At 42.7% G+C, this 1,153,433-nt stretch overlaps 11 protein-coding genes and 1 long non-coding RNA gene across 32 annotated transcripts; 7 read left to right on the forward strand and 5 right to left on the reverse strand.

Moving 5' to 3' along the window:
• The first annotated feature begins 44,880 nt into the window (after positions 1–44,880).
• Positions 44,881–62,526, forward strand: ackr2 (atypical chemokine receptor 2). Of its 2 annotated transcripts, none has more exons than XM_033043481.1 (2): positions 44,881–45,110; positions 60,552–62,526. In XM_033043481.1, exon 2 carries the CDS (start codon positions 60,589–60,591, stop codon positions 61,687–61,689), a length of 1,101 nt encoding a protein of 366 aa, XP_032899372.1. In that variant the 5' UTR covers positions 44,881–45,110; positions 60,552–60,588; the 3' UTR covers positions 61,690–62,526. The 2 variants fall into 2 exon arrangements, with proteins under 2 accessions (XP_032899372.1, XP_032899365.1); XM_033043474.1 differs by lacking the exon at positions 44,881–45,110 and adding an exon at positions 46,135–46,222.
• A 47,438-nt stretch (positions 62,527–109,964) lies between these two features.
• LOC116987442 (5-beta-cholestane-3-alpha,7-alpha-diol 12-alpha-hydroxylase) lies at positions 109,965–114,493 on the reverse strand. Its single transcript, XM_033043496.1, has one exon. It carries the CDS (start codon positions 114,429–114,431, stop codon positions 112,908–112,910), a length of 1,524 nt encoding a protein of 507 aa, XP_032899387.1. The 5' UTR covers positions 114,432–114,493; the 3' UTR covers positions 109,965–112,907.
• Positions 114,494–149,044: 34,551 nt separating this feature from the next.
• LOC116987500 lies at positions 149,045–170,804 on the reverse strand. The gene is made up of 3 exons (XR_004415725.1): positions 170,694–170,804; positions 166,456–166,460; positions 149,045–149,056 (listed from the first exon to the last, which is right to left on the reverse strand). It is a non-coding gene; the product is annotated as an uncharacterized LOC116987500 (long non-coding RNA).
• On the forward strand, positions 153,497–252,902 carry LOC116987449 (gap junction gamma-1 protein-like). Of its 9 annotated transcripts, XM_033043524.1 has the most exons (6): positions 153,497–153,793; positions 166,013–166,107; positions 197,823–197,985; positions 223,127–223,193; positions 228,702–228,820; positions 247,931–252,902. In XM_033043524.1, exon 6 carries the CDS (start codon positions 247,951–247,953, stop codon positions 249,187–249,189), a length of 1,239 nt encoding a protein of 412 aa, XP_032899415.1. In that variant the 5' UTR covers positions 153,497–153,793; positions 166,013–166,107; positions 197,823–197,985; positions 223,127–223,193; positions 228,702–228,820; positions 247,931–247,950; the 3' UTR covers positions 249,190–252,902. The 9 variants fall into 9 exon arrangements, with proteins under 9 accessions (XP_032899415.1, XP_032899419.1, XP_032899423.1 ...); XM_033043528.1 differs by lacking the exon at positions 228,702–228,820; XM_033043532.1 differs by lacking the exon at positions 223,127–223,193.
• Positions 252,903–277,881: 24,979 nt separating this feature from the next.
• On the forward strand, positions 277,882–281,948 carry iba57 (iron-sulfur cluster assembly factor IBA57). Its single transcript, XM_033043575.1, has 3 exons — positions 277,882–278,211; positions 279,180–279,523; positions 281,533–281,948. The coding sequence occupies exons 1-3, from the start codon at positions 277,910–277,912 to the stop codon at positions 281,928–281,930; spliced, it is 1,044 nt and encodes a 347-aa protein (XP_032899466.1). The 5' UTR covers positions 277,882–277,909; the 3' UTR covers positions 281,931–281,948.
• Positions 281,949–297,244: 15,296 nt separating this feature from the next.
• On the forward strand, positions 297,245–331,066 carry LOC116987526 (meiosis-specific coiled-coil domain-containing protein MEIOC-like). Of its 5 annotated transcripts, XM_033043636.1 has the most exons (10): positions 300,567–300,696; positions 302,451–302,511; positions 303,541–303,594; positions 312,208–312,296; positions 314,327–314,493; positions 316,317–316,418; positions 318,489–320,313; positions 325,091–325,225; positions 327,758–327,938; positions 329,285–331,066. In XM_033043636.1, the coding sequence occupies exons 5-10, from the start codon at positions 314,348–314,350 to the stop codon at positions 329,548–329,550; spliced, it is 2,655 nt and encodes an 884-aa protein (XP_032899527.1). In that variant the 5' UTR covers positions 300,567–300,696; positions 302,451–302,511; positions 303,541–303,594; positions 312,208–312,296; positions 314,327–314,347; the 3' UTR covers positions 329,551–331,066. The 5 variants fall into 5 exon arrangements, with proteins under 5 accessions (XP_032899545.1, XP_032899518.1, XP_032899527.1 ...); XM_033043646.1 differs by lacking the exon at positions 300,567–300,696 and having other exon boundaries at positions 302,085–302,511; positions 303,541–303,560; XM_033043654.1 differs by lacking the exons at positions 300,567–300,696; positions 302,451–302,511; positions 303,541–303,594 and adding an exon at positions 297,245–297,313.
• Positions 331,067–350,056: 18,990 nt separating this feature from the next.
• On the forward strand, positions 350,057–785,229 carry obscn (obscurin, cytoskeletal calmodulin and titin-interacting RhoGEF). Of its 4 annotated transcripts, XM_033043588.1 has the most exons (125): positions 350,057–350,447; positions 351,073–352,157; positions 373,017–373,286; positions 375,366–375,626; positions 392,817–393,122; positions 396,423–396,689; positions 405,825–406,100; positions 416,170–416,445; positions 418,025–418,300; positions 421,843–422,118; positions 423,710–423,985; positions 428,129–428,404; positions 432,546–432,821; positions 436,964–437,239; positions 441,374–441,649; positions 444,133–444,408; positions 445,887–446,162; positions 448,291–448,557; positions 449,074–449,343; positions 452,665–452,931; positions 455,400–455,666; positions 458,135–458,247; positions 460,482–460,635; positions 463,967–464,128; positions 464,322–464,426; positions 466,668–466,934; positions 470,977–471,246; positions 472,671–472,937; positions 474,561–474,827; positions 477,708–477,974; positions 479,045–479,314; positions 482,488–482,754; positions 483,502–483,768; positions 499,816–500,088; positions 515,918–516,181; positions 517,814–518,080; positions 518,948–519,214; positions 522,462–522,728; positions 523,761–524,027; positions 525,077–525,343; positions 526,406–526,672; positions 531,839–532,105; positions 532,592–532,858; positions 534,691–534,957; positions 536,172–536,438; positions 539,956–540,222; positions 541,623–541,889; positions 543,523–543,789; positions 548,039–548,305; positions 549,836–550,102; positions 550,819–551,085; positions 554,796–555,062; positions 555,779–556,045; positions 556,653–556,919; positions 558,274–558,540; positions 562,464–562,730; positions 569,301–569,567; positions 569,965–570,231; positions 576,633–576,899; positions 578,830–579,096; positions 580,821–581,087; positions 582,760–583,032; positions 589,745–590,011; positions 591,676–591,948; positions 595,206–595,472; positions 601,021–601,296; positions 603,340–603,597; positions 607,140–607,406; positions 607,657–607,929; positions 609,205–609,471; positions 617,967–618,242; positions 618,507–618,779; positions 620,263–620,553; positions 624,656–624,925; positions 626,908–628,230; positions 630,357–630,635; positions 631,689–631,764; positions 632,269–632,396; positions 636,775–636,972; positions 638,342–638,389; positions 639,587–639,685; positions 640,727–640,945; positions 641,644–641,701; positions 643,776–643,807; positions 644,890–645,042; positions 646,101–646,240; positions 646,901–647,101; positions 652,813–652,892; positions 656,933–657,106; positions 659,204–659,363; positions 660,063–660,179; positions 660,967–661,131; positions 662,007–662,165; positions 669,133–669,310; positions 670,187–670,300; positions 676,052–676,219; positions 677,611–677,713; positions 678,862–678,991; positions 680,717–680,819; positions 709,987–710,098; positions 712,695–713,164; positions 713,794–713,920; positions 716,510–716,637; positions 723,937–724,027; positions 726,876–727,070; positions 729,487–729,547; positions 733,441–733,518; positions 735,401–735,573; positions 737,152–737,178; positions 737,848–738,000; positions 747,612–747,657; positions 748,004–748,081; positions 750,774–753,123; positions 755,795–755,917; positions 756,720–756,830; positions 757,608–757,775; positions 758,436–758,558; positions 762,457–762,618; positions 766,116–766,194; positions 767,588–767,827; positions 768,207–768,430; positions 779,247–779,322; positions 780,616–780,765; positions 784,189–784,389; positions 785,044–785,229. In XM_033043588.1, exons 2-124 carry the CDS (start codon positions 351,080–351,082, stop codon positions 784,364–784,366), a joined length of 30,303 nt encoding a protein of 10,100 aa, XP_032899479.1. In that variant the 5' UTR covers positions 350,057–350,447; positions 351,073–351,079; the 3' UTR covers positions 784,367–784,389; positions 785,044–785,229. The 4 variants fall into 4 exon arrangements, with proteins under 4 accessions (XP_032899479.1, XP_032899488.1, XP_032899497.1 ...); XM_033043597.1 differs by lacking the exon at positions 562,464–562,730 and having other exon boundaries at positions 350,058–350,447; positions 784,189–785,229; XM_033043606.1 differs by lacking the exons at positions 556,653–556,919; positions 558,274–558,540; positions 562,464–562,730 and having other exon boundaries at positions 350,058–350,447; positions 784,189–785,229.
• Positions 785,230–786,167: 938 nt separating this feature from the next.
• On the reverse strand, positions 786,168–844,644 carry guk1 (guanylate kinase 1). 4 transcript variants are annotated; one of them, XM_033043700.1, is made up of 9 exons: positions 844,611–844,644; positions 844,358–844,545; positions 812,298–812,411; positions 810,443–810,484; positions 809,413–809,509; positions 802,747–802,885; positions 791,292–791,376; positions 790,148–790,233; positions 786,304–786,846 (listed from the first exon to the last, which is right to left on the reverse strand). In XM_033043700.1, exons 2-9 carry the CDS (start codon positions 844,395–844,397, stop codon positions 786,814–786,816), a joined length of 636 nt encoding a protein of 211 aa, XP_032899591.1. In that variant the 5' UTR covers positions 844,398–844,545; positions 844,611–844,644; the 3' UTR covers positions 786,304–786,813. The 4 variants fall into 4 exon arrangements, with proteins under 4 accessions (XP_032899564.1, XP_032899573.1, XP_032899583.1 ...); XM_033043673.1 differs by lacking the exon at positions 844,611–844,644 and having other exon boundaries at positions 786,168–786,846; positions 844,358–844,586; XM_033043682.1 differs by lacking the exon at positions 844,611–844,644 and having other exon boundaries at positions 786,168–786,846; positions 790,148–790,229; positions 791,288–791,376; positions 844,358–844,586.
• A 9,391-nt stretch (positions 844,645–854,035) lies between these two features.
• ttc21a (tetratricopeptide repeat domain 21A) lies at positions 854,036–930,542 on the reverse strand. The gene is made up of 27 exons (XM_033039297.1): positions 930,477–930,542; positions 924,338–924,467; positions 922,523–922,633; positions 919,677–919,888; positions 915,975–916,103; positions 914,792–914,949; positions 906,176–906,408; positions 902,629–902,726; positions 901,168–901,368; positions 898,415–898,544; positions 892,801–892,958; positions 889,882–890,103; positions 886,612–886,850; positions 883,384–883,456; positions 880,465–880,575; positions 879,345–879,483; positions 877,514–877,620; positions 871,976–872,164; positions 870,865–870,975; positions 869,686–869,767; positions 867,914–868,064; positions 865,759–865,920; positions 864,791–864,986; positions 863,792–864,016; positions 862,601–862,721; positions 856,795–856,862; positions 854,036–854,171 (listed from the first exon to the last, which is right to left on the reverse strand). The coding sequence occupies exons 1-27, from the start codon at positions 930,501–930,503 to the stop codon at positions 854,094–854,096; spliced, it is 3,861 nt and encodes a 1,286-aa protein (XP_032895188.1). The 5' UTR covers positions 930,504–930,542; the 3' UTR covers positions 854,036–854,093.
• Positions 930,543–932,625: 2,083 nt separating this feature from the next.
• On the forward strand, positions 932,626–966,461 carry gorasp1 (golgi reassembly stacking protein 1). The gene is made up of 9 exons (XM_033043712.1): positions 932,626–932,791; positions 941,133–941,213; positions 943,215–943,418; positions 944,907–944,993; positions 947,240–947,370; positions 948,893–949,028; positions 960,978–961,107; positions 963,418–963,576; positions 964,559–966,461. Exons 1-9 carry the CDS (start codon positions 932,729–932,731, stop codon positions 964,822–964,824), a joined length of 1,257 nt encoding a protein of 418 aa, XP_032899603.1. The 5' UTR covers positions 932,626–932,728; the 3' UTR covers positions 964,825–966,461.
• Positions 966,462–973,495: 7,034 nt separating this feature from the next.
• On the forward strand, positions 973,496–1,036,863 carry LOC116987578. 2 transcript variants are annotated; one of them, XM_033043724.1, is made up of 11 exons: positions 973,497–973,750; positions 996,329–996,467; positions 1,011,416–1,011,569; positions 1,016,119–1,016,350; positions 1,016,806–1,016,897; positions 1,020,778–1,021,067; positions 1,025,653–1,025,814; positions 1,029,667–1,029,803; positions 1,032,773–1,032,879; positions 1,035,354–1,035,742; positions 1,036,533–1,036,863. In XM_033043724.1, the coding sequence occupies exons 1-11, from the start codon at positions 973,642–973,644 to the stop codon at positions 1,036,537–1,036,539; spliced, it is 1,818 nt and encodes a 605-aa protein (XP_032899615.1). In that variant the 5' UTR covers positions 973,497–973,641; the 3' UTR covers positions 1,036,540–1,036,863. The 2 variants fall into 2 exon arrangements, with proteins under 2 accessions (XP_032899625.1, XP_032899615.1); XM_033043734.1 differs by lacking the exon at positions 1,025,653–1,025,814 and having other exon boundaries at positions 973,496–973,750.
• A 9,345-nt stretch (positions 1,036,864–1,046,208) lies between these two features.
• Positions 1,046,209–1,143,527, reverse strand: wdr48 (WD repeat domain 48). Its single transcript, XM_033043746.1, has 19 exons — positions 1,143,423–1,143,527; positions 1,128,332–1,128,472; positions 1,118,550–1,118,628; positions 1,117,151–1,117,233; positions 1,108,628–1,108,757; positions 1,106,888–1,106,976; positions 1,105,151–1,105,252; positions 1,102,560–1,102,784; positions 1,101,678–1,101,752; positions 1,097,882–1,097,984; positions 1,086,407–1,086,504; positions 1,084,102–1,084,209; positions 1,077,845–1,077,941; positions 1,061,314–1,061,409; positions 1,057,984–1,058,089; positions 1,055,843–1,055,930; positions 1,053,194–1,053,270; positions 1,049,979–1,050,171; positions 1,046,209–1,047,479 (listed from the first exon to the last, which is right to left on the reverse strand). Exons 1-19 carry the CDS (start codon positions 1,143,468–1,143,470, stop codon positions 1,047,384–1,047,386), a joined length of 2,034 nt encoding a protein of 677 aa, XP_032899637.1. The 5' UTR covers positions 1,143,471–1,143,527; the 3' UTR covers positions 1,046,209–1,047,383.
• Between the last annotated feature and the right edge of the window lie 9,906 nt (positions 1,143,528–1,153,433).

The raw sequence follows: 1,153,433 nt of genomic DNA on the forward strand, positions 1-1,153,433 counted from the left end.
TGGGCAACCAGCACCGGCTGGTCAATGTCCAGATGTGCCGGCTTCAACCGGTCGATCGACACACAGCCTCCGGCCGGCCCCCCATGTCCAACATAAAGGACTTCTGCCCGTGTTCCAACACCCGGAACAGGCCCTCGTACGGCCTCTGGAGTGGCATCCGGTGGGCATCACGGTGCAGGAAAGATCGCCCGCCGCGGCCGTGTCGGGTACTGCACCTGCAGTCCAGCGCCAGCAAGCTCCAAGTGCCACCAGCAGGAGGTGCTGGTGCTATTACCACCAGCGCTGGGGTGCTGCAGCACGGCAATACCGCCAGCCGTGCACGTTCCTGGGAAACGCCTGGGCCGGCTGCCAATAGTCCCCACGGTGGCCGGCCAGATTCACCGCTTCTTCGCCTGGGATCGGCACTCCGGGGCCCGCTTCCTCGTCAATTATGGGGCAGAGCTGAGCGGTCCGACCGAGTTGTGCGCCCGCCAGTGCGTTTCGTGCCTCCGGTTCTGGGGGGGGGGGTCCTATGGCGGCTCCCATGGGTTGGGCCATCCCAATTATCAAACCCCTCGGCAAGGGAATGGTTCAGTCCAGAGGCGGCCCTTAACCAGAGGGATTAAAGGCAAGGGTTTGGGTGCCATCTTTCTCTCGTGGACTTCCCTGCTACCTGGAAGGACATATTAAAAGGTACCTCCCGAAATTCCCGGCTTCTCGCTTTCATTTCAAGACCTACGCCCCACAATATACACACTATTAAAAGTCTCAACTTGTTTGTCTGTCTGTCTGTGATCTCGGGAGCTATGTCAAAACTGTTCAAAATAGCACAACATTTTTTGCAGAATCTTACTCAGCTTTTTCCTGTGGTCGTTCGTATCATGTTTCTTCACATTTGATGTTATATTTCACGTTATGATATTTAAAATTAAAATAAAGCCAACTTTGAGAATAATTACTGACTGAGTGGGAGACTTTTCTAGCAGCTTCCAGTGACGATGTCACAATGGCATCTCACACTCCTCCAATCACAATGGGATCTCATTTACACAAGCTGCCGTGAACATTCCGACAGCCGAAAATGACGTCACAATGTGATCTCTGCTGTGTGTGGGACGGGGGTATGTGTGAGCGGGGCGGGGGTTGCCGGTGGGGGTGAGGGATGTGTGGGTGGGGGGGGGGGGGTTGTGGGGGTGAGGGGTGTGGGCGGGGGTGCTTGGGGGAAGGGCGGTGTGGGCGGGGGGCAGATTGTGGGGGGGAGACAAGAGACATTTATTGTCACATGCACCAATTGAAATTTGGGGTCACCATACGAATAAAAAGAGAAGAACAGAACACGATAGACTTTAACATAAACATCCCCCACACAGCGGAATCTGTGAGTGAAGGCCCAAAGTTCAGTCATCCTCCTCTTTGATGTTGGATTGATGTTCACCCAGGTAAGGCATCCAGTGAATCCATTCCTGCGCCGCCACTGAAGCTTTGGCAGGAAAGGCCGCGCCAATCCAGTTGGTAGGCCGCGGGGGGAGGTCGCAAATCGTAGAATAGTCGCATCCTCGCCAGGAAGTGACTGAGAAATAGTTTCCTACTTATCCTACCCATCTCCCCCACATAGAAATACTAAAGAAACCTCCACAACATACTTTTAAAACAGACTAAAAATTAAACAAAAGATGGATAAACAGACTGTAGGCAGAGGCTGACATCATGCGGCGCCCCTAGTGTTGATGGAGGGGTGTGTGGGCAAGGGGGGGGGCTGTTGGGGAGGGGGGTGCGGGTGGCGGGAAAGCTCAGAGAAACTACGGGGGAAGGGCCATGGGGGAGAAGGGGATATCACTGGGGGAAGGGGGCAGGAGCCAACGAGGGGGACCAGAGGGGTAGGGGCTGGGGCTGGCGGTGTGATGGGGACTCGCAGCGGGCGCTGGTTGTTCTCCTCCGCTCAGAGTCTCCGCTTTCCGTTTGGCGACATCTCTGACATCGCCGGCCATCCAGAGCGTCCCTCAGCTCCAGTAAAGACGCAATGGTGCAGGAAGGGGCAGACCATCCCGTGGTGTGACAGGAGAAGAGACTAATCCGCGCGCGCTGACTGGCAGGAGAGATCGATCTGCGCACACACATATTTTAGATTTTTAAACCTTGCTAACTTTGACAGCATTCAACCGATTGGAACAAAACTTGGTGCACTCGCAGCACTGGAGAACGGTGAGTGAGCTGGAGAAAAATCGTAGCGCTATCACATACCAATTTTGCGCAAATAGAAAGACTGCGCAAACCGGAAGATAACAAGATCAGAGTTTTAGTTATGCACAGATTATATATAACCCTTAGACGACAGTGCCCCATCGAAGGAAGGCCAGCATCCCAAATGCTTTCTTCACCAGTACTGCCACCTTCAGGGATCTTTGGTCTTGTACACCAAGGTCCCTTTGTTCCTCAATACTAGCTAGCACCTTATGTTCTCCATTGTGATCATAGCTCAGGCCTTTTTGATCACAAGGTCTATGCTGCACATGATGCAAAACTAAACTAAACCCTCTGCCGGTACATGATCCATATCCCTCTATTCTCTGCATATCTATGTGCCAGGCACGTGCAGTGAGTAATTACTCAGGGTAGGCAGTCAGTCAGTCGGCTTTTTGTTTTTAAACTTAACCCGCGCATGTGCAGATTGTTCTCTCCGTAAAAATAAAATATAAAAATAAAGACAGTAACAAATCAATTTGCCCAAGGCTTCCAAGTCTCCTTTATTCTGAATTACTGAATGGGTGGGGGGTGAAGGGTGACGGCAGGTGGAGAGATGGTGGGAAAAACAGGAGCACAGGGAAAAGTTTAATCAGTTGTCATCTTATTGAATGACAACACTTGTTCAAGGGACCAATTGGGGGGACAGTTCCTTTCACAGCGTGTGGAGAGTCTGTGCCAGGGGTAAAGTTGTGGGGAGGGCAGAGGGTTGGGGATAATGCCAGTAACTCACTTACTCACCGCTGCTGCAGTGCTCCGGGCGCGGAACCACTGCATGTAGCCGGGGATAGAAGCAGCTCGGGTAGCTGCGAACGGCCGCCGGGACCCGACAGCAGAACTGGCCGCCACTTCAGCGCCTTCTGCCGGCCCGCTCACCTCTGGCAGTGCTCTCCGTCTGAACACCTCTCACCTGTCACTCGCCGGCTTCGCTCATGTCAGCCACTTCCCGCAAATCCTTAAATTCCCACAGCCGAGTAACCTCAATCGCGCTGTCGGAATTTAAGGATCTGCGGGAAGCGGCTGACATGAGTGAGGCCAGCGAGTGGCAGGAGAGATATTTTTAGATTGAGAGCTGCCAGAGGTGAGCGGGGGCCGGCAGAAGGAGCTGAGGTGGCGGCTGGTTCCGCTGTCCGGCCCGGCGGTCGCTTACAGCCACCCGAGCTACTTCTCCCCTCCGGCCTCAATGCGGTGGCATCGCACGCCTCCGTGCAAGGAGCGTCGCAAGTGGCATGATCTCGACCCCCTCCTTCACAGCACTCCTGCCCTCCCCGCAACTTTACCCCGGGCCTGACTCCTCAAACGCTGTGAAAGGAACCCCCCCCCCCCCCCCCGGGAAATACGGTATTTAAAAACATATAGCACTAAGAAATGTACTTACCACATTATTGGTACACGAACTACATTCTTCTCTCTTTATGTCCTAAGATACTCTTCAGATAATGGCAATCCATATTTGAAAAACCCCCCAAGAAACTAGTGCTGCACATGTGCAGTACAGCAAAGGCAGAATTTCTGCTGCCTTCAGCTCCCTTTGAAATTGACGGCTTCAAGCAGCGCTTGGTTCTTGGTTACTTGGTCCTCCAAAATATTCCAGCTGGAATTTAAACTGGAGGTGGTGAAGGGAGGGATTAAGCCAGAAAGGGTTATTGGGAAGAAAGTGCTACTTTACATTTAGTTGCATCTGGTTGGGTAACTATAGTTTGGTGGGGATTATTCCATGCTTTAATTGTGCGGGGGAAGAACGAATTGCTGTACACATCTGTCTTTGTAGCTGGGATCACAAATTGGATCGAATGCCCTCGTCTGCTCCTAATTGGTTTGGGGTTGGTGTAGGTATTGTGATCTATGTCTAGCTGACCATTTAACATTTTGTAAAAACAGGTCAAATGAGGTCGAACGAGGGTGAAATACTGCTTCTCCTTGACAGAAGCTGAACAATGATGAAAGTTGCGCCTCAGGAAGTTTAGGACACCTGTTGCTTTCACTGTTGCATGATGAGTCTGACCATTCCAACGCAGATCATTCTGCAATTTGATGCCAAGATACTTGGTTTGTTTGGATTCTTCAAGGGTGACACCAAGTATGTTGTAGGATGTGACGCCTGGATTCCTCTTTCTGGTGACACGCATTGTTTCACATTTGGAAGGGTTGAACTGCATGCTCCATTGTTGTGACCACTCGACTATAGTATCGAGATCCTTTTGGAGAGCATCTTCATCATCAGTTGACTTAATTGGACGGTACAGCAAACAATCATCAGCGAATAGTCTGGTTGTACTTGCGACTTTTTCATGGATGTCATTTATGTAAAGCAAAAATAGGTGTGGGCCAAGTACTGTGCCCTGGGGTGTACCACTCAACACTGGATGCCAATTGGAGCTCTTTCCGTTCACACACACACGCTGAAGACGTTTTGTCAGGAAACTGGAAATCCATCGTTTCGTGTTGGAACGAATACCATAGAAGTCAAGCTTCCGAAGCAGTCTCTGGTGTGGGATGACATCAAATGCTTTAGAAAAGTCCAGCACAACTAAATCCATGATGACGGCACGTGGGCTGCACAGACCTTCATGTGTTGCAAGTGCTGCGGTTGAAAGGCACGGAGAATTATGCCTACCTAAGAGATTGATCTCTTAAATAGGCATAATTCTCCCATGCCTTTACTATTTATATTTAGTAATTACCATTTTATAATTTTAGTCAGGGCAGGCAGTGCCTACCTTTCCCACCCTGACGGCACGCGCCTGCTATGTGCCTATCTAAAGATAGACACAAAATACTGGAGTAACTCAGCAAGTCAGGCTGCATCTCTGGAGAATAGGAATAGATGTACCTCAGTGGAGTGTGGACCTAAAGTTAAAGGGCCTGTCCCACGAGCATGCGACCTAACGTGTTGCTTGAGCCGTACGGCCTCGCGGGGCCGGTCCCACTTCGATCGCCGGAGCCGTATGGAGTTGTGCGGAGCTGGTCCCGACATCGCGCGGGTCTCCGAAAAACTGACACTGTTCAAAAATTCCGCGTGGCAGCGGCCTGCCGGCCCGCAGCCACATTGAGGCCGTACGCACCGCCTCGACGTGCGTGCGCACAGTCTCGACGCCGTATGCACCGTCTCAACGCTGTACGCAGTGTCTTGACGGCGCACGCCTAGCGCGAACTTCCCGCGGACATCGCTCGAACTTCACGTCAACTCATACGGGATCACTCGACCTCCGCGCGGCCCCCGCTTCCGGTTTGGTTGCGCTCGCCGCATTCAGTCGCATGCTCATGGGACAGGCCCTTAAGTCTCTGATGTGGGACATTAAACAATATTGTGGCTTAGAGGCATAAATATTATTCAGCGTTCTACAGCTGGCATTTAAGGAAGGATTGAGTAGTCTACAGACTAAATGCTAGCAAACGGGATTAGTAAATGGTCAACGGAGACACTGTGGCGAAAGGCCTGTTTTTGTGCTCTAGGACCCTATGGTTGCTATTTAGAGTCACCGTGATAGATTTGCATTTGAGACTGAATTTTCTACTTACTCAATTTATTAGGTTGTTGCAATACCTCGTAAATTAGTTTCCAAACATGCTTCTCATTTTGCATACCTACAATTTAAAAAAAAAGTTTTATTTCATGCTGACAAGCATTCAGAATCAGTCAGCAATTGTCATTACAACATCACAAAGTATGTCACAATGTGTTGTACAGTTTGCTACTGGCAATGAGTCAAGGTCAGGAACTCACTAAAGTCAATGTAACCAAGGCATCCAAGCACACACACCAAAGAAATCCACACAAATATTTTAAAGGTCTAACAAGATTTTACTATCGAGGGTTTCAGGAAGTTTGTTTGGAAACCAAAGATAGATCCAGAGCTTTTTCATTTCAAGATTTATCTCTGCAGATTAGAAAATTGTCAATTATCTGCATCACAGAACGGTCACAGCACATAAGGAAACTAATGGCACTATGCCAGTGCAGTCCAGCTGCTCCCAGAACCCCCTCCATCCATCCTCTCCCCCCTTCCATTCCAAAGAGGAACAGGTTAATTGGCTTGGTAAATGTAAAAATTGTCCCTAGTGGGTGTAGGATAGTGTCCCCAGTGGGTGTAAGATGTGCGGGGATCGCTGGTCGGAGCAGACCCATTGGGCCGAAAGACCTGTTTCCGTGCTGTATCTCTAAACTAAAAAAAAAGTGTTTAAAAAAGCCGGAACGGGGTACTGATTTTGGATGATCAGCCATGATCATATTGAATGGCGGTGCTGGTTCGAAGGGCCGAATGGCCTACTCCTGCACTTATTTTCTATGTTCTACGTTTCTATAACATTTACTGAGCAACGGAGTGAGAGGTTGAGAAGGTGTCTGAGGAAGAAATTATTTCACCCAGACGATGAGTTTTTTGCTCAAGCATCTGCAGTTTCTGGTGTCTCCAGTACAGATAGGAACTTGATGATCAGTAGACATGGCAATCTTTGACATAGATTTCCAACCTGAAATGTTAACTTACTTCTCTTCACATAGATGTAGTCTGACCTGCTGAGTATTTCCAGCATTTCTGATTTAATTTAGTGGGCCAAAGAGCCCGTTTCTGTGCTGTACAACTCTATAAAACTTGGATTGTTTTTTTCGAGCAAGCCAAAGGTTGAGGGGAGACCTAGTAGAAGTTTATAAAATTATAAAAGGCATAGATAGGGTCGACAGTCAGATAATCTTTCTCCCAGGGTGAAAATGTCACCAAAGACTAGAAGACATAGGCTTAAGGTAAGAGGGGCAAAGTTTAAATTAAATTAAATTAAATTTCTTTTATTTATATAGCACATTTTTAGTCAACTTGCATTGACCCCAAAGTGCTTCACATAATTACATCCACACACACAGGCAAAGGTGGGTGAAGTGTCTTGCCCAAGGACACACACAGGCAAAGGTGGGTGAAGTGTCTTGCCCAAGGACACAACGACAGTATGCACTCCAAGCGGGATTCGAACCAGCTACCTTCCGGTTGCCAGCCGAACACTTAGCCCATTGTGCCATCTGTCGCCCCAGTTTAAAGGAGACTAGACTATGTGGGACCCGTTGGGTCCCAGATTCACACAGGAGGGCTGGTCCCCCAACGCAATATTCCACCTCTCCACCAATTCCAATATTGCTGGCCAGTGGTGGGTCTTTCTGGAGCGCTAGCATGGGTGTTGTGGGCCAAAAGGGCTGGTTTCCAGAGGTATGGACATTGTGGGCAGAATGGATTATTGGGCTGGCACCTCAGTCACTGAGGCCAGGCAGCTCAGTCACTCAGGCCTGGCAGCTCAGTCATTCGGGCCTGGCAGGCTGGCAGCTGAGAAATTCTGCGCAAAACAGGTGACAGACTCTGTGAGAGAGAAGGGGAAGAGGGTGGACTGAATGGATTCTTGGGCTCGCAGTTCAGCGATTCATGGCTGGTGGGCTGGCACTTTAGTCACTTATAGCTGGTGGGCTGGCAGTTCACTGAGTCATGGCTGGTGGGCTGGCAGTTCAGTGACTTACGGCTGGTGGGCTGGCAGTCTAGTTACTCACAGCTGGTGTGGTGGCAGTTCACTCAGTCATCCCTCCTCCCTTAACCTCCCCACTCTGCTCCTTGCCATTCCCTTCCTCACATACATTCCCGTCCACACACACACACAGACAGACACGCACACAGACACACACTCACACAGACACACTCACACAGACACACTCACACAGACACACTCACTGACTCATACACCATATATGGCAGTAAACTTTTTTAAATACTCACATGGCTGAGCGCGGCCTCTCCACTTTGGGGCTTCTGCAGTCAGCGGCACTTCCGTAATTAGCGTGACCTCTGCACTTACCGGAAATTACGCAATCAGCGCGACCTGTCCATTAAGCGGAAGTCACGAAATGAGCGGGACATTTGAACCAAACACAGTCGGGACCTAAGAAAGCATTTATTCCTTCCAAACAGTCGGACCTAATAAAGTATTGCAGTTTCAAGCACAGGCAGGGCAGCAGGCCAAACAACTCATGGCATTGTCATTAAGGGCTAACAAATCATTTATTGCAAGTACATTGCAGACTCACAGTTCAGTTGATTTACAGCTTAGAATGAGAGTCGTGGCCTCTCCCTCGCGATCTTGCAGAGTGACTGAGTCACGTCCAGGCATCTGGGATTTTATAGTCCTGCTCCCCCCCGGAAGGGGCGTTACCTTCATCGCGGTGATTGTCAGGTGAGCGGAGCTCAAGGTTTTTTTAAACACTCATAACTTTATTTTTCATCGATGGTGGTGGGGGCAGATACGATAGTGGCATTGGCCAAAAATCATAGCGATATATGGTAGCGTTTTTAAAAAATAAAATTAATATACAGCACAGACAGGAAATGGTCATGATGACACTTTTAATTATATAGAGGTGCAGCACAAGGTTTTTATTGTGCCTCGAACACACTGCCATGGGTGGTGGTGGGGGCAGATACGATAGTGGCATTGAAAAGGCTTTTAGATTGCCACATGAATACACAGGGAATGGAGGGATATGGATCATGTGCAGACAGAGAAGATTAGTTATTAAATTTTTCCCCTCTTACCTTAACTTATGCCCTTTAGTTCTAGTTTCCTCTACCCTAGAAATAAATACTCCATACATTCGCTTCATGATTTTATACACCTCCATAAGATCACCCTGCAGATTCCTGTGCTCCGAGGAATTAAGTCATAGCCTGTCAAACCTCTCCCTACAGTTCAGCCCCTCAAGTCCAGGAAACATTCTCAAATTTTCTCTGCACTCTTTCCAGCCTAATGACATCTTTCATTCAGCAGGATGAGAAGGGTCTCGACCCGAACGTCGCCTATTCCTTCTCTCCATATATGCAGCCTCACCCGCTGAGTTTCTCTAGCATTTTTGTCTACCTTCAATTTTTCCAGCATCTACAGTTTTTTCTTAAAATAATACTCCAAATGGCCTCATTAATGTTTTGTACAAATGCATAATATCCTAACATCTATACTCAATTCCATGAGTAAAGGTAAGAGTGCCAAAAGTAATTTTCACCACCCTGTCTACCTGTGCTGCAACTATTCAGGGATCTATGTACTTGTTTTCCTGGATCACTCCCCAGGGCCCTACGGTTCACAGTCAATGTCCTATTCGGATTTGACTTCCCAAAATGCAACACCTCACGCGTATCTTGATTAAACTCCATTGGTCTTTCCCTGGCCCATTTGCTCACTGATCAAGAACCGTTGTAAGTCTTGATAACTATCTTTACTCTCTGCCTTACCACCTATTTTAGTGTAATCTGCAAACTTATTAATCAGTCCTCGTACATTCCTATCCAAAATGTTAATATAGATGATAAACAGCTAGAGGCCCGGTATCGATCTTTAAGGCTCACCTCTAATCACAGGCCTCCAGGCCAAAAAATAACCTTTTACCACCACACGCCGTTTCTTACCATTCATCCAAGTCTGTACCCAGTATTATGTATTACATATTTTTCCTTTTGATCAAAATTTATAACCTACCTCACAGTCACAGTCATACAGTGTTGAAATAGGACCTATGGCCTGACTTTTCCACACCGACCAACATACCCTAGCTACACTAGTCCCATCTGCCTGCACTTAGTATATATCTGTGTTTAAGAAGGAACTGCAGATACTGGAAAATCGAAGGTACACAAAAATGCTGGAGAAACTCAGCGGGTGCAGCAGCATCCATGGAGCGAATACATCCTTCGCTCCATAGATGCTGCTGCACCCGCTGAGTTTTTCCAGCATTTTTGTGTACCTTGGTCTATATCTATTGTCTATCCTTCTAAACCTATCTCATCATCCTTGTCCCTCCACCTTGCTGGAACACACCAATGCTAAGCTCAGATCAGCATGTCTTTAATTGACTTCCACATATCAGAAATAGACTTACCAAATAACTGCTGCTCCCCATTAATGGGGCTTTTTCACGGGGCGAGTTGACGCAAGATGTCACCAGAGTGAAGTGGTCGTGGTCCAGCACGAGTTTCGCACGATATAACGGGGGGTAGATAAAGTTCCCACGGTACTCGGCATTTCTGTTATTTGTGCGAGTGACTTGTCCGTCTCCCGAGCTTTCCCGTTAATCTTGAATGAACATCGTGAACTGTAGTGTTGTTAATCACGTGGCACAAATGATGTTACTTTGTTTTCACACACTATATTGGGTTTTTTCACACACTATATTCCTCCCTTGGTTGAATTGGCTCATTTGGAGACATGCCTTTACTAAGTATTTTCGAGTACAGGATGGTGGTTATTTTCATTGACGCGCTGTATGCAGCAGCCCACTATGTGCATCGAGAACGCTTGCGTGAAGGCAGAAGGGTGAGATTAATTAAAAAGAGAATTAAGAGGAAGTCTCACTGGGTGAAGCCCATCTTTCAACGGAGACCTCAATTTGGACAATATGATCAGCTGCTTAATGTGCTGTGCGAAGAGGATAAAAGTGCATTCACAAACTTTGTCAGAATTTCACCCGAGCTCATTAATGAGCTGAAGAATAATCTGGGTTTTTTTAGACAAATGTTGTTTGGTGTGATGCACCTTCTCTCAATATGTGCAAGAAGTCGTCTTTTTATTTTGTCAAATAGGAATAAAGACTTTGTCTCACATTGACCATGATGGTTGTCTTATTTTATTATCTACTGAGAGGTGAAACTTTCAAACGTTTAACCAGTCAGTAGACAGACAATAAATAGTAACAATCGAGCCATAAATGGTGTATACAAGGTGAAGGGAACAACGCTGTGTGCAAGATAATGTTTAAAATCATGTGAGGAATCGATCGGGTAGATGCACAGTCTCTTGCCCAGAGTAGGCGAATCGAGGACCAGATTACATAGGTTTAAGGTGAAGGGGAAATGATTTAATATGGATCTGATTAAATACTGTCAGTAGTAAACCCGATCAAAAACAACATCAGGACGTCTATTAAACACCAGAGATCCCAGTAAACACCCAGCCGAGACTTATTACAGGTCTAGTGGAAAGACACAAAGCGCTGGAGCAACTCAGCGGGTCAGCCAGCATCGCTAGACAACATGGATAGATGATGTTTCGGGTCGGGACTCTTCTTCAGCGCTGAGTTACTCCCGCATATTGTGTCTTTCCAATGCAGATTAGCGTCTGCGATTCTTTGCTCCTGTATTACGGGGTTTATCTCGATTCCCGATAAAGTCTAAAACCCATCCTCCAGAGTTCTCAGCCCAGGGCGCCCATAAACAAGCCCTTAACTCCACACTGGGGACAGAGGCTGAGAGGTGTACAAAACCATGAGACGAACAGGCAGGGAAATAGACAGAGTCCAGAGTAATATATGTCCTTTGCCCACAGAGGGGATTCGAGGACCAGAGGGCATAGGTTCAAGGTGAGGGGGGAAGATCTAATAGGAATCTGAGTGAGGGGTAACATTTTCGCACAAAGGGTGGTGGGTGTATGGAACAAGCTGCCAGAGGAGGTAGTTGAGGCTGGGTCCATCCCTACATTTAAGAAACATTTAGACAGGTACATGGGTAAGACAGGTTGGGAGGGATATGGACCAGACGCAGGCAGATGGGACTAGTTTCGATGGGACATTTTGGCCGGTATGGGCAAGTTGAGCCGAAGGGCCGGTTTCCACACTGTAACTCGATAAAGCCAGTGAGTATACGATCTGATAGTCCGAGGGTCTCGAATGAGGTAGATAGTAGTTCAGGAATGCTCTGTGGTTGGTGTTAGGATGGTTCAGTTACATAAGTGATCAAATGTAGGCACCGTTTTCGCAGTGGAAGCTCCGAGACTGTGCAGCGGGCAATTGTCGTGTTGGCTGGGACTCCTGTTATCCATGCAGGGGATTGACCTCAGTCTGAAGAAGGCTCTCGACCCGAAACGCCACCCGTTCCTTCACTCCAGAGTTGCTGCCTGTCCGGCTGAGTTGCTCCAAGCAACTAGTGTCTATCTTCAAAGGACTGACCACCGGGCTGGATGTCGGGGCTGGCGTGTTGCGTTTCACAGACCGAACTCTCCAATTAATGGTAACAGATGGGCACTGAGGGAAGTCCCCCCCCCCTCTCTGTTTATCTGCCCTTTCTTTAACTTTTGTGCCTCTATGCAAGTATCTCGCGAGCCATCCCAGACTGCCCATTTCTGCTCCCCCTCGTCTTTAATAACTACATTTCCCTAACAATTACTATCTTTGTTAATTATAGGAGCAAAATTAGGCCATTCGGTCCATTAAGTCCACTCTGCCATTCAATCGCGGCTGATCTATCTCTCCCTCTCAACCACATTCTCTTGCCTTCTCCCCATAACCTCCTGACAGCCGCACTAATCAGGAATGTATCTATCTCTGCCCCTATTCTTCACCCTTTTGACAGTAGTTTTGTTTTATTGGAGACGCGGGAGACAGCGGATGCTGGAATACTGAGCAAAACACGAAATGCTGGAGGAACTCGGTGCATTTGTGTTTAAGAAGGAACTGCAGATGCTGGAAAATCAAAGGTACACAAAAATGCTGGAGAAACTCAGCGGGTGCAGCAGCATCTATGGAACGAAGGAAGTAGGCAACGTTTCGGGCCGAAACGTTGCCTATTTCCTTCGTTCCATAGATGCTGCTGCACCCGCTGAGTTTCTCCAGCATTTGTGTGTGTGGGTGGGAGTAGGGGGGTGGGGGGGGGGAGAGAGAGAGATAAGACAGCCTGAAGAAAGGGTCGCCTGTCCATTTCCCTCCGTAGATGCTGCCTGGCCCGCGGAGTTCCTACAGTCTTAGAAACTGCTTTAGACAAAAAGAGACACAAACTGCTGGAGTAAAATAGATCAGCAAGTGAGGTACCTGAACACTCAAAAATGAAAAAGAATGAAAATGTGATTATTTCACCTCCCTTCAACTATTTTGTGTTTCAGCATGAGAGGGATTATAACATTAGAGACATTCATCTTGTAGTGATGTGTTAATGAATAATTGCAGACATCAATCTGATAGTAAAAAATATATTTATTTAACAATGAGGTAAAACAAGCACTGACAATCAAACTGCTCAGTTACTCACCGTTCGCAGGAGTTCTCACGGTACCCGCAAGAGTTATTACGGATATCGCACGGATATCGCACTGGCCACTATGTTCATACAATGTTGCAATGCTCAACCACAAGTGTACAAGTCACTCTTGGAGAAATTCAAACTTTCTTGAATTTGCTCCCGAGTGACCAAGTTACACGATTACCTGCCGTTAGCGCCACGGTGGTCCACGGTGGTCCACGAATGCCGTACTGTTATCGCACGAGGTTCCCACGATGTTAAACTCTGGTTCACTCTTGCGTCAAGTCGCCCCGTGAAAAAGCCACTTTACTCTCCTTTTATCTCCGGCCCAATAAGGTTGTAATTAGCCCTCCTCCAATTCTTCCCCAAGGTCCAGACTTACCCTTATTCATAACCACCTTAAGGAATTACAATCACTGTTCCCCAAACCACTACAACATTGTTCTAGCCAGGCCTGTTTCCCAATACAAGTTCCAATATGGATAGGAAAGGATTGGAGGGATATGTGTCAAACATGAGCATTTTGGTTTTGGGAGGAGCTATATCGGGTAATGTGGTCAACATGGATGAGTAGTGCTGAATGACCTGTTTTTGTGATTTGTCTCTAGGTCCAGCATTGTTCTTCTTCTAGTTAGATTGTCCACATATTGTTTCAAGATATCATTTTGGATTCACCTCTCAAGCACTAAGGCAACTCCAGTCAATATTGGGGGAGTTAAAATCACCCACGATGACAACCCTGCTGCTTTTACCTCATCTCCTTTCTTACCCGTCTCATTAAAATGTAGAACATAGAGCAGGACAGCACAGGAACAAACCCTTAACCCATAATGTGTGTGCCAAACATGATGCCAAATTAAACTAATCTCCTCTGCCTGCATGTGATTCATCTCCCTCCAATAAATGTGAGGTTATCCATTTTGGTGGCAAAAACAGGAAAGCAGACTATTATCTAAATGGTGGCCGACTAGGAAAAGGGGAGATGCAGCGAGACCTGGGTGTCATGGTACACCAGTCATTGAAAGTGGGCATGCAGGTGCAGCAGGCAGTGAAGAAAGCGAATGGTATGTTAGCTTTCATAGCAAAAGGATTTGAGTATAGGAGCAGGGAGGTTCTACTGCAGTTGTACAGGGTCTTGGTGAGACCACACCTGGAGTATTGCGTACAGTTTTGGTCTCCAAATCTGAGGAAGGACATTATTGCCATAGAGGGAGTGCAGAGAAGGTTCACCAGACTGATTCCTGGGATGTCAGGACTGTCTTATGAAGAAAGACTGGATAGACTTGGTTTATACTCTCTAGAATTTAGGAGATTGAGAGGGGATCTTATAGAAACTTACAAAATTCTTAAGGGGTTGGACAGGCTAGATGCAGGAAGATTGCTCCCGATGTTGGGGAAGTCCAGGACAAGGGGTCACAGCTTAAGGATAAGGGGGAAATCCTTTAAAACCGAGATGAGAAGAACTTTTTTCACACAGAGAGTGGTGAATCTCTGGAACTCCCTGCCACAGAGGGTAGTCGAGGCCAGTTCATTGGCTATATTTAAGAGGGAGTTAGATGTGGCCCTTGTGGCTAAGGGGATCAGAGGGTATGGAGAGAAGGCAGGTACGGGATACTGAGTTGGATGATCAGCCATGATCATATTGAATGGCGGTGCAGGCTCGAAGGGCCGAATGGCCTACTCCTGCACCTAATTTCTATGTTTCTATGTTTCTATGTTTCATTCCCTGTATATCCATGTGCCTCTCTAAAAGCCTCTCATACACCGCTATTGTATGCCTCCACCACCACCCCAGGCAGCACGTTTCATGCACGCACCACCCTCAGTGTAAAGAAACTTGCCCCACACATCTCCTTTAATCTTTGCCCCTCTCACCTTCAAGCTATGCCCTCTAGTCTTTGACTTTCCTAGTTTTTGGAGAAGGAAATGGTGATAATGTTGCAGTGTAAATGTTCCTCCAATAGATGGCGCAGCCATGCAGTGACTCAGCCCACTGCCTCCATCCCCACACGTCATAGAAACATAGAAAATAGGTGCAGGAGTAGGCCATTCGGCCCTTCGAGCCTGCAACGCCATTCAATATGATCATGGCTGATCATCCAACTCAGTATCCTGTACCTGCCTTCTCTCCATATCCCCTGATCCCTTTAGCCACAAGGGCCACATCTAACTTCCTCTTAAATATAGCCAATGAACTGGCCTCAACTACCTTCTGTGGCAGAGAATTCCAGAGATTCACCACTCTCTGTGTGAAAAATGTTTTTCTCATCTCGGTCCTAAAAGATTTCCCCCTTATCCTTAAACTGTGACCCCTTGTTCTGGACTTCCCCAACATCTTACTGTCCCTGTCGTCCCGAAGTGTTCCAAGCCGAAACATCAACTATCCATGTTCTCTAGAGATGCTGCCTGACCCGCAGAGTTACTCCATCATTCTGTGCCCTTCCCTGTAGTAAAACTCCGTGTCCAGAGTGGCAGTAAGTGGGCCCATGGCCTCAAGATAGTTATTTCAGTTCTAATGAAGGGCCGTGAACCTGAACTCTGTTTTTCTCTCCACTGACATTGCCTGATTAGCTGAGGACTTTAACCATTTTGCTTTTACTTCACAAGAAAATAGGAACAGGAACACAAGTTCATAAGTTATAGCAGCAGAATTAGGCGATTCGGCCCATCAAGTATACTCCACCATTAAATCATGGCTGATCTATCTTTCCCTCTTAACCCTATTCTCCCTCCTTCTCCCTGTAAACCCATACACCTTTACCAATCAAGAATCTGTCAATCTGTGCCTTAAAAATATCCAATGACTTGGCCTCCACAGACGTTGTGGCAATGAATTTCACAGATTCACGGACAGTTTTCCCTGGTACCATATTGTTCAGGTTGATGATTCAAAAGCTGAAGCTACTCATTTGTCATTTTTTGAAGATTGAATTCCTCGAAATTGTGGTATTTTTCACTCTTAATTGCTGTGATTAACATGGGAGTACAACCATATAATATGGGCGGTGCGGTGGAGCCGGCTGAACTGAACTAAATAAGATCACCCTTCGGTCTTCCAAACACCACAAAATTATTGCCCAAATTGTGTAGCCTTTCCTGATAGGGTTTAATTTCTTGTCTAATATCCTGGAAACAGCACAACTTAGGAACAACTTTATAATGTCTCCACTAGTGGGAGTCTAGGACCAGAGGCCACAGCCTCACAATAAAAGGATGTACCTTTAGAAAGATGATAGTGACATTTTTCTTGAGTCAGAGTGTGGTAAATTTGTGGAATTTGTAGCCACAGACATCTGTGGAGGTCAAGTCAATGGATATTTTTAAGGCAGAGATTCTTGATTAGTAAGGGTGTCAAGGAGGGGGGGGGGGGGGGGGGGGGGGGGGGCGCGGGTTAAAATTAAAATAACAAAAAAAAAAAATAGTAAGAGTAAGGGTGTCAAGGGTTATGGATAGAAGGCAGGATAATGGGGTTGAGAGGGAAAGGTAGATCTGCCATGATTGAATCGTGGAGTAAACGTGATGGGCTAAACGGCCTGATTCTACTACTATAACTTATGATCTTATCATGCTATTATCTGGGTAAATAGTCAATAAGAGTTGAAAGGTTCTCCGGGGCATTTGTCTTCAAGGTCAAGGGTGACCTGTTTCCACTCTGGTTCTGTGGAGTGCATAGATTCGGCCACAGTACAGGAAAGAGTGGCCTATTTCCGAGTAGCATCATGACCCTAAAAGTCAGACACTTCCGAGTGCAGATCTGGCTTTGCAAGGGCCCCGCCTTCCCACTGGCTTGTTGGAAAAACGACTGCAGTTGTGTTTATTCATTGGGAAAGAGTCAAGTATTTGAAGGTCAGGGGGAGGTAAAGTTTGCTGTGGGTTGTTGAGCTGATGCACAAAGTCCTCTCACCACTAACCCCAACTAACCCCAGCAAGTACACATGACCCTTGGGACTCCCTGCAATTCTTTTTGTGAAGCCGTTTCTCTCTGTGGTTGCAGCCTTATCTGTTCTTCCTCCAGCCCAGTCTCCGGAATCTCATCGTTCCATTCCTGATGCATCCGAATTAAACACTCTTGAATCTTATCAATTCACTCCAGTGGTGTTATCCGTTTTCCTTGCTTCCACAAGAGACAGGTGGAGAGTACGAGGTAGAATTTCATTTGCACAACTCCGATGAGAAAGGACATTTTAAAGGGCCTGTCCCACTTTCCCGAGTTACTCACAAATTCTCCCGAGTTTCCCCCTTGATTCAAACGCGGAGAATGTCCGTAACAAGTCCGTAGATATATCGTAGCAGCTCGTTAGGCCAGCCGTAGGTATTCGGGGCATCAGGTAAGTCAGGACGTTTTTTCGGCCTGATGAAAAATGTCCACGAATATAAAAATAGCCCCGAGTACCTACGGCTGGCATAACGAGCCGCTACGATATATCCACGGACTCCTACGGACTCGTTACAGACATTCACCGAGTTTGAATCAAGGGGAAAACTCGGGAGAATTCGTGAGTAACTCGGGAAAGTGGGACAGGCCCTTAACATTAAAATTGGAGTTAAAAGTATGTAAACATTTCAAGAGTCATCAAAAGTGTTTAATTGACATATGTACTGAAATAGAACAATGAAATTCTTACTTGAGGCAGAACAACAGGTTTGCAAACGCAGTACTCAATAGATACATTGTACACGAACAAAAAAAAAAGTTCAGTAAATAACAAAAAACTGGGTGCCTTGGCAGGAAATTCATGAAATAACTTTTTTGTCGTTTTGTGTTCTCCCAAGAAGTTTCCTTCAAGAGTTAAACTTTCTACGGAATAGCATTAATGGTGACGGTACACACAACACTCAGCTACAGCCAGATTTTTACCTCGTTGTCTGAAGACTAATAGAACATAGTATACAGTACAGCATAGGAATAGGCCTTTCAGACCACAACGTCTGGGCTGAACATGATGCCAACTGTTATCTGTCTGCACATAATCCATATTCCTCCATTACCTGAATATTCACGTGCCTATCCAAAAGACTCTTAAACACCATTATCGTGTCTGCCTTCACCATCACCCCTGATAGCGCGTTCCAGGCACTCACCACCCTCTATATATTAAAAAAAAGGCCTATGCATCATCTTTAAACTTTGCCCCTCTCACATTAAATCTATACCCTCTAGCATTTGACACTTCCACCCTGGGAAAAGGGTTCTGACCGTACTGTATACCTTATCTACACATAATTTTCTATCTCATAATCTTATATAATTCCATTAGGTCTTCCCTCAACCTCCAGCATCCCAGAGAAAACAATTCAGGTCTGTCCAACATCTCCTTGTTGTTGATACCCTCTAATCCAGGCATCATTCTGGTAAACCTGCTCTATGCCCTTTCCAAAGCGTCCACGCCCTTCCTGTAATGGGGCGACCAGAACTGCACACAATGCTCCAAATGCAGCCTTACCAAAGTCCTATAACGCTGCATCATGTTATTAATTAATTACAGAATAACCAGCATTTATAGCCCTGCCCTTCCTGAAATTGTGCTATTTCAGGGGGTTAACTCACTGAGATCCACATCTTTATTAACCTTAAATACAGCCCCACATTAAATAAAACCAGAAAACAGTGGAAACACTCACCAGGTATGGATGCATCTGTGGAAAGAGATGCCAGGGGTTATGGGGAGAGGGCAGAAGGGGTTGAGATGGAATGATAGGTCAGCCATGATTAAATGGCGGAGTAAACTTGATGGGCCGAATGGCCTAATTCTGCTCCTATCACTTATGAACTTATGAAACAGAGTTAACGTTTAGCGATGCAGCGTGGAAACAGGCCATTTGTCTCACCGAGTATGCGCCGACCAGCGTTCCCACACCAGTTCTATCCTACACACCAAGGACAATTTACAGAAACCAATTAACCAACAAACCTGTATGTGTTTGATATGTTGGAGGAACCCAGAGCACCCGGAAAAAACCCACGAATCACAGGGAAATTGTACCAACTCCATACAGAGAGCACCAGTAGTTAGGATCGAACAGACGTCTCCGTGTGGCAGCAACTCTACCACTGTGTTGCTATGCTGCCCTAAACGTCACTGTGCTGCCGGAAGCCCTTTGTCAGTACTGGGAAGCAGAGACAATGAGGTGGTATTAATTTTACCTTTGTAGCAAGTCCAAACTTTGTGATCAAATGGTTACTTTATTTTATTCGGTGAGATAAGTTTGACATACATGTGCGTTGGGACTCTCTAACATCAGAGTCATTGCTGCTGCTGCTGAGCTCAGCTACCTGTTGATTCATGATCACAAGGTAAGATCTGCTGATGTAGCAGGATACTCCCCTTAACCCATGACGGCACGTGACAGTCCTCGTAACCACTGACGAGGGTTCGACAGCAAGTAGTCACACCATCAGGTGACGCCACACCTTGTTTGAGTGTCCTTCCTCCATTGTTGGACCAAACCTTCAAAACCTGCTCATATTTTGTTCCAAGTATTGAGTTACAGGAAGGGTTGGGGAGGAAGGGATAGGACAGAGGGAATATCTCGAATTGGGAGAGGCCAGGGTTGCTAAGGGGGACCAGGGTTGCTAAACAAGATCCCTAATCGACAGTTTAATGGGGGCAATTAGAGAGGGAGTTCACAAGAGCTTTGAAATGAGGGCTGTGAGAGAGTGGGAGCACAGACAAAACAACGTAAAAGTTGCAAAGACCAAAGCTGACGGTCATAACATCAGGTGAGGCGGTGCTTAAATCTAAATCAGCATCACCGACAGAAAGAGCAAGATAACCGAAGAAAGCTCCCAATCCGAAACATGGCCTGTCCATTCCTTCCACAGATGCTGCCTGACCCACAGTGATCCTCTAGCACTTGGTGTTTTGCTCATGATTCCAACATCTGAAGTTCCCTGTGTCTCCAAGTTAACCAAAGTTGTTGAGGTTGCTGTTGAGTCAGGAAGGCTGCTACGGGTCCAGACAGACGATGAGTGCTGGTCCTCAAACCTTTGTTAAGGCTTGCGATAGTAACAGTGCCGGAGCCTCAGATAGATGGGTCGCAGTGAAAGAGGGATGGAGAATTAAACTGGCAGGTAACAGTTTTGCCTGGTGGACTAAATGCAGAGGCGCAACCAAACTATAAATCCAAAATACAGTTATAGAGTCATGCAGCAGGGAAACAGGCTCTTCAGTCCAGCTCATCAATGCCAACCAAGATGCCCCTTCTAAGCTTGTACTATTTGGCCACATTTGGCCCAAATCCCTTTAAACCTTTCCCACCATCCACCTGATCACATGTATTTCAAATGCTGTTATAGTACCTGCCTCAACTACCTCCTCTGGCAGCTTGTTCCATATACCCGCCACCCTTTAAGTGAACAAGTTGCCCCTCAGGTTTCTATTAAATCTTTTCCTCACTCACCTTAAACCTATATCTTCCCCAACTCTGAATAAAAGACTCTGTGCATTCACCCTACCTATTCTCCTCAAGATTGTATACACCTCTACAAGATCACCCCTCATCCTCCTGCACGCCAAGGAATAACGTCCTAACGTATCTCTATAGCTCAGGCCCTTGTGTTCTGGCAACATCCTTGTAAATCGTCTCTGCATTCTTTCCAGCTTAATGACATGGGAAACTCTGCAGTGTAAGTTCTATGATTTTCTATTTTACCTCAAGAAATGAACACAAACTGCGTTCCCTCATTCACCCGGGTCCACCACAGGCGCCCTCCCCTGTCACCACGGGCTATTCCTGCCACTGAAGACCCACCTTATGTGGCACAACTTGTAGAGCCACTGCCTCTGCATCAGGGACCTATGTTTGTCCTGACCTCGGGTGGCTGTCTGCTTGGAGTTTGCACATTCTCCTTGTGACCGCGTGGGTTTCTTCCGGGTGCTCCGGTTTCCTCCCAAAATCCCCAAAACGTGAAGGTTTTAGGTTAATTGACCTCTGCAAATTGCCCCTAGTGTGCAGGGATGCAAAAATGGGGTAACATAAAACTAGTGTGAACAAGTAATCAATGGTCAGCGTGGTCTCGGTGGGCTGAACGGCCTGTTTCCATGCCGTATCTTTCAATGATTCATCTCTCTACCTCTTTCAGTCCTCTACACCACACCCATCTAGTGAACGCCAAGTGCATCAGCAGTGCTTCCTGTCAGCAGTTCTCTGACCTTCGATTTTGAGGAGGGTTTCAAAGGGTGGGTACTCTGAGGCCGTTCCCTCCAAGAGGTATTGGTGTTGATATTGGTATTGGTTTTGTTTATGTCACGTTTACTGAAATACAGTGAGGAATTTTGTTTTACGTACTATTGAGGTAAATCATACCATAAATGAATGCAATCAAGCCGTACGCGAGTACAACAGGAAACGCAAAAATATACAAGTGCAGAATATAGTGACACAGTTTCAGAGAAAACACAGAATTAAGTGTCCATTTCCCTCCAAGATGCTGCTCGATACATGTTAGTTCAAGCTCAAGTTCAAGTTCACATTTGTTTTCACATGCACCAATTAAAGTACAGTGATATTTAAGGTACAGTGACGTTTGAATAACTATTTGAATATATTAAATAACGCAATACACAATAAATTTACCATAAACATCCACCACAGTGGAATCAACGTTCCTCACTGTGATGGAAGGCAATAAAGTTCAGTCACCTTCCTCCTTTGTTCACCCGTGGGCGGGGCCGTTGCCGACAGTCCACTGTTCAAGCCCTCTCGTCGGGATGGATCGGAACACTCCGCGGCATGAAGCTCCCGAGTCGGCCTTTTCTTACCAGAGGCTGCAGCTTCACGATGTTAAAGTCCACAGGTCCTTCCGCCAGAGCACTTCCACAGCGATCCTCAGCAAAGGATCGCCCGCTCCGCGATGGTAAGTCTGCGCCGCGCTTGCGACTTAAAGCAACGGGCCGGTCTCCAGGAAAGACCGCACTAATCCAGTTGTTAGGCCGCTAAGAGGGGGACGGAGAGAGATCACATTTCCGTCGCGGTAAGTGACTGAAAACGGTTTCCCCCTATTCCTCCCCCTCCACCCCCCCCGCCCCCCCCCCCCTCCACCCCCACCCCCTACATTTCAACATACATTTTAGATGCACTAAAAATAACAGAAAAAATCGAAATAACACACAGGCTGCCATCTCGACGCCACCTGGTGGTTTCACTGAATTCCTCCAGCAGATTGTTTGTCATTACAACAACTATCCTTGTACCTCCTCCATTCCCACTATCCAGGGCTAAAGCACAATTTCTGAATTACTTACACTTCTTTTCATTTAGTTTTGTGTATGTAGTTGTGTATGTAGTCTTCCCTCAGCCGCCTGCACTGTTCCAATGAAACTCCAAGATGGGAATAGTACTTGGATTAACCACAGTCAGAAGGGGTCAGACCTGAAATGTTACCTATTTATGTTCTCCAGAGTTGCTGCCTGATCCACTGAGTTACTTCAGCACTTTGTGGCTTTTTTTTGGATTATCTGCCCAACTTCGAGATCATCAGAGTTCAGCACTTTTAAATAATGAACCAATTGGGCCAATTAAATTGATATTGTTTGGTCCCAATGGCTGCCGTGAACCTCCCCCTGTTGACTTGGGTCCCCTGGCACGGTATGTGAAGCCAACAGTTTTGAACCTGGGTTTTAAGATGGACAGTGATTTTAAATTATATCATCAAATAGGCGCGGTAGTAAAGTCCAGCTTCTTTCATTTAAGGCAGCTGGCAAAGGTGAAGCCCATTCTTGAGCGGCAGTATTTTGAAACAGTAATCCATGCCTTTATCACGTCTAGGCTGGATTACTGTAACGCACTCTATTTTGGAGTTGCTCGATCTTCCCTGGCTCGTCTCCAGTTGGTTCAAAATGCTGCTGCTCGCCTTTTAACTGGAACTCGAAAGAGGGAGCACATAACGCCAATTCTGGCCTCCCTCCACTGGCTCCCGGGGTACTTTTGAGTTCATTTTAAGACTCTTTTATTTGTTTTTAAATCTTTAAATGGCCTCGCCCCGCCTTACCTCTCTGAGCTGCTTCATCCCTACGCTCCTGCCCGGTGCCTCAGGTCAGCTGATCAGCTGCTCCTGGAGGTACCGAGGTCTAAGCGGAAGCTCAGAGGGGATAGAGCCTTCTCTGTTGCTGCTCCGGCGTTATGGAACACTCTGCCATTGCACATCAGACAGGCCCCCTCACTGTCCATCTTCAAAACCAATCTTAAAACCCATTTCTATTCCTTGGTTTTTGACCCTGCATGAGACTTTGCTCCTGTTTTAGTGTTTTTAATGTTTTTTTTAATTGTTTTTACTCTCTCTTTTAATGTTTTTATTGTCGTGTAATAATTTTTTGTCCATGATTAGTCATGTACAGCACTTTGTTGCAACAGTGGTTGTTTTTAAAGTACTCTATAAATAAAGTTATTATTATTATTAGATCCACCTTTTGTGGCTTTAAGCCTCATTAAAGCAATTAGAGTATTTATGTTGCTTATTCAAGGCATCTCTCTCCCTCTCTCATTCTCTAAGTCCCATTACTACTCATTTCTAGAGCACGACATCATTCATTTGTCATTGAATTTATCCTGCCCTCCATCCTGTCACAGATCTCCCATTTACCTCTCAGCATCTTAAAACCTTTGTATCGAGATGCATCACAGCGTGGTTTGTGAACAGCTCCATCCAACACTGCAGGAAATTTCAGACAATTGCGGACAAACCCCAGGCCATCATACAAACCAAACTCCCTTCCATTAACTCCATTTACAATTTGCGCTGCCCGGCAAGGCCGCCGTTATAATCAAGGGCAAGACACACCACTCTTCTCCCCTCTCCCAGCAGGCAAGAGGCACAGAAATATAAAAATACACACCTCCAAATTCAACTCCCCATCCTTGCCGTGTGTTCACCTGACCTCCCTCTCTCAGATACTGAACGGTCTGTCCTCAGCAAAGGCCTCACCTTTCTTCCCCTCCGTCCCCACTTCAATGAGTTCCGCGTCCGCCACGATGTGGAGCTCTTCTTCTGTCACCTCCGCATCAAAGCGTTCTTCCATGGGAAGGAGTCCTCGCCCCCCCAGTGTTGACCCCTTCTCCCGTCTCCAACGGACCCCCTCCTCTTGCACTCCCCCTCATTGCCACCTACCGGCTTTAGACCTTTTTATTTTTAACTGCCGGCGGGACATCGACCGCCTTAACTTCTCCACTCCCCTTTCCCACTCGAACCTTTCCCCCCATGAACGTACAGACCCTCCACTCACTCTGCAATAACCGAGACTGGGTGATCAAACCTGCCGAAAAGGGAGGTGCCGTGGTAGTCTGGCGTGCTGATCTCTACAAGGCTGAGGCCCAGCACCAACTCTCAGGCACCTCCTCCTACTTATCCTTGGACCATGACTCCACAGACGAGTACCAGGCTACTATCTCTAGCACTATCACTGACTTCATCACTTCCGGCTTCCGGCTCCCTGCCTTCCCAAGCCTCCAACCTCATCTTTCCCCAGCCCCGCATGTCCTGATTTTACCTTCTCCCCAAAATCCATTAACCTGACTGTCCTGGCAGACCCATTGTTTCTGCCTGTTCGTGTCCCAGCGAACTTATTTCCACATACCTCGACTCCATCCTATCCCCCCTGGTTAAATCCCTCCCTACCTATGTTCAAGATACCTCACACGCTCTTCATCTACTTCATGACTTCTGTTTTCCAGGCCCTTATTCCCTCATCTTCACCATGGATGTCCAGTCACCCTACACCTCCATCCCCCACCAGGAGGGTCTTAAAGCCCTCCATTTCTTCTTCGACCGCAGAACCGCAGCTCGTCCCCTTCTCAGCTCTCCCTCAGCCCACTGTCTCCGCCTCTTCCTTTCTTCTTCCTGCCCCCCCCCCAACCCTCACATCATTCTGAAGAAGGGTCTCGACCCGAAACGTTGCCTATTTCCTTCACTCCATAGATGCTGTCTCACCCGCTGAGTTTCTCCAGCATTTTTGTCTACCTCCAAATTCAGGGACAGTTTCTTCCCAGCAGTTATCAGGCAACTGAACCATCCTATCAACAACTAGAGGGTAGTCCTGAGTTACTGTCTACCTCATCAGAGACCCTCGGATTATCTTTAATCGGACGTTATTGGGGTTTACTTTGCACTAACCCTTTGTCATGTAATTGTACACTGTTGGTGGCTCGATTGTAATCGTGTATAGTCTTTCAGGTAACTGATTAGCATGTAACAAAAGCTTTTCATTGCAACTCGGTACACATGAAGTAAACTAAACTGAACTAAACCATTTTATCTTCAACTTTTCCAGTTCTGATGAAAGGTTAACAATCTGAACCATTAACTCTGTTTCCTTTTCCACAGATGCCATTTAAAACAAAAAACACCCAAAAGCTCTTCCTACATTCTTGGTGTCGATACATTCAACAGTGTAATACTCAGTAGTGTTCACACCTGTCCTTAAACAAAACACCCTTGTGGCCCCGTGGTGATATTTCTTCCCTTGTTTGAAGGGCGTCGCCATTGGACTCAGCCCTTCAATGTCCAGCGGTCGAAGGACCGTGGATTGTGCTCCTTCTCCATTTGCTCTTGAGAGGCGGTGGTGAGCCATCATCTGGAATTTCCTGAGACCTTCCTCCAGATACTCCTTTTGGCTGTGATATGGAGGATTGTGGATTTGAGAGCTGCTTTGGCAGACACTTTGGCAAGTAATTCAAGTGCATCTAGTCAAGGATACACCCTATAACCACATTGCACCAGCAATAGACAGAATGAATGGGAGTCAACACTTCAAGTTCCTGTGTGTGCGTATCTCTGAAAATCTGTCCTGGGGCCAGCACATTGATGCAATCATAAAGACATTTCATCAATGCTTCTACTTCCTTAAAAGATTGAGAAGTTTCAGTATGTCGAGGAAATCTCTCTTGCATAATGGAGAGCATATTGACTGGTTGCATCAATATCTATGTGTATTGTGTTTACAGGCCTGTTATGCTGCTGCAAGTAAGAATGTCATTGTTCCATTGATGGTATATCTGACAAAGAGTTTAGTTCAGTTTAGTGATACGGTATGGAAACACTCCCTTCGGCCCATCGAGTCTACATTGACCATTGATCATCGGTTCACACTAGTTCTATATTATCCTATTTTCTCATCCACACCCTCCACTCCAGGGGCAATTTTACAGAGGCCAATTAACCCATCAGCCTTTCAACCCGCGCATCTTTGAGATATGGGAGGGAACTGGAGGACCGCATGCAGTCACGGAGAAAATGTGCAAACTCCACATGGACAGTTCCCGAGCCCGAGGCTGTGGTGCTGCAAAGCCTGTGCCGTCATTTGGTTCAAGAGGCTTTGCTGAGTGTAAGTGTTGAGGCTTTGGCTGAGGCTTTGTTGAGTGTAGGTTTTGAACCCGTAGCCACTGTGCCACATAGAATAAAGAAAAGTCAGATCAAAAATCTAAATAGGCACTCTTGACTCTTGAATGCAGCGAATGGGTGCCGATCCAGCAGACTGCGATAACCTTGATGTTGTCAAGCTTCCTGAGTGTCGCTGATGTGGACTCACCCAGACAGGCGTGGTGTACGTGATCAGATGAGACTTGGAGATAAGGGTGGGGCTTCTGCCTCAACCACCACAAGAACAACTGTCGGTGACGAATCGCTGAACGCCTCTGAATCTGGGAGGGAATTTGTGGTCATTTCATGTGGTAAGTAACCGAACAGTACTTGCACCAAAGAATCAAACTAACAGTCAACTTCCTCCCACATCTGTTCAACCAACAGTCTGTTTCTCATAATAAATAATTCTTTAGAATATGATTTTTAAATATGATTTGCCCTAATCACTTGAACACCAATGGAACATATGGAGGAAGAATCATCGTACTCTTGACTCTTGACTTTAGACTTCAGAGATAAAGAGCGGAAACAGGTCCTTCGGCCCGCCAAATCCATGCCGAATCCATGCCGAATCCGTGCCGAATTCGCGCTGAAGAAAGCGAATGGCATGTTGGCCTTCATAACAAGAGGAGTTGAATATAGGAACAAAGAGGTCCTTCTGCAGTTGTACAGGGCCCTAATGAGACCACACCTGGAGTATTGTGTGCAGTTTTGGTCCCCTAATTTGAGGAAGGACATTCTTGCTATTGAGGGAGTGCAGCGTAGGTTTACAAGGTTAATTCCCGGGATGGCGGGATTGTCATTTGCTGAGAGAATGGAGCGGCTGGGCTTGTATACTCTGGAATTTAGGATGAGAGGGGATCTTATTGAAACATATAAGATTATTAAGGGTTTGCACACGCTAGAGGCAGGAAACATGTTTCCAGATGTTGGGGGAGTCCAGAACCAGGGGCCACAGTTTAAGAATAAGGGTAAGGCATTTAGAATGGAGATGAGGAAACACTTTTTCACACAGAGTTGTGAGTGTGGAATTCTCTGCCTCAGAGGGCAATGGAAGCCGGTTCTCTGGATACTTTCAAGAGAGAGCTTGAAGTTCATAAAGATAGCGGAGTCAGGGGATATGGGGAGAAGGCAGGAACGGGGGCACTGATTGTGGATGATTAGCCATGATCACATTAAATGGTGGTGCTGGCTCAAAGGGCCAAATGGCCTACTCCTGCACCTATTGTCTATTGACCAGCGATCACTCCGTACACTAGCACTATTCTACACACAAGGGACAATTTACAATTTTACTAAAGCTAACTAACCTACAAACCTGTACGTCTTTAAAATGTGGGAGGAAACCGGAGCACCTGGAGAAAACACATGCGTTACAGGGAGGATGTACAAACTCCGTACAGACAGCACCCATAGTCAGGATGGAACCCGGGGCTCTGGCACTGTAAGGCAGCAACTCTACTGCTGCCACCATGGCGCCCACGTGCCATGAATCATGTCATGTACATGGCGGAGAGAACTTGCATTGTCAGGCAGTGGATCACTTATTGTAGGATTCCCAGTCTACGACCTGATCCTGTAGCCACAGTATTTCTGTCCCAGTTCCAGTTGACCTTCTGGTCAAGTGATCCCATGGTATTGATGGTGATTATCTGTGAACATCCCAATTTCTGAATTTAAGATGAAGGAATGCCATTAACCAGACAGCTGACGATAGGTGGGTCTTGGACATTTCCCTGAGGAACAATGATTGTACCCTATTGTACCCCAGTGGCATCGTTTAGTTTAGTTCAGTTCAGTTTATTATTGTCACACGTACCAATGTACAGAAAAAAGCTTTTCTTTATGTGCTATCCAGTCAGACAAGACTATACATGAATACAATCAAGCCGGCCACAGTACACAAAGTGTTACCGGTTTGGGCTCCTATATATCTGCAAGACCTAGCGTAGACTTGGCGATCGTTTCGCTGAACACATACGCTTAATACGCATTGGCCTAAGCGATATCCCGGGTGCCAAACATTTTAACTCCCCTTCTCGTTCCCATACTGATCTTTCTGTCCTGGGCCTCCTCCATTGTCAGAGTGAGGCCAAATACAAATGGGAGGAACAGCACCTCATATTTCTCCTGGGCAGCTTACAACCCAGTGGTATGAACGTTGTTTTTTTAATCTAATTTCAAATAACTCCTGCATTCCCTCTCCTCCCCTCTCTCCCTATCTTCATCAGTTCACCAGACAAAGATTCTACTTGTTCCTTTCTCTCCATCCAACTGATATTCCCCTGTAATCTGAAACTTTGTTCCTCTGCCAATGTTTGCACGTTTTATGAGAGGTGCCATGATGTTTCAGATCCTGCCAGAGTGCAGCTCTGTTGCAGTTTATGGCGTCTTTAAGGGCATCATGGATGTTTCCTTCCAATAAGAGACATCTGGACTGGAATCAAATACACAGGACAAGATGTTAAGAAGTCCCTTGTGCCAATAGGTGGGGAGCATTTCACGACATTCGTTGATTGTTGAGAGTGGTAGACGCTCAACATCGGTGGGGGGGCGGGGGGGGGGGGGGGGGGGGAGTGGATACGTATATCTTGGCCTGGGTAACCTTCAGGACAGTTGGGCACAGGACACATCATCAGTAGTGCACCATTGCATCACTGGGTGTTTCGGCCTTTTAACACTATACACCCTCCACAAGGGCGGCCCGCTGCAGGATGATCAGCCCTCAGCGCGTGTCCCGTGTCAAACCGTCCCAAAGATTCACCCTGAAATACTTGGGGCCCAGCATGGGTCTTTCCGCTTGAGCCAAATCCACCGGCTGCTTCTTTCAGCCGCCTCTGAGAGTGATCTTATGGTCTTCCGCAGAGCCTGACCGTGGATTCCAAGCTCCTTCAGCAGTCTGATGGTAGATGACGCAACAAATCCTCTGCATCCCACTTCAACTGGATAGACTTTGGTGTTCCAGCCACGCTGCGTTGCCTCTGCTGCAAGCTCTGCGTAACGCAGCTTCTTACGCTCATAGGCCTCCTCAACAGAGTTCTCCCATGGAACTGTGAGCTCTATGATGTAAGCAGTCTTCTGTGAAGGGGACCAGAACACCAAGTCTGGCCTGAGGTTGATGGAAGCAATTACAGGTGGAAAAACTAGTTGTCGGCCGATGTCCGCCAGCATCCTCCAGTCGCGGGCCCTGCATAGGTTTCCTTCTTCTGATCTGGTGGAAGGATGTTTAGATGTTTTCTGTCCTTCTCGGACAAAGGTTGTTGCCCTTAGGGGGAGGGGGTTGCTTGCTCTCGGAGGCAAGGAGTTGGTCGCACACCGCCTGTTCTCAAGGGCTGATGCCAGGCTTTTTAGTACCTGATTATGCCGCCACGTGTATCTCCCTTGCGTGAGGCTGGTCTTGCAGCCTACCATGATGTGTTTGAGGGTCGCTGGAGTTGGGCAGAGGGCACAGGTTGGATCCTCGCCATACCACTGATGGAGGTTCTTTGGTGATGGAAGCACGTCATAAGTCGCTCTGATGATGAAGCTGATCTTGCTTGCTTCCATTTCCCATAGTTCTTTCTAGCTGATCTTCCTCCGCTCCACACCTTCCCACTGCATCCATTGCCCCTGTTTGGCAAGAGAGACCGCCTTTGCACTTCTTGCGGCCTCCTCTTGTCGCCGCACCTCCTCGGCCACCAATGTCCTCCGCTCTGATGTTGTGGCCTTTCACCAAGTTGGTTTACTTGTCGTAAGGCCAAAGCCTCCTCTTCCCTGCTGGACTTTCCCCACGATGTCTTTGTGTCTCAGGGCTGATGAAGCTTGCTGTACTGCATCAGATGGTGTCCACTTCCGGCCAGTTACTAGGGGCGGCGCAACAGCACTGATGGTCTTGTCTCTAGAGTCCCTCAGTGTCATCTGAAGTCTTACTTTAGAACACTTGTATTCCTCTGTTAGACTAGTGAGAGGTAGTTCCAGGACCCCTTTGCCATATAGGCCGATGTTAGTTAGACATCGTGGGACCCCGAGCCATTTCTTCGCGTATGAAGTTATGGTTCGCTCCATCTTCTCCACAGTTGTTATTGGGGCTTCATAAATGGTCAGTGGCCACATTGTCCGAGGAAGGAGTCCAAACTGTAGGCACCAGAGCTTCAGTTTCCCAGGCAGTAGGGTCTGATTGATGTTCTCCAGGCCATTGACAATTTCTTGCCTTAGTTGTTGCACCTGCTCTTTGTCCTTGAGACTTGCGTTGTACCATCTGCCCAGGCTTTTAACTGGCTGTTCAGACACTGTTGGTATTGGGTCGTCACCGATACAGAACCTTGTGTCTCTAAGCACCCCCTTGACTATGGAGATGCTTCGAGATTTACTTGGTTTGATCTTCATTCGGGCCCACTTGATGTTCTCCTGCAGCTTTCCAAGTAGCCGCTTGGTGCATGCTGCAGTAGTGGTTAGTGTTGTCATGTCGTCCATGTATGCCCTGATGGGTGGCAGACGGAGCCCAGCCCTGGTTCGTTCACCATCCACCACCCATTTTGAGGCCCTGATGATGACTTCCATGGCCATTGTAAAGGCCAAGGGTGAGACTGTGCAGCCTGCCATGATGCCTACTTCCAAGCGCTGCCATGTTGTACTGAAGTCAGCTGTTGTGAAGCACAGCTGCAGGTCTTGGAAATAGCTCTTGACCAGTGTGGTGATGAGCTCTGGTACATGGAAGAAGGCAAAAGATTCCCAAAGGAGTTCATGGGGAACTGAACCAAATGCATTGGCCAGATCGAGGAAGATCACATGTAGGTCTCTCTTCTCCTTCTTAGCTGCTTGGATCTGGTGCCAGATCATGCTTGTATGCTCCAAGCAGCCCGAAAATCCTGGAATTCCTGCTTTCTGTACAGATGTATCAATGTACTTGTTTGTTACCAGATAGGTGGACAGCCTTTGTGATACAATGCTGAAAAAGATTTTTCCCTCGACGTTGAGGAGACATATTGGCCGGAATTGGCTGATGTCTGACGCATCCTTTTCTTTAGGTATTAGCACGCCGCCGGCCCTTCGCCACGCCTTAGGTATTGTTTGCTTCTTCCACACCACCCTCATGAGCTTCCATAGAAAGCGTAACACATCCGGTGCGTTCTTGTAGAGCTTGTATGGTACTCCGTTTGGCCCCGGAGCTGATGCTGCTCTTGCTCGCCGGACAGTGTTCTCTACCTCTTTCCATCTTGGAGGGCAGGTGTCCAGGTTGAATTCAGGTGGTTGAATAGGCGGGATGTCATGTGGGATAACTAACTGCTCATGCCTTTTCGTGTCTTGGTGGGCCTTTTCCAGGTGTTCCTCCAATTCCCGTTTTGATGTTTTCAAAGTTCCACTTTTTTCCTTTGCGAAGAGGTCTTTGATGAACTTGAAAGGGTCTTTGTAGAACCGTGTTCTTGTGTGTTCTTTCTTCTTGCGAAGTTTCCTCAAGTTCTCTGCTTTTCGCAAGGTTGCCAATCGGCTCTTGATGTCCTCTTGGAGTAGCATGAGACCTTCTCTCTCTGCCTCAGTTGCTTTTTTCCATTGCTTTTTCAACTGTCTCCTCTCTCTGATTTGCCTCTCTATCTCCTGCTGCCTCCTGGACTTGATTGGTGTTGGTAATTTCTTTCCACCTCTCCCTTTACTCACCCCAAACCGTTCTTCTCCATAGCTGTAGATTGTGTTGCCCATCCTTTCAAGCTTTTCCACTGCTGTGCCCGCTTGTTGCTCCAAGATATGTATAAGGTCACTGTTGACCGTCTCCCACTCTTTCTTTTCAACAGCTTTGGGCCATTTCACTCCAGGTTTGTGCCCTTTGATCTTTCCCTCCAATGGAGGTCTTTGTCGTTGTTGCGTGGGCTCCTCCACCGGCATTTCTGTGCTTGTATCACCCTCTTCAGTGACATGGGTGCTGATGCTCTGCGAACTTTGGTTTGAGTCCTGTCGCTGTGCTTCACTCGACTGATTTGACTGGTTGCTTCGTAAGAAGTACTGGTCAATGCGAGGCCCATGTCTCTGCTCTCTCAAGCACTTTTTCCTCCCTTGGTGGATCTTCAAGCCCTTCACTGATGTAATTTTCTCCCAACCACAAATGCACACCTGAAGTTTGTGTCCCGCAGCTGTTGTGGATGTCTCATGTGCCATGCTCTCCTTGTCCGTAGTCGTTTCCGTTCCTGGGTCTGTAACCGTGTTATCAATCGGTGAGCCATCTTCCGCCCCCGCTCTCGCAGGCTCTAGGGGTATTCTCTTTAATTTACTTTTAGTAGCATTTAGCGGGTGTCTCCAACTAACTGAAACAGCGTTGGGGACTGCTATCATGGGTAGCTAGCCCATGACGGCCCCAGTGGGGTCTGTTCCCTCCTGTCAGCTGTCTCTCCAAGCTGTCACGTGGACTTTCCCATGTTGTCAGCTGTCCTTTCACAGCAGTCACTGGACGAGTCCAGATTATCAGAATCAAATACACAGGACAAGATGTTAAGAAGTCCCTTGTGCCAATAGGTGGGGAGCATTTCACGACATTCGTTGATTGTTGAGAGTGGTAGACGCTCAACATCGGTGGGGGGGCGAGGGGGGGGGGGGAGTGGATACGTATATCTTGGCCTGGGTAACCTTCAGGACAGTTGGGCACAGGACACATCATCAGTAGTGTACCCTTGCATCACTGGGTGTTTCGGCCTTTTAACACTATACACCCTCCACAAGGGCGGCCCGCTGCAGGATGATCAGCCCTCAGCGCGTGTCCCGTGTCAAACCGTCCCAAAGATTCACCCTGAAATACTTGGGGCCCAGCATGGGTCTTTCCGCTTGAGCCAAATCCACCGGCTGCTTCTTTCAGCCGCCTCTGAGAGTGATCTTATGGTCTTCCGCAGAGCCTGACCGTGGATTCCAAGCTCCTTCAGCAGTCTGATGGTAGATGACGCAACAAATCCTCTGCATCCCACTTCAACTGGATAGACTTTGGTGTTCCAGCCACGCTGCGTTGCCTCTGCTGCAAGCTCTGCGTAACGCAGCTTCTTACGCTCATAGGCCTCCTCAACAGAGTTCTCCCATGGAACTGTGAGCTCTATGATGTAAGCAGTCTTCTGTGAAGGGGACCAGAACACCAAGTCTGGCCTGAGGTTGGTGGAAGCAATTTCAGGTGGAAAAACTAGTTGTCGGCCGATGTCCGCCAGCATCCTCCAGTCGCGGGCCCTGCATAGGTTTCCTTCTTCTGATTTGGTGGAAGGATGTTTAGATGTTTTCTGTCCTTCTCGGACAAAGGTTGTTGCCCTTAGGGGGAGGGGGTTGCTTGCTCTCGGAGGCAAGGAGTTGGTCGCACACCGCCTGTTCTCAAGGGCTGATGCCAGGTATCTGGATAGGAAGGGGTTTAGTGGGCTACGGGCCAAATGTAGGCAAATGGGACTTGGTCAGCGTGGGGCAAGGTGGGCTGAAGAGCCTGTTTGTGTGTTGCACAGCTCTATGACTAAAAAAATGAGGCCATTTGGCCCATTCAGTTTATGCTGGCTCTCAGGGCAATCCCATTCCCCCATTTATTTTCCTGTAAAGTATTCTCTCTCACAGGTCCTTTGACTCCTCCAACGCTCCCACGCAAAGGATCAGTTCAGTTCAGTAGGTGTATGGAACAAGCTGCCGGAGGAGGTAGTTGAGGCAAGTACTATTGCTACATTTAAGAAACATTTAGACAGGTACATGAATAAGATAGGTTTAGAGGGATATGGGACCAAACGCAGGCAGGTGGGACTAGTGTAGGTGAGGCATGTTGGTCGGCGTTGGCAAGTTAGGCTAAAGGCCCGTTTCCACTCTGTATGACTCTATGACTCCTGTCTCCCACATAACGATGGGGACATTATAGTGACCAATCCCCTATGAATTGGCATGTCTTTAGGCTGTGGGAGGAAATCAGAGCACCCGGTGGATACCCACACGTCACAGGATGAGCATACAAACTCCACATGGACAGCACTAGAGTGAAGGATCGAACCAGGGTGCCTAAAACAGCTGTGCTGCATTCAGAAACTCTTTCTGATCTGTTGTGAACCTAACATGTAACTGGGTTCGAACACAATGGTTAATGTTTCCATAAATAACTGGAACAATTGAATCCAAAGGGGGAAGTCCGTTATTTCCCAAATCATAACTCTTTTTGTCTGCAAAAGGCATCAAGGAGACTTTAATTCAGAAACTGCAGCTGGGGCTGGGCTCCAGCCAAAGTATTGTTGAGGAAACTTTACTTCCCGGTTCTCTCCTATCACTGTACTCCCATTCAACATCTTCCTTAAACACGTCCAAATCCAAAGAGGCAGGAAACAGTGCAAAGTTTCAGGGCCAACTAAGTTCTGCCTTCAACCAAGGTCGAGGATAGTCAGAAGTTATGGATAAATCCCAGATCTCAAGTTAAATCACCAAAGCAATCTGAGGACTTTAACAGACCAATATATGAGTTAAGAGTCAAGAGTGTTTTAATTGTCAAAGATAGGCCCAAAATGCTAGAGTAACTCAGCGGCTCAGACAGCATATCTGGCAAAAATGGAAAGGTGACGTTTCAGGTGGGGACTTTTCTTCAGACTGATTCAGTCTGCTGAGTTACTCCAGCTCCAACTTTGTGTTGTTTCACCTTAAACCTAGGCGCCGATAATGCTGGTCAGCACCAGCAAGCCCTTCTTCACCAGCTATTCTACAGTCTGGTTGATGCGGCTGTTGTTGCAGCTCATGTTGTAGCCCCTGGGGACAGCGCTTTCTTCAGGCAGCTGTCACTGAAAGGACGCGCTCGGTCACCTTGGGGCTCCCTCCCCCCTCACTCCACCGCTCCCTCCCTCCACCCCACAGTCGCTCACATTCCTCCCTAAAAACATTTTTATTCTCTGGCTTTCGACACTGGCTGAGACATAGCTCCTGTTCTTAGTGCTTTTAATGTCTTTTAATTTTTACTGTTTTTAGTCCTTCGTTTTATGGTTTTTTAATGGTTTGTAATAACTTTTTGTCCATGAGTTCTCATGTACAGCACTTTGTGGCAACTGCGGTTGTTTAAAGCGCTTTATAAATTAAAAAAAAAAATTAAAAAAAAAATTTAAAAAAAAAAAAAAAAAGAAAGGAGGAGGAGGAGGAGGCGATGGTGGAGGTGTAGGTGGTGGGAGAAGGCGAGTGGACAAAGCAGCCCCCTCTGCCGACTTGAGCACTCTGATGCCTCCTCGACGTTGGCCTGTGAATGCACCAATCCTCGCCTCCGACGGCCATCGCTCAGCTTCCATGTCCCGGGCGCCTCCCGCAGCTGACCCAGAGCGCCACCTAGAGCGCGGGAGGTATGCCCCCAGCCCACTCACCAGCATCGATGTGTTTTCACAATTCCTTTTCTTAAAAATTTGTGTAAATGTTTGCAAAGCGCCAGTCACGGATCTGGTCCAGTTGATTAAGTCACATGGGCACCACGGTGACTTGACAAATTATAGTCTTACAGCACAACAACAGGCCCGCCGACCCAACTTGTCCATCCTGACAGAGATATCTATAGTTCCCATATGCCTGCATTTTTTCCCATTTCACTCTAAACCTTTTCTATCCATGTACCTGACCAAGTGTCTTTTAAATGCTGTTATTGCCCCTGCCTCAACTACCTCCTCAGGCAGCTTGTTCCATGTACACACCACCCTCTGAGTGGAAATGTTGCCCCTCGTGTTCCTGTTAAATCTTTCCCCTCACACCTTAAACCTATGTTCTCTGGTTCTTGATTCCTCTAATCTGGGTAAAAAACTGTGCATTCACACTATCTATTCGCTTCATGGTCTATGCACCTCTATATTTTGTTTAGTTTAGTTTATACATACAGCATGGAAACAGGCCCTTCGACCCACCGGGTCAGCGCCGACCAACTATCCCGCATATTAACACTATCCTACACACACGAGGGACAATGTTTATATTTACCAAACCAATTAACCTACAAACCTGTATGTCTTTGGAGTGTGGGAGCAAACCGAAGATCTCGGAGAAAACCTACGCAGGTCACAGGGAGAACGTACAAACTCTGTACAGACAGCACCCGTAGTCGAGATCGAGCCCAGGTCTCCGGTGCAGTAAAATGGAATGGAGGGAGATAGATCATGTGCAAGCAAGTGGGCAAAGTTGAACTGACATCATGGTCAGCGCAGACATTGTGGGCCGAAGGGACTGTTCCTGCCCTGTACTGTTTGTTCGTGGTTCTGAGCCATGTTCTATGCAACATTCTTATTAAAGGAGAATTGACCTTGAGAGAACTGGTAAATGTTTAGTTAGTAATTAATTAAAATCAAGAATACTCAGAGAAAATTGAAGCACAATGGGTCTTTAATCCCATCAAATGCAGTGGGAACTCCAGGACCCCAGTATACTGGTTGAGGGAATTTTCAGGAAGTGCTGCTAGCTGGAGTATCTCCAGATCAAGGGCAGCAGCTGGTATCGCTGCAGTCCATTCACTTGTTTGACCATTAGATAGAGAGTGGGGGTGGAAGATTGCAACCTTCACGTGGTCCGCCCTGTTTCGACGAATGCAATCAACCCGGCGTGCACAATCAAATAACAGAGCATTTTACAAGAAGTGATTCATTCTCATTTGAAGAACATGCACCTCATCCCACCAACATGTTTAGACTTTAGAGATACAGCGTGGAAACAGACTCTACGGCCCACCGAGTCCGTGCCGACCAGTGATCACCCTGTACACTAGCACTAGACTACCCACAAGGGACAACTTACACTTTACAGAGGCCAATTAACCTACAAACCCACAGGTCTTTGGGATGTGGGAAGAAACCGAAGCTCCCGGAGAAAATCCACGCGGTCTTAGGGAGAATGTGCAAACTCTGCGCAGACAGCATCTGAGGTCAGGATCGAATCCGGGTCTCATGTACTGTGAGGCAGCGGCTCTACTGCGACGCCACCGTGCCTCCCTTCGTGAGGTGTTGCCTGGGGTCTGCAAATCCCTGGGACACCCTGACAATCGCTGTTCGAATGTCAGTCCCCCCTGCTTTCTCTGAGCCAACATCACAGACCGCTGTGTTAATTCTGCCCATGGGGCCCGCAGTGCCTTAAAAATAGACTTTGAACAATCCCCTGGTGCAGGTGTGACGGTGCAGCAAGCTCTGCCGATGCTGTTGAAGACTTTCCCATCTCCCCACAGCAGCCACAGGATGTTACAGCTGGTACAGCTTCAGGTTCCTACACCAGTCCCGGACAATTCACAACACAAAGGGCTTTGCTGCATCCGTCAGCAGCAGAACATCAACTCCACTGATGACCAACACAGTCTCTCTCCCATTCTTAACTCGGCAACAGGTGCGAAGAGTCGTGGGTGTTTGCGTGCAGAGCATCAGGCTCCCCCCTCACTGATCCAAGCCCATCTCCCTCACTCCGCCCTCACTGATCCAAGCCCATCTCCCTCACTCCGCCCTCACTGACCCATCCCATCTCCCTCACTCTGCCCCCTCCCCCGGGCAGGGATAAGGGCAACACAGTGGCACAACTGACAAACCTCCTGCCACACAGCGCAAGAGACCCGGGTTCGATCCTAACCTCAGGTTCTCCCTGTGACCGCGTGGGGTTCCTCCCGGTGAAGCCATTAATTAATTAAATATTATATTCATTATATTAATGCAACTGTATATTCCCCTAGTTTGTAGGTAGATGGGAGAATCTGGAGTATTTGATGGAAATGTGGGTAGAATAGGTCGCTGGGAAAATGAGTGGGGAAATAGGATTACTTTGTCACCCAATGATGGGACAAATGGAACCTTTCTGAGTCTGAAGAAGGGTCTCGACCCGAAAATGTCACCCATTACTTCTCTCCTGAGATATTCTGCCTGTCCCACTGAGATACTCCAACATTTTGTGTCTACCTTTCTGTGTCATATGGGCGTAGGGAATATATGGATGCCTGGGGCAGTTAAGAGAGGAGGGGGCCAAGTGGAGGAAGATGTAAGGGAGGGGAGAGGATGAGTTAGGCTGGAGTTAGTGTCAGGGTGGGAGGGAGGAGGCAGTGACATAGAAAATGAGGACAGGGTGGATGGGGGGTGGGAGGGGTTGTTGAGGAGGTCATTGCCTATCTGGGTGAGGCAGAAATGTGACTCGCTATCATCAACTGCCAGAATGTTGCCTGGAGGTTTGAACGGACTCTATCCTTATCTGTTCCTCACAAGTTGTATAGTTTAGTTTAGAGATACAGCATGGAAACAAGCTCTTCAGCCCACCGAGTCTAGGTCAAACATCGAACACACATTCACGTTAGTTCTACATTACCCCACTTTCTCTGCACACGAGGTACAATTTATAGAGGCCAACTCACGCGTATCTGGCATGTAGAGGGCAACCTCCGTGATCACAGGGAGAGAGTGCACCTCCGTACAGACAGCACCCGTAGTCAGAATTGAACCCAGGCCTCTGGCGCTGTAAGGCAGCAAAACTCCAACTGCGCCACCGTGCCACCCACTGCGGTTGCAGGTGCGAGTGTAGATTGGGGTCCATCCCTCAAGGTAGAGAAGGCTAGAATTAGAATCAGTAGTCGTGTTTAAAATCCTAAAGTATTAAGATGGAGTAAATAAAGGGAAAATGTTTCAAGTGGACAAAAGATGACTAGCTCAAAGTTATTAGGACAAATCAGAGAGGCTAAGGTTGTCTTCCCTTGAGCGAACGATCCTGAGGGTTGCTTTTATAGGGGTTTATAAAATCATAAGGGGCATAGATAGGGTAGATAGTCACGGTCTTTTTCCCAGGAAAAGGGAGTCTAAAATTAGAGGGCGTGTTTAAGTGAGAGAAGAAAGACTTAAGGGAATCTGAGGGGCAAGTTTATTTACAAAGAGGGCAGTGAGCATTTGGAACGAGCTGCCAGAGGAGGTGGTAGAGCCTGGTACAATTACAATGTGTAAAAACTGTTTTATTATCTCTGAAAGTAACCATGATTCAGCGTAAACATATATACAAAACAAAAACTATGCAAAATCCCTTCATACATCCTCAGTATCTTTTCATTCAAGAGTGTCTTACTCAGTAGTTTCTATCTTTACCCAAAATGCTTGCCACCCATGTGGCCCCCTGGGGTGATCTCCCTTCCTTTGAAGGATGTCCCCACCAGATTCAGCCCCTCAATGCCCATCAGCAGACGGACCTAGGCATGTTAAAAATATTTGGACAGGTATGTGTCTAGCAAAGATAAAAAATATATGGGGCAAATGCAAGCAAATGGGATTAGCTTAGTTAAGCATCTTGGTTGGCATGGATGAGAAGGGCCTGTTTCCCTGCTGTATGACTATGAATCTGTGCATCGAACCAGATTTATAGTGACTGGCAAAAGAACAAGCATTGACTTGAGAAATCCTTTGTACACAAAGTGCTGAAGTAACTGAGTGGGTCAGGCAACATCTCCTGAGAACATGGAGAACACGTTCTCCACTTTGAATGCTTTTCTCATGTCAGCTTGGTTGGTACACTTCACACTGCCCAGCAGTGCACAGGTCCATCATATTGTTGCATGGAATGCATCCTGAGTGTGAACAGAGGTACCAGTGTAGTGGGATATACTTCCTGAGAGTGTGGCTTGTAAAAGGAAATTGATTAAATTCTTGAAGTGGAAAATAATTTGAAAGGATGTGGCGAAAGGTCACGGATATATCTGGGTTGCCCTTTGAAGGGTCAATTGGCCACAAATTGCGTGGTGTTATTCTATGTCCGCATGGATGATTGTTCAGGGAATATTATCTATAGCTGCAGCCTGATTTGATTAGTATCTCAATAACAGGAAAAGATGCTCTTTTGCAGTTTGTGCTGCTACTCAGAAATGGATAGTTAATGGAAAATAATTGTGGCTTCTGCAGTGGTCCTTGACTTTGGAACCTCCTTGAACTAGAATACATTCCTTACGAATATCACACTGAGCAAATGTCAAGGAACAGGAGACATTATGACAACCCACATTTTTGCCTGAAAGAATGTGATCATCTTTAGCCCAGCACCAGATAATAATGTTGTTATAATCAGAGGTTCCTTCCTTTGACGTGGAAACTGAACCGGGCAAAGCAAAACCCTGAGGAAGGAACTTCCTCCCTTAATGCTAGACTCCCAGTCCTCCTTGTTTGTTCCCAGCCCCTGTCCCTCATGGATTCAAGTAATGGACCCAAGGTAATGCTACCTCGAACAAAACACAAAATGCTGGAGTGGTAAAATGTCGACACAAGAAACTGTAATGGCAGGTTTACAAAAAAAAGACACAAAGTTCAGGAGTAACTCAGCAGGACAGGCAGCAACTCTGGAGAACACGGATAAGTGACGTTTCGGGTCGGGAACCTTCAGAACTGAAAATGCTGGTTTATAAAAAAAGACACAAAATGCTGGAGTAACTCAGCTAATCAGGCAGCATCTTTGGAGGGTGTGGAGGGGACCTTATTCAAAGTACATATGTCTTGAAGAGATTTTGCAGTAGAACAAGGAATTGCAGATGCTGGGTGTGTTTGGTTTGGGATCCCTCTTCAGACACATTCCTCCACAGATGCTGCCTAAACTGCTGAGTTCTTCCAGCATTTTGTGTTTTGCTCAAGATTCCGGCATCTACAGTTCATTGTGTCTTCATTTTAATGTTGCCTCACTGTTGGGTTTTGTTAGTTAATGGTAGTTAATGCTGCAGGCCCGGTGGACAGGAACATCGGGAGTTCCAGGTCCCTGGGGGGAGACGGCTTTTTGGAGCTCCCGTAACGGCAGCTTCTCCCGCTGGAATCGCGGGGTTGAAAGGACACGGAGCGAGGCCTAACATCGCCCGGTGCTGGTTAGTGACCACAGGGACTTACCATCGGCACCGGGGGCTCTAACATCGGAGCCCCAGTTCGCCTAGACGCTGCAGTTGGACTGCTGGACAGCTGGTTGGTCTGCTTGAACCGTGGGGTTTAAAGGACACGGAGCCGGGGCCTAACATCGCCCGGCGTGGCTAAATGGCGACAGGACTTACCATCGTCTGCCGGGGACTTTAACATCAAAGCCCCAGTTCGCCTAGACGCTGCAGTTGGACCGCGGGTGAAGAATAAAGGGAAGAGATAAGACTTTGCCTTCCATCACAGTGAGGAGGTGTTGGAGACTCATTGTGATGGATGTTTATGTAAACTGTGTTAAGTGTGGGTCTTGGTTTTTTTTGTAATGTAAAAAAACTGTAGTAAATGTAATTTTATCCAAACCTAGGTTTGAATGACAATAAATAGCATTCCATTCCATTCATTACTGCACACTCTTCTTACATTGTTCTCTCCACTCAACACTGTGAACAAGCAAAAAATTGCTTGAAAATAAAAAGACACAAACTTCTGGAGTAACTCAGCATGTTAAAAGGCAGCATTCCTGGAGAACATGGATATTCATGTTCAGAGATGCTGATTGACCCACTGAGATTCTCCAGCACTCTGGGTCTCTTTTGGTAAACTAGCATTTAGTTTCTAAACTAGTTTCTAAAGAATTGCTTGAACTCTTGTAGATGCCTTTTACAAATGCAATTCTCCCTGCCAACACCAAAAGGGTGGTGAGATTTGCATCTTGAAAGGCTTGCACAAATGCTATCAGTGTTAAGCTGAGCAGGAAATGTTGAAATCAGTCCGTTGATGAATAAAGTATAGCTTTACTCAGAACTGTAGCTTACTCAGAACTACAGCCTTTTTATGAATTTATTGAGGAGTGGCTTATACAGAACAATTCATAAGGTATGGTAATGGGCCTGTCCCACTTAGGCGATTTTTCAGCGGACTGTCAAGTTGCCGGCAGTCGCCTGAATTGAATTGAATTGAATTGAATCCTTTATTTGCCATTCAGACCTTTCGGTCTGAACGAAATGCTATTGCCTGCAGCCATACATGTAATAATAAACAACACACAATAAACACAAATTAACATCCACCACAGTGAGTTCACCAAACACCTCCTCACTGTGATGGAGGCAAAAGTCTTAGAGTTACTGTCTCTTCCCTCCTCTTCTCCCTCTGTGCCGAGGCGATACCCCACCGGGCGATGGTAAGTCAGTCCCGCGGTTCAAGCTCCGCGGCCCGGTGGTGGTCGAAGCTGCCGCCCTCCAGTCCAGCGGACGCAGCTGTTGCAACGGGAGCTCCGGAAAACAGGCATCAACCTGTGACCTGCGAGCTCCCGACTATGTCGTCCACTGGCCCGCGGCCAAGCCCCGGATTCAGGTCGCTGCCGCCAGAACGCCGCCTCAGCCACCGGAGCACCGTCTCCGCCCCGCACCAGGCCGCCCACACGGCAGCGTCTCAGCCCCGCACCGGGCTGCCCCCACGGGAGCACCTTCCAGCCGGGAGCCGATCCGCCCTCACCGGAGCGCCTTCCAGCCGGGAGCCGGTCCGCCCACACAGAGCACCTTCCAGCCGGGACCCAGGCCGCCCTCACCGGAGCGCCTTCCAGCCGGTAGCCTTGCCGCCCGCACGGGAGTGTCTCAGCCCCGCGCCGTCCGCCCTCACCGGTGCGCCGTGTCGTGCCGCTGCCCGGACGTCGCCACAGCTCGAAGACGGCCAGCCTCACGTTGGTAAGTCCTGGCTGGCTCTACCTCTGGAGCCTCGAGGTCAGTCGCAGGTTGGAGGCCGCCAGCTCCGCCATTAGGCCTCAGCTCAGACGGGGGAAGAGAAGGGGGATACGACAAGAAAGTCGCATTCCCCCGAAGGGAGAGACAGAAAGCCCTGTTTCACCCCCCCCCCACACACACATAACACCACCTAATAACCAAAAAAATTACTAAACTAGACAAAAAAAACAACACAAAAAAGTAAAAACAGACAGACTGCAGGCGAGCCGCAGCCGTATCACAGCGCCGCCACTTCCGGAAAAACCAGCAACTGGAAATGCGACTGTCAGAGTGGAACACACACACACACACAAACACATCGCTTCCTTCACCAGCCCGTTATGCAGGCGGGGACAGGGCAAGCGGGGGGAGCACTGTATAAAGAATTCACGGTGCAAAGCGAAGGTGAAACAGACACACACTGCAATGAACAGGAAGGTTGACGCTGTAAAAAGACGGCTAAAGCACAGTGTACAGTAAGTCCTTTAAAAGAGGGGGGGAGAGGTGGGGAAAGGGGGGAGAAGGAGTGGAGACAACTTTTAAGAAGGCAGAGACACACGGCTGTGAAGCTCGGCGGACATTTAACATTACCGGTCGGTTACCCTTGGTTCTGAAAACTACTGCTTACCTTTTTTTCCCAATGAGCCAATGAAATTCACCGGTCAGCACCGGCTACAACCTACGAGAGCCTCCGAGAACCTTCGACCACCTGGAAACCCATTAGGACCTCCTGGCGACCCACCTACGGCTCGAGAATTTTCGCTACTTCCATGGCAGCTTCATTCTAGTCGCCGCCCTGGAACATGTTGAAAAATTCACGGCGACCATAATGAGGCCGCGACTAGTTCCCAGAATGCGGGAACTCCTCACGACCATGAAGGCGACTCCCCGGCAACCACCCGCGGACATATGGCGACCATGTGGCGACTGCATAGTCTCCTGCAGTCGCCTAAAAAGCCGCCTAAGTGGGACAAGCCCATAAGGGTAATGTTTAGCAAATGTCTTCTTCCATTCCAGCTACCAATCTATATCAATTTTGGAAAATTGAGTCTGTAGATTGACTGATTGACTGACAGAGGCAAATTAACCTACAAACCTGCACGGGATGTGGGAGGAAACAAGATCACCTGGAGGAAACCCACGCAGATTATGGGGAGAACGTGTAAACTCCACACAGACAGCACCCGAGGTGTCCAAATGTCTTTTAAATATTATTATTGTATCTGTGTTAATTACTTTCTCTGCCAGCTCGTTCCATGTACCCACCTGTCCCTCATATCCCTTTTAAATCTTGCCTCTCTCACCTTAACTGTCTAGTCTAAGGCACCCCTACCCTGCGCGAAAGACTGTGCCTTTTCTGTGCCCCTCAAGATTTTATACAAATTTTATACAGTTATTGGTTATTCATTTATTATTGTCACGTACCAAGATACAGTGAAAAACTTTGTTAAGGGTTCTATCCAATCAAATCATGATAGATAAATCATGAACTGCAGATGCTAGTTTATACCAAAGATAGAAACAAAGTGCTAAAGTAACTCAGTGGGTCAGGCAGCATCTCTGGAGTAAACGGATGGGTGATGTGTTGGGTCATGACCCTTCTTCAGACTGCAGTTTAGTCTGACCCGACCTGAAACGTCACCCATCCTTTTTCTCACGAGATGCTGCCTGACCTGCTGAGTTACTCCAGCACTTTGTGTCTATCAAATCATGATATACATGAGTTTAAATATACCGTACATGTGAACAACAGGTACTGCAAAGAGGAAAATAAACAGAGTGTAGTATATACTGTTGCAGCTATAGAGACAGTGTGGATTTAAAAAATGTGCTTATCTGCAATGCGGGAGATTAAAAGATTGTGAATTAATTGGGACTACACCCTTAGTTTATGAGAGGAACGTTAAAGAGCCTGAAGACAGTGGGAAAGAAGCTGTTGCTGAATTTGATGGTGTGTGCTTTTAAGCTTTTGTATCTTCTCCGATGGTAACGCTGTGAGTATCTGTGATACTCACCAAGGATTTAAGGTGAGGGGGGGAAAGATTTAACGGGAACCTGAGACAAAGTGGATAAATGGAATGAGCTGCCATAGTTGAGGCGGGTACTATCGCAACGTTTAAAAGACATTTAGACCTGTACATCGATAGGATAGGTCCAGAGGGATAGCAAATGCAAGCAGGTGGGAAGAGTGTAGATGGGGCCTGTTTCCATGCTGTATGACTCTATAAGTCTAAGGAATCCACAGTCCTCGCCCTTCTACGTGCATTTCCAAACATCCTGTGAACATGTGGGACCCCCCCCGACTGGTGATGGGCAAATCAGGGAGAATCGTTGCCTCACAGAGCCTGAGATCCGGCTTCGATCCTGACCTCGGGTGCCGTCTGTGTAGAGTTTGCACATTCTCCCTGTGACCGAGTGGGTTTCTTCCGGGGAAAATTCCTCCTGGTATCCTCCCACATCCCATAGAAGTGTGGCTTTGTAGGTTAATTGGCCCTGTGTAAATTGCCCCTAGTGTAAATTGCCCCTGTGTAAATTGCCCCTAGTAGCCTCCAGTTTAAATTCCATTTGGGATATTTTGGAGGACCAAGAAACCAAGAACCAAGGGAGTGGATGCAAAAGTGGGAAAACATAGAACTGGTGAGACTAGGTCACAAAGTTCTGGAGTAACTTAGTGGGTCATACAGCATCTCTGGAGTACATGATGCTGCCTGATCCGCTCAGTTACCCCAGCACTTTGCGTCCTTTTGTGTAAACCAGCAACAGCAGTTCCTTGTTTCTAGTGTGAACAGGTGATTGATGGTCAGCGTGGACTCGGTGGGCCTCAGGACATGTTTCCACGCTGTATCATTTAAAGCGATCAGAAAAAGTGTTGGTGGAAGGGTGTGGAGATCTTTGTGGAAAGGGGACCCTGCCTAGCCGTTTATTACAGGAAGCAGCCCAGCTCGACGAGCATGTTGCTAACACCAGATGTTTAGTAAAGGAAACACGCTCAGAATATAAATAGCAGCGATTACCGGTGCTCACACAAGGCAAGGCAGCAACGCACAAGGCTCCACTTTGAAGGTAAAAGATGAGCGGCATGCTATTGTCAAGCGGAGCAGCTTTAAAATATAATAATCGCATGTTTTTTGTTGATTTGTGAGTTAAGGGTGGTTGTAATCTGAACGAGTTTTGAGCCAACGTTTTATCTATTAGTCGTGTGTTAGACGGATATATCGATCCAGTATAAAAACTGCCTTGGCTCCGAGTTAAGTATCCGTTCCAATGTGCTAAGTTGCCTGGTGACATTGACTGATTGCTGTTTGTATTTTGTACAAAGTTCATGATCCGTGCGGCGAATTAACTCAATGAGACTCCAGGGTCTTGCCAACAAGATACAGAAGCGAGGAACTGTGGATCTGGTTTACACGAAAGGGCATAAAGTGCTGGAGTAACTCAGTGGGTCAGGCAGCATCTCTGGAGAACATGATAGGCAACGTTTCGGGTGTGTAGGTGCTTTTATCTCTGGCCTTTGTCCCAATCTTCTGCCTATCAACTGCCCCGCTGCTGCTATTACCTGCCATGCTTTAACCTGCCTCTCCTCTCTCCTAGCTATCTTCCTCCTACAATTAGTCTGAGGAAGGGTCTTGACCTTAAACGACACCTACCCATGTTCTCAAGAGATGCTGCCTGACCTGCTGAGTTACTCCAGCACTTTGTGTCCTTTCCTGCTAACAAGGTGTAGGCTTTGAACGATTGGATCTGCAGCCCAGGATTTTGATGGCTCTGTTTTTACTTATATCTGTAAATTTCCGAAGGGTTGGTTGGGCAAGTGTTGGAAGTGGGTGTGGGCTGAGGATTGGTGGGTGCAAGCCACAACTAAACGTCGGTGGGGCAGGGTGGGATGGCATAGGGGATATAACCAGTACTACAACCAATGTGGGGTGGGGGAGACCAGGCTAATGGTTGTAGGGAATGTTAAGATCTAGATTGTTGGTGAGGGGAAGGGAAGGAAGGATGAGGCAGTAGTGGGGGAGGAGGGGAGCCTGTGAGGAGCAGAGGATGTTGCGAGTTGGGGAAGAGCTAAATGTGATCCCTCACAATAGGGAAGTAGTATGCTCATCAACATCCCACTGAGGCAGATTCCGTTGCCGAACTCCACGCCTCAAGATGGGACATTGACACTCCAGGTGTCCCAAGTGTGGAACAAGACACAAAGTGCCAAAGTAGTTCAGCGGATCATGTATAGGCATGGACATGCACAGACCACCTCCCCATGTTCTCCAGTGATGCTGCCTGACCCATTGAGGGCCCTGACTGGAAATGTCTCATAGAAACATAGAAACATAGAAAATAGGTGCAGGGGTAGGCCATTCGGCCCTTCGAGCCTGCACCGCCATTCAATATGATCATGGCTGATCATCCAACTCAGTATCCTGTACCTGCCTTCTCTCCATACCCCCTGATCCCTTTAGCAAAAAGGGCCACATCTAACTCCCTCTTAAATATAGCCAATGAACTGGCCTCAACTACATTCTGTGGCAGAGAATTCCAGAGATTCACCACTCTCTGTGTGAAAAATGTTTTTCTCATCTTGGTCCTAAAAGGTTTCCCCTTTATCCTTAAACTGTGACCCCTTGTTCTGGACTTTCCCAACATCGGGAACAATCTTCCTGCATCTACCCTGTCCAACCCCTTAAGAATTGTGTAAGTTTCTATAAGATCCCCCCTCAATCTTCTAAATTCTAGCGAGTACAAGCCGAGTCTATCCAGTCTTTCTTCATATGAAAGTCCTGACATCCCAGGAATCAGTCTGGTGAACCTTCTCTGTACTCCCTCTATGGCAAGAATGTCCTTCCTCAGATTAGGAGACCAAAACTGTACGCTATCTCCTATCGTTGTTCTGCATAGATGCTGCCTGACCTGCTGAGTTTCTCCAGCGCTTTGTGTCCTTTTGTGTATTAACCTGCATCTGCAGTTATTTATTGCCAGCATGGTACCAGCATTAGAGATATACACAACGTGCTGGAGTAACCCAAGCGGGCCAGGCAGCATCTCTGGAGAAAAAGGATGGGTGATGTTTCAGGTTGGGACCCTTCTTCAGACTGACACAGCATCTGACACAGCAAATGAATAGAAGCTGATTGATCTGTCTGAGTTGTTTCCGGAAGGTAACATTCACAGACCTAAGCTCGTTGCCTGTTGCTACTGAAGAAACTTTGAAGTTTAATATTGCATCTCCAACAGGTGGAACAATCATCTGATCATTTAGAACATAGAACAGTGCAGCACAGAAACACCCCTTGCCACCTCAATGTCTATGCCAAAGATGATGCCGTTAAACTAATCTCTTCTGCCTGCATGTGATCCATATCCCTCCATTCTCTGCATATCATGTGCCTATCCCAAGGTCTCTGAAATGCCGCTATTATATATGCTGCTACCACCCCTGGCATCACGTTCCAGGCACCCACCACTCTCAGTTTAAAAAAACTCAAACCCAATAACTCCTTTAAACTTTCTCCCTCTGACCTCGAAGCTAGTTTCTGACCTTTCCAAGTTGGTGGCAATTAGCTAACGATTTGGGTACCAAGCATAGTTACTGTACAAACACCTGTGAACTGTGGTCTGGCTGAGAGTTTGACTTACGGTATCAGCAGTGGATAGCATGTCACTCAGGGCTATTCTGAGTTCAGGATAGCTTACTAAACTTCCACTAGGAAGTTATGAACTATTTCAGCCCTTTAAAAGTAGCAATGTTACAACATTTTGAGATTTAAAAAATCAAGTCTGCAATTTATCCCATCAGATAAAGCATAAAAATAAGTTTAATTTGACACCTAATTCACTTTCATATCTCAAGTATTTAAAATGTTATGACCATTTTCATACTCGGAAATTAGCATCTTGTTCCCTATTGATTTTCTATGGACATAACAAAAAAGCTGTGATCGTGGACAGTCAAAAGCCCATAACTTTCTTAAAAATTGAGAGAACTGAATGAAATTTTCAGTTATCACAGATTGAAGCATTCTGAAACAAATATAAAATAATCTTACTTGGATGACCTGAAATTAAAGCATATAATTAGTTAGTTACCTAATTGTAGCTAATTCCAAACTTCAATTACTAGATCTAAACATCTATCCATTTCTTAATAAATGATTAACATTTTTAAATAGCCTAAGTGTCCAAATAATATTCACAAACAATTCACAATAAAACATGATTTTTAAATCTCATTTACATTAATTTATAGGCCAAATGGAAGGAATTTAGTGTTCAATTGCTGTAAATTAAAGTCCATTTAAATCAGCTTTCTAGTGGGATCCTGTGAACGCGCTGGTTTAGAACGTTCACATTGCGGTAGATCTGTGCCTCAAATGCCCAGAAAAATACTGCGGGATATAATGGGCCCAAAATTAGCTACTCGCAACATTAAACTTTGTATAAAGGGATCTTAAGAGGCCCTTTTTAACGTAAAAATAAACAGCCTACCTTCCGTTTTCCCCTGTATGAGATCTGGCCCGTTGTCGGCGGTCGGGGGTTTAGAGGTTAATTTTTAACCTACTATAACAATTAAATAAAGCCCTTAAAACTAATAATAGCTCAAGCGAGGGAATCTTCCAGCGATTTTTCGTTAATAATTAACTAGGCTGAAAAACCTCGATTTGAACAGCCTAGGGAAAATCGCGTTTTAAACCCGCCCCCCTCTAAACGGTGCCAAAATCGTGCACACCGGCTGGGACAGATTTTCAGCGACGCTTCAGGTACGTTTTGCAACATACCTATTAAAAGGAGATGAGAAGGAATTTCTTTAGTCAGAGGGTGGTGAATATGTGGAATTCATTGCCGCAGGTGGTTGTGGAGCCCAGGTTAATGGATGTTTTTAAGGTGGAGGATGACAGATTCTCGATTGGTATGGGTGTCAGGGGTTTATGGGGAAAAGGTAGGAGAATGGGGTTGAGAGGGAAAGATAGATCAGCCATGATTGAATGGTGGAGTAGGCTTGATGGGCCGAATGGCCTAATTCGGGTCCTATAACATGAACTTAATTCAATTTCTGTCCTCGGCAGAATATATATATTAATGATCTAGATGAAGGGATTAGAAGTAACATTAGCAAATTTGCAGATGACACTAAGCTGGGTGGCAGTGTGAACTTTGAGGAGGATGTTATGAGAATGCAGGGTTACTTGGACAGGTTGGGTGAGTGGGCAGAAGCATGGCAGATGCAGTTTAATGTGGATAAATGTAAGGTTATCCACTTTGGTAGCAAAAGCAGGAAGGAAGATTATTATCAAAATGGTGTCAAGGGGAAAAGGGGAAATACAACAGGAACTGGGGGTCCTTGTTCATCAGTCAATGAAAGTAAGCATGCAGGTACAGTAGGCAGTGAAGAAAAAGAATGGCCTTCATTACAAGAGGAGTTGAGTATAGGAGCACAGAGGTCCTTCTACAGTTGTACAGGGCCCTAGTGAGACCACACCTGGAGTACTGTGTGCAGTTTTGGTCTCCAAATTCTTGCTATTGAGGGAGTGCAGCGTAGGATCACCAGGTTAATTCCCGGAATGCTGAGACAATTTAGTGGCTGGGCTTGTATACTCTGGAATTTAGAAGGATGAGAGGGTGTCTTATTGAAACATATAAGATTATTAAGGGTTTGGATATGCTAGAGGCAGGAAACATGTTCCCGATGCTGGGGGAGTCCAGAACCAGGGGCTACAGTTTAAGCATAAGGGGTTAGCCATTTAGAACGGAGATGAGGAAACACTTTTTCACACAGAAAGTTATGAGTCTGTGGAATTCTCTGCCTCGGAGGGCGGTGGAGGCCAGTTCTCTGGATGCTATCAAGAGAGAGCTAGATAGGGCTCCTAAAGATAGCGGAGTCAGGGGATATGGGGAGAAGGCAGGAACGGGATACTGATTGTGGATGGTCAGCCATGATCACATTGAATGATGGTGCTGGCTCAAAGGGCCGAATGGCCTGCACCTATTGTCTATTGTCTCCCTGTGCCCCATCTGGATTCGCACCCATTTCTCCCGTTCCCCTCCCCCATCCCCTTCACTTCAATTCCTTCGTACCTCTTCAATCCTTATTGAAAATTGAAATATCAAATTTCAAATAACTAACCTACAAACAACCACCTTTTTCCTCCCTCTCCTCGCTGTGCTCCATGGATTTGCACCCATTTCTCCTTCCCCCCCCTCCCCTTGCCCCTTCCACCTATATTCCTTCTTCTGGCTTCACAATTCTCACCTCTTCTATTCTAACCTCACACCTTTTGTCTTTTCATCTCTGGCCTTTGTCCAACCATCTGGCTATCAACAATTCTCTTCACTGGCATCCATCCATCAATCACCAGGCTTTGTCCTGCCCGCACCCACACCCCACCTTTGTTCGAGCTTACTTCCTTCCCCGCACCAAAATCAGACTGAAGAAGGACCCCGACTAGAAACATCCATGCCTATCCATGTTCTCCAGAGATGCTGCCTGACCCGCTGAATTACTGCAGCACTTTGTGTCTTTTTTTTGTAAACCAGCATCTGCAGTATTTCTATGGTGTCTCAGTTTGCTACTTCATAACTTGACTTCAGTATACCTGCATCGGATTGTAACGATTTCCAGTAAACATCAAACCTCTTTACAACAGACCTTCCTTCTGGTACTTTTGGTTCCTGAATTTGGTGGTTGATGTGTATGACAATCAGACCACATGTCCATTCTGGAAAATTTATTGCAAACAGAGCTGTTTTCCTGGAAGCTCGACGGCCAACGGGTTAGCAAAGTGCAGAGTTAGTGTTTTTTTTTTGGAGGAAGCGAGGTTGAGGTCAGCTCTGCTATTTGCCGTTCCCATGGTTACACCCTGCACATGCCGCTTCTTCCTGCTCATTCACGGGGTGTGGACATTTGTGGATGATCCCTTGTTGCCCTGTGCTGAAGAGGCAGTTATCAGTCAACCACACCTCAGTCCTCATCAACCTGCTCTCGGACAGTATAAAAATAAAAATAAGTACAACAGCAAAGATGAGCGGGAAGCCAGAGGATTGAGTAACATTTAAAGAGCAACAGAAGATAACTAAAAAGACAATACGGGGAGAAAAGAAGATGAGGTACGAAGGTAAGCTAGCCAAGAATATAGAGGAGGATAGTAAAAGCTTCTTTAGGTATGTGAAGAGGAAAAAATTAGTTAAGACCAAAGTTTGACCCTTGAAGACTGAAAAGGGTGAATTTATTATGGGGAACAAGGAAATGGCAGATGAGTTAAACAGGTATTTTGGATCTGTCTTCACTAAGGAGGACACAAACAATCTTCCTGATGTACTAGTGGCCAGAGGATCTGGGGTGACGGAGGAACTGAAGGAAATCCACTTTAAGCAGGTAATGGTGTTGGGTAGACTGATGGGACTGACGGCTGATAAATCCCCTAGGTCTGATCCAGGGTACTTCAGGAAGTGGCTCTAGAAATCGTGGATGCATTGGTGATCATTTTCCAATGTTCTATAAATTCAGGATCAGTTCCTGCGGATTGGAGGGTAGCTAATGTTATCCCACTTTTTAAGAAAGGTGGGAGTGAGAAAACTGGGAATTATAGACCAGTTAGCCTGACATCGGTGGTGGGGAAGTCATTCATAAAAGATGAAGTAGCGGCACATTTGGATAGCAGTAACAGGATCGGTCTGAGTCAGCATGGATTTACGAAGGGAAATCAGGCTTGACTAATCTTCTGGAATTTTTTGAGGATGTAACTCGGAAAATAGACAAGGGAGAGCCAGTGGATGTAGTGTACTTGGACTTTCAGAAAGCATTTGATAAGGTCCCACATAGGAGATTAGTGGGCAAAATTAGGGCACATGGTATTGGGAGTAGAGTACTGACATGGATGGGAAATTGGTTGGCAGACAGGAAACATAGAGTAGGGATTAACCGGTCCCTTTCAGAATGGCAGGCAGTGACTAGTGGGGTACCGCAAGGCTCGGTGCTGGAACCGCAGCTATTTACAATATATATTAATGATTTAGATGAAGGGATTCGAAGTGACATTAGCAAATTTGCAGCTGGGTGGCAGTGTGAACTGTGAGGAGGATGCTGTGAGGATGCAGGGTGACTTGGACAGGTTGGGTGAGTGGACAGATGCATGGCAGATACAGTTTAATGTGGATAAATGTGAGGTTATTCACTTTGGTAGCAAAAACAGGAAGGCAGATTACTATCTAAATGGTGTCAAATTGGGAAAAGAGGAAGTACAATGGGATCTGGGGGTCCTTGTTCATCAGTCAATGAAAGTAAGCATGCAGGTATAGCAGGCAGTGAAGAAAGCGAATGGCATGTTGGCCTTCATAACAAGAGGAGTTGAGTATAGGAGCAAAGAGGTCCTTCTGTAGTTGTACAGAGCCCTAGTGAGACCACATCTGGAGTATTGTGTGCAGTTTTGGTCTCGAAATTTGAGGAAGGACATTCTGGCTATTGAGGGAGTGCAGCATAGGTTCACAAGGTTAATTCCCGGGATGGTGGGACTGTCATATGCTGAGAGAACGGAGCGGCTGGGCTTGTACACTCTGGAATTTAGAAGGATGAGAGGGTATCTTATTGAAACATATAAGTTTATTTAGGTTTTGGAAACGCTAGAGGCAGGAAACATGTTCCTGATGTTGGGGAAGTCCAGAACCAGGGGCCGCAGTTTAAAAAATAAGGGGTAAGCCATTTAGAACCGAAATGAGGAAACACTTTTTCACACAGAGAGTTGTGAGTGTGGAATTCTCCGTCTCAGAGGGCGGTGGAGGCCGGTTCTCTGGATACTTTCAAGAGAGAGCTAGATAGGGCTATTAAAGATTGCGGAGTCAGGTGATATGGGGAGAAGGCAGGAACGGGGTACTGATTGTGGATGATCAGGCATGATCACATTGAATAGCGGTGCTGGCTGGAAGGGCCGAATGGCCTACTCCTGCACCTATTGTCTATTGACAGTTACCATGAAGTTTAGTTTAGAGATACAGCATTTGAAACAGGCCCTTCAGCACATCGATTCCGCGCCGACCAATGATCATCCATACACTATTCTATCCGGCACTCTTGAGGGCAATTTACAGAAGCCAATTAACCTACAAACCTGCACATCTTTGGGAGGTGGGAGGAGACTGGAGCACCCAGAGAAAACCCACGCGGTCACAGGGAGAGCATGCAAACTCCGTACAGACAGCACCCATAGTCAGGATCAAACCTGGGTCTCTGGTGCTGCGAGGTGTCAACTCTACCGCTGTGCCTCTGTGCCACTAAGCTGGAAAGAGTGCAGAGCAGATTTACGAAGATGTTACCAGGACCCGAAGGCCTGAGCTATGGGGAGAGGTTGGACCGGCTAGGACTTTATTCCTATGCGCATTGGAGACTGTGGGGTGACTTATAGAGGTGCATGAGAGGAATAGATTGGATTAACTATTTTCTCTTGGGAGGGGAAAGAAGAACTAGAGGAAATAGGATTAAATAGAGAGGGGAAAGATTTAATAGGGCAATGCGTATATGGCGTGAGCTGCCTGAGGAAGTAATTGAGATAGCTATGATGTAGGAACACTAATTTAATTTGCTGAAGCAATGTCCCACAAACCCCAAAGAAGTGCTAGAGTAACTCAGCAGGTCTGACAGAATAGAATAGAATAGAATGCAATTTATTGTCATTCAAACCTAGGTTTGAATGAAATATCATTTCTACAGTTTTTTACATTACAAAACAATCCAAGACCCACACTTAACACAGTTTACATAAACATCCATCACAGTGAGTCTCCAACATCTCCTCACTGTGATGGAAGGCAAAGTCTTTATCTCTTCCCTTTGTTCCTTCTCCCGTGGTCCAGCAGTCCAACTGCAGTGTCGAGGCGAACTGTCCTTAAACCCGCGATTCCAGCGGGAGAAGTCGCCGTTGCGGAGCTCGGAAAAGCGGTCTCCCACCAGGGACCTGCGAGCTCCCGATGTTCCCGTCCACCGGGTCTGCGGCCGGTGCCTCCGAACTCCAAAAGTCGGGTCACAGCCGCGTGCCACCACAGCTCTTCCCGCTCCGAAGTTGGCCAGCTCCGCGATGTCAGTTCCGCAGGCTCTGCAACTGGAGCCCCCAGGTTAGTCCTGGCCGGAGGTCGCCGCCGGCTCCACGATGTTAGGCCCAACGACATCCGAGACCCGACAGGGAATAGTCGGGTCTCTGCACAGGGAAGAGATTTAAAACGGTTTCCCCCACAGCCCCCCCACCACCCCCCACATATACACTGCTAAAAAAAATAATAACTAACTCAAGACATACATTTAACAAGACAAAAATAAAAAAAGACAGACGACTGTAGTCGAGCCGCTGCCGTTAGGCGCCGCCACTGTACACAACAAAAAAGAAGCAGTGTGGTGGGTGCCTGGAACGTGCTGCTAGATGCAGTGGTGGTGTTAGATGCAGATACAATAGTGGCATGATAGTGCAGGCAGAGGAGATTAGGTTAATTTGGTGGAAGAAATTGTCTTCCACTCGTCTGATGAAGGGTCCCTACCTAAAACCGAACGTATACATTTTCTGCCCGGCCCACTGTGTTACTCCAGCATTTGATTGTCTGTCTTTAGTATAAACCAGCATCTGCATTTCAATTTCATTACTTTTAATTTAACTTGGCATTGTGTTCAACTCGAACATTGTGGGCGGAATGGCTTGTTTCTGTGCTACATTCCATGTTACGATATGACATTGTTACAACCCATGTAAATGAGCAAACAGAACTTCATCCCATCTGAAAGCACCTCAGACAATACTCTGTGCCGGACAGAACCTACACTCAAGTTTGTGTTTAGTTTAGTTTTATTTATTGTCAAATGTACCGAGGTACAGCAAAAAGCTTTTTTGTTTCGTGCTATCCAGTCAGCGGAAAGACTATACAGGTATATGATTACAATCAAGCCGTCCACAGTGTACAGATATGGGAAATAGGGAATAAGGTTTAGTGCAAAATAAAGTCCGATTAAAGGTAGTCAGAGGGTCTCCAATGAGGTAGACGGTAGGTCAGGACCGTTTTCTAGTTGGTGAAAGGACGATTCAGTTGCCTGATAACTGCTGGGAAAAACCTGCCCCTGAATCTGGGACACCAGCCAATGATTAAAACTATACAGAGGATTAAAGAATGTCCAACATGACAATCTTTGATTAAAGTCCTTAATTCATTCAAAGGCACTTCATGATTGAAAGTAGCACATCTGTGAAACAAAATTAGTGTTCCTTGGCAATTGTTAAAAATAAGCTGAGATGTTGAAGGCACTGTTTACATCAAGGACTTTTTCCCATTGATGTTACACTAATTGCCTGTATACTATTGGCACTGAATGCATTTATTGTTTCTCTTCCTTTACTAATTCATTACAATATTATGTCAGGTAGCACCTAACTGTGATAGAATCGCCAACCAGCCAGCTGTCCAAATGCCTTATAATAGTCACTGGATGTTGCTTCCTGAGCCATGGTCACAAATTAAAACAATTGGTGGGAAGGGAAGGGAAGGAGGAGAACAATTAGTAGAGAACAGAAACATGTGAGAGTATGCAACAGCGAGGCAGCTTTTGGTCTGAATCACTCCAGGATAAGGAATATGGGAACATCCAATCTTTCAGGTTCCCTTCCACCTCCCACACCATTCTGACTTGGAGATTGTTTGTTCATTGCCGTGTGTTCTGAATCCTGGAACTCCCAGTGGTAGGACCATCACGACACAAGCTATGGTGTAGAGCCAGAGTCATACCGGACGGAAACTGGCCCTTCAACTTTCCCACGCCGACCTACATGTCCCATCTACACTGGTTCCACCTGCCTGCGTTTGGCCCATATCCCTATCTCTAAACCTATCCTATCCACGTCCAAGTGTCTTTTAAATGTTGTGATAATACCTGTGTCAACTACCTCCTCCGGCAGCTCATTCCATATACCTGTGTGTGAAAAAGTTGCCCATTTGATTCGTATTAAAACATTTCCCCCTTCACCTTAAACCCATGTATCTTGGTTTTTGATTCTCCTACTCTGGGTAAAATGCTCTGTGCATTCACTCTATCTATCCCCCTCATGATCTTATACACCTCTATAAGATCACCCCCCTCATCCTCCTGCACTCCAAGGAATAAAGTATCAGCCTGTCCAACCTCTCCCTACAGCTTAGGCCCTCAAGTCCCGGCATCATCTTCGTAAAAGGTCAAGAAGATGGCTCACTTAGCTGTTCATGTGCATTTAGTGATGGACAGGAATTAATGGCCTTGCCAGTGATACTCAAACCCCAGGAATGAATTTATTCCTTTAATCCATTCTCGGTAGCAGTTATTGTGATTGGTTCCATGCTGGTGAAAGGTGGAGTGAGCAATTCAGTAACTTCTACTAAGAGCAGCACAGAGTTGCTGCCTCACAGCGCCAGAGACCCGGGTTTGATCCTGACCCAGGGTGCTGTCTCTGCAAAGTTTGCACGTTCTCCCCGTGCCGAGTGGGTTTTTTCCGGTTTCCACCCACATCTCAAAGACGTGCGGGTTTGTAGGTTAATTGGCTTCTGTAAATTGCCCCTAGTGCATAGGACATAAAACTAGTCCACGGGTGATCAATGGTTGGCGAGGACTCGGTTGGCTGAAGGGCTTTTTTTCCCCACGCTGCATCTCTACGGTCTGAAGAGGAGGTAGTTGAGGCAGACATAATAGCAACATTTAAAAGACATTTGAACAGCAACATGAATAGCAACGGGTTAGAGGGGTAGTGGCTAAACGCAGGTAAACGGGACTAGCTTAGATGGGGCTTCTTGCTCGGAATGGACAAGTTAGGCCGAAGGGTTTGTTTTATGCTCTATAACTCTATGACTCTGGATGCTCAAGTACTTTCCCCAAATGTAGTATTTCAGCCAGTAAAGGTCAGACTTCATTCTGAAGGAAGGAGAAACTGCTTTCCCATTCCATTTTTCCTGTACTTTTAAAGTCTAAGATTCAGACAAGAGACAAAAAGCCAGCAAGAGGGGAGTGGAACTACGTGTTACAAATGTACTCCTGTGCTGCTCCCCAACTCCTTCTCCACTACATCGACACCTGCATTGGTGCTGCTTTCTGCATTGGGGCTGAACTGGTCAAGCTTACCACCTTTGCCTCCAACTTCCACCCTGCCTGCAGATTTACCTCGACCACATGCGATCCCCACAGTAATGGGGGGGGGGGGGGGGGGGGGGCAGGTGCATTTCAGAGAAAACAGCTCATATTGCAATTTTCCATAATGCGGGGTTGCAACTTCTGCACACGGATCGGTATGCGAGTTGAGTACAATAAATTTGGAGAAACAAGGAACCGCAGATGCACTCCAGAGATGCTGCCGGACTAGTTGAGTTACTCCAATACTTTGTGTCTTACAATAAATTTGGAGTTTATTTATTTGCTTTTCTGAAACAGCAAATTTCATTCTGTTTCTCAAATTTTTAGTTAGTAATTTTGTGAATTCAGTCAGGGTGAATTTTTCCCTAAACAATCGTTTTTCTGACACTTCTTCTCCTTTTCTGAATCTCTCTGTCTCCATCCAAGGGGGGAAAAAACTAAACACCAATTCTACCGAGTCAGAAAGTTCTAATTTCATCTAATCCACTTATCACTAACCGATTTAACTACATCTCTTCCCTTTGACTCTCTTCACCTACTTTACTTTCTTGAAGTGTCCTTGAAAGAAACGGAAGTTTGTCCGTTTCCTTCCACAGATACTGTCTGACCTGCTGAGTTCCTCCAGCATTTTGTGTTTTGCTCCTGTCAGTGTGACACTGATGTTTGTCGGAGCTTTCTGAGTGTAAGTCGATCTCCTTACGATACGATACGATGCTTTATTTATCCCAGGAGGGAAATTGATCTGCCCACATGAAATACATGAAACATGAAATAAAAGTGATGACTGGAAAGGCCTGGGGGATGTGCAAAGATTAGGGAGGGGAGGGGCGAAGGAGAGTCAGTCTCAGTCTACCCCACGACAGAAGGGGGAGGAGTTGTAACGTTTGATAACCACAGGGAAGAAGAATCTCCTGTGGTGTTCTGTCCTGCATCTTGGTGCAACCAGTTTGTTGCTGAAGGTACTCCTCAGCTTGACCAGTGTGTCATGGAGGGGGAGAGCTGTATTGTCCGGGATGCTCTGCAGTTTGAGGAGCATCCTCCCCTCCAAGACCACCTCCCATGAATCCACCTCTGCCCCCAGGACGGAGCCAGCCTTCCTGATACATAGAAACATAGAAAATAGGTGCAGGAGTAGGCCATTCGGCCCTTCGAGCCTGCACCGCCATTCAATATGATCATGGCTGATCATCCAACTCAATATCCTGTACCTGCCTTCTCTCCATACCCCATGATCCCCTTAGCCACAAGGGCCACATCTAACTCCCTCTTTAAGTTATTGATCCTATTGGCGTCCACGGCCTTCGGCCTGCTGCCCCAGCACACGGCAGTGAAGAAGATGGCACTGGCTACCACTAGTAGAACATCTGCAGCATCTTACTGCAGACGTAGAAGGAGCAGAGCCTCCTCAAAAAGTACAGCTGGACCCTGTCCTTTCTTGCTCAGGGCCTCAACGTTCCTGGACCAGTCCAGTTTACAGTCCAGGTACACTCCAAGTTATTTGTACTCCCTGGTTAACTGCACATCCACACCATTGATGTAGACAGGGGAAAGGGGTGTTCCTCTCCTCCTAAAGTCCACCATCAACTCCTTAGTCTTGTCGATGTTGAGCTGTAGGTGATTCAGCCCACACCACTCAACAAAGTCGTTGGCTACACCTCTGTGTTCAGCTTCCCTCCCCTCACTGATGCAGCCCACAATTGCAGAGTCATCTGAAAACTTCTGCAGGTAGCAGGAGATGGAGTTATATCGGAAGTCCGAGGTGTAGATGGTAAACAGGAAGGGAGACAGGACCATCCTCTGTGGGGCCCATGTGTTGCTCACCACCATGTCCGAGACACAGTTCTGTAGCCTGACATATTGTGGTCGTCCAGTCATGTAGTTGGTGATCCAGGACACCAATGGAGCATCCGCCCGCACCTTTGCCCCCTAGCAGTGCAGGCCGGATCGTGTTAAAAGCACTGGAGAAGTAAAAAAACATGACTCTCACAATGCGTCCCAGCTTATCCAGGTGAGCATAGGAGCGATGGTACAGGTGGATGATGGCGTCCTCAGCCTCCATCTTTGTTTGGTAAGCGAGCTGCAGGGGGTCCAGGTAGAGGTTAACCAGGGGTCACAGGTGAGTGAGCGCTACTGGTCAGAGGTCACTGGTGCTGGGGCATATACTCTTTGCTACAGGAACCAGACATTTATTTTTTTACTCTTCAAAACATATATGTTTGTCCAAGAGCGAATCACTGGATTTTCTGTTGAGATATCCTTAACAATGTTATTTTCTTCTTTCAGTGAGGGACCTAAAGTTTCTTCCGAGATATCCAGGAAGATGGGTTCCATTAATTTGGAGGACACATCCATTAACGCAAGCTTTTACGGTGAGGAATATAACTACACCGACATTGACCTCTCTCCCTACCTTCCCTGTATAAAAGAGGAAGTCAAAGCCTTTGGAAAGATTTTCCTCCCGGTCCTGTACATTACGGTGTTTATTTTTGGGATGTTGGGCAACAGCTTTCTCGTCCTCATGATCGTCAAGTATCTCAAGCTGAAAACAATGACCGACATCTATCTGCTGAATTTGGCCATTTCCGACCTTTTATTCGCTGTCTCCCTTCCTTTCTGGGCCATGTATTTGACCTCAGAGTGGCTCTTTGGAAACGCCATGTGTAAAATAATAAGCGCCGTCTACACCGTGAATTTCTACAGCGGTATCTTCTTCATAGCTTGCATGAGTATGGACATGTATCTGCAAATTGTCCACACCATCTCCATGAAGAACCACAGAACAATTCGCAAGAGCATCATCATCAGCGCTGTGGTCTGGACCTTGGCAATGATGCTCACGATTCCTGAATTCATCTTCAGCCAGTCCAGGAAAGTCGGCGATAGGTACACCTGCCTCAGTCATTATGGCAGCGACCAACTAGTCTTCTGGAAGATAACAATCCAACTCCAGATCAACATCATTGCTTTTGTCATTCCCTTCTTTGCCATGATTTTCTTTTATACCAGGATTGCGTCCGTCCTCCTCAAGTCCAGGTCGTTCAGCAAGGACAAAGCCTTGGGACTGGTTGTCATGTTGGTCACCGTGTTCTTTGTGTTGTGGTTCCCTTACAACATTGTCCTTTTGTTGCACTCCCTGGAGGATATCGGCGTGATCAGCGGCTGCGAGGTGAGCAAGAGGCTGGATTACGCTCTACAGGTGACGGAGTCCATTGCCTTCACTCACTGCTGCTTCAACCCGTTCCTCTATGCTTTCGTGAATGAAAGGTTCAGGAGGCACCTGAAGAGTATGCTAATGAAGATCTCCAAGAAGACCGGTTGCTACAAGGACCTGGGAATCGTTGTGGCCACTGCTCCAGAGCAAAGTGAACTCAGCAAGCAGCAATACTGCGTGTGCTCTGATGTGGAAATGACTGTGGTGTAGGCATGACTTGGAGACACATAAAACATAGAACAGTACAGCACAAGAACAGGCCCTTCGGCCCACAATGTCATGTAGGATCATATAGGACCAGCATTAAGCCATTCGACTCATCAAGTCTACATCAACATTCAATCATGTCTATTTTTCCCTCTCAACCCCATTCTCCTGCCTTCTCCCCATGTCCCCTGATACCCGCACTAATTATATTTGCCTCCACCACCAACCCTGGCAGTGTGATTCAGGCACCCACCATAATCTATGTAAATAAGTCGCCCCATACATCTCTCTGAGTGATCCCCGCACACGGTGATGAGCGGAAGTCATTCTTCCTTTCTTAGAAACAGATGTTGAATTGGATCTTCACGTCCGAAGATGCTTCAACTTGCCAGCGTGTACAGAGCACTTGTGAACTAACAAGATACATCGTAAACATATTGTTCTACTATCAGCCAAAGGGACTAAGCTTTTTTTCATAGAACCTGTTAAGCTTCCCCTTCCAAAACACTTACATTCACAACATTGACGTGCCCACGAATAACTCCATGTCTCTGGTGTCTCCAATCTCATCACTTCATTCTTTCCCAGATGAGTCCGACTGAACCATGGAATCATTGAAATGTTATGGCATAGAATCTGCCCAGAGTCTATGGTGGCACCTACAAGGTTGTTCTCATCGTCCCATTCTCACACACCCTTCCCATGACCCAGCAGATCACCTATTTCTCAGGTGGACACAAGGTGCTGGAGTAATCCAGCAGGTCAGGCAGTAACTTTAGTTTTAGTTTAGTTTAGAGATACTGTGCAGAAACAGGCCCTTCGGCACATCGAGTCCGCACATACCAGCGATCCCCGCACACTAACACTATCCTACACACATGAGGGACAATTTACAATTATACCAAAGCCAATTAACCTACAAACTTGTACGTCTTCGGAGTGTGGGAGGAAACTGGAGCACCTGGAAAAAACCCTCGCTTTCACAGGGAGAACGTACAAACTCCGTGCAGACAGCACCCATGGTCAGGATCGAACCTGGGTCACTGGTGCAATAAGGCAGCAACTCTACCGCTGCGCCACTGTGCCCCTCTTCTCTGGAGAGCATGGATACCTTTCTGCAGTCTGAGTGTAAGGAGGGAGAAGAAAGTTAGAAGAGGGGTGAGGCTGGACAAAGTGCAACAGGTAATAAATAGGTGGACACAGGCGAGGGGGGGGGGGGGGGGGGTGATAGGCAGATGGTTGGAACAAAGGCCAGAGATAAAAGCAGAAGGTGTGAGACAGGGTTGAAGAGTTATGAAGCTATAGGGAGGAAAATAGCAGGAAGGATGGGGGTGTAGGGGAGAAATAGGTGGTTGTGTCCATCCAGTTCTTTATAAGGGCTGGTTGATTGTATCCACCACTCCTGGGGCTGTGAATTCCAGACTGTAGCACCTCACAGAGTCTGGCTTCCACAACTTCAAAGCAATGTTGGCTCTTTGCCATCTTAAAATAAATCTGTTCAATGTACCTTAGGTATACTTGACAATATTAAATCTAAATCTAAACCTAATCCTTCTGATGGACAGGCCACAGGAAGTGTAAGAGGACAATTTGGAAAATAATTGTGGGACTGCTCAGAGTCAGCAGGGATTTGTAAAATTGACATTATGTTTGGTAAATCTGTTGGGATTATTCAGAGTAACTAATAATAGTTAAGGGGGAAACCAGTTAATGTGGTGTATTGTCACCTAGGTAAGACCTTTCATAAGCTTTAGACTTTAGAGATACAGCGTGGAAACAGACCCTTCAGCCCACCAAGTCCGCACTGACCAGCGATCACCCCTTACACTAGCACTATCCTACACACTAGGGACAATTTACAGAAACCAATTCACCTACAAACCTGCACGTCTTTGGACGTTAGGAGGACAATGGAGCACCTAGAAAAAACCCACGCGGTTACAGGGAGAATGTACCAACTCCGCACCGACAGCAGGATTGAACCCGGGTCTCAGGCGCTGTAAGGCATCAACTATCGCCACGTCTCTGTGCCGCCACACTAGATATTAACAAACAATATTAGAGCACAAGGTATTTATATATGGATGTGGATTGAGGATTGAACTATAGACAGAGGACACATAGAGACGAGTCATTCTCAGATCAAGAAAACATGAGTAATCTGATGCCACAGGGATCCGAGCAGGAGCTGATCTATATTAATAATTTGGAAGAGAGGACCAAGTGTAATATCTCCACATTTTCTGGTGATGCAAAACTATGGAGCAATAAGGGCTGTGAGAAGCAGCTTCAAGGGAAGGTACACAAATTAATAGAGTGGGCAAGATGGACCGAAATGTAGAAACATTGCGAGGTCATCCATTTCGGTAGAAAAATAGACGGAATTCTATTTTAAACTGGTGAGATATTGAAAGATAGACGCAAGGAACTGCAGGTGCTGGAATGTGGCGTTAAACACAAGCACTTGGCGGCACAATGGCGTAGTGGTAGAGTTGCTGCCTTACAGCGCCAGAGACCCGGGTTCGATACTGAGTACAGGTGCTGCCTATACGGAGTTTGTATGTTCTCTCTGTTACTGCATGGGTTTATCTCTGGGTGGTCCGGTTTCTTCCTACACTCCAAAGACATACAGGTTTGTAGGTTAATTGGCTTCTGTAAGTAGTTCATAGTGTACAGTAGACCTATTGTATGGGCGATCGCTGGTTGGCATGGACTTGGCGGGCCGAAGGGCCTGCTTCCATGATGTATCTCCAAACTAAACTCAACGGGTTAGGCAGTATCCTTGGAGGGAATAGACAGACATTTAGAGTCAGGACCCAAAAGATGTCAGTTCTTAGAGGATCATGTGGGTGAGTGAATCAACAATTCAGAAAGCAAATGGCCTTGCAGCAGGATTTTGATCATCTGAGCAGATGGGCTGAGGAATAGTCAATGGTTAGCTTAATGTAGATAAGTGTTATGTGTTACATTTTGGGAAGTGAGACCTGGGCAGGCAGAGAATGGCAGGGCTCTGCGAGTGTTGTACACTGAACCTCCTTCCCTGAATCATAAAAGTTTTTTTTTTCAAAGCAATTCATTCATTTCATGATTACAAGCGCCGATATATTTTAATTCAAGATTTTTTAAGCCTTCAGCTGCACGGATGGGATTTGAACTCAGTATCCTGAGCATTAGCAACAAACAATCTGCTGGAGGAACTCACCGGGTTGTGCAGCATCTGTGAGGGAGGGAGGAAATGCTGCGCTCTCTTGTATATCCAGACCACTTCAAGCCTTCTGTCTGAAGAAGGATCCCGAACAGAAACGTCGCCTATCCACGTTCTCCAGAGATACTGCCTGACCCGCTGAGTTACTCCAGCACTTTGTGCCTTTATTTTGTAAACCAGCATCTGCAGTTCCTTGAGTTAAAGTTCAGAGTGTTAGATTGACAGTTGATTACCAAACATATTTTGCTACACAGCTGTGTAGGAAGGAACTGCAGATGTTGGTTTTTAATCAAAGTTTAAACACAAATTGCTGGAGTAACTCAGTGGGTACGGCAGCACCTCCGAAGAAAATGAATAGCTGCCGTTTTGGGTCGGATCTGAAGAAGGGTTCCTTTTCACCAGAGGTGCTGTCTGACCAGCATTTTGTGTCTATCTTCTGCTATACAGCGTTTGAATTTCAGTCAATTCTGTTGTGCCCGATATATTTTAAACATATAGCAGAAATGAGCGTGTGTTGTGTGAACATATATATATAAATGCTTTTATACAATCTATTAATATACGTCTTTCAGAACTCAATAAACATTAAAATATATACACCCAACAGGCTTTTTGATTCTGGCTTTGAACTTCCTGTTGAACCTCTTAGCTTTGTTAGGTTCTGTTGATGGTTGTTATGCAAGGTTATAGATTCATAGTGTCATACAGCATCGAAACAGACCCTTTGGCCCAACTCGTACATGTCAATTATTTAAGCTAGTCCCATTTGCCCTTGTTCAGCGGATCCCTCTAAACTTTTCCCATTCATGCAACTGTCCAAATCACCTTTAAATGCTGCTTTAGCAACTGCCTCAGCTAAAGTACCTCCTCTGGCAGCTATTCATCTCATGGTTTTATACACCTCTATAAGATCACCCCTCAACCTCCTGCGCTCCAGTTAATAGATTTCCAGCCTACTCAACCTCTCCCCATAGATCAGACCCTCTAGTCCTGGCAACATCTTCTCTGTATCCTTTCCAGCTTGACAACATCTTTCCTATAACATGGTGCCCAGAACTGAGCTCAATACTCTAAATGCGGTCTCACCAACGTCTTGTACAGCTGCAACATGACCTCCCAACTTCTATACCCAATATGCAATTCCTTGACCTTCCGAAATATTATGCGTCTCCTGTTTAACTGCCTCCAATGGTCTCACCTCCACAACCCCCCTGGGGTTGAGACTCCAAAGGATCAACCACCATCAGCGAGAAGAAAGTGCGACATGCAGACCCTCCCCAGGTTACGGCAGGATAATGCTCCGGTCAACTGTACAGGGGCCAAATATTTCCTATGTCGGAAATGGGAACTGTGTTCCCAGGAATGCAGAAGATGCTTGTAGCCCTACAACAAACAGCAAATCCATCCTTCCCATCTGCTCTCCCAACATAGGCACAGGCAGTACACAGGTCGGTCCTTCATAACCTGGGGAGACTACGTACCTCAGTTATAAGTGACCGCCGCTGCATCTTGTCACAATGTTCTCTCATTTGAGACATTCCCATCTCAATAGTTCAACAATGGTACTTAATTGTCATGAGTGCACTGGGCAGTGAAATTCTTTTTGCATAGCTCTCACATGCACGAGTCGCCATCATTTGGAGCCATTCATAAAAGTTCCAAAGCGCTCGATGTACTGGAACGGCTTCCAAACCAGGTAAGCCCCAGGCTGCTGCAGAGCCTGCACCTTCGCAACACCTGCCTGATGTGGGAACTCCGACCAAAGCGTCGACCATCCTTCTTCCTCCACCAAAGGACACAAAGTGCTGGAATAGCTCAGTGGGTCAGGCATCATCTCTGGAGAACATTGAAAAGTGACATTTCAGGTCGGGTCCCTTCTTCAGACTGCTTGTGGGGGGGGGGGGGGAGAATAAAATTGGAAAAGGGAGGTGGTAGGACAAAGCCTGACAGATAATAGGTTGACACAGGTGGAGGGGGGCGGGGCTGTTTGACAGGCCCATGGTTGGAACAAAGGCGAGAGAAGAGAGCAGCAGGTGAGAGACAAGTTTGAAGAGTTGCGGATTGTGAAGCCAGAGGGTCGAAGGTGGCAGGAGAGGGGTGCAGGTCGAGTGGAGAAACAGGTGTGGCTCAGGGGAGGAAAGAATAGAGCAGGGGGTGGGGGAGAAAAGAGGGGGGTTTAGTTAGAGGTTACCTGAAATTGGAGAATTCAACATTCATACCGTTGGGTTGTGAAGTAGCCAAGCAGAATATGAGGTGCTCCAATTTGCACGTGGCCGCGCTCTGCCATTGGAGGAGGCCCAGGACAGAGTGATCAATGTGGAGTTCAAATGATTAGCAACTGATCAATCCAGTAGTCCTTGACAGACTAGCACAAGTGCTCAGTCAACAGATGCAGCTTGAGCCGCTGAGTTTCTCCAGCAGTTTGTTTTATGCTCTAGATTCAGCATCTGCACTCTCTTGTGTCTCAATATCTACCCTCTCAGTCCCTTTGGATCTTACATATTGAAGTAGGATCACCCCGCATTCTTGTAAACTCTAAAGAAGGTGGACGCACCTTCTGTAACTGCTTGTAATAGGAAATAGGCTGAATAGGATTGTGTGAATTTGTTACTGGATTGTCTCCAGTGCTGGTTTATTCCTTATTAAATAAAGGTGCTGAACCCAAACTGCACACAGTGCAGCAATACTTTGATTAGTGCTCTAGATACATTCCTAGCAAATGGAGCATTGAAAGAAATGGCATTCTATGTGATCATTATAACACAACATAAATGGAGATGCAATCTTGATGTTATTTTTAGCACACTTATTGCTAAGTCTTCTTAGCTCAATCTGTACATCTTGTGGCATCAGGGTTGATGGCGGGTTCGGCAGTGACCACACCGACATTCACAGTTGGGTGAACTCACGCCATACATTTGATAAGAAAGTCCAGGACCACATGGGGGCGCTGTCCCTCACTGTCAGGGAATATGAGCACCTGTACTGGCGATCTTGGGCTTGTCCCGGCAGCTCAGTCCTGGTCTTTGAAGGAGAAGGTGTGGCAATCTCAGGCTTCTCCCTGCAGTTCACCCTTGCCTCGACAGGAGGCGCTGGCGGTCTCATGTTTATCCTGGTGATCTAAGATTTATCCCGGCGGCTCAGCTTGAAGTGGCGTTGCTGGTAGTCTTTGGGTTTCCTGGTGGCTCAGTCTTTGCCTCTGTGTGTGGGGACTGACCCTCGTTGTATGTGGACAGGAAGAGGCACTGGAATCCTCTCCCCCCCCCCACCTCCACCCTACCTGCTCCCCCCCCCCCCCCCCCCCCCCCACTACATTCCCAGCCTACATTGTCAAAAGCCTTACAAAAGTCCACCTTAACTTGGACATAGAGCTGTACACCACATAAACAGGCCCTTCAACTCATCTTGCCTATATCAACCAAGTTGGCATTCTGGGCTAATGCATTTACTTACATTTCATCCATATCCCTCGAAACCTTTCATCTGTCCAAATGTCCTTTAAACATCTACTTTAGTTCTCCACATGTATCAATCTAGTTAGTAATCTCTTCAAAAAACTCAATCAGACTTAGTTTAGTTTAGTCCAGTTCATAGAGAAAGCGCAGAAACATGCCGTTCGGCCCACCAAATCGCCCATACACCAGATTTATCCTACGCACTAAGGACATTTTAAAGAAACCAATTAGCCTACAAACCTGCAAGTCTTTGGGATGTGGGAGGAAACCAGAGCACCTCGAAAAAATCCACATGGTCACAGGGAAAACATATAAACTCCATACAGCTAGCACTTGTAGTTGGAATCAAACCCGGGTCTCTGGTGCTGTGAGGCAGTAGCTCTACCACTGCATCACAGTGCCATCCTATTTCTGAGATGTGATCTCCTCCACATAAAACCATGCTGACTCCCCTGATTTGGTTCCTGTTTTTCCAATTTAATATAAATCTTCCAACTTCCCTACCAGATATGCAAAGCTCGCTGTACTGCAGTTTCCAGGTTTATGCCTACTTCTTTTTTTCAACATTATCTGTGATAAAATACTAGGTGCTGGAAGAACTCTGCTTGTCAGGCAGCATCTATGGAGGGAAATGGACAGGCGACATTTCTCAGACATTAGCGATTCTCCATTTTTCTATGGCTAGCAAAAACGCAAAAATCTATGTCAGAGTCCCAGTAATCTTCTCCCTGGCTTCCGTTAGTATCTTGGGCAATGCATTCATCTTCCACTAAAGGTTGCACTCTTACACTAAACTTTATTCTGGCACAAAATGTCATTCTTGCACTAAAGGCTATTCACGTTATTCCCTTTATCATGCATCTGTACACTGTGGACGGCTCGATTGTAATCATGTAATGTCTTTCCGCTGACTGGTTAGCAAGGTGGAGAGACAATAAACTAAACTAAACTAAAATCTCTCCTATTTTCCTATTTCTGTACTCACTAACACATTGTACAGGGAGTAATCCCGAGATTGCAACCCCTAAAGGTCCTGCTTTTCAACTCTCTATTTCCTGACGGTCCAGAGCTTCATCTCCCTTTTTATCTACGTATGTCTTTAAAACATAAAATATGCAGGTACATCACAGGAACAGGCTCTTAAGCCCATAATGTCCACGCCAAATATGATGCCAAGTTAAACTAATCTCTTTTGCCTGCCTGTGGTCCATTCCCTGCACCTCCATGTGGCTATCTAAAAGCCTCTCAAAAACAACACTATTTATCTGCCTCCACCACCATCCCTGGCAGCGTGATCCAGGCCTCGCTATAACAGACCATTGAGGGAATGGTATCTGTTATTGCCGATTCTCCGCAATAACCGAGTAAGGGTTCCAACCACCTTGCGGTCATTCCATGAAACGATGTGTTATTTTAAAATAAAAAGTGTTTTTAACAGCTAATAATGTATTTTTGTTACTGCAACCTAAAAATATTAAAAGCTGTTTGTTATGCTGTTTAATAATCATGTATTGTCTTTCTGCTGACTGGTTATCATGCAACAAAGGCTTTTCACTGTACAGTACAAGACAAGAGACAAGAGACATTTATTGTCACACGTACCAACAAGTGACAATAGACCAAACTAAACTAGAGTATCATTGCACAAGTACCGATCAAAGCATTTGCTTGTCAATTTCAATTACCTCCTGCAGTGTAACTAGCAGCCTGTATTCTTAAAGAGACAGTGCTGTCTGATTACTGTCCATCTACTATAACCAAAATCCATTAAAAAGAGGTCCTAGCTAATGAGGGTAGACTGCGTTGTATTTGCCTCCATCACCGCCCCTGGCAGTGTGTTCCAGGCACCTACCACCCTCTGTAGAGCTGAGGCCATGATCAGATCAACCATGACCTATTGAATGTTTAAGAAGGAACTGCAGATGCTGGAAAATCGAAGGTAGACTAAAATGCTGGAGAAACGCAGCAGGTGAGGCAGCATCTATGGAGCGAAGGAAATTGGCAACGTTTCGGGTCGAGACCCTTCTTCAGAGTCTGAAGTGCACACTGGGTGATCGCTGGTCAGTACGGACTCGGTGGGCCGAAGGGCCAGTTTCTTCGCGGTATCTTTAAAGTCTAAAGTAGAGTCTTACATGTTCACACATTCATTCACATCAGATTTGCTGCTCTACTAAAGGGCCTTAGTATTTCACAGGCTCTTGCACTTGCTCCTTCAAGTTCAGGAAGTTTATTCATAGAATTGGCACATGTTAAACTTGCTTCCATGATCATTCAGTGTCAGCGACCTGTGAGACTACGTTCACTGTCCTGCAGCCAAGTTGGCAACTTGGATTGCCTTTGTTGCTTTCATTAAGAGCTCATTAAAATCTGCACTATTTACCACTCACCCAGTATGTCTACTTTTGCTTGGAAATTGGTAAATTTCGCAACTGAGCAAATTTCAACGTGATTAAATCACAGAACAGATACAGTGCAGGACGAGTCCCATCGTGACCAAGCCGTCTTTCTAACAGAGCAAATCTCCAGTTCCACCCAACTGGGCCCTTTTCTGTAGCTTTGCAATTTGTTTTCTTCACCGTACATTTATTCACTTCCTTCTTAACGCCACAATGGAACTTGCTTCCATCGTATCAGCAGGCAAAGCATTCAGATTCCAAACACACTGTGTGAAAAGTATTTTCCTTGCATCATTATTAGTCATTTCTTTCCCCTTTACATTATCCGTGTGCCCTTTGGCCCTGACTCCCCTCCTCCAGCCCCATCATTGGGAATCGCTTGCCACTAAACCCTTCATCATACATCTATATCAAACACACACACACACACACACAAACAGACAGATCTCGTCTGATCTCAGAAGTTAACTAGGCTCAGGACTGGTTAGTACTCAGATGGAAGACAACCTGTGCACAATGGCACAGCAGTAGAGTTGGTGCCTTATGGCGCCAGAGACCCGGGTTCGATCCTGAGTACAGGTGCTGTCTGTTTGTACGTTCTCCCCGTGACCTGCGTGGGTTTTCTCTGGGTCCTCCGGTTTCCTCCCATATTTCAAAGACATGCGGGTTTGTAGGTCAATTAGCTTCTGTAAATTGTCCCCAGTCCGTAGGATAAAACTAGTGTATGGGTTAACAGACTTGGTGGGCCGAAAGATCTGTTTCCACACTGTATCTCTAAATTAAAGTAAACTAAACTAAACTAAATTCCTCTCAGTATTCTCTTCTCTAAAGAAAACAGACCCAGCCTCTCGAGTCTACCCTTGTAAATCCTCATAAATCTCAGCTGCACCCTCTCCAATGCATCCATATCCTTCCTGTAATGAGGTAACCAGAAATGAACACAATACTTCAACTGCGTGTTTATAACATGGACTTCCCGACTATTTTAACTTTTGCCACCAAAGAAAAAGGCTATAAATGCGTATTCCTCTTTTGTCAACCTTCCCAGTCATTTACAAGGGCTCATGTACTCATTTCTCCATGCTCCAGACCTCCTGCACCCCTTTTAGAATGATGTCCTTTACTCTACATTACCTCTTCTTGCTCTTCCTACCAAGAGGTGGCAAAGTGGCTCAATTGGCAGGGCTGCTGCCTCACGGCACCAGAGATGCGGGTTCGATCCTGACCTCGGGTGGTGTCTGTGTAGAGATTGTATGTTCTCCCTGGGACCATGTGGGTTTTCTCCGGTTGTTCCACATCCCAAAAACATGCAGAAGTTAATTGGCCTCTGTAAAGTGTCGCTAGTGTGTCAGGAGTGAATGCGAAAGTGGGAGAAAAGAGAACTAGTGTGAATGGGTGATCGAGGTCGGCATGGAGTCAGTGGGCCAATCGATCTGTTTCCATGCTGTATCACTAAATTAAACTAAACTAAACGAAACCAAACTACATATGAAAAAGATTAGCTGTCAACATAAATCAGAATCTGAGCTTATAAATAGTAAAAGAAAAGTACATGGGACCCATTAGTGACAAAATTAGGATATTGGACATGTTACTCCCTTATTCAAAAATTTGGATGAGGATAACATCAACAAATATTTGCTAGGGGGGATAGATTTTGGAAATGTTGATCTAGGACAGGATTAATAGTCACCTGCTGGAAAACAGATTCATTGAGAAGGGCCGGGCAGGCAAGCTACTCACTAGTCGTGAGTTGTTGTTTTTAGTCTTAGAGTTGTGCAGTACAGAAACAAGCCATTTAGCCCACCACGTCCAAGTTAACCTTTTTGCCCAGCTACACTAATCCCATTTATCCACACTAGCTCTATATCCTCTAATACTTTTTACTGTTTAAATGCCTATCAAAATGTCTCTTAAACATAGTGATTATATCTAACTGCACAACTTCCTCTGGCAGTGAGTTCCTGACATCAATCACACTTTATAAAAATCTTTCCTCTTAAAACCACTGTAAAATGCTATCCTCTCACCTTAACCCGCTGACCTCTTTTGTTTGTTATCCCATCCAAAGGAAAAATATTCTTACTATCTACCGTCTTATAACGTTACATCAAGTCAACCCGCAATGATCCTGATGACTTCTTTGTCCCTCTTGCATCCGCTTTCCTCTCAAATTATTTTGCAAAGTTCAGCCTGGTTCTTGTTGGTATTTGTAACCTAACACATGCCTTGTTTGAAGAAGGGTCCCGATCTGAAGCATCGTCTGTCCATTTCTCTCTACAGACCCCTTGTCTTGACTTCCCCAACATCGGGAACAATCTTCCTGCATCTAGCCTGTCCAACCCCTTAAGAATTTTGTAAGTTTCTATAAGATCCCCCCTCAATCTTCTAAATTCTAGCGAGTACAAGCCGAGTCTATCCAGTCTTTCTTCATATGAAAGTCCTGACATCCCAGTAATCAGTCTGGTGAACCTTCTCTGTACTCCCTCTATGGCAAGAATGTCTTTCCTCAGATTTGGTGACCAAAACTGTACACAATACTCCAGGTGTGGTCTCACCAATACCCTGTACAACTGCAGTAGAACCTCCCTGCTCCTATACTCAAATCCTGTTGCTATGAATGCTAACATACCATTCGCTTTCTTCACTGCCAGCTGCACCTGCATGCCTACTTTCAATGACTGGTGTACCATGACACCCAGGTCTCGTTGCATCTCCCCTTTTCCTAATCGGCCACCATTTAGATAATAGTTTACGTTCCTGTTTTTGCCACCAAAGTAGATAACCTCACATTTATCCACATTATACTGCATCTGCCATGCATTTGCCCACTCACCCAGCCTATCCACCTTGCAGCCTCCTAGCATCCTCCTCACAGCTAACACTGCCCCCCAGCTTCGTGTCATCCGCAAACTTGGAGATGTTGCATTCAATTCCCTCGTCCAAATCATTAATATATATTGTAAATAGCTGGGGTCCCAGCACTGAGCCTTGCGGTACCCCACTAGTCACTCCCTGCCATTCTGAAAAGGACCCGTTTACTCCTACTCTTTGCTTCCTGTTTGCTAGCCAGTTCTCTATTCACATCAATACTGAACCCCCAATACCGTATACTAATCTCTTATGTGGGACCTTGTTGAAAGCCTTCTGAAAGTCCAGATATAACACATCCACTGGTTCTCCCTTATCCACTCTACTAGTTATATCCTCGAAAAATTCTATAAGATTCGTCAGACATGATTTACCTTTCATAAATCCATGCTGACTTTGTCCAATGATTTCACCACTTTCCAAATGTGCTGCTATCCCATCTTTAATAACTGACTCTAGCAGTTTCCCCACTACCGATGTTAGACTAACTAGTCTGTAATTCCACGTTTTCTCTCTCCTTCCCTTTTTAAAAAGTGGGGTTACATTAGCTACCCTCCAATCCTTAGGAACTACTCCAGAATCTAAAAAGTTTTGAAAAATTATCACTAATGCATCCACTATTTCTGGGGCTACTTCCTTAAGTACTCTGGGGTGCAGCCTATCCGACCCTGGGGATTTATCGGCCTTTAATCCATACAATTTATCTAACACCACTTCCCGGCTAACCTGGATTTCACTCAGTTCCTCCATCTCATTTGACCCGCATCCCCCTGCTATTTCCGGCAGATTATTTATGTCTTCCTTAGTGAAGACGGAACCAAAGTAGTTATTCAATTGGTCTGCCATGTCCTTGTTCCCCATGATCAATTCACCTGTTTCTGACTGCAAGGGACCTACATTTGTTTTAACTAATCTCTTTCTCTTCACATATTTATAAAAACTTTTGCAGTCAGTTTTTATGTTCCCTGCCAGTTTTCTTTCATAATCTATTTTCCTTTTCCTAATTAAGCCCTTTGTCCTCCTCTGTTGGACTCTGAATTTCTCCCAGTCCTCTGGTAGGCTGCTTTTTCTGGCTAATTTGTACGCTTCATCTTTTGTTTTGATACTATCCTTGATTTCCCATGTTATCCACGGATGCACTACCTTCCCTGATTTATTCTTTTGCCAAACTGGGATGAACAATTGTTGTAGTTCATCCATGCAACCTTTAAATGCCTTCCATTGCATATCCACCGTCAACCCTTTAAGAATCAATTGCCAGTCAATCTTGGCCAATTCACGTCTCATACCCACAAAGTTACCTTTCTTTAAGTTCAGAACCCTTGTTTCTGACTTAACAATGTCACTCTCCATCCTAATGAAGAACTCAATCATATTATGGTCACTCTTGCCCAAGGGGCCATGCACAACAAAACTGCTAACTAACCCTTCCTCATTACTCAACACCCAGTCTAGAATAGCCTGCTCTCTCGTTGGTTCCTCTACGTGTTGGTTTAGAAAACTATCCCGCATACATTCCAAGAAATCCTCTTCCTCAGCACCCCTGCCAATTTGATTCACCCAATCTATATGTAGATTGAAGTCACCCATTATAACTGTTTTACCTTTGTTGCACGTATTTCTAATTTCCTGTTTGATGCCATCCCCAACTCCGCTACTACTGTTAGGTGGCCTGAACACAACACCCACTAGTGTTTTCTGCCCCTTAGTGTTTCGCAGCTCTACCCATATCGATTCCACATCCTCCAAGCTAATGTCCTTCCTTTCCATTGCGTTTATCTCCTCTCTAACCAGCAACGCTACCCCACCTCCTTTTCCTTTCTGTCTATCCCTCCTGAATATTGAATATCCCTGGATGTTGAGCTCCCAGCCTTGGTCACCCTGGAGCCATGTCTCCGTGATCCCAACTATATCATAATCATTAATAGCTATCTGCACATTCAACTCATCCACCTTATTACGAATGCTCCTTGCATTGAGACACAAAGCCTTCAGGCTTGTTTTTACAACGCTCTCACCCCTTATACAATCATGTTGAAAAGTTGCCCTTTTTGATTTTTGCCCTGGATTTGTCTGCCTGCCACTTTTACTTTTCACCTTGCTACCTATAGCTTCTACCCCCATTTTACACCCCCCTGTCTCTCTGCTCACACATTTAAGAACCCCACCACCTCTTATTCTCTGTTTATTATTTTTTTCTTCTTCCCCCCCCTACATGTTGGGTCTGAGTGCTTCCCTTCTCTGCCATCTGCCTCACACACTGTCTACTAGCTTTCTCTATTTGAGTCCCTCCCCCCAACCGTTCTAGTTTAAAGTCTCCGCAGTAGCCTTTGCAAATCTCCCCACCAGGATATTGGTCCCCCTTGGGTTCAAGTGCAACCCGTCCTTTTTGTACAGGTCACACCTTCCACAAATGCTATGTGATTGCATGACCCAAACGATGAATAAAACCAGACTTCAAACTTTGCATTCTTGATCACAGTCTCTGTGACAATAAATTACTTCACAAACTCATCTCTCACAAACTGCACTTTATTTCAGTTTAGAGATGTACAGTACTTAACATCTGTGAGGAAGGAACTACAGATGCTGGTTTATACCAAAGATAGACACAAATTGCTGGAGTAACTCAGCGGGTCAGTCAGCATCTCTGGAGAAAAGGAATAGTTGGTGTTTCGGGTCGAGACCTTTCTTTAGATTTCTCTGCATTTTCCCACGTTCACAATTGTTGCAAAATGCGATATTCCTGCTGCAACTTGCAGCCCTGTCACCCACAACTGCCCCCCATACCTGCTCACTCTTTCATTCAATCTAATGGATCGGAGGAGAGGGAAAGGAGGCAATGGACAAAGTGAGACCTCATCCATACCTTGGCTCCCTCTTGATAAGACAAGTCCAGCACATTCATCCAATCTTCTCACCTTCACAAACTCAAGATCACCCAAAATTCTGCTGCCAGTATCCTAACTCATAGTAAGCTATTTACCCATAAATCACACGTTTAGTTTAATTTAGTTTAGTTTAATTTAGTTTAGAGATGCAGTGTACAAACAGGCCCTTCAGCCCATCAAGTCCATGCCGATCATGCGCCTGTTCACACTGGTTCTATGTTATCCCTTTCTCATCCATTCCTTACACACAAGGGGCAATTTACAGAGGGCCAATTAACCTACAAATCCGCACATCTTTGGGATGTAGTAAGAATCTCATGCAGAGGAAACGCATGTAGTGACAGGTAGATGGTGCAAACTCCACAGACGGAAGCCAAGGTCAGGATCCAATCCGTATGACAGCAGCTCTACCACCTCCACTGTGCCGCCCCTAAACTGCTCTCATTGACTTGTTCTGGCAACTAGTCTAACACTTCTATATTACATTTCTCTCCATTGTTGTCTAAATTTTCCATGGATTCAACCCTTCACATCTCTGTAACCTTCACCAGTCCTGCAGCCCTCCAAGATCTCTGCACCTCTCCAGTTCTGACCTTTGGCTTTAGCTGATTGAATCACATCACCATGGAAGTTGCATCACAGCTTGGTTTAGGAACATCTCTGCCCAAGACCGTGAGAAATTGCAGAGAGTTGTAGATGTAGCCAAGTCCATTACATCGACTAGACTTCCCACCATTGATCCATCTACACTTCACGCTGCCTTGGAAAAGCAACCGGCATAATCAAAGACTTGTCCCACTCCGGTCATTCCTTCTTCTCTCTGCTCCCACCCAGCAGAATGTAAAGAAACTTGAAAGCACACACCACCAGACTCAGGAACAGCTTCTTCCCCTTTGTTACCAGGCTTTTGAATGACCCTTCCATAAGCCGGGGTATCTTTTATATCTCCCCCTTTGCTCTGCCTATTGTACTTGCGTTTACCTTGATTGTACTGCGGAATAGCTTTATTTGATCTGATTGGATAGATATCAGATCTAATATCTGCAAAACAAAGCTTTTCACTGTACCTCAGTACACGTGACTAGAATAAACCATATAACCATATAACCATATAACAATTACAGCACGGAAACAGGCCATCTCGACCCTTCTAGTCCGTGCCGAACACGTATTCTCCCCTAGTCCCATATACCTGCGCTCAGACCATAACCCTCCATTCCTTTCCCGTCCATATAACTATCCAATTTATTTTTAAATGATAAAAATGAACCTGCCTCCACCACCTTCACTGGAAGCTCATTCCACACAGCCACCACTCTCTGAGTAAAGAAGTTCCCCCTCATGTTACCCCTAAACTTCAGTCCCTTAATTCTCAAGTCATGTCCCCTTGTTTGAATCTTCCCTACTCTCAGTGGGAAAAGCTTATCCACGTCAAACCAAACATAAACCAAAACATAAACTTACACCAAAGGCTACTCAGTGTATTCCACTCCGGCAAGCCCCTTCCAGTGGGTGTGTTGCATAGTCGACATAAGCAGCTAAGGCTGAAAAAATGTTCAAATGGAAGATTTCCAAAGCTGACTTTTATTCTGATTTCTAGCTCAAAAGAGATGTATTTAAGGAGAAACCAGATGATATGCAGGTCAGGTGAGATGAAGTTGGGGTTGAGAGAAAATTGACAAGAAGTAAACAGCAGTGTAGATGGATGGTGCATGTGAGCCAATCACACACAGGCCAGCACCACTAACTCCACCCCTCCACAACATTTATACTAACGCCCCATTCCGGCACTTCAGTTCGAGCAGCCAGGAGGTATTGATAACCTGTTGTCCTAAGTGCTGCTAAGTGCTCATTAAAGATGTGTTTAAATCACACAATGACGTTGGCTGGTGTTTACATGGCGTCAGAAGTGGTCTGACCCTTGTTTTCTGTATAACGGTTTTTTTATTTTTATTATTTGGTGAGTTTTGTTTTACTTTATGATGGCCTCATCTTGTCGAAAGCCTGACCCTCTTGTCTTTGATGCGGATATTAGCGAACGCTGGGCTACGTTTGAACTTGATTACCAGCACTACATGAACATTGCACACCAAAATGAACCAGATGCTGTCAAGGCTTCTCCGCCTATGGCGTTCCTGTTTGCCTGAGAACCGACAATGGTCGGCAGTTCACCAGCCACATGTTCCAGCTTTTCGCAGACCGATGGAACTTCCAGCACGTCACGAGCAGTCCCAAGTATCCACAGAGTAATGGGCTCGATGAACGCGCTGTCAGAAGTGCCAAGCACTCGCTGGAGGGAGCACGCATTTCAAAGTCAGACGTCTACCTCAATCTCCTGAATCTCAGAAACATTGCCAGGGATGGTACCCTGGGATCACCGGCACAGCGCCTGATGTCGAGATTGACGAGGTCTCCGGTCCCCACCGCACAACAGTAGCTGGTTCCTCGTGCGTTGGAGCCTGCCACTATCCAGAGACGTCTCCAAGAGAGGCAGAACATCCAGAAACGATCATACGACAGCTCCAGCAGACCACTCGAGCCTCTACAGCCGGGCCAGGTCGTCCCTCTACGAACTTCGACTGGACATTCCCGTCTGGGCACTGTAGTCAGCCCGACTAACGAGCCACGATCCTACATGGTGGACTGTGAGGGAGCGGTTTATCGGAGAAGTCGACAACACCTGTTTGCTGTGAGGGAGCCCCAACCACCGCCTGCTGGTCCCTATGCTCTGTCGCTCCAGTTACGGCTGCCTTCTGCGATGTCTCCCACCTGTCCCCGCATGCCTTACACCCCTCCTCGTCCCTCGGTCTCCACTAACCACGGGGTCTCACCCACCGCATGTTTCCCCTTTTGGTCCCCACAAGCCTCTCCCGCGCCATTCTCGCCTCCTGGATCTCCGTCCCATCTTTCAGGAGAGGGAGGGAAGGGTTGGGTCCGCACGCGCTCGGGACGTGTTAGCAGACCACCAGACAGATATGGCGAGTATGTTTAACTCCATGCCATGGGTGCCCGTTCCACACTTAATCCCACGGGGGAAGGATGTAGATTGATGGTGCATGTGAGCCAATCACACACAGGCCAGCACCACTAACTCCACCCCTCCACAACACTTATACTAACGCCCCATTCCGGCACTTCAGTTCGAGCAGCCAGGGTGTATTGATAACCTGGTGTCCTAAGTGCTGCTAAGTGCTCATTAAAGATGTGTTTAAATCACACAATGACTTTGGCTCGTGTTTACAAGCAGTTTGGACCATTTTGGCCGAATGGTTTATTTCTGTGCCGTACATTCAATTTCCTGTAAAATAATGTAAGGTGGAGGTGAATGGAGATGACGTAGAATTTCTTTAGCCAGAGGGTGTTGAATCTGTGGAATTCATTGCCATAAATGTCTGTAGAAACCAACAGATATTGATAGGATCTTGATTAGTACGGGTGTCAAAGGTTAGGAGGAGAAGGCAGGAGAATGGGATTAAGAAGAAAAAGTAAATCAGCCACGATTGAATAGTGGAGTAGACTTGATGGCCTAAATGGCCTAATTCTATTCCTATGTCTTATGGTGACAGTAATAAACTTATCTTTATGTGTTAAATCAATTGAGAACAAACAATCACCCTGTAGATTGGTTTATGCATGTTAACCAATCATATATGTTAGCATCACTAACCCCACCTTACTGTAACATTTATACTAACAACCACTTCCTGCACTGCTCAGTTCGTACAGCAGTCAGGATGCTCTGACAACTAATTATCCACTGTACTGCTAGAGTCTATATATTGATTAAAGATCATTTTGGATCACATAACGTGTATGATACTATTTACATGGTGTCAGAAGTGGGATCAAAGTGGGAACTATAAAATCTTCCCGTTCATAGGGATGTTGTTCATGTCCGAGGTGCACGAGAGAGGGTGTCCGCAACGTGCATGTTCTTACCCTTTTTGTAGATTATAGTGAAATCTAAACGCTGCAGCTGCAACACCACGCGCTGCAGGCGAGCTGGTGCGGCGTGAATGGGTTTGTTCAGAATCGTCACCAGTGGCTTCTTCTAATGTTAAATCAGCTTTTCGCAGAAGTTCAGATCTTAGTTTTTGGTCACTCATCCCTGTCACTAAAATGTCCCTGTTCTACTGGCCTGGGATGGCCAAGTACATACAGCCTCCTGCCCCACATGCAAGAGTCTCACACTTCATCAGCAGAGGCAGCTCCTTCTGCAACAACCTCCACCAGCCTTGGCCTGGACGTCGGTGGCGGCAGACATTTTCCAATGGCCTGGACATCATTACCTCGTTCTTGTTGACTCTTTTTCTAACTGGTTTGAACTCGACCTGCTGACCTCCATCACATCCGAGATGGTCATCCGGAAACTTAAGAGGCGCTTCTCTACATTCGGCTCACCAGTTCGCTTGCAAACCGACAATGGTAGACAGTTCACCAGCCACGTGTTCAAGCTCTTTGCAAACCGATGGAACTTCCACTATGTCACGAGCAGCCCCAAGTACCCACAGAGCAACGGACTCGCCGAGCTAGCCGTTAGAAGCGCCAAACAACTGTTAGAGCGAGCGCGCCTTGCAAACTCAGACGCATATCTTGATCTTTTGAATCTCAGAAACATTGCCAGAGATGGAACCCTGGGTTCACCAGTCCAGAACGACAAGACCTCCTGTTCCGATTGCTCAGCAACAGCTGGTGCCACGGGTGCTGAAGCCTGCTACTGTCCAGAAACGTATTCAGGAGAAGCACGACATCCAGAAACGATCATATGACAAATCCAGCAAACTACTAAAGCCTCAACTGCCATGCCAGGTCGTTCGTCTACAAACTTCTATGGAACACTCCCATCTGGGTACTGTTGTCGGCCCAGCTGACGAACCACGATCTTACCTTACCTTACTTCCTGCACTGCTCAGTTCGTACAGCAGTCAGGATGCTCTGACAACTAATCATCCACTGTACTGCTAGAGTCTATATATTGATTAAAGATGATTTTGGATCACATAACGTGTATGACCTGTTTACGATCCAAATTAAGTTTATATTTGGTGAACACCCAATAATTGAGTTTGATATTCCGACTGCTTCCCACTGCGCATGCCCAGGTCGAAGGTCACTATGCATAAACAGCCCTGAAAAGCAGTGGAGCAGTGAAGCAGTGGATCTTCATTTCTTCTATTTTTTGCAGTGTTGATTCCTCTAGGTAAGAAAATACTGCTTTCAAACTATGAAACAGTTGTAATTACTGTTCCTTTGTTAAAAGCTAAGATTATTTTGTCGTTTTTATTGCTTAATTATGCTTTGGTGAGTGAGCGAGATCATGCTTGTCCATGGTCAGTGTCGAGCCCGTGTCTGTTGAGTTGCTGTTGGGCCATCCCCGTCCAGGTCCCCTCCAGGGCGTCTCGTCCCTGTCTGGGGGCGGGTGGAGGTGTTGGGTTGGGCCGGGCTTGTAGCCAGCGTGGGCAGGAGGCGAGTTGCTGCAGCACTTTGTGTGTATCCCCGTTGATGGCTGGTGCTCGGCTTTCGCCGACTCCATGGGGGGTCGGCCCCGGTCCGATGACACCAGTGGCTCCAGGCCCACAGCTCGCACGGAGAAGAAGCGCCAACTCCAGCCCAATCCCGCTCCCTGACAGGCCGGGGACCGCCAGCGGCTAACCCCCCCCCCCCCCGGCACTGGCGAAAGCCAAGCACCAGCCATCAACGGGGATACACACAAAGCTCTGCAGCAACAACCTCCTCCCCACACCGGCTACAAGCCCGGCCCGGTCCGACACCTCCACCCGCCCCCGGACAGGGACGGGACACCCAGGAGGGGACCGGGACGGGGACGGCTCAGCAGCAACTCAACAGAACCGGGCCCAACACCGACCACAGACAAGCACGATCTCGCTCACTCACCAAAGCATAATAAAGCAATAAAAACGACAAAATAATCTTAGCTTTTAACAAAGGAACAATAAATACAACTATTTCATAGTTTGAAAACAATATTTTCTTACCTAGAAGAATCAAAGCTGCAAATGACAGAAGAAATGAAGGTTCACTGCTCCACTGCTTTCCAGGGCTGTTTATCCATAGTGACCCTCGACCTGGGCATGCGCAGTCGGAATAACGAACTCGCTTATATTTTGCCATGCGAATAGATTGGGTAAATGCACAGAATCTTTTTCACAGAGCAGGGAAATTGAGAACCAGAGGCCATAGCTTCAAAGTGAGGGGGAAAAAATTAATTGGAACCCAAGGGATAACCTTTTTACACAAAGGGTAGTGGGTGTATGGAACAAGTTGCCAGAGGAGGTAGATGAGGCAGGTACGGTCACATGATTTAAGAAACATTTAGACAGGTATATGGATAGGACTGGTATATGGACAGGTTTAGAGGAAGATGGGCCGCAAGCAGGTAGGTGGGACTAGTGTAGATGGGGCATGTTGGTCGGCATGGGCAAGTTGGGCCTGTTTTCATGCTGCATGACACAATTACTTTATGACTCCATGTGCAAAAAAATTAAAATATTCACCACAAAGTGATGTCTCTTATAATTAAATTGTCGGTTAACATCGAAATAACTGAATTCAACACTGAATAAAGTTGTCGGTGTTGCATGAACCTTGCCTCTCCTCCTGGCCATACATTATTTTGTTCCAGCAAACTCTGGCCCTTTGTGTCGCACGAAGGTTGAATGACCCACAACTTCTGTTTGCTCTTTCAAAGGCCAAACCTTGAGAATGGTTCTGAAGGCCACTCAATAGTCCAAACAATACTGCTGTCAAATGATCACCAACAGAAGCAAAAGAAACCATGGGCTTAGTGAGCCTTTCATTGAATAGATTAAAGAGTGCTTGGAAATTGGTGCCAATTAAGTTGCAACACTATCAGGAGAGACTTTAGACTTTTAGAGTTTAGAGATACAGTGTGCAAACAGGTCTTTCAGCCCACTGAATCCACTCCGACCAGCGATCACCCCGTACACTAGCAATATCTACACACCAAGGACAATTTACAATTTACAGAAGCCAATTAACCTACAGACCTGTATGTCTTTGGAGTGTGGAGGAAAGTGGAGCACCCAGAGAAAACCCATGCGGTCACAGGGAGAATGTACATACTCCATATAGACAGCACCCATAGTCAGGATCGAACCCGGGTCTCTGACGCTGTAAGGCAGCGACTCTACCGCAACGCAACTGTGCCGCACGTGAGGGAGGTAGAAAATAGTCAATATTATTTTGCTAATTACTCATCTACATGGTGATTTATAAGTAGCATTGCGGTCTTGTTTCTAAAGTCCTACCTTCAAATTCATTCGAACTGGCATCAATAATAGGGGAAGAGAGAGCTGTTTGGTTGGGACTGACCACTTAAACTGTGCTGGGACCAGAGTCCTGGTGAGTTGCATAACTAGGATTGTAGATAGGGCTTTAAAATGATGAGAGCATAGGAGAGGTTATAAGTGAAAAGATGTTCAATAAACCATGAAGAAATTTAAAAGGCGCAAGAACAAGTGGGACCTGTTGAGTCTCATCCCCCAACGCGAGGGGGGGGGGGGATGCTGCGCGGCGTCACAGGGGAGGGCTGGTCCCCGAAAGCAATATTGCACCACTCACCCATAGGTCCCAATACTCATCACTCCCTAGAGATGGAGGGGGGTGGAGAGGGAGGGGATGTAGCGAGGGAGGGGGGAAGAGAAGGAGGGATGGTAGAGAGGGTGGGGTGGTAGAGAGGAAGGGGGGGTTTAGTGGGAGGGGGTAGAGAGAGAGGGGGTGTAGAGAGGGAGGGGGGCAGAGAAGGGGGGGGGTAGAGAGGGAGGGAGAGGGGATAGAGAGGGAGGGGGAGGGGGGTAGACAATAGACAATAGGTGCAGGAGTAGGGGGTAGAGAGGGAGGAGGAGGGGGTAGAGAGGGTGGGGGAGGAGGTAGAGGGAGGGGAGGGGAGTAGATAGAGAGGCTAGAGGGAGGGGAAGTGGGGTAGGGACATGGTCTGGTTCTTGTACACAAGAACCCAGCCTGGTTCTTGTACTCGGGCCGGCCCTGGCCGTCAGCTCGGCTGCCGCTTGGGCTGCAGTCCAGGCCCCGACTTCATCTCCAAGCTCGTCCCTGACCCAGGACCCGGGGCCCAGGACCCGGGGCCCAGGCTGGTCCTTGGTTCCACTGGTGGCTTCTTTCTCGGCTCCGGTCACGGCCCCATCTCATGCCCCGGGCTTGGCCCTCACTCCAGCTCCAGCACCAGGCTCGGTCCCAGCCCAGGCCCAGACCAGAACAAAACTGCGGGCAGGCCAGGGCAGGCATGGACTGGAGGACCCAAGGACAGCGACGGCCAGGTGGGGCGGTGGGGGGGGGTGGTTTCCAGAACATTCCAGCATGGCGCCCCCCCGCGAAAGCCGTAGTGTCCGGTCCTGCCTTGTGACGTCAATCGGGGATTTTTTTGCCGAACGTCGGTGAGTTTGGGATGTTTTTAAAATATCCAGGATCAATAACTTCGGGAATATAGGTGGATATGCGACGGGAAGATGTTTATCGCCTCCATGGGAAAAAAAGTGAGTAGAAGGTGTGAAAATGGAAAGGCTAGCTTTGGAAGAAAATAGGGATTAACTAGATTGTGCTGAGATGACACACACACACATGCATATACATACACACAAACAAGAGAAGAGTTTTAGTAATATAGATTTAGACATTACTAGGCTAAGTGGGACCCGTTGGGTCCCGGCATCACATGGGAGGGCTGGTCCCCCAACGCAATATTCCATTTCAAGCAGAGTGCAAGGCCACCAAATTCAATTGCAGTTTCTTACTACTTCAAGCAGGGTGCAAGGCCACTAAAAACAGCGAGTCATGACCTCTCCCTCTTCCATCTTGCAGAGACTGAGCCATGCCCACACTTCTGCGATTTATAGTCCCTTCCCCCCTCCCACCAGAAGGGACGTGGCCTTCATGTCATGATTGACAGGAGAGAGAATCTCAACATTTTTTAAACACTAATAACTCTTTTATTTTTCATCGATGGGAAAAATCCTCGGCACCTGATGAGCGGTGTGGGATTTAAGATGGCCAAAAATCACAAATAAACCTGGTAGCAGTTTTTCTAAAATCAATATAAAGTGCAAACAGGAAGTGGTCAAGATTAGACTTTTAATTATATAGAAGGCAAGGCAACTTTAATTAGGCAAGGCAACTTTAATTAGGTAAGGCAACTTTAATTAGGCAAGGCAACTTTAATTAGGCAAGGCAACTTTAATTAGGCAACACAGCTTCAGCATTTCCAAGCCAAAGGCAACACAGCTTTAGCATTTCCAAACCAAAGGCAACACAACTTTACCATTTCCAAACCAAAGGCAACGCAGCTTTAGCATTTCCAAACTAAAGGCAACACAGCTTTAGCATTTCCAAACCAAAGGCAACACAGCTTTAGCATTTCCAAACCAAAGGCAACACAGCTTTAGCATTTCCAGACTATATTTTCAAACCACATTAAGGGCACTGACAGGTCAGTAAAACCACTCACAGTTTAGTGGACATGTGTTCAGTGTTATTCACAGCTCAGACTGAGAGACATGACCCTCTTGCTCCCCCATCTCGCAGAGACTGACTGAGGCACTCATCTGAAATGATTGTTGGGGTTCTTGAGTTGAGGGAGGAGGTATAGGGACTTATCCCAATTTGGCATTCACCCCCTACACACCAGGGGCAATTCACAGAGGGTCGATTAACCTACAAACCTGCACGCCTTTGAGATATGGGATGAAACAAGAGCACCCAGAGAAAACCCATGCAGTCACAGGGTGAACGTACATTACTCCAGCTCTCCCCATGTTCCTCACTGCTTTGAGAGTTCAATCCAGCCAATTTCTTGACTGGAGAAGCTCAGCTTCCAGCGCATGTGGGGAAACTTGGGTCACTGGCATTGTAAGGCAGTACCTCTACTGCTACGCCGCTGTGTTGCTCCTTGCATTATCCTGCTGCAGAGTTCAACTTCCCAGATCACCGAATGGCCTCCCACCCATTTTTATGCAATTGCTAAACTTGGACATCTTATAATCTGCCCCTTCCTCCAAGGCATTGATACAGCTAATAAATAATCGAGGGTCAAAAACAACCAAGGGCACTCCAGAATTTGGTTTCCAGTCAGAAAAATATCCAACAACCTCATCTGTATCCGCAATTCCAGGCGTGGACTCCTATATATTGGCGAGACCACGCGCAGGCTCAGCGATCGTTTCGCTGAACACCTCCGCTCAGTCCGCCTCCCAATCCCATACTGACCTTTCTGTCCTGTGCCTCCTCCACTGTCAGTGAGGGCCAAGGCAAATTGGAGGAGCAGCACCTCATATTTCACTTGGGCAGCTTACAACCTAACGATATTAATATTGATTTCTCTAACTTCAAGTAACCCTCGCTTTCCCTCTCTTTCCACCCCTCCCCCATCCTAGTTCTTCGACCAGTCTGACTGTCCTCCAGATTAAATATTATCTTTATATGCCTCGTTGTCAACTTCCCCTAGCTTCCCCCTTCTTCTCCTGATCTTTAAGCCCTTTGTTCTCTCATTTTCACACCTTACCCTTCCATATCTCTGTGTCTTCCTCTCCCCTGACTCTCAGTCTGAAGAAGGATCTCGACCCGAAACGTCAAACATTCCTTCTATCCAGAGATGATGCCTGTCCCATTGAGTTACTCCAGCATTTGTGTCTATCTTTGAGATAACATAGAACTAATGTGTGAATGGGTGAACGATGGTCGGTGTGGATGCAATGGGCCCAAGGGCCTATTTCCATGCCGTATCTTTAAATTAAGAAGCACATATCTGGTGTGGGGTGGGGGGGAGAAAAGTGAAAGTTAGCTTTATATTTGGATGTAAAGAAAACAGGGTGCACCTGAAGAGTGTGTGTAGGAATGTATAGAAAAATGTTACAAGGTATGGGCATCGACCACTCTGGAGATCAACCATTGGAAGGAAGAGGTAATTCCCAACGTCTGGATTGGGGAGTCAGACTCCTCCACCATCTCCCCCTCCAACTCCCCCCACTCCACCCCCCCCCCCCCCCCCTACCCAACATGTCAGTTTGCTAGTGTGCGGTACATTCCATTTAGCAATAAAAAGTAAATGGCAAGTGTAGCCGAGGCGTTAGATTATCAGCATATGCATGTGTCGATGCAGCGTTAGATTATCAGCATATGCATGTGTTGATGCAGCGGTTTGGAATCCTCATTCTGTGCAGTGTGATTATTTGCCTGGAGGTGTTGTCACTTCTAAACAGATGACAAAGATCATGCGCTTCAGCGAAAAGGTTTCAAAAGGCAGACTTATTATCTAAATGGAGAGAGAGACAGAAAGTGAGTGTTCTTGTGCATGGAATGGACACTTGGGTCATTCGGGATAAACATTCTCGCCAGCTGAGCTGCTGTGTGTATACATTTTGACCTGCGTTTCATATTCAATAATTATAAATAGATAATATGAAAAGTATTTGTGGGGTTTTCACCTCTTACTATACTAGTCCATGGCCACGGCTGTGTGCACGTTTGTTGACTTCTGAATGAGTTCTGCATATACATGTGTCCATAAAGTTGTGTAGTACAAAATTTAGTCACAAGTCTCCTGACTAATCATGTCTCTTCTATTTCCCAATACATTAGATAATCTTAATCAGTATTTGACATTCTAATTTTCTTATAATCTTGTGATTGTATAAATTAGTTCAATATACTTGCACCATTTTCTTTTGCATTGTAACTTGTACCAGTATGTAATGGACATGCTTACAGAACCCTATTTGAGTTAACGTATAATTGACTTTGTTATTTATTTTGTTTTATATGTTACAGGGCAAAGCCATGCGCATTTGTGCAATTTTGGGCTGTGGGAACAGCACGTATCACCTGAATAGGTGGATGCAGAGTGTGTGTGACAGCAATAACTGTAAATTTTCAACGAGAAACTGTTTCGCCCACCTCCCTTCAAACTCTTCCCATTTCCGACAGAGAAGAGGGATGGAGCAGCCCAGTTGCGTTGGACCAAACTGGTCAACCGAAAGGACGCAAAATGCAAGAAATGGCAGCCTGACCCCAAAGGCAACAGCCGCGTGTGCTCTTAGCATTTTGTGGACGGCGAGCCAACAACGCTCAATCCTGAATTTTGGTTATTTGTCATCGAACTCCCCAAGGTTCCCACGTACACTCCCTCGCAGAGTGGCAAACCTTCAAATAAAAGGAGAAAATCGTTGACAGCTACGCAAACCAATGTTGACCAACATGTTGATGATGGACCAGATAACAAGCGTTTATGAGTTTTTGCTGTAGATCATGCTTATGTGTACAAATGCAGCTGTCAAGTGAATTGTAATTGCATAGGATGCATCTAAAAACAGAAGGACATAAACAAACTGACCAACAAAGTTCTTCTTCTTGCGTTTGAGTCAGCTGAAGTCCGCAGCAGGGTGATGCCTTTCGGTTCGACATCCGTAGATGCCCGCCCTAAAAAGGGCGCATGCTCCGGGTTGGCGCCAAGCTGCGGTGCTGCTGCTGTCTCTGTTTGCTGTCATTCGCCTGACTGAGGTCAGTTGACAGGGCTCACCACGGGGAGGTCGACAACATGAGCCCCACTGACAAAGTTGAAATGTTGGAAGGCAAGGTAGAAGAATTGAAACTAAAACTGATAGCTAAAAAGCAATATCAAGACTGCCAAAAATGTGAGAAGATTGACAGGGCTCTCTTCGAAGGAAGACTTAGACAACCTATGTGAGTATGTTAAGCATAAAGCAATGAACTTGGGATATTGGGAAGGGAAGAAAAAAGTCGACAGTACTAAACTACCAAGAACATTTAAACAGTTGCCAAAGAAGTCTGGACCCAGATCAAAATTCAGCATCAAGGATGAAATGGTACTCGTGTTGATGAAGCTGCACCTTGGGCTGTCGATGGTGTTTCTCGTGACTTTGTTTGGAGTTAGTGGGGGCACAGGTTCTAAAATATTCAACACTTGGATTAAATTCCTCACCATCCAACTGAAACCTCTGATTTTCTGGCCAGATCATGATTTGATAAGGTCCACGCAGCCGAAACAGACAATAAATAAATGCCCAGCACTGAGATGCATTCGCGACTGCACAGAGATATTTATAGAACGACCATGGCATCTACTGTTGCAGGCTTTGACATGGTCCGACTACAAGAAACACAACACTGTGAAACTATTGGTTGGAATTGCCGCAAACGACATGATCACATTCTTGTCAAAGGCTTGGGGTGGGAGATCATCTGATACACACATTGTTGGGAAGAGTGGATTTTTGAATTTAGTTGATCCTGGGAATTGCATAATGGCGGACTGAGGATTTCCAATTCAAGAAGACTTGATGTTTCACCAAGCCTATTTAGAGATTCCTCCTCCCAGCAGTGGCAATCAGCTTTATTGTAATTTACTGCCTCCATTGGTGTGTAAATGAAATGTTGTTGCACTTGCAGATCATTTTGATCAGAAGTTCAACTTTATGATCAACCAGATTTGATATGAACTGAAATCCAGATCTTGTCGAGTTTGCAACATGTATATTTAGAATAGAATATAATGCCTCTTATTGTCATTCAAACAGCTTGGTTTGAACGAAATTGCATTTCTACAGTCTTAACATTACAAAAAAAGCCAAGACCCACACTTAACACAGTTTACACAAACATCCATCACAGTGAATCTCCAACACCTCCTCACTGTGATGGGTCAAAAGTCTTATCTCTTCCCTTTGTTCTTCTCCCGCGGTCCAGCAGTTCAACTGCAACGTCGAGGCGACTGGGGCTCCCAATTTTAAAGCCCCCGGCAGGTGATGGTAAGTCCCGCGGCTGTTTAAGCCGCGCCAGGCGATGTTAGACCCCGCCCCTAGTCATTTAAACCCCGCGATTCCAGCGGGAGAAGTTGCCGTTGCGGGAGCTCCGAAAAGCGTTTCCCTCCAGGGACCTGCGAGCTCCCGATGTTCCTGTCCACCGGCCTGCGGCCGGAGCCTCCGAAGCTCCGAAGTCGGATTGCAGCCACGTACCACCACACCCCTCCCCGTTCCGAAGTCGGCCAGCTCCGCGATGGCGAGTCCGCAGGCTCCGTGACTGGAGCCCTCAGGTTGGTTCCGGCTCCACGATGTTAGGCCCAACGACATCGGAGACCCGACAAGGAAAAAGGTTGGTCCCCCGTACAGGGAAGAGATTAAACGGTTTCCCCCACCTCCCACATATACACAACTAAAAAATAATAAAAACTAGAATCAACACATACATTTAATGAGACAAAAATTTAAAAAAAGACAGACGGACTGCAGTTGAGCCGCTGCCGTTTAGTTTGTGAAGGCCCAGTGTAGTTGCATTTGCATAAATAATTTTAAGAGAATTTGTTTATTCAAGCCACGATGACTATTTACTAATAGTAGTACCTGTACTATTATTTTTTTTAAATATTTTTTTTTAATTATTTTTTTTATTAGAAGTACGGTAAGTTACAATAATACACAACACATATGTCTTAATACATTTTTTTGTACCGCTTCATTTTTTAAGCTTTAAGAAAAAGATAGAAGTAAAGAAAGTAAGGAAAGTGCGCAAGAGTCGTGAAGGTGCAAGAGAGTGTTGAGAAAAGAAAGCCCCTTAGAAAAGAAGTTAGAGAAGGAAGTAAAGAAAGAAAGAAAGTAGACCCTAGAAAAGAAGGGAAAAGAAAGGAGAAACAATCGCTCTATTATAACATTAAACTCCGCAGAAAGGGAACTCCCAACCAAGTCTGTTTTTGTTGTTGTTTTTGTTGCCAGATCCTGGTACCATTTATTTATTTATTTATTTTAAAAATTACTATTGCCCCTCATGCTTGTAATAGTTCCAAAAACGTACACCACGTCTTTTGGAATTGGTCTGCTTTGCCTGCTAAGAGGAATCTCATCTCTTCCAGATGTAGTGTTTCAAACATATTTGATATCCACATTTTTATTGTTGGTGTGGGCGCATTTTTCCAGAATTTAAGTATAAGCTTTTTTCCCATTATTAGCCCATAATTGAGTAAATTCTTCTGAAACACGTTTAGTTCAGGGTTACCTTCCGATATTCCAAAAATAATCCATTCTGGTTTTGGTACCAGTTTTATTTTAATTGATTTTGTAAAGATATCAAATATTTCATGCCAGAATTTTTGTATTTTTGTACAAAAAATGAAAGAATGCGCTATGGTTGCTTCTTGACACAGACATTTATCACAGATGGGTGAGACATTAGGGAAGAATTTATTTATTTTAGTTTTTGAATAATATAGTCTATGTAATGTTTTGAATTGAATGAGAGTATGTCGTACGTTGATCGAACATTTATGCACCTGTAGTAAATGATTATCCCAGCTCTCTTTTAAAATTTTTATAGCTAATTCTTGTTCCCAGTCTCTTCTAATTCCATCAGTTGTGGGTATTTCTATGTTTAAGATGATGTTATATAAGTACGATATTAAATTAGCTGATTCCGCCTTTGTCTTCATTGCTTCATCCAGCAAGTCTGTAGGCATATTATGATAGTCTTTTGTGTATTTTTTCAGATAATCACGAATTTGAAGATATTTAAAATACTGATTATTTTTCAAATTATATTTCAGTTGTAGTTGTTGAAATGATAGTAATTTTCCCAATTCATACAGATCTCCGAGCATTTTGCTTCCCATTCTTTCCCATTGTATAAATGATTTGTCTATGGTTTAAACGATGGATTATTAACTATTGGTATTAAAAGAGATAGGTTTCTTAATTTTAGGTTCTGTTTTATTTGTTTCCATGTTCTAATTGTGCTATGTATAATTGGATTTTTATTATAATTTTTGTTACTCAGATGTATTGGTGAGAGGAGAGTCGCTCCTATATTACACGGAGAGCAGTCCTCTCTTTCCATTACAATCCAGTCCACCTGCTGGGCAGAATTGTCCAGCAGGTGAATCATATTTTTAATATTTACTGCCCAATTATAATACATAAAGTTGGGAAGCGCTAGACCACCCAGCTCTTTTCGTTTATTAAGGTGTGCTCTTTGTATTCTATGGGATTTATAATCCCATATAAAATTTGTAATGTCTGAATCCAATTTTTTGAAAAAATTTTTTGGGAGATATATAGGTATTGATTGAAATAGGTATAGGATTTGTGGTAGAAAGATCATTTTTATAGCGTTTATTCTGCCTATTAGGTACATTGGAAGTGTTTTCCAGAATTTAATCAAATTATTTAGTTTCTTAAGTAAGGGATTATAATTGGCTTTAAACATATCATGGTAGTTTCTAGTAATTTCAATTCCCAAATATTTGAATTTTTCTGTGGCTATTTTAAAGGGGAATTTCCGGAGGTGTGTTGAGTCTTTTGGTTTTATCGACATAATTTCACTTTTGTTCCAGTTTATTCTATATCCTGAGAAGGATCCAAAGTCCTCAATTAAATTTAATATGTTTGGTATACTAATTTGTGGTTTTGTGATGTACAATAGTACATCATCGGCGTATACAGATATTATGTTATTTGAGTGTTTTGTATTATAACCATAAATATCCGGGTGTGTTCTTATTTTTTCAGCAAGGGGTTCAATTACCAAAGCAAATAACAGCGGTGATAATGAACATCCTTGTCTATTACCCCTTGATAATTCAAATTTCGTGGATAGTATATTATTAGTTAGTATTCTAGCCGTGGATTTGTTATATAATAATTTTATCCATGCGATGAAATTCTCTCCCATTTGGAATTTTTGCAATACTTTAATCATATAATCCCATTCTACTTGATCAAACGCTTTTTCTGCGTCCAGTGAAATGATAGATAACTCTTGGTCATGAGATTTATGTGAGTGCATTATGTTAAGCAAGCGTCTCAAATTATTGAATGAGTGTCTCTTAGGTATAAATCCTGTTTGATCCTCATTTATTAATCTACTACCATACCTGCTTAGTCTTCTAGCTAGTGTTTTCGCTATTATTTTTTGATCCGTATTTAACAAAGCAATAGCTCTATATGATCCTGGTTCTTCTATATTTTTATCTTTTTTAAGTATTAGTGTGATCGTTGATTCTGCTAATGTTTCAGGTAATCTTTGCTCTTTAAAAGCATATGTATACATTTTCTGTAGGCGTGGAGTAACTATGTCGTAAAAGGATTTATAGAATTCGTTACTGAATCCGTCTGGTCCAGGTGTTTTTCCATTCTTAAGTGTGTTTATTGTGTCTTCTATCTCCTTAGAAGTAATTTGTGCTCCCAGTTCCTCTTGTTCCCTCAGTTCTAATTAAGGGAGATTTCAATTATCCAGAAATTCTGAGACTTTATTATTGTCTATTGACGTTTTAGATGTATATAGATTCTGGTAAAATTGAGCAAATCTTTTATTGATATCCTTGGGTAGTGTTAATAATTCCCCTCTATCTGATTTAATCTTTAGTATTGCATTCTCTTTTTCCCATTTTTTCAATTGGCGTGCTAAAAGTTTGTGGGGTTTGTCCCCAAATTCAAAATGTTCTTGCTTAGTAATTTGAAATAGTGTTATAACTTTCTCTGACAACAATTTGTTTAGCTTGAATTTCAATAGTAGAATTTTATTATGTTTATCCATAGTTGGGTCTTTAGCATTATCTGTATCTAATTGTTTTATTTGTTCTTCTAAATGTCTTTGTTCATTCTTATTCTTTTTATTTTGAAAAGCTTGAAATGAAATAATGACTCCTCTAATAAATGCTTTGAAGGATTCCCATAATAGCGTGGGGGATATATCTGGTGTATCATTTATCTCAAAAAATAGGTCCATCTGTTTTTTTAGATATATACTCCCTTGTGGGTCTTTTAAAATTTGCGAGTTAAACCTCCAGAACGATTTATTCATAGACATTCCTTCTAATTTTAAAACAAAAGTTAACGGAGAGTGGTCTGAGATCGCATTGATGTGGTATTTAGGGTTCATAGTATGCGGAATTAATTTTGTATCCACTAGGAAATAGTCTATACGTGAGTATGTTTTATGTACCGTTGAATAAAACGAATAATCCCTTCCCGTCGGGTTTGCAATCCTCCAAACGTCTGCTATATTTGTGTTTTTTATATATGTATGTAAGAGTTCACTGGTTTTAGATTTCATGTTACCTCTTTGTTTTTGCATCGATTTATCTAGATACGGTTCTAAAACACAGTTGAAGTCTCCTCCAATTATAACATTTTGATAATTAAATTCTGCAATTATATTCAAAATATTATTAAAAAATTGAGGATTATCAAAATTGGGCGCATAAATGTTTACCAGCGTAATTGGCGTAGTATTGATTTCTCCTGTTACTATAAGGTATCTCCCTTCCTTATCTGATATAATATTCTTTGATTTAAATGGTATTCCTTTACGAATAATGATTGCAGTGCCTCTAGATTTGGAAGTGAATGAAGAGTGAAATGTTTGGCCTATCCAGTTCGCCCTCAGTCTCGTCTGATCTTGGTGTTTAAGATGCGTTTCTTGTAGAAACGAAATGTCCGTGTTGTATGATTTCAACTGAGCTAGTATCTTGCCCCTTTTAATAGGTTCATTAATACCCCTTATATTCCAACTACATAGTGTGATTCTTCCCATTTTCTTTTGATTATTTACTAATAGTAGTACTATTATAACAGAAAATCATCCAGTTTCATGTCATTGTCATTTGGGTCAGCCATATAGGATATATAAGATACAAAGAAGACAAAAATCCAGACGAAAATGTTATTTTTACACAGAGTTCCGCCCAATACGTACGCATAGTTTATACAGCGCTGCGATCGCGATCGTTAGCAATGTTCTTTGTTCATCCTGAATGACCTTTGACATATCCCATGATTCATTGCGCGGGCGAGATACCAAACGCACTTATTGAGAGAATTGTGACAATAGTAGTGTCGGCCAGGAGACACCTAGAATATCATGTACAACTTTGTCCCCTTCTTTGAGGTAGGATATACAGTACTTAAAAGACATTTGGACAGGTACATGGATAGGAAAGGTTTAGAGGGATACTAGACCAAGTGTGACCCGGGGAGAGGGGGGAGTCCTGTGGAGTCACACACACACTAACCACCCCCCACGGCCACTTTCCCACCAGGCTGCCCGCGCAGCGATAACGACTGCCACCGCAATGTTCTAGAAGCCCAGCGGAGCGCGCAGCACGATCTGAGCAGCAGTTTAAAAACGCTGTGACAAATTTAAAGAAGTGAAAGTTAAGAAGCCAAGAAGCACAGAACACAGAACGGGGGGACTTCGCTTGCAGCGCAAGCAGCGGCAGGCAGTTAGATCCATTGTGAAGTCATCAGCGAGACCATCTTGTTTACTTTCTAAGTTATTTGAGATTTTTGAACATTTTCATAAATAACTCGAGAAAGAATGCATCAAATTTTCAGATAAGGCGATTATTGACATCATGGCATAAATCTATCGGAATATGTAAACATTTCACCGTTAGCGCGTCATGTTTGAGAGGAGATGTGAAACGCACATGAACATCACACACACACATATATTCTCCAGTTTCTTTCTTGTAATTTCCTCTAATTATTTGTTGAGCAACATTTTTCTTGCTTTCTTTCTTTCTTTCAACCTCTCTCTCTCCCTCTATGAAATCCTAATACTGTGAATAAAATATCAATGAACACATGCAAATATATTTTTTTATACTTTTCATTCTATATTAGTGTAATAAAATGTAGTGTATATATACCTACACTGATACATAAGTGCTAGCTTTAGACATGAAAAATCTACATTGCTACCATAGATTAGTTTTGAATTTAACATATATCATGATCTTGATTTTTTGAAGTCCCATTAAATAATTTAAATGCTGTCTAAATTATGCTTGAAGAAGTTTTAAAATTTAAATTGCATTTTTCCTTTTATTGTTTGATTCACAAAATTAAATATCTCTACATGATATGTTCTCAATCTTAAATGAGTAGATAAGAACTTATTCATTGTTCATTTTCACAATTGGCCATTTCATTACTTAATGTGTGCAATATCTAAACTAATTACCTGCCCCTTAATTACTTTTTAATACGTGAATAAAAGTTAATGAGTGAATGCAAGCATCCAAGGATAGATCGGGGAAACTTCCCACATTTTTGGCTCCCAGAGTGCGTGCATTTTTCACTGCAATCCCATTCAAAAAGGTTTGCACAATGAAATGCATGGTCCAAACTTGGGAGAAATTACTTCCTCGGATATTAACGCGGTAAATACACGAAGCTCAGAATGCTTGCTTTGATACTGCCCTTGCTCTATCCTACTTACGAACGTTTCCACCAGGTCACCCCCAGGGTGGGGAGAAGAATTAAAGAACAATCAAATGAAATGCTCCGATTCTGATGAATGACATGATCGCTTCACTTCGGCATTTATCGGAACCTGACAAAAAGTACAAAAGGTGCGATATGAAAGTAACCCTAAGAAGCAAACGAGACTGGGCACAAGCATTAGGAATAGTGGCGGTGCAGAGTTGGATGGCGCAGGTATTCCAATTCTGTGCTGTAACATTCTAAGATAACCATCAGTGTTGCATGAAGTAGCAAAATTATACCAACACTTCCATCAATTCAACAACCATTTATCAATTCCATATTTCCTAATGACATAAAAGAGGCTATTATGGCACATCAATTCTGGACAGATGGAAGAAAGTTAGCTGGCACGATCGGGTATTTTCCCTGGGTGCAACATTCAGTTCTTAAGCTCTTCTTACATTCTTTATGCACGCCTCCAATTGTTTTACCACTACATTTATGAGGTACTGGTCCCAGACCAAGCATAAAGCAAAGCGAGCGAATGTCCAACAGGTACGTGCAGCACACGATTAATTACATGAGCTCTAACCCTGGTAATTTATTTATTTAAAGCTGGTTTTAATGAATATATTAGCAGGGCACTCGAGAATAGTCTGCCCTGGAGCTGCAGCTATCTTCGGAGCAGTTCAACTGATGGCTAACCCGGTATGAAGCTGTAATTTTTACATCTGATTTATGTGACCTTTCTTCACAGGGTGGCTTGGTGAGTGGAATGTAAATATATCAGTCTGATAATGGTGAACTGAGAGAGTTGAAATCATGTGTGTCACAGCACAGATGCAAGAGAAAACTGAGTATCAGTTCTCCGAATCAGCACACTACTTGTAAAAGCAATTTTACAAAGCACTAGTTAAGCTATGTGGGTAGTGTGTGCTGTTCTAATTGTCATACAGTGGGAAGGATGTGGTTGTGCTAGTGAGAGTACAGAGATTGATCAGGATACAGCTTCACCAAGTGGCTGAGAGAAAGCACTGGTAACAATGCCACGTGTTTACAAAACCTTTGGAAAATAAGAATGGTAAACTTTCTAGGAAAGGCATCATAATATGTTGACGACGAATGCAGAATGTGTAACGATGATGCAGGTACATTACATCAGTATGTGTAGCTGAGCTATCTGAGTGATTCTGGGATTTATCTATATCCAGCAACATGTCTCAGAGACCAAGCTATGCTTCGCTGGTATCAACCTTACTTGCTTGGGATCACTTCTACGTCAGGTTACTGCATACTTTAACATTTTAACTCACATTCAAAAAAGTTTGCACAATGACTTAATTGCATGGTCCAAACTTGGGAGAAATTACTTCCTTGGCGATAACGCGGTCAGTACACGGAGCTAAGAACGCTGTTGCTATGATGCAAGATGACTCGAATCACGGCTGCAAACTAATGGGGCCCCCCTTTAATGTGCCTTAATATAATAACATTAGTGTGCGGCGCTGGCAAGGCTAAGGCAAGACTAACGTGGCCCTGCGCACTCTGCACTTGCAGGCAAAGATACTAATCACGAAGCCGGTTCCGAAGATGGCGCAAAAAATTTCCCATGACCTACTGCGGCTTTTTCGCCAAGTGGACCATCTTGCTCTGCTCTATGATCTTTGGTAAAAACTATCTGGAAACAAAGGGGAGGCCTCCATTGTGTCCGAAACGTGGCCGACAGGCAGGACCAGGTCAGACTGAAGCGCAGGGGACTTCGGCCCCCTCTCCCTACTATCCTACTGGCCAAGTCCCTTGAAAATAAAGTAGAGGACTTAAGGGCAAGGCTGCTTTATCAAAGGGAGCTGAGGGAATGCTCTGTGTTCTGTTTCACGGAGACATGGCTCACCCCCAGCTCCCCAGACTCAGCGGTCCAACCTGAAGGGTTCTCCATCCACCGTATGGACCGTACATTGACATCTGGGAAAGGGAGAGGATGGGGTGGCTGTCTCATGGTCAACTCTGCGTGGTGCTCAGAGGTGGCTGTCCTGTCCAACTCCTGCTCTCCACACCTCGAACATCTGGCGTTGAAGTGCCATCCTTTCTACCTCCCAAGGGAATCCACCTCCATCATCCTGACCGCGGTCTACATCCCACCCCAGGCAGACGTCCGTCTGGCACTAGAGGAGCTGCACGCCGTGGTCAACAAACAACAGACGTCTTACCCCGAGGCATTTACCACCATAGCTGGGGACTTCAATAAGGCAAACCTCAAGAAATCACTCCCCAACTTCCACCAACATGTCTCCTGCTGCACCAGAGGACCTAACACACTCGACCACTGCTACACCACCATCAAGAATGCCTATTGCTCTATCCCTCGCCCTCACTTCGGTAAATCCGGCCATACCGCGGTGCTGCTTCTTCCTGCCTACAGGCAGCAATTGAAGAGCACCCCCAGAGGTGAGGACAGTACAGAGCTGGTTGGGGGGGGGGGGGGGGGGGGGGCAGAGGAACAACTCCAGGACTGTTTCGAGTCTGTAGACTGGGCAATGTTCAAGGACTTGGCAACGAACTTGAACGAATACGCCAAAGTCGTTACAGACTTCATAAAGAAATGTGTGGAGGACTGCATCCCTACAAAAACCTTCCGAGTGTTTCCCATTCAAAAACCTTGGATGAACTTTGAGATCCGCACTCTTCTGAAGACTAGACACCGGGCATTCATGTCTGATGATACAGTGGTCTACAAGAAGTCCAGATACGACCTTGGTAAGGTCATCAAAAAGGCCAAAAGGGACTTCTGCTCCAAACTGGAGGATGAGACAGATGTTCGGCAGCTGTGGCGGGGCCTGAATGCAATCACCTCCTACAAGGCGAAATCAGGAGACAGCTCGAATGTCGGCGAAACATCACTCCCTGACGAGCTCAATGCGTTTTACGCACGCTTTGATAGGGAGAATACTGATGTGCCTTCCCGAGCCCCCATTCGCTGTGATGGTATTTCAGTCTCAGTCACAGAGGCCGACGTCAGGAAATCCTTCAGAGGGGTTAACCCTCGAAAAGCACCTGGACCTGATGGTATACCGGGTCGTGTTCTAAAAACCTGTGCGGACCAACTGGCTGGAGTTTTTACGGACATTTTCAACCTCTCACTTCTGAGATCTGAGGTTCCCATCTGCTTTAAAAGGGCATCAATTATACCAGTGCCCAAGAAGAGGAAGGTGACGTGCCTCAATGACTATCGACCAGTGGCACTAACGCCTGTGGTGATGAAGTGCTTTGAGAGGTTGATCATGGCGCAAATCAACTCCTACCTTGACAAAAACCTGGACCAACTCCAGTTTGCTTACCGCCACAACAGATCAACGGTGGATGCAATCTCGCTGGCCCTCCACACCGCTCTGGACCACTTGGACAACAAAAACGCATACGTCAGGCTGTTATTCATTGATTACAGCTCGGCATTTAATACAATCATCCCCTCCAAGCTGGTTGCCAAACTCGCAGAACTGGGTCTCTGCGCATCCCTCTGCAATTGGATCCTCGACTTCCTCATTCACAAAAGACTGCAACGACCAGATTCAGGAATAACTACTTCCCCACAGCCATCAGGCTATTAAACTTGGTTCGGACAAAACTCTGAACATTAATAGCCCATTATCTGTTTATTTGCACTTTATCAGTTTATTTATTCATGTGTGTATATATTTATATAATGGTATATGCACACACTGATCTGTTCTGTTTGCTGTTTGCTGTTAACAAGTGCTAACAGTAGTAGTTAACAAATCGTTTGTGTCTGATGGCCGTGCAGCAGTTGTTATCCATGTTGGTTTTGTAAATAAATCCGTATGGCAAATGTTTAAAAAAAAATCTTTATTTAACAAAGCAAATTTGTGTTTCCGTATGAAATAAGGAAAATTAACGAGGGGCTCCCCTTAGGCGTGGGGCCCAATTGGGAGAAATCGGTCCAATCGGCTTAAGGCTGTAGAAAGCATCTTGTCTGGAAACATCTCGATCTGGTTTGGCAACAGCTCTGCCCAGGACAGGAAGGCTCTGCAAAGAGTAGTGCGTTTTGCCGAACGCACCATGGGAACTACACTCCCCCCCCGCTGGACTTATACACCAGGAGGTGCAGATCCAGAGCCAGCAAGATAATGAAGGACTCCTACCACCCCAGCAACGGACTGTTCCAGCTGCTAAGGTCAGGCAAGCACCTCCGCTGTCACGCTGCGAAAACAGAGAGGATAACGGAGTTTCTGTAAGCTCTGATCTCACCAGGGAGTAATTATCCCCCACTCCCAATTCCTCCGCCTACGCCGCATCTGCTCCCAGGATGAGACGTTCCACACCAGGACATCGGAAATGTCCTCGCTCTTCAGGGAACGGGGATTCCCCTCCTCCACCATAGATGAGGCTCGCACCAGGGTCTCTTCCATACCCCGCAACACTGCTCTCTCTCCCCATCCCCGCACTCGCAACAAGGGCAGAGTCCCCCTAGTCCTCACCTTTCACCCCACCAGCCGGCAAATACAACAAATCATCCTCTGCCATTTTCGCCACCTCCAAAGTGACCCCACCACTCGCCACATCTTCCCATCTCCCCCCATGTCTGCCTTCCGCAGACCGCTCCCTCTGCAACTCCCTTGTCAATTCTTCCCTTCCCTCCCATACCACCCCCTCCCCGGGCACTTTCCATTGCAACCGCAAGAAATGCAACACCTGTCCCTTTACCTCCCCCCTCGACTCCATTCAAGGACCCAAGCAGTCGTTCCAGGTGCGACAAAGGTTCACCTGTATCTCCTCCAACCTCATCTACTGCATCCGCTGCTCTAGATGCCAGCTGATTTACATCGGTGAGACTAAGCGGAGGTTGGGCGATCGTTTCGCCAAACACCTCCGCTCAGTCCGCAAGAACCTACCTGAACTCCCGGTGGCTTCAAGTGAGTTTATTGTCATGTCCCTGTATAGGACAATGAAATTCTTGCTTTGCTTAAGCACACAGAAAATAGTAGGCATTTACTACAAAACAGATAAATGTGTCCATATACCATGATATAAATATATACACACATGAATAAATAAACTGGTAGTGCAAATAACAGAAAGTGGTTGCTAATAATCAGAGTTTTGTCCGAGCCAGGTTTAATAGCCTGATGGCTGAGGGGAAGTAGCTATTCCTGAACCTGGTTGTTGCAGTCTTCAGGCTCCTGTACCTTCTACCTGAAGGTAGCAGGGAGATGAGTGTTTGGCCAGGATGGTGTGGGTCTTTGATGATACTGCCAGCCTTTTTGAGGCAGCGACTGTGATAAATCCCCTCGATGGAAGGAAGGTCAGAGCCGATGATGGACTGGGCAGTGTTTACTACTTTTTGTAGTCTTTTCCTCTCCAGGGCGCTCAAATTGCCGAACCAAGCCACGATGCAACCGGTCAGCATGCTCTCGACTGTGCACCTGTAGAAGTTAGAGAGAGTCTTCCTTGACAATCCGACTCTCCGTAATCTTCTCAGGAAGTAGAGGCGCTGATGAGCTTTTTTGATAATTGCGTTAGTGTTCTCGGACCAGGAAAGATCTTCAGAGATGTGCACGCCCAGGAATTTGAAGTTCTTGACCCTTTCAACCATCGACCCGTTGATATAAATGGGGCTGTGGGTCCCCCTCCTACTCCTTCCAAAGTTCCTTGGTTTTGCTGGTGTTGAGGGCCAGGTTATTGCGCTGGCACCATATGGACAGTTGCTTGATCTCTCTTCTGTACTCTGACTCATCCCCATCAGTGATACGCCCCACAATAGTGGTGTCGTCAGCGAACTTGATGATGGAGTTCGCACTGTGGTTGGCTACGCAGTCATGGGTATAGAGTGAGTACAGCAGGGAGCTGAGCACGCAGCCTTGAGGTGCTCCCGTGCTCTCAGGTAGTGTCCACATTGTATTCTATGTATTTTCTGTCTGCGTTCGTTTTGAATCTGTGGGTTTGTTGGTTGTTAGTGCAAGATAAAATCCAGTAAAGTCCAATCAAAGATAGTCCGAGGGTCTCCAATGAGGTAGGTAATAACTCAGGACTGCTCTCTAGTTGTTGGTAGGATGGTTCGATTGCCTGATAACATGTGGGAAGAAACTGTCCTACAATCTGGAGCGTTTTCACACTTCTATACCTTTTGCCCGATGGAAGACTGGAGAAGAGGGAATGGCCGGGGTGCGACTAGTCCTTGAGTCCAATGGGTCAAGAAACTACATTTTTGGGTGACAAACAACTATCTTAATTAAAGCAAAATCGGAAAAATATTAATAAAGCACCAACTCTCAAGCTCATCTGCGCATCAGAGACCTTTGTCTGACATATTGGATCGGACAGCTTGAGAGTCCTGGTGAATCGGATGCACCACGTGCCAGGGTGGTCTCTCTCTCTCCCTCTTTCCGCCCCTCCCCCCCCTCCCTTTCTCCCTCCCCAAAGTTGAAGTGTCCCCCCCCCCCCCCCCCACCAAGGTAAAGTTCCTTGCAGCTTGGTCGGCATGCACTTATTTAATCAATAAGCCAGCGCTTCTCCCCAAATCTACGAGGACAAGGCCAATGAGTTTAACCTGTTCTATAACAGGTTTGATCTGGTATCCCCTCCCACCTCTACAGGTGCAGCCTCTCCCCCACCATCACCTCCACGAGGCAGCCCCCCCAACACCACAGCTGCAGCACCTCCTATGCCGGCAACTCCTCAACTGTTCTTCACGGCGGACGAGGTGAGAGCTGAGCTGAGGAGGTTGCGCCCTGGTAAAGCAGCTGGCCCTGATGGTGTATGTCCCAGGCTACTAAAAGACTGTGCGGCTCAGCTGGCGGAGCCGCTCCAGACCATTTTCAACCTGAGCCTCCAGTCAGGGAGGGTACCAGGTCTGTGGAAAACATCATGTCTCGTGCCGGTTCCCAAAGCAGGGCGGCCGACCGAGATCAACGACTACAGGCCCTTACATCCCATATCATGAAAACAATGGAGCGGTTACTCATTCATCTCCTGAGACCACAAGTCCAGCACGCACTCGACCCACTACAGTTTGCATACCAGGAGAACATTGGGGTGGATGACGCAGTCCTCTACATGCTGCACCGGATCTACTCCTTTTTGGACAAACCCGGTGGCTATGTGAGGATTATGTTCTTCGACTTCTCAAGTGCGTTCAACACCATCCAACCCCTGATTCTGAATGACAAGCTTAAGAAGATGGGGGTGGATTCCACATTTATCTCCTGGATATACGACTACCTGATGGGTCGACCACAGTTTGTCAAGCTGGGGGACAGTGTCTCTGGCACAGTGGTGTGCAATGTTGGAGCCCCACAGGGAACGGTTCTGGCCCCGTTCCTCTTCACCCTGTATACAGCAGACTTCAAGTGAGTTTATTGTCATGTGTCCCTGTATAGGGCAATGAAATTCTTGCTTTGCTTAAGCACACAGAAAATAGTAGGCATTTACTACAAAACAGATAAATGTGTCCATATACCATGATATAAATATATACACACATGAATAAATAAACTGGTAGTGCAAATAACAGAAAGTGGTTGCTAATAATCAGAGTTTTGTCCGAGCCAGGTTTAATAGCCTGATGGCTGAGGGGAAGTAGCTATTCATGAACCTGGTTGTTGCAGTCTTCCGGCTCCTGTACCTTCTACCTGAAGGTAGCAGGGAGATGAGTGTGTGGCCAGGATGGTGTGGGTCTTTGATGATACTGCCAGCCTTTTTGAGGCAGCGACTGTGATAAATCCCCTCGATGGAAGGAAGGTCAGAGCCGATGATGGACTGGGCAGTGTTTACTACTTTTTGTAGTCTTTTCCTCTCCAGGGCGCTCAAATTGCCGAACCAAACCACGATGCAACCGGTCAGCATGCTCTCGACTGTGCACCTGTAGAAGTTAGAGAGAGTCTTCCTTGACAATCCGACTCTCCGTAATCTTCTCAGGAAGTAGAGGCGCTGATGAGCTTTTTTGATAATTGCGTTAGTGTTCTCGGACCAGGAAAGATCTTCAGAGATGTGCACGCCCAGGAATTTGAAGTTCTTGACCCTTTCAACCATCGACCCGTTGATATAAATGGGGCTGTGGGTCCCCCTCCTACTCCTTCCAAAGTCCACAATCAGTTCCTTGGTTTTGCTGGTGTTGAGGGCCAGGTTATTGCGCTGGCACCATATGGACAGTTGCTCGATCTCTCTTCTGTACTCTAACTCATCCCCATCAGTGATACACCCCACAATAGTGGTGTCGTCAGCGAACTTGATGATGGAGTTCGCACTGTGGTTGGCTACGCAGTCATGGGTATAGAGTGAGTACAGCAGGGAGCTGAGCACGCAGCCTTGAGGTGCTCCCGTGCTGATTGTTATCGAGGCTGACACATTTCCATACTTCCATACATGAAGTATTCCACACATTTCCACATTTCCATACATGACTTTAACTATAAGTCTGACACATGCCACGTACAGAAATATTCAGATGATACAGCGATTGTGGCATGTGTAAGGAACGGGCAGGAGGAGGAATACAGGAACTTGACCAGTTCCTTTTGTGCCTGGAGTGAAGAGAACTGTCTCATCCTGAACACAACTAAGACTAAAGAGATGGTGGTTAACTTTGGCAGGTCCAAGCTCCCCCTTCAGCCGGTCAACGCTGCAGGGGCTGACATTGAGGTGGTGCAGACATATAAATACCTTGGAGTGCACCTTGATAACAAACTGGACTGGTCTGTCAACTCTGACTCCCTCTACAAAAAAGGCCAGAGCAGACTCTTTTTCCTCAGAAGGCTCAAATCCTTCAATGTGTGTAATGAAATGCTGCACATGTTTTACAACACTGTGGTTGCAAGTGTTATTTTCTACGCTGTTGTCTGCTGGGGCAACAGCATTAGTGCAAAAAACAACAAGAAGCTGGTCAAACTGGTTAAACGAGCTAGCTCAGTGCTGGAGGGGAGAGTAGACTCTGGGATGGATGTGCTTGAGAGGCGTATGAGGCACAAGGTGCAGGTCATCCTGAAAAACCCCGGGCATCCCCTCCATGTAATTCTGGAGAGTCAAAAGAGCACTCGGAACAACAACCGGCTCCTCTCCCTGCCTGTAGAACGGAGCGGTTCAGGAGATCCTTCACCCCTGCAGCCATTAGATTTTATAATTCGGACCGCTAGGCTGTAGGGGGATGCATTTTGCAATTTTTAATTTTTAATTGTTAATTATTGGTCTTTTTAAGTATTTATTGCTCTCAGGTAGTGTCCACATTGTATTCTATGTATTTTCTGTCTGCGTTCGTTTTGAATCTGTGGGTTTGTTGGTTGGGGGCTTCTGGACATCTGAATTTCCCTGAGGGGATCAATAAAGTATTTATAAATAAATATAATAAACATACAACACACACACATATACACACAAGCACACACACACAAACACACATGTATACACATGTACACACATACAAACGCACACACGTACACACAAACACACACATACGTACACACATACACACGAAACACACACACAAAACACATACACATGCACACACAAACATATGCACACAAACACACACACAAACATATGCGCACAAGGACATATATGCACCCGCAGTGATCAGACAGAAGATGTGTCTGAAGAAGAGTCCCAACCCAAAAAGTCGCGTATCGTCCTCCAGAAGTGTTGCCTGACCCACCGCTTGTCTTTTTTTTGTGTCTTTTTAAGCGATTGTCATTGTCTCCAGAATGCAGTCTGACAGTTTTCCCACCGATGGCCATTGAAATTGTCAGGAGTCGCTTCATTGAGCTCTCGATAATACTCTATTAAACAATGTAAAGTATAACCGTATCTATAGATTACAATGACAAGCATAAACTTGTGGCTATTTAAAACACTTTACTTTTTAAAATCCTGACGGAGGAATGACTTTGTTATTGCGAGTCGGAAATCATCCAGCCCTGAAACCTCTTTTGCCATGATGTTTCGATTGATTTATAAAGCGCTTTAATATACCACTATGTTTTTCAGGACTTTTGAAAGATGGGGGGCTTGAGGGTTATGGGTAGATGACATGGGAGCGAAGTTGAGGTCGACGGCATATCAACTGTGATTATATTGAATGGCGGACAGCTTGTTGGCCAAGTGGTCGACGATAGTCTTGTGTTGGAAACCAATTTGCCCTTCAAGTTTGCTGCCCCATTCAAGAGGACCACGGATGGATTGATTGATTGAAAGATACAGCACATAAACAGGCCCTTTGACCCTCCGAGTCCACGTCTGCAACAAAATATGTTGGTTTCGAGGATGCTGACCAATGAGTTTGAGTTTAGTTTATTATCACGTGTACCGAGGTACACTGAAAAGCGTTTATTGTGTGCTAACCAGTAAGCAGAAAGGCAATACACGATTACAATCCAGTGGTCCACAGTGTAAAGGGAATAATGTGAATAACATTTAGTGCAAGATAAAATCCAGTAAAGTCCAATCAAAGATAGTCCGAGGGTCTCCAATGAGGTAGGTAATAACTCAGGACTGCTCTCCTGAGTTAGTAGGATGGTTCGGTTGCCTGATAACATGTGGGAAGAAACTGTCCTACAATCTGGAGCGTCTTCACACTTCTATACCTTTTGCCCGATGGAAGACTGGAGAAGAGGGAATGGCCGGGGTGCGACTAGTCCTTGAGTCCAATGGGTCAAGAAACGACATTTTTGGGTGACAAACAACTATCTTAATTAAAGCAAAATCGGAAAAATATTAATAAAGCACCAACTCTCAAGCTCATCTGCGCATCAGAGACCTTTGTCTGACATATTGGATTCGGACAGCTGAGCAGAGAGTCCTGGTGAATCGGATGCACCACGTGCCAGGGTGGTCTCTCTCTCTCCCTCTTTCTCTTCTCTCTTTCCGCCCCTCCCCCCCCCTCCCTTTCTCCCTCCCCAAAGTTGAAGTGTCCCCCCCCCCCCCCCCCCCCCCAAGGTAAAGTTCCTTGCAGCTTGGTCGGCTTGCACTTATTTAATCAATAAGCCAGCGCTTCTCCCCAAATCTAAAAGCAGTTAATTGTGTTTTAAAACTAGCGATAGTAGAAATTTCCTGTTTCGCGAGGTATGACAATAAAACACTCTTGACTCCACTCAAATCATGAGGTGCTGCAATGCCAAAAGTAGCTCAGGAACTTTGTATGCGGTCTCATGCTTCAACTACGTTAACCCCAAGCATTTTTCCAAAACATCTAATTGTTTTCATAAGGAAGAATGCGTGTGTGTGTTTGGAAGAAATTTCAGCAAAACCCTTAGGCGAAATTGACATTTACACACTCTCGACAATAAAAAAGACAAAGTGCTGGAGTAACTCAGCAGGTCATGCAGCATCTCTGGAGGACATGGATGGGTGACGTTTCAGGACGGATTGAGGAAGTGTCCCAATCTGAAACGTATCCAATCCATGTTTTCCAGGGATGCTGCATGACCCGCTGAGATACTCCAACACTTTCTGTGTTTTTTTGCTTGTAAAGCAGCACCTGCAGTTCTTTGTTTCTAAGATGTTAAGTTAAACTAATCTCCTCTGCCTGCACATTAAAAACGAGATGAGAAGAATTTTTTTTTTTTTCACACAGAGAGTGGTGAATCTCTGGAACTCCCTGCCACAGAGGGTAGTCGAGGCCAGTTCATTGGCTATATTTAAGAGGGAGTTAGATGTGGCCCTTGTGGCTAAGGGGATCAGAGGGTATGGAGAGAAGGCAGGTACGGGATACTGAGTTGGATGATCAGCCATGATCATATTGAATGGCGGTGCAGGCTTGAAGGGCCGAATGGCCTACTCCTGCACCTAATTTCTATGTTTCTATGTTTCTATGATCCATTCCATTCCATTCCCTAAATATCCATGTGCTGTTCTCAAAGCCTCTGAAAGGCGTCTATGGCATCTGCCTCCGTCTCCAGCCCTGGCTGTGGGTTCTATGCACCCACCACTCTAAAAAACTCATTTCCATGAAACCTTTCACCGCTGACCCTGAAGCAATGTCTTCCAGTCTTTGATATTTGCATCCTAGGGAAAAGGTTCTGACTTTCTACCCATCTATCCTTCTCATAATTTAGTTTATTTATCTCACATCGCTCTTCAACCTCAAGAGAAAACAGTGCAATGTTATCCTAATTCTCCTTATACCTAATACTGTCTATTAGAGTCACAGAGTCATACTCATACAATGTGGAGACAGGCCCTTCAGCCCAACTTGCCCACATTGACCAACATGCCGCAACTACACAAAGTCCCACCTGCCTGCGTTTCCCATAATCCACTAAACATATCCTATACATGTACTTGTCCAAATGTTTTTAACCATTGTGATAGTACCTGCCTCAACTACTTATTCCGGCAGCGTTCCATATACCTACCACCATTTGTGTAAAAAAAGGTTGCCCCAATGTGAATGGAAATCCTGAATCAACGCTGTAAGATTGTTCTGTAAAGGTAAAATGGTTGGCCAGGTAGACTGAAATAAAGAGCATAAGATGGCTGCTGACCAGGCTTGCTGGAACTGAGGCTGCAGGTTTCAGGAAGGGAATGCAGTTACTGCATAGTCGTGAATAGGGGATCACAGGCCCCGTCTGACAAGATTGAGGAATATACAATCCCCCTCGCCGGGAAGACTAAGGAATGTACTGGTCTGAGCTCTAGTGTGGTTCCTCTAACTAACATCTCCTTGTATGTACATACCTGTTGTCCTGTATTTTGCGTACGTGTCGGTTCTTTGATTGGGGAATGTGGGAGGTGCTAAACAGTGGCATTAACATATAAAAGGCATTGCAATTAAGGGCAGAGAGCTTGACTCTTTGCTAGGTTGTTAACCTGTGTGAAGACTCCTGCTCAATAAACGTACGTTTAAAGCAACCCCGGTGCCTGGTCGATTATTGTCGAAACAACCGATGTGATAGAAAAACGTGAAGCAACACCTTGGGTTCCTATTAAATCTTTCCCCCCTCACCTTAAATCCAGGCAGCAATCTAGTAAACTTCTCCTGCACCCTCTCCAAAGCTTCCACACCCCTCCTATAAATGAATCGGTGTTTTTGAATTCTTAGAATGAGAATGCTATTTCTCGTGGCATTCTCCCCAAACGAGTCCATGGGTTTGCCCCGCTCGGGCTCAATCCAGGGCAAATTTGCTATCATAGAATTCTCTTGTAAAATCTATAGTCATATTTTCCGTTGAGGCGAGAATATAAAAACCACAGCAACATTTTCAGTTAGAAGGAAAAAGATTATTTATTTATCATTAATCAAATACAATCAATGTGTAATCAGAGATCCCACCAAAAGTCACATTTACGCCCCTCCCCTCCAACGTACCCTGCTTTCTGCTGAGACCACTCTCTGCATGATTATCTGGTCTGCGCAACTACTACCCACCCCACCCCCAAATTCCTTACTTCAGCACTTTGTATCTTTTAATTTTTTATTTTATTAGCAATTGTACAAAGATAAAACGCTCGGCATCTAGAATTATACAATTATTGTACAGCTTCATTTTTAACCTTATAACATAAATTTAAAAAATGGAAAAAGGAAACAAAGGGAAAGCAAGAAAAGAAGAAAGGAAAAAGTGAAAGGATAGAATAGAAAAGAATGAGAAAAAGTCCCCTGAGCTACCAAAGCAGTGCAGCAGAAAGAGGAATAAGAAAAGATGGAGATATATATCTTACCCCTCCCCCCCCCCCCTCACCCAACATAGTATCGGATTTAAATTTAAATTTATGTTTCACCATTCTATTGTTGTAAAAATTCAGTAAAGGGTGTCCATGTCTTAAGAAATTCATCTGGTTTTTCCGCCAAGACAAGCCTGATGTTTTCCAAGTGTAGTGTCTCGGACATATCTGTAATCCACATCTTCACTGTGGGGACTGTTGTCTGTTTCCAAAATTTAAGCATTAATTTTTTCGCCATTATTAGGCCATAGTTGAGGAAAAGTCTTTGAAATATCGTTAGCTTAGAACAGGCCTCTGACATACCTAATATGATCAGTTTTATATCTGGATCCAATTTAATTTTAAGTATTTTGGAAAAGGTATCAAAAATTCCCCTCCAGAAGTTTTGTAACTTTGTGCAGGAAGCAAAAGAATGGGTTATAGTCGCTTCTTGGAGGAGATATTTATCACAAATAGGAGAGACATTTGGGAAGATCTTGTTCAATTTAGACTTTGAATAATAAAGTCTGTCCAGTATTTTAAATTGTATCAAAAAGTGCATAACATTAAGACAGCAGTAATGTATGTATAAAAGGCTTTCCTCCCAACTATCCTTTGAAATTGATAAACCCAATTCACCTTCCCATGCTCGCCTAATTATTTCAGGTGGGATATGTGCAGTTAAAAGGGTATTGTAAATATAGGATATTAACTTACTTGTATCCGCCTTTCTATTCATGCATTCGTCTAATATATCTGGGCACATAGAATGACAGTCTTGCGTGTGTGTTTTCAGTCTCGGATTTGAAGATATCTAAAAAAATTACTAGCTTTCAAATGATATTTCACCTGTAATTCTTGAAACGAGAGGAAGATCCCCTTCTCATAAAGATCTCCCAGTGTTTTGACTCCTAAGTTTTCCCATTGTACAAACGCCTTGTCTAAAGTAGACGGTTTAAACGAGGGGTTGTTGGCGCTTGGTAAAAGGAGAGAGAAATTTCTCAATTTGAGAGTTGATTTCAACTGTTTCCAAATTCGTAGGGTGCCATGAATTACCGGATTTTTCTCATACATTGATTTATTCAGATGTATTGGAGAAAGAAGAATCGCGCCTATATTGAAAGGCGAACAATCTTCCCTCTCCACTTTTAACCAGTTTACTTGTTGACATGTATCATCCATCCAGTAGATTAAATTTTTAATATTAGTTGCCCAGTAATAGAAAAGAAAATTGGGGAGAGCCAGTCCACCGTTTTCTTTAGGTTTACATAAATGTCGTTTATGAATTCTATGAGATTTATAATCCCAGATAAAGTTTGTAATCACAGAGTCAAGTTTTTTACAAAAGCTTTTAGGGAGATAAATCGGTATTGATTGAAATAGGTAAAGGAGTTGTGGAAGGAAAGTCATCTTTATAGCATTTACTCTACCTATAAGGGAAATCAGAAGTGTTTTCCAAAATTGAATAAGGGCATTTAATTTAGTAATTAATGGTGGAAAATTTGCTTGGAATAGAGAAGTATATTTTCTAGTCGCGTAAACTCCAAGGTATTTAAATTTTTCAGTGGCAATTCTAAAGGGAAATTATAGGAGATGTGAGAGGTCTTGAGCTTTTATTGGCATAATTTCACTTTTATTCCAATTTATTCTATACCCTGAGAAGGAACCAAATTGTTCTATGAAGTTTAATATATTTGGGATACTGACTTGAGAGTTGGTAATATATAAAAGTACATCGTCTGCATATAACGAAATCTTATTATTGGTATGTTTAGTGTTATAACCGTGAATGCCCGGATGTACTTTTCCCTACTACTTTCAGCTAGGGGTTCTATGGCAAGGGCAAATAACATTGGTGATGGAGCACATCCTTGTCTATTGCCCCTGTATCTTTTTTTGTAAACCAGTATCTGCAGTATTCCATGGTGTCTATGTTTGCTACTTCATAACGTGACTTCAGTATAACTGTTTAAGAAGGAACTGCAGATGCTGGAAAAATCGAAAGTAGACAAAAAATGCTGGAAAAACTCAGCGGGTGAGGCAGCATCTATGGAGAAAAGTAGGCGACGTTTCGGGTCGATGTCTTAAGAAGGGTCTCGACCCGAAACGTCGTCTACTACTTTTCTCCATAGATGCTGCCTCACCTGCTGAGTTTCTCCAGTATTTTTTTTGTCTACTTCAGTATAACTGCATCGGATTGTAACGATTTCCAGTAAACATCAAACCTTTGTACAATGGACCTTCCTTCTAGTACTTTAGGTTCCTGATTTTGGAGGTTGATGTGTATGACAATTGTTTTCGTAAACCAGCATTTACATGCTTATATTACATACAGCTTCGGCTCCATGTTCCCGCCCTAATAATCTATATCCCGAAATCTATCATTCTCTCGAATTAATGTATGTGTGATTAAGTTGCTAAAGGATTTAAGCGTTGACTTGGGTGAATGTAACGGGTGTGTGTGTGTGTGTTGTGGAGAAGTTTCAGCAATTAATTAGCTAAACCCTTGGGCGGTATCTGAACTGAACGTCGTACTGTGGCTGTGTGGTACCAAAACCCCAGCGGCTGATGTCGATGGGAGGGAACTCCTGCTCGGGGTTAAGAAGCTCTAAGTCGAAGTAGCACAACATGAGGAAGATGAACTGCTTCAGCTCGTTGGTGGCGAAGAAGCGGCCGGGACACATGCTGACGCCGGCTCCCCACGGCATGTTGTAATACCTCACCTTCTGGCCGCGCTTGTAGAAGTCGGTCTTCCTCGTCCCGTCCGTGTTGAGGAAGCGGTCGAACTGGAAGGAGTCCGGCCGCGGGTGGATCTCCGGGTCCATCTGCGCCGACAGGTGAGGGAAGAGAGCGAGGCGGTCTCCCTTTCGCAGCGAGTAGCGCCGGCCGTCTGCCATCGCCAGCTCCATGTCCTGAGACACGGCCCGGATCAACATAGGAGCGGCGTAGAGCCGCAGGCTCTCCTCCACCGCGCTGTCCAACACCGGGGTCTTCAGCAGCATGTCTCGGGTCAAGCTGACGGGCGGCCCTCCCGCCACCGCTCGCTGGCCGGTCTCCGCTAGCAAATCGTCCACCTCAGCCCGCACCGCCCTCAATGCCTCGGGGCAGCGGCAGAGGCTCAAGAGGAGCCAGAAAGCCGATGGGCCGGTGTTGCCCTGAGATGCCCACAGCAACAGGAACATGTAACGACTCTGCATGTCTCGATGCACACCTTGTTCAGACAACTGGCGTTGGCGTTCCGAGACCCAGCCGCTGATCTGCTCCCGGTCTCTCATCCCCTCCACCGAAAACAGATCCCAGAACAACCTCTTGAGTCTCTCGGCTTCCAGTTTGTCCTTGGGAGGGAGCACGGCGTAAGCCAATCTCGGGAACAGTCGGTCGTATTTTCTGAAGTTGCTGAAGATGTAATCCGTTTGTTCACGGTCCACCTTCTTGGCATGCTCCTGGTCGCCCTTGGGCGGCTCTACCCCGAACAGAGCGAGGTAGCCCGCCCTGAACACGATGTTGTAGGAGTAATGGAACAGCCCGTCTTGCTTCCATTCCCCGGCACCGCCCGTGGTCTGGTAAAGCATCAGTTTCTGCAGGTTCAACATCATGGCTTCGGTCAAGTCAACCAGCCCGTCGCCCTTGAGGTATGTGTTACTCACTGCCTCCAGCATCTTGTGGTCACACTCCATGGCGTGATATCCGAAGACCCTGGCGACCAACTCCACCGCGAACTTCTCGAAGTCAAGTTTCGACTTTGACTCCTTCACCACGGCTCCGTAGGACAACGGGTCCATCACGAAAGTGAAGTAGTAGCCTGCTATCTGGACCGTGAATATATCCCCGTGTTTCTTCTGCATCCCTTGCAGGAACTGTGCTGTGTTCTTGCGAAAGGACAGAACGTGGCCCAACCATGGCAGGTAACCCGAGTCCAGAGGCGGCTCGTTGGCTCTCCTTCTTCTGAAAGCACCCAGCAGGTAAAGGAGGGCGACCAGAAGAGTGGCCAAGCAACATAGGACAATCAGCGCGTAAGCCATGGTCTGGAAAACACTGACTTCTCCAGCCTCTAGCCAGACACTGTGGCGATGTGTTCCGTGGCTATGATGTGGGAGGAGTTATTTTTCTCCCGTACCGCCCTTCTCCCATCAATTATTAATTCATAAGTTTCTTCAAACACTGGAATGATTTTTGACCTTAAAGACATTAAAGATTAGAAGGATTTTTGTTGCATTCTGCATGAATGAAATGGTCCTTTCAAATAAAAACTAGCAAAATATATAGATGTACAGTTCATCGACTTATGTAAGGCCTTGGGCAACATCCTACGTTAAGAGACAAAGTTCTCTGAGGTGAGACGTGTCCCCCCGGAGGCGGAAGAGAGCAGAGCAGGCGAGTGTTTAAAAGAGTCGTATTATAGCCCTGTCCCACGATGCGAGTCCACCCACGAGTTATCCCGAGTAAAAGAAAAAATCAAACTCATGGTTTTCTACGCATTTCCAAGTTTATGTTCACGAGTTTCAACGAGTTCCCACATGTATGTCTAAGTTTGCCGTTTACTTCTCATTTCTGCAATGTACCAAGTCAGCCAGCCAGCCAGCGAACAGACCATGGGTCCCGTTGAAGCAAGATTCTCAAGCAGTAAGCTATTGAGGTGGAACGGCCAGAAGGCCCGTGGAGAGGACACATGGCTGATGAAGTCAGCCACACAGCGGGAGGAAGCCGGAGAAAAGGTTTGTGCCGGGGATGTTTTCCGGGAATGAATGAAAAGAAACCCGTGTGCGATCAAATTGCAAGCGTTAAAGAGTAATTAAAAGGCAGGGTGACTTTCGTTCCTGTGACACTTTTCATGGCCTCAGGAAATCCCAAAGAGGCTCCCACCTAGTAATCGAATAAGGTGACCATCACTGTGCCCTTTATATTTATTAAGTTTGTAAACAAAGACCAATTTCAGTTGTTTGTTAGTCATGTCGATGTTACAGTTACAGTGGATGTGGTGTATCTGGACTTCCAGAAGGCTTTCGACAAGGTCCCACATAAGAGATTAGTATACAAACTTAAAGCACACGGCATTGGGGGTTCAGTATTGATGTGGATAGAGAACTGGCTGGCAAACAGGAAGCAAAGAGTAGGAGTAAACGGGTCCTTTTCAGAATGGCAGGCAGTGACTAGTGGGGTACCGCAAGGCTCAGTGCTGGGACCCCAGCTATTTACAATATATATTAATGATCTGGATGAGGGAATTGAAGGCAATATCTCCAAGTTTGCGGATGACACTAAGCTGGGGGGCAGGGTTAGCTGTGAGGAGGATGCTAGGAGACTGCAAGGTGACTTGGATAGGCTGGGTGAGTGGGCAAATGTTTGGCTGATGCAGTATAATGTGGATAAATGTGAGGTTATCCATTTTGGTGGCAAAAACAGGAAAGCAGACTATTATCTAAATGGTGGCCGACTAGGAAAAGGGGAGATGCAGCGAGACCTGGGTGTCATGGTACACCATTAATTGAAAGTAGGCATGCAGGTGCAGCAGGCAGTGAAGAAAGCGAATGGTATGTTAGCTTTCATAGCAAAAGGATTTGAGTATAGGAGCAGGGAGGTTCTACTGCAGTTGTACAGGGTCTTGGTGAGACCACACCTGGAGTATTGCGTACAGTTTTGGTCTCCAAATCTGAGGAAGGACATTATTGCCATAGAGGGAGTGCAGAGAAGGTGCACCAGACTGATTCCTGGGATGTCAGGACTGTCTTATGAAGAAAGACTGGATAGACTTGGTTTATACTCTCTAGAATTTAGGAGATTGAGAGGGGATCTTATAGAAACTTACAAAATTCTTAAGGGGTTGGACAGGCTAGATGCAGGAAGATTGCTCCCGATGTTGGGGAAGTCCAGGACAAGGGGTCACAGCTTAAGGATAAGGGGGAAATCCTTTAAAACCGAGATGAGAAGAACTTTTTTCACACAGAGAGTGGTGAATCTCTGGAACTCTCTGCCACAGAGGGTAGTCGAGGCCAGTTCATTGGCTATATTTAAGAGGGAGTTAGATGTGGCCCTTGTGGCTAAGGGGATCAGAGGGTATGGAGAGAAGGCAGGTACGGGATACTGAGTTGGATGATCAGCCATGATCATATTGAATGGCGGTGCAGGCTCGAAGGGCCGAATGGCCTACTCCTGCACCTAATTTCTATGTTTCTAATATTATTATCTATAATTCTTTGTTACCCTCAGTTTAATAACCTTATCATATCTCCCTAATCAATGGCATTGGCCAGAAAACAATAGTATAATCCTGAAAATTGTATAATAGTATGAACAATATTATAATATCTGAAGAAGGGTCTTGACCCAAAACGTCACCTATCCATGTTCTCCAGAGATGCTGCCTGACCTGTTGAGTTGCTTTTGAGTATAATCATCTACTTAGATAACTTCTTTAACACGGAAATAAAACTTCTTCATGAGTTGTTCAGGGGCATGATTTTAAAGATAACTGCTGCAGGAACAAAGCACTGTTTTGTGTACCAGGATGACCCGGGTTCGATCATGACTACGGGTGCTGTCTGTATGGCGTATGTACGTTCCCCCCGTGACCGCATGGGTTTTCGCCGAGATCTTGCTACTCTTTGGAAGTCATCTCCCACATTCCAAAGAAAGAGGAAAATGGAAAACCACCAAACACTATTGAAATCTGGAGCTGACAAAGACATTAATGACATTCTCTCCACTGTAGATGGGCCAACATTGGCATGGGTCTGCTTGACAATCAATCAGAACAGGGTAATCAAAGTCTGTGTTTATTGAGATGAACCAAGCAAGGCATGGAGCTGAGGCAGACCCCAGGAGGAAACTGGGAGATAAACTATAAAAGCAGGGCCGGAGCAGAGCAGAGCAGAGCTTAAGCTTAGGGCCTCAAGATCTAGGGGGGCCTCGGCCTGCTTCACCAAGGTGTATAAAACTTTTGACATAGTGGCATTGTTACAAAGTTTACCATCAGTGGCGCTGTTTCCACGCTGCAGACTCCAACTCCCCTGAGTTTTACTGCGCTGGGTCCCAGTGATAGCCCCCCCCAACCCTGGTAACCTCAGTGGCTGTTCCACTGGGTCTTCCCCAATCCTCACAAACCATGTAACCCCAGCTCTTCCCCACCCACACAACGGTCCTCATACCCCCCAACCCCCTGACCACCCATCACCCCCCCACCAGACATCGCCTCGGCCTCAGTCCACTCACCTGCCTTCCTCCGGCCCCAACCCCCATCCCTGCCGTGTGTTCACCATCCCCCCTGACATCCCCCTCTCAGATACCGAACAGTCTGTCCGCAGCAGAGGCCTCACCTTTGTCCCCCTCCGTCCCCACCTCAATGAGATCCGCGCCCGCCTCGATTTGGAGCTCTTCTTCCGTCGCCTCCGCCTCACACCGTTCTTCCATGGGAAGGAGTCCTCGCCCCCATTGATGATGCCTTTTCCAGTCTCCAACGGACCCCCTCCTCTTGGACCCCCCCTCATGGCCATCTTCCGGCTTGAGACCATTTTATTTTAAACTGCCGGCGGGACATCAACCGCCTCAACAGTATATAATACCCTGTAATTCTGTGTTCAGGGAAGTGGAGAGAGAGGACAGCCAAGTGTTTGTGTTGCTCACTTGGCTGGGGTTTGTTTTCCTTGCCACTTCCATCAGCCGATAATTAGTAAAGTTTTGAATTGGTCTACCAAACTGCTTTGTGAGTTGTCTGTTTATTAAGAAGTGAACCTGTTTGGTTAGTTATAAGTTAGCCTTTTTCAAGCAAATTTTATTCAGATTTGATTCTGGTTTTGTCAATAAGGAACAATTCTTTAAGAAATAGTTCACAACTGGAGGCACATGCAAAACCCACAAAAGCTATTTTGGAAAGTTACAGCGCTAGCACTGATGCCCTCAGTCATTTGTACTCTGATGTTAATGTGAAGGGTGATACCAGGCTTCAAGCTAACAATCCTTTGCAGAAAATGGAAGAACTGGAATTTGCGTTTATGCTGCATTTTTGGACCCGTCTGCTAGGTTATTTCCACAAGGTCAACCAAACTGTTATTCAATTCAAGAGACACTTACTGTCACATGCACCAATTGGTACAATTAAATTTGGGGTCACCATCCGACGTCGGAACGGGAGAACATTCTCAGCGGTTTGGACTTCCGAATCGGCCACTTCCTACCGGATTGCGGCTCCTGAAGTCCACAGGCCGAGCTGAGCGGAGATTCATGCTGGCGGCCCTCGGCAAAGGGATGTTGAAATCAGCGTGGCCCGAGGCTGGGAGCTCCGCAAACCACAGCTCCATGATGTTGAAGCAGCAGGCCCAACACTCCAGAGCTTCAAACGGCGATCCAGGTAAGGCGTTGCCCGCTCTGCGGTGAATCCAATAAGTATTTTAAAACCAACTGTTTAATGACAACATACAGTAGGATCTAAAGGTGTCACATTGTCACTGTCGGGTAGTCACGGTCCTCTAGTCGTGGGGGTGGGGGATTGGGAGGGGGGGACCTCACAAGTGAAATAGCTTAGGGCCTCTCTTCATCTAAATCCAGCCCTGTTTTCACCCCATCAGAAAAAAATCTCTTTGTCCTACCCATTCGCTCACTCCCATCTTTGTTACCACCTGAACATTTCTCCATTTCTCAGGTTCGATGAAGGGCTGGTGGGGGCGAGAACAAAGAGGGACAGACATGACTCTTATGACTACTTTTGTAACTTTGTCGGTGCCAGAAATGTGGTGATTCAATGTGTACTTTGTGTGTTGAATGCAAATGCAAATAATATCACTGTACCTAGATACATGTGACAATAAAGTATCATTCAATCATTGAATTGGGGGAGGTGCAGGTGAATCTGTGCCTCGCTTGGAAGAAAAATGCTTAGATCCCTGGATGGAGGAGGAATGGGGTGGAAATGTTGAAGATTGATGTACCGGATGCGGAGACTGCTGGGGTACAAGGTAAGAACACTACCCTTGTTCTGTATGGGAGGCGGGATGAGAACAGAAGTGCAGGATAGAGAGAAAAAACAGGTGAGGACTTAGACAATCACAGTGCTTTTTATGTGCTATGCGGCAATGACTAATTCTTGGAGAACACACCACCATCTGGTGTCCTTCTTACTTATTACATGATATACTGTAGCTTAATGAATGAAACATCTTAGGCAAGAGGGGGATGGATAGAGTGAATGCACAGACCAAGAAGAGAAATTATGAACCTGAGAATGTAGGTTTAAGGTGAGAGGGGCAAGATTTAACTGAGGGACAACTTTTTCACTCAGAGGGTGGTCGGCAAATGAGCTGCCAGAGGAGGTAGTTAAGGCAGGTACTATAACAGTATTTAAAAGACACACGGACAGGTATACGAGTAGGAAAGTTTTAGAGGGGTATGGGCCAAATACGGGCAGGTGGGACTAGTGTAGATGTTGGTCGCTGTGGGAAAGTTGGACCGAAGGGCCTGTTTCCGTGCTGCATGACTCTTAAGATACTGGATTCCATCACACAGTTCTACTGAGTGCAAGGAGCTGCAATAAGAATCACTGAACGACAAAATGGTAACTCTGACTCTTTTTAACAAGAATAACACCGCTCTGGAGAGTGGATCCAATGATTTGCACATTGTGTAGCACTCACACTGATAATGTTTATGGGTCTAATGATGCCGTTTTCTGTATTCCAGTGTTTTCAAAAACAAATGAAAGAACCGGTTGTTCCACCGGCTGGTTTTCAGTGACTGTCCATCAATACTGGACGAATCATGTTTCACAGAAGCATAAAGGTGTACAGCACACAAACTGGTCCTTCAGAGTTCAGCCCACCTTGTCCATGCAAATCAAGTTGGCATATTGGGTTACCCCCATTTGCCTGTATTTGGCCTGTATCTCTCCGAATCCTTCCTATCCATATATCAGTCCAAAATGTTTTTAAAATCCAATTTACATCCACTTCGGTAGCGTCTTCTGGCAGCTCAATCGAGATATGGACTATTCTCTGAGTGGAATCTCTTCTGCACCCTTGCCAACTTAATGACATCCCTCCTGTAGCTGGACAACCAGAACTGCACAGTATCCAAGGGAGGTCTTGAAAAAGCTACTTTTATAACTACTAAACCAGGTTCGCTTCTTAATAAACAGACACCACACAAACTGTTTGGTAGACCAGTTCACAACTTTACTTATTATCGGCCGATGGAGGGAGGGAGAACTCCAGTCAAGTGACCATTACAGACACTTGACCGTCCTCCGTTCACCTCTCTGAACAACAGAATTACATTGCCTTAAATAGGGTTTTTTTGTCCCCTTAGCACATTTCAGACATTAGTCATGGTCAGAGGTACAGGAAAAGGTTTCCACAGAATGCATCACATCAAAGGCCTTTTGTTTACATAGTACAAGATAACATTGGCCATTTGGTTTATGGCATCTTACTTCAAAGATGTGACTAGCTGTTTCTTTCTCTGTCACTTCCTCACTTGGGAGACAATGTTATAGGATTTATTATCCCACACACCCGAAACCTGAGGCAAGCCTAATTTGAGACTAAATATAAGCTGTAAGCTAGCCCAGAAGCCAATTTAATATCTTCTTATATTTTAACTAAAATTCAGCTTCATCATTCTAACTTCAAATTCCTGGGGGTGCACATCTCTGAAGATCTTTCCTGGTCCGAGAACACGAACGCAATTATCAAAAAAGCTCATCAGCGCCTCTACTTCCTGAGAAGATTACGGAGAGTCGGATTGTCAAGGAAGACTCTCTCTAACCTCTACAGGTGTACAGTCGAGAGCACGCTGACCGGTTGCATCGTGGCTTGGTTCGGCAATTTGAGCGCCCTGGAGAGGAAAAGACTACAAAAAGTAGTAAACACTGCCCAGTCCATCATTGGCTCTGACCTTCCTTCCATCGAGGGGATTTATCACAGTCGCTGCCTCAAAAAGGCTGGCAGTATCATCAAAGACCCACACCATCCTGGCCACACACTCATCTCCCTGCTACCTTCAGGTAGAAGGTACAGGAGCCGGAAGACTGCAACAACCAGGTTCAGGAATAGCTACTTCCCCTCAGCCATCAGGCTATTAAACCTGGCTCGGACAAAACTCTGATTATTAGCAACCACTTTCTGTTATTTGCACTACCAGTTTATTTATTCATGTGTGTATATATTTATATCATGGTATATGGACACATTTATCTGTTTTGTAGTAAATGCCTACTATTTTCTGTGTGCTTAAGCAAAGCAAGAATTTCATTGTCCTATACAGGGACACATGACAATAAACTCACTTGAACTTGAACTTGAACTTGAACCATCCTTTTATCAAATTTTTGATAACAACTACAGTCCTTGCTGAGTACATACGAAAGACCATAAGCATCTCATCAGACAAATTAATAGTACACTAGTAACACAATTATTTCATAGTGGACAATCGTTCCACAAGTCCCTCCAAACATTTTAAATGGCCACCAACCTCCCCCGGACGTGACACTAATATACTACCATAGGACAGGAAAAGGATCATAAAAATTGCTCAGCCTTTATTCGGCTTCGCTTGGAATTCCCCGTGTGCTGGTGTAACTGGTTCATGCTTCTCTTGTGTGGCACTGCATTTGCAATATAACAATGCCTGTCACAAATATACTGTTTCCTAAAAATACACCAGTGCCTTGGTTGTGGCAAAAACAGGTAGATTTAACTGGCCTTTGCAGACCTCTTACTGTCTGTAGTCAGGTTATCTTTGCTGTGCTTGTCATGTTTGACTTCAATCTTGTTTAAAAGGAGGTGTGTACCATCCTTTAAATGTGGGTTAGTCCACAAGCTTGCCAGTCTGAAGAAAGTTCAGTCCATGTGGGCTGGGCCACCCCAGAATAAAGGAAGCATCAAAAGCCCATCGTCCTTGTTTCCACAAACTGTTCACAGTCAATCAAATGTATCCAGCGACGATGATCTTCAATCTTTACAGCAGTTCATGTTGTTAGCAACACTTGGTTGTTCTTTTCAATACAGTCTCAATTACTTCTTGTCCCAGCACCATCATCGTATAGCTTTTATGGCCTTGGTCACTGGTTTCCAGCAAAAACTCCTCCAACCTGGGAATGTAGATCTGGCAAGACATGGGTTAATTGCCGTCCATACATAATTAGTTAATTGCCCAGGGCCTGTAAGTGGCTTCCCCCCATTCTCCAGGGGGTGGACACAGCAGCTTTTCCTGTATCAATAAAAAGTTGTAAATCTTGTTCCCAGCTGAGTTTCTCCAGCACTTTTGTCTTCCTTTGATCCTCCAGAATCTCCAGTTCCTTCTTAACACTTCCCTGTGAACTTATTCTTTAATCCAATTATATCCGAAGAGGCTCTCTCCACCTGTATATTCAATTCTCCAAATATGTTCTCTTCCCCAATCTACTTTATCTTTTCATCTTTTATCCCTCATTGTGAGTCCCTCAAACCCCCTTTTGTAAGTCATAATACAATTTTTCATCTACCATAATTTCCCTCAAACAGCCCATGCTTCAAAATCTTTTTGTTTGCTTGAAAACAGTAATCTTGCTTCATTTGCATTTTAAAAGACAACCTCTGTTATCATATCAAAACAATCTTTCCCAAAAGAACTCACTCAGAATCAGTAATCAATAATACATTTTCTTTTTCTCTGTAATTTTGACATTTCCAATCTCATTTAACACTTTAATCGGGATGAGTCTTTTTTAAACTTGGTTCAAAAGATTTATAATCAACCAACACATTTTATCATTCGAGTATAGCTCCGCCCCCCATTCATGCCTGTTTCTTAACGGAGCACACCATAAACTGTCTGTCCCATTTGCATTTTAAAGGACAAACTTCTTAAAGCGACACACAACTTTGCTCATTGCTTCGAATTTCACACATTCCACATAAAAAACATTGTTTTACAAGCAGTACATATACAAAAACATTGTTTTACCAGCAGTATATATACAAAAACATTGTTTTACCAGCAGTATATAATATTCCATCTTCAAAGACATCTCTTTGTAATTTACTTTCCCTTTTTCTGACAAGACTTCTGTTTACCAAAATCCTGGTTACCTAACCCTAATTGGACATTGATCCAGATCATGATTAGTCAGACTCCCCTTGACTTTTCAGTCTCCCTAGCTCTTTCCTCATTTCTCCATCAAATTTCCCTTCATCCCCAATTTTTTTATAACATAGTTGCCTGTCAGAAAAAGGATTTACCTCCGGGGTAATTTTGTTTTGCAATCCCCATTGACTCTTTCCACCATCCCAGATGCCTGTGGGTGGTGTACACAGTGAATTGCTGTTGAATATTACAATGTGCACATATTTCCTTATTAATAGTGGTTAAAATGAGGACCATTGTCTGAGCTTATGACATTAGGTAGGCCAAACCTGGGAATAACTTCTCTTAACAACAATGTTACCATAGTTTCAGCAGTATTATTAGTGGTTGGTAGAGCTTCACTCCACCTGCTAAATAAATCTAAAATCACTAAGCAATATTTATAACACTGGGCCCTTGGTATTTCAATAAAATCAATCTGTATGCATTCAAACGGTCGTGATGGCATTGGCGTCACCGCTGAGGGTATCTTAAAATGGTTTGCCTGGATTACTTTGTTGGCAAATTTTACATTCAGAGGCCTGCCACCACGTTTCCTTTGTTATCCTATCATTCCCTCCTTACCAGCATGGGTAAGACGGGTTAAAATGTATCGAATACCCCAACTTGTCCAAGCGGGGTGTGCTGAATCAATGGCACAGCCCTCCTGTTTCCATAGTTATCATTATATATGAGAGGCGTCCCTCTGTAATGTACATACCTCCTTCATGTTTGGCAGGACCGTTCTATTTGCTAGCATCTGTTTACGTGCTGTCACTACGCATTTGGATGTACAGGCTGCCCTGTTTGGATACACTATCAGCAACTCATTGTCCTTTGCTATAGGGTCCCCAGCACCAGTGTGTGCAGTACATTTAATAATGACCAGCTGTTCTGGTAGCACCAATGCCTTAAACAAATTACGCACAGAAAGGCATTCCCCTGCTCCCAATCCTGGGGAGCTTTGTAAGGTCAGAACTTCAAGGTATAGGGATGTTACTGACGGAACTGTCACAGGTAAAGATGCCATTGCTACTGGTAGGGCATAGGGAGGTGGACATCTCCCAAGATTATCTAACTCCTCATCTTCATTACCAAATAGGGTCGTCGTGCCAGACATGAAGTCTCCACCAGAGGATTTACCAGTACTGGGTTTATTTTTTACTAACCATCACCTGTTTCTCACCTCCTGTCTGTCTTTTAATTATTTCCTCTTGTTCCTCTGCGCACTGGCATTCTAGTTGCAATACGTTCCATCCTTTCCGAGTGCTATCCTTGTTTCTTAACTCTATCCCTTGTTACATACAGTATCCATCCAACTTCAAACTCTATACTCTCCTCATGCTTCTTCACTGCGTCTGCGTCCCATGTTTTAATTCCTTTCTTCCATTTCTTTCCTGCCTTCCTTTCCCATATCAACATCTCTACATTCCATGTTCCCCCTACTGGCCAGGCTTCATCCCCTAACCGTTTGGTCAACTTGTAACTTAACATTCTAAATTTCTTATTATACTTAGGATTCAAATAACACATATGTTGGACTGTTATCCAGAGCATTCCCCATAGATAGATAGAAAGAAAGAGAAAGAGAAAACAGACTTCTTAATTCCGAATCGTTCCAAATATATCAACCAGGCCGACTCGCTACTCGAGACCCCAGTTTCTCAATTTGGCTGACTTTTTAACTCTTTAATATACGACCCAAGTGTCTCAACGAAGCCGACTCGCTAACCGAGACCCCCGTTTCTCAACCTGGCAGACGTCTTATCCCTTAAAATTAAGCCCCAGGTGTCTCAACGAAGCAGACCCGCTATCCGGGACCCCCGTTTCTCAACCTGGCAGACTTCTTAACTCTTTAATATACAACGCCACTTATTTCTCAATCCGACAACTCTTCGGATGTCTCAATAAGCCAGACGCAAACCTCAACCCCCGTAATCTCAACCTGACAAATCACGGATATCTCAACGAGGCTGATGAGCCCTTTGTAGAGAGAGAGAAAAAGAGAAAACAAAGAGATAGACAGAGAGAGAGAGAAAGAGAAACTGCTCAAGTCCTTCTTAAAAATATACACAGGCCCTTCTTAAAAATACATACACAATTCTGTCTTAAAAATACATACACAATCCCATCTTAAAAAAAACATATAAAGCCCAACTGGTCTTACCTTTGTCTGTTTCTAAGAACCTCGGCAGGGAACCAATTCAATGTCTGATGAAGGATAACAGACGTTCCCGGGAGTGTCTAGGGAGTCGGACTTACAAGGGGGCCGATAGAGCTCAGTTATCTCCCTTCCAATCCCGGCAACCTCTGCAACCTCTTGCACAGTCAGCCGTTGATGTGGTCCCAGCGAGGCCTGCATAACTACGCCAATGAAAAAGCTACTTTTATAACTACTAAACCAGGTTCGCTTCTTAATAAACAGACACCACACAAACTGTTTGGTAGACCAGTTCACAACTTTACTTATTATCGGCCGATGGAGGGAGGGAGAACTCCAGTCAAGTGACCATTACAGACACTTGACCGTCCTCCGTTCACCTCTCTGAACAACAGAATTACATTGCCTTAAATAGGGTTTTTTTGTCCCCTTAGCACATTTCAGACATTAGTCATGGTCAGAGGTACAGGAAAAGGTTTCCACAGAATGCATCACATCAAAGGCCTTTTGTTTACATAGTACAAGATAACATTGGCCATTTGGTTTATGGCATCTTACTTCAAAGATGTGACTAGCTGTTTCTTTCTCTGTCACTTCCTCACTTGGGAGACAATGTTATAGGATTTATTATCCCACACACCCGAAACCTGAGGCAAGCCTAATTTGAGACTAAATATAAGCTGTAAGCTAGCCCAGAAGCCAATTTAATATCTTCTTATATTTTAACTAAAATTCAGCTTCATCAGTCTCACTAATGACTTGTTCAACCGTAGTGTTTGCCGTGTAATCTTATTGTTGTTGAGTATAAGTCGCCTCTGCATCGTTTCTTTTAACGTGAGTCTGAAGGTCCCGACCCGAACAGTCGAACGACCATTTCCCTCCACCGATGCTTCTTGACCCGCTAAGTTCCTCCAGCACTTTGTTTTTGCTCAGGATTTTAGCATCTAGTCTCTTCTTTTTACATGTGATAACCATTGCACCCACCTCCCACATAAGCTTCATCTAACAAGGTCATGAACCGATGGTTTATGAAGCTTGTGGGGAAATTGTCGTTTAAAGGGCCAATCCCATTTCTCTTCAATTGCATCTACCAGGATTGCCACATCTCTTTTCGAGAAGCTGTAGCACACTCCTAAGTCTCAGTACCCTTTCTGTGTTTTCTTTTCAAACACATACCACATGCAGAAGATAGACACAAAGTGCTGGAGTAACTCAGCGGATCAGGCAGCATCGCAGGAGAATAAGGATGGGTGACAATTCGGGTCGGAATCCTTCTTGAGACCCCACTTGAAACATCACGCATCCATTTTCTCCAGAGATACTACCTGACCCACTGAGTAACTCCAGCACTTTGTGTCTATCATCATTATGAACCAGCATCAGCAGTTTCTTTCTATACACACCATGTCAAGGTGTATTCGGATGTTTGATGAGCTGCTTTAAAGGCTATAACACAAGCATCTTTGGCTGCACAGCAAACAGCTATCATATCTTTAATATTGAAGTGGTCTTGTTGTTTAGTTGTACTGCCTTCTTTGTAATACAAGACACCATTTACCATTTCACTATTCACATTTGAGATTTTTAAATGCTGGCAATTAAGTCTAATATTGGGACTTTCACAGCTATCACTGCAAGACTTAAATTATTACCAGCTGACATCTTCACAACATTTTCAAAAATGAACACCGCCCCCTTATACCACAGTGTACTTGTTTCCCCTTATTAATTGATGAGATACCCATGAATGTACTAAAATAAGACACTGGCCTTACCCATGATGGACAGGGGATAATCCATACAACTGAATCTTTTATGTACACTAGAGAAAATATTGACTGGTTGCATCACAGTCTGGTTCGGCGACTCAAAGGCCCAGGACGGGAACTGACATCCCCACCATCGAAGGGATCTACAGGAGTCACTGCCTCAGAAAGACAGCCTGCATCATTCAAGATTCAAGATAGTTTATTGTCATGTGTCCTAGATAGGACAATGAAATTCTTGCTTTGCTTCAGCACAACAGAATATAGTAGGCATAAATACAGAACCAATCAGTGTGTCCATATACTATCATCAATACCTCTCAATCGGGATGAAGCTACAGGAGGCTGAAAACTGTAATGTCCAGGTTCAGGCTTCTTCCCTACAACATTAGGCTATTAAACACTACAACTTCCAAATAAGCTCCGAACTATATAGATTTAGGGACATTACTTTTGACTTTGCATTACTAGTCTATTTGTCTGTTTCTCCTTTTTATATACACTGAACTTTTTTTCTTGTTTATTTTAGGTTTTACAGAGTAATATGTTTACATATCTGTGTCCTGCTTCAAAAGTAAGAATTTAATTGTTCTGTTTTGGGACATATGACAATAAAACCACTCTTGACTCTTACTGATTATTCCGAGGCCACCATAAAATTAAAGCCTTGCACTACATGCAGTAGCAGTAGAGCACCGTTAGGTGGCAGATGAATCCAATCTTATTCTTAATGCCAGGAAACACATTGAGACAAGTTCTTCTATAACAATATCACTTTGTCCCAGACTCAACCATGATGTAGGACAAGGCTGAGAGTTAGATTTCTCAGCTCTGGGTCAGAAGATTTCAGATCTAAATCTACTCCAGTGATATGAATAGATAATCAGAGGTACAGTGGTATGGTTGGTACAGCTGCTGCCTCACAGTACCAGAGACCCGGGTTTGATTCTTACCTCGGGTGCTGTCTGTGTTATGGTTGCATGTTCCCCCTGTGATCATGTGGGTTTCCTCTGGGTGATCCGGTTTCCGCCCACATACCAAAGACTTGTGGGTTCGTAAATTGGCCTCTGTAAAATTGCCCCTAAAGTGTAGGGGGTGGATGAGAAAGTTGGATAGTATGGAACTACTGTGAACGAGAGATCGATGGTCAGCGTGGACTCGGTGGACCGTGCTGTACCTCCAAACTAAATATACAGATCCTCGAGCCTACTCCAGCAAATTGAAGATGTCATTGAAGTGCAAACAAAGATGATACTGCACTGTCAGAGATTATCCTGTGCCCACTCTAACCAGATATCTCTTTGCAGTCGGAAGAACTGTGAAACATAGAAACATAGAAATTAGGTGCAGGAGTAGGCCATTCGGCCCTTCGAGCCTGATCATTCAATATGATCATGGCTGATCATCCAACTCAGTATCCCGTACCTGTCTTCTCTCCATACCCTCTGATCCCCTTAGCCACAAGGGCCACATCTAACTCCCTCTTAAATATAGCCAATGAACTGGCCTCGACTACCATCTGTGGCAGGGAGTTCCAGAGATTCACCACTCTCTGTGTGAAAAAAGTTCTTCTCATCTCGGTTTTAAAGGATTTCCCCCTTATCCTTAAGCTGTGACCCCTTGTCCTGGACTTCCCCAACATCGGGAGCAATCTTCCTGCATCTAGCCTGTCCAACCCCTTAAGAATTTTGTAAGTTTCTATAAGATCCCCTCTCAATCTCCTAAATTCTAGAGAGTATAAACCAAGTCTATCCAGTCTTTCTTCATAAGACAGTCCTGACATCCCAGGAATCAGTCTGGTGAACCTTCTCTGCACTCCCTCTACGGCAATAATGTCCTTCCTCAGATTTGGAGACCAAAACTGTACGCAATACTCCAGGTGTGGTCTCACCAAGACCCTGTACAACTGCAGAAGAACCCTTTAAGTCTGAAGAAGGACCCCAACCTGAAAACTCTCCCATTATTTTTCTCCAGAGATGTTGCCTGACCCACTGAGTTACTCCAGCACTTTGTGTCTATCCCTTTGCACCAGTTGGATGTAGAACACGCAGACTTTAGAGACAATACTGAAATGCTACTTCCTATCATATTTGTCTTATAAATCGCCATGCAGATAAGTAATTAGCAAAATAATAAAGACTAATTTCTAACCCCCTCTGGGGCGCGCAGTAAAGTCACTGCCTTTCAGCGCCAGAGACCCGGGTTCGATCCTAACTACAGGTACTGTCTGTACAGAGTTTGCATTTCTCCCTGTGACCACATGGGTTTTCAATGGGTATTCCAGTTTGCTCCCACACTCCAAAAGCGTATAGGTTTGTAGGTTAATTGGCTTCGGTAAAATTGTAAATTGTCCCTAGTGTGTAGGATAGTCCTAGGGTACAGGGTGATCGTTGGTCGGTGCGGACTCATGGAATCATGCACTTCAGCCCAACAAACACCTATACACTAGTTCTATCCCTCACACCAGGGACAATTTTTACAAAAGACAATTAACCTACAAGCCTGCACACCTTTGGAATGTGGGAAGAAACCAGAGCACCCAGAGAAAACCCACGCGGTCACGGGGAGAACACGCAAACGCTGTAGACAGCACCTGTAATCAGGATCGAATCTGGGTCTCTGTCGCTGTGAGGCAGCAACTCTACCACTGCGCCACTGTGCTGCCTCTACGAGTTACATTAACTCCAGAACTAGCAGGAAGCTCGACACTCCTGTGTGAACATAGAATGATTCAAAAGATCCTATATTTTCAATGGAAATCTCTTGTTCCAATGATATAGTGCACTGGCAAGACTATATCTGGAATATTGTGTACAACTCTGGTCTCACTACTTTCTTACATACTTGGACTTAAGTATGATAGTGCCTAATGTACAGATTGTTACTGAGCTGTAACACCTGGGTACATGTGACAGTAAAGGACCATTGAACCATTGAAACTGCAAAGCGTCACCAGATTCAATACTGAGATGGCAGGTTTGTGGCATGCTCAGAGAATAAACTAACTTGTATTTAGAAAAAGGAATGATCATATTTCATTCTTGTGACATAGCGGAGTGGCACTGTTAATAAAACCGTTGCCTCTCAGATCCAATGACCTGGGTTCAATCCTGGCTTCTCACGATGTCTGGGTCAAGTTTGCATGCTCTCCCTTGTGACTCTGTGGGTCTCCTCTGGTTGCTCCAGTTTCTTCTCACATCCTTTTGCTGTACGTCATCCATCTGTGATATTGATTTATGTATTTTTCTCTCCATCAGTATGGGTTGATCTGTTGGGCATATCCTGCAAATCTCCATTTTGCAACCTTTACATTTGTTAGTTTTTATTCTCACTCTCTGACTACTCCATTAACTGGATGATCCCCATAACTTATCCCTATAGCAATCTGACCTCAGAAACATTCCTTTGTCCTAGTCAATTTTTCTCTACTGTTGCAAAATAAAACTGCAGATGACCCCTGCATTATAGGATGGGGGGCGGTTGGTGTTACTAGAAACTTTAGATAACCTCTAACAACCTCTCTTCCCCTCCCCTTTCTCCCCCACACCACTCCTTTCTCCCCACCTCTACCCCCCCCCCCTCCTACCTTGTGCTTCACCTGGACTCATGCCTATTTCTCCCCACCCCTTCCCCTTCCACCTACATTCCTTCCTCTGGCTTCACAATATGCAGCTCTTCAATCCTTTTTTAATAATAAATACTTTATTGATCCCCTCAGGGAAATTCAGATGAATCACACCTTTTGTTTTTTCATCTCTGGCCTTAGTCCAGCCATCTGCCTATCAACAACCACCCTCACCCTATCCACATATTATCTGCCATGCTTTGTCCTGCCCCTCTTCTTACAGCATTCTCCACCATCTTTCCTAATCGTCTGAACAAGGGTCCAGACCCAAAATATCCCCTATCCAAGTTCTCCAGGGATGCTGCCTGACCATCCGAGTTACTCAAACACTTTGTGTCCTCACCTGCGCTGTTAAGTCCTGTAAGAATTTCATACATTATCAGTGACTGTTTCCTGGTTTCTCCATTTCCATTCTCTACTGGTGAGTTGGAGTGATTGCAACTGTTTTGATGACCATGCATCAACATTTCACACATAATGTCCACTCCACGCCCATTGATGCTGGATCATTGGTGCTTTATTAGTGCCTTGGTTATGAAAGAGCTCCAAAATAATCTGGTTGACAATTGACAAAAACAGTTGAGAGAAAAGAGAACATGTAACAACTGGCACCGATTGAAATACTCCCAATTAATTGTAAATGTGATAAATGGGTAATTTGAATAGATCTGTAAATCTGAGAGGCAGAGAAAGGTACAAAGAAAGGAAGCAAATCCTCTACATATTTAGGCGCAACAAAGAAATGTTTGCATAAAGTGTAAACATGGCCATGGGTTGAATGACGGCAACCTGACAATTAAGCACAACAACATGGGACTAGAAGCAGAATAAAATCAAGCAGCAAATCTACTAAACGTTTGTGCTCTGATAAACTAAGAACTAATGCAGTGATAGAAAACATTTAAGACGTTTAAATTATGTCAAATATTCTCTAATGGAGAGTAAAAGTATCTTAACCAAAAAAAGAAATATGCACATTTATCTCAATTGTTCTTGTCAATTGGCAACCAGTACTTCTACAGGAAATTAAATAAAGTATATATTTTTGGAAAAAAACAACAGAAAAGGGAAAGGACTCTATCCCCTACTCCCAATCCCTCCGTCTACGCCGCATCTGCGCCCAGGATGAGGTTTTCCATACCAGGTCATTGGAAATGTCCTCATTCTTTAGGGACCCTCTTCCATTATAGGCTGTCAATAGGGTCTCCTCGATATCCCGCAGCTCTGCTCTTACTCCCCCTCCCCCATTCGTAACAGAGTCCCTCTTGTCCTCGCTTTCCACTCCATCAGTCGTCGCATACAGCATATAGTCCTCCAACATTTTCAACACCTCCAACGGGATCCCACTACTGGCCACACTTTCCCATCTTCACCCCTTCCTGCTTTCCGCAGAGACCAAGCGCAAATTGGAGAAACAGCACCTCATATTTCACTTGGATAGCTAACACCCCAGCGGTATGAACATTGACCTCTTTAACTTCAAATAGCCCTTGCCTTCCCTCTCTCTCCATCCCCTCCCCTTCAGTTTCCCCACCAGTCTTACTGCCTCCCACTACATTCTATCTCTGTCCCGCCCACTCCCCTGACATCAGTCTGAAGAAGGGTCTCGACCCGAAACGTCACCCATTCCTTCTCTCCAGAGATGCTGCCTATCCTGCTGAGTTATTACAACATTTTGTGTCTACCTTCGATTTAAACCAGTATCTGCAGTTCTTTCCTAAACAAAAGAGGGAAAGTGGGCTAATGTTACATTAGTTCAATATAGACAATAGACAATAGACAATAGGTGCAGGAGTAAGTCATTTAGAACGGATACGAGGAAACACTTTTTCTCACAGAGAGTGGTGAACCTGTGGAATTCTCTGCCTGGGGCGGTGGAGGCAGGTTCTCTGGATGCTTTCAAGAGAGAGCTAAATAGGGCTCTTAAAAATAGCGGAGTCAGGAGATATGGGGAGAAGACAGGAACTGGGTACTGATTGGGGATGATCAGCCATGATCACATTGAATGGCGGTGCTGGCTCGAAGGGCCAATTGGCCTACTCCTGCACCTATTGTCTATTGTCAATATCGAACAGCTTCTGCAAAATTTAAAAAAATCGTAAGTAGGTGACCCCTACAAGACTAAATGAACATCAAATGTGTCAACTACCTGAGAAGAAATACTGTTTATGGTTTTAAGGGACAGTGAATTTAATTATTTATGTTTTATAAGTGTGCATCATAGAATGAAATCTGGTTGAAGTTATAAAACACAGTGCAAGACTTCACCATCATAAACCTGTCGGAAGGAACTTCAGATGCTGGTTTACATTGAAGATACACAAAATGTTGGAGTAACTCAGTGGGACAGGCAGTATCTCTGGATAGAAGGAATGGGTGACGTTTCTCGACCTGAAACATCACCCATTCCTTCTATCCAGAGATGCTGCCTGTTACTCCAGTTATGTATGTTGCTGAGATGCTGAGTTACTCCAGCATTTTGTGTCTACCATCATAAACCTGTTAGGCTTATATATTAACTTCGTCATTGCGTATATTATATTGGTTCAATGGTACTTTATTGTCACATGTACTGAGATACAGTAAAATTAATTTTTGCATACAGTTCAGTACCTCAGCGGTGGTGAAGCGGCGACAGCGGTGAAGCTTCGCGACGATGGGGCCTCAGTAGTGGTGAAGCCTCACGGCAGCGGCAATGCCTCGCGGGTCGACCCGCAGTCGGCGGTCGATGAGGGCGTGGAGGACCACCGTGAGGGAGTGGAAGAACAATGGAGGACCCAGCGTGGGGGAACCGCTGTGGAGGGGTTGGGGGGCGGGAGAACAAAAGAGGAGCAGGCATGCTTTGTAACTTTGTCAGCGACATAGGTGGCAGCTATTTGCATACATTGGGTATGCAAAGTATTTCACTGTACCTAGTCACATGTGACAATAAAGTATTCCATTTCATTCGAGTACAAGTATATAGAAATAGTACACTGAGACAATGTATAGAGAGGCCAAATTTGGCACAATTTTCAAGTCCCAGTTGTTATAGGTGTAGAGTTCTTAACCGAGCCACGAAAGTCTGTTGACCTGGCAGCATTGCAGGGCTGTTGGTGTCCTCTTCCGCTGCTCCATGCAGCTGCAGGTCGTGTCCGATCCGCGATCTCTGTTTCTTGGAGCAGCACCTGGTCCAGTCGAGCCCCAGACAGCTCCAGCACTCCACTGTTGAAATGCACTACATTGCTTCCCACAGCCAGTCCCTTTATCAGCCCTTTTTGTTCTGACCCCAACTTCTCCTCTCTGGTCCACAGGGTGATCAATGGCTGGGCTCAGTTGCTTCCCTCTCTTGATGAGTTTCTGATTCCGTGGCGGGCGAGCCAGGCTTGCTGTCAGGGTAAGGCCATGGTTTGCCGAGATCCTTCTGCTGCAGGGATTAGGTAATAAAATACACAATGGAGCTGCTTCTCAAGGTTTGTTATAAAGTGGACAGAATACATATAGAATTGCTGACCTCAGGAAGGGTGTTAGATAACCACCCATCAACTGCATCCCTTTAAAATCATTTCTCATGAAAACCAGTTCAGCATTGTTGCCAAATGAACCATAAATCATATTGACAGCAGCAGTCAATATACTTGAGGTTTGGAATAAAATCTGGATGTTTACATCAAACGCATGAATTACTTGAATCTTCTTCTTATCGAGTCCAAAAACAGATTCGAAGTTGTTCAGCCAGAGCTGAACACATTTCTCGGCATCTGCAGACAATGGTGTCTGTCTTGTCGCTTCTTGTACTTCTTGTGCATGGTGGTGGAAAGATTGGTGGAAACAGGGCCGTGACGTGAGCGCTCTTTTCTTGACCCCATTGCTTGAATCATTGACTATGTCTATACTTTAATAATTTTTCGATTGTGCCAAATGACTACAAAAATAAGCCATTGTTCGGTGATTACATCAGGAGGCAGAGCTTGTTCCCTCCAAGCCTAAAGGGGGGAGGGGGGGAATCTGAAGAAGGGTCTCGACCCGAAAAGTCACCAATTCCTTTTCTCCAGAGATGCTGCCTGACTCGCTGAGTTACTCCAGCATTTTGTGTCTATTTTCGGTAAACCAGCATCTGCAGTTCCTCCCTACGCAAGAGATGGAGATTTCTGTATGATACCAAATTGTGAAATGGAGAGGGTAATTTAACATCTAAAAAAAGGGATCACTTGTGAACTTCTGGGTAAATCACACGTGTTCACTGCTTTTCCACTACTCATACACCCATGATTACAATTATTGATATCTCTCATTGACTAAAACATTCCTCCCCTACACCTCCCTGCCTCTCCAACTTGCCACCATTAAGATGTCCTTGTGAAACCTACTTCCTTGACCATCATTTTGATCATATCTTACTAACGCACAAGTCTTGTGTCAATATTTTTTTGTGTATAATCCTGTGAAGCACTTTGAGATTTTTTACCACAGTGAAAGTGCCACATAAATGCAAGTTTTTTTAGTTGTGGATAAGAAACAGTTTCAAAATGTTTTATGGTCCAGAGGGAAGCTGGTTCATTCCCGCACAGGCCTATTGACCTTTTAGATTTCTTCACACCATGCTGTTGTTTCTAGATGAATAGGGATTGCCCAAACATTAATCATATTTATATGGCAAGTTGTCAAGAGATATAGATGGTCGGCAGGTAAATGGTCTTGAGTTAGAGGTCAGCCATGAATGTCAGAAAGGATGAATAGCTTTTTCCTTTTCCTATATCCCAAAGGAACAAAGACCAAATACATACATAATAAATGAGTGTAACGGTGTCTCTGATTGTGTGCTGTGGGATTTGCCTTGGCACAATGGGTGTTGTAAGTTACATCCTCTGTTCCATTCCCAAAGTTTGTCTTTGTTTTGATTGGATTGAGGCCTATTGTCAGGATAATACGAGGAAACTATATATTCCATCAGCCCTGGAAGTCCATCCTGTCATTGATACATTTCTTACCCTCCCCCCCACTCCCCCTCACCCTACTTTCTCCACCACCTACTCCCTCACATAATTTTTTTCTCTTATTTCCTTAAGATGCTGAAAACTTTTGGCAACATTCATGACTGCTTTTGTGGAAGTGGGCTGATGACATGAAGCTGGGAACTGTATAAGCAGAAGGATGATGATACCAGACTTCAAGTTCATGTTCATAGGTGAGAGGAGCAGAATTAGGCTATTCCACTCATCAAGTCTACTTCACCATTCTATCATGCCTGATGTATCTTTCCCTCATAATCCCCTTCTCCCCATTACCCCTAACACAAATACTAATCAAGAATCTATCTATCTATCCCTTAAACATGTCCATTGACTTGGCCTCCACAGCCTTCTGTGACATTGAATTCCACACATTCACCACCCTCTGACTAAAGAAATTCCTCCTCATCTCCTTCCTAAAAGAACTTACTAGAGGAAACATCCTCTCCTCATCCACTCTATCCAGGCTTTTCACTATTCGGTAATGTTCAATGAGGTTCACCCCTCATCCTTCTAACCTCCAGTGAGTGGAGGCCCAGTACCATCAAACACCCATCATATGTTAACCCACTCATTCCTGGGATCATTATCGTAAATCTCCTATGGACCCTCTCCAATACCAGCACATCCTTCCTCAGATATTTAGCCCAGAATTGCTCACAATACTCCCAAAGAATCAGACCATAGAAATATAGAAAATAGGTGCAGGAGGTGGCCATTCGGCCCTTCGAGCCAGCACCGCCATTCATTGTGATCATGTGACAATTCATTGTGGCCAGTGACATGGAAAGATACATAGATCAAACAGTACAGCACAGGAACAGGCCCTTCAGCCCACACTGTCTGAACCAAACATGATGCTAAGATAAACTAATATCATCTGCCTGTACATGATACATATCCCTTCATTCCCTGAATATCCCTTCATTCCCTGCATATCCATGTGGCTACCTAAAAGCCTCTTAAACACCACTATCATATCTGCCTCCATCACTACCCTGGACAGTACATTCCATGCACCCTCCACCCTCTGTGTAAAAATCCTGCCCCATACATCGCCTTTAAACTTTGCCCTCTCACCTTAAAGCTATGCCATCTCACATAATAGATGGAATTTCACTCAGAGAAATGTGAAGTACGATTTAGATCAGAAGTATGATGCAAATACAAATTGTGGAGTACAATTTTAAAAGAATGTCCAACAAGGATGTCATGAGAATAAAGATACATGTAGCCTCTGCTGAATCATTGACTCGTAAATAAAATCAGCATACGAATGTGTCCTTTTGGCTCACATCACCATTAATTCCATTTGCCTGCATTAGGCCTATATCTTCCATGCCCCTTCTATCTGAATGCCTTTTAAACATTGTTATTAAATCACCTCCTCTGGCAGCTTGTTCCAAATAACCACTGCCCTCTGTGCAATCAATTTATCCCTCAGATCTCAGACCTCAGATCTCGATTTCGAGACTCCACAGCTCTGAGAAAAAGACTCTGACAAATTACACTATCAATGGCCCTCATCCATCTATGCATCCATCCATCTATTGACTGTATATTACTAAAACTCTCATCTTGTTTCTATCTATGTGATTACATGTGACCCTGAAATTATGCCAAAACCATACACGATAGCTTTAGAATGTTTGCACCGCCTTACTCACCATTGTCCTGTGGTGGTCTGTCAAGTTTCGTTCAGATTGATGTTATATTTTACAAGTTATTCATAATAACTTTAGAAATTCAAGTTTAAGACAAATTTAGCAGCTCAAATCCTTGCTGGCCCAGTTTACAACAAAGTTGCAACAAAGTTGCAATCGAGGAACACTCAGTCCCCATCACATGTTTTTAGCAAGTATCAAGTATATTCCTGGCGGCATGGAGGGAGGGTACATTTTTTTCAATATTTTAAAGTCACAGCACACTGAATTTTGAATAAGGCAAAATGAGCACCCCCTGTGCAGTTGGGGGCTATGGGTGAGTGGTGGAATATTGCTTTGGGGGAACGGGTTGCGTTGGATGAACGGGTGAGTGATGGAATATTGCATTGGGGGAACAGGGCCCAACGGGTCCCACTTGGTCTAGTATATATAGGGTGATTTCACGAAAGGTCACTGGAGCGTAAATCCCCACTCACGTGACCGAAAATTTTAACTGGGGGACAAGCGTCACTTCCGGTACATGTTAGTGGATGGGAAAACACGCACTTTCACACCCGTTAAAAACATCGAAAACGGCCCGTTTTTGAGCTGCAATTAAGTGAGCCGGTCGGGGTGACCGTGAGGAACAGCTACCTAAATTTACAGTCCAAAAAAAAGATAGAAACTAAGGTAAATACAAGAGGGAGCTGAAGGGGCAAAATAAGCGGAAGTTGATTGCGGACATTTTTCGTGGAGATTTAAAGATCCAAAATATCGGGAATTATCGCGTTTGCTCGCTGCATTTCATCAAAAGTGGCATTATTGGCTTTGTTATCTTTATTCATTTGTTAGATGAAAAGTATTAAAAGTTAGAAACCCGTCAGTAAAATTGCAAAATCGCCCATGGTTCTCGGGTGGGTTTTAACATGCAAAATGAACACGCTTCTGTAGCTCCATTTACCATTTAAATAATCGTAAGCTTGCATCTGAGTAAAATTGATTTCCAAACGCATTGAGAGTTTACGATTATTTAAATGGTGAATGTAGCTTCAGAAGCGTGTTCATTTTACATGTTAAAACCCATCCGAGAACCATGGGCGATTTTGCAATTTTACTGACGGGTTTCTAACTTTTAATACTTTTCATCTAACAAATGAATAAAGATAACAAAGCCAATAATGCCACTTTTGATGAAATGCAGCGAGCAAACGTGATAATTCCCGATATTTTGGATCTTTAAATCTCCACGAAAAATGTCCGCAATCAACTTCCCTTTTTTTGCCCCTTCAGCTCCCTCTTGTATTTACCTTAGTTTCTATCTTTTTTTTGGACTGTAAATTTAGGTAGCTGTGCCTCACGGTCACCCCGACTGGCTCACTTAATTGCAGCTCAAAAACGGGCCGTTTTCGATGTTTTTAACGGGTGTGAAAGTGCGTGTTTTCCCATCCACTAACATGTACCGGAAGTGACGCATGTCCCCCAGTTAAAATTTTCGGTCACGTGAGTGGGGATTTACGCTCCAGTGACCTTTCGTGAAATCACCCTATTACTAAAACTCTCATCTTGTTTGTTTCTATGCGTGTCAGCGTATGTGTTTGTGATCTGCGCGTTTGTGATTTCTGATTTGGTTATGTCGTCAGATTACGCCAAAACGGTACACGAATTTTTGGACCACCTTACTCACAATTATCATGTAGTGGTTTGTATCAAGTTCTGTTCAGATTGATGTTATATTTCACATTTTATTCAAAGTTATTCACATTTTTTAATTTACAAAATCCCGATTCCAAATGTTCTTCCTTCTGCACTGGCAATTACAACTATGATGTCATAATGGGATTGTAGCCCGCTCGCTACAATGTTGCTATCCCAGGACACTGAGTCCTGCCAGCCCTAGCAAGTGCAATTGCAAGCTACAATGTTGCAATCCCTTTTTTTTTAAATATTCCTGGCAGCAAGGATTTTTTTTTGTTTAATGAGGGAGGGTGCATTTTTTAATATTCCTGGCAGCAAGGATTTTTTTCAAAGTTTAAAGAGGGAGAGTGAATAAGGGGAAATGAGCCCCCCTGCGCATTTGGGGGCTACGGGTGAGTGCTGGAATATTGTGTTCGGGAACGGCTTGCATTGGGGGAACGAACGAGTGGTGGAATATTGCATTGGGGAACGGGTTGAGAGTGGTAGAATATTGCGTTGGGGAACCAGGCCTCCCGTGTGACAAGGCCCACTTGGTCTAGTATCTATACATAACCAAAGCTCTGATCTTGTTATCTTCCGGTTTGTGCAGTCATACTATTTGTGCAAAAATGGTACGCGATAGCGCTACGATTTTTCGCCAGCTTACTCACCGTTCTCCTCTGCTGCGATTGCACCACGTTTCGTTCCGATCGGTGGTCTAATATAAAAGTTAGCAGGGTTTAAAAAATCTTAAAAACCACGCGTGCACAGATCGATGTCCTCTCCTGCCGTTAAGCGATGCGTGGATTGGTCTTTTCCCCTGTCACCCCCCTCCCTCCCACAATCACCCTCCCCCCACAACACCACCCCGACCCACACCCCCCTCCCCACAACACAACACCCCGCCCACACCCCCCTCGCCCACACACGATGTGTGGGATGGTCTGGTCTGGATGTCCACAATCGCAAGCAGGACTGTCTGTCATCCCCCACTTATGCAGGTGATGGGCTGCATGGAGGGTGCGGATTCTGTTCAGGGTTAGTAATTGCTTGAGATGGAGGTCAAAACCCAGTGGTTTCACTGTGGGTTCTGTGATGACCTCTCGGTTGTTAATGTTGGCATCGTTTCGAGCTCTGCGCCACTCAGTCTTCCAGGCATTTAACGGAAGACCAGAAGGGTTTCTGGGACTTCAGGCGCATGTTGAGCAGATTGTTCAAGTCAGCATGGATGGGAAGGTCAGGGTTAGCCTCGATGGTGCACCAATCTTTCAACATCCTCTCCCTTCTACATATGCTGGGAGGGGCAAAATGAGAGAGGCCAGGGAGCCACAGCAAAGGTGTTGACTTAAACGTCCCTGTGATAACCCGCATTGCAGACTTAAGGATAGTGTCAACTCGTTTGGTGTGGCTGCTATTAGCCCAATCTGTTGAGCAAAACTCGGCTGTTGCATAGACTGGGACTAAGCTTGCAGTATGGAGGGTGTGTGCATTGGATCCCCAGCTGTTGCTGGGAGATTGCAACCTTCACGTGGTCCACCCTGTTTCGACTAATGCAATGAACCCGACGTGCACAAACAAATAGTAGTGTTTTGGTGTCACGTTTGACCATGTTTCAGCTTGATGCCCTTGTTCAGTGTGAATCGGGGGTGGGGGGGGGGGGGAATTAGAAGTATGGAAAGGTTCATAACAAATCAGAGCCGGCATCGATGACCAAGGAGAAGTGGAGCCGGAAATGGTCCATTGTTGGATGTGGAAGAGGTAATAACAAAGGGATATATGGATGTGAATAGTGGAGCTGGCAGGACGATTAGGATGGGGGGAGAGGTGGAGAGAGAGGAAATGCATGGGTTACTTGAATAGGTTTAGAGAAATATGGGCCAAACGCAGGCAGGTGGGACAAGTGTAGATGGGGTATGTTGGTCAGCATGGGCAATTTGGGCCGAAAGATCTGTCTTCACATAATATGACTCTACGATTCTTGAATATTAGTATCTCTAAAAGAATTGTAAAATGTGACCAAGTTCTCTTTGTATGTTGCTTCTAATGTGTCAATGTAGAACTGGAAACGAATATGTCTGCTTGGCAGAATATGGTAGATACAAGGAACTTTAGTTGCTGGTTTATAAAAGAAGATACAAAGTGCTGGACTAACTCAGCAGGTCAGGCAGCATCTCTGAAGAACATGGATTAGTGACACTTCGGGTGAAGAAGGGTCTGACTGATCAGGGTGACCCTAGATTGGGTCGGGAACTCATCCTTAGCCTAGGACAGGTCTGTTCAAGAGTCTGACAACAGCAGGCAAGCATCAACCACGTTACAAGAACAAATTGAAAACAAGTTTATTGTGTGAACCATCCCAAGAATTTCACAACAGAGTGGGTATCCACTTAAAATATTTGCATTTGTGCAGGTATTTGGAATAGCTGTATAAGTAGTCCTGTACACCCACTCTTCCTACTTAGCCTTGCACTTTTCTCTTTTTCATGTACCTAGCCAGGTTCTGTTTTGTAAGTTGTGACTATTTTCATATATTGTATTCCAGATCAGATCAGCTATGTGCATAAAAAAGTCTCTTCTCATTGCTCTCTGTGTTTTCTTCCCAATTTAGTACAAACTTTGCTGTTTTCCTTTTTCACAAGTCACACGACAAACTCAAACATAAAAATCAACTGAGAAAGCACAGATCAGGCATTCAGCCTTGGACCCTCCCAGTTTTAATGACTCAGTTCCATACCAGTAACGTGCTTCCTCTCAGAGTCATCCAGTCAAATTGAGATCTTCTTATCTAAAAATGTATGTACTGGAAGCGATTTTTAAAGATTAATGCAAGAGAGGAGCAGAGACAATCCAAGGCGTTTGTTTACTCAGCATTGTACGTCCCAGCCATTCACAAAAGTGGCTCAGTATTAGGCTCGGAGCAAACTCACAGTCATGGGTTATATTTAATGAGTACAATGGAAGCCACTGACTCCTGAGTGCATAACATTAAAAAATTGTATTAGGAGCAAACGTTTGCATACAAAGAAGCCAAACAAGGCTGGATTGAGCCCAACTATGCAGCTGAAAGGAATGAATAGTTTATAGTCGGAGCATGTTGACAGTCTCCAGTCAGTTTGATGTCTTCTGACCTTCATTGTGCTGGAATGAAATCACATTTGTGCCTCCAAGTAACTGGAACCACCAAAGCTCCCTCTTTCCATCTTTATAACTTACTTGACTTGCAGCTATCTCAGCTCATCAACTCTGAAACCCTCTTACGTACCTTTGTTTATTCTACAGAAGTACTCCAATGAATTCCAGCTGGCTTCAAATCTTCTGTAACTTGGAGACTTTTACCCAAGTCTTAACTTGCACCACCTGTTCTCCAATCATCCTTTTGCTTGCTGACCTACATAGGATCCCAAAAAGAGACACAAAGTGCTAGAGTAACTGAGTCAATCAGGCAGCATCTCTGGAGAACATGGATGGGTAATGTTTCGTGTCGGGATCCTTCTTCAAGCTCGAAACATTACCTACCCAAATTTTGGAAACAAATCTGCAGTTCCTTGTTTCCCCTTAGGATACAAGTTAATCAATGTTGCAAGACATGTTTCCTCTTGGAGGAGGGGATGGAGTTTAGTGCAGGTTGGCCAGATTGATCCCTGGAATAGCCAGACTTTGTAAAGGATGTTCGGTGAATTAGGCTTATGCAATATTCACAAGCATTTAGAAAAATGAGAGGGGGATCTCAGAGAAACTCACATATTTCTAACAGGACTCAACAAATCAAATGCAGGAAGGATGTTGCCAATGGCCATGAGTCCAGAAGCAGGGATCACAATCTAAGACCATAGAGAAAGGAGTCACTGTTAGATCCCTCATCATTTGCAAACAGAAAAGGAAAGTCAACATTTCAGGTTGAGACCCTTCTTCTGGACTGGAGAGAAGGAAGGGCATACCTTGAACAGATGTCATGGTGGAACAGTAAAGAGACAATCTAAGATTAAGGACATATCTTATAATTTATGACAGAAATTAGAAAATAAGTAAGTTGTGAAGCTGTGGAACTTTCTACCACAGAAATCCATCGAAATAAAAATTAGTTATAAATGAATTCACTATTGGTGTTCACATGTGAATTTTGGTAGGATTCTTAGGCCCCCATGGCTGACCATGGCTGACCATGGGTGTCTCCAGGGTGCTATTCCCTATATGAAGACACCTGTGTGTGACTGTTTAACGTGGGGAGACTGGTGCCCCCAGGCACCCCAGGGTCCTTGACAGATCTGGGTCAGGATCCAGTAGCATGGAGTCCAAGACGACCGGAGACCCTTTTCTGCTGCAGCCTTCATCCGCATTCCAAGCCGTTGTGATGCTCCATTAAGGTCTGCCATCGTCTTCCGCCTGTTCCACCGTTGAGGTCAATGGTCAATAGACAATAGGTGCAGGAGTAGGCTATTCAGCCCTTCGAGCCAGCACCGCCATTCAATGTGATCATGGCTGATCATCCCCAATCAGTACCCCATTCCTGCCTTCTCCCTATATCCCCTGACTCCGCTATTTTTAAGAGCCCTATCTAGATCTCTCTTGAAAGCATCCAGAGAACCTGCCTCCACCGCCCTCTGAGGCAGAAAATTCCACACTCACCACTCTCTGTGAGAAAAAGTGTTTCCTCGTCTCCGTTCTAAATGACTTACTCCTTATTCTTAAACTGTGGCCCCAGGTCTTGGTTGGATTGCTCTTTGTCAGAGACCTTACCCCCTCGACCTTACCGCCATGGATGGCCCTACCAGGAGCATAGCTCCAGACGGCATCGCTATCAGGGTCTCAGGTCCACACAAGCTTCTCCATCACGACAAGGTGACAATCCACAGAGAAGTGCAGGATACTACCTATTATTATAATGATGACTTTAATATTAATGTCCAGTGATGCAATATTTGGAGGTACCATTATTAATGATAAAGATAATTAATCTTTGTCAGTGTTCCGATTTACTATTGTAATTCTTAATGTAATTTTAAAAGGATTTAACTTGCTACAATGCTTATAATTGATAGGATTTTCAAAAGGATCGTAACCTATTCTGTTCGTAGATATTAATATGATTAAATTGACTCTCCATGTGTTAGTTGGAAGGCTCGCAGCCCGATACAGTGCTTGTTATTAATGTTATATATTGTTGGCAAGATGCCAGTGTATGCTTAAACATGTTGTGGCACACAGAGTCCAAGGGAAATGGAAAAGGAAAGGAATATTGGGGACAGAATACAGTTGAAAAGGGCTGATTGTATTTGTGGGTGGTCGGTGAGGCAGAATTGGTGTTCTCAGGTGACAAGGCTGAAAGGAGAAGAAATGAAGGCTCAGTACATGATGCATATGGAGAAGCAGAAATGAGGAACAGAGCAACAATGTTTTGGAAGGGGAAGTGAGATGATCACTCAGTGAGATTAGGCTGGCAAGAGGATAGAGCCAGGAGATGGCAGAGAGAGAGGGGTGGATGTCAGAGGCAAGAGTTGAGCAGGGACAATGCAGGAGGAGGGCTAAAGATGGGAAGTGGAAGCAGAACAGTGAAGGACAGAATAATAAGTATGACAGCGTAGTAATCAGAAATGTAGGAGATTGGGAAAGGTCTGAAGAGTACTTGTGGTGAGCAGGATAAGAAAGGGATCTGGAACTGGCAAGAGGTGGGAGAGGGTGTGGCAGGATTAAGTAGAGGAGGGATACAAGTGGTTAGGTGGAAGAGAAGGGACAGAAGGAGCTGGTGGAGGCGGGTGCATCTGGGGAGGCAGGACATGGGTTCAAGGAGCTATCATAAGGTATAACACATGAATGGTTAATCTGCAATGAGGATGGCAGAAGAAACACAGGGATGGGGGGGGGGGGCTGTGAGGTTGTGAAGAGGTGACCCGTTGAAAGGTGAAGGGAAGGGACGGGATTCGAAGGGTTGAAAGGAGCAGGAGATGTGGCAAAGATTACAGAATGGGACATCAAATCAGGAGGTTTATGAAGCTAAGCGAAGGGTAGAGGGCCTGAGGGATAGAGGGCTGGGACAGGACAGAACAATGGATAAGAGGCAGCAGTTAAGACCGGGTGCAGGAGGCATAGAAGCAGCAGCAGGGTGGGCAGGTTGTGGGAGGGGCAGGTGGAGTGGATGCGCCAGGTTGAGTGAGCAGGAAGGAACTGCAGATGCTGGTTTAAATCGAAGATAGACACAAAATGCTGGAGTAACAGTGGGACAGGCAGCATCTCTGGAGAGAAGGAATGGGTGACATTTCGGGTCGAGACCTTTCTTAAGACTGGTTGAGTGAGTGGCAGGTTAAGCGGGCTGGGCAGGTTGAGTGGAGGAGCGGCTTGAGAATGGGTGCAAGTTAAGAGGATAGGGCGGGGTTAAGTGGAGGGGTAGTTTAAGTGGGCAGGGCAATGAAGCGGATTGGGAAGGTTGTATGGCGGGGCAGGTGGAGTGGGCAGGGCAGGTTGTGTAGGGGTCAAGTTGAGTGGGGCCAGTAAAGTGAGTTAGGCAGGTTGAGTGGAGGGGCAGGTTGAGAAAGGGTGCAGGTTAAGATGGTAGCAGGGTTAAGTGGAAGTAGGGCCTCTGATAGGAATTTTATCAGTGGGCACAAAGTTTCTTTCGAGCCCCCCTTCCCTTCTCCATTAGTCATCCTGTTTTTATCCACTACGGTTTTATGCCATGAGCTGTCACCTGTAAGGCCAAAAATGGTATGGAAGATGAGAGAGGGGCAGAATGGTTGATTTTCTGCATTTGAGGCCTTATGCTCCTATACTCACTCCATGATAAATATAAATGAATATAAATAAAATAAAGGGATCAGAGAGAAGCACATTTGTTTTGAACATCTTTGTTTATGCTACAATACAGATAAGGAGAAAGAATTCACATTGAAACGTCCTTTTATATTACAAAGCAGATCAGATCATCAGAAGACATAATTATTAGTAAAAAAAATAAAAAATGTATGTAGGCTTAGTATTTACTTTAAATACTGGCCTTTTTTTGTGAACATTTTCGAATCACAGCATGAAAATTTATTGTTCTGGCAATGTTTGATTCAATACTTACCCTGGCCAAATCCACAAGACGTTCCTGAGACATTGTAGACCTTAAATAATTCTTAATCAGCTTGAGTTTGCTAAATGACCTCCCTGCAGAAGCTACTGTTGCTGGAATTGTTAATAGTATTCTTAAGCTAACACAAACATTTGGAAACAGGTCACCAAGTCTGTACTCTGTTAACAAGTTCAACAGATCTAATGGCTTTAACTGTGCATTTACAAAATTGCTTTATATAATGAGGGTATATGTTGCATTTCTTTTTCAAAATCATTGCCGTTAAGGGCCTGTCCCACTTACGTGTCCTTGGCATGCTAATTACGCAACCTCATGGTCGCGTTGAGCCACGACGGTCCCGCGAAGGTCGCGCGCGACTTCATTCGACCGCACAGACGCCTGCAGCACGTGACGTCATTTGAAGGTAGACACAAAATGCTTGAGTAACTCCGCGGGACCGGCAGCATCTGTGGAGAGAAGCAATGGGTGATGTTTTGGGTCGAGGACCTTCTTCAGTCTGAAAAGAAGAGTCTTGACCCGAAACGTCACCCATTGCTTCTCTCCAGAGATGCTGCCGGTCCCGCTGAGTTGCTCCAGCATTTTGTGTCTATCTTCAATTTTCTTGGCCCCGCTCTGGGAGTAGGAGTGGGGGCGGATCTGGACCGCAACGGCCGTGAGTCCCAGGCCGAGCTCGTCGATCGTTTGCCCGCTTCTGCTGCTGTTGAAGGTGAGACGTTGCGTCGCACCAGGGTCTTGGGCCTGTCCACTTTGGCCGTCAGTTCCGCGACAGGCCGTTGGCGCTCGAAGATTTTGTTTGCTACAAAAATTTCGGGCACAACTACATACTGCTCCGCGCTTCTCATTGGGACCGGCCCCGCGCGGCCATACGATGCCCATGCGCCTCAACGCGACCATGAGGTCGCGTAATTTGCGTGCCAAGCTCACGTAAGTGGGACAGGCCCTTTAAGGTCAGCAGGATATTGCTCTGATAAAGATAAAGTTTTTCTCTCCACATCACTTTTCCATTTTCTGCATCTGCCCCTTCATCAAAATCCTGTGCATGATTACCCAAATCAACTACTCCTGGTTTGGGGATGAGGTTTCCAACTGTTTCTTCTTGCTCCAATTCTATAGGTGAGTTCAATGAACATTTTTTTGAAGCCGCTATTAATCCAGATTGAAAGAGCGTGTGTTGACCCCTTTTTTCATTTTCCTCTCATTCTTTCTTGTCTTTTCTTTCCTGGGCTCATGATTTGTGAGAATACATTTTGGAGAGATAGAAACATAGAAGCATAGAAAATAGGTGCAGGAGTAGACCATTCGGCCCTTCGAGCCTGCACCGCCATTCAATATGATCATGGCTGATCATCCAACTCAGTATCCTGTACCTACCTTCTCTCCATACCCTCTGACCCCTTTGGCCACAAGGGCCACATCTAACTCCCTCTTAAATATAGCCAATGAACTGGCCTCAACTACCTTCTGTGGCAGAGAATTCCAGAGATTCACCACTCTCAGTGTGAAAAATGTTTTCCTCATCTCGGTCCTAAAAGAATTCCCCCTTATCCTTAAACTGTGACCCCTTGTTGTGGACTTCCCCAACATCAGGAACAATCTTCCTGCATCTAGCCTGTCCAACCCCTTAAGAATTTTGTAAGTTTCTATAAGATCCCCCCTCAATCTTCTAAATTCTAGCGAGTACAAACCGAGTCTATCCAGTCTTTCTTCATATGAAAGTCCTGACATCCCAGAAATCAGTCTGGTGAACCTTCTCTGTACTCCCTCTATGGCAAGAATGTCCTTCCTCAGATTAGGAGACCAAAACTGTACGCAATACTCCAGGTGTGGTCTCACCAGGACCCTGTACAACTGCAGTAGAACCTCCCTGCTCCTATACTCAAATCCTTTTGCTATGAATGCTAACATACCATTCGCCTTCTTCACTGCCTGCCGCACCTGCATGCCTACTTTTAATGAATGGTGTACCATGACACCCAGGTCTCTTTGCATCTCCCCCTTTCCTAATCGACCACCATTCAGATAATAGTCTACTTTCCTGTTTTTGCCACCAAAGTGGATAACCTCACATTTATCCACATTATACTGCATCTGCCATGCATTTGCCCACTCACCCAGCCTATCCAAGTCACCTTGCAGCCTGCAGATGATTTATAATTGATACATTTATATCTAAAAAAAGGATAAAAAAGACAATCCTCCTGCTACCTTTCATCTTTATCCAAGCCTAAATCCTATAGAGTTGACTTATTATGGGGTGACCAAAGGCTACCACGCTAAGTTGCAAGGTGAAACAAAACTCCATAATGCCCACCCTGTGTCAAACAGACACTTGGAATTAAGTCGGTACTAAAACATAAATTTTCAAAAGGCCAGTGTCAAGTCTGGCACCACTCACCCACACCCACTCACTCACACCCACACACACCCATTCACCCACCAACTCACACACATCCACTCACACACATACCCATTCACACACACACCCACTCACTCACGCACACTCACTCACACACACCCACTCACACACACCCACTCACACACACCCACTCACACACACACACACCCACGCACACACACACACACCCACTCACACACACACACCCACTCACGCACACAAATCCACCCACTCACACCCACTCCAGACCGGTCCCTCTACCGACATTCCTTGACTTGACCGCCCGCAGGCCCGGAGCTGCACCGTTGGACCACGGCGCCGCCTGCACGACCACCACGAGGCTGAGATGGCCACCACGAGGAGCAGCAACAACATCCACCCCCTTCCCGGCCAAACCCAGGCCCAGACCACAGAAACTGCCGCCCACGGCTGCCGACTCTCATCACCTCCCCGGGCGGGGCCAACGCAACCTCGGCTGCCGACCTTCATCGTCTTCAGAAAGCCACCAATGCTGCTGCCCGTATCTCTACTACAGCCCCCCACGGGCCTCCACCAGCGACTCCGCCAACCCTCGCCTCTCCACCGGCCACCAGCGGACCAGAGGCGTCAACTCACCAGAGTTCCAGGCGCAGCACTAGTAGGCTGTGGGCCGAGGAGCTTTATTCTACTGTTTCGTGACACAAGTCACCAAACTACATGAAACTTTCACATATTGTGTAAAAAAATTATATAAATCACCCCTGAAACTCGTCATGAACAAGACTTGCACATTTTTTATTAAATTAGAGAAAAAACGGAAACATTTCGGGTATAATTAATTTTATTGCACCCTTTTATAATGTGAATAAATTCATTCATTCATTCATTCATTCATTCAATCATTCATTCATTCATTCATTCATTCATTCAATCATTCATTCATTCATTCATTCATTCATTCATTCATTCATTCATTCATTCATTCATTCATTCATTCATTCACGCATTCACTCATGAAGTTGAGGGCCTAAACGATATGTATCCATAACACAGTCAATTAAACATTGTCACTAATGAAAATCTATCTGTATGGACTTTAATTAATTTAATTGCACCCTTTTATAATGTGAATAAATTCATTCATTCATTCATTCACGCATTCACTCATTCATGAAGTTGAGGGCCTAAACTATATGTATCCATAACACAGTCAATTAAACATTGTCACTAATGCCAGCTTGTTGTAGAGTAATAAGTCTTTAACAGCTAATCTCGGAGCAGTCTGTGATAACTTACCGGGAAAAAGTGCTCTGACCGCGGGGCCTAGTGTTTAATGAACACTAATTTGATAATTTGCAGACTTGCCATCCCATCTACCTGGACATGCATACTTGTTTAATTTCCTCATTGATATGTCGATATTGTCTTACATAATATAAAACATGAAAAGATGTAAAATACACCCTGACACATATTATCTTCTATTATTAGGAGGCAGCAGTGTATCCCGGGTTATCATGCAGAGTGCTATCGTCACTTCTGCAACATAACAACAATAAATCGAGCGATAGCAAAGTCTAGAAGGAAGAAAGGTAATGATAGCTCAAACAACAAATCTTTTTACTTATGGTCATATGATGTTACTTTGAAAAATGAAAAGATATATTTGAGGATGTTGATTTATTTTACTTTTCATTCCTTTTCTGTTTTCTTTTTCCTCTTTCAATTGAGTTCAAGACGCTGAAAACCCTGAAGCAGGTGAATCACCTCCAGAGGCAGTTCCTGATGGTGAAGCAGATGAGCCGGCCCCAAAGAGACTGCTTCGATCCATGACAAGTCATAGTCAACAAACAGTAACTGTCGAGCACACCGACCGCAGGCATGTCCTACCAGCGCATTGCATCATTTGTAAATGTTCAAAGTACACAAAATAAATAAATTGTGGGAAAAAATGATTATATAAAGTTTTATTTTAATGTGGATCATTTCACTGTTTATTTGGTCAAATTATTTAAACAATGAGTGAATTACTTATGATAATGGCGTGCCGGTGAATGACTGCGACAATCCACCCACCGATCCACACATACATACGCACATCCACACACACACATCCATCCATACGCACACTTCCATGCATGCAAACACACACATACATGCACACATAAATCCACGCACACACACACATCCATTCACACGCACATACATGTACACATCCAAACATACATGCACACATGCATCCATCCACACGTACATACACACTTACATCCACAGATACACGTTTGAAAGGCACACACAGACACACACACAAACTAGAGATAAACAATGCAACACTTTTAGGGTTCTTTTAGGTCAAAGGTAATAGCCCTCATTTTCAAAGGCACCATCGGGGGGGGGGGGGGGGGGGTCTATAACATAAATATAAGCTCATTGTAGCTTAAAATGAATATTCATCGAGTAAATATCAGAGCATTCGATTCTTGGCCAGAATGTGACATTTACATCAGAAATAAGACAGGTCTCTTACAGATCTGGCACTGCCCCAGTCCCACTATGGCCGTTACCCCCACTCTCCCCACTTTGGCAGTCAGCGGGGTTCAGTAAATGGGGAAATCTAGAGGATCTGTCCTGACCCTTTATTTAGGCAGGTTCATGAGCCCTTAAAACCTGGGACATCTGCTGCAGTCTCATTTAATTTCCTATTAAAGCAACTGGAACATGCCTGTCTGGCACTGCCCCAGTCCCACTATGGCCGTCACCCCCACTCTGCACACTGGCAGTCAGTGGGGTTCAGTAAAGGGAGGAACCCACAAGAACTGCCCTAACCCATTAATTAGGCTGGTTCAGCACAGGACCTCTGTGACAGTGTCATTAAAAAAAACTCACAATTATATTCATCATATTATTTTTATATAATATAATTATACATGATAACATTCATATTAACAGGTTTTATATTGATATAATAATATAGTTTGAATGGACTGCAACACAGAAATAGGCTGCCCATGGTGTAATACGGGCATTGGCCACTAGATGGCGCTTATTTCCCCGATCTCATTTTCTAATTAGTTTAATTAATTAATGTGCAACTTTTGGCAATGACGAGTTATGACTTCCTTCTCAATTATATTTCATCTAAATCTGTGGAAAATTTCATGTAGTTTGGTGACTTGGGTCACGAAAACCTATTTCTAGACACATTTTTGATGCTCGGCCCACAGCCTTCCGCTTCCTCCTCTTTTAATCAGGTTACCCCGACCACACACCCATTAGTTAAAATTCCCCGCTTTATTATGGATCATAATTTCTACGAATTACGACATATAAAACTATGTAGGGTCACACAAAATGTAAATCCTAGTCTTCACAAAACATATGCAAAAATTTTCTGAGATTTCACGAAATTCTCGACCCCTCTCCTTTGGCTCACGGGCCGCCTTTTGGACCCCGGGCCCGGGTACGATGTACTCCGTGCACACCCCCTCTCATACGCCCTGAGTGGAACGGCAGTAAAGCGGGTTGAATGGAGGGGCAGGTTAGGTTGAGTGGGTGGGGCAGGTTGTGTGTGGGTGGGGCAGGTTGAGTGTGGATGGGGCAGGTTGTGTGTGGGTGGGGCAGGTTGTGTGTGGGTGGAGCAGGTTGTGTGTGGGGGGGGCAGGTTGAGTGTGGATGGGGCAGGTTGAGTGTGGATGGGGCAGGTTGAGTGTGGGTGGGGCAGGTCGTGTGTGGGTGGGGCAGGTCGTGTGTGGGTGGGGCAGGTCGTGTGTGGGTTGGGCAGGTTGTGTGTGGGCGGCAGGTTTAGTGTGGATGGAGCAGGTTGAGTGTGGATGGGGCAGGTTGTGTGTGGGTGGGGCAGGTTGTGTGTGGGTGGGGCAGGGTGTGGGTGGGGGGCAGGTTGTGGGTGGGGGGGCAGGTTGAGTGTGGATGGGGCAGGTTGAGTGTGGGTGGGGCAGGTTGAGTGTGGGTGGGGCAGGTTGAGTGTGGGTGGGGCAGGTTGAGTGTGGGTGGGGCAGGTTGAGTGTGGGTGGGGCAGGTTGAGTGGGGGCAGTAAAACGGGCTGGGTAGTTGATCTGAGGGCAGATTGAGAGGGGGTGCAAATTAAGAGGTTGGGCAGGGTTAAGTGGAGAGGTAGTTTAAGTGGGTCAGGCAGGAAGAGTGTTGGGGCAGGTTGTGGGCGAGGCAGGTGGGGGATCCGGTCACCGGCGCGCCCTCGTCCCCTTACCGGGAGGCACCTTGCCTCGACACCTTGCCGCCCCCTGGCGCGTCCTCGACACCTTGCCGCCCCCTGGCGCGTCCTCGACACCTTGCCTCCTTGCTGAGGGCAGCTGGGCGCGTCCCCGACACCTTGCCCTCCCCGGCGCGTCCCGGACACCTTTTACCTCCCCGGCGCGTCCCCGACACCTTTTACCTCCCCGGCGCGTCCCCGCCACCTTGCCCTCCCCGGCGCGTCCCCGCCACCTTGCCCTCCCCGGCGCGTCCCCGCCACCTTGCCCGTCCCCGCCACCTTGCCCACCCCGGCGCGTCCCCGCCACCTTGCCCGTCCCCGCCACTTTGCCCTCCCCGGCGCGTCCCCGCCACCTTGCCCACCCCGGCGCGCTCTTGCTCTGACCCCACTGGCGGAGCTCGAGCTCGAGCGCCAGTTGGACGATAAAATGGCAGGAGAAGCGCAGCGAGCGAGCGCTCCGGCGGCGGGGTCTCGTCCGACAACATTTTGGCGGCATTTCTGTCGTAAAACCGCCGGGAACTGATTTTAGGGGCTTTATTGACCTTTGGGTTTATTTATTTATTTATTTTTGGGCTCCCATTGAAATTTAAGTGAAAAAGTTTACGTTTGCAGAGGTTGAAGTGGTTTTATTTTTGTCGCGTGGGGGTGGTGGGTGAAGGAAAGTGTCGGTGGGCACTCATGGATGTGGTGGAGCCGCTGGACGAAGACGGTGCAGGTGTCGAAAGAACAATTACTGAAGATCCAGAGAGGAAAGAAAGTGAGTGAAGTGCCAATGGAAAGCGGATGATAGCGAATTTATGAAAACATTAGTTCTGTGGGTAGGTGTTAAGCAAACTATTGAGGCAATGACTTGGATGCCAGCACGTTTTTAGTTGGGCGCCTCTAATGGGTTATTTTATTTCACCTGGTAACGGATCAGTAATGACAAGGATGCAGTTATTTAAAATAAACGGGGGTAGGGCGGTTAGTACTTTAACTAAATCTATTTTCATGGCGATATTAATATAAACATGTATACCCTGGAGCTGAGACTTTGCGGGGTCATTTTAGAGGCCAGTCATTAATAAGCCATGTGGCGCGTCTGACCGAGGGAAAGAAATGGGAGGGTTCCCCCCCCCCCCGCCGCTCCCAATGAGACGCCAATATTAGGATGTTTGTGATACTTGGGTGTTTAGAGGTCATCATTAATGACACTTATTTCCAGATTTATTTAATTACCTAAATTTAATTTTCCTAGCTGCTATGCTGGAACTTGTAACTTCCAGTCATAGACAAGTCCAGAAATTTTACCATTCTGCCACTGTGTTTATAAAGCTGTGTTGTATTTTCTGAATAACATATGATACGATGACACTTTATTGTCAGACCGAGGTCTGAAATTTGTTTTTTCACACAGCCATACAATAACTATTTCATTATTAACAGCTGCTGAAAATATTGAATGCCGCTCCCCAGCTTATTTTGTTTAAACAATGTTAACTTGTCAGTGACTGAGAAAAAAGTGGCTTTGCACTTGAAAATTATGGATTAATACACCAAGGTACCTGGTCTGAATTGTTTGCACGGAAAATCACCAAGCAGCCAAGCGCACTTTGGAGTAAATTCTCTACCCCCTTGAGAAACCTAAGGCACATCTTTGGAATAATACTTTATAAGGCAAGTTTTGAACAACCTCCAGTAGTTATAGAACTCCATCCATCTATCTATCTATTCTATATCTATCTCTAAACTTACAAAACTCAGATCTTGGACGTGTATTTATTTGTGTGTGTGTTTGTGTGTAATCACATCTTTGTGAAAAAACTACGCGATAATGGTAAAAATTTTACATATTCCGGTAGATATTTTTCACCTGGAGTCCAAATTTGCCTTTTCTGAAAATGTAATGCTTTATTTCTCCAGCTATTAATGAAAATGTTCAAAAATCTGACAAAACTTTGAATTTATAAACGACTGTCCTTTGCTGATGACATCACAATGGGTCTGCGTGCCTTCTTCCTTGCACTGCGAGTGACGTCAACCCTCCCTCCTCCCCGTTATTCAAAAGACGCAGCCGGAGATTAATTCGGGCCCTGGACTGAACACCAAAGATCATAGCTGAAAACTGCGGCGGCCCAACTCGCAGTCCCTTGGTCGATGCCCGCCCGCTCGTGTCCCCTTCTCGGCTCGTGTCCCCTTCTCGGCTCGCGTCCCGGTTCTCGGCTCGCGTCCCGGTTCTCGGCTCGCGTCCTCGTTCTCGGCTCGCGTCCCCCCCATGATTCTGTACACTTCTATATGATTATCCTTCAATCTCCTGCACTTCGAGGAATAAAATCCTCGCACAAACCTCTCCCTACCAGGCCCACAAGTCCTGGTAACATTCTTGTAGATCGTATTTGCACTCTTTTCAACTTAATGACATATTACCTAAAGCTGGGTAACCAAAACTGTAAGCAATACTCCAAGTGCAGCCTCACCAGCATCTTGTACAACTGCAACATAAAACCTCAACTATTGTACTTAATGCCCTAACTAATGAAGGCCAGTGTGCCATATACCTTCTTCACCATCTTGCCTATCTATGACTTTCTGGGAACTATTTACTTGTACTCCCAGATCCCTCTGTCTACTTCAGTCCCAGGGCCCTATCATTTACTATGGAAATCCTACGGGAAGGTAGACGCTCCCGCCCCCATGAGTCTCGGGCAGATGGGGTTCGTCAGCCTGGGAAGGCAGTCCATCTAGGAGAGGGAAAACTCTGATTTAAAACCTCCACTGCCTTGTGGCCATATCCAGTCATGGAAAAGGCTCCTGGAGTATACCTCCAGAAAATCCGGAGTTGGAGCCCCTAAGGCAGTTTGTCGTTGTCTACAAACTTGCTCTGGCAGCTCCTGCGATGGCGCTGGTGCCAAACTGTAATGCCCCTGCTGTTCCTTTGGATCGATCAGCAACGTGGAGAGAGGTGCTGCATGGGCAACAGCCTGTCCTCCATATGACATCGCCCAGGCTTGCATCCAACCACACATCACCTGCAAACTAGGATGCATCACCCATGGTCAGTTATGACCGAAGGGGGCCTACTACTATGTTATTTAACCTTTCAGTCCAGCTTAACACTATGCTGCACCTTTTTTTATTACAAGATACATTTATTTGTCACATGTACCAGTTGGTACAGTGAAATGTGTGGTCACCATACAGCCATACAAATTAAAAAAGAACACAACACATGATAAACTCCAACATAAAACATCCCCACACAGCAGAATCAAAGTTTCCCACTGTGCGGGAAGGCACCAAAGTCAGTCCTCTTCCTCTGATGTTCTTGATGTTCACACATGGTCGGGGCCACCCGAGCCCTCCGCAGTCGCCGCTACGGGCTGCCCGCTGCTCAGGCCCGCTCGCCGGGATGATGGAACTCCGACGTCGGAACGGGAGGACAACCTCAGCGGCTTGGACCTCCGAATTGGCCACTTCCTACCGGAGTCCGCGGCTCTCGAAGTCCACAGGCCGCGCTGGGCGGAGATTCATGCTGGCGGCCCTCGGCAAAGGGATCCCAGGACTCCGCGATGTTGAAGTCAGCGCCGCCGGTAGCGCTGGGAGCTCTACGAACCACAGCTCCGCGATGTTGATGCTGCAGGCCCAACACTCTGGTGCTTCAAACGGCGATCCAGGTAAGGCATCGCCCACTCCGCGGTGAAGCCAGCGCTGTGCCGCCGCTGCTGAAACTCTGGTCCGGTCCCCGGTAGGAAAGGCCGCACCAATCCAGTTGGTAGGCCACAAGGAGGGGGGCGAGGATGCGACTCGGAGAATAGTCGCATCGTCGCCAAGAAGTGACTGGGAAACGGTTTCCCCCTTACCCTACCCCCCTCCCCACATAGAAAAACTAAAGAAACCTCCAAACAGACTGTTAAGACAAACTAAAATTAAAAAAGATAGAAAAAACGGACAGACTGTTGGCAGAGGCTGCCATCAATGCAGCGCTCCTAGTGGCCCATGCGGGATCTTAGTCAAAGACCTTGCTAAAGTCCATGTTGATAACGTCCACTGTACTGCTCTCATCAATCCCCTAGGTTACCTCTTCCAAAATGTGTAACAGATTTCTGAAACACAATTTCCCATGCACAAATCTACTTTCCTTAATCAGCCTTATCTATCCAAATGGTGATAGGTCCTGTCCTTCAGAAACCCCTCCAGTTATTTTCCTATCAGCCTGTAGTTCCCTGGCTTCCCTTTGCTGCCTTTCTTAAATAGCATATATTAGCTACCCCACAATCTTCCAGAACTTCACCTGTGGCTTAAGCAAACATATTTGCAAAGACCTCTGCAAATTCATCCCCAGCTGCCCACATGTTCTGAGGATGCAAACCCTGCAGATGTATCCACCTTGGTGCACTTCTTTGTTAATTTGTATATAGCCCAAGATATCACAACTTCTTTGCCTCAATTTGATAGCTTCCATGAAGCTTAGCTTGCTATATGGTCTAATTATGACAATCAGCATGGCTTTGTCTGGAACAGGTCATGTCTTACAAATCTGATTACATTTTTTGAGGAGGTGACAAAGGTGATTGTTGAGGGTAGGACATTAGGTGTTATTTACATGGAATTTAGTACGGCATTTGTGGAGATTATCATGATGGGCTGAATCAGAATAATTGAGATGCATGGGATCCACAGTCACGTGGTATTTTGGATTCATAACTGGCATACTCATAGAAAACAGGGTAGTTGTAAAAGTTGTTATTCTGGCTGGAGGCCTAATGAGTGGTGTTATGCAGGGATCAGTGCTTGGAACGCTGCTGTTATGTGATATATATAAATGACATGGAAGAAAATGTAAATGGTTGGTTTGTTTGTTTGGAGATACAGCGTGGAGAAAGGCCCTTCGGCCCACTGTGTCCACACTGACCAACGATCATGCATGAGCTAGTTCTATCCTACATCCTCGGGAAACATTACAGAATCCAATTAATCTACAAACCCGCAAGTCTTTGGAATGTGGGAGGAAACCAGAGCACCCGGAGAAAACCCATCCGGACTCCAGGAGAGTGTGCAAACTCCACAGCACCTGTGGTCGGGATTGAACCCGGTCTCTGGCGCTTTAAGGCAGCGACTCTACCGAACTCTATGTATTTTTGCTGACAGATTCAATTTTTGAAGGATTAAGGTACCTATTGGAAAAATATATTGCATACCCTTGATAAATTTATGGTAATTTCAGATTAATCTTTATGATGATTAATCCTTACTGTGGATAAGTACTTAAATCGTCAGGGCACTGTTGGCTACAGACCAAGTGTTGGAAATGAAATTACTGTGGATAGCTATTTGATTGTCAATATTGGCCAATTAATCTGTGACGTTGCTCAATGGTTTGAACTTCTTGTTATGCTGAACTGGCACAGATGAGGAATGGGGCAGATTAGCCTTGATATTTGAATAGTGTAGCAGGTTTGAGGGGCCAAGTGACCTTATCCTGCTATTTTTCCAAGTAGACAAAAAGTTCAAGTTCAAGTTCACATTTATTGCCACATGCACCAATTAAGGTACAGTGGAATTTGATTTACCATGCAGCCACACAATCAAAAAGAGCACAATACACAATAGAATATAACATGAACATCCACCACAGTGGAATCAACATTCTTCACTGTGGTGAAAGGCAATAACGTTCAGTCAATCCTCCTTTGTTCATCCGTGGTCGGGACCATGAACCCTCCACAGTCTCCACTACATACAGCCCGATGTACAGGCCCTCTCGTCGGGATGCTCGAAACTCCGACGTCGGGATGGAAGGACACTCTTGGAGGTCCCGAATCGGCCACTTCCTACCGGAGACCGCGGCTTCACGATGTTATAGGCCGAAGGCCGGCGGTTGGAGCTCTTCTCTGACGATCCCCGGCAAGGGATCCCAGACTCCGCGATGGAAAGTCCACGGCAAGAAAACACACCAACGCCAATTGGGTGCGACTCATCTTTATGCCGGTGGCCTTGCCGAGATAGTGTGAGGTGCAAATGGAGTCAATGGAAGGGAGGTTGATTCGTGTGATGGACTGGGCTGCATCCATAATTCACTGCAATTTCTTGCAGTCTTGGATGGAACTGTTTCCAAACCATGCTATGATGCATCCCGATAAAAATGCTGGAGGAACTCAGCGGGTGAGGCAGCATCTCTGGAGAGAAGGAATAGGCGACGTTTGGAGTCGAGACCCTTCTTCAGACTTTGCAGATTCTTAAGTATGTTTATGCAATATTTTCCCATGTTCTTAAGTATGTTCATGCACTGAAAACAGTTATTGAGTTTATAAATAACAATATAGCTGAACATCTATCCCCTTCTGAAGATAAGTGTGTCTGTCTCATTTTATAATTTTTGGGGAAACAATTCAATGTGCTTACCAAACTTGGTCAGTATTTTGAGGAACAAATCTACTTTGAGATTTGCAAAATTAAAAAAAAATAGGTTAATAAAAGAATTCTGTTCCAGAAGATTAAGATGCATGGGATTCACGATGACTTGGTCATAAGGATTTGGAACCAGCTCATTCAGAGAAGACCGTTTAGTTTAGGTTATTGTCATGTACAGTAAAAAGCTTTTGTTACGTGCTAACCGGTCATGGAAAGATAATACATGATTACAATCGAGCCATCCACAATGTACAGATACATGTTGAAGGGAATAACGTTTTAGTGCACGATAAATTCCAGTAAAGTCTGATCAAAGATAGTTCGAGGTAGATACTAGTTCAGGACTGCTCTCTAGTTGTTGATAGGATGGTTCCGTTGCCTGATAACAGCTGGGAATAAACTGTCCCTGAATCCGGAGGCGTACATTTTCACTTCTATACCTTTTGCCCAATGGCAGAGGGGAGAAGAGAGAGTGGCCAGGGTGCGATTCATCTTTATGCTGGTGGCCTTGCCGAGGCAATGTGAGGTGCAAATGGAGTCAATGGAGGGGAGGTTGATTTGTGTGATGGTCTGGGCTGCAATTTCTTGCAGTCTTGGATGGAACTGTTTCCAATCCATGCTATGATGCATCCCGATAAAATGCTGTCTATGGCGTATATGTAGAAGTTTGTGAGATTTGTTGGAACATGCTAAACTTCCTAAGCCTAACTTCCTAAGGAAATATTGGCGTTGGTATGTTTTCTTGGCCATTGCTTCAATATGGGTTGTCCAGGACAAATTGTTGGTGATATTTACTCTTAGAATTTTGAAGCTTTCAATCATCTTTACTTTGGCAGCATCAAGGCAAACGGGTGAAATCGGATATGTTTATATTTCTTTTGAGCAAACGTGACTACAGAGGCAAGGTGATTGGAAATGGATACCAGAAGGAATGACGATAGAAAGGCAATAGCAGGAATTTCTAGGAACAATTCAGAGAATTGCAGGATCTTTTCAGTCCAAAGAGGAAGAAAGATTTGAACGGGAGAATGACGCGACTGGCTGACAAGGGAAGTCAAAGAGCATAAAACTACAAGAGAAGGCACATAACGTTGCAAAGATTAGTGGGAACCTGGAGGATTGGGAAGCTTTTAGAAAAACAACAGAAAGTAACTAAAAAGGCAATAAGGCAATACGGCGAGAAAATAATAAATACAAAAGTAAGCTTTTCCCCCTCCCCCTCCCCTCCCCCTCTCCCTCCCCCTCCCGTTTCCATCTCCCCATCCCCCTATGGCAGCACTCAGCATTCTCCCCCCCCCCCCCGCGGCGACCAGCGTTGACGGAAGGCCTTCAGCATCTCCGTGGACACCGCATGTTCCTTCTACAGGTAGAAGCGAGCACGGACGTAGGCCCGGAAGAGGGGCAGGCAGTGACTCTGGTGTGACCATCGACTGCCCTCTGTCTGGACCCGCGAATGGGCATCTCGGCCAGGCACAGGAGCAAACCGACAGGTAGATCCCCCCCCCCCCCCCCCCCCCGATCGGCCCTCCCCACTACCTGCCATGTGTCCAAACACCAGGATCGTGGGACTAAAATGCAGCCAGAACTTGAGGAGCAGCCCCTTCAGATATTGGTACAGGGGCAGGAACCTCATGGTGCCGTTACCGTTGGCAACATCCCATTGTGATGTAATTGTGGCACTTGAGCCCATTGTGATTGGTGCACTGTGAGGTGTATTGTGACATCATCAGTGGAACCTCCTGGAAAAAAGGCTGCGGTTACCATACCACGCCCATTGTGATGTCATTGTGGCACTGGCTGCGTGTGAGAACCATTTTTTTAAAAACTTGAATCGTCGATATTTTCGGAAATATAGGTGGAAATGCGACGGGAAGATGTTTATCGCCGCCACAAGAAAAATGTGAGTAGGATGTGTGAAAATGGGAAGGCTGTGGCCTAGCGTTTGGAAGAAGATAGGAATTAGGCAGATTGACACACACAAAGACACATCGTGGGCACAAACAAGACGAAGATTTTAGTTATATTTAGTTATGTGGGGGCACATTTTATTTACACAGAGGGTGGTGGAACGTATTGTCAGGAGTGGTAGTGGATTGGAGGCAGATATGATAGTCGTGTTTAAGTTGTTTTTAGATAGGCACATTAAAGAGGGATATGGATCGTGCAGGCAAATTAGATCAGTACAGCTAGGCATCATGTCTGTCATTCTGTCTTTGAATTCTGTCTTTAATTTGTGTACTAGTCATGTCTCTACTATTTATTTCATTCCGCTTACATGTTTTTCCTCTACTTGCTAAATTTTTGTAAGGTGTCCTTGAGACTCTTGAAAGGAGCCCATAAATAAATTTATTATTATTATTATTATCATGTGTAGGAAGGAACTGGTGATGCTGGTTTAAACTGAAGATAGACACAAAGTGCTTGAGTAACTTTGCGGGACAGGGAGCATCTCTAGGTAGAAGAAATTCCTTCTATCCAGAGATGCTGCCTATTCCGCTGAGTTACTCCAGCATTTTGTGTCTATCTTCAGCGATGCATCATGTTTGGTACAAACATTGTGGGCTGAAGGACTACTCCTGTGTTGTCCTGTTCTATAGAATGGAGCAAGATTTTGAACCATAATTTGATTGCTGCTTTGTGTAAGAAAAAACAAAATCGTTCAATCTCCATGTGAAAAGATTCAAGTGAGTCGCTAAACATTTTTGTTTTTAAATATTATTTTGTGAAATATCAGGTGTCTACCCATATAACAACGCCATATTAAGTTAAGAAGATATTCCGCAACTAAATCTTTGGTGGAAGGTACTCATTAATGTAAATAATTCATATTCTGAAATTGGAGAAATTAGTACCTAAATCTGAAAACTTCAATACTAGCCAGCTTGCTACATCCCTGAAAGGAGTGAGAATCAACATGTTTGTTCCTGTTGTCATGTTGAGATCACATATATTCTGAATTATTTTCTCCGTGGGTGAGTCTCAGTTGCTGCTGCCCACAACTACTAAGCCAATGAACAAAGTGCTGATCAAGATGACCTTTATAAAATGTTGTTCAGCTTTTTATGGAAATATTATGATTCTAACCAGGAAAACAGAAAATTACATTTACATTGTTCTTTACACATCTTTAATAATTGGAAAACATTTCAAAGCCATTTAATTGCTTTTTGAATTGTAGCCATAGAGAATGGAAACGGGTCCTTTGGCCCAACTTGTCCATGCCAACCAAGATGTTCCAACTACAAACTACAAGATGCCCCCCATGTGCCTGCATTTGGCGCAGGTCCCTCTAAAGCTTTCCTATCCATGTACTTGTAGAAATGTTTTTTAAAATGTTGTTATAGTACCTTCCTCAACTACCTCCTCTACCCCTCAGGGTCTGATTAAATCTTTCCCCTCTCACCTTAAACCTATGTCCTCTGGTTCTTGTTTCACATACTCTGGGTGAAAGACTGTTGTGCATTCACCCCATCTATTCTTCTAGTGATGTTATACTCCTCTAGAAGATTATCCCTCAGCCTCCTGTGACTCCAAGCAGTAAATTCCTAACCTGCTCAACCTCTTATAGCTCAGGCCCTCAGGTCCTGACAACATCCTTGTAAATCTTCTCTGCACTCTTTCCAGCGCAAGTCCTTCCTATAGCAGGGTAAGTAAAACTGAGCAATACTCTAACTGTAACATAACATCCCAGAGTACTCGATACTCTGACAGATGAAGGCCAGTATATTGAAAACCTTGACCACCCTATCTACTTGTGATGCCACTTTCAGGGAACAATGTAAATGCATTCCTAGATCACTGCTCTACAGCACTCGTCAGAACCCTGACATTCACTGTGAATGTCCTGCCCTGGTTTGACTCCCCAAAATGCAACATCTCACACTTTTCTGCATTAAAGTCCATTAGCCTGTAGGAGGGAATTTTGTGCTATATCTGTACCCTATATTTAGGTATGTTGCAAAGCCTACCTGAAGCGTCGTTGAAAATCTGCCGTTGTGGGTGTGCGCGATTTTGGCGCCGTTTAGAGGGGGCGGGTTTAAAACGCGATTTTCTCTAAGCTGTTCCAATCGAAAATGTTCAGCCTAGTTAATTATTAACGAAGAATCACTGGAAGACCCCGTCGCAAAAGCTATTATTAGTTTTAAAGGCCTTGAATAATAGTTATAGTAGTTTAAAAATCAATCTTTAAACCCGCGACAGCCAGCAACCGCAGGGTCCCATAAAGCAAACCACAGAAGTTAGGTTGTATATTTTTACATTAAAAAGGGCTTTTAAAGAACCCTTTATACAAAGTTTAATATTGCGAGTAGCTCAATTTGGCCCCATTATATCCCGCAGTATTTTTCTCGGCATTTGAGGGCACAAATCTACCGCAATGTGAACGTTCTAAACCAGCGCGTTCCACAGGGACCCACTGGAAAGCTGATTTAAAATGGACTTTAATTTGCAGCAATTGAACACTAAATTCCTTCCATTTGGCCTATAAATTAATGTAAATGAGATTTAAAAATCATGTTTTATTGTGAATTATTTGTGAATATTATTTGGACATTTAGGCTATTTAAAAATGTTAATCATTTATTAAGAAATGGATAGATGTTTAGATCTAGTAATTGAAGTCTGAAATTAGCTACAATTAGGTAACTAACTAATTATATGCTTTAATTTCAGGTCATCCAAGTAAGATTATTTTATATTTGTTTCAGAATGCTTCAATCTATGATAACTGAAAATTTCATTCAGTTCTCTTAATTTTTAAGAAAGTTATGGGCTTTTGACTGTTCACGATCACAGCTTTTTTGTTATGTCCATAGAAAATCAATAGGGAACAAGATGCTCATTTCCCAGTATGAAAATGGCCATAACTTTTTAAATACTTGAGATATGAAAGTGAATTAGTGTGTCAAATTAAACTTATTTTTATGCTTTATCTGATGGGATAAATTACAGACTTGATTTTTAAAATCTCAAAATTTTGTAACATTGCTACTATATTTGGTTGTACTCAGATAGGCACAAACACAAAATAAAACGGCTTGTAGATCTTTGGGGAGTCTATCAAACATGTTGGTTTATTGAAGGCCTTAACAGTGGTCACTGAAAAAGACACTTTGAGAGAACCCTAAGTGTTTCAAAGATTCACAGTACCTACAGCATTTTTATATTATTGGTTAATGGTTTTGAAATGTCATCATTGATCAATGTCTTTGTAATCTTTCATGTTTGTCCTTCCCCAAAGTTATCTTTAACCTTATATTTCCTGTTATTTAGTATACCACTCTCCCCATTTGTACCAAAAATGTCAGTATCCCTGTATGGAGAATTGATGGTCAGTTTATTAAAGAAGGCTGTTAATTGCTGGGTACAGTGACAAAGAGCACCTGTAATCTCAGGGTTGCAACAGATAAGAATCTAAGCAGAACTGCGAACAACTATCTTCCCCCCAATAGATAAGAGGGGAGATAGTTGTTTTAGCTATTTTAGCTATTATAATTAAGCTGTGCTGTGAAAGCTAAATACATTGACACATCTATGTATTACCTTCCTAACATCCTGTTGGCAATTTTTCCTATCATGCTTCCCCAGTATGTGAGCTCGAGGGTTCATCTTCAGACTCATCTTCATTACAATTTACAAATTTCCGGCAACAAGCCATTCCTCAGCTCATTTGTCCAGCTGATCAAGATCCTGCTGTAATTTCTGATAATCATCTTCGCCATCTACGATACCACCCACTTTAGTTACATCTGTATTCTTACTAAACATGTCTTGTACATTCTCATCCTACCCAATAGTCACTGCTTTATTCTTCATAACAGCCACAAAGAACAATAAAGCAGTGACTACAATTCAAAAATCTAGCTAAATATCACATGTGATCATGAAACTAATCACCAGCTGATCATGTTGATAGAATTGATTGACTAAGAGACTTCAGCCATGTTGCCAGGAAAAATTCTCAGTGGAATGCTTCAGGAACTTTTTATGAACAAACAGACTGGTAAAAAGGGATTATTTTAAAAGATGAGAGAAACTGAAGTAAAAACTAGCTAATATCCTATAGCCTATGCTAATATCGTTTAGAATGTATCTTGTTTTATCCTGCATCGAACAGACTGAACTTTGAAATTATTACCAGATGCAGTATTAGTAAGTAACCTATTCATTAGCCTACATATCATACTGTCTATGAAACTGTTTCTAAATTATTGTTTAAAGGTTCCATGAATTTCAATTCAAAATTGTTTTTAAATTGTGAAAAAATGTCTTTACTTTGAATGATATATTTTTCATTAATCACTCACTTAAAATTTCAATCACTCCCTTAAAAAATCATTTGTTTCACATTTGAATTTTAATATGGCTTGCGCCTAGTTATGTGGCATACTCGTACAATTGGACAATCTGACTTTTTTTTAAATGAATTGGAACAGTACCTCCAATTCAGAAAAGTGGCCTGTTACAGATTCCGCAGTTGAACAATGCAACCATTACAAAGATGCAGATTTCTAATGTATTCTATTGTGCTTGGTAGTGAGTGGATGTCTTGGCAGTGTTAAATAATGTAGAATTGTTTCACTTGCTTTAAGGTCCAATGCATTCTAGAAAGTTCGATAGCTGGTGAAGTGGTTCAAAAGAAGGATCTGCAACTCAGCAGTGTTATTTCTTCATTTAAAGTGTGGTGGTAAGTTGTTTTTTTCCCTTCTATTAGCATCTGGATAAGGTGTAAATATATTATAATGTAGTGTCATGAATAAATCTGAGATTTATAACTGTGGCAATTGATAGGAATGGTATGTTTAAAAATATTGGTTTGAACATATAGTGATCGTGACGTGAATAAGGATGTTTGAAGTAGTACACTTGCTCCTTAATAGCCTACTTAATTTTTTTTCTATCTGGATATAATGCCGTTGTTAAATCCTATTTTATGCATGACCTCTCCAAGCTCACTTTTATCCATTTGACCCACCTTCTGCCTCCTCAACACTATTTCAGTTAAACTGTTTTTTACCCAATTTGCCCAAATAACTGATACTGTTAAAGGTTATCTCTACTTGCCACTTTCTAAACCCAATCTGTCATTATCATCCTCCCTTTCTTTCAAACAAAAACCTTTGGTCCACTTCATTATTGGAAACTACCATCCCATCTCCAACCTCCCTTTCTATTCATCATCATACCTCCTATAAAACCATCTGATATTTCACTCTCTAATCGCATTTCAGATCAGCTACTGTATTAATATTGCTCCTACAGTCATATTTTATGATCTGTCGATCGCAATCTGTTTTCTTTTCTGCTTAATACAATGAAGCATATCATTTTCCAAAGCTTGCGCATTGGTGTCCAGCCAGTAAGACTATACTCGTCTGATATTGACCAAATCTTAAGTTAAAGTATCATCAGCAACGTATTTCCTGTTCCTGCACAGTTACCCCAGATAACTCTCAGGATCTTTCCGTCATATTTCTCATCTACACTCTGGTTCTCAGTGACATTATTAAAAAAATGTGTAAATGTCTACATAAGTGGATACACAGCTCTCTTGACTCTTCTGCTGTCTTTAAATTGCCATTTTCCTTCCTTGAGATTTAGTGGTGAATGAACAAAAATGGCTCGAATTATTTTGTACCTGCCAAAAATGAGTTACCCAACCATTAACTCCATTTTCTGAGCAACTGCTTAAAGCAGTTGGGTCATTACTTTGGTATCACTTGGATGTGAGAAGAGTTTCGGAATGCATTTTTGCATCAATATTAAGATAGTCTGTCCCTATCTCAGTTGCATTTCAGCACAACTGTTACTGAAACTCTCTTCTGTTCCTTTTTTTAATCTCACGACTTTGTTATACAGGTGCACAACCTTTTATCCGAAAGCCTTGGGACCAGACACTTTTCGTAATTCAGAATTTGTCGGTCTTCGGAATGGAAATTTTTTTGCGTAGATTTTAAAGGCTGGCTCAGTGATAGAGTGCTCGGCTCATATCCGCAAGGTCGCGAGTTTGTGCCTTGATCCCGGCAGTAAACTCGGTCGCGAGTTTGAGTCTTCAATGTAGTTTTTTCTTGCAGAATAAATGTTTGTATGAAATGCAGTGTAGGAGAGGTGTACTGACTGTGTGGGCAGAACTTTGGAAGTGATTGCCCACCAGTCTAAAAAGCCGCTGTGTCTCCCTGTCCCTGGGGTAGCAGGGGGCGATCAAATAGCACAATATCCCTCTCCCCCTCCAACTCCAGAGGAATCCGCTCCCCGATGGGCCGCTACGGCGACAAGTGGCAGTTTTCCCACAGCCCGAGCTGCGCCCCCTCATCCGTCACCCCAAGAACAAGACGTACCTTGCACACCATCAGCTTCTGCCCCTACGTGTTCCTCTGTAGTTGGAGCGGGGCTGGGTTGGGCTGCTGTTGGCTGTGGGTCTCTGGGATCTCCGTGCTTGCAGTGGGCCTGGGGGTCGGTGTCCCGATGAGGGGGCGCAGCTCGGGGAACGGCTTCTGGTGGTCCTGACGTCTCCGGCCAGTTTGCAGTTTTCCTCTGGAGTTGGAACGGGGCTGGGCTGCTGCTGGCTGTGGGTCTCTGGGATCTCCGTGCTTGCGGTGGGCATGGGGGTCGGTGTCCCGTTGGTCCTGCTGCAATCGCCGACGTGAAGACAGTGCAAAGCCCCCGCGCCGGTGCAATGGGCGGGGAGCTGGAGAGGGGAGGGAAGGGGTCACACACATGGCCGGGAAGCAGAGGGGTGTAGGTGGGGTGAAACTGAAGGGAGCGAAAATCTGCTGCTGCCTGCCCCGCTGAGTTAAAAAGTTCCCACGCAAGACTCACGATACACTGTGTATCGTGAGTCTACCGTGGGAACTTTTTAACTCAGCGGGCAGGCAGCAGCATATTGTCAATTATTAACCCTCCCGCGCAATATACCCTCACCTTCTCTTTTATGAATGGGGATTTAGTTCCCCTTTCTTCGAGGACCGACCAGAGGTTCCGCTGTCACCTCTGCGGGCCGCCCTTGGTGAACGTTTTCAAGGACCTTTCTTCAAGGACCGAAAAAATGGCCGCTATTCGGAGGTTTTCGTTATTTGGATCTTCGGATAAAAGGTTGTGCACCTGTACTAGTGCACTTTTGGCTAGGTAGCGCAGGAAGTAGAACTGCTGTTGTACACCCCTGTTGTACCAAGTTGGAACTTGGATCCAAACACAACCTCTATTACTGTCTGCACGTACTCCCTGAAACTGTATTGTTTCCTATTGGGTGCTTTGATTTCCCCTTACAACCCAGAGATCACGTGGGTAGTAGTAGGATTAATGAGCATGTGAGACAGGATCGATTACAATGAAATAAATAGAGAAATGCGTTGATGGGATCATTCTGAAAGCCAGAAAAGACTCGCTTGACTAAATGTCTCCATTCTACGTTGTCAGAAAATGCAGACATATATCTGGCCTCCCTCTATAAATGAGTTATCGAAAATACTGTTGCACTTGTCCTAACATATGATCTTCCATTCTCCACTTCCCCTCTGTTCCCTGACCAATCTGTGGCTAAGCAAAGCCCTGATTAAAAAAAATAAAAAAATCTTTGTTTTGAAATCATTTCATGATATTGGCAGTCTTGCAACTTACTAATTTTTTTCCTGCAACCTTTCTCACTTAATGAAATATTTCCTCTAGTACAGCAACCAGAACTGCAGACAATGCTCCAAAGTAACTGTCACCAATGTCTTGTACACTGTAACATGATATTCTAACTCTTGTACTCAATAACCCGACCAGTGAATGCAAATGTGCTAAACGCCTACTTCACCATCCTGTCTGTGTTGCCACTTTCAGGGAGATATATGTCAGGGGTTCTCTGTTTTGCGATACTCCCCAGGGCCCTGCCATTAACTGTGTATATCCTGTCCTGATTTAACTTCCCAAAATCTTCACATTTGTTCAAATCAACAATACATCTGCCATTCCTTTGGCCATTTTCCCAGTTGATCTAGATCCTGTTGTAACCTTGGAGAAATTTGTGAGACATGATTTCCCACGCGCAAAGACATGTTGCCTATTCCTAATCAGTCCTTGTCTTTCCAAAAGCAGATAGATCCTGTCGCTCAGAATCTCTACAGTAACTTTCCAATGACTGATGTTAGGCTCTCTGGTTTGTCTTTAGATCCTTTAAATAAGGTACCACATTTGTCATACACCCAAACTTCAGGTACCTCACCAGGGCCCTGGCAATTTCTTCCTTTGCTTTTCACGATGTCCTAGGATACATTTGGTCAGACCCCGGGGAGTTATCCATGCTTAATTGCCTCAATCCCATCTCTTTTGGAATGTCTTTGTTTCAGGAATCACTGATCTCTTCCTTGAACTCCTCTGACCTTATATCTTCTTAACGAGTCTACACACATGATTAGTTGTTCAGCCAGAGCTGAACACACTTCTCGGCATCTGCATACAATGGTGTCTGTCTTGTCGCTTCTTGTGCATTGTGGTGGGAAGATTGGTGGAAACAGACCCCAATATACTTATATAATCCCTTAAGATTCTCATTACCTTTTATGCCAAGAATATCTCATGATCCTTTTTTTGCCTTCCTGATTTTCTTCTTATGTGTACTCCCACATCCCTTATATTCCTCGAGGGATTTGCTTTGTCCCAGCTGCCTATACCTGGCATACACCCCCTTTTTCCTAACCAGAGCCTCAACATCCCTCGTCAATCAAAGTTCCTTAATCCTACCAGTTTTGCTCTTCAATCTATAACAGGTACATGTTGCTCCCTATCTCACTTTTAAAAGCAAAGATAGACACAAAATGCTGGCGCAACTCAGCAGGACAGGCAGTATCTTTAGAGAGAAGGATTAGGTGATGTTTCAGGTCAAGACTCATCTTCATAATAACAAGTACTGAGAAAACAAACGTGCCTGTGGTAATGGGTCTGGGTTTAAAAGACGAGAGTTTAGCAACATCCTCTCTCACTGTTCCCCCTCTGATTCCTCCTGCCTTCCAACTCTACGACCAGCTACCGCAGCCATGTTTGTTTATTCGGTACATAAAAAAACATGTCAGGAATTTCTTATTAAACCGATTCATATATTTTTTGAGACTAATGACCACCCTGGAACACCTGCCTCCTTTCTTTGGGAAACATTTAAAGCATTTGCTTGAGGAGCATTAATTTCCTCCCAAGCATTTTATAATAAAGAGAACCGGGTTAAGCAACAGATACTGGAAAGGGAAATAAAGCAATTAGACATAGAAAATGCGGCTGTACCATCTATGATAAAACACAATAAATTTGCTGTATTGAAATATAAATTAAATTAAATATACTCAGATCAAGTAATAAAACTCTACCAGCATACTAAACAATTACATTTCGAATTCAGTGACAAAACCACAAAAACTCTTAGCACGTCAGCTTCGAAAATTGGACGGGGAAAAAACAATCCACAAAATTAGATCAGACTCGGGAGAATTATTAACACTGCCCAAGGATATAAATGAGAGATTTCTGCAATATTATCAAAATCTTTACTCAGCCAAAACTAGAACATCCGGTAGGAATAGTAGCATTCTTACAGAAATGCAATCTAGAAGGTTTAGATTCAAAAGACAGAGAATTACTAGAAGCTGAAATAACGGTAAAAGATATTGAAGAGTCTATTAGATCTCTAAAAAACGGCAAGGCCGCCGGCCCAGATGGTATAGGTTCTGAGCAATCGGGGTAGAAGGGCCTTGGTCAGGGAGATGACCAAGAAACCCGATGGTCACTCTGACAGAGCTCCAGAGTTCTTCTGTGGAGATGGGAGAACTTTCCAGAAGGACAAGTATATCTGCAGCACTCTACCAATCAAGCCTTTATGGTAGAGTGGCCAGACGGAAGCCACTCCTCAGTAAAAGGCACATGACAGCCTGCTTGGAGTTTGCCAAAAGGCACCTCAGACCATGAGAAAAGGACTCTCAGACCATGAGAAACAAGATTCTCTGGTCTGATGAAACCAAGATTGAACTCTTTGGCCTGAATGCCAAGCATCACGCCTGGAGGAAACCAGGCACAGCTCATCACCTGGCCAATACCATACCTACGGTGAAGCATGGTGGTGGCAGCATCACGCTGTGGGGATGTTTTTCAGCGGCAGGAACTGGGAGACTAGTCAGGATCGAGGGAAAGATGAACGGAGCAAATTACAGAGAGAACCTTGATGAAAACCTGCTCCAGAGCATTCTGGACCTCAGACTGGGGCAGAGGTTCACATTCCAACAGGACAATGACCCATCAGCACACAGCCAAGACAACGCAGGAGTGGCTTTATGACAAGTCTGTGAATGTCCTTGAGTGGCCCAGCCGGAGCCCGGACTTGAACCCGATCGAACATCTCTGGAGGGACCTGAAAATAGCTGTGCATCAATGCTCCCCATCCAACCTGATAGAGCTTGGAAGGATCTGCAGAGAAGAATGGGAGAAATTACCCAAATACAGGTGTGCCAAGCTTGTAGAGTCATACCCAAGAAGACTTGAGGCTGTAATCGCTGCCAAAGGTGCCTCAACAAAGTACTGAGTAAAGGGTTTGAATACTTATGTAAATGTGATATTTCAGTTATTTAATATGGATGTATGGAAATCGGAAAAAAAAATTCTCTAAATCACTTGGGCTTCAACATGATTTGATTTAAAAGTGCTATATAAATAAAAATTACTTACTTACTTACTTTGTCGTCTTCATTGCTGCCATGCTTCACCTCATTGGTGAAGAACTGCCACAGGGATCCCAATCCTCTACAGAACTGACGGTGGGCTCTTCAACCCTAATATGTTGAAGGCCAAGAGCAAAGTCAGTAACACCTCCATCATGGAGCTTCAGTACGCGGACGACTGCGCCATTACAGCACACTCTGCAGAAGACCTCCAGGGCATCCTGAATGCCTTTACCAAGGCATACAGGGCCATGGGCCTAGCCTAAAATATCAAGAAGTCCCAGGTCCTACATCAACCTCCACCCAACCAGCCGTCTACCCAGCCCACTATAAAAGTGGACGACACCACTCTTGAAAACATTGACCACTTCGCCTACCTTGGCAGCATTTTTTCCTCAAAAGCTGACATCGACTGATGGTCAACCATCGCCTGAGTTGTGCCAGCACACATGTCAATCTCAGGAAAAGGGTCTTTGAAGACCGAGACCTAATGGCTCAAACAAAACTGCTGGTCTACAGAGCCACTGTCCTCTCCACCCTGTTGTATGGAGCCGAGTCATGGACCACCTACCGCAGGCACCTGAGAGCCCCGGAACAATACCATCAAAGATCCTTACTAAAGATTCCGAGGATCAGCTGGGAGGACAAACGCACCAACATCAGCGTTTTGGAGGAAGCCAACATGATCAGCATCACCACCACAATAATGCAGCACCAACTTCGATGGACTGGCCATGTTATCCGCATGTCCAACACACATCTCCCTAAACAAATCCTGTACTCTCACTTGAAGGCAGGTCAGCGAGCCCCCGGCGGGCCAAAGAAACGCTTCAAGGACAACATCAAGAACAGTCTGAAGAAATTCCACATCACATCGAGCAACTGGGAGCACATTGCACTGGGCAGGCACTCCCGGAGGAAACCCGTGCAGGAAGGAGCTACACGTCACAAAATGGAATTACGCCGTGTCGCAGAAACAAAGCGACAGCACTGTAATGACAGAGAGAAGTGGGCTAGACGACTACCAACCACCGGCAGTCTCCACTGCCCACGTTGCACCAAGGTGTGTGGATCGCGGATCTGCGATCCACAAGAAAAAGACACAATACACTATAGGATTCAACATGAACGTCCCCCCCAACAGCAGAATCAACACTTTCCACGGTGGGGGAAGGCACCAAAAAGTCCAGTCCTCCTCCTCCTCCCAGTCCACCCGAGGTCGGGGCCTATTTGAGGCCTCCGCAGCCAGTCGCGGCAACGGGCCCGATGTTATAGGCCCTCCTGCCGGGAAGATGGAACGCCGGCGTCGGGTGAACAGTCCTCAGCGGCTTGGAAATGTCTGGAGTGTCCGCCTCCTCCCCGGAGACCGCGGCACCCGTAGTCCTCAGGCCGCGTTGGTTGGAGCTCCGACACTGTCGATCTCGGATCCCAGGCTCCGCGGTGTTTTAAATCCAGCGCCACCCGCGGCTGGACGCCCGCAGCCACAGCTCCGCGATGTTGGGAGTCGGCGGTCACAGCACTCCGGAGCTTACCGCACGGCGACCCGGGTAGGGCATCGCCCGCTCCGTGATGGTGTCCCAGCACTGTGCAGCCGCCGAAGCTGTAGTCCTGGCAGGTCCCGGCAGGAAACGCCGCTCCAGTCCCGATGGTAGACCGCACGTAGAGGACAAGGATGCGATTCGGAGGAAAAGCGCAGAAATAAAGTTTCCCCCTCCCCCCCCCCCCCCCCCCCCCCCCCCCCCCCCCCCCACCCACCACATAAAAGACCTACAACAAACATTTTATTTAACAGGACTAAAAATAAAAATAAAAAAGGTTGAAAGGACGGACTGCAGGCAGAGCAATCAAATATACAACGGCGCCCCACTCCTGCAGTCCGCCACGACAACTCGACAAACTGGGTGGGTGTGATGATGCATCCCTGTTTGACCCCCGTTTCCACAGTGAATGGCTCGAACTCAGAGCCGCAGTTGCTGAGCACTGTGACCGACATGCCATCATGTAGAAGCCCCAATATTCTGATGTACTTGTAGTGACAACCGTACCTTGATAGTATGCTCCAAAGAGCCTGGCAGTCTACCGTCAAAAGCCTTTGTCAGGTCTAGGAAGGCCATGTACAAAGGCTGCCTTTGTTCACGGCATTTTTCCTGGAGTTGGCGTGCTGTGAATATCATGTCTGCTGTACCTCTGAATGGACGGAAGCCACACTGTGATTCTGGGAGTATCTCCGCAGACAGTGGAAGAAGTCGGTTTGCGAGGACACAAACTAGGACTTTGCCTGTTGTTGACAGGAGCGAGATGCCCCTGTTGTTTCCACCTTCAGCCTTGTCCCCCTTCTTAAAAATTGTCATTATTAGGGCATCCCTGAATTCTGAGGGAACTTCTTTTTCCCAGACCTTGAGGAGTAGGACATGAATGTGGTACAGGAGCTCCGGTCCACCTTCCTTTAAGATCTCAGCTGGGATCCCATCTGGACCGGTGGCCTTGTTGTTCTTAAGGCTGTTGATGGCATCTTGATCCTCTGTCATAGTGGGATGTTCTCCCATGTCTTCTCTGGGGGATGCAGTGGGTAATGTCTGGTTCAGTTGTGCTGTCATGGTTGAGGAGTTCCTGGAAGTGCTCTTTCCATTGGGAGTTAATGGACTCATTGTCCTTCAGCAGTTCTTGTCCGTCTGTTGAACGCAGGGGGGTTAAGCCACGGTAGCTTGGACCATAGACGGCCTTATTAGCGCTGAAGAAGTCTCTGGTGTCACTCGAGTCTGCCAGTCTCTGGATTTCCAGAGCCTTATCGGTCCACCAAGAGTTCCTAAGCTTCCTCACCCGGCTGTGGACATCCACCTTGGCTTTGGAGTGAGCCGCTCTTTTGGCCTTGCAGGTTACATCATTTTGCCAGGTACGAAAGGCTTTCCTTTTCTTGGAGATGAGCTGTTCTATCTCTGTGTCGTTCTCGTCAAACCAGTCCTGGTGTTTTCTGGACTTGCACCCAAGGATGTTTTTACAGGTATCAAGGATGTATACAGGTATCAAAGATATCTCATGTTTTTACAGGTATCAAAGATATATCTCCTCACCTGAAGTGCTCATTGAGTGTGATGCATGTAGTGAGATCACAGTCACGCCTAATTTAGTCATTACCCAAATTCTACAAACAGTGGGAATGAGTGGATTATTATCATAAAGACAAAGGAAGACTTGCTTTATAAATTTTATCATATCTTTAAAATACTCAAACATAATCCATATGCATGAATTACTGCAATGATAGGCAGTGTATACTGGTTTCATAAACAACATCCCAGCTAACTGTTGAAACAGGGCTCTCATGGGCCCACTGTAACTGGCAGTCTGACCATTTATGGTAGGCGTACTGCTGACGCAGCTAAGAGCAGCTAGTTTCATACTGCAGCCTTCAATAACCTTTGAATTATTTTCTTTGCAACAAACCTGTTTATCATTTCACTGGTGATAATTGTCATGTAAAAGGGACTATTTTCAATTAACATTTTAATAGAGAGCTAAACATTTCTATTTTTTATGTCACTAATTTAATAACCATTTTTTTAAATAAAAAAAATCATCATTGTCACTGCCAACAGACTAAGACTACAATAAAACAGCTGAGGGACTTTGCTCCCCATAACTTAAGTGAGTGACTATAAATGACAGTTATGTAAAATTATTCCAGCCATCAGTGAATGAGTTCAATTCAGTTGTGGAATTAATAGAACATTTAGAAATTGTGCAGGGTTTTTCCTTAAAAGGGCATCTTGTCTGTCATTAACTTTATGTTTGGTATCCATTATTTTCAAACTCTGATTACAATGCAAAAAAACACTTTCTCAAAGGTATAATTCACATAGTTCCATTGCCTTAAATTGCCCTTTGACCACATGAGCAGTAGTCAAAGAGATGAAAATAGATTTCCCATACTAAAATTCTCCTATTCCAAACAGTGCACAGATAGTATAAAATAATTTGTATTTCTTGTCTCAATAACAGCTGTTTGTATGGCTAATTCTGTTTACAGAAACCAGGCAGCTAATGATGCATGTCATTTCATTTACTTGGACAAATTATTTGTGAAACAAATGCCTATTATTAGAATATTATCCCATTGTTCAGCTGTGAACATTCTCATGTATACTTACACCAAGGTGGAATATTTACAGCACTGAGATTCCATTTCCTCTATCCCTGTTTCCTTAAAAGTATATAGAATATGCTTGCTATAATGGTAAGCTTTACAATTCATAAACCATTTGTTAGACTTTACAGTGAATTACAGTGTGATGAAAATTGAAAATGCATCTAATTTTTATCATTGTCAATTTGTAATTTTTTTTAACCCTTTGGCCTGAAATATGGTTATATTTCAAAGAGCAATTGTAATTAAAAAAAACATTGTAAAACATTGAATTATTCTTTATATGCTTTGCAACGTCATTAGGGGACCATGCAGCTTCTATTCAGGACAGATGTGAAAGCCTGATTTATTTCTGACCTGCAATGTTGCAAGCGGGATAATAAATGTGATATTTGGAGAAAGATGCAATTAGGTTAAAAAGTTAATTCCTTTATTGGATAAAAAAAACTGCTAGATTAGTGCTAAACATTCAAGCCAGGCAAATTTACTTAGAACATAGAAAAAGGTACAGGACAGGAACAGCCCTGCAGCCCACATGTGGCAAACATAATGCCAAGATAAACTAATTTCATCTGTCCACACATATCCCTCCATTGACTTCACTGAATTCCACTGAGAACATTGACTTCTCTAACTTCAAGTAGCCCTTGCTTTCCATCTCTCTCCACCCCCTCCCCTTCCCAGTTATCTTACCAGTCTTACTGTCTCTGACTGCATTTTATCTCTGTATCACCCACTCTCCTGATATCAATCTGAAGGGTCTCGACGCAAAACATCACCCATTCCTTCTCTCCAGAGATGCTGCCTGTCCCACTGAGTTACTCCAGCAGTTTGTGTCTATCTTCGATTTATACCAGCATCTGCAGTTCTATCCTACACATTTTGACTGCTCCACTGTGGAATCTCCTCAAGGTGGGTCTACTTTGAAGAAGTTCTCCTCCTCTCTCTGACGAGAGTTCAGCAACATCCTCTCTCACTGCTCTCCCTCTGTGATTCCTCCTGTCCCCAGACTCTACGACCACATCTTAACCCAGATCCGTTACCACAGGCATGTTTGTTTTCTCGGTTCCATCTTTTACCTCGTTGATTCCAGCTCCGGTTCCAGACCTCCCAGTTCAGACCCAACGCAGATTGCAGGTTCCGCCAGTCGATCTGCCATTTTTCACAACAGTTCTCATTCCGTGCTCTGCGTTCTACACCTGCTACGATGCACTGGCACCGAAAGGCCCTCGATCTGACTCTCCCGCAGCTTCGGGCTTCACTCAACCACACCTGCAATGGACCCCAACTGCACCAATCGACGCAGATCCAGGCCCTCAACAAACGCTTCCTTTTCTACCTAGACTCCACAAAGGATCGCAAGCTTGTGCACCTCCAGACTGGTCCCTCCACCGACACTTCTTGACTCGACCCAACCACCCACAGGCCCGGGGCTCCATCGCTGGACTGCAGCATCTGCCCGAATACCACGAGGCCGAGATCCGTGACGCCATTGCCACCACGAGGAACAGCACCAACACTCACCGCCTCTCCAACCCTCGACACCTTCCCAGCCGATCCCAGGCCTGAATCACCGAAGAACCCGCTGCCGCTGACCTTCACCGCCTCCCCGGGACCACCGCTGCTGCCGCCAACTCCCACCGTCTCCCTAGGGCCGTGGCCGCCACTGCGGCCGACCTTCACCACCTCCCAAGTGCCTCCGCCGCTGCCTTCGACTCCCACTGGCACCCTGGGGCCACGGCCGCCGCCAACTCTTACCGCCTCCCTGGGGCCACCGCCTCCCGGTGCCACTGCTGCCGCCAACTCTTACCGCTTACCCAGGGCCGAGGCAGGCGAGCTGACCTTGGCGCCGCAGCCTGTCCCCGTCCCCCCAGGATTACCGCACATATACAGCACATAATCCTTCGACATTTTCGCCACCTCCAATGGGATCCCACTACTAGCCACATCTTCACATTTCCACTCTTTCTGTGCTGGGCCTCCTCCATTGTCAGAGTGAGGCCCAGCGCAAATTATAGGAACAGCACCTCGTATTTCGCTTGGTTAGCTTACACCCCAGCGGTATGAACATTGACTTCTCTAACTTCAAGTGACCCTTGCTTTCCCTCTCTCTCCATCTCCTCCCCTCCCAGTTCTACCAGTCTTACTGTTTCCGACTACATTTTATGTGTACTGCCCACTCCCCTGACATTAGTCTGATGATGGGTCTCGACCCGAAACATCACCCATTCCTTCTCTGCAGAGATGCTGCCTGTCCCGCTGAGTTACTCCAGCAGTTTGTGTCTCCCTCCATTCCTGCATATCTAAGAACCTCAAACAACACTGTCGTGTCTGCCTCTACCACCAGCTCTGGCAGCATGTTCCATGCTCCCATTACTCTCTTAAAAAATAGTACTTGCCTGGCACATCTCCTTTGAACTTTGTCCCTCTTACCTTAAAGCTCTGCCCTCTAGCCTTTGTCATTGCTACCCTGGGAAAAAGCTTCCAATGTCTACCCATCTAATTTGGCATACTTTCATTAGCAGGGCTGCCAACATTGGGTGAGAGGTGGGAGTGAGAAATTGCAAGAGAAGTTAGAGAAGTCAATGTTCATACCGCTGGGGTGTAAGCTAACCAAGCGAAATACGGGGTGCTGTTCCTATAAGCCCAAGAGAACGCAGCAACAGAGGGGGAGGGAGGTGTTGTCTCTCCCCCACCCCCCACCCCCCTCCATTGGTACGGAGATTTTGCATTTTTCAGCTTGAAATTGTGCAATCTGGAGCATACTGTAGCGAGTCTTTTAACTTACACTTGAATGGAATATTTATGCTTTAAATTGGATTAGCTATGTATAAGGTTAGGCTAAATTACATATCTAATTACATTCCACAGTAGAGCCAGGCTCTGATCAGCAGGTGCCTACCCTGACCCTGAGTCCAGCCTTACACCTGGCCCCCTATTCTACCCTGATCATAGCTGCTTACCTGCTTAGGTTCTCAGTACTGAACACTCCCATTGTCCCAGCTTTGACTGCACACCTAGTACTATTCCAAACCTTGACTCTGGATGCACACTTGGCCTTGCTCCTAGCCCCTCTGCACTGACAATATATCTGGCCCACACATAAAGCCTCATATCTGACCCCCTGGACTTAACCTATTACGTTCAAGTCCACAGGTGCTTATCTAATGCAGTAATCTTTTATGGTACACTTTACAGACCAAATTTTCTATGACAAAATTTGTGACATTCATTGGCTTCCTAGTTATCTAACATGCTAGTTACTTTGTCAGAGAAGTCATCAGTTGTTTGAACGATCACTGACCACTGGCCTTGGGGGTACCCAGCAAGGGAGTGGAGCAACTGAGTGGGGGGAGGGACTTTTTGAAATTTGATGTATTAAAATCATGTTTTAGTGCATTGTAGAAGTATGATTTCAATGTTTTTTGTTTGAAGTATTTTTAAGAGGTAACTTTTTAAGGGATAACTTTCCACACAAAGGGTGGTGGGTGTATGGAACAAGCTGCCAGAGGAGGTAGTTGAGACGGGGACTATCCCAACATTTAAGAAACAGTTAGACTGATACATGGATAGGACAGGTTTGGAGGGATATGGACCAAAATCAGGTAGTGTAGCTGGGACATGTTGGCGGGTGTGGGCAAGTTGCGCCGAAGGACCTGTTTTCATACTGTATCACTCTATGACTACATTATACATCCACCATGCATGAATGCTTCAAAATCATGTGGTCAAGTTTTATTGCCATATACTCAAGCATAGAAACATAGAAAATAGGTGCAGGAATAGGCCACTCGGCCCTTTGAGCCAGCACTACCATTCAATATGATCATGACTGTTCATCTAAAATCAGTACCTCTTTCCTGTTTTTCCCCCATATCCCTTGGTTCCGCTAGCCCCAAGAGCTAAATGTAACTCTCTTGAAAACATCCAGTGAATTGGCCTCCACTGCCTTCTGTGGCAGAGAATTCCACAGATTCACAACTCTGCGTGAAGAAAGTTTATCCTCATCTCAGTCCCAACTGGCCTACCCTGTATTCTTAAACTGTGACCCCTGGTTCTGAACTCCCCCAACATTGGGAACATTTTTCCTGCAGTTATCGTAAATGAAAATCTAGCAGGCAAGCAGGATGCTTTCTCCAACCACCCCCATATGAAGGCCACTATCTTCCACCGTTTCTACCCAGTGCTTGATACTTACTTCCAGCAGCCACTGGTTGTCCTCCAGGACGCACCGAGCCGCAGCCTGATCCATGCCGGTCACCAGGGTGAATTCGGCACAGAGACACTCACGGCAGTGGCACAACGCTTCCGAGGCCTCCGACGGCCCGGGACTCTTGCACTGAGGCTGCTCCATGGCCGGAACTGCAGTGAGCGACTCGCCAGCCCAGCAAACACTCGCCAGCCCGGCAAACACTCGCCAGCCCCGGCTCCCCGTCTGCATCTGTCCCCGCCCGCTGCTTCTGCCTCCATCCCTTCCTCCGCCCTGGATCTCCAACACCCGTGGCCCATGCAGTTGATATGAGTTTTGAAATTATCGTTGATCACAGAATTTCTCACGACAGAGTATGAGAAATTTGTGATCAGCGTGAGAGCTTGAGAATTTGGCGAAATGCGTGATTCTCACGCTCAATGCGTAAGATGGCAGCCCTGCATTAGATTTCCCCTCAACCTCTAAATTTAAAAAAATGTTTGTAGCTAATGCCCTCCAAATACAAGCAGCATTCTGATAAACCTCTTTTGCACTCTCTCCAAAGCCTCCACATGCTTTGCAATATATTCCGATTATTGTGGCTGCTTAATCAGTTTCGGGCAATTACTAGGGTTCGACAATGAAACGTGAACGTGGCATTCAAGTACTCTAACAACTCATGAGCTTTGCACACATTGTCCTGAACCAGCCACATCGAAGCTATGGCCTAGAAAACACACCAAAGTGTCTCCCTCCTTAGAAGGCTTAGGAAGTTCAACATGTCCTCAACAACCCTTGCCAATTTCTACAGATATACTGTAAAAGGCATTTTATCGGGATGCATTGCAGTCTGGTTTGGGAACGGCTCCCTCCGAGACCATAAGAAATTGCAGAGGTTGTGGACGTAGCCCAGACATCACACAAACCAACATCCATTCCATTGACTCCATTTACACTTCAGGCTGCCTCAGAAAGACCGCCAGCATCATCAAGGATCAGTCTCACACGGTTCCTCCCTCATCTTCCCTAACCCCTTAGGCAGGAGGTACAGATATTTGATAACACATACCTCCAGATTCAGGAACAATTTCTTCCCAGCTGTTATCAGGCAACTGAACAGTCCTCTCATCAGCTGGAGCACGGTCCTGATCTATCTTCCTCGTTGGACACCTTTGAACAACTATCTGTAAAAACGTCTTGCTGTAACTCAGTACAGGTGACAATAATAAATTAAACTAAACTAAATACTTTAAAGGAAACAGAATTAATTTTCAAAACGTGTTGAGAGGATTTGTAACACTTCCCCATGTTCTAAATATAGTTTGCATTTATCTTGGGATAAAGATGAATAAAAGCTTGGTCATCCATAATGACTGAGGTTTTTTTATTTGAGACTGATATCTCACTGATCCAGGAAAATTGGAGAACTCTGTTTTGGTTTGGAGGTACACAAAAATACTGGAGAAACTCAGCGGGTGCAGCAGCATCTATGGAGCGAAGGAAATAGGTAACGTTTCGGGCCGAAACCCTTCTTCTGACTGATAGGGGGTGGCGGGGAGAAGGAAGGAAAAAGGAGGAGGAGGAGCCCGAGGGCTGAGGGATGGGAGGGGACAGCCCGAGGGCTGAGGAAGGGGAGGAGACAGCAAGGGCTAACAAAATTGGGAGAATTCGATGTTCATGCCAGCAGGATGCAGACTCCCCAAGCGATATATGAGGTGCTGTTCCTCCAATTTCCGGTGTTGCTCACTCTGGCAATGGAGGAGACCCAGGACAGAGAGGTCGGATTGGGAATGGGAGGAGGAGTTGAAGTGCTGAGTCACCGGGAGGTCAGGTAGGTTCTTGCGGACTGAACGGAGGTGTTCGGCGAAGCGATCGCCCAACCTCCGCTTAGTCTCACCGATGTAGATCAGCTGACATCTAGAGCAGGGGATGCAGTAGATGAGGTTGGAGGAGATACAGGTGAACCTCTGTCGCACTTGGAACGACTGCTTGGGTCCTTGAATGGAGTCGAGGGGGGAGGTAAAGGGACAGGTGTTGCATTTCTTGCGGTTGCAACGGAAAGTGCCCGGGGAGGGGGTGGTACGATAGGGAAGGGAAGAATTGACAAGGGAGTTGCGGAGGGAGCGGTCTTTGCGGAAGGCAGACATGGGAGATGGGAAGATGTGGCGAGTGGTGGGGTCACGTTGGAGGTGGCGAAAATGACGGAGGATTATTTGTTGTATGTGACGGCTAGTGGGGTGAAAGGTGAGGACTAGGGGAACTCTGCCCTTGTTGCGAGTGCGGGGATGGGGAGAGAGCAGTGTTGCGGGGCATGGAAGAGACCCTGGTGCGAGCCTCATCTATGGGGGAGGAGGGGAACCCCCGTTCCCTGAAGAATGAGGACATTTCAGATGCCCTGGTGTGGAACGCCTCATCCTGGGAGCTGGTGCGGCGTAGGCGGAGGAATTGGTAGTAGGGGATGGAGTCCTTACAGGAAACAGTGTGGGAAGAAGTGTAGTCCAGATAGCCATGGGAGTCAGTGGGTTTATACACCCCCTCTCTGTTTTGGTTTGTCTGTCTATGCTGTTGTGCCTTAACTTTCAATTAAGAGGTTTTTGATTTGTCAGTGGAACTAAAAAATATTTTTTTATTCATTCAGGGCTGTGTTGATTAGGAGTTATTGCCCATCCCAAATTATTTCTGCCAAAATGGTTGTATCCTGCCCTTTTGAACAGTACAGTTTATGATAATAAAATTACTTCCACGGTGTCATTAGGTGCTTTGTTTCAGGAGTTTAACCCAGCAGCAATCAAGGAACAATGATACAGTTAAGGGCCTGTCCCACTAGGTGATTTTTTAGACGGCTGCCAGCGACTACGACAATGGACGTAATGACATATTTTTATATCGTTTCAAGGATTCTTTCCTTTTTGACTATGATTGAAGACAGGGGATCAGAAGATAATCGATACGCATTCACGAGCTCTCCACGAGACGTTCAATACCATCGAAAGATAAATCTTCCAAACACAGCCTCTTGATTAATAGTTTCTTTATTGTAGTAGTAAAAACAGTAAGGTATTCATCCTACTTCTTGTATAAGTACATTTTAATCTTACTCATGTTCATACTCGTGCATGGTCGAAAGCTGTGACCTCTCCCCCATGCTTCTTCAAACTAAACTAACTACTCGGGAGTCTGCGCGAGAATCCCAGCCGTTAACACATCTCAGACTACGTATAAATCCCACCCACATAAATACAGGCAGATAAAATGTAAAGGTAACTTGTTATAATTATAACATACTGAGTTAGCTAAATGGCTACTACAAGCGGTACAAGTACAGAGGGATATGAGGGTATGCATCTATAGTTCATTGAAAACAGCAGATAGGTTGAAAAACTGTTTAACAAAGCATATCTTTGGGCTTTATAAATAGAAGCCACAATGAGCCTTTATAAAATGATATTTTAAGAGTTCTGGGCACCATAACCAAAGAAAAAGTTAGGGGCTTTAGCGAGGGGGTCAAATGAGATTTACTGAAGTGAATCAGGTCTGAGGGATTTTAGTTACATGACTAGACTGGAGAAGCTGGGAGCTAAATAATGGCCGGTTCTCACGGTGCGACCTGACCCAAGATGTCACAAGAGTGAAGTGGTCGTGGTCCAGCACGAGTTCAGCACGATATAACGGGGGGTAGATAAAGAGTTCCCACGGTACTCGGCAATTCTGTCATTTGTGCGAGTGACTTGTCCGTCTCCCGATCTTTCCTGTTAATCGTGAATGAAATTCGTGGACTGTAGTGTAGTTAATCACGTGGCACAAATGATGTCACTTTTTTTCACACACTATATAAATATCCTCCGTTCGTAGAATTGGCTCATTTGCAGACATGACTATACAAAGTTGGTTCGAGTACAGGCTGGTTGTTATTTTCATTGACGCGCTGTATGCATTAGCGCAACGTGCATCGAAAACGCTTGCGTGAAGGCTGAAGGGTGAGATTAATTAAAAAGAGAATTAAGAGGAAGTCTCACTGGGTTAAGCCCATGTTTCAACGGAGACCTCAATTTGGACAATATGAGCAACTGCTTAATGTGCTGTGCGAAGAGGATAAAAGTGCATTCAAAAACTTTGTCAGAATTTCACCCGAGCTCTTTAATGAGTTAAAGAATAATTTGGGACCTCTGCTGAAGAAGACTGACACTGTAATGAGAAAGGCACTGGAACCAGGGTTGCGCATAGCAATCACCCTCCGCTACTTGGCCTCAGGCGATTCTTATAAAAGTCTATCTTACAACTTTCTTGTCGCCACCAACAGCATCTGTGGTATTGTCCGAGAAACCTGTGAGGCGATCATCCAATTTTATTCAGCTGAAGTGATGGAATGCCCCAGTACACCAGATGCGTGGAAGAGAGTTGCACTGGGGTTTGAAAACAGGTGGAACTTTGCTCACACATGTGGGGCTTTGGATGGCAAGCATGTGGCAATTCGTAAACCACCTCAATTTAGCATGGCTCAAATTATTTCAATTACAAGAAATTCCACTCATTGTACTCATGACGGTGGTTGATTATAACTACGACTTCCTGTATGTGGATGTGGGCACACCTGGAAGTGTTGGTGATGGCCGGATTTGGAAAGAAACCTGGCTTGGAAAGAAAATGGAAGGCGGAACAGCAGGCATGCCTGATCCAGAACCTCTGTCAGGAGAAGACAGCCCGGACATCCCATATGCGATGGTTGCAGATGAAGCCTTTGCACTACGGCCCTGGATTATGAAGCCATATCCACAGAGGAATCTAACTAGGGAACAGAGGATCTTCAATTACAGGCTGTCAAGGGCCAGGAGGGTAGTAGAAAATTATTTTGGCAACTTGGCAAACAGATTTAGATGCTTGCTCAAGACAATGGAGCAGAGGCCCAAGAATGTGGAGAGTATAGTATATGCAGCATGTGTTCTGCACAACCTGATCCGAATGAGAGGTGCAGCTGCTGAATCAGCAACATCCATCCAGGACGGTGACATAGTGGACAATGTCACAGGGGAAGTAACACTAGGTGCTTGGAGAAGTGGTGCGAACAAGTTGAAAATGGTCTCACTGCAGCGTTTGAAAGGTGACTCGGGCACATCCAGTGTGAAAGAGCAAAGAGACCATCTCTGCGCTTACTACAATTCACAATTGGGGAGTGTGCCGTGGCAGGACAGCTATATTGATGGGTAGCCGACCACAGGAACACTACTGCATGTTATAAGCTGACTTCCTAGTGTTGTCCTCTGAAAAGTGTTTCCTATAAGATGTTCGTCCGCAAAACCTGCCGTTTAGAACATTGCATTGTCCCTTTAAATGCCTGAGTTCACGCTTGTAGCGGAGGTTGATGGATATAATGTGTTTTAAATAATCTCGCGTGCCTCATTTGTTGTATTTCGTGTTTGCGAGGCCCTTTTACAGACAAATGTTTTGTGTGATGCATCTCCTCTCAATATGTGACAGAATTCGTCTTCTTATATTGTCAAATAGGAATAAAGACTTTGTATCACATTTACCGTGCTGATTGTCTTATTTCATTTTCTACCAAGAGGTGAAGAACACGTTTAAATAGCTGAACATTTCAGGGTCCTGCACACTCAAAAATGTAAATGAGTGAAAATGTGATTATATCACCTCCATTAAGGTATTTTGTGTTTCAGCATGAGAGGGATTATAACATTAGAGACATTCATCTTGTAGTGATGTATTAATGACGATTTGCAGACATCAAGCTGATAGTAAAAAATAAATTTATTTAGCAGTGAGGTAAACAAGCAATGACAATCAAAATGCTGAGGTAAAAGCTTTATCACACTTCAGGATATAATAAAATGTGGAGCCACCAACACTCCACCAGTTCCCCATCTTGTTCCCTGTTAAAGTTATATGGCCTTACCTTCTGCCATCTTACCTTTATGTTATCGTCTGCTGAGGATATTGGGGAGGCAACAGCTACTGGGGAGGCAATCTCAAATCCACCTTGATCCTCTCCCTGCTCCAAGGAGCCCACAGGCAGTGGTATCTCTGGCATCTCCTCTTGCCTCTCCACCTGTCTCTCTTGCTGAGCTTCCTCCTCATTTACCTGCATGGCTAAAAACGTTCTGACTTTCTTTGACCCCTTTCTTTGCGCTTTTCTGAGAGGCATCTCTGCAAGTCTTTTTACTGTGAAAAAGATTCTCAAACAATGACAATTAGGTGGCACGTCCTCGATGGACACATGGTCCATTGGCGATATTGAGACCACCTTTTTTACTCACCTTATGTCCCTTCTGTCAAGCTTCCGGGTTTACCGTTCTCAGGAGTTCCCACGGTACCCGCAAGAGTCATTACGGATATCGCACTGGCATCTGCGTTCATACAATGTTGCAACGCTGCTCAAGTCACTCTTGGAGAAATTCAAAAAATTTTGAATTTTCTCCCGACCTTACAAAGTTACACGACTACCTGCCGTTAGCGCCACGGAAGTCCTCAGTGGTGCACGAATGCCGTACTGCTATCGCAGAAGGTTCCCATGATGTTAAACTCTTGTTAAGTCTTGCTTCAGGTCGCACCGTGAGAAAGCCCTTTTAGTGCCTACCCATCCTCTTCCTGGTTTCCCTCTTGTTTTTAATAAAGGTATATAAAGCTTTAAGATTTTCTTTAATCCCATTCACCAATGCCATTTTTTGGCCCATATTGGCCCTTCCAATTGCCTGCTTAAGTTCTTTGCATCTTTCTTTAGATTCCTCAAAGGTCCTGTCTGATTCTAACCTTTTAAACCTTACACGCGCTTCCTTTCTCTTTTTGACCAAATTTGCAACCTCATCCAAGGTTTCCTTACTTTGCCATCGTCTTCCCTCCTTATTTAAACATACTGTTAAATTATATTTTTCACGTCAGTAGTTGTGGTGTCATTATTATTAACTACCATTTATTTTCTTAATTTCAGATCATAAATCCAATTTAAATTCCATACTTAACATGGTGGGATTTGAGCATGGATCTCTAGACTTTTAGTTTAAGCTCCAGATTACTATTCTAATAATTAACTGTGTTACCATAGCACTAAATTCACTCCCAACAACTGCCAAGAGCAGAATTACGAAACCCTGCCACGGTTAAACATAAAACAGGTCTTGAAAAGGGATTGAGTTATTGTTTTTGGGCTCTGACACTGAAAGGTTTAATAAATAGCCTATACTATTTGATATATGGATATCCCGCAGCTCCGCTCTTGCTCCCCATCCCCCCCCCCCCCCAGTTGTAACAGGGGTAGAGTCCCCCTAGTCCTCACCTTCAACCCCTTCCGCCGTCGCATACAATACTTAATCCTGCAACATTTTCACCACCTACAATAGTATCCCACCACTAGCCACATCTTCCCATCTCCACCCCTTTCCGTTTCCGCAGAGACAGTTCCCTCCACAACTCCCTGGCCAACTCGTCCCTTCCCACCCAAACCACACGCTCCCCAGGTACTTTCCCCTGCAACCGCAGAAGATGAAATACCTGTCCCTATACCTCCCCCCTCGGCTCCATCCAAGGACCCTGACAGTCTTTTCAGGTGAGGCAGAGGTTCACTTGCACCTCCTCCAACCTCATCTACTGTATCCGCTGTACCAGGTGTCAACTTATATATATCGGCGAGACCAAATGCAGGCTCGGCGATCGATTTGCTGAACACCTCCGCTCAGTCTGCGTCAATCTACCTGATGTCCCGGTTACCAAACACTTTAACTCCCCCTCCCATTCCCACACTGACCTTTCTGTTCTGGGCCTCCTCCATTGTCAGAGTGACGCCCAGAGCAAATTGGAGGAACAGCATCTCATATTTTGCTTGGGAAGCTTACACCCAAGTGGTATGAACATTGACCTCCAATTTAAAATAACCCTTGCTTTTCCTCTCTCTCCACCCCTCCCCCTTCCCAGTTCTCCAGCCAGTCTCACTGTCTCCGACTACATTTTATCTCTGTTTGCTTTGTTGTTACTTTCTCTCAGCTAACAATGATCTATTCTACATTTTTTCCTGGTCTCCATTCCCTTTGTCCTGTTTTCACACCTTGCACTTACTTATCTTTGTATCTCCCTCTCTCCTGTCATCAGTCTGAAGAAGAGTCTTGACCTGAAACGTCATCCATTCCTTTTCTCCAGATATGCGGACTGTCCCGTTGAGTTACTCCACCTTTTTGTGTCTATCATTGGTTTAAAGCAGCATCTGCAGTTCCTCCCTACACTATACCTTTTAGATATCTCAAAACATTTAAATTTTTTTAATCATCTAGCCTATCATGCTCACTGAGAAGTGGTGCAAAAAGTTTCAATCTTTGCTTACTTGCATTCAGAAGAAATCTCTTTTAAATGCATAGGATGTGTAGAAAAGAACTGCAGGTGCTGGTTTAAACCGAACATTCTTCAGACTGAAGGGTCTCAACCCGAAACGTCACCCATTCCTTCTCTCCTGTCCCGCTGAGTTACTCCAGCATTTTGTGTCTATCTTCTTTTAAAAGCATTAAATCTATTGCTTTTAAGGAATATTTGGATTTAATGAACATTTTCCTGAAATTGTTATTTTCTTTGTACACGTCCCCTGTGAATCATTCCTTCTCAATGCAATTTCCAATTGGAACTTATTCCAGAAAGCAGTTTGAAATCTTCTTTCCCTTTCATACAAAGTGAGAGTTAATTCAATTCAGATTTCTCACAATTATTTCTCTGAATGTTGTTTTCAGAATTAGCTCACAGGTGACATTGGTTCATGCACAAATGATTAGCATTATGGTAGTTCTTTGAAACTACCCATAAGTGGTAACTGCAAGTCTGACAATGACGTATAGCAGAGTGCAGCACCTCGGGAAATTGTAAAACGGCAGAGAACGACGATGATAAGCCAAGGTTATCCTGAGCTTATAGTAAATCACATCAGTAGAGCCAGGATTTTGCCATCAATGCCATGTACCTTTTCATGCCTTTTTTGACGATTTCACTAGGATAATGCCGTTTTCATGATCGATTGCCTAAATCGGCCTTATTTTGTCGTTTTGCTAAAAGGTCGTGCTATTTTCTCTAGTTGTAACGTGATTACAATGATGTTTTCTATGTTAACACGTTAATATTAATGTTATTATTAATGTGTTAACATAGTATAACTTACAAGAAAACTTCCACCACCGAGGCAAAACCGGGGGCGCCACAGTCGGTCGTTCATTCGTTCATGCTGCTGCCCGCTGGTTCAGTTTTCTCCAAGATCTATTTTAGAAAGAACTGCAGATGCTGGAAAAATCGAAGGTAGACAAAAAATGTTGGAGAAACTCAACGGGTGAGGCAGCATCTATGGAGAGAAGGAATAGGCGACGTTTCGGGTCGAGACCCTTCATCAGACTGATGTGGGGGAGGGGGCGGGAAAAAGAATGGAAGAGGCGGAGACAGGACGAGAAGGAGAGCTGGGAAGGGGGGGGGGAGGGAGAAGACAAGGGCTATCTAAAATTAGAGAAGTCAATGTTGATACCGCTGGGATGTAGACTACTCAAGCGAAATACCCAAGCTTGTCTCCTCACTACATTTACTGCTGGCTCCAGTCGCAAATCTGAGTTTTCGAGTGATCTGTGCAAGGCATTCATTGATGCTGGAATACCACTGTGGAAATTGGAAAACAAATCTCTCAGAGGTTTTTTAGAAGAACAGAAACCAAGCGAGTCATCATTACAGAAAAATTATGTTGACAGCAACTTCAACATTGTTGTGCAGAAAATTAGAGATGAAGTTGCATGCAACAAAATATGGATCTCAATAAATGAGACATCCGATGCTGTGGGGAGATATGTTGCCAATGTGGTCACCGGTACACTGGAGGAAGGTCAACAATCAAAAGAGTATTTGTTGACATTGGAAGTATTGGGGAAGTCAAACAGCTCAACTATTGCTCAGTTGTGTACAGCTTCACTTGCTGTACTTTGGCCAGAAGGTATAAAACACGAGAATGTTCTTCTGTTTGTGACTTAAAGTTTTATTCCCCAAAATGTTGCATTTGACATGCTTAGCTCAAGGACTTCATAGAATTGCCAAGCACAGACGTAGCTTGTTTTCAAATGTCGATCGCCTAGTTTCCAATGTGTAGAAAATCTTCCTCAAAGAGCCGTCACGTGTGCAGTTGTTCAAGGAAATGGCACCCAAGATTCCGCTACCTCCTGAGCCCGTTTTGACTAGGTGGGGTACATGGATCTCTGCTGTACTCTACTATGCTGCAAATTTTGAAAAGATAAAATAAATCGTCAACTGTTTTGAAGAAGAAGAATCTGCTGCAGTCAGGATCGTCAGTGAAATCATGCAGAAGAAGTCGCTCCACCGCGATCTTGTGTTTGTTGCTTCCAATTTTGCAAACTTCCCACAAGCTATCACTTCCCTTGAGAAACGTGGTGAAACATTAGTGTATCTTCTTCTGCACTTTCGCCAAAACCTCCATATTCTTTCTATAGTATGACGACTAAAACTGAACTCACTACTCCTATGCAAAATTTTATACTGCTGAAACAATGTTATTGGAATCCGAAACAAAAAATAAACTTCTGGAGAATGCAGGTCAAGCAACATCTGTGGAGGCACAGGGATGGTCAAAAATTTGGGTCGAGACACTGCATCAGGATTCACAGCTGCAACATGACTTCACAACTTTTATACCATGATGAAATGAGGCATGCCAAGCACCTTGCTTATTCCCCTATCCCTTTTTTACCCCCCTATTCATTTGTGTTATCACTTTCACAATAGACAATAGGTGCAGGAGTAGGCCATTCGGCCCTTTAAGCCAGCACCGCCATTCAATGTGATCATGGCTGATCACCCACAATCAGTACCCCATTCCTGCCTTCTCCCCATATCCCCTGTGCGCTATCTTCAAGAGCCCTATCCAGTTCTCTCTTGAAAGTATCCAAAGAACCGGCCTCCACCACCCTCTGAGGCAGAGAATTCCACAGACTCATAACTCTCTGTGTGAAAAAGCGTTTCCTCGATGTTTCACGATTGGCTTGCAAGCCTTTTATGTCAATGCTCCGAGGTGTTCTGCCATTGAGTAAACAGACATTCCCCGACTTACGCATCAGAATCGCCTTGAATAGCTAGAAACAAAGATGTGCAAGAAGTGCAGGTGCCGACAAGAAGAAGCAGTATCTGGTGAGAGGGGAGAAACCCCCATAGTGACCGAGCACGTCCTGTCGGTACCGGCAGCCTGAAGAAAGTGCTGTCAGCCAGCAGCATGATCCGCAACAACAGCCGGGTCAACCATACATTGTGATAGCTAGTGAAGAGGATAGCTGGTGCACCTTGTGGAAGATGTCAGGGACACGGCCAGACATTGCTCTTCACTGCCTCCCTCGTTCTCGCTCGCTTTTCCAGTCTTGCACCGAGTTGGGGGGTCGCTTTTCTATCTATGAAGCTGGCTGTTATTCCATCCTTTAGTTGCAATAACACAGGTCATTCAGGAAACGGGACCACTATTGTGAATTGTTTACATAAGTGCAAGTTTACGTAATTCGCCTATTATTACGTAATTATTACAAGTTGGTGGTGGACTTTAGGAGGAGAGGAACACCCCTGTCCCATCAATGGTGTGGATGTGCAATGATGTGGAAAACTTGGATTGCATTCTCCGGAACGGCTGAGGTGAAACCTGATAGAAGTTTATAAAATATTGAGAGGTGTAGACAGGGTAGTTTTAAGGCAGGTTTTATGAACAAGTAGGTGTTTTTTTATAGGTAGGTACCTGGAATGTTCTCCAAGGGGAGATGGTAGAAGAAGATATAATAGCATTGTTTAAAATAGACTTAAATAAGCAGAAAATGGAGGGAGAGGTTGAGATCCCGATACTGGGTCCCAATCCAAAACGTTGACAATTCTGTTTTTCCCCACAAATGCTGATCAACCTGCTGTGTCCCACTAGCAGCTTTCTTTTTTGCTCCAGGGAATAAAGGAATGCAACAATGTGCAGTAGTTGGGATAAGTAAGATGATTCAGACATGGTAGGCCGAAAGGCCTTTTACTGTCCTGCCTAGTTTTACATTCCAATAAATGTTGGCCTTTCCAACAGTTCCCGGATCCCAATAAACTAATATAAAAATGAATAATGAATTGCACTAACAATAATATATTATTAATATATCCAATTTAGTATATGAAAGCATCATCTAATTGAAAGCTGCAGACATTGTGGATAAATAACGTTGGTTTGTAAAAGTACAGTAACAAAGTCTTTTCTTTCAAGGCAGCAGTACATTCCTGCAAACAGACCTTTGCTAATCCAACACTAATGAGTGTACACTTTGCCAGTGCATACATACACACACTTACACGCAAACATACTCTTACCCACATTCCTAACAGTATTACCCCTTCCTCCCTCCCTCAGACTTTTCCAGTCTCCCATTTTCCATGTTTTCTCTTTCCATTCTGTCCTTTCTGCACACTCCCACTCAAATTTCATCCCTTCCCTGCACCAATGGCTGCTCATTCTGCCTTGGGATGTCAAAATTTACCCCCTTGAAAATTCTCTCACTTCAGCAAAGCTCCAGGCCACTACCTGCACATGCACAATGCAAGCCCGAGGCCAGAGTGCGGGTTGTTGCCATAGAGTTGTACAGCATAGAAATAGGCTCCTTGGCCCACCACATCTTAATTGATTTTCTTGCCAATTTCTCTAATTCCATTTGTTTGCATTAGGATTGCCTTGCCTATTTAAGTGTCTTTCTAAAAAGCATTTGCAACAAACATCGGAGTGGAACCAATTTTTTCCAATTGCTTATCTAGATGCCTTTTTATCATTGTGTAGGAAGGAACTGCAGATGCTGGTTTAAACCGAAGATAAACACAAAAAGCTGGAGTAACTCAGTGCGACAGGCAGCATCTCTGGAGGGAAGGAATGGGTGTGTTTCGGGTCTGAAGAGGGGTCTCGACCCGAAACGTCACACATTCCTCCTATCCAGAGATGCTGCCTGTCCCGCTGAGTTACTCCAGCTTTTTGTGTCTTTAATCATTGCACTACTATTCAGCTACTTCATCCTTGAGCTAAGATTTTGAGTTTCATATCATAATTTGAAATGTAGAACAAAATATATGGGGAAAATAAAATGTTAATTTCAAAGGATTGTTATTTTTATTAGGTGAAAGTAAATCATAAAATTAGGTCTTGCATACTTTATGTTGACTTCTGTTATGATTAGCATGACTGCTTAATTATGTAATCCATACTCTAGTGGAAAAATCTGACTATATATTGTGGAATTCCAGCTGTCTTCTCTTCATAAGATACAAGGCATAGGAACATGATTCATGTATTTCCTGTGGTGCTAAAATATAACAATATAATTTAATGTGCAACTATATCTTGTTATAATGCTTCCAAAATGTTATTGTTTTGTTGTTAGTTTTATTTTTCAGCAGAATGTGAGCAAACTCTTGCACCTGATCAATTGAATGTCATCATAATTGTTACTGAACATTTGTCAGAATACATCAATAGAAAGCTTGGGACATGTTAGTTCCACGCAACTTACCATTAGGCCGGTCAATATAACGCCAAATCATCATCTATCTATCTATCTATCTATCTATCTATCTTCTCTGCCCTTTTCTCTTCTTTCGACTCATGCACGCCCGCTCCAACCGCTCCCCCCCCCCTTCACCTCTCTCCCCCATCCTCTTCTCCCCCCCCCCTCCCCCTCTCCCTCTCCACCCTCCTCTTCCCCTTCCTCACAAAATATTTTTTGTGGGGGCGGGTCCTCAGTGTGTGTGACTGTTTGTGGAGGCGGCCACGCGCTCTCCATTCAAGAAGACGCTCATCTGTTTGTGGAGGCGCGTGCTTAGTATGTGACCAAAGATCTTATAGCGGAGCTCTCCACTACAAGATCTTTGTGTGTGACGACACACGATCCCCCCCCCCCCCCCCCCCCCCCTTTGGTGCAGGAGGCGCGCGCAGCATCTGAACGCTCAGCGAATATTCGAATTCTTCACTAACCGTCATTCTGACTTTGCTTGTGAAGAGAAAAGTCCTGAATTGCATTTGTCTGATGCAGGAAGATTGTTCCCAATGTTGGAGAAGTCCAGGACAAGCGGGTCACAGTTTAAGGATAAAGGGGAAATCCTTTAGTACTTAGATGAGGAAAACATTTTTCACACAGAGAGTGGTGAGTCTCTAGAACTCTCTGCCACAGAAGGTAGTTGAGGTCAGTTCATTGGCTATATTTAAGAGGGAGTTAGATGTGGCCCTTGTGGCTAAAGGGATCAGGGGGTACGGAGAGAAGGCAGGTACAGGATACTGAGTTGGATGATCAGCCATGATCATATTGAATGGTGGTGCAGGCTCGAAGGGCCGAATGGCCTACTCCTGCACTTAATTTCCATGCTTCTATGTTTCCCTCTTGTCCTCCCTCTCCCACCCATCCCTCTCTCCCCCACCCCCTTCCCTCTCTACCACCACCCCCTTACCCCTACCCCTCTGTCCCTCTTTCACCACTCCCCCTACCCCTCCCTCCCCACTCTTCCACTTCTATCCCCTTACCCCACGCCTCTCCCACCCCCGCCCCTCTCTCTTCCCCTCCCTTCCACTCTCTCTCCCACCCCTTCCCCTACCCCTCTGTCCCTCTTCCACCACTCCCCCGTCTCTCTTCCACCACTCCCGCTACCCCTCCCTCCCTCCCCACTCTACCACTTCTCTCCCCCTTCTCTCCTCCCCCTCTCCCTCTCCTCACCCCTCTCCCTCTCCCATCCCTCTCTCCCCCACCCCCCTTCCCTCTCTACCCCACCCCCTTCCCTCTCCCCCCCACCCCTTCCCCCTATCCCTCTGTCCCTCTTCCATCACTCCCCCTATCCCTCTCCTCCTCCCTCCCCACTCTTCCACTTCTCTCCCCCTTCCCCTCCACTCTCCCTCCCCACTCTTTCCCCTCTCTCCCCCACCCCTCTCCTCCACCCTCCCTCCTCCCAATCTTCCCCATCCCCCCTCCCCCACATCTCTCTCCCCATCTCTCACCCCCTACCCCGCTCTCCTTTCCCTCCCAAATCTATCCCGTTTCCTCCTCCTCCCCCCCCCCCCCCCCCCCCCCCCCCCCCCCGCAAACGCCGTTGGGAAAACTGCACTTGGTCTAGTATTCTTTTAAAACTGATACCTGTTTTTTTTAAATGAACAGAAAATGGCAATAGAATATTTTTTGCAGTATTGTGATCAGCTAATCCCAGAATTATTACAGGCGTCAAGCTGGACAAGCTGAGGAGAACTTGATTCTTATGTTGTTTTGAGGAGACAATAGAGTGATTGAATATGTAGTTGACGTTATTCCAGGCACATTCATCACCATTACATCCATCCAAGCCTTGGAACACATTTATGATTTTTTTAGCTTCCTTCGGACATGCCAAGGCGTCTCACAAATTAATTCGTTTTTGAACGAGAAATTTGAATTTGTTGGAAATATTCAACAGTCAGTTGGGATTTGCGGAGGAAGAAACATAACATTTCAGGTTGATGACTTTCATTGGAACCAGGCTGTTAGACATGAAACCAGTTTAAAGTAATTTAATGAGAGGCGTTGATTTGTAACAATGAAAATGTTAAATACTAGTGGGTATTGACTTGAGGTGAGAGGGGGAAACTCCAGTCGAGATTTATGAAGGAAATATACAATACAGAGGGTGGTAGGCACCTGGAATGCGCTGCCAGGGTAAAAGGTCGAAGCAGATACAGAGTAATGTTTAAGCAACATTTAGACAGACACTTGGAAAAAAAACAGCCAAGGAATAGAAACATGTGGACCTTGTAAAATTAGATGAGATTAGATTAGATTGGCATTATCGTGTGGATATCATGGGCCAAAGGGCCTTTTCCTGTGCTGTACTGTTCTATGTATGGCTGTATGGTAATTCGAATTTCACTGTACCTTAATTGGTACAAATGGCAATAAAATGACCTTTGAACCTTTATGTTGTACCAGTGGCCGATAGTAAAATCACTGCTAGGAACAGGTAATGAAGGCAGATTCAATTGAAGTATTTAAAGGGAAGTTGATAAGTGACTTAAAATAATTAGCAAGGCTATGGTGATGAAGCAGGGAAGTGGGGACTGGCTTGAGTGCTGTCATATGGATTTTACAGGCCAAAAGCATTCTTAAATGGTATAACCATTCTGTGAACATGACAAAATATAAAATTTGTATAGATTTACATAATTAATGTGCCAAATTAACTACATCATATATCTTCCTCAAATGTTAAGAAATTATACACATTTCTTCAATGATCAAACATTTATCCACATTCTATCCCCAATTTTTGCCATGATCCAAACAAAAAATGTTGGCTATGTAAAGCATTTTAACACAGGAACTTCTGGAATTTCAGAGCTTTGAACTTAAAACTGGACTACTTTGATGTGCCTAAGGAGCTGAGCGCTGATGTTTTTATTATCTGTCTAGAACCAGTAGACAAATGATTAAAAGATTGGCATTGACAACTGACATTCACAATCTGGAAAACACTTAACAGCAAACTTTCATTATCAGAACAAACTAAAGAGGAATAACCTTTTGTATAAACAAATACCGGTACAGATTGGCAGTTGGAAAAAAGTAAAAAAATTAGCCAGACTTCCTGTGTCTGATTGCTGTTCGTAATCCCCAGCTGGAAACTGGATGTGCTGGCTTGATCAGGGTTGGTTGCAGTAATTCTGATTGTTGATTGAGTTGGGAACATTCACAGTTTGTGCTAACTTGATACCTTCACTTGGGTGCAGTACTGGATGACTGCCAACACAAGTGGTGACCAACCCCTGCAGGAATGGCTGTACAAATAGGAAGAGGAGAAACGATAAGGCTGCTGTCGTTTACTTTTTTGGGGGAGAAGGAACCGTTAAATAATTTATCTAATTTAGTTTTACTGCAAGGTTACTCTGACAGCCTGACAGTGATCACCAACTCTTTGCATTTTGCATGTGTGTTGTAATACATCAGACTTCCCCCTCAGCAACATCAAATCGTCTCTGCTGTATGAACTACATGCTTTCCTGCTTGAGATTATAAAAACACTGAAGAAAATTATTATATGTTTTGAAGAAATCAATTTTAATAATCTGCTGATGTGTCAGGTTTAGTTTCTACACTTGTATGCAATATTGTAGTTTTGTTTCAGAGCCAGAAATATTTTCCTATGGTAGCGTGAGATTCCAGGAGTGTCCGGACATTGCAGATATGAGCAGATGTTACTGAACTATTCACATCTGTGAGTCAGCTCCCCATGAATTGAGCTCCTTGTAAAGCGTGCCCTGAGATGGTGATTCTGTTTTTTTCAAATCTGTTCAAATTTGGAGCAATTCAGCGCTTGAAAATGGAATTTAAAGGAGATTGTTTTTGTTTTCAATATAGTTGGACCGTTAAAAAAAAAACCTTTTTGGAATGAACATTTATTTGCATGAGGTTGACATTAAGCCAAAGAAGAATAAGAGGAAGTTCTGATGGAATCTGTGGGCTGTTTCTCATCCATGGAGGGAAAGATTTCAGCCAGAATAGAACTGGAAGAATGTGGAAAGTATGACTCCATAAAACCTTTCATATAGTTAAGAAAAACAATGTTTTAGCAACTGTTTTTAAATGCTAGTGCACATATTTGAGTTTGTACGTACATTTTATTCATTTTTCTTTTTCTAATTTTACTAGATGTGGAATACCTGCTTTTTAAAAGCTTTAAACTATAGTTTGGGTTATGGCATTAGCAATTACCGTAATATATTTTTAATGCATTTTTAGCCAAGGTCATGAACTCCAGACAGTATTAAAGTGTACATCACTGCCTTCTTATTTATACGTTTTACTGACAGCATTTTGGATCAGTGCAAATTGAAAGGGCACTTGAACTGACTGCTCACATCACTGGAGCAGATGATCTTTAGTTCTGTACATTCATCCACATCCACAAAGCATTGGTTGGTGGCATTTCTGATGATAAAGAACAAAATGTGAGCTTTAATATGGATGGGCGTTAGTTGGCTGGGGAACTGGATCCATTTTAAAACAGGAAAGCTAAGATTAAACTTAGAGGAACTGCATCGGACTTTTCCCTAATATAAGGTGAAATTAATTGAAACGTTATTGCGAGTGATACCGGCTGTGGCTATGTCAGTCTGTGCTGACAACTTTACACTTTCATTTGCTTGTATTAGGAAAAAGCTTGATGTAGTTAATATAAGTTTTATCTTGGCTTTCCTCTGTGACCAAATTGCAAAATCAAGGCAGTGAAGTAGGTAACGGGTAAAGTAGCAACCAGTCATGCATCTTTGCACCATCATTATATTTATATGGTGCGATAATGCTTAGAGCACAAGAATAAAGAAAAGTAAAACAAAATTTAAAAATGTTGCATAGGTTTTATACTACAAAAATGTAATGCAAATAACGAATATTTGTATGAGAATTTGTCTTAAGAATATTTAGTTAGACAATCAGGAAGCTAGATAACGAGGATTCTTAAAAATGAAGGTTATTGCTAAATGTTTCATTATGGGTAGTGTTATGGAACACAAAGATCTTGGGGTACAAGAGCATAGTCCCCTAATATAGACAAAACAAGATAGACAAGGTGGTGAAGGCGTATGGCATGCTTGCTATCGTCAGTCTTGAGTATTAAGAGTTGGAGTAACCTGCACAAAACTTTGCTTAGGATGCATTTGGAATACTCGGTGCAGTTCTGATAGCCCCATTCCAGGAAGGTGCAGAAAAGGTTCATTAAGATGTTGCCTGGAGTTTTGGATAGATTGGAGAGTTTTAGTTATAAGGAGAGATTGGATAATAGGGTGGATCTTTTTTACTTTGGAGCAAAGGAAGCTGATTGGTGACATGTAGAGGTATGTAAAATTATAAGAAGGAATAGAATAGAATATAATACGTTTATTGTCATTGCACAAACATCTGTGCAACAAAATTCCATTGCAACTCCTTCGGTGTGTACATAAAAGACACAGGATAAAACATTTAAAAAGAACAAAACACAACAGCCATTGACTCACATATACACAAGATCAGTAAAGAAAATAATAAATAGGTATTAAAAACATTGAAAAATAATATTGCGCATTATCTTGCACCCCGAATTATATTGTGCTTCCCCCAGTGTTCTCTGTTAGAGTTAAGTTCTTTTATCGCACATGGGTAGAAACTATTTTTTAGTGCGAGCCTTCAGAGACCTGTATCGCCTCCCAGAGGGTGGCAGAGTGATTGGCAGGGTGGGATGTGTCCTGCTTGATGTTTGTGGCCCGGCGCAAGCATCGGGCCCTGTATATGTCATCCAGGGAGGGCAGTTGAGCGTTTGTGATTCTCTGTGCAGTTTTAATAACTCTCTGCAGCGCCCTCCTCTCAGCCACAGTGCAGCTAGCAAACCACACCAGGATGCCATAGGAGAGGATACTTTCCACGGCGCACCGGTAGAAGGACAGCAGCAGCGGCTGTGAAACGTTTGCTCTCCGCAGAGACCTCAGGAAATACAGCCGCTGCTGTGACTTGTTCATTGTCCATTTAAGGTCCTGGGAGATGTATATTCCCAGGAATTTAAAGTCAGTGACTCTCTCCACCATGTCTCCTTTGATGTAGAGAGGAGCAGGTTCCTCTCCTCCTCCTGAAGTCAATAACCAGTTCTTTTGTTTTCGTTGGGTTGAGTACCAGGTTATTTTTAGTGCACCAGACAGTCAGTTTTTGGACTTCATCTCTGTCGTCGTCTGATGGGGTCGATAGCCCAATCACTTTATTCACATCCCTTTCCTGAAGGTGCTGCTGTGTACTCTTTCTCTGAACCTACCTCATTTAGTTATTTTGTCATTGCATTTACTTCTTTTTTGCATTACTTTGGATTACAATCAAGCACAGTTCTACTGTTATTATGCAAATACTATTTACTCCGAGCTTCATGCGAACAAGGAATTTTATTGCACCCAACTGTAAATGACAAGAAACTAATCTGAAGGACTATGCCCTACATAGGAAATCTCAGGTGTGAGAACATGTGGAGTTAGTCGCACACTTCTTGCTGTCAGTATGTAAGACCTGTTCTTTCGTCTTGGGTCCAAGTTTTTCATTGGAGTGGAAACATTAGTTGAAAGACTTAGCAAACTTGGGACAGATAGATTGAAATTGAGCATTATTTTGAAAATTCAGTCCATTGCTGATGTTGTACAAGTCCAGTCATACATCTTCAGTTTGAAGATTAAGTCTGTTGTTTCAGTCTTGTGAGCTCTAGTGTTTGAAACTATATTTAAAGTTGCATATACCCATTGACAGTTTGCTGCTGAGTGCTCACAGACTGTTATGACTACTGTTATAAATATTCTAAAATGTAAACAATAGGAATTAAGAATTATAATCTTCTATTCCGTTTGTATTAAAGCATGATATAACATTCTGTTGTATAAAAACTAAGCAAAGAAGAAGATCATGTTAAATTTTCAGTATTTAGTTCTAGGCCCATGGTGGTGATTTTTCCCTCGGTCCTTAACAGTACATCTTTCAAGCAACTATTCAATTCCTTTTAAAAGAACCATTTAATCTTTGCTTGGAAAACAGTTTGTGCTGGGAATTCCACAAAGGAAAGAGGATTAAATATTCTACAATGCCTTTTTTTTCATTGACTTTCTTATGTTTTTATTTGCATTGCCATCTTGAAACCTTTAATTACATTTTTTTTTAAATCACAACTGGGCTTGTAACTTCACCCTCGTCAATTTATAAAGCACATTTTCCCATTGATTCCATATTGCAATAATGACTATATTTTTAAAATATTTTGATTGTGAAGTGCTTTAGGGTGTCTTAAACATTTTACAATAAAAATGTTCAACGTATCATATCGATAACCATAATTCTGCAGTTTAAAGACGCTCTCTTTATCACTTACTTCCCACTATTATCCCACAATTCTTATGTCCACATTCTGCTTAATTTGATATTTTTATGTTATGAGTCTCCTATGTAGTCCCATTACAGAAATAAATATAAACCATCTCACTATATTTAAGGTAGACAAAAATGCTGGTGGAACTCAGCGGGTGAGGCAGCTTCTATGGAGAGAAGGAATAGGTGACATTTCGGGTCGAGAACCTTCTTCAGACTATATTTAATATATTTACCCTAATTTATTTACCCACTATATTTAATGTATTTACCCTCATATCTTTAAAGAATTCTGTTTTCTTTAGCTCTACCGACAAACATTTGGAAATTAACAGTTGATTTTTAATATAGTAATGCTGCCTGAAAAGGTGCATGATCATATCAGGCTTAGATAAGGTAAATAGATAGAAGCTGTCTCTATTAGGGTGGCATAAGGTTGCAGCTGTCGTGTCGCTGCCTAACAACTCCGGTAGTCGATTCTATCCTGACCTCGAGTGCTGACTGTGTGGAGTCTGCTTATTTCCTTCTGTAACCTCTGAGCTATTGTTCTCATATAAGTCAACAGATACGCTGGGTGCAATGGCCTGTATTGCATTCCCTTTCAGCTAATGTTTTATAGAGAATTGTTGGATAACAGCATTGTGCGGGTCAGCACGGTGCTGACTCCTGCAGCTACATGTTATAATGCAGAAGCCAGAAATATGGTGAAGGTCAGATGCTGGACAATTTACATTTCCTCTGATAATGGACTCGGTACTGTATCTGGGACAAAGTTCAATTGTGCTCAGCTGAAGAGCCAGACATTGTTCATATTTGGCTTCTCAACTTATAGTGTGACTCTAACTATTTAAATGGATTGCCAACTTGAATTGAAAAGATACATGGTTTCTTTACTTAATTCATATTAACATTTTAAATTAAATTATAGCAGTTAAATGCCTTTTAAAATTATATTTTCATAGTCATACAGCATGCAAACAGGCCACTCGGTCCAAGATTCATGCCGATCAAGATGCCCTATCTAAACTGGTCCCATTTGTTGGGCGAGTCCAGAACCAGGGGCCACAGTCTTAGAATAAAGGGGAGGTCATTTAAGACTGAGGTGAGAAAAAACGTTTTCACCCAGAGAGTTGTGAATTTATGGAATTGCCTGCCACAGAGGGCAGTGGAGGCCAAATCACTGGATGGATTTAAGAGAGAGTTAGATAGAGCTCTAGGGGCTAGTGGAGTCAAGGGATATGGGGAGAAGGCAGGCACGGGTTATTGATAGGGGACGATCAGCCATGATCACACTGAATGGTGGTGCTGGCTCAAAGGGCCGAATGGCCTCCTCCTGCACCTATTTTCTATATTTGGCCCATATCCCTCTGAACCTTTCCTGCCCATGTACCTGTCCAAGTGTCTTTTAAATGCTGCCTCAATTACCTCCTCTGGTCAAACAAAACACAAAGTGCTGGATTAACTCAGTGGGTCAGGCAGCATCTGTGGAGAACATGGATAGGTGATGTTTTGGGTCAGGGCCCTTCTTCAGTCTGATTGTGATTGGTGGGGGGGGGGGGGGGGGGGGAGAAAGCTGGAAGAGAGGAGGGGCAGGGCAAAAGCCTGGCAGGTAATAGGTGGATACACATGAGGTGGGTTTTTGCTAGGCAGGTTGTTGGACAAAGGCCAGAGATGAAAAGATAGAAGGTGTGAGACAAAAGGATTGAAGAATTCCAAATTGTGAAGTTTAGAGGAAAGCATGTAGATTGAAAGCATTTGTAACTGTTCAATCCTTTTGTTATCTTCAATCCTGAGTTACTCCAGCATTTTATGTTTTTTTTTGTACACAGCATCCAACCTCCTCTGGTGGCTTGTTCCATATACCCACCACCATCAAATAGCTTTGCAATGTCACTGACTTTTAGAGGGATGACAGATGGTTGAGATTTTAAATGAATATTTGTCATTTGTTTTTACAGAAGGAATTGAGCCAAATAGGTTGTCATTTCATGAACCATATACAAATTAGTAAAGGAAGGGGGTGTTGATTGTTAGAGCACTTTAAAACATAAGCCAGGGTCTTGATCAAGTGCATCCTCAGACTATGGGAATCTGGGGAAGAAATTAGAGAATCTTGCAGGGATATTTGAATCATCTTTCACCACAGGTGAAGTTCTGGAAGACTTGGTGGCCAATTTTGTACAATAATTTAGAAAGGGACAAGGAGAAGCAATGCTGTGATCCTAACATCAGTGGTGGGTATGTTATTGGAGAAATGTCTGAAGGACTGATTAGGGATAATCAGCACAGCTTGGTGCATGGAAAATCTTTGTCACAAATCTCGAGAGTCTTAACGAGGTAACCAAGAAGTTTGATGAGGGCAGGATGGTGGATCTTATCTATATGATCTACAGTGGTGTCATCTGTGAACTTGTAGATTGAGTTGGATTGGTATTTGGCTGCACAGTCATGAGTGTATAAGGGGTATGGTCAGGGGCTGAGAACGCATCCTTGTGGGACACCAGTGTTAACCATATAACCATATAACAATTACAGCATGGAAACAGGCCATCTCGGCCCTACAAGTCCGTGCCAAACTACTTTTTTCCCTTAGTCCCACCTGCCTGCACTCATACCATAACCCTCCATTCCCTTCTCATCCATATGCCTATCCAATTTATTTTTAAATGATACCAACGAACCTGCCGCCACCACTTCCACTGGAAGCTCATTCCACACCGCTACCACTCTCTGAGTAAAGAAGTTCCCCCTCATGTTACCCCTAAACTTCTGTCCCTTAATTCTGAAGTCATGTCCTCTTGTTTGAATCTTCCCTATTCTCAAAGGGAAAAGCTTGATCACGTCAACTCTGTCTATCCCTCTCATCATTTTAAAGACCTCTATCAAGTCCCCCCTTAACCTTCTGCGCTCCAGAGAATAAAGACCTAACTTATTCAACCTTTCTCTGTAACTTAGTTGTTGAAACCCAGGCAACATTCTAGTAAATCTCCTCTGTACTCTCTCTATTTTGTTGACATCCTTCCTATAATTGGGCGACCAAAATTGTACACCATACTCCAGATTTGGTCTCACCAATGCCTTGTACAATTTTAACATTACATCCCAGCTTCTATACTCAATGCTCTGATTTATAAAGGCTAGCATACCAAAAGCTTTCTTTACCACCCTATGGTTCCACCTTCAAGGAACTATGCACGGTTATTCCCAGATCCCTCGGTTCAACTGTATTCTTCAATTCCCTACCATTTATCATGTACGTCCTATTTTGATTTGTCCTGCCAAGGTGTAACACCTCACATTTATCAGCATTAAACTCCATCTGCCATCTTTCAGCCCATTTTTCCAAATGGCCTAAATCACTCTGTAGACTTTGGAAATCCTCTTCATTATCCACAACACCCCCTATCTTGGTAGCATCTGCATACTTACTAATCCAATTTACCACCCCTTCATCCAGATCATTGATGTACATGACAAACAACAAAGGACCCAACACAGATCCCTGAGGCACCCCTCTAGTCACCTGCCTCCAACCCGACAAACAGCCATCCACCATTACCCTCTGGCTTCTCCCATTCAGCCACTGCTGAATCCATCTTGCTATTCCTGCATTTATACCCAACAGTTTAACCTTCTTAACCAACCTTCCATGAGGAACCTTGTCAAAGGCCTTACTAAAGTCCATATAGACAACATCCACTGCTTTACCCTCGTCAATTTCCCTAGTAACCTCTTCAAAAAATTCAAGAAGATTATTCAAACATGACCTTCCAGGCACAAATCCATGTTGACTGTTCCTAATCAGACCCTGTTTATCCAGATGCTTATATATATTATCTCTAAGTATCTTTTCCATTAATTTGCCCACCACTGAAGTCAAACTAACAGGTCTATAATTGCTAGGTTTACTCTTAGAACCCTTTTTAAACAATGGAACAACATGCGCAGTACGCCAATCCTCAGGGACTATTCCCGTTTCTAATGACATTTGAAATATTTCTGTCATAGCCCCGGCTATTTCTACACTAACTTCCCTCAATGTCCTAGGGAATATCCTGTCAGGACCTGGAGACTTATCCACTTTTATATTTTTCAAAAGTGTCAGTACTTCTTTTACTTTGAAACTCATAGTATCCATAACTACTCTACTCGTTTCCCTTACCTCACATAATTCAATATCCTTCTCCTTGGTGAATACCGAAGAAAAGAAATTGTTCAATATCTCCCCCATCTCTTTTGGCTCTGCAGATAGCTGCCCACTCTGTTTCTCCAATGGACCAATTTTATCCCTCGTTGTCCTTTTGCTATTAATATAGCTGTAGAAACCCTTTGGATTTACTTTCACCTTACTTGCCAAATCAACCTCATATCTTCTTTTAGCTTTTCTAATTTCTTTCTTAAGATTCTTTTTACATTCCTTATACTCCACAAGCACCTCATTTACTTCATGCTGCCTATAATTATTGTAGATCTCCCTCTTTTTCCGAACAAGATGTCCAATTTCCCTTGAAAACCAGGGCTCTTTCCAATTTTTACTTTCCTTTCAACCGAACAGGAACATAAAGATTCTGTACTCTTAAAATTTCCCCTTTAAATGTCCACCATTTCTCTTCTACATCTTTCCCATAAAACAAAATGTCCCAGTCCACTCCTTTTAAATCATCTCGCATCTCATCAAAGTTAGCCTTTCTCCAATCAAAAATCTCAACCCTAGGTCCAGTTCTGACCTTCTCCATAATTATATTGAAACTAATGGTATTGCGATCACTGGACCCGAAGTGCTCCCCAACGCATACCTCCGCCACCTGTCCCGTCTCATTTCCTAACAGGAGGTCCAGCACTGCCCCTCCTCTAGTAGGTACCTCTATGTATTGCTGCAAAAAACTATCCTGCACACATTTTACAAACTCCAAACCATCCAGCCCATTTACAGAATGTGTTTCCCAGTCTATGTGTGGAAAGTTGAAATCTCCCACAATCACTACCTTGTGCTTACTACTAATATCTGCTATCTCCTTACATATTTGCTCTTCCAATTCTCGTTCCTCATTTGGCGGTCTATAATACACCCCTATAAGTGTTGCTACACCTTTCCCACTTCTCAGTTCCACCCAAATAGCCTCCCTAGATGAGCCCTCCAATCTATCCTGCCAAAGCACTGCTGTAATATCTTCCCTGACTAGCAATGCAACACCTCCACCTCTTGCCCCTCCAATTCTATCACACCTGAAGCAACGAAATCCTGGAATATTTAGTTTCCAATCACAGCCCTCCTGCAACCATGTTTCACTGATCGCCACAACATCATACTTCCAGGTGTCTATCCAGACTCTAAGCTCATCCACCTTTCTTACAATGCTCCTAGCATTAAAATATGCACATTTAAGAAACCCCCCGTCTCTTCTTCTCTGTTTATTTCCTTTTTTTTCTTTCTCCTCTTGTGTCCGAGTGCTTCCCTTTTCTGCTTCCTGCATCCCATTCTGTCTACTAGCTTTCTCTATTTGAGTCCCTCGCCCCAACCATTCTAGTTTAAAGTCTCCCCAGTGATCTTTGCAAATTTCCCCGCCAGGATATTGGTCCCCCTCGGGTTCAAGTGCAACCCATCCTTTCTGTACAGGTCCCACCTTCCCCAAAATAAGTCCCAATGATCCAGAAACTTGAATCCCTGCCCTCTGCACCAGTCTTTCAGCCACGCATTTATCCTCCACCTCGCTCCATTCCTACTCTCACTGTCGCGTGGTACAGGCAGTAATCCTGAGATTGTTACCTTTTTGGTCCTTTTCCTTAACTCTCCTCCCAACTCCCTAAATCCTCCCTTCAGGACCTCTTCACTTTTTTTACCTATGTCATTTGTACCAATATGTACCACGACCTCAGGCTCCTCTCCCTCTGATTTCAGGATATCTTGGATGCGTTGAGACACGTCCGAGACCTTGGCACCAGGGAGGCAGACCACCATCCTGGTCTCCCGACTGCGTCCACATAAACGCCTATCCGACCCCCTAACAATAGAGTCCCCAATTACTATTGCCCTCTTCTTTTTTTCCCTACCTTTCGGAGCAACAGGGCCGGTCTCTGTGCTGGAGGCCCGTTCGCTGTTTCTACCCCCGGGTAGGTTGTCATCCTCATCCGTACTCAAACAGGAGTACTTATTTGCAAGGTGTACCGACATTGGAGTACTCCCTCGTTCCTGCCTCTGCCCCTTGCCCTTCCTTAGCGTGACCCACATGTCTCTCTCCCGTGGTTTTGGAGTGACCACCTCCTTATAACTCCCCTCTATGACCTCGTCACTCTCCCTGACCAGACAGAGGTCATCGAGCTGCTGCTCCAGGAACCTAATACGGTCCCTTAGGAGCCCCATCTCTCTGCACCTGTTGCAGATGTGGACGTCTGGAGGGCCATCCGACACCATGACCTCCCACATCTGACATCCAGAACAGTACACTGCTCTGACTGTCATTCTCTCGCCTTACCCTGGATCCGATACCAGTATAATACAATAGAAACTGCTGGGAGAAATCAGCAGGTATCTGACACAAACAGCTGCTCCCTCTTGCCCTTTAAACTGCACCTTTATTATATAAACAAAAAGCACTGTACCTTTAGCCCACTGTACCCTTAGCTCACTGTACCTTTACTAATGCACTGTACCTTTAGCCCACTGTACCCTTGGCTCACTGTACCTTTACTAAAGCACTGTACCTTTAGCCCACTGTACCTTTAGCCCACTGTACCCTTAGCTCACTGTACCTTTACTAAAGCACTGTACCTTTAACCAGAAAGCAGAAATGCTAACCTGAGGTTGCACCCAATCAGCTGCTTCCTCTAGTCTGCTTCCGCCAATCAGCGGCTTCCACCAGAAACCCTCCCTATGGAGTGTGGAACGTTATGGGATTTGGTAAGCCCTGACCCTCCTCCACTGTCTCCAACGGTCCCAGGCCTCTGTGAAAACAAGCCCCGCGCCCGATTTAAGTACTCACCGCCCTGACCCTCCTCCACTGTCTCCAACGGTCCTGGGCCTCTGTGAAAACAAGCCCCGCGCCCGATTTAAGTACTCACCGCCCTGACCCTCCTCCACTGTCTCCAACGGTCCCGGGCCTCTGTGAAAACAAGCCCCGCGCCCGATTTAAGTACTCACCGCCCTGACCCTCCTCCACTGTCTCCAACGGTCCCGGGCCTCTGTGAAAACAAGCCCCGCGCCCGATTTAAGTATTCATCACCCTGACCCTCCTCCACTGTCTCCAACAAGTTGAGAACTACTGTCAATTTGTGCCCTGTAGATGGCTTGATTGTAATCATGTAATCTTTTAGTTGACTGGATAGCACGCAGCAAAAAAAGCTTTTTACTGCACAGGACAATAATAAACTAAACTAAACCTCATGGCTCATCCATGGTTTCTGGTTAGGGAACATTCTGATTGTTTTCTAAGGCACTCATTCCTCTACGCACTTAACGATAAAATCTGTATCAGTAAGTGGCATATGCTTGATAATCATTTGTGCTAAATCTAAAACGTTCACCATCGGCATGAGAAGCAGTGCTATATAGCCCTGATGTTCATGTGTGGTCCAGGTCCAAGTCATCCTACAAATAACTGCATAACCTTACACCTTTTCTAAAGTGAAAATGTACTGTGCAACTTTATGATCACAAACAGAATTTCATGCGTCTGTCTTCTTCTTCTTCTTCTTCTTCTTGCTTATGGCGTGCACAGCCTAAAGTTGTAAGACAACTTGTTCTGTTTGATCTTCTGTTGGTGCACGCCAGGTTGATTGCATTCGTCGAAACAGGGTGGACCACGTGAAGGTTGCAATCTCCCACCCCATGCAAGTCTGTGATCTCTTACTCTTTCATGAACTTTTAAATTATGCTGAATCTCCAACACCATCCTCCTTATCTCAGCAACGCAAGTCTGGCTGCTTGGAGAATCTTGTATACTTGGGTTATAATTGTTCTCAGAAATCCCAGCTTATTCACAGAACTGGCAATAAGAGAAGTTGTAGCAGATGAGAGATGTCCCTGGCAATAATCAGATTGTGATTGAATATTTCTGTGTGAAAAAATGAGAAGAAATGGGAAGTTGGGGATTTTTTTTGTGTGAACTTCTAGTAGATGGTCTGCATTTATTTTGAAGGTTCGACAGTTCTTTCCATCCAGTCCATCTCTAAGTTGCGTGGCGTTGCATCAGTAAGGCTGGAAGTATTGTCAAGAATACCTGTCATCCCGGCCATTCCTTTTCTCTCATCTACCTTCCAAGAGAAAAGCTTGAATGTCCAGACTTAGGAATAGCTTCTTCCCCACTTCTATCTGATTCCTGAACCAATCACCACTTTCACCCCATTCTCAGTAGCTACCACATACTGCTCCTCTTATCGCTACTTCATTGATCATTCCATAATTGTACTTTAATATTTTTTTGCACTACTTAGTTTTTGCACTGCAATCTTGCCCCATTCTGCTGTTTTACACTTGACACATACAATAATAAACATGATATGACTGACTGTATAGTGTAGATTCTGTGAGTATAATGTGGACAAGGAATTTAATTGCCCCCTGGTATATATGACGATAAGCTAATCTGTAATCAAAATATTTAAGGCCACTTAGCATTGTGTGCATTCTGAGTGAAAACACCTTCATCGTGTCGAGGAAGAAATAGTCGTGTGAACTGGTGTACATCTGTATAAGATGCTTGAAGCTCAGTTAAATCGTCTTTAGTAATTCCCTGCATCTTCTTTTTTTTTTTTTTTTTTAATATTTTATTTTATTAGAAGTAAGTACAGTCATATGGCACCAAAGTGCCTAATATATATTTTCATAATACATTTTATGTACAACTTCTTTTTTTTTTTTTGTTACACTGAAAAAAGATTAGAATAAGAAAAAGAAGTTAGATAGTAAAGGATAGAAAGATGTGAAATATATAGTGTGTGAAAAAAGAAAACGAGTAAATGAAAAAAGTTGAGAGAGAGAATAGAGAGAAGAAAAGAAAAAAAAGAGGAGATCATTATTTATAGTCTTGACCAACCCTCGTCCAGTCCTGAAACAGTTATTTTTTACAATTGTGTTGCACCATATGATTCCAAAAAAACGACGAATGGAGACCAACTCGTTATGAATTGGTCTGATTTATCCATTAGGAGGAATCGCATTTCCTCAAGATGAGCGGTGTCCAACATACTTGCAATCCACATTTTAAGCGTTGGTATTGATGTACCTTTCCAAAATTTAAGAATTAATTTTTTTGCTATTATTAAACCATAGTTAAGGAATAGATTTTGAGATGTGTTCAATTTATTCCCATCTTCCATTACGCCAAATATAATCATTTCAGTATTAGGTTCCATTCTTGTCTTGAATAATTTTGTAAATATTTCAAAAATATCATTCCAGAATCTATAAAGTTTTATGCAGGAGACTAAGGAGTGTGTTATAGTTGCCTTTTGGGCTAGACATTTATCACAAGTGGCGGATATATTTGGATAAAATTTGTTCAATCTTGTTTTTGAGTAATATAATCTATGTACAATTTTAAATTGAATTAAATTATGTCTTACATTAATTGAACATTTGTGAATATATATCAGGTATTTTTCCCATTTAACCTTCGTAATTTTTATCATTAGTTCCCGTTCCCACTCTTCTCTAAGTACCTCTGTCGATGGTAGGTCTATATTTAGAATACTATTATATAAATATGATATTAATTTTTGTGAGTCAGCTTCAATATTCATTGCCTCTTCCAATAAGTCAGGAGTTACTTTTTGATATCCTTGTATATATTTTTTCACGAAATCGCAAATCTGAAGATATTTAAAATATTGGTTGTTTTTCAATTTAAATTTTAATTGTAATTGTTGGAATGATAGTAAGTTTCCCATTTCATACATATCCCCGATCCTTCTAATTCCGAGACTTTCCCATTGGTTATATGTCTTATCAATAAGAGATGGTTTAAATAAAGGGTTATTCGCTATTGGCATTAACAGTGATAGATTTCTTAATTTTAAAGATAATTTTATTTGTTTCCAAATTCTTATTGTACCATATATAATTGGGTTCTTCTTATATATTGTGTTATTCAGTTTTTTTGGGGAGAAGAGGATCGTTCCTATATTACTAGGATGGCAATCCTCCTTCTCCATTTTTATCCATTCTGTCTGTTGGGTAGCACTATCCAACCAATAAATCATATTCTTAATATGCACTGCCCAGTAATAATACATAAAATTCGGAAGTGAAAGTCCCCCGACCTCTTTTGGTTTACATAAATGTTTTTTTGTGATTCTATGTGATCTATAGTCCCAAATATAATTAGTAATATTAGAGTCTAATTTTTTTAAAAGTATTTTGGTATATATACCGGTATAGATTGAAATAGGTATAATAATTGTGGTAGGAAGATCATTTTTATTGCATTTATTCTACCTAATAATGATAAGGGAAGTGTTTTCCAAAATTTAATCAACGTATTAAGTTTATTTAATAAAGGCATGAAATTAGCATTGAATAATGCTTTATATTTTCTAGTAATCTGAATACCCAAATATTTAAATTTTTCTGTTGCGATTTTAAAGGGGAACTTCAGTAAGTGTGTAGGTTCTTGAGGTTTTAATGTCATGATTTCACTTTTATTCCAGTTTATTCTATATCCAGAAAAAGACCCAAATTCCTCTATTAAGTTTAATAAATTTGGTATGCTCGTTTGTGACTTTGTAATATATAAAAGTATATCGTCTGCATATAATGAGATTTTATTCTTTGAGTCTCTGGTATTATAGCCCTGAATATTCCCTGCATCTTCACGGCTGTTATCAGTGTTTCAAGTTTTTCAAATAATTTGCAAGCTCTCTCAAATATTATAATGTTGTAAACCAAATTGCTCCCCAAAAAAGTGGAATATCCCCTTAGATCAATAAACATCAGATTGATAGAAAAAATTGCCAAAAAGTAGGTCAGGCAGCATCTCTGGAGAACATAAATAGGTGACATTTCATATTTCGACCTTCCTCCCGACCCTAAACGTTACCTATCCATGTTCTCAGAGATGCTGCCTGACCCGCTGAGTTATTCCAGCAATTAGTGTCTTTTTGTAAACCTTCATCTGAAGTTCCTTGTTTCTCTAACAAAAAGTGCAATCATTTACATAACAAAACTAAACTAGCAAAGCTTACCTTGGGGGAAATGAAATTCCAGTATTACCTTTTGAAGGTTTTGGTGTCAACAGTTCTATCTGCATGGTCTGAAAAGTGAAAGAAGTCATAGAAAATTGCCAGGTTAGTTGAACAATTGTTTTCAGTGTATGAATTATCATTTACTGCAGTATCTGCAACAGCAGTCAGCCATAAAAACAAACTGCATATTTTCATTAAGTAGTAATCTGCTACCAGTAACTTTAGCACTAGGTATGAGACACACACCCATTGTAAAATAATTCTTAATATTCACAGAGCTGTTAAAAACATGCTGACAATACACATCTGCAAATATTCTTCAGTCTGCTATAAGTTACACGTAGTTCGGCTGTTCTCATAAGACGTCTGATTCCGTGAGAACTGTTCACTGTACACTAGTGTACAAGATTCAGCTTGTTCTTTCAACTACGAATTGGATTTTTTTTAAATACACCTTCAGCTAAATGTAATTGGTAGCCTCATAGGTTACACTGACTGTGCTTTTTAGAGAAAACGTGATATTAAACTTTGAGGACTAGTCATGACTTTATAAGAAAATCAAAATAATTACAATTCTAATTACTCCCAGGTGCTGCTATTTACTATTACTGAGATTTAGATTGGGGTAACCTGCACCCACCCCCACCTCCCCTGAACCTCCCACACAAACCTTTCTTTCCCAGAACACCCTGCCGTCCTCTAACCCACCGTCTTCCTCACTCACACCCTCTGCCCATTACCAAAACACTCCTGTCACCGAGCCTCTTTCTCTTCCTCTTCCCATCTGCTCACCCAATCTTCCTTACTTGGTCTCCTCCTCCATCTTTCGTTTCGACTATATTCCATCATTCTCAGCCACCTTCACCAATTACATCCCAATCTCTATTCCTATCCCATCCACACTCTCCCACTTGACACCATCCAGCAATCTACTCCTCCTCACCTGAACCTACTTATCGTATATCAGCACCTGCCCCAACCCTCCTCTTTGCACCGTTTTTCTCTCCTTCACTCTTTCAGTCCAGAAGAATGGTCTCGACTGGAAAGGTCGATGGTTCATTTCCTACCACAGATGACCCACAGAGTTCATCCAGCAGATTGTTTTGTGCCTTCATGGATCCTTGGACATGTACATTGGCTCCTATCACCATATCAGTTTTTGGATCTAATTAATCAAATTACCCAGGATCCAATGAAATCTTACTTCTGAGGCTCCTACCCTTCATTATTATTACCAAGCCAGAATAGTTCTCCCAAAATACATAATTTCACAACTTAATTCAATTTTACCATTTCTCTACCGATCTATCAAAATCCTTCTGTAGCCACAGTGAGTGCTATCCCCCTCGCTATCAACAACACCACAAATTTTCATGTGGGGGTGAAGCAAGCACATAATTCACCTGCTGATGTCGTCACCCCATTCCTTTTCCCAACTTTCCACTCATCTTGCACCCCTCTGACTCTATCCCCCTTTTTCCTTATATTCTTCATCTCCCTCCCCGCTCCCTTCCTTCCATTATCCCTATTGTTTTACATTCCACTCCTCCTCTTCTTATGTTACCTGATTCCACATCTGCATCCTTTTGTCTCTATTTCACCTCTAACCTCTGTTACTATCTCCACCCATCTGCTAATTACTCCATCTCCCCTGAATCCACCTATCACTTGCCAGTTTATGTCCCATCCCTTCTACTCACCTCTCTGTAGCAGCTTTCTTCCCTCCACTCCACCAATGCTAAGAAGGGTTCTGATCTGAAATGTCATCTGTCCATTTACTTCCACAGATGCTGCCGGGCTTGCTGAGTTCCTTTAGCAGTCTCGTGCACCTCTAGCTTTCTTTTAAATGTAATTGTACCCACCTCTACCACTTCATCTTGCCATTTGTTCCATGTATCCATCAGGTTCTGTGTGGAAAAAATATTTTAGGTTCCCCTTTAAATCTTTCCCCTCTCACCTTAAATCATTGTCCTTTTGCTTTATATTCCCCTATCCTGTTAAAAAAAAAAGTGTCACCATCCACCTTACCTATGCCGCTCATGATTTTATAAACCTTTGTAAGGTCATTCCTCAGGCTCCTTTGCTGCAGGGAAAACAGTCTCAGCCTATCCAGTCTCATAATTCAACTCGGCCAGTCCTGGCAACATCCTGTGAATCATTTTGTACCCCATCTAGCGTGAACACAGCCTTCCTGTAGTTTGACGATCAGAACTGCACACAATATTCCAGGTTGGTCTCACCAAACTCTATACAGCTCTAACAAGATATCCCAACTTTTGAACTCAGTGTCCCATCCAAAGAAAGCAATCATGTCTTATGCCTTCTTCACCACCATGTCTATCTGTGTTGCCGCTTTCAGGGAACTATGCACTTATAACTCTAAGTCCCTCTGTCCTACATCACTCCTCAGAGTCCTGTCATTCGCTGTGTAAGTGTGCCCTGGTTAAACATCTCAAACTGCATAACTTCATACTTGTCTAGGTTAAATTTAGGGGTGGCATGGTGGTGCAGCAGTCGAGTTGCTGCACCACCATGGTAGTGAAGGATCATTCGGAATGGTATTGAAAACCTGATTAATCAGCAGAAGGAGCTACCACCTAACTATCCATCCACATGCCCTTGTCAGTTACCATGTGCCCCATTTATAGAAGAGTCTGCAGTTTCCAAATTGTCTGCATTAGCCTACTCAGAAACCATAAACCAGAGTGGAAGCAATTTATCCTTAAGATAAAGATAACGAACAAAATAGTCTATTGATTGTGTTGACATGTAACATCCCATCAGTTCACAGAATTTGTACATGTCTGAAAACATATGAAGATCTCCAATTAAATAGGCAGTTGCAGGATTTGTGGAATTGTCTACCACTAAATTTATGTCTGAGGTTGTAGCTTAAAAGATGATCGTGTGCATTTTACTGCGCGAAGTTGCTGAACAGCATGAATTTCAGTTCTTTGTTATCCTGGCTCCATGCTGGTGGGTTATAATTAAATTAGAACATACTATAAGATTTATTTTTTCATGAGGAATGCATATTTTAAGAATGCATGTTGGCACTTGCTGATGTGGAATGAGAATGCACAATTTTACTGCTAATCTCTGGAATTTTAGTAATATAATTCTGGTCATAGATTCTTTGAGGTTCTTTTTTTTGCTACCATCTGCTTTGAAAGGGATCAGTGAGATATATTACATAAAAGCAGAAACAAATTAATTCCTTCAAGAGATATATAAATTATATATAAACACCAAGCTAATGGCATCCCTGTCAATAATTTGACTCTGAACAATTTTTAACATAATATTGACTCGGATAAGGTTATAAATGATCACCATTCGGCGATGACCATGCAATGTCTGATGCATAAGTATGCAGTCAGACACAGATATCAGAGTGTTGCTATTTGAATTGCCTTACCCCATCCGCAAGCTTTGGATCTCATCAAAGAATCAAACACATTCTTTGTGGTAATTACATTAAATAAAACAGGATGGGTAAGATTTGTCCATTTAAAATGTTAGTGTATATTTAACAATGTACGGTGCCAATTACTACTAAACAAGTTTTTGATCACAGTGCCAGGTGACACATTTTTGTCTCCGATACTGCCTGAGATAGATCCACGACCAAATAGGCATTGGTTTGCTATTTATCATTGTATACTGAATGGCTTACTCTTGCTTTTATTCCTTTTGTTTTTATTTTCTTATACAGTATATACAAAAAAGAGGAATAATTACTGAGCTTGCCAGCAATATCAATAAAAGTTCTTCCACCTTGTTTTTCTTTCTGCTTTTTTGTTTTGTTTTTACAGGAAACGTTCTTGTCCAAAAGGAAAATGTAGCGGATTCTAAAAATCCGAACTAAAACAGAAAATTGTATGTGGAATAAAATTGCATTTGAAGTTATGAACTTTCATTAAAACTGGAACAAATTAGAGAATTCTTATCCTGAAAAGTTCAAGAGTCAAGAGTGTGCAATTATTATTTGCACTGGGGATAGACACAAAAAGCTAGAGTAACTCAGCAGGACAGGCAGCATCTCTGGAGAGAAGGAATGGGTGATGTTTCGGGTCGAGACTGAAGAAGGGTCTCCACCCAAAACGTCACCTATTCCTTCTCTCCAGAGATGCTGCCTGTCCCGCTGACTTACTCCAGCTTTTTGTGTTTATCTTTGGTTTAAACCAGCATCCGCAGTTCTTTCTTACACATTATCTGCATTGGAACTGGAACAATGAAATTCGTACGTACTGCAGCTTTGCAAGCACATTAAACACAACAGCACAATAAATAAATATACAATTAATTATCAGTTATTCCCTGTAATTAACAAAAGCAAAAGGAGAAACGATTAACTTGGAAGTAACCATTGATGATCTAAATGGATGAATAGAGCCGTATAGAAACAGGCCTTTAAGCCCACCATGCCAATGCCAAACATTGTCTTATCTATACTGATACTATTTAACAGCACGTAGCATAGTCCAAGAGTTCATCCAGATTCTTCCTAGATGTTGTGAGAGTACCAACCTCCATAATCTTCCAGTTTGCACCCACTCCTCTGATCCATTCTAAATGTCTTATTCCTTATTTTAGAGATTTCTTCCATGGGGGAAAGTTTCTCACTACCTGTCCTGTTTATGTCATTCATAATCTTGTACACTTCCATCAGAGCCCCCCTTAACCTCCTCAGCTGCAAGGAAAATAAAGCCAGCCCATACAGACCATCCTTGTGATTATAGGAATGATTTGATTGCACTGAAGATTCACCAAGATGTTGCCTAGTGTGGAATGCGAATCTCTTCAGTGCAATCACATCCTTCCGATAGCGTGGTGACCAGAACTGCACGTAATACTTTAGCTGATTAACACGATTTTTTAATATTCCATTATTTTAGTATAAGTATAAATTTATGAAATAATCTTCAAGAGTCTACTGTAATGCAGTGGAAAAGGTAAAATATCAATCAAGTTCAAGTTCACATTAATTGTCACATGCACCAATTAAGGTACAGTGAAATTTGAGTTACCATGCAGCCATACAATCAAAAAGAACACAATACACAATAGAATTTAATATAAACATCCACCACAGTGGAATCAACATTCTTCACTGTGATGGAAGGCAATACCGTTCAGTCAATCTTCCTCCTTTTTTCACCGTGGCCGTGGCCATGAAGTCGCCGCTACGGATGGCCCGATGTACAAGCCCTCTCGTCAGAATGATCAAAACTCCGATGTCGGGACGGATCAGAACACACACTCCACGTCTTGGAGTTCCCGAATCGGCCACTTTCTTTACCGGAGAACACGGCTTCACGATGTTATGGTCCGCTAGCCAGCGGTCGGATCACTTCTGGCGATCCCCGGCAAGGGATCGCCCCGCTCCGCTCTGCTGCTGAAGCTCTGGGCCGGTCTCTGAGAAAGACCGCACCAATCCAGTTGTTAGTCCGCGAGGGGGACGAAGATGTGACAAAGAGAAAAGTTGCATCTCCGTCGAGGTAAGTGACTGATAACGGTCCCACCCCCTCCCACACTAAAACATGCATTTAGACATACTAAAAAACAAAAAAAGTAGAAAGTGCGAACATGCTGCTGGCGAGGCTGCCGCTGATGAAAATCTTTGTCGATAAAAATATTTCATGTGATTTCATTGTAAACTAAAAACGTACTGAATCTATTCCAAAAACACATGATCATCCAGAGAAATGTCAATTCTCATCCAAATCTAATCACAATAGCATGTGATCATGTTTTCAGGAAAACTATTTTACTACCCTTATCACACAGGATGAGAATTTGGAATCATCACACTTTCTAGATTATATATTTAAGAAACTTGAAACAGTCTCAGAGGCCCCTATACCCTTCAACAAAGTTAATGTTGACAAAATATTAGTACTTTTCCATTTATCTAATTTTTGGCCTTGGGATTTGGTCCTTCATCAAGGCAATTTAATCAGTAACATTCAACAAAGCCAGATTGAAGCATTGGCTCAAAACAGTATAATTGATTTCAAGCCAGAGTAATCATTTATATTATGAAATTGTGAATGGACAATATTCTGTTGAAATCCATTGGTAGGAAAATTGTTGGAGAAGATTTTTACAGACAGGTTTTACTGCATTTGGAAAAGCGTAAACTCATCAAGGAAGGACAGCATGGGTTTGTGAGGAGGAGGCCCCCCTCTCACAAATTTGATTGCCTTTTTGAAGGAGTATAGGTGAATGTAAGGAGATTGTCAGAACATTAAAAAGCAGGATCTCTTGAGTAGTAATCTTTGCATTATTTCCAGTGTCAATTGCTAGTGAGGTTAGGAAGAGGAGGATGGGGCTGAAGAATTTGTGGCTGAGGAGCTGGTTCAGAAGGAAAATATTCAAATTATTAGACCATTGGAATCACTTTTCAGGATAGTTGACCCGTACAAAAGATATGAGTTGCACCTGAACTGGAGTGGTACCGATATGCTGGTGGAGAGATTTACGAGAGACACTCGGGAGGGTTTAAGGCAATCTGACAGAGTGGATGGGGAGGGGAGTGGGAAGGTTAGTAGTGGGATCCAAAGTAGTATTGTGGCAGATAAGAAACTCCAGGGAAATATTGATTACAACAACCAAACCTGACAGGGTGGAGGTGGGGAGTGTGGTAGTGGTACCTGTAGTGGGATTCAAAGTAGTATTGTGGCAGATAAGAAAGTTGAGGATAATACTGATTACAGTGAGCGGGTCTAATAGGCTAAACTGCATTAATTTTACTGCAAAACGTTTGACAAGTAAGAATATACCGTACTTGGTAATATTATCTTGCAGAATCTCTTTAAATTCTTGTTTATTTTATCTGCCAAATCTATCTCATGTCCCCTCTCTGCCCTGAATATTCTCTCTAGAGTACTCCGGCAGTCCCTATACTTCTCTAGGGATTCACTCAATCCCAGTTGCCTATATGGACATATGTCCTTGTTTGTTACCTTGGCTAGAGCAAGGTTTATTATTCCTGCCAGCCTTACCCTTTACTCGAATAGGAACATACTGGCCATGGACTCCTGTTATCTCTCTTTTGAAAGAGATATGCGAGGCACATTTTTGTACACAGTGTGCTGCCTGCAACACACTACCAGGAGTGGTGATGGATACAAATACAATAGTGACGTTTACGAGGCATTTAGATAGACACGTAGATATACAAGGAATGGAGGGATATTGATCACATGCAGGCAGAGGGGAATAGTTAAACTTGGCATTTTGTTTGGTACGCACATTGTGAGCCGAAGAGTCTGTTCCTACACTATTCTATGTTCTTAAATGCCTCCCATTTACCAGATGTGCTGTTACCTGTAAACAGACTCCCCCAATCAACTTTTGAAAGTTCCTGTATAATAGCAGCAAATTTGGCTTTGTTCCAAGTTAATACTTTTAATTCTTCAACTTTTAGATCAGTCCTATCCTTTTCCATAACTATTTAAAAACTAATAGGAATAGTCTTTAAACTTTAGAGATACAGTGGGGAAACAGGCATTTCAGATACTGAGTTCGTGCCGACCAGCAAGTACCTCGTATACTAGCAATATTGTGCACACTAGGGATGATTTAGAGGTCAATTAACCTACAAACCTGTACGTCTGTAAATCCCACTCCATCCAAACCCATAACACTATGGCACTCCAAGTAGATGTTGGAAAGTTAAAAACCTGCACTATTACAGCCTTATTATTCTTGCAGTTATCTGACCTCCCTACATATTTATTCCTCTAATTCCTGATTGAGAGACTTTATAATACACTTCCATCAAAATGATCATTTCCTTATTTCTCAGTTCCACTGGACAATCCCCCAGGAAGTATCACTGTGATCATAATCATAATCATAATAGTACTTTATTAGCCAAGTATGTTTTGCAACATACGAGGAATTTGATTTGTCATACAGTCATACCAATAAAGAGCAATAAGACACTCAAATAAATTTTTAACGGACATCCACCACAGCGATTCCCACATTCCTCACTGTGATGGAAGGCAAAAAAAGTTCAATCTCCTTCCCTTCTTTGTTCTCCTGCGGTCAGGACACTTGAACGTTCTGTTGTCGGGACGATCTTGCCTCCCGCAGCAGGCGGTCAAGCCCTCCGCATGGGGGCGATCAGGCTTCCGCATTGGGGGGATCTCGGCTCTCCCACGCCGGTGAATCGTACCCCAGGTCAGGGCTAGTCGAACATCTTATGACTTTGGAGCTTCCCGACATCAGTCTCTACCCGAGGCTGCGACCTCCTCGATGTTGATGTTCTCCCTAATCAAAAACGCAAAACACAATCCCCTCTAACCTATACTTCTATCCCAGGTAGTCAAGTCAAGTTGAGTTTATTGTCAATTACATAAGTAAGTTGAGGTACAAGTGTGATGAAAATCTTGCTTACTGCAGCAGCATCATGGGCACTTAGATGCAGACAAAGGATAACATGTAAATTATACATTACAGCAAAAAGATAAAGAATTTGCAAAAACAAGACATCAGTGCAGGAGAAAAGACACAGACTGTCTAATCCCTCATAACTCAAACCTTCCAGACCTAATAACATTGTCATACATCTTTTTTGCACCCTTTCCAGTTCACATCCTTCCTCTAGCAGAGTAACCAGTACTACACAGTACTCGAAATATGGCCTTACCAATGTTTTGTATCGCTGTAAATCCTGTACTTAATACCCTGACTGATGAAGGCATGTACAGTGCATTCAGAAAGTATTCAGACCCCTTCACTTTTTCCAGATTTTGTTACGTTTCTAAAATTGATTAAATTCTTTTTTTTTATCAGCAATCTACACACAATAGCCCACAATAAAAAGGTGAAAACAGGTGTTTAGATATTTTTGCAAAATAATTAAAAATAAATAACTGAAATATCACATTTACATGAGTATTCAGACCCTTTACTCAGTGCTTTATTGAGGCACCTTTGGCAGTGATTACAACCTCAAGTCTTCTTGGGTATCACGCTACAAGCTTGGCACACCTGTATTTGGGTAATTTATCCCATCCTTCTCTGCAGATCCTCTCAAGCTCTGTCAGGTTGGATGGGGAGTGTCGATGCACAGCTATTTTCAGATCCCTCCAGAGATGTTCGATCGGGTTCAAGTCCGGGCTCTGGCCGGGCCACTTACGGACATTCACAGACTTGTCACAAAGCCACTCTTGCGTTGTCTTGGACGTGAGCTTTAGGTCGTTATCCTGTTGGAAGGTGAACGTCTGCCCCAGTCCGAGGTCCTGAACGCTCTGGAGCAGGTTTTCATCAAGGATCTCTCTATACTTTGCTCCGTTCATCTTTACCTCGATCCTGACTGGTCTCCCAGTTCCTACCGCTGAAAAACATCCCTACAGCATGATGCTGCCACCACAATGCTTCACCGTAGATATGGTATTGGCCAGGTGATGAGCGGTGCCTGGTTTCCTCCAGACGTGACACTTGGCATTCAGGCCAAAGAGTTCAATCTTGGTTTCATCAGGCCAGGGAATCTTGTTTAGGTGCCTTTTGGCAAACTCCAAGCGGGCTGTCATGTGCCTTTAACTGAGGAGTGGCTTCTTTCTGGCCACTCTACAATAAAGGCCTGATTGGTGGAATGCTGCAGATATAGTTGTGCTTCTGGAAGTTTCTCCCATCTCCACAGAGGAACTCTGGAGCTCTGTCAGAGTGACCATCGGGTTCTTGGTCACCTCCCTGAATATGTTAGTAAGTCTCTATCCTAAGGCCCTTCTCCCCCGATTGCTCAGTTTGGCCAGGCTCTATGAAGAGTCCTGGTGGTTTCAAAGTTCTATTTAAGAATGACGGAGGCCACTGTGCTCTTCGGGACCTGCAATGCTCAAAAAAATGTTTTCCCCAGATCTGTGTCTCAACACAATCCTGTCTCGGAGGTCTACAGACAATTTCTTCGTCTTCATGGCTTGTTTTTTGCTCTGACATGCACTGTCAACGGTGGGACCTTATATAGACAAGTGTGTGCCTTTCCAAATCATGTACAATCAATTTAATTTACCACTTGTAGACTCCTATCAAGTTGTAGAAACATCTCAAGGATAATCAATGGAAACACGATGCACCAAAGCTCAATTTTGAGTCACAGCAAAGGGTCTTACGTAAATGTGATATTTCAGTTATTTATTTTTAATTATTTTGCAATAATTACTAAACACCTGTTTTCGCTTTTATATTATGAGGTATTGTGCGTAGATTGATGATTTAAAAAAATGACTGTAACCAATTTTAGAATAAGGCTGTAATGTAACAAAATGTGGAAAATGTGACGGGGTCTGAATACTTTCTCAATGCACTGTATGCAAAATGCTTTCTTCATCTCTCTGATTCCCCCTTATCATTCTCACTGCTGTCATTTGGGTAGGAGATATAGACGGCCTGAAGATCTATCCCACCAGGTTCAGGAACAGCTGTTTTTTCATGCAATTGAAATCTTCCCTTTGCACGAAATGTGATAATGACCATTCTAGATCATTTTATATCATTCCAGAAGTTAAAATAGACACTTGCAAACATGGTTTGTATCAATTACACAATTTTCACAATATGATGCCATCATTCTCTGACTAATGTTGAGTATTGGTTTCTTTCAGCACACCTGTCTTATCATTGGTCACTACTGGGACTAGATCCTCCACTTAGCATATCATCCAGGAACAGGTATTTATTTATATAGCCATCAAGTTCTTGAAACAACCCGCTCAAACCTAATCCCACTTCAGTAAAGGAACACTAACAGACCACCTCTTCTACTGTCAGGCAAACACTTGCTTTGGGGGTATGATATATGCCTGATACTATGCACAGCATGTTAACAAGGCTGAAGTATAAGTAAGTAAGTTTATTGGCCAAGTATTCACATACAAGGAATTTGCCTTGGTGCTCCACCCACAAGTAACAACATAACATACAGTGACAGTTACGAATGACTCAGAAAACACTAAACATTAATAATAATAAAACATTAATGATAAAACACCATTGATCAAGCATGTGAACCAACAAAATACCAGATCAAAGGGAGGCTACAGATTTTTGGCTGGTGAGTAGAGCAACTACTCGTGGATAAAAACTTTTTATGTCTGGCTGTGGCAGCTTTGACAATCCGGAGTCGCCTTCCAGATGGAAGTGATTCAAAGAGTTTGTGACCAGGGTGAGTGGGGTCAGAGATGATCTTACCCGCTCGCTTCCTGGCCCTTGCAGTGTACAGTTCATTAATGGAGGGAAGGTTGCAGCCAATAACCTTCTCTGCTGATCAGATGATTCGCTGCAGCCTCCAGGTGTCGTGCTTGGTGGCTGAGCTAAACCAGACCATGAATGGAGAAGGTGAGAACAGACTCTACGATGGCCGTAGTCTGTTCTCACCGATGAGAACAGATTCTACGATGGTAGAATTGGACCATCGTTGCCTGTGGCAGGTTGTGCTTCCTCAGCTGCCGTAGGAAGTACATCCTCTATTGTGCCTTTTTGACTGTGGAGTCGATGGTAGCCCCCCACTTAAGGTCCTTGGAGATGATGGTTCCCAGGAACTTAAAAGACTCCACAGATGTGACTGTGGTGTTGTTGATGGTGAGTGGGGTGAGGGGAGGGGAGGGGGAGCTCTCCTAAAGTCTACAATCAATTCCACTGTCTTAAGAGCGTTGAGCTCTAGGTTGTTGCGACGGCACCAGGATGCCAGCTGTGACACTTCCTGTCTGTAGGCAGATTTCTCCCAATCCTGGATCAGTCCAATCAGGGTTGTGTCGTCCGCAAACTTGAGAAGCTTGACAGCGGAGTCAGTGGAGGTGCAGTCGTTGGTGTAGAGGAGAGGAGAGAGTACGCAGCCTTGCGGTGCTCCTATGCTGAGTGTTTGCGGGTCTGAGATGTGCTTTTCCAGCCTCACATGCTGCTTCCTGTCTGTCAGGAAGCTGGTGATCCACCGACAGAGGGGTTCAGGCACATTCAACTCGGAAAGTTTGAAGTGTAGTAGCTCTGGCACAATGGCACAAGTATAATATTAAGGGTGCTTGAACAACTGGATCATATGCTAAGTGGAGGATCTAGTCCCAGTAGTGACCAACGATAAGGCAGGTGTGTTGAAAGAAACCAATACTTGACATTAGTCAGAGAATTATGGCATCATATTGAGAAAATTGTGTAATTGACACGAAGATAACCATGTTTGAAAGTGTCTGTTTTAACTTTTGGATTGATATGAAATGATCCAGAATGGTCGTTATCATATTTTGTGCACAAGGACAGTTTCAATGGCATGAACACTGGAGGGAAAGCTGACAGTTTTACAACTTTCTAAACTTGCTTGCAGATTTGTACTTCCTTTCCCCCATTCATTCATTTTACGGTGGTTGCGTCCAGCACCTATAACATTTGTTAGAAACGCCTCACATCTGTTAACGCCATTCGAGATTTATGATTGTTAACTGGCTTTCTTTCTCTGCGCTACAGCAAGAAAGAATAAAACATTATTTGACTTTGCTTTTTTTAAACTTATTTGGGTTGGCCTTGTAAAGTTGGTGGTTATACGTTTTATATAATTTTATATAATTTACATAATTTTTACTATATATTGGCCATCATTGAAGTCACTATATATTGTGCATCACTGAAGCTACATTTGGGGACGAATTACAGTATATCAAGGAACTGAAGGAAATTTATAAAGTGTAAAATGAATAATGCCTCTGGCAAACAGAGCAAAAACTGTATTGTAATCAGAAAATGTAAGATTTATATAATGGGCATTACCACTGGATGGCATATTAAGTGCACACTGAATGCACTTAATTTGAACATTTGATAATCTAGCTTTTCTTAAGAGAGCAAGTTCACTGTACACTGAATACAATGCACTCACTCTCTTAAGAAGAGCTGAAAAAATATCTGAACAGGGTCAAATGTTTAAATGTCACAGTAAGTAGGGAAAATGTTAACTTTATAACACAAAGGCTAATAATTTATGTAATATTTAGATACTACCCATTTGGAGAAAAAAGAGAAATATTAAAACTTAATAAACTTTTTGAAATTTCACGTAATTATTTTTTCAATAAGGAAGTTAAACAAATGGGAAGACATACATGATAGAACAGGTTATACATTGATTATTGGCAGAGATGAAGAAAATTAAAAAAACTACAGATTCTGGATATCTGGAACAAAACAAAAAATGTTTGAAACACTAACAAGGTCAAGCAGCATCCATGGAAAGAGAAACGATTAATGCTTGAGTTTTTGGAACCCTTTGTTACAGCTGAGAAAGAGAGATAAAGTAATTTTTCAGTAGGAGCAAAGATGGGGAAGGAATGGTTGGAACAAAAGGCATATTTGTTAGAGTGAGTCCAAATGGGTAAATATGAGTAGTTACTTGCACATTAAGATTATTTGTCTGTAAAATATCATTCAAATTTGTGGGACAGGCCTAGCAGATTAGATTATATGACTAGAAAGGAGACACAAAAGACTTCTGATGCTGGAAACGAGCAAAAACAAAGAGCTGGAGGAACTCTGTGGGTCAGGTAGCATCTGTGAAGGCAAATAAGTTGTGGACATTTCAGGTCAGGACACTGTATTAGGACTGAGATTAATTGAGGGAAGATAGCCAGTATAAAAAGGTGAAAGGTAAAAATTAGGCTGTAGGTACCAGGTGAAGAGGGCGATGATGGGTATCTGAACTTTATTTTTAATGACTAGAAGATTTACAATTATTGTGATAGAACATTAAAACTGTGCCGTCTTGCCACCTTTGTTTTCCATTTATTAACATACCTTACTGACCATGAAAGTTAATTGAGGCATCATCTGAGCTGCTAGTACTTTACCACAGTTTCTAAGCAAATTTTTTTTTTTACCACGTGCTATTAATTTGGCCTTGGCTAATCACTGACACTTCAATTTAAAAATGATCCTTTTCTAGACATCAAATAACTTTTGATTAATGTCTGCAGTTACACCTTAGAATCTCTTAACTGGTTCGTGCACAATTGACTTTATTTACACAGTCTGTGTCAAGGTTGGTGTTTTATTCAATTTGATTTAGAGTCAGTGCTTGGAATTACAACTTTTTGTGTTTAATAACTTTGTGTAAATTTTTAAACAAAACTTACGTCTCCAACCATAAATTTGACATCTTCAAAATATATATTTAATTGTCTGTAAAATACATTTTAGACCCCTTGTTAATCATTTTGGCAAAAACCAAGGTCAGAATTTTAGTTTACACGTGTTAATGTTACATTTCATATAAATCAACTAAAGATTTTTTTTAAATCCTTGAAACTTTACGATAAAGTTGAAGTAAAATAAATTGCCTTCCTGAGTTAACAAAATAATTTTAGTGTATCAGTTATGAAAAGATAATTTAAATTGATTTTCTCCTAAATGACTTGTTACAAAATGAAAAAGCTTTTCAATAAAATGTGGCCTTTTCAGTGGAATTGTTTCCCTGATTGTAACCCTGCAATTCATTATGAGAAATGGGGCAAAGTAGAGGAGTTAAAATATGAGAGAGTACTTTACCTTTCTGTGTAGAAATCATGTCTAGGTCCACTTTAGCTATATCGAGGATGTTAACACAGTGGTTACATTACTCGACAAGAAGCCAAGTTCAAAATAACAACTAGTTTTAATATCAATATCCATGAAACTACTGTATTAGATTTGATTAAAAAACCCCATCTTGTTTACAGGTGCACAACCTTTTATCCGAAAGCCTTGGGACCAGACACTGGTCGGATTTCGGAATTTTTCGGATTTCCGAATGGAAGATTTTTAGCGTAGATTAGGTAGGTAGCGCGGGCGGCTTGAAAAGTCTGGAGCGGCTGCCTCCTCCCCGGAGACCGGGGAATCATTGCATAAATGTTAGTCAGTTAGTTTGGAGGGATTTTATGTGGTGGGGGGGGTGAAGGGGGTAAACTTTAATTCTTAGTCCCCTACCTGGTCGGAGAGGCGGGGAGCGGGCAATGCCTTACCGGGTCGCCGTGCAGTAAGTTACGGAGTGCTGTGGCTGCCGACTCCCAACATCGCGGAGCTGGGGGCTGCGGGCGTCCGGCCGCGGTTGGAGCTCCGACCCCGGCAACTCTACCCCTGGCTGCGCGGCGCTCCAAATCCAGCGCGGCCCGCGGCCGGACGCCCGCAGCCCCAGCGCCGCGATGTTGGTAGTCGGCGGCGTCGCAGCGCTGGGATACCAGCGGGGAGCGGGCAATGCCTTACCAGGTCGCCGTGCGGTAAGCTCCGGAGCGCTGTGGCCGCCGACACACAACATGTCGGCGGCCACAGCGGTGCTGGGGCTGCGGGCGTCCGGCCGCGGGCCGCGCTGGATTTGGAGCGCCGCGCAGCCAGGGGTAGAGTTGCTGGGCTCGGAGCTACAACCGGCGCCGCCCGCGGCCGGACGCCCGCAGCCCCAGCTGGGAGTCGGCGGCCACAGCGCTCCGGAGCTTACTGCACGGCGACCCGGTAAGGCATTGACCGCTCCCCGCCTCTCCGACCAGGTAGGGGACTAAGAATTAAAGTTTCCCCCTTCACATAAAAGCCCTCCAAACTAACTGACTAACATTTAAGCAATGATTTACAGATGTTTAAGTGTCTCCCCGGTCTCCGGGGTGGAGGCAGCCGCTACAGACCTGGGTTGACCGTGGGTCGTTTCGGGTCAAGTTTGGCGCCAAACGCGAGCTTTGGTGTGCAGACGACATCCTGGAAAAATTGGCCGGTTTTCGGAGTTTTTCGGTTTCCGGAACTCCGGATAAAAGGTTGTGCACCTGTATTTGTATCCTTCAGGGAAAGAAATCTGTCACACTTACTCGGTCTGGTCTATGTGTGACTCCCACTCATCAATTTATTTCTATTTTAAAGTTCTGCAAGCGCAATCGAGTTTAGAGGCTAGGTTTTGCTGTGCTGTATAGCTATACTCTGCTGTATAGCTCGCAAAAACATTGATAGATTTTGTAGGCCTCAATATTTCACAAAAATTAAATTAACATGAATGTTGGATGGAATTAATATATTTAGATTTGCCTGGAAATTCACACAATTTGCAAACTCCAAATGGACAGAAATGTGCCTTCTTCCAACGAATGTACTTGATTTCCAGTCCTTGAATTCCCGATAAAATATCTTTCAACAAATTACAGCTTGGGTGTTGAAGGATTGTGAACTTCTCTTATGTCACTTCAGGTGCCCTTGGAAGCATCAATAGGCCTGGAGCACCCACTTTGATGTACGTCTTATTGACTGGCTCAGCCAAGGACTCTGCCCAAGTGTTCAATGGTTCCTTTATTATTACATGTACCAAGGTACAGTGAAATTCTTTATCTGCATACAGGTCAGAAGATTATTGGCATACATAAGTATAATAAGTACATAATACATAGAAACTGTAGATCAATCACTATTGCTGATTTGATCCATGTCTGGTTTTGCTATGTAGGACCCGATCCCTAATCCATGTTGGGTTTCCACCGTGCCATCCTGTGGAATGTAAGCAACCATACTTTCAGTTTGAGCTATGACTTTGAGCCTACAATACCTGCTGCTATGGTCTCTGTATGTATTCTTATTAAAGTACTTATTATGAAGTTCTATGACTCAGTGTCAACAGTACTTTACACATGGTGTCAGAAGTGAACTTTGGGTCGACTTCGGCTGCTATTTTACGAGTTTTTTACACTCTCAGAGATGGCTGAAGCCTTCCGAAAGCCGGAACCTCTAGTCTTTGACAGCAAAATTGGCGCCTCTTCGAACGACAGTATAATGTCTTCATTGCTGCATCTCACTAGGATAAGCTGGCTGCGGTCCGTGCTAACGTGCTCCTCAACCTCACAGGAGATCAAGCTTACGAACGCGCACAACAGTTTGTGTATGCAGACAAAATAACTCATCAACCTGTCGATGGTGCAGCTGCGGTCGTTACCCCTGCTGAATCACCCGACCACCCGGAATGTCTCAAAAAAAAGTTTCGACAGCTGTGTGACCCTCAAGCCAATCCTCTCATTGAGCGGGCTGTCCGCAGCGCTAAGGCGGTCATGGAGAAGTCCAGCAGAACCGGGTCTGACGTATTTTTCGATCTCCGCAATATTTCACGCGATCCCACACTCGGTTCGCCGGCTCAGCCACTAATGTCCAGACAGACCCGAACCACCCTTCCCTTCTTAAAACACCTGCTTCAGCCACAAGTCTACGAGCCCCAGGTAGTTCAGGCACAGTTGCAACATAAAAGACTGACGCAAAAGGCATATTATGACCGTTCCAGTTGCCCATTCCAACCGTTGACTGTCAGACTATCTGACTACAGACCCAAAAAGGATATGACCGCATGAGCACAGTCAAAGAGGTGTGCCGGAGCCAAGGTCCTATTTGATTCAATCAGATGGAGGTCTCTACAGACGTAACCAAAGACATATTCTACCGGTGAACGAGCCGGTGCCATCGCAGCAAGTTTGATACGATTGTGCAGATGACCCGGTGGCATGCTATGGACAGAGGATGGATACGATTGTTTAAACGATGGACATGTGACAGCTGACCATAAACGGTCCTGGGATCAGGACTGTCTCTACACCTGAGAAAGAGCCTCCAGTGGGGCAGGTGCTGATGGTAAAATCTCCCGTGAGACCCGTGGAGAAGTCCCCCGTGAAACCTGTGCTGGTTGAGTCATCGCCTGCTAAGAAATTCCCTGTGAAGGTTGTACCTACAGCGGCATCACCTGTAAGGACTGCTGCTGAGGGGCTGTACCGAATACGTGCAGGACGGGTCTGCAAGCCTGTGATAAGATACAAAGGCTAGAGGCAGATCCTGGACTCTAGCTAGCTACAACTGACATTACTCGTATTGCATCCTCCGCCACTTCGCTGTAGATGAAATTTAACTTTATATCCATATATATTATGTCTTTGCATGCTTTGTATTTAACCCATGGGCAAAAGCCTAAGAAGGAGGATGTAGATCAAGCACTATTGCTGATTTGATCCATGTCTGGTTTTGCTATTTAGGATCCGATCCTGAATCCATGTCGGGTTTTCACCGTGCCATCCTGTGGCATGTAAGCAACCATACTTTCAGTTTGAGCTACGATATTGAGCCGACAGTACCTGTTGCTATGGTCTCTGCATATATTCTTATTAAAGTACTTATTACGAAGTTCTATGACTCAGTGTAAACAGTACTTTACACAGAAACATCCCACTGAGTCTTTATGCAAGAGTTGCAGGTTTTGGTGCCATTTCACAGTCCCAACTGCAGCTGGTCATAAAGGCCTGTTGTAACTACTACCTCCATCTGGTTGTCGTGTGAACCGTTGTCCCTCTCCTTGCTTGGCCATCTTCAACCTTTGTGCCCCGGGGAGAACCATCCTTTGAGAGAACACAAAGGTGGCCGATTAGGAAAAGGGGAGATGCAACGAGACCTGGGTGTCATGGTGCACCAGTCATTGAAAGTAGGCATGCAGGTGCAGCAGGCAGTGAAGAAAGCAAATGGTATGTTAGCATTCATAGCAAAAGGATTTGAGTATAAGAGCAGGGATGTTCTACTGCAGTTGTACAGGGTCTTGGTGAGACCACACCTGGAGTATTGCGTACAGTTTTGGTCTCCTAATCTGAGGAAAGACATTCTTGCCGTAAAAGGAATACAGAGAAGGTTCACCAGACTGATTCCTGGGATGGCAGGATTTTCATATGAAGAAAGACTGGATAGACTCGACTTGTACACGCTAGAATTTAGAAGATTGAGGGGGGATCTTATAGAAACTTACAAAATTCTTAAGGGGTTGGACAGGAAGATTATTCCCGATGTTGGGGAAGTCCAGAACTAGGGGTCACAGTTTAAGGATAAGAGGGAAGTCTTTTAGGACCGAGATGAGAAAATCATTTTTCACACAGAGTGGTGAATCTGTGGAATTCTTTGCCACAGAAGGTCATCCCCACCAAGCTCACCACCAAACTCCACCAGCTAGGCCTCAACTCACCGATATGCGCTAGGATCTTGAACTTTCTCACGGAGTGACCTCAGGCAGTGAGACTGGGCCCGCACCTGTCCTCCACCATCACCCTGAGCACCGGCACACCACAGGGTTGTGTACTAAGCCCCTTGCTCTACTCCCTCTTCACTCAAGACTGTGTCCCTGCATTCGACACCAACACCATCGTGAAGTTTGCAGACGACACAACAGTGATTGGGCTGATCACCAACGGTGGTGAAACAAACTACAGAGCGGAGGTGCAGAACCTGGCGGACTGGTGCGCCAATAACAACTTGGCACTAAACACCTCCAAGACCAAGGAGCTGATTATTGACTTCAGGAGGTCCCATTATGGAGAATACGCCCCAATCTCCATTTACGGGGAAAGTGTGGAGAGAGTGTCCAGCTTTAAGTTTCTGGGCACTCACTTTTCAGAAGACCTCACATGGTCCACGAACACCGCCGCGCTGGTCAAGAAGGCACAGCAACGACTGTTCTTCCTGAGGACATTAAAAAAGACAGGTCTGCCCCAACAGCTGCTGACAACGTTCTACCGCTGCACCACAGAGAGCATACTAACGTATGGCATCTCTGTGTGGTATCTCAGCTGCACGGAGGCGGAGAGGAGAGCTCTTCAGCGCGTCGTCAACAGAGCGCAGCGGATCATCGGGACAGAGCTACCAGCCTTGGAGGGCATCTACCACACGCGGTGCCTCAGGAAGGCCCTCAGCATCCATAAGGACTCATCACACCCCTGCCACGGTCTGTTTCAACTACTTCCCTCCGGCAGACGTTACAAGGCCTTCTACGCCCGAACCTCCAGACTCAGGAACATAGAAACATAGAAACATAGAAAGTAGGTGCGAGAGTAGACCACCAGGTCCGTCGAGCCCGCACCGCCATTCGCTCATGGCTGAACACTAAACAGACGCACTTACCCACAAACAGTAGACACAAGACACAGAACACAAGACACTACCCTCCCCTTTATACCGCTATCACCCCTCTCCACCCCAAGAACCTCGCGATCTCCTGGGGGAGGCAAAAAACCGGATAAAAACCCAGGTCCAATTCGGGAAAAAAATCCGGGAAATTCCTCTCCGACCCCAATCCAGGCGATCGACACTTGTCCAGGAGATCACTCAGGTCTTACTATACTAACCATACCTAGGTCCATATCCCTGCCCTCTCCCCGTAGCCCCTTATCCCCTTGGCAGCTAAAAAACCATCTATTTTAGTCTTAAATATATTTAAAGTTTCTGCTTCCACTGCTCCCTGGGGCAGTGAATTCCATAAATTAACCACCCTCTGGGTGAAGAAGTTCTTCCTCATCTCAGTTTTAAAAGAGCCCCCCCTTATTCTGCAACTATGTCCCCTAGTTCTAGTTTCCCCGATCATTGGGAACATCCTCGGTGCATCCACCCGATCAAGGCCCCTCACGATCTTATATGTTTCAATGAGATCGCCTCTCATTCTTCTAAACTCCAAAGAGTAGAGTTCCAGCCTACTTAACCTTTCCTCATATGTCAATCCCCTCATTGCAGGAATTAATCTTGTAAACCTTCGCTGCACTGCCTCCAGGGCTAGTACATCCTTTCTTAAGTATGGACCCCAGAACTGTACACAGTATTCCAAATGTGGTCTCACTAATACTGTGTACAGCTGCAGCAAGACCTCCGTGTTTTTATACTCAATCCCCCTAGCAATAAAGGCCAAAACTCCATTGGCCTTCCTGATTGCTTGCTGCACCTGCATACTAACTTTTAGTGATTCATGTACTAATACCCCTAGATCCCTTTGCGTTGCATTACAACGCAGCTCCTCCTCATTTAGAAAATAACTTGCCCTATCATTTTTTTTCCCAAAGTGAATGACTTCACATTTATTAGTATTAAATTTCATCTGCCAAGTTGTTGCCCACTCACCTAGCTTATCTATATCCTTTTGCAGACTCTTCCTATCCTCCTCATCCCCTACTTTTCCTCCCATTTTTGTATCGTCCGCAAATTTTGATATATTACACTTGGTTCCCTCCTCCAAATCATTTATATAAATTGTGAACAACTGGGGTCCCAGCACCGACCCTTGCGGAACCCCGCTAGTTACCGGTTGCCATCCCGAGTATGAACCATTTATCCCCACTCTCTGCTTCCTATTTGTTAGCCAATCCTCTACCCATGCTAATATATTACCCCCAATCCCATAATTTTTTATTTTTAGCAATAGTCTCTTATGTGGCACCTTGTCAAAAGCCTTTTGGAAGTCCAAGTATACCACATCCACCGGTTCCCCTTTATCCACCCGGGTTGTTACTTCCTCAAAGAATTCGAGCAGATTCGTTAAACAGGACTTCCCCTTCACAAAACCATGCTGGTTCTGTCCGATGAAGTCATGTTTATCCAAGTGCCCCGTTAGTGTTTCTTTAATAATTGTCTCTAACATTTTACCCACCACCGATGTTAGACTAACCGGTCTATAGTTACCCGCCTTCTGTTTACTTCCTTTTTTAAATATAGGTGTTACATTGGCCATTTTCCAATCCACTGGGACCGTTCCTGCCTCCAGGGAGTTTTGGAAAATTATCACCAATGCATCCACAATCCCCACCGCTATCTCCCTCAAGACCCTTGGATGTAATCCATCAGGCCCAGGGGATTTATCCTCCTTCAGTCTCATTAATTTCCCTAATACCACCTCCTTGGTGATCTTAATAGTATTTAGCTCCGCCATTCCTACCGCCCCCTGTTTATCCAGCGTTGGAATATTTTTTGTGTCTTCTATGGTGAAGACTGATACAAAATACTCGTTTAATGCCTTTGCCATTTCCATGTTCCCCACCAACAACTCTCCAGTCTCACCCTCCAATGGACCAACGTTCACCTTAGCCACCCTTTTTCTTTTTATATAGCTATAAAAACTCTTACTATTAGTTTTTATGTTGTTCGCTAAATTCCTTTCATAGTCTATTTTCCCCGTCTTAATTAATCTCTTAGTTATTTTTTGCTGACCTTTAAATGCTTCCCAATCCTCTACCCTCCCACTATCTCTGGCTACCTTATATGCCCTTGCCTTCAGCCGAATACTATCCTTTATAGTTTTACTGAGCCATGGCTGACTGTTCTTACCCTTACCCCTTTTTTTCTTCATAGGAATAAATTTTTCTTGAAGGTTATACAGTATACCCTTAAACGTACACCACTGCTCATGTACCGTCTTATTCTTGAGTCTGCTATCCCAGTCAACTTTGATCAGCTCAGTCCTCATACCTTCATAATCCCCCTTATTTAGACTAAGCACCCTAGCCTGAGTTTCAACCTGCTCCCCTTCTATTTGAATATGGAATTCGACCATATTGTGGTCACTTGTTCCCAACGAGTCCCTAACTATGACATTTTTAATTAATCCTGCTTCATTACACAGGACCAGATCCAAGATTGCCTCCCCCCTTGTCGGTTCGGTGACATACTGTTCTAGGAACCCGTCTCTAATACATTCTATAAACTCTTCCTCTAGTCTACCCTGCCCAGTTTGGTTTGCCCAATTAATATGAAAATTGAAGTCCCCCATGATTACAGCAGTTCCCAGCAGATTACAGGAACAGTTTTATCCCAAGAGCTATAGCGGCTCTGAACCGGCCCTAATGAGTGCCCCCCCCACCCACCCCCTTTGGACAGTCTCCCTCAGATGGTCACGTCAATCAATTCAGCTTGCTTATTTATGTATTGTATTTATTTACCTTTCTTGTACATCAGTGGAGCTGCACACTAAATCTCGTTGCACTGACGTGCAATGACAATAAAATATATTATTATTAGTATTATTATTATTAGTTGAGGCCAGTTCATTGGCTATACTTAAGAGGGAGTTAGATGTGGCCCTTGTGGCTAAAGGGATCAGGGGGTATGGAGAGAGGACAGGTACAGGATACTGAGTTGGATGATCAGCCATGATCATATTGAATGGCGGTGCAGGCTCGAAGGGCTGAATGGCCTACTCCTGCACCTATTTTCTATGTACAAGACAGTCAATGCCTCTCAGTCAACTAAGATCACACCCCGAAAGATGATGTCTTGGCTCTGCAAAAACTTTACCAGTGCGCGAGCTGGCGAGTCTGATTCAGTAATTCCCTTCAATGCCAATGACAATCATTTAAGATTTTAGGGTGGTAGCCCATTGAGTTTCCATAGCACTTGTTCTGGATTCCTCAGTGATCTGAATGGATATGACATGCTGGATATTCACATGCAAGTTCTATGGCACATTACTAAATGCATGTATGATGTTCTGGCAAATATTCTTTGATAGATGGAAGTTGAGTCCTTTGCAACCGAGCAAATATGCAGGCTTATCCTCCAGCAGAAATGGTGCCTCCAGTGTCCTGTCTTCCAATAGGGAGAAACTTCCCCACTCAAATTGTCTATTTCAGAGGGTTGTGGAGGCTCAGTAAATGATTGCATTCAAAACAGATTTATATATTTCTGGATATTGGAGGACAGAGAACAGGAAAATTACATTTGAGGGACATGATCAGCTAGTAAATTGTTTCTAGTAAATTACTGACTGGCTTGAGGGGCCAAATGGCTTAGTCGTACTACTGCTTCATACAAACATTAGTCCCTGAATAATATGAACAATATGTCACCATATGTTGCACCATCATCTCTGATCTAGCCTCTAAAGACACCAAAGATAGACACAAAATGCTGGAGTAACTCAGTGGCATCTCTGAAGAAAAGGAAAAAATGATGTTTCGGGTCAAGACTCTCCTTCAGACTGAGAGACAGGGGAGAGGGAAACTAGAGGCATGAAAGGATACTGAACAAATCAAAGCTGGCACCGATGTCAGAGTCATCGGCGCTGGCTCTGATTTGTTCTGTAACTTTTCATACCTTTAATTTCCCTCTCCTCTGACACTCAGTCTCAAGAAGGGTCTTAACCCAAAATGTCACCTATTCCTTTTCTCCAGAGATGCTGCCTGACCTGCTGAGTTACTCCAGCACTTTGTGTCTATTCTCATTAATTTGAAGACAAGTTTGATTTATCTGGGTAGAAGAGAAAGTTTCCACGAAATACTTCAGGTAAGAACCATGAATTACTATGCAATGCACTACACTGCACTTCACAGTTCAAATTATGAAATGGAACCTCATCAGAACCAATACTTTCCATGAAGCGTATATGCTGCTTTGACTTCATTAAGACTATAATGAACACATCTGAGGTTAACAAAAGTAGATTATGCTTTGGAGGCAAGCAGACAGCTCCGTTTGGCTGCATTAAATTCAATTGGAGCCAAAGATAAACTGCTTGATCCAAGGTATTATTTTGTGGTAACACTGTTTCTTCATGAAAACCACGTCTGCAAGCTTGTTGAATGTCTCAGTACATGTGTTTGTGCATGCTTGCAGTTGATTGCAGTCGTAAGGACAAGGTTAAAATTGATTTGAGAATCCCAGAACTAGAATTGGCCTGAACATTTTTGTAGTATCACCCAACCCTTTTATCAAAGGATCGAAAAGGAGGATTGGGGAATTAGTAAAGAAAGATCTGAAAATATGTTTCCACAACTTTTAATCAAAATCGATGTGCCATTTGTGTATTTTGGCCTTTAAAGTAACGCATACATAATCATCCCACGAGGTTTCCCTTACCTCATTTGTATTATTAATGTTAAATGTCCATAGATTAGTGGCTATGCAGAGCCAGAGTGCTATGCTAGAGGCAAGCCCTTTAGATGTATGTACATATGACTGAAAGAAGAAGAATGGTCATGCAGTGCAAGAGGAAATAACACTGCAGGTCCATCTACAGATGTAGCAGATAAATTGTGTGTCCACAGATGCATTTTTGCAATCACTCTCAGCAGTAGCACTGCTCACTCTTTTACAATCAGCATGAAATGTCACCTATCCACGTTCTCCAGAAATGCTGCCTAACCTTGCTGAGTTACACCAGCACTTTGTGTCACTCTTTTACAATGTTGTCTTTGTTCACAGTTGCACTATTTCTTTGCCACATCCAGTGGTTTAACCAAATATTGTTTCCATTCTTTCAGGCATCGGGATTCAGCCTTCCTCTTGCAGACTTACCCTATACCCTTTTTCATTATCCTTTATGATCATCTCCTCTTTGATCTCGAATGATCGGTGCTCAACAGAGGCTACAGCCTTAGTCCTTACAATAAATAACAAGTCCAATCCGCTGAGCACTTTTTACATTACTTTCACTTCTGTGTCCATTTCATTCCAGCAGTCTTCATTCCTTTTTCATGAGATTAAATGGCAGTTCTCTTAAAACTCTTTATACATAGCATTGTTGACCACACTTTCCATTGGTATCTTGAGATTGAGGAAGGAGTGATCAACTGGCTTGGTGTTTTACTGGTTATTGTACAAAGGACATAACTGGTCAATTTGTTAGATAAATACAGGTGTTGTAACTATCAGAAATACTTGTCCAGAGGTGCATCTAATTCTGGAGCACTTCAGAACTACAGCTGGGATATTGTCTAGTTCCATAATCTTTGTGTTATTCTCTGCTCATTATTAAACGGTACAGCCTCATCTGCTGTCCTGGTTGTGGTTAGTAAATGCAATACAATTCCATGTGATTTAAAGCAGTATCAAGTAGGTTTTAACTGCCAAGCTTACTGAATTGTCCTTAGGCAATCTTACGTTTAAAGAGGAATGTATAAAAATCATTGATTCTCAAATATATATTGTTTATATTGCACATTTATTTGTCTTTTAGTTTAACTATTAATATCATGAATTCCTATTTTTACTATTTTAAAGAAGACTTTAACCCATTTTTTAGAAATAAATGAGCAGCTAGGCTAATATAGCTCAAACAGGAATTTAATATGTTATCCAATGTGCTTAAAATAGTGCAGGGTGTTTATAATAAATGCATTTGAAACAATTTATGTTCATCCTTGTTAAGAAAACACAGATGCACCTTTCATGAGAATGGTGGTGCGTCTTTAATAAAACTACATGTTTTAAACAATCTTTGCCTGGGTAATCTTGTGCTGAACCACTGACCATGAGATAATATAGCAAGAATTTTTCATCCAAAAAAAGACAGTTATAAATTTTATGATTGCTTAAGAACTGTATGTGTTGTTGAGACTGAAAAATGTTAGCTGCAGATTTGTCCTTCCATCAGGCCATGAATTCCACGAGTAGAACTCTTAGTGCTGCGATCAGTGTCTGTTTTTGTTTAATTATCACTGGTGATGGGGAATGCAGCCTGAGTTTAATATTATTGGATTAGAAAATGAAGGTTGCACTCGCTTGAATTTGATCACTGACCATTTTGGGGGAGTAAAGAACATAGTGCAGTTCCTCTTTTTGAAGAAAAGTTGTATTAGCTACATTTGAAACTGAAGTTGGTTGAAGGAAAATGTCAATGATGATACCATTGTATTTACCAGTAAGTTAAAGTGATCCCTGTCTAGACATGATGAAGCATAAAGGTGGAGCCTATTGAAGTTGCTTAAAGCCTGTCACTGTGGAGAAGAAGGTTATTTTCTTAGACAGAGCTGTGCAGTTAAAACTCCTTTAAAATCAACTTTGTCAAGTAACCTTTACAATTCTCTTTTCATGAAAAAGAGAGGAAACATGTCTACGTAAGTATTCAGTTGTATTTTGTTCTATATTGCAGCACTTTGCTATTTGTTGAGCTTATCTAAAGAAACCGTAAAGAAAATCATTTTCAGTTTGTGATTAGAGCAGTTAGTTTGCAACTGACTTTTGAGTCAAAGATTTGAATAATATCTTTGAGCAGTGGTTGTGGATTTATGCTCATCAATGGATTCAAGCACACAGATAAGATTTGTACTTCACAGTGAAGGAATTATGTCTTTCAAATGAGTTGAGGCCTGTATTTCTGATAAAGTGAATGGCAAAAATCTTTCTTGAAGAGAAACTGATCACATTTTACCAATATCATGGCCAGAATTTGCACCTTGCATAATAACACCAGAAACATTATTTGACCATTCATTTTATATGCTCTTTGCAAGTGATCACTGTTCAAGTTCTCTGTCCTGTCTGCCCACATGATAAAACACTACAGAAACACTAGGTCCTTTTTCTCACTAATTGTTTAGAGCAGAGCCATTTTGCATCTACAGTTCAATATTTTCTCAATTATCAGTTCTGCGAGGTAAGGGATCTGATAGAGTAAATAGAAAGTGCTTATTTTCCTTTGAGTGGTTAAAAGCTACTGCGCATGGATTTATAATAATTTGTGGAAGGATGTGGTAGGGGTCTAGAACATGCTCAAACGGATAATAAAGCTGATACTCTCATCTCATTTAAAAAAACACTTCAATGTGTATTTGAAAAGATGAAGGGCCACAGATTGTATGGAAAGGCGAGATAGAGCTGGGCTTTTTCAATCAGTGCACACATAATGGGTAGAATGGCTTCTATTTCATTTATTTTCCGTGATTCTATGTATTCAACACCTGCTGTTTAGTCTCCAAAGATTCATATATGGAACAAATAGTACATCATAACAACTAAAATTTGTGGTTTATGTAATTTTTTTCACTAGTTAAAAAAAGTCATTTACAGGCATTTAAATTGTGTTGGTAATGATTTATTGTTATTAAATGTACTGGGATACAGTGATAAACCATTTTGCGTGTAATCCAGTCAAATCATACCATACTCTACCAAGAGAGTGAAGAATATAGTGTTACAGCTACAGAGAAAATATAGAGAAAAAGAGAAGGGCACGGCCTGCCGTCTGTAGAGTGAAAAGTCAGGAAATTCATCCTAAGCATATAAGGATGACTGTAATGACTGTAATGAAAATACAATGACTGTAAAACACATTTTTTTGAGCTGTTGACCCACAAATGTTAGTCGCTATGATGTGCCATGTGCTCCATATATAAACCTTTGGGGATTAAGTAACAGGTTTGTATTTGAATGTCCATGTCATTGGCAATAATATTTGAGTAATAGGTTAGCTCCATCATCAGGTACTGCCGTAACTGCAGAAGTAAAACAATATAAACCTAAAATAAGACAATTTCATAAAATTATTTTTTTAGGTTTAAGTAACTCTACACATAAATAGAAGCATGTGTAATCATATCTCCTCTGGCCCTTAAATTAAATTGGAAGTATGCAGGAATCAAACATTAGGGCAATTAATAGTAGGGCAATCCTCAGCTGCCTGGGAACCAATTTCATTAGCTGCTGACAAGTGGATGTGAGAACAATACATCTATATTTATGCTCTGCACAAATTTCTTCTATCCAAACAGATTATTTTCTAGCTGTACAACACCTCTGAACAACAGATGTAGCTAGGTATATTATCCTTGTCTTTAACAAATTTACTTTGTGATGTTACTGACACAAAAACAGAAAATTCTGTAAATACTCAACAGGGAAGGCTGCATCTGTGAGCAGAGAAAGAAAGTTTTAGGTTGAAGATCCTTCATTAGATAGTCATACAGCTCTTCAGCCTACCCTGTCCATGCTGACCAAGTTGGCATATTGAGTTGGTCCCAATTGCCTGCATTTGGCACATAGCCCTTTAAAACTCTCCCGGTCCATGTTACTGTTTTTTGTTTTTCCAGCTATATTTGTTTTGCTACAACTTTTAAGAGTTATTTTACTTTTTTTGTAAGTGGATAGACAGTAATATTTATGTCCATACTAATGGAAATTTGCCAGAAAGATTGATGATAAAGCTATTTTATAATTACTAATATTTTGATAATTCTACAATGTATAATTTTAGGGTGTGACATATATCCCAGGAAATTATTGTGGTCTGAGAATATAGATGTTACACAGATTGATTATTCTTGTTAAATAACTGATTCATTGTGGAATGGTGAATATCTGAGCCAGATATTGTTATGCCCCATGCCAAAACACATATATATTCCTCAGAAAAAAACAGACTGTTGGAGGAACTTAACTTGACCCTCTGAGTTTCTCTAGATTTTTGTTTTTCGGATCAGATTCCAGCATCTTCAATCTCTTCAGTTTCTATATTTTTTCAGTGGTATACTCCATCAAACAGTACATACACTCTTAAATATTGTAGTGCTCTAAGTGTCATGAAGACAAGAGACAACAGCCATCCAAAGGAAATTCAACGCCTATTGTAGAAAAGGGATGATATTTCCAGTGCCGTATTTAGGAATTGGCAAGTTTTAACAGTTGAACTCTGCAGTTCATTGAGTAGAGCTCAGAAAATAATATGATTATATTATACCTGTCATAAACAAAATATCGTGAATTCTGCCTAAAGTGTATTTGCTTTGCAAAATCTGTAGTTTATCATCAATTCGCCTTTTCCTACCAAACTTATTTTCATACTTGCCAAAAACAAGATATCCAATAATATGTCACCTGCTCAAAAATCCCAGCCTGCTTGAGCAGGTGATATATTCCCATCCACTTTAAAGGGGAATATGTCATCTAATCAGAAAGGACCCGTGATATTTTGCTGGTTTGGAGACAGTCCAGTTTATCACTGTTTTGGGGCTGGAGAAAATAATTTACCCAAATTTATCAATCATTACTCATGTCAGTTCTTCAACACATTTTGAATTCTGAGTGCTTAGATTTCAAGTGTGGATATGATCGCCTTGGCTTTATTAGCCCCAGCATTCATTCAGTTTTGTAGCCTTCGGAGAAGAACTGAGTTATCAAGGTACATTCTTGTCAGGTCATGGTATATTCTATCAATCAGTGCCATTGCAATTCTCGCCCAGCATAATTTCCTGCTTTAGGTAAGAGTGACATTGAAGGAGAAATTTAATTTTAATAAGTTTTTTTTTAATGAAAACTTAGTGTAGACAAATAATTGTAGATGGAATCTTAATGTTCTTTGAGAGTCTGCTTTATGATGAAGGTCATGAAGGACATTAAAAAAATCATACTTCTCTTGAAATACTTAATAGAATACTAGTGTCCTTCATGGTGTGGATAACCACTACTTTAAAACGTACAGACTACAATTATCAATAATGTTCCTCTAAAATTAAATTGGAAAGACTAAGTATTTTTAGCAACTCCATTTTTTTTAACTTTATTTCATTGAAATTATAGTTTATTTAGTTACAGGGAGACTGACTCCCACAAATGAGCTAATTGTTGGCGTCTCAGCTGTTTCACAACATATTCCGTTTCCATTGTGTCATTTAATAATTTCTGTTTGATTAATATATCCACCATTTTTTTAAATTGCTTCTTAAAGACATTGATGTCTCCTGGTAAATTATTCAATTGCTTCATATTTTTGACATGTCCCTCAGAGCTCCTTCCTTGTGTGATCCCGGGCAATGGGTGATCAGAGCTCTTTAGCCATATTGCACAGCATAGCTGCACCAGTAACTTTCTTAATTGAAAATCTAAGCATTTATATTTTACAGTTGATGTTAAAAGCCCTCTCTAATTATTCCCCTTACCAGTGCCAGTTGTTCATGAACCAATGCTGGCATTGAGATATTACTACAAAACAACACCAATGAAAGTAAAACTAAAAATAAAACTAGAAACTCTTTAAAATAAACGTGTTTTTTTTGTTACCACTCAACAGGCCTCTGACAAAGAGTCACAAACCTAATTATTTGAAAGTTTTAAATCCAGCTACGCCAGTCGTATAGCAGTACAGGCAGGAATGAGTTCACAGCTGTATAATTCAGATAGCTCAATGAAAGTATTGACTTTTAATATCAGATGTAGCAAGATACAGTGCAAAAATTTGTTTTGCGTGCTATCCATATAAATTATATCATGAGTACATCATAAGAAAAAATAAACAGTGTGCAGAATATAGTGTTATAGCTAGAGAGAAAGTGCAGATTTTTAAAAAATGTGAGGGTCACAGTAAAGTGGATTGGAAGATTGGAATTTGAAATCTCCCACAGCTACCTTGACCACTTCTTCCCACCCTGCTTCCTGTAAGGACTCTACTCCCAATTCCCCCGTCTATGCCGCATCTGCACCGAGGATGAGGTGTTCCAGACCAGGGCATCGGAGATGTCCTCATTCTTTAGGAAACGTGGGTTCCTCGCTTCTATTATAGAGAGGCTCTCACCAAGGTCTCCTCTATATCCCGCAGCTCCGCTCTTAATCACCATCCCCTACTCGTAACAAGGACAGAGTCCCCCTTGTCATCACCTTCCACCCCATCAGCCGGCACATACAAAATATAATCATCCGACATTTTCGCCACCTCCACTTGGATCCTACCACTGGCCACATTTTCCGATCTTCCCCCCCTTTGTGTTTTCCGTCGAGACCGTTCCCTCCGTAACTCCCTGGTCAATTTGTCCCTTCCCACCCAGACAACCCCCTCCGCTGGTACTTTCCCCTGCAACCTGTCGCTTTACCTCCCCCCTTGACTCCATCCAAGGACCCAAACAGTCTTTCCAGGTGAAGCAGAGGTTCACCTGTACCTCCTCCAACCTCATCTACTGCATCCGCTGTCGTAGGTGTCACCTTCTCTGCATCGGCGAGACCAAGCGTAGGCTCAGCGACTGCTTCGCCGAACACCTCCGCTCAGTCCGTACTAACCAACCTGATCTCCCGGTTGCCCAGCACTTCAACTCCCCCTCCCATTCTAAATCTGATCTTTCTGTCCGGGGCCTCCTCCATTGCCAGTGAGGCCCAGCATAAATTGGAGGAACAACAACTCATATTTCGCTTGGGTAGTTTACACCCCAGCGGTATGAACATCGACTTCTCTAATTTCAGGTAGTCATTGCTTTCTCCCTCCTTCCCCTCCCAGCTCTCCCACATAGCCTATTGTCTCCGCCTCTTCCTTTCTTTTTCCCGCCCCCGATATCAGTCTGAAGAAGGGTCTCGACCCAAAACGTCGCCTATTCCTTTTCTCCGTAGATGCTGCCTCACCCGCTGAGTTTCTCCAGCATTTTTTGTCTACTTCCTAGTATGTGAGAGGTCCTTTCACGAGCCTAATAACAGTGGGGAAGAAGCTGTTCTTGAATCTGCAGGCATGTTCTTTTAAGCTTTTATATTTTCTGCTTGGGAGAGGGGAGAAGTGAGAATGATCTGGGTGTGTGTGGTCCATGAGTTGACTGCTTTCTCAGGCAGCATGAAGTGTAGATGGAGTCGACGGGAGAGACTGGTTAGTGTGATGGACTAGGCCGTGTTCACAACGCCCCACGATTTCTTGCAGTGTTGGTCAAAGGAGATGCCATACTGTGTTGAGATATATTCGGATAAGATTGGAGGTTTGAATTACTTTGAGTGTTTTCTTGATCATCTGATAGAAGATTTTAACAATTTTCTTTTGGTGAAAGATTATTTAATTTGTCAAGGACTCTCGTGGTAGGCAGATCCAAAAGATCAGGATGCATGGGATCATGGTGATTTAAGCGGTTCTATTCTATCATAAGGGCAAATACCAAATCAAATCAACCTTTATTGTCATCTTGCAAAGCAACAGTTGCACAGTGCAAAATGAGAAGACGTTTCCCAGGGAATACCAGAGCATCGCACATGAAACTTAAAACATTTCACACATAATAACAATAAAAAACAATCCAGTCCCTGATGAAACAGTATAAATAGTTAAAAGCAGGTAAAACAGCAACATTAAAATACAGTAAAACCAATCATTAAAATGTCCAGGGCAGCTGATTTGAGTGGCCAGTGCCAGAGTTATTAAAATGTCAGTGCAAAGCCGCAGAATCAGGTGACTGTGAGTACAGAGTGACTGTTTAGCAGCCTCACAGCCTGTGGCAGGAAGCTGTTTAGCAGTCTTGTAGTCCGGGCTTTGATGCTACGGTATCTCTTGCCTGATGGCAGGAGATCCAGGTGTGTGTGGAGGGGGTGCAGTTTGTCCTTAGCTATTCTCAGAGCTTTTTTCGGACAGCGGCTCTGGAACAGTTCTTGTACCGAGGGTAGGGAGACGCCTGTTGTTTAGATCAAAATGGACTTACTCAGAGAAGACAGAGTGAAATGGTGGAAGGTTATTATTCTGGCTGGAGGTCTGAGATGAGTGTTCCGCAGAGATCTGTGCTGGGACATGAGTGTTCCGCAGGGTTATGTGCGTGTGTGTGTATATATATATATATTATATTTTATTATGATTTGGACAAAAATGTAAGGCCGACAAAAATGCTGGAGAAACTCAGCGGGTGAGGCAGCATCTATGGAGGAATAGCGATGTTTCTGTTCGAGACCCTTCTTCAGACGAAGGGTCTCGACCCGAAACGTCGCCTATTTCTTCTCTCCATAGATGCTGCCTCACCCGCTGAGTTTCTCCAGCATTTTTGTCTACCACCGATTTTTCCATCATCTGCAGTTCTTTCTTGGACAAAAATGTAGCTGGGTTGGTTAGTAAGTTTGCAGACAGCATAAAAATTGATGGAGTTGTGAACATTGAAGAAGGTTTTCAAAGGATACAGCAGGATATACATCAGTTACAGATATGGGTGGAGAAAAAGGCAGAGTCTAATTTGGTAAAATGTGAGAGTTTGTACTTTGGTAGGTCAAATGTAAAGGGAAAGTATTTAATTAATAGCAGGACCCCTAACAACATTGATGCACAAAGGGATCTTGTGGTCTAAGTCTATAGCTCCCTAAAGGTAGCAACACAAGTAGAGAAGATAATGGGGGACAAGATCAGTTAGCTTGATATCATTAGTAGGGAATATGTTGGAATCTATTATTAAACAAATGGTAACATTGGAAAACAATAACTGGAGTGGGCAGAGTCAATATGAAAGAGAAATTATTTTTTGACAATCTGTTGAAATTATAGTGGATATAATCAGCAGAATAGATGAAGTTTAATCAGCTGATATGATAGAAGGATACAGCGTGGAAACAAGCTAGTCAGCCCTTCAAATTGACGAGGGCATGCAAATGATGTGTATTTGGACTTTCAGGAAGCTTTTGATTTATTTTTGATCTATATGGCTTTTGCTACACAATAGATTATTCGACAAAATTAGAACATCCACATTGATAGAGGAAAAAAAGCCAGAGTATTTAATTGAATCATTAGAGATTAAAAAACATTATTGTTTAGCGGGACCTGGATGCTATTGGAAATTAATCAATAACATGAAAGTTTAGAAAGCACTTCCCAAGGCATATAGTATGTTAGCATTGTTGCAAGTGGATTTGAGTGCACGAGAGATTTATTTCTCTAATTATAGAGTCATGGTGAAATATTCTGTACTGTTCTTATCTCTCCGACCTAAGAGAAAAATAAAGGGAGTGCAGTGATTCCTGTGGTAGCAGATTTATCTTATGAGGAGAGATTTAGCAGATTGTACTTTCTTCAGTTTAGAAGAATGAAAGGTGATCTTTTCAAATTATACACAATTTTTAAGGGATTTGACGGGGTGGATGTGGAACTGATTAAATGTTTGTCTAGCTGGAATATCCAGAACTGTGGTTCATAGATTCAAAATAAAGGACAATGTTGAGAGAAGCTGTGGTTTTATTCAATTATAGAATAGACACCAGTGGGCCCACTCCCGCTTTAATTTATTATAGTTTTATGACATTATTTAAAGCCAATTGCTATTATGTCATATCGAATGTTTTAGCACTTTCCATCACTAGCCTGAACTGCCTAGGTGATCGTTTATTTCATTTTTCCTCATAAAGGGATATATTGCCAGCCATATTTTCCTGTTTAACAACCATTGGCTGCAATCTTTGTCATAATATCTTAAATACATGAAACATTAGAAACATAGAAACATAGAAAATAGGTGCAGGAGGAGGCCATTCGGCCCTTCGAGCCAGCACCGCCATTCATTGTGATCATGGTTGATCGTCCCCTATCAATAACCCGTGCCTGCCTTCTCCCCATATCCCTTGACTCCACTAGCCCCTAGAGCTCTATCTAACTCTCTCTTAAATCCATCCAGTGATTTGGCCTCCACTGCCCTCTGTGGCAGGGAATTCCATAAATTCACACCTCTCTGGGTGAAAAAGTTTTTTCTCACCTCAGTCTTAAATGACCTCCCCTTTATTCTAAAACTGTGGCCCCTGGTTCTGGACTCGCCCAACATTGGGAACATTTTTCCTGCATCTAGCTTGTCCAGTCCTTTTATAATTTTATATGTTTCTATAAGCTCCCCTCATCCTTCTAAACTCCAGTGAATACAAGCCTAGTCTTTTCAATCTTTCCTCATATGACAGTCCCGCCATCCCAGGGATCAATCTCGTGAACCTACACTGCACTGCCTCAATCAAGGATGTCCTTCCTCAAATTAGGAGACCAAAACTACACAATTTTCCAGATGTGGTCTCACCAGAGCCCTATACAACTGCATTCTTCTGTATCTTATGGTCGGCCAATGGAAAATATATTGCATCTTTGCATTTTGGGCTTTAATTTTATCTATTGTTTTCCATGATCTTTCTTTTCAACTGTGCAGTTGTGAATAATGTATTAAATTAATTTTATTCTTGTTCCATTACAGCTATTAGATGAGGAGTCCTTATGACAAATATGAGCTGGGCCTTTTTAACACGTCTTCTTGAAGAAATCCACAATCATTCCACCTTTGTTGGCAAAGTATGGCTTACAGTGCTGATAATATTCCGCATAGTGCTGACTGCAGTTGGAGGGGAGTCCATTTATTCTGATGAACAGAGCAAATTTGTCTGTAATACCAAACAGCCTGGGTGTGAAAATGTCTGCTATGATGCATTTGCACCTCTCTCCCATGTGAGGTTCTGGGTTTTTCAGATCATCATGATTTCAACTCCATCTGTGATGTACCTTGGCTATGCCATCCATAAAATTGCCAGGTCCACTGAAGAAGAGAAAAAAAACAAGTTCTTCAAGAATAAGAAAATACCAACCATACGATGGCAAGTCCACCGAAATTCAGAACAAACAGAGGATGAAGATGAGGAGGAACCAATGATCCATGAAGAAGCAGACAGTGAGAAAAAAGAGACTGGCAATGGTCAGAAGCATGATGGGAGACGACGCATCTTGCAAGAAGGTCTGATGAAAATGTATGTTTTCCAGTTGATTTTCAGGGCTCTATTTGAGGTAGGTTTCTTAATGGGACAATACTTACTGTATGGATTTGAAGTTAATCCGTCCTATGTCTGCACTAGAAGTCCTTGTCCTCATACTGTGGACTGTTTTGTCTCCAGACCTACAGAAAAGACGGTCTTCCTCATTGTAATGTATGTAGTCAGTTGTCTTTGTTTGATTCTTAATATTTGTGAGATGTTTCATCTGGGCTTTGGAACCATTCGAGACGTCATTCGTATCAAGCGGCGGAGCCAGAATAACAACCGACCTTTTCCTTACCATTACCCTCGGAACATTCCGTCGTCACCACCAGGTTACAATCTTGTAGTCAAATCGGACAAGTCCACCAAGGTCCCTAATGGTCTTGTTGCTCAAGGCCAACACTTAACTAATATAATGCAAGACCATCAATCTTCTAGTCCAGATGACAATATCCCACCTGACTTGGCAAGACTTCACAAACACCTGAAAGTTGCCCAGGAACAGTTGGACATTGCCTTTCAGGGTTATAACATGCAAGAAAATGCACAGAAATCCAGGACCAGCAGCCCAGCATCAGGAGGTACTGTGGCAGAACAGAACCGTGTCAACACTGCCCACGAGAAACAGGGAGCTAAGCCCAAACCTGGTTCAGAAAAAGGCAGCTCCAGCAGCAAATCTGGAGATGGGAAAACATCTGTTTGGATTTAATTTTTGTTTATATTCAATTAAGTTTACAAATAGTCCATTGAAAAAAATATGGTGATAGTCACTACCTGCGTATTTTACTACAATCTGCTATCTATTAGATAACCATTATATAAGTTTGGTTCTTTGGGTTACTGGAATATGGTTTGTATTCAGTGCTTCCAGCATGAAATTTTTCATGGCAGGATTAATCAAAGAATTAGCCATGTATGGTTGATTTCCTAGTCCTCAAAATCAATGGACGGTCACAGTAATCGGGCACGGTTATCTGTGTACAAGTTCCCTGAACTGTAAACCAAGTTGCGGTAGTGGGTTCATAGGGTATCCTCTCCTTAAACATTAGAAATCTGCTTGTGCTCAACATCAAACAGTAGTAACCTCTGTGGTTCATTGTACCAACAGGTTTCTGTACTAACTGATAACAGTTAGCTTTATTTCAATAGTTGTTTCTTAGTAACCAATTCATATTATGTTCATGGGTGGGTTCAAAAGGACGAGTTCTCCAAATTGTAAAATTTAAAATGGAAATATAAATATGAGTTCTCCAAATTGTAAATTAAAAAATGAAAATATAAACACTGATATAATTTTTAAAGGCTATGTTTTTTTTCTGAACCATATTTTTTGTTATTTCCTTCCATGTGAAAGAGACTCTCCTCAATCGCACATTGTTTGCCATCTTCCAGACCCAAAAGCTGACATTTTCATGCTCCATTATACTTGTCCTCAATTCTTTCTATTTATAAATTTATTTTGTGTTGTCCATATTATCTGTTTTTGATGATTTTGTCCCTCAAAAAATACAAACTATCATTACACAAGTTGAACAATTTTATCTTAATAGGGATGTTGACCTAGGAAAGTTGGCCAGGGAATGTCATAAATCATATGTGAGATATCTCGCTTCTATAATTTATAAGGGCATTGTGAAGAATGCTCTTTTTATAAAACAGAATGGCAGATTCTGGTTAAAATTGCTGGGAATGTTGTCATTACTTAAAATGTTAATCTAGAATTTTTTTTAAATGCTGTTGGTTAGTAAAGGCCTTCATACCAATGGAAGATTGATTTATATGACTGCATTTGAAAATTAAAGCTGGTGCTACAGTGCACTTAAGCTAAACGTCACAGTTTAAACCATTATGCACAGAACTTCACTGACTACCAACTTCCATCAAAGGGAAATAATCCTGAAATCTGGAAGTTTTGATAATCTGTTTGGCAAAAGATGTTAAATAAATGTTTAAAATGTCCAGCAGGTTCATTATAGATATTTTATTTTAACCATAGAGGAATGCTTTTGTACTAGCTCAATAAAAGAGCCAACTATTTAAATCCAACCCAATACCATTTTGTTTATGCATTCATAGGATGTAGCTGACAAAGCCAACATTTATTGCCCTTCCCTTTTTTGTTCTCAAGAAGGTTCTGGTGAAAGGCTTATTGGCCTGCAGCAGGATTTCTATTAAAAAAGCACTACTGGCTAGGGATCTCCAGAATCTTGAACCAGAATGAATTATAATACACTTCCAAGTCAGAAGGTATGTGACTTGGAGGGAAACTTACAGGGAGTGGCATTCCCATTTGCTTGCTTCCATTGTCTGTTTAAATTATGGTAATTGCAGGTAGTTAAGTTGAGGAAGTCTTGGTAAGATAATGTATTTTATATTTGTTGCATACAAAGTCCCATCAGTGAAGAAAATATTCAGGGTCACAAAGCAAGCCACTTATCATAGGATACCCATCCGACACTATGCTCGTGTTCCGATAATATTTACATGACTGCTCAAGTACTGGTGAATGAAGCCCAGGGATTTTTTTGACGGACTTAATAATGGTAATGTCACTGGATTTTGGGATGGGGTATGTTTAGATGATCTTATTCTTTATCAGAACTTATAATTTTGGCATGTTTTTTTTCTCTGATTAAATCTTACAATTTGTAACCCAATCTTACAATTTATACCCCTATTCTTTGTGAATAGGGGATCAGAATGTGATTGTGAAAGCAAATTAGAAATAAAATGGAGTCCAAAAATATGGTAGATTTAACTTATGGCAATAATAACTTTAACCATTTGTAAGATGTAGGTTCAAAACATTTCCTAAATGTTTTGGGGTTTATTGATAAAATTGGCCGTCAGTTTCTAAAAGTAACTTACAGATTTGATTTGCATAAGTTACTCTTCTGTTTCATAACAGTCATGTATGCTTTGTACAGATTCACATGACATTAACTACAAGCAGATGGTGTGAGTTATTTGCAGTTTGCATTAGTCTTTTTAAACAATACAATTCTATTCAAACTGATGGCACTCAACAGTAAAAACAATAGTTCAGTATCAGATATAACACATGCAATCATGTAATTTACACACAATGATATTTTGTGATCAGTGAATCACAATAGATCTATCGTGTGCCTGTAAATTAAATATTCGACTATAATTTCTCTTTCCTGGTCTCCTTAAATTGCTCACCTGCTATAGTAGAGAAGATGAATAGATTTCAATTGACTTGCTCCCAAACCTTCTTTCTTGCTCCTTCTTGAGCTAATATGCAATGGAACAGCTTGGGGATTAAACTATTTCACAAGGAAACTAGTCCACCCCATTATTCTTTAATTATTTCTTTGGAAACAGCTGACTTTTACTTGCAATCTTCCCCAAGTCAGAAATTCCGAAATACTGCAAGATTGAGCCTCCCACTGCTAATTTTCAATAGACAGATGAATAACAGCCTGTCCTGATAAAATGTTAACCAATCATTGATATTTTTGGGCTTTATAATTTACAATTGTTTTCATGGATTATTGTCAGTTGCTGTCTCAGTCTGTTTTTGCTTACCATTCAATGTACATTATTGCCTTTCATTTTGAATTCTAAAGAATTTTAAATTCTCTTTGTTAATGGAAAAATTAAGGACTAAATGCTGCAATTTTTCCACTGCTTTCTGTGTTTTAATAATAAAACTGCATCATGACATTGAAGGAATCCCAATCAGACAGACATGCCACGAAAGCATAGCTAACATGCCCTTATGTGTGAATTAACCTGCTGTGCTTTTCTTTTTTATTTCTGCTTTCAAGCAATTTTTAAATCTGCACCAACCTTTTAGAGTGCACTCAGCTCAAGTTAATAGAAATTACTAGGTTGAATGAAGCTCATGTTCAGGATAACTGGTTTATGGTTAACATTTGCAAATATACATTGGCAATAAATCACCCATTTGATATTACCTGCGGCTTTATTTTTCTATGCAATAAAAATCAGGATCAATCTTTGCTTGTTTACCACTTGTGATATTCAGCTTGAATAACTTTTTTAAAGCAAGTTTTTTTCCTACTAAGTGCCTTAGCTGATGAAAATAGAATTACATTTATATGTTGAGAAATGAGAGTATATAATGGAAACTGCATTCTTAGATCCAGTGTACTTCCAATCATACCATGCAAAGAATGTTTGTGAAGATATTTTTAAAGGAATCTCATCTCAATGGCTTAGTAAACTGTTTTTCATTCAGTTTGTGCATCTAGTTATTCTTTTCTAAAATGATGTTCCAAAAAATGCTGGACAAACCCTAGAGGTTGATCGGGGCCTTGAAAAGAGAGTTTAATATTTCATTAAGGCATGCAGTGCATTTATAATATTTCATGTTTCATATTTTCAAAACTTGTTGTATCTTCTCTTTAAATATAAATTTATCTTTATCATGTGTATTTGTGCAGTATCTGTTTATGTTGAAATAGAGGTTTCCCGAGAGAACATATGAAAATCCATGAATCATGCAGCATCTCTAGAACACATAAATAGGCGATGTTCCCGAAACGTCGCCTATCCAAGTTTTCCAGAGTTGCTGCCTGACTGACCACGTTATTCCAGTATGTTCTGCCTTTTTTTTGTAAAACAGCATCTGCAGTTCCTTGTACTTGGAGGAAAATCCATCCTTGTTCAAACCAAGCTGGAGAACTATGTGGTAAGGCACAAAATGCTGGAGTAACTCAGCGGGTCAGGCAGCATCTCTGGAGAGAAGGAATGGGTGATGTTTCGGGAGTCCCGAAACGTCACCCATTCCTTCTCTCCAGAGATGCTGCCTGACCCGCTGAGTTACTCCAGCATTTTGTGTCTACATTTGATTTAAACCAGCATCTGCAGTTCTTTCCTACACAAACTATGTGGTAAGTGAAAGAAAAATCCAGGAACAACTTCACATGTAAGTTTGTCATTCCCTTATCCACAGTTATTTGCTGCCGCTGATTTTAGAGCAGACGAGGAATGTCATGCAGATTCTATATGATAACATCGGAAAAATAATTTCCAAGGTACAGATGATCGATCATGGTAATATGGCCCCTATCTAATGGACAAAAACAGATGAATGAAAAACAACACGAATTATAAATTGTATAGGATATAAATGCATGTTCATAGATGGTATTTAATGAATGATTCCTGTTAAAAATATTTCTCCAATCCTCTCCATAATTGTACACACTGTCCAACTTTATGTATCAGTAATGACCCGTATGAAACTTTAATGAAGTTGGATATTGGCACAGATCATAGAACTGTTGCCTTACATGCCAGCAATCTAGGTTCATTCCGGACTTCTTGGACTGGCTGTATGGAGTTTGCACATGACCTCATGCGTTTCCTACTGGTGCTCTAATTTCCTCTCACAAGCCATAGATGTGAGAGTTGATAGGTTAATTGGTCACTATAAATTTCTCCTCGCCCGTACCTTTCATCCCACCTGCTTCCGCAATCATTGCATCATTCTCCAACACTTCCGCCAGCTTCAATGCAATCGCATCACCAGTCATACCTTCTAGGCGCCACTCCTTCCTGTTTTTTTGCCAATACCACACTCTACATAACTCCTTGGTTTGCTCATCCCTCCTACCTACCTGTCCCTCTCCCAAAGCATTTTCCCCTGCAACTGCAACCCCTGTTCCTACTTTCCTCCTTCACCTCCATTTAAGAATCCCAACAGCTCTTCCAGGGGTTTACTTGCGCCTCCTCTAATCCCATGTATTACATCCTGTGCTCTTGATGGTGGTCTCCCTTACATTAGTGAGACCAAGTATAAACTAGTTGATCACATTGCCAAATACTTGCACTCTGACCGCAAGGACCTGCTGGTGCTCTGGGGTTTTATTAGCCATAAAATGTTAGCTAATTTAATTCCCCTTCCAATTTCCTACTGACCTGTTTATCCTCAGCTTTCTCCACTGTCCGAGTTAGGCCACACGCAAAGTGGAGGAATAGACCACTGGGATCTCTTCTGGGGTATGGGTGACCTGTACAAAAGGGACGGGTTACACCTTAACTAGAGGGGGACCGATGTTCCGGCAGGCAGGTTTGCTAGGGCTACACGTGTGGGTTTAAACTAAATAATTAGGGGGAGGGATTGACAAATTGGGAGTATAAAGATTGAGTTGAAGGGGAAGTGAGTACAGGAAAAGTTACAAAAGACTCCCGAATTAATGGGAAGGAAAGTTCGAGAAGGGATAAGAGATTAAGTTCAGGGCCAATTGCGAGCAGTGCGAGAGGGGAGGTGAATACCGAGGTCAAAGTATTGTATATGAGCGCGAAGTATAAGAAATAAAGTGGACGAGCTTGAGGCTCAGTTAGAAATTGGCAAGTATGATGTGGGGATTACAGAGACATGGCTGGGAACTGAATATTCAAGGGTATACCTCCTATCGAAAAGACAGACAGGTGGTCAGAGGGGGTAGGGTAGCTTTGTTGGTGAGGAATGAAATTCAGTCGCTTACAAGGGGTGACATTGAAACAGGAGATGTGAAGTCAGTATGGATAGAACAAAGAAATTGTAAGGGTAAAAAGACCGTAATGGGACTTATCTACAGGCCCCCAAACAGTAGTCTCGATATAGGGTGCAAGTTGATTCATGACTTAAAATTGGCATGTCGAAAAGGTAATGCTACGGTTTCAACATGCAGGTAGACTGGGAAAATCAGGTTGGTACTGGACCCCAAGAAAGGGAATTTGTGTAGTGTCTCCGTGATGGATTCTTAGAGCAGCTTGTATTGGAGCCAACCAGGGAGAAGGCTATTCTGGATTTAGTGTTATGTAATGAACCAGATTTGATAAAGCAACTTGAGGTTTAGGAGCCATTAGGAGGTAGTGACCATAATATGGTCAAGTTTAATCTACAATTGGAGAGGGAGAAGGGTAAATCGGAGGTTTCCGTGTTACAGTTGAATAAAGGGGACTATGGGGCCATGAGGGAGGAGCTGGCCAAAGTTGACTGGAAAGATACACTAGCAGGGATGAAAGTGGATCAACAATGGCAGGTATTTCTGTGAATAATACAGAAGGTGCAGGATCAGTCCATTCCAAAGAGGAATAAATATTCCAAAGGGAGTAAGGAGCGACCGTGGCTGTCAAGGGACGTCAGGGACAGTATCTTTATGTATGTGAAAAGGAAAAAATTAGTTAAGACCAAATTTGGACCCTTGAAGACTGAAAAATGTGAATTTATTACGAGGAACAAGGAAATGGCAGATGAGTTGAACAGGTACTTTGGATCTGTCTTCACTAAGGAGGACACAAACATTCTTCCTGATATGCTAGTGGCCAGAGGATCTCAGGTAACGGAGGAACTGAAATAAATTCACATTAGGCTGGAAATGGTGTTGGGTGGACTGATGGGGCTGAAGGCTGATAAATCTCCAGAGCCTGATGGTCTGTATCCCAGGGTACTTAAGGAAGTGGCTCTAGAAATCGTGGATGCATTGGTAATAAATTTTAAATATTCTTTAGGTTCAGATTCAGTTCCTGTGGATTGGTGGGTAGCTAATGTTATCCCACTTTTTAAGAAAGGCGGGAGAGAGAAAACGGAATTATAGACCAGTTAGCCTGACATCGGTGGTGGGGAAGCTGCTGGACTCAATTTTAAAAGATGAAATAGCGGCACATTTGGATAGCACTAACAGGATCAGTCCGAGTCAGCATGGATTAAAAAAAGGAGAAATCATGCTTGACTAATCTTCTGGAATTTTTTGAGGATGTAACTAGGATAATGGACAAGGGAGAGCCAGTGGATGTAGTATACCTGGACTTTCAGAAAGCATTTGATAAGGTCCCACATAGGAGTTTAGTGGGAAAAATTAGGGCACATGGTATTAATAATAATAATAAATTTTATTTATGGGCGCCTTTCAAGAGTCTCAAGGACACCTTACAAAAATTTAGCAGGTAGAGGAAAAACATGTATGGGGAATGAAATAAATAGAGACATGACTAGTACACCAAGTAAAGACAGAATTCAATTCAAAACACAATATGAGGCAATTAATGCACAGATGAAAAGGGAGGGGGACGTGGGGCTAAGGATAGGCAGAGGTGAAGAGATGGGTCTTGAGGCGGGACTGGAAGATGGTGAGGGACACGGAATTGCGGATCAGTTGGGGGAGGGAGTTCCAGAACCTGGGAGATGCCCTGGAGAAGGCTCTGTCCCCAAAACTGCGGAGGTTGGACTTGTGGATGGAGAGGAGACCGGCTGATGTGGATCTGAGGGACCGTGAGGGTTGGTAGGGGGAGAGGAGGTCAATGAGATATGTGGGGGCCAGATGGTGGAGGGCTTTGTAGGTGAGGACCAGGATTTTGTAGGTGATCCGGTGGGAGATGGGAAGCCAGTGAAGTTGTTTGAGGACTGGAGTGATGTGATGCCAGGGTTTGGTGTGGGTGATGAGTCGGGCGGCTGTGTTCTGGACCAGTTGGAGTCGGTTGATGTAGGTGGAGCTGATGCCAAGGAGAAGTGAGTTGCAATAGTCCAGTCGGGAGGAGATGAAGGCATGGATGAGTCTTTCAGCAGCGGGAGGTGTGAGAGAGGGTCTGAGTTTGGCGATGTTGCGGAGATGAAAGAAGGAGGTTTTAATGATATGGCGGATGTGAGGCTCAAGGGAGAGGGTGGAATCAAAGATCACGCCAAGGTTGCGGGCCTGGGGAGACAGTGGTGCCGTCGATGGTGAGAGTGAGGTTATTGATTTTGCTGAGTGTGGCTTTGGAGCCTATGAGGAGGAATTCTGTCTTATCGCTGTTGAGTTTGAGGAAGTTATGTTGCATCCAGGTTTTTATAGCTGACAAACGAGTTGATATGGGAGAGGGGGGGGTTGTGGGGGGATTTGGTGCCGAGGTAGATCTGGGTGTCATCGGCGTAACAGTGGAAGTCCAGGTTGAAGTGGCGGAGTATCTGACCAAGGGGGAGGATGTAGATGATGAAGAGGAGGGTGCCGAGTACGGAGCCTTGGAGAACGCCTTGAGTGACTGTGGCTGTAGCAGAGGTGTGGTTGTGGAGAGAGATGAAGTGGGACCTGTTGGAAAGGTAGGAACGGAGCCAGCTGAGTGCAGAGCCTTCAATGCCGAGGTCTTTGAGTCTGGTGAGCAGGATGTTATGGTTCACTGTATCGAAGGCTGCGCTCAGGTCGAGGAGGATGAGGATGTTGAGGGAACCAGTGTCAGCAGAGGTGAGGAGGTCGTTGGGGACTTTGAGGAGAGCAGTTTCTGTGCTATGGAGGGGGCGAAAGCCAGATTGGAGGGGTTCAAGTAGGTTATACGCAAGGAGGTGGGAATGAAGTTGCGACGCAACGATACGCTCCAGGGTTTTTGAAAGAAAGGGGAGGTTTGAGATTGGGCGGTAGTTAATGAGAGGAGGGATCAAGACCAGGTTTCTTTAAGATTGGTGTGACAGCAGCAGTTTTGAAAGCGGAGGGGACAATTCCTTGGGACAATGAGGAGTTGAAGAGATTAGTGAGGTTGGGGCAGAGAACGGGGAGGCAGGACTTCAGCAGGGGAGTGGGGAGAGGGTCGAGGGAGCAGGTAGTGGGTTTGGAAGAGCTGATGAGTTTGGAGATTTCAGTATGGGTGACCAGGTCAAACTGGGAGAGGAAGCAGTGTGGAGGAGGGGTAAGGAGGTCAGTGGAGATGTTGAAAGGAGGGGCCTTGGTAGGTGGTGGAGTAGATATAACCATATAACAATTACAGCACGGAAACAGGCCATCTCGACCCTTCTAGTCCGTGCCGAACACGTATTCTCCCCTAGTCCCATATACCTGCGCTCAGACCATAACCCTCCATTCCTTTCCCGTCCATATAACTATCCAATTTATTTTTAAATGATAAAAACGAACCTGCCTCCACCACCTTCACTGGAAGCTCATTCCACACAGCCACCACTCTCTGAGTCAAGAAGTTCCCCCTCATGTTACCCCTAAACTTCAGTCCCTTAATTCTCGTCATGTCCCCTTGTTTGAATCTTCCCTACTCTCAGTGGGAAAAGCTTATCCACGTCAACTCTGTCTATCCCTCTCATCATTTTAAAGACCTCTATCAAGTCCCCCCTTAACCTTCTGCGCTCCAAAGAATAAAGCCCTAACTTGTTCAACCTTTCTCTGTAACTTAGTTGCTGAAACCCAGGCAACATTCTAGTAAATCTCCTCTGTACTCTCTATTTTGTTGACATCCTTCATATAATTAGGCGACCAAAATTGTACACCATACTCCAGAATTGGCCTCACCAATGCCTTGTGCAATTTTAACATTACATCCCAACTTCTATACTCAATGCTCTGATTTATAAAGGCCAGCACACCAAAAGCTTTCTTTACCACCCTATCTACATGAGATTCCACTTTCAGGGAACTGTGCACAGTTATTCCCAGATCCCTCTGTTCACCTGCATTCTTCAATTCCCTACCATTTACCATGTACGTCCTATTTTGATTTGTCCTGCCAAGATGTAGCACCTCACACTTATCAGCATTAAACTCCATCTGCCATCTTTCAGCCCACTCTTCCAACTGGCATAAATCTCTCTGTAGACTTTGAAAATCTACTTCATTATCCACAACCCCACCTATCTTAGTATCATCTGCATACTTACTAATCCAATTTACCACACCATCATCCAGATCATTGATGTACATGACAAACAACAGTGGACCCAACACAGATCCCTGTGGCACCCCACTAGTCACTGGCCTCCAACCTGACAAACAACCATCCACCATTACTCTCTGGCAGCTCCCATTCAGCCACTGTTGAATCCATCTTGCTACTCCACCATTAATACCCAACCATTGAACCTTCTTAACCAACCTTCCATGAGGAACCTTGTCAAAGGCCTTACTGAAGTCCATATATACAACATCCACTGCTTTACCCTCATCAATTTCCCGAGTAACCTCTTCAAAAAATTCAAGATTAGTCAAACATGACCTTCCAGGCACAAATCCATGTTGACTGTTCCTAATCAGACCCTGTTTATCCAGATGCTTATATATATTATCTCTAAGTATCCTTTCCATTAATTTGCCCACCACTGACGTCAAACTAACAGGTCTATAATTGCTAGGTTTACTCTTAGACCCCTTTTTAAACAATGGAACAACATACGCAGTACGCCAATCCTCCGGCACTATTCCCATTTCTAATGACATTTGAAATATTTCTGTCATAGCCCCTGCTATTTCTACACTAACTTCCCTCAATGTCCCAGGGAATATCCTGTCCGGACCTGGAGACTTATCCACTTTTATATTTCTCAAAAGTGTCAGTACTTCCTCTTCTTTGAATCTCATAGTTTCCATAGCTACTCTACTTGTTTCCCTTACCTCACATAATTCAATATCCATCTCCTTGGTGAATACCGAAGAAAATAAATTGTTCAATATCTTCCCCATCTCTTTTGGCTCTGCAGATAGCTGTCCACTCTAATAATAATAAATTTTATATTTAATGGGCGCCTTTCATACAAAATCTCAAGGACACCTTACATAGTAATCGAAATTAAAACATATAATCGGAGTAAAACAAGTAATTAAAGACATCACAATGACACAAATTAAAAACAGAATTCAATCCAAAAACAGAAAATCAAAAACACAGTGTGAAGAGAGAGCAGCGGCAACCAATTCGTGCCAGCGTCCACTCTCCCTTCACGGCAGCCATCTTGGACACAGACCTACAGGACTACAGTTAGACACAAAAAAAAATCATCCCCCCACAGTGGATAGCACAGTGGAGGAAGGCACAATGTCCAGTCCCCACCCCATGTTCACCCCAAAGTCAGGCCTATTGGGGCCACCGCAGTTGCCTCTACGGAGGCCCGATGTCCCTGGCCGTTCTCACCGGGTGGTCTTGCCCCGGCGTCGGGAGAGTCCTTTCGGCGGCTGGGCCACTTGGAACGGCCGCTTCTTGGTTGGAGCCCGCGGCTGCCGAAGCCGACAAGGCCGCGCCGGTTTGGCGCTCCTAGGCTCCAGATGTTAAAGTCGGCGCCCGCTCTCCTCACTGCAGCCTTGCCGCCTCTACGCACGCCGTCTCTCCGCTCCGCAAACCCGCAGCCCGGAGATGTTGCTTACGGCGGTCCAGCTCGCCAGAGCTCCAGCGCGGCGACCCAGGCAAGGCATCGCCCGCTCCGTTCCGCTCCAGCGCTCCAGCGCTCCAACGCAGTGCCGCCACGCAGGCCGAGGTGCTGGGTGGTTCCCGCCAAGAAACGGCGCTCCAAGCCCGCTGGTAGGCCACGACGACGGGTCGACGGGCAGCCCGGAAAAAAGGCTGCCACACCGACCAGGTAGGGACCTATAAATAAAGTAACACCTACCCCCCCACATTAAAAGACCATATCCCCTACAAACAAAAAAACAGGACTCACTAAAAACTAGAAAAAAAACGAATTTAAGACGGACGGCTGCTGCTAGCTCTGACTCTAATGGACCAATTTTATCCCTCGTTATCCTTTTGCTATTAATATAGCTGTAGAAACCCTTTAGATTTACATTCACCTTACTTGCCAAAGCAACCTCATATCTTCTTTTAGCTTTTCTAATTTCTTTCTTAAGATTCTTTTTACATTCTTTATACTCCTCAAGCACCTCATTTACTCCATGCTGCCTATAATTATTGTAGATCTCCCTCTTTTTCCGAACCGTGTCCAATTTCCCTTGAAAACCATGGCTCTTTCCAATTTTTACTATTTCCTTTCAACCGAACAGGGACATAAAGATTCTGTACTCTTAAAATTTCACTTTTAAATGTACTCCATTTCTCTTCCACATCTTTCCCATAAAACAAACTGTCCCAATTTACTCCTTTTAAATCCTTTCGCATCTCCTCAAAGTTAGCCTTTCTCCAATCAAAAATCTCAACCCTAGGTCCAGTTCTGACCTTCTCCATAATTATATTGAAACTAATGGTATTGTGATCACTGGTCCCGAACTGTTCCCCAACGCATACCTCTGCCACCTGACCCGTCTCATTTCCTAACAGGAGGTCCAGCACCGCCCCTTCTCTAGTAGGTACTTCTATGTATTGCTGCAAAAAACTATCCTGCACACATTTTACAAACTCCAACCCATCCAGCCCATTTACAGAATGTGTTTCCCAGTCTATGTGTGGAAAATTGAAATCTCCCACAATCACTACCTTGTGCTTACTACTAATATCTGCAAACTCCTTACATATTTGCTCTTCCAATTCTCGCTCTCCATTTGGCGGTCTATAATACACTCCTATAAGTGTTGTTACCCCTTTCCCATTTCTCAGTTCCACCCAAATAGCCTCCCTAGACGAGCCCTCTAATCTATCCTGCCAAAGCACTGCTGTAATATCTTCCCTGATAAGCAATGCAACACCTCCACCTCTTGCCCCTCCAATTCTATCACACCTGAAGCAACGAAATCCTGGAATATTTAGTTTCCAATCACAGCCCTCCTGCAACCATGTTTCACTGATCGCCACAACATCATACTTCCAGGTGTCAATCCAGGCTCTAAGTTCATCCACCTTTCTTACAATGCTCCTAGCATTAAAATATACACATTTAAGAAACCCACCCTCTCTTATTCTCTGTTTATTATCTTTTTCTTCTCTCTCCCCTACATTTTGGGTCAGAGTGCTACCATTCTCTGCCTCCTGCCTCACACACCGACTGCTAGCTTTCCCAATTTGAGTCCCTCCCCCCAACCATACTAGTTTAAAGTCTCCCCAGTAGCCTTTGCAAATCTCCCCGCCAGGATATTGGTCCCCCTCGAGTTCAAGTGCAACCCGTCCTTTCTGTACAGATCGCACCTTCCCCAAAAGAGGTCCCAATGATCCAGAAACTTGAATCCATACTCACTGCATACTCAAGATGCTGGGGAGTCGGGTACAGGGGATAAAGATTGATAGATGGTGCTGATTTTATCAGCGAAAAAGTGGAGGAATGAGTTGCAGAGAACCGGAGTAGAGATAGGGAGAGTGTTGGCTCGAGGCTTGAGGAGGTTGCCCACTGTGGAGAAGAGGGTTCTGTGGTTTAGGCAGGGATCGGTGAATATGGAGGAGAGGTAGGCAGATTTTGCAGCAAAGAGGGCATATTTGTAGTCAGTGAGGTGGAGTTTGTAAGCTTCAAGGTGGACTGTGAGAGATGATTTCTTTGTGAGTCGTTCAAGTCGGCGACCAGTCTGTTTCAGTGCAGGTGTGTACCAGGGTGAAGATGTGTTGAAAGTTACGGTTCTTGTTTTGAGGGGGGCCATAGTGTTAAGGGAGGTAGACAGGGTGGAGTTGAGGTGGTTTGTGAGATCATCAGGTGAGATATGGGTTGAGTCCAGGGGGAGAGTGGTGGAGAGCAGGTCAGAGAGATGGTGGGGATCAATGGATTTTAGATTACGGAAGGTGATTTCTCGGAGGAAGCGGGGGCGAGGTGTCGGAGAAGGGATGGTGAACCGAATAAGCTTATGATCAGAGAGGGGGAAGAGGCATGGATGGAGGTCGAGTACCGGTTGATTTGTGGAGCAGACCAGGTCAAGGATGTGACCTTTGTCATGGGTGGGAAAGGTGACGTGCTGATTGGTATTGGGGGTAGAATGCTGACATGGATAGAAAATTGGTTGGCAGACAGGGAACAAAGAGTAGGGATTAAAGAGTTGGGTCCCTTTCAGAATGGCAGGCAGTGACTAGTGGCGTACCGCAAGGCTCGGTGCTGGGACCGCAGGTATTTACAATATACATTTAGATGAAGGGATTCAAAGTAACATTAGCAAATTTGCAATGACACAAATGTTAGGTAGCAGTGTGCACTGCGAAGAGGATGTTATGAGAATGCAGGGTGACTTGGACAGGTTGGGTGAGTGGGCAGATGCATGGCAGATGCAGTTTAATGTGGATAAATGTGAGGTTATTCACTTTGGTAGCAAAAACAGGAAGGCAGATTACTATCTAAATGGTGTCAAGTTGGGAAAAGGGGAAGTACAACGGGATCTGGGGGTCCTTGTTGATCAGTCAATGAAAGTAAGCATGCAGGTACAGCAGGCAGTGAAGAAGCGAAAGGCATGTTGGCCTTTATAACAAGAGGAATTGAGTATAGGAGCAAAGAGGTCCTTCTGCAGTTGTATAGGGCCCCAGTGAGACCGTACCTGGAATATTGTGTGCAATTTTGGTCCCCTGATTTGAGGAAGGACATTCTTGATATTGAGGGAGTGCAGCGTCGGCGGAAATGTCATATGCTGAGAAAATTCGAGCAGCTGGGCTTGTATACTCTGGAGTTTAGAAGGATGAGAGGGTATCTTATTGAAACATATAAGATTATTAAGGGTTTGGACATGCTAGAGACAGGAAACATGTTCCCGACGGTAGACAAAAATGCTGGAGAAACTCAGCGGGTGAGGCAGCATCTATGGAGCGAAGGAAATAGGCAACGTTTCGGGCCGAAACCCTTCTTCAGACTGATAGGCTCGAAACTTTGCCTATTTCCTTCGCTCCATAGATGCTGCCTCACCCGCTAAGTTTCTCCAGCATTTTTGTCTACCTTCGATTTTCCAGCATCTGCAGTTCCTTCTTAAACATGTTCCCAATGTTGAGGAAGTCCAGAACCAGGGGACACAGTTTATGGATAAGGGGTGAGCCATTTAGAACTGAGACAAGGAAACACTTTCTTACAGAGAGTGGTGAGTTTGTGGAATTCTCTGCCTCAGAGGGCGGTGGAGGCGGGTTCTCTGGATGCTTTCAAGAGAGAGCTAGATAGGGCTCTTAAAGATAGCGGAGTCAGGGGATATGGGGAGAAGGCAGGAACAGGATACTGATTGGGGATGATCAGCCATGATCACATTGAATGGCGGTGCTGGCTCGAAAGGCCGAATGGCCTACTCCTGCACCTATTGTCTATTGACTAACATCTCATATTCCGTATGGGTAGTCCAAACCTCAACAGCATGAATATTAAATTCTTCAATTTCAGTTAACACCCACCCCCACCTCTTCTCATCCACCCAGTGTTCCACCCCCCACCACAGATACCTTTCTTTCAACTTCCCACATCCCTTTCACTTAATTCCCCTCCTACACTTTCTCCATTCCCTCATCCAGGGCCGGCCTTAGGGGGTGCGGGGCCCAGTTGGGAACAATTTTGGTGAACCCCAGATTCCCAGCCAAGGTGTGTCAGCCCAGTTATTTAGTATATATTATGAAATTGTACACTAGGTGCTATGGATTATACACTGTGTGAATCTCTCCTGCTCCCTCCCGTTTGCCTGTCAGTAGCTCCGCTGGCTTCCAACCTTTACCGTAGCTGCTAATTATGTGATTGGACACAATGTCCTTGGAGACAGCGGCTGAGTGGACGGGAGGAGACCTATTTGTTGATTGGACGGGAATTTTAAGGCAAGCTGGTTGGTGATTGGATGCATCCTCCTTAGAGACAGCGTTTGATTGGCCGCCAAATAAAATAGTCAAATCTGTAACAAAAATCGCTGGTCGGTGCGAACTCAGTGGACTATCTGGTTGTATCTCCAAACTAATCTGGTTGTATCTCCAAACTAAACAGTATAACATGCAGGTACATTCATTTAAAATTAAATTCAGTGATTATTTCACATGATTTCTCACCGTGTAAAGCTCAATATCTGACCAATTTCTGTTTAACACGTTTGGTCTGCCGTGAGCATTTTTCTCTCCCAAAACAGTTCATATCTAACAAACCGATCAACGAACCAGACAGCAGTTGGACGCACTCATAGAACCATAGACAATAGGTGCGGGAGTAGAGGCCATTCGGCCCTTCGAGCCTGCACCGCCATTCAATATGATCATGGCTGATCTTCCAACTCAGTATCCTGTACCTGCCTTCTCTCCATACCCCCTGATCCCTTTAGCCACAAGGGCCACATCTAACTCCCTCTTAAATATAGCCAATGAACTGGCCTCAACTACCTTCTGTGGCAGAGAATTCCACAGATTCCGGTGAATCTGTGGAATTCTCTGTGTAAAAAACGTTTTTCTCATCTCAGTCCTAAAAGATTTCCCCTTTATCCTTAAACTGTGACCCCTTGTTCTGGACTTCCCCAACATCGGGAACAATCTTCCTGCATCTAGCCTGTCCAACCCCTTAAGAATTTTGTAAGTTTCTATAAGATCCCCCTTCAATCTTCTAAATTCTAGCGAGTACAAGCCGAATCTATCCAGTCTTTCTTCATATGAAAGTCCTGATATCCCAGGAATCAGTCTGGTGAACCTTCTCTGTACTCCCTCTATGGCAAGATTAGGAGCCCAAAACTGTACCAATACTCCAGGTGTGGTCTCACCAAGACCCCGTACAACTGCAGTAGAACCTCCCTGCTCCTATACTCAAATCCTTTTGCTATGAATGCTAACATACCATTCGCTTTCTTCACTGCCTGCTGCACCTGCGTGCCTACTTTCAAAGACTGGTGAACCATGACACCCAGGTCTCGTTGCATCTCCCCTTTTCCTAATCGGCCACAATTCAGATAATTGTCACATAGGGGAATGCTACCCTTGGTCTTCCCAGTTTCCATTATTAATGGCACATCATTCATATATCTGACACATTATAAATATTGGAAAAGATTACCAGATGGACAGAGGAAAAGATTCAACAGATTTCCAAACTCTCACTGAACTGATGCAACATTCCCAAAATATCTTGGGAATTCCAGTCCGCGACTGTTCAAAGTTGTAAAATATTACTTGAGATGGCGTTGACTACCTTGATTCTATGCAGAACAAGAATACCACGTACTCCGCCCCAACCTTTGCAAAACTTGTAGATTCTACATTGGCTTTAGTCACCTCAGAACCCACTGAACTGGAGCAGAAGCAATTCATCCTTGATTTCAAGGGACTGCCTCAGACGAAAAAGAAATACACCTCTATGAATCATAGAAGATCCTGTAAAATTTAGATAACAGGTTATTTAAGCTGCTTGTGAAAGATGCTTTGCCAACATAACTCCAGTTCTTTCAACTGAAATGTCATTACCTTTAAACTCATAAGAATTCCTATTTCTGGGTGTGTTTGCTGAACATATCCAGGTCTAAATATATTTCTCAACTACATAATCACCTTGGAAGGTTTTTGTGGTTTCTGAAGATCTCCTACCTGCATTGTTGATGGCTTGTTTGAACTCACGGGCTGTCTCTTAATCGCTTGTTTGTCTTTTATGCCAATAGTTTGTTCTTTTTCCTGACATACAATTGAACAATAGCGTGGTCCCAAATGTATGTATTTCATTGTTATAAATTGTCCTCTTTTGAAGCACATCTGGCCTTCCTCACCTTTTGTTCCTTGTGAATTGTTACTCAGAAGATTGCGTCAAAATTAAAGTCTGTGCTGAACAATGTAATAAAATTTTATGAATGTTTCAGAAACGTTGTGTAAACCACAGTTCAATTTTCAGTGTCATTGCCACTATCTTGCCACCTTGCCACAAAATGAAGCTCACCAGAAGCTCTCTCCCAAACTATGCTTGCTGACCTGTGTTGCTGCCATCCTCCCTGTGATAGAGGCCACCCCACACTGCCTGAAGTGGTGCATACCATGCTTGCTCCTTAAATACCAATCAATGCCACTGGCTTACAGTTTGCTCCAAAGATCTTATAGCAGAGCATAGGATCTTTGGTTTGCTCTGTGTTGCCTTGATTTACCATAATTAACTACCAACCCTGGTAATTCTGACTGATTCCCAAGACTGCATTGTTCAGGCCACCAAATTGTTGACCTTGTCAATTAGTATGATGTTTACGTTATTTAGTGACGGCCAGGATCAGACTTGTTACAAGTCATTTAGGGTTATTTCATATACATAATAACTATAGACAGAAATTCATATTAACTCACCAAGTCTACATTTTCATGTGGTTTACAAAGTCAGCTTAAGATCCAACTTGACTGTACTTTATCGAAACAAGCTGACATTATTATCATCATCACATGATCAGTCCTCTTAGAGAAACACCCACAAAACCACTTCATTATTTAACCACAGAGGTGGAAGAAAATTAAAGCTGTGAATATAATATTGAGGATAGGCACAAATGCTAGTCATGGTAACAGCAGGTCAGACAGCATTTCTGGAGAAAATGAATAGGTGATGTTTCGGGTCAGAACTCTTCTTCAGACTGGCATGAAGAAGGGTTCCGACCCGAAACATCATTTATTATTTTTCTCCAGAGATGCTGACTGACCCGCTGAGTTACTCCAGCATTTTGTGTCTACGGTATAAACCAGTATCTGCAGTTACTTCCTACACAATAAAATATTGGATCTTAATCTGTTTGACAGATTACAAAGAGATTGCAACTATAACACTAAAATTTGAGTATTAATTTCACTAAAATTAGTTCAAGAAATAGAAAATATTGAAATCACTATTTCAATACTAATATTATATTTTAATAACATTTTGATAATATATCAAGTTAGATTTATACTTTAATATCAATTTTTTACCTTCCAAACATGTTAAAAGTGAAGGAATGCAAGTTTCTTGCAAATGCATTTTTAACAACTTGCGTCTTGACATAATCTTTCCTCATAAAAAAAACATCAAGAGTGCAGCCATCATATTGTCTATTCACAGGCATTTACTATTGAAACAGAATTAATCATTATTACTTCGGGCTTGTTATGTTTAAGTAGCAGGATTTCTACATCAGTGACAGTGTTAACCAATTTGTATTGATAATTAAGTAGCTGCCAAAATGTTTCTAAATAGAAGTAGAACAGAACGTCTCTTGTGTTCCTCAGTTACATAAACAGTTGAGATTCAAGATTTGTTTAGCACTTAAGCTAATATAATAATTAATATGAAAGGCATATCTCAACCCAAGATACTAAGCTGTTGTTGCACAGTAATAGGGCAATCAACCAGCTAGGCATTAAACTTAGGCAATAATATTTTGCATGTGCACAGAGATGGGGTCACCATTGCTTGGTATTTGTGCCAATGTGTTTGGCAAGCTTTGTGGTAAGAAACAAAAGTGCCAACCACTGTAGATATTCAATATCTGGAAAAAGGAGATTCTAACTAAGCGTGAAGAACGTGAGAATTCACTGCTGTCTTAATTCTTTTTTTTTTAAATAGTAATTTTGTTCCATATTACTCTTACTTCCACAATCTCAACGCTGGCTGCAGCATTTCCATTTTGTTTAACTTTGACAAGCTTTGACAGGGAAAACACATGGAAAATCCACATTCAATAATGAAAAGATATGCAATCAGGGAAATGAAATAAATAATTATGACTTAATCATTGAGTTTGTGGTGCATTATTGATGCTAAGTTAAAAGTTCAGTTACAAACAAAACAAAAGGTATTGAACTGATATGACTGGAAATGTTTATGGTTGAAGTTCACCTCTGGGAAGTGTAAGGTATGCAGGGGTCAGGTACTAGAAAGAAGCCCTTAAAGCTTTCCTCTGATCGAAAGGGTAAAACATTGATGGTGTATACTTAACATTGCCATTGGAGTCATGGTTCAACATCTTCCAGTCGATAATAATGATTCTATTCTTGGACAAATTCCTAGTTCTAATTATCACAGACTGCAAGGAAAAACTTTATTTTGTAACCTTTAATTTATGTATCATTGCACTGTATTTAACACATACTTCTGTGTTCTGTGCTATTATATTGAAATATCATTAAAATTGGCATTAAAAACAGCTGACAGGAATTTGATTAAAGCGTCTGCACAGTTACAGTATGTACACTTTGAGTTACTTGGGAGAATATTTTGTCTTTACTGCTTGGAGGGAGGATAGAATGATGTATGATGTGCCAACATGTTTAATACCCAAGAATTCAACTCTCCATGCTCCACCCCAATTTTAGCCATAATCTTGCTTCTGAAGGAGAGCTGTGTGTTTAGCAGGCTATTCATCACACTCTCAATTAAAATTCAACATAGTTCCAAACCTCTGCAAGGAGAGCATGAATAGCAAGCAAAAATATGAAAACGTAACCTATCTTTGAGCATTTAAGATGAATCCTCTGCCCCAGACTGGTCTCCAATCCTACTATTCTTATTCCTCTTCATACCAGCCCCCTGACTGGTTTTAAACCCATGAAAGGCTGATGGAAGGTGATCTCCATGCAGAAACCTTCCCCTACTCCCTCCAAATTACTGGCCTCATTTGGAAAATGTGGATGATCCACTCCATAGAAAGAGATTCAGGAAATTCCTATGCAATTGTATTCAAGTATGAGCTATTTTTAAGCCAACTGTGCCATACTGGTCACATTTTAATTAATTGTATGTACAAACAAGCAGATTTTATTGATATCTGGGAAGTCTAAAGTACCAAGTACTTTGGTGTTCCTTGGTTGCTTGACCTTACATGGGAATCAGATTATTTAAAGTCAATCTTTAGTTTAATAAAACTCAATACAAACACTTGTTACGACTTAATAATTCTATTACAATGCTGTAGAATTCTTAGTATTCGCCACACAGAGCCTGCAGCTCCGGGGTGCAAGTTCTAAGAACTAACAACAGTCCAGAAATGCAAAGATTATATAGTCATTAAGCATCCGTATACAATATTACAATATGGTACGACACATTCTTATCCTATCAGCAATGTCATTAGGCAGCAGCTCATTAGCATCATCCAATCACCTGAATTGATAGTACAATTTATACACTTGTTATCGCGCACGTGCAACTTGTACAACTTGTTGTACAATTCGTTTATCGTATTACTAAATCATCCTGCAGTTTGGGTGTTACTCAGTTACAGTCAGGATGCGTCCTGCACAACACTAGTAGTACGTGCGATCACGATCACAACTCATATGCCGCTAATAGCAGCAGCACGTGAGGTGCTCCCCAGTACCGATAGCAGTTAGTTCGTGCTTAGTAAGCAACACAATAGCACCGATAGCAGTTAGCAGCAATATACGGGCATCATCAACAGCTCCTTAGCACTGATAAGACACAGCATACGTGCTTTCAGCAAGCAGCTTCTTAGCACTGATAATATTCAGCCTTTTCACTGTCAGCTAAGCTTTGCAGCTCAATAATTTGAAAATGAATGGTTAGTTCTTTTTATTATTTGTGATCTTGTTTTATTCTTAATTCCACACTTACATACATTGTAATCTTAATACTGGATTTAGTTATTACAGAAATGTTATTAACACCAGATATCCTCACTATGAACTCTGACACGTGGATGGAAAAAGGATGTGGATTAGGATATTCATAAATTTTCTGAAATGTTTAATGCGGCTAACCAGTTTGCATCTTGAATTGAATTGAATTGAATCCTTTATTTGTCATTCAGACCTTTCGGTCTGAACGAAATGTCGTTGCCTGCAGCCATACATGTAATAATAAACAACACACAATAAACACAAATCTACTTCTTAACATCCACCACAGTGAGTTCACCAAGCACCTCCTCACTGTGATGGAGGCAAAAGTCTTAGGGTTGCTGTCTCTTCCCTCCTCTTCTCCCTCTGCGCTGAGGCGATACTTGCAGTGTAGCCTCTGTATTTCTGTTCATGAAGTCTGCTGCGGACAGTGGTCATTGACAAATCCACACCTGACTCCGTGAGTGTTTCTGATGTTAGACACGTGCTTGGGGATTTTTCTTTATAATAGAGAGAATTCTTCTGTCATCAGCTGTGAAGGTCTTCCTTGGCCTGCAAGTCCCTTTGCGATTAGTAAGCTCACCAGTGCTCTCTTTCTTCTTAATGATGTTCCAAACGGTTGATTTTACTAAGCCTAAGGTTTGGCTGATGTCTCTAACAGTTTTATTCTTGTTTCTCAGTCTCATAATGGCTTCTTTGACGTTCATTGGCACAATTTTGGTCCTTGTTTATAAACAGCAATAAAAGTTTCCAAAGGTGATGGAAAGACTGGAGGAAAGACTAGGTGCTGAGAGCTCTCATATACCTGCATTAAGGAGGCAATTAAACACACTTGAGCAATTACAAACACCTGTGAAGCCGTGTGTTCCAAACATTATGGTGCCCTGAAATGGGGGGACTATGTATAAACGCAGCTGTAATTTCTACATGGTGAAACCAAAATGTATACGAATGGCCTTTATAAAAATCTGACAATGTACACTTTAACAACTTGTGATTTTTTTAATTACAAATCTCAAATTGTGGAGTACAGAAGCAAATAAATAAATGATGGGTCTTTGTCCCAAACATTATGGAGGGCACTGTAAATAAATGACCTATCTGACGGTTATGTCCTAAATCGCAGGTGGTGCTACCAAGCCACACTTGGTGCTGTAGATCCGCCAACCACATTACATTCTGTGTCCTTTTTTCTTTAAGTGATTTAATTATTATCATGTGAATATAATAGGTGGTAATCAGTAGCAGGGGATTTACATATCTGTTGATCTGATGCCATGAGACTTCATTGGGTCTGGAATCAATGTTGATACTCCCAAGCCTAAAAGTATAACCTACAGTACCACTTGGTCTGGCAGATCTGTTCTGTTGGGTGGGACAAGGTGTACCCAGATGGGGAAGTCTGGCACATTGTCTTTTACTATTATGTTAGTTTACTAGTCTATGCTCTCCACACTTGGATACAAATCCCCAGACATTCATGTGGAGGAATTTGTGAGGTCAGCTCAGCTGTGGGTGACTTTACTATGTCCAATTGGATTGCTAAGGTCATAAGGAATAGTAGAATTAGGCCATTCGGCCCATCAGTCTACTCTGCCATTCAATCATGGCTGATCTATCTTCACCTCCTAACCCCATTCTCCTGCCTTCTCCCCATAACCTGACACCCATACTAATCAAGAATCTCTCTCTATATCTGCCTTAAAAATATCCACTGACTTGGCCTCCACAGCCTTCTGTGGCAAAGAATTCCACAGATTCACCACCAAGAAGGTCTGAAGAAGGGTCTCGACCGACCTGAAACATCACCCATTCCTTCTCTCCAGAGATGCTGCTTGTCCCACTGAGTTATTCCTGCTTTTTGTATCTATCTTGCTAAGTCATTGGTGGGTAGTCCATCCAGTTTACCTTTCTTTTGAGTTTTAACATAGTAATTATATGGTAATGATAGGCAATTTCAGAAGGCAGTTAAAAGTCAACTACATTACTGGATCTGGAATCAGAGCTAAAAGTGACAGATTTCCAGTAATGAAAGACATGACTGCATATTTTTTTCCCCTTGTAAGCTTGCATGCAATCATATATGCATAAATAAGCTTAATATCACACAGAGACCTAGAATTTAAAATGCATATCTCTGAGAATCATCAACAACATTTATAAATCTTGCTTGTTTAAATTTTTATGCCACAATTATATCAACTAGTAGGTGGTAGGTAATTACATGGTTCCTCTGGTCAAAAAGTGACATCAATTCCATATAACTACGTCCAACAAACTGAAGATTTTAAGCAGAAAAAAAGGCGACAGAAGGATTGATTCCCTTGCAGATCTTGTAAAAACAAAATTCTGCAAGTGATGAGAATGATTTTTCCATTACGCATCCCATAACCTCACTGATCCAACATGATTAATTTTTCGTTTTAGAGAAAATCTCCTCAGTAAATTTCTTGACATTTTATTAGGAACACATTTATACTCTTTTGTTTTATAATCTTGTTACATTGTAGAACAAGCAAGAAATCTTGCTCCATTATATATCAATGTTGAATAATTCAACGTTTTTGTGTAAATTAAGTACGTCTGATTTTGTTTTACTGTACAAGAAAAAGATTGGCATGGTAGAAATAATTTGGAGAACACTTTGGAAACTGTGAATGGGAGAATATTAAACAGAAGTTAATCAATTGTAATCAATGCCGGCAGGCGTTGCTTTTTTAATTGACGTGAAATTATTACCTTAAAATATTTTGAATTCTACTCTGTCGAACACTTTATAATGTTCAATAAAACAATGTTAAGAAAATAGATACTAACATTATTCTACATCCTTGCAAGGAAACTGTAAATCCTGTAAGCACTCATACTGATACGGATTAGTTTATTGTCATATACACCAGAATGCATTAAAATTTCTTGATCACATGAAACTCACATATTAAACTGTAAACACACAATAATGAGAAATGGAAGAAATACAACAACAAGGCCTTGTAGGAATGTTGCAAAATGTCTGTGGACTTCAAAGTAGTGCAAGAAAAATATGAAAGTACAATAACAGAATAACAAGAAAAAGATTGGCATTGTGGAATGTTGTTAAGAATAAGAATGCGCAGCGGCACCACTGGTGAGTGTGAGATAACAAGTGATTGGTTCAGGAGTCAGATAGTGATAGCAATGGGGAAGAAGCCCATTAAGTCTGGATGTCCGAATATATTTATCTGTCAATCAATATTAATATATTCTGGCCATTGCCGCCTTGTTTGAGTATCTTGCTGTGCAATTTTGTGCAATATTTCACACAGAACAGTGATTACATTTGAAAACAACATTGTTATAAAGTACAAAAGGAACATTCTGATCTCATGAATGGGATGACATGAATACACCTTTTTTGTTCTAATATTTGGATGGACCCTCCTATTTAACATGTATATTTTATAATACAGACGTGCTCTATAACTACAGGTAGTTGTTATTGGGTAGATCCTGCGTTCTGTCCAATACTTCTTCAGACCAAGGCCTGGATAGAGTGGATGCGGAAAGGATGTTTCCACTAGTAGGAGAGTCTAGGACCAGAGGTTAATGACCTCAGAATTGAAGGACATTCTTTTAGGAAGGAGATCCTCCTTTCGTGTGGCGTGCACAGGCTAAAGTTGTTGGACAACTTATTCTGTTTGATCTTCCGTTTGTGCATGTCGAGTTGATTGCATTAGTCGAAACAGGGCGGACCACGTGAAGGTTGCAATCTTCCACCCCAGGAAGGAGATGAGGAGGTATTTATTTAGTCAGCGGGTGGTGAATCTGTGGAATTCATTGCCACAGAAGGCTGTGGAGGCCAAGTCAATGGATATTTTTAAGGCAGAGATAGATGCTTGATTAGTACATATGTCAAGGATTAAGGGAAGACAGAAGAATGGGGTTAAGAGGGAGAGACAGATCATCTATAATTGAATGACGGAGTAGACTAGATTAAGCCAAATGACCTAATTCTGCTCCTATCACTTCTGAACATGAATTTATAACAGCTTCTGCAGACTAATTTCTTAGCTCTGTTCCAATCAGACATCTTTCCTCTATCAGACCTTGCCCTCTTGTGGCAGTTCATAATATAGCATGAGCCATGTGTAGGAGGGAACTGCAGATGCTGGTCTACACCAAAGATAGACAGAAAATGCTGGAGTAACTCAGCAGGAGAGGCAGCATTTCTGGATAGAAGGAATAGGTGATGTTTAGGGTCAAGACCTTTCTTCAGACTGAGAGTCGGGTGAGGGAGACACAGCGTTATGGAAGGGTAAGGTGTGAAAATGAGAGATCAAAGGGAACGAAGATCAAGGAAAATGTAGAATTGTTAGCTTGGGGAAGGTGACAACGAGGCATGCAAAGATAAAATTGAATCAGGACAATCAGACTGGTCGGAGAACTAAGATGGGGGAGGGATGGAGAGAGGGAAAGCAAGGGTTATGAAGTTAGAGAAGTCAATATTCATACTGCTGGGTTATAGGCTGCCCAAGCAAAATATGAAGGTAGACAAAATTGCTGGAGAAACTGAGCGGGTGAGGCAGCATTTATGGAGAGAAGTAATAGGCGACGTTTCGGGTCTAGACCCTTTTCAGACTAGTCGGGGGGGGGGGGGCGGGAAAAAGAAAGGAAGAGGTGGAGACAGTAGGCTTGTGGGAGAGCTGGGAAGGGGAGGGAAGGGGAAGGAGAGAGAAAGCAAGGACTACCTGAAATTGGAGGTCAATGTTCATACCGCTGGGAAGTAAACTACCTAAGCGAAATATGAGGTGTTGTCCAACGGGATTCCATGGCTGGCCACATCATCCCATCTCCTCCACTTTCCGCAGAGACCGTTCCCTCCGTAACTCCCTGGTCAATTCATCCCTTCCCACCCAAACCACCCCCTCCCCTGGTACTTTCCCTTGCAACCGCAGGAAATGCCACAGTTGTCGCTTTACCTCCCCCCTCGACTCCATCCAAGTAATCTTTCCAAGTGAGGCAGAGGTTCACCTGCACCTCCTCCAACGTCATCTAGTGCATCCGCTGTTCCAAGTGTCAACTTCTCTACATCGGTGAGACCAGCGCAGGCTCGGCGATCGCTTCGCCCAACACCCCCGCTCAGTTCGCAATAACCAACCTGATCTCCTGGTGGCTCAACACTCAACTACCCCTTCCATTCCCAATCCTACCTTTCTGTCCTGGGCCTCCACCATTGCCAGAGTGAGGCCCAGGGCATATTGGAGGAACAGCACCTCATATTTCACTTGGGTAGTTTACACCCCAGCGGTATGAACATTGACTTCTCCAATTTCAGGTAGTCCTTGCTTTCTCCCTCCTTCCCCTCCCCTTCCCAGCTCTCTCACAAGCTTACTGTCTCCGCCTCTTCCTTTCTTTTTCCCGCCACCCCTCGACATCAGTCTGAAGAAGGATCTCGAACCGAAATGTCGCCTATTCCTTCTCGCCATAGATGCTGCCTCACCTGCTGAGTTTCTCCAGCATTTTTGTCTTCCTTCGATTTTTCCAGCATCTGCAGTTCTTTCTTAAACAAGCAATATATTAGATGCTGTTCCTCAAATTTGCGTTGGGCCTCATTCTGGCATTATAGGAAGCCCAGGACCGAAAAGTCTGTATGGGAACGGGAGATCATGTAGGTCTAGACGGACTGAGCAGTAGTGTTCAGGGAAACAATTGCCGAGCCTGTGCTTGGTGTCGCCGATACATAGGAGTCCACACCTGGAACAGTGGATACAGTTGATGTGGTTGGAGGTGCAAGTGAACCTCTGCCTCACCTGAAAGGACTGTTGGGGTCCTTGGACGGAGTCAAGGAGGTATGGGGACAGGCGTTGCATTTCCTGCGGTTGCAGGAGAAAGTACCTGGGGAGGGGTGGTTTGGTGGGAAGGGATGAGTTAACCAGAGAGTTGTGGAGGGAATGGTCTCTGCAGAAAGCGGTAAGGGGTGAAGATAGGAAGATGTGGTGGGATCCCGTTGGAGGTGGTGAAAATCTTGTCCCCCCATCCCTGCCCAGCTTTCACACAGCGGTATAAATATTGATTTATCTAACGTCAAGTTGCGTTCCCTCATTCTCCGTCCCTTCCCTACTCTAGTTCTCCAACTAGTTTCACGGTCCTCTTGATTATATTTTACTGAATCCTTGTCACCTTCCCCTTAGCCAACAATGAACCATTCTACATTTCCTTGATCAATGTCTGCTTTGATCTGTCGTTTTCACACCTTACCCATCCCTATCTCGTTTCCCTCTCCCTGATTCTGAGTCTGAAGAGGCGCTGCCTGTCCCGCTGAGTTACTCCAGCACTGTGTGCCTGTCCCGCTGAGTTACTCCAGCACTGTGTGCCTGTCCCGCTGAGTTACTCCAGTACTGTGTGTCTATCCCGCTGAGTTACTCCAGCACTGTGTGCCTGTCCCGCTGAGTTACTCCAGCACTGTGTGTCTATCCCGTTTAGTTACTCCAGCACTGTGTGCCTATCCCGCTGAGTTACTCCAGCACTGTGTGCCTGTCCCGCTGAGTTACTCCAGCACTGTGTGCCTGTCCCGCTGAGTTACTCCAGTACTGTGTGTCTATCCCGCTGAGTTACTCCAGCACTGTGTGTCTATCCCGTTTAGTTACTCCAGCACTGTGTGTCTATCCCGTTTAGTTACTCCAGCACTGTGTGTCTATCCCGCTGAGTTACTCCAGCACTGTGTGCCTGTCCCGCTGAGTTACTCCAGTACTGTGTGTCTATCACGTTTAGTTACTCCAGCACTGTGTGCCTATCCCGCTGAGTTACTCCAGCACTGTGTGGCTGTCCCGCTGAGTTACTCCAGTACTGTGTGTCTATCCCGCTGAGTTACTCCAGCACTGTGTGTCTGTCCCGTTTAGTTACTCCAGCACTGTGTGTCTGTCCCGTTTAGTTACTCCAGCACTGTGTGTCTGTCCCGTTTAGTTACTCCAGCACTGTGTGTCTATCCCGCTGAGTTACTCCAGCACTGTGTGTCTATCCCGTTTAGTTACTCCAGCACTGTGTGCCTGTCCCGTTTAGTTACTCCAGCACTGTGTGCCTGTCCCGTTTAGTTACTCCAGCACTGTGTGCCTGTCCCGCTGAGTTACTCCAGTACTGTGTGTCTATCCCGTTTAGTTACTCCAGCACTGTGTGTCTATCCCGTTTAGTTACTCCAGCACTGTGTGTCTATCCCGCTGTGCGCCTGTTGCCCTGCAAGCGGCGGTGTCGCGGGAGTTGTTGCGGGGATAGGATCGTTGTGTTGGGGGTGAACGGCCGCTGCCGCCGCTGTTGTTGCTGTTGTTGCTGCTGTTGCCGCCGCCGCCGCCGCTGCCGCCATGTTACTGCGCACCTTTCACACCGGCTGCAGCCGGACGCTGGGAGTTTTGCTGCGGGCCCAGGCGGCCGCTTGCTCGATCCCATGGCAGCGCTGGGCAGGCAGTGAGGCCGGCGACCGACACCGCTGCTACCGCCTCAACCACCGGCAGCTGGTGCGGCTGCGGGGCCGGGACACGGGCGCCTTCCTACAAGGCCTGGTCACCAACGACGTGGAGGAGGTGGCGAGCGGGTCCCGGGAGGCCGTGTACTGTCACCTGCTCAATCTGCAGGGCAGGACCATGTTCGATGTCATCCTCTACAGGCGAGTGCGGGCACTGGCTGCAGGTTGGCGAGGAGTTGGAGTTTGGTTTGGGAGCGAGGAGGAATGTTGGGGGAGAGTTTGGGAGCAAGCAGGGAGTTGGGGGAAAGTGTTTGGGTGTCCAGGAGGGGCCGGGCTGGGCCGGCATTGGGGACAACGAGTGGAGTTTGGCGGTGAGGAGGGGAGGGTTTGGGAGTGAGGAAGGTTGGGGGGGAGAATTTAGGGCTGAGGAAGAGTGTTTGGGTGAGAGGAAGGGAGTTGGGAATATTTGGGGATGAAGATGAGAGTTGTGAAGGGTTTGGGGAGGGGGTGGTGGTGGTGGAGGGGAGTTTCGAATAATGTTTGACGATGAGGTGGGTAGTTGGGGGTGAGGATGGGAGAGGGTTTGAGTCGTGATGCAGCATTATAGGAATTTGGTTAGGTTGCACTCCGAGTAGTTCTGGTTGCCCCAATACAGGAAAAAGGATAGGAGGCCTTGGAAAGGGTAAAGAGGTTTACCAGAATGATGCCTGGATTAGAGAGTATTGGCTCCAGGGACATGTTGGTCAGGTTTTGAATTGTTATCTCTAGAACGCCAGAGATGGAGGTGAAGTATATGAAATTACAAGTATAGAAAGTATATTAAATTATGAAAGGCATTAGTTGGGGTAGACAGTCCTTTTTCCCCAGGATGTAAATATCAAATACAAGAGGGCATAAGTTTAAGATGAGAGGAATAAAGTTCAAGGGAGCTATGCATCACATTATTTACAAAGGGTGGTGAGCACCCGGAACACTGCAAGGGTGGTGGTGGACGCAAATATGATAGTGGTGCTTAAGAGGCTTTTGGATAGGTAAATGGATAGGCAGGGAATGGAGGGATATGAATTATGTTCAGTAGATAGGAGATTGCAGTGGCTTTGTGATTGGCACAGACATTACGGGCCTGTTCCTGTGCTGTACTGTTCTATTCTCTTCCTTTTAAATTCCAGGCTGCTCGAAAGCCAAGAAGAGCCAACCATTCTCGTAGAATGTGATGCCACACTGCTTGATGATGTTCGAAAGCACTTGAAAATATACAAGATTAGGAGGAAAGTGGACATATCCCTTTGCCCAGATCTCTCCGTGTGGGCAGTACTTCCACCTGAACACTCAGCAGAAACTAGCAGTGACATAGCAGAAAATGGGAAGAATGTGTTGGTGTGCACACAGGATCCTAGAACTGATGCCATGGGATGGCGGTTGGTACTGAGCAAGGCTGTCAGTCCATTAGACATAATCCCCGGAAGTCATATAGGTGATATCCAGGAATATCATAGTCATCGGTATAAGATAGGTAAGGAGTGATCATGTGTCTCAAACTGAAACTGGTCTGTTCTCTGAGAAAGGAGACCTTGAAAATTGTGTTTTTTTAAATTTGGAAATATGACATACTGACAGATGAAACACTGACATATCTTCTGAAAATGAATTGATTATTTTTAACAGATTTCTACAGATGGAATGATTCATTACTGCAGGCCATTAATAGAAATGGAATCTGTGGGCGGAGGAAATCAACTTTTGTGGATGTTGTAAATAATTATGCCATTAGGAGTGTTGAGTTGAACAGAAATGTCCATTTAATAGGATTTCAAGTAAATATCTTTAAGACAATCTAAAAAAATTTGGATGCTGGAAATCATGGAATAAAAACATAAAATAACATATACACAGTAGATTAAACAGAATCTGTGGAAAATGGAACAAAACTAAAAAATGCTGGAAATAGTTAACATTTCCATCTTTTTAATTTTTATTTTAGCTTTCAACCTACAGTTTTTTGTTTTGATTTTCACTGCTCTGTAAGAAGAAAAACAAGAGTTACTGTTTAGGACCTGAAATGTCGACATAATTTCTCTTTTCACAGATGTTAACTGACCTGAGTATTCCAAGCATTTGCAGAATTTTCTCCAGGTGCAATTATTTTACTAGAAAATGTACAATCCATCTATTGTTTGCTTCTGAATTTGCATCTATCGTTAGCAAATTCATGCATAGTGAAATAATTGGAATTGTATAGTCATACAGCATGGAACCAGGCCCTTTGGCTCAACTAGCCCATGACGACTAAGATGCCCCATCCAGTCCCATTTGCCTGCGTTTGGCTCATATTCCTCAAACTTTCCTGTTCATGTACAGTTGCTAGTATCTTTTAAATGCTGTTATAGCACCTGCTTCAAATACTTAATTCCACATATCCATTACCCTTTGGATTTGGATGGTCTGGGGATGCAAAAGTAGGGTTATGAAAGGAGACAAAATACTTGAAATAACTGCATTTCTGGTATGATGCTGTTAAAGATCACGTCCACAAGTTAGTACTTTTTACAGGCCTTCTTACTAAATGATTTGGAAGAGTGTGAATTGAAGGAATATTTTTATTCAGCCAAGGGCTTGACTGAAATTTAATTGGTCAACGTGGTAAAAATCAAGTCATGAGTGCTTTATTGTCATATGTACCGAAGGAACAATGCAATTCTCACTTGCAGCAGCACAGCAGGTTTGTAAACACAGTAACAGACCGATAATATAATAAACAAGTATAAACAAAGAAACTTCTATAAATAATTTTTCAAATCGCAACTTGTGCAAAAAACAAAACAAAGCCCAAATTCCCTATTGCAATCAAGACAGTTCGTTGTTCGGGGATTAGTTGGTGTTCATGACGTTCAATAGGTGATGGTTGTCGAGAAGAAGCTGTTCTTGAACCTGGACGTTACCGTTTTCAGGCTCCTGTACCATCTTCCCAATGGCAGGAGTGAAATGAGATTGTGGCCAGGGTGATGTGGGTCCTTGATGATGCCGGCTGCCTTTTTGAGGTGGTGCCTCGTTGTAGATCCCTGCGATGGTGGGGAGCTTGTTAACTGTGATGGACTGTGCGGTACCGGTTCACCACTTTTTGTAATTTCCTTCATTCGTGGCATTCATTAGATATCGGCAAAATATGTTGATCATGTTTAGTTGATCCTTCAGTAGATCCTTCCAGTTTACTGAAGTCATTCATTTATCTTCTGATGAATGGCGTTAAGATGAGAGGCAATGCTGTGCTCTACACTGGACCTGGTTTGCAGTGCTGCTCACTGTACTATTTGTAGAGAACTTCTGACAAGCAATTTAAGATAGTGATAAATGATGAAGAGAAATTGGTTGGCATATTTTATTTACCTAATCTGGCCTAAGGGATTCAAAATTAGAGTTCCTTAATGGAGAACAATTGGCAGCTGAACGCTAATTCATTGAAGATGATTAAGAATAAATGTTATGTTATATGGTGGTAATATATGCTGTCTTGTTTCATCTAAGGAATTGCTGAAGGTGTGAAAGACCTCCCATCTGGAGAAGCAATACCTTTGGAATCAAACCTTGTCTACATGAATGGGATCAGCTTCACCAAGGGATGTTATATAGGGCAAGAGTTGACGGCTCGGACTCACTACACAGGCGTAATAAGGAAAAGGTTGATGCCAATCCAACTGGACAGCCCCATCCCACCTGGCAAAGTTCCAGAAAAGGCGCAGATTGTTACTGAATCTGGAAAATTGGCTGGAAGGTTCAGGAGTTATGAGGGCGATGTTGGTTTAGCCATGATTCGACTGGCTTATGCCAATGAACCTCTTCATGTACTCACAGCAGGTGATGTTCGGGTACGGTTGAGAGCATCAATGCCAAATTGGTGGCCGAAGGATGAAAAGAATCAATAAAAATATATATATTTTGGATGGAGCGCCTACATTTTGTTGATAATATTTTCAATACATTTATGAAAGTGTTCAGTGTCAATTTTAATTTTCTTAATACTTCAATTTCACCTGTTTTTAACCTCTTATAATATTTTCCACTTATTTTGTTGTGGATGTGCACCTACAGGAATCTTTAATGTTTATGCTGCATTCTTAAATTGGCTTTTGCATCCTTCATATCAACAAAAAAAGTAAGGTTGTCAGTCTGGAGATGTGGCCCGACCCGGAACATCACCCATTCTTTTTCTCCAGAGTTGTTGCCTGATTTGCTGAGTTACTCTGGCACTGTGTCTATCTTTAGTGAAGTGGGGGAAGTTGCTTTCATTAAAAAAAATTTTAATTAAGTCTTTCTTTGTAAAAAATAGTCTTTTCATTCTCTTTTCAGACAGGCTCAGAATTCAATGAAATGAGCAGAGTAGTACACACATCAAGGTACAACACTTGAAGAGACTTTCACAGAAGGTGTGCAGTTAGAGAGGAGGTTGTGAAACTGTCACGACTGCTTTGGTGCCACCTCCTGCACCCACACACAACTGACTGACTTCATCCACTTCACCACCAACTTCCATCCGGCACTCCAATACACCTGGACGATTTCCGACACTTCCCTACCATTCCTTGACCTCACCATCTCCATCGCAGGGGACAGACTCCTGACCGACATACATTATAAACCCACTGACTCACATGGCTATCTGGACTACACGTCTTCCCACCCTGCCCCCTGTAAAGACTCCATCCCTTACTCCCAATTCCTCCGCCTACGCCGCATCTGTTCCCAGGATGAGACATTTCATACCAGGGCATCGGAAATGTCCTCGTTCTTCAGGGAACGGGGATTCCCCTCCGCCACCATAGATGAGGCTCACACCAGGGTCTCATCCATACCCCGCAACACTGCTCTCTCTCCCCATCCCCGCACACGCAACAAGGGCAGAGTCCCTCTGGTCCTCACCTTTCACCCCACCAGCCGGCAAATACAACACATAATCCTCCGCCATTTCCGCCACCTCCAACGTGACCCCACCACTCGCCACATCTTCCCATCTCCCCCCATGTCTGCCTTCCGCAAAGACCGCTCCCTCCGCAACTCCCTCGTCAATTCTTCCCTTCCCTCCCGCACCACCCCCTCCCCGGGCACTTTCCGTTGCAACCGCAAGAAATGCAACACCTGTCCCTTCACCTCCCCCCTCGACTCCATTCAAGGTCCCAAGCAGTCGTTCCAGGTGCGACAAAGGTTCACCTGTATCTCCTCCAACCTCATCTACTGCATCCGCTGCTCTAGATGTCAGCTAATTTACATCGGTGAGACCAAGCGTAGGTTGGGCGACCGTTTCGCCGAACACCTCCGCTCGGTCCGCCTTAACCTACATGACCTCCCGGTGGCTCAGCACTTCAACTCCCCCTCCCATTCCCAATCCGACCTCTCTGTCCTGGGTCTCCTCCATTGCCAGAGTGAGCAACAGCGGAAATTGGAGGAACAGCACCTCATATTCCGTCTGGGGTCCTTGCGCCCCTATGGCATCAACATTGAATTCCCCCAATTTGGCTAGCCTGTGCTGTCCCCTCCCCTTCCTTCACCCTCTAGCTGTCTCCTCCCACCCTCCCATCCGCCCGCCCTCGGGCTCCTCCTCTTCCCCTTTTTCCTTCTTTCTTTCCCCACCCCCCATCAGTCTGAAGAAGGGTTTCGGCCCGAAACGTCGCCTATTTCCTTCGCTCCATAGATGCTGCTGCACCCGCTGAGTTCCTCCAGCAATTTTGTGTACCTAAGGTACAACACTTATTTATTAAAGCACACTTACTGCATTGGTCTGCAGGACGTTCTAGTAACTAGCAGCTACTCAAACTGAATTATGTAAGCAAACTCCTGGGAATATAAATAGCATAGTAGGTGGAGCTACTACTAACAAGTACTACAATTGGTTCGTAGGAAATAACCAATTTACATCTTTATAGAAACAAAATAAAGCATTGATACGTGGATACATGGTGACTAAACTATACAGTAGCCGAAACGCTAATAACGCATATGGAGAAGTATAGATGGTTATACAAAATCGCCGTATCTAATGGGTGGCCTGCTCACCCGTCCGGCGCGTATGCGGTACGAATCCGGAGGAGGCGCTGTCCTGAACGGCTGCCTGTCCTGCAGCTGTCCGTTTTTTTCCCCTTTTTATTATTTTTAGTACGTTGAGTGTACAGTCAGGGGGCCTAATCTTTTTATGTGTGGGGGGTGGTGGGGGGGAAAGGGGAAACTGCTTTTCGAGTCCCTACCTGGTCGGAGGGGTTGCCTTCCTCCGAGCAGCGACTTCGACCTGTCCTTGCGGCCTACCAGCGGGTCCTGGAGCGACGTTTCCCTGAGGGGACCTGGCCAGAACATCGGCTTTGGCGGCGGCGCAGAACATCGGCTTTGGCGGCGGCGCAGCGCTGGAGCGCTATTGCGGAGTGGGCGATGCCTTTCCTGGGTCGCCGCGCTGGGACTCCAGTATGCTGGGACCGTCGATGAGAACATCGTGGAGCCGCGATTCTGTGGAGCGGCAAGCTGCGACGCTGAACGTTACATCCCGGAGCCTGGGATCTCTTGCTGAGATCGCCAGTGGAGCTCCGTTCGGCGCGGTTTGTTGGCTTGGAAGCCGCGGTCTCCGGTGGGAAGGCGGCCGTTCCTGGCACCCCAAGCCGCTGGGGTTCTCCCGAAGCCGGAGCACCATCACCCGGCGAGAACATCGGGCGCCATGGCGGCGACTGTGGAGGCCTCAATAGGCCCGACTTTGGGTGGACAAGAGGATGGGGACTGGACTTTGTGCCTTCCCCCACAGTGGGAATCACTGTGGGGGGATGTTTTTGTGTTGAACTTCTTTTTGAATGCTATGTTGTATTTTTATTAGTGTGCTGCAAGGACATCAGAATTTCCCCTGAATAAGGGGATTAATAAAGTTTAATCTAATCTAATCCGCATCTCCTTTCACCAGTGAAGTGACTGGGGAGGGGACCGGGGTTGTGATCAAGGACGGCACCGGAGACCCGCCGGGTGGAGGTGGTGAAATAGGCGAGCTGAGCACTGAAAGCCGTGGAGAGGCTGCGGGGGCCACAGTCTCTGGCTGTGGAGCAGTAATGGGTGGGGGTATACGAAACACGAGACCTCTGGATACAGAATTGCAGGACATGGTTCCTTCACAGGAAGGAGTTGACGGTTGCGTCTGTAAATGGCCCCGTCCGCGCTTACCACGTAAGAGCGGACTCCTTTGGCTGGGCTGTGGATGTGACCCAGACTGCCATAGCCCTTGTTAGTCTGGAGGTGAACAACCTGTAGAGAGGTTTAAGTGGCTTACTGGACTTGTCAAAAAACGTTTTTGTGCATCGCGCTTGAATTGTAATTGTTTCTGGACTGCGGGCGGAGAACCTGTGGCTGCAAAAGCTGTTGTGGTACAGGCAGGGCAGCATGGGTTTGGCGAGACATCAGTCATTGGGCTGGGGAACCCAGTATGGGATCCCTCGCAATGTTCCTTAAATTGAGCAGGTCCAGGTAGACGTCAGATTTAGCAAGGTAAGAACGCTCCATTAGTTGTTTTGCGCTTCGGACGGCTCGTTCGGCTAGTCCGTTGGACTGCGGAAACTCAGGGTTGCTGGTGATATGTTGAAAGTCCCATCGTTGTGCAAAGTTTTTGAAAAGCTGGCTGGTGAACTGACTGCCGTTGTCGGATAGAAGGCATGCAGGGGAACCGTGCACGGAGAACTGGCGTTGCAACGTCTGAATAACTGCTTCAGATATGATGGTTTGGAGTAGATGAATGTCAAACCAGCCCGAATATGAGTCGATGAGAACCAGATAGTGTTTCCCATGCCATTCGAATATGTCGGTGGCTACCGGGGACCACGGTAGAGGAACCGGGGGGGGGGGGGGCGCAGTAAGGGCTGCTTCTGCTGGAGTGGCGTCAGGCTTTTGCAGTGGCGCAGACTTCAGTTTTGTCAAGTATGCACTTGCCATACCAGGCCAGTAAAACATGCTCTGTGCCCGTTGTACGGTTGCCTCCACAACGAGGTGGTCCCTGTGGACGGCATCGAAGTACTTGTCCCGGAGAACGGCTGGGACAACTGCTTTGTGACCCTTGACTATAATCCCGTCCTGTAACATCAGTTCTCGCAAACCAGGAAGTATGGGCGGATCGCGAGCGGGGTGCTGTGTTGATTATCTGGCCAGCCACGCCGGATGACTGCAGACTACAGATTGTAAAGTCTCGTCAGCAGCCGTGTGCTCTGCCAGGCTGCTTAGGCAATCAGTGGGAACATACGATACCTTCATTACTGAGAACTGGTCCTGTTCAGAGGGCTATTGTTTGCTGGTTTTGCGTGGGGCCCTTGATAGCGTGTCAGCTATGTGCATGTACTTGCCTTTTTTGAAGGCAATGTTGAAATCAAAATGCTGCAGCTGCATCATCATCCGTTGCAGGCAGTGGCGTAGGGTGGGTTTTGAGCGCCCGGGGCAGTTTAAAATATTGCGCCTCCTCATTAGCGGCTAGCCATGGCCCATGAGCTGTTATAAATCCAAGTTTTGTATTTATTTTCTCAACCTAACAAAAAGATGGCAGCGCTGCCTTAGCAGCTGCGGCTCGCCTGCAGTCTGTCTGTTTTTTTTTCTTTTTTTGTGTTGTTCTTTTGTCCTGTTTAGTTGATTTTTGGTTTATTATGTTGTGTATGTGAGGGGGTGGGGGGGGAACACGTTTTTGGTCTTTCTTCGGGGGATGCGACTTCTTTTGTCGTATCCCCCGTCTCCGCCTGCGCCGAGGCCTAATGGCGGAGCTGGTGGCTTCGGAGCTGGGGCAGCGGCAGCGGAGACCTGGCCTCGGAGCTGGGACAGCGGCGACCAGAACTCGGAGCTGGGGCACGTTCCGGCGGCAGCGGCCACTCGACCCGACCGCGGGCCTAGTGGACGACAGCGGCGGCTGGGACAGTGGCAGCGGCCTCGGCGCAGAGGGAGAATAAGAAGGGATGAGACAAAGACTTAAGACTTTTGCCTTCCACCACAGTGAGGAGGTGCCTGGTGAACTCACTGTGGTGGATGTTAATTTGTGTTTATTGTGTGTTTTGTCATTTTTACTATATGTAGGACTGCAAGGCAACAAAATTTCGTTCAGACCGCAAGGTCTGAATGACAATAAAGGTTACTTGTTACTATAATTACACTTGCATAAAATGTATTTATTTATTTATTTATAAAATAAAATTACTTCTTTGCAGCCATTAATATTTATTTCAAAATTGTAACAACATTTTACAGGTTCCAATAAAAGTATTACAAAGTGTTCGAATAATAGGGAAACAGAACACATTAAATGTTAGACATTGTCAGTATATTGCATTTATTTAAAAGCTTCTGGATTTTATTCTTGCAAATTTTTCAATTACACTATCAAAATTTACATGAAAATTTCTCTCAATAGACAAAATTGCAAGGTTACTTAATCTTTCCTGGCTCATTGTTGATCGCTGATATGTCTTTATTAACTTTAATTTGGAGAAACCCCTTTCACAACTAGCATTGGACACAGTAATTGTTAAAAAAATTCTCAGTGCCACAACAATATTAGTTAAACTTTCTTGCAGCTTCCACTTAATTATCCAGCAAAGCAAATCTAAAGCTGTCCATGTAGAAATGCTCTCTTCTGGATGCTTCTTTAAATAAAGCAATATGACGTCTAATACGATGTACTTCAGCAGTCATAGCTGTAGCTTTCAAGTCAGAATATTTCACACATAAATGCTGAATGTGTCGAACAATTAAGTCATCTTTTTCTGCATCTAACAATGTTTGAATTTGCAGAAAAGCAAATAGCTCATGAAGTGTATTCATCTGTACCGTACGTTTTGTAATTTCAGCTGTTAGCTTATCTACTGCCTCAAGTTGTTCCCGACGTGTTTCCTGAATTAAACTTAAGCCAGAATCACTACTTTTTTCACCTGACATCTTCTTTCGTCTTCCAATTCTTCTTTCTGTAGAAATATCATATGTATTGCATATCTGCATAGCTCTCTCAGCTGCCTCTGTGACTAGAGAATCACGCTTTTCCTCACAAAATAGAGTCAATGCTTTTAGCTTTTGAACACATTGAACAAATTGAGCTAACAGCTGAATCCTCCTCCGCTCCTCTGTCATATGGGGTTCCACAGGGCTCAATTTTAGGGCCCCTGCTTTTCTCACTGTACTTACTTCCTCTGGGTTCCATTCTTAGAAAGCATGGCATCTCTTTTCATTGTTATGCTGATGATAGCCAACTATATATGCCGCTGAGGAAGGAAGATGCATTCTCTGTCAAATCACTTCTGTTATGTCTTGATGACATTAAATCCTGGATGGCCCTAAACTTTCTAGGATTTAATGAAAAGAAGACAGAGGTGACATTGTTTGGTCCCAATGGCTGCCGTGAACCTCCCCCTGTTGACTTGGGTCCCCTGGCACGGTATGTGAAGCCAACAGTTTTGAACCTGGATTTTAAGATGGACAGTGATTTTAAATTAGATCATCAAATAGGCGCGGTAGTAAAGTCCAGCTTCTTTCATTTAAGGCAGCTGGCAAAGGTGAAGCCCATTCTTGAGCGGCAGCATTTTGAAACAGTAATCCATGCCTTTATCACGTCTAGGCTGGATTACTGTAACGCACTCTATTTTGGAGTTGCTCGATCTTCCCTGGCTCGTCTCCAGTTGGTTCAAAATGCTGCTGCTCGCCTCTTAACTGGAACTCGAAAGAGGGAGCACATAACGCCAATTCTGGCCTCCCTCCACTGGCTCCCGGTGTACTTTCGAGTTCATTTTAAGACTCTTTTATTTGTTTTTAAATCTTTAAATGGCCTCGCCCCGTCTTACCTCTCTGAGCTGCTTCATCCCTACGCTCCTGCCTTGGTCAGCTGATCAGCTGCTCCTGGAGGTACCGAGGTCTAAGCGGAAGCTCAGAGGGGATAGAGCCTTCTCTGTTGCTGCTCCGGCGTTATGGAACACTCTGCCGTTGCACATCAGACAGGTCCCCTCACTGTCCATCTTCAAAACCAATCTTAAAACCCATTTCTATTCCTTGGCTTTTGACCCTGCATGAGACTTTGCTCCTGTTTTAGTATTTTTAATGTTTTTTTTATTGTTTTTACTCTCTCTTTTAATGTTTTTATTGGCGTGTAATAATTTTTTGTTCATGATTAGTCATGTACAGCACTTTGTTGCAACAGTGGTTGTTTTTAAAGTGCTCTATAAATAAAGTTATTATTATTATTATTATTATCAAGTCCAAGTCCTCTTTGTTGTAGGTATATCTGAGCGTCATTCACTTCAGTAAGCACTGGGCTCCAAAAATAAAGGAATGCAAAGAAAGGATAGGTCATAATGCAAACTAACAAACTGCCTGCATCTCCTTTGGCTTCTGAGGTTTCTTCTAATCCATCCCTCAAGACTTCCAAAGCTTCTATTATTTTTTCAGTGGACTCAGCAAGAACGTGTACAGCTTCATGCTTTGAACTCCATCTTGTGTCACAGGATCGCTTCACATTAACTGGCACATGTGTTTTAAGAACATCCCACCTGTGTGTAGAGCTTGAGAAAAATGTGTACACTTTTTGCACAGTGCCAAAAAAAGTCACAGATTTTGTTCCAACACTAGCTGCATGTACACCAGCAAGATTAAGTGAGTGATTGTTACATGGCACAAACACTGCTTTGGGGTTTACATCTAGAATACATTTCTGAACACCACGTATGTGGCCAGCCATAGTTGCAGCATTATCATATCCTTGTCCATAGCAGTACTCAAGTTTTAGACCATCTGCTTGCAACTTGTCACAAATTTGTTCAGTAATTTCATTAGCTGATTTCCCATGTAACTGAATGAAGTCGAGAAAGGACTCCTCAACTGTGACTTCTGTATCTTCAATATGCACATACCAAATTACTTGGGACATTTGGTCGGTATGCGAAATATCTGGTGCACTATCAAACATGATAGAGTAATACTTGGCCTTTAAAATTCTTTGAAAGATATCTGTTCGGATGTGGTCACCAAGTAGTTGGATGAACTCATTTTGGCTCTGTGGAGAAAGATAAGACACGACATAGCCATCTGCTTGTTGAACTTTGTGAAGATGTTGATTAGCAACTGGGTCATATTTGGTAACTTGAAAACTTCAAGGAAATTTCCACAGTTATCACTTGCACTTAGATCTTCTGAGTGACCACGCAAGGGTAAGGATTGTCTGGCTAAATACAGCACACAATCAAGAATTCTTGATAATACAGCTTTCCATTTCTCAAATGACTTCTGTTGTTCTATCTGAACAGCAGCATCGATTCTTTCACATTTCTGTAGTCGCATTTCAAGTTCTTTCCACTTTTCAAATGCTTCGACGTGATGGCAACTTTTTTCATGATCTAATGCTCTGGGGTTTAGCTTTTTCCATGTTTTAAATCCATCTAGCTGTGCAAAATAACTTCTTCCTTTATTTTTTTGAAAAAGCATGCAAGGAAAGCAATATAAAGCACATTTCACCGGAGAATACAGCAACCATGTCCTTAAAACTGTCTCACCATTATCTAAATTCATATAAAACCAATCCTTAGAGAATGATCTGCCATTATTATCTCTTGGAAAAAATGCATCTTTATTCTGTAGTTCAGACGTCCCTCTCTTAACAAGTTCATTTTTCAAAGTTTTATCTACATTTTCTGGCCAATAACCAATATCAGTGAAAACTTTCATATCAATATGCTCTGAAAGAGCACTTGACTGCCCAGATGTTGAAGCATGTTCAGGCAAAGCTGTCTCTGCTTCTAAAGCAGAAAGTGAACAGGCAGTGGATTATCTGGACATACAGATTCTGGTGTACTTTCATCACTGGTGCTATCAGCAGTGTTCACAATAAATCTGTCAAGACTTCCAGTTAGTTTAGCAAGCTGTTCTTGTTCTGTTTTTCGTCTTTTCCTGCCCTGGGCACCAGATTCCTTTCTTTTAGACATTATGGCTGAGATATATTCTGACTACGGGTGCTGTCTGTATGGAGTTTGTACGTTCTCCCCATGACCACGTGGGTTTTCTCCGAGATCTTCGGTTGCCTCCCACACTCCAAAGATGTACTGGTTTGTAGGCAGTAGGCTAATTGGCTTGGTATAAGTGTAAATTGTCCCAAGTTTGTGTGTGGAGATCACTGGTTGGTTAAAATTGTTGGATAAAAAAAATTATAAAATGGCCAAAAATTTTACATTTTATTACAATAATTCAGGGGAAGGCTGCCAAAGAGGTGCAGCGTGCCTTTAGAACAAATTTTTTTACCATTTTATAAAAAAAAATTATCCAACAATTTTTTTGCGCCCCTAAAAATTTAGCGCCCGGGGCAACCGCCCCTCTGGCCCCTCCCACGCTACGCCACTGGTTGCAGGTGAGCCGGAGCGGAATGAATGGGTTTATTCAAGATAGTGACCAGCGGCTGGTGGTCTGTTTCTACAGTCACAGACCTCCCAAAAATAAAGTCTTTGAATTTCGTGCAGGCTAAAACCACTGCGAGCAATTCTTTTTCAATTTGGGCGTAACGTTGTTCAAAACGATGTTCTGGTCTCCAATTGGAGGCGTGGGTTCGTATCCCACTTCCGACACCATGTAATGAGACGAGTAGTACACACATTAGATTAGATTAGATATAATTTATTGCCACACAGCCAGGCTGGTGGAAATTTGGGTTGTCTGCAGCGATACAATAATAAAGAACACACAACCACAATAAAACTGTAACACAGACATCCACCACAGCATTCATCACTGTGGTGGAAGGCACAAAATTTGGCCAGTCCTCCTCCATTTCCCCCCCGTGGTCAGGACCAGAGTCCAGAGTCAGTCCAGGATCGGCTCTTCCTCACCGGAGACCGCGGCTTTAAGTTGTTGTAGGCCGCAGGCCGGCGGTCAAGATTTAAAGTCCCCGCCGCAGCCAGAAGCACCGCAGACTGCAGGGCCGGCGGTCGAAGCTCCCCTCCAGGGGTGATGGTAAGTCCATGCCGGACCCGCGGTAGAAGTCGGCCGCGGGCCGGCAGTGATGGCTTCTTCTTCCCCCGGGTCCCCAACGTGAGATCCCGGGCTGTAGACGCCGCACCAGCTGGAGCTCTGCAGACCGCGGCTTCAGGCTGCGACTTCAGGCTGCCGGCTGCCCTGGGTCAGCGAAACGGAGCACTCCCCTCCAGCGAGCCCCAGCGAGGGCTCACCCGCTCCACGCCGAGAGTCCACGCTGCGCCCGCCGCAGAAGCCCCGGGCGCGTCTCCGGGAAAGGCCGCGTCGATCCTTGATGTTAGGCCACGTGGAAGGCGACCTGGAAAAACTCGCCTCTCCGTGGAGGAGGCGACCGAAGCGGTTTCCCCCTCATCCCCCCACACCACCCCCACATAAAACACACAAAGAAACATTAAATACAGACTTTAAAACATACTAAAAAAATAAAAAAAGGTTGAAAAACTGACGAGCTGCATGACATGGCTGCTGACAGAGCAGCGCCCCCTACACGTTTCTGAACATCAAGGTACAACACATATTTATTAAAGTACACTTACAGCATTGGTCTGCAGGACGTTCTAGTAACTAGCAGCTAGACAGACTGAATTACGTAAGCAAACTCCTGGTAATATAAATCGCATAGTAGGCGAAGCTACTACTAACAAGCACTACAATTGGTTAGTAGGAAATAACCAATCTACATTTATTACTCATTCTTATTTGGCCTATTTGTTAATAAAACACATTGTTCCAGTAACCTCCTACAATGCTCTTAAGTTGGGAACTGGAATTTCGACAGAGTGCTGAAGGAACAATGAACTATTTGCAAGTGAGGTGTGCAATACAACTTTGAGAAATGTCAAGTAATGGTGTGCTCATGCACTTGAAGACTTTACTCATGTTAAGTTGTAGAAGTCAGTATTCTTGCACAATCACCCTTGATCCAAACATGTCTTTGATAGTCTTCAGACATTGCAGACATTGCACCCAATGCTGCGGAGTGCTTTAATAGATTTGAATTCATTTAATCTTTTCACTAATTGCATGCTCTGAAATTTTAGCAGTAATCTCCCCAATAATACCTGTCAAAAACATTTGTAAGGTATAGGATGAGATCTTATCCTCTAATAAAATAAACTAATGCATTTGTGTATTTTGCAGAGTTTTCACAGTATTTTTCCTAAATTCCAGTGGGCTATTTAAACTTAATTTGAAGCAAAAGGGACATTGACACTAACATCGGCCGCGGGCCAGCGGCTGCGTCAGCAGGACTGGTGGGCGGCAGCTTCGACCACCCCGGGCCGCGGTGTTTGAGCCGCGGGACAGTTGTAACATCGCCCGGGGGGTATCGCCTCAGCGCAGAGGGAGAAGAGGAGGGAAGAGACTGGAGACCTAAGACTTTTGCCTCCATCACAGTGAGGAGATGTTGGGTGGACTCACTGTGGTGGATGTTAATATGTGTTTATTGTTGTTTTTTATTGTATTGTATTGTATGTATGACTGCTTCAATTTCGTTCAGACTTCGGTCTGAATGACAATAAAGGCTATCTAATCTAATCTAATCTAATCTAATCTAATCTAATTGACCTGATTTGTCTGACTGCTTGGGTTGAGAAACTGATTTTTTTTAAACACACATAAATATGAGATAAGACCTTGCAGATCAGGTAAACATTTCAAACAAATTCTTTCTGAACAATGGTCCGAATATGGAAAGCTAGAAGGCACAATATTGTCATATCTATCTATATTATTAAAAGTCTGATCTTGACCGCTTTTGGCCTACTGTGCTGCGATTTCTGACAGAATGCCGCCAACTGCGGCCGTCATTTTTGGCCACCTCGCTCCGAGCCCCCCTCCGCCTTACGGGTGCGGAGCATTTTTCCCATCGATGACAAATCAGAATTATTAATGTTTTTTTTTAAATCACCATTCTCTCTGCTGCCCCTGCTGGAGGGAGGGGGAGGGACTATAAAACCAGGAAGTGGTGTGCCTCACTCACTCTCTGCAAGATGGAGGTCATGCCTCTCAGAGCTCTGAATAACACTGAACAAATGTCTACACAACTGTGAGTACCCTTAATGTGGTTTGAAAATGAAAATATGGTTGGTTGAAGTAAAAAGGTACTGCCTGCAAATGGTTGTTTGGGGGGGTTTAGGTTGAAGTAAAAAGGCACTCTCTCTCTCTCTCCCCACCTCTCTCCCTATCCCTCTCTCTGTCTCTCCCCCTCCCCCCCCCGTCTCTCTCGCTTTCTCTCTCTCTCCCCTTCTCTCTCCCCTCCTTTCTCTCTCTCTCTTCCCCCCTCCCTCTCTCCCCCTCTCTCTCCCCCTCTCCCTCCCCCCCCCCCTCCCTCTCCCCCCCCCCCCCCCCCCCTCCCTCTCCCCCCCTCTCTCCCCCCCCCTCCCCCCCTCTCCCCCCTCTCTCCCCCCCCCTCTCTCTCCCCCTCTCTCCCCCCTCTCTCTCCCTCCCCCTCTCTCCCTCCACCTCTCTCTTTCTCCCCCCTTTCTCACATATCTCTCTCCCTCCCCCATCTCTCCCTCCCCCCCCTCTCTCTCTCTCTCCCCCTCTCTCTCTCCCCTCCCCCACTCTTCCTCTCCCCCCCCTCTCTCCCTCTCCCCTCTTTCTCTCCCCCTCCTCCCCCCCCCCACCCTCCCTCCCCTAAACCCCCCTCCTCTAACGCACGTTGGGGGAACAGACCCAACGGGTCTGCACTTGGTCAAGTCTTCAATAATATCCAGCACAAAAAAATAGACGTTTTGGCCCACATTGTCTATGCTGACCCTCACTTAACCTATTTACCCACAGTAAGCCCATATCCTATGCCTCTCCTATCCAAGTACTTGTACGTGTCTGTTTTATCCGCCTCTGGCACCACGTTCCAGATATTCACTAACATCTGTATGGAGGAATTTGCCCTTCAGATCTATAAATTTCATCCCTCTTTTAAATTTGTGACTTCTACTTCTATACAGCTCAGCCTGGGAAAAAAAGATTCAACTTCCCTGTTTTTTACATCTTTCCATGATCCCCCCCCCCCCCCCCCAAAAAAAAAACCCACTGGCTATTGGTGAGGGGCCTATAGTATAACCCCATCATAGTGACTACATCTTTCTTATTCCTAAACTCTACCATATTGCCTTACTGGTTGAGCCTTCCAGGATGTCCTCTCTGAGACTGACATCTTCCTGATCAGTGGTACAACTCCCCCATCTCATTTTCTTGTTGATATGAAGAATATTAAAGCTAATTTAAAGAATATAACTCACAGCCTAGATCAACTTCATCTAATTTCCTGTGTCTATGTGGATTCCAATGACAGTAATTCGTGACTGAATTTAACCATTTCATTTTGTAATTGAGGCTACAGAAACAAAACTGGAATGTAGTACAACATATTCCAGCATCTGGACTCTCTTGCCATAACTGGAATGTGATTACCAAAATATAATTAAAACTATGAAACCAAAGATGTAGCATTGTTCATTGAGTTTACCTTTTGGCCATTTGACAGTTATAGTGTTTTATCAGTCTTTGTAAAAATAGGTTTTCTACCATACAAAAGTAAAACTTTCAGATGCTTAATAGCTTGAAATGTGGATGATGTAGTGTACCTGGACTTTCAGAAAGCATTTGATAAGGTCCCACATAGGAGATTAGTGGGCAAAATTAGAGCACATGGTATTGGGGGTAGGGTGCTGACATTGATACAAAATTGGTTGGCAGACAGGAAACAAAGGGTAGGAATTAACAGGTTCCTTTCAGAATGGCAGGCAGTGACTAGTGGGGTATCGCAAGGCTCGGTGCTGGGACCACAGCTATTGGTCCAGCAGGTACAGCAGGCAGTGAAGAAAGCTAATGGCATGTTGGTCTTCATAACAAGACGAGTTGAGTACAGGAGCAAAGAGGTCCTCCTGCAGTTGTACAGGGCACTAGAGAGACCACATCTGCAGTATTGTGTGCAGTTTTGGTCTCCAAACTTGAGGAAGGACATTCTTGCTATTGAGGGAGTGCAGCGTAGGTTCACGAGGTTAATTCCTGGGATGGCGGGACTGTCATATGTCGATAGATTGGTGCGGCTGGGCTTGTACACTCTGGAATTTGGTAGGATGAGAGGGTATCTTATTGAAACATATAAAATTATTAAGGGTTTGGACACGCTAGAGGCAGGAAACATGTTCCCAATGTTGGGGGAGTCCAGAACCAGGGGCCATAGTTTAAGAATAAGTGGTAAGCCATTTAGAATGGAGATGAGGAAAAACCTTTTCACACAGAGTTGGGAGTGTGTGGAATTCTCTGCCACAGAGGGCGGTGGAGGCTGGTTCTCTGGATGCTTTCAAGAGAGAGTTAGATAGAGCTCTTAGGGATAGCGAAGTTAAGGGATATGGAGTGAAGGCAGGAATGGGGTACTGATTGTAGATGATCAGCCATGATCACATTGAATGTCCTACCCCTGCACCTATTGTTTATAAATGAATTAATCCTGGAATTGCTCAGCCAGTGGAGTTCCAGTTTGTATTAAACAGAGGAGTTCTGGAAAGTGGTCAACAAACTGCACATCAGTCTGAAAAGGGGTCCCAATCTGAAACGTCACCTACCCATCTTTTCCAGAGAGGCTGCCTTCTCCAGTCATTTTCTTTTTGTAAAGCAGCATCTGCAGTTCCTAGTATTTACAAATAGCTATGAGTGGGAGAGAAGAGGAGTGAGGGTTATGAGGGTGGGGATGGAGCGGAGGGAATGGGTTGTCGGTTGTCAGGGGAAGAGAGGTGAGGCTCATGGGGTGGGGAGGGAGCGTGTAAAGAAGAGGGGGGGGGGATGAGGATTGCGGAGGGGGAGTGGGTTGTGTTGTAAGGAGTGAGGGGCATGAGGGTGGAGAGGGAGGGGAAAGGGGAGTGGGTTGTGGTGGTGGGTTCTAAGGGGAAGGGGGGAAATGGGGTGAGAGTTTACGGGTGTGGAGTGAGTGGTTTCTAAGGGGAAGGGAGGTGAGAGTTATGGGAGTGGGGAGGGGGTTGTGAGTGAGGTGGGTGGAGAGGGGGCGGGGTGGGTGGGTTGTGAGAGGTGGGTGGAGAGGGAGCGGGGTGGGTGGGTTGTGAGAGGTGAGTGGAGAGGGAGCGGGGTGGGTGGGTTGTGTGCGGTGGTGATGGAAGGATTGCAGCAGGACGGGCAGCACAGGGCTGTGGCGGTGGCGGGCTCCAGGGCGGGCGCGGGAAGGTGCGCGGGTTGCGGCTGGGCGAGGCTTGGCTGCACAATGTGCTCCTTGGCTAGTAGGGACCGAGCAGGTGAGGAGAGCGGGCAAGGTGGTGGCGAGCGCCTGCACACCGGACCCCCGACTCGCTGACGGGTGAGTGAGTGCTGTGGTGGTTCGGGGTAACTTCTGAATGATTTTCTGAGGGGGTCCGGAGAGTGAAATTGTCTTAAAATCGGTCCTTCTTTAGAGTTGTTGCATGTCCGAGAAACTGTTGCACTTGACCAGCAGGTACGAGGTTGTTGCAAATTGTGGAGGGGAGGGGCAAGATGGGTGAGCAAACTGACCCAGGTATGGTGATACATTCATGCTGAGGAAGTGAGAAGGAGTTGGTAGAGTGAGGAAATCATGGTGTTCCGTGTGGCTGCCGTTCTGAATCCTGCAGGTACGTTTCTTGTCCGGTGCCTGAGTTAAGGACATCTCCACACGGCAGGTGCGTGGCTTGAAGTGGGACGTTCTGTTACATAAGAGTTGTTATAGTCCACATTGGAGCGAGTCACGTCAGCCAAAATTGGAGAAAGCATAATGCTGTTTCACAAATACTTTAATAATTGACCTTAAAAGAAAGAGAGTAGGAGAGGTGACCAAAAATTAGCTTGAAAAGTGTTTTTTTTTAAAAAGTAAAGTTATTAGGAGGGACCTGACGGATGTAGTTCCAAAGATTGCTCATAATGACTAGAACGGAATCATGTTTTATACAAATAGAATTAGAGGAGATTTAAGATTGGATAAATGTGCAGACCAGATTAAGGATCCTGTTTGGATGGACCCAGGGGGGACCCAATTTAGGAAGGGGAGAAATAATGGTCGAGGTGGACAGTGTGTAATGTTATACACAGGGGACATTTTGTATTGGAGTTTCTGGAGGATGGTAATGTTATACACCTAGAAGGAGGGGAGACAGTTTGAAGTGTGACTAGAAATGTCCTGCTTGGGGTGAAGCAGCTAGCTCTGCAATATCAGCAATGTCGTGCATCAGTTCCACAGACATAGTCCAATGCACACAATGGGACAGAGGTGAATCGGACAGCACCCAAGCTTATGGAAGGACTGTTCAGAAGCTTGATAACAGAGGGGAAGAAGCTGAGTGTGGTGTACACTTTCAAGCTTCTGTACCTTCTGCTGGAATGAATATCTGGGGTAGGATAAGTCTCTGATTATGTTGGCTGCTTTTCCAAAGCGGCATGAAGTGTAGATGGAGTCAATGGTGGGAGGTCTGGTCTGTGTGATGGACTAGGCTACATTTATAACTCTCTGCAATTTCTTGCGGTCTTGAACAGAGCTGTTCCCAAACCAAGCTGTGATGCAACCTGACAGTATGCTTTCCATTGTGTATCTGTAGAAGTTTGTAAGATTAATTGGGGATGTGCTGAATTTTCTCAGTCTCCTCAGGAAGTACAGGTGTTGGTGCGCCTAATTGGCTGTCGCATTGACATGGCTTGTCCTTGACAGATTGTTGATAATATTAACGCCAAGGGACTTGAAGCTCTTAACCATTCCCACTTGCTGTTTTGGGGGATGTACTCCACCATGCTTCCTAAAGTATTAGCCATCTCTTTTGTCTTGCTGACATTGAGGGAGATTGTTATTGTCCTGACACAATGTTTCTAAGTTCTCTATCTCCTTCTTGTACTCCATTCTGTAATTGTTTGCGATCACACACTTGTTGAAAATAAACATATTTTGTTTATTTTAAATGTGGGCAACGTCAGAACCAGTTCACTTTACATGAGAGGGTGATTGATAATGTCATTGAGTGGTGCTTGAATACCAATCCTGCTCTTAACATTAGCAGGAGCAAGGAAAGTACATTGTTGGAAAATAGTGCCACTGTAGAAGATCTTGATTAATGATCTTGATTAAATTGTGCAGCAAGCTCAATGGGCTGAATGGTCTACTTTTAAGTTTATTGTTTCTGGACACTAAAGACTTTTACACAGTTTCTAAACAATTTGTTAATGGAAGATAAGGATTTCTAAATGTCCTCAATGTTTTAACCTGGCAAACGATTCGTGGCTACATTTCTAATTTGATATCTGTCCAGATTACGAACAGTTGACATGAACGGATCCCAGCAGTAATCTGGGTCGAAACGTTGCCTATTTCCTTCGCTCCATAGATGCTGCCTCACCCGCTGAGTTTCTCCAGCATTTTTGTCTACCTTCGATTTTCCAGCATCTGCAGTTCCTTCTTAAACAGTAATCTGGGGAGGATTGGCACTGCATTTCCCCCAAATTTTTTACCAAAAAATGTAGTTACATAATATAGCGTATAATCTTTGACATTCTATTTCCCAAACGCTTCGATGTTTTAATATCGAAAGATGAAAATAACAAATCTAGAGACTAGGAAGATTGGCAAATACTAAAACATTTTTGAAACTAAATTAGATATTGCTGGAAATACTCAGCACATTAGTTCGATTCCTCAAATGGTTGTTGCCGTTAGATGGCAACCCTTTATTTTTCAACGGGTGCTGCCCAATCAATGGATAGTGGTTCCATCATATTAAATTCCCACGTCCGAGATATTTTGGTGCTGGTAATCATAGATATCATCCCACAATTTTCACACAAAGGGTGGTGTATGTGTGTGGAACAAGCTGCCAGAGGAGGTAGTTGAGGCTGGGACTATCACAACATTTAAGAAACAGTTAGCCAGGTACATGGATAGGACTAGTTTGGAGGGAAGTGGACCAAACATAGGCAGGTGGGACTAGCGTAGCTGGGACAGGTTGGCCGGTGTGGGCAAGTTGGGCCAAAGGGCCTGTTTCCACACTATCACTCTATAGCTATAATTGAGCTTTAGTTTTAAATTTTAACGCAATGCCTATGAATATTGTTTTCTCTAACTTCAAGTAACCCCCTGCATTCCCTCTCTCTCCAACCCTCCCCTCACCCAAGTCACACCAGCTTTTCGTTCTCATCTAGCTACAGCTAACAATGGCCTGTTTCATTTATCAGTTATTTTATGCATATCCTTCATTCATTTCGCAGTGAAGTAGACAAAGTGTTTAAGAAGGAAACTTCATTCATTTGTTCCACATCATCGTCTATATCTCTCGTCCCCATTCCCCCTGACTTTCAGTCTGAAGAAGGGCCTCGACGCAAAACGTGGCCCACTCCTTCTGTCCAAAGCTCCTATAGCGGAGCCTCTGCTATAGGATCTTTGCTTCTGTCCAGAGCATTGATGCTGCCTGTCCCGCTGGGTTACTGTCTGCTATTTTGAGTCTGTCCACGATTGGAAACGCGGGCCGCATTGGGAGGGAGGGAGGGAGGGAGGGTGCACCGTGACGTCGCTCCGCAGGCAGGATCACCATCCATCCATCCATCCATCCATTTCCTGTGTGTGGGGTTGAACGTGCATTTCCTGTTAGCAACCCAGAGGGTTTAGAACTAATGGCGACTCTTTTCCTTGGCTCTGTACGCAAATGGACGTCGCGAACTGAGGCGACTTAAATACAATTGATCGCAACTTAAGTGAGTAAACGCGTAACGTAGAAGACGACGTAGAGATTTTCTCTTGTTCCTCAGCCAGAAAACACAATAACATGCGTAGTAAAGGTTGCGTCAACGTCGACCGAGAAACCAACACAACTGCAAATGTCTAATTTGTCCAAAGCGCTTGAACTCTCAACTTATTGAAGGCAGGACTTTTTTTAAATCATATCTGGCACAGTTTTTTTTAATGGATTCGGTTTTCAAGACGTCTGCCAATTGGTCGAATAACAACGTAAAATAATTATCTCGATTCAAGTCGCCTTAAATATGATTAAGAATGTGTGTGTTTTAACCCCCCCTCTCCCCCAACAATTTGCGGCTCATTCCATGTAAATAATACGCAAAGTCATGTTTATCGCTAGCCACACACGTCAATTAATTGAATATCAGTTTGAAATTAGTCAGGAGGAGCGGTATTGGTGCACCTGTTAACATACAACTTTGTGAAAGTAGATTGGTAGAATGCAGTTTTCTTACAAGATTTTTCAGGATAGATGTGCTACTGAGATTAGAACGTCCTTAATTAAACAAGCATTCACAAATAGTTTTCACTATAATCTTGTATTTCCTGGGTCTGTTCACAATTTTAAGACCTCAAAATTCAGTGTATATGCTTGTAATGTAACTTGTTATGTGGTTTAATTCCATTTGAGTTTTCAGTACATTTTAGAAACTACATTTTTCAGAAATGGATGTCAGGGGAACTTTTAGCCCTTGACACACTTTCCTCAATACACAAGGTTATGGCTGGTCACCTCAATTATGTTCATATATGTTTAACCAACATTTGAGTAGCATAGATGTTGGGTAGAAAAATGGAATTCAGATAAAGGCTGTACAACTTAATACACCTCAACTCTTCAGAAGGTAATTTTTCTTTCACAGATCCAAAGTGAATGGACAACGCAACAGTTATCCATATTGAACCCTGACTTTTGTTTCATCCACACATAGCTTGGCTGTCTCTTTTTTATGCCCATCAACACATCTAACTGTTCCACTGCAGTTAGCAAACACTTGCATTGTTTTATAACTCTTTGGCACAGAATAACACAATTCAACCCAATGTCGCCTCACAGAGCAATCACATTCTGCCACTAATTTCCAGCACACTGTATTCTCCCCACAGTCCCTGCAATTCCCTCCAGATTCAAGAATGTACCTACTACACATTGTGGTGTTTTAAAGTAGCCAATTTGCCTTAACAACCTGCACGCCTTCAGGATGAGCAAATACACTGGAGCACAGAGGAAACCCAAACGGTCTACTAGCTGTGCCACTGTGCCTTCATCCTGATTCATTAAATTATTGTGGTTAAATCTTGTCCATGGGCAGGAAACTAATGTGAAATAAATGTGAAATCAATCATCTCCCCCCCACCCTCCATTCTTCCCTGAAGATGGAACCCATGAAAACATGCAGTAAGACCTGGATAACTTTCAGCCATTGCCTGAGATTTTGCAAGAAGTATCAGACATTGAGCTACTGCCACGAAATATAATCTAACTTTTATATGAACCTTCAGGGTCCATCTGTCATGTAGAAAATTAGAAGAGCAAGCAGTATTTCCTCCTAAATCTGTATCTGTCACCTATGAAGGAGTCATAGGTCCAATTCACCCATGCGAGGCAAGATGTCTGTTGCCCCGTTTGGCCTATATCCCTCTAAAACTGCCCCATCTATTTATCTGTCTAAATGCCTTTTCAATGATGTAATTGTTCCCACCTCTACAGCTTCTCTGACAGATCATTCCATATACGCAACAACCACTGTAAGGAAAAACTTGCTCCTTGGGTTCCATTTAAAAAAAAATCCCTCTCACCTTAAACCTATGCTTTTTAGTTTATGACTCCTACCTGAGGAAAAAGACTGACCATCCACTTAACTACGCACCACATGATTTTATACTTCATAAGGTCATCTGTCAACCTTTAATCCTCCAATGAACTCAGTCCTAGCCAATGACGTGTACAGTTGTAACATGACGTCCTAACCCCTATAATCAGTACCCTGTCCTATGAGCCAAAGTGGTCCATATGCCTTCTTCACCATCCTGTCAACCTGTGTTGCCACTTTTCAGGGAATTATGTACCTGAACCCCTAGGTGTCTCTGTTCTACACCACTCTTCAGGGCCCAACCATTTGCTAAGTAAATCCAGCCTGATTTATCTTTACAAAATGCAAGACCTCACACTTGTCACAGTTAAATTCCATTTGCCATTTCTTATCCCAGTCCCTAGTTCACCTAAATCCTGTTGTAATTTTAGATAACCTTCGACGATGTCCACCATTGATTTTGGTGTCATTTGGAAACCATATTAACAACATTGTCATCCAAATTGTTAATATAGATGACTAACAACAGTAGACCCAGAACTAATCCCTGCACCGGGTCATTGTGGACAGCATACACTGCCCCGCTCATCCACTGCCCTGCTCAATTCTCTTGGTCAGCGTTTCCAAAGAAAAGCACTCTAATTTGAGGGGCACAATTTTTCATACACACATTCAAGTTGATTATCGCTGATGAGTCCTTGCCTTTCCAAATGCTGGTAGATTCTGTTCCTCGGAGTCCCCTCCAACTTATGTTGGGTTCACTGGCTTATAGATCCCTGATCTGACCTGGCAGCCCTTTAATAAAGGTGCATTATTAACTCCCAATCTTCCAAAATTTCACCCGTAGCTAAAGATAATGCAAATTATCTGCCTACTTCTGCAATTTCTTTACTGGCTTCCCACAATGCCCTTGGACATACTTAATCATGCATACGGGCTTTCCAATCTTCAATGCTCAGGTCGGGATCTTTCTTCAGATGGTAGGAGAGGTGAATGATCGAAGAGAGGTGGTGGGAGAATCTAAAGCCTGGCAAGTGTTAGGTTGATAGAGGTGGGCGGGGTGGGGGTTGGAATGCAGACGGTTGGACAAAGACCAGTGACGAAAAGACAAAAGGCTGCGTGATAAGGAGAGAAGAGATGTGAAATCAGTAAAAGGATATGTGGAAGAGGATGGGATGGGGGGTGGGGTAGTTTTCCATCTAGTCTCTCTTCCTCCTCTCGGAAATGGACAATTCTTGCAAAAATGCCATTCCCAACTCTCAATTTCTCTGTCTTTGCCACATCTGCTCACAAGATGCGGATTTTAACACCTTTCAAAAGTAAAATGTGGTTTCACCACTGTTTTCGTAGATGGATCCCTCACCCGCATGTTCTCTGTATCCCCCCTCCCCTTAGTTCTGTTCTTGCTTCCCCATTTCCTGACTCCCCTCTCACCCCTACACGGAACAAATATAGAGTTTTGTGCAGGAAAGAACTGCAAATGCTGGTTTAAATTGAAGGTAGACACTAAATGTTGGAGTAACTCAGTCTGTAGAAGGGTCTCGACCCGAAACGTCACCCATTCCTTCTCTCCAGAGATGCTGCTTGTCCCGCTAAAGATAGAGTTTTACTGGTCTTTACCATTCACCCCACCAGCTTCAAGCACATAATTCTCCGAAATTTCCACCACGTTTAATGTGATAATGCCACCAGTCACATCTTCCCATCCCCACCGCTTTCCTCCGTCTGCAACTCCTTGGTTCACTCACCTGTTCCTACACAAACCCTCCCTTCCTCTGGTACTTTCACCTGTATTACAGGTTGTAACTACAAGAGGTGTATCACCTGCCTCTCTACCTCCTCCCTTGCATCCATCTAGGGACCCCAGCAGCCTTTCCAGGTGAGACAGATTCGCATCCTCTAACTTAATCTACTTCAGTGCTTCTGATGTGGCCTCTTTTACATTGTCGAGATAAAGCATAGACTAGGTAACGATTTTGTTGAATACTTGTGGCTGATCCAACGCCTGTTCGACCTCCCCTTTGCTAGCTATTTTAATTCCCCTTTCCATTCCCACACTGACCTTTCTTTCTTTCTTCCCACTACCCATTGCCAGAGTGAGGCCACATGCATACTGGCGAACCAGCACCTCACATACCGCTTGGATACCTTGCAACCCAATGGTATAAACATGGAATATTTCAATTTTAGGAAACTAAACAACAAACATCACCCGTTCCCCTCCCCTCTTTTCCATATGTCACACTTGGATGCACATCAATCTCTTCCACAATCCATCTTCCCTGTCCACTTCTATCTTTTTCCCGTTCACTGGCTTCACATTTCACACCTCTTCCCTCCTTATCTCACAGCCTTTTGTCTGTTCATCCCTGGCCTTTGTCCAACCATCTGCCAATCCAATTCTCCTCATCTGCTTCAACCAATCACTTGCCAGACTTCTCTTCCAGCTTTCACCCCCACAACAATCGGCCTGAAGAAGGGTCCCAATACGAAACATCACCTATCCATGTTCTGAGATGTTGCCTTTGTGTCTTTGTTGCACTTTGTGTCTTTTTAAAAATGTAAACCAGCATCTGCAGTTCCTTGTGGCCACTAATTACCTTCAAAGTCCTTTCAATGCCCTGAGGTCATATATTTTCCCTCTTTCCCCCCCTCCACATCCTCACCCCCAAACCATACATACATTGTTATGAAAATGGACAATTTAGATGTTTGTGTTCAAGAAGGAACTGCAGATGCTGGAAAATCGAAGGTACACAAAAATGCTGGAGAAACTCAGCGGGTGCAGCAGCATCTATGGAGCAAAGGAGATAGGTAACGTTTCGGACCAAAACCCTTCTTCCTTAGATGTTTGATGTTTTGTGATTCTTAAACTCCTGAGTTGCATCATCCCTGGAGATTTTCTTTCGTTTTGAGATCTTCTGGTTTATTGGAGTTTGTTGAGAATAAAGAAACAATATGTATACTCTGTAGATTATTTCTAATTGCAATAGCTTAATGTATGCAACTAGCTTCCTATCAATAGAAAATAAAAAAATATATAAACCATACCTATTGCAGTTCATCAACTGCCATGATCAATATTGACTCCTAACTATTCAATTGTATGGGCATTCTGTTTATTTACTGCACCATTTGTTTACTCTTTTGCACTGCCTTACATGTAGAGTCATAGAGTCTCACAGCGTGGAAACAGGCCTTTTGGCCCAACTAGCTCACACCGGCCAACATGTCCCATCTACACTAGTCCCACCTGCCTGCATTTGGGCCATATCCCACTAAACTGGTCCTATCCATGTACATGTCTAAATCTATCTATATAACTAAAAGTCTCATCTTGACCATTTCCTGTCTGCGCTGTATATTTATTTTAGAAAAAACGCTATATTATACCGCTGTGATTTTTGGCCATCTTACTCACAGTCCTCCCCTGCTGAGGCAGCCCTGAGGATTTTTCAGATCGATGAAAAATAAAAAAGTTATGAATGTTTAAAAAATCTTAAGATCAGCAAATTGGTCCTCTCGCCTGTCAATCACCATGATGAAGGTAACGCCCCTTACAGGGGGCCAGGAGTATAAAGCCCAAATGGTATGAAATTGCATTTGAATTTGGTGGCCTGCACTCTGCTTGAAAGGGTATGAAATTGCATTTGAATTTGGTGGCTTGCACTCTGCTTGAAAGGGTATGAAATTGCATTTGAATTTGGTGGCCTGCACTCTGCTTGAAATGAAATTTCAAGGAATAGCCGTGAGTGAACTGCCAGCTCACCAGCCGTGAGTCAATCAACTGCCAGCCCACCAGCCGTGAGTGAGTGAACTGCCAGCCCACCAGCCGTGAGTGAGTGAACTGCCAGCCCACCAGCCGTGAGTGAGTGAACTGCCAGCCCACCAGCCCTGAGTGACTGAACTGCCAGCCCACCATCCCTGAGTGAGTAAGTTGCCAGCCCACCAGCCCTGAATGACTGAGCTGCCAGCCCACCAGGCCTGAGTGACTGAGCTGCTAGCCCACCAGGCCTGAGTGACTGAGCTGCCAGCCCACCAGGCCTGAGTGACTGAGCTGCCAGCCCACCAGGCCTGAGTGACTGAGCTGCCAGCCCAAGAATCCATTTGGTTCACAATGTCTATACTTGCCCTCTGGAAACCAGTCCCTTCGGCCCACAACACCCATACTAGCGCTCCTGAAAGCTTCCCCCACTGGCCATCAATATTGGAATTGGTGGAGAGGTGGAATATTGTGTTTGGGGACCAGCCCTCCCGTGTGAACATGGAACCCCACTTCGTCTAGTGTTCCTTAAATGTTGCGATAGTAGCTGCTTCAACGATCTCCTCTGGCAGCTCGTTCCGTATACTTACTACTCTTTGCGTGAAAACGTTACCCCTCGGGCTCCTATTAAATCTTTCCCCCCTCGCCTTAAACCTATGTCCCCTGGTTCTTGATTCCCTTTCTGTGGGCAAGAGACTCTGTGCATCTACCCGATCTATTCCTCTCATGATTTTGTACACTAAGATCACCCATCATCCTGCGCTCCAAGGAATAGAGACCTAGCCTGCTCAACCTCTCCCTATAGCTCGGGCTCTTGCATCCTGACAACATTCTCGTAAATCTTCTCTGCACCCTTTCCAGCCTGACATGGTGCCCAAAACTGAACACAATATTCTAAATACGACCTCGCCAACATCTTATATAACTGCAACATGACCTCCCAACTTCTATACTCAATGCTCTGACTAATGAAGGCCAATATGCCAAAAGCTTACTCCTTAGTTCCTGAAACTCCTCCAGGGATACACTTGATCCCAGCTGCCTATATCTGTATCATGCCTCCTTTTTTCTCTTGACCAAAGCCAACCTCCCTCATCCAGACTTCCTTACGTTTGCCTGCCCTGACCTTTACTCTTACAGGGACGTGCATGTCCTGAACAATTGTCAGCAGACTTTTAAAATCATTCCACTTTTCCATCAAACAACCTTCTCCAATCAACTTGAGCGAGATCCTGTCCCATACCCTCAAAGTTGGCCTTAACCCAATTTAGCATTTTAACTCGGCAGCCCGCTCCGTCCCTATCCATAATTATCTTAAACCTAATGGAACAGTGGTCGCTGGTCCCAAAGGGCTCATCCACGATGTATGGTATGATTTACTGTATAGCACGCAAAGCAAAGTATTTTGACAATAATAAACTAAAACGAATACCATTCATGACTGACCTCAATCTTTTTTTCAGTAATGTTGTGGCAGGAAGCCTTGACATGGAGACAATTCATACAAGCACTGGCTTAATTAGCTCACATTGTTGTCTAGGTGTTTGTATTTTCCTTTAGTAAATTCAAGGCTTATTTGGATTTGGTTTCATCTTTTCAAATCGTTGGATTAGATGATAACTGGTTGTTGCTTGGCACAAGCATTGCTGCGCTCTGTTTTGACACCTAGTCTGTAACCTAGGACATCGGGTTGCTACCTGCAGTTAAACAAGACACAAACTTTTAATTGTGTGTTTATTTATTTTAGACTATGTAATCTAAAACTATAAATCAGGTAAAATTTCAAATTGAACATTATAACAATTTTGAAACAACTCTTGGTCAATTTACTTGAACAATTAGGTCTCTACTGTTTATCCCTCTCCAGAAATAAACACAATCTCAGTTCACATTTCAGTGCATTATTAAGAGAATGCTGCAATCTATGACGTATTGAACTGATCCTTTCCTCTCTTTCGGGTAAAAGTTTCCATTATGCCATTTAAAAAAATGTTCTGAAGGATAATTATCTACTGCCAACTAAATGATTGAAACCTATCTTTTCCTTCGCTCCATAGATGCTGTCTCACCCGCTGCGTTTCTCCAGCATTTTTGTCTACCTATTGAAACAAATTATCTGTTTAAGAAAGAACTGCAGATCTGGAAAAATCGAAGGACTGGGAAAATGGACAAGGAAACAAAGAGTAGGGATTAACGGGTCCCTTTCATAATGGCAGGCAGTGACTAGTGGGGTACCGCAAGGCTCGGTGCTGGGACCGCAGCTATTTACAATATATATATCAAATATATATCAATGATTTGGATAAAGGGATTCAAAGTAACATTAGCAAATTTGCAGATAACACAAAGCTGGGTGGCAGTGTGAACTGTGCTATGAGAATGCAAGGTGATTTGGACAGGTTGGGGGAGTGGGCAGATGCATGGCATTTGAAGTTTAATGCGGATAAATGTGAGGTTATCCACTTTGGTAGCAAAAACAGGAAGGCAGATTACTATCTAAATGGCGTCAAGTTCGGAAAAAAGGGAAGTACAACGGGATCTGGGGGTCCTTGTTCATCAGTCTATGAAAGTAAGCATGCAGGTACAGCAGGCAGTGAAGAAAGCGAAGGGCATGTTGGCCTTTATAACAAGAGGAATCGAATATAGGAGCAAAGAGGCCCTTCTGCAGTTGTACAGAGCCCTAGTGAGACCACACCTAGAGTATTATGTGCAGTTTTGAAGGAGATGGAAAGATGTGACCAGTGGTAGGATCCCATTGGAGGTGGTGAAAATGTCAGAGGATTATATGTTGTATGCGACAGCTGATGGGGTGGAAGGTGAGGACAAGAGGGACTCTGTCCTTGTTACGAGTAGGGGGATGGGGAGTAAGAGCGGAGCTGCGAGATATAGAGGAGACCCTGGTGAGAAGAGGGGAACCCCCATTCCCTAAAGCATGAGAACATCTCCGATGCCCTGGTATGGAACATCTCATCCTGGGTGCAGATGCGGCGTAGACGGAGGAATGGGCGTAGGGGATAGAGTCCTTACAGGAAGCAGGGTGGGAATTATCTGGTTATTGTTCCATTGCTGTTCAGATTTGCGTGTGAAATTGGCTGCCATTTTTCTTTAGTTTTGAAATTAACTGCATTTTTGAGGTATTCTATTCAATGAAGTATTTTAGGATGTTTTGAGAAACATGCTGCAGAAATGTAATTTTCTCGTAGTTTATAAAGAACTATGTTAAGTTACAAAACAAATTTAAAGAGTACAGAGCATAATTTTTAAAAATTGATTCCACTTGTCTAGGCATTTAAAATAATCGATTCCTCTTCTGGGCATCATTGTGAGAGCAAATCTGACTAATTGATAATATTCTGTTTCAGTTTATTAGATTGGACTATTGCATTGAATGTTTGTTAAAATACACCTGAATTTATAAACCACTAAAATATTATGCATTCTCTGGCTTTAAATTGGATTCATTCACATTAAAAGCACTGTATGTTTTGAAGAGTTTGCATTAATTTCCCGTTGAAGTACCATTATTTTGAAATAGGTCCGAGCACTTCCAACTTCAATTCACTTCTATGAGATTGTATGGGAAATGTGACAGGAAATTGACAGTGAAGTCACTAATATGCATGATGACCAGCAGAAATCAGAAAACTCTGATTTAAAGTATTGAGTCTTTGGGATTTAACAATTGAAGCTCACCAACTTTGCTAGTACTATTAAAACATTTATTTATTCCTTTCCATGAGCAGAACTATGCAATGTTGATTGGGCTAGGACTTTGCTGCATCTGAATTCAGTGCCTATGTTGTTTCTGTGCAGTTGGTTGTTTTTTTCTCTTTCTCATCGTGGTGTAATGATGCAGCACTCAAGTTGCCAAACTGGCAATTCTGAGATAAAATAAAAAAACTGCTGCAGATATTCAGCCAATCAGGAGAGAGAAACCTATGTTAATGTTTAAGGTGAATGATCTTGGCTTAAAACTAGGATAAGTTAGAAAATCACTTTTCTGAAACATGGTTAAGACTTGAAGTGAACAAAGGGAATGTTTTGAGGGGTGCTGACAAAAAGCGAGTGAATAAAACAAGTTGTAGCACCAGCTGAGAGAGGGTGATGAACACTCGTTAATTCTCTGCGACTTAAGCAGCTGATCTGTCTGGAGGTGCAACTGGTGAGAGATGATTTAAAACAGGAGAGAACAAATATCTCCAAGTTTGCGGATGACACTAGGCTGGGGGGCAGTGTTAGCTGTGAGGCGGATGCTAGGAGACTGCAAGGTGACTTGGATAGGCTGGGTGAGTGGGCAAATGTTTGGCAGATGCAGTATAATGTGGATAAATGTGAGGTTATTCATTTTGGTGGCAAAAACAGGAAAGCAGACTATTATCTAAATGGTGGCCGACTAGGAAAAGGGGAGATGCAGCGAGACCTGGGTGTCATGGTACACCAGTCATTGAAAGTGGGCATGCAGGTGCAGCAGGCAGTGAAGAAAGCGAATGGTATGTTAGCTTTCATAGCAAAAGGATTTGAGTATAGGAGCAGGGAGGTTCTACTGCAGTTGTACAGGGTCTTGGTGAGACCACACCTGGAGTATTGCGTACAGTTTTGGTCTCCAAATCTGAGGAAGGACATTATTGCCATAGAGGGAGTGCAGAGAAGGTTCACCAGACTGATTCCTGGGATGTCAGGACTGTCTTATGAAGAAAGACTGGATAGACTTGGTTTATACTCTCTAGAATTTAGGAGATTGAGAGGGGATCTTATAGAAACTTACAAAATTCTTAAGGGGTTGGACAGGCTAGATGCAGGAAGATTGCTCCCGATGTTGGGGAAGTCCAGGACAAGGGGTCACAGCTTAAGGATAAGGGGGAAATCCTTTAAAACCGAGATGTGAAGAACTTTTTTCACACAGAGAGTGGTGAATCTCTGGAACTCCCTGCCACAGAGGGTAGTCGAGGCCAGTTCATTGGCTATATTTAAGAGGGAGTTAGATGTGGCCCTTGTGGCTAAGGGGATCAGAGGGTATGGAGAGAAGGCAGGTACGGGATACTGAGTTGGATGATCAGCCATGATCATATTGAATGGCGGTGCAGGCTCGAAGGGCCGAATGGCCTACTCCTGCACCTAATTTCTATGTTTCTATGTTTCTAAATGATTGAACTGCGAGATATTAAACATTGCAGATGCCTTGAATCTAAAATAACAGAATATTGGGAATATCTATCATTCTGTTGTTTTAGAATCTGTGCAAGGAGTCTTATAGGGTAGACGCCTTTCCTTGAAACAAGTCAGTTTTAATACAAACTATAAAGACTAGTTGTGGGTATTGTGAAATCATTATTGAACGTTGGAATGTGCCAAGTCGGAAGATGAAATGTTACTCAAGTTTCCATTGGGCTTCATTGAATAAGTGCATGAAGCCAGACATGCTGGAGTGGGAATGAAATAATGTGACAGGCACCTGGAAGCTCAGATCTGGAATTTGAAAAAGACTAGAAGACGACATTGAAGCAGGTTCATTCTTATGGTCTAAAGGCAAAAACATCCTTATAGCTTTCACAGATGTAGGTAAAATTCAATTTCTTATCAGCTTCTTATTCTTATCGAGTCAACATACAAGATTAGAAGTTGTTCAGCCAGAGCTGAACACACTTCTCGGCATCTGCACAATGGTGTCTGTCTTGCACTTCTTGTGCGTGGCGGTGGAAAGATTGGTGGAAACAGGGTCGTGACGTGAACGCTCTTTCCTTGACCCCCTAGTCAGCTAATACACATGGAATTCTTGAGTTAACATTAGTGTTGGTAAGACTTATATAACATGCCATAGTTATTAACTTATACATTTTAATTTCCATCTTTAACAAGGCCAACTAAAAATCTGTAACTCTTTGGGTCTACAGCAATGGTACTGATGAGATAAAAGGTTCTGAGTTTCTCAGTAAGAAGGTGATCAACTTGGCCCCCCCCCTTCAGTCATTAATAGCTGCAGGTCAGTAAGTTATCATTTGTGTCATAACTTGCAAAGCTGGCTTTAAATTGAAGAGAATGATGCATCATTTTGTGTTGTTGCCTTCCAAATCTTGTTGAAATACGCAAATTATTTTATCTCTTTGTTTCTGAGATCTGCAGTCTCTTGTATCTCCAAAGAGGATTTATACAGTTTTGTTATGTGAAAGATAAACAGAAAATAGTTTGTACCAATCAAATGTTGCTTAGAATTAACAGGTTATTGCCTTGCATTATTTTCTCTGACTAGAAATTCTGTTGGTATGTTACTAGACACATCAATCTCAACAGAACTTCAAAAAAGGTGCGTAGTAATCGTGGATTACCAACCACAGCACTCGCTCGTTTGTTACGCTAAACACCATTTGGGTGACGGCACCCAAGTTAGATAAAACGCAGATGTTCTTGGATGGTTCTTTGCAATTAGTTAATTTAAACAGAATCTCATGCCTGACTATAACAACTGTGATGCCTCCAAATATTTTCAAACTTAATAAAATAAAGAAGATGAAAGATGTTACTACTGTCAGAACAAGGAGGTGCATATATGGACATTGCTTGGTCACGGTAGAGTCAGAGTATGTTATCCATTTCAAGATGGTACTAGATATATTTTTGACAGAACTTGTACAATTATAAGAGCAGTATTTTGTTGACTCAGTATTTTGTGTCTCTCAGTCTGAAGAAAGGTCTCGACTGGAAACGTTACCTATTCCTTTTCTCCAGAGATGCTTCCTGACCTCCTGAGTTATTCCATCAGTTTGTGTTAACTCTCAATCTGAAGAAGGGTGTCGACCCGAAATGTCACCTATCCCTTTTCTCCAGAGATGCTGCCTGACCCACTGAGTTACTCCAGCACTTTGTGTTTATTTCCCGCAAAATTTAAATTAGCTTTGGTTTGTTCCTGCGCTGTGATACTTTTTATAATAAAATCCTCTGAGTAGTTTTACATTCAAATATGTTCCAAATTCTGAAACGGTGCAAAGAATCACATCAAATTTAACATAATCTAGTGTTAGTAACAGGAAAAGCTGATTCATTCTTTAAAGCCTTTACTAAGTTTGTTGGAAAATTATTTCTTTATGGCATTTCTTTTTGGATTATATTCTTGAATTATTTTATACACAGTACAAAATACCATAAAATCAAATGGAAGTAATTTTCAAGGATTTTTTTGAGGAGGTCAACATAGGGAAAGTGGGAGGGGGTGGGGTGTCAATGCACTGGTGGATCAAGGCTGCCTAGTAGGCAGCAGTTAATGTGTGCCATGACCAAGTTTTCAAAGCACTTCATGATGGTGGAGCTGGACCTTACCCTTAACATCTTTCAGTTTGACTCCTCCCATTTCCTCCAAATACAAGGCGTAGCTATGGGCATGCGCATGGGCCCAAGCTATGCCTGCCTCTTTGAAGGGTACGTTGAACAATCTTTGTTCGAGGCGTACCATGGCCCTATCCCCAAACTCTACCTATGCTACATCGACGACTCTTGTACCTCATGATGGTGGATATCAGAGAAACTAATTGGTAGTCATTAAGGTATGCTACCGTGCTTTTCTTTGACAGCAATAGAGAGATGTGGTCGCAAAAGAGAATACAGAAGAGATTCACCAGGTTGTTGCCTCAAATTGAGGGCTGTAACTATAAGGAGAGATTGGTAGACTGGGTTTCGTCATAGTGGAATATCAGAGGCTGAAAGCTGACCTTAAAGGTTTATACAACTGTGGGGGATAGATAGTCAGAATGTGTCTCCTTGAGTATGGGAGTCTAGAGGGAATAGGTCTGGTGTGAATCTGGCTTTCAATCTGCAGTAATTAATACATTTTGTAATAATTTTCAAATTTCCAAGTTGCCATTTTTAAATGAGTACATGTAAGTGTTCAAATTATGCAAGATATCTCTGATGATGACCTTGTATTGAAAGAATGTGTATTGATTTGTTGATTTATTGCCATAACTGAAAAATAAATAAATAGATACTTTAATAATCATAATCTATTTGATTGTCCACCAGGTACATTTTTAAGAGTGTAACATGGAACAGCAAATGTTCTCAACTTCTCTGTTGAATGGCATTGGCAATACTACACCTGTGGATCCGTCGATCTTGTACAACAATTGGTCTGTGTTTGCTGATGATGGCATACCTCCAGCTGCTTTTCATGATGGTCCGAAACAGAGGTAAGACACAGGCGAGAAACAAAGCCGTTTAAAATCTTCAGACTTTGCTGTGTATTAGAAGCATTTAATTTTACCGTTACCGCGTCGTTTTTTCGAGAAGATGTGATTACACACGAGCAAACACACGTACACACAGACACAGACACACAAATAAATACACATCCAAGATCAGACTTTTAATAGGTACTAGACCAAGTGCAGACCAAGTTGGGTCTGCTCCCCAACGCAACCGTCCCCTACCCGTAGCCCCCACGGGAGGCGTGATCCTCCAACTCAACCAGCTGCCGAAGGTAAGATTCGAGCACTCCTCAGCAAAGATCGTAGCTCGTGAGCCTCCCTCAGCACTGGAGTTGAAAAAAAATCCCAATCCTCAATTGCAATACCAATTGACCCTCCCCCTCCTGTCCTGCTGTCTGTACGCAGTTCGTATGTTCTCCCCGTGACCTGTGTGGGTTTTCTCCGAGATCTTCGGTTTCCTCCCACACTCCAAAGACGTACAGGTATGTATGTTAATTACCTTGGTAAATGTAAAAATGTTCCCAAGTGGGTGTAGAATAGTGTTAATATGTGGGGATCGCTGGTCAGCGGGGATCCGGTGGGCCGAAAGGGCCTCTAAACTAAATTAAAAATAGCTTCCCTAGCACTGATATGAGGCTCACCACCCTATCATTTCATGGATTGACTCTATTTCCCTTCTTGAACAATGGAACAACATTGGCTACTCTCCAGACACCCAGGACCTTCCTTCTGTCTCTGTAGCGAGAGAGAAGGTGTGTAAAACAGAACTGCAGATGCTGGTTTACACCCAAGATAGACACAAAATAAAGGTCTTTGGCAAAAACCCAGCAAACTTCTCTCTTGCCTCTCTCAATAACCTGGGATAGATCCCTTCAAGCCCTGGAGGCTTATTCAATTTAATGATCTTCAAGGGCCAAATATTGGCACCGATCTTGAAATTTCCTAGTATATTATTATACCACATTTCATTCTTCATCTTCCTTCTTAGCAGTTGTTACAGTTGCACCCTTTTGTATCCAGTTCCCATCCAGTGTTGATTATTATCTCCAATCATCCCTTTTCCCTGAACCACATACCATTTGCAAATTCTTGCTTGACCCCTTCCCAGCTTTCTTCCCTCAACTACATCAGTTTGTAGAAGGGTCTAGACCAGAAACATTGTCTGCCCTTATCTCTCCACATACGCTGCCTGGCCTGCTGAGTTCTTCCAGCACTTTTGGTTTTTGATACTTCAGTAGATTGTAAATTGAGTTACAAGTAGGAACACATTTTTACATGACATAGTTAAACTTAATCATTGAAAAACATCAATAGTGTAAAGCCTAACAAATGATATTGACTCAAAATAAATATTCGGTAATATAAGAATATTCAGTAATATAACAATATAAGAAATTGAGTTTTCAGTTTTATTGTGAGCTAGAATAATGAATTGCAATGATCTTTTCTGATCCTGGAAATTTCTCCAGTGCAAAACAAAAGTCTGGATTTCCTGGGGTGATATTCTGAAAATGTGAAGTTTTAATTTTCTATTTGTTTACAATCATATGAACTAAATTTCTAGTTCAGATTCAAATTAATTCATTGTCATATGCATGAGAGTGCAATTAAATTACTTGTTCGCATAAAGTTTACAGAGATAATATTATACAGTAATGATGCCAACAATAAATGCAATAAATACAAACAGAACAATGAATAGAAAGATTAATGCAACAATAAATATACCAATGAATGCAACATAGACTGGGAATTCATTTTAATAAATGTGTAGATGTACGGTAAAATAAGTGTTTTCATTTCAGAGCCCAGCTTAATTTATCAGATTCGGGAAATACTCCTGATTTATTTGGACTGGTCTCCAGCATACTTGATGAGCCTGAAAAACCAGAATCATTTTCTGATTGGTAAGCTGACTATAGATTTACATTAATTTAAAATTCAATGTTTGATGTTTGCTATTTATAGGCTGAAATAGTATTATATTTAGTCTGACTTCAAAGCTCTAAAAAATATAATGAAATTTTAGAGGGGGCAAATGGGAAAACGCTAGATTTTTAATTAGCACTTGTATTAACGTGCAAGAAAAAAAAAATATGTACTGAAGTACATCTTTGTTCTTGCAATGCTGTGGATAGTGTTCTGTTGCTACTGATTAGACTTTAGTGTTGCAATGGAGATAAAATTGTCAGTATTTGCTGTTATTATTTTATACGTGGTGGCATAGGTATATATGCAGTGATCATTTAATTGCAGTGATGTCCACAAGCTTTGGGGTCTTTGCTGGTGTATTCAACACTGGTGGTGGCAGTTTGCTTAGTACCTATTCTTTTAAATGCTCTAGGGTCTGAATTGGTTCTATTATATGTATTAATGCATTTGTGAGGTATGCCAACACCCTTATTGGGAAGAATGTTAGCTGATGTTTCATCAATGATCACAGAACATAGAATAACAAAAACACGAACAGGCCATTTGACTAATGATGTTTGTGCTGAACAGCTTGTATTTGATCCATATTCCCCATTACCTGCATATTAATGTTACTATCTAAAAGTCTCTTAAATACCACTATTGTATATGCTTTCACTGCTGTCCCAGGCGACAGGTTCCTGGCAGTTTCCAGGCTCTTTGTTTAAAAACAAATTGCCTTGTATATCCCCTTTAAACATTCCTCTTCTCAGTTAAAAGCTGTACTCTCTAGTATTTGACACTTTCACCCAGGGCAAAAATGACCACTCTACATTTTTTCCCCTGCACATTAATACCCTCTATAATAGTTTATCCTATCTGCACAGCTCTTAATTTTATAAACTGCTATTAAGACTTCCCACAGCCTTCGGCACTCCAGAGAAAACAATCCAAGTTTGTCCAACTTCTCCTTATAGCTAATAACTTCTACTCCAGGTAACAGCTGGTTAAACCTCTTCTGAATCCCCTATAAAGCCTCTACATTTGTTCTATAATGGAGTGATCAGAACTGTGCATAATACTCAAAATTTGGCCTAACTAAAGTTTTATAAGCTGCAACATGACTTTCTGACTCTTTTGCTCAATGCCCTGACCAATGAAGGCAGACATATCATTTACCTTCTTTAACTCTCTTATCTACTTGTGTTGTTGCTTATAGGTAGCTATGGACTTGGAATCCCAAGCTCCCTCTGTACATTAATGTTAACTGTCCTGCCATTAACTGTACACCTTTCCCTTACATTCGCCATTCCAAAATGCGATCCTTATACTTGCTCAGATTCAATCCATCTGCCATTTCTCTGCACATATCTGTGATTGATGTGTATCTTGCTGTATAATTTGTCTGTCGGGATGTTTCCACCTTGCGTTCTTCAAGAGACCTTAATCTCAAATTTTCCTAGCATATTAGTACACTCCAAGCTGATCTCACTATCCTCCATGTCCTTCTCCTTGGTGAGTAGACATGCAAAATACTTGTTTAGTCAGAAGTGTGTAGAGGAGGTGTATATTTACATTAATTGTTATGATTTTTTAATTATTTCTGCTGGCACCTGATTGCTTCCAAATTGCTTCAGAATAGGGAAGACGCAATCCGCTGACACATCTTTGTGGGCAAATTATTTTGTGATCATTGACAAGCACCGTACCTTTTAAAGCTGACTAGTAGATCCAGACCATTGTGGAATTGTTTTCATGATAGTCTGAATCATCTCAAAATATCAAACTGTAAGGTACTCTTGAAAGATACGCTTGAAATATTTGGGTGTATATTGGTATTCATACATTTAGTACCAACCGTCCTGAGAAATAGAATAGATTATTTATAAGGGCAAAGCATGCCTTCATTTCATTCTGACTCTAGAAATGTAATGGACAGCATGCTTTTTTTAATCAAAATCTACTTGCGCTAAATGCACCAAATAAATTGACATTTTACTGTAATATCAGTGTTGATGCGTCAAAAGGTTAATGTCTTTCAGGTGTAATTATTTTGCATCTTGCAGGGGTTCGTCCTCTAGGTTATTTCAATCAATTTGGTCGACTGCAAATGGAGACGGTACTGGATCACCTTTGAAAAATAAAATGGAAAATGGAAGAATTTCAAATAATGTGGATATTTCTGAATACTATGAAGAAAACTCTCAGACATTGGCAGAGAAAGTAAAAGCTGATGAACTTTATCAAGGATTTCAAAGTTTGAATCTTTCAGAACCATGGGTTTCCATGCTCAATAAGGATACCAATCAGTGTGATTCTCAAGCCAGTGATGTCACATTTATTGTGCGAAATGACATGGTGCCTCAGAAAGAAGGATTTTCCTCACAGTCCAAGGAATTTGATTGTTGCTTACAAAATTATGAGGGAGCAGAGAGGGGACTTTCCAATTTTAATATACATAGCTTACATAATAATTGCAGTAGTAATAACACAAACAAACGCAAAGAACACTACAAAACTGACCGATTTAGAGATAATAAAGTTGGAACATTTGCGATCAAAGATTGCAACCGGAATTCAGAAAATAGACACAGCTCACATGTTGGCGAAATGTGGGGCAAAGTGTTGCAAGAGAAACAAGTATTTCAAAAAGGACATGAAGATTTCAGTGCCAGTTCTCTAAAGAAAAACTTTTCTTGTTCACAAATGGATTTCCATGGCCAGCAGTTTTCCAAGGAGAATAGCTTTGTTGCTGATGTGAACAGAAAACCTGCCACTGACTTTCCAAAACGTGGAAATCGTGCTCGTACTTTACGAAACAGTTTTGAGAATCATTGTGAAAAGCTGTATCAGAATTGTTTAGATGATCTTCCTAGATCATCTGAATTCATTAATTTGACAAAGGTTATGCCACAGAGGAGTGAATATAGTCCTCATTCTTCCCAAAGCAACCTGTTATGGTCTGATAGCAACACAATGAGCCCCACTGTTGAATGTAGTCCTGTGTTTAGGAAAGATGGCGACATCATTTCAACTCTCTCACAAACATCAACTACAGCTGCTGTAAGTAGCAGAACTCCAACACAGTTGCCAATTTCCAGTGTTCTTCAACCTAACTATTATCGTGCTGCAGCTCCAATGGAATCCTTAAGGCAAGGTGAATGTCCCAGGTTTTCTAGCAGTAACATGAATGACTGGAGTTCATCTACTGCTGTTGGTAGAATACAAGAGCAAAAAAAGCCTGGTACAACACTTAACATTGATTCCTCAGCTGCCAGAATTGATCAATATCAAAAACATTCTGGTGGATTTGGTACCAATTGGACATCACATCACAATGTTGGTAATGATGAGCCAGTCAAATATTTCAGATATTCTAATAAGCAGGGACACAGTAACAACAGAGATGATAAGAGAGGGCGGAAAAATGGATATCCACATCCTTTGAACTCTGGATCTTTTGGACAAAACCACCAACAGTATAATAGTTACTGCAGACAACAAGAGCAAGATGGGAGCAATATATCTGATTTCGTTAATCATTCTTTTGTACCCACATTCCCATTCATGATGCCTGATTTTAAGCAAAATCAGAACTACTCCACCCAATTTGGGCCCCATGGAATTTCTAACGCCAACTTTCCTTTTCCTCCTTCAACATTTCCATTTCCTGAACTAATTGACTTATTTTATTATGATGACTTGAATCAGTTACATCCTTTTATGAATGATTTTTTTGGTGGAGATATGACCACACCCTACTTTGGATTTCCACCACCATTTTCCAAATACAGACCTATGAAGAATCGTAGTGGCCCGGCAAATGAACTTCACATTCGATTGGAAGAATGTTATGACCAGTGGCGAGCTTTGGAAAAAGAGAGGAAAAAGGTAAAGCAGAAGTTAATCTCCATTTCTGCCTGCATTATTTAAGTTTATTTCCTTAGCACTAAATTATTTTCAGGAAAGGCATTGCAGTGTAGTCAGAGGCTGTATAGGTATACGCTATAAAATCTTAAATAAAATTATTTCTTGCATCTTGCCAAGTTATAGAGTCACAAAATCGTACAGCATGGAAACCCACCTTTCAGCCCAACATGTCCATGGCAACCAAAATGCCCCAGGTACTCTTGTCCCACCTGTCTGCGTTTGGCACATATCCCTCTATAACTTTCCTATTCATGCACTTGTCTAAATGTCTTTTATATGTTGTTATAGTACCTGTCTCAGCTGTCTCCTCTGGCATCTCGTTTCATATACTCTCCACTCTTTGTATAGAAAAAGGTGCCATTCAGCTTCATATTAATCTTTCCCCTCTCTCCATAACCCTATATCCTCTGGTTCTTGAGTCCCCTACTTTTGGTAAAATACTTTTCATACTCACCCTATCTACTCCCCTCATATTTGAAAGTAAAACACCATTTATTTGTCATTTGTTTTTTGAGTTTTTTTTTGTATTGTACCTTTTGTAATTTACCTTAATTCATGACAGATATTAATTAATCAAAAACATTACAAAATTGTTCTTTTCCAGCTTAAAGCATTTCAAGAGATGAGTTTAGGCACTTTAGAGATGGCGTTCACTGCAAAACCAACCTAATAAAATCGTAATGCTGAAAACACTCAGTATCTTTGGAAAGAGAAATAATTTATAACACCTTGCATTTATATAGTTTATCACTAACTGCCCATGCCCCCTCACTTTCAGACCAGAGCAATGGTGGAGTTTCCTTTGCCTCACTTTCCACTCACCCGATCCACAGATAACAGATAATTATTTGCAATTTCCACTAGTTTAACCAGATTCCATCACCAGGCATATCTTCTTTCCCTTGTTCGCTTTCAGCAGTTTGAAGGGACCATTCTCTTTGCAACTCCCAGGTTCACTTGTCCAGCCCCATCAATTACTTCCCTGCTTATCCGGTCCTTTTACCTCTTCCCTGCCCACCAGCCAGGAATTTGAACAGTTCTTAAGGTGAAGCAGAAATTCTTGTACATTTTCCCATCTTACACACTGCATTCATTGTTCACAATGTGGTCTTTACATTAGGGAAACCATGTGCACAGTGAGTGACCGCCTTGCAGAACACCTAGATTTAGTTTGTGTAAGAAGGAACTGGAGATGCTGGTTTAAACCGAAGATAGACACAAAAAGCTGGAGTAACCCGCTGAGTTACTCCATCGTTTTGTGTCTACCTAGATTCAGTTTATGAGTCTGAGCTTCCTGTTCTCATTTGCACTGCTACGCTGACCCATCTGTCACAGACCTTGTATGTTCTCCCTGTGACCGCATGGATTTTCTCCGGGTGCTCCAGTTTCATAGAAACATAGAAAATAGGTGCAGGAGGAGGCCATTAGGCCCTTCGAGCCAGCACCGCCATTCATTGTGATCATGGCTGATCGTCCCCTATCAATAACCCGTGCCTGGCTTCTCCCCAAATCCCTTGACTCCACTAGCCCCTAGAGCTCTATCTATCTCTCTCTTAAATCCATCCAGTGATTTGGCCTCCACTGCCCTCTGTGGCAGGGAATTCCATAAATTCACAACTCTCTGGGTGAAAAAGTTTTTTCTCACCTCAGTCTTAAATGGCCTCCCCTTTATTCTAAGACTGTGGCCCCTGGTTCTGGACTCGCCCAACATTGGGAACATTTTTCCTGCATCTAGCTTGTCCAGTCCTTTTATAATTTTATATGTTTCTATAAGATCCCCCTCATCCTTCTAAACTCCAGTGAATACAAGCCTAGTCTTTTCAATCTTTCCTCATATGACAGTCCCGCCATCCCAGGGATCAATCTCATGAACCTACGCTGCACTGCCTCAATCACAAGGATGTCCTTCCTCAAATTAGGAGACCAAAACTGTACACAATACTCCAGATGTGGTCTCACCAGAGCCCTATACAACTGTAGAAGAGCCTCTTTACTCCTATACTGAAATCCTCTTGTTATGAAACTCCTATACTGAAATCCTCTTGTTTCCTCCCACATTCCAAAGATGTGCTGATTTGATAGTTAATTGGCTTCTGTAAATTGTCCTTGGTGTGTAGGATAGAACTAGTGTACGGATGATTTCTGGTCGCCGTGGACTCAGTGGGCCGAAGGACCTATTTCAGCGCTGTATCTCGAAAACTAAAACTAAATATAAACAAGGCCAAAAGTAAGATTGAGAAACAACACCTTGCTTTCCATCTAGACATGCCATAGCCTGGGTCAGTATCAAATTTAGAAACTTCAGATAACTTGCATTCTCAGCTGGTACGGACTTGGTGGGCCGAAGGGCCTGTTTCTGCGCTGTATCTCTAAACTAATAGAAACATAGAAACATAGAAATTAGGTGCAGGAGTAGGCCATTCGGCCCTTCGAGCATGCACCGCCATTCAATATGATCATGGCTGATCATCCAACTCAGTATCCCGTACCTGCCTTCTCTCCATACCCTCTGATCCCCTTAGCCACAAGGGCCACATCTAACTCTCTCTTAAATATAGCCAATGAACTGGCCTCGACTACCCTCTGTGGCAGAGAGTTCCAGAGATTCACCACTCTCTGTGTGAAAAAAGTTCTTCTCATCTCGGTTTTAAAGGATTTCCCCCTTATCCTTAAGCTGTGACCCCTTGTCCTGGACTTCCCCAACATCGGGAGCAATCTTCCTGCATCTAGCCTGTCCAACCCCTTAAGAATTTTGTATGTTTCTATAAGATCCCCTCTCAATCTCCTAAATTCTAGAGAGTATAAACCAAGTCTATCCAGCCTTTCTTCATAAGACAGTCCTGACATCCCAGGAATCAGTCTGGTGAACCTTCTCTGCACTCCCTCTATGGCAATAATGTCCTTCCTCAGATTTGGAGACCAAAACTGTACGCAATACTCCAGGTGTGGTCTCACCAAGACCCTGTACAACTGCAGTAGAACCTCCCTGCTCCTATACTCAAATCCTTTTGCTATGAAAGCTAACATACCATTCGCTTTCTTCACTGCCTGCTGCACCTGCATGCCTACTTTCAATGACTGGTGTACCATGACACCCAGGTCTCGCTGCATCTCCCCTTTTCCTAGTCGGCCACCATTTAGATAATAGTCTGCTTTCCTGTTTTTGCCACCAAAATGGATAACCTCACATTTATCCACATTATACTGCATCTGCCAAACATTTGCCCACTCATCCAGCCTATCCAAGTCACCTTACAGTCTCCTAGCATCCTCCTCACAGCTAACACTGCCCCCCAGCTTAGTGTCATCCGCAAACTTGGAGATATTGCCTTCAATTCCCTCATCCAGATCATTAATATATATTGTAAATAGCTGGGGTCCCAGCACTGAGCCTTGCGGTACCCCACTAGTCACTGCCTGCCATTGTGAAAAGGACCCGTTTACTCCTACTCTTTGCTTCCTGTTTGCCAGCCAGTTCTCTATCCACATCAATACTGAACCCCCAATGCCGTGTGCTTTAAGTTTGTATACTAATCTCTTATGTGGGACCTTGTCGAAAGCCTTCTGGAAGTCCAGATACACCACATCCACTGGTTCTCCCCTATCCACGCTACTAGTTACATCCTCGAAAAATTCTATAAGATTCGTCAGACATGATTTACCTTTTGTAAATCCATGCTGACTTTGTCCAATGATTTCACCACTTTCCATATGTGCTGCTATCCCATCTTTAATAACTGACTCTAGCAGTTTCCCCACTACCGATGTTAGACTAACTGGTCTGTAATTCCCCGTTTTCTCTCTCCCTCCCTTCTTAAAAAGTGGGGTTACGTTTGCTACCCGCCAATCCTCAGGAACTACTCCAGAATCTAAAGAGTTTTGAAAGATTATTACTAATGCATCCACTATTTCTGGAGCTACTTCCTTAAGTACTCTGGGATGCAGCCTATCTGGCCCTGGGGATTTATCGGCCTTTAATCCATTCAATTTACCCAACACCACTTCCCGGCTAACCTGGATTTCACTCAATTCCTCCAACTCCTTTGACCCGCGGTCCCCTGCTATTTCCGGCAGATTATTTATGTCTTCCTTAGTGAAGACGGAACCAAAGTAGTTATTCAATTGGTCCGCCATATCCTTGTTCCCCATGATCAACTCACCTGTTGAAATGACATTGTGTATTTTACTGCCAGCCTGTATATTTATATTATTTATATGTCCTTTAATCACAATTTTACCATGAAAATCTTAATTGTTGTTTAACATTGTGAAAGAATGAACAAATTATTTAGTGAACTGCATTTTTTAAGGCAATCAAATAATATTCTAAATTGAGGCAAACCATGTTTTGGAAATATTAAATATGGGTCCCTTGCATTTTTGCTATCCATATATCTAAGTCTCAACATACCTTTTTTTGGTTATTTCTATTTTTAAGTTTTAAAGACCCACAACTGGAGTTCAATATCTTTTTCTTCACCTATATATTGGTAATTATAATTTTAGAAAGTTATTTTGTGATGCCCCCTCCTTACTCTATTCCCATTCCAAAATTATATGATTCCACACATCTAAATTTCACCACAATTATTTGTAGTTTGTCAATTATAATTCTCGAACACATTATTATTATTAGCAAATTTTATATCCCTAACTTTCTCTACAAATTACAACAGGCTCATCAGGCAAGCAAAGCAATGATTTAATTTTTCTCCTTTATTTTACTTTTTTTAATCAGACTGAAGCTGAGCTTGCAAGAAACTTTCCTGGAAAGCGAGTGTCCAGTTCAAACAATGCTGCTATACCTCGTCTGCCTTCCAATCCCTCAAGAGTAGATCGTTTGATTGTTGATCAGTTACGTGAACAAGCAAGGGTAGGTTTTGATTTTTTTATCATAATTTTTGTGTTTTGTTTTTATCCACAATTTTTGTTGTTTTACTTGTTCTCCTAATCTTAATTGATTACCTAGTGTAATATTAACATAAAATTCACATTGAATGTGTAATTAAAAATTTAAATAGCTCAGTTAAAATGAGGATGGCAGATAAGTGTTTATTATTGAATAATCTACAATAACTCTTGGATTTTACCCAATCCCACACTGTTATTCAATGAAAGGCGATGAATATTAGAAAAACGTTCTTCATTCAGGGTTCATTTTCTATGACTGAATGTACAAGGTTCCCTGAAAAAGGTGACACAGGTAATCGGGATGGTGAAGAAGGCATTTGGCATACTTCCTTCGTGGGTCAGGGCATTGTGTTCAGAAGTTGGGATGTCTATTACAACTATACAAGTCGTTTGTGAGACCACACTTGGAGTATTATGTGTAGTTCTGGTTCCCCAGCAATTGAAAGGATGTCATTAAGTTGGAAAAGCTGCAATGAAGATTAATGAAAATATTACTGGCATAGGGGGATTTGAATGATAAGGAGAGGATGCATTTGCTGGGAGTTTTCTCCCCTAAAGTGTAAGAAGCTAAGGGGTGATCTCGTAGAGGATTATTAGTTTAGTTTATTATTGTCACATACCAAAGAAACGCTCCTCGGTTTTCCTCGTTACACGTGAAACAAATGAACTACATTTATTGTGAGGTTTCATTAAAATTTGAAAGTGAAAAGCTTTTGTGTCTATCCAAAAAGAAAGACTATACATGAATACAATCAAGCAGTGCACAGATAAGGGATAAAAGATACAACGATTAGTGCAGGCAGTGAAGGAAGCTAATGGTATATTGGCCTTCATAACAAGAGGAGTTGAGTATAGGAGCAAAGAGGTCTCTCTGCAGTTGTACAAGCCCTAGTGAGACCGCACCTGGAGTATTGTGCACTTTTGGTCTCTAAATTTGAGGAAGGACATTCTTTCTATTAAGGGAGTGTAGGTTCACAAGGTTAATTCCCGGGATGGCGGGACTGTCATGCGTTGATAGAATGGAGCGGCTGGGCTTGTATACTATGGAATTTAGAAGGATGAAAGGATATCTTATTGAAACATATAAGATTATTAAGGGATTGGACACGTTAGAAGCAGGAAACATGTTCTCAATATTGGGAGAATTCAGAACCAGGTGCCACAGATTAAGAATTAGGGCGGAGATGAGGAAAATCTTTTTCACGCAGGGAGTTGTGTATCTGTGGAATTCTCTGCCTCAGAAGGCAGTGGAGGCCAATTCTCTGGATGCTTTCAAGAGAGAGTTAGATAGAGCTCTTAAAGGGGGCGGAGTCAGGGGATATGGCGAAAAGGCAGGAACGGGGTACTGATTGTGATTGAACAGCCATGATCATATTGAATGGCGGTGCTGGCTCAAAGGGCTGAATGGCCTACTCCTGCACCTATTGTCCATTGTCTCTAACTCTAGTTGCTTTAAATTGATGTACTTTATTCTGTAGTTCAGTAACCAACTTCTTCATATTGACTTTTTAATAAACTATTCTCAATTTCTCTAATAGGTTGTATAATTTTTATAGCCTCTCTTCCATGGACCTGTTCTGATCATTTTCTCATAAAAGTCATAAAAGTTTCTCATAATTTCTTACTTTTTTACTCTCACAAATTAAAAAAAAATCTCTATTTCCTTTTTCTATTAATCTTCTCAGTTTGTCTTCCCATCTTCATAGATTTTGGTGCATTCATCTCGTAGGTATGTTAACAGTTTCTTTTAAAGTCTCAAATTACACTAAGATGCTTTCCCATCATTATATCTGAAGCATTTTCATTTCCCCAGCGAAAATTCCGTGTTCAAGGATTGGAAGATTCTGGCCTTTCTCTGCAATATTGCCCTCAATTTTGTCTCTAGCAAATTAGTCAAATTATTCTCTTATTTGCCATGCATGGTAACATTTGGAAATTAGTTTAGTTTAAGTTTAGAGATACAGCGCGGAAACTTTAAGTTTAGAGATACAGCGCAGGCCCTTCGACCCACCGAGTTCGCACCAACCAGCGAACCCCGCACATTAACACTATCTTACACAAATTAGGGACAATTTACACTTATACCAAGCCAACCAAACTACAAACCTGTACGTCTTTAGAGTGTGGGAGAAAACCGAAGATCTCGGAGAAAACCCACGCGGTCACGGGGAGAACGTACAAACTCTGTACAGGCAGCACCCGTAGTCGGGATCGATCCCGGGTCTCTGGCGCTGTAAGCACCGTAAGGCAGCAACTCTACCGCTGCACCACTGTACCGCCCTTTGTTCTTTTAAAAATCTGGTAAAAAGGGCTTTTGATGCTTGAGAAAAAGTCAGTGACGTTGCTTTATTGAATAATTAGAGGCCAAAGACAAATTGTATAGATAAATACTTATCATTGTAGTGCTCATCAGGATTACATTCTCCACCAAGAGAATAATATGTTCACTAAGAAATGTCTGAGTGTTTTAGATTATATTTGAATTGCACGGCAGGTATTGACTTTGTTTGGCAAGATGGAACGTCTCCAAAGTTGTCCAGTTTATGCTAATATATCTACAACTCTCGATTGCCATTTGGAAACTATTCACGTCACACAAGCACGTCGTAAAGATGAAATAATTAATGCTGCAAATCGTCAGAGACAAGGAGCACCTCGCTACAATGATGACAAGGGTAAGTAGTTCACAGTATATTAAAGATAAACACAAATTGCTGGAATAACTCAGTGGGTCAGGCAGCATATCTGGAGAAAAGGAATAGGTATCGTTTCGGGCCGAGACCCTTCTTCAAATTGAGAGTCAGGGGAAAGGAAAACTAAAGATATGACATTTGTTCTTTGTACCTTTTTATACCTCTAGTTTCCCTCTCCCCTGTGACTCAGTCTGACGAAGGGTCTCGACCCGAAATGTCACCTATTCCTTTTCTCCAGAGATGCTACAGCTACTCCAGTATTTTGTGTCTATCTGTAAGCCAGCATCTGCAGTTCCTTCCTTCACAGTATATTAATTCCAGGTCTCTGTTTACATGCTTCCAATGTTAATAAAACAGAATTGAATGATCCATTGTTGACATAAGCTCTCATTCTTGTTCAATTTCTAATATCAAAAGGGCATTACCTTCATCACACATGGCAAAACATTTTGACAGCTCGACAGGACAGATTGTTCAGATGCACCTCGCTCATGCTATTTGAGCATATCAATTAAATAATCCTTAACTGACTTTTTTTCTCCTCTAAGAAACTATTTGAAAATAAATCACTCTGTTTGTAACCTTAGTGAAATATTTGAACCTGAGATGAGTTATGCTTGATGTATCTGTGCTTGTTGCTAAAACTGTCTTGGCTTAATCATACTTGATGTTAAAATTTTCACCCATATTTTTAAATCCCTCGATCCCACCCTTTCTATCTCCATTCTCCTCAAATTCTTTAAGTCTAGGTTATCTGTGCATTTCTAATTCTGGCCAATTAATATCCAAATATAAGTAATCACAGCACCAGCTCACAACTATATCATCAGCTGAAGTTCCTTAGCTCTGGAAATCACTCCCTAGATTTATCATTTTTCCTAATGTTCCTCCCTTTACGATGCTGCTTATAGCTTCTCTTAAACTAACTGTGGCCAAATCCCCTAATGTTCCCTTGTACTTTGGCATGCATTCATATTTGATTCATCATCTTATAAAACACTTAAATAAAGTTTGTTTTGTTATCATTATTTTACTTTTTAAATTGAATCCGAGGCCAACATATTATGTTTAGCTCATGAAACACTGAGATAGAAAAAAATAATAGCTGAGAAACTTCCATCTATAATAACACAATAGCTGTTTTTACTCATACATGGGGTGCCTATTGACCAAAGTAAATGTTTTGATTTTTTTTACCACCTGACTAGTTAATACTTGAATATATTGACTACTAAAGCGATTCTGCTTCATTGTCTCACCATGTAACATACTGTCTATAGATAACTTCTAACCCTCTCCTGTTAAGGTTTTTTTTTAATTGTGTTTAGATGTTTTGGCCCTGGCAGCTGCTATTAAAGACCTAACCATTTCAACACGAAAGGCTCGCACTGCTCTCTGGTGTGCACTGCAGATGACCTTGCCAAAATTTTCCTTGGGGGCTTTGGTCAAGCATGTTGAAATTGAAAAAGCACTAAAGGAGCTGTGTCAAGGAGGTGCTATCAAAAATGAAGATGAAATGTCAATTGAAGAGAAAATTATGAAGTCTGAATTGGATCATGCTGGATGTTCAGCAATAAAAAGAGAAGTATGCTAAAAACAAAAGAGACAGCTTAAAATGCAGCAGCTTTTGTGGATTGTCTTATGGAATATTTCAAACCGTGGGTGGCGTCTTCAAAGTCGTACTGTTAGTATTGTGTGAAATTCTAGGGTTAGCAGTAAGCTACCTGTTAAATAACTTGGTGATCTGGGTGGTAAGGGAAAGTTGCAGTCTGGGATGAGATTTGAAAGGGAATGTGGAAATTAATGAGTTGGTTATCAGTGTCTTGAGAGAATCTGGTGTCATTTTTGATAATTTCAGTAAGAAAATTGTTACATAACGTTTTTTGCAACATTGTGCTATTTCTGCTGCTTTGGGATTTTGTCAGGCATTTCTATTTGAAGCAGGCTTTATTATACATCATCGGATGATAACTATGCAGTTCAGAAGATTATACAAGTTCTTGTGTGGAAGTGAAGAGTAATAAAATGCTTTTTTTTATCACGGAAATAGAATTTAAAATATAGTAAATGAGAAATTAAATACTGAGATTCAGTAACAATGTAACGAAAATGGTACAGTTAATAATTTTACTTAACACCCATTTTTGGGCCTGGTTTTGTCACAATTGAGATATATAAAGAACTTTTATCATTTACCGTATTTTCAGAAAGGTAGTATAATTTCTTCTACAATTGAGTTTTTAAATAAATTAATGAATGTTCTTTCATATTTTACAATTATGTAGTATATTCTAAATTACTGCTTTAGATTATGGAAAAGTCATTGGAAACTGCAAAAAAACAACCTGATCAGGTTTAATAACTGCCAATTAAATGACTAAGATATTAAAAAAACTATAATTGAGCTTGCAAAAATAATATACTAAAATCTGCTAGAAATGCTCAGTTGATATATTTAATGAGCTATTTTCCATTCTAACTGGCATTATTATAGAACAATATTCTTGTGTTTATTTGACATATACTTATTCAAATCCTAAATTTAGGTTGGGCCCTGGAATTTTGGAGCAGTACTGTCCATTTCCATGGTATGTCATTTAGCTAAAGAGGTTTGAGGAAGCATTGATTTAAAAAAAAAAACAGGGTTAAAATAATTGAGCTCTTTCAATCATTTCTGACTATCTTTAATTCTGCTTTCTAAATTGTTCAAAAGATCAGATTATAATAACATATTGTAATCCACAAAACCAAAAATGTGGTTACTTGGTAAGACGTCATGCCGATCCAATCACGAATAGTATTTTCAGAACTCAGTAGTTAAGGTGTTACAACGACAGTTATATTAAATTGTTTGCTCAAGGAAACTCAGTTATATGCCTGTGCATCCAAGAACATTTTAATCACCTATGTCAAATATTTATCAGAAGACATCCAGTTTTTAACTTGACGAGTATAGTATTCAGTTATATGGCTCTTTTCAGAGATAAACTGAAGAAACTACATGTAGCTCGAACACAGGCATTTAAAGGTGCATCAATAATTTTTGGTTAGCCTCAGGACTCATTTCACAAATAGATATATTCTTTTACTTAGATAAGGATTAGGTTATTAAAAACAAAAAAAATCCAGAACGTATGTAATGTTTAACACCCTTTGGGACCAATCTAACATTTAGTTTTCTCATATTATGATTTTGTTTTCATTTTTAAACTTCCTCTTTATGGTTAACCCTCTTTTCGATTCTTAAATCACAGATCATGGACATGCATGATTGTTTGTGCTGTAAAAACAATCAACTACGTGCCGGTGGGCTTTTCATTAAGTCAAGCCCAGAGATTGCAGTCAGCTGAGAGCTATATTTTTATTCTTCCTCACCATATATCAGCTTATTTCCCAGGCGTAAAAAGGTCACCTATTAAAGAAACTGCTCTATTTTAATTTTCAATATCAGTTTTGCATCTGGATTAGAAGTTGATAACCAAGTCTGAATATTTTTTAGCCCTTGATCACTCTGTGATTTCGATTTGATAGCTAGCAAAACTTTAAAGTATTCTGTCAATAATATGTTTGGAATAATAGTTTAGTTGTAGTTGGGTGAGGGAAGAAATGAAGGCAGGAGAAGATTTTTTTTGCCACAACTATAGTTTTCATCTCAAATGTAACTTAATATTTTATTTCTGAATGTTTTCCATTATATTTTGACTACATTACTATTTGGAGCAAGAATTTCTCCTTTTATTTTCAAATTTCACATGTAATACAAATTGCTAAATGGATTCAGAAAATAAAATTAATCTTCTCTGGGAGAAGTAACAGCCTATGAACCACAATAACAATCAATACGACCTAGCTTGGCTTTATGATAAATTTAATTTTTTAAATAATATAAAATGACTAAAGCTCTGTATCACTGAGAGGAGGCCAATCAACATTTAATATCTAAAAATGCAGAGTTAAGCCAAAAGAAATATGAGTCTTGTTAATTCTACCTCCATTCTTCTAATGCATTTGCCATACTCAATACCTACACTGATGAAAGCATCGTTGCATTGAAGTCCCAGAAATAGTATCTAACTTATTTAAGTATATTTTAAAGAATTTACCAGAGATTTCTCTGTAAATTTAATAAAAAACGTATTTTTTGCTATTAGTATACAATATTAAAATTAGAAATTGTCATTTTAATCTTAAAGCCTCATTAAAGTAAAAACATGGAAAACATTCTTCTTAAGCCCCTGTCCCACATACGTGTCATCGGCACGCTAGTTACGCGACCTCGTGGTTGCGTTGATGCGCGATAGTCCCGCGCGACTTCATTCGTCCGCAAAGCCGTCTGGAGCGCGTGACGTCATTTGAAGATGGACACAAAATGCAGGAGTAACTCAGCGAGACCGGCAACATCTCTGGAGAGAAGCAATGGATGATGTTTCGGGTCGAGACTTCTTCAGTCTGAAAGAAGGGTCTTGACCCAAAATGTCATCCATTCCTTCTCTCCAGAGATGCTGCCGGTCCCGCTGAGTTACTCCAGCATTTTGTGTCTAACTTCAATTTTCTTGGCCCCCCTCTGGGAGTAGAAGTGGGGGCGGATCCGGACCGCAACGGCCGTGAGCCCCAGGCTGAGTTCGACGATCATTTGCCTGCTGCTGTTGGAGGTGAGACGTTGCGTCGCGCCAGGGTCTTTGGCCTGTCCCACTTTGGCCGTCAGTTACGTGACAGGCCGGTGGCGTGCGAAGATTTTGTTCGCTACAAAATTTCGGAGCACCGTACGATAACGCGCACAACTCCATACCCCTCCGCGCTTCTCAGTGAGACCGGCCCCGCACAGCCACACGATGCCCTTGCGCTTCAACGCGACGGCGAGGTCGCGTAATTTGCGTGCCAAGGACACGTAAGTGGAACAGGGACTTTAGAATCATTTTCAACAATTTAGAGAGAGGACTTTTCGGTTGCACTTTTAGAAATATTGTGTGCATATTTCTTTATGCATTTCTGATGCTATCTAAAATGATTTTTCTATTAAATGTATAATTTTATCATGTTTGATTGCTGAAAAGGTTGAAATAGAAAACTGGGTGACAGCTTTCATTAACTTTCATGGTTTAAACTTTTTTAAATGGAACAATGGGAGCAGAAGAAAAGCTGTGCTTGTTTGAATAATTTATCTACTAAAACCCTTTTTGTTCTCTTGGTGCACATTTAGAATGTGTTCTCAGCCAGATGAGAGATTTGTGATATTTATAATCTGCTCTGCTGTGGAGGATTCCGTTCAATCTGAAACTTCCCCACAGCACAATATTTTAGTGTAGGTATCATCACTTTTTTTCAGAACTAAAAAACTGAATGAGTATGAGTGGTACATAACTTGGAATAGTTTCAGTTCGCCTCTGTCTTTTGTATAAAATAATAACGATTACGAAAGAGAAAGAAATGTTACTCAGGATTAGTTCTTAGATTTACTAACCCTTTGTGGTGGGGAACTTAAAAGTAGGACCTATATTTGATTTAGCATGCACTTAATGAAGATAAAATTGTTTTTTGTAATATCAGTTAAAAGATTATAACGTTAATGCATTCCATATTTATTTTACTATTGATTCAATCTTAATTTAAATTCAGATTTAGTATCTAATGTACTGTATTAATGGAATTATTCTTGCCAAACCTTCACAATAATCAGATTAACTGTTACTCAGGAAATATATATTTAATATTTAGTTTTTTGGGTTGTATGTGCAAAGTATTTTCCACAAATCTAACTATGTACAGTACTAGGTTACCAAAGCTATTTTTGTTTAACTGATTTATTTTAGAATCCTAGAAACCATTTTGACTGTAGAGCTAGTGATATGCTGATCTTCATACATGGGCTTAGACAATCAAAAGTCTTGCATCTTAAAGCTTTGTGAATGTAAAGAACGATTAAGATATTTATACAACTATTAACATAGGTCAAACATATAATTTTCTTCATTCATATGACACTACACTGTTGTCAATTTGAAGCTTTTAACAAAATTTACCATGTGATCTTGTTTTTATAAAATGGTATTATAAAACCAGGTAGTATTCATAGTTGTTTGCATTTGGGAAGATTCGCTCAGGGTGAAATCTCTTTGGGACTATGTTAACTGTCAGAAATTATATTTGAAGGCAAAGTAGTAGCTATGAAACAACTGCATAGGCATAACATTATATTAAAAGGCAGCATTGATAGTCTTTGAATTTAATTCTACTGAGGTCAGGCCATAGCAACCAGTAAACAATTAAAATGTTCAAGAATACATTTTTGAATTTCTTCCTAATTGCAACTACATATTGTAATTTTATTTGACAATTTACATTTTCTGTACAGAATTTTTTTTTCTCGTACTTTAAATTTCACATCCAATAGGCAGCCAAAATAAATAATAGTTCTTGATTTAAAATATATTTACACTTATTAAATGTACATCTGATTAAACCAATATGAATCATTTCAAAGCAGTAATGCATTTAAAATGTTTATACTCTTGCAGATCATGATTTTTGCTCAGCTTTATTTCACAAGCCAGCAGCAGAGATCGATTTAGATCTGTTTGTGAGATCAGGTATAACAGGCCATAAAGGCAAATGATGTGTGGATAATTTTATATCAACTCAAACCAATGAAAGTAAATTATGTCATGGATTATGGTTCATAGATAATGTCTCCAAGTGCTCATCCAACTACCTTTTATGTGATCTGGATTTCTTCCTCCACCATTATTTCGGGGACTGAATACCAGACGACCACAATTCATTGGGTGATTTATTTCCCTCTACAATCCTTCAAATCAATTCATTGAGTGATTTTTTTTTTACCTCTTCAATCCTTCAAATCTAGTGTTTTAATCAGTACATCTGCAATAAATTCAAGTCATTAAGAATTTATATATTCAACATCCTGTTTTGTTTAAATCCCCTGAGTTTTCACTTTTTTTGATTCATCTTGATTGATATGTTGAACTTTGCTAAATGCCTCACTAAAATCAATACGTGGCACCCTCATAGATCCTTCTTGTAGCTCCCCATAAAAGTAATCATAATTGCACTTTAAAAGTAATTCATTGAATATTGTGTTTTGGGATAGCTTACAGTTTTGAAAGGAGATATATATATTAAAAAAATGTTTTTGTATGTCCAATATTGTAGAACTCCACTGGAAGTTGAGTATTGACATTGACTATATTTTTGACAAAGGGAAAAATATAAATTAACAAATGTAGTTAATAGAAAATTAATAATGTTTAGAAGTTTTCCTTCTATCAAATATAATCTATTTAATCTATTCATGAATAATTAGAAATATGGAAGGTGATTCAGCCGTGCATATTTTGATTTTTGTTAAATTTAATAAAACATTTGTTTATACACAACCTTTGCCTTAAGTGCTACTACGTGGCATTGTCCATGTAGCTACACTTCTCCATAGATTGTATTTATTTCAACAGTATTTCCAATTTTATGTTCATTATCTTCAGATATTGGAATTTCTAATTAAACAATTGTTCCCTTGCTGACCTGTAGGGTTTAGTGCAGAAGTAAAATCTTTATCCCAAATCCTGTGAAAGTTTTTAAATTGCAGTAATACTGTATATTAAAGACAATATATTTACCCATTTATTCACAAATATGCATTAATCCCTGTTGCTTAATTTATTTTCCTTCTTGCACATTTTTTATTTGTAACTCTATTTTAGGATTATTTAAGAAAACTTATTTTTAACATGTAGAAATCACATACATTTTTGAAGCATTTCGAGGAGTATATTCATTACTTGTAAATGAATGATTTAATTCATCATTCCAAGTAATTAGATCTGTATATGAAACATTACTACTATTTTGAATCTTTTAAAAGAATTTCAAAATCCACAGAAATCAGTGCTGCCTTTAAGACTAGAATACAACATGCCTTTCTATTATAGGTTTACAGTTCTCATTTTTGGTATAAATATTATGGTACTAGTTTGCTACAGATTTTAATGAAGCATTAAAGTCACACACAAGTATTTAATGTGTGACGATGTGACCTATATAACGAAGGGAATACAAGATGATTTGCTCGGACATTTTGGAAAATCTTAGATTTTGTTTACACAAATTTATTTTTGTAGCCATATTGGATTGTGCTCTCTTAATGAATGTGTTGGGCATTGTAGATTATTTTTTGGGTTATCTATATCTGTTAATTTCGTATTCATGAAGCGTTTACTTCTAAATCAAGTTCTTGTGCATTTTATATATGGTAATGTGCCTTTTACTGATTATATTTTCTTTCACACTGTTAAAACCCTGTATGTACCTTGCTTCAGCAGCTTTATAAATACTCATCAATGGATAAATATTGTTAATTTCTGCCAGCTAAATATGGAAAATCATAGTTATATAATGATAATGCATAGCTAGCAGTGTAGCATGTTTATTTTATTAAATGTATTTGTATCAGTCTGCTTAAGTGAAAGGCATGCGGCACTGTTGCTTAATGGTACTGTTGTGAAATCAATCAACATTCATTGATTGATATATAATGACATGGAATGTAATTTATGCAATAATCTACAACCTGTATTCTCATCCAATGAAACGTTTGTTCTTCATGGTATCATTATGTTCTACCTTGGATCATTGTGACATTTGCTAACAACAATAGCCTTTAGGTGCTGGAAAGTCAAGAGGCACTTATATATACCTTTCTTTTTCCTAGTTATAGCTTAGCCCTCAACACCTTTGACCAAAATTTGAAAACTTAAAAGCATTTGCGGTACTTGTGTATTTCACATTTTTAAAAATATTCTATGTTTAATCATGTATTTTATCTTGATCACCAACATTAGGTTCAAGTATCCAGGACATTTGTTTTGTTAGATGTTTGCCTCACAAATAACATATTATACAAATATTGGGGAACAATGATCATTTTTTAGTTTTTGCATAAGTGGGGAACAATTTTCATAAAATAATTTAAGGTTTGAATAGTCTTTTTCACTGCACTTTCCTTGGGTGATATTGTCTTTAGCCAATGGAACAAATCATTTATTTAAATAACATTTTTATTTAAATTGTGTGTTTAGCCAGACGACTGAAAATTGGCATGTTTCTAAATTACTGGATTTCTGGAATACCTTGGTGGTTTTTATATAATATAAATTCTTTTGTTTTCTTAAAATAGGAGGTAACAGAATTTTTAATCCAGTGTGCAATCGCAGACTTCTCCTGTGAGAGTAAATTGTATGAAAACTAATTCACGATATTATCTACTTTGACTATGTTCTCTGGAATATTTTCAATGTTTTATGCATATAACGGGGTAAAATATACACGGAGATACTGTATACTTAGTATGGGGAAAGATTATATTTTAGACCTGGTTTAGAATCATGTGGTTGAGTTGCTCTTCTCTGGTGACACTCCACAAATGTGTCTGCACTGGTGTGCAGGTGTGTTCATTTATTACAAAGTCTTGATCACATGTTGTCAGAGAAGTCAGCAGTACACAATGTGTAGACCAGTAATAAAGTTTTGTTAATGAATGCTGTTTAATTATAATGTCCTGTCTTTGTGAATCACTTAAAATGTTATTTTGTTAAAAATGTTTCCGAGTTCAGTCTTGCTAACAATCATATTATTGTTAATTAGTCAGCCGTGGCTTTTGAGTGCTGAATTATTTTAAAGTTACAGTTTATATTTAACTAGAGTGTGTAGCAGCTTTGGAATTTTGTTTATAAACAAAAGGTTAAAAATTAGCACATTACTGGAAAGAAATAAAAATTTGAAATAGTTTGATGTTAACCTTTTTGATTGTTTTTATTCCATGGCATTAAACTGACATTCCATGCATTTTAAAGAAAAAATCAATAAAGGATTAGTGTAAATGGGTGGTTTGATGGTTAGTGCAGACACAGTGGGCGGAAGGACCTGTTTCTGAGCCACATCACTTTGATTGAAATTGTATAATTCATAGGCACACATGTTGTGTTCATCCTAATTTTAGCAGATATATGTATGTGCTCTTTGCTAGGGGGCTGTGTGCATTGCTTGGAGTTCTGTTTCATAATATTTATAAAACCAAGATGTATATCTTGAAGAAAGGTTTAAATCTATGTATGCACATGTCATTTAAGCCAGTTTTCGCTGTAATTCCATCTAACAAACATTAGGCCACAATATCTAACTGATGAATTCCTGATGCCTCTCCTCAAAAGTATGTATCCTTCATCATTTTGGTCACAATATGACATGCAGGAGCACACATGACTGGTATTTGCTAATTTATAAATAGTGTTAACTATAAAATCACCAGCTTGTCTTAAAAAGCCACCTAGTCCATCGGTGTTCTTCAAGGAAGGAATCCTACCTACCTACCTTAATCAATTTAGCCGGTATGGGTCTTCAGACTCAACAATATAGCTAACCTTTAACAGTCTTTTCAGTTCAGGAGCAATTGTGAAAAGGCAGTAGAGGGAGGTGTGCTTGACTGCTCATACTATAGAGAGCATGCTTTCTCAAAACTACTGTACCTTAGATTATAAATTTTGATTTAAGCTTTTGGTTAGTGAGCCCCTTTTTTTTATGGCATTGCATTTGTGTTCACAATACCAAGATAATGGTATAGTGGATTTTTCCCTTTTGGTAAATCCTTTTGTGTATTCAAAAATTAAGGATGTCAACAATGCAGAACAAGTAACAAGTAGCCTTTATTGTCATTCAGACCTTGCGGTCTGAACGAAATTTTGTTGCCTTGCAGTCCTACATATAGTAAAAATGACAAAGCACATAATAAACACAAATTAACATCCACCACAGTGAGTTCAACAGGCACCTCCTCACTGTGGTGGAAGGCAAAAGTCTTAAGTCTTTGTCTCATCCCTTCTTATTCTCCCTCTGCGCCGAGGCCGCTGCCACTGTCCCAGCCGCCGCTGTCGTCCACTGGGCCCGCGGTCGGGTCGAGTGGCCGCTGCCGCCGGAACGTGCCCCAGCTCCGAGTTCTGGTCACCGCTGTCCCAGCTCCGAGGCCAGGTCGCCGCTGCCGCAGCTCCGATGCCGTGTGGCCGCTGCCGCTGCCCCCGCTCCGAGGCCAGGCCGCCGCTGTCCCCGCTCCGAGGCCAGGTCGCCGCTGCCGCCGCCCCAGCTCCGAGGCCAGGCTGTCGCTGCTGCTGTCCCAGCTCCGAGGCCAGGCCGCCGCTGTCGCTGCCGCCGTCCCAGATCCGATGCCAGGCGGCCGCTGCCGCCGTCCCAGCTCCGAGGCCAGGCCACCACTGCCGCTGTCAAAGCCGCCGCTGCCGCTGCCCAGCTCCGAGTTCTGGTCGCCGCTGCGCCAGCTCCGAGGCCACCAGCTCCGCCATTAGGCCTCGGCGCAGGCGGAGACGGGGGATACGACAAAAGAAGTCGCATCCCCCGAAGGAAGAGACCAAAAACGTGTTCTCCCCCCCACATACACAACATAATAAACCAAAAATCAACTAAACAGGACAAAAGAACAACACAAAAAAAGAAAGAAAAAAACAGACAGACTGCAGGCGAGCCACAGCTGCTAAGGCAGCGCCGCCATCTTTTTGTTCAGGTCACAGTGCCCTCCATAATGTTTGGGACAAAGACCAATCATTTATTTATTTGCCTCTGTACTCCAAATGTGGTTGAAGTGCACATGGTCAGATTTGATTAAAAGCCATTTTAATACCATGTAGAAATTACAGCAGTGTTTATACATAGTCATCCCCCCACCCCCCCTCATTTCAGGGCACCATCATGTTTGGGACAGCAATGTCATGTAAATTAAAGTAGTCATGTTTAGTATTTTGTTGCATATCGTTTGCATGCAATTCATGGACATCACCAGTTGCTGGGTGTCTTTGGATCTTGGGCAATTCCTTCTCTCCTCCATACTTTGCTCTTGCCATCACTCTGATATAAGTTAATCTCCGTCTCATCTGTCCACAAGATCTTTTTCCAGAACTGTGGTTGCTCATTTAAGTACTTCTTGGCAAACTGTAACCTGGCCATCATTTTTGTGGCTAACCAGTGGTTTGCATCTTGCAGTGTAGGCTCTGTATTTCTGTTCATGAAGTCTTCTACAGACAGTGGTCATTGACAAATCCACACCTGACTCCTGAAGAGTGTTTCTGATTTGTCGGACAATGTATAAAAATTTAAATCTGACAATGCGCACCTGAACCACATGTGATTTTGTTCTATTACAAATCTCACATTGTGGAGTACAGAGGCAAATAAATAAATGACGGGTCTTTATCCCGAACATTATGGAGGGCACTGTACATAGTCCCCCCATTTCAGGGCACCATAATGTTTGGGATACACGGCTTCACAGGTGTTTGTAATTGCTCGGGTGTGTTTAAATGCCTCCTTAATGCAGATATAAGAGAGCTCTCAGCACCTAGTCCATCCGCCAGTCTTTCCATCACATTTGGAAACTTTTATTGTTGTTTATCAACATGAGGCCCAAAAGTTGTGCCAATGAAAGTCAAAGAAACCAGTATGAGTCTGAGAAACAAGAATAAAACTGTTAGAGACAACAGCCAAACATTAGGCTTACCAAAATCAACTGTTTGGAAGAAAGAGAGCACTGTTGAGCTTACTAATTGCAAAGGGACTGGCAAGCCAAGGAAGACCTCCACAGCTGATGACTGAATTCTCTCTATAATAAAGAAAAATCCCCAAAAACCTGACCGACAGATCAGAAACACTCTTCAGGAGTCAGGTGTGGATTTAGAGGCTACACTGCAAGGTGCAAACCACTGGTTAGCTGCAAAAATAGGATGGCCAGGTTACAGTCTGCCAAGAAGTACTTAAAAGAGCAACCACAGTTCTGAACAAAGGACTTGTGAACAGATGAGATGAAGATTAACATATCAGAGTGATGCAAAGAGCAAAGTATGGAGGAGAGAAGGAACTGCCAAAGATCCAAAGCATACCATCTCACCTGTGAAACACGGTGGTGTATGTATGGCTGCTGAAGGTACTGGCCCACTTATCTTCATTGATGGTGGTAGCATAATGAATTCTGAAGTGTATAGACACATCCTATCTGCTCAAGTTCAAACAAATGCCTCAAAACTCATTGGCTGGCGGTTCATTCTGCAGCAAGACAATGATCCCAAACACTGCTAAAGCAACAAAGGAGTTTTTCAAAGCTAAAAAATTATCAATTCTTGAGTGGCCAAGTCAATCATCCGATCTGAACCCAATTGAGCATGCCTTTTATATGGTGAAGAGAAAACTGAAGGGGACTAGCCCCCAAAACAAGCGTAAGCTAAAGATGGTTGCAATACAGGCCTGGCAGAGCATCACCAGAGAAGACACCGAGCAACCGGTGATGTCCATGAATCGCAGACTTCAAACAGTCAAGGATATGCAACAAAATACTAAACATGACTACTTTCATTTACATGATATTTCTGTGTGCCAAACATGGCACCCTGAAATGGGGGGGACTATGTATAAACACTGCTGTAATTTCTACATAAAAAGAGGATTTCAGTATAGGAGTAAAGAGGTTCTTCTGCAGTTGTATAGGGCTCTGGTGAGCACATCTGGAGCATTGTTTACAGTTTTTGTCTCCTAATTTGAGGAAGGACATCCTTATGATTGAGGCAGTTTAGTGTAGGTTCACGAGATTGATCCCTGGGATGGCGGGACTGTCATACGAGGAAAGATTGAAAAGACTCGGCTTGTATTCACTGGAGTTTAGAAGGATGAGGGGGAATCTTATAGAAACATAAAATTATAAAAGGACTGGACAAGCTGGATGCAGGAAAATTTTTCCCAATGTAGGGTGAGTCCAGAACCAGGGACCACAGTCTTGGAATAAAGGGGAAGCCATTTATGACTGAGGTGAGAAAAACCGTTTTCACCCAGAGAGTTGTAAATTGGTGGAATTCCCTGCCACATAGGGCAGCGGGGGCCAAGTCACTGGATGGATTTAAGAGAGAGTTAGATAGAGCTCTAGGGGCTAGTGGAATCAAGGGATATGGGGAGATGCAGGCACGGGTTATTGATTGGGGACGATCAGCCATGATCACGATGAATGGCGGTGCTGGCTCGAAGGGCCGAATGGCCTCTTCCTGCACCTATTTTCTATGTCTCTACATGGTGAAACCAAAATGTATAAAAATGGCCTGTATTAAAATCTGACAATGCACACTTTAACCACATGTGATTTTTTTTCTATTACAAATCTCAAATTGTGGAGTACAGAGACAAATAAATAAATGACGGGTCTTTGTCCCAAACATTATGGAGGGCACTGTAAGAAAACACAAAAGATGCTCAAAGGTATTATTTAGAGAAACGGTGAACATATGGAAGTATATTGACAGAGTTCCATGCCATCTGAGATTAAATTTCACAGTCTCACATCTGAGGATTTACATTTCCTGCAGGTAAAACTAGCAAACAAATAAAATAATGATGTATGTTCACATTCAGTGTGAAAAGCAGTGCTTGTCATTTATTTAACCTGACTACACCTTATGGATAAAGTAACTTAAAAATGTCAAGATTAGCAACTGAAGTTTGCAACCAAATGGGTAAATCTGGCACTTTAGAGCTGAATCAGGGTGATCAGTGATGCTGTCTGAAACATAGATATTGATCCTTATTTCTTTGGGCTTCTTTCAATTGGTGCCAACAGATTCACAAGCTCTTGTCTATTATTAGATCTCAATGGGGTGAGTTATTGGGTATTTGAGCTATAGGTGGTCTTGGTAGTGCTAAAGGGTCCGTGCATGTCATGGAGCAGAAACAGACCCTTCACACCAACTCGTTCATGCTGTCCAAGATACCTTTCTGAGCTAGTCCCATATCTCTCTATACCTTTCCTAGCTATATAGCTCTCCAAATGGTTAGTGTGATGGACTGGGCTGCATTGACAACTTTCTGCAGTCTTGGGCAGAGCAGTTATCATACCAACCAGTGATGCATCCTGATAAGATGCTTTCTATGGTGCATTTGCAGAAACTATTGCCTAGAATACCTTCAGTTTAATTGGTTGAGCAGATCATAACGATATCTCTATGTTTAGTTACTTTTGTTTCATTGATTGAAGTTCTTAATAGTAATATCCTTGTTAACCTTTCCTGTGCCTTTCCATCTGAATGATATCCATCCTATAGCTGGGAGACCAGAACTACACACAATACCCCAAGTTGCTATCACTAATAACTTCTATAGTTGTAACATGATCTCCCAATTCTAAATGGACTGATGAAGGTGTCTGTCCCAAAGACCTTCACCACCCTGTCTCCCTGTGTCTCCACTTTCAAGGAACCATGCACCTGTACCACAAGGTATCTGTTCTACAACACTCCCTGGGACTCTACTGTTTATTGTGTGCCTTGCCCTGGTTTAATTTATCAATGAGCAACACCTTGCATTAACTGAATTGTAACTGCCAATTCCTGGCCTACTTTCCAAATTGCTCTAAATCCTGTTGTAATCATAATCTTCACTATCCACTATACCACCAATTTTGATATAATCCACAATCTTACTAACCACAACAATGTCATATCCAAATTATTAATATAGATAACCAACAGGGACAATCGCAGTGTCACCACAATGATCACATGCATCCAATCTGAAAAACTACCAACCGCCCTCTGACTCTTTCCACGCAAATTTTGTCTTTCAGACTTGCCTATCACTTGAGACCTTGTCAAAGGAGTCAAGTGTTTTATTATCATATGTCCTGAAACACAACAATGACATTCTTACTTACAGCAACATTACTAAACAAAGTAGTCTGTAAACACCATAATTAAGAACAAAGTTCAGTATATAAAAACAAACAAACAATAATAGTGCAAAGACAAAAACAATGCCCCCCTCCGTCTATGTGTAGGAAGGAACTGCAGATGCTTATTTAAATCAAAGATAGACACAAAAAGATGGAGTAACTCAGCGGGTCAGACAGTATCTCTGGAGAAAAGGAACAGGTGACGTTTCAAGTCGAGACCCTTCTTCAGTCTGAGAGTCCGTGGAATCTTTACGACGTACTTGTGTGACATGAATAGTTTCTAAATGGCAATCGAGGGTTGTAGATATATTAGCATGAACTGGACAACTTTGGAGACGTTCCATTTCGCCAAACAAAGTCAATACCTGCCGTGCAATTCAAATATCATCTAAAAACATTCAAGACAATTCTTCGTGAACATATTATTCTCTTGGTGCAGAATGTAATCCTGATGAGCACTACAATGATAAGCATCTATAACATTTGTCTTTGGCCTCTTATTACTCAAAATCAACTTGCTAGAAAAAGCCTTGTCCCTGATTTTTACATATGGCAGGAGTGAAATGAGAGCATAGCCAGGGTGGTGTGGGTCCTTGACTCTTGTAGAACCCTTCAAGTTCCCATGACGGACCAGACAGCATCTACTACATTTTGTAATCTTCGTTTCTGGGGCATTCGGGTTGCCGAACTAGGCCATGATGCAAACAGTCAATATGCTCTCTTGTGTACATCTGTAGAAGTTCAAGGGTGCATTAAAGTAAAGTAAAGTAGCCTTTATTGTCATTCAGACCTTGCGGTCTGAACGAAATTTTGTTGCCTTGCAGTCCTACATATAGTAAAAAATGGCAAAAACATACACAAAAAACACAAATTAACATCCACCACAGTGAGTTGAATACTCCTCACTGTGATGGAAGGCAAAAGTCTTAAGTTTTTGTCTCCTTCTTATTCTCCCTCTGCGCCGAGGCGATCCAGGCTTTGGATGTTGTGACCCCGCCGGGCGATGGTAAGTAATGTCAGTCCCGCGGCTGAATCCAAGCTCCGCGAACGGGCCGGTTCAACTCCGCGGCGGTCGAAGCCGCCGAAGCTGCGGCCCTCCATCCAGAGGACACAGCTGTTGTCGCCGGAGCTCCGCAGAACAGGTCACCAACCTGCGAGCTCCCGACGATGTCGTCCACCGGGCCCGCGGCCGGTCCTCCGAGGTCGGATCGCTGCTGCCGCAGTCGCTTCCCGCTCCGAGGTCTGGTGGCTGCTGCCGCTGCCGCTGCCCGCTCCGAGGTCTGGTGGCTGCTGCCGCTGCCGCTGCCCGCTCCGGGGTCTGGTGGCTGCTGCCGCAGTCGCTGCCCGCACCGGGGTCGGGTCGCCGCAGCCGCTGCCTGCGCCGGGTCGCCACTGCCGCTGCCCGCGCGGGGTCGGGTCGCCACTGCCGCAGCTCCGAGGCCGCCAGCTCCACTATTAGGCCTCGGCGCAGGCGGAGACGGAGACGGGGGATACGACAAGAGAAGTCGCATCCCCCCGAAATAAGAGACCAAAACTTGAGACCTTGCATTAGTTGACATACCAATTTGCCTCAATGTTCTAAGGAAGTAGAGGCGTTGATGGGCTTTGTATACGATTGCATCAATTTATTGGGTCCGGGATAGATCCTCGGAGATGCCCACACCCAGGAATTTGAAGTTTATAGCTTTGCTAGAGTCCATTTGAACAACACCCACCACCTTTCAAAAAAATCTACCAAGTTTGGATGCATAAACCTATGCTGCCTATCCCTAATGAATTCCTGCATTTCTAAATGCTGGATCTTGTCCCCCAGAATCCCCTCCAGTAACTTTCCTATCACTGTTGTTACTCACCGTCCAGTAGTTAGTTCCCTGGCTGCATTTTTTAATAAAAATATATGCATATTAGCCACGATATGTCTCATGTTACAATTGTAAAAGTTGCTGGTCAGACCTGTCAACATTTTAAGTTTACTTAAAATAACAAATATTCTGCCTCAATTTATTTCATTTTTCCTTTAAATTTCAATTCAAGTAAATTGAAGTAATTTTCATCACTGTCATTCTTTACAGAGGGGTACATTTACACATGAACTAGCATTTTTAAACTTTGTCTGATTATCATCTGCAAGCCTTGTCTATTGGTTGCTAAGAATAGTTATGGATTTATTTTATCATCCTTAAAGAACATGCATCTAATAACTTGAGTTGAACACAAGCTTAGAAATGTGATTGTGTCACATCACACTTGTGTTGAGGAGTTCATCTAATTATATTGGTGAAGGTAGAGATGTCTGAACCTTATTGGGTGCAGGTGCTCTTGCTTACAAAATAATGTATTAGTGTCTGTCCCTGTCCCCCCCTCCCTCCCATTAAAATCAAAATTTAATTATTCCATATGTGAGCAGACACAACTTCTGAAGCCACAATTCGTGTTCTTTGGATGAAACATTGGAGCTTGAGAATCTATCTCTTACTGAGCTCAAAATCATTACGTTTTTGAACATCTCAGGGAGAACAGGTCCTAACTGTATTTCAGTATAAATTATATTGTTTTCCACATCCATGATCTTCAAATTTATCCCACTAATTAATGAATTTAGAGGATATATTTTTTGGGTTGTTTAAAATAAATAATTTTATGGAATGTGATTTTAAAAGATCAATATATATTTAAGGACAAGATAGATTTTTGGATGGCTGGGGAAATCAAAGGTTCTACGGAACAAACAGGAAAATTAAAAAAAAATCACCCATAGAAACATAGAAATTAGGTGCAGGAGTAGGCCATTCGGCCCTTCGAGCCTGCACCGCCATTCAATATGATCATGGCTGATCATCCAACTCAGTATCCCGTACCTGCCTTCTCTCCATACCCTCTGATCCCCTTAGCCACAAGGGCCACATCTAACTCCCTCTTAAATATAGCCAATGAACTGGCCTTGACTACCCTCTGTGGCAGAGAGTTCCAGAGATTCACCAAAATTAAGAGAAAAAAGTTCTCATCTCGGTTTTAAAGGATTTCCCCCTTATCCTTAAGCTGTGACCCCTTGTCCTGGACTTCCCCAACATCGGGAGCAATCTTCCTGCATCTAGCCTGTCCAACCCCTTAAGAATTTTATAAGTTTCTATAAGATCCCCTCTCAATCTCCTAAATTCTAGAGAGTATAAACCAAGTCTATCCAGTCTTTCTTCATAAGACAGTCCTGACATCCCAGGAATCAGTCTGGTGAACCTTCTCTGCACTCCCTCTATGGCAATAATGTCCTTCCTCAGATTTGGAGACCAAATCTGTACGCAATACTCCAGGTGTGGTCTCACCAAGACCCTGTACAACTGCAGTAGAACCTCCCTGCTCCTATACTCAAATCCTTTTGCTATGAAAGCTAATATACCATTCGCTTTCTTCACTGCCTGCTGCACCTGCATGCCTACTTTCAATGACTGGTGTACCATGACACCCAGGTCTCGCTGCATCTCCCCTTTTCCTAGTCGGCCACCATTTAGATAATAGTCTGCTTTCCTGTTTTTGCCACCAAAATGGATAACCTCACATTTATCCACATTATACTGCATCTGCCAAACATTTGCCCACTCACCCAGCCTATCCAAGTCACCTTGCAGTCTCCTAGCATCCTCCTCACAGCTAACACTGCCCCCCAGCTTAGTGTCATCCGCAAACTTTGGAGATATTGCCTTCAATTCCCTCATCCAGATCATTAATATATATTGTAAATAGCTGGGGTCCCAGCACTGAGCATTGCGGTACCCCACTAGTCACTGCCTGCCATTGTGAAAAGGACCCGTTTACTCCTACTCTTTGCTTCCTGTTTGCCAGCCAGTTCTCTATCCACATCAATACTGAACCCCCAATGCCGTGTGCTTTAAGTTTGTATACTAATCTCTTATGTGGGACCATGTCGAAAGCCTTCTGGAAGTCCAGATACACCACATCCACTGGTTCTCCCCTATCCACGCTACTAGTTACATCCTCGAAAAATTCTATAAGATTCGTCAGACATGATTTACTTTTTGTAAATCCATGCTGACTTTGTCCAATGATTTCACCACCTCTCTAATCAGCAACGCTACCCCACCTCCTTTTCCTTTCTCTCTATCCCTCCTGAATATTGAATATCCCTGGATGTTCAGCTCCCAGCCTTGGTCACCCTGGAGCCATGTCTCCGTGATCCCAACTATATCATAGTCATTAATAGCTATCTGCACATTCAACTCATCTACCTTATTACGAATGCTCCTTGCATTGAGACACAAATCCTTCAGGCTTGTTTTTACAACACTCTTACCCCTTATACAATTATGTTGAAAAGTGGCCCTTTTTGATTTTTGCCCTGGTTTTGTCTGCCTGCCACTTTTACTTTTCACCTTGCTACCTATTGCTTCTACCCTCATTTTACACCCCTCTGCCTCTACGCTCACACATTTAAGAAACCCTTTCCCTTTAACTCCATCCTCCACTATCCCATTCGACACCCCACCCCCCTTATTCAGTTTAAAACCACCCGTGTAGCAGTGGCAAACCTGCCTGCCAGAATGCTGGTCCCACACCTGTTAAGATGCAATCCGTCCCTTTTGTACAGTTCCCCCTTACCCCAAAACAGATCCCAGTGATCTAAGAATCTAAATCCCTGCCCCGTGCACCAGTTCCTCAGCCACACGTTCAGGTCTCGTATCTCCCTGTTCCTGCTCTCGCCAGCACGAGGAACTGGAAGCAAACCGGAGATAACAACCCTGGAGGTCCTGCTTTTCAGCATTTTTCTGAGCTCTCTAAAGTCACGCTGCAGAATATTCATCCCCTTCTTTCCGACATCGTTTGTGCCGACATGCACTACCACTTCCGGATGTTCACCTTCGCCCTTGAGGATTTTCTGCACTCTGTCCGTGACATCCTGGATCCTGGCACCAGGAAGGCAGCACACCATCCTCACATCCCGTCTGTTGCCGCAGAAACCCCTGTCCGTACCTCTCACAATGGAGTCTCCCACTACAATGGCGTTGCCTGCCTTAGGCCTTTTTTGGTTCTGGCTCAACAGCCCTATTCGCATCGCAAGCCAGTCCGCCGCTCAGTGTAAACACGTCTTCTGTCCCGACAGCTTCTAAGTGGGTGAACCTGTTCACAAGAGGTACAACACCCGGGGACGTTGGCATTCCATGCTTCCCTCCCTTTCTCACTGTCTCCCACCTTCTCTCTTCCAGTACCTTAGGTGTAACAATCGTACTGTAGGACTTGTCGAGGAACGACTCAGTTTCTCGGACGAACCGGAGGTCATCCACTTGCTTCTCAAGTTCCCCAACACGGCCCTTCAGGAGCTCTACCTGGATGCACTTCTCGCATTTGTAGCAGCCAGAGGCACCAGCGGTGTCCTTGACCTCCCACATACTGCAAGCATCGCATGATAACGAGTGGTAGTCTTATTCCTACTTGAATTAAATGAGCAAACTATTTTAGTGGAAACAACATTCTGAGGAGAGATGTGCAGCAAATGTGTATGACATGTAACACCTGAAACAATAATAACTTTGAAGAGACCTTAGATGTACACAAACAATTTAGGAGCCAATACAGCCACAAATGGATGCATAATTCTTTGATCCACTCTTTGCAATTATTTACATTGGAATTCTGACCATTGAAACTGAAATAAAATCATTCCTAAGTTTGAGCTGCCTGTTTATTAATACTGTTGGTGCTTTTCTGCAGTAAATATGGGAAACAGCATCTGATGCAAGATTGCCAATAGATTCAGCGGTGGGAATATAGGCATTGAAGCTGCAGCAAAAAACAAATTGCTGAAGGGATTCAGCAGATCAGGCAACATCTGTGGAGACAGAGATAGTCGACATTTCGGGTTAGACATCAGGACACTGACTGAATTGGCGCTGACCAGTAGATCAATTTAATTGATTGTGACCTATCTGTGATAAATTAAGAACATCAGATGTCTCAAATTATTAAATTTATGGTAATTACTCAAATTATCACATATGGGAAACAAATACACATTTGCACATTTTATTACAAAATGCATTAGATCATGGAAATCTTTGATATTCTACATCAAAACAGAGTATTAAAGACTGAAAGCCAAAGTGGTATAGAATTACGTTTATTATAAAGCTGCGAACGTTTGCCGCTGTCAATCTCATCGTCAGCCTTAGTGAGATTACATTATCGAGCAAACCATTCTTCAATCGAGGGAGTGGAAAAAGGCAGAATAGTTGGCCGTTTCCCAGAGGGGTTCCTTTATTAGTAAATTAATAGGTACTTAAAATTATATTATGACATTTAGGCGGTGCCGTTAACGCGGGTTATATGTATAGGAAATTAGAGTACACGAAGTCACAAACTTTTCTGCCTAAGTGTTTCCGAGAGAGTGTTTCGAGATGCTGCCCCTTCGATCGAGATCTGTCACCCTCTCTTGCGTAAATGTCACCGATCTATTTTAGATTTTCGGCTGAGTAAAGCAAAGTACGTCAACGGTTCAGCATTCAGGACAGACCAGGGTGCAAGTCTAAATCGAAAACCAACAGCAGGGGACTGGGGGATAAGTCCCAGCTAGTGACTTTCACTAACTTGTGTCCGATCTTTCGAAATTTGTTTTTGGACAAGTATTTGGAATTACAATCATATGTACCGGGCTGCTTGGCTTCCGTTTTGGTTTTTTATATTCGTGATTTCCAGAGTTTTTAAACAAGGTAAATTTTATAATTTTAATAGAGCTACAGATCGTTTAACGATACGGGAATAAATAGCAATGGAACGGGAATGTGTTGGTTTAGTAAAAAGGGAGAAGCAACTTCAGAACGCATAGCTCTTAAGTACGCTATTAAAGTTAAAACTCTAAAACCGGCGGTCACATTAGGCTGTACAAATAGCACTGGAACGGGAACGTGTTGGTTTAACACAAAGAGAGGGGGAAGGATAAGATAATTACAGATACAAACTCTAAACTCAGTGCTTGGAGTTGTGCAAATAACACTAAAATGGGAAGGTGTTGGATTAACAAAAGAGGGAGGAGGGGGGATGTAAGGCTCTCAATTACAGATACAAAGTCGGTGGTCATGTTGAGCTGTTAGGGCGATAGGCGTATTGTCAGGGAACTGTTCTCCAAATGGACATGTAGGGGAGATAAGCGGGGACAGCTGCTGCTATTCTGGGAGGCTGGTGATTGACGACTTTTCTTCGACCTCGAATGGAGTAGCGCTCGGAATTATACTTCGCGAGACGATTTCTCTTGACCATCGAAGTTTAAGATTTATTATTTGCGTGTTTGTTTTTTTTCCACCCACGATCCCTCCCCCCTCCCCTCCCCAATTTAAGGTCGACGATGGATTTTGGCGGAGCCCCCCGGTTTTTAAGCCGGCCCAGGACCTTCGCGGTGACCGCCGGCAAGGACGCGACGCTGGCCTGCCGGATCATCGGCAACCCGGCGCCGCTGATCATCTGGGAGAAGGGCAACAAGCCCATCAGGCCTGAGGGCAGGTTCAGGACGGCGGAGGACGGCGACCTGTACAAGTTGACCATCTGCGAGCTGTGCAGCGACGACAGTGGCCAATACATCTGCCGTGCCAACAACCCAGTAGGGGAAGCGTACGCGGCGGTCACCCTTCAGGTGGGAGCCCGGCCGCAAGCCGCCAGCTCCAGCAGTGCGCCTCACTTCGTGCTGAAGCCCAGCTCGCTGCGCATCTGCCTGGGAGACGACGCCAGCTTCTGCTGCCAAGTGCAAGGCAGCCCGTTGCCCACCGTCCACTGGGAGAAAGAGGGCAAGGCCTTGGGCGACGACACCAACAACCGGTACGTGGTGGAGGCGGCGGGCGGTTCCCTTAGGATCTGCTGCGTCGGGTTTTCCGACGGCGGCACCTTCACCTGCACGGGTCGCAACGATTTGGGTGAGTGTCAGGCGGTGGCCGCCCTGGTCGTCCTCTCACCTGCTGAAGGTCCGCAGAGGCGGGAACAGCTTCGGGCGTCGGATTCCTCCTCCTCCTCCGCCACCACTATCGCCGCTGCCTCGTCCATCTTGTCTTCACCCATCGACGGCCGGCCCCCGCCGCGAGACTATGAAAAGGCGGGAGGCCCGAGCCACGCGCGCACGGGCTGGGCTCCGGCTTCGACTCCGACTCCGCACGCGGCCGCGACCGTTGCCCGGGCCCGCACCTGCACCGTCACCGAGGGCAAGCACGCCAAGCTGAGCTGCCAAGTGACGGGCAAACCCCGGCCCGAAATCATCTGGAAAAAAGACGGGGAGATCATCAGCCCGGGCCGCAGGCATGTCATCTTCGACGACGACGAGGACAACTTCGTGCTGAGGATCCTCTTCTGCAAGCAGAGCGACAACGGGTGCTACACCTGCACCGCCTCCAACTTGGCCGGGCAGAACTACAGTTCGGTGCTGGTCATCGTCAAAGGTAAACGCGCTTTTCTTTATTGCTGTCTTCTTGTGGTTATTCCCAACCTGCACGCTAACTCGAGAGAGTATCAAGTGTCTAATTGTCATATGTACCGAAAACGAAACAACATAACTCTTACATGCAATAACATAACGTGTAAGTAAACACAGTGGATAACATAATAAACAAAAGATAGACACAAAGAGCTGGAGTAACTCAGCGGGACAGGCAGCATCTCTGGAGAGAAGGAATGGGTGACGTTTCGGGTCGAGACCCTTCTTCCGTCTGAAGATGGCAGAGATGCTATCCTGTCCCGCTGAGTTGCTCCAGCTTATTGTGTCTATCTTCGGTTTAAACCAGCATCTACAGTTCCTCCTTGCACACAATAAACAAAAGATTCAATCAATTAAAAATAAAATCCAATATTATTCCAAAAAGCCGCAAGCCTTTAATGTAACCAAGACAGTTTGTAGTTCATAGTTTAGTTCCTATCTTTGGTTTAGTTATTGGTAGTGTTCAAGAACCTCCCTAACCTCGGGTGGAAGTTGTTCCTGAACCTGGACGTTAAAATTTTCAGACTCCTCCTATAATAATAATAATAATAATAATAATAATGGATGGGATTTATATAGCGCTTTTCTAGAATTCTCAAGGCGCTTTACATCGCATTATTCATTCACTCCTCAGTCACACTCGGTGGTGGTGAGCTACTTCTGTAGCCACAGCTGCCCTGGGGCAGACTGACGGAAGCGTGGCTGCTAATCTGCGCCTACCACCACCAATCACTCACACACATTCACACACAGGCAAAGGTGGGTGAAATGTCTTGCCCAAGGACACAACGACAGTATGCACTCCAAGCGGGATTCGAACCGGCTACCTTCCGGTCGCCAGCCGAACACTTAGCCCATTGTGCCATCTGTCGCTCCTATGCCTAAAGGGCCTGTCCCACGAGCATGCGACTCCATGCGCCAAGCGCGACCTAAAGTGCCTGTCCCACGAGCATGCGACTGCATGCGGCAAGTGCGACCAAACCAGAAGCGGGTGCCGCGCGGAGGTCGAGTGAGTGACATGAAGTTCGAGCGAAGTCCGCGGGAAGTTTGCGCGTGACGTACGGCGTCGATGCGGCTGCGGGCCGGCAGGCCGTTGCCGCGCGGAATTTTTGAACACGGTCAGTTTTTCGGAGCCCCGCGTGATGTCGGGACCAGCTCCGCACAACTCCATACGGCTTCGGCGATCGAAGTGGGACCGGCCCCGCGAGGCCGTGCGGCTCAAGCGACCACGTTAGGTCGCGCTTGCCGCATGGAGTCGCATGCTCGTTAGGTCGTGCTTGCCGCATGGAGTCGCATGTTCGTGGGACAGGCCCTTTATGCCCAAGAGCAGGAGTGAAGTGAGAGCGTGGCAAGGGTAGCTTGGGTCTTTGTTGGCTGCCTTTTTGAAGCAATGCTTCCGATAGATCCCTTAGATGGTGGGGAGGGCTTGTGATAGACCGGATGTTATCCACCACCATTTGTTCACTAACACTTTGCAGTACATGATGTACATGTGTATGGGTTGTACTTGTGTATGATATGATCTCATTTAAATTGGATAGCACCAAGCAAAAATGTTTTCGCTGTACTTTGTGACACATGACAATTTAAAAAAAAAAACAAAAAAAAACCACTGCCAATCTTTTGCACCCTGAATTCTGAATCACAAGAATATGGCCGGACCATGGACGGTCAATTTGCTCATGCCTAGATCTCTCGAATGGCAATGGAACAACTGTCCAATCATTTGAAACATCACCTGGTGGACATTCTCTACAGTTCAAGTAGCATCTGTGTTGGAAGAATAGGGTTTAAGATTTTAGGTCAATGTCTCTCCACAATGAACTGGAAATTAAAAATAATAAGCCTCAAGTCTGGTAAGGGGAACGATAATTATTTGATTATTTTGTGACAATTTTTGAGAAATATCCTAGACATATGTTATAGTTGGAAACTATGTTAACGAGGCCGCATTTGGAGTATTGTGTTCGGACTTGGTCATCCTGCTATAAGATGGATGTCATTAAACTGGAAAGACTGCATTGAAGGTTTACAAGGATATTGCTAGGACTCGAGGGCCTGAAGAATAGGAAGAGCTTGGGCAGGCTAGGACTTTATTCCTGGAGCACCTGAGGCTACTGGGTGAATTTATAGAGGTGTATAAAATTCTAAATGGAATTGACAGGGTAAATTCACAGTGTCTTTTACTCTGGGTAGGGGAATCTAGAACCAGAGTGTAAAGGAGTGATAGCTGACACACTGTAACCTTTACTAGGAGTTTAATATAGCACATGGCACACACGTCCCAGCACTGACTGCATCCAGCCTTCAGGCGTACTGGGACCTAGTGGGAGGAACAAAGGGAGGATACTACAGTTATACTAATATGATGGGGCGTGGTTAGTGGTGATGAGGTAACTACATTATAGGTTGCATGCATAAACCATCTACATCCTTCCCCTTACAATTTAAACAAGTTACTGCAATGGCAGGTTGGTTATACAGTACCTGCAGAGCTAAGCAAACTCTCCGTATCGAGCCGGAGGTTTTACAATCCGACCCGAGCGAGTGCGCACAGCACCCTCACCCTCCCCACCCGAAAGAATAGGAGGAGGGACAGGAACAGAAACAGGAGGTGGAGAGAAGGTGGGTGGAGAACCCAGCTTGGAGGGGGAACGGAGAGGCACAGGTGAGCCAGGTGAAACAGAAGGGGTAGAATGAGCAGAAGTGGGAGAAAGAGAAGACCTTGCAGGGGACAACAGAGCCTGGGGAGCAAAACCGGGAAGAGCAGGGGGAGGTACCCGAGGTAAACGAACCGGCCGGGGCATGCAGGGAGCAGAGGGTAAGTTAGTGGAGCAAGGCTCGACACGCGATGGAGGGGTATACGGAATCGCAGGAGGTGGTTTGGGCTCGTTAACCGCCAAAAGGTGCTGGCGGCTGCGTCGGTATACAGTCCCTTCAAAATCCACCAGGTAGGACCGTAGCGCGCTGTCGAACCCGACGACGGTGGCAAGTCGGGAGTAGCCGGTGGGCGTCTGCAAACGGACGACCTGTCCAGGCATCAGTGGCGAAAGGGGGCGGCAGGATTTGTCATGCGAGCGGCGCTGGATCTCGTGCTTCTGGGCAATACGTTGCTGGACATCAGCAGGCTGCAGGACTTTGGGCATCAGGGACTGCTGGGCAATAGGCATCGGAGGGCGAACAACACGTGACATGAGTCGCTGGGCAGGGGATCCCATGGTACTGTCTCTGGAAATGTTCCGAAAGTTCAGGAGACCCTGATAGAAGTCCCCGTTCGAGATGCGGGTTTGTTCAAGCAGGTGCTTGGCGCTGCGGACCGCCCGTTCAGCTAGACCATTGCTCTGCGGGTACTCCGGGCTGCTGGTGAAATGATTAAAGTTCCACTTTGCAGCAAATGCTCGAAATTTGGCGCTAGTAAACTGGCGGCCGTTGTCTGTCTGCAGCCAGACAGGGGAACCAAACGTGGCAAAGTGACGGCGGAGTTTGCTGATCACCATCTCGGAGGTGATGGCAGGGAGGAGGTCCACCTCGAACCAATTTGAGTAAGAGTCTACTAGCACAAGGTATTGCCTCCCACGGCAGTCGAAAATATCGGCAGCCAGAGAAGACCAGGGCATGTCAGGGGCAGGCTGCTGCAAAAGCGGCTGTCTTTGCTGATGCGGGGCAAGAGAGTTACAGTCCGGACAGGAATCCACCCTGGCCTGGATGTACTTTGCCATGGCCGGCCAGTAGTACTGTTCCTGGGCATGCGAGATAGTGGCATCTGCCCCGGGATGCCCCATGTGGGCGGCGTCAAAGTACAAGCCATGCAGCGAGGCAGGGACGACCACTTTGTGTCCCTTGATAATAATGCCGTCCCGGAGGACCAACTCATCGCGGACCAAAAAATAGGGGTGGACGCTGGCAGGCAACGAAGTCCGTTTGGTGGGCCACCCGCGCTTGATGACAGCAGCAAGCTGCTGCAGGTCAGGGTCGTTAGCGGTATGTTCAACCAAGCACTGTAGTTGCTTAGAAGGGACGAAGTTAACGTTCAGTACCTGTAAGTCCGACTGCTCGAAGGGGTGCTGGTCGCAGGAGGCCCGGGGGGCCCGGGACAGCGCATCAGCCACATGCATCTCGGTGCCCCTCTTATATATGATTTTAAAGTCAAAGCGCTGTAGCTGCAGCATCATCCGCTGTAGCCTGGCTGGAGCGCAGTGTATAGGCTTGTTAAGTATCGTCACCAGTGGCTGGTGATCCGTCTCCACGGTGAACCTGGTGCCAAATAGGAAGTCCTTAAACTTCGAACACGCGAAAACCACCGCCAGCAGCTCCTTCTCTATCTGCGCATAGCGCTGCTCTGTGTCCGTCATGGTTCTGGAGGCATAAGAGATAGGCAGCAGCGAGTCACCAGCGTGGGTTTGCAGGCAGGCAGCACCCAGCCCAAAGCGAGAAGCGTCGCAAGTGACCACGATCGGACGCAGTAGATCAAAGAACTTCAGAGTGGGTGTGCTGATCAGCTTCGTCTTTAGCAGGTCAAACGCCTGTTGGTGGTGTGGAAACCATGCCCAGGCAATGTCCTTTTTAGTGAGTTGTCTCAGGGGTGCGCTCAACTCGCTGAGGTCGGGGATAAACTTTCCCAGGTAGTTCACCATACCCAGGAAACACTGTAGACTGACAACGTCTGTCGGGGCGGGCAGCTCTGAGATGGCGCTGGTCTTTTGTGGGTCCGGCTTCAACCCTTGGGCCGTGAAAATGTGGCCAACATATGTGACCTCAGGCACCCGGAACTTGCATTTTGACCGATTAAGCTTCAAATTGATCTGCCGAGCACGGTCCAGAATCCGTCGGAGGTTGCGGTCATGTTCGGCCACATCCCTCCCATAGACCAGAATGTCGTCCACAATGATCGCGCAGGGCAGACCTGCAAACAACTGTTCCATTGAGCGCTGGAATACCTCGCTGGCGGAGTTGATGCCGAACGGCATCCGCAAAAACTTAAACCTGCCGAAGGGCGTGCTGAACGTGGTCAGGTCCGTGGAGCGTTTGTCCAGGGGTATCTGCCAAAACGAACTTCTGGCATCGAGGACGGAGAACACTGTGGCTTGTCCCACCTGGGCGGCAACATCTTCGACAGTCCTCATGGGGTAGTGGGGCCGTTTATGTTTTCACATGGGGTGGTGTGTAGATGTAGCTACAACTTTATGCTGTATCATGTATAGCTGTATCAGGATGTGCCAATTTTTTATAGTCAATACTCTTCCCAATGAAGGCAAGTGTGCCAGTCATCATCTTTGCCACCTGACTCATCACTTTTAAGGAGCAATGTACCTGCTTAAGTCCTGGTTTGATATACCAAAGTACAACACCTCACACTTATTACAGTTAAATTCAATTTACCATCCTTTGGCCCACCTTTGCCACTGATCTAGAACATGTTGTAAACTTAAATATCCTTCCTCACTGTCCACTTTACCACCAATATTGGTGTCTTCTGCAAATTTACTAACAATGTTAACTACATTGTTATCCAAATCGTTGATGTAATTAACAAACTGAAATTGACCCAGCACCAACCCTTATGGCACTCTAGCTGGAACAGATCACAGGCCTCGAAATTAAAACTATCCTCCACAACTATCCCTTGACTTCTTCATCCATGCTACTTTTGAATCCATTTGGCTAGCTCACCTTTGATTCAGTGATCTAACCTTGCAGACCAGTCTGCCATGTGGGACCTTCAATCCTCTTGGTGATCTCTTCAACATTATCAGATTTGTGAGACACAATTTCCCGTGCACATTATCTCCAGTGATTTTTGCCTCCATTTAAACGAAATCTTAGGAATATTGGACAATCTACTCTAAACCTTTGTAATTTGTTCGAGCCAGAGGCTCGCAAACTTGTTAAAATCTGGAACAAAAACAGAAATTCTTGAACATGCCAGTCAAGCAGCATCTGTGAAAAAAGAAAATGGGATTTACGAGACTGTCTCAGAAGTGGGGGAGAATGTAGAGTTTATAGTTTTCAAATCAGTGCAGGGTGGAGGAGTGATGTCTAATACAAAAGTTACAAAGTTTGCAGATGATACTATATTCGGTGATATAGCAGACTTTAAATAATGTTATCTACAAGGGGATCTTGATCACCTGGACCAATGGGACAAGGAAAGATTGGCAGATGGAGTTTAATTTGGATGATAGTTGCACTTTGGGAAGACAAACCAGGGCAGGACTTGTACCATAAATGGTATGGCCATCGAGTGTTGTAAAACAGAGACAGAGGGGTGCAAGGACACAGTTCCTTGAAAGTGGTAACATAGATAGACAGCATAGTGAAGAAGACGTTTGGCATGCTTACCTCAGTTAGGGCAATAAGTATAGGAGTCATGACATGTTATAGCTATATAAGGCACTAGACTAAGTGGGACCCATTGGGTCCCTGTCACACGGGAGGCCTGGTCCCCAAACGCAACCCGTTCCCCAACGCAATACTCCACCACTCACCTATTTTTCCCCAATGCAACCCGTCCCCACCAGCGCAATATTGCAATACTCACGCATAGCTCCCAACTGCAGATACGGCTCATTTCCCCTCATCCCCCAGCACTCCTTCCCCCTCCTCTTTCCCCTCTCCTCCTCCCCTCCCTAATCCCTCCCTCACCTTTCCCTCCCTCTCCTTTCCCCTACTCTGTCACTCCCTCCCTCCATAACTCTTCTCTCCTCCCTACCCCCCCTCCTAGCCCTCTATCCCCCATTCCTCACCACCCCATCTCACCCCCCACTATCCCTCCAGACCTTCCCCACTCCCCTCTCCCTCTATTCCCTCTCCCCCCCAGTCTCCTCACCTCCCCCACTTTCCCCCTCTCCCTCCCTACCCCTTCCTCTCCCTGAATCCCCCCCACTCTCCCTCCTCACCTCCCTAGGATCATTCCCCTCTCCTCCTCCCCTCCCCAAATCTCTCCCTCCTTCTCCTTTCCCCTATCCTTAGTCACTCCCTCCATCCATAAAAAGCAGCGTCTGTCTGTCTATGAAACTCCGCACAAACTGCTCGGCCACCCTGTAGATCGTCTCTCTCTGCCCACTCTGGCTCAGCCGTCCTGACGGACCGGCACTTGGCCCGTCCCCACCCGCCTACCTGCTCGCTGCCGCCGCTGGGCCGCTCGGGGGTGGGTGGGGGGGGGGGGGGGGGAGATGGAGGGGATGGAGCCGGTGTTCATCACAGAAGATCTCCTCTGAGAGGGCTGGGAGGGTGATTTACTGCAACGGCGACGGTGGAGGAGACTAAGCTAGGGGGACGGGTAGACGGGACCGCCATAGCCACAGATGGTGGGCGGGGGAGAGTGATGAGGGAGGGAGAGAGAGAGAGAGATGGGACCAGGGCCTCCACTGGACCCAAACCCCCCAGTGGGTTATCGCCTACCGTTATAGAAAAATCGCGCCAACCGGAAGAGCACAAGATCAGAGTTTTAGCTATGTATAGATCAGTAAAGCCACATTTTCTTGTATTGCTTATTATTGTAACATGTACCGAGATAAATTGAAAAGCTTTGTTTGTATTCTATCTAGTCAAATCATACTATATGTGAATGCAATCAAGCCATACACAAATACAACATGTAGTGCAAAGAGAAAACGACACGAGTGCAGAATCTATTGTTACAGCATTATAGCATTACAGTTATAGAGAGAGTGCAGATTTAAAAGAAATGCAAAGTTTGCTTAGAACATCGGGACCATTAGCTTAAGGGTGAACGGTGCAATCGTCTGATAACAGGGAAGAAGCTGTCCCTGAATCTGGTGGTCTGTGCTTTCCAGTTTTTGTATATTCTGCCCGATGGGTGAGGGGTAGAAGAAGGAATGTTTGGGGTGAAAATGGTCCATTATTATGTTGGCTGTATTCCCGAGGCAGCATGAAGTCACTTGAGATATGGCAAACTTCCTTAGTTTTCTGAAGTAGAGGCAGTGGTGTGCTTTCTTGAAGGCAACTTCAATGTGGTTGGTCCTGGGTAAATTGTCATTTTAAACAAATGTGGTGAGAAAGGTCCATAAGCATAATTATGGGAAATGATGATGCAAGAGCTGTAGTTGGAAAAGTCTGTGTTCATTCCAGAGGGTGCAGTATCTTGTGTGAAAGTATGATTAGATGAGGCTGCAGTCAGACAGGTCGGAATGAGAGAGGGATTCACTGAGAAGGGACAACTGAGAACTGAATGCAAGAGCTCCACATAGTGATTACCTAATCTATATTCGGTTTCTCCAGTGTTGAGGAGGTTACATTGTTTACACTGGCAGTAGCATCTTGCGTCTGACATCCTGCCACATAACAAGTACAACAGTCCATTTGCTGTTATATGCTGATATTTCAGTATTGAATTGTACTAGTTTGCTGATCTATTCACCAAATATGTTGAAGAGTAATAGCTGCTATTTGTGTCTTAATTTTTCTAGGAAAATCACCTGCTTCATGATTTTGCATGAAGCACTGTATTTGGGAAGTTTGTAAATAAAACTATAGTTTGAAGCTAGTGTAGTTGGTTAGGGTGTTTCCACAGGCTTTAAAAAAATGTCTAGCTTGTATACCTTCAGAATCGCCCAGATGACTGTACATAATTTCCAGTGTAATTTCAACTAAGATCTTGTATTTTCTCTCCTAATTAGTTAAGAACAGAAGTTTGAATTGCTCTATTCTACTTAATCTGGCCTGTGCCCATGTTCTCTCCTGAACTTTTTCCATTGTCATAATTTCCATTTGAGGTCTGGTATTTCAGTTGGCCTCAAGGTTTGGCTGTCACAGTTGTTCAGTGAATCATGGTGCGTTGTGATGGTGACAAGGCCCCAGACAGCTGAATATCCTAAAGCTGTGATCCTGAAGTGGCTTGATGGCTCTTTACTGTCAAAGGCCTTTTCAATTATTATTAAGTATTTCTGATGATTAGAAACATATAAAAACAAATCAAATAGATTTAAATAATTCGGTCATTAAAAAAATAATACTTGTATATCATGGACTTCCAGAAATTAATTAAATACATGATAAAATAATAACAAATGAACAAATAACCTGCATTTTTTAAAATCATTTAGTGATGATCCAATTCAAATGAATGGACCATGTTTCTTGCACCTGCCATCAGCTCAGGATATTTTTGCTCCACTACACGGTGCACTGTTGGAGTGGGAAATCATAGGTTCTTGCATCTAATCTCCAGATTGTCTCTCGTATGCAGGTGCAAAATTCAAATCTGGTGATCTGCGAGAAGATCATCGCTGATGATTCTGTATAGAAATGTATACAAAGATGTATATATTTTGATGTAATGTATAGGTAAATTGCCTCTTAAAAAATATTCAAATGTTGATAACAACTATATTCTTTTCATGATGTCCCAAAGCACATTACAGCTATTGATATATATTTGAAGTTCAGTCACTCTTTGCAACCTGACCAAGTCCCACCAACAGCAGTGTATCTATTTTTTTCAATCATGTTATAGGGCCTACTAAAATCTGCTTGCGTTTGGGCCGAGGTTTATGTCTCATCCAGTGGACTGCTTCCAAAAATAGAACATTGGCTCAATGCTTCACATAAACCTCCTTTTGGATTTGTTTCTGAAATGGGACTTGAATAGCCAACCTTTGAGATGAGGTGTTTCCAACTGAACCATTGACATGTTTCAGTACTTACCCCCATACTTGAACTTTCACTTTTCTTTCCCAAAAACATTTGCTGTGTGTGTATATATGGGTGAGTATGGGAGTAATTCAAAATAAATCCATAGTCCAGAATGGTTTGAATACTTTAAGCACACAGAACAAGAATTATTTTTATGAACCTAAACTACCTTCTTTTCATTTACTAAAATTAATTAGCTCAATTAATTGTTAGCTTATTTGTAACGCGTTATTTCTGCTTGGCCTTGTGTTTTATAATTTTAATTGTATTCGTATTTTAGTCTGTGATGACACTTTCCTTCCATGAATGCCTGAGATGTTTCGTAAAGCTTATCATGTCTGTCCATAATATTTGGTATCCATTGTCATAATATATTTTTAAAATAGTGTCCAATAAGAATGTATTATAAATTGAACTCTAGATCCATTTTCTTGTCAATGTAATTAATGTTTAAATGTTTAAATGTTTAAATTTGCTACAAAGTAAAGGGTTCGCCATGAGGAGAGATCACGTAAAGCGGAACTGTATTCTTTAGAGTTTGAAAGAGTGAGAGAAATAGTTGGTGAAACCGTATCATAGAGTCAGAGCCATACAGCACAGCATTAGTTTACCCTGCAATGTTGATCATCAAATTTTAGTTTTAGTTTATTTATTATCATGGGCACTGAGGTTCAGTGAAAAGCTTTTGTTGCGTGCTAACCATCAAATAGCCCCTGTCTACTTATCCATTTGCTAGTATTTGTCTATATATTGAGTAATGTGCTGAGTCATGGGGTTATAGTATAATGGATTCAAGAGTGGAATGTTTAATTGTTATATGCAGCAAAACTGAATAATTATTCTTACTTGTAGCAGCATAACAGGTCTGTAAACCCAATACTTGGTGGATGGCATAATAAAATGAACAAAAACATTCAATAAATAAAACCCCCAATATTAGTGCAAAGCAAAACAAATACTCAAAGTCCCAAGTGCAACCAAGACAGTTTGTAGTTCAAAGTTTAGTTGACTTTTGTAGTGTTCAAAGCCTGATGGTTGTTGGGAAGAAGCTGTTCGTGAACCTGAAGGTCACAATTTTCAGACTCCTATACCTTCCTGATGACAGAGTAAAATGATAGCATGGCTAGGGTGGTGTGGGTTCTTGATGCTTTCTTCTTAAGGCACCCTCTCCTATAGATCCCTTTGATGGTCTGGAGGTCATTGGAAAGCAGTGACAGCGGTCAAAGTCAGCATGAATTTATGAAGGAGAAATCATACTTGACTAATCTTATAGAATTTTTTGAGGATGTAACAAGTAGAATGGATAAGAGAGAGCCAGTGGATGTGGTGTATCTGGACTTTCAAAAAGCCTTTGACAAGGTCCCACCCAAGAGATTATTGTGCATAATTAGAGCACATACAGGGCTCTCGCTTAATTTTTTTCCCCTGTTGCCAGCCGGGCAACCTAGGCAGCTTCTTAGGTTGCCAAATGACAGTTTAGGTGGTCATTTAAGACGTATGACACGTGCGATAATGTGCTCGGACGAAGTGCATAGTTACCAGTCAGAATTATGGTCAATGAAGCATTCACGTATTATTTCTGCTTCAAATAAAGTCACAAACTAAACATATTCACCAATCAAGACATGATATATACCACAATGACATGCAGCAAAATTACAATACAGTATCTCATCTACTTTTACACGTTGCAATGAATGCAATTTCTATTGTTTCTTTCCACTTCCAAACAAAATTCTGGTTGGATTATTCAGCGTATGATCAACCTCAGTAAGACCAAGTGCAGGCTTGGCGATTGCTTTGCACAACACCTACACTCAGTTCGTAATAACCAACCTGATCTCCCGGTGGCTCAGCACTTCAACTGCCCCTCCCATTCCGAATCCGACCTTTCTGTCCTGGGCCTCCTCCATGGCCAGAGTGAGGCCTACCGCAAATTGGAGGAACAGCACCTCATATAATTTGATTGGGTAGTTTACACCCCAGCGGTATGAACATTGGCTTCTCCAATTTCAGGTAACAGAGCTCAAAATTAGCGGTTGCCCGGGTGCCACTGACCACTCAAAGTGCCGCCGGGCAACCTAAACGCCAAGTCATTTTGCTCGGCTTGGCAACTTGGTTTATACCGAAGATATACCGTGGGAAAGATGCTAAGTGTTGCGTGACGGAGGGTCAGAGCGAATGACAGGCCCCGCACACCAGCAGCGGCGGCTCCATCTCCTCCTCCTCCTGCACCCCGCCCGGTCTGATAACGCTATAGGATCTTTGCTGTTAGCGGCCGCTGTTGCCACTCCACCAACGGCTCTTTCAAAACAAACCCTTGGAGGAGGGAGGTGTCCGTCAGAGGCGGAAGTTGGGAGGGGGGCTGAGGATAGAGCGTGGTGATTGGAGGAGGGAGACGTGCCAAAACACTCTTGGCAGACCTGCACCGCAGCCAGGATTGATCCCGGTCTCCGGCGCTGTAATCCCGAACCGCCACTGGACCATCCCCGTTCCCACCCGAGAGCCCCCCACCCCGGGGATGGTCGGAGGCGTCGGGAGTCAGGCGGGAGCTGTGCCTCCAGGCCCAAAGCCAGCGCAGAGAAGCAGCACTAAACCCAGCTCACTCTGCCTGTCCCTTTCTGGATTGAGACAGGGCTGTAGGTGAGACAGGCAGAGTTGAGATGCATTTAGCGCTGGATTGTGCGTCCGAAGCCTCTCTCGTGTGTGTGAGTGTGCGCATATGCGCGCGGCCGCCAAAATATTGTGTCCCCCGGTCCCCTCCATATTTTGATAGCGATTTGAGCGATGATGCCGGTGTTGTCCAAGGAACGCTGACCTTCCTTCCCACCTCCTCTGCCCCTTCCCCTCTCTCTCTCTTTCTCTCTCTTGTACACCCCCCTCCACTCCCCTTATCCTGAGACCCCTCCTCTCCATCCCACACTGATCCCCATTCCTGCCTCGATTCAGTCCTCACTGACATCCCCTGTGCTCCCCTCCTCATCTTACCCCACCCCCCCCATCTATTCATCGTGCACTGATCTCCCTATCCACATCGCATTGATACTCCTGCCACTCCCCATCAATCCTACACTGGTCCCCCAATTCATCCTGTACTGACCCCTCTTCCCATCCATCCTGCACTGCTCCTCCCCTTCATCCTGCACTGCTCCTCCCATCCATCCTGCACAGATCCCCCTCCATTCAGCCCACTGTCATCCCCCGCACTCTCCCCTCACAATATTACCTATTCCAACGAGCACGCACTAATTCGCCTGCCTCAATCCATACATTCCTCACCGATTGCCTTCCCAAACCCCCCCCCACCCCCTCCACCGCCACCTATCCATCCTGCACTGATTCACACCCCCCCCCCCCCCCCACCCCGACCCTATTGTGCTGGAAATGTCTTCAGAGCGAACATTGACTATGTTTGATAACGGAATGCAATCAAATATGTTTTAATTCCCAATGTTATTATTTATTTTAATCCACAAAGATGGATTAATTAAATTGTGAACACGTGAAACATTAAAACCGTAGTGTTTGATTGTCACTGCTACCATTGACACGTTATTACAGAATTCATTTTAACTGCAAATCAATGCTCTTAATATGGAGTATCAGTACTGTAGTTATTTAATGAGCAACATTCACAACCATACGTTGGATTTATCCAGGTTTTACTTCTACAGTCAGTCATATACATCACAAATTTGGTCAGGAGTATTTCAGTTGAAATTTTAACGTTAATTCTGAAGTGGGAATGATGGAAACAGCGTTTATCAATAATTTTATTTAAATCTGGTGCTTACAAACTGGGTATCTTCATTGCTGTTCACAACACATACAACTAATCTGAATGTCCGGTAATGTGGCGTCTTGACACCTTTAAATATATTATGAAATATAGTTAGTGTAATGTTTAACCTGTCAGATGGGTATAGTCAGTTTTGTCAGCTATTATCATAAAATGCCTTTAGAAATTTCCTTGCAACCTGTATGGTTTGTTGTGGATAAATTATGTGGGAAGCAAGAGTGTTTCTGTACCAATAGCAATAACGACCTATGCTATGGCCATGTCTTGATAATTTTCGGTCCTTCACAGAAAACATGCTTGCATCAATCTAGTGTGCATGGTTTAGCATGTATGTTATCATGGTTCAGGATTTATTGACACAAGTTGATCATACGCTGAATAATCCAACCACATTTTTGTTTGGAAGTGGAAAGAAATAATAAAAATTGCATTAATTGCAATGTGTAAAAAGAGTTGAGATACTGTATTATAATTTTGCTGCATGTCATTGTGGTATATATCATATCATGTTTAGTTTGTGACTTTATTTGAAGCAGAAATAATATGTGAATGCTTCATTGAGCATAATTCCGACTGGTAACTACGCACTTCGTCCGAGCACATTATCGCACGCGTCATGCAAGCCATGTTAAATGACCACCTAAACTGTAATTTGGCAACCTAAAAAGTTGCCAAGGTTATCCGGCTGGCAACAGGGGAAAAATGTTAAGCGAGAGCCCTCGGTAGTTCTTGCTTTCTCCATCCTTCCCCTCCCATTCCCAGCTCTCCCACAACCTACTGTCTCCGCCTCTTCCTTTCTTCCCCCCCCCAGCATCAGTCTGAAGAATGGTCTCGACCTGAAACGTTGCCTATTCCTTCGCTCCATAGATGCTGCCTCACCCGCTGATTTTCTCCAGCTTTGTCTACCAACGGGATCCCACCACTGGCCACATCTTCCCATCTCCTCCCCTGTCGGCTTTCTGCAGAGACCGCACCTTCCGTAACTCCCTGGTCATTTCGTCCCTTCCCACCCAAACCACCCCCTCTCCTGGCACTTTCCCTTGCAACCGCAGGAAATGCTACACTTGGCGTTTTACCTCCCTCCTTGACTCCATTCAAGGACCCAAGCCGTCTTTCCAGGTGCGGCAGAGGTTCACGTGTACCTCCTCCAACCTCGTCTATTGCATCTGCTGCTCTAGGTGTCAGCTGCTCTACATTGGTGAGACCAAGCATAGGCTTGGCGAACGCTTTGCCCAATACCTCCGCTTGGTTCGCAATAACCAACCTGATCTCCCGGTGGCTCAGCACTTCAACTCCCCATCCCATTCCGAATCCAACTTTCTGTCCTGGGCCTCCTCCATGGCCAGTGTGAGGCCCACCGTAAATTGGAGGAGCAGCACCTCGTATTTTGCTTGGGCAGTTTACACCCCAGCGGTATGAAAATTGACCTCCAATTTTAGGTAGTCCCCGCTTAATCCTCCGCTTCCCAGCTCTCCCTCAGTCCACTGTCTCCGCCTCTTCCTTTCTTCTTCCCACCCCCTGCACCCTCACATCAGTTTGAAGAAGGGTCTCGACCCAAAACTTTGCCTATTTCCTTCGCTTCATAGATGCTGCCTCACCCGCTGAGTTTCTCCAGCTTTTTTGTCTCCCCATTCACACAAGTTCTGTTATCCCACTTTCCTCACCCACTCCCTACACGTTAGGGGCAATTTTACAGTGACAAGTTAACCTACAAAGCCAATGCATCTTTGGGATGTGGGAGGAAACCTACATGCTTGCAGGGAGAATGTGCAAATTCAACACAGACAGTGCCTGAGGACAGGATCGAACACAGATCCCTGGTGTGTGAGGCAGCAAGTCCACCAGCTGTGCCACTATATTTTATTTTCCAACACACAAAAAATTATACGTTGATAACTTTGGTTACTAAAAGAAAAGAAACTATCCATTTTCAGTCTTAAATCTCTAACTGATGCTATGTCCCCCTTTACAGCTACTGTATGTTTTAATTCAGTTCAAGACTATGGGACAGTACATCGGCCATAAAGTTGTTGCCTAAAATTGCCAGAGACCCGGAATTGATCCTGAATATGGGTGTTGCCTGTATGGAGTTTGCTCCTTTTCCCTTTGATCGCATTGGTTTTCTCCGGGTGCTCTTGTTTCCTTCCACATTCCAAAGGTGTGCAGGAACCTTTTTCAGACCCAACCCAAAACGTAATATTTTCCTTTTGTCCAGAGATTCAGTCTGACCTGTTGAGTTACTCCAGCTTTTTGTGTCTATCTTCAGTTTAAACCAGCATCTGCAGTTCTTTCCTACACACACATTACTATACGATAGAACTTTATTAATCCCAGGAGGGAAATTGTGTGTGTATAGTTATATATTCATATATAACTTTGTTTTCATTTTGTTTTCTTGTTTATAACATTGTTTACAACTATCTTTACATATTCTGTTGTGCCGCTGCAAGTAAGGATTTCATTGGGACATGAGAGAATAAAACGCTCTTGACTCTTGACTTGCTAATATGTGGGATAGAACTAGTGTACGGGTGATCGGTGGTTGGCGTGGACTCCGTGGGCCGAAGGGCCTGTTTCCACGCTGTATCTTTAAATTAAACTAAAACACTAAAACCAGAGGAAATCTAAAATTGGGTGACGTCTCTACCCGTAACGTCACCCAATTTCTTCTATCCAGAGATGCTGGCTGCTCCATGGAGTTCTGCCGCACAATTAAAGCATGGAATAGTCTTCACCCTACTATAGGTACCCAACCAGCTAAATTTAAGGTAGCTCTTTTTTGCCCCAAGAACCCTTCTTTGTTTAAGTCCAAATCAAGAGAGTTTTAGAGAGTTTGGTGGTGGTGTTCAAATTCTGTTTAAATTCCATTTCGAATATTTTTGGAGGACCAGGAAACTAAGAAGCAAGAGTTACTCCAGGGAGTTACTCCAGCGAGTGATTCTGCGTTGGTTTTCAGCGGTCGCGGCGAGTGGACAGCAATGACAGCCAGATCTCCCACCATGCAAAGGGAGGGAGAAAGTGGCCGACGCCGACCAGTGGCAGTGCGCATGTACAGGACGGCACATGTGCACAACCACGGCCGATGATGTGCTGGCCAATGATCCTCGCTATAGGATCATTTGTGCTGGCCGTGGTTGTGCGCATTTGTAAGGCGGCCAGCCATGCCGGCAGACGAGGAGTGCATGGATACAGGGGGGCGGGCGGTGACGGAGAGAGAGAGTCTCTCTCTGTCTCCCGGGTGCTTGCCAAGCCGGGCAAAATGGCATGGCTTTTAGGTTGCCCGGCGGGATTGTGGGTTGCCATTGGCAACCGGGCAACCGCTAATTTCGAGCCCTGACATAGTATTGGGAGTAGGGTATTAACATGGATAGACATGCAGACAGGAAGGATGGAATAGGAATTAACAGGTCCTTTTCAGAATGGCAGGCAGTGATTAGTGGGGTGCCACAAGGCTAGGTACTGGGAACCGTTATTTACAATGTATATTAACGATTTAGATGAGGGAATTAAATGTGACAGCTCGGAAAAGTATCTGATGAACACACATAATTGTTCCATTAATGCAAGACATAATTTAATACAATTCAAACTATTACATAGACTATATTATTCAAAAACGAGGTTGAATAAATTTTACCCAAACGTCTCTCCCAGATGCGATAAATGTCTGTTTCAAAATGCTAATATAACACATTCATTTGTAGGATGTACAAAGTTGAATACATTTTGGAGCGATATATTTGATATATTTACAAAGCTTTTCAAGTCAAGAATAGAACCTAATACGGAATGGATTATATTTGGAATAATAATAGAAGATATCAATTTAAATAAAGACCAAAAAGTTTTTTTTAATTATGGGTTAATAATTGGAAAGAAATTGATACTTACATTTTGGGAAAATACAGCTATACCAACTGTTAAAATGTTGATTAGGAATATGATGGACATAGCACGCCTTGAAGAAATGAGACTCTGACTAATAGATAAATATGACCAATTCTTAAGGAGTTGGTCCCCTTTTATCGACTTTTGGAATCATGTGATGCAGCGGTACCGTAAAGATTACTGATTTCGGGTCAGGTCGTGGATAGATTTACATCTCCGTATAAAGATTTGAAAATTTCTCTTTTAAGGGTCTTTTTCTCCTATTTCTACTTTCCACTTTTTCTTTTCTTATATACACACTTCACGTTTTTCTATTTTCTACTATATTTTTTTCCTCTTTTTCTCCTCTCCATTTTCTTCTTCTTGCCTTTCTTATTTCCTTTTCAAAATCATAAAACTAGAGGTTGTACATAGAATGTATAATTACGTTATGACATAGTTGGCACCTAAAATTAGGTCTTACTGTATTGTTTTGTATTGTACTAACTTCTAATAAAATAAACAAAAACAAAAACAAAAAAAGAAATGGGAAAAAAAAAAAAAAAATGTGACAGCTCCAAGTTTGTGGATGACACAAAGCTGGGTGACAGTGTGAGCTGCGATGAGGATGCTATGAGGCTGCAGGGTGACTTGGAAAGGTTGGGTTAGGCAGATGCATGGCAGTTGTGAGGAAATATTATATAATAGAATTGCTCGGATAATAACTTTTGTGTGAGGAACCTATGTTAAGTTGCAAGAGAAGGGTTTGGGGTTTTCAGAAATACGTCCCCACAAAGAAATAAAGTACAAAGAACACACACAGGAGAACAGGTGGCTTCTCATAACATGGAAATGCTGATCTGAATAGGCATAGCTTTATTTATTGCTTTGAAGCAATAATCACGCCGTCAGAAGTTGTATTTGGTTCAGTTTGGTGTTTAGAGTATAGGTTGTTAATGGGGTCTCTTCTCAGGACATGGGCACCATTTGTTCTTTCTTTGTGACACATCTCTGAGCTCTAGTGTGTCTTAAAGAGGGTTTATGGTTATTTATACTGGGTCTTAGACAGCAAGGCTAGATAATAGTCTGTGATTTGGTTTGCGCTATGTTTAAATGTATTTATGTTGAGAAGAGATAAGACATAGGTGATGGTTATGTGACCTTTGTATATGGTGATTTCTTATGTTTATAAAAACCTGAGAAAGTTTTGATCTAAGCCAAACGATTGGGGTCTGCATATAGTAATCTTCCATTTGCTGTGTGGAATGCTATTAGTGAGAAGTCGTAAAGAGGCCTTACATTCCTCTCCTCTAGAGATAGCAGGGGGAGGTTGTAATTCAGAATGAAACTAGACCTGAGCTTGGTAAGAAGCAATTATAATTTATCAAGTGTGATAAGTGTATGGCCTTTGTGTGCTTGGAATTGGGAATTGTGTCATTAGAAATAACTTCAGTCTTTACCGACTTTGTAAGAATGGGGCAAAACTCATATTTAATCTTTGTAATCCATAAGTAACTGTATTTTAACTGTGTAGTTGTAGGGAAATTATTTGTGATGTGTATTGTGTTTTAATTAGGATTGTAAGTATTAGACTTTGTTTAAATCTGAAGTTTTAGAAATAACTTTCTTTTCCAAAAGTGAAAATGTGTGTTTTGTGTGTATGTATTGTGTGATTGCTGCATGATGTGTCTTTTATATTCTGAGAGGTGGTCTCTGAGAATTGATTTTATTTTTCTGTGGTTTTACTTCATTGAAATAAAATGATTTTGAACAATTCTGTGGAATTCTCTGCCACCGGAGGCAGTGGAGGCCAATTCACTGGATGTTATCAAGAGTTAGATTTAGCTCTTGGGGCTAAAGGAATCAAGGGATTTGGGAGGAAAAAGCAGGAACTGGGTCCTGCTTTTAGATCAGCCATGATCCTATTGAATGGCGGTGCTGGCTCGAAGGGCCGAATGACCTACTCCTGCACCTATTTTTCTATGTTCTATGTTTCTAAGTACCCATGATGGACTGCTGCTGCTGGTCTGGAACACTTCATGGATGGTCACAAAAAGCTGGAGTAACTTAGTAAGACGGGCAGCATCGCTGGAGAGAAGGAATGGGTGACATTTCGGGACGAGACCCTTCTTCAGACTGGTTAGGGATAAGGGAAACGAGAGATAAAGACGATGATGCGGAGTTACTCCAGATTTGTGTGTCTATCTTCGGTTTAAACCAACATCTGCAGTTTCTTCCTACAAACATCATGGATGGCCATTTTTGTTAAGCTACCAGAACTTTTTTAAGACCATCATATTTGGCATGTTTGTGTGCTGCCACGCGGCATGATGACGGATGCCCTACTGTGACGAAATGTTTTTGTCTCCACAAAGGGTGCAGTTATCATTTCTGCCAATGCTATAATTCTATTGTAGACAGGTGTACTTCATACAGATAGATTGATGAGGATGAATGCCAGAAGGTTTAGACCTTATTTTTATTCACCATCTGCCACAAACTTAGGCTGGCAGCTATGTGCTTCAGGAACCTGGCAAGTTTGTATGTTGCTGTGCTACCATGCCAAATGTGCCAAATAGAATAGGAGCATAGAACGTGGACAGGACCTTTGTCCCATGTCTGCGCTGATCATGATTCAATCTAATGAGTCTGAAGAAGGGTCTCGACCTGAAACGTGGCCCATTCCTCCCTCCAGAGATGCTGCCCGCCCCACTGAGTTACTCCAGCATTTTGTGTCTACCTTCGATTTAAACCAGCATCTGCAGTTCTTTCCTACACATGATTCAATCTTAACTAATTCCATTTGCCTGCACATGGTCTACATCCCTCCATCCTGTTCCTGCGTGTGCTTGTCTCAGTGCTTTTTAAATGTTGTCACCAGATCTGCTTCCATCACCTACCTTAGCAGTATGTTCCTGCCCCTCCTAGTCTTTGATTAAAAAAATCTCTTAAATTTATTTTAAACTTTCCTTCTATCACCTTAAATCTATGTCCTCTAATGTTTGTCATTTCCACTCTGGGGGAAAAAAGAATGATTATCGACCCTGGTTATGCCTCTCATAATTATATATACTTCTATCGAGTTTTCAGATCAGTATCACTTTATGCCTTTATCAATCTATTTCCACAATCTTCAATAACAAAGTAACTCCTGCCTGTGCTCCCTACTGCTTCCACTCTGGCACCTTGCACATTCCCTAGCCTTCAAGAACTTTCTTTAACTTGTCTTTTTGAAAATGCTTTTCACCATTTGTGCTTTAGCTTTAATTTTACTTGTGTGAAGTATTTTGGAATTAAAAAAAAAAAGCAGTATTTAAATGTTTTTTGATTCGGGCATTTTATTCACATTATCTAATAGAGAAGATGTAAACAGTTTGAATGATCCAGTCGGATGAAAGCTCATTTAGTTATTATTTATTTCTGTATCTTATTATTTATATTTGATGCTTTAATAATAATAAAGGCGATGGATAATAACTTGTGTTTATAATTGTTTTATTTCAGAACCAAAGGTATCCTTTAAAACTAAACTGAAAGATGTTGAAGTTGCAGAGAAGGAAACAGCAACCCTCCAGTGTGAAGTTCCAATTCCTGCCATACAGGCCAGTTGGTTCTTGGAGGAAACCGAGATAACTGAAAGCACTAAATATAACATAGAAGAGGAAGGCACACTTAGAAGACTTACAATCAAAAATGTAACCACTGATGATGATGGTGTCTATATCTGTGAAATGAAAGAAGGCAGCAGAACAGTTGGCGAGTTGTCAGTAAAAGGTATAGTTCTTATGGTACCTGGATATCATTAATCTATTATACAGCTAAATTGTTAATCTAATGGTTTAATTTGGTAGTCAATGTTTTGAGCTCTTGACGCAGTAAATTTGTCATTTGCGTTAGATATTCCAAAATTTATATTCTTAAATCAATTAGATATGTCTACTAAGTTTTAAGTTGTTTCTCAAAACGATGTGATAGAATTATGTGGAAACATTTATGATTTTATTAAGAATATTGGAAAAAGGTATACACTGAATAGTATCTTTGGGGGTTCTCTGTGGAATCTGAAAATATCACCCATTCAATATCAATAAATAGTTTTAAAATTGTCCGACTTTATAATTTTCATCCTTATTGGTCTGTTAATCGTATCATTAGGCTGAAGCGGTTGTAGATGTTCCTGCTCTTTGCACAGTCTTGATGCTTCTGCCTGCACGAATTTTCTAATCTTACAATAGGTGCAGGAGTAGGCCATTCGGCCCTTCGAGCCAGCACCGCCATTCAATGTGATCATGGCCGTTCCCCGTTCCTGCCTTCTCCCCATATCCCCGGACTCTGCTATTTTTAAGAGCCCTATCTAGCTCTCTCTTGAAAGCATCCAGAGAACCTGCCTCCACCGCCCTCTGAGGCAGAGAATTCCATAGACTCACCACCCTCTGTGAGAAAAAGTGTTTCCTCGTCTCCGCTCTACATGGCTTACTCCTTATTCTTAAACTGTGGCCCCTGGTTCTGGACTCCCCCTACATCGGGAACGTGTTTCCTGCCTCTAGCGTGTCTAAACCCTTAACTAACTCCAGGTGTGGTCTCACTAGGGCTCTTTGCTCCTATATTCGATTCCTCTTGTTATAAAGGCCAACATGCCATTCGCTTTCTTCACTGCCTGCTGTACCTGCATGCTTACTTTATAGACTGATGTACAAGGACCCCCAGATCCCGTTGTACTTCCCCTTTTCCCAACTTGACGCCATTTAGATAGTAATCTGCCTTCCTGTTTTTGCTACCAAAGTGGATAACCTCACATTTATCTGCATTAAACTTCATCTGCCATGCATCTGCCCACTCCCCCAACCTGTCCAAGTCATCCTGCATTCTCATAGCATCCTCCTCACAGTTCACACTGCCACCCAGCTTTGTGTCATCTGCAAATTTGCTAATGTTACTTTGAATCCCTTCATCCAAATCATTGATGTATATTGTAAATAGCTGCGGTCCCAGCACCGAGCCTTGTGGTACCCCACTAGTCAAATTGTAGTGCCTTTACCTTGTTGGGCATCAGTTCTGCTATATTTCAGATTCAATGACAGAAAGATGTTATTTGAATTCAAGTTGTGCACATTCCAGTGGTGATTATAAAGTTATTCTGATTAAACATATTGTATAAATTTTAATGATTTTTAGGTTCATAGCTAGGAAATTCCTTGTATTTTTCTCCTGCTGCACCACCTTAATACTGTTTGAAAGAGACTTGATATTTTATTTGCTTGTCTTTGCTGCCTCACTTGTCAGAAGATTATGGTGACAGATTATGAGTATCAGATCCTTCACCCAACTTGAGTTAGAAGCAAAATAAAAACAGAAAATGCTAGAAATTCTCAACAGGTAACACCACATCTATGAGAAAAGAAACGGGGCTAACATTTCAGGTGGAAGATACTTAGAACAAGTTCAGGGCTTTTGATGTGAAATATATTGCTATTTCTCTTCCTACAGACATGTCTGACCTGCTGTGCATTTTCTGTTATTATTTTAGATTTCCGGCATCTTATGTTATTAGATTTTCATTTATTGAAAGGTCTATAATTTGTAAGACACGGTCCATTAAATATTAATAATGGGCAAGAAGAATATACTATAAGAAGTCATTACAAGCAAAGCTTGCTACATTCTTTAGTTTAAAAAAGCAGTTTCATTTACTCTTCTGTGAAAAATAATTATAATGTAAATATAGATTTTCGTTATTTTCTTTTTCAAAAGATATGAATGATGTCTTTATGGACTACACATTTCAATTGGCTGCACAGAAAAGCAATGCGAAGACGCCATACTGTTCATTTTCTCATTCATTTTTTTATACAGGTAATATTGTTAAAAAACTTCCAAGGAAAACTACAGTGCCAGAAAGTGACACGGCCATTTTTTACGTGGAATTGGGCAGTGGCTGTAAAAACATCAGGTGGACAAAGAATGGAGAAGTCATAAAACCAAATGATAGAACAACCATCACTCTATCCGGCACTCGGCATTCACTAACTATTCGTGAGTGTAAATGGGAGGACGCTGGCAAAATAGCACTTTTGGCCGATGACTCTAGAACATCAACACAATTCATAATAACATGTGAGTTTTAAGATTTTATTAATCTTGTTCTTTCAAAATCTTTGCCTTGTGTTCTTTATTTACTTATGACTAAGAAATGGGTTCGGGCAAACCTTGATGTATGGTGTAATTAACCATGACTGTTAATTGTGGTAGGGATCGTATTACATTGGGTTCATTTGGAAACAGTGGATAAAACATTTGTTATGAAATCTGGAAGCAGGATAATTCAGCTGCCATTCAGTCCCCCATTTCAAAAAAAAAAATAGATGCCATGATAGCTTCCCCAATGCACTTGCATTTTTTTTCTTCCTTTTTTTAAATACAAGTACATAAGAAAATAGGAGCAAGAGTAGGCCACTGGACCCCTCAAACCTCCCCCCTACCACAAAAACACACTGAATATAATCTTGGCTGACATATAATGCTCTCAAACTCCTGTGCCAGTTCTCCAAAACCCTCAATTTCTCTGTCTTTCAAAACATCACTTTAAATATATCGAATGATTTAGCCTCCATCACTTGCTCACGGACAGAAATTTCCTGAGATTCACTACCCTCTGGGTTCTCTCAATTTTAAATGATCAGACCTTGTTTTGTAGTTGACTTTGCTCATGGGTCTCCTACCAATTCAACATCTCATGGTTCTTCCAACATCTATCCTGTCAAAATCCCCCAGAATTTTATGATCAGTCTGAAGTCCTGATTGGAAATATTTGTCCATTTCCCTCCAGATGCTGCTTATAGCATTTGTGGAGGGAAATAGACAAACAGCATTTCCCTGTAGTTTTTTTACTCATGCCTCCAGCATCTACAGACTTTGGAATGTTATCTTTGACTACAGTTACTCACGCACTCTAAAGTAATTTGTTTAACCTATCTTGATAGGATGACTCTCGCATCCTAAGAATTACTCTGGTGTGGAATTAATCCTTTGAATCAGAATTAATCATTTGAATTGCCTCTAATGCTATTATATGTTGTTCTGCTATAACACATGCTTCCATGATCCGAATTGGATATAACATGATTAATGATCAGGGACACTTTGCATTATGTGAGCTGAATTGGTTGTATGTGATATTGATTAAGAACTGGGAAAAAAAGCTATCTTGGAACAAACTGTCTTGGGAGCAAAAACTGTCTAGGGAACATGCAGTAACCTCCCCGCAGTAATCGGACTTTGGTCTGTCAGTTTAATTGTAACGATATTCTATTAAACAATGCAACATAAGCCTTTATCTTACAGTAACAAAACTAAAGTTATAACTATTAAAAATACTTTTATTTGTGAAAATCCTGGAGGAAAAAAAGTGAGCTGAAACTCTCTGGTCCCTAAACCATATTTCCCCGTAAACATAATTGGTTTGAAACATAATTTTACAAAAACTGTATTTTCTTAGAAATGCAAATTTTGTGTTATAACAAAACTACTTGTACATCCTATTTTTCTAGCTAAGAGACCCAAAACTGTCCACAGTATTTCTCGTACTCCAAACCATTTGCAATGATAGCCATCTTAACCACTTTTTGGACCTACCTGCTAACTTTTTGTGATTCATGCAAGAGGACATCTTGTGAAAGGCTTGGATAGAGTGGATGTGGAGAGGATGTTTGCACTAGTGGGAGAGTCTAGGATAAGAGGTCATAGCCTCAGAATTAAACAACGTTCCTTTAGGAAGGAGATAAGAAGGAATTTATTTGGTCAGAGGGTGATGAATCTGTCGAATTCTTTTGCCACAGAAAGATGTGGAGGTCAAGTCAATGGATATGTTGAAGGCAGAGATAGATAGATTTTTTATTAGTATGGGTGTCGGGTTATGGGGGGGAAGGCAGGAGAATGGGGTTAGGATGGAGAGATAGATCAGCCATGATTGAATGATGGAGTAGAGACGTGATGGGCCAAATGGCCTCATTCTGCTCCTATTACTTATGACATTATGACTCATCCAAACTCTACTGATTTGCGGTCTCTCTCTGTTTAGATGTCAATCCACCTTTTGATTCCTTTTAGTGAACTAAATGCGTGATTTCAAATTTCCTTATTACATATAAACATAGAAAATAGGTGCAGGAGTAGGCCATTCGGCCCTTCGAGCCAGCACAGCCATTTAATGTGATCATGGCTAATCATCCACAATCAGTACCCCGTTCCTGCCTTCTCCCCATATCCCTTGATTCCGCTTTCCCTATGAGCTCTATCTAACTGTCTTTTGAATGCATCCAGTGAATCGGCCTCCACTGCCTTCTGAAGATTCCACAAATTCACAACTCTCTGGGTGAAAAAGTTTTTCCTCATCTCAGTTCTAAATGGCCTACCCCTTATTCTTATACTTTGACCCCTGGTTCTGGGCTTCCCCCAACATCGGGAACATGTTTCCGACATCTAGCTTGCCCAATCCCTTAATTTTATATGTTTCTACATTAATTTTATATCTTATCTGTCCAAATATCATCGGCAAACTTGAATTGCTTACATTTCATTTCCCCCTCCGGAGGTCATTAATGTAATTCAAATAGTTAAGGGCCAAAAACGGATCCCTGAAGTATTCCATTCATTGTATTCACCAGCCTAAAAATGATCCATTTATTCCAACACTGTTTTCTATGTGACAGTTAATTTAAAATTCTTAACCATCACGCTTCCTCTTGGCCTCTGAACTTGTGCACCAGCCTCTTATGTGGCAAAATATATTTTGGAAATCTAAATATGATATAACAATGGGTTCCTCTCAATCATTTCCCTGTAATATCCACAAAGATTAAGTAAATTTGTCATGCATAATTTACCTTTTGTAAAACCAAATTTACTAGGTTTGATTAGATGTAGCATTTATAATTGTCATTTGACAGATTCATAAAAATATATCCAGCACAGAAATCTAAGTAACTGTTCAAATGTCTTTGAAATATTGCAATTGTATCTGTTTACATCACCTCTGTTAGCTTGTTCCAGATATATACCAGCCTTTTGGTGTGGAAAAACCAATCCTGCAAATATATTATATTTCGTGCCTCAAAATGTGCTGACTAGTTCTAGACTTCCATGGCCTTGGTAAATAATTCTGACCATCTATCCTACCAATGCACCTAGATTTTATAAACCTTTTAATGATCACCTTTCGGCCTTCTATGTCCGTTGGGAATAAATCCAGCATGTCCAATCTCACAGCTACAGCCCTCCATTCCAGGCAATATGATGAAGATGCATGGAATGAATATCTTCCTGATGAATCTCTTCTGCACACTTTCTATTGCTACTGCATTCTTCATGTGACAGAAGTTGTACACAATACTCTGTGCTCTCACAAATGTTTTGTATAACTGCAGCATGGCATCCAAATTTTATACTCTATGCCGTGGCTTATGAAGGAAATTCTAGTAACCCATGTCACCATTTTCAGGAAGCTGCTGATTTGTGCCCATAGATTTATATTTCCCAAATCTTGGGAATGCTCCACTGTAGCTAATGTTTAGAAAGCTTTTACTTTCTCCTGGTCTCGTTCTCTCGCTCACCACCAGATTGGTCTACCAGCTCTTGCTTTGTTCTCTTTCTACCTGTCTCTTTCTTAGCTCTTGTTGTTATCTTTGCTTTTCCTTTTAAGCCCATCTCTAGTCTTTGCAATGGTTGTGCAACTGTTCTTGTAAAAATGTCTCTCCATTGTCTAGGATTAAAGATAATGAGTATGAAACCAAGTTATGAAGAGTGTGGTTCGGTATAAGATTTTTTTTTCTCCATCCATTCTTGTGGGGAAATAATTTTCTTCCACTAAGCACTGGAAAGATTGATGGAATTTACTGGTCTTGAAACATAATTTTTCCCCTAAATTTATTATGTACTCTTTGGTAGCAATCTTATTGCTGAGATGCACTCTTTGTAACTTGGTTTCATAATTACGTCCAATCTATCAATTTGCATATATTCAAACTACTTGTTAATAATATTATTTCTGCCACCTCATCAGCTGCTGAAACTTTCATCCATGTCACTAATATTCAACTATGACTATGTAAGTGATACTAAAGGTCCGTTTTCACATGTAGAGTGTATCTTAGTTGCATTGTAGCCATTGTTGGGTTGGCACATTTTCTCACATGTCATCAACATGTGTATTGGTTATTTGCTGCGGTGATTATGGCTACTGATTTTGTTCTTAATAATTTTGTTAGATGATTTAACATACTGAGGAAGTGTTGCTATTGAAGGCAGTTAATTTTTGTATACTGAGAATAAAAGCAGCAGGTCTGCAGTGAGAATGAGCGTGCAATAGTTTGGGCAGTTTGTAGGTATTCTGACCCATAGTTTTTTTGTTAGATTTGTGAAAGTTGACAATATGTAATGGTTAAAAGTTTTAATTGGCAGCTATTCGCATTTGTTTCTTGTAGTGATGGAGGTGGTGGATTTCTGACAGGAGGTGGTTGGTGCAATATATTAATTTTCATTACAATAGTATAGAAGCTAATTAGGATACAGTGCATAAAGAAAGGTGCATGTAGATTGTCTCTGCATAGGATGTTATTTCCTGTCATCTGATGGAAATGGACCATCACGGAGGCATGATCATTCCATGGCGTCCGTAAAGGTCGACCATATATGATTTCCGCAGGTGTTATTCATGCCATACCAGAAGGAGTGGTCCGTATCTGGAAAAGAGCTACAGGAAGCAGTTTTAACCATGTTGAGCCAGTCTGTGCCACTAATTTTGCTAATTTGGTTTTCAAAGTCTGGTTTGCTCGTTCCATCAATCCGGCGACCTAAGGTCGATACGCACAATGGAGCTGTTAATGTATCTGTAATTGTTGGCACATTTCTTTGTTTATAGCTGCAATAAAATGAGGACCATTATCTGAACTTAAACGTGCAGAAACACCGAATCATGGTATGATTTCGCGTAACAATATTTTTACAACGGTAGAGGCCAGTGGTCGGATATGCTTCAATCCATTTAATTTGTCCACATGGTTTCACACACAGATGGTACTGGCGGTGTTAGGGGATCAGCCCAGCGGCAGGCACGCAGCAACTGCAGTTTTATACAGCGCAGTAACGCCCCAGATACATGATTTATTAACAACACCTTTGCATTTGCTCATTTTACAATCCCTGATTCTGTCTATTGCAATAAACTCACATCCTTTGTAAAATCTGTTACACACAGAATCTTTCAAACATCACCCATTCAGTCCCTTGAATCTTTTATATTTCCTCTTGGTCTGATTCATTCAAAAACATAATGCTACCACACCCATGAGAGGTGCTTACGCTAACTATCCATTTACTAAAGACATCAACAATTACAAGAACATACCTATAACACTGACATCTTTCCAACTCAATGTAGTCCATTTGAAAGGTCTCAAAGGGACCTGCTAGTAAAGGGGTCTTACCTGGTTCCCAGGGCAAGCCCTTACTTGGATTATGCTGCTGGCAAATCAGACATCGCTGGCTGATATGCTGGGACAAGTCCAGAAGTTTTGGATGCCACCAGGTCTCTACAAGTATATCACTTACGGCCTTGGCCGCACAATGAGTTGCAAAGTGTACACATTCAATAACCCACAACGCAAGCTCGTCAGACATGCAAGTCTGTCCGGCAGGCATAACCCATAAGCTAGTGACAGGATTGTACACACAACCCTGGTCCTGCCACATCTGTTTTACCTGTGCAGGAGCGTCCTGTTTTTGAAGTACTTCTTGGATGGTTGGCATTCCTTTTTCCGATGGAGACTTATTCCTAGTATAGATTTTAGCCTGCCTCATCATGCGGGGCACAACAATTTGGTGACTCCTAAAAGCTTTCTTAGCTACCTCGTCGGCAAGGCGATGTCCTATGTCTCTGGGGCTTTGGCCTATAGTATGGGCTCTAACTTTGATAACAGCATGCTGACTAACTGAATGGCCTGTAGCAAATTAGAAACCAATTTTTGTGAGATATCACTGTCCCTTCGCCTTCTTGTGTATGGCATGCACAGCCTAAAGTTGTAGGACAACTTGTTCTATTTGATTGTGCACGCCAGGTTGATTGCATTCGTTGAAACAGGGCGGACCACGTGAAGGTTGCAATCTCCCACCCCATCACTGTCCCTGAAGAGGTTAGAAACCCCCCCCCATTCTTCCGTAATTGTTCGTAATCATGAACCATTCCAAAAGCATATTGGGAGTCAGTGTAAATATTTGCAGGTAGTCCTTCGGCCAGGGTGCAGTCTCTAGACAGCGCAAATAATTTGGGTTGCTCACATATTCGTTTTTTACCTTTACCTGGGCTTCCCTGTCTCCAATAGGACAGTTTTTCCAAAAGGCTTTCACAGCTCTTGACATGCGGGCCAGTGAAGACTCTGACCAGTCCATATTATTGGTTTTAATAGTCATTGCGATGCTGGAAGGCAAACAGTTCATAAGCATAGTACAAAACTGTGGCGAGTCATTTCCTTGCTGATACTGAGTGCCACCTGACTGGTTGCCATAGATGGTTTTAAACCTTTCCAGAAAATCTTCTGCAGCCTCTCCTTCCTCTGGTTTCATATCCAAAACCTTTGATATATCGATTGGCTGCTGGAGAGCGAGGCCCACGACTGCCAACATAAGCTGTAATCGATCCTCATTGTTACCTGCCCTTGGTTGCGCCGCCTCTAGGGCTGCGTGGTTGTTATAGGTTAAGTGAACCAAGAATCTGGCATAATCGCTGTTAATACTTGCTGAACTAGTACCCTTAAAACTCGGGAATCAGCCTGATATACGGATATCGTTGTTCTTAAAAATTCAATGATAGCTTGTGGATTCTGATTCTTATTAGGCACTCCCAACAAAATTGCCAGCTTATTTGGTTTCCACGGCAGCCACACATTTATCATGGCTGTTTCGCCGTTGTCTTGTTGGTTGGGTGGAGGAGGTATTAGGGCTCTGAGGTTAGGGACCGTTCTGACAGGATATTGGCGCATGGAGGATGCTTTTTATTCCGTCTATTTGTCTCGACCAGTTTCTCAAACTCTGTCTCGGAACTGCTTGACGGTATTTGAAATTTCAGCACCCTCCCTCGTTGTTTCTGGGGTTAGGCTTTCTCAGCCAAATGCTCCCTTCTATAGTCCCAACTGTGTGACCTTTCGTCCAGTTCTTCTTGCGCCTGGTCTCTAGACTGGGACCTAGTACGCCATGCTACGGGGTCTGTAAACTGGGGCTTCTCATTTCTTTTTTAGATCTGGTGCCTGGGGTGAGTGCTGTTGAAATCGATTCTTTATTCAGTGCCGAGACTAATCTCTGAACCTTCCAACACAGAGCTGAAAGCTCCAGGGCAGGTCCAAATAATTAATAACTTTGGTACTAACTTAACACATTATATAGGTATTAGACAATGATGGTACAGAAGGTGTGGCAAACTATTAACCAATCATTATGGTTTACATTAGCTTATTTGCATTAACCAATCAACTAAGTCCTTTCCATCAGTTTCGCCACCTGCAACGACGCATTTTTGTGTACCTTCAATTTTCCAGCATCTGCAGTTCCTTCTTAAACTCTTAAGTCCTTTCCAGTGACTGAAACAGTGTAGTCACATGATTTTGTGGTTCTGTGGTTTTCTTTACCCTCTTTGTTCAAAATCATTTTATTTCAATGAAGTAAAACCACAGAAAAATAAATCAATTCTCAGAGACCACCTCTCAGAATATAAAAGACACATCATACAGCAATCACACAATACACATATTTTCACTTTTGGAAAAGAAAGTTATTTCTAAAACTTCAGATTTAAACAAAGTCGAATACTTACAATCCTAATTAAAACACAATACACTTCACAAATAATTTCCCTACAACTACATAGTTAAAATACAGTTACTTATGGATTCCAAAGAATAAATATGAGTTTTGCCCCATTCTTACAAAGACAAGTTATTTCTAATCACACAGTTCCCAACTACAAGCACACAAAGGCCATATACTTGTCACACTTGATAAATTATAATTGCTTCTTACCAAGCTCGGGTCTAGTTTCATTCTGAACTACAACCTCCCCCTACTATCTCTGGAGGAAAGGAATGTAAGGCCTCTCTATGACTTCTTACTAATAGCATTCCACACAGCAAATGGAAGATTACTATATGCAGACCCCAATTGTTTGGCTTAGATCAAAACGGAGTTACTTTCTCAGTTTTCTATAAACATAAGAAATCATCCTTATATAAAGGTCACACAACCATCACCTATGCCTTATCTCTTATCTCAACATAAGTACATTTAAAAAGCACAAACCAAATCACAGACTATTATTTAGCCTTGCTGTCTAAAACAACCATAAACCCTCTTTGTGACACTGGAGCTCAGAGATGTGTCACAAAGAAAGAACAATGGTGCCTATGTCCTGGGAAGAGACCCCATTAACAACCTATACTCTAAACACCAAACTAAACCAAATACAACGTCTGACAGCGTGATTATCGCTTCAAAGCAATACACAAAGCTATGCCTATTCAGATCAGCATTTCCATGTTATGATAAGCCATCTATTCTGTGTCTGTTCTTTGTACTTTATTTCTTTGTGGGGACATGAATTTCTGAAAACCCCAACTCCAAGCCCTTCTCTTGCAACTTAACATAGTTTCCCCACACAAAAGTTATTATCTGAGAATTCTATTATATAATATTTCCTCAAATACTCTTGATGCAGTAAACATGTGAATGCTAAAACCAAGTTAAAGCATTCTTCACTGAATTCAGCCCCAAGCCTGAAGAAGGATTTCAGCCCCAAAGGTTGCCTATTTCCTTCGCTCCATAGATGCTGCCACACCAGCTGAATTTCTCCAGCACTTTTGTCTACCCAAGTATAATGTGTTTAATTACCCCCATTTCCTTCTGAGAATTGCCTTGATCACACAGGCTACCCGTTAGCCATTTTAAACATTTCATCTGATATCAAGACACAGTTGGATACAGCAAAAGTGACTGGTTTAGGTAATGTCCAGCTGTTGTGCTGAAGACATGCTCTGGAAACAACTGAGTTGCCTACTGCTGCCTCCATTTTCTTATGTTTTTGTATCAAAGAAAGCAGTGCTTCTCGTGCAGCTGTTCTGATACATTTATAGCACAGGCATATACTTAACATTATGAGAAAATTGCCTGAAAACATGAACAACTAAACCCGAATGAATTCCCACTCCATGAACTATTACCACATCAGAATATTGAGAGTTATCGCAAACAAGATTTTCATTGCAGCTATATTTCACTATAATTGTGCAAATGACAATGGACTTGACGATAATGCTAAGAGCAATTACACTATTCTGCCCAGTTTTGCTTTCTATAGAAACATTTGGCCTCAGATGTTCATGGATGATGTCACAATCTTCAATTCCATTTGCAGCTCCTCAGAAAACGAATAGTCTATGTCCGCAAACAACACAATTCCGCGAGAGGTTTAGGAAAATAGAAACACAACCAATCTATTTGGCCCTTCAAGCCTTTACTGCCTTTTACTGTAATAATGAAAACAATGTCATTTGGTCAGGCAGCATCTATGGAGTATGAGTTAAGGTTTCAGATTGATGGGAAGTTAATGCTTCAGATCAAGCCCATCCAAAGTATCAACATTGTCTAAAGGTTTAGCTGCACCAGCCTTGTAAATAATGTTGAAACAGAAGCAACTTGGGGCTGGCCATTCTGAGTTGATGACACACTTCCCAACACAAGAATTTCCACCATCTACAAAATACGGAAGGGTGAATGAATATTTCCCTCATGCCTGTTTCGGTGTAGTTTCAGCAATACTCAAGATGATATAACCATATAACAATTACAGCACGGAAACAGGCCATCTCGGCCCTTCTAGTCCGTGCCGAACACTTATTCTCCCCTAGTCCTGGATATCCCAGATAGTCCCAGGATATCATCCTGAATAAAGCAACCTGCTTGTCTAACATCTATTCATTCACTTTACTACTGGTGACCTCTACCATCAAAAGGAACAAGAATAATAGGTACAGGGAACACTGCCAAATCCAAGTTTTCCTCCAAGCAGCACATCCTGATTTTGAAATGTATAACCATCATCACCAAGTTTAAATTGTGGAACTTTCTATTCAGCAATATTCTTGTATATGTTCACAGAGGATTTCAGTGGTTCAAGAAAGGGCTCTTGCCAGCAATACCCGACTCCTGAAAAATGAGTAAACAATATCATGGCTGCAGTCTACCATTTATAATGTGCATTAGTCACTCTGACTGCACTTCCTGAATCTATCACAAGCACATAGAACACCATTCCCCGTTGGTTCCCTCCCCTCCAAGTCATTGACTTGGAAGTCTTGCAAGTTCTTCCCCTACAGCATTGTAGAAGTATTTTCACCATAAGGACTGCAATGGTGCAGTAAAACAATTTGTGCAATCTACTCGAGGGCATTTCAGGATGGAAAATAAATGTTAACTGAGATATTTGGTGTTCATTCATGAAGCCCAAGCTATTTTGGGAACAACCATATTATCTTTAGCTATAGGCTCATTTACAGTTGAAAAGCTCAGTGCTGCACAAGGCCCTGTCAATCAGCTGGAAACCTGCCTTCTAGCAGGAGTTTGTCCTCAGGACTTCATAAGATGGCATGTGACAGACGTTCAGTACATAGTATGGCATGTGACAGATGAGCTTGCTAGACATTAAGCCCTTTAAGTCTTCTGCCTTAAATAAAGCAGTAATATGTCACTTCAAAATTAGATTAAATGTTTATTATCATATACATCAGGGTACAATGAAATTCCTTGTTCGCGTGAAACTCACAGAATAAACAACATGCATAGATTCATGATAACAAAAAACTCAACGATGAATGCAAAAACCAGCAAAATCTGAATAGTGCAATAGAATATTAAAGTACATTAATGGAATAACCAAATAAAGGAGCGTTAATGGTAAGACTACATGGCAGTACCTCTGGAAATAAGGTGTGAATGAGGTGATTGATTGAGGAGTCAGAAGGCAATGGGGAATAAGCTTTTCTGAAGTCCAGATGTCTTCTCGCAGAAGGTATAAGAGAAAAAAAGGAACGGTTAGGGTGACTAGCATCCTTGACGATACTTCCAGCCTTCCTGATGGAATGAACTGGATAGAAGAGGGTGACAAGTTTGTGGATGGACTGTGCTGGGTTCATCATTATCTGCAGGTTCAGGCAGTCAAAAGCCAAGCAGTTGCCTTAACCGGTTAAGATAGATCCCGTTAGATTACTTTGAACACAACATCTGCAGAATTTCAAAAGAATCCTGGACATGATGAGACAAGTGTTTAATTGTCATATATACCAGGATCAGAACAATGAAATTCTTACGTGCTGCAGCTTTACAGGCCCATTAATGCACATAGTGTGTATATATACAATGAAATTCCTTGTTCACGTAAATATATATATATAATAATAAATAATAATACACTACATTTTCAGTAAAATTTGTTAATCAGACAATAATAGTGCAAACCGAAGTACATAGTGCAACCACAACTATCCATAGGAGATCATTGCTGAGGTAGGCTTGTGGTTAGAGTTGTGTAGTTTGGTTCTACAGACTGATGGTTGATGGGAAGAAGCTGTTCCTGAACCTGGAGTCCTGGTTCTCAGGCTCCAGTACTTTTGTGGTGATCTGATAAGAATGTGGCCAGGGTAGCTATGAGTCTTTGATGATCTTAAAAAGACAGCACTTCCTGTAGACCACCTAAACGGTCAATAACTGTGACGGACTGGACAGTGTCCCCCACTTTCTGCAGCCTCCTTTGTTCATGGGCATTCAAGTTATTGAACCAGGTGGTGATGCAACCTGTCCGTGCTCACTCTTCTTGCACAAGAGGTTTGATAGAGTATTTGGGGACATTGCCAGGATGGCCCATCAAAGAAGGTATTGTGAAAGAACTAATATTTATAACTAATATAATTAGAACCATGTGACTCGGCTCGCTTATCTTTTAATTTAATGAAATCACCTTTAATTTGAGATTAGTTTATGAGAAATGTTCTTCGTTTTTTCTTCAATGTTAATGGTAATGAAGAAATAATATGGTAGTGACAAATTGCAATGGCAAAATAGCCTCAAGACTCTCTTTACACTAATGACTGATTATACACAGCTTCAATGCCATCTCTTAAGCACACAGAAAAATAGTAAGGCATTTACTACAGTACAGATAAATGTGTCCATACACCATGATATAAATATATACACACATAAATAAATAAACTGGTAAAGTGCAAATAACAGAAAGTGGTTGTTAATAATCAGAGTTTTGTCCGAGCCAGGTTTAATAGCCTGATGGCTGAGGGGAAGTAGCTATTCCTGAACCTGGTTGTTTCAGTCTTCAGGCTCCTGTACCTTCTACTTGAAGGTAGCAGGGAGATGAGTGTGTGGCCAGGGTGGTGTGGGTCTTTGATAATGCTGCCAGCCTTTTTGAGGCAGCGACTGCGATAAATCCCCTCGATGGAAGGAAGGTCAGAACTGGGAAGATGGACTGGGCAGTGTTTACTACTTTTTGTAGTCTTTTCCTCTCCAGGGCGCTCAAGTTGCCGAACCAAGCCACGATGCAACCGGTCAGCATGCTCTCGACTGTGCACCTGTAGAAGTTAGAGAGAGTCTTCCTTGACAAACCGACTCTCCGTAATCTTCTCAGGAAGTAGAGGCGCTGATGTGCTTTGTTGATAATTGCGTTAGTGTTCTCGGACCAGGAAAGATCTTCAGAGATGTGCACGCCCAGGAATTTGAAGTTCTTGACCCTTTCAACCATCGACCCGTTGATATAAATGGGGCTGTGGGTCCCCCTCCTACTTCTTCCAAAGTCCACAATCAGTTCCTTAGTTTTGCTGGTGTTGAGGGCCAGGTTATTGCGCTGGCACCATATGGACAGTTGCTCGATCTCTCTTCTATATTCTGACTCATCCCCATCAGTGATACGCCCCACGATAGTGGTGTCGTCAGCGAACTTAATGATGGAGTTCGCACTGTGGTTCGCTACGCAGTCATGGGTATAGAGTGAGTACAGCAGGGGGCTGAGCACGCAGCCTTGAGGTGCTCCCGTGCTGATTGTTATCGAGGCTGACACATTTCCACCAATACGAACAGACTGTGGTCTGTGGACGAGGAAGTCGAGGATCCAGTTGCAGAGGGATGCGCAGAGACCCAGTTCTGCGAGTTTGGTAACCAGTTTTGAGGGGATGATTGTGTTAAATGCCGAGCTGTAATCAATGAATAACAGCCTGACATATGAGTTTTTGTTGTCCAAGTGGTCCAGTGCGGAGTGGAGGGCCAGCGAGATCGCATCCACTGTTGATCTGTTGTGGCGGTACACGAACTGCAGTGGGTCCAGGTTTTTGTCGAGGTAGGAGTTGATTTGCTCCATAATCAACCTCTCAAAGCACTTCATCACCACCGGCGTTAGTGCCACTGGTCGATAGTCATTGAGGCACGTCACCTTACTCTTCTTGGGCACCGGTATAATTGATGCCCTTTTAAAGCAGGTCGGGACCTCAGAAGTGAGAGGTTGAAAATGTCCGTAAAAACTCCCGCCAGTTGGTCCGCACAGGTTTTTAGAACACGACCGGGTATACCACCAGGACCAGGTGCTTTTCGGGGGTTCACCCCTCTGAAGGATTTCCTGACATCAGCCTCCGTGACTGAGACTGAAATGCCATCACAGCGAATGGGGGATCGGGAAGGCACATCAGTATTCTCACTGTCAAAGCGTGCGTAAAACACATTGAGCTCGTCAGGGAGTGATGTTTCACCGACATTCGAGCTGCCTCCTGGTTTCGCCTTGTAGGAGGTGATTGCATTCAGGCCCTGCCACAGCTGCCGAACATCTGTCTCATCCTCCAGCTTGGAGCAGAAGTCCCTTTTGGCCTTTTTGATGGCCTTACCAAGGTCGTATCTGGTCTTCATGTAGGCCACTGTATCATTGGAGGTGAATGCTCTGTGTCTGGACTTTAGAAGAGTGCGGATCTCAAAGTTCATCCAAGGTTTCTGATTGGGAAACACTCGGAAGGTTTTTACTGACGACACCACTGTGGTTGGCCAAATCACCAGTGGTAATGAGTCTGTACAGGGCAGAGATAGAACACCTGGTTGAGTAGTGTTCCAACATCAACTTCCCACTTAACGTCAACAAGACCATGGAACCGATTGTTGACTTCAGAAAGGCGAGGTCAGGAGACCCTGCACCAATTTTTATTGGTGGGTCAATGGTGGAGGGAGTTAGTAGTTTCAGATTCCTGGGCGTTAACATTTTGATTAACCTGTCTTGGGCCGAGCACATAAAAGTAATCTCAAAGAAGGCTCGCTAGTGCCCCTGCTATCTTAGAAGTTTAAAGCAAGTTGGTACGTCTCCAAATGCCCTGACAAACGTTTACATATATGTAGGAAGAAACTGAAGATGCTGGTTTACACCGAAGATAGACACAAAATGCTCGAATTAAATGCAAAATTCAGGACCCAAAACTTCACCTAACCATTTTCTCCAGAGATGCTGCCTGACCCGTTGAGTTACATTCACTTTTACATGCAATATACTATACTTTAATGCATCCAAACTGTTTACATCATGGTAAAGCAATTCCAAATATCAGAAACATAAGAAGGTGCAGGAAGTGGTGGACTCAACCCAACCCATCACCGGTACAGCCTTCTCCTCCATTGAAAGCATCTACATGAACGCTGCATCAAGAAGGCGGCAACTATCATTAAGGATCCTCACAAGTTGGGCCAGGCCCTGTTCTCATATCCACCATTGGCTAGGGAGTACTGAAGTCCCTCACCATCAATTTCAGGGACAACTACTGTCCTACAACTATGAGGTTTTTGAATGAGCCAACACAACCCTACCCCTACCTTAACAACAAAACCTCTTGCACTACTGTGGACTTGATTTTTTTTTCAAATTATATTTTTGTACTAATGTCTTGCTTTTTGCACATTTTTCTTTCTTTTAGAATTTTTATGTCTAATAAATCTAATTTATGTATGATTTTTGTATAATTTCATTTTTGTATGTTTGTCTGAGTATGTGCCTGTGCTGATGCAAGCAAGATTTTTCATTGTACCTGTACTTCACTGCACTCGAGCATATGACAAGTTAAATGTAGTTCGTGTTTTTTAATACTGTTTTTAACTGTGTATATGGGGGGGAGGGGGAAACTTTAAAAAAATCTCTTCCCTGCACGGGAGACCCAACCTTTTTCCTGTCGGGTCTCTGTTGTCGTTGGGGCCTAGCACCGTGAAGCGGCCTCCAACCGGAACGACCTGGGGGCTCCAGTCGCGGAGCTGCGGACTACTCACCATCGTGGGGCTGGCCGGCTTCGGAGCGTGGGGAGCGGTGGTGGCTCGCTGCTGCGACCCGACTCTGGAGCTCGCAGGCTCCAGCAGCAGACCTGTGGACTGTCGGGATATCGGGAGCTCACGAGTCCGGGCGGAGACTGCTTTTCGGAGCTCCGGCCACGCAACTTCTCCAGCCCATGTCGCGGGGTTGGAACGACCCGGAGCGGGGCCGTGCATCGCCCGGCGCGGCTTTAATGGCCGCGGGACATTCCAGCGCCCACCGGGGGCTCCAACTTCGTGACATTTAGACCTGGAGTGGGGCTGTACATCGCCCGGCGCGGCCTAAAATGGCCGTGGGACTTACCATCGCCCGCCTGGGGCTTCAACATCGGGACAGAAATGGTGCAGGGGAGAGAAAAGACTTTGCCTTCCATCACAGTGAGGAGGAGATTCACTGTGATGGATGGTTCTGTAAATTGAATTGTGTGTATGTCTTGTAGGAATTGTCTTTGTTTGTATGGCTGTGCAAACGGAGTTTCGTTTGAGCCTCACTGAGGTTCAAATGACATGTAATAAATATTGTATTATTGTATTGTAAACTTGAACTTTATTAATACTAACTGAACATATTCCAGGAATTGAGTTGCAATGTTCTGTATTTGTTCAAAAAATAAATTCCTGGCTAGAAATTGTTCCTGTTTTAAAATACAAGGATACAAAGGACATTTATTATCACATACACCAATGGTGTAGTGAAATTTGACTTGCCAATGCAGTACACGAATAAAGATAAGACACAACATTAAAGAATTTAACAATAAACATAAAAACATCCCCCCACAATGGTTCCCACTGTGGGAGAAGGCAGCAAAGTCCAGTCCCATCCCCTGTTCACCCATAGTCGGGGCTATTGTGGCCTCTGCAGTCGCCGCTACGGCAGCCCGATGCTTTAGGCCCTCTTGCCAGGAAGATGGAACTCCGGCATCAGGTGAACACTCCTCAGCGGCCTGAAATGTCTGGAGCGGCCGCTCCCTCCCCGGAGACCGGGGGCACCCAAAGTTCTCAGGCCGCGCTGGTTGGAGCTCCGACTCTGGCGATCTTGGATCCCAGGCTCCACAGTGTTTTAAATCCAGCGCCGCCCGCCCGCGGCTGGACGCTCCGCAGCCACAGCTCCTCGGATGTTGCAGTTGGCGGCCACAGCACTCTGGAGCTTACCGCACGGCGACCCGGTAAGGCATCGCCCGCTCCGTGATGGTGTCCCAGCTCTGTGCCGCCGCCGAAGCTATAGTCCCGGCCGATCCCGACAGGAAACACTGCTCCAGTCCGATGGTAGGCCGCGAGGAAGGGGCGAAGAAGGAGCTCTGAGGGAAGCCGCCTCTCCGACCAGGTAGGGCCTAGGAAATAAAGTCTCCCCCTTCCCCTCCCCCCCACCCACTACATAAAAGACTAGAAGACCTCCAAAACAAACACTTTAACTCACTAAAAATAAAATAAAATGGTGAAAAGACTAACAGCTGCTGGCAGGGCAGCCATACCCGACGGCGCCCCCCTATGGAAGAGGTGAGTAAGAGGTGAGTAAAATGGTGAGTATCAGGTCAGCTATACTATGCCTGCTATTTGATTGCAATAATGTCAGTGAAATTAAATATCATATGTTGTGTAGAATGGGCAGTGAATACAATATTTGTCAACATCACTTGGTATATTTCTCTACCAGTCTATTTCAAGGTAGCTTCAAATTATTTGCAATGTTGCGATCGTCTGTTATTAAGTCTGTTATTAAGTTTCACCTTTAATCAGAAGTTTAATATGAACTACTCAAGATTTTGAGAGTTTCAGTAGAATTTAAACAAGGATTTCAACTGTGCTTGCCTACTTTCAAGTTTTATTTTGTATTTCTTGGGTTCTGTCAGTAATATCTTTGTATGTTTCTCCCAGCTCCCCGGAAAGTTCCACCACATCCCCCAGTCAACCCTGTTGTTAAAGAAAAAACGGAAACATCTGTTACTTTGGTTTGGTCACTGCCTCAAGATGTACCACCTGCCCCTGTGACTGGGTACATCGTAGAAAGAAAGAAAATAGAAAGCAGTACCTGGACAAGGTGTCATACTTCAGAAAAGATAGAGGCACAAGAGTTCACAGTAAGGGGCTTGCCAGAAGGAGCTATTTATCAGTTCAGAATTAGTTCTGTAAACAACTTTACTCAGAGTGAATACTTAACAATCCCAGGAACCTTTTCCATTGGTGAGTATCGTCTTTCTCTTTCTTCGTGCATAATTCTCTATTATTGGACATTTATCTCTGCTCTTTTCTTTAATTCATTTTAAAATAGATGACAAATTTCATAGTCAGAAGAATTACAACTCAGAAGATGCCACTCAGGCAGTCCTGTGCAAGCCTCACTCTCTGTCATCCTCGTAGGATCTTGCAGAGGTGTGCGAAAGGAAATAGATAGGGGGAGCACAAAGAGTCTTTTCCCAGAATAGGGGAATCAAGAATAGCAGGCATAGATTGGTGAATGGGAAAATATTTAATAGGAACCAGAGGGGCACCTTTTTCCACACACATGGTGGTGGGACGTTCCAGTGGTAGTAGTTGAGGCAGGAACAATAAGAATATTTAAACAATATGTGGACAGTACACAGATAGGAAAGGTTTAGAGGGATATGGGCAAAGGTGGATAACTGGGAATATTTGATGGGATATCTTGGTCAACGTAGATAAGTTGGGCTGAAGGGCCGGTTTCCATGCTGTATGACTGACTCGTAGGATTGCAGGGTTTTCCCTTTCTAGCAAGAATATTTCTATGTAACAAATACACAATACCTGGAATCATCAATCTACCTGTTGACATGTTTTAGTCAACATAAAAAAAAACATATCTTACCTCATAAAAAATGCTATAGCTTTAAAACATTTTAATGATCTTGGACTTGAGGATCGTTTTTGTCCGCAGTGCCCCCACTGCCTCATGTCTAATGTGAGTTAAAATCATCATGTAATTGCAGAACCCAACTCTGTATAATTCTTTGTTTTAGGCTCTGTTGAAAATTCTCCATTCCATTATGAACAAAGATGCTCCTTTTAACACCTGCCAGGGTTGCATCAGACCGTGTGGAGTTCATATTTTGATATGTTCCAAATTATTTGTGCATATGAGGCTGTGAACTGAATGGGTTTTGAACATTGAAACACCCTAAACCACTGGGTTATGATCTGCTTTGGTCTTAACTATAGGATAACCTAATTTCACTTGGTCCGCAGCCTTCCTTTTTCCATATTTGTTCTTTTGTATTTTCCTTAATAATTCCACCTAGCAGCTGAACCTCACGTCAAAGTTGACAGGAGGCTCTGTGACAGCAAACAACACTCCAGGATAGTGTTTTGCCTCTCTGGTGCCAGTGTGACAGGGTTCAGGATGTCTCCAAGCAGCTGCAGAATATTCTTAAGGGGGAGGGGGAGGGGGAGCAGCCAGAGGTAATTCTGCACATTAGCAAAATGACATGGGTATGAGGTCCTGCAGAGTGAATACAGGGAGTGAGCGAAAGGTTAAAATGCAGGACCTCGAGAACAGTAATCTCCAGATTGTTCCCAATTCACATGCTAGTGAGGGTAAGAACAGGAAGATGGGACAGGAGAATGCGTGGCTGAGCAGTTGGTTTAGGGGGCGATTCAGATTTTTGACCAGTACAAGAGGGACAGGTTGCTCCTGAACAAGAGGGGAAACAATGTCTTGGTGGATAGGTTTGTTAGTGCTACTTGGGATAGTTTAGACTAGATTGTCTTTGGAACAGAATCCAAAGCAGGAGTGAGGCATTTGAGAGACTGGAAGCTGATTAGATCAAAATCTGTAGACAGAATAGGCAGGAGCACGGCAGGGAGCGAGGAAAGACTATTGGATTAACTTGCATCTATTTCAATGCGAGAAACCTGATGGGGCGTTAAGGCAGATGGATCTGTGCAAGGGATATGGCTGGTAGCTTAACGTTCCAGGGTGCAGGTGCTGCAGGTGAGATAGAGGTGTGAGTAAAAGAGGAGGGGAGTTGGTTTACTGAATAAGGAGAACGTCACAGCAGCCATATGAGATGACATTACTGATGGTTCATCCGGTGAAGCTACATGGGTGGAGCTGAGAAATAAAAAGGGGTTGGTTACTTTGTTGGGAGTGTACTATGATTCCCCCAAATAGTCAACAGGAATTAGAAGAACAAATATGCTGGGAGATTCTATTGTTTTGACCCACAGCCAAGCAGCAATTTTAAGGATGCAGCACAGAAATGGGCCCTTTGGTGACCTTTTTAAAAAATCTGTCTACACTAATGATATTTGCCAAGATTATGACTGTATCTATCTATGCCTTACCTTGTAAACGTACAGGCATGTGTACGTTTATAGGCCTCATTAATTTAGTAATTATATCTGATTCCATTACCTCTTCGTAGCCTATTCTAGATGACAACCACTCTCTGTATGAAAAATCCTACCCCTAAAATTCCTTTTAAAATTCCTTCCTCTCATCTCTCCTTCTGTTTTTGGTATACCCTCCATGGGAAAATGAATTTAACTATCTACCCTATCTATGCCTGTAAACATGTTATTTATTTATCTCAGGCCAGTCTTCCTTAGTCTTCTTCGTTCCTAATTTATTTAATCTCTCTCCATAGCTTAAATCTCCCAACCCATGCAATATCCCAATGGTTATCATCTGCACTCTCTCTTGAGCACAACCATATTCTTCTTAGAGTGGTGATCTGAACTGCAACAATACTCCATGTGGTCTAACCGGTATTTTGTAAAGTTACAACATAACGATCCAATTACATTACCTATGAAGGCAAGCATGCCATATGCCATCTTCACTACTCTATTGACATGTGTTGTCACTTTTAGGGGACTATGGACTTGAATGTCCAGGTCTCTCTATTCATCCACAATCTTTGGTACCCTACTATTTACTGTACATGTTCTACCCATATTTGACCCAAAATACATCACCTCATACTTATGAATAAATTGCATCTGTCAAAGCTTTGTCTACTTTCCATCTGATATATCACCTGTTGCAGCCGAAAACAAGTTGCACCTGTTGCGCTATCACAGTACCTATAATTTTTATTTCATCTCCAAATTTACTAATTACATACCCCTCATGTTCATATACAGGTTGTTAATATATACCACAAACACCAAAGGACATAGAATTGATCTCTGAGGTCACGATCTATTACAGACTTCCACTCAGAAAAATATCCTTCAACCACTACCACTGCCCCCTATCACTAAGCCAATTTTGGATCAAAATGTACAAATCTAGGATGGAGGATTTCAGTAAAGATAATTTCATTGTAAATTGAGAATTCACCAATAAATTGATTGAAAAATTAGACCCACGGAAAATATCGTCATTATACATATAATGATCTGGAAATGTATCGAATAGATTAAAATATTGATAGTTATTTAGTTTTTTTAGTTTCTTAGTAAGATGAATATAATGTGATTTGAAGGCCATGGCTAACAATGAAATGTTTTTTGTTCTGTCAGAACCTAGAATTTCCATTGAGAAACCACTGCAAAATGTTGAAGCACCAGCTGGTGATGATGCTACTTTCAACATTGAATTATCTTCTGTTGCTCCGGGAACATGGTTCATGAAAGGAAAAGCTGTACAAAACTGTGATAATTACAAAATAGAGAGAACAAAAAATGTGCACACATTAATTATTAAACAAGTGAGGTCTTTGGACAATGAAGCAGAAGTGAAGTTTATAGCTCGCAACGCTGAAAGCACTGCTAAATTAAGAGTGAAAGGTGAGCATTATTCTGGATGGTTGCTGGTGATTTTGAGTTTCTTATTATTCCACTATTATTTGCTCAAAATATATATCCTTAATGCATTTCTATCCTAATATAAAAGTGTAAAATTTTATATTGAGTGCTTTGTTTTGTGATATATGTATACGACATGGACATAAATGTAGATGGATTGATTAGTAAGTTTCGGGGCGGAAATCACTATAAAAACATGAGGGGGACACACAATTACTTGGTGGCCACGCGCGCGCACACACACACACACATACACACGCGCGAGACTTCGGCCGTGGGCCCTGTGGACGGTAACCAGGGCAGGATTTACATATAAGCTTCACAAGCTTAAGCTTTGGGCATCGAGATCTAGGGGGGTCTCGGCAGGGCCGGATTTACCTATAGGCTTCATAGGCTGAAGCCTAGGGCCTCAAAATCTAGGGGGCCTCTGGCCAAGGTGTTTTTTTCCCCAGAGTAAAAAAAATCCCGAGGGAAAAAAAAAAAATTGGAGCGCTATCACTTTGACGGAAATTACTCGAAATTCTGGTTACGGCCCGCTGGAAGGTTTGGGGGAAAAAATTGCGACCATCCGCGCCTGCGCAATTGGGGGAAGCCGGTGACGCAGTAGCGATGCAAAATGACGCTTTCTCTCCGCACTGTCTCTCCGCTCAGTGAGCCCGAGCGGGTTCAGATCTCCATTTGCACTCCACACAATCACCTCGATGCCTCGTATCTACTAAAGATCCTAGGTGCCCACTCCAGGTAAGTAGTGGAATATTGCGTTGCGGGAGTGCCCATTTCTCCGGGCTGAGGGGGGTGGGGGGCTGCGGTGTCTGCGGTGTGAATCGGAGCCTCGCTGCGTGGGAGGGAGAGGGAGGGAGAGAGAGGGGGGGATGTTAGAGGGGGAAAGGGGGGGTTGAGACAGAGGGGGAGAGAGAGGGGGGAGGGGGGGAGGGAGGGGGGAGAGGGAAAGGGGGATTATCTTTAGTGAGATTCCAAAATTAAGGTAGGTTTTAGAGCAATTATATTTTCTCCTCCATATGAATAATATCAAGCATAGAAACATAGAACATAGGTGCCCTTCGAGCCAGCACCGCCATTCATTGCGATCTTGGCTGATCGTCCCCTATCAATAACCCGTGCCTGCCTTCTCCCCATATCCATTGACTCCACTAGCCCCCAGAGCTCTATCTAACTCTCTCTTAAATCCAGCCAGTGATTTGGCCTCCACTGCCCTCTGTGGCAGGGAATTCCATAAATTCATAACTCTCTGGGTGAAAAGGTTTCTTCTCACCTCAGTCTTAAATGACCTCCCCTTTATTCTAAGACTGTGGCCCCTAGTTCTGGACTCGCCCAACATTGGGAAATTTTTTCCTGCATTCTAGCTTGTCCAGTCCTTTTATAATTTTATTTGTTTCTATAAGATCCCCCTCATCCTTTTAAACTCCAGTGAATACAAGCCTAGTCTTTTCAATCTTTCCTCATATGACAGTCCCGCCATCCCAGGGATCAATCTCGTGAACCTACGCTGCACTGCCTCAATCACAAGGATGTCCTTCCTCAAATTAGGAGACCAAAACTGTACACAATACTCCAGATGTGGTCTCACCAGAGCCCTATACAACTGCAGAAGAACAATTGGAACTGCTTTCTTTTCCTTGATAACAATACTGAAAAATATGTATTCCATAGTTTGCGACTTTCATTTTGCATCATTTTTAATGTGCACACACTAACACAGTCGAACAGTAACAGGCAATCAAATCAACACACAAAACATTTTCTAAAAAAAGGTTTTATTTACTGCAAAACTTACGGTATTTTATTTGCAGTGTTTGCATGCTCCTTTATAACATTTTACATAACATTTTACAGTACAACTTGATTATTAAAACAAGGACAGCTTCAATTCTTGATTTAAAAAAATGTATACAACAATGACCCCAATCATACCATTCCAACCACTCATTACTCTTGACTCAACCAAAATTATTTCTGAAATATTGGTCATAAATTTGGTGCAGAAATGCTCCAAAATAAGGCTCAGAATGCACCAGAGAGCGTCTAAAACCCCAGAGCTTCCAGGGTCCGGCCACAAGGGTCTTTTAGCTTCGCGCTTGTGATGTGCACTGCGTGCACTTATTTCACATAAATTTTTTGTTATCCTGCCATGCCACCCCCCTTTTTGAAAAGCTTCGTACGGGCCTGGTGTATAATATTTTTGACACTGTCAAAGGCCTTTCTTACATATGTTGTCACAGCGTTCTGTAGTCTCTAAACAACACTTCAGTAATTTTCCTTGCCCTCCATTTCAGAATAATAGTGTTTTAAGCCGATAACTCGACACTAGCACTGGCAATAAATAAAAAGCGCAGCTTTCCAGCCTATCTCATAGGCCATGCTCGGCTGCACATGGAGGATTGGGAGGGGCCTCACAAGTGGAATAGCCTAGGGCCTCTCTTCATCTAAATCCGGCCCTGATGGTAACATTGAGAGCTGACCTGGTTGGTGACAGACTGAACTCCAGCAACAGCAGCTTCGTCCGCCCCAAATCGTGGGGCTTCCATTGGCTTCAACATCGGGAGTCTCGATGCAGCAATTTGACCGCGGGGGATGGAAAATACCGCGGCCGATTTTAAGCTGCGATGTAAGGCCCCGCGAACGGGCCGATTCAAGCTCCGCTCGATGATCTTTGATCCACCAGGATGTCTCCCTCCTCCAATCACCGCGCTCTATCCTCAGTCCCACCCCCCCTGCTTCCGCCACTGACCGACACCTCCATCCTTCAATCATCCCGCTGAATCATCATGTCCCGACCCCCCCCCCCCAATTGCCTGCTGACCGACGTCGCGCTCGTCCAATCGGCGCCCTCGATCATCAGTCCCACTATCAGTCCCATCGGTCTCAAAACATGGGTGTGTCGTTCCCCCCCCCCCCCGGATTTCCACCCATGAGTAAGTCTGCAGATGACACAAAAACGGGAGTTGCGGACAGTGAGTGGAAGGTTGTCAAATTATTTAATGGGATATAGATCAGTTACAGAGATGTGCGGAGATGGAGTTTATTCCGAGCAGGTGTGTGTTGTTTCACCATGCGGGCGAATGTGAAGGAAAGACCCTTAATAGCGATGTTACAATACTCGCCTTCAGCGGCAATGCAGTTCTGCCACTGGCCGTGTGCGTGACTTTGGCTCCTTTGTGGGGGGGGATTAAAATGCCGTTTTCTCCTGCCTGTCGGAGTCGAACTTCCTCAGGATGTTAAGCTGCTGAAGAATAATCGATCCGACTTCCGTTCTCGGGAGTTTTTTTTTAAAAATCGCGGGACAATTTAATCCCTGGAGTAAAATAAAAAGCTACTTCTAACGCCGTCAACGCTTACAACGGGACGGATCTCACGTAGGGGATAAAACAAAATGTAAGTCGTAGATTTTACATATAAACTTGCTTCTGAGGATGACTTTAATCAAAATTTCCTTGGTGATAATGTGATTTTGGCCCCATATACGAACCGGCAGTGTTTTTCCTGCTGATATGGGGTTCAAATTCACTGCAACCGCAACGTTCCAATCGATCTCGTTCCACAAAAACCCACTCGCAAGATTATTAAAATGCCCATTAATATACGGGAATTTAACATTAAATTCCTTCCATTTAGCCTATAAATTCATGACAATGAGATTAAAAAATCATGTTATATTGTGAATTCTTGTGTGAATGTTATTTGGACACTTAGGCTATTTGAATGGATAGATGTTTAGATCTAGTAATTGAATTTTGTAATTAGCTACAATTAGGGAACTAACTAATTATATGCTTTAATTTCAGGTCATCCAAGTAAGATTGTTTCATATTTGTTTCAGAATGCTTCAACCTATAATAACTGAAAATTTCATTCAATTCTCTTAATTTTTAAGAAAGTTATGGGCTTTTGACTGTTCTCGATCACAACTTTTGCGTTAAGTCAATGGAAAAGCAATAGGGAACAAGATGCTAATTTCCGAGTATGAAAATGGCCATAACTTTTTTAATACTGAAGATATGAAAGTGAATTAGGTGTCAAATTAAACTTCTTTTATGCTTTATCTGGTGGGATAAATTGCAGACTTGATTTTTTAAATCTCAAAATTTTGTAACATTGCTACCCTTAACAGGCATAAATACACAGAGGGATCTGGGGTTCCCTGAAAGTGGCTGCACGAATAGATAGAGTAGTAAAGAAGGCGTATGGTATACTTGCATTCATCTGTCGGGTCATTGAGTAAACAGTCAGAAAATCGTGTTGAATTTAGACTATTATTTACAGTTCTGGCCGCCACATTAAAGGAAGGATGTGGAAGCTTTGGAGATGGTACAGAATAGGTTAGCCAGAAGGCTGTCTGGATTAGTGAATATTAGTTATAATGAGAAGTTGGACAAGCTTTGAGTGTTTTCTATTGGGCATTGGAGGCTAAGGGAAGATAAGATAGATGTATAAAAAATTAGAGGCATAGATAGGGTAGACAGACAAAAGATTTTTAAGTAAGTGGAAATGTCAAAAATTGGAGGGGATAGCTTTGAGGTCAGAGGAGAACATTTTTAAAGGAGAGGGTATAGCTGTCAGGTCAGAGGAGGAATGTTTGAAGGAGTTGGGAGGGGCGTATTTTTTCACAGACTAATGGGTGCCAGGAGCACATTATCAGGGATTGGGGTGGAAGCAGATATGATAATAGTGTTTAAGTGAATTTTAAATAGGCACATACAGGCAGAGATTTAGTTTATCGACATCATATTGAGCACAAACATAGTGGATATAAGGGCCTGCTCCTGTACTGTATTGTTCTCTGTTCTATGTTTTACATGGCTGTTGATAGTTTCATTGGATTAGCTTGTGCTACACTACTGTTATACCTAAATTTCAATGAAGGCATTAGATACTTGGTAGACCAGAATCCATATCAAATGCTGCAAAGCTGCTCATGATCCAACAAAAATATTTTATAAAGAAACATCAGTTAATCTCTCTTTTCCAAGTCTACCTATACATAATTAAAACTCTGATCTTGTTATCTTCCGGTTTGGCAGTCTTTCTATTTGTGAAAAAATGGTTCGCGATAGCATTATGATTTTTTGCCAGTTCACCCACCGTTCTCCTGTGCTGTGAGTTTCGTTTGGATCGGTTGAATGTCGTAAAAGTTAGCGAGGTTTAAAAATCTTAAAAACCACGCATGCGCAGGTTGATCTCTTCTGCCAGTCTGCGCCGTGCGGATCAGTCTCTTCCCCTGTCACTCCCCTGGATAGTCCGCCCCTTCCTGAGCCATTGCATCTTTATTGGAGCTGAGGGTGGCCAGCGGTCGTTTCCAACCGGACTTTCGGAGGGACCCGAAGCAGCCCAACCCCACCCCAAGCAGCAGCCCCGCCCCAAGCAGCAGCCCCGCCCCAAGCAGCAGCCCTGCCCCAAGCAGTAGCCCAGCGTGGGAGACCTGACCCAGCCCAGCGTGGGAGATCCAGCCCAGCGTGGGAGATCCAGCCCAGAGTCGGAGATGTCGCCGATGTCGGCAAATGGAAAGCGGAGACTCTGATCCCGGCAGAGGAGAACGACCGGCGCCCGCTGTGAGTCCCCATCGCACTGCCACTACCCCTCTGGTCCCCCTCGCTGGCTCCTCCCCCCCCCCATCCTCCGTGATGCCCACCTCTCCCCCATGGCTCTTCCCCTGTTCTTTCTCCGAGGGCACACCCCTCCTTCCCCACAACCCCCCCGCCCCACAATCCCGCCCCCACAGCCACCCCCACAACAACTCCCCCCAACCCCCCGCCCCCACAACCCAGCCCCCACAACCTCCCCTCCCCCCCCCCCCCACCCCCCACCCCCCGCCTACGCAACCCAAGTTGGGAATATTGCGTTGGGAGACCAGGCCCCCCGTGTGACTGGAACCCAAAGGTTCCCACTTAGTCTAGTTAGAATATAAAAGGCTAATATTTTGCAATTAGTTTCTCAATGAGAAAATAATCTTGCTCCATTGTCACCATTAAAGTCTTCAGAAAAGGTTTCCTATACTAATTCTTAGAATGGGCTGTTTTATGCGTAAGGTTGAAACAGGCTAAGCATGCATCCATTGAAGTGCAGAAGAATGAAAGGTGATTAATTGAAACATTAAACAATCTTGAATAGTTTGATCGGGTGGATGTGGGGGAATCTAGAACCAGGAATCACTTTTGAAAATAAAGGTTTACCCATTTTTTTATCAGTGTCATAAGGACATTTCCTCCTCAAAGGATGGTGGAAGTAGAGTCTTTAATTTTATTAAGACAAAGGGAGATAGATTCTTGTGTAGGAAAGAACTGCAGATGCTGGTTTAAATCGAAGATAGACACAAAATACTGGAGTCACTCAGCGGGACAGGCAGCATCTCTGGAGAGAAGGAATGGGTGATGTTTTGAGTCGAGACACTTCTTCAGATTTGCAATGGGATGAAAATTTAGTCTGGGTAAAATGGAAGTACAGAGATGAGGTTACTGTCAGATCAACCATGATATTTTGCAAATAGCAGAACAAGCTTGAGAGGTTGAGTGAATGGCTCATTTTTCTAATTTGTGTGCTTGTATTTATATTTGTATGGGGAAGACCTAGTTCCCTTACCAGAGAGGTCAAAATTCAAGGTGTATACCTTATGTAATTGGGAAAAGGATTAGAGGGGAGATGAGAATAATGTATTGAATTGAATGCCTTTATTGTCATTCAGACCTTACGGTCTGAACGAAATTTCGTGCCTGCAGTCATACATACAATCATACAATAATAACAACAATAAACACAAATTAACACCACCACAGTGAGTCCTCCAAGCACCTCACTGTGGTGGAGGCAAAAATCTTAGGGCTGCAGTCTCTTCCCTCCTCTTCTCCCTCTGCGCTGAGGCGATACCCCACCGGGCGATGGTAAATCAGTCCCGCGGCTCACCGAACCCCGCAACGGGCCAGCTCAAACACCGCGGCCCGGGGTGGTCGAAGCTGCCGCCCCCCCAGTCCAGCGGACGCAGCCACTGGCCCGCAGCTGAACCCAGGACTCAGGTCACCGCCACCAGAACGCCTTCCCAGCCACCGGAGCACCGTTCGAGCTCCGAGCCGGATCGCCCTCACGTGAGTGCCGTTCCTCCCTCGAGCTGGGCCACTCCGACGGGAGTGCCATTCCTCCCTCGAGCTGGGCCACTCCAACGGGAGTGCCATCCCTCCCTCAGGCTGGGCCACTCCGACGGGAGTGCCATTCCTCCCTCGGGCTGGGCCACTCCGACGGGAGTACCGTTCCTCCCTCGGGCTGGGCCGCTCCGACGGGAGTGCCGTTCCTCCCTCGGGCTGGGCCACTCCGACGGACATTAAACCGATCCAAACGAAACTCACAGCCCCTCACGGGAGAGTCTCGGCCCCTCGCCAGGCCGCCCTCACGGGAGCGCAGTTCCAGCCCCGAGCTGGGCCACCCTCACGGGAGCGAACCCAGGGCGAGTCCTGACTGGCTGCCTCCGGAGTCCCGAGGTCGCCAGCTCCGCCATTAGGCCTCAGCGCAGACGGAGGCAGAGAGGGGGGATACGACGAAAAAGTTGTATTACCCCCAAGGGAGAGACAGCAAACCCCGTTTCAACCCCCCCACATAAACACAACCTAAAAACCAAAAACACAACTAGACAAAACGAAAAAAAACAACACAAAAAAGTAAAAACAAACGGACTGCAGGCGAGCCGCAGCCGTTCCCAGCGCCGCCACTTCCGGTGGTACAGTCAAACGGTGGTACAGTCATGCAAAAGAATGTTAGGGGCAGAAACACCGATCCCATTGAAAATGCTTGACGTGTAAGTGAAGAGTCATGGCCTCCAGGGTTACTTATTTAGTGCATGACCATTGAATTAGACTGGGTGCTCTTTCAACTGGCAATAAACACAATGGGCCAAATGTGAAAAGTACCAGATTGTTAACCAAATTTGAGCAAGTATGAATCAATTTTTCACCCTGATGTACTGTAATCATCATGATTGAGACACATGGGATGACACATTGATATGCATTATTGTAAGTTTCATCTATCTTCCATTTTATTTCCGTGCTATATCTACCATTAAATAAATGATTTTTGCTTCCTTAACTGCCCCCATTAAACCATTTGTCCAACACAGATATTTTATTTTATTCATTTTACCTATCTGTGGCCAACCTTCTCTGCCATTAACATATTTTTCTCTTTTTCCCAGTTCTGATGAAGGGTGCCGGACCTGAGACCTAACAATTTAGTAACTGTCACTGTATGTCATGTTGTTACTTGTGGGCGGAGCACCAAGGCAAATTCCTTGTATGTGAATACTTGGCCAATAAACTTATCTACTTACCTACTTACTTACTTATTTCCGTTTCTAGAAATGCTGCCTGAGCTGCTGAATATTTCCAACATTTTTGTTTTTATTTTGTCATGGAATGTTCATTGACTGGAATGAGCTGTATGCAAGCATTATTCTTTTAAAATAAATGGTGTGAGAGTAAAATAGTCCCTCCTAATCACATTGTGAGTAAATCACTGCTTTATTCAGAAGGAATATTTGCATTCCTGGATGAAGGGAGAGGTGAAAAGATAGATGTTGCATCTTCAACAAGCCAGAGGTTAAGAAATGTATTTTCCCTTTGAAGGGTCGTGCGTCTTTGGAGCTCTCTTTCTCAAATCAAGGTCTTTGAGTATTTTTAGCAAAAACATAGGGAGAATTTTGGTAAGCAAGGGTTTAAAGATTATCAGGGATAGGTGGGTTAGATAAATGTCTTATTTAATGGTGGAATAGGTTCAAGGTCTGAAAGGCCTTTCTTGTGCTTAATAGATATCCTTGTATGTTCAAAGAAGGAACTGCAGATGCTGGTTTAAACTGAAGATAGACACAAAAAGCTGGAGTAACTCAGCGGGACAGGCAGCATCTCTGAAGAGAAGGAATGGTTGACCTTTTGGGTCGAGACCCTTCTTCAGACTGCTTCAGTCTGAAGAAAGGTCTCGACTCGAAACATCACCCATTCCTTCTTAGCAGAGATGCTGCCTGTCCAGCTGAGTTACTCCAGCTTTTTGTGTCTATCTTCTGCTTGTATGTTCATATGACCTAAAACACTATTTACAATTTTTAAAAATGTTTGTTTTCAGATGCAGCTGTCAAATTCACGAACAAGCCAATAACTCCACATGAAGTTATAGCAATAGCCTCAGAATGTCTGGAATTGTCTTGTGAGGTATTACAAGTTAATGCTGTGGTTACATGGAGAAAGGATCAAAAAGAGGTTAAGCAGGACCAGAGGATAAACATCATCTCTCAGGGAACACTACGCAAACTTGTCATCAAAAAAGTGCAGCAGAGCGACCAAGGAGATTACACCTGCATGTCTCATGATGACAGTCTAACATTCCAAGTTAAGATCAGAGGTAGGAATAAGCTTGCTCATTGCTTTAATGATAATAAGCTGATGTAACAAGTAAGAAGGTTGGCCACAGCTCATTGTACCAAATTTAAATCTCAGAAATGAAGTCTCAATTCTTCATCATCAGTTGTGAGTCGTGAAAAATTGCATTTAGCTTGTTGTCTTCCCTACTGTTTGTTCTGAAATCTAATGACCTAATTCCTACTTCCTCATTGACCTAATTTACCCCTTTGTGATTTTCAATCATGGTTGTGTATTTTCCTGTGGATCTGATACAAACATGATAGAGTTTTTTGAGGAGGTGGCAAAGTTGATGTATGAATAAAGGTTTTGACAAGGTCCTTCATGGTGGGCTAACCCAGAAGATTTAAGGTATGGGATTAATGGCGATTTGGTAGATTGGATTTAAAATTGGTTTGACCACAGAAGGTTGTGGTGGAGGGGTGTCACCCTGACTGGAGGTTGATGACCAGTGGTGTTCTCTAAGGATTAGTTCTGGGACTTGTATTGTTTGTGAAATTTGTATGTAAATGAATTGGACGTAAGTGTAAGTGGGCTAATTGTAAATTTGGAGATGAACAGAAGTTGGCAGTTGGGGATAGTGAGAAAGGTTGCCAAAGGATTCAGCAGAATATAGAACAGTTTGAATGTGGTCTGAGAAATGGCAGATGGATATTAATCCAGAGTAGTGTGAGTTGTTGCACTTTGGGAGGTTAAATCTACGAGGAAAGGATACAGTGAATGGCAAGACCCTGAGTTGGATCATGGAGTGGAAGTCCATAGTTTTTTGATTTGGCAACACAAGTAGATATGGTGGTGAAGAAGATGTACAGCATGCTTGCTTTCGTCAGTTGATGTGTTATGCATAAAAGTTGGGAAGTCATGTTGCAGCTATATTAAACCTTGGTCAGATTGCATGGAGTTTTGTGTCCAATTCTTGTCACATTACAGGAAGTAGGCTTTGGAGAGTGTGCAGAAAAGGTTCGCCAGAATGTTTCCTGGATTAGAGAGTATTTGCTACAAGGAGGTTTGGAACAAACTTGGATTGTTCTCTGGTGCATCAGAGGCTGAAGTATATAAAATTATGAGAGGCTTAGACAAGGTAGATAGACTGAATGTTTTTTTCCAGGTTGGAAATGTCAGGTACTAAAGGGCATAGTTATAAGGTTAGAGGGATGAAGATTAAACAAGATTTATGTGACAATATTTTTATATCGAGACTGGTGAGTGCATGAGTTGTGCTGCCAGAAGAACTGCTGGAAGCAGAAATGATTAAAAAGATACAGGTAATTGAGTGATATAGACCATGTGCAGGCAGAGATGTGCAGTTTAAATTCACATCATGGTCAGCACAGACATCTAAGATCCTCTTCCTGTGCTGTACTTTTCTATGTTCTTAATCCCTTATTGTGATTTCTTCTCTAAAGTACTGCTACACAATTGTCTGAAAATGTAAAACATCAGTTTAAAAAAATGAAAAGCGTGTGTTGAATACGCACTGTAAACTATTGGTGGATTATTTGTTATTGAGAGTGAGGACAGGTTTTGTCAGGCAGAGGGGAGTATTAGTAGAGGGGAACTGAACAGGACTCTTGGAAGAAACCACATCGAGGAAGAAACAAAGATCCAGATGCTTTCCTGATGGGGCATGGAGGTATAAAGGAAGTGCACATCCAAAGTAAAGATGGCATCCAGTCCCTTTATACCTATGTTCTCTGGTAAAGATGAGGTGGTGGGACCAAGGAATTGTAAGTTCTTGAAGTGGGGAGAGCATGTGAGGCGTCCCTGTATAGGTGGGAAGGGACTGGATAAAGGGGGGACAAGATAGAGTCGAAGTATGAGGGGATGAGTTCGGTGGGGCATGTGCAAACAATGGGCCTGCTAGGACAGTCCAGTTTGTGGATCATGTGTGGGAGATGGAAGCAGGTAGTGCGTGGTTTGGGGAACTACCAAATTGGTGGCTGTGGAGTGCAGATTGCTGGAAGGATAAGTTGGAAGATAACGGTCAGGCATTCGTTGATGGGGTCATGATCAAAGGGTAGAAATGTGGAAGTGTTCAAGAGCTGATGCCTCGCTTCATGTACCCTAGCTGGTACATTGGGATATCATAATCAGTGGCATCATCACACTCCTCAGATTGTAACCAATAAGCACCTCTGTACACCTTGTTTTTCCTCAGTTTCAATTTTGGCATTGTAAACTACAGGTTTTTGCTCTTCAAACCATGCATGACATGCCTTTCTGCCCACTACTTTCCCATTAAGAATGTCCTGTAGATCATCACATTTGGAGTAATCCAAATTTGGATAATCTCTGCGAATGCTGTCTAAATCAGTCTCTTTTGCTGGGCATTTGGATTGACAATTTTGCATTTCTTCTTCGGAGACATCTGTTTAAAATGTAAAGGGAAAAAAAACACTGAACAGCATTAACAGAAACAAGTTATTATTTGCAGTTTTAGAAAAAAGGTAGAAATGATAGTTAAACGCTAAAACAAATAGTAAATACCCAACCCAAATTCATATTCATCAGTTTCATCAAATCAATTAAATTAATCTAAATTCAATTACTAGGTCTAAACATCTGTCCATTTCTTAAGAAAAGGCTAAAAATTTTAAATAGCCTAAGTATCCAAATAACAAACTGATCCCATTCAGAAAAATAATTCACAATATAACATGATTTTTAAATCTCACTGTCATGAATTTATATGCCAAATGGAAGGAATTTAATGTTTAGTTCCCATAAATTAATCTAGAAACACCCACTCTCAATATAATCAAAATTATTATTTTTTGCACAATACATGTGACTAAAACTGTTGTGGATATTTAGTGTGAAAATATTGATTATGGATAGACAATAACACAAAATGTAGACGATTTAGATGCTCTTATGACATGTTTGTCCAAATAAAAGAGAATTTAAATCATCTTGTGAGTGGGTGTTTCTGGAATGTGATCGATTGGAACGTTGCCGTTGCCGTAAATTTTAATCCCATATCGGCAGGCAAGACACGGCCGATTCGTATGGGGACTAAATAACATTTTCGCATAGTAAAATTAGACTAAAGCCACCCCAAGAAGCAAGATGTGAAATAAACGACTTACCGTTTGTTTTGTCCTGATATTGCGATCCGTCACGTTAAAGGCGTTGAGGGCGTTAGAAGTCGCTTTTTACTTTAATCCAACAATTAAATTGTCCAGCGATTTATTTAAAAAAAAAAAAAAAAACGGGAACGGAAGACCGATCGATTTTTCTTCATCGACTAGCAGCCCGAGGAAATCCCTCTCCGACAAGCAATACAAACCTGCATTTTAATCCCACCCCCCTCCCCCTCAAAGGCTTCGGAGTCGCACACACAGCCAGTGGCAGATCTGGAGCGCCACTGAAGGTAGGTTTTGTAACATCGCTAGAAAGAGACAAAATAAATGTATTAAGCTGAACAGAGGTTAAGAGAGGTGAAATGAGTCTGATAGTCATTAGGTGATGTCCAGGTGAAGAGTAGTGTCAGTGGGCACTGATGGCATTTTTTTCTCCTCAAGCAAGGCTCCAAGACGTGTGTTCCTGGTGTCAGGGACAAGGAGATCTTTTTCAGCAGGTGTTGGACATTCCGAAAGGGGAAAGTGAGTAGCCAGAGGTCATTATGCGTATTGGGCATAGACAGGAAGAAGATGGGACCCCGCAAAATGAATATAAAGCGTGTTTAAAAGAAGGTTAACAAGCAGGACCTCTGGTGTAATAATCTCAGGATTCTTTCCTGTGCCACATGCGAGCAAGGTTAGGCAAAGGAGAGCAGGGCAAGTGAATGCATAGCTAAAGGAGGATTAGGAGCCGGTAGAGGTCCCGCCGAGGCCAAGTGGATCAGACGACACCTGCAGCCGCATGGAGTGGTGGAGGTCATATACAACATTGCCAGGCCAGTGCAACTGCCTAGTTAAGACTCTTAACATTTTTTACATTGAACTTAATGGGTACAAGATGGCGCTGGAAGCATGGTGACTCTTGTATAATGCTTCAGTGTAACCTACTATTCTTATACTCATGTACTTAAGCATGATTATGCCCATATATAATAAGATTTGATTTTAAATGTATGCAAAAAAGGAATTTCACTGTACCTAGGTTCATGTGACAATAAAGTACCATTGAGCCATTGCACTTGGGGGGGTTTTGCAGCTAATATCGTTGGGATGTCTATTAGGGCAAAAGTGACCTGTCAACGAGGTTGCAGGAAGGGGACCAATACGCTTGTGGGGTAGTCGCTAATGTTACTTGAGGGGGGGATTGAAATTGGTCTGACGGGTGTGGGAAGCAAATTAGTAGTGTAATAGATGAGAACGTTGAAGCAAAGTTGAAGTAAAGGTTAAAGTAAGCCAGTAAACATGCCAGTCAGGAACATGACAGGGAGTGTGTAAAGTCTGATTGGCTACTGCCTTACAGCGCCAGAGACCTGGGTTCGATCCTGATGCTTCTCTGCACGTATTTTTTACGTTTCTCTGTACTGAGTTTTTACGTTCGCCCTGTGACCTGCGTGGGTTTTCTCCGAGATCTTCAGTTTCATACCATGCTCCACAAACGTACAGTTTGTAAATCTATCCCTAGCGAATGTAAGGTAGTGTTAATGTGCGGGGATCACTGATCAGTGCGGACTCGGTGAGTCGAAGTGCAAAATGCTGCCAAAAGAGCTGGGAGAGGCAGGAATAATTGTGATGCTTAAGAGACATTTGGACGTTAAATATTTAGAGGGATATGTGTCAAAAGCAGGCAAATGGGTCGGCATGAATGAGTTGGGCTGAAGAACCTGTTTCCATGCTGCACAACTCTTATGAAACTACATTAAAAGAGACAAATGTTCGGTATGTTGTTGGAATCAAGTGAGTGCCTCGAGGAGCAGAAGTGATATAGGAGCAAGTTTCAAAACTGAATTCGGAGGACAAAGTAGGATGGGCATGAGATATCCCTGGAAGATAAGATAAAGGAGAATCCTAAGAGATTCTATAAGTGTATTCAAGGCAAATGGTAGCTAGGGGGGCGAGATGAGGATTGGTGTGGTAATCTATATTTGGGACTAGAGGAAATGGGTGAGGTTTTAAAAGCATACTGCTCATCTGTATTTACCTTGGAGAAAGACATGGAGGCTAGTCAGTTCAGGGGAGGAAGAAGTGTTATCCTGGACCATATCATGTGGTAGGAGGCAGAGAGTGATAATGGAGGGTTGTTTTCTGTGCTGGTGGCCTGTGGCTAATGGTGCATCACATAGATCTTTGCTTTATCCTTTGTTGTTTGTCATTGTATATTAATAATTAGGATTTGAATGTAAATGGAAGGAGTAGTAGATTTGCAGAAGTGATCAAAATTGATGGTATTGTGGATAGCAATGAAGATTGCCTTAGGTTACAACAGAATCTAGATAAACAGGAAATGTGGGCAAGAAAATGGCAGATGGAGTTTATTTCAGATGTGAAAATGATCCATTTTGGGAAGTTATAGAAGTGCAGAGCATATAGTTGATGGCAGGGCCTTGGTGAGTATTGTTGGACAGAGAATCTAGGGAATAAGTGCATAGTTATCAGTAGAGCCAGGATTTTGCCATAATGCCATAAGTGCCTTTTCATGCATTTTTTATAAACACATTAATATTAATCAAATAAATTTTCTTGATTACAGTATTATACTGTAATCAAGAAAATGTATTTGATTTGTTGAAAGTTTTATACTTTGTATTTCTTAAATAGATCTTGGAGAAGACTGACCGAGGGGGCAGCGGCATGAACGACCGACGGTGGAGCCCCCGGTTTCGCCCCAGTGGTGGAAATTTTCTTGTAACTTGTACTATGTTAACATGTTAATAATAACATTAATATTAATGTGTTAACATAGAAAACGTCATTGTAATCACAGTACAACTAGAGAAAATAGCACAACCTTTTAGTTAAAAAAAAGGCTGATTTAGGCACTCGATTGTGAAAAAGGCATTATCTTGGTGAAATCATCAAAAAAATGCATGGGAAAAAATTAATACTAAGATTTTGGAAATATCCAACAACCCCCACAACTAAAATGTGGATTACAGAAATGTCTGAGACCTAACACTTGGAAAAAATTAGATTTGTCTTAATTGACAAACCAGAATTATTTGTTAGAATATGGCCTCCATTTATTGATTTTTTTAAAGAGGTAAATTGGTTCAACACAGAAGCTGGACTGAAACCTGAGCTCAGGATTGGATGATTTCACCAAGATAATGCCTTATAATCTACGGACCTATCTCCAAAACTGTTATTGGTAATTTTCTTTGTTTTTTTTTTGGTTTTTCTCTCTCTCCTTTTTTTCAGTTCTATCTTTTAAAAAATTCTATAAAAAGAACAGAAGCTTTGTATGAATGTAATTGATCAACAATCCGCGTTGCTACTATGTGTTTACGCTTCTAATAAAAATATATTAAAAAATTAAAAATTAAAAGAAAGATCTATTTAAGAAAGAACTGCAGATGCTGGAAAAATCGAAGGTGGGCAAAAGTGGAGAAACTCAGCAGGTGATGCAGCATCTATGGAGAGAAGGAATAGGCGACGTTTTGAGTCGAGACCCTTCTTCAGACTGATGTGGAGGGGGGGGGCGGGAAAAAGAAAGGAAGAGGCAGAGACAGTAGGATTAGAAGGAGAGCTGGGAAGGGGGAGGAGGGAGAAGACAAGGGCTTTCTAAAATTAGAGGTCAATATTGATACTGCTGAGGTGTAGACTACCCAAGCGAAATACCCAAGCTTGTCTCTTCACTACATTTACGGCTGGCTCCAGTTGCAAATCTGAGTTTTCGAGTGATCTGTGCAAGGCATTTATTGATGGTGGAATTCCACTGTGGAAATTGGAAAACAAATCTCTCAGAGGTTTTTGAGAGAAATACACAGAGGAACATAGACCAAGCGAGTCATCATTACGGAAAAATAATGTTGACAGCAACTTCAACATTGTTGTGCAGAAAATTAGAGATGAAGTTGCATGCAACAAAATATGGATCTCAATAGGCGAGATAACCAATGCTGTGGGGAGATATGTTGCCAATGTGGACATTGGTACACTGGAGGCAGGTCAACCATCAAAGGAGTATTTGTTGACATCGGAAATGTTAAGGAAATCAAACAGCTCAACTATTGCTCGGTTGTTTATATCTTCACTTGCTGTACTTTGGCCAGAAGGTATAAAACACGAGAATATTCTTCTGTTTGTGACTGTTGCAGCTCCGTACATGAAAAAAGCTGCTCGTGCTCTAAAAGTTTTATTCCCCAAAATGTTGCATTTGACATGCTTAGCTCAAGGCCTTCATAGAATTGCCAAGCACATACTTAGCTTGTTTCTAATTGTCGATCACCTAGTTTCCAATGTCAAGAAAATCTTCCGCAAAGCACCGTCACGTGTGCAGTTCAAGGAAATGGCACCCGAGATTCTGCTATCTCTTCAGCCCGTTTTGACTAGGTGGGGGTACATGGCTCTCTGCAGTACTCTACTATACTGCAAATTTTGAAAAGATATAAGTAATTGGCAACTGTTTTAAAAAAGAAGAATCTGCTGCAGTCAGGATCGTCAGTGAAATCAAGCAGCAAAAGTCCCTCCACCGCATTCTTGTGTTTATTGCTTCCAATTTTGCAAACTTCCCACATGCTATCACTTCCCTTGAGAAACGTGGTGAAACATTAGTGAATAACTTGCAGGTTTTCAACAAAGTAACTGACGATATTTGTAAAATTCCTGGCGATGTAGGTAAAGACATACAAGGAAAATGTGAGAGAGTGATTTTAGTTAACAAAGATGTTGAAGAAATACAAAACATAGCTAAAGTTCTCAAAGGTAGTTATTATGCACGAGATAACGACATGAATATAGAGTCTGTAGCTTGTTTCAGGTATGCACCAGTGACCTCAGCTGGGGTAGAAAGAAGTTTTTCACAACTGAAGTGTATTCTGTCTGACAGACGGCATCGTTTAACACCAGATAATTTGATAAAAATGCTAGTAATTATGTGCAACCATGCAACTTTGGTCATTTAATGTAGTATACCTTTATATTATCATTTTTAACCATATTTTGGTGGTGGAGATACATACCTTTTTTGTCAATAAATGCCTTTTTCATGTAATTTTATGATGCCTATTTGCCTGCCTATTTCAGAGATTTTTTGTGCCTAAACATCCTGGCTTTAGTTATCAGAAAGTGGCTGCACAGGTAGACTTGGTGGTGTGGAAGGCATATGGTGTACTTATCCTCACTGGCTGAGGCAATAGAGTACACGAGTTGGGACATCATGTTACATTTGTACAAAATGTTGGTTTGGCTGCAGTTGGAGCATTGTGTGCAGTTCGGGTCAGCATGCTACAGGAAGGAAGTGATCAAGCTGGAGAGGATGCAGAAAAGATTCACAAGAATGTTGGCCTGGTTTGAAAGACTTGAGTTGTAAGGAGAAATTGCATAGGCTGAGTCTGTGTTCCCTGGAACAAATGAAAAAAGACAGGAGAGAGATATATTACATTCTGAGGGGCTTAGAAAGGGTAGATAGCCAGTGTTTGTTTCAAATGGTAGGGATATCTAAAATTAAAGGGTATAAGTTTAAGGTAAAATGGAGGATGTTTAAAGTGGATCTAGGGGGAATCTTTTTCACACAGAGTAGTTGGATACAAAAGATAGACACAACAAGCTGGAGTAACTCAGCGGGTCATACAGCATCTTTAGAGAAAAGGAATAGGTGATGTTTCGGGGTGAGACCCTTCTTCAGACTGAGAGTCAGTGGAAAGGGAAATGAGAGATATAGAACAAATAAATGAAGGATTTGAAAAAAGTAAATTGGATACAAAAGTAACTTGAAAATACAAAAATGGCATGAAGGTAGTAGACACAGTAATACAGGGTTTTTTTTCAGATTGGAGGCCTGTAACGAGTGGTGTGACACAAGGATCGATGCTGGGTCCATTATTGTTTGTTTTTGATTTTAACTATTTGGATGTGAATGTAGACGGCATGGTTAGTAAGATAAACCAGGGTAAGACGTACAGTAAATGGTAGATCCCCGAGGAGTGTTGCAGAACAGTGACTTAGGAGTACAGTTACATAGTTCCACGAAAGGTAGACAAGGTGATGAAGAAGGTGTTTGGCCCATTTGCCTTCATTGGTCAGTGTATTGGGTACAAGAGTAGGGACATCTAGTTGCAGCTGCACAAGGTGGTGTTAAAGCCACATTTGGAGTACTGTGTACAGTTGTGATCTCCATGCTAAAAGAAGGATGTCATTAAACGGGCAAAAATGCCGAGGAGATTTATGAAAATATTGTAGAGGTGGGTACAATTATGACATTAAAAGACATTTGAACAGCTACAAGCATAGGAAGGATTTGGAGGGATATGGGCCAGGCACAGCTGAGTGGTACCAGTTTGGTTAGGCAACAGTTTGTATGGACGAAGGTACACAAAATTGCTGGAGGAACTCAGCGGGTGCAGCAGCATCTATGGAGCGAAGGAAATAGGCGACGTTTCGGGCCGAAACCCTTCTTCAGACTGATGGGGGGTGGGGAAAGAAAGAAGGAAAAAGGGAGGAGGAGGAGCCCGAGGGCGGGCGGATGGGAGGGTGGGAGGAGACAGCACAGGCTAGCCAAATTGGGGGAATTCAATGTTGATGCCATAAGGGCGCAAGGACCCCAGACGGAATATGAGGTGCTGTTCCTCCAATTTCCGCTGTTGTGTTGATGCCCTCCGTTTGTATGGACGAGTTGGGCTGAAAGGATACTCTAGTCGGACACGTACTACTCAAATTGGACTAAAATGTAAGAACATTATGGAGGGTTTTTTTTAATGGATAGACCTCATGTAGACACATTAATATACTAAAATTAATTATAGGTCACTGAAAATGTGAAGCGCTGAGAACATTTGTGGTATGAATATGTACATTTCTAGTTTATGAAGGTCAGGAGTAATTGTAGTTACATTGGTAACAACTAATTTGTACATTACATTTCAAATATTCACAATTAGTCATAATATTTTTCAACAGTTCTCTTTACATTTCTGTTTCTTCTGCTTTCTGCAGAACCAGCTGCAACTATCTTGAAGAAGTCCACAACACAAATGGAGTACTCAGCAATTGTGGGAGAAAAGGTAGTCCTTGTTTGTGAAGTATCACTGAGTACTGTAGAAGGGACATGGTATAGAAAAGGACAGAAAGTAAAACTGAACAAAGCTGTAAATGCTGAATCAGAAGGCACCACACGAAGACTGGTGCTTCATAATGCAAAGTCTGCAGATTCCGGGGCTTATGTATTTAAAACCAAAGAGGATGAGATCACCATAAATGTTACTGTCAAAGGTAAGACAAGTAAAAAACATTGTAAAGTTATAAATAATAGTAATTTCGGTCAGCATTAGACCAAGGTGCGAAATGTCTCTTCCAACTATTGAACGTGGATCAGTACAACACAGGAATAAGCCCTTCGGCCCACAATGTCTGTGCCAAACAAGATGCCAAATCTCTGCTTGCATGTAACCCATGTTCCTCTATTCCTCATGCCTATCTAAAAGCCTTATTATTATTTAAATATTTCATACCTGGTTAGTAGGGGCACTTTTTGTCATGAGGCATTTAGCTGGATCTGCTATTTTTAAACCACCTAATCAGTCAAGGGACATCTGTTGAGTTCATGGTGCCTATTAGTCTGGTATTTGTATGCAAGATTTAAATATATAAATAAGGAACACTGTGCTGACAGCCAGATCATATAGAATAATTATTTTTGGTCCAATGCTTGAGCCTGCATTTTCCTCGATTCTGGGCATAAAGCACTCTGTTCCCACATGCAGTAAGATCTGCACAACATGTGGACATAGACTGACACAGTATTCTTAATGTCTTGCCTCTGCCTCTTAGCCAGTAATATTAAATTGTAACTTCTGATTACTGTTTCTTTATGTCCTGAAAACGGTTTCTTATTTTTCGCCTTTTAAAACTTTTTAAGATTTTTAATCTTGTGTCTCCCCTTAGGAGAGTGAACTGGTCTTTTAACATTTTTCTCCATGTAACTAAGGTCTATCATCCCCGATTGAATTCTTATAAATATCTTCCTCAATCTCTTCGATGTTATGATACCCTTCCTTGAATCTAGTGCCTGTATTTGCTCACAATGCTCTAGATGAGTTCTAATGAATGATTTGTGTGTGTTTAATCTAACACTCACTCTTGTGTTCTTATGCATCTCTTTATAAAACCTAGAGTACCACATAGATAACACAAAATAAAGCGACAATTGTTTTAAATTTGTAGTCAAAGCAGAAATGCTAGAAACAATCAGGTCTGGTAGCATCTGTGGAAAGAAAAACAGATTTAATACTTCAGATCTGAGATCTTACATAAAAACTGAGAAAGATTTGTAAAAAGTAATTTTAAGTCTCAGAAACAAGCATGAGGGATGGATAGGGCAAAAGGAATATCTCAGAGACAAAGCCAAATGGGCAAATAAAGCTGTTAGACAGTGATTACGTTTCTTTGCCTGTGTTATATATTGCTCGAGCAGGAATGTGAGACATGCAATTCAGGATATACTAATGGAGGGGAAAAAAATAACAAAAATACTAAATGAACGCTTAGTGAAGAAATTGGCATATCTGATACTGATGGGAAAGGGGATTTTTTCAGAAAATGGGCATCCAGAACACGGCAACATACCTAGACAAAAGATGAGGTGCTGTACCTCAGGCTTGAATTTGGCTTTGTTGTAATGCTAGAGGCAAGGTGTTAACCAGGGAGGGAATACAGAGCTCAGGTTGCAGTCAAACCATCAACAATTTTATTGAATATCAGAGTAGGCTCAAGCATCTGAATAGCCTGTAAATAGCAGGTTAAAAATTATTAAAATTATATATCTAACTGACTAATATGTTTTAATTTGCAGAGCCAGAACCAGCATTTATCAATAAAGAATCAATTCAGAAGGAAGTGAAGGTTCAAGCAGCAGAGAATGCTGTTCTCAGCTGCGAAGTGTCACAACTCAAAACTGAGGTCAAATGGTACAAAAATGGAAAAAATCTTAGTTCTAATGAGAAAATCAAACTTATTTCTGAAGGTAGAATTCGAAAACTAATTATTCAGAATGCAGAGCCAAATGATGAAGGCCATTATATTTGTGAAACAGCTGGAGAGAAATTGAGTTTCCATGTTGTGGTTACAGGTCAGTAGTCATTGATGGTCGCACATTGTTTAATTTTCATTTAATATATTTTGATGGTATTTTCAGACTTTAATTATCTCTCATAGAGTGTTTTTTAATCCAAACTAGGAATCTCTAGTAGATACTTCCTTTCCGTTTCTGTAACTTCCTTGCAAGTATAGCAGAAACCAAATTTAAATGTTTATCAGCATCTGTTAACAAAAATCATCAATCATTGATGATAGTTCATTTGTAAAACATAAATCCAAGATTGACTTTTTAATCAAGCATATGGAAAATAAGGTGAGCATATTAATAAGCAGTTTAGCCACAATGTCAATGCCAGGCCTGAAGTTCTAATGACCTACTAATAGGATTAGGAATGACTTGAGAGATGCTATTAATGTGTTTCTGATGGAGAAATTATGGAGATGAAATTTCGATCCAAAGGTCGAAGGACTGCAACTGGTTTCCTTAAAGTGCAAAGATATTGTGGGTTCATTGCTGAGTAAGAATATTCTCATATTGAGAACTTTTAGTTTTCTTGATACCGAGAAAGTTTCCCTCAGAACTTTTTTGTGTGTTTAGTTTAGAGATACAGGATGGAAACAGGCTCTTTAGCCCACCAAGTCTACGCTGACTAACAATCCCTGTAGACTGGCACTATCCTACATAAGAGACAATTTACAATCTTTACCGGAAGGTGATTAACCTACAAACCTGTACGTCTTTAGAGTGTTGGAGGAAACCCACGTGGTCAAGGGGAGGACGTACAAACTCTGTACAGACAGCACCCGTGGTCAGGATAGAACCCGGGTCTCTGGCACTGTGAGGCAGCAACACTACCGCTGTGCCACTGTGCTTTCTTCAATTATGTTATCCCATATGTCCTTTCCTCATTAGTGTCAGGTTGGATTTTTACTCTTTACACAGTACTTTGCACATCCTTCTATGTCTGAAAAGCGTAATGGCAGTTTGGAAATGCTACTGAGAGTCAGGAAAGGTAAATTATTCAGTTAGAAGGTCTTGTACAAGATGTTGGTGAGGCCGCACTTGGTATATCATTTGTAAAAGACATTGATGAGGACACACTTGGAGTATTGTGTACGGTAGTGGAGGGTAGAGGAGGGGGAGAGCAGGGGAGGGAGGGAGGGGGGTAGAGTGAGTAGAGGGTAAAGGGGGGTAGAGAGGAGGGGGATGGAGGAAAGGGGGAGGGGGGAGAGGGGAGGGAGAGGAGGAGGGAAGCCGGGCGAGCGAGCGGGTTGCAAAAAGCAGAGAGAGCCCGGGGAGAGAGAGTGAGAGAGAGAGAGAGAGAGAGAGCTCTAGCAAAGATCTTATAGCTAGATCCTATAGGATCCTCAGCTATAGGATCTTTGAGCTCTAGTACAGGGCCCGACTCGAGTACAAAGCTCTCGACAGCTCTCGGGAAAGCTGAGCCGAGGCGCTAGCGTGCGTCGATCTCGACAGCGCTCGGATGCTCTCGGGAAACCCGAGCCGAGGCGCGAGTGTGCGTTGTACGTCGACCAAAGCTCTCGGCAGCTCTCAGGAAAGCCGAGCCGAGGCACTAGCGTGTGTCGACCTCAGAAGCACTCTGAAGCTCTCGGAAGCGCCTTAGGAAGCCCTCGGGATCTGCAGAACAGAGCCCATTTGCTCGTTCTTTCTGCATCTTTTGAAGAAGCGGGGGGGAGGGGGGGGTTAATATAACTCGCCGCGTGTGCTAAAACAGTGCCACGCAGGCTGCGCTTTGAAAACTGCGCAGCTAGCCTCGAGGAGCACAGTCATTGTGATGTCATCCAGCTCGTTAGATTTTTTAAATATCTCAGATTTGTGAACAATTTGAAGAAATAACTCAAGAAATAATGAATCAAATTTTCAGATGAGGTGATTTTTGAGATCATGATGTAAATCTCTACCGGAATATGTAAAAATGTCACCGTTAGCGCGTCGAGTTTTCGAGGAGATGTGAATCACAGAAAAACACACAAATCCACACACAAGTACATCCACATCCAAGATCAGAGTTTTATAAGTATACTAGACCAAGGGGTACCCGTTGGGTCCCATCCCCTCAACGCGGGGTTGCGGGGGGGGGGAGGGGCCTGCGGTGGAGTGGGTGGGAAAGGGAGGGGGAGGGGGGGGGCAAGGGAGGTGAGAGGAGGGGGAGAGGGGAGAGAGATGAGTGGGGGAAGGGTGGGGGAGAGTGGGGGAAGGGTGGGGTGGAGGGAGGAGAGAGGGGGGCAACGGAGAGAGAGAGAGGGGCAAGGGGGGAGAGGTGGAGGGGAGATGGGTGGGGGTGAGGGGGCAGAGGGAGGAGAAAGAGGAAGGGGGAGAGGGGGGGAAGGGAGGAGAGAGGAGGGGGTAGAGAGGGGGGAGGAGGGAGACAGAGGGGAGGGTGGGGGGGAAGGGGGAGGGGGCAGAGAGGAGAGGGGGCCGGTAGAGGGGAGGGGGAGGGGGGAGAGAGAGGAGAGGGGGTCGGTAGAGTGGGGAAGGGGAAGGGGGGGAAGATAGAGTAGAGGGGAGGGGAGAGGAGGAGGGGAGCCGGTCGAATGCGAGGGCTGCGAAAAGCGGAGAGAGCCCGGGGAGAGAGAGAGAGCTCTAGCACAGGGCCCGACTAGTACAAAGTGCTCAGCAGCTCACGGGAGTTGTTGGGAAAGCCGAGCTGAGGCGCTAGCGTGCGTCGTGCATCAACCTCGGAAGCGCTCGGGAAACCCGAGCCGAGGCGCGAGCGTACTGCGTGTCACTCTTTGCGACGTCATCACTCGGGTGCTCCTCGTCATCTCTCGGGTTCTCTCGGTAAACCCGAGTCGAGGCGCGAGCGTACTGCGTACTACTTCAATCCAGAGCCCTGGGGGTGGGTGGAGTTGGGGTTGCTGGGCTGTGGGCGTGGCTGGGCGCTGCGCTGCGTAAGGCCGGGCGTGTGCGAGTCGACTGTGAGTCAAGAGGTTAACGTAACGCGTCAGCGGCTTCAATCCAGAGCCCGGGGGGTGGGCGGCTGGGCTTCTGGGAGGGTGGAGGAGCACTGCGGCCGGTCGGTCGACTGTGAGCGAGAGGAGCCATTGTGACGTCACATCAGCTCGTTAGATTTTAAAAAAGATCTCCGTTTTTTTAAGAATTTGTAGAAATCTCGGCAAATAATAAATCAAATTTTCAGATGAGTGGGTTTTGACATCATGAGTTAAATCTCTACCGGAATATGTAAAAGTTTCACCGTTAGCGCGTCGGGTTTTCGAGGAGATATGAATCAAAGAAAAAAAGACAAGTAAACAGAAAAAGACAAATGCAGGCAAATGGGACTAGCTTAGACAGGCATCATGTTTGACATGAATAAGTTGGGCCACAGGACTTGTTTTCATGCATACTCTGCTTTTACTACACTTAATATGAATTATGGGTCTATTCAGACTTTGCAAATCAATAAGATTCACTTTTTCCCCATATATATACAGTATAGTAGAGTTTGTTCTTATCAAACCTTTGTCAATTTTGAATTCACAGCTCACGAGTTGTATTTATTTTATTAACTTTTCTGTGGAGTGTAACAACTGAACTTTTCTTGATTGCAGAACTAAAAACAGGATTTTGCAATAAAGATTTAATTCAGAGAAAAGTGAGGGTTCGCCAGTCAGAGAATGCTACGCTCAGCTGTGAAGTGTTACAATCCAGAACAGAGGTAAAATGGCTCAGAGGAGGAAAACTACTCAGTCAGAATAAAAAAATGAAACTTGAATCAGAGGGTTCATTTCGAAGGCTTATCATTCATAATGTGGAATCGAAAGATGGAGGTGAATACGTATGTGAAGCAGGCAAGGAAAGACTGACCTTCAATGTTCAGGTTACAGGTTAGTAACTTTCTAAGAATACCCCAGTCTATTACTCCTTTCACAGATGGTGTGTTGCATCCCTTGTGCCACGTCAATGATGTATTGGAATGGATGCAGAACACTCTGAAAGGGGAAGGAAGCAGTTAGCAGTTGTACCAAAAATAGGTTAGAAGGGAGATAAAGTCTTACAAAGAAGTCAACAACAGCAAGTTCTGTAGTCAAGACTAGCAGGAGCACACCAGAGAGCGAGGAATGTCTATTGGAGTTGAGGACAGATTTTAGTCCCTCTGTTTTCTTTGTTTCATTTGTATATTGTAATCATTTTGTCCTTCCTGAAAACCTTTACATATGAACCGATCTGCTTTAACATTCTCGTTAGCTATCTGTCTTACAATTGACATACCTACATTGCCCTCGTTAAATGTCAATTTACAATTTTATTGAACAAGTTTGGTCCTTAACACTTTTACCTAACTTCATTCCTCCTTTGCTTACAATTGGAAAGAAACCCTTCAATGACTGAAACACTACAGATCCCTGTTGAGCTGCAAACATCTTCTTAAAGTTTGTAATTTATAATTAAGATTTTGTCCTGAATACACCCTTTCAACTTTCATTTACCTTGTGCCATGTTGAGAAATATTTATATTAATAATCAGGAATTTATATTCCTTAAATTCTATGCTCTGAAATTTCACAATCGAGGCATTTTTGAAGGAGCTTTACTAATAAGCATTGTGAACAGGGAAGGATTGGTTTGAGAAGTTTGCAGCACTGGAATAAGGGGGTCAATTGAATGTAATGATTGCCTCTTGAGCAGTAGGGTGAGAACCAGCCTGGAGGGACGTCAAGTTGCCAGAGAGGATGCAGAAAAGATTCATGAAAGTAGTTCTACTGAGAAGGAATTTCTGCCAAGAAGTTGAAATGGTGAAACAGTGTTATTCCCTTTGGAGCAATACGAGATTTGATACGGATACATCAGATCATATTGGATGTTTACATAGGATAAAGAATAAGAGAAACAGCTTATTGTTATTTTTTGCATATCTTTCATTCATTGGTCTTTATCTCTCCACATCACCGTCAATTTCACGTTTCCCTTATCCTAATCAGTCTGAAGAAGGGTCTCGACCCGAAATGTCACCCATTCCTTGTCTCCAAAGATGGTGCCTGTCCCGCTGAGTTACGCCATTACGTTATGTCTATCTTCAGTTTAAACCAGCATCTGCAGTTCTTTCTTCCACAGCTTATCTTTATGATAGATTTGTGTTAAGTAGGATAGTTTTTCCAGTAATGGTGATGTTAGACTCAAAGCTAACCGCTGTTTAAACATAAGGTAGACACAAAATGCTGGAGTGACTCAGCGGGAAAGGCAGCATCTCTGAAGAGAAGGAATGGGTGACGTTTCGGGTCGAGACCCTTCTTCAGACTGATGGTATTCGCATAATCAAAAGGGCTATTATTTATTTTAAGAATAGCGAACTGGACTTAATTTCTCTTTCCCAATATGCTGAATAGTTCTCCCAACAAATCATTATTTTGAATTCAATGTTTATTCATTTTATTTTGTCCATTAATCTGTCTAAAATTGAACTTTTGTTGGTTGCAGAAATAGAAACAGGATTTGCAAATAAAGATCTAGTTCAGAAGGAGATAAAGGTCCGACAGTCAGAGAATGCCACTCTCAGCTGTGAAATGTCACAGTCCAAAACTGAGGTCAAATGGTTCAAAGATGGAAGACTGCTCACCCAGAGTAAAAGAATGAAACTAGAATCTGATGGTAAAATTCGAAAGTTTGTCATTCATAACATTGAATCAAAAGATGGAGGTGAATACATATGTGAAGCAGCGGGAGAGAAACTGAGCTTTAATGTTCAGGTTACAGGTTCGTAGCTATTTGAAAAGATCTTTACCTTTTGTCAAGTCCATTAACAATTTAATGTATAGAATCAAACTATTGCTTACTTTGTTTTAATTTTTCTTTTATTTAAAAAAATAAGAAAAAAACTTATGGTGTCCCTCGTTATTATGGCTCCTCTATAATGGATTTTGGTAATAGCAGAAAAAATCAGAGGCATCTGTTCTTATCAGGAACAAAGGACCAAGCTTATCGTATCACAGAGTGACCACTAGGTGGTTGGAGCAAATCCTGTCTCAGTCTATTTACTGTGTTTACTCAATTTTTTGCTCTAAATTATCATTGCAGTGATTGCCAATGGCTTCAAGGCGTGGATAGGTATGTGCGATTGGGATGTTGTAACCATTACAGAAACCTGGTTAAGAGGGAGACAGGAATGGCAGCTTAATGTTCCACGGTACAGATGGTTCACGAGAGATGGAGATGGGGGTAAAAGAGGAAGGGGTGTTGCTTTATTGATTAAGGAACATGTTATGGTAGTGATCAGACATGACATAACTGATGTCCAGTGAGGTTATATGGGTAGAGCTGAGGAATAAGAAAGGCATGATCACCTTGTTGGGAGTGTACTGCAGGCCTTCAAATATTCAGCAGGAAATTAGAAGAGCAAATATGCTAGGAGATTGCAAGCAGGTGCAGGACTAATAGGATTGTCATAGTAGGGAATTTTAACCTTCCTAATATTGACTGGGAATGTAATAGTACAAAAGGTATAGATAGGGCAGAATTTGTCAAATGTGTTCAGGAAAGTTTCCTCCACATGTATAGGGCTCTACATGAGAGAGGGAAAAGCTTGATCTAATCTTAGATAATTGTGAGGGGCAAGTGGATGAAATGTTCATGAATGAGCCTTTTGGGACCAGCAACCACTGTTCTATTACGTTTAAGATAGTTATGGATAGAAGCACGGCAAGTTAAAATTCTAAATTGGAGCAAGGCCAACTTTGAAGGTATTAGGCAGGAACTCGCTCAAGTTGATTGGAGCAGATTGTTTCAAGGAAAAGGAATGCCTGGAAAGTGGGATGTTCTTAAAAGTGTGCTGACGAGTCCAGAACATGCGTGTTCCTGAAATTTCTGAGTGAAGGCTAAGGCAGATGAATGTAAGGAAGCCTGGATGACAAAATAAATTGAGGCTTTGGTCAAGAATAAGAAGAAGGCATGGGGCAGGTATATTCAGCTGGGATCAAGTGTATCGATGGAGGAATTTCGGGAACTGAGGAGCAGCAAAAAAGGAAATCAGGAGGGCAAAAAGTGGGTAGAAGATTGCAGGAAGATAATGTTTAGGATAATCCCCAGAATATATCAGTACATAAAAGAAACTAGGGTAACCAGATAGAGAATGGGACTCCTCAGGAATCAAAGCAGTCAACTCTTTAGAGCCACAGGAGATGGGCATGGTTCTCAATGAGCATTTCTCTGGTTTTACCATGGAGAAAGACATGAGCTTGGGGCAGTCAATGGAAGTGTCCTGAGGGCATTTAGTATTATGGTTGAGGAGGTGCTGAAGGTCCTAATGCATATGAAGGTCGACAAATCTCCCAGATTTGATCGGGTATATCCGAAGACACTGGGATGCTGGAGGGGAAATTGCAGGTTCCCTAGCTAAGACTTATAAGTCGTCATCAAAAGACGAATAAGATGTTGGAAGACTGGAGGATGGCAAATGGTGTGCCTCTATTTAAGAAAAGCTGCACGGAAAAGCCTAGTAAATACTGGTTGGTCAGTCAAACATCTGTAGTCGGAAGGTTACTGGAGAGTATTCTGAGAGATAAGATATACATGTATTTAGGGCTAATTAGGGATAGTCAGCATGTTTTGTGAGTGGAGAGCATGTCTCAAGAATCTGATTGAGTTTTGAAGATGTGACCAAAAAGGTTGATAAAGGCAGAGTTGTAGGCATTGTATATATGAATTTCAGCAAGGCATTATACAAGGTTTTGTGTGGTCAGCTGTTCTGGAAGGTTAGATCGCATGGGATCCAAGGAGAGATACTTGAATTGATAGAAAATTGACATCATGGAAGGGATCAGACGGTGATGGTGGAAGGTTGTTTTTCGTGGAATGGAGGCACTGCGTGCCTCAGGGTTTGGTGGTGGACCCATTGCCGATTACCATCCATATCAATGATTTGGATGAGAACAAACAAGGCATGATTAGCAAGTTTACAGATAGCACTAAAGTGGGTGGTATTTTAGATAGTGAAGATGGTTGTCAAAAATTACAGCCGGTACTTCATCATGTGGGCAGATGGGCTAAGGAATGGTTGATGGATTTAATACAGAGAAGTGCAAGATGTTGCATTTTTGGGAAAATGATAACGTGCATGGCCTACACAGTGAATGACAGAGCTCTGGGGAGTGTGGAGCAGAGGGATCTCGGAGTGCAGCTATATAGTTCCTTGAAAGTGACATCACAGGTAGATAGGATGGTCAAAAAGGCTTTTGGCATATTGGCCTTCATCAGTCAGAGTATTGAGTATAGAAATTGGGAGGTCATGTTACAATTGTACAAGATATTGATGAGGCCACTTTTGGTGTATTGTGTTCAGTTTTGGTTACCCCATTACAGGAAAGATGTTGTGAAGCTAGAAAGGGTGCAAAGAAGATTTACGTGGATGTTACTAGGACATGAGGGAGTAAGCTATATTGAGAGGTTGAGCAGGCTAGGATGTTATTCCTTGGAGCGCAGGAGGATGAGGGGTGATCGTATAGAGGTGTATAAGATCATGAAAGGAATAATTGGGCTAAATGCACAGTCTTTTACCCAGAGTTGGGGATTAGAGAACCAGAGGACATAGATGTAAGGTGAGGGGGGAAAGATATCATAGGAACCTATGGGGCAACTTTTTTTATACAAGGATGGTAGCTATATGCAATGAACTGCCAGAGAAGGTGGTTGAGGCAGGTACTATCACAACTTAAAAAAAACATTTGGATAGGTACATTAATAGAATAGGTGTAGCGGGATATAGGTCAAACACAGGCAGGTGGGATTCGTGTAGCTGGGGCATGTTGGTCAGCGTGGGCAAGTTGGGCCGAAGGGCCTGTTTCTATGTTGTATGACTATGACTCTTCTAGAGATAGTCATCATGTAAATAGAAAGCGTGTCACCTAATCGTTGGCCAGAAACCAGAACCAACAAAAACATTAGAGGGCTTGTGCTATGGTAGCACCATATGTGAAGAATATGGTGTGAAAAAACAAACTGATTTTTGTATGTCTTGTTTAGTGTATGTTGATTTTCCAATACTGCACATATTTACCTCCTTTACTTGGTTATAGCGGACAATCAACGATAATGGACATCATTTCCTGCTCCCTCAATGGTCCATTATAACGAGGGTTATCAGTAATGCGACATGAAGTAAAAGAAAATATGTGTTAATGTATAATTTGTTATTTGGGGATTTATTCTCCATCTTAAATCTGTCAGATTGCCCAGAAACTAGGATTGAAAAGCAGTGGCAGTATTGAGTAGTTGGTCAGATTTTGGATTGTCCATGTTAATCGGAGGGTCAGCTGTTGTGACAAGGGGTGGTGTGGGGAGGAAGGGAAGTGGAGGTACAGCAAAGACAAGATAGACATATCTTGCCACTGCTTCCGGAGGTTATGATGGGTTGATGTCATGGCTTTTTGGACAACTTTATGACAGACTTATAAACCTTTAGAAATGCTGAGTAGACAATAGTTAAAGTATTTCACCTACATTTTCACCTGGAATAATGTTAAATTCCCAGAGAAAATGCAGAAGAGATTCATTGGAGTAGGACAATGAATTTCTGCCACAAAAATAGAATGAAGAAGCTGTGTTATTCACTTTGGTGCAAAAGGAGATTCGATAGAGATATATCAGATCATATTGGGTGTTTAGATAGGATAAACAGAAAGAGAAGGAGCCAGATGCACAGATAAATTACATCTCTTTATGATTGATTGGCAGGATAGTTTTTTTTTTTTTTTTACAGTAATGGCACTGTCTGACTCAAAACATACTATTTGCCAATATTAGGGCTGATTAGTTCTCCCAATATCTTTATTAATTTGAGTTTTCTGATAACTTATTATATGTTTTCCATTAATCTGTTTAAAATTGAACTTTTGTTGGTTGCAGAAATAGAAGCCGGATTTGCAAATAAAGATCTGGTTCAGAAGGAGATAAAGGTCCGACAGTCAGAGAATGCCACTCTCAGCTGTGAAATGTCACAGTCCAAAACTGAGGTCAAATGGTTCAAAGATGGAAGACTGCTCACCCAGAGTAAAAGAATGAAACTAGAATCTGATGGTAAAATTCGAAAGTTTGTCATTCATAACATTGAATCAAAAGATGGAGGTGAATACATATGTGAAGCAGCGGGAGAGAAACTGAGCTTTAATGTTCAGGTTACAGGTTTGTAACTATTTGAAAAGATCTTTACCTTTTGTCAAGTCCATTAACAATTTAATGTATAGAATCAAACTATTGCTTACTTTGTTTTAATTTTTCTTTTATTTAAAAAAATAAGAAAAAAACTTATGGTGTCCCTCGTTATTATGGCTCCTCTATAATGGATTTTGGTAATAGCAGATAAAATCAGAGGCATCTGTTCTTATCAGGAACAAAGGACCAAGCTTATCGTATCACAGAGTGACCACTAGGTGGTTGGAGCAAATCCTGTCTCAGCCTATTTACTGTGTTAACTCAATTTTTTGCTCTAAATTATCATTGCAGTGATTGCCAATGGCTTCAAGGCGTGGATAGGTATGTGCGATTGGGATGTTGTAACCATTACAGAAACCTGGTTAAGAGGGAGACAGGAATGGCAGCTTAATGTTCCAGGGTACAGATGGTTCACGAGAGATGGAGATGGGGGTAAAAGAGGAAGGGGTGTTGCTTTATTGATTAAGGAACATGTTATGGTAGTGATCAGACATTACATAATTGATGTCCAGTGAGGTTATATGGGTAGAGCTGAGGAATAAGAAAGGCATGATCACCTTGTTGGGAGTGTACTGCAGGCCTTCAAATATTCAGCAGGAATTAGAAGAGCAAATATGCTAGGAGATTGCAAGCAGGTGCAGGACTAATAGGATTGTCATAGTAGGGAATTTTAACCTTCCTAATATTGACTGGGAATGTAATAGTACAAAAGGTATAGATAGGGCAGAATTTGTCAAATGTGTTCAGGAAAGTTTCCTCCACATGTATAGGGCTCTACATGAGAGAGGGAAAAGCTTGATCTAATCTTAGATAATTGTGAGGGGCAAGTGGATGAAATGTTCATGAATGAGCCTTTTGGGACCAGCAACCACTGTTCTATAACGTTTAAGATAGTTATGGATAGAAGCACGGCAAGTTAAAATTCTAAATTGGAGCAAGGCCAACTTTGAAGGTGTTAGGCAGGAACTCGCTCAAGTTGATTGGAGCAGATTGTTTCAAGGAAAAGGAATGCCTGGAAAGTGGGATGTTCTTAAAAGTGTGCTGACGAGTCCAGAACATGCGTGTTCCTGAAATTTCTGAGTGAAGGCCAAGGCAGATGAATGTAAGGAAACCTGGATGACGAAATAAATTGAGGTTTTGGTCAAGAATAAGAAGAAGGCATGGGGCAGGTATATTCAGCTGGGATCAAGTGTATCGATGGAGGAATTTCGGGAACTGAGGAGGAGCAAAAAAGGAAATCAGGAGGGCAAAAAGTGGGTAGAAGATTGCAGGAAGATAATATTTAGGATAATCCCCAGAATATATCAGTACATGAAAGAAACTAGGGTAACCAGATAGAGAATGGGACTCCTCAGGAATCAAAGCAGTCAACTCTTTAGAGCCACAGGAGATGGGCATGGTTCTCAATGAGCATTTCTCTGGTTTTACCATGGAGAAAGACATGAGCTTGGGGCAGTCAATGGAAGTGTCCTGAGGGCATTTAGTATTATGGTTGAGAAGGTGCTGAAGGTCCTAATGCGTATGAAGGTCGACAAATCTCCCAGATTTGATCGGGTATATCCGAGGACACTGGGATGCTGGAGGGGAAATTGCAGGTTCCCCAGCTAAGACTTATAAGTCGTCATCAAAAGACGGATAAGATGTTGGAAGACTGGAGGATGGCAAATGTTGTGCCTCTATTTAAGAAGAGCTGCACGGAAAAGCCTAGTAAATACTGGTTGGTCAGTCAAACATCTGTAGTCGGAAGGTTACTGGAGAGTATTCTGAGAGATAAGATATACATGTATTTAGGGCTAATTAGGGATAGTCAGCATGTTTTGTGAGTGGAGAGCATGTCTCAAGAATCTGATTGATTTTTGAAGATGTGACCAAAAAGGTTGATAAAGGCAGAGTTGTAGGCATTGTATATATGAATTTCAGCAAGGCATTATACAAGGTTTTGTGTGGTCAGCTGTTCTGGAAGGTTAGATCGCATGGGATCCAAGGAGAGATACTTGAATTGATAGAAAATTGACATCATGGAAGGGATCAGACGGTGATGGTGGAAGGTTGTTTTTCGTGGAATGGAGGCACTGCGTGCCTCAGGGTTTGGTGGTGGACCCATTGCCGATTACCATCCATATCAATGATTTGGATGAGAACAAACAAGGCATGATTAGCAAGTTTACAGATAGCACTAAAGTGGGTGGTATTTTAGATAGTGAAGATGGTTGTCAAAAATTACAGCCGGTACTTCATCATGTGGGCAGATGGGCTAAGGAATGGTTGATGGATTTAATACAGAGAAGTGCAAGATGTTGCATTTTTGGGAAAATGATAACGTGCATGGCCTACACAGTGAATGACAGAGCTCTGGGGAGTGTGGAGCAGAGGGATCTCGGAGTGCAGCTATATAGTTCCTTGAAAGTGACATCACAGGTAGATAGGATGGTCAAAAAGGCTTTTGGCATATTGGCCTTCATCAGTCAGAGTATTGAGTATAGAAATTGGGAGGTCATGTTACAATTGTACAAGATATTGATGAGGCCACTTTTGGTGTATTGTGTTCAGTTTTGGTTACCCCATTATAGGAAAGATGTTGTGAAGCTAGAAAGGGTGCAAAGAAGATTTACATGGATGTTACTAGGACTTGAGGGAGTAAGCTATATTGAGAGGTTGAGCAGGCTAGGATGTTATTCCTTGGAGCGCAGGAGGATGAGGGGTGATCGTATAGAGGTGTATAAGATCATGAAAGGAATAATTGGGCTAAATGCACAGTCTTTTACCCAGAGTTGGGGATTAGAGAACCAGAGGACATAGATGTAAGGTGAGGGGGGAAAGATATCATAGGAACCTATGGGGCAACTTTTTTTATACAAGGATGGTAGCTATATGGAATGAACTGCCAGAGAAGGTGGTTGAGGCAGGTACTATCACAACTTAAAAAAAACATTTGGATAGGTACATTAATAGAATAGGTGTAGCGGTATATAGGTCAAACACAGGCAGGTGGGATTCGTGTAGCTGGGGCATGTTGGTCAGCGTGGGCAAGTTGGGCCGAAGGGCCTGTTTCTATGTTGTATGACCATATGACTCTTCTAGAGATAGTCATCATGTAAATAGAAAGCGTGTCACCTAATCGTTGGCCAGAAACCAGAACCAACAAAAACGTTAGAGGGCTTGTGCTATGGTAGCACCATATGTGAAGAATATGGTGTGAAAAAACAAACTGACTTTTGTATGTCTTGTTTAGTGTATGTTGATTTTCCAATACTGCACATATTTACCTCCTTTACTTGGTTATAGCGGACAATCAACGATAATGGACATAATTCCTGCCCGCTCAATGGTCCATTATAACGAGGGTTATCAGTAATGCGACATGAAGTAAAATAAAATATGTGTTAATGTATAATTTGTTATTTGGGGATTTATTCTCCATCTTAAATCTGTCAGATTGCCCAGAAACTAGGATTGAAAAGCAGTGGCAGTATTGAGTAGTTGGTCAGATTTTGGATTGTCCATGTTAATCGGAGGGTCAGCTGTTGTGACAAGGGGTGGTGTGGGGAGGAAGGGAAGTGGAGGTACAGCAAAGACAAGATAGATATATCTTGCCACTGCTTCCGGAGGTTATGATGGGTTGATGTCATGGCTTTTTGTACAACTTTATGACAGACTTATAAACCTTTAGAAATGCTGAGTAGACAATAGTTAAAGTATTTCACCTAAATTTTCACCTGGAATAATGTTAAATTCCCAGAGAAAATGCAGAAGAGATTCATTGGAGTAGGACAATGAATTTCTGCCACAAAAATAGAATGAAGAAGCTGTGTTATTCACTTTGGTGCAAAAGGAGATTCGATAGAGATATATCAGATCATATTGGGTGTTTAGATAGGATAAACAGAAAGAGAAGGAGCCAGATGCACAGATAAATTACATCTCTTTATGATTGATTGGCAGGATAGTTTTTTTTTTTTTTACAGTAATGGCACTGTCTGACTCAAAACATACTCTTTGCCAATATTAGGGCTGATTAGTTCTCCCAATATCTTTATTAATTTGAGTTTTCTGATAACTTTTTATACGTTTTCCATTAATCTGTTTAAAATTGAACTTTTGTTGGTTGCAGAAATAGAAGCCGGATTTGCAAATAAAGATCTGGTTCAGAAGGAGATAAAGGTCCGACAGTCAGAGAATGCCACTCTCAGCTGTGAAATGTCACAGTCCAAAACTGAGGTCAAATGGTTCAAAGATGGAAGACTGCTCACCCAGAGTAAAAGAATGAAACTAGAATCTGATGGTAAAATTCGAAAGTTTGTCATTCATAACATTGAATCAAAAGATGGAGGTGAATACATATGTGAAGCAGCGGGAGAGAAACTGAGCTTTAATGTTCAGGTTACAGGTTTGTAACTATTTGAAAAGATCTTTACCTTTTGTCAAGTCCATTAACAATTTAATGTATAGAATCAAACTATTGCTTACTTTGTTTTAATTTTTCTTTTATTTAAAAAAATAAGAAAAAAACTTATGGTGTCCCTCGTTATTATGGCTCCTCTATAATGGATTTTGGTAATAGCAGATAAAATCAGAGGCATCTGTTCTTATCAGGAACAAAGGACCAAGCTTATCGTATCACAGAGTGACCACTAGGTGGTTGGAGCAAATCCTGTCTCAGCCTATTTACTGTGTTAACTCAATTTTTTGCTCTAAATTATCATTGCAGTGATTGCCAGTGGCTTCAAGGCGTGGATAGGTATGTGCGATTGGGATGTTGTAACCATTACAGAAACCTGGTTAAGAGGGAGACAGGAATGGCAGCTTAATGTTCCAGGGTACAGATGGTTCACGAGAGATGGAGATGGGGGTAAAAGAGGAAGGGGTGTTGCTTTATTGATTAAGGAACATGTTATGGTAGTGATCAGACATGACATAATTGATGTCCAGTGAGGTTATATGGGTAGAGCTGAGGAATAAGAAAGGCATGATCACCTTGTTGGGAGTGTACTGCAGGCCTTCAAATATTCAGCAGGAATTAGAAGAGCAAATATGCTAGGAGATTGCAAGCAGGTGCAGGACTAATAGGATTGTCATAGTAGGGAATTTTAACCTTCCTAATATTGACTGGGAATGTAATAGTACAAAAGGTATAGATAGGGCAGAATTTGTCAAATGTGTTCAGGAAAGTTTCCTCCACATGTATAGGGCTCTACATGAGAGAGGGAAAAGCTTGATCTAATCTTAGATAATTGTGAGGGGCAAGTGGATGAAATGTTCATGAATGAGCCTTTTGGGACCAGCAACCACTGTTCTATTACGTTTAAGATAGTTATGGATAGAAGCACGGCAAGTTAAAATTCTAAATTGGAGCAAGGCCAACTTTGAAGGTATTAGGCAGGAACTCGCTCAAGTTGATTGGAGCAGATTGTTTCAAGGAAAAGGAATGCCTGGAAAGTGGGATGTTCTTAAAAGTGTGCTGACGAGTCCAGAACATGCCTGTTCCTGAAATTTCTGAGTGAAGGCCAAGGCAGATGAATGTAAGGAAACCTGGATGACGAAATAAATTGAGGTTTTGGTCAAGAATAAGAAGAAGGCATGGGGCAGGTATATTCAGCTGGGATCAAGTGTATCGATGGAGGAATTTCGGGAACTGAGGAGGAGCAAAAAAGGAAATCAGGAGGGCAAAAAGTGGGTAGAAGATTGCAGGAAGATAATATTTAGGATAATCCCCAGAATATATCAGTACATGAAAGAAACTAGGGTAACCAGATAGAGAATGGGACTCCTCAGGAATCAAAGCAGTCAACTCTTTAGAGCCACAGGAGATGGGCATGGTTCTCAATGAGCATTTCTCTGGTTTTACCATGGAGAAAGACATGAGCTTGGGGCAGTCAATGGAAGTGTCCTGAGGGCATTTAGTATTATGGTTGAGAAGGTGCTGAAGGTCCTAATGCGTATGAAGGTCGACAAATCTCCCAGATTTGATCGGGTATATCCGAGGACACTGGGATGCTGGAGGGGAAATTGCAGGTTCCCCAGCTAAGACTTATAAGTCGTCATCAAAAGACGGATAAGATGTTGGAAGACTGGAGGATGGCAAATGTTGTGCCTCTATTTAAGAAGAGCTGCACGGAAAAGCCTAGTAAATACTGGTTGGTCAGTCAAACATCTGTAGTCGGAAGGTTACTGGAGAGTATTCTGAGAGATAAGATATACATGTATTTAGGGCTAATTAGGGATAGTCAGCATGTTTTGTGAGTGGAGAGCATGTCTCAAGAATCTGATTGATTTTTGAAGATGTGACCAAAAAGGTTGATAAAGGCAGAGTTGTAGGCATTGTATATATGAATTTCAGCAAGGCATTATACAAGGTTTTGTGTGGTCAGCTGTTCTGGAAGGTTAGATCGCATGGGATCCAAGGAGAGATACTTGAATTGATAGAAAATTGACATCATGGAAGGGATCAGACGGTGATGGTGGAAGGTTGTTTTTCGTGGAATGGAGGCACTGCGTGCCTCAGGGTTTGGTGGTGGACCCATTGCCGATTACCATCCATATCAATGATTTGGATGAGAACAAACAAGGCATGATTAGCAAGTTTACAGATAGCACTAAAGTGGGTGGTATTTTAGATAGTGAAGATGGTTGTCAAAAATTACAGCCGGTACTTCATCATGTGGGCAGATGGGCTAAGGAATGGTTGATGGATTTAATACAGAGAAGTGCAAGATGTTGCATTTTTGGGAAAATGATAACGTGCATGGCCTACACAGTGAATGACAGAGCTCTGGGGAGTGTGGAGCAGAGGGATCTCGGAGTGCAGCTATATAGTTCCTTGAAAGTGACATCACAGGTAGATAGGATGGTCAAAAAGGCTTTTGGCATATTGGCCTTCATCAGTCAGAGTATTGAGTATAGAAATTGGGAGGTCATGTTACAATTGTACAAGATATTGATGAGGCCACTTTTGGTGTATTGTGTTCAGTTTTGGTTACCCCATTATAGGAAAGATGTTGTGAAGCTAGAAAGGGTGCAAAGAAGATTTACGTGGATGTTACTAGGACTTGAGGGAGTAAGCTATATTGAGAGGTTGAGCAGGCTAGGATGTTATTCCTTGGAGCGCAGGAGGATGAGGGGTGATCGTATAGAGGTGTATAAGATCATGAAAGGAATAATTGGGCTAAATGCACAGTCTTTTACCCAGAGTTGGGGATTAGAGAACCAGAGGACATAGATGTAAGGTGAGGGGGGAAAGATATCATAGGAACCTATGGGGCAACTTTTTTTATACAAGGATGGTAGCTATATGGAATGAACTGCCAGAGAAGGTGGTTGAGGCAGGTACTATCACAACTTAAAAAAAACATTTGGATAGGTACATTAATAGAATAGGTGTAGCGGTATATAGGTCAAACACAGGCAGGTGGGATTCGTGTAGCTGGGGCATGTTGGTCAGCGTGGGCAAGTTGGGCCGAAGGGCCTGTTTCTATGTTGTATGACCATATGACTCTTCTAGAGATAGTCATCATGTAAATAGAAAGCGTGTCACCTAATCGTTGGCCAGAAACCAGAACCAACAAAAACGTTAGAGGGCTTGTGCTATGGTAGCACCATATGTGAAGAATATGGTGTGAAAAAACAAACTGACTTTTGTATGTCTTGTTTAGTGTATGTTGATTTTCCAATACTGCACATATTTACCTCCTTTACTTGGTTATAGCGGACAATCAACGATAATGGACATAATTTCCTGCCCGCTCAATGGTCCATTATAACGAGGGTTATCAGTAATGCGACATGAAGTAAAATAAAATATGTGTTAATGTATAATTTGTTATTTGGGGATTTATTCTCCATCTTAAATCTGTCAGATTGCCCAGAAACTAGGATTGAAAAGCAGTGGCAGTATTGAGTAGTTGGTCAGATTTTGGATTGTCCATGTTAATCGGAGGGTCAGCTGTTGTGACAAGGGGTGGTGTGGGGAGGAAGGGAAGTGGAGGTACAGCAAAGACAAGATAGATATATCTTGCCACTGCTTCCGGAGGTTATGATGGGTTGATGTCATGGCTTTTTGTACAACTTTATGACAGACTTATAAACCTTTAGAAATGCTGAGTAGACAATAGTTAAAGTATTTCACCTAAATTTTCACCTGGAATAATGTTAAATTCCCAGAGAAAATGCAGAAGAGATTCATTGGAGTAGGACAATGAATTTCTGCCACAAAAATAGAATGAAGAAGCTGTGTTATTCACTTTGGTGCAAAAGGAGATTCGATAGAGATATATCAGATCATATTGGGTGTTTAGATAGGATAAACAGAAAGAGAAGGAGCCAGATGCACAGATAAATTACATCTCTTTATGATTGATTGGCAGGATAGTTTTTTTTTTTTTTACAGTAATGGCACTGTCTGACTCAAAACATACTCTTTGCCAATATTAGGGCTGATTAGTTCTCCCAATATCTTTATTAATTTGAGTTTTCTGATAACTTTTTATACGTTTTCCATTAATCTGTTTAAAATTGAACTTTTGTTGGTTGCAGAAATAGAAGCCGGATTTGCAAATAAAGATCTGGTTCAGAAGGAGATAAAGGTCCGACAGTCAGAGAATGCCACTCTCAGCTGTGAAATGTCACAGTCCAAAACTGAGGTCAAATGGTTCAAAGATGGAAGACTGCTCACCCAGAGTAAAAGAATGAAACTAGAATCTGATGGTAAAATTCGAAAGTTTGTCATTCATAACATTGAATCAAAAGATGGAGGTGAATACATATGTGAAGCAGCGGGAGAGAAACTGAGCTTTAATGTTCAGGTTACAGGTTCGTAGCTATTTGAAAAGATCTTTACCTTTTGTCAAGTCCATTAACAATTTAATGTATAGAATCAAACTATTGCTTACTTTGTTTTAATTTTTCTTTTATTTAAAAAAATAAGAAAAAAACTTATGGTGTCCCTCGTTATTATGGCTCCTCTATAATGGATTTTGGCAATAGCAGAACAAATCAGAGGTATCTGTTCTTATCAGGAACAAAGGACCAAGCTTATCGTATCACAGAGTGACCACTAGGTGGTTGGAGCAAATCCTGTCTCAGTCTATTCACTGTGTTTACTCAATTTTTTGCTCTAAATTATCATTGCAGTGATTGCCAATGGCTTCAAGGCGCGGATAGGTATGTGCGATTGGGATGTTGTAACCATTACAGAAACCTGGTTAAGAGGGAGACAGGAATGGCAGCTTAATGTTCCAGGGTACAGATGGTTCACGAGAGATGGAGATGGGGGTAAAAGAGGAAGGGGTGTTGCTTTATTGATTAAGGAACATGTTATGTTAGTGATCAGACATGACATAATTGATGTCCAGTGAGGTTATATGGGTAGAGCTGAGGAATAAGAAAGGCATGATCACCTTGTTGGGAGTGTACTGCAGGCCTTCAAATATTCAGCAGGAATTAGAAGAGCAAATATGCTAGGAGATTGCAAGCAGGTGCAGGACTAATAGGATTGTCATAGTAGGGAATTTTAACCTTCCTAATATTGACTGGGAATGTAATAGTACAAAAGGTATAGATAGGGCAGAATTTGTCAAATGTGTTCAGGAAAGTTTCCTCCACATGTATAGGGCTCTACATGAGAGAGGGAAAAGCTTGATCTAATCTTAGATAATTGTGAGGGGCAAGTGGATGAAATGTTCATGAATGAGCCTTTTGGGACCAGCAACCACTGTTCTATTACGTTTAAGATAGTTATGGATAGAAGCACGGCAAGTTAAAATTCTAAATTGGAGCAAGGCCAACTTTGAAGGTATTAGGCAGGAACTCGCTCAAGTTGATTGGAGCAGATTGTTTCAAGGAAAAGGAATGCCTGGAAAGTGGGATGTTCTTAAAAGTGTGCTGACGAGTCCAGAACATGCGTGTTCCTGAAATTTCTGAGTGAAGGCCAAGGCAGATGAATGTAAGGAAGCCTGGATGACGAAATAAATTGAGGTTTTGGTCAAGAATAAGAAGAAGGCATGGGGCAGGTATATTCAGCTGGGATCAAGTGTATCGATGGAGGAATTTCGGGAACTGAGGAGCAGCAAAAAAGGAAATCAGGAGGGCAAAAAGTGGGTAGAAGATTGCAGAAAGATAATATTTAGGATAATCCCCAGAATATATCAGTACATAAAAGAAACTAGGGTAACCAGATAGAGAATGGGACTCCTCAGGAATCAAAGCAGTCAACTCTTTAGAGCCACAGGAGATGGGCATGGTTCTCAATGAGCATTTCTCTGGTTTTACCATGGAGAAAGACATGAGCTTGGGGCAGTCAATGGAAGTGTCCTGAGGGCATTTAGTATTATGGTTGAGAAGGTGCTGAAGGTCCTAATGCGTATGAAGGTCGACAAATCTCCCAGATTTGATCGGGTATATCCGAGGACACTGGGATGCTGGAGGGGAAATTGCAGGTTCCCTAGCTAAGACTTATAAGTCGTCATCAAAAGACGGATAAGATGTTGGAAGACTGGAGGATGGCAAATGTTGTGCCTCTATTTAAGAAGAGCTGCACGGAAAAGCCTAGTAAATACTGGTTGGTCAGTCAAACATCTGTAGTCGGAAGGTTACTGGAGAGTATTCTGAGAGATAAGATATACATGTATTTAGGGCTAATTAGGGATAGTCAGCATGTTTTGTGAGTGGAGATCATGTCTCAAGAATCTGATTGATTTTTGAAGATGTGACCAAAAAGGTTGATAAAGGCAGAGTTGTAGGCATTGTATATATGAATTTCAGCAAGGCATTATACAAGGTTTTGTGTGGTCAGCTGTTCTGGAAGGTTAGATCGCATGGGATCCAAGGAGAGATACTTGAATTGATAGAAAATTGACATCATGGAAGGGATCAGACGGTGATGGTGGAAGGTTGTTGTTCGTGGAATGGAGGCACTGCGTGCCTCAGGGTTTGGTGGTGGACCCATTGCCGATTACCATCCATATCAACGATTTGGATGAGAACAAACAAGGCATGATTAGCAAGTTTACAGATAGCACTAAAGTGGGTGGTATTTTAGATAGTGAAGATGGTTGTCAAAAATTACAGCCGGATCTTCATCATGTGGGCAGATGGGCTAAGGAATGGTTGATGGATTTAATACAGAGAAGTGCAAGATGTTGCATTTTTGGGAAAATGATAACGTGCATGGCCTACACAGTGAATGACAGAGCTCTGGGGAGTGTGGAGCAGAGGGATCTCGGAGTGCAGCTATATAGTTCCTTGAAAGTGACATCACAGGTAGATAGGATGGTCAAAAAGGCTTTTGGCATATTGGCCTTCATCAGTCAGAGTATTGAGTATAGAAATTGGGAGGTCATGTTACAATTGTACAAGATATTGATGAGGCCACTTTTGGTGTATTGTGTTCAGTTTTGGTTACCCCATTATAGGAAAGATGTTGTGAAGCTAGAAAGGGTGCAAAGAAGATTTACGTGGATGTTACTAGGACTTGAGGGAGTAAGCTATATTGAGAGGTTGAGCAGGCTAGGATGTTATTCCTTGGAGCGCAGGAGGATGAGGGGTGATCGTATAGAGGTGTATAAGATCATGAAAGGAATAATTGGGCTAAATGCACAGTCTTTTACCCAGAGTTAGGGATTAGAGAACCAGAGGACATAGATGTGAGGGGGGAAAGATATCATAGGAACCTATGGGGCAACTTTTTTTATACAAGGATGGTAGCTATATGGAATGAACTGCCAGAGAAGGTGGTTGAGGCAGGTACTATCACAACTTAAAAAAAACATTTGGATAGGTACATTAATAGAATAGGTGTAGCGGGATATAGGTCAAACACAGGCAGGTGGGATTCGTGTAGCTGGGGCATGTTGGTCAGCGTGGGCAAGTTGGGCCGAAGGGCCTGTTTCTATGTTGTATGACCATATGACTCTTCTAGAGATAGTCATCATGTAAATAGAAAGCGTGTCACCTAATCGTTGGCCAGAAACCAGAACCAACAAAAACGTTAGAGGGCTTGTGCTATGGTAGCACCATATGTGAAGAATATGGTGTGAAAAAACAAACTGACTTTTGTATGTCTTGTTTAGTGTATGTTGATTTTCCAATACTGCACATATTTACCTCCTTTACTTGGTTATAGCGGACAATCAACGATAATGGACATCATTTCCTGCCCCCTCAATGGTCCATTATAACGAGGGTTATCAGTAATGCGACATGAAGTAAAATAAAATATGTGTTAATGTATAATTTGTTATTTGGGGATTTATTCTCCATCTTAAATCTGTCAGATTGCCCAGAAACTAGGATTGAAAAGCAGTGGCAGTATTGAGTAGTTGGTCAGATTTTGGATTGTCCATGTTAATCGGAGGGTCAGCTGTTGTGACAAGGGGTGGTGTGGGGAGGAAGGGAAGTGGAGGTACAGCAAAGACAAGATAGATGTATCTTGCCACTGCTTCCGGAGGTTATGATGGGTTGATGTCATGGCTTTTTGGACAACTTTATGACAGACTTATAAACCTTTAGAAATGCTGAGTAGACAATAGTTAAAGTATTTCACCTAAATTTTCACCTGGAATAATGTTAAATTCCCAGAGAAAATGCAGAAGAGATTCATTGGAGTAGGAAAATGAATTTCTGCCACAAAAATAGAATGAAGAAGCTGTGTTATTCACTTTGGTGCAAAAGGAGATTCGATAGAGATATATCAGATCATATTGGGTGTTTAGATAGGATAAACAGAAAGAGAAGGAGCCAGATGCACAGATAAATTACATCTCTTTATGATTGATTGGCAGGATAGTTTTCTTTTTACAGTAATGGCACTGTCTGACTCAAAACATACTCTTTGCCAATATTAGGGCTGATTAGTTCTCCCAATTTCTTTATTAATTTGAGTTTTCTGATAACTTTATATATTTTTTACCATTAATCTGTTTAAAATTGAACTTTTGTTGGTTGCAGAAATAGAAGCCGGATTTGCAAATAAAGATCTGGTTCAGAAAGAGATAAAGGTCCGACAGTCAGAGAATGCCACTCTCAGCTGTGAAATGTCACAGTCCAAAACTGAGGTCAAATGGTTCAAAGATGGAATGCTGCTCAGTCAGAGTAAAAAAATGAAACTGGAATCTGATGGTAATATTCGAAAGCTTGTCATTCATAACATTGAATCAAAAGATGGAGGTGAATACATATGTGAAGCAGCAGGACAGAAACTGAACTTTAATGTTCAGGTTACAGGTTCGTAGCTGTTTGATTGAAAATATCTTTATCTTTTGTCAAAAGTTTAAGAAAGAACTGCAGATGCTGGAAAAATCGAGGTAGACAAAAATGCTGGAGAAACTCAGCGGGTGAGGCAGCATCTATGGAGCGAAGGAATAGGTGACGTTTCGGGTCGGACCCTTCTTCAGACTGATGTGGGGTGGGGGGGTGCGCGGGAAGAAGAAAGAAAGAGGCGGAGACAGTGGGCTGTGGGAGAGCTGGGGAGGGGAAGGAGGGAGAAAGCAAGGACTACCTGAAATTGGAGAAGTCAATGTTCATACCGATGGGGTGTAAACTGCCCAAGCAAAATATGAGGTGCTTGTTCTCCAATTTGCGGTGGGACTCACTCTGGCCATGGAGGAGCCCAGGACAGAAAGGTCGGATTCGGAATGGGAGGGGGAGTTGAAGTGCTGAGCCACCGGGAGATCAGGTTGGTTAATGCGAACTGAGCGGAGGTGTTGGGCGAAGCAATTGCCAAGCCTGCGCTTGGTCTCACCAATGTAGAGCAGTTGACACCTATAACAGCGGACGAATGCAATCGATGAGGTTGGAGGAGGTGCAGGTGAACCTCTAACTCACCTGGAAAGACTGCTTGGGTCGTTGGATGGAGTCAAGGGGGGAGGTAAAGCGACAAGTATAGCATTTCCTATGGTTGCAAGGAAAAGTACCAGGGGAGGGGGTCATTTGGGTGGGAAGGGACAAATTGACCAGGGAGTTATGGAGGGAGCGGTCTCTGCGGAAAGCCGAAAGGGGAGGAGATGGGAAGATGTGGCCCGTGGTGGGATTCGTTGGAGGTGGCGAAAATGTCGGAGGATTATCTTTTGTCATGTCTATGAACAATTCTAATGTGCAGAATAAAACTGCTGCTTCCTTTTATTTTAAATCTTCTTTGATCATTAAAAAAACCTCAACGGTCTAAGCTCATTATTATGGGCTTCTTTATAATGGCTTTCTGTAATAGCAGACAAAATCAGAGTCGTCTGTTGTTATCAGGAACAAAGGACCAAGTTTGTTGTATCATGGTGTGACCGCTAGACGGTTGGTGCAAATCTTGTCTCATTTTGTGTTTTCTGCCTCTCAGTGTTAGAGCATTGTTGCGCTCTCAGTCTGTTTACTGTGTTTACTCACTTTTTTGCACTAAATTATCATGCAATGTTAGATCTTTTATTCGTGGAAGTGAAAGGGCCATTATTTGTTTTAGGAATAGGTAACTTAACGTTGTTTCGCTTTTCTTTTTTGCAATATGCTGATTAGTTCTCCCGATAAATCTTTATTAATTAATTTAATTATTAATTCTACCCCCTTCTCCCAATTCCGTCCCTGTAACGACTCTATCCCCCTCATCCCAATTCCTCCATCCCTGTAAAGTCCATCCCCTACTCCCAATTCATCCGTCTACGCCGCATCTGCGCCCAGGATGAGATTTTCCATACCAGGAGATGTCCTCATTCTTTAGGGAACCGGGGTACTACTCTACCATTATAGATGAGGCTCTCACTTGGGTCTCCTCGATATCCCACAGCTCCGCTCTTTACCCCCCTCCCCCCATTCATTACAAGGACAGAGTCCTCCTTGTCCTGACCTTCCACCCCATCTGCCGTCACATACAGCACATAATCCTCCAATATTTTTGCCACCTCCAACGGGAACGCACTACTAGCCACATCTTCCCATCTCAACCCCTTTCTGCTTTCCACAGAGAACGTTCCCTCCGCAACTCTCTGGTCAACTCGTCCCTTTCCACCCAAACCACCCCTCCCCAGGTACTTTGCTCTGCAATCGCAGGAGATGCAACACCTGTCCCGTTACCTCCCCCCTCGACTCCGTCCAAGGACCCCGCCAGTCTTTTCAGGTGAGGCAGAGGTTCACTTGCACCTCCTCCAACCTCACCTACTGTATCCGCTGTTCCAGGTGTGGACTACTGTATATCGGCGTGACTAAGTGCAGGCTCAGCGATCGTTTCACTAAGCACCTCCTCTCAGTCCGCCTAAACCTACCTGATCTCCCGGTTGCTCAGCACTTTAACTCCCCCTCCCATTCCCAAACTAACCTTTCTGTCCTGGGCCTCCTCCATTGTCAGAGTGAGGCACAGCGCAAATTGGAGGAACAGCACCTCATATTTTGCTTAGGTAGCTCAAACCCCAGCGGTATAAACATTGATTTCTCTAACTTCAAATAGCTCTTGCTTTCCCTCTCTCTCCATCCCCTCTCCCTTCCCAGTTCTCCCACCAGTCTTACTGTCTCTGACTACATTTTATCTCTGTACCACCCACTCCCCTGACATCGGTCTTCAGAAGGCGTCACGACCCGAAACATCACCCATTCCTTCTCTCCAGAAATACTGCCTGTCTCGTTGAGTTACACCAGCATTTTGAGTCTTTATAAATTTATTAATTTTGAGTTCTCTGATTACTAATTTTTTTCCATCAATCTGTCAAAAATTTTACTTTTGTTGGTTGCAGAATTAGAAACAGGATTTGCAAATAAAGATCTAGTTCAGAAGGAGATAAAGGTCCAACAGTCAGAGAATGTCACTCTCAGCTGTGAAATGTCGCAGTCCAAAACTGAGGTCAAATGGTTGAAAGATGGAAGGCTGCTCACTCAGAGTAAAAAAATGAAACTTGAATCTGATGGTAAAATTCGTAAGCTTGTGATTCATAACATTGAATCAAAAGATGGAGGTGAATACATATGTGAAGCAGCGGGAGAGAAACTGAGCTTTAATGTTCAGGTTACAGGTTCGTTGCTGTTTGAAAAGATCTTTACCTTTTGTCATGTTTATTAACAATTCTAATGTGTAGAATCAAACTTTTGCTTCTTTCTATATTTTTCCTTGATTATTAAAAAAACCCGATGCGACATGAAATAAAAGGAAAATTTTGTTAACATATAGTTTAGATATTTTGGGATATATTTCCCATCTTATATCTGGCAATTTGTCCAGAAATTAGGAAGGAAAAACAGTGTCAGGATTCATAGTTGGGCAGATTTGGGAATGATCCATGTTAATCTGGTGCCAGCTGTTTTGATATGGGGTTGTGACTGGGGGAGAGGGGTTGTTATTGGGGGTGTGGGGCGGGGTTGTTATTGGAGGAGGCAAGATAGATACATCCTGCCACTGCTTCTGGAGGTGAGGATGTGTGTAGATTGAGTTGAGTTGGTATCATGTCTTTTTCTAAAACTTTGTTTTTTATGAGCCCTTATAAATGCTGATTAGACAACAATTGAAGTATTTCATCCGAATTTTCACCTAGAAGGTTGTTAACTTCCCAGGGAGAATGTAGAAGCGATTGAAGTAGTTTCAAGGATAAGGAATTTGTGCTATGCAGTTATAATGATGCTGGGTTATTCACTTTAAAGCAAAATGTGATTTGATAGAGATACATCAGATCATATTGTATGTTTAGATAGGATAAATACAAAGAAACTGTTGCCACTATTGGATGTTTTGAATACCATATCAAAGTGGTGGGGAAAGATACAACATAGAATGCCGGAAATACCCAATGAGTCAGGCAACATCTTTGAACGGAGAAAAGAGGCTAAATGTTCTAGCTGATGACCTTTTATCAGAATGTGATAAAGTTAAGAAATAAGCATGTTTGGTGTACAGAGCTGGGCAAGGGGTGAAATGAAGAAACAGACTGTTTATGGTAGAAATTGTATGCTTTCTGCATTGGTAATTAACGCATTTTAGTCCACAATGGAACCTTAGCAGATAGAAATCATACCTGAAAGGGGGGACACAAATGGAATTCTAGTGTAACAGGCATATACTCCAAATTGTTGGTTCAGTACAATGAATATAAATGGGAGGATTACCTATCTCCGAAAGTTACATTTTTTGGGTATTCTAAGGGGAAAATAATAATGTTTGAAGAATAATTATACTTGGTTATAAGCCATCTTATTTCATACAAGATTCATTACATTGAAGAAATAAATTACACAGAAAAGAATATAGAAAAAGGTGCAGGAACGAACCACAGATGCTGGTTTATACTGAAGATAGACACAAAATGCTGGAGTAACAGAGATGTCATGCTGCATCTCTGGATAGGTGACATTTCAGGTTGGAATTAAAAGCAAACCTATAAATGTTGTTACTGAGATTAAGGATAGTTGAAAACATGGCAAGGGGTGGTTAACAACATCAACAAAGTGTTATGTTCATATATCTAATAGATTTTACTACTTAAAATGTTTTGATTTGCAGAGCCTCAACCAACATTTACCAATAAAGCATCAGTTCAGAAGGAGATAATGGTTCAAGCATCAGAGAATGCTGTTCTCAATTGTGAAGTGTCGCAACGCAAAGCTGAAGTCAAATGGTCCATAAATGGAAAAGTTGTCACTCTTAGCCCAAGAATTAAACTTGTTTCTGAAGGAACAGTTCGAAAACTTATTATTCAGGATGCCGAGTTGAAGGACACAGGCAATTATATCTGTGAAATAGCTGGAGAGAAATTGACTTTCCATGTTAAGGTTAAAGGTTAGTATTCATTGTTGATAGTTTACTGTCTCTTTTCATTTTATATTTTATGAAAGTATTTTCAAAATATAGTTATCTCTTGGAGGGCTTTTCTGACAGGAATGTATCTGTTACTTTTTCTCAATTGGGTTGTCTTTGCCATTGGTTTGGTGTGATTCTACATCGTAGCAGTCATGGAACGGTAGCTCAGAGAAATTCCTACCCATAACTTTAGTTTTTAAATATTTGCAAGGTTTTTGTATCCTAAATTATTGTCATGTAAATGTCTAATTATAATAACTATGCTAATGTGTAATAATTATAATAAGGATCGCTTGAGGGACAACGTTTGACGAAAACTGATCACCATACTCACCATGACAACACCAACTACGCACACCTGTAACAAAATGTCCCAACTATGCTCAGTTCCCTGACTGATGATCAATGTAACAAAAGCTGTCTTCACCCACCCTATCTATCTGTAATGCCGTTTTCAGGAACTATGTACTTATACTCCAAGATCCCTCTGCTCCACAATACTCCACAGGGCTCTACGGTTCACCCTGAAAGTCCTGCTCTGTCTGACTTTCCAAAATGCAACACCTCGTATGTGAATTAAACTGCATATGCCATTCCATGCACCACTTACCCAGCTGATCAAAATCCCACTGTAATTCTTGATAACCATCTTCACTGTCCATTATACCACCTGTTTTGGGTCATCTGTAAACTTTTGGGTCATGCCGTCCACATTCTCATTCAAATCATTGAAATAGATAATAACAGCAAGGGGATCCTCATTGACCTCGGAGGTACACCACCAGTCATAGTCCTCTGATTCGAAAAAGGTAAAATGACAAGTGTAGCATTTCCTGCAGTTGCAAGGGAAAGTACCAGGGTAGGTGGAGGTTTAGGTGGGAAGGGACGAATTGACCAGGGAGTTACGGAGGGAGCGGTCTCTGCGGAAAGCCGAAAGGGGAGGAGATAGGAAGATGTGGCCAGTGGTGGGATCCCGTTGGAGGTGGCGAATATGTCGGAGGATTATCTGTTGTATGTGACGGCTGGTAGGTTGGAAGGTGAGGACAAGGAGAACTCTGTCCTTGTTATGAGTGGGGGGATGGGGACTGAGAACGAAGCTACGGGATATAGAGAAGACCCTGCTGAGAGCGTCATCTATAGTCGAAGAGGGGAACCCCCGTTCCCTAAAGAATGAGGACATCTCCGATGCCCTGGTTTGGAACACCTCATCCTGGGTGCAGATGCGGCGTAGATGGAGGAATTGGGAGTAGGGGATAGTGTCCTTACAGGAAGCAGGGTGGGAAGAAGTCTGAGGATAGTGGTAATATTACCTGTAGGGTACATTCGTGACATTTAACAGGCACTGACAGGTACATGGAGAAGAATGGTTTAGAGGGACCAGGCGCAGGCAAGTTGAGACTAGCTCTGTAAGGGCAACCTGGTTGGCATGGATGAATTGGGCACATTTTCATGAAGTATAGGTCCATAACCCTATGACACAACTATCTGAACTCAGTTCCTATATTCACATGTTTTTATCATTGCATTAAAATAATAACTTGCACTTCTATAATGCTTAATGCAGAAGGAAAGTCCCAAAAGATAGTAGGATACAAATTCAATGCTAAACAGAGGAAGCAACGGAGGCAACATAAATTGAAGTTTAAGGGTAAACATCTAGAGATTCAACCAAGGTGATGGAAAATGTATTTACCAATTGTGAGACGAAAGAGGGAGGAATACAGAAAAAGATAGAATTGGAGATCAGAGTTTGAAGATTGGAGGTGGGTCGAAAGGATGAGATTCTGGTGAGATTTAAACACAAGCAAAGGATTTCTGAGGCGTTGTTCTTTTGTTCTTCTGCTTGATAATGTTTGTGTTTCCTTTATGGATGGTGAATTCAAAGGCAGCATAGGAAGTTAGATGGTGAGGTATCTATCTTATATCTGACTTTGCTTTTAAATTAGTAGTCACGGTTGTGAGGCTGAGATGCTGCAGATGCTAGTGGTTTTCCATATAATCCTTATCCAACCCACAATTTTTCACTAATTGTAATGTGATACTTCAATTTATATACATTTTGCGGAGAAAACACTTGGTACTTACTGGAATTACGTTTTTCTTGCAGAGTTACCTTTCGTGTTCACAAAGAAGCTACAAAATTTAAATGTGCTGTGCAGTACCACAGCTGTATTTACATGTGAATTAAATCAACCAAAGGCTGATGTTTTGTGGCGGCGAAATGGAGCAGAAATTAACCCAAGCCTCAGATTAAAAATACAGGCAGATGGTCTGAGGCGAAGTTTAACCATTTCCAAAGTAACTGTTGAGGATGAGGGAGAATATCTCTGTGAATCAAAAGACGATATTACCACTGCTAAATTAACAACCAAGGGTAACTCTTTGTATCATTTTATTGACCATGTTTTGTCTTGGTTGAATTCCAGAAGTGTGAGTCTCAGTGTCCAATAGCTTGTTCATTTGTATGAGTGTTTGTAGCCTAGGGATGCCCTGTATGTAAAATTATGTTGAAGTTAGAATGATATTTTTAAAATAGAACAAGCTGGAATACCTCAATCGGATGCATTGTACTTCCATAATTTTCTATTTATAAACCTGACTGTAAAATAAATGCTTTGTTATATCCAAATGAAGACTTATTGTAAATTTATCAAAAGAAGACTTTATCAATAAAATCTGCTAATATTGTGCATTGCCATTGTGTGTTAGTGACTAAAATGCAAAAGCAATTTTGCAGTATGGAGAGAAGGCAGGTACGGGATACTGAGTTGGATGATCAGCCATGATCATATTGAATGGCGGTGCAGGCTCGAAGGGCCGAATGGCCTACTCCTGCACCTAATTTCTATGTTTCTATCCTGTGTGCTAATTTTTGTTTTTTTTACCCTAGTTCCAAAGATTATTAAGTTTGCAAGTGAACTTCGCAATATAGTGGCCGTGGAAGGAGAAGATGCTGACTTTAAGTGTAGCGTCTCTCACAAAGATGCTACAGTTACTTGGTATAACAATGGCATCAAAATTGAGCCAAATGAAAAGTACATAATATCATGTGAAAGAACAAACCACAGTTTGACCATCAAAAACCTAATAATACAGGATACATGTGAAATTTCTGCACAGGCTGAAAATGTAAAAACAGCAGCCAGCCTTCAAGTTCAAGGTGAGAAATTTGGTTGAGATACAAGGAACTGCAGATGCTGAATCTTGAGCAAAACACAAAATTATGGAAGAACTGGGCTAGGCAGCTATTGTGGAGGGAAAACATACAGGCGACCTTTCGGATCAGGACCCTTCTTCAGACTGATGGAAAGACTGCAATACAGAAATTTTAGGATCATTCTTGGGATCTGGGCATCACTGGCAAGGCCATTATTTATTGCCCATTTCAAATTATCCCTGAGAAGTTTATGGTGAACCATTTTGAACTACTGCAGTCAATCTGGTGAGGTTCTGATGCAAGGTTTCAACCTGAAACGTTGACAGCGCCGAGTCCTGATGGAGGGTCTCAACCCAAAATGTTCACCATCCATTTGCCTCCACAGATACTTTTGTGTTCCTCCAGAAGCTTGTTCTTTGCTTCTGGTAGAGGTAACACATAATGCTATGGAGTGTGTTGGATTTTAGACCCAAGGACAATGACTGAGCAGTGTTATATTAACAAGTCAGGATGGTGTATGGCTTGTGCCATACCTGCAGATATTGGTTTCTGTGTTCTTACTCCCTTTGTCCTTCTTGGTGATGAACAGTGTACGTTTGGGAGGTGCTGTGGGAGCTGACTAACTGGGTGGGTAACTGCAATGCATTTTGTAATTTGTACACATTACAATGATTTTGTGGTGATGGTGGAGGGGTTGAATGTTTAGTGGGGTTTTTTGGAGTATCAGTAATGGGGACTGCTTTGTCTTGGATGGTGCGGATATTCTTGAGAATTGTTGGCACTCTACTCATTTGGGCTAGTGTTTGATATTCCATCATACTCCTGACACGTGAGATGATGGAATTACCTTGGATTATCAGTAACAGTATTTCTGCAGGATAAGCTGTCTCCGACCAACTGTTGCAGTTACAGTGCTTACGTGGTTGGTTCAGTTGAGTTTCTGATCAATTGTAACCACCCTAATTTATTTTGGTGGTGGACTCAATGTTGATAATGCTATTGAATGTCAAAGGTAAGTGATTATATTATCTCTTATTGGAGACGATTATTACCTGGCACTTCTATAGCAAGAATGTTGTTCAAGAATCACTGCAGAATGCAATGGCTGCTTAATTTACTGAGGAGTTGCAAATTGATTTGAAAGTTGAATTTATCAGTAAGTATCCATACTTTATTCATGATGGAAGAGCAGCTAAAAATATTTGGGCCTAGGACATAGCCCCAAGGAGCTCCTGTGGACATGTCCTGGGATAATTGATCTCCAATTACGACGCATTTTCCTTTTTTCTGAGGTATGACATCAGCCATTACAGTATTTTCTCTTTGATACCCATTGACTTTAGTTTTACCAGAACATCTTGATGAAACAGCCACTCCGATCTCACATCTGAAAGTCAGATCTTATATCTGTGTTTAGATCAAACAGTGATAAGGTCTAGAGCTGAGTGTTTCCAGTGAAATCCAACTTGGGTTCAGTGAGTCAGTTGCTGTTGAAATAGTGCCATTCAATGACATTGTTGATGGCAGCAACCAACTAAAAAATAAAACGAGGAAAAACAAAAGTTGTTTTAACAAACAAGAAGGTTGTTAAGGAAAGAGAGATGTGCAGATAAAATATCTGCAAATGGCTCACAGTGAATGCTTTGCACTGTCTTCACAAAATAGGGGAATGGTTCAGATAAGGAAGAGTAATGTGAAATATTGGATGAAGTAAAGTTGAGGGAGGGGAAATAATAAGGTCTTAGCATCAGGGAAAGAAGGCTAAATGCCAGGCATTATTAAATTGTATTCCAAATTGTTAAGTGGAGTGGAGGGAGATTGAACTTTATTTTCCATTTCTTGCTGGTTGCTTGCATGATTTTGAAGGGATGGAAATTATTAACATTAAACTGTTAATTAGAAAGGAGAAATAAATAGAATAAGTAACTACATGCAATTCAATTGAACCTTGGTAGTGGTCAAATTATTGGGGGAATAAAAACATTCTTGAGGATGGGAGTGAAATGCATGAATTCCTGAAGATAGCAGAACACATAATACGGTGGTTAATAGACAATAGGTGCAGGAGTAGGCCACTCGGCCCTTCGAGCCAGCACCGCCATTCAATGTAATCATGGCTGATCATCCCCAATCAGTACCCCGTTCCTGCCTTCTCCCCATATCCCCTGACTCCATTATCTTTAAGAGCCCTATCTAGCTCTCTCTTGAAAGTATCCAGAGAACTGGCCTCCACCGCCCTCTGAGGCAGAGAATTCCACAGACTCACAACTCTCTGTGAGAAAAAGTGTTTCCTCGTCTCCATTCTAAATGGCTTACCCCTTATTCTTAAACTGTGGCCCCTGGTTCTGGACTCCCCCAACATCGGGAACATGTTTCCTGCCTCTAGTGTGTCCAAACCCTTAACAATCTTATACGTTTCAATAAGAAACCTTCTCATCCTTCTAAACTTCAGAGTGTACAAGCCCAGCCACTCCATTCTCTCAGCATATGACAGTCCCGCTATCCCGGGAATTAACCTTGTAAACCTACGCTGCACTCCCTCAATAGCAAGAATGTCCTTCCTCAAATTAGGGGACCAAAACTGCACACAATACTCCAGGTGTGGTTTCACTAGGGCCCTGTACAACTGCAGAAGGACCTCTTTGCTCCTATACTCGGTTCATCTTGTTATAAAGGCTAACATGCCATTCACTTTCTTCACTGCCTGCTGTACCTGCATGCTTACTTTCATAGACTGATGAACAAGGACAAGGACCCCCCAGATCCCGTTCTATTTCCCCTTTTCCCAACTTGACGCCACTTAGATAGTAATCTGCCTTCCTGTTTTTGATACCAAAGTGGATAACCTCACATTTATCCACATTAAACTTCATCTGCCCACTCCCCCAGTAAGCAGGTATTAGGATTGTCAGAGGCATAGATCATAAAGGCATGGTGATTTTGGTAACATTTATTAACCATTAAGTAGGCAACAGCTAAGGAACTGCATCATCCACATTCTAATATGGAATTGATTGAGCTTTAGAAATTACAACAAAAATATTGAGAATCTTGTCTGGATTTTATGATTTTCTTTTGAGGGGTAGTTGACTAGATTTGATTTTTTTTGGAGCAGAGAAGGTTGTAAGGAGATTTAAATGAGGTATAAAACTGTATGGCCTGGATAGGATGAACAGGAAGGATCCATTTCACTTTAGAGAGGTCATATTCTGTGGAGTTATAACTTTGGATAATTGGTAGAATTAGAAATGATTTGAATCAGATGGTGACAGGAATCTGGAATTCAGAATACAACAATGTAATTTCTTTGAACTTTTCTTGCAGAAGCTCCAGCTTTGTTTAAGAAGAAATTGGAAAACATAACTGTTGAAGAAAAACAGACAGCCAAATTGGAAGTAGAACTCACAAAACTTTGTGGTGATGTCAAATGGATGAAAAACAATATAATCATTCAGCCTGATGAAAGAATTGACATTAAGGTGGATGGAAACAGGCAGATACTTACTATTAAAAATGTGAGCTTAGCTGACCGTGGAAATTACACTTGTGAAACACTTCATGAAAAGACAAAAGCAAGGTTAACTGTTGAAAGTAAGTTCAACTGTTTGAATAAACTTCCATTTGCTAAATCTTTGTACAATGCTGTTTGACATTTAAATTCTTTCTCCATCATAAAAATATAATGGCTAGAGGGAGATCATGGTTACAAAGCTCCATTTCATTTTTCTAATTAGTGCATCAGAAGTGGAATTGAGAATTGGCCCAATGTGTTGAAGACTGCAAAATGCCAAAATACAAAATTTAAACATCTATTCTGAATAATGATGATTGACCTAAAATGTTAATTTCTCTCTCCATGGTTTCACCTCTTGAGAATATCAAATGTATTTTAATTCAGATTTCCATAATTTACCACATTTTAATACTACAATGAAAGTTTTCACGTAATTACAACATAAATTGCGATTTAAAACTGTTAAAAGTAATTTGGTGGGTGGAAGTTTACTTTCAAATTTTATTTTAATACAGAGGGTGATGCATATATGTATTGAGCTTCCAGAGGAAGTGGTAGAGGCAGATACAATTACAACATTTAAAATACGTTTGGACAGGTACATTGGAGAGGAAAGGTTTGGAGGAAAATGCATCAGGCACATGCAAATGAGACTAGGTGAAGCAACTTGTTGGCATGAATGTTGGACTGAATAACCTGCTTTCATGCTTTGTAGCTCTATGACACAGTGACTAAAGTTAACTCTTTTACAAGCTTTACATTGGAATATTTTTAAAGAAAATTGATTTATTTGTAGACCAAGTTAAGCAAGCAAGTGCAGCAGATGGTTAGTATGGCAAATGTTGGCCACAGCAAGAGGATTTAAATGCAGGAATATAGATGTCTTAATGCAATTGTGCATGACCTTGTTGCGACCACATTTTGAGTATAATGTGTAAATTTGCTCCTCATATCTGAGGAAGAATATTCTTGCTATGGAGGATTAAGCAAAACTCTTCAAAGTAATTATTGGGGTGGCAAGCTGACATATGGAGAGAGATTGAGATGACTCGGCCTGATCTTGCTCGATTTTACAAGAATGAGAAGGGAAAATTGTGAAATTCTGACTGAATAGATAAGATGCAGGAAGAATATTCCTGATGTTTTAAGAACAGGTCCCTTACTTGAATCTTTAACTGGTTTCTTTTTCCACAGATGCTTCTAAACTGCCTGAATTCTTCCAGCATTTATTATAATTTTAGATTCTAGGGTTTTATTTGTTTTCCATTTGATATTTCTGATGCTAGACAAGTCTACCATGGACAAAGCTGAGGGATGTATTTTAGGGAAGAAACAATTTCACCTAAAGAGAAGTGTTCTGATGTAGAGCATTGGTCACAGGATTCCAGCCGCAAAAGTGATCTTCCATCATCACCTTTCATCTCCTATTACCAAGCCAACTTTGGATCCAATGTGCCAACTTAGCTTAGATCTTATTAGGACCAATCTTTTGGGACTAGTCTTACAGTGGAACCTTGTCAAAGGCCTCACTGAGGTGGATGTAGGCTAAATCAACCACACTGAATTAATCTAAATATTTTGTTACTTTTTCTAAAAATGAATTCAAATTAGTCAGACCAGATTAAAACGTATCATATTATGGTCACTACCTCCTAATGGCTCCTTAACCTCAAGTTCCCTTATCAAATCCGGTTCATTACACAACACTAAATCCAGAATTGGCTTCTCCCTGGTAGGCTCCAGTACAAGCTGCTCTAAGAATCCATCACGGAGGGACTCCACAAACTCCATTTCATGTGGTCCAGTACCAACCTGATTTTCCCAGTCTACCTGCCTATTGAAATCTCCCCTAACAACTGTAGCATTACCTTTACGACATGCCAATTTTAACTCTTGATTCTTCTTGCACCCTATATCCAGGCTACTGTTTGGGGGCCTGTAGATAAGTCCCATTAGGGTCTTTTTACCCTTATAATTCCTTAGTTCTATCCATACTGACTCCACATCTTCTGGTTCGATGTCACCCCTTGCAAGGGACTGAATTTCATTCCTCACCAACAGAGCTACCCCATCCCCTCTGCCCACCTGTCTGTCTTTATGATAGGATGTATACCCTTGAATATTCAGTTCCCAGCCCTGGCCTCTTGCAGCCATGTCTCTGTAATTCCCACAACATCAAACTTGCCAATTTCTAACTGAGCCTCAAGCTCGTCCTCTTTATTTCTTATACTTCGCGCATTCATATACAACATGAATAGAGTCCAGTAATAAAATTGAAAGATGTTCAAAATTAAATGACCAAATTGTTCACATAAATCCCATTTTTTCCTTCGGTTCTGATATCCTGCAAACCAAACACCTTAATTCAAAGTGATGGTCATCATGAATATGTGGGGTCTCAAAATACCTAATTTCAGTATCCACAAATTGTGGTCTATTTCTTTCTAAGTTATTCATTTCGAGCAAGTTGTCATTTGTTGCATGTAATGTTTTGTATTTTACTGACACACTATGCACATTAATAAAACAACTTGGTTTTTATTAGTGAGAAAAATTAACCTGATCAAAGGATTGGAAGAGTTGAAGATACACGAGAAAGAAACTTGCACTTTTGAAGTTGAGCTTTCCCATGAAGAAGTGGAAGTAACCTGGTTGAAGGATAATGTCAGACTCAAATCAGGTCCCAACTGCAAGATTACTACCTTGGGCAAAAAGCATGCCCTGACATTGTCTGCTTTGAGAATTGAGGATTCAGGACTGATTAGCTTCAAAGCTGAAAGTATACATACATCTGGAAGACTCAATGTAACAGGTAAATTTATCTTTAAACTACAGGTTTTGTCAAGTTATTAAAGTGTTCCTGTTTTTGTAGAAGAAAATAAACATCTTGCCTCTTTGACTTCAATGCTAATTTAATGACTGGTCTTGGGATCATTTCCTTACTAAGATGTCCATATAGCCAGCCAGGCATTTTCTGATAGTTGCAAAATTTGTTTCTAGGTCATTCAATTCAATTCAATTTTCAGAATCATTTTTGTGATGCCCTCTATTGGTACATATGTGATTTTTCTGGTCATTCATATAATTGGCGGTGTGGTTACCAGAAAAAAACTTTTACGAGAAGAGAAGCAATCTTAGAAAATATACATCCTTATGCAAATTAATTGAATCAAGCATACATTCGGATATAACAATACAAGTTGCATGGGATGTATGGCATGGTACAAGGTCTTTCTAGAATATCCCAGATGCATCTGGAAATGTTTTTGCCACCACCGCAGCACTCTTCGCAGTAAATTGATATAATCATAATCGTAATTTATTAGCCAAGTATGTTTTGCAACATACGAAGAATTTGGTTTGCCATATAGTCATACCAAAAAAGCAACAAGACACACAACTACATTAGAAAATTGACATAAACATCCACCACAGCAGCTCCTCCACATTCCCCACTGTGATGGAAGGCAATAAAGTCTTATCTTCTTTCCTCCCACGGAAATGACGAACCATCCGCAGCCGGCAATTAAGCTCCCGTTAATCATTCCGTTAATTGGGTGCATCGGAACAACCCCATGGTAGCTGAAACAACCCCAGAACATCTTTTCAGGATGTTTGATGAACTGGTCAATGTGGCATTTTTTCACCGGTTCTCCGACTGATCTCCGAAGATGTTGGTTACATTGACCCTGAACTAGCTGGGATTGCACTATTGCATCATCCATTCAACTGAAGGCACATTTCACAATAATCACTGAAGAGAGTGCAATGACGAGAACTTTTTTGGAAGATTTAAAGGGTTTCAGAAAAATAAGAGCAAATGGTAGACAAAGAAACTTGTCAGATGAAAAAATAGCAATATCAGCCTGTGATTCAATTCATTTGCTCAAGGATGTATATTCTGATGATGATGATATATTAGAAATATATATTTTAGGTAAGTTTCACACATGCTTCCAGAAAACGAAACATCAGTTTGAGTAAAAAAAAGTCTACCCTCCTGCCTTGAAATGTGTTGCTGAAGTTTTAAGCTCTCCTATGTGATTTCCTGTTATGATTTCAGCCAATTGTTTTTATCACTTGATTACCATTGACTTCAATTTTATTAAATCTCAAATTGAATCAAATTCTGAGAGAGATACAGAGACTGCAGTTGCTGTAAACTGGATCAAATATTAAACTGCTGGAGGACTCAGCGAGTTGAGAAATCAGTTGTGGGGGGGGGGGGGGGGGAGGAATTGTCAATATTTCCCATCAAGAACTCGCATCAGGACTAATGCAGAGTCCCAACCCGAAAGGTTGACAACTCCTTTCTTTCCATAGATGCTGGTTGATCTGCTGAGTTTCTATGGCAGTTTTGTTATGTTCAGTTAAATTCTGCCATGAAATTGGGGCTGTTGTCATCCTTTCAAAATTCAGTGCGTTGGACATTGATTGTCCACAGGAATTATATGATGCAAGTTGGCTGATAATGCAGAACACATCTTGCATTTAAGCAGAGGGACTAATGTCATGGTTTAGAGACTTAAAGTTGGATAAGATGACACAGACACGGAGAATTCTTCAAGAAGACCAAAGCCTTTATTTGCCAACATCAGCTGGAACATTCAGAGACGACAGATCACCTGTCTGTTCTCTAACTGCTCTCCGATTCACAGAAACGAGTAGCTTTTATTTCAGTTCTTTAGCCCCATCTCTGCTTCTTTATCTTGCTTGCTGTACTCCTTTCACATCAATCTATCTTCAATTCTAATATTTTCTGCCTCGCCACCATTAAATCCCGACCTTGGTTAAATCTTATTAAACTTTACATTTCCCGTCCATATCTCGTCCCTCACTCGCCACCCTTAAATTAACTTCTAATGTCCCAGCTTGTCCTGCCACCATTACGTTTCAGTTCAAGCTAATTAAAGCCAAGGCTACACACACCATTTTACATTGTTACATATTGGTTTATATGTTTACACACAAAGATACAAATGTATTTATTAAGAATACAGATACACTACATAAAAGTAAAATTAAGTAAAAATAAGTAACTTGTTTAGCGCCTTGATTACTAGATAAATGTTAAGTGCTGCAAAACTAACAATCACGTGAGTCTGAGTACAATAAGCTGATTACATAAAATAGCTGACATCGCTGTCTATGATAAATGTCTTAATTAAGTCTTCTATAACTTCCATACTAATTAGCCATTTACTAAATTTTAACACTTCAGAGGTCAAACTTGTAAGTTTTGCTTTGCACATTGCAGTTATTCACTTTTTCTTTTAACAGAACCTCCAGCAACTTTTGTTAAACCGTTAGAGGATATCAAAGTTCCAGAGAAAGATAAAATTGTCTTGGAATGTGAGCTGTCAAGAGCCAACGCAGAAGTTAAATGGTTCAAGGTAAGAAGACACAAAAATTATCTATTAAGTAAATAGAAGGAATGGATGGCAGCTGTTATGACAGATAGAAAATATACTTAAAAACACTGGCGGCACAGCTGATAATGTATGTTTTGCACTGTTAATACATTGCTCTTCCCAAGTGGTTTCTCCAATGAAATTAGTTTATTTGCACATTGATGTACCCAAGGGCATTTGTTAGATGTTCTGCACGTGGAAGTAGGTAGTCTCAGTGGTGATAATGGTATAGTTTGGATGCTCACCTAAGGAAGGAAACGAGAGAAAAAGTTTGTAGTTAAACTAAGAACAGAAAATGCTGGAAAGTGCTGGAGTAACTCAGTGAGCTTCAGGTCGATTAGAAATTATGTTTTATATGGTGTCTCATCATAATCAATTCTATTCAGTCTTATTTCATAGGCATTTTGTATCTTTAACTCACCTAATTCTTGATTGACCATATACATCCTCCCAAGATATGGTGCTTCAAATTGAATTTATTTCACAGATACATTATTGATTGCTTGTCCTTGGGTTTTTGAGGCACAATTAACAAGCTGCACCTATGTCCCTCTTCAATTCTACTATCCAAGATTCCACAGATGTGGAACACCATAAAATGTGGAACACCATGAACCCAGAAGTTCATCTATATTCCAATGAATTATTACAAAAGGAAAGGTCATGTAACTTATATAATAACTTGAGCTGTTACCACAGAATTAAAATTCATACATTTGTAGAGTGAAACAGCACCAGGTTCATTCTGTACAGCCCCATCACTAAACTGCTTTCTCTATATCGAGATAATTTCTGACATAAAAATAATGACTGATATGAATGAATAAACTCCAATTAAATTTGTTGCTTTTGCACTAATAATAATTTACGTGCTTGACAATATTAATATTCCTGGGTAGAAATGTCAAACACTAGAGGGCATAGCATAGGGGTGGTGGAAGCAGACATGATAGTGAAGCTTAAGCGACATTTAGATAGGCACATGAATATGCAGGAATGGATGTATATGGATCATGTGCAGGGATTAGTTTAATTTAGCATCATGGTCAGCACAAACATCGGGGGCTGAAGGTCATGTTCCCGTGTAGGAAGGAACAACAGATGCTGGTTTAAACCAAAAATAGACACAGAAAGCTGAAGTAACAGTGGCTCGGGCAGCATCATTGGAGAAAAGGAATAGGTCATGTTTTGGGTCAAGACCCTTCTTCAGGCTGAGAGTCAGGGGAAAGGGAAATGTGAGATATAGATGGTGATTATAGTGAGATATAGAACAAATAAATGAAAGATATGCAAAAAGTAACGATGATCATAAAAACGTGAAAATGGTCCATTGTTGGCTGTGGGCTGGATGACAACGAGTTATACAGAGTGATCTAAATGCTTCTTAAATATTGCTATCATACCTGCGTCTCTCATCTCTGCAGACAGGTCATTCCAGGCCCCTGACACCCTTTGTAAAAATGTTTTCCTTGCAAATCTCCTTTAAATTTACCATTCTCATCCTAAACTTGTGCCCTCTGATATTTGACATTTCCACATGGGAAAAAGACTCAATTACCTCACCTATTCCTCTCATAATTGTATATACTTCAAACAGGTTGCCGTCCAGCCTTTGAAGCCTCAGAGAAAACAATCTAAGATTGTCCTTCTTATAGTTAATGCAGTTAATTCAGGCAACATCCCGGTAAACCTCTTCTGCAACATGACTTGGCAAATTTTATATTAAATGACCCAATGGATAAAGACAAGTGTGCCATATATTTTCTTTATCACCTATCTACTAGTATTGTCACTTTTACGGAACTATGCACTTGCATCCTAAGATCCCTTTGTTAATCAACAACCCCAAGAGTCTGTGGAATTCTCTGCCTCAGAGGGCAGTGGATGCAGGTTCTCTGGATGCTTTCAAGAGAGAGCTAGATAGGGCTCTTAAAAATAGCGAAGTCAGGGGATATGGGGAGAAGGCAGGAACGGGGTACTGATCAGCCATGATCACATTGAATGGCGGTGCTGGCTCGAAGGGCCAAATGGCCTACTGCACCTATTGTCTATTGTCTTCCATTTACCGCATACTTTTCTCTTGCTGTTGACCTAGAAAAATGTATCATCTCACACTTGTATGGATAAAACAATTAACTGAATGAATGATTTTAAATAATTTTTAGCTGTACATCACTGTAATTCATATCTCATCATTATGATTTCACTTTCTACAGAATAATATTGAGATTAAACCAGGGAAAGGATATAGCATTATATCTAAAGGAAGGAAGAGGAGTCTTATCATTTATCAATGTGGACATGAACATCAAGCACAATACACATGTGATGCAGTGGATAGCAAGTCATCAGCCATGCTTACTGTCCATGGTATGTGATTAGTAGTTATTGGTCCTTATTTATACTACTGTTAAGTTTTAATAAAGTAATTTCAATATCTATGGTCACTTGACCTTAAAGATTCCATCTGAAATATAAGATAGTGGACAATTGTACACATGCACATTTGTGTATAGGCATCCCAAGGTATGTGTAGTCAGCCTGCTTTTAATTGCATTTCTTATGCAAAGCAAAGCAAGCACTGGATATAGAGAAAATTCCAAAGAGAATGATATGCAATTCCATACGGATATCAAAAGAAAGAAGTGAATTTATTTTGGTTATATAGAGTCCACAAACCATCTATTCCATGTGCAGGCTAAGAAATTATTAATGTGAGCCATATTGTATCAATCTTCTTCTTCTTTTCGTGTCCATCTTGTTACAAATGTTTACCTTGACCTCGCTGTCATCGTCCGTCCTGAAAAGGGCGCAAGCTTCCGGCTACAATCAGTGGAAGCCATCACTTGTCGCAATAGATGATGGTGGTAGCAGCTCGGGATACTTGCAGTTTCCATCCCCGCGACGTGGACGCTTCTGCTATGGGGTCATTGTATCAATGATAAGCTACAAGAGGATTAAGTGTGTTGCCAGGGAAATGTATGTGTGGCCTCTGCAGCATTGAAGATGATGTTGAGGTTGGGAAAAATATGTGATAAATTCTCGTTAGGTTAAGGTTTAATTTATTCGAGTCAAGATGATAACCTGACAGTAGTCTTCAGGTTTACAGGAAAGTAAAATTGAAAACATAAAAAATAAGAACACAACGTCTGGTCCCTCGTGCTTGCTCCACTCTTCAGTAAGATCATGGTTGAACTTTTATCTCAGTACCATCTCCTGCACTTACTCCACATCTCTTGATTTTTTTTAAATCTAAAGAATTAGCTATCTATACCCAGTGACCAAGCTACCACAATGCTCTTGGGCAGAGAATTTCAAAGATTCACATTGTGCTCAGTAAAGATATTTCTCATCATCTACGTCGCAAATAGTTGTTTCCATATTTTGAGACTGATTCTAGTTCCCAGTGAATGGAAACCCCTTCGCTGCACCTACCCTGTCTTGCCTTTTTAAGAATTTTGAAATAACTATTATATTTCATTTCTTTGTCCAGATCATTGATATAAATTGTGAAAAGTTGGCAGCAAGTACTGATCTTTGGGCACTAGTCATAATCTCCCAACCACAAATCGATTTGTTTAATCCTGCTCTGTGTTTTCCATCAGTTAACCAATTTATCAACCAATGCCAGCAGATTGCCATGCCCTCTAATATTGTTTAATCATATCTTGTTGGTATCATATCAAAAGCCTTCTCAAAGTCTAAATACAATGTGCCAACTAGTTTATTCTGATCTGTTTTGTTAATTACAACCTCAAAAAATTCTAACTAAACAGTGAAATAATTGAACAAGATGAAAGGCTTGAGTTGGCTGCACCTATGCTCTCTGGAATTTAGGAGAATGTGATCTATCTCACCTGCAATCATCCTACTTGAAACCATACAGGAAAAGAAAATAGTCAGCTTGTGTAGATCTGGTCAAATTCTTATGTAATCTTAATAATCACATTGGTCATGATGACAAAGGCACAAAACCATAGTTGCTGGAATTTGGAGCAAAAAAAACTAATTGCTGGAGGAACTCACCATTCTTTAAGCATAATTCTTAACTCTTTTATTATTATTAAATAACAATAACTGACATGGTAGGTGGCATGCAGGAACAGAAAGAAAGCAGGAGAGCTCTTGGTTTTACAGTACATTCAGAAAGTATTCAGACCCCTTCACTTTTTCCACATTTTGTTACATTACAGCCTTACTTTAAAATTGATTACATTTTTTTTTTTAAAATCATCAATCTACGCAAAATACCCCTAAAATGAAGATGTGGAAGCAGGTCTTTAGACATTTTTGCAAAGTAATTAAAAATAAATAACTGAAATATCACATTTACATGTATATTCAGACCCTTTGCTATGACACTCAAAATTGAGCAAAATTGTCCGTAGACCTCCGAGACAGGTGTGTCGAGACACAGATCTGGGGTAGGGTATAAAACAATTTCTGCAGCATTGCACGTCCCGAAGGTCTTAAATGGAAGCACTTTGGAAGCATTTGGACTCTTCATAGAGCTGGCCGCCCGGCCAAACTGAGCAATTGGGGGAGAAGGGCCTTAGTCAGGGAGGTGACCAAGAACCCGATGGTCACTCTAACAGAGCTCCAGAGTTCCTCTGTGGAGATGGGAGAAACTTCCAGAAGGACAACTTCTGCAGCACTCCACCAATCAGGCCTTTATGGTAGAGTGGCCAGTCGGAAGTCACTCCTCAGTAAAAGGCACATGACAGCCCGCTTGGAGTGTGCCAAAAGGAACCTAAAGGACTCTCAGACCATCAGAAACAAGATTATCTGGTCTGATTAAACTAAGATTGAACTCTTTGGCCTGAATGCCAAGTGTCACGTCTGGAGGAAACCAGGCACCGCTCATCACCTGGCCAATACCATACCTACGGTGAAGCATGGTGGTGGCAGCAGCAAGCTGTGGGGATGTTTTTCAGCAGCAGGAACTGAGAGACTAGTCAGGATCGAGGGAAAGATGAACGGACGAAAGTACATAGAGATCCTTGATGAAAACCTGCTCCAGAGCGTTCTGGACTTCAGACTGGGGCAGAGGTTCACCTTCCAACAGGACAACGACCCTCAGCACACAGCCAAGACAACATAGGAGTGGCTTTGTGACAAGTCTGTGAATGTCCTTGAGTGGCCCAGCCAGAACCCGGACTTGAACCCGATCGAACATCTCTGGAGGGACCTGAAATAGCTGTGCATTGACACTCTCCCATCCAACCTGCCAATGTTTGTGAGGATCTGCTGTGAAGAATGATCCAAATACAGGTGTGCCAAGCTTGTAGTCATACCCAAGAAGTTGTAATCTTGAGACTGTAATTGCTGCCAAAGGTGCCTCAACAAAGTACAGAGTAAAGGGTCTGAATATTGACTGAAGCGTGATATTTTTAATTACTTTACAAAAATGTCTAAACACCTGTTTTCGCTTTTTTAATATAGGGTATTGTGAGTAGATTAATGATTGAAAAAAAAATGAATTTAATCCGTTTTAGAATAAGGCTGTAACGTAATAAAATGTGGAAAAAGTGAAGGGGTCTGAATACTTTCTGAATGCACTGTATATATTAGCTTCATAGCTTCAGAATATTTCTAGTGGTTAAACTGTTACTGAAGTGATGGCAAGAAATGTTATGGAGGTAAATTCAAGCACTGAGTAGAAATATAACTTCATTTTCTTCTTTTGTATGTCTTTCTTTAGCTCGTGATATCAAAGTAGTCCAGCCTCTGGAAGACCTTGAAGTGATTGAAAAGGAGAATGCCACCTTCTTATGCGAAATTTCACATGATGAAGTTCATATTCAATGGTTTAAGAATGATGTGAAAATCAGGGCTGGGGAAAACGTGAAGTTTCGTCAGGAAGGTAGGATCTTTTTTATTGCATTTTGATTTGATTTTCCAAATTATTTTAAAGTACAATTTGTTAAAATTGCTATTATCCAAATGCATGCTTCAAAAAAGAACCAGATAATGGATGCTCTAGAGCCCATTATGCCACACAGATTTTGTCTTTTCATGTTGTTGATATAGAGTATAACCAAATGTATTGTTTATAGGAAGGAAACATATTCTAATCTTTAAATCCATAAAACCTGAAGATGCTGCAGTGATCAAGTTTGTTGCTGAAACTGCTACTAGTCAAGCTTTCCTTCGAATTAAAGGTAAGAATTCTTGGAGAAGCATTATTAATTTTGAGAGTGAAGTACCACTGCTGGCAAATTCATTTCACTTGCACTTTATGTGCAGGTAACAAATAAATCTGATTGATTGATTGATTGATTGAAGGCTCTTGCACTACAATCCTGCCTTAATTTTCTTTACAAAATTGAATTATTTTTTAGAGAATGAAATTTTAAAATTTACTAAAAGAAAAGTAAATATTAATAAGTTCCAGAAAGCCATGTCTGTTTGACTTTTTGATATGCTGGGTTTGTTTTCCCTGGAGCGAAGGAAGTTGCGGTGGTCACCTGATAGAGCTATATATATAATTAGAAGAGGCAGATTCTTTTTCCCCCCATGGTAAAAGTAGGTATGTTGCAAAGCCTACCTGAAGCATCGTTGAAAATCTGCCGCTGCGGGTGTGCGCGATTTTGGCGCCATTTAGAGGGGGCGGGTTTAAAACGCGATTTTCTCTAGGCTGTTCAAATCGAAGATGTTCAGCCTAGTTAATTATTAACGAAAAATCGCTGAAAGACCCCGTCGCAAAAGCTATTATTAGTTTTAAAGGCCGTATGACGAATGTTTTTTTTTCATCTTTATTTAACAAAGCGAATTTGTATTTCCATATGAAATACTGAAAATTAACGCGGGGCCCCCCATGGGCGCGGGGCCCAATTTGGAAAAATCGGTCCAATCGGCCTAGGGCCGGCCCTGCCTGTGATGCTTGGCCGCTCAATCTTAAAACATCAAGACTAATTTAATGAGAATGTTGATGAATTCCAGGAGGTAATTTACCCCAAACACAATTTGTTCCTGGATTCAGAAGTGGATATACGTTACCTTTAATCCCAGGAGTCTGCCTAAGAAGAAAGACTAAGGTTGATTTGAGATCCTGGCCTGAGCAGTCTTGGCAAAACTTAAACTGGGCATAAATGAATATGTTGTTGGAGAATATGTGCTTCTTAGTAACACTCTCAAAAACACCTTCCATTAATTTGCCATCAAGAGTGTTTAATTGTCAAATGCACAGGGGCTGGAACAATGAGATTCTTGAAGTTGCAGAAATTGTACTTAGCTTTGTTGCTGTTTCTGTAAGATGGAAGCATTCAAATTGGCTGAAGTTGACCTCTGTGATGGTTCCTCTCTGGACTTGGATGTTAGTTGAAATCTCTCAGTGACTTCTCTACTTGCTTACACACTGCACCACCATTGTACATTTCTGAAGTACACAGAAGTGCATTTAGAGATATGAGATGAAGATCATCAAATTAGTTAACGATCAATTTATGTAATTTTTATATTTAAATTGGAACTATATAGAAAGAAATATAGTGAAATTCGACTTGGGGTAATGTAGAACAAGTAATATCAACTTGTTTGTGAATGGAAATAAATAGTTGGGTCGTATAAAATGGATAGTTTTCTGTAATCGCTTACCAAGCCACGCAGTTGTATAGGGCTCTGGTAAGACCACATCTGGAGTATTGCATACAGTTTTGGTCTCCTAATTTGAGAAAGCACATCCTTGTTATTGGGGCAGTACAGAGTAGGTTCACAAGATTGATCCCTGGAATGGCGGGACTGTCATATGAGGAAAGATTGAAAAGACTAGGCTTGTATTCACTGGAGTTTAGAAGGATGAGGGGGTATCTTATAGAAACATATACAATTATAAAAGGACTGGACAAGCTAGATGCAGGAAAAATGTTCCCAATGTTGGGCGAGTCCAGAACCAGGGGCCACAGTCTTAGAATAAAGGGAAGGCCATTTAAGACTGAGGTGAGAAAAAACTTTTTCACCCAGGGAGTTGTGAATTTATGGAATTCCCTGCCACAGAGGGCAGTGGAGGCCAAATCACTGGATGAATTTAAGAGAGAGTTAGAGCTCTAGGGGCTAGTGGGATCAAGGGATATGGGGAGAAGGCAGGCACGGGTTATTGATTGGGGACGATCAGCCATGATCACAATGAATGGCGGTGCTGGCTCGAAGGGCTGAATGGCCTCCTCCTGCACCTATTTTCTATGTTTTCAGTTCCAGTGTAATTAAGGATGGGCAATAGATTCTGGTGGTGCCAGTGATTCTGTCCCATGGATGAATAACAAAAATTGTAATAAAAATGAATATTTTTGTCCATCTTTATAACTGTATCTTTTTAATTCTGGATTAGAATACCTGACTGGCATTTGGCATAATTTCATAGCTTCAATGTTCAAATCAAACTACTGTTCAAATATGTTTTTCAGAATTGCCAGTTACAATTGTGAAACCCTTGAGAGAGAAAATTGGCATGGAGAAGCACCGTGTCTTTTTTGAATGCAAGGTTTCCAGACGAAATGCTGTGGTCAAATGGTATAATAATGGAAAGGAGATTCATCCCTCTGAAAAGTATGAGATTGTGAGTGAAGATTTGTACAGGAAGCTCGTAATAAATAATATTGCTTTTGAAGATGAAGGCAACTACATGTGTGACGCAGGAGATGACAAAAGCACAGCAATGTTATACGTTGAAGGTAATGATATGCTTTAAAATAGGTTTTAGAAGCATTAATTTTGAAATGTTCTACTTGTATCCAGGAAGAGTGGAACTAAAAATGTCTTAAATCAAGTAATTTTTTTATGGTTTTGTTTATAAAATATCCTAATGCTTGGTTAAATAGGACAGTACATGGTTTGCAACTATTCTATATGAATTGCAATCATTGCTATTAATGTTTTAAATCCACATTGGTTCTTGATCCCCTCTTTAGGTTCTTTTATTTCCATAAACCACATTGGTTCTTGATTCTCTCTTTAGGTTCTTTTAAATACACATTGGTTCTTGATCCCCTCTTTACGTTGTTTTATTTCCATAAACCATGATGTTTTAATAAAGTGGATGAGTGGGTAAACTCCTATACGGCTCTAACTGCCAAATGAGAGGATCATGAGAGAAGCTGGGGTTGATACCTCCTCCAGTTTTTGTAGCTTTTGGTTTGCAAATGTACTGTTGAAAAGAAAGAACAGAAAAAATATGGGAGCGTGTTGGTAATGGTGATAGTTCGAGCCTGCACCGCCATTCAATATGATCATGGCTGATCATCCAACTCAGTATCCTGTACCTGCCTTCTCTCCATACCCCCTGATCCCTTTAGCCACAAGGGCCACATCTAACTCCCTCTTAAATATAGCCAATGAACTGGCCTCAACTACCTTCTGCGGGAGAGAATTCCAGAGATTCATCACTCTCTGTGTGAAAAAAGTTTTCCTCATCTCGGTCCTAAAAGATTTCCCCTTTATCCTTAAACTGTGACCCCTTGTTCTGGACTTCCCCAACATCGGGAACAATCTTCCTGCATCTAGCCTGTCCAACCCCTTAAGAATTTTGTAAGTTTCTATAAGATTCCCCTTCAATCTTCTAAAACAGACAGAAGAAAATGAAAATATAACATAAATTGATTATTGAAGAACAGGAGATGAGTGAAATAATCTCCCCCCCCCCCCCCCCCCCCCCTAGATTTAGTTTAGTTTAATTTAGTTTAGTTTAGAGATACAGCGTGGAAACAGGGACTTCCGCCCACCGAGTTCGTGCCAACCAGCGATCTGCACACTAACACGATCCTACACACATTAGGACAATTTATTACCATACCAAGCCAATTAACCTACAAACCTGGATATCTTTGGAGTGTGGGAGGAAACGGCCGATTTCGGAGAAAACCCATGCAGGTCACGTGGAGAACGTACAAACTCCGAAAAACAAGTGCCCATAGTCAGGATCGAACCCGGGTCTCTGGCACTGTAAGGCAACAAATCTACCGCTGTGCCACCATGCTGCCCCTAGGTATGATAATATTTGAAAGACATTTGAACAGGAACATGGATAAGAACTTATTGAGGTATATGTGGCTAATGCAGACAAGCTAAATTGGGCATGTTTGTTGGCCAAATTGGACCAAAGTATCTATATCCATGCTGTATTGCTCTGACTATGACTCTTAAGATAAAATTTGGGCCTACTCAGGCTTTGGAATTCTGTAAGACTCACTTTTTGACACAGTTCATGTTGGATAAACTCTGTCAGAACTGGACAAAATAGAAAGCAAACCATGAAGGTGGAGGGGTGTTTGTGGGGGCGGAAGGGGGTCAAATGAGTGGAACAAAGTGAATATTGTGGAGAGAGAGTGATCTGGTAACTTAATCATTTAACATCAGATTCATCTTTGTCTGTGTTATGTAATGGTAATAAACGAGTTTGGTATTCCGTAAAACGCAAGGAATCATGGGATTTGTCAAAGGTCATTCACCATAAAGAAAAACCGAACGAAGCACTGGCTGAAGAAACTGTATAAATTCTTATCTTTATTCATAATTTATGTGTAAATATATATTTCATCTGAGGAACGGGGGTGCCGTGTGGTCACATTATAGGAAAATTAATGTATTCCAGACTGGAGCACAATGATGATAGTTTCTGAGTCAAACAATTCTGTTAATTTCAAGGCTATGGAATTCTTCAGCCTCATCTATGAATACGAATGAGCATTGAAATTCTCGATTCCAGAGAGACTCCCATAAATGGTTAGCTCCTCAAAGGAATAGGTAGCGGGAGAGTGGAGTGTAACAGCAAGAGAGATGGGGCAGATGCGAGTGGGAGACGGGCGAGCGTGCACACGGACCTGTGCCCCATCTGCGGCCAGGATCCAGCCCCGGTCCCCGGCGCCATGGGCGCCGCCGAGCCCCTGCTGGGCCGCCCCACCCCCCCCCCCCGGGCGTCCCGTCCCCGCTTGGGGGGCGCCGGAGACATCCCAGCGGCCCTAGGCCCACAGCCAGCGCGGAGAAGAAGCGCCCCCAGCTCAACCGCCTGTCCCACATGGCCAACCGACTGAACCAGCGGCCCCAGGTCCACAGTCAGCACAGAGAAGAAGCGCCAACTCCCACCCAACCCCGTTCCAACTCCCTAAGAACGCTCTCCCTGACTGGCGGGGACCGCCAGCGGCTGCCGGCCAACCCCCCCCGGCGCGGGCGAAAGCCGAGCACCAGCCATCAACGGGGATACACACAAAGTGCTGCAGCAATTCAGCTGCCTTCTACCCACACCGGCTGTAAGCCCGGCCCGACACCTCCGACCGCCTCTGGCCTCCCCTGGACAGGGACGGGACACCCAGGAGGGGACGAGGACGGCCCAGCAGCAACTCAACAGCGCCCGCAGTGCCGGAGACCTGGGCCTGACCCTGAACACGGACTAACTAGCACGATCTTGCTCACTCACCAAAGCATAAAGCAATAAAAACGACAAAATAATCTTAGCTTTTAACAAAGGAACAATAAATACAACTAACTTATAGGTTGAAAGCAGTTTTGCCTTAGCTAGAAGAATTAAACCTGGAAAAAACTGAAGAAATGAAGGTGTATATGTACACAGCTACACTGCTTTCCAGCAATGTTTATGCATAGTTGTACAAAATTGTACAAGGCATTGGTGAGACGAAATCTGGTGTATGGTGTACAATTTTGGTCGCCCAATTATAGGAAGGATGTCAACAAAATAGAGAGAGTACAGAGGAGATTTACTAGCTCCAAATCCAGCGCGGCCCGCGGCCGGACGCCCGTAGCCCCAGCTCCGCGATGTTGGGAGTCGGCGGCCACAGCGCTGGGATACTAGCGGGGAGCGGGCAATGCCTTACCGGTCGCCGTGCGGTAAGCTCTGGAGTGCTGTGGCCGCCGACTCCCAACATCGCGGAGCTGGGTCTGCGGGCGTCCGGCCGCGGGCGGCGCTGGATTTGGAGCACCACGCAGCCAGGGGTAGAGTTGCCGGGGTCGGAGCTACAACCCGCAGCCCCAGCTCCGCGATGTTGGGAGTCGGTGGCCACAGCGCTCCGGAGCTTACTGCACGGCGACCCGGTAAGGCATTGCCCGATCCCCGCCTCTCACCAGGTAGGGGACTAAGAATTAAAGTTTCCCCCTTCACCCCCACCCCCCCCCCTCTTCACATAAAAGCCCTCCAAACTAACTGACTATCATTTAAGCAATGATTTACAGATGTTTAAGTGTCTCCCCGGTCTCCGGGGAGGAGGCAGCCGCTACAGTAGTACAGACCTGGGTTGACCGTGGGTCGTTTCGGGCCAAGTTTGGCGCCAAACGCGAGCTTTGATGTGCATCCTGGAAAAAATGTCCGGTTTTCGGAGCCTTGCGGTTTCCGGAACTCCGGATAAAAGGTTGTGCACCTGTACAAGATTTTGCCCATCATAATCTTATACACTTATATCTGGTCACTGTTTTCTATCGTTCCAGGGAAAACAAACCCTGTTTATCCAATCACTTGCCATAACTAAAGTCCTCCAATCTAAGCAACATTCTGCACTCTCCAGCACAGTCACATCCTTCGTATAGTTTGGTGACCAGAATTACGCACAATATTCAAAGTTCAGTCCAATAAATGTTTTACAAAGTTGCACCATGATATTCAAACTCAAATTGTATGCCCCAACCAAGCATGCCATGTTTCTTCTTAATGTATAAATGTTCATAGTGGAATATTCACTTAAGCTTTTGCTAAATATGCCTTATTGACAGATCAATCAATTACCATCATTAAGCCGATATCTGATGTGGAAGTGACAGAGCCAAATGACGCCAGCCTCGAATGCGAGATTTCAGTTGCTGATGTGAAACCTCCAAAATGGTTACTAAATGGTGAAGTTCTTCATCCTTCTGAAATTGTGGACATTGAGCATTGTGGTACTATTCATCGTCTAATTCTTAAAAATACACATTGCAAGATGACTGGCATTGTACAGTTTACTGCTGGGAAATCGAAATCTGAAGCAAGGCTAACCATTAAAGGTATTCATACACGAAAGAGACTTGAATATAAGCGTGTGGTTTTACAGACACAGACAGTATTTGTTCATAACCTGAAAATTCCTTTGTCTCCACAGATGCTGTGTAACCTGTTGAGTTCTTTCAGCAATTTATATTTTACAACAGTATCTAGTACTTTGCTGTCATAACCCTGTTATTCATAGTTTCTAACATGACAAGCAATTGGCGAAATAAAAATCAGAACTTCAAAGCAACTTTAAATCTATTTGTCACTGTTTGTCTTCTAAATTGAGAGTAAAAAAATTGGAGGATTTTAAATTTAGAACAATGGGGTTTAAATCAAATAAGGACACAAAATGCTGGATTAACTCAGCAGGTCAGGCAGCATCTCTGGAGAACATGGATATGTGATGTTTTGGGTTCGGACCCTTCTTCAGATGGAATAATTTGAAGAAGGAATAATGAATTAAAGCGAGAACTGACATGTTTAAGATTAAAGAATGCAAAACTTTGATATTCTATTATCAAAGCAATTTTAAAAACAGTGATAAGTGCAGCAATGTTTGATTAGATACACTAAGGTATACCCACCCAATATAATCCCAAAATAAGATTCCAACTGCATCCTTCCCCATTACCCCAAGATTATCTGCTTTTATATCCATGTTTTGTCCACCTCTGGTTCAGTCATTTACAACTGCGGCACAGTGATGCAGCAGTAATGTTACTGCCTTATAGTGTCAGAGACCTGAGTTTGATCCTGACTTTGGGTGCTGTCTATACGGAGTTCTCCCGTTCTCCCTGTAACCACGTGTATTTTCTCCGGATGCTCCGGTTTCCTCCTGCATTCCAAAAACGTGCAGGTTTGTAGGTTAATTGGCCTCTGTAAATTGTCCCTAGTGTCAAAAGGCATGTTCACGCTGTATCTCTAAACTATATTAAACTAAACTGAGATGGTGCATGTTTTTTCCAAAATAAATTATCCCAATGTTCTTTCATAAAGTTGAGTTAATCCAGAACTCAGCTACAAATCATATTTTTTCAACATCACTATGTTTGCATATGTACATTGACTCAAAATCAGGGAACAACTTGATTTTAAAATTCCCATTTTCAAGATCCTCCATGGGCTTGGGACTTGTGGAGATTATTATATGTGTGATTTCCTTGAGTCTTATAACCCTTTGAGATCTCTTGAGTGCCCCTTTTCTAATCTCCTTATACCCCTTTTCTTTCACCCCATTATTAGCAGTAGTTACCTGTCCAGGCCTGAAGTTCTCCCATTCAACGCCTCTTCTAAAGATGTTAAACAATCCATCTCTCTAACCAAGCTTTTGGTCAAATCTCTATGTAAAGATGCACGTTGTGCCATTATCTTGTGAATCACTTACAAATTGAATAATTACAAGCTGTTTGCTATAATTACAAATTAACTAATTTTCCAGAGCCTCCATCAAAGGTAGTGAGAGAACTACAGAACATTACAGTGGAAGAGAAGAAGTCTATTACTTTGAGCTGTGAGTTCACACCTACTCCCAAGGTAGTCAGATGGTACAAAGACCTGAGCTTAATTGAATCTTCTGATCGATTCAAATTCATGCAAACTCAGAATGTGACAGAGCTTATGATTTCAAATCTCATCCCTGAAGATTCTGGTGAATATCGTTGCAAATCTAGTAATGCACAGACCACAGCCACACTCACAGTTGAAGGTAAGAATTTTCAACTTATGTTCATGAAATCAGAAAAACGACGACATACAACGCAGGTCACGCCGCTTCTGTGCGAAGAGAAAAATAATTAACAACTATACTATTACTAAAACTCTCATCTTGTCCTCTTCCAGTTTGCGTTGTTTTTAAATTTACCCTATATCGCTAGGATTTTTTCGCCACCTTACTCACCGTTCTCCTGTGCTCCAAGCGCACCAAGTTTTGTTCCGATCGGTAAAATATTACGAAACTTATTTGTCTGTTATTAGCTGGGACGGCGATGCCCCTTCCGGCACCTGTTGTCAAACAAGGCGCCGAGAATAAAGCTGAAGGGGGGGGGAGTGAGGGCTGTGTTTTGCAGGTGGGGGCTGGCTGTGTTTGTGGGCGGGGGAGGGCTGTGAGTGCGACAGGTGCTGGGTACGGGAGCCGCTGATTGAGTCCTGAGCCGGGTCCTGCAGCCAGTGAGTGTGGTCGGAGCCAGGGCCAGGAACCGGTGAGCCCACATACCCCCTTCCCAAACCCCCCCTCCCCCACACCCACAACCCCCCTCCCCCACGCCCCACACCCCCCTCCCCCACACCCCCCCTCCCCCACACCCCTCTCCCCCGCATCTCCGGCAAGGTAAGAAACTGAAAAAAAGTTTCCCCCGACCCCCTCCCCCTCCCTCCACATAAAACAAACGGGAGAACATTTACACAAACTTTTAACACACACTAAAATTTAAGACAAAAAAGACAAAAAAACAGACAGACTGTTGGCGGGGCTGCCAATTGTGCGGCTCCCCTGGTGGTGGGGTGAGGCTTAGTGTTGGAGCATTTGACTGCAGATCAAGATGTCGCTGTTCATATCCATTTGCCAGCTTTCTGTCGGCATGGGCAAGGTGGACAGAAGGACGTGTTTGTGTGCTGTGTAGCTCTATGACTAAGTAGAGGGCTAGGATTGATAGGATTTTTCTCAGAGCTGGATTAGACATAATGGGCTTAATGGTGAAGTTCTCTGTTTTAAGGAAGTATGGAAATTTGACTCCACGTTGGTTTCCAGTAGAGCAATCCCAATAACCATATTCTAATCTTCTGTTTGTCCCTGAAATTTCCCCTGTGTATTAATTCCTATTTGATTATTTATGAGTCATTTGCAGTAGCCACTTGGCCTGCACATCTTTGGGGTGAGGGAAAAAACTGAGTAAGAGGTAAACTCAAGGTAAGAGACAACACTCAAGGTCAGGATTAGAATTGAGTTCCTAGTGTTGAGTCTGCAGCACCAGTTGCTGTCCCGCCGTCCTGTCTATTTTGAGTCTCCCATATTTAAGGTGCACCATCATTGGCAATTGCATTTAAACTCTGGACTTTCCTCCTTAAATCTTTCCTCAATGCTATTTTTGTTCTTTGTTTTGTATGACATTTTTACCTTATCTAATTTTGCTTGGTCATGTTGCTGTGAAGCTTGGAACATTTCACCATTAAAGATATTGTCACTGTTCAGTCGGGATTGCTAGGACCCGGGCACTGAATCAACGTGAGGCTCTTGTGCCAGGAATTAAAGTATATGGCAGTGATTGGCAATTATATATATATATATATAAAGGTAAAAAGATAAACTAACTGTCTGTATTTATATTGGCAGCTTTGAAAATAGAAATAACAAAACATTTGGAAGATGTAGATACTGAGGAGGAAAGCAATCTTGTATATTCATGTGAGCTGTCCCATGATATTGATGAAGTACAGTGGTATCTAAATGATGCCCCCTTGCTCTCGAATAATTTCAATGAGATAAAGAAGAAAGGAAAGAGACACACATTAATTCTGAAAGGAGTAACGCTTGAAGACACAGGAACAGTTATGTTTAAAGTGAGAAATGTGACAGAAACAGCACAGCTGAATGTACGAGGTAAGCATTGTTATTGTTTGTACAGAATGAAAATGCTTAAGTGCATAAAGTTTGCCAATCATTCATATTGTAATTTTATTCAAATAGAAGTTAAAATTGATAAAGATGATAAAGGACCTTGGGGTTAATGAGCCTTTAGGAGGCAGTGACCATAACATGGTCAGGTTTCATCTACAATTGGAGAGGGAGAAGAGTAGATCGGAGGTGTCAGTGTTGCAGTTGAATAAAGGGGACTATGGGGCCATGAGGGAGGAGCTGGCCAAAGTTGACTGGAAAGATACACTAGCAGGGATGTCAGTGGAACAAAAATGGCAGGTGTTTCTAGGAATAATACAGAAGGTGCAGGATCAGTTCATTCCTAGGAGGAAGAAAGATTCCAAGGGGAGAAAGGGACGACCAGGGCTGACAAGGGACGTCAGGGACAGTATAAAAATTAAAGCGAAGAAGTACAACGTAGCAAAGATGAGCGAGAAGCAAGAGGATTGGGTAAAGTTTAAAGACCAACAGAAGATAACCAAAAAGACAATATGGGGAGAAAAGATGAGGTACGAAGGTAAGCTAGCCAAGAATATAAAGCAGGATAATAAAAATTTCTTTAGGTATGTGAAGAGGAAAAAAATTAGTTAAGACCAAAGTTGGACCCTTGAAGACTGAAAAAGGTGAATTTATTATGGGGAACAAGGAAATGGCAGATGAGTTGAACAGGTACTTTGGATCTGTCTTCACTAAGGAGGACACAAACAATCTTCCTGATATAGTAGTGGCCAGAGGATCTGGAGTGACAGAGGAACTGAAGGAAATCCACATTAGGCAGGAAATGGTGTTGGATAGACTGATGGGACTGACGGCTGATAAATCCCCAGGGCCTGATGGTCTGCATCCCAGGGTATTTAAGGAAGTGGCTCAAGAAATCGTGGATGCAATGGTGATAATTTTCCAATGTTCTATAGACTCGGGATCAGTTCCTGTGGATTGGAGGGTAGCTAATGTTATCCCATTTTTTAAGAAAGGCGGGAGAGAGAAAACGGAATTATAGACCAGTTAGTCTGACATTGGTGGTAGGGAAGATGCTGGAGTCAATTATAAAAGATAGCCGAACATTTGCATAGCAGTAACAGGTTCGGTCCGAGTCAGCATGGATTTACAAAAGGGAAATCATGCTTGACTAATCATCTGGAATTTTTTGAAGATGTGACTAGGAAAATGGACAAGGGAGAGCCAGTGGATGTAGTGTACATGGACCTTCAGAAAGCATTTGATAAGGTCCCACATAGGAGATTAGTGGGCAAAATGAGGGCACATGGTATTGGGGGTAGAGTGCTGACATGGATAGGGAAGTGGTTGGCAGACCGGAAACAAAGAGTAGGGATTAACGGGTCCCTTTCAGAATGGCAGGCAGTGACTAGTGGGGTACCGCAAGGCTCGGTGCTGGAACCGCAGCTATGTACAATATACATCAATGATTTGGATGAAGGGATTCAAAGGAACATTAGCAAATTTGCAGATGACACAAAGCTGGGTGGCAGTGTGAACTGTGAGGAGGATGCTATGAGAATGCAGGGTGACTTGGACAGGTGGGGGGAGTGGGCAGATGCATGGCAGATAAAGTTTAATGCAGATAAATGTGAGGTTATCCACTTTGGTAGCAAAAGCAGGAAGGTAGATTACTATCTAAATGGCATCAAGTTGGGAAAAGGGGAAGTCCAACGGGATCTGGGGGTCCTTGTACATCAGTATGAAAGTAAGCATGCAGGTACAGCAGGCAGTGAAGAAAGCGAATGGCATGTTGGCCTTTATAACAAGTGGAATCGAATATAGGAGCAAAGAGGTCCTTCTGCAGTTGTACAGAGCCCTAGTGAGACCACACCTGGAGTATTGTGTGCAGTTTTGGTCCTCTAATTTGAGGAAGGACATTCTTGCTATTGAGGGAGTGCAGCATAGGTTTACAAGGTTAATTCCCGGGATGGCGGGACTGTCATATGCTGAGAGAATGGAGCAGCTGGGCTTGTACACTCTGGAGTTTAGAAGGATGAGAGGGAATCTCATTGAAACATATAAGATTGTTAAGGGTTTGGACACGCTAGAGGCAGTAAACATGTTCCCGATGTTGGGGGTGTCCAGAACCAGGGGCCACAGTTTAAGAATAAGGAGTAAGCCATTTAGAATGGAGACGAGGAAACACTTTTTCTCACAGTGGTGAGTCTGTGGAATTCTCTGCCTCGGCAGTGGAGGCAGGTTCTCTGGATGCTTTCAACAGAGCTAGATAGGGCTCTTAAAAATAGCGGATTCAGGGGATATGGGGAGGAGGCAGGAACGGGCCATGATCACATTGAATGACGGTGCTGGCTTGAAGGGTCGAGTGGCCTACTCCTGCACCTATTGTCTATTGTCTAAAATTAAAGTAATTTAATGAGTTATGTTATTGGCGCTAGTGATCAAAAGGAGGAATTTAAATAGAATTATGGAATTGTAATGACACAGTAAGGAGGCAGTTTGGTTTTTTGGAATGGGGTACTGCCTTATAGTACTAGAGACCCGGGTTCAATCCTGACTACGGGTGATGTCTGTACAGAGTTTGTAGGTTCTCCTCTTGACCTGAATGGGTTTCTCCAGGATCTCTGGTTTACTCTTACACTCCAAAGTCGTACAGGGTTGTAGGTTAATTAGCTTGGTATAATTGTAAATTGTCCCTAGTGTGTGTAGGATAGCGTTGGTGTGCAGGGATCACTGGTCGGCACTGACTCCGTGGGCTGAAGGGCCTGGTTCTGCACTGTATCTCTAAACTAAACTAACCTGATTTCAAAAGTCGATTATGCAAGATGGATTTTTAACCCTTCCGGGAATTTTGAAAATAAATATTTTTTCTGTCTCTCAATGCAGAAAAGCCCGTGGTCTTCATGAAACCATTGGATGACATTAATGGGGAAGAGAGAGGAATGATTACACTGGAGTGTGAAGTATCTAACACTAAGGTCAATCCCATCTGGAAAAAAGATGACGTAGTTCTTGGTTCAAGTGACAAATATGAACTACTGCAGGCTGGAAAAACACTTTGTCTTATAGTACATGACTTGAATAAAAGTGACGCTGGAGTGTACACTTGTGACATAGGCAGTGATAAAGCTAGTGCTAAAGTCACCATACAAGGTATGTATTACCATTGGTTATTAATTGTAAACTGATAATTGGCTTTTTTGATCAATCTCCTTCGATAAAAAATATATATAATTGAAGCTAGTTCCAGTCTAATGGCTGCAGTTCTATACTCAGTAGTCCTGTGGGGCGAGTCTGGACTGTAGATGCAAAATGTCAATGACCTGACACTACTTATTAAAATGTACTTAAAGGTGGATGGCTACTTGGGAAAGGCATTCTCGGAAATGATCTTTTAAAAGGATTTATACTTACTCTGGCATAACATTCACAGTGACTGTCAGGTCTGCGGATACTTTTTTTTTTAACATAATAAGGCATTATTATTATCTTTAAGAGAAAAGCAAAATATGAGATAATGAGCTCTTCTTGTCTGCCATATTGGTTGCTCAGTAATGATGCAGCTCAATGTACAAGTATATGAAGTAGTAAGGGTACATCAAACACTATAATTTAAGAAAATACAGTGTATGAAGCTCATGGAATTAGAATTAAATCTGGTGTGCACATTGTTTCGCTAAAAATGTATAAATTAAAAGGTTGGTAAATTGGGCAATGGGGAGGTAGGGGAGCAAACAACATTCTTGATTGGTTTTACTCACTGCTTTTTTCCCCCATATTCTTTCTGGTAACAAAATCCCACAAACATATTGTTTCAGTTCCTTATTTTTTCTGATATTTTATGCAAACAAACTATCTGAGAGAACAAAATTCTGCATTGTCATGTGCCACTAATTAAAATAATGCCCCCATATTGTGCCTGTGGAAATCTGCAGAACTAAATTTCAATTATATTATAAAATGTATTGTTTGCTAACACCAATAGCATGATCACATATGTCTAATAAATATTTCTATCTCTATTTGCATTGTATTTGGCTTAGGAAAGAGCATTCTCTCTTGCACACCTGGAGCATTATTAAAATGTTCCAAAGTATTATCCAATAGGATTTTACTCTATCCCTTTTACCTAATATTTTTGATACCCATTGCCCAATGGAGCAATCAATAATAACATGTATGCTTCTCATTTTAAATATTCTAATTTTCTCACTTTGTTACAGAGCTAAACATTGGTATCACAAAACGGCTAAAGAGCTCAGAGATTAAAGAAGGAGAAAGTGGATCTTTTGAATGCATACTTTCTCATGAAAGTATTGATGAATATTACTGGACGGTAAATGGACTGTTAGTGAAAGGCAATGAACGATTTGAGACATTTAATATTGGTCGAAAATATTTACTTAGCATTAAGGACACCATTCTGCAGGATGCAGGCGAAGTTGTTTTCTATGTACGAAATCTCAAGTCAAAGGCTTCTTTGATGGTCAAAGGTATGATCTGAAATCATCACTATTTATATAATTAACATTTTGGTGACTATCTGAGCAAGCAGCAAGGTGGCACAACATATAGCACTATTGCCTAATGTTCCAGGAACCGGGGTTTTATCCTGACCATAGGAGTTCACTATATGGGGTTTGTATGTTTTCTGCCTGATTGCGTGGGATTCCTCAGGTGCTGCATTTTCCTCCCGTATTGCAAAAATGTTTTGATGGGCTAATTGGCTGCACTAAATTATTATTCCTAGTAAGTGGCAAAATAATCATGGGAAATTTGATGGGCATGAGAAAGAGAACAAGTCAATGGGCTGCAAGGAAATAAGGAGAGGGGGATTGGGCCCGGTGGGATTGCCTTGCTTTGACCCAATACTATTCTTCCATGTTGCAGTGAGTACTGGAAGTAAATAACCATTGAATAAACTTTATGTAGTTGATAAAACAACTGCAAATACCAGGTTTGTTAATACAAGAACTACAGTATAATATGAAATCCTAGATGCCTGAAGTTTTTGCATGTGAGATATATTCTTTTCACAGCTGGTCCAGGCTGGTTAGCAAGCTCTCAGATCTGGGTCTCTGCGCATCCCTCTGCAATTGGATCCTCATTCAAAGACCACAGACTGTTTGTATTGGTGGAAATGTGTCAGCCTCGATAACAATCAGCACGGGAGCACCTCAAGGCTGCGTGCTCAGCCCCCTGCTGTACTCACTTTATACTCATGATTGTGTAGCCGGTCATAGTGCGAACTCCATCATCAAGTTCGCTGACAACACCACTGTTGTGGAACGTATCACTGAAGTGGGACGAGTCAGAGTATAGAAGTGAGATCGACTGACTGACCAAATGGTGCCAGCACAATAACCTGGCCCTCAACACCAAGGCACTGATTGTGGACTTTGGAAGGGGTAGGATGGGGACCCACAGTCCCGTTTATATCAACGGGTCGATGGTGGAGAGGGTCAAGAACTTCAAACTCCTGGGTGTGCATATTTCTTAAGATCTCTCATGGTCTGAGAACACTGATGCAATTATTAAGAAAGCACATCAGCGACTCTATTTCCTGAGAAGATTACGGAGAGTCGGTATGTCAAGGAGGACTCTCGAACTTCTACAGGTGCACAGTAGAGAGCATGCTGACTGGTTGCATCGTGGCTTGGTTCGGCAACTTGAGCGCCCAGGAGCTGAAAAGACTACAAAAAGTAGTAAACACTGCCCAGTCCATCATCGGCTCTGACCTCCCTACCATCGAGGGGATCTATCACAGTTGCTGCCTCAAAAAGGCTGGCAGCATCATCAAGGACCCACACCATCCCGGCCACACACTCATCTCCCCCCTTCCTTCAGGTAGAAGGTACAGGAGCTTGAAGACTGCAACGTCCAGGTTCAGAAATAGCTACTTCCCCACAGCCATCAGGCTATTAAACTCAACTGAAACAAATCTCTGAACACTAATAGACCATGATCTGTTTATTTGCACTTTATCTGCTTATTAATTGATGTGTGTATATATTTATGTAATGGTGTATGGACACACTGGTATGATATGTTCTGTATTCGTGCCTACTATATTCCGTTGTGCTGATCCAAAGCAAGAATTTCATTGTCCTATCTGGGACAAATGACAATAAACTCTCTTGACTTGACGACTTAATATTAGCTGAGAATAGATATAATTTGGTAAAAATTAGCGAGAGAGAGAGAAATGAACAATTGTGTAGGAAAGAACTGCAGATGCTGGTTTAAATTGAAGGTAAACACAAACTGCTGGAGTAACTCAGCAAATCAAGCAGCATCTCTGAAGAGAAGGAATGGGTGACGTTTCGGGTCGAGACCCTTCTTCAGACAATGATTCTGAAATGTTCAGAAATGAACAATTGATCTTTTATTAAACTAAGTAGTCCAATTTCATTCATACTGTTCATATGGAGAAAAAATTGCACCACCATAATAAGTTAGCTTATTAGCTCCTTCAGAATGAAAGATTAGTGATAATATACTACAGGCTATTTTTGTGATATGATGCAGGGTTTTGACCTGAGCAACGATAATTCCTCCAGCAATTTGTTTTTTATTTTGGATTCCAGCATCTCTGGTTCCTCTTGTATCTATTTTTCTGACCACTCCATTGTTCACGTTATTATTTTCTATCTTTCCAGTTTTCCTAGACTACAAGATTTGCTTGTAGAGGGCTGGGAACAACCTTTTTATGAATAACCTTACTCACTTCTCAAGGGAAAGCCACTAAGAGACATTGTAAAAAACTCAGTCAAACCTCTTGCCATATCTTTGCAGAGGAATGTTAATTTCCTGGAGTAGGTTACAAACACATATAACTGTTAAAAAAAGGGCCCTATGTAAACATTTCAAAAGTAAGAATATTGATTTTTTATGTTTAAAAAAAACCCAACCGAAATCTAGGGCCCTATGTAAACATTTAAAAAACTAAGAATATTTGTATTTATTTATTTATTTTTATTTATTTATTTATTCCGAACAAGTAAAGACATTAAAGACATTAATAGTAACAAAATCGAAATTATCAAACAATTGGACATTACAATCAATATTTACAAAGCAATGAAAAGAACAAAAGCAAAGTTCCAATGTGTCTGTACAAGCTCGAAAAGGAGTGAGAAGAAGAATAACTTATTAAATCTCACCCCTTTTCCCCAACACTTCTACCATGTTTAAAAATCAATTAATTAATAATAATAATACTACCCTAGGCAATTTCCCATAATACCTACAGACATATATATACATACAACTATTATGCACATACAAACTTCATATCTGAAGTACCCAAACATAAGTAAACAATAGTAAAGCAATAGATAAACATTAACCCCCACTTGTCAACCATCCCCTCCATCCCTGTACCCCTTGAAAATTATTTTTTTATATATCATTTTACAATGATTCATGTTTGTGCATTGCTTTAATTCCCCGTTCAATTTATTCCACACTCCTACTCCACAAACCGAAATACAAAAGGTTTTTCTAGTCGTACGGACTTTTTGTTTCTTAAAGTTAAATATTCCTCTTAAATTGTAACCCCCCACACGCTCGTTAAATAATTTTTGAATGTTTCCAGGTAAATTTTTATTTTTGGCCCTAAACATTATCTGAGCTGTTGATAACAATATTGATTTTTATGTTTCAGAAAAAACAACAGAAATCATAAAGAAACTTGAGGACAAGGTGGCAATAGCAGGTGAAGAGATTGTACTGTCCTGTGAATCGTCAAAGCCTGATTCTTCATTGAAGTGGTTTAAGGATGGCAAAGTAATTAGAAAGAGCACTAAGTATGAAGTATCTCAGCATGGAATTGTAAACCAATTGACAATCCGTCAAGCCACTACAAAAGATTCTGGAGAATACGAATGCAGAGCAGAGAATTCTAAAACTAAAGCTACTGTCACTGTAAAAGGTAAAAAAAAAAAAATCGTTTTTAGATTCATATACTTTATTTCTTATTAATATCTGTTTGTATGTGGTTAGGATATTACAAATTATCATTCAGTCAAGAATCACCATTCATTAAACATAGAACATAGAATAGTACAGCACAGGAACTGATTTTGAATAACATGCCATTGTAAACATTTATGTCTGTTCGCTATTTGGAAGTATGCATTATAAGGTGTCTCATTTTTAATCTTGTCTAATTGATTAAAATCATGTTGTTATATAGCACCTCGATTCGGATGGTAATTTGCATTTGAATTTTTTCAAACACATTGACAGGATTTCAATTGTTTGTTAAAATAAGGTTTAAAATTCTAGGTGAGATATTTCCATATTATTATTCACCTTTGCCCATGTTTTTGCCCAATTGGTTACACGGTTGTTTTGCTAATAAGTAGGGAGTTGCCAGCTTGCTTGCTCATAAAGAACCAAGGGAAAGGTTTTGAATATTATTAAGATTATAGAATTGAGGAAGCCGCAGTGCAGGCATCAGGTTTTATCAACATCTACCAAAAGTGGCAATGGGCCTGTTTTTTAAGATGTATAGGCCATGCTTTCACTATTTTCAAAAATGTACTCGACATCATCGTATCTCCCAGCTAGGAGTGCAGAATTACCCTGTATCATTTTAGTACTTAACCTATATTTATCTATGTAATTTTAAGCCTTTTTATTTGTGAATATGTTTGTATTTTTACATCTTATCCAGAACTAGTAAATCGATTTACCAAAGAATTACATGACATTAAAACTGAAGAGAATGGATTCGTAATTTTTGAGTGTGAAACTGAGCAGCCAGCAGACAAGACTGTCTGGAGAAAAGGAATGGCAGAAATAAAGCCAAGCAAGAAGTATGAGATGAAACGGGAAGGCAGTTTACTAAGCCTTAAAATTAATCAGCTTGAGAAAAATGATAGTGACCACTACACGTGTGACATTGGTAACGCACAGTCAAGAGCTCTGCTGTCGGTTGCAGGTCTGGACCATTTGTGTTCCATAAATTGTTTTATCGTGTTTACATTACTAATTAGTATAGAAACTTTTAACAATTTTCATGTGCCAACACCCATTATTCATGATCCAGTAATATTACATAATGAGTATAGAAGTTTAATTTATTTTTTATGTCCACCTCAAGAAATAGTTTCATTGGCCCCAATATAATACTCGGTTTTAATTTATTGTTTTGAAATTATATAAAACATAATCATTCAAGGGAGGAAAATATACTGTTATTAATTAACAGTTAAAGAAAATGCTTAATTATCTTCCATTTTTACCAGTGGTTATTAACTGATATTACCTTTATTTCATGTATTGGTATATGGTATATTTATGACCAAGATTTATTTGGTTGACTATGTTTAGCAGCATAGAGTCATACAGTATGGAAACAGGTCCTTGGGCCCAACTTGCCCACGTCGACCTACATGCTCCATTTACACTAGTCCCTGCCTGCATTTGGCCCATATCCTTCGAAACCTATCCAATCCATATACCTGTCCAAGTATCTTTTAAATGCTGTGATAGTACCTGCCTCAACTATCCCTTCTGACAGCTGTTTCAATACAGCCACCACCATTTATGTAAAAAAAAAAAATGGCCCCTCGGGTTCCTATTAAATCTTTCCTCCCACACCTTTAACCTATGTTCTCTGGTTCTTGATTCCCCTATTATGGGTAAAAGACTGTGCATTTACGCTATCTAATCCTCTCATGATCTTATACACCTCTATAAGATTACCCCTTATCCTCCTGTTCCAAGGAATAAAGTCCTAACCTGCTCAACCTCTCCCTGTAACTCAGGCCCTTGTTCCGGCAACATCCCCGTAAATATTTTCTGCACACTTTCCAGTTTAAAAATATATTTTCTATAACCGGTTGACAAAAATGGATCACAATGCTTCAAATTGCCTCACCAACGTCCTGTACAACTGTAACATAGCATCCCGACTACTATAGTCAACAACCTGACTGATGATGGCCAATGTGCTGACAGTCTTCTTGACCACCCTGTCCACCTACGTGTGATGCCACTTTCAAGGAACTATGTACCTGTACTCCGTGATCCCTCCACTCTGCAACACTCCCCAGAGCCCTGCCATTCACTGTGAAGGTCCTGCCCGGATTTGACTTTCCAAAATGCCCTCTACATATTGCCCAAGGAAGCTTTCCTGAACACATTTCACAAATTCCACCTCATCCAAGTTTCTTCGATCAAATTCTGTTCAGCAAATTTAGAAAAGCTTAACATTTTTGAAAATATTTGCAACGAGATAGATAATTATTTCTTAATGCAATTAATTCATCTTTTTGAGTGTTTAGGAATAGAAGGGAATCTTGAATTTACTGAAATATTTACTGGAACACCGTATCAAACTTAAGAACTTTTGAGACTAATGAACCTATTTTGCAATTTCAACCACCTAAAGTTGACTTTGTTAATATTTGTCATTAGATTATACACTTTTACTGAATAAAGAGTCACAGCTAGGGTAGATAGCATATTTTCCAATGGTAGGGGTATCAAAAACAAGAGGGTATAGGTTCAAGGTGAGTGGAGTTATGAAGGGAATTTGAGGGGAAAGTTTTATTTTTCAGAATGTGGTTAATATGTGAAATCATTCCCAAATGACATGGTGAATCAGATACAACAATATGTTTTAAATATATGTAGACATGCAGTTGAATAGGCATGTAAAGATATGGACCTAGTGCAGAGAAATGCAATTAGTCTAGATGGGTAAAAAAGTTAGCTTGGACCGAAGGGTCAGTTTCTGTGCTGTACAATCCTATGGTTCAAAATATAGTATACTTACTATGTTAACATCACGTTAACATTTTTGACAGTTCCTGTGTAAATGGCAAATGCTTTTGGTCAGTGAAAAATCTAATTATCTTTGTCTTGCCTGAGTATGAATTTGTTCTAATCATAACTTTCATTGTATGGGATAAAAAGCACAAATTTCCAAATCCCAGGGCTAATTTTCTTAAATCTATTCCCTGCCTTTTGCTGGCAATGGTTGGTGGTCATCGCATCGTGCAAATCAGAATCCTAAGGCATAAATGAATCTCACACAGAGCAAGCCTCAAACACAATCTTGACCTTAAAGGAATTCTTGAAAGGTGCTGAAAAAGGACTTTTAGATAATAACCTCAACTATCCCAACCCATTCCCCAATTTCTTATCAATATTCCCACCTATCACCCAACGAATAAGTGTAGATCGTGGGTAGCTTATGCGTTTATGCAATTTGGGCATCTAGCTGACACTTTTTTTAACCTCCTGATTCATCTGACCACTCTTGTACACATCCATCTAGAATATGTCTTCAATGAATAGTTTTTTAATATAAGCTCAAGAAGGTTAAAAGGAATGATTTTATTTCTCCATCACGCGTCTAAATAGAGTGGATGTGGAAAATAAAATCATTTTGGGATACATGTTGCCTGATCATTATTGACATCAGCTGGTTGTTGGTTATTCTAGTCGTGTTTCTGCCCAGCCAGCTAGCTGTGAGAAGACTTTATAAGCTGCATACAAATTAGGGGCCGATGTAATAATAGGTTACTAATCTGATTCTAAAATTGAGCAAAGATGAAAGTTTTGCCTCCAGAGAATAAAGGATGCACTATAAACAACAGGATTATGGGTATCTGGTTACTATAGTACTTTTTGAATTACCACAGGTGTTTTCTCTTTGAAATTTGCATTTTCTGTACCATTATATTATTTAAAGGCTGTCAATGTGCATGTTGCTTATGATAGAACACATTCTTGGCACTTTAATTTAATTGCATGAACAACAGCCTCAACAGGCTATTGACTGACATTAACTAAGCATGTGAAGAGACAAAGGAATGGGAAGGCCACTTGAACATAACCTTCTCCACCATGCAGTTGCAGTGTCGCAGTGATTCCTTGATCTGTCTGAGAAGTACACGAAGAGGCTCTTCAGTCAAACTGAAATAGCGTACCTAGACAGCTTTCTACTGCAAGCTGGTCTAGTTGTTCATTTTGTCTCTGAAAATCCTAACTCTTAACTTGGTTGCCTTAAATTGATTTCACGACACTACATTAATATTTACAGAATCTCTCAATTGGTTGTTCGGAAATATTTCAAGCAAGCAGCCTATGCTTCTTTTTTTATCAGAACCAAAAGGTGCAAATTAGTAAAATAGAAATCAGCAGTCAATATGAGAGAGCTCTGATTAGTTGCTAGGTTCTGTTAGAAACATAGAAAATAGGTGCAGGAGTAGGCCATTCGGCCCTTCGAGCCTGCACCGCCATTCAATATGATCATGGCTGATCATCCGATCATCCAAACAGAACCATCAGTTCTGTCATATCTGCTGCTAGTTACTGATGATTGCCTTAGATTTATTCATCCTGCACATTATTATTTATCCACAATTCAATAGACAATTCCACTTCTTCTTCTTTTCGTGTCTTTGAAGCTGGTTGACTATATGACAGTTTCCCATTCCTTTACACAGTCCTTTGCGTTTTTATTGAACACTGCAAGATCCTTTGAGCTGCACTGGTTGGGTAGTAGGGGGCAGACAAGGCAGTGCTGCATTGTATGGTCCTCTTCTCCACATTCACAGGTGGTTTGGCCAGTTTCATAGCCCCATCTGGCCATGGCAGCTTTTGATCGCCCTGTTCCTGTTCTCAGGCGGTTGAGCGTCTTCCACTGGACCCATGGTGCTTCTGAGCCCGGAGGGAGGGCTTCAGAAGGAGGGATACCCATGTCAGTAGGAGGGGGGTCGTCCTCAAGCCTTTTTGTCCATAGTTGGAGTCTGGTTTCTTCCCGTGATGTTATTAGGGGCTGGACATGGCTGAGAAAGCTTCTCCTGGACTTCAGCCGTTGGGCCGGGGGTACACGTCCATAGAGGAGGTGGCGTTCATCACTGGTGGCCTTGGTCATTTCTACTCGGCTGGCGACTTCCCGTCTCACATCAGCAGGGGCAATGCCAGCGAGGAGGTGCAGGTTGTTTATGTTGGTGGGCTTCAAGCAGCCAGTGATTGAGCGGCAGGTGTTATTCAACGCCTGGTCTAATTTCTTGGCATGGGATGATCTCTCCCAAACAGGACACGCATACTCCGCAGAGGAGTAGCACAGGGCCAGAGCAGTAGATCTTAATGTGTGTGCTGTGGCTCCCCATTTGGAGTTGGTCAGCTTCCGGAGGATGTTATTTCGGGAGTTAACTTTCATTTTGGTGTTTTTGACGTGTTCCTTATAGGAGAGAGTGCGATCCAGTGTTACACCGAGGTAGACAGGGTTGGTGCAGTGCCCAAGAGGTGTTCCAGACCATGTGATGTTAAGGGGTCTGTTTGCTTCCCGGTTCCTGAGATGGAACGAGCAGGCTTGGGTCTTCGCAGGGTTTGCGTGTAGGTGGTTGCGCTCGTAGTAGAGGTGTAGCTCATCTAGGGCTGAGGTGAGATTCGCTTCTACAGCTTCAAACGTACTCTCTTGGGATGTTACACAGAGGTCGTCGGCGTAGATGAACCGCTCAGTGTTCTGGTCCATTGGCTGGTCATTGGTGTAGATGTTATATAGTAGTGGAGCCAGCACACTACCTTGAGGCAAGCCATTCCGTTGTCGTCGCCAGCGACTTTGCTTGTTGTTAAGGACAACATAGAAGCGCCTATCTTTCAGGAGGGCTCCGATGAGGTCCGTGAGTGCCAGGTCTTTGGTATTCTCCAAGATCTTTTTTAGGAGGAGGCGGTGGTTCACAGTGTCATACGCGGCAGACAGATCAACAAAGACGGCTCCTGTCACCAATCCTTTCTGGAACCCGTTTGAAGACGGGTTCCAGAAAGGACAATTCCACTAATTAATGAATACAAGTATTCTTTTAGTGGGAAAAGGACTGCTGCTTCTTGTATATTTTTTGATACTCTGGAAGCCAGAAATATATGAGACTTTGGGTGCTGTGGTTAGGTCTGAGGTTCCATTTAGTATAACCACAATAATTGTGGGTAATTTTCTTCACATGGAATACAAACGAGAAATGGCAGAAGGAACTCCTTAAATCTTTTGGTAATGTGAAGGAAAGAATGGAAGAATAATATCCTGCAGTCGGTGATTCCGAGGATAAGTTACCCAAATGTTTCCACAATCCTGTTCTGCAATAGCAGTCCTTTATTTCTTCATTTGCCAATTGCTGAACTATAAAACAAATAACATTGAAAACTACTGAATCATCTGTCATATATATGTTAACCTTACCCGCTGGAAAACAACTTTGCAGACAACGATTTGAAATATAAAAGGGTGATATCTTTAATGCTTCCAAAAATAGTTTTAATATTATTTTTCCTGCCTAAATATCACAGTGCTCATTTTCAAAAACATCTTGTTGCTCCTGCGAGATGCTCCCTCTAAGGCCTGGGTGTATACCTTTTAAGAGACTGCTGTTTGTCAATTTGCAACAATTGAGATACTTAAGACCTGACACTGAGACTGCATGGATGGCTGATCCCAAGATGTGCATTGTTTGTAGACTTTAGAAAATATTACTACCACATGCTGTTACTAGCATAAAATAGGTATATATGTAATTTGAATAAGAAAAAGCGGTAGTGAAAAGGAATATGTAGGTGAGGCAAGTGCTCAGATGTGCGTTGAAAATAATTGTTGCAGCATATGATGTTGGAAAATGAAAATGTAACAACTTTCCGACGTCAATCATTTTATTTTATATAGCAGTGTAATCAAACATGGTTGTAGGCTAGTTTTTAAATTGTTATGCTATGTTAACGTATGTGGGATTATTTATTGAATTTCAAGTATTGGTTGTTGAAGTGGATAGTGCAAGTTGCATTTTATAGCGAGACACGTGTTGTCAAACAAAGAGATCTTTATTAAGTTAACACAAAACAGCTCTCAGAACGACAACAAAAGGCAAGGGCATTACCAGCGGTATATATAACTCCAAGGGGGACCCGTGACCTGCTCTTCCTGCCATACCAAGTCTCGTGACCCAACCCCCAGAGCCGAGGGTTCGCAACACGAGTGACTAACCACCAGGGACTGCCACAGGACACCCCCCAGAACCAGAGGCACAGAATCAAAAGGGAAGACGAACGAGGCGTTGGCCCCTCACATCAACTAACAGCGAATGAGCCTGCAGGAAATTGGCGCCCATCAAAACAGCTGGGACATGTCGGCAACGGTGAACAGCCAGATGAAATGGCAAGACCCAAAGATGAGGGGGATCGTGCGGACGCCATAAGTCCTTATGGTACATTGGCATATCATAATCAGTAGCATCAACATACTCCTCAGATTGTAACCAATAAGCAACTCTGTACACCTTGTTTTTCCTCAACTTTTCAAATTTTGGCATTGTAAACCACAAGTTTTTTGCTCTTCAAACCACACATGACATGCCTTTCTGCCCACTACTTTCCCATTAAGAATGTCCTGTAGATTCCATTTCTTAAGAAAAGGATATATTGGGAAGGCTCTGATTTTAAGTTCTCTCGCTGGAGCAGGTGGACAGATTGCTTTGTCTGCACTCTGTTCCCACGCGAATGGCGACAACGAATGAAGTGATTCCTGTGCTTACAGAAATGGCAAAGTTTGCCATAGGCCGGGCAATGTTCACGGACGCCTGCATGCGAACCTCCACAGTTCACACAATTATTAATGAACTTAACATCAGATCTACTGGGCACTTGTGAAAACTGGTGTTGGGCCTGATAAAATGTGCCGGCAACAATTACATCATAGGCAGAATGGGGACCCTACCCCAAAGACTTGGTGTGAGAGTCCGTCATCTCTGCAACACGACAGTGATTTTCAGCACTTTCCAGAGTGAGATCCGCATCACGTAGAAGTTCATCACGTACCTTATCATTGAGAATACCATAGACATGTCTATCACAAATCAGATCATCACATAAATTGTCAATCGACTGGCGATGTGCTTTAAAGAACTGATGTACGCTTCGACAGGTTCGCCTTGCATCTGGCTGCACGAACACATTTTATGGCGCTCCATCACACAGCTGTCTGAATTTGTTAAGTAGACACTCAGGGTCTTGTATAGATTCAGCCGGAACTATCTGGACACCCGCCGCATTATACTGTGCTGGGGCGTAGTGAAATCTTCGAGCACGTCGAGTGACCTCTGTACCGGCCAGGTTGAGGAGAATGGAGGCACGAACATCTGGAGCGGCGGCAGGATATGCTGCGTGAATATACACGGTGAAATCCCCTTCAAAGGTGCGCCAACGATCGGTGAGGTCACTATCAAACATTAAAGGTTCAGGCTTACGAAGAGTACCATAGTAAAACAACAAACTGATCAAAAAAAACAAACTAAAATAAACGAAACCAACTAGGCGAGTAGAGGGTTCGAGACTTCTGACACCATGTTGAAATGATCAGTCTCACACATAGAGATTGGAACCCATCAGGGGCCGTGGAATGTTTTTGAAAGGGGGGGGGGGGGGGGGGCTGAGCTGAGCGATCACTGATCACCGGCCTCAGGGGTAACCGGTGAGGGAGCGGAGCGACCGAGTGGCGGGAGGTTGGCACAATTATTTTTTTTTGTTGTTGCTCGACCTCCAAAAACTGGGGGATAATACAGGCCATCCCCCAACTCAATCCCCCATCCCGCCCCCCCCCCCCCTTCTCTCTCTCCCTCTCGGGGCCGACCCTCTCTCTCTCTCTCTCTCGCTCCCTCACTCTCGGGGCCGTCTCTCTGTCTCTCTTTCTCTCTCTCGCTCGCTCTCTCCCTCCCTCTTGGAGCTGACCCTCTCTCGGGGCCCACTATCCCTCCCTTACGCTCGGCGACTAATCACAGCGCTTTGTTCACTGCCCCATATCTCGACTGAACTGCGCTGTGATTGGCCGTTGAGGTGAGGGTGGGTTTTGGGGGGGGGGCAGTCAGTTTCCACCACGGCTGGTCGTGGTTTTGCCACGCTCACTGTGCGTTTGTTCTAAGATTCTGGATGGCGGAGGTCCTCAGAAGAAGAGAAAAATAAACCTGCTGGCCGGATAATTTCGGGTTAAGAAGTCATGTCTCGCCAAAAAAGTGGAGGGGCTGCAGCCATTTTAGCCATTTGATATGATAACATCATCTCTCATCGGGTCTTATTATTTTTAAGGTAGAGTATTCTGTAGTGCAAGTTGCATTTAGCCATTTGATATGATAACATCATCTCTCATTCTTTTTAAGGTACAATATTCTGTCTATTTGACATTGACGTCCAGTGCTTTAAATGTAGGATCCTGGGCAAAGTTTTTATTGTGGCAGGTTAAGTTGTAATTCCGGCCCTAAACTTAACCCCCCCCCCCCCCCCCCCCCATAGTCTGGTTCAGTCAAACACCAAATACGAGCTCTGGAAATCCAACTCTCTTTATTGTGCATAATACGTATTCCAATACCACGGGACCAATCCTTGTCTCTACTCACTCGAGCCCAACAGTCTCGCTCAAATAGAACACAGATCCCAGAAGATCGGCACACTCCAATGTGCTCCCCAGTCTTTTATACCCTCACAGATTCTTGGCACGAAAATACATGCGGGCGGGGGGGGGGGGGGGGGGGGTGCAACCCCTACAAGCCATTTATCGATACGGGCTGCAAAATACATTGAATTGAATTTCCGGAAGTGGCTGCTCTGCCCAAGCCGCTGCGGCTCGCCTGCAGTCCGTCTGTCTTTTTTGTTTTCGTTTGTCCTGTTGTTTAGTTTATTTCGTTTATTTTAGTTGTGTATGTGTGGGGGGGTGGGAGAAACTGTTTTTAGTCTCCTCCTTCGCGGGGATGCGACCTTTTCTTGTCGTATCCCCCGTCTCCGTCTGCGCTGAGGCCTAATCGCGGAGCTGGCGGCCTCCAACTGGGACCGACCTCGAGGCTCCGGATGCAGAGCCAGGACTTTCCAACGCGAGGCTGGCCGACTTAGGGGATGTGGTGGCGTTAAGCCGGCGGCGACCCGACCGAAGCCTCAGAGGCTCCGCCGCGCGCCCAGTGGACGACATCGTCGGGAGCTCACAGGTTCCAGGTTGGTGACTGGTTCTCCAGAGCTCCCGCAACGACAGCTTTGTCCGCTGCACTGGAGGGTGGCAGCTTCGACTGCCCGGGGCCGCGGAGTTTGAACCAGCCCGTTCGCGGAGCTCGGATGCGGCCGCTGGGCTTACCATCACCCGGCGGGGTCCCAACATCGGAAGCCTGGATCGCCTCAAGGCAGAGGGAGAATAAGGAGGGAAGAGACAAGGACTTTAAGACTTTTGCCTTCCATCACAGTGAGGTGGTGCCTGGTAGACTCACTGTGGTGGATGTTAAACTGTGTTAAGTGTGTTTTATTATTTTATTCTATCTTATGACTGCAAGGTATACAATTTTGTTCAGACTGAAATGTCTGAATGACAATAAAGGATACATTACTTTACTTTGAATAACAGTTCCCTAACCCAATCATACAATAGTACATAACATAGTTTCGACACGAAGCACTTAGGGGGAAACACTTCTGTTAAGTAAAGAAACATTATTCCCAGGTAAATTAAACATCTTTGGCGAGGCCCCTCTCCTGGACCAATCATAATTAGCAGCGGGAAGACCTGCGACATAATTGTATCCCATCATTTCCCCAACCAATCCCAAGCATGCATTTGTAAGAGGACCTAGCTTCTTCTGCAAGATCTCAAACATATTAACAATTACAGGCCATCTGGACATCAACCTCTATTCAATCCCTTCTCAGGCCACCGACTTTCTGGGGCCGTCTATACCTCATGGTCCTGAAGCTTTTTGCAAAAGATGCCAAGCAGGGTTTACAGATCTTTTAAACAAACATCCTCCTTGTCAAGTACCCCAAAATATCTGATATTAACAGTTTTAGCCCTGGTTTCAAATCCAAGTTCAAGTTCAAGTGAGTTTATTGTCATGTGTCCCTGATAGGACAATGACATTCTTGCTTTGCTTCAGCACACAGAACATAGTAGGCATTTACTACAAAACAGATCAATGTGTCCATATACTGTAATATAAACACACATGAATAAATAAAATGATAAAGTGCAAATGATAGGTAATTCGTTATTAATACTCACAGTTTTGTCCGAGCCAGATTTAATAGCCTGATGGCTGTGGGGAAGTAGCTATTCCTGAACCTGGTTGTCGCAGTCTTCAGGCTCCTGTACCTTCTACCTGAAGGTAGCAGGGAGATGAGTGTGTGGCCAGGATGGTGTGGGTCTTTGATGATACTGCCAGCCTTTTTCAGGCAGCGACTGCGATAAATCCCCTCGATGGAAGGAAGGTCAGAGCCGATGATGGACTGCGCAGTGTTTACTACTTTTTGTAGTCTTTTCCTTTCCAGGGCGCTTAAGTTGCCGAACCAAGCCACGATGCAACCGGTCAGCATGCTCTCTACTGTGCACCTGTAGAAGTTAGAGAGAGTCTTCCTTGACAATCCGACTCTCCGTAATCTTCTCAGGAAGTAGAGGCGCTGATGAGCTTTCTTGATAATTGCATTAGTGTTCTCGGACCAGGAAAGACCTTCAGAGATGTGCACGCCCAGGAATTTGAAGCTTTTGTCCCTTTCAACCATCAACCCGTTGATATAAACGGGGCTGTGGGTCCCCATCCTACTCCTTCCAAAGTCCACAATCAGTTCCTTGGTTTTGCTGGTGTTGAGGGCCAGGTTACCATATGAACAGTTGCTCGATCTCTCTTCTATACTCTGACTCATCCCCATCAGTGATATGTCCGACAACAGTGGTGTCGTCAGAGAACTTGATGATGGAGTTCGCACTGTGACCAGCTTCGCAGTCATGAGTATAGAGTGAGTACAGCAGGGGGCTGAGCACGCAGCCTTGAGGTGCTCCCGTGCTGATTGTTATCGAGGCTGACACATTTCCACCAATACGAACAGACTGTGGTCTGTGAATGAGGAAGTCGAGGATCCAATTGCAGAGGGATGCGCAGAGACCCAGTTCTGCGAGTTTGGTAACCAGCTTGGAGGGGATGATTGTGTTAAATGCCGAGCTGTAATCGATGAATAACAGCCTGACATATGAGTTTTTGTTGTCCAAGTGGTCCAGAGCGGAGTGGAGGGCCAGCGAGAGAGCATCCACCGTTGATCTGTTGTGGTAAGCAAACTGCAGTGGGTCCAGGTTTTTGTCGAGGTAGGAGTTGATTTGCTCCATGATCAACCTCTCAAAGCACTTCATCACCACCGGCGTTAGTGCCACTGGTCGATAGTCAGTGAGGCACGTCACCTTACTCTTCTTGGGCACTGGTATAATTGATGCCCTTTTAACGCAGGTGGGGACCTCAGAAGTGAGAGTTTGAAAATGTCCATAAAAACTCCAGCCAGTTGGTCCGCACAGGTTTTTAGAACACGACCCGGTATACCATCAGGTCCAGGCGCTTTTCGAGGGTTCACCCCTCTGAAGGATTTCCTGACGTCGGCCTCTGTGACTGAGACTGAAATACCATCACAGCGAATGGGGGCTCGGGAAGGCACATCAGTATTCTCCCTATCAAAGCGTGCGTAAAACGCATTGAGCTCGTTAGGGAGTGGTTTATTCGAGCTGTCTCCTGATTTCGCCTTGTAGGAGGTGATTGCATTCAGGCCCCGCCACAGCTGCCGAACATCTGTCTCATTCTCCAGTTTGGAGCAGAAGTCCCTTTTGGCATTTTTGATGGCCTTACCAAAGTCGTATCTGGACTTCTTGTAGGCCACTGTATCATCGGACGTGAATGCCTGGTGTCTGGACTTCAGAAGAGTGCGGATCTCAAAGTTTATCCAAGGTTTCTGATCGGGAAACACTCGGAAGGTTTTTGTGGGGATGCAGTAGATAGATGGATAGATAGATAAATAAATACTTTATTAATCCCCTTATTCAGGGGAAATTCTGATGTCCTTGCAGCACACTAATAAAAATACAACACAGTATTCATAAAGAAATTCAACACCAAAACATCCCCCCACAGTGCTCTACACTTTTCTTTAAGAAGTCTGTAACGACTGTGGAATATTTGTTCAAGTCCTTGAACATAGCCCAGTCTACAGACTCCAAACAGTCCTGGAGTTGTTCCTCTGCCCCCCCCCGACCAGCTTTGTACTGTCCTCACTTCTGGGGGTGCTCTCTTGAATTGCTGCCTGGAGGCAGGAAGAAACAGCACCGCGATATGGTCGGATTTACCGAAGTGAGGGCGAGGGATAGAGCGATAGGCATTCTTGATGGTGGTGTAGCAGTGGTCGAGGGTGTTAGGTCCTCTGGTGCAGCAAGAGACATGTTGGTGGAAGTTAGGGAGTGATATCTTGAGGTTTGCCTTATTGAAGTCCCCAGCAATGGTGGTAAATGCCTCGGGGTAAGACGTCTGGTGTTTGTTGACCACGGCGTGCAGTTCCTCCAGTGCCAGACGGACGTCTGCTTGGGGTGGGATGTAGACCGCGGTCAGGATGATGGAGGTGAATTCCCTCGGAAGGCAGAAGGGACGGCACTTCACAGCCAGATGTTCGAGGTGTGGAGAGCAGGTGTTGGACAGGACTGCCACGTCTGAGCACCACACAGAGTTGACCATGAGGCAGACGTCCCCTCCTCTCCCTTTCCCAGATGCCAGGGTACGGTCCATACGGTGGATGGAGAACCCTTCAGGTTGGACCGCTGAGTCTGGGGAGCTGGGGGTGAGCCATGTCTCTGTGAAACAGAACACAGCGTATTCCCTCAGCTCCCTATGATAAAGCAGCCTTGCCCTTAAGTCCACCACTTTGTTTTCAAGGGACTGTCAAGTCAAGTCAAGTCAAGTTTATTCGTCACATACACATACGAGATGTGCAGTGAAATGAAAAATGGCAATGCTCGCGGACTTTGTGCAAAAAGACAAACAAACAAACTACAAACAGAATCACATATTCTTTTACATATTAAATATTGTGGGCGGAAGGAAAAAGGTTCAGTAAAGTTAGTTCCTGGTGAGATAGGAGTTTACAGTCCGAATGGCCTCTGGGAAGAAACTCCTTCTCAACCTCTCCGTTCTTACAGCATGGCAATGGAGGCGTTTGCCTGACCGTAGCAGCTGGAACAGTCTGTTGCAGGGGTGGAAGGGGTCTCCCATGATTTTATTGGCTCTGGAGTTGCACCTCCTGATGTATAGTTCCTGCAGTGGGGCGAGTGTAGTTCCCATAGTGCGTTCGGCCGAACGCACTACTCTCTGCAGAGCCTTCTTGTCATGGGCAGAGCAGTTCCCAAACCAGATGGTAATATTTCCGGACAAGATGCTTTTCACAGCCGCTGAGTAGAAGCACTGGAGGATCCTCGGAGACACTCTGAATTTCCTCAATTGCCTGAGATGGTAAAGGCGCTGCCTTGCCTTACTCACGAGTGCTGCGGCGTGCGGCGGACTGTACGTTGGCCAGTAGGATAGTAGGGAGAGTGGGCCGAAGTCCCCTGCGCTTTTTCTGACCTGAAGTCCTGCCCGTCGGCCACGTTTACGGACACAATGGAGGCTTCCCCTTTGTTTCCAGGTACTGAGTTTACTGTACCTGCTGTTTCTGCGGACCTGCGCTGGAACGGGGATTCCTTCACAGACGCAGCTCCAGCTCCGTAACGAACGGGGGCTCCCCCAAAGTCAGCAGCTCCAGCTTTGTTGTTTCTGGAAGATCCAACCCGTCGGCTCTGGGGGTCATCTCGGGGTTTCCAGGTACCGTACCTGGGATCCTCAGTCGGGTCGGGAGTTTCACAGCCAGCGTGAGAAAATTTAAATTCCGGGGCTCCCGCAGCTGCGGGAGATAGCGAAATTGCCAGCGCTTTCAGCTGCCCAAGCAGCTTGTCTGAAACGGCACCGATTACTTCGGTTTCCCTGATGCAGCTAAGTTGGTAGAAGTTGTAGGTGAATCTTTTATGTTCTGGTGCTCCGCCATCTTGTACATGCTTCTACTGAATAATTGATGTCAAATGAGCTGGTGTGATTTTAGTTTGGGTTAATGGGAATTATGCAACTGGGTAATAAATGACAGGAGATTCGCTGAACCATATCTAGTTAGAGCATTTTATGAGGATAATATGATTCAAAACTGGCAGCCACCGCACTTACTTAAAGAGACCTTGTTACAATCATCATTTAATTGCCAATTGAGAATCTGGGTGCTGATTAGTTTCCCAGACAGTATTACAGTAATTTAATTATTCACACAGCATGGAAACAAGGCCACACCATCAAGCACCCATTTACTGTAATCCTTTCTATTTGCGCAAAACGGTATCGCGAAAGCGCTGCGAACTTTCGCCAACTCACTCGCCGTTCTCCTGTGCTGCAAGTGCACCAAGTTTTGTTCCGATCGGTGGTCTATTGTAAAAGTTAGCGAGGTTTAAAAATCTTAAAAACCGCTTGTGCGCTAATCGATCTCTCCTGCCAGTCAGCGCCGCGCGGATTGGTCTTTTCTCCTGTCACTCCGCGGGATGATCCGCCACTTCCTGCGCCATCGCGTCTTTGCTGAGGGACGCTGCGGGTGGCCGGCGGAGGTCTCCAACCGGACATAATTTTCGGAAGGGTCCGGAAGCGGCCTGTAACGGCCCGGCGCAGGAGATGTCGCCAAACGGAAAGTGGATAATCTGATCCCGGCGGAGGAGAACGTGCAGTGACCAGCGCCTGCTGTGAGTCACCATCGCACTGCCAGCTCCGTCCTCTCTGGCCCCCCTCGCTGGCTCCTGCCCCCCTTCCCGTGATACTCCCCCACAACCCCCATCTTTTCTCTGAGCTCTCTCCCCCCCGCCCACACGCCCCCACACCCCTCCCGCCCCCATACCCCTCCCCCCTACCCACACACCCTCCTCCCCCACAACCTCCCCCCTCCCCCCCGCCCAAACAGTGGAATTTACATTACAGGAAGATTTCAGTAATTAGAAAAATGGAAGGTGATAGGTTATCCATGTGGTCTGCCTCTCTTTCCTATTGCAACAACCCCGACAACTTCCCTGCACTCTTTTCAACTGATTGAAGCATGTGAGGGATAATTTTCTTTCTCCGAGGGCTGACTCCCTTGATTGTGCCCTGGATTGTCCGTCATGGAAAACATTGTGATTGGCATGCTGAATAATTATCCCTGCTTACGGCTAGAATATTTTCTCAAGTACAATGGCAAAGCATCAGAAATTTGCAAGATAATGGTAAACAGAATGGTGGTGGCAATACTTGGCAGCAACAACAGAAGGAAGGACTGTAATGTTGAATTGATTAAATGAAATGAAAACAGAAACATGGAACTTGAGATTATTGATTAGGCTAAGGTAACATGATGTAAGGTAGCACTGACAATGACAGTAATACCATGAATGTAAGTCTTATCGTAAACAGCCTTATTCAGGTTATTTATCCATTTTTATTGTGCATTGTTCACCGAATTAAGAGCCAATCATTGATTGTATATTAATCTTAGACTGTTGGTACCTGGCATAGTAGCAGATACCCTTTTTTCAACTGTTGGATATATCTTCAATGCCCATTAATCTTCTAGAGCACCGTCCAACAATTTAGAAGCCATCTTAATGGACATTTACTGCCTTCAAATTCATGGAAGTGTATGCTGTACCTCAGCTTTAAGATGTTACAGGCTAGCAGGAATTGTTTGTGTGTTGGCCAAGATCCCTATTTTACTTCATCCAAGGAACTAACTGTACAACATCAAGCATATCCATCAAAAGGCATTGCGCATCACATGTGTGTTGTCACTGTGTGAACAACTCGATGGTCCTGCCCACTTTAATATTTAAGATTTAAACATTCAACCTAAGGACTAAAAGTTTGATGTACAAGAATTGCATGGAGGTACATAACATTTCAGCTAACTACATCTGTGAAAAGAATGCTGTGCTGTGTACTTACGTTGTTTGAAAACTATGTTGACACTTTTTACTAATAACATCAAAGACAGAATATCTTCATTTCATCAGTATGGGTTAGATTTAAATCTAGGTCTTAAAAGAAGAATTCTAACTTGCTCCTCCTCCTGGTCCTCCTGCAATGGAAGAAAGTATGCAATTCTTATGTACTAATTACAGGTCAGAAAGTTCGAATGGTTGAAGATGTTGAAGATGTTGAAGTCTTTGAAGGAGAACTGGCAACATTTACATGCCGGATATCACCATCAGATTATACTAATGTACAGTGGTCCTTGGACAAAACACCTCTCCATACCAATGACGTGAATGAAATCAAAGCACTGGAGAATGGCTATCATACTTTAACTGTTAAAAAACTTTCAGTCAAAGATTCTGGTAATATAACATTTGATGCTGGAGATAAGAAAACTTCTGCTGTCCTTACAGTGAAAGGTAAAGTTTTTATTAAAAATATATTCAAATGACATGAGAAATTTACATAAGATAAATACTGTAAAAGCATTTCTTCCCTTCAATGAACCATGATGCAAGTTTTTTGTTACAAACAACATCACGATTATATATAATTGCACATTGTAGTTTCTCCAAAGATTTGGAGGTTGCTTCTTTATTCCATTCAGTGGAAAGTTGATGTTAATTCTAAAGCACTGGTCAGATCAGTGCATTTTAGTCAGCAATGTTAGGATGGCTTTGAATTAATGAGAGGCTGTTGCAGGGATTGGTTCTGCGATCCTTGCTTTTCACAATCTATATCAGTGATTTAGAGGAGGAGACCTAGTGTAATATACTCAACTTTGCTGATTTTACAAATGGCAGAGTGAGCTATGAGAAAGGGAGGCTTCAGGAAGGTATATCGCACATATCTTGCAGCCCATCTTAAATAGACGGACAACATTAGCCACACTCCAGTCTTCCTGCATCTAATGATGATTCATAAGCCTAAGCAAGGGCGTCTGCAATTTCTGTAGCTTCCCACAGCATTCTCTGATATATCTGATCAGGCCTGGGAGATTTGTATACCTTCATATGCCTTTGGGCAATTAGCACACCCTTCTACCATAATTCTGACTGTCCTCAAGACACTTGTACTAACAGTCACAAGATCCCCAGTCTTCATGTCTTTCTCCATGGTATAAAATAATGGAGAAATACTCATTGAGGACCTTACCCATAGCCTGTGGCTCCACACATGGATAACTCCTTTAGTTTCTGTGGGGCCCTATTCTCCCTCTTGTCACCCTCATTCCCTTAATGTACATAAAATCTTTGGATTTCCCTTAATATTATCTGCAAGAGCTATCTCCTGCCATCTTCTTACCCCCCTGATTTACTTCTTAAACTCCTCAGTTTCTAAAACTCCTCCAGAGATACACTTGATCCCAGTTGCCTATCCCTGTCCCATGCACCCTTCGTTTACATAACCAGAGCATCAAATTTTCTTGGCAACCGCTTCCTCACGCCCACCTGCCTTGCTCTTCACTGTAACTGCATGCTTGTTATCGTGAACTGAACTCTTGTTATCACACTTGTAGGCATTCCATTTTTCGGTTGTTCTTTTGCCCGCAAACAACCTACTCCAATGAACTTGAACACTTTCCTGTCCATTTGCATCAAAGTTGGCCTTGCCCCAATTCAGAATTGGGAAGGCATTGCAGATGCTGGTTTAAACCGAAGATAGACACAAAAAGCTGGAGTAGCTCAACTGGTCAGACAGCATGTCTGGAGAAAAGGAATAGGTGACATTTCGGGTCGAGACCCTTTAGACTGAAAGTCAAGGGAAAGGGAAATGAGATATATAGATGGTGATATAGAGAGATATAAAACAAATGAATGAAAGATATGCAAAAAGGTAACGATGATAAAGAAAACAGGCCATTAGCAGTGGGTTAGGTGAAAACGAGCTAGACAATGAAACTCACCAGGTCGACAGTGAAACTAATATAACTGGACCGATGGAGTGAGAGGGGATGCAAGGTTTACTTCAAGTTAGAGAAATCAATGTTTATACCGCTGGGTTGTAAGCGGCCCAAGCGAAATATGAGGTGCTGTTCCTCCAATTTGTGTTTGGCCTCACTCTGACAATGGAGGAGGCCCAGGACAGAAAGGTTAGTATGGAAATGGGAAGGGGGGTTAAAGTGCTTGGCAACCGGGAGATCACGTTGGCCCAGGCGGACTGAGCGAAGGTGTTCAGCGAAATGATAGCCCAGTCTACGTTTGGTCTCGCTGATGTATAAGAGTCCACACCTGGAACAATGGTTGCAGTGGATGAAATTGGAGGAGGCGCAAGTGAACCTCTGCCTAATCTGAAAGAACTGTTCACTCTGTCCAGGGACCCCTTTTATTCTAAATATGTCATTTCATCCCCTCTTCCCACCATGAAAAATAACAATTGTTCATTCCTGTTTGGCACAAAAATAAGATGGGGAAAATGAATCAATCATGGAGAAAATGTTGGGATTGTATTAGATCCTAAGGGGAAAATATAAAAAGGACAGAAAAATGTAGCAAACCTTATTTCTAGGTGCGGTTTAGATTTCAGCACAAAGGACCATGGGATTGATTAGAAAGGGGAAAATAGAGTATGAGAGTGAGCTTGCCGAGAACATTAAAAAATGACTCTAGAAACATCTATAGGTATGAGAAGAGAAAAGATTAGTGAGGCCAAATATAGGTCTGTCAGAACTGGAGGACAAAGAAATGGCAGACCATTAAATTCATGTTTGCTCTACCTACACAAAGGAGGATATGAATCACCTCCAAGGATCGTTGGGGAATGTAACATCTAGTGAGAAGAAATCGAGTGATTTGGATGAGAATGTAGATGGAATGGTTCATAAATTTGTGGATAATACTAAAATTGTTGGATAGGCTGAGGAATAACAACAAATGGAGTTTAATTCAGATAAATGTGACTTGTTGCATTTTGGTAAGATAAAACAGGTCAGGACTTACACAATAAATGGTAGAGCCTTGGGGTGTATGGTAAAACATAGAGATATTGTGGTGCAGTTAAATAGTTCCTAGAAAGTGGTGACACATCTAGAGAGGGTAGTGAAGAAGGTAATTAGTATGTTTGCCTTCATCAGTTATGGTATTAAATATAGGAGTTGGGTTACAGCTGCACAAGACATTGGTTAGGCCACATGTGGAGTACTATTCTGGTCGCGCTGCTATAGGAATAATTTCTGAGCAAAAAATATTTATGAGGATGTTAGCAGATTTGGAGGGTTTTAGTTATCAGGGTAGTCTGGGTTCTTTTACCATAGAGTGTAGGAGGCTGAGGCGGGACCTAACAGAGGATTATAAAATAATTAGAGTAATAGATAAAATGTATGTGAAACAAGCTGCCAGTGGAATTGGTAGCCAATTACAACATTCAAAAGATACAAGGAGAGATACGTGGATAGCAAAGATTTCGAGGGATGGGATAGGGGCCTGATGCAGGGAATTGGGATTGCTCATTTATTTAATTTGGTTGATATGGGTGAGTTGAGCTAAATGGCATGTTTACCTGACCCGTAGCTATAAGAAAAGAAAAAACGAAATAATATCAGTAATGTTAGAGAAATGATGCGAGGTGAAACTGGAGGTTTCATTGATCAATATATCCTCAGGGCCCGATATTCTGCATTTCTGAATGTTAACGGAAGTGATCCTAGAAATAATTAATGCATTACTGGTCATTCTTTAGACTCGGGAACAGTTCCAACAGATTGGGCGATGACTAATGTAACCCAAATATGAAAAGGGAATTATAGACAGGTTAGCCTGAAATCGATGGTGAAGAAACTGTAAATTTTAGAGTTCATTATAAAAGAAATAACAGTAGAGGACTTTAAAAAATGTGTCTGCCAATGTGGGTTCTTGGTTCATTTAAGATGTAAAAGTACAAAAGGTAGGGTGACAGCATGGAAAGGTTGCATGTTTAAACTATCTACACCTTGTGAAACACAATAGATAGCAAAATGAAAGGAAATGAGATGCAAATGACTGGAGTAAAAATAAACATAATATATGCAATGGTCCCATACCAGCCGGCATTCTCTCCTCTGATGGGTTGAGATTTGTGCCATTTGTGCTATTGCTTCAGATCCTGTGTGTGCATGGTTAATGTGCCTGTTCGGAATAGGCAGCGGGTTTATGCGGAAGCATTATTTGAGCCTTATTATAGTAGTAGTAGGTGGTGTGGAAGTTATATATAAGACTTGATATTGTAGTCAATGGCTAATAGGGTTACATCTATTGAGCAAATGTATTGGTGCAATTGACGGAAGATTGAATTTGGCATAACAGTAAATTTGGTCATTCACGTGAGAACGTGACACCATATCCAGGTTCTCGGAGGATCAACACCTCACATTGGTGGTTGGTTTGAACTAGTACCCGACTTCTAATGGGAAGAAGACTTTTATCCAACTATTTGACAAAAGCTTATAATAATAATAATAATAAATTTTATTTATGGGCGCCTTTCAAGAGTCTCAAGGACACCTTACAAAAATTGAGCATGTAGAGGAAAAACATGTAAGGGGAATGAAATAAATAGTAGAGACATGACTAGTACACAAAGTAAAGACAGAATTCAATACAAAACACAGTATGAGGCAATTAATGCACAGATGAAAAGGGACGGGGACGTGGGGCTAAGGATAGGCAGAGGTGAAGAGATGGGTCTTGAGGCGGACTGGAAGATGGTGAGGGACACGGAATTGCGGATCAGTTGGGGGAGGGAGTTCCAGAACCTGGGAGCTGCCCTGGAGAAGGCTCTGTCCCCAAAACTGCGGAGGTTGGACTTGTGGATGGAGAGGAGACCGGCTGATGTGGATCTGAGGGACCGTGAGGGTTGGTAGGGGGAGAGGAGGGCAGTGAGATATGGGGGGGGGGCAGATGGTGGAGGGCTTTGTAGGTGAGGACCAGGATTTTGTAGGTGATCCGGTGGGAGATGGGAAGCCAGTGAAGTTTTTTGAGGACTGGAGTGATGTGATGCCAGGATTTGGTGTGGGTGATGAGTCGGGCGGCTGCGTTCTGGACCAGTTGGAGTCGGTTGATGTAGGTGGAGCTGATGCCAAGGAGAAGTGAGTTGCAGTAGTCCAGTCGGGAGGAGATGAAGGCATGGATGAGTCTTTCAGCAGCGGGAGGTGTGAGAGAGGGTCTGAGTTTGGCGATGTTGCGGAGATGAAAGAAGGAAGTTTTAATGACATGGCGGATGTGAGGCTCAAGGGAGAGGGTGGAATCAAAGATCACGCCAAGGTTGCGGGCCTGGGGAGATGGGGAGACAGTGGTGCCGTCGATGGTGAGAGTGGGGTTATTGATTTTGCTGAGTGTGGCTTTGGAGCCTATGAGGAGGAATTCTGTCTTATCGCTGTTGAGTTTTAGGAAGTTATGTTGCATCCAGGTTTTTATAGCTGACAAACAGGAGTTGATATGGGAGAGGGGGGGGTTGTGGGGGGATTTGGTGCCGAGGTAGATCTGGGTGTCATCGGCGTAACAGTGGAAGTCCAGGTTGAAGTGGCGGAGTATCTGACCAAGGGGGAGGATGTAGATGATGAAGAGGAGGGGGCCGAGTACGGAGCCTTGGGGAACGCCTTGAGTGACTGTGGCTGTAGCAGAGGTGTGGTTGTGGAGAGAGATGAAGTGGGATCTGTTGGAAAGGTAGGAACGGAGCCAGCTGAGTGCAGAGCCTTCAATGCCGAGGTCTTTGAGTCTGGTGAGCAGGATGTTATGGTTCACTGTATCGAAGGCTGCGCTCAGGTCGAGGAGGATGAGGATGTTGAGGGAACCAGTGTCAGCAGAGGTGAGGAGGTCGTTGAGGACTTTGAGGAGAGCAGTTTCTGTGCTATGGAGGGGGCGAAAGCCAGATTGGAGGGGTTCAAGGAGGTGGGAATGAAGTTGCGACGCAACGATACGCTCCAGGGTTTTTGAAAGAAAGGGGAGGTTTGAGATTGGGCGGTAGTTAATGAGAGAGGAGGGATCAAGACCAGGTTTCTTTAAGATTGGTGTAACGGCAGCAGTTTTGAAAGCGGAGGGGACAATTCCTTGGGACAATGAGGAGTTGAAGAGATTAGTGAGGTAGGGGCAGAGAACGGGGAGGCAGGACTTCAACAGGGGAGTGGGGAGAGGGTCGAGGGAGCAGGTAGTGGGTTTGGAAGAGCTGATGAGTTTGGAGATTTCAATAGGGGTGACCAGGTCAAACTGGGAGAAGAAGCAGTGTGGAGGAGGGATAAGGAGGTCAGTGGAGATGTTGAAAGGAGGGGCCTTGGTAGGTGGTGGAGTAGATGCTGGGGAGTCGGGTACAGGGGATAAAGATTGATAGATGGTGCTGATTTTATCAGCGAAAAAGTGGAGGAATGAGTTGCAGAGATCCGGAGTAGAGGTAGGGAGAGTGTTGGCTCGAGGCTTGAGGAGGTTGCCCACTGTGGAGAAGAGGGTTCTGTGGTTTAGGCAGGGATCGGTGAATATGGAGGAGAGGTAGGCAGATTTTGCAGCAATGAGAGCATCTTTGTAGTCAGTGAGGTGGAGTTTGTAAGCTTTAAGGTGGACTGTGAGAGATGATTTCTTTATAAGTCGTTCGAGTTGGCGACCAGTCTGTTTCAGTTTACGAAGTGCAGGTGTGTACCAGGGTGAAGATGTGTTGAAAGTTACGGTTCTTGTTTTGAGGGGGGCCAGAGTGTTGCGGGAGGTAGACAAGGTGGAGTTGAGATGGTTTGTGAGATCATCAGGTGAGATGGGGGTTGAGTCCAGGGGGAGAGTGGTGGAGAGCAGGTCAGAGAGATGGTGGGAATCAATGGATTTTAGATTTAGATTCTAGAGCTACATAGAAAATCTGTTTGCTTCCGTTTGCCTGAGATTAGCCATGGCTTCCAGAATTAAAGCTTTCATCTGTAAAGAAATGCAGCAATGGCATAATAATTGTTTAGTGCCTTAAATTTGTGCTAATTGGCCACAAAATTAACCTCACAGACCTCACATGCAGTTAGTGCTGTATTATCCAATTGTTGTAATTATCACTATGACTAAAGAAATTTCTCCTCATCTCCTTCTGAAAAGAACGTCCTTTAATTCTGAGGATGTGACCTCTATCCTAGACTCTCCCACGTGGAAACATCCTCTCCACATCCACTCTATCCAATCCTTTCACTATTCGGTATGTTTCAATGAGGTCCCCCCTCATTCCTCTAAACTCCAACTACAGGCCCAGTGCCGACAAACGCTCATCATAGGTTAACCTACTTATTCCTGGGGTAATTCTTGTAAACCTCCTCTGGACCCTCTCCAGAGCCAGCACATTCCTTCCTCAATGGTGCCCAAAATTGCTCACAATATTCCAAATGCAGCCTTACCAGTACCTGATAGAACCTCAGCATTACATCCCTGTTTTTGTACACAAACCCTCATGAAATAAATGCCAGCATTGAGTCTGCTTTCTTTACTACAGATTAACTTTTTGGGAATCCTGCATCAGTACTCCCAAGACCCTTTGCACCTCCGATTTCTGGATTCTCTCCCCATTTAGAAAATAGTCTACGCCTTTATTCCTACTACCAAAATGCATTACTCCACACTTTGCTACACTGTATTCCATCTGTCACTTCTTTGCCCACTCGCCCAACCTGTCCAAGTCCTTCTGCAGAGTCCCTGCTTTCTCTACACTACCTCCCCCATCACCTATTTTTGTATCATCCACAAACTTGGCCACAAAGCTTTCAATCCCCTCCCAAATGTTAATGATATTTTAGTTTAAATTTTGGTTTGGATAGATAAATTCATTTTTTAATCTTGAACTTCAAATTTTAGCCATTTGGCGATTGTACATTTTAGTTATCCAATAACAATCTCCCAAGAATGAAACAGATATTTCATTATTTATTATGTTCATGCAAGTTATTTAGTTACTTTTCACTTTTTACTGCAGAATACCAATGCTACATGAAGGAAATAATATTAGTTTTAGAGTTTGTAAATAATCTAAAAAGTGTTTCTAATTTATTTATATGTAAGATGTCAGCATTTATTCTTTCAAGCACTTGCAATATATAACAATATATTTACTACATTCTTTGCATCATATAAATGAAGTTAGGAAAAGATTCCTGTCAAATACATCCCATTTCATCTTTCATTTTCATAGAAACATTCAGCCATGCAAATGCAGTGATTTCTCCTATTTATTTTAAATATGTTCATATTGGTTACATTATACATGACCTCATGTATGAACATAATACTTGAAGGGAAGTTATTGACGTTAACATATCTTTATATTCTTTTAGAAAAGCCACCTTACATAGCAAAAGAGATGGCAGCTTCAATTGCTGTCATAGAAGGGGAGAATATAATCTTACACTGTGAAACGTCCACACCAGACTGTACAGTTAAATGGTTTAAGAATGAAAAGCTATTGAAAAATACATCCAAGCATAAAATCAGTCGTTCTGGGACTGAAGCCAGACTAATTGTTTATAAAAGTGTTGAGGAGGATGCTGCAACTTATGAGTGTCACACTGTGGCAATGTGTACTAAAACTGTGGTGAAAGTGAATGGTAAGGAAAATAGTTTTGCTTGTAAGCAGTATTTACTTTATAGTGTTATTGCAGTTTGGGTAATAATAATTTGATCTTACCAAATCTACAATTACTGCCGAAAATTTTGAGATGGGGAATAAAAACAAAAATAAAATAGATGAAGAAAACTGAACTAGTATACCAGGGACAAAGGGCACAAGCTGACAGTTTGGTGGGGGATTTGCTTTTGAAACTGCTAAGACACTCTTTTCTGTGCAACAAATGCAGGCTACGATTTAACAGCTGGAGCTCACATGCTTTGGAAACCAAGAAGGCAATCTCTCTGTTGATACTTTGACAATGATGCTTCATCAAACAATGCAACATCAATTTCTAGAGACACATGAGACTGCAGATGCTGTAATTCAGAACAAAAAAATCAACCTGTTGGAGATCAGGGGGTCAGACAGAATCTGTGGAGGGAACGGAAAATTCAACATTTTGGGTTGAGACCCTGCATCAGGAAGAAGAGAGATAGCCATTTCTAGTTAATCAAAACAACAATCATAATTCCCTCCTCAAGAATGTACCCCTGTGAGAGCATTTGAGGACATTTTAAAATTCCCATATGAATATGCCCTAAATTATAATGGGATTAAATCCTATTATGATAGGATTAAATGGGGGGAAAAAAGGTTTGCTTTATGAAAAATTATGATAGGGAAGGTTTTCTAAAAATGCAACCTATTTGTAACAGTAGGGCAGAGGTCGGCAACCTACGGCGCCCAGGCCGAATGCGGCCAGTAACCCGAAATCATCCGGCCCGCAGGCGGATTTTTTTCCCCGTAATCATCCGGATCTGTACCGCATCCTGCGCAAAGCCGCCGACACGGCCGCGCACCTTCTATGAACACGTTTAAGAAAGAACTGCAGATGCTGGGAAAATCGAAGGTGGACAAAAATGCTGGAGAAACTCAGCGGGTGAGACTTGGGAAGGATTGCATGAGGCTGCCTCACCCCCTGAGTTTCTCCAGCATTTTTGTCTACCTGTGAACACGTGATTTGATGCCTGCCATCCCGGGCGGGATGGGGGCGGGATCCATGTATTCACGTGATAGATGTGGCCCGCCATCCGCTCACAGACATGCGTCCCGGCCCCTATGCAGAACAAGGTTGCTGACCTTTGAAGTAGGGTATACTGTACTTGTAAGATTGAATATAGTATCTATATAATTTATTAATCATCCAAAGTTAAATAATGTTACCATTGTTCTTAATTGATTTGCAATACATGTAATCCATCCAACTCAAATACTTTGGTGTTTTCTGCATATAGCTTTAGTTTTGACGCTTGAGTAGTTGACTTTTACGGTAAGACCATCATTGGAATAACTTGGCAGTGCTTTTGCCAGCAGGCGTGTATTATTTGTATCTGCTGGAATGGGATTTGAATATGAACAGATGGCACTTGAGGATATACAATTTCACTTTCTTTTCATAGCGATAATCTCTCTTATACAAGGAGCCAAATATCTCTGCATATTCTATATAACTGGCAGTTTTGAGGATTATCCAGAATCAGCTGAATCCAATTGTACCTTTAAAATGACGTTATTGTTGGGGAGAAAGTGACTCCTGAAATGGACAGGCAGCGTACCTTCTTGTAACGCAGGGTGAAATGAGGGGCTTTAACTACACCAACTGACCTTGTGCGTATTTACCTTCAACACTGCATTTTGGGACAAGGATTTTTATACAGACTGTGATAGGTGCTTGGAACACACTGCCAGGGGGGGGGGGTGATAGAAGCAAATAAAATAGCAATATTTAGAGAAATTAAGTGATACACATGAACTAGCAGAAATTAGAGGGATTATAGACCATGCATAGGCAGATTGTTAGATTGACATCATGGTCACTATGGACATGGTGGGCCGTAAGTGTCTGTTCCTGTGCTGTACTAATTTAAATCTTGTTATGTCACACACGTTCTATTGAGCCCATACTAGCTGCCTGCAGAGTAATTCAATCAGTTTAATTTCCCTAAATTTATTTCCCTCGTGCTTATTTTGAAATCATTGATATCGGTACTTTTACTCTTCTTGTAGATAGCAGGTTCCAGGTCAGTACCATTAAAGTTTAAAAAAAAAAAGATTCTTGATCAGATCCTACCTTTATTTCTTGTCTCTATCTCCTATGATTCAACTAATCATACAGCTTTACTTTGTCTACATGATCCAAACCTGCTATATTCTTATGGAGACTGTAATCGGGAGCACAAAACAACCTGTTGGAGAAACATCAGTGGGTCAGGCAGCATCATTGGAGGCAAAGGGATGGTCAACATTTTGGTTTACTCGAGAAGAACAAGCCCAGCTTCTCCAATCCAACTTTGTTGCTAAAATCCATCATCCCCAGACCAATCTAATAAATTCCTCTCTTCATAAGTCATAGTAGGCCATTGTTGGAGCATAAGTAGGCCATTGGGCCCATCGAGTCTACTCCACCATTCAAACATAGCTGATCTGGCTTTTCCTCTCAACCCTATTATCTGGTCTTCTCCCCATAATCTTTTAATCTGAATCATCTCAGGAACCATTATATCCTTCCTAAGGTTCTGATAATCTGAACTGAACACAGTTCCCTTGTGGTCCAACAAGACCGTTAGAATGTTCAACTAAACTTTTTTTTGGTACTCCGTACTCCTATTTATTAATCCCAATATCTCTCTATGCTTTATAACTATTCTCTCAACAAATTCTGCTGCAATCATAGATCTAAGCATGTAAATCCTCGGATCCTCCTGTTCCTCAAATGTATTAGAACTGTGCAATGAAGCCTACGTTGTCTGTTTCAATCCCTGCTGCCAAAATTCACTTTTCCACCTTTCTCTGCATTAAGTTTCACTTGTAATTTGACCAATAATTCTGCTAGTTTATCTATGTCCTTTCACAGTCGATTAGAATCATTATCAATATTTATTATATATCCAAGTTTGGTATAAGCTGCACAAGTTTACTGCGTATCCCTGTATCGTATATTCCTATATATATATATATCATTTATATATATCGAAACAAACACTGGAACAAACACTGACATTCCTGTCATCATCCAGTTTGAAAAACAACTTTTTTTAAATCATGGTTCACTGTTTGTTATTAAGCCTGTATATTTTGTGTGTCAAAGCTGACACTAGCAGTCTCTTCCATGAAACTCAATTGTGGTAACTAGTCTTTCATGTGGTAGTTTATTAAACCTTTTCTGAAAGACATAGACAAATGGAGGACATCATCTTCAAGACTCTATCAAAGAAATACAGTTAGGTTAATCATATACACATGAACATTTGAAATGGGAGCAGAAACACGCCATCCTCCTTCGCAGCTGACTAATATTCAACAGGATCATGAGTGATCTAATTGCAAACTCATTTCCACATACCTGTCTACCTACAGCAAATTGATCAAGAATCTATCTGCCACAGACTCTGAGACAGCTTCAAAGATTGATCAATCTCTGATGGGAAAGAAAATATTGTCTCATTTTCATCTTAATGAGTGACCCTTTATTTTTAAAGAATGAACCACAAAAGAAAATATCCTCTCCACATCCATCTTGTAAATATCCCTTGTATGTTTCAATCAATCACTTCTCAAGGGGGCGGCACAGTAGCACAGTGGTAGACTTGCTGCCTTATAGCGGCAGAGATCCGGATTCGATCTTGACTATGGTGTTGTCTGTACTGAGTTTGTACGTTATCCCTGCAACCCCGTTGGTTTTCTCCAGGGGCTCCAGGTTCTTCCCACATTCCAAAGACATACAAGTTTGTAGGTTAATTGGTTTCTGTAAATTGCCCCTAGTGTGTAAGATGCAAAATTGGGATACCATAGAACTAGTGTACAGGTGAATGGTGTGGACTAGGTAGGCCAAAGGGCATGTTTCCACTCTCTATCTACAAACGGAATCCCCTAAACTAAAGTTGATGCAAGCTTAGTCAACCATCCTTTCCACATAAACATTTCACACATTCTAGCTATAAACCTTTTCTGATTTGCTTCCAACACATTAATGCCCTTTCTAACATAAGGAAACCACAATTGTATTCCAAATGTGGTATCACCAATGCCTTACATACCTGAATCATAGCCTAACGACTAATAAGCAATAACCTTCATCCTAGCCATCCCAATTATTCTAGCCTTTTGGAAATAGTGCACTAGAAATCCATTTTCAGATCTAAGACATCTGACATTTCTCAGCATTTACTTATTATGCTTTTATATTTTTCTTGCTAGTGAACAATATCATGTTTTCCCATATTGGACTCCCATTTGCCATATTTTTGTCCTGTATATCTTTTTGAAGTCTCCTTTATTCTTCTTTCTTTTAAAATCTTTTTATTGTTTTTTTCCCAAAAAAAGCAAAAATAAAACATAAAAAACAGAGCAAAAAGAATAATGATAAACATAACAATGGCATTGATACATAGGGATCAGGATTACATTAATAACAGATATAACCTAATATGAGACCAGTGTCAAAATACACAATGAATATAGACCTCCCGGTCTCTATGTAAATATAGTTAAATCTTTAAAAGGAAACTTATAAATGTAAAAAAAACCCACAAAGATTAAAAGACAAAAGAAAAAGAAAAAAGGAAAAAAAAACAAAACCCCCCTAAACTAAAGAAAGAATAAAAAAGAGAAAAATTAATAATAATAAAATACGCATAAAAATAAAATAGATAAAAAAACAAAGCAAAGCAAAACCGAATCTGAACTGAGAATTTCAACAATTTATGTCTGTTTGTCGTCAAGTCCGTTCCACCCTATAGAGGTTAAATAATTTTTATAAAGGTTAAAGAGGGAGCAATTTATGTTGTATGAAAATGTTCAATAAATTTTCCCCAAGTCTTATCAAATTTAACCAAGGGTTCAACAATGTCACTCCTAATTTTTTTCTAAATTTAAACATGATATCGTTTCAGAATAACACTAGAGTGTGGTCAGAGGGTTGGAGTCTTTCCATTTAAATAAAATAGATCATCTATCGATTAATGTGGTAAAAGCAATCAACCGATGGGCGGAGCGGGACAAATGAATAGAATCTAACATTGGTAGCCCAAAAATTGCAGTAATAGGATGAGGTTGTAAATCTATGCCTAAGACCACAGAAATAGTATCAAAAATCTATTTCCAATATTTTTCCAAAGAAGGGCAGGACCAAAACATATGGGTCAGTGAGGCCACTTCAGAGTTACATCTGTCACAGGTAGGATTTATATGACCATAAAAACGAGCTAACTTATCTTTTGACATATGAGCTCTGTGAACCACCTTAAATTGTATCAAAGCGTGCCTTGCACACATTGAAGAGTATAAACTAATTGAAGAATGCTCTCCCATTTCTCTATAGATAAAGACATTTGGAGTTCTCTTTCCGTCATTCTTAAGTTTATCAAATGTATCTATTTGTAATTTCAAAATCATAAATAGTCGTTATTAATCCTTTCTGATAAGAGTTCAACTGTAAAACAAATTCCATAATTCTTCTTCACAACTAACTTTGTTACCTCCCTCTGTGTCAAATTTTGCAACTATGTCTCTAATGCCTACATACAAACTATTTATATAAATTGTAAAATAGTGAGACACCACCACATGTTCCTGTGGCAAGCCACTTGTTACATAGGATCATGGAGTCATACAAAATGGTACCAAGCCCTTAGCCCAAGTCAAAAACACCATCTGCTTTTGAAAAACTTTGCTGGCTCTCTCTAATTAACTCAAAGCTCTCCAAATATCTGTTAATCATTTATCTCTAAACTTTCTCCGTCGCTGATAGAGAACTCTTCAGCCTATAGTTACTCAGAATGTTCTTACACCTTTGATTAAATGAGTGACATATTTCCACTTCCTGGTGTCTTGTAAAATTTGTAAGATTTTTGCAAGCTCGTTTGTTACATTTACCCCATATCCCGTGGCAAGTTTTGTGACTAAGCTTTTCCCGTATTTACTGGAAGCTAGTTTTCACCTTCCATTACCTTCACCATCTCTACTTCTATGGATATTTATATCACATACTAGACCAAGTGCAGACCTGTTGGGTCTGTACCCCCAACGTGTGGTTGTGGGGGGGGAGGCGGCATGCAGCGTCACACACTAACTACCCCCCCCCCCCCCCGCACTCACGCTAATGGAGGGGAGGAGGAGAGGGGGGGGGGAGGAGAGAGAGGGGGGGAGGAGAGAGAGGGGGGGAGGAGAGAGAGGGGGGGAGGAGAGGGGGGGGAGGAGAGGGGGGTGAGATGAGGGGTGGGGAGAGGTGGGGAGCAGCGAGGGGGAGGGAGGGTGGAGGGAAGGGGGTAGGGGTGTGTGGAGGGGAGGGGTGTGTGGAGGGGAGGGGAGGTGGGGGAGGGGATGGAGGGGGGGAGGAAGAAAAAGAGGGGAGAGAGAGGAGGGGGAGTGCAGAGGAGGGAGGGAGAGGGGAGGGGGGAGAGGGGAGAGGAGAGGAGAGAGGGGGGAGAGGAGAGGGGGGGAGGAGGAGAGGGGGGGGGGAGAGAGGAGAGGGGGGGGGGGAGAGAGGAGATGGGGGGGAGAGGAGATGGGGGGGAGAGGAGATGGGGGGGGGAGGGGGGGGAGAAGTGGGGAGAGAGAGGAGGGGAAGAGAGAGAGAGAGAGTGCCTTTTTACTTCAACCCAAACAACCATTTGCAGGCAGTGCTTTTTTACCTCTAACCATATTTTCATTTTCAAACCAAATTAAGGGTACTCACAGTGCTGTAGACATTTGTTCAGTGTCATTCAGAGCTCTGATTGAGGCACACCATTTACAGAGACTGATTGAGGCACACCCTGGTTTTATAGTCCCTCCCCCTCCCTCCAGCAGGGGCAGCAGAGAGAATGGGGGAATTTTGTAAAAACATTAACATCTCTGTCAATTTTCATCGACGGGAAAAATCCTTGGCACACATGCGGCGGAGGGGGGCTCTGAACGAGGTGGCCAAACATGACGGCCGTAGGTGGCGGTGTTCTCTTGGAAATCGCAGCACAGATGGCCAAAACCGGTCAAGAACAGACTTTTAGTAATATAGATTTTGAAAATAATATTGTCATGGTCTTACTAAGCAGTTTTCTAAACTGTAAATATTGTAGCATAGTATTAAAAATGCATTTGGACCTCTTGCAGAAGGACGTGTATGAAATTAGCTTTATTGGTATTAGTTTATTATTGTCATATGTACTAAGAGACAGTGAAATACTTATTTCTGCCATCCAGGCACATTATATCATAGATAAGTGCATTAAGTAGTGCAAAGGAAAATAAACAGAGTGCATGGAGTTATAACTGCAGCTCTTAGATCTAAAACAGTTCAAGATTTCAAGGAGTAGGATGATTTAAAAAGTTCAAGATTTAAAAGAGGTGAACAATTGTAATAGATGAAAAAAGATCCAACGAGGCCAGCATCGCCATGCTCCACAACATCTTGTTCAGTCCCATTCATGGCAGGTAATTCACTGGTGATTATGATAGGGAAAGTTAAGAAGAGCAGGCTGTGGGGAGTGCTAAACCATTGACAACTTGGTGGAAATTCAAAGGTTGCTTTGAGATTTCTGGATTAAAGTTGTTGTGCTAATAAACTTCATCTTCATTTCTCACACCAAATTAGAGCGATTATTACCAAAGCATTATTTGTGTTGCCCAAAGTTATGATTCTTTACTCAGATATTAAATTATTCCTGTTAATACATCCCTCAGCTTTGCCTGTGCTTTTCAAGCAAGAGCTTCAGAATGTAGAAGCTGAAGTGGATAGTACTGCCACATTGCACTGCGCAATTACAAAACCTGCTCAAGTAGAATGGAAAAAAGGATCTATGGCACTCCGCCCAACTGAAAAATATGAAATGAAACAGCAAGGTGCCATCACTGAATTATTAATTCACAATCTGCAAATAGAAGATGCTGGAACATATAGCTGTGATTCTGGAGATCAACAGACTAGCGCTTGCTTAAAAGTGAAGGGTAGGAAGACTGAAGTCATTATTAACTGCTATTCAGTATTTTTTTTTATCGTGAAGCTTTTACATTTGTATTTGTAATACTCACTGGCCTTTTCATCTTGTCTGTTACATCCTACTCTTTTGAAATCATCTTAAATGACAGGACAAATCTGTTCACTACAGATTTATTTCTTTAGTCATTGATTTGTCATTTTCATCCTAAATACTAATGTAAGAAGAATATATTTTTCATCCTTGCTGCATTATTCATTCTTTCTTTATCTTCTTCGAACCTTATTTCGTCAATTAATTTATCCTCTGCACTGCTTTGTAGCCGCTCTTTCTTAGCTGATGTTCCATGTAACCTGTCACCTGCCATGTTACACTCATGACTCGGCTATAAATTAATGAACTTATTAACCTATGCTTGATGATGTGATTAACAACTCCTGTTTCATTGTTTCACTGACCATCAAAACAGTTGTTATCAAATCTACTTGTAATCTTCTAATTCGTAAATTTTCATCTTTCCAATCTCAAATTCCTTGTAGTTTCTGAAATGTAGTCAGTTCTGCAAAATCTCTCCCGTTTCTCAAGTTGATTCATGTTCATGATGTTTCCATTGCGTTTCTTTGTCATTTCAGTATGTCTTTCTTAACTTTAAATATAATGTTATTTTGTAAAAGGTACATTGAAAGCTGTCCTGAAAATTATCATTTATTTTTAAAATTTTGCCTGTCACTGATGTGAGCTGATCAGCCTGTAGTTATTTAGAAGGATATTCATAAACACATGTCTTATATTTGCCACTTCCTGGTGCCATGAAGTCGGTAAGATTTTTGCAATCACTTCTGTTACATTTCCCTCAGCAACCTGTGACGCATGCTTTCCAATTGTCTATAGTAAGGATTCTTAATACAACTAACATTTCCCGTATTTGCTGGCAGTTAGTTTTTATCAATCCATTACCTTCACTTTATATCAATCCCTTACCTTCACTGCCTCAATTGGTATTTATATATCTTATATTTTGAAAATAATATCATGTCATGCTGTAACTAAGCAGGTTCCCAAACTGTAAATATGGGAGCAGGGTGTTAAACATGTATTTAGAACTTTATTGGTAATGGTTTAATACTGCCACAAGTGGGAAGTTACAATGAAAGACTTTATTTTGTGTGCCACCCCGACAAACCTAGACATATGTACATCAGGTAGTGCGAAGGAAAATTAAACAGAGTGCTTAGTATTACAGCTGCAGCCGAACGTCTTAGAATTCAGATTTTCAAGAGTAGACCTATTGTAATAGTTGTAAATAGAACCACCGGGGCCATTATGCAAGAGTTGCCACGCTCTGGGACATCTTGTTCTGTCCCATTCATGTCGGGTAATTTCCTGTGATTATGATAGGAAAAGTTGTGAAGAGCGTAGTCTTTGGGGCGTGCTGAACCATTGACCAACTTTTTTTTTAAAACAATGTTTTTTATCAGTTTTCTGGTTTAAAAGCAGTGCGGTGATAAGCTTTACCTTCATTTCTCGTACCAAATCAAGGTGATTGTTACCAAAGTAACATTAAAGGATTTGTATTGCCCAGAGTTATGCATCTTGTCTAAATTTCACCAAGATATTAAAACTCGTGTTAATGCATCCTCAGCTTTGCCTGTGCTTTTCAAACAAGTGCTTCAGAATGAAGAAGCTGAAGAGAATGGTACTGCCACGTTGCGCTGTGCGATTACAAAACCTGGTTCTCTAGTAAAATGGAAAAAAGGATCTATGGCACTCCACCCAACTGAAAAGTATGAAATGAAACAGCAAGGTGCCATCACAGAATTATTAATTCATAACCTGAAAATAGAAGATGCAGGAACATATAGCTGTGATTCTGGAGATCAACAGACTAGCGCTTGCTTAAAAGTAAAGGGTACGAAGTTATTATTCAACCCTAATCAGTACTATTTTTCATCATGTAGGCTTTTACATTTAGTTTGTAATACTTAATGACCTTTTCACCTAGTCTGTTATATACTTCGGATAAAATACTTATATACTGTTCTATGCAGTCTGAAGAAGGATCTCAACCTGAAATGTCACCTATTTTCTCCAGAGATACAGTTGAGTTACTCCAGCTTTTTGTGTGTATCTATTGTTATATACTTGTAGTCTTTTAAAATCATCATAAATGGCAGGACAAATCTATTCACTGCAGATTTCTTCATTGGATCTTATATTTTGAAAATAATATCACGTCACAGTGTTACTAAGCAGTTTTCTAAACTGTAAGTAAGGTAGCATAGCATAAAATATATATTTTGACATCTTACAGCAGGACTCGTATGAATTTAGCTTTACTGGAATTGGTTTAATATCGTCATGTGTACTGAGATAGAGTTACATTGCGGTTGACAACCTTAAAAGATTTAAAGAGTAGGATGATTGTAATAGTTGCAAATAGATCCACCGAAACCAGTATCGAGAGTCATCATGCTCCACAGCATCTTGTTCAGTCCCATTCACGTCGGGTAATTTCCTGTGATTATGATAGGGAAAGTTGTGAAGAACACAGACTGTGGGGATTGCAGAACCATTGACAACTTTTTGGAAAACTAAAAGTTAATTTTAGTTTTCTGGATTAAAGGCAATGTGCTAATATTCTTGATCTTCATTTCCCACACCTGATCAAGGAGATTGTTACCGAAGCATTATTTTTTAAAAGTGTGTTGTCCAAATGTATGCATCCTGTGTTAACTTCACTCAGATATTAAATGATTCCTGTTAATATATCCCTCAGCTTTGCCCGTGCTTTTTAAACAAGAGCTTCAGAATGTAGAAGCTGAAGAGAATTGTACTGCTAAATTGCACTGCGCGATTACAAAACATGGTGCGCATGTAGAATGGAAAAAAGGATCTATGGCACTCCACCCAACTGAGAAATATGAAATGAAACAGCAAGGTGCCATCACTGAATTATTAATTCATAATCTGCAAATAGAAGATGCTGGAACATATAGCTGTGATTCTGGAGATCAACAGACTAGCGCTTGCTTAAAAGTGAAGGGTAGGAAGTCATTATTCACCCCCTAATCAGTGCTATTTTTCATCATGTTGTCCTTTTATATTTTTATTTATAACACATATAGGCTTTTTAATCTTGTCTGTTACATCTTTGTATTTTAAAATCACAAATAGCAGGACAAATCTATTCACTGCATATTTCCTGCTTTGGTCTATAACCATTTTTATCCTAAACAGTAATGTGAGAAGAACATACAATACTACAATACAATACGGGTTTATTCGTCACATTTCACCGTTGTGCATCATCCATTCCTTTACTCTATGTCCTTCCAGCCTTGCTTGCTTACTTTTGATATCTACTATGCACTTCTTTGTAGCTTCTCTTTATTATCTGATGTTCTGTGTAATTTATCACCTGTTCTGTCACTTTTAATCAATCCATTTCCTTCACCATCTCTACTTCGATAGGCATTTATATCACTTTTATTTTGAAAATTATATAATGTCAAGCAGTTTTCTAAACTGTAAGTATGGTTGCATTGCATTAAAATATATTTTCACTTCTTACAGCAGGAGGTATGAAATTAGCTATATTAGTATTGGTTTATTATTGTCATGTGTACCATCCAGTGAAATACTTTTTTGTGTACCATCCAGACAAATCATATCATCCATCAGGTAAAGCAAAGGAATGAAAAAACAGAATGCACAGCATTATAGCTGCAGTTGACCATCTTAGAATTTAGAATTTCAAGAGTAGAACAATTGTAATAGTTGCAAATAGAACCATCTAGGCCAGTATGCAAGAGTTGCCATGTTCCAGTGACATCTTGTTCAGTCCCATTCATGTCAAAACATTTATTTTGATTATGATAGGGAAAGTTGTGAGGAGCACAGACTTTGGGAGTGCTGAACCATTGACAACTTTGTAGAAATCCAAACGTTTCTCAGTTTTGTGGATTAAAAGCAGTGTGGTTACAAGCTTCATTTCTCGTACTAAATCAATGTGATTGTTAACAAAGTAATATTAAAAGAATTGTATTGCCCAAAGTTATATATCTTGTGTAAACTTCACTCAGATATTAAATGATTAATGTTAATCACCATCTATCGATGTTTATATCACTTATATTTTGAAAATTATATGATGAAAAGATGTTACCAAGCAGTTTTCTAAATTGTAAGTATGGTAGCGTAGCATTAAAAATATATTTTTGAAATCTTACAGCAGGACTCGTATGAAATTAGCTTTATTGGAATTGGTTTATTATTGTCACATGTACTGAGATACAGTGTGCGTCAACCAGGCCAATCATACCATATATAAGTACATCAGGTCGTGCAGAGCATACAATAAAAAAAACAGAATGCATAGCATTACAGCTGCAGCTTACAGTCTTACAGTTAAGATTTAGAAGAGAAGAACAACTGTAATAGATCCCCTGGCACTATGCAAGTGATGCCAGGCTCAGCAACATCTTGTTCAGTCACATTCATGTCAGGTAATTTGACATGACATTTGACATGGATAGAAAATTGGCTCCTGGAAGGAAGCAGAGGGTAATGGTGGCAGGTTGCTTCTCGGACTGGAGGCCTCTAACTAGTGGTGTGCCTCGGCTTGGTGCTGGGCCTGTTACTGTTTGTCATCTATATCAATGATTTGGATGAGAACATACATAGCAAGATTAGCAAGTTTGCTGATGATACAAAAGTGGGTGGTTTTGCAGATAGTGAATATGGTTGTGAAAAGTTGCAGCAAGATCTTTATCGATTGGCCAGGTGGGTTAAGGAATGGTTAATGGAATTTAATACAGAGAAATGTGAGCTATTGCGTTTTGGGAAGTCAAACAAGGGCAGGACCTACACAATGAATGGTAGGCCATTGGGGAGTGTTGTAGAGCAGCGGGATTGTGGAGTGCAGGTGCATGGTTCCTTGAAGGGATCGTGGAGTCGAAGGTAGATAGGGTGGTCAAAAAGGCTTTTGGCACATTAGCCATCAGTCAGAGTATTGAGTATAGAATTTGGGAGGTCATGTTGCAGTCGTATAAAACGTAGGTGAGGCCTCATTTAGAGTATTGTGTTCAGTTCTGGGCTGTTCCTGTTACTTCCTGTTTTCTGGATTAAAGGCAGTCTGCTCCGTTACCTATCCATTATCCTCAACATTTCTACTTTTCTATCAATGTTTATATCACTTATGTAGTGACAATTATATCATGCCAAGATGTTACTAAGCAGTTTTCTTAACTTTAAGTATGGTAGCATAGCATTAAAAATATATTTTTACTTCTTACAGCAGGACTCGTATAACCATATAACCATATAACAATTACAGCACGGAAACAGGCCATCTCGGCCCTACAAGTCCGTGCCGAACAACTTTTTTCCCTTAGTCCCACCTGCCTGCACTCATACCATAACCCTCCATTCCCTTCTCATCCATATGCCTATCCAATTTATTTTTAAATGATACCAACGAACCTGCCGCCACCACTTCCACTGGAAGCTCATTCCACACCGCTACCACTCTCTGAGTAAAGAAGTTCCCCCTCATGTTACCCCTAAACTTCTGCCCCTTAATTCTGAAGTCATGTCCTCTTGTTTGAATCTTCCCTATTCTCAAAGGGAAAAGCTTGATCACATCAACTCTGTCTATCCCTCTCATCATTTTAAAGACCTCTATCAAGTCCCCCCTTAACCTTCTGCGCTCCAGAGAATAAAGACCTAACCAGTATGAATTTAGCTTTACTGGTATTGGTATATTATTGTCACATTTACTTGAGATACAGTGAAATACTTTTTTTGTGTCATCCAGGCCAATCATACCATATATAAGTATCTCAGGTAGTGCAAATAATAAAATACACAAATGCATGGCATTATAGCTGCAGCTGACTGTCTTAGAGGTAAGATTTAACAAAGTAGAACGACTAATAGTTGCAAGTAGAACCACCTGGGACTGTGCAAGAGTCGCAATGTTCTGCAACAACTTGTACAGTTCCATTCATGTCAGGTAATTTCCTGTGATAATGACGGGGACAGTTCTGACTAGGACAGACTGTGGGGAGTGCTGAACCATTGACAACCTTGTAGAAATCTTAAAAGTTAGTTTCTGTTTTCTGGATTAAAGCAGCGTGCTAATAAGCTTCACCTTCAATTAAGATGATTAAGATGATTGCACTAAATTAAGATGATTGTTACAAAAGTAATATTGTTGTTTTACCCAAAGTTATGCATCTTGTGTAAATTTCACCAAGATATTAAATACCTCACGTTAATACATCCCACAGCTTTGCCTGTGCTTTTCAAACAAGAGCTTCAGAATGTAGAAGCTGAAGAGGATGGTACTGCCACATTGCGCTGTGCGATTACAAAACCTGGTGCGCGAGTAGAATGGAAAAAAGGATCTATGGCACTCCACCGAACTGAAAAGTATGAAATGAAACAGCAAGGTGCCATCACTGAATTATTAATTCACAATCTGCAAATAGAAGATGCTGGAACATATAGCTGTGATTCTGGAGATCAACAGAGCAGCGCTTGCTTAAAAGTGAAGGGTACGAAGTCATTATTCACCCCTAATCAGTACTATTTTTCATCATATAGCCTTTTACATTTATATTGGGTAACACTTAGTGACTGTATCCCTATGTCTGTTTCATCCTTGCACTCTATTAGAATCACTTTAAATGGCAGGACAAATCTATTCATTCCATATTTTCTGCTTTGGTCTTTGCCATTTTCATCCCAAAGACTAATGTGAGAAGACCATCATCCATTCATTTACTCTACTTCTGACCTTTCTTGCTTATTTATTTTAACAACTACTCTGCACTTCTTTGTAGCTGCTCTTTTTTATCTGACGTTCCGTGTAACCTATCACCTGCTCTGTTACCTATCTATCCATTATCCTCACCATCTCTACTTTTCTATCTATAATTATATCACATTTTGACAATTATCTCATGCCAAGATGTTACTAAGCTGTTTTCTTAACTGTAAGTATGATAGCATAGCATTTAAAATATATATTTTCTTTTTACCGCAGCACTCGTATGAATTTATCTTTACTGGTATTGGTTTATTATTGTCATGTGTACTTGAGATCAGAGAAATAGTTTGTTTTGTGTCACCTAGACCAATCATACCATATATATAAGTGTGCAAAGAAGAAAATACACAAATGCATGGCGTTATAGCTGCAGCTGACTGTCTTAGACGTAAGATTTAACAAAGTAAAACGACTGTAATAGTTGCAAGTAGAACCACCTGGGACTGCAAGAGTCACCATGCTCTGCGACATCTTGTACAGTTCCATTCATGTCAGGCAATTTCCTGTGATTATGACGGGGAAGCTTTTGACTAACAGACTGGGGAGTGCTGAACCATTGACAACCTTGTACAACTCTAAAAGTTAGTCCTGTTTTCTGGATTAAAGGCAGTGTGCTAATAAGCTTCACCTTCTTGCACTAAATCAAGGTGATTGTTACAAAAGTGTGATTTAAAAAAAAATTGTGTTTGTCCAATGTTATGCATCTGGTGTTAACCTCACTTAGATGTTAAATGATTCATGTTAATACTTTATTCAGCTTTGCCTGTGCTTTTCAAACAAGAGCTTCAGAATGTAGAAGCTGAAGAGGATGGCACTGCCACATTGCACTGCGCAATTACAAAACCTGGTGCTCTTGTAGAATGGAAAAAAGGATCTATGGCACTCCACCCAACTGAAAAGTATGAAATGAAACAGCAAGGTGCCATCACTGAATTATTAATTCACAATCTGCAAATAGAAGATACTGGAACATATAGCTGTGATTCTGGAGATCAACAGACCAGTGCTTGCTTAAAAGTGAAGGGTACGAAGTCGTTATTCACCCCCCCAAACAGTACTATTTTTCATCGTGTAGCCTTTTACATTTATATAGGGTAACACTTAGTGGCCGTATCCCCATGTCTGTTACATCCTTGTACTCTATTAAAATCACTTTAAATGGCAGGACAAATCTATTCATTCCATATTATCTGCTTTGGTCTTTGTCATTTTCATCCTAAAGACTAATGTGAGAAGACCATCATCCATTCATTTACTCTATCTTCTTCTGACCTTTCTTACTTAGTTATGTTAACAACGACTCTGCACTTCTTTGTAGCTGCTGTTTTTATCTGCCATTCAATGTAACCTATCACCTGCTCTGTTACCTATCTATCCATTATCCTCACCATCTCTACTTTTCTATCAATAAGTATATATCACTTTTATTTTGGCAATTATATCATGCCAAGATGTTACTAAGCTGTTTTCTTAACTGTAATTATATGGTAGCAGAGCATTAAAAATACATTCTTACTTCTTACAGCAGGACGTATGAATTTAGCTTTACTGGTATTGGTATATTATAGTCACGTTTACTTGAGTACAGTGAAAAAGTTTGTTTTGTGTCACCTAGGCCAATTACCATATATAAGTACCTCAGGTTGTGCAAATAATAAAATACACAAATGCATAGCGTTAAGGCTGTAGCTGACAGTCTTAGAAGTAAGATTTAACAAAGTAGAACGATTGTAATAGTTGCAAGTAGAACCACCTGGGACTGTGCAAGAGTCACCATGCTCTGCGACATCTTGTACAGTTCCATTCATGTCAGGTAATTTTCTGTGATTATGACGGGGAAAGGTTTGACTAGTACAGACTGTGGGGAGTGCTGAACCATTGACAACCTTGCAGAAATCTAAAAGTTACTTCCTGTTTTCTGGATTAAAGGCAATAAGCTTCACCTTCATATCTCGCACAAAATCAAGGTGATTGCTACTTTATTATTTTATTTTAAGTTGTGTTGTCCAATGTTATGCATCTTTTGTAAATTTCACCAAGATATTAAATACCTCACGTTAATACATTCCTCAGCTTTACCTGTGCTTTTCAAACAAGAGCTTCAGAATGTAGAAGCTGAAGAGGATGGTACTGCCAACTTGCGCTGTGCGATTACAAAACCTGGTGCACGAGTAGAATGGAAAAAAGGATCTATGGCACTCCACCCAACTGAAAAGTATGAAATGAAACAGCTAGGTGCCATCACTGAATTATTAATTTATAATCTGCAAAAAGAAGATGCTGGAACATATAGCTGTGATTCTGGAGATCAACAGACCAGCGCTTGCTTAAAAGTGAAGGGTACGAAGTCATTATTCACTCCTAATCAGTACTATTTTTTCATCATATAACCTTTTACATTTATATAGGGTAACACTTAGTGGCCGTATCCCCATGTCTGTTTCATCCTTGTACTCTATTAAAATCACTGTAAATGGCAGGACAAATCTATTCATTCCACATTTTCTGCTTTGGTTTTTGTCATTTTCATCCCAAAGACTAATGTGAGAAGACCATCATCCATTCATTTACTCTACTTCGGACCATTCTTGCTTATTTATTTTTACAACTACTCTGCACTTCTTTGTAGCTGCTCTTTTTTATCTGACGTTACGTGTAACCTATCACCTGCTCTGTTACCTATCTATCCATTATCCTTACCATCTCTAAGTTTCTATCAATAATTATATCACATTTTGACAATTATATCATGCCAAGATGTTACTAAGCTGTTTTCTTAACTGTAAGTATGGTAGCATAGCATAAAAAATTTATATTATTATTTCTTACAGCACGACTCGTATGAATTTAGCTTTACTGGGATTGGTTTATTATTGTCACGTATGCTTGAGATACAGTGAGAGAGTTTGTTTTGTGTCATCTAGACCAATCATACCATATATAAGCACCTCAGGTAGTGCAAAGAAAAAAATACACAAATGCATAGTGTTATAGCTGCAGCTGACCGACTTAGAAGTAAGATTTACCAAAGTAGAACGACTGTAATATTTGCAAGTAGAACCACCTGGGACTGTGCAAGAGTCACCATGCTCTGCGACATCTTGTACAGTTCCATTCATGTCAGGCAATTATGTGATTATGGGGAAACTTTTGACTAGCACAGACTATGGGGAATGCTGAAAAATTGACAACCTTGCAGAAATCTAAAAGTTACCTCCTGTTTTCTGGATTAAAGGCAGTGTGCTAATAAGCTTCACCACTTCTTGCACTAAATCAAGGTGATTGTTACAAAAGTATGATTTAAATTTTTTTTTAATTGTGTTTGTCCAATGTTATGCATCTGATGCAATGTTATGCGCTCTCACTTAGATGTTAAATGATTCATGTTAATACTTTATTCAGCCTTGCCTGTGCTTTTCAAACAAGAGCTTCAGAATGTAGAAGCTGAAGAGGATGGTACTGCCACATTGCGCTGCGCAATTACAAAACCTGGTGTTCTTGTAGAATGGAAAAAAGGATCTATGGCACTCCACCCAACTGAAAAGTATGAAATGAAACAGCAAGGTGCCATCACTGAATTATTAATTCACAATCTGCAAATAGAAGATGCTGGAACATATAGCTGTGATTCTGGAGATCAACAGACCAGCGCTTGCTTAAAAGTGAAGGGTACGAAGTCATTATTCAATCCTAATCAGCGTTAAGTTTCATCATGTAGGCTTTTACATTTATATTGGTAACACTTACTCGCCTTTTCATCATGTCTGTTACATCCTTGTGCTCTTTTAAAATCACTTTAAATGCATGACAAATCTATTCACTACATACTACCTGCTTAGTTCTCTCTCACTTTCAACTGAAACACTAATGTGAGATGAACATATATTTAATTCTTGCTGCAACTTTTACCTTATATTCTTCCAACTTAATTGCTCACTTCTTTTATCATCTGCTATGCACATTTTTGTAGCTTCTCTTTAATACAGTATATGATGTTCTGTGAGACCTATCACCAGATCAATTAACTCACTCGTGACCCAGCTACAAATGAATGAACTTCTTCGCTTGTAGTCAGTGATGTGATTAACAACTCTTGTTTCTTTATTTCTCTGACCATCAAAACATTTGTTGCCAATCTTCCTGTAATTTTAAATTTTCACCTTTCCAATGTCAAATTCCCCCAAAGTTTCTGAAACCTTTGCAATCATTTCTCCATTTTTCTTGCTTCCTGAACTGATTCATGTTCATGAAGTTGCCACTATGATTATTTGTAATTTCATAATGTCTTTCAGAACTTCAAATGTAATTTTTTTTTTTTTAATGTACTTTGAAATAGGTTTATGAAAATATGGTATAATTTGAATGCAAATTCTTGCTTGCTTGCAGGTCTTCTCAAGGGTCTGGAAGCAGTGAAATTCAGAGGTTGTGATATCTTGTTTGATAGTTTGTTGGGACTGTTGTGGACCGAGGAATAGATTCATTGCCCACTAATGATTGTGTTGTATCAAATATTTGTTCTTGATAGTAGTTGGGCTGTTAACTAGAATGGGACCGTCTTTGCAGAAGCCGAACAACACTGACTTTGATTGAAGTTTGTTGCAGAAATATTCAGAGTACATGTTAGTTATCGGGAAGGCTGCATTTTTGTCTAAGAATGGAAAATCAGATTTTTATGCTAATCAAGAGAGTTAGACTATCTTGCTGATTGTTGGAGGGAGTGGGTAAGGCTGACTAGGTAGTCCAGGATTGCATTCTTGTTTTCTCTCAATGTTCCAGAAAGGTATAATAGAGCCTATGATGAATTAGTTGAATCAACTTTGATAGTTGAATCAACTTTGATAACGTTCAGCTGGTAAATCTGGTTCTGTTGAAATAGTCATAGAGTAGTAAAGTTATCCAGCACAGAAACAAGCCCCACTCTCCCAAGCTGATCAAGGTATCTTTTTAAGATAACCATTTGCCTGCATTTGGCTCATATCCCTCTAACGCTTTCCTATCAATGCACCATATCTATATAGTTTTAAAACTGTGTGTGTGTGTCATTTTGCCTTTGAAATGTATCTCCTCGAAAACCAGACGCCGAAACTGGAATTTTTTAACATATTTCAGTAGAGATTTTCCTTGTGATTTTAGAAATCCACTCTGTACATTTGGTACATTATTCTCCCAACTTTTTAATTAGAAATTGTTGACCTATCTGACCTTTTTTTTAAATCTGACCTCTGCCCAGCTGCTGATGTTGCAATAACAGTGAATTTTTTACATCTTCTGGTGGAAAATTTCCTTATGATTTCAAAATCCATATTACTAAAAGTCTGATCTTGACCACTTCCCGTTTTTCTGTTTCATATGATTTTAGAAAAAACGCTGCCACTTAAGGCTGTGATTTTTGGCCATCTTACTCAGAGTTCCTCTCCGCTGCGCTGGACAAGAGAATTTTTCCCATCGATCAAAAATAAAAGAGTTATTAATGATTAAAAAAATGTTGAGATTCTCTCTGCTGCCCCTGCTGGTGGGAGGGGGGAGGGACTATAAAACCCGGAAGTGTTGTGCCTCAGTCAGTCTCTGCAAGATGGGGGAAGTGAGAGGGTCACGTCTCTCAGTCTGAGCTGTGATTAACACGGAACATATGTCTACTAAACTGTGAGTGTGGTTTTACTGACCTTGAGTGCCCTTAATGTGGTTTGAAAATGAAAATGTGGTTGGTTTGAAGTAAAAGCACTGCAAATGGTTGGTGGGGGTTGGGTTGAAGTAAAAGCACTGCAAATGGATGGTGGGGGTTGGGTTGAAGTAAAAGCACTGCAAATGGATGGTGGGGGTTGTGTTGAAGTAAAAGCACTGCAAATGGTTGGTGGGGGTTGGGTTGAAGTAAAAGCACTGCAAATGGTTGGTGGTCTGAACTTGACAACTTCCTGTTTGCACTGTATATTGATTTTAGATAAAACGCTACCACTTACGGCTGTGATTTTTGACCATCTTACTCAGTCCCCCTCCGCTCATCAGGTGCAGAGGATTCTTCCCATCTATGAAAAATAAAAGTGTTATTAGTGTTTAAAAAATGTTGAAAATCTCTCTCCTGTCAATCACGCCATGAAGGCAACACCTTTTCCGGTGGGAGGGGGACGGATTATAAAACCTGGAAGTGTGGGTGTGACTCAGTTTCTGCATGATGAGGGAGGGAGAGGTCACGACTGTCTGAGCTGTGAATCAACTGAACAAACTGAATGTCTACTGAACTGTGAGTGTGGTGTTTTGTGTGGTTTTATGGTGGTTTCACCCTGCTTGATATGGTATGAAACTGCATTTGAATGTGGAGGCCTTGCACCCTGCTTGAAATGGTATGAAACTGCATTTGAATTTGGTGGCCTTGCACCCTGCTTGAAGTGGTATGAAACTGCACTTGAATTTGGTGGCCTTGCACCCGCTTGAAGTGGTATGAAACTGCACTTGAATTTGGTGGCCTTGCAACCTGCTTGAAGTGGTATGAAACTGCACTTGAATTTGGGGGCCTTACACCCTGCTTGAAGTGGTAGGAAACTGCACTTGAATTCGGTGGCCATGCACCCTGCTTGAAGTGGTAGGAAACTGCACCTGAATTTGGTGGCCTTGCAACCTGTTTGAAGTGGTTTGAAATTGCACTTGAATTTGGTGGCCTTGCACCCTGCTTGAAATGGTAGGAAAATTGATTTGAATTTGGTGGCATTGCACCCTGCTTGAAATGGAATTTCAAGGAATAACCGTGAGTCAACTGCCAGCCACCAGCCGTGAGTGAGCTGCCAGCACATCAGGCTTGAGGGACTGAGCTGCCTCCCCAAGAACCATTTGGCCCACAATGCCCATACTAGCCCTCTTGAGACCAGTCCCTTCAGCCCACAACACCCATACCAGCGCTCCCCCCCCCCCCCCCCCCCCCCCCAATATTGGAATTGGTGGATAGGTGGAATATTGCGTTGGGGGACCAGCCCTCCCTTGTGAACATGGGACCCAATGAGTCCCACTTAGTCTAGTTGTATTTTAAATGTTGTAGTTGTACCAGCCTCTGGCAGCTCATCCAATATATCTAATCAGATACAGTCCACATTCCCAACTACTGCTGTAATTGCCACTGATAGGTTTGTGCATTTAACTGTCAGTGAAGGAGGTGGAATGAGAGACCTTTAGGTTCAATTTCAATGTTCTCCATAAATTAATAGTTTGCTGACATTTGACATTGATGTTCAATGCTTTTCAACTTTGGGCTGCTCATTGTATTTGATTCCTCTAATCCATATAGGTCCTTGACCATGCATGTCTGAGGAATTACTAATGACAGTGCTAATAACAATTCCCCTTTCAAGAGACATTTGATAATGTTATTATTGCAGGAATAACTACAGAATAATCGAGAAAATCTTACCCCTGTTGATTCTAATCACTTCATGTTCGTATGAAGGGTTAATCAGCAGGTGCATTTGCCTTTTCTCTTTACAAATCCTGCTAGCAAGATTAAGAGGACTCATGTCAGCTCAAGACTTAGAAAAACTTGTACATGCCTTTATTACTAGTAGGCTAGATTATTGTAACGGTCTCCTTGCAGGTCTTCCGAAAAAAAACTGCCAGGCAGCTACAGCTTGTTCAGTACGCTGTTGCTAGAGTTCTAACAAAGACCAAAACATTTGAACACATTACACCAATTCTTAAATCCTTACATTGGCTCCCTGTATGTCAGAGAATTGATTTTAAAATCCTGCTGCTCACCGATAAATCACTACATGGTTTAGGACCAAAGTATATCACTGACATGCTTCCACTATATAAGCCTTCTAGACCGCTAAGATCTTCTGAAACCAATCTGTTAGTGATTCCCAGAGTAAATACAAAACATGGGAAAGCAGGTTTTAGTTACTATGCAACAAATAGCTGGAATAAACTTCCTGAAGATTTAAGACTTGCCTCAACTTTGACCACTTTGAAAACAAGACTGAAAACTTTTATGTTTACTTGAGCTTTCAGCTAAATCTTAACTACATTGCACTTTTAAGTTTTGCACTTTTTATAATGCATTTTTAATTTTGCTTTTCTTTTCTTTTAGTTCTTCTATTTTATTTTATTTTATTATTTCATTTTATTGTATGACATGTTTTTATGTGAAGCACTTTGAGTCTGCCTCGTGTATGAAATGTGCTATATAAATAAAGTTGCCTTGCCTTGTATCCAACATAGTTTGATATTTCCATTTGACATCTTAATACTGAAAGTAAAATGTTTTTATTTATAAAACTGTATGGAATATAGTCCAGAAAAAGGATATCCAGTCCATCAAATTAGTGTATCATTGATACTCCGCATAAGCTATCTCCCATTCTTTCACATTTAACGTTACCTGCATTAATCTTTGTTCCCTCTTATAATATTGTTTACTCATTTATTTCTATGAATGATAAAATACTCTTCTTATCAAATGTGAAATTTTGATTATGTTTTTTCATATAATTTTAAAGGTCTTTCTTAAATTATCACTCAGCCCTTTTTCAACAGAGAAAGAAGGAAGGGGAACATAATTTTGCTTATAGCACAGGAGTAATTTCTGGGATTGTGAAAAGTCTATGATAAAATAATCACAGGTGACTTTGAATAGTGATGAATTGAATAGTTTCTTACCTTATATCTTATTTTGTTCTGATGACAGCAATTAAATAAAATGCATTTTGTCAGCCTTGATTCTCTTTCTTCATCCATTGTTACTGGCTGTAAAAGTTAGAGAGCAATGCAGGGTAACCATAGCCTCATTTTACATTTGGAAGTGACAAGTTTATAAGTTGTTATAATATCGAGTCTTTAATATTTCCCATACAGCTGTGCCTGTGATCTTCAAGCAGAAACTTAAGGATGAAAAAGCTCAAGAAGATGAAACTGCCACATTGCGTTGTGAAATTAGCATACCAGAAGCAGTGGTACAATGGAAGAAAGGATCAACTCCGCTTCATCCAAGTGCCAAATATGAAATGAAGCAAAAGGGATGCATTGTTGAGCTGGTTATTCACAAAGCTACACCCCAAGATGGCGGAAGATACACATGCGACATTGGAGATCAGCATACCAGTGCTTCCTTGAAAATTAATGGTAAGAACAAAATCTACATCCAGCATAAATTGTGTGGCATCTGGCTCATTGGGTTCAATTTTCCATGCACCCTTTAACTGCACTGGGGCACTGTTTCCTACGCACCTTTTAAATACACTGGGGCTTCCTTTCCCAGGCTTTCTTTAAATGCAAAGGGGCCCTGTTTCCCATACTCCTCTAAAGCTCATCAGGGCACTATTTCAAGAGAGAGTTAGATTTAGCTCTTAGGGTTAATGGAAGCTCAAGGGATATGGGGGAAAAGCCAAAACTGGGTACTAATTTTGGATGATCAGCAAAGATCATATTGAATGGCAGTGCAGGCTCGAAGGGCTGAGTGATTGATTAATTCAAGCTATTTTGATTTTGAATGTTAAGGTAATTTTTTTCATTAAAAATTAGGGGTTTAAAAGTAAGAAGTACAACTGTACAATGAAATAATGCAAATTTTGATTTTAATTGCAATGCACCATAATCTTGTTATTCCAGCCATTCCAGTGCTTTTCAAACAAGGGCTTCAGAACAAAGAAGCTGAAGAGGGCAGCACCACCACTCTGCATTGTGAGCTAACAAAGTCAAATGTTTCTGTGGAGTGGAGAAAAGGAACTGTGGTACTTCATTCCAGTGACAAATATAAAATAAAAAATAAAGGTCCTATAAGTGAACTGTTAATCTACAATCTGAAACTGGAAGATGCAGGAGAATACACCTGTGTTTCAGCAGATCAACAAACCACAGCCTCTCTTAAAGTGAAAGGTATGGGAATATTATTATATTCATATGTTCTTCATCTTCATTCACAACTTCATTTTTAACAGATTGAAGGGCTCTTTTTTAACAGCTTGAAGGGCTCTTTGCTGACTACATCATTAACTAATCTTTGCTTCCGCAAGTGCAGTTTATTCTGCAAATAAAGGCGCTGTTGTTGTGATCCAGTGGACTGACCACTACCTTGTAGGGGCTAGACGGCAGCTCTTGGACATCTATATCTTTCCCTTTGCTCTGCTTATTGTACTTGAGTTTAGCTTGATTGTATTAGTTTAGCTTGATGTATACAGCTGCTTCTCGACCTACAATGGGGTTACTTTCCGATAAAATCATCGTAAACCGAAAATATCGCAAGTCGAAATGCATTGGTATATGTTGCGATCACGTGACCGGAAGTGACGGGCGGCTCGCTGCCGTTGCCGAACGTTTGTCGATCGTAAAGTCGAAATATCACAAGTCAAAGCATCGTAAATCGGGGAGCACGGGAGTCAGTATTATCTGATTTGATTGGAAAGTATGCAAAACAAAGTTTTTCACAGTACCTCAGAACACATGACAATAATATACCGAAGTCTAAACCTATCCCTTTTTACGTCCACAAATAGTGCTTGACTGTTCAGCGCCTTTTGTTTCACTCCAGATTCCAGCATTTGCAATCTCTTGTGTCTGCAAATTAATCCTGCAGATCTTCCCTTAGATTTTTTTTCAATAATTTCCCTATCACCAAATTGAAATTATCTGTCTTATCCCTGTTGTCCTTCTTGAATTAATGTACAACATTGCTGCTCTCCAGTTATCTGACACCTCACTCGTGGACATAGTAGATTGACAATGTTTAGTCAAAGCCCAGCCCTTCCTTGCCTCTCATAGCAGCCTGGGACACATCCCATCGGGCCATGGAGAATTATCCAGATTTAAGTCTGCTAAGATACTTTATACCTCCTGATCATTTGTTCTGTATACTATCAGGTGTTGCTGAACCAGAATCCAATGTAAGTCAGTCAGCATATATGTCTGAAGAAGGGTCTCGACCCGAAATGTCACCCTTTCCTTCTCTCCAGAGATGCTGCCTGCCCGCTGAGTTACTCCAGCTTTTTGTGTATATCTTCAGCATATGGGTTGATCAGTGAACAGGGCAAGACATATTACAAACCTAGTACATCATATTAGGTTTTGATGATTATATCATAATTAATCAATGGACATAAAAACAAGCTGTCTTTTTGTTATTTAACAATTTTGTTGATTGTGCTGCCATTGCTAGATACTTTTTTGAAGGGAACTAAAATGAGGTAAAATAATGGAACAGCCTGTCCTGATTTACTCCAACATTTTGTGTCTATCTTAAAATAATTGGACTATGGCAAATAAAAACTGGAATGAATGCATGTTTAGAATAAATGGGTGGTTGATGAAAGGTGCAGGCGCATCGGGTTGAAGGGCCAGTTTCTGTGTTGTATTTCTTTATGACAGTAAAGAGGAAAAAAATGTGTTGATCGTGAAACAGGGTCAATAGGTTTTCTCCAGTTTGTTCGAATAGTTAGAAAAAAATATTTCTTTATTGTTTTGTTGCAGGTTTTTCACACAAGGAAGTAAATGTTCTTTATAATGACCTTATTTTATGTGACCAAAAATGTTCATCCAAAATGTTTAGTATTAATATGCACACATCTATAAATTTAATTGCGCACAAATTATGTTGTTATTCATGGGAATAGCAACTTGACGTTTTTTGATATGGCTGTTTAATATTTAGTAAAATGTAGCTATGAAGTTCTTTGTTGACTCTTATGAAAGAATATTGCAATTTATTGTTCTAGTACTTCCAGTGCTTTTCAAGATAAAGCTTCAAAATAAGGAATGTAAAGAAGGGAATGATGTCACATTACAATGTGAGCTAACAAAGCCTGATGCTTCTGTAAAATGGAAGAAGGGGTCTCTGCTTATTGAATCCAGTGGAAAATATGAAATTAAGCAAAATGGTTCCAGGGTTGAGCTGATCATCCATGATTTAAAACTTGAAGATGCAGGAGAATATGCTTGTGACTCTGGGGATGAACAGACTACAGCGACCTTAAATGTGAAAGGTGAAGTACCATTATTTATCATAGAGTCATAGAGGCACTGCATGGAAACACTGAGACCACACTGATCAATAACCACCTATTTACATTAATCCCATTTTTTTTAATGCTCCCACATTTCTAACCATTATTATTGAATCTCCATCAGTCTTATTACCTGTGTTCCTACTATGATCTTCGCAGAACTTTTGTTTCACTTTTGGAAAATTTCCCTCAAGTTTCCATATGAAGACCCTTGCATTTCTTTGAATGTAAAATGTTTGCATCTCTCTTCTCTTAAAGCTCACTGGACAAGGTATTCAAATGAAAAATTTGGAAGTATGTTTAAAAAAATACTCCTTAATAATTTAAAAGGGGTCATTTGGTGCAGTTTAATAAATAGAGATAGAAGGGGCTAATCTGAACATAATTTGAACATTTTTAATTGTTGATTCCATAAGTGTGTAAACAACACATTTATGAATTAAAGTAGATAGTCCTGATTTGTGGGCATAATTTCACAGCAAAGATGATGTTGCAATGCTGGGGTTGAAGCAGTTCGGGCTAAGGAATTTTACAGCATAGAATGAAGGGTACTACATCTTATAGGTGTTGATGGGATGATCCGCTTCAATTCTTTATCGTACTTTAAATGCTGCTCTTTAAATCGCTCCAATAAAATACTATTTCTGGTTAGAGATACAAGAAACTGTGGATGCAGCAATCTTAAGCAAAACACAATGTGCTGGAGTAGATGATATTTAGGGTTTCTGGTAGCACATTCTGTGTCCTGACAACCCACTAAATAAAATGAAATCTGCTAACATCTCAAATAAATTTTAGGTAATTATTTTGAATCAGAAACTTCAATTTACTTATCATCCTTTTCAGCAGATGTCATGTCATTCAAAGTGTGCTCATCAGTTATTTTACATATTTTGATTTTGGAATCACTATTTCCAAATCACCTAAAAGTGTTGAGAAAAATGATTACCTGAATTCTGAACGTTCATGTTCAGTAAAAAAATCATTCACCACTGAGTTAACTAACTTTTTAACTAACTCTATCCACAGTATCATTATTTCTTTCAATTGAATAGTTCTTAAGCAGCACTTTATAAATATATATGTATAATGTCAGGTTATTGTAATTAAAATGGAAATTAAACATTATCTTTATGTGCCTGTATTATTATTTAATATTGAGTTAACTTTTATCATTTTTTTGGTACTCTTAGCCTTGCCGGTACATTTTATAAAGGAGCTTAAGGATATGGAAGGCAAAGAAGGAAACACTGCCAGACTTTGTTGTGAGCTTACTAAGCCAGGTCATTCAGTGAAATGGAGAAAAGGATCTATACTGCTTCATTCAAGCGACAAACATGAAATAATACAAAAAGGTTCCACTGTTGAATTGCTTATTCACCTGCTAAAAGTTGAAGACTCTGGAGAATATACCTGTGATACTGGTGACCAGAAGACAAAAAGCTGCTTAAAAGTAATTGGTAGGTGAATTGCTCATAACATTCGTTTTTGTGTGCACATTTTCATGGTGCTGCAAGGTGAGCTATATGTAAGATTTGTAATTATATTTGTGAAAAGAATAGTTCTCTTTCTGCTTTGGGGTAGTTATATAAAAAAATTGTTTTTGTTAAAAGTTGTGTTAATTGTATATTAAGTAGCATGGTAGTAAGGAATTAGAAGAACTAGCACTGTTTAATTCTTTATCTTTTCAGTTTCTCTTCTTGGTATTACGTACCTTTCCATTCCTCCTCCGCATCTTCTTTACATGATTATTGGGAGTCTAGGCTGGCCAGCTGGCAGTAAGGGTCAGAGCATGGGTGGAATTAACACTGATGGGACCAGAAATTCCGTGGCAACATTAAGGACATGCCAGAGTTACAGTGCCCTCCATAATGTTTGGGACAAAGACCCGTCATTTATTTATTTGCCTCTGTACTCCACAATTTGAGATTTGTTATAGAAAAAATCACATGTGGTTAAAGTGCACATTGTTAGATTTTATTAAAGGCCATTTTTATACATTTTGGTTTCACTATGTAGAAAATACAGCTGTGTTTATATATAGTCCCAAATCTCAAATTGTGGAGTACAGAGGCAAATAAATAAATGATGGGTCTTTGTCCCAAACATTGTGGAGGGCACTATATGGAGGTTGGAAAACGCATTATATTGTTTTGAGAGAATAGTAGATCTGTTCCCGAAGCAGCTATTTTCTCAAGAAAACATTTCTTGAATCAAGAGTGTTTAGTTGTCATATATATTGATAAACTAAATAAATAAATTGTTACTTGCAGCAGCTCAACATCTCCATAAATGCAACACATGCAAATAAATATAATACATGCAAATATATATAATAATTAATATAATAAAGTTCAATAAATTAATAACCAAAATACTGGTGCAAAAAAGGAACAAAATCTGTAGAATATCCAAATATATAGTCTATAGAAGTTAATAGTTGCTGGGATTAAGATTGTATAGTGTTTAAGAGCCCGATAATTGCTTGGAAGACGCTTTTCATGAACCTTGTGGTCATGGTTTTCAGGCTCATCTACCGTCTTCCCAATGGTAGGAGCGAAATTAGAGTGTTGCCAGGATGGTATGGATCTTTGATGATATTGTCTGCCTTACTATAGATCCCTTCGATGGTGAGGAGGTCATTACCAGTGATTGACCGGGCAGTGTCTACCACTCATGTAATCTCCTTTGTTCCTGGGTGTTCGAACTGCTGAACCAGGCTGTGATGCGTGAAGTCAGTGTGGTCTCTACCTCGAGAAATTCAATAGATTATATTTGTTGACATACCAAATCTCCTTAATCTTCTAAGAAAGTAGAGGTGTTGATGAGCTTTCTTTATGATTGCATCAATGTGCTGCGCCCAGGACAGATCTTCGGAGATATGCATGCCCAGGAACTTGAAGCTGTTCACTTTTTCCACCATCGTCTTTTCAATAGGGATAGGTTCATGGATCCTTGGCTTTCCCCACCTGAAGTCAACAATCAGTTCCTTGGTTTTACTGAGGTTCAAAGCAAGTTTGTTGTTCTGGCACATTTTCAATCCAGTCTGGTTAATCACAGGAACTGTCTTCCCTACCTCTAAAATGCAACCGCTATCATCAAAGACCTTTACCACCCTGTCCACGCTCTCATTTGATCATGGAACGTAGAACAGCACAAGACAGGAACAGCCCCTTCCACCCACAGTGTCCGTGCCGACCATGATATCAAGATAAACTAATCTCATCTGCCTGCACATGATCCATTTCCCTCCATTCCCTGCATGGCCATGTGCTTATCTAAAAGCCTCTTAAACACCACTATCATATCTCCAGGTATCCATCAGCCTCAGCCCCGCACATCTCTTTGCATCTTGAATGCTTTCAATAAACCTCTTTTACGATTAGAACATAGAACAGTAGAGCTGGGGATTAGGCCCTTCGGTCCAGAATGCTTGTGCCTAACATGATGCTAGGACCATCTTTAGAAATTAGAGATACAGCGCAGAAACAGGCCCATCGCGCCTGCGCCGACCATCAATCACCCCGTATACTACCAACACCCTCTTGGGACAATTTTACAACATACCCAAAGCCAATTAACCTACAAACCTGTACGCAGTGTGAGCGGAAACCGGAGCACCCGGAGAAAATCCACGCGATCACAAGGAAAACGTACAAACTTTGTACAGACAGCACCCATAGTCAGGAACGAACCTGGTTCTCTGGCGCTTTAAGGCAACAACTCTACTGATGTGCCACTGTGCCTGCCACTTTTGTATGTTGGCATGCTATCCATTTCTCTCCATTCCCTGCATGTCCCGTTGCCTATCTTAAAGTCTCTTAAAGGCCACTATTGTATCTGCCTCCACTGCTACCCCCAGCAGCACGATCCAAGCACTCGCCACCGGTTGTGTAAAACCTTAGCCCCACGCATCTCTAAACTTTCATCTTGAAGGTATTGCTGTCAATTTTTTTAATTATTCCAGCCTGCGGAAAAAAGGTTCTGACTATCCTTGCTATCTATGCCTCTCATAATTTAAAAAACCTTTATCAGATCTCCCCATAACCTCTGGTGTTGCAGAGAAAACAATCCAAGTGTGTCAAACCTTTACTTGAAAGCGGGTTGTTTTTGCTGGAGTGTAGGTGGCTGAGGGGAGTACTGATAGAAATTTACAAAATTATGAGAGGCAGGGACAGGGTCAGAGCCTTTTTCCAGGAGTGGAAATGTCACATACAAGAAGATATAGGTTTAAGGTAAGAGGGGAAAAGGCAAATAAGTCATTCAAGGCATTTATTTATTTAGAGTATCGTAGGTGTTTGAAATGAACTGTTGACTGAGTGGTGGAGCCAGTTGCCATTTAGGCAAGCATATGAATAAGCAGGAAATTGAGGGATGTGGATCAGGCAGATTGTGTTAGCTTAATTTGGCATCATGGTTGGAACAGTCTTCATGGGCCGAAGAATCTATTATTGTGCAGTACTCTTGTATATTGCAAGTTTTGTAAGGCATAGATAAAGTTGGAATGATTACAGGCATATGGGCTAGGTAATGATTTGCATGATTGTCATCATGGAAGTGGTGGGCCGAAAGACCTGTTGCTATGCAGAACCTACACTGACTTGAGACTCAACTTTTTCTGAACGCAGTCATATCAGAGTGCTCTTTCTCTATATCCTCTGAAAATTTGACACGTGTTTACCTTGGTTTCATGTATTAGCTGTGGGACATGAGCCTATGGGTCACCATGCTTCTGTATTTTTTTAAAAAGAGCCACAATCAGGATGTTTAGATGGATGGTACTGTTAATTTGCATGGTGATCTCACCGAATTTGATCCCACTGTCAAATGCAGAAACAAATCATTCTCTCTCATTGTGCCCATAGATTTATCTGAATTACTGAGTATTTACAGCATTTTATTTTATTGTTTTTGAATCGTTGTTGTAGGTTTTGATGTTACTTTAACTAATTGGACACAAATTACCATCTCTTTTAGCCTTGCCGGTACTTTTCAAAAAAGAGCTTTGCAGTCAGGAGGTTGAAGAAAACTGCGCTGCTAATCTACACTGTGAAGTCACCAAATCGGATGCCCCTGTCAAATGGAAAAAGGGATCCAGGTTGCTTCATGCAAGTGACAAATATGAAATGAAACAAAAAGGACCCTGTGTTGAGTTGGTTATTCATAGCATAAAACTGGAAGATGCAGGAGAATATACCTGTGATTCTGGAGATCAACAGACCACTGCCTCCTTAAAAGTGAAAGGTATAATGATATCCATTACACTTTGTACGTTGAATGGAGATCGTTCAGATAACATAGTCTTGGAATCATATAGCGTGGAAGCAGGCACTTTGACCCATCTCAGTGATACCAAACAAATAGCTTTTTAATCATTATAATTGTACCTGCCTCTATAATATTCTCGGGCAGCTCATTCCACATATCTGTCACACTCTGTGTGGAGAAAGCTGCTGCTTACATCCTCTTCAAATCTTTCTCCTCTCACCTTAAAAATATGCCCTCTCGTTTTAGACTCTTTTACCCTGGGAAAAAAGATTGACTATTCAACTTATCTATGTAACTCATGATTTTATATACTTTTATAATGTTATCCCTCAGCCTCCTAAACTCCAGGGAGGTAGAAATCCCAGCCTATCCAGCGACTCATTATAACCCTTGCCCTGATAACCCTTCTGGATCTTTTCTGCACTCTATCCAACAATGACATTTTAACGTTTAAGAGGCATTTAGACAAGTACATGAACATGGCAGAAATGGAGGGGCATGGATCATATGCAAGCAGACGAGGTTAGCTTAATATGGCATCATGATTGGCAAAGATATTGTGGACCAAAGGGCCTATTCCTGTGCTGTACTCTTATATGTTATGAGTTATAAATGGCATAGAGGAATATGGAAATATTGCAGGCAAGTGGGGTAGATTTAGATTTGCACAATAGTCGGCATGGATATAGAGTTGAACAATTCAATGTCTCTGCTGAACCACTCAATATCTCTTGACTCAAGAACTACTTCTGAAGGTTGTCCAATCAAAGTGCTCTTCCTCTGCATCTTAGAGTCACATGGCATGGAAACAGGCCTTTCAAGCCTAACGCCCACGTAAACTAGTCCCACCTGCCTGCATTTGGCCCATATTCTTCTAAACCTATCCTATCCATGTATCTGTTCAAATATCATTTAAACTTTGTGATAGTATCTGCCTTGACTACCTCCTCTGGCAGCTCGTTCCATACATCCACCACCTTTTGTGTAAAAATGTTGCCCCTTAGGTTCCTTCTATTCTTAAAACTATGTCTTCTGGTTCTTGATTCCCCTACTCTGAAGATATGACACCCATGCTTACCTTTTGCCTGTTTGTTGTCGGCCAAGTGCCTGTGATTCACCATGCATCTCTGTTATTTTTTTTAAAAAGCTTTACAATAAGGATATTCATATGGATGGTGCTGTTCATTTGTATTGTGAGTTCACTAAATCTGATCCCTCTGTTAAATGCAGAAAGGGATCCTTCTCTCCCATTGTGCTCATAGATGGAGTCTGGACTGCTGTATTTAAATCATTTTATTTTTCTGCAATTATATCATTATTAGTATGGCTATTAATGTTATTTTATCTAATTCAACACAAATGATCATTCTCTATAGTCTTGCCGATACTTTTCCAAAAAGAGCTTTGCAGTCAGGAAGTTGAGGAAAACGGCACTGCTACTCTACACTGTGAAGTCACCAAGTCGGATGCCCCCGTCAAATGGAAAAAGGGCTCCAGGCAGCTTCGTGCAAGTGACAAATATGAAATGAAACAAAAAGGTGTCTGCCTTGAGTTGGTTCTTCACAGTGTAAAACTGGAGGATGCTGGAGAATATACCTGTGATTCTGGAGATCAACAGACCACTGCCTCCTTAAAAGTGAAAGGTAAGAGCACACACATTAGATTTCATAAGTGAAAAGTCATACATCATGGAAACAGGCACATTGGACCAATTTGTTCAGGCCGACCATATTGCCTTTTAAGCATTGTAATTGCTCCAGACTCTACCAGTTATTTTGGTAGCTTGTTCCACATATCCACCAATCTCCTTGTGAAAAGGTTGTCCCTCCGGTCCCCTTTAAATCTTTTTCCTCTCATCTTAAATGTATGCCATCTTGTTTAGACTATCCTGTGAAAAAGACTGACTGGTCTCCTTATCTATTCCCCTCATGGTTTTATTTACCTGAGTCATGTGTTTATTAGCCTCCTATGCACCAGGGGAAATGCCCTAGCCTATCTGTTCTCTTCTTATAACCTAAGTCCTCTTGTTTGGATAACATAGTTTTGAATATTTTCTGCACTTTATCCAGCTTAATGACATCTTCTCTGTAGCTAGGTAACAAGAAATGCGCATAATATTTAATATGTGGTATTACCAGTGTCTTGTACAGTCGTAATATTATGATTTTTGCACAGTGCTCTGACTGATGAAGGCAAGTTTGTTAAATGTCTACTTCACCACTCTGTCCACCTGTGTCACCAGTCTCCGGGAACAGGCAAAGAAACTTAACTATCCATTCAATGTACATCTATCATTTCACTCTATCGTGACATTCCTTTTGTTTTCACCCAAAGCCCCACTTATGCCTTCTTTGCTTTTTCTACAAACTTGTTTTCTCTCCTTCTCATTTCTATTGTAGCATCTTCGATCTGAAGTGTTAACTGGTTTTACTTTCCACAGAAGATGCTTACCTGGCTGATTTATTGTTTTTGTTCTTGTTTCAGATTTCGGCATCTGTAGTTTTAATTAATTCATCTAGAATGCGTTCTCTCCTAGATGTGTACGGCACATATTCAGGCTTTTTCAGTCCAGATCGTGCATGGCGAGCATGATATCTGTTTATGCTAAACCCATTTGTCTGCATTTAGCCCTTATTCATAATAATAGACACAAAACGCTGGAGTAACTCAGCAGGTCAGACAGCATCTCTGGAGAAAAGGAATATGTGACTCTTCAGAGGAATGGTCTCGACCCGAAACATCACCTATTTCTTTTCTCCAGAGATGCTGTTTGACCGGCTAGTTACTCCAGCTTTTTATGTCTATCTTCGGTTGAAACCAACATCTGCAGTTCCTTCCTGCACACCCTGATAAGGATACACCCAAGACATAAGGAGGCATCAATTGTTAATAATTGAGTCCTGTGAGAATCACATTAAGAATAATAAAAATTATAGGTCAGATGTCAGGCAAAGTACCTGCCAATTTATTTCATTGTACATTCCCAGCTGTTCGCATGCATGTCATATCCTTAGTTTATGAGAGGTTTATTCAATAGTGTGATAACAGCAAGAAAGAAGCATGTAAACAAAATGCAACTTGTCAGCTGGCTTCCAGCAATTTTGCATTAGAGGAGTTTAAAAAAGATAGCATTTAGTATAATGAAAAAGTTTAGGATGTTGCCCAATTATAACATAACCTTCAGTCATTGACTGTTTTATTTGAACCTGTTTGAAAGTTTGAGTGGTTCAATCAACTGAAGTACATTACCATGAACGAAATCATTGTTTCTCTTAGCCCTTCCTGTGATTTTCAAAAAAGAGCTCCAGAATAAAGAAGCTGAAGAGGAAAGTACTATCACTTTGCACTGTGAAATCTCAAAACCGGATGCCCTTGTGAAATGGAGAAAGGGATCTGTGATTCTTCATAAAAGTGAGAAGTATGAAATTACGCAAAAGGGTTCCTGTGTGGAGCTACTTATTCATAATCTAAAAGTTGAAGATGCTGGAGAGTATACCTGTGATTCAGGCGATCGGCAGACATCTGGCTTTTTGAAAGTGAAGGGTATGACAATTTTTAATAACTAATTTATTACTTGTTTCAAAATATTTAATTCAGTACTTTATCTACAATTGTTAGAATCATTCATTTTCTTCTATATAATGATATTCATTAGCAAGCTTGAAATATTATTATTGCCTTTTCTAATTTGCAGCAGATTTTGGAAGATGAAAGCCATAAAATCCTCTAACAATCTTTCTCACTTAACAATTCCACCAATTTGATGTGTCACTTGCAAAGTTAATTGTTGGCCAACCTACATTTTCATCATAATCATTTGTATGTGTGTGTGTGTGTATTATAGACAACAGAGGTTTCACCGCTTGTGGAACTCTGTTGGTCACAGACCTCCAGTCGGAATAACGCCTCTCTACCACTACTCTCTGTCTTCTATGGCCAGGTCAAGGTTTTGAATACAATCTACCAAGGTTACATATTCCTCATAGGAACAGGTTGAATTCTGACCAGCTGGCCTTTATACGACTCCCACCTGTGATTTTACCCAACACTAGCCGCTCGCAATCTACTCGCCCCAATTCCTGTCTAATACTATTGCAATTAGTCTTACCCGAATTTAGTATTTTCTATAGTGGTCCAGTCCTGTCCTTATACATAAATATCTGAAAACATATAGTTATGAACAATATTCCCCAAATACTCTGTCACTGAAACTCCAATTTCCTTCGCTCCATAGATGCTGTAGCACCCGCTGAGTTTCTCCAGCACTTTTGTCTACCTCCAATCACAGGGCCAGGCTCATTTCCAGGTCCAGCATGGCCTCCCCTCTTCCCAGGTTGGATCATCTAGATTCTCGGAGAACCCTCCTAGAAGTACTTAACAAGTTCTGCCCCATATACAGTACATTCAGAGAGTATTCAGACCCCTTCACTTTTTCCATATTTTAATACGTTACAGCCTTATTTTAAAATGGATTAAATTATGTTTTTTTTATCATCAATCTACACACAATACCCCAGAAGGAAGAAGCGAAAACAGGTATTTGGAAATTTTTGCAAAGTTATTAAAAAGAAATAACTGAAATATCACATTTACATAAGTATTCAGACCCTTTGCTATGACACTCAAAATTGAGCTTGGATTCATTTTGTTTTCATTGATTATCCTTGAGATGTTTCTACAATTTGATTGGAGTCCACCAGTGGTAAATTAAATTGGTTGGACATGTTTTGGAAAGGCACACACCTGTCTACATAAGGTTTCACAGTTGACAGTGCATGTCAGAGCAAAAACCAAGCCATGAAGATGAAGGAATTGTCTGTAGACCTCTGAGACAGGATTGTGTTGAGAGACAGATCTGGGGAAGGGTATAAAACAATTTCTGCAGCATTACAGGTCCCGAAGAGCACAGTGCCTTTGTCATTTTTAAATCAAAGAACTTTGGAAACACCAGGACTCTTTATAGAGCTGGCCTCCTGGCCAAACTGAGCAATCGGGGGAGAAGGGCCTTGGTCAGGGAAGTGACCAAGAACCCAATGGTCACTCTGACAAGGCTCCAGAGATCCTCTGTGGAGATGTGAGAACCTTCCAGAAGGACAAATATATCTGCAGGACTCCACCAATCAGGCCTTTATGGTAGAGTGGCCAGACGGAAGTCACTCCTCAGTAAAAAGCACATGACAGCCAGCTTGGAGTTTGCCAAAAGGCATGAGAAACAAGATTCTCTGGTCTGATGAAACCAAGATTGAACTCTTTGGTCTGAATGCCAAGTGTCATGTCTGGAGGAAACCAGGCACCGCTTATCACCTGGCCAATACCATACCTACGGTGAAGCATGGTGGTGGCAGCATCATACTGTGGGGATTTTTTTTCAGTGGCAGGAACTGGGAAACCACTCAGGATCGAGGGAAAGATGAACAGAGCAAAGTACAGAGAGATCCTTGATGAAAACCTGCTCCAGAGCGTTCTGGACCCCAGACTGGGGCGGAAGTTCACCTTCCAACAAGCCAACGACCCTAAGCACACAGCCAAGACAATGCAGGAGTGGCTTTGTGGAAAGTCTGTGAATGTCCTTGAGTGGCCCAGCCAGAGCCCGTACTTGAACCCGATCGAACATTTCTTGAGGGACTTGAAAATAGCTGTGCATCGACGCTCCCCATCCAACTTGACAGAGCTTGAGAGGATCCGCAGATAAGAATGGGAGAAATTACTCAAATACAGGCGTGCCAAGCTTTTAGCGTCATACCCAAGCCTTGAGGCTGTAATCGCTGCCAAAGGTGCCTCAACAAAGGGTCTGAATACTTATGTAAATGTGATATTTCAGTTATTTTTAATTACTTCGCAAAAAAATTTTAAACACCTGTTTTCGCTTTTTTATTATTGGGTATTGTGTGTAGATTGATGAAAAAAATAATGAATCATTTTAAAATAAGGCTGTAACAAAACAAAATATGGACAAAGTGAAGGGGTCTGAATACTTTCTGAAAGCACTGTAAGCCTGTGACATTAATCATGTTCCAGTCAATATTGCGGAAGTTAAAGTTACTGACCACAAATATGCCCATCCAGTCTCTATCCCTAATGAAATGTTCCACACGTGAAACATCTGACGGATGTCTTTTTCACCCTCTCCTGTGTTAATCACGTCCTTCAAGTGCAGTAAACAGAACTGCTCATAATACTCCAGCTGACCAATATTTTATTAAGCTATCCCATAACTTTCTTTCTCTTGTGTTCTGTGCTCCAGCCAATGAAGGCAAGTATCCCATACGCCGTCTTTACCACCTGAGCTGTTTGTACTACGACCCTTGGAGATCCTTGTTCACCAATCCCTAGGAGCTTACTATTCATTGTGAATGTCCTACTTACTAATCCTTCAAAAATGCATCTGCTCACACTGATCAAGATTAAATAATATCTGATTTTACTTTGCCATCAATATCATCCTGCAGACTAAACCTGTTCCTCTTCAAACTGACTTACAGCACAATTTTGATGCCATCTGCAACCTTACCAGCCATGTCTCCTACGTTCATATCAAAACATAGTGCATAATACAATTCATAGGGATCATAGGTGCAGCCCCTGCAGTACAGGGTCACAGGCTTAAAATGACAAAAATGATCCTCTACCATTGCCCTCTGCTTCCTATTATAAAGACAAATTTGGACCTAATTCATCCAGTATCCCATGGAGTCTCACCTTTTACACTAATCACTCATTTGAGACTGTGTCAAATTAAAAGGGAAATATATTTGCATGAGCCCATATCTAAAGTTTTCACATTGCAGCCATTCATCTCAACTCAATGTATTGTGTGGCCGTTTCTAAACCATGTAAAATGGGGCAAAGATTAAATATGCAGATTCACAGCGAGGTGTGCTGGTCCCAGCAAGTTCTGGCCCATTGGATGGCCAAATTTTGACTTTTGTCCAGAATGAGACATTAGGTTATAATATACATATATTTTATACTCTAAATGCTCATAGAGTGACTTTGAGTATAAATACAGCATTTAGTGAAATTTTGGGAAAAGGCTAGATTTGGATGAGAACATACAGGGCAAGATTAGCAAGTGTGCTGATGATACAAAAGTGAGTGGTTTTGCAGACAGTGAAGATGCAGCAGGATCTGGATCGATCGGCCAGGTGCGCAGAGGAATGGTTGATGGAATTTAATACAGAGAAGTGTGAGATGTTGCATTTTGGGATGTCGAACAAGGGCAAGACCTACACATTAAACGGAAGGCTTCTGTATAGTATTGTAGAGCAGCGGGATCTAGGAGTACAGGTGCATGGTTCCTTGAAGGTCGAGACGCAGGTAGATAAGGTGGTCAAAAAGACTTTTGACACTTTAGCCTTCATCAGTCAGAGTATTGAGTATAGAAGTTGGGAGGTCATGTTGCAGTCGTATAAGACGTTGGTGAGACTGCATCTAGCATATTGTGTTCAGTTCTGGGCACCATGGTATAGGAAAGATATTGTCAAGCTTGAAAGGGTTCGGAAAATATTCATTATTTTATGATAGATACAATATATAAAGCGATGGGTCCCCAGATAGACTAGAAAAGAGAATTAGACAGGGAAGTCCAAGAAAAAGCTTTAGGTGAGCATATTTGCTGGCATGATAGGATCAGCAAAGAACACGTTGTGTTGAAAAAAGTCAAATTTGCATGCTTTCCAGCGCATGGCTCCACAAATGTAAGGAACCACTCCTTGCTTTCAGTGAGCTACTTGTTTGATTGGATGTTGAATCAACTGTATCACTATGAATTTCGAACTTTGTTTTCTTTTAGTACTACCCGTACTTTTCAAAGAGGAGCTTCAGAATGTGGAAGCTGAAGAGGATAGTACTGCTACTCTTCACTGCCTGATTAGTAAACCTGATGCTCCAGTAAAATGGAGGAGAGGATCTCTGCTGCTTCATCCATGTAAAAAGTATGAAATAAAACAAAAGGATCTCTATGTTGAGCTGTTAATTCGCAGCCTAAAGCTAGAGGATGCTGGTGAATATTCCTGTGATTCAGGGGACCAGCAAACTACAGCATTCTTAAAAGTTAAAGGTAGGATAAAAATCATTGCTTATAATGAATTCATATTGCTTTTGGTTGTGAACATTTTCTCATGAGCTGGTATTTCTAAAATTCTGGGAAAACTCAACCTGTCATTTATCCAAGTTACAGTCCTTGTGGTCTAGATTTCTCATCTAAGGTGAGGCTTCATTCTCATTTAATATCTTAGTCCCATCAGTATTGTTTCTGGTCTGTAAACTAGAATAGTTGTTTGCCGATAAGGCAACGATTGAGTAAGTTTCAAAATATCTGGTTGTTATGTTGTGAGCAGTGAGCATAATGGGACATTCATAACATTGATACTGGGGAAATGAATATTATGTTAAGAGTCATCTACATGATAATATGCCATTAAAAACTGATACTGGAGCACAGAAAACTATAACAACGGCAAATATATTATTGTCATTGTACTCAAATGTCATTATTATCTTGAGACTCGAGGGAATCATTTGTTGGCTAGGTAAATCAAGTAAACAATACTTACATGAATTCATTTTTTTAGGAGTACAGGTGCATGGTTCCTTGAAGGTCGAGTCGCAGGTAGATAAGGTGGTCAAAAAGACTTGACACTTTAGCCTTCATCAGTCATAGTATTGAGTATAGAAGATGGGAGGTCATGTTGCAGTCGTATAAGACGTTGGTGAGACTGCATCTAGCATATTGTGTTCAGTTCTGGGCACCATGGTATAGGAAAGATATTGTCAAGCTTGAAAGGGTTCAGAAAATATTTCCGAGGATGTTGCCAGGACTAGAGGGTGTGAGCTATAGGGAGAGATTAAGTAGGCTGGGTCTCTTTTCCATGGAGCGCAGGAGGATGGGGGGGATCTTATAGAGGTGTACAAAATCGTGAGAGGATTAGATCTGGTAGATGCACAGAGTCTCTTGCCCAGAGTAGGAGAATTGAGCACCTGAGGACATAGGTTCAAGGTGAAGGGGAAAAGATTTAATAGGAATTCAAGGGATAGCGTTTTCACACAAAGGGTGGTGGGTGCATGGAACAAGCTGCCAGAAGAGGTAGTTGAGGCTGGGACTATCCCATCATTTAAGAAACAGTTAAACAGGTACATGGATAGGACATGTTTGGAGGGATATGTACCAAGCGTATGCAAGTGGGACTAGTATAGCTGGGACATTGTTGGCCGGTGTGGGCAAGTTGGGCAGGAAGGCCTGTTTCAACACACTATCATTCTATGACTATGACTGCAATTTCATGAATTTTGAAATGCTGCCTGCGAGTTGCCATTTCAGATGTTGAATGGTATGTGATCAGACGAGCTTAAAATTATAGAAATTATCAACTTTCAAGAAAGAAAGAAAGAGTTTATTAGTTGAAATGAAGGTAATCTAATTTAACTGTTCCAGTCCACAACTGAAGGTGCAATATTTACAAATGATTGCAGAATCCTGAAATTAAATTTCTTCTTAAAACGTTGATTTTCCTACTAAGGTTTTTTGAAGTTTCAAATGTCCATTTGAAAACAAAGTACTAATTTCATGAATTAAATTCCTCTTTCCTAGCCCTTCCCGTGCTTTTCAAACAAGAGCTTCAGAACATGGAGGCTGAAGAGGGTTCTACTGCTGTTCTGCACTGTGAGATCACTAAACTGAATGCCCATGTGGAATGGAAGAAAGGATCTGTGGCACTTCATTTAAACGAGAAATATGAAATAAAACAAAAGGGTTCTTGTGTTGAGTTACTTATTCATAACTTAAAACTTGAAGATGCTGGAAAATATACCTGTCTTACAAAGGATCAAGAGACGAGTGCTTCTTTGAAAGTGACGGGTAAGATACCAACCGTTGCTCACTAAAATTACATTCTTAGGTTTGATATGTGAATTTGTGAAATAAATAATTTCAGTAATATTTATTGTCCATGAAGGAAAAGCTATATGTGTGCTGAGGTATGATTCATAAGTTTGAAATAATTTAAGCACATGGAGGGAGTTGTTAATTTTCCTCGTGAAGCTTGAGAGGAATCTGCATAGTGGCTGTGCTGTTAGCCCAGAACCTCTGATGAGAGACTTGAAACATTCATTGTTTGAATGTAGCTAGTTAGCTGCAGACATCAAATCGATGCCCTGTGTCACATCTTGCGGGATGTGGAAACGTGGAAAATCAGCTGCCTCTTATGCTGAGCTGCATTTGACTCTTTTTGAGTGTTCAGAATGAGTTCTCAGGAATGAGAGCACTAATATAATCAGTGCTAAAAGGAGTCATTATTTTATGAAAGATACAATATATAAAGCGATGGGTCCCCAGATAGACTAGAAAAGAGAATTAGACAGGGAAGTCCAAGAAAAAGCTTTAGGTGAGCATATTTGCTGGCATGATAGGATCAGCAAAGAACACGTTGTGTTGAAAAAAGTCAAATTTGCATGCTTTCCAGCGCATGGCTCCACAAATGTAAGGAACCACTCCTTGCTTTCAGTGAGCTACTTGTTTGATTGGATGTTGAATCAACTGTATCACTATGAATTTCGAACTTTGTTTTCTTTTAGTACTACCCGTACTTTTCAAAGAGGAGCTTCAGAATGTGGAAGCTGAAGAGGATAGTACTGCTACTCTTCACTGCCTGATTAGTAAACCTGATGCTCCAGTAAAATGGAGGAGAGGATCTCTGCTGCTTCATCCATGTAAAAAGTATGAAATAAAACAAAAGGATCTCTATGTTGAGCTGTTAATTCGCAGCCTAAAGCTAGAGGATGCTGGTGAATATTCCTGTGATTCAGGGGACCAGCAAACTACAGCATTCTTAAAAGTTAAAGGTAGGATAAAAATCATTGCTTATAATGAATTCATATTGCTTTTGGTTGTGAACATTTTCTCATGAGCTGGTATTTCTAAAATTCTGGGAAAACTCAACCTGTCATTTATCCAAGTTACAGTCCTTGTGGTCTAGATTTCTCATCTAAGGTGAGGCTTCATTCTCATTTAATATCTTAGTCCCATCAGTATTGTTTCTGGTCTGTAAACTAGAATAGTTGTTTGCCGATAAGGCAACGATTGAGTAAGTTTCAAAATATCTGGTTGTTATGTTGTGAGCAGTGAGCATAATGGGACATTCATAACATTGATACTGGGGAAATGAAAATGATATTAAGAATCATCTACATGATAATATGTCATTAAAAACTGATACTGGAGCACAGAAAACTATAACAACGGCAAATATATTATTGTCATTGTACTCAAATGTCATTATTATCTTGAGACTCGAGGGAATCATTTGTTGGCTAGGTATATCAAGTAAACAATACTTACATGAATTCATTTTTTTTTTTTTTTAAGTTTCAATGTTTGTCATGAATTGCTTTAAATGTTGATTAATTTACATTTGGTCAAAAGTCATAAACAAAAATCACCATCTCCCTTAGCTCTTCCTGTACTTTTCAACCAAGTGCTTCAGAATGAAGAAGCTGAAGAGGATAGCACTGCTATTTTATGTTGTGAGATTACTAAACCTAATGGATCAGTGCAATGGAGAAAGGGATCTTTGGTAATTCATCCATGTGACAAATATGAAATGGTACAGAAAGGTTCTTGCCTTGAGTTGCACATACATAACCTAAAATTAGAAGATATTGGTGAATACATCTGTGATTCTGGGGATCAACAGACTATGGCCTCCTTAAAAGTGAATGGTAGGACAACAATTATTACTTAATATTGATTAATTTGCATCTTCAAGAGAATCTTAAACAGCTGCTGATTTTCATTGAATTATTCCTGATAAAATCACCTGATGTTCTTTAGTAGCTGTTTGTTGTCTGGATTTTTCTTCAATACTGCAATTTAGCCGCTGTTGCATTATCACAAATAATACTTGGGCAATCATTTGCATAATAATCTCATTGGTAATCTGGATTTCCTTTATAACAGTTGACATAAAACGTGACATTGGAAGTAATATAAAGATTAGTAACCTGAACTTTCTTAAAGTTAGAATTTATCCCCTTTAATGTCTGTGAATGTCTTTGAGTGGCCCAGCCAGAGCCCGTACTTGAACCCGATCGAACATTTCTTGAGGGACTTGAAAATAGCTGTGCATCGACGCTCCCCGTCCAACTTGACAGAGCTTGAGAGGATCTGCAGATAAGAATGGGAGAAATTACTCAAATACAGGCATGCCAAGCTTTTAGCGTCATACTCAAGCCTTGAGGCTGTAATCGCTGCCAAAGGTGCCTCAACAAAGGGTCTGAATACTTATGTAAATGTGATATTTCAGTTATTTTTAATTACTTTGCAAAAAATTTTAAACACCTGTTTTCGCTTTTTTATTATTGGGTGTTGTGTGTAGATTGATGAAAAAAATAATGAATCATTTTAAAATAAGGCTGTAACAAAACAAAATATGGACAAAGTGAAGGGGTCTGAATACTTTCTGAATGCACTGTAAGCCTGTGACTTTAATCATGTTCCAGTCAATATTGGGGAAGTTAAAGTTACTGACCACAAATATGCCCATCCAGTCTCTATTCCTAATGAAATGTTCCACACGTGAAACATCTGACGGATGTCTTTTTCACCCTCTCCTGTGTTAATCACGTCCTTCTTCAAGTGCAGTAAACAGAACTGCTCATAATACTCCAGCTGACCAATATTTTATTAAGCTATCCCATAACTTTCTTTCTCTTGTGTTCTGTGCCCCAGCCAATGAAGGCAAGTATCCCATACGCCGTCTTTACCACCTGAGCTGTTTGTACTACGACCCTTGGAGATCCTTGTTCACCAATCCCTAGGAGCTTACTATTCATTGTGAATGTCCTACTTACTAATCCTTCAAAAATGCATCTGCTCACACTGATCAAGATTAAATAATATCTGATTTTACTTTGCCACTCATCAATATCATCCTGCAGACTAAACCTGTTCCTCTTCAAACTGACTTGCAGCACAGTTTTGATGCCATCTGCAACCTTACCAGCCATGTCTCCTACGTTCATATTAAAACGTAGTGCATAATACAATTCATAGGGATCATAGCTGCAGCCCCTGCAGTACAGGGTCACAGGCTTAAAATGACAAAAATGATCCTCTACCATTGCCCTCTGCTTCCTATTATAAAGACAATTTTGGATCTAATTCATCCAGTATCCCATGGAGTCTCACCTTTTACACTAATCACTCATTTGAGACCGTGCCAAATTAAAACAGTGAGGGAAATATATTTGCACGAGCCCATATCTAAACTTTTCCCATTGCAGCCATTCATCTCAACTCAATGTATTGTGTTGCCGTTTCTAAACCATGTAAAACTGGGCAAAGATTAAATATGCAGATTCACAGCTAGGTGTGCTGGTCCCAGCAAGTTCTGGCCCATTGGATGGCCAAATTTTGACTTTTGTCCAGAATGAGACATTAGGTTACAATATACATATATTTTATACTCTAAATGCTCATAGAGTGACTTTGAGTATAAATACAGCATTTAGTGAACTTTTGGGAGAAGGTTGGATTTGGATGAGAACATACAGGGCAAGATTAGCAAGTGTGCTGATGATTCAGATTCAGATTCAGATTCAACTTTAATTGTCATTGTCAGTGTACAGTACAGAGACAACGAAATGCAGTTAGTATCTCCCTGGAAGAGCGACATAGAATATGATTTCAATAAATAAATCTTTTTACATGTATACAGACATAGTGTTTTTCCTGTGGGAGGAGTGTCCGGGGGGTGGGGTGGGGGGGGTGGGGGGGTGATTGGCAGTCACCAAGGTACATTGTTGAGTAGAGATTAAGTAGGCTGGGTCTCTTTTCCATGGAGCGCAGGAGGATGGGGGGGATCTTATAGAGGTGTACAAAATCGTGAGAGGATTAGATCTGGTAGATGCACAGTCTCTTGCCCAGAGTAGGGGAATTGAGCACCTGAGGACATAGGTTCAAGGTGAAGGGGAAAAGATTTAATAGGAATTCAAGGGATAACTTTTTCACACAAAGGGTGGTGGGTGTATGGAACAAGCTGCCAGAAGAGGTAGTTGAGGCTGGGACTATCCCATCATTTAAGAAACAGTTAGACAGGAACATGGATAGGACATGTTTGGAGGGATATGAACCAAGCGTATGCAAGTGGGACTAGTATAGCTGGGACATTGTTGGCCGGTGTGGGCAAGTTGGGCAGAAAGGCCTGTTTCAACACACTATCATTCTATGACTATGACTGCAATTTCATGAATTTTGAAATGCTGCCTGCGAGTTGCCATTTCAGATGTTGAATGGTATGTGATCAGACGAGCTTAAAATTATAGAAATGATCAACTTTCAAGAAAGAAAGAAAGAGTTTATTAGTTGAAATGAAGGTAATCTAATTTAACTGTTTCAGTCCACAACTGAAGGTGCAATATTTACAAATGTTTGCAGAATCCTGAAATTAAATTTCTTCTTAAAACGTTGATTTTCCTACTAAGGTTTTTTGAAGTTTCAAATGTCCATTTGAAAACAAAGTACTAATTTCATGAATTAAATTCCTCTTTCCTAGCCCTTCCCGTGCTTTTCAAACAAGAGCTTCAGAACATGGAGGCTGAAGAGGGTTCTACTGCTGTTCTGCACTGTGAGATCACTAAACTGAATGCCCATGTGGAATGGAAGAAAGGATCTGTGGCACTTCATTTAAACGAGAAATATGAAATAAAACAAAAGGGTTCCTGTGTTGAGTTACTTATTCATAACTTAAAACTTGAAGATGCTGGAAAATATACCTGTCTTACAAAGGATCAAGAGACGAGTGCTTCTTTGAAAGTGACGGGTAAGATACCAACCGTTGCTCACTAAAATTACATTCTTAGGTTTGATATGTGAATTTGTGAAATAAATAATTTCAGTAATATTTATTGTCCATGAAGGAAAAGCTATATGTGTGCTGAGGTATGATTCATAAGTTTGAAATAATTTAAGCACATGGAGGGAGTTGTTAATTTTCCTCGTGAAGCTTGAGAGGAATCTGCATAGTGGCTGTGCTGTTAGCCCAGAACCTCTGATGAGAGACTTGAAACATTCATTGTTTGAATGTAGCTAGTTAGCTGCAGACATCAAATCGATGCCCTGTGTCACATCTTGCGGGATGTGGAAACGTGGAAAATCAGCTGCCTCTTATGCTGAGCTGCATTTGACTCTTTTTGAGTGTTCAGAATGAGTTCTCAGGAATGAGAGCACTAATATAATCAGTGCTAAAAGGAGTCATTATTTTATGAAAGATACAATATATAAAGTGATGGGTCCCCAGATAGACTAGAAAAGAGAATTAGACAGGGAAGTCCAAGAAAAAGCTTTAGGTGAGCATATTTGCTGGCATGATAGGATCAGCAAAGAACACGTTGTGTTGAAAAAAGTCAAATGTGCATGCTTTCCAGCGCATGGCTCCACAAATGTAAGGAACCACTCCTTGCTTTCAGTGAGCTACTTGTTTGATTGGATGTTGAATCAACTGTATCACGATGAATTTCGAACTTTGTTTTCTTTTAGTACTACCCGTACTTTTCAAAGAGGAGCTTCAGAATGTGGAAGCTGAAGAGGATAGTACTGCTACTCTTCACTGCCTGATTAGTAAACCTGATGCTCCAGTAAAATGGAGGAGAGGATCTCTGCTGCTTCATCCATGTAAAAAGTATGAAATAAAACAAAAGGATCTCTATGTTGAGCTGTTAATTCGCAGCCTAAAGCTAGAGGATGCTGGTGAATATTCCTGTGATTCAGGGGACCAGCAAACTACAGCATTCTTAAAAGTTAAAGGTAGGATAAAAATCATTGCTTATAATGAATTCATATTGCTTTTGGTTGTGAACATTTTCTCATGAGCTGGTATTTCTAAAATTCTGGGAAAACTCAACCTGTCATTTATCCAAGTTACAGTCCTTGTGGTCTAGATTTCTCATCTAAGGTGAGGCTTCATTCTCATTTTATATCTTAGTCCCATCAGTATTGTTTCTGGTCTGTAAACTAGAATAGTTGTTTGCCGATAAGGCAACGATTGAGTAAGTTTCAAAATATCTGGTTGTTATGTTGTGAGCAGTGAGCATAATGGGACATTCATAACATTGATACTGGGGAAATGAAAATGATGTTAAGAGTCATCTACATGATAATATGCCATTAAAAACTGATACTGGAGAACAGAAAACTATAACAACGGCAAATATATTATTGTCATTGTACTCAAATGTCATTATCTCGAGACTCGAGGGAATCATTTGTTGGCTAGGTATATCAAGTAAACAATACTTACATTAATTATTATTATTATTTTTTTTAAGTTTCAATGTTTGTCATGAATTGCTTTACATGTTGATTAATTTACATTTGGTCAAAAGTCATAAACAAAAATCACCATCTCCCTTAGCACTTCCTGTACTTTTCAACCAAGTGCTTCAGAATGAAGAAGCTGAAGAGGATAGCACTGCTATTTTATGTTGTGAGATTACTAAACCTAATGGATCAGTGCAATGGAGAAAGGGATCTTTGGTAATTCATCCAAGTGACAAATATGAAATGGTACAGAAAGGTTCTTGCCTTCAGTTGCACATACATAACCTAAAATTAGAAGATATTGGTGAATACATCTGTGATTCTGGGGATCAACAGACTATGGCCTCCTTAAAAGTGAATGGTAGGACAACAATTATTACTTAATATTGATAAATTAATTTGCATCTTCAAGAGAATCTTAAACAGCTGCTGATTTTCATTGAATTATTCCTGATAAAATCACCTGATGTTCATTAGTAGCTGTTGTCTGGATTTTTCTTCAATATGCAGTTTAGTCGCTGTTGCATTATCACAAATAATACTTGGGCAATCATTTGCATAATAATCTTATTGGTAATCTGGATTTCCTTTATAACAGTTGACATAAAACGTGACTTTGGAAGTAATATAAAGATTAGTAACCTGAACATTCTTAAAGTTAGAATTTATCCCCTTTAAGTTCATTTGTAGAATCTGTGTTTTGATTTTAACTTTGTGCCAGTCATAGAGTCGTACAGCATAGAAACAGGCTCTTCAGTCCAACTTGCCTATGCCAAACAAGATGCCCCATCCACACGAGTTCACCTGCCCGTTTTTAGCCCATATTCCTGTAAACCGTTATTATTCATGTACTTGTCCAAATGTCTTTTAAAAGTTGTCATAATACCCGTCTCACCTACCTCCTCTGCAGCTTGTTCCATATATCCACTCCCCTCTGCGTTGTCCAAAACCCTACAGATTTGATATACAACGTAACATTCAGGACACATTTGTGTTGATTGTGTGTTTTTGTCATTTTTTAAATTATATGTATGACTGCAGGGAAACAAAATTTCGTTCAGACCGAAAGGTCTGAATGACAATAAACGAATCTAAAAAAAAAAAATCTGAATATTCTCACCCACTGGTTCTGGAGTCTTTCATAATTTCCTTCTTTTTTCCTCAGTACCCTGTATTGTTTGCTCTCTGTGGTAGGTGTCACACATGCTTTCCCTCCTCTGCATCTTTTTATCCTTATTCAATTATTTTTATTCATAATTCATAGTGACTTCCCGGGGTACAGATGACCAAATTTACAGAAATCCAACCTGATGCAGATTCTCCCATAAAAGGAGTAATAATAATAAAATGCTTTGTGGCATACATTAGCAACTGGGTACAGTATATGTTCTATTAGTTTAACTCGGGGTGATGTTAGGCTAAGCATGGAACATTTTCGATGGAATGAAAGAATTATAGGACATGAAAGCAGAGTGATACATTATGGGCAGCTGTAGGACATTTCCAATGCGTAAAAATAGCTTTACAGATAGTGTTTCTTACAGATTTATTTTGGAGGGTATTGGGGCAAGAACAATTGAGAACAAAAAATCTAATTGTTGCTGCTCTCACATACAAAATTATTCTCACAGGTTATACTGAAATTATGTGTGGAAATCAGAAATAAGACTTAATGTTGACTAATTAATGTTATAATAAAATTTACCATTTCATAGCACTGCCATTACTTTTCAAACAAGAACTTAAGGATGAGGAAGTTGAAGAGGGTGGCACTGCCACTCTTCACTGTGAGGTTAATAATCCTGATGCACCTGTAAAATGGAGAAAGGGATCTTTGGTACTTCATCCGAGTGAAAAGTATGAAATGAAACAAGAAGGATCTAGTGTTAACTTGCTTATTGATAGCGTAAAGCCTGAAGATGGTGGTGACTATACCTGTTATTCTGGAGATCAACAAACCACAGCCTCTTTAACAGTGAAGGGTAGGACAAAAGCACATCGTTCATTTTCAATTGTAATTGCATCCTCTCACATTTTCACCATTAACTACGTTTACGTTTGCTAGCTCCCCCTAATAACAACCTGATGCTCAATTCACATTTAAGTATTAACATTTATTTGCTGAATTGATTACTCATCCTCCTCACAATTTGCAGTGCTGGGAAAATAATGCACTTTATGATCAGTCTGAATTTTATGTTAAAATATCTTAATTTCATTTTCAGAATTAGTGTTGACGTTTCACATTTCAACTTCCAAGTCTGAATTATAATTCTTACAATTTTTGTTATTGTAATATTCTTTGTCACCTTGAGATTTTCGCCTTGAATTGGTTGGGATTTTTTAAGTGAGGAATGACATTCTATGATTCTATAATGCCTAAATAAGGTATAAAAGTGGTCATTTCAAATCGGTCATTGGGCCATGTCTGAGTCTAATTTGTAGCTGTGATGCAGATCCTGGATGGAGCTGAGTGGGGCCAGACATAAGCTAGAGGGGTTTTTTGGAGGGCCCTAAAGAAGCAAAATTGTTTCACAAAAAAAATATTAAAACTTTCACTGGGTTATTTGTGAGCATCAATCATTGTAGTTTTAGTTAAGCAGCACAATGTACAATACCAGTGGCCAGAGTGTTAAAGTTATATACCCCAAATAAATGAAAGCTGAAAAAATTTACAGATGCTCAAAATCTAAATTAAAAACAGAAAATGCTGGAAATACTAAGCAGCTCAAGGTACATCTGTGGGAAGAGAGACATAGTTTGGTTGAACACCCTTCATCATATGCTCATTTGTTTTACTATTCCAAGGCATCATTAGAAAATAATTTGTGTCAAATTCATTTCCTATCTTCAAATATTATTTCTTACATTTGTCTTTATAATTATTATTTTGCAACAATTTTATCCAAATCAACAAATATGGTGCCCCACAGTATTTACCATTCGACCATTGTATAATTCATTTGGTATAACACTTTGTTCTCAGAATATATTAAAGAGCATATGTCACTTGGGACAAGGACCAATTCAGGTTGGAGAGAGAGAGAGCCAACTGTGGTAAATCTTACTGGGGCCTGGAGAAATGGGGGAATAACTGGGAGAGAGGACTAACCATCTCTGTAATTTATTTAGGCCTGAAGAAAAAAGATGGGGTATTGGAGGGTTAGAGCAATCTAGTTACCCTGGGAATGACCAATTCATTACAGGTACACTGTACGCTAAATTTTCCAGCATTATTCCAAAGGAGAATTGCACAGGAAATGGCATTACATTTGTGCCTGATACAGAAATCACAAATATCGGGAAATGTGCAGTAGAATTTTCGGTGTTTTAAAACTTTAGAAGAGAAACAAGGATCTACAATGCTAGTTTATAAAAAAAGACACAAAGTGCTGGAGTAACTCAGCAGGTCAAGCAGCACCTATAGAGAACATGGATGGGTGACATTACGGGTCAGGAACCTTCGTCAAACATTTCTTGTCAGGGTCAGTATGTTTAAAAGACATTTTTATTCAGCCACTAGCCAAGAGTACTGTTCAAAGCACTAAGATGCTCATATTCTTCGGCAATATCCCAGAATCAAAGATAACTTGCTTTCTCTGAGTCTGAGGAAGGGTTCCGACCCGAAACGTCACCCATTCATCTACTTCACATATGCTGCCTGACCTGCTGAGTTACTCCAGCACTTTGCCTATCTTTGGTATCAACCAGCATCTACAGTTCCTTCCTATTCATAACTTGCTTTCACTCTGATTCTGTGGTATTGAAGTGGCATTTGAGGCTAGTGTAGAAGCAGCAGATGTTTCCACATATGGGGCAAAAGGCAGCACATGCGGCAAGCAGTTGGTTGGTTTGTGAGGTGGTATGTTCCTTCCACCAGTTAAGCTCTGCCTTTGTGTGCACCTAGTGCATGGACATGTAGTTGCCCAAATTTCCTACTTTGAGTTGTTGTGGGCCCGGGATTCTCAGGAGTCAGTGGGGATGTTTCATTTTTGTGAAGGTTTTACGCACATCCTTAAACCTTTTCCTCAGTCTGCTTGGTAATTTCATTTGATGGAATTTGGAATAGAATGTTTGCTTCATTAGTTTATCATTAGTTCCACTCATGCAGGAAATTTATTGACGGTGTGAAGCAGAATTACAGAGATGAGAAAAAATGTCAGCGCAAAGACACCACCTCGTTTGACACTTTTCTTAACTGAGATTGTCTCATGGGCTGTAGCCCCTTTGGTTAGGATTATGGTTCACATGACAACATAAAGCAAATGTAAGGAGGACCTGAATTTTTGAGCAGTCCATCCGGTTAGTGCTGATTCCTGCATTTTTCTTCAAGTTGTCACACAGTGTATGTAGATCATGACCTGTTTGCTTCCACACTGAGGTCTGCTGGTGTCTACACTGATTCAGTGCTGCACTGAGGTTACTGAGAGTGGTGGCTGAGGATGTCCTCGGCAATGGCTTTCCCTTGTGGCAGACAGCAGGATCTGTAACTATGATAATCAGACTGATCATGCGGTCCCATGGAATTCCCTTCTGTCCTCCCTGTTTTGGTTATACTCTTCAAACCATTCATTTTAGATCAGCCAGAGTATCTCCACAGGTGCCAATTATAGTGGATTCTTATATACAATTAAATAATGTGCAGCAGGATTCTGGTATCTTTTGACCTCATTTACAAAATATTTACCTCTCAGAGCCACACGTTTAGTTAAATAGGTCTTTTTAATACCTTTTTCATACTCTTCTTCATCAAACTCCATCAATACATCCCTTTCTCATATGCTTCAACAAAAATGTACCTGTGACGTTTGCCTCAACTGCTCGTTGTGGTTGCAAATTCCATGGGCTAGGCAGTGTCTAAGTAGAAAGGTTTTTTCTGAACATCTTATTGGATTTGCTGGTAACTGTCTCTAGTGATATTTATGACCCCCGAAGATCAGAATTTCTCTTGGAGGTCCAAATGTGATTGAACCTATTAAAAGCTTCTTTACATTTAAATTAACTAATTTAAATTTTGGATCCTGTGCATCATATATAAAAAGATCTTTCAAGACGTATGTAACTACTTTATTCTTCCTACTAACTCTGTTGATATTAAGTTGCTTAACTAAACTCTCATTTTGCAGATTTATTAATATCCTCCTACAATTTGTTTATTAACTACACTACTTGATTCCCAATTTGGGGTATTATCTTGATTGAGTAAATATTACATATGTCAGTGTTGAAAATGCTGTTTAATTAGATTCTCATAATTAACTGCAGCAGAAATGAAGATCTTTATTACAGGTCCTCCCTATTTAACAAATGCCTGACATGAATTTACTGGCTGTTGTGGCGCTGCAGGTGACAATTCTGAATACTATGTGGAATTTTGCCACATCAAACCCAGGAAGAATACACATTCTAGTTAGCATTTTGTCATCCATTTTGTGAATCCTATCTGGAACACCAGCAGTGTCTTTTTAAAATATTTACGGTTAAATATGTTAAACCGTATTTAAAACCTCGTCCACGGTATAATATTTTAAAATAATGTCCATATTAACCCGAGATAGGCTTATTATTAAAACTCCCAAAGCAAAATTTAAAATGTTTCATTATTGGACGATCTACCTCTGTTGGCATCTTCTGCTGTGGGAGCTTGGTTTGCAGCCCCATTTGCAACGTGGCATGTGTTATGAACAGTTGTCGGCAATGGAACCCCTGTAACTTGGGGAGGAACCTGTGCTATGTAAGTGAATCTAGACATGACCAGCATACTATAATATGTCGGGATGTTAAAGGAAATGTGTCATTGACAATAGATAATTTTTGATGGAAAATAAATTAATTTATTTTGATTATTGTGGTTATAATTTTCCTGTACCATGTCATCAGGATTTAATGTGATTTTTCTTTTTAGCTATACCTGTGGTTTTTAACCAACAACTTCAGAATGAAGAAGCTGAAGAGAATAGTACTGCTATTCTGCACTGTGAAGTTAATAAACTTAATGCTTCAGTAGAATGGAGAAAAGGATCAGTTGTACTTCATGGAAGTAATAAGTACACATTAAAACAAGAAGGACAAAGCATTAAGTTGTTTATTCATAACCTGAGTCTAGAAGATGCTGGTGAATATACCTGTAATTCTAAAGATCTACAGACCATGGCTTCATTAAAAGTAAAGGGTATGTAAAGAAACATTTAGATCAATTTTTGTTTTTCATCAGTCATTTCAAGAGCAGATCATCCTTCAAAATGCTTCATTCAAAATATGTTAGCATACATTATCTGTGAGAAAACATCTGTCTGTGAGAAATTGTGCCATTTGACCTGCCGAGTCTGCGCCATCCATCAAACCATCAATTACACTAATTCTATTTTAATCCAGTATTTTATAATCCCCACATTTTCATCAACTATCACCTTTGCCACTCATCTGCACACTATAGGCAATTTACAGTGGCCAATTAGTCTACCAATTTGTAAATCTTTTGGATGTGAGAAGAAACCAACGCATCCAGGGGAAACCCATGAAATTACAGGGAGAATGTGCAGTTTCTGCACAGGGAACATCCATGGTCAGGATTGAACCTGAGTTTCTGGTGCTGTGGTCATTGGCTCTATTAGCTGCATTATTATGCTGCCCCTTGCTGTTTCCCATGTAGGGTGAGAGGTGAAAACCCTTCCAGGTGAGCCACAGCTCAAATCTAGGGTTCAGATGCTTCTGACGAGAGAGAGAGAGGGATGTAAAAAATTGAGGGAGTTGCGCTAATAATTAGGAAGAATGCCACCGCTCTATTTTAAGACAACATGCAAGAGGGCTCATGCAGTAAGGGAAAATGGATGTGAATAGAATAAGAATGGTGTAATCACTATGATGATGTTATACTGCAGGGCTTCCAAAAGTACATGAGAGATAGAGGTACAGATAAGTAGGCAGATTATAGAAAGGTGTGAAAGCAATATGATTGTAATAGGGAGTGATTTTATTTCCCCTATAATGACTGAGACCTGCTTAGTTACAGCGGATTAAACAGAGCAGAATTTATGTTTAAAAAAAGGGCCTTTGAAACAGCATGTCGCTAGTTTAATCAAGGAAGGGGTCTTGTATTAGGAAATTAACCTGGCCAGGTAATCAGGGTTTCAGTTCAAGATCATTTTGGGAACTGAGGTCATAACTCTGTAAGTTTTCAGATAGCTATGCACAGTGCATTCGGAAAGTATTAATACCCCTTCACTTTTTCCACATTTCATTATGTTACAGCCTTATTTTAAAATTGATTATATTCTTTTTTTTGATGATAATCAATCTATACACAATACCCCAGAATGAAGGCAGGTGTTTAGAAATTTTTGCAAAGTAATTAAAAAGAAATAACTGAAAAATCACATTTACATAAGTATTCAAATCCTTTGCTATGTCACTCAAAATTGAGCTTAGGTTCATCCTGTTTCCATTGATTATCCTTGTGATGTTTTTACAACTTGATTGGAGTCCACCAGTGGTAAATTAAATTGATTGGACATGATTTGGAAAGGCACACCTGTCTATATAAGGTCCCATAGTTGACAGTGCATGTCAGATCAAAAACCAAGCCACAATGGTCTTTATGGTGGGTACGCCACCAGGACCCGGTGAGATCTATCCCAAGTTATTGAAAGAGGCAAGGGAGGAGATTGCTGGGGACTAGACGGAGATTTTGCATCATCTTTAGCCACAAATTTGTCAAATATGATTTACCTTTCAATAAATCTTGTTGACTATGTTTTTAATTAAATTCAGCTTTCTTAAATGATGAGTTATTTCCTCTTTGATTATTAACTCTAGCAGCTTGACAACAATGAATGTTAAACTGGCTATAGTTCCCCACGTGGTTTCCTGTAATTTGTTCCAGTGTCCTAGCCTCCATGATCCCCTGGGGAAAGATCCTCTGCAAGATGAGATTCCTAAGCATTTCGGTTTCAAATAATTGCACCTTGTAACTATGTCCCCATATTCAAGACTTACCCACTGGCGGAAACATCTCAACATCTACCCAATCCTGTCCTCTTAGATTCCTACTTATTTCAATAAAATCACCTGCATTCTTTTAAAGTCTAAAGACCGCAGTTAAAACTTCTTTAACTGCTCATGGTAAGACAACCCCCTTATCACAAGAAATAGTGTAGTGAACCTCATCTGGATTACTTCTAATTCTAGTACATGCTTTATTAGACAAGAGGACCAAAAATGTACAGGTCACTCCAAGAATTGCCGAGATAATTGTTATGAAACATCTCGATTCCTAAATTTGAACCGTTGCAATAAAGACTAATATGCTATTTATTATCGTAAAGCGGCCTTTTCACAGGGCGAGTTGACGCAAGATGTCACCAGAGTGAAGAGGTCGTGGTCCAGCACGAGTCTCGCACGATATAACGGCAGTAGATAAAGAGTTCCCACGGTACTCGGCATTTCTGCTATTTGTGCGAGTGACTTGTCCGTTTCCCGACCTTTCCCGTTAAATCTTGAATGAACATCGTGAACTACACGTGACACAAATGATGTAATTTTTTTTTTCACACACTATATATATCCTCCCTTGGTTGAATTGGCTCATTTGGAGACATATTTTACTGTGTATGTGGGAGACACAGATGGACTGAGCACAGTCAGGGCCGGTTTTAAGCCGATTTGACCGATTGGCCCCAATTGGGCCCCGCGCCTAATGGAGTCCCCGCACTAATGTTCCGTATTTCGTACGGAAATACGAATTCTCCTTGTTAAATAAAGATTATATTTTTTAATTCGCCATGCGGATTTTTTTTTTAAACGACAATGTATAACAACCGCTGCACGGCCATCAGACACAAACGATTTGTTAACTAGTACTGTTAGCACTTCTTAACATGAAGTTGTTAACAAGTTGTTATATCAATCTGCATCCATCCACATTCCTCAGTAAATGTTATTGTGTTTTGAATGAGTATTAATGACGCCGTGTTCCTTTTTATAAAATTCACGCGGCGTCATAAATACTTGTTTAAAACACAATTACATTTACTGAGGAATGTAGATCGATGACACATTGAGAATTTCTTTAAACTCACCATCATGAGTGAGGGCCCCGGACCGCGAGAAGGGGCTTCTTCCTGGTGGGCAGGTTAGTCATTCACCTACCGACCCACGTTGTGTCTCTCTGTGCTTTGCTCTCTCTCTCCCTCCTTCTCTCTCTCCCGCTCACCATCTCGTCTCTCTCTAGCTCTCCCACTCCCTCTCTATCACCCTGTCTCCTCAGCATTCCCGGAATCATTGACGTTTAGCGGTAGACAAAAATGCTGGAGAAACCCAGCGGGTGAGGCAGCCGCCTTGACCGCTGAGTTCCTCCAGCACTCTGTGTTTTTTGTTTGGCTCTGAAGTTGAAGGTGGCTCAGCGGGACGGGCATGGGCTCTGGGGAGAGGGTTGCGTTTCTGGTCGAGACCCGTCTTCAGACAATCACAAGTACTCTCACCGACGAGAGTTCAATTCAGTCTGAAGAAGGGTCTTCTCTCCAGAGTCGCCGCTCTGCCTGTCCTGCTGAGTTACTCCAGCTTTATGTCTATCTTCAATTTCTCACGGGGGGCTTATAACGTCTCTAAACCCCTCTGGGACCCTCTGAACACCTCTAAACCCCGTCTATCCCCCCCCCCCCCCCCCTATTTCCCTCTACAACACTTCTGAACACTTCTAAACCTATCTGAAGCCCTCTAAACATCTCTAAACCGTTTAAACCCCTCTAAACTAGGAGGCTACAAGGTGACTTGTATAGGCTGGGTGAGTGGGCAAATGCATGGCAGATGCAGTATAATGTGGATAAATGTGAGGTTACCCACTTTGGTGGCAAAAACAGGAAAGTAGACTTTTATCTGAATGGTGGCCGATTAGGCAAAGGGGAGATGCAACGAGACCTGGGTGTCATGGTACACCAGTCATTGAAAGTAGGCATGCAGGTGCAGCAGGCAGTGAAGAAAGCGAATGGTATGTTAGCATTCATAGCAAAATGATTTGAGTATAGGAGCAGGGAGGTTCTACTGCAGTTATACAGGGTCTTGGTGAGACCACACCAGGAGTATTGCGTACAGTTTTGGTCTCCTAATATGAGGAAATACATTCTTGCCATAGAGGGAGTACAGAGAAGGTTCACCAGACTGATTCCTGGGATGTCAGGACTTTCATATGAAGAAAGACTGGATAGACTCGGCTTGCACTCGCTAAAATTTAGAAGATTGAGGGGGATCTTATAGAAACTTACAAAATTCTTAAGGAGTTGGACAGGCTAGATGCAGGAAGATTGTTCCCGATGTTGGGGAAGTCCAGAACAAGGGGTCACAGTTTAAGGATAAAGGGGAAATCTTTTAGGACTGAGATGAGAAAAACATTTTTTACACAGAGAGTGGTGAATCTCTGGAATTCTCTGGCACAGAATGTAGTTGAGGCCAGTTCGTTGGCTATATTTAAGAGGGAGTTAGATGTGGCCCTTGTGGCTAAAGGAATCAGGGGGTACGGAGAGAAGGCAGGTACAGGATACTGAGTTGGATGATCAGCCATGATCATATTGAATGGCTGTGCAGACTCGAAGGGCCAAATGGTCTACTCCCGCACCTATTGTCTATGGTTCTATGACTGCGTCCAACTGCTGTCTGGTTCGTTGATCGGTTTGCTAGATGTGAACTATTTTGGGAGAGAAAAATGCTCACGGCAGACCAAACGTGTTAAACAGAAATTGGTCAGATATTGAGCTTTACACAGTGAGAAATCATGTGAAATAATCACTGAATTTTAAATGAATGTACCTGCATGTTATACTGTTTAGTTTGGAGATACAACCAGATAGTCTGGTTGATACAACCAGATTAGTTTGGAGATACAACCAGATAGTCTGGTTGATACAACCAGATTAGTTTGGAGATACAACCAGATCCACTGAGTTCGCACCGACCCGCGATTTTTGTTACAGATTTGACAATTTTGTTTGGCGGCCAATCAATCGTTGTCTCTAAGGGGGTTGCATCCAATCACCAACCAGCTTGCTTTAAAATTCCCGTCCAATCACAAATAGATCTCCTCCTGTCCAATCAGCCGCTGTCTCCAAGGGCATTGTGTCCAATAACATAATGCAGTTTAATGGTAATTAGCTGCTACGGTAAAGGTTGGAAGCAGCGGAGCTACTGACAGTGAAACGGGAGGGAGCGGGAGAGATTCACACAGTGTAGAATCCATCACACCCTAGTGTACAATTTCATAATATATACTAAATAACTGGGCTGACACACCTTGGCTGGGAATCTGGGGTTCACCAAAATTGTTCCCAATTGGGCCCCGCACCCCCTAAGGCCGGCCCTGAGAGTAGGGGCCCCGCCATCAGTTTTCTAATTGGGCCCCGCAATTCCTAGCACCGGCCCTGAGCACAGTACCTCGGTCTTACTGTGTGTGGGAGAGGGGGAGAAAGAGACGTACACTCACAGAGGCAGAGTCTCTCAGCCTGTGTAAGAGGGAGGGAGAGAGAGAGAGAGGCACACACAAGGTGGATGTGAAATCTCACCTGCCTGTTTCAGTGACAGACACCCGCCGTCAGTAAATGAAGACACCCCCATCTGTCTCCCCCTCCTCTCCCTCGACTCCCCCACCTTTCTCTCCCAACTCCAGTCCCGTCCCGACCCCCTGGGAAACTGAATAGAGCAACAGTCAACTGCTGCCTGTGCGCTGATATGACAATAAAGGCTACTTTACTTTACTGAGTTAAAGAGTTCCCACGGTAGACTGTAAAACTGGGACCCTGGTTCTGGACTCCCCCAACACCGGAACCCTTCTTCAGACAGCCTAATCGGAATTGAGTCTGAAGATGTGTCTCGTCCCGAAACATCAGCTTTTTTTCTCCAGAGATGCTGCTTGACTCGCTGAGTTACTCCAGCTTTTAGTGTCTGTCTTCGGTTTAAACCAGCATGTACAGTTCACTCCTTACACGGGTCTCTGTACAACATTGATTGGTAGCGTTCCGGACCCCTGGACACGAGGACTCCGACCTGTATCTCTCAAAGAAGTACATGTGAAAAATTTCTCACGGACCATAAAAATGCGTAACCTTTCAGTAAAGTCCCTTTTAAAGTCCCTTTTAAAGATTATAGTTATTTTCTTGAATCTCATTAACATAACTCATGAATAAGTTGATGTCCATATGCGGATGCAAATCTTTATTTTTATTTATTTTTTAAATTCAATCCCACATAAGATAATTTTTATTCACCTTCTGTCCCCTCTGTCCAGCTTCCGGGTTCACCGTTCGCAGGAGTTCCCACGGTACCCGCAAGAGTTATTACGGATATCGCACTGGCCACTACGTTCATATAATGTTGCAATACTCAACCACAAGTGTACAAGTCACTCTTGGAGAAATTCAAACTTTCTTGAATTTTCTCCCGAGTGACCAAGTTACACGATGACCTGCCGTTAGCGCTACGGTGGTCCACGGTGGTCCACGAATGCCGCACTGTTATCGCACGAGGTTCCCACGATGTTAAACTCCGGTTAACTCTTGCGTCAAATCGCCCCGTGAAAAGGCCGCTTAACTACTTGCTTCACCTGCTTGCTAACCTTTATGATTTATGTACAAGATAACCTAGATTCCTCTGTATTTCACGTGATCTCAATTTTAAGTTGGATTGATTGAACATGAATTTGTAGTCAGTATTCATAATTCTAATGTATGTTCATAAATTAAATTACTATTTTTCCTAGTTCTGCCTGTGCTTTTCAAACAAGAGCTTCAAAATATAGAAGCTGAAGAAAGTAGTTCTGTCATTCTCTGCTGTGAGCTTACCAAACCTGATGTTCTAGTGGAATGGAGAAAAGGATCAGTGGTACTTAATCCAAGTGAAAAATATGATATGGTGCAAAATGGTGCCTGTATTGAATTGATTATTCGCAATCTCAAACCAGAAGACGAAGGAGTGTATATCTGTGATTCGGGGGATCAACAGACCACTGCATTTTTAAATGTGAAGGGTAGGATAGCTATCATATTTTGGCCTAATTACTGCAAAGAAACTAATAGCTTTTCAAGATGCACGCTTATTTTTCATTTTTTCTATATAAATTACTGTTCGTAAGAACATAACATCTAAGCAGAATCGGCCAATGGTCTTTTTGTTCTGTTATCGTCAATAAGATCATGAGTGATCTTTCACCTCAATGTCACTTTTCTACATTAAATCCCTGAGTCCCTAAACACCTTTAATATTTTCCAATCCAGGTTTCATATATACATTAGGAATCTGCAAATTATTACTTAAAATGGAAATGAATGAAATTGTATTTAATCATTTAGCAGTTTCAGAGATTTTTGTCAAGCTTGGATCTTAACTGAATAGAATGAACAGCTGATATACTTCTTTCTCTTTAGTCTTACCTGTGCTTTTTAAGCAAGAACTTGAGAATACAGAAGCTGATGAAGATGGTGTTGCCATTTTCTGCTGTGAGATAACCAAACCTGGTGCCAAAGTGGAATGGAGGAAAGGCACTGTGGCACTTCATTCAAATGATAAGTATGAAATAAGACATGAAGGTCCCTGTATTCAGTTGTTTATACGCAATCTAAAACCAGAAGATCAGGGAGAATATACCTGTGACTCAGGGGATCAACAGACCACTGCGTTCCTACAAGTGAATGGTAGGAATCATTTTTATATTGCCAAATTTTAAGTTTAGGTGGAGACATGTCACAGCCCTTTCTGTTGAATAATTTGAGATGTGTTTCTTGTGACTTTCACTGCTCTTAATCTTCAATACATCCGTGCACCATCAATACAACATTTCTTTAATAATATGTTAATTCTGATGATTCTGCAACTAATGTACATTTAGGTGTTACAAACAGTAATATAAAGTGAATGTGTTGAAACTATTCAGGTAATGCATGAAGAGTGAAATGATGCTTCATGTGAACTGGAGAAGGAAGAAAACAAATGTGTATTTGCTGCCATAGATGAGTTTTGTGCTGTTTAATGAATTAGAAGTAAACCGAGGTACAGAGGTAATTCCAACACAGAGTTCAATGCAGTGACATTGTAAACATAGGTTTATAACTTTGGAAAATTATGTGAATCTATCCTAATTATTATAATTAATCGAGAAATTATTCAATTATATAAAAAAATGCAAATGGTGGAAATCTGATCTAAAAACAGAAAAAGCTGGAAACACTAAGCGAGACAAGCAGCTAAAAGAGAAACAGTTATTGCAAGAGAGCAAAGATTCTTTGTCAGAACTGAGAAAAAACATAGTTTTAAGTTGCAGAGATAGTGACAAGAGCGACGAATAGAACAAAGAGAAGTTCGATAATAGGGTGAGGCAAGGATTGTCATGGGAATGAGTTGTAGGAATCATCTGGTCAAATAAGTTAATGGAGAGAGGGTGATAATAAAGACCAATAAATATATTGTATTACTAATAGTAGGGCTGGGTATTTGCCCAGCAGGTCAGGATACACTAGGAGAAGAAAAACGGAACCAAAATCACCGACAGGTGACTTAACAGCAAAAAGAGCCAGTTCTCACATGGACAGTGAAGTTATATAAAGAAGTAGAATTCGATGTTGAATCTAGAAGCCTAAAGCGTGCCAAGACAAAAGATGATGATTTGTTCCTCTGATTTGCATCGGGCCTCATTATTAGAGTGTAAAGCTTCATATAGATAGGTTAGAGAAGAATGGAGATGTGAAAAAGCAGGCAACAGGAAGTTCAGGATTATTCGTGGACTGACCATAGGTGCTTCACAAAATGACCACAAAATGATGTGTTTGGTTTCTCTACTGTAAAGAAGCACATTATGATTACTCAATGCAGTACACTAGATTGGAAGAAGTGCAGGTGAATTGCTGTTACACCTGGAAAGACTACTATGTTCCCTGGATAGTAGGATGGGAAGAGGTGAAAGGATAGGTGTTGCATCTCCTGTGACGAAAGTGTCACAAGATCAGGATTTGTAGGTGATAACAGAATGTTTTATCAGGGAATGACAAAAGGAAAGGACCCTTCAAGATGCTGAAAGGGAGGGGGAATATGTATCTGGTGGAAGAATCTGGTGAGAGTTTACATTTCAAAGGATGAACGGTTAAATGTGTTCTCTTTTTCTCTTTTCAAAGATATTGCCAGACCTGTTGAATATTTTCAGCATTCTCTAATCTAAATAAAAGATCTGAAAATGAGAGCATTAAGTGTCTAGTTTTAGAGATACGGCGCGGAAACAGGCGTTTCGGCCCACCGAGTCCACGCCGACCAACCATCCCCGCACACTGTCCTACACACACAAGGGACAATTTACAATTATAAAAGCCCGTTAACCTACAAACCTCTATGGTTTTGGAGTGTGGGAGGAAACTGAAGATCCCGGAAGAAACCCACGCAGGCCATGGGGAGAACGTACAAATTCCCAGTCTCTGGTGCTGTGAGGCAGAAACTCTACCGCCCCGTCACCGTGCTGCCCAACTCTAACGCTGCGCCACTGTGCTGCCCCAACTCTAAAGGAAGAGAATGTAAATGGGGAAGTACTTCCAGTTAGCTTAATGTCAGTTGTTGGGGGAAAAGGGAAATCTATAAGAAAAGAAGGAATAATCTAGAAAACAACAATAGTATTGAACAGATTCAGAATAGATTTATAAAGGAAAGTCGATTGACTAATCTATTGAATTTCTTGTGGATGTCTCTGGTAGAATGAATAAGGAGGTACTAGTGGGTACAATGTATTTAGATCTCAGACAACATTTGAAAAGGTCCCACGCAGAAAGTCATTCAACAAGATTAGAACACATGGACATAATGATATAGGAAGACATGGGCAGGTTAGGACTTTATTTCTTAGAACGCAGGAGGCTGAATGGAATCTTCAAAAGGTGTATAAAGGCTTTGGTAGGACAGGATTTTTAAGTTTATCCTAATGAGTTTCTTGAAACAGGCTTAGTGGCTAGTCCAACTAGATTAGTAAATCCACATCAGACGTGGGAGTTGCTTAAAGATAGCTGGTTGGAGCATGTTCCAGTAAGGAGGAGGATCAAGGATGGCAAGATATAGAAATCTTGGATGAAGGGAAAGATTGTAACCATAATTAAAAAGAAAAAAATTGTACGGTATAGGAATATGAAATAAGACACTGCCTTTCAGGACCATCATTAGAAAGAGGGTAGAACAATTCAAGAATAAAGGAGATAATTTATGCTTGGAATTGGAAAATGTAGGAGAGATACTAAATGTATACATTGTATCCTGACCTAGGAGAAGGACATGGGGGATAGTGAGATCAGTGTTTATATACAAATATGCTAGGGCAGTTTGAGATCCTCTGCTTTAAATCTCTTGAAGAGCATTAAGGTGGATCAAGGCCCGAAGGCATGATGGGATCTATCCATAATTATTGAAGCAAGAGAGGAGATTGTTCGGGAATTGATGAAGACCTTTGTATCCTCTCTAGCCATAGGCGAGGTCCTTTGAAAGTAGCCAATGTTATTCCTTATTTATGAAAGGAAATTGGGATAATCCTGGAAATTACAGGCAAGTGAGCCTTGGTAGGGAAGCTATTGGGGAAGATTCTCAGGAATAGGATTTACTCTCATTTGGAAAAACTATGTACAGTCAGGATGACTTTGTGCAGGGCTGGTTATGTCTTGTAAATTTAATTGGATTTTTTGAGAAGGTGATTGATGAGAGTAGGGCAGTGGATGTTGGTCTGCATAGACTTTGGTAAGGGGTTTGACACAGCTCGTGATAGGCTTTTCCAGAAGATTAAGATGGGTGGTATTCACAGTGTCTTGGTAGATAGTATTCAAAATTGGCTTACCTATAGAAGGTGGTGGTGGAATGGTGTTATTCTGGCTGTAAGTCAGTGGGAACATTTTTGGAGCATGCCAGTGATTATAGTTCACATAGTAATATGACTTTTGCACATCCTGCTCAGATGTCGTTGTGCACTGGAATCACAAACTGCATCATCAGGTTGTGATTCTAGAAACTATCACTGATCTGTCATAATGACTGAAATGCTATTGTTGCTGCTCGCACATCCAAAACCATTTCTTCGAATGCTGACATTGTGCTAGGCATTGATCTGCACCATGCCTCATGATGGTCTAGTGCCAGATGCATGTAAAAATTGTGGAATCCTTATAGTTACAGTAGATCTCAGAACTGATGTGATATCCACTACATAGGAAAGCCTGCAATCCTGAAGCTATGTGCTTTCTCTGACTGTGGTACTCTAGTAAGAAAAATTCAAAGATGATCGACTATTAAGGGGAAAACATGTTGATATATTTGATGAAGGTAATGCAGTCAAAGTGGTGTATATTAACTTGTAGAAGGCCAAGTTGAATGCATTGCACAAAAGGAACATTCATAGCAAGGATTCAGAGTTGGCTAAGTAACAAGTAACTTATCCATGGTGAATGATTACAGACAGGAAGTAAGTGGATGATGACATTCCCCAGTAACCACTGTTAGAACCTTTGCTGCATAACTCCAGTTACTGAGATTGGATCCTAACCTAAGGTTTTGTTTGTGTGGAGTTTGCAAATGTTCTTTGTGACTGCATGGAATTCCCTCACATCACAGACCAGTGCTGTTGCTACGTTAATTGGCTGTCATAAATGAATGCTTGTGTAGTGGATGGTAGAAGAAGTGTGGAGTTGGTATTGGTGCAAGAGTTGTAGGGACTCAGAGCAATGGAATTCAATGCAATGGCACCAAATAGCCTCCATCTGTATAATTGAAACATGAGAAAAATATGACACATAAAAATGTTCAAAACCATTAATGACTGTTTAACATAGCATGTATATATCTGAATTTTAATTTGAGTGGTTATAAATTATTTTAACCAAAAAGATAACAATTGAAAATGTGAAATTCATTCTTGTTTTTTTGTTTCAATTTCATTTTACCCTCCCCATGTTCAAACATTCATTCCTAAACAATATCTGTTTTAAAATGCCTTGATTTGTGAATTAATAATGAAAAAGTAAATATATCGCCATGTGTTCATCATTATCTGAAATATTCCCCAAGACTCTCATCATGGCTCCTTCCAGTTTCTGGTTTTCAAGCGACATCTGAGCAAATTCATTAAAATTTACAATTTACGCTTGATATTAATTTACAGATTACTGCATCTACAGACTCTTGAATCTCAATTTACATACTGCCTCACTCACTTTGACCCATCCTCTAACTCTAAATTGTGTCCAGAGATCTAAAGTTTCATTCAACTGAAAAGCAATAAACCCAAGATCTTTGCTTTCTATCACAAACTATTTGTCTACCATTCAACTTAATTCCTGACCACAGGATCTGTTTGAAAAGGAACTAGATTTTGTCGCAAATTTGATGCTATTTATGACCCTGACATGAGCTTCTGACAACATTTCTACTGCATCTAATTTCACCTCAGTATTGTGTATCTTTCCTTGTCTCATTTGCTGCTAAATCTTCATCTATATCATTGTTACCATTAATCATTATTATTCCATTATATCTATCTTGTCAGTCTACACCGACCAAAATACTGCTAGCTACAGTATTTCCTTTCTAACATCATTTAACACAACTACTTTGTTTTCATGCTTCTGCAAATGTTAACCTGATTAAAATGTTACCCTGACAATAAGTAAGTTTAGTATTCCAAAAAACACAAGGAATCATAGGATTTGTCAAAGATCGGACGCTAAAAATAAAAATGGAACAAAGTGCTGTAGATTCAGTGAGTATAGTTTGGGTCCGATTTTTTTGTATTTTTTCAGTGGGAGATCGGGGGGGGGGGGGGGAAAGAGACTGGACCGGCTCTCGGCAGCTGACGCACACAGAACCGCGCCTCATCTGCAGCCAGGATCGAACCCATGTCCCCGGCACCGCAAGCGGCTGGACCGTCCCCGGTTTCCCACCCCCCCCCACTCGATTGTCCCATCACCGTCCAGGGGGCGGCAGAGACGTCCGGTCCGACGGGACACCGGCCTCCAGGGCGGAGATGCCCCAACCCCAGCTCACCTCCGCATCTCCTGCCGGGCTAACCGGCAGCCCGGACCAATGACACCAGCGGCCCCAGGCCCACAGGCCCACAGCCAGCGCCAACTCCAGCCCAACCCTGCTCCAACTCCAGAGGAACCCACTCCCCGATGGGCCGCTACGGCGACAAGTGCCAGTTTGCCCATGGCCTGGCCGAGCTGCGCTCCCTCAGCCGCCACCCCAAGTACACATCTTGCACACCACCGGCTTCTGCCCCTACGGTACCCGCTGCCACTTCATTCACCCCGACTATGGACGAAACGCAAGCCTGCACACAATGCAGCACCACCGTTGCCGAGATTGTTTTATAGCTAGTGACCTATGACCTGGGCATGCGCAGCCTGAATACCGAACTCGCTTATTCATTGGACATCAGAGAACATTTATATTTGCTAAAATCAATCAATCGTCCCTGTCTCTTCCATCTTATTAAAACAAGCTATCATCGGAATGGTGCACCATCTAGTATAAGTTGGTGCCACGTTTCTATAGATTTCACACTGAGGATTTGATTTGTTTATGTATTTGCATTCATGTGTTAACTCAAAATGTAAAAGCATTTCACCCAAAATTGAATATTATATTAAATGTTCTCACTTTTTCATTAACGGCTCCTGAAAGGAAATGGACAATCCATTGATACTTTTGAATCCTAGATTGCTTAACATTTGGTGTTAAATACTTGATTAAACTACTTCATATGAAAACGCAGCATGTGATGCATTGATGACTAGAACAGAGGAGGCCTATTTAGCATTATTTTATAACTCTGTATTCTTGGTAAGGAATCTTATTTGGCGAGTAATACCATAATCCTATTTCTTTGCCCTGTATTCTGTGTATGTTCCCTATAGAAAATGTGAGTTTCAATTTTGTGTTCCCCTGGATATAAAGAAAATCAATTTTATTCCATAGAAATAACAATGCCATCAGAATATTTCTTGTGCCCAATGAAGTAAAAAAATTGTAAAGATGAGTACTGCAAAAAGATTACTTATTGATCCAATAAATTAATGTTTCTCAGCTTTACCGGTACTTTTTAAACAAGAGCTTCAGAATGTGGAAGCTGAAGAAGGTAGTACGGCCAAACTATGCTGTGAGCTTACTAAAGTTGATGCTACAGTGGAATGGCGAAAAGAATCAGTGGCACTAGTACCATGTGGAAAATATGAAATGAAGCAGCTAGGACCCATCATTGAATTGTTAATCCATGATTTGGAACCCGAAGATGCAGCTGACTACACTTGTGATTCTGGAGATAAACAATCTACAGCTCATTTAAAAGTGAATGGTAAAATATATGATATTTCATAATGGAATTCAACTGCCTCCATGTTTTCTTTTGCTGCTGAAAGTAATCATCTTTGTCTTGACCTCATTATCTGTATGTTATTTCTGCACTTAATGTTTTCCATTCACATCAGTCAACTTCATTATTTCTGATTAATGACATTTTCAGACTTTTACATATATTGGTTGAATTGTCTTTTTTATTACATGGGGCAAAGTGAGAATAATCATGGATATTGGGATCTAGCACCCTGCACTGCTTAGGTATTAGATAGACCGACCAGAATCTCTACTTGAAGAGATTCACTGCTGGGGCATAATGCAAAGCCCCATGGTTGTTGTCCCGTTTTAGCTGAGACCACTGCATGACTGGCCTTGCCCCACAATTCTGCATAAAGGCCTTTCATCAGCAGTAAATTAGTGGCAGCAGGTGGAGGTAGTGTTGGGAAACACCTTATAAGAGTGGGATGGATAGGTTGGTGGAGAGAGTGGCAAAAATGGTTGGGAAAAAATATGGGGGGAGGGGGGGGAGAGATATAATCAGGGAAGAGCTTGGTTATTGAAGAGTGAGTGATGATTGGTTCAGCAGGACAAAGAATTGAGGCCTGATAGAGGACAGTCAAGAACTTAGAGGAAATAATGAGAAAGTCATAAATATGAAGAAAGATCCTAAGGATTGGAGACTACCATGGGGGGTTGATTTTTGGGGAAGAAGTGTGATTGCTTTGGAGATAAAACTGTAAATTACTACAAAATTAATTCCCTGGACTTTTTCAGTTGCAGTCCAGGTAAGGAAGGAAGATGAAAACCTGTTCCAGCATTTGAGACCGATTTCATTAAGGAACTATGTAGATATGGTAAAAATAAACCTCAGAGTTGGCCTAATTTGTTGAAGCTCACTATATATGGTTTCAGATGAGTGTGTAAGAAGGACCTGCAGATGCTGGTTTAAACCGAAGGTAGACACAAAATGCTGGAGTAACTCAGCGGGACAGGCAGCATCTCTGGACAGAAGGAATGGTTTCAGATGAAATGCACTATGGATAAATTACTCTACCATGCAAGAAAATGGCTAGGCTGAAAATGATAGGGATTTTGGAAAGCTTTTACACCCCATCGTAGAAACTATTTAATACAAGGAAATAAAGTTTAATATTCAAGCTGAAAGGAAATTGATGAGGCTTAAAGGTCCAATAAGGTAGGATTAACAATAGGAGTCCAATTTATTCCCAGAACAGTTGCAAAAACATGACCCCATTTCCACGTACAAGTGATGACTCTGAATCTATCATTCATATTTTATCAGTTTGTCAAAAAAAAAAAAAAATCCATATCACATCGGTTATATGGCAAATAGGTCATTAGGCCGAACTAGTCTCGGCTTATGTTTATGCTTCACTTCAGCCTTTATTTTATACTTGTCTGTTAGCAGAATTATATTTCTTTCTTCTACATAGTCTTGTCTAGCTTCCTCTTAAATCCATCTTTAAAAGTTTGTAGATATAGGTCAAAAACAGGCAGTTGGGACTAGCTCAGGTAAATAATTTGGTCAGCATGCATTAATTAGGCAGAAGGGCCTGTTTCCATGTTGTATAACTCTGGCTCCCTATTATTTGGTCCCTATCAAATCACATTTTCAATACTTCTTGAATGGAGACATTTCTTCCACATTCACAATTTGATTTCATAATATCTTCTATTGTTGCCCTGTAGATGTCCTCTTAACCACAAGTAGACTTTTTTTAGTTCATCAAAAACGTTCATAATTTTAAGGCTACCCCTCAGCCTTATTTCCTCAAGGATATTAGATCTTAGGCAAGGTATTGCCAATGTTTTTCAGTATATTAAATGGATTTGTTACAATTAATTCATTTAGAACTGATGTTTTGATCCTTCCATCCTTCCATTTTATGTCTTTCCAAATGTTGTAGCCTTGCCAGTGCTATTCAAAGAACAGCTGCGAAGTGAAGAAGCTGAAGAGGGTGATCTAGTCACATTTCATTGTGAGCTTACGAAATCAGGTGCACTGGTAAAATGGAAAAAGGGATCTAAAATACTTCATCCCAATGACAAGTACGAAATGAAACAAGTTGGTGCAATTGTTGAATTATTCATTCACAATGTGAATACAGAAGATACTGGCAAATATACCTGTGATTCTGGGGACCAGCAGACTGATGGCTACTTGAAAGTTAATGGTAAGAGAAAATTCATTATTTGAAGAAATTTGTAAGAATTTTTGTTCAAGAGAGTAACATGCAAATGCAAAGAGTATATCATCGGACATGCTTCATTGATTAACTGCCCAATTATTTCCATTGTAGTTCTTTATGTTTAAAAACTTTAGCTAATTTGAATGAATGGTTTGATGTATTGTCATTAGTAAATCAAACTGTTATGTGTGAGTTAACCAGTAACTGCTACACCTCTGAAAAATACCTATATCTCGGAAGTCACCTTTTGGCAAAGGCCACCCACTACTGCCTTCAGTGCACCAGCACAGCTTTTGGAAAACTAAAGAAAGGATTATTTGATAATCAATTTTTCAGACCTAACACCAACTTATGGTCTCTTGGGCAAGCCCCCCCCCATATGCCTCAGAGACCTAGACTATCTACAGCGAACATCTCAAGATTCTGGAAATACCACTCAATGCGCTTTCCACAAAATTCTCTAAGTTCACTGGAAGTATGCTGACCAATGTCATGTCCACTCCCAGATCAATATTCTTAACATTGTCAGTTGGCTGCATTAAATATTCATATGCCAGATATCAGACTCCAAAAATAGACAGTATTGTTGGAGATCTGCTATGTGAAAAGATTATCAGGTAGATAAAATAAAATATTCAAGGATGTGCTCAAAGCTGCCTTGAAGAAATGTATCTTGGGAATCTTTGGCTCATGGTTACTCAAAGTGGAGAAGTACTTGAGAACTTCTAACCTATGCAAAAGGTGCACATGGAAGCACAATGTTAGGAACAGACCATTTCCTAAGCTATCTATTTGCCTGTCTTGTCAGGCCTATTTTGCCCCATCTTTGTCTTCATTTGCCATCTCAGGACCCACAAACTGAAGTGGACGCCAGTCGACCCTAATTCACAGAATCATGGAAATGTTCAGGGTGGGTGGAATCTAGAACTGGGGTTACTGTTTCAAATGAAGGGTCACTACTTAAGGTGAAGATGAGTGGCATTTTCTTTTCTCAGAGGATTATGAATCTTTGGAATTTTCTTTGTGGAGAAATGTGGATGTTGAATTATATTCAGGAACAAGATAGATTTTTGCTCTGTAGTAGAATATGGATTAGGGAGAACATGCAGTAAAATAAAACCATGATCAGATTAACCATAATGGATGAATAAGCTTGAGTGGGTAAATAACCTACATTTCTAATTTCTTAAGTTCCTTTTAATGAACTCTGACTCTTATCTTTTTCATCAATAACAGTGGAAAGATGAGGAAAGTTTGTCAAAGATTCAGCTATCATAATAATGCAAGAAGAGCTCAAAGAAACCTTTCGTAGTTTTCAATATATTCTCTGCATACACTTTCCATTCTAGGCCACTTACTCAACCTTTTACATTTGATATAATTGACACAGCAATATTTTTGATTCAAAATTTAAGCACAAAAAATAAGTGGCACTTTATGGCTGAATTATTAAGTTTAAGTTTTTCAGTGTGTACATATATATAGATATATTTAATATTGGGTCAGATCAAATGAAGGATGGATATAATGGGCTGTGTGAGGACTTCCATACTTAAGTAAAAGTGGTATTCACCATTAATTCTTTGCTAAGGACACCATGGATAAATGGAAATCCTGAAAGTTTAGTATAATAAAGTATTTTTTTGTTTTTTACCAATAAACATTTACTTCTGTTATAGTATTGTTAAATTATAAAAATATTTTTTTAGCCTTGCCAGTACTTTTCAAACGATGGCTTAAAAATGAGGAAGCCGAAGAAGGTCACTCTGTTATACTGCACTGTGAGCTTACTAAACCCGATGCCTCTGTGGAATGGAGAAAGGGACCCGAGGTTCTTAAACCCGATGACAAGTATGAAATGAACCAGAAAGGCCACATTGTCGAATTACTAGTTCACAATCTGAAACTGGAAGATACTGGGGAATATACTTGTGACTCTGGAGATCAACAGACCACTGCTTCCTTAACTATCAGAGGTAAATAATTAAAACTATTGCTCATTTTAATTCAAACACAGATTACTTGCTTAATTGTCATGCAGAATTGATGAACACTTCTACTTTGACACTTGCAATTAAGAGACATCAGTAAATAGATTAGGTATTCTAAACAAAAATAATCTGATTTTATTAAGAACTGAACTGTCCTGGGAGGAAACAGAAAGATATATGCCCAAGAATATCCTTAGTAGTCCCCAGTCACTGCCCTTTACCTCTGAGAAAATTGTGCAGAAAACTTCCACCCAAGATTTTTTTTTACCTTGTCATTCATGAAAAATGGATGTTGCTAGCCAATAATTGTCCATCACTATTTGGCACTCATCTGAGGAGACAGTTAAGAGTCATCCACATTGGTAGATTTGGAGTCACATATATGCCAGACTAGATATGAGTGGTGCATTTCCATTGCTGAAGGACCCTTATGATCCAAATAGATTTTTATGACAATCTGGCAGCTTCCTGGTAATTGATACTAGGAATGTGTTTTATTTTAATTCTATGCTTTTGATTTAAATATTCCTGTTAAAATGCTCCTGTTGCCATGGTAGGGATTCAAATAGATGTCTCTGTATTAGTAGTTTAAATTGTTTTTTTGCCTTTCAGCGATTTTGAAATTTGCAGGTATACAATAGATTGAATTTTGATTGGATGCTCTATGGTAGTTGTGCCATATTCTGGTATAGGTACTGTGGAATATTTGAAGTAAACTGATGTAGGGAGATCCCTTAATATACCTGCCATTTGTTATGTACTCGCACATGGATGGAATGCAAAAACACGGGCTCCAATTCAGGTTATTACACTTTAGGAAGAATGTGAAGATCTTACAAAGAATAGGATGAAGAACTTCATTTACAAGGTTAAGCTGGAGAAAGTTGTTTTTTCTCCTTGAAGAATATTGACGAGATTTGATAGAGACTTATGAGGTATGATCGGTTTAGATATGGTAGTTAGAAGCTGTTCCATTATCAAATGTTCAAGGAACTAAAATAAATATTGGGCAAAAGATATGTGAGATTAAACTTAATTAAAAACTCAGGTGAGTTACGTAGAATTCACTGTCTATAAGGGTGTGAGAAAAACAATGAATTGATGCTCTTGAATGGGATTTGGATAGATACTTGAGAAATAATAATCTGCGGGGGGAAAAGCAGGGGATTGGAAGTGATGCGACTTTTATACTGCGAGCAGTACGGACTCAATGTGTTGAGTCACAATAATTCCATGATTCTAAATCGAGGACAGATGTCTAATTCCATTTGTTGCTAAGCTTTGAGTTGCTTTTCTGAGATGGAATGTTTGCTGCATAAAAATATTGAGATTGTTCAGTTTGCAAGAGTTATTTTAAAAGTTATTAAAAATATACATTTATTTATGTTATTTACCATTGATCATTGTCTGGATCTTTGACAGCGTAGATTTATTTGCTTCCATACCAACTTTCAAGTTGAATTTATTATCATATGCATAAGTATAGTGAAGTGCACAGTACAATTAAAATTTTGCTTGCAGCAATATTTCAAGCACAAAGACAACACACAAAACACATCAATTATACATAAATTACATGTTATGTTCAGGTTCTCTCCACCAAATTATTCCTAAAAGACTATTGATTTGTTGAGTTTTGTTCTAATTTTTTTTTCAGAGCCAGATGTAAAAATTATTGATGGTTTGAAAAATGTTGACGTGGTTGAAGGTGGAAGTGCTTTGTTTGAATGTAAGCTATCCCATGACAATGCACGAGGAGTTCAGTGGATTTTGGAAGGAATTGAACTGCAGAGTAATGAGATGAATGAAATTTCGGTGAAGAATGGTAATATTCACACTATTCTGTTGAGGAAAATCACACAAGATGACACTGGTACATTGATCTTTAAGGTTGGAAAGTACACGTCTTCAGCTCAGCTTAATGTTAAAGGTAATAATAAAAAAAGATTCAATTTCAAGGAAATTGGAATTGCATTTTCCATATAATACATTTCCATATTTTTGAACACTGCTTCATTTCATTAGTCAAACATAAATAGAAATGTTATATTTCAAATAATGTGGGCAAATCACATTACTGATTTTGAAATCTTCCCAGTGTCAGGTATGCGCTGAACACCTTTATTGGTTGCAAACTACTTATTTCTATCTGAATATATCAACTGTAGCAGATAGCTCCCCATTGTGATTTTATAGAGAATAAAGCATATTGTACTAGTTTAGTGCTTTTCTAATTATAAAGGGTTAGCACGCTGCTTTTGGAATATCTGACTAGGCAGCTTTAGAACTAAATGCAGTTTTTGGGAAGCATTCCTAAGTATATTTTATGATATAATAATATACCTTCCCCCCCCCCCCCCCCCCCCAACATTTATATGCTGAGTTAATCATTGTAGGCAGTGTGATTATGCAGCATGGCACTGAAACAGTCCCTTCCGTCCGACTTGTCCATGCTGACCAAGATGCCTATCTACGCTAGGCCCATTCGCCCACAATTGTCCCATATTCTTGTAAAGCTTTACTGTTCATGTGCCTACCTAAATGTCCTTTCAATGTTGTTATTATTGTACTTGCCTTAATCACTTCCTCTGGCAGCTTGCTCCATATACATGCTAGCCTCACAATGAAAGGTTTCCCCTCAGGTTCCTAATAAATCTTTTTACTCTCATCTTAAACCTATGCCCTTAAGTCTTCTAAACCTGGTCTATTCAAGTAATCATCCAGATACTTGAATGTGTGAGAGTTTCTGATTCTAGCACCTCATCAGGCTGTGCATTCCAATTCCAACCACCCTTGGTGAGGTTCGCTTAACCTCCTCTGCTCCAAGAAAAAAAAGCCAGCCTATTCAGTCTCTCCTCATAAATGAAATATTCTATCCCTTCTGCACACTCTCCAGTGCAAACACATACTTCCTATGGTGCAGCAACCAGAACGGCACATAGCACTCCAGCTGTTTCCCATTTATTGATTTATGAAGCTGTACAATACGTCCCTGCTATTATATTCTTTTCCCCAATGATTTGGATGAGAAAATAAATGGCAAGATTAGCAATTATGCCGAAGATACAGAAGTGGGTTGAATTGCAGATAATAAAGATAGATGTAAAAAATTGCAGCACTATTTTGGTCAGTTGGCCAAGTGGGCTGAGGAATGCTAAAGGACCTGTTTCCATGCTGTATGACTCTATGACTCTGAGCTGATGCAATTAACCCGTGCCCACTACCTAACTAAAACGGCAATATGGGGAGAAAAGATGAAATTCAAAGGTAAGCTAGCCAATAATATAAAAGAGGATAGCAAGAGTTTCTTCAGTTAAATAAAGAGTAAGAAAGACGCAAGAGTGGAAGTTGGGCCGCTGGAGAATGATGCAGGAGAAGTGATAATGGGGAATTAAGAAATGGCAGAGGAGTTGAATAACTTTTTTACATCAGTCTTCAGAGTGGAAGACATCTGTGCTAGAGAGATAGATCAGCCATGATTGAATGGCGGAATAGACTTAACATAGAAACATAGAAAATAGGTGCAGGAGTAGGCCATTCGGCCCTTCGAGCCTGCACCGCCATTCAATATGATCAGGGCTGATCATCCAACTCAGTATCCCGTACCTGCCTCCTCTCCATACCCCCTGATCCCTTTAGCCACAAGGGCCGCATCTAACTCCCTCTTTAATATAGCCAATGAACTGGCCTCAAATACCTTCTGTGGCAGACAGTTCCAGAGATTCACCACTCTCTGTGTGAAAAATGTTTTTCTCATCTCGGTCATAAAGGATTTCCCCTCTATCCTTAAGCTGTGACCCCTTGTCCTGGACTTCCCCAACATCGGGAACAATCTTCCTGCATCTAGCCTGTCCAACCCCTTAAGAATTTTGTAGGTTTCTATAAGATCCCCCCTCAATCTCCTAAATTCTAGCGAGTACAAGCCGAGTCTATCCAGCCTTTCTTCATATGAAAGTCCTGACATCACAGGAATCAGTCTGGTGTACCTTCTCTGCACTCCCTCTATGGCAATAATGTCCCTCAGATTTGGAGACCAAAACTGTACGCAATACTCCAGGTGTGGTCTCACCAAGACCCTGTACAACTGCAGTAGAACCTCCCTGCTCCTATACTCAAATCCTTTTGCTATGAATGCTAACATACCATTCGCTTTCTTCCCTGCCTGCTGCACCTGCATGCCTACTTTCAATGACTGGTGTACCATGACACCCAGGTCTCGTTGCATCTCCCCTTTTCCTAATCGGCCACCATTTAGATAATAGTCTGCTTTTCTGTTTTTGCCACCAAAGTGGATAACCTCACATTTATCCACATTATACTGCATCTGCCATGCATTTGCCCACTCACCCAGCCTATCCAAGTCACCTTGCAGCCTCCTAGCATCCTCCTCACAGTTAACACTGCCCCCCAGCTTAGTGTCATCCGCAAACTTGGTGATGTTGCATTCAATTCCCTCGTCCAAATCATTAATATATATTGTAAATAGCTGGGGTCCCAGCACTGAGCCTTGCGGTACCCCACTAGTCACTGCCTGCCATTCTGAAAATGACCCGTTTACTCCTACTCTTTGCTTCCTGTTTGCCAGCCAGTTCTCTATCCACATCAATACTGAACCCCCAATACCGTGTGCATTAAGTTTGTATACTAATCTCTTATGTGGGACCTTGTCAAAAGCCTTCTGAAAGTCCAGATATAACACATCCACTGGTTCTCCCCTATCCACTCTACTAATTACATCCTCGAAAAATTCTATAAGATTCGTCAGACATGATTTACCTTTCGTAAATCCATGCTGACTTTGTCCAATGATTTCACCACTTTCCAAATGTGCTGCTATCCCATCTTTAATAACTGACTCTAGCAGTTTCCCCACTACCGATGTTATACTAATTGGTCTGTAATTCCCCGTTTTCTCTCTCCCTCCCTTTTTAAAAAGTGGGGTTACATTAGCTACCCTCCAATCCTCAGGAACTACTCCAGAATCTAAAGAGTTTTGAAAAATTATCAATAATGCATCCACTATTTCTGGAGCTACTTCCTTAAGTACTCTGGGATGCAGCCTATCTGGCCCTGGGGATTTATCGGCCTTTAATCCATTCAATTCACCTAACACCACTTCCCGGCTAACCTGGATTTCACTCAGTTCCTCCATCTCCTTTGACCCGCAGTCTCCTGCTATTTCCTGCAGATTATTTATGTCTTCCTTAGTGAAGACGGAACCAAAGTAGTTGTTGGTTTAGAAAACTATCCCGCATACATTCCAAGAAATCCTCTTCCTCAGCACCCCTGTCAATTTGATTCACCCAATCTATATGTAGATTGAAGTCACCCATTATAACTGTTTTACCTTTGTTGCAGGCATTTCTAATTTCCTGTTTGATGCCATCCCCAACTTCACTTCTACTGTTAGGTGGCCTGTACACAACACCCACTGGTGTTTTCTGCCCCTTAGTGTTTCGCAGCTCTACCCATATCGATTCTACATCCTCCAAGCTAATGTCCTTCCTTTCCATTGCGTTAATCTCCTCTCTAACCAGCAACGCTACCCCACCTCCTTTTCCTTTCTGTCTATCCCTCCTGAATATTGAATATCCCTGGATGTTCAGCTCCCAGCCTTGGTCACCCTGGAGCCATGTCTCCGTGATCCCAACTATATTGTATGGTATTGTATTTTAATGACCACACAGCCAGGCTGGTGGAATTTGGGTTGTCAGCAGCGATTCAATAATAAAGAACACACAACCACAATAAAAATGTAACACAATCATCCACCACAGCATTCATCACTGTGGTGGAAGGCACAAAAATTTGGCCAGTCCTCCTCCATTTCCCCCCCGTGGACAGGACCAGAGTCAGTCCAGGATCGGCTCTTCCTCACCGGAGACCGAGGCTTTAAGTTGTTGTAGGCCGCAGGCCGGCGGTCGAGATTTAAAGTCTCCGCCGCAGCCAGAAGCACCGTAGACTGCAGGGCCGGCGGTCGAAGCTCCCCTCCAGGGGTGATGGTAAGCCCATGCCGGCCCCGCGGTAGAAGTTGGCCGGCAGTGATGGCTTCTTCTTCCCCCGGGTCACCCACGAGGGATCCCGGGCTGTAGACGCCGCACCAGCTGGAGCTCTGCAGACCGCGACTTCAGGCTGCCGGCTGCCCCGGGCCAGCGAAACGGAGCGCTCCCCTCCAGCGAGCCCCAGCGAGGGCTCACCCGCTCCACGCCGAGAGTCCACGCTGCGCCCGCCGCTGAAGCCCCAGGCGCTTCTCCGGGAAAGGCCGCGCCGATCCTTGATGTTAGGCCACGGGGGAGGCAACCTGGAAAAAGTCGCCTCTCCATGGAGGAGGCGACCGAAGCGGTTTCCCCCTTACCCCCCCACACCACCCCCCACACAAAACACACAAAGAAACACAAAATACGTACTTTAAAACATACTAAAAAATAAGAAAAAGTTGAAAAAAAACTGACGCGCTGCTGACAAGGCTGCCGCCAGAGCAGCGCCCCCTGATCATAATCATTAATAGCTATCTGCACATTCAACTCATCCACCTTATTACGAATGCTCCTTGCATTGAGACACAAAGCCTTCAGGCTTGTTTTTACACCGCTCTTACCCCTTATACAATTATGTTGAAAAGTGGCCTTTTTTGATTTTTGCCCTGGATTTGTCTGCCTGCCACTTTAACTTTTCACCTTGCTGCCTATTGCTTCTACCCCCATTTTACACCCCACTGTCTCTCTGCTCACACACTTAAGAACACCACCACCTCTCATCCTCTGTTCATTATTGTTTTCTTCCTTCTCCTACATGTTTGGTCTGAGTGCTTCCCTTCTCTGCCTCCTGCCTCACACACTGTCTACTAGCTTTCTCTATTTGAGTCCCTCCCCCAATCGTTCTAGTTTAATGTCTCCGCAGTAGCCTTTGCAAATCTCCCCACCAGGATATTGGTACCCCTCGGGTTCAAGTACAACCCATCCTTTTTGTACAGGTCACACCTTCCACAAAAGAGGCCCCAATGATCCACAAACTTGAATCCCTGCCCTCTGCACCAGTCCTTCAGCCACGCATTTATCCTCCACCTCGCTCCATTCCTACTCTCACTGTCGCGTGGCACAGGCAGTAATCCCGAGATTGTTACCTTTGCGGTCCTTCTCTTTAACTCTCCTCCTAACTCCCTAAATTCTCCTTTCAAGACCTCTTCTCTTTTTCTACGTATGTCATTGGTACCTATATGTACCACGACCTCGGGCTCCTCTCCCTCCCATTTCAGGATATCTTGGACACGTTCAGACACATCCCAGACCCTGGCACCAGGGAGGCAAACTACCATCCGGGTCTCCCGACTGCGTCCACAGAATTGCCTGTCTGACCCCGTAACTAATAATAATAATAATAATATATTTTATTGTCATTGCACGTCAGTGCAACGAGATTTAGTATGCAGCTCCAACCGATGAAAAAGAAAAGTAAAATAAATAAATAAGCTGTGTGTCGTGACCATCCGAGGGAGACAGTCCAGCGGGGGTGGGGGGCACTCAGCAGGGCCGGTTCAGAGCCGCTATATGTCTATAGAGTCCCCTATTACTAATGCCCTCCTCTTCTTTTCCTTACCCTTCTGAGCAACAGGACCGGTCTCTGTACCGGAGGTCCGGCCGCTGTTGCTACTCCCAGGTAGGCTGTCCCCCCCCAACAGTACTCAAACAGGAGTACTTATTGTCAAGGTGTACAGCCACCGGGGTACTCTCTAGTCCCTGCCTGTGCCCCTTGCCCCTCCTAACCGTGACCCACTTGCCTGCCTGCTGTGGCCGAATGGCCTGATTCTATTCCTATCATTTATGACCTTTTGACCTTACCTACCTCGGCTGCCACTTTCAAAGATCCTTGGGCACATGCACCAATATTCCTCAGTTTCTCAATACTTTTTGGAGGCCTTCCATTCATTATGTAACTGATACAAGCCATATCAAAAATGATACGATAGTTTGCCAATACACATTCCTAAGCAACCTCGTAATAGAAAAATTGCACTATTAAAACAATTGTGTCATTGGTGAAAAGGTTAGGTTATAGAGAGTAAACAAAATGTTATTTTCTGCAGGAATTTCAAAAAGGTGTTTTTCATAGCTAAAAGTTTACTTTGTTGCCATCTAAAAATATAAAGGCTGTATAACATTGTTCAATAGAATATCTTGCATAAATATCAGTAGAAGTGATGGTGTGTCAATTTTCAAAGTAACTAAAATGGCCTCATGCAGTGAAACTTGCAGCCTGTGTTCTTAAGGGACAATGGCGTCTGTTTCGTGTAGATCGAGTTTCTGATTAAACTCACTTTCTCATCAATTCAGGCCACATAATACAAATAGTGTTCCCTAATTCATTGATCACATATTCAATGGATATTATGGAAGCACACGTTATAGCAGAGCTATCTGTACATATTCCATTTTGAACTTATTCTGGAGGTAAATCACCCTCTTTTTTCAAACTTTTACAATTTCACACCTATTTATAGGACCCCATTGGCCAGTAGAACTGTTTCAATGCACCAAAAATAAATGTAATACAATTTCTAGGTAAATATCTTAGATTTGCTAAATTTTAATTAGCTGTACTGCAGAAGTTTTAGATGTTCTCTCTGAATTATCTTTTTTTTTCAGCTACTCCAGCAACTTTCACTAAACAGCTTCAAAGTATGGAAGTGGATGAGAATGAAACAGCAACTTTGGTCTGTGAACTCTCACAATCCAATGCTCCAGCTATTTGGAAAAAGGGATTAACAACAATTGTTTCCAGTGACAAGTATGAAATAAAACAAGAAGGTTGTATACATAAGTTATGCATACATAACGTAACATCAAGCGACACGGGTGAATATACCTGTATTTCTGGAGATCATCAAACCACATCTTCCTTAACTGTGAAAGGTGAGTTAAAACTTGCATTTTATAAAATTTAAATTCCATTTTAAGATACCCCATATTATAAAAGCTTCTAACAGCTCCTTTGTGTTCTGTTTCTGGTTCCAAATTTCAATATTCACAGTTATTTCAGATAACAAATTTAATTGGGGTAATCTGTTTGCTGTAAATGGGTATTATGGCAATTATGCTATCTACTTCCATGTTCTTATTGGTCAATAATTATTATTATGCCATGAAAGATGTTTACCAATAACATGAATTTGGATATTTTACTAACCTGTCCTTGGAAATGATTCATAGCAGAAATTAATAACTATAGTTTTTGTAAGATGGTGGGAAAGATATTTGATGGGCTGAACCAATATGTCTACATTCCAAACATAAAATACTACCATTGCTGCAAATCTGAAATATAAACAGAAAATGGTGAAAATATGCAGCTTAGGCAGCATTTGTGCAGAGAAAAAGTTAGCATTTCAGGTAATAATCTTTCATTTAAAAACATGGAAGACTAGATATAAAACAAGATGGAGGCGCTGGCTTAACAGCTGCGGCCCACCTGCAGTCCGTCTGGTTTTTTTTTTCTTTCTTTTTGTTCCTTTGTCATGTTTTAGTTAATTTTGTTTTATTAAGTTGTGTATGTGTGTGGGTGGGGTGGGAGAAACATGTTTTGGTCTCTTCCTTTGGGGGATGCGACTTTTTTTCTGTCGTTTTCCCATCTCCGTCTGCGCCAAGGCCTAATGGCGGAGCTGGCGGCCTCGGAGCCGTGGCGGAGGCAGCGGCAGCGGAGACCTGACTCGGCCTCAGAGCTGTGGCGACGGCAGCAGCGGCAGCGGAGACCCGACTTGGCCCCGGAGCTGTGGCGGAGGCAGCGGCAGCGGAGACCCGACTCGGTCTCAGAGCTGTGGCGGCAGCAGCAGCGGAGACCCGACTCGGCCCTGGAACCGTGGCGGCGGCAGCAGTGGCAGCGGCAGCGGAGACCCGACTCGGCCCCGTAGCTGTGGCGGAGGCAGCAGCAGCAGAGACCCGACTCGGCCTCAGAGCTGTGGTGGCGGCAGCGGCAACGGAGACCCGACTCGGCCCCGGAACCGTGGCGGCGGCAGCGGAGACCTGGCTCGGCCCTGGAGCTGTGGTGGAGGCAGCGACCACCCACGGAGTTTGAACCGGCCCGTTCGCGGAGCACGGTTGAGCCGCGGGATTTACCATCACCCGGTGGGGTCACAACATCTGGAGCCTGGATCGCCTCGGCGCAGAGGGAAAACAAAGAGGGAAGAGACAGAGACTTTAAGATTTTACCTTCGATCACAGTGAGGAGGTGTTTGGTGAACTCACTGTGATGGATGTTAAATTTGTGTTGATTGTGTGTTTTTGTCATTTTTTATTATATGTATGACTGCAGGGAAACAAAATTTCGTTCAGACCGAAAGATCTGAATGACAATAAAGGAATCTAATCTAATATAATCTAATATAATCTAAGATTTATGTTGTTGAAAATGGGTTCAAGGGTTAGGAGGGACTCAAAAGGAAAGATCAAAAAACAGCGAAAAACTCATGAATGGCAATAAAAAACCATGAAGTGGAAAAATGACATCTGTACTTGCCAGATGGGGAGAGGGAAAGAAAAATGTATTCTGTAAATTATAATTTTGTGTTCTTTTTGTACAGTATCGGAAGTAAAAATTATTGAAGGCCTGAAGAATGTAACAGTATTTGCCAATGAAAATGCTGTGTTTGAATGCAAAGTTCATCCTGAAAGTTTTTCGGATGTACAGTGGTTGTTGGGTGACACTCCTTTGCAGCATAATGAAATGAATGAAATATCTGTTAAACATGGAAATATTCACGCTTTGAAACTGAAGAGTGTTACTCAGGAGGACAGTGGTACAGTTGTCATTAAAGTTGGAAAACACAGTTCCTCTGCAGAACTTCTGGTTAAGGGTAAGAAAAAAGAACAGTACAAACTTCACCAGAGTCTATTAGAAAATTAGTCTTGACTGCAGATCTCAGTTACATGTTATCTATTGTTTGGATCTGCAGGTGCTTATTGGTTTACAATTTGGGTAGTGATATGTGCACACACTTTCAATATGAGTTATTTTGTGTGTATGGAAGTCTCACATGTAAAAACATATTGCAATATCAGTTAATGTGCTGCAACATTTACATCCCAGCACTACTAAATTGTAACTCGCACAACTAGTAGATACTGAGGGAAGCAAAGGAGCGATTGCTGGTGCCTTGACAGTATCCTCCTTAGCCAAAGGCGAGATCCCAGAAGAATGGAAAATAACTAGTGTTGTTCATTCATTCAAGAGGGGCAACAAGAAACCCCAGAGATGAAAAGACAGAAGTTGTGAGACTAAATTAATTTGTAATTTTGTAATTTACAAGTTTTGTAAGGTTACCGGATACTGGGATTCTAAGTTAAATGCCCTAATGTGTAGGAAGTAGATTAAAAAATGGGATAATATAGAACTAGTATGAGCAGGTGATCGATGGTAAGCATGGGCTTGGTGGCCGAAGGGTGTATGCTACATCTCTAAAGAAGGTCTTTAAAAAACTCTTTGAATCACTTCCTTCTGGAAGGCGACTCCGGACTGTCAAAGCTGCCACAGCCAGACAACTTTTTTCCACGAGTAGTAGCTCTGCTCAATAACCAAAAATCTGTAGCCTCCTTTTGCTCTGGTATTTTATTTAATTCATATGTTTAATTGATAATATTTTATTATTAATGTTTAATGTTTTATTTGTCATTCCTAACTGTCACTGTATGTCATGTTGTCACTTGCGGGTGGAGCACCAAGGCAAATTACTTGTATGTGAATACCTGGCCAATAAACTTATTCATATTCATACGAAAAACAGTTTGGATAGCCAGTCCAATTAGAGGAGGGACCATATTGGATCTGATATTGAAAAATGAGAATGGTCAGATAACTGGTGATTCGGTTATAAAGCATTTTTGGAATAGTGATCATAACTCCTTAACTTTAAGATAGTTATGCATGAAGGTAAGTCTGGACCTTGGGGAAAATGCAAAATTGTGGTAGGAAAAATTACAATATTATACAGGAACTAGGAAGAGTAAATTGAGAGTTATTGTTATTGGGTTGGTCCATGTGAGAATTGTTGAACGAACAATTGATCAGAGTTCAGGACTGGCATATACCAGTAAGAAGTATGGCAAGGTAAAAGAACCATGGATGATGAGAGAGGTTGTCATGTCATAAGTCCTCCTTTCTTTCAAAACACCCTACCATATTAGTATATCCCTCACTGATCTCATTATCCTCACATCCTTCTCCTCGGTGAATATCAATGCAAAGTACATGTGTAGTACCTCACCCACATCTTCTTACCCCAAGCCTCAATTCTCTTCTTTATCCTGAGTGGTCAAAGCTTCTCCTTGGTTTGCCACTTGTTTTTAATGTATGTGTACAAAGCCTTAGGGTCCTATTTAATTGATTGTGCCAATGACATTTCATGGTGCCATGCTAACTCCCTGCTTGAACACTTTCCTGCTTGTTTTTAATATTCCTTAAAGACCCAGTCTGATTTCATCTTCCATGTTCTTTTTGACTACATTTACAGGGATGTAATGCTGAGGCTCTATAATGTGCTGGTCAAGACGCAATTAGTGTATTATGAGCAATTTTGGGCATCATATCTGAGGATGTGCTGGCTCTGGAGAGGGTCCAGAGGAGGTTTACAAGAATGATCCCAGGAATGAGTGGGTTAACATATGATGAGCGTTTGACGGCACTGGGCCTGTACTCTTGGAGTTTAGAAGGATGAGGGGGTACCTCATTGATACTTACCGAATAGTGAAAGGCTTGGATAGAGTGGATGTGGAGAGGATGTTTCCACTAGTGGGAGAACTAGAGGTCTCCCGTGTGCCCCGCCCCCGCCCCGCCCCGCCCCGCCCGCATTGGAGAAAGGGACCCAATGAGTCCCACTTGGTCTAGTATCTTTATAAAGCCTTGGTTAAGCCACAATTAAAATATTCATAGCCAAGGGTGGTGGTGGATGCTGATACGATATGACAGTTGCATTTACGAGACATTTGGATGGGCAGAGGGAATATAGGGAATGGAGAGATGTTGGTCACATGTAGGCAGAAGAGTTAAGTTCAATTTTGCATCACATCTGCCACAGACATCTTGGGCTAATGGCTTGTCCCTGTGCATTTCTGTTGTGTGTTCTGTTCAGGAACAGTTTCTGCCTTGCTGTTATCAGGCAACTGAACGGTCCTCTCATTAGCTAGAGTGCAGTCCTGACCTCCCATCTACCTCGTTGGAGTATTTTAACTATCTTCAATTAGACATTATCAGACTTTAATGTTATATAAGTACCCTTTATCTGTGCACTGTGGATGACTTGATTGTATTCATGTATAGTCTTTTCTTTGACTGGATGGCACTCAAACAAATGCTTTTCACCTGTACCTTGGTATGCATGACAATAATAAACTAAACTAGACTAAATCTTCTTTGTGCAGCACAACGGTAAAGCAGGGTCAAACTTTGTCCTTAATAGATTATCACTCAGATTGTGCTGCAATTTATCAACCACCTGCCATCTAGAAAAGTGCACTACAATTGATGCTATTTACGGGGAGGTTGTTAATTTGCAGCACAATCTGAATGATAATCCATTAATGTAAAAAATGGCAGTAAGATTTCCTAACTTGCTGCTCAAGGAACAACAGTTCTTTGGGTAATTAACTATCCATTTTTTACTAATTTAATTTCACTAAAACTGTTGCCCTTCCAAGGGCCATTACTCAAGCAGATTTTTTTAACCTCAAGTAACTTGTCTGCATGACAAGTGGGCAACCTCAACAATGTCTGCATGATTGAGAAGATAGAAGTGTTGCCGAAGTGCTGCTTCCTGTGCACAAATACCCTCAACAATATGGCAACAGTACAACTCACTCCAGAAAATGTACAATCCATTTTGGAGCTCTGTGCACTCAGAAGCTCAAATATTCTGCATTGACATCCTAATTTCTTACTTGATAATTCTGCTATATGTAGCTCATATTGAGAAATCTCATATTTGAACTTTATGATATATATCTATTTAAAACGTCAATGTTTTGCATGCTTTATACAAATATATCCCACTGCAGAATCATAGTTTGATTTATTGATTAGTTTTAATTTATCTAATTATCTGTTATTTTTGAAATGTAGTTGCACCCGTGCATTTTATAAAGAAACTGCAAAGCCAGGAGGGTGATGAAGGTAGTGTAATATCACTGCGCTGTGAACTGAGTAAAGCTGATGCATCAGTCACGTGGAAAAAAGGATTCCAAAAACTTACCCAGAGTGCCAAATATCAACTATTACAAGATGGTTTTGTTGTTGAATTATTGATCCACAATCTAACGCCTGAAGATGCTGGTGAATATACTTGTGATTCTGGTGATGACCAGACAAAAGCCAAACTATCTGTGAAAGGTATTTGCCCACAGTTTACTATAATTCTAGCTGGCATAATTCCTTATGAATATTGATTTTTAAACCACTATTGTTTTTGCAGGAAGAGAAAAAAATGTTTGGGTCAACACTCACTTAGCCTCAGCTATAGCCTCTGAATAAAAGGATATACCTTTAAGAAGGAGATGAGGAGGAGTTTCTTTAGTCACAGGGTGATGAGTCTGTGGAATTCATTGCCACAGACAGCCGTGGAGGCCAAGTCAGTGGATATTTTTAAGGTGGAGATTGACAGATTCTTGATTAGTAGGGGTTTTGGGGAGAAGGCTGGAGAATGGGGTTGAGAGGGAAAGATAGATCAGCCATGATTGAATGGCAGAGTAGACGATGAGCCAAATGGCTTACTTCTGCTCCTAGAACTTATGAACATAAACCCAAGCCTTCAATACCTACCTCTACAGTGTCTTGCCAAACATCAATATCATTGTCTTCATGTACTTAACTCGCAGGTTCTATTTCTAAGCCTTCCACCTTTGAATGTTGCTCTCTTTTTTTTGATCCTCCTTAAAGTCATCACTTAGTTTCGGTTGGTGGCAAAGATTTAAGGATTTATAGACATATGAACAACAGTAATTTGCATGGCTACAACAAGATGAGATTGTACAGGGCCTCAGACTATCTTGTTCATGCTGTTCCATCAACCTGTGGCTTGCGATTCAAGTGCTCATATAGATACTTCTTGTATGTTGTAAGAGCCACAACCTCTTCAAGCATCTGTAGGGTAAAAAAATTTTTCCTTGGAATCCTCCAAATTTCTATCCCTTATTTTAAATCTCTGTACTCTGGTTTTAGACACCAATGCAATAGCAAATGTTTCTTACTATCTAACCTATCTATGCTCATAATTTTGTATATCTATTTCTGTCTGGTCCTCCAACAGCCTCCTCAAAAAAAAAACAAACCCAGCTTATCCAGTCGCTACTCGTAACTGAAAAGCTCCATTCCAGCAACATCGTAATGAATATCCTCTGCAACCTCCGCCTTATGTTGTACAGTGTAGCAAGACGGTACTTTATGGTGATTGAAATTATGGAGAAGGATCAAGTAAATGCGCAGACCAATAGTGTGGAAGGCAGGGACAAAACCTATCATTTTGTTAGGAGAGGAGAGTGGGTGCAAAGAGTGGAAAATGGATCATTCATAATGGAGAACTTTGGCAGTTATGGTGTTGGGAAAACCACAGTTGGGGGAAAGTGAAGATGATTTAGTAGCTTTGGTATGGAAGACTTCATCTTCAGAATAGATTTAGTGAAGCTGAGGAAATTAGGGTCATGGAGTCATGGATGGGAAGAAGCAGTAATTCAAATAGCCATTTGAATCCGTAGTTTGTAATAGATATTAATCAGTGACCTAGCCTCCGAGGTGGAGTTGGAGAATTCAAGAGAGGGAAGACTAAGATGAGTCATGCCAAAGTGAGAGCCAGGTTAAACCTGGCAGCAGAGATGATAAATTGTTCGAATTCCATACAAGAGCAGGAAGAAGATATATTAAATCAACAATTTTTCTGGTAAAAGATTTGAGGGAAGTGCTCTGAGTATAATTGAAGCAAATACCCAAATAGATTTCCACAGTAATACCTTTGATTTGGAGAAAGTAAATGGAATTAAAGGACCAATTTAATATCTTACTTTCTATATATATGGTGAAGCTCTTACTGTCAATTTAAAAAAATCTTACTATCATCTGAAATAATATTTAATGTTGTAAAGCATTAACGTTAATGTTGTAAAGCATCTTGTAAAACAATTTCATTGTTCTGTCTCATATCAATCAATCAATCAATCAAAGACTTTATTGTCATTCAAAAATACACCAACAAATGCAAATCTGAACAAAATTTTGTTGCATCTTGCTCACCGTGCAACATAAAATAACAAAAGGATAAAATAGATAAAAAGATAAAATAGATAATAGTGGCAGCACATTATATGGAAGTCAGGAGTCTGATGGCTCGGGGGAGGAAGTTGTTGCAGAACCTGGCCGTTCTGCTCCTTATACTGCAATACCTTTTGCCCGAGGGCAGCAGAGGGAACAGTCCATGATGGAGATGTGTGAGGTCTTTTATAATGCTGTTGGCCTTGGACAAGCAACGTTTGCAAGCAATGTCCCGGATTGAAGGAAGAGAAGTCCCGATGATTTTTTCAGCCGTCCTCACCACTCTCTGCACGGACTTCCAGTCGAAGGCTTTTCAGTCCCCAGTGATATGACAAATAAACACTCTTGACGCCTGGTAAATGAAAAGCAAAATTGGATCTGCAGTTTTTTACTTTTCCATTTCTATCATAGTCTAGTCTATCATAGTCTAGTTTCTCCTTTTCCTTCTTTTCCTAGTGTCTATGAGTTTCCCCATATTTCTGGCCTATCATTAATTTTTGCAAACTTTTCGACAATTTTATGGCAATTTTAACCTTGTTAAGCATGGATGGATCTTCCTTTCAAATTCTTTATTTCTCAATAGAATGCATCTTTGTTGCGAATTATAAAATACAGGGTCTGAAGAAGGGTTTCGGCCCGAAACATTGCCTATTTCCTTTGCTCCATAGATACTGCCGCATCCGCTGAGTTGCTCCAGCACTTTTGTTACCTTCGATTTTCCAGCATCTGCAGTTCCTTCTTGAACATTTTGTCTACCGCTGCTTATCTTTGTCTTATCTTTTAATCTATTATCCCAGTCTTCTTTAGCCAACTGCCTTGTAGTTGGCTTTATTTAATTTTATTTACGTTCACAAATTATAGCAGTAGAATTAGGTCATTCGGCCCATCGAGTCTACTCCGCCATTCAATCAAGGCTGATCTCTGCCTCCTAATCCCATTTTCCTCCCTTCTCCCCATAACCCTTCACACCCTTTCTAATCAAGAATTTGTCTATCTCTGCCTTAAAAATATCCACTGACTTGGCCTCCACAGCCCTCTGTGGCAATGAGTTCCACAGATTAACTACCCTCTGACTATGGATAGTTATGGATGTGACACACCATAGGAAAAGTGGAAAATAATGAATAATTTACCACATCTCTTGGGATGTCAAACATTTATAGAAGACTCCAGACTCTCACAACCCTCTTGATTATACTTCGTCCTATGCCATCCTGTGAGAACTTAATTTCAATGTTCTGTCCTCATTTTATAACTTTTGTTAAAATTCTTCATCTCCATCTGCCCCCATTGTGCTATTGAGTAGCTTACCTTGTCACCAGCATTGATCCAAAGCAGTCTGGACTGCACTCTATTAGAGATCTTCCTTTATCCAATCTATCCTTCCTCCACCTTCTCTGCAACCAACTAGATTGCTCATTTGCTCAGTTCTGGTAAAGGGACTACAATTGAAATATTAACTCTTTTTTTTCCATGGATATTGCTTGACCTGATTATTTCCAAAATTTTATTTTTTTATTTTTAGTAACCAGAAGCATCTCACCATGGCAGTTTTACATTATCCACAATTATTGCAGTGTGTTCATTACAAGCCCAATTATTTATTTATTTATTTGTCATGCAGTACATCCATGATATGGGACCTGTTGACTCTATCAATCTGATTCTACCAAAATTTATTCTACATTACTTATTTCTCACTATTGTATTAACAGAGTAATCAATTTCCCTTTTCTTTCTGCTTATCCTTACAATTCTATTCCAACCAAAAATAGAAATTCAAAAAATTGTAAAAGACATTGAGAGTCAAGTGTGTTCATTGCATATGTCCTGATACAGAACAATTAAATTCTTACTTGCAGTAGCATAACATATATGTAAACAGAGTACCCTGTATACACCATAGCAAACAAAAAGCTTCAGTATGTGTGTGTGTGTGTATACCATTACTAAAACTCTAATCTTGTTTGTGCCTATATTTGTTTGTACCTATAACGGCACACGATAGCACTACAATGTTTGGCCCACCTTACTTGCCATTGTCCTGTGATGTACTGTAGCAAGTTTTGTTCAGATTGGTGTTATATTTTACAAATTATTGACATTTTAAATTTTACAAAAAACGCTTTACAAAACCACTTTTCCATTTGCCCTGCCTGTCAGCTTTGTTCAACGTCACAATGAGATCACGAATATCTTTTTTTTTTAATCGCCATTTTCATTGATATTGATTTCATTCCAAAGAAAAACCCCTTTTAATCAAATTCATCCGTTTTTATTAACAGCTAACATTGTCCTTAGGTTATTTTAAAGAAAAACCATAATTCGAGTATTTCATTAAAAAACCCCCCTCTGTTTTCATTGTGGAGAGATGGGATAGGGGGGAGGTGAGGATTTGGGGAGCAGGGGAATAGAGGGAGAGTTGGGGGGTAGGACGTGAGCGGGAGGAGAAAGTGAGGGAGGTGAGGTGGGAGAGTGAGGAAGGAGGGGGATGGAGGGAGAGGAGGGGGGAGTGGTGGAAGAAGGGATTGGGGTTAGAGGGAGAGGAGGGCAGTGTGGGAGGTGAGGAGGGAGAGGGGGCTGGGATATAGAGGAGTGGGGGAAGAGGGGATAGAGGGAGAGGAGGGGGTAGGGAAGGGAGAGGGGTTATGGAGGGTGGGAAGGAGTGACTGACAGTAGGGGAAAGGAGAGAGGGAGAGATGAGGTGGGGGGGGGGAGGAGGAGAGGGGAAGAAGAGGGAGGGTGAAGAGGAGGGGGAGGGAATGCTGGGGATGAGGGGGAATGGAGGAAGACAAGGATAGGAAGAGGGATGGCGAGGTAATGGAGGAGCAAAGGGGGGAAGAGAAAGGAGGGGAGGGAGGGGTTGAGTGGAGGAAGCAGAGGGTTAGTGGAGGGTGGTGAGAGGGAGGATAATGGAGGAGGGGAATAAAGGACTGAAGAGGGAGAGTGAGATGCGTTCACATTGATCTTATATTTTACATATATACATAAACAAACAAACAATAGTAGTGTAAAGACAAAAATATGTCCCCAAGTCTATGTAGTTCGGAGCTTATTTGGAGGTTGTAGTGCTTAATAGCCTGATGGTTATTGGGATGAGCCTGCTCCTGAACCTGGATGCTACAGTTTTCAGGAGGCAGCGACTATTGCAGATCACTTTGATGGTGGAGAGGTCGGTACCTGTGATGGACTGGGCAGTGTTCACTACTTTTTGCAATCTTTTTCATTCCTGAGCATTTGAGTTGCCGAACCAGGCCCATGATGCAAGCAGTCAATATGCTCTCTACTGTACAGCGGTTGAAGTTCAAGAGAGTATTCATTGACATACTAAATCTCCTCAATATTCTGAGAGACATTGAAGGGATTTCTTTATGATTGCATCAATATGCTGGGTCCAGGACAGGTCTTCAGAGATATGCATGTAAGGAGCAAGGTTGCTGTTTTGGCACCATTCGATCAGTCGATTGATTACCCTCCTATACTCTGACTCATCGTCATCTTTAATTCGCCCAATAATGGATTAGAAGATATTTTAACAAGTTTTATATTTTATTACTTGTAGGAACTTAGGTAACCTTTGTGCTTTATGTCTGCTGATCTTAACTCAAAGCATTGCTCCTATGAACTTTTTTTACAGAACACGTAAAAATTATTCGTGGACTTGAAGATATCACAATAATCACACAAAATGATGTGAGATTTGAATGTGAGGTCTCTCAAGAAGATACTAAAAATGCACAGTGGTGGTTAAATGGAAAGCTTCTTCAAAATATTGAATACTGTGAAATTAAAACTCATGATAAGATACACACTTTGACAATGAAAAATGTCACACCAGATCATTCTGGAACTGTTACGTTCAAAGTTGGCCCTGAAAGTTCAACAGCCAAGCTGCTAGTGCAAAAGCCTAAAGGTATTTTCCACACATATTGTACTTTCAATGATTATCATTCAAGGAAATGCTCCTAACAAACATTTCAGTGCATGGTGTAAGGTAGTGGATTTGGTTTGTCAACAATTTCACCAAAAGCCAGCTATTAAACTTGCAACTTTTATGTAAAAATGTTAGTGATGAAACAGCCATTCCTGAATTTCACTTCCTAAAAGTATAAAAACCTAAATATTGTATCAAATAACATTGTTCTTTTAAGTGTTATGGGATGTTCCAGGATGACACTGTACTGATGAATAGTTTAAGATGAAATCTTGCCAGATTATAAAAATAAACAGGTCACTTACGCGAAAATCTATGTTACCATTGCTTTTTTCAGGCATTCATGACATCATTCCATATATACACTTCCTCCGGTACTAACAAAAATTGGATATCAAATCTCCGCACAACATTCAATCGTGAAATACTCTCAATAGAACTACAATTGTCTCACAATTTTTTACATATGTTGCATTTCTCACTATTTTAAGAGACATGGCGTTGATATCAGTAGACCTGATTGAGCAATTCCGTGCCCCCCTCCCATCCCAGTATGCACACAATTCTCCCAACATCTCCCAACCCCTTGCCATCCTGCACTATTCCCCACCTTTGCATGGTCATCTCCCATCCCCGAGTTGCCTGCTTCCCTTTAATCCCCCATCTTTTGCCTCACGATGACTCCTTCCAGCCTTATCCCTCCCTCTGCCTATACATTTCACTCCTTCTCTTCTCCCCTATCAGAATCATTTTGCTTCTTTTTCACCTCTAGCATTTGTCACTTACTCTACCATCTGTCAATCAAAGCCATTTTACCTATATCTACCTGTCACATGCCAAACTTTGCCCCACCTCCATATCTCTTTTCCAGCTTTTCTCTGACCTCTCCAATCAGTCTGAAGAAGGACCCTGACCTAAAAAATCCTTCCACAGATGCTGCTTAACCCACTGAGTTCCTCCGGCACTGTGTGTTTTGCTCAAGATGATGTTGACTCTCAACTTCCTCCTCGTAAGATAATTTTCAACCAGTGCAGGAGATCTGTTGTGTTTTCTAATCCTGTCATATATCCTTGCCTCAGGGAGACATCCAGGTTCTGTATTGTGAAGAAATGAATGTATCTACTTAGATTTCACCTGGGAGACGAGGGTTACCTTCTACTTCTGTGGCTGACCCACACCAGTGTGCTCTGCAATCACCTTGTCCCACGTCGATACATCAAGAGCCACATATAGCTGGCTAGTAGAGGAAAGTGCTTAAGATCTCCTGAAGAAGAGTTTTTGTTTCCTGCATCGATCTGGAGATACTCGCAGAACATTCTGCGTTCAGTGCTGGCAATTCCACATGCAGTATCAGAAGAAGAGCAGTGTTATTGAAATAGTTTGAAAATCTACGGCAAGCAATGCTTCCACTTTACCTAATCTACCATTCATGTCCCAAATCTACATCAGTCAAACAGAACTTTTCTTTCATAAATCCAAGCTAACTTTGCTCAGTCCTATTACTTTTCTCTAATTGTCCTTTGTATTTGCATCCTTCATTATAGATTCCGATATTTTCCATACCAAAAGATTTTCTTTTTCCTTTCTTAAAGCTCAGTCACATTTGCTACTCTTCAGTCTTTTTTCCACTCAGGATATTATCAGCTTTTATGTAGAAATAAGGAACTGCACATGTTGGTTTACAAAATAAGGCACATAGTGCTGGAGTAACTCAATGGGTCAGGCAGCATCTCTGGAGAACATAGATAGGTGACATTCGGGTTAGGAGGCTAGCGGCTGAAGAAGGGCACCGACCGAAACGTCACATATCCATGTTTTCCAGAGATGCTGCCCGACCTGTTGAGTTACTTCAGACCTTTGTGTCTTATTATGTGCCTTTGTTTGAAACAAGAATGTGTGGCATGTGATGCATTATATACGCATAACAAAATCTGGATGAATCAGTTGGTATTTTCCAGGAATGTAATTCTTCACAAATGCAAATATCTATTACTTATCGTGGTCCTTTTGTTTAATTTCTAGTTGTTTTCAAACAAAAGCTCCAGGACATACAAGCAAAGGAAGAAAGTACAGTTTTTCTTCATTGTGAACTTTCTGAATGTGAAGTGCCTGTAACATGGAAGAAAGGCTCAGTAACAATCATACCTAGTAGGAAATATGAAGTGAGGCAACAAGGCCCGATGGCTGACTTGGTGATTTCTGACCTAACGTTGGAGGATGCTGGAGAATATACATGTGAATCTGGAGATCAGCAGACGAGTGCTTCCCTCAGAGTGGAAGGTAGAATAGATAACATTCTTCATGTAATTTTAGTATAACAAAATTCTGTTATCTGTTCATTAATTTCTTATTTCCTTATGTGCTTCCATCATTGTGCAGTTCTCAGTTCACTTATCTGGGGAGGCTTTATGCTTTTCATTGAGGGAGTGTAGTGGAGGTTCATCAAACTGATTCCTGGGATGGGGCTGTTGTTAAGAAGATTGGAAAAAATAGAGAATATCTAACTGAAATGTATAAATTCTGACAAGGCTGTAAGACATAATGTCTCACGTGTGGCGACAGATGGCACAATGGGCTAAGTGTTCGGCTGACAACCGGAAGGTAGCTGGTTCGAATCCCGCTTGGAGTGCATACTGTCGTTGTGTCCTTGGGCAAGACACTTCACCCACCTTTGCCTGTGTGTGTCCTTGGGCAAGACACTTCACCCACCGTTGCCTGTGTGTGTGGATGTAATTATGTGAAGCACTTTGGGGTCAATGCAAGTTGACTAAAAATGTGCTATATAAATTTAAAAAAACAAACAAAACAAACAAACGTGTTGATTATTTGGCTGAGAAGACCAATAGTTAGGACTGAAATGTAGAGGCATTCTTGTCAGAGTTTGGTAAACTTGTAGAATTCACTACCACAGAAGGCTTTGGAGACCAAGTTACTGAATATATTTAAGAAATAAATAGGATTTTCTGTACACAAAAATAATTAAAGGGCATGGCGAGAGCACAGGAATGTGGTATTGAGATGGAGGTTTTGCTTTCATGTTTTATTATTTATTTTAGAACTGAATTCATTTTTAAATTTTTATTCTTTCGCAGCTCATCAAATACTTTTCATATGTAGTGAGGGTTTCTGTGCCTATTGCCCTTTCAGGAAAAGGTTTGAGATCCCTGAACCACTCTGAGTGAATTATTTAAGAAGGAACTGCAGATGCTGGAAAATCGAAGGTACACAAAAATGCTGGAGAAACTCAGCGGGTGCAGCAGCATCTATGGAGCGAATGGAGCATCTATGGGTCTGAAGAAGGGTTTCGGCCCGAAACGTTGTCTATCTCCTTCGCTCCATAGATGCTGCTGCACCCGCTGAGTTTCTCCAGCATTTTTGTGTACCCACTCTTGAGTGAAAATGTATTTCCCCATTTCCTTTCTCCACCTTCTACCAATTACTTTAAATCAGTGCCCCTTTTATTTTTACAACTTTGCTAAAGGAAACAGATCTTTCTGTTTCAATCTATGCAAGCCTTTTACAATTTTATACATTCCAAAGGAGTCTCCCTTTAGCCTCCTCTTTTCCAACAGTCTTGTCAAACCTACGTGTTTTTAAACTCCTGATAAGATCCATTTAAATCTGTGTACCCTTTCCAGTTTCATTCAATCTTTCCTGTAATGTAGTGATCAGAATTGTACATAGTGCTCAAGCTGTGGGCTGACAATTGTTTATACATTTCCTCTTTAACCTCTCTGCTTTTAAATTCATTACCTCCGTTCATGCACAGAAAAGTCCCATATGAATTATTTGAACTATTCTGCTGCATTTAAAGGCTGTGGTTTTGCAATCCAGGTTCTATTCATTACTCCACGCCACTCATTATCCTGCCATTGTATATTCCCTCATTGTGCCTTCCTAAATGATTTATCTTACAATTCTGGATTAAATTTCATGCCACTTTTCTGTCCATCTGACAAGACATATGCATCTTCCATCAGTCTAAATCTTTCCTCCTACTGTCAACTATACATTTGTTTTTTTTATCATCTGCACATTTCTTTATTATGCACCTCACATTTCAATCTAAATCATTAAGATATTCTACACAAAGTAAGTGAGCGTTTAGAACCTCATTAATAACAACCTTACAGTCATAAAAACACCTACAGTGCCCTCCATAATGTTAGGGACAAAGACCCATCATTTATTTATTTGCCTCTGTACTCCACAATTTGAGATTTGTAATATAAAAAAATCACATGTGGTTAAAGTGCACATTGTCAGATTTTAATAAAGGCCATTTTTATACATTTTGGTTTACCATCTAGAAATTACAGCAGTGTTTATACATAGTCCCCCCATTTCAGGGCACCATAATGTTTGGGATGCAGCAATGTCTTGTAAATGAAAATAGTCTTGTTTGATATTTTGTTGCATATCCTTTGCATGCAATGACTGCTTGAAGTCTGCGATTCATGGACATCACCAGTTGCTGGGTGTCTTCTCTGGTGATGCTCTGCCAGGCCTGTATTGCAGCCATCTTTAGCATATGCTTGCTTTGGGGGCAAGTCCCCTTCAGTTTTCTCTTCACCATATAAAAGGCATGCTCAATTGGGTTCAGATCGGGTGATTGACTTGGCCACTCAAGAATAGACCTTTTTTAGCTTTGAAAAACTCCTTTGTTGCAGTATGTTTGGGATCATTGTCTTGCTGCTAAATGCGTTTTGAGGAATTTGTTTGAACTCGAGCAGATAGGATGTGTCTATACACTTCAGAATACAATATGCTACTACCATCAGCAGTTGTATCATCAATGAAGATAAGTGAGCCAGTACCTTCAGCAGCCATACATGCCCATGCCATAACACACCCACGCTGTGTTTCACAGATGAGGTGGTATGCTTTGGATCTTTGGGCAGTTCCTGCTCTCCTCCATACTTTGCTCTGCCATCACTCTGATATAAGTTAATCATCGTCTCATCTGTCCTCAAGACATTTTTTCCAGAACTGTGGTTGCTCTTTTAAGTACTTCTTGGCAAACTGTAACCTGGCCATCCTATTTTTGCAGCAAACCAATGGTTTGCATCTTGCAGTGTAGCCTCTGTATTTCTGTTCATAAAGTCTTCTCCAAACAGTGGTCATTGACAAATCCACACCTGATTCCTGAAGAGTGTTTCTGATCTGTCGGACAGGTGTTTGGGGATTTTTCTTTATTATAGAGAGAATTCTTCTGCAGTCATCAGCTGTGAAGGTCTTCCTTGGTCTGCCAGTCCCTTTGCAAATCGTAAGCTCACCAGTACTCTCTTTCTTCTTAATGACGTTCCAAACAGTTGATTTTGGTAAGCCTAATGTTTGGCTGATGTCTCTAACAGTGTTATTCTTGTTTCTCAGTCTCATAATGGCTTCTTTGACTTTCATTGGCACAACTTTGGTCCTCATGTTGATAAACAATAAAATTTCCAAAGGTGATGGAAAGACTGGAGGAAAGACTAGGTGCTGAGAGCTCTCTTATACCTGCATTAAGGAGGCATTTAAACACCTGAGCAAGTACAAACACCTGTGAAGCCATGTGTCCCTATGGTGTCCTGAAATGGGGGGACTATTCATAAACACAGCTGTAATTTCTACATGGTGAAACCAAAATGTATAAAAATATATTCATGTAATTTTCATGTAAAATGGAGAAAAGTACAGTGGAAAGTTAATGTTGTTTTAGGTTGTTATTATTGTGTTACCAGGGAAGAAAATACTAATTGAATATTTGGATTTGTCCATATCTGGATGAACTGTAATAAATACATGCCATAATGGTAATTATATTTTTATATTAATGTATACAGCTTTACCTGCCTATTTCAAACAAGAGCTACAGAATATGGAAGCAATTGAAGGACACACAGTCACTCTCCACTGTGAACTTTCTAAGCCCAGTGATCCAGTGGAATGGAAAAAGAGACTTGCTGTGGTTCATCCAAGTGACAAGTATGAAATGAGGCAAATTGGTGTCAACGTTGAGATGTTAATCCACAATGTGAAACCAGGGGATGCTGGCAAATATACTTGTTATTCTGGGAATCATCAGACAACAGCGTCCTTAAATGTTACAGGTGATAACACAACTACTTAAAAACATTCTGCAAATTTATTTTCCATGGGAAAGCATTTTACTTAATAATTGCTACATTCCAATTTCCATTAAGCAATATTTCCTTAAAATAAATGTACAATTATCAAATTATGATTTCTTCACATATTGGACAATTGAATAGTTTTTCTAAAAATTGAGAAACATTATATGAATTTTACGTATATTTGTTAGAGAAAGGAATGTTTCTGAAAGTTTTTTTTATTTTCCAGAACGTGAAATAAAGATAGTTTCTGGTTTAAAGAACACTGATGTGTTTGCTGGTGAGTCGGCCACATTTGAATGTGAGCTCTCAGACAAGGATGTGGAAAATAGGCAGTGGTGGCTGGATGGTTCACCCCTTCAGAATAATGATCTGAATGAAATAACTGTTCAAAATGGAAATATTCATACATTGACGCTACAGGGCCTCGGAACCGATGACTCGGGAACAGTGACATTTAAGGCGGGAACTCTTACTTCTTCAGCAAAGTTATTAGTTAAAGGTATTTTTAGATAATAACTTCCAACTTTTCTGTCAATGTTCTGTTCATTGATCATCTTTGTAGAATGTAGATGGATTTTATTTTGGAACTAAAAAACTGTAAGGTGGTGAATGTGGAGAGGGTCTGCAGGGGCTAAGTGGTAAAGCTGCACATTTCACATTTTATCAATTTGAGGTCCTGGTGCAGGGTCAGGAGCCATATTGTGGGAACTGGGAGGGCAGCTCCCACAACTGGGAGGGCAGATGGCAGGAGATCCACCAGGGCCTCCAGATGCAGAGATCCAATCAGAGACATACAGGGATACCAGGATAATTACCGCTCAGTAAATCATGAGCTAAATGCTGAATTTATGGTCTTGATCTTCAAATACTCTTCCTTAAATAGCTGAAGACATGCTGCTACACCAAAGGCAATGATGAATTTCATTGTTAATGCCTGTCTTAGTTGAATGGGACCTAAGATAAGGGAAGTATTGGGGACCATTTTTTATCTGAGAGCAATGATGTGCAGTGGGCAAATTAGAACAAAATTTGTTTTTTGCATTTGTAAAGTGTAAAACCCATTCTCTTAAATGCTTTAATGAATGATTCATTGATGACTTAGAGCTCCACCGACAAACAAATGTGTACTCAAGTATTGTTTGTGGGTTGCACTTTGACAGATTATCCTCACCTTGGCCCTAGAGTGAAAGTAATGTAGGTGGCACAGTTTCTTGTTTATCATGTAGACTAGTTGCACTCCAGCAGGGAGCTTGTTGGGGGTGAGATGCAGCATTACATGAAAGTAGTACGAAAAACAATGACTTGCTTGACTCAGGACTGCACTGACATTGGGTTGGTTGATGACCCATTGGCTCATGTATGTAATTTTTATTGATTAATCAGTGGCTGAATAGGAGAAACTGAATATGTTCCAACAAAGTCGTTTTATTTGTTCTAAATTAAGATTCCAGGTAGACATCTACTAATATTTAGAACATGTCACCTACAGATAATAAATATATATCCTCATAGAAATTGGTATTACAGCTATCTTACTATTAACTTTAACCTTATTTGTGAGTTTAAAAAGATGAAATTTTATGGATGGCAGTTTGCAGTCTACCAGCATGATGTAATTAGTCATCATCTGATCAGTTGAAAAATCAAAATACTATTAGGTGTAATACCAACTAGATCCCACTTGCATTTTATTAAAATAAGGATAATAATCTTTAAACTATTGGAATTTCTTTTGGTGCTGCTGCTAAATCTCCAATGGCATATTGATTAACAGATCCAGCGGTTGAGGTAGTAAGCGAAATGGAAGATGTTACTAGAGAGGAAAATGACACAGCAGAGTTTATCTGTCAGTACTCCAGACCAGTCAAAGCTCTGTGGAGAAGAAATGAGAAAGAGATTTTGCCTGATGGTCATCACATAATTATTGACCAAGACTGGAATGTAGCAAAGCTGAAAATCTGTGAACTCACCCCAGCGGACAGTGGGATGTATACTTGTGAAGCTGCTGGAACAAAGGTTGCTGCAGTGCTCAGTGTTCTAGGTGAGCCCTTAAAAAATGTAATGCTTCCCACAATATAATGCACATTTGCTATATCTTTAACATAATTTTAAAATTACAAGTATATTAACAAACCGTATAAAGATCATTATTAATGGAGATTAGAATGTTAGACTTTTAAAAACTAGCCTTGGAATCATTTAATCACTAAGTATATTAATTAATCATTCTCATCCTCTCACTAATTCTAAAAACATTGTAGAGATTTGTTTCTAACCCATCATCAGCCTTTAACTAGTTTCATAATCCATAAAATTGCTGATGATTATAATTATCTTGACTACTGGGAATTGCATTTATTGCTTATTCCTTTTTTGCTTATATTTTAAAACCCAACTTAACACTAAATTGCGCAATTGCATCTTGTGATAATCAACCTTTATATATTTAGTTTCCAAAGTAGCAGAGCATTCAAAACGTTTGTTCTTGAAGACATCAATTTTAAATAAAAGTGAAGAATTCACAGATATGCCAGCATCGTATGCCAGGGGTATATTTTACAAGACTGGTGGCATGAATTTCTGAAAAAGATATATTTGAAGAAGGTCAGGATGGAAATGCTGAATTCATTTATAATGCACATCTACAACAGGAGCTTTGCCAATGGCATAGAGCAGATGGCCTGGAAGAAGTTGATCTTACCCTGAACAACATTTCTTTTGATTCCTCTCACTTTCTACAGATCAAATATTTTACCAAGGCACTCATATGGGCCCTAACTAAGTCTGCTTTTTCGATGGCTATGTTGAATAGACCTTGTTCCAAACCTGTCCTGGTGCGAGTCATACAGTGTGGAAACAGGCTCTTCAGCCAAACTTGCGCACACCAGCCAACATGTCCCATCTACACTAGTCCCACTTGCCTGCATTTGGTCAATATCCCTCTAAAACCTGTCCTATCCATGTACCTGTCTAAATGTTTCTTAAACATTACGATAATACCTGCCTCAGCTACCTCCTAGGCAGCTCGTTCCATATATCCACCACCCTTTGTGTAAAAATGTTACCCCTCAGGTTCCTATTAAATCTTTGCCCCTCACCTTAAACCTATGTCCTCTGGTTCTCAATTTCCCAACTCGGGACAAGAGACTCTGTGTATCTACCTGATCTATTCCTCTCAAGATCACCCCCTCATCATCCTGCACTCCAGGTCCTAAGCTGCTCAACATCTCCCTATAGCTCAGGCCCTCGAGTCCTGGCAACATCCTTGTAAAATCTCCTCTGCACCCTTTCCAGCTTGTTTCTTTCAGCATTTTGCAGGAATCATTTCTGACTGAGATGGTGTGCTTTATTTGTCAAAGGAGACAGTAAGATTATAGATCAATTGGAAATTTGAGCAGAGAAATTACAGATGGAGTTTAATTTGGACAAGTGTATGGTTGGGTCTGTATGAGCAATGATATCCAGAGGGATATCGGAGTGAAAGTATATAGTTCCCTGAAAATGGCAATACAAATGGATAGGGTGATCAAGAAGGCATACACCTGCTTGCCTTCAGCGGTCAGGACATTGAATATAAAAGTTAGCAAGTCATGTTACAATTGTATATAACTTTGGTTAGGCCACATTTGGAGTATTGTGTGCAGTCTATGTTGCTATATTACAGAAAGGATGGGGTGGCTTTGGAGTGGGTGAAGAAAATTAACCAGGATGTTAGCTGGTTTAAATTGTATTAGTTAACAAAAGATGGGACAAATGTGGTTTGTTTTTTCTGAATCATTGGAGGCTGAGGGTATAGAACATCGAACAATACATCACAGCACCTTGACCATGATATCAGTGCCAACCATTGTACCAATTTAAACTAATTTAACCTATGCATCCCAGTATTCAAAATTTCCAATCTGTGAAAAAGGTTCTGACTATTTACCCTTTATGCACCTCATAATTTTTTTATACTTCAAGTCACTCCTCCAGAGAAAATAATCCAAGTTTAACCAAGCTTATTTATAGCTAATAGTCCCTAATCCAGTTAACACTCTGGTGAGCAAATAAAAAGGTGCTGGGGTAAGTCAACAAACCAGGCAGCATCTGTGAAGGGAAATGGACAGGCAGTGAATCAGATCAGGACTCTTTTTCAGATGTTGTTCCTTCAGTCAAGAAGAGACCCAAAACAAAGCATGGTCTATCGATTTCCCACCTCAGATACTGGCTGCCTTGCTGACTGTGTTCAACACTTTGTGTTTTGATCAAGACTCCAGCATCAGCAGTTTCTTGTGCACACAAGAACCTGTTCTGCACCCTCCCCAAAGCCCCCATGTCTTTCCTGTAATTCAACAGCCAGAACTGCACAAAGTACTCTGCACACGTACACAACTGCACATACAGGTTTTATACTGTTGCAACATTATTATGCTCCAGTCTATACTTAATTTCCATTATGATGAATGCAAAAATGCTAAATGGCAACTCTATTATCCTATAAATTTTCCATTTACAGGAGTTATAGACTTGCAACTGAATATCCCTCTATATCAATGCTCCTCTGAGCCCTACCATATGCTTACATTTAATCTCCTAAAGTCTAACATCTCATGCTTGTCCAGATTAAACTCCATCTATAATTTCTATTCTGTGTTATCACCATGATTACTCTGGTTTCATCCTATCAGAGATATCCCCCATCTTCCCTGCAGCTAAATGATTTTCTTTTGTCTCCTTCCAGATTCTGATGAATATCATTGACCTGAAGCATTTCCTCCGTTCCTCTTTCCTTAGGTTAAACCTGACCTATTGGGTGTTTCCTACAATTTCTATTTTTATTTTAGATTTCCAGCAACTGCATTTTATTTGTTTTTTACTAACATGTTCTCACTATCCCATTTTAGTTAAAGGATCTTTGCCCCAGATGTAAACTGCTTCACTTTCCAAAGATGCTTCCACCCCTGCTGAGTGTGGATTTTTTTTTTTGGTCTTTTAATTTTAATATGCACTTTTTAATGTTAAAAAACATTTTATGCGGACCAATAATGGCGTTGCCTTGAGAAACAGCCAATGGTCTTCCTCATCTGTCATCTGTTGTTCTTCAGCAAGTGCTGTAGAGTTAGGGGATGGGCACTTGGTGCAGACAACCCAGAGGGTGAGGCTGGTTCATTCTTCTCACATCTAGACTGGGAAACATCAAAGGAATAGCTTCTACCAGCCCACCAAAGCCCTTAACCAAAGAGTTCGGCTTAACCCTAAAAACCCTGCAGGCGTCGCACAATGCTCTGCCATGGGCACCACGTGCTGATCCCTTCTCATGCACACTGCTGGCATTGCCTCACTATCTCTCCACCATCTTGCTCTTCTTTTCCGTCTGAGGGGAGTGGAGAGCAGCACACGGCTCTGATGGACCAAGGCAAAACAATGCTGTTGGATATTGCAGAATTCATAATTTCCACAAAATCATGACTTTTGAATCTTACCATTGCAGAAATACATTTTCTGAATACAATGAAATGTGCACCAATAAACAATTGTGGTACTCCAAATCAGAAATTGGATTTTGAGTTCATTCACTGTTGTGATATGAACAATGCAGGTGATGTTGCAAAGGAAGATGAGAGAATTATGTGCTAACTTGGCATCCTTAGCTGGTTCCTGGAGAATTCTGGGGGTGGTGAAGGTTAGAGTTTGGAGAGGATTGTTAGTTTGGACTGGGGTCTGTGATATAGAAAGCATTTTTGAAAAGATTCTCTGTATCTGGTGTTAAATGAGATTCCAGAATGGGATTAGCCTGAGAACAGGCATAAATTATATGGGTCAAATAGCCTCCTTCTAATGTTGTAAAAATATATAAGAATTATGAATCTCTTTGTTGCCGTTGGAATCAAATGCCTTTCTCCTTCATTCTGCTGAGAGATGAAGCTGTTGTTTTGAAGAAGTAACCCTTAATAACCTTTCTGGTTACCTTACTACTCTTCTTGCTCCTGCCCTTCTTCAGTTTGGGTCTTGAGGTCTGCATGCTGCTCTTCTGACACCAGCTGCTCGCTTCAGACTGCTTGGTTGTACAACACACCAGCACATAAAGCTGAAATCTTCACACCTTTTTGAGCATATACTGCAGAGCACTCCCAGATGCTGCGTGTACCAGAATATTATTTGCAAAATGCCATAAGAAGACTAGGTGTGGTGAAAAATGACAGTGTATGTCATTTTGCAAATGAGATTCTGGTGTATGCAGTAGTCTGCTGCAGATGGGGTGGTGAAAAAGGTACATGGCATACTTGGCTTCATCAGCCGAGGCATTGAGTGAAAGAGTTAAGGGGCTGTCCCACTGCGGCGACCTAATTCAAGAGTTTTTAGGAGAGTTTGAAAAAATGCCATGTTGAAGACCTCCTTCGACTATGTAGAAGACCTCCTTCGACCTCCTCCGGCTATGTTGAAGACCAACTTTGATTAGCTTCGGGAAAATTGGACTCCGAATAGTGGAGAGTGAAGACGACCTCCTTCGATCTCCTTTGACCTCCCTTCGACTATGTTGAAGACTATCTACGACTACCTTTGACTACCTTCGATTATCTTCGACTACCCTCGATTACCTACGGATAACATGCCGACCTACTACGACCTACTTCGACTAAACCTATGAGTAAAAAAAGTATTGATTTTTTCCATGGCGACCTTTTTTTACTCGCGGGCATTTTTCAACATGTTGAAAAATACGCCGCAACCAAGCTGAGGCCTTGAGTACACGGGAACTACTCTGGAGCATGAAGGAGAGTTACAAAGACCTCCTAGGACCTCGTGTCGACCATGCTGTGAGTATGAGTCGAGGGCAAACTCGCCAGAACTCGCAGGTTAGGTCGTCGCAGTGGGACAGCCCCTTAAGGACGTCATGCTCCAGTTTTACAAAAGTTGGTTAGTCTGCATTGGTGTATTGTGGTTCTGGTTGCCACACTACAAGAAAGATGTGTCTAAGTTGGGGAGGGTACAGAAAAGATCCACAATGATGTTTTTGAATAAAACGGTTAAATTATAAAGAGATTGGATAGATCGGACATCTGGACAGTTATTGAATGAGTAGAGCACAGTAGGATATGGAATTAATGATGGCAGGTGGCATTGATATAGATGGGTATAATGATCAGCATATGGCCTGTTTCCATAATGTATAACTTTATGACTCGAGGACTAATTCGTACTGCCTGAGATGCCACATTTCCCTTACTCATTCCTCATCTTTGCATAAATACAGTTCCTGAACAGCATCAAATGGGAAAAACTTGCAGTGACAATTTACAAAGATGCAGAGATGGGGAAATTGAGTCATACTGGCTTTGACCTCAATGGAGAAAGCAGTCCAGCTACAAGAGTGACTAAAGGTCTTCCATCTGCATTTCACGTATCTCAATGATGACAGCCTTGTAAGATCTGTGCATGCATGTGCATTGGTTTTCATGGAGGTCTAGGTAAGAGGTGATATGACTGAAGAGTATGAGACAAAGTTCTGTGAAGATAGGCATGTCTTTGACACCTGTGCTGAAATCCTTGACCTGTGCATTGTCATTGCCATTAGGATGCCTCCAGTAATAGATTGCTGCCAGTAGTCAACACAGAGATATGTACTTGTTGTGCACTGGTTCAATTGCATTTGAGCAAGTGAACCAGTCTGTGTTTGGAAAGCTTTTGGAGAAGATCTTTATGGGCTTGTCCCACTTAAGCGATTATTCAAGCGACTGCCAGTGACTGTCAAGTTGTAGCCGGTTGCTGAAAACCCAGCGAATGGAACGGCAATTGTCAGAGTGGAACACACATCGCTTCCTTCACCTGCCAGTTATGCAATCATATCCCTAGTGGGCTGTCCCACTTAGGCGACTTTTTAGGCGACTACAGGTCGCCGCATGGTCACCACATGTTCGCGGGTGGTGGCCGGGGAGTTGCCTTCATGGTAGTTCCCGCATTCTCGGAACTAGTCGCGGCTACATTCTGGCCGCCGTTTATTTTTCAACATGTTGAAAATGAATGAAACCACGATGAACAGGAAGGTTGGCGCTGTAATTAAGACAGTGAAAGCACAGTGTACGGGAAGGGTCACTTCCTTTAAAAGAGGGGGGGGGGAGAAGTCCTATACAGTCATTGTCCTATACAGGGACACATGACAATAAACTCACTTGAACTTGAAGGGGAAGACAAGGTGGGGAGAAGGAGTGGAGACAACTTTTAAGAAGCCAGAGATACACGGCTATGAAGCTCGGCAAATATGAACATTACCGGTGGGTTATCCTTGTTTCTGAAAACTACTGTTTATGGTTTTTTTTCCAATGAGCCAATGAAATTCACCGGTCAGCACCAGCGACAACCTACGAGAACCTACGACCTCCTGGCGACCCACTACCACTGCACCTATGGCACGAGAATTCTCGCCACTCTACATGACGGCTTCATTCATTTTCAACATGTTGAAAAATAAACGGCGACCGGAATGGAGCCGCGACTAGTTCCGAGAATGCGGGAACTACCATGAAGGCAACACCCCGGCCACCACCCGCGAACATGTTGTGACCATGCAGCGACCTGTAGGCGCCTGAGTGGGACAGGTCCATTAAGGATATGATTTACTTACATTTGGAAAAGAGTGGGCAAATTAGGGACAGTCAGCATGTCGGGCAGATCATGACTTACAAACTTGATTGTTCTTTGAAGAAGTAATGATGGTGATTGATAAGGGTAGGGCAGTGGATGTTGTCTAGATGGACATTAGTATGGCATTTAACAAGGTCTAGAAAAGTAAGATGCATGCGATCCAGGGTGATTGGTAATTTGCATTCAGAACTAGCTTACCCATCGAAGACCAGGTAACGATGGAAGGGTGTAATTCGCACTGGATGTCTGTGAGCAGTGGTGTTTAGCAGAGATCAAAGCTGGGACCTCTTTTGCATGTTATAGATATAATGACCTGGATGAAAATGTGGATGGGTTAGATAGTAAATTTGCAGACAACGTAAAATGCTGGAGCTGAGACAGTGAAGAAGACAGTCCAAGGATGCAGCAGAATAGTTTAATCCGTATGAGTATCAGATGTTACACTTTGGGAGATCAAATATAAGGCAAAAGTATACTGTTACATACTATAGGTCCCTTAACACCATTGATGTAAAGAGAGATTTTGTCGTCCAAGTCCATAGCTCCCTGATATTAACAATACAAGTAGGTAGATTGGCAAAGAAGGTGTATGATATGCTTGCTTTCCTCATTTGCCGCATTGAGACTAAGAGCTAAGAAGTCTTTATAAAACTTTGTTTAGGCCGTGTTTGGAGTGTTGTCTACTGTTATGGTTAGCCATTACAATAGACGTGGAGGGTTTGGAGAGGACGCTGAAGAGGTTTGCCAGATACTGCATTTATTAGGGTATTATTTATAAGAAGAGATTTGTATTATTTATAAGAAGAGACAAACTGGAGTGTCAGAAGCTGAGAGGAGGCCTCAGTATAAAATTATGAGAGGCATCGATAGGGTAGACAGAACCTTTTTCACAAGGTGGAAAAGTCAAATATTAGGGAGCATATCAATAAGATGAGAGGAGATGTGTGAGGTAAGATATTTTACTGATAGTGGGAGGTCCCTTTTCTTTTTCTGCAGGAGTAATGTTGGAAGCAGATACGTTAGTGGTATTTAAGAGGCTTAGAAAGGCATATGAATTAGCAGGAATTGGAGGAATATAGAGAATGTGCAGGCAGACGAGAATAGCTTAAGTAGACATAATGTTTAGCACAGACAACTTTGACTAAAGGGCCTGCTAATGTGCTCTACTGTTCGATTTTCTCTGTACTCTTTGATGTAACATTAATGTTCAATATTAGTTTTGATTCCACCCAGTGACTTCAATTTATGCTGATTTGGATGGAAATGAGGGGTGTTGAGTGAGTGATGGTTGCACAAATTATCATATTATTGCAGCATGAATGGCACCAGAAAAACATCAAATGCACTAACATTCCCAGTGCACAGAAATGCCAAGTCCACTACTTCGCTTGGAATGATTGTTAGGACAGGATTAATTTGTTCAAGTATAGCACAAAATTGGGTGCTATGTGATCTAATACCTGGATCGTACAGTTAGGATTTGTTCACAGGATAAAGATGACCTGGTGTGGTACGAACTTAAAAATCTTCCCAAGATATTGCTGAAGAGTGAAAGACAAAAATATGATATGCACATATTTTTCTGAGGGTGGTCCTGAGATACTTTGTTGGACAGAGTGAAGGTACTTTTATTCAGCGCATCCTACCTAGGCCCTCCCTACATATTTGATTCTTAAATGATCTAGCAAGCCATTCAGTTCAAACACAATCAGGATTGGACAAAAAATACTCGCCTTACCAGTGAGGCACAAATTCCAAGTTTTGCAAGTGCAATCCTTCATTTTGAGGAACACAAGATTGATTAAAAGGTATGGTATTAAAAGATGACGGATTTTAAAGATAAAGCCATTGTCACCCTAATGTATTATTCAAAAAAATAATGGTTTGAATTACTGTATTTCTTTTAATTAGCAAAGCACCCTGATATTCTTGAAGGACTAGAGAATGTAGATGCGGTGGAAGGTGGTGAAGCTCTGTTTGAATGCTCCTTGTCCAGACCGGAGGTACATTATTATAAGTGGCTGAAGGACGATGTCCCCATAACACAAACTGAAAACCAAGAAACAGCAGTCCTCGAAGCTGGAAGACGACATATCTTACTCCTAAAGAACTTAATTCCATCTGACAGTTGTCAAGTGAGCTTCGTGTCTGGAAATGCCATGTCCTCAGCATATCTAAATGTTAACGGTAAGAAGAGCATCCATGTTGTAAAAATCTGCTTTGGGAAAACTAATCACCTGAAAGTTATCTTTAATAATTACAGCAATAGGAGCAAAAATATACTGGTTCTTTCCAAGTAGTTAAAACATTACAATGCTGAACATTTATTTATGTTTAAGATTCCATTTCCTATGGTCTACTAATTAAATATTTTTTAAATTCATTAACTTGCTTACCTATTTTACAATGTAAATTTGATTTGATGCCCACGTGTTTATTTCTTATGTGTAGGATGGCATATTAGCATTTTGAACACTTTGAGAGATACTGAAGTGGTACAAGGAAATTACGCGGAATTTGAATGTGTATTGAGCGAAGTGGTCCCTATTACTGAAGTGAGCTGGTATCTGAATGAAACTGAAATCAAAACTAATGAACATTGGGAAACAAAGGCAGAGAGAAACGTTTACAAACTCATTCTGAAAAATGCCCAATTTATTCATTCTGGAGAAATAACATTTGCTTCAAAAGATGTCATTGCTTCAGCAAAATTAGCTATTCTTGGTAAGATATGAGACATTGCCATCAGTTAAATCATGAAAAATGGAAACTTTGCACTCCTCCTTTTATTCCAGAGGTTTCTGATTGGTGTTTGGACTGTTTGAATCCCTAATATGTGAACTTTTGTAGCTCACTCAGTTTTGTTAATTGTGATCCTACAGATTTGCATCTCTCTCTCTCTCTCTCTCTCTCTCTCTCTCTCTCTCTCTCTCTCTCTCTCTCTCTCTCTCTCTCTCTCTCTCTCTCTCTCTCTCTCTCTCTCTCTCTCTCTCTCTCTCCCTCTCCCTCTCCCTCCCCGTCTCTCTCCCCCTCTCTCTTTCTCTCTCCCCCTCTCTCCCCCTCTCTCTCCCTCTCTCTCCCTCCCTCCCTCTCTCTCTCCCTCTCCCTCCCTCTCCCTCTCTTTTTCTCGTTCTCTCTCTCTCTCTCTCTCTTTCTTTCTCATTTCCTCTCACTATTCTCCACTGATCAAACAATTAAAATGTACTTAAAGGAAAAGGACCACCATGTTTTTCTTCAAAAATAAAACTGAAAAAAGATCAGAAAATAAAATTGAATGAAGTGATGCTATTTTTTAAAATATAGTATTTAAACATTTTCATTACATTTTGACCTTTAAATTATATGAAAGAAGCATTTCAGGTGTTGACTAAAATTAAATTATCTTAACAGTTTAATATTGTGCTTATTAGCGAGCTTGTGTAGTTATTATTGATCGTGCTAAAAATCTCAACAGGGACATTGGACAAGAGATATATTACTTTTTCTTTATATTTTCATCATCACAAAATGCAGTCAGCAGTATAATAATTAGGCATACAACTGATCAAGAAACAAAATAAATGACGTTGCACTGCACAGAACATGTAATAGATGCATGAACTAGTGTTATTCAATTATTTTGCTACACAGAAGTACAGCAAATAATTTAGCCAATTTGTAATTGTTTGGTTAAAATTCCAAATACATAACTATAAAATGGTAATACTATGATTTCAACCCTGAAATCTCTAAACAGTTCAAAGATATAAGGATAAAAATCTAGGCAGCAGGAGTAAAGTGCTGAATAAAAACAGAATATGATGAAAATGCTCAGCAGCCCAGGTAGCTTTATATGTAGCTACCACAACATAAAAATTCAATTCCTAGAATATGGTTTAGACATTCTTGGTTGCAAGATATTTTTATGCAGAGAGTTTAATAATTATAGTTTAATTATAGTTTATATGTTTATATTTAAGTGTAGTGTATTTAAAATCTATGTCTTAAAATGTATTTATTGTTATTTTTTTTAAGATGCTTTCTGTGCATGCCAAAATATTTGATAGCTTGTCCATCGAATGAAGGCGGACAAATGCAATTTGTTCATATTAGTGATAGCAATACTTATGTTTTGTTTTTTCACCAATTAATATTATGTTTGAATTTTATTTGTGTAATTACTGTTTCAGAGACTCAAGGTAATTATGACTCTAACTCACCTCTATAGGTCCTCCTGATCCTCCTGAAGATCCAGAGATTGCCAGAAAGAATCACCAGTCAGTCACCTTGTCTTGGTTTCCACCACTCAGTGATGGCGGCAGTGTTATACAAGGCTATCATGTTGAGATGAAACCTCATGACAGTGACTGCTGGTTGCAATGTAACACAAAAGCAATTGAAGAGACAGAGTTCACTGTTGATAATCTGGTACCAGGCACTGGATACAGATTCCGTGTTTCGGCTCTGAATTGTGTTGGTGCTGGTGAACCTGTTCATTTGCCACAGACAGTTTTGCTGGGTGAGAAATGCAAATGCATACCAGTTGCATGTTCTTTATTATTTTACAGTTAAACAGACTATAACAGAACCTTGATTCTTTAGCAATTTAAAATTGGTAATTTACTTAACTCAGAACTAGAATTTTGAAACACATGGCCTCCCCTGACATGTTCTTCCACCCATTGTACTTGGATATTAGCTATCTGACAAGTACTTGAATCTGAAATATATCTTTTTAGCAATTGAGTAGTTGCCTTAGTTAAAAGAAGGTTATGGGATATTACATTTATATGCTTTTGATTTCTTTAAACAATTTCAGCAAAGCCATCCATATATCCTATGGAAAATTAAAAAAACATAAAATGCTGGAAATACTCAACAGGAATACTCAGCATGCCAGGCAGCAGCAAACCTGAGCAAAGCCCGGACCCTTCTTCAGACTGATTGTGGGGGGTGGGGAGGGGGGGGGAGTGCTAGAAAAGAGGTGCTGAACAAAGCTTGGCCAGTGATGGGTAGGTACAGATGAGGGGGAATTTGATTGGCAGATGGGTAAAATAATCAAACCCCTCTCACCCGTATACACCTATCACTAGCCAGACTTTGTTCCACTCCCACCTCTATTCCAGCTTTTCCCCCCACTATAATCAATCTGTAGGGTCCTGAACCGAAACGTTGCCTGTCCATTCCCTCCAGAGATGTTGCCTGACCCACTGACTTATTACAGCAAGATAGAAAACAAAAAAAGACACAGTGTTGAAACTCAGTGGGTCAGATACCATCTCTGGAGAACATGGAAAAGTGATATTTTGATTCTCAGGGCCTCCTTGACCTCATCTTTCTGATATTCTCTTCTCCACCTTTTTTTGCAATTTAAAATCTTTTTTTTTGCAATCAAGCATCTATCTACAAGATAGAAAACAAGTTAGTTTTCTATACTACTGGAGCAGCTTGTGCAACTACATTGTTCCATTCAAAATTTTAAAAGTACTGCCGAGATTTTACTTTTGGCTTGTGAGTCCTAATTTTGCTAGATTAAATGATTTCAAATTGGTCTATTTTAGATTGCAGTATCCTTATCCCTGGTTCTGTTTGGGAAAATCTATATTTCATAAATGACAGGGAAATGATGAATTGCTAAATTATTGCATATTTCCATTCATCATGGAACAGTATTGACACTTTAGTCCTACAGTATTGGCAGTTTAGCCCATGAGCCCTGTGCTGCCCATGTTGCCAATCTAATCTAATCTGCCTGCACATGGTCCATATCCCTCTATTCCCTACCTATTCACTTGACAGTCTAAATGCTTCTCAAATGCAGTTATCATATTTGCTTCTATCATCATTCCTGGCAGTGCTTCCAGGAAACTACCATTCTCTGTGTAAAATACTATCTTGTACTCCTTTAAATGTTCCCCTCTTACCTTAAAACTATCCCTCTATTATTTGACCTTTTCACCTTTGGATAAAGACTCTGACTATCTATGCCCCTTTTAATATTATAACCTTCTCTAAGTTAGCCTTCGATGGTGCAGCAAAAGCAATCCAGGCTTGTCCAAGATCTCATTATAACTAGTACCCTCCAATCCAGGCACCAAAGTGGTAAACCTCTTGTGCATCCTCTGAAGGATATGCATGTGAATTTTCCACATTCTAGCTATACTGTTTGACCAGAACTGAACACCCATATGTGGCCTAACACATTTTATCCAGCTGTAATTTGCACCTATTGCCCTGACCGATAAAGGCCAGATGCCTTCTTTCCCACCCTGCCCACTTGTTTTGACATTTATGGGGAACAATGGACTTGCACTCCAAGATACCTCTGGACACCAGTGTTTATAAAGGGTCTGTCATTTACTGTATACATTCCTCTTGTATTTGCCCCTCAAAATACTTCAATTTACTTGGCTGGATTCAACTCTATTTGCCAATACTCTGTAAATATGTCCAACTGATTTATATAATGTTGTATTAATCGACAACCTTCCTCACTATCCATAATTTTACCAATTTTCCTTTTGTCTGCAGAATTACAGCACATTCCAAACACCAAGTACTTGTGTGAAAAATGTGCCCCTCAAATTCCAATTAAACCACCTGCCTCTTAACTAAAACCAATGCCCTCTAGATTTATACACCCCTACATGGGAAATGCACTCTGGCTATCTACCTATCTACACATCTCATAATTGTATATATCTCTATCATGCCACCTTCATCCTCCTTTGCTCCAGGAAAAAAGCAGACCCAGTTTATCTAATGTCTCTTTATAACACAATAGACAATAGGTGCAGGAGCAGGCCATTTGGCCCTTCGAACCAGCACCACCATTCAATGTGATCATGGCTGATCATTTCCAATCAGTACCCTGTTCCTGCCTTCCCCCCATATCCTCTGACTCCGCTATTATTAAGATCTCTATCTAGCTCTCTCTTGAAAGTATCCAGAGAACCAGCCTCCACCGCTCTCAGAGCCAGAGAATTCCACACACTCACAACTCTCTGTGAGAAAAAGTGTTTCCTCATCTCTGTTCTAAATGACTTGCCCCTTATTCTTAAACTGTGGCCCCTGGTTCTGGACTCCCCCAACATCGGGAACATGTTTCCTGCCTCTAGTGTGTCCAAACCCTTAACAATCTTATATGTTTCAATAAGATCCCCTCACATCCTTCTAAACTCCAGAGTGTACAAGCCCAGCCGCTCCATTCTCTCAGCATATGACAGTCCCGCCATCCCTGGAATTAAACTCAAACCCTCTAATTCAGGCAAGATCCTGGTGAATTTTTTCTGCCCCCTCTCAAGCTTAATTATATATTTTATGTATTGTAGCAACTAGAAAAGCACACAATACTCCGTGTACAGCCTGATCAACATATTGTATAACTGCATATCCCAACTGATGATGTCAAATGATGTCCCAATTCTTGTAATCACTCCGGTATATGAAGGCAGGCAGACCCATACACTTCTTTGCCACTCTGCCTACTTATGCATCTCTCCCTTTTATGGATGTAAACCATACAGCTAAGAAACTAAAAATAGAAGCAGCTGTTTAAATTAGCACCTGCCATTGTAGCTAACTCTCTGTCTCTGGGCATTTATTTCACCTGATACCTATTTTCCATGTATACCAAATATTTTACATTATAATCATGAACATGCTCATTAACAGAATATCCACAGCCCTCAGGATAGAAACTGCCAAGGATTTAGAACAGTGAGCAAAGTGTTTCTCCTCATCTCAGTCATATTTTAAGAACCAGCCTTGTGGCTCAGCTTAAAAGCAGCAGGCAATTTAAGGAGAGTAGCACATCAATTATTATGCTAAATTGCAGGCTATTGAATCCTACTGTTGCACACAGTCCTGCAAGGGCTACAGACCATCTAACACCAGCCTGGATTTGTTCATGCCCAATGAAAAATAATCACGACTGACATTTATGAGGTATGGGGTGAGGAGTTTCTGAGTGGAGTGAATGGGTTTTTTTAAATTCCAGACATCTTGTTGAATTTAGATGCAATCCAAATTTTTTCCCTTTTGTGTTTTTTTTTTGTCAAGAATTCGCAGATATTAAAAGTGTTTCTGGTTATTCAACAGTCTAAATAGCAATAGAAGACTCTGATTGATGATGATCCCTCACAACTCAACACATTTGGGAACATTTCATGAAACCCAATTGTATTGTAGCTACAGTTGAATCAATGTAACCACATTTTTAGATTGTGAATTAAATCTAAGGCTATAAAGATAGTTGACCTATTCATTGAGGATTCACAAAACTCACTGAGTTCTAGGAAGGGAGTGACTCTACAGTTCAATGATGAAGGAAGACAAATAGCGGATAAATATATGTCTGTTAGCTTAATATCTGTTGGTAAGATACTGGAGACTATTATCAAGGAAGAAATTGCTTGGAATGTATAACTACATTAAAGACCCTATATAAATGTTGCTATGTATGGAAGTCTAGGAAATGCACCTTTTGATAATGGTATTCAGACCCAACTGGCAGATCATTCTTAGCATATTGTATACTTGAAATCCTATTTTTAATATACAATAAATTATTTACCCAATGTGTACTATGTCCATTGGTAAACATTTAATCTTTTTTATAGAGGTTCCTGTGACTGTCACCATTCCTCTCACTAACATTACTGCAACAGATGGGGAATCTGTCAAGCTAGAATGTGAATTTTCCAGTGAATGCATTAATGTTAAGTGGTTAAAAAATGATCAACCCATTGAAATAAGCAGCAAGAATGATATAATTTCTGGAGGAACAAAACACTATTTGGTTATTCACAATTGCAGTGCTGAGGATGAAGGGAGATATACCTGTATGGTGTCCTCAGCAACAAAAACATCTGCTGAAGTCATTTTGGATGGTAAATAACAATTTAGTTCTGTTTCTCGCTCATACAGTACTAACATTTTTCAATTATTTTCACCCTGAAGCTTTTCAAAATCTTTCTTCGGGAATGTCATGAAAGTATACTATATAACATGTACCGAAGTAGCTGGTACGCTGATATAGTCAGTGTTATAGAAACAGACCCTTCAAGACATTGTCTGTGCTGGTCATCCAGTGCCTATCTTTACTAATCCAATTTTCCAACACTCCTGTGCTTTCAAAGTCGACTCAGTTCAGGGTTCATCTAAATACTTTGTAAAATGTAGTTGGAGTATCTCATAACCCCCAACATGTGATGATATGTAAGGTAATATCCAATATTCTGGAAAGAAGTTCTGGAAGCCAGTCCGGCCAACAAAATTCTGAGCATTTAGCTGAGTTTTCTGTGGCTGATCAGTTAAGCAATGTCTGCTTTGTAGGCACAGAGAATATGTTCTATTCCCATGGAATCTAAGTGAAATACTTCATTTATTATTACAATGTAACATCTTTACTATTCACATTTTTCTTCCCTTGTAGCCAGTCACCATGGAGTCAGCATTTTAAGTTTTTAGCTCAGTTGCCCAGGTCCTACTGATAACTGACTGCTGGCATTTACTTATTTAAATGGAAACTGGTCTGGGTTTATGCGCGTGCTTTGTCAAATATGAAAGACGTGAATGTAATGACAGGCTTGCAATTCTAAACCTGTCCCTTTGAGCTGACACAAACAGCAGTGAAGCTCCATCTTGATGTGACATGCCTAATCTTGTGCAGGACTAGCAAATGCATCCATTCAATTAAACCAAAATAATTAAAACAAAACAATTGATTATTGAATAATTCATTCATTCATTCAATTAAAAATAAATAATTGAAATAAAAGCTCTCTTTAAGAAAACAATGTTCCTTATGTTTTAAATATTTTGGTTTAATTGAATGTTTTTAGCTCTTTATATTTTAGGTGTTGTAGATGTTTTTATATTTATCTTAATTTTTTTTTAAGTATTCATTTTTAAAACTGTTTTTAATTTTTAAAAAAACCCTTAAAGCTTTGAGATGGCTCAAGTGGGGTGGAGATTTGCTGGCTGTCAAAACTTTCAGAACCATTTTAGTGCAAAGACTAAAATATCTTGGAACATGGAGCATACGCACTAGAATGGGTTCATTGGTCCATGATGTCTGTGCTGACCGTGCTGCAATTTAAACTGCACATCCATCTGCACGTGGTCTATATCTCTTAATTCCCTGCCTCTTCATGTAGCTGTCTAAATGCTTCTGAAATGTTGCTTCTGAAAAAATTCTTAAGGGGTTGGAAAAATTCTTAAGGGGTTGGACAGGCTAGATGCAGGAAGATTGTTCCCGATGTTGGGGAAGTCCAGGACAAGGGGTCACAGCTTAAGGATAAGGGGGAAATCCTTTAGGACCAAGATGAGAAAAACATTTTTCACACAGAGAGTGGTGAATCTCTGGAACTCTCTGCCACAGAAGGTAGTTGAGGCCAGTTCATTGGCTATATTTAAGAGGGAGTTAGATGTGGCCCTTGTGGCTAAAGGGGTCAGGGGGTATGGAGAGAAGGCAGGTACGGGATACTGAGTTGGATGATCTGCCATGATCATATTGAATGGCGGTGCAGGCTTGAAGGGCCGAATGGCCTACTCCTGCACCTATTTTCTATGTTTCTATGTTTCTATACCTGCTTCCACCATTTACCCTGGAAGCTCCTGGCACGTTCCAGGCATCTACCACTCTCTGTGTAAAATAAAACTTGCCAGGTAAATCTATTTTACTTGTTTATACGCAGCACCCCATCTTTACCACTCTTGCCATTTTCTGGGAGGTATAGACTTTCTGTATACTTTCCTCTTTCATTTGAACTCCCAAAGTTCAACACTTTGTACATACCAGCACTGACCTTGGCAGAATACCACCTGTCATATAATTATTAACGTAATTGACTTCTTATTATCTCTGCAGATAGAATAAAGCCCGTTCCGGACCAAGATTGGGAAAGTCTACAGGAGTCTGACAAAATTACTGTTGAACTAGCAGATGGGGAGCAAGTTTCTCCCAAACCAAGCTTGCCTCCTGAAGCAGCACAGGAAGGTGATTTGCATCTTCTATGGGAAGCCTTGGCGAAGAAACGAAGAATGAGCCGTGAACCAACTCTTGATTCTATCTGTGAAGTACCAGAAGACGATGACAAGGCTCTGAAACAACGGCTGCAGAAAGGTTTGGAAATTGAAGATTTATCCACAGATGACATGTCCAAAGCATGTGATTCTTGTACAAGTTCTGATGAAGAATCAAGATCTGGTACTCCATCCCTTGTTCATTACTTGAAAACAGCAGGGAAATCAACCGTAACAATAGCTGGAAAAGCACAAACAATTTCCACAAGCAAATTCTTTAAACACTGGGAATCTACAAGCACTGAGCCAGAGAAATTACCAGATGAACCCATGTTGGAACTAGACCCGTCTCTTGCTGAAGCTGCTACAAAAATCCAGGCCGCATTTAAAGGTTATAAAGCCAGGAAAGATCTGAAACAGCAAGGCACACCTGTGTTTGGAGACGTTTTTAAATCACAGGCTACTATGCTAGGCCAAACTGTCCACCTTGAGTGTGTGGCCCTGAGTAAATCCGAAGTCAAGGTTCGATGGCTCAAAGATGGAGAAGAGATTGTTGATGGAAGACATTATCATATTGATAATTACAGTGATGGAACTTGCTCCTTAATTATTACAGGCATGGAAGAAAAAGACTCTGGAACTTATACTTGCGATGCTTCCAACAAATGTGGCACAACTTCTCACCGTGGAAAAGTTACAGTTGCAAGTGATGCAAAGAAAACAGTTCAGAAACTCAAACGAGGCATTGGTATAAAGTACAGCACTGACAGTGAGCCAGAAAGTTCTTCAGGAAGTGAAGTTGATGATGCTTTCCGCAGAGCAGGTAAACGACTTCACAGACTTTTGTATTCAAAACTTTCCTTTGAAATTTCTGATGTGGATGAAGAATTTTTTTTTAGTGCTGATGAAGGAGATGAAGAAATCTTGGACAAACAGACCTACCATGAGGATGAAAATTACATTTATATTAAGTTTAATACCTTGACTGAGGCAGAAATGGCTGCAGCCAGATTTAAGGAAATATTTATCGGTCAGGGAATTACTGTTCACATTGATATTTGCCAGGATAATAGTAGGGTTGAAATACGGATTAAGAAGGTTTCGCGACCCCTTGGTGCATTTGGAGAAGACCATATCCCCACACTAGAGGGACTACGAGTTGAATCTGGTACGTTTGTCACTGCTGTTTCTTATGTTTATTTCACAGTCTTTATATGTTATTTTGCATTAGAAAAGCACAGCGTATAATCTTAACTTGTACAGGCGGCCCGCCCCTGTCTTATGGGAAGGGTAAAGAAATGATCCGTTTCACGATTTTCTGTAATCTATAGCTACGTAATCTACACGTGTCAAGAAACATAAGTTTTGCTGATTGTTTACTTTTTTTCACACGTTCAACGAGTTCAAATTGTATTCTGTAGCACAAATGTTTGGGTAAAGATTAACCCGAACGGTGTTAATATTGGAGTTGCCTTTACTAAAAATTAAGATATCACTGGGAAAAAATAGATATCACTGGGAAAAAATAGTTACAGTAAATATTGCCCATTTTATAATCTATCTATTTTAAAATTTATATATGAAATAAGCAAAAAAGCAGAAAAATAAAGGTTCAGTTTCTATGTTCTATGGTCTGTGCAAAATATATGGATACAAGAAGATGGATATGTATTCACTCACGGTTTGTGAGTCCTTCAAAATAATTATGAATCCTAGAGACCTGGAAACAAGCTTTCAGCCCATCATGCTGAACAAAATTCACTTCTAAGCTGGTCCCACTTGCCTGTATTTGATCCATATCTCTCCATATTCTAACTATGTGACAGCCCAGATATCTGTTAAATTTCATTATTGCGCCTGCCTCAACCACTTCCTTTGGTAGTTTGTTCCAATTACCCACCGCCTTTTTTTGAAAAAAATTGTCCTTTAGGTTCCTCCAAATCTTTCTCCTCTCTTCTTGAACCCATGCCCTCTAGTTCTGGTTTCCATAACCCTGCAAACAAGGATGTGACCTTTCACCCGATCAATGCCCTCATAATTGTATGCACCTCTGCAGGATCCCTCGGTCTCCTATACTTCAAGGAATAAAGTCCTAACCTGCCCAACCTCTTCCTATAACTCTGTCCCAAGTCCTGGCAACATCCCTGTGAAAATTTCCAACTTAATGGCATATTTCCTGTGGCTGGGTGACCAACACGGAACACAATCCCCCAAATGTGGCCTCATCAATGTCCTGTACATCTGCAACATATCATTTTCACTTCTACATCCAATAACTTTCCTGGTGAAGGCCAGCATGCCAAAAGCCATTTTACCACCCTATGATACCACTTTCAGGGAACTATGTACTTGTACTCCTTGGTCCCTCTTTTGTATAAGACCCAGTAGGGTGCTCACTCTGAAAGTCCTACTGTAGTTTGACTTCCTGGAATGCAACACCTCTGAGTGCACTTATCTGAATTAAACTTAATTTGCCACTTTTGACACACTTGCACAGCTGTTCAAGAACCTGTTGTAATTATTGATAACCTTCTTCATTATCGATTATATCATCTATTTTAGTGTGTATGCAAAATTACTGGGTATTACCCTGTATTACCTTGTATATTTTACCTTGTATATTTTCATCCAAAATCGTTAAAATAGATGACATAACAACAATAGGTCCAGCACTGTCCCTTGAAGAACACCACTAGTCATGGGTCTCCACTCCAAAAAGTAACCATTGTCACTCATTAATTCTTACTATCAAGATCATGGATAGCTGATCTTTCATTTCAATTCCACTTTCCTGGCATTTCTCCATCGTATCTGATTTCTTGGTTCCCAAAGATGAGTCAAACACAGCTTGATGAGACAATTTCAGAAATTTACGACCCCCTGCATAAACACTTCATCTCAGGTGGAAATTATTTGCTCATTATCTTTAAAATATAATCCCATTTATAAAAATCGTCCTCAGGTGGAAGCAGGCTCTTAGGATATATACCTTGTCAGTCTTTTGTTTTAATTACCTAATGATATTCCCTTTCATTCTTCCAAACTCCAGTTTGTTTACATTGATTTTGCCCAATAAATGATTGTAAACTATCAAAAACAGTGATGTAAGGAGGATCTTTGTAAAATTGTCATTAAATGAAATGCAGAGAAAAACATAGACTACATTTAGGTGAATGTGTCTTAAAAATTCAATGGTTATAGATATTTTTTGTCAGCCTTTGGTGCCTTTCCTGGAAAGTACACATGTGATATAAATACATTATTTATTTTTCTGCTTTCCTTTTCCACATAAAGCACCTCATGTTGTCTCTGAGCTCCAGAACCAGGATGTTCAAGAAGGCTATCCTGTTAGTTTTGATTGTATGGTAATTGGATGTCCACCACCAGTGGTTCAATGGTTTAAGGATGGAAAGCTGATTGAGGAGAATGACCACTACATGATCAATGAAGATCAGGATGGGTGTCACCAACTTATTTTAACATCTGTAGTTCTGAGTGATATGGGAGTATATAGATGTGTGGCAGAAAACTACATTGGCGTTGCATCAACAAAGGCTGAACTAAGAGTCGATGGTAAGTATTAAGATTACAATAAAGTAAGAATGTTAACATAAATGATGCAAGTACATGAAATTCCATTTGAAATCTTTCAAATGTACATTTTTTTTAAATTTGACATCTTAGCTTATTTGTTTTAATTATTTAGAATTATGCCACTATCCATATTATTTAACTGAGGCATATTAATATGAAAATTAATGTTAACGCCATTTGCTTGAAACAATTCCACATTTGCCATGCAAACTTTTAATGGTTATTGTGATTTGACTTACACTGAGTAACCTTTTTTATTTTAAATATGCAATGCAATGCTAAAATATAGGCTATGTAAGCTTTTCATCCAAACATCCAAAAAAAGCTGAATTCCTGATGTGAAAGGTATTGTCAGCAACATAACAGACTGGAATAATTAAAGCAAAAAGAGTGAATCAAGAGAGGATTAGGGAGAGGTAAAAATTTGCGACAATGATAATCTGGAAAATAGATAGCAAGGGGCTGTATAGATATTTAAAAAGAAAAAAAATTCTCAGAAATAGTGGGAGCCAACATGCCCAGGGAGAATGAAAAGATGAAAAAAAATTGCATTAAATTAAAAAATATAATGGGACTGAAAGTCGATAAATTTTCAGAATTTAATGGCTTGCATTATTTTGAGGTGACAAATGAAGACAGTTCATTACACTGGTTGTCACCATCCAAAAAGCATTCAATTTGGAACATTTCCTATAGAATGGAAGGTATCAAATGTAACACAATTATTTAAGAAAGGAGCAGGAGAGTAAATGGGTAACTTTTGACATTAGCCTAATACCAATCGCAAGGGAGCTCTTGAAATCTATTATGAAGGAAGTAATATCAAGGCACTTAAAAAATAATAATATTATTTAGAAATCATGTTCAACAAATCCATTTAAAAAAATTGATATTGTAACTGGTGGAAGTGCCAAGGAGGATGTGGCGTTTATACTTGAATAAATATAATGAAAATCTTAAATACCTAATTTTGCTTTTTTAAGAAGTGATGGCTAGCTATTTGTTTACCATAGTATTCATTTATTATTTCAGTTATCAGTTCAGACTATGATACAGCAGAAGCCACTGAAACATCTTCCTATGTCAGTGCACAAGCTTCTCTCACGCGGTTAGTATTGCATGGCTATTTACAGATTCTCACCAGAATACGACATTCATCACCTGGACAGTTCACAAGTCAGACTGCGATCGGCTAGTAATTTATTTAAATAAAAACTAAGGCCAAACAAGGGAAAAGGCAAAACAAGAGCATTTAACGCAACTAATCAGATTTCTCTGCAATATGCAATTATGTTGCCACGATCCCACTGGTCTCCCAAATGTCCACTCGTACATACGGACTGCACATAAATAAGGTGTCTATAATATGGGGAGGAACTGTAATACATGGCATGCTATTATTACTACATCTAATGGACTCAAAGATTGTAATCGAATATAGTTTAATAGAAGTTATAACATCTTTTTGTTATTCTGAAGCCTTTCAAAGTTTATATTTTTCCATGCTGTAGTCTAAAATGATAGAAGTACTATGCTGTAGTCTAAAATAATAGAATTTTAGTTTCAGTTCCTTGAACAAAAATTGTAATAATTGATTTATTTTATATGTCAGTGAGCAGAATTTGGAGGGTATGGAATCACAGGCTGAAGAAGAACAGCTACCTCAGATTGTAGACGAACTTCATGATACCTTTGTTACCGTTGGAGCTCCAATAATAACATTGCAAATTAAAGTTAAAGGTATGAATAATTATCACAAAATAATTACTTTGGAGATTTTCAATGTCTGTTGGAATCAGAATACATATTTACGTGGGTATCTCTCAACTTATGAAGATCAACTTGTGAATAAATTAACTAAGCAGAAGTATTGAATGTTGTTCATGGAGACGAGAAACTCATCACCATTGACATGGTGACAAAATGCCTAAATGTATTAATGAGAATTTGGGAAATAGTGAATAATGAACTAGAAAATAATGATAGGATTGGCCAGAAACAAAGTTGGTTTAGAAATAGAACCAACTCACCTGTGTGGCCAAAGATGCCTACCTGAGTTGATCTAATTTGCTTGTGTTTAGCCCATATCCCTCTAAACCTTTTCTATTCATTTACTTGTCTAAGTGGCCTTTAAACATGATAAGTGTACCCACCTCTACGATTTCCTCTGGCAAATTCTTTCATAGACCCACCATCCTCTATATGAAAAATTGCCCTTCGGTCCCCTTTAAACCATTCCCCTCACCTTAATTTTATGCCCACTAGTTTTAGACTCTACTACCCTGGGAAAAGGACTGTGACCATTCTCCTTATCTACGCTCCTCATGATTTTATATACCTCTATAATTGGCCGGTCCCACTTTGGCGAGTTTTCAGAGGACTGCCGGCGACTGTGAAGTTCGGTGGACATTTAACATTACCGGTCAGTTATCCTTGGTTTTGAAAACTCCTGCTTGCGTTTTTTCCCCCAATGAGCCAATGAAAATGACCTGAAGAAGGGTCTCGACCCGAAATGTTGCCTATTTCCTTCACTCCATAGATGCTGCCTCTCCCGCTGAGTTTCTCCAGCACTTTTGTCTACCAATGAAAATGACCGGTCAGCAAAGGCGATTAACTAAAACTACCTACGACTACCTCGACTACCCATAACTACATAGTGACCCCACTACAACTGCACCTACGACTACAGAATTATCGATTTTCTCCATGGCAACCAATTTTTGGTTGCAGAAAAACTTTCAACATGTTGAAAAATTTGTGGCGACCATACTGAGGCCATACTAAGTTCCCAGAATGCGGGGAACACCTCACGACCATGAAGGAGACTCACCAGAGACCATCAGCGAACATGTGGTGACTGTGTGGTGAGCGCAGAGTCTACTGCACTCGCCTAAAAAGTCGCCTAAGTGGGACAGGCCCATAAGCCCCATTCTGTTCAGTCTCTTCTTATAACTCAAGCCTTCCAGTTCAAGTCTTGCCCCAATTTAGATTTATGAAAGGAAATTGTATTTAACAACCCAATTAGAATGTTTTGAGGTGTGTAGATTTCAGAGTTAGTAAGAATGAACCAGTTGAAGTATATTTGGCTTTTCAATAAGGTGGTATACGAGAATATTAAACAAAATGTTTAGATGAATATATCGGCATGAGAGGCGATAACTAGTGGGATCCTTTAGAAACTGGTATTGCAGTCCCAGCTGTTTCTAATCTATATTGGTAATTAAAATGAGGGGATCTAATGTAATATTTTCAGGTTGCCTGTGACGCATGCCTTGGTGGCATTGAGGTTGCAGAGATTTCAGAGAGGTAAAGACATGTTAATGTGAAGTACATGGTAGATGGAATATAATGTGAAAACATGAGATCCTATCCTTTGGTGTATGAAAGAATAATCATTTTTAAATTGTGAGTTTAAAAAATCATAATGTTCAGAGCAACTTGTACATAAATACTGAACATTTTCCAGCAGATACAGCATGAAATTAGAAAGTCAAACAGTGCATTGACCTTTAATTCTTGAGAATTTGAATAGTTATTGTACATTGGTGTCTGGTGGGCAAATCAAGGCAGTGTCATAGTCATGCAGTGGAGAAACAGGCCCTTCGGCTCAATTTGCCAACATCTACACAACATACCCCATCTACACTAGTCCCACTTGCATGCATTTGGCCCATATCCCTCTAACCCTGCCTTATCCATGTACCTATCTAATTGCTTCTTAAATGTAGTGATAGTCCCTGCCTCAACTACCTCCTCCAGCAGCTCGTTCCACACACCCATTAACCATTGTATGAAAAAGTTACCCCTCAGATTCCTATTAAATCTTTCCCTCTTCACAAACCTATGCCCTCTGGTTCTCGATTACCCCATTCTGGACAAGAGACTGTGCGACCCGATCTATTCCTCTCATGATTTTATACACCTCTATAAGATTACCCCTCATCCTCCTGAATATGGTGGAAGGTTGCTTCGCGGAGTGGAGGCTTGTGACTAATGGTGCGCCTCAAAATTCGCTGCTGGGTCCATTACTGTTTGTCATCTATATCAATGATTTGGATGAGAACGTACATGGCAAGATTAGCAAGTTTGTGGATAGTGAGGATGGATGTCAAAAATTGCAGCAGCATTTTGATCGGTTGGCCATATGTGCTTTGGAATGGTTGATGGAATTTAATACAGAGAAATGTGAGGCGTTGCGTTTTAGAAAGTAAACATGGGCAGGTCCTACACAGTGAATAGAAGGGCTCTGGGGAGTGTTGTAGAGCATAGGGGTCTGGGATTGCAGGTACATAGTTCTTTGAAGGTAGATAGGTTGGCACATTGGCCTTCATCAGTCAGAGTATTGTGTATAGAAGCTGGGAGGTCATGTTGCAGTTGTGTAAGATATTGATGAGACTGCATTTAGAGTACTATGTTCAGTTCTGGGCATGGGATGGGAGATTGCAACCTTCACGTGGTCTGCCCTGTTTCAACAAATGCAATCAACCTGGCGTGCACAATCAAGTAAGATCAAATAGAACAAGTTGTCCTACAACTTTAGGCTGTGCACGCCATACGCCAAGAAGAAAAAGTTCTGGGCACCATGTTACAGGAAAGATGTTGTCAAGTTGGAAAGGATACAGAGAAGATGTACGAGGATGTTGCCAGGACTGAGCTATAGGGAGAGGTTGAGCAGACTGCGAATCTATTCCTTGGAGCGCAGGATGATGAGGGGTGATCTTATAGAGGAGTATGAAAAAAATGAGGAACGTATTGGGTAGTCTTTTACCCCGAGTCGAGAACCAGAGGACTATTGCAATGTCTAAGCAACAATTAGACAGGGACATGGATAGGACAGGTTTGGAGGGATATGGGCCAAATGCAGGCAGGTGGAGCATGTGTTGATGGGACATTTTGGTCGGTGTGGGCAAGTTGGGTTGCAGGGCTAGTTTCCACACTCTATGACTCTCTCTCCTTGGATCCCATGCAATCTAACCTACCAGAGCAGCCTACCACGTGGAACGTCAAATACTTTGTTGAAATCCATATATATACAACACCTACAGCTCTGTCTTCGTCAACCTTTTTTTGTCACATCCTCAAACAATCAATCAGATTCGTGAGACACAGCCTCCCACATACAAAACCTTGCTGACTATCCCTAATCACTGTTTAGACATGTGTATGATGAAAGGTTACAGGGAAATAAATGGTGAAATTAGATTGAGGGAATTGCTCTGAGAGTTAACATAGACTTGATGAGTCAAATGGCCTCCTCCTAAGTAGTAAGGATATATGCTAATATACTTGTGAGAAAGGTAGAGCAGCCGTTTTGTTGTATAAGGAGTGATTAAGCAGACTGGACCTGTACTGTTTAGAGTTAGAAGAATGGGAATTGATTTCATTGCATCATTCAAAATTAATAAGGGAATCAACAGGGTAAGGAGGGGCTTGGACCAGGGTCACTGTTCCAAAAATGAGGGATTGGCCACAAAATTCTGAATACATATTTTTTACTCCCAGACTTTGGAATTGACTATCCAACATCACTGTGGAGGTTGAGTCATTGGGTCTATTCAATAAATTAATAAATGTGTAGGGATAGAGGTTATTGCAGGAAAATGGCATTGAGATAAAAGATCAGCCATGATCTTACTGAATTGCAGAACAGTATGGGTATTTGAACAACCTATTTCTGCAGCTCTTTCTGAATGATTGGGGATTTATTTATAACGGTTGGACTAGCTATTATTCGGGTCGGGGCACGATCATTTAACTAGTAATAGAGGTACAATTTTCAACCCTATTTAATAACTGCAGTGGATCAGATCCACGTTGATCATTGAAATAAATTAATATGACATCTGTTTCGTGTCTCATTTAAATCAGGATCTCCAAAATTGTAGCACTCCCTTAGATTTTGTTCTAGAAGTATATCTGCAGTACGATCTATCAAAAGCTGATTTTAGTATTCATAAAAGGAACTAGTCAGTATAAGTAAGAAGTACAGGCATTTATGTCTAAGTAAGATTATAGGAATGAGATAGAATGGTTTATGCCCAAAAGTAAAGCCTGGATGGGTTAATTGTTTCTATGTTGTCCCTGATTTTTTTAAATAATTTTTTTTCATTCTTTTTAGGTTACCCAATCCCTCGTGTATATTGGTTTCAAAATGGAATACCTTTGCGTGCTACAGATGAAATTCTGATGATTGATGAGAAAGGAGATCATTCACTGGAAATTCTCAATGTTACAAAAGAGACTGGTGGTGAATATGCAGCATACATCAGCAATTCAGCAGGCTCAGCCTACACATCTGCTATTGTACATGTTCAAAGTAAGCAGAATGATTTCAGATTCAGTTTTGTGTTTCTGGTGAAATATGTGAGGCTACAATTCATAACCTGCTTTTACTAGAAGTTCAAATATTGGGCACCTTCTATCAACATTTAAAATCGAATTTGGTTTGAATTGTATTACAACAGTGGGCTGTTTCTACTTTTTTTAAATACCAAGTGTTACTCTGTTAGCAAGGATAATCATATCTTGAATAGACACACTTAACAGTCAGCTTGGCTTTGTCCTTGGCAGGTCATGTATTACTAACTTGATTGTATTGTTTGAGAAGGTAACCAAAGCGATAAGGGTAGGGCAATGTATATTTTCTGCGATGATTTTGGAAAGGTATTTGATAAAAGTCCCTCATGGTAAACTGACCCAGAAAATTAAGATGCCTGTGATCCACAGTAACAGTTTGGAATCGGAACTGTTTATCCATAGAAGACAGTGAGGATGGCTGTTAAAGGATACGGTGGGATTTAGATCAGTTACAGATATGGGCGGTGAAATGGCAGATGCAGTTTAATCTGAGCAAGTACGAAGTGTGGCATTTCAGGAGGTTGTTTGTAACCAGAAAGTATACAATTAATGGCAAGACCCTTAATAGCAATGATGTACAGAGGGATCTTAAAGTCCGAATCCATAGATCCCTGAAAATGGCAATACTAATAGAAGAAATGGTAAAGAAGGCATATGATATGCTGGCCTTCATTGGTTGAGGCATTAAGTATAAGAGTCGAGAAGTCATGTTGCAGCTTTAAAGGACTTTGGTTAGGTCTCTTTGGGAGTATTGTGTGCAGTTCTGGTCACCCCATTACAAGAAGGATATGGATGCTTTGGAAAGAGCGCAGAAGAGAGACCAATGCTCCCTGGATTAGAAGATATTAACTTTAAGGTGAAGTTGGGTGGTGGGGGGCAAACTTTAAAGGAGATGATGTGGGGCAATTTATTTTCCACAGAGATTAGTGGGTGCCTGCGGTGATAGTAGAAGCATGTATGATAGTGGTGTTAAAGAGGTTTTTAGATAGGCATGTGGATATGCAGAGAATGGAGTGATATGAAATTAATTTGGCATCATGCTACGTACTGACATTGTATGTTGAAGGGCTTGTTCTTGGGCTGTCCTGTCCTATGTTCTAAAAACTTAGTTCCCAATTTAATCCACTAACCCACCTGCTCCTTTCTGATTTAATGAATCCTATTAATGTTAAACTTTCCAGAAATCCCTTGAAGTTGATCATTAAGATCAAAAATAGCTTGCTTGGCCTACTGTAAATACCGTGCTCTCTTATTTGTATTAATGCTGCCTTCAATACAATTATCCACTGAAAATTGATTCTATTATCTGTACTTAAATTATGTTTCAGGCCCAGGTGAAGAATTTGGTAAATGTGAGCTTGAAGAAAAATCAACAGGTAAAAATTAATGTATTACAACTCATTACAACAGAGGTGTATCAAAAACAAGACAGGCACAGTTATAGGGTGAGAGGTACGAGATTTAACAGATGTAGGTTTTTGTGGTTAAAATCTTTACACAGAGTGGTTGATATTTCACAATCAACCACTCTGTAAGAGCTTTGTTAGCACACGCACTGATAAGTAAGTAAGTTAAACAAGTCAGCTAGATAACCTGATGTTCAGCCCAGGTGCTCCTACAGTGTTGCCATGATGTTGGTTTGCACACTTCTTAAATGTAATCCAGAAATTGGCCTGGGACATTCCGTCAGCTCTATCTCTTTGCCAGCTTGAGAACTCGCCGGCATTGTCCCTTGGTCACTCCGTGCTCTCCCTCTGTGCTGGTCCTTGCATTGCCCCAGCCACTTTCTCTGAAATGCTAACTACTGGAGTCTGCAAGTAAGTAGAGTTCCATGTCATCATCTCACTGGAATCAGAATGGGTAATTCAGCATTTGAGTTTCATATTTTGGAGTTGCTGTAGTCTGATTGGCCTATTTTTAAAATATTCCTTTTGCATTCAAAATATAAACAATGAACATTTTAGTTTCTTGGTTAACAACAGGAAAATAAACTAGGTAGTATTTAGAAATCAGTACTGGATTCTTTCCTATTGGTTGTTCTTCAGCCCCACACATGTTAAATGTGAGACTATCTGAAATATTTAGTCTGCCTGGCTGAAGAAGCATAGGAGTGCAATGGATCAACACATTAATTCCTGGGACTGGAGGCATTGTCCTATGAGCAGCAAATAATCAGACCGGTTCTATTCGCTAGAGTTTAAGGAGGATGAGCGGTGATCTCATGAAATGTACAAAATTATTGGGAATAAATTCTTTGCTGGGGTAGCATTATTCATTGTCTCAAAATAAGGGAGAGACTGACTTTTCATGAGAAAAGAAATGTCTTTATTCATAAGCTAGTTAACTTTTGAATTCTCTTCCCAAGAATGCTGTGCAAACTCAGTCACTGAGTACATTCAAGGCAGAGATTAATAGGTTTTTAGATATTAAGGAAATAAAAAGATAGTTCTATTGCAAGATGGTGATAGTGAGGTAACATATCAGTCATGATCTTATTAAATGTCAGAGCAGCTAGGGGGCAGGATGCGAGTAGTTTTTTTATATTCCAATTTCTTACTTTCTTGTGTACCCAGGAAAACCAGAGAAGCTGATTCCGCCAAGGTTTCTGGAGCGCTTCACAAGTAGGAGCGTAAGGAAAGGAGCAAGCATTACCTTAACTGTCAGAGTGGAAGGTATGTTGACTACATAATGTGTTTTTAGAAAATCTGCAAAGTGGCAAGTGTATAGCTGTAATACATATCACCAATTATTCATGCCCATATGTTGTGGTTGGTACGGTTCCTGGACTCAAATGAGAATTTACATTCACCCCTCATCACCCTCGCACATCTCCTGTTCTTCTGATTCACATGCGGTATGGGTTTCAGAACAATTTTGCAAAGCACTTCCTTGAAAATCACCAGAAATCAGAGCAGCATGGTGGCATTGTGGTGAAGCTGCTGCCTTACAGTGCGCCAAAGACCCGCATTCGATTCTGACTACGGGTGCTGTCTGCACAGAGTTTGTATATTCTCCCTGTGACCTGCGTGGGTTTTCCATGAGATCTTCTGCTTCCTCCCACACTCAAACGTACAGGTTTGCAGGTTAATTGGCTTGGTTACCTGACCTACCCACCATCAAAGGGATTTACCGGACTCGCTGCCTCAAAAAGGCAGCCAGCATCATCAGAGACCTACACCACCATGGCCACACACTCATTTCACCACTATCATCGGAAAAAGGTTTAGGAGCCTGTTACACCGTAACACCAAACCCTGTAATGTCCAGGTTCAGGGACAGCTTCTCCCCTTCAGCCATTAAACTGCAACCTCCAAATAAGCTCTGAACCACATAGATTATTATTGCACTATTATTGTTTGTTTGTTTTTAATGTTTATGGGTGCGTGTATATATATATATATATATATACTGAACTGATTTTTTTTTTCTCGTTTATTATATTGTTCATAGTACACTATGTTTACATATTCTGTTGTGCTGCTGCAAGTAAGAATTTCATTGTTCTATCTGGGACTTATGACAATAAAACACTCTTGAATCTTGACTATAAATGTAAATTGTCCCTAGTGTGTATAGGAGAGTGTTGATGTGCGGGGATCACTGGTGGGTGCGGACTCGGTGGACCGAAGGGCCTGTTTCGGTGCTGTATCTCTAAACTAAGCTAAAAATTATAATTTAAATACTTAGATCTCCAATGGTATATTTTTTTGCAGGATCTCCAATGCCTGATATAACATGGCTTAAAGAAGAGTCAATTGAAGATGTCATCTGGATTAAACAAAATACACCGGGTTATACATTAGCTAGCTCAAATATGCAGCATAGTTTAATCCTGTTGGATGTTGGGCAGGAGTACTCTGGAACCTATACCTGTATTGCTACAAACAAAGCTGGCCAATCTATTTGTTCTGCTCACTTGTGTGTTGTTGATGGTGAGTAACATTTATTGAAAAGTTTGTCATCATAATCAAAATAATCATAATCATACTTTATTAGCCAAGTATGTTTTGCAATATACAAAGAATTTGATTTGCCATAGTCATACCAATAAAAAGCAACAAAACACACAAAATACATTTTAACATAAACATTCACCACAGTTACTTGTCCACATTCCTCACTGTGATGGAAGGCAAAAAAAAAAGTTTAATCTCTTCCCTTCTTTGTTCTCCCGCGGTCGGTGGCCTCGAGCCTTCCGTTGTTGGGGCGATCTTGGCTCCTGCAGCCAGCGGTCGGGCCCTCTGCGTCGGGCGATAAAGCTCCCGCATCGAGGGGGATCTCAGCTTCCCCCGCGCCGGGCAATTGACCCTGGGTCGGAGCTGGTCGAACCTCATGTGGCTTGGAGCTTCCTGACATCAGTCTCTACCCAGTACTGCGAGCTCTTTGATGTTGAAATCTGGAGGCACGTATAGCCTGTAGAATCTCACTCCTTTTAGTTAATTTAGTGCAGAGCGCATCACATAATTTGTCCTGGCAAAAGAGGAAATTAACAATTTTATGAAAATTCTTTTTATGCATTTAAAAAAAAGTTTATCTTATTCATATATGGCATATTAAAATTAGCTGCCATTTCAATAAAAAATGAAATATTTGCATAACTAATTTACAATGTTTAATGTTTTATGTTAAGTTTCAACAGAAGAAATCCCAAGTGTGAAAGAAGCTTTAATGGAAACATTCCTCCACGGGTAAATCCACTTAATAGATTTTGGCTAACCTTCTTCTTGGGTAATCTTTTCCGATTATGGATGAATTGATTTCACTCTGATTATGTGGCTCTCTGTTGATATGGTAATGTGGAAATGCATGATAACACATAAGAGTATTAGTTTTGAGAGTCTAATGACATTTGAAGACATTGACTGCCCAACACAGATTACTGGGTTTAAGTGGGAGTACGGCACAAGGGAAAGCAAGACACACATTTCAGATTGCGAACCATGAACCCATGTAAAGCCAATGGGAGTGAAGATGGTAGATTAGACCAAGATAATAGATGAGACAAGATCTAGATATGAGTGAATATAATTTTGACATTTATTCTGAAGAATTGACAAGACATCAGTTGCTTACACCTTCAGGGGAGGGGAGAAGGACAATAGTTTGTAGGTGGAGAAATCACATATGTTACTGAAGTAAACTGGATGTACTCAAATCATACAGTTTGAAACAGTTTTTATCTTCCTGACTGCTTTCCATCATGCAATCATTTGCTTGATTAAATAATAAGGCAACTAAATATAGCTCTGACGTTTATATAGTTTCTATTACAAAACCAATGACTCCCACAACTATATCGTCTACACTTGCTTCCTGCAAAGACTCTATCCCCTACTCCCAATTCCTCCATCTATGCCTAATTTGTGCCCAAGGTGAGGTGTTCCATAGTAGAACATCTGAGATGTCCTCATTCTCCCTCGTTCCCCTCTCCCATCATAGATGAAGCGCTCACTCGTGTCTCCTCGGTACCCCGCAGCTGCTTCCTTGCTCCCCCTCCCCCTAGTCGCAACAGAGACAGAGTCCCCCTAGTTCTTACCTTCCACCCCATCAGCCATCGCATACAACACATAATCCTCCGAAATTTCCGCAACCTCCAATGGTATCCCACCACCACCCCATCTCCACTCCTTTCCGCCTTCTGCTGAGACTGTTCCCTCTGCAACTCCCTGGTTAACTCATCCCTTCCCACCGAAACCACCCCCTCCCCAGGTACCTTCCCCTACATCCGCAGAAGATGCAACACCTGTCGCTATACTTCCTCCCTTGACTGTGTCCAGGGACCCCAACAATCCTTTCAGGTTAGGCAGAGGTTCACTTTCACCTCCTCCAACCTCATTTACTGTATCCGTTGTTCAAGATGTGGGCTCTTATACATCGGCGAGACCAAATGCAGACTGGGCGATCGTTTCGCGGAACACCTTTGCTCAGCCCGCGTGAACCAACCTGATCTCCCAGTTGCTGGACACTAATTCTGATTCCCATTCCTACACAGACCTTTCTGTCCTTGGTCTCCTCCATTGTCAGAGTGAGGCTAACACAAATTGGAGGAACAGCATCTCATATTTCGCTTGGGCAGTTTACAGCCCAGTGGTATGAATATTGATTTCCCTCACTTCAGGTAGCCCCGGCATTACTCTCTCTCAATTCCTCCCCCACCCAGTTGCACAAGCTTCTCATTTTCACCCTACAAACAGCTTACAATGGCCTGTTTCCTTTATCGTTACTTTTTTGCGTATCTTTCATTCATTGTTCTTTATTGCTCCACATCACAGTCTATATCTCTCGTTTCCCTTATCCCTAACCAGTCTGAAGAAGGGTCTTGACCCGAAACGTCACCCATTCCTTCTCTCCAGAGATGTTGCCTGTCCCGCTGAGTTACTCCAGCTTTTTGTGTCTATCTTTAGTTTAAGCCAGCATTTGCAGTTCCTTCTTATAAAATACAGTTCTGATTGACGAAGAATCCTTCCTAAGAGGCTTAACCATGGATTTAAATTTACACCGTGCAGAAGTGCGGGGCACAGTATTTGATGCCAGTGTCCTAGACACAGAACCACAGAAAATTGGGATTTGGAAAATATCCTGATTTAGATAAAATCTCTATTGTTAGTTGCATCTTAAAACTAATAAAGGCTAAGCTTAGATGTAAAGAATAAAACAAAACGTTGCGGATAGTCACAAGAATAATGTTTTTATTCCCTCACTTTGATTTCTTTGTTTCTTTTCAACTGTGCGACAACGATGTTATGGCTCTGTATGCTGCAGACAAGAACCTGATCATAAAGCATTCGAGAAAAGTGAGTACCTTTGTACATTTTTTACAAATATAAAGTCATTAAAACATTTTAAAGCCTGTCCTTTTGGAATTTTGTAGTGTTAAAAAGCCAAATTGAACAAAAGTAGCACTGTACCTATGTATCCTGTATATCTAGTGCACATTTACATAATGTACATAAATACTTTGTGTTTCAAATAAAACTAAATTGCATTTGATTCACAAGATATTAATACCAACCAAAATTCTCAAAATGCATTTCACTTAATATATTTTTTTAAAGATTTTGAAACACTAATGGTCTTCTAGTTTTCTTTGCTACAAAATTGGCTTCGCTTGGTGAAAATAGATGGGATGGTCATGGAGGGTGGGTGTCATTCAGATTGCGGACCTGTGATGTGCCACAGGGACCAATGCTGGGTTCACTGGCAGTTGTCATTTATATTAATGATTTGGACAATGTTGTTAATGTGGTTAGTATGTTTAGGGTGACTCTAAAATGAGAGGTGTATGGGACAGGGAAGGAGGTTATTAAGATTACAACAGGATCCAGATCAACTGCGAAAGTGGGCCAAGGAATCATAAATGGACTTTAACTCAGTTTGTACAAGGTGTTGTATTTTGATAAGTTAACCCAGGGCAGGGCCATGGAGAGGGTTTCTGAAACACCTAAGAATACAGGTACATAGTTCCCTGAAAATGGTGACACGGTTAGAAAGGGTGATAAAGGCAGCGTTTGGGACACTTCCCTCTGTTGCTTAGGGCATTGAGTTGACAAAATAGGAGTGTACAAGTCATTGGTGAGACCATACTGGGCGCATTGACCACAGTTCTGGTCACCTAGCTATAGGAAGGATGTCATTAAACTGGATATAGCGCAGAAAAGTTTCACAGGGACGCTACTGAACTGGATGGCTTAGGTTATAAAGATACGCTTAGACACCCATATGAATCAAAAAAGTTTAAAGTGATATCGATCAGGTGCAGGCAAATGGGATTAGCTTGTGTAGATTCCTTGGTAACATGGGCAAGTACGGCTGAAGGGCCTGTTTCAATCTTGAATTACCTTTAGACTTTCTGAAATTTTCTTTCATTATGTTGCAGAACAGAAAGAAATTCTGACGGAAGATATCAGAAGAGAAGTTACTGCAACCACAGCCTTGCCTCAGTTTTTGCTAGCTGATGTTGGAACAGAAGAATTCCTACAAAAATTAACATCTCAGATCACACAAATCGTCTCTGCAAAAATCACTCAAGGTGCGTGAGGACAGTAAGATTAGTTTAAGCAAAGAGCAAAGAATTGCAGCCACTGGAAATTTATAATCTCTATAGAATTTAGTTTAACCTAATATTCTTGTTTTAAGAAAGCTGGTAAATAATGTAACTTCCATCAATATATGTTACCATTCAAATTTAAGACTCGTGTTGTACAGAATTTGGCTGAAGCTCAGACTTGTCTATACCACTGTTTGAGCCCTAACTCCTTAAGCAGAATTACATTCTCATTACCCGTTTGCTCTTAACAACCCCTTTTTATATCTGTGTGATGGGATCCATCCATTCCTTTCAAGTGTGTTATTTCTAAATATCCTCATCTACCTTTGTCCCACTCTATCTCAGTATTGAAAAGAGCACACAATGGAATAATGTGAAGCATAAATCTCACCATGGTGGGAGATCATGGAGATACAATGAACGGCACATGCTGGAACCTTGAGTAAGACTCAAAGTGCTGGAGTAACCAGCATAAGGTAGACACAAAATGCTGGAGTAACTCAGCGGGACAGACAGCATCTCTGGAGAGAAGGAATGGGTAACTTTTCGGGGCGAGACCCTTCTTCAGACTGATGAGTGGAGTAACCAGCATGTCAGGCACCATCTCTGGAAGGAATGGACAGGTGTTGTTTCAGATCAGGGCCCTTCAGTTCTGAAGAAAGTTCTCATATGAAATCTCTCCTGTCCATTTCCTCTGTAGATTTTGCCTGACTGCAGTTATTCCAATGTTTTGGGAGATTAAACATAGAGTTGCCTGCATGATTATTTCTGTCATGGGATATTGGTTTTAATCATGTTACCAGGCAGATGTAGAGATGAAAATTGGTGTTTTCATTGAGGAATATATTATAATTTTCATTTTACCGAAATAAATAAAATATTGAGCATTTTCCCCAAAATCCAAGTGAATTACAACAGGTGCAATATTCCATCAGTGTTGCAAAGCGAATGGCATCCTGCACCTGCTGAAAAGCATAGTTAAAAAATGATAAATGTAAAAGTAGTGGTAAAATGATGCAAAAATGTAAATTGTTTTTCAGCTTCATTACGTGTTCCAGGAGCGGAAAGTGATGAGGAAGGCAAAACTCCATCTCCATCTCCACGTCATGGTAGATCCAGGCCCTCATCAATTGTCAACGAATCCTCCTCCGAATCTGACGATGCAGAAACCAGAGGCGAGGTAGAGTGTACTTTGAAATCTCTAATATTACAACAAAAAAAGAGCTGTCTGAAAATATTTGTTTTGCTTAAACATAATCAATAATAGCTTTAAATGTTTTCCTATAATCAATATTAACGTAACTGACCCACAGTTTCCTACTTTCTGCTCCTTTGCGTTATGATTAACAGAGCTAAATTAAGTGCTTTCCAATTTAAAGGAATTGTGTCCATATCTAGGAACATTAACTCACTAACCACATCTTTTAAGGTACGAGGATGATTCCATCAGGATCCAGGAACACGTCAGCCCATTGCTTCAAAATTTTGCGTAATGCGCGATTACTGTAATTTTCTTGACTTTCTTCCCATTCCTGATGTACATCTATTTTCACACGAGTTGATTTTAATCAAAAACAGATTAGTTGCTATCACAAGGGTGGAATCTGTCTGACATTTGAGGACAGGCTGAAGTTTGGCTAGTTCAACTGCCAGAGTCAAATAACTTCCATTTACACTGTTCAGGCTCATGCATGCAATATTAACTCTTGTGAGAGGAAACTGCAGAGTTAGTGGGTTAGTATGCAGTTGTGCATATGTACTGCTTCAATGAAAATATAAGAAATTATCTTAGAAATAGCATTTCTTAAAAAAAATTAATACCTTACTTTCCACATGGTAGATTTTTGACATTTACATGGCTACAGCAGACTACAGTCCACTGCCAACAGAAAAAGAGTCCATTCACCTTAAAGAACGGCAATATGTGGAAGTTCTCGACTCTGCACATCCACTCAAATGGCTGGTTAGGACAAAGCCTACGAAATCCACACCAGCCAGGCAGGGCTGGGTTTCTCCTGCCTACCTGGACAAAAGATTAAAGGTAAATTTTACGTCGGGTTAAATAGTAATCAAGGATACATACCTGTGCAAACGTTAAATCGTTTTCTTTTAAACAGAGAATTATAAACTGTAATTTATGTTAGTGTCAGCAGAAAATTTGCTTACCAGTATTAGTAAAATTTTATATTTTGAAATTTAACTAAAGGCAATTAGACTCAAAACACTGATTTTAAAATTATCTACTTAGCAAAATACAAACAGCAGGCAGATAACGTGACCCCTGTCATTTACCTAATCCCACTGACTTAAATGCAACTTTTAATCTGGAAAAATGACAATACTGCTTTGAAAACCATTCTCAATACATCAAATTATCAGACCAAGCTTGAACAGTTACTTATCAAACCAAACATGAATTGTTATGTATAAGCAACCCAGATTGGTTACATATAGCTATTTTCTAGTAGGTTTTGTGTGCCTGAGTTCCTCACCCACCCGCGGGGTCTTGAGCCTCACCAGCATTGATGTTTCGTTCCAATTTGGCCAAGCCACCTCCTCCTGATCTTCTCTTCCTCGATCTGACCAGCAGATCACTAGACCACCTGACATTAAATATTTCTACCAGTAAGGTATTGGGTCTGGCCAGAACAACAACACCTTTTGCCACCCTTTTCAAGGTTGTTGTGCACTCTATATCTTTGTTAGATTTAAACATTTACATTTCAAGAATCAAAAGCATTAAGAGCATTTAATTGTAATATATACTGGTTTCGGAACAATTAAATTCTTACTTGCTGCAGCTTTCCAGGCATATTTAATGCAACAACGCAACAGATAAATGTATAATTATCAGTTATACTAGATAAACTAGACTATAATGTCCCTGTCCCTCGTGGAGGTTCCCGGAGGTTTTTGTCAGTCTCCCTACCTGCTTCCACTACCTGCAACCTCCGGCAACCACCTGCAACCTCCGGGAACTGCTCGGAAACCGTAGGTGGGGCGCAAAGTCTCCAGAGGTTTCCGTTCAGGTTTCCTAAGTGGGACAGGGGCATAAGAGTGCAAAGTGCATAGTGCGAACTTAGTAGTAAATATACTTATTCAAAAAGCTTTATTCCTTAAATATATTTAATGAAATATATAAAATAATGATACTGCAATTAAAAATACTTTTATGTACGAGGAGCATTAATTTCTTCCCAATCATTTTTTAATAAAGAGAATAGGGCCAAACAACAGAAACTGGAAATGGAAATAAAGCAATTAGACACAGAAAATGCAGCAGCACCATCCACGATAAAACACAATAAAATTGCAGTATTTAAATATAAATTAAACAAGATTTATTCAGACCAAGTTATAAAACTTTATCAACATACAAAACAATTAAATTTTGAATTTGGTGACAAACCACAAAAACTATTAGCGCGTCAACTTCGCAAATTGGACGGGGAAAAAACAATATACAAAATTAGAACAGATAAGGGAGAAACATTAACACTGCCTAAAGATATTAATGATAGATTTCTACAATACTACCAAAAATTGTATTCATCTAAAATAACAGAACAATCAACGGGAATGGAAACATTTTTACAGAATTGTAAGTTTGCGGGTCTAGATCAGAAAGAGAGAGAATTGCTAGGGGCTGAAATTACGATAAAAGACATTGAAGAATCAATAAAGTCCTTAAAAAACGGAAAGTCGGCAGGAACCGATGGTCTAAATTCGGAATTTTATTAAAAAAATTATGATTTGCTTTCCCCACGCCTACAGACAATGTACAAATACGCTTATACTCAACAGAAACTCCCAGAAACTCTAAATGAATCTACAATCATACTTAAAGCAAAAACGGACAAGGATCTTGAAGACCCAGGTTCATACAGAGCTATAGCCCTCTTAAATACTGATCAGAAAATATTAACTAAGATTCTATCTAATAGATTGAGCTTAGTGATCAGCAAATTAATACATCCCGACCAAACAGGGTTTATCCCCAAACGGTATTCATTTTATAATCTGAGAAGATTATTTAATATTATATACTCCAATAGAATCCCTAACGCAGAGCTAGCAATTATCTCGTTAGATGCTGAAAAAGCATTTGACCAGGTAGAATGGCCATATTTATTTTCGGTGATGGAAAAATTTCAACTAGGAGAGAAGTACTGTACATGGGTTAAATTGTTATATTCTAATCCAACAGCTAGAATATTAACAAACAAAATGTTATCAACTAAATTTAATCTCTCTAGAGGCTGTAGACAAGGATGCTCACTATCCCCACTATTATTTGCTCTTGCAATCGAACCCCTAGCAGAAAGCGTTAGAAACCATCCAGGAATATTTGGATACAATACTAGAGACACAAGGAATAAAATCTCCTTATATGCAGATGATATACTAATATATATTACAAAATTAGAAACTAGTATTCCAAACCTATTAAATCTAATAACTCAATTTGGTCAGTTTTCGGGATATAGAATCAATTGGAATGAAAGCGAAATCATGCCAATAACAAAATTCAATTTACATACAATACAACAATCCCCTTTTAAAATAGTTAAAGATAAATTTAAATACTTAGGAATCTATGTAACTAAGACATATACCTCTTTATTTAAACTAAATTTCCCACCCTTACTGAATAAACTACATAAGAATATTCAATACTGGAAAACACTCCCCATTTCTATGCTTGGGAGAATTAATGCTATAAAAATGATTTTTTTTACCGCAACTGCTGTACCTACTTCAATTAATTCCGATATATATCCCAAAAACGTTTTTCAAAAAAGTCGATTCCATTGTTACAAGTTTTGCCTGGGATTATAAGAATCATAGAATAAGTAAAAAACATTTATGTAAATCAAAGATAAATGGAGGTCTGGCTTTGCCAAATTTCTTATTTTATTTTTGGGCAGTCCATATTAAAAACATGAATTTCTGGCTGGAAGAAATGGATCAACAACCAGATTGGCTAATGATGGAAAAGGAAGACTGTCTACCTTTTGAAATTGGACCGATCATATTTGCCCCCACAAAACTGCACAAAAAAACCTATAAAGAAAACCCCATAATACATAGTGGAATACGAATTTGGAAACAAATAAAAAAAGATTTAAAATTGAATAATATACCACTCTGCCTTCCCATTGTAAATAATCCTTTATTCAAATCATCCTTTATGGACAAAGGTTTCACACAATGGAAAAATTATGGAATCAAAAATATAGGACATCTTTATGGGAAAGGTACTTTTCTTTCATTTCAAGAGTTACAACAGAATTATGGACTGCACTCAAATAATTTCTTCAGATATCTACAAATTAGAGATTATGTTAAATCTAATACACAAGTCTACAGGAATAGGGAATCAGAAATTCTTGATGAATGTCTGAACAAACATCCTAATACTGAAAAACTAATAGCTTATATTTATAACACCCTACTAAATAACGAGGTACCACCGACCGAACCATATAGATACAAATGGGAAAATGAAATAGGTCATCCTATCACGAAAGATATGTGGGACGAAAGTTTACAACAAATACATCAATGTTCATTAAATGCCAGACACACTTTAATACAATTCAAGGTCTTACATAGACTACACTTCTCTAAAATAAAACTAAATAGAATCTTCCCACAAATCTCTCCTATTTGTGATAAATGTCTACATTTAGAGGCTAATTTAACACATACGTTTGCAAACTGTATAAAACTTAAACATTTCTGGACTGATATTTTTGAAATAACTTCAGAAGTTATTAATACAAAACTGGACCCAGACACAAAATTAATAATACTTGGAATATCAGAACAAAGCTTAACACTCACAACAAACCAAAGAAATGTCCTCAATTACAGTATAATAACCGGAAAAAAATGAATATTAAAATTTTGGAAAGGCCCTACAACCCCCACAATTAAAATGTGGATTACGGAAATGTCGGAGACCCTATACTTAGAAAGAATTAGACTTGTCTTAATGGACAAACAAGATCTTTTCCATAAAATTTGGGCTCCATTCATTAACTATCTGAAGGGATAGATTGGCACAGCACGAGGACCCAGCTGAAACTTGAACTCAGGAATAGATGAAAAACTATACTTTATAACCTACGAACCTATCTCCATTGATGTATTACAGGTAACCCATTCCACCTCCCTTGTTTTTCTGTTGTGTTTTGTTTTTTTTTGCTTTCTTTTTTATTTGTAACTTTCTACCCTTTCTTTTTCCCTCTTTCTATAAAAAATAAAAACACTAGAAGCAGAAGTAATTGATAATGGAAAATTTTAATAATGTATGACTGATGTATATGAAAAGTTTTTTTACTATAATATGTAACTACATTTTATAATGTGTCTACTTCTAATAAATAAATTTTTTTTAAATAAATAAATAAATAAAATACTTTTATGTGTACCTTATCACATACCCAAAGCATTCATGAAAAATTAAAAAAAACAACAGATACCGGAAATCTGAAACTAAAAGAAATTGCTGAAACACATAGCAGGTCGGGCAGCTTCTGTGGAAATAGAAACAGGGTTAGAGTTTCAGGTTGAAACCTATCAGAACTGTGAAAAAGAAAACAAGATAGTTTTAACTTGCAGAGAAGGTGGGGTGACAATTGATAATTAGAATAGGTCTCAGAAGGTAGTGCATTGCACTTCAACACACTAAAATGCTGAGAACTATATTTCTCACTCTGTATCTTCCCTATTTTTCTATCTATTGTACTTGTGTTTGAATTGACAGTATCTATGTATGCTAAATCTGATCTGTGTCGATAACATGCAAAACAAAGCCTTTCACTGTACCTCGGTATATGTGACAATAATAAATCTAAACCAGAATCAGTGATATCTGTGTATCGATAAGTGTTGCTGGCACAAATAGTAATGATAAGTGCAGAATAAATCACAATCCAAAGGTTTAAAAAAAATATTCAATTAAAAAAATAGAAAACAGTAAATTACACTTTCAAGCATGTACAATGTTTCGAGAGCACTATAGTGCTCAGTTACTGGACTTGTAATTCAGAGACCAATACAGTTGCAGAATTGAAATTCGTAGTAACCTAGTGTTTTATAAAACATTTAAATTCTTAGTAATCTTGCATTTTATGAAACACTCTTCATTAATAATAATAAACATAAGGCTGCAAGATAAAAACCCATTGGTAACTAATGACCTCCAAGAATGAAATTTGTCATCCATACCTAGTCATCCCTATGCATAATTCAAAATGGTTCTGAAATGACCTACTGAGCCATTCCCTTCAAGGGCATATAGGAATGAGTAATAAATGCTGGCCTAATCACCAATGATCGGTAATGAAAAATAAGTAAATTAAAATGTATGCTACTCTAAATTTACAATTTTCAATATTAATATTAAAATCACCACACTTATTCCAATTCATTGGAATTTGCATTTTAATTGCTGGATTAGCAATCACTTGCACAATACATTTTAGGAAAGCTACCTGTATAGAGGAAAGAAAATATTATAATTGACAATAAATATTTAAATGTATAAGATTTAATTAGACAAGTAACTTATTGAACCTGGCATAGCCAGGTTACTGCAAACTCAACATTTTGTGGTAATGAATTATAACAATATTGAGTATTTCCCGAATTCTCAGTCTGTCTTAACATAATATAATTATTTCACTGATAATGTAATGTAATCTAAAGAATTGTATTTTCTGGTAATAAGATTTAATTCTTTAGTTCACAGCTGAGCTATCTCTGGAAAGTTCAGAATTCTTGGGAGAGATTGAATCGGAAGATGAGTACAGGAGAAGGTTTTAGTGAGTAAACTTGAATCCATTTCTGCTCTACTGTGCTTTATTAAAAATATTATTATTATCCTGTCCTAAAAATAAGAAACTCGGATACCAACGATTATCTTTTAAATTGATTTTCATGTTGACTATTTGTTTCATGAAATCTTATACACAAGAGTTCATAACATAGAACATAGAACAGTACAACACAGGAACAGGTCCATAGGCCCATAATGTCCATACCCAACATAATGCCAAGTTGAACTATTCTCCTCATCCCACACATAATCCATATCTCTTTATTCCCTCCATATCCATGTACATATCTAAAAGCCTTTTAAATGGCCTTCTGCCTCCACCACCAACCCTGGTAACGCACTCCAGGCACCCACCACTCTGCGAAAAAGAACTTTCCCTCCTTTCTTAGCTTCTCTCACCTTAAAGCTATGCCCTGTAATCTTTGACACTCCCAAGAAAGCAATTCTGACTGTCTTCGTATCTATGCCTCTGATAATTTTATATACTTCAGTCAGATCTCCCTCAACCTCTGATGCTCCAAGTAAATAATCCAAGTTTGTCCAACCTCTTATTATAGCGAATATCCTCTAATCCTGGCATCATTCTGTAAATCTCAATTGAGATCTATGGAGACCTCGCCATCCTTCCACATCCTTCCTGTAATGGTAGATGACCAGAACTGTACATAATACTCCAAATGTGGCCTGACCAACGTTCTGTAAAGTTGCAATATGACTTTCTGACACTTATGCTCAATGCCCTGATTGATGAAGGCAAGCATACCATGCACTTATAGACAGTTAAATAGACAGGAAAGGTTTAGATGGATAGGAGCAAACACAGGCAAATGCGATTCACTCAGATAGACATCTTGGTCAGGATCGAAAAGCTGAGCTGAAGGGCCTGTTTCCATGCTGTATAACTGTATGACTGAGTGGATTTTCATTCTTTGAGTTTTCAATCCCCTTCCGCACCTGCCACACATGAGGCTGCTAAAAAAGATGAGAGCCCATGGTGTCAAAGGGAGAACTTGAAGACTGAAAAAGGTGAATTTATTATGGGGAACAAGGAAATGGCAGATGAGTTGAATAGGTACTTTGGATCTTTCTTCACTAAGGAGGACACAAACAATCTTCCTGGTGTACTAGTGGCCAGAGGATCTGGGGTGACGGAGGAAATGAAGGAAATCCACATTACGCAGGAAATGGTGTTGGGTAGACTGATCGGACTGAAGGCTGATAAATCCCCAGGGCCTGATGGTCTACATCCCAGGGTACTTAAGGAAGTGGCTCTAGAAATTGTGGATGCATTGATGATCATTTCCCAATGTTCTATAGATTCAGAATCAGTTCCTGTGGGTTGGAGGGTAGCTAATGTTATCCCACTTTTTAAGAAAGGCAGGAGAGAGAAAACAGGGAATTATAGACCAGTTAGCCTGACATTGGTGGTGGGGAAATTAGGTCACATGGTATTGGTGGTAGAGTCTGACATGGATAGAAAATTGGTTGGCAGACAGGAAACAAAGAGTAGGAATTAACGGGTCCCTTTCAGAATGGCAGGCAGTGGCTAGTGGGGTACTGCAAGGCTTGATGCTGGGACTGCAGCTATTTACCATATACATCAATAATTTAGATGAAGGGACTCAAAGTAACATTAGCAAATTTACAGATGACACAAAACTGGGCGCCAGTGTGAACTGTGAGGAGGATGCTATGAGAATGCAGGGTGACGGACAGGTTGGGTGAGTGGGCAGATGCATGGCAGATGCAGTTTAATGTGGATAAATGTGAGATTATCCACTTTGGTTGCAAAAAGAGGAAGGCAGATTATTATCTAAATGGTGTCAAGTTGGGAAATGGGGAAGTACAACGGGATCTGGGGGTCCTTGTTCATCAGTCAATGAAAGTAAGCATGCAGGTACAGCAGGCAGTGAAGAAAGCGAATGTCATGTTGGCCTTCATAACAAGAGGAGTTGAGTGTAGGAGCAAAGAGGTCCTTCTGCAGTTGTACAGGGCCCGAGTGAAACCACACCTGGAGTATTGTGTGCAGTTTTGGTCCCCTAATTTGAGGAAGGACATTCTTGCTATCGTGCTGGCTCGAAGGGCCGAAAGGCCTACTCCTGCACCTATTATCTATTGTCTATAAGATGCTGTCATGGATAGCAGGTTGGCTGGATGGCAGAAGGCAGTGGCTATAAAAGGGTTTTTTTCTGGTTGGCTGCCAGTGACCAGTGGAGTTCCTCAGGGGTCGGTAGTGGGACCACTAATCTTCACGTTATATACTAACGATTTGGATGAGGGGATTGAAGACTTTGTGGTCAAGTTTGCATATGATACAAAGATAGTTGGAGTGGCAGGTAGTGTAGAGAAAGTAGGGACTCTGCAGAAGGACTTAGACAGGTTGGGAGAGTGGGCCGAGAAGTGGCAGATGGATTACAGCGTAGCAAAGTGTGGAGTCGTGCATTTTGGTGGCAGGAATAAAGGCGTAGACTATTTTCTAAATGGGGAGAGAATCTGGAAATCGGAGGTGCAAACGACTTGCGAGTGCTGGTGCAAGATACCCAAAAAGTTAATTTGCAAGTCGACACGGTAGTAAGGAAGGCAAACGCAATGCTAACATTTATTTTGTGAGGACTAGAATACAAAAATTGATGTTTTTGCTGAGGCTCTATAAGGCACTGGTCAGACAGCATTTGGATCATTGTGTGCAATTGTGGGCCCCATATCTGAGGAAGGATGTGCTGGCGCTGGAGAAGGTCTAGAGGAGATTTAAGGGCCTGTCCCACTTACGCGACCTTGACTCGCAAATTACGCAACCTCGTGGTCGCTTGTGGCGCACGGGCACCGTATGGGCGCGCGGGGCCGGTCCCACTTAGAAGCTCGGAGTTGTGCGGGGCTGGTCCTGACATCGCGCGGGCTCCAAAAATCTGACCGTGTCCGAAATCTTTGCGCAGCAACAGCCTGTCGGCATGCAGGCGCATTGCGGTCGTACGCAGCGTCTTGACGGCGTACGCAGCGTCTTGACGGCGTATGCCTAGCGCGTGGCGTTGCGCGATTACGTCACCGCGTGGCGTTGCGTGATGACGTCACCGCCTGCCGCCGTGCGATGCCCAAATTCAGTCGGCCCGCCTCCTGCGCAGCTGATTGGTAAGTATGACAGTAAGTAAGTAGGAAAGGCCCTTTAGGAGAATGATGCCAGAAATGAGTGGGTTAACATATAATGAGCGTTTGAAGGCACTGGGCCTCTACTCGCTGGAGTTTAGAAGGATGAAGGAGCACCTCAATGAAACTTACCGAATAGTGAAAGGTGTGGAGAAGATGTTTCCACTAGTAGGAGAGTAGGACCAAAGATCATAGCTTAAGGATTATAGGATGTTCCTTTAGGAAGTAGATGAAGAGTAACTTCTTTAGTCAGAGACTGGCAAATCTGTGGAATTGATTGGCACACAAGGCTGTGGAAGCCAAGTCAATGGATATTTTTAAGTCAGAGATAGATAGATTCTTAATCAGTATGGATGTTAAAATTTATGGGGAGAAGGCAGGAGAATTGGGTAAAGAGGGATAGATAGATCAACCATGACTGATGGCGGAGTAGACTTGATGGGCTGAATGGCCTAATTCTGCTCCAATCACTTATGATCTTCTCAATTTAGAATACTTTCACTTTTCTGAGTTCACTCTCTTCAGCAATAAATCTCCATAATAAAACTTTTGACTCGTACTCTTCAGCACCTCTTCGATCTTGCCTTTGTGAATTCTTTCTTGTCGAGAGATTGAAGCCATTTACTCTTTGTTGAATTAGATTGTTCACAAATTTAGTATCATATTTGATTCCAATGATGAACTGTATGTATGTGCCATGGTTACTTCTTCAAGGTCCAAGTGGAAAACACTTTTTTTCATGGCAACATGGGCTTTTGTATATATGTTAATTGTTTTTAAATCTCTTCCATACATAAAGAATAATAGAATCGAAAAGGAAATATGAAATATTATTCAGATTTAAAATTTTCTTCCAATAATATATTGATTTTGATGCCATTACAGCCTCCTGATTCAAGATCTGATTGAAACTGAAAAAGAGTTCACAAGGCATTTACAATTCTTTCTTGACCATTATATAAAACATACTGAAACAGCAGCTAACATACCATCTTCAGTAGTGAATGGCAAACAAGCAATTTTCCGAAACATTTATGAAATTTCTGATTTCCACATCAGGTATGTAACATGTGCATGTAGAATAACAATGCAGATTCTTGTAAACTTATACAGGTCCACCACCCATGTTCCGGCATCCTTGGTTCCAGAGCCTTGCTGTATTATCCATTTTGGCGGACCGTAATAATGATACAACTGTACACCTACGACCCACTAATGGTACTCCTCCCATGTGTCTAATGCATGATGGACTGCTAGAAACTTAAATAATATGTTTACTTTCTTGCACGTGCAGCCCAGGCTCACCTAACGAGTTATCCTCGGAAGTCCTGATGAAGATCGGATTGGTGGTCACCCAAAAGGCCGAGTCACCACTATGCCTGTACTATGAAATTGTTTTGAAAATAATGTCCAGTATGAAATGTTGACATCACACTGAAAATATTGTTAGAACAATGGTTTGAAAATTATAACTCTTGCCCCCACTAATGACTAGAAAACATATAATAGGCATATCTGTTTCCAACACGTTAAGAAGGCTGAAGTGACAGGATGGCCTTGTCTGCTCTTTTACATGTCACCTGCCAAGTGGTCTGATCAGAACAAGCTAGATACTAGAGTACAAAATCATGAGGGGAATAGATCAGGTTGACACACGGAATCTCTTGCCCAGAGTAGGAGAATCGAGAACCAGAGGACATAGGTTTAAGGTGAGGGGGGAAAGATTTAATAGGGGTAAAGGGGTAAAAGGGTGGTGAGTATATGGAACAAGCTGCCTGAGGAGGTAGTTGAGACCGGTATTGTCGCAATGCTTAAGAAATATTTAGACAGGTGCTTGGATAGTACAGGTTTAGAGGGATATGGGCCAAACGCAGTCGAGCGGGATTAGTGTAGATGGGACATGTTGGTCGGTGTGGGCAAGTTGGGCCAAAGGGCCCGTTTCCATGCTGTATGACTCTATGCCTGGTTTGCTGTTCTGTCCTGAGATTAAACTTATTACATCCATCACTGGAGTTCTGGAACTGTATTTCACTGACCAATGGACTAGTTAGTCTAATGACAGCTGTAAAATTTTGAAAATATTGTACAACTTTAGAATCACTGAAATCTGTCACAATTTTTCCTCCCAGCATTCATGCAGGTGTGATGTTTCTCCTTCTTCCTTGCTTTCAGTCAAGTCTACAGTAGTTCTGGAGCAAAGACTCCAAATCTAGTTCCCACTGCATCTGCAAGCTGAAAGTACAGTTTCATTCACCTGGCGTATGTGCATTCCACCTTCTTATCACTATTGCCTAGAAATTGGATCGAATCTATTCTGATGAGTTAAAACATTGTTGCATTTAGCAGTAATTCCAGATTGAGCTCCTGCAAAATAATATGATAATATTAAAAAATGGGCAAAGACCTTTATAAAATAGGATAGTTTGCACCCAGAAACAAGCCAAGGACTTCCACAATTCCCAGGTAGCCTAACATCAATTATTGGGAAAATACTGGAATCCATGAATTAAAGAGGCAATAGAACATGTAGAAAGCATAAAACAAGCAGAATCAACATGGTTTTATGAAAGGGAAATTATGTTCAACACATTTGTGAGAGAACTTTCCAGATGTATTAACAGGTCGATAAGAGATCAGGTACATGAAATATATTTGGATTTTCAGATTTGCATAAATCTTCTGAGTTGGGGAAAATATGTTGACGCTAAGGGATTGGCAAAGAAACATAAATATCAGTGTTAGGTTAAATGGTTCATCTTTACTTTCACAAGTAACAAGTGGGGAGCCACAGGGATCTGTATCATTGAGAAATTTGCAATAGCCAATTAATCTACCAGTATATCTTTGGAATGTAGGAGGATACTGAGACTTGAGGAAGGAAACTAATACAGGCACAAAGAGGGTGTGTAAACTCCACAATGTAGGCAAACCCAAGTCCCTGGAGCTGTGAGGCAGCAGCACTAGCTGTTCCACCACTATGCCAGATAAAAACAAATATTGCATGGGGGACACCTAAGTTTTAAGGCATGTTTCATTGAGCTAAATGAAATCCAAACCTAAAGGAGCTGTTTACACCTTAAGCTGTGGCAAATACAACAGTGACACCTGCTGAGAATCTAAGTAAAACAATGAATTGAATGTTTTCCTGTGTTTCAGCACCTTCCTGAAGAACCTTATGAAATGTCAGACAGATGATGACCTTGCGTTATGTTTCATCAATAACAGTGATGGATTTGATAAATATTTGCAATATCTGGTTGGAAATGTTCAGGCTGAAATTCTTCTCACAAATCCAATGGTCCAGGATTTTTATAATGTAAGTCGTATGTTAAAGAACAGTATGTCAAACCTTTGTGAGATGTTACCCTTGCTTATGCACCAAGACCTATATTAAATCAGTTGTTTTGAGACCTATCATGTAATAACAATAACTTAATCTATTTATTCTTGCATAAAATCATCCCAGTTGAATAATGGCATTGTTTCTGCTGTCTAAGTATATTCCCATATAAGTACAAAGAAAATAAAAGCACAAGCAGGCCATTTGGTCTGTCAAGCCTGCTCCACCTTTCAACATGGCTGAGAGGTATTCGAGAATAGTTTCCAGTTTAGTTTAATTTAATGTCACGTGTGAAAAGCTTTTTGTTGCATGCTATCCAGTCAGCGTAAAGACTATAATGATTACTGTCAAGCTGTCCACAGGGTACAGATACAGGTTAAAGGGAATAACGTTAAGTGCAAGATAAAGTTAAAGCCCGATTAAAGATAGTCCAAGAGTTTTTGGTGAGATCGATGGTAGCTCAGGACCGCTTTCTAGTTGTTGATAGGATGGTTCAGTTGCCTGATAACAGCTGAGAAGAAATTGTAGGTTTCCTTGAGTGCAGTGAGGTATTTAATTTTGTAGAGTTTATACGTTTGATTGGTGCAGGTCAAAGGTGATTACGTTGTAATCATGACGATTATTTTGTACAAAAATGAACTTTGCTTTCTGTTTAATTGCTATTATTGTTTGCAGAAATATACAGATGAAGTGGCTGCGACACAGGACCAAACAGAGTCTCCAATTCTACCTATACATGCTTATTTAGAGAAACCTTCTAATAGACTTTTGAAGTACCAAGGTGTTCTGAAGGTGAGTCATGGTCTTCAGTGGCTTGTCTGGAATCTAATTAATATAAAAGATTGTCAGTGGTCTTGCCATTCATCTCATTTATGCATCCAAGTGAATGGTTATAATTATTGAGTCTTTTGGATTCATTACATTTTGTTTGTATGGGAAATCAGAAAACTACAAGGCAAGGACTTTCCAGCCTTTGAGGTAAGTATTTTTACATTTTGAGGATCCAGTGCTGGCTAGCACTTTCCTGATTGTAAATGGCGATATCTGCATGGCAGCTGGCTCAACTAATTTTGTGGCGTGGGAATGGGCAGGAAGGGACAAAACAAATTTTACTTACGAAACAGTCATTAATAGCTTTGACTGCCAGATAAGTCAGGTCCATTGTCTAATTAATCGATAGAACTAATAAGAGCTTTAAATGTTCCTCACATAAAAGCTATTAATAATCAAAGTTTTATGTTTTTTTAAATAAAAAGTGTTACAAATGCTTAAACAATTAAAAACATTTGGACAAACTCAATTAGTTTCAAAAAATTTTGTCTCAAAAAATCATCATACTTATACAATGCTCACGGATGTTTCTTGCAGTTAGCTTATTCTTCCTGCACTAGGCCTAACCTGATCAGGGGGGGGGGGGGCAACATGTCAAGATTTCAAACCCTTTGTAATGCAGATTTGTTGCCAGAGCGACAACGTCAGGGTGCAGTTAGGAAACAGACGGTGATGTGGCGAGCCAGTGCAGGACATCCTGAATGGCACAGAGTTATGGAATAATTTTTATTTCACATGTCTTTCACAGGAGCTAATTCGCAACAAAGCGAGAAGCAATAAAAACTGTGTTTTGTTAGAAGAAGCATATGCTGTAGTATCTGCTCTTCCTAAGCAAGCTGATAACAACCTACATGTTTCAATGATCGAGAACTATCCAGGGACTTTGGAATCTCTTGGTGACCCAATCAGACAGGTATTTTTAGAAATATCTTTCTTTGTTTAAATGAATAAAATTATCTTTTGTTCATAGTATAAGGACGTCTTTTTGAAGTCCAGAATGTATTGCTGTACTTGATTAGCCTTGGAAATGTTCTTCTTCTTGCGTATGGCGTGCACAGCCTAAAGTTGTAGGACAACGTCTTGGAAATGTTGATGCAAGCAGCCTTACCTAAACTGTTGTAGAGTTCTCTACATTTCTATGTAAATGTCAATGAGGAAAAGTAATACATTTATGAGGTTTGTTACTTATACATTATAGAAATTCATCTCTCTGGGATGACTGGACTGCTCTATGAGGAGAGATTAAGTTCACAAATTTTGCATTCACTGGAGTTTAGCAAAATCAAAGGACATCAAATGGAAACGTATAAATTTCTGACGGGGCTAAACAGGATTTTAGGAAGATGTTTCGTTTTGCTTAGGAGAAGAACGTTCACATTCTTGAGTTTCAGGGCAAAATCCTTTCCCGTGTTGCATCAGTGGAATTGACAACTACAGAGTTTGTAGAAACCATGCTGCAGAATACACTAAGAAGCTTATAGAGTCATAGAGATATACAGCATGAAAACAGCCCCTTTGGCCTAATTTGTCTGTAACCCAGTTGCCTTACCGAGCTAGTCCCACTTAACAGTACCTGGCCCATATTCCTGCACACCTTTCCTATCAATGTGATAAAAATATTACCTTTCCGTGTGTCTTTTAGATGTTGTAATTGTGCCCTCCTCTATGACTTGCTCTGGGGAGCTCATAATATATATACATTTTCCCAGGGTTGGAGAATTAAGAACTAGTGCACACAAAAATAAAATTTGTTCTTAATTGCACCGAATTGTTGATCTTTTTTCCTAGGGGCATTTCCTGGTATGGGAGGGAGCTCCAGGTGCAAAACTATCATGGAAAGGTCACAAGCGTATTATTTTTCTCTTCAAAAACCATTTACTGGTCTGCAAATCAAGAAGGGACAGCAGAACAGATTCACAATGTTATGCCTTTAAAAACCTGATGAAGGTTGGTATTACATTTTTTCTTTCAACTGAGAATTGTATTTTTTTGGTTAGTTCCAATTCATAATATCAAAATATGGTCCTTTTGAGTCATCTCCCAGAGAAGTCCAAAGTTTTGTTGGTTATCGTGTGATCAAATGCTGCTATTCCATGCAACTAGACAGAATATATTAGTAGATTCACACATGTTGGAGCTAACATTACACCCAAGCAGGATTTTTCCTCATTTCCATGCAAGAATAATTCCCAGCTTGATCCACTGGATTGTGATCATATACTGCACAGACACTATGCTTGACTCAGAAGGCTGAACTAAACCGCACCCAAGACTCATCCATGCCTTCATCTCCTCCTGACTGGACTATTGCAACTCACTTCTCCTTGGCATCAGCTCCATCTACATCAACCGACTCCAACTGGTCCAGAACGCAGCCGCCCGACTCATCACCCACACCAAATCCTGGCATCACATCACTCCAGTCCTCAAACAACTTCACTGGCTTCCCATCTCCCACCGGATCACCTACAAAATCCTTATCCTCACCTACAAAGCCCTCCACCATCTGGCCCCCCCATATCTCACTGACCTCCTCTCCCCCTACCAACCCTCACGGTCCCTCAGATCCACATCAGCCGGTCTCCTCTCCATCCACAAGTCTAACCTCTGCAGTTTTGGGGACAGAGCCTTCTCCAGGGCAGCTCCCAGGCTCTGGAACTCCCTCCCCCAACTGATCCGCAATTCCGTGTCCCTCACCATCTTCCAGTCCCGCCTCAAGACCCATCTCTTCACCTCTGCCTATCCTTAGCCCCACGTCCCCCTCCCTTTTCATCTGTGCATTAATTGCCTCATATTGTGTTTTGAATTGAATTCTGTCTTTACTTTGTGTACTAGTCATGTCTCTACAATTTATTTCATTCCCCTTACATGTTTTTCCTCTACCTGCTAAATTTTTGTAAGGTGTCCTTGAGACTCTTGAAAGGCGCCCATAAATAAAATTTATTATTATTATTATTAAGGTTGAATCTTTCATATGTAAACAGTATTTGTCATCCTGTCAGTGTTACAAACCTCTGCAAACATCTCACCAAATCGGTCAATGGTCAGCCTGGTATTAACGAGAAAGATCAATCAAGAAGGGATTAATGATTTATCTTATTTTTTTATAGAAGATACGAATCAAGTGACAATGTTTAAACTTTTGCAAATAATTGATAGCATTACGACAAAACAGTTTAACAGATAAAGATTCCAAAATGTATATTTATTACAGAAAGTAAATTTAAAGAATTTTAAAAAGTTGGAAAACTTGTCTTTCGAAGGGCAAGTCCATTACAATTCTGCATGCTGACAGTTGTGTGTGCAGATGCTGATTGCCTGCAGGGGTAGAGTTTTTGCTTTAGGCCTAAATGGCAATTTGGGCATAATTGGCAGCCAAAATTTCATTTATGTTTTTAACCAGAGAAGGAAAATATATATATCGCAAGCATCTGGCATATGTTTGTTTTACTTCGGAGTCACGTGAGTGACTACGTGAAGAACCCCGCCAGGACGCATGCGTGCCATATCGCTACACGCATTGCGAAACGTCAGGCGGGGTGGAACGACGTTCCCCCGCAGCGGCAGTTTAAAAAGCCGGAACCAGCAGGTAAGAGTTACTCTGCGGTCTTTTTGTGTGTTTCCTATACCAACTTACAGGTGGGAAGCATGGACAAGTCAAAGAAAGCAACAAGGGCTGCTACAAAGCTGGTGGGGGGGGACCGCGGAGTAGCGGGCAGCCAGCAGCGGCCAGCGGCACTTGAATCACCGATAATGGGATCAGCTGTGCCCGATGTCGCCTCCGCACCGGCCAGATCCACTCCGCAGCCGGGCGGTAAGGCAAGACAGAAAACTAACAAAGTCGTGGACTCAGATGAGTCCGACTTTGAGCAACCGCGGGCGGCCAGCGACCGTGAGCGCTGGAGCCGGATGGAGCGGTGTGTGGAGCATTTGCTCCAACGTGAGAGGCTCCGGGAGATGGAGTCGAGTCACTGTGGGCTCTATGGAAAACCCACAGCAGCACCTCTTGTAGGGCTGCACAGTGTTTCTCCCTCATCAGAAGGGAGCACTGGGGGTCAGTACTGGGCTGATCCTGAAGAGGGGTTCGCAGAAGAAAAATCAAGTGTGCAGGGGATGCAGGAACGAGAAAATCTGCTGGACATGGTGTCCAACTTCATACAGCCAGACCAGACTGGCTAAAACCTGGAGCAAAAGCTTGCTGCCAGTATAGACTATATGTCTTTTAACCAGCTACAAGAACAGGCTGTATTGGACACCACATCAAGACACCTGGTAACTCTATATCCCTGAATGTTCCAGTAGTCAGTACTTGTATATGCAAACATATTGGAATAGGAGTTAGAGGCATGGATGTCAAACTCCAAAAGGTATTAAAACTCCTAACAGCAGGGATAACAGCATTCACCCGCACAGTGGATGAGAAGGACATGTCCCAGGACCAACAGGATGCACTGGCATTGCTTGCAACACTCAATATGAGATAAACAACATCAGAAAGAATGCCATCCGACCCACTTTAAATCCGAAATTCGCGGGTCTGTGCAAACCTGGGAACATAAAACCACCAATACTACTATTTGGAGGTAACCTATCGAAGCAAGTCAAGGAGCTCAATGAGGAAGCAAAAACCCTGGGACTCATAAAAGGGACTTCATCAAAAACCCACTACAGCCACAGACAGCACCCCTACACACCCACCAGTAGAAAAAGACCGACTGGTGAAAGCTCGAAGGTCCGGTACACCAAACATGAGTCTTTTTTAGGCCATGGCCCAGGCCAGCCTTCTTGGAAGATACGCGAACCTCCAACATCAACCAAACCACAAACCCAGACACCACCGCCTCAACATCAACGAAGGATTTACAAAAAGAAGTAAACCTGCCACTGGTAACTATGGAGGTAGGTGGGTCTGGTTCCCTACAAAATCCCTACAGGGAGCATGGAGGTTGCGGGGGAGATTACACTCCTTTCTGGATGCATGGAGCATGTTAACTACCGATACTTATATTTTAAGCAGTATCCAGGGATATACAATAGAAATTATACACATGTACAGCCCTCCAGTTCAACATATACCGAACCAAATGTTCGTACTTTCTGGTAAAGAGAAATCAGAAGCGCATGCTGAACTGGAGCGGCTTTACGCAAAAGGTGTAATTGAAAAATCCCAACACGAACCGCTAGAATTCGTGTCCAATATATTTACCAAAAACAAAAAAGATGGTGGTTGTCGCATCATCATAGATCTGACCAAATTGAATACATTTGTACAATATATTCATTTTAAAATGGAAACCTTTGTTACTGCTAAACAATTGATTTCCAAAGGTTACTTCATGGCTAGCATCGATTTAAAAGATGCTTACTATTCAGTGCCTATACGAGGTGACCACAGATGTTTCTTAAAATTCAACTGGATGGGACAGCATTGGCAGTATAGAGCGCTGCCAAATGGGTTAACATCAGCCCCCAGACTGTTCACAAAAATTTTGAAACCAGCCCTAGCGTTTCTACGGAAACGAAAACACATGGTCATGGCATATCTAGATGACATACTTATTGTGGGCAAAACTTTGGAATTGGCCAAACAAACTAACAGCCACAAAACAGTTATTTGAAAAACTGGGGTTTATTATCCATCCAGTTAAATCTAAATTAACGCCTTCCACTACAATGGACTATTTGGGGTTCACCATTGACTCAGTTCACATGTCGGTGACTTTGCCAAAGGGAAAGGCTATAGACTTAATAGAGGCTTGCAATAACCTCATTGACATCAGTAAACCATCCATCAGATTGGTAGCAAAAGTATTTGGCAAAATGGTGGCTGCCTTTCCAGCCACACAATTTGGACCTTTACATTACCAAAATTTACAGAGAGCAAAAATACAAGCACTCAAAATCAATGCTGGTCATTTTGACAGACCAATGAAGCTACCAATCAAAGCTATAATGGAACTAAAATGGTGGATAGATAACATTTGGCTTTGTTTCAATCCAATCATTATCAGCAACCCTTCAATGGTGCTACAAACTGATGCCAGTGCACTTGGTTGGGGTGCCACCAATTCCATCTCCAGCTGTCGAGGTAGATGGACTGCTCAGGAGGCATCATTATTACTCACACTGGGCATAAACTACCTGGAAATGTTGGGTGCATTCTATGGCCTAAACTCATATTGTACTGGGTCATATCATCAGCATGTTAGACTACATATTGACAATACCACCGTGGTAGCATATATCAACCACATGGGTGGAAACAAATCGGCATCATGTGACAATCTGGCTAATACAATTTGGCAGTGGTGTATCCAGAGAGATATTTGGATATCAGCTACTTACCTACCAGGTAAACTAAATTTAGTGGCAGACACCAGGTCACGCAAATTTAATGAAAACACCGAATGGATGTTGAATAAAAAAGTATTTGCTGATATTGCAGCACGATATGGAACACCAGATATCGATCTATTCGCATCCAGGCTTAATCACCAGTTATCAAATTATGTTTCGTGGGAACCAGACCCTGGGGCAGCGGCGACAGATGCATTTTCGCTGCATTGGGGGGAAATTGTTTATTTATGCATTCCCTCCTTTCTGCCTCATCAGTCAGGTATTAAGGAAAATACAGCAGGACTCTGCGTCTGGTATTTTGGTAGTACCCGATTGGCCTACTCGACCATGGTTCCCAGTGATACTGAACATGGTATTAGAACCATGTATCACCATCCCGAATAGACCAGACTTGTTGGTTCATCCCGTAACAAGGGATAGCCACCCATGCCATAACTATTTGAATTTATTAATTTGTAGAGTTTAAAAATACCTCTACTACAGCTGGGACTGACGGACCGAACAGTGAACATGATTTCGGCGGCCCAAAGACAGTCCACCAAAAAACAGTATCTGGTCTATATCAGGAAGTGGGAGATGTATTGTAACAAAAACAGCATCACCTACAGAGATATGAACATCCCGTCTGTTCTGGAATACCTGGCAGGCCTCCATTATGATGAGGGGCTCAGTTATAGTGCCATCAACTGCGCCAGAAGTGCCTTATCAACTTATCTATGGCAAGGAACAGAGCGTCACTCTGTTGGGACTCACCCACTGGTAACAAAACCTATGAGGGGAATTTTTAATACCAATCCCCCAAGCACCAGGTACTCCCAAATATGGGATGTGAGTATTGTCCTGAAGATGCTCAGGAATTGCTCCAGCAACAGCTCTGTCCCTACATAGACTGACATTAAAAACAGTCATGCTAATGGCATTGGTCATGGCACAAAGGGTACAGCCATTACATAAATTAAGACTGGACAACATGACTTCTTCATCTGAAAATATTATGTTTCATATTTATGAATTAGTAAAGCAGAACAGACAGGGATCAGCAGGCCTCAATATAGAATTTAGGTCTTACCCAACAGATGATCGTCTCTGTATAGTAAGACATTTGTCGTTATACATGGAGAAAACGAAAACCATCAGAGGCAATGAGAAGGCACTTTTAGTCAGCCATAAGCAACCACACAAAAGAGTGACGGTCCAGACCATCTCAAGATGGCTGAAACAGGTTCTAACACAGGCTGGGGTGGATAATAATATTTTTAAATCTCATTCCACCAGGGCTGCAGCTACATCGGCAGCTATGCAGTTGGATGTACCAATGGACCAAATCCTCAAGGCAGGTGGATGGTCAGGGAAAAAACATTCCAACTATTTTATCATAAACCAGTCATGAAACCTGGAACGTTTGCAGAAACAATTTTAAGTTCTGTAATTTAATTTACCCCATAAATAGGGGTTATAATTTGTGTTAATAAATTTCATGGATTTTAATGTCGGATTCATGTCTAAATTATGTTGACACAATTCCTCCTACAGTCATTAAGGCAGATGTGATGCATTGACTCGTTTCCACGGCATGAAATCACAGAGCTTTGAAATCTTCACGTAGTCACTCACGTGACTCCGAAGTAAAATAGTAAGATTAAACGAGAACTTACCAGTTCGAAGTTTGATCATTATTTTATGAGGAGTACGTTGAGGGAATACGTGCCCTCCGCTCCCACCCATGATCATATACTCAACTGGTATTTCTTTCTCTAATCTTACTATGTTTAAGTCATTACAGTTATCTGTGATTTCACACCGCTGCTTTGAAGAATGACACGCATGCGTCCTGGCGGGGTTCTTCACGTATTCCCTCAACGTACTCCTCATAAATAATGATCAAACTTCGAACTGGTAAATTCTCGTTTAATCTTACTATTAGTGACTACAGTTCCGGTTCTCTTTTCACAAATGCAGCCTGACCTGTTGAGCATTTCCAGCATTTTCTGTTTTTATTTTGCATTTACATACTAAACGTACTTAATTTGAGAACTTCCTCAAGGGTTTGCAAAGGTTAGCAGAAAGTCACATGGCAATTAATTTCATTTTGAGCCCAATAACATTTCTAAACTTGAGTAAGTTTGAGTTGTGCTGAATTTGAGATATATTGCATTGTCATCCCATTTTATAGCAATTGGCACAAAAAGACTGCAACAGAACTGAAACCAGGCCACAACATTTCTGCTTTCATTTAGGATTTTTTTGATAGTCAACTCATTCCTTTTTCCAAAAAGAAAATTATTTTTCTATTCAGCAGGTCAAGCATCATCTGTGACGATAAAAACAGATTTAACATTTCAAGTTGATGGCCTCTGATCAGAAAGATATTTTGTATTCTTGCATTACTATATGGCGTGTATGTAGTTTATTTTTAAAAACTCTTAGAAGCTATGGGCTTTTGAGGAGGATAATAGTTTTTCCATATAATTGTCAGTCTGAAAGATGAAAAGCCAAAATAACAATCTATTTAAAAAAAAATGATAATTCAGAATTTACACTACTTTTCCTCACCTAGCTCACAAACATTGATGTAAATGACTTTGTGGAAGGTGATGAACGATCCTTTGAAATTTGGCATGAAAGAGAAGACTCTGTGCGTAAATATACTCTCCAAGCACGAACTGTGAACATAAAGATATCATGGTTAAAAGACATTAGTGGCATACAGCAGCGCTTCAGTATTCCTGCGTGGAGTAAGTACCTGACAAACCCAAGTAATAAAAATTGTGCATCTAATTTATGGTTGGTTTCTGAAAAATTATACATCAAATAATGAAACGTTATTTTTTGTACATATAATAAGAGTGAAGCCTCATATTGAGCTTATTCTTTGTAATGATTGATATTTTTTCATAGCTATATCCCATATATATTTTTTATCCTTCCAAAACTTATCCCATTAACAACTATTTTTAGAGTGACCCATTGCCAGTCTTGAGGTATGAATTATGTTTGACCACAGGAAGTGGTCTAAAGTTTCCACATGCAGATGCAAATGAAATCTTGTTTTACATTGCAGTCTGTCACAATCTCAACCTTTGATTTTTTTTAAAATCTGAGACAATGTAATTTTTAAATTTATTTTCTTAACTTGACATCATTTTGATTTGAAATCTCATTTGTGGTAAATAATTTTTGGACTTTCTGACCAGTCGGAAGTATACACATATATCCTACTAATGTTGAACAGATCGTATGCCACATGTGGAATGCCATGTTCAGCTAACTAACTCAACCAGTTACTTTCTTTGATAAATAGAATTCTTTTTTTTTTTAATCTCTTGATGGCTTCTTATTGAAGGGTTTCTGAAAATCCAAATACATCACATCAATTGGTTTGCCCTTTATATTTTGCTAGTTATATAATTACCCTTTGAAGTGTACCCAAATAGGAATGGATTTATGAAAGAGCCATGCTTCTTTTTTAAACCTGTCAGCCATGGATATTTGGTGAAGCTGATGTTTTCTTTCTGTTATTATGTAATTAAATTACCCCCAAAAAACAAGAATTTGAATTCAGAAAATGTAATGGATAAACAAGATTGTGAATTAAGTTCCTGTTTTTATAGATCCTCCAGAATTCGTGGAGAAACTAGCAGATTTTACTGCTAAACTGGGACAAACAGTGAAACTAGCATGTCTGGTCATTGGAAATCCTAAGCCAATTATCACATGGTACAAAGGTAATATTTTACTTTACTGCTACATCTACTAAGTAAAAACATGAGCCATCAATATTATTATCCTATTTCATATTTTCACGGTAGCCTCTGAAAAGAGAGAGACATATGGTACATTGCCTTAATTAGTCTGGGCATTGGGTATAAAAGTCAGGAAGTTATCATGCAGCTTTTTAGGACTTGCCACATTTAATGTTGCTGTTTTACCTGCTTTTAACTATTTATACTGTTTTATCAGGGACTGGATTGTTTTTACTGTTATTATGTGTGAAATGTTTTAAGTTTCATGTGCGATGCTCCGGTATTCCCTTGGGAAACGTCTTCTCATTTTGCACTGTACAACTGTTGCTTTGCAAGATGACAATAAAGGTTGATTGATTGATTGAGTATTGTGTTCGGTTGTGGTCACCCATTACAGGAAGGATGTGGTGGTTTTGGAAGAGGTGCAGAGGAGTTTTTCCAGAATTTTGATTGAATTGGGGGTATTAGCTCCAGTCAAAACCTTTTTCCTAAGATCAAAATACCAAATACTAGAGGGCAAAGCTTTAAGGTGAGAGGGGCAATGTATAGGAAATATGCGGGGCAACTTTTTTACCCAGAGGGTGGTGGGTGCCTGGAACATGCTGCTAGGGGTGGTGGTGGAGGCAGCTGTACCGTTCTATGGTTTTTTAAGAGTTAATTGTTCAGTTATGTAAGGAAATCTAGATGGACAGGAGAACTACAGGTTAGATTTTTGATCTCTAGTAAGCTAGCAGATCGGAACTGCAAAGAGTCTGACTTAAGAAAGTAAACAAAAACATAGCACAGCATAGGAACAAGCTTTTCAATGCATAACATTTGTGCTGACCATTACCCCAATGTACATGGTCTACATCCCTGTATTCACTGTCTGTTCATGTACCTGTCTAAATGCTTCTTAAACATTGCTATCGTATTTGCTTGCGCCAGCCCTCCTGGCAGCATGCTCCATGCACCCACTACAGGTGCACGACCTTTTATCCGAAAGCCTTGGGACCAGACACTTTTCGTAATTTGGAATTTTTCGGCTTTCGGAATGGAAGATTTTTAGCGTAGATTTTAACGGCTGGCTCAGTGGTAGAGTGCTCGGCTCATATCCGCAAGGTCGCGAGTTTGCGCCTCGATCCCGGCAGTTACTCGATCGTGAGTTTGAGACTTCAATGTAGTTTTTTCTTGCAGAATAGGAGAGAATAGGGAGGGTTAGGCTGGGATCATTCTCTGCGAGATGATCTTAGTGCGGGAGACAAGTGTAGGAGAGGTGTACTGACTGTGTGGGCAGAACTTTGGAAGTGATTGCCCACCATTCTCAAAAGCCGCTGTGTCTCTCTGTCCCTCCAACTCCAGAGGAATCCGCTCCCTGATGGGCCGCTACGGCGACAAGTGGCAGTTCGCCCACAGCCCGAGCTGCGCCACCCCAAGAACAAGACGTACCTTGCACACCATCAGCTTCTGCCCCTACGGGGAGCGTGTTCCTCTGGAGTTGGAGCGGGGCTGGGCTGGAGTTGCTGATCTGGGATCTCCGTGCTTGCAGTGGGCCTGGGGGTCGGTGTCCCGATGAGGGGGCGCAGCTCGGGCTGTGGGCGAACTGCCACTTGTCGCCGTAGCGGCCCATCGGGGAGCGGCTTCTGGTGGTCCTGACGTCTCTCAGCTCCTGTCCAGGGGGGTGGCCGGAGACGTCAGGACCAACAGGAACTCGCTCCCCGATGGGCCGCTACAGCGACAAGTGGCAGTTCGCCCACAGCCCGAGCTGCGCCCCCTCATCCGCAACCCCAAGAACAAGACGTACCTTGCACACCATCAGCTTCTGTCCCTACGGGGAGTGTGTTCCTCTGGAATTGGAACGGGGCTGGGCTGCTGCTGGCTGTGGGTCTCTGGGATCTCCGTGCTTGCAGTGGGCCTGGGGGTCGGTGTCCCGTTGGTCCTGACGTCTCCGGTGACTGGCACTGACCTGCTGGCATCGCCGACGTGAAGACAGTGCAAAGCCCCCGCGCCGGTGCAATGGGCGGGGAGCTGGAGAGGGGAGGGAAGGGATCACACACATGGCCGGGAAGCAGAGGGGTGTAGGTGGGGTGAAACTGAAGGGAGCGACAATCTGCTGCTGCCTGCCCACTGAGTTAAAAAGTTCCCACGCAAGACTCACAATACACTGTGTATCGTGAGTCTACCGTGGGAACCTTTTAACTCAGCGGGCAGGCAGCAGCAGATTGTCAATTATTAACCCTCCCGCGCAATATACCCTCACCTTCTCTTTTATGAATGGGGATTTAGTTCCCCTTTCTTTGAGGACCGACCGGAGGTTCCGCTGTCACCTCTGCGGGCCGCCCTCGGTGAACGTCTTCAAGGACCTTTCTTCAAGGACCGAAAAAATGTCCGCTGTTCGGAGCTTTTCGTTATTTGGAATTTCGGATAAAAGGTTGTGCACATGTACTTACTTTCTTACTTACTGGCTATTATGCCTCCTAGCATGTAGGGCAGCAACAAAGGTCCTCCACTCCTGTCTGTTCTGGGCTAGCTTCTGGACACTACCCCAGGTCAGGTCCATTGTTTTCATTTCCTCCTCTACATTTCGACGGCAGGTGATTTTGGGTCTTCCTCTTTTTCTTTTCCCTTCCGGTGTCCAGTGCAGGGCTATTCTTGGGATGCCGTCTGGTTCTCTTCTCAGTATTAGGCCAATCCAGTTCCAGCGCCTTCTTGTGATGATGGTGTCCATGCTCTCTTGTTGTCATTGAGCTTGGTTGGATATGGTGTTTGGCCAAAATATTCTAAGGATTCTTTTCAGGTTCTTAGTATGGAAGACCGACAGCTGGTTGATGCCGCTCACTGTTCTCCAGCATTCCGAGCCATATAGGATGGTGGAGAGAACACAGCTCTGGTGTAAATTCAGATTGTTCTTGGTGCTGTATTGCTTGGACCTCCAAACATTGTTTAGCATTCTGAAAACATTCCTAGCCTTGTTTAGCTGGTTCTTGATGTCATTGTGTGCTCCGCCATCGTGTCTGACTTTGCTACCAAGATAGGTAAACTCCTCAGTTATGTAGCAATGTTACAAAATTTTGAGATTTAAAAAATCAAGTCTGTAATTTATCCCATCAGATAAAGCATAAAAATAAGTTTAATTTGACACCTAATTCACTTTCATATCTCAAGTATTTAAAAAGTTATGGCCATTTTCATACTCGGAAATGAGCATCTTGTTCCCTATTGATTTTCTATGGACATAACAAAAAAGCTGTGATCGTGAACAGTCAAAAGCCCATAACTTTCTTAAAAATTAAGAGAACTGAATGAAAATTTCAGTTATCATAGATTGAAGCATTCTGAAACAAATATAAAATAATCTTACTTGGATGACCTGAAATTAAAGCATATAATTAGTTAGTTACCTAATTGTAGCTAATTTCAGACTTCAATTACTAGATCTAAACATCTATCCATTTCTTAATAAATGATTAACATTTTTAAATAGCCTAAATGTCCAAATAATATTCACAAATAATTCACAATAAAACATGATTTTTAAATCTCATTCACATTAATTTATAGACCAAATGGAAGGAATTTAGTGTTCAATTGCTGTAAATAAATGCCCATTTAAATCAGCTTTCCAGTGGGTCCCTGTGGAACGCGCTGGTTTAGAACGTTCACATTGCGGTAGATTTGTGCCCCAAATGCCGAGAAAAATACTGCGGGATATAATGGGCCCAAAATGAGCTACTCGCAATATTAAACTTTGTATAAAGGGATCTTTAGAAGCCCTTTTTAATGTAAAAATAAGCTACATACCCTCTGTGGTTTGCTCTATGGGACCCTGCGGTTGCTGGCGGTCGCGGGTTTAGAGATTGATTTTTAAACTACTATAACTATTATACGAGGCCTTTAAACCTAATAATAGCTTTTGCGACGGGGTCTTCCAGCGATTTTTCGTTAATAATTAACTAGGCTGAACATCTTCGATTTGAACAGCCTAGAGAAAATCGCGTTTTAAACCCGCCCCCCTCTAAATGGCGCCAAAATCGCGCACACCCACAGCGATAGATTTTCAACGACGCTTCAGGTAGGCTTTGCAACATACCTAAGTTATGGGAAGATTGTTTCCATTCACTTGGATTGTCAAGGGGTTTTGGATGTTTAGTGTCATTACTTCAGATTTTTTCTGGTTTATCTTCAGGCCAATTTGTTGTGCAAAGTCACTGAGACGGGATGTTTTTTCCTGTATGTGCTTGTGAGTGTGGGAGACCAGACCCAAATCATCAGCAAAATCAAGGTCTTCCAATGCTGAGAAGAGGGCCCATGGTATGCCGCATGCTTGGTCTTCGATTGTCTGACGCATCACCCAGTCAATAACAATATTGAAGAGTAGCGCCGTTATCACACACCCTTGTCAGACTCCTGTCTTCAACTGGAATGTGTGGTTACTGTTCCCCACTCTGCAAGAAAAGTTGGCGTAGAAGCTCTTAATGACCGACCATATGCTGTGGGATCCCATACATTCGTAGTATGCCCCAGCGGCTGTCTCGGTGGATGCTGTCAAATGCTTTCTCGAAATCAACAAAGTTGATGTATATCTGTCTCTGCCACTCTGTTCACTGTCTATAATGTTACGAAGGGCAAATAACTGGCCAATGCATCCCCTCCAACCACGAAATCCTGCCTGTTCTTTCCTGAGCTATTTGTCTAGTACTTCTGAGATACTTTGTATAATAATCTTTGCCAGAATCTTGCTTGGAATTGATAGAAGTGTTAATCCCTCTCCAGTTGTTACACTCTCTTAAGTTGCCTTTCTTTGGTATCCTAATGGTGACTCCTTCTCACCAGTCATCAGGTATATCCTTCCTTTCCCAAATAGCTGTGAAAAGTGGTACAAATACTTCAGCTGCAAGTTCTGGGTCTGCCTTGAACAGTTCTGCATTTGGAGGGATCTGGGATATGTGCAGGCAGATAAGAGTTGGTCTTAGCATCATGTTCGGCGCAGATATTGTGGGCCAAAAAGCCTGTTCTTGTGCTGCATTGTTCTATGTGCCGGTCCAAATGTCTGTTTAAATGTTGCTATTTTACGTACCTCCTCTGGCAGCTTGTTCTATTTACCCATCACCCACTGCGTGTTTAAATCGTTTACCTCTCACCATCTCACCTATGCCCTCTAGTTCTTGAAAACACAATCCTGTGAGGAAAATGCATTGATGAACTCACACCTTGAGTGTTGTTAGCAGTTTTAATCTCCGTCAAACCTGCTCAGATTTGATTCAAGAAGGATGTTGGGGTTGTCCAGAATTAATGGTAGCAGTAATCTATTAGAGTAACTTAGTGGCCCAAGCAGCATTTGTGGTGAGACTGGTGTTAGTGGGTGATTGGTAGATCGAGGAAGGGTGAAGGATGATAATCACCCATTTGCCCCTCTCACCACTTCTTCTTTCCTCTTTATACTGGCAACCTTCCCTCTACACTGTTAGTCCTTGGGCACCTCGGGATTACCTTTACCTTACTTGAGAAGGATGATCACCAGTACCTTTTCAAGGGTATTAAGGATTCGGGATTAAATGTTGGATTTTCCAGTGATGTCTATGTCCCGTGTATACATAGCTAAAGATTTATTTTATTTTTTTAAATCAAAGCCAGATGGTTAATCAACATAATTTACTTTTGCCTGCTGGATTGTGGATATCTGTTGATATTATAATGAAAACTGCAGAAAAATGTCACTAATTCCTCTGAGCATATTCATGTTGTTTTCACTAGATGGAAAACTCGTGGAGATTGACCGACATCACATTATTATCGAGGATGAAGATGGTTCCTGCACATTGATCTTGGACACGCTAAATGCTGCTGATTCCGGTCAATACATGTGTTATGCAGCCAGTGCTGCTGGGCATGCCAATACACTTGGAAAGATTATTGTTCAAGGTATTTAATTGCAATCTACCAGAATCTCTTTTGTATTAATAGTCTTTTTTTTAATGAATGTAAATGCATTACTTAAATTTATTTTTCTGATGTAAATAAAAAACTTTTTTGGTGGGGATTTTCCCCAAGCATGGCCAGCTGCTGGCTAAAAATTAGTTATAAATTATAGTTTTACCCATACATTCTCAATAATAGAAAAAATGTATTTGTCCTGCACAAAGCATAACTAAACCATCTGAATTCAGATGATGCCTTAGATGTGTAGAGCATAGAAAATGGTAGTGCTCTCGTTTTTGATTAGAGTTTTGATATGGCATATAACATTTATTTTCAAATCCTCTTTAAGATATTGACTTGATGGTAATGAAAATCAAAAAAAAATCAGGAAATGCTAGTAAAACTCATCAGGTGAGACAGCATCACTGGAAACAGATTTCATTTCAGGCCGAATATCCTTTGTTAGATGCCCAGACAAAGTGTCTTTATCCTCAAACTTTAACTTTATTTCTCTTTCCACATCCTGTCTTACAAACTGAGTTTTTGAACAATGTCTGTTATTGTTACAATTGACAGTAAGATAGATAGGTTCTGAAAAATCTGTATCTGTATGTAACTCAAACACAATCTTAAATCAAATCACTAAATACTTCCCTGAGAAAGAACTCTTTTCAAAAGTAAAATTAGAGCTATAGAGCCATACAGCATGAAAACAGGCCCTTTGGCCCAACGCCCATGCTGACCAAGATGCCCCATCTACATTAGTCCCACCTGCCCATGATTGCCTCATATCCCTCTAAACCTTTCCTGTCCATGTACCTGTCTAAATGTCTTTTAAATGTTGTTATAGTACCTGCCTCAACTACCCCCTCTGGCAGCTCGTTCCATATATCCAAACGTGTGAAAATGTTGCTCCTCAGGTTCCTATCTTTCCACTTTCACCACTTAGATGAATGAGTGGTTGGGAAAAGGTATAGGCCACATCTGGATCCAAGACATTTGCAATGAAGTATCCATCAACCTCTCCTGTCTCTTCCAGAACAAACTTGAGGATGGTTACTAATATTTATTGATGTTGAGAGGGTGACTGGTATTAATCAGTGATGTTAGAACATCCAAATGTTAACCTCAGCTTGTCAGTCTCACATGGTTAAGCTACACAGCCTAACATCAAGTATACCTTGAGCATACCCATTTAATTCAAGAATTGTTTTTCGACACAAACCAGTTTCTGGGTCCTAATTTTTCAATAGCTTAGGGTTTTTTTAAAAGCAATTTTTAAAATTTAAGTTAAACTCATTAAGTTTGTTTGCTTGCTTAATAATATAAATTCTAATAAACCCATTTTTAAGAGCTTTCACAGTATCAGTTGAAATTATTACCTTAATTTCCAGTGCCTCCAAGGTTTGTAAGCCATCTTAGAAACATTCCGTTTGTAGAGAATGAAGATACACAGTTTGCATGCACTATTGAAGCTGCACCGGCTCCTCAGATAAGGTAAAGTTTACTTTTTAAAAGCCTGTCATTTTTTTCTTTGCTTGATTTAAAACTCTTTCTTTAAATGACGCTGTGTTTGGAAAGTAGCTTCATAATATTTTCCTTTGGCACTATCCCTCTTCCCTGAGCTTTCTTACTCGGAAGACACCTAATAAAATCATGAAATTTGCCTTTTTGATCATGTCTGTTATGATCTCCAAGAGTTGTCTCATGTGTCTTTGGTACCCCTTTATTTAAATTAAAAATAGTAAATAGCATCTTCACTGCAATCTCAACGGCTGTTAATAGCCTTTTTCTGCCTGACAAGCGTCCTTCCATGCAATCTTACCCTGCCCCTCCCCACATGCGCACACACACACACAAATCATCCCTTTCCTTGGGTATTCCTCTCCAGGTTACTATTGCTTCTGATTGCTGGTCCTATTAACAATAAGCTATTTTTCTCTGTCATTTTGCTCTCTCTTCTAGCAATAATTTCTCCCGCTCTCTTTGCTATTCAGTGTTTCCATGCCTCCATTATTATATTAAATCAATTAAATCAGTTGTTGGTTTCAGGCATTTGGATACCGTAGATAATTTATCATTCATCATATCTTCCAGGTATGACACCTTTTGAGTATGCGATCAGACTGACACGATAAAATACCCCCATCCTCCAGGAGTCACAGTTATTTCAACACAATACTCTGCCACTGCCTTGAAGAAGATTAGATACATAAATCAGGTCCTGAATATAGGTTAAGAGGTTGCTGTCTCTGACAGAGAAACTTCTAAACTGCAATGTAATAAATCTCCCAGATCAATTACTGGTGTAGTCCACAAAAGATACATAGCTGTTCTGCGCATACAAGGACCTGTGGAATCTTTCAGAGCCATAGCTGACAGGAATATAGGGTAGTCTCTCAATGTGCAGACACAGGTTTAATTTAATTTGAAGTTTGTTGACGCTTTCTGAATGGAATGGAATACAGACTGATCGAATTCTGGTTAATTATTGACCTGCCTGCAAATTTAAGAGATTTACTGTTCTTTCAATTTCAAATGACTTATTTTTCATTAAATACAATTTTGAAACATTAAAATTAATATTTTTGAAGTTTTCTCCTTCCGGCAGCTGTGATTTTCAATTAGTTCTGTTCTTTTTGAAGATGGAGTACTGGTGGCTCACCACTAACAAATAAAGCGAAGTACCAGACTTTCTTTGACTCACAGTTTGGAGTTGCGATGCTAGCCATCAAAAACACAGAAAAAAATGACCTTGGAGTCTATGAATGTGAAGTGAGTATGTCAAAAAAGCTTATTATAAAGTTTTAAGACTATTCAACAATGTTAGTATTCATTAGAAAAAACATATTTCTATGACATAGACAAATTGATCAAATAATTATATCCTGAACAATTTTACCATTCTATACGTAAAGGATTCTTCTAAATCAAGTTTAATGTTTCAGCAATGTATGGGTAAACCTAAGACAGCATTTTGAGCTCACTGAGGTCGAATGGTTGAATATTACATCTGAAGGTACTTCTGTCTCGAGGTGTTTTAATAATAAAGCCGAACAACATTGGCAATAGAGACATGCAAGCATTTATGCAAATATCTCTTTTTAGTGCGAAAAATAGTTTCATTTTCTGGTGATTTATTTTGTTTGAATATTCATTTTAGTAAAGGTTGTAAATTAAACTGTTACTAAATCCTTGTTATACAATAGAGGCAGTGAATCTAAACAAATACATTGTCAGTTCTAACCAAGACAACACACATCAGTTATCTTTATTTATAAGTTGATATTGAACATCGAAGGGCCGAATGGCCTACTCCTGCACCTAATTTCTATGTTTCTATTATTTAATGCTTCTTCTTCTTCTTCTTCTTCTTCTTGCGTATGGCGTGCACAGTCTAAAGTTGTCGGACAACTTGTTCTATTTGAACTTATTTGATTGTGCACGCCGGGTTGATTGCATTCGTCAAAACAGGGCAGACCATGTGAAGGTTGCAATCTTCCACCCCATTTAGTGCTTCAATGGTAGTATTCAGCTTCTCCTGCATATAGGACCTTAATAGGTCTTGCTTATTTTAATCTTGAAATATGAACTTGTCATTTCAGTCATTATTGTTGCACAACTTGTATTTAATAAAACTTTTTTTTTAATATTGTGATTAAATCACAAGAAAGAGCACCAAAACATACAGTACAAAAGCTTGAACTGAAAACATGCCCCTCAGATCTCTTTTAAATTTCCACTTCTCATCTTAAATGTATGCCTACTAGTTTCATATTCCCCTCACCCCGGAAGAAATACTCTGACTGTACACCCTATGCCCCTCATAATTTGATAAACCTCTTTAAGGTTATCTCTCAGTCTCCCACATTCCAGTGAGAATAAACCCAGTCTCCTTAAAGCCCTCCATACCAGGGAACATCCTGGTGAATCTTCTCTGCACCTTTCCTACTGCCATCACATCCTTCCTGTATTGTGGTAACCTGAATTGTACATGATACTTCAAATGCAGTCTGATTGATATTTTGTACAGCTGCAACATGACATCCCAATTCCATACTCTAAAAGATAAAATATTTTCCTTATATTTGGCACACTGAGGCATTTGTGTACTCTTATGTGTGAGCATGTATGGGCCTGTTTCTAAAAGTAACAGAAGTTCTACTGAGGCTATTGAGAGATGGAAATCTGAAAGATCTGGATTCCATCCCAAATTCTGAATCGCTTGAAATCAATCTGCTGCCACCAGAAGCTTCTTGACCTATAAAACTTTGGGCCATTAAAGTGATTTATGCTCCACCAAATCCACGATGTGTTGCTCAATAAAGATAAAACAAATCCACTAAAATTTTGTAGTCAAACACTCAGACACATTTCTTCAAATAATGTTCTTTCATAGAAAAGAAGGTACCCCAAGAAAATTTAACTTGTGCGCCAGAGGAACAGTCGTAATCTACCTTTAGGTTTGTAAATCTGAATTGTTGCTTCTTTTAATAATAGATTACAAACAAACTGGGCACAGCCAAAGATGTTGCAGAGTTGTATCTTCAGGTTCCTGTTGTAATACCAGAAAAGAAAGATAATCAAATTGTCATGATTGAAGGTAAGTTACCTAATTTTGCTATGCAGACACAGTTCTGGGAGCTGATGAATTCAAAATATATATTTGTTCAGAAGCTGTTGTATTTGTCGAGAAGTGAGGTCAATCAGTTGTGGTTGGATTGTTGAGCATAGACTTTTAAAACTAAATAACATGGATGAAATTCAATATTGGTAAAGCAGTATCTTGTCATATAAATTATCAGCACATAATATATTGTTCCACCAATCTTATTTAAAAGAGACATAAATTAAGAGGAGGCAACCAGTTTGCAGTCAGGGTAGAATTACGACGCATGTCAGGAACTGAACCACCTCGTACCTGTAGGACGGAGGACACAGAAATGAGGCTTATGACCACTTTGAGGAAGAAGCTCCAAGAAAATAATTCTGCCACTCTTTTAAACCATTATGTTCCCGCTACCTCCCACTGACGGAAACACCTTCTCATGTCAATTCCTTTTGAAGCTTTCCTTCTTCTTCCTGTCCTCCTCCACAACACTGCATGAACTATCATTCCCCTTTTTTCATCAACATATCCTCCTCTCGTCCTGTGGTCCCTCTCTCCACTCTCTCTTGTCTCTTCACTTTCCTCATTATTCTTTGCTTTCCTCCACCTTGTCCCTTAAGAAGCAAGAACATTGAACATGTATAGGCATAAAGGTGGAAAGTTTTCATAGTTCAGTCGAATAAACCTTAGCAGCACATTCTGTAAATGTTGTTCATCATGAAGATTTTTTTTGCCCCCATAGCATACTGGTGATGCAGACATAGAATACTTAAATTGCTGATAGGTTGCTGGTCAAAGGGATTGCTTTGTCCTGGATTGTGATAAGCTTTTTAGATGTTGTTCTAGTTTTACTCATTAAGACTAATGACGAGTAAACCAACATATTCCTGATATATGCTTTATGAGTGGTTGAAAGATTTTGGCAAGTCAGGTCTTAGTCGGAAAACCCAGTCCCTGAGTGTGCTCTGTTAGTCAGGAAGAGAATGAGTGACTTTGTAAGTTTTTTTTGTGAAAATGCAGCATTGTATGTGTTGTCAAATGTTATTTGATATTCACTCATCAAAGTATGTATTCAGTTGAGCTATTGCTATTTGTGATAATTGACTGCTTTATTATCTGAGTAATTGTAAATAAGAGTATTTATAGTGTGTATATGCACAGAAAAATACCTCAACATGTTGTACAAATGCATAATCGGGAAATAATTGACATGTTTAAATAGAAAATAGAAGCTGTGTCTGAGACATATTTTAAGGAGGGTCTTAAAGGTAAATGAAAGTGGAGAGGTTTAGAGAGGAAATATAAGATCAAATGGATGAACAAATTTGCAAGTGGTGAGACAACAGCCACCCCACCCAGAACGTTTTAGAGGTAATAAAACTAAAATTAAATGCTTTGAAGGATGGATATAAATCAATATGGAAACTGTTGCAAAGTAGCTGAAATCTTCCCTGCCAGAAGCAGGCTTCAGTATAGTTAAAAGACATTTGGACAGGTACGTGGAGCGGAAAGATTTAGAGGGATATGAGCCAAATACAAGAAAATGAAACAAACTTAAATGTGAATCTTGAATTGCATGGACGGGTTGGCCGAAAGGGGCTGTATCTGTGCTGTGTTACTCTATGACTCCTGACTCATAATTTACTTTCCTATCAGTGATCATAATTGGAGGGCACTCAAGTCAATTTAATTCATAAGAATGCAAGATAAACAAGCTGAGGTAGTCCTTTCCGCTGTTAACGCATCTATGCCTTAACATTTTCCTACTAAATTCCTTCAATATCTGTAAATCTGTGTTAAATGCAATCAGCAAATGAGCTTCCACAGCCCACTTCATTTTCCCCAATCAGTCATTGTTAAATATAATCAACAATACCAAAAATTGCTGGCTGATGATTTGCTGGGGCATATGAGGAGTGTTTGATGGCTCTGGGCCTGTACTCGCCAGAGTTTAGAAGGATGAGGGAAGATCTAATTGAAATCAACCGAATAACGAAACCCCACAATAGAGTGGACGTGGAGAATATGTTTCCAGTAGTGGACCAGAAGGCATATCCTCAGAATAAAAGGACATATCTTTAGAATGGTAATGAATCTATGGAATTCATTACCACAGAGCATGGCTGTGGGGGCCAACTCATTGAATATTTTTAAAGCGGAGATTGATAGATTCTTGATTTTAAGTAAGTTTTAAGAACTACAGATGCTGGCTTAAATCGAAGGTAGACAAAATACTGGAGTAACTCAGCGGGACTGGCAGCATCTCTGGAGAGAAGGAAGGGGCGACGTTTCGGGTCGAGATCCTTCTTCAGACTGATTATGATTAGTAAGTTTGCAGGTGACACTAAATGTTGGTTGTTATAATAGATAGTGAAGATAGTTATCAAAAATTATAGTAGGTTCTTAATCAGCTGGGCAAGCGGAGTGAGGAATAGCTAATGGAGTTTAATGCAGATAAGTGCGAGGAATTGCATTTTGGGAAGTCAAACCAGGGCAGGACGTTCACAGTCAATGGTATGACCATGGGAAGTGTTGTAGAGCAGAGGGATCTAGGAGTACAGGTACATAGTTCCCTGAAAGTGGCCTCACAGGTATTTAGGGTGGTCAAGAAGACTTTCTGTACATTGGCCTTCCTCAATCAGGGCATTGATTGTAGAAGTTGGGACGTTACATTACAAGTCATTGGTGAGACCGTATTTGGAGCACTGTGTTTATTTTTGGTCACTTTGCTATAAGAAAGATATCGTGAGCAGGAAAGAGTGCAGAGAAGATTTACGAGAATGTTGTCAGGACTTGAGGGGCTGAGCTAAAGGGAGAGAATGGGCAGGAGCACAGGAGGCTGAGGGTTGATCTTGTAGAGATGTATAAAATGATGAGGGGAATAGATAGGATGAATGTACAAAACGTTTTACCCAGGCTGGGGGAATCAAAAAGAAGAGCTCACATGTTTAAGGTGAGAGAGGCAAACTTTAATACGATCCTGAGGGGCAACTTTTTCATTCAGAGAGTGGCAGGTGTTTGGAACGAGCTGCTAGAAGAGGTAATAATAATAATAATGGATGGGATTTATATAGCGCCTTTCTAATACTCAAGGCGCTTTACATCGCATTATTCATTCACTCCTCAGTCACACTCGGTGGTGGTAAGCTACTTCTGTAGCCACAGCTGCCGTGGGGCAGACTGACGGAAGCGTGGCTGCCAATCTGCGCCTACGGCCCCTCCGACCACCACCAATCACTCACACACATTCACACACATTCACACACAGGCAAAGGTGTGTGAAGTGTCTTGCCCAAGGACACAACGACAGTATAGAAACATAGAAATTAGGTGCAGGAGTAGGCCATTCGGCCCTTCGAGCCTGCACCGCCATTCAATATGATCATGGCTGATCATCCAACTCAGTATCCTGTACCTGCCTTCTCTCCATACCCTCTGATCCCCTTAGCCACAAGGGCCACATCTAACTCCCTCTTAAATATAGCCAATGAACTGGCCTCGACTACCCTCTGTGGCAGAGAGTTCCAGAGATTCACCACTCTCTGTGTGAAAAAAGTTCTTCTCATCTCGGTTTTAAAGGATTTCCCCCTTATCTTTAAGCTGTGACCCCTTGTCCTGGACTTCCCCAACATCGGGAGCAATCTTCCTGCATCTAGCCTGTCCAACCCCTTAAGAATTTTGTAAGTTTCTATAAGATCCCCTCTCAATCTCCTAAATTCTAGAGCGTATAAATCATGTCTATCCAGTCTTTCTTCATAAGACAGTCCTGACATCCCAGGAATCAGTCTGGTGAACCTTCTCTGCACTCCCTCTATGGCAATAATGTCCTTCCTCAGATTTGGAGACCAAAACTGTACGCAATACTCCAGGTGTGGTCTCACCAAGACCCTGTACAACTGCAGTAGAACCTCCCTGCTCCTATACTCAAATCCTTTTGCTATGAAAGCTAACATACCATTCGCTTTCTTCACTGCCTGCTGCACCTGCATGCCCACTTTCAATGACTGGTGTACCATGACACCCAGGTCTCGCTGCATCTCCCCTTTTCCTAGTCGGCACTCCAAGCGGGATTCGAACCGGCTACCTTCCGGTTGCCAGCCGAACACTTAGCCCATTGTGCCATCTGTCGTCCCAGATAGTTGAGGCAGATACTATAACAGCATTTAAAATACACTTTGACAGGTACATGGATAGCAAAGGTTTAGAGGTATATGGGCCAAACGTGGGCAAATCTGACTTTTAGATAGAGCATCTTGATCAGAGTGGATTAGTTTGGCCATGGTTCAGTGCTGTATGACTATGTCTATAAATCATACTAAGGACTTAAAGCAAAGAAAATACATGTGGATAGATAGAAAAAAGAGAAAAGTAAATGTATTTTTGCTATTTAGTGTTGTTACTTTAAAAACAGATTTTGAGCTAGATAAAAATAGAGAACTTGTTGCTTTGTGATTGGTCATCGGTTAATCTCCTTGCCAAAATTGAGGAAACGTTGCCAGCGATGTCTTTTAACAATTAGTATTGCTTCCTGTGGGTGTATTATTGTTTGCCCTAAGTCATGGGGTAATGTTGCTACAATATCCATTTGTATGATTGTGAAATATGTTCTTTATATTCTGCCTTGACTTTCAGAAAAGTATTCATCTACATTGCTTTGGTTACTTACAAGTGATTATTCAATTTGCTGGTTATTTTTGCAGTTGACTATTTTTCTAGTATTTGTTTTCTATGCTTAGTAAAGAAATAGGATTGCCTAGAAAGTGAAGTCAGTCTGTTGATACTACTGTATATTCGCATTCCGATCTCTCATACTTTTGTTTGTTATTCAGATAGCCTGGTAATTTGGGTATAATTATTTGTTTAATTAGTAGGAAATTGGTTCTTGTAGGAAAGGAAACAAATACTGGAAATTTATTTTTAACAGTTTCTCCTGAGTACATAATTTTGAAAATAATATTGCTACCCTGAATATAGAAAATACATTGACGCAGAAACATTGAGGTATTTTCCCAGGTAAGTGAAAATAGAAATCAAATCAGTGAAAAAGGACAGCAAGTTTGTCAGCATTTACAAAAAAAACACACAAAAAATCAATTGCATAACACTGTTTCTTTACAGCATTATGCAGTTGAAATCAATATTTTATTCTATGAAACACAGTGGCAACTACTTCTAGGTATTTGACATCACTCTAAATTTGATAAGGTACTTCCAGACTTGAGTCACTCTTACTCCAAGGCAATTTCCACATCAGTGGCACGCTGGCTGACATCATTCACAATTCAACACTCCTATTGGAGTATTTCAGGAAATTTGAACGGAGTAATTTCTGTAAAAACAGTAGTCCTGGAGCAATGTGGTCTCCCAGCCTTCCCAGCATAGTGCCAGGCTGAGATAACTGCCAGGTAAGACAGCTACTGATGAAGTGGTGTGTTGCACCAGTGAGAAGAGAGCTCTGAACACTGCATTATGGTACCTGATAATCAATAAATGTTCTCTCTGATCATCAGTCATCTTGTTAAGAAAGAATAAGGTGTGAAGAGAAGAAACACCTAACAGCACAGCCATTTAAATTGCATTTTGGCAAGTAGCAATGATAACAGAAAGTTTACCTTACATTGGACCTCTTGCTTTACGTCAAATTTACCATGAGAATTGTTCATTTAAAATCTGTATATTTCATTTTTTGTTTCCTCTGTTCTTTTCCCTGTAATTTATTTAGAATTGGTAAATTTGGGAAGCTGATACTTTATAAAGCGGATATTTTATTTGTGTTAATAAATTGAAATGCATTAACAGAGTTAAGTTTAAACTGAAGTAAAGGGCACCATTGTCCCACTTTGTTCAGAATGTGTGAATTATGAATTAACATGTAATTGTTTGTGATGAAAACCATGTCACACCACATAAGTCAGCAAACAAACAAAAATTGGCACTGTATTTTAACAAGACCATTTAATTGCCCTATTTCAGAATTAGTATGTAACTAAAATAAATCAGTAAGTATTTTTAATATTAAATGGTCATACTCTATGATTGGATTCCATTTTCTGACATGGTTTTGTTTGGTTCATGTCTGCTTTTTATTCAGTTATGCCACTTTAACTGTCTCAGCTGCATTTAAGCCCTATGCCATTCCAGAAATACTTGCTTCCAGTTTTATTAATTGAACAATCTTATGTAGATTATTTTTCATTGTGATTAAATGCTACAAACACAATGTTCAGTTGAAAAAAAGACCTTGATAAATGATAAAATAACAAATTTCAGGAATGGGTATAGGCAACTTTGCATCTGTGTATTCTGACTTCTGATAGTCTTCTGAGGTCAGAATTGATAACTTGTAATGCTTATTTTGTTGCAGATTGCACATCATCTGACTAAAAATATTTAACAAATCAATGTTGATTCATTAAAATAATTACAGATTGTTAGATAAAGAAAACTAAAAACAAATCATACAAAACTATTTGTATACAAAATGATCCCACAGACAGCAGAGAGATAAAAAAAATTGGTTAATCTCTTTGACTGTGACGGGTAAAGGATATAAAATTAGCCGCAATATCAAGACAATTTCTCTGCTCTTCAGTACATAATGGCAGCAGGTATTTTACAACCACTTGAAGTCCAGCATGGCTTTCATTTGGCACTGAAGCATCAGCCGAGTTTATGTGCTTGTCCTTAAAATGGCTTGAAGTTATGACTTGACTCAGGAGGAGGAGAACCAAGTTAAAAAAAGTACAATTAGTGCTGAAACAAAGCTAAAAATTGTTTTAAAAAGACACAAATGATTGGAGTAATTCAGCAAGTCAGGCAGCATATCTGGATAACATTTCGGGGTTGCAACCCTTCTTCAGACTGATTGCGGGGGTGTGGGGAGAAATGTGGAAGAACAAACTTTCTGAATTCCATTCAGATACTGGAAATGTAAAAAGTACTCAAAATATTCGGTGATATAATCATAATCATACTTTATTAGCTAAATATGTTTTGCAACATACAAGGAATTTGATTTGCCATACAATCATACCAATAAAAAGCAACAAAACACACAAAATACATTTTAACATAAACATCCACCACAGCGACTGCTTCACATTCCTCATTGTGATGGAAGGCAAAAAAAAGCTCAATCTTTGCCGGGAGCCTCGAGCCTTCCTTTGACGGGACGACCTTGGCTCCCGTAGTCGACGGTCTGGCCCTCCGCATCGGGGCGGTCAAGCTCCCGCTTCGGGGGGATCTCAGCTTCCCCCGCGCCGGGGGATCAGACCCCGGGTCGGGGCTGGTCGAACCTCCTGCGACTCTGGAGCTTCCCGACATCCGTCTACCCGAGACTGCAAGCTCCTCGATGGTGAAATCCACAGGCTACGGTTGGAGCGTCGATCCCAGGCAAGTGATCGCAGGCTCCGATGGCAAATCCATCTATGAAAAGAGAAACAGAGTTAATGTTCCAGGTCAATTTCCTTTCATCAAAATGGTGAGAGAAGTATGGAGAATGGAATAGTTGTGATCGTGGACCTGTCATCCGTTGTGAAGGAGAATCCTCAACTTAAGTAAAAAGGCCAATATATAAGAAATGGTATGGAAGACTCGTATGAACAAGTTAGAACAGATGGGGAGAAGTCAAGGAAAGAAATGGACAATGCCCTTCCACGAAGTGAAATAGGTGGCGTGAAAGTTGCTGTTAAAGATGATGAGCATGTAATGGACAGCATAGAAACAGAGATAGAAAAGTCAAGAAATAGAAGGGAAGGAAGAGTCAAAATTGGGCTATGAAGGTGTGAATAGGGTGGAAATAGAACCAAAACTTGTAAAATAAAATTCTGTTTGTTTCAAGAACAATAAGCAACACAGATTATCTCTAAATACTGCAGGATAATACTAATAAATGGATATCAGTTCAGTAGGATGTGCCATAAAATGCTGGCAAACGTAGGACCTGTATAGCAACAATTGGAGGAAGTATCTGTAGTTATATATTTTGTAGAATGTAATTAGCTTGAACATTTCATGAGAAAGAGCAGAAACATAAACAATTATTTGAAACTATAACTGGAAATAAGAGTAAGTAAGATAACGTGGCATGGGAAATAGGACACACCTCAAAAAGGCTTACTGGCTGATGGGAAAAGATCAAGACAATTGTAGTTGTAATAAGTACAGAGACCCCTATCCTGTTTATTTCAAATTGCTGAATAATATGAAACATCAGAGCTTTTTAAAGTGATATTTCTCATCGTCTTGACATTCAGAATTAAGTCATACTTCTATTTGTAGAAAGTTGTAGTATGGGAACAACTATGTGAGGTGAGCTCATGCACGATATTTTATGCCCAAACATAAATTATAAGCACTTTTTAACTGTGGCATTAGATGCTCTAATAGTAAGATTAAACGAGCTTACCAGTTTGAAGTTTGATCTTTATTTTATGATGAGTTACGTTGAGGGATTACGTGAAGAACCCGCCAGCCCGCATGCGCGTCAATCTTCAAAGCAGTGGTGTGAAATCACAGATAACAGTTGTTGAACTAAACATAGTAAGATTAGAGAAAACTAGAATGCCAGCTGACCTTTATGATAGAGGGTTGGGAGTGGAGGGCACGTAATCCCTCAATGTAACTCCTCATAAAATAAAGATGAAACTTCAAACTGGTAAGTTCTCGTTTAATCTTACTATTTTACTTCGGAGTCATGTGAGTGACTACGTGAAGATTTCAAAGCTCTGTGATTTCATGCCGTGGAAACGAGTCCATGCGTCACACACTTATGGCGCATCAGTTGACCAATGATGAGTGAACATTAACATCAGACATGACATAGATATAGACATGTTGATGCTTTTAATGAACAAATAATGATAATAGTAACCCCCCTCAACCGGGAGGAAACTATAAAACAGAACCTAAAATAGAGTTGGCAAATATTCCCGGTCTGGCAATGGGTTAGTTCTAAAATGTTTGGAAAGATCGTTCGTTTGACCATCCTGCAGCCGCTAGGATGTGGTCCCGCGAAACGTCCATAACCCTGCTGCTGATGTTGTTGCAGCCCTGGTGGAGTGAGACTTGAAAATGTCAGTGTTCACTCCTGTATAAGCCAGAACCCGTTTTAACCACCTGGACATGGTCTGTACTGATACCTTCTTATGAGGCTATATTGCTAGTTCAGAGTCTCTAAGGCTCTTAGTGACCTTAACATACTGGTGTAGATGTGTGACCACACACAACCGAAGGTCCATGGGATATGCCAACAAATCTAGTTTGAGACCTGATGCCCCTGGTCTACTCTGCTTGACTAAGTCATAAACATAAAATGTTATTTTTCCTGCAGATATAATCATCCTGTCCAGTCACAGCTTATGCACTGGACCCGTTGCGCTGAACTTAGCGCCATGAGCATAACCACTTTGTAAGTGAGTTTGACCAAGGACAGGGATGTAGCTGGAGCCCACCGGCGAAGCGGCGTAGCACAATGTTAACATCCCATATCTCTGCGTACCTGGGCCTGGGAGGTTTCGAGTTGAAGATACCCTTCATAATCTAGATATCAGAGGGTGAGACCCGACAGAGTGGATTCTGCTCCCCGCAGCCAATATGATGGGAAGGCACGTTAGGCACAGTAAATGGCACTTTAACTTAATGATTGTCAAAACCCCATATAAACTGAACTTCAAGACGTCAGTCATCCGTGCCGAATTATATGTAATATTAGCGTAAAACAAAATACTTCCCATCTCCTTATGAGGAAAAGTACTGCTTATTTGGTGCTATCCCTGCAATCTGCAGGGGGAACATCCATGGTTTGGTTTAACAACCTGAGACGCAGGAACGGTCTTCTCAGAGTCTGCAAGTCAATGAATTGATTTTATCATACAGAGGATGGTTTCCCGAGTCACGGCTAAACCAGCAAATTTATGTGTCTAGAAATAACCATATAAGGTTCTATTATCATTCCCAACTTCAGCGGGAACCATGGCTGTTTAGGCCAGTCAGGCACTACGAAAATGCCTGAAGCAGGAACTTGCTGAATTTTTTGCAAGACCCGTCTGATGAGGCAAAATGGAGGAAGACATAAAAGAACATTCCTCCCCAGTGTAGCGAGAATGCATCCATCGCCACTGATATGCCACATATTTTTTGCAACTGGTGATTGAGTCTGGATGCAAACATCTCGATCTTTTAGTGTTCCATCGAGTCACAATGTCATTAAATACTTTGTGATTCAACATCCATTCTGTGTTGTCATTGATTTTACATGATGATACACCAGTGCCAAATGAGATTAGGTAAACTATCACCGGATACTTTGACTTGATTGCATCCATGTGATTAACATGTACCACCACCAAAGTGAATCAACTTGGACTTGAGCATGCAGATTATCCATATTCGCACAAAACCTTTAATCCACAGAATGCACCTAGTGTCTATAGGTAGTTGATACCATATAACTGAAGAATTGGTAACTCATGCAAATCCCATCCGCCTCCGTAACTAGAGATGGTATTGGTAATTTTCCAGCTTGGAGCAAGAGCATCAGTTTGTAATTAACTGAAGATTTACTGATGAAAAGTTAGTGGAGCAATGCTGAATACTGTTCGACCACCATGGTGACTTTGATGATTTCAGCTGGGAATAGCATAGGTCTGGTAACAATGACCTACATGGTACTTGAGAGCTTACTCCTTCGCACGCTGTATAGTTCTGATAATGCAAAGGCCCAAATAGCACAGCTGAAAGCCAATATATTGCCAATTACACTTGATGAATAGAAGGCTGCTTGATAACAACAAGGTTGTTACAGGCTTCAATTAATTCCAATCTCTTGCCTCAGGGCGAGCCCAGACAAATTAATAGAGTTAAAGGTAAATCCCAATAATCAATAATTTCAGTTGGTATCAACTTAAATTTAACTGGATGAATGAGAAACCCAATTTCTCAAATCTAGTTTTGTGGTTGATACAGCTAATTTAGCAAAATACAGTGTTTAGAATATCATCCAGATAGGCCATAACAATTGTTTTTTAGCTCTGAGCAGCCGAAGCACTAGTTTTAGTAATTTGGTAAATAACCGGGAGCTGGAGTTAGCCCATTTTGCAACGCTTTTAATTGTATCATTGCCCCATCCAGCTAAATTTCAAATATCTCCGGTGCCCTGTGAATGGAAACTGATCCCATGGAAGTTAAACAGTCACAAAGTTTCCAATTCAGAAATGTCTATACTGCACATGCGGGTTGAACCTGTTGACAATGAACAGGCCACATCTGCCACAATTGCGAGTCTGCCTTGAAAGGCAACTCCAGCCATATTTCCGAGAAATCTGGCCAATTTCCGCGCCTGTCTCGCTTGTATACTGTGCAGTATAAACTAATCTCATGTTATAATTTTAATTTATAAACAAAGTTGAATCTTATGTTATCATTGTCATCTGTACAAAAAACAAGTGTAAATATTACCAACTTGTAAATGGTCCACATACCCCATGTTTCGGAAAGAACCAGACCCACCTACCTTCATGGTTATCGGTGGTTTTATGGTAAGCCCAAAGGCCCCTGACGCGGGTTCTATTTCCGTCCTTGATTTGGAGAGTAGGACTGCTGGGGTACGTGAATCCCATATTTTTCCTGAGGACCGGTTTTGGGCCATGGCCTAAAAGACCTGTGCCCAGCTTTCAAGCTGCCACCAGCTTCAGTGAACCGCATCCTGCCGATGGAGGCGTGGGGTGTGTTGTCGTCGACACCTTGACAGCTTTTGTTTTCTCATCCTGGTCTTACCTGTTTGGACAGGTTTTCCGTGAAGAGAAAATTCGGCGCTGGATATTGCTGGCCTCACATGAGCCTGCAAATTGGAATTTAAGGCAGGTCTGATGGCGTTCTATGTTCATTTTGAAGTGTGCCTTGCACATCAAGACCAGGCCAGTAATCTTTTAAATTAGTTGGAGTTTCATTTCCTGGGTTTTCATGCCGCCTCCAATATCACCCCAGATAGCGCTGTTCACTGCCGGCACTTTCAGGAACAATTTTCAGGTGCATGGTATCTCACAGCCGGCACCTGTTCCTGTAATGATGTGACGTGAGGTAGCTGCTGCTCCGCGAGGGGAACTCTGGCCCCTCCGGGTTTTCTGCCAATGGCTGGAAGCCAACTCTTCCAGCAGGAGCTCCTTCGTTTGCGAGGATATCGCAACCCTTGTTGCCATGACATAAATTTCTGGAACCTCACGCATGTACTCCAGTATGTTCCCCGGACATACTTCCGAGTTTGGAGTCAGTTACCAACTGACCCCTCGCACTCACCTTCACAGAGAGGGAGATTTGTAACCCTGAAAGGGGTGCTGCCGCAGGCCCTCGAGGAGACCTGCACTGATATGGCTCCTCCATGTACCATATGAGGATGGAGCATTACCTTAGCGGGATGAACGCCCTGCGGACGTTATCCAAGCTCCATCTGGGTAAAAAACGTCCGAAGAAGTACCCATGTCGAAGGGAACCCTCCTGGCCTGACTTCCCAATCTAGGCCTTTCAGACTCCGTTTGGCTGTTCCCCTCTGCGGGCTGCCGGAGTCTGAAGTCGCCGCCGGCTACCCGCACTTCCGCGGTCCGTAGCCGTGTCTTCCCACGGTCCCCGTAGCCAAGATTCCACCGAGCCGGGTTCCCCGCGGTCTTCCCACGGTCCGCGTAGCTGAGGTTCCCCCGAGCCGGGTTCCCAAGGTCTTTCCACGGTCCCCGAAGCCGGGTTCCGCGGTCCCCGCAGCTGGGCTTCCCCCGAGCCGGGTATCCCCGCGGTTTCCGCAGCCGGGCTTTTAAGGCCTCTCCACAAACAAATAGCTCGCAGGTATGAATGCGTTAGCAGCTCAGAACACATTATGATTAGAAGAATGAGCAGAGGGCATGTACAGCTGATAGAAGAAGAGAGAGGGGAGGGAGAGCTGTCAACAGGAAGGCATTCCAATTAGAGTGTACTGCATCAGAGAACAGTTCGCCATCTGTACCTCAGCAAGCAAAAACATGAGACATTTGCACTTCCATATGGCCATTTTCACTAAAATCTGTCATCTATTGGAGCTGCATCTTCAAAGCACCTCAGGATTGTTTTGCCAGCAGCTATTGGTGAATGAAGCAGTGAACAATTGTATAACTAGCTCCTTCCAACTGGATATCATAGTTTGCTATGTAGAATGGACTTCACCTGTGCCCTCCAGAGAACTGACTACATTTCATTCTATTTTTGCCAAAGATCTTCAAATGGAAGAGGAAGTGAAGACACAACCTAGATGGGTCCTTTCTCCCATAGATCTTGGATTATGACAATCTATAAATAAATTTGAATGCAGTTGCAGTACTACAACCCAAATTCTCAATTCACCAACCATTCTACACCTCACCTGACCATCCCAGCATCCACATAATCATAGTGTTGAAATTAGAATGACACTACAAATAAATGTTCAAAATTTATGAATGAATCATGTGATATTCCATACAGCAGTCAACTAATAGTCCTTGCAAACTGCTTAGAAACATATAGAAAATAGGTGCAGGAGGCCATTCGGCCCTTCGAGCCAGCACCGCCATTCATTGCGATCATGGCTTATTGTGTAGTTGCTGTGTACCCTATGTATCAACACATCACACATCCATGACTATGGGAAGGCTGCCGACATCCAATATAGGATGACACTAGGTAGCAGTAGACCTTTATTCCCGCTGATCACGCCATCTTGGATTTGATAAATGCGTTCAGGGCTTGCTGACCGGCGGGCAAGGGCACGAATGTTATTGAAAGGGCAAATACATTCTTCCTTGGAGAGGACAGCCAATCGGTGCCACGTAAAACGTTTGCCTTTCTTCTAAAAACCTTTGTCTAGCTTCACTGCTGCTTGCACTTCAGTGGATATCACACATCGGATGTCATGATTTCACAAGAGTATGCAAACAGATGTCCATCACTTTCACCCTCAAAAGGATACACAAAGTCTTGCCAAGCTAAATCTGGAGTTCTTCACACTCTTTGATAATGAATGCAGATTCCCAATGCATGGGGAGTTTTATTTCACGTCCGTTATCCTTTCACTTTAACCTCTTCCACTGAAGTCCTCATTGGAATAGCAGGTCATCAAATCTATGCCTTGACATCCAGTAAACTTGCTGTTAATTCCCTCTGTTCTTGCTACAGCCACTCGTGCATGGCAATTTGCTTCCCTCCATGTTATCATCCAAATTTTGTGCAACATCTGAATATATTTGTAATAGTATCTGAGCACATAGCCATATATGTGAAATTGAATAACAGGGAGAGAAATATAGAGAAGGAGCAGAAATAGGTCCTCCATCCCACTTTTTTACCTATCTCCAAAAATCCCATTTGGCCACATATTAGGATGGTATCCTTCTACGCCTTGCTTATTTAAATCTGTCTAAATGCCTTTTAAAGTGCAGTATTTGTAACTGATTCCACCACCTCTTCTGGCAGCACGTTCCAAATATCAATCACTCTACGTGTTAAGAAATGTAAATCTTAGATCGCTTTTAAAACAGCTGCTTCTCGCCTTAAACCTATGGCCTATTTTTGAGACCTCTACCACGGGGAAACATTTTTTTGATCATCTACCTTACCATCTACCTCTTATCTTATGCACTTTCATCAGGTATATTTCAATATTTGTGGTTAGTAAACCAGTGGAGCATATGTATTAAGAGGAAAGTGGCAAGTAAGAAGGAAGATTTTGTTTGACAATATCATCACCTTCAGTGGTTGTAGCCCTGCTGGCAATTAAGCCTAGAGTTAGGATATATAGATGCACCTGTTGCCCCTTTCTCCTACCACATCTAGTCGCGTACCAACTTCTTCAGAGGATGAATACTGTGCAATGCGTTTAGATGATTGTTGCTATCTGATTTAAAGTTGTATGCAAGTCTGGAGAGGTGCAGGTGAAGTTTCCAACAGAGCTTGGTGTGTCATGCTGCAGTGCTGTATATTTTTAGACATCTCTTGATTGGTGGAGATTGTAGGTAGATGCATTATAAGGGTAATAGTGCATTTTATTAATGAATATAGGCTAGTTTTAATTGTGTCAAGACCATGTAATCAGACTCCTGTTGATGCATGCAGTTGTACTTGCTCATTGAAGACCCTGCCCCCCCCCCCCCCCCCATCACCTGACTCAAAAGACAGCCTACCAATTTAAAGAAAGCTCCTTTTAGAGTCAATTTTGATTGTTGATTACCAAGTCAGTAAAGAACTTTGTCAACCTGTTCATTATGGGTAAGTCCCCCCCCCCCCCCCCCCCCCCACTAGCCATCCTAACTTGAATTCAAAGCTTTGTTTAAATTAGGAGTACCTTAATATAGTGATTAAGGACCTAAAATATAAACAGAAATGTCAGAAACAGTCTAACAAATCTATTGTAAGAGAATTATTTTACACTTCAAAAAGATAACCTTTCATCAGTGCCGGGAGAGAGAACACATCAATTGTAAATTGAAGAAAAGGAAGGGTAGGACAAAATAAATAGGCCTGATAGGTTGAGGCCAGGATTAAAACAATAAACTGTTAATGAAGACTTTCAGTTGAAAGATTAATACTGGCGGGGTTGGATAGAGAGAAAATACCAAGAAGCATAAACCTACAAAATATGAATTGAAACTGTTGGGAATCACCAACAAAAATAATCGCAGAACCAAAAGGATAGAAACTGAATAACTCTTGCAGAGAGCTTTTTCTTTCCATAATTAAGTTACAATAGAAGATCCCCAACAGGATTTCATAACTTTCCGGATTTAACTAAAATTATAAACAATTTTTATTTTCACACAGGCTGTAACTTTCCATCATATTAAAATATATAAATCACAATAGTTATTTATTATTTGTAAGTACTACTAGAACTGATAAAGTTTTATTGAATGGATAACCTCTGGAATTTAGAAGGATGAGAGGTTATCTTATTGAAACGTATAAGATTATTAAGGGTTTGGATACGCTAGATGCAGGAAACATGTTCCCGATGTTGGGGGAGTCCAGAACCAGGGACCACAGTTTAAGAATAAGTGGCAAGCCATTTAGAACGGAGATGAGGAAATATTTTTTCACACAGAGAGTTGTGAGTCTGGAATTCTCTGCCTCAGAGGGCGGTGGAGGCTGGTTCTCTGGATGCTTTCAAGAGAGAGTTAGATAGAGCTCTTAAAGACAGCGGAGTCAAGGGATATGGGGAGAAGGCAGGAACGGGGTACTGATTGTGGATGATCAGCCATGATCACATTCAATGGCGGTGCTGGCTCGAAGGGCCGAATGGCCTACTCCTGCACCTATTGTCTATTGACCTTTGATAATCTTTTGTTTCTAGTTAATCCAGTTTAGTATACAGAAATTGAGCTAGAAAATTATCACTAAAATAATTGGCAAATTAAAGTGAATTTGTGGAATCCCAGCCCTTGAAACTTCTAGTAACAACTGAGGTAGTGATACAGTTTTGTTGCAACAGTGACTGCAGGAGTGGGTTTCATCATTTCAACCTATCCATTTCTGACTCCACACTTTTCATCCTGTTTCTTGTAGTCACTGAACAAGAGACTAAAGTTCCCAAGAAAATCATCATCATGTAAGTGCTTAGTTTCTTCATTAATGCTTTGTATAAGCTTGTCCATCTCATCCAATGCTTGATTACATTGTGCCAAACATACATATAATCCAGTGTTTTCCTGTGCATGCTAGCGTTTGACATAATTATAGTTTTGTTTCTGAACAATTTCTAGAAGTGTCATGAAGGCAATGTTTATCATGGATTTTTTTTGTTAAATTGATGTTTTGGAGAAGATGAATTTGTTTAGTACTGTTGATTGTACTCGCCTTCAAGCTCTTGCCATGTGATTTCAAAATGCAACTTCTATTGCATTTATGATCACATTTGGGACAAATGCTCAGAGCTGGATGCAACTATAGACAGGTTGTTTTGGATAACCATTTTGAATGTTTAATGACCACCAAATTTATAATTGGAATATAAAACTGATATTTTTAGTACACATAACTCCTTAGTCATGCGCATCATTTGTCTGCTGCATAATTAGGAAAGATATATTAAATTAAAAATCTGCAATTGATAGTCTTCCATAATTTAAATGATATATTAACAACCTAATCAGTTAATTGAACATTATACTGTCTCAAATTTAATCAAGAAACAGATGTCTTTTAGCAAATTTATAATGCGTGCACCAATCCTTAGTTCTTAAGAGCGATTAATAGAATGATTCAACCTGTATGTCAGCAAATGAAGACTGGAAACTAAATAAAACAATTTCTGTATTCATTGCAAAAAATAGTTTCACATTCTAATTCAATGTCATGCTTCATATGATTATAGATTCATTCACAAGACATTTCTGAATTCAGTCTTCTGAGTGCATTAACTGTAGTATCCTATTATAACCAAACAACTTTTACAGTCAACTACACAGGTTAAAGTATCACATATTGTCAAAAGGTAGTGGGGTCTTGAGGTCTTTTGTGATCTCTATATATTCTTAAACATTCTTCCTTTAACTTCCTGTTTTTTGTGTTAACTGTATTTAAATGAAAGATATTAAATTTGTGGACTTTCACCATTTACAGCCAAACCAGAAATACAGTGTATGTTCCAGTCATACACGAGTTAGTTCACAGCTTGAGAATCTGGTCATACAAGCATTTTGTGTCTCCTGGCCACTGAATACAGCTACATTAAGGGGATATACCACTTCAAAATCTTTTTTTGTGTGGCACCTGGTATATATTATTTTTAAAACAAAGTATCTTCTTTAAACAGCAAGGTTCATTTACAACCATAAATGTAATTTACTGGAATGAATAATAGTAACCACTGATTTCAACATATGTGTGATTTAAGCTAAAATATGCATGGCAAAACTTACAATAAAAAATATGTAGATATGAAAACAAAGCACTGATTATAAATAGTTTATTCTTTAACATTGTAGGAGTGCAAAGGCATGATCTTAACTGTGTTGCCTCTAATTAACACTTCATATTGTCTTGCTCACCAACTAATCAGAAATTTACCTGCTTCAGAGTTGATGATGCATTTTGTACAATGTGGACAATGGGATCCTTTTGATGTTTGAACATTTATATACTCTTTTCATGACTAGTGAGGAGACTATAACAACAGTAGTCAAGAGCCCAAAAGTTAAACGACGCAGTTCTTCAAGTATATCCCCTGCAAGAAGATCAAGACCACATGAAATGGAACCAGAAGTGTTATTCTCAACTAGACCCAAGGCACCTCCTACCAAGTTTCAGACAGAACCCAGAGAAGCCCCCATGAAAATGCCATCTGTTCCTGAAGTTATGATCACAGAGCCAGATGAACAAGGTGCAACTTCAAGACATATTCTTGTAGAAACTAAGGTAGAACAAAGACCTAAATGGATTGAAGTTGAAGAAGTAGTTGAATTTAGAGTTAGAAAAAGTGCAAAACCTGAAAGGAAAAGATCAGTCTCCCCTTCTACCCGTACCTTATCGGAGCAAAGACAAATGAGTTATAGAACCTCAAGTCCAAGGCCCAAACGACCTCTTAAAGTTGACCCTAACTTAAACAACTCAAATAATAACTTGGTAGAACAAATGCAGCCCTCCCTTTCAGAAGAAAACCTAACAAGTGTTGATATTCTGACCTCTGTATGTGAACCTGAGATTATCACAGACTTTGAACAAGTCACATCAGAAGATATCAATCCTGACCCTACATTTGACCACTTCGCTGATGTTGGTCCTGAAACGTCTGCTCATGCAGGGAATGAATATGATATTCAGCCAAGTGAAACTGAGGGTCAGTGCAAATCAACCATACTGGAAATAGAAACGCCACTTCTTGCACACGTAGGTGAAACAATAATGTTAAGTTTTGAGACACCTGGACCCATGGATAATGAACAGCTATCCCCTGAACAAATGTCTGATACTAAAGCAGCATCTCCTATGGCAATTGTGGATCTTCCACTAGATATTTCTGATGATAAATTAGAGGATTTCAAACCAGAGCATGAAGAAGATATTGACACGGAAAATGAAGATATTATTATTGATGAACCCCCTGAACTGAGTAGTGATGACCTAATGAATAGAGACACCAAGATTTTGACTCATAATGGCAAGCTACTAACATTAGAAGACCTTGAAGACTACATTCCTGCTCAAGGGGAAACCTACAAGTGTGAAGATATAGTTGACCAAGATTATCCATCAGCTGCTTGTTCCAATGAACCATGTGAAATTTCTGTTCTACAGGCCGAAATAAATGAACCGACAATAGGCAAACCAGTTTTACTTAATGTCGGGAGACCAGTTGCTCCTAACTTAAAGCCAAGTTATTTGCATCAGTTCGGCGATCAGCGGTCTGGAGGGATGTTCATGTCATCATCTCGAGTAACAGAAATGCATTCAATGGGGCCGTCAAATTTGTCAGTACATGTCAGTGGATCATGTACTGAATCGGTCGTTCATTCCTCAACAACAGAGAAGAAAACACCATTTGAATTAAAAACATCTTTTTGTACTGAAGTACAATGTTCTGTGGACAGTGGACAACCAAGCTTTAAGACTGAAGTTTCTACAAGAACTCTTAACTATGGAGAAACTGTTACATTACATATCAATAAGAAAGACCCACTCGAGGAACCCAACAAAAACAAACACGATAAACTTGACGATTAATCTTATGATGAGGGAACATCTAAGCTAGTTTATGATAAAATATAGCAATGAAAATGTAATTAAGCATTTCTAGTCTTAGGAGAGAACATTGAGAAAAAGGTCATCTCGTAGAGTTTATGCACCCTAACCCTTAACCCTAACCATTCCACATAATAGTAATCACATACTTAAAACTATTGAGCTTACAATAAACTTAAATGTTATTAATTACTCACAGTTCTTCATTAAATATTTAAAGTTTCATGAAGTAAAAATCACTCAAATGTTCTCTCTTTAGTTGGGTTTTATGAGCATTGAATAACGACCAGTCAATTCAACACTTTCACTCAGTTTCAATAAACATCTCTGGGACTTCTTGGTATTCTGCCATTAATCAGTTTTGAAGTCCACAGAAAAAGACACTCAAAGAATTATGAACTATTTGTGGATTTTCAAAGGAAAATCTAACTGAATGGTTCTGGATGTCAAATCAAACATTGGATTATTTTATTGTGGAAAGCTAGGTATATGTTTTGTGGATTTAACAGACTTTTTTGCTGACAGTAACAGATCATCTTTTGTTGTCTGTTGTGGAGTAAGTGGTAATTTAGCACGGAAAGAGACTGTTAGCTTGAAGAACCTAAATTTGTACTTTTGCATCAATTTCATCACAGTTCTACTGTAAAGATACTCCTCTCATGAGAGGATTATGGGTCTAACAGGAGAATTTCACGTTGCATAATGCAATCAATTTTATTCTAACATTACTGAAACTGTGAGCAAGGCATACACATTATTCCTGAAATTACTTGCTAATGAACATACAGTTAATATGAAATTTGTCATCTCCTGACTTCTCAGGAAGGAGCAATAAGGGGAAAACAATCATCAGAGTATAAATATAAAAAAGTTATGATAATTAAATGTGGAATAGCATGGTTTAGCTTAACATTGAATATCCTTATACTTGTCCTACAGTCACTAACTTTGAGTCTTTGGAGAGATCAGAACCTCAGACTGTTTTACAAAGTTAATGGCATTATAGATGGCAACAAATATATTTCTGAAACTAATTCTAAGCTTTGTAACTTTATTATTTTACCTGACCTACTTTAGAGACAGGGAGTGTGTCATTGATCCTTATGGATGTTAACATGTTATATCCACAATATAATCTGAAAGAAACAGAACTTTTTTTGAAACATGCATATATTTGACAAAAGAATAATGGATTTCTTGATTCAATGTATGTTATTTTGTGATAACTCTTCAAAAGGTAAATTAAATATTGAACATGACTATAAACAATAGGTTATGACTTTGGAGGAGAGCTGCAAGACTACTTTTAATATGTTGGCTGATTTTTTAAACCATATGCTTGCAGTTAATTAATTAATTTTGTCATATTAAGAAAGTGACATTAAAATTTCCAAAATTTAAATACATCTTAATTCATTTGAAAATTGGATATTTTAAGTATATCAGAGAAAGAGTAAAATGAGTTGTTGCTACATTTACTACATAAGACATTATGTTCAAGGTTTATTCACTAATACCTATTCTTTTTATTTTATTCTTACTATGAAATAATAACTGAATCTAATAAAACTTTACTAACTTCACCAGACATGTAGAATTTATTTTTAAATGGAAAGTTCAAACTGACTTTATAATCTCTTCCAGCAATGCAAGTTAAGGGCAGGATATGTAGGACTTTTCAATGTGTGTGTATTTTCTCCATGCTGTGAACAGTTAAAACTTGTGTGGCGTGTATTAACACAGTTACGTATCGATGAGCCGCAAAAACACCTGTAACTTTAATGAATAATATAACATCTTTAAAAAGATCAACCTACAGATGAGAAGCTGCAGCATTCAGAGTGCTATGTGAATCTTTGCATGGTTAAGTTTGCATATCTTGAATCCAGATTACATAAAAAATCATAAGTATTTCAAATAAACAGTTGTACAACCATGACAGTAATGCATTTTCAAAAGCAAAGTTGTGCAATATACATTAACTTTGACGCACTTGTGCCTTCAAATATATTTTGGGTAATGTATCTTGTACAGTCTGCGTTCTAACAAGAGCATAAAATGTTTGAAGCATTCTTGTATGTTTTGTAAGCAGGAAATTTTTTGAGATATATATAGAACATAAAAAAGTGTGTCTCCTGACTTCTGTGTGTTACTTTTGAACCCCTAATAAAATGTAATTTCTGCAGTAAGTTTGCATTTGTTAACTTTTGGTTTTTCACATTGTCAGAAAATGACAAAATATACTACACTGGATGAAATTGGTCATTGAACATGCAATGAAATTGAAACTAAAATGTTCTCATTATCTGAGTCTCACTTGAATTTGAGTAGGCCTTTCAGATCTTTATTAATAATACAGAAACCCCACATTGAAGGGAATCATTAATGACATTCTCTATTTTCAATGGAGAACCATTCTCAATGTGAAGATGGGCTTACAAATAAAAGATACTGATTGTTATTCTAACTCTGGGGAGTTCTCTTCTCAAGTGTGGCTCCTGAATCACACCATGTGAATTATAACTATTAATACACTTCAATGGAAAGTAGGTGTAGTATAACTTGATTAAAGGAAAAAACACTACTGATTCGGGAGAGTGTCACAGCAAACTTAGAGAGGACATCTTGGGGTGCTCATTCAGGGAGATAATATGGGTAGAGTTCAGGAAATAAGAAATGTATAATTACTATCATGGTGCAACACTTTTGGCATTACAATAGCCAGGAAGGGATGGAGGAACAACTATGTAGATAGATTATGGGAAGATGCAAAAGCCACAGGGACGACTTAAATTTCACCAATATTGACTGGGTCAACCTTAATGCCAGAGGATTATAGAGGGTAGATATTGTGAGGTGCATCCAGGAAGTTTTATCCACAATAGGGATCATTTAACTATCAATTAATCTAACCATCAACCTTAAGGAACTGCAGAAAACCAGAATGCACTGGAGAAACCTATGTGATTACAGGGAGATGATGCAAACTTCACTCGTATGTCCCTAGAGTTCAGGATTAAAGGTTGGGTTCATGGAGTTGCAAGGCACCAGCGCTACGTGCCGCATCTCTGGAAAGTGGCTTCCAGTTTATTATTCCAGATCGTAATGAGCATTTTAAACAAATAATTCATCCAGGAAATTCCCAATCTTGTCCAAACATGTAGGTGAAAAATCTACGGGGAGTTAGGAAGTGTCTTACTTCCCACACCATATCAAGTTCTGTCTAGTTGTTATATCCACAGTGATTGTGCAGTTAAGTTTCTGGTCAATTGGGACTTGGTGGTGATTATCACTGTGATAGTAATGCTATTAAATGTCATGAGTTGCTTGGTTGTAGTTGCATAGACATTGTTATTGAAGATTGCTCATTGCCTCTAATCAACCCAAGTGTGTGAATACTTTCCATTTCATGCTCCCCAAGAGCACAATCCCAGTACTGTCACTGTGCTACCATTCCCTGCATCCCCTGATGAAGTTCACCTCTGTTGCATCTTGCATCGGTGTAATATAAATTATTAATCAGAAAATTGCCACTCACTAAGACAGGATTCTTCTAATTTAACCTTCACCTTAACTGCATTTGTTCCTTTTTACTGCAAAGGCACACTCTGATCTGATGACTAGCAGGAAATTGTGGAAATAAATGCTTCCATCGGCCTTCACACTGTATTGAAATAAAGAGTTTTGCCATTACATGGGAGGAGCAGCAGATTTCATATCAAATAGGTCCACAAATTTTGACTGCTGACAACTTTGAGGAAACCTTGTCTCATGTCCTTAATCAATGTTGACATTTTCATAATAGATGTTTTCTTACTACAAGAGGGATACTGCTTATATTTAATAATTTAGCAAGATATAGCTACAGAAGAAGTAATTAAATCACAATTCTGAAGTTTAATTAGTAAAATGTTTATCCACAGATTTTAATAGTATAAACTAGAATCGTAGAATGTTATTATTCCATGGCTTCTCATTCCTGAATGTGCATAAGCATTATGTTCAGCTCAGACGTTGTGGATTGTAGGGCCTGTTCCCATGCTATCTTATATGTTATTTTGGTAAAATTATCAGTTGATTACATTGTAGAATTTGATATTTGCTTTTTACCCTTTAATAAATATTTGCATTTATGGAGCCGTTATATAAACATCTTTCTCATCCAATTTACAGTATGACTAGGAGGGAAGAATAACATGCAATATTGAACAGATGAAAAGCATAATAATTTGGTCATCCTATAGCACCTCAGCATTTATCAAGAAATAAAATGATGTGAAAATGATAGATAGGAATTTCAGAAAGGTGGTCGCATCAAAACTCTGTCAGAAAGATGGTGAAGACAGGTGGTGCAGGATTCTCATGTCGCTCTTCCCCTATAAAATAAGTACACTACTTTGGACACTATTGGGGGTTGGTGGGTGGCCTATCAGGAGGAAATGTTGTACAGCAGGGTAAAGCAAAGTCCAGGCAAACAATCGTATTAGGGACACTGACAGGCATTTCTATGGCCAAGAGTGAGACTCCTGGTCCGAGAACCGGACCAGGGCTGCTACAGCGGCGGCGCAGCGCTGGAGTCACCGCGGAGCGGGCGATGCCTACCTGGGTCGCCGTTTGGAGCTCCGGAGCGTTGGGCCGCTGCGCCAACATCATGGAGCTCTGGTGCGGAGAGCTTCCAACGCGGGCGGCGCTGAACAACATCGGGAAGTCCTGGGACGCCTTGCAGAGGGCCGCCAGCAGCAGTCTCCACCCGGCGCGGCCTGCGGACTTTGGAAGCCGCCGACTCCGGTAGGAGGGGGTCGACTCTGGTGTCCACGCCGCTGAGGACGTCCCACAGCCCCGACGTCGGACTTGTATCACCCCGGCGAGCGGTCCTGGACATCGGGCCGCCCGTAGCTGCAACTGCGGAGGGCTTGGGGAGGCCCTGACCACGAGGAACAGTGGAGGAAGAGACTGACTTTGGTGCCTTCCCACACAGTGGGAAACTTTGATTCTGCTGTGTGGGGATGTTTTATGTTAAATTCTATAGTGTGTGTTCTTTATACCCTTTCTGGCTTAATCCCTCCCTTCACCACCTCCAGTTTAAATTCCAGTTGGAATATTTTGGCGGACCCAAGAACCAAGAATGGCATTTGCCTCCCTGGTATCAGGGTCAAGGATATCCCGGAGCATGTACAACATTTTTAAAGGGGAAAGTGAACACCCAGAGGTCATAGTTCATGATATAGGCAGGAAGAAAGACAAGGTAATACAATGAGAATTTAAGGAGTTAGGCAAAAAGTTAAAAAAATCAGGACCTCTGGTATTGCAATCTCAGGAATACTCCTTGTATCACATGTTATGAGGCAAGAAATAGGAAAATAGTTTGAATAGTAGTAATAGTTAAATGCGTAACAAAGGAGCTGGTGCAGGAGGGAGAGCTTCGGGTACAATTTACGAGAGTTTAAACTAACTGGGTGGGGTGGTTGGAACCCGAGCACTAGGTCAGCAAGTGGAGGAATTGAAGAGAAGGTAGAGGTTTGGTCAGGCAAATTTGAAAGGAAGGAGAGGCAGAGCCAGGTTAATAAGCGAGTTCAGTATTCTGACTGCGCATGCCCAGGTCAAAGGTCACTCTGCATAACCATTGCTGGAAGCAGTGGAGCTGTGTACATACAGACGTTCATTTCATCCGTTTTTTTCCAGCTTTGATTCTTCTAGGTAAGAAAATCTGCTTTCAAACTATGAATTAGTATTTATTGTTCCTTTGTTAAAAACTAAGATTATTTTGACGTTTTTATTGCTTTATGCTTCAGTGAGTGAGCGTGCTGCTGCTTGAGATCTGGGTCCGTGGTCGGGGTTGGGCCTCCGGCATTGTGGGCGCTGTTGAGTTGCTGCTGGGCCAATCCCGTCCCCTTCCGGGTGTCCAGTCCCTGTCCGGGGGCGGCCGGAGGTGTCAGGCCGGGCTTGCAGCCAGCACGAGGGGGAGGCGCTGGCTCCGGCTCTGCTCTGCTCTGGCCAGGGACCGTCGTCGGCAGCGCTTACGGGGCCGGAGAGCCGGGTTCGATCCTGGCTGCGGACAAGGCGTGCGCTCTCCCCTGTCTCCCACTCTCATCTGCCCCCCCTCTCTGTTACACCCCACTCTCCCACTACCTGTTCTTTTGGGGGGATGAGGAGTTGATCATTTATGGGAGACTCTCTGGAATCGAGAATTTCATTGCTCATTCGTATTCATAGATGAGGCTGAAGAATTCCATTGCCTTGAAATGAGCAGAATAGTGAAATTTGATTCAGAAACTATCATCGTTGTGTTCCAGTCTGGAATACATTAATTTTCCTATAATGTAACCACACGACACCCCCGTTCTTCAGATTAAATATATTATTACACATAAATTATGAATAAAGATAAGAATTTATACACAGTTTCTTCAGCCAGCCCTCCGTTTGCATTTTCTTTATGGCGAATGACCTATGACAAATCTCATGATTCCTTGCGTTTTTCGGTAAGCAGAACTCGCTTATTAGGATGGTGGGTTTGATGTGCAAGGTGTATTACGGATAAAGCAAAATCTGTTGGACGGGTACCTCGTTCCACTGACCTTTTGTTCAAATCGAGTATAAAGTACGTATATAACAACCATTACCTTACCTTCATCGCTCTTTAAAAACTCAATCAAGTTTGTAGGACATGACCTGCCCATCCAAAGCCAAATGACTAATAGATCTATGCTATGCATAGGCTTTTACCAAGAGGAAGTACATGGATCATAATGGGATTATGGAGGTGGTTATGCTGATGTTCTAGGGCATATTGATATCAAGAAGAATGAGCTGCTGAGTGTTTTGATGTGAAAATAAATAAATCCCCCGGGCCTATCTAGGATCTAACCCAGGTTATTGAGAGATGAGTTTCCAGGGCCCTTGATAGAAATATTTGAATCCTCTGGTCACAGGTGAGCTTTGAGAGGACTGGATAGTAACCATAGGGACAAGACAAATTTATAAGACGGTAAGCCTTGCATCAACGGTGGGAAATTATAAGAGAAGGTTCTTGGGGATAGAAGTTAATTGCATTTGGAAACGCACTCTGTGGGGTGGTGCAGTGGTAGATTTTCTGCCTTACACCGCCAGAGACCCAGGTTCGATCCTGACTACCAGTGCGATCTGTACACAGTTTGTACAGCGTGATCGCATGAGTTTTCACCGGGTGCATCGGTTTCCTCCCACATTCCAAAGACGTGCGGGTTTGTAGGTTAATTGGCTTCTGTAAAATTGTCCTTAGTGTGTGTAGGTTAGTGCTAGTGTATGGGTTGATCGGAGGTCGGCGTTCACTCTGAGCTGAAGGGCCAGTTTCCACGCTGCATTCCTAAAGTCTAAAGTAAAGCCATAGATTTATTGGACATAGTCAGCATACTTTTGTGTAATCGTACAAGCTTGATTGAGTCTATTGAAGAGGTGACGTAGATGAATGATGACAGTAGGGCAGTGAACCCGAGTAAAGCTTTCGACAATGGTACTCTAATCTGGAAGATTAAGGCATATCTGATCCATGGAGACTTGGAAGATAGGATTCAAAATTTGCTTGGCTATGGAAGACAGAGAGTAGTGGTGGAAGGACATTATTCTGACTAGAGGTCCGTGACCAGTAGTACTCCACAAGGATAGTCAGCATGATTTTATTTGTGGGAGATGTGTCTCAAGAATCTGATTTGGTTTTTTGAAGAAATAACCAAGAAGGTTGCTGTGGGAAGGGTTGTAAACATAGTCTCCATAAACTTAGCAAGGCTTTTAATAAGGTTATGCATAAGGTCATAAGTGATAGGAGCAGAATCAGGCCATTCAGCCCATCAAGTCTAAATAGGTTGTATCGTCAAAAGTGGCGATCATTATCAAGAATTACACCAGGATCTCCATCAGCTGGGCAAGTGAGCTGGGGAATGGCTAATGGAGTTTAATTCAGTTAAGTGTGAGATGCTATATTTTAGGAAGTCTAATCAGGGCAGGCCCTTCACAGTGAACGGTGAGGCCAAGAGGAACGTTGTAAGCGGAGGAATCCAGGAGTACAAGTACATGGTTCCCTGAAAGTGGCATCACAGGTAGATAGAGTGGAGAAGAAGACTTTCGGCATATTGGCCTTCATCAGTCGGAATTGAGTATAAAGGTTGGGATGTTACGTTACAGTTGTACAAGATGTTGGTGAGGCGCACTTGGAGTATTGTGTTCAGGTTTGGTCACCATGCTATGAAAAGATGCCATTCAACTGGAAGTGCAGCGAAGATTTATGAGGATGTTACCTGAGCTAATAGGGAGAGGTTAGGCTAGGGCAGGCTGGGACTTTGTTACTTAGAGGGTTGAATTCTCGGAGGTGATTTTATTGGGATGTATATCATGAGAGGAATAGATAGAGTGAATGAACATTCTTTGTTCAAGGAGAAAGGAATCAAGAACTAGGGGGCATACATTTGAGGTGAGAGAGAAAAGATTTAATAGGAGCCTGAGGTGCAACTTTTTCAGATAGAGGGTAGTGGATGTACGGAATATTCGCCTACATAGTCACGGTTTTGATATGAAAGTCAGGAAGTCACATTGCAATTGTGTAAAACTTCGGTTAGGCCACATCTGGAGTACTGTGTGCATTTCTGGTCACAACATCACAGGAAGAAAGTGGAGGCCTTGGATATAGTACAGAGGAGATTCACCAGGTTGTTGCCTTGTTTATAGAGTATTAGCTATAAGGAGATGTTGGACAAACTTACATTGGCAAAGGATAGATTGTCAAGTTATTTCCCAGGTTGGAAACATCAAATATTAGAGGGCACATTTTTAGGGTGAGAGGGGAAATGTATAAAAGAGATTTTCAGGCAAGTTTGTTCTTTACACAGCGTGGTGGGTGCCTGGAAAGCGCTGCTAGGGGAAGTTGTGGAAGCAAAGCTGATAACATTTAAGAGACATTTAAACGGGCACGTGTACAACATTGAATGGAGAGACATCGACCATTGGCAGACAGATGGGAATAGTTTGAAGTTACATCACAGTCAACACAGACATTATGGGCTGAAAGCCCTCTGCTATCTATATTTTATGTTAGACTGGGACTTGCCTGGTCTCATTCTTAATTCTACAAAATTATACTGCATTATTGTGTCTGTTTAGTACCTAAGGCGAAGGGAAGTGCTGTGGTTCCATTTCAAAAATATTCTATAAGCACATGCCTGTGGTTATATTCATTTCATAACATAATAGTCTCTTTACGTTTTGTATGGAAACAAAAAATATTATCATACTTCAGGAAATTGAAGAACAATAAAATTAGTTGCTAATAAAATTAGCAAGCAAAAAGGACAGTTTCCAAAATAGCAGCAATTGAAAGGTCTCTGAGGATCAATTTCAGTAGTGCAACTTTTGAATGTCAAACTCTTGCTTCTGTGGTATTCATTGTGTTATCCATTTGCAGAAAGTGTTTCTAACATAGCAATGGAAGGTCTTGAAGTTGGAGTCAGAAGGGTGACTGAAATACGAACACCAAGTTTAGGGTACAGGATCCAAAGAAGCAGAGCTAAAAAAGAGTGAGTACTAAGTTTCCTGATTGCCCCATATCCTTTGTGAAGTTTGCATTAATAAAGGATGTAAAGACAGGTGCTGAAATATCCAGCCTTTATTGATGTATTGTAGATCAAAATCTTACTGCAAATATCCACAGATTAACGTCTCACTGCAGTTGTCCACAAATATCCATATCTTTGATTCTTTCTTAGTTACAAATGACTTGATTTAGGAAATATGACTTTCTGCAAATTCTCCCATATATGTTTATGGCATTTTAAAGCTAGTAATAATATTAAACTGTTTCATGATATTCATTAATGATTTTATATATAGCATATATCCGATTAATTTAACAATGGGCAGTATCAGAGTGATTATCAAATAAAATGAAGAATTATTGCAAGTGTACTTATAGTGTTATTATTATAGGTTACTACAGAAAACAGATGTTTCCGATTTACAGAAAAGTCACCCTGTGGTCATTTCTCAGAAAATGAAATCTTATTTAACTCTGGAACTGCCTGTAACCTCCTCAGTTGAAACAAGATCCCTTTATATCTTAAAGTTGTTTCTTTGCCCTTTTTGCACTTGCAGTGTGCTTACAGTGTAGACACACTAGACCAGTCCTTTGTAAACTATTTCAATGTCATTCACCCTTGAGTCTTTATCACAAAATTTCATTCACCCTCGACTAAATTTTCTTATGTTTTTTGGTAATTTTTGTCTTATTCTCCCTTGTGTATAATTTATATATAATTTATTTTGTCACATGAGCAAAAAACATAAATTAACTAATTTCTTAAGTGTTTATTTTATTCAACTTTTTGAGCATCCTAAAAATATGTAACGAAAATTAAAAGTGCAAAAAAAAAGTTTAATTACCACTGGAGTTGGAAAATCATTCTATTAGAATGATAAAAAAAACATTCCAACGTCTAAACACTACTGGGCTTCATCCTCATCCAACCCTTTTAGGCTTTGATTACTGCTGGTTTTTTCTTGGAAAACTAGCTCAAAAAACCATGGTGTATGTGATTTAATATATTGGTATCCAACTAATATAACTTTTTATAACTCTCCCTAACGAAAGCTCACAATACCCTACCAAATATCAACTTTGGTAGCTAAATTGCTCCACAAAATAAAGTTACAGTTCAACATTTGCCTATGGCGATCCCCCAGTGTTGCCATTTATAAATTGATGATCCCACTAGCTCATCTGGTCTTCCCTAAATGTTATATTGCGGTAAATTTGGGAAATATCCTTCTACTTTGAAATTAGAAAACCATAGGTACAGAAAACCCCCCATCAAATTTCCAGCTCCACTGCCATTAAAACTAATCAGAGCTTACTAACTTACTTACTTACTCACTTTAATGGCAATGCCTTTTTTAAGTACAGAACAAAATATATAAATATCTGAATAAATTAAGTAATTCACCCTGCATTCACCCCTCTAGTTTAAATCACCCCAAAATACTTTCATTCGCCCTTGGGTGAACCATTCATCTGTTTAAGAAGCACTGCCCTAGACAATTGTGTCATATTTACATTCACTGCCAATCACAGAGCAAAGACCAAGTAGGCAAATTATCGCAGGCCATGAAAGAGAAATCCACTCCTTTCAAAAATTAGAAATGTTCAGTATCTTTATTTCCACTGATCGAAGTGGCTATACACAGGACAAATGGTCCACTTAGGGAAACGAATATACTCAAGAAACTGTAGATGCTGGAAACCTGTGCAAAACACAAAGTACTGGAGTAACAGCGGATCTGGCAGTATCTGTGGAGAAAATAGATAAGTGATTTCTCGATTCGGGCCTCTTCCTCAGACTGATAGTAAGGGAAATAAGATAATTGATTGGTTGTTCTGTTTAGTTACAGCAGTTGATAAATTCCAATCAGCAATTATTAAGTGGCATTGAATCATACAGCACCAATCATTTGGCCCAACTCATCAATACCAACCAAGATGCCTAAACTAAGCTCGAACCATTTGGCTTATATCCATCGAAACCTTTAAGTGTACCCGTCCAAGTGTCTTTTAAATGTTGTTATAGTACCTTCCTCAACTACCTTGTCTGGCAGCTTGTTCCATATACCCACCCATATACTAAGTAAAAATAGGTGCCTCTCAGATTTGTATTAAATCTTGCCCCTTTCAGTTTAAACATCAGTCCTCTTGTTTACGATTCTCCACCCTGGGTAAAAGACTACTCTGGGTGAGTAGTATTTAGGACCATCCTAAGATTGCAAAACTTGCTTGATGGACATGCTTTATGGACATTCTCAGAGGTTTTTTTTTAAATTGAATTACGTTTGAGCAACTTAACAAGGATTGGATCTGAGAGGCAGGAGAACAGGAAACTGGCAGTGGAAGATGACAAGAGGCCAAACAAATATGAGATGAGAAACTGTCAGTAATGCAAGTGAGAGACTATTATAGAAATAGTGCAGGTAGCAGTGTGTAGACAATTAAAGAAAGGGACTAATTTGAGTAGCTGCTTTCATGAGGGATTTGATTTAAATGCCTCAGTGTTTAAATGCATTGAAATGTTGTATCGTATCATATTATTATCTTAAAATGAACATTGTTTCTGGTTGTTTCTTCAGAAGTCAAGAAGCACATTGGTCAGAGTTCAGAAGTGCAAGTATAAATCATAAACCAAAGAGAAAATCTGTAACATTCTCAAATGTCGTCTCAAACGATAAAAGTAAAACATCTCCATCAGCTGAAATATATAGTTTGCACATGGGCAATGGAAGAGACGGTGAAGAGAAGGACAAACCTGCCTGTTCAAATAAAGAAGAAACAATAGTGATCTCAGAAATGAAAGAAGCTGTTCAATTTCCGACTGGACATGAAAACCAAGAAGTGGAGATCACTTTAAATAAATGTGCAGATTCTCTGCTGGCATGCGTGGCTGTGCCACAAGATAATTGGGAAGTGACAGAGAGATTTCATTTTGCAGAACAGATGAAGCCAATTGAACTTGATAAACCTATTAAATCAGATACCCCAGACTTTCAAACCATTTGGGACCAAGGCAGCACTGCTGATATTCAGACCAAGCCTCTGAAAGGTTAGTCACTTTACTGGCTAGTGCACGGGATGCTAAACTTTGAAGCAAAAGATTTTAAATGTTAACCAAAAAGATAAATTAGAACATAGAACAGCACAGCATGGGAACAGGCCCTGCACCCCACGATGCCAATGCTAACCATGATGCCTTTCCAAACTAATCCTTTCTGCCTGCACATGGACTGTATCCTTTACTTCCCGAGGGACTATTCATTTGTCTGTCTAAATGCCATTTAAACGTTACTGTTATTTCTGCTTCTGTGTCCACCCCCCCACCCCACCCCACCCTTATTTCTTTGAGTAAAATAAACTTGACTTGCACATCTTTACAATTTCCCCCTCTTGGTATTGATTCTCACCTTAAAGTTATACCCTCTAGTATTTGACATTTCCACCCTGGGAAAAGGATCTTATAAACATTATCTGTGCCTCTCATAATTATATAACTGTCAGATCTCCCCTCAGCCTCTGACGCTCCAGACAATCAAAAGTTGTCCTCTCATAATTAAGTGGGTGCACGTGCCACATAAATAGTGCCAGATGTATATGGCCCATTACAGGTGCAGACGATGAATTGATTTGCACTTTCTTACTTTTGATTTTCATAAATATAATTTTTTTCCAATACAGATCTGCAGAATGAGAACATTCAAAATGTTACCATGAAGAGACTACGTGAAATACGGTTCAGCCCAACCACTTTCAAGCGAAGAAATCTTTCAGCTAGTGATCTATCAGAGCAACATTTTTTTACAAGGTAACCTACTACAGGAGTTACATTTTGAAACAAAAGGTATTGCAAGTGGTCACCCTTTAAACAAATGTATTAATTTGCTCTTATCAAAACTTTAAAGTTGTGTCTACCTTGTATGAATGTGAAAAAATATTTGTGGTTATAAGCATAACACAAAAGTCATGTCAAAAAACATGATTAGTCAGTTTAAAAGCTGCTTTATTCTTGAAGTTTTTACTTTTATTTGCAAGGTATCATAGTAAACTTTTGTCAAATTGAAGTCAAGTTGAGTTGATTGTCATATTCATAAGTATGGTGAGATACAGCTATAATGAAAGATTTTGTTTGCAGCAACATCACAGGCACATATACTCAGACAATACACAAAAACGAGAGTGCAAAACTATAATTAGAAGAAAAAAAACAAGTCCATGGTGATCCATTGTCAAGGTAGGTTTAGGGTTGATTCACGAACCCGATAGCTGTAGAAATGTAGCTGTCCCCAAAACTGGGGAATTGAGACTTCAGGTCAATGGTATGAGTGAGAAGAGGACATGGCCCAAGAAAGGTCCGATCAGGAGCGCTGATTCAGGACAAATCAACCGAGTATAATGGTATATGGACACACTGATCTGTTTTGTAGTCAATGCCTACTATGTTCTGTTGTGCTGAAGCAAAGCAAGAATGTCATTGTCCTATCAGGGACACATGACAATAAACTAACTTGAACTTGAGATGTTAATGCCCTGGAGTTTTGAAGCTTCTAACTCTCTCCATCACTGACCCACCAATGAGAAATGGTGCATGGTTACATGAAGTTGAATAGCATGACGTTGATCCAGCAAAAGCAGATAAAGGATCATTAAACTAGTACAACAGAGTCCCTTGGAGGCAGCACTCATGACCAGAAACAATATTACATTTCACTCATATAGTTCATTTGACTGAAAAACATGCCTCGTGACATCTGAGGGAGCACACTTACAATAATCATTTAAAAATGAATGATACAGTAGACCCTCGCAATAACGGACCTCTATATAGCGGATTTTGGTTATAGTGGACCGAGGCTCCCATTGCACCATGTTACCCAATGAGCTGACACCATGTGGCATGCTTCCGGTTGTGGAGAGCGAGCAGTGTGATGGCGGAGTGAGTGCCGGGCCCATCTCTGGCGCACCACGTGTGGGGCCTGGGGCTATGTGGATCCCCGGCCTGTGAATTCCCACTTGTTTAACCACTCCCCCTCTCCCCTCTTCCCCTCAACGCCACTTTTTTTCCCTCCCCGCCTTGGGACGCAATCCGATACGTCACCTATCCATGTTCTGCAGAGATGCTGCCTGACCTGCTGAATTACTCTAGAACTTTGTGTCTTTTTGTTAATCAGGATGTTGCCAGGATTAGAGACTATACACTATAAGGGGTGGTTGGACAAATTTGGATAGGTTTCTCTGTAGTGTCGGAGACTGAAGGATGACCTGAAAGAAATTTGTAAGACTATAAGACACATAATTAGGGTAGATAGTCAAAGACCTCACAGATAACTTTTTTACCTAGCTTTTTTTACCATGAGCAAACTTGAATGTGTTGCAGTCTATCCTTTCTTCTAAGTCATTAAAATAAATTGCGATTGGATGAGTATCTAAGATTGATCCTTCTATCCCTCTAGCATTGTGAATATCCATTTCCTATTGTTTTTGCCCTTTAGCCAATCCTCCATCCATCAAATATATTTATTCCAATCCTATGAATCCTTACTTTCTGTATTTTAAGAGAGGTACCTTATCAAATGCCTTTTAAAAATCCAGATATGCTTCATTTGTTACATACTCCCTTGTGTATCATGCTGGTATTTGATTTGTCAAAAATGTATTTCATAAAAACATGTTGGGTCTGCCTAAAAGTACACAAAGTGCTGGAGTAACTGAGCAGGTCAGGTAGCATCTCTGTGGAACATGGACATGTAACATTTCAGGTCGAGACCCCTTGACTCTGTCTAATCCTGTTGTACTATTCTACATTTTCCTTCATCGCCATCCCCTTTGTACTGGTTTCACACCATACACTTAATCTATGTAGCTCCCTCTCCCCTGACATCATTCTGAAGAAGCGTCTCGTCCCAAAACGCCCTGCTGAGTTACATCAGTTCTATGTGCCTATCTTTGGTTTAAACCAGCATCTGCAGTTCCTTCCTACATGTGATATTTTACATATTCAGTGATTGATTCCAACATTTTACTGAGGTCAGGTTAACTTGGCTATCTTCCATATTTTGTTCTCTTCCTCTCTTAATTAGAGATGTTACCTTTGCTACATTCCAATGTGCTGGGACCTCTCCACAATATAGAGAACGTTAGAAGATCATTACCAAAGCAACAACTATCTCTGTAACATTGGAATGCAGACTTTCGGATCTAGAAGATTTGCTGAGCTTTAGACCCATTTATTTCTCTAGTATAAATGAATTCAGAGTACTTGGATTTACAAATTCTAAATCCACATTACTAATTCTAAATGTGCAAACTAATTGTTGCACGTATTTTGTTCCCTTTTAAATATGGAAATATTACTGTAAATTTAACAGCCACTTTTTTGTTCACTATCTTTGACAAGACTTGTAAGTAAGGGAGCTGAATGCAGGGCTGAAGAAATCCCCATGTTGCCTGATAATCAAAGGCACAAACTACACATGGAGCTACACGAGAGCTACCGCATTGATTTGACCACACAAGAGAATGCAGGTGATGTGAATAAAGCATGGCACTGTACCACTAAAATACTGAATCACCTTCAATACTAACCAACTATTGCTTGTTCTGATGTATTTAATTGATGTTCTGGAGTAAAGAATAACTGAAATTACTGGGCAAAATGCTAAACCGGTATTTAAGTTTTTTATGCTGACTTTGGAAAGGAAAATAATTCATAATTACACACAATTTTCTACTGCTGGTGGAACAAAGTACAAATTGCTGGAGGAACTCAGAAGGTCAAGCAGCATCTGTGGAGACAAAGGGATTGGTGATGTTTTGAATTGACCCCCTGAATAATGACAAAGTGTAGAAGGGACATAGACTGTATAAAGAGGGGGGGTGGTAAGCCAGGAGTTGGAAGGCAAAAGAAACATTTGAAACAAAAAGCTTTTTTGTTGCATGGTATCCAGTCTGCGAAAAGACTATACATGATTACATACAGGGTAAAGGGAATAATGTTTGGTGTAAGATAAAGGACAGTAAAATCCGAATAAAGTAAGTCCGTATGTCTATAAAAGGGTAGGTGGTCGGTCACGAACGCTCTTTAGTTGGTGATAGGATGGTTCAGTTGCCTGATCATTTCTTGAGCCAGAGGGTGGTGAATCTGTGGAATACATTGCTCCAGGCAGCTGTGGAAGCCAAGTCTTTGGGTATTTTTAAAGCGGAGATTGATAGGTTCTTGTTTAGGTTAAGGAGAGAAGGCAAGAGAATGGGGTTGAGAGGGAAAGATACTGTAGTTCAGCTGTGATTGAACAGTTGAGTGGATTCGATGGGCCAAATAGCTTAATTCGATATTGCATGAACGTGTGTGAGAGAAAGGTACACAAAAATACTCAGACAGGGTTAAATAAAGAAGGGAATTAAAAGATATTGCTATTATAACAAATTTTGCAGAGTGGCCTATCACTATATTGTGGTTCTAATTAAATATGTAATCTTTTAGTTATTTATTCATTCACAGGATCTGAATGTCAGTGACAGTTTCGTTTTCCAAAAATGTAATTCAGTCATTAACTATTACATTTGTCATATTAATCTATAGTATATTGAGATTTGCATCACATGATTTATCATTCATTTGTTTTCAAGCTAAAATTCATTTTCTCCTTGTACAATAAGTCTGAAAGTTTTTTTCACATGCAATAGCTCAAAGTGTGTAATCCTGAGAGCGCTCCTTATGTTTCTCAGTATGTCCCACAGCATGTAGTCCTGCAACAGGTACGTGCCGTCAGGGTAGGCAAGGTAGGCACTGCCTACCCTGACTAAAACTATGACATGGTAATCATTAAATATAAATAGTAAAGGCATGGGAGAATTATGCCTGTCTAAGAGATCGGTCAGCGTGCCGTCAGCGCTGCTTGAAGCCGTCAATTTCAAGCGGAGCTGAAAGCAGCTGAAATTCTGCCTTTGCTGTACTGCGCAGGTGCAGCAGCCTTCTGCGCATGCGCCGTGCAAGTTTCTTGGAGGGTTTTTAAAATATGGATTGTCATTATCTGAAGGGTATGTTAGGAAGCAAAGAGATAAGAATGGAGTTTGTGTACCGATAATGTGGTAAGTACATTTCTTGGTGCTTTATGTTTTTTAATACCGTATTTCCCGGGGTGGGTGGGGGGAAGAGCTCCTTTCACAGTGTTTGGGGAGTCTGCCCCGGGGTAAATTTGCGGGGAAGGCAGGAGCTTTGTGAAGGAGGGGATCGGGGCCTGTAATCCACTTGCGACACTCCGGGCACGGAGCCATTGTGGCCGGGGTGTGAAGTAGCTTGGGTGGCTGCGAGTGGCCGCTGGGTCCGGACAGCCCCTTCTGCCGGTCCCCGCTCACCTGTGGCAGTGCTCTCCGTCTGAAAACCTCTCTCCTGCTGCTCGCTGCCCTCACTCATGTCAGCCCCTTCCCGCAAATCCTTAAATTCCGACAGCGCGCCCAAGGGACCAGTTGAGGTTACTCGGCAGTTACTGCTATCCAAATGTCTTGCTATCTCATCTTTTATAATTGACTCCAGCATCTTCCCCACCACCGATGTCAGGCTAACTGGTCTATAATTCCCTGTTTTCTCTCTCCCGCCTTTCTTAAAAAGTGGGATAACATTAGCTACCCTCCAATCCACAGGAACTGATCCTGAGTCTATAGAACATTGGAAAATTATCACCAATGCATCCACGATTTCTAGAGCCACTTCCTTAAGTACCCTGGGATGCAGGCCATCAGGCCCTGGGGATTTATCAGCCGTCAGTCCCATCAGTCTATCCAACACCATTTCCTGCCTAATGTGGATTTCCTTCAGTTCCTCTGTCACCCCAGATCCTCTGGCCACTACTATATCAGGAAGATTGTTTGTGTCCTCCTTAGTGAAGACAGATCCAAAGTACCTGTTCAACTCATCTGCCATTTCCTTGTTCCCCATAATAAATTCACCTTTTTCGGTCTTCAAGGGTCCAACTTTGGTCTTAACTAATTTTTTCCTCTTCACATACCTAAATAAACTTTTACTATCCTGCTTCTTGGCTAGCTTACCTTCGTACCTCATCTTTTCTCCCCGTATTGTCTTTTTGGTTATCTTCTGTTGGTCTTTAAACATTACCCAATGCTCTTGCTTCCCGCTCATCTTTGCTACGTTGTACTTCTTCGCTTTAATTTTTATACTGTCCCTGACGTCCGTTGTCAGCCACGGTCGTCCCTTTCTCCCGTTGGAATCTTTCTTCCTCCTAGGAATGAACTGATCCTGCACCTTCTGTATTATTCCTAGAAACACCTGCCATTTTTGTTCCACTGTCATCCCTTTTAGTGTTCGACTCAGTGTGCGAGACCAAGAACAGCTTATGGAATGTAAAATTCTGTGTTCTGCAGCAATACAACAAAGGCAGTTAAACTGAGTTCTTTTGTCAGTCCAATTCAAGAAAACTTGATTCAAAATCTTGCTGTTGAAATTGATTCTTTATTCTGACAGCGCTGGATAATTCTTACCAAATACAATTTCTGACAGAGTTATAGCCGCTTCAAAGCAAACAAAGCTATGCCTATTTACATCAACATCTCCATGTTATAACAAGCCATCTGTTCTCCTATGTGTGTTTGTGTGTTATTTATTCCTTTGTGGGATATGTATTTTTGAAAACGTCAGCTCCAAGTCCTTCTCTTGCAACAACATAAGTTCCTCACACAGAAATTATCATTTGAGCAATTTTATTGTATAATATTTCCTCAAGACCACTGCACTCCTTTCTAGACCTACTTTCTAGACTTGCATGATGAATCTGACATAGAGATCATTCTCACCATCAGCCAAACGAGATGTTGGAGTTTGTTGAAAGATCTGCTAACGAGTTATTCAATCAACATCTGGCAAAGCCTACATTTATTATCCATTCTGATTGTATTTGAACTGACAGGCCAGTGGAAGATAAACTGCATGATATATCTTCATTGACTTCCATTCAAGCGGGGATGCATGGATAACACTTGACTGCCATCAGACCTATTTTTGTAGTCTTATTATTTCCACAATATGTCTTTTTCATAAAGTATGGAACAATGGGAAAGAGTTGACTTAATCAAGTGGTAGCTGCTCTCAGAGACATAAAAAACCCGAAACAAAGCAAACTTTGTCATGCACCTCCAAACAGCAATGAATTTATTCTGATATACCACCTGCTTCTCACACATCAGTCTAACATTTCTTTCTTCACCTGCTTCTATAGGTATTCCTGAAGAGCGAGCTGTATCATCTGTTGATGACCAGAAAGCCACCAGCTCACAGCAGTCCATTTTTCTCAAATCACCTGCAGAAAGCATCTGCACAGGTACGACAGAATTTGCACTTCTCACAAGGGGTGGCATTGTTGAGTTGTAATTTTAATTGTGTTGGAAAAGTATGTGAGATAGTTCAAAGGGTCTTCTCTGACATTGTCTATTTGTCCATAAATCCACACAAAGGAATTTGGGTAGTGTCCATCTAGACTGCCCTTCAAGCTGACTATGATATGACAATTTTGTGTTTTATTTTTACTTCAACTGTTAAAGTATACAATGGACATAGATCAGACACGGAAATGGGCAGATAACTGGCACCAGTTTAATCCAAGGTGATCTGAGGTGTTGCACTTTGGGAGGTCAAATGTAAAGGGGAAAATATATAATTACTGACAAGACCCTTAACTAGCTATGGTAACAATTGGTTGGAAAGATCATTGTTTAAAATGGGGGAGAGGATTGATTGGGTAATCACAGGCCATAAAATCATATAGCATGGAAACAAGCCCTTGGGCACAACTTGCCCACACTGACCAACATATCCCATCTACAATAGTCACATCTGCCCACTCTTGATACATAACCCACTAAACTTTTCCTACCCATTTACCTGTCCAAATGTCTCTTAAACGTTATGATAGTATCTGCCTCAACTACCTCCTCCGGCAGCTTGTTTCATATACCCACCCCACTTTGTGTAAAAAAAATTTACCCCTCGGGTTCTTCCCACCCCCGCCTCCCCCTCCCCCTAACCATCTTAAAATCTATGGTTTCCCAACTCTGGCCAAAATATTCTGTGCATACACCCAATCTATTCCTCTCATGATCTTATACATCTCTATAAGACCACCCCCTCATCCACCTGCACTCCAAGGAATAAAGTCCTAAACTGCTCAATCTATACATAACTAAAACTCTAATCTTGTGCTCTTCCGGTTTGCGCACTTTTTCTATTTGCGCGAAAACAGTACGCGATAGCGCTACGATTTGTCGTCAGCTCACTCACCGTTCTCCTGTGCTGCGAGTACAACAAGTTTAGTCCCGATCGGTAGTATATTCTAAAAGTTAGCGAGCTTTTTTAAATCATAAAAACCGCACGTGAGCAGATTGATCTCCTATCAGTCAGAGCCACGCAGATTGGTCTCTTCTCCTGTCACTTCCAGGGGTGGCCCACCCCTTTCTGCACCAACACTTCTTTACTGTGGGTGGGGGGGAATGGGTGGGGTGGGGGGTGAGCTAATAGAGGGATAGGAGGGGGTAGGGAGGGGAGAGGAGTTATGGAGTGAGTGAATTAGGGTAAGGAAAAGGAGAGGGACAAAGGTGATGGTGTGTTTTGGGGAGTGGAGAAGGAGAGGGGAAAGAAGAGGGAGGGTGAATGCTGAGCTTCTGCTGTTGGAATAACCAGCGCCTCACACCGTGATTAAGATCCGAAGACTTTATTAACGTTACAGAATATGTAACTTTTTACTAGCACGTTACTCTAAAAGTGTGGGAACAAGGCAGGGAAGCTTTCTGTAGCTGGACGTAGCTACAAAGTATGACTCATAACATGAGTGACACTGATCTACATCGTCCATGTTAAAGAATTAAACATCAGTACAAAACCATTAAGGCATGCATAGTAATTGATAATAAACTGGAGGAAAGTCAAACATAGCCCGGGTACTTCACGACCGGCTTGCAAACACGACCAGCACGTGTGCGATAAAGACCATCTCCGTTTTTTCCCACCGGGGACAGAGCGGGTGGCTTCACAGGTGAGGGAGACTGAACCAGCATTCCCGGTGATGAAGCAGGAGACTGTGGCGCAGGCGAAGTCGCCACTGGCAAACCAGCCATTGCAGAAGTGGGTTGTTGTGCTGGCATAGGCGGATTAATGCCGCTGGACACCGACAGAAGTATACTTGTACGGTCTGGATAATACGGAGGTGGAACTGACTCATTCACAGGCTGGATATGTTGTCTATTACATCTGTAGTTGACGCCATCGGCACTGACCAGATATGAGTGTGGCTCAGAAGCAGTTCCAGAAATTACACCAATACGGTCATGCCCTACTTGTTTGGTCATAGCATTGTTTTTGAATGTCACGTTTTTGTTGTAACCTGGACTGGACTTCTGATGGCGGAACCACCTGTGTGATCAATGCCTGATCCACCACAGGCACCGTGGCTCGGGTCTGCCTCGACAATAAATGTTGAACAGGTGAACCCAAAATGGGGTCACGGGAGATGTTGCGGAGGTTGAGTAGATTCCAGGAACACGTTGGAATTAGCTCTGTACGCACGTTCCATGAGCTGTTTGGCACTCATGACAGCTCAGGTAGTTCATTCGACTGGATATTCAGGGCTGCTGGTAATGTGGCGAAAATTCCAGCATGCAGCAAATTCCTTGACTGGTAAATTGACTGCCGTTATCAGATAACAGTATGCCCGGAGCTCCGTGGACAGAAAAATGGTGAGATAGCTTTGAAACCCCCCCGCGAGAAGTGGGGCTGAAAATCAATGTCAAACCATCCTGAATACAAATCGACGAGTACCAGGTACTGCTTGCCATGCCACTCAAATATGTCAGTTGCCACTGTAGACCAGGGGAGTGCAGGTGCCAGATGTGAAAGAAGTGGTTGCTTTTGTTGGTGAGGTGCCAAGCTGTTGCACACTGCACAGGACGCCACATTCTCGGTGATGTATTCGGCCATGCCAGGCCAGTGAAACATGCTTCTTGCCCGTAGGACAGTAACTTCAGCGCCTGGGTGCCCTGCATGGACAGCGCTAAAATACTTGCTGTGCAGCGAAGCAGGGACCACAGCCTTGTGTCCTTTTAAAATAATGTCGCCTGCAAACTTGCTAATAATGCCTTGCACATTCTCATCCAAATTACTGATATAGATGACAAACAGCAATGGGCACAGCCTGTGGTACACCACTAGTCACAGACCTCCAGTCCGAAAAGCAACCTTCCGCCATCACCCTCTCCTTCATTCCATGAAGCCAACTTTCTATCAATTCAGCCATCTCTCCTTGGATCCCATGCTATCTAACCTTCCAGAGCAGCCTACCATGCAGAACCTCCTATTGTTTTTATAAAGCCAACTGAATGTAGCCCCAAACTGCTCAAGTTTTCTTCAGAAAAGGGGATTAGTTTGAATATGTTTTTTTTGGTTAGCAACAATGTAATAAGGTTGAATAGATGTAAATGTCTACGATTCTGTTCTGCATCACAAAATGCAGCCTTCCTTTCCCACCAAATATAAATAAACAAAACATTGGATTGGATACTTGGCCATATCTCTGTCTTTCTTTTTATATTGTCTTTGGTTCGTTAACATCAACCTGTATTGACAGACCTCTGTTTACTTAGGGCAATTATAGTTGAAATTACATTTAATATTTTTCTCACATTGCCCATATGTTGGTTCCTTCATTCAGTACGTTTTAACATGTTTATGCATTTCCACCAACAACTGTGATTATTATTTTACAAATAAAAACTAATCTTTTGGTATTAATTTTGTTTTTCTTGGGAAATGCCATTGCAACTCAGAAACAAGAGACAAGAAAGAATGCTCCAAAGAGAAGGTGGAAGAGAGAAGAAAACTGCATTACCATTATGAAGTTAAAGAGGAAATTGGAAGGTAAACATGTCTGTTTATAAATCCAGCTTTATGGTAAATAAATTATTCTGTACTCTGCTGTTCAACAGATTACTAATAAATAATATTGATCATAAAATCAATATGGATTATTGCTGCAATTTTGCATGAAGGTGCTGTGTAATTGCAAAGTCCCAAATCACTCAAAGTTACTCACTATGGTTTGGTTGGTTGAGGATGTTAATGATCCTCCTCCTCAATAAAAATAGCTGAACAGCAAAATTAATAAGCTCGATTGCCTTGCAAGAACCATCTCTACCTCAATCATGAACTCTTAAAATCATTAAATAAATTGTATGTCAGTGAAAAAATCAGAGGTACATGGCTAATGATGTAATAACAAGTGTCTGATAGAGAGTTGCTTGTGATTACCATTTCATCATTGTTGATGGCAGTGAACAATTAAGTAAACCATTAATTAATTAAAGCATTAATGCAAGCAATCGAGTAATTCAAGCAAGTATTAATGTTAATTTTAGGGTTTTTCACAAAATAGGTCAAATGAAAGAACTAATTATTTGAAAGTCTATCATACGGAAATACAACTACGGTTGATCATTATAAATCTAAATACTCTAACTGATAACTGCTGGTTCAGATTCAGATTCAGATTCAAACTTTATTGTCATTGTGTCTACTTTGCTACTTTTTTTTGCAGTTTTCTAACATTATTTTTCCCTTTACTATGTGGAACTGTTCATTAAAAAATGAGAAAATATGTGTAGATGTTGTTGACGTCAAATCACAGTTGATATGATAACAAGCAGAGCAAAACATAAGGATCAACACTCTCATTGAATTTATATCAGATACAATTGACCATGGTCATGATTAATGAAGACAAGAGTTCCTTAGAGAAATATGCTTATTGCAGCTGCTTCAACTTGGTCACTAATCATAAAACAGTTTAACGGCATCTTAATCTGCTCTATACCAGTCTATGATGAGACTATAATGTCCGGAATTCGGCTCACAAGTACCAAATAATACTTGCAGCACCAAAGTACCTGTCATTCACTGCTTTAAAGAATAAGCCAAACTAACACCCAAACATTTTACAGCACAGCTATTTCCGGATCACCTACCAACATTTCAGGGGCCTCTGGCAACCAAAACTTTTACTTAAAAGGTTATGTCAGTTCCACAGCAACAAAAGCAGATCGGAAGTGAGTTAGTTCTGTATTGTGGCTTATATATTGACCCCCTCAAAGCCCCTCTATAATCCCTGCCACTGAGACCAGTAGCCCACGAGGATAATATTACATGGATATTCCATCTGAATCACTCTCCATCACGGCTTTGCTTCATTGTACCATCTTTCCATGTTGTTTCCGATTCGGAATATGCAGCTTCCTATATGTTGTGCAGTACCATCACAACAGGGACTGCACTGGTTCAAGTAGAGAATCCACCATTACATTGTTAAGGGAACAAAGAATAAGCAAGAAATATGATTTTACAAACATCAATCAAATCATGATAAGTAATGTCAGAGTAGAGCACATCATTCACGCTCTATAAACATTCCACAAAGTTTACTAATTTGTAAGTGGGATATATGGTGTCCATCTGCACAATCTTCCACTGCTAAATTCAGGGGTCAATTTTGGAGGAATTGCATTAACGAAATGCCTAATTCCTAATTTTGAATCTATTCCCAAAATTGGGACTTGAACTTCTATAATACCTTTTAAAACTTCAATGTACACCAAACCTTTATATCCCGTTATCTTCATTTGAGGTGTTGCTGTTGAAATATGGGAAACCATTGGCCAATTTCCACATAGCAATATCCTAAAAAACATAATGGTGATATTGACCATTTTTCTATTCTGTGACACTGAAGAGGTATAGATATTTCCCAGTCCACTAGGGATTCAAAAGGATTCTTCTTCAAAATAATTCCACGGGATTGTTATCATCCATCTGGTAAAGCCTTGGTTTAACATCTATTATATAGAACATGGAGCAGTACATCACAGGAACCGTTAGGCCCTTCATCACACAATGTGCCAAACATGATGCCAATCTCCAAAACTAATCCCCTCTGCCAGCATGTGACATTTCCCTATGCAGGTTTATGTGCCCATCTAAAAGCCTCCCACATGCCACTATGGTTACAAAAACTGGCAGTGCTTACCAAGCACCCACCACTTCCTGAGCAAAAAACTTGCTTGCTCCACACAAGTCCTTTAAACTCTCTCCATCTCCCCATGGCATCTAGTGTTTGATTTGTCTACCCTGGAAAAAAAGACTTTGACTATCTACTCTATCTCTGCCTCTCATAATTTTGGAAATTGTATCAAGTCTCCTGTCAGCCTCCAACATTGCAAAGAAAACAGTCCAGGTTTGTCCAACCTCTCCTTATAGCTAACACTCTCTCAGCCAGACAGCATCCTAGTAAACATCTTCTTCACCATCTCCAGAGACTCCAAATCCCTCCTGCAATGGGGTGACTAGAAATGTACACAATACTCCAAATGTGGCCTAAACCAAACCGGCCTTGCAAATCTCCTTGAAATTTCCCTCCTCTCACCTTACAGCTATGCCCTCCAGTGTTTGACATTTCCATCCTGGGATAAAGGTTCTGACTATCTACCTGTCATTTTATATATTTACAGCACATCTATTCTAAAAAGGGTCTAAAAAATGTAAGGGTTTCTGATTAGAAATATTATGTCTGCATTCTTATTAATTATATCTACATCTTATTAATTTCATTCTTGCATGCAGTCTAATTTGTGTGATTTTCATTTGATAAAAATGAAAAATTATCTTTAAGCTTTGCTTATGAATCACCTGATACAGGATTTTTTTTTTTTGTTCTAAGAGGTTCGTATAGCTGTGTGAAGAGAGTTGTGAATAAACAGAATGGAACACATTGTGCAGCTAAATATGTTACACTCGGAAGAGGTATCAAGGCTTATGAAGAGCTGGCCATTTTATGCAAACTTAACCATTCAAAGATTGCCTGCCTTCTTAACAAGTTTGAAACTAAAAGAACGCTTGTGTTAGTGCTGGAAATGTATCCTTTATTTGATTGCTTGTTTCCCAATTATGTTTGGTTCAATGGATATAGGGGTAAAACACAGCACAGGAACAGGCCGTTCAGCCCACCATGTCCATGATGACCATGGTTTTGTTTATAATCCATTTCATTTGTGTATATCACTGAAGACACACTGGTTGCAAAATCTGGCTGTGTAGCACATGTGGTGAGTGTATTGTGGGTTCCCTGAATCATCTCTGGAGCTATTTGCTATTCATTGCTATTCATTTTCTCACTTAAACACAGAGCATCATATGCACCGCTGTTTATCCTGTCATGACTGGCACAGTGGCACAGCGGTAGAGTTGCTGCTATACAGCGCCAGACCCCAGGGTTTGATCCTGACAATGGCTGCACGGAGTTTGCACGTTCTCCCTGTGACCATGTGGGTTTTCTCCTGGTGCTCCGGTTTCCTCCCACGTTCCAAAGACATGCAGATTTGTACGTTAATTGGCTTCTGCAAAAATTGTCTCCAGTGTGTAGGATGCAAAACTGAGATAACATAGTGTTCAGGTCATCATTGGTCGGCATGGACTTGGTGGGCCGAAGGGCCTATTTCCACCCTGTTTCTCTAAACTAAACTAAAATTAGAAAATGCAGGAGAATAACTATAGAGGCAGGCAGGAATAGGAGAGAAACAGGAGTTACGTTGTAAGTGGAAAACTTTTCATGAGAATATTCTGAAGAGGGTCAAAGATGCTGCTTTACCTGCTCAGTATTTCTAGAATTTTCAGTTCTAATTTCAGATTTCAGTTTCTTGCTTTATATAATTTATAGTGTTGGTCAGTGCATAAGGTGTGACGTCCCACTAATCTTAATGTAGCAATATTAGAACAAGCTACTATTTTATGTATTTTTTAAGCTTCAAAAGCACATATGACTTATCAGGAGTAACGTTACTGTAAAACCCAGTTGACCTCAAGTGGATAACCTACAATTTCCCACATTATATTCCATTGCCAACTCCTTTCCCACTCATTTTTTTGCAAGCACATTATGTCTTCCTTACAACTTACTAATGCATTTATTATCAGCAAATTTGGCTATTGCACTCACTGCCTTCTGATTAACCTTTTTTAAATTATTGATATAGATTGTAAATTACTGACCCCCCCCCCTCCCCACATCCTTGTGACGCTCAACAAGTAATTAATTGTCAATCCAAAAATGACCCATTTGGACCCGTTTCTGATACCTGGTCAATAAAACCGATGCTGCCACAAACAGCCCTGTATAGAAAATTGTTTGCGTGCACTACGTGCACTTAATGATTCCACTGTATGGTCAGTTTTTGAAGAACAGAACAGAATTAAGCAGAGCACAGTTAAAATGTATTGTGTCCGACACGCCTGACTGATTAAATGATTTCTGCCTGCAGCAAACACAGTGTATATCCATCACTTACAATACAAATTACCAACCTTATCAATATCATTCCTGTTATCATATCCATCCCAGGAAGCATTCCACCATTAAAATACAGTTAAATGAAGGCCTTTGATTCACCATGTCCATGCCAACAATACATATATAAGAAAATGTTAATCATAAGTGGGAAGACTACTGCTTTTATACTCAGAACCAACTAAGATTTGTGGGCAAAAGGACACAAAGTGCTTGAGTAATTCAAGGGGTCAGGCAAATCTCTGGAGTACATGGATAGGTGAAGTTTTGGGTTGTGACCCTTCTTCAGATTTGTGGGGTTGATTTTCAGTGAATTAAAAATAATAACATTCTTGATGCTCTGTATCCAAGATCCTATTTGAACATATTACAGCGCTCCCAAGGAGAGCAAAATGCCAATATCAAAATGAATCTTTTATTAACTAAAATGATGGTGATTTATTCATCCTGCAGTACCTGTTCTTCCTTTCAGTTATACCATGATCGATTAATATTGCTACTATATTTAACTTCCTTAGTTCTGCACCTTTAAGTACCCTTAATTAAAATATATCAACTGTACATAAATAGGTGGAAAAAGGTAGTAATTTCATATCTTGAAATATTTTGCTTCAAAAGCAGACGTAAAACAATTCTCCACAGCAAATCTTTTTGAAGCAAAATAGAGAAAAACATTTTTCACACAGAGAGTGGTGAATCTCTGGAATTCTCTTCCACAGAAGGTAGTTGAGGCCAGTTCATTGGCTATATTTAAGAGGGAGTTAGATGTGGCCCTTGTGGCTAAAGGGATCAGGGGGTATGGAGAGAAGGCAGGTACAGGATACTGAGTTGGATGATCAGCCATGATCATATTGAATGGCGGTGCAGGCTCGAAGGGCCGAATGGCCTACTCCTGCACCTAATTTCTATATTTCTATCACACCCACTGAAAATAATGCATGTTAGCTTGTTGTATCATCTTTGTACATTATCCTGAACTATGCAACAGGTGTTCAAACGAAGGATTGCTGGATCACTTGTTGAAAAAGAACATTGTTGCAGAAGCTAAGGTAAAACTTTTTCTGTATTACCAATTCTCACCAATTATAAACTTATTAAACTTTTATCAAATCATTAACAGCAATAAAAGGATACTTTCTCAACCAGAAATTATGTAGCAATAAATGATTCATCTCTATAAAGCCAAAATGTACTCTCGCCAGTTTGTAGAGTACGTAATGGAAATAACACATTTCATTTTCAGAAGATCTAAGGTGCCTGCACAGATCCTTAAAGTTGAACATATTTCAGAAACTAGATGCTAATTAAATGCCAATTTAACATTGTTATTTAAAATATTGACTTGTTCCAGATTTGTGTTCATTGATTGACACATAGATGTATAAATAATTCTTTTCTATGAGTATGTTTCCACATTTTAATGGCTCTATTTTTAATTTGAAATAACTAGAGTTGATTCTATTGACCATTAAATAAACACACACAAAGTTATGTAAAAATACAATCTTTAATCCATCACTTAATTTAAACTGAGCTATCAAAATCTATTGTGTTCAAAAGGGAACTGCAGATGCTGGAATATCGAAGGTACACAAAATTGCTGGGGAAACTCAGCTGGTGCAGCAGCATCTATGGAGCAAAGGAAATAGGCGACGTTTCGACCCGAAACCCTTCTTCAGACTGATGGGGGGTGGGGAGAAAGAAGGAAAAGGGGAGGAGGAGGAGGAGCCCGAGGGCGGGCGGATGGGAGGGTGGGAGGAGACAGCTAGAGGGTTAAGGAAGGGGAGGAGACAGCAAGGGCTAGCAAAATTGGGAGAATTCAATGTTAATGCCATACGGACGCAAGGTCCCCAGACGGAATATGAGGTGCTGTTCCTCCAATTTCCGCTGTTGCTCACTCTGGCAATGGAGGAGACCCAGGACAGAGAGGTCGGATTGGGAATGGGAGGGGGAGTTGAAATGCTGAGCCACCGGGAGTTCAGGTAGGTTAATGCGGACTGAGCGGAGGTGTTCGGCAAAACGATCGCTTAGCGGAGTTGGTCCTCACCCTCAACAACTTTACATTTGACTCCTCCCATTTCCTCCAAACACAAGGCGTAGCTATGGGCACACGCATGGGCCCCAGCTACGCCTGCCTCTTTGTCGGGTACGTTGAACAATCCTTGTTCGAGACGTACCAGGGCCCCATCCCCGACCTCTACCTCCGTTACATTGACGACTGCTTTGGGGCCACCTCCTGCACCTACACACAACTGACTGACTTCATCCACTTCACCACCAACTTCCATCCGGCACTCCAATACACCTGGACGATTTCCGACACTTCCCTACCATTCCTTGACCTCACCATCTCCATCGCAGGGGACAGACTCCTGACCGACATACATTACAAACCCACTGATTCACATGGCTATCTGGACTACACGTCTTCCCACCCTGCCCCCTGTAAAGACTCCATCCCCTACTCCCAATTCCTCCGCATACGCCGCATCTGTTCCCAGGATGAGACATTCCATACCAGGGCATCGGAAATGTCCTCGTTCTTCAGGGAACGGGGATTCCCCTCCGCCACCATAGATGAGGCTCACACCAGGGTCTCATCCATACCCCGTAACACTGCTCTCTCTCCCCATCCCCGCACTCGCAACAAGGGCAGAGTCCCTCTGGTCCTCACCTTTCACCCCACCAGCCGGCAAATACAACACATAATCCTCCGCCATTTCCGCCACCTCCAACGTGACCCCACCACTCGCCACATCTTCCCATCTCCCCCCATGTCTGCCTTCCGCAAAGACCGCTCCCTCCGCAACTCCCTCGTCAATTCTTCCCTTCCTTCCCGCACCACCCCCTCCCCGGGCACTTTCCGTTGCAACCGCAAGAAATGCAACACCTGTCCCTGCACCTCCCCCCTCGACTCCATTCAAGGACCCAAGCAGTCGTTCCAGGTGCGACAAAGGTTCACCTGTATCTCCTCCAACCTCATCTACTGCATCCGCTGCTCTAGATGTCAGCTGATTTTCATCGGGGAGACCAAGCGTAGGTTGGGCGATCGTTTCGCCGAACACCTCCGCTCAGTCCGCAATAACCTACCTGAACTCCCGGTGGCTCAGCACTTCAACTTCCCCTCCCATTCCCAATCCGACCTCTCTGTCCTGGGTCTCCTCCATTGCCAGAGTGAGCAACAGCGGAAATTGGAGGAACAGCACCTCATATTCCGTCTGGGGACCTTGCGTCCGTATGGCATTAACATTGAATTCTCCCAATTTTGCTAGCCCTTGCTGTCTCCTCCCCTTCCTTAACCCTCTAGCTGTCTCCTCCCATCCGCCCGCCCTCGGGCTCCTCCTCCTCCTCCCCTTTTCCTTCTTTCTCCCCCCCCCACCCCCCATCAGTCCGAAGAAGGGTTTCGGCCCGAAACGTCGCCTATTTCCTTCGCTCCATAGATGCTGCTGCACCCGCTGAGTTTCCCCAGCAATTTTGTGTACCTTATCAAAATCTATTATTGAGTGCAATACGGTTAATGTAGTTTATGTAGATTTCACTAAAGCTTTTGACATCATTCCACATGAGAGACTAATCCAAAAGATTAGAATACATAGGATCTTGGGTGGCAAATAGGAGGTGTGAACAACAAATTTGCAGAAGACATGAAAATTGGTGGAGGTGTTGATAGTAAAAAGGGATGCCTTAAGGGCCTGTCCCACCAGCATGCGATTGCAAGTGTCTAGCGCGATCAAACGTGGTCGCTTGAGGCGTACGGCCGGGCGGGGCCGGTCCCACTTCGATCGCGGGAGGCGTATGGAGTTGTGCGGGGCTGGTCCCGACATCGCGCGGGGCTCCAAAAATCTTGCACTGTCCGAAAATCCCGCGCGCCAACGGCCTGTCGGCCCGCAGGTGCATTGCGGGCGTACGCGCACCTTGACTAGCGCGTGGTGTTGCGCGATGACGTCACCGCCCGGCGTGCCGTTGCGTGATGACGTCACCGCCCGGCGTGCCGTTGCGTGATGACGTCACCGCGCGACGCCGTGCGACGTCCAAATTCAGTCGGCCCGCCTCCTGCCCAGCTGATTGGTGAGTATGACGTAAATTACGTCACTCGCGAACTTTGCGCGTACTTACCGCGAATTTAGCGCGAACTCCGCTTCAGTTTGGTCGCGCTGGACACATGCAATCGCATGCTGGTGGGACAGGCCCTTTAGGCTACAGGATGATATTGTTGGCTTGGTAAAATGGGCAGATGATATCAAATGGAACTTAATCCCAATAAGATGTGATAGGATGCATTTTGGAAAGTCTAATAAGATTAGCCCAGGCACAAATAAATAGTAGGTCCCAAGGTACTTTGGAGGAACAGATGGACTGTGGTGTACAGTGGGTAGATAAGGTGTTCAGAAGGCAGACAGAATATTGGCCCGGTCAGAGAGTAAAAGAGCAGGAAGAACATGGTGCAATTTTTAGTAAAACACCAATAGCTGTTTTGCTAACCTAGTCACCAGATTATACAACATCAAGGTCTGGGTTTGTTTTCCTTGGAACTGAGAGGTTGAGTGGGGGATCTAAAGTGAGGTGAACAAATTTAAGAGGGACTTAGATAGGAGTGATGGAAAATAACATTGTCCCATAGAAGAGGTGTATTAAACCAGAGGACATGGTTAAGATAAGTGTTAGTAGGTTTAGAGAGTATTTAAAGAGATTTTTGTCACTCAGAGGATGAACGCACTACCTGAGTGTGTGGCAGGAAGGTTCACAATATTTAAGAAGAAACTCCAGGAGCATGTGAATTATCAAAAGCATAGGGCAAATACTAGAAAATTGAATTAATATCCATGATACAATAGTTAATGCCAGCTTAGTGGGTTGAAGGACTATTTCTGTGCTGTATGATTCTACAACCAAGATCAAATTTTAATACATTGTTAAATGTATATGTTATTGTTTTGTCTAGGTTAGGAACTATATCCAGCAGATTTTGGAAGGAGTCCATTATCTCCACAACAACAATATTCTTCATCTTGATATAGAAGTAAGATTCTTCCTTTAAAATGTATTAAACTTCTTATCGATTATACACTCAACTGAAAGCTTCTGTAAAGGATGTCCATGTTTTCTTTATTTGTGTAATAGCTGGCAAAGGTGAGACACCATCCATATTAGAATTATTTCTAGGTTCACTTTCGTGCAAATATTCTGCAGTAAGTATGAAAAGGAGGCGGCGGTCACGGTGGCGCAGCGGTAGAGTTGCTGCCTTACGGTGGCTCCAGCGCCAGAGACCCTGGTTTGAACCCGACTACGGGTTCTGTCTGTATGGAGTTTGTACGTTCTCCCCATGACCTGCGTGGGTTTTCTCCGAAATCTTTGGTTTCCTCCCACACTCCAAAGACGTACAGGTTTATCTGTTAATTGGCTTGATAAATGTTTTATTTTTTTAATTGTCCCTAGTGGGTGCAGGATGGTGTTAATGTGCGGGGATCGCTGGTTGGGGCGGACCCGGTCGGCCGAACAGCCTGTTTCCACGCTGTATCTCTAAACTAAACTAAACTAAAGGAGACACTGGAGCGTAATTTAAACCTATGACCAAAATGAGCTAAAAACTGGTGATGTATTCATCCTATCACCAATCCATGTGGTTAAAGATCCAGAGGCTGCAAGAGCAAACCAAACCATATTCCAGCTTTTGACCATATTAAAATATTAAAGCTTCATTCACTTGAAATCACTAATGTCAGTGTAGTACAAACATTCCCACTGCTTTTTCCACCTTTTCACACAGAGAGTGGTGAATCTCTGGAATTCTCTCCCACAGAAGGTAGTTGAGGCCAGTTCATTGGCTATATTTAAGAGGGAGTTAGATGTGGCCCTTGTGGCTAAAGGGATCAGGGGGTATGGAGAGAAGGCAGGGATGGGATACCGAGTTGGATGATCAGCCATAATCATATTGAATGGCGGTGCAGGCTCGAAAGGCCGAATGGCCTACTCCTGCACCTATTTTCTATGTTTTGTACTTCACTGAGAAAACTCTAATGTCGCAAGCTAACAAGCTACACATTTTCTCATTTTGTACATTGCTACAGAAGATGTTGCAGGCTTGTATTTCGTAAAGTGTGGCTTCAGTAGTTTTTTTTAATTAAATGTGACCTTTGTTGATTTTGAAAGTACATTTTTACACACCTGAAATTAAAACAAGAGTGCTCGAAACACTCAGCATGTCAGGCAGCATCTGCGGAAAGAAAAACAGAGTTAATGTTTCAAAACTGAGAAAAGGCCGATTTAAAATATTAAAACAGTTTATTTTTCCACAGGTGCTGTGTTATTGCTGTTCTGCTTTTCTTGCATTTCCGTTTCTATTTCAGTTTTCCAGCATCTGGATTAAAAACAAGTCTGACTGCATCTGTGGGAAGAGAAACAGAGTTAACATTTCAGGTTGATGAACCTTCATCAGATCTGAAATGGGTCTTTGATCTGAAACGTTAACTCTTTTTCTCTTCACTGGGATGTGGCCTGACCTGAATATTTTCAACGTTTTATGTTTTTATTTTAGATATACAATATCTATGGTTTTTTTCAGTTCCAGCATCTACAGATTTTATTACCATTATCTACAGTTTTTAAAAATATTTTTTATATGTCTGGATCGTTTACTTTTTGGATCGTTATTGACATTTGGCTCATTTCTTTCTAGTGTCTAAAAACCTCCTGAAACCAGTTCCTTTCCTCCTACAACTATCAACCTTTCATAAGTTTGATATTTTTTAAACATTGCTACTTCATTTATCTTAACATTTAGTTTCTGCATTCCAGTTGAACTTTTGTTTTCTCTAATAAAGAGTTTGCAGAGTGATGCCGCGTGCTGTGAATTTATTATTGCTGACATTTTTAATGCTGTTGTTTTTCATTTCTTTTATTAGCCTGCTAACATTCTCATGGTGCATCCAGAAAGAGACGATATCAAGATTTGTGATTTTGGATTTGCGCAAGAACTCTTACGAGACAAGCTGCAGTTTAGCGAATATGGCTGCCCAGAATTTGTGGCCCCAGAAATTGTTTCCCAGGATCCAATTTCAACAGCCACTGACATATGGTAATGAAGCAGTGTATTGGGATTTCAAGCAATAAATGCAGACATACACAATTTAGGTTGTGTTAGACTTCTCTGCCTAAAATTGCATTGAGCTGTTCTTTTCAGCACTCTGATCCATCGTTGATTTAACCTGTGGTAAATCAGATTACCAATCATTTATACATGAAATCTCAAAACTGGATTGGGCATTTCTGGCTATTGTCCATATTTGTGCATTCAGACTCTTGCACCATCAGACAGGTACCTAATGCCATCTGTTGCTATGCAATGCATGTCTCAACCACTCTTGACATAAATTTGCAACCCACAATTTTAGAAACTTGTTCATTGATATTCACTTTGTATCTTGAACTGAAACTAGTTTTTTGTGACTGCTATTGTTTAGTAGGCACGAGAAACAAGTTTCAGATCAAGATACACAATGAATACTAATGAACAAGCTTCCAAGGAAAGGTTTAACTCCATGTACATCAATTAGATTACTCTATTGCAATCATGCCCTTTGGCCCACAACATTTGTGAGGAACATGATGCCAAGTTAATCTCATCTGCCTTTAAGTGATCCATATCTCTCCATTCCCTGCATATCCATGTTCCCATCTAAAAGCCTCTTAAATGTCACTATCATATCTACTTCCTCCACCACCACCATCCCTGGCAGCTCTGCCCCACACATCTCCTTTAGACTTTCTCACCCTCTAACCTTTGACATTTCCATCCTGGGAAAAATATTCTGACTGTCTACCCTATCAATGCCTCTCATAATTTATATAGTTCTATCAGTCTCCCCTCAACCTCTGATGCTCCAGAAAGAAAACTAATAATGTGAGGTTATACAGACTTAAAATATCTGAGCATGTGAAGAATGTAAATAAAGATTCTTTGTACATAGGATCTTTGCAGACGCCTCATACGTGTGATCACCTACCCTCAGCCCTGACCACCGCATTCCACACCAGGCACAAACTTACCTGGCATGCCCTTATTGGAGAATAATGGATCACGACAGAAATATATGGTATAATTTTGTAATCGAGACAATTTGACCTGATAATGATCACCAGCTGAATTTATATCAGATATTAACTATTTTTGATGGTATAGTTGAGTACTGGACCAGGCTGAATTAATAATTCTTAGGGTAAGAAGATGGGGAGATAAAACTGTTACTGAGAACAAAAAAAGTTAAGTTTGAAGATATATTAGGGGAAACACTTATTTTCTTTCCATCACATAAACATTGCTGATATCTGTTACACACACTGTTTCCACCATGCTCCAGCTTTAGATTTACCACAGCCTCACTCTTTTGATGAACGTCTCACTTTGTAGAAGTGCATTGCTCACCTCCTATAATATTGAGATGCATGGATTCAGGGTGGGTGTGCTTTGGCTTTGGTCTTTTCACTTTAACTTTGGCCTTTTCACTTTTACTTCTCACCCAACTGAAATCTATCCATCTGAGTGTAAATTGCCAGTAATTTAAAATCTTTGCTGGCACAGTTATGTTGAGAGTATTTTTGTAGTAATAGAATTATCACTAACACTCTTCTCACTTTAATTTTTTTTTCTAAACAGGTCAATTGGGGTGATCACATTTCTGTGGTAAGACTACAATTCTAAATTAGCATTTTTGATTTTTTAATTTTGTCTGAGAGTTTATATTTCATTCGCTCCCAGCACTGTGATCAAGGGTGACACTGGTGCAACTGATTGAGCTGCTGCTTCACATAACCAGAGACCCGGCTTTGATCCTGAATGTGGGTGCTGATTGTGTGTAGTTTGCATGTTCTCTCTGTGACTCCATGGGTTTCCTCTGGGTGCTCCAGTTTACTTCCTCATCCCAAAGGCAGGTTTGTAGGTTAATTGGCCTCTATAAATTGCCCCTAGTTCGTAAAGAGTGGATGGGAAAGCGGGATAACATACAACTATTATGAACAGGTGATTGATTCTGAGCATGAACTCGGTGAGGCAAAGCTCCTGTTTACATGCTGTATCTCAAAACTGAACTAAACTAAGTCATGAGGAATGGCCTAGGTTTTCTGTCTATTCATTTTAATAACCAGGTTGGAGAATATTCTGGGAAACAGCAAAGCAAGAATCACTGAAAGTTAGTATGCAGATTCAGCAAGCGGTTATGAAGGACAAGTTCTCCATTTGTCTTAATTGCAAGAAGAGTTGAAAAAACACTGCATGGTTTTGTTCACAATGTTAATTACTTCAAATGCATTAATTATCACAATGTCTGATAACAATTATTTTGATTTATTTAAGTTTAACAGGTAATTGTCCATTTTCTGGTGAAAATGACAAAAGTACACTCTTAAATGTGAAAGAAGGATGCTTCTCATGGAATGAGCATGATTTGGATTGTACAACCGAAAATGCTCGAAGTTTTGTAAGGAGAATAATTACATTAATTCCAAAGTAAGTGGATATTAGCATGTGCTTCATTTTAGTATAGCAGTATATTTACTTGTGTTTTCGTGAGTAGATATTAACTAAAAATGTACAAGCTAGAACTAATAATGAATGGAAAAAAAAAGTTGCCGTTTTTAACTTTTTACATTTTAGTTACATTATTTTTATTTTCTTCCCAAGTTATAACATTATATGGTTTAATTTGGATTTTTTAATTTGGCAGCATGCTCAACTCAGTCATGGTTGGTTAAAGGGCCTGTTTCTTGTGCTGTGCTGTTCTATGTTCTGTGTTCTATTCCTAACGTGTTATGTTCACCTGGGTTAAGATGATTGAGTAAATATTTGCAAAACTTTGCATAACAGGCATATACTGATGAAAACACTTGTTCAATTCCAAGCATTCCCCATTTTAAACACTAGCTTCTTGGTGCCTGTTAATGAATCAAGTTGCGGGCATATGTATCCTCAATTTAAAATGTAAACCCAATCAGTCCACAATAGCCTGATACATATTCTTGTTAAGCCTACGGTTATTGAGGGATGCAGAATCAAGGAGAATAGGTGAAGTTAAGAAGCATACATGCTGTCAGCTAATAAATGGTTGAGTAGGTGATAGGGACTCTACAGTCTCGCAAACTAAATGGATGCAAGGAAGGGGGAAAGCAGGGAGGATTTCCAGTGTCTGCCAATAGTGGCCATGGAATGACTGCAACACCCATGTAAATACATGTGGCCAGAAGCATTTTCAGCCTTGGCCATTAATCAAGTGGTGAAACAGGCTTGTGTTCCATTACAACTCCAGGGCCTGTCCCACTTAAGCGATTTTTTCAGCGACTTGCCGGCACCTGCCATAGTTGCAGAAGGTCGCCGAAAAATTTCAAAATGTTGAAAATCCAGTGGCGACCAGAAAAAGGTACGACTCTTTGGGCGACTACTCACGACCGTACAGGCAACATGTCGCGGGGTTGATGCCTGCATGTAGCAATGTTACAAAATTTTGAGACTTTAAAAATAAAGTCTGTAATTTATCCCATCAGATAAAGCATAAAAAGAAGTTTAATTTGTCACCTAATTCACTTTCATATCTTCAGTATTAAAAAAATTATGGCCATTTTCATACTCGGAAATTAGCATCTTCCCTTTTGCTTTTCCATTGACTTAACACAAAAGCTGTGATCGAGGACAGTCAAATGACCATAACATTCTTAAAAATTAAGAGAACTAAAATACATTTTCAGTTATTATAGATTGAAGCATTCTGAAACAAATATGAAACAATCTTACTTAGATGACTTGAAATTAAAGCATATAATTAGTTAGTTACCTAATTGTAGCTAATTACAAAATTCAATTACTAGCTCTAAACATCTATCAATTTCTTAAGCATAGATTAACATTTTTAAATAGCCTCAGTGTCCAAATAACATCACACAAGAATTCACAATATAACATAATTTTTAAATCTCATTGTCATGGATTTATAGGCCAAATGGAAGGAATTTAATGTTTAATACCTGTAAATTAATGGCCATTTAAATCATCTTGTGAGTGGGTTATTCTGGAACGCGATAATTTGGAACGTTGCGGTTTGCGGTGATTTAGACCCCCATATCGGCATGCCGGTTCGTATGGGAACTAAATCACCATTTCGCAACTTAAAATGTGAACTTATGCATCTTATGGACCACTTTTATACATAAAAATAAACGGCTTTCTTTTACCTGTCACCTACATGAAATCCGTCCCCGTTGTCGGCGTTGACTGCTTTAAAAGCTGATTTTAAAATGACTCCAGCGCTGAACTAGTCGGGCGATTTAAAAAAAAAAAATACACAGAACGGCCGTCGGAACGATTCTTCAGCAAAAGCTTGCACTCCAAACAAATAAAATCCAGGACAAGGTAGGAAAATAACTGCGTTTTTACCCCGGCCCCCCCCCTCAAAGGCGCCAAAATCACGCACACGGCCAGTGGCAGAATTGCAGCGCCGCTGAAGGTAAGTATTGTAACATACCTACTGTATGGTCGTGAGTTGTGGCCCAAGAGTCGTACCTTTTTCTGGTCGTCGCTGGATTTTCAACATTTTGAAAATTTTCGGCAACCTTCTGTGACTATGAAGGGTGCTGGCAAGTCGCCTAAAAATTGCGTAAGTCGGACAGACCCTTTAGACTGGCAAATAAGTATTTTGCCCTTCTAAAACAAACATAAAAAGGTGGTGGCACCAATTTAGCACACTTGCTTTCAGTACTATAAGCAGGGATAGCCACAGGCTGAGGTGGTCCAACATAGCTCTCTCGATCTCTGCCCCTCTAACTGTATATCTCCCTCCATCTCTACTTCAGAGCTGGTTCAACATACACTGCAAGATAATTATTTTCTGTACAATTATGTTATATAACTGACAGTGGAAAGAACCTTGACAATATCAATGTTCTTGTGTCAATAATAAAAATGTTTAACCTGTAGAAGTTAGTGGGAAATAAAATGGCGTTTTACAACAAAATTAGAAGCCACAATATTGTGTTTTCCAGTAATGATTAACAATAAAAAGATGTTACAAAGGATCAGGTGAGGGCAGACAGAGTAGTTGACACAAATACTAGATCAGTTGGGGAAAATAATCACGCCAATTAAAAAGTGTGAAATATAAAATGTGTAGTAACAGAAATCCTACTGAGGCCTTATTTCCTTCTCATTTGTTTTTGATGTTCTAATTGGTCTCTGATGACAATTGTTCTTCTGAGGGGGCCTGTAAGAATCATATTTCATTTTGACTTTTAGTTGTATTTTTCACTCCTGTACTTATACTTGTTAATTCTCTCTTCTTTATATCTGCCTTCCCCTCTGTCAACCCCTCTATCTCTATCTCTAACTATCCCTCATCCTCTATCTGTACCTCTATCTCTAACCTTCCCCCCGCTATCTCTCTCACTCTCTCTCTATTTCTCTCACTCTGCCAACCTTGCAGATTGTGAGTTCTAGGTCATAGCACTCTGAGTAAAATTGCTGTTCCCAACATCCCTTTGGCATCACTATAAGTTTCTGCTCCTGGTCCATGAACCATCCACTAATAGGACAGCTTCTCTCTACTAATTCAATCTAAACCTATCATTAACATGTACACCTTATTAAATCTCTTCTTAATTTTCTTTACTGCAAGAAAAACAATCAAAACATCTCGCATATCAGAATTTCTTTGTCCTGAAAACCCTTTGGTTAATTTATTCAGGACCCTGTCCAGGACATTCACATACTTCCTAGAGGGCAATATTCAGAATTGGATACAGCCAATTTCAGTTCAACCTAAACAGTGTTTTGTAAAGTTCAACGTTCCCACTCTATGCTGTAAGTGACCATTCGCTAAATGGGGACCAGATGACTGAATGAACCTGCTGGCTACAGAATGGGAGCAGTTTATAGAGATGAGATGCCAAATAAATTTAGACAAAGTCCTGAGAATTTTAAATTTGAAACAAATTTTTAATTTGAATTACGTTTGTGGCCAAGGTATGACTATTAATTGGTAAAGGTGGGTGATGAATGAGCAAGTCTTGGTGGAGAAAGAAAGGACACCAAAGTTGTCATTTAGCTGAATGAAGTTTGATGAGGATAAAGGATGTGTGGTCATGCCAAGAGACTATTAGAAATGTCAAATTTGTATGTGACAGAAACATTGGTCTTCAGAATCCTTCCTAATAAAGAAAGGTGAATTACCATTAAAGCATTTCTGGAACAATTGGGAACGGTCCATATTTTGTAATCTAGACGCTGTGACATCCATCCATCCATCCATCCATCCATCCACCAGCCAGCAGCCATCAGCCAGCCATCCATCCAGCCAGCCAGCCATCCACCAGCCAGCCAGCCAGCCAGCCTCCAGCATCCATCCACCAGCCAGACAGCCACCAGCCAGCCAGCCATCCAGCCAGCCAGCCATCCAGAAGCCATCCAGTCCAGCCAGCCATCACCACATCCATCCAGCCAGCCACCATCCAGCCACCCATCCAGCCATCCACCAGACAGCCAGCCATCCATCCATCCATCCATGCCATCCATCCATCCATCCATCCTCCTCCATCCATCCATCCATCCATCCATCCATCCATCCATCCATCCATCCATCCATCCATCCATCCATCCATCCATCCATCCATCCATCCATCCATCCATCCATCCATCCATCCATCCATCCATCCATCCATCCATCCATCCATCCATCCATCCATCCATCCATCCAAAAAATCTACGTGGTAATGATTAAATATTACCCTCTGCCCCTCTCTCTCTCTGCCCCTCTCTCTCTCTCTGCCCCTCTCTCTCTCTGCCCCTCTCTCTCTCTGCCCCTCTCTCTCTGCCCCTCTCTCTCTGCCCCTCTCTCTTGCTCTGCCCCTCTCTCTCTCTCTTCCCTCTCTCTCTCTCTGCCCCTCTCTCTCTCTGACCCTCTCTCTCTCTTCCCTCTCTCTCTATGCCCTCTCTCTCTCTACCCCCTCCCTCTCCCTGTCTAGCCGCACCTGCGAGTTGGGGGATATGCGTGAGTGGATAGGGCGGGGGATGGGGTAAAAGGAGCGAATGAATAATATTAATATAATATCAAGGGGGTGGTTAGTGTGGGGGGTGGTTAGTGTGTGTGGGGGGTGGTTAGTGTGTGTGGGGTGGTTAGTGTGTGTGTGACGCCACAGGCCGCCGCCCCCCCACCGCAACCGGGACCCATTTGGTCTAGTATACTATTAAAAGTGTCATCTTGTATGTGGCGTGTATATGTATGTGTGTATGTGGTTTTTCTACCTTCTAACTAAATATTCCAGGATTTCGTTGCTTCAGGTGTGATAGAATTGGAGGGGCAAGAGGTGGAGGTGTTGCATTGCTTGTCAGGGAAGATATTACAGCAGTGCTTTGGCAGGATAGATTGGAGGGCTCATCTAGGGAGGCTATTTGGGTGGAACTGAGAAGTGGGAAAGGTGTAGCAACACTTATAGGGGTGTATTATAGACCGCCAAATGGGGATCGAGAATTGGAAGAGCAAATATGTAAGGAGATAGCAGATATTAGTAGTAAGCACAAGGTAGTGATTGTGGGAGATTTCAACTTTCCACACATAGACTGGGAAACACATTCTGTAAATGGGCTGGATGGTTTGGAGTTTGTAAAATGTGTGCAGGATAGTTTTTTGCAGCAATACATAGAGGTACCTACTAGAGGAGGGGCAGTGCTGGACCTCCTGTTAGGAAATGAGACGGGACAGGTGGCGGAGGTATGCGTTGGGGAGCACTTCGGGTCCAGTGATCACAATACCATTAGTTTCAATATAATTATGGAGAGGGTCAGAACTGGACCTAGGGTTGAGATTTTTGATTGGAGAAAGGCTAACTTTGATGAGATGCGAAATGATTTAAAAGGAGTGAACTGGGACATTTTGTTTTATGGGAAGGATGTAGAAGAGAAATGGAGGACATTTAAAGGGGAAATTTTAAGAGTACAGAATCTTTATGTTCCTGTTCGGTTGAAAGGAAACAGTAAAAATTGGAAAGAGCCCTGGTTTTCAAGGGAAATTGGACATCTTGTTCGGAAAAAGAGGGAGGTCTACAATAATTATAGGCAGCATGAAGTAAATGAGGTGCTTGAGGAGTATAAGGAATGTAAAAAGAATCTTAAGAAAGAAATTAGAAAAGCTAAAAGAAGATATGAGGTTGCTTTGGCAAGTAAGGTGAAAGTAAATCCAAAAGGTTTCTACAGCTATATTAATAGCAAAAGGATAACGAGGGATATAATTGGTCCATTGGAGAGACAGAGTGGACAGCTATCTGCAGAGCCAAAAGAGATGGGGGGAGATATTGAACAATTTCTTTTCTTCGGTATTCACCAAGGAGAAGGATATTGAATTATGTGAGGTAAGGGAAACTAGTAGAGTAGCTATGGATACTATGAGTTTCAAAGTAAAAGAAGTACTGACACTTTTGAAAAATATAAAAGTGGATAAGTCTCCAGGTCCTGACAGGATATTCCCTAGGACAGTGGTTCTCAAATGGGGGTACGCGTACCCCTGGGGGTAAGTGAAGGCACTCCAGGGGGTACGTGAGATTTTAAAATATAGGCCTACATATATGTAGGCCTATATTTTTGCGCTGGTTAGGTGGTACTTGGCTGAAAAAATATTTCACAGGGGGTACGTCACTGAAAAAAGGTTGAGAACCACTGCCCTAGGACATTGAGGGAAGTTAGTGTAGAAATAGCCGGGGCTATGACAGAAATATTTCAAATGTCATTAGAAACGGGAATAGTCCCCGAGGATTGGCGTACTGCGCATGTTGTTCCATTGTTTAAAAAGGGTTCTAAGAGTAAACCTAGCAATTATAGACCTGTTAGTTTGACTTCAGTGGTGGGCAAATTAATGGAAAAGATACTTAGAGATAATATATATAAGCATCTGGATAAACAGGGACTGATTAGGAACAGTCAACATGGATTTGTGCCTGGAAGGTCATGTTTGACTAATCTTCTTGAATTTTTTGAAGAGGTTACTAGGGAAATTGACGAGGGTAAAGCAGTGGATGTTGTCTATATGGACTTTAGTAAGGCCTTTGACAAGGTTCCTCATGGAAGGTTGGTTAAGAAGGTTCAACTGTTGGGTATAAATGCAGGAGTAGCAAGATGGATTCAACAGTGGCTGAATGGGAGATGCCAGAGGGTAATGGTGGATGGCTGTTTGTCGGGTTGGAGGCAGGTGACTAGTGGGGTGCCTCAGGGATCTGTGTTGAGTCCTTTGTTGTTTGTCATGTACATCAATGATCTGGATGAAGGTGTGGTAAATTGGATTAGTAAGTATGCTGATGATACCAAGATAGGGGGTGTTGTGGATAATGAAGAGGATTTTCAAAGTCTACAGAGTGATTTAGGCCATTTGGAAGAATGGGCTGAAAGATGGCAGGGAGTTTAATGCTGATAAATGTGAGGTGCTACACCTTGGCAGGACAAATCAAAATAGGACGTACATGGTAAATGGTAGGGAATTGAAGAATACAGTTGAACAGAAGGATCTGGGAATAACCGTGCATAGTTCCTTGAAGGTGGAATCTCATATAGATAGGGTGGTAAAGAAAGCTTTTGGTATGCTAGCCTTTATAAATCAGAGCATGTAATGTTAAAATTGTACAAGGCATTGGTGATACCAAATCTGGAATATGGTGTACAATTTTGGTCGCCCAATTATAGGAAGGATGTCAACAAAATAGAGAGAGTACAGAGGAGATTTACTAGAATGTTGCCTGGGTTTCAACAACTAAGTTACAGAGAAAGGTTGAATAAGTTAGGTCTTTATTCTCTGGAGCGCAGAAGGTTAAGGGGGGACTTGATAGAGGTCTTTAAAATGATGAGAGGGATACACAGAGTTGATGTGGACAAGCTTTTCCCTTTGAGAATAGGGAAGATTCAAACAAGAGGACATGACTTCAGAATTAAGGGACAGAAGTTTAGGGGTAACATGAGGGGAAACTTCTTTACTCAGAGAGTGGTAGCGGTGTGGAATGAGCTTCCAGTGGAAGTGGTGGAGGCAGGTTCGATGGTATTTAAAAATAAATTGGATAGGCATATGGATGAGAAGGGAATGGAGGGTTATGGTATGAGTGCAGGAAGGTGGGACTAAGGGAAAATAATTGTTCGGCACGGACTTGTAGGACGAGATGGCCTGTTTCCGTGCTGTAATTGTTATATGGTTATATGGATGGCGAGGTAATGGAGGAGGGAAGGGGGAAGAAGGAGGAGAGGGAGGGGATGTGGGAAGGAAGCAGAGGAGGGTTGGTAGATGGTGGGGGGAGGGAGGATGAAGGAGGGGAATAGGGGACTGAAGATAGAGAGTGAGATGCGTTCACATTGAATTTATATTTTACAGGTTATTGCCATTTTGAACTTTCAAAACATCGGTCGCGCTCCCATTTGCCGGCCGCGCTCCCATTTGCCGGCCGCGCCTGCGCAGTTGGGGGAAGGTTGCCGTGACTCATGTCACAAAGGGGATCTCTGGGGTCACAACGGGAACCCGTCAGCTGTGCCTGCACAGTTGGGGGCTATGGGTCAATGGTGGAATATTGCCTTGGGGGACGGGCACAACGGGTCCGTACATGGTCTCGTTTTACATAATTTACATAATTTTTTGGTTTTAAAAGAAAAAATATTAATTGATTTACTTAATTGAATCTCACCTCAAAAGCAGTGCATGCCAAAAATAGGTCTGAAAAACCATAATTCTAATTTATTGGTCAACACTTCCTCCATCTTTGGAGTTCTCTACCCAAAAGTACTGTGGATGCTGATATATTAAGTAAGTTCAAGGCTGAGATAGATAGATTTATCAACTACAGAACAAACCGGGATCATGTTGATCAGGCAAAAAGGGGGAGTTGAGACCAATGATAATATGAGCCATCATTTTATTGGATGCTGGAGTAGACTTGAGGGGGCCATATGGCCTAATTCTGTTCCTATTTCATATGTTTCTTAAGGGGGGAATGAGTGGCTGAATGGTTTAGGGGGAAATGTTCTACCTTAGATGGAGGTAACTGAGAACATGTTCACTGAAGATGGCATAATCAGAAAATATAATATTGAAAAAATGCTCCTGAAAGGTGTGCATTAAAGATATTTGGCAGCGCATTGTTACAACTTCAGCACACAACACCAGAAAGGTGGGTTACAGATTCATTCCCTGTAGTATCATAGAAATTTCACTCTTATCTGTGTCAATGCCACAAACTGTTTATCTGAGGCTTGGTAATTCCCAACAGAAGAAAAATAAGTTGTATGAAGTGGGATTAAGAAGGCCATGCCCATACTCTCACATTTAGAAGAAAGAGAGGTGATCTAATTGGAATTTACTACATTTTAAAAAGGGCCAGACGGTGTAGATGAGAATGATGTCCCCCCCCGGCATAAAACGTCTGGAATCAGGGATCACAGTAAAAAAGTAAGGGAATATCTTTTCAGCACTGTGATGAGATGGCATTTTCTTCACAATGGCTGTTGAATTCTCTACCCAAGAGAATTGTGAAGATTCATTACTGTGTACAATCAAGAAGAGATCGCTAGAATAAGGAATTGAGGTAACAAGTTGCTGCTTGCAAGTGGCAAGACTAACAATCTTATTGAATGGTGGAGCAGTAGAGACCAATTCACGGAAGGTTGAATGGCCTATTGCTGATTCCAGTTCTTTTGTTCTTGGTCTCACAATATTTGCAAGCATTGTGGAAGTCTCAGATGATACACTGCTACCCTCCCTCCTTTGGCCCTCCCCACCCCATCTTTGACCATTGATATCCCTTCAGAGATCAAGAAAATAAAACATTGTACAAATACATATAAAAAATTTAACTCTTCCATTGATTCAGTGGAATTATTATTATATTAAAAAAATGTATTTAATGAATAATGATGTGTATTTTGTTTGAAGTTAAAATAAAACTACGAACAATAAAAGTATAAAGCCATGCTATTGCCTCGATGGAATCATCGTATCAAAAATAATCTAAACAATTTTCATTTTATGTATAAAATGCTAGAGGTTATTTAGCTGTTGATGTAAGTTTGTTAAAATTAGTGATTTGTATAAGAACTACTGAATTTCCATCTTCTAGGGATAGGCCAACAGCATCTGAATGTTTGAATGATCAGTGGTTTCAGGTATGACTTTTGCTTTTGCAAATTACTGAAATATGATGCAATTACCAATGGTGCCTGCATGTGTTTTTGCTTCGTGATAAACAAAGTATGCTTCTAAAAAATAGAAGAAAGACATTGGTAAATAATGACCCAACAAAATTGTTTTTGGAAAACTATAAAATATATATTTAATTTTATTTTTATTGTTTTAAATATTTTTAGTATCATTATTGCTGACACTTGATAGAACATTACTAAGCCTATTTTAGATTGCTGGATGTGATCTATCAAATACCTATCAAGAAACCATTCACATGTTCAAATAGTCATTTTTACGGATATAAAATTGACTGACTTTTTTTTCCAGGAGGAACAAAAGGTTCAACAGTTTTGTACAATTAATACAAAGAGATTGAAATTTTATTTATCAAGGAACAAGTGGCAGGTAAGATAACTTAGTTTTATGGTGATGCTTCACCTAACGGCCATGTTTGAAGGAGCGCTTAACCAGCTTTTTCCCCATTTACTTGGGGTTTTCATGTTTGATGAGACGGGACAGAATAATATAGTTTGTCTTGAATGCAAACACCCAGAGAGTTGTGAATTTGTGGAATTGTCTGCCACAGAAGGCAGTAGAGAACAATTCACTGGAAGAATTTAAAATAGAGTTAGATACTGCTCTAGGGGCTAGCGGAATCAAGGAATATGGGGAGAAGGCAGGCACGGGTTAGGGATTGTGGATGATCAGCCATGCTCACAATGAATGGCGGTGCTGGTTCGAAAGGCCAAATGGCCTCCTCCTGCACCTATTCTCTATGTTTCTATATCAACACTTACATTTGCACGAAGCTAGACTCTCAAGAGAGAGTTAGATTTAACTCTTAGGGTTAAAGGAGTCAAGGGATACGGGGGAAAAGCTTGTACGGGGTACTGATTTTAGATGATCAGCCATGATCATATTGAAGGGCTCGAAGGGCTGAATAGCCTACTCCTGCACCTATTTTTCTATGTTTCTATATGTTTCACTAATCCTATTAGAAAATGCAATACAAAAGAAGGGTAATGAGTTAATAAGTGCATTTCTAACACCTGGCCTATGCATGAGTTAACTAATTATAATTATAGTCTCTACCATAATTAATTTGTGGTAAAGCTTTCAAATTCTAATAAATCGTGTATGGGAATGTTCCTCCCACTTTTCTTCTTGTTTAATAATTCTACATTCAAATCCCTTTGTTACAAAGGAATCAATCAGTGAAAGTAGCCTCACAGATCCCTCTCTCAAATCTTGGCGCAATCTTGAAAAATTATTGCATTCTCTTTTAAAATTTTCTATTGCAAGTGAAAATTCTTTCTTCATAATTCCAACTTTAATGTTTTGTTCCTTACTAATCATTGTTGTAACCCATTTATTACTTGAACATATAATAGTGCAACGTAGGAAAAGGCCCTTCAGCCCACGACATCTGTGCTGAACACAGTGCTTAAGTAAACTATTCCATCTGCCTGTACATGGTCCATATCCCTCCACCCCCAGCTTGTTCACGTGCCTGTCTAAATGCCCCTTAAATGTTACTATTTCTCCTCTGTTTCTCCTACTCCCCTGGCTTCACATCCCAGGCCACCAAAAAAAGTTAAGTATGCCATATGCATTTTTTACCACCTTATTTCCTTGTGTTGTCACTTTGAAGGAGATATGGACGTGCATCCCAAATATCCTTGATATATCAACGCTCCCAAGAGACCTGCCATTTACTGTATACTTTCCTTTTATATTTGAACTCCCAAAGAGCAATGCTTTTCACTTTCTGGGTTAAATTCCATCTGTCATTTCTCTGTCCATTTTTCCAACTGATCTATATCCTGCTATATCTTTTGTATCTGTATCACCTGAAAATTTAGTAATCAGCTCACCCAAATGATTTGTATACATGACAAAAAACAAACATACCAACGCTGATCCCCATAGAGCACCTCTGATCACAAACCTCCAGTCAAAAAAACATCCCACCACCATTACGTTCTATCTGTTGGAGATACAAAAGACTACAAATGCGTGAATCTTGAATTCAAAGTGCTGCAGGAACTCACCAAGCCAGGCAGTATCTGTGGAGGGAAATGGATAGACAATGTTTTGACTGTTCTTCGGTCTCAACCCAAATGCCATCTGTCCATTTGCTTCCCCAAATGCTGCCTGGCATCCTGAGTTCCTCCAGATTTTGTTTATTGTTCATGTCTGTGGATCCCATGTGCCTTAATCTTTTAGATCAACCTACCATAAGGGACCTTGTCAAATGCTTTACTAATATCCATGTTGATAACATTTATTGCCCTATCCTAAACAATCATCTTCGTCATCCCTTCAGAAAAACGAATTTGTTTATAGGACATGACCTCCCTTCCATACACAAAGCCATGCTAACTAACCTTAATGTCCATATTTTTCCACATTTGAATATAGCTTATCACAAAGAATATTTAATGTTCTATTAGTGCCGTGAGAGGGAAATCACCAAGATTCTACATATTTAGTGTCACACCCTTGCCTGTGTGCTCCGTGCAATGTTGATTAAAGTTCAAGATTCATTGTTGGAGGGAATGGGGATGTAAGCTGATCACAGGGGTTCGATTGCTTGGAGGTGACCTTGTTTGGAGGCTGGAGGAACCTCTCTGTCCTCTACAGGTCCAAAATCAGTACTCTATATGCATTTACGTCCTTCCCGCCTCACTTCATGAAATACTTGAGGGCCAGGATTCCTAGACATTCCAGGTTCATGAGTAAAGAACACAAAATGCAGACAGACAGACAGCCTCCAGTTTTATTAATAGGTCCACCTACTGAGAGCGATTGGTCACCTTGCTCCATAGTCCTCAATGAACATCATCAGATCAGATCCTCTGTTCATTAATTTCAGTGTATAAATTGTTTACCATTTTTGCTGAACAACAGTAAATTGAAAATGGGTTGTTTTATTTGCAATATAAAGACCAGAGCTTTTTTATTACAATGTTTCAAAGTTTAAGAATATGATGTAAAACAGGTGATTTTTTTCCCCTTCAAAACTGTCCTTAACAAAACGGCTAAGTTGTTACAGTTTCAATAGTCTATGACTTTGTTACCTTTATATTATTTTCAGCGCGCCCTTATGTGTTATAAATCAATACTTGTAAAGAGGTCAATTCCTCAACTCTTCGATGAGCCGTCAAAAATTCATTCGCTTGGCATGCCTCGACATTTGCGTAAGCAAAGCAGCTCAACAACATCTAGTGCCTCCTCTTCTGATTTTGAAGACTGTGGCCAGCAGACAGAATCAAGTTCATATCATGCTTCAATTATCAGCCAAAGGCCTGCTCCTTTCCCAACAGACATATTAGATTTAGCTGCCAGTGAGCACAGGAGCCATAGGTCAGTGTTAACTGGAAGCATTGCTGTGGAGAAACAAGCAGATGTAAGAGATCAAACATGTGGAAAATCTGATGATGTGAAAGCCCAGTGTAACTCTCCTGAAATATTCGAAGACCTGAATTTAAGTACCGAAAGGATAAAATACTCTATTGTTAAAGCAGCTTCTGTAGAGATATCAGACTTTTCAAAAATGAAAATGGTAGTAACTCATAAATTAACACGATCCATTTCAGCTGATAGTGTCCTCACACCTCAAGTATTAACAAAAGACACTGTACTAGAATCAAACTCCAAACCACCATCCAGACTTTTGCCTAGGCATTGTCTTATAGGAAGGAAAAGTGTAATACGCCAACCACTTTTGGATTACTTTCCGATGGCTGCACAGGAAAGAACAGCTAAAGATAAACGATTTGATGAAAGCTTAAGCCACAGCTCTAAAGAAGTTTATAAAACAGCTTATTGCGATAATGTGCATAGAGCAGTTTGTGTTCCGAAGGAAAAGTTAAGGAAAAGCAAGTCATTGGATGAATATGGAACAGAGTCTGTAGTTCAGACTACAAGAGAATCTGCAAGTGAATTAATTAATTCATATTTCCAAAGTTCAGATCTACATTACAATGCAAAAGCTACTGGTAAGCCTATGGTAACCCTGCCTTTTTCCATCGATGAGCAAGTGTTAGATACTCAGAAGTCAGCACTGAGTGACACAATATGCTTATCTGAAGGGGTCACTTTCTATACAGATGTTTCACAATGTCCCACAAAAGGAACTTCCTCTGAAATGGACCAGACTTTACAAACTTTAGAGTCATTAGAAAAAGAGCAGAGCATGGACACGGAAGACAAAGCCGATGCTACTGACATTAAACATTACAATTCGAAAGGAAACTTGAGTGCATTAGCTTCCCTCCAGCATTCATTAGATCTACAAAACAAGCATCATGAATTGTCACAATCAATTCAGGATACAGAGACTTCATGCAACTCTAAACTTTCAGAATTGAAGTCCAATACAGAGAAAGTGCGGAATGATGAAGAGCCTATCAATTCGCAATCAAATGTTTCAGGAATAAGTTCCTTCGACAGTAAAGTTTCCACAGATTCTGAGTTGCATAGTGAAATATTTTCTGCTGCCTCAGTTGATGCAGCTGAACCTCAGACTCAGAGTTCAAGTAAAAATGTCAGCTCTTTATATTATGATGCAGCAGAACCAGATGCAAATTATTTTGATTTGTCAGAACCAAATAACAGTTGTGAACTCCATTATGAGCATGGACCCTCGTGTTTGACTCAAGAATTTAAAGAGAAAAGCGCATCTCAAGTCAAATCTTTGCCTGAGCCATGCACATCTGAAGAACCGTCTTCTTCAAGGGAAACTGATGTCAGCAAGGATAATCCCCCACGAGGAAAATCAAATCGGACATCAACCACCTCATATGAATTATTGTGCAATGAGACTGAACCAGTAAGTGAGAGCTTGTGTGGTTTGAGTGCAGCTGAATGGGAGTCAGTCGAATTACTTGAAGGTAGTGAAGAGGATGAGATCATGTCTGAGATTGAAGGAGAATCAAAAAGCAAAAAAAAATCGAAAAGAATTTCACTGGAAAATAAAATATATCAAAGCTTTGAAAGTCTAAAAAAAGCTTTCAAAGGTCAACAAGATGCAAGAGCTCCAATTTCTTCAAGTGAAACAAGTCTGATTGTTGGTGAAAGCTGCAATGATCCAGGTTTGAAGTCTACATCAAAAACATTTGGCAGGTCTGGTCTCTTAAAATTACTGAATAGATCTGCTTCACTAAATTGGGATAAAGATTTTCAAGATGGAGACGGTAGAGGAAGTCGGCATTCTTTATCTGCATTTCTTGGGGGAGGAAAGAGTCAGACATTGCCTGCTCACTTCTCCTGGCAATCTTTGAAAAGCAAGGATTCAGCAGAGAGACCGGAATTAAGAAAGAAACAACAGCAATTAAGCAAGGTTCAGAGAAGAGCAAGCTCATGTGGAATGGAGTCAGCTGACAACCAGTACATGGAGTTTATGAAAGCGCCATTAATACCTTCCTTTACCCAACACCACACTGGTGAGTATTAAATCTAAGATGTAAAAATTACTTAGTTTGGAATTTCTTAAGTGTTTCGCAATTTTATTCATTACAAATGATTAATATGCAGCATTTAATGAGTCACACATTATAAAATTAAAAGTCTTTATTATATCTTTCCAGTGATATTTTTACAGCTTCTACTGAACTACAATTAATTTCATTTCAATAGAAGCTGCAATTTATACCTGCTGAACATCTGCTTTATCCCACTCCCATCACCTGCCTGACTTTCATCTTCATCTGCTGCACCCAACCTATCATCCAATCACACCTATCAGGCACTCGATCACAGCTGAGCATCCTCCATCAACTGTCTGATCCTTCCAAGTCATCTTCTCAACAAACCCCATTATGTGTCCAAGCCAGACACAAAATACTGGAGTAACTCAACGGGACGGGCAGCATCTCTGGAGAGAAGGAATGGGCGACGTTTCGGGTCAAGACCATTCTTCAGACTCTCTCCGATGTGTCCAAGCCAGCTCTCCACCACAGAATCCTTTACCTGATCTGTCCCCCTTTTCAGGATCAATTTGCCCTTCAATGCCTCTGATGCTTGTGTTGAGAACTTACAGGGAAAGACCCATTCAATTACACATTACCTAGCAATGTTACAACATTTTGAGATTTAAAAAATCAAGTCTGCAATTTATCCCATCAGATAGATAAAGCATAAAAGGAAGTTTAATTTGACACCTAATTCACTTTCATATCTTCAGTATTATAAACGTTATGGCCATTTTCATACTCGGAAATTAGTATTTTGTTCCCTATTGTTTTTCCATTGACTTAACACAAAAGCTGTGATCGAGGACAGTCAAAAGCCCATAACTTTCTTAAAAATTAAGAGAATTGAATGAAATTTTCAGTTATTATAGATTGACGCATTCTGAAACAAATATAAAACATCTTACTTGGATGACCTGAAATTAAAGCCTATAATTAGTTAGTTACCTAATTGTAGCTAATTACAAAAGTGACCGTTGTGATGGAAATAGTAATAAACACCCAGACTACCTTGAAAATTCAAAAATGTGATATTCTCAAGATCAGAACTTTAATATTATTGTATTATATGCTGTGTCCGTAACAGATAGGTAAATAAGTTACAATTTCGAGCAATAGACCAAGTCTTTATAGAGAAGATCAGTTGCTACCTGGTACATTGGCATATCATAATCAATAGCATCATCATACTCCTCAGATAGTAACCAATAAGCAACTCTGTACATCTTGTTTTTCCTCAACTTTTTGATTTTGGCATTGTAAACTACAAGTTTTTGCTCTTCAAACCACGCATGACATGCCTTTCTGCCCACTACTTTCCCATTAAGAATGTCCTGTAGATTCAATTTCTTAAGAAAAGGATAATTGTTTTAAATAGCCTAAGTATCCAAATAACAAACTAATCCCATTCACACAAGAATTCACAATATAACATGCTTTTTAAATCTCACTGTCATGAAAAAATGCCAGATGGAAGGAATTTAATGTTTAATTCCAATAAATTAATCTCGAAACATCTACTTTCAATATAATCAAAATGATTATTTTTTGCACAATAAATGTGGCTAACTCTGTTGTGTATATTTAGTATAAAAATATTGATTATACAATTACACAAAATATAGACGATTTAGATGTTCTTATGACATGATTGTCCAAAAAAAAAGAGAATTTTAATCATCTTGCAAGTGCGTGTTTCAGGATTGGAACGTTGCATGAATCATTGGCTGAATGAGATCCATCCCAGAATGCAATGGCAAGCAAGCAAGGAAGGAAATAACAGGGCCAAGATAGAGATTTTTGCGCATTTGTTCTCCACAGGTGCATGCCCAAAGACTGAAAGATAGATAAAATTGTTTCTATGTTTTTGAAAAGTAGTAACCACAGGCCAATATTAGGAAAATTATTGGACTGGAAATACCGAGGATGTTGGGCAGCATCTGTGGAGAGCGAAACAGTCGATGTCTCAGGTCCTGTTGCAAGGTCTCAACTTAAACTGTGGAGTTCATAAACCAGTTTATTGTTGCTCCCATTTCCAGCACCAATGAGAAAGGATCTCATTCAGCCCTGGGGATTTATCAACCCTCGTGTGACCCTTCTTAATACTGACCTGATCCAGATCATCCATTTGTCTCTCTCTGAACTCTGAACTCCCTTTTGTCTCCATCATTTCAGGCCACTAATCTACTATCTTACTGTCAAAGATCTATAGTTGGAAATGCTAATTCTGTTTCTGTCTTCACAGAATATATCTGACTTTTGAACATTTGTAATATCTGTAGTCCTTTCTTTTTAAGGACTGCTAGTTAGACCCCTGTTAAACCAACAGATAAATTAGTTCATAGCTTGTGAAGTGCGAATTTTCCAAATGAAGAAAATTACATTCAACCTTCCCCGTTTAATATGGTAGGAAAATTCTGTAGTAACTGCCAATTTCAGTCTGGTCAAAATACCATCATTTGCAAGATCCCAAGAGGTAATATTGGAGAAACAGCCATCAGCCAATGTGAATGTTAAATTGCAGCTGTAACTCTGATACAGGACATTAAGATGATAGGAATAATTTACCTTAATATTAACGTGCAGATTGGTTGATCAAATGAAAAGAAATATGTTATGTTAACCATATTATAATTTTGCGCAGATTCGGATAAACAGAAAGCAAGCATGTGTTCTACGGACTCTAGTGACAATGCCACTGGTTCCTTTAAGATAAAATCCAGACTGTTTTCTTTCAAGATTCCTGGTTCAAAATCAAAGGAGAAAGGTATTGCTGAGCAATGTAATACTCTGATAATAGCTCATATTTTACACAGAATAATTTGTTGTTAAATGACACAGCCCTAATGATGATGATTTTAGCTGCTAATTAGAAATTATGTTTTTTTTTAATGAAAATAATGTGTTACAATTATTTCATTTTAGTAGAGCTTTAAAACTTATTTTTATAGGAGGGAGTCCATATAGGAGGATTATAAGATTAAACAATGCATCTAATGATTTCTCAATTCATTCTGTTTAACTAAGAATGTTAACTCCACATAAAAATACAGAAATATTTGAGTGCATAAGGAGATTATTTGCCACAAGTCAATTCCTTTTATAGTAGGTTACTTTCTAATCCCATCCAAAATCTTTCGAAAATATATCTTGAATGTAATTATTTTGACCTTCCCTAGTTATCTTTTTGATATGTTTCTTGCTCTTTAAGTGAAGGTGTAATGGCAGGTTTTTCCCACCTGTTTCCTATTGCTTTGTTAGAGTACCATAAATCTCTCACACCTCCTGTATTTTATATTTACGCTTGTAAATATAAAAACTACTACTTTATTGATAGTTACATTAATCCAGTTCTTTTTTTGACATTCTAAATTAGCACTGCACTCCTGAGGACTAAAAGGTCTGCTAATGTTACCTCACCAATCTAGCACAGCAACCTTGCAACTACCACTAATTTACAAGTTATTTCATTACTTTGTCCCGCAGTATTCAAATTAATAAGATAATTTGTGGACATCTGCCTGTTCCTAACCTTAAAACATTGACAGCTTATTTTGTTTTTTTTGTAGTGCCATCATTTCTCGAAGAGCTCCAAGACCAGTCAGTTGTCTTGAGTCAGACTGTGACCCTGTCTTGCAGAACTTCAGGTTATCCAAATCCTAAAATACACTGGTTCAAAGGTAAGATATGTTTTGTTCTGCACCTCTCTTGTCATTGCTGATCCATAAAATCATTTCCTGATGGCTCAGCGTTTGAACACAACATTTAACAGGAGCTTTCTAGACAAGAGGTTTAAGTTAATAGATACTCAGTTTGCTGATCTTCCATTGTTCTGATCAAGCAGTGGCATTGGTTGTCCCAGTATCCCAGGTTATTCAGAAAAAGTGTGATTCTTTTTTCTCTAGACCAGCAGAATAATCAAGGACGAGTCACACCCTTGCCACTCCCTCTTCTCCCCTCTCCCATCGGGCAAAAGGTATAGAAATGTGAAAATGCACACCTCCAGATTCAGGGACAGTTTCTTCCCAGTTGTTATCAGAGAACTGAATCATCCTACCACAACTAGAGAGCAGTCCGAAACTACTTTTCACCTCATTTAGAGACTCTTTTAGAATCTTTGATCGGACCTTACTGGCTTTATCTTGCACTAAATGTTATTCCCTTATCATGTATCTGTGAATGGCTCGATTGTAATAATTTATTGTCTTTCCACTGACTGGTTAGCACACAACAAAAGCTTTTCGCTGTACACGTGACAATAAACTAAATTAAACGAAACTAAATGTCCTGCGTTATACAGAATCGCTCTACCTTTTGAAAGATTTGCCATTTACTCAATCAAAATATATCATGAGATATATTTAAATGTTGCAGTTCAGACAAAATAAATGCTCACACCAGTCATTTATCAATCTAATACTCATTTGATTTTCATATTGAATGTTTACTTTTCCTAGACAACCAACTGATGTGCGGCAGCAACCGAATATTGTCATCAACCACAAGCACAAAATGCCAGCTATTAACTATTCTAAATGTGGGTGAGGAGGATCTCGGTAGTTATAAGTGCGTGGCAGAAAACCACTTAGGCAAAACTTCAACTTGCTGCTTACTGAATCTTGCAGGTAATTCATTTTCTGTATGTTTTTCAATGATTGGTTTTGGTAAATCTGGATAAGATACACAAGCCACTCAGTATCACATTCACAGTTTGCCCTATATGCAAACTGGAAGTGGAACTGAGGAGCAGAATTTTTCAGCCTGCCCTAGCAGCTAGTGGGGGGGGGGGGGGGGGGGGGGGGTACAGGATGAATGATACAGCATTGCTACTCCTGATGGGACTTCAGGGGAGGAGGGAATAAACCCAGAGAAATAAATGAGAAAGCTATTGTAAGTGGCTTGTGATCCAGAGGATTGGTATTGCTTCATTATTGTTATGTGTATTAAGATACAGTGAAAATCATTGTCTGCTATCCAGTCAAATTATACCGTACATGAGTACAATCAACCCATACACAAGTACAACAGTGCAAAGAGAAAAAATAGTGCAAAAAATAATGGTATAGTGTTACAGTTACAGAGAAAATGCAGAGAAAAAAGTGCAAGCGCTGCAGTGAGGTAGGTTGGAATAATCTGATACAGCAGGGAAATCTCTGTTCCTGAATCTACTTTTAAGGTATTCTCAGATTGCGTCCATTGTTTTCATGGAAGTTTCAACAAAAAGAGTAAAATGTCAGAAATCTTTTGTCCCTCTGGTCAAATTAATATAATTTTCTCCGCTATAGATTTACCTTGTTGCCCCGATTCCCCTGAAGTAGTGCAAGTATTTGAAGATGGTGCTTTAGTGATATGGAAACCATTTGTGAGCAGCATGCCAGTAACGTATGTTATTGAGTGTCAGAAAAAAGGTAGGTGGAGATTCTTTCTTTCTTTTAAAATCTTTTTATTGGGTATTTTTCCGAAAAAAGCAAAAATAAAACATAAAAAGCAGAGCAAAAATAATAATGATAAACATAACAATGATATTGATACATAGGGATCAGGATTACATTAATAACAGGTATAACCTAATATGAGACCCGTGTCAAAATACACAATGAATATAGACCTCCCGGTCTCTATGTAAATATAGTTAAATCTTTAAAAGGAAACTTATAAATGTTAAAAAAAAAACACAAAGATAAAAAGACAAAAGAAAAAAACCAAAACCCCCCTAAACTAAAGAAGAAAAAAAGGAAAAATTGATGATAATAAAATACGAATAAAAATAAAATAGATAAAAAAACAAAGCAAAGCAAAACCGAAACTGAACTGAGAATTTCAACAATTTAAGTCTGTTTGTCTTCAAGTCCGTTCCACCATATAGAGATAAAATAATTTTTATAACGGTTAAAGTGGGAGCAATTTATGTTGTATGAAAATGTTCAATAAATTTTCCCCAAGTCTTATCAAATTTAACCAAGGGTTCAACAATGTCACTCCTGATTTTTTCTAAATTTAAACATGATATCGTTTCAGAATAACACTGGAGTGTGGTCGGAGGGTTGGAGTATTTCCATTTAAATAAAACAAATCTTCTGGCGATTAATGTGGTAAAAGCAAAAAGCAAAGATGGGCGGAACGGGACAAATGAATAGAATCTAACATTGGTAGCCCAAAAATTGCAGTAATAGGATGAGGTTGTAAACCTAAGACTACAGAAATAGTATCAAAAATTTATTTCCAATATTTTTCAAAAAGAGGGCAGGACCAAAACATATGGGTCGGCGAGGCAACTTCAGAGTTACATCTGTCACAGGTAGGATTTATATGACCATAAAAACGAGCTAACTTATCTTTTGACATATGAGCTCTGTGAACCACCTTGAATTGTATCAAAGCGTGTCTTGCACACATTGAAGAGGTATTAACTAATTGAAGAATCCTCTCCCATTTCTCTATAGAGAAATTTGGAGTTCTCTTTCCCAGTCATTCTTAATTTTATCAAATGTATCTATTTGTAATTTCAAAATCAACTCATAAATAGTTGTTATTAATCCTTTCTGATAAGGGTTCAACTGTAAAAATTTCGGATTGATGTGGTAGCGGAGAAAGGGGTAGAGTAGCCTTCAAAAAATGTCTAATTTGTAAATATCTAAAAAAGTGTGAATTAGGCAAGTTATATTTATTGGAGAGTTGTTCGAAAGACATAAAACAACCCTCCAAAACAAATCACGAAAAGCTACTAATCCCTTCCTCTTCCATAACAAAAAGACTTGATCAGTACTAGATGGTTGGAAGAGAAAATTGGATAAAATAGGACTCGATAAGATAAAATAATTTAGTCCAAAAAACTTATGAAATTGAAACCATATTCGGAACGTATGTCTTATCATTGGGTTAGTCATATATTTATTCAATCTCGTAATTGTAAAAGGTAACAAGGCCCCTAGAATAGAAGCCAATGTACTTGTAAGGAATCACGTTCTAGGTTTATCCATCCTGGGCATTGGGTATCTTCTAAATCTTTTGACCAAAATGTTAAATAACGAACATTGACTGCCCAATAGTAGTCTAAGGTTCGGCAATGTCAAACCACCATCTTTTTTTGATTTCTGTAAGTATTTTTTACCTAGTCTGAGATTTTTATTATTATTAATTATTCATTATTTTTATGAAGAAATTTTGGAGTCTATAATATCGAAGAAAGATTTGGCAATAAAAATTGGTATCATCTGAAATAAATACAGAAATTTAGGTAAAATGCACATTTTAATAGCATTGATTTGGCCAATTAAGGATAAGGACATTGGTGACCATTTAGTAAACTGATGTTTAATTGAAGATGGTGATTGAAAAAGGAAGGTGGAGATTCATGTTAAAAAAAGCTCGCTGACAACAGACAATTGAAAAAAAAAGTGTCAATTCATGCAGTGTAATTTTCTACAGTTTAAACTGAGAATTAACAACAAATCTGGTATTTATGAATCCATTCTGAGGATTAATTTTAAGAGCTCTTTTCTGTGCTGTGGTTAGAAAGTTTAATTTTCCCTTGCAGTGTACACAACACATTTATAAAAAATTCAATTCCAAATTCCTTCAACATGCTAAAATAATTTTATTGCATAACATTAGTAGGTATGTTACAATACTTACCTTCAGCAGCGCTGCAGTTCTGCCACTGGCCGTGTGCGCGATTTTGGCGCGTTTGAAGGGGGGGACGGGGTTAAAACGCGATTTTCTCTTACCTTGTCCTGGATTATATTTTGTCGGAGACCAAGCGTTTGCTGAAGAATCGTTCCGATGGCCGTTCTGTGTCTTTTTTTTTAAATCGCCCGGCAATTTCAACGCTGGAGTCATTTTAAAACCAGCTTCTAAAGCCGTAAACGCCGACGACGGGTACGGATTTCATGTAGGTGACAGGTAAACGAAAGCCGTTTACTTTTATGTATAAAAGTGTTTCTTAAGATGCCTTTAGTTCACATTTTAAGTTGCGAAACGGCGATTTAGTCCCCATACGAACCGGCATGCCGATATGGGGGTATAAATCACAACACCCTCAACGTTCCAAATGGTCCCGTTCCAGTAAAACCCACACGCAAGTTGATTTAAATGGCCATTAATTTACAGGTATTAAACATTAAATTCCTTCCTTTGGCCTATAAATCCATGACAATGAGATTTAAAAAACATGTTTTATTGTGAATTCTTGTGTGAATGTTATTTGGACACTTAGGATATTTAAAAATGGTAATCTATTCTTAAGAAATTGATAGATGTTTAGATCTAATAATTGAATTTTGTAATTAGCTACAATTAGGTAACTAACTATTTATATGCTTTAATTTCAAGTCATATTTGTTTCAGAATGCTTCAATCTATAATAACTGAAAATGTCTTACAGTTCTCTTAATTTTTAATAAAGTTATAGGCTTTTGACTGTCCTCGATCGCAGCTTTTGTGTTCAGTCAATGGAAAAGCAATAGGGAACAAGATGCTTATTTCCGAGTATGAAAATGGCCATAACTTTTTTAATACTGAAGATATGAAAGTGAATTAGGTGTCAAATTAAACTTCTTTTTATGCTTTATCGGATGGGATAAATTACATACTTGATTATTAAAATCTCAAAATTTTGTAACATTGCTAACATTAGTTAGTACACAACCAAAGGAAAATAACCAAAGCAATCTGTGAACGTAGCTAGTGGAGTCGATACCTCACATTGCCAGAGAGTGAGATTCGATCCTGACCTCAGATGCCGTTGTGTTAAATTTGCACTTGTGACTGTATAGACTTCCTCCAGGTGTTCTGGTTTTCTCCTTCATCCCAAATATTTGTGGGTCGGTAGGTTAATTGGCCATAATAAATTGCCCCAAGAGTGTAGTTGAGAGTCAGAGCATGGAAACATGCTCTTTGGCCCAACTCGTCCATGCTGACCAGGATGCCCATCTAATCTAGTCCTATTTGTCTGCATTTGACCTACAACTTACCTATCCATGTACCTGTCCAAAGGTCTCTTAAATGTTGTTATTGTATATGTCTCACCCACTTCTTCTGCCAGATTGTTCACAATTCCCACCAACCTCTGTGAAAAAATGTTCTCTTAAATTCCTATTAACTCTTTCTCCTCTCACCTCAAACAAATGCCCTTTAGTTCTTGATGGAATTATATTGCAGAGTTTTGAAGATTTTGATCAGAATGTGGGGAGAATAAAAATGTGATTAATGTAAATATTGTTGAGTGAGTTGTCTGGGTGCAAAAAAATCCCTTTTTTTGCACTGCCTATTATTTCTTTATTATCTCTATTATCTCTATTATTTCAGGTGAAGTCTGGAAAACCATTGCATCCGATCTTTCTGAAAATTGCTTTAATCCCAGTAATCTGAGCAGGGGAGAAGCCTATTTGTACAGAATTGCATATGTCAACAAAGCTGGGAAAGGACCATTTAGTCACCCATCTGCAGAAATTATCATTGGGGAGACAGGTAAACTCAAAACTATTTCTAGGTTGGTCAAACATACTATAGAGGTAACAGAACAGTAGATGTCCCTTCTTTCCAAGAAATACATTTTAATGGTATATGTTTTAAATTGTGCATTTCCATTGATTTGGGCTAGTGTTTCTGCCGCACACTAGACTCATCCCAGCTTATTTCCAACCCCATCAGCATACCGCTCAGTTTCTAATTAATTTATATGTATTGTTTGCTCTTAAATGTTGACAACCTAAACTTCTACAAGTGGAGGTAAATTCCGAAGTCTCAACATTTTGAATAAAGAAGTTTCTCTTGAAATTTTTACTGGATTATCCTAGTAATTAGTAATGAAAATAATTAAGCTCTAATTCCAATAATATTCCATTTTGCCTAAATATTTATTTTAAATTAAATTGTATTTATGTGTATAACATTTATTTGAAATTAAATATGAAAGAATAGCAAACCCCGACATTATGTCTCATGACATAGATACCAGTTCCCCCCCAAGTTAAGTTTCCACAATGACAAACATAAAAAATGAATATTTTGCATATGACTGCCGATATATTGATGCCGTTTGGAATGTATATCAAGAGTTCCTTAAGCAGGCAAATTTTTTGAAATGTGCATCAAAATGGCTTGTTTAAAAACACCTATCAATTCAGGTCAAAGGCTTTCAGATTTTGTATTTACTAACCTCGGATGGACAGCAACCAGGAAAATTATCAGACTGTATAATAGTGTACCAACATACTGAGATCTATAGCTGTACATTTCCCCAGCACTAAAACTAACACTAAAACAATGTGTTTGTCTCTTTCTGTTACTTGGGCATTGCAGAGAGTTACAACATAATCTATTTCTCCACTCAGCAGGTATAAGATCTGCAGTTTCATACTCTATCCAACTACATTGTCTGGGCTTCTGCCTCTGCAGTAGTTCACATTCAATCCAATTGCAGGATTTAAGACACTACAGCATGTTTTTTAAATATGAACATAGAATCAATTTTAGGTTAATACAGTTAATAATTAAATAAACAAGTGCGTTAAGAAGCAAATAGATCAGAGGATGTTTGGGAAATCTTTTTGAATTGGAATTGGTCAGAGTAATTCATCTGTTTCACTAAACTTTTTCAGAAAAGGAAATTCTCCTGTATTCTCCCACTTTCGCCTACAAGCCATTCCAAGCCACTGATAATATTAACCTTCAGCAACCTCCTCAGTTCCATGACAGTATGGATGGAAAATAAGTGCTTATCTTACCAACAATAATCACATTCCCTGAGCAAATATATTAAAAGTTATTTTTATTCATAGTCAGTTTGCTATTTAAAGTTATTTTTATTCATAGTCAGTTATGTACATCTGTACAGGGGCAAAATATGAGAGAAAGAAAGTAAGTTGAATAAAGCTATGTGAATTCATACAAGCACGAATAAATGCTGTAAAAATGATATTTCTACCACAAATCCTATATCTATTTCAATCAATCCCTTTATACCTTCCAAAAAAGTTTTTCAAAAAACTGGACTCAGACATCACAAATTTTATATGGGACTATAAATCCCACAGAATACAAAGAACACATCTGAGCAAACCCAAAGAGCTGGGTGGTCTAGCACTCCCTAACTTTATGTACTATAATTGGGCAGTAAATATTAAAAATATGATTCACCTGCTGGACAAATCTGCCCAGCAGGTGGACTGGATTGTAATGGAGAGAGAGGACTGCTTCCCGTGCAATATAGGAGCGACTCTCCTCTCACCAATGAATCTGAATAACAAAAATTACAATAAAAATCCAATGATACATAGCACAATTAGAACTTGGAAACAAATAAAACAAAATCTAAAATTAAGAAATCTATCTCTTTTATCGCCAATAGTCAATAATCCGTCGTTTAAACCCTCTACTATAGATAAATCATTTACACAATGGGAAAGAATAGGAATCAAAACGCTCGGAGACTTGTATGAATTTGGAAAATTACTATCACTCCAACAATTACAACTGAAATATAATTTGAGAAGTAATCAATATTTTAAATATCTTCAAATATGTGACTATCTGAAAAAATATACAAAAGACTATCATAATATGCCTCCAGACTTACTGGACGAAGCAATGAAGACAAAGGCCGAATCAGCAAACTTAATATCATACTTATATAACATTATTTTAAATATAGAAATACCTACAACTGACAGTATTAGAAGAGACTGGGAACAAGAACTAGCTATAAAAATTTCAAAAGAGAGCTGGGATAAACACTTACTATATGTGCATAAATGCTCGATTAACGCAAGACACACTCTAATTCAATTCAAAACATTACATAGACTATACTATTCAAAAACCAAAATAAATAAACTTTTCCCTAACGTCTCACCCATTTGTGATAAATGTCAGTCTCAAGAAGCTACTTTTGTTTTTTGTATAAAAATCCAAAAATTCTGGAACTAAATATTTGAAATCTTCACAAAAAATTTTAAAATAATACTGATACCAAAAGCAGAATGGATTATCTTTGGAATAATGGAAGGTAGCCCTGAACTAAACGTGTTTCAAAAGAATTTATTTAATTACGGGCTAATAACGGGAAAAAAGCTTATACTCAAATTCTGGAAAAATGCTCCTATACCAACAATAAAAATGTGGATTTCAAACATGTTCGAAACATTACACCTGGAAGATATGAGACTCCTCCTCGCAGGCAAAGCAGACCACTTCCAAAAGACGTGGTCTGCATTTATGGACTTACTACAAGCATAAGGTGCAACAGTAATTTAAAAAATAAATGGTGCCAGGATCTGGTAACGGGGATGAAAAATATGGTTGGTATATCCCTTTTTGCGTAGTTTTTTATATTAGAGCAATTGTTTCTCTTTCTTTCTTTCTTTTCTAGGGTCTATTTCTTAACTTTCCTCTCTAACTCTCTTTCTAATGGGCTTTCTTTTCCCAACACTTTCTTGCACTATCACGACTCTTTCTCACTTTCCTTACTTCTTTTATTTCTATCTTTCTTAAAGCTCAAAAAATGAAGGGGTACAACAAATGTAATAAGATATATGTGGTGTGTATTACTGTAACTTATTGTACTTCTAATAAAAATAAAAATAAAAATAAAAAATAAAAGAATTCATACAAGCAGTGTGTGTGTCACCGATCAGCTACGGACATTAGATGTAACCAGAGCTACTTTCCAACACAGGTTCATTAATGTACAGGGTAGATAAAAGAGCTGTGAATAAATGGGGATTATTAATCAGAGAGATTGAACTGTTAGGAATGTTAGAAATGGCAGAAAAATATTTATACTTCCAAGTAATGTTCAGAGACATGAGATAGACACTAAAAGTAGCGGGTCAGGCAGCATCTCTGAACGGTGACGTTTCAGGTCAAGACCCATCTTCAGATATGAGTGTTTTACTGAGATATTCCTTCATTCCATGTTTTAGTTTTCTAATGTTTGCTTTCCTTTCTGCATTCTTTCCATTTAGAAATACAATCGCACAGTCTGCATGGTGAGATGTCAGCATCATTGCAAGAGACATACACATTTTTAGCAGAGATAAGCAGGTACTTGAATTGCCCCTAACACATATGGGCTGGAATATGGTAATATAGAGCATAAGAAGGACTGAATTATTTGGAAGATAGCACACAATCTGAGCAGTAAAATGAGAATTAGAATTGCCCTATACAGTACATACTACTACAAGATTAAAAACAGAAAATGGTGGAAATAGATTTGGTAAGTTTGTTGGAGAGAGAAACTGAGTTAGCATGTTATATTTTGAACATGACACCGTTATAGTCAATATATATAGGACGGCACAGAGGCTAGGGTGATTTTTATGCAGATTTCTGGATGTGTTTGACAATGTGCTTGATTTGCTTCATACACTTTATTGAAAAGTGGTTATACGGAAACTTGTTGGAAGGACACTCTGGGCTGTGTGCGAACAAATGACAAATATATCTTAAAATATAATGCCGTTGGAGAAGTGTGCTATTCAAGTTAACCATTACATAATTGGAGTAGGAGTGGCCCGTAAGCGTCCCTCAGGTTTGCTTCACCATTCAATATGATCATGGGTGATCTTCCACCTCAATTTTATTTTCCCTCCCTGTGTCTGAATGTTGATTGAACTATGATCAGTATCGTCAAATGAAGACGCTCCATGGATTAACGGTCATTCAGTAGTTAGTGAAAGAGTAAGGGCGGTCACGGTGGCGCAGCTGTAGAGTTGCTGCCTTACAGCGAATGCAGAGCCGGAGACCTGGGTTCGATCCCGATTACGGGTGCTGTCTGTACGGAGTTTGTGCGTTCTCCCCGTGACCTGTGCAGGTTTTCTCCGAGATCCTCGGTTTCCTCCCACACTCCAAATACGTGTAGGTTAATTGGCTTGGTAAATGTAAAAATTGTCCCTAGTGGGTGTAGGATAGTGTTAATGTGTGGGGATCGCTGGTCAGCACGGAACCAGTGGGCCAAAGGGCCTGTTTCCGCGCTGCATCTCTAAAACTAAAACTAAATTCTAGCAGAATACAATAAATAGTCTGTTGAAACCATTCCTTTAAAAAAAATCAGGAAAATAATATTACATTTAAATTGAGCATTCATTACCAACCCAACATATGGACAACACCCATTACATAAAAGCTGTCATGAGTGCCTCACAAGAGAACACGAAAGAGAAGACATGAAAAGTTAAGTAGAGGACGATGACAGTGCGACAAAACAAAGATATTGGTCATGTATTTCATTGGAGCTCCACTGTGTGGAAGTACAGAGTGAAAGGACATCTGCTTGACAGCTGGTGACCGAACAGAGATCGTTCTGAGCAAGTTCAAACTATGAGACCTGTGTTTAGATAGCATTCTTACTGATTAATATTCAACAATAAGATTAATGAAATTAGCTATATTAGTATAACTTTTCATTCTGTTTATTGTTTGAATTTTTTTAAAGAGGGCGATTCAGCATCATAAAGAAATGTGTGGAAAACTCCACCGGAAAATCACTTGCATCTAAAATCACTCCATACAGGAAGATAAAGAAGCCATTTGTCCTAAAAGAGTATGAAACCCTGAAACAGCTCCATCACAGCAACATTGTGCAGCTTCATGGTGCCTATATTACGCCCAAATACTTGGTTCTGATCCAAGAACTCTGCCGAGGCAAAGAGCTTCTTCACTATTTGGCTCAGAGGTAAAAATGGACCTGTTGCTTAAAATCTTTGTTTCTCACTATCACAATTTAAATAATTTTCTTCTGCATCTGGCCATTCTAGCCCAAATTTTCGATGTTACTGGTGTGAAACCATGGTTATATGGATAGGCTGGGATATAAATTGGGAGAGGGGCCTGGTTTTAAGTAGCCAGGCATTACTAGGAATTAAACATGATTGTTGATTGCCCCTGGCAGACAAAAATGCTGGAGAAACTCAGCGGGTGAGGCAGCATCTATGGAGCGAAGGAAATAGGCAACCTTTCGGATCGAAACCCTTCTTCAGACTCAGAGGAGGCTGAGTCTGTTCGCCCCATTGTTTCTAAAGGACTGCTGCACCTGTTTTTGTTTCCTTTTGCAGATCCTGTTACAGTGAGCACCATGTAGTAGAGTTACTGGCACAGATACTCAGTGCTGTTGAATATCTTCATCTTAATCAGATTCTTCACTTGGATCTGAGATCAGAGAACATGATCATTGTGGAGCATAATATATTGAAGCTGCTGGATTTTGGCAACACTGAGATTCACATGCCTGGCCGACCAGTGCTGGTGGAAAAGTGCAGAGACTTTGTGGAGAACATGGGTGAGCTTTTGTTTTTTTCCACAATTAGATAAAGGAACATAACTTTAGTTATATGCGGTGTTTTCTGATTCCCAGATCTCCTAAAGCCGTTCTTTGAAGTTAAATACCTATCATTTACTTATTTCTTTCCCACTTTTTGTTTGTTACCACCACTACCAATGTATGCTGTATAGTGTTGCTGTATTGCCCGTCCCAATTTGCCCGTGAGAAGGTAGCAGTGAGTTCCTTTTATTAATCCCTGCAAGATAGACACAAAAAGCTGGAGTAACTCAGCAGAACAGGCAGCATCTCTGAAGAGAAGGAATGGGTGACATGTCGGGACCCTTCTTCAGACAATCCCTGCAATATGCGCAACCAATGCTACTTTCAGTATAGGTCTTGATACATGCATGATCAATTCTGCTTCCTATGGTGAGGTGTTGCAAATATACTTGAGTGTTATGCAATCATCAGCAAAAATGCCCAATTCTGACATGATGGAAAGAAGGTTAGGATGAGGCAGCTGAAAAAGGTTGCGCCTAGGACTCTGCCCTCTGGAACAGTGTTGTCGGGCTGAAATAAATAATCACTACAAAGCATGACTTGTGGGTGATGTATGACTCTAACTATTGGAGTATGTTCCCTTTTCTTCCCATTGACCAGCTTTACTAGGCCTCCTTGATCTCATAAACAATCACTGTCAGTGTTGAGTCAAAGATAGTCAATCACAAATTATCCATGGAATTTGGCTATTTGAAATAAGGCTCTGATGAGGTCTGGTATCTAAAGATCTTGGTGAAACCCAAACTGTGTTCATTTAGCAGATCATGGGAGACAAGTGATGTTAGACAGTGCTGTCATTGATTGTCCATCAATTTGGTAATGATTGATGATGATTTGGTAATAATTTGGCAAATTGATTAGTAAGTAAAAAAGCCTTATTGGATTTGTGTTTTTGTATTTCCACCTTGTTGGTCAGATGCTTGTGTTGCATTTGCACTGAAATAACTTAGCCAGAGACACTTTTAGTTGTGGAGTGTAAAGGGCCTGTCCCACTTACGTGTCCTTGGCACGCAAATTACGCGACCTCGTGGTCACGTTGAGGCACACGGACATCGTATGGCCGCGCGGGGCCGGTCCCACTGAGAAGCGCGGAAGGGTATGTAGTTGTGCGCGACATCGCGCGGGGCTCCGAAATTTTTGTAGTGAACGAAATCTTCGCGCGCCAACGGCCTGTCGTGTAACTGACGGCCAAAGTGGGACAGGCCCAAGACTCTGGAGCGACGCAACGTCTCACCTGCAACAGCAGCAGAAACAGGCAAACGATCGCCGAACCCGGCCTGGGGCTCACGGCCGTTGCGGTCCGGATCCGCCCCCACTTCTACTCCCAGAGTGGGGCCAAGAAAATTGAAGATACACACAAAATGCCGGAGTAACTCAGTGGGACCAGCAGCATCTCTGGAGAGAAGCAAGGGTGATGTTTCGGGTCAAGATCCTTCTTTCAGACTGAAGAAGAGTCTTGACACGAAATGTCACCCATTCCTTCTCTCCAGAGATGCTGCCGGTCCCACTGAGTTACTCTGGCATTTTGTGTCCGTCTTCAAATGACGTCACGCGCTCCAGACGGCTGTGTGGTCGAATGAAGTCGCTCGCGACCTTCACGGGACCGTCGCAGCTCAACACGACCATGAGGTCGCGTAATTTGCGTGTCAAGGACACGCAAGTGGGACAGGGGCTTTAGTTATCAGTGCTACCACCAGGATGGGATCTCAGAAGGAACCCTCTTGGCATTTCTTTCTCAGCATGGTCACAAACGTCTTGCCTGTAGCACTCGCATACTAGAGTCTCAGCATCAGAGGGATGAAGTTCTGTTGGCTGTTTAGGTGTTCACAATGAGATCTGACAATATATGTACTCTATGTGTTTGTTCTGATCTGTTGTCATGGGATCACCATACAATTGCATGCCTTTTTGGTTGTTTAATCTGTGTAGCAAGTGGACTGTCTCCCCAATTTTTTATACTATTACTGGGCAACGAATATTAAAAAAGTAATCTATTGGTTGGACAACACATGCCAACCTTCTCTCTCCAATAAATTTGAAGAAAACACTATATGAGAAAAATCTGACTATCCACAGTACCTTACGAATCTGGAGACAAGTGAAGTCAACCCTTAAACTGAGTAATGTATCTCTTCTCTTACCAATTGCCAACAATCCTTCGTTCAAGCCATCTATTTTAGACAAAACGTTCACACATTGGGAAAGTTCAGGAATCAAAAAACACGGATATCTTTATGAGATGGGAACTTCTCTCATTTCAAGAATTACAGTCGAAATATCACCTGAAAGGTAGTCAATATTTTAGATACCTTCAAATTCGAAACTATCTGAAATCATATACCCAAGACTATCAATCTTTGTTGTCAGACACATTAGACGAATGTATGAATAGAAACTCAGTCAAATAAGTTAATATATCTGTATATCACCCTTTTAAATATAGAAATCCCATCGTCAGAAGTAATTAGAAGATCTTGGGAAGATGAACTTGGCGTAAAAATTCTAAAGGACAGATGGGAGGGAAACCTGCTATATATACACAATTGTTCGATCAACGTTAGGCACTCATTCATTCAATTTAAAATACTGCACAGACTATTATTCAAAGTCTAAACTAAATAAGATCTTTCCAAATGTATCTCCTATTTGCGATAAATGCCTTCTTCAGGAAGCAACTATAACCCATTCGTCTCTTGTATAAAGTTACATAATTTCTGGAGAGGAAATTTTGAAATGTTTTCAAAACCACTAAAAATAAAATTGGACCCCGACATGGAATTGATAATTGTAGGTACGTCAGAAGCCTGCTCTGAGCTATCATTATTTCAAAGACGTTTCCTTAATTATGGCCTGATAACGGCGAAAAAACTAATACTCAAATTTTGGAAACATACATCAGTCCCTACTCTTAAGATGTGGATTATAAACATGTCCGAGACGCTACATCTTGAAAATATTAGACTTGTCTTGGCAGAAAAACCAGATCATTATTCGAAGACATGGACACCATTCATTGATTTATTACAAGGATAGTATGGCACAGCACAACTTTGGATTTAAATCTAATTACGGGGTGGGTGGGGAGGGATGCGAGTCAGGTATATCACCACTTTTTTCTTTCTTTCTCTTTTTGTCCTTTAAAAAAAAAATTCTATTCCTCTCCTTTCTTTCATTTATTCGCTCTTTGGCTACACCACTTTGGTAGTCTAGGGGTTCTATCTTTGCACATCTCACTTTTTCTCACAGGGCTGCCAACATTGGGTGAGAAATTGCGAGAGACCAAGCCCAAGGGAGCGTAGCGACCGGTGGGGGTGGGTTGCGTTAGGAGGGTGTGTCCCCTCCCATTGGTACGGAGCTTTTGCATTTTTCAGCATGAAATTGTGCAACATGGTGCATACTGTAGCGAGTCTTTTAACTTACACTTGAATGCAATATATATGGTTTAAATTGGATTAGCTATAAGGTTAGACTAAATTACATTCCTAATTACATTCCTAATTACATTCCATAGTAGAGCCCAGGCGCTAATCAACATGTGCAGCACTTGAATGATCTTAGTATATTCATGTATGGAAATCAGATTATAATCAAACACTTGGCCCATGTTGACCAACCTGGGTCTCACTGCACACCTGGTACTACTCCTGACCCTGACTCCAGTTGCATACCTTCTCTCATTCCTGACCCTGAGTCCAGCCTTACACCTGCCCCCCTATTCTACCCTGATCATAGCTGCTTACCTGCTTAGGTTCCCAGTGCTGAACACTTCCCTGGTCCCAGCTTTGACTGCATGCCAAGTACTATTCCAGACCTTGACTCTGGATGCACACTTGGCCTTGCTCCTAGCCCCACTGCACTGACAATATATCTGGCCCACACATAAAGCCCCATATCTGACCTCCTGGAGTTAACCTATTGCGTTCAAGTCCACAGGTGCTGATCTAGTGCAGTAATCTTTTATGGGACACTTCACAGACCAAATTATGTATAACAAAATTTGCTACAATCATTGGTTTCCTTGTTATCTAACATGCTAGTTACCTTGTCAAAGAAGTCATTAATTGGTTGAACACAATTTCTCATCCATAAAATTATACTCACTCAGCTGTATATGTATTCTGTTACCATTTCTTTCATTTTCCTAACAAACTGTCCTGAAGTCATTTTCACCCCCAATATTTTCAGTATTTTGCTGTCTTCCTCTCCGAGGGCAAATTTTTGTTCCAATGCTCCCCATTCCCAATTACTTTTACATTGAAGTGATTGAAATCCAAGTGAAGTTTAAATGGCATCATAAAAATAAAATCTCTGGAATGGATGATATTCATACGTGGTTGGTTGGGGTCAGTATCAGCACAATTACTATATTAAACTTTGAATCTTCAGATGTCCTGGTTCAAGTTAAAACTAAAGACAAATAATAATCTCCTCACACATTCCCCTGGAAGTATCTCTGTCACTCCTTTAAAATATGCCCCTTCTTTGAACAAACTCTTAAATATCGCATTGAATCAGTTTCCATCTGATTAGACTCCTTGAGGATGTTCATCTACGTGTAGATGAACATCCCATTAATAAAACAACGAGATTGGGGACATTTCTATTCAGCCTGTCAAAAGAATTTGAGGGGGGGGCGGGGGCCGCGGTTAGAAATAGTCAGTGAGGTAAACAAACATAATAGTTGAGTGGCAAATGACAATAGTGCTACCTTCCCAATATTTAACTGAAGGAAATAATGGGTTATCGGGGCTGTATGTTGTGACCCACAGCCTGACACCTTGCATGTCATTTTAATATTATACTTATCCCATCCTGGATATTCCGGATTAATAAATTAAGGTTTTGTCAACTAATTACAAATCAGGCTAATTACAAATCAATAACATTAGCCAACTCCAAAACATGAAGCGCTGAGCATTGGGATCCAGACATCAGACAACTGGCCTCAGTTCCCCGCTCAAATCTGGCAGTGTTCTCGGTCTGAACCAGGGGCGGTGGAGCATGTTTGAAAGTGGGGAGGCTGAGCGATCACTGGGGGGGGACCCAGTGAGGGAGTGGAGCAACCGAGTGCGGGGAGGGTGTGGGAGGTAGGAACTTTTTGAAATTTGATGTATTAAAATCATGTTTTAGTGCATTGTAGAAGTATGATTTCAATGTTTTTTGTATGAAGTATTTTTAAAGGGTAACTTTTTCAGGGATAACTTTTTCCACACAAAGGATGGTGGGTGTATGGAACAAGCTGCCAGAGGAGGTAGTTGAGGCAGGGACCATCCCAACATTTAAGAAACAGTTAGACTGATACATGGATAGGACAGGTTTGGAGGTATGGACCAAAAGCAGGTAGCGTGGCTGGGACATGTTGGCGGGTGTGGGCAGTTGGGCCGAAGGGCCTGTTTTCACACTGTATCACTCTATGACTAAATTATACCTCCACCATGCATGAATACTTCAAAATCAAGTGATCGAGTTTTATTGCCATATACTCAAGCATAGAAACATAGAAAATAGGTGCAGGAATAGGCCATTCGGTCCTTTGCGCCAGCACTGCCATTCAATATGATCATGGCTGTTCATCTAAAATCTTTCCTGGTTACCTCTTTCCTGGTTTTTTCCCCATATCCCTTGATTACGTTAGCCCCAAGAACTAAATATAACTCTCTCTTGAAAACATCCAATGAATTGGCCTGCACTGCCTTCTGTGCTAGAGAATTCCACAGATTCACAACTCTCTGCGTGAAATAAGTTTGTCCTCATCTCAGTCCTAACTGGCCTACCCTTTATTCTTATACTGTGACCCCTGGTTCTGAACTCCCCCAACATCGGGAAAATTTTTCCTGCAATTACAGTAAGTGAAAATCTAGCAGGCAAGCAGGATGCTTTCTCCAACCACTCCCATTTGAAGTCCACTATCTTCCACCGTTTCTACCCAGTGCTTGGTACTTACTTCCAGCAGCCACTGGTTGTCCTTCATGATGCACCGAGCCGCAGCCTGATCCATGCCGGTCACCTGGGCAAATTTGGCACAGACGCTCGTGGCAGTGGTGCAACGCTTCCGACACCTCCGACGGCCCGGGACTCTTGCACTGAGGCTGCTCCATAGCCGAAGCTGCAGTGAGCGACTCGCCAGCCCCGTTCCCCGTCCGCATCTGTCCCCGCCACTGCTTTTGCTTCCAACACCCATGGCCCATGCATTTGACATGAGGTTTGAAATTTTCGTTGATCACAGTATTTCTCACGACAGAGCGTGAGAAAATGCGTGATTCTCACGCTCAATGCATGAGAGTTGGCAGCCCTGCCTCTCTATCCCTCCCCCTCTCTCTATCTCTCTCTCTCTCCCCCTCCCTCTCTCCCCCTCTCTGTCCTCTCTCTCACCCTCTCTCTCCCCCTTTCTCTCCCAGCTCACTCTCCTCTCTCTCCCCCCTCTTCCGCTCTCTCTCCTCTCACCCCCCCTCTCTCCCTCTCCTCTCACCCCCTCTCTCTCCCCTGCCTCCCTCTCTCTCTCTCTCCTCTTCCCCTCTCTCTCTTCCCCCTCTTGCTATCTCTCCACACACTCTCTCCCCTCTCTCTTCTCTCCTCCTATCCCTCCCTTCCTCTCTCCCCATCCCTCCCACCTCACACCCCCTTGCTCCCTCTACCCTCTCTCTTTCTCCTGTCTCTATCTCCTCTTTCTCTTTGCCCCCACTCTCCCTCTTTCCCCATTTGTCTTTCCCTCTCTCCTTCTTCCCCATCTCCCTTACTACCTCTCCCCTTATACCCTGCCCTCTCTCCTCCCTCTCCACCCCCTCTCTCAACCCTCCCTCTCTCTCTTTCCCTCTCTCCCTCTCCCTCCCCCCCTCTCTCTCTCTTCCCCCTCTCTCCCTCCCACCTCACTCTCCCCCTCTCTCTCCCTCCCCTCTCCCCCTTTCTCCTAATTCTATATTTCTTCTCTCTCCCCCTCTCTCTATACCTCTCCCTCTCTCCCCCCTCTCTATCTCCTCTCTCTCTCCCTACCTTTCTCTCCCTCCCCTCTCTCCTCTCTTCCTCCCTCTCTCTCCCCATTCTCTCCCCCTCTCTCTCCTCTCACCCTCTCTCTCTCTCTCTCCCCCCTGTCTCTGTCCCCTCTCTCTCTCCCCCTACCTTTGAGAGTCTCTGTCCCTTCAGCACAGAGACTCTCACGGCAGCGGCGCAACGCTTCTGGCGCCTCCGACGGCCCGGGACTCTTGCACTGAAGCTGCTCCATGGCCGGAGCTGCAGCAAGTGTCTCGCCAGCCTGGCAAACACTCGCCAGTCCGGCAAACACTCGCAGCCCCGCAAACACTCGCCAGCCCGGCAAACACTCGCCAGCCCGCAAACACTCACCTGCCCTGGCTCCCCACATCTGTCCCCGCCGCTGCTTCCATCGCTCCCTCAGCCCCGGCTCTCCAACACCTGCGGCCCATGCAGTTTATATGAGTTTTGACATTTTCGTTGATCACAGAATTTCTCACGGCAGAGCGTGAGAAATTTGTGATCAGCGTGAGAATTTGTCCAAATGCGTGATTCTCATGCTCAAAGCGTGAGAGTTGGCAGCCCTGGAGGTGGTAGGTGTAAAGGAGATGTGTGGTGAGATATTTTTACAGACAATGCTGCAAGAGGTGGTGGAAGCAGATAGGATGGTGGCATTGGAGTGTTTTAGAATAGATGAATATGGAGGGATCAGTGCAGGCAAAGGGGATTAATTTAATTTGGCATCACTGATATATGGTCCACAGGAACTGTTCCTGTACTGTGCTGTTCTATGTTCAGAATGCTGGAAATACACCATGAGTACTCCAGTGTGTATAGTATTTTATTTGGTGATGGAGGGCTCTAATAAATTGTAGGCAAATATGATTCTGTGTGTAAAATTATAGCATTCTATTGTTTAACTAGTCTGTGAGATAGATCTCCCAATTTAGACAAGAGTGCCCAGATATTTGTATGCCTCATAGGGCTGAATCCATGCTCGGTGCCTGAGTTAATGCTGGATAGTAAAAGGGCTTGTCCCACTTGGGCGTCATTTGCGCAGCACGCAGATGGCGCGCGAAGATTTTGTACATCCCAAAATCCTAGGGGCGCCGTGCGCGACCGTGCGTCCCTGCCTACGTCACCACGCACCATGCGCGCACCACGTGCGTGTCACGACGCATGCATCGTGACGTGTAAATGATGGCGCATAAATGACGCACAAGTGGGACAGGCCCTTTAGGAATACGAATACTTTATTGTCATATGTGACTAGAAACAATGAGATTCTTTGCTTGCATACACAATGTATACAAATAGCAGCCACCTACGGCGCCGACAAAGTTACAAAGCACGCCGGCTCCTCCTTTTGTCCCCCCCCCCCCCACCCAACAGTTCCCCCATGCTGGGTCCCCATTGTACTTTGTTCCCCTCTCCCCCCCCCTCCACACACATTGTTTATTGTTCTCCCTCACGGTGGTCCTCCATGCTCTCGTCGACCACGGGTTAACCCGCGAGGCATCGCCACCACCACGATGCTTCACCATTGCCGAGGCCCCATCGTCGCAAGGCTTCACCGTTGCCACCGCCGAGATCTCATCGCTGTCGACCTCCCACCTCACGCCTCCATGGTGCCGCTCCGTCGGCCGCTTAACTCATAGTTACCCTTTTTTAATTTCAAAGTAGAGGTTGTATTACAACTGAGTGGTTTGCAAAGCCAGTTCAGAGGGTAGTGATGAGTTGACCACACTGCCACATATATAGGCCAGATGGGGTAAGGCTGGCAGATAAATCCAGATGGTGGACTGGAAGAGTCTGGAGAAAGCGTCTTGACCCAAAACATTGGATGTCCATTTTCCTCTACTGACGCTGCTTACGTGAGTTCTTCCAGCACTTAAACTTTTTCCCCATATTCCAACATCTGCAGCCTTTTGTGGTCTGAAGTGCGTCCTGAATGATTTCTGTCCTGAATGTCCATGCTCTAATTTTGTCATTCTTATTTTTCTAATTTTTCCACCCAGGCAATCTGTTCCTCTGCATGCATCTTATTAAATTCCAATTACTTGACCACTTTGAAAACTTCTCAACCATCTAAGCTAAATAAAATACATTTTTGCAATCGCTCATAATTTAATTCTTGAGAAATAATTCAGATACATTGACATATAAATATAAAATCATTTTAATTATTTTTCAATTTATTCATAGAATGCGGATGTCACCAGCCAATGCTAGCATTGAGTTTTTCAAAAATCCCATATTTTTATTGTTGACATTACTGAGACGTTTCTTTTTTAATTCGTTTTAATATTAAATTTATTTAAATTTATTTGTATTATTTCAACGTGTAATGTAACCGAAAAACAGGAAATGCTGGAAATACTCAGCGGTCAAACAGCAACAGTGGAAACTCCCGATAAATTGGCAGAAACTTTACTCTTTCTTTCTATTCTGATACCGTGTGACTTGCTGAATATTTCCAGCATCCAACATATTTGCTTTTATGTGTAAGAAAGAACTGCATATGCTGGTTTAAACCGGAGGTAGACACAAAATGCTGGAGTAACTCAACGGGACAGGCAGCATCTCTGGAGAGAAGGAATGGGCGATGTTTTGTGTCAAGACCCTTCTTCAGGGTTTCAGGGTTTATATATTTGCTTTTATAATATAAGCACTTTGTTTAATCCAATTAATATTAAATAGTCACCATCTGAGTCCAATTGCAGGTTTGTTAATGCTCTGGCATCAAGTTCGAAGCCACCAATGGGATAATTCTGATTAAGTATATAAGACTGTTCACTACCTGCAGTGCACTGTCACACCTTGAAGCAGGATATCCAGTTTTTCATGTTTGTATCTTTAATGTCCACACCCAATCTATTTCTGACTCTAGACTAATGAGGAGGTTCTTCCAGTCTCTGTCAATGACTCATTGCTCTGGAACTATAAACGTGAAGCACCAGCGGGCACTTCCGATCAATGCCATTAGAAGATCAGTTGATTTGAATGTTGTCCAGACATCTCATACCATACACGAGCAGAGTCAAACCATACATGAGTACAACAGGTAGTCCTCCTGTTTTTCAAGCTTCCTCCCCATAACATCCTGATAAATTATTTTATGCACCTTTTCTAGTTTAATTACATCCTTCCTATTAGCAGGGCAACCAGAACTATTGGTAAACATGCCTTACCAACGCCGTACACTACTGTAACAGCTGCACTTAATGCCCTGATTGATGAAGGTAAATGTGCCAAATTTATTTTTTACCACCCTGTCCGCCTATGTCGCCACAATGCAGTTCCTTGTCAAACCCTTGCTAAAGATCATGTAGAGATGGCCTCATCACGCTTCCTAGTCAGCCCTGCAAAAAAAAACAATCATTCAAGAGACATAATATCCCATAAATAAAGTTGTGCTCATTAACCCTACCAAGTTCTTGCCCGTGCAGATCTTCTCTCCAAATTGCCTTCAGTAAGTTAACCACAACAAATGTGGCTCACCGGTCAGTAGTTTGCAGGCTTTTCCTTTCAGCCTTTCTCAAATAGAAGCACATTGGCGTCCTCCAGTCTTTCAGCACCACACCTAAAGCTATCAACAAAACAAGTATCTCAGACAGTGTCCCTGCAATTTCTCCCTCTATGTTCTAGGATAGAATTGATCAGGCCTCGGGAATTTGTCTCTTAATGTGTTTTAAGAAATCCACAACTCATTTGTTGCCAGTGTGAATTAATGATATTGAAAGGTTTATAAATATACTTTTTCATTTTCATCTCTTTAATTTGGAGCTCTTAAAATTTATTTTTGCAGCTCCGGAAATCCTTGAAGGGAAGGCAGTTGTTCCAGAGACAGATATCTGGGCTATTGGTGTGGTGACCTTTACAATGTGAGTTCCAAAAAACACTTATGGAATTAATTTAGCATAGTGGCGCATGTCATATTTGACATGGGTTTAATCCCGATTTGCAATGTTGTCTGTGTTAAGTTTGCACATTCTCCCTGTGATCCTGTGGTTTTCCGCAACATCCTCCGGGTTCGACCCACATCCAAAAGATATTCTGGTTGGTAGGTTAATTGCCTCACATCAAATTTAGCTTTGTGTGTAGGTGAGTGCAGAATCTTGAAGGAGTTGAAGAGAATATAGTGAGAATGGAGTTAATATAGAATTTGTTTGATGGTGTTTTATTGTCAGCATTGACTCAATGGCCAAAGAGGCTGAACGATTCTAAGGCATTAAAAGTCAGATGTCAGACATTTGACCACTTGCACCAACCCAAGTTATTTTAAGCTGAGGGGCCAGATATGCTTAGTATCAGTCTGAAGAAGAGTCTCAACCCGAAACGTCACCCATTCCTTCTCTCCGGAGATGCTGCCTATCCCGCTGAGTTACTCCAGCATTTTGTGTCTATCTTCGATTTAAACCAGCATCCGCAGTTTTTCCCTACACGTGCTTAGCTATCTGGGTCTTCAACTTTATATGGCTGACATATGCAATCATTTCAGTGGGTATGCAGCACACTTCCATTTGTATGAATGCAATTATTCAACTGCATGGAAACATTTTGCAATTTTTTTTCCTAATATTAATGTTTAAATTAATTTATGTGAGAAAAAATATATTCTACATGCATGTTTTAACGTAACATTTTAAAAGGCCTTTATCATTTATGTTTGACTTGTCTCTGGTCAGCAGGAGCAATTAAAACTGTTAAAAAAAAGGCTTAAAGCTGGGGAATAGGTATATGGCTGGGGCCAATTTGACATTTGCTGACTGCTTTGGGAAAATACTGCAACTATGAGACCTCAAGATTGTTTAAATCCCAACTGCCTCAAACGTTAGTATGGGTATGGGAATTGCATGGAAGAGGTATTGAACTTAAGGCACAGGTAATGCATAATTCCAGGCCATTGCATGGTAATTCAGCTAAGATTCAAGATGGTCCCCACCATTTGTGGAATACTTCCAGTGGAGAACGGGTGTAACAATCAGCAAATTCTTTCAGCTCTGAATCATTTCAGTGGCAAAACCCTCTGATGTTGGTGAGATTTTGACCTCAAGACTGCTGAGGTATAAGCAACATTCAACAGCTGTCCACACAGTAGGAACTTGAGAAATAGCAAATACAGATTGAAATACCAAAAGATTCCCAACCAGAGACATTTTTCCATTCTCTTATAGGCTGAGTGGAGATTGTCCTTTTAGGTCTGATAAAGATTGTGACAAGGAAAAGAATATTCGGAAAGGGAAAATCAAGTACGGGAGATGCTATGCTGGTCTTTCTCAAGGGGCAGTTTCATTTCTGAAAAACACGTTATGCCTTAATCCAGGGTATGTATTCTGTTTATCCTAATCTTCATTCCAATCTGATTATGGAGGAAGAACACCTTGTATCTATATAGCACCTTTGAATGAATAAAATGTCCTAACACACAACATACACAATTAATCAACGTTAATACTTGTGTTTTAAAATTTAGAATATATGTATGTTTTATGTATAGTCTGAAGAAGTCACAACCCGAAACATCACCCATTCCTTCTCTCCAGAGATGCTGCCTGTCCCGTTGAGTTACTCCAGCATTTTTTGTCTATCTTCGGTTTAAACTAACATCTGCAGTTCCTTCCTACATACATGAATGTTTTATCGAGCAGCTTAGCAAAGAGGTAATGATGCAGAGAGATTTAAGGATGGAATTACAGAGTTTATTTCCTTAGTAAGGAAGGCATAGTTAGCAATGATGGATCAATTAAAATTGAAATGCTCAACAAAGAACACAAAAATCTTGGAAACTACACAAGATGGAGGCTAGGGCATGGTTAAAAACAACATAAGACTGTTAAAATGTGCAGGAAGGAACTGCAGTTGCTGGTCTATAACCAAATATGAACATAAAATTCTGGTGCAACACAGCAGGTTAGGGAGCATCATTGAAGAAAAAGAACAGGTGACGTTTCGGGTCGTTTCCCTTCGTCAGACTATTAAAATGTTAGAAACCAAATAGACAATAGACAATAGGTGCAGAAGTAGGCCATTTGGCCCTTCGAGCCAGCACCGCCATTCAATGTGATCATCCACAATCAGTATGTTTAAGAAGGAACTGCAGATGCTGGAAAATCGAAGGTAGACAAAAATGCTGGAGAAACTCAGCGGGTGAGGCAGCATCTATGGAGCGAAGGAAATAGGCAACGTTTTGGGTCGAAACCCTTCTTCACATCTGAAGAAGGGTTTTCGACCCGAAACGTTGCCTATTTCCTTCGCTCCATAGATGCTGCCTCACCCGCTGAGTTTCTCCAGCATGTTTGTCTACAATCCACAATCAGTACCCCGTTCCTGTCTTCTCCCCATATCCCCTGACTCCGCTATCTTTAAGAGCCCTATCTAGCTCTCTCTTGAAAGTATCCAGAGAACCGGCCTCCACCACCAGACAATTCCACAGACTTACAACTGTCTGTGTGAAAAAGTGTTTCCTCATCTACGTTCTAAATGGCTTACCCCATCTTCTTAAACTGTGGCCCCTGGTTGTGGAATCCAACATCGGGATGATGTTTCCTGCCTCTAGCGTGTCTAAACCCCTAATAATCGTATATGTTTCAATTGGATCCCCTCTCATCCGTCTAAATTCCAGAGTATACAAGCCCAGCCGCTCCATTCTCTCAGCATATGACAGTCCCGCCATCCCGGAAATTAACCTTGTGAACCTACGCTGCACTCTCAATAACAAGAATGTCCTTCCTCAAATTTGGAGACCAAAACTGCAAATAAAACTCCAAATGCTGTAATCTGAAATAAAATTGGAAATGCTGTAGAAACAGATAGTCAAGCAGGGTCTGTGCAAAGAGAAACCAGCTAGCGTATCAGGTGGAAGACCCTTCATCAAAACGGAGAAAATCCCACAACTAACTCGACTACACTTCTTCCCACCCTGCTTCCTGCAAAGACTCTATCCCCTGCTACCAATTCCTTTGTCTACGCCGCATCTGCGCCCAAGATGAGGTGTTCCATACCAGGACCGAGATGTCCTCAATCTTTAGGGAACAGGGGTTCCCCTCTTCCATAGGTGCATCATAGATGAGGCCTTCACTCGTGTCTGCTCGGTACCCCGCAGCTCCACCCGTGGCCCCCCCGGCCCCGCATCCTTGCCTTTCACCCCATCAGCTGTCGCATACAACACATAATCCTCCTCCAACATTTTTGCCACCTCCAGTCACATCTTCCCATCTCCACCCCTTCCACAGAGACCTTTCCCTCCGCAACTCCCTGGTTAACTCATACTAAACCACCCCCTCCCCAGGTACCTTCCCTGCAACCGCAGGAGATGCAATACCAGTCCCTGTACCTCCTCCTTCGACTCTGTCCACGGACCCCGACAGTCCTTTGAGGTTAGGCAGAGGTTCACTTGCACCTCCTCCAACCTTATCTACCGTATTCGTTGTTCAAGATGTGGACTCTTATAAATCAGCGAGATCAAACGTGGACTGGGTGATCATTTCGCTGAACATCTTCGCTCAGTCCGCCTGGACCGACCTGATCTCCTGATTACTAAACACTTTAATTATCTTTCCCATTCCCACACTGTCCGCTGTCAGACTGAGGCTAAATGCAAATTTTCGAGGAACAGCATCTTATATTTCGCTTGGGCAGCTTACAACCCAGTGGTGTGAATATTGATTTATCTAACTTCAAGTAACCCCTGCTCTCTCCTGCCTTTCCATCCCTCACCCACCAGAGTCGCACCAGCTTCTCGTTCTCACCCAGCAAACAGCTAACAACGGCCTGTTTCCTTTATCATTTTTTGCATATCTTTCATTCATTGTTCTATATCTCTCTACATCATCGTCTATATCTCTCATTTCCCTTTCCCATGAATTTCAGTCTGAAGAAGGTTCTTGACCCAAAACGCCACCCATTCCTTCTTTCCAGAGATGCTGCCTGTCCCGCTGAGTTACTCCAGCTTTTTGTGTCTAACTTCGGTTTAAACCAGAATCTGCAATTCCTTCTTACACAAGAGAAAACAAGTTGGTCTAGGCATTTCTCCCAGCATTTCCATTAAAATATTGGGATTTTTTTTATCATGAGCTGCTGTGGTTCAGATACGGTAAATGAATGGACTGGCTGTGAAATAGAACTGACAGAATTTTGGAGACTTGTTTACATGCTAAGAACAAGGGAGGCCAGTCAGGAGGATGCAGGAATATAAACCTAGAGATAATAGAAGTACGGATAAGGTTTGCAGTAGCCCTATTTTGGGGTGCCACATTGGTAGAGTAGCAGCCTTATACCTGGGTTTGATCCTGACTACGGTGCTGACTTTACGGAGTTTTTATGTTCTCCCCGTGACCACTTAGGTTTTCTCTGGGTGCTCCAGTTTCCTCCCACAGTGCAAAGATAAGATTTGTAGGTTAATTGGTTTTGTCCCTGGTGTATAGGATAATGCTAGTGTACGGGGATTGCTGGTCAGCACAGACTCGGTGGATCAAAGGGTCTGTTTCCAGGCTGTAAATCCAACCTAAACTAAACAAACTGGGGCAGAGACAGAACCAGAATGGAACTCGTCATTGCAATAATTCAGATTTGATTTACAGCACAATTTGTTAAATGTGTATCTATAGTTGTTCATGGACTAATATTTACAAGTGGGGATAAACTGGTTCTTTTAAATAGTAAGCAGTTAACCTGTCTCAAATGCAGAAACTTTAATTAGATGAAAATGCTTGCTAGCAATTTTTATAATTATATGTTGTACATCCTAGTGGAAGGATGTGCGCCTCGGAATGTCAGTCATTTCCATGGTTCCAGGAGGAGACAAAGATGAAGTTAACCAGTTCCACGGTGTCCTTTCAAACAGCAAAGCTCCGGAATTTCCTAAAGCAACGGGAAAAGCAAAGGATGCTGCTGTGTACAAAACACGAAGTGCTAATAGTTCAGTGACAAGAAGAAATGAAGATAAATAAGTACCTATCTAAAAGCCTCTTAAATGTGTTGTAGCTGTTCCAATTTACAAATGGTAAATAAGATGTGTGCCAAGGTTTTTTGATGTTATCTACACAATTGCATGGAAACATGTAACACATTGGTTTGACAAGATATAATTGGTTTATTTCCCCTGTTTCCTCCCCACACACCCTCACTGCCATATTATACTGAACCTTTTGCATAAAGCAAGGGACAAAGGCCAGGGTTGGATTTCAGGAGGGTTAAATTCTGTTGCGGTAATTGTTAGAGATATACTTGCTTCGTGAAATATTTGGATATATAGTCTTGAAAATGCATGGTTGTCCATAAAGCCATCAAGCATTAGAGTGTTACATAGCAACAAGCATTTATGAAGTCAATATTCACTGCAAATATCCATACCATTCCTGCTGCAATCACAGTTGACGATTCACTTGTTTAAAGTTACTCTTGAATCCATCTTTTCAACATACCCTGGCAATTACAATCTTAGATGTACTATAAGTGATTCATTATATCACATTGGCATTTCTGAATACCATAAGGCTTCATAGAAGTCTACATAACTATTAGAATGTCATGATTTTTGCAGTCATGGGCAGAGTGATTTATTTTGTATTTAACTTATTTGTGCTTTTGTTTGTTTTACAAAGGTCAGCTTTTTCAAGGAAGGCCTAATATTTGAAAATAAAATTTCCTAAGCAGAGATGCTACAGGGATCAATTACTCCTACATCCGTTAATCTGCATGCATCTGCGAATATTGTGAGTGTGAGTGTTTTTATTCTTTTAATAAAGTTTTGCAGTCCAGAAGGCATCCCAAAACTGCAGCACATTCAATAAAATCATCAATCTTATCCTGGCTTTAACATCACTTTTCTGTTTGTTCCACATAACCCATAATTTCGCTATACAGCACGGACCCATCGTCTGTGCTACAGCTGTTAGGGGTTATGGGGAGAAGGCAGGAGAATATGGTTAGGAGGGAGATAGATCAGCCATGATTGAATGACTGAGTATGCTTGATGGGCCGAATGCTGCTCCAATCACTTATGACCTAGATGCCCCATGTAAATAGTCCAATTTGCCCATGTTTGACCCATATCACTAAGCCTTTCCTATCCATGCACCTGTTCAAATTTAGTTACTGTACTCTCAACTACTTAATGCAGTTGCGCATTCCAAGCACCCACCACCCTCCATGTGGAAAAACAACTTCCCTCTTCAACCTGAACATATTCAATGAATCAACTATGTCTAATCCTCTCCACTTAAAAGGGCGTACCATTATTCTATCACTCTGTTTTCTAGTTTATTCTGTTATGAGTATATCAATAAGATAGCTTATTCTTCTTCCAAATGTCCAACCTTTCCTTGGGAGACAATATTTTTCATCCCAGAAATCAACCTGCTGAACCATTGCTTACCTTCCTGTAATAAAAGTATAAATGTTTCTCTTTTCCCAAAGTACTTGCCAGCATTTTGATTTCCTCATTTGTCATCTTAGTTACATGCTCTACCTGATTGTAACTCACTGTCTTTCACACATGAGCAGTCACAGATCCCTCTTTACTGCAGTCTCTTCCTGTTCACCTTATCTAGGTATTTCATAATTTTAATCTCAATTAACTCTCCCTTCTGGACCACAAAAACAACCTAGACAGTTTCTTCTCATAACAACATTCAGTTCTGGGGTAGTGATGGTTGGAGCTTGAATGGTCTAGTCAGCATAAATACTGTCCCACAACAGCCGAGACTTGTCATTCTCACACAATGAATAAAAAAAACACATTGCAGTTTTTATTTCCCAGTGAATTTCTTTATACCCCCAAAAGGCCATTTAACCAGATACCATCACAGTGAATTTCATCTCACAAACAATATATAAAATTCAGACAAACCCATGATGAAATAATTCTTCTACTTCAATACTTTATATTCACAAGCAAAGAATAATATTTATGGGAAATCTGCTAATTTAGAAATTATGCTGGTACAAAAGGTGCCAAGCTCAGTCTGATGCCTACTGTTGTTGGTCCAATCATGATCACTTTTCTGTTTTAATAATGTTGAAGATGCAAGAGTTTATTTGGAGTGTTTCATAAAGTATCCGACAACAACTTGAACAGTTAATTAAAATCTATTTAAAAAAAAAGAAAATACTTTCTGTAATACTGAGCTAAATATTTTACTGAGTAGTAAGCCAGGTTCTCTTTTCTAACAAGAAACATTCTCTAATACAAATGCCTTAAGAGGCAATCCATTATTTTAGCTCAAAAAAATACACCAACACAAAAATAAAATTACCAGTACTTTAGAAAAGCATGTCAGAATACAGATAAATAATTGTTTTCATTCTTCCTACTTCATTTAATTCTCTGGAATACAAGGTTCGAAATAAATGGAATGGTGTTTGAAATCAGTTCATTTCTGTAAGCTTTTTGCCATTTCGATTTCCTGCAATAACAAAAAAAAGAATCTGTTTTTCTTCCAAAACCAGTCAACAATTTCTGAAATATTCAGATATGCTGTCTCTGTTCATTTTATCTAAACCTTTGTGACCCTTGAGTTGAATTCCATTTGATACAATTAAACTTTTTCTCTTATTCTTTTTTTACTGGTTTGGCACAACTCTACTGCCTTCTGCACTGGTTTTGAATTCTCCGTTATCTTCCTTCCACTTGATAAGTTTGAAGTTTAGATTTTGTCAAAACCACAAACAGCGACTCTTCATTTCCTCTAATCACACAGGTGCACAATTACCCCAATGTTTGACACATTAACTTCCATGATGTTTGGGACAAAGAACCATCATTTATTTATTTGCCTCGGTACTTCACAATTTGAGATTTGTAATAGAAATAAAATCACATGTGGTTAAAGTGCACATTGTCAGATTTTAATATAGGCCATTTTTACACATTTTGGTTTCACCATGTAGAAATTACAGCTGTGTTTATACATAGTCCCCCCCCCCCCCCCATTTCAAGGCACCATAATGTTTGTGACACAGCAATGTCATGTAAATGAAAGTAGTCATGTTTAGTATTTTGTTGCATATCCGTTGCATGCAATGACTGCTTGAAGTCTGCGATTCATGGACATCACCAGTTGCTGGGTGTCTTCTCTGGTGATGCTCTGCCAGGCCTGTATTGCAGCCCTCTTTAGCTTATGCTTTTTTGGGGGGCTAGCCCCCTTCAGCATATAAAAGGCATGCTCAATTGGATTCAGATTAAGTGATTGACTTGGCCACTCAAGAATTGACCATGTTTTAACTTTGGAAAACTTTGTTGCTTTAGCAATATGTTTGGGATCATTGTCTTGCTGAAGAATGAACTGCGGGCCAATGAGATTTGAGGCATTTGTTTGAACTTGAGCAGATAGGATGTGTCTATACACTTCAGAATTCATTATGCTATCACCATCAGCGGTTGTATGATCAATGAAGATAAGTGAGCCAGTACCTTCAGCAGCCATACATGCCCAGGCCATAATATCCCCACCACCGTGTTTCACAGGTGAGATGGTATGCTTTGGATTTTGGGCAGTTCCTTCTCTCCTTCATACTTTGCTCTTGCCATCACTTTGATATAAGTTAATCTTCATCTCATCTGTTCACAAGACCTTTTTCCAGAATTGTGGTTGCTCTTTTAAGTACTTCTTGGCAAACTGTAACCTGGCCATCCTATTTTTGTGACTAACCAGTGGTTTGCATCTTGTAGTGCAGCCTCTGTATTTCTGTTCATGAAGTCTTCTGTGGACAGTGGTCATTGACAAATCCACACGTCTCCTGAAGAGTGTTTCTGATCTGTTGGGCAGGTGTTTGGGGATTTTTCTTTATTATAGAGAGTATTCTTCTATTATTACCTGTGGAGGTCTTCCTTGGCCTGCCAGTCCCTTCGCGATTAGTAAGCTCACCAGTGCTCTCTTTCTTCATAATGATGTTCCAAACAGTTCATTTTGGTAAGCCTAAGGTTTGGCTGATGTCTCTAACAGTTTTATTCTTGTTTCTCACTCATAATGGCTTATTTGACTTTCATTGGCACAACTTTGGTCCTCACGTTGATAAACCAATAAAAGATGGAAAGACTAGGTGCTGAGAGCTCTCTTATACCTGCATTAAGGAGGCAATTAAACACACCTGAGCTATTACAAACGCCTGTGAAGTCATGTGTGCCAAACATTATGGTGCCCTGAAATGGGGAGACTATGTATAAACACAGCTGTAATTTCTACATGGTGAAACAAAAATGTACAAAAATGGCCTTTAATTAAATCTGACAATGTGCACTTTAATTACATGTGATTTATGTGATTCTATTACAGATCTCAAATTGTGGAGTACAGAGGCAAATAAATAAATGACGGGTCTTTATCCCAAACATTATGGAGAGCACTCATTTTATCATTAAATTTATCATTTTATCATTAAATAAAAAGAGACGATCAATAACCAAAGCCTGCTGGATCTCCCAGTTGCTAACCTTTTTAATTCCCCTTCCCATTTCTGTAGTGACCTTTCTGTCCTGGGCCTCATCTATTGCCAGAATAAAGCCACAGGCAAACTGGAGGAACAGCATGTCATATTTTGCTTAGGTAACTTACATACTAACAGTATGAACATTTCAATGTTCTTAATTTTAGGTAACTAACCTACAAATATCCCACCCCCACCCCTCTTTCCCCTCTCTCTTCCCTGTGCCCCACCTGGATTCACACCCATTTCTCCTTCCTCATCATCCTTTGGCTTCACAATTCTCACCTCTTCCATACTTAACTCACATGGTCTTTTAACCCAGTGTTTCCATTTTGAAGGACATTACCCGAAATTCGGGAACTTCTGGTTGTCTTTGGGTAATTTTAGGGAAATTTAATAATTTCGGGAATTTAAACAAAGCTGTCAGCTGCAGCGCTATGGGTTCTAAATATAGAGCTACCGGCTGCCGCGCTATGGGCTTTAAACATAGTGCTATGGCCACAGAGCTCTGGGTCACAGACTGTTCGGGAAAATTCTCGTATTACAGTGAGTCTTTGGAATTCTCTTTCTCAGTGGAAGTTGAGCCTTTGATTATTTTTCAGGCAGTGGTAGAATTCTGGATAAGCCTTGTGGTGAAAAGTTACCAGTGGACGATGGGATTGCAGTTACATTGGGATTGGCCTTGATTTTACAGAATGGTGGGTGGGCTCAAGGGGCCGAGAGGGAAGGAGAGAGAGCAGATTGAAAAAACAAAGACAACGAAAGCTGCCTTGCATAACACTGTACAAGTGAGTAACAGAAGCAGGCAGATATGGTGTAGTTACATAGATCTATTTTGCCTTGTTCTTTGTGTTGTTAACATGTGCCCGCGAAAAAAACAACAAATAGTACGCAGGAAGCATTTTTGAAAATTTCAGGAAATACCATCAAATTCCAGGAAATTTGGGATTCTATTTAAGGACTTTATTTTTGAGGTGTGATAGCACTGTTTTCACCTCCGGTCTTTGTCCAAACATCTGTCAATCAACTCCCCCACCTCTCTCCACCATTTTGCCAAGCTTTGTCAGCTACCCCTCTAGCACCACATTCAAATCTGAAGAAGGGTCCTGCGCTGAATCATGTCTCATTCATGTTGTGCACTATCCCCAGATGTTTCACTTATTTCAGGCTGTGATTTTCAAATTTGTTTTCCCAATTTGCTGGAAAACCACTAGTTCCCACTAGTGTTAACAGCTTAGTCAGTATCCTCAACAAAGTTTAGTGGATTTATAATTAACTCACCTTAAGAAGAATCGATTTCAACTGAGAATAGGCATCCTCTAATTTATCATTAACTATTACCAGATTAAAAATACCAGGCTGTCTACCTGCAAGACAAAGACACGCACAATGTATTTATGAATCTGGTCTATCTAATTTCAGACTTTCTCCCCCTCCAAACAAAAGTTCAAGTTCATACAAATGGCACACACATTCTGTACTTGGCCAGTTTTCAATTCCAGTCAGACACAGGTGCATGGAAATTTACATCCATCAACATTAAAAACATAAGAATACTTTCCAAATGACAGCGCTCTTTCATTTTGAGCATTATTTCTCCAGTCTGCACTTTGGCTTTAATGAATGCTCGGGGCTCAATAGGTGGCACAGAAGTGCTTTTGAAAGTGCAGCTGTGGCGGCAGAGGTGGAATTGCCAGTCGGAGCCGTTGTGTCGGGTGAGTTTACGGGGTGTTTAAGGGGATGCAGTGGCTGCGCCTGTTGGGTTGTGGGCTCCTTCTACCAGGTGAGTATAGGTGCATTTTCCCCTGCCACTGGGAGACCGGAAGAATGCAAGGGGTTGGATTTGCTTGATTCTGCAGGTCTGGAGGGTCCTTCTTACCTGGTGAGTAAGGATGATTTTCCCGAGTGTTTGGGACACAGGGAGGTGCAAGCGGCAGGATTTGCCAGTTCCTACGGGACTCCAGATGCCATTTGCCGGATACGAGCGGCTCATTTACCCACTAAGATTCAGGTAGATCCCGGTTCGTGCTTCACTGGGATAATGTTTTGCCATTCTCCCCAGTTAGATTTATGGCTGGACGCAGGCAGGTTATAGTTCAACGTTCCCTCGGAAACAAAAGAACCCGATAGAATCTTGCATAGAATACAAAGTGTTGGGTTAACTCAGTAGGTAAGGCAGCATCTGTAGAGGGGCTTGTTGGAATTGCAGGGGGGAAATCAAAGCTCCTCCTTTGAATACCTGTGGGAATCTGCTCGTATCTCTGCTCCTTGTATACCGGAGCCACGAATGAGATAAGTGAGTTAAAAATAACTGTTACGGATTTGATTCTCCATTAATGCTATATTATAAATACCCCTGTATAGTGCTGTTCCATTTAATCTTGAAAAATATCTTGATTGCTAATTGAGGTATTAATGTACTTACTGAATTCCATGTCCAATTTTGCTGCTAATAATCTCCTACGTAAACCTTCTTCAGTTTCAGTTTCCCTTTCTTTCAGCCGTGCTTCCTAGAAATGTTAGAAGATTTTCAACAGTTGTCTGTAGCATTTATTTTGCATTGATTTGCTTGGAATAGGAATCTCAAGTGTACTGAAAATTTACGCTGTAAATTCATTTTAGTCAAATTGTATGACAATCTTATTTGAAATATTCTGTACAGTTAACCAATATGGTATTGATGTTTGTGGAGAACTATCAGCATCTCTGCTGAATACAAAATTAATTTTCTATTAACAATGTAGATTTCAGCAAAACCAACAGAATCCACCATTTTCAGTTGGAGTTTTCAAAAGGTAGCCATTGGATTGGTTGTGATCAAAATTGGCTAATTGAGCAACCAATAAAAAGAAGGCAAGGTGTAGCAGAGCAGCATATTGGGGAGGCCGTGTGGAGGGGAAGTGTGAGGCTTTGGGTCAAGGCTTCAGTGAGAAGGCTGAGCAGAGGGGGACAGGAGATAAAGGTTTCATCTGCTGTTTCTTATCTGTGATTGTTGTGCTTCCCCCCCCCCCCCCCCCTTTGGTTTTAGTGCAGAGTGATGGCTGGTAGAATGGTGCAATGTTCCTCTTACAAGAAACTGCTGGTATCCCTGATAACTACAGATGTGAGAATTGTGTCCAGGTGCAGCTCCTTACAGACTACATTATGGAACTTGAGCTGCAGCTGGACATCCACAGGACCTTCCAGGAGTATGAGAACTTCATGAGTAGATAGGAATTATAGCAAGGTGGTCAGGCTGATGGTCCAGGAGGCGAGTAGATGGGTGACCAAAAGGGAAAGACAGAGAGAGCAGAAGACCACTGGTCATTCTCCTTCAAAATAGGTACACCCTTATGGGAATTGTTGAGGGGAATTGATCCAATAGGGGTGAGTAGCAACATTAGCAGTCAGGTCTGTAGCATTAAGTCTGGCTCTGAGGTGCAGCGGAGAAGGGTAATATCAGGCAGAGCCATAGTGGCAGGAGACTTGTTGGTCAGGGGGCCAGACAGGAGATTCTGTGGCAGCAATAGAGACTCCAGGATGGAGTGCTGCCTTGCCAGGCCCCAGGATGTCTCAGAGCAGCTACATGACATTCTCAAGGTGGGAGGGTGAGCAGCTAAAGTCGTTGTACATGTTGGTACAAATGTCATGGGTAGGAAAATGGATGAGTTCCTGCAAAATTAATATAGGGAGTTAGGCAAAAGGTCAAAAAGGAGGACCTCCTGGGTAGTGATCTCCGGATTACTCCACGTGCTAGTGAGGGAAGCAACAGGAAGATTGGACAGATGAATGTGTAGCTGCGGATTGGTGCAGGGGGCAGGGTTTCAGATGTTTGAACCATCAGGGATCCCTTCTGAGGCAGGGGTGACCCATACAAGAGGGATGGGTTGTACCTGAACTGGAGGAGAACCACAGGTTTGCTGGTGTTACACGAGTGGGTTTACACTAGATTGGCAGAGGAGTGGAATTCAATGCAGGACTGAAGAAGGTGAGAGTTTGGAAGGTGATAAAAGAAAGTTCAGTAGACCGACCAGGCAAAGGGCATGACACGATAAGGTGGATGAACTCGGCATGTGCGACTGTGACGTTGTAGCCATTACGGAAATATGACAGGATTGGTAGCTTAATGTTGCAGAGTACAGGTGCTTCAAAAGAGATAAAAGGTGGGTGTAAGAGAGGATGTGGTGATTAAGGAGAATATACCATTTCGGCACTAGTCCTGTTTTTTTGGTTTGTCCAGTGAGGCTGTATGAGTGGCGCTGAGAAATATAATGGGGATGATGATCGGGACGACAGATGGCACAATGGGCTAAGTGTTCGGCTGGCAACCGGAAGGTAGCTGGTTCGAATCCCGCTTGGAGTGCATACTGTCGTTGTGTCCTTGGGCAAGACACTTCACCCACCTTTGCCTGTGTGTGAATGTGTGTGAGTGATTGGTGGTGGTCGGAGGGGCCGTAGGCGCAGATTGGCAGCCACGCTTCCGTCAGTCTGCCCCAGGGCAGCTGTGGCTACAGAAGTAGCTTACCACCACCGAGTGTGACTGAGGAGTGAATTAATAATGCGATGTAAAGCGCCTTGAGTATTAGAAAGGCGCTATATAAATCCCATCCATTATTATCATTGTTATTATACCTTGTTGGAAGAAGATAGATTCCAAATAGTCAACAGGGATTATAAGAACAAGTATTCCAGAAGATTGCAAGCAGTTGCAAGAGTAATAAGGTTGCCATAGTAGGGGGTTTTAATGTTCCCAATATAGAATGGGACTGTCATAGTGCCAAGGGTTTAGATGGGGTGAAATTTGTCAAATGTGTTCAGGAAAGTTTCCTCAGAAAATATGTAGAGGGCTACAATGGAGAGGGCAAAACTCGATCGACTCTTCGGGTGGCACAGTGGTAGAGTTACTGCCTTACAGCGCTTGCAGCGCCGGTGACCAGGGCTCGACCTCGAATACGGGTGCCGTCTGAACGGAGTTTGTACATTATCCCCGTGACCTATGTGGGATTTCTCCGAGATCTTCAGTTTCCTTCCACACTCCAAAGAGTCGTACAGGTAAGTAGGTAATTTGGCTTGGTTAGTGCGGACCCAGCGGGACTGTTTCCACACTGTATCTCTAAACTAAACTCAACTAAATGGGGACAGGCAAGCCTTTTGGGACCAGTGACATTTGTTCTATTCGCTTTAAAATAGTTATGGATAAAGGCAGGGCAGGCCCACAAGTTTAAATTCTTGAATAAATTCTTAAATAAATGAATTGAGCCAAGGCCAGCTTTGATGGTATTGGACTTGCTAAAGTTGATTGGAGTAAGTTGTTTGCAGGTAAAGGAACCTCATGAAAGTGAGATGCTTGTAAAAGTGCAATGACGAGTTCAATGAATGTATGTTTCTGTCAGAGTGAAGGGCAAGGGAGTTTGGATGACAAGAGAAATTGAGGCTCTGGTCAGGAAAAAGGAGGCATGGGACAGGTGTAGGCAGTTGAGATCAATTATATCACTGGAGGAGTTTTGGAAACAGCATACTTAAGGAGGACAAAAATGGGGCAGGAGATGGATATTAAGGAAAATTCAAAGAGATTTTATAAATACATTAAAGGAAAGGGGGTAAACTAGATGGAGAGAATAGGAACTTATAGAAACCAAAGTGGTCTGGAGCCACATGGGATGGGTCCCCCATAAGCATACCACCTCTGTTTTTACCATGGAGAAAAACATGAAGACTGGGGATCTTGGGACAGTTAATGGAAACTAGACCAGGTGCGGACCCGTTGGGCCTGTCTCCCAAGGCAATATTCCACCACTGACCTATAGCCCCCAACTGCACAGGCGCGGCTGACGGGTTCCTGTTGTGACGCTACAACGGCCGGCAAGTGGTAGCACGACTGCGCCATTTTTAAAGTTCAAAATGGCAATATCTTGTAAAATATAAGATCAATGTGAACGCATCTCACTCTCCCTCTTCAATCCTCCATTATCCTTCTTTACCCTCCCCCCTCCTCCAGAACTCCCTCTCCTTTCCCCTACCCTCAGTCACTCCCCCCACAATGAAAAGTGCAATGTTTTTTTTTAATGAAATTTGTGTTTTTTCTTTAAAATAACCTAAACACGTTAGCTGTTAATGAAAACGGAAGAACTTGATTAAAACTGAGATTTTTTTAGATTAAAATCAATGTCAATGAAAATAGCGATTTTAAAAAAAATGCAAATTAATTTTGGGATCCCACTGTGGCGGCTGACGGGCAGGGCAAGTGTTTTTTGTAAAGTTTAAAATGTGGGAGGAGAGAAGTGAGTCAGTGCTGGGAAAACAGTTGAAAACTGAGGAATTTGGTTTGTGAATCTGTAAATCAGGCAATTTATCAGTCAATTTAAGCAAGACTGCTCTTAGCGAGCGGCAGTGAATGAGCGAAGTGCCCTGTGAGAAAAGTGTGAGTCTTTGGCTCGAGAGTCTTCGGAGAGGAGACGAAAGAAGGAGATGTCAGGCAAGCTGATTCAGTGCGATGCTTGCAGTATGTGGGAGGTCAAGGACACCGCTGGTGCCTCTGGCTGCTACAAATGCGAGAAGTGCATCCAGGTAGAGCTCCTGAAGGGCCGTGTTGAGGAACTGGAGAAGCAAGTGGATGACCTCCGGTTCGTCCGAGAAACGGAGTCGTTCCTCGACAAGTCCTACAGTACGATTGTTACACCAAAGGTACTGGAAGAGAGAAGGTGGGAGACAGTGAGAACGGGAGGGAAGCATGGAATGCCAACGTCCCCGGGTGTTGTACCGCTTGTGAACAGGTTCACCCACTTAGAAGCTGTCAGGACAGAAGAGGTGTTTACACTGGGCGGCGGACTGGCTTGCGATGCGAATAGGGCTGTTGAGCCAAAACCAAAAAGGCCTAAGGCAGGCAACGCCATTGTAGTGGGAGACTCCATTGTGAGAGGTACGGACAGGGGTTTCTGCGGCAACAGACGGGATGCGAGGATGGTGTGCTGCCTTCCTGGTGCCAGGATCCAGGATGTCACGGACAGAGTGCAGAAAATCCTCAAGGGCGAAGGTGAACATCCGGAAGTGGTAGTGCATGTCGGCACCAACGATGTCGGAAAGAAGGGGATGAATATTCTGCAGCGTGACTTTAGAGAGCTCGGAAAAATGCTGAAAAGCAGGACCTCCAGGGTTGTTATCTCCGGTTTGCTTCCAGTTCCTCGTGCTGGCGAGAGCAGGAACAGGGAGATACGGGACCTGAACGTGTGGCTGAGGAACTGGTGCACGGGGCAGGGATTTAGATTCTTAGATCACTGGGATCTGTTTTGGGGTAAGGGGGAACTGTACAAAAGGGACGGATTGCATCTTAACAGCTGTGGGACCAGCATTCTGGCAGGTAGTTTTGCCACTGCTACACGGGTGGTTTTAAACTGAATAAGGGGGGTGGGGTGTCGAATGGGATAGTGGAGGATGGAGTTAAAGGGAAAGGCTTTCTTAAATGTGTGAGCGTAGAGACAGAGGGGTGTAAAATGAGGGTAGAAGCAATAGGTAGCAAGGTGAAAAGTAAAAGTGGCAGGCCGGAAAATCCAGGGCAAAAATCAAAAAGGGCCACTTTTCAACATAATTGTATAAGGGGTAAGAGTGTTGTAAAAACAAGCCTGAAGGCTTTGTGTCTCAATGCAAGGAGCATTCGTAATAAGGTGGATGAGTTGAATGTGCAGATAGCTATTAATGACTATGATATAGTTGGTATCACGGAGACATGGCTCCAGGGTGACCAAGGCTGGGAGCTGAACATCCAGGGATATTCAATATTCAGGAGGGATAGAGAGAAAGGAAAAGGAGGTGGGGTAGCGTTGCTGATTAGAGAGGAGATTAACGCAGTGGAAAGGAAGGACATTAGTTTGGAGGATGTGGAATCGATATGGGTAGAGCTGCGAAACACTAAGGGGCAGAAAACGCTGGTGGGTGTTGTGTACAGGCCACCTAACAGTAGTAGTGAAGTTGGAGATGGTATCAAACAGGAAATTAGAAATGCGTGCGACAAAGGCAAAACCGTTATAATGGGTGACTTCAATCTACATATAGATTGGGTGAATCAAATTGGCAGGGGTGCTGAGGAAGAGGATTTTTTGGAATGTATGCGGGATAGTTATCTAAATCAACATGTAGAGGAACCAACGAGAGAGCAGGCTATTTTAGACTGGGTATTGAGTAATGAGGAAGGGTTAGTTAGCAGTCTTGTTGTACGTGCCCCCTTGGGCAAGAGTGACCATAATATGGTTGAGTTCTTCATTAGGATGGAGAGTGACATTGTTAATTCAGAAACAATGGTTCTGAACTTAAAGAAAGGTAACTTTGAGGGTATGAGACGTGAATTGGCCAAGATTGACTGGCAATTAATTCTAAAAGGGTTGACGGTGGATATGCAATGGAAGACATTTAAAGACTGCATGGATGAACTACAAAAATTGTTCATCCCAGTTTGGCAAAAGAATAAATCAGGGAAGGTAGTGCATCCGTGGATAACAAGGGAAATCAGGGATAGTATCAAAGCGAAGGATGATGCGTACAAATTAGCCAGAAAAAGCAGCATACCGGAGGACTGGGAGAAATTCAGAGACCAGCAGAGGAGGACAAAGGGCTTAATTAGGAAAGGAAAAATAGATTATGAAAGAAAACTGGCAGGGAACATAAAAACTGACTGCAAAAGTTTTTATAGATATGTGAAAAGAAAGAGATTAGTTAAAACAAATGTAGGTCCCTTGCAGTCAGAAACAGGTGAGTTGATCATGGGGAATAAGGATATGGCGGACCAATTGAATAACTACTTTGGTTCCGTCTTCACTAAAGAAGACATAAATAATCTGCCGGAAATAGCAGGGGACCGTGGGTCAAATGAGTTGGAGGAATTGAGTGAAATCCAGGTTAGCCGGGAAGTGGTGTTGGGTAAATTGAATGGATTAAAGGCCGATAAATCCCCAGGGCCAGATAGGCTGCATCCCAGAGTACTTAAGGAAGTAGCTCCAGAAATAGTGGATGTATTAGTAATAATCTTTCAAAACTCTTTAGATTCTGGAGTAGTTCCTGAGGATTGGCGGGTAGCAAACGTAACCCCACTTTTTAAGAAGGGAGGGAGAGAGAAAACGGGGAATTACAGACCAGTTAGTCTAACATCGGTAGTGGGGAAACTGCTAGAGTCAGTTATTAAAGATGGGATAGCAGCACATTTGGAAAGTGGTGAAATCATTGGACAAAGTCAGCATGGATTTACAAAAGGTAAATCATGTCTGACGAATCTTATAGAATTTTTCGAGGATGTAACTAGTAGCGTGGATAGGGGAGAACCAGTGGATGTGGTGTATCTGGACTTCCAGAAGGCTTTCGACAAGGTCCCACATAAGAGATTAGTATACAAACTTAAAGCACACGGCATTGGGGGTTCAGTATTGATGTGGATAGAGAACTGGCTGGCAAACAGGAAGCAAAGAGTAGGAGTAAACGGGTCCTTTTCACAATGGCAGGCAGTGACTAGTGGGGTACCGCAAGGCTCAGTGCTGGGACCCCAGCTATTTACAATATATATTAATGATCTGGATGAGGGAATTGAAGGCAATATCTCCAAGTTTGCGGATGACACTAAGCTGGGGGGCAGTGTTAGCTGTGAGGAGGATGCTAGGAGACTGCAAGGTGACTTGGATAGGCTGGGTGAGTGGGCAAATGTTTGGCAGATGCAGTATAATGTGGATAAATGTGAGGTTATCCATTTTGGTGGCAAAAACAGGAAAGCAGACTATTATCTAAATGGTGGCCGATTAGGAAAAGGGGAGATGCAGCGAGACCTGGGTGTCATGGTACACCAGTCATTGAAAGTGGGCATGCAGGTGCAGCAGGCAGTGAAGAAAGCGAATGGTATGTTAGCTTTCATAGCGAAAGGATTTGAGTATAGGAGCAGGGAGGTTCTACTGCAGTTGTACAGGGTCTTGGTGAGACCACACCTGGAGTATTGCGTACAGATTTGGTCTCCAAATCTGAGGAAGGACATTATTGCCATAGAGGGAGTGCAGAGAAGGTTCACCAGACTGATTCCTGGGATGTCAGGACTGTCATGAAGAAAGACTGGATAGACTTGGTTTATACTCTCTAGAATTTAGGAGATTGAGAGGGGATCTTATAGAAACTTACAAAATTCTTAAGGGGTTGGACAGGCTAGATGCAGGAAGATTGCTCCCGATGTTGGGGAAGTCCAGGACAAGGGGTCACAGCTTAAGGATAAGGGGGAAATCCTTTAAAACCGAGATGAGAAGAACTTTTTTCACACAGAGAGTGGTGAATCTCTGGAACTCTCTGCCACAGAGGGTAGTCGAGGCCAGTTCATTGGCTATATTTAAGAGGGAGTTAGATGTGGCCCTTGTGGCTAAGGGGATCAGAGGGTATGGAGAGAAGGCAGGTAGGGGATACTGAGTTGGATGATCAGCCATGATCATATTGAATGGCGGTGCAGGCTCGAAGGGCCGAATGGCCTACTCCTGCACCTAATTTCTATGTTTCTATGTTTCTATAAACAAGATGAGAGTCTTAGTAATATAATAATAGATATAGATGAGGACATATATTGAGGACAGTCCTTAATATAATCAAGGAGGTGCTGGATGTAGGTAGATAAATCTTCTCGGCCTGATTAAATATCCAAGGACACTAGGAAGCTAGAGAATAAATTGCAGGTGCTCAGGCTGAGATATATGAATCGTCATTAGACATGGGTGAGGTGCTGGAAGACGGCTAATGTTGTGATTCTATTTAAGAAGGGTTGCAAGGATGAGCCAGGGAACTATAGATCAGTGCGCCTAACATTTGTGGTAGGCAAATGAATGAAGAAGATTCGGAGGGATAAGATGTATATGCATTTAGATAGAGGCTGATTATGGATAGTCAACATGGCTTGGTACGTGGGAGATCGTGTCTTACAAATCTAATTTGTTTTTTGAAGTACGCAAAAAGGTTGGAGGGCAAAGCCGCAGATGTTGTCTGTATGTACCTCAGAAAAGCATTTGATAAGGTTCTGCATGGTAGGCTGCTCTAAAATGTTAGATCGGATGGGAGCCAGAGAGAGCTAGCCGACTGGGTAGAGAATTGGAAGGTAGCAGAGTGTGATAGTGGAAAGTTTTTTTCAGACTGGAGTCCTGTGACTAGTGGTGTGCCTCAGGAATCAATGTTGTGCCCTTTGTTGTTTACATCAACAATTTGGATGAGAATGTCGAAGTCATGATTAGGAAGCTTGTAGATAAAACTAAATTGGGTGGTACCGTATTGAGGAAAAAATGGTTATCAGAAATTACAGCAGGATCTTGATCAATTGGGGAAGTGGGCTGATGAATTATTAATGGAGTTTAGTACAGATAATTGTGAGATATTGCAGTCTGGGAAATCAAACCAGAGCAGGCCTTTCACAGTGAATGGCAGGGTCCTGTTTCTATAGGCACGGGTTATTGATAGGGGACGATCAGCCATGATCACAATGAATACCGCCATCGCTGGCATGAAGGGCTGAATGGCCTCCTCCTGCACCTATTTTCTATATTTCTATGTCCTGAGGAGTGTTGAAGAGCAAAGGGATCTCGGAGTGCAAGGACATAGTTCTTTGAAAATGGCGTCACTGCTGATAAGGTTTTGATAAATTAGCCTCAGCAGTCAGGGTACTGAGTATAGAAGCTGGGATGTTATGTTACAGTTGCGAAGATGCATTTGGCATATAGTGTTCGGTTTTGCTCAATTGCGGTGATCTTAGGTGTACAAGATCATGAGGGGAATAGATAGGGCACGAGTCTTTTACCCAGAGTAGGGGAATCAAGAACCCAAGGGGCATGTTTTTCACGTAGAAGGTGGTGGGTATTTGGAACAAGCTGCCAGAGGAGCAGGCACGTGCCGTCAGGGTAGACAAGGTAGGCACTGCCTGCTCTGACTAAAATTATGAAATGGTAATCATCAAATATAAATAGTAAAGGCATGGGAGAATTATGCCTATCTAAGAGATCGATCTCTTAGGTAGGCATAATTCTCCGTGCCTTTCAACCGCAGCACTTTCAACACATGAAGGTCTGTGAAGCCCACGTGCCATCAGCGCTGCCTGAAGCCGTCAATTTCAAGGGGAACTGAAGGCAGCTGAAATTCTGCCTTTGCTGTACTGCGCATGCGCAGCGCAAGTTTCTAGGCGGGTTTTTCAAATATGGATTGTCATTATCTGAAGGATATGTTAGCAAGCAAAGAGAGAAGAATGGAGTTTGTGTACCGATAATGTGGTAAGTACATTTCTTGGTGCTTTATGTTTTTAAATACTGTATTTCCCGGGGTGGGGGGAGAGCTCCTTTCACAGTGTTTAGGGAGTCTGACCCAGGGTAAATTTGCGGGGAAGGCAGGATCATTGTGAAGGAGGGAATCGGGGCCAGTAATCCACTTGCAACGCTCTGGGCACGGAGGAGTGAAGTAGCTTGGGTGGCTGCGAGTGGCCGCCGGGACCGGACAGCCCATTCTGCCGGTCCCCGCTCACCTCTGGCAGTGCTCTCCGTCTGAAAACATCTGTCCTGCTGCTCGCCGGCCTCACTCAGGCCGGTGAGTGGCAGGTGAGAGGTGTTCAGACAGAGGGCACTGCCAGAGGTGAGCGGGCCGGGAGAAGGCGCTGAAATGGCAACCGGTTCTGTTGTCGGGTCCCGGCGGCCGCTCGCAAACACCCGAGCTGCTTCCCTCCCCGGAAGTGGCGGCCAGTTCTGCTGTCCATGCCCGGAGCGTTGTGGCAACGGTGAGTGAGTCTGATCTGATCTCCGACCCCCTCCTTCTCAACATCCTGCCCTCCCAGCAACTTTAACCCCTGGCACAGACTCTCCACACGCTGTGAAAGGAACTCTCTCTCCAATTGGACCCCTGAATTAATATTGTCATTCAATAAGATGACATCTGATTCAACTTGTCCCGATGTGCTCCTGTTTTTCCCACCCTCTGCCTCCATCCTCCATCCCCCACCCATTCAGTAATTAAAACATGAAGGAGGTTTAGAAGCCTTGGGCAAATTGAATTGTTACTTATTTTTTAATTTTAATGAGAGAACAATCTGCGCGGTTTAAGATTTTTTTTTAAAGCCGCCTGCCTACCCTAAGTAATTATTCACGGCACGTGCCTACAGAGAAGGTAGTTGAGTCGGGTACTATGACAACATTTACAAGACATTTGGATAGGAAGGGTTTAAAGCGATATGGGCCAAATGCAGCCATGTGGGGCATGGACCAAAGGGCGTGTTTCTGTATGACTCTTTGACTCTCCCACTCAGACAAAAATATGTTTTAAATGTAAAAGTCAACCTGTAAATTAAGGTATTCTGTACGCTAAATGTTATAATTGGAAAATCCTTGGGCATACTTTGTGCCGTTCTAGTCACGATTGCGGTGGAGAGAGTGCAAAGGCGATTCACTAGTATATCGCTTAGATTAGAAAACTTTAGTTATAGGGAAAATTGAATAGGGTGTGCTTGATTTTCCTGGAGCAAAAGGGACAGAGTGGTCTGACAGAAGTGAAATACAATACTGAGAGGCTTAGATAGCTTAAAAAAAAAATTTCCATGGTAGGGACATCAAAAACAAGAGGGCATGGTTTTAAGATGAAGGTTTTAAAGGAGATCTGAGGGGCAATTTTTTTTCTTAAAAGAATAGTTGATATCTGAAACGGACTGCCAGAGGGGGTGGTGGCGTCAGACACAACAGCACAAGAAAGGAATTGGAGCTTAAACAGGGACGGCATAAAAGGATAAATGGTATCAGTGCCTGCCAAAAGGTCAGCATGGTGGGCAGAGAGGTCCATTTATCTGCTGAATGTGACAATCTAGTAATGGCTTTCATGACAAGCACAACCCCATCCCAGTGGCAATGCTCTTTAATTGATGCTGTACTTACTAGAACTTTATATGAAGGCGGCTGAATGGAAATGTAAATTGCAGACCAGTCTGTTTTCTTGATGTTCCTCACACCCTGCATGTCTATGTCAAGAATGCAGATTTGGTTCTTGGATAGAACTGCCTGCACCGCTGCTTTACTGGAAGGAAACAAGGATTTCAATATTAGGACAACCACAGACATTGGTTCTACTTGCCCTATTAAATTTACCAGAATAATTCTAAAAATTACATTTTAACAGGGACATGGATTAGATCTACATTCAATGAAGATTCAAGGATGATCATGTAATTCCAGCCCTAGACTTACCCCCCCCCTCAGTCTGGTTCAGTCAAACACCGAATACAAACATTGGAAATTCAACTCTCTTTTATTACACAATACCAATACCGCGGGTCCGATTCTTGTCTCTACTTACTCGAGCCCAACAGCCTCGTGCAAATAGAACACACACCCCAATGTGCACCCCACTCTTTTATACCTTTACAGACCCTTGGCGCGAAAATACTTGTGGGTGCAATCCAATTATCGATAAGGGCTGCAGAATACATTGAATGACAGTTCCCTAGCCCAATCATAAAATATCACATAACATAGTTTCAACACAAAGCACTTAGGGGGAAATACTTCTGTTAGGTAAAGTAAACATGTTGGGTGAGGCCCCTCTCCAGGGCCAATCATAGTTAGCAGCTGAGAAGACTGCAACATTATTGTAACCCATCATCATTTCCCCAAGCATGCATTTCAAGTCAAGTATATTCGTCACATACGCATACGAGATATGCAGTGAAATGAAAAGTGGCAATGCTTGCGGATTGTGCAAAAAAACTACAAAACAGAATCAGAATTACATATTTGTGGGAGAAAAAAAAGAAGAAACAGCAATTTAAAAAGTCACCACACAACAGTAAATTGGTACAGTAAAGTTAGTCCCTGGTGAGATAGGATTTTACAGTCCTAATGGCCTCTGGGAAGAAACTCCTTCTCATCCTCTCTGTTTTCACAGCATGACAACGGAGGCGTTTGCCTGACCGTAGCAGCTGGAACAGTCTGTTGCTTGGATGGTAGGGGTCCCCCATGATCTTGTTGGCTCTGGATTTGCACCTTCTGATAGACAGTTCCCATAGTGCGTTCGGCCGAACGCACTGCCAGTGCTCGAAATTAGCGGTTGCCCATGGCAACCCACAGTCCCGCCGGGCAACCTAAAAGCCATGCCATTTTACCCGGCTAGGCAAGCACCCGGGACAATTCTGAGCGGGCCCCCTCTCTATCTTTTTCTCTCTCTCTGTCACTCTCCGCCCGCTATCCGTGTCCATGTCACGGGTCTCCGCCCGCTCCTTGTCCGCTGGCATGGCCGGCCGCCTTTCACATGCGCACGGCCAGCACCAAAGATCCTATAGCGAGGATCTTTGGCCAGCACATCATCGGCCGTGTGTGCGCGCATGTGCACTGCAACTGGTCAGCGTTGGCCACTTTCTCCCTCCCTTTGCATGGTGGGAGATCTGGCCGCCATTGCTGTCCACTCGCCACGACCGCTGAAAACCAACGCAGAATCACTCGCTGGAGTGACTCTTGCTTCTTGGTTTCCTGGTCTTCCAAACATATTCAAAATGGAATTTAAACAGAATTTAAACACCACCACCAAACTCTGAAAAGTAACAGCCTATTGCATTTTATCTGTTTATTTATTGTGTATATATATATATATATATGGTCTATGGTATATAGACACACTGAACTTTTATCTCCTGTTCTGTATTATGTTTACATATTCTGTTGTGCTGCAGCAAGCAAGAATTTCATTGTCCTATCTGGGACACATGACAATAAAACTCTCTTGACTTGGACTTAAACAAAAAAGGGTTATTGGGGAAAAAAATTAAATTTAAAAAAAAAGAAGCAAATAAACCTTAAATTTAATTGCTTCTGGTTGGGTACCTATGGTAAGGTGAAGACTATTCCATGCTTTAATTGTGCGGCGGAACTCCATGGAGCCAGCATCTCTGGATAGAAGAAAATGGGTGACGTTTCGGGTAGGGACCCTTCCTTAGATTTCCTCTGGTTTTAGTGTTTTTAGTTTAATTTAAAGATACAGCGTGGAAACAGGCCCTTCGGCCCTTCGGCCCACGACGACCACCGATCACCCGTACTCTAGTTCTATCCCACACATTAGCGACGTAAGTCAAGAGTGTTTTATTCTCTCATGTCCGAATGAAATCCTTACTTGCAGCAGCACAACAGAATATGTAAACATAGTACTCTGTAAAGAATGTTATAAATGAGAAAACAAAACAATGTATATTTATATATGAATATATAACTATACACACAATCACTCACAATTTCTCTCCTGGGATTAATAAAGTTCTATCGTATAGTACCGTGTGTGTAGGAAAGAACTGCAGATGCTGGTTTAAACTGTAGGTCCCTTGCAGTCAGAAACGGGTGAATTGATCAGGGGGAACAAGGACATGGCAGACCAATTGAATAACTACTTTGGTTCTGTCTTCACTAAGGAAGACATAAATAATCTGCCGGAAATAGCAGGGGACCGGGGGTCAAATGAGATGGAGGAACTGAGTGAAATCCAGGTTAGCCGGGAAGTGGTGTTAGGTAAATTGAATGGATTAAAGGCCGATAAATCCCCAGGGCCAGATAGCCTGCATCCCAGAGTACTTAAGGAAGTAGCCCCAGAAATAGTGGATGCATTAGTGATAATTTTTCAAAACTCTTTAGATTCTGGAGTAGTTCCTGAGGATTGGAGGGTAGCTAATGTAACACCACTTTTAAAAAGGGAGGGAGAGAGAAAACCGGGAATTACAGACCAGTTAGTCTAACGTCGGTAGTGGGGAAACTGCTAGAATCAGTTATTAAAGATGGGATAGCAGCACATTTGGAAAGTGGTGAAATCATTGGACAAAGTCAGCATGGATTTATGAAGGGTAAATCATGTCTGACGAATCTTATAGAATTTTACGAGGATGTAACTAGTAGAGTGGATAAGGGCGAACCAGTGGATGTGGTGTATCTGGACTTTCAGAAGGCTTTCGACAAGGTCCCACGTAAGAGATTAGTATACAAACTTAAAGCACACGGTATTGGGGGTTCAGTATTGATGTGGATAGAGAACTGGCTGGCAGACAGGAAGCAAAGAGTAGGAGTAAACGGGTCCTTTTCACAATGGCAGGCAGTGACTAGTGGGGTACCGCAAGGCTCAGTTCTGGGACCCCAGCTATTTACGATATATATTAATGATTTGGACGAGGGAATTGAATGCAACATCTCCAAGTTTGCGGATGACACGAAGCTGGGGGGCAGTGTTAGCTGTGAGGAGGATGCTAGGAGGCTGCAAGGTGACTTGGATAGGCTGGGTGAGTGGGCAAATGCATGGCAGATGCAGTATAATGTGGATAAATGTGAGGTTATCCACTTTGGTGGCAAAAACAGGAAAGTAGATTATTATCTGAATGGTGGCCGATTAGGAAAGGGGGAGATGCAACGAGACCTGGATGTCATGGTACACCAGTCATTAAAAGTAGGCATGCAGGTGCAGCAGGCAGTGAAGAAGGCGAATGGTATGTTAGCATTCATAGCAAAAGGATTTGAGTATAGGAGCAGGGAGGTTCTACTGCAGTTGTACAGGGTCTTGGTGAGACCACACCTGGAGTATTGCGTACAGTTTTGGTCTCCTAATCTGAGGAAAGACATTCTTGCCATAGAGGGAGTACAGAGAAGGTTCACCAGACTGATTTCTGGGATGTCAGGACTTTCATGTGAAGAAAGACTGGATAGACTCGGTTTGTACTCGCTAGAATTTAGAAGATTGAGGGGGGATCTTATAGAAACTTACAAAATTCTTAAGGGGTTGGACAGGCTAGATGCAGGAAGATTGTTTCCGATGTTGGGGAAGTCCAGAACAAGGGGTCACAGTTTAAGGATAAAGGGGAAATCTTTTAGGACCGAGATGAGGAAAACATTTTTCACACAGAGAGTGGTGAATCTCTGGAATTCTCTCCTGCAGAAGGTAGTTGAGGCCAGTTCATTGGCTATATTTAAGAGGGAGTTAGATGTGGCCCTTGTGGCTAAAGGGATCAGGGGGTATGGAGAGAAGGCAGGTACAGGATACTGAGTTGGATGATCAGCCATGATCATATTGAATGGCGGTGCAGGCTCGAAGGGCCGAATGGCCTACTCCTGCACCTAGTTTCTATGTTTCTATGTTTCTAAACTGAAGATAGACACAAAAAGCTGGAGTAACTCAACAGGTCAGACAGAATCTCTGGACAAAAGGAAAATATTACCTTTTGGGTTGGGTCTGAAAAAGGTTCCTGCACACCTTTGGAATGTGGAAGGAAACAAGAGCACCCGGAGAAAACCCATGTGATCAAAGGGAAAAGGAACAAACTCCATACAGACAGCACTCGTATTCAAGATCAATTCCGGGTCTCTGGCAATTTTAGGCAGCAACTTTATGGCCAATGTACTGCCCCATTGTCTTGAACTGAATTAAAACATACAGTAGCTGTAAAGGGGGACATAGCATCAGTTAGAGATTTAAGACTGAAAATGGATAGTTTCTTTTTTTTTAGTAACCAAAGTTATCAACGTATAATTTTTTGTGTGTTGGAAAATAAAATATAGAGGCACAGCTGGTGGAGTTGCTGCCTCACACGCCAGGGATCTGTGTTCGATCCTGTCCTCAGGCACTGTCTGTGTTTGCACATTGGCACTGAGAATTTGCACATTCTCCCTGCAACCATGTAGGTTTCCTCCCACATCCCAAAGACACATTGGCTTTGTAGGTTAACTTGTCTCTGTAAAATTGCCCCTAATGTGTAGGGAGTGGGTGAGGAAAGTGGGATAACAGAACTTGTGTGAATGGGGAGACAAAAATGCTGGAGAAACTCAGTGGGTGAGGCAGCATCTATGGAGCGAAGGAAATAGGTGACATTTTTGTCAAGCACCCAAAATGCCTGATATTATCAATCAGATTAAGGCGTTTCAGATTGCCAAATTAATGAATAGTTTACAGTGTTGAAACCTTTTTCAGTTACTGGGGATGGAGTGGGAGGAAGGGGCAGAGGAAGTTCCAGAATATTACTATTTGCTTTCAGAGGCAGCCTTAAAACCAATTTTGTCTCTACTGGCTCCCTAAGCCTAGCTTGAGCTCGATCATTCAGTGGTGACGTCAAGCACATCTTCATGAAGCATAGTGGAAAAATGGATCTAAAAAATATTGTTGAAAATGGGCCTCAAATAATTCAAATCAGATCTGTATCAGTATTAGGTGATGTACGTCAAACAAGATCAACTAAATAGTGGATTAGGCTGTTGAAAGTCTTGGCCTGGCATTTCTGAAAGGACTTTAAAAGAACATCTACCATCATAATGTAAATTAGGAATCAAAACATTCAACGTCAAGCTTTATCATTCAGATAGTCATTGAACTGCTGAACATGCCATTCATTACTTGATATTAACATCTTTGATTAGGCTTTTTAGAAGCACCTGTGGCTAGGTTTTCCTATTTGATGATTTCTATTTTTCTGATTTATTGATGTATTTTCCTCCATTGCAAATTTCACACATGAACTCTTGTTGTGAGAAGCTGAGTTACCCCTTGTTGTAACCTTAGACCATGCATGATGGAAATTTAGTCGTATCAGCAGGCAGAGGCATCTCGCCAGTACTACACTGGGAGATCCTTGAAGTTGCAGTTAACAGGTCTGCCTGATAGCAGTGAACCCACAGGAAGAACTGGTATAACTCAAGTATATGTACAATAGCTGCTGGATGGTCCTAACTCGATTATTTCAATAAAAAGGAAATCAAACTCTAAAGGGGATATGATGCAAAATGAAATAGTGCAGATATTTTGAGAGCATTAAGAATTTTTTTTCACAATAGATATTTCAGTTGTGCAAATCAAGCATATCATGGGTAGTTACATGCGAATCAAATATGGTACATAAAGGAATGCAAATGATCACTTTGATCTTTTTTCACCAAAGCTGCATTACACAATGTACAACAGACAAATTAAGTTCACCAGCATTAAACTATCTTAATGAGTTCAGTCACTAATTTCAGTAAGATTCCAACCACCACAATCATAAAATAAAAACATCCTCCTCGCACAAAGTTCCAGCTGCACATCATACAAATCACAACATAATTACAGTAAGGGAGACAGGCATTCACCCATCTTGTCAATGCCTGTTGAGAAAGAACTCTCGAGCACTTGCTCTGGAACCCATTAGGTTATTACTCTTAAGTCATACTGCAAAATACTATTTAAATATGATGAGAACTTTTTTTTAGCCTTTTTGGCAATGGATTCCAATTTCCCAGTCCAAACCTTCCACCAATTCTTTAAATCTTTGCCCCTTAGTTTTTGACCCCTGTGCTACAGGAAATGTTTACTTCAAGCAAGTCAGTTAAATCTCCTCTCCAGAGGAGTAAAATTTTCAATATTTAATTTGAAATGATTAAAGCTAAAACACAGATAATAGTCAACAGTGAAAAAACAAAAAGATTACAGCCACACGATTTTGCAAATTTTAAAGAATGCCCACTTAAAATAGCCATCACTGACCTTTAAGAGTTCAGAACCTGTAGCATCAACCCATTAGACCCTCCAGGTTTCAAAGTTAATATCGTACAAACCTTGTGCCATACAGGTGGCCCGAGAACTCGGCACTTTCTACAAATTCCCCAGCCGCAATACCACGAAGCATTTCTTCCCTCGATACAAAGTGGTAATCTAGTTTTAGAACAAAAACAAAACACTTGGATCATTATGGAAATAACACCTGCACATGCAGAGTATAATGTAGACCAGCCCAAGCATATTAATCAGGAAGCCAGTTTGAGAAATCATCCTGGAACACCTTCATTACATTATATTTTGTTGTTGAGAAGCACTGCGCAATTTGATTGGGACATCAGTATATGCACAACTAGCCCGTTCTATACCAATGAAACTAAACAAATGAAAATCAGGGTTAATTAAGTGCTTTTTCTCCCCATAAACCACAGCATTTAAAGAAATGTCAAATTACATTTTCTTATTCACCCAATGGAAAAGACTATGACAGAATACTAAAGATAGACACAAAAAGTTGGAGTAACTCAGCAGGACAGGCAGCATCTCTGGAGAAAAGGAATGGGTGACGTTTTGGGTCGAGACCCTTCTTCAGGCTTTTGTGTCGATCTTCGGGTTTAAACCAGCATCTGCAGTTCCTTCTTACACATGATAGAATAGTACACAGACAATGAAACCCACAGAGAATTTCAAACCAGGACATGTAGCCATCTAAATGCTGCTTTAAAAATAAATGTATCATAGGCCACAGCTAAAGGGCCTGTCCCACTTTCACAACCTTTTTTACTCAACATTTTTCATCAGGCTAGAAAAACGCCCCGACTTACTTGATGCCACGAGTACCTACGACTAGCACTACGACCTCGTGACGACCATGCTGCGAGTATGAGTCAAGGGCAAACTCGGAAGAGGTCGTGAATTAGGTCGTGAAAGTGGGACAGGCCCTTAACTCCAATATACATGCAAGAACACCGATGAGAAATGTATCAATAATTTTGGACATCTCTGTCTTGCTACTCACGAAACAGATGGAGAATATTAGCCATGAATTTAAAGTGTTATGCTTGGAGGTTCAATAAAATGGGTGCTAACCTTTGCCATTTTCTTCACCTGTTCTTGGACTTCTTGTTGTATCTGTAAAATAATTCTCATTATCATCCAACTGTCATTTGAAATATATGCATTGCACCATACCAGTTCTTCAAAGCAAAGGAGCCGCATTATTTTTTACAAGCTTGTCTTCAAAATAAGCAGTGTAAGTAAGCAGCATGTTCTTTTATTTCCTTTTAAGTTACAATTTGGGGTATTATATTTTAAATATCAATAACTTTTTTACAAAAGCCTTATAGAGCTATGTTTTAAGGGCTGCACTTTTAAAAGTGTAATGTACACAATGATGAGAGGTTGAAAAGGGTAAGGAATTAGCTACACTGGTGTTTTATTATAGATTGCAAATGACAAGCTGTTCAGTGAAAGGACAAGCATCTCACACAAATGCAAATGAAAGATTTTGGTTCCCCATAAATCAGGAATACAACAGAATTTGGAATAAAGTAGGCTTTAATGGAGAGAGAAAGAGGGCACTAAAAATGGCTAATGCAAATGCCAGAGTTTTTAATTCAAATTGGAGCAGTTCATAAGTTATAAGAGCAGAATTAAGCCATTCGGCCATAGAATCTACTCCACCATTCAATCATGGCTGATCTATCTTTCCCTCTTAACCTCATTTCTAATCAAGAACCTGTCAATCGCCTTAAAACACCCGATGACTATGCCTCCATAGCCTTCTGTGCCAATAAATTCCTCAGATTCACCACCCTCTGGCTAAAGGAGTTCCTCCTCTTCTCCATTCAAAAGATATGTCTTTTTATTCTGAGACTCTTCCCTCTGGTCCCAGATTCTCCCACTAGTGGAAACATCTTCCCCACATCCACTCTATCCAGGCCTTTCATTATTCGGTAAGCTCACAGCACATAGTGTATTTATCAGTGCATCAATAGCAGAAACATGGTGATTAAATTTTGATTTGCAGCATACATTGTGCTATATATCTATTCAACTTATTATGGAATAAATTGCTATGCCGACTCAAGATTGAAAACACGCTAAATCCGGTATCCATGTCAGTTGTACGTTACATCTGCCTTTGACTGTACAATTCAGTAAAAGCAGGAATATGACAACAATGAACTGTCAAATCTGCAAAGTTGTTTTTTCCAAATAAATAACTCAATCCAGTTTAATTTGTTATGTACGGAAAGGGAAAACATTTTCTGGATTTGTTTTTATCGAATACGGTTCCAATTCTGTGATCACATTTCTAATTCCAGAAATTTGCTTCAAGAGCAATCTAACCTACCTTTAAAGCTTCAATAATAGAAGTCCTCACTCAATTAAGAAACCAATAACAAATGGCAAGTTATACATTTAAAAGTGCCTCCACATTGCTTTTCTTAATAAAGTTAACAAGAGCAGAATCAAGTGAGGCATTTAAAAAAAATAGGGAATCAGGGAAAGAATAAAGTACTTGCATGGACAGTGGAAGACAAAGGTAATATAACTAAGGTAGTCTCAATTTTACTGGAACACACAGGAAAGTGCAGATGCTGGTATCTGGGGCAAAACAAAAAATCAAACCACTGTAGGAATTTAGTGGGGGAAGGAATTGTTGATGTTTCAACTTTAAAGAAGTTTTCCTCTTCTCTTTAACAGGAATTGTGCGAGACCCTCACATTGCTCCCCTTCTGTAGTTTACTGGCCATCTCTCTCCCCTCTCTGGCTTGACCAGAAAAGGTGACAATTCCTCCCACCTCACCATCCCCTAAATCATAGATGCTGTTCAACCGTTGTTTGTCCAGTATTGCTCCATTTTACATAAATCGTTTGAGAGACAAACTCTTACTTTCCGCAGTCTACACCAGAGAGAAATAAAAATAATCATACTAACGCGAGACACTGAATCCAAAAATCGTCTCATACTCCTTGAAAAGAATCTTCAGGAGGGTGCTCTTGCCTGCACCAGAGGGTCCACTAATTACCACAGGTCTGAGCTCTGCCATTGCTAGGGGGAAAAAATGTACAAGTTGCTCAGAATTCCTCAAAGGACTGGAATCCTCCATAACTTTAATTACAAATACTTAAACAATTGAGATATACAAATATTTCCAAATAATCTCTCCTTAGGTACCCATGTGGATTAAGTCTCAGTACTGGCAATATTGACCATACAGTGAATGAACTTAGTGGTTGCAACATACATTAAATCATAGGATTGCCCCAAACCATGGTAATCCTGCAATAATTTACCATGTTACATTGTTTAAAAAATATTTGTTGCACAAGTGATTGCTTATCAATTTTAATGGTTACCTGTTGTTAAAGCAGAATCTCTGTTCTTAAGAGAGATTGGTGGCTGATTACTGTGGGGAGGCTCCATGGTAACAGATTTTTAACCCCTACACTTTTTCAATCCAAGCTAGGTTTAAAATCTAAGATGGGGGTTTTTCTGCTTGTCAAATTCTAAGTAACTTTGAAATGGTTCCCTAGTTCCCGATCAAAATGGTGTTATCACCCAAGATGGCGCTGGAGCATGGCGACTCTTCCAAAGAAAGATATACCGTGAGCTGTCAGATCAAGCAATCATGGGTTTATTTGTACAGATGCCTTAGAGATTTGATTTATTTTACTTCAAATTCAAAGTTCCCGCATATATGCAAATAACCAATGAGGATGTGCCAAAAATTAGCTGTTTCACTTCAATAATTAATTGAACATTTAGAGGCCATTTATTGAGTTAGTCTAAGATACCAAGGGTGCCCAGACCTATATGGACACAATCTTAACTCCCAAAGACGATTCCCACACACAGCATTGTTTGCTACAATTTCCCCAAAGCAACTCAGGAAGGCAACGTATAATTTAATTTGTGGTACAGATCTGCCAGTTCAAACCATCAACAAAATGATAATCTGACACAATGCAACAATCTGTTGCATGGAATATGCCTCAGTCTGCAACTATCTTCGAATCAAGATTCAAGAGAGTTTATTGTCAATGAAATTCTTGCTTTGCTTCAGCACAACAGAATATAGAAGGCATGAATACAAAACAGTGTCCATATACCATTATATAAATATATACACACATGAATAAATAAAACAGATAATGGGCTATTAATGTTCAGAGTTTTGTTTGAGTTGAGTTCAATAGCTTGATGGCTGTGGGGAAGAAGCTGTTTGTGAACCTGGACGTTGCAGTCTTCAGGCTCCTGTACCTTCTACCTGAAGGTAGCGGTGAGATGAGTGTGTGGCCAGGATGGTGTGGGTCCTTGATGATGCAACTGGTCAGCAATCTCAGACAATTTGCCACAAAAGAGGAAGCCATTCGCTTCATCCTCTTAAAGCAGGTCAGAAAAAATGCCACCTAGCCTAATCTAATCTTGCATCACTTAGTCCATACTCCATTTTTTTAAATCACTGTACAAACATGCTCCACTTAAGAATCTGTGGTCAATATCCAAGATTCTGCATCTAGTCTTAAAGCTCTTATCTTTGACATTTCCACCCAGAGTGAAAAAAAAGGTTCTGAACATCTATGCCTTTCAATTTTATAAATTTCTATCAGGTGTACCCTCAGCCTCCAACACTCCATAGAAAACAATCTAAGTTGTCCAACCTCTCCTTATAGCTAATGCCCTCTAATCCAGGCAACATTCTGCTAAACCTCTTCTGTACTCGCTCCAAAGCCTCCACATATTTCCTGCAATGTGGTGACCAGAACTGCTCAAATACTGCAACAGCAGTATAATCAAAGTTTAAAAACTCTGCAATATGACTTCCTGACTCTTGCATCAATATCTCTACCAAGAAAAAGTTGTTAAAAAAGCAAAAATGTAGTACTGAACCCTCCAAAACCCCATTCCAGTCACGTTATGTCAATCATTATCTTCACTTCTTGCTGTGCAACACTTTTAGATACAATTTGGGTCTTGGCTCTCTCGATTGCCTTGGATCACTTGGCCTTTTGCTTTGTTTTGCCATGTGGGATTTTGCCAAAATCTCTCCAAACTCCACTTGGACTCATCAAGTGAACTACATCATTGACCTTCCTTCCTCATCTCTTCATACAACTAAAGTGAGTTAGGCAAATCAATGCTTCTGTAATTGAGTGTTTGTTCCATCAATCAAAATAGATTCCAACCATTTTGCCTACTACTGAAAATTAAGATAACTGGCCTATAATTACAGATTAATCCTTCCATTTCAAGCAATGATTTTAGTCCTTCAATCCTTCAACATCATTCTTTTTATAGGGAGGATACAAAAATAAAGGTCAGAGATGGCACAGTCTCCCTTGCTTTATCCAGCTTGCAGGTTACTAACTTTCAATAGTTGTTGCCGTTTCCATGCCGTATCACTAAACTAAATGCTTAATATCTCCTTTCTTACTATATTCATTCCAGCATCACTCACACCCTAGTTCAATGAGAGGGGGAGGGGTAGGGGGGGGGGGGGGGATGACAAGCTTGCCAAGAGGTCTACTGGATTGTTCTAAAAATAATGAAGCACCAATCTGGTGAAGTTATATCAAAGGGCTAAGTAGAAACAGTTACTGTAAAAAAAATGTGAAGTAATCCAAAACCCACATACTAGAAAAATTGGCATTCCATCCACATCTAATTATTACTGGTGATGGGGAATTAAACATCAGTAGGAAGAGGCTCCAAGAACACTCCCATCCTCAACAGTTGCGAGTTCAAAAGATGATGGAAGCATCCGCAAGATGACCCTCTTCCCTAAATTGCCACAATCACATAGTGGCAATTTCCCGTTCCTGCTCGCCGGACCTGGAGCACCTGACGATCTCATTCTACCTTCCCCGGGTGTTTGGCTCAGTGATCGTCACAGCCGTCTACATTCCACCGCAGGCGGACACCGACATGGCACTATCGGCCCTACACGATGTGCTATGTCGACATCAAAACAAGTACCCGGATGCGGCTATGGTGGTGGCTGGAGATTTTAATAAATCAAATCTCAAGAAGGTCATGCCGAACTTCTACCAACACATCACGTGTGCCACCAGGGGGGAGAGAACTTTCGACCACTGCTACACACCGTTCAGGAAAGGCTACAAGGCCGTTTCACTCCCTCCCTTAGGAAAATCTGACCACGCTGCCATTTTCCTGTTGCCGGAGTATAAACAGAGGATAGTTCGGGAAGCGGTAGAGACGAGGGACGTAAAGCGGTGGTCCGACCAGTCAGAGGCCATGCTGCAAGATGCACTGAGTGATGTCGACTGGAATATGTTCGAAGCAAGTTCCAGTGACGTCAGTGAGTTCGCGGAAGCAGTCACGGACTTCATCGCAACAGTAACCGACAACATCGTCCCCACGGTAAGGGTAAGCACCTTTCCGAACCAAAAACCCTGGGTAGACAGGTCTGTTCGTGTGGCCCTGAATGCTCGCACCGCTGCCTACAACTCGGGCCTGGCATCAGGAAACATGGACGTCTACAAGGCAGAGTCCTACCGACTGCGAAGGGCGGTGAAGGACGCAAAGAGAAGATACAGAGACAAGATGGAGTTACAGATGGAGCAGCAGGACACCAGAAGCCTGTGGCAGGGGCTACGGATTGTAACCAACTACCGGAGCACCCCTCCCTCATCCGCAAGTGCCGGCACCTCCCTAGCTGATGACCTGAACTCCTTTTACGCTCGTTTCGAGAGGGGCAACACCACTGCAGGTCTGCCGACTATCGACAATACCGCCAGCGGGCTGGCTACCGAAGCTGAAGGGAGGAATGTGCAAACATTCTCGCTGTCCGAGCACGACGTGAGGAGGGCTCTGACACGGGTGAACACGAGAAAAGCTGCAGGCCCCGATGGTATCTCGGGGCGAGTACTCAAGTCCTGTGCTACGCAGCTAGCTCCAGTGCTCACTACATTATTCAACCTCTCCCTGGACAAGTCCATGGTCCCTGCCTGCTTCAGAAAATCCATAATTGTACCGGTACCAAAAAATGCCTCCCCAGCCTGTCTGAATGACTACCGTCCGGTGGCCCTTACCTCGGTAGTCATGAAATGCTTTGAGAGGCTGGTGAAGAAACACATCTGCGCCTTCCTCCCTCGGAACATGGACCCGTTGCAGTTCGCATACCGTCCGAACAGATCCACGGACGATGCGGTCTCCCAGGTCTTGCACACCGCTCTCTCCCATCTGGACAGCCAGAAGGGGGGCTATGTGAGGATGCTGTTCATAGACTACAGTTCAGCCTTCAACACGATAGTCCCCACCAGACTGGCCGGGAAGCTAATGGAATTGGGGCTTAACACCTCCCTGTGTGCCTGGGTCCTGGACTTTCTCACCGCCAGGCCCCAGGTAGTCAAGATGGGAGGGAATACATCGAAGTCCCTCACCCTGAGCACAGGATCGCCCCAGGGTTGCGTCCTCAGCCCCCTATTGTACTCCCTGTACACACATGACTGTGTGGCTAGGTTCAGCTCCAACTCAATAATTAAGTTTGCTGATGAACTGTGGTGGTGGGCCTGATCTCAGACAACGACGAGAAGGCCTACCGGGAGGAGGTGGATGGTCTAGCACTCTGGCGCCAGGATAACAGCCTCCTCTTGAACATCAAAAAAACAAAGGAGCTGATCATGGACTTTAGGAGGGCACATCATCCGAGGACGTACACTCCATTGAGGATAAATGGGGATCCTGTGGATAGAGTGAACTGTTCTAAATATCTGGGAGTCCACATCTCCGAGGATATGACATGGGCATCACACGCCTCAGCACTCGTGAGTAAGGCAAGGCAGCGCCTTTACCACCTCAGGCAATTGAGGAAATTCAGAGTGTCTCCGAGGATCCTCCAGTGCTTCTACACAGCGGCGGTGGAAAGCATCTTGTCCGGGAACATTACCATCTGGTTTGGGAATTGACAAGGACAAGAAGGCTCTGCAGAGAGTAGTGCGTTCGGCCGAACGCACTATGGGAACTTCACTTGCCCCCCTGCAGGTGCAACTCCAGAGCCAACAATATCATGAGAGACCCCTTCCACCCCTGCAACGGACTGTTCCAGCTGCTACGGTCAGGCAAACGCCTCCGTTGCCATGCGGTGAGAACGGAGAGGTTGAGAAGGAATTTCTTCCCAGAGGCCATTCGGACTGTAAACGCCTATCTCACCAGGGACTAACTCTACTGAACGTTTTTCCTTCCATTATTTATTATGTAAAAGAATATGTGTGTTATGATTGTGTTTATAGTTTGTTTGGTTGTTTGTCTTTTGCACAAAAGTCCGCGAGCATTGCCACTTTCATTTCACTGCACATCTCGTATGTGTATGTGACAAATAAACTTGACTTGACTTGACTTGATAACTAAACCCAGCTAATATCACCCTATATCATCAAAAAATGTTTAAACATTTTGGACACATCAAAGCCTATGAATCATGACAGCATCCAGACTTTAGAACTCGAGCTGAACTTGTGGGTATGTGGAATTCTCTGCCTCAGAGGGTGGTGGAGGCCGGTTCTCTGGAAACTTTCAAAAGAGAGCTAGATAGGGTTCTTGAAGATAGCGGCGTCAGGGGATATGGGGAAAAGGCAGGAATGGGGTACTGATTGTGGATGATCAGCCATGATCACATTGAATGGCTTGAAGGACTGTATGGCCTACTCCTGCACCTATTGTCTATTGAGCAAGCTACAACATTCATTGAGGGCATTGTCCTAACATGTATTCTGTCAATGGGCCAAAAGCAGAACATATCAACACTGGCCAGTTATCTCCTTGTCAGATAGCTCTCATCAGTTACAAAGTGACGGAAGCAATGACTATCTCTAGTAACTGATTTATGTTTTCTTTATCATTGTCACATCACATGACACAGTGAATAACAGACAAATCATACCATACATGAGAAAATTAGGAGATGCAAAAGAGAAAATAAACAGCGCAGAATGTAATGTTACAGCAAAAGTAAAATTGATCCTAAAATTTAATAATATTAGCATTGCCAAACCCATCACATCAATAGGGCCATTTTTTGGAAAGTGAACCAAAATCACGCACGTGACCAGATGGCATCACAAGAAGTAATGCATTAAAATTATTGTAAGAGATTAATCATATTCATTGCTATTTTCCTACCTGCAGAACTATAATGCGGGTCTGCTAAAGATATGAACATTCTAGCTTTTTAAAATCCAGTTTGTAAATAAATCTGAGTTATGAATAAAATACTTCCGTATGCGGTCACACACGTGACCAGTCATATATGGCCTCTGACCCTAAACAAACATTGTCAGCATAACATAAACATTTCATGATAAACTTCGAAAAAAATATGGGTCGTATATACAGTACAAAACAATATATCTGTAATGCTTTCAGAATTAGAAGAGATGTATTCCACAATTGTTCATATTCATGGTCACACACGTGACTAAGAATGGGGCCAATAGGTTAGGGAAATTCACCATTGGTGAGAAACTTACGTGGACCAGCCACTTAAATACTGCAGTGACAATTGGGAAGGGGAGAGAGAATTAATATTGTGTGATCTCCCAAGCACATTATAGAATCATAGTCAAATTATAGAATGGTAGTCCCTTCTCCATAAAAGATAACAAGGCGAACAAATGCTTGCCATTCAAGTGATCCCACTTGCGAGAGATGTGTTTCTTAATGAAAGCTGCTTCTATAGTCCCTCCTTCAGTCGGAAGATAGTTCCCGACCCAAGACATCACCTGGCTCCTCACAGATGCTGCCTAACCCGCTGAGTTCCTCCATCACTTTATGTGTTGCTCTGCTCCCAAGGAATAGCCATTCAGTCTAACACCACGGCTGTAACAGAGTTCTAGGTTCAGTGAGACAAGAAATCTCTTCCGAGTAAAATAAAAGTACATTAAAAAAATACTTTTGCTATCACAGGCTTTTTAAAGACGGGTCTCAACAAACTCAAATAAACAGGTCTTGTTACCAAAATTACAAATATTCTTCTCAATTAAGAGGGTATGGCTCAAGCAAATCAGTGCATGTAGGATAGTTACCTTATAAAAGGTCAGTAATAAGAAATATTATGTTGATATCAATTTATTACATCAACCCTCTTTTACAATTGCTCAAAATGCTCTCTCAGACAATGTTGTTTTATCTTCATCAAGTGTTACATAACCCAAAAATCACTTCACTTAGATCAGCATGGCTAACTTTTAACTGCAAATCTATTTGTTAAGGTACCTACGGGTTGGAGAAATGAGAATTTCAAGCATCCATCATTAGAATTCACTCATAGCCATTAGCCAGTCATTAAAATGGAGGCACAAGAGACTAAACATGCTGGGTGAAGGGCCTCGACTTGAAACATCAACTGTGTGTTTCTCTCCATACATACTGACTGACCCGTTGAGTTCCTCCATCTGATGTCCCTTTTTTCTAAGTTGCACCATCACGGTCACTCATGGATCCCACTGCTCTCCACACATCTCACTGCCTTTGTTAACACTGTGGTTACCCATAATTTCATGCACACTTTTTCTTGCCCTCTTAAAATTAAATCCTAATAGAACATTTGGACATCTTGATCCCTCAATTTATCAATTCTCTGAACTTTCTTTGTTCAAGCCTCTGAGGTTATATAACATTTCTGTCCCATTAAAACAAAGTAGCAATATCATGCAATGCTAATATAATCCTTATTCCCAGTTCACTGCTGTTAAACTTCATTAGAGAATCTTAGATCTGACGTTAAGAATAAGTAGATTACAACTGCACATGACAAACACTGTGACACACAGATATTTTTAGTCATAAAAACACATCATTCTAAGAGTCTGAGCTCTCTCTTCCATTGCTTCTGTCTTTCCCAATAGGTTTTTTCTATACTTATGTCGATATTCCAGGGTAGTGCTTCTTAAACTATTTCAGCGTCATTCACCCTTGAGTCTTTATTCCAAATTTCATTCACCCTCGACTACATTTTCTTATGTTTTTTGGTAATTTTCATCTCATTCTCTCTTGTGATTAATTTTATACATAATGTATTTTGTCACATGAACAAAAAATTTATACTCCCATGCTTTTAAAGAAAACAAACTACCTGAAACACTAACAGAATCAACTATTACGCTTATTCCAAAAAAAGATAAAGATTTAGAAGATCCGGGCTCGTACAGAGCTATATCACTTTTAAATACAGATCAGAAAATTTTAGCAAAGATTTTAGCAAGAAGATTAAGCAAATATATTAGTAAATTGATAAACCCTGATCAAACGGGGTTTATACCTAAAAGATACTCATTTAATAATCTGAGACGCCTGTTTAATATAATGTACTCGCATAAAGTAGAGGAAGAAGATATATCAATTATTTCTTTGGATGCCGAGAAAGCATTTGATCAGGTAGAGTGGCAATGCTTATATAAAGTACTACAAAAATTTAATATGGGAGAGAATTTTATAACATGGGTAAAATTATTATATGATAAACCAATGGCAAGAATTTTAACTAATAACATGTTATCTCAAAAATTTCAACTATCAAGGGGTAATAGGCAGGGATGTGCACTATCACCCCTGCTATTTGCCCTTATGATAGAACCCCTGGCTGAAAGTATAAGAATTCATCCGAATATTCAGGGCTATAATACCAGGGACTCAAAGAATAAAATCTCATTATATGCAGACGATATACTTTTATATATTACAAAGTCACAAACGAGCATACCAAATTTATTAAACTTAATAGAGGAATTTGGGTCTTTTTCTGGATATAGAATAAACTGGAATAATAGTGAAATCATGACATTAAAACCTCAAGAACCTACACACTTACTGAAGTTCCCCTTTAAAATCGCAACAGAAAAATTTAAATATTTGGGTATTCAGATTACTAGAAAATAATATAAAGCATTATTCAACGCTAATTTCATACCTTTATTAAATAAACTTAATACGTTGATTAAATTTTGGAAAACACTTCCCTTATCATTATTAGGTAGAATAAATGCAATAAAAATGATCTTCCTACCACAATTACTATACCTATTTCAATCTATACCGGTATATATACCAAAATATATATTTTTTAAATTAGACTCTAATATTACTAATTATATTTGGCACTATAGATCACATAGAATCACAAAAAAACACTTATGTAAACCAAAAGAGGTCGGGGGACTTTCACTTCTGAATTTTATGTATTATTACTGGGCAGTGCATATTAAGAATATGATTTATTGGTTGGATAGTTCTACCCAACAGACAGAATGGATAAAAATGGAGAAGGAGGATTGCCATCCTTGTAATATAGGAACGATCCTCTTCTCCCCAAAAAAACTGAATAACACAATATATAAGAAGAACCCAATTATATATGGTACAATAAGAATTTGGAAACAAATAAAATTATCTTTAAAATTAAGAAATCTATCACTGTTAATGCCAATAGCGAATAACCCTTTATTTAAACCATCTCTTATTGATAAGACATATAACCAATGGGAAAGTCTCGGAATTAGAAGGATCGGGGATATGTACGAAATGGGAAACCTACTATCATTCCAACAACTACAATTAAAATTTAAATTGAAAAACAACCAATATTTTAAATATCTTCAGATTTGCGATTTCGTGAAAAAATATATATAAGGATATCAAAAAGTAACTCCTGACTTATTGGAAGAAGCAATGAATATTGAAGCTGACTCACAAAAATTAATATCATATTTATATAATAGTATTCTAAATATAGACCTACCATCGACAGAGGTACTTAGAGAAGAGTGGGAACGGGAACTAATGATAAAAATTACGAAGGTTAAATGGGAAAAATACCTGATATATATTCACAAATGTTCAATTAATGTAAGACATAATCTAATTCAATTTAAAATTGTACATAGATTATATTATTCAAAAACAAGATTGAACAAATTTTATCCAAATATATCCGCCACTTGTGATAAATGTCTAGCCCAAAAGGCAACTATAACACACTCCTTAGTTTCCTGCATAAAACTTTATAGATTTTGGAATGATATTTTTGAAATATTTACAAAATTATTCAAGACAAGAATGGAACCTAATACTGAAACGATTATATTTGGTGTAATGGAAGATGGGAATAAATTGAACACATCTCAAAATCTATTCCTTAACTATGGTTTAATAATAGCAAAAAAATTAATTCTTAAATTTTGGAAGGGTACATCAATACCAACGCTTAAAATGTGGATTGCAAGTATGTTGGACACCGCTCATCTTGAGGAAATGCGATTCCTCCTAATGGATAAATCAGACCAATTCATTACGAGTTGGTCTCCATTCGTCGTTTTTTTTGGAATCATATGGTGCAACACAATTGTAAAAAATAACTGTTTCAGGACTGGACGAGGGTTGGTCAAGATTATAAATAATGATCTTTTCTTTTTTATTTTATTTTATTTTCTCTATTTTCTCTCTCAACTTTCTTCATTTACTCGTTTTCTTTTTTCACACACTATATATTTCACATCTTTCTATCCTTTACTATCTAACTTCTTTTTCTTATTCTAATCTTTTTTCAATGTAACAAACAAAAAAAAAGAAGTTGTACATAAAATGTATTATGAAAATATATATTAGGCACTTTGGTGCCATATGACTGTACTTACTTCTAATAATATAAAATATAAAAAATTTTAAAAAAGAACAAAAAAACATAAATTAACTCATTTCTTAAGTGTTTATTTTATTCAACTTTTTGAACATCGTAAAAAATATGTAAAGAAAACTAGGAGTGAATGAGTGAAAAAAAAGTGTGATTACCACTGGAGTTGTAAATCATTCTGTTAGAATGATAAAAAAAACATTCCAATGTCTAAACACTACTGGGCTTCAGCCCCATCCTACCCTTTCGGGCAGTTTTCTTTCTTGGAAAACTATCTCAACTAAATCATGGAGTATAACTTTCTATAACTCTCCCCCGACGAAAGCTCGCAATACCCCACCAAATATCAACTTGCCATATTTGGTCTACTTCTCTCCAGAAGTTGGATCTTCCAAATCCAGGTATATTTTAGAAGTTGTGCATGTCTACTAACTAACATGTTGTATGTCACATGCATGCTCAAAACATCATCACAACATTGTCCGTTGCTCAGTTGTGAATATCTGGCATCCTCCCAACTAGGTAGGAGTGACAAAAAAATGACGAACAGAGTTGACATAAAGTAAAGTTAGTAAACAACTAAGTAAGAACTTAGAATTAGATTCTTAGAAACAATTTCTTATTGTGTATATTTACCACAAATAAATGACAAGCAGTGTACTTCTACACTTATATGTATGTTTCTTATCATCAATGACTAGGATGTTCCTGTACTCCTGTGACGACAAGCTTCTCAAACCGAGGTTCAATTTCCTTATCCAAAGCAACCCCCCCCCCCCCACCCCCGCATTACCGAATCAACATACCTCCTCTCGAGTCCTGTTCATTTCACTTTCCTTCAGAAATGAACTACTTCCTCTAGAGCTGGTTTATTTAGGTACTTCAACAAAGACATAGTGTCTTAATTTGCAAGCAAAACAAAAAAATCAGCAAATTCGAGTCTATATAAGCTGAACGAGTTCTACTGCAGGTTCGATCAACAGAAACTGTTGAATGAATAATGAATATAGAACATTGAGCAACATAGCACAGGAATAGTCCTTGGCCCACCATGACTGCACCAACCATGGTATCAATCTAACTCATTTCCTGCACATAATCTGTATGCTTCAACTTACTGCCTCTTATGTTCACCTGGGTCTTAAATGTTCCCATCATGTCACCTGGGTCTCAAATGTTCACCTGAGTCTTAAATGTCCCCCCTCCCCCGACACCTTCACACCTACTTAAAGCCTGACTCCAGTCCCTTTCCTACCCACCCCTCTCCAATCACCATTCAACACCTTACAGCCTGACTGCAATAGAAAAAAATATATAAATATCTGAATAAATTAAGTCATTCACCCTTGGGTGAACCATTCACCAGTTTAAGAAGCTCTGTTCTAGGGCATGTTGATGTTAAGGAGGTGGTGGTATTGGTTGTCTAGAAAAACATTAGGATAGCTTATGCCCCTGTCCCACTTAGGAAACCTGAACGGAAACCTCTGGAGACTTTGCGCCCCACCCAAGGTTTCCGTGCGGTTCCCGGAGGTTGCAGGTGGTTGCCGGAGGTTGCAGGTAGTGGAAGCAGGTAGGAAGACTGACAAAAACCTCTGGGAACCTCCGGGAACCGCACGGAAACCTTGGGTGGGGCGCAAAGTCTCCAGAGGTTTCCATTCAGGTTTCCTAAGTGGGACAGGGGCATAGGTCCCCTGCGCCTGATGAGATCTCTCCAGGATACTAAGGGAGGGATAGATAGGAGATTGCTTGGCCTTGACAGGGATCTTTGTATCCCCTTTATCCACAGACGAGTCTGAGCAGAATGGAGAATAGCCGATGTTGTCCCTATGTTTAAGAAAGGCAACAGGGATAATCTGGGAAATTTTTGGCCAGTGAGCCCCTATACCAGTGGTATGGAAATTACTTGAAAGGATTTTTGGGGATAGCAAGTCATTGATGCCTAGAATACACAACAATGGGTATTGGCAGACATGATGGGAACATTTAAGACCCAGGTGAACATAAGAGGCAGTAAATTGAAGCATACAGATTATGTGCAGGAAATGAGTTAGATTGATACCATGGTTGGTGCAGTCATGGTGGGCCAAAGGGACTATTCCTGTGCTATGTTGCTCAATGTTCTATATTCATTATTGTTCTCACTTGCCCAAGGTCTGATTGGAGTGCTCCATCAGATTCCAGCTTTCTACTACACTAGAACAATTCTGATTGCACGAATCTAGGTTGTTAGCTTCAAACTCTATTTTCCTGCTATGTCTTTCATTTTACATTGAGTTCTTTTTAAGACAAAAAAAACATGCATAAAGTAAACCACTACATTATTTTCTTGACAACACAGAGGTACGTGTGCATGCATGAAGATATTTGGGCCTTAGAACAGGATTTGAATAGACTGACTTTGCAATAACTTGGCAATTAAGTATAACGCAGAGAGTGCACGGCCATGCATTTTGTAGTTGGAATCAAAAAACAGACTTATCAAAAAGGACGGGGGATTCCAAAGGGATCTAGATTCTCTTGTCAAAAGGACAAAGGACATTTATTGTCACATACACTAATTGGTGCAGTTTGAGTTGCCATTGCAGCACACAAATAAACACATTATAGAATTTAACATTAAACATTAAAAAAACATCCCCCCACAGCGGGGTCAACATTTCCCACTGTGAGGGAAGGCAGCAAAGTTCAGTCCACTTCCTCGATGTTCACCCGTGGTCGGGGCCTATTGAAGCCTTCGCAGTCACGCCGCTACGGCGGCCCGATGTTTCAGGCCCTCTCGCCAGGATGATGGAACTCCGGCGTCAGAACAGAAGAACACTCTCAGCGGCTTGGAGTTCCGAAACACAAAATATTATCATGCACATGTAGCATATTAGTCTTTGGTGCACAGAGATTGGAGTTTAGAACTAAATTTTGGCCAATGTTGCACCAGTCAGGAATGCTTCACTAAGTTAGAACCGATTCGAACCCATTCACTAAACAATAACAACTTAACAAAATAAAATAGACCTTCAACCTGAATGTTTTGCACAGCCTTCTTTCCAGCATTTTTTTGTTTTTATTTCCAAATACCAATATTAATCATTTCTGATTTTCACTGAAATTTTTGGTTTACTCCAGGCTCCTGAACCACCCTACACAACCCTACCCACAACCATACAACAGCACGGAACCACTACAGACCTTGCACAATTAAGGTTGTACCGCGTCCAAGGTTAGGTTTACTTCGAATAATGGAACATTTAATATACATTTATTCGTTTGTTTATTAGATTTAATGTGCCTGTAGCAGGAAATAATTTAATCATTCTGGCACCCGCGCATTTGACAATTAAACATGCTTGATTCCTGTTGTTAAAATTACAAATTTAAGGAAGATGAATAGGAAATGTCAATGTCAAGAGAAGACTTTTGTATGTTCACTTTCAATTTACGCTAAAGCTGCACTATTCACCAAGACCACAAACAATTTAGTTTAGTTCAGTTTTTTATTGATGGTCCAATTCTATACTGCCATCGTAGAGTCTGTCCTCATCTTCTCCATCATGGTCTGGTTTGGCTCAGCCACCAAGCACAACATCCGGAGGCTGCAGCGAATCATTCGATCAGTTGAGGAGGTTGTGAGATCATCTCTGACCCCTCTCACCCTGGCCACAAACTCTTTGAAGCACTTCTCTCTGGAAGGCGACTCCGGACTGTCAAAGCTGCCACGGCCAGTCATAAAAACAGCTTTTTTCCACGAGTAGTTGCTCTGTTCAATAACCAAAACTGTAGCCTCCTTTTGCTCTGGTATTTTATTTCATTCACATGTTTAAACTATAATGTTTTATTCGTAATGTCTTAATTTTTTATGTTTTATTCTTAATTGTTTACTGTATGTCGTGTTACTTGCGAGCGGAGCACCAAGGCAAATTCCTTGTATTGTACATACTTGGCCAATAAGCTTATTCATTCTTTCATTCATAAACGTATTCATTCATTCATATTGCTACATGTACCAAGGTACAGTGAAAATCTTTTGTTTGTGTGCAAACCAGTCAAAGACTAGATGAATCCAATCAAACCGCCCATGGAGCACAGATACAGGATGCAATACAAAGGATACAATAAATATATAATAATTATTTTTAAAAGGTATTGCTGAAGAACTCAATTCTGTGATCCTTGCAGAAGGGAATTAATCTACTGCAATAAATAAAATGGACTGAAAGACAAACCCTATTAATAAAGTAAATTATTTTCAAAGTGGCTAGAATTTTAAACATTTAATACTCTGTATCCATGCAAAAGTGAACATTAAAGAATGTTCAAGTAGACAACCAACTCCCTGCAAAGGGCTGCTCTCTATCCACGGATGCAGTTTGCTTACCGTTTTAACTTGGTGCTCAGTTCCTGATGAATCACAGCCTCCTGCTTTCAGTTCAACTTCTCTAAGCACCAGCAGCACTGAGTTCAGGTGGTAGCGTAGCACTTCACTAGACTAAAATAATTATGCTCAAGCCATTCACGTGGACAAATCTAAATCCAGAAGGTAATTGGCTAATCTACTCCCAGCAGAAGGTTCATTCCACTTAAACCATGACATGATGTATCTCCTTATATCTCTATGATCAATTCGTTGTTACTCTAAATTTAATTGCAACTCATGTTGAACAAGTTTTATACTTCTAGATTAACCATATGATTATGAAAAAAGGTTCTATTCTTAGTAAGTTTCCTCCTGAATGCTATACTTGATTCTGGAATACTTTGGTATACTGGGATTTCAGAGCACAAATGCAAATAATTAATGTTCCTAAAAAACCCTCCAACGTCTGCTTTACATTAAGAGACTGTTCAATGAATGACTAGAACAGAACATTAAATTTAGAAAGCAGTCATTTTGCTTCTATCGACAAATAAACACAAATTTGCTTTTATATATAAAATGTTAGGTGGACATAGAGCATCAAAACCCAAACTCAAATACAACCAGGTGAACTGACTAAAGAGAACCAAGAATGCAATAAAAACAAAACCTTGCTATCATTTGAAGCCATTAGACAAACATATGAACTGCAAGTTATGGATATCCAGAACCTGCTGCTGTATTTAGACCACTCCATGCCATTTCAGACATGTTCCATCTCATTCATATTTTTTTACCATCTGTTTGATTTATATGTTATTTTTCCCATTAAAAGGCACAGGAGGTTGGAGCTGCCAATTAATAGTGAAACCCGTTCAGCACTGTGATAAATGCCTATGCCTTCCCAATCTTCTCCAAAATGTCCTATGTATTATCAATAGATTTAATTTCCTCTGGTTACACAAGTGCATTACAGAGTGGAGTCAATTGATAACTCTAATGCCTACACTACTATTCAATAAAATATTGGCTGACTTGTTTAGCTCAACACTACTTTCCTCCACAAACCCCATTGTTGATTATCTATATTGATTACCTTTATGCTTTCCATACCCACTGCTTTTTCTTTATCCAGACTCGGCAAAATTCATACGAGACTTCCCCGGTACAACAATCCGTTCGGAATCCATGCTAAGCAAATAATTCTGATCCACTTTGGACTGTTCTATTCCAAATTTAAGCTTAATTTCTTTGGTCGAATATTCCAGAAATCAAAAACATTTTTGATTTCTGGAATATTTGACCAAAGAAATTAAAAATCAGATCATTAAAATTGTTGAATAATTCATCAAATACAAAACACAAAGGTCACTGCTAGCCCAGCTGTCCTTAAATTAGATTATAATGGAGATCAATGTTAGTGATCTGCAGTGAAGAAGCTAATAGGTCCGTCTCTATATCTGTAGACATACAGCAATTTTTAATCATTTTTAGGTGTTTTTGTTTACTATCTAAAGAGAAGCATTAATTTCTCTCACACACTAACATCTGCCTCGCCCACAATGAGAAATCATGGCCCTACTGAAAATCGCTGTTAATTCATGAAGTTTTAAACTGCTTGGGTAGAGAAGGAAACTTTATAATTTAATATGGTAATCGCTTTCTTTTAAACTCAAGTTGGAGTGCAAGTGCACAGCTTGTTGCCAAAACTGACATCAATGAAATGACGAATTAGAAACTAAAGGGAGATAGGGAACTATTGTTCTGTGTGTAAATTATGTTACTCAATCATTATGGCTCCCTCACCTGGATGAAAATACTTCACATGGCATTTCAATAATAATTGGAAGCAGATCTCAAATATCAGTTTCCAGTGGCTGCAGTGCACAAGGATTGACAGTTTGCCCTTCCCAATATCAAAAACTAGCTCCAAAACACAGCAATAACCTAAAGCTCTGGTGGCTCCACTCACAGACAAGATTCCTGCTCCCTCAATCACAACTGGCCACAAGATGTGTGTTCTGAACAATGAATACAAAGTAGTATTAATCCAGCGTTCAGATGGAGTTCATTTCTAAACTATTGGATAGGTTGAAAGATTTAAAAACAAAAACGGCAGGTGGTTAGTCCGCTTCCTTCTACTATATGGAGTTGCAAGCACAACGAGGGCACAAAAGCCTTGAAGCATCTTTTAAAATATCAATCAAAATGTGACAACATGCGCAATGGTGCAACTGGTAGAACTGCCGACTCACAACCCCAGCATCCTGGATTCAATTCTGATATCTGGTGCTGTCTGTGTGAAGTTTCTACCTCAGACAGGTATGGGCTTCCGTCCATATTATAAGAGGGAGCAGATGTCAATTAAATCAGCTATTGTAACTGCTCCTGGAGCATAGGCAAACAGAATAAGAATTGGAGGGAGGGGTTGCAGTGTTTGATAAGAATATGGGAAGAATTAAATTGGATTACTGTAAATGGATGTTTGATTCTGTGGTCCAAACAGTCTGTTTCTGCGCTGTATGATTCGAGTAAAATATAGCCTCGGAACAATCACAATTTTTTTTAATGTTAAATTACTTTTGCCATCTAAATTGGAAGAAGGATCTATTAATCTCAAACAACCTACCTTAAATGGGGGCTGAAAGGTTATTCTCCAAGTCAATAAATGCAAAGGCAACTGCTGCTTGCTGCTGCTGGCACCGACGATGTAAACTGCAAACCCTTCTACTCTCCGAGGGAATTTAACTCCTTTATTCTCGCTGGAGTTTACATTCCCCCCCAGGCCTGCGTACGTGAGGCGCAAACGCAACTCGCTGACCAGGTAATGAGGGTAGAGAGTGACTTCCCGGACTCCATGGTCATTGTTTTGGGGGACGTTAACAAAGCTAATCTCAGCGGTGACCTTCCAAAATACAGACTTCCTGTTTCCTGCCCCACCAGAGGGGAGAGAACACTGGATCACTGTTACACGTCAATCAAGAACGCATATCGCTCTGTTCCCCGGGCGGGTCTGGGTCTCTCTGATCATTGTCTAGTTCACCTTATTCCGACCTACAGGCAGAAACTAAAAGCTGCTAAGCCTGTGGTCAGAACAACGAAAAGGTGGACAAGCGAGGGCATTGAGAACCTACAATCCTGCTTTGACTGCACGGATTGGAATGTGTTCAGGGAAGCAACCACAAGCCTCGATGAGTATACGGACACTGTATCATCGTATGTCAGCTTTTGCGAGGACAGTTGCATTCCAACTAAGACCCGGACATGGTTCAACAACAACAAGCCCTGGTTCACTGCAGAACTCTGACAGTCTAAAGAGGAGGCCCACAGGAGCGGGGATGCAGACCTCTACAGGCAGGCCAAGTACAAGCTGAGAAGAGGAATCAGAGCTGCCAAGGAAAGGTACTCTGAGAAGTTGAGGAGCAAGTTCTCAGCTAGTGACTCTTCTTCAGTTTGGAAGGGTTTGCAAGAAATTATCAGCTACAAGAGGAAAGCCCCCCGCTCTTTGGACAATCGTCAGCTGACCAACGACCTGAATGAGTTTTACTGCAGGTTTGAAAATCAGAAACGTAACCCTGGTACCCCCTCCTCCCCTCCCCAACCGACACAGCCAGACCCCAGTCTACAAAGAATGGACCCGGCACCCTCTCCTTCCCATTCACCACTTCACACCTACTTAAGGCAAGGCTCCAGTATGAAAAGACTGGACCATTTCCCACCCCAACCAACACTTCACACCCACTCACAGCCTGACCTCAGTCTGCAAAGACTGGGCCTTTCTACACCCACCCCCCTCCAAACACCACTTCACACCCAATCATCCACATCCTCTGTGCTGCACAACATTATCTATCTATCTATCTATCTATCTATCTATCTATCTATCTATCTATCTATCTATCTATCTATCTATCTATCTATCTATCTATCTATCTATTAAAACTCTGTGTGTGTGTGTGTGTGTGTGCGTGTGTGTGTATGCGCGCGTGTGCGTCAGATTCCATTTTCAGATATTTTTTCAGATTAGATTTTTGCCCTTTGATTCCTTGGTCCGCCAAGACCACACGCTGAAACTCCGAGATTTTTTCCATTTTGGTAGATATTTCACTTTTACATTCTCAAATCCACTTCTCATTAAATTTTGTCATGTTTGTGTACACATTTAAAATGAAATCTTTCCCCCCCCCTACCAAAAATTTCAAAATGTAAAAAAACCCAGCTCTCACCCATAGAATGTTGGTGAACGTTCCATCGTGTGATGTCACAATGCCATCCCTCACAGATATCCAATCGGAATGGATCTCATTTACATATGCCTTTGCACTAGCCCCCCCCCCGCAGCCTGTGTCGAAGCTAGTGATCACGTGTGTGGGAATAGAGAAAGAGGATTGGGGGTGAACTCTTTCCCCTCTCTCCCCCCACCCCTCTCCCCCTCCCTCCACACTCTTCCCCCTCCCTCCCCTACCCCATCTCCCTCCTCCCCCATCCCTCCCCCACACCTCTCTCCCCCTCCCCATCCATCTCTCCCCCTCCCCTCTCTCCTCCCCTTCCCCCACCCCTCTCTCCTCCCCCTCCCCCTCTCCATCTCCCTCTCCTCACCCCTCCCCTTCTCCTCCCCCCACCCCTACCCCTCTCTCCCTCTTCCACCACTCCCCACATTCTTCCACTTATCTCCCCCCACCCCTCCCCATCTCCCCCCCACCCCTCTCTCTCCCCCCTCGCTACCCTCTCCCTCCCCACTCTTCCCCCTCTCCCACACTCTTCCCCCTCTCCCTCCACACTCTTCCCACTCTCCCCCCTCCCTCCCCTCCATCCTCCCCTCTCTCCCCCTCCCCCACCCTCTTTTCCCCCTCCCCCCACCCTCTCTCACCCCCTCCCCCACCCCTCTCCCCTCCTCCCCTCCCTCTCTCCCCCCCTCTCTACCCCCACCTCTCCCCCCTACCCATCTCTGCCTCTTCCACCACACCCCCTACCCTTCTCCCCCTCTTCCCCACTCTTACCCTCCCCCCTCCCTCACCACTCTTCCCCCTCTCTTTGTCCTGGGCCAACCACATTGAAGCTACGGCTAAGAAAGTAAACCAATGTCTCTACTTCCTCAGAAGACTAAGGAACATTACAGGAAAAAAGTGTGATTCCCAAATATCCAACCAGCTTGTTGACTAATGAGCTTTATTCCATTTTCAAAGATATATTAGGAACAAGTAAAAATGTCAACAGTATTTTCATACTCACTCTCAATGCAATCAAAATAGAAGACTAAATAACTATCATCAAATTAGAAAGACTTTGACCATCCGATGTTATAAAGCTTTGAGATTTTCAAATTATGCCTGCACATATAAATGAGTCAATGTGAAGACAACAGCAGGGCTAATTTGCTAGTTAAGCAGGAAGTATATATGCACAATTATGAACATTAACCAGACAGCTGTTCATGACAAAGTGGCCTTCTGAACCTTCACTTACAACGACTGTATCTAATTAAAGCAACAAGCTGCCAAAATCAGATTGCCTTAATCTAGTCTAGTGTAATTTCATAAGCATGTCACCAAAGCTCCAAGATCTAATGCTGCATTTTTAGTTCAGTACAAACTCACGTTCCATTGAAATTCAGTACATTAAATAATGACTGAAAAGTTAAGAACATTTGACTTTGTTTTGCATGAACAGTGTAGAGCACCAGGAGTTTACAGTGATGGACTGTCAAGATTGAAGAAGTTTCAGGGATTAAATGAAATAAAAGATTATAGGCAAATTAAACACAAGTAGACGTCTATAGTACAGAAAAGCACTTATTAGATGCCAGCTCATTCCACCAGGAAGTGAGCTGACAGCAAAAACTGCCCAGCCCTGGAGAGGGTTCAAAAGGGAACTGCAGATGCTGGAATATCGAAGGTACACAAAATTGCTGGGGAAACTCAGCGGGTGCAGCAGCATCTATGGAGCGAAGGAAATAAGAGACGTTTCGGGCCGAAACCCTTCTTCAGACTGATGGGGGGTGGGAGAAAGAAGGAAAAGGGGAGGAGCCCGAGGGCGGGCGGATGGGAGGGTGGGAGGAGACAGCTAGAGGGTTAAGGAAGGGGAGGAGACAGCAAGGGCTAGCCAAATTGGGAGAATTCAATGTTAATGCCATAAGGACGCAAGGTCCCCAGACGGAATATGAGGTGCTGTTCCTCCAATTTCCGCTGTTGCTCACTCTGGCAATGGAGGAGACCCAGGACAGAGAGGTCGGATTGGGAATGGGAGGGGGAGTTGAAGTGCTGAGCCACCGGGAGTTCAGGTAGGTTTTTGCGGACTGAGCGGAGGTGTTTGGCGAAACGATCGCCCAACCTATGCTTGGTCTCCCCGATGTAAATCAGCTGACATCTAGAGCAGCGGATGCAGTAGATGAGGTTGGAGGAGATACAGGTGAACCTTTGTCGCACCTGGAACGACTGCTTGGGTCCTTGAATGGAGTCGAGGGGGGAGGTGAAGGGACAGGTGTTGCATTTCTTGCGGGCCCTGGAGAGGAACTGACTGAGCCAGGTGCCCTGCCCAAGCCTGGTAGGTGGACCTGAAACCAAGCCAAACGCCAGACCTGTCAGTAGTTTTGCAAGGGAGTAGTTGAAGGCAGAGAGGATGGATATCATCAAATGGAAGGTTGGATAGATCATTGGCATATGGAACTTAACCCTGACTAGCACAAGGCGATACATTCAGGGTAGTCAAATAGGAGTAAGATGTATAGCAAATAGTAGGGCACCAAGGAATGCTAAAGAACAGAGACCGACAAATCCAAGCCCCTAGTTCCCTGAAAAATGCCACACAGGGTGATAGGGTAGTGAAGAAGCAAATAGCCTGCTTGCCTTTATGGGTCATGGAAGAGTTGGAAAGTTATGTTGTAATTTTACAAAACACTTGTTAGACCCCACTTGTGGTATAAGCCAGTTCGGTATTCCGAAAAACACAAGGAATCGTGGGATTTGTCAGTGGCAGCCCAGGCTTCCAGCCAGCGAGGAGAAGAAGCGCTAACTCCAGCTCAACTCTACCTGTCCCGCCGGGTTTAACCGACAGCCCTGGACTGACGGGACACTGGCCCGGACCAATGGAGTTAGCCAGAGGCTGTTGCAGGGCCTCCAGCGTCCCACTCCACTGCCGAGGCACTGTACTGCTTCCCGCAGCTGGTCCACTTACCGGCCCTTCGTCTGACTCCTTCTACTCTGGTCGGACGAGTCGAACCTTCCAGGTAGGTTCCCAGACGACGGTGGGCGAGTCCCCGGTCTGCAGTGAGTGTGCTGGGCCTTCCGGGCGGGTTCCGGTTTGCGGCGCAGTTCCTCCATCCGCGGCAGGTGAATCCCTGTTCTCCGGCAGGCAAGTAAGGCCCACCGGGCGCTTCCTTGGTCTTCGGCTCCCCGGGTGGACTTGGGGGCATTGTTTTTGTGTTTGCACTATGGTTGTTTGTTTGTAACCCTCCCCCCCCCCCCCTCCCCCTCACACAGAACTTTTGTTTGTTGTATATTATGGTGTTTACAAATTATGCTTACATATCTGTTCTGCAAGTAAGAAATTGTTCCGTTTCAGGACGTATGACAATAAAACACTCTTGACTCTTGACCGTAAACAAGTGCAGTTGGTACGGGGAAAGTACTCCAAATGTGTGCTGTTACAAAGGGAAGTGCAGTACTTTCATTGAGCAGCATAGATATCTCCAGGACAAGATGTGTGAATTTGTTGACACCGCATCCCTTTCTTGGTGATAGTTTGAAAGGTGTTTTCAAAGAAGCTTTACATGCTTGCTGCCGTACTTATTGTAGATTATATTCCACCTCTTAGGGAGTGAATATTAAATTGACAGATGGCATATCAGTTAAGCTTACTTTGCCCATCGATATCATGCCATATGCACAGGCAAGGTGTCTTCAGCACCAGCCGTGTAATCCAGACACCTGGAGTGCTCTCTGAATGACTATGCTTAGAAGTACCAAACAGCTATGCAAAATGTTATATTCCTAATCAGCACCATTTTAGTATTAGAGAACTCCTCGTCAGCATTCGCACAGCAAATTAACTTAGTCAGTTTATGTTCTCTGCACTCATTTGTGAGAAGCGAGTTACTTGGAAGGTGACTGTTTCTCATTAGGTTAGAGGGAAGGCAGAAGACTTCTAAAGGGCCTGTCCCACCAGCATGCGATTGCATGCGTCTAGCGCGACCAAACGTGGTCGCTTGATGCGTACGGCCTCGCGGGGCCGGTCCCACTTCGATCGGCGTAGGCGTATGGAGTTGTGCGGGGCTGGTCCCGACATCGCGCGGGGCTCCAAAAATCTTGCACTGTCCGAAAATCCCGTGCGACAATGGCCTGTCGGCCCGCAGCCGCATTGAGGCCATAAGCAACGTCTCGACGGGCGTACGCAGCGTCTCGATGCCGTACGCAGCGTCTTGATGGCGTACGCCTAGTGCTGGCGTTGCGCGATGACGTCACCGCCCGACGCCGTGCGACGTCCAAATTCAGTCCGCCCGCCTCCTGCCCGGCTGATTGGTGAGTTTGACGTAAATTACGTCACGTGCGAACTTTGCGCGTACTTAGTGCGAACTCAGGGCGAACTCCGCTTCCGTTTGGTCACGCTAGACGCATGCAATCGCATGCTGGTGGGACAGGCCCTTTACTCGTTTTGTTCGCTTCCAGCACCAAACCAACGACATTTCACAATGTCCCCAACCAACACTAGAAAAGCACAAGATAACCAACTATTCACCACTTAACATCTTCTGAAGAAACTCTGTAGTCAAAGTTAAACATAAACTCCAGCAAACTGCGTTCAGGCTTGCTTCCAAATCCAACGTTGTTTGTGTTCTGCTTTAGAGCAGCATTGTCCCTCTACATTTCTATCAAGCAAATACAAGAAAAAGGACACTTACATTTGGCTAGTGTTGTTTGGAAAGGTATCATTTTTGTAATGCAGCTCCCTGCAGTCAGTAGTTTGCCAGCACGGATGAAATACATCTCTATTTGGAATTATGGAAATCTGAAGAAACACACTCGCACGGTTCTGCTAGAAAACTAACCCTCAAATCTTTCAGCTGTAAATGCCAAGGCAGGCTGCTGTTTCCCTGTGTCTTGTCACTAATACTGATAATTTGGTAAATTATTAAACTTCATACAACCATCAGTGGGCTCTTCTCAATTGGAAGCAATCCTTCTGCAATAAATATATTCCATCACGAGCAAATTTAATTTAATTTGGATCGCTCATGTAATGAATCTATAGTACGTTGTTAGCAATGCACCCTTTGCAATGTTGAGCCCAAAATAGTTTTGATTTAAGTATGTTTGAAACTCTATCTACGCAAGCTAATCCTTTGAACCATTCCACAGCAAGGCAATCATTACCCCCATGAGAAGATCCCATTGTTTACTCCTCCAAAGAACAATTGGATTGCAGATATCAAAATGAATAGGAATTGAGTGTCTGCTGATTTTCATCGATCAAACCACTGGTAACAAATATTCAGAAGCAATCTACATATTCAGAAGTTTATGCATAGGTTAGAAACATAGAAAATAGGTGCAAGAGTAAACCATTCGGCCCTTCGAACCAGCAATATGATCATGGCTGATTATCCAAAATCAATACCCTGTTCCTGCTTTCTCCCCATATCCCTTAGCCCTAAGAGCTATATCTAACTCTCTTGTGAATACATCCAGTGAATTGGTCTCCACTGCCTACTGTGGCAGAGAATTCAACAGATTCACAACTCTCTGGGTGAAAAGGTTTTTCCTCGTCTCAGTCCTAAATGGCCTTTCCCTTATTCTTAAACTGTGACCCCTGGTTCTGGACTCCCCCAAAATCAGAATCTGCATCTAGCCTGTCCAATCCCTTAAGAATTTTACATGTTTCTATAAGATCTATTCTCATCTTTCTAAATTCCAGTGAATACAAGCCCAGCCGATCCATTATTTCATCATATGCCAGTCCCGTCATCCTGGGAATTAACCTAGTAAACCTATGCTGCACACCCTCAATAGCAGGAATGTCCTTCCTCAAATTAGGAGACCAAAACTGCACACAATACTCAAGGTGTGGTCTCACCAGGGCCCTGTATAACTGCAGTAAGCCCTCCTTGCTCCTATTCTCAAATCCTCTCGCTATGAAGGCCAACATGCCATTTGTTTTCTACACTGCCTGCTCTACCTGCATGCTTACTTTCAGACCAAAGTGGTCTGCCATTTCCTTGTTACCAATTATAGATTCACCTGTTTCTGACTCTAAGGGGCCTACATTTGTCTTCACTAATCTTTTCCTCTTCACATACCAAAAAAGCTTTTACAGTCAGTTTTTATATTCCCCGCAAGCTTTCTTTCATGCTCTATTTCCCCCCTCTTAATTAACCCCTTTGTTGAATTCTAAATTTCTCGCAGTCCTCCGGTTTGCTGCTTCGTCTGGCCAATTTATGCCTTTTCCTTGGATTTAACACTATCCCTAATTTCCCTCGTTAGCCACGGTTGAGCCGCCTTCCCCATTTTATTTTTATGCCAGACGGGGATGAACAATTGTTGTAATTCATCCATGCAATCTTTAAATCTTTGCCATTGCATCTTCAATCATTTAAGTATCATTTGCCAGTCTATCCTAGCCAATTCCCATCTCACACCATCAAAGTCCCCTTTCTTTAAGTTCAGGACTCTAGTCTCTGAATTAACCGTGTCACTCTCCATCTTAATGCAAAATTCCACCATATTATGGTCACTGTTGCCCAAGGGGCTCTGCACAGCAAGATTGCTAACTAATCCTTCCTCATAACACTATACCCAGTCTAGGATGGCCTGCCCTCTAGTTGGTTCCTCCACATATTGGCTTAGAAAATCATCCCGTATACACTCCAGGAGATCCTCCTCCTCAGCACTGTTACCAATTTGGTTGGCCCAATCTATATGTAGATTAAAGTCACCCATGATAACTGCTGTACTTTTGCTAAACGCAACCCTAATTTCCAGTTTGATGCTTTCCCCAACCTCCTTACTGCTGTTTGGTAGTCTGTATACAACACCAACAAGCGTTTTCTGCCCTTGGCTATTTTGCAGTTCCACCCATCCAAATTCTACAGCATCCAAGCTAATGTCTCTCCTTGCTATTGCATTAATCTCCCGTGCTGATTGGTATCGAGGCTGACACATTTCCACCAATACGAACAGACTGTGGTCTGTGAATGAGGAAGTCGAGGATCCAATTGCAGAGGAATGCGCAGAGACCCAGTTCTGCAAGTTTGCGAGTTCTGCGACATTAGATGAGACAAGGAACAGCACAAACTGGTTTACAAATAAAGATAAATTGCTGGAGCAACTCAGCAGGTTAGGCTGCATCTTTGGAGAACAAGAAGTTTTGGGTCAGTCCAACTCAAGATGTCGCCTATCCATGTTCTCCAAAGATGCTGCAATGACCTGCGGAGTTACTCCAACACTTTATCTTTTTTTCCCCAGAGATGACATAACATCTCATCCGAAAGCATTCACTTACGACAGCACATCAATTTATATTATCAGCGTGCCTCAGACTTTAACTGATCTTGAGTCACTGATTAGACTAAGCACCATTCAAGTCCTCAAATTTAAAATGCACAGGCATGCTCTCAATGTTATAATAAGGAAGGTACACTGCAACCATCCTCAGCGATACATAGTATACCTTGGTGCACTGGAAGCATAAACATCAGAACAATCTGCCACTGCAAATCAAAGGTAAACATCAAAACCAACATGCAACATAATTTTATTCAAAACTCTGGTGTCTAGATAATGCATGCTACCAATTCTTGCCTTGGCACAACTCATGCGTTACCTGACAATTTTCTTCAGTGTGTCAGGACTTGCAGACTGAAGACAACATACAAATTACACTCCTCAACACATCCTTACTCCTCACATACAGGAACCGGCTTGGATTCAACCAGCTCGCACTGAAGTATGTCAGTGTTGGTCCATCATATGACCCACAGCATCAGATTAGTATACCACAAAGCCCATTCCTCAATCCAATGTGGTCTAGAAAGGTCAAAACAGGAAATGACTACATGCAGTAAAATACAAACTTAACCTGGAGAAACAAGGAACTGCAGATGCTGAAATCTTGAGCAAAACACAAAGTGATGGAGGAACCCAGCAGGTCGGGCAGCATCTGTGGAGGGAATGAACAGGCTTCCCGACCCAAACGTTGCCTGTCCTTTCGTTCCACACAAGCTTAACGCATGGGTGTCAAAGGTTATGGGGAGAAGGCAGGAGAATGGGGTTAGGAAGAAGAGATAGATCTACCATGATTGAATGGCGGAGTTGAGTTGATGAGCCGAATGGCCTAATACTGCCATCACTTATGATCGTATGATCTTAACCTGCTTCACACTGATTATCTGAAGAAGGGTCCCGACACAAAAAGTTACCTATTCATTTCCTCCTCAGTTGCTACCTGACCTACTAAGTTACTCCAACATTTTGTATTTTCCTAAATCTAACAGAATGGTGTTTATTGCTGGGGGAAATAAATTATATCTTCTTGCATCTTACGCAAAGCCTCAGGATTGGGAATGACTTGCTTTCTTTCTCGCAAATATTTTGGGTTCTGAGGTTAATGCGGGAACCACAGATAGAGAAGGAGGTGGCAGAAACAGGTGAGATGGCGTACTCCATCCGCTGCTCATGCAAGCCCTCTGCAAGCTCCCAATACTTGACCTTGACCATCCCAAATGCACCCTCTCAACTTGAGCGGTCACGGGACAGAGGTCCTCAGGAGTCAGGGAAATTTTGGAAAGTCTTTGGGAACAGCCTTTAACTTTTTTCTGTCCCCCTAGTAATTTACCCCCACCCCTCAGAATGGAGCATCTGTTTCAGGTGATTAGTGTCAGGCGTCAGTTAAAAGAGCATTAGTGAGATCACATCCGTGATAAAGTATAGTTTTGTCTCCTTATTAGATACATAGATACAGACAATAGGTGCAGGAGTAGGCCATTCGGCCCTTCAAGCCAGCTCCGCCATTCATAGAAACATAGAAAATAGGTGCAGGAGTAGGCCATTCGGCCCTTCGAGCCTGCACCGCCATTCAATATGATCATGGCTGATCATCCACAGTCAGTACCCCGTTCCTGCCTTCTCCCCATACCCTTTGATTCCGCTAGCCCTAAGAGCTCTATCTAACTCTATTTTTAATGCATCCAGTGATTAGGCCTCCACTGCCTTCTGAGGCAGAGAATTCCACAAATTCACAACTCTCTGTGTAAATAAGTTTTTCCTCCTCTCAGTTCTAAATGGCCTACCCCTTTTCTTAAACTGTGGTCCCTAGTTCTGGACTCCCCCAACATCGGGAACATATTACCTGCATCTAATGTGTCCAATCCCTTAATAATTTTATATGTTTCTATAAGATCCCCTCTCATACTTCTGAATTCCAGTGAAACCAAGCCCAGTTGCTCCATTCTTTCATCATATGCCAGTCCCGCCATCCTGGGAATTAACCTCATGAATTTACCTACGCTGCACTCCCTCAATAGCAAGAATGTCCTTCCTCAAGTTAGAAGACCAAAACTGCACACAATAATCCAGGTATTGTCTCACCGGGGCACTGTACAACTGCAGAAGGACCTCTTTGCTCCTATACTCAACTCCTCGCGTTATGAAGGCCAACATGCCATTAGCTTTCTTCACTTTTGATGTACTAGGACACCCAGGTCTCGTTTTACTTCCCCTTTACCTAACCTGACACCATTCAGATAATAATCTGCCTTCCCGTTCTTGCCACCAAAGTGGATAACCTCACATTTATCCACATAATACTGCATCTGCCCATTCACCTAATCTATCCAAGTCACCCTGCATCCTCTTCACAGTTCACACTGTCACCCAACTTTGTGTCATCTGCAAATTTGCTAATGTTACTTTTAATTCCTTCATCTAAATCATTAATGTATATTGTAAATAGCTGCACTCCCAGCACCGAGTCTTGCGGCACCCCACTAGTCACTGCCTGCCATTCTGAAAGGGCCCCATTAATTCCTACTCTTTGTTTCCTGTCTGCCAACCAATTTTCTATCCATGTCAATACCCTACCCCCAATACCATGTGCTCTAATTTTGCCCACTAATGTTCTGTGTAGGACCTCAAAGGCTTTCTGAAAGTCCAGGTACACGACATCCACTGGCTATCCCTTGTCCATTTTTCTAGTTACATCCTCAAAAATTCCAGATGATGTCAAGCTTGATTTCCCCTTCGTAAATCCATGCTGACTTGGACCTGTTACTGCTATCCAAATGCACTGCTATTACATCTTTGATAATCGACACCAGCATCTTCCCCCATCACTGATGTCAAGCTAACTGGCCTATAATTCCCTGCTTTCTCTTGCCCTCCTTTCTTGAAAAGGAGGGAGCTACCCTCCAATCCACAGGAACTGATCCAGAATTTATAGAACATTGGAAAATAATCACCAATGCGTCCACGCATTCGAGAGCCACCTCCTTGAGTACCCTGGGATGCAGACCATCTGGCCCTGAGGAAGATTTCTGATGCATTGTAATCAGTTTAGATACAGTTTACGAGACTAATACCTTGAATATTGGGTCGCTCTACATAGGACTAAACAAGCGAAGTTTGTATCCAGAGGCTGAGAAGAATAAAAGCGGATAATTACAACATCCAAAGTGTCCTGGAAGCACAAATGGGAGAGCTGTAAGTGGTTAAGAAACCAAATGATTTGTTACATTTTATTAAAAGTGGAAAAGCATAGGAGTAAGGGTGCCTTACAGCAATTACATGCAGACTTGCTGAGACCTCACTGGATTGTGGTTTAAAATGTTGACTCCTTGTCTAAACAAGATACATAGTAAAAGTAAGTAAAGAAAGACACAAAAAACTGGAGTAACTCAGCGGGTCAGGCAGCATCTCGAGAAAATACATGACATTCTAGGCGGATACTCTTCAGACTGAGAGTTAAGGGAAAGGGAAACAAGAGATATAGATGGTGATATAGAACAAATGAATGAAAGATATGCAAAAAGTAATGATCAAGGAAAGGTGAAGCCCACAATGATCCATTGTTGGCTGTGATAACGAGTTATACAGATGGTGAAACTCAACAGGACGATAATGAAACTAGTACGACAACTCCAGTGGGGGAGAAAGGGGATGCGAGTGTTACTTGAAGTTAGAGAAATCAATATTCATACGGCTGGGTTGTCAGTTGCCCAAGCAAAATATTAGGTGCTGTTACACCAATTTGTGTTTGGCCTCACTCTGACAATGGAGAAGGCTCAGGCCAGAAAGGTCAGTGTGGGAATGGAGAGTTAAAGTGTTAGGCAGCCGGGAGATCACATAGGCCAAGGCAGACTGAGCGAAGGTGTTCAGCGAAATGATTGCCCCGTTGATCTCGCCAATATATAGAAGTCCACACCTGGAACAGCAGATACAGATGAAGTTGGAGGAGGTGCAGGTGAACCTCTGCCTAACCTGAAAGGTCTGTCGGGGTCCCTGGATAAAGTCAAGGGAGGAGGTATAGGGACAGGTGTTGCATCTCCTGCAGTTTGATACCGCTGTGGGGATGTTTATGTTATAGACTATCGTGTTCTGTGTTATTATTTTTTATTCGTATGGCTGTATGGTGAAAAAAGCATTTCATTGTCTCTGTACTTGTACTCTGCACAATGACAATAAAGTTGAATCTAATCTAATCTAAAAATCATGCAAATAAGTTTGCAGAACACGATTTCCCTTGGAGAAAGCCAAGGAGTAACTTTCCAACCACCGATGCAAGGCCCACCAGCCTGTAGATAGCCGACTTCTCCTTGCAGACCTTCTTAAATACAGCTTATAAACAGCCCAAACAAGCAATTGGGAGACCCGGCGGGATGGACGTCAGCTGTCACGCAACTAGAGGCGTCTTCTGCCACACAAGAACATATGGCCACGTTACCGATTTGCGAATTGCTCAGGTTAGGGATAGATCATTAGGAGCGGAAAGGGACACAACGTGCTGGAGTAACTCAGAGGGTGAGGCATGCTGCTCTCTGGAGAACATGCTCTCAGGACATCTTGACCCTTCTTCAGATGTTGCCAATCTCGTTGACTTACTCCAGCATGTTGTGCTCTTTTCTGTAAACCAGCATTGCAACTCCTCCTTTCTTCACAGCAACAGAATCCTGTTGTAACATGAGGATGACCTGTATCGGATCACCCAGCCTCCCATCACTCATTCATTGCACAATTTATCCAGTAACATTGAAGTGAGAATGGTCTCAACCCAAAATGTCACACATTCCTTCTCTCCAGAGATGCTCCCTGTCCCAGCTTTGTGTGTCTATCTTCAACTGAAGTGTGAAAGGTACGTGTGCGTCACGTCAATTTCTTGATCACTCAGATATGAGTGTCAGATATCAGCAAGGCATTGTGAAAGCATTGTAATGCAAGTACTAACTCCAGGTTTAAAACAACGGTGTGGTTTGCCGAGCAACAAGTAACTCAGACAGCAACTCTGGAGAATGTGGATAGGTGACATTTCGGGTCGGGATCCTTCTTCCGACTGAGAGGCAGGGGAAAGGGGAACGAGAGATATAGACGGTGAAACAGAACAAATGAATGAAAGATATGCAACAACAAAAAACGATGATCAAGGAAACGGTACATTTCATCGTCTGTACAGACAAACTGCTGGAGTAACTCAGCGCGTCAGCAGTTCTTTCCTACTCATTGTCAAAAACTTGTTTTCACCTAACCCACGCCAACAATAAATAGATTGTTTCCCTGATCGTCGTTACTTTTATTTGCATATCTTTCATTCATTTGTTCTACATCTCTCAACATCACCCACCGACTCTCAGTCTGAAGAACTCTCGACCCGTTGATTCTCTCCAGAGACGCTGCCTGACCCGCTGAGTTACGCCAGCATGTTGTGTGTGTCTTCTGTGCAAACCAGCATGTGAAGTTACGTCCTACACGCTCGTTATAAATGCGCAGAGTCAGAGAGAAAGCCAGTGGCCGGCCGGCTTACCTTGCCGTCTGATGATGCTGGATATCTGACGCATAAACATAAGCTGGGGCAGTGCTGAGCTGAGTCGGATTGCAGTGCCGTGCAGGACCAGGCAGACCAGGGCCGAGTAGTGCAGGGGCGGTGCAGGACCGGGAAGTGGAGGACTGGGAAGCGGAGGACCGGGCAGTCCAGGTGATACTGGGCTGGGCAGTGCTGGGCTGGGCCGGGCAGTGCAGGGACAGGTAGTACTGGGCTGGGTAGAGTTGAGCTGGGCCGGGCAGTGCAGGGACAGGTGGTACTGGGCTGGGTAGAGCTGGGTAGTGTTGAGTTGAGCTGAGCTGGGCTGAGCTGGGCCGGGCAGTGCAGGGACAGGTAGTACTGGGCTGGGTAGTGTTGAGCTGAGCTGAGCTGGGCTGTGCCGGGCCGGGCACCGCCGGCGGCCGTTCAACGGTCCCGGCTCGCGCCCTCCGCCGCGTCGCACGGCAACGCGCTCTGGCGTCACTTCCTGCCCTGGTTGCCGTTGCCATAGCCACAGCCTGCAGCGCGGGCGGGCTGCAGCGCAACGTCTGTCAGATGCTCAGCACAGCCGAGATGGACATTGCATCATTGCAGCTGGAAAGCAAGTGCGCAGAGAAGAAGTGCGCGTCTGAAGAAGGGGTTCGGCCCGAAACGTTGCCTATTTCCTTCGATCCATAGATGCTGCCGCACCAGCTGAGATTCTCCAGCACTTTTGTCCAAAGCTCCTATAGCAAGCAAGATAGACCACTCCTTCTAAATGCAATGGGCTGACGTGTAGTACGCAACGGAGCGGAACGTGGGCCTTTTATTCATCCATTTCAGTAACCCGACCCGACTCGCAGTGTAATCAACGTTGCGGGGGAACCGTTTGTGTTAATAAATTATAATTCTGAAAATGAGGAGAAGATTTTTACCAAATAACTTTTATTTTTAGATAGAGTTAGATTAGAAGAGAAGATTTTTACCAAATCACTTTTATTTTTAGATGGTTAGATTTTATATTAGAGTTAGATAGAGCTCTAGGGGCTAGTGGAGTCAAGCGATATAGGGAGAAGGCAGGCACGGGTTATTGATAGGGGATGATCAGCCATGATCACAATGAATGGCAGTGCTGGCTCGAAGGGCCGAATAGCCTCCTGCGCCTATTTCCTATGTTTTTATGTTTACGAGGATGTTTCCGTAACCGGCTTCCGTCTCCGCACTAGTTATCTTTGCTCCGCTATGGGATCTTTGGTGCGGAGACGGAAGCCGGTTACGTCTTCCATACTACGTCTTTTTCATCGAGTGATCTATCTTGCTTGCTATAGGATCTTTGCTTTTGTCTATCTTCGCAGAGAAGATTTACCAGGATGTTGCCAGGAAACGAGGGAAAGTTTGTTGGGCAAGCTAGGACATTGTTCCTTGGAGAGCAGGAGGATGAGGGGGCGATCTTATAGAGGTGTACAAAATCGTGAGGTGAATAGATTGGGTTGACCCACAGAGTAGAGGAAATCAGGGGTGTTAAGGGTTAAGGGGAGAAGGCAGGAGAATGGGGTTTGGTTTAGTTTAGAGATACAGGTTCTAGAGTCCGCACCAACCAGCAATCCCCGCTCACTAACACTATCCCACACATATCGGGGACAATTTATAATTATACCTATAAACCTGTACTGCCTGCTTGCATAGAAACATAGAAACATAGAAATTAGGTGCAGGAGTAGGCCATTCGGCCCTTCGAGCCTGCACCGCCATTCAATATGATCATGGCTGATCATCCAACTCAGTATCCCGTACCTGCCTTCTCTCCATACCCTCTGATCCCCTTAGCCACAAGGGCCACATCTAACTCCCTCTTAAATATAGCCAATGAACTGGCCTCGACTACCCTCTGTGGCAGAGAGTTCCAGAGATTCACCACTCTCTGTGTGAAAAAAGTTCTTCTCATCTCGGTTTTAAAGGATTTCCCCCTTATCCTTAAGCTGGCTGTAGTACCTGGGCCGTAGTACCTGGGCACTACAGCCAGTCCCGGGACAGGCAAGCTCACCTGGGCGCTACAGCCATTCCTGGGCGGTTTTGTTGCAACATGTTTCACAAAACATGGGGGGGGGATTGTCCCCCACCTCTCGAAACATGGGGGTGGAAGCCCCCCCACCCAGCATTTCCACCTATGAGCGACGAGCTGCTGGAAGAGGTAGTTGAGGCAGGTAATTATGGCAACGTTTAAGAAACATTTGGACAGGTTCCTGGATAGGATAAGTTTAGAGGGATATGGGCAGATTGGCCTGGTGCAGATGGAACATGTTGGTCTGTGTGGGCCTTATGGCCTGTTTCCACACTGTATGACTGACTCCATCAATCAAGTATTAAGTTCATGAGAAAAGTGGTGGGGGGGGGGATCTGCAGATGCTGGGTTTTTGAAATAAACTGAAAAGTTTAGAAATACTTTGTGAGTCAGACGGTGGAGATAAAAATAGAGTCAGTACCGATAACCATTCATCAGAATTAATACTACCGATAATATTGCAAAAAACAGAAGTTCGAAGAAGGGTCTCGACCCAAAATGTAATCTACCCAGGTTCTCCAAAGATGTTGCCAGACTTGCCGAGTTACTTCAGCATTTTGTGACCTTTTGTTTATTAAGCAGCATCTGCAGGTCTTCTTATTACAATTCCAAATGACAAATTATTTTGTTGGTTATAAAGTGACTTGTGATGTTGCTGGGTTTTGAAAGAAACTATACAAAATAATATCAGGAAAACAAACCCAGCTGTTTATATGAAACTCAAGTTAGAGTCATAGCGTCATACAGCACGGGAAATTGGCCCTTTGGGCCAACTTGCCCATGCCAACCAAGATGACCCATCTACTCTTGGCCCATAACCCTCTAATTCTTTCCTACCCATGTGTCTGACCAAATGTCTTCTAAATGTTGTTACAGTACCTCCTCTGGCAGTGCGTTCCATATACTCACCCCCTCTTTGAGAAAAAGTTGTCCCACAAGTTCCAATTAAATCTTCCGCTCTCACCTTAAACCCATCTCCTCTGGTTCTTGATCCCCTACTCTGGGTAAAAGGTTTTGGTGTTGTTTCAAATCAGCCAGGACTAAAGGCTCTAGGTCAGAAATGTTTCAAGACGATTCTCCAGTGGAGTGCATCCTTTCTGATGTATGTGATCGGATTTACAAACTCAATCACCCATTGTAAGCATGATGTGGTGGATAAATGGCTGTTTTCTAAACCTCTACAAACTCCAGAGGATACAAAATAACTCGCTTTTAGCAACGTTTTATCAGGAGGAAATACTTAACTCCTTGTTCATATGAAAAAAGCAAGTTTATTTTGAAGGTACACAAAAATGCTGGAGAAACTCAGCGGGTGCAGCAGCATCTATGGAGCGAAGGAAATAGGTAACGTTTTGGGCCGAAACCCTTCTTCAGACTGATAGGGGGTGGCGGGGAGAAGGAAGGAAAAAGGAGCCACTCGATACCACAGCCACATTTGCTTCTTCGGGGCATGCCTGCGCCTCCATCTCAGCTCCTTTTTCCTTCCTTCTCCCCGCCACCCCCTATCAGTCTGAAGAAGGGTTTCGGCCCGAAACGTTACCTATTTCCTTCGCTCCATAGATGCTGCTGCACCCGCTGAGTTTCTCCAGCATTTTTGTGTACCTTCGATTTTCCAGCATCTGCAGTTCCTTCTTGAACACGTTTATTTTGAAACCTGCATTGTATATAAAGATATAAATAGTATGTAAACGCAATCCCGAGGACTGACGTTCATTTATAAAACTATAAACATGGCAGCAGCTCATAGTTCCAGAGGAAATGGGGGAATACATAATTAAGTACATTCACAATATATGCTTTCATCCCAAAGATTTGAATTTATATCCAGCTTGATGGTGTCATCTTAAACAGTCAACATGAAAAAGGCTCTGTTACAGTACAGATGTTCCTGCAACAAACCATTTGACTTCTCCTGTGCTGTAATTTCCTTGTGCCCTCAACTTTATTAATGTCAGCACAAAATCACTTATAAAAGGTTGGGCCATTGAGATTACATCCAGAGATCCGGGTGAGGCAGCAGTTCAGTGGGGGAAAAACATAACCACTCCAACCTCACTCTGTCCAAACGCACACGACTCCCATCTCTGCAAATCCCAACCTAGTTCATCAAACTCGCAGAAAAGTTTGGCAGCATTGTAGTTCAGTTTGGTTTAACGATACATCATTGAAAAAGTCCAGAGTCCACACCGTACTCACTTGTTCTGTTATCCCATTTTCTCGTCCACTCCCTACACAGTAGGCAAATTTTATAGAGGCCAATTAATCTACAAACCCACATCTTTGGGATTTTGGGGGGAAACAGCAGAACCTGGAGAAAACTTAGTCACAGGGAAAACATACAAACTCCATACAGACAGCGCCCGAGGTCAGAATCGAACCGCGGTCTCTGATGCTGTGAGGCAGCGGCTCTACAGCACCGCCAATTAGACTGATGGACAGATCTCTACCTTGCAGAGGCTCGATAGTTTATGGATACCTCCTCTTACCAACCCCTTGACCAAGAGCCACTATTTCCCACATTGTCACATATTTCATCACATCAGGAGATTTTCCCTCTACAGTCTTAAAGCTGAAAATGCCTCAATCCCATAATTCCGGCTTTTATATATTACACAAGAACCATTGTGTAGGAAGAAACTGCAGCTGCTGGTTTATACCGAAGATAGACACAAAATGCTGGAGAAACTCAGCGGGTCAGGCAGCGTCTCTGGAGAAAAGTCGTTTTGGGTTGGAATTCTTCTTCAGACTGAAAGTAGTGGTGGGTTGGGGTGAGAACTGGAGGCAAGAAAAGGCCAGAACAAATCAGGGCTGGTAACAGGTGACCTCAAGAAGTGTGGGGTCCATGTTGGCTGTGGAAATGTGCTAACGACAGGGATACAAGATTATGAACAGTGGAACTGGTAGGATTTTCTAGGACGAGGCCTTCCTGGTGGGGGATGGAGGTATAGAGTGACTGAATGTCTAGAGTAAAGATGAGGGAGCAGGGGCCTAAAACCGAAAGTTATTAAAGAATCGAAGGGCGCGTGAGGTGTCTTGGATATAGGTGGGTAGGGATTGGACAAGGGAAGATAGGTCCAGAGATCCACTGACAGGACTGGCATGGTAGGCCCATTGTTTCTGCCTATTTTGATTGATCATACAAAGAACTGCAGATGCTAGTTTACCAACAATAGTCACAAAGTGCTGGAGTAACTCAGCATCCCCAGAGAAATGGATAGACGTTTCAGTTCGCTGTCTGACCCGCTGAGTTACTCCAGCATTTTCTGCCTTTCCTTCAGTCCACCAAGTCCATGGTAACCATCGATCACCTGTTCACACTATTCTATTTTATCCCACTTTCTCATCTATTCCCTAAACACTCAGGACAATTTACAGAGGCCAATTAACCTACAAACCCACTCGTCTTCGATGTGGGACGAAACCGGATCACCCACAGGAAGCCCCTGCGGTCACAGGGAGAACATGCAAACTCCACACAGATAGCCCCCCCAGGTTAGTATCAAACCCGGGTCTCTGGCACAGTGAGGCAGCGGCTCTACCTGCTATGCCACGGTGCTGTCCCACTGAATCTCTCACCTCATATGTTGACTCCATCCTGTCTCTCTTCCCATCATTTCAACAACTTCAAATTCCCTGCCTCCCAATCATCTATGGATGTCGGGTTCTTATACATCTCCATCTGGAAGGTCTCTTTGTCCTCTGCTTCTTCCTGCAATAAATACCCAACCAGTTCTTCTCCACCAACACTCTCATCCACCTGGCAGAATTTGTTCTTAGTCTGAACAACTTGTCTTTTGGCTCCTCTCACTTCCTACAAATCAAAGGTGTAGCCATGGATGCTGGCATGGGTCCCAGCTACACCAGTCTATTTGTTGACCATGTGGACCAGTCTTTGTTCCAAATATTCTCTGGTACCATGTCCCGGCTCTTTCTCTGTTACATTAACTGCATTGGAGCTGCTTCCTACACCCATGTGAAACTTGTCAATTTTATCTACTACCTTCCCAATTTCTACTCTTAGCCACTCACACTGCTCTCAAAGTTTAATTTGAACCTTTTCTGACGCTTCTCGTCCTTTCATTGATTTCTGTTTCCATCTCAGGAGACAAACCATCAACTGATATTTACTATAAACCAATGCTATCTTTCGTGAACCTAAAGAAGGTGGTAGACATGATTAATAAACATAGGTGACAAGTGGCCATAATACGAAATAATAACTTTTAGAAGTACCATCTCAAAAAAGGCACTGCTTCAACCCCCCCCCCCCCCCCCCCCCCCCCCCCCCCCCCGCCCCGTGCCCTGCCTATCTTGCCCTGCCTATTCTACGGGTGCCGTCTCTTTCTCCCAGTTTCTGTCTCTGCTGCATCAGCTCATAAGATGAAATCTTCCATTCCAGGACATCTGACATATGTTCCTCTTTCAGGAAACATGGCTTCCCTTCTTCTACGGTTGATGGAGCCTTCTCTTGCATTTCCCCAGTTTCCACAACTTCTGCTCTTTTTGGGGGGATTGTGATTGCACTGATAATGCCGAGCTGGACTATTTCATTGTGTTTTTAAGAGTCTACAACATGAGGTGGATTTTCCAATGACAGGTGTAGATCAGACCAAATAAGGATTGTAGATTTAGACTTTAGAGATAGTGTGGAAACAGACCCTTCGGCCCACTGAATCTGCACCTACCAGTGATTATCCCGTATATTAGCATGACCCTACACAATTTACAATTTTACTAAAGCCAATTATCCTACAAACCCGCATGTCTTTGGAGTGTGGGAGGAAACCAGAGCACCCGGACAAAACCCACTCAGTCACAAGGAGAACATACAAACTCCATACAGACAACACCCATAGTCTGAATTGAACCCAGGTCCCTGGTTCTGTACGGCAGCAACTCTACCGTTGCGCCACCCTATGTTCCTTGTGTCTTCCGTAAAGTAGATTAACCCTTTCCTTAATTCTGTCTGTGAAACAAATTGTCTTTTCTTTACAACACCTCAAAAGTATTGTTGTAGCCTAAACATGCTTTGGGATGTTCTGCAGTGGTGAGGGGGGCTACAGAAATGCAAGACCTTTCCCTCTGAGCCTGGAGGCAAGTGTTGATGGGGCATTCATCCAGAAACAGCGTGTGACTAAGAGTTTCTTGGAGAACGGGCTGTGGACAAAAGTAAGGAAGGTCTCGCCCATGGTGCAGTCAGGAAATGAGAGGGAGTTGCACTAAATTCTTCACTCGACTGCAGGTTCCAATAATGAATCAATTAAACCATCTGAAATGGCCCTGGGAAGACAATTCCTGTAGAGAGAGTACAGACAGCACCCGTAGTCAGGATCAAACCTGGGTCACTGGAGCTGTAAGGCAGCAACTCTACTGCTGTGCCGCCCAACTGTCCTCACAAAAGGGCATTGGTGAACCCATTGAGTTTTAGTTTAGTTTAGTTCAGGTTATTGTCACATGTACCAAGGTACAGTGAAAAGCTTTTGTTGCGTGCTAGCCAGTCAGCGTAAAGACATTACATGATTTCAATCGAGCCATCCACAATGTAACAACTTTATGGTCATCATTACCAATAACAAGTACCTGTATTTGTTTTTGAATCCAGATCCTAATTTGAATTTAAATTACACTGTTGAGGATAGGGATTTGAAGTAGAATGTTGGCGCTGGCTTCCACAATAATTGAATTGAATCCTTTATTTGTCATTCAGACCTTTCGGTCTGAACGAAATGTCGTTGCCTGCAGCCATACATGTAATAATAAACAACACACAATAAACACAAATTAACATCCACCACAGTGAGTTCACCAAGCACCTCCTCACTGTGATGGAGGCAAAAGTCTTAGGGTTACTGTCTATTCCCTCCTCTTCGCTGAGGCGATACCCCACCGGGCGATGGTAAGTCAGTCCCGCGGTTCAAGCTCCGCGACCCGGGGGTGGTCGAAGCTGCCGACCTCCAGTCCAGCGGACGCAGCTGTTGCCACGGGAGCTCCGGAAAACAGGCACCAGCCTGTGACCTGCGAGCTCCCGACGATGTCGTCCACTGGCCCGCGGCCGAGCCCCGGATTCAGGTCGCCGCAGCCAGAACGCTGCCTCAGCCACCGGAGCACCGTCTCCGCCCCGCCCACACGGGAGCGCCTTCCAGCCCCGCACCGGGCCGCCTTCCAGCTGGGAGCCGGGCCGCCCCCACGGGAGCATCTCAGCCCCGCGCCAGGCCACCCCCACGGGAGCGCCTTCCAGCCGGGAGCCGGGCCGCCCACACAGGAGTGTCTCAGCCCCGCGCCGTCAGCCCTCACCGGAGCGCCGAGTTGTGCCGCTGCCCGAACACCGCCGCAGCTCGAAGACGGCCAGCCTCGCGTTGGTAAGTCCTGGCTGGCTCTACCTCCAGAGCCTCGAGGTCGGTCGCAGGTTGGAGGCCGCCAGCTCCGCCATTAGGCCTCAGCTCAGACGGGGGAAGAGAATGGGGATACGACAAGAAAGTCGCATTCCCCCGAAGGGAGAGACAAAAAGCCCTGTTTCAGCCCCCCCCCTCACACATAACACAACCTAATAACCAAAAGTTTAACTGAACAAGAAAAAAAAAAAGCACAAAAAAAGTAAAAACAGACAGACTGCAGGCGAGCCGCAGCCGTTTCACAGCGCCGATTTAATAACCATAAGGCTGGAGCATCCATCACTACAGCCAGACCACCCTATAGCAATATTGGATTGTATTTCTCAGTCCTGCCTTTGCAATAATGAAGCCCTATGATACTTACCTGCTTCTGGTTTCAGGTAAGAACAAGAGTGCAAGTCTTTTTCCAAACATTGTGGTGTTGGCATGTTTGACCGTACTGTGAACTACACGCAAAGTATGTTATTAGGGCAAAGTATGTTATTAGGGAACGCAAAATATATATCGTGACAGGTTGCTGTGGGTTTTAGATTTTAGCTTTAGAGATACAGCATGGAAACAGGCCCTTCGGCCCACCGATTTCACGCTGACCATCAATCACATGTACACCAATTCTATGTTATCCCACACACTAGAGGCATCCCACACACTAGGGGCACTTTATACAAGCCAGCTAACCTGCAAACCAGCAAGTCTTTGGGATGTGGTAGGAAAATCACGCGCTGGAGTGGTGGAGTTTAGAACAATGAGGGGGGGACCTCACTGAAACATACAAAATTATTGAAAGGCTTGGATAGAGTGGATTTTGAGAGGATGTTTCCATCAGTGGGAGTGTCTAGAACTAGAGGTCATAGCTGCTGAATTAAAGGACGTTATTTTAGGAAGGAGATGAGAAGTTTCTTTAGTGAGAGGGTGATGAATCTGTGGAATTCTTTGCCACAGAAGGATGAAGCGGCCTAGTCAGTGGATATTTCTAAGGCAGAGATAAATAGATTCTTGATTAGTACAGGTGACAGAGGTTATCAGGAGAAAGCAGGAGAATGGGGTTAGGGGGTAGAGATAGATCGGCCTTGATTGAATGGCGGAGTAGATGTGATGGGCCGAATAGCCTAATTCTACTCCTATTCTTTATGCCCGAATGACCTTATAAGTATACCAATCAATGTTTGGTTTGGTCTGATGTTTTAAGTCCCATTTAGAAATTAAAGATAACAAACCCAATCATTGTGAATTTTATTTTTGTTGGTCATTTATTCTTGTACATTTTTGCAATACTTCCTGAAATAATGAAAAACATTTGAAATGTCTAGGGTTTAAAAGATGCTCTAGCCTTCTCAAAAACCTCCTTTCGAATCTTTGGATAAGTAGGATGATTTCTCAGCACCTGGAAAGTGGGAACATACAACATTCAAGAACAAGGTCCATGGAAACAATATAGAACATAAAACAGCACAACACAGGAATGGGCCATTCAACCCACAATGTTTGTGCTGATCATGATGATGACAAGTTAAATTGATCTCATCTGCCCGTACATGATTCATATGTGTCACATACAAGATCTCCATGACAGGCCAAGGTAAGGCTCCAGAGTCTCTAGATGTGGGCAGGAGTCTATCAGAGCCATAATCATACAGCATGGAGACAGGCCCTTTGACCCATCGAGTCCGCACTGACCATCATACATTGTTCCCATTTCACGCTCCCTACATTCCAAGTCAGGTTGAGTTTATTGTCAGATGTCCATCTGCGGTGAGGTACAGGCACAATGAAACTCTTGTTTGCAGTAAGATCACAGGCACCTAGACTCAGACAACGCACAGAAGCATCAACTCATACATCAATTCTACAAGACCATAAAAAAAGACTGCAAAAAAACAAGACGAGTGCCAAATAATAAATTAGAAAACAAGTGTATGAAGTGTCCGAGCAGACTTTAGAGATACGGCACGGAAGCAGGCCCTTCGGCCCACTGGGTCCTCTCCAACCAGCGATCATCGTACACTGGCACTGTACTACACACCAGGGACAATTTACAATTTTACCGAAGCTTATTAACCTACACACCTGTACATCTTTGGAGTGTGGGAGGAAACCAGAGCATCCGGAGTAAAACCCAAGTGGTCACAGGGAGAACGTACAGACAGCACCCATAGTCAGGATTGAACCCGGGTCTCTGGCGCTGTAAGGCAGCAACTCTACTTCTGCGCCACTGTACCGCTTACCACTGTGAGTTTAAAGAGATTCAGTATGTCACTGAATACAAACTTCTACAGATGTACAGTAGAAAATCTCATCACTGACTGCATGATGGTCTGATGCAGCAATTTCACCAGACAGTAACGCAAGAGGCAACAGAGAATGGTGGACCCAGCCCGGTCCATCATGGGCACAGCCCTCCCCACCATCAAAAGCATCTACATGAGGCGTCTTCTATCATCAAAGAGCCCCACCAGTCGCTACATCTTTGTTGCAGGAAGTAGAGAAACTTGAAGTCCCATCACCAGGGTTCCTACAACTATCAGATTCTTGAACTGACCTGTACCACACTAATTCTACCTTGGAAACAGCACACTGCAGACCACCTCTTGCACAACCATGGACTCGTTGTTGCAATTGTATATTTTTGCACTAAAGTTTGAGTTTGTTTTTGCAGTCTCTTTCTACTGTCTTCTAGAATGTATGTATCTGTACGTTTTTGTGTGTTGTCTGTGTCTATGTGCCTGAGATGCTGCCGCACAAGGTTTTTGTTGCACCTGTAACTCACCGTGCGTACGCATATGACCATGAACTCAACTTGAAACAACCATGTTGCTGGGACGGGCGACACGTAGAGACCAGGCCAGAGTAAACATGGCAGATTCTCTTCCTTGCAGGACAATAGTGAATCAGATAGGTGTTTATGACAATCTGTTAACTGTAGAGTTTTCATTTGTGATTGCAGTAGGATTAAATTTCACATTCCTGGCAGTGCTGGTTTTACCTATAGGTTCAGCAGGCTAAGGCCTAGGGCCTCAAAATTTAGGGGGCCTCCGGCCAAGGTGTATAATATTTTTGACACTGTCATAGACCTTTCTTACATATGCTGTCACAACGCACTGTGGTCTCTAAACAACCCTTCAGTAATTTTCCTTGCATTTCAGAATAATACTGTTTTAAGCCGATAGCTCGACACCAGCACTGGCAATAAATACATTTTTTAAAAGCGCAGCTTTCCAGCCCCTTATCTCATTGGCCACGCTCGGATGCACATCGGTGTCAATCTGGTGGCACCGGGGTCCGGCAAACTTTCACATGTGCTCCAGTAAGCAGCGATGGCGAGTGCAGGGAACATCTTTGGATACTTGCAGGCTTCAAAAATGAAAAACTCAGGGGTATGTAGGAAAGTGCAAAGATATTTGAACTAGGAAGTTGGCAAGGAGCAATGTTAGGGGTTGCTAGAAACCTACTGTGTAGTGCTGTGGCTGCCACTGTCAGGTTAGTAAACACCCGTCATTATCCTTGGCTTTACTTAAATTATTTAAAACACTCTTCCTTCTTCCTCTAGTCGTGGGGGCAGGGGATTGGGAGGGGCCTCACAATAGGAATAGCCTAGGGCCTCTCTTCATCTAAATCCGGCACTGGATCCAGGGTCTCTGGCTAATCATTGTCCCTTCATCCTGAGAACCTATTAAATCAACCTGTTAAATTCAAGGATAGACACAAAATGCTGGAGTAACAGCGGGTCAGGCAGCATATTTGGAAAACATGGTTAAGTGATGTTTTGGGTCGGGACCCGTCAGTCTGAAGAAGTGTTCCAACCTGAAACATCACCTATCCATGTTCTCCAGGGATATTGCCTGACCCGCTGAGTTACTCCAGCATTTTGCGTCTTTCTAGTTTTTGAAATCTCACTTTCATGAAATCTCGCAGAATCCGATTGCCATTCAGGTTAGGTAATAAAACCACCCGCAGGCTTTAAAGAAAATAAAATGTCTCAGTTTAAAACCGATTCACATAATACAAACCTTGTGACAAATGTCGATTGCGTGCATGTACATTTTTGCTTTCAGGTAATTGAAAGCTAGTTTGTAACCTACAAAAGAAAAAGGAAGATAAATATTATCAGTTATTCCTTTACCTTTAATTCCAATTCTGAACAATCTAAATAAGTAATGCATCTCACTAGGTACACCTTCTTCTGCCAATCATTTAATCACGGGTTCTGGGGCTGTTTCTTGCCTTGACAATCCAGATAAAACTCAGTAGCAGCAGCCAACTCATTCACCGTGCATATCTAGCTGAAATTGTGCTTCTATCACGAGTTACCAAGAGAGAAAAGGAATGCATGGTGTGAGAATTTAAGAAAATTGTTGGTGCAGCATAAGGTGTTGATGTGCCTCTGGGCACTTTTTGTAGAGTTAGCAGATCCAAATGTCCCGAATTAAACATCCTATTGGCCTTTATTTTGAGCAGGTTTGATTACAAGAATTAAGAAGTTATATTGCAATTAGAGACACAAAGTCTGCAGATGCTAGCATCTTGAATGGTAATACAAACTACTGGAGTAACTCTGCGGATCTTTGCGGAAAGCATCTGTGGAAGGAAATGGACAAAATTCCATTTGTCCATTTCCTTGCACAGATGATGTCTGACCTGTGGAGTTACTCCAGTGGTTTGTTGGAGGGATGTAATGCTGAGGCTTTATAAGGCATTGATCAGACTGCATTTCGAGTATTGTGAGCAGTTTTGGGCCCCATATCTGAGGAAGGATGTGCTGGCATTGGAGAGGGTCCAGAGGAGGTTTACGAGAATGATTGGGTTAACATACGGTGCATTCAGAAAGTATTTAGATCACTTCACATTCCACATTTTGTTACGTTGCAGCCTTATTTTAAAATGGATTAAATTCATTTTTTTAGTCATCAATGTACACACAATACCCCAGAATGAAGAAGTGAAAACAGGTGTTTAGAAAATTTTTCAAAGTAATTAAAAAGAAATAACTGAAATATCACATTTACATAAGTATTCAGACCCTTTGATATGACGCTCAAAATTGAGCTCAGGTTCATCCTATTTCCATTGATTATTCTTGAGATGTTTATACAACTTGGAGTCCACCAGTGGTAAATTAAATTGATTGGACATGATTTGGAAAGGCACACACCTATCTATATAAGGTCCCACAGGTGACAGTGCATGTTAGAGCAAAAACCAAGCCATGAAGACGAAGGAATTGTCTGTCAACCTCCGAGACAGGATTGTATCGAGACACATATCTGGGGAAGGGTATAAAACAACTTCTGCAGATTTGCAGGTCCCGAAGAGCAAGTGGCCTCCGTTATTCTTAAATGGAAAAACTTTGGAACCACCAGGACTCTTCATAGAGCTGGCCGCCCGGCCAAACTGAGCAATCAGGGGGAAAGGGCCTTGGTCAGGGAGGTGACCAAGAGCTCGATGGTCACTCTGACAGAGCTCCAGAGTTTCTCTGTGGAGATAGGAGAACCTTCCAGAAGGACAACTATACTGTATCTGCAGCACTTCACCAATCAGGCCTTTATGGTAGAGTGGCCAGTTGGAAGCTTCTCTTCAGTAAAAGGCACATGACAGCCCGCTTGGAGTTTGCCAAAAGACATGAAAAAAATAAAATTATCTGGTCTGATGAAACCAAGATTGAATACTTTGGCCTGAATGCCAAGCGTCACGTCTGGAGGAAACCAGACACCGCTCATCACCTGGCCAATACCATACCATCATGCTGTGGGGATGTTTTTAAGCGGCAGGAACTTGGAGACTAGTCAGGATCGAGGGAAAGATGAACGGCGCAGAGTACAGAGAGATCCTTAATGAAAATCTGCTCCAGAGCGTTCTGGACCTCAGACTGGGGTGGAGATTCACCTTCCAACAGGACAACGACCCTCAGCACACAGCCAAGGCAACGCACGAGTGGCCTCATGACAAGTCTGTGAATGTCTTTGAGTGGCCTAGCCAGAGCCCAGACTTGAACCCGATCGAACATCTCTGGAGGGACCTGAAAATAGCTGGGCATCGACGCTCCCCATCCAACCCTACAGAGCTTGAGACGATCTGCAGAGAAGAATGGGAGGAATTACCCAAATACAGGTGTGCCAAGCTTGTAGCATCATACCCAAGAAGACCTGAGGCTGTAATCGCTGCCAAAGGTGCCTCAACAAAGTACTGAGTAAAGGGTCTGAATACTTATGTAAATGTGATATTTCAGTTATTTATTTTTAATAACTTTGCAAAAATTTCTAAACAACTGTTTTCGCTTTTTTATTACGGGGTATTGTGTGTAGATCGATTATAAAAAAATAAATAATTTAATCCTTTTTAGAATAAGGCTGTAACGTAACAAAATGTGGAAAAAGTGAAGGGGTCTGAATACTTTCTGAATGCACTGTATGATGAGCGTTTGACTAAAGGTAGGTATGTTACAATACTTACCTTCAGCGGTGCTGCAGTTCTGCCACTTTGGCGCCTTTGAGGGGGGGGGGCGGGATTAAAATGCCGTTTTCTCCTGCCTGTCCGAGATATATTTTCTTGGGCTGCTATGTGATGCAGAAAAATCGTTCTGACTTCCGTTGTCGGAAGTTTAAAAAAAAAATTGCGGGACAGTTTAATCGCTGGAGTAAAATAAAAAAGCTACTTCTAACGCCGTCAACGGGACACATCTCACGTGGGGGACAAAACATAAGGCAAATAATTTATTTTACATATAAACTTGCTTCTTAGGATATGAACCGGCAGTGTTTTTCCTGCCGATATGGGGTTCAAATTCACTGCAACCGCAACATTCCAACCGATCGCGTTCCACAAAAACTCACTCGCAAGATGATTTAAATGGCCATTAATTTACGGTAATTAAACATTAAATTCCTTCCATTTGGCCTATAAATTAATGACAATGAGATTTTAAATGTTATATTGTGAATTCTTGTGTGAATGTTATTTGCACACTTAGGCTATTTAAAAATGTTAATCTTTTCTTAAGAAATGAATGGATGTTTAGATCTAGTAATTGAATTTTGTAATTAGCTACAATTAGGTAACTAACTAATTATATGCTTTAATTTCAGGTCATCCAAGTAAGATTGTTTCATATTTGTTTCAGAATGCTTCAATCTATAATAACTGAAAATTTATTTCAGTTTCTTAATTTTTAAGAAAGATATGGGCTTTTGACTGTTCTCGATCACAGCTTTTGTGTTAAGTCAATGGAAAAGCAATAGGGAACAAGATGCTAATTTCCGAGTATGTAAATTAAACTTCTTTTTATGCTTTATCTGATGGGATAAATTGCAGTCTTGATTTTTTAAATCTCCAAATTTTGTAACATTGCTACTAAAGGTTCTCCTTTCTAAAGGCACGTTCTTTTATTCGGAGGCTATAGCCTCTGGTCCTAGACCTTCCCACAAGTAGAGGCATCCTTATATGCAGGAAGATAAGTGATGGTCTTGGCAAGATGTTCAGCACAGATATTGTGGGCTGTAGAGCCTGATCCTGTGCTGTACTGTTCTATGTTCTGCACCCAGGCATGCATATTTTTTCTTACTAATAGTCTCACGGTGCGAGCTGACCCACCAGGTACCCCGAGTGAAAGACTCGTGGTTGTGTATGAGATTCCAAGTGTATGATCAAGACTTTAACTGAGTTCCCACGTGTGTGTATAAGTTTGCCGTTTACATCTCATTTCCGCGATGTGTCAAGTTCCTCTCCCGAGTTACCAAGTTCCTCTCCCGAGTTACTCTTGTTTCAGTTCCCACTTCGGACCCAAACTCATTGTTTCATACGGCCTTCCTCCCGTATTAGTGGAATTGTAAAACAAGTAGTAATAATTGTATTACGAAATAGGACATCCGGGGTGAATTCAGTAGGTCAGGCAGCGTATGGGGAAATAGGAATAGTCAGGGTTTCGGCTCTTCTGCTTCCTCGTCAAATTGGGGAATTACTGTTGGAAGGAACTGCAGAGGCTGCTCCCAGTTTGCACAGAGCCTGCCTTCCCAGTAACGAGACTGGGGGTGTTCTAGAGATTATAAAAGTACAGTAAGTGACGCCATATATACGAGCGGGTTCTGATGAAGGTTCTATCATGGGGACGCCGGCAACCCCAATAGTATTAATATTTGACTGACTTACGGAGATGCCCACGGAGGGGAGCACAGATTACATAGTGGCCACTTTATAAGCTTGATCCTGTTCTCGCTCCCCCTTTATAGGCTACTTTCCTCAGTGGGCCAACCAGTGGGTGAGGCACTCATTTCCCAGAGCCTGCTGATCATCATTTGCTCTCCAATCTCCATTTTCTCCGTGAGGAACTGCAAACCCATCTTTCAGGGTAGCCCATGAGTTTCCATATGCACATTTCAGCAGCATCTGCACATCCCCCGGGAGAGGGATTTAAATGCTGCACATCTGATTGCTGCACAACCAATTAAGAAAAGCACTTGTTTTCTTCAAGGGATCTGGAGCTTCTGCAACCATGGCTCTAGCTTCAGCTGGGGTGCAGGGTTTCAACACGGGGACTACTCCTATCATAATACGGGGGACTCTATCAGAGACCCGGGCTTAGACTCTTCCTTAACATTCATCACCTGGAGCTTTGTTTGCTCATCCTTCTTGATATCTATTTTATTTCTTCTCAATCATGTATCAGGTCCCCACCCATTTGGTAACATCTGCTACTTCTGGACTAGCCGGAGGAGCTGTGACTCCTTTACCGGTAAACCGATCCATCCGAGCCACCAGAGGTGGAAACAGAGCCTCAGCAACTGATGGGGCTGCAGCCTGTTCTTCCTCTATATACGTCGGGTTATAGGGAGGTTGGCGCTGGCGTAATGCAGCCGTCATCATCAACAGATCATTAAAATCATCCTCTACCGGGGTGCCTTCTCTACAGGGTGTCGGGGATATTTTGCTGCCACTTGCTTTGTTATTATAGACACAGGTCCATCATTTCCCTCTTTCTGCTTAACACGTTTCTCCTCTCTATTTCCTTATTATTTTCATCCATTTTAACATATTCAGCACTCCAACTATTACTAATAATTCTACCTTTGCAAATACTAATTGTGCTCCCATCTCGCCAAAACCATTTTTTCAGAGATAAGTAGGACAGAGAAGGCTTATAACTTGCCCCCACCGGCCAATCTCCATTTGATCGATCAGCAAGACTACCACAAGATAATTACCGGACATTGGTCATCTCCGTTTACTTTTTATTACCACATCTGCTGGCGATCCCGGTGAAACAACTCCAGTCCCATCCCGACCCCCTGGGAAACTGAAGGGAGCGACAATCAACTGCCACGGATACAAATAATGTCATACACAAGAAAGGGCAGATGCTGGCTGACAAAAACTGAACACACGGTGGTGGAGTTACACAAAGACACAGCAGAAATTTGGAAATGTCATCCCGTCACCCATTCCTTCTCTCCAGAGATGCTGCCTGCCCGCTGAGTTAAAGAGTTCCCACGGTAGACTCACGAGACACTAAGGTAAACGCGCGGGCCACTACTTTCTTAAAACGAGTTTAAATGTTTCAATTTTTAACTTCAGCAGTACATTTTACTCGTGGAAAACTTTAAACATGTTTGAATTTTTCCAAGAGTTAACAAGTTTCACGGGTACCTGCCGTTAGCGCCACGAGTCGCTAAGTTGCGGCCAACGAGTTCCGCAGTTCCCGCTATGTTAATTGTACGTAGTTACCACGAGTTAAATTTGTTTTAAACTCGGGGTACCTCGTGGGTCAACTCGCACCGTGAGACAGGGGTTTAACTGACAAGGTTAACCAAAGATGTATCAGCTCACCAATGGCAGGGTTTGCCTCACTGCTGCACTTCCAAGCCATTTGGTAGTTTGCAACTGCATCCATGTAGGATTGCTCCTTCTCCATGATGAACCCTGTGTATTCGTACGCCTTGCAACACGACTGGGCAGCGAAAAATGAAACTCAGGTGGACACATTTCCAGACTTAAATCAATAATGTTCACATATTTATTTCACCTCCTCGGTACAACCCAGAAATAACTCAACTAAAACGTACAGGTCCACCATTGATTTTCCGTCAACTGGTAGTCCGGCACCTCCTTTAATCCTGACAAATTTATGAGACTTTAAATAGACTTGAAATCCCACCCCGGAAGTCCCCTTGGAAAATGTGGCATCTGGGGGTGAGGGGAGGGGGGGGTGAGGAGGCCGATCACGACCTCATCGGGACTTCCGTGGAGCCGACAGATCCGCTCCCATAGCCGACTTCCCAGGTCAATTTTGCGGATGGAGGCCGTGACCTCTGTTGGTCCGACAAAAAGGGTAATCCAGAAAGGCTCTGGAGCCATGGGTGCCGGAAAATCGTTGATGGAAGTGTACTTTAAATCTAGGCACTTTTGTCATGGATCAGATTTAAAACAAAACAAACAAGTTATTTTAGGCTCAATCCATTTGCCTACATTTGGCCCATATTCCTCTAAACACTTCATATCCATACATCTTTTGTAAGAATATCTTTATATCTTATGACATAATCGTATCACTTCTGAAGCTTCCTCTGTCAGCTCATTCTAGATACGGACTCCCCTCGGAGTGAAAATGTTGCCCCCAAGGGACCTCTCTCTCCTGTCACCTTAAACCCATGTCCTCCAGTATTAGCATCTACCCTGGGAAAAAGACTGTCAGCATTCACTCTCATGAGTTCATAATAGGAGCAGAATTAGGCTACTCGGGCCATCAAGTCTACTCCGCCATTCAATCATGGATGATCCACCTTTACCTCTCAACCCCATTCTCCTGCCTTCTCACCATAACCCCTGACACCAGTACTAATCAAGAATCTACCTATTTCTGCCTTAAAAATATTAATTGACTTGGCCTCCACATCCGTCTGTGGCAATTAATTTCACAGATTCACCACCCTCTTAAGAAATTCATGCTATGTCTGTCCCATTTGATAAGCGTGCTCGCTTTCCGTTAGGCATGGTTGCAGTCACCAGCAACAGCCTCACCTGGTTGTACTGTAAGCAGTGTTTCAGCAAGTCCATTGCCAGGTCATATTTTCCTGCCTTAATGTAAATATCAGACAGCAGGAGCCAGCTCTTCTCGAATTCCTCGGCATCCTTCAGATTCCAGGGTATTTTTGTTATCCTTTTCAACTGGTTCCTAGCCCGAGGAATCAGCTTCAAAACCATGCAGGCTTGAGCCACTGCCAGAAGTGAAGGCACGTGATCCTTCTAAACATAAAACATGACTCTCAGCAAAGCCATTAAGTGTTAGGATAGCATATTTCATCGTGCACCATTAACCCCCCCAAGGTTATATTTAATAGAGAGGAAAGCTTTGAATTGCACCAACAGTTTGTGTTGTGTTTAATGTTCTATGTAGGGCCTTTGACCTGTAAATTTAATTGTTTAATTTGTTTCTCTTTCCACAGATACTACCTGACCTCCACCACATTTCCAAAGTTTTCCGTGTTAATTTCAGATTTCTAACATGTGCATTTAAACAAAAATCCCCCATATCCTATACACTAGGGACAATTTGGAGAAGCAAATTGACCTACAAAGCTGCACATCATTGGAATGAGGGAGGATACCAGAGCACCCGGAGGAGACCCGCGATGGTCACAGGGAGGATCGAACATGGGTCTCTGGCGCTGTAAGGCAGCAACTCTACTGCTGCGCCAACCACCTACGATGTGGAACAAGGAAGAACAGATGCTGAAGAGTGACACAAAGTGCTGGTGTAACTCAGCGGGTTAGGCAGCATCTCTGGATGACATTGATAGGTTGAGTTTTGAGTCAGGACTTTTCTTCAGACTGGCCCTGATGGCTTTTGACAGCTCATCAGTGACAAAGGACTGAAAAGTTTAAATATGGGTGGTGTGCTGCTGTGCCGCCTCCCACTTGTTTTACACTTCCACCACTTCTCTGCATCTCCACTGCCCACATCTCCCCTGCCGCCACTGTGCCACTCTATTATGGCAAGCACGCTAACATTTTGGTCACCTTAGCTGCGGCCATCTCTGTGAATGCCTCGAGGGCCTTTTCCACGTTGGACCGGTCATTGGTGGCCATCAGACAGCTGTTCTGCAGCAATGTGCGTTGTTCCTGTTCCTGTTGTGTGTGAGCATGGTACTCCTTCAATAACTTCTCTGCTGTCCTGACTGCAAGCTGATCCATTTCGTTTTCATTGGGCTCACCACTATTTTTTTTACAGATGGGAGAGAGAAAAAAAAAATCATAAATTCTAGGAATAGAATTGGACCATTCGGCCCACCATTCCATCATGGCTGATCTATCTTTCCCTATCAACCCCATTCTAATGCCTTCTCCCCAGAACCCTTGACACCTGCATTAATCAAGAATCTTTGAACTACTTTTCAGAGATATCTAATGAAATATTACAGGATAGAAACAAGGAACTGCAGATGCTGGTTTACTAAAAAAAGGACACAAAATGCTGGAATAACTCAGCGGGTCAGGTAGCATCGCTGGAGTACATGGATAGGTGATGTTTTGAGTTCTTCTATTCCTATCACTTGGGGCTTTATGACATGACCATGCCTATTGCTGTGACTGATTTATCATTGCTTTGATGATTGCATTTGTTGGCAAGGCCAACCACCTCATTGAAGATAACAAAATAGGGCAGCACGGTGGCACAGCTGGTAGTGTTGTTGCCTCACAGTGCCAGAGACCCGCGTTCGATTCTAACCTCGGGTGCAGTCTGTGGGAAGGGGCCGTGGTTTCTTCCCACACTCCAAAGACGAGTGGGTTTGTAGGTTAAATGGCCTCTATAAAATTGGCCCTAGTGTGTAGGGAGTGGATGCAATAATATAGAACTAGTGTGAATGGGTGATCGACAGTCGGCGTGGACTCGTTGGGCCGAAGATCTGTTTCCACACTGTATCTCTATACTAAACTAAAAGGATGTTGAGAGAGGCAATGAAAAAAGGTTAAATAGCTTCACTAACCTGAAGTCGTCATCCAGGGTTTCGAACACATTGCCTCCAATAATCTCACTGTCAGGATTAAGACATATCTGGATCATGTTGTAAACAGCGTTTTGACCCCAGTCACTGTCCTTGCGTGCTTTGTTAAAATGCCTCAGCGCTGCGTTTGGTTGCCCTGTATACCTGGGAGTGGAGAGATTAAGCTTAGCTTGAAGTTGTTGTCGGCAGTACAACGCACATTCTTGCAAACAGTTCAGAAGCAGCGATAGACTTCACAAAAATCTCAGTGAAAATTGGCAGATTTTTCACTGATTTGTCAGCTATTCCTCTCGAAGGCACTAACCCTCATAAAGATTTAGACTTTAGAGATCCTGCGCGGAAACAAGCCCTTCGGCCCCACTGAGCCCGCGCTGACCAGCGATCATTTCTTCACACTGGCACTATCCGACACACAAGGGACAATTTACAATTTACCGAAGCCAATTAACCTACAAACCTGTACATCTTTGAAGCGTGGGAGGAAACCGGAGCACCTGGAGAAAACCCATGCAGTCACAGGGAAAATGTACAAATTCCGTGCAGACAGCACCCGTAGTCAGGATCGAACCCAGGTTTCTGGCGCAGTGAGGCAGCAACTCTACCGCTGCACCACTGTGCCGCCGCTGGTTATACAAGAGGGATTAAGATGGTTAATTGGCTGCCCACTCAGCAGTGGAATGAATCATAACCAAGGTCCCATCATTTCCTTGTCTTACAATTTTGAAACTCTTTCTCCGTATTTCTTGTAGGATCGGCCCGTGTTGCGAATCTTTAATTTTTCTGAAGCAGATTAGCTACTTCTTCATTCAGGGACAACATGTGAAATTACAAAAAGCCCAAACTGGGTAAGAAGGTTAGCTTCCTCCTGTACACGGAGAACTTTCAATTCAAATCATTGGATAGCAATTGGGATTCAGAATCGGGTCCTGCTGCTTATAACAATGAATCACTCTTCACACTCCCTGCCAAAGAGAACGTCATAGATTTTAAGGTCCCCAGAAAGAAGATATTACTTCTCATCTCAATCTTAATTGGGTAACCACATATCAGAGATAATTCCCTGGTCATTCCTTCTTCTCCCTGCTCCTGTCCGGCAGAAGGTACAGAAGCCTGAAAGCTGAAGCACCTGGAGAAAACCCACACGGTCGGTCACAGGAAGAACGTGCAAACTCTGTACAGACCGTACCCATAGTCAGGAACAAACCCGGGTCTCTGTCTCTGCAAGACAGCAACTCCAAGGCTGCGCCACTGTGTCGCCCACCCCCATTTGCTTTACATCAGCCCACTACAGCAAACATCTCTCCGGATCGTGGTGAAAATTGCCAAACGCATCACCGGTTCCTCATTTCCCTCCATTGAGTCTGTCCAAAGCAAGCGATGTCTGCGAAGGGCGCGCAGCATCTTCAAGGACTGCTCTCACCCCAGCCACAGTCTGTTTACCCTCCTACCATCCGGGAGGCGCTACAGGTCTCTCCGTTGCCGGACCAGCAGGTCCAGGAACAGTTTCTTCCCTGCGGCTGTTACATTACTTAACTCTGTACCTCGGTGATTCGTTCGATCCTGACTACGGGCGCTGTTTGTACGGAGTTTATACATTCTCCCCGTGATCTGCGTGGGTTTTCTCTGAGATCTTTGGTTTCCTCCCACACTCCAAAGACTTACAGGTCTGTAGGTTAATAGGCTTGGTAAAATGTAAAAATTGTTCCCAGTGGTTGTAGGATAGTGTTAGTGTGCGGAGATCGCTGGTCAGCGCGGACCCAGTTGGCTGAAGGGCCTGTTTCTGCGCTGTATCTCTAAACTAAACTAAACTCATGGCCCAAAAGACGTATTTCAGAAACACTCCATCTCCCAACCCATTGGTGGGAGAGTCCAGGACCAGAGGCTCAGAATTTAAGGGCGTTCTTTTAGAAAGGAAATGAGGAGGAACTTCTTTAGTCAGAGAGTAATTAATCTGTAGTACAGAGGGCTGTGGAGACCAAGTCAGTGGATAGATAAATTCATGATTGGAATAGGTGTCAAGGGCTATGGGGAGAAGGCAGAAAAATGGGATTAGATCAGCCATGATTGAATAGCAGCGTAGACTCGATGGGTCGAATGGCCTAATTTTACTCCTATAACTTGCGAAGCCTTTATTTACCAGAAGTAGAGGCCACGGCAATAGTTAAATCCTGGCTCCATCACCGTCTTCGGTGATTTCCTTTCTGCGAGCATCACAACCTCTGGCACTTTTTCAAGTTTTCCTGTTTTTCTGAACAATGTGATCAATTTGCTTAAGACCAGGAAGTTGTCTGCCAAAGGGTGGAGAGAAAAAATGTGCACGACTTACAAGGTCATTTAAACCTTTATTCATTTTTACATTATTTTTAAAAAAAATTCTATTAAATACATTTTCAATGGAGTGGTGAACCAAGAGCATTTCTGCCCTGGGAGAACAAATAAATACATTTCAACATTTCAAGCCAATTTAAACCGTTATTCAATGTTACATTGTGCAAAACAAATATTTTATATTAAATAAATTATTGAATAAGAAGGAGGGATGAACGGAGAACATTTCTGCCCTTGGGAGAACGAAAAATACTTTTCAACATTATACCAGTTATTTAAGGGTAACTTTTGAAATGGGAACTGTCTAGTTTAGTTTAGCGATACAGCATGGAAACAGGCCCTTCGGCCCAGAGTCTACGCCGATCATCGATCACCTGTTCACACTAGTTCTATGTTATTGTGCATTATCATCCACTCCCTACACATTGGGGACAATTTTTTTTTACAATTGCCAATTAACCTAAAAATCTGCACATCTTTGGGATGTGTAAGGAAACCCACATGCTCACAGGGAGAATGTGCAAACTCTACATTAATAGCACCCAATCTCCCTTCCATTGACTCCATCTACAATTTACGCTGCCTCAGCAAGTCTCACTCCCTCTTCTCCCCTCTCCCATCAGGCAGATGATTTAAAATGCATTCCTCCAGATTCCAGGACAGTTTCGTCCCAGCTGTTATCAGGCAACTAAACTGCCCTCTCACCAACTAGAACGGACATGACCCCTCATCCACCTCATTGAAGACCTTAGAACTATCTTTAATCGGACATTATCTTGCACTAAACATCATACGCTTTATCCTGTAACTGTACACTGTGGGCGGCTTGATTGTAATCATGTACAGTCTTTTCACTGACTGGATAGCAAGTAACAAAAAGCTTTCCACTGTACCTCGGTACACGTGATAATAATAAACTAAACCAAATTAAACCAAGGTCATGTTCTGGTCCTGTGAGGAAGCATCTCTACAAGTCGTGCTACTGTGCCGCCCATAAGCTGGATGCATAATAAAAACAATAAATATCTTGCAAGTCAATTAATAAATATTGTTGGAGGTGACGAGAGGTTGTGGGGTGGGGGAGGGAACGATGGGGAAGGGGAGGTGAAGAGACTGGGTCTAATTATATAAAGTGTGGCTCCTGAAGATTTGTGATAATTAGACAAAGCATTCTATGCATTGTGTACCAAATAAGTTTGCTTAATACAAATATTGAAAATACTCAGCAGTGCATGTAGTATATACAGAGTGGGAAATGGAATTTCCATATCAGGTTTTTAAAAAAAAAGAACTATTAAAAGTAAACATCAAACATGTTTTAAGTTGCAGAGAAGTGAGTAGGAACAAACAGAATGTCTATAGTAGGGTGGACACCCGAAAGAATAAATGGCACAAGCGATGGTATCGGAGAGAGGGCGAGAAAGATAATGGCAGTTCCTTGTTTCGATAGATAGTCACTGCCTATTTTTCATATTAGGGGAGTCTAAAACTAGGGGGCACAGGTTTAAGGTGAGAGAGAAAAGATTCAAATACCTGTATATAATATACCTAAATATCTGAGGGACGAACTTTTTTACACACCTGGTGATCCTTGCAGCAGTTGCCGGTAATAGAACAGAGCTTGTCCATATTCTTGTTTTTTAAACATGAGATCCGCCATCATCTGTCGAGAGAAGAAAGGTTACCTCCAGCTGGCGTTATCATCCCTACCAATATCTACCCTCATCACCTTTCCCGATATCCTACAGCAACAGTAGTAGCCCCTCACCCTCCTTCCTAATTATATATCTTCCCTTTGGCTAGTAGTGTTTTCTCATCCTTTTGCCAATGACTAAATTCTCCCATTTCCTCCTAATAATTTTTCCTCAACTAACATACATTTCCCCCACCAATGTCCCACCTATCACATATCTGGTATCAGCTGCTTCCAATAAACCTCGCTTTTACAAGTATACTTCCCTAAAATTGTATCAGGCCCCACAAGGAGGAAATAAGTTGGGAGGCCATGTTGCAGTTATATAAGACATTGGTGAGGCCACATTTGGAGTATTGTGTTCAGTTCTGGGCACCATGTTGTTAAGTTGGAAAGAAGATTTACGAGGATGTTGCCTGGACTTGAGAGCCTGAGCTATCGGGAGAGGTTGAGTAGGCTAGGACTCTATTACTTGGAGCGCAGGAGGATGAGGGGTGATCTTATAGAAGTGTACAAAATCATGAGAGGAATAGATCAGTGTCTCTTGCCCAGAGTAGGAGAATCAAGAACCGGAGGACATAGGTTTAAGGCGAGGGGGTTTAAGGAGTATGGAACGAGCTGCCGGAGGAGGTAGTTAAGGAGGGTACTATTGTAACATTTAGGAAACATTCAGACAGGTACATGGATAGGACAGGTTCAGAAGGATATGGGCCAAATGCCGGCAGGTGGTACTAGTGTAGATAGGTCGGTGTGGGCAAGATGGGCCAAAGGGCCTGTTTCCATGCTGTATAACTCTATGACTCTAGGTACAATCACGATTATTCAGTAAATCTGAATCGGGTACATCAGGTATCAGGTTATCTGAAGCCAAGTATAAATCCACCCACTTCTGGCTTCAGTGAAAGCAGAGGCAAAGCTAGCTAACTAATCATCATGTAGGCTGATTATGTGCATATTTTAATTAGGGTAATGGATGTGAGAACATGGAGGAAAAAAATAATTTGTAAACCAGCAAAAAAAACATTTCCTGCAGTAAATTGCTTTGAAATATGTATAAACAGACATACCATGTTGACGTCATTATTGTTTTCTATGTTCTTCAGTAACTTGATACACTGATATTCGCAAGCATTGCTATCTCCTTTGGCCAGGTACAACTGTGCAAGTTCTATCAATAGCTGAGAAGACAATGTTATGGGAATGAAAGTCTGTTACCTGGATATGGAGGTTTACAAAGTCATGAGGGTCGTGGATAAGGCCAATGGTCACAGCCCCCCCCCCCCCCCCCCCACCCCACCACCAAGATAGCACAGTTTATAACTTGAGGTGAGAGGGGAAAGATTTAAAAGGGATTCAAGAGGAAATGGAACGAGCTGCCAGAGGAAGATGTAGAGGCGTGTACAATTTAAACGTTTAAAAGACTTTGGGATGTGTACATGGATGGATAGAAAAGATTTAGAGGGGTATGTGCCAAATCTAGGCTTAATTAGACATTTTGGTTGTCATGGATGAGTTGGGCTGATGGGCCTGTTTCCATGCTGTGTATAACACTACATGATGCCAAGTTAATCTGCTTTTAGTGGCTCAGGTGGTTACTTAAAACACAAGTGTTTCAGAATATTTTTTGCGGAATGAAAAGTCATGCTATTAACCTGACTAGCCTAAAGGGGAGATACAAGGAACTGCAGATGCTGAAATCTTGAGCCAAAACAATGTTCCGGAGGAAACTCAGCAGGTCAGGCACCATCTCTGGAAGGACCAGACAGATGATAATTTGGGTCAAATGATCCCAATCCAAAATGTCGTCTGTCCATCCCCTCCACTTAGGGCGGCACAGTGGCGCAGTGGTAGAATTGCTGCCTTACAGCGCCAGAGACCCGGGTTCGATCCCAACTACGGGTGCTGCTTGTACCGAATTTGCACACTCTCCCTGTGACCGCATGGGTTTCCTCCGGGTGCTTTGGTTTCCTCCCACACTCCAAAGGTTATTTGGCTTTGTAAAAGAAAAGTATTGCCCCCAGTGTGTAGGATGGAACTAGTGAACGGGGTGATCATTGATTGGCTTGGACTCAGTTGGCCAAAGATCCTGTTTCCACGCTGCATCTCACAATTTTTGCCCGACCTTCTAAGTTCCTCCAACACCTTGTCCATTGGCCTAAAAATGTGCCTTTCCCTCACCTTTGGGTCGTTTTCTACGAATGTTAGTCCCTCTGTATAATATCGGATTGCCTTGTCGTAGTCCTGTTGGTCCACTGATAGTTGGGCTATCTGGGCACAGATGGTGGATGCCAACTGACTCTGGACTGGAATCGCATCGGACTGCTCCACCACCAGGCGCTTCAGTAGGCGCCCCTGTAGTTCATATGCCTAAAGACAAGCACAGAACCAGACAAGTTGAGAACCAGAGGACATAGGTTTACATAGAAACATAGAAAATAGGTGCAGGAGTAGGCCGTTCGGCCCTTCGAGCCTGCACCGCCATGCAATATGATCATGGCTGATCATCCAACTCAGTATCCTGTACCTGCCTTCTCTCCATACCCCCTGATCCCTTTAGCCACAAGGGCCACATCTAACTCCCTCTTAAATATAGCCAATGAACTGGCCTCAACTACCTTCTGTGGCAGAGAATTCCAGAGATTCACCACTCTCTGTGTGAAAAATGTTTTTCTCATCTCGGTCCTAAAAGATTTCCCCCTTATCCTTAATTTAAAGTGGGGGTGGGTGGAAAAGATTTAATAGGAACCTGAGGGGTAACTTTTTTTGCACAAAGGGTGGTGGGTGTATGAAACAAGCTGCAGGAGGAGGTAGTTGAGGCAGGTACTATTGCAAAGTTTAAGAAACATTTCGACGGGTATTTGGATGGGATCGTTTTAGAGGAATATTGGTCAAACGTAGGCAGGTGAGACTAGTGTACATGGACATGTTGGTCAGCAAGGGCAAGTTGGGCTGAAGAGCCTGTTTCCACCCTGAATGACTCAATGACTCTCTGACATGGCAGCAATTATTTAACACGTCCAATGTCAACCACTTGGCCAAAAGTATTGCACAAACGTTAGAGTTTAGAATTTAGAGATACAGCGTGGTGTTGGGCCTACTGAGTTCGTGCTGACCAGCGAACACCCGGTACACTAGCACTATCCTACACACTAGGGACAATTTACACTTTACAGAAGCCAACAAAACCACACGTCTTTGGGATGTGGGAGGAAACCGGAGCAGCTGGATAAAACCCACATGGTCACAGGGTGAACCTACAAACCATATACATTCAGCACCCGTAGTCAGGATCGAACCCGGGTCGCTGGCACTGTAAGACATCAACTCTACCGTTGCGCCACTGTGCCGTGCACTTCTAAGGAATAGGTTTTATGCCCATTTGGAAAGGTTGGGACTAGTTCAGGATAGTCAGCACAGCTTCGTGAAGGAGAAATCCTTTTTCATCTTGTTTGATTAGGTTTTTTTCAGGGGGTAACAAAAGAGATTGATGAAAGAAGGGCAGTAGATATTGGCTATATGGACTTTAGTAAGGCATTTGGCAAAATTCCACTGGACTGGTCCAGAAGTTCTGAGTATAAGATAAGGAGGTAACCAACGAGATTGAGGAAAGCAGGGTGGTTGATGGTATATGGACTTTCGTCAGGCATTTGACAAGACCCACATTGTAGACCAATCCAGAAGGTCCAGGGACATGGACTCCAAGATGAACTGGCTAATTGAATCCAACATTTTCCACATCCGCCCCAGTCTCAAGTCTTTTGCAGACTTTAACAGGTTTTCTTCCAAGATTGCCCTGTATTTGGCTCCATCCATCTTCCCATCAACTCTGACCAGCTTCCCTGTCCCTGCTGAAGAAAAGCATCCCCACAGCATGATGCTGCCACCACCATGTTTCACAGTGGGGATGGTGTGTTCAGGGTGATGTGCAGTGTTAGTTTTTTGCCACACATAGCGTTTTGCATTTAGGCCAAAAACTTCAATTTTGGTCTCATCTGACCAGTGCACCTTCCTCCACATGGCTTGTGGCAAACTGCAAACGGGACTTCTTATGGCTTTTTTTCAACAATGGCTTTCTTCTTGCCACTCTTCCATAAAGGCCCGATTTGTGGAGTGCACGACTAATAGTTGTCCTGTGGACAGATTCTCCCACCTGAGCTGTGGATCTCTGCAGCTCCTCCAGAGTTACCATGGGCCTCTTGGCTGCTTCTCTGATCAATGCTCTCCTTGCCCGGCCTGTCAGTTTAGGTGGACGGCCATGTCTTGGTAGGTTTGCAGTTGTGCCATACTCTTTCCATTTTCAGATGATGGATTGAACAGTGCTCCGTGAGATGTTCAAAGCTTGGGATATTTTTTTATAACCTAACCCTGCTTTAAACTTCTCCACAACTTTATCCCTGACCTGTCTGGTGTGTTCCTTGGGCTTCATGATGCTGTTTGTTCACTAATGTTCTCTAACAAACCTCTGAGGCCTTCACAGAACAGCTGTATTTATACTGAGATTAGATTACACACAAGTGGACTCTATTTACTAATTAGGTGACTTCTGAAGGCAATTGGTTGCACTGGATTTTATTTAGGGGTATCAGAGTAAAGGGGGCTGAATACTTTTGCACGCCAAACTTTTCAGTTTTTTATTTGTAAAAAAATTTGAAAACCATGTATAATTTTCCTTCCACTTCACAAATATGCGCCACTTTGTGTTGGTCTATCACATAAAATCCCAATAAAATACATTTACGTTTGTGGTTGTAACGTGACAAAACGTGGAAAAGTTCAAGGGGTATGAATACTTTTGCAAGCCACTGTAATTGCTACCTCAAGGTTGCTAAAGAATTTGATCCACCACGTCTCCTTGCATTCTAGGCACCTACAGCCTCTGTATTAAAACAATCCCCGTAAATCTTCTTTAAAGTATCAAATTGACATATTTTAATCGACGTACTCTGGTATTGGACATTTTTATCCTGGTAAAAAGATCTTTGACTCTCCATCCTATCTATGACTCTTGTACTTCTCTCAGTTCGCCTCTTAGCCTCTGATGCTCAATATCCTGCATCTCCGCTCTGCTCCTCCTCCCCCCAGTTGTAATAGGGACAGAGTCCCCCTAGTCCTCACCTTCCACCCCATCAGCTGTCGCATACAGCACATAATCCTCCGATATTTTTGCCACCTCCAACAGGATCTCACTACTAACCACATCTCCCCATCTCCTGGTCAACTCGTCCCTTCCCACCCAAACCACCCACTCCCCAGGTACTTCCCCCAGCAACCGCAGGAGATGCAACACCTGTCCCTATATCTACCCCCTCAACTCTGTCCAAGGACCCCGACAATATTTTCAGGTGAGGCAGAGGTTAACTTGAACCTCCTCCAGCCTCATCTACTGTATTCGCTGTTCCAGGTGTGGACTCCTATATATCGGTGAGACCAAGCGCAGCCTTGCCGATCGTTTCGCTGAACACCTCCGCTAAGTCTACCTAAAACAACCTGATCTCCCAATTGCTAAACACCTTAACTTCCCCTCCCAGTCCCACACCGACCATTCTGTCCTGGGCCTCCTCCATTGTCAGAGTGAGGCCCAGCGCAAATTGGAGGAACAGCATCTCATATTTCACTTAGGTAGTTTACACCCCAGTGGTATGAACATTGACTTCTCTAACTTTGAGTAACCCTTGCTTTCATTCTCCCTCCATCCCTCCTCTTTCCCACTTCACCGACCAGTCTTACTGTCTCTCCCCATACAGTCTGAAGAAGGGTCTCCAACCAAATCGTCACCCATTCCTTCTCTCCAGAGATGCTGCCTGTTCCGCTGAGTTACTCCAGCATTTTGTGTCTATCTTCAGTTTAATCCAGCAGCTGCAGTTCTATCCGACACAAAACAATCCAAGTTTTCTCAACCTTTCCTTATAGCTAATACATGCCAAGTTAGGTTGCATCCTGGTGAACCTCTTCTGCACCCTCTCCAAAGCTTTTACATCCTTCCTTTTAATAGGGCAACCAGAAATGAACACAATACTCCAAATGGGGGCCTGACTCTATATACACGTCTTATACAGCTGCAACACAACTTGCCAACAGTTATACTTCATGCTCTAACCAATGAAGGTAAGCGTGCCATGTGCCCTCTATACCATCCTATCCACTTAAGTTGCCACTTGCAGGGAGCTATGGACTTGGACCCCATGATCCCTCAGTACATCAATGTGATTGTGTCCAATTCACAAACTGTTACACAGTATATGGTAGGACATTAAGGAATGTTGATGAGCAGTGAGACCTTGGGGTGCAAGCCCATAGCTTCCAGTAAGTGGCCACATAGGTCAATAAGGTGTGAAGAAATATCTGGCATGCTGCCATCATAGGTCATGGAAGATAATATAAAAATTGGGATTTTGCATTTTACAAAATACTGGTTAGACCACTTGGAGTATCGAGTGCAGTTCTGGTCACCATACAGGAAAGATGTGATTGCCCTGAAGGGATGGCAGGAGAGATTCACCAGGATGTTTCCTGGATTGGAGGCCTTTAGTTATGTGGAAAGATTGGCTAGGATGTGCTTTTTTTCCCTGGAGCAAAGGAGGATGAAGGTTAACCTGTTAAGATGTCAGATTATGAGATGCATTGATTGTCAAAATTGTGTTCCTGTGGTAGGGGTATCAAAACAAGAGATCAGAGATTTAAGGTGAGATGAAGGAGTTTTAAAGGGGTTCTGGGGGGAAAGTTTTTTCCTACACTGCCAGAGACGGTGGAATCAGATACAATCACTACACTTGAGAGGCATTTAAACGAACACTTACAGTAAATGGGCAAGGAAGGCATGGAAGGATAATGCAGGCAAATGGGATTATTGCCGAGGGGCAAAAAAATGTTAGAATGGAAGTATTGGGGGATCAAAGGACCTTTCTGCACTGTACGATTCTATATTGTCCATGCGTTTAACATAGTACCCTGAAAATGACCACCTTTGTTTAATAAATGTAATTTTAATCCACATCAGATGTAGACTTACCGACTCAGTACATTTCTCAAAAGTGAGCAAGTTATTTACATTTTCAGTCTAAAAATCGAGCCAAAATAATCATAATCTACCCAATATTTTAGAATGCTTTGCTTATTTTCTATAGTGATGTTTATTTTTCAACTAAAAAAGGCTATTCCACAGTGGTAGAATTGCTGCCTTATGCCCCTGTCCCACTTAGGAAACCTCTGGAGACTTTGCGCCCCACCCAAGGTTTCCGTACGGTTCCCGGAGATTTTTGTCAGTCTCCCTACCTGCTTCCACTACCTGCAACCTCCGGCAACCACCTGCAACATCCAGGAACTGCACGGAAACCTTGGGTGGGGCGCAAAGTCTCTAGAGGTTTCCATTCAGGTTTCCTAAGTGGGACAGGGGCATTACAGTGCCAGACCCAATTTTATAACTCTGGTTTGATCCTGACTACGAGTGCTGTCTGTACGGAGTTTGTACTTTCTCCCTGTGACCACGTGGGGTTTCTCCCACACTCCTAAGACGCACAGGTTTGTAGGTTACTTGGTTTCGTTAAAGACTGTAAATTGTCCCAAAAGTGCAGGATAGTGCTAGTGTACTATCACTGGTCGGGGCGGACTCGGTGGGCTGAAGAGCCTGTTTCCGCACTGTATCTCTACACTAAACTAAAGATGCCGCCTGGGCCCGCTTGTGTTTTTCAGTTCATCCACTCTCTGTGACTCCCTCACCTTGTTTAAAGTTTTTACTGCTTCCTCTATTTCATGAGTCCTGGTGAAGATCCTAGACAGGAGCATCAAGTATTTGACATCATTCACCATGGCACCTAAATCGCTGACTGCAATACAATAAAATGTTGTAGCTGTAAGTGTCGGAAATATCCTGCTTGCCTTATTACTGAATATCAATGAGATCTTAAATGACAGCCACATACATACATACATCAGATAAAAATACTCTCAGTACTGTCTTCCTGACACCTAGTGGTCTTTATTACATGGACATTACAGTGGACAGCTTCTCTCATTTAAATACTAATCAGATCCTGCACATTCTTCTGCTTCTCTGCATTCCTGCTGCTTTTTTGGTCTGAACAATTGTGCGATCTCTTGTTCTGCGACACCAAGATATTAGAGGAACCCTTGCCACCTCTTCCTTCCTGTAATCCACAGGGCTTCAAACTATGCTCTTTGCGCCATCTATTCAGCGTCTCCCGCTTGATCTCACCTTCCCCACCCTGTAGTTTGATGACACCAACACTAAGGATTTTACGCTTGCTAGTCAAAATGTTGAAAATCCAAATGTCACCTGCATGTTGAATGGTGTGAATTTATTGTTTGTGAGAGGTGACTGATACTAAAATGATATATTGAACAGGTAGTTATTCTTTGAGTAATACGCGCTGATTCTTCCCACTGTCACAATGTGTAATGTCCCACATATAATTGCATAGCATGGAAACAGGCCGTACAGGCCAATCATACACACTGGTGGAAACAAAATGGGTCATTACCCTTCAAAAGGGACTTGGAAGCGTCAAGTCAAGTTGAATTATTGTAGGGAAACAACACGGGGATTCACTGATAAGATTGCTCTACCAGGAGCTGGCAACCACTTGGTGGGCACAATGGTCATAGTCATACAGCGTGGAAAAAGGCCCTTCGGCCCAACTTGTCTACACCGACCACCATGTCCCACCTACACTAGTCGCACCTGCCTGCGTTTGGCCCATATCCCTCTAAACCTAACCTATTCCCGTACCTGTCTAAATGTTTCTTAACTATTGTGATAGTACATGCCTCAACTACTTCCTCCGGCAGCTTATTGCATACACCCTCCACCCTTTGTGCAAAAAAAGTTACCCCTCGGGTTCCTATTAAATCTTTCTTCCCTCAACTATGTCCTCTAGTTCTTGATTCTCCTACTCTGGGCAAGAGACTGTGCATTTACCTGATCTGTTCCTCTCATGTTTTTGCACATGAATGGTCTCCTTTGTGTTGTAACTATTCTACAATGACATGTTTCTCAGTCATTAAGCTTTCAGCTGCTGACCAATGACATAACCATGCCTAATTACCTGTTGCTGTTACAAACTGCGGTAATACTCTTAAACACCGCAGTACATCACCCTTGTCCGCCTTGGCCTATGTGATCTTCTGGTTGCCAAACATTTTAACTCCCCTTCCCATTCCCACATTGACCTTTCTGTCCTGGGCCTCATATTTTGCTTGGGCAGCTTACAACCCAGCGGTATGAAAATTAATTTCAGTCATTTCAAATAACCCTTGCATTCTCTCTCACTCCGTCCCACCCCCACCCTATTCGTCCTGCTAATTTCACCGTTCATATCCCTTCATTGTCACCTCCTCCACAGCCAACAATAGACCATTGTGGGCTCCTTGGCCATTGGTGCCGACTCTGATTTGTTCTGAATCTTTTCATACCTCTAGTTTCCCTCACCCTTGACTCTCAGTCTGAAGAAGGGTCTCAACAGAGATGCTGTCTGACCCACTGAGTTACTCCTACTCTTACTGACTTGTCTGTCTGGAGGCATCAACGTACCATAATCGTGTTCCAGGGCCCGTCTGAGAACTTTCTTTGCCCTTTCAAATAACCTTAGTTTCAGGAGGAGTTCGGCAAAGTCGTGACACAAGAAGTCCTGTCCACCAATTTTTAGTGCAGCTTCGAAGTAATGAATAGCCTGCAGATGAACAGATCACAAGTGATTTGAGCTGTCAGTGGCTGCTTTGTTTCAACCTATTACAGAAATTCCCTCAGTTAATTTAGTTTATTATTATCATCATGTGAAACTTTTTGTTGCATGCTGTCCAGTCAACAAAAAGACGAAACATGATATCAATCAAGCCCTCCAAAGTGTACAGATACAGGATGAAAGGTATAACATTTAGTGGAGGATAAAGAACGATAAAGTCCATTAAAGATAGTTCAAAGGTCTGCAATGAGGTAGTGGGGTGGTCAGGACCGCACTCTAGCTAGCGAGAGGATTAGTTTAATATAGTTTTGTTTATTGTCATGTTTACCGAGGTACAGTGAAAGGCTTTTTGTTGCGTGTTATGTACAATGAGGAAAGACTATGCATGATTACAATTGAGCTGTCCACAGTGTACAGATACAGGATAATGTTTAGTGCAAGATAAAGTCTGGTAAAGTCCGATTAAAGATAGTCCAAGGGTCTCCAAAGACGTGGACAGTGGCTCAGGACTGCTCTCTTGTTTTTGGTAGGATGGTTCAGTTGCCTGATACCAGCTGGGAAGAAACAAGGAGCACAAGGAGTATGGGGGGGTGGGGGCTGAGAACTCATCCTTGCGGGACACCAATATTGAGGATTATTGTAGAGGATGATTTGTCACCTATCTTCACATATTGTGGTCTGTTGGTCAGGAAGTCTAGGATCTAGTTGCAGGGGGGTGCTGACTCCAAGTTACACAGGTTTGGAAATGAGCTTGGTTGGGATAATAGCATTGAAAGCAGATCTGTAGTCTATGAATAGGAGTCTGACGTAAGTGTCCTTCTTATCCCGGTGTTCCAGGAATGAGTGTAGGGCCAGAGAGATGTGCTTAGGTAATGCAATACTTTACTGGACTGTATGTAAGAAAAGCATTTCACTGTGCGTTTGCACATGACGCAATAAAAGCACCATTGAGGTGTGAGCGTCTCTTACCTTGGTGTAGTGATGAGTTTTAACTAAAGCTTGACCAATCTTCCTCACCAATTGTCCATCATGAGGGTTCTTCTTCAAGATTTGTTCATATACCTCAATAGCTTTTTCGGGCTAAAGTAAATTATAAACAGTCACTCAGACAAAATAAAACAGTATTGAACATTGAGGTGTGGTGTTGATTAATCCTAATCGCTTTGTCTAGAAGGGGATCCACTGGTCTCATTGCTACCATGAGGGGGATTACATTTTAAATTTTCCCAGAGAACACGGTGACTAGTTTAGAGATACAGCACGGAAACAGGGCCATCGGCCCATCGGGTCCACGCCCACCTTCGATCACCTATTCACTCTACCAAGGTGTGCACTCGAGGTCAGGATCAAACCCAGGTCTCTGTTAGAGCCAGCTGTGAGGCAGCGGCTGGAACAGCTGCCCCACTGTGCCCCCCCCCTTATGTGATTCCTGGAACAAAGGAGCATTTTTGAGGAATTACCACCCCCACCTTCCTACACACTCAGGACAATTTACAATTTTACTGAAGTCAATAAACTTATAAACTGGTACTTCTTTGGAGTGTTGGAGAAAACCCACGCAGTCACAGGGAGAACGTACAAACTCCATTCAGAGATCGCCCGTGATCAAGATTGAACCCGGGTCTCTGGCGCTGTGAGGCAGCAACTCTACCGCTGTGCCACCCCGACCCAAATATTACCTAAACCAAAGCCTCACAGATCTATCCTTTTTTGCTTTATTTTAACTTGCGGTGAAAATATTTAACTTTATCCTGTTAATGGGGATACAAGCGACTGCTGATGTTGGAATCTTGCAAAAAACAAATTGCAGGAAGAACTCAGCAGGACAGGCATAATCTGTGGAGGGGCAATGCACAGACTACATTTCCCGAACGAAAACATCATCGGTCCAATACCTTCCATAGATGCTGCCTGTCTTGCCGAGTTCATCCAACGCCTTATTTTTTTTTCTCATCTGTCAATTCTCGAGATATTCCTGCAACTTGAGGCAAGTAGTGGAGCTGCTGCCTCACAGCGCCAGAGGCCCGGGTTCGACCCTAGCCTCGGGTGCTGTCTGTATCGAGTTTAGTACATTCCCCGTGACCGCGTGGGTTTCCTCCGCTTTCCTCCCACATCCCAAAGACGTGCGGGTTTGCAGGTTAATTGGCCTCTGTAAATTGCCCCTAGTGTGTAAGGAGTGGATGAGAAAGTGGGATAACACAGAACTAGTGTGAACAGATGATCGATGGTCGGCGTAGGCTCAGTGGCTGGAGGACCTGTTTGCATTCATAATCTAAACTCAAATTTCGACAGAATGACAGCACCTCGTCAATCAATCAATCAATCAATGAAAGGGTGAAATATTCCTAATTTATGATAACAATAAATATGCCAGGAATCTGTGTTAAAGTTCTACAATTCAGAGGGGTGAATTGAAGGAGAAGCTGAATGAGATGATAAAAGGATAAAACAATGCACAGCACAACGGAGACTGGATGAAAATTGTAAACAAGTCATTCCCATCGAGCTGAATGCTCATGTTAGTACTGTCAATTCTAGGTAGTTATTTTAAAAATCTAGAAGGAATTGATTGGTGCAGCATGTTAGACCCTGGCTTTACACACACAGGGACCACGGTTCATATCCGGACTGTCCCTGCCTAATTGGACAACCAATCTTCACAGCCCCAGCATATTTTGAGCACCTTTGCCACAGTGTCCACTGAATGAATGGAGGGTTATTGGTTTATAGTCAAAACAGCATGGAAACAGGCCCATCGGCCTAACTTGCTCATGCCGACCAAGATGTCCCACCTGCCCGTGATTTGCCCATATCCCTCAAAACCTTTCCCATCCATGTACCTATGCAAATGTCTTTGAACGTCTTTTTTTAAGTACCTGCCTCAACGTCCTCCTCTGGCAGCTTATTCCATATATCCACCATCCTCTGTGTGAAAATGGTGCCCCTCAAATTCCTATTAAATCTTTCCCCTCACACTTTAAGCCTACATCCTCTGTTTTTTCATTCCCCTACCCTGGGTAAAAGACTATGCATTCACCCTTTCTATTCCCTCCATGATCTTATGCACCTCTATAAGTTCACTCCTCAGCCTCCTGCGCTCCAAGGAATAAAGTCCTAGCCTGCTCAACCTCTCCCTGACACTAAAGAGCAGTAGTACAGTACCAGAGTGGAAAATGGGAAAAAAGTATACCGTTAAGATGGTCACATTTAGAGGATGCAGTTTAAAGGCATTGTTGGGTAGAACAGAGGGAAGTTTACCCTGTATCTAACATCTCAACTGAGGGCACTTTAACTTCGGGATGTTGGTGAGTTGGCAAGTTGGCAAGTTTTCCATTTAACTCAGAACTCGGTTTTATTCTTCACTGAAGCCACTCAATATTGGGAAGGGTATAAATCCAGTGTCTCACTCGATCCCACGGGTTCTTCCACCCCTCTCAGGAGAGACTTTAGGCTTTACTTTTAGACTTTCGAGATACAGCACGGAAACAGTCGGCTCCAACCAGCGACCATCCTGTACACTAGCACTATCCTATACACTGGGGACAATTTACAATCCTTACCAAAGCTAATCAACCTTCAAACCTGCACATCTTTGGAGTGTGGGAGAAAACCGAGACACCCGGAGAAAACCAACGCGGTCACAAGGAGAATATACCTGTGGTCAGGATTAAACCCAGGTCTCTGAAGCTGTAACATAGGAAGTCTACCGCTACACCACTGTGCCGCCCTCAGGTTAAGTTAAAATTTCCCGCTCTGTGGGTACCTGCCATGCAAGAACTTCTGCTCTCCGCCATTAGAATGAGTACTAAATCTTTATTTAGAGACAGGGAAGGACATCCTGCACATTACTGGATACAACCTGTGGTCGATGTAGGGATTTGGACTAACCTCCTGGACTGTGATATATGCATCGCCGAGGAGAAGGGTAATCTGCGGATTTGGGAACTGCTCACTCAAGTCTCTGTAAAATGGAACAGCATGAATTCAGTAGTTTGCCCATCATAATTTGAAGCAGATAAAACTCAACACAAGACTAAAACTTTAGCCCACCAAGGCCAACCATCAATCCGCGTACACTAGCACCATCCGACACACCAGAGACAATTTATCATTTTAACAAAGCCAAATAACCTACAAAACCTGCATGCCTTTGGAGTATGGGAGGAAACCGGAGTACCTGGGGAAAACCTATGTGGTCACGGGGAGAACGTACAATCTCCGTACAGACAGCACCCATAGTCAAGATTGAACCCAAGTCTCTGGCACTGTAGGGCAGTGACTCTACCGCTGCACCTAAAGACCTGAGTTCAGGCACAGAATACAAGTGTGCTTATGCTACAATTGTATAGAACTTTGGTTAAGCCACAGCTCGAGTCTTTTCTCATCAATGCAACAGAGGTCGTTGAGGCAGGTACTATAATAGCATTTGAAAGATACTTGGGACAGGTAAAGGGATAGGAAAGGTTTAGAGAGATATGGACCAACCCCAGACAAATGGACTTGCTTAGATGGGGTATCTTGGTTGGCACGAATGAGTTGGGCTGAAGGGCCTGTTTCCAAGCTATGACTCGCTTCTCTCTTTTGGGCAGTCCCTTTAGATGAAGAATCAGCTGTGATCACATTACAGGAAAGCTATGATTGCAGAGAGGGTGAGGAGATTTATAAGGATGTTGTCAGGATTGGAGAATTTCAGCTGGAATTCAGAGGCAAGACGTGATAGACTTGGAATGGAGTGGGATTAGGCGATATATTAATTAAGGTGCAAAAGACTATGAGGGGCCTAGGTAGAATGCTTAGAAAGGACCAAAAACCAGGGGCAATCGCAAAGTGAATGGTAGAAAAACAAGGAAGATGATGAGGAAACACTTCCTCTGCTCGGATAGGAATGTGGAATTCACTGCCTGAAAGAGTGATGGATGCAGAAGCCTTCATTACATTTGAGAAGTAAAAGTCCACCATCGATTTTCAAGTACCCTTGGTTCCACAGCCTTTCCAGATTATCCATTTTGCTGGACCGACAGATGTCACGACCTCCAAGAGGAGTCGAACTGTACCGAAATGCTCCGCCCTGGATGCAGGAGAACTGAGATACTGGCCCGCTAAGTTGGACTTGGAAGCTGGCTATGAGAATGGATCTGCTGGCTCTGGCCAAGCCGGAGTTCCAGAGCCCAAGCCACAGGGGGTAAATTCAACCCCCCCCCCCCCGATCGGTCATGGAAGTCCCGATCAAGTCTAGATCGGCCACCTCACCCGGTCTAGGCGCCACATGGGGGGGGGGGGGGGATTTCCAGGGGGGGATTTCAAGTGCGTCTTGTAATTTTGTGTGGATTAAAGGAGGTGCCGGACCACAGGTTACGGGAAAATCGGTGGTGGACCCGCACTTGCAAATGTACTTGGAAATACATTACCTCTGGGCTCACGTATGGTGCTAGTGAGAGAGGTTAGGAAGGGTAGCTCTTTATTGACTAGCACAAACCTGATGGGCCAAATAGCTTAATTCAGTGTCTTATTTGAATGATTATATTGAAAGTGTTTCCAGTATCCCTTCACACTGTGCATTCCACACCTTAACCACCCAGTGTCTTAAACATCATCTCTTCAGATTATTTTACGTCACTCCGCCTAAACCTTCTAAATTGTAAACACCTCGATTCATTCTCAATCCAAGAAGCACCCACCCATGTTTCAGCACTATCATGCAACCATAATCAATCATATAACAAAAGGTTATGAAGTTAATTGTGATTAAACCAGGTTCCACGTAACTTTCCTGCTTTTGTACTCAATGGTTGTACTTTAAAAAAAGGACAGGATTCCCTGTGCTTTAGTAACCAACATAGAATGAATATGAGAAGGGTGGTGAATTTGTGGAATTCATTGCCACAGACGGCAGTGGAGGACAAGTCATTGGGTATTTTTCAAGCAGAGATTGATAAGTTCTTGATTAGTAATGATTAGAATTAGTAATTATTAGGAGAAAGGTTATTGATAGGGAAAAATCGATCAGCCATGATTGAATTGTGGAGTGAACTTCATGGGCTGAATGGCCTAAATCTATTCCTATGTCTTGTAGTCTTATAGAAGATAGGAAAGTGTAGCACAGGAACAGACCCTTGGGCCTAAAATAACTGTGTCGAACATGATACCAAGATAAACTAATCTCTTCTACCTGCACACGATCCATATCCCTCCATTCTCTGCATATCCATGTGCCTATCTAAAAGCCTCTTGTACATCACTATGGATCTGCCTCCACCGCCACCCCAACAGCACGTTCCATGCACCAATCACCATCAGTAATAAAACATCTTTAAACTTGGCCCCTCTCACCTTAAACCTAATCGGGAGAGGTGACATTTTGGGTCGGGACCCTTCCTCAGACCCTTCTTGAGTCTGAAGAAGGGTCCTGACCCGAAACAATTGTCTATCCAAATTTGTCCAACTTATTTTTGAAGCTTCTTCTTATCGTGTCCACATCACAAGAATAGAAATTGTTCAGCCAGAGCTGAACACACTTCTCGGCATCTGCATACAATGGTGTCTTGTGCTTCGTGTGCGTGGTGGTGGAAAGATTGGTGGAAACAGGGCTGCGACGTGAACGCTCTTTCCTTGACCCCTCTTTGAAGCTAATATCCCCTAATCCACACAGCATACTGGTAAACCTCTTCTGCACCCTATCCACATCCTCATTTAGTTCAGTTTATTTTAGAGATAGGCCCTTTGGCTCACCGAATTCACGCCGATCAGTGGTCATCGTACACTAACACAATTCTACGCACTTGTGACTATTTACAATTTTTATCGAAGCAAATTAACTTGCAAACCTGTACGTTTTTGGTGTGGGGGAGGGAACCAGAGCACCCTGAGAAAACCCACGCGGTCACAGGGAGAACATACAAACTCTGTACAGACAGCACCTGTAGTCAGGATGGAACCGGGGTCTCTGGCACTATGAGGCAGCAACTCTAATGCTGCGCCACCGTGCCGCCCCATTCACCATGCCGCCCCATTCACCGTGCTGCCCCATTCACCGTGCCGCCTCATGCCGCCTTCCTCGTTTCAAGTTTCCAAAAATTGAGATATTCTCTTCCAATCCTGGATCAGTCTTTTACATACTTGTAGCATTTGATGTAAAGCCGTCTGTCTTTCTTCTTGTGCAGGTAGATCTCCGCCAGTTTCTCCTGAGCTTTGATGTAGTAAGGCTGCTTGGGGTGGATACTTCTGAGCATGCTGAACGCTGTTTCAACGTCATCTCTGCTGAGAGACAAGTCGACGTTTGCAACAGTGATGCGAGGTTCCTCTGTGGTTCCAGCAAATTCGCGGATGGCATCTTGCATGACTTTGAAGGCTTCGTGCTGGCAAAGAAAATTCAATGATTGTTTAGTTTATTGTCACATGTACCAAGGTACACCGAAAAGCTTTTTTGTCAAAGACTATACATGATTACAATCAAGCTCTGCACAGTGTACAGGTACAGGATAAAGGGAATAGCGTTCAGTGCAAGATAAAGTCCAGTAACGTCTGATTAAACGCCACTATAATTTCTGCTTCCACCATCTCCCTTGGCAGTGCAGATACTTTTTATATTCTTCCATCAGGTCTCCCCCCTCAGTCTGCAATACTCCAGAGAAAACAATCCAAGTTTGGCAAACCCCTCTTTAATGCTCTCTAACCCAGGCAATGTTCTGGTGAGCATCTTTTGTACCCTCTCCAAAGCCTCCACATCTTTCCCATAATGTGGTGACCTACCACTCAGTGTTGAGACAAAACTTATCTTAAGTTATAAAACTACATTTTGTGTAAACATTACCCCTCTCACTTTAAAGCTATACCTCCTAGTATTTGACATTGCCTTCCCTGGGAAAAAGATTCAGATTTTCTCACCTATCTATGCCCCTCAGATTTCTATATACTTCTATCAGTTCACCCCTCAGTCTGCAATGCTTCAGAGAAAACCATCCAAGCAAATCCTTCCTTAGTATTCTCTAATCCAGGCAAAATTCTGGGGAACGACTTCTGTACCCTCTCCAAAGCCTCCACACCCTTGCTATAATACGCCGACCTTCCACTCTGTGTAAAGACAAATCTTATCATAAATTTAGTTTAGTTTACTTTATTGCCACGAAAGTGCAGTGAAAAGCTTTTTTGTTGCGTGCTATCGAGTCAACAGAAAGACTATACATGATTGCAAACAAGTCATCCACTATGTACAGATACAGGATAAAGGGAATAATGCTTAGTGCAAGATAAAGTCCAGTAATATCCGAGTAAAGATAGTCCGAGGGTCTCCAATGAGGTAGATGGTAGGTCAGGGCAAACTGTCTCGTTGGTGATAGGGTGGTTCAGTTGCCTGTTAACAGCTGGGAAGAAAGTGTCCCTGAATCTGGAGGTGTGTGTTTTCACCTTTCTGTACCTATTGCCTGATGAGGAGAGCAAAAGAGGGAGTGACCGGGGTGAGACTCGTCCTTGATTTTGCTGGTGGCTTTGCTGAGACAGTGATTGGTACTGTTCGCAGAGTGCATTTGCAAAGGCTCACCAACCTCATCCTGACACGTCTCAGCCTTGCATCCTCAACTGGTATTGATATTGGTATTGGTTTATCATTGTCACATGTACTGGGGTACAGAGAAAAACTTTATTTTTGCATGCTATCCAGACTGAACGTACCAGACACGAGTATAACAAATAGTGCAAATGGGAATATATTCACATAATGTAGAATATAGTGCTGAAGCTACAGAGAAAGTGCAGATAGAAGATAAGTGCATGTGATGTAACGAGGTATATTGGAAGATCGGGAATTCATCCTTATTGCATGAGAGGTTATTTGATGAGTCTGATAACAGCGGGGAAGAAGCTGTTCTTTAATCTGATGGTAAATACTTTCAAACTTTTGCATCTTCTGCCTAATATGTAAAAAGGTTGTCCCCCAGGATCCTATTAAATCATTTTTTCCCCACAGCTAAACCTTATCCTCTGATTAATGTTTCCCCAACTCTTGGTAAAAGACTGGGCATTTACCCTATCTAGTCCTCCCCTTATCTTTTACATCTCTTTAAGATCACCCCTCATCTTCTTGCGCTCCAAAGAATAAAGTCCTAACCTGCTCAACCTCTCCCTATAGCTCAGGCCCTCGACTTGTGGCAACATCTTTGTAAATCTCCCTCACTGAGAAACATGAACATACATCATTGATCTCACGTTGCCTCGAGGGAATAATCGTGCCTTGAAATCAACCAGGTGAGTTGAAGGAAGTTGGGCTGAATTTTTGGTCAAGTAAGGCCCAGTAAAGTTGTCTACTGACTCGAAATGTCACCTATCCTTGTTCTCCAGAGATATTGCCTGACTCGCTGAGTTGCTCTAGCTCTTTGTCTCTTTTTTTTGTAAACCAGCACCTGCAGTTCCTTGTATCCACATTACCATGAAAAGATGTGGAATCGGATCATGTTACAACATGTAAACAGGTCATTCAACCTAACAGCTCTACCATTCTTTTTCTCCACATGAATCAAAGTCTCTTACTCACAACTCATGCTTGACTATACAATACAACGATACAATACAGTTTTATTCGTCACATTGCACATAAAGTGCAAGTGAAATGAATTTGCCAGCAGCGGTACATTGATAAAGAATATTCCTCTTTTTCCAATCTTGACCAGATTTAAGTCTATGTCACAATGATGGGCTTGATAGAAAACGCGACATCTCCTTCACAGTGCCAGAGAGCCAGGTTGCTTACGGATGTTTGATCAACAGCAAGGATTTGATGGGCTGAAGGGCTTTTGGTGCTGTACTAGTCTCTAATTATTCTTATTTACTGGCTTTTTCTTTTATTATGTTAAAGGAACATAAATGCAGACTGTAGAAACAAAGAACTGCAGATGCTGGCTAACACACAAAAGGACACAAAGCACTGGAGTAACTCAGTGGGTCAGGCAGCATCGCTGGTGAACAGAGAGATGACGTTTCGGGTCGAGTCGCTTCTTCAGATTGTTTGAAATGTGGGAGAAGAAAACTGGAAAAGGGGAGAGGGAAGACAAAGCGTGGCGGGTAATAGCTTGGAGATAGTTTGGAGATACAGCACGGAAACAGCCCTTCAGCCCACCGAGTCCGCTCCGACCAGCGATCCCCGCACATTAACACTATCCCACACACTGGGGACAATTTTACATTTATACCAAGCCAATTAACCTACAAACCTGCAAGTCTTTGGAGTGTGGGAGGAAACCGAAGGTCTCGGAGAAAACCCACGCAGGTCACAGGGACAAGATACAAACTCCGTACAGACAAGCACCCGTAGTCAGGATTGAACCCGGGTCTCTGGTGCTGTAAGGCAGTAGCTCTACCGCTACCCCGCCCTAAGTAGTGTCTAGGTGGGAGTACCTGCTCGCCATTCAATTGTAAAGCCACTGCCAACTCCAGATATACAGAGACACAGTTGCTTATACTGATGTCAGCCAATGACTCTTTGCCCTTTACATTGGAATAATTCCTCACTCCCGGCAGACCAATGGCTGTTTTTAATATAGTTACTGCTTCTCCAATGTTGCCCATCCTCTTCAGTGCTCTGGCTTTAATCAAGTGGTAGGTTGGATGATCTCTAACCTGCAACAGTATCAGTTAAATGGACATAAATTTAGGCAGTTGTCAAATTACACCTAGCATACAATCCTATGCTTTGCTACACAAGATCTATTAGTTTTCGAAGGCATATTATAACATCACATAACAACCACAATTAGTTACTATAACACCCTATCTGACCCGTCAAAAAATAATACTCTGTGTGACTATTGTAGTGTGGTAGAGTGTAATGGAGAACCGGCCCCAAGGCTCATCGGTTGGCGGGACGCACCTGAAAGTTTGTTGGTGAGCATGGCCCATCCAAAGGCTCAGCGGACCAGGAACCCACCCGAAGACACATGGGACGGCGTAACCGGAATGGAGCTGGAGACGTCGGACGCGAGGAGCAAGATCTGGTAGGAGGGTGAACCGGGGTAATGCCTCCAGCACCTCCAAGGCCGGCTGCAGCATCCTCTCAAAATCTTCTCTGCACCCTTTCCAGTTTAATGAACAAAACTGAACACAAATGCGGCCTCACCACTGTGTTGTACAACTGTAGCATAACATCCCAATTTCTTTGCTCAATACTCTGATGAAGCCAATGTACCGAAAACCTTCTTGACCACCCCATTATTCATTGTGAAGGTCCTGTCCTGGTTTGACTGTATAATTGCTCCAATTGTGTAGGGAGTGGATGTGAAAGTGGGAGTGGTGAATAGGTGATCGATGGTCAGCGTGGACTCGGTGAGCCGAAGGGCCTGTTTTCATGTTGTATCTCTAAGATGAAGGAAAGACAAAGACCCACTGCTCTCTGCCTCGCATCACATCACCAACCTAATTTTGGATCCAAAATGCCAACCAGCCTTGAACCTCCGGTGTCCTAACCTTCCAGATCAGTTACCATGTAGGTCTTTGCAAAAACTTTGCAAAAAACCCATGCAATCCATGTTTACTGCCCCACCTTCATCAATTTCCCTAGTTTTCTCTTCAAAAAAATTCGTAATTGATTTTGTGAGACATGATATCCTGTTATATGAGAATTTTACCCAAACAGTCTATGACCCATAACGCTATGTTTAAATCCCATAGCGCTATGTTTAACGCCCATAGCGTTGTGGCCGGTAGCACTATATTTAGAACCCATAGAGCTGCAGCCGACAGGGGTTTGTTTAAATTCCCATGCGCTAAGCTGACAGCGCTCTGTTTAAAACTTTGTGCGCCAAACCAGCAGTGCCGTGTGTATTACCTTTACACGCCAGTCTGCAGCGGTTAACGCTTTGTTTCTGGGGGGGGGGGGGGGCTTCCTCGGATGCAGTCCCCTCCCATTGGTTGTAGTTTGAATTTATTTAGAAACAGTGCTATTGGCCAGGACTTATCAGCGGTCATTTCAATAACTGTTTTCTGCCTGTATAAAGGCAGGCGCCAGTAAGCCATAAGGCAGTTCCTGACGAGAGGGGTTCACCGACGGGCTGGGTTGCGATCAGCACTGTGGACGGAGGCCAAGAGAGAGAGAGGGAAGTGAGCTGCTGTAAGACAGGCCCCCGCGCATACTGAGATAGGTATTCTTTTTGTTCTCTCTCGTGCCAATAAAACTGACTTGTAACTTAACAGACGAGTGTGCCTGTTTTCTGTTCTACCAGTCAGATCCTTGAATCTATGTAACCCTTGTAACATATCCCTTGCACAAAACCATGTAAATTCCTCATAATCAGCCCTTGCCTCCCCATGTGAACATAAAAATAACATAAAACCTGTGCCTTGGAGTTTTTTCTAGTCATTTCCCCATTGTTGATCTAAGGTTCAGCAGCCTGGTGATTCCTGGCTCATTCTTAATGCATTTTTTGTACAAAATCATGAAATGAATAGTGTAGGAAGGAACTGCAGAAGGTGGTTTCAATCGAAGAGGTGCTATTCCTCCAATTTGCGCTGGACCTCACTCTGACAATGGCGGAGGCCCAGGAAAGAAAGGTCAGTGTGAGAATGTGTGGGGGAGTTAAAGTGGTGAGCAACTGGGACATCAGGTAGGTTTAGTTGGACTGAGCGGAGGTGTTCAGCAAAACGTTTGCCGAGCCTGCGCTTGGTCGCGCCGATTTACAGGAGTCCACACCTGGAACAGCGGATACAGTAGATGAGGTTGGACGTGTACGTGTACCTGTAGGCAGGAACACGTTGGAACCGTCACCCATTCCTTCTCTCCAGAGATGCTGCGGTCCCACTGAGTTACTCCAGCATTTTGTGTCTATCGTGAAATGAATAGATTGGGTAAACGCACAGAGTATCTTGCCAAGGGTAGTGACTTGAGAACCAGAGGACATAGGTTTAAAGTGAGAGGGGAAGGATTAAATATGAACCCGAGGGTTTACACAAGGGATGGTGGGTGTACAGAACGAGCTGCCGTGGCAGGTAGTTGAGGCAGGTACTATCGCAACGTTTAAGAAACATTTTGACAGGTACATGGATAGGATAGGTTTAGAGGGATATGGGCCAAACACAGGCAGGTGGGACTAGTGTAGATGGGACATGTTGGTCAGTGTGGGCAAGGTGGTCCGTAGCACTGTTTCAACACTGTATGATTCTACAGCTCTATTGCTCCAACCTTCTAATATGTCACCAGTAGCTAACCAAGATGCAAAACGCTCCATGAGTATTTCCAGCATTCTTTGTCTTCATTTAAGATTTCTAGCAGATTTCTGGAGTTTCCCCTATCGGTCCCTTTGAGCCTAATGACATCATTCTCACCTGGAAGTTGTAGCTGAGTCCCAGTTCCAGAGAGTGGGAACACTCTTTGTAATTGCCCTGGGACAGGTATATCTGAGCCATGAGCAGGTGGCCATCAGCAAAACTGGGGTTCATCTGGAGATATGGATGCAGAATAGCCTGTGCTGTGTTCAGGTTACCTGTGCGGGATGAAGAACAGTGGAGGTTAAACCAACTTTTTTCTGTGTCTATAACCTTTACTTTAGAGATACAGTGTGAAAACAGGCCCTTCGGCCCATCGAGTCTGCAACGACCATCAATCGCCCTGTACACGAGCACTACCCTACTACGCATGAGGGGCAATTTACAATTTTTTATTACTGAAGCCAATTAACCTACAAACCTGCAAGTCTTTGGAGTGTGGAAGGAAACCAGAGCACCTGGGGAAACCCACGTGGCCACAGGGAGGACGTGCAAACTCTGTACAGACAGCACTCGCAGTCACGGTTGAATCCAGGTCTCTGGCGCTGTACGGCAGCAACTCTACTGCTACACCACTCGCCGCCTCGGAGATACCATTTTCCGTGTGACTGGCAAAAATAGTCCTAGGTGTTAGACCTAGCCACAGAATTAACCTGAAATACCAAACTGGAACAGAATTCAGCTCACACAGTCCACCCATCAATTCAAATCTCGCTTTGTCTAAGTCTAGCACCACACCCCTGGATCTTCTAACGGAGGACCGTTATCAGAGTTCTCTCTCCATAGTTCTCTCTCCATAGATGCTGCCCAATCTGCTGAGTTTAGTTTAGTTTAGAGATACGGCGTGGAAACATGCCCTTCAGACTACTGAGTTTATGCCAACCATCGATCGCCCGTACATTAGTTCTTTGTTTTCCCACTTCTGCATTCTACAGACTAGGGGCAATTTACAGAAGCCAATTAACCTGCAACCCTGCACATCTTTGGAATGTGGGATGAAAGCAGAGCACCGAGAGAAAACCCACGTGGTCACAAGGAGAACGTGCAAACTCCACGCAGGCAGCACCTATAGTCAGGATCGAAACCAGGTCTCTGGCGCTATGAGGCAGCTACTCTACTTACTACTTGCAATAACAATGTTTTTTCTCCCACAGGACTCTCAAACACAAAGGTCTTTTAATAGCTGCAAATTTATTTTTGTTACTGCTAGCTTAAAATACATTGTCACATAGTTTAATGGATTCATCAGTTCATATGTGATCGGAGCAGAATTAGGCCATTTAGCCCATCAAATCTACACCACCATTCAATCATGATTGATCTCTCTTTCCCTCTCAACCCCATTCTCCCGCCTTCTCCTCACAACCCGCAACATCCGTCAATAAAATTATCAATAGAAGCGATTGCTTGTCAATTCAATGGACCCCTACAGTGAAAAATGACAGGTCTGGGTGAAATGTTGATTTCTCTAATTTCAAATAGCTCCTGTATTCCCTCTCTCCCACCCTACTCTTCTTACCAGTTCCACGGTTCATATCCTTGTATTCCTCCCACCCCAGCCAATGCTCCACCCTTCCTGAGGTCATCTGTTGACGGCCCTGATTTGTACTGGAATTTTCTCGCCTCCAGTTTATTCCACCCACCCCAACTCTAAACAAGATGGCGGCGCTGGCTTAACAGCTGCGGCCCACCTGCAGTCCGTCTGTTTTTTTTCTTTCGTTTTGTTCTTTGTCATGTTTTAGTTAATTTTGTTTTATTAAGTTGTGTATGTGTGTGGGTGGGGTGGGAGAAACATGCTTTGGTCTCTTCCTTCGGGGGATGCGACTTTTTCTTCGGTCGTATTCCCCATCTCCGTCTGCGCCGAGGCCTAATGGCGGAGCTGGCGGCATCGGTCTGTAGCAGCAACAGCGGCAGCAACGGAGACCTGACTCGGCACCGAAGCTGTAGCGGCGGCAGCAGCAGCAGCGGAGACCCGGCTCGGCACCGAAGCTGTGGCGGCGGCAGTAGCAGCAGCGGAGACCCGGCTCGGCCCCGAAGCTGTGGCGGCGGCAGCAGCAGCAGCGGAGACCTGACTCGGCCCCGAAGCTGTGACGGCGGCAGCAGCAGCAGCGGAGACCCGGCTCGGCACCGAAGCTGTGATGGCGGCAGCAGCAGCAGCGGAGACCCGGCTCGGCACCGAAGCTATGGCGGCGGCAGCAGCAGCAGCGGAGACCCGGCTCGGCACCGAAGCTGTGGCGGCGGCGGCAGCAGCGGCGGAGACCCGACTCGGCCCTGGAGCTGTTGCGGAGGCAGCGACCACCCGCGGAGTTTGAACCGTCGCCTCGGCGCAGAGGGAGAACAAAGAGGGAAGAGACAGAGACTTTAAGATTTTCGCCTTCCACCACAGTGAGGAGGTGTTTGGTGAACTCACTGTGGTGGATGTTAAATTTGTGGTGATTGTGTGTTTTTGTCATTTTTTAAATTATATGTATGACTGCAGGGAAACAAAATTTCGTTCAGACCGAAAGGTCTGAATGACAATAAATCGAATCTAATCTAATCTAATCTAAATCTACTTTCAGTCTGACAAAGGATCCTGACCCGAAACATCACCTACTCCTTTTCTCCAGAGATGCTGACTGATCCGCTGAATTACTTCAGCACATTGTGTCCTTCTTCAGTGAAAAATGATAGACTATGTTCTTAAAAGTCAAAAGTCAACCACCCTACAGTGGGCCGGTGAGACAACATTTTCTTTTCCCGAGTGTTTTATTTCCAAGACAGTTTTTCTTATTGTTTGTCAATTTCCAAATAGAAATTGATATGCAATAGAAATTGTCTTTTTTTATTTTTATTTTTAATATTTGGTACATGGATAGGACAGGTTTGGAGGTATATGGGCCAAACATAGGCTGGTGGGACTAGAGCAGATGGAACATACTGGTTTCACTCCCAAATGTCTTAGCTGCAGTTTACATGTTATACTACTTTATGTATTAGCTTTAGAACATACAGTATGGAAACAGGTCCTTTTGCCCACAGTCCACTCTGGCCATCAATCACCTATTCACACTAGAATAGTTCTATGTTATCCTACCTTTCGCATCCACTCACTCTATGCATAAGGGGCAATTTACAGAGGGACAATCAACCTGCAAACCTGCATGACTTTGGGATGTGGGAGGAAACCGGATCACCCAGCCGAAACCCACGTGGTCACAGGGAGAAGGTGTAAACTCCACAGACAGCACCCGAGGTCAGGATCGGACCCGGGTCCACGTGCGCTGAGAGGCAGCGGCTCAACCAGCTGCACCACTGTGTTGGCCTTGTTCTGGGTTCCCCCTCAGAGGGAATAGTTCACCGGTATATACACTCTTGATTATATATCCCAAAGATTTTCAACAGTCGTGCATTGAGTGAAAATGACTGTCCGGCCAGTCATAGTTTATCATCATCATTCCCACTAAATACCTGCTGCATTGGCCATTATTAAATAACATCTTCCACACTACATGTGTTGCAGCAGCACAGTGCCAAAGGCGGTGAAACTGCTGTATGACTCTGTTTTTCACACTCACAGGACAACAAATTCAGGAGCAGTGAACTTTCCTGCCCTTGCTGCTGCATGTCCTTACATGAACTCTCCCTGCTGGTTGGAAAGTCTGCATGGAAGAGATAGGGTAGTTTACACCTTTACACAGCTTTAAGGTGAGAGGGGCAAAGTTTAAAGGAGATGTGTGGGGCAAATTTTATTTTATGCAGAGGGTGGTGAGTGCTGGAACGCCATGCCAGTGGTGGGGGGCGGGGAGGGTGGGGCGAGTATGATAGTAGCGTTTAAGTGGCTATTGGATAGGCACATGGATATGGTGGGAATAGAGGAATGTGGTTTATGTTAATTTAGTTTATTGTCACGTGTACCGAGGTGCAGTGAGAAGCTTGTTCCGTGCTAACCAGTCAGCGGGAAGACAATACATAATTACAAACAAGTACAGATATGTGATAAAGGGAATAACGTTATGTGCAAGATAAAGTCCAGTAAAGTCCAAATAAAGATAGTCCAAGGATCTCTAATCAGATTGGTAGTAGCTCAAAACCGCTCTCTGGCAGAATGGTTCAGTTGCCTGATAACAGCTGGGAAGAAACTGTCCCTCGGTTATGTACAGGCAGATAAGAGTTGGTCTTGGCACCATGTTCGGCACAGACGTTGTGGGCTGAAAGGGCCTCTTCGTGTGCTGTACTGTTCTATATCCAAAAAATATTTAATTTTCTTTGTCTCTTAAAATGCAAATTAAGGTTTTGCGCAAGAGTGGACACTCTTTTCCTCAGAATTAGAATCTCAGTCCATGTGGACCAAGATGTCCCATCTAGGATAGTTCCATTTGTCCACGTTTGGTCCATATCTCTCTCAACCTCTCCTTTTTTTCACATACCTGTCCAAATATCTTTTAAAGGGTGTTATAGTACCTGCCTAAACTACTTTCTCTGGCAGCTCGTTCCATATACTCACCTGTGGAAAAAGTTGCCCCCTCAGATTCCTATAAAATCCTTTCCTTCTGAGTTTAAATCTGTCTTCTAATTCTTGATACCTTCACCCTATCTATACTTGTCATGAACTCATGATTGTATATGCCTCTGTAAAATCACCCCTCAGCCACCTGCGCTCAAAGGAGTAAAGTCCTTGCTTGCCCAACCTCTCCTCATTGTAGTGGCCATTGGCTTATTTTGGGTGTCATTAATTATGGCATTGGCCTTTCAATTTTAGACTGCCCGTTATTATGTGGGTGGGATTTATGACAGTCTAGGGCATGTTTGGAGCAAGGTTTCTTGCGCAGAAGCTTAGTTTTTAGTTTAGTTTTGGACTTACATGGGGAAGGTTTACCCTTCGACCATGTGACGTTTAACAGAGACAAGAGGAGTTTTCTAACGTTTAAGGCGATATGCTGGAGTTTGACGAAGATTAAAGTGTATGAGTCGGAGTATGTTGGATGTATATCTTATAGTGTGTCTTCAACAATAAAGAAACTATTAATCAAAAGACTGTGTTATGAAGATTTATCTGCGTAGAAGCTCTGAAGGTCTCACGGAGAGCTCAAATGCGTATTACGACATTCTCCTTAACCATGTAGTCGAGTTAATGGCGAGAGGGAGTAATCTCTTGAACGATATAAAAATCTGCTGCTGCACTTATTGCTCAGGCCCTCAAGCACTGGCAATATCCTTGTAAATCTGGTCTTCCAGTGCTGTTTTTGTCCTCACTCTACTTTGTTGCAACCACATTCCTAACTTTGGGATGTGGAAGGAGAATGGAAAAACCAGGTGCCAACCACCTTCCCCACCTCCCAGTCACAAACTTCGCACAGACAGTGCCGGAGGTCAGGATCGAACCCAGGTCACTGGGGCTGCGAGGTCACAGCACTTACTGCTGTACCTCTGTAGCACTCTTAATGCCATTAGAAACGGCCAGGAAGAATTAGTCTGTTGATGCCATTAGAAACTGCCAGGAAGAATGAGCCTAAAACGTCACCTATTCCTTTTCACCAGAGTTGCTGCCTGACCCGCTGTGTTACTCCAGAATTTTCTGTCTGTCTTAGGAGGAATGAGAAATGCATTTGTTTTAGCCAAGTGTATATCATGGTCAGAGTGAGAAATTATTTAAAAAAATTAATAATATATCCTTGACCAAAATTGTTCTTACCTGAGAGGTATCTAATTTGGGCCATTATGTACAGAACCTGCTTAATCCCAGGAGCTACCTTGAACACTGGCTCCAATATCATGGCAGACTGTCTTAGCAGAGGAGAAAGAGGTTGTCCTTGCAAAACAGACTGTGAAGAGCAATCGTGACTTAATTCACATTATACTTGATATGACCTTACGACACAGAGGGCCATTCAGCCCATCGAGTCTATGTCAACTTATAGAGCAATGTTATTTCCCCCATTGATTTTTCCCACAACCCATTCTCCCAACATTCCCACCTTCACGAGGTGCAGCAAGGTGATGCAGCGGTAGAGTTGCTGCCTTAGTGCCAGAAACTCGGGTTCGATCGTGACTACGGGTGCTGTCTGTACGCAGTTTGTACATTCCCCCCGTGGTCAGGCGGATTTTTCTCTAAGTGTTCCAGTTTTCTCCTACACTCCAAAGACGTACAGGGTTGTAGGTTAATTGGCTTTGGTAAAAATGAAAATTGTCTCTAATGTGTAGGATAGTGGCAGTGTACGATGCGATCGATGATCGGCGCGGACTCAGTGGAACCAAGGGACTGTTTTCGATCTGTATCTCAAAACTAAACTAAACTAACCCGGGGACAATTTTGCACTGGTCAATGAACCTTCCAGACCACATATGGGAGTAAACTGGAGCACCTTGGGAGAACTCTCGGGGTCACAGGGAGAACGTAGAAATATCTGATTACAGAGCACTGGGATAAGGATCAAACCCAGACTGCTGGAGTTGGGAGGCAGTGGCTCTATGCCAATGTGCCAGCCCTAACAGATTTAAAGACAGACTCTGCCATCACTAATAAATGGTAACTACAGCAATGGGGGCTAATGGCATCGATTCTGATGAGAGCACAGGTGGACAGGTGGTGAAGGCGGCATTTGGCACACTTGCCCTCATCGAGCAGAGCAATGAGCAGAGGAATTGAGATATCATGTTCCCACAAAATTGTGCACAAAATCACGAGGAATAGATCGTGTAGAAGCACAGTCTCTTGCCCAGAGTAGGCGCATCGAGAACCAGAGAACATAGGTTTAAGGGGAGAAGGGAATGATTTAATAAAACCTGAGGGGTGACTTTTTCACACAAAGGTGGTGGATGTATGGAACGAGCTGCCAGAGGAGGTAGTTGAAGCAGGTACTATCGCAACATTTAAGAAACATTTATACAAGCATGGATGGGACAGGTTTAGAGGGATATGGCCACAGACGCAGGCAGGTGAGACTGGTATGAATGAGTCATGTTGGTCTTTAAATCTGTCCTCCTTCACCTTAAACCTATGTCCTCTGGTTCTCGATTCCCCTACTCTAGGCAAGAGACTCTGTGCATCTACCCGATATATTCCTCTCATGATTTTATGCACCTCTATTAGATCGCCTCTCATCCACCTGCGCTCCAAATAGAATCCCAGCCTGCTCAACCTCTCCCTATAGCTCAGGCCCTCGAGTCCAGGCAACATCCTAGTAAATCTTCTCAGTACCCTTTCCAAATTTACAACATTTTTTGTATAACACAGTGCCCAGAACTAAACACAATACTCTATAAATGCAGCCTCACCAACGTCTTATATAACATCATCTCCCAATTTATTTCATCAAATCCTGCCAGCAACTTAGCACATAATAAAAAGTGAAATGAACAATACTTAGACTGTTAAATACATTCCATTCTCTGACATGTAACACCCTCTTGGAATGGGTACAGAGGGCGTTTACCAGAACGATGCCTGGATTAGGGACTACTAGCTACAGGGAGAGGTTGGACAGACTTGGATTATTTTCTTTCGAACGCTGGAGGTTGCGGGGAGATCTGATAGAAGTATATAAAATAATGAGAGGCAGGGATAGGGTAGACAGTCAGAACCTTTTTCCCCCGGCATGGAAAAATCAAATACTAGAAGGCATATCTTTAAGGTGAGATTGTGAAAGTTTAAAGGGGATATGTGGGGCAATTGTTTTTTACACAGAGGGTTGTGTGTACCTGTAATGCGCTGTGGAGGGTGCTGGTGGAAGTATTACAATAGTGGCATTTAAGAGACTTTTGGATAAGTTTGTGGATAGGTCAGCCACGATCACAATGAATGGCGGTGCTGGCTCAAAGGGCCGAATGGCCTCCTCCTGCACCTATTTTCTATGTTTCTATGTTTGTGGATATGGAGGGATATGGGTTATATGCAGGCAGATAAGAATTAGTCTTGGCATCATGCTGGGCACAGAGGGTGGGCCAAAGGGCCTGTTCTTGTGCTGTACTGTTTTATGTTCTTTAATGTAGAGACAATTCAGCTGCAAGTCTAAATATCCATCCAGCATCTCCGCCCAGGCACTACCATGGTCTGTGTACCCACAAGGATTTGCTGAGTGTAGCAACTCACAGGGGTTCTTCAGCAGCATTTCCAAAATTCATGACCTCCACCATCTGGGAGAACAGGTGCATGAGAGAACACCTCTGACTCCAGGGTCACCTTCACAGCTCACACCACCATAACCTGGAGATACATAACTGGTCCTTCACTGGTGCTGGATCTAAATTCTGGAACAGTCGATCCAGCAGAGTGATATGGGGGTGGGGCGTCCTTTTTCATCAGAAGGACGGCAGTGGTTTGAGGTGGCGACTCGCCACCCACCTTCTCAAGGTGACTGGGAGTGGACAACAAATCACAGTCTTGTCAGCAGCACTAAATGCCACAAAAATGTTTATAATCTTCTTGTGTGTTCCCACAATTCTCACCTGGTCAGGACAAAGGGATAGAAGCTTCTTTACAATGTCCAGCAGGAACTCAGGGTTGAGCTTCTCAAAGTACTCCACGCTGAGAGGAAAGTCCTGCAGTGAGGTGAAGTGAATGTCCACAGCCTGGTTCAAGAACTTGATGATCACTTTTGGTCCTCTGCCTTTATTTGCTGCCAATACAGCTTGAAGATAAGCCAGCTCCTTTGAGAGGGGGAACATTTTTAAAAAAAATCAATCAAATGCTGTGCAATGTGAGGCCCATTTTGGCACATGGATACTTTAATGTCATTTTTACTGAGTACTTACACAGATGAAACAAAAAAATTGTTTCTCAATCAGTTCCCATCAGTGCGGTTAATAAAAACAGAATAAATACATATAGCTTTAAAAATTAAAATTACCATATCTAAAACAGGCTTAAAAATTGAAATAAAAACAGACATTCAGACCGAACAGTGGCTTGGCTTTGACAGGTGCCTAGCTGTCAAAGTGTGGGCGAGGTTAGATGTGTTGGTGTATGATATATGGAGATGGGACACAGTCCGTTAACCAGTCTTATTGCCTGTGGAAAGAAGCTGTGTAGCATCCTGCTGGTTTTGCAGCTGATGCTCCTGTACCTCATCCCAGATGGCAGAATGGAGAAGATGTGGTGTGATAGATGATAGGGGTCCTTGATATCCGATGGTCCTGTCACAGTAAATGTCAAGGAAAGGAGAGAAAGATACGCATGGCCTGTAGTTGGGCCAGATACTACAGGCCCCTTGCGGAGTTACCAAGTTGAGAATCATGGGAACAGTATCTCTCTTCCCTGCAAAGAGTCTCTGGGTGAAGCTACGGATCTGGCGCACCGGTCAGAACCAAGCACAGTCATCTGTGCACACGGGAGACTGTAGATGCTGGAATCTGAGGGAGCTTCAAACATGCAGATGCTGGAACCTGGAGCATTTGGGCCCAATGAGTTCCTCCAGCAGGATGTTTTGTTGCTCTAGTTGCCTGGACAATTCGACAATCCATGAAGTAAACTGTGAAATAGGGAGAAGGTTGAGAGATTGTGTTGGGTAAGATTGAGGGCAGGTTGTATTGGACAATTAAGGGCAGATTGTGTTGGCCTGGATTGACAGCACATTGTGTTGGGTTGGATTGAGGGCAGATTGTGTCAAGAAACAAGAGAGACGTTTCAAGAGTGTTTAAGTGTCATATGTGCCGAAAATGGAACAATTAATTTTTTACTTACTCCATCATAAGAGGTCAGTAAACACAGTACTCAATAGATAACATAACAAACAAACAAAAAAGTCCAATAAACTAAAAACTATAAATAACATTAAATGGATCCTGTTAATTGTCCCTAGTATGTAGGATAGAACCGGTGTAAGGGGATCGCAGGTCGGCATGGATTCAGTGGGCCAAAGATCCTGTTCCCATGCTGTATCTCCAAACTAAAACTAAACTCCTTCTTACCCCGGACGTTCCAATGAATTCTTGCACTTCCTTCAGGAACTCCAGCTGCTGTTCTGCATCTTCCAAATGCCCAAGCAGGATCTCAGCTCGGATTCTCCCTAAAGACAATAGACTCTTCTTAGCGCTCAGTCACAAGATCTTTGTGAACATTTAAGACCATTTCTTTATGTTCTTCATCAACTATACAAAGAAATGTCTTTATTAATGAAAAAAATAAATTCTCCCCATTATGAATTTTTACTGATCTATAAATTAACAGGTTTCAATTTAAAAAACTCACAAAGTGCTGGGGTGGGCACAAAATGCTGGAGTAACTCAACGGGACAGGCAGCATCTCTGGAGAGAAGGAATGGGTGATGTTTCGGGTTGTGACCTTTCCCTCAGACTGATGTCAGGGGAGGGGGTGGGACAGAGATGTAGTCGGAAACAGTAAGACTGGTGGGAGAACTGGGAAGGATGGAGAGAGAGGGAAAGCAAGGGCTATTTGAAGTTAGGGAAGTCAATGTTCAAACCACTGGGGTGTAAGCTACCCAAGCAAAATATGAAGTGCTGTTCCTCCAATTTGTGCTGGGCCTCACTCTGACAATGGAGGAGGCCCAGGACAGAAAGGTCAGATTGGGAATGGGAGGGGGAGTAAAGGTGCTGAGCCACCAGGAGATCAGATAGGTTAAGGTGGACTGAGCGGAGGTGTTCAGCGAAACGATCGCCGAGCCTGCGCTTGGTCTCGCCGATGAACAGGAGTTGACGCCTGGAACAGAGGACACAGTAGATGAGGTTGGAGGAGGTGCAAGTAAACCTCTGCATCACCTGCAAAGACTGTTGGTGTCCTTGGATGGAGTCAAGGAGGAAGGTAAAGGGATATGTGTTGCAACTCCTGCGGTTGCGACTGGAGCCCCCAGGTCGTTCCGGCTGGAGGCCGCTCCATGGTGCTAGGCCCCAACGACAACCCGACAGGGAAAAGGTTGGGTCCCCCGTACAGGGAAGAGATTTAAAAGTTCCCCCCACATATACACAGCTAAAAACAATATAAAAAACCACAGCAAACGGGACAAAACAATTTTTTTTAATGGACAGATGAGCTGCAGGGGCCGCGCCATTACAGCGCCGCCATTTCCTTTATACGTAGTAGAGGTAGTCGTAGGTAGTTTTAGTTAATCGCATTTGCTGACTGGGCATTTTCATTGGCTCATTGGAGGGAAAAAAACTTAAGCACGCGTTTTCAGAACCAAGGATAACCGACCGGTAATGTAAAATGCCCGCCAAACTTGACAGCTGTGCATTTCTGGCTTATTAAAAAGTTGTCTGGCTTCTTAAAAGTCTCTCCACTCCTTCTCTTCTCCCCCCACTTTTAAAGGACTTACCACACACTGTGCTAGCCTTCTTAACCTTCCTGTTCATCGCTGTGTGTGTCTGTGTCTGTGTGTGTGTCTCTCTAAGAGTCGCCGTTCCAGTTCCCGGTTTTTCAGTCCGCTGAAAAATCGCCCAAGTAGGACAGGCCTTAACTCTTTTTGTCTCTCCAGATGCTTATGTATCTCCAGCATTTTCTATGTGGAGAAATTATCTTTCCTCTTTACATACAATTACTTATTTATTCTGATATCACTAAATGCCCATTTTTTGTTTTATCTTTTGCGCTGATCCTGCTTATTATAAGCAAGGGACTTCACGGCTTCAGTTAACATAACGTAAATAAAATTGAGACACAAGGGAATGCAAACGCTAGAATCTTGAGCAAAACACAAGGTGCTGGAGGAACTCAGTGGGTCAGGCAGCATCTGCGGAGGGAATGAACAAGTGACATTTTGGGTCGGGTCCCTCCTTTAGAATGAGCATCAGGAAGTGACTTCTGCACTGACTCATTTAGGAACTACCCTTTCTCTAAATGTGGTAAAAACTTGTCTTTGAAGAAGTATCCCGGCTTGAAACATCATCTATCCATTCCCTCCTTAGATGTTGCCTGACCCATTGAGTTCCTCCAGTGATTTGACGTGAATAAAATTTGCAATGTTTTTACAAGAATACCTTCATTATATGTTAGCTTCCTTTGACGTGTTTTAATTTTACCAAACTTAAAAAATGAAAAATTATGATTGGCTTAGTCATCTATCTTGTTTACAATGCTGCACACGTCAGCTGATTTATTTGTGAGACATTGTAATGTTGTTATACAATTTTTCTGCTTTCTCTATGTTTTTTATTATTCAGCATATCTTTACATTCTGCTGGATTGAAATCTCTCACTACCAATTTTTGAACAGGCCTCTCATATGTTAGGTTGAAACAAGAAACTGCAAATGCTAGTTTATACCTAAGATAGACACAAAGTGCTGGAGTAACTCAGCGGAGAAAAAGGATGGGTGACAGTTGAGGTCGGGACCCTTCTTCAGAGTCAGTTTGAGACTGAAGAAGGTTCCCCACCCAAAATGTCACTGATCCTTTTTCTCCAGAGATGCTGCCCGACCCACTGAGTTATTCCAGTACTTTGTGTCTATCGCTCATATATTCGTTTTGAATTCCCCCTCGCCTAGTCTACCTGTGGCCCTTGCACTTTAAAAAAATCTACACTATCTCTGTAACTGTGATACTATCTTCGACAAAACACAAAGGAGGAATTGAGCTTGTCAGGTACTATCTGTGGAGGAATGGACAGGCAACATTTTGGGTCAGGACCCTTCTTCAGCCTGAAGAAAGGTTGAGACTCAAAATGTCACCCGAGTCTGAAGAAGGGTCCTGACCTGAAATGTCACCTGTTCATTCCCTCCACAGATACTGCCTGACCTGCTGAGTTTCTCCAGCACTTTGTGTTTTGCAGAATTAAGTATTACAGCTACGGAGAAGTGAAGATAAAAAGGCCACAGTAAGGTAAACAGGGAATTAATCTCTAATATACGAGATGTTCATTCAAGTAATAATAGAGGGATCCAGCACTTGGTATTTTGCTCAATATTCCCGTATTAATAGTTCCTTGTGTCTCTACTATGTACAGCACTCTATTTACTTTCTCTTTTGCACGACTTGTTGTACTCATGTACTGTATATGATCTGCCCAGATAACATGCAAAACATGTTACCACTGTATCCTGTTATACCTGACAATAATAAACAAATATCAATAGGGCAGCACAGTGGCATAGCTGGTATAGCAGTTGCCTTACAGCCCCAGAGACCCGGGTTTGATCATGGCCTCGGGTGCAGACTGTGTGGAGTTTGCACGGTCTCCCTATGACAGCATGGGTTTCCTCCGGATGCTCCGGTTTCCTCCCACATCCCAAAGACATGCTTGGTTTGTAGGTTATTTAGCGTTCTGTAAATTGCCCCTAGCATGTAGGGAGTGGATGAAAAAGTGAAATAAAGTAGAACTAGCGTGAACGGGTGACCGACGGTCAGCGTGGACTTGGTGGGCTGAAGGGCCTGTTTCCGTGCTGTATCTTTCGATCAATTAATCAATCAAGACCCAGGGTGATAATTACAATGGGAAACATCAGTATCTCTAAACTCTACCCAAACTAAATTTCAGGCTCATAAATGGGGAACCCAGAACCATTACCTGTCAGTGCGGGGATGTTGCTTTCGTCCAGTTTCATTGCCTCAGTGTACTGCTTTGCTGCGAGCCATGGCTTCTCCTGCAGAATCAGCTGGAATCCCAGCTCGGCAGCGATCTGCGAGTTGGTGGGGTCCAAGTATAGCGCGTGTTCCACCAGATTGTGCATCTGCTCCAGGATGGTCTGGTTTCTCCCGCACTGGCAAGTGTACAAAGTGCATAACAGGTCACATCTGCATCTAAAAGAAGGTCGGCCCCAAATGTATTTGAAGAGGGGAAATTATTGTGGGCACAGCGGCACTGCCAGTTGAGATGCTGCCTCGCAGCACCAGAGAGCCGGGTTCAATCCTGACCTCGGGTGTTGTCTGTGTGGAGTTTGCACCCTTTCCCCGTGGCTGGATGTGTTTCCTTCACCCAGTTGCAACACCTGTCCCTATACCTCCCCCCTCGCGCAACTACCTGGTCAACTTGTCCCTTTCAACCCAAACCACCCCCTCCCTAGGCACTTTCCCCTACAGCCGCAGGAGATGCAACATCTGTCCCTATCCCCCCTCGACTCCGTCCAAGGACTCCGACAGTCTTTTCAGGTGAGGAAGAGGTTCACTTGCACGTCCTCCAGCCTCATTTACTGTATCCGCTGTTCCAGGTGTGGACTCCTGTATATCGGCGAGACCACATGCAGGCTCAGCGATCGTTTTGCTGAACACCTCCACTCGGTCCGCCTAAACCTACCTGATCTCCCGGTTGCTCAACACTTTAAATCCCCCTCCCATTCCCACACTGACATTTTTCTCCTGATTGGGGGTAGTGCATAGTGTGTGTAGTGCCTATAATAAAGTTATCTAGTAAAAGACTTTGTGTGACAAGCAAGAAATTTTACATGGTGTCAGAAGTGGGATTCGAACAGTGCGCCGCTCCCTTCCGTTGCCCGCCATCCATACGAATCGTCTGCCTGATGGTACTGAACGTTAACATTGTTCTTTCCCAGCAGATGCAGTCCCTGGTCAAACACACTGCCGCTGATCCTGCCCTGCAACAGCTTGCGGACGTCATCCGCCGTGGCTAGCCTGACCGACGCTCTTCCCTGCCAGCTGGTGCCGTGCCCTACTTCCTGGTTCGGGATGAATTGGTGCTGCACAACGGCGTGGTGGTGAAGGGTCACAAGGTCGTGGTGCCGGCTGCGCTGCGGGATCATTACTTTCAAACTGCCCACAACGGCCACCCCGGGGTTGAGGCCACTTTGTCCCAGGCCCAAAGCCAGTTTTACTGGCCGGGCATGGCTCAGGACATCCGGGACAGGGTCTCCGCCTGTGCTGCCTGCAACAGTCTCCTGCCTCATCAACAGCGCCAACCTCTCATGCAGCAACCGGCTCCCGAGTTGCCGTGGATGGCTGTCGCCACTGACATATTCGAATGGCGTGGCAAACACTTCCTGGTCCTGGTGGACTCGTACTCCAGCTGGTTCGAGGTGGACCAGCTGCCTTCCCTCACGTCTGCTGCCGTCATCGGGAAGCTTCGCCGCCACTTTTCAACCTTTGGGTCCCCGGTGACTCTCCAATCCGACAACGGCAGCCAGTTTTCAAGCGCAGAGTTCCGTGCCTTCGCCGCCCGTTGGAACATTCGCCACATCACCAGCAGCCCCAAGTACCCGCAAAGCAATGGCCTTGCGGAGCGCGCTGTCCGCAGCGCCAAGGAGCTGCTGGAACATTGTCGGCTTTCTCATTCTGACTTCTACCTTGCCCTCCTCAACCTCCGCAACATTTCCCGGGACCCCGCACTCGGTTTGCCTGCCCAGCGTCCCCTCATGTCCTGCACCACTCGCCCCCCTCTCCCGGTCTCTCAGCAATCCCTCAAGCCCACGGTCCGGAGCCCTGCCGCTGTCAAGGAGCGCATCATCGAGAAGCAGGCCATCCAGAAGCGCTCCTTTGACAAGTCGTCCCGTCCCCTTCCCCGTCTGTTCCCGGGCCAGGTTGTCCGGATGCAATCCCCCTCCGGTCACTACCGGCTGGCCGTTGTCGTTGGCAATGCTGGCTCTCCCCGGTCATACCTGGTTGACTACGAGGGCACCGTGTACCGTCGGTCCCGCCAGCACCTGCTGCTTGTCAACGAGCCTGCTCCGCCTCCCGCAGACCCGTTTTCACCGCCTGTCCCTTCCCCTCTGCCGAAACTCCTCCTCACCCTGTCACTCCTCGCATGCCCCGGAAACTGCCCTCTCAGCTCTCTGTGCCCCGCTCACGCCAGCCTCCATCTCCTGCCTCGCCTGCGAGTGTACCTGTTTCGCCTCCCCGTTCTCCTCCTTCCCCTGGGCGCTCTTCACCCGGTTCTCCCGTCTCTGTCCCTGCCCCCGTCCCTCCGGCTCCTGCGGTTGAGGGGGAAGGCGGGTTGCGCACCCGCTCTGGGCGGTTGGTCAAGCCGCCTGTCCGTTACGGGGAGTTTGAGTAGCCTGTATAACGATATGTTTTAACTGTTCCCTGCGCGGTTTCTAATTCTAGCGTATGAGCCGTGGTCGCTCTGTGCAAGTGCAATGCTTTTGTTTCCAAGAGGAAGGATGTAGATCAGTGCATGCTCCTTTAACATAGTGACCTCACCACTACTAACCACTCCCCATTGTCTCTTGTATAATTGTAGCTTTCCCACCTCCAGCTCTCTCTCTAGCTCCAGTGATGACCACGGACAGCTAGTGCATAGTGTGTGTAGTGCTTATAATAAAGTTATATAGTAAAAGACTTTGTGTGACAAGCAAGTCATTTTACAAATAGCCCCTCATATTTTGCTTGGGTAGCTTACACACCAGCAGTATAAATATTGATTTATCTAACTTCAAGTACCCCTTGCTTTCGCTCTCTCTCCATCCCCTCCCCTCAGTTCTCCTACCAGTCTTACTGTATCCGACTACATTTTATCTGTACCACCCACTCCCCTGACATCAGTCTGAAGAAGGGTCTCGACCCGAAACGTCACCTATTCCTTCTCTCCGGAGATGCTGCCTGTCTCGCTGAGTTACTCCAGCATTTTAACTCCCCCTCCAATTCCCAATCTGACCTTTCTGTTCTGGGCCTCCTCTATTGTCAGAGTGAGGCCCAGCACAAATTGGAGGAACAGTACCTCATATTTAGCTTGGGCAGCTTACACCCCAGCGGTATGAACATTTACTTCTCTAACTTCAAATATCCCTTACTTTCCCTCACTCTCCATCCCCTCCCCTTTCCCAGTTCTCCCTCTAGTCTTACTGTCTCCGACCACATTCTATCTTTGTCCCACCCAATCCCCTGACATCTGTTTGAAGAAGGGTTTCGACCCGAAACGTCTCCCATTCCTTCTCTCCAGAGATGCTGCCTGCCCCGATGAGTTACTCCAGCATTTTGTGTCTATCTTCGATTGAAACCAGCATCTGCAGTTCTTTCCTGCACATAATTAAAAGTTATTTTTACGTAAGGGACAGAAGGAGGGTTCCGACCTGAAATGTCACCCATTCCCTTTCTCCAGAAATGTTGCCTGTCCTGCAGTGTTATTCCAACATCTTGTTTCGATCTTAGCTAAATCTATTTTATTATCCAACACATTATTTAGAATGTCAGAGAGATGGCTTCTTCTAAATAAAGCTCAGGAGAACAAAATCCAGTGGTGTTTTTTAGAGGAATAAGTGTTATTAACTTACCATTCTGCTTAATATAACCGCCACTCGGTTATAAAGCTTTGGATTTTGAGGTTCCTTTATCTCCAAGGCTTTAATAAGCTGTATCACACGAGTTTCAGCCTGCATTAATACATAGATTGGATAAATAATGGTGCATTAAGAGCAAGATATGTAATACGATCGCAACGTAGAGCAGTACAGCACAGGAATGAGTCCTTTGGCCCATAATGTTTATGCCGAACATGATGCCTAATGAAACTGATTTCATCTGCCTGTACATGATCCATATCCCTCTAAAGCCTGCAGTTCCACCACCACCCCTGGCAATGTGTTTCAGGCCCCCTCACACCCTGTGTAAAAAAACTTGCCCAGCACATCTCCATTAACCACCCCCCCCCCCCTCACCTTATAGCTATGCCCTCTAGCTATGTTGAACATTTTCACCCTGAGAAAAAGTTTCTGCCTGTGACTTAGGCACAAGTGTGAATTGCCTCTAGTGTGTAGGTGGGTGGTGAAATGGCATGGAGGTGAGGAGCAGACTTGATAGCTATAGGTTACAGGGAAAATTAGTGGAGCAATGGGCATTGGTCTGGGAATTTGGCATTGGCTGGTTGGCTTACTTGTGTGTTGTAAGAAAATATCAAAATACTTTGTCAGCAATTTCCATAATGCGACAAATGAAGTGTCACAAACTTTATTGGGACAGCAGGTATCCAGGTCTCACGGGTATTGACACGCCCAATGCACTGAGTGAGGCAGGACATTACCGGAGTATTGGCAGAGGTCTTTGTATCCTTTTATCCACAGGCTAGATCCCAGAGAACTGGAGAATAGCCAATGTCTTTTTTTTCCTTTATGAAGGAAGGGCAATAGGGATAATACAGCAATAGGGATAATACAACCTGGTGAGTCTTATGCCAGTGGTAGGGAAATTATTGGAGAAGATGCTTAGAGATAGAAGGGTCTCGACCCAAAATGTCACCCATTCCTTCTCTCCACAGATGCTACCTGTCCTGCTGAGTTACTCCAGCATTTTGTGTCTACCTTCGATTTAAATCAGCATCGGCAGTTCTTTCTTACACATGCTTAGCGATAGGATTTACTTGCAACTTGAAAAGCATAGACTTATTAGGGATAGGTTGGCATAGCTTGATATGGTAATATTTTATGAACCTAATTGAATTTTTGAGGAGATGACTGATGAGGATAGAACAGTGAATATCTACATGAACTTCAGTGAAGCATTCTACAAGGTTCTTCCATGTAAGATGGTCCAGAAGATTAAGGAACACGGAATCCATGGAGACTTGGTAGATTGGAATAAAAACTGGCTTGGCCATTAAAGTCAGAGGGTAGTGGAGAACATACAAACTCTGTACAGGCAGCAGCCATACACAGGATGGAACCTGGGTCTCTGGTACTGGAAGGTAGCAACTCTACCATGTTATTTTGATTGAAGGTCAGTGACCAGTGGTGTTCCTCAATGATAGAACAAAATAAAAATGTAGGTGGGTTGATTTGGAAGTTTGCAGATGATATGAAAATGGGCAGGGTTGCGAATAATGAGAAAGTTTGTCAAAGAATGCGGCAGGATGGATATATATGGTGCTTAAACTGTACAGATGTTAATCTTTACATCCAAAGGTGTTGCACTTTGGATGGTCAAATGTAAGTGGAAAGTATACAGAGAAATGGCAGGACCCTCAGGAGCATGGATGTAGAGGAAACGTGGGGTGCACGTCTATAGCCCCTGAATGGGTAACATAAATGGGCAGGGTGGCAAAGAAGACACAGTATGCTTGCCTTCATTGGCAGGAGGCATTGAGTATCAAAGCCAGGTAGTCATTTTGCAGCTGTCTAAAACATTGGTAAAGGCTACATTTGGACCATTGTGGGCTGTGTTGGTGACTGCATTATAATAAGGATATGGAGGCTTTGGAGAGGGTGCAGAAGAGATTCACCAGTCTTGCTGGATTAAAGAATATTAAGGAGGGGTTTGCCATGCTTGGATTGTTTTCCCTGGAGCATTGGAGACTGAGAGGAGACTTAATAGAAGTATATAAACTTCTCTGCACTGCCAATGGAGATGGTGAAAGCAGAAATGATAGTGACATTTAAGAGGCATTTAGACAGACACATTCACAGGCAGGGACTGGAGGAAAAAGGAACGTGCCCAGGGTTCATCACTTGAGCAGGTCACCCCTTTAGCCTCTACATTATATGATGGGAAAGTGCTCTCTTAAAAAGAACTTAGTGTCCATGCTTAGATTCCTAACTTTGCATGTAGTATGAAATTGTAATTAGATGCTGTAGCAATCAGCGGGTCAGGTGAGCATCTCTGGAGAGCATGGATAGGTGATGCTTCGGGACAGCACCTTTCTTCAGACCAGGTCTGAAGAAGGGTCTCAACTCGACACGTACAAGGATAGCACAGTGGTGCACGGGGTAGAGTTGCTGCCTTACAGTGCCAGAGACTCTGGTTCGATCCTGACTACGGCTGTTGTCTGTACTGAGTTTGCACGTTCTCCCTGTGACCAGGTGGGTTTTTTTTCCGGGAGCTCCGGTTTCCACCCACACTCAAATGTCGTACAGGTTTGTATGTTAATTGGTTTCTGTAAATTGTCCCTAGAGTGTAGGATAGTGCTAGTGTACAGGGCGATCACTGGTTGACACGGACTCGGTGGGCTGAAGGGCCTGTTTCCACACTGTACCTCTAAAGTCACTATCCATGTTCTCCAGACAGGCTGACTGACCTGTTGAGTTACTCCAGCACTGTGTGTCTTTTTTGTAAACCAGGATCTGCAGTTCTTTGTTCCTCATAAATTATGAGGCAGTCTACTAATTGGGGATAAAGCTTCTATGTGCTTTTACATCCTGCTGAATGCCTCATTTAACATGACATGAAGTTCTTCAGCCACCCACCTCAGATTTTTCTCCCAATTTGCACATGGCATGGAGGCACAAGAACAGCAAAGCATCTACATTGGTCTCATCCTTCAGTATAATTCTGGTTTTAATGGGGAGAGAGAGAGAACACAATCAAATTCGCTATTCTATCTATTTGCATGTCAAATAATCACACATAAACTTTGTTTATAACTCCTAATTTTGTTGCCATTTCTGATATAAACATACAGTAAATTGCTATTACAACCTCAAAAAGATAGCTTAATTTTTAAAAATATGTTTACAGATAGTTCTGCTACACATGATTGTTGCGTTCCTAAGAAACCCCAGTCTATAGAAAATCACATTGTAAATTCAATGGGGATTAGGGGTAGACTTTCAGACTCACAATTACAAAGTTATCTTCTCACTGGATTTTCAAAAATAATGGGTCATTTTAATAGCAAGAGTTTCATTTGTTACTGAAGGCTAAAAATACTAATAGCTATGCGTGATATTGTTTAATAGAGTATCATTGCACAAGTGTTATTGAATTGCGTGACAATTTTAGTGGCTGCTCCAGGTTAAAGCAGCAGCTGTGATCTTCAGAGACCAGTGTATCCGATTACTGCAGGGAGGTTGCATTGAAACAGTTTAATCCAAGACAGGTTAAGGGCCTGTCCCACTTGGGCGACATTTTCGGCGACAGCCTGAAAAAAGGTTGTCTCATCGTGGTCGGGTCGTGACGCGGCATGACGCGTGGTGACGCATATAGTGACGCGCGGTTTCTCCCTGTCGTCCATGGATTTTGGAATGTTCAAAATCCTGGGGCAACATTTGGGTGTCTCATCATGTCGTGCACCCTATCACACACTGACGTATGCTGTCCAGCGGGTGACGCCCGGTTAGGGTTAGGGACCACAGATGGGCTGTAAAATATTCTTCCTTCAATGCATGGATTTTAAACATTAATATATTAAAATTAATACAATAAAATCAATTGTGCAAATGAAAAGAGGGGAGAGGGGAGTACAGTCCACACTCACTGAATCCATCCCTTTAAAAAGTTAGAGACGGTGATTGGATCTGGAAGCGGACCAATACATCTGTAAATCAAGCTGAACGACTCAGACAACTTTTCATTTGCACAATTGATTTTATTGTGTTAATTTTAATATATTAATGTTTAAAATCCATGCATTGAAGGAAGAATATTTGACAGCCCATCTGTGGTCCCTAACCCTAACCCTAAAACCCTGACCCTGACACGGCGTCACCCGCAGAACAGCATACGTCAGTGTGTATGTCGTATAACGTGATGGTTTTACGGGCGTCAGTCACTGACGCTGGCAGTCACCGAAAAAAATCCCAAAGTGGGACAAGGCCCTTTACTTTCTTTGTTTGTCAAGTTCCAAGCTAACTTTTAAGTGAGTACAAAGTGTTAGAGCAATTCAGTGGGTCAGGCAGCACTTCTGAAGAAAAGGGATGGGTGAGGTTTTGGGTCCCAACCCAAAATGTGACCTTTCCTTCTTCTCCAGAGATGCTGCCTGACCCACTGAGTTACCCTGGCACTTGGGGTATCAACCAGTATCTGCAGTTCTTTGTTTCTACATCCTAACTTTTAAGTGGTTCTCTGGTTCCTGATCACAATCATATTACAGCCAATTTGGCCCATGTAACACAAGTCATGTTACCCAGTTCATCGCTCGCATTACATTCAAATCGTGTTGTGGAAACCCATGTTATAGCAGAACTACCAATGTTCCAGCTCTGTTCCAAGTACCCGGCTCACACTCTGCACCCTGGCCCCGGCCCACTCTCCCGATCACCCACGCGAGCACTAGTATGCATTTTGCCTCGGTTGGTGGTTCTGGAACAAATCCTCGGGCGGAGGTTGCAAGTGCATGGATCCGTAGGCAGTAAACCAGCAGATAATGAGGACGTAAGGATTATGAAATAAAATAAACATATATACTGCCAGCAAAAGTTCAATGCACAAAATAATTTAACCTTTTGTTACTTAAATTATAATATGTGCCCTGCAGCATTTGTACTTTGGGCATACATCATTAAAGGAATTAGCCCTCCTCTATACTTACCGTTTTGCTGTTTCCAGGGTTTGGTCCCAGTTGTTCTGGGCCAAAAACAGTTTCATCTTCAGAACCAGTGCCGGCAGGAATGTGGGGTTGGTGGCAATAATCTGATTGACTGTTTCCAGGGCAACCAGGAAATTCTGCTTCTTCAGAAGGTAATAGACCTGTGGCTCGGAGATTGGAAGGTAGGACAGCAACAATGAATGCAAAACGTAATTTATTTTATGTAACAGACTACTCTAAGCAACCACTCTAATGAATGGACAGGTTTACAGTGAGGGGGGGGGGGGAAGCATTAATAAGAACCTGAGGGGTATTTGTTTTTTACACAAACGATGGTGGCGAATGGAACGAGCTGCTGGAGGAAATAATTGAGGCAGGTACAGTACTATCACAATGTTTAAGAAACATTTAGACATGTTCATGGCTAGGATAGGTTTAGAGGGATATACGCTGAATGCAGGCAGATGGGACTACAGATGGGACATGTTGGTTGGCATGGGCAAGTTGGGCCAAAGGGCCTGTTTCCACACTGTATGACTCTATATTCTACTTGGGTAGCTCACCCCAATGGTATGAGCTTTGAATTCCCCAATATTAAGTAAATAACCGATAATTCCTTGCCCCTTTTCCCCGCCATCTGTTCCAGGTGCTCCACTTGGATGCGCTCCCATTTTTCCCACTATCCCAACACCCTTTCCCATTCACCACTTCTCCTTCCACCTATATCCCTTTCTCTGGCTTCACATTTCACGCCTCACCTCTCCTTTTCTTACATCATTTTGGTTCCTTTTCATCTCTGACATCTGTTCACCCATATAGCAAGAGGTTGGGCAGGCTGGGACTTTAATCCTTGGAGCGCAAGAGGATAAGGGGGTGATCATAGAGGTGTATACGATCATGAGGGGAATAGATACAGGTCGAGCCTTTTACCCAAAGTAGTGGAATCAAGAACCAGAGGTCATGGGTTAAAGGTGAAATGCTGCATTTGCCTTCATTATAACAGGGCTTTCTCCTTAAAAGGTGATTCTTTAGCTTGGAAACACTTGGGATATCTTAGGGAAACGCCAAAGGTATTATTGGGACACAAACCTGTTGCTCATGCACCAAATGCAGAACAACCCATGGCGACCCGGGGGAGATTTACCCAGATACATGTCACAATGTCAGAGGCACAGCAACGGCTCACCTTTCCCATCAGACCAAAGATATCTTTTGAATTCTGCAGTCCTCCTTCTAGGTATCCGATGGCCTTCTTTAAATTCCCAATCTTGCTACTCTTGCCTGCAAGTTCTATCCAGCCTTTAAGTATTAAAGCCTAGCAGCAGTATAAAACAAAATCTCATTAATTCATTCTTTTGGGATCATTGACACAATGGCCGGTGTGCATGTGTACTTAAAATTCTGCACAGTGCTGGAGTAATTCAGCAGGTTAGGCAGCATTTCTGAAGGACGTGGATAGTTGAGGTTTCAGGTCGAGGGCCTTTTTCACTCCGAAGAAGGGTCCCAAACCAAAATATCACCTATCCATGCCTTCCAGAGATGCTGCCTGAAACGCTGAGTTACACCAGCACTTTGTGACTGTTTGATAAATTGTGCAATTCCTTGTATCTAGATAAAATTATTCTTATATTGCTCTACTGACATGTTAAAATATTGTTACTCCTGACGAATGGTGTTGCAGCATTGATAGAACTGCATTTTGGTGCTTTTTTTCTTCAAGAGATAGATTTAGCTCTTAGGGCTAAAGGAATCACGGGATATGGGGAAAAAGCAGGAACGGGGTACTGATTTTAGATAATCAGCCATAATCATATCGAATGGTGGTGCTAGCTCAAAGGGGCCAAATGGCCTACTCCTGCACTTCTACTCCTATTCTTCTATGTTTCTATGGAGTGCTGCACTGCCATAAGAGCAGTCTTCTGGATGAAACTTCTGTTAGCCTTCTCAGTGGACATTAAAGCCCCCTCCAATATTTGGTTTCAAACAGTGATTCATCATCCCTGGTCCCAGGCCAATATTACTACTCAGATCCTGCAGCTCAAACTCACACACAGATACTCCCACAGTGGCCACTCCTCCAGACCCCAGCAAGTTTAACTACACATTTCTGGGTTCAAAATGTCTGTCGGGATCAGAAGGCAGATTTCACTCCCAGCCAACAATCTCCTCTGTATAGCACACAAAGTGCTAGAGAAGCTCAGCGGGTCAGGCAGCATCTGTGGAGAACAAGGAAGGCAACATTTTGGGTTGGGACCCTTCTTCAGTTCCCGACTTGAAACATCGCCTCTCCATATCCTCCATAGATGCTGCCTGACCTGCTGAGTTACTCCAGCACTTTGTGTGTTTTACTGAAGTTTCTGGCATCTGCAGCTCTTCGTGTCTCCAACAATCCTACCTACCTGAATCCCAAACTGATTACTAACCTTGCTTTCCCACTCTCCTCACCAAATGGCCAATTCTCACCCTGACCTCTACACATCATTGGTTCCTAATGCCCAGTGACTGCCAACCCCACCCCATTCTCCCATTTTATTTCCTCCACCAACCCGACCCTCCACTTAACGCCAGCCCCAATCTCACCTGGTGGAGCAGGTAACGCAAATGCCTTGAATGAGGACACGTCTGTAGCACATAATGTCTTGTGTGCTAATGAATTTCTCAGTGATTGGTCCTTGTTGGGGCCTCCTTCAACCAGCTGAATATCATTTCTTTAAAAGGCACAACTCATGTCTGAATTGGCAGATACAAGGAACTGCAGATGCTGGTGTAAAAACAAAAGTGTTGGAGTAACTGCAGGCCAGGCTGCTTCTCTGGAAGACATGGGTTGATGACATTTCAGGTCGGGACCCTTCCTCAGACTAAAACATCACCAATCTAAATCTTCCAGAGATGCTGCCTGACCCATCGAGTTACTCTAGTACTCTGTGCCTAGTTAGTAGTTGGTGGTGATGATTGTGTATTATATTAAGGCTTATTAACCTAAAATGTCCTCTGTGGTCAATTAACCCAAAAACTTGCACAACTCTGCACGTATTGGTCTAGTCCCATTTGCCCACGGCTCTCTAAAATCCTTCCTATCCATATATCTGTCCAAATGTCTTTTAACGGTACAAACATGCTGTACAAATCTCCTGTTCCTCTTGGATACATGTCATGGGATCTATTTGTGTTAGCGACTAACTCACAGAGATCAGGAACCCAGAAGATTAGTTCATTGTCATGTACACTAGAGTGCAATTAAATCCCTTGTTTACATCAAGCTCACAGAATAAACAAAATAATTACAGTAATGATGAACACAACAATAAATACAGCAAGTGCAAAACAACAAAGTGGTACAGGATTGTCGTGCAATCCCTTAAGAACATTTTGAACCTGTACATCACAAGACTGCAGTGGGTTGTCCCTGCTGAAACGAGGAATGGCCCAGATGGGGTCAGTAAAACAACTACCTCGGAGAAGAAAAGTTACAAACTTGTGTCCCACCAAAACTAACCTCAATGAATTGTACTTATCTAGCTTATATACACTACATGTAAGAGGCATTTTGACATTTTCTTCAAAAGGCAGCGGGTGACAGGATGTAGTGTGTAGGAAGGAACTACAGATGCTGGTTTAAACCGAAGATAGACGCAAAAAGGTGGAGTAACTCAGCAGGTCAGACAGCATCTCTGGAGAAAAGGAATAAGTGACGTTTCAGGTCGAAATTGAAGTCTGAAGAAGTCTGAAGAGTCTGAAGAAGAGTCTCGACATCTATAGATGCTGTCTGAGTCGCTGAGTTACTCCAGCTTTTTATGTCTATCTTTAGTAGGATATGGTCCTAATGTGGGCAAATGGGATTCAAATGGGCAAAAAGGTTGGCATGAGTGCAGTGGACTGAAGGGCCAGACGCAGTACATCTCTAATAACTACCATAACAACACGCTTACCATTCTCGCTACCATAGTGGAAACATAACAAACTCTGGAGCGCCATCAAACCAAAACTGATGCCAAGCCATGTAAGGAGATATTGGGACAGGTGACCAGAGATGTGGTCAAAGAGGTGGACTTTAAGGAGCATTTTAATGGGGGACAAGAGGTGTAGAAACGTGGAAGGTTTTGTCAGACATTTCCACCGCTTAAAACATGGGCACCAATTGAATCAGCAAGAGTGCAAAATTTTAGCAGCACAGATACCACCTGGTCATCTAGGACCGTTCCTGTGCTGAGAGGGTCCCATGACCTAGAGTGATGCTTCAGTGTAACGCTGAGGGAAGGGGTCCAACATGTCCTATTTAGTTATTCCAGTGATTCATGTAGCTGGACAAAAAAAATGCAATATCCCATTGAAAGAGATGTAGAGAAGGGAGTCACGATCAATGGGGATGTACAATGGTATGGCAACAGTTCATCAGGAACACATTGTATAGAGTCTGAAGAAGGGTCCCGACCTGAAACGTTGTCTATCCATATGTAGGAAGGAACTGCAGATGCTGGTTTAAACCGAAGATAGATGCAAAAGCTTGAGTAACTCAGCGGGACAAACAGCATCTCTGGAAAGAAGGAATGGATGACATTTCAGGTCGAGACCCTCCTTCTTCCTTGATCTTCAGAGGTACTGTCTGACCTGCTGAGTTACTCCAGCACTTTGTGTCTTTGTTTGTTAACCAGCATCTGCAGTTCATCGTTTCTACGCTTAGAATAGGTACAGTTTGCTTGTTTAGGTAGTTTTGGGAAGTTCTTCGGACACAAGAATCCGCATGTTGTATCTAAATGTGTAGGAAGGAACTGCAGATGCTGGTTTAAACCAAAGATAGACACAAAAAGCTGGAGTAACTCAGCGGGACATGCAGCATCTCTGGAGAGAAGGAATGGATGACGTTTCGGGTCGAGACTCTTCTTCAGACTGGTCTGAAGATCTGTTGTATCTTAATGCTTTGTTGGAGACTCACCTCCTTTGATCCATTAGAAATTTTCATCAGTCGGCTAGAATACTCTCTAGCTTCTTCAAGTCGATCCGTAAACCACAAGGTCATACTAGCATAATATAGCGACTTTTCCCCTGCTGTTTCAAGGCAGTCTTTGAGCCCTGCTTCAAGTTCATGAATGGCATCCTGGTCTTAGAAAGGTAACATGATCATTGATTATTATAGTGGCAGGAAATAACATTTTGGGGGCACAGATCTCTTCCCAGTGCACTTGTCAAACTGACAAGAAAGTGGCACGCACGGGCACGCACACAAGCGCGCACAAGCATCCACGCACACACTGTATTGTGTTCTTAAAATTCATGTCGTCTGACTTAAATGAAACCAAATTTTGGAACGCAGCCAAGGATAAATTTCCATCCCACTGTGTAAACTGCCTACTTATCAATTGGGTGTATTTATCACCATATCAATGGTGTATTTAGTTTTAGTTCACCTTCGAGATACATCGCAGAAACAGGCCCTTCGACACACTGAGTCCACGCCGACCAATGATAACCTGTACATTAGCACTATCCCACACACAATTTACAATTTTTACCAAAGCCAATTTACCTACAATCCTGCACATCTTTGGATTGTGGGAGGAAACCGGAGCACTCGGGGACAACCACGCGGTCACCGGGAAAATGTACAAACTCTGTACAGCCAGCACCTGCAATCAGGAGACATCCTGGGTCACTGGCACTGTAAGGCAGCACCTCTACTGCGCTACTGAGCCACCCTAAAATAAAACCAAAGCTTGAAACACAGCCAAGGATAAATTTCCATCCCATTCTGTAAACTGCCTACATATCAATATAAATGTATATACATAAATCATAGAACATTGAAAACAACAGGCCAAGATCAGGTCCTTCGACCCACAATAGTTGTGCCAAACATAATGCCAAGATAAACAAATGTTATCTGCCTGCATGTCATTCATTTCACTCCATTCCCTGCATATCCATGTGCCTATCTAAAAGTCTCTTAAATGTCACTATCTTATATGCCTCCACCACCACCCCTGGCAGCACATTTAGGCACCCACCACGCTCCGTGTAAAAAACGCCCCACACATCTCCTTAAAAGTTTGCCCCTCTCACCTTAATGCTATGCCCTCTAGTACTTGACATTTGCTCCCTGGGGAAAAGGTTCTGACTGTCTACCCCATCTCTGCCTCTCATAATTTTATACCTTTCCATCAGGTCTTCCCTCAACTTTCAGCATTCCTGAGAAAGCAATCCAAGTCTGTCCAACCTCTCCTTATAACTTGCACTCTCTAATCCAAGCTGCATCCTGATAACCCTCTTTCTGCACCCTCTCCAAAACCAGAACAATGCCTGGATTAGGGAGTATTATCTACAGGAAAAGGTTGGAAAGACTTGTCTAGAATGCCAGAGTTTGTGGGGAGAACTGATAGAAGTATATAAAAATTATGAGAGGCATGAATAGGGTAGACAGTCAGAACCTTTATCCCGGGATGGAAATATCAAATATCAAATCAAGGGCAAAGTTTAAAAGAGATGTGCCGGTTTGTTTGTTTTTTACACACAGAGGGAAGTGAGTTACTGGAACGCTATGCTGGGGGTGGTGGTTGAGACATATACAATAGTAACATTTAAGAGACTTTTGGATAGGCATATGGATATGCAGGGAATGGAGGGATACGGATAATGTGTAGGTGGATGGGAGTTGATCTTTGCATCATGTTTGGCACAGACATTGTAGGCCGAAAGGTCTGTTCTTGTGCTGTACTGTTCTATGCTCGATTTTCTTTATGTTCTATAAATTTGTGCCATGTAAAACAGATCAACATAGTTGTAATTTTTTTTCTTAAATCAATACTATAAACGTAACATCATGATTTCAGATTTTTCTTTTTCAATTTTGTGTAAAAACAATGAAAACGTTCTTTCCTTTTATCAACATGCACAAAATATTTTTAAATGGTATCATTCATGAAAAGTTTTATCATGCACGTTCTTTGGGGTGTGAGAGGAAACCAAACCCTACACTCTAGGGGCAATTTAATAGAAGCCAATTAACCTACAAACCCACATCTTTGGGATGTTGGAAGAAACCCACGTGGTCACAGGGAGAACATGCAAACTCCACACAGACAGCACCTGAGGTACAGATAAGTACTTTATGGCTGGCATGGACATGATGGACTGAAGGGGCTGTTATTGTGCTGTACGACTCTGTGGTTATAACTCTATTCCTGTCAACTCACCCCAGATTCTATCACCCACCTACACACTCGGGACAATTTACAGAAGCCAATTGACCTCCCAACCATTTGGGAGGAAACCGGAGCACCTAGAGGAAAACCACGTAGTCGCAAGCAGAACATGCAAACTCCACGCATAAAGCAGCCACGTCAGGACCAAACCCAGGTCGCTGGAGCTGTGAGGCAGTAGTTCAACTAACTGCGCACCCCATGACTTGTCCAGTTAAACATGAATGTTCTCTAGCCGTGAATGCTGCAATTGTGCGATGAGCCCGCTGCCCTTAATTCACATTTCCACTCTCCCTTCAAGACAGGCGACCCATGAAAATGCTACTGATAAGATAACAGCAGGGCAATGAAATTATGCCTAAAAGTTGCAGGAGAAAACCAATCAAGATTCGATAGTTATCCACCCATTTCTCCAGTGATTTAATCAGTGAATCCAACGAGTATTTCAACGTGTCCTTGCCTGCCCATAATTATTTTGACTTATTAACAGTTCAATGTTCATGGGATTAAATTAATCTGCAGCGAATCTTGAGGCACCTACCAATTACTGAGCTCTTTCTGTGAGCATGAATGAGAGCAATAATTGAACACAATGCCACGGTCTGCTTGTCCCTGATGGCCTCGAGGTCTCTGATGGCTTCTTGGATACGACCTGCAAGAGGTAGTGCAACATATTTAGGAGCAGAGTACATGGGAACCACATTCACACTGATGAACCATTGTGTAATATGTGTGTCCACTGTTGTTGCTCGGTCAATGGTCAGTGTCCAGTTGAGCATCAATACACAAGGAGATCACAAACAGTGGTGGAGATTACCCGGTCCATCACGGGTACTCATCTCCTCACCATCGAAGAGATCTACAGGAGAGATCTACCCCAAAAAGGCAGCAGCCAACATCATCAAGGACCCACACCACCCTGGCCACATTCTCATTTCATTCCTGCCGTCGGGAAGGAGGCTGTAAGGAGTAGCCTCTTCCCAACGACCGTCAGGCTATTAAACCCTATGAACTACAACTAAACACTGAATTACGTACAGCTTTGGTTGCACTCGGGACATCTCCAGATTCAGAGACAGTTTCTTCCCAGCTGTTATCAGGCAACTGAACCATCCTACCAACAACTACTAGAGAGTGGCCCTGAGCTACTATCTACCTCATTGGAAATCCTCGGACTATCTTACTGGACCTTATCTTGCACTAAATGTTATTTCCTTTATCATATCTCTGTATACTGTAGACGGCTCGATTGTATTCATGTAGTCTTTCTGGTTATTGGTTAGCATGCAACATAAAGTTTTTCACTGTTCCTCGGTACATGGGACAATATTAAGCCTAAACCTAAAGCTGATTATATTTATGTATAGTTTATCTGAACTGGTAGGATAGCACTCAAAACAAAGTTTTTCACTGTACCTCGGTATACGTGACAATATTAAACCTAAACCTGATCGTATTTACATATAGCATATCTGATCTGTTTGGATAACATGCAAAACAAAGCTTTTCACTGCACTGCACACACGTTACAATAATAGACCTAAACTCTAGAACCAAGGGTCACAGTCTCAGAAAAAAGAAAATAATCTTCAAGAATGAGGTGATAAACAGTTTTGTCACTCACAGGGTGATGATTCATCAGTATTTTCCACCTTAGAGAGCTCTGCATGTTCAATCACTGATTGAGTCCAAAACATGGATAATAAGGGAATTAATTAATTCCCTCAAGACCACCTGCTTCATCTTCATCCGCAGGTGACTGGATGACACCTTACATCTAAGCCCTAATTATCGGCTTTTTATTTTTTTCATCACTTTTTTGTATGGCTTTGTAAATATTTGATTAGTGTATAAATGTAAATAATTTGGTGTACATATAGCTGCTGGTGTACATATGGTGTACATATAACTGCTAAATTTGTATAAGATAATTATAAGCAGTTGAATAAGGGGTGGGAATTAATAAGCTTTGGCTTCTTCCTGCTCCTTTTCGGACACATACGATTTCATTTATTTATAGATATTGTTTATGACACTTTATAAATATTCTTGTTTTGTTTTTTGTATGCTGTTTCACACTTGCTTTTTATTCTTTTATTCTGTTCGAAATAAAGTATTAAATAAATAAATAAAAAGGTACATAGAGCAGGGGATTAGAAATTAGGTCAATGATCAGACATGGCCTTGATGAATGGTGGGGCATACTTGAAGGGCCAGATAGCCTACCCCTGGTTACTGTAGCTTTTGCTTTCATGGAGAAGACGGGAGAAGATGGATCTGTTTTCCCCGGTACTTTGAGGGGACATAATTGATGTAAGGTTATGAGGGAAATAGGTATGATAATTTTCAGCATTACCTTCCATTAAATCTCCAAAAGCTTTGAAGAAAAGCAGCACTGGATCATCACGGCATACCTCTAGACCTTCTACGGCAACGTTTAGTAAGTGGTTGAAATAGTTCTCTTGATAGTAGTAAGTTATCGAGGCCTGAAATAAAAGTGCAGGAAAAATGTCATTTATAGTCATATACTCATACAGCACGGAAACAGGTCCTTCAACCCAACTTGCCCATGCCGGCCAAGATGCCCCATTTGTGCCAGACCCGCCTGCCCATGTTCACCCACATCACTCTAAACCTTTCCTATCCATGTACCTGTCCAAGTGTCCTTTAAATGTTGTCGTAGTACCTGCCTCAACTACATCCTCCGCCAGGTCATTCCATATACCCACTATCCTCCAAAAATGTGCAAAAATGATGAATAGTCCAAGTGTGAAGGGAATGAAACGTAGCGTAATTTCCCGTGGCATGGTTTAAAGGAGGTGTAAGGGGGCAAATCTTCCTACGCAGAGGGTGGTGGGTACCTAGAACGCTCTGCTAGGGGTGGTGTTGGAGACAGATATGATGGTGGCATTTAAGAGACATTTAGTTAGGCACATGGATATGCATGGAATGGTGGAATGGAGCGATATAGATTATATACAGGCAGATAAGAGTTGGTCTTGGCATCATGTTCGGCATAGACATTGCGGGCAGAAGGGCCTGCTCCAGCACCGTACTGTTCTATGCTCTATAATTTTCACTGGGTTCCTTGGATGCAACATTGCTCTGTAGATTTACAGTATCACCAGAAAATAATTTGCTGATAACATGAAACTAAGTTGAAAAAATGAATAGTGCTTGAGAATGCAAAGAGGCAAATGGAGTGGGGAGACACAAGGAACTGCAGATGTCAGAATATTGAGCAAATTGCAAAGTGCTGGAGGAATTCATTGGGTCAGGCAGCATCTGTGGAGGGAATGGATGTTTGAGTCATGACCCTTCTTGGAGTGCAGGGCAAAAATGTTCAATCATCCATTCAGATCAGGAAGAATAACCCAGAAATTGTTTTTGTTTAATTTAGAGATACAGCATGGAAACAGGCACTTCTACCCACCGAGACCACGCCGACCAGTGATCACCCCTACACTAGTTCTACCCTACATGCAAGGGACGATTTTACAGAAGCCAATTAACCTACAAACCTGCACGTCTATGGAATGTGGGAGGAAACCAGAGCACCCGGAGAAAACCCACACGGTGAGAACATACAAACTCTGTACAGACAGCACCCGTAGTCAGGATCAAATCAGGGTCTCTGGCCCTGTAAGGCAGCAGCTCTATTGCTGCCCCACTGTGCTGCCCTGAAAGACAGTCAATTAAAAAAAAATTCTAGATAACTCCGCTGGTCAGACAGCATCTCTGGATAGGTAACATTTCGGGTCTGTACCTTTCTCCAATCTGATTTTTTTTTAAATAGTATAAGACTGGAACATATGAGTGTTCAAAGTAGCAATGTTACAAAATTTTGAGATTTAAAAAATCAAGTCTGTAATTTATCCCATCAGATAAAGCATAAAAAGAAGTTTAATTTGACACCTAATTCACTTTCATATCTCATGTATTTAAAAAGTTATGGCCATTTTCATACTCGGAAATTAGCATCTTGTTCCCTATTGATTTTCTATGGACGTAACAAAAAAGCTGTGATCGTGGACAGTCAAAAGCCCATAACTTTCTTAAAAATTAAGAGAACTGAATGAAATTTTCAGTTATCATAGATTGAACCATTCTGAAACAAATATAAAATAATCTTACTTGGATGACCTGAAATTAAAGCATATAATTAGTTAGTTACCCAAGTGTAGCTAATTTCAAACTTCAATTGCTAGATTTAAACATCTATCCATTTCTTAATAGATGATTAACATTTTTAAATAGCCTAAGTGTGCAAATAATATTCATAAATAATTCACAATAAAACATGATTTTAAAATCTCATTTACATTAATTTATAGGCCAAATGGAAGGAATTTAGTGTTCAATTGCTGTAAATTAAAGTCCATTTTAAATCAGCTTTCTAGTGGGATCCTGTGAACGCGCTGGTTTAGAACGTTCACATTGCGGTAGATTTGTGCCCTCAAATGCCCAGAAAAATACTGCGGGATATAATGGGGCCAAAATGAGCTACTCGCAATATTAAACTTTGTATAAAGGGATCTTAAGAAGCCCTTTTTAATGTAAAAATAAGCTACATACCTTCTGTTATTTGCTCTATGAGACCGACAGCTGCCGTTGGTCGCGGGTTTAGAGATTGATTTTTAAACTACTATAACTATTATCCAAGGCCTTTAAAACTAATAATAGCTTTTGCGACGGGGTCCAGCGATTTTTCGTTAATAATTAACTAGGCTGAACATCTTCGATTTGAACAGCCTAGAGAAAATCGCGTTTTAAACCCGCCCCCTCTAAACGGCGCCAAAATCGCGCACACCCGCAGCGACAGATTTTCAGCGACGCTTCAGGTAGGCTTTGCAACATACCTAATCAAAGGGACAGGGTATCCTTACACAATGAGAGTTGCTGACAGCCAAAACGTTGGTACAGCAGGCAACAAAGAAGGCAAGTGACATGTTCATAGATCAGTACAGTACAGACTCCATCCCCTTCTCCCAATTTCTCCGTCACCGCCGCATCTGCACCCAGGATGAGGTGTTACACGCCAGGGCATCGGAGATGTCCTCATTCTTCAGGGAACGGGGGTTCCCTTCTTCTACTATAGATGAGGCTCTCACCGGGGTCTCTTCTATACCCCGTAACACTGGTCTCACTCCCCATCCCCCCACTCGTAACAAGGGCTGAGCCCCCCTTGTCCTCACCTTCCACCCTACCAGCCGTCACATATAACAAATAATCCTCCGACATTTTCGCCACCTCCAATGGGATCCCACCACTGGCCACATCTTCCCAACTTCTCCCCTGCTTGCTTTCCACAAAGACCGCTCCCTCCATAACTCCCTGGTCAATTGGTCCCATCCCACCCAAACCACCCCTTCTCCTGGCACTTTCCCTTGCAACTGCAGGAAATGCTACAATTGTCGCTTTACCTCCCCCCTTGACTCCATTCAAGGACCCAAGCAGTCTTTCCAGGTGCAGAGATTCACCTGCACCTCCTCCAACCTCATCTATTGCATCCGCTGCTCTAGGTGTCAGCTGCTCTATCTACATTGGTGAGACCAAGCGTAGGCTTGGCGATCGCTTTGCCCAACACCTCCGCTCGGTTTGCATTAACCAACCTGATCTCCCGGTGGCTCAGCACTTCAACACCCCCTCCCATTCCGAATCGGACCTTTCTAACCTGGGTCTCCTCCATGGCCAGAGTAAGGCCCACCGTAAATTGGAGGAGCACCTCATATTTCGCTTGGGCAGTTTACACCCCAGCGGAATCAACATTGACTTCTCCAATTTCAGGTAGTCCCTGCTTTCTCCTCCCCTTCTCAGCTCTTGCTCCATAGATGCTGCCCCACCCGCTGAGTTTCTCCAGCATTTTTGTCTACCTTCAATTTTCCAGCATCTGCAGTTCCTTCTTAAACAGTATAGTCCACCATGCCTGTGCCAAGCATGATGCTGAACATAACTAATTCCTTTTGCCCACATGCAATCCATATCCTCCTTCCCCTGCATAACAATGTGCTTATCTAAAAGCCTTATGAATGCCACTATCATATCTCCTTCCACACCACCCCTGGCAGCACATTCTAAGCACCCACCACTCTCTGTAAAAACTAGCCTGGCGCATTTAAACCCCCCCCCATTCACTGTAAAGTTACGCCCTCTAGCATTTTCACCCTGGGGAGAAAGGTTCTGTCTACCCTATCTGTACCTTTCTTAATTTTGACCTTCCTTTCAAGAGGAATTGAATACAATTGAGTAGGGTGGCACAGCACCAGTGACCCGGGTACAATCCTGACCACGGGTGCTGTCTGTACGGAGTTTGTACATTCAATCAATCAATATCAATATCAGTTTTATTCGTCACTTGCACATAAGTGGTGTACAAGCTCAAATATCCTCAAAGGTGGTTAAGAAGCGACTTGCAATACTGGTCTTCACGATGCAGAAACAAGGAACTGCAGCTGCTGGTTTACAAAGAAAAAGGACACAAAGTACTGGGGTAACTCAGCGGGTCAGGCAGTATTGGTTGGAGCAATAAATATAGCTGGAGAGTGTACAACGAACATTGACGAGGATGTTGCCAGAACTTGAAGGCCTGAACTACATGGAGTGGTTGAGCAGGCTAGGACTCTAATCTTTGGAGTGTAGCTTGATGGGTGATCTTGTAAAGGTGTATACGACTATGAGATGAATAGAGAGGATGAATGCACAGAGGACATAGGTCTAAGGTGAAGAGGTAGAAGATTTAATGGGAATCTGAGGGGCACTTTTTTTTACGCAAAGGGTGGTGGGTAGGTGGGTATATGGATCGTGCTGACGGAGGAGATAGTTGTGGGTACTATAATGACATTTTTAAAAAATTTGGACAGATACATAGATAGGGAATTAAGAGGGTTATGGGCTAAACGCAGGCAGGTGGAACTAGTGTAGATGGAACATATTGGTCGGCATGGGCACGTTGGGCCAAAGGGCCTGTTTCCACGCTCTGTGACTCAAAATACAAGGAGGTTATGCTTCAACTTTATTAAACCTTGTCAGACCACAGCTGGCATAGCGAGTCCATAGACAATAGGTGCAGGTGTAGGCCATTCGGCCCTTCGAGCCTGCACACTATAGGAAAGAAGCTGTAGCACTAGAGAGGGTGCAGGGGAGATTCGTCAGGATTTAGCCTGGGGTGGATCTTTTTAGACTGAGGAGGGTGGGCCTGTTTTCCCTGGAGCATTGAGGGGACATAATTGAGGTATATAAGATTAAGAGGGACATGGACAGGGTAGTCTGCAGGAAATCTGCCCTCGTCAGAGATGAATGAAACTAGAATAAATTTAGGGTAGAGATTAATAGATTTAAAGTGGATCTGAGGCGGCGGCTATTATATTACCTGGAGAGTGATGAGTACCTGCAATGCACAGCCCGAGCGAGTGGTGGAGTCACTGACAGCATTTAGGAAGAGTCTGCATAAACATGTGAATCACTTTAGCATAGAAGGCTATGGACTGAATGCTGAAAGGTGGGATTAAAATGGATGGATCCCCACGGGTCAGAATGAGGGTGATGGCTGAATGGCCAATTTATTTAGAGTTCTATGACTGTTTATCTTGAAAGTAAGAAATAATATCTGCAGTCAGGAGGCAGTGAATCTTTGGACAATCTTTATTCCCTTTATCCTGTATCTGTACACTGTGGACAGCTCGATTGCAATCACGTATGGTCTTTCCGCTGACTGGATAGCACGTAACAAGAAGTTTTTCCATTGTACCTCAGCACACGTGACAATAAACTAAACTAAACCCATTTGGTATGTGAGAAATGTAACAATCGTGCAAAGAAGAGAGTGCAGAGTAGATTCACCAGGACGTTGCCTCGATTGGATAACTTAAGTTATGGGGAGAGATCGGATAGACTGTGCTTGTTTTTCCTGGAGCGCTGGTGGCCAACCTTGCACCAGCCTCCCCATGTTAAAGGATGTCACACACAGGCGTCCACCTGTAGGGACATAAAGTCTGCGGCTCCATCCATCCAATGACCCATGGAAAGGCCTAACAAGGAGGACCATAGGACATAGGAGCAAAATTAGGCCATTCGGCCCATCAACTCTGCTCTGACATTCCAATCACGGCTGATCTATTTTTCCCTCTCATCTCCATTCTCCTACCTTCTCCCTGCAACCTTTGATGCCCTTACTAGTCAAGAATTTATCAATCTCCGCTTTAAAAATACCCAATGACTTGGTTTCCACAGATTCACCACCTCCTGCCTAAAGAAATTCCTCTTCATCTACCTTCTAAAGATGTGTCAATTTATACTGAGGCTGTGCCCTCTCACACTAGTGGAAACATCCTCTACACATTCACTCTAGGTCCTTCATTATTTAGTAGGTTTCAACGCAATCTCCCCTCATCCTTGGAAACTCCAGGCCAATCATACTCCACTTGGAACTATCAACAACAAAGATGATTACCATACCGAAAAATAAATACTTTTTTGAAACAACTTCTTGAACATACCAATGTGATGGATTCTTTTGCAGACATGGTACAGGTCAGACAGTGGGAACCTTCCCCTTTGTATTTATTCCCTGCGGTTAGAAAAAGAAGAGAAGAAAGTAAAAATAATAAATCATGATTACAATTATGAGCAACAACAAAACGAAGATGCTGCAGCAACGACGAAAATTGTTGGACATGTTATAAAGTTTAACTGCCAGAAAGCTGCCTCTTGCCTATGGTCTGCCCGACAACCACCTCGCCCCCCCCCGCCGGGCTGCCGGCAGTGTTGCGATTCAACCTGGGGCGGGGCCGCGGGGCCACGTGGCTCCCATTGTCCCACAGCAGGGGGCGCCACTGGGCCGGGCCAGACCGGTGGGGAAACTTTTTAAAAACTTCAAACTTTTTCAAACTAATTGGAAGTTTATTTTTGGAACCAATTTACGCACAAATGTCGTTAAATCGGAGAAATTGTAAACTTTCTAACGTATTTCCTTCTCTGATGTGCACAATTAAACCGGCTCCTTTTTAACTGAACGAGCACATTTAATTATTTTTAAAAGGACGCGTGCAATATTAAATCTTTCCTTTTTAAACTGAAATAACACATTTAATTATTGTTTAAAGTACGTCAATATTAATCGGATCCTTTTTAAACGAACGAGCATATTTAATGATTTTTAAAAGTGTGTGTGCAATATTAGCTCCTTTTTAACTGATTGAACGCATATCATTATTTTTTTTAATGTGTAATATTAGATAGATCGCTCCTTTTTAACTGAGCGAACACATTTAATTGTTTTAAAGAGTTTGCGCTTAATATTAGATCGTTCCATTTTAACTGAACGAACACATTTGATTATTTGTGAAGAATGTGCGCAAAGTTAAATCGCTACTTTTTAACAACGTAATTTTTTTTTAAAGTATGTAGCCTCCCGCACATGATGGAAATCGGATGGGATGGGGGGGGGCACAAAAATATATTTATTTACACCCGAGTGCTTCCAGCATTTACTGTGCTTTTTAATTTGCGATTTGCAGCATCGACTGTATTTTTATTTAGTTCAAACCAAAGATCATAGAGCTCGATGATCTTTGGTTCAAACGGTCTTTTGGTCTAATCGTGTTAATTTATTAATCAATTAAGAAAAGATTTAGTCATTTAACAGATAAAAATGGTAAATGAATGGTTAATATATCGATAAATGATTAGATAAATGATTGATTGATTAGATACACGATTGGTTGAATGATTAGGTAGATAAATTTAAAAAAAAAGATAGATAGGTGAATAGTTATGCATGTATTTTGTAGTGCAACCATGGAATTACAAATACAAGAGAGGCTGGAGTTGCAAGGTTTCATTTGGATGAGACCAGGATGCGATGCAGCGACACTCTGGAAATAAGCGAAACCTGGTTAACAGTTCTAGCCCAAAACACAAGGTGTTAGTGGCACCTATGGGTCAGGCAGCATCTAAGGAATGAAATGGGAATGTTCCCAATGAGTTTCATCAGGACTTCAGTCTGTCTTAGTTTGACGAAGGGAAAGTCAACTGCAGTTAGCCAAGTCTTTCAGTCCCAGTGGAAACAGGTCCTTCGGCCGCTGACCGAGTCCATGTTATCCCACTTTCGCTACACGCTCGGGGCAATTTAATAGAAGCCAATTGACCTGCAAACCCACATCTTTGGGATGTTGGTCACAGGGAGAACGTGCAAACTCCACACAGACAGCAGCCGAAGTCGGGATCGAACCCGTGAGGCAGCGGCTCTACTTGCTGCGCCACTCCGCGGTTCAGGAGGAGGAATCAAAGTCGGGGTCTGGGAACAAAAACATGTCCCACGACCTGTAGACGCGAGGTGTCGGGTGTACTGCGGCCACAACGCAGGTAATGCAAGTGTGAGGGGGAAACCTCTGACATGTTCTTCACCTGATGGCAGCTGAGCTCACCCCGGCTGTGTGGACAATTACCCGGGAGGGGGCGCTGCCGTTGGAGTTCAGGGAGGGGGCGCTGCGGCCAGAGTTCAGGGAGAGGAGTTCAGGGAGGGGGCGCTGTAGCCGGAGTTCAGGAAGGGGGCGCTGCGGCCGGAGTTCAGGGAGGGGGCGCTGTAGCTGGAGTTCAGGAAGGGGGCGCTGCGGCCGGAGTTCAGGAAGGGGGCGCTGTAGCTGGAGCCGGAGTTCAGGGCGGGGGCGGCCATCTCTGTCGCTGACGCTGGGTCTAGGAGCTGCGGGTCCCGCCACTGCGAGGAGGAGGAGCGGTGAACAGGGCAACGATGGGCGGCTCCCAGAGCACCGACATCCCCAGTGGGGGCAACGACGGCTTCCACGTACACGGGGTGGGTATGAAGCAGACGGGGGCCCGGGGAGGGCGAGGGTCAGCGCCAGCCTGGCAGCCGGTGACAGAGGACGGGCCGCGTCCACCCGCCTCGGGCTCGGGCTCGGTCTGGAGCAACACCTGCATTCACTCAGCGACCCAACATTGTAAAAGTTGCCTTTAAGTTTTGTTCAAAACTTTAAAAGTGCTGGAGTAACTCTGCATCAGTTGGGGGGATGGACTCGCCTTCAGATCTGGTTTAAGTTTTGCTGCTTTCCTTTGCATCCAACAACATATTCATTCCTTTCCCTTGCGAATTCGGGAAAGTGATTTAAAACTCAACAAACTGGAGCTTTTGTGAGGGTCCTGGAATGAAAGTACAGTTGATGCCAAAACAAATGGATTACAGCTTGGTTTGGGAATAATTCTGACCAAGAACATAAGAAATTGCAGAGAGTTGTAGATGTAGCCCAGTCCATCGCACAGACCGGACACCCCACCATTAACTCCATTTCACAATGCCTCGGGATAGCAGCCAACGTAATCAAATACTTGCCTCACCCCGGTCATTCCTCCTTCTCCCTGCTCCCGTCGGGCAGAAGGTACAGAAGTATGAAAGTGTGCATCACCAGACTTGGGAACAACAACAACTTCCCCTCTGTTAACAAACTTCTGACAGGTCCTTCCATAAGCTAAGGCAGCACAGGGGCACAGCGGTAGAGTTGCTGCATTGCAGCGGCAACGATGCAGGTTCGATCCTGAGTACGGGTGCTATCTGTACAGAGTTTGCACATTCTCCCTGTGACCAAGTGGATTTTCTCCGGGTGCTCCGGGTTCTTCCCACATTCCAGTGATGTGCATGTTTTTTGGCTAATTGCCTTCTGTAATATTATCCTTAGTGTGTAGGATGGAGCTAGTATACGGGTGATCGTTGGTCTGTAAGGACTCGGTGGGCTCAAGGGCTTGTTTCCACGCTATATCTCTAAAGCCAGGGTGCTGTCCGAAACATACTGTCCAATAAGCAAGTTCGGTAGTCCGACTGCGCATGCCCAGGTCATAGGTCACTCGCCATAAACATTGTCGTTAGCGGATTTGCTGAGTGTTATCAGACCTTCGTTTCATCCATATTTTCCAGCTTTGATTCTTCTAGGTAAGAAAATACTGCTTTCAAACTATGAATTAGTTGTATTTATTGTTCCTTTGTATAAAGCGACAATGATTTTGTCGTTTTTATTGCTTTATGCTTCGTTGAGTGCTTTATGCTTCTTGCTGCTCCGTGGGGGTCAGGATTCAATTTCAGGGCCGACCCCGTCCTCTCCCAGGTGTCCCGACCCTGTCCGGAGGCAACCAAAGGTGTCGGGCCAGGCTCGTAGCCGGCGCGGGGGTGGGGGGGAGGCGCAGGCTCCAGTGGGCCAGGGACCGTCGGCTGCACTTCTCTCCTTGTCCAGTGGCTGATGGTTTCCCCCTCGGTGGAGGGCATGAGTCATTACAAACAGTGAGTCAGTCGGAGCTGGGATAGGCAATCAGTTCCATGGGAGCTTCTTGTAATCTTCCGGCATCAAAGGCCCTGCTGGTGGAGGGTGTTGTGACTCAGAAGGGAAGGTTTGGTGGCAGCGGGGGCCGAGCGCCGGTCATCGGCAGGGTTGCACACGGGGTGCTGCGGTAGATTGACGGGTCAGGCAATATCTCTGGAGAAAGGTCTTGACCCGAAACGTCACCCATTCCTTTTCCCCGGGGATGCTGCCTTTCCAGCTGAGTTGCTGAATCACTTTGTGTGTATCACCGTTGATGGCTTTTGCCGGTGCCAGGGGGGGGTTGGCCGGCGGCTGCTGGGTGGGGCCGGTAGTGTGGCTGGCGGTCCCCTTCCCGTCGGGCAGCGGGTTCCTCAGGAGTAGGAGCGGGGTTGGGCTGGTGTAGGCGCTTCTCCGCGCTGGCTGTGGGTTTGGGGCCGCCGCTGCTCTGGGATCGCCACGGACGTGGGGTGGGACACTTTGGGGGGGGGGGGGGGGAAGGTGGGGGCGCAGCAGTCCAGTGATGGTTCGGCAACGCTTGCGGCGCCGGGGACCCAGGTTCGATGAGGCGCGGGTCCATGCGCGCTCTCCCCTGTCTCCCATTCGCATCTGCCCCCTCTCTCTCGCTGGTACACCCCGCTCTCCCCCTACCTGGCACCCCTGTTCCTCAGATTAAATATTTTTACACATAAATTATGAATAAAGTTAAGAATTTATACACAGTTTCTTCCGCCAGCGCTTTATTTGCTTTTTCTTTATGGCGAATGACCTTTGATAAATCCAATGATTCCTTGCGTTTTTTGGAATACCAAACTCGTTTTTTTGTCAGGAACTATTTTGCTACAATACTGGCAACTAGATTCTGCTCTCTGTTTCTTCCTCTTTGCTCTACCTATTGTACATGAGTTTGGCTTGATTATATTTAGGTATAATATTATCTGATTTGATTTGATAGCATTTGACAGTTTTTCACTGTACCTTGGTATATGTGACAATAATAAGCCTAAACTTAAATCAAAAGAAATTTGCACAAGAAAAACTTCACAGAACAAATCAGAAAAGGCTGAGAGAAGTCAATTAGGGAGAAGGTGAGGAAAGGATGATTAGGACAAAAGGAATATATTTGATAGGAGGAAGCCAAGGTTACATGGGGATTTTTCTGTATACTTAAACAGAAAATGGTGGCAATGCAATGTCTGAAAGAGAAAAAGTAGCGGTTCATTTTTACACCTGAAGTCAACCCCTGTTCAAAAGTTAGTTTGAAAAATTATAAACCAAAACAAGCAATAGATATTATAAATGCTCAGAGTAATAGTCAGGTATTGCAAAAGAGAAAGGAAATAGTGTACAGAAGATAGTTTGCTGCAACGGAGAAGATGCAGGTAACAAAAAATTGCAAGGTAGATTGGGAATATATCCTTAACATTTGAGAGGTCCGTTCAAGAGTCTGATAACAGCGGGGAAGAAGCTGTTCTCATTAATTAGTTCGTTTTCAAAGATTAAACCAAAAGGAAGTCAATAGACACATTTTCAGAGAACCTTTTTTTAATGGAATCTTGCTGTCAGCAGGATTTGTAACTGGGTCGTCCTGAAGCAGTGAAGCATAAAGTACACGTGGAAAATCCAAATTTGTGGCTTCTGATTTTAGGTTTGGGTTTATTATTGTCAAGTGTACCGAGGTTCAGTGAAAAGCTCTGTTTTGCTTGCTATCCAATGAAATCAGAGAATACAATAAACACATTCTATCAAGCCAAACTCAAGTACAGTAGATCGAGCAAAGGGAAAAATACAGAATGCAGAATATAGTTCTCAGCATTGTAGTGCCTCAGTTCCATAGACAAAGTCTGCAGTGGGGTAAGGGTGACTTGGACAGTGCCCCAGCTTATGGAAGGACAGTTCTATGATGGGAGTTTGTTTCTCAGTTTCCCCGCTTACCGATTGGGATGGATAATTTCTCACTGTGGCGCGGGTGATAGGGACATATATCGGGTTCCTTACTTGGACGATGATGTTATCTAACAGGTGCCAGTATCAGGAGTGCTGCCAGCAGTACTGGTAGTCCTTGCGATGAAACAAAATGTTAGTTATGATAAGATTGTATTCCAAGCATTGAATCAGGAGGAGAAATTACTGAAGTTAACTTTCCCTAGTTGTTCCAGAGACGAGATAGGCAAACTGGTTTAGCAGTGGTCATTTAAACTTCCAGGATAGTATTGTTTTTTTGTAAAGTTAAGATCGATTTTCCTTTCAATTCGATACTGTCTTTAATCTGCTTAGTTCACCATGAAGATAGATAGATAGATAGATAGATAGATAGATAGATAAATACTTTATTAATCCCCTTATTCAGGGGAAATTCTGATGTCCATGCAGCACACTAATAAAAATACAACACAGTATTCACAAAGAAATTCAACACCAAAACATCCCCCCACAGTGATTCCCACTGTGGGGGAAGGCACAAAGTCCAGTCTAGAGATCATCTTAGAGCCTTTGTTTCCCAATGGAAAGACACTTGGTTCATAACAGTCGTGTGGTGGAGGGAATGTGCCATCCTAGCCTGGTCTGGCCTATGTAAGACTCATAGGCTTGTATCCGTACCGAGCGTGGCTTTACTGTGATTCCAGTCGCACAGCAACATTGCTGACTCTGAAATGGCCCAGCAAGTACTGTCATGTTGAAGCAGAATTGAGAAACTGTCGTGTGCTCTGTTCACAGAGGCATGACTCACACATGACATAACTGACTGTGCAATTCAGCCCGAAGGCTTCACTCTTCATGGGATGAACTGTAGGGCGTACAGGGCTCTCACTTAACTTTTTTTCTCTGATGTCTGCCGGGCAAGCTAGGCAGCTTTTTAGGTTGCCAAATGACAGTTTAGGTTGTCATTTAAGACGGCTTGCATGACGAGTGTGATAATGTGCTCGGACGAAGTGCGTAGTTACCAGTCGGAATTATGCTCAATGAAGCATTCACATATTATTTCTGCTTCAAATAAGTCTCAAACTAAACATATTCACCAATCAAGACATGATATACACCACAATGACATGCAGCAAAATTACAACACAGTATCAACTCTTTTGACACATTGCAATGAATGCAATTTCTATTATTTCTTTCCACTTCCAAACAAAAATATGGTTGGATTATTCAGCGTATGATCAACCTCGGTGAGACCAAGCGCAGGCTTGGCGAACGCTTCGCACAACATCTCCACTCAGTTTGCAATAACCAACCTGATCTCCCGGTGGCTCAGCACTTCAACTTCCCCTCCCATTCTGAATCCGACCTTTTTGTCCTGGTCCTCCTCCATGGCCAGAATGAGGCCCACTGCAAATTGGAGGAACCTCATATTTCGCTTGAGTAGTTTACACCCCAGTGGTATGAACATTGGCTTCTCCAATTTCAGGTAGTCCTTGCTTTCTCCCTCCTTCCCCTCCCATTCCCAGCACTCCCACAGCCTACTGTCTCCGCCTCTTCCTTTTTCCCGCCCCGCCCCCCCGACATTAGTCTGAAGAAAGGTCTCAACCCAAAACGTCGCCTATTCCTTCGCTCCATCGATGCTGCCTCACCCGCTGAGTTTCTCCAGCATTTTTGTCTACCCATTCACACAAGTTCTGTTATCCCACTTTCCCACTCCCGACACATTAGGGGCAATTTTACAGAGACAAGTTAACCTACAAAGCCAATGCGTCTTTGGGATGTGGGAGGAAACCCACACGCTTGCAGGGAGAACGTGCAAATTCAGCACAGACTGTGCCCGAGGACAGGATCGAACACAGATCTCTGGTGTGTGAGGCAGCAAGTCCACCAGCTGTGACACTATATTTTGTTTTCCAACACACAAAAAATTATACGTTGATAACTTTGGTTACTAAAGAAAAACTATCCCTCTTCAGTCTTAAATCTAAGTGAAGCTATGTCCCCCATTACAGCTACCGTATGTTTTAATTCAGTTCAAGACTATGGGGCAGTACATTGGCCATAAAGTTGCGGCCTAAAAATGCCAGAGCCCAGGAATTGATCCTGAATATGGGTGCTGTCTGTATGGAGTTTGTTCCTTTTCCCTTTGATCGCATGGGTTTTCTCCCGGTGCTCGTGTTTCCTTCCACATTCCAAAGGTGTGCGGGAACCTTTTTCAGACCCAACCCAAAACATAATATTTTCCTTTTTTCCCGAGATTCTGTCTGACCTGCTGAGTTACTCCAGCTTTTTGTGTCTATTTTCAGTTTACACCAGCATCTGCAGTGCCTTCCTACACACACGACACTATATGGTAGAACTTTATTAATTCCAGGAGAGAAATTGTATCTGTGTGTGTCTATATTATACACATACACACACACAGATAGATAGATAGATGATTGATTGATAGATAGATAGATAGATAGATAGTTAGAGTTACATATTCATTTAAATATACACTGTTTTTCTCGTTTATAACATTGCTTACAGAGTACTATGTTTACATATTCTGTTGTGCGGCTGCAAGTAAGGATTTCATTTTTCTAACTGGGATGTGAGAGAATAAAACACTCTTGACTTGCGTCGCTAATGTGTGGGATAGAACTAGTGCCCGGACCTGGAATATCTGATTGTGAAGTGCCGTCCCTTCTACCTCCCGAGATAATTCATCTCAAGCCTTTTTTCCCCAATTTGATGAGTCCAATCTGTATGAAAAATAAAGTAGCCCACAATTTTAACTTACACAAACACAAATTTGCAGAGGGTTGCAGACGCAGCGCAGCCCAGTCCATCTCGCAATCCAGCCTCTCCCCCATCAACTCCCATCTTCTGCCTTGGCAACATAAGCAAGGACTGCTCCTGGTCATTCTTTCTTCTCCCGTCTCCTGTCAGGCAGACGATACGAAAGCTTAAAAGCACAAACTGCCAGATTCATGAACAGCTTCTTCCCCGCTCTTATCAGATTCGTAACCGAACCGCTTACATTGCTATGTTTGTATTTCCAATCTTCCAATCTACCTCGTTGATGCCCTAGCACTTTTTTCCTGCACTTTCTTTAGACTTTAGAGATACAATGCGGAAACAGGCCCTTCAACTCACCGGGTCTGCGCTGGCAAGCGATCATCCCATACACTAACGCTGTTCTACACACTAGTGACCATTTACAATTTTACTGAAGCCGATTAACCTATGAACCTGTACGTCTGTGGAGTGTGGGAGGAAACCGGAGCACATGGCGAAAATCCACGCGGTCACAGGGTGAATGTACAAACTCCACACAGACAGCACCGGAGGTCAGGATCGAACCCGGGTCTCTGGCGCTGTAAGGCAGTAACTCTGCCGCCCTCTTCTCTGCAGCTATGCAGCATGGAAACGGGCTATTTGGCCCCTGTAATATTATTGTAACACTATATTCTGTACTCTTTTTATTTTCTCTTGTACTCATGTATTGGTATGATCTGCCTGCATGACGAGCAAAACAAAAGTTTTCACTGAATCTCAGTACACATGACAATGATAAAACAATACTGATGCAAGCGATAAGAAATAGCAGGAAAAGGACATGTGGCATGTTGAGTTAGCTCCACCATTTAATAAAATCATGCTTGATCCTTGCCTTTGTCCACTTTTCTTGCCTGATCCCCATATTCCATGATTCCCCAAATGTCTTGATTATATCCAATAACTGAGCACGCTCAGCTCTGTATGAATGGCAAAGATTACCGTAGCATAAGGGTTCAAGACCTGATCCAATGACTTGGAAATACAAATTACAAGGCTCTGGGCAGGCCTCTGGGGAGTGTTGTAGAGCAGAGAGATCTAGCAGTGCAGGTACACAGTCCCTGAAAGTGGCGTCACAGGTAGATAGGTTGGTCAAGAAGGCTTTCAGCACATTAGCCTTCATCAGTCAGGGTATTGAGTATAGAAGTTGGGATGTGATGATACAGTTGTATAAGATGCTGATGAAGCCACATTTGGAATGTTGTGTTCAGTATTGGTCACCCTGCTATAGAAAAGATGTTAAGCTGAATGGAGTGCAGAGAAGATTTACAAGGATATTGCCAGGACTTGAGGGTCTGAGCTATAGGGAGAGGTTGGGCAAGCTAGGACTTTATTCCTTGGAGCGCAGGTGGATGAGGGGTGCTCTTAAAGAGGTGTATAATGTGAATAGATTGGGTAGATATACAGACTCTTTTACGCAGAGTAGGCAAATCAAAACCCAGAGGGCATAGGTGTCAGGTGATGGGAAAGATTTAATAGAGTTAAGAGGCAGTTCAGGCAGATACTATAAACAACATTTAACAGGCATTTGCACAGCTACATGGATAGGAAAGGTTTAGGGATATGGGTCAAACACAGGCATGTTGCACAGTATGGCAAGTTGGGCCAAAGGGCCTGTTTCCATGCAGTGTGCCTCTGTGGCTCTAAATTCAAGACAGGCAGCTGGGCAATTTAAATTCAATTAATTAGAGATCAATAATGGATCGATTAGGACCAATAATGATGACCATGGAACCCCAGATTTTCAAGCTAGTGAGTTCCATGGGCATGAGTGAATTAAATAAATTCCTGGATTGAATGTACAAGCTGCTGGAGTCTGGAGAAGGGACCCGGCCCGAAGTGTCGTATGTCTGTTCCCTCCACAGTTGCTGCTTGACCCGCTGAGTTAAGCCAGTATTTTGTGTTTTGGTCCCAGAATTTTAGAAGTAGCCAGATATTTGTGACAGTTCTTACCATACAAATGGAATTAATTTAGGTCAATGTAAGTAGGTGGGCGTTGGTTGGCATGTATATGATGGGCTAATGGGCCCATTTCACTGCTGTATCCATTTATGATTCTGCCACAATTTGCTCCATGTTATGTTTTCTTTTTTTTTGTTGTAGATCCAAGATAATTCTCCAGCCCAAAAAGCAGGCTTGGAACCTTATTTTGATTTCATCCTTACCATTGGAAATACTAGGCTGGTAAGTCATTTCTATAAAAGGAACTTACAAATACATTTAAACTTTTAGATCTACCGTCTACCAATTTTTTTTTTTTTAACATACACAATGCATTTTTTCTTCATTTCTCTGAGATTCATACTTTATATGTTTAATTCATTGCTTTATATTGTCTCTGCTATAACTATCAGTAACTGCCGGGTATTAATCGCATCAAAATGTTGCCTCTAGTTCCAACTCATATTTGGAAAGAAAATCTGTGGTTGTAGTTCTGGATTTTTCCACTGTTTTAATAAAATTTCACAAGCTCAGCAAGTGAATCTGCTTTCAAACTGATCTCTTGGTGAAATACATGAAAATGAATGAATCCCCAGCACCTAATCGATTTTGTTTGCTGTAGAAGTCAAACGAGGATATTGATGAGGCTTTGGCAGAGAATCTTGCTTCCCTGTTTAGTTTATTATCACATATACCAAGGTACAGAGAAAAGCTTTTTTGTTGCGTGCTGTCCAGTCAGAGGAAAGACTATAAATGATTACAATTAAGCCATCTACCGTGTACAGATACGGGATAAAGGGAATAGCATTTAATGCAAGGTAAAGTCTGATTAAAGATAATTTGAGGGTCTCCAACGAGATAGATGGTAAGTCAGGACCACTCTCTAATTGGCGAGGTCCGAGAAGACTGGAGGATAGTTAATGTTGTGCCTTTATTTAAGCAGGGCATCGGGATAAACCTAGAAAGTGCAGGACCAGTGAGCTTTGCATCAGTGGTGAGAATATTATAGAGGGCATTCTGAGGGGTAGGATTTTGGGCTTTTTGCGTGAGATATCGTGTTTCAGAAATGTTCGTTTTTCCGAAGAGGTGCAAAAAGATTGATGAGGGCAGTTACATTCACAGTTGCACCGTCCCATGGGATCAAGGGTGACTTCCTTCCACTGGTTCTGAGAAGGATAATGAGGTCAGTGTAGGAATTGCAGATTGTACAACAGATAGATAGGCTGCAGCTGTTGGGTCGATTGAATGGGTAGTTATGAAGCAGTGTACTTATCCTGCTGCTTGTGAAGACCTTCTCTGTGCCCATTGTATAGCCTTGCGGATCTCAATATCATCTCCCGGGAGACCGTGGCCCTTAAGCCGGACGGCGGGTACACGTGGCTTCGGGGGGGGGGGGGAGAGGGGAGGATCCCGTCAAGCCAGTCCCACGGCCGAACTCAAGGTCCAAGGCTTCAGGGTGAGCTTGCCGGGTGGGTCCCTGTGGTCACACTGAAGGTCCAGCGGATCGTAGCCTCAGGGGAGCTATCCCGTGTGGCCGAACGGAAGGCCTGTGAGAGGTAGTCGCCGAGCCGACGCCTCCCCCCGTTCATCGAACAAGGAGCGTGGCCGGTACGAGAGGAGAGGGAACCGGGGTCTGGCCGACAGTACCCTCGTGGTCGGCCGCGGGAGAAGGACGGACAAGGACCTGCAGATGCTGGTATACACAAAAGGACACAATGTGCTGGAATAACTCATTGGATCAGGCGACATCTCTGGAGAACATGGACAGGAAGAACGGTCCTTAACACAATTTTTCTTCCTCACTGACACGGGACTGTTTTATTAATCAGCTTTTCATGTGGTATTTAAACAAACACTGCTAAAATCCATATGGAACATACCAAATGCATGCCCTTCATCAATTGACACCAAAAAACACCTTTAGGTTAATCAAACAAGATCTGTGTGCTGCATGCAGTGCAGAAACAGGCCCTTCGGCCTAATGACCACACACAATTAACTTTGCATGCTGGTCACAAGAAAGGATCAATGCAATTGTTCCAATCTTAAATCTCTATTCCAAGTCTAAACCCATCTGGACAGAATTGTTTTTTTCTCTTTGCACTTGTGTATGGCTTGATTGTAATAATGACCCGAAATGTCACCTCTCCATGTTTTCCAAAAATGCTGCTTAACCTGCCGAGTTACTCCAGCACTCTTGTGTCCTTTTCTGGCTAAAATTATTTTTTTATTTTTGCTTTCCAGAACAAGAATAACGACACTTTTAAGGACCTGCTGAAAGCCAATGCAGAGAAGCCAGTGAAGCTGGAGGTGTACAGCATGAAGGCTGCCAAGGTCCGGGAGGTGGAGGTTGTCCCGAGTAATATGTGGGGTGGCCAGGGTCTGCTGGGCGCCAGTGTCCGCTTCTGCAGCTTTGACGGAGCGCATGAACACATCTGGCATGTGCTGGTGAGTACATGCGCAAATGTACCCTTCCCTGGTTATCAAAACTACTGCCCAGAGTTCAAAAACATATATATTTTGAGTAGGAAGGTCGTTTTTGCTTGGGCAGCTTACAACCCAGCAATATGTATTTTGATTTCTCTCATTTCAAATAACCCTTGCATTCCCTCTCTCTCTCTCTCCATCCCTCCCCCACTCGAGTTGTCCTGCTAGTTTCACTGTTCATAACCCTTTATTAACACCTCTTCCACAGCCAACTATTGTGGGCTCCACCTTTCCTTGGTCATCGGTACCGGCTCTGATTTGTTCTGTAACCTTTCATACCTTTAGTTTCCCTCTCCTCTGACTCGCAGTCTGAAGAAGGGTCTTGACCCGAAACGTCGTCTATTCCCTATCTCCAGAGATGCTGCCTGACCCACTGTTAGTCTAGCATTCTGTGTCTAACTTAATATTTTGAGCAGAAATCATAACGAACAATGATTCTAGGAGTAATGAGTATGCCAGTGCTCTCTTCCAGTGTTATACTGGAAGGGCTGCTAATCGTCCTCCTAAATATTGAGCTCAATCAAAATTCTACCATCCTAAAGGGTAGCACAGCTGGTGGAGCGCCAGAGACCCGGGTTTGATCCTGATCTCAGGTGCTGCTTGTCTGAAATTTGTACTTTCTCCCTGTGACCGCAAGGAGTTTCCTCCAGATGCTCCAGTTTCTACCCATATCCCAAAAATGTGCAGCTTTGTAGGTTAATTGGCTCTCTGTAAATTGCCCCTCGTGTGTCGGGAGTGGATGCAAAAGTGGGATAACATAGAACTAGTGGGAATGGGTGATTGATGCGCGAACTCACTGTGCCGGGCTTGTTTCCATGTTGTTTCTTTCAATTATCAATTTTCACTATCCCACTTGCCTATCAATTCTAGGTGTACTCACTTGCATCACTTCAAGCTATTATTGGTTCTATCAGATTTCCCTCTCTCCAGCTAACCCACTCAGCTTTGATGGGTATTCTGCATTCTTCCAGCTTTCTCCATTGCTGGCCAGGCCTTCTCAGCATCTCTGATTGGAATTTCCTGTAGCCTATCTACCTGTTGCTGTGCCCTAATTGTCAAACAATGAAACAGAGACGCAGCTAACACTTGGCATCTTCCAGCAATGGTGATGGTACATGACAATCTGGAACTGGCGCAGAATTGGTGCCAACAATATTAGGAGAGGGATCTTCTGCTGTATATTCAGGAATGCTTTGCAGAAATGGGATTTTCCAAAGAAATAGTTGCCTAATTAAAGCACAATTATGCTGTTGCGGTAGAAGGCTGAGTTCGTTTTTATTTTACTGATCCTGTTTCTATCTTTGCTCTGGAAAAATGTGATTAAAAAATGTTGTTCCTGACCTGAATGAGTTGTTTTTCAGCCTCAGCTAAATGATGCATTGCTTTTCATCGAACACCAGGCAAATAACACTCTGCACATTGACTGTGTGTTCTTTTCCCATCCTGTAGGATATTGAACCAAACTCTCCAGCCGCCCTGGCAGGTCTTCAGCCTCACACTGACTACATCGTTGGAGCAGATCAAGTGATGCAAGAGGTGATGAGCGTTAGGCACTGGTGGTGATGGCTCGGGTTCCAAACAGGCAGGGCTACCCTTGCAATGCCGTAGTGTTACTTGTATATAACATTCTTAAGACATGCTGGGGTACAATTAAGTGCAGAGCTTAATCTATTGAACTATTGGGAAATGAAACCGCCATTTTACCCACAGTCAGACACCATGAACAATGTTGGTGCATACTTTGTCTGTCCATATCAGTGACATTGGTCAAGATAGTGGGAGAGAGCGCCTGGATCCTTTTCAGTTGCTTTCAGAGGATAATTTTCGTCAGGCTTGGAGAGGGGATGGACCTCATTTTAATTAACTACTGCCTAAAATAAGTGATGGAGTGGGGGTGGGAGGAATAGATTTAGAGGCTTTCCACTGAATTCTTAAGAAAACTATAATTTAGCTGTATCTGCATTTGACATGAGGCTGCTGTCTCCAGCTGACCACTGGATTAAGATGCATACTGCAGACTGATCACATCGCTGCTTACGTTGAAGTCTACTGATGCGCCCTAAATACTGTGGTGGTGTACTTGGAATGGTATGTTCCAGAATCTAGTAACCCTTGGTTTGAGGCACAACATTACTTAAAAGTTGGCAGAAGAATGGTAATAATACCCTTAATCCACAGCAGATAATGGCAATTTGTGGTAATGGAGTGGGATTGGTGGGGTGATTACTCGGTGGTAATGTTAAACTTGGTTTTAGTCATGTCACATCTGCTTTGAAATTGACTTGCTAACATTGATGAATGCACATTTAACTTGATTATATGGTATTACTTTATCTACTAATCTGGAGCAATATTCTCAACAAACATGAGGAGCAACTTTTTTCCACACAGAGGGTGGAGGGTATGTGGCATGAGCTGCCATAGTTGAGATGGGTACAATAACAACATTTAAAGTATACTTAGACAGGTCCATGGATAGGAAATGTTAAGAGGGATATGGGCCAAATGTGAACAAATGCGACTGGCTTAGATGGCGCACCTTGATCACCATGGAGGAGTTGGGCCAAAAGGCCTGTTTCAGTGTTGTATGGCTCTGTAACTCTAAACGCCAACTAATTATGGCAGGCATGCATTTGTTGATGCCATAAAATGAAATTCCAGGCAGTTGTTGAGTCAAGGGATTATTTTACATAGTTATGGTTGATCTCTGGCATTTCCACGGCTATTTTCTGTAGGATGTAATGTGCTTAGCAGACACTTTAACATATAGAGTAAGAATTCACATTTCAGCTCTTTCAGCATGTGGTTACCTCGTTTAGCTTTTGCATGGAGTGGAGGGAAGGAAGAAGCAACATCTCTAATGTTGGTAGTAACTCCAACAACAAATGTTATGCCTGTATAACTGCAGCCACAAAATTGGCTTGAAGGTAGGAGAGAGGGTGGTCGTAGAGGGTTGTTTTTTCAACTGGAGGCCTGCAACAAGTGGTGTGCCACAGGGATCTGTGGTGGATCCACTGATTATTTATATTACCAATTTGGATGTGAATGTAGGTGGCATGGTTCAAAATTTTGCGGATGTCACTAAAGTTGGTGGTATAGTGGACTATGTGAAGATGCTTATCTCAGATTACAATGGGATATTGATCAACTAGGCCAATGGGGCAATGGAATGGCTGATGGAGTTTAATTTAGATAAATGTTAGGTATTGCATTGAGATAGAACAAACCGGTGCAGAACTTACATGGTAAATGGTAGGGTCCTGGGGTGTGGGAGAACAGAGGTACAGGTACACAGTTCTGTGAAAGTGGAGACAGAAGTAGGGTGGTGAAAAATACTTTTGACACACTTGGTTGGCTTCATCGCACAGGATATTGAGTACAGAAGATAAACAAAATGCTGGAGTAACTCAGCAGGTCAGGTAGCATCTCTGGAGAACATGGATAGCAGACGTTTCAGGTCGAGACCCATTCTGCCAGAGAAAGTGGTAGAGGCAGGTATGATGGCAACATGTAAAAGGTAATTGTTCAAGCACATGGATAGGAAATGTCTGGAGGGATATGGGCCTGGTGCAGGCAACTAGGGCTATCTTGGTTAGACAACTTGGTTAGCATGGAAGAGTTGGGCCGAAGGTCTTCTTCCTGTGCTGTACAGCTCTGTAACTAAACCAAATAGTTATTTGCCTTTTATAAATTAATATTTGTGTAGCTGATGTCAGATCGAGAGGGAATTTGATTCAATCACACCTAAATCAGCCAATCTTTCTTGTCTTTTGCACACCCAGTCTGAAGATTTTTACAGCTTGATTGAGGCATTCGAAGGAAAGCCCTTGAAACTACTGGTTTATAACAGTGAGACGGATACGACCAGAGATGTAATGGTTACGCCCAATGGTGCCTGGGGAGGAGAAGGAAGGTATGTGATGGCTGTTATAATTTACAATCTGTGTTATTGATGTAGAGGCGCAAGGAACTGCAGATTAGTTTAGTTTAAAGATACAGCCTGGAAACAGCCCCTTCAGCCCACTGAGTCCATGCCAACCATCGATCACCTGTGCATACTAGTTGAATGTTATCGCATACTATGCACTATGGCCAATTTAGAGAAGCCTATTTGCCCACAAACCTGTATGACTTTGGAATGTGGGAGGAAACGGAGCACCCGGAGCAAACCCATGTGGTCATGGGGAGAACGTACATATTCTGCACAGACAGCACAAGTAGTCAGGATCTAACCCAGATCCCCGGCACTGTGAGGCACGACTGCCACCCAATGCTGGAATCTTGCGTAGAACACAAAATGCTGGAGTAACTCAGCAAATCGGGCAGCATCTCTGGAGGACATGGGTCAGGACCCTTCTTCCGACGGATTGCATTAGGGGGGTGAAAGCTGGAAAAGTGGTGGCAGTGGGACAATGCCTGCAAGTGATGGTAGATACAGGTGAGGGGTATATTTGATTAGCGGATGGCTGGATAAAGGCTAGAGATGAAAATAAGACAAAAGGGGACTTAAGGAAGCAAGGAGACAAACGGGTGCTGGATGAGAAGAGGTTTGAAGGAGCTGTGAAATGTAAAGCAAGAGGGAAGGATGTAGATGATTGGGGAGTGGGATAGCGGAAGAATGGGTGCTCACCGAGGTTGGGAGGGTTGGAGAAAAAGAATGTTATGGGGTGTCACCTAAATTGGAAAATTCAATGTTGATACTGAAGATAGACACAAAGTGCTGGAGTGACTCAGCTCAGGCAGCATCACTGGAGAAAAAGGACGGGTGACGTTTCGGGTCAGAACACTTCTTCTGTCTGAAAGTAGAAAGTAGACTGGAGGTAGGAAAAGGCTAGAATAGATCAGCTGAAGAAAGGTTTCATCCCAAAATGTCACCCATCGTATTTCTCTAGAGATGTTGCCTGACCCGCCGAGTCATTTTGTCTCTACAGCATAAACCAGCATCTGCAGTTCCTTCCTACTGTTCACACTGGAGACCTTGCTATCTTGGAGACACAAGAGACTGCAGAAACTGGAACCTAGAGCAACAAATAATGTGTGAGTGGGGCAGCATCATTTTGGGTTGTCACCCTGCATCAAGAGTGGGTGGAAAGGCCTACCTTCTCCACTCTTAATCATGATGTAGGGTCCTGATCTGAATCATTGACAATTCCTTCACAGATGCTGTTCAACCCATATTCCTCCAGCAGATTATTTGATTATCTTGACATCTTAAGGGCTATTGAACATTTTTCTAATGTGTTTAGCCCTCTGCTAAAAGTCAATCCGATCACATCCAGCAGAGCAGTAATCCAACTTGACAGAGGGATTTATCCAATTGTTGCCATTCGTACTGGAACTGCAGTATTGTTGTATGCAACCTCTTTAATACCATATACACAGCGTGCTAATTTAAAATTTCCACCAATTTCACCTCACACTTTATTCAATTTCAGCTTGGGTTGTGGCATTGGATACGGTTACTTGCACAGAATCCCCACCCTACCTGCTGTGCCGGAGAAGAAGATAGAGATTCCAGCACCTCCTGTGGCAAGTGCTGTGCCTGAGAGTCCAGAAAACGGATACAAGGAGGTGGGTAATGACCATTTGTGCACAATACTGATCCCAGGTTACAGAAGTTCTGTGCACTATTCCAGACCTACCCATAAAGACATACAGTTGAGAAACAAGGTCTTCAGCACATCTTGTCTGTGCTGGCCATCGAGTATTTTATCTATACTAATCCCATTTTCCAGCAGTTGTACCCACAGCCTTCTTTGCTGTGGTGTTTCGGATGCTCATCTCATGGAGTCATAGAACCATACAGTATGAAAGCAGGCCTTTCGGCTCAACTTGTTCATGCCGACCAAGATGCCCCATCTACGCTAGTCCCATTCCGTTGAAATCTTCCCTATCCATGTTCAGAGCTGCGTTTTTACAGAAATGCGATTAGAATACAGATGTACGATTTTGTGTTGTTAAATATAGATTTTAAAAACGGAGATCAGTTCATTCTGAAGAAACGTCACCCATTCCTTTTCTCCAGAGTCGCTGCCTGTCCGGTTCCAGGTTTAAACAGAGAGCTGTCAGTTTGACGCGTGGGAATTTAAACAGCGCTGTGGATTATGGGGTTTACACATAGCCACAGCGCTATGGGTCACAGACTGTTCAGGAAAATTCTCGTATAACAATGAGTCTTTGGAATTCTCTTTCTCAGTAGAAGTTGAGTCTTTGATTAATTTTCAGGCAGTGGTAGAATTCTGGATAAGCCTAGTGGTGAAAGGTTACCAGTGGAATTGCAGTTACATTGGGATTGGCCTTGATTTTACAGAACGGTGGGTGGGCTCAAGGGGGAGAGAGGGAGGGGTTGAGAGAGGGAGGGAGGGAATAAGAGAGGGAGGGGAAAAAAAGGAAGGAGAGAGGGAAAGGGGGAAGGAGGGAGGGAGGGAGAGAGGGAGGGAGGGAGAGAGAGGAAGGAGGGAGCGAGGGAGGGGGAAGCGAGGGAGGGGGAGGCTTCCAAAATGGCTTCTACATCATCATCTGGTGCTAAAAGCAGAAAGCAGCCGTTCAAACAGCAGTATACAAAGAGATGGCAATGAATGCACTGTCAAGTAAAGTGCGTAGAAGACATGTCAATTGGTAGCAAAGTTATGCATTCTTGTACTCTTACATGGGTATGACTGCACATAAAAAACAACATTTTTTTCAGCAAAATGGCTCCACGTAAAAATACTGATTTCCACAGTAAAATACTGATTTTCAGGTACTAGAATACTGAAATGCTCTGACAAAACGTGGCAGCTCTGCATGTACCCGTCCGTGTCTTTAAAATGCTTCTAAATCTAAATTGCCTTTTAAATGTTGTGAAAGTCCCTGCTCTGACCCTCCCCTCAGGCACTCCGGATTTCACTTACTAGATGACAAGATTATTCCTCAAATCCCTCTACACCTCTTATTCCCTTACCCGAAACCTATGCCCTTTGCTAATTAAAACCTTTGCAGCTGGAAAGGTTTCTCACCATCTCTCCTCTCTATGCACCTCATTGTTTTTTTTATATACCCTAGCCAGGCCTTCCATCAGACTTCAACCTTCCAGTCTCTTCTCACAGCTGAAGCGTTCTGTTCCAGGCAACATCCTGGCAAATCTCCTCTGCACCTTCTCACGTGCCATATCATCATTTTCATTTCTTGAATATTTGGTACTATCAACATTTTCTTTCTTTGCATCTTTCGATTGGCTCAGTTTATTCCTGCTGATATAAAATTAAGAATCAAACTCTGCATTCTTCGAGGCCTCCTGCTTCCTGCATTCAGTGGTCCTAATGTGGTTGATGTTTTCAATCAAGAACTTCCATCTTTTTCAACAACAAATCGTTGATGCATTTCATCAATTTCCTGTCAACGACAGCCCCCTGGTGCACCTCCAATTCTCCTCTTGTTATGTAAACCTCAGTTTAAGTATCTTGACATTGTCTGTTAGGCCTTTATCTTCCAAAGCTATAAACTCTGAAAATTTCCTTTCATAAGTTCATAAGCTATAGGAGCAGAATTAGGCCATTCAGCCCATCAAGTCTACTCCACCATTTAATCCTGCCCGATCTATCTTTCCCTCTTAACCCCATTCTTCTGCCTTCTCCCAATAACCCCTGACACCCTTACTAATCAAGAATCTGTCAATCTTTGCCTTAACAATATCTATTGATGGCTTCCACAGCCGCCTGTGGCAATGAATTCCACAGATTCACCACCCTTTGACGAAATAAATTGCTACTCATCTCCTTTCTAAAGGTACGTCCTTTTATTCTGAGGCTATGGCCTCTGGTCCTAGACACTCTCACTAGAGTAAACATCCTCTCCGCATCCACTCTATCTAGGCCTTTCACTATTCACTGTTCTCCCACCCCCACACACTCTTCAAATCCTCCCTATTCAAAGTGCTCAAGTGTTATCCTCTTTTTATGGCTCAGGGTTAGACTGTGGTTGTCAATGCTCTATGCCACTATTGAATGTTCCCTGTGAATATAAACATGGTACTTGAGGTTTCAAGAAACTTGTAATTCAGTATGATAATCACCAAATTTCATGTAATACCAGAATATAGACACAGGAACTTGTTAGGGAACCACAATGGTGCAGTGGCAGAATTGCTGCCATACAGCGCCAGAGACCCAGGTTCGATCCTGGCCTCGGGTGATGTCTGTACGGAGTTTTATGTTCTCCCTGTGACCGCGTGGGTTTTCTCCGGGTGCTCCGGTTTCCTCCTACCATCCAAATACGTACAGGTTTGTAGGTTAATTGGTTATTGTGAATTGTCCATGGTGTGTAGGATAGTGCTAGTGTACGGGATGATCGCTGGTTGGGGCTAACTCAGCCCACTCTGTATCTCTAAAATGCTTTAAAAAAAACTGCAGATGCTGGTTTACCAAGGAAAGACACAGAATGCTGGAGTATATCAGTGGGTCTGACAGCATTCCTGGAGAACATGGATAGGTAATGTTTTGGGTCAGGACCCTTCTTCAGTCTGAAGAGGGGCCCCGATGTGAATCGTCTCCTCTCCACGTTCTCCAGGGATGCTGCCTGATCTGCTGAGTTACTCCGGCATTTTGTGTCTTTCCATCATGCAGTACCAGGTTGAAAACAGTTGAGGGAGCTGCAAGTTTGCGGGTGACTTTATTCATGGACCATCATGATGAAAATGTGTGCTGACTCGGACCAACATTAACGAATGGCCGATTTTAAACTCTTAAACATTGGACACGTGCTGTATAACTTTGCCAAATAATTATCTACTCATCAGATACGCATAACATCGATCTGCAAACTTACCAGATGTATATTAATTCAAGAGTATTTAATTGCCTTGTGTACTGGGACCAGGATAATGAAACTCTTACTTGCTGCAGCTTTACAGGCACATTAAATGCAACAACACAAGTGAATATACAAGTTCTTAGCGAGTCCCCACACAAGATTAGAAGTTGTTCAGCTGCAGATGCTGGTTCACAAAAAAAAGGCACAACATTTGGGGGTCACTCAATAGGTCAGGCACCATCTCTGAAGAATATGGAAAGTTGCCGGGGAACCTTCTTCAGGCTGCTTGTGGTGGTGGGGGGGGGGAAGAAAACTGGAAGTGAGAAAGAGCAGAACAAAGCCTGGTGAATGAAAGATGGATACAGGAGAGAGGGGTTTAGGACAGGCAGATAGTTGGACAAAAGCCAGAGATGAAAAGATTAAAGGTGTGAGGTAAGGATAGAAGAGTTGCGAATTATGAAGCCAGAGGAAGGAATATAGATGGAGAGGGAGGGGAGAAAAGGGTGCGAGCCCAGGTGAGGGACAAGGAAGATGATGAGGAGGGGGGGACAAAGAAGGGGGTGTTTTTTTTTGTAAATAACCTAAATAAATATACAATTATCAGCTATTCCAGGTAAATCAGTGCAAGCCAAAGTATGCAGTGCAACCTTAATAGTGATCTTGACGCTCTTAACATCAGTCTGTTTACATAGGTGGCTCAGTGGCACAGCAGATAGAGCTGCTGTCTCACAGCGCCAGACACCCGAGTTCGATCCTGACCTAGGGTGCTGTCTATGTGGAGTTTGCACGTTCTCCCTGTGACCGCGTGGTTTCCAAAGACGTGGGTTTGTAACGTAATTGGCTTCTGTAAATTGCCCCTAGTGTGTCATGAGTGTGTCATAGCTTTCAAAACTGCTGCTGTTACACCAATCTTAAAGAAACCTGGTCTTGATCCCTCCTCTCTCATTAACTACCGCCCAATCTCAAACCTCCCCTTTCTTTCAAAAACCCTGGAGCGTATCGTTGCGTCGCAACTTCATTCCCACCTCCTTGCGTATAACCTACTTGAACCCCTCCAATCTGGCTTTCGCCCCCTCCATAGCACAGAAACTGCTCTCCTCAAAGTCCTCAACGACCTCCTCACCTCTGCTGACACTGGTTCCCTCAACATCCTCATCCTCCTCGACCTGAGCGCAGCCTTCGATACAGTGAACCATAACATCCTGCTCACCAGACTCAAAGACCTCGGCATTGAAGGCTCTGCACTCAGCTGGCTCCGTTCCTACCTTTCCAACAGATCCCACTTCATCTCTCTCCACAACCACACCTCTGCTACAGCCACAGTCACTCAAGGCGTTCCCCAAGGCTCCGTACCCGTCCCCCTCCTCTTCATCATCTACATCCTCCCCCTTGGTCAGATACTCCGCCACTTCAACCTGGACTTCCACTGTTACGCTGATGACACCCAGATCTACCTCGGCACCAAATCCCCCCACACCCCCCCCCCCTCTCCCATATCAACTCCTGTTTGTCAGCTATAAAAACCTGGATGCAACATAATTTCCTCAAACTCAACAGCGATAAGACAGAATTCCTCCTCATAGGCTCCAAAGCCACACTCAGCAAAATCAATAACCCTACTCTCACCATCGACGGCACCACTGTCTCCCCATCTCCCCAGGCCCGCAACCTTGGCGTGATCTTTGATTCCACCCTCTCCCTTGAGCCTCACATCCGCCATGTCATTAAAACCTCCTTCTTTCATCTCCGCAACATCGCCAAACTCAGACCCTCTCTCACACCTCCCGCTGCTGAAAGACTCATCCATGCCTTCATCTCCTCCCGACTGGACTACTGCAACTCACTTCTCCTTGGCATTCAGCTCCACCTACATCAACCGACTCCAACTGGTCCAGAACGCAGCCGCCCGACTCATCACCCACACCAAATCCTGGCATCACATCACTCCAGTCCTCAAACAACTTCACTGGCTTCCCATCTCCCACCGGATCAACTACAATATCCTGATCCTCACCTACAAAGCCCTCCACCATCTGGCCCCCCCCATATCTCACTGACCTCCTCTCCCCCTACCAACCCTCACGGTCCTCAGATCCACATCAACCGGTCTCCTCTCCATCCACAAGTCCAACCTCCGCAGTTTTGGGGCAGAGCCTTCTCCAGGGCAGCTCCCAGGCTCTGGAACTCCCTCCCCCAACTGATCCGCAATTCCGTGTCCCTCACCATCTTCCAGTCCCGCCTCAAGACCCATCTCTTCACCTCTGCCTATCCTTAGCCCCACGTCCCCCTCCCTTTTCATCTGTGCATTAATTGCCATCAAACGTTCATCATATGCTAACCCACTCATTCCCGGGATCATTCTCGTAAACCTTTGAATAGCTGCATTTGTCTGAATGACTGACCCGCCTGATTTTAAACCCCACTGCAGGAAACAAATCCCCACAAGTTGCAAGAACCGTGTACCTGTTGGACAGGTGACAGATTTGAGACTCCTGTAACATGACCTTCTGGATCCTCAAACCTGCCTCGCTCACAGTCACACCCTCCTGTCTCTCTTGACATAGATTCTAATGTACTTAATCTAAAGGGTGTGACTGCCTCTTAGAGCAAAATATCCAGGTAATTGATCCTTGATGCAAGACAGTGTTTGATCATGGACTTCAGTTCATTCTCAGACCTGAAGTTCCTTGAGCTGCACAAATTTATTACAGATGTAATTGCCTTTGTGGTTTCCATCAACTCTCAAGTATTACACTTTAAATACGGCGTAGAAACAGGCCTTTCGGCCCACCCTGTCCGTGCTGACCAGCAGTCACACTGTACACGAGTTCCACCCTACACACTAGGGACAATTTACAGACGCCAATTAACCAACAAACCCCCACATCTTTGGAATGTGGGAGTAAAACGAAGCATCTGGAGAAAGCCCACAGGGTCACAGGGAGAACGTGCAAACTCCATACAGACAGCACCGATGGTCAGGATTGAACCCGGGTCTCTGGCACTGTAAAACAGCAGCTCTACCGCTGCGTCACTATGCTGCACTTAATCCAGCTGTTACACATCACAAACTCTGCCACATCGGCAGTAGTTGTGCACGTAGGCACAAACGACATCGGGAAGAAGAGGAAGGAGGTTCTCCAACAAGACTTCAGAGAGTTGGGAAGAAGACTGAAATGTCAGGCTTCTAGGGTGGTTATCTCTGGATTGCTTCCAGTACCTCGAGCTAGTGAGGACAGGAACAGGGAGATAGGGGATCTGAATGTGTGACTGAGGGGCTGGAGCAGGGAGCAAGGATTTAGATTTATAGACCATTAGGATCTCTTCTGGGGTAGGGGTGACCTGTACAAAAGGGACAGGTTACACCTTAACTGGAGGGGGACCGACATTCTGGCAGGCAAGTTTGCTAGGGCTACACGTGGGTTTAAACTAAATAGTGGGGGGGAGGGAGTGACAAATTGGGAGTATAAAGATGGAGTTGAAGGGGAAGTGACTACAGGAAAAATTACAAAAGATTCTCGAATTAATGGGAAGGAAAGCTCGAGAATAGACAACAGTGTAAGGTCAGGGCCAATTACGAGCGGTGCGAGGGGGAAGTGAATACGGAGGTCAAAGTGCTGTATATGAATGGGCGAAATATAAGGAATAAAGTGGACGAGCTTGAGGCTCAGTTAGAAACTGGCAAGTATGATGTTGTGGCAATTACTGAGACATGGCTGCAAGAGGGCCAGGGCTGGGAACTGAATATTCAAGGGTATACCTCCTATCGAAAAGACAGATAGGTGGGCAGAGGGGGTGAGGTTGCCCTGCCGGTGAGGAATGAAATTCAATCCCTTGCAAGGGGTGACATTGAAACAGGAGATGTGGAATCAGTATGGATAGAACTAAGGAATTGTAAGGGTAAATTGGACTAATCTACAGGCCCCCAAACAGTAGCCTGGACATAGGGCGCAAGTTGAATCAGGAGTTAAAATTGGCATGTAGCAAAAGTAATGCTGTGGTTGTTATGGGAGATTTCAACATGCAGGTAGACCGGGAAAATCAGGTTGGTACTGGACCCCAAGAAAGGGGGGTAGAGTGCCTTCGTGATGGATTCTTAGAACAGCTTGTATTGGAGCCTAACAGAGAGAAGGCAATTCTGGATTTAGTGTTATGTAATGAACCGGATTTGATAAAGGACCTCGAGTTTAATGAGCCTTTAGGAGGCAGTGACCATAACATGGTCAGGTTTAATCTACAATTGGAGAGGGAGAAGAGTAGATCGGAGGTGTCAGTGTTGCAGTTGAATAAAAGGGACTATGGGGCCATGAGGGAGGAGCTGGCCAAAGTTGACTGGAAAGTTACACTAGCAGGGATGACAGTGGAACAAAAATGGCATGTGTTTCTAGGAATAATACAGAAGGTGCAGGATCAGTTCATTCCTAGGAGGAAGAAAGATTCCAAGGGGAGAAAGGGACGACCATGGCTGACAAGGGACGTCAGGGACAGTATAAAAATTAAAGCGAAGAAGTACAACGTAGCAAAGATGAGCGGGAAGCAAGAGGATTGGGTAATGTTTAAAGAACAACAGAGGATAACCAAAAACACAATACGGGGAGAAAAGATGAGGTACGAAGGTAAGCTAGCCAAGAATATAAAGCAGGATAGTAAAAGTTTCTTTAGGTATGTGAAGAGGAAAAAATGAGTTAAGACCAAAGTTGGACCCTTGAAGACCGAAAAAGGTGAATTTATTATGGGGAACAAGGAAATGGCAGATGAGTTGAACAAGTACTTTGGATCTCTCTTCACTAAGGACGACACAAACAATCTTCCTGATATACTAGTGGCCAGAGGATCTCGGGTGACGGAGGAACTGAAGGAAATCCACATAAGGCAGGAAATGGTGTTGGATAGACTGATGGGACTCAAGGCTGATAAATCCCCAGGGCCTGATGGTCTGCATCCCAGGGTACTTAAGAAAGTGGCTCTAGAAATCGTGGATGCATTGGTGATAATTTTCCAATGTTCTATAGACTCAGGATCAGTTCCTGTGGATTAGAGGGTAGCCCAATGTTATCCCACTTTTTAAGAAAGGCGGGAGAGAGAATACAGGGAATTAGCCTGACATCGGTGGTGGGGAAGATACTGGAGTCAATTATAAAAGATGAGATAGCCGAACATTTGGATAGCAGTAACAGGATCGGTCCGAGTCAGCATGGATTTACAAAGGGGAAGTCATGCTTGACTAATCTTCTGGAATTTTTTGAAGGAAAATTGACAAGGGAGAGCCAGTGGATGTAGTGTACCTGGACTTTCGGAAAGCATTTGATAAGATCCCACATAGGAGATTAGTGGGCAAAATTAGGGCACATGGTATTGGGGGTAGGGTGCTGACATGGATAGAGAAGTGGTTGGCAGACAGGAAACAAAGAGTAGGGATTAACGGGCCCCTTTCAGAATGGCAGGCAGTGACTAGTGGGGTACCGCAAGGCTCGGTGCTGGGACCGCAGCTATTTACAATATACATCAATGATTTGGATGAAGGGATTCAAAGTAACATTAGCAAATTTGCAGATGACACAAAGCTGGGTGGCAGTGTGAACTGTGAGGAGGATGCTATGAGAATGTAGGGTGACTTGGACAGGAGTGGGCAGATGCATGGCAGATGAAGTTTAATGCGGATAAATGTGAGGTTATCCACTTTGGTAGCAAAAACAGGAAGGCAGATTACTATCTAAATGGCATCAAGTTGGGAAAAGGGGAAGTACAACGGGAACTGGGGGTCCTTGTACCAGTCTATGAAAGTAAGAATGCAGGTACAGCAGGCAGTGAAGAAAGCGAATGGCATGTTGGCCTTTATAACAAGAGGAATCGAATATAGGAGCAAAGAGGTCCTTCTGCAGTTGTACAGAGCCCCAGTGAGACCACACCTGGAGTATTGTGTGCAGTTTTGGTCCCCTAATTTGCGGAAGGACATTCTTGCTATTGAGGGAGTGCAGCGTAGATTTACAAGGTTAATTCCCGGGATGGCGGGACTGTCATATGCTGAGAGAATGGAGCAGCTGGGCTTGTACACTCGGGAGTTTAGAAGGATGAGCGGGGATCTGATTGAAACGTATAAAATTGTTAAGGGTTTGGGCACGCTAGAGGCAGGAAACATGTTCCCGATGTTGAGGGAGTCCAGAACCAGGGGCCAGTTTAAGAATAAGGAGTAAGCCATTTAGAACGGAGACGAGGAAACACGTTTTCTCACAGAGAGTGGTGAGTTTGTTGAATTCTCTGCCTCATAGGGCGGTGGAGGCAGGTTCTCTGGATGCTTTCAAGAGAGAGCTAGATAGGGCTCTTAAAAATAGTCAGGGGATATGGCGAGAAGGTAGGAACGGGGTACTGATTGGGGATGATCAGCCATGATCACAGTGAATGGCGGTGCTGGCTCGAAGGGCCGAATGGCCTACTCCTGCACCTATTGTCTATTGTCTATTAGCATATTTTAATTTAATTTATTCAGTTATTTAATCCTGCCTCTTTCACCCTAACCCCACTGAAGTAGCTTGCCCACTGATATCCATATCTCATGGGTGCTGTACGTGGGGGCTCCTGTGCCAAATCCACAGAACTGCGGTGTTGCCTGGCTCGCTGAGTGCTTCCATCACTTTGTGTTTGTGCTGAACCCATGCTGTGTGTTTAGCTCTCACTGACTTGTATCCCCAGCTTGGTCGGCATGGACGAGTTAGGGCTAAGGGCCTGCTTCTGTGCCCATGACTCTACACGGCATTGCAATTTAAACCACGGGATTTAGAGAATTAACCGGTGAAACTTAACAGATTTTTATTAAATGAAACAAAAATAATGTGTGCCTGTAAACCAGGCACACTTAATTTTCAGATTATAAACTTTAGGATTATAATTGGCGGCCCATTTTCTGCTATTTGCACTTTATCAGTTTATTTGTTTATGTGTGTATATATTTATATTGTGGCATATGGACACACTGATCTGTTTTGTAGTAAATGCCTGCTATGTTTTGTGTGCTAAGCAAAGCAAGAATGTCATTGTTCTATCAGGGACACATGACAATAACAATAAACTCACTTGAACTTGAAGAAAAAACATTTTACTTAATTCTCTGGAGACCACCCACTCTTCTGTGGACAGCCCTGATTTTGCTGGGCCAAGTTTTAGTAAGATCTTATCTTTCAGTAACATCCCATTGCTCACCTGAGTTCAGATTGAAGAATATTTGACCACCATCATTGTGCTGTCATGCCCCGACATCTCACGGACAGGCATGTTTATCAGGAGGGCTTCACTGAAGAACAGCGTATTGCTGAGGCAACCATGCCTGTTTACTCTCTCCCAAGCTCACTGCTGGGGGCCAGTTGCCATGTCCACCTCACTGCTCTGTGGGCGATCAGCTCCGTGGCCTCCTGGTCTCGGTTCATTAATTACTTACCATTTCAGCAGCTGAGTGATTTGGAATCAGAAGAACAAAAGTACCGGCACCTCAGATTTTACGCAGGTATTGCCGCTTGAAAAGCAGCGCGTAAATCAAACATATGCCAGGCACTGCACACGACTATGCTGCCATATGGTGCCAAAGCATACATTTGAACGCGTTATTCCCAAAGTAGGAGTAAGTAAATTAAGCTTTGGTCGTAATTTGACAAGCGCGTTATTCTTAAAACACGTAAATCAAGCAAGCGTAAAACGTGAAGTGCCTGCACGAGAAATTCTCAGCGGCTTAAGCATCTTAGGGTGGCACAGTGGCGCAATGGTAGAGTTCCTGCTTTACAGCGCCAGGGACTCAGGTTTGTTCCTGACCACAGGTGCTGTCTGTTTGGAGTTTGTGCGTTCTCCCTGTGACCACGTGAGCTTTCTCTTGGGGCTCCGGTTTTCTCCCACATTGCAAAGAGGTGCAGGTTTGTAGGTTAATTGGCTTTGGTACACTGTCCCTAATGTGCAGGATAGAACCAGTGTATGAGTGATTGTTGGTCGGTGTGCACTCTGTGGACCCAAGGGCCTGTTTCCACTCAGTATCTCTAAACTAAGCTGAGGAGAGAAGAGCAGAGCTAATGTTGTTTTGGCAACCTCAAATTTTGTGGCAAAATTTTTTTTTTTTCTGATCAATTTGGCTACATTCTGGGATAACATCACAGTGAGATATATTCTCAGCATTCTTCAAAGCAGCTCTTAAAAATGGTATGAGCATTGAATTTTCCAATTTTAGGCAATGACATAACCCTTATAATCCCCCCCCCCCCCAGATAACCACCTTCTTTCCCCCACCTCCACCCACCTCCCCTGGGCTCACATCCATTTTCCTCATTCCCCTCCACCTATAATCTTTCCTCCAGCCTCACAATTCACAATTCTTCAATCCTTTTGTCACGCAGCTTCTGTTGTTTCACCTCTGACCTTTGTCCAGTCATCTGCCTATCAAACAATCCTCCTCCCCCAGGCTCTGTCCTGCCCCTGTCACCCAGCTTTCTTACCTCCCTTACAATCAGACTGAAGAAGGGTCCCAACTCAAAACATTGCCTATCCATGGTCGTCTGAGATGCTGCCTGACCCGCTGAGTTACTCCAGCACTCTGTGTCTTCTTTTGTAAACCAGCATCTGCATTTCCTTGTTTCAGCAGTACTTTTGAAGTTGAGATTTACATTATAAAGTGATCCAATTGACCTGTCTATTGCAGTATGGTCTTCATTGGGCACTGCTGGATTTAAAGTAAAACACTTGTTTATACCCTAGGCACCATTAGTAGCCCCCAGCTCACCGACTGACAGATCAACTGAGAGCCCAGGTTTGGAGCATGGACTGGCTGACCTGACGGTGGATACCTCTCTCTGTCCTCCTCCCATACATCGTGTCATGGATCCAGGTAGATGAACAATTGTAATTCTGTTAAAATGTTGTATGGCCATTTGAAGTCGAAGATACTGCTGTCATAGAAACATAGAAAATAGGTGCAGGAATAGGCCATTCGGCTCTTCGAGCCAGCACCACTGTTCAATATGATTCTGGCTGATCATCCAGAATCAGTACCCCTTTCCTGCTTTCTCCCCATGTCCCTTGATTCCATTAGCCCGAAGAGCTATATATAATCCTCTCTTGAATACATCCAGTGAATTGGCCTCCACTGCCTTATGTGGCAGACAACTCCACAGATTCACAGCTCTCTGGGTGAAAAGGTTTTTCCTCAACTAAATGGCCTCCCCCTTATTCTTAAACTGTGACCCCAGGTTCTGGACTCCCCAACATCAGGAACATGTAGCCTGTCCAATCCCTTAAGAATTTTATATGTCAGAAGATCCACTGAGTTCTCTTGATATCAGATCAAAGAAATCAGGATCATACCCTGCAAACTTGAATTGAAAGACTCTACAACAATCAGTTTGGCCACAGGTTTAAGACGGGAGCGGATATATGTAAAGGAGATCTGAAGGTTAGCTTTTTCACACAGAGGGTGGTAAATATTTGAAATGAACTGCCAGAGGAGGTAGTGAGGGCAGATGCTATTACAACAATTAAAAGGCAATGGGACAGATACATGGATCGGAAGGGCACAAAGGGATATGGACCTCTTGCAAGCAAATGGCATTAGCATGGATAGGCATGGTGGCTGGCATGGTCAAGATGACCTGCAAGGCCTCATTTACATGCTGCATGTTCTGTAATTCTAAGAGTCTAGAATTTGCAGAAAGGTAAGCTTGATGTGTTTTCTAGCGGCATAGACACTGGAGCGTCAGAGTGAATGTGTTCATTTGTCTGTCCAGTCATGTTGCCAAAGATTCTAATCTTCACCGTGTTATCCTTCCTTCCTAATCCTTCTGAAATCAGTAAGTGTGACATAAAATGAAAGTAATTGGCACAATGGTAACATAAAATGCACACCCAGAAATGTATTGTGCCTTGTTCTATAGATCATAAGTAGCTATTGACTTGTCCAAGGTATTGAAATTTTCAATTAGTAAAATCAAATTGCAGTACTTGGTGTACACCATGTTCTGACTCGACATCGTACATCTTTTTTGGGCTATCATGGAAACCAGTGTTCTCAGGAAGCAAATGTCTCTTTTGGTTCCTTAATTTTATGGTTTTGGTCTTCATAGGCTCAGATGGTTGTGCTGCTGCCTCAGTTGCAGAGACCCAGGTTAGATCCTGACTAAGGATGCTGTCTTTGCAGAGTTTGTACGTTCACCCTATGACCACGCAGGCTTCCTCCGGGTTCTCCTGTTTCCTCCCACATCACAAAGACATGCAGGTCTTTAGGTTGATTGGCTTTTGTAAATTTCCTCAAGTGTGTACGATGCCAAAATGGGATATGATATAACTAGTGTATGGGTGATGGGTGGGCCATCGACTCAGTGGGCTGAAGAGCCTGTTTCCCCATTGTATCACTAAACTAAATTAAAGTGTGCTAATTAAGTTTATCAGATGCGTTGTTTTGAGTTTGAAACTAAGTGGGGTGGCATGGTGGCACAGCGGTAGAGTTGTTGCCTTGCAGTGCCAGGGAACTGGGTTTAATCCTGACTACAGCTACTGTCTGTACAGAGTTTGTACGTTCTCCCCGTGACTGTGTGGGTTTTCTCCGCGAGCTCCTGTATCCTCCAACATTCCAAATACATGGTTTGTAGGTTAATGGGCTTTGGTAAATTTGTAAATTGTATTTAGTGCGTAGGACAGTGCTAGTGTGCGGGGCTTGCTGGGCCGAAGGGCTTGTTTCCGCTAAACTAGTTTAGTGTATCACTAAACTAAACTCAAGTAAAGTGGTGTGAAATTATCTTGTAGACTTCACTTTGGTCCTGTATTGTTAGATCAAAGTCAAACTCATTCAAATGTGTTACATTACATAATGCATGTTACTATATAGCACAACCAATCCTCTTGGGTATGGCAATCCTCTATCACGGTTGGCAATGCTACGTTGTGAGCGTACAGCTTTTATTATTGCTAAATGGTTTTCAGTAATTGGTCTGGCAATAACAATCAGAAGGCAGACACAAGGCTTTTATATTCTAATGCCATTCTTTTCACTGGTTGCTATAGTGGTTTGTTTCTAAAATTGTAATGCAGCTTGCGGATAGAATTTAAAAAGATGGCTGAAAGGCTGCAATCAGTTGCAATGTGTAGAGGGGCCAGGAGATGCAGATAGGTCATGGTTTATTCAGTCATTTATATTCTTGCACAGAATTTCCACCTGGACCCATGGATGTTCCTGTAGCTCATGACGTGTCCAAGATATTGAACACGTCACTGTCCTCGTCTTCCACGTCCTCAAGCGCAGCAAGTGAAAGCAACGCTGGAACTAATGGGTTCCTCACCAACGAAGAACTTGATCTTAATTCTGGTGAGTGCGACCCAGCAGGCGAATTTACTTGCCTCCCCTCCGGCTGGATTGTGCTTACAGTCAACCTAACTGTTGCTTCACAGTCAAACCACACCTTGCTCTTGCCAATCCCATGCAGCACAGTCATGGATATGCTACAAAATGTTTTGAAAGATATCAAAATTCAGTTATGCACAAATATTTCACATTCTGACAAACTTCAAAACAGTGTTAACTATATTTCCCAATATCACCCAATTCCCATTCTCCCTCCCCCCCCATCTCTTTCCCCTTCCCTGTGTCTCCTTCCTTATGTCCCCTTCCTCCCGTTCCCTCCCTCCGGATTCACATTTCCCTCCGCCACTGCTCTAATTATCTGATACCCTTTGTCTCCCGTTTCACATCTAGTCAATTCCTCCCTCCCTCTCTCTACTCCAGCTTTCTTTCTCTATTGCGAATTGGTTTGAAAACAAGTTCCGAACCAAAACATTGCCTGTCCATTCCCTCCACGGATGCTCCCTGACCCCCTTAATTTTCCAGCACTTTGTGTTTCGCTCAAGATTCTACCATCTGCAGTCTCTCTTGTTAAATATATTTATTATTTTTGTTCAAGCCATATTTTAAATCAGAGACGAGATCCTAGCTCCTTTGCCTATAAACTTAGAAACTAGGAACTGCAGATGCTGGTTTACCAAGGTAAGACACATAGTCTGAGGGAGGGTCCTGACCTAAAACATCACCTATCCATGTTCTCCAGGGATGCTGCCTGACCCGCTGTGTTACTCCAGCACTTTGTATCTTTTCTATAAACCTATTTTGTTAGCTCTCAATTTGTCTCTCAGGTTGCATTATGTTGCCATTGGTTATGACTGAAAGTCATCAGCCGCTCTCATCGCTTTTAGAAATATCCATTATGAAAAAGACAATGAATTTAATGCAGTGGAATAATTGTCAGTGAGTTTAACTGACAGTGAATTTGTGTATTGTTTTGTTTTTAATGTAGAACAAGGTAGCGCAGTGACTCCTGAGGGTCTAACATCCGTCAGTTCAGCGCCAAATGCTGATACTTCATCAGTACAAACAGAACCAGATCAGGATCTCTCGGACGCCACAGCCACTTCGCTTCCCACCTCTGCTAAAATGTCGCCAGACACCGACCATACCGAGTCTCTACCAGAGGATCAGAAGGAACACCCATCGGAAGAGGAAGATGCAACATCTCACAATCCCAAATTGACCAGAGATGAAGCAGGAGAGTCTTTGGGTTGAAGAGTCTACACGGACAAGGCACTGCAGCAAATGAGACTTTCACGGTGGCTAAATACTTTACCTGGGTTTTCTTTTAAATGTGTCTCGCTGATAACTATTGCATACAAAGCAAGCAGTTGTATTTGGGCCTGTTTCTTTGCTTCTTGACTGAAGGAAATGTAACGCTGACTATTTCATTACCTCTTTCACGGGATGTCTGGAGTTACTTATTCCACAGTACAAGAAGCATGAGGAAAATTCCACTGATTATTACTCCAATTGTTTGCTAAATCACAATTCTGACAACAGGCCTCCCTTTTGCTAAAAGTGGCTATCTTATTTTTTTATTACTCAGAATTCTTTTAAAAAGAGAAACCATGGTGAACGGAAGATTAACTTGGGAAAGAAATTATTCAGATTGAAAAATATTTTAATTGTTTTGCTTTTCTGATGTATTTCTCCTCAGTGCAACATTACCTTGTTGATGCGAGATTAGTGCAATCAAATTCCCGGATGGAAAGGAATTTTTGAGAGATTGGATATGATTAAAATTATCGGAAGCTTTCAGGGAACTTCAGAAATATATCTGGTGACGACTTCTGATCTTTTTGATTAGATTAAGTTGCTCAATTTTATTCTCCTTCAAGCTGAGTAGGGAATTCAACACTAGCTTACTTAGAACAGAATAATGATACTATTTGATGGAAACGTGGCATAGAGTCTTACAGTATGGAAACAGGCCCTTCAGCCCATCTTGCCCACACCGGACAATTTATCCCATCTACACTAGTCCCACTGACCCATATCCCTCTAAACCTATCCTATCCATGTACCTGTCTAAATGTTTCTTAAAAACGTTGCAATAGTACCTGCCTCAACTACCTTCTCCGGCAGCTTGTTCCATACACCCACCACCCTCTGTGTAAAAAAAGTTGCCCCTTTTTGTTGAAAGTGGAATGGGAATACCAGCAAAATGATTGAGATGGAAGTGTGCATTCACAAAGGTGGAGTAATTGTAAGTGTAAAATGTAGATCAGTATTAGCATTAGCATTCACCCACAGTCCCAGGCTTTTGATGAATTTTCTTTCATAATTAATGTCAGAACTTCCCAAGGTTGCAGTTTTTCTCCATTCCCGTTAGTAAACAGTGGACAAATGAAAAAAGTTATTTTAAAAATTGAAGTTCCGAACAAAATATCTTCCGATGTTCCTCTGAACAAGTGAAGCCAAATTAGCTCCTTGGGTAACACTCTCTGTCCCCTCCTCACAGTAACGGAATTATAAGGAAGGAATTGTACCTTTATAACCTCTTTACATGCTAGCTTTCTCTCATTCAGCTTAAGGGACATCACTGCTATTCTGTTAACTGCTTGCCATACCCCAGGCTACAAAGAAATTGGCAAACAATTGATTTTGCACTGACTTTCTCCTACTATGAAAATTTAGTCTATGCAAACCTTATGATTTTTCAGTAACAATTTTCATTCATTTACTCTTTGCTTCACTGGGGCAACTGAAAGATTGGCCAGTCTTCTCATAGTTGTGTATAAACTCTCTGACCCTGGCCAGTACGATAGTTAGGTCCAATTCTGATCTGCCTGATGGCTTCCCACAAGTATATTCCATCAGTAATCACTGAAAACTGTTTTTTTTAACTATCCAAAAGGTGGCACAGTGGCGCAACAGTGAAGTTACTGCCTTACAGTGCCAGCGACCCGGGCTCAATCCTGACAATGAGTGCTGTATGTACGGAGTTTGTACGTTCTCCCTGTGACCGCGTGGGTTTTCCCCACACTCTGGTTCTGGTTTCCTCCCACACTCCAACGTATGGGTTTGTAGGTTAATTGGCTTTGGCAAGTTGTAAAATTGACCCTAGTGTGTGTGGTTAGTATACGGGGTGATCGCTGGTTGGAACGAAAGCAGCAGGCCGAAGGGCCTGTTTCCGCGCTGTTTCTCTAAAGACTAAAGTCTGACACTTTCTTCGCTATCTTCTGCCACATTTAAGCCAAAGATTAAACAGCCTACTGCTTTGATTGAAATCACAAACATGATTGTTTAAATGTACATAATATGCTTTTTACAGGGTTACTTCTGTATTATCTAATTCTAAACCTGACATATGTAGCTGTTTTTCAGGACAAATCACCACTGTCCAAAAGTGTAGCGAACAGAGCATCAGCTTATGTTTGAAATTGGTGGCTGATTACTACTTGTGCCAATTAATGAAGGGTTTGAAGATGTTTTTAATACTTTTCCCAATAATGCACAAGGTACTGACTGAAACTGTAATGGTGAGGGTGGCTAATTCCACGTGTGGATAGAATTTACTGGTTATGGCACGGGATACGGTTAAAGCAAATGTTCTAACCACTTATAATGCCAGTAATTTTTCGGTCAACCTATTTTGTAAGTAGTGCTTTCTTTTAAGTGGGAATGTTTTTGTTTCCTTAATCACTGAACATCTTTTTTTTGTCTGATTAATACTTAAGTTATGGTCTCGGTTTAAACAGGGCGTTTTTGAATACACTAAGAGATACAAAAAATCATGTTTACATATTGTTGGGAATAACTGGGTTGCAGAGGCTAAGTGTGGACAAGCTATGCTACAATCTGATGTGCACTCAGTTTAAGCCAACGTCATCTCACGTCAGAGTTTAGGCACAAGGAACTGCAAACGCTGGTTTAACAAATAAGACACAGAGTGCTGGAGTAACTCAGCGGGTCAGGCAGCATCTCTGGGGAGCATGGATAGGTGATGTTTCAGGTCGGGATCCTTCCAAAGCATTGCCTATCCATGTTCTCTAGAGGTGCTGCCTCACCTGCCGAGTTACTCCAGCACTTTGCGTCTTTTCCACTACAGTTTGATTAATGCTCTGCATTACAAAGATGCAAAGAGACTTGACGTTTGTACAGTCTTTCCTGTCAAGGCTACCATCTGCCAGTTTTAGGTTCTCCTAACCCTGCATGGTGCCCCGTTATCTTATGTTTATTTGTATATCCTATCGAGAATACCAGGGACACAGCTTAAGTTAAATGAAAAACTTGCAAATAGAAGAAATACAGGAAGAGTTTGACCAGCAGTTACATTCACAATGTGTTCACCACAGCTCCTTTTCAAGAGGTCATTTCCTGTTTCTCTAAAAGTTTGATGGTATTCGCAGATTTGACTCTTATGCCAATTGATGGATGTTTAAAAAATATATATAATCATGCATAAATGCATAGTTCACAAAATGCTTGATCTTCAGGTGAATCTTTAATTGTTTGAATTATTCTTATAAAGTAAATGTTAGCACAAGCTTTCAATTAGCAGATAAAATGTGCTGGTTTCCTAGTCCCCATTGAGACTCTAAATATTCTCACTATATCAGCAGTTTGACAGTTTTGCAATCACGTTGCCATAATAACTTGACACTCATCGTTGCACCTATCCGCATTGGAAGGAGATAATAGATGGCCAGGTGGTAGATACTTTTCCAATAGATACCACCAATGAAATGTACACATTCACTCCCTTTGTTAAGTGAGACCTCTTCCGTTAAAACTATAGCACTAAATTTGATTGTGGCCCTGTCTAGTTTCCACACTTTTAAGTATTTTTATGTGGGTGGGTGTAGCTTTTCGTATAATCCGAATATAAATGAAATATTGTAGTGGCAACAAGGAGTTATTGAAAAGGTGAATGTTAACAAAGGGTATTACATTCTTTTGGCAAAAAAAATAATAATATATGGTTTTATGTTGAATGATGGGTTAACAAATTATGTATTTTTGAAAGCATTAAAATTTTTAAGGTGAGTGCATCACTTTTGGTTACAATGGTCTGAATTGGCGTATCAGTTCACTGAGTTGGAGATATTGGCTGCAAGTCCTGAAAAATCACTACGCAGAGCACAGTGGCGCAGAGTTGCTGCTTTACAGCTCAAGAGACCCAGATTTGATCCTGACAATGGGTGCTGTCCTGTACGGAGTTTGCATGTTCTCCCTGTGACCACGTGGGTTTCCTCCCACATTCCAAAGACTTAGAGGTTTGTAGGTTAATTGGCTCCTATAAATTGTAAATTATCCCTAAACTGTAGGATAGTGCTAGGCTCGGTGGGCCGAAGGTCCTGTTTACTCGCTGTATCTCTAAAGTCTAAAGTAAAGCATTCTCTGGTGCCTTTGTTCCACTACATACTGTGGTCTCACTCTATTTAGATAACTGCTTTCTTTTCTTTTTCTTTTCAGCATGCAAAATCTCAGATCAGTTTCTCCACCGTACTGACCAGCAAGTGATGACAATTCTGCCATTTAAATCTTGGGTATCAAATTTCTGACTGAGTGAACTTTTTGATCATTAACATCTCAATGGGTGGGGACAGGCTAACTCCACTAATATGCTAATTTATTATCATGTGGTTCCAGCAGCTGTTGATCACACTTAGATGATGGATCTAATTTCTCTTTTCCCCAGGGCCCCACTCCTAATGGTTTACATTTTTTTTGTCACCTTCAGATTAGATGACCCCTGGCTGATCTTCCTCAATTTACTTGTTACTGAATCTGTAGTCATCTCTGCTGCCCCTTTCTAACTCCCATTAAATCTCCATTACCCAGCACTTTAATTAAAGCCTATAGCATCAGTATCTTACTTACAAACAAGTTTAATGCCTTATCTCCAACAATCCATTCTACACCTTAATGGCTGAACAATAATAATGCCCCTGGTCACATGCACAGTGAAAAGGTCTGAAGAAAGGTCTCGACCTGAAACGTAATCTATATTGTCCATAGTTGCTGCCTGATTTGCTATTACTCCAGCACTTTGTATTCTTTCATTGAAAATTCCTCAGATCCCTTCTAACCTCTTGCCTTTTACTCTAAATCTATGCCCTCTAATTTAAATACCTCTATTATTTGGGAAGGTTTATTACTATCTAGCCTATCTGTCTCATAATTTTGTTCACCTCGATCCGGACTTTCCTCAGCCAAGGAAAATGAACCCACCCTATCTAGTCTCTCCCCATAACTGAAACAGTGCATCCTTGGCAACCTTCTGGTGAATCTTCTCTGAATGCTCTCCAGTTAATTCACACCCTTCTTACAGTGCGGTGACCATAGTTACACACATTATTCCAGTTGTGAGCTAACAAATCTTTCATAAAGTTACACCATGTTCTCACCTGCACCAGCTAATGAAGGCAAAATATTTCATAGATTACCTAACTACCTGTCTTTTCACAGATCTACCTGTGCTACCCCCTTGGACTTGTATACCAAAATTCCTCTGTTCCTAAATACTTCCTATTGTTCTTCCATTCAGCGTATATGTCTCACACTTCTCAGGATTAAATCCCCTCTCTGACTATTTTACCAACTGATCAATATAATCGTGTAATCTATGATCATCCTCTTCGCTATCAACAACACTACCTACTTTTTCATGTCATCTGCTAACATTAACCATACCACTTCCATTCATTTCTAAATCATTAGAAACACAGAAATGTATAGTGCAGAAACGGGTCTTTATGGCCCATCTTGTCTGTATGATCGTCATGCCTATTCACACCACCAGTTTCCCACATTAGATCCTAATCCTTCTGTTCCTTACCTATCAAACTACACGTTTAAACACCCTGTAAAAGTTGGAATCGTATTTGCCTCCTCTGGCAGGTCATACCAAATAACCACCACAATCTGGTGTGTAAAACTACCCTCAAATCTCCTTTAAATTACCCACCCTCTCACCTTATATCCTTTAGTTAGAACATGGAACATGGGAACAGACCCCTCGATCCACAATGTTTGCGCCAAACATAATGCCAAGCTAAACTAATCTCCTCTGCCTGCACGTGATCCATATTCCTCCATTCCCTGCATATCCATGTGCATATCTAAACAACATCTTAAATGCAACTATTGTATTTGCCTCCACCGCCATCTGGGCAGTGCGTTCCAATCGCCCTCTGTAAAAAAAAAACTTGGCCTATACATCTTCTCTACACTTTCCTCCTTTGACTTTAAACCATATAACCATATAATAAAGCTAGGTCTTCTAGTGTTTGACATTTCCATCCTGGAAGAAAGGATCTGACTGTCTACCCTATGCATGTCTCTCATAATTTTATATACTTCTATTAGGTCTCCTCTCAACTTCCATTCTAGATCCTCCTGCCTAGGAAAAAGATTCTGACAATGCTGCCAAATTAATGTATATAACAAGCAGTAAAAGTCTCAGCACCTACCTGGGATTTACACTCATGGTCATAGGCTTCCAGTTATAAAAACAACCCTCCACCATCATTCTCTGTCTTCTATTACCCAGCCAATTTTGGATCCAATTCACCGTCTTGTCCTGGATCTCATGGACACTAACTTTTAGACTATTCTCCCACGTTTTTCTCTCACTTATTAATGACCCTGCACTGCCTTTGTCAATATATTTTGTTACCTCTTTGAAAAATTCAATCAAGTTGGTCAGATAGCATCTCCCCCTAACAAAAGCATGCTGACTATGTTTGATTAATCCCTGCCTTTCCAGGTGCAGATTAATCCCTTGGATTTTTTTTCTCTAATAACCTCCCTACTGTTAATATTGAACTTGCAGGTTTCTTAGTACAAGGCTCATCGGTGCTGCTTTTCTTGAATAAAAGTACCACATTTGCTGGCTTCCAGTTATTGGATACTTCATCTATGTCAAGTCAAGTCAACTTTATTTGTCACATACACATACAAGATGTACAGTGAAATGAAAGTGGCAATGTTTGCAGGATTGTACAAAACAACAGAACAGAACAGAACCAGTATTTACATTAAAAAAAGAAGACGCAACAGTACACCCTGGTGAGATCAGAGTTTACAGTCCTGATGGCCTGTGGGAAGAAACTCTGACTCAGCCTCTTTGTTTTTACTGTGTGACAGCGGAGGCGATTGCCTGACCGCAGCAGCCGGAACAGGCCGTTGCTGGGGTGGTAGGGGGTCCTTCATGATCCTGCTTTACTATCCATGTTTAATGTAGATTTAGTTGAAAAGGGATGTCCTGATCAGGTCATGTCTAGGTTGGGTTGGCAGAGATGTCTTAGTTAAGTGTGTCAAGAGTGGGCTGGGTATCTCAGGCGGGTCAGTTCTAAGTTGGGCTGGTACTGGAATGTCCTGAACAGGTGAGTACAGAGTTCGGTTGGTGAGATGTCCTGGATTGGTCTGAGTTGGACTGGGATATCCTGGATGGGCTGAGTTGGGCTAAGACTGGGATGTCCTGGGAAGGATAGTGCAGAGTTGATTTGGCAAGATGTCCTGGACTGTTCAGTTCTGAGTTTGACAAAAAAATAAAGTCCTCGAGGAATTCAGCAGGTTAGAAATTTATGGAGGGAAATGCTCATACAACGTTTTGGGTCGGGACCCTTCAGATTCGAGTCAGACTTAGTCCTGAGTTGGTACACAAAAATGCTAGAGAAACTCAGCGGGTGCAGCAGCATCTATGGAGCGAAGGAAATAGGCGACGTTTCGGGCCGAAACCCTTCTTCAGACTGATGGGGGGTGGGGGGGAGAAGGAAGGAAAAAGGGAGGAGGAGGAGCCCGAGGGCGGGGGGATGGGAGGAGACAGCTCGAGGGTTAAGGAAGGGGAGGAGACAGCAAGGGCTAGCAAAACTGGGAGAATTCAACGTTCATGCCAACCGGACGCAAGCAACCCAGGCGGAATATGAGGTGCTGTTCCTCCAATTTCCGGTGTTGCTCACTCTGGCAATAGTTAGTCCTGAGTTGGACTGGGGTGTGCTGAACTGGTTTGAGTTGGGCTCCGGCTGGTATGTCCTGAACAGAATAATGCCAAGTTGGATTAGTAGAGATATCCAGGCTCGGTCTGTTGAGCGTTGGGCCGGAGTATCCTGGACTGGTCACTGCAGGTCGGACAGGAATGTCCTCGACTAGTCAGTCCTGAGTTGGGGTGGGGTGTCCTGGATGGACAGTGCTGAGTTGGGCTACGATCCTGTGGACTGGTTTGAGTTGGGCTTGCACTCAGATGCCTGAATGTATCTGTATAGAGTTGGGTTGGCAGAGGTGTCCTGGATAGTCAGTCTGAGTTGGACTGGGATGTCCTGCATTGGTCCAAGTTGGGCTGGGACTGGGATATCCTGGACAGGGCAGTGTAGAGTAGGGCTGGGATGTCTTGGACTGGTCTGAATGGATTGATATGTTTTGGACTGATTGGAGTTGGGATGTCCTGATCAGGACCGTGCAGATTGGGCGTGGAATATCCTGGACTAATCAGTGCTGAATTGGGCTCGGGTGTCCTGGACTGAGGGGCTGCGACTCGGATATCATTGGCAGGACTGTGCAGAGTTGGGCTGGGTTGTCCTGGGCTGGTCTGAGTTGGGCTGGGACTGGGATGTCCTGGGTTGGACAGTGCAGTGTAGGGCTGGGATTCCCTGGACTAGTCCTTGCTGAGTTGAGTTGAGTTGTGGTTACCAGGGCTGGTCTGAGATGCCCTGGGTTGGACAATGCAGAATTGCGCTGGACTGGTCTCAGATGTTCAAGACAGGACGGTGCGGAATTGGGCTGAGATACCCCGTGCCTGGGTCTGTCTTGGAGTCGGGCTGAGGTGGGACGTCCCGGGCTGGTCCACCCCCCCTCCCCCGGTCAACGTGTTTTCGCTCAGGTGCGCTGTCCGCACGGCAGGGTGTGGCGATCCCCAGCACGTCACTCCCGGCCGTCCTCCACCTCCCTCCCCACACACCCGCCCCCGGATCACATCTAGATCAACAAACATGGCTGACGCTTATCTCTGGCAACCTTTCCTCATCCTCCTCCTCCTCCTCGCCCCGGAGGCGGCGGTGTGATCTCCCCGCTCGGCCGCAAGACATGGACAGCAGCGGAGGCGACAACAGCCCATCGCTGAGCGAGAGCGCGGGCTCCAGCTCCTGGAGGAGGTCTTGGGACAACAGTAGCACTCTGTCTGCACTCAACATCGGTAGGGAAAGCTCACTCGCGTCTGCTTCTCGCTCTCGCTCTCTCTATCTATCTCTCCCCCATTTCCCACCACAACTGGTTTCCAGTCCAGTGCCCCTCTCTGAGTTCCTTTCACAAAGTTCTCGGGAGCAGGTGGCTGAGGAACGCTGCTGGCCATTGCAGCTCTGCTCCCTCTTGGCAGTTATCCCGCCTCTTGCAGTTCCATCCCAGAGCAGCCTGGTATCCAATTTTCTTCAGAAGTCACCGATTAAATCGTTTTCGAACCGCCGACCCTGTAGCCCTTGGAGATGCTGAAGCGCTTTCACTGAACAGGGGAATCCCTCCTCCCCCCTCTCTCTCTCTCTCAAATCCGCATCTTCCTAGTGTGATGGTTTGGTTACTGAATAACGTCGCCCATCAATCTTGGAGCCCCACACGTTCTTGCATTATCGCATCGCGAAAGGTTACTTTTCATGCTCTATTTTATTTTTTTGAGGGGGTGGGGGGTGTTTTAAGAATCATAAAGCCCGGACTAGCCCCTGACCCTGGTAGATGGACCTGGCAAAGGACTAGCGGATCGCGAGCTGTGAATTTATCCAGGGAAAACCGCACGCATTTATTTTAACTGATCAGAAGTCTGGCTTATTAATAGTCGGTCTGCTCCCGTCATTATTGTGTGGGGGAAGAACTACAGATGCTGGTTTAATCCAAAGACAGACACAAAAGGCTGGAGTAACTCAGTGGGCCAGGCAACACCCTGGAGAAAAGGAATAGGTGAGACCTTTCTTCAGACCAAAGAACGGTCTCATCCCGAAACTTCACCTGTTCCCTTTCTCCGTAGATGCTGCCTGGCCCACTGAGTTACTCCAGCTTCTTGTGTCTGTCTTCCGTCATTATTATGATGAGCTTTGAAATGAAAGCAGTCCTTTCCACCTTGGTTTTGCAAAGACGCTGTAGGACCAGAGGGCACAGCAGCCTCAGAATAATAGGACGTACCTTTGGAATAGAAATGAGGAGGAATTATTTTAACCAGAGGGTGGTGAATCAGTGGAATTCATCGCCAGACGGTGGTGGAGGGAAAGTCGTTAGGTATTTTTTAAAGTGGAGATGGATAGGTTCTTGATTAGTGATGGTGTCAAAGGTTGCAGAGAGAAGATAGAGAATGGGGCTGCGAGGGAAATAGATCAGCCGTGATCGAATGGCAGAACAGACTGGATGGGCCAAATGGCTTAATTCTGCTCCTATATCGTATGGTCTATTGGATTCATTGATTTGCTTCCATTATTATAAATGTACTGTTCAATGAATTATTTTTTTAAACAAAAGTCTACTTCAATTTCCGAGCTTCCACCCTTGGGGAAGCATTCATTGGTGCCAGTGGTCTTTAACCAAGTACTTATTCTTTACATTCTCTAGGAAGCAACAGAGTTAATCAAATTTAGCCCGAGCTTTTCATCACCAATGGAGGTTGTTGGAAGGGAAAGTAATATTGGAAGGTTCTGAAATGCTAGCTTAGATCTTCCCTTGCCTGAGAATATCGCTAATAATCTCACTGATATGAAATATGGTTCTTCCATATATTCGGATGCGGTGGGTATGGCTGACAAGGTCAATAAAGAAAACAAAAGATTCTAACGGGAGAATGAGGTGACCATGGCTGACAAGGGAAGTCAAAGACTGGGAGATAGGGATAGAATGTCTTTAGCTAGAGGGTGGTGATTCTGTTGAATTCGTTGCCACAGATGGCTGTGGAGGTCAAGCCATTGGGTATTTTTAAAGTGTTGATTGACAGATTCTTGATTAATACTGGTGTCAGGGGTTATGGGGAGAAAGCAGGAGAATGGGGTTGAGAGGGGGAGATAGATCAGCCATGATTGAACGGTGGAGTAGACTTGATGGGCGGAATGACCTAATTCTGCTCCTATATGTATGAACATTTGTTACCTAATCATAGATGCCATGTAATGTCTTGCTTCGTCATTTTAGAGATTAGTTAAGAGACAGCATTGTGTGTGGAGTAAAATGAAGGACTGTTGAGGTTCTTATGACAAGAATTTCAGAGTCACTACAGCTGGTATTAACTTTTTAAATTTTAGACTTAGTGGTCTGTGCAGAGTTCACAATTTATCTCTGTGATCATAGAGTCATACAGCATGGCAATAAACCCTTCAGCCCATCCATGCTGACGAAGATGCCACATCTACGCTAGTTGTCTAAGTTAGACAAAATAATAATATGTAAAATTAATCATTTTTTACTGACAGTTTTCCCCACAATAATATGAACTTTAATTAGGAAGGCTAGTCAGATGCAGATATTTATTGAAAACCATATTGTGAAATTGATATTTATCTATTGGTTAAGTGCCATATTTAGTTAGTATTTGGTGCATTTTAATTTATGTAATACATTTATGATTGATATGCAAGGAATTACAGATGCTGGAATCTTGAGTAAAACACAGTGTTGAAGGAACTCAATGGGTCAGGCTGCATCTGTGGAGGGAATGGACAGACAGCATTTCATTCAATCTGAGAAGGGTCCCGACCCAAAACATTGCTCATCCATTCTCTGCACAGATGCTGCCTGACTCGCTGAGATCCTCCAGCAGACTGTGCTTTGCTCAAATTTATGTTTGAATTCCTCTCAGCATTAAGATTTCACAGCCAGTTATTGCAGTTTGGCATTGTGGATGGTTTATGCGTCTTGGCGCCAAAATTGCCAGACCAATGCAGATTAATAAACACAAAGTGATATCATGAAGTTATTGGTTTGGAAGAAAGACTTGTATTTACATAGCTTTGGGGATTGCCATATGCAGACTGCGTCAATAGAGAGAGAAGCAGTTAACATTCCAGGTTAACAGACTGTGTCTTGCATTTCCGGTTATTACTTCAGATTCCTACATCTCCGATACTGACCATTGTCAGTATCACGGTGGCACAGCGATAGAGTTGCTGCCTTATAGTGCCTGAGATCCGGGTTCGATCCTGACTATGGGTGCTGTCTGTAAGGAGTTTGTAAGATCTCCCCATTTCAGCATGGGTTTTCCTGGGGTTCTCCGGTTTCTTCCCACACTCCAAAGACATACCGGTTTGTAGGTTAATTGGCTTTTGCAATGATTGTAAATTGTCCCTAGTGTGTCGAATAGTGCTAGTGTACAGGGTGATCGCTGGTCTGCGCGGATGGTGTGGTCTGTTTCTGCGCCATATCCCTATACTAAATATTGTGACTTAAGTAAGGGGTTCAGGTTAACATTTACAGGAACGAGATACTAAGTCTGACAGGTCCTACTACAAACAAAACTTTTATCATGTTCTGGCCTCCAATTGTCTTGAAACCAAGATTAGTTGAGCAACCATTTTAACTCCCCTTCCCATTCCCATACCGACCTATCCGTCCATGGCCTCCTCCATTGCCAGACTGGGGCTACATATAAACTGGAGGAACAGCATCTCATATTCCACTTGGGTAGCTTACAACCCAACGTATGGACATTGAATTCTCCGAATCCACCTCTCTTCCCCGCATGCCCCTCTCCATTCCTCTCATGCCCCCAGTCATCTGGCTCCTTTCCCCTCCTTTGGAAACTCATCTCCCATCCCCCAGGTTCCTCCTTTCCTTTTTATCCCCCATCTTTCCCACCTGTCATGTCCAACTATATATCCCTTCTGCTGGCTTTACATTTGACTACTCTTCTCCCCCTATCTGACATCGCTTTTTGTTTTTCATTTCTAGTCTTTGTCTCTTACTTCACCCACCTGCCAATCCACCCCCACCCCTATCCACCTATCGGTTACCAGGCTCTGACCTGCCTTCATCATTCTTTCCCAGCTTTCTCCCCCAATTGCTACTGTCAGTCTGAAATAGAGTCCAGACCCGAAAAATCATGTCCATTTCCTCCAAAGGTTTTGCCTGACCTGCTGAGTTCCTCTCGCACCTTGCGTTTTGCTCAAGATTCAAACATCTGCAGTTTAGTTTAGTTTAGAGATACAGTGCGGAATCAGGCCCTTCGGCCCATCAAGTCCGCGCCAACCAGCAATCTCTTATACGCTAGTTCTATCCGACAAACTAGAGACAAGTTACAGAGGCCAATTAACCCACAAACCTGAAGGGCCACAACCCGAAATGGCACCTATCCATGTTCTCTAGAGGTGCTGACTGATCCGCTGAGTTACTCCAGCATCTTGTGTCTATCTTAACCTACAAACCTGCATGTCTTTGGAATGTGGGAGGAAACCAGAGCGCCCAGAGAAAACCTACGCAGTCTCAGGGAGAACGTACAAACTCCGTATGACAGCACCTGTAGTCAGGATCAAACCCAGGTCTCTGGCGTTGTACGGCAGCAACTCTAACGCTGTGCCATTGTGCCACCCTATGTTCCTTGTGTCTTCAGTAAAGCAGATTACCCCTTTCCTTAATTCTGTCTGTGAAACAAATTGTCTTTTCTTTACAACACCTCAAAAGTATTGTTGCAGCCTAAACATGCTTTGGGAAGTTCAGCAGTGGTGAGGGGGGCTACAGAAATGCAAGACCTTTCCCTCTGAGCCTGGAGGCAAGTGTTGATGGGGCATTCATCCAGAAACAGCGTGTGACTAAGAGTTTCTTGGAGAACGGGCTGTGGACAAAAGTAAGGAAGGTCTCGCCCATGGTGCAGTCAGGAAATGAGAGGGAGTTGCACTAAATTCTTCACTCGACTGCAGGTTCCAATAATGAATCAATTAAACCATCTGAAATGGCCCTGGGAAGACAATTCCTGCAGATTTAAAGAGAGAGCCAGCGTTTATATCTTGCCTTTTATGACCCTGGCTCGCCCCAAAACACTTTATAGGGAAAGAAATACCTTTAAAGTTTAGTCATTGTTGCGACGTAGGAAAGTACAGGCTGGGAAAACAGAGTGTGAGGAGCCAAAAGCCACAGTAACTCTGCTACAGAGTTACACAGCACACAACATCCCATTTGAACCTCCCAACATCACCCTTCATACACCTCTTCAATGTGGCCCTCTACTCCTTCTCCCACATCTTCTTATTTTACTTCCCCTTAAATGTGTCGTTGAATTCACCCGAGTAAGTCAGTTATTAGTCGTAGAGTCATAGAGTCATTCAGAGTGGAACAACTTTCTTTTGCCCGCATACAACCTACTCCAATCAACTTGAGCAAGTTCCTGTCAAATACCATTAAAGTTGGCCTTGCCCCAATTCAGAATTTAAACTTGTGGCCCTCCTTGTCTTTATCCAGAATTATTTTAAAGCTAATATAGCTGTTATCACTGATCCCAAATGGCTTGCCCACTGACAGTTCTTTTTCGTGAGCCTTCTTGCCCATGCTGACCAAGATGCTCCAGCTATACTAGTCCCACCTGCCTGCATTTGGCTCATATCCCTCTAAACCTATCCTATTGAAATGTTTTTCAAATGTTGAGATAATACTTGCCTCAACTACCTCTTTTGGCAGCTCATTCAATATACCTACCATCCTTTGTGTTAAAAAAAAGTTGCCCCTCAGGTTCCTATTAAATTCCCCCCCCCCCCCCCCCCCCCCATTCATTTTAGTCAGTACATTCCGTCATTGGTCAGAGCACTGAGCAAAAGAGTTAGGAAGTCAGCTTTATAAAACTTTGGTTAGACCACATGTCCAGTTTTGGTTGCCCCATTACAGGCTAGTTGTGGAGGCTTTGGAGGGAGTGCTGAAGATGTTTAGCAGATTGTTGCCTGGATTAGAGGGTATTAGCTAAAAGGAAGAGAGAGGTTGGACAAACCATGGTTATTTTCTCTGGAGAGTTGAGGGGAGACCTGATAGAAGTAAATAAAATGATGTGAGGCATAGATAGGGTAAAAATGTGAACATTTAGAAGGTATCGCTGTAAGATAAGAGGGGGAACGTTTGAAGTAGATGTGAGGAGTGAGTCTCTTCACACAGAGTGGTAGATCCTGGACTGATCTGCCAGAGGTGGTGGTGGAGGCAAATGCAATAGTGGCATTTAAGAAGATTTTAAATAGGCCTATAGATTTGGAGGTTTATGGATAATGTGCAGGCAGAAGAGATTAACTTGGCATCATATTCGCCACATACATTGTAGGACCTGTACCTGTGCCATACTGTTCTATGTTCAGCGAAAGATATTTCCCCTGAGTTCCCTGGTAACTTCATCTACTGTTTTGATCCTTTTTTCCTGGTAACCTCTATCTTTGTCCTATTAATCAGTCATACCTCCATCACCTCTCATCTGCTGTGTACTGAGCCCCACCATTCCTGGTGCTTGTAACTTTGTAGTGAGATGTTTGAATTTAAATGAATCCCTTTCCTGCACTTCTCAAAATATCAATGCACTAGGCACGGTTTAAGCTGGTTCCCAGCTTCGGAATCTTGGGTGGTAGGACTAGCATCTTGGTTGGCATGGACAAGTTGGCCAAAGGGCCTGTTTCTGTGCTGTATGAGACTCCGTGACTCCAGGTAGTAAAGGCTGTGTCAAAGTTAGCCATGCCAACTTTCAATGGAATGCTTCAGCTTAGGCAGTGGAGGAAATGTTCCATGTCTGTAAGAAAGCACAGTCACCAAGGGCTAGCACAGTGCCAACTCAAGCCGCCAGCCTTCACACATTGCACAATGGAGAAAATAAATTCTTTAGGCTCTGCTTGAATACTGTACTGTACGTTAGGCTTTTCTCTTTACAATTGACCAGAATAACCCGGAGTACCAGTTTGGTTGCAGGGAGGGGATGCTATAATTACCAAATTAGGATTAGAATAGTGCTAGTGTACAGGGTGATCTCCGCTCTGCGCGGATGGTGTGGATTCTGAATAGCAAGGAGCCAGGGGCTCTGTGGGAACAGAAAGATTTGTGCCTACATAAATTTTGCACGCGGGTATTTATGAAAAAAGTCAGAAAGCCAGTGGAGTGAGTATCAGTTCAGAGTATCTGAAGGGAGCTGGAGTGTGAAGTGGGGCAATTTATGTCCTAGATGGACATAATATGCTGATCAGGCAGCATCTCTGGAGAAAAGCAATAGGTGACGTTGCAGGTCAGAACCCTTCTCCAGTCTGAAGAAAGATTCTTGATTTCTCCAGAGATGCTGCCTGACCAGCTGAGATACTCCAGCATTTTGTGTTCATCTTAGGTATAAATAAACATCTGCAGTTACCCCCTACACAATCTCTGTCCTAGCTGTGTGAAGCACTATTTTGTTTAGTTTGTAGATACAGTGCGGAAGCAGGCCCTTCGGCCCACTGAGTCTGCGCTAAGCAGCGATTCCTGTACACCAGCCCTATCCTACACACAAGGGGCAATCTACAATTTTTTTTTAACCAAAGTCAATTAGCCTACAATCCTGTACATCTTTGGAATGTGGGAGAAAACCGGAGCACCCGGAGAAAACCCCCCGCAGTCATGGGGACACATACAAACTCCATACAGGCAGTACCCATGGTCAGGATTGAACCCGGTCTCTGGCGCTGTAAGACAGCAACTCTAACGCTGCATGGAACACAACGATTCATTCTGACTTGAAGACAGGTTGCAGAGACTGGTAGAAACAAGGAACTGCAGATGCTGGTTAATACGCAAAAGGACACAAAGTGCTGGAGAAACTCAACATCAGGCAGCATTAGGGGCGGTGACACGGTGGCCCAACAGTAGAAATGCTTCCTGACAGTGCGAGACCTGGGTTCAACCCTGACTAAGGGTGCTGTATGAACGGAGCTTGTACCTTCCCCCAGTGTCCTCCCAATAAATATTGAAGATACACAGTGCAGAATATAGTTCTCAGCATTGTAACGCATCAGTTCCATAGACAAAGTCCAATGTCCACAATGGGGTAAAGGTGGATCAGACAGTACCCTAGCTTATGGAAAGACCGCTCAGAAGCCTGAAATCTGCAACATCAAGGTTCAGGAACAACTTCTTCCCCACAGCCATCAGACTATTAAACACAACTTCAAACTAACTCTGAACTATAACAGCCTATTGCACTTTATCTGTTTATTTATGTGTGTGTGTGTATATATATATATATATATATTCTATGATATATGGACACACTGATCTGATCTGTATTTATGCCTACAATATTCTGTTGTGCTGCAGCAAGCAAGAATTTCATTGTCCTATCTGGGACACATGACAATAAACTCTAATGTACACAAAAATGCTGGAGAAACTCAGCGGGTGCAGCAGCATCTATGGAGCGAAGGAAATAGGCAACGCTTCGGGCCGAAACAACTCTCTTGACGACTTGACTTTGATAACCGAGTGGAAGAAGCTGTTCCTGAGTCTGGTGGTGAGCGCTTTCAGGAGACCATTGGTGAATTTGACATGAAGGAAAATAATTTTAAAATGAAGGCATTGATTAACTGGGAATTTAGTTTAGTTTAGAGAAACAGTGCAGAAACAGGCCCTTCAGCAATCACCCCGTACACTAGTTCCATCCTACACACTAGGAACAATTTACAGTCTTTACCAAAGCTAATTTACCTACAAACCTGTACGTCTTTGGAGTGTGGGAGGAAACAGGAGCACCTGAGCGGACCCAGGGAGAATGTACAAATTCTGTACAGCCATCCACAGTGCACAGATAAAGGGTACAATATTTAGTGCAAAGATATAACATAGTAGTCCGATAAAGTCGGATTAAAAATAGATTAAAGGGCTCCAATTAGATAGATGGGAGGTCAAGACTGCACTCAAGCTGATGAGAGGACGGTTTAGTTGCCTGATAACAACTGGGAAGAAACTGTTGCTGAATCTGGAGGTATGTGTTTTCACATTTCTGTACCTCTTGCCCGATGGAAGAGGGAGTGACCAGGGTGAGAATGGTCCTTGATTCTGTGTCTCAACATATGTCTGCCTATATAGAACAAAGAACAGTACAGCACAGGAACAGGCCATTCTGCGCACAATGTCTGTTCTGAACATGATGCCAAGATAAACTAATTTAATCTGGCTGAACATGATCTATATCCCTCCATTCCCTGCATATTCATGTGCCAATCCATAGGCTTATTAAGCACCACAATCATACCTGCCTCCACCACCATCCCTGGTCGCTCGTTCCAGGCTCTCTGTGTTTTAAAAAAAAACTTGCCCTGCACATTTCCTCTAATCTTTCTCCCTCTGACCTGAAAGCAGTGCCCTCTTATATTTGACATTTCCATGTACCTGTCCCAATGTCTTTCAAATGTCAAAGTACATGCCACAACTACCTCCTCTGGCAGCTCGTTCCATATACCAACCAGCCTCTGTGTGAAAAGGTTGCCCTTATATTCCTATTAAATATTTCCCCTCGGAATGGTGGGAAAAATGTTCTGACTGTCTACCCTATCTATGCCTCTCATCATTTTAGTTCAAGTTCAAGTTCAAGTGAATATTCTTCAATCTGAACTCAGGTGAGCAATGGGATGTTACTGAAAGATAAGATCTTACTAAAACTTGGCCCAGCAAAATCAGGGCTGTCCACAGAAGAGTGGGTGGTCTTCAGAGAATTAAGTAAAATGTTTTTTCTTCAAGTTCAAGTTCAAGTTCAAGTGAGTTTATTGTCATGTGTCCCTGTATAGGACAATGAAATTCTTGCTTTGCTTCAGCACACAGAACATAGTAGGCATTTACTACAAAACAGATAAGTGTGTCCATATACCATAATATAAATATATACACACATGAATACATACTTCTATCAGTTCTCTCCTGCGAAAACAATCCAAGTTTGTCCAACTTTTCCTTATAGCTAATACCCTTTACTCCAGGCAATATCCTGATAAACCTGGTCTGCACACTCTCTCAAAAGTGTTAACTTTTTTGGCATGCGACGCGGAGCCTTGAGAACTGGTAGAATTTTCCATTGAGCCACAGCACTACTAAAGCTTCTGTCTAATGCTGTGAGCTTTGTCGTGTGCTCACTGCCCAGTGCAGAGAATAATTTGCTTCTACACTTTGCCCCGCGTTGTGAAGTTGGGGAGGGAACCAGAAGAGTGGATGTGCATAGAAGGCACTCTGAAACGGAATGAGTGGAATATAAAAGGGCTTGACTGGCTGACTGCCATCATGTTGGCTCTTTGTTAATGCCAGAATCCTTAAGGTGGAGTCCCTGGAACTTTTGCACACTTTCAAAAAAACGAGTTTCTGCAAAGTTGGTTTCACACAGCCAGAGCTGTCTCTGTTGAGCAACTCAGGTGGTGTGAGGTTACACTGGCCCCAACACCTGAAGCTGGAGTGGCTGTCAATTTGGTTCCAGTGACTGGGCACATTACAGCAAGGCACAGTGTGCTGTGATCTGCCCTATTAAATGTGGATCACTGCCCAGGATCAAGACCGCAGGATTTGTCTGGCAAACCAGCAAGCCCTACAGTTAACTTAAATTTAGATATTTGGCAGCTTGGTGAGCAGATCAACTTAAATGTCAATTTTAAGCGCTTTTTTCCTTTGTTTTCCACTTTGTTCTTCCCTCCCTTCTCCTAGACTTTACCAAGGCAGGAAAAATCATGATAGCAAAACACTGTTCTTGGGCGCAGTGGTAGAGTTGCTGCCTTATAGCACCAGAGACCCAGGTTCGAACCTGTCTGCAGGTGCTGTCTGTACGGAGTTTGTACGTCCTCGCCGTGACCACGTGGGTTTTCTCCGGGTGCTCCGGTTTCCTCCCACACTCCAAAGAAGTACAGTTTTGGCTTCGGTAAAGATTGCAAATTGTCCTTAGTGTGTATGCTAGTATACGGGGTGATCGCTGGTCGGTGCGGACTTGGTGGACCGAAGGGCCTGTTTCCACACTGTATCTCTAAACTAAACTACGTTTCAGAATGGTGGGAGTGCCGTCACACTGACATAATCTGTGGTAGCTGTGCGTAATCTCTTGAAAGACGTAGAGTCATACAGCATGCAAACAGGCACTTCCGCCCAATTCACCCATGCTGACCGAAATGCCTTATCTAAGCTAGTCCCATTTACCTGCGTTTGGCATTAGACCTTTCCTATCCATGTCCTTGTCCCAGTGTCTTTTAAATATTGTCATAATATTTGTCTCAACTACCTGCTCCGGCAGGTCGTTCCATATACCCACTAGCCCTTCAGGTTCCCATTAAATCTTTCCCTTCCCACCTTAAACCTTTGTCCTCTGGTTCTTGATTCCTGAACCCTGGGTCGATGACTGTGCATTCACAATTCTCCTGCATCAATTCCCCTCATGATTTTAAATAAAAAGAGATGGGATGTAAAAGGTCCAAGTGCTAATAAAGGAAATTGTTATCTTTGGAAATGCCTCTCTGACCTTCTCAGATGAACAGCTTGAGCCCAAGGGATCAGGAAGACCAATTATTACATTGTTTTTGGTGAACTCACTCATTTTGTGTGATGGATTATCGATTAGCTCCCTTCCACCATCATCTTGTCCAAGTGACCACAGTGAATCCTTTCAGTTTAGTTTAGTTTAGATACAAGGTGGAAACAAGCCCTTCGGCCCACTGAGTCCGTGCTGACCAGCGATCCCAGCATACTAACACTATCCTACACACACCAGGGACAATTTACAATATTACCAAGCCAATTAACCTACGAACCTATACGCCTTTGGAGTATGGGAGGAAACCGGAGCATCCGGAGAAAACCCACACGGTCACAGGGAGAATACCAGCTCCGTACAGACAGCACCCATGGTCAGGATCAAACTAGGGTCTCCGGCGATGTTGGGCAACATCTCTACCACTGCACCACCATGCTGCCCTTTCATTATTGATTAAACTCTGGATATCAAAAATTTAGACTAGTTTCTAATTTTTATTGTTTTAATTGTTCGGATTAGGTGGTATTAGCTGCAAGGAGAGGTTGAACAAACTTGATTTGTTTTTTCTAGCCTGGAACATGCAGTCAGAGGTGGTGGTGGAGGCAGGTAGAATAGTGGTGTTTGAGGCTTTTAGATAGGCAACATGGAGGGATATGGATCATGTGTAGGCAAATAATGTTGGTTATCTCGGCAAGATTTCAACAGAGACAGTGTGGGATGAAGGGCCTGATCTGGTGATGTTGTTTTTCTATGCTTAGTTAAGTTTAGAGACACAGCATGGAAACAGGCCCTTTGGCCCACTGAGTCCGCACCGACCATCAATCACTAGTTCCATGACCTATACACTAGGAAGCAATTAACAGAAGCCAATTAACCTCCAAACCCGCAAGTCTTTGGAATATGATGAGAACATCAGAGCACCCGGAGAAAACTCGACTGGTCACAGGGAGAACGTGCAAACTCCATACAGGCAATACCCTTGGTCAGGATCGAACCCGGGTGCCTGGCGCTGTAAGGCAGCAGCTCCACTGCTGTGTCACTTTGCCGCCCATTCTACATTCTATTAAATTTATCTAATTATGTTCCATAGTTGCTTTGGTGGGATCGAACCTTTGCAAACCTCAGGATGTTTGTTCCGTGACCTAATCATGATGCTGATGAACATAATTGAAGTAAAAAATATATTCTCGGTGGCTGAACTAGATCTCTGTTATAATGAAATTGTGATGAATCACATAGGATCTGCAGTACTGTGGCAGGGGAATTAGTGTGGTGCGAGAATGTGCTGCTGAACAGGAAATAGCCACAACTCTACATTAACACTTCTAAAGTGTGGCAACAGTTTGTGAGGAATTCATAATAATAGACCACGGTGAGGGGGAACTGTTAACACCTTTCTGTTAATCACAGTGAAGGGAAGTAACATTGAACGACAGCAGCGAACTGCTTCTGGGGGAATGGTACATCAGTAGTCAAGAGAGTTTTATTGTCATATACTAGACCAGGTGCGGACCCGTTGTGCCCGGCCCCCAAGGCAATATTCCACCACTGACCCATAGCCCCCAACTGCACAGGTGCGACTGATGTGTTCCCATTGTGACACCAGAGATGCCCGTTATGACGCGAGTCATGGCAACCCTCCCCAACTACGCAGTCGTGGACGGCAAACGGGAGCGACATTTTTACAGTTCAAAATGGCAATCACTTGTAAAATATAAGATCAATGTGAACGCATCTCACTCTTCCTCTTCAGCCCCCTATTCCCCTCCTCCATTATCCTCCCTCTCCCCACCAACCCTCCTCTGCTTCCTCCCATTAGCCCCTTCCTCCCCTCCTCCATTACCTCGCCATCCCTCTTCCTAGCCCTACCCCCTCCATTCCCCCTCATTCTCCAGCACTCCTCTTCACCCTCTTCTTTCCCCTCTCCCCCACTCCCTCCCTCACCTCTCCCTCCCTCTCATTTCCCCTACCCTCAGTCACACCCTCCCTCCCTCCATAACCCCTCTCCCCTCCCTACCCCCATCCACTCCCTCTATCCCGCTGCTCCTCACCTTACCTCCAACCTATCCCACCCCCCCCCCCCCCCCCCCCACTTTCCCTCCTCACCTCCCTCACCCCCTTCCTCTCCTTCTAGGCACCTGCTCCCCCATTCCTCATTTCCCCCCCCCATCCCATCCCCTCACAATGAAAATTGTGATGTTTTTTTTTTAAATGAAACCTCCCCCCATCCCACCCCCACAATGAAAATCGCGGTTTAAAAAAAAAGAAATTCTCAATAAAAATTGCGTTGTTACTTTAAAATAACCTAAACACAATGTCAGCTGTTAATGAAAACGGAAGAGTCAATGAAAATTGCGATTTTTTAAATGTAGGATTTAATTCAGGATTCCATTGTGACGTTGAAGGCGGCTGACGGGCAGGGCAAGTGGAAAAGTGGTTTTGTAAAGTGGTTTTTGTAAAGTTTAATATGTCAATAACTTGTAAAATATAACATTATCTGAACGAAACTGACTACAGCACATTACAGGACAATGGTGAGTAAGGTGGGCCAAAAATTGTAGCGCTACCGTGTACCGTTTTGACGTAGTTTCCGGAACTCACGCACATGCACGCAAACAAACAAGATGAAAGTTTTAGTAATATACTAGACCATGTTGGGGGGTGGGGGGTGGGGGGGTGGTGGGAGGTGGCATCACAGGGGAGTGGCATGCTCGAGGACTGCGACAAAGGGAGTGGTTTACAGAAAATTCCAGCGTGCCCCCCTCCCCCTGCGAAGAGCCGGAGTGCATTGTGACGTCTTTGTTTTTGGCAAAACGATTGAGTCTGAGGTGTTTAAAATGTCAATTATCAATAACTTTGGGAATATAGGTGGAAATGCGATGTGAATATGTATATTACCTCCACAGGAAAAAAAGTGAGTAAAATGTGTGAAAATGGGAAGGCTGTGGCCTAGCGCAAGTAAGGAAATGAGAACCAAGCAGATTGTGCCCAGATGACACACATAAACACATATACAAACACAAACAAGATGAGAGTTTTAGTTATATTGATAGATAGATAGATAGATAGATAGATAGATAGATAGATAGATAGATAGATAGACAGACAGATAGACAGACAGACAGACAGATAGATAGATAGATAGATAGATAGATAGATAGATAGATAGATAGATAGATAGATAGATAGATAGATAGATAGATAGATAGATAGATAGATAGATAGATATAGATAGATGTTCTGAAAATGGAACAATTAAATTTGCGGGAGCCTGAGTTTTGAGAAATGGTCGAAGTGAGAGTGAGGATTTCATCAACCAAAGCAGAGGGAAGCTATGTGTTTACTACATATTCCTACTTTCCTTCACCCCCCTGTTCCCAGTTAAAGTTTCAGGTTGAAGAACGTTCAACAGAATCCAGTGACTTCTAGCTACATAAGTGTAGGAAGGAACTGCAGATGCCGGTTTAAACCGAAGATAAACACAAAAAGCTGGAGTAACTCTGCGGGATAGACAGCATCTCTGGAGAGAAGGATTAGGTGACGTTTTGGGTTGAGCGTTCCTTCCCATCCCTTCTCTCCAGAGATGCTGCCTGTCCTGCTGAGTTACTCCAGCATTTTGTTGACTTCTAGCTAAGGATGTTCAACCTGAAATATTAACTGTGTAAGAAAGAACTGTAGTTGCTCTCAGACTTTGGGTAAGGGGAGAGGGAAACTAGAGATATGAAAAGGCACATAACAAATCTACCGGCTATGTCATTGTGCTGCCCATATTTAAACATTTTTCAAAGTCCTTTGTCAGTGGTGAGCAGTCAAAAGCCATCAGGGCCAATTTGACAAAGGGTCCAGACTCAAAATGTAGCCTCTCCATGTCTTCCAGAGATGTTCTCTGACCCGCTGGAGTTACTCCAGCAATTTGTGTTTGCATAAGATTTCGGTATCTGCAGTTCCTCGTATCTCTGTCAATGCCATTCCTGGGCGTGATTTTGGGATCTGTCATTTGAGGCACAGTCTAGTCCGCTTTGCAGGATGGGTGTGGCTTCGAGACAGCCCAGGATGTTTTGACCTGGGCGGCCTGAAAAAGTTAGCATGCTCTGCTGCTTTCTGATTTATAACATAGAATATCGACCAGTACTGCACGGGAACAGATCCCTCGGCCCACAATCTCCATGCTGAACACGATGACATTAATCTAATCTCCTCTACCTGCACGTGATCCATATCCCTCCATCCCTGCATACCCACGTGCCTATCTAAAAGCTTCTCAAAAGCCACTATCGTATCTGCTTCCACCACCACCCCTGGCAGCACATTCCTGACCTAGTGTAAAAAAGGCTTGCTCGTCAGTATTCACATCTCCATCATTTTGCTGTCTGCAAACTTACTAATCGGACCACTTATGTTTACATCCAAATCAATTATAGATCATAAACAGCCGAGGTCCCACCACTGATCCTTGTGCAACACCACTGGTCTTTTCAGTGTCAGAGATACATAGAAACATAGGTGCAGGAGTAGGCCATTCGGCCCTTCGAGCCTGCACCGCCATTCAATATGATCATGGCTGATCATCCAACTCAGTATCCTGTACCTGCCTTCTCTCCATACCCCCTGATCCCTTTAGCCACAAGGGCCACATCTAACTCCCTCTTAAATATAGCCAATTAACTGGCCTCAACTACCTTCTGTGGCAGAGAATTCCAGAGATTCACCACCCTCTGTGTGAAAAATGTTTTTCCCATCTTGGTCCTAAAAGACTTCCCCCTTATCCTTAAACTGTGACCCCTTGTTCTGGACTTCCCCAACATCGGGAACAATCTTCCTGCATCTAGCCTGTCCAACCCCTTAAGAATGTTGTACGTTTCTATAAGATCCCCCCTCAATCTTCAATACACCACAGAACAAGCCCTTCGGCCCACCAAGCCTACACCGATACAATGAAATCCAATCAAATCATTCCATGCAACCTAGAAACAAAGAACTGCAGATGCTGGTTTACAAAGAAAAATTATACAAGGTGTTGGACTAATGCAGCAGGTCAGGCAGCATTTCGTGAGAAAACATGGATAGGTGACTTTTCGGTGAGGGGCCCTTCTTCAGACTTAAGGGCCTGTCCCACAGTACGAGGTAATTCAAGAGTTCTCCCGAGTTTTCCCCTGATTCGAACTCGGGGAATGTCCTTGGCGGGTCCGTAGGAGGTCGTGGATGTCTCGTAGTGGCTCGTAATGCTAACGGTAGGTACTCGTGAAATCCGGTAAACTCGTGACGTTTATTCAACACTGAAAAATGTCCACGAGTAAAAAAATACTTGTGATGAAAAAAATGGTTAATTCTTTGAAGAAACTGTCCATGAATCTGGAAATGTGTGTTTTCACACTTCTGTACCTATTGCCTGATGGGAGAGAGGAGAAGGGGGAGAGACTGGGGTTAGACTCGTCCTTGATTATGCTGGTGGCCTTGCCAAGGCAGTGTGAAGTGTAGATGGAGTCGATGGAAGGGAGGTTGGTTTGTGTGATGATCTGGGCTGCGTCCTGATTTGAGCTATCTCTCATCGTATATGTCCATGGTCTGTTCTCTGGACCTTCCTCAAGCTGTCTAGGAAGAACCATGTTTCCTGAACGGTGGTCCTCTTATCAGCTAGAGTGCGGTCCTACCCTCCAATTTACCTCATTGGATGGAGATCTTTAAATTATCTTTAATTGGACTTCAACGTTATATCTTTGCTCTAAATATTGTACCCTTTACCTTTAACTGCGCACTGTGGACGGCTTGATTGTATTCATGTCTTGCCTTTTCTTTGACTAGATAGCAAATAAAGTTTTTCATTGTATCACGGTACACGCGACATTAATAAACAAAGCTAAACCTAACTGGAAGAAAAGCAAGCCTGGGGTACTCAGCTCCTGAAGCTGATCCTGGTTTAATCGAGTATTACTGCTTGGTGATAGTTCTTAGTTATAGGAAGAGTTAATTAGCTGACCCACATACACTAGCCTTGCTCTTCTAACATTAATGACGTCAATAAACTCATTCCACACTCAAAATTGAAGGATTTTTGTTTTATTTTGTGGGCCAGTAATTCTAGAATCTTGCTGTCAGCACCTGTGGAGAAATGAAACCAGTAGACAGCGTTGCAACTTAAATGTCTTTTGGAAAGAACCTGTGCCACTTAGGCGACTTTTTACGCGAGTGCAGGAGACTCTGCGCTCGCCACATGGTCGCCACATGAGTCTCCTTCATGGTCGCGAGAAGTTCCCGCATTCTGGGAACTAGTCGCGGCCTCAGTATGGTCGCAGCAAATTTTTCAACATGTTGAAAAATCTTCTGCGACCAAAAATTGGTCGCCATGGAAAAAATCGATACTTTTGTAGTCGTAGGTGCAGTTGTAGTGGGGTCGCCATGTAGTTATAGGTAGTCGAGATAGCCGTAGGTAGTTTTAGTTAATCTCCTTTGCTGACCGGGCATTTTCATTGGCTCACTGGGGGGAAAAAACGTAAGCACAAGTTTTCAGAACCAAGGAAAACTGACCGGTGATGTTAAATGCCCGTCAAACTTCACAGCTGTTGCCTGTCTCTCCGGCATTTTGTGTCTATCTATATGTGTGGTATATCTGATCTGTTTGGATTGGATGCAAAACAAAGCTTTTCACTGAACCTCAGTATATGTGGCAATAATAAACCTAAACCTTCCACTCCCTCCACACCCTGATTGCATCACTCTTTTACTTAAGTTTAGAGATATAGCGAAGAAACAGGCCCTTCGGCCAACTGAGTCCGCGCCGACCAACGGCCACCCCGTATACTAGCCCTATCCTGCACATGCGGGACAATTTACAATTGAAAGAAGTCAATTAACTTACAAACCTGAATGTCTTTGGAGTGTGGGATGACAGCAGAACACCTGGAGAAAACCCACATGGTCACAGGAAGAACATGCAGATTCTGTACAGGCAGCACCCCCATAGTCAGGATCGAATCCGGGTCTCTGGCACTGTAAGGTAACAACTCTACCGCTGTACCACTTAAAATTCAATTTTCTTTGTTTTGATTCACAAACTCAAATTATTCTCTGGTATGTGAAGCTCAGGGGCCATTTGAGGAATATGAATATGAGGGACTGGACCTTTTATTCAGCCTGGATGGCTTAGGAACAGCACCTCATATTTCGCTTGGGTGGCCTACAGCCCAGCAGGATGAACATTGGATTATCCCATTTTAAGTAACACCTAATCTTCCTCTTTCCTGTGTCCACTCCACTCTGGTGCGTAACCATTTCTCCCACTATCCTATCCCTCTTTCCCTATCTTTCCATCACTCTATCCCCTTCTCGCCATATACCTCATCTGGCTTTACATCTCACTCCTCTGCCCTCCTCATCTGACACCCATTTGTCTTCTTTCAATCTTCAGCCTTTGCCCACCCTTCTGGCAATCACCCACCCCCCCACCTGTATCCACCTATCACTAGCCAGGCTTTGCCACGCCCAACAACTTTTCACAGCTTTTCCCTCCCCACCACTGGTCGCTGGTCAGCGTGGACTTAGTGGGACCGACCTGAAATATCGCCTGGCCTTTCCCTCAGCAGATGCTGCCTGACCCGTTGAGTTCCTCCGGCACTTTGTCTTTTGCTCAAGATGCCAGCACCTGCAGTTCATTGTGTGTCTAAGACATTTTCAATGCTGTGCATTGACTCTGTCGGCTGTGAGCAGAATACTCAATGGCTGCAGAGGGGAAGTGGGAGCCTGGAGTCAGGGACTCATGGTGAAAACTATCCGGTTCTTGCACAGGATTTATTGGGTAACAGCCAGAAGCAGGAATTGTGGCAGATTTCTTCTTTCCAAATAAAGTAACTGAGTATAACAGTTGTTAACAGCATCGGCCGGCCGTATATGGCACATTACTGGAGTAGAAGGGAGATGTTACTGAACCTTATGAGGTCTTGGGCAGAGGGCCAAATTGACTTGCTTCAAAATTAATCAGTGTTCATTGTTCAGAGATGAGATTGGGGCCTTGTCTTAGAGAGGAAATCCGTGTGGTCTGGTTGTGAATTTTTCAAATCAGTGCATGTTGATAACATTGAATCGTCTTCATGCTGATTGAACAATTATCCGTTCGTCCAAATGTGTTCAGGGTAGCACAGTGGCGCAGTTGGTAGAGCTGTTGCCTCGCAGTGCCAGAGACCAGGGTCCGATTTTGACCTTGGGTGCTGTATCTGCGTGGAGTTTGCACGTTCTCCCTGTGACTGACTGGGTTTTCCTCCAGGTGCTCCGGTTTCGTCCCTCGTCCCAAAGACGTGCGGGTTTGTGGGTTAATCGGCCTCTGTTAAATTGCCCCCTGTGTGCAGGGAGTGGATGAGAAAGTGGGATAACACAGAGCTAATGTGAACGGGTGATCGATGGTCGGCGTGGACTCAGTGGGCTGAAGTGCCTGTTCCATCTTGTATCTTTCAGTCAATATAATGATAACAGTAATGTAGGGTAATGGCGAAGAATAATCCAGATGTGCATTCTTTGGGTGGTACATGGTGCTCCGGTGACCTGGGTTCACTCCTGACCTACAATGCTATTTGTGTGGAGTTTGCAAGTTCTTTCTATGATCATAGAATCGTACAGCATGGACACAGGCTCTTCTGCCGAGATGCCCCATCTAAGCTAGTCCCATTTACCTATATTTGGCCAACATCCCTCAAAACCTTTTCTATTCATGTTAGTTTACTGGGAAATAATTGAGGAATTGGGATTGTTAGCGTACACTTGCAAGGCAGAATGGCCTTTTCTAATGTCATAAGTATATATAGAGAGAATCGGTCAATTGTCCTGAACATGTTCAATGGTGCTTTTATTGTCAGGTGCAAACACACAGTGAAATTCGTTTCTTACATACACTCCAGTACAGAATTGCCATACCTAGGTACACCTTCGATTAGCAAAGTGTACAGATATAGTCTACTGATCCCACATGCAAGAGGTGCCAGGTTTTGGCGCCTCCTGTGTCTGACCCTGTGGTTGATTTTTCTGCTCTCTCAGTTCAGGGGTTAATGAGCGAAGGACAATAAATGCTGGTTAATTGAGACTAGGGTACTGTCATAATGTCATACAGGCCCTTCAGCCCAACTTGCCCAAGCCGACCAACATGTCCCATCTACACTAGTTCCATCTGGCCATATGCCTCTAAACCTATCCTATCCATGTACCTGTCTAATTGGTTCTTAAACATTGTGATAGTACCTTCCTCCTATGGCAGCTCGTTTCATACACCCACCACCCACCAGCTTTTGTGTAAAAAAAGTCACCCCTCAGGTTCCTATTAAATCTTCTCCCCCCCCCACCACCTTAAATCTATGTCCTCCGGTTCTCGATTTCCACTGCTCTGGGCAGAATAATCCCTGCTACACAAACTATTCCATTCATGGTTTTGTACACTTCTATAAGAGTATCCCTCACCCTCCTGTGCTCCAAGGAATAACGTTCTAGCCTGCACAACCTGTCCCTAGAGGACAGGTCTTGAGTCCTGGCACCATCCCTGCAAATTTTCTCTGAACACTTTCTGGCTTGACAACATCTTTCCTGTAACATGGTGACCAAAACTGAACTCTATACTTTAAGTGTGGCCTAACCAACATCTTATATAACTGCAACAAGACCTCCCAACTTCTATACTCACACATCTATACTGAGGGGAATTCTTGGAGCAATTCTTCAAGGGCGGAGATGATTGGATTCCAACAGCCATAGCCATCTTCCTTTACATGACTCTAGCAAGTGGAGCCTTTCTCCTCATGCCCATTGACTTCAATCCTACCAGGTCTCCTTGATACCACACCAGGTCGGATGTGGCCTTGTTGTCAAGGGAGTCACTCTCTCCTCAGCTCTGGAATCCAGATCCTTGGTCCACGTTTGGGCCAGGGGTGCAAGGAGATCTGGAGTTGAGTGGTTCTGGCAGCGTCAATGAGACAGGTGTTGAGGAGGAAATGCCTCATGGTCGTCAACTCCATCCAACAGCTTGCTGACCCTCTACGGATGATGGGAGGAGAATAGCCCAGAATGGAATTGTTTCACTTTCTGTAGATTGGACTCAGCTGGCCAGTTTTCCACTCAGTTGCTTGTTTTGCTGGGAGTAATTCTTCTGGACAACTGGGATAGCTTCAGGGATCATATTCAGTGGTTTTATTGACTGATTGCAGTCATCCATCTGCAATAGCCTTGCTTTCAGTCTTTAGTTGAGAAGTGCCGAGGGCCGTGGAGCCGTGCTAGAGAGGACCCGGTGGCAGGCGGCCGAAGATGGGCCTGCGTGAGTGCCGGAGGTTGGACATGCTCGCGGTGGGTGCCAGAGATCAGTCGAGTGTGGCCAGCTGAGAGAACAAAATGGGACCCGGCATGAGGGGGCCACTGATGGAACAAAGAGGGACCATTGGGACTACTGTGAACACTTTGTCGACACTCTATACTTTGTGTATGGTATGCAAAACAAATAATTTCACTGTGACATGTCACATGTGATGATAAAATATCAATCATTCATTCTCAAGGAGCTCATAATCTGAGCCCAAGTTTCCTACTGAGGATGGACTTGAGTTTTTATTTGGACCTACCTACCCTCTCCAACCAACAAGGCTACTCGTTTGGTTTGATCTGGTTCGAGTCGGTGCGGACAACCACGGGTGAGTCAATCAGAAGGTTGTCTGCTTATCCCACTCCTGAACCTAAATGTCATCTGACGCTCCCAGTGTCACATGGAGGAAGACCTGGTTCAAATTGTTTTCTTTCACAATGCCATGTGGTTTATTATTGTCATGTGTACTGAGGTACAGAGAAAAGCTTTTTTGTTGCGTGCTATCCAGTCAGCGGGAAGACAATAGATGATTACAATCAAGCCATCCACAGTGTACAGATACAGGATAAAGGGAATAGTGTTTAGTGCAAGATAACGCCCAGTAAAGTCTGATTAAACATAGTCCAGGGGTCATCGATGAGGTAGATGGTAGGTCAGGAATGCTCTCCAGTGATGTCCTACTTAAGTTTTGGAAATTGCACCTTGTGGAACTACTTAAACCAATTTCCAATCAGATAACCAAGACTTTCAACCATCACCCATGCCTGGGAACATAGTAGACACAAAATGCTGGAGAAACTCAGCGGGTGAGGCAGCATCTATGGAGAGAAGGAATTGGTGACGTTTCGGGTCGAGACCTGGGAACATGGTTCTGAGTTACTCCTCTTGACACTTTTCAAATGCATGCACCATTGAACAATCAGTAATTAGCAATTCCATCTCCAGCCAGCCTGAAGTGAATTAGTTGTTTCTGACATTCCCCTTGTTTCTTAATTCTCTCTTTCCAGGAAGCGGTTCAGAACTAGATGGTGGTGACGAAGATAAGGAAATTGCATCCAAAGCAGTGGCATTCGTTGTTAAGAGTTCCCGGAAAGGCGTGGTCCCACTTTGCGCTGACGTTGCCAATCTGCTGAAGATCAAGTGGAGGTGAGTAGGGGCAGGAGGGTGGATTCAGCGGATAATTCGCAGTTGAATCAAATGTCTTATAAACCTTGTAATTGCTCCCACCTCTACTACTTCCTCTGGTAGCTCTTTCCACTAGCCAACGTGGTATATCTGAATGCATGGAACATAGACTAATACAGCATGGAAACAGGCCCTTTGTCCCAACTAGCCCATGCTGACCAAGATGTCCCATCTACACTAGTCCCACCTGCCTGCATCTGGCCCATATCCCTCTAATCCGTTCTGAAACATGTACCTGCTCAAATGCCTTTTAAATGTTGTTATCGTACCTGCCTCAACTACCTCCTCTGGCAGCTCGTTCCATACACCCATCGAGTGAAGAAGTTGCCCCTCACCTTAAACCTATGTCCTCTGGTTCTTGATTCCCCTACATGAAATTATGGTGATTATCTTCACCAATACCTTGTGTGTCTCACTGCTTGTGTTCACCTCACTAACGAAGCTGTTGAACTAACCTGTCCTCATTCACCTCCCTCGATTCACACCTCCTGCTACGATCAGCTAATGAGCATTCTCCACCCACTCCCTGATGGCACTAAAACCTGGATCTTCTTGGTCTCCATCCATTACACATTGCAGATGATATGAAGATAGTTGATGGGGCAGGTAGTGCAGAGGAAGCAGGGAGTCTGCAGAAGGACGTGGACAGGCTGGGTGAGTGGGTAAAGAAGTGGCAGATGCAATACAGTGTAGCAAAGTGTGGAGTCATGCATTTTGATCATAGGAATAAATGCATAGACCATTTTCTAAATGGGGAGAGGATTCAGAAATCGGAGCTACAAAGGGCCTTGGGAGTGCTAGTGCAGGATTCCCAAAAGGCTAATTTACAAGTTGAATTGGAAGTAAAAGGAAGGCAAATGTTATCATTTATTTTGAGAGGACTAGAAAATAAAAACAGGGGTGTAAAGCTGAGGCTTTATAAGGCACTGGTCAGATCGCATTTGGAGTATTGTGAGCAGTTTTGGGCCCTATATCTGAGGAAGGATGTGCTGGTGTTAGAGGGGGTCTTTGAGACTGATCCACCATTCATAGTTTATTTGATCTCAACCTTAGCCCCACTTCCCTTCCCAGTTCCCATCCCTTTATGTTTCCCCAGAACCCACAATTCTTAGCCTCAGCCCTGAAACACATCAAAATACCTCAGCCCTGAAACATATGCAGTGACTTGGTCTTCACGGTTCATTGGGGTGGAGAACTATTTGCTTATCACCATCTTAAAGTTGACAACCCTTTACTCTGTCGGAAAGAATAAAGTGATGGAGGAACTCAGTGAGTCAGGCAGCGTCTATGGAGGGAAATGGACAGATAATGTTTTGGGTCAGGACCTTCATCAGGTTGAAGTTCAGCCAGGAGCAACTGGAAGCTTGCAAAGGTGGTGACAGCGAGACAGGCAGCATCTCTGGAGAGAAGGAATGGGTGACGTTTCGGGTCAAGACCTTTTTAGAAGCAGCTACTGCCCTGTGATCAGGCTGAAGAAGGGTAATGACCCGAAATGCCGCCTGTCTATTTCCCTCCACAGATGTTGCCGGACCTGCTGAGTTTTTCCAGCATTTTGTGTTTAGCCCAGGATTCCAGCATCTGGAGTCTCGTGTGTGCTCTTTACTCTGTAACAATGCCCCTCGATGACAGCTGACAAAGACCATCTGGAGGCTTCTCCACTGGTGAACCCTGTGCTGAATTAGGGCTGGAGAGCAGCAGGAGCTGTGGAAGAGGCGACTACCTCATGGTTAGAAACAATGCTGTGCTGGACTCCTATCGTTAATGTTTAACTCCCAGTAGCTGACTTGTGTTTTTGTGTTGGCAAAGATTCATAAAGGCTGTTCACATATTTTGGAGAAGCATATTTAGTTTTTAGTTTTAGTTTTAGAGATACAGCGTGGAAACAGGCCCACGTCGAACAGTGACCACCCTGTACACTAGCACTATCCTACACACTGGGCACAATTGACAAACCTCCTACAATACTTGTACGTCTTTGGGATGTGGGAGGAAACCGGAGCACCCATGGAAAACTCACGTGGTCATAGGGAGTACGTTCAAACTCCCTACGGATTGGGTGTGGTTTCGGGTCGAGACCCTTCTTTATTCACCCATTCCTTCTCTCCAGAGATGTTGCCTGTCCCGCTGAGTTACTTCAGCTTTTTGTGTCTATCCTCGGTTTAAACCAGCATCTGCAGTTCCTTCTTACATACTTCACCAGATACCTGGAGATGATTAGGATTCTCACTCCCTATCGTAATCCAGGTAACTTTCCTTTCCTTTTCAGTAAAGTAAATCCCCTGGAGTTAGTTAGCACAGTGGCGCAGTGGCAGAGTGGCTCCCTCACATTGCCAGAGACCCGGGTTCAATCATTATGAAGAAGGGTCTCGACCCGAAACGTCACCCATCCCTTCTCTCCAGAGATGCTGCTTGTCCCAGCTTTTTGTGTCTATCTGGTGAAGTATCTTGGACATGACTGATTGTTTGACAAGGAGTCCGTACAAAAATGAATGTAGCCCAGTCCATCACACAGACCAGACTTCCTACCATTGACTCCTTACCATTGACTCCATCCATCTACTCTTCACGCTGCCTCAGAAAAGCAGCTAACGTATTAAAAGAGTCGTTATTTCTATTTCTCCCCGGCTACCGTCTGGCAGAAGGTATACAAGTTTGAAATGGTGCACCACCAGATTCAAGGATCAGCTTTTCCCCCTCTGTTATCAGGCTTCTGAATGGTCCTTCCATATGCTAGAGTACTGTCCGATTCATTTTGAACATTGGACTTTGTCCATGGGACTGCTGCACTCCATTGACACCATCTACACTTCACGGGGCCTCGGAAAAGCAGCCAACATAAACTTGTCCAACCCCCGCCATTCCTTCTTCTCCTCGCTCCGGCTGGGCAGATGTTACAAAAGTACGCACCACCAGACTCAGGAACAGCTTCGTCCCCTCTGTTATCTGAACGGTCCTTCCATAAACTAGAGTACTGCCTGATTCACCTCTCCCACACTGCAGGTATTGGACTTTGTCTCTGGAGCTGGTGCACTACAATACTGAGAACTATATTCTGCACTCTCTATCTTCCTCTTTGCTCTACCCATTGTACTTGAGTTTGACTTGATTGCATTTATATATGATATATCTGATCTGTTGGATAGCATGAAAAAGAAAGCTTTTCACAGTGCCTCGGTACACGTTCCAACAATAAACCTAAACCTAAATGACGTTTATTCAATCACAGAAAGAATATCCGGTGAACAAGAACCATAAGAGTATCGTTGATTTACCTTGCTGGTGGCGTGATCCATTAAAACCTTCTTAATGAGCACTGCGTGTTCCTGATGTATTGTTCCCATCTCCAGCGAGGTTAGATTTAGCAGAGTACAAAGAATCTATAATAATAGTTAAGCTGGCAACTTGGGGATTGATATCTCGCGGAGAGATCGGTTCAGATGGAAAAGTCTTCCCGCTCTGTGGAATGTCAGCTCTGCAGGTTGCATGGTCCTACTTTTCCTCTTGGAATAATTAATCAACTGTCCTGCCCATCAGTCAGTCTGAAGAGGGGTTCCGACCCGAATCGTCGCCTGTCCATTCTCTCCACAGATGCCGCCTGACCCACTGAGTTCCTCCACCTCTTTGTATTTTGCTCAAGATTCCAGCATCTGCAGTTCCTTGTTCAATGGTTCAATGGTTCTGTTATTATCACGTGCTGCAAGGTACAGTTAAATTATTTTTTTGCATACAATTCAGTAAGGTTATTGCCATACATAACTTCAATCTCTGGGTTAAGTACATAGTGCATAGAAACAGCCCACTGAGTTAATATGCAAGAGTCGCTAGGCTTTGGTGCCATTGCGGGATGTTGCCTTTATTGGAAGAGTTTCAATTATGGGAGAGAATGGATAGGTTGGGCTTGTTCTCCCTGGAGTGGAGGAGGCTGCGGGTGGCTTGAGACACAAGAGGCTGCAGATGCTGTAAACAATGAAAAAGAGTAGAAAACAAACCGCTGAGAAAGTCAGCGAATCAGCCAGCATCTGTGGAGGGAATGGACAGATGACATTTTAGGTCAGGATCCTTCTTCAGACTCTTGAATCAACATTTGTGGCGGTGTCCCATATTCTTACGATAATCTCCGGTAAAACCTGTTTACCCAATGTCATATTGAGCAGAGTCTGTCTTTTTTATGGCCCCTGGTTATTGCCTCCCCTGTAGGGCCCTGATGAGACCACACCTGGAGTATTGTGTGCAGTTTTGGTCTCCAAATTTGAGGAAGGACATTCTTGCTATTGAGGGAGTGCAGCGTAGGTTCATGAGGTTAATTGCTGGGATGGCGGGACTGTCATATATTGAAAGAATGGAGCGACTGGGCTTGCTAGTGGAATCAAGGGATATGGGGAGAAGGCCGGCACGGGTTACGGATTGTGGATGATCAGCCATGATCACAATGAATGATGGTGCAGGCTCGGAGGGCCAAATGGCCCAATTTTCTATGTTCACGCGGACTTGAAGAAAATGCTCCCCAAATTCTACCAGCATGTTAAATGTGCTACAAGAGGAGCTAACACACTGGACAAGGTCTACTCCAACATCAAGCTGGGCTACAGGGCTAGACCACTACCACACCTGAGTCAGTCGGACCATATGTCCCTGCTTTTAATTCCTGCATATGCCCCCCTCAGGAAAACCGCTCCTACCATCACAAAGACCATCACAACCTGGCCTGATGGTGCATCTCAGCAGCTGCAGGACTGCTTCGACAGGACCAACTGGGATGTGTTTGAACACCGGGACCTGGAGGTGTTCACAGACAGTGTACTGTGTTACATTAAAAACTGCATGGGCACGGTCACAGTGGACAAACGCATCCGGGTCTACCCCAACCAGAAGCCCTGGATGACCCGGGAGGTCCAGCGGCTGTTAAAAGAGAGGAACACCGCTTTTAGGTCTGGCGATAGGGCTTTATACAGCACGGCCCGAGCTAACCTGAAGAGAGGCATCAGAGAGGCCAAATCAGACTACAGGAGGAAGATAGAGGACCACCTGGACAGTAACAACAGCAGGCAGGTGTGGCAGGGGATCCAGTATCTCACCAACTACAAGACCAACCTTGGAGCTGCTGAAGGTGACGCCTCGTTGGCAGAGGAGCTGAACCTCTTCTTTGCTCGCTTTGAAGTGGAGCCACCCAAGACAGCCACATCACACCACATGGCCCACAGCAGCCTAACCCTCAAGATAGAGGAGCATGAGGTGAGGCGCACGCTGCGGGCCATCAATCCAAGGAAGGCTACTGGACCCGACGGCGTCTCTGGACGCGTGCTGAAGGACTGCGCAGACCAGCTGGCTGGAGTCTTTACGAGGATTTTCAACCAGTCTCTGGTCCAGTCCATTGTTCCACCCTGTCTGAAGTCCTCCACCATAGTCCCCTTGCCCAAAAAACCCCACATTTCCAGCCTCAACGACTACCGGCCAGTCGCACTCACACCAGTGGTGATGAAGTGTTTTGAAAAACTGGTCCGGGGTCACATCACATCACTCCTGCCCCGAAGCTTTGACCCCCACCAGTTTGCGTACAGAGCAAATAGATCTACAGAGGACGCTGTAGCCACAGCTCTCCATGCTGCACTGTCCCACCTGGAGCAGCGGGGGAGCTACGTGCGGATGCTCTTTGTGGACTACAGCTCTGCTTTTAATACCATCCTTCCCCACAAACTGGTGGACAAACTGGGGGACCTGGGACTTCCATACTCCACCTGCATGTGGATAAATAGCTTCCTGTTGGGTCGCAGCCAGAGAGTCAGAGTGGGCCATCACACATCCACGGCCCTCAGCCACAGTACCGGCTCTCCACAGGGCTGCGTGCTGAGCCCCCTGCTCTACACCATCTACACACATGACTGCACCCCCGCCCACCACAGCAACACCATTGTCAAATTTGCGGATGACACTACGGTGGTGGGACTCACCTCCGGGGGGGACGAGTACGCCTACCGGGATGAGGCGAAGCAGCTGACAGTGTGGTGTGGAGAAAATACCCTGCTCCTCAACACCTTAAAGACAAAGGAAATAATAATAGACTTCAGGAAGAATAAAACGGACATGGTACCATTAATTATCAGAGGGGACTGTGTGGAGAGGGTGGCGGATTTCCGCTTCCTGGGAATCCATATTGAGGAGGACCTGACGTGGAGCGTAAACACCTCTGCGCTGCTGAAAAAGGTCCAGCAGAGACTGCACTTCCTGAGGGTGCTCAGGAAGAATAACATCACTCAGAGACTGCTGCTGTCCTTTTATCGGTGCTCCATTGAGAGCATCCTAACATACTGTGTATGCGTATGGTACACCAGCTGCACAGCGGCTCAGAGGAAAGCGCTCCAGAGGGCCATTGACAACGCCCAGAGGATTGTCGGCTGCTCTCTCCTTACCTTGGAGGACTTACACAGTTCCCGCTGCATCAAAAAATCCCAGAGTATTATAAAGGACATTTCCCACCCCGGACACTCCCTGTTTGAACTGTTGCCGTCAGGCAGACGGTACAGATCTACAAGGACAAGGACAAACAGACTTAAAAACAGTTTTTACCCCACTACTATAAAGGCACTAAATGTAGCCGCCAAGGAACGCAGGGGCGATACACACTAAGGGACTGTGGTACACTGTGAAATAGACAGAAGGATGTAGGGCTGGGTGTTTATGCGTGCTATTTCCATGATATTTATTTTAGTTGTTTATCTTTTTTTAATATTTTACCTTGTATGTATCGTTAGCTTTTAGAAATGTTTGAATGGTGCACTGACTGGCTGACATTTTTAAATTTTGTTGTACATGGTTCATGTTACAATGACAATAAAGAAACTATTCTATTCTATTCTATTCTATACACTGGAATTTAGAAGGATGAGAGGGCATCTTATTGAAACATATAAGATTATTAAGGGATTGGACATGCTGGAGGCAGGAAACATGTTCCCGATGTTGGGGCAGTCCAGAGCCAGAGGCCACAGTTTAAGAATAAGGGGTAGGCCATTTAGAACGGACATGAGGAAAAGCTTTTTCACCCAGAGAGTTGTGAATCTGTGAAATTATCTGCCTCAGAAGGCAGTGGTGGCCGATTCTCTGGATGCTTTCAAGCGAGAGTTAGATAGAGCTCTTAAAGATAGCGGAGTCGAGGGATATGGGGAGAAGGCAGGAACGCGGTACTGATTGTGGATGATCAGCCATGATCACATGGCTGGCTCGAAGGGCCAAATGGCCTACACCTGCACCTGTCTATTGAGTCTGCACTGACCAGCGATCCCTGCACATTAACACTATCCTCCACACTAGGGACAATTTACACTTATACCAAGCCAATTAACCTACAAACTTGCATCTTTGAAGTGTGGGAGGAAACCGAAAATCTCAGAGAAAACCCATGCAGGTCACGGGGAGAAGGTACAAACTCTGTACAGACAGCACCCTTAGTCAGGATCAAACCCGGGTCTCCGGTGCTGTAAAGCAGCAACTGTACCGTTGCGCCACCGTGCCGACCATTATTTTTTTAAATGTTGGAGTTTTAACTTGGAAGACTTCAATGTCCTCCACCGCTCTGCGGTGCTGCAGGCCATGTCCAATCCACGTACTCATCCACTTGCAGCCATCCCGATCTAAGAGAGTCCCAGGCTGCTCAGGGCCTCCAGCGGCTCACTCTGCCGGCTCGACCACTCCGACCCCTGCTCTACACCGGCCGGTGTGCTCTCCGTCCCTCACCTGTGACTGGGTACCTCCCGCAGCCCACCCACAGCATCTCCTCAATGGAATACACTCCACTTACAAAATATTGGTGAGGCCTTCTTCTTCTTAGGCCCCCCTCGGTCATGGCTGACCATGGGTGTCTCCAGGGTGTTATTCCCTATGTGGAGAATGCCTGTGTGTGACTGTTTAACGGTGGGAGACTGGTGCACAGACAGCCAACCCACAGTCCTTGACAGGTTTGGGTCAGGATCCAGTGGCATGGAGTCCAAGACAACCGGAGACCCTTTTCTGATGCAGCCTTCATCCGCCTTCCCAGCCGTTGTGACGCTCCACTAAAGTCAGCCATCGTCCTCCGCCTGTTCCACCATTGAGGTCTTGGTTGGATTGCTCTTTGTCAGAGACCTCCCCCTCGACCTTACCGCCATGGGTAGCCCTACCAGGAGCATAGCTCCAGACGGCATCGCTATCAGGATCTCAAGTCCACACAAGCTTCTCCACCACGACAAGGTGACAATCCACGAAGAATTGGTGAGGCCACCTTTAAAATATTATGCATTGGTAAGCCCACATTTAGATTATTGTGTTCAGTTTTGGTCACCCTGTGATTGGAAAGATGTTGTTAAGCTGGTGCAGAAAAGATTTACAAGGATGTTGCCAGGACTCGGGGGCCTGAGATATAGGGAGAGGTTAAGCAGGCTAGAGCTTTATTCCTTGGAGCGCAGGAGGATGAGGGGGATCTTAGAGCGGTGTTTAAGGTCACATTGGGATTAGCTAGGGTAAATGCACAGTCCTTTACCCAGAGTTGAGACCCAGAGGACATAGGTTTAAGGTGAGGGGGGAAAAATTTAATAGGAACCTGAGGGCAAACTTTTTCACACAAAGGGTGTGGGTGTAATGAACGAGGTGCCGGAGGTGGTAGTTAAGGCTGGGACTATCGCAACATTTAAGAAACATCAGACAGGTACATGCATAGGGCAGGTTTAGAGGGATATGGGGCAAATGCAGGCAGGTGTAGATGGGGCATGTTGGGCAGTGTGGGCAAGTTTAGCCTCAGGGCCTGTTTCCATGGCTATGTCTGACTCTATGATCCTAAGTAGCTCAACCCCTTGAGTCCTGGCGACATCCCCGTAAATCCTCTCTCCACCCTTTCCAGCTTAACAACATATTTCCTATGACAAGCTCTTGCGGTCTTGAGCAGCGCGGTTGCCAGACCGAGTAGTTTGGCATCCCGATAGAATACTTTCTATGGTGCATTTGTGGAAATCTAGCGAGAATCATTGGAGATGTACCAAATTACTCTAATATTCTGAATAAAATTGGCTGCATAGTTGAAGCGGTGTGGCCGCAATGAGCTCAACTCGGCTGTAAATACTTTGTAATGCATGAAATTTCCGTTGCTTTTGCTGGTTAGTTTTTTTTTCACGAAACGGGATGATAATCATCCGTTTGTGGTTGGCTTCGCCCTGGCATGAATTGGGAGAATGCACACCCTGGAGTGGCGCCCCTAATGTTTTCACTCTGTTTTCTGATGTGGAGACATGTTTGTGTACTTTGCGATGTTACATCTCTTCACGTGTCGATGGTCTCGTCAGCAGAGGCCGTTTGCAGTAGCGTGATTAACACACTCAGTTTATTGGCAGACTTGCGCATGTTTTGAGCCCTGACATCTGTTGGAGATCACAGAAACCTTTCAGTGCTGAAGGAAATAGACCATTTGTCTCAAGGAACATACAGCTGGAGGATAGACACAAAAAGCTGGAGTAACTCAGCGGGACAGGCAGCAACTCCGGAGAGAAGGAATGGGCGACGTTTCGGGTCGAGACCCTACTCCAGCTTTTTGTGTCTATCTTCGGTTTAAACCAGCATCTGCAGTTCCTTCTTACACATACAGCTGGCGGAACTCGGCAGCCTCACAGCATCAGAGACCCAGGTTCCATCCTGACCTCGGCTGCTGTCTGTGCGGAGTTTATATGTTCTCTCTGTGACCGCGTGGGTTCTCTCTGGGTGATCTGGTTTCCTCCCACATTCCAAAGACGTGCAGGTTTGTAAGTTAATTGGTTTCTGTAAATCGTCACTAGTGCGAAAGCGGGATAACGTAGAACTCGTGTGCACGAATTATGTGAATGGCCTGGACTAGTGTAGTGTGTGGACTCTGTGGGCCGAAGGGGCTTGTTTTTTTTTAAAGAATGTGGACAGAAGGGAAGAAGGGGACAGAGGGAAGTGGAAGCGAGAAATGGGTGAGCATACAACACCGTGTGAGCTTAAATTATTTCTACCGAGGGAGGCTTGTTTTTCAGTCATTTATGAGAGAAAGTTTGAATAACATTTGTGATTTTCATTTCATGAAAGTGGAATATGGAGCAATGATATTTAAAAAAGAAAGAGGTGTGTAAGTAGTCATTTGACCTTCATATCAAAAGTATAAGCTCCCCTGTACTGTGCAGCAATTCCCTGAAACGATGTTGTGCTCATCGGTTGGAAGAACAGATTGAGTGTGTTGTTGTCCCCATGGAAACCGGCACTGCTGTTCTTAGGCAACCAGAGTTTGAACTAGCAGTGCGTATAATTTTAAAGTAGTTGATTTAACTTGGAGGTGATTATCCATGGATCTTTTACATTAGTGATGCTCATCCCTCTCCTTTGTCAATGCATTCAACTGGAAAAGGCCACTAGACCCAATAAACCAGAGCAATGTGGGAGGTATTACAGTACATGTGTCCCCCAGACCCTTTCAAGTCCTTCCCTTGGGAATGTAGAAACAAGGAACTGCAGTTGCTGGTCTACCAAGGAAAGACACAAAGTGCTGGAGTAACTCAGCGGGTCAGGCAGCACCTCTGGAGTCATGGGTAGGTGACATTTCCGGTCGAGACGCTTCTTCAGACTGATTGCGAGGGAGGGAGAAAGCTGGAAGAGGCGAGGGGCATGATAAAGCCTGGCGAGTGATAGGTGGATGCAAGTGGGTGTGGTTTTTGAGAGGCAGATGGTTGGACATAGGTCAAAGATGAAAGGACAAATGCTGTGAGAGATAAGGATGGAAGAGTTGCGAATTGTGAAGCCAGAGGATGGAATGTGGGTGAAAGGGCAGGGGGAGGGGAGATCTTGATGCGAGTTCCAGTGGGGCACAGGGAAGAATGGGGGAATAAAAGTGGAGGGGGGGAATAAAAGGGGAAGGGGGGAAGAAGGGGTGGGGATTATTTGGTTAGTTACCTAAAATTGAAAAATTCAACGTTCATACTGCTGGGTTGTAAGCTACCCGAGTGGAATATGAGGTGCTGTTCCTCCAGTTTGTGTGTGGTGCCACTCTGGCAAAGCAGGATAGAAAGGTTTTAATACTGCCGGTAATATGATAGGGTGGAGTGGAGAAGGAAAAGGAAGATTAATTTCTGCCCGATGACGTTCACAGTGTCTGGCTACTGGGTTGTTGTCTTAAATGTTTCAGTAAAGCGGGAACGGGAAGGGGACTTGAAATGGTTAGCAACTTAGAGAACCGGTAGGCCTTGGCAGACTGAGCTGCATGTGTTCGGTGAAACGGTCACCGCGTCTACGCTTGGCCTAGCCGATGGTCAGTGTCACTCAGTTGCTCACTCCTTGTGCCACAAAGGAATTCTTTCAAGGCCAGGGTTACGGGTTTCAAATAAGAAAGTAGCGTTGAGGTATAAGGTCAGCCAAGACGTTATTGATGACAAGCAAGCTTCTTCCAATTGTAGAAATGTATCACTGCAGATATACAAAAGGACACACAGTGCTGGAGTAACTCAGCAGGTCAGGTAGCATCACTGGAGAACATGGACGGGTGACGTCTTGAGTCTGAAGAAGGTGTCCCGACCTGAAATGTCACCTATCCATGTTCTCCAGCGAACCTGGCCTGCAGAGAGTTTGACATTACTGTACCTGTACTCGCTGGAGTTTAGAAGGATGAGGGGGTACCTTATTGAAACTTACCAAATAGTGAAAGGCCTGGATAGAGTAGATGTGGAGGGGATGTTTCCACTAGTGGGAGAGTCTAGGACCAGAGGGCACAGACTCAGAATAAAAGGATGTACCTTTAGAAAGGAGATGAGGATGAATTTCTTTAGTCAGAGGGCGGTGAATCTGTGGAATTCACTGCCACATTCTTGATTAGTAGGACGTCAAGGATTATAGGGAGTAGGCAGGAGAATGGGGTTGAGGGAAAAGATAGATCAGCCACAATTCAATGGCAGAGTAGACTCTTTACACTTTAGACATACAGCGCGGAAACAGGCCTTTCTGCCCGCCGATTCGCGCCGACCAGCGATCACCCCATACGCTAACACTATCCTACACACTAGAGACAATTTACAATTTTATCGAAGTCAATTAACCTTTAAATCTGCACATCTTGGACATGTGGTAGGAAACCGGAACACCTGGAGAAAACCCTCGTGGTCATGGGGAGAATGTACGAACTCCATACGGACAGCACCCGTAGTCAGGATCGCACCAGGGTCTCTATCGCTGCAAGACAGTAGCTCATCTGCTGTGCCACTGTGCTGCCCTAGATGACTCGATGGGCCGAATGGCCTAATTTTGCTCCTACGACTTATGTAACTTGTATGTTACTCAAGCACTTTATGTCTTTCAAGCTTCTTCTAGCTTTTGTTTCTTGCTTTCTTGTGCGCTTGTAGAGTCTCGCGAAGCCAACTCAGCCCACTGATCGGCCTGAGTGTGGTCTACCATGGCCAGGGGCGGATACAGGCCCTCTGGGGCCATCATTATTACACATTTGATTTATGTGGTGCCCTCACTGTACAATGTCAGCTCTGACTAGATCAAAACAAGTCGGCCTGTTTTCTGGAAGAGAGCCCGGATTTAATACTGCCGGTAATATGATAGGGTGGAGTGGAGAAGGAAAAGGAAGATTAATTTCTGCCCGATGACGTTCACAGTGTCTGGCTACTGGGTTGTTGTCTTAAATGTTTCAGTAAAGTATAGCATCAGGAAATTAGTGCAGACACGGGTTGGGTGGGGTAGGGAGGGGAGCATTCAGCCCTTGAGGTGTTTGCTGCCCTTCAATATGACAGCTGATTTCTGACCTAATCCATATGTACAGCTTCCACCCAGTTTTCTGAATGTCCTTGGCTAGCAAAGATCTTTCAGTCACAGAGCTAAAGGAAACCATCTACAAGCTCCCGTATATATATTTGTGTGCGTAGTCACACACACGCAAATATATACCGGCATGCACACATACGTGTGCATGTATATATACAGGCACGCACATACATATTCTGAACACACATATATTGACACACAGACAGACACACACACATGGACATACATGTGCATCCATATATATTGGTGCATACACTCACATGTATGAACACACACATATATATATATATATATACTGGGGTGCACACATGCAAGCATAGATGTAAGCATAGATACTTGCTAACACTCTCACATATGTACTGACAGACATACACATATACTCACATGACTGACAATCACACACATTCACACATGCGCGTACAGGCACAGATATTAGAATGCATAGATGGGAAATCATCATCCCCATCCCCTGCCTGAGATAACTCACTGAGTCTGAAGAACAGCCTCGACCCAGACTGTTGCCCGTCCATGTTCTCCAGAGATGAATTTATCGTACAGTTTTGTGGGAATTATAAACTGCCTTGATTGCATCGGGGACTGAGTACGGAATTGTTTACCTAAGTGCGAGTTGATGTAATTCGCCTATTGTGTAAGTCTTGGAGGGTCTGTACTTACCCAATTCCTTGGAGGGCAACAATGGAATCTGCCTGGACCACACTGGCAGGCGGTGGATTCTAGAATGCAACCAGACTGTTGTAATTGTAACTGCCTCCATCACATTCTCTGCAACTTATTCCAGGTGCTTATGGGACGCTAGAACTAACCGTTGAGCCTTCCCAAGGTGTCGTGGGCCTAACTCAAGGAGACACCCGTGAAGGGCGGTGCCCACTTGATCACCCCAATGATATACTGGCATCTACAGGCTTTGGTTTTGTTGTTCCATCGTTTAACTGTGTAAAGACATTTTAGATTCTCATGTGGCAATGGGATTGGGTTCCGTGGTTAAACATTTATCTTGTGTTGTTGTCAACATGTGTATAGGTAGTTTAGATATTACTTTGGCATTGGGCTGGGGTTTTTTTGGTTGAGCGTTTTTCCTGGTGTTACAGAACAAGTACTTTGTGTTTTAACAGTAATTCACATCATTGCAAAATACCTTCTTCGCTTCCCTACCCACGTATGGCACCATTTTGAGGGAGTTATAGACATGCATTCCCTGGCCTCTCCAGAGGCATCAACAACCCTAAGGTCCCAGCTGTTTACACTATCCATCTCTATCATCTAGAATTTGATCTCCCTAAGTGCATTACCTCACACTTACTTGGATTACTCCACCCAGCTTCCCAGCTGATCCCTGCCCCACTGTATCCTTAGACAACCTTCTTTGCTGTCTGCGAATCAACCGATTTTCATGTTGTTTGCAAATTAACTAATCAGACCCTCTATATTCTTATGCAATATATATATATATACATCGTGAGCAACCTCGGTCCCTGCACCACTCCCTATGGTGCTTCACTTGTTACAGACTTCCCGTCTCAAAAACATTCATCTATAACTATGCAGAAACAAAGAACTACAGATGCTGGTTCATACCGAAGATAGCTCCAAAGTGCGGCAGTAACTCAGAGGTCAAGACAGCATCTCTGCAGAAAAAGGGTGGGACACTTCTTCAATCTGTTCAACCTTCCATCTGTTGACGATCCTGATTTGTTCTGGCCGTTTCCTACCTGTAGCCCCCCCCCCCCCCCCCCCCCCCCCTCCACTTTCAGTCTGAAGAAAGGTGAAACATCATCCATACTGTTTCTCCAGAGATGCTGTCTGACCCGCTGAGTTGCTCCAGCATTTTGTGTCTTTCTCCACCTATCACTTTCCAGGCTTGATCCCACCCCCATCCCTTTTCCAGCTTCTACCCCCCCCTTCCTCCCCCCCCCCCCCCCCCCCCCCACCCCACTACAATCAGTCTGAAAAAGGATCCTGACTCAAAATGTCCATCCATGTTCACCAGATATGCTGCCTGACCTGCTGAGTTACTCCAGCACTTTGTGCATTTGTTTTTGTGGAAAGGAAATGTCTGAACGCATGAAGCAAACCACTTAATCGGTGATTCTCCTTTCCAGGTTGGAGCGGACCATAAAGGCTCAGCAGCTGGAGATTCATCGCTTGCTCAGCAGCTCAGGGGCACACTGCAACCTCACTGCAACCAGCACTCAGACGGACTTCACTGGCCCTCGCCGCTCACACCCCTGCTCAGACGGTCAGCCTGACACACAGGTAGGACGCTCCCTCCAATACCCTGCGACTGAGGGCTGGCTCCAGTCCCTCTGACACTTGGCCACTCGATCCGTGCGTGAAGTCAAAATACAAAGGTCGGTTGAGTTGAAGGTGGGGTGAGGTAGAGTTGCTGCCTCACAGGGCTGGAGACTCAGGTTTGATCCTGACCTCAGGTGCTGTCTGCACGGAGTTTGTACGTTCTCCCTGTGACCGCATGGGTTTTCTCCAGGTGCTCCGGTTTCCTCCTACATTCCAAAGACGTGCGGGGTTTGTAGGTTAATTGGCTTTGGTTACAAATTGTAAATTGTCGCAAGTGTGTGGGATAGTCCTAGTGGTGATCACTGGTCAGTGCGGATGGCCAGATTCCTCAAGGTCTAACGTCAGAGTGAATATCCGTTAATTCTGTAACATTATATACATTGTATATAAAATTATGAGTTAGGGCAGACCATCAGAACCAAGGTGCAAATATCAAATACTAGAGGGCACAACTTGAAGGCAAGAGAGTTTGAAGGAGATGTGCAGGGCAGGTTTTTTAAAGACGGGATGGTGAGTGCTGGATTGGAAGGATATGGATTAGATAAGAATATTAATTATCTATAAATTATATATATAATTAATATTTTATTTATATTTATTTATTATTATTATTATTATTATTATTATATATAAATGTTATTTTATATTATATCATTATTGTATATTTATATTGATATATTATTTAAATTATATAAATTATATCATATATAATTATGATATTTATATGATATATTATATAAATATAAAGTTAGATTAAATAACGTAGTTAAGAGATGGTGTTGGCATCATGTTCAGCACAGACAATATGAGCTGAAAGGCTTATTCCTGTGCTGTACTGTTCTATTCTCCTGATTTTCCTGCTGTATTCAACTTGTCGGCTTTGATCATCCACAAGTTGTGAGTGTACTTTACTGGCCCATTGGGAAGTTTATGAACCAAAGGCAAACTCTTTCTTCCAGAAAGGTTCTCTTTTTCTCCCTGAGGGATGTTGATGAACCGGTTTGGTGTTTATGACTGTTGGATAGCTCATAGTCATAGAGATACAGCATGGAAACAGGCCATTCAGTCCACTGTGTCTTTACCGACCATCAGCCACCGATTTAGTTTAGTTTAGTTTAGTTTAGTTTAAAGATCGAGCATGAAACCTGGACCTTTGGCCCACCAGGTCCACGCCGACCATCGACCCTGTATCCGATTTCCGTATCCTATACCCAGGGGCAATGCACAGAGGTCAATTAACTACAAACCCGCACATATTTGGGATGTGGGAGGAAACCGGGGCACTCGGAGGAAACCACCACGGTCACAGGAAGGGCGTCCAAACTCTGCACAGACAGCGCCCATAGTCAGGATCTCTGGCGCTGTGAGGTGGCGGCTCTACCACTGCGCCACTGTGCCACCCAGTGTCAGTTCCTTCCATAATCAGGATCATGTCGGCGAGAAGGGAGATCCTGATGGAACACCATTCCATTGGCAAGACCTTTGAGGGCAGGCTAAAGTTAGAAGATCAAGACTGAGCTGCACCACTGGGATAATCTGACCAAAGTGACACGCAGTTGCAGAAGGTCAACAAAAGCCTGCAGATGCCGCACATCTGAAATAAATACAGGAAATGTTGGGAACGCTCAGCATCTGTGGAGATAGAAACAGAGTGAACGTTTCAGGTTGAAGATCAAGTTCTGATGAAGGACCTCTGACCCACACCTGTTCCTCTATCCACAGACGCTGCCTGACCCATTGAGTTGTTCTGGCATTTTTTGTTTTTATTACAATTGCAGAAAGATTTCTTAATTTTAATTTCCTTCTCCATCTTCCTTCGAGTAATAGAAGTTTTATCCTGATAAATATATGTGCCCCTGAGGGTATGGCCTGTGTTTCTTGTCCCATTTCCATCACCGCCCACCATGTAGGCAATCCTGCAGATCTCAATAATTTAAGGCATGCGGAATTGTATTTCCAGCTTTATTGTAACAGTGCATGCAAGGTATCTTGCAGGAAGAATACACAGCAAATGCAGTGGGGCTCAATGCATTGGGATGCAAACATGCAGAACAATGGAACAGAGCATTTTGGTCGTTCCCAGTACTCTAACTTGTTCCTGATCTAAACTGCGCTTTGCCTTTGTTGATAACTCTTTGTCAGAGTCGGGAATGATTTGGAACACGCAGGGTGAAAATGGAACTTTATTATTTCGTTTAGTTTAGTTTAGTTTAGATATACAGCATCCACGCCGACCATAGATCTCCCGTACATTAGTTCTATGTCTACATACAAGGGGCAATTTACAATTAACCTACAAACCTGGGATGTGGGAGGAACCCAGAGAAGGCCTATTGGATGAGGTCTGGCTTCTGTGATGGTGGGAGTGAGTGGATGGTCACGTGTTCAATGTTACATTCAAAAGCCAACATAGCTTCAGTGGTGCAAAGCGCCCTCAGGTCCGAACAGGGGACATTCTCCGAATGGCGGGGCTCTGGAATGAGACTCTTTAGACTTCTAGAGATACAGGCTCTTCGGCCCGCCAAGTCCATGCCAACCAGTAATCACCCCGTGCACTTACACTATCCAACACACCAGCGACAATTTTATCACTTACCGAAGCCAATTAACTTACAAACCTATACATCTTTGGAGTGAGGGAGGAAACCCACGCGGTCACAGGGAGAACGTACAAACTCCGTACAACCAGCACCTGTAGTCAGGATTGAACCTGAGTCTCTGGCGCTGTAAAGCAGCTACTCTACCGCTGTGCCACCGTGCCGGCCTTCACTCGAATCCACAGCCTTTAAACCACGGTCAGAGTTTCACTCCTCGAGCCAGGGTTAGCACCTCCATGTTAATTCCTTCTGCTGCTATGGTTTGGCTAATACCGGCTGATCCCCAGATAAGGCTTCTGCCTGGGGCTTTATATTAATAACAAATAAAACATGCTTCACGGGGCACAATTAGCTCTTTAACTGGCGATGGCAGTGAGGATTAGGCAGGTGAAAGATTCCAACCAAACTGGCTATCGCTGATGAGGTGCCAACTATTTTTTTTCTTAATACAAGGACCAGTTGTTTTGTTTTTAAAATTCAGCCTCACCCATCTCATTACCAAATAACACGCTGAGTGGAATGCATGGTTAGAGAACCTCAGTTCAACAGCGTGGCATTACACAGCTTGTGGACTCAGCCATTTGTCACTCTGATTGTACCACCTAGGCTTGATAGAGATAACAGGGACAGCTTCTTCCCCTTTGTTACAGTCATAGTCATATAGCATGGAAACAGGCCCTTCAGCCCAACTTGCCTGCGCTGACCAAGGTGCCCCATCGGACATCCTTTGGCATGCAGCACAAAGTTCTTGATAGGCATCCTTTGATGTACAGCTAGCTATAATCTAGAGCACAAGGTTCTTGAAAGACATCCTTACTAATATTAAATACAAAGGGTTGAATACCAATGTAGTTACATTAGATATTGGTGTTTTTGAGAACTTATTGTGATTTGTGATAAGAATTCCGCGATTTCAAGGCTCAAAACCTGTATAAAAGCTGATAATTCAGAGTAGAATTTCAGAACAGTACGGTAACTGGAACTGTACAATTTACAATTTGCTGCTCTCCTTGAGCATGTAAATAAAGTCTGTCTGGAAAACAAATGTAAGTTGTTGATCGGCGAGGACACAAACCTGCGAGTAGGAATTTGTGGAGCCTCTGCCTCACGTCGACACAGACCCAGGTTCGTTCCTGGCCTCGGCTGCTGTCCGTGTGGAGTTTGTACGTTCTCCCTGTGACCGCGTGGGTTTCCCCCAGGGGCTCTGGTTTCCTCCCACATCCCAGAGATGTGCGGGTTGTAGGTTAAATGGCCCCTCTGTAAATTGCCCCTGGTGTGTCGAGAGTGGGTGCAAAAGTAGGATAACTTAGAACTAGTGTCAACAAGTGATTGATGATCAGCGTGAGCTCGGTGGGCCAAAGAGTCTGTTTCCATGCTGTGTCTTTTAGTCATCAAACCCGAATCCAATGACATCTAAGAGTAAGGATTAGTAGGTGGACAGGAAAAAGTGACAATATTCTATATTGTTCGTGTTTTTCTTTTTCTCTCCCCCTCTCTCTCTGTCTCTCTCTGTCTCTCTGCCTCTCTCTGTCCCTGTATCTCTCTGTCTCTCTGTCTCTCTGTCTCTCTCTCTGTCTCTGTCTCTCTCCCTCTCTTTCTCTCTGTCTTTCCCTGTCTCTCTCTCTCTCTCTCTCTCTCTCTCTCTCTCTCTCTCTCTCTCTCTCTCTCTCCCTCCCTCCCTCCCCTCCCTCTCGGTCTTTCTCCCCCCCCCCCCCCATCTCCCTCCCTCTCTCTATATTTTACTTTATCTCTCTCCCTCCCCTTCTCCCTCTCTATCTTTCTCTTTCTCTCCCTCTCCCTCACTCTCTCTATCTCTCTCCCTTTCTGCCCTCTACATCTCTCTTTCCCCTCTACCACTTTTCTCTCTCCCTCTTGCTCCCCCTATCCTCTGTCTCTCCCCTCTCTCTATGCAGACAATAGAACTCTCAGAGTGTAAAGAAGAACAGCAGTTTGCGTTCCGGGAATCTCCCAGGATACTGCACCAAGCAAGGCAGGAAGTGTTAGCGAGACCGGTGTCTGCATCGCGGAGCGTGGAGTCACCCCAGGAACCAATCCCGAGCCACAAGACGACCATATCCCGAGAGGTCCAAGTGGAATGTCCGAAGATGCTCATGCAGAAGAGATGTGAGGAGCAACTAATGGAAAGTGGGTACCAGAGGCATAGCTTTGATGCAAGCTGTTGTTTCCCTTTAAAAAAAAATTGTTATTCCAATGATTCAATTCAACGATACTTTATTGTCACATGTACCAATATACATTGTCACGTGTACCATGTTCTCAACGGCTCTCCCAGGCTCTCCGATGGCTCTCTTTGCTCTCCGATGGCCCCCCTCACTCTCTGACGGTTCTCCTGGCTCTCCGACGGCCCTCCTCACTCGATGCTCTCCGTCGGCCTTCCTCGCTCTCGCCGGCTGCTCGCGGGTCCCACCTCGCTCTCGCGGCACGGGTCCCATTGACGCCCGCGGTGGGTGAGCAGGGCCCTACATGCGGGCTTGGCCCTGCTCACCGAGAACACTCCCCGCCGTTGTGCCCACCAGGGATTAAATGGTGGGAATGGCTCTGGATTCCTTGGGGCTGATCGGGTTTCTTTCTCATTTCAGCACTGCTGTTAAACTCCAGGCTGACGGAAGATTTGGGTAACGCGTGGCGGCAGATCGAACTACTACGTGATCGTCTGAAGAGGAAGAGTGAGGTAAACTGCGCAACGCCAGTTCATTGTGCTGCTCCTGTACTTGTCAACATCACCCATTCCTTATCTCCACAGATGCTGCCTGTCCCGCCCGCTGAGTTAATCCAGCATTTTGTGTCTACCAATGCTTCATGAAAGCTATATCTTCCAGCTCTCACAGGCTATGTAAATGGAATTTATTCAGTAAAGGTACTGAAAGAAATTAAATCAAGCCAGGGATTTGAAGCTGGTGAGAATTAACCAAGATCTAATTGATAGGTTAGTCATAGAGACATACAACATGGAAATAGGCCATTCGACCCAACTTGCCCACGCCGACCACCATGCCCCATCCACACTAGTCCCACCTGCCTGCGTTTGACCCCTATCCTTCTAAATTTATCCTATCCATGTACCTGTCTAAATGTTTCTTAAACGTTGCGATAGTATCTGCCTCAACTACCTCCTCCAGCAGCTCATTCCATACACCTATCACCCTTTGTGTAAAAATAATTACCCCTCGGGTTCCTATTAAATCTTTCCGCCCTCACCTTAAACCTACGCCCTCTGCTTCTTGATTCCCCTACTCTGGGCAAGAGACTCTGTGTGTCTACCCGATCTATTCCTCATGATTTTATACACTTCAATATACCTTTAGATTTTAGAGATGCAGTGCGGAAACAGGCCCTTCGACCCATTGAGTGCGTGGCAACCAGCGATCACCTCGTACACTAGCACTATCCTGCACACTAGGGGACAATTTACAATTTGCAGAAGCCAATTAACCTACAAACCTGTACGTCTTTGGAGTGTGGGAGGAAACTGGAGCATCCCGAGAAAATCCACGTGGTCACAGAGCGAACTCAGTATAGACAACACGCGTAGGCAGGATCGAACCCGGGTCCCTGGTGCTGTAAGGCAGCAACTCTATCGCTGCGCCACTGTATCCCGAGACTAGAACCTAGCAAAGGTGCCAATAATGAAGAAAGATATCTGAGTTTATTTAGGAATGTTCTGGGAACTATTATGAAATATTAAGGATTAAGATTGAGGATCATAAGGACATTAAAAATAATCAGATTCTAAATTAAAAGTTTCAAGATGGCTACATGGTCTTTGAACGAGATATATATAGCAATTACTGTAATCTCTGGGGGATGATCTGTAAATACTGTTTGTAATCTAATCCCTGCACTTTCTCCTGACGGAACTGGCAGAGGATGCTGGTCTGTGATGCCCTGGATTGGTAAAGAGAAAATTGTATAGGGTTCTCCTTGCCCGAGCGTCTGGTGTCTGTGAGTTTTTCCATTTGTGTGTGTCTCCATTTGTGTGTGTGCATCTGTGTGTGCATCTGTGTGTGTGTGTCTCTGCGTCTGTGTGTGTCTCATCTATGTATGTATGTGTCTGTATGTCTCCGTCTATGTATGTGTGTCTGTGTGTCGCCACCTGTGTGTGTGTGTGTGCGCGCGCGCGCGTCTGTGTGCACCTGTGTGTATGTGTGTCTACGTGTGTGTCTCCATCTATGTGTGTGTGTGTCTTTATGTATGCTCGTGTGTGTGCCTGCAACTGTACGTCTGTGTGTGTCTGCGTCTATGTCTATATCTGTAGGGGTGCGTGTGTGGGTGTGTGTTTGTCTTTGTGTGCTCAGTGTGCTAACACCCCTGAAGTAAATACAGATAGTTTGATCAGCAGGCAGGAGACCAGAGGCCATTTATACAAACCCTGGGGGAGAACACTGTGTACTTCTGCGATATTTCATTCTGTAATATGCCGTGTAAATGCACCCTCTCCTCTAACCCTGAAAAACTCTCTCCTCACTTCAATGCATTGAACCAAGTCTTTGGGTTCTGAACCGATGCATCAACAATTCCTGCCCTTCCCCTTCTATCCCACAGTTGGTGCTTGGCCCACTGAATTCCCCCATTAGTTTGTCGTTTCCATGTGTTAGCAAGGGAATTCAGATGAGGAATGTGCTATTATAAACAGCGTCACAAGAGTGGTAAAGAAGGCCTGTGGTAGCCTTGCTTTCATGGTTCGGACATTGAGTATAAGAGTCAAAAAGTCATGATGCAGGTCTTTGGTTAGGCCACATTTGGAGTACTGTGTGCAGTTCTGCTCACCCCATTACAGGAAGAATGTGGAAGCTTTGGAGAGGGTGCAGAGGACTTTTACCAGAATAATGCCTGGATTTGGGGGTATTGACTATAGGAACAGATTGGACAGCCTGTGATTGTTCTCCAGAGGTAGTGGAGAAACCTAATAGAAGTATATATAAAATTATGAGAGGCATAGGTAAGGACGACAGTCAGACCCCAGGTTGGAAAAATCAAATACATAGATAGATAGACAATAGGTGCAGGAGCAGGCCATTCGGCCTTCGAGCCAGCACCGCCATTCAATGTGATCATGGCTGATCATCCACAATCAGTACCCTGTTCCTGCCTTCTCCCCATACCCCTTGACTCCGCTATCTTTAAGAGCTCTATCTAACCCTCTCTTGAAAGCATCCAGAGAATCGGCCTCCACTGCCTTCTGAGGCAGAGAATCCCACAGATTCACAACTGGGTGAAAAAGTTTTTCCTCATTTCCGTTCTAAATGCCTTACCCCTTATTCTTAAACTGTGGACCCTGGTTCTGGACTCCCCCAACATCGGGAACATGTTTCCTGCCTCTAGCGTGTCCAATCCCTTAATAATCTTATATGTTTCAATAAGATTCCGTCTCATCCTTCTAAATTTCAGTGTATACTAGACCAGTCGCCCAATTCTTTCAACATATGACAGTCCCGCCATCCCAGGAATTAACCTCGTGAACCTACGGTGCACTCCCTCAATAGCAAGAATGTCCTTCCTCAAATTTCCTCAAAACTGCAGACAATACTCCAGGTGTGGTCTCACCAGGGCCCTGTACAACTGTAAGGGACCTCTTTGCTCCTATACTCCTATGAAGGCCTACATGCCTTTAGCTCGAATAATCGAGCACTTAGATTTAAGGTGAGATGGGCAAAGTGTAAAGGAGATGGGCTGGGCAACAGTTTTGCACAGAGGGTGGTGACATGTTGTGGGGGTTGGTGGTGCAGGCAGATATGATAGAGACTTTTGTATAGGCATATGAATATGCAGGGAATGGAGGGATATAGATTATGGGCAGGTAGGTCAGATTTGGCTTTGGCATCATGTTTGGCACATCGTGGGCCGAAGGGCATGTTCCTGTGCTGAACTGCTCCATATTCTTGGTATGTCCTTTCAGATGAGACAGAGGTTCATTTGCACCTCATCCAACCTCATCTACTGTATCCGTTGTTCTATGTGTGGGCTCTTATACATCGGCGAGACGAAGTACAAACTGGGCGATCGTTTTGCTGAACACTTATGCTCGGTCCGCCTCGGCCTACCCGATTTCCTGGTTGCCAAACACTTTAACTCCCTTTCCCATTCCCACACAGACCTTTCTGTCCTGGGCCTCCTCCACTGTCAGAGTGAGGCCACATGCAAATTGGAGGAACAGCACCTCATATTTTACATAGGCTGTGGTATGAAGATTGATTTCTCTAATTTCAGGTAACCCTTACATTCCCTCCCTCCCTCCCCCTACCCCCACCCTAGCCATCCTACTGGTTCCACTGATCGCATCCTTGTATCCCTTCATTATCACCTCTTCCCCGGCCATCAATGGGCCATTATGAACTCCACCCTTCCTCTGTCATCTGTTGCCGACCCTGCTTTGTTCTGGCCTTTTCTTACCTTCAGTTCCCTCCCCTCTACTTTCAATCTGCAGAAGGGTCCCGACCCGAAACGTCAGCCTTTTTGTTTTACTTCTCCAGAGACGCTGCCTGACCGGCTGAGTTACTCCAGCACCTTGTGTCTATGTTCGTGTTAAATTGACTCTGTCTTTGAATTTTCAGAAACACCAACCGGAGATTGTGTCCATGGGGAAGACACACCATGAAAGGGGCCACAGGCAGGAACCTGCGTCGTGTGTCACGGACCCATTCCCCACTGGTTGCGGATGTGTTACTCAGGCCCTTTGTCAGGTGACGGGGCTGGAGGGTTGCGAGGAAAACCAATGCTTCAGAGTGAAGGCAAATGAAGCTGAGCTGATCAGGGCGAGGAAACCCTCGATGGACTGTACAGTTCCAGTTATGGAAGGCCAGTTACAACCCGGGTCCCACTGCAATGTACCAAAGCCCAGAAGGTGGGTGCAGGGAGGAATGGCCATTGGTTCCTTCCGTCTCCTTCTCAGGTGGTCTCTTGGGTTTCAAGGTTCAACTACCAGCTCTTTGGTGGCTGATGTGGAGGCCAGACTTGGACCCAAGTTCACTGGCACAGACGGAGCAGGAGGTAGGGGGTGGGACTGGTGGGTGATGGCTTGGGAAGTGTTGCGGTTCTTCCATGGTTTACGCTGGGCTTCAGTATACCCCAGATGAGAAGACCTGACCTTCTCAGTGTGCTTAGCCCGTGCACCCCTTGTCTGTATTAAGCAGTCATAGGCCAAGGATGCCCATGAGTCAGTGGCCACGTCATACTTTTCCACGGAGTTCTTGAAACCATACTTGAATAAACATATAATAGGAACATAGAAACATAGAAAATAGGTGCAGGAGTAGGCCATTCGGCCCTTCGAGCCTGCACCGCCATTCAATATGATCATGGCTGATCATCCAACTCAGTATCCCATACCTGCCTTCTCCCCATACCCTCTGATCCCTTTATCCACAAGGGGTACATCTAACTCCCTCTTAAATATAGCCAATGAACTGGCCTCAACTACCTTCTATGGCAGAGAATTCCACAGATTCGCCACTCTCTGTGAACAGGCCCTTCGGCCCACCATGTCCGTGCCAGGTTAAATTACCTCCTACGTGGTGCAACCTGAGCAGTACAAAGTCCTTAGTGGTTCGGTGCTGAGGTGGGGTTGTGGTTAGCTAGTGCTAGGTTGGTCAAGAACCTGACAGTTGATGGGTAGAAGCTGTTCTCCAACCTGGAGGTGATCCTTCTCAGGCTCTTGTAACTTCTTCCCGATGTGGGAGCAGTGAGAAGTGAGTTGGCCAGGGTGTCATGGGTCTTTGATGACATTCATTTAATTTATTGTCACGTGGTCAAGTGTAAGGAGGTGGAGTGAAAAGCTGTTTTCACCGTAAATGGTGCTATCCAGTCAGCAGAAAGACTATACATGATCATAATCAGTCATCCACAGTGCACAGATACAGGATAAAGAGAATAATGTTTAGTGCAAGATAATGTTTAGTGCAAGATAAAGTTCAGTAAAGTCCGAATGAAGATAGTCTGAGTATCCCCAGTGAGGTAGATGGTAGCTCAGGACTGCTCTCTAGTTGGTGATAGGATGGTTCAGTGATCATATTGGCTGCCTTCTTGAGACAGTGATTCCTGTAGAACCCTTAGATGGTGGGGAGGTCCGACCCTGTGATGGACCAGGCAATAAACACAGCTTTCCGCAGCCTCCGTTGTTCCTGGGTGTTCACATTACAAAACGGGGCGGTGATGCAACCAGTCAGTATGCTCTGCACCATGCACCTGTCGAGGTTCCATACAGTACTTGGTGACGTACAGAATCTCCTCAAACTTTAGAGGAAGTGAAGGCATTGGTGAGCTTAGAAGACAAAGAGACAAAAGGTGCAGGAGTAACTCAGCGGGTGAGGCAACATCACTAAAGGACATGGATAGGTGACGTTGGTGAGCTTTCTTTGTGACCACTGAAGCAGCCAGGACAGATAATTAAACTTGAGGCTGTTGACTCTCTAATGCCGTCCGTCCCACCAATGAAGACAGATGCATGGTCCCTCAACGTTCCCTTCCTAATTAGCTCCTAACTCAGCGGGTCAGGCAGCATCTCTGGAGAAAAGCATCTCCAGCCCTCTCACCAACTAGTGTGCGGACCTGACCTCCCGTCTACCTCAATCAGTCTGAAGAAGGGTCTGAAACTGAAACGTCACATTCCTATTCTCCAGAGATGCAGCATGACCCGCTGAGTTACTCCAACATTTTGTCTATCCACGGTGTAAACCAGCATCTGCAGTTCCTTGCGACACAATCAGTAAGGTTGCTGCTTCGGCACAATTCTACCAGATTATTTATTAATCCCCTTCCTATACTCTGACTTGTCGCTACCCATTATTCATCCAACAATGAAGATATAATCGGCCAATTTAAAGATGGCATTGGAGTTGTGTCAGTATAGTTTAGACACAGCACGGAAACATTCGGCCCACCAAGTCCACGCCAACAAACTATCCCCGCACATTATCAGTATCCTACACACACAATTTACAGAGGTCAATTAGCCTACAAACCTTTAGGTCTTTGGGGTGCGGGAGAAAACTGGAGTACCCATAGAAAACCCTCACAGGTCACGGGAGAACGTACAAACTCTGTACATTCAGCGCCTGTAGTAGGATTGAACCCGTGTCTCCAGAGCTGTAAGGCAGTAACTACCGCTGCGCCACGGTGCCAGTCATAGGTATAGAGAGAATGGAGCAATAACTGAGCACACAGCCATGAGGTGCCCCTGTGCTGCTGGCCCTAGAGGAGGACCTGTTGCTGCCAAAGTAATAAAAGGGACCATAGAAAAACAAGAGGATGTGTTTAAGGTGAGGGGAGTAAGATTTAATAGGAACCTGAGGGGCAACATTTTCACTCAGAAGGTGGTGTCTATGTGGCGGAGCTGCCAGAGGAGGTAGTTGATGCAGGTACTATAACAGCATTTAAGAAACTTGGACACGTACATGGATAGGAAAGTTATAGAGGGATATGGACCAAACGTGGGCAGGTGGGACTAGCTCAATGTTATAACTTGCACTAAATGTTGCACCCATTATCCTTTATCTGAACTGCGGACGGCTTGATTGTATTCATGTAGTCATTTCTTTGGCTGGATAGCACACAAACAAGAGGCACATGTTTGAAAACATATACCACCAGATTCGTGGACAGTTTCTACCCAGCTATTATCAGTCAACTGAACTGTCCTCTCACCAGCTAGAGTGCGGACCTGACCACATTGAAGATATTTGAACTATCTATAATCGGACACTAGATCAAAACAGAAAAATAGGTGCAGGAGTAGGCCATTCGGCCCTTCAAGCCAGCACTGCTATTCAATGTGATCATGGTTGATCATCTAAAATCAGTACCCTGTTCCCGCTTTTTCCCCGTGTCCCCTGATTCCTTTAGCCCTCAGAGCTAAATCTAACTCCCTCTTGAAAACATCCAGTGAATTGGCTTCCACTGCCTTCTGTGGCGGAGAATTCACAACTCTGGCTGAAAAAGTTTTTCCTCATCTCAGTCCTAAATAGCCTGCCCCTTATTCTTAAACTGTTATTCTTATTCTTACATCCGGGTTCTGGACTCCCCCAACATCGGGAACATTTTTCCTGCATCTAGTCTGTCCAATCCTTTAAGAATCTTATATGTTTCCACAATATCTTTATCCTTTATCTGTACGCTGGCTTGATTGTAATCATGTACAGTCTTTTCTTTGACTGGATAGCATGAAAACAAAAGTTTTTCACTGTAGATGGACACAAAGTGCTGGAGTAACTCAGTGGGTCAGGCAGCATCTCTGGAGAAAAGGGATGGGTGATGTTTCGGGGCGGGCGTCACCTGTCTGAAGAAAGGTCTCTACCTGGAACGTCACCCATCCTTTTTCTCCAGAGATGCTGACTGACCCGCTGAGTTATTCCAGCACTTTGTGTCTATCTTCGGTATAAACCAACATTTGCAGTTCTTTTCTACACAGCTTTTCACTGTACCTTGGTACACGTGACAATAATAAACTAAACTAAACGAAACAAAAAAAAAAACCCAAAAAACAGATAAATACTATCAAGCCGAATTCAAGTGTAGTAGGTAGAGCTAAGGGGAAGATACACTAAATTGTGGCGGCTCCCAAGGGTCGTGCCACCATAGTGTCGAACCCCTCGGCACAGGAGTGGTTCAGTCCGGAGGCGGCCCTTAGCCGGAGGCTTTAAAGGCAGGGGTTTGGGTGCCATCTTTCTCTCGTTTGGTCTTCCCTACAACCGGGAGGATCAGAATAAAAAGTGCCTCTCAAAACACGACTTCGTGCTTAATTCTGAGACCCACGCACTACATTGGTGACCCCGACGCTCCATTGGCGTCATGATGGAGAACAGACAAAGCCCTACCTCCTCACAGGCCGGCCCGGCCCTGTCTCTGGACGCGGTCTCCATAAACTAAACTAAACTAAACTAAATTTAGATGGGGCATCATGGTCAGCATGGGCTGAAAGGCCTGTTTCCGTGCTGTATGACTGACTAGCAGTCCTGGACATGCTTTTCTGTTAGATAGACACAAAATGCTGGAGTAAAGGGCCTGTCCCACTTGGGTGTTATTTGCGTGTCACGCAGGTGGCGCGCAAAGGTTTTGTGAATCCCGAAATCCTGGGGCGCCGCGCTGGACCCTGCCTACGTCACCACGCACCATGCGCGCGTAATGCACGCCATGAGCGCATCACGTGCGCTTCATGACGCGTGCGTCGTGACGCGTAAATGATGTCACGTAAATGACGCGCAAATGACACTCAAGTGGGACAGGCCCTTAACTCAGCGGTCAGCCAGCATTTCTGGAGAAAAGCAGGTGATGTTTTGGGTCGAGGCTGTCCTTCTGGCTTACCAGCATCTGCAGTTCCTTCCCACACCCATGCTTTGCTGTAACGTGGACTGTATCGGCCTCTAATCTGACCTCCTCCAGCGAACAGTTTAATTCGTTGTTGCTGAGTGTGGTTTTCTTCTCTTCTGCCTTAGTCCTGATTTTCTGGTCGATGCCACTCTAAGTTCCTCTGTCTTCCCTTTCCCTATGGTCGGATGCCAGTGCTCCAGCTGTGTCTCCTTCTTCAGTAACTACAAGCCGACCAACCGTCGGAACGGCCATGACAAGGAGATCAAACCGCTGCTGCACTTTCAGAGGTGAGTTTCGACTTTAGTCCACTTCCTAGCCTCACGTCAATCCTTAGTCAGTTTGGTTTATTGTCACCGTGTACCGAGGACCAGTGAAAAGCTTTTGTTGCTTGCTAACCTTTCACAGGAAGGATGAGAAGGCAGGAGAATGGGGTTGAGAGGGAAAGATAGATCAGCGATGATTGAATGGCGAAGTAGGCTTCATGAGCCAAATGGCCTAATTCTGCTCCTAGAACTTTCAAACATACAGAAAGCAGAAAGAGGGACCCGGCGTGGGGGTGAAGAGGGACAATGGGGACTATAATGAATATTTTTGTTACTTTGCCGACTTCGTAACTTTACCGCGGTCGAATTTGCCACCTGCACCGGAGCTCTGGAAAAATCTTCCTCAGATCCGCAACTTTGTATTGAACATTAGCTTCAGTCTGAGGACCCGAAAGTCCATGTAAAAACATCAAAGAGTACAGCATAGGAATGGGCCCTTCAGCCCAAACATGATTCCAAGTTAAACTGGTCTAATTTGCCTGTAAATGTTCCATATCTCTCCATTCTCTGCACTTCCACGTGCCTGCCCAAAAGCCTCTTGAACACCACTATTTTATCTGCCTTCACCACCACCCCGGGCAGCGTGTCCAGGCCCCCACCATTGGTCTTTCCCCCTCTCACCTTATAGTGTTGGACATTTACACACTAGGAAAAAGGTTCTCACTACCCTATGCACACCTTTCATAATTTTATATACTTCTATCAAGTCTTCCCTCAACCTCCTGCATTCCAGAGATGCTGCCTGACCCGCTGAGTTACTCCAGCACTTTGTGTCTTTTGTTTCTGTAAACCAGCATCTGCTGTTCCTTGTTTCTACATTAGCTGCTTAATCTTCTTCTTGCCTATGGCGTGCACAGCCTAAAGTTGTAGGACAACTTGTTCAGCTGTTTAATATAAGTAAGTAAGTTTATTGGCCAAGTATTCACATACAAGGAATTTGCCTTGGTGCTCCGCCCACAAGTAACAACATGACATACAGTGACAGTTACGAATGACTCAGAAAACACTAAACATTAATAATAATAAAACACCATTGATCAAGCATGTGAACCAACAAAATACCAGATCAAAGGGAGGCTACAGATATTTGGCTGTTGAGTAGAGCAACTACTCGTGGTAAAAACTGTTTTTATGTCTGGCTATGGCAGCTTTGACAGTCCGGAGTCGCCTTCCAGAGGGAAGTGATTCAAAGAGTTTGTGGCCAGGGTGAGAGGGGTCAGAGATGATCTTACCCGCACGCGTCCTGGCACTTGCAGTGTACAGTTCATTAATGGAGGGAAGGTTGCAGCCAATAACCTTCTCTGCTGATCGGACGATTCGCTGCAGCCTCCAGGTGTCGTGCTTGGTGGCTGAGCCAAACCAGACCATGGTGGAGAAGGTGAGAACAGACCCTACGATGGCCGTGTAGAATTGGACCATAATATTGAACTTAAACAGCTATAAGGTGAACGGGGAGAAATTTAAAGGTAGTGGATATACGGAACGAGCTGTCAGAAGAGGTGGTGGAGGCAGGTGAAATTACTATGGACAGGTACTTGGACAAGAAAATAATAGGATATGGGCTTAATGTAATGTAGTTGACATGTTGACATGGACATTGGGCTGAAGGACCCATTTCCATGCTGTACTGGTCTATGCCACTATTTCAGTTTCATCCCTGTAAAATAGACATCGAGTTACAAATCATTCACAGAATAAGTAACCTTGTTTAGTGCCGTTGAAGCAGACAGAAGGGGAAAGAAACAAACTAATTTTAAGGGCGGCACGGTGGTGCAGTGGTTGAGTTACTGCCTTACAGCGCCATAGACCTGGGTTCGATCGCAACTATGGATGCTGTCTGTACAGAGCTTGTAAATATGTCCTGTGACTGCATGGATTTTCTCCGGGTGCTCCTGTCTCCTCCCACACTCGAAAGACGTACAGGTTCATAAGTTATCGGTAATTGGCTGTGGTAAAAATAGTAAATTGGCTCCAGTGTGTTGTGTACGGGGATCGCTGGTCGATGCGGACTCAGTGGGCCGATGGGCCTGTCTCCGTACAGTACCTCTAAACTGAACTAAACATTCAGTGTATCTTCTGAGAATGAATGATAGGCTGGCAAGTTAGCGCAGCAGTTATTGCTGCTGGTTCATAGGTCCATAGTCCCAGGTTCATTCCTGATATCGGGTGCTTTTTCTTGTAGTGTTTGCACCTTTTCTCTTGATTTCTCCCACGTCACAAAGCGATGCTGGTGAGCGAATTGGCTAATGTTAATTGCCTCGGTGTAGGTTAATGGGAAACTGAATAAGTTGCTGGGATGAGTGTGGATCTGTCCAAACTGCATTACAGCAGCATGAAAGCGCACACTACCAAACTCAAGAACGGCTTTTTCCCCTCTGAATCAAGCTTCTGAACAGTCCTTCCACAGGCTAGGGACTGTCTGATTCACCTCTATCCCATTGCGGACATCAGACATCTCTGGAACTGATGCGCTACAATGCTGATAACTATATTCTGCACTCTGTATCTACCCCTTTTTTCTACCTATTGTTTGGCCCAATTGTATTTGTGTTTAAACATAGAAACATAAAAAACAGGTGCAGGAGTAGGCCTTTCGGTCCTTCGAGCCTGCACCGCCATTTAATATGATCATGGCTGATCATCCAACTCAATATCCTGTACCTGCCTTCTCTCCATACCCCCTGATGCCTTTAGACACAAGGGCCACATCTAACTCCCTCTTAAATATAGCCAATGAACTGGCCTCAACTACCTTCTGTGGCAGAGAATTCCACAGATTCACCACTCTGTGTGAAAAAGGTTTTTCTCATCTCGGTCCTAAAAGACTTCCCCCTTATCCTTAAACTGTGACCCCTTGTTCTGGACTTCCCAACATCGGGAACAATTTTCCTGCATCTAGCCCTTAAGAATTTTGTACGTTTCTATAAGATCCCCCCTCAATCTTCTAAATTCTAGCGAGTACAAGCCGAGTCTATCTGAGTATTTAGTATTATCTGATCTGTGTGGATAGCATGCGGAACAAATCTTTGCACTGTACCTCGATACATGTGACAAAAATAAACATCTATATCTCCCCTTTGCTTTATCTATTGTACTTGCGTTTGACGATAGTATTTATGTATTGTATTATCTTGTCTGATTATAAAGCATGCAAAACAATGCTTTTCACTGTACTTTGGTACATCTGACTATAAGGAACCTAAGCCTCTATATCTTCCCCTTTGCTCTACCTATTGTACTTGCGATTGGCTTGATTGTATTTATTGGAGAGCATGCAAAAAAAAACTTTTCACCGTACCTCGTTACAAGTAATAATAATAAACATGAACTAAATCTAAACCTGAACAAAAGTATTCAGATTGAATAAATCCCGGTAATTTTGGTTGATTGATAATTTATTATCACATGTGACATGTCACAGTGAATTCTTTGTTTTTTATACCATACACAAAGTACGCAAACAGTCACCATGTATAAGGTGTTGCCAAAGTTACAAAGTGTTCAATGTAGTCCCTAATGGTTCCTCTTTGTTCTCGGCTGCCCCCACACGCCGGGTCCCTCTTTGTTCTCGGCGGCCCGTCCTTGGCCGCCTTCCAGCACCCACGCGGGCCCATCCTCAGCCGCCCGCCACCGGGTCCTCACTTGGATGGCTCCTGGCCGACCTTCCTCACTCCTCCACAGCCCACCCTTTAGATGCTGCAACGAGTTGATCGGATCTGCAGATCTGAATTACTGGGGCAGGTCTATTCTTCAGAAAGGTCCAAATGACTGGTATGGTGTGCAATGTTTTAATCTTTGCTTCTGGTCCTTCAACAGACAGAAACTTCCTATCAGCGTGAACGATTACGTGATTGTGAACGGCAACAAGTCAGGCACCGCGCGCTACGTTGGCCATTTGGACAACTCGGGAATGGCCAATGCTGTCTTTGTTGGTGTTGAGCTGGATGAACCTAGTGAGTATCATTGCCTAGAATTCACCCTCCTTGCTGTGCTACTAGGGTGCTGTTTTAATGCTAATGTTCTAATGCTAAGTCAAGGGCCCCACACAGAAGAATATGATAAATCAGCAAAATTTGCAAGCAATTTAAAAATAAACACTTCCAATTTTAATACTAATTTATGAAGAGCATAAAACAAATCCTTCTGCCCTGCAAGTCCACACATTCCATCATTTAGGGTGGCATGGTGGCGCAGAGGTAGAGTTGCTGCCTTACAACGCCAGAGGCCTGGGTTTGATCCTGACTATGGGTGCTGTCTGTACGGAGTTTGTACCTTATCCCTTTTCATCGGGTTCGCTTGTTTCCTCCCACATACCAAAGACGTGCGGGTTTGTAGATTAATTGACTTTTGTAAATTGTCCCTAGTGTGTAGGAAACAACTAGTGTGAATGGGTGTTTGCTGGTCGGTGTGGACATGGTGGGCCGATATCTCTGTGGCTATGGTGGGCTATATCTCTAAACTAAACTAAGCCCACATAGAAAAAATGCTAAATTGGCAATTTTAAAATAAAATATATATGTCCCCATCCAATTTTAGTACTTGAATCTATGAAGAGAACAAAACAAATCCTTTAGCCCACCATGTCAACTTTATGCTCCCTCTTTCAATTAGAAGCAGTTTACCAAAGGAAGGCAAAAGAAAAGCACCAACATCAATCTACTATTTATGGCAGAGAGCTTTTTGTTGTTAATGATGGAAGGTGGGATGGTTCTCCTTAAAATGCTGATTGTGGTAAAAAAAGGTCATGGAATTACGGAAGTGCAGAAGAGGCCACTAGATCTATTGCAATAATCCCATCTGAGCCATTCCCCCTGCTTATATCTTTCATCATATCTTAAATGTGTGTCTCCTGGTCCTCAACATCTGCCAGCCAGGCACAGCTTCCTTCAGTTTACCCTAGTAGGCTAATTCCATTGGAGTGTTGGGACCTGCTCTTTGGCAGTGGAGGCCAAATTATTGGATGGATTTAAGAGAGAGTTAGATAGAGCTCTAGGGGCTAGTGGAGTCAAGGGATATGAGGACAAGGCAGGCACGGGTTATTGATAGGGGACTATCAGCCTTGATCACAATGAATGGCGGTGCTGGCTTGAAGGGCCGAATGGCCTCCCCGTGCACCTATTTTCTATGTTTCTATGTTTCCCACGTATCTTTCTTCCAGGGCTTTTAATTTGCACCTTCTTATTTATCTTAAGTTCCTAGTCTTTAGGTCCTTGAAGGTAGCAACACAAATAGAGAGAGAGGGAGGTAAAGGTGGTGTGTAGTATGCTTGCCTTCATCTGTCAGGGCATAGAAACATAGAAAATTGGTGCAAATTCAGACCTACGAGCCATTCAATATGATCATGGCTGATCATCCAAAATCAGTACCGCGTTTCGGCTTTTTCGCCATATCCCTTGATTCCCTTAGCAATCCCTTAGAGCTAAATCTAAACCTAACTTGTTCTTGAAAACTTAATTATAAGTATAAGGCATTAAGTATAAGAGTCAGGAATTTCATACAGCTTTTTAAAACGTTGATTAGATTGTTTTTGGAGTATTATGTGCAGTCCTGGTCACCCCGTTGCAGGAAGGATGTGGAGGATGTTGGAGAGGGTGCAGAAGAGGTTTACCAGAATGATGCCTGGATTAGTGGGTATTACGTATAAGGAGAGGATGAACAAACTTGAATGGTTTTCATTGGAGCGTCAGAGGTTGAGGGGAAACCTGATAGAAGTATGTAAGATTATGGGAGGCATAGATAAGGTGGAAATGTCAAAGACTAGAGAGCATGGCTTTAAAGTCAGAGGGAAATTTTAGACGAGATGTGCAGGGCAAGTTTTTTATAATTTAGTGTGATGGGTGCCTGGAATGTGCTGTCAAGGGTGATGGTGGATGCAGTTATGATAGTGGAGTTTGAGAAACTTTTACACAGACGCATGGATACTCAGGAGATGGGGGAATATGGATTATGTGCAGGTAAGATCTGTTCTTGTTCTGTTCTATGTTAACAGTGGCGAGGAGTTATGTGGATCCAGGGACGACTTTGAGATGCAATGGACCTTACAGCATCTTCCCGAATAGTTAAAGTCACAACAGGAAATGAGTGCAGAATGGTGGTTTATATTGTCCATTTGGAAATGTTAAATACAATCTCTGTAGTGTTTTGGTTACACTGTTGTAGGAAAGATGTTGTGAAACTGGAAAGAGTGCAGGGAAGATTCATGAGGATGTTGCCAGGACTCGAGGGCCTGAGATAGCGAGAGGTTGGGCAGGCTAGGACTCCATTCCTTGAAGCGCAGGAGGATGAGGGGTGATCTTATAGAGGTGTATAAGATCATGAGGGAATAGATCGGGTAAATGCACAGAGGCACACAATAGGAACCTGAGCAGCAAATTTTTAACACAAAAGATGGTGGATATACGGAATTAGCTGCCAGTGGAGGTAGTTGAGGCAGGTTCTATAACAGTGTTTACAATACATTTGGACAGATACATGGATAGGAAAGGTTGAGAAGGATATGGGTCAAATGCAGGCAGGTGGAACTAGTGTAGATGGAGCATCTTGGTCGGCATGGGCAAGTTGGACCGAAGGGCCTGTTTCCATGCTGTATGACTCTATGACTAAGACTCGAAGAGGGCATAAGAGTAAGATGAGTGGAGGGGATAGAGAGAGCTTAAAGCAGATTTATGAAGCAGTTTTTTTACAGAGAGACTGGTGAGTACCTGGAATGCACTGGCAGCAGATACAAGAGCAAAGTGATATTTAGGCAGCCACACAAATGGGTGGGGGATGGAGGAATCAAGACAATGTGGGTGCAGAGAAGATCAGTGTGGATACGTATAATGGTCAGCACAGATATTCTGGGACAAAGGGCTTGTTCCTTTCGCTGTATTGATCTATCTTCAATGATCTAAAGGTTCTCAATTATCTGTTTGGATTTCAGGTGGAAAGCATGACGGCATATTTGAAGGGAAGCGATACTTTCAGTGTTACGAGAACTTTGCCATATTTGTTCCTGTGCATGAAATATTCTACGTTATAAATAGAAAGGTATGATGGGAATAAATGCCAATCAAAATTGTGACTCTTGCACTTACATGTAAACAGTATGTTGAATATGCTATAGCTCTTTGCAGAATGTCAAGCCAGAGGGAGGAGAGTAGCGGGCGGGGGTGCGGTGGGAGTGGGGTGGGGGTATAGGGAGGGGGGGGAGGAGAGAGTGGTGGGAGTCCAGGTGAGGCTCAGGGGAGAGAAGGGAGGGGAATGGGGAGGGGGGGTAAATAAAGAGGAGGAGTGGCGGAGAAAGGTAGGTGGGGGGGGGCGAGGTTATTTAGAGGTTACCTAAAATGGAAGAATTTAAGGATTCAATGTTAATACCATCGGGTTGTAAGCTACTCAAGGGGAATATGGTGGTATTTGTGTTTTGCTGTAAATTCCAGCATCTGCGGTTCCTTGTCTCTCTATGAACTGTAAAGAGCCCAAAGGCAGAGAGTTCCTGGTCCCTAACATATATAGTATCTATCAAGATGTTCCAAGGACTTACCATAAACGATTTTATTATAGAAAACTGCAGATATCCAGAGCAAGCACTCTTCCCTCTCCCGTCTCTCAGTCTGAAGAAGGGTTTTGACACGAAAGGTCACCTATTCCTTTTCTCCAGAGATGCTGACTGACCCACTGAGTTACTCCAGGAAATTGTGTCTATCTTCATTATAAACCAGCATCTGCAGTTCCATCCTACACTGTGAACAGAAAATCTGTTCTAAATGAGGTTTAGATTAGTTTGAGGATAAAATATTGGGGCAGATATTGATGAGAATTTTCTGGCAGTTACACATCGTCCCGTGAAGTCATTTACATTTGAGTGGACAAAAAGAGCCTTGATTTAAGTTTTAGTTTAGTTTAGAGATACTGCGAAAAAACAGGCCCTTCGGTCTATCGTGTCCGCGCCGATCAGTAACTTTCATCCCGCACACTAACACTATCCTACACACTAGGGACAATTTACAATTTTTACCCAAGCCAATTCACCTACAAACCTGTATGGCTTTGGAGTGTGAGAGCACCTGGAGAAAACCCACGTGGTCACAGGGAGAACATAGAACTCTGTACAGACAGCACCCATGGTCAGGATCGAACCCGGGTCTCTGGCACTGTAAGGCAGCAACTCTACCGCTGCGCCACTGTGCCACCCATTTAATGTTGCATCTAAAAGACGTAACCTTTGGGGCCCATTCTTCCTGGTTAGAACTCAGTTATTTCTGGGAAGTTATTTTAACGTTTAAATTTCTACTGAGAGATGCAAGATGTGACAGTCAATGAAATTACCCATCTTACCTTTCCGCATTCCAGTGTAGAGATCCACAGGCCTTCTGTTGCCTCAACTGAGGAAATGATTCAGTACGGATCATTGTCACAGTGGCCATGTCACAGTACAGTTAGTCATTAGTTCATACGTTATAGGAACAGGATTAGGCCATTCGGCCCATCAGGTCTACTCCAGACTCCAGCCATAGAGATGTACAGCACAGAAACATGCCAACCAAGAAATCCCATCTAACCTATTTGCCTGTGTTTGGCCCCACATCCCTCTAAGCCTTTCCTATCCATGTACCTGTCCAAATGTTTTTTTTAATATTATTATTGTACCCGCCTCAACTAGCTGCTCTGCAACTCATTCCTGGTACCCCCCACACTCGATGTGAGAAAGTTTCTCCTCAGTTTACGATTACGTTTTTCACCTCTCACATTAAACCTTGACCTTCTTGTTCTCGATTCTCCAATCCTGTGTTAAAGATTCTCTGCTTTCATCCCATCTATTCCCCTTTTATAAGAGTTTATACACTGCTGTAAGATCACCCCTCAGTCTTCTTTGCACCAAGGAATAAAGTCCTAGCCTGCTCAAACTCTCCCAATAGCTCATGCCCTTGAGTAAATCTTCTCTGCACACGTTCCAGCTATTAGCCAGCGTCTGCAGTTATTTGTTTCGGCACTTTCTAGCTTAATGGCATCTTGCCTATAGCACTGTGACCAAAACAGAACACAATACAGGTCCAACACCGATTTTCCAGCACCATTGGTTCAGGGGCCTTTCTGGATTAGCCTCATAGAGGAGTCCAACAATACTGGAACGGTTCGCCGACGCCACCGAGTAGCGGAGATATCGGTCCGCAAAGTCGGTCACAGAAATCGGCTATGGGAATGGTTCTGCCGGCTTTGGCCAGGCCGAAGTTCCAGAGCCCAGGCCCGAAAGGGAAATTTGATCGGCCGCGGGAGTCCCCATGAGGTTGATATCAGTGGCCTCACACGGCCTAGGTGCCAGATTTTTTGAGGGACTTCCGGTGGGGGGGAGGGGGATTTCAAGTACGCTCGTGATTTTGTCTGGATTAAAGGAGGTGGGGGACCATCAGTTGCCGGAAAATCGGTGGTGGACCTAACCGACATAACGTCCCATTTACTTCGTCTGTTTGCGTTGCACTGTGCTAGAGTGAGAAGTAATTAAGACCATTCAACCTTTCATGCAGCCAAAGAAATCCATTTCGCCTCCAGGCCTGAGGTCAGCACAACATCGGTATTCTCTTGGATCCCTCAGTAACCTGGCAAACAACACGGGTGGTCGAGGGGAGTACAGTCACCCCACCAGGAAGAAAAAGCTGCACTCGCCCAAGGATCCCAACCCAACTAGGAGAATCTTGAGGAGGTCCGTCACCTCCAGCTCCTCCAGGATGTCTGACGGAGCTGTGCACCCTTCTCAGGAAGAATGGAGTGACAGTAACGAGAGGACAGAGAGAGCACCAGTCTCCCCCTCACAGCCAAAAATGAACACCCGGACTTTCACCATCACCGCCAGTCTACCTCCCGACTTCAGCCTTCACCATGCACCAAACAGAGCCAGCCCCAGGAAGGTCGTGAGGTGAGTCCACACCGCCATCCTCCAGGAGCAGCATTACTTAGTTTAGTTTATGGATACTGCGCGGAAACAGGCCCTTCGACCCATCGGATCCGCACCGACCAGCAATCCCCACTAACACTATCCTACACACCAGGGATCATTTACATACCCAGCCAATTAGCCTACAAATCTGTACATCTTTGAAGTGTGGGAGGAAACCAGCTTATGGGGTAACGTACAAACTCCGTACAGACAGCACCCGTAGTCAGGATCGAACCCGGGTCTCTGGTGTAGTAAGTCAGCAATTCTACCATTGCGCCACCATGTCACCCACTGCCTAAGATAGACACAAAGTGCTGGAGTAACTCAGCAGATCAGGCAGCATCTCTGGAGAACATGGATAGGTGATGTTTCGGATTGCGACCCTTCCTCAGAAGAAGGGTCTGAAGAGGGTCCCATCCCAAAACATCACCTATCCATGTTGTCCAGAGATGCTGCCTGATCCGCTGAGTTACTCCAGCACTTTGTGTCCTTTACAGGATTATTGTAGATGGCGACCAGAGTGGGTGCAGATTCGATGGGCAGCTGGATCTGTTGACTGCCGTACGACTCTGATATTATTCCAGATTTGTTTGTCCTTTGTCGTGTGCACAAGAGTATTTCATGAGTGTAAGATCGGAAATGAGTGAGCAAGCCAGTGAAGAACACCATTGCATGAACAGAGGGGAGATGACAGGGTGCATGTTTAGCAATGAAAGGAGGTTCTGAAAAGCCCATTTGGTTTTAATCATTGGTTGTATTCTTCCTACAGGCGTTGATGATGCATAAAGAGTACCAGAGAGGAGAGTGGTCAGACTGAAGGGAATAGTTCCAATGAACAGAAGATTCTTGGAGTCCGGGTTCCCCAATGGCCGGTCGATTACCTTGTATTTTTAGCGACACTGAACCAGACTTGCACCTTGTTGACCATGGGCTTGCTGTTGGGGGCCCAGCAAATAGCTTTAGAGAAGATGCACTGACAATACCGAGACTGATTGAATTCAGGACTGGGTAGCGCCGATAGCCTCACTGTCTCAGTTTACTGTAGCATTTAATACTGCTGGTACGTACCTGTACTAAATAAAACCTGCACTGAAACCAGACTGAACCTCTGAGCGTTTGGTGGAACATAGAACAGTACAGCACAAAAACATGATGCCAAGACCAACTCTTCTCTTAGCTTAGAGACACAGTGTGGTAACAGGCCACGTCGACCAGAAATCACCCGTACACAAATTCTATCCTACACACTGGGGACAATTTACAGAAGCCAATTAACCTACAAACCTGCACGTCTTTGTAATGTCGGAGGAAACCGGAGCACTTGAAGAAAACCCATAGACAGGATCAAAACCGTGTCTCTGGTGCTGTAAGGCAGCAATTCTACTGCTGTACTACCCTTAAATCTGCCTGCACATCATTCATATTCCTCCATATCCATGTACCTATCCAAAAGTCTTCTAAAAGCCACTATTGTATCTGCCTCCACCACCACCCCCGGTAGCAAATTCCTGGTGCTCATTACCTTGTGTGTAAAAAAAATTGCTCCACATTTTCTTTAAACTTTGCCCCTTTCACGTTAAAGCTCTGCCTTACAGTACTTGATATTTCCACCCAGAATAAAGGTCTGACTGTCTACCCTATTTATGCCTCTCATCATTTTATAGACATCTATCAGGTCTCCCCGCAACCTCCAGAGTTCTAGAGAAAATAAGTCGAGCCTGTCCAACCTTATTTTCATGGTCTGCTGCTCATTGACAGGCAAACACTTTTACAGCCGCAACCACATTTAGTGTCAGTTTCCAACTGTTTTAAGTCGCCCAATTAATATACAAAATGATGCATTAGGCAAATTAAAAACAAAACTCCCCCTTGATGTGGATTCTGCTTCTATAAATAATCCAAAAATGTGGCTGGACAAGTCAGGCTGCTCCTGTGAACCTACCTCGCCACACCTAAAGGGAAATCAGATCCTTCATTTTTATTACTTTTCTTTCTATAATCTAATAATTTCCTTTGCAACTTTACTTTGTTGCAAAGAGAGCATATTACACCTTACTTTCTACGTGCCTTTGCAAAAATCTCACATACCGACCCTCCTGAATCGCTTGTATTCAGAAGGTTTACAACACTGAACATGTGCATTTTCTACATTTGCCACTCATGTGGTAGTGCCTGGTTTTCCTGAATTTCCAATTAAATGTGCTTTGCATCAGTTTGCTCTTGACCAGGGTAATTACTTGGCAGTGATACAATGCAAAACTGGAAGGAACTTGAAGGTGCCTCAGACAGTAAAAAAATAGCAGCAGGTCGAAAAGTAGACAAACTACACAAAATGCTGCAACATCAGATCAAACTAAGGGGCAATAGAAAATGGACATCTGCTGAGCCCATACCAGGGAATGGTGTGCAAAGACCAAATTATACTGGTGTTTCACTGATCAACATCTACAGATAGTTGAAGATAGACACAAAAAGCTGGAGTAACTCAGCGGGACAGGCAGCATCTCTGGAGAGAAGGAATGGGTGACGTTTCGGGTCGAGACCCTACAGATAGTCAATGAAGATGAGTTGCATTAATTGATGTTGGAAGCAAATAACACATCAGTTGTATATGCCTCAGTCAAAACGTCCGACATGCTTCAACACAGAGCAGACCTGCATATCACTCCAGCAGATTGTGCAGTGGAGCAGTCAAAATGTCAAAACAAGGAACTGCAGTTGCTGGTTTACAGAAAAAAACCACATAGTGCAAAAGTAACTCAGGGGTCAGGCAGAACCACCCCCCCCCCCCCCCCCCGACTGTATTCACTATTACCTGCTATGGTTTCCCAATCTCTTCCTCTAGATTAGTGTAGATGGGCAAGGAAGGCTGGCAAGACTTGGTGGGCTGAAGTGACTGTCTCAGCTTTGCAGGTGGGACCTGAAATGTATTAATCTGGCAGTGTCACTATCCTTGTGCACTGTGGAAAAATCAATGAGGAAAGATGTGACTTAGCCGGAGTGGACAGACAATGCTTCAGGTCAAATGCCAAATACTTTAGCCCATAACTTTTTTAAATGGCAATTTATGGCCCCACAAATACTAATACATTATCCAAATGTGCCTTTTAGGGAAGTTCATACGTTACAGGAACAGAATTAGGACACTTGGTCCATCAAGTCCACTCCACCATTCAATCATGGCTAATCTATCTTTCCTTCTCAACCTGCCTTTCTCCTGCCTTTTCCCCTTAACCCCTGACATCCTTATTAATCAAAAATCTGTCAATTTCCGCTGTAAACATATCCATTGACGGCCTCCACAGCTGTTGGGGCAATGAATTCCACCCTCTGACAAAATAAATTCCTCCTCATCACATTTCTAAAAGTATGTCCTTTTATTCTGAGGCTATGGCCTCTGGTCCTAGACTCTCCCACTAGTGGAAACATCCTCTCCACGTCCACTCTATCCACTATTCCGTAAGTTTAAATGGAGTACACCATCATCCTTCTAAACTCCAGCAAGTACAGGCCCAGCACCGTCAAACACTCATTATATGTTAACCCAATCAATCCTGGGATCATTCTCGTAAACCTCCTCTGGACCCACTCCAACACCAGCACATCCTTCCTCAGATATGGGGTCCAACACTGATCACAATACAGATATGGGGCCCAAATCTGCACACAATAGCTGTTGAAGGGATAAATATTTAATGTGTTCAAAGTATAAAATAGTAGCAACGGGATCAATATCGCTCACCTGAGAAGGTAGGAGCCTCATGCGATCTTCTCAGCTGAAATTCAGCAGGTCTGACTGTCCAGCACAGCCTCAGTATTGAATTGTAGCTCCAGAGTAGGTTTAACCCTTAGGTTGGACGTGCTCACATCCTTCTGATTTATAGGAGAGAGCACTGCAATGCTGGTTTCCCATCAAATTCAGAAACACCAAGTAGAAAAAGAGATCTTTCCTCTTACTGGAAAGGGCACAGTGAAGATTTGTGAGGCTGTTGGCCAGACTCAAGGGCCTGAGCTTTTGGGAGAGGTTGACCAGGCTAGGACTCTATTCCTTAGAGCACAGAAGGGTGAGGGGTGATTTTATAGAGGCGTACAAAATCATGAGAGGACTAGATCGGGTAAACGCACAGTTTCTTCCCCAGAGTAGGGGAATCAAGAACCAGAGGACATAGGTTTAAGGTGAGGGGGGAAAAATTTAATAGGAACGTAATGTAAATTTAAAGGGGTTACCTTTTCACACAAGGTATGGGGTGGATGTATGGAACGAGCTGCGGAGGAGGTAGATGAGGCAGGTACTATCGCATAGATAGAACAGGTTTAGAGGGATAAGGGCCAAATGCTGGCAGGTGGGACTTGTTGGTCGGTGTGGGCAAGTAGGGCTGAAGAGGATGTTTCCACGCAGTATCACTCTGGCTCTATAAGAAAGACTTAAGGGGCCGTCCCACTGCGGGGACCTAATTGGCGAGTTTAGGAGAGTTTGAAAAAGTGTCATGTAGATGACCTCCTTCGACTGTGTAGAAGACTAGCTTCGGGAAAATTGGACACCGACTAGTGGAGAGTGAAGAAGACCTCCTTCGACCTCCCTACAACTATGTTGAAGACTATCTATGACTACCTTTGACTACCTTCGATTACCTTCGACTACCCTCGATTACCTACGAATAACATGCCGACCTACTACGACCTACTTCGACTAAACCTACGAGTAAAAAAAATATCAATTTTTTTTCATTGCGACCATTTTTTAATCGCGTGCATTTTTCAGCATGTTGAAAAATACACCGCAACCTAGCTGAGGCCTCGAGTATGCGGGGACTACGCTCGAGCATGAAGGAGAGTTACAAAGACATCCTGGGACCTCGTGTCTACCATGCTGTGAGTATGAGTCGAGGGCAAACTCGCCAATTAGGTCGCCGCAGTGGGACAGAGCCTTTACTCTGTGTCCTTAAACTACATCACACCAGCTCTGAAGTTGCAGGATTGTAGATTCCTGTCCGGCTGGTTTTGTGCAGCAACTCGAATGGTTTATTCCGAATAGCCATCACGTAACCAACCGCAGGAGGTCTGATGAATGCATCTTTAGACTTTAGAGATACAGTGTGGAAACAGGCCTTTGGCCTACCGAGTCTGTGCCTACCAGCGAATACCCCATACCCTAGCTCTATGCTATACACTAGTATAGTGACTAGTATAGTTTTTGGTTAAAAAAACAATTTTTTTTTTAACCAAAGCCAATGAACCTACAAACTGCACGTTTTTGAAGTGTGGGAGGAAGCCGGAGCACCCGGCAAAAATCCACATGGTCTCAGGGAGAAAGTGCAAATTCCGTACAGGCAGCACCCGTAGTAAGGATTAAACTCAAGTCTCTGGCGCTGTAAGGCAGCAACTCTACCACTGCGCCACTGTGGCGATTCACTTTTGGGTGTACTGGGGGATCACTGATTCAGTATTTCCAAGCTGTATCTGAACTAAACCAAACCATTGAAGAAACAAAACAGTCAAGAACGGGAAGAGTGCAGAAATTTATGATCATGTTGCCAAGACAATCTTGGGACAGCAAAGTGTCACCGCTGTAGAGCTACTGCCTTACAGCGCTAGAGACCCGTGTTCGATTCCGACTACGGGTGCTGTCTGTACGGAGTTTGACCGTTCTCAGTGCGACCGCATGGGTTTTCCCTGAGGGCTCCGGTTTTCTCCCACACTTCAAAGACGTACAGATTTGTAGGTTAATTGGCCATGGTAAAATTATAAATTGTCCCTAGTGTGCAGGAGAGTGTAGAGTGATCGCTGATCAGTTCGGACTCGGTCGGCTGAAGGGTTTGTTTCCTTGCTGTATCTCTAAAGTCTAAAGACTCGAGCGCCTGTGTAACAGGGAAAGGCTGATCAGGTTAGAACTTTATTCCTTGGAGCGCAAGAGACTGAGGAGTTATCTTATAGAGATGTACAAAGTAATGAGGGCAATAGATATGGTGAATGCACCTGTCTTTTACCCAGGGGTGGGGAATCAAGAACTAGAGGGCACAGTTATAAGGTGAAAGGGGAAAGATTTAATAGGAACCTGAGGATCAACTTTTTCGCACACAGGATGGTTTGCATATGGAATGAGCTGCCAGAGGAATTAGTTGACGCAGGTACAATAACAACATATAAAGACATTTGGACAAGTACATGAATAGGAAAGGTTCAGAGGGATATGGGCCAAACACATGCAAATAGGGCTAGCTTAGATGGAGCATCCTGGTCAGTTGAGCCAAACACCCTGTTTCCATGCTGTATGACTCTGCTCATTGCAGGTATAATAACAAGGACACCTACGTCAGACTCCTATATTTTGACCGTTGACACCATCATTCCAACCAAATTATTATGTGAAAGTCTAGACTTAGGATCCACCACCATCCGCAACTGGATCCTTGATTTAATGACCTGCGATCAGCAAGGATAGGTGAATAAACGCCCTTCATGATAATTCTCAACACCGCTATGTTCTCACCCACTACCTCTGCGACCAAATTCTGCTCTAGGTTTGCAGACGACCACCGTAGTGGGACAGATCTCAAACAATAATGAGACCGAGTACAGGAAGGATCTAAAACAAGAACTTCAGGAAGCAAGGTGTACAAACCCCAGTCTGTACCAATGGTGCTGATGTGAAGATGTCAATGTTGAGATTTTCAAGTTCCCAGGTGTAAATATCCCCAACAATTTGGCCTGAACATTGAAGCACCATCCAGGGAAGCACACCAACGCCTCTATTACCTCACTAGATGAACGAAATTCAACATCTTCAAAGGCTTTTACAAATGTCTACAGATGCACTATACAAAGCATTCTATCCAGTTGTATCACATTTATGGTAACTTGGGGTTGAAAAATTTGCAGAGTTGTGAACACATCCCAGTCCATCACATAAACTAGTCTTCCCCTCACCTGCTCCAATCGACTCCACCTATACTTCACGCTGCCTCGGGAAAGCAGTCAATATAATCAAGGATCGCTCATACCACGGTAATTCCCTCTTCCCCTCCCTCCCGTTGGGCAGCATGTACTAAAAGCTTGAACGCACGCACATAACAACAGTTTCGGGAATACCCACTGTCCTGCTGTCACCAGACTCTCGAACAGACTTCTCATGTGCTCAAGATGATATATTGGTCTTCCAAGCGACCTCGTTGCAGCTCCTGCGATTTTAAAAAAAAAACTGCACTTTCTCTGTAGCTGTAACACTATTTTCTGTGCTCTGTTTATTTTCTCATTTGCACTACCTGATGTACTCATGTATAATGTACGTTGCCTGCATAGCACACCAAAACAAACTTTTTGTGTTGGAAGGAACTGCAGATGCTGGTTTACACCAAAGATAGACACAAAATGCTGGAGTAACTCAGCAGGACAGGCAGGATCTCGAGAGAAAAGGAATGGGTGACAATAGGTGTAGGAGTAGGCCATTCGGCCTTTCGAGCCAGCACCGCCATTCAATGTGATAATGGCTGATCATGCCTAATCAGTATCCCATTCCTGCCTTCTCCCCATATCCCGACTCCGCTATCTTTAACAGCCCTATCTAGCTCTCGAAAGTATCCAGAGAACTGGCCTCCACCGCCCTCTGAGGCAGAGAATTCCACAGACTCACAACTCTCTGTGTGAAGAAGTGTTTCCTCGTCTCCATTCTAAATGGCTTACCCCTTATTCTTAAACTGTGACCCCAGGTTCTAGACACCCCCAACACCGGGAACATGTTTCCTGCCTCTAGCGTGTCCAAATCCTTAATAATCTTATATGTTTCAATAAGATCACCTCTCATCCTTCTAGACTCCAGAGTATAGAAGCCCAGCCGCTCCATTCTCTCAGCATATGACAGTCCCGCCATCCCGGGAATTAACCTTGTAAACCTACGCTGCACTCCCTCAATAGCAAGAATGTCCTTCCTCAAATTAGGGGACCAAATACACAATACTCCAGGTGTGGTCTCACTTGGGCCCTTAACAACTGCAGAAGGACCTCTTTGCTTCTATACTCAACTCCTCTTGTTATGAAGGCCAACATGCCATTTGCTTTCTTCACAGCCTGCTGTACCTGCATGCTTACTTTCATTGACTGATGAACAAGGGCCCCCAGATCCCGTTGTACTTCCCCTTTTCCCAACTTGACACCATTCAGATTAGTCTGAAGAAGGGTTTCGGTCCGAAACATTGCCTATTTCCTTCGCTCCATAGATGCTGCTGCATCCGCTGAGTTTCTCCAGCGCTTTTGTCTACCATTTAGATAATAATCTGCCTTCCCGATTTTGCTACCAAAGTGGATAACCTCACATTTATCCACATTAAACTGCATCTGCCATGCATCTGCCTACTCACCCAAGTGTCCAAGTCACCCTGCAGTCTCACAGCATCCTCCTCACAGTTCACACTGCCACCCAGCTTTGTGTCATCTGCAAATTTGCTAATGTTACTTTGAATCTATCTAAATCATTGATGTATATTGTAAATAGCTGCGGTTCCAGCACAGAGCCTTGCGGTACCCCACTAGTCACTGCCTGTCATTCTGAAAGGGACCAGTTAATCCCTACTCTTTGTTTCCTGTCTGCCAACCAATTTTCTATCCATGTCAGCACTCTAACCCCTAATCTCCTATGTGGGACCTTATCAAATGCTTTCTGAAAGTCCAGGTACACAACATCCACTGGCTCGTCCTTGTCCATTTTCCTAGTTACATCCTCAAAAAATTCCAGAAGATTAGTCAAGCATGATTTCCCCTTTATAAATCCATGCTGACTCGGACCGATCCTGTTACTGCTATCCAAATGTGCCGCTATTTCATTTTTTATAATTGACTTCAGCATCTTCTCCACCACCGATGTCAGGCTAACTGGTCTATAATTCCCTGTTTTCTCTCTCCCGCCTTTCTTAAAATGTGGGATAACATTAGCTACCCACCAATCCACAGGAACTGATCCTGAATCTATAGAACATTGGAAAATTATCACCAATGCGTCCACGATTTCTGGAACTACTTTCTTAAGTACCTTGGGATACAGACCATCTGGCCCTGGGGGTTTATCAGCCTTCAGTCCCATCAGTCTACCCAACACCATTTCCTGCCATGTGGATTTCCTTCAGTTCCTCCGTCACCCCAGATCCTCTGGCCACTATTATATCAGGACGTTTTAGGTCGAGACGTCTTCAGACTGTAGAGGGGTCTCGACCTAAAATGTCACCCATTCCTTCAAACAAACTTTTTCACTGTTTCTCCATACAAATAATAATGTACACAGCCGATGAATACTGGGCAGATTAATGGGCAGAGGGAGACAACGGCAAATTCCAATGGACATAAAATGGATCAATGCTTAAAAATGGCCATATATTGCCACCGCATGAAAGGGTGGCACAGTGGCGCAACAGGTAGAGATGTTGCCTCACGTTACCAGAGACCCGGGTGCAATCCTGACCTCGGGTGCTGTCTGTGTGTACTTTGCATGTTCAACCTGTGACTGTGGGTTTCCTCCGGGTGTTCTGGTTTCCTCCCACATCACAAAGACGAGCGGATCTGTAGGTTAATTGGCCTCTGCAAATTTCACTTAAAGCGCAGGAAATGGATGAGAAAGTGGGATAACATAGAACTAGTGCGAATGGGTGATCGACGGTTGGCGTGGATTCGGTGGGCTGAATGATGTATTTCTGTGGTGTACTTCTAAACTAAACAAAACTTAATTTTTCCTTACTTTTACATTCATTTAGATTAATTAGCTGCACCCAACACCTAACATTTTAATTGAAAATATGAACTAGAGTAGCATTGCTACCCTACAGTGCCAGACACCCGGGTTCGATCCTGACTACAGGTGTACGAAGTTTGTATGTTCTCCCCGTGGGTTTTCTCTGGGTGCTCCGGTTTCCTCCCACACTCCAAAGACGTGCAGGTTTGTAAGTTATTTGGCTTCGATAAAGAAATGTAATTGTCCCTAGTTTGTAGGATCGTGTTAATGTATGGGGCGATCGCTGGTTGGCATGGACTAGGTGGGTCGAAAGGGCCTGTTTCTGCGCTGTATCTCTAACACCATATCATACTAAAATGCACCAGCTTTAAGAATACCCTGTCCTGTATATCTTTAGTTATTACTAGGGTGACACGGTGGTGCAGCAGTAGAGTTGCTGTCTTAGAGCGCCAAAGACTAGGGTTCGATCCTGACTACGGATGCTGTCTGAACGGAGTTTATACGTGATCTGCGTGAGTTTTCTCTGGGACGCTCTGGTCTCCTCCCACATTCCAAAGATGTACAGGTTTGTTGGCTAATTGGCTTGGTGTAAATGTACATTCTCCCTAGTGTGTGTAGTATGGTGTTAGTGTGCAGGAATCGCTGGTCGGTGCAGACTCGGTGGGCCGAAGGGCCTGTTTCCACATTGCATCTCTAATAAAATTAACTAAATTAGATTGAAAGCATTACAATGATCTAAATATTATTTTATTTATGCCTTAATGTTTCAACTCTGGATCTACAATATCCAAAAAAAAATTGCGATCAGCTACAAAGTCTCAAAAGCTTTCCATTTTAAAAAAAATTAAAAAAAATTCAGTCAGCTGAATAAAAAAGTACAGTATTTACAACAAACTCCTCCCAAGATGGGGTCTGGATATAGGTGGTCCTTCTGACCATTGGATTTCATTCTCTGGAAAACCAATCATGCTTTTACTTTTCTGTACTTTTACTGTTCCTTTTACTGTACTTAACTTTCCTTTAGCCTGGCCTCAGTCACTTCCCCGTGATCCCAATCATCTTTCGATCATTCTAACAAAGAACTTGACCCCCATAACCTTGAAAATGTGCTTACGCCCTGCTACCTGGATTTTTGTTCTCTTTCCAGTTAAATTATTTCTACAAGATCTCATCTCTTGCTAGATTAGCTCTGATAGATGTAGCACCGCTAATTATACCGAACAAAACGTACAAACATAAATACTGAGAACATTCGATCGGGGGTACAATTTACATTTAGCTTGCAGCTTGGTTCCAACACTAGCGATGAATCTGCTCTCTGCATTTTCCCTTTTGATTCCAATCAGCCACTCTACTTCATAAAGGAGCCATCAGGACTGCTGACATTTAGATGCCGTCGAAAAAAATGCCTGGAATGTATGGAGAAATACAATTCACACAGGTAACATCACATGTAGTAAGGCGACTACGACAGCTAGCCTAGCCTGGTGCCCATGCAGACATATCTGAGACAATGGGTTAAAGGAACTGGAAGAGGTGGTTATGTCCATTATCTGGAGCATTTATCTATGTATTTAAACCTGCACAGAGTATTAACCACCGCACTATATATCTACTATAACCTTTGGCCTGCCCGTTCTAATTAAGACAGTGCATTGGGATCGTTTAAATTTACATTCTGCATTCTTCCTAAATTATATGACGTTGGAAGTGCCTGTATAATTTGGCACTTCTGTCTGTAGGGGATTAATCGACGGGCTGGGTCTAAAATTGAGCGGTGCAAGGGGGCAGCATTACTACTCGTTTCGCCCAGTACAGATGGTGAAATTGGGCGCGGAGGGAGAGTTCGCCATGAAACTGCTGGCTCGTGCGAGCCACCAAGCCCTCGGCTCCCTTGCTTGGACATCACGTTGACTTCTGCCGATAATGGAGCGTCAGGTCCCCTCCGCTTTTCCAGATGAAATGCTTCACTGTCCGCAGGTCCATGTTTGGATCGAGTACCTGGAATGGGATTTGGAGTAAGTGGTGCTGTCGATTAAACAGTCCGTAACGCCCGAACATGGCTGCTGTGGTGGTGCACAAACGCCTATCTTTAATCAGACTTTACTGGACTTGTAATCATGTATAGTCTTTCTGCTGATCTGGATAGCACACACCACTTTACCTCAGTGCACATGACAATAAACGTAACTAACTAACAATACAATAGAACTTTATTGATCCCAGGAGGGAAATTGATCTACCAACAGTCATAAAACACAAGAAGATGCATGAAACACAAAATTCAAGCGACAAGTGGAAATTCCAGGATTTGGGATGTGCAAAGATTGGGGAGGGGGGACGGAGGGGAAGGGAAGTCAGTTTACCCCACAGCAGAAGGGGGAGGAGTTGTACAGTTTGATAGCCACAGGGGAAAAGGATCTCATGGTGTGTTCTGTGCTGCAAACTATGTCTACCTATGTGTGGCAAGGAACTTCAGATGCTGGTTTACACCGAAGATAGAGTAACTCAGCAAGTCGGACAGCATCTCTGGAGAAAAGGAATGTGTGACGTTTCCTGACAGTCTGAGGAAGATTCTCAACTCGAAACGTCACCTGTTCCTTTTCTTCAGAGATGCTGCCTGACCTGCTGAGGTACTCCAGCATTTTGTGTATAACTAACTGCCCAACCAACTATCTAATGAATTAGCTAACTAACTAACTGTGGCATGGCTAGCCGAGCTGCTAACTTGCAGCTTCAGCAATCTGGGTTCATTCCTAATCTCCAGTGCTGTCTGTGTGGAGTTTGCATGTTCTCCCAGTGGCAGGGTAGGTAGAATATGTGATAGGACAGTGGGATAGGTTTGCAGGGAAAACTGGTAAGGGGTAGGATTGTTCTACAATGGCAAGGGTCAAGTGGCAATGTCGTAAGGACCAATGTAGAAATCACGAATAACACCAAGTATTGAGTGACGTGTTTTACCCTGGTAATGCAAACCAGGGCAGAGCAGTGAATGTTAGGGCCTTGAGGAGTGTTGTAGAACAGAGACACCTAGGGGAGCAGGTTTATAGTTCCAAGAAAGTGGTGATGCAGGAGGACAGAGCAGAGAATGCAACATATTTTTTTATTTTTTTTAGATGTTTTTATTAAGGACAGTGCATATTTATAAACATTTGCATGCAATACGCAAGATTATAGCTATAGGCTAATTTCCATCTGTAGTCCCTCTGGTAAACCAGGTTAACACATCACAACACATTCAATCCATAAGAAAAGAATCAAAACAAAACAAAAGACAAACAAAAAACATAACAAAACAGACAATAAAGTTAAAAAGTAACAATAAAAGACTGCCAGATGATTATATTACGGTTGATTATGAATACAGGTTTGATTTTCCAGTAACCATTTTTTGAGTTGTTTTGTAAATGTGGTGATGGTTGGCAGATCCCGTATGAAGCAGGGGATCGCGTTCCAGGTATGCGACGCTCTATAGGAAAATACTGTCTGGCCAAATACACTTTTCTTAAACGGGACAACACAATCACCCCTGGATGCTGCTCTTGTCGACCTATGCTTGCCTTCATTGGGAAGGGCGTTGTGTATAAGGGTTGGGACATATAAACTGTGGATGCTGGTTTACATTGCGTTTGTTTATGTTACCCAAGCAGAATATGAGATTATTATTATTAGCCGTTATCAGGGTGAGAAACTATTCTTTTGAGTGTCACGGTTTCTTTCCCTTGAGCACTTTCTTCCATCCAAGGAAACAGTTGGGGCCTTGATCTAACGATGTGGTCACTGTTATGTGGTCATGTTTCTATTATGTGGTCAGGTCAGGTGGAATGCATTTGATGTGGAAAGCATTTTATGAGGATGCATCAGAGCATGGTATGGGACCAGCTCCATCCAAGATGACAAGAAATTGCGGTGAATTGTGGACGCAACCCAGTCCGTCACACAAACCAACTTCCCTGCCACTGAGTTCATCTACACCTCACGCTGCCTCGGCAAGGCCACCAGCATAATCAAGGACGAGTCGCACCCCGGTCACTCCCTCTTCTCCCCTCTCCCATCGGGAAAAAGTGTGAAAACACACACCTCCAGATTCAGGGACAGTTTCTTCCCAGCTGTTATCATGCACTGAACCATCCTGTCAACAACTAGAGATCTGTCCTGAGCTACTATCTATCTCATTGGAGACCCTTGGACTATCTTTGTTTGGACTTTACTGTACTTTAACTTGTACTAAACATTATTCATGTCATCCCCTTTATCATGTATCTGTACACTATGGACGGCTTGACTTGTCTCTCCGCTGACTGGTTAGTACCCAACAAAAACTTTTCACTGTACCACTGAACACGTGGCAATAAACTAAACTCAAACTCAGATTAGGCATGAACTGGAGGAATCCATGACAAGAAATGATCCATAATACCAAGAGGCAAGGACATCCCGCAGAAACATGGTATGATCTTGAGCAAAGAACAACATGTTCACACCAGGCATTATACTAACCTGATCTTGACAAAGAAGTTCGATCTTCTCCTCGGCCAGCACAGCAATGTCTTCTTCCTTGTCCTGCTCCCCGGGCTTCTCATTGTTTGAGGAGCTTGTCGTTTGCGATTCATTATCCAGGTTGATGATCTTCTCATAAACATGTTCCATCACTTTTCGAACCTGCAGCATGTCACTGGCCGACAAACGATCCCTACAACACGATTAGAAGTGCAGAGATAATCAATGGAGCCCTGAAAACTGCACTAATTTTAAAAAAAAACATTTTGATTTTGATTTAGGAAACCTTTTTCTATTTTGAGGGCTCAAAACAGTAAACAAAATCGAGAAATTACAAAAGGAAATGTAATTTAAAATAAGTGCGAGGCTAGATTTACAGTGGCACCTAAAAGGAGAAAGAAAGTTTAAAAATTTAGGTTTCTGACCTAATAACACTTCATAATATTTAAAATGTTTAAGATACTTTTACTTTCTTATTTCTTACACAATCACACTTTTGCTCAGGTCCTAATGTGCCTATCAGGGGTATTATTTCTATAACTATCAGAAGAGATATAAACAATGGTTTAAAATATGAGGTAGACATAAAATTCTGGAGTAACTCAGAGGGACAGGCAGCATTTCTGGAGAGAAGGAATGGGCGACATTTCAGACTCGCCTTGCTCCAGCATTTTGTGTCTACCTTCAATTTAAACCAGCATCTGCAGTTCTTTCCTACACGTTTAAAATATGAGCTTGGCTCCTCCTCGTCCATGACAATGAATAGCTATTTCCTGAGTAAAAGTCATGGATTCCCAAGATTTTACTTACATTAGGGGTTTACATTACCAGGGACCCGGGTTCGATTCTGACTACAGGTGCTGTCTGTATGGCGTTTGTACGTTCTCCCTGTGACCGTGTGCGTTTTCTCTGGGTGCCCCGGTTTCCTCCCACACTCCAAAGACGTACGCGTTTGTAAATTAATTGCCCTTGGTAAAATAGTAACTTATCCTTTGTGCTTAGGATATTGTTAGTGTACGGGGTGATCGCTGGTCGGTGTGGACTCGGAGAGCCGAAGGGCCTGTTTCCATGCTGTATCTCTAAAGTCTAAGCATAGGAATCTCAAACCTGTCCATCACCAGTTTCAAAATTGTTGGTCCATTGTTCGTGATGGGATATGGGAGAGTAAATTCCTTCTTTTTATTTATTCATCTTTGCAGGTCATTGCAGTGGCAAAGAAAATTGATTTAGGGCAGATGTAGTCAGTTAATAAACAAACATTCACTAACAGGAGGCTGCACTTGCAGGAACCTTGAGCTAAGACAACTCACTGGAGGAACTCGATGGGACAGGCGGTATCTGTGGAGGGAAATACAGTCTCCATCAAAACAGTGTCTGTCCAGCTGCCTGACCTGCCAAGTTTCACCAGAAGTTTGCTTTTTGCTCCCTAAAGTCACTAGCATGTCAAAGTTCCACATTGAGTAAAATAAATACAGAATCAAGGCAGTATCTGTGAAAGAAATGGACAGTCCCCAATCAAAATGTTGTTGAAGAAAGTGCTGGAGTAACTCAGTGGGTCAGGCAGCATCTTTGGTGAAATAGGATAGGTGAACGTTGAACGCAGACTAGGCGAGCACTTTGCTGAACACTTATGCTCAGTCCGCCTTGGCCTACACAATATCCCAGTTGCCAAACATTTTAACTCCCCTTCACCATTGTCAGAGTGCGACCAAATGCTAATTGGAGGAACAGCATCTTTTATTCGGGCAACTTACAACCCAGCAGTATGAACGTTGATTTCTCTAATTTCAAGTACCCTTGCACTGTCTCCCCCTCCCCACCCTCACCCTCACCCTAGCCATCCTACTAGTTCCACTGTTCATATCCTTGTATCCCTTCGTTATTATCTCTTCCCCAGCCAACTTCTACTTCTTGCGAATGAAACATAAACCGAAGGAATAGTTAGATCTCAAGCTGGGTGTTGAGCAGTCAGGTTGTTATCTCAACCCAGCCAAAAATGGGCCATTATGGGATCCACCCTTCCATGGCCATCTGTTGCCGGTCTTGCTTTGTTCTGGCCTTTTCTTACCTCCAGTTCCCTCCCCTCAACTTTCAGTCTGAAGAAGGGTTCCGTCCCAAAACGTCACCCACCTTTTTTCTCCAGAAATGCTGCCTGACCTGCTGAGTTACTCCAGCACTTTGTGTTTATCTTCGGTGTATACCAGCATCTGCAGTTCCTTTCTACTCAAGATGTTGACTGTCTAACTCCCTCTATAGAGGTTCTGTGACCTGCCATGTTCCTCCAGCGTTTTGTTTTTTAATCCTAAATGTCTCAATTACATCTCAAATGTTTCTCATTGCCTAAGAGAAATAAAGCATCGAGTTGATGAAAAGGTTTATAGTTCAATTTTATCTTAAAGCTTCTAATAATTCCCGTCTGATCTGTTTTCAAATCTGAAAATTGCACTGCATAATTTTATAAATGCAAATGTACAAGAGTAAAAGTGATAGTATTTCTAACCTGCTGCTGGTCTTTCTAGGAGGAACTTGGCAAAGAACAGCCCCTACGCATGAGCTTAGTATAAAGTACCCGAATGCTAAGAACATTTTGTTCCTTGGATCAGTATTAAATTCATGCAAGAAATGTTCTAGTGAAGGAGTGTATGGAAACTGCCCTTGAGCACTGAAGTCAGAATTAGACGTTTTAAGTTTACTTGATACAGTTGGAGAAATAATCAGCAGGTAAAACATTCAGCTATGTGCATTTTACTTAGATTTCACTTTATAAAAGTGGCTAATAATCCTCTCAGAAATATTTTTAGCAAGCCACGTGGTTACAAAGTCAGCTTACGTTAAACTATCTTATCAAGGCAACTAATGTTGGGCAATAAAAGTGGCTTGATGTTCACATCTACAAGTTAATTGAAAGACGAACTTCATTCTTTTTCTCAAATCAACCTATAATAGTCATATTAAACAGGCAAAGAATAATATATGATCCAGTTCAACAGGTATTTATACAATACCAGATTTCCAATTGGTACTGTATTACGTTACAAAATGCACCTCTTTGATGTCCTAAACACAATGCTCATTGCGAGAACCCAACAGTCTCAGACTCTGATCCATTTGAGGCCCAACAAACAAAAGAACTAAAGAGGGAGTTGCTCTTACCTCCAAAGCAGGGTAAAATTATCTGCTGTGGGGAAATAATTACCAGCTGAAGAGGTACTTACTTCTTAAGTGTTTTTGCTCCCGAAGAAGAATGAGGTTGGAGGTAGAATGGGATTTTGTTGAATTTCGGCATGTTCTTCTGAAAAAGGAGGCAAAAATATAAAGGTGCAAAATATCCACAGCCAGCACACTAATAAAGAGCAAGTAACCAATTTAAGGTGTAATTTAACCAGAGTTATTTAATGGCGCATGCAAGTCGCATTCTTTTATTGCTAACAATTAAAATTAAAAATTAGCAGCACCAGATTTTGGACAAATCTTTTGATATGAGTAATAGAAGTTTGGTGCACCAAACAAGATTTTCTTAAAAAGTAATTAAATACAGTAAGTGGGGTGTGGAGAAGAAAGATAAATGTTAAGAGGACAGGTACATGTATAGGAGAGGTTTCGAGGGATACGGGTTAAATGCGGGCAGGCAGGACGAATGTAGGCGGGCAACATGGTTTGCATGGGAAAGTTTGGCTGAAGGGCTTGGTTCCGTGCTACAGAGTAGAAATGTAAACAGCTGGTAAAGCTGCTCCCTCACAGTGGCAGAGTCCAGATTTCAATCCTGGCCTCGGGTTTGGTTTGTGCGGCGTTTGCATGTTCTCCCTGTCACCGCGTGGGTTTCCTCCCACATACCAAGGAGGTTATTTGGCCTCTGTAAATGTGTAGAAAGTGCATGAGAAAGTGGGATAACGTAGAACAAGTGCAAACAGGTGGTCAATGTGGACTCGGTAAACTGAGAGCCCTGTTTCCATACTGTCTTTCAATCGATCAGTTCCGTTTGCCTAATCACATGGAAGCCAGTGTTCTCTCTGAGAATAATTAATTCTAAGGAAGCAGGGTGCTGGCTGCCTCAGGGAAACAAGGAGCTCGGAAAAGTTAAAGAGTAAAATCTTATTTAACTTATTTGCAAATGATAACCTAATTTGGGATGCCGGTAACTAATCCTGGTTAAAACGTATGCCATTATAAATCATTTACCGTGGCACACTAGTTTAAAAACATGAAATTAAGGTGCAAAGATAAACATGAAAGATTCTGAAGATTCATTTCAGCCTCTTCCCATTACATTTGCCCTCTACATCTTACAAAGCCCTGGCTTGGTTTCACTTGCTTACAAAACATGGGTGGCACGGAGGCGCAGCTGGTACAGAGTTGCCAACTCACGGCGCCAGAGACCCGGGTTCGATACGAGTGCTGTCCGTATGGAGTTTGTATGTTCTCCCTCTGACCACATGGGTTTTCTCCGGGTGACCCTGTTTCCACCCACATTCCAAAGGCGTGCAGGTTTGTGGGTTAATTGGCTTCTGTAAATTGCCCCTATAACATAGAACCTGTGTACAGGTGATCGTTGGTCGGCGTGGACTTGGTGGGCTGAAGGGCCTGTTTCCACACTGTATCTCTAAAGTAGGTCAAGGAAGGATGTGACCATACTGGAGGGAGTCCAAAGGAGATTCACCAGGAGGGAAAATTGAGGGAGTGGGTGACCTAATATAGACAATTAACACCGTAAGAGGCATAGAGAGGGCAAAAAACAAATAGATTTTTTTTTCATTGATAGTGGCATGAAATATAAGAAGAAATAGATTCAAGAAGGAGTTATAAACAGAATCTGAGGGGTAGGTTTTTTTCTCTTAATCATGTTAGAATTGATTTCTTGAACAGGCTGCCAGAGAAGATGGTGGAATCAATTATGACATTTAAAAGGCATTTAGACGGGCATTTAAATTAGCATTCTTTGCACTCATTTGCTCACATTAAGAACGTAGATGGGCAAAAATATCAACATGGACATGATGGGCAGAAGGGCCCGGTTCAGTGCTATAGTACTCTATGATCCTTGCCACAAGTGATTGATTAAGGAAAACTGATTAGTTATTATCTGGTGAGCAAGGGTAAGATTTGGTTTGGCTACACTGCTTTTCAGTCAATTGCCTGGACTAAAAAAAACAGTAGAGACATCGAGGAATGGGGTGCCTGTAGAATCAGGTATCTCACACAAAAGCAGATTTTAACATCTTTTCATGTTCGTGAAAAATTTTGCTTAACAAAGCATTCAAGTCTCGTGAATTTTGCTTGTTCTTGACCATAAGACTCTTCACTCATTGACTAGATCAAAAAAAAGTTTGAAGTAATCTTCTGTCAGAATTTTAATTCCAATTTCAGATAATGTGTGGTGGTGCTGAATTTGGAATAAAACTCATGTTTATCTTCTCAAGATTAAATTAGTATGGTATAACCAAACAGACCATTGCAATGAAACAGTCTTAAGCAGTAGAACAAAGCGGGGACCTGGCGGGGATCGCCAAGAATGTAGTGGGGACCCGGCTGCGGGGGCTGCTGAGAACGTAGTCGGGTCCTGGCGGGGGGGCGCCAAGAACGAAGGGGATCTGGCGGTAAACCTGGTTTGCCGCTGCGAGAAGATAAATTTGTTTGATGAACATTTGTAACTTTGTCGGCTCCAGAAACGTGGCGACTCTTTGTGTACTGCCTTGTTGAGGTCTGCTTTACCGGATTGTATGCAAAATAATAGAATTTAATTGTTTCACCTAGGTACATGTGACAATAGAATGTTATTGACTCATTGAAGTAAATGTCACTTTCTGTTCCAAAGCACAAAAACATTTCTGTGGTGGTGGGCGAACTGGATCAGCTGAGTCACTTACGTCCACGGTGATATCGATAACCCACTGAGGCACAGTTTCATTCAGAAGCATGGATTCTGTTTCACCCCCTGCGTCTCGACACAAAAGCCTGCAAGGAATAATTTTGTAAAATCCTATTGTTTTGGCTGGCTCATTTAAGAATAGGGATAGTGAGAAAACTGAAAGGGGCAGAAGGAATATATAGATCAACAATAAGCGAGTTCGGTATTCCGACTGCATATGCCCAGGTCATAGGTCACAAGCGAAGAACACTCACGGCAACCGTGCCGCGGCATGGACACAGACCTGCGCCTCATCCGCAGCCAGAATCGATACCGGGTCTCCGGTGACGCAATGGCTGTCGAACCGCCACTTTCCATCCCTGTTCCCTCCCGAGTGCCCCCCCCAACCCGTCCGGGGGCGGCCAGAGACGTCGGGTGTCAGACGGGAGCGGTTCCCCCAGGCCCACAGCCAGCCTGGAGAAGCAGTGCTAAATGCAGCTCTACTCTGCCTGTTAACCTTCCAGCCCTGCCTGGACTTATGGGAACGACGGCCCAGGCTTACAGCCAGCGCGGAGAAGCAGCGCTAACTCCACAGCTCCGGGCTGGTGTCCCGTCAGTCCAGGCAGGGCTGGTATGTTAACCAGGCGAGACAGGCAGAGTTGAGCTGGATTTAGCGCTGCTTCTCCGCGCTGGTTATGGGCCTGGAGGTGCCGCTACCGTCTGATTCTCGCGTCTCTGGCCGTCCCCAGGAGGCTCTCGGGAGGGGATGGGGATGGTCCAGTGGCTGTTCGGCAGCGATTGCGGCACCGGAGATCCGGGTTCGATCCTGGCTGCGGATGAGGCGCAGGTCTGCGTCCATGCCGCGGCACGGCTGCCGAGAGTTTTAATCGCTTGTGACCTTTGACAATTCTCATGATTCCTTGCGTTTTTCGGAATACCAAACTCGCTTATTGTCAAAAGTTTGCACAGATAGGCACCACTGAATGATTTGAAGTAAAGCATATATTAAGATTGCATTAATTTTTAGTTCTTTCTATGCCCAAATGGCAGCTACTATGGGACAGGGAACGTTAGCAATGTGGTTATGACAATGGATTAGAGAATAAGAAATCATGTTGTCCAATCTACTAAAATAATTTTTGTTCATTACACAAGGAAACATGAGAATATACAACTCGCTGGAGTTTAGAAGGATGGGGGAGGAGTTGGGGGAATCTCATTGAAACCCTCCAAATAATGAAAGGCCTAGATAAAGTGGTTGCGGAGAGGATGTTTCCATTAGTGGCACAGCCTCAGAATAAAAGGACCTACATTTAGAATGGAGATGAGGAATATCTTTAGTCAGAGGCTGGTGAATCTGTGGAATTCATTGTCACAGATGGCTGCGGAGGCCAAGTCATTGGGTATTTTTAAAACGGAGATTGATAGGTTCTTGATTATTAAGGGCGTCAAAGGTGAGAAGGCAGAAGAATGGGGTTGAGGGGTAGCACAGTGGCGCAGCAGTAGATTTGCTGTCTCACAGCGCCAGAGACCCTGGGTTCGATCTTGACTACGGGTGCTGTCTGTACAGTTTGTACGTTCTCCAAAGACGTACAGGTTTGTAGGTTAATTGGCTTTGATGAAATTGCAAATGATCCCTAGTGAGTAGGATAGTGTTAGTGTACTGGGTGATTGTTGGTCGGGGATGACTTGGTGGGCTGAAGGGCCTGTCTTAGTGCTGTATCTTTAAAGTCTAAAGATCAGCCGGGATCAAATGGCAGAGCAGACTGATTGATGGGCCGAATAGCCTAATTCTGCTCCTGTGCCTTATGATATGCGTTATGATGTGTGTCCATTATGATTGTGGGGAAACCATGTCAAGGAGATTTAAGTGCTGCCCATTAGGCACCTCTTACATAAAGGAAGCAATCACTGAAGGCTCTACCATGCACCCCTTACTTACTGCCTGATTTTAATTTGGGTTATGCCAGGGCAACTCTACTCTAAAGAACTGGTGCAAAAATGCCCAACTCCAGATGGCTGTAAGATGCTGTGTAATCAGCCACACATGCTATGCATGTTATTGATAGTCAATAATAGCTTAGCAGATAAACTTGGAAACCTCTGGAGATTAGTTGGCATGTGCCCACAGGACCAGAATACTAGGAAATGATACAATACCTGAAGAGAGTGCGACCTCCTGCTTCGCCAAATATGACCGGAGTATGTGGTGGCACCTGGAAATAACCATTGCCTTTCTGAATTCTGTTTTCTTGCTCACCGTTAGCTAAAAAAAGGGAAAAAACACAAATTTTGCCCAAAGGTGGTCAATCTTTAAAAAGTTGGCTATTCGCTTGAAAAAGTTTCAACACTATTTGAATATAACAAAATTATGCTCATCAATAGATTATATTGATGTACTTTGTATGCAAAAACAAAGATTTTCACTGTATCTAGGTACTAGTGACAATAAAGTATTATCATCATATTTCAAGGAAGGACGGCTTCTTCTGATGATCGGAATGCAAACAAATGGGCAAATTTCAATGTCATTTTCATTATCACATCTCTCTACAGATCTTAGAACTTATAAAGCATTGGAAGGCTAGCTAAATTTTCCAACAAAAACAGTGAACACAAGCTCAATTAATGTTAAATCTTGTGTTCACGGTTATAAAACATTGAACAGTACATCGCGGGAACAGGCCCTACAGCCCACCATATCTGAGCCAAACACGATGCCTATTTAAACTATTCTCTTTTGCCTGCACGTGAAACATATCCCTCTATTCCCTGCAAATTCACATACAGTGCTCTCCATAATGTTTGGGACAAAGACCCATAATTTCTTTATTTGCCTCTCTACTCCACAATTTGAGATTTGTAATAGGAAAAAAAATCACATGTGGTTAAAGTGCACATTGTCAGATTTTAATAAAGACCATTATTATACATTTTGGTTTCACCATGTAGAAATTACAGCAGTATTTATACATAGTCCCCCCCCATTTCAGGGCACCATAATGTTTGGGACACATGGCTTCACAGGTGTTTGTAATTGCTCAGGTGTGTTTAATTGCCTCCTTAATGCAGGTATAAGAGAACTCTCAGCACCTAGTCTTTCCTCCAGTCTTTCCATCACCTTTGGAAAGCACTGGTGAGCTAACTAATCGCAAAGGGACTGGCAGGCCAAGGAAGATCTCCACAGCTGATGACAGAAGAATTCTCTCTTTAATAAAGAAAAATCCCCAAACACCTGTCCGACAGATCAGAAACACTCTTCAGGAGTCAGGTGTGGATTTGTCAATGACCACTGTCTGCAGAAGACATCATGAACAGAAATACAGAGGCTACACTGCAAGATGCAAACCACTGGTTAGCCACAAAAATAGGATGGCCAGGTTATAGTTTGCCAAGAAGTACTTAAAAGAGCAATCACAGTTCTGGAGAAAGGTCTTGTGGACAGATGAGACGAATATTAACTTATATCAGAGTGATGGCAAGAGCAAAGTATGGAGGAGAAGGAACTGCCCAAAGATCCAAAGCATACCACATCATCTGTGAAACACGGTGGTGGGGGTGTTATGGCCTGGGCATGTACAGCTGCTGAAGGAACTGGCTCACTTATGTTCATTAATCATACAACTGTTGATGGTAGTAGCATAATGAATTCTGAAGTGTATAGACACATCCTATCTGCTCAAGTTCAAACAAATGCCTCAAGACTCATCGTCCAGAGGTTCATTCTACAGCAGGACAATGATCCCAAACATACTGATGAAGCAACAAAGGAGTTTTTCAAAGTTAAAAAATGGTCAATTCTTGAGTGGCCAAGTGAATCACCCGATCTGAACCCAAATGAGCATGCCTTTTATATGCTGAAGAGAAAACTGAAGGGGACTAGCCCCCAAAACAAGCATAAGCTAAAGATGGCTGCAATACAGGCCTGGCATAGCATCACCAGGGAAGACACCCAGCAGCTGGTGATGTCCATGAATTGCAGACTTCAAGCGGTCATTGCATGCAAAGGATATGCAACAAAATACTAAACATGACTACTTTCATTTATATGACATTGCTGTGTCCCAAACATTATGGTGTCCTGAAATGGGGGGACCATGTATAAACACTGCTGTAATTTCTACATGGTGAAACCAAAATGTATAAAAATGATCTTTATTAAAATCTGACAATCTGCACTTTAACATAGAAACATAGACAATAGGTGCATTCGGCCCTTCGAGCCTGCACCGCCATTCAATATGATCATGGCTGATCATGCGATTTAACCACGTGATTTTTTTAATTACAAATCTCAAATTGTGGAGTACAGAGGCAAATAAAGAAATGATGGGTCTTTGTCCCAAACATTATGGAAGGCACTGTATCCATCTAAAAGCTTCCCTAGAAAGCAGCATGTTCCAGTCACTCACCACTCTCCCAAAAAAAACTTGTCCCGCACACTTCCTTTAAACCATCTCCCTCTGACCTTGTAGCCCTGCTCTCTAGTATTTGACATTTGCACCCTGGGAAGAAGGTTTTGATCCTTAAAACCCCATCTATACCTCTCAGAATTTTATAAATTTCTATTAGGTCTCCCCTAACGCTCCAGAGAAAACGATCCAAGTCTGTCCAACCACCTTATAGTTAATATCTTCTAATCCAGGCAGTATCCTAGTAATTCCCTTCTGTCTACTTCCCAAATCCTCCACATCCTTCCTATAATGTGGTGACCAGAACTGCACATAATACTCCTAATGCAGCCCAACCAAAGTTTATAAAGATGCAATATGACTTCCTGATTCTCATACTCAATGCCCTGACCAATGAAGGCAATCATATCATATGCCTTCGTTACCATTTTATCAATTTGTGTAACTGCTTTTAAAGTTATTGACTCGGATCCCCAAATCCCACCAAACACCAATGCTGTTAAGTTTCCTGCCATTAACTGTATATTCCCCCCTCCCCAAACCTAACAAATTAAAATTATTTTTTCTTAGTATTACTCTGTTTGTAATTGAAATGTTATCTTTTAACTTCAAGGTTTCAATTTTCAAAGTGGCTCCAGTCAAAGGATTGACAGAAGTTTATCTATAAGATTATCTTGGTACTACCCCTGTCTTATACATTTTTATTTGGCACAAGTTTTTCCAAAGTCAAACTGGATGCACTTGCAACAAAACGGCAACAGTCAGGCTTGTTGAACAAAAGGCATCATCACATCATGAGTGCAGAGAACAAGTTTGCCAGCATTCTGAGCTGTCAATGTAGCTGTGTTGAGACAAAGATGCCAGTAATTACTTCCCCTTGACGGAAAGAAATTGACAGATTCGCACCCAAGGCTTTATCACTGTCAACAGTAGGGTCAGGCAATGGGTGCTCATATTCCAAAAAAGGCACATGTTGTAATAACACAGCGGGTCACGCAGCACCTCTGGAGAACATATCAATTGATTAGATTTTAGTCATTTGTACCCAACATGACCAATTTTGATATGAAATACTGACCTATATTCATTTCATTCTCCTCTTCGTCCATTGGAACAATGTGTGTCCTTGGCCAATACTCCAACAAAGCCTGAAGCAACAGTCCTCCAAGGTTCACTGTGATATGGAAACAGTTTGATCAAAATGAAAATTGCCAATGAAAGAAAGGTTTATGACAATAAATTTGATTTTTGAAATCATAATCCAGTCAGAGGAATCCAAGCTGGTCAACTTAAATGGTATCTAGAATATGTACACTTCCAGATATTGCAAACTATTCCACCCAATAAACACAGGAAACTAATCGTGTGATCTTGAAGAGGCCATTTGGACCCTAGAACTTCCGTAATTCAACTCGATCGTGGGCTCTGAGCATCTTAGCTTCATAGATAGATATTGACAAGCTAGAAAGGGTGCAGAGATTTACGAGGATGTTGCCAGCACTGATGGGCATGAGCTGTAGGGAGAGGTTGAGCAGGCTAGGACTTGGGACGCAGAAGGATGAGGTGTGATCTTATAGAGATGTACAAAATCGTGACAGGAATAGATCGGGTAGACGCATAAAATCTCTTGCCCAGAATAGGGGAATCAAGACCCAGAGGACATAGGTTTAAGGTGAGGGGGGAAAGATTTAATAGGAATCCGAGGGATAACTTTTTCCACACAGGGGGTGGTGCGTGTATGGAACGAACTGCCGGAGGAGGTAGTTGAGGCAGGTAGTATCGCAACGTTTAAGAAACAGGTACATGTATAGGACAGGTTTAGAGGGATATGGGTCACATGCAGGCAGGTGAGACTAGTGTAGATGGGACAAGTTGGTCGGTGTGGACAAGTTGGGCTGAAGGGCCTTTTTCCACTCTGTATGGCTCTATACAGTCGTTGATCAACATTTCCTGATGCCTTTATCCAGACAGCACCTTGCAAATTCAACCCTTGAAAAGTTCAATTATGTTGATTTTGAAAAAATAAAATAAAACACAAGGGATAAAATGCTTCCTGATTTCATTCCCGGGTGACCCTTAACTCTAATATAATATCCCTCCTCTCCCCTCCGGGTTGGGAATCCAGAAAATGTTTCTTGAGATTTATGTTTTGAGAATACTATAATTTAGAATAAAATGAGATTATGCAAGGAAATGCAACGCACGAAATGTGGTTACAAGGAATTGCAGGTACTGATTTACAAAAAAAGACACAAAATGCTGGAGTAATTCAAGGGGTCAGGCAGCATCTCTGGAGAACATGGATAGGCAACGTTTCTGGTTGGATCTTTTCCTTAGAATGATCCCAAAATGTTACCTATCCATCTTTTCCAGAGATGCTGCCTGACTTGCTGAGTTACTCCAGCACTTTGTGTCTTTTTTTGCAACTCACGAAAACTGTCCTATAATTTAAAGCTTTAAGGGCTTGTCCCACTTGGGCGACATTTGGGCGACTGTGGAGCATCAGTGACTGACGCCCGTAAAAACGTCAAGTTGCACGACAGCATACACACTGACGTATGCTGTCATGTGGGTGATGCCAGGTAGGGTTGAGGCTGTAAAATATTCTTCCTTCAATGCATGGATTTTAAACATTGATATATTAAAATTAATACTGTAGTGTGACGTTAATCCCGAAATGAAGGCGAGGAGCCAGGTGTTTCGGGAGGAATTTTAATAGCGGTCCTTCTCCTGACCAGACGAGTCTGCAAGAGAAAGATGGCACTTAAACCCCTGCCCTTTATCTCTCCAGCTAAGGGTCGCCTCCGGACTCATCCATTCCCATGCCGAGGGGTTCGATAGTGGGAATGGCCCGACCCTTGGGAGCCGCCACAGGACCCCCCCCCCCCAGAACCGGTGGCACGAAACACACCGGCGGGTGTACAAGTCGACCAGACCGCGTACGGAAGTCGGCCGACCGAGGGGCTGGCAGAGGCACAATGGAGGCACAGGTCGAGGGACGGGCGGAAGGACAGGTGGAGTGACAGGTGGAGGGAGCCACAAAGGGGGACGACCTCGAGGCCAAGGCTGGGAAACCAGCACCGGCTGGTCAATGTCCAAATGTGCCGGCTTCAACCGGTCAATCGACACGGCCTCCGGCCGGCCCCCCATGTCCAACACAAAGGTCGCCTGTCCGTGCTCCAGCTCCCGGAACGGGCCCTCGTACGGCCTCTGGAGTGGCATCCGGTGGGCATCACGGCGCAGGAAAACATAGGGGCAGTCCCGGAGGGCCGATGGCACGTGCGGGTGGAATGTCCCATGGCGGGACGTCGGGACGGGCGCGAGCCTGCCAACTCGCTCGCGAAGGCGCTGTAGAGTGGATGCGGGCGTTCCCTGCTGCCTCGGCGACGACGGCACAAATTCCCCGGGCACCGTGAGTGGCGACCCGTAAACGAGCTCCACTGAGGATGAGGCCAAGTCCTCCTTAGGAGCAGTTCGGATGCCCAGCAAGACCCACGGCAGTTCTTCCATCCAGTCCGGGCCAGAGAGTCGCGCCTTCAGCTGCCGGTGGAACCTCTCCACCAGGCCGTTTGCCTGCGGGTGATAGGCCGTGGTGTGATGCAACCACATACCCAACAAATGAGCCATGGCCGACCACAGCTCAGAGGTGAACTGTGGCCCCTGGTCCGAGATGTCCACCGGCACCCCAAAGCGAGCAATCCAGTGCGTGGACAACGCACGAGCGCACATAGCCGTTGACGTGTCGGCCATGAGTATGGCCTCCGGCCACCGCGTGAAGCGGTCCACCATCGTGAGGAGGTGGGTGATGCCCCGAGATGGCGGGAGAGGCCCCACAATGTCCACGTAGAGTTGGTCGAAACGCCGGCGAGGTAGACCGAACTCCTGGAGGACGCCCGGACATGGCGCTGGATTTTCGCCGTCTAGCACGGAATGCAGGTGCGAGCCCAGTGGTCAACCTGCTTGCGCAGATCGTGCCACAAGAACCGGGCGGCCACTAGTGCCGTCGTCACCCGGATGGATGGGTGAGCCAGCCCGTGATTCACGTCGAAAACCCTCCGGCGCCCCGCCACCACTTTCCCCGACGTCCCCCCATTTGTGGACCCAGCCTGCGACCAGCGATCCCCCGCACACTATCCCACACACAATTTATACAAACCTGTGTGCCTTTGGAGTGCGGGGGGGAAACCCAAACCCAGACCCAAACTATAACCCTAACCCTAGCCCTAACCCTAACCCTAACTCTAGGTTGATAGGCTTGGTATAAGTATAAATTGCCTAGCGTGTGTGGGATAGTGTGCGGGGGATCGCTGCTTGGTGCGGACTCGGTGGGCCGAATGGCACTGTATCTCTGAACTAAATGTGACACAGGGGCCCCAGGAGTTGGATTCGAACCCCCAATGTTCTGCCTGCTCCTCATGGGAACTAAACTGTTGTACACGAGTTGTCCCAAAGGCAGATCTCTCTTCCAATGGTCTCTCCAAACCCCCAGAGGCAGCGGGCTTTTCAACTGGGTAGGGGCATTGTCAATGTACCAGTGCCACCCACCTGCTCCGGTCACTGAGTCTAAATACCCACCACCCATCTTGAAGCAAGGAGAGGGGGCGGAGCGGAGGGGGGAAGGTGGGGGGTGTGGTTCCCAAAGTCTGCATTTATCCCATAGTCAATGTTACTAAAACAGATGATGTGGCCTTTGTGCAGTACTATTAGTGGGATCTAGCTACACAGGCTGGGTCCACAAATGGGGGGCGTCGGGGAAAGTGGGGGGGATTGGAGAATGGGAGAAGGGAGGGAAAGGGGGAGAGAGGGATGTGAGGGGAGGGGGGGAGTGGAGGAGGGAGAGAAGAGTAGATCGGGGAGAAGGGAGGAAGAGGGGGGAGAGGGGAGGGGAGAGGCAGGGATGGGGGCGGGAGGGGGGAAGAGGGGAAAGTGGAGTTCAGTCTACACTCACTGAATCCATCCCTGTGAAAGTTATAAAGACGGTGATTGCATCTGGAAGCGGACCAATACATCTATAAATAAAACTGAACGATTCAGACAGCTTTTCATTTGCACTATTGATTTTATTGTATTAATTTTAATATATTAATTTTTAAAATCCATGCATTGAAGGAGGAATATTTTACAGACCAACTCTGGTCCCTAACCCCAACCCTAACCCTAACCGGGCGTCACCCACAGGACAGCATACATCAGCATGTGACTGGGCGCACGACATGATGAGACACCCAAATGTGAACATTCCAAAATCCTGGGGCGACAGGGAAGCACCGGGCGTTACGGCGCGCCACTGCATGCGTCACCATGCCTCACCACGCGTCAGCACGCGTCACCATGCCTCACCACGCGTCAGCACGCGTCACCATGCCTCACCACGCGTCAGCATGCGTCACCACGCGTCAGCATGCGTCACCATGCCTCACCACGCGTCAGCATGCGTCACCATGCCTCACCACGCGTCAGCATGCGTCACCATGCCTCACCACGCGTCAGCATGCGTCACCATGCCTCACCACGCGTCACCACGCGTCACCATGCCTCACCACGCGTCAGCATGCGTCACCATGCCAAACCACGCGGCACGACCCGACCACGACGCGGCAACCTCTTTTTAGGCTTTCGCCTAAATGTCGCCCAAATGTCGTTCAAGTGGGACAGGCCCTTTAGGATGCAGTATGAATCTGGGAATTCTGCAATGGGTCTTACCTAAGTTTGCAGGTTAAATGGCCTCTGTAAAATTGCTCCTTGTGTATAGGGAGTTGATAGTGTGATAACATAGAACTAGTGTGAATGAGCGATGAATAGTCAGCGTGGTATCGGTGGGTCAAAGGGCCTGTTTCCATACTGTATCTCTAAACGAAACTGAACTAAATAATTCCTGGCCTCGCCATGTTAAGAATTTTTCTTAGATTACCTCGCACTTTTACACAAAGAATTCCGCCTACCGTTGTTTTTCTCCAATCAGACCATTGGATCCAAGAGTCATACAAAAGTGAAAATGGCCCTTTGGCCTACTGAGTCCACGTCAACCAACAATCACCCACTGATATCAATCCCCTTTTAATCTCCCTGCATTCCCTCCACTCACAGTGGCACAGCCAGTAGAACCACGGCCGTACAGTTCTAGAGACCCGGGTTCAATCCTGACCTTGGATTCTAACTACGTGATGTTTCCCCCCCACATCCTGCAGGACAATAGGTCAATAGGCCACTGTAATTTGCCTCCAGAGTGCAGGTGAGTGGTAGAATCTGGGCAGAGTCGACGAGAATGTGGGGAGAATTTAAAAAAGGGATATTTGTGTAAATGGGTGGTTGATGTTCAGCACAGACCTGATGGGCTGAAGGGCCTGTTTTGTTTGTGTGCTGTATCACTCCATAAACTAAGCACTGGGCAATTAACCTAAACATGTAAGTGTTTGGGATACAGGAGTAAAGAGAAGGACCGAGAGGAAATCCATGCGGTCACAGAGAGAATGTGCAAACTCCAAACAGCCAACAGCAGAGATCAGGATTGAAACTGCGTAACTGAATTTCCAAGACGTCAGCTCTAGTAGTTGCACCCTTTGCTTTTTTTAAACAAATAATACCTAGAAGCTCTGACATACAACATTGTTCCTTCATTCAAGGTTATATATGGAGTAAAAAGCTGATTTCCCTCCATTCCAATTAATTCCCGGCGATCCAATTCAATGAATGCCTAACGCATCCAGTGTTTCACATTCCTGGATGTCACACACAATCGGCACGATTATGTTTTATTGACTGACATTAAACAAGAACATGATCTTCATATCTTGACAACGGGCGATATGCCTGCTGCAGTATAATTATCTTTTCTCTTGGAACCATTTTACATAATTTACAAAGAAGTGATGATGAAATACATTGTCCAGCTCTGTAAAGAAACAACGCATTGAGAACAAACTCCTGGCATCTAGTGTGCCACGGCAAACTGAATTTAAAATGGAGAAATCAGCTATACAGCTCGGCCAGACTGTACTTATGTTCATAAGGAAGTTTTGATGAGCTAGAATCGGAACTGTTCCAATGTAGGAGGCCATTCAGCCTACCTACTCCATTCCAGTTCCATATGAAGTAATCAATTCACTCCCATTCGCTTGATCTTTATTCATAGATTGGCACATTATTTTCCCTTGGGGTGTCCTATTTTTCTTTCAAAAGTCCTAATTATCTTCGCTCCCAGTAACCTTACAGGGAAATTATGGATGCAAAAAATTATCTGTATTCGAAAAAAAATTGCTCCTCTATGTCTTTTGCTCATTAGGTTGAATCTGTGATCTAATGTCCTAAGGAACATGTTCTCTCAAACTATCCTATAATCTCCAGCTATCCTATCCTATTATAAAAAGACACAAAGTGCTGGAGTAATTTAGCGGGCCAGACAACATATCTGGAGAACATATTCGGACCCTACTTCTTCGTCTACTACTGAACATTCACCAACGCTTTCTCTGCTACATCGACAACTGCATTGGGGCTGCCTCCTGCACCCATGCAGAACTCACTGATTTCATCACATTGTACAGAGTTCCCTCAAATCTCCCCTGAAATTATTTTACTCCAATGAAAACTTAACTTCTGCAGAGAAACTTTGTAGTCATATTCCCAGGATCTATACTGCACTCTCTACAGCCTTCCTTAAATGAACTCCATATGCCAGATGCGTACTGGCCAGTTATATACAATTGTTTGCACTTGTTAGGATGAGAAATATTATGCAACATCCTGTGAAAGTGAACTGACATGTTTTAAAACTATTGGCACAGATTAGGTAGTTTTAGTGCTTGAGCATCTTATTTGGCCCCATTCCAGATAAGATTTACCTTAATCCTATGCCCATACTCTTCTCATATTATTCATTATGTCTTAAATCCCTCGTTAATAATTTGGCTTCAATAACTACTTACTGTAACATGATCCGAATTACAAACTTATTCAATAAAATATTCTCCCACCTTTGTCTGTGATGTGTAGTGTATTGATATTTGATTTTTTAAAAATGTTTACCATTTTCCAGATTGCAGTCACTCTCAGCTTTTGTTGGAAAATTTTAAAGAATAAATAAAGTAATTTGTTTGAAATTCATATGAAAGAGTTCTGGTACTGGAAATATAAAATGAATCAGAAAATGCTGTATATTGTTCAGGCACCATCTATAGAGAGAAACTCAGTTGGTATCAGGGAGCACTACAGTGGGGCAGCGGTAGAGTTGCTGCCTTACAGCGCCAGAGACCTGGGTTCGATCCTGACTGCGGGTGCTATCTGTATGGAGTATCTAAGTTCTCCCTGTGACCGTGTGGGTTTGCTCTGGGTGCTCTGGTTTCTTCCCACACTCCAAAGACGTGGTTTGTAGATTAATTGGCTTGGGTAAAATTGTAAATTGTCCCTAGTGTGTAGGAGTGATCACTGGTCAGAGCGCACTAGGTGGGCCTAAGGACCGGTTTCTGCGTTGTATCTGTAAACTAAACTAAAATTCTATTAAAAAAAGCGGTTGGAAGGAGCCAGCCCATCACCAGTTCCTCGGGGTGACTGAGAACGGACAATAATTACCAACCTTGCCTGAAAAGATGGAATAACAAAATAATTCCCACTGGCTGTGCAGTATCTCTGGCAGGTTTACAAATCCTGCCTTCGCTTATTCATTAGTTCTCTGTAGCACACTGCTAACACTTGAAAGCAAAAAAAGGAGAAACCTTTCTTTAAAATTATTTGTAAAAAATGGCAAAGAGAAAACAATATTCCTGGCAATTAACTTCTAGGTTAAACAATTAAATTCTTGTATTCTGCTAGGAGCACCAATTATTTTTTTCAAACAAACTGGTATTGCCAGTGAACTTCTGAACTCATCCTCACCACGAGTCTAGTTTGCTTCTCTCTGAATTAGCAACTGGCCATTTAGGATTAATGCTGGTTAATGTCAACTGGCTTCAGACAACACTGATGGAAAAATGACAAACTGGGGTGCTTTCATGACTGAAAATACTGAAACTAGAAGTTTGCATAGGATGGAACGCATAGTAAAGATGCTGGTTTACACAGAAGATAGATACAAAATGCTGGAGTAACTCAGCAGGACAGGCAGCATCTCTGAAGCGAAGAAATGGGTGACGTTTCGGGTCGAGACCCTTCTTCAGTTTCATTTGTGCAGGTGTTTCTGGATATAGGATGTAGACAAACTGTAGCTTAGCATGAAGAGATGGACTACCAAACTTGTCAGTATGGTAAACCCCTTTTTGGGGTTGAGATAGTCCAATCCTCGAGCAAAATTCATGTTTAGGGAGCCAAGCTCCAACCATTCAGGCTCTCAGCTGCACAGGTTGATGCCAGTGGAAAGGGTAAGAGTTTGATTGATTGCCTGAAAGACACAACCTGGAAACAGGCCCTTCAGCCCACCGAGTCTATGCCGACCATCAGTATGACCACCTGTTCACACTAGCTCTATGTTATCCTTCTTACTCATCCACTCCCTACGCACTAGGGGCAATTAATGGAAGGCCAATTAACTTACAAACCCGCAAGTCTTTGGGATGTGGGAGGAAACCGGAGCACCGAAAGGAAACCCACTTGGACTCAGGGAGGACATGCCAACCCCACACAGAGAGCGTCCGGGGCCAAGATCGAACCAGGGTCTCTGGCACGGTGAGGCAGCAGCTGCATCTGTAGTACCACTGTGCTACCTTTTAGAATTTCTTATAAATACAGTTGGATGCAGTTTAAGCATCAAATTAAGCATTTCCTTTGTAGAAACAAGAAACTGTAGATGCACGTTTACAAGAAAAAATACATAAGTGCTGGAGTAAACTCAGCAGGTGTGGCAGCACATGGAGTCTGAACAAGGTTTAACATCGAACCCTTCGTCATCAAGAACCAACTAAGATGGGTCGGCCATGTTGTTCGAACGAGCCATACGAGCGTCTACCAAAGCTAACCTTCCACTCCCAGCTTAAAGGCGGCAAATGTAAAAGAGGCGGACAAAAGAAGAGATTCAAAGACGCCTTAAAAGCCAGCATGAAGAAATGTGAAATCGACATAGACAATTGGGAAATCAATTCCAAGGGCAGGAAACTCTGGCGAACCATCATCCAAGAAGGAACAGCGACCTTTGAAGCCAAGAGATGCGCAGAATTAGAAGAAAAGAGAAGAAAACGGAAAGAGAGGCAGCAACAACCAAAGCCCGATCTGCCATCTGCAATTACCTGTCCTGAATGCCAAAGAACTTTCCAAGCCAGGATTGGACTCATAAGCCAACTGAGAGCCCATAAAAACAACAGAATGTAGACCATCATCCTCGACCTTGAGGGATAGTCACAACGAGGGGGTGACCTGGTTGTAGACATAGAAAAGGCCCTTCGGCCCACAATGTCTGTACTGAACATGATGTCAAGACCATCACTTATTTACTTGCACACAGCCCATATCACGCCATTCTCTGCATATCCATTTGCCTATCCAAAAGTTTCCTAAATGCCACTATCACATCTACCTCCATCACCACCCTCTGAGCATGTTCCAGGCATCCACCACACACTGTAAAAAATCTTCTTTATACATTGCCCCTCTCACCTTAAAGCTATGCTCTCTAGTATTTGATTTTTCCATCTTGGGAAAAAGATTCTGACTGTCTACTCTATCTATGCCTCCTGTAATTTTATATGATTCTATAAAGTCTCCCTGCAAGCTCCGGCGTTCCAAGAAAATAATCCGTCTGTCCAACCTCTCCCTGTAACTAATAACCCCTAATCCAGGCATCATTCTGGTAAACCTCTACTGCACGCTTTCCAAAGCCTCCACATCCTCATGTAATGGGGTGACCAAAATTGCACACAATACTCCACATAGGTTCTAGAGCAGGGGTCGGCAACCTTGTTCTGCATAGGGGCCACGACGCATGTCTGTGAGCGGATGGCGGGCCATATCTATCACGTGTGTACACATGGATCTTGCCCCCATGCCGCCCCGGATGGCAGGCATCAAATCACGTGTTCACAGAAGGTAGATAAAATTGCTGGAGAAACTCAGCGGGTGAGGCAGCCTCATGCAATCTTTGCATGTCTCATCCGCAGAGTTACTCCAGCATTTATGTCTATTTTCGATTTTTCCAGCATCTGCAGTTCTTTCTTAAACATGTTCACAGAAGGTGCGCGGCTTTGCGCAGAATGCAGTACAGCCAGAGCTCGGCCGCCTGGCTGCTGCTCGGGGCGCCCAGCCACTGATAGGAGGGCTGCCGCTCGGGGCGTGCGGTCACTGCTCGGGGCGCTCGGCGGGCCGGATGATTACGGGAAGGAAAATCCGCCTGCCGGACGGATGATTTCAGATTACGGGCCGCATTCGGCCCGAGGACCGTAGTTGCTGACCCCTGTTCTAGAGCTTTTAACTGTGACCATCATGCCCACCACCCCCCATCACCCCCACACCCCTGTGTCATAAACAAAGTGAGCACAGAACCATTCTCTCATGCAATATCTTTAATTGTTAAAATGTCACCAAAAAATTCAATATTTAGACCCTTGGAAGAAGTGCCATCATAACTAACATGACCCAAATAGTCAACCATGCCTACAAACAATGTAAATTAAATGAGTGCAAAACGGCACCGGAAACGTGGCAACTCTTCTGTAGTGTCTCGGTGTAATCTACTATCTTTAAGTAAGTAAGTTTATTGGCCAAGTATTCACATACAAGGAATTTGCCTTGGTGCTCTGCCCACAAGTAACAACATGACATACAGTGACAGTTACGAATAACTCCGAAAACACTAAACATTAATAATAATAAAATATTAATGATAAAACACCATTGATCAAGCATGTGAATCAACAAAATACACTCTTCTACTTAAGTATGTGCCTATGTAGAGTAAGATTTTACTGAACTGTATGCAAAAAGGAATGTCACTGTACCTAAGTACATGTGACAATCAAGTACCATTGAACCAATACTTTGCTTTTAGGAAAGATTTTTGTTAATGTTAATGATGAATGTTAGCAAACAAGAAGAATGAACTATTTGCCAGCATGACTGCTTGACATTTACTTATACCAAGCAGTTGCTATTTTTAATTTGTAGCAACAATTTCTGTCTTTGTACACTAAACGTCACAGACAAGTCTGCCAGCAACAAAAAAGCTAATTACTATTTTGCCATTGTTTATTTTCTAAAGGTTACTTGGAGGGAATTCAGTTCAATTTCAGAACAAAGTCTCACAGCTCCATCTTACACAATAGAATTGCGAGCTGCAGCTAATCAGGTCCGAAGGATTATAGTGAGATGAAGAATGTACAATTCAATTAGATGGAAAGCCTTCAAACTAACTATGGTCTTTGTCCAAATAAGGTTTGCTCGAAGCCAACAAAGTAAGCAGGGTGGCTCTGTAGATGAACTTAAGTCCTATGTAATGTGGGAGTTGGAATCAAGCCCATAAATAAAAGGTTAAGGATTTTAAACAAAATACTAAAGCTGGAAAGGTTAATATAAAGACAGAAAATTCTGCAAAACATTGTCAAGGGCAGGAAGCAATGATGGAGGAAATTTTGTTTTGTGTCAACACAGAAGTTAGGAGATCAGATTGGTTATTTTAATGTCCAGCAATTAAATGGTTGGTGATTGATTCGATCGATGCATGGCGTGGACACGTAGGCAGAAGATCCATCCCCTACTCCCAATTCCTCCGTCTACGCCGCATCTGCTCTTAGGATGAGGTGTTCCACACCAGGGCATCGGAAATGCCCTCATTCTTCAGGGAACGGAGGTTCCCCTCCCCTACTATAGATGAGGCTCTCACCAGGGTCTCTTCAATACCCCGTAACACGGCTCTCTCTCCCTCACTCGTAATAAGGGCCGAGTCCCCCTAGTCCTCACCTTTCACCCCACTAGCCCTCACATACAACAAATAGTCCTCCGTCATTTTCACCTCCAACGTGACCCCACCACTCGCCATATCTTCCCATCTCCCCCCGTCTGCTTTCCGCAAAGACCGCTCCCTCCGGAACTCCCTGGTCAATTCTTCCCTTCCCTCCCGCACCACCCCCTCCCGGGCACTTTCCCTTGCAACCGCAAGAGATGCTACACTTGTCACTTTACCTCCCCCCTCGACTCCATTCAAAGACCCAAGCAGTCGTTCCAGGTGCGACAGAGGTTCACCTGCATCTCCTCCAACCTCATCTATTGCATCCGCTGCTCTAGATGTCAGATGATTTACATTGGTGAGACCAAGAGTAGGCTTGGCGATCGTTTCGCCGAACACCTCTGCTTGGTCCGCATTAACCAACCTGATCTCCCTGTGGCTCAGCACTTCAACTCCCCATCCCATTCCGAATCCGACCTTTCTGTCCTGGGCCTCCTCCATGGCCAGAGTGAGCACCACCAAAAAATTGGAGGAGCAGCACCTCATATTCCGCTTGGGCAGTCTGTACCCTAGCGGTATAAACATTGAATTCACCAATTTCCGGTAGCCCTTGCTGTCTCCTCCCGTCCTCCCCTTTTCAGTTCTCCCTCAGCCCTCAGCTCCTCCTCTTCCTTTCTCCTTTCTTCTCCCCACCCTACATCAGTCTGAAGAAGGGTTTCGGCCCGAAATGTTGCCTATTTCCTTCGCTCCATAGATGCTGCTGCACCCGCTGAGTTTCTCCAGCACTTTTGTCTACCTTTAATCTCTCAGCCTGATATAACAGAATCTCCCTGAATTAGTTTGACGCCATGACGGAAGCCGGTTACGGGAATGGCGCTGAAGTTTTCCCAACACCTACTACGGCTTTATCGCGGAGTGAACCATCTTGCTCCGCTCTATGATCTTTGATCTCTACTATGAGATCAACATTCAGGCATTAGTTCTTTGTATTGGGTATACATTACAATTCCTTCCATCTGCATAACAGGTTTGTGCTCCTGAAGTTGGCTGCTCATTTTAGGTAAATGGCAAAGAATCAAAGAGGAAGGGGATTGTGCGAGAATGGAGCAGGACTACAGGGAACAGAAATATCTCCAGTTCAATGTATTTTAAAGGCTGCTAATAATCATAAATCATCAAACCGGGGGCGCCGTCCAGTTGGGTATGGCTGCCCAGCCTGCAGCTGTCTGTCTTTTCACTTCTTTCTTTTATTTTTAGTGTGTTAAAAAGTGTTTTATTTGGAGGTTATTCTTTTTTCGGGCAGCATCTTTGACCCGTCCTCGCGGCATACCAACGGGTCTGGAGCGGCGTTTCCTGAGGGGACCGGCCAGAACCACGGCTTCGGCGGCGGCACAGTGCTGGAGCGCAATCGCGGAGCGGAGCAGGCGATGCCTTGCTGAGGCCGCAGGTGAACATCGCGGAGCTGCGAGTCTGTGGAGCGGCCAGCCGCGGGCGGAGGTGCTGAACTTTAACATCGGGAGCCTGGGATCTCTCGGCGAGATCGCCAGTGGTGGAGCTCCATCCAGCGCGGCCTGTTGGCTTCGGAAGCCGCGGTCTCCAGTAAGGAAGCGGCCGTTCCAGGTGTCCCAAGCCGCTGAGAGGGTTCACCCGACGCCGGAGCACCATCACCCGGCGAGAGGGACTGAAACATCGGGCCGCCGTAGCGCCGACTGCAGAGGCCTCAATAGGCCCGACTATGGGTGGACAAGGGGATGGGGACTGGACTTTGTGCCTTCCCTCACAGTGGGAACCATTATGGGGGGATGTTTTTATGTTTATTGTTAAATTCTTTAATGTTGAGTCTTATCTTTATTTGTGTGCTGCATGGCAAGTCAAATTTCACTACACCAATTGGTGTATGTGATAATAAATGTCCTTTGTACCTTTGTATAGTTTTTTTGTAAGTGATAACAGAAATGGACATTCCTCTGTTTTCCAGAATAATAAACTCCTCAATACAACCTGTTGCCGCAGGCTTACAGCAACAAAATCGCGGGAGAGTTGATAATCTAATGGGGGAGTTTAGTTTAGTTTATTGTCATGAACCAGTCAGCGGAATGACTATATGTAATAGTCCAAGGGTCTCCAGCTAGAGGTAGAGAATAGTTCAGGATCACTTTCTAGTTGTTGATAGGATGGTTCAGTTGCCTGATAACAGTTGGGAAGTAAATGGCAAGAGAAAAGGGTGGATAGGTTGCAGGGGTGCAGTGGTAATAAGACTGAGAGGTGGCACGGAACAGGTAGGTAATATTGCCTCCTGTAATATTAAGCATAAAAGCATTTCAACTGCATTCACAACGATGCATCCTTTTACATGTTCATGCCAGCTCCCTCAGATCAGCACCTATTCTACCGCACAGGATGGCATAATGGTACTGCTGGTAGAGCTGCTGCCTCACGGTGCCAGAGACCCAGGTTTGATCTTGACCTCAGGGGTGCTGTCTGTGTTAAGTTTGCATGTTTTTTCTATGGGTGCTCCGGCTTCCTCCCACATCCCAAAAGACAGGGTTTGTAGGTGAATTGGCCACTGTAAATTGCCCCTGGTGTATAGGTATAGGTAACCTCCTGACGATTGATGTCCACCTTGATGTCTCCCAAGGTGTCTATTGGGAGTGCATTTTTCTCAACCTTAGGGCCACCTATGACGTGCCGATAAATTTACACATGAAAGTGAAGATGAACAGACCAAGTGATACTGCTGCCTAAAATAATGGGGAAGGAATAGAGCAGTTATCATTAAATAACCAGAAGCAAATAAAGCAACTGGCAGAATAGAAATTTGGAGTTCACATTTAAGCAGGAGACTGGCAGAATTCCAGATTTTAAATAAGCTACTGAATAGGTCATAAAGGACTACTTGCACATAAAAGAAAATTGCCAGAACATCTTTTGAGCATTGCAATTATACCCTTTGAAAGGAACAAAAATATAAAATTTCAGTCTTCCTTTAAACACTTTTCTTTCGTGTGATGACATTTAAATATATTTTATCTTCACATAAAATAAATATTTTTCCCTTTGAAATCAGCTAATAAAAGAGCTGACCAAACAGTGAAATCAGTTATTTTTACGTCAGTGTCTGGCACGTTAGGATTTGTTATTTTACAACTATTTTACTCCCTATAAAGAATGACACAATGATCGGTTTGGCATATGCTTTCACAAAAACAATCTTTAACAAAGCCTATATTTATTGATAGAATGGTTCAGCAGTAAAAGTCCTTTGTAGACATAAGGAACTACAGATCTGGATTACAAAAAAATATATGAAGTGCTGGAGAGACTCGCCGAGTGAGGCATTTCATTTTTTTTTGTAAACCAGACTTCTTACTATATTGAGTCTGAAGAAGGGCCAACCACAGACATATGGTAACATTCAACATGACATCCACAATAAATGTTAGTTTACTTTAGAGATACAGTGAGAAAACAGGTCCTTCGGCCCACCGAGTCCACACCGACCAGCGATCCCTGTACACTAGCACTATCTTCACACTGTGTTTTTGATTTTCTGTTTTTGGATTGAATTCTGTTTTTAATTTGTGTCTCTGTGATGTCTTTTTTACCTGTTCTATTCCGATTATATGTTTTTATTCCGATTACTATGTAAGGTGTCCTTGAGATGTCTGAAAGGCGCCCATTAAATAAAATTTATTATTATTATTATTATCATATACACTAGGGACAATATACAATCTTTACCGAAGTCAATTAACCTACAAACCTGTACATCTTTGGATTGTGCGAGGAAACCAGAGCATCCGGTGAAAACCCACGCGATCACAGGGAGAACTCCACACAGATAGCACCCAAGTCAGGATTGAACCTGGGTCTCGGGCACTGTAAGGCAGCAGCTCTACCTACTGCGCCACTGTGCTGTCCCTTTTGCTTACTATCTCCAGAATACTAGTACCTAGTATGCATTTTCGTTTGTGTAAGATGTTGACATTAAAATGAAAAGGAGAATGGAATCATTGAAAATATTGTGGGAAAAGAACCTCAATCTAATGCTAGTGTAAATCAGCAACTGGGCTGAATCAATACCCTAAGCTAATGACATGTTCTGTTTAGACCAAATAATCTTTTATGTAAAGAATCAAAAGGGGCATCTTCCATTTTACTCTATTGGAATGAATATACCAATCCTAAAGTTACACTTGTACCCTTGCAATGCTACAAATCATCTTACCACTCCAAGTAACCGAGAGCCAACACTTCATAAATTATAGGAGCATAATTAGGCCATTCGGCCCATCAAACCTATTCCGCCATTCAATCATGGCTGATCTATCTTTCCCACTCAACGTCATTCTCCTGCCTCCTTCCCATAACCTGATGCTCTTACTAATCAAGAATCTGTCAATCTTCGCCTTAAAAATATCCACTGACGTGGCCTCCACATCACCACCCTCTTACTAAAGATATTTCTCATCTCCTTTCTAATGATACGTCCTTTAATACTAAGGCTATGGCCTCTGGTCCCAGACTCGTGGAAACATCCTCTCCATGTCTACTCCATCCAGGCCTTTCACTATTTAGAGAGTTTCAATAAAGCCCCCCTCATCCTTCTAAACTCAGTGCTGTCAAACGCTCATCATATGTTAACCCAATCATTCCTGAAATAATTATTGTAAAACTTCTGTCAAAGCCTGTAGATAAAACGTTACTGTAGAATACTCCAAGTTCAGCCTACCCCTCAGCTACTTACGTTTTGGGTCGGATCCATCTGGACTGCTAAATCCAGCATCCTTTGCTGACACCCAAGCCGCAAAGCAGTCATTCTCATCTAAAGTAATTGTCAACATCTAGCAGAAAGAAACAGAACACAAACATAAATTTAGACACTGCTAACTGGGCAGATGGAAAAATCTGCAGCTTTAAAAAGTTTTATCACAACAGCTCTGATAACAAAAGCTTAATCTTGCTCGTTATCATGTGTCTAGGCATTTTTCTTAATAATGCATTCTGCTTATAGGATTTCTCAGTAATCCACTGCACCCTGCTTCACAAAAAACTTAAACGGCAACTAATCTTGGAGTTATCACTATCCAAGGACTTAGAAAATGCTGGATAACAATATACACGCTGAACAAAGTCCCAACAAAGGGACAAGAGTGTTCAATAGTCATTTGTACTGAAAACAGAACACACATCACAGAAATGGCAGCATGGTGGTGTGGCGGTAGAGTTGCTGCCTTCGAGCGCCAGAGACCCGGGTTCCGTCCTGACTACGAGTGCTGTCTGTATGGAGTTTGTACGTTCTCCCTGTGACCGCCTGGGTTTTCCACGGGTGCTTTGGTTTCCTCCTACACTCCCAAGACGTACACATTTAATTTGGCAGGCAAAAATTGTAAATTATCCATAGTGTGTAGGATAGTGCTAGTGTATGGGGATCGCTGGTCGGCGTGGACTTGGTGGGCCGAAGTGCCTGCTTCCGTGCTGCATCTCTAAACAAAACTAATACTCTTCCTTGCAGCTGCATAACAGGTCTGTAAGCAGAGGACTCATAGTAAACACGGGCCAAAAGCAAGCGACTGCAGCAGCAATGTAAATGTTAAACAAATATCATTGAGTAGTCAAGAACGTCATAATTCGATCTTTAGAAATTCAGGACCCTCCTACCTGCCTATGTTTTAATCTTATAGATAAGAACAAAGCAAATATCACAAAGTTGTTAGCTGCTTGCAATAAAGTTTCAATTTTCTCTAAGCTTGATGATGGATTGTTCAGAGTAAATATGCAACATGCAAGCTATTGCAAACTCTTAAAGTTGAATATTAAATGCCTCCTCAGTTCGGGGGCAATAAAGCATGGGCAATAAATGGTGGCCACATTAACAACATCTCTATGAATGAATAAAAGTAAATTAAAAATCAAGTTGAAAGGCTGCTCTGAGGTTGGACTGGAGGTGAGTCAATCGGTGGGTGTGTGTCAGATGTGATCACAGTGGCCCTTTGTAAGCAGAGTCTGCCTCAGGGAGTGGCAAAAGTGTCACAAGCAGAGGTGTAACATGGAATTTAGTATAATGTTTAAATAAAATGCTCCAAATCTTAAGAAAGTAAGTAACAGTTTCAATCCTTTAGGATGATAGAAACACTGAATTTTGATGCCAATGAGAAGGGCATTTCTGTGATCAGTGTTCTGGTTTCGGTACAAATGGTTATTAAATGAATGCTCGGTGGTAGGGATGAAAATAAGAGAATATTGGACAGGATCAAAATCAAGAACAAAGATGGGACAGGAATCACTGAGAAAGGTATAAACAAGAATTTCCAGATGCCGGTTTACGAAAAAACACACAAAGTGCTGGGGTACCTCAGCGGGTCAGGTAGTATTCCTGGAGAACATGGATAGGTTGCGATTCTTCTGCAGACCCGAACAAAAACATCACCTATCCCTGTTGTCCATGGATGCTACTTGACCCGCTGAGTTACTCCAGTACTTTGTGTCTTTTACTGAGAAAGATGGCTTTTAAACAGCAAACTATAACAATGTTTGCATGAAAAAAATAGAAATCTGAATCTGCTTTCAATTTTGTTTTACATTTCTGTTCTGTATAACATGCTGGAGAGAGTTAATTACATAATTGTTCCTGAGCCAATAGTTTCTTAGACTTTCTAATCACATATTTACCTCAGAACGTCATCGCTACAAAACCTAATGAAGTAAAATGTACAGCTGACGTTATGGCGAACATTTAGCCACTAGGGAACTCAGTTATCTAGAAACTTACTTAAGAGTTCTTGGACCACTACAATCCAGGAATTTGTAGGCTGCTAACCAGACAGATTTTATTAAGATGGAAGCCACTTTTTAGATGATAGGGCATCAGACATACTTAAAAGTCCATTTATTCAGAACAATTGACTGGAAAAAAAGCTTACAAGAGCAACTATGTACTTCGGAAAGTGAAACCAATAAGCTCTCCAGGAAAAATAGAGCAAATATTTTCAAAGAGAACAAGCGACAAAAGATTAAATTGAGGATTAGCTACAGAGATTTATCACAGTTAAGAAGCTCAAAAGTGGCACAAAGGGACAGGCAGGAAAAACTTCAAGTCAAAAAACTAACAGAATCCTTCAAAGCCAATATTCTGCCAAAGTGAATTAAATGAAAAATGTTCATGGTTTCAGTTACAAACTAACTAAGCTTCCACTGGTGCCCTTTTTAAGCAGACTACCTTTGAGTCTCCATTCTGGCTACCATTGTTTAAAATTAACCACCTACAGCATTTAACTTAACATGAACAGCTCAATGGATAAAATTACTCTACTGTCGTGAAAGACACCAGTCTACAACTGTCCAAGACATTCCAGCTGTACCATTATTTTACAGCCTGTCCAGTTTTACAATTATTTGATTCCTTCAGTCTAGAACATTTTAAATTTTTTAAATCTCTACCAATTAAACATTGATACATAAAAAACATAAGACACATAGAAAATAGGTGCAGGAGTAGGTCATTCGGCCCTTTGAGCCAGCACTGCCATTCAATATGATCATGGTTGATCATCCAAAATCAGTACCGCGTTCCGCCTTTTTCCCCATATCCATTGATTCCCTTTGGCCTAAGAGCTAAATCTAACTCTCTCTTGAACACATCCAGTGAAATGACCTCCACTGCCTTCTGGCAGAGAATTCCCACAGATTCACAACTCTCTGGCTTAAAAAGTTTTTCCTCCTCTCCGTCCTAAATGGCCTACCCTTTATTCTTAAACTGTGACCCCTGGTTCTGGACTCCCCCAACATTGGGAAAAAATTTCCTGCATCCATCCTGTCCAATCCTCTAAGAATTTTATATGTTTCTATAAGATCCCCTTTCATCCTTCTAAATTCCAGCGAATACAAGCCCAGTCGACTCATTCTTTCATCATCTGTCAGTACCGGCATCCCAGGAATTAACCTGGTGAACCTACGCTGCACTCCCTCAATAGCAATAATGTCCTTCCTCAAATTAAGAGACCAAAACTGCACACAATACTCCAGCTGCGGTCTCACCATGGCCCTGTACAACTGCAGCAGGACCTCCTTGCTCCTAAACTCAAATCCTCTCGCAATGAAGGCCAACCTGCCATTAGCTTTCTTCACTGCCTGCTGTACCTGCATGCTTACTTTCAGTGACTGATGTACAAGCACACCGAGGTCTCGTTGCACCTCCCCTTCTCCTAATCTGGCACCATTCAGATAATAATCTGCCTTCCTGTTCTTGCCACCAAAGTGGATAACCTCACATTTATGCACATTATACTGTATCTGCCAAACTGCCCACTCACCCAACCTATCCAAGTCACCCTGCAGCCTCATAGCATCCTTCTTGGAGCTCACACTGCCATCCAGCTTTGTGTCATCCGCAAACTTAGAGATGTTACATTTAATTCCCTCGTCTAAATTGTTAATATATATTGTAAACAACTAGGGTCCCAGCACCGAGCCTTGCGGCACCACACTAGTAACTGCCTGCCATTCTGAAAAGGACCCATTAATTCCTACTCTTTGCTTCCTGTCTGCCAATCAGTTCTCTATCAATACCCTAACCTCAATATCATGTGCTCTAATTTTGCACACTAATCTCTTGTGTGGGACCATATCAAAGACTTTTTGAAAGTCCACCACATCCACTGGCTCTCCCTTATCCATTCTCCTTGTTACATCCTCAAAAAATTCCAAAAGATTAGTCAAGCTTGATTTCCCCTTCATAATCCATCCCGTCACTGCTTTCCAAATGCGCTGCTATAACATCTTTAATAATCGACTCCAGCATCTTCCCTATTACCGACGTAAGGCTAAGTGGACTATAATTCCCCGTTTTCTCTCTCCCTCCTTTCTTAAAAATTGGCTACCCTCTAGTCCACAGGAACTGATCCAGAGTCGAGAGAACCTTGGAAAATGATCACCAATACATCCACAATTTCTAGGGCCACCTCGAGTACTCTGGGATGCAGACCATCAGGCCCTGGGATTTACAAGCCTTCAGTCCCAACAGTTTACCCAACACCATTTTCTGACTAATGTGGATTCCCTTCAGTTCCTTCGTCCCACTAGATCCTCGGTCTCCTAGTATTTCCGGGAGATTGTTTGTATCTTCCTTTTGCAGCAGGTCTGTACTGCCACTACAGAGCTGATTGAGAAGATGTGGAAGAATGGCCTAGAACAACAGAAATAGATTGCACATAACCTCCCCACCTCTGCAACTTGACCAGTACAGATTAATGAACTGGCTTCCAAGCCAACTGCAATGAACTGCAGATGATGGTTTACAAAAGAGGACAAAAAATGCTGGAACATCTCTGCAGCATCTCTGGAGGACTTCCATTGAGTTTGTTGGTTCTGAGATGGTTAGTTATGCCAATATGGGAACTGGGGATTCCTCTGCACATGGGCTGACGGGACGGCTTAGTGGCTTAATTGAGAGTTTGTGTGCTCCTTTGCTGCTTACACAAGCCTTATGTGTGATCCTGATGTATGACCTTGAGGTTCTGAAAAACCATCCTAAATATTGTAATTTTGATCTTTATGTTCTGTAATCGACCAAAGGCTGTTGGCACATTGAGGCTGATGAAAATGCTGTCGTTGACGTTTGTCTTCAATAAGAGGTGCTGCCCGAAATAATGGACAGAGAAGCAGTCAGAACTCACTGGAAGGAACACTGGAAAGACCTCTTCAAACAGACTTTGTGCTTGAGGTGAGTAACTTGACACCATCCCATAGCAGCCTATATTGGGCAATTACTCAAGAAAGCTATATCCCAATTCAAAACTAAGGAGCCTCAGGAGCAGATGGTATTGCCATTTAATTCCTAGAACTCAGCGGGACTATGCTCAGTCACAAAGTCACAGCCACATTTCACACATCTTAGAAGGAGAGGATAATCTAAGGATACCCCTTCAAGAAAGGAGACTGTGGGATCAACAGCGGTCATTCCCTGGTGTGTGCCACAGGGAACTCATCACAAGGGCGATCCTCCACTGTCTATGGCAGGTGAGGGAAGAGCTGCTTCCCAAATCACAGTGTGGACTCTGTTCATCCACATAATCTTCTATGGATGTAATCTTCAATGTACAACAATTCCAAGAGAACTACAGGGACAGACCTATCTTTGCAGATCTTCATGTTCTACAATCAACCAAAGACTATGCTGGCACATTGAGGGTGAGGCAGGCAAGTAGTTGGAAGTGTTAGTGGGAGAGCATTTTTGGAAATATTGACCATAACTGCCCCAGACAGTTATGAGATAGGTGACAAGACCCGCGTAATTGGCCACTGGCACAGTATATGACAGTGCCCTAAAGGTCACAAAACACCACGGCACTGAGGATAATACAGAACATCGAGCAAGTCTGAGAAAATATATCCTCCATTTCTTTGGGGATATTCAGTTTGACATAATAATTTTGACAAAAGTATATTTAATATGTTAATTTGAGCTACTTATTTTCCAAAATCATTTCTCAAATATTTCAGAGCATTGGGCAGCATGGTGGCGCAGTGGTAGAGTTGCTACCTTACAGTGCCAGAGTCGCGGGTTCAATCCTGACTACGGGTGCTACCTCTGTACATTCTCCCTGTGACCTGCATGGGTTTCCTCAGGATGCTCCTGCTTCCTCCCGCACTCCAAAGACGTACAGGTTTGTAGGTTAATTGGCATCAGTGTGCGGGGATTGCTGGCTGGTGCGGACTCGGTGGGCCGAAGCGCCTGTTTCCGCACTGTATCTCTGAATTCAAAATTACATTTCAAAAAAGTTGGTGTTGATGTTTACTTGCAAAATTCACTTCAACATTATTGGACACTACCTCACCACCACTGGGTCTAACCGTGGGCAGCTCTCCCCAACACTATCATGATTGCATCTACCCATTGATCACACCCACCACTGTCTCAAGGGCAACCTTGCCGGTGGTGCATCATCATGCTCAGAAAATAGGACAATATAGTCACAGCTAAAACAAAAACAAAAGCAAACTTACCCCAGTTTTTAAGTCCACTGAAAACCAGTTTGGCACATAAACCATTTTAAATCTTTTCTTGATTTCTTCTTCAAATTCTACTTTTCCAAGATCTTCAACCTTACAAGCCTGTCAGGGAATGCATAACCCATTAAAGATGAAGTTATACCGCACAGAAACAGACCCATTGGCCAAACATTTCCATGATTCCTAACTAAGCTAATCCGATTTGCCTGCATTTGGCCAATATCCTTCTGCACCATTCCTATCCATGTTACAGTCCAAATGTTTTTTAAATGTAATTGTACTGTCCTCTACTGGCTCCTCTGACAGCTTGTTCCATATACCACAACTGATTTTGTATCCAGCTGGCAAACTCATCCTGGATAGTACGATGTCCGGATCAGCCTACTATGTAGGACTTCATCAAAGGCCTTGCTAAAGTCCACATCGACAACATTTGCCATCCTGGCCCTCATCAATTTGAAAGATTCTCTTGAATTAGAACATACATAAACCTGCCTTCCTGAAACCAGAGTATTCCACAGACTCACAACACTTTTTCACATAGAGAGTTGTGAGTGTGGAATTCTCTCTCAGAGGGCGGTAGAGGCCGGTTCTCTGGATGCTTTCAAGAGAGAGCTAGATAGAGCTCTTAAAGATAGCGGAGTCAGGGGATATGGGGAGAAGGCAGGAATGGGGTACTGATTGGGGATGATCAGCCACGATCACATTGAATGGTGGTGCTGGCTCGAAGGGCCGAATGGCCTACTCCTGCACCTATTGACTATTGTCCACCTGTGCTCAAATTGCAAAAGCAATTTTGGGCAGCACAGTGGTGCAGCAGTAGAGTTTTTCACTCTACCTCGGCACTTGTGACAATAATAAACTAAACTATACCAAGAAGAATTGTCCGTATGAATTTAACTTGAATTCAACTCACTAGGTTTGGCAGGATTGATAATTGATAAGTTTAAGGGCGGCACAGTAACGCAGTGTTAGAGCTGCTACCTCACAGTGCCAAAGACCCAGGTTTGATCCTGACAATGGATGTTGTATGTAGAGTTTGTATGTTCTCCCTGTGACTGTATGGGTTTTGTCCGGATTCTCCGGTTTCCTCCCATATCCTAAAGACCTGCAAGTTTGTAGATCAATCGACTTCTGTAAATTGTCCCTAGTGTGTAGGATAGAGGTGATATGGGGTGATCGCTGATCAGTGCGTACTCGGTGGGCTGAAGGGTCTATTTCAACGCTGTATCTGTAAAGTCTAAATTTAAAAGATCTCTTGAATTGCAAAAGCAGTCTCATCGTTTAATTTCAACTACCTTAACGAGTTTGGAAGGTGTGAAGCCAAAAGTTTTCACCTAAACTTAAACGATTTTGCGAAAAAGTTTTAATTTATATTCAATTAACTTTTCTCAATACCCTCCTTCAACAGGCCAATTAACACTCCTTCAAGCAGCTATTTACTTCTAAAAATCCTTCACCCAGTACACCAAAAAACTGTAGCAATTCACATCCAAGTGAATGTTTGAAAAAGCATGAGTAGTCAAAGGATCCTAAACTATCTGTGATATAGTTTTATCAAGGCAAATCAAGTAGTGCCTATCCAAATCAAGAAACAAGGAATTGCAGATGCTGCTTTACAAAAAGGACACAAAGTGCTGGAGTAACTCAGCAGGTCAGACGGCATCTCTGGAGCACATAGATGGGTGATTTTGGGTCAGGACCCTTCTTCAGGCCGAAGCACGAATTGGAGGGGAAGCAGTGAGAGAAAGTCTCACACCGTCAGAGAGAGGAGAACTTCAAAATAGACATGCCTTGACGAGGTTTCGAAGTGGAGCAGTCAAAGTGTAGAAACAACGAACAGCAGATGGCTGGTTTAAAAAAAAATGTCCACACAAAAGAAGACACAAAGTGCTGGAGTAACTCAGTGGGTCAGGCAGCATCTCTGGAGAACATGGAAAGATGATGTTTCGGGTTGGGACCCTCCTTCAGGCTGTTGGAAGGGTCTTGCGTTACTCCAGCACTCTGTCTTCTTTTGTAAACCAGCAGCTGTAGTTACTAGTTTTTAAACTCTCCCTGTATAGCTCAGGCCCTCAAGTCCTGCCAATATGCTCATAAATCTTCTCTGTGCTCTTTCCAGCATAACAATATCCCTCCTATAGCAGGGCGGCCCAAACTGAACACAATACTCAGAATGCAGCCTCACCACGTTTAGTACTTTGATAATGATGGGCAAGAAGGGAAGTTTATTTATAATCAGTTCCCATGTTTAGGGTAGTAGATTTTAAACAATAGATGCGAATGGTGAATGTGTGCTTACCTTCAGGACATCCCAGAATGCCACAATGTTGTTGGTATCTTTGGTTACAATGTGCCTCTTATCGTTCAATATATGGCACTGGATGATACTTGCGCCCCCTGGAGGATAGAGAAATTTTTTATTATAATAAGCGAGTTCGGTATTCCGAAAAACGCAAGGAATGATGGGATTTGTCAAAGGTAATTTGTGATAAAGAAAAAGCGAATGAAGCGCTCACTGGCTGTATAAAAACGCTCTCTCTCTCTCTATATTTGATAGGGTAATCGATACCCCGTTAATTACCCTGGAGGAAGGAGCTGCAGATGCTGCTTTACCCCGAAGGTAGACATAACGTGCTGGAGTAACTCGGTGGGACGGGCAGCATCTTTGGAGAAAAGGAATAGGTGACATTTTGGGTCTAGACCCTTTTTCACAGAGATGTTGCCTGACCTGTTGAGTTACTGCAGCATTTTGTGTATATTCCAGTTGATGACTGGTGCTCGGCTTTCTCCAGCACCGACGGGGGTTTAACCGACAGCCACTGGATAAGGCGAGGAACGGGTTCCTCGGGAGTTGGAGCAGAGTTGAGCTGCAGTTAGTGTTTCTTCTCCGCGCTGGCTGTAAGCCACTGCTCCGGGCCGGTGTCCCATCAGTCCAGGGTCTCCCCGGACATCTCCGGCCTCCCCCGGACAGGGATGGTAGTGAGACTCCGCTCACAAATCTGCTTCCTGGGGTTAAGCAGGAGAGGGGTGCGTGGTTCACCCTTGTATAATAAACCTCTGCAACCCGGGAGGGCGGCCCGAGTGAGAATGGAACCCATACACCCAGGCTGAGGAGGACCGGACTGTGATTCATCTGTTGGGACAGTGGGGAATAGGAGGTAGAGAGAAAGAGAGAGGTGGTGAGAGAGCGAGGGGGGAGGAGGCGGGGGAGGGGGTGGAGAGAGAGAGAGAGAGTTCCTATCCATGCACATGTCCAAATGTCTTCCAAATGTTGCTATTATACCTGCCTAAGTAACTTCCCCACCACCCACTGTGTGAAAAACGTTGAACATCAGGTTCTAATTAAAATGTTCCCCTCTCACCTAAGCCCCTTAGTTTTCTTTGCTCCCAGAATTTGGTCCCAGACAACTTTCCTTCCTCCCTGTAGGCCACAAATGGCCACTACACTCCCTTCAACCCCACCTGTTCCCATGTCCACCCTCCCGGCATCCTCCGATGACTTACCTTTACCTAGTTAGATTAATTTGGTTTAGGGACACAGCACAGAAACAGGCCCTTCGGCCCAAGTCCACGCCGATCTCACTTGTTCTACATTATGTCACTCCGATATTAATGCTGAGAAAGTGTTCCTCTCACGCACGTTTTTGTCACATGCAGTTTGTGCACATTAGATTGTCACTACTGAGATTTCTGCATGGACCAGTGGAGAAGAGAGAAATAGTGTTGCTAACTCCAGTAGCAATTCAACAGCGCTTGCAGCGGCGGAGACCCGGGTTCGATCCTGACTACGGATGAAACGCAGGTCTGTAAGCACGCAGCAGCTCAGCTGCCGAGAACGTTTATCTCGAGTGACCTATGACCTGGGCACGCGCAGTTAAAATACCAAACTCACTTATTCCTCTTAAACAAATCTGGTAGAGGAGTGTGAGGGACCACCAGTAGTTAAATAATAGGATTAGTTCAGGCCAATTAATCCGCACTGGTGTGGATATGAGGCAGTAATGGGAAAGCATGGAGTGGGGAAAATGAATGAAAATGGCGAGATGTTTGCTGGGTCCTGTGTGAACAATAACCTAGTGATCGGGGGAAGTGTATTCCCTCATAAAACAATCTACAAAACAACTTGGGTGTCATCAGATCATGTCACAAAATATCAAATTGACCACATCTGCATCTGTAAAAAGTTCAGAAGGTCCATGGAAGATGTCAGAGCAAGAAGAGGAGGAGACGCAGCCTCAGACCACCACCTCCTGGTAGGGAAATTCAAGCTAAGGCTGAAGAGACACCACCAGGCCAAAAGCCAAAGAGCTAAGTACAACATTGAATACCTCAGTAGTACTCGTGGTGAAGAAGTTCAAGGATACCCTCTCAAGGGAAAACACAGAGCTACAGCGAAGGAGCTCAACTTGTAAGGAGGCCCTAGGGAGAAGGACCCAAAAACAGAAAGAGTGGATAACACCAGAAACCCTCAACACAATCCAACAGAGGAGAAAGTTAAAGGAGAAAATGAGCAACTCAAGAAGAGCTGAAAAGGCTTTAGCCCAAAAGGAGTACAACAGATGGCACAAAGAAGTGCGAAAGAACATCAGTAGGGACAAGAGAACACAGGTGGAGAGACATTGCGGTGATTCAAAGGAACATGTGGGAGTTATACACCATCACAAGAAAATTGTCCGGGACATATCTGCATAGTAATAAACCAATTACAGACAAGAACGGTCAACTGCTTTCAACCCAGGAGGCGCAGCTCGACAGATGGGTAGAACATTTTGAAGAAGTCTTAAACAGGCCACCTTCCCTACCAGGAGGTGGTGGTCTGAGGCTGTGTCTGCTCCTCTTCTTGCTCTGACATCTTCCATGGACCTTCTGAACTTATCACAGATGCACATGTGGTGTATTTGATATTTTGTGACATGATCTGATGACACCGGCTGTACAGACACACATTCCCAAAGCCAGGATATCACTACAAATTAAGTGTGACAGACCAACAGAAATAAAGGCTGCAATCAAGCTACAGAAAACTGGCAAGGCTGCTGGCCCTGACAATATTCCACCTGAAGCCCTGAAAGTAGACAAAGACTCCAACAGACATGCTCTGTGGCTTTTTGGGGGGAATTTGGGACGAGGAAAAGACACCCACAGAATGGGCAGAGGAGGGATACATCGTGAAACTGCCAAAAAAAGGTGACCTAAGAAAATGTGACAACTACCGAGGGATCACCCTACTTTCTGTACCCAGTAAAATTTTCAACCGGGTCATACTCAACCGTCTTCAGGAAGCTGTAAACAAGAGGCTACGGGACCAGCAAGCAGGATTCAGGAAGGATCGCTCATGCACAGATCACATAGCAATTTGCACAGACCACATAGCTCATTACGCATCATCATTGAGCAGTCTATTGAATGGAACACATCCCTGTACATCAACTTCATCGACTTTGAGAAAGCGTTTGACAGCTAAGGCAGGACAACACTAATGGACCACTATGGAATTCCCACCAAGGTCATACACTAAATCAAGAACTCGTATAATGGAACCTCATGCAAAGTGGTGCATGCAGGCCAGGTCTCTCAGAGCTTTAGTGTCAGGACGGGCGTCAAGCAGGGATATCTATTGTCACCATTCCTGTTCCTCCTGGCAATTGACTGGATCATGATGGAAACAACTGAAGGGAAAAGAAATCGAATTCAGTGGACAATGTGGGAGCAGCTAGATGATCTTGACTTTGCAGACGACATAGCTCTCCTTTCAAAAGAAATTTACATGGAGATTACAAGTTAATAATGAAATAAATTAGCTGGCCAAGACACTGATGGCCTTTCAGCTGATAGACAATATATACATCATTGCCTCTGTTAGATCAAACTAACAGATAACCCTGACAATTAGATATTATTCATTGGAATTTGGAAGGATGCGAGGGGATCTTGTAGAAACATATACAATTCTTAAAGGATTAGACAGGCTAGATGCAGGAAAAATGTTCCCGATGTTGGGGGGTTCAGAACCAGGGATCACAGTTTAAGAATAAGGGGTAGGCCATTTAGGACAGAGATGAGGAAAAACATTTTCAGCCAGAGAGTTGTGAATCTGGAATTCTCTGCCACAAAAGTCAGTGGAGGCCAATTGACTGGATGCATTCAAGAGAGAGTTAGATATAACTCTTAGGGCTAACGGAATCAAGGGATATGGAGATTCTGGATGAGCAACCAAGATCATATTGAATGGTGGTGCTGGTTCAAAGGGCCGAATGGCCTACTCCTGCACATATTTTCTATATCTGGAATTCCAGTCTTTCCTCTACAGCAGAAAATGGTGAGCTTACAAGTTCCAGGGCGATATGCCATGGCTGAATGCACCTCAGGCATGCGGTCATCCCATGATACCCATAAGGATGAATGTTCTGGTTTACAGGAAATTGTTTCTGTGTACAGAGACTGCCCTCACCGAGGAAGCAAAGTAAAACAGACAACCCACATTTTTATTGATTTCTCAGCTTTTTATCCTTAAAACAATGCAATTAACTATCAAAATGTCCAAACTTTTGTCAGTATTCTCTTCATAAGAATGTAAGATTGGGAAAATTGGGAATGGCTTATGGGGGTATGAAGTAATCTATGAATCGTCCAGTTCAATGAGTAGTGAGTTAGGCCAGCACGTATTATGTTACACAAGCCACTGAAGGGTTTGAGTCCAGGAGTAGGAGGCTAATGTTTTCACTGGCCAACCTGGTACTCAATTTGCTTGGGGCAAACTGAGTGGCCGGTGCCTGGAACCCGTTGTCAAGGGTGATGGTGGAAGTAGATATGATAGTGTTGAAGAGGCTTTTAGACAGACACATACAGGGAATGGGCGGTAAGGATTACATGCAGAAAGACATAAAGCTGGAGTAACTCAGCGGGCCAGGCAGCATTTCTGGAGAGAAGTGTGACGTTTCGGGTTGCGACCCTTCTTCAGACTGGTTAGAGATAAGGGAAACAAGAGATATAGACGGTGATGTGGAGAGATAAAGAACAATGAATGAAAGATATGCAAAAAAGTAACGATCATAGAGCAAACAGGCCATTGTTAGCTGTTTGTAGGGTGAAAATGAGAAGCTAGTGCGACTTGGGTGGGGGTGGGATAGAGAGGGATTGCCACGGCTACCTGAAGTGAGAGAAATCAATATTCATATCACTGGGCTGTAAGCAGCCCAAGCAAAATATGAGATGCTGTTCCTTCAATTTGCCTTTAGCCTCACTCTGCCAATGGACGAGACATAGGACAGAAAGGTCTGTGTAGGAATGGGAAGGAGAATTAAAGTGTCCAGCAATCGGGAGATCAGGTACAGTGCCCTCCATAATGTTTGGGACAAAGACCCATCATTTATTTATTTGCCTCTATACTCCACAATTTGAGATTTGTAATAGAAAAAAATCACATGTGGTTAAAGTGCACATTGTCAGATTTTAATAAAGGCCATTTTTATACATTTTGGTTTCACCATGTAGAAATTACAGCTGTGTTTATACATAGTCCCCCCATTTCAGGGCACCATAATGTTTGGGACACATGGCTTCACAGGTGTTTGTAATTGCTCAGGTATGTTTAATTGCCTCCTTAATACAGGTATAAGAGAACTCTCAGCACCTAGTCTTTCCTCTAATCTTTCCATCACCTTTGGAAACTTTTATTGCTGTTTATCAACATGAGGACCAAAGTTGTGCCAATGAAAGTCAAATTATGAGACTGAGAATCAAGAATAAAAGTGTTAGAGACATCAGCCAAACCTTAGGCTTACCAAAATCAACTGTTTGGAACATCATTAAGAAGAAAGAGAGCACTGGTGAACTTACTAATCGCAAAGGGACTGGCAGGCCAAGGAAGACCTCCACAGCTGATGCCAGAAGAATTCTCCATACAATAAAGAAAAATCCCCAAACACCTGTCCGACAGATCAGAAACACTCTTCAGGAGTCAGGTGTGGATTTGTCAATGACCACTGTCTGCAGACGACTTCGTGAACAGAAATACAGAGGCTACACTGCAAGATGCAAACGACTGGTTAGCCACAAAAATAGGATGGCCAGGTTATAGTTTGCCAATAAATACTTATAATAGCAATCACAGTTCTAGAAAAAGGTCTTGTGGACAGATGAGACGAAGATTAACTTATATCAGAGAGATGGCAAAAGCAAAGTATGGAGGAGAGAAGGAACTGCCCAAGATCCAAAGCATACCACATCATCTGTGAAGCACAGTGGTGGGGGTGTTATGGCCTGGGCATGTATGGCTGCTGAAGGTACTGGCTCACTTATCTTCATTAATCATACAACTGTTGATGGTAGTAGCATAATGAATTCTGAAGTGTATAGACACATCCTATCTGCTCAAGTTCAAACAAATGCCTCAAAACTCATTGGCCAGAGGTTCATTCTACAGCAGGTCAATGATCCCAAACATACTGATGAAGCAACAAAGGAGTTTTTCAAAGCTAAAAAATGGTCAATTCGTGAGTGGCCGTCAATCACCCGATCTGAACCCAATTGAGCATGCCTTTTATATGCTGAAGAGAAAACTGAAGGGGACCAGCCCCCAAAACAAGCATAAGCTGAAGAGGCACATAAATAAATGACGGGTCTTTGTCCCAATCATTATGGAAGGCACTGTAGGTTCAGGCGGGCTGAGCGAAGGTGTTCTGCGAAACGATTGCCCAGTCTGTTTTTGGTCTCGCTGATGTTTAAGATCACATGCAGGCAGCAGGGAATTGGCATCATGTTTGGCATGGACATCTTGGGCCGATGCATATGTTCTTTTATTAAATTTTTTTAGAGATACAGTAGGCTCCATGCCGACCATCTATCCCCTGTTCACACTATTTTTATGTTATCACACTTTCACATCCCTAGGGGAAATTTAGAGGCCAATTAACCTCCAAACCTGTACGTCTTTGGGATGTGGGATGAAACCGGTGAACCCAGAATATACCCACACCAATACGGTCACAGAAAGAATGTGCAAACTCCACACAGTCAGCACTCGAGGTCAGGATGGAACCCAGGTCTCTGGTGTAAGGCAGCAGCTCTACCAGATGTGCCACAGTCTGAAGAAGGGTCCTAACCCGAAACATCAGCTATCCATGTTCTCCAGAGATGCTGCCTCACCCATTGAGTTACCCCAGCACTTTGTGTCATTTTCTTTTGCCACTGTGCTGCACTGTTCTATGTTCTAACCGTCGGACAGAAGCAATTGACAAGCCAGAGCCAGCCTTCAGAGGCAGCCAGAGGCTCCTCAGGATACATTTCAAGAAGGCTGTTTTGCCAACGCCGACATAGAGAACACCGAGCGGTTTACAGAGAGCTGGCACCAAGTGAGGTCAGTCCTTGTGGCACCATAATGGTCTGATAGTTGGCAGCAGTGCAGACTTCCTCGGGCTGCCTGCTCCACTTTAAAAGTTTTGTCTGAAGGTAGGATCGCCTTTGTTCAAGTCTCGAGAAACAAAAGACATTCTAACAATATGTACATTGATGGCTTCTAATGTTTAACAATAGGAATGTGGTTTTGTTTTATTGATTTGGAAAGTGAAGTGAAACCGACACTTTAGACTTTTGAGATACAGCACTGAAACAGACCCCTCGTCCCACGGAGTTCGCGCCAACCAGCGACCACCCCGTACACTAACACAATCCTACACTCTTGGGACAATTTACAATTTTACAAAGCCAATAAACTTACAAACCGGTATGTCTTTGGAGTATGAGAGGAAACCGTAGCATCCAGAGAAATCCTACGCGGTCACAGGGAGAACGTACAACATCCGTACAGACAACATCAGTAGTCAGGATCCAACCCAGGATCTCTACCGCTGCGTTACTGTGCCACCCTTAAACATCGATTATCAATCCTGCCAAACCTAGTGAGTTGAATTCAAGTTAAATTCTTAAGGACAATGCTTCTTAGTTTAGTTTATTATTGTCACAAGTGCCAAGGCGTAGTGAAAACTTTTTGTCGCGTGCTATCCAGTCGAGGAAATTACTACAGGTGCACAACCTTTTATCCGAAATTCCAAATAACGAAAAGCTCCGAATAGCGGACATTTTTTCGGTCCTTGAAGAAAGGTCCTTGAAGGCGTTCACCGAGGGCGGCCCGCAGAGGTGACAGCTGAACCTCCGGTCGGTCCTCGAAGAAAGGGGAACTAAATCCCCATTCATAAAAGAGAAGGTGAGGGTAGATTGCGCGGAAGGGTTAATAATTGACAATCTGCTGCTGCCTGCCCGCTGAGTTAAAAAGTTCCCACGGTAGACTCACGATACACAGTGTTTCGTGAGTCTTGCGTGGGAACTTTTTAACAGCGGGCAGGCAGCAGCAGATTGTCGCTCCCTTCAGTTTCACCCCACCTACACCCCTCTGCTTCCCAGCCATGTGTGTGACCCCTTCCCTCCCCTCTCCAGCTCCCCGCCCATTGCACCGGCGCGGGGGCTTTGCACTGTCTTCACGTCGGCGATGCCAGCAGGTCAGTGGCAGTCACCGGAGACGTCAGGACCAACGGGACACCGACCCCCAGGCCCACTGCAAGCACGGAGATCCCAGAGACCCACAGCCAGCAGCAGCCCAGCCCCGTTCCAACTCCAGAGGAACACGCTCCCCGTAGGGACAGAAGCTGATGGTGTGCAAGGTATGTCTTGTTCTTGGGGTTGCGGATGAGGGGGCGCAGCTCGGGCTGTGACGTCTCCGGCCACCCCCCTGTACAGGAGCTGAGACTGGGAACTGTACCGCCCTTGCAGGAGAGTGGGGTTGTTTGCAGTTGCAGAGGGAGGGGGCAAGGGCGGTACAGTTCCCACTCTCAACTCCTGTCCAGGGGAGTGGCCGGAGACGTCAGGACCAACGGGACACCGACCGCAAGCACGGAGATCCCAGAGACCCACAGCCAGCAGCAACTCTAGCCCAGCCCCGCTCCAACTCCAGAGGAACCCGGGTTGCGGATGAGGGGGCGCAGCTCGGGCTGTGGGCGAACTGCCACTTGTCGCTGTAGCGGCCCATCGGGGAGCGGGTTCCTGTTGGTCCTGACGTCTCCGGCCACCCCCCTGGACAGGAGCTGAGAGACGTCAGGACCACCAGAAGCCGCTCCCCGATGGGCCGCTACGGCGACAAGTGGCAGTTCGCCCACAGCCCGAGCTGCGCCCCCATCGGGACACCGACCCCCCAGGCCCACTGCAAGCACGGAGATCCCAGATCAGCAACTCCAGCCCAGCCGCGCTCCAACTCCAGAGGAACACGCTCCCCGTAGGGGCAGAAGCTGATGGTGTGCAAGGTACGTCTTGTTCTTGGGGTGGTGCAGCTCGGGCTGTGGGCGAACTGCCACTTGTCGCTGTAGCGGCCCATCGGGGAGCGGATTCCTCTGGAGTTGGAGGGACAGGGAGACACAGCGGCTTTTGAGAATGGTGGGCAATCACTTCCAAAGTTCTGCCCACACAGTCAGTACACCTCTCCTACACTTATCTCCCGCATTAAGATCATCTCACAGAGAATGATCCCAGCCTAACCCTCCCTATTCTCTCCTATTCTGCAAGAAAAAACTACATTGAAGACTCAAACTCGCGATCGAGTAACTGCCGGGATCGAGGTGCAAACTCGCGATCTTGCGGATATGAGCCGAGCACTCTACCACTGAGCCAGCCGTTAAAATCTACGCTAAAAATCTTCCATTCCTAAAGCCGAAAAATTCCGAATTACAAAAAGTGTCTGGTCCCAAGGCTTTCGGATAAAAGGTTGTGCACATGTATACGTATTTCTTCCATCGCTACTGTGACAGTGGATCACATAATACCAGTTAAACAATTGTTTTGGAGAAGTAATACTCAATGTCTTGGCTTCCACATCGATCTATGGCAATGACATCTACAGATTCACCATCTCTGACTAAAGAAATTCCACCTCCTTTCTAAAGGTACATCCTTTTATTCTATGGCCTCTGGTCCTAGACTCTCCCACTAGTGGAAACATCTCTACATCCATGCTCCTGTTTCCTACCACATTCCAAAGGCTTCGTTAAAGATTGTAAATTAACCCTAATCTGTAGGATAGTGCTAGTGCACAGAGTTGCTGGTCGGCATGGAGTCAGTGGGCCAAAGGGTGTGTTTCCTTGCTGTATCTCTAAACTAAACTGAAACTAAGAATCAAAGTTGTAGTGTTATCAGATATTTAATGCGCACCCTTTCAATAAATGCACAACAATGTAATTGTTCTCTGGCGATATAGCATCAAATCATGCATAAATAGTGTGATAAACTGAACCACAGCGTGGGCATCAACCCAGAGGGAGGCAGCCTGTAAATGGAGTCCCAAAAAGCAGATGCCAGCCACCACAAATACTTGGATCACAAATTGCCCCATGTCATACACCATGTGGCAGCAATTCTAGATTTAACCTTATGGATCATTATTTAACTCCATTATTGTAACAGGTCCTTTCGTACTCACAGGAAATAAACAAAAGGTAACAGAAATAGCCATACTCCATCCATAGGGTAGAGGAGTCTAACATTAGAGGGTGTAGGTTTAAAGTGAAAGGGGAAAGATTTGAATGGGACCTGAGGGGCAACTATTTCACACAGAGAGTGGTGTGTATATGGAACGAGCTGCAAGAGGATGTAGAAGAGGCAGGTATAATTCCGATATTTAAACTACACTTGGATATGTATATGTATAAGAAAGATTTGAAGGGGCAACTTGGTCGGCATGGTCAGAAGGGTTTGTTTCTATGTTGTATAGCTTCATAATTCTTTGTAGAAAAATCTGACTAGTCCTATTCTGCTGTTCTTTTCCCTTCATCCCGTGACTTCCCCCTCCCCACTATTTATTCAATTCCATCCTGAAAGTCACAATTGAATATATGCATCCACCATGTAATTAGGCAATGTATTATAGATTATAATTGCTCAATCCTTTCTCTGGATTTTATGTCAATCATTTTAAATCTGCATATTTTGATACTTGACCGCCTGAGAAGTTTATTTTTATTAAACCTATTGATAGCAAAAGCACAAGGAGTTGGAAACTATCTTGGCAGCTTTTGGGTAACTCAATGACAATAGAGTTGGAGACAATGCAGTTGCTGAAATCTTGAGCTAAAATCTAAGTGCCGCAGGAACTCAGCAGGTTATGTGGAGGGGATGACAGATGACATTTCAGATTGGGACTGATAGGGTGATCAGCCAAGCCAAAACATTGTCTGTCTATTTCCCTCCACAGATGCTGCCTGTCCAACTGGGTTGCTGAAAACAAGGTTGGTCTATCGAGCAGAACGGTGGGGCAGTGGTAGAGTTGGTGCCTCACAGTGCCAGAGACCCGGGCTCGATCCTGACTAGGGGTGTTATCTGTACGGATTTTGTACCTTCTCCGTGACTGCGTCAGTTTTCTCTGGGTGCTCCGGGTTCCTCCCACACTCCAAAGACATACAGGTTTGTAGCTAAATTGGCTTCAGTAAAGATTGCAACTTTTTATTTCAATTGTCCTTAGTGTGTAGGATAGTGCTAGTGTACGGGGTGATCCCTGGTCAGTGCAAACCCGGTGGGCCGAAGGACCTGTTTCCACGCTGAACCCCTAAAGTCTATAGAGTCCACAGGCTTTACCCAACCAAACTCTGAGCAATGCTTCAAAGGACCAACTCAGAATGAAGAGCTGAGATTTACTGCAGAATATTGATCTGACCTGCATCCTTTTACAAATAGTCCCACACAACGTGTATCTTGCCCCTTCAAAGAAACACACAAAATGGTTAATGACACTTACCTTTGATGACTTGTTCTGGCTGTGTGCAAAGTGGAATTAAGGGGGCACTGCAGTCATTGTCATAATCTCCAGATGCCCTGAAATTGTGAATCCCCTTCATGGACTGCAAAACAAATTATGAAAACTTTGGTTAACTCATAAGCACCCTACTCAAGCATTTTACTATCAAAGCTCAGGAAAGAAAATAAGAGTTGAAAGGACACATTTTTAAAGTAGATGTGCGGGTCACGTTTTTCTTTGCACAGAGGCTGGAGGATACCTGGAATGAGTTGTCAAGAGTTGGAGTGAGTTGTCAAGAGTGGCATAGGAGATATACGATAGTGGTATTTATTAAGCTTTTGGATAGACACATGGCCAGGCAGGGATGGGAGAGATATGTATCATGTGCAGACATGGACATTGTGGGCTGAAGGGCCTGTTCTTGTACTGTCCCATGTTCAAATAGTTTTCCATATCCTGATGCTTTTACAGTTTTACTATTGTATAAAACAGCAAACTAGTGTGAACGGTTACCATGGAAAGCAGGAATGCAGAGATAGGGCTACAACCAGATTAGGCATGATCTGATTAAACGGCGGAGCTGGCTCAGACAGCCGAATGGCCTGCTCCCACTCTCAATTTGTATTTGGAGGGGTAAAAATAATTGAATAGCTGTTCCAGAACAAGCATAGGCACGTGTTCAAATAACATTCCCCAGCATTCTCAGCCTACGGTTCCATGAAATGATGACTGTTTTGTTCACCATGCCCATCAAAAGTGCCACTTCCATCAAGCAGAGCACATGAAAAGGCCATGTTCAAGTCTGCAAGTTTAATTATAAAACTAGACAGTGTGAAATATCAACATATTCACTCAATACAAGTATTTTTTAGGGGGTGGGTGATGGGGTGGAAAAACAAGTGCCTTCCATTAGCCTTACTGTAGTAAAATAAAAATAAACTGGTAATCTGTCGATTAGTTGTAGTTGCTAATTTCAGCAGGAAGTTTAAGGAGATTGTTGGAGGAGAAAGAAGAGAAACTGCAGACCTCCTAGGCCCTGAGAGAATTAGTCACAAAATGTTAATCTTTTAAATAAACTTACACCGGCTGCTCTTTATTGTATTGCAGGTCACCAGGCTGCGGCAGCAACTCATCACGTAAAACATAAATCCACTTAGCTTCCATAAATCTGGGGTGGGATTGCCTATTCTGCATAGTGCCTAAACAGTATACACCATACTGTATACTGTCTATACTGCATGCAGCATGCTGTATACAGTGCCTATATTGTATACTGTATATAGTACCTATAGTGTATACAGTATAGTGCCTATATTGTATACAGTAGACTGCATACAGTGCCTATTCTGTATAAAGTGTCTATACTGCATACATGAAACAAATTATTGGAAATAAATTTGACCAATAATCAGGCACCCTATATCATTTGTATAAAACTAATAGTGATTAAAAAGACACAAAGTTTATGAATAGAAGCGCAGGATAGATTGAGGTGGTATAAATGCTCATTCAGAGCATATTGCATAATGTCGGGTATCACATTTAGGCAAAGATGATGGAAGAGTAGGGATAAAGATAATCAGCTACATGGAGAAACAGGAACAGTTAGCATTGTTCCTGGAACTAACAGGGTCAGAGGTGACTTTAAGACGCTGGAGCTTTTGGATAGAGTAAATATATGAAACCTATACTTTCTAGTCAATTCAGTCAATTTCCAAAAGTTTAACATTATTCATAAAAAGCTTTTTAGTGGAGAAAGGGAGAAATAGGTTGTCAAATCTGGAATACTCTCCTTAAAAAATAGTGAAAGCTGATTCCATAAATAATTTAAGGCAGTTATTGGCAAGGAATGAACAGGATTTCAGATACACCCACAGCAATGACTGCTTTTTCAAAGAGCAAGGATAGACACAATGAGCCAAATACTACCCCCACCCTCTCCCATAAGTTTCAATGATCCCAAAAAGATTAAAATTGTAGGAACTGTATTCCACAAGTATTAGTTTCAGCATGCTTTTTATCACTTCCTCTTGAATCTGACTAGTTATTTGGACCGACTAGACCTACGGGATCTCCCCATTGCCAATCATTTCATCTTCCCATTCCCACGCTGACCGTTCTGTCCTGGGCCTCCTCCATTACCAGAGTGAGGCCACACACATATTGGAGGAACAGCACCTCATATTTTGCCTGGGTAACTTACAACCCAGCAGTATGAACATCAAATTCTCTAATTTTAAGTATCTTTATATTACACTCCCCTCTCCTCACCAATCCCTCCTTGTCCCCTTCCTTCACCCTAGTGGTTTTACCAGTTCCGCAGTTCTCCACATTGTTTCTCTTGAGATCATATCTTCCCGAGGCACCAATGGACCTATCAGGCACTGCCCTGCCTGAGATCATTCGTGACTGGCCCCGATTTGTCCTGGTATTTTCTCGCCTCCAGTTCTTCACCTACCCCCCACCCCCACCACCTCCTACTTTCAGTCTGAAGAAGGGTCCCGACCCGTAACATCACCCATCCTTTTTCTCCATATATGCTGCCTGACATGCTGAGTTACTCCAGCACTTTGTGTCTATCTTTAGTTCTTCCTTACATTGTTCCATTTGGACTTTTTAGACAATTTGAATCTATACACCCATGAAAATTATTAAAATCCCACAGCATATTGAGGCAAGTGCAAATTTCACCCTCCTTTTCAGAACTGCCAGATAAGTTAAGTTGTGGCAACTAAAAAAAATTATAAAATGGGCAGAAAGTAAAAGTGGAAATCAGCATAATTTTCCACTACAGTGGCATTTCATCTTCCTGCAGCTTGTTTAACTGCTCCTGATGTACCTTTTTCAATAAAATGGGAAGGACTCAGATGGGAAAAAGAGACTCGAAAGGGGAAATTGACTTTAACAGTTCATTTAAACTTTAATTGCACAAAATACAAACCAACTTGCCCACACTGACCAACGTGTCTCATCTACGCGTCCCACATGTCTGGGTTTGTCCCATATCCCTCTATAGCTGTCCTATTCATTACCTGTCTAAATGTTTCTTAAACGTTGCGATAGTACCTGCCTGAACTACTTCCTCCGGCAGCTCGTTCCATGCACCCACAACCCTTTGTGTGTAAAGGTTATCCGTCAGGTTCCTATTAAATCTTTTCCCCCTCACCTTAAACCTATGTCCTCTGGTTCTCAATTCTCCTACTCTGGGCAACAGACTCTGTGCATCTACCTGATCTATTCCTCCCATGATTGTGTACACCTCTATAAGATCACCCCTCATCCTCCTGCGCTTCAAGGAATGAGAAATAGATTAAATCATCAGTTTATCAACTAGCTCATAATTTGGAATAAAGGACTGTGAAATAATGAAGATATGTGACTGCATGTGGTACTGCACTCAAAAATCATGTTATTGGTCCCCTTAAAGCAAGAAAGTAATTTACTTAGGACATGCCTTTTTCACAATACATGGACGGCAGCCACAGTGGTGCAGTTTTATTGTTGCTGCCTTACAGTGCAAGAGACCCGGGTTCGATCCTGATTCCGGGTGCTGTCTGTACGGAGCCTGTCGCTGTTCCTCCAATTTGCATATGGCTTCACTCAGATAGTGGAGGAGGCCCAGGACAGAAAGATCAGTATGGAAATGTGAAGGGGAGTTAAAATGTATGGCAACTGAGATCGTGTAGGCCAAGGCGGACTAAGTGTAGGTTTTCAGCGAAATGTGTGTTTGACTGACAAAGAGATTGGGCACCAGCAATACGTACGCTAGAGCCTGTATAAACATTGACATATTTACCCATTTATTCACAGATGATTTTGTAGTGGATACCCAAATAGCTGGGGCTGGGTCAGCTGATCTATCTAGCTCCATCTGCAAAGTAAAACAAATAAATTAATAAAGGAGGCACATGTTTACTAAATCCCTGCAGTGCAATAAAATCCATCAAAGTTTTGCAGAGCTGACACATTACGTATTCATATTGAAATTAAAACCACGAAGAAATTTTAAATCCTCAACTTAAGTTATCTCCTGTTACATGTCATATGGCTTGAGGACAAGAAAAGGTATTGTTAAAGATATCAAGAATTCATCAAATGTTTAGGTCTCCCACGATGCAAGGTTTTATATTTCAGGACATCAGACCCTACGCAAACAAAGCTGATGGCATAACACTGAAATGGATTCAAGAGCTATTTTAAACCGACACAAATTCACCTGATTTGCAGTTCATCAATTCACATTTTTTTTTTTTTTAAATCTCCCCCCACTATCAGCAGCCAGATTGTTATTTTCACGGAGATACAAGGAACTGCAGATACTGGTTTCCAAAAAAAAGACGCAAAGTGCTGGAGTAAGGCAACATCTATGGAGACCATGGATAGGTGGATGATGTTTTGAGATTTCCCATCCGAAATGTCACCTATCCATGATCTCGAGATGCTGCATGACTGGTTGAATTACTCTAGCATTTTGTTTCTCTTTATCTCATCTGTTAATCAACCTCCCTCACAGGCAGCATCACTGGAAAACATGGATGGGCAACATTTTGGTCAGGATACTTCTACACAAGGTACTTAATCTACTCCAGCGCTTTGTCTTTTTGTTGTTATTTTCTCTGCTGTTCATCTATCTTTAATGCAATGATGAACAACTCATACACATGTTATACTCAAGTACCTTTAGAACCGGTGCTTTCTCCTCACAGATTAGAACTCTAATGTCTGGATTCCGCAGGTCCGTGCAGTAGATTTTTCGGTCTCGTCCTCCTGAGTAGACGTGCGTAAAGGCTTCATTGACCTGCAATGCCCAAACTCCTTCGTCGTGAACACGATACGTCGCTATACATCTCTGTTGACCCAAAGACCACAGGCGGATAGTTCCATCAGAACTACCAGACAAACACTAAGGGAAAAGAAATGGGAGAAAATATTAACTGCACCAACTTTACTGATGAGAAACTTCTTAACCATGAACACTTTTCGGATAAAGACGACAACGCCCTTTTGAGGTGAATCAGGATCTTCAAAGGAGTAGCGGCGTTGATGGCCTTTCTTTATGATTGCATCAATGTACTGACTCTAATATGCTGAGTCCAGGATAAGTTTTGGAATTTGAGGCTTTTGACTCTCCCTCCTCTACCGTCTTGTCGATGAATACAGGTTTGTACATCCTCGTTCTTCCTCTTCCAAAGTCCACAATCAGTTCCTTGGTTTTGATGATGTCAGAATAGTTTAGGTAACTAACTGCAGTGTGTTTTAAAGATGGATTCACACTACAAAAACTGTGGCACAGGGAATAAATCTTTTAGAGTGGGACAGAGTGTAGCAATCAACCATTCCTGAATGGTGTCAAGCTTAATTAGAGATGATGAAGCTGCAAGCATTTAGACATGGTCCTTACCTGCACCTTGTAGATCGTAGAAAGGTTATCAATTTTATACTTAAATGCGAGCTTACATCAATTGCCATAAGTTGAAGAGAGACTCATATTTTTCTTATTTCAATTACTCTTTAATTGTCAAGCAAAGTGGTTCAATTGTCATGGTGTTTCGCAACTCTATCCTCCGCCTTATCTATGCCGTCAACCTGCGCTTCTTCACTTACTCACCTTACATTTCACTATTCTTCTCTCCTTATCTGATATCCTTTTGTCTTCTTTTCATCTCTAGCCTTTTCAATTACTCCCCTCATCTGTCAATCATCACCCCCCCCCCCCCCCACCCCGTCACCTGTATCCACTTGCCAGGCTTTGGTCTGTCCCCCCACGTCTCTTTTCCGGCTCTCTCTCCTCTCCTCTCCTCCGCCCCCCCCCCCCCCCCCCAACTACAATCAGTCTGAAGATCCAAAACGTCACCTACCCATTCCCTCCACAGATCCGGCCTGACCCACGGAGTTACTCCTGTTCTTTGTGGTTTACTCAAGATTCCCGTGGCTGCAGTTCGTTCTATCTCCAAATTTCTACCAGGATGTTTGTGGATCTACTTCTCAACTTCTCACTCAAAGCCTGGCTCAGATTTAATGACAATGCTTCCAGTTCGAGGCTCCCGAACCATGGAAATAATTTCTCCACGACAACTATTTCCTTAATATCTCAAAAACAAACCAAATTTCCATCTAAATGTCATGTAATAAAAACTACCCACTGCATAATTTAACCTTTGGAGCATGTTCCATACTGTTGTTTCCATACTGCACTTCCTCCAATGCCAAGATATCTTCATCAGTATCCTGCCCTAACCACAATTTATTTCTATCACTGTGAGTTAACTTGATAATATTGAAACATTGGGTCTTTTGTTGGCATCGGCCATTAAATAGATGCCTTGGTGGAATAAAATATCCACTAACTCTGAAGTTCTGACAATCAAGCTCATTTTGTATTACATAATTGAGATTCAACAATAAAGCAACTCCATTGTAACTCTTGGATAATACTAAAATATTAAATGGACAGGTATATGGATAGGAAAGGCTTAGAGGGATATGGGCCAAACATGGGAAGGTGAGACTAGTGTAGATGGGGCACTTTGGTTGGCATGAGCAAACTGAGCTGAAGGGCCTGTTTCCATGCTGTATGACTAAAGAAAGGGGAAAAGGGGGAAAACAAGCCAGCAAGCTGCATGGGAGAAAGCCAGTTTGTGAGAAAATGAAGACACAAAGAATTGTATGCTGGAATCCTGAACCAAACATCGTCCTGGAGTAACTCAGTAGGTCAGGCAGTTGAGTCTCTGGAAAAAAGGGATAGATGACATTTTGGGTCGGGATCCTTCTTCAGACTGATTGTAGTGGGGGGGGGGGGGGAGAAAGCTGGCTGAAACGTGGAGGTGGTGGTGGAAACGTAAAGGTGGGGCAAATGATAGATGGGATACTGGTGGGGGGGGTGTTGGATTGGCGGATGATGGATAAAGGCCAGAGATGACAAGATGAACAAGTGTGAGATAGGAATAGAAGAAGAGCGAAATGTAAACCAGAGGAATGAATATAGATGTGAGGGAATTCCCTCTAGGCATTTTGTGTTTTGAGCAATAAAATGAGCTTGAAAGAAGAAGGAGAAACAGAATAAAAAAGAAGTGAGAGAGGATGAGAGGAAAGCAAGATAGCCAAAAACAAGAGAACAGGCAGAAGTTGTATTTCTATTGTCGTCTCAGCCAACATCTTTGTGCTGAACTTTTTGAAGGAGATCTTAAATAAACAAACTTCGGACTTGAAAGGGAGCAAAGTTGATAAATGAAAAATGAATTGCAAAACCAAAACAAAAGTGGAAACTACCTGTGTGCCATCTCTGTTCAATAGTAACGCTTTGACATTATCTGTGTGTCCTTTAAGTTTCATCAGTTTTGCACACGTCCTGGGATCCCACACTCTCAGAACCTGTGAAGGACATCAGAAACCAACACTTCAAAATTAGTTTAGGTATTTTGGGATTAAAGGCAACCTACTGTTAAATAATTAAGATCTTCTTTCTGATATATTTTTCCAATTCCTGTTTAATGCCATAAACGTAAGTATTCACTTAAATTAAAGTTGTCAAAAAGGTAGAAGATGCTTAGAATCAGAATGGTAGGTTAAATAAATCTGAAAAACCTGATCTTGTTCATTTGTCAAACAATTCATCTGCAGTCTACAAAACCACCAGTCTAACATTCAAATATTGCATTAAAACTTGAAATTATAGTGTGTGAATTACTGTTTTAGACTCACATATATGAAAAAAATATTATTACATCCAGCTATAACAGTCATAGAGTCATACAACATGGAAACAGGCCCCTCGGCCCAACTTGTCCACACCGAGCAACATGTCCCATCTACACTAGTCCCACCTACCTGCGTTTACCCCATATCCCTCTAAACACAAAGATGATACAAAGCTGGGTGGCAGTGTGAATTGTGAGGATGATGCTATGAGAATGCAGGGTGACTTGGACAGGTTGGAGGTGTGGGCAGATGCATGGCAGATGAAGTTTAATGCGGATAAATGTAAGGTTATCCACTTTGGTAGCAAAAACAGGAAGGCAGATTACTATCTAAATGGCGTCAAGTTGGGAAAAGGGGAAGTACAACGGGATCTGGGGGTCCTTGTACATCAGCCTTTGAAAGTAAGCATGCAGGTACAGCAGGCAGTGAAGAAAGCGAATGGCATGTTGGCCTTTATAACAAGGGGAATCGAATATAGGAGCAAAGAGGTCCTTCTGCAGTTGTACAGAACCCTAGTGAGACCACACCTGGAGTATTGTGTGCAGTTTTGGTCCCCTAATTTGAGGAAGGACATTCTTGCTATTGAGGGAGTGCAGCGTGATTTACAAGTTTAATTCCCGGGATGGCGGGACTGTCATATGCTGAGAGAATGGAGTGGCTGGGCTTGTACACTCTGGAGTTTAGATGGATGAGAGGGGATCTCAATGAAACATATAAGATTGTTAAGGGCTTGGACACGCTAGAGGCAGGAAACATGTTCCCGATGTTGGGGGAGTCCAGAACCAGGGGCCACAGTTTAAGAATAAGGAGTAAGCCATTTAGAACGGAGACAAGGAAACACTTTTTCTCACAGAGAGTAGTGAGTCTGTGGAATTCTCTGCCTCAGAGGGCGGTGGAGGCAGGTTCTCTGGATGCTTTCAAGAGAGAGCTAGATAGGGCTCTTAAAAATAGCGGAGTCAGGGGATATAGGGAGAAGGCAGGAATGGGGTACTGATTGGGGATGATCAGCCATGATAACATTGAATGGCGGTGCTGGCTCGAAGAGCCAAATGGCCTACTCCTGCACCTATTGTCTAAACATGTCTAATTTTCTGTTGGCGTTACAAACTACTGTAATACTCTTAAACACCGCAGTACATCACCCTTGTCCACCTTTCATGAGCCATAATATAACATGCTCAGGATCTACTTGCTAGTTTATGATGTTAAAAGTCACCTAAAACATCTGATAGTAGATCACCTGCATAACAAAGGTTTCCTCTTCTCAATTACTTGAACCAATCTGGAATAGCTATCACTGTCACTTACCTTTTCAGTCGATCCAGAAACAATTACTGTTCCCATCTGGTTCATGGCAAGGCTATAAATTGAGTCTTTGTTCCCGCTCAGCGATGACGCTGTTAGAGAAAAGATTATTCACCCGTTTACCCATGCAAGCATTTTATTTCTTGGTTAATACGCTTGGACAATATTTGGTTTCATAAACTATTGGGTGGAAAGAGCAGCAGCAGGAACTTTTTAATAAACTGGTTGGCCATTTCAAAATTACTAATTTCCAAAATTATGGCTGAACCCAATTCAAACATTTATGTGAAAGGCTGCAAAAGTGTCTTTCTTTCATACTTAACCATAAAGTTTTGAGTTCCTTGATAGCCTTATATAGAAATGAAAAATTGAGTACATATAACAAGAAATTTTACCTAATAATATGCTATTATGATCATTTCTATGCTCACTCAAATATAAGCAAACTTTTCTCTCAGCATCCCATGGCATCTAACACTTTCTTAATACTAAAATACTCCAGATTATCCAATACCTCTCCCTCACCTCACTATCTTCCATGTCCTTTTCTTTGGTGAATACATATGAAAAGTTGTCACTTAGGACTCCATCCACATCGTCTTGTTCCACACATGGATTACCCCCTTGGTTCCTATGGGGATACATTCTTTTCCTCGATACACTCCAACCCCTGCTCAATTTATAGAATCTTGGGATTCTCAGTAATCTTACATGCCAAGGATATTTTATGAACCCTTTTGTCCTCCTAATTTCATTCTTAAATTCTCTCCAATACACTCAATATTCCTCGAGGGATTCCCTCAATCTATAACTGCCACGTTTCCCTTCTTTTTTTAGTTTAGAGATACAGTGTGGAAACGGGCCCTTCAGCCCACCAAGTGCACGCTGACCAGAGATCACCCGCACACTAGTTCTATCCTACACACTAGGGATTATTTACAGAAGCCAATTAACCTCCAAACCTGTACGTCTTTGATCTGTGGGAGGAAACTGGAGCACCCACGTGGTCACAGGGAGAACGTACAAACTCCGTGCGGACAGCTCCCAAGCCTCCTATAGTCAGGATCGAACTCTGACGTTGTAAGACAGCAGCTCTACCGCTGCGCCACTGTGCCACAACAAACCTTCAAAATTCCTTTGCTATCTATGGATCCCCAATCTTTCCATCTTAGCCTTTCACCCTTACCAGAACGTTAACTTTGAACTAACTTTCTTTCAGAAGACTCCCATGTCAGTTGACATTTGATCAATGACCATAAGCTCCCAATCTACTTTTTCCTTTCATGTGCTATTTAAATTAGCCTTCTCCCAATTGATGACCTTAAAACTTGACTGCGAACGTTATTCTTTTCCATAACTAGCGTGCAACTTTACAGAACTATGCACCACACTTACACTGTCCCCTAAATGCTCCCCCGTTGATACTTCAACCACCTGCCCAAAGTTTGGTAGTCAGGCCATCTCTATCCATTCAGATTCAACCCTAGCCACTCTAATATATTTAATTCTGATTTCACACCATGTGGCTTCTGAAGTGATTTACTTACTCAGTTCCATTATATTTTCAGTGTGAATAAGTACAGCCAATATGGCTGATGCTGACAAAGACACAATAAAGTGTACCTTTGTCAGCATCACCAACTTAACACCTTTATAAATCCTCCTCATATTTACATACACTTTGATAAAGCTTATTTCATGCTCCATGTGTACTTTACGCTATTGTTCACCATGAAGACTTACTTGTTACTGTGTTGTTTGAGGCAGTCAGTGCTGTAAGAGTATTTACATCCCAGAGGAAAATCTGTCTGTCCAGCCCTGCTGAAGCCACCAACTCTTTATCTTTTGCATACGCCAATGCCTTCACATAATCCTACACACAAAAGAAGCATTAATTGTTTTTGGTTTGTGTCCAGTTTCCTCCCTAATACCAGTCACTCACATTGCATTATCATTTCACATTCACTCAGTGAACTCTGGTCCATCCTGTGACAGTAAACATCCAGTGTCACAACTGAACGAGGCAATGTCTTCAGACCTCCATATGATCAACTTTCTAGAGGTGGTTACTGGACATTCATGAGGAAGCCTAGCAGATTTCCTTTGCTTAGGTTAGTTGAGATTGGAGATACAGAGCGGAATCAGGCCCTTCGGCCCACTGAGTCCATGCCGACCAGCGATCACCCCATATACCAGCACTATCCTACACACTACAATATTTCCAAAGCCAATTAACCTACAAAACCTGTACTTCTTTGGAATGTGGAAGGAAACTGGAGCACCCGGAAAAAACGCACGTGGTCACAGGGAGAACGTACAAACTCCGTACAGACAGCACCCGTAGTCAGGATCGAACCCGGGTGTCTGGCTCTGTAAGGCAGCAACTCTACCGCTGCGCCACCGTGCTCTCCTTGGTACACATAATTCATTGCTATGCAATATTCTCTTGGCCTATAATATATGACACATTATTTTGCTAACCTCCCCTGATGCGATTCAACACAAATATTGTTTTGTGAATATTCCAGAGAGAACATTTAGTTTTAGTTTAGTTTAGAGATATAGCAGGGAAATAGGTCTTCAAACCAATGAGTCCACACCGACCACTGGTCACTTTATCACACCAGTTCTGTTATTGGGTGATCGCTGGTTGGTGTGGACTCGGTTGGTCGAAGGGCCTGTTTCCGTGCTGTATTTCTAAAGTCTAATGTAAAGTCTAAACATACACCAGATCTACCAGAAGCATCAGAAAGAGCACAGTTTAATACCTCTTTCAAAAAGCATTCAAAACAAATCACCATTCTCTTTGTGTAACACCACAGTCTGGATTATGCACTCAACTGCTGACTTGCTATTTGAATCCATAGACTGGACATAGAATCCATAAAAATGCTGTTTATAGAGAATTAATTTAAATTGAATTTCCTGTGATGCACCTTCTCATTTAACCACACGTGCAGAGCTGCCAAGTTTTGTCAGAGCATTTCAGTATTCTAGTACAGGTGCACAACCTTTTATCCGAAAGCCTTGGGACCAGACACTTGTCGGATTTTGGAATTTTTCGGATTTCCGAATGGAAGATTTTTAGCGTAGATTAGGTAGGTAGCGCGGGCGGCTTGAAAAGTCTGGAGCGGCTGCCTCCTCCCCGGAGACTGGGGAATCATTGTAAATCATTGCATAAATGTTAGTCAGTTAGTTTGGAGGGATTTTATGTGGGGGGGGGGGGGGGATGAAGGGGAAACTTTAATTCTTAGTCCCCTACCTGGTCGGAGAGGCGGGGAGCGGGCAATGCCTTACCGGGTCGCCGTGCAGTAAGCTCCGGAGCGCTGTGGCCGCCGACTCCCAACATCGCGGAGCTGGGGGCTCCGTCCGGCCGCGGGCGGTGCCGGTTGGAGCTCCGACCCCGGCAACTCTACCCCTGGCTGCGCGGCGCTCCAAATCCAGCGCGGCCCACGGCCGGACGCCCGCAGCCCCAGCTCCGCGATGTTGGGAGTCGGCGGCGTCGCAGCGCTGGGATACCAACGGGGAGCAGGCAATGCCTTACCGGGTCGCCGTGCGGTAAGCTCCGGAGCGCTGTGGCCGCCGACACACATGTAGGCGGCCACAGCGGAGCTGGGTCTGCGGGCGTCCGGCCGCGCAGCCAGGGGTAGAGTTTCCGGGGTCGGAGCTACAACCGGCGCCGCCCGCGGCCGGACGCCCGCAGCCCCAGCTGGGAGTTGGCGGCCACAGCGCTCCGGAGCTTACTGCACGGCGACCCGGTAAGGCATTGCCCGCTCCCTGCCTCTCCGACCAGGTAGGGGACTAAGAATTAAAGTTTCCCCCTTCACCCCTTCACATAAAAGCCCTCCAAACTAACTGACTAACATTTAAGCAATGATTTACAGATGTTTAATTGTCTCCCCAGTCTCCGGGGAGGAGGCAGCCGCTACAGTAGTACAGACCTGGGTTGACCGTGGGTCGTTTCGGGTTAAGTTTGGCGCCAAACGCGAGCTTTGGTGTGCAGACGACATCCTGGAAAAAATGGCCGGTTTTCGGAGTTTTTCGGTTTCCGGAACTCCGGATAAAAGGTTGTGCACCTGTACTTGAAAATCAGTATTTTGCTGAGGAAATCAGTATTTTTACGCGGTGCCATTTTGCTGAAAAAAATGTTGTTTTTTATGTGCAGTCATTCCCATGTAAGTGTACAAGAATGCATAACTTTGCTACCAATTGACATGTCTTCTACGCACCTTACTCGACAGTGCATTCATTAATTGCCATCTCTTTGTATACCGCTGTTTGAACGGTTGCTTCCTGCTTTTAGCACCAGATGATGATGTAGAAGCCATTTTGGAAGCCTCCCTCTACCTCCCTTGCGCCCCCCTTCGCTCCCTCTCTCTCCCTCCCTCCCTTTCTCCATCCCTCTCGCCCTCCCTCCCCCTCCTCTCCCTCCCTCTCTCCCCCTCCCTCTTTCTCTCCCTCCTCTTTTCCCTTCCACCCACCCACCCTCTCTCTTCCTCCCTCTCTCCTTCCTTTTTTTCTCCCTCTGTCTCTTATTCCCTCTCTCCCTCCCTCCTTCTCCCTCTCTCCACCCCTCCCTCTCTCTCTCTCTCTCTCTCTCCACCCCTCCCTCTCTCCCCCTTGAGCCCACCATTCTGTAAAATCAGGGCCAATCCCAATGTAACTGCAATCCCACTGGTAACCTTTCACCACTAGGCTTATCCAGAATTCTACCACTGCCTGAAAAATAATCAAAGACTCAACTACCACTGAGAAAGAGAATTCCAAAGACTCATTGTTATACGAGAATTTTCCCAAACAGTCTGGTCATAGCGCTATGTGTAAAGCCCATAGCGCAATGTTTAAAGCCCATAGCGCTCCAGCTGATAGCGCTATTTTTAGAACCCAAAGCGCTGTAGCCGACAGCTCTTCGTTTTAATTCTCACGCGTTAAACGGACAGCGCTCTGTTTAAACCTGGAGCGGGACAGGCAGCGACTCTGGAGAGAAGGAATGGGTGACGTTTCTGGTCGAGACCCTTCTTCAAACTGAACTGAACTCCATATTTAAAATCCGTATTTAACTACGCGAAACCGTACATCCGTAAGCTAATCGCATTTCCGTACAAAATACGGAAAATCCGTACTACCTGGCAGCTCTGCACGTGTGACTTCTTTTATTGCAGTGAGTGGTTCAACACAAAGTGAATATCTCAATATTGAGTGAAGCTCAATAGTAAGATTAAACGAGAACTTACCAGTTTGAAGTTTGATCTGTATTTTATGAGGAGTTACGATGAGGGATTACGTGAAGAAGCCCGCCAGGCGCATGCGTGTCATTCTTCAAAGCAGCGGTGTGGAATCACAGATAACTGTAATGACTAAACATAGTAAGATTAGAGAAGAGGTACCAGTTAAGTGTATGATCTGGGTGGGAGCGGAGGGCACGTAATCCCTCATCGTAACTCCTCATAAAATACAGATCAAACTTCAAACTGGTAAGTTCTCGTTTAATCTTACTATTTTACTTCGGAGTCACGTGAGTGACTACGTGAAGATTTTAAAGCTCTGTGATTTCATGCCGTGGAACGAGTCCATGCATCACGTCTGCCTTGACTGTTGGGAGGATTGTGTTAACATAATTTGGACATGAATTCGACATTGAAATCATAAAATTTTTAACACAAGTTTATAACCCCTTTATATGGGTTTAAATTAATTTACAGAACTTAAATTGTTTCTGCAAATGTTCCAGGTTTCATTACTGGTTTTACAAATAATTGGAATGTTTTTCCCCTCCAGACCATCCTGCTGCCTTGAGGATTTGATCCATTGGTACATCCAACTGTATCGCTGCCGATGTAGCTGCAGCCCTGGTGGAAAGAGATTTAAAAAATTTTAGTATCCACCCCAGCCTGTGTTTAGCAACTGTTTCAGCCATCTTGAGATGGTCTGGACCGTCACTCTTGGTGTGGTTGCTAGTGGCTGATAAAAAATGTGCCTTTTCATTGCCTCTTAGGATATTCGTTTTCTCCATGTGTAACGACAGATGTTTTATTATACACAGACGGTCATCTGTTGGGTATGACCTAATTGTATATAGAGGCCTGCTGATCCCTTTTTCTGTTCTGCTTACTATCTCATAAATATGAAACGTAATATTTTCCGTTGAGAAAGTCATGTTGTCCAGTGACTGTATCCTCTGTGCTGTGACCAATACCATTAGCATGACCGTTTTAATGTCAGTCTGTGTAAAGACAGAACTGTTGCTGGAGACCACTCCTGAGCATCTTCAGGATTATACTCACATCCCATATATGGGAGTATCTGGTACTCCTCATAGGCTTTGTACCAGTGGGTCAGTCCCAACAGTGTAATGGTCTGTCCCCTGCCATAGGTAAGTCGATAGGGCACTTCTGGCGCAGTTGATGGCACTGTAACTGAGCCCCTCATCATAGTGGAGGCCTGCCAGATATTCCAGAACAGATGGGATGTTCATATCTCTGATTCCATGTTTGATACCACTGGGAACCATGGTTGTGTAGGCCAATCGGGTACTACCAATTCCAGATGCAGAGTCTGTTGTATTTCCTTAATACCCGACTGATGAGGCAGGAAAGGAGGGAATGCGTAAATAAACAATTTCCCCTCCCCTCCAATGCAGTGAAAATGCATCTGTCGCCGCTGCCCCAGGGTCTGGTTCCTGTGTAACATAACTTGATAACTGGGACCTGGTGTCTGCCACTGAATTTAGTCTTCCTGGTAGATAAGTGGTAGATATCCAAATATCTTTCTGGAGACACCATTGCCAATTTGTATGGCCAGATTGTCACATGATGTCGATTTGTTTCCACCCTGTGGTTAATGTATGCTACCACGGTGGTATTGGTATTGGTGGCTCCGCACCAATTGTACTGGCATCAGTTTGTAGTACCATGGAAAAGGTTACTGACAATGCTTGGATAGGAACAAGGCTAGAGTTATCTATCCACCATTTTAGTTCCATTTTAGCCTGATTGGTAGTTTCACAGATCTGTCAAAATGACCTGCATAATTTAGAGTGCTTGTTTTTTGCTCTCTGTATGTTTTGGTAATGTAGAGGTCCAAATTGTGTGGCTGGAAAGGCAGCCATCATTATGCCAATTACTTTGGCTACCAATCTGATGGATGGTTTGCTGATGTCAGTGAGGTTTTTATAAGCCTCTATTAAATCTGTAGCCTTTCCCTTAGGCAGAGTCACCGACATGTGAACTGAGTCAATGGTGAAACCCCAGGTAGTCCATAGTAGTGGAAGACGTTAGTTTAGATTTAACTGGATGAAATCCCAGTTGCCCAAATAACCTTTTTTGTGGCTGTTACAGTTTGTTTGGCCAATTCCAAAGTTTTTGCACATAATGAGTATGTCATCTAAATATGCCATGACCATGTGTATACGTTTCCGTAGAAACGCTTGGGCTGGTTTCAAAAATTTTTGTGAACAGCCTGGGCTGATGATAACCCATTTGGCAGTGCTTTATACTGCTAGAGTTGTCCCATCCAGTTGAATTTAAGTAACATCTGTGGTCACCTCGTATAGGCACTGAATAGTAAGCATCTTTAAAAATGATGCTGGCCATTGAAGTAACCTTTGGGAATTAATTGTTAAGCAGTAACAAAGGTATCTATTTTGTTAGATCTATGATGATGCGATGACCATCATCTTTTTGTTTATATCTCGGACACGAATTTTAATGGTTCGTGTTGAGTTTTCTCAATTACACCTTTTATGTAAAGCCGCTTCAGTTCAGCTTGCGCTTTTGATTTCTTTCATCAGAAAGCACGAACATTCGGTTCAGTATATGTTGAACTGGAGGGCTGTACCTGTGTATAAACTCTATTGTATATCCCTGGATACTGCTTAAGATGTAGATATCGGTTGTTATCATGCTCCATGCATTCAGAAGAGAGTGTTATCTCCACTCAATCTCCGTGCCCACTGTTTGTAGGGAACCAGACCCATCTACCTCCATAGTTAGCAGTGACAGGTTTACCTTTTTGTAGGTTCTTCGCTGTTGTAGCGCTGGGGTCTGGATTTACGGTTGGTTTGCGTTGGAGGTCCCGCATCTTCCGAGAAGGCCGGTCTGGGCCATGGCCTAAAAGACTCATGTTTTTGAGTACCGGTCCTTCGAGCTTTCACCAGTTTTGCTGGTGGGTGCGTGGGGGTGCTAGGTTCCGGTAGGTTCTCTTGTTCCTGCACCCCTTGCACACTTTCTTCTGCGGACCCCTCTTCCAGGTCAGCCCAGAACTGACCCGCAGTGCTTCCTTCTGATGAGGTAGAAACACTGTGCAGCCCTTAAAGAGGTACTGCTGTGGGTTATCATAGGGCCCACAGTGACCCGACTCCATGTCCCGGAGTCTGTCACGTTGGAGCAAAGCTCCATACACCGCTTCTTCCCACTCCAGCGCTCTTGGGCGCTGGCCGCCGGCCGTGATTCAAAGTCGGACTCCTCTGAGTCCACGACCTTGTTTGTTTTGTGTCTAGCCTTTCTGCCCGGCCACGTGGATCTGGCCGGTGCGGAGGCAACATTGGGCACAGCTGATCCCACTATGGGTGATCCAAGTGCCGCTGGCTGCTGCTGGCTGCCCGCTGCTCCACGGTCCTCCTTCTCCAGCTTTGTCCTTACTGTCCTTCCGTGGAGTGGATATGGCCGGTGTGGAGGACATCTGGCACAGCTGATTCCATCTAGCCCACCAGCTTTGTCGCAGCCCGTTGTTTCTGCACCTGCAATCAGCATAGAAATGCAAAAAAGACCGCAGCTCTTACCTGCAGGTCCAAGTTTAAATCGTTGCTACGGGTGAGCATTCTACCCCGTCTGCTGCCGTTAATGACTGGTCAAGTCAAAGGCCACATTTGAATGGTCTCCCGCCCGGCCGTGGTGTTCTGGCCCGCGTGGGACCAAAAGTCGGCACTGCTCTCCTTATAACGGGAGATTAACGTGCCTTTGGCTGCTGCTGCCGGCTGCCTGCGACTCCGCTGTCTTCCCCAGCCAGCTTCACTAGCAGCACTGTGGACACTCCTTTGTCCAGCTTCCCCTCCTGTACAGACCTAGCGCGGGGAAAACATTAGTTTTGCTCCCTCTCCCGCCCGGCCCGGTGCGGGAGCGAGTCGGGAGCGAAAGTCGGGTACAGCTATTCCCATTACGGGAGCCGATTCCGGCCGCAGCTGTTGTCCCCTGTTGCGCTTACTCCACCTGGCTTAGCCACGGCAGGAGCGCAATCTCCTTTTGTCCCCTAATTTAAAAAAAGGGGACAGAGCACAAATACAACCCACTGTCTTTGTGGGTTGTTGGCTCCCATTTCCTCCACCCGTTTGGGGTGAAGTTTGGCACTCGCTCCCGTTATGGGAGATAGTGGTGCCGACGTCCGTTGCTGGCTGCCTGTTGCTTTTCAGCGGCAGCTCGGCAGCCTTCCTGCAATGAAGAAAAAGGTAAGGAAATCTCTTACCTGTGTTGCTGGTTCTCAACCTGCCGTTTCGGGAGGAACGTCCTTCCTCCCGCTGTGATTTCCGCAGCTCCACGGACCCATGTAGCGTCCTTGGGGCTGTTGTCCGAGTTTGTCGGACTGACGGCTCCGGAGTCGGAGCTGAAGACGCACGGACTCCCGCTAAGGGAGACTGTCGTGCCACTGGCTGTTGCTGGCTGCCTGCTGCTTGCAGACTCCTCCCCCGCCAGCTTTCAACAGCCTTCTGTAGAAAAAAGGTAAGTATGGAACGAAGTTCCCTTACCTTACTGTTGCAGGTTCGAAATCCTGCCGTTCGGGAGGAACGTCCTTCCTCCCGACAATGACGAGTTGCAATGCGTGTAGCGCAATGACACGCATGCGCCTGGCGGGCTTCTTCACGTAGTCACTCACATGACTCCGAAGTAAAATCAGAAGCAAGGAATTCAAATGCTCAACATGCAAATTGAATCAATACAAATTAAACATTGCAGCTTTAAGTAGATAAGCTATATTTTTCTATATCCTCAAAACAAAGAAAAAATATGTTCATTATAAAAACATGAAAGATGTATTATATACACCAGAGCATATGTATAACATGGAGTATGAGAAAGAGGTTTGCAATAATTGCATTAACCAATGGATCATCTCAACACCAAATTAGGAACTGCTTTTGATATTGGAGTAAAAATATTTAAATATGTATTGCATACGTGTGTATAAAGGTATAACTGTTGTCACCCATAAAACACATTTAAATGAACATCCCCCCCAACTCAGCAAATTGTAGTTTTCCCAAATAAAATCTACCTTGTGAGTTCGCAAAGTAGACATACAAAATCCTTTGTGAGCATTCCACACTTTCACTGTAGTGTCAGATGAAGCTGATATTACTAGGAAAAAAAGAGGCAATTTTAAAAGCTAAAGTTTGCAAACAACTTAGAATCATCACTTATGCAACGATCTTACATACAAAGCCCAACTACTGCAGGGCCACCAGCATAATCAAGGAAGAGTCTCTCCCATTAGGCAAGAAGTAAAAAAATGTGAAAACGCACACCTCCAGATGCAGGGACAGTTTCTTCCCAGCGATTATCAGACAACTGAACCATCCCAACGAGAGAGCAGTCCTGAGCTATTATCAATCTCACTGGTGACCCTCGGACTATCTTTAATCGGACTTTACTGGACTTTATCTTGCACTAAACGTTAGTCCCTTTATCATCTTCTTCATCTTGCGTATGGCGTGCACAGCCTAAAGTTGTAGGAATTTGATCTTATTTGATTGTGCACGCCAGGTTGATTGCATACATCGAAACAGGGCGGACCACGTGAAGGTTGCAATCTCCCACCCCCCTTTTATCATGTATTGTACATTGTGGATGGCTCGATTGTATTCATGTATAGTCTTTCTGCTGATTGATTAGCACGCAACAATAGCTTTTCACTGTACCTCGTGACAATAAACTAAACTGAACTAAATGAGCGAGAATCAGCAAGCTGGCCAACAAAGGGCCTGTGTCATCTGGTGACACTATCAGGACCTCAAGAATCATCACCGAGCATTTACTGGTCTCTTTGAGAGCATCTCCCATGCACATATATTTGCCATCAGAAAAGAGTAGCATCTGCTGCATGGGAAGGCCATCATCTTCCAATATACCTTCCATCCCACATTGACACCGATTCATAAAGCTATACAACATGGGAACAGGCCTATCGACCCTACTCATTCAATCCAACCAAGTTGCTCAACCACATTCGCCCCACTTGCCTGCGCTTGGCCCATACCACTAAACTTTCCTATCCATGTAACTGTCCAAGTGTATTTTAAATGTCCTAATTGTACTGCTTCTTCTGGCAGCTCGTTCCATATACTTACAACCCTCTGTGTAAAAAGGCTATCCCTTTTAAATATTTCCCCTCTCACCGTTGTCCTATGCCCTCTGATTTTGGACTCCCCTACCCTGGGGAAAATACTGCGGCTATTCGCCTTATCTATACCGCTCATGATTTTATAATTCTCTATAAGGTCTCTCCTCAGCTTTCTAGGCTTCAGGGAAGAAACTCCAAGCCATAAGAGCATAGGACATTGGGCTCATGATTAAATGGTGTGATAGGATCTTGACGGAGCAAGAGGATGCTTACTGTTAAACATTCAATATGTTAATATAAAACTGATTCAAAATAGTAAAGCTAAACTACTCACAGGTCTTTCCATTGCAGCACAACACAACATCATTTACCCAGTCAGTGTGGTGTTCCATAGAGGCAATGTAAGGATCTTGCTGAAAGAGAAAAACAGATATTAGAACCATGTGGAAGATTGTTACAATTCTGGAGATGGATCCTATCAGTCCCAGAATGAAGGCACTGAAGATGAGGTGGTCTCACAGAGTCTGGATTTAATTCCAGATGGATTACATCAAATTAACCGAAATCAATGCAATTAAATAATTTGGTTTTTAAAATCTGCAATCATCTGGGAACGATGGACACTTCAAAAATATGTTTTTCATTCCTATTTTCTTTATGGTGGCAGATTGAAGCAGCAATTTAATTCAATTCAACTTTATTGTCATTGCACAGATACAAGTATGGGTACAACGAAATGCAGTTTAGCGTCAGTCCGTAGTAATAGTGCAATATAGAAATAAAAAATACAGCAGCAGTGCCAGATACCTGGGTTCGATCCTGACTACAGTACGGAGTTTGTATGTTCTCCCTATGGGTTTTCTCCAGGTGCTCAAGTTTCCTCCCACACTCCACAGACGTGCGGGTTTGTAGGTTAATTGGCTTTGGTAAGATTGTAAGGTAAGATTTGCTAGGATAGTGCTAATGTATGGTGTGATCGGCTGTCGGCACAAACTCGGTGGGCTGAAGGCCTGTTTCCGCACTGTACATCTAAAGTCTAAAAACAAAGTCTAAAGTGTTAGGACAGAGAAGGCAGCCTGATATTCACACCAGATCTCAGAACAATGCTATTAATCCCATTCTCTCTGACATGCTTATCCCTCCTTCTGTTTCTCATATCTCACCCACGCGAGAGGTAATTTTAAACAGTAGTCAATTAAACAAAATGTTTTGGGAGGAGCCCAGGGTACCAGTATGGTGGTCACAGTCCTGATGGTCACAAGGAGATTGCCCCAAAATGCTGGAGTAACTCAGTGGGTCAGGCATGCGAACAGTGGAACTGGTAGGACGACTAGGGTGGAGGAAGGGGGGAAGTAATGCAGGAGTTACTTGAAATCAGAGAAAGTCATGTTCATACCGCTGGGTTGTAAGCTGCCCAAGCGAAATATGAGGTGCTGTTCCTGTAATTTTGGTGGCCTCACTCAATGGAGGAGGCCCTGGACAGAAAGGTCAGTTTGGGAATGGAAGTTAAAATGTTTGGCAATCGAGAGGTCACGTAGGCCAAGGCGGCCTGAGCGTGTGTTCAACAAAATGATTGCTAAGTCTATGCTTGAAATCACCGAAATACCACCAGGGGCGCTGCACGATTGGCTGCCCCGCCAACAGTCCGTCTGTATTTTCATCTTTTTTTGATTTTTTAGTGTGTTTAAAAAGTTTGTGTAAATGTTCTCTAGTTTGGTGGGGAGAGGGGGAGGGGGACGGGGATTTTTTTTTTTTCAAATCTCTTACACTGCCGGAGATGCAATTGTTTTCCGGATCGTATCTCCGGTCGCTCTACGGCCTAACATCCTAGAGCTGGAGGCCTCCTCGGACTGACTTTGAACCCCATGGCGGGGCGTGAACTTAACATCGGAGCCGATCCCTTGCCTGGTATTGCTCCAACCTGCGGACTTTACGATCAAGAGCTCGCAGTCTCGGGTTGAGACCGTAGATGACGGGAGCTCCAACGACGCAGAAGGTTTGACCAGCCCTGACCCGGAGTCCAATTGCTTGGCGCGGGGAGCTGACATCGCCCCGATGCGGGAGCTTGATCGCCCCGACGTGGAGGGGCCAAACGCCGCCGGCTACAGAAGTCAAGATCGTCCCGTCAACGGAGGGGTTGAGGCCCCCGACCGCTGGAGAACAAAGAAGGGAAGATATTGAACTATTTTTTTCTCCTTCCATCACAGTGAGGAATGTGGAGGAGTTACTGTGGTGGATGTTTATGTTAAAATGTATATTTTGTGTGTTCCGTTGCTTTTTATTTGTATGAGTGACTGGGCAAATAAAATTCCTCGTATGTTGCAAAACATACTTGGCTAATAAAGTATTATTGTATTGGACTGAATTGTCAAAAAATAGGAGAACACCAAAACCCACACCAGGAGCATCGAGTAGAACATGCAAACTCCATACAGACAGCAACGGATGAACATGGATTGATGGAGCTGAGGCAGTAATGCTACCTGCTGCAACACCACGCCTTTTTTGAAGTAGCTTTACAGAAATTTTGGACAATTAGTCATCAATAAGTTATGGGTGGAGCAGCTGGTACAGCTGCAGCTTTACGGCATTAGAGACCCAGGATCGATCCGGACCTCGGGTGGAGTTTGCACGCTCTCCCTGTGATCGGGAAAGTTTCCTCCGGGTTTGTAAGTTAATTGGCCTGTGTAAATTGCCCCTAGCGTGCAGGGAGTGGATAAGTAAGTGGGATAACATAGAATTGGGAGCAAAGTGTTCAATGATCGGCATGGATTCAGTGTGTTGAATGACCTGTCCGACCCACTAAACCAAGAAATTTGCTCATATATAAAACAAATGGATTTCTGTCCAAAATAACCATATAACAATTACAGCACGGAAACAGGCCATCTCGGCCCTTCTAGTCCGTACCGAACACTTACTCTCACCTAGTCCCATCTACCTGCACTCAGACCATAACCTTCCAATCCTTTCCCATCCATATACCTATCCAATTTATTTTTAAATAATAAAATTGAACCTGCCTCCACCACTTTCACTGGAAGCTCATTCCACACAGCTACCACTCTCTGAGTAAAGAAGTTCCCCCTCATTTTACCCCTAAACTTTTGTCCCTAAATTCGCAAATCATTTCCTCTTGTTTGAATCTTCCCTACTATCAATGGAAAAAGCTTATCCACGTCAAATCTGTCTATCCCTCTCATAATTTTAAAGACCTCTATCAAGTCCCCCCTTAACCTTCTGCGCTCCAAAGAATAAAGACCTATCTTGTTCAACCTTTCCCTGTAACTTAGGTGCTGAAACCCAGGCAACATTCTAGTAAATCTCCTCTGTACTCTCTCTATTTTGTTGACATCTATCTATATTACTAAAAGTCTGTTCTTGACCGGTTTTGGCCATCTGTGCTGCGATTTCTGAGAGAACGCCGCCACCTACGGCCGCCATTTTTGGCCACCTTGCTCAGAGCCCCCCTCCGCCGCATGTGTGCCGAGGATTTGTCCCATCGATTAAAAATGACAGAGATATTAATGTTTTTACAAAATTCCCCATTCTCTCTGCTGCCCCCGCTGGCGGCAGGGGGGAGGGACTATAAAACCAGGAAGTGGTGTGCCACACAGTCCCTTCAAGATGGAGACAGGCAGAGAGTCATGTTTCTCTGAGCTGTGAATAACACTGAACACATGTCAACTCAAATGTAAGTGCCCTTAGTGGTTCTAAAATGCTTGCAGAATGTGTCTATTGGTTCTAAAGCTTGCAAAAAAGTGTCTATTGGTTCTAAAGCTTGCAAAAAAGTGTCTCTATTGGTTCTAAAGCTTGCAAAAAATGTCTATTGGGTCTAAAGCTTGCAAAAAAAGTGTCTATTGGTTCTAAAGCTTGCAAAACATGTCTATTGGTTCTAAAGCTTGCAAAAAAATGTCTATTGGTTCTAAAGCTTGAAAAAAATGTCTATTGGTTCTAAAGCTTGCAAAAAATGTCTATTGGTTCTAAACCTTGCAAAAAGTGTCTATATTGGTTCTAAAGCTTGCAAAAAAAAAGTCTATTGGTTCTAAAATGGTTCATACTAGTGCTCCAGAAAGCGCCCCCCCCCCCTCCCCTTGTTGGCTTGGCTTGGGTGTGTCTTGAAATTGAAAGGCACTACTTACTGCAAATGGTGGCATGAAGTTGAAAGGCACTACTTACTGCAAATGGTGGCTTGGGAGCTTTGGCTTGAAGTTGAAAGGCACTATTACTGCAAATGGTGGCTTGGTTGCTTTGGCTTGAAGTTGAAAGGCACTTCTTACTGCAAATGGTGGCTTGGTTGTTTTGGCTTGAAGTTGAAAGGCACTACTTACTGCAAATGGTGGCTTGAAGTTGACAGGCACTACTTACTGCAAATGATGGCATGAAGTTGAAAGGCACTATTTACTGCAAATGGTGGCTTGGGTGCTTTGGCTTGAAGTTGAAAGGCATTACTTACTGCAAATGATGGCATGAAGTTGAAAGGCACTATTTACTGCAAATGGTGGCTTGGGTGCTTTGGCTTGAAGTTGAAAGGCATTACTTACTGCAAATGGTGGCATGAAGTTGAAAGGCACTATTTACTGCAAATGGTGGCTTGGGTGCTTTGGCTTGCAGTTGAAAGGCGGTACTTACTGCAAATGGTGGCTTGGTTGCTTTGGCTTGAAGTTGAAAGGCACTTCTTACTGCAAATGGTGGCTTGGTTGCTTTGGCTTGAAGTTGAAAGGCACTACTTACTGCAAATGGTGGCTTGGGTGTGGCTTGTAGTTGAAAGGCACTACTTACTGCAAATGGGGGGCGTGGGTACATTGCTTGAAGTTGAAAGGCACTACTTACTGCAAATTGTGGCTTGAAGTTGACAGGCACTACTTACTGCAAATGATGGCATGAGGTTGAAAGGCACTATTTACTGCAAATGGTGGCTTGGGTGCTTTGGCTTGCAGTTGAAGCAGTACTTACTGCAAATGGTGGCTTGGGTGCAATGGCTTGAAGTTGAAAGGCATTACTTACTGCAAATGGTGGCATGAAGTTGAAAGGCACTACTTACTGCAAATGGTGGCTTGGGAGCTTTGACTTGAAGTTGAAAGGCACTACTTACTGCAAATGGAGGCTTGGGAGCTTTGGCTTGAAGTTGAAAGGCACTATTACTGCGAATGGTGGCTTGGTTGCTTTGGCTTGAAGTTGAAAGGCACTACTTACTGCAATTGGTGGCTTGGGTGTGGCTTGAAGTTGAAAGGCACTACTTACTGCAAATGGTTGCTTGGGTGTGGCTTGAAGTTGAAAGGCACTACTTACTGCAAATGATGACTTGGGTGTGGCTTGAAGTTGAAAGGCACTACTTACTGCAAATGGTGGCTTGGGTGTGGCTTGAAGTTGAAAGGCACTACTTACTGCAAATGGTGGCTTGGGTGCAATGGCTTGAAGTTGAAAGGCATTACTTACTGCAAATGGTGGCATGAAGTTGAAAGGCACTATTTACTGCAAATGGTGGCTTGGGTGCTTTGGCTTGCAGTTGAAAGGCGGTACTTACTGCAAATGGTGGCTTGGTTGCTTTGGCTTGAAGTTGAAAGGCACTTCTTACTGCAAATGGTGGCTTGGTTGTTTTGGCTTGAAGTTGAAAGGCACTACTTACTGCAAATGGTGGCTTGGGTGTGGCTTGAAGTTGAAAGACACCACTTACTGCAAATGGTGGCATGAAGTTGAAATGCACTAATTACTGCAAATGGTGGCTTGGGTGCTTCGGCTTGAAGTTAAAAGGCACTACTGTAAATGCACTTACTTCCTGTTTGCACTGTATATTGATTTTAGATAAAACGCTACCACTTACGGCTGTGATTTTTGGCCATCTTACTCAGTCCCCCTCCGCTGAGCAGATGCAGAGAATTCTTCCCATCAATGAAAAATAAAAGTATTATTAGTTTTTTTTAAAATGTTGAGAATCTCTCTCCTGTCAATCACTCCATGAAAGCCACACCTTTTCCGGTGGGGGGGGAGGGGTTATAAAACCCGGAAATGTGGGTGTGGCTCAGTCTCTGCAAGATGGAGGAGGGAGAGGTCACGACTCGCTGTCTTTAGTGGCTTTGCACCCTACTTCAAATGGTATGAAACTGCACTTGAATTTGGTGGCCTTGCACCCTGCTAGAAGTGGTAAGAAACTGCACTTGAATTTGGTGGCCTTATACCCTGCTTGAAATAGAATTTCAACGATTAGTCGTGAGTCAACCGTGAGTGAGTGAGTGAGTGAGTGAGTTGCCAGCACAACAGGCTTGATTGACTGAGACGCCTGCCCAAGAATCCTTTTGGCGCACAATTTGCATACTAGCCCTCTGGAAACCAGTCCCTTCAGCCCACAACACCCATACTAGAGCTCCAGAAAGCCCCCCCCCCCCCCAACTGGCCACCAATATTAGAATTGGTGGACTGGTGGAATATTGCGTTGGATGACCAGCCCTCCTGTGTGATGCTGGGACCCAACGGGTCCCACTTAGTCTAGTCTTTCCTATAATTTGGCGACCAAAGGTGGACACCATACTCCAGAATTGGCCTCACCAATGCCTTGTACAATTTTAACATTACATCCCAACTTCTATACTCAATGCTCTGATTTATAAAGGCCAGCACACCAAAAGCTTTCTTTCCCACCCTATCTACATGAGATTCCACCTTCAGGGAACTATGCACAGTTATTCCTAGATCCTTCTGTTCAACTGCATTCCTCAATTCGCTACCATTTACCATGATTTGTCCTGCCAAGATGTAGCACCTCACACTTATCAGCATTAAACTCCATCTGCCATCTTTCAGCCCACTCTTCCAAAATGCCTAAATCTCTCTGTAGACTTTGAAAATCTACTTCATTATCCACAACACCACCTATTTTACTATCATCTGCATACTTAATAATCCAATTTACCACACCTTCATCCAGATCATTGATGTATATGACAAACAACAGTGGACCCAACACAGATCCCCGAGGCACCCCACTAGTCATCGGCCTCCAACCTGACGAACAGTTATCCACCATTACTCTCTGGTATCTCCCATTCAGCCACTGTTGAATCCATCTTGCTACTCCACTATTAATACCCAACAATTGAACCTTCTTAACCAACCTTCCATGTGGAACCTTGTCAAAGGCCTTACTGGTCCATATAGACAACATCCACCACTTTACCCTCATGAATTTCCCTAGTAACCTCTTCAAAAAATTCAAGAAGATTAGTCAAACAAGACCTACCAGGCACAAATCCACGTTGACTGTTCCTAATCAGACCCTGTTTATCCAGATGATTATATATATTATCTAAGTATCCTTTCCATTAATTTGCCCACCACTGACGTCAAACTAACAGGTCTATAGTTGCTAGGTTTACTCTTAGAACCCTTTTTAAACAATGGAACAACATGCGCAGTACACCAATCCTCCAGCACCATTCCCGTTTCTAATGACATTTGAAATATTTATGTCATAGACCCTGCTATTTCTACACTAACTTCCCTCAATGGCTTAGGGAATATCCTGTCAGGACCTGGAGACTTATCCACTTTTATATTTTTCAAAAGTGTCAGTACTTCCTCTTCTTTGATCCTCATAGTTTCCATAGCTACTCTACTTGTTTCCCACACCTTATATAATTCAATATCCTTCTCCTTGGTGAATACCGAAGAAAGGAAATTGTTCAATATCTCCTCTATCTCTTTTGGCTCTGCAGATAGCTGTCCACTCTGACTCTCTAATGGACCAATTTTATCCCTCGTTATCCTTTTGCTATAAATATAGCTGTAGAAACCCTTTGGATTTACTTTCACCTTACTTGCCAAAGCAACCTCATATCTTCTTTTAGTTTTCTAAATTCTTTCTTATGATTCTTTTTACATTCTTTATACTCCTCAAGCACTTCATTTACTCCATGCTGCCTATAATTATTGTAGATCTCTCTCTTTTTAGGAGACCAAAATTGCACACAATACTCCAGGTGCGCTCACCAGGACCCTGTACAACTGCAATAGGACCTCCTTGCTCCTAAACTCAAATCCTCTCACAATGAAAGCCAACATGCCATTAGCTTACTTCACTGCCTGCTGTACCTGTATGCTTACTTCCAGAGACTGATGTACAAGCACACCCAGGTCTCATTGCACCTCCCCTTCTCCTAATCTGACACCATTCAGATAATAATTTGCCTTCCTGTTCTTGCCACCAAAGTGGATAACCTCACATCAACCGAACAGGGACATAAAGATTCTGTACTCTTAAAATTTCTCTAAATGTCCTCCATTTCTCTTCTACATCCTTCTCATAAAACAAAGTGTCCCAATTCACTCCTTTTAAATCCTTTCGCACCTCCTCAAAGTTAGCCTTTCTCCAATCAAAAATCTCAACCCTAGGTCCAGTTCTGACCCTCTCCATAATTATATTGAAACTAATGGTATTGTGATCACTGGACCCGAAGTGCTCCCCAACGCATACCTCCGCCACCCGACCTGTCTCATTTCCTAACAGGAGGTCCAGCACTGCCCCTTCTCTAGTAGGTACCTCTATGTATTGCTGCAAAAAACTATCCTGCACATTTTACAAACTCCAAACCATCCAGCCCATTTACAGAATGTGTTTCCCAGTCTATGTGTGGAAAATTGAAATTTCCCACAATCGCTACCTTGTGCTTACTACTAATATCTGCTATCTCCTTACATATTTGCTCTTCCAATTCTCACTCCCCATTAGGCGGTCTATAATACAACCCTATAAGTGTTGCTACATCTTTCCCGTTTCTCAGTTCCACCCAAATAGCCTCCCTAGACGAGCCCTCTAATCTATCCTGCCAAAGCACTGCTGTAATATCTTCTCTGACAAGCAATGCAACACCTCCACTTCTTGCCCCTCCAATTCTATCACACCTGAAGCATCGAAATCCTGGAATATTTAGTTTCCAATCACAGCCCTCCTGCAACCATGTTTCACTGATCGCCACAACATCATACTTCCAGGTGGCAATCCAGGCTCTAAGCTCATCCACCTTTCTTACAATGCTCCTAGCATTAAAATATACACATTTTTGCACCACCTCTTATTCTCTGTTTATTATCTTTTTCTTCTTTCTTCCCTACATTTTGGGTCAGAGTGCTACCCTTCTCTTCTCTTTTTCTACCTATGTCATTGGTACCTATATGTACCACGACCTCAAGCTCCTCTCCCTCCGATTTCAGGATATCTTGGACGCGTTCAGACACATCCCAGACCCTGGCACCAGGTAGGTAAACTACCATCCGGGTCTCCTGACTGCGTCCACAGAATCGCCTGTCTGACCCCCTAACTATAGAGTCCCCTATTACTATTGCCCTCCTCTTCTTTTCCTTACCCTTCTGAGCAACAGGGCCGGTCTCTGTGCCGGAGGCCCGGCTGCTGTCACTACCCCCAGGTAGGCTGTCCCCCCCAACCGTACTCAAACATGAGTACTTATTTTCAAGGTGTACAGCCACCGGGGTACTCTTTAGTCCCTGCCTCTGCCCCATGCCCTTCCTAACAGTAACCCACTGGTCTGCCTCCCATGGTCTTGGAGTGACCACCTCTCAATAACTCCTCTCTATGACCTCCTCATTCTCCCTGACCAGAGAGAGGTCATCGAGCTGCTGCTCCAGGTTCCTAATATGGTCCCTTAGGAGCCCCATCTCGATGCACCTGTCGCAGATGTGGACGTCTGGAAGGCTATCAGACTCCATGACCTCCCACATCTGACATCCAGAACAACAAACTGCCCTGGCCCTCATTCTCCCCCCTTACCCTGGAAGAAATCAGCAGGGACTTCTATCAAGTGTCCCCTCAACCTTCAACGCTGCAGACAAAACTTTCCAGATAGTTGTTGAACCCAAAGATCTGAGGACATGGGTCAAATTAATGCAGGTTACAAAAGATTGAGATCTTACCATTTCAAATAGATTCATGGAAAAATCATTAAGGGATTTACATTTTACTGTAGAAAATTTTGGTAAACATTTTGCATAACGCGCTGGAATGACTTCCAATATCGTCCCAGTGCAGATTCTGAATCATGGATGCAGATTGTAACAGACCTAATGTGTGGGCAGACAAAAGTGATGTTGGACCAAGCCTCTCACCTTGTGCTGGTTGACACTCCATATCCTGATTATTGAATCCCGGCCGGCTGTAAATAGTCGATTTAGCGTGGGATCTAGCTGAAGCGCATTAACTCCATTACGATTATACTTCTCTACTTCATCCCGAATGACATACGATACCTGAAGTTAAAAAAGAGACAGGGTTCAATAAAAGTACCAGACAGTTTTGTCACAACACTAAAAGAGGAACCTTTCCTACAGGATGAATTATGTAGACAATCGTAGATTGGAACACATTTTTGAAAGCAATTAAAACTACACCAACCTTTCTTTTTCAATTTCTTATAAAGGTCAAAAGACTATTTGTAAAGCATACTAATGTTCCTTAGCCATGCATTTTAAATGCAGTCAGAGTAATACAGCATAGAAACAGGCTCTACGGCCCAACTCGTCCATATCGACTGCAATCTCAATCTGACCTTAGTCCCATTTGCTTGGGTTTGGCCCATATCCCTTCAAACCCTTTTCTATCCATGTATCTGGATACATCGATATTGCTCTGAACGACATAGACTTGGGGGCACTGGTTTTGTCTTTGCACTATTATTGTTTTTTTTTTAATAAACTGAACTTTTTAAATTCTTTATAATGGGGTTTACAGAGTACTATCTTTACCATCAGTTGTGCTGCTGCTAGTAAGTATTTCATTCTTCTGTTTTGGGACATATCTTGACCTGTCTAAATGTCTTTTAAATTTTGTAATTGTGCCCCCCTCTACAACTCTGGTAGATCATTCCATATACCTACCACCCTCTGTGAAAATGTTGCCTTTCACATCACTTTTCAATCTCTTACCTTAAATATCTGCCTCATGTTTTAGGCTCTCCTAACCTGGGAAAAGGATTGTGACCATCCATCTTATCTACACCCCCTCATGATTTCATAGTTCTCTACAATGTTATCCTTCAAACTCCTACCCTCTGATTTTGGTGTCATCTGTATACTTTCTGACCACTTTAATAATTTTGTCAACCAATCATTGATATAGATAACAAACTGGGACCCTGCCCCAGTCTGGCAACAGATCTGTTGTGCTGCTGCAAGTAAGAATTTAATTGTAGATGGACACAAAAAGCTGGAGTTACTCAGCGGGTCAGGCAGCATCTCTGGAGAAAAGGAATATGTGATGTTTTGGGTCGAGACCCTTTTTCAGACTTGAGTCTTTAGAAGGGTCTTGACCCGAAAGGTTACCTATTCCTTTTCTCCAGAGATGCTGCCTGACCCACTAAGTTACTCCAGCTTTTTATGGCTATCATCGGTTTAAACCAGGATCTGCAGATCCTTCCTACATATAAGAATTTAATGGTTCTGTTTTGGAATATATGCCGATAAAGCACTCTTGACTTGGCTCTTGACACATGCCTCTAGTCTGAACAATCTTTCACCGAGTTCTTCCGCTGAGCCAATTATGTATCTAATTGGCATTAGGATTGATATTGGTTGATTATTCTCATGTGTACTGAGATAGTGAAAAACGTTATTTTGCATGCTATTCAGGCAGATCATACAAGACATGATTCAATTATAGTACAACACATAGTACCAAAGAGAAAATAGAGTGTAAAATATAACGTGACAGCTACAGCTAAAGTGCAGATTTTAAAAATACTGCAAAGGCTGCAACGAGATAGATGGAAAGATCAAGAGTACTCCCTTAGTATACAAGAGACTGATAACACAAGGAAGTTACGTTTCAATCTGGTGATATATGCTTTCAAGCTTTTGTATCTTCAACCTAAAGGGAGAGGGGAGAAGAGAGAATGACCAAGGTGTGAGTTTGCCGGAGCAGCACAATGGCACAGCGGTAGAGTTGCTGCCTCGCTGCACCAGAGACCCGGGTTCGATCGTGACTACGGTTGCTGTCTGTACGGAGTTTGTGCATTCTCCCTTTGACCACGTGGTTTTTTCCCGGGTGTTCCGCTTTCCTCCCACACTGCAAAGAAGTGCAAGTTGGTAGGGTAACTGGCTTGGTAAAATTGTAAATTGTCCCTAGTGTGTGCAGGGTAGTGCTACTGTACGGCATGATAGTTGGTCGGTGCGGATTCGGTGGGCCGAAGGGACTGATTCCGCGCTGTATCTCTAATCTAAACTAAACTAAAGATCCATGATAGTGCCAAGCAAGTACAGAAGTGTAACTATTTTAAAAAAATTGCACTTGAAGCAACATTTGTTAAACCTACTTTATGTGCATTGATTCACTACCTAAATTGATCCCTAACACTTTCAGTACTTATACACATCAAAATACTCACTTCAGATACAATTCGAGTTATAAAGGGCAACATCTGCAATGGCACTAAGTGTTTCCAAAGTCTAAAGGAGAAAGGAGCAACACAAAAAAAGGCATTCTTTTTGAAATTCTACATAGACAACAGTAAAACAGACCTGGCCAGAAGCACTGCAGATCTTACAGCAAGGAAAGGATCATACTTAAACAAAAATCATGGTGAAATTGTTACAGGGAAATGTCAACACAATGCTGCCAACTTCATGCTGCACAGACACAGAAGCAGCATGCCAACGCCAATCTAGTATCTGACAATGAACAGATAGCAATGAGTAGAAAAAGGTACAACCAAGCTAATACTAAACAGAGACGGGAATCAGTTTTCTCCCCTCCACAACAACACTCCAAGGCTGAACAGTGGGATTGGCGACATTTCCAAAGAACTGCACTTGCTAACGCATCTCACAATGGAAAATGAAAGGTACGTTTTTGTTAATAGCATCAAGTGGGCATAATGAGTATACAGCAATCTATTTTCAGAGAGATAACTTACATTCACAGATCGGTTTATATTAAATTAAAAATCTAAAAGTGAGAGGAACTGTTTTAATTTGTAGAGGATTTGTTAAGCATTTGTATTTACTATCTTCTTTCCTGTGTCATGCACAGAACAATTGGTTTCAGTTTTTGCCCACCCCAAAATCTGTTGAATTCTTGGTATGTTCTGAACTGTACCAATTTTTGCCATTCCCTAAACATTATCAATAATAAAGGTTAACAAATATTGAATAGGTCAGGAACTTCAAATCACTGAAAAGATAATCTACAAAAGTGATTTCTGGTACAGATTAATTCAAGTTTTGTCAGTAAAATGGGGATAAGAGCTGAAACAGGCCACACAGGCTCGTGTGTAAAAGAATTGCAGGTTAAAATCAATTAATCATAATCCAAGCTGGAAATAAGAATATATTTCTCTACTTAATGTCCAGCTCATTAACACAATTTCAAAAAATGTTGCTTCCTCATAAATTCACGGCAAAAACTGAACATTGAAATATCATGTGCATGTAATGTGGGAAGCGTAAGACAGGCTAGTATTGTCATTCACCATGACAGGACATTCAACTGTGCTTCACATTCAATGGAGTACTTTATTATTAAGGTCACTAATGTAAGGTCCACAGTAGCCAATTTGTACAATCCAATCTGCTACATAATCTATACTCAATGCCAGATAATCTGTTAGTGATATATTGCATTCTCCCAAAACATAGGATGGGACTTTGCTTAATGTTGCAGCTGAAAGGCAGCAACTCTGGGATATTCCTGCACGGAAACAATAGCCTGATTTCATATAATTAATGGAGTCGGGCTTATTCCTAACATGGAAGCAGTTGTTACAGCAGCTGAGCCCCAGGTGCCATTGTAACCTGGAAAAACTTTAAGATCAGAGTATGGTGCCAATTGATGTATAGATTATGTATCTCTCCTCAGGAACTATGCCAACCTGTTTAGGAGATATGGGCTGTGATGAAGCAGAGATTTGGGATTAAGTTCTTTCATCTCCTGGGGATTTGTATTTGAATCAGCTGAAACAGAATATGAAAATTTGTCATGAAGGCTCTAGTTGAATCTAATATTCAACATACATTCCTGATGCTGCCTGATCCGCTGAGTTACTCCAGCACTTTGTGTCTTTTTAGGAGTCATATGTAAATGAAGTTAGCAATCAAATGCCAGATTGTTTGCAGATCTGAAGTGCTGGAATAACACAGCGGGTCAGACATGATGGATAGGTGACGTTTCAGGTCGGGACCCTTCTTCAGACCATGTTCTCCAGAGATGCTGCCCGGCCCGCTGCATTACTAAAGTACTTTGGTGTTCTTTTTTTGTAAACTATCAACTGCAGTTCCTTGTTTAGACCCATGACTGGCTTGTACCTCTGTAGAATGGGTCATGATGAGGAAAAATACTGCAGAAATAAGGAAGAGAAAGGGTAGGGGGCATTACTAGAAATTTGAGAATTCAATGTTCAAATCGTTGAGTTGTAGTTACCCAAGTGGTATGTGAGGTGCTGTTCCTCCAATCCAAGGTAAATCTCTTCTGCACCCTCTCCAAAGCCCTTGCATCCTGCCTGTAATGAGGCAACCAGAACTGCCCACAAGACTCCAAAATGAAACCTCAATGCTATGACCAATGAAGGCAAGCACAGCATATGCCTTCTTTAACATTCTATCTATTTGTGTTCCTACTTTCAGAAAGCCCAAGATCCTTCCCTACATCAATGGTGTTTAGGGTACTGCCCGTAACTCCTTATATTTGACCAATTATAGAAGTTAGGAATAAATATTGGCCTAGTTACTGGGGATAACTCCCCTACAGTTCTTCAATTCAGAGTCCTGGGATATTTCATAAATATCTAAAACAGGATCCCATTAGTTCTTGTGTAGGAAGGAACTGCAGATGCTGGATTACATTAGATAGACACAAATTGCTGGAGTAATTCAGCATCTCTGGAGGGAAGGAATGGGCAACGTCACTCATTCCTTCTCTCCAGAAATGTTGCCTGTCCGGCTGAGTTATTCCAGCATTTTGTGTCTATTTCTTCGTCATTTCTTCGTCATTTTATGCAATAGATAATGCCTCTAATAGATTAGATTTGATTTATTTATTGTTATATACACAAGGGTGAACTGAAATTCTTGTTCACATAAAGCTCACTGAGTAAACGGTGTACATACAGTAAGATAGTGCAATACTCCCTTAGTTCAGTGCAGATTTTATTAAGATCTTTAACAATTTGTTCTCTCAAATTAACATGCAAAAATAGTAAAATTGTGAAATTTAAAGGAATTTTTTATCACAGTACCAAACGGTAAATTAAACAAAATAAAATTAACAAACGAAAAGTGATAGGTTGAAGTGGGAAATGTTATTGTAAAGTTGCTGTATCCCACCTACAAGATACTAGGCGTGTGCTGGGAGATCATTTCCAAGCAGACATCTGGAATAAACCAGAAAAGATGGAAACACTAAGTGGCTCATTGGAAAGAAAAACAGAGTTAACGTTTCAGGTGAAAAACCCTTTGTCAGAACAATGCTGACAAAAGGTAATTGATTTGAAATATTAACTTTGTTTCTTCACCACATATAAGATGTTGCAGCAAAAGGCAGTAGGTCAAATTAGGTCAGATAATGCCAAATTACTCATAGAAAATCTCAAATATTTGTCAAATCGCCAGACGTGATGCTGCTGACAACTCACTACAATGCAACCTACTTTTTTGTTTCATAAGTTGGAAATGTGGCCAAGTGGCAATATCTGTATTACTAAAAGTCTGTTCTTGAGCGGTTTTGGCCATCTGTGCTGCGATTTCCGAGAGAACGCCGCCACCTACGGCCGTCATTTTTGGCCACCTTGCTCAGAGCCCCCCTCCGCCGCATGTGTGCTGAGGATTTCCCCCGTCGATTAAAAATGGCAGAGATATTAATGTTTTTACAAAATTCCCCATTCTCTCTGCTGCCCCCGCTGGCGGCAGGGGGGAGGGACTATAAAACCAGGAAGTGGTGTGCCACACAGTCTCTTCAAGATGGAGGAAGGCAGAGGGTCACGTTTCTCTGAGCTGTGAATAACACTGAACACATGTCAACTCAAATGTAAGTGCCCTTAGTGGTTCTAAAATGCTTGCAGAATGTGTCTATTGGTTCTAAAGCTTGCAAAAAAGTGTCTATTGGTTCTAAAGCTTGCAAAAAAAAATGTCTATTGGTTCTAAAGCTTTCAAAAAATGTCTATTGGTTCTAAAGCTTGCAAAACGTGTCTCTATTGGTTCTAAAGCTTGCAAAAAATGTCTATTGGTTCTAAAGCTTGCAAAAAAAGTGTCTATTGGTTCTAAAGCTTGCAAAAAAGTCTATTTGTTTCTAAAGCTTGAAAAAAATGTCTATTGGTTCTAAAGCTTGCAAAAAAATGTCTATTGGTTCTAAAGCTTGCAAAAAATGTCTATTGGTTCTAAAGCTTGCAAAAAGTGTCTCTATTGTTCTAAAGCTTGCAAAACAATGTCTATTGGTTCTAAAGCTTGCAAAAAGTGGCTCTATTGGTTCTAAATCTTGCAAAAAAAATGTCTATTGGTTCTAAAATGGTTCATACTAGCGCTCCAGAAAGCGCCCCCCCCCCTCCCTGCCCCCCCTCCCCTGGTTGGCTTGGCTAGGGTGTGTCTTGAAATTGAAAGGCACTACTTACTGCAAATGGTGGCATGAAGTTGAAAAGCACTACTTACTGCAAATGGTGGCTTGGGAGTTTTGGCTTGAAGTTGAAAGGCACTTCTTACTGCAAATGGTGGCTTGGTTGCTTTGGCTTGAAGTTGAAAGGCACCAATTACTGCAAATGGTGGCTTGGGTGTGGCTTGAAGTTGAAAGACACCACTTACTGCAAATGGTGGCATGAAGTTGACAGGCACTACTTACTGCAAATGGTGGATTGGTTGCTTTGGCTTGGTTGAAAGGCACTATTACTGCAAATGGTGGCTTGGTTGCTTTGGCTTGAAGTTGAAAGGCACTACTTACTGCAAATGGTGGCTTGGGTGTGGCTTGAAGTTGAAAGGCACTACTTACTGCAAATGGTGGCTTGGTTGCTTTGGCTTGAAGTTGAAAGGCACTACTTACTGCAAATCGTGGCTTGGGAGCTTTGGCTTGAAGTAGAAAAGGCACTACTTACTGCAAATGGTGGCTTGGGTGCTTTGGCTTGAAGTTGAAAGGCACTACTTACTGCAAATGGTGGCATGGGGTTGACAGGCACCACTTACTGCAAATGGTGGCTTGGGTGTGGCTTGAAGTTGAAAGGCACTACTTACTGCAAATGGTGGCTTGGTTGCTTTGGCTTGAAGTTGAAAGGCACTACTTACTGCAAATCGTGGCTTGGGAGCTTTGGCTTGAAGTAGAAAAGGCACTACTTACTGCAAATGGTGGCTTGGGTGCTTTGGCTTGAAGTTGAAAGGCACTACATACTGCAAATGGTGGCTTGGGTGCTTTGGCTTGAAGTTGAAAGGCACTACTTACTGCAAATGGTGGCATGAGGTTGACAGGCACTACTTACTGCAAATGGTTGCTTGGGCGCATTGGCTTGAAGTTGTAAGGCACTACATACTGCAAATGGTGGCTTGGGTGCATTGGCTTGAAGTTGAAAGGCACTATTTACTGCTAATGGTGGCTTGGTTGCTTTGACTTGAAGTTGAAAGGCACCTCTTACTGCTAATGGTGGCGGGTGTGGCTTGGGTGTGGTTTGAAGTTGAAAGCCACTACTTACTGCAAATGGTGGCGTGGGTGCATTGGCTTGAAGTTGAAAGGCACCACTTACTGCAAATGGTGGCATGAAGTTGAAATGCACTAACTGCAAATGGTGGCTTGGGTGCTTTGGCTTGAAGTTAAAAGGCACTACTGTAAATACACTTACTTCCTGTTTGCACTGTATATTGATTTTAGATAAAACGCTACCACTTACGGCTGTGATTTTTGACCATCTTACTCAGTCCCCCTCTGCTGAGCAGATGCAGAGAATTCTTCCCATCATTGAAAAATAAAAGTATTATCAGTTTTTTAAAAAATGTTGAGAATCTCTCTCCTGTCAATCACTCCATGAAAGCCACACCTTTTCCGGTGGGGAGGGGGGATATAAAACCCGGAAATGTGGGTGTGGCGCAGTCTCTGCAAGATGGAGGAGGGAGAGGTCACGACTCGCTGTCTTTAGTGGCTTTGCACCCTACTTCAAATGGTATGAAACTGCACTTGAATTTGGTGGCCTTGCACCCTGCTAGAAGTGGTAAGAAACTGCACTTGAATTTGGTGGCCTTATACCCTGCTTGAAATAGAATTTCAAGGATTAGCCGTGAGTCAACTACCAGCCCACCAGCCGTGAGTGAGTGAGTTGCCAGCACAACAGGCTTGATTGACTGAGACGCCTGCCCAAGAATCCATTTGGCGCACAATTTGCATACTAGCCCTCTGGAAACCAGTCCCTTCAGCCCACAACACCCATACTAGCGCTCCAGAAAGCCCCCCCAACTGGCCACCAATATTAGAATTGGTGGACTGGTGGAATATTGCGTTGGATGACCAGCCCTCCTGTGTGATGCTGGGACCCAACGGGTCCCACTTAGTCTAGTATTTAAATAAAAACATGCCAACCAAGGTTAACACACTTAACTCAATCATTCAGTTATTGCTGGAAACCGAGTTCCCACACGGTGGAAGATGCCCGCAGCCGCACAACAGGTGCCAAATCCAACATCGATATTAATCCCAACTATTAATTTGACAGGTTCATCCTCAGAAGACCAGATACAGAGCCATAGAATCATATATCACTGTACTCGTCCATGTCAATCAAGATGTCCATCTACGGTCTGAAGAAGGGTCTCGACCCGAAACATCACCAATTCCTTCTCTCCAGAGATGCTGCCTGAGTTACTACAGTATTGTGTGTCCATCTACGGTAATCCCATTAGACACAATATGCCTCTAAACCCTTCCTATCCATGCCGCTGTCCAGATGTGTTTTAAATGTAGTTATGGTACCTGCCTCAACCACTTCCTATGGCAGCTAATTCTATGTATCCACCACCATCTATCTATCTGTGTGGTAAAGTTGCCCTTCAGATTCCAATTAAATCTTTTGTCTCTCAACTTAAACCTATGCCTTCTGGTTATTGATTCCCCTAATCTGGGTAAAAACTATGTGCATTGACTTTATCTATCCCACTCATGATTTATACACCTCTAAAAGAAAGCTGCACAAGAGGTGAACAAGAGACACTTATGACAACACAATAGCTACTAGTTTATTTATATTATTTTGCCATTTTGTAAGACATTCAGTTGGATCTAATGGAATTTTAAAAAAACCCACACAATTGGTTACTATTGGGATGAGAGAGAAACAGAATGTTTAGCCAATGCAACTATCATAATGACATCATTTAGCTGAAAACACACAGATGGCACTGCCAAATCCAAAAATAAACCAATGCTGAAGCAGATAAGGCAATGCTTGCACAGGTATAGGGTAAAGATTTGTCAAACAGATTTTAAAAAGAGATCTTGATGGTGTAAAGCAGAAAAGCAGTAATTTTAAGTTTAAGGCCCCAGAAACCGCCAATGTGGTAGATGAACCAAAACAATAGACAATTGGTGCAGGAGTAGGCCATTCGGCCTTTTGAGCCAGCACCGCCATTCAATATGATCATGGCTGATCATCCACAATCAGTACACCGTTCCTGCCTTCTCACCATATCCCCTGACTCCACTATCTTTAAGAGCTTTAACTCTCTCTTGAAAGCATCCAGAAAATTGGCCTCCACTGCCTTCTGAGGCAGAGAATTCCACAGATTCACAACTCTCTGGGTGAAAATGGGAATATGGGGCAGGCGGCTAGAAAACAGACTGGAGGGGAGGGTTACGTAAAATTGGAAAATATAATACTTGCACCACATGCAAAATACGAGGTGTTATTCCTCTAGTTTGTCTTGGGTCTTACTCTGGCAGTGGAGTAGGCCGAGGATGGACAGGTCGGTGTGGGGAATGGGAAGAGTTATGGAAACGGCACACTTTTGGGAGCTTAGATAACTGCAGACAGAAACGTCTGCAAATCGGTCGCATCATCTGCACTTGGTCTCGCTGATGTAGAGGAGGCCACATTGGAAGCAAGAAAATATGGTAGACAAGATTGGGGGAGATGCACGTGGATTTGTTTCACCTGGCTGGGATGTTTTGGTCCTTGGATGCCGACAAGAGAGATGTGATGTCATGCCTTGCAGGGGAAAGTACAAGGAGATGGGGAGAGATGAGCATGCCAAAGAGTAGGGCTCAAAATTAACGGTTGCCCCGGTACCAATGGCCACCTAAAGTCCCACCGGGCAACCTAAAAGCCGTGTCATTTTGTCCGGCTTGGCAAGCACCCGGGTCACCTGCTGTTCAACTCTGAGCGGGACTCCTTCTCTATCTCTCTCTTTCCGTCACTCTCCGTCTCCGCCCGCCATCCGTGTCCGGACCTCCGCTCTACAGCCGCTCCTCATCCGCCGGCACGGCCGGCCGCCTTGCACATGCGCACTGCAACGGCCTACACGTCCTCCCCCTGCACATGCGCACAACCACGGCCAGCACATCATCAGCCACCCTGCACATGTGCACTGCCACGGCAACTGGTCGGCGCTGGGCACTTTCTCACTCCCTTTGCATTGTGGGAGATCTGGCCGCCATTGCTGTCCGGTCGCCGACTCGCCAAGACCGCTGAAAACCAACGCAGAATCACTCCCTGGAGCTGTGGTAACTCCTTGGAGTAACTCTTGCTTCTTGGTTTCCTGTTCCTCCAAAAATATTCCAAATGGAATTTAAACTGGAAGTGGTGGAGGGTCCACCACCAAACACTGAACAATAACAGCCTATTGCACTTTATCTGTTTATTTATTGTGTATATATATGGTCTATGGTATATAGACACACTGAACTTTTATCTCCTGTTCTGTATTATGTTTACATATTCTGTTGTGCTGCAGCAAGCAAGAATTTCATTCTCCTATCTGGGACACATGACAATAAAACTCTCTTGACACTTGACTTGGATTTAAGCAAAACAGGGTTCTTGGGAAAAAAGAGCTACCTTAAATTTAGTTGCGTCTGGTTGGGTAATTATGTTCGGGTGAAGACTATTCCATACTTTAATTGTGCGGGGGAACTCCATGGAGCAGCCAGCATCTCTGGATAGAAGAAATTGGGTGACGTTACGGGTAGAGACCCTTCTTTAGACTCCCTCTAGTTTTAGTGTTTTTAGTTTAATTTAAAGATACAGTGTGGAAACAGGTCCTTCGGCCCGAGTCCACGCCGACCACCGATCACCTGTAAACTAGTTCTATCCCACACATGAGCGACGTAAGTCAAGAGTGTTTTATTCTCTCATGTCCCAGTTAGAACAATGAAATCCTTACTTGCAGCAGCACAACAGAATATGTAAACATAGTACTCTGTGAACAATTTTATAAACGAGAAAACAAAACAGTGTAACAGCGGCTCCATCTCCTCCTCCTCCCGCACCCCGCCCACCCTGATAGCGTCCGCTGCTTGCAAATCCGCTAACGGCGCTTTCAAAACAAAACCTCCCGCACGTCGAGGCCGGGAGGAAGGGGGAAACCTCCTTCCGTCGTCTGAAGCAGCTGCAGCAAAGATCCTATAGCTATAGGATCTTTGAGCTGCACCGTTCAGCCCCGCACTTTGCTGTTGGCTGGCGGAGGAGGGGAGGCGGCAGCGAGAAGATCCCAACTGCCTCCCCCTTTGGCGACGGCACTTGGTGTTGGACAGGGACGGCCAAGGCAGCGGGGCGATGCTGTCCGAGGAGCGCTGACCTTCCTTCCTCCCCACCTCCTCTGCCCCTTCCCCTTCCCCTCTCTCTCTCTATCTCTCTCTTGTACATCCCCTCCAACCCCCCCCCCCTTATCCTGAAACCCCTCCTCTCCATCCCGCACTGATCCCCATTCCCGCATCTATTCAGTCCTCACTGACATCCCCTGTGCTCCCCTCCCCATCTACCCCCCTCCCCCCCCCCCCCCAATCTATTCATCCTGCGCTGATCACCCTTGATCGCATTGATTCTTCTGCCATCCCCCATCCATCCTACACTGGTCCCCCAATTCATCCTGCACCAATCCCTCCATCCATCCTGTAGTGATCTACCCATTCATCTTTCACTGATCACCCATTCATCCTGTACTGATCCCCTCATCCATCCTGTACTGAACCCCTCATTCATCCTATACTGATCCCCTCAGTCATCCTGTAGTGATCCCCTCAGTCATCCTGTAGTGATCCCAATTCATTTTTTACTGATTCCATTCATCCTGTACTGATCCCCTCATCCATCCTGTACTCATCCCCTCATTCATCCAATACTGATCCCCTCATTCATCCTATACTGATCCCCATTCATCTTTTACTGATCCCCCATTCATCTTTTACCGAACCCTCCATTCATCCTGTACTGCTCCCCTCCATTCATCCTGTAGTGATCCCCCATTCATCCTGCAGACCCTCCGATCCACACTGTACTGACCCCCCCTCATTCATCCTGTACTGATCCCCCCCTCCCCATTCATCCTGCGCTGACCACTCCCCCCCCCATCCGTCCTGTACTGACCCCCCCCCCCCATTCAAGAAGAATGGGGGGTGGGGGGGGGGAACAGTCTGAAGAAGGGTCTCGACCAGAAACGTTGCCTATTTCCTTCGCTCCATAGATGCTGCCTCACCTACTGAGTTTCTCCAGCATTTTTGTCTACCCCCATTCATCCTGTACTGATTCCCCCCCATTCATCCTGTACTGATCCCCCCCCCCCATTCATCCTGTGCTGATCTACCCATCCATCCTGTACTGAACCCCCCATTCATCCTGTACTGACTCCCCCCATTCATCCTGTACTGATCCCGCCCATTCATCCCGTACTGATCCCCCCCATTCAACACCACTGACATCCCCCGTGCTCTCCACTCACTATTTTACATATTCCAACCAACACGTACTAATTCACCTGCCTTAATCCATCCATTCCGCACCGATTGCCTTCTCAACCCCCCCCCCCCCCTACCCGCCATCTATCCACCCCGTACTGATTCACCCCCCCCCCCCCCCCCTCCCTGACCCCGTTGTGCTGGAAATGTCTTCAGAGAAAACATTGACTATGTTTGATAACGGAATGCAATCAAATGTGTTTTAATTCCCAATGTTATTATTTGTTTTACTCCATAAAGAAGGATTAATTAAATTGTGAACATGTGAAATATTAAAACCGCAGTGTTCGATTATCACTGCTACTGTTGACACGTTATTACAGAATTCATTTTAACGGCAAATCAATGCTCTTAATATGGAGTATCAGTACTGTAGTTATTTAATAGGCAACATTCACAACTATATGGTGGATTAATCCAGGTTTTACTTTAAAGTCGGTCATATACATCACAAATTTGATCAGGAGATATTTCAGTTGTAATTTTAACGTTAATTCTGTAGTGGGAATGATGGAAACAGCGTTTATCAATTAATTTAAAAAAATCTGGTGCATTCAAACTGGGTATCTTCATTGTTGTTCACAACACGTACATCTAATCTGAATGTCCGGTAATGTGGCGTTTTGACACCTTTAAACATATTACCAAAAGAACATTTGCAAGCCGTCTTAAATTACCACCTAAACCGTCATTTGGCAACCTAAAAAGCTGCCTAGGTTGCCCGGCTGGAAACAGAGAAAAAAAGTTAAGTGAGAGCCCTGAAGAGTCATACAGAGAGTGATTCCTGCAAAGGTGGAAAGAGGCGGGTAAGGGAACGTGTCACTGGTGGTGGCATCTCATTGCAATAGGGGAATTTAAAAACAAGGGAACAATTTTATAATCAGAAGTGATTAACCAGGAGCCATCATAATTACAATTAACCCATGCTAGTTTATACTTTGTCCAGACTTCATTCCTTCATCAGTATGACAGAAGTCTGCTACTGAGGACCTGCACGTTTGCAAACTTAACTGCCATGGTTCATTAATCTAAAAATCAATGCAGCTAAAGTCATCATATTTTGCAAGGCTGGAACATAGATAAATTAGAAAACAACACAAATTAAAACAAGTGAATCTCAGATTTCAAACTAGTCAGAAACAGGCTTGCAAGTAGATGGCACATCAGCTTAATGATCAAAAAGGCAGCCAGTAGCAAAGACCCATGCCACCCTGGCTGCACTCACATTTCACTCCTACCATTGGGAAGAAGATGCAGGAGCCTGAAAACCAGAACCACCAGGTTCAAGAATAGATCTTGCCAACAACCATCATGCTCATGAACACTGCACAATGTTAACCTCAACTATTAGCAATAATAGTCTTTGTCTGCACAAAGTACTTTGTTTTATTTTTGAACAGTACCTGTATTGGGGTTATTAATTTATTATTTTGTTGTTTACTATATTGTGTATCTGCTTGCACTCAAAACTTCAGGGTTTTTTTACACTAATATTGGGGTTATTAACCTTTTTTTTTTAATGTGCATTATGTTTGCTTGCAACAAAAAAGACGGGCCTTTTTTTGCACTAGCATGGCAGTGAATTTATTGAATTATTGTTTACATTATATAAAATGTATTGTTTGCTTGCACTAAGTACTTTGGGCTTTTTGGCACATATTGGCTATTAATTTATTGAAATCCTATTTATTATGTGCATTGTTTGCCTGCACGGAGGACTTTTTTTATAGTATTGGGAATATAAGTTTATTGAAATTTTATTTATTATGTGTGTATTGTTTGCATGCACAAATAACTTTGTCAGGGTGGGGGGGGGGGGGGGGGGATTTTAAAATAGTACTGGGGTTATCAATGTATTGAATGTTTATTATGTGCGTATTGCATTTACTGTGCTGTTTGTTATATATTATCCATGTTTTGCTGCTACAAGTAAGAATGTAATTGTTCTGGTGTGGGAACATATGACAGTTAAACACACTTGATTCTTGAATCAGGCATGCAGTTAGATGGCAGCTCAGCTTAATGTACAATCCGGGAAGCCTTGAAGTGAATCGCCAACGTGCGGAGAGTCGGTCTGTTTTGATGCCTTGTTTTATGGATGAGCGCAGACCCCACGACCGGCCGCGGAGCCCAGTGTTGGGTGTGAAGGCTCCTCCAGCGCTGGCTGGCCGGCCGGCTGGCCGGGGTCCCCAGCTGGTAGCCGGTAGCCAGCGGCCGGCGGGGCTGCGGGCGGCAACCGGTGATGTGGCCGGTGAGGAGGCGGTGGCCGGCGGCCCAGTGGACGGGGCGGCCCAGCCTTACCTGGACTTTCCTTCGCGCCGCCGTGTTCTGCCGATGATGCGCCGCCATTTTGCATGTTGTCGGACCTGCGTCACTTCCGATGACGACAAAGGAAGTGGGATGGGTGGGCGATGACCTGGTATCGACCAATCAGATGATTGTGTTGTGTGGGTTGTGTGTCACTGTGTGAAGGTGTGGTGTGTGTCTGTCATTGTGTGTGTCTGTGTGTGTGTGTGTCTGTCATTGTGTATGTGTGTGTCTGTCATTGTGTATGTGTGTCTGTCATTGTGTGTGTGTGTGTGGTGTGTGTCTGTCATTGTGTGTGTCTGTGTGTGTGTCTGTCATTGTGTGTGTGTGTGTCTGTCATTGTGTGTGTGTGTCTGTCATTGTGTGCGTATGTCATTGTGTGAGTGTGTGTCTGTCATTGTGTGTGTGTGTGTGTGTGTGTGTCTGTCATTGTGTGCGTATGTCATTGTGTGTGTATATGTCTGTCATTGTGTGTGTGTGTCTGTCATTGTGTGTGTCTGTGTGTTGGACTAATGGGGGCAGAGGGGGTGTAGGCAAGACTAGTAAAGGGGTGTGGGATGGACTATGAGGTACAGCATCTGCTTCTAAATCAGATATATTGGCCAGGGTCATGCATTGTTGGACAATGTGATTCCACCAGTTGTGCAATTTTCACTCCCCAGACTGAGGGTTTATAAGGTGCTGGTGAAGCCTGATTTGGAGTATTGTGAGGTATTTTAGGCCCTCTTTCTGAAGAAAGGTGTGCTGGCGATGTCCAGGGACCTGAGAAGGATTATTAGGATGATCCCGGGGATGATTGGGTTAACCTATGAAGAGAGTTTGAGGGCGCTGTACCTGCTACAGTTTAGAACAATGATGTGGGGGGGTCGTATTGAAATGTATTGATTAATGGAAGGCCTAAACAGAATGGAAGGGGAGAAGAAATTTCCAATAGTGGGAGAGTCTAGGACCAGAGGGCACAGCCTCCGAATAAAAGGAAGTACTTTTCGAATGGAGATGAGAAGGAATTTCTTGAGCCAGGCGGTGGAGAATCTGTGGAATTCATTGCCACTGTTGGTTGTGGAGGCCATCGTTGGGTATTTTTAAAACTGAGTTTGATAGGTTCTTGATTAGTAAGGGCATCAAAGGTTATGGGAGAAAGGCAGGAGAATGAGGTTGAGGGGGGGAAATAGATCAACTGTAATTGAACAGCGGAGAAGACTTGATGGGCTGAATGGCCTAATTCTGCTCTTATGTTTAATGATCAACAGAATCATAGCAAGGCTAACCCCAATGCATTACTCTGCCATTACATCTGGTACAAGGGCAGATGTTGCTGCACACTGTGTTTGCACCACAGACTCCTCCTCTTTCCCTGATAGAACAGTGCTCCTCTTTTCCATTCCCACACTGACATTTCTTTCCTGGACCTCCACCATTGGAGTTGAGCCGACCAGGGAAAAGGCAATTTTAGATTTGGTATTGAGTAATGGACCGGATTTGATTAGGGAGCTTAAGGTAAAGGAACCACCAGGAGGTAGTGACCATAATATTATAAAATTCAATCTACAATTTGAGGGGGAGAAGATGACATCGGATATGTCGGTATTATAGCTGAGCAAAGTGACTACAGAGGCATGAGGGAGGAGCTGGCTAAAGTTGATAGGAAAGGGACCCTAGCAGGAATGATGGTGGAACAGCAATGGCAGGAATGTATGTGAACAATTTGGAAGATGCAGGATCTTTTCATTCCAAAGAGGAAGAAAGATTCTATTGGGAGTATGAAGCGACCGTGGCTGACAAGGAAAGTCAAAGACAGCATAAAACTAAAAGTGAAGGCATTTAACATTGCAAAGATTAATGGGAAGCCAGATGACTGAGAAGTTTTTCAAAAACAACAGAAGGTAACTAAAAATGCAATTCGGGGAGAAAAGATGAAATACGCCAGTAAGTTAGCCAATAATATAAAAGGATAACAAAAGTTTTGGACCACTGGAAAATTATGCTGAAGAAGTGATACTGAAAAATAAATAAATGTCAGATGAAGCTTTTTGCATCAGTCTTCACCGCGGAAGACACCAGCAACGTGCCAGAAATTCAAGAGAGTCAGGAGGTGGAAATGAATGGAGTGGCTATTGTAGATCAACCATATTAATCTCTATCAATATAACCTTCACCACATATATTATGCAAGATACACATTCCACCATGTAATCCAGTCCAGGATTTGAGTGAGGAATGCAATTACTGATAACAACCTGCTTGTCTCTTAGCTCGGCAGTCTGTAAGATGATGCAACGAGTGCAACAGTATGTAGAATTATTCTGCATAGGTTTTAATAAATGCTTTGTGGTTCACCTAATACTTTGTAATGATTTAATTACAAAACAGCTATTATTAGGAAGAAGGTGCTTGGGAAGCTGAAAGGACTGAAGGTGGATAAGTCACCGGGACTGGATGGACTTCACCCAGGGTTCTGAAAGAGGTGGCTTTAGAGATATGGAGGCATTTGTTGTGATCTTTCAAGAATCGCTAGGGTCGGGGATGGTTCCAGACGATTGAAAATGTTTTAATATTACTCTGCTGTTCAAGAAGGGAGTGAGGCAGAACAGTGGAAACTATAGACCAGTTAGCCTGACTTCAGTTGGGTTGGTAAGATTTTAGAGTCCATTAAAAAAGACAAGGTTTTTGAGTACCTAAAAGCACACAATAAAATAGTCCGATGTCATCATGATTTTGTGAAAGGGAGATCTTGCCTGGCGAACCTGTTGGAATTCTTTGAGGAAATAAATAGCAGGATTGACAAATGAGAGTCAGTTAATGTGGTTTACCTGGATTTTCAGAAGGCCTTTGATAAGGCGCTGCACATGAAGATGAGAGCCCATAGTATCAGAAGGAAGATACTAGTATGGATAGCAGGTTGGCTGGATGGCAGAAGATGTGAAGATAGGTGGAGGGGCTTGTAGTGTAGAGAAAGCAGTGACTCTGCAGAAGGATTTGGACAGGTTGGGAGAGTGTGCTGAGAAGTGGCAGATGAAATACAGTGTAGCAAAGTGTTCAGTCATGCATTTTGGTAGTAGGAATAAAGGTGTAGACTATTTTCTAAATTGGGAGAGAATTCAGAAATCAGAGGTGCAAAGGGACTTGGGAGTACTGGTGCAGGATTCCCAAAAAGTTAATTTGCAAGCAGAATCGGTAGTAAGGAAGGCAAATGCAATGCTGACATTTATTTCAAGAGGGCTAGAATACAAAAAACAGGGATGTAATGCTAAGGCTTTATAAGGCACTGGCCAGACTGTATTTGGAGTACTGTGAGCAGTTTTGGACCCCATGTCTGAGGAAGGATGTGCTGGCATTGGAGAGGGTCCAGAGGAGGTTTACAAGAATCATTCCAGGAAAGATTTGGTTAACATATGATGAGCATTTGAAGACACTGGGCCTGTACTCTCTGGAATTTAGAAGGATGAGGGATCTCATTGAAATGTACTGAATAGTGAACGTTTGGATAGAGTGAATGTGGAAAGGGTGTTTCCACTAGTGGGAGAGTCTAGGACCAGAGGCCATAGCCTCAGAATAAAAGGATATACTTTTCGCAAGGCTGTGGAGGCCAAGTCTATTAATTTTTTAAGGTGATCTTTGACAGATTCTTGATTAGTAAGGTTATCAGGGATTATGGGGAGAATGCAGGAGAAACTCAACGGTTGAGGTAGCATCTATGGAGCGAAGGAAATAGGCGACGTTTCGGGTCGAGACCCTTCTTCAGACTGATGTGGGGGCGGGAAGAAGAAAGAAAGATGCGGAGACAGTGGGCTGTGGGAGAGCTGGGAATGGGAAGGGAAAGAAGGAGATCCACAGATGCTGCCTGACCCATTGGGTTACTTAAGCACTTTTTTGAACTTTTTCCCAAGCCTGTATTCTCCCACCAAGGCCAAGGGCAGCAAAGATGCCAGAACACTGCCACCTACAGGCTCCCCTCTGAACTGCTCAAGATCATGTCTTGGAAATGCAATACCCGATCCCTCACCTCTCTACACATGGAAACTCCCTGTCCAAAAGCACTGTGAGAACACTTTCATGTGAGGGACAAATGAGGACCTGCACCACCACAAGATGGCAAGTCACCCCATCTCTGCAAGTACATTTAGAGCTGGGCAATAAATGCAAGCCTTAAGAACCTAGTACAGCACAGGAACGTGCTGGACGTGATGCCAAATTAAACCGATCTCATCTGTCTGACCCGATGTTGCTTGACCCGTTGAGCTACTCCAACACTTTGTGACCTTTTCGATATTATATTAACGATTTAGATGAAGGAATTAAATGTAACATCAAGTTTGCAGATGTCACAATGCTGGGTGGCAGTGTGAGCTGCGAGGAGAATGCTATAAGGCTACAGGGTGACTTGGATAGTTTGGGTGAGAGGGCAGATGCATGGCAGATGCAGTATAATGTGGATCAATGTGAGGTTATCCACTTTGGTGGCAAGAACAAGATTGCAGATTATTATCTGAATGGTGTCAGATTAGGAAAAGCTGAGGTGCAACAAGACCTGGGTGTTCTTATACATTAGTCGCTGAAAGTATGCATGCAGGTACAGCAGGCAATGAAGAAAGCTAATGGCATGTTGGCCTTCATTGCAAGAGGATTTGAGTTTAGGAGCAAGGTGGTCCTACTGCAGTTGTACAGGTCCGTGGTGAGACAACACCTGGAGTATTGTGTGCAGTTTTGGTCTCCTAATTTGAGGTAGGACATTCTTGCTAGAGAGGGAGTGCAGCGTAGGTTCACCAGGTTAATTCCCGGGATGGCAGGACTGACAAATGATGAAAGAAAGGATTGACTGGGCTTATAATTAATCAAATTTAGAAGGATGAGAGGGGATCATAGAAGAAATATAACATTCTTGAGGGATTGGACTGGCTAGATGCAGGAAAAATGTTCCGCATGCTGGGGAATCCAGAACCAATGGTCACAGTTTAAGAATAAGCGGTAGGCCATGTAGACTAAGATGAGGAAAAACTTTTTCAGCCAGAAAGTTGTGAATCTGTGGAATTCTCTGCCACAGAAGGCAGATATAGCTCAGGGCTTCACAGAATCAAGGGATATGGGAAGAAAGCAGTAAAAGGGTACTGATTCTGGATGATCAGCCATGATCATATTGAGTGGCTATGCTGGCTTGAAGGGCCGAATGGCCTGCTCCTGCACCTATTTTCTATGTTTCTGTTGATTATGTTTCCCTGTTTCTTACCTACTCATTGCCATGGCCCAACAGAGGAATCACACTTTACAAAACACACAAAGCGCTGACGTAACTCAAGGATACTTTCTTTGGCGGGTACAAAATGCTGGAGTAACTCAGCGGGTCGCACAGCATTTCTGGAGGACATGGATAGGCAAAGTGTGCAATGAGTTAATACACTACTGACATGCCATATCAACTGTAAAAATAAAAATGCAAAGTAAAGAACTAAATCCTTGTGTGTTATGCTTGCATGTGGTTTATATGGACAAGAAAACTGCCAGTGTTGAGGTTTGGTCTCAGTGATCCTGGATTGCATGTGTAGATGGGGGGAAATAGGGCACAAAGTGCTGGAGTAGCTCTGCAGCAGCATGTCTGGAAAACATGGATAGTGGTGTTTTAGGTCGGGACCCTTCTTCAGACTGATTGTTGTGGTGGGGGGGGGGGGGGGGGGTAGGAAGCTGGAAGAGGGGTGGGGGGCAGGACAAAGTTTGAAAAGTCATAGTCTGGCAAGTGATAGGTGAATACGGGTGAGCGAGGGGAGAGGGGGGGGGGGGGGGGGGTGGAATCAATGGCAGATGTGTGGGCAAAGGATAGAGATGAAAGGGAGACCTACGGATGTCAGATAAAGAGAGGAGTGAAGTGTAAAGCCCTCTTTCACCTTTATTTAATGTTTCTTGATTATTATATAATTTAATTCCCAGTACCCTGTACTACCTTGCATGTCTTTCATGTACCTTCTCCAGTGACTGTAGGTCAGAGGGGCAAAGTTTAAAGGAGATGTATGGGGCAAGTTTTTTGTTTTTTTTACACAGACTGTGGCGGGTACCTGCATTATTTTGGGCAGTTGAATGGAGAAGAAGGTAAGTTAAGAAAAAGCTTGTAAATTATTTACAAATCTCTTATTTTAAATGGGATTTCTGACAAAGATTTAGCCACAAAAAAATCACACTAAATTTATTTTCTACGAGCAAATATATGTGAAGTACACATCCACATCAAGCAGTTAACATTCAGAGTAAAAATTATCTTGTGCATTTAGTGGACCAATATATAGAAGTAAAGTAGATCGCTTGTAGACACAGACACAAGGTAATACAGATGCAGGAATCTTGAGCAAAACACAAATATATTTGCTGAAAGGTTTAATAAGAACCTGAGGGGCAATTTTTTCACCGGAGGGTGGTGGTTATACAGAACGAGCTGCCAGAAGAGGTAGTTGAAGCAGATTCTATAACAAATTTTAAAGGGCACTTGGATATATAACCAGATAGAAAAGGTTTAGAGGGGTATAGGCCAAATAGGTGAGACTAGTGTAGATGGGGTACTTTCGTTGTAATGGATAAGTTGGGCAGAAGGGTGGATTTCCTTGCAGTATGACTCTATGACTTGTTAGCCATTTTCTCATAAAGGGATGAGAACTTTGCGCAGTAATAATAGACTCGCTGGCAGCACATTCCAGGCACCCACCACTCTCTGTGTGTAATTAAAAAAAACTTGCCCAATACCTTTTTCCTTTACATTTTGCCCCTCTCACCTTAATGCTATGCCCTCTAGTCTTGGACATTTTCAACCCTGGTCCAAAGGGTGTGAATAAACCAAAGAGTAAATCAATACCAGTACCAATATCAAGTCCAAATCCAGGCTACAGTATTTGATGATATTTCCATGGGAACTAACACAGTGGAGGTCATTGACTTTGTGAGAGGTAGGAAGTACACATGAAGAAAAGCAAAGCAGGTTTCAAAGTGGCCTTGATTATTAGATCCTATAGGTGGAGCCCATGTAATAGATTTAGTTTAATTTTATATGACTAATCTCATTTTATATTTTTACCATTTGAAGAATCATCAAATAAAAATTATTTGCAATTGATACACGTGAAAGATATTTTGTTTTGTACTTTTTCATTTCCCATTTTATATTATACAATGCCCATTTCTGATGCTTCTCTTAAGCTTTTTCTTCAATCAAAACACATTATGTTTATTTCAATTTAATTCTTTATGTCCCCCATTTCTATCAGTCTTTCTTACTTGTTCAGTCGTAGAACAGATTGATGTTTATTGTCACAATATCTTTACATATTTTTATCATTGCGTCACAGTTAATATAATAATTAAGTTTGAAACATTGAGCAATTTACAGTAAATACAATATATTGCCCACAAAAGATTTAAAAATGGGATTTAATCATAGCCTCTGGCATTTATGCACGAACATATGGAAGGGAGATACATACAGGAGAATACATACTCATTCATTAACTCACTGAAGTGAATTCAAGAACTTTATTGTAAATTATTGATAATATTTTGTTGAAGGTGACAGGCATCCCTTCATCATCTTCCATTGGTAACATGGCTTCAGTGTTGGCTGCTGATATTTGAGCAAAGAAATGATATTGTCATAGAAATATCAGTGAGGCAACCATTGCTTGTCTTTATTATGGAAGAGCTTTCAGCATCCACGCCCATGCAACTAATTGTGGGAATCGGGAAGGTGCTGTTTTGGCATCTTGTTATCCCACAAGCAACATCTTGCTGAAAGATTCAGCATTTAAACATGAAGGTTGTAAGCTTGTGATATTTAGTAGGTACTATTAAATGAACTGTTAAAGTTATGAGCAACACACAAAGTGCTGGAGTAACTCAATGTGGACGAAATGGACAGGCGATCTTTAGGGTCAGGACCCTTCTTAATTTAAACAATTAAACAAACTAAACTATTAAACAATTTTAAGAGCAAAACATAAAGTGCTGGAGTGACTCACGGGTCAGGCAGCATCGGTCATGGAAATAGAAAGGCAACGGTTCAGGTTGGGACCCTTCTTCCTCCAGAGATGCTGCCTGGCCCGCTGAATTCCTCTGGCTCAAGATTCCAGCATCTGCAATCACTTTTGCCTCCATTAAAAGCTATGGACTTCTCCAGCCAGTGAATTTCGAATGCCTTTTTAATTCTCAATTGTAGCCAAATACCCTCTCTGGCATTTAAAAACAGTCAACCTCAGTTGGTAGCCTCAAATATATATGCATAATAACAGTAACACTTATAAAACTGTTTCAGTTATGTTTAGCTTTAGTGTTGTCATGTGTACTGAGATACAGTGAATAGCTGCATTTTGCATTCTATCCAAACAGATCAGATATACCACACATAATACAATCAAGTCAAATTCAAGTGCAATAGATAGAGCAAAGTGGAAGATGCACAGTGCAGAATATAGTTCTCAGGATTGTAGCACACCAGATCCATAGACGAAGTCCAATGTCCGCAATGGGGTAGAGGTGAATCGGACAGTACCGTAACTTACGAAACTCTGATAACAGAAGAGAAGAAGCTGTTCCTGAGTCTGGGTGATGCATGCTTTCAGGCTTCTGTACTTTCTGCCGACTGGGTAAGGGAGAAAAAGGAATGGCCTTTTACTTGGAAATGGCCTCTTCATGGGTGGACATTGGGGATGGGACTGGACTTTGTGCCTTCCCCCATAATGGGAACCATTGTGGGGGGATGTTTTTATGTTAAAGCTATTTATTATTGTTATGTTTGTATTCTTTTTTATGTGCTGCATTGGCAAAAAGAATTTCACTACATCTAGGTGTATGTGACAATAAATCAACCTTTGAACCTTTGGACCTTCATAGGAATGTAATTTTGGAAAAGGGACTCAGTACCCCATCTGTATTTACTGTATATACTGTAGCAACTATACAAATGCAGGGCAAATTTCCCTCATCTCATTGCTAAAGAATTGAATTATTGTTGAAATGCTGTTTTAAAAAATATATATAGATGTTAATTCTGTTTAAAAAAAAAAAAAAAAATCTTTATTATGCCATTTCAAGATTAGGGTGCAGTAATTTAAAACTGAAGTGAACAGGGACATTTTTTGCAGAAGGTGGTGAATCTCTGAAATTCTCTGTTCCAGAGCCCGTGGAGGCTGAATCACTGGGCATATTTAAAGATGAAGTTAGAAATGTGAGGAAATTGGGGGCTACAGGAAACTGGGGAGGAAGAGGATAGCAGCCATGATCAGTGGCGGACTGGGTCTAAAAATATTGGTTCCCAGGAGACAAAGGGGGCCCACTTCATCAGGGGCCCACTTGATATAAGGGGCCCACTTCATCAGGGGCCCACTTGCCATCAGGCAAGCTGACACCCTGGCCAATCCGCCACTGGCCATGATATAAAAGAATCTGCTGGAAGAACTCAGTGGCTCAACCAGCATCTGTGGAGGCAAAAAGATGCCCCTTGGAATGTGTTGAGACCCTGCATCATAGATAGATAGATACTTTATTATTACCTGAGACATGTCACAGTGAAATTCTTTGTTTTACATACTATACACAAGGTATGCAAAGAGTCACCACGTATACAACGCTGACAAAGTTACAAAGTTTTCATTATGCTTGCCAGTGGTCCCACTTTGTTCTCAATGGCGCTCCCATGCCGGGACCCCTTTGTTTTCAGCGGCGCGTCCTCGACCGACCTCCGGCACCCACACGAGCCCGTCCACGGCCTGCAGCCGCCGGATCCTCTCTTGGACGACTCCGCGGGTCTTGCATCACTCTCCAATGGCCCACCTCGCTCTCCGATGGCCTTCTTCGCTCTCTGGCCCACCTCACTCCCTGATGGCTCGCCTCGGTCTCATGGCATGGGTCTCATCGACCTCAGTGACGGGTGAACCAGGCCTAACGTGCAATGTCGTTAACCTCCTCTGCCTGCACTCGATCTATACCCTTCCATTTCCCTGTATCCCATGCGCTCATCAAAAAGCCTCTTAAACACCA

The sequence above is a fragment of the Amblyraja radiata genome, chromosome 2 (genome assembly GCF_010909765.2).
Source record: "Amblyraja radiata isolate CabotCenter1 chromosome 2, sAmbRad1.1.pri, whole genome shotgun sequence".
Classification (NCBI taxonomy): Eukaryota; Metazoa; Chordata; class Chondrichthyes; order Rajiformes; family Rajidae; genus Amblyraja; species Amblyraja radiata.

What these genes read in the sequence shown, in the direction of transcription:
- ackr2 (XM_033043481.1), top strand. Translation starts at nt 60,589, where the DNA reads ATGGGTTCCATTAATTTGGAGGACACATCCATTAACGCAAGCTTTTAC.
- ttc21a (XM_033039297.1), bottom strand. Translation starts at nt 930,503, where the DNA reads ATGTCTGCAAAAGAATCCATCACATTG. An exon ending in TTTTGGAGATTTAATGGAAG is followed by an intron (nt 922,634 to 924,337) that starts GTAATGCTGAAA and finishes TACCTCTTGCAG; the next exon opens with GTCGTATCCAAGAAGCCATC. An exon ending in ACCCTGGAAACAGCAAAACG is followed by an intron (nt 906,409 to 914,791) that starts GTAAGTATAGAG and finishes ACCTTCTTTTAG; the next exon opens with ATGCAGATGTGACCTGTTAT.
- iba57 (XM_033043575.1), top strand. Translation starts at nt 277,910, where the DNA reads ATGTTACTGCGCACCTTTCACACCGGCTGCAGCCGGACGCTGGGAGTT. An exon ending in TTCGATGTCATCCTCTACAG is followed by an intron (nt 278,212 to 279,179) that starts GCGAGTGCGGGC and finishes TTTAAATTCCAG; the next exon opens with GCTGCTCGAAAGCCAAGAAG. An exon ending in TAGTCATCGGTATAAGATAG is followed by an intron (nt 279,524 to 281,532) that starts GTAAGGAGTGAT and finishes GTTTCATCTAAG; the next exon opens with GAATTGCTGAAGGTGTGAAA.
- guk1 (XM_033043673.1), bottom strand. Translation starts at nt 844,397, where the DNA reads ATGTTTATGCGTCAGATATCCAGCATCATCAGACGGCAAG. An exon ending in AGGTGAAGAAAATGGCAAAG is followed by an intron (nt 809,510 to 810,442) that starts GTTAGCACCCAT and finishes TTCTAAAACTAG; the next exon opens with ATTACCACTTTGTATCGAGG. An exon ending in CGCCTTCATATAAAGTTCTA is followed by an intron (nt 791,377 to 802,746) that starts GTAAGTACAGCA and finishes TAACATTTCTAG; the next exon opens with GAAGCACGGCTGAAAGAAAG.
- gorasp1 (XM_033043712.1), top strand. Translation starts at nt 932,729, where the DNA reads ATGGGCGGCTCCCAGAGCACCGACATCCCCAGTGGGGGCAACGACGGC. An exon ending in CCATTGGAAATACTAGGCTG is followed by an intron (nt 941,214 to 943,214) that starts GTAAGTCATTTC and finishes TTTGCTTTCCAG; the next exon opens with AACAAGAATAACGACACTTT. An exon ending in AGAACTTGATCTTAATTCTG is followed by an intron (nt 963,577 to 964,558) that starts GTGAGTGCGACC and finishes TTTTTAATGTAG; the next exon opens with AACAAGGTAGCGCAGTGACT.
- LOC116987449 (XM_033043524.1), top strand. Translation starts at nt 247,951, where the DNA reads ATGACAAATATGAGCTGGGCCTTTTTAACACGTCTTCTTGAAGAAATC.
- LOC116987442 (XM_033043496.1), bottom strand. Translation starts at nt 114,431, where the DNA reads ATGGCTTACGCGCTGATTGTCCTATGTTGCTTGGCCACTCTTCTGGTC.
- wdr48 (XM_033043746.1), bottom strand. Translation starts at nt 1,143,470, where the DNA reads ATGGCGGCGCATCATCGGCAGAACACGGCGGCGCGAAGGAAAGTCCAG. An exon ending in AATCATCTGTGAATAAATGG is followed by an intron (nt 1,097,985 to 1,101,677) that starts GTAAATATGTCA and finishes TTTGTTTTGCAG; the next exon opens with TCCATGAAGGGGATTCACAA. An exon ending in GGAGCAAAAACACTTAAGAA is followed by an intron (nt 1,050,172 to 1,053,193) that starts GTAAGTACCTCT and finishes ATCGTGTTGTAG; the next exon opens with GGATCGTTTGTCGGCCAGTG.
- LOC116987578 (XM_033043724.1), top strand. Translation starts at nt 973,642, where the DNA reads ATGGACAGCAGCGGAGGCGACAACAGCCCATCGCTGAGCGAGAGCGCG. An exon ending in TCTGTCTGCACTCAACATCG is followed by an intron (nt 973,751 to 996,328) that starts GTAGGGAAAGCT and finishes CTCTCTTTCCAG; the next exon opens with GAAGCGGTTCAGAACTAGAT. An exon ending in TGAGGAGCAACTAATGGAAA is followed by an intron (nt 1,016,351 to 1,016,805) that starts GTGGGTACCAGA and finishes TTCTCATTTCAG; the next exon opens with CACTGCTGTTAAACTCCAGG.
- LOC116987526 (XM_033043654.1), top strand. Translation starts at nt 314,348, where the DNA reads ATGGAACAGCAAATGTTCTCAACTTCTCTGTTGAATGGCATTGGCAAT. An exon ending in CATGATGGTCCGAAACAGAG is followed by an intron (nt 314,494 to 316,316) that starts GTAAGACACAGG and finishes TTTTCATTTCAG; the next exon opens with AGCCCAGCTTAATTTATCAG. An exon ending in TGGAAAAAGAGAGGAAAAAG is followed by an intron (nt 320,314 to 325,090) that starts GTAAAGCAGAAG and finishes TTTTTTAATCAG; the next exon opens with ACTGAAGCTGAGCTTGCAAG.
- obscn (XM_033043588.1), top strand. Translation starts at nt 351,080, where the DNA reads ATGGATTTTGGCGGAGCCCCCCGGTTTTTAAGCCGGCCCAGGACCTTC. An exon ending in TGCTTCTTTGAAAGTGACGG is followed by an intron (nt 550,103 to 550,818) that starts GTAAGATACCAA and finishes GTTTTCTTTTAG; the next exon opens with TACTACCCGTACTTTTCAAA. An exon ending in ATGGAAACATTCCTCCACGG is followed by an intron (nt 641,702 to 643,775) that starts GTAAATCCACTT and finishes TGTATGCTGCAG; the next exon opens with ACAAGAACCTGATCATAAAG.